Source organism: Pan troglodytes, chromosome 3, assembly GCF_028858775.2.
Source record: "Pan troglodytes isolate AG18354 chromosome 3, NHGRI_mPanTro3-v2.0_pri, whole genome shotgun sequence".
NCBI classification, from domain to species: Eukaryota; Metazoa; Chordata; class Mammalia; order Primates; family Hominidae; genus Pan; species Pan troglodytes.
Window position 1 is genome coordinate 152,660,933 of NC_072401.2, and position 1,138,292 is coordinate 153,799,224.

At 41.0% G+C, this 1,138,292-nt stretch overlaps 6 protein-coding genes, 3 long non-coding RNA genes, 2 other non-coding genes and 2 pseudogenes across 59 annotated transcripts in view; 9 read left to right on the forward strand and 4 right to left on the reverse strand.

Annotated features, from left to right (window-relative positions):
• The window catches only part of LRBA (LPS responsive beige-like anchor protein), a 761,353-nt gene extending 621,242 nt beyond the window's left edge, over positions 1–140,111 (reverse strand). For 4 of the 11 annotated variants that reach the window (XM_063809071.1, XM_054683898.2, XM_526701.8 and 1 more), the window contains exons 1-17: positions 139,701–140,111; positions 138,655–139,089; positions 49,903–50,134; positions 49,585–49,685; positions 42,274–42,369; positions 37,695–37,816; positions 37,479–37,605; positions 36,686–36,805; positions 35,262–35,408; positions 29,718–29,915; positions 29,392–29,525; positions 27,336–27,444; positions 26,877–27,029; positions 21,099–21,267; positions 18,783–18,862; positions 17,438–17,500; positions 14,098–14,195 (exon numbers count right to left, since the gene is read on the reverse strand). In XM_063809071.1, the coding sequence (XP_063665141.1) occupies positions 14,098–14,195; positions 17,438–17,500; positions 18,783–18,862; positions 21,099–21,267; positions 26,877–27,029; positions 27,336–27,444; positions 29,392–29,525; positions 29,718–29,915; positions 35,262–35,408; positions 36,686–36,805; positions 37,479–37,605; positions 37,695–37,816; positions 42,274–42,369; positions 49,585–49,685; positions 49,903–50,134; positions 138,655–138,870 (2,165 nt within the window). In that variant the 5' untranslated portion in view covers positions 138,871–139,089; positions 139,701–140,111. Of the gene's footprint in view, positions 1–14,097; positions 14,196–17,437; positions 17,524–18,782; positions 18,863–21,098; positions 21,268–26,876; positions 27,030–27,335; positions 27,445–29,391; positions 29,526–29,717; positions 29,916–35,261; positions 35,409–36,685; positions 36,806–37,478; positions 37,606–37,694; positions 37,817–42,273; positions 42,370–49,584; positions 49,686–49,902; positions 50,135–138,654; positions 139,090–139,429 lie in introns of those variants that run through there. The other 7 variants (XM_016952356.4, XM_063809070.1, XM_063809069.1 and 4 more) reach the window with 4 other exon arrangements.
• An 11,182-nt stretch (positions 140,112–151,293) lies between these two features.
• On the forward strand, positions 151,294–151,907 carry LOC461535 (adenylate kinase 4, mitochondrial-like; annotated as a pseudogene).
• A 72,422-nt stretch (positions 151,908–224,329) lies between these two features.
• On the forward strand, positions 224,330–229,621 carry RPS3A (ribosomal protein S3A). The gene is made up of 6 exons (XM_001153182.7): positions 224,330–224,696; positions 225,468–225,571; positions 225,956–226,143; positions 227,858–228,066; positions 229,169–229,278; positions 229,451–229,621. The coding sequence occupies exons 1-6, from the start codon at positions 224,635–224,637 to the stop codon at positions 229,570–229,572; spliced, it is 795 nt and encodes a 264-aa protein (XP_001153182.1). The 5' UTR covers positions 224,330–224,634; the 3' UTR covers positions 229,573–229,621.
• LOC112209095 (small nucleolar RNA SNORD73) lies at positions 227,038–227,118 on the forward strand. The gene has a single exon (XR_002943764.1). It is a non-coding gene; the product is annotated as a small nucleolar RNA SNORD73 (small nucleolar RNA).
• LOC112209096 (small nucleolar RNA SNORD73) lies at positions 228,819–228,883 on the forward strand. The gene has a single exon (XR_002943765.1). It is a non-coding gene; the product is annotated as a small nucleolar RNA SNORD73 (small nucleolar RNA).
• A 17,341-nt stretch (positions 229,622–246,962) lies between the features above and the next one.
• SH3D19 (SH3 domain containing 19) lies at positions 246,963–524,119 on the reverse strand. 35 transcript variants are annotated; one of them, XM_063809079.1, is made up of 25 exons: positions 523,719–524,119; positions 522,623–522,841; positions 520,656–520,741; positions 469,790–470,281; positions 345,660–345,699; positions 313,586–313,626; positions 307,818–307,858; positions 305,488–305,530; positions 302,960–303,098; positions 302,677–302,830; positions 300,812–301,816; positions 291,873–291,980; positions 285,462–285,574; positions 275,954–276,015; positions 274,366–274,630; positions 270,667–270,735; positions 270,356–270,496; positions 266,223–266,295; positions 264,205–264,335; positions 261,574–261,632; positions 259,531–259,733; positions 258,834–258,886; positions 254,856–255,042; positions 254,305–254,402; positions 246,963–248,888 (listed from the first exon to the last, which is right to left on the reverse strand). In XM_063809079.1, exons 7-25 carry the CDS (start codon positions 307,831–307,833, stop codon positions 248,772–248,774), a joined length of 3,036 nt encoding a protein of 1,011 aa, XP_063665149.1. In that variant the 5' UTR covers positions 307,834–307,858; positions 313,586–313,626; positions 345,660–345,699; positions 469,790–470,281; positions 520,656–520,741; positions 522,623–522,841; positions 523,719–524,119; the 3' UTR covers positions 246,963–248,771. The 35 variants fall into 35 exon arrangements, with proteins under 35 accessions (XP_063665149.1, XP_063665153.1, XP_063665154.1 ...); XM_063809083.1 differs by lacking the exon at positions 307,818–307,858 and adding an exon at positions 443,887–443,978; XM_063809084.1 differs by lacking the exon at positions 307,818–307,858.
• On the forward strand, positions 394,911–408,684 carry PRSS48 (serine protease 48). Its single transcript, XM_009448406.5, has 3 exons — positions 394,911–395,058; positions 400,225–400,394; positions 408,219–408,684. The coding sequence occupies exons 1-3, from the start codon at positions 395,007–395,009 to the stop codon at positions 408,603–408,605; spliced, it is 609 nt and encodes a 202-aa protein (XP_009446681.2). The 5' UTR covers positions 394,911–395,006; the 3' UTR covers positions 408,606–408,684.
• LOC112209076 (U6 spliceosomal RNA) lies at positions 417,643–417,738 on the forward strand (annotated as a pseudogene).
• Positions 524,120–524,252: 133 nt separating the features above from the next.
• On the forward strand, positions 524,253–782,934 carry FHIP1A (FHF complex subunit HOOK interacting protein 1A). 2 transcript variants are annotated; one of them, XM_016952373.4, is made up of 15 exons: positions 524,253–524,594; positions 530,846–530,923; positions 569,070–569,177; positions 596,902–597,026; positions 678,476–678,702; positions 689,783–690,409; positions 699,024–699,182; positions 701,231–701,317; positions 742,147–742,314; positions 751,125–751,204; positions 759,010–759,200; positions 761,913–763,046; positions 768,694–768,872; positions 769,222–769,360; positions 774,951–776,070. In XM_016952373.4, exons 5-15 carry the CDS (start codon positions 678,598–678,600, stop codon positions 775,202–775,204), a joined length of 3,123 nt encoding a protein of 1,040 aa, XP_016807862.3. In that variant the 5' UTR covers positions 524,253–524,594; positions 530,846–530,923; positions 569,070–569,177; positions 596,902–597,026; positions 678,476–678,597; the 3' UTR covers positions 775,205–776,070. The 2 variants fall into 2 exon arrangements, with proteins under 2 accessions (XP_016807862.3, XP_016807861.3); XM_016952372.4 differs by lacking the exon at positions 530,846–530,923 and having other exon boundaries at positions 524,266–524,594; positions 774,951–782,934.
• Positions 782,935–783,275: 341 nt separating this feature from the next.
• GATB (glutamyl-tRNA amidotransferase subunit B) lies at positions 783,276–873,637 on the reverse strand. 3 transcript variants are annotated; one of them, XM_024356328.3, is made up of 13 exons: positions 873,356–873,637; positions 871,323–871,473; positions 831,824–831,937; positions 829,296–829,494; positions 828,422–828,544; positions 820,406–820,519; positions 817,602–817,686; positions 816,261–816,305; positions 813,739–813,928; positions 801,046–801,179; positions 792,222–792,300; positions 785,190–785,324; positions 783,276–783,722 (listed from the first exon to the last, which is right to left on the reverse strand). In XM_024356328.3, the coding sequence occupies exons 1-13, from the start codon at positions 873,622–873,624 to the stop codon at positions 783,594–783,596; spliced, it is 1,767 nt and encodes a 588-aa protein (XP_024212096.3). In that variant the 5' UTR covers positions 873,625–873,637; the 3' UTR covers positions 783,276–783,593. The 3 variants fall into 3 exon arrangements, with proteins under 3 accessions (XP_024212096.3, XP_063665170.1, XP_024212098.2); XM_063809100.1 differs by having other exon boundaries at positions 785,037–785,324; positions 873,356–873,567; XM_024356330.3 differs by lacking the exon at positions 785,190–785,324 and having other exon boundaries at positions 873,356–873,582.
• Positions 873,638–911,934: 38,297 nt separating this feature from the next.
• On the forward strand, positions 911,935–1,055,035 carry LOC104006242 (uncharacterized). 2 transcript variants are annotated; one of them, XR_010156356.1, is made up of 5 exons: positions 911,935–912,193; positions 912,481–912,603; positions 1,036,743–1,036,853; positions 1,053,887–1,053,974; positions 1,054,763–1,055,035. It is a non-coding gene; the product is annotated as an uncharacterized LOC104006242 (long non-coding RNA). The 2 variants fall into 2 exon arrangements; XR_679862.4 differs by lacking the exons at positions 911,935–912,193; positions 912,481–912,603 and adding an exon at positions 1,034,409–1,034,498.
• On the reverse strand, positions 1,019,865–1,025,167 carry LOC107974441 (uncharacterized). The gene is made up of 3 exons (XR_001717230.3): positions 1,024,963–1,025,167; positions 1,020,961–1,021,050; positions 1,019,865–1,020,244 (listed from the first exon to the last, which is right to left on the reverse strand). It is a non-coding gene; the product is annotated as an uncharacterized LOC107974441 (long non-coding RNA).
• A 15,902-nt stretch (positions 1,055,036–1,070,937) lies between the features above and the next one.
• LOC100611239 (uncharacterized) lies at positions 1,070,938–1,082,543 on the forward strand. The gene is made up of 2 exons (XR_001717231.3): positions 1,070,938–1,071,224; positions 1,081,951–1,082,543. It is a non-coding gene; the product is annotated as an uncharacterized LOC100611239 (long non-coding RNA).
• The last annotated feature ends 55,749 nt before the right edge of the window (positions 1,082,544–1,138,292 follow it).

Sequence of the window (1,138,292 nt, forward strand, 5' to 3'; positions counted from 1 at the left end):
GTAGCAATCCTACTAAAAATATTCAAAAAACTTGAGTACAAGGAACTCCACCCTAACTTATTTTACAAAGCCGGCATCACCCTGATACCAAAACCCAGCAGAGACACAACGAAAAAGAAAACTACAGGCCAATATCCCTGATGAACACAGCTGCAAAAGTCCCCAACAAAATACTAGCAAACCAAATCCAGCAACACATCAAAAAGTTAATTCACGATGATCAAGTAGACTTCATTTCTGGAATGCGAGGTTGGTTCAACATACACAAATCAATAAATACGATTCAATACAAACAGAATTAAAAACAAAACCATACGTTTATCCCAATAGATGTGGAAAAAACTTTCAATAAAATCCAGCATCTCTTCATCATAAAAATCCTCAAGAAACCAGGCATAGAAGGAACATACATCAAAATAATGAGAGCCATCTAGGGTAAACCCACAGCTAACATCATATTAAACAGACAAAAACAGGAAGCATTCCTTTGAGAACTGGAGCAAGAAAAGGGTGCCTACTCTTACCACTCTTATTCAACATAGCACTGGAAGTCCTTGCCAGAGCAATCAGGCAAGAAAAGGGAACAAAAGGCATCCAAATAAGACAAAAAAAATTCAAACTCTCTCTCTTCATGACAATATAATTCTACAACCAGAAAACCCTAAAGACTCCTCCAAAAGGCTCCTGTGACTGATTAAATGACTTCAGTACAGTTTCGGGATATAAAATTGATGTATAAAAATCAGTAGCATTTCCAAACAACAACAACCTTCAAGTTCATATCCAAATCAAGAAAGCAATTCCTTTTACAATATCCATGCTCAAGGATTGGAAGAATCAGTATTATTTTAATGGCCATACTGCCCAAAGCAAGCCACAGATTCCATACAATTCCTACAAAACTACGAATGTGATTTTTCACAGAACTAGAAAAAACTATACTAAAATACATACGGAACCAAAACAAGAGCCCAAATAGGCAAAGCAATCCTAAACAAAAAGAACAAAGCTGGAGTCATCACAATACCCAACTTCAAACTATACTATAAGGCTACAGTGACCAAAACAGCATGGTACTGGTATAAAAACAGACACATGTGTCAATGGAACAAAATAGAGAACCCAGAAACAAAGCCACCTACCTACAGCCATCTGATCTTTGACAAAGTAGAGAAAAATAAGCAATGGGGAAAGGACTCCCTATTCAATAAATGGTATTGGAATAGCTGGTTAGCCATATGCAGAAGAATGAAACTGGACCCTTACCTTTCACCATACAAAACTTGGCCAAGTGTGGTGGTTGACACCTGTATCCCAACACTTTGGGAGTCCAAGGTGGGTGGATCACGTGAGCCCAGGAATTTGAGACCAGCCTAGGCAACGTGGTGAAACTCTGTCTCTACAAAAAACGCAAAAATCATCTGGGCATGGTGGCACATGCCTGTAATCCCAGCTACCTGGGAGGCCAAGGTGGGAAGATCGCTTCAGATGCAGAGGCAGAGGCTGTAGTGAGCTGTGATCGTGCCACTGCACTCCAACCTGGGCAACAGAGCAATACCCTGTCTCCAAAAAAAAAAACAAAAATCTTTTAGCTCAAGATGGATTAAAGGTTTAAATGTAAGCCATCGAATTAGAAGAATCCTAGAAGAAAACCGAGAAAACACCATTCTGGACATCAGCCTTGGGAAAGAATTTATCACTAAGTCCTCAAAAGCAATTGCAATGCAAACAAAAATTGACGAGTGGGACCCAATTAAACTAAGCGCTTAGGTACAAAGAAACTGTCAAGAAGAGTAAACAGACAATCTACAGAATGGGAAAATACTGACAAACTGTGCATTTGACAAAGGTCTAATATCCAGAATCTATAAGGAACTTAAACAATTATACAAGCTAAAAACAATCCCATTAAAAAATGGGAAACGCCACAAACAGACACTTCTTAAAAGAAGACATACAAGCAGGCAACAAACATATGAAAAAATGCTTAATTAACATCGCTAATCATCAGCAAAATGCAAATCAAAATAATGAGATACCATCTCAGACCAGTCAGAATAGCTATTACTAAAAAGTCAAAAAACAACTGATTCTGGCAAAGCTGCAGAGAAAAGGTTGGTGGGAATGTTAAGTTAGTTCAGCCTCTGTGGAAAGCAGCTTGGAGATTTCTCAAAAAACTTTGAACTACCATTCAACTCAGCAATTTTATTACCGGGTACATATCCAAAATAAAATAAATCATTCTACCAACAACACATGCACTCGTATGTGTATTACAGCACTAATCACAACAGCAAAGACATGAAATCAACCTAGGTTTCTATCAATGGTAGATTGGATAGAGAAAATGTAATACATATACACCAAAGAATACTACACAGCCATAAAAATAAACCAAAATCATGTCCTTTGCAGAAACATGGATGCAGCTGGAGGTCATTATCCTAAGTGAACTAATGCAGGAACAAAAAGCCAAATATCACATCTTCTCAGTTATAACTAGGAGCTAAATAATGGGCACTCATAGACATAAAAATGGCAATAATAGACAATGAGGACTACAAGAAGGAGAGAAGGAAGGGGGAAAAGGTTGAAAAACTTAACTATTGGGTGCTATACTCAGTACTTGGGTGACAGGATCAATCATACCTCAAACCTCAGCATCACACAATATACCCATGTAACAAACCTGCACATGTACCCCCTGAATCTAAGATAAAGGTGGGAATTATTAACATAAATACATAATAAATAAAAATAAAAACTGTAACACACTAAGATATTTTAACATATCAAAAAACTATCCTTGCTATAGCTTAACTCACAAATATCTACGGTTAAAAATCACAATAGGGCTGGGCGCGGTGGCTCACACCTGTAATCCCAGCACTTTGGGAGGCCGAGGTGGGTGGATCACCTGAGGTCAGGAGCTCGAGACCAGCCAGACCAACATGGCAAAACCCTGTCTCTATTAAAAATACAAAATTAGTTGGGCGTGGTGGCACATGCCTGTAATCCCAGCTACTCTGGAGGCTGAGGCAGGAGAATCGCTTCAACCCGAGAGGCAGAAGTTGCAGTGAGCTGAGATCGAGCCATTGCACTCCAGCCTGGGCAACAAGAGCAAAACTCTGTCTCAAAAAAAAAAAATCACAATAATTTTTTCAAAAGATAAACTCTAGACATTTTCTATGTACTTTCAAATAATGTTTTATTAGGATTAATAACACAAGAAGATCAAAAGAACCTGAAATTATTCTATGAACCTAATAGTTATCCTACAAAAAATTTTTAAATTTTGAACACTTCTAACCAAAGCAGAATCAAACTAGTTTATCTGCTAAACATCAGCAATAAATTTTGTAAAAGTTAAATGGGCCTATTTTGCTTTTTGACCATAGTTTTGTTCTTATTTAATGCACAAAAAAATACTTTACACATTAAAGGGAGGAAAAATCCTGTAGTGCTTCAATGAAATTTATATATTTATCTAATCATAAAACAATAAATAAATGTTTATTCTCTATTTGGAAATAAAGAAAAGTATAAGGGAGATAACAAAAATAACCCATGAAGAACAATATTCAAATCTGGAAAGATTTTCATGCAATCTATTTGACTATGCTTACATGTTTAAAGAAATAGATATGGATATTTTTGAATTGAAATATACTATGGTATGTACAGTATATTTTCAATGCAGAAAATATAATTCAGGCAAGAGAAACACTCAAAAAGATAATCTGAATAGTAACATGATTTCAATCTGCTCACAGATATTAAAAATATGATAACAGATCATTAACTAGACTCAAATATTAAAAATGTATAACTATTTAAGCAGGGCATATGATGAGACTGACACTGAGTCAGAAAACACAGTCACTTCTAAGGAAGAATAAGTCTTCCAAGCTGTTGACCTAAGTTCAATATCAGAGCTAATGTTTAAATGATTTCATGGTAGAGAAAAATTTATATTAAATAACTGAATGTGAAAATTTCTGTCATTTGATGAAAATTAAATTGTCATTCAAACTTGGAAATGTTACTGATGACTATGACACAGTTTGGCATGCCTATATTATCTGTCACCAATAAAGACCATCCCCCCTCCAATTTTCTCCACTTGAGACTGTGCTTATACCCCCATTTAACTTTCAGTTAATATGAAACCTTTTCTTAATTCACCTCTGTTTTTTTCATGGTGGCCTTCAAAAATTATGGTTCTAGGCCGGGAGTGGTGGCTCACGCATGTAATCCCAGCACTTTGGGAGGCCAAGATGGGCAGATCACTTGAGGTCAGGAGATCAAGACCAGCCTGGGCAACATGGTGAAACGTGTCTCTACTAAAAATACAAAAATTAGCCAGGCATGGGGGTGGGCGCCTGTAATACCAGCTACTCAGGAGGCTGAGGCAGGACAATCACTTGAACCTGGGAGGTGGAGGTTGAAGTGAGCCGAGATTGCACCACTGCACTCCAGCCTGGGTGACAGAGTGAGACACTGTCTCAAAAAACAAAAAAATTATGTTACTGTATACTAAGTACAAAGGTAATCATAAACAGGTACTGAAATTATGTATCAATGTCTAGTTTGAATTTTCTGTCTCTCCCCGACCTTCCACCATCTCTCTTTTTAAATCATCGAAAACAAAAATCCATAATTTAAAAAATGTAAATACTGAATTTTTGGACCCAAAGAATACTTTCAAAGAACTCCAATTAGATTGAAGGGAACTATCCATCATTCAAAAATTATTTTAAACTACATAACTAATATAAACATTTAATAAATATTTCTACCCAGTTTAAGTAACTGAATTGAATTTAAATGGGACTAAATCTTCACATTTCTATATACTAGTCCAAATTAGAAATTTTTTATTTCTTCACAGTAATAAATAAAAGACTGAGAAAGTAGCAAAAATTAAAACATACTATAAAAGCAAAATAGGGGGAATAATGATGCTAACATGGAAGTCAGCATTTTCCCTCCATAAAAAAAGACAGGAATAAAACCGAAAAAAATTTTCACTGAAAAATATTTATTGTTGAGAAATTGCTAGAAATTCAGGTAAGAATATCAGGAGTCAGTGGCCTTATTAATGAGACTACTCCTGTCATTACCACCCCAGTTTAGTTGGTAAGAACTGTAATTTTACCATTTGGGGGCTGGCAGTAAAAAGTAGCACTGTTGCTTTCAAACAGGGCAAACCTATTCAGGGTAAGAAATCAAAACTGCAGTTCTCCAGCTAAAAGTGGCAGACTTGGTTACGAATCAATGGGAGAAACCAGCAGCTTTGCTAGATCAGAGATACAGGCACAATTCAGGGGGAACAGCAGACCAGTTAGATATTTACTAGGGAGATATTAAAAAAGAGAGAACCATAGAAAGATTGAGATAAGTACTCCACACAGACATAGCTGATTGAGAAAGTACCTATATCCAGGAGACACCTGGGTCACTAACTGAAAAAGGGAAGGCAAGAGAGACTAGATAAGTAGCCACAACTTTGAATGCAATCCCTAAAAATATACAGATCAACACAGTGGGCCTAAGGGCTGAAGGAATTTTATCAGAACCTGTAGCTAAATCATTGACTGAACTCTAAGATATATAGAAACATGGAAAACCCTAAGAGTGCTATGGAAAGAAAAAGGGAAAAAGTAAAAATACTGGGCAGAGAAAAGTCAGAGCTGTAGACCGTGGAGAAAACACAATCTGCAAACTAAATGAGGCAAATTATTTAAAACCAAACAAAAACCAACAACCATAGAAAAACAAAAAAAGTCTAGAGTTGCCCAGTTTTCAACAAAAATTACTATATATGCAAAAAAACAAAAAAGAGTATAACCCATAATCAGTAAAAGAGCAATAATCAAAAATAACTTGTAAGGTCCAACTGTTAGATTCAGCAAATATTTTTAAGGACTTGTAATAAATTATATTCAATAAATGAAAAAATAGTATGTTCAAATAATTGAATGAAACAGATTAACAATGAGTTCTCAAAAAAGTATAAAAAGACCAAATGGAAATTCTAGAGATAAAAAAGTACCATTTAAAAATCAAGGAATTCACTATAGGCATTCAACAGGAGACTAAGATGGCAAATAAAGAATCTGTGAATTCAAAGATAAATCAATATAAATTATATAGTCTAAAAAACAGAGAAAAAAATGGGAACACAAATTATTCAACCTTTAGACACTGTAGGACAATACAGTGTTCCAACATAGATGTAACAAGAGTTCCAAAAAAAAAAAGGCACAGAAAAGAAACATCTGAAGAAATAGGAATAAAATCTTCCAAAATTTAATGACGAAACATTTACTTACAGATTCAAACTCAATAAACCACCGAAGTGAAAGTAACAAAGTGAGTCACGACTAGGCCGGGCACAGTGGCTCATGCCTGTAATCCCAGCACTTAGGCCGAGATGGGCGGGTAATTTGAGGCCAGGCATTCGAGAACAGCCTGACCCACACAGTGAAACCCCATCTCTACTAAAAATACAAAAATTAGCTGAGCACAGTGGTACATGCCTGTAGTCCCAGCTACTTGGGAGGCTGAGGCACGAGAATCGCCTGAACCCAGGAGACGGAGGCTGTAGTGAGCCAAGACCATGCCACTGTACTCCATCCTGGGTGACAGAGTGAGACTCTGTCTAAAAAAAAAAAGTGAATCATAACTAAACAAACCACAGTCAAATTGCTGAAATCCAAAGACAATGAAAAAAACCTTAAAAGCATCAAGAGAAAAATGACTGATGACATACAGAGCAACAACAATGCAATTCATTGCTGTCATCTCATCAGAAACAATGGAGTCCACAGGTCAGGGAGATGACAGTCAAGTTCTAACAGAAAGAAAACTGTAATTTAAGTTTTTATATCCAGGATAAGTATCCTCTAAAAATGGAAGCAAATAAAAGTATTCTGAGATGAACAAAGACTGAGAAAATTCATTGCTAGCAAATATGCCTTGTAAGAAATAATAAAGCCCACCAAGATGAAAGAATATACTGTAAAACCACTAATAAAAGATAACCTTTAAGAAAAAAACTAAAATCAACAGGGGAATTTTGATCCAACCAAATGGAGTCAGCCCAATAAAGCCTCTCTGTCCCAAATATTAATAAAATTATAGGGGAAAAAAACACAAAAATCAACTTCCCAAGTACTCTGAAGACTAAACAAAAGCAGGTGCATTGTGTAGGGGAGTTAAAACTTGGAGAATTACTCATATGGATAGAAGAATCATTTTTTTCCTTTCTCTCTTCTGAATCTGCCCGTTTCAGGGCTGGATGTCAGAAGCTTGGGTGGCAAAATTCTAAGAAAAACTATGCTTCCAGTTAGAGAAATCTAGAAATTAGGTCCTAGATAGGAGAAGTGTGGGGAAGAATCCTAAATAGCAGAGAGTAAGAGAAAAGGGTTCTCTAAATCTGTGTAAAAACCTGTGATAACCCCAAACTCACCCAAGAGACGCATGGGTGTGGGACAAACCCAAATCAGAATAGACACCTTTCTAAATTTAATTACCATCCAATTCTCAGCCTAATTCCTGAATGAAGCATATGTATGTGAGGAAAATACAAGGCAAACTAGTCTGTCTCCCTGGATTGAAGGGGAAAAAAGAAAGAATGAAAGAAAACCCAAAGTAGGGTAAGAGAGGTTTGAAAAATGAAGGGACACTGGAAACATCATGCACAGAGAAGAGGTGGAACTTGCAGCCCCACCCTTACCAAGTTGTCTATTTGCTAAACAACAACAACAAAACATGTGTTAGAGGATTATAACAGGGCCCAGAGTTATGCTCTAATGCATCCAGGACCCACAATATTCAGGACACATTAGAAGATTACGCAACATACAAAGAGCCAAGAAAATGTGACTGTTTCTCATAGGAAAACACAAACAACAGATGTCAATGAGATGAACAAAATGTTGGACTTATCACACAAAGACTTTAAAGGAGATACTATAATTATGCTTTAGAAAATAAAGGCTAACAAAGTCTAAATGAATTGAAAAAGTTCTCCAAAGAGAAATAATAAATGTTTGAGGTGATGGAGATGCTAACTACCCTGATTTGAATACTATATGTTATATGCATGTATTAATATATCACAATATTGCATATAATATGTACAATTATTGTCAATTTAAAATATTAAATAGAGTTCTCATCCAAAAATGAAAGCATAAAAATGAACCATATTGAAATTTTAGACTTGAAATGCATACTATCTGAAACAAAATATGCAAGAGATGGGTTCAATATCAAAATTTAAAACACAAAGAAAAAGTCCATAAATTTGAAGATCAGGTTTATTATACATATCAAGTTTCTATGTACAAACTACAATCTGAAAAAAAACAAGACTGAAACAAACTAAACAAATGCTTAAGGAGTTGCCTGACTCTATCAGAAGATCTAATACTTATTTCTTTGGAGACCCAAAGTGAAAGGAGAAAGATATAAGTGAAGCATAAATTGAAAAAATAAGAACCGGCCGGGAGCAGTGGCTCACGGGCCGGGTGTGGTGGCTCACGTCTGTAATCCCAGCACTTTGGGAGGCCGAGGCAGGCGGATAGTCAGGAGATCGAGACCATCCTGGCTAATACGGTGAAACCCTGTCTCTACTAAAAATACAAAAAAATTAGTCAGGCATGGTGGCGGGCGCCTGTAGTCTCAGCTACTCAGGAGGCTGAGGCAGGAGAATGGCATGAACCCAGGAGGCAGAGCTTGCAGTGAGCCAAGATCGGGCCACTGCACTCCAGTCTGGGCAACAGAGCACGACTCCGTCTCAAAAAAAAAAAAAGAAAGAAAGAAAGAAAAAAAAAGAACCTACAACTTCTCAAATTTGGTAGCAATCACAAAGAAAACCATAATGAACCTATGAAAGGAGGAAGAGGGAGATGGATGCAGTCAAGTGTGCCTGTAGTCTCAGCTACTGAGGAGACTGAGGCAAGAGAACTGCTTAAGCCCAGGAGTTCCTGGGCAACATAGTAAGACCCCAATTCTAAAAAACAAAAACCTAAAGAAAATGTCTTGAAAGCAAGTGCAGAAATCTAGAACATTATATTTAACAAAGAAAGATTTCAATAACCACAGATTTCTCATTGGAAACCATGGACACCAGCCAACAGAAGAAAAACACAGGAAAGAAAGGAAAGGAAAAAGGTAAGGAAAAAGGAAAGGAAAAAAATGATTACAAACACAGAATTCTACATACAACAAAAATATCCTTGGAGAGCGAAGGTCAAATAAATATATTTTCAGAAGAAATAATTAAAAATTGTTTCTGTCAAAACTGCTCAACAAGTTCTTTTTCAGCAGAAGTTCTTCTTCTAAAGGAATTTCTTCAAGAATAAAGAGCAAAAGAAACTGTAAATACCTGGATAAAAGTAGAAACTTTTTTCTCTCTTCAATTCTTTAAGCTATATATAACTAGTGAAAGTAAAACTTTAAGCTATATATAACTAGTAAAAGTAAAACTTATTAACTGTCTGGAGGCGCTTATGTATATACAGACATAATAAGGACAATTGAGGCAGTTAAAGGGATCTGAGCAGTTCCAAGGGTTCTATACTTTATTTGAAGAGGTAAAATATTAACACTAGGTAGACTGTGAAATTACATACACTGGCATCTCTAGAGCAACCACCAAAAAAGTTACACAAAGAGATAAACTCCAAACTCAAAATATAAATTTTGGGAATATTTTTAAAATTCAAATAAAAACAACATAGAAAAAGAGAAACAAGGAATATATTACACTGGGATAAACAGAAAACAAATAAAATGGTAGATGAAAATAATTACAATATCAATAACTACATTAAACATAAATGGTCTAAACATACTGGAAAAAACCTGACTTTGTCAGACTGGATTAAAATAAATAAAACCTACAACTATTCTGTGTGTATTAGCTAGGTTTTTCCAGAGAAACAGAACCAAGAGGATGTGCAGACAGAGAGAGAGACAGAGATTGATTTCAAGAAGTTTATTCATGCAGTTATGGAGGCTTGGTACGTCTCAACTCAGAAGAGTAGACCAGCAAGCTGAAGATGTAGGAAAGAACTGTATTCTCAGTACAAAGGCAGTCAGCCAGCCTAATTTCCTTCATCCCTGGGGCAGATCAGACTTTGTTTTATTAAGGCCTTCAACTGATTAGATGAGGTCCAGACATATTACAGTGGATAATCTGTTTTACTCAAAGTCCACCAATTTAACCTATTTATGTCTAGTGTTCCATTATTGGAACACTAAGCTTGTGGGAGTTATTTATATCCTACTGCTCAAGGTCATTGCCAAGGTCTGATTTTCCACAAAAAAAAAATTGCAACCTCTGGCATAAATGGCTTAAATGTTAATCTCATCAAAAAAACACTTTCAGGCCAGGTGCAGTGGCTCCTGCCTATAATCCCCTCACTTTGGGAGGCCAAGGCGGGCAGATCATGAGGTCAGGTGATCGAGACCATCCTGGCCAACAAAAATTAGTTGGGAACCAGGCCACACAGCAGGCGGTGAGCACCAGGCCAGCAAGCATTACTGCCTGAGCTCTGCCTCCTGTCATATCAGCTGTGGCATTAGATTCTCATAGGAGTAGAACCCTATTGTAAACTGTGCATACGAGGTATCTAGGTTACATGTTCCCTATGAGAATCAAATGATAAATATAATGCACTTGAATCATCCTGAAACCACCCCCAACCCCAGTTTGTGGAAAAACTGTCTTCCACAAAACCAGTCCCTGGTGCCAAAAAGGCTGGGGACCTCTGTTTTAGAATTTATGGGCCATATCATCTCTGTTACAACTCTTTGACTCTGTTGTTATAGTAGGAAAGTAACCATAGGCAATATTTAAAAGAATGAGAATGGCTGTGGTTATAGCAGGAAAGTAACCACAGACAATATTTAAAATAATGAGAGTGACAGTGCCACAACAAAATTTTATTTATAAAGACAAATCATTATAGAAGAGTCAGCCAAAGAAAGCAATAAAAATAAAATAGAAAAAATAAAAATGAATATGATCGAGAGCAATAATGGAAGGGCAGCCATAAACGGGAAGAAGATCTTATCTACTGCTACTGTACTAGAAGTAAATAAACAAGAACGTGCTCTAAAATACACCTTTGGGGAAAAAAGATGGAAGTTGAAATAATTCCCTCCTAATAGCTCTAATGAAGTAGATGAGGCTGTCACTGCTGACAGGAAGAGTTGTAAAAATTTAGAATTGTATCTGAAGGAACAAAGAAATGTTTAACAATGATAGAAGTGTAGATCATGAATTTATAATAATTTCAACATACAACACTGCATGACATTTCCCCACCAGCCAAGGTTTAGCTTAGAGTGTGCCTACCTAGACTAATCTAGGATCAGAATTCTCAAAAGCAAATCTAACAGGACAAGGGCAGACGGAAGTTTTTGTTAGAAACCACTTCCAGCAAATAGCCAGGCTAAGAAGGAAGTAAACAATGGCAGATACAGTATGACACACTAGGATTAAAAAAAAGCAAGATCACAGGACAGAAGGTAACTATGAGGCTGAAGAGCATTGGAAAGGGCGATATTAGAAAAAGAGGAAATAGATGGTTTTGATTAAAGAGTAAGATTATAATTTAAAATTTATGATGTGAAAACATGCCAGTGATAAAAAGGTCTAGGTTTTTAAAATAGGAATGGATAAATTACAAAGAATGGCAGTAAGGGTAGCAAAGTTAAGGAATTAAAAAATTACAAAATGTGAATGTTAAGATGAGTTAGTCACAAGGACAATGAAGTTATTCACATGTAGTGAAACTGAGATAAGACTGTGAACCAAAAATTCACACACTAAAAGTATAAAGTATAGACTTTCCTTGCCCAGACTTTCAATAGAATAATTCTTCTTACTAGTTTTTAAATGTCTATGATACTATCTTGCAATTATTTTTTTTAAAAAGTGGTAAAATCCTATACAGTAAATCACAAAATACACTAAAGCACATCCACACAAATACAGGTTATATCCACAGAAAATAAGGTTATAAAATTAGATACTCTGGCACCAAAAAGAAAAAAATCTGCCAAGCCTTTACATAAACCCTTAAATCTTTTTCTGAAATTCAGTTATTAGATAGGAAATGTGTACAAAGAAACAAACAAGTATTTATAAGCCTCATTTGTTTTGTGTTAATATGGCTATCATACGACCTATCCATTACATTCCTAAGTATGGTATATACTCAAGATAAATGAAAACATATGTCCATACAAATACTTGTACATGAATGTTCATAGCAAGCTTGTTCAAAGTAATAATTATTAGACAGTGGTGAGGGAAAATAAAGAGTACTTTGTTTGACAGCAAAACTATAAATAAATAACAAACTGTAAATTTACCTCTTACAATGCTTAACTTTATGTGTCAACTGGGCTAGGCCATGGTATCAAGATATTTGGTCAAATATTTTTCTAGATGTTTCTTTGAAGGTATTTTTTGGATGAGATTAACATTTAAATAAGCAGATTTTTTGTATGTGGACCTTATCCAGCTGAAAGCCTAACAGAAAAAAGCCTAACTGCCTTGGAGAAAGAGAAAATTCACTCAGCAGACTGCCTTTGGACTTGAACTGCAATATCAACCCTTCCCTGGGTCTCCAGTCAGCCTGCCTATCCTATGGATTTTGGATTTGCCAGCTTCCACAATTGTGTAAAACAATTGTTTAAAATAAATCTCTCTCATGCGTGTGTGCATGCACACCCACGCACACACTATTGGTTCTGTTTCCCTGGAGAACTCTGAAAATAAACCCCTTAAGTATAATGAATAAAGACACTTTTTATCTTATAGAGAATGAACATTAAAAAATACCAAATAAAGAATCTGTAATAGAAGATCAATGTGCGTTTGAGCCTAGGAGTTCAAGACCAGCCTAGGCAACATGGTGAGACTTTGTCTCTACAAAAAACTTTTAAAATAAGCTGGGCATGGTGGCACACGCCTGTAGTCCCAGCTACTCAGGAGACTGAGGAAGGAGGATCCCTTGAGCCCAGGAGGTCAAGGCTGCAGTGACCCGTGATCATACCACTGCACTCCAGTCTGGGTGACAGAGTGAGACCTGTCTCAAAAACAAACAAAAATCCCTGTGTGAATTTATTATAACTAGATAATTAAATTAGTTTCTGTAGCTGATGATTAAGCAAAACTAGTTGCTAAACTTTTGTTGCCCACTTTCTCATTAAACAAAAGATTTTAAACTTCCTTATATGTAAAATAGAGGTATTCTGTTTTTGTTGTTGATGACTGTAATGGACCAAATGTTTGCATACACCCAAAATTCTTATGTTGAAGCCCTATCATTAGTATTTGGAGAGGGAGCCTCTAAGGAAGTAATTAAGGTTAAATGCGGTCCTAAGAGTGGGTCCCTAATCCAATAGGAGTAACGTCATTGTAAGAAGAGACACGAGAGAGCTCACTCATGCTCTCTTTCTCTCTCTGCTACATGAGAACACAGCAAGGAAGAGGATGTAGGCAACCCAAGAGGAGAGTCTTCACCAAACACCAACCCGACTGGCATCTTGATCTTAGACTTCCCACCTCCAGAACTGTGAGAAACAAATTTTTGTTGTGTAAGCCATCCAATCTATGGTATTTGATTATGGCAGCCTAAGCACACAAATACAATGTTGAGTCAGAAGTGGGAGGTGGAGGAAGTGACATTTTAAAGGAAGGATAGAGAGCTTGTCTTGGATTTCAATTGAACACTATTTAATACTATCTAGGACCTAAAGATAATTCTGCTAAAGAAGTCAACAATACAGTAGCTCTATAATAGCACTCACCATACAAAACATTGGAATCATTTATCTGTCTTCACAAATTAAATAGTAACAAATAGTAACACAGCCTCTATAATTAAAGATTCATTGAAAAAAATGCATGATTATAAATGGGTCTTAAATCTTAACTCATTTCATGCTATAAACTCATTTCATATGTAAGTTTAAATAATCCTTTTCATATTTAAGAAGCTTTCAAATATTTCCAAACTAATCCCTTATATGAAATAGATTAAAAACTCTTGATATATTAACTCTTACCGTAACCCATTCCTTTGGTCAAAAGCAGGAATCATAGAGTTAGGGTGTTCTGACATTAATGCAACAAGCAGCTGTAGGACATCCATTAGATTGTCATCCTATAATCATTTTAGAAATTTTTTTTAAAAAATGAGGAAAAGACAACTTAGTTGAATAATGAATACTTCTGAAATAGAAATTTCAACATTAGAAATATAAGTAGACATATGTGTGATATATACTTATTTTTAACAAATTATGTTCTTTAAATGTAAACATTCACCTCTGTAACTCCAAATATACATAAAATAGCAAACCAATTTCTTTTTTTGTGCGGGGGGGCAGAGTCTCGCTCTCTCACTCAGGCTGGAGCACAGTGGTGTGATCTCAGCTCACTGCAACCTCTGCCTCCCAGGTTGAAGCAATTCTTGTGCATAGCCTCCCTAGTAGCTGGGACTACAGGAGTGCACCACCACATCTGGCTAATTTTTGTATTTTTGGTAGAGACAAGGTTTCACCATGTTGGCCAGGCTGGTCTCGAACTCTTGCCCTTAAGTGATCTGCCTACCTCAGCCTCCCAAAGTGCTGGGATTACAAGTTGAGCCACCGCACCTGACCTCAAAACAATTTCTTTGTTTTTTTGTTTTTTTGTTTTTTTTTTTTTGAGACAGACTCTTGCTGTGTCGCCCAGGCTGGAGTTCAGTGGCACAATCTCGGCTCACTGCAAGCTCCGCATCCCGGGTTCATGCCATTCTCCTGCCTCAGCCTCCCGAGTAGCTGGGACTACAGGTGCCCGCCACCACGCCCGGCTAATTTTTTGTATTTTTATTAGACACGGGGTTTCACCATATTAGCCAGGATGGTCTCGATCTCCTGACCTCGTGATCCACCCGCCTTGGCCTTCCAAAGTGCTGGGATTACAGGCGTGAGTGAGCCACCGCGCCCGGCCTCGAAACAATTTCTTCATCAAAGAAATAAAATACCTTTTATGTTATATTGAATCAAGATTTTGTAAAACATAACCTTTAGAAACAGTATATCCAACATGACTTTTTTTTAAGGAAGGCTTATATATCAAGAAATTGTGGGGAAGGGTTATTCTTTATTACAGAAAAATATATTAGAGCTTCTAAAATGCTACTAAATGTTGCAAATCTGGTGGTAGTGGTAGGGCTAAGATATTATGTATCATTTCTTAAACTTATCTGATCTGGAATGTTTTATTCACTGTGCCTCTCCAGAAACCAGTTCTAAAAGAACACTTTGTGGGAAATGATAACCGGATCATTTTCATATACGGTATTATCTACTGTCCCTATAAAGATAAAGATAACCAATAAATGTTTACTTGGTCAACATACCACTAATATGTGGTAGTATTTGATAACATTTACAGAATACCAGCACAAGAAACGAGTTCTAGACCCCCGAAAAAACTTCATGAAAATCCTTCACTACCTTTGTTGCATATACCAATATGTATGCATATCATTAGAGCCAACTTGGACAATACTGACCCAAAAAGGAAAAGGCAAACAGCTAACAGAGTTTAGTTAACTTGGTTGCCCTGACTCTAGTTTTCCTTCACTGCTTTGGAATTTTTGCTGTGGAAGCTACTTGTATACCGAATTTTCATTAAGTTAAACAGATGATCTGGAGCTAGGACACTGAATCATTGAAAGTGTTATTTAGAGGACCTGAAACTTTCCTAACAATAAGGAATCACTGGGACTTCCAGTTTATCTCATATAAAGTACTTTATTCAGTCCCTTAGGGTTAATAAAAACAACATCACATATATAGATCACTATGAAATTCACCTGAAAACTTCAAATATTATATTTGGTCAGAAAAATCTAAAAATTAATAGAATTGCCTATTCAAGAGGAAAAAATATCATAATCATTAATGATTTTAAGTCAAATATTACTCAATCACAAAATTTAAGCCATTCTTTTATACCTGAATTAACAAAGAGATCCAATCATTATCCCTCATTTAAAAATTAAAGAGGGCACTACTCCATTCTAAAATATATTTATTAATTCACAAGGTATTAATTATAATATAGGAGTATAAATTATCATTTAAAATGCTGTGATATATTATATTCCATCAATTCCTAAGTTTTACTAATTATAGGTAAAAATCTAACTAAAAATAGATGATTTAGTTAGATTGCAACTGACATATATTGCATTTTCCTGGTGCTAAAAAATAAAAACAGATATTTCAACCTATTTAATTTTCTTTTTATTTTTTTTTAATTACACTTCAAGTTTTAGGGTACATGTGCACAATGTGCAGGTTTGTTACATATGTATACATGTGCCATGTTGGTGTGCTGCACCCATTAACTCATCATTTAACATTAGGTATATCTCCAAATGCTATCCCTCCCTGCTACCCCCACCCCACAACAGGCCCCGGTGTGTGATGTTCCCCTTCCTGTGTCCATGTGTTTTCATTGTTCAATTCCCACCTATGAGTGAGAACATGTGGTGTTTGGTTTTTTGTCCTTGCAATAGTTTGCTGAGAATGATGGTTTCCAGCTTCATCCATGTCCCTACAAAGGACATGAACTCATCCTTTTTTATGGCTGCATAGTATTCCATGGTGTATATGTGCCACATTTTCTTAATCCAGTCTATCACTGTTGGACATTTGGGTTGGTTCCAAGTGTTTGCTATTGTGAATAGTGCCGCAATAAACAAACGTGTGCCTGTGTCTTTATGGTAGCATGATTTATAATCCTTTGGGTATATACCCAGTAATGGGATGGCTGGGTCAAATGGTATTTCTAGTTCTAGATCCCTGAGGAATCGCCACACCGACCTCCACAATGGTTGAACTAGTTTACAGTCCCACCAACAGTGTAAAAGTGTTCCTATTTCTCCACATCCTCTCCAGCACCTATTTAATTTTCAACCTCCTTTTCAAACACATAATTTTAAATACCATTAAATGAGCTGTTTAATATCTGAATATGTAAAGTCAGTAGGAAGATTGTGTTATGAATTTTTAAAACCTAATCATTTTTAGTCATTTTCGTAATCTATTTTTTCATTTGTTACACTGGTTTCTGGAAATACACTGAAAGTATGCTTTGGTATACTTTATTATTAATTCAATGAAATCTAATGTTAGTACTTTTTAAAGCCTTTCATGATGATTCTCAAGATTCATCTTGTGGTAATAAAGGATATTTAAATAAAAATTGCTAGGGCTTAGTTCCTAAGTAGACACATTTACTCCCCATTACAGTTACATAATTACTGAAGATTTCTTTAAATTTTTACTTTTAAAAAGTCTAATGTAGCTTCAAAAATTAAAATTTCAAAATATAAAATTCATATATTACCTCATGCATAGTCAGTAGGTAATTAAGAATGGCCTGTAATTCATCTTCCTTTACTCCAGAATCCTTCAAAAACATAATACAGGTATCTTACGTTTACATGTAAAAAAATGTTTAAAGAGAAATTATACACATAGATTTGTCAAGTTGGTCAGCTACTATAAATATAAAAATATAATGTAATAGACAATCTAAATTTAAAACAAAAATTTGGGGAAGCACTAAAGACATCAGTACTCCAGAACATGTAGAGGTCAATTAACATCAGCTTCCTGTTTTCAACACCTTATATAATATGACAGCCTACTTACTAAAGCTACAGGATCCTGAAGTCAGCAAAAATAATAAGTAATGATAACTTAAAAAGTAATATCCACACCTACTACTCCTCTAAATACAGAAGACATCTTTTCGACTGAAATTAAATGTGGAGAATACAATGAACAGTTTCTGAAATTATCAAGTTAAAATGTCAAGTACCTAAAAATTAAATAGTAATCTCACTCGGGAAAAGAAAAACACACTGCACTTTTAAATATGAGCTCGTTATGAAAATTTTCAACCTACTCTATCAGTATATTAATCACTAAAAAAGCTGCAATCTAAAAAAAAAAAAACACCACAAGAAGAAAAGAAATTGGAAAACAAAAAACAGTATGCATCAGGAACGAGCAACAAAACAAAGACAATTCAAAGGATACTTTTTTTAATACATGGAAATAAGGTATCTGAATCTGAAAGGTATACTAAAAGTTAGGTTCACTTGCCATAATCTTATGTGACAACTAATAAAGCATTATAAAATCATATAGGAAAATACTAAAAAAATATTGGTAACAATTACATTTATATATTGCTATCTTATAAAACCAAAATGCCTTTTTTAGAATATTAAATTTTACTTTACCTGTAATAGAATGAAAAGGGACAAAATGTGACCACTTCTAAAGGCTCATACACCTACCTGGTACATTTATACAGAAATACTATTTCTCAAAATCTGAATGTCAGTTACAAGGAGCCTGCTAAAAATGAAATCTCCTTCAGGAGTTTAGTGCCAAATACTAACAGAAACATAGTAAATATTTGCTGAATGAGTGAACACACTTGAGCTACTACACAAATTTATATAACATAAAATACAACTACCAATCCCTAATTCTGCAACAGTTTACATCCATATAGGCTCCAAAAAAGAACCAAAACAAACATGGAAATATCTTTCAAAGTATTTTCCAATGTGTAACCACAGTAACCAAGCAAAGAATAAAAAAACCAAGATTCTATTTCATGTGAAATTATAACCTTCAATACACAGTATGCTATGGAATAAGCAATGTGAACTCACCTTCATCACTAATTGCTTAATGAACATCAACAAGAATGCTCGTAGAGAAAGCATTTCTTTTTGATTAGGTCGCGGTCCATCTTTTAAAAAAATATACACATACACATTTAGTATTTAAAGGACCTCAAAGCTGTCAAAGTATAAAATTCTCATTCCCAACAGCTTTTCCATTTGTTTGTAAGAAATATAAAGGTAGGTCTCCTACAGAATGACCTTTTATGCCTCTAGAAAGACAAGTGTTTAATCTTACATGCACTGTATACACAATATTTCAAACATACAAACAGGTTATGTTGAAACTACTATGAAGACGTTTGTACTTTGAATAGGTCAAAGAATGTCCAAAACATAAAAATGAGGTAACAAATAAAATTTGTATTCAATAATAATATACGTATTTTAAGACTCTGAGAGTATTAGTAAGGTAATAGAAGTTTACAAAGAAAAAAACAAAGGAAAATCTAAACTTCCAACATTATTATTATATGTGAATTCAGTATGACAAAATTTTTCTACTGTTATCATTATATAAGCTAACACAAAAATCTCAAAAAGAATGCCTCACTACACGATATCATTCAAGAAGAAGGGAAATATTATGTTAACTGCCTCTGACATCTCCTTCTCTGCTTAGAAAAGTCCTTGGTCACACATGGCTCACATTAAATCAATTTTCATGTCTCAAACATATAATTTCCAAGTAGAAAGCTTTTGAAACCAAACACTCATTGTTCTAAGATCCTAAGTTAGGGACCTGTTTTTCTCATATATTTTATTATTTTTCCACCACTAATCACTATTTATAGATAGTTCTTAGACCACCAAAGCATAGGACCACCATGACTTTGAACAGATCAATGAAAATAGGAAGAAAATTGTTTAAAATTTGTTCCATGTGATTCCTAGACAAAAAATAATAATAATAAGACTAGAGTTAGAATAGGATCACAAAATTTGTCCAGCTCTCTCATTTGAAGAATGAGACTTTCCCAAGGTCACTAATCAGTTATAAAAGGCAGGCGAGAATACAAAACTAGCACCTAGGACAGTACATGATACACCTACAGCACCATGAAATAGTCATGAGAAAATTCTGACCCGGTTCTGGATCTGCCACAACCTTGCCAGCTTAAAAAGTTCATAGCTTGCTAAATTATAGGTACCAGATTCTCTGAGGCTAAACCAAGCTTATTTTGAAAGTGATATAAAAAGTAGTATGCAAATGTGAAAATCTTTGTAAATCACTAAACAACGAAAGCCTCTTACTGCAATCAGAATGTATGTTATTGACTCCCCAGCATCTATTTCTTAATTTCAAGCAACAGCTCTTAATTTTTACCAAGTGACTGAAGTCATCTTCACTTTCAGACAATGTCTTTCAACGTAGGGGATGCCTCCATTTCTAAGCAATCAGAGCAACTACAACCACAAAAATGGGCACATGATACAATCAAAGCCAATGAGCAACAGAGAGACTAAAAGAGACTTTCACTGGAAATACATTATATAGGCAGATGCTCTTACACTGAATTTAAGTTGTTACGGATGTGAAAGGGGACCGGCTGCTTGCTACTACAAAGAAAGCGAATATGTGAAAACAGCCAACACAGAAGAATTGGCAAGTGCAGTGAGACAAATTCAGTCCTATGGTCATACTCGGAATACCTTTATCAAGTTGTATCTGGAACTGCCAGTTTATATGAGCTGATTACCTCCCTTTTTGATGTAAGCCAGTTCCAAGGAGACTGTTATAGTTACAACCAAAAGAGCCACTATATGTCAAAAGTTTTATTTTGACCCCTTATATGAACTGCTAGACATGATGAATGAATAATTACCCTTTCAGCAAGTTAGTCCTCATTATGTAAGAAAATAATTGCTAACATTTTGTAATTTCATTATATCTTTAAGAGAAGCAGATAACTCCTACTTCTGCAAGAAACCACCATATTCCCAAAACACCATTTTCAAGGAATCTCATTGTGACAATCCATCTCAGCATCAATTACTAAAAACTAATTAAGAATTTCTTGGCATTTTCAGTGTCTTACAACAACCATCCTAGTCATATTAGCTCCCCAAACAACTCACACCAGCACAAGTAGTATTCTTCCACACAAGTAGCAAGTTATTAAACTCTAGAAACCACAATTTAGGACAAACTATTAACATTATCAATGAGATTAAAATAAAATTTTGCCATAATGGAATATAGAAAAATTGCCCAAATATATGATAGTACTGGTTAAAACAAAAAGAAAAATTAAATCCTGATTTGCATTTGTGTAAAGTAATATACAGACAGAAATTATATACCTAATCCTTTTGGGGTGATACCACTTCGATCCTGAGGATTCACTGCCCAGTAGTAGTACTTCAGCGTGTGCATGATGAGAAGCACTGTTCCAACTCTCCGAATGGTGTTATATATGTTGACTGTACCAATGAATTCCGTGGACAGATAAGTATAGAGCATCAGTTGAACCTACAGAATAAAAATGAAGAACTTAGAGAACCCCACCAGCATTTTATCTGTTTCCAGTAACACTTCCAGGCTGTTTTATTTTCACCACGCTTCTTCCAAAAAGTAAGATGCTGAGCCTGATAATAATATCCATATTAGATAACACATACTCATTGACACACAAGCACATGCACACACACTCCTTATAAAACCAAACCAGGTAATTTCTTCTTTTATAGCAGCATTATCAAATATGGAAACTTTTTGCTGCATTATTCCATGAAAATAACTTTGTGATTCCTATTTAGCAATCAGCAATTATTCCTAAGCATGTGTAACTTCTTTATAATAGACTTAATACTTATGCTATCTATGCATAGTTGTTTGAAAAAGCTAGAATTTCTTTCAAATACAACATTTGCAGAAAATCAGGAGCTAAAATGACTCAAAAGAAAAAGTACTGGTAACTCAAAAGGAAAAAATAAATAGAACAAAACCAAAAGAAAGAAAACCACAGAAAAAGATATAAAGTTTACCTTGAAGAATATTAGAAAAACAGAATTCTATTACAGTAGTTCATTACAAGAAACATTCCAATCTAGCATTTTAATCATAACATTATAATCTCTCAACATGTATATCATGTCCCCCAATTAGGAAAGGATTCTACTAATCTCATTGAAAGTAAATAGTCTAAAAAAATACATAAGAAGTTATATATGTTTATATTAACTTCGAAATATCTCCTCTTCATATGTAAGAGAAAGAAATAATACAAGTGCTACCCCACCACTGCACATTTCATCTTAACAAAAAATTGGCCCACCCCAGTGATTCACGCCTGTAATTTCAGCATGTTAGGAGGCTGAGGCGGGCAGATCACTTGAGGTCAGGAGTTTAAAACCAGCCTGGCCAACATCGTGAAACTTCGTCTCTACCAAAAAATACAAAAATTAGCCGGGCGTGATGGTGCACACCTGTAGTCCCAGGTACTCAGGAGACTGAGGCAAGAGAATTGCTTGAACCCAGGAGGTAGAGAGTGCAGTAAGCCGAGATAGCACCACTGCACTCCAGCCTGGGCAACAGAGACCCTGCCTCAAAAAAAAAAATTTTTTTTTCAGTGAAATTATGGGTCTGAAACTCATCAACTATAATCCATTACTTAAAGCAGCAAAAATAACGACTGCTTTTGCTCTACTCTCATGTTGAAATCAATTCATTTTATTGCTAGAGGGTATATTTTATAAGCTGAACAACTGTAAGTATAGGATATATATTCTTCCCTTGACCATAGACCAAACTACTGATCATTTATAACTGAACCTTTATGTTACCTTCCTGGACAATGAGGGCATTTTCCTTTTCAAACCTGCAAGGTACCTCAGTGTCACCTAGGGATTTCTTTAGAGAGCAAAAAGTAGGTACCTATCTTCCAGGTGCCCTGCAAATAAACAATCAAGGCTAAATGAATTAGAGTGTCAGTGAATAAATCTAACATGCTAAAAAGTGGCAGGTTCTGAACCACTTAAAAGCAGGGCTTGGAAGATCATTATAATTCACAAAACCATATATGTATCTATACACATACACATACATTGTGATCTACTGACCTGCCGCAAAATGTTATTTTGATGTAGCTACTGCTGTTCAAATTGATAGGCCCAATCCACTTGTCATTGAGACAATACGACATGCCTCAAATTCTTAACCATGTTATTTCAGTCCCTTAGCAAATATTTACATCTAACTATATGCATAACACTGTATCATGGAAATACAGTGGCACATATGCTGTCCCTAAGTAGCTGAAATACAGTTGAAAAGATTTAAAAAACACTTATATTTAAGCAAAACAAATCAAAGACAATAAATATGCCTACCAAAACATGAAAAAAGTCATGAAGCAATATGTAATTGAGTGACATAGAGCTATGAAATATTATTAATTCAGAGGACAGATAAATTATTATAGGATAAACTGAAATAGTAAAGAAAAGCTTCACTAATAAAGTAGGCATTAAGATAGGCTTTGAAGATGAGTAGTAGAATAGACAGAATACAAGAGGAAATTTCAAGCAAGAAAAATGATGGTTGAAATAAAGGTTTCTCTAGAGTTAGAACAACAGTTCTCAATCTTGACTGCACATTAAAATAACTGAAAAACTTTTCTTTTTTTTTAATACTGATGCCTGAGTCCCATCCCAGTGAGGCAGGAGAATAGGGTCTGGAGGCAGCGAACCTAAGGACTTCCTAGAACTAAATCAAATGGAAATGCTACAGCTATGACAGGAAATATCCTCTCCATTTACATAGGGCATACACCGAGTAAATGACTTTGTAACTTTACTGTATCCTCTTCATTTACATAGGGCATACACCAAGCAACCAATGGAAACCTCTAAAGGTTATTTAAACCCCAGAAAATTCTGTAACAGGGCTCTTGAGCCCCTACGCTCAGGCCTGCTCCCACAGTGTGGAGTGTACTTTCATTTTCAATAAATTTCTGCTTTTGTTCCTCCATTCTTCCCTTGCTTTGTGCATTTTGTCCAATCCTTTGTTCAAGACACCAAGAACCTGGACACTCTCCACGGATAACACCAGATTGATGAAATCAGAATCTGCAGTGGAAGTGGTGGGATTCTATTTTTGCTTGTTTTTAAAAACCTACCCCAACTGATTCTATCAGCAGTCAAGACTGAGAACCACCACTGTAGGGAAACCTTTTGGTACCTCCCTATCCACTGAGGATATTTCCATTTTTAAGCTAGAAAATCTAGAAATAAGAATTGACATGAAATCCTTAGATAAAGGACTACTTCGTTCTGAGAACAATGGGAAACCATTAAAACTGCTGGGGCTAAGAAATTATAAGAGTCATATGTTAGGAAAATATTGGCGTTGGGCATGGTAGCTCAAGACTGTAATCCCAACACTTTCTGGGGCTGAGAGAGGAGGATTGCTTGAGGCCAGAAGTTCGAGACCAGCCTAAACAACAAAGCAAGACCCTAGTCTCTACAAAAAAATTTAAAGAGTTAGCTGTGAATGGTGGCGCACACCTGCAGTATCAGCTACTCAGGAGGCTGAGGCAGGAGGACTGATTGAGCCCAGGAGTTCAAGGTTGCACTGAGCCATGGCCGTGAAAAGAACATGTTGGAATTCTGGCAGAATAGTTATAAGTTAGACAAAGAAATGGAAAACTGGAGAAAGTCAGTCTATTGAGAATGATACTGTGGTAAAAGAAAAATGAACAGAGGCTGGGCCTGATGGCTCACACCTGTGATCCCAGCACTCTGGGGGGCTGAGGCAGGTAGATCACTTGAGCCCAGGAGTTCGAGACCAGCCTGGGCAACATGGCAAAACATCATCTCTACAAAAAAATACAAAAATTAGCTGTGTGTGGTGGTACACAGCTACAGTCCCAACTACTCAGGAGGCTGAGATGGGAGGATCACCTGAGCTGGGGAGGCAGAAGTTACAGTGAGCTGAGATCCCACCTTAGTGACACAGTGAGACCCTGTGTCAAAAAAATAAGTAAACAGAATTTAGTAGCAACGTATAGAGATGAATGAAAGACCTCAAGATTACTCATATGCTAATTATGAATAAACCTTCCCTCATTCACTCATTATGTACTCCAATAGCCACACAAATTGTGTGTTAACATCTGTCTTTCCCACTAAATCTAAATTCTATGAGGGCAAGTATCAAGTCTATCTTGTTCATCACCATATCCACAGTGCCCACCATAAAGTAGTCACTCAACAAATATTTGTTGAGTAAATGAAGGACCATGGTAGACAAGAAAATTCATCTCTCCTGCTAGGTCATTAAAAAGATGTTCTCTGAGCAGATCTAAGATAAATGGAAATTATAAATCACTGGTAGCTCCCTTTTCCAAAAGCAAAGCTTTTCACATCCACACATCCAGACCTTCAACTTTTAACCAGAGGTGGATTGACCACGAAGCTGATAAAGCTTAAACTTTATGACCACTGATCTATAAATGTTTCTTCCAAGACCCTAAACCTAATTTTGTATGCATTATATTGTATTCTTCTTCTTAAAAAATTTCCCACATGATAAACATTTGACCTTCAAGTCAAACAAAATTTGGATCTGCCCTTTTTTATGACTGTCTTTACAATAAAATAAAAGCAGATAAAAACCCTTGTGGATACATAAAGCAGATGGCTAAAACAGGAGAAAATGCTAATATTATCAACTCAACTGCAAATTCTAAAAAGGAAATTGAGGAAAGTTATTAAAAAGTAGAAGATAAGAAATAGAGTATAATAATACTAGGAAACTAAGAAAATCATAAGATGAATTTTTTTTAATTCCCCTCCAACTAAGTATCTAATAAGAGGCTTTCTGACCACATCAAAAGAGACACAAAGCCTTACAAATATGCTGATTAGTAAGACAAAAAAGTATCTAGTAAAAGATTTAAAAAGTAACTTGAAACAATCCTCAAAAAGAAGTAAGACTGAGGGTCATGGAAGAAAATGAGGTCAAATTTGACCTGGAGATAAAAAGCTACAACCTCCAACTGCCTGTTTCGATTATTTCCAAATGGCAATCAGAGTCAGCAGCTGTTTTTCTCTTTAACATTTGAAAAGACCAGCTGAAAATAAAATACGAAGACTCTAGAAAAGCAAAAAAGTCTGCAGACTTTTTTCTGACAACTAGAATAAGTAGGTGCTATTCCAACTTAAACAATGATACACACTGCAAGTGGGCCAAAAGGCAGAAGGGGAGAGAGGAAAACTGGGCTTGAAATAACATGACTTCTAACAAAAATTGTAGATAAGACGGATACAATTATGCAATTTAATAAAATGATCTGTTTCAAGTTATGCTTAATACTGCCACTACTGAATTTTTAGGACAATGTATTACAACACTAGGATTTATTAAAGATTTTGTTCATATACCTTACCACAAATTCATTTACATTCACATAGAACTAATTGGTTTGTTGTTACAAAACTGAAAAAGAAATTTGTACAAATGTTTTCATAATTTGAATTAATGTGAAATGAAAATGATTACATGAGACTAGTATATCATGCCTTCAAAGAAAAAGTGACATTTCAGTGGTACCTATAAGAATGAAACTCAGTAGTTCATCATGTTGGAAGGCAAAAGTGTGAAGTAAAAAAGAGAGAGAGCAGGAGCAGGGTGAGTTCTTAAGAAATAGAAAAAAAGAAAAAATATATATGGATATTTACAATGGAACAAAGCTACAGTTACTAGGAAACATTAATAATTACATTAAAACTGTCTAACTTTGATTTACATTTAGTAAATGAAGTCTCTCCCAAATAAAACTTTATTTCATTTAATTTCAGAAAATAAAAACTATACCTGTATCTTTTAAAATGATATTGTTTACAAAGAATATATTCTTTGTATGTATGTATATATTCTTTGTATATATTCATACACACACACACACAATTTGCAATTTTTCCTGAAGAGTAAAAAAGGATGCTTAGTCAAAAAAAGCAATCCACTGAAGTCTTGCATAATAGTACATAAAAAAAAGAAAATCCTCTTAATTATCACTCTCCTAACGCACAAAAACAGCAAAGATAGTAAAACAATATCAATATATAGATATATATTACCTTGGCTGGGGTATGAATCCATATGGCAGGATTAAGAAGAACGTGATCACACAATTGCTTGAGCAGGGGCATCCCATTCTGCAGATTACTCAGATATTTTGAAAATGCAAGGCAAAGTTCAAGTACTGCTCTGCTAACATGAGATTTGGAAGACTGCAAAAAAAGTAGTTCAAATGTTACCACAAATTCAAGTAAAAGTAAGTGAATTACAGGCTGTCCCTACCAGGAAAAAAATTGGCCCACAAATTATGCTCAAAGTTAAAGATGCCATGAAGCTCACTATCACATTTGTTTGATAGAGGAATGGAGGCAAGGTAAAACAACAAAATGTTATTTTAGTTTGGGTAATTTTCTGTAACCAAGGAGACATTCTTGCAGACAGAATTCCTTAGCCACTTAGAGAACAAATGTATGGCCTGTAAATTAAGAATCAAAAACATAAAATATTTCATACTTTACCTTTTCAAGGCTATATCCTATTACCAAGAAGCCCTTACAGGCAAGCATCTGTTCCTGCATAGCAATTGAGTTCTTCAACAATTCCATGACAAAGGCCAGCAAGGTTGAACTAGAATTTTTTAAAAAGGCGATGATTAAAAAAACATATTCTATTTTTTTTAAATTAGGTTAGATAGATGTAACCCTTCCATTCACCTTAATAAAAAGTTCTCCATTTCAAAGAAATTGAAGCTCCACTAAAACTGCTTCCAACATTACATCAGAACAAGATTTTTAATGTAGGATTAGGAGTTACTCAAATATTTATTTCATATACTTTATCTCAAACACATTGATAGGTGAATTACTTAGAAACAATGACAAATGTTCATGATATAGAGAAAAATGAGCAACTTCCAAAAACAACCAATAACAAATACTTATTAAAAATACACTAAGGCCTTAAAGAACAGATATAACTTAGATAAGCAAGTATATTCAACTTTGAAGCGTTAGGGGCCAAAAGGTGAGAAAAGACAGTGGAGCAAACAGAGTAAGGTGTAAATCCTCAAAATGTGTTAGGGCTCCAGACTTGCATAGTCTGAATGGAGCAGAGGGCACATGAAGAGAAAGATGAGAAAGTTAACTTGGAGGCAAACTTGAGCTCCTTGAACACTAATTTAAGAAGTTTGTTCATTATCCCAACAACAAAATTGTAATTCTCCAGTCAGTCTCGAACACTTTTAAAACTGAATAGGGGCTACAGCCATGCTCTACTACCTACAATTTTTAAAGATCCCCGGAAAGGAAAGGAAAAAGATCAGTTGTTACTGCCTTCTCAGAGAGAAGTCCCACAAAAAAAAAAAAAAAAAAGAGAGAGAGAGAAAGCATGACCAGCAGCCAATCTCCTCCTCCACATCAGTGCTTTCACTGCCAGCAATTTCAATACAGGGGGGAGGGGGAGGGAGAGGGAGAGGGGAGGGAGGGAAGAGAGAAGGCGGGGAGGGGGAGGGAGGGAGGAGAGAAGTGGGGGAGAGGGGGAAGGGAGGGAGGGGGCAGAGAGGGGAGGAAGGGGAAGGGGGAGGGAAGGAAGGGAGGGCGGGAGGGAGGGAGGGAGGAAAACTGTAAGTAAACCCTGTTAGAACACAGCACAAAACAATTCCATAAAGTATTAATATGTCAGGGTAATTTAATTTTATATATTTTAAAATATAAGTTGACAAATACTAGATTTGATAACTTTTTATTTTAAAAAAAATTGTTGCCTGAAAATAATCAGGACAATTACCATTATTATACACACTGGTGGCAGACATCAAGTTATGTATAAAAGCAAAAATCAAAGGGAGAATTTCAAAATGAGAGAATGTAAAAGTATTTAAATTTCTCAAGTAACAAATGAAACAATAATTTCAATACAAATGAAACAATAATTTCACTATACATTGTTTCACTAGAATATATAGCCATGAGAAATTTAGACTCCTTTCCTATATTTTATGACTTACCCTAGAACTTATATCCCTTTGTCTTTTTTAGACTCAGGACTACAACACAAGAGACAAAAATGTGCTAAATGTATAATCTAATTTTTTTCAAAAAGACTAATTCACTTCAATAACACTATTAAAATTTTGGCTTCCAATTACATAAATGCAATCAGTAATAAATAATTAAAATATGAAAAGTTAAGTTCCATAATAAATCATTACCAAATAATTTTAAATACTTCAGAAATTAAAAATTTCTTATTGCATTCTGAGTAATGGGTAGTAAAAAAAAATTTTAATTTAGACAAAAAAATGTATTTATTTTTGAGTAACCCATTATTGCCATTTCTAATGTTATTCTAAAACCAATTTACTGTGTTTCTTACAGCTTCCATATTTCCTACTGATAAACAAGAACTTAAGTTAATACTGACATAATTAATACGGACTTGTAATACAGTTTATAGTTCACAAGTTTCTTTAAATTATTTTGACACAACAAAACCTGAAAGGCAAAATATTGTATAGCTCAACAGTGATGAAATTAACCCTCACAGCCAATTGAAGAAACAAATAAAGGCACTCACCATATAGTCAAATCAATCTCATCAGACAAATATTGCCTGTAATCCAACTGTGCAAAAAGTGGAAATAGTACTTGTACTCCTCCAATTGAATGCATTGCACTTTGGATGGAATGTGTTAAAACTGCCTTTACATCCTTGTAAGATCAAAAACACAGTAAAGAGTTCAATGATTTCTTTTCCAAAACAATTAAAAATAAGGCACAACAATAAATACAGAAACACTATAAACGTGACATTCCATGTGTTTAACAGAAGCTACCAAATACATCTCAATAACACATCAAAAATTACCATTATAAATGTTCTTAAAAGATCACAGTTAGTACCTGGAGCATGAGTGCATGTGGTGAATGAACAAAAATTGAAGGGTTGTCCTTAGGAGATGATTCAAGACAAAGCTGGGCATCTGTAGCCCGTGGATTGTACGTGAATGCAATGGCACTAGAGAGTTTCCCATCGTACAATAAAAGTTTGTGATGCTCAGCAAGGAAAAGGTCGCTTTCTGCTTTGAATTTAAATGTACCCTAAGAATTAATTAAAAACAGTTAAATAGTATGCCACAAAAAGAGAATCTAAGTACAAATCAACACAGGTGTAAAACTTTAAGGAGACAGACCATTGATAATCTTTTAACAGTATTATATAAGAGGACCCCTCGTTTACTTCTAAAATTGGCTGAATTTAAAGATATAATGGAAATCAAGTCAACTTGATATTAAAACCTTACCTTAAAAATGTAGAAGTGACCAATAGATCATATTTTATCTTTTTTCTTATATTCTTTTTTTAAAATTGTGATCAAAAGCATATAATATACAACTTACCATCTTAAGTATTTTTAAGTGTATAATTGAGAAACATTAACTGTATTCATATTGTTCAACAGCAAATCTCTAGAACTTTTATATCTTGCAAAACTGAAACTCTGTAGCCATTTAACAACTCCCCATTTCCTGCTCCCCACCAGCCCCTGACTATCACAATTCTACTTTCTGTTTCTATGAGTTGGACTCTTAGATACCTCATATAAGTGGAATCATACAGTATTTGTCTTTTTGTGACCCAAGCATTTCATTTAGCACAATGTCTTCACAGTTCCTCCATGTTTTAGCTGATGACAGGATTTCCTTGTTTTTTAAGGTTGAATATGGTCCCGTGTGTTCATGTGTGTTGTCTGTCACATTTTCTTTATCCATTCATCTGCTACTGGACATGTGGGTTACTTCTATCTCTGGGTTATCGAGAATATTACTATGAACATGGATGGGCAAATATCTCCTTGTGACCCTATTTTTTGTGTGCAAATACGTCTCTGTGATCCTCTTTTCAATTATTTTGTATATATCCCATAAGTGAAATTACTGGATCACATGGAAGTTCTATTTTTAATTTTTTGAGAAACCTCATAGTGTTGTCCATAGAAGCTGCACCATTTTTCATTCCCCTCAACAGTGCACAAAGGTACCAATTTCTCCACATTCTCACCAACACTTGTTATTTTGTTTTCTTTTTTAAGTAGTCATCCTAAATGATGAGGCAATAGCTCGCTGTAGTTTAAATTAGCATTTTTCTAATGTCTAGTGATATTGAGCATCTTTTCATATGTTCATTGGCTATTTTTATATCTTCTTTAAAGAAATGTCTACTCAACTCTTTTATGCATTTTTAATTGTTTTGTTGTTGTTGTTGTTGTTGAGTTACAGGATTCATATATTCTGGATATTAACTCCTTATCAGATATATGATTGCTAAATATTTTCTCTCACTCTGTAGGTTACCTTTCCACTCTGCTGGATATTTCCTCTGATGCGCAGAACTTTATAACTCTGACAACATCTTATTTGTCTGTTTTGGCTTTGGTTGCCTGTACTTTCGGTATCACAGTCAAGAAATCACTGCCAAATTCAATGTCGTAAAGCTTTTCCCTTGTGTATTCTTTTAGGAGTTTTATAGCTTTACATCTTACTTTTAGGTCTTTAATCCATTTTCAGCTCATTTTTATATACAATATACAATATGAATTAAGTATAAAACTTTTCTTTCTTATTTTTCGCATCTGGATATCCAGTTTTCCCAACATCATGTGTTGAACACATTGTCCTTTCCCCAGTATGTGGCCTTGCCTCACTTGTCAAAGATCATTTGACCGTATATGCAAAAGTTTATTTCCGGACACTCTATTGTGTTCCCTTGGCCTATGTGTCTAAGCAAGTCTAACATTGTTTTCATTATGTATCATAGCCTTGTAATAAATTTTGAAACCCAGAAGTGTAAAGCCTGCAACTTTGTTCCCCTTTTTAAATACTGTTTTGGCTTCTGAGAATCCCTTGAGATTCCACATTAATTTTAGAATTGTGCTTCTATTTATGCAAAAAATGCCATTGGGATTTTGATAAGAACTGTACTGAATCTGTAGATTGCTTTAGGTAGTATGGATTTTTAGCATATTAAATCTTCCAAGGGATGTCTACATTTGTTTCGGTCTCCTAAATTTTGTAAGCAACATTTTGTACTTTTCAATGTACAACTCTTTTGCCTCCTTGGTGGAGTCAGGGTACAGCTCTTTTGCCACCATGGTTGAGTTTATTTCTAAGTATTTTATCCTTTTTGATGCTATTGTAAAAGAAATTGTTTGTGTAATTTTCAAACTGTTCATTACTACTTCATTATTACAATAGAAACACAATTGATTTGTGTGTATTGATTTTGTGCCTTGGAACTCTGCAGAATTCATTTACTAGTCCTAACAGTTTTCAGTGAAATCTTTAAGGATTTTTAGATATAAGGTCATGCCATACGCCAACAGATCATTTTACCTCTTCCCTTCCAATTTAGATGCCTTTTCTTTTTCTTGCCAAATTGCTCTAACTGGATTTCCAAATACTATGTTGAATAGAAATGGAAAGAATAAGCATCCTTGCTTTGTTCCTGATTTTAGAGGAAAAACTGTCAGTTTTTCACTGTTCAGTATTGTGTCAGTCATGGGCTTTTCATATACAATATTTTATTATGTTGAGGTAGTTTCCTTCTATTCATAGATTGTTGAGTGTTTTAGGTTTTTTTTAAATCAAGAAAGAGTGTTGAATTTTGTCAAATCCTTTTCTGTATCAGTTGATATATGATCATATGGATTTTGTAATTCACTGTTAGTGTGGTACATTGCATTGACTGATTTCCATGTTGAACCATCTTTGCATTCCAGAAATAAATCTTAATTTGACATTGTGTATAATTCTTTTAATGTGCTGTTAAATTCAATTTCTTAGTATTTTATTGAAGATTTTTCCATCAATATTCATCAGGGATATTAGTCTATAGTTTTCTTTCTTGTACTATCTTGATCTGGCTTTGGTATCAGGGTAGCACTGGCCTCATAAAATCAGTTTGAAAATGTTCCCTACTCTTAAAATTTTTGTAAATTTGAGAATTGGCGTTAATTCTTCTTTAGATGACTGAGAGCATTCTCCAGTGAAGCCATCTAGTCCCTGGCTTTCTTTGTTGAAAAGTTTTTTATTATTGATTCAATCTCCTTACTAGCTATAGGTCTTTTCGGATTTTTTAAATTTATTCTTGATTCAGTCTCAGTAGGATGTATATTTCTAGAAAATTGTCCATTTCTTCTAAATTATCCAATTTGTTGGCATATACTTTTCATAGCATTCTCTTATAATTCTTTCTATTTCTGTGGCATGTTATAATGCCTCCTCTTTAATTTCTGATTTTACTTATTTATGTGCTCTTCTTTTTTCCTTAGCCTATGTAAGAATTTGTCAATTTTGTTGATGTTTAATTTAAAAAAAAAAAAACTGTTAGTTTCACTGATTTTTTTCTCACTGCTTTTCTATTTTCTATTCCAGGGGTCCCTAACCAGGTATATGACCTGTTAGGAACAACAGCAAGAAGTGAGCGGTGGGCAAGCAAGCAAAGCTTCATCTGTATTTACAGCCACTCCCTACCACTCACATTACTGCCTGAGCTCCACCTCCTGTCAGATCAGATTTTTATAGAACGGTGAACCCTATTGTGAACTGCACATGCAAGGGATCTAGATTGCGTGCTCCTTATGAGAATATAATACCTGATACTCTGTCACTGTCTCCCATCACCCCCGGATGGAACCGTCTAGTTGCAGAAAACAAGCTCTGCTTTGTTTCCCACTGATTCTACATTATGGTGAGTCATATAATTATTTCATTATATATTACAATGTAATAATAACAGAAATAAAGTGCACAATAAATGTAATGCACTTGAATCATCCCGAAACCATCCCTGCTGCGCCCCCACCACCCGTGGTCCATGGAAAAACTGTCTTCCATGAAACTGGTCCCTGGGACCAAAAAGGTTGGGGACTGCTGCTCTATTTCATTTATTTCTGCTCGGATTTTTATCATTTCCTTCTATCTGCTAACGTTAACTTTATTTGTTGTTCTTTTTCCAGTTCCATGTTGTATAAATTAGGTTGCTGATCTGAGATCTTTCTTTTGGTGATAATGATCAGTCATTATCACCATAATCTTCTCTCTTAGACTGAGGTCACTAAATCCCGTAAGTTTTGGTAGGTTGTGCTTACATTTTGATTTCTCTCAAGATATTTCTAATTTTCCTTGTGATTTATCTTTGACCCAAAGGCTGTTTTAAGTGTGTTGTTTAATTTCTACATTAAACATTTTCTACATTAAAAAATTGGTGGACTTTCCAGTTTTTCTTTGGCAACTGGTTTCTAGTTTCATTTTATTGTGGTCAAAAAAGATACTTGGTATAATTTCAATCTTAACTTTGCTGACACTTGTTTTGTGGCATAACACATGTCTATCCTGGAGAATGTTCTGTGTGTGCTTAAGAAAAATGCAGGCCAGGTGCAGTGGCTCACGCCTGTAATCCCAGCACTTTGGGAAGCCGAGGCGGGCGGATCACCTGAGGTCAGGAGTTTGAGACCAGCCTGACCAAAATGGCAAAACCCCATCTCTATTAAAATTACAAAATTAGCTGGGTGCGGTGCCACATGCCTGTAATCCCAGGTACTTGGGAGGCTGAGGCAGGAGAATTGCTTGAACCCAGGAGGTGGAGGTTGCAATGAGCCAAGATCATGCCATTGCACTCCAGCCTGGGCAACAAGAGCAAAACTCCATCTCAAAAAAAGAAGAAGAAGAAGAACAATGCACAGTCTACTGTTGTTTCATCGAGTGTTATGTATACTACTGCTAAATACATTGGGCTGCATTGCTGTTCAAGTCTTCTGTTTACTTATTGATCTTCTGTCTGGTTGTTCTATTCATTACTGAAAGCTGACTACTGAAGTGTCCTACTATAATGGTGTTGCTATCTACTTCTTTTAATTCTATCAAAGTTTGCTTCATATATTTGAGAGCTCTGATGTTAAGTACATATATTTATATTTGTTCTATCTTTCTGGTGAACTGACCCTATCATCATAAAATGTCCTTCTTTGTCTCTTTTGACAGTTTTTGACTTAAAGTCTATTTTGTCTAATTTAAGTAAGCTACTCCTACTCTTCTCTGGTTACCATTTGCACACATCTCTTTATTTGTGGGTACATTTTAGGTGTATACATTTATGGGGCCCATAAAATGTTTTAATACAGTCATGCAACGTGAAATAAGCACATCATGGAGAACAGATATCCATCCCTTCAAGCATTTACCAATTTAGTTGAAAACCATCCAATTATACTATTTCAAAATGTACAGTTATTATTGACTATAGTCACCCTGCTGTGGTATCAAATAGTAGGTCTCATTTTTCTTTTTTTTTTTTTTTGTATCCATTAACCAAACTCTCCATGTATAACCCACCTTCAAATCAAGCTGAACTAACATTGGTTAAGCACAAAACAGTAAGCAAACTACCTTGTATCCCAGGCCCAACTGATAAATAGCAAATATCTGAGCTGCATTTAGAGCTTCACTGAAAAGGTAAACTGCAGTCATCTGACCACAGAATACTCTATTAGCATCTGCTGTTTCTGATGAGCCCAAGAAACATTTGTCAAAGGTCTGTAAAAGAAAAAAAAAAGGAATTAGGAAAAAACAAAAAAAAAACTCCAGAAATAATAAAAACCTATATTATCATAAATGTTTTGTCCATTCTAAACTGTATCTAAATAGACTAACATAATTTATACCATAAAACCATTAGAAAGAATGTTGAAAAATGTGTATGTAATGACATTAGGGGATATAGAAAAGTTTGAAACACATGTGTTCTCAAGCCAAACAACCTAGATCAAATCCCTGCATCCTATGCCACTGAGTATGGCAAGTTACTTAACCTCTTTGTACTTCACCTATCTGTAAAATGAAGATTATAATAATGCTTATCTTGCAAGGTTGCTGGAGCTTTTTGAAAATAAAGCTATTTATTACAATGCCTGGAATACAAAAAGCACTCAGTAAAAGTTAATGTAAGAAAAAACAGGTTACAAAACAATACTTACATATGAGCCCTTTTTTGTACTAAAAAAGAGCTAACATTCAGCACTCATTCTGTATAAGGCACGCTGCTAATAGATTTATGGATATTATCTCATTTAATCAGATGACAACTTTCTGAGGTATGAATATTTTATGTCCATTTTCAGGAGGAAAAATGCTAAGGCCTAATAGATTAGGTAAGGTCATGCAGTCAATAAATGACAGAGCTGAGATTCAAACCTAAGTCTGTCTGATTCAAGACCCTGATCTCTTAAGGTTAGCATTACAAAATATGTATATATGTGTAGCAAAGGATATGAAAAGAGGAGTTAATGGTGTATGGGTAGTGTACTTTATGTTCATTTTCCTGGTCTGCATTTTTCAAGTTTTTATAAAAAGAACATAATTACAGGAAAAACATTTTAAATTTTTAAATTTCACTCTAACCTATAGATTTATTTTTGAAACCTGTAAATGTTACAACATACTAGTTAACTATAGCAGTTAGAATTATATGCAAGATTTATAAGCATGCATCATTTAACTCATTCAGAAAAATGATCAGAACCCTATAGTGGAGCTCTCGTTCATTTTGATAAATGAACCAATGACCCACTCCCCAGATATAGCCACTGTTAGCTATAAATCCTTATTTCTACCTATATGGAATGATTTTATAACAAGGACTAATATTTCAGTGACATATTAAGTTCTATTAACATGCTAGCCAAATTATGTTTATAAAAATCTACCATTGTAATACTTTGAATTTTATATTCAAGTTGTAAAACTTTTTCTTGTTTAAAAAGCTCATGCTTTTAAAATCACTTTTTTCATTGCAACATTTTGAAACTACTTACATCGCTAGTGTTGACAAACCATGTTATCTCTCCATAGGAAGCCAGCTCACCATTCACATAACATCGAAGTTCACTATTCTTCCATCGGTTATAGATGTGTACTATGGTAACCATATACCACTGCAGAAGCAAAAAACAGTTAAAAATACAAAGATAACAATTATCCCAATAACGCAACCATACTGATGAGTAAAAGTTAAATGATAAGTTGTAATTCAACCTAAAAATAAAACAAGACTACCTTTGTTAAATTCAATATTTACTTTCTGGAACAATATCTATTCATGGGCCTTTCAACTGATAAGAACTTAATCACTAGATCATTTTTCCAGCTTTTTATTATGGAATTTTTCAAACATACCCCAAAAATCTGAAAATCAAGTACAAACACCCCCTTTTTCCACCAACTAGATTCCATAATTGTCAATTTTTTGCCATATTTGCTTAATCTATCTGACTACCTATCTACTTATACATTTTGTTGATGAACCCTTTATTAACCTCTAAATTTTAAGGTACAAAAGCAAACACATATTAAATTTGCAATACTAAAATAAATGCCGTAGATATTTCCTACTTGTATCTCCCTTAATCTCCATAAATAACTAAATTTGCAATCTTTTTCATATCCAAATCAGAGAGGTCAATTATCCAGTGATTTACGCTTCATCTTTTTAAACAGTAAAAACGAAGTTGTGCTTTAGCATGTTATTATATGAATAACATTAAAACAAAGCATTTTGATGACTAGCATAGCTTGTTAACATAACTATGACTCAAGAAGATCATGTACCTTTTGTGGCTTGAAATCAAATTTCACACAGTGTTGAAAGCCTTTTCCTTTTGACTTTATTGATGTTATAATCAAACAGCCTCCAACAAAATGAGCAGAATAGCCAAGACCTTTGCTGGTTCTGAAACTATAAAGAATAGTTTTCATTTTACCTCTAAATATTCTTCTCAGTTTCAAAGTAAGGTTTTAACACTAATCAGTTACAGAAATACATACCAATACAAATATGGTTTATCCTTATCTACATTGATGTTATTTACAGGATCCATTCTAAGCCATGTATGAAATGTAAAACCATTCTGGTATGGCCATTTGGCTATAGGAGGTAATGCAATAGCCTAAAGGAAAGAAACTTTGAGTTATTAACTCACGTGAAAACCTGTCTTATTAAAATCATGAAAATAAGACTTTGCAATGCTACATATATTTGTACTACATCACATTACTTTATGTCACAATTAAAATATCTGAGGCCGGGCGCGGTGGCTCACGCCTGTAATCCCAGCACTTTGGGAGGCCGAGGCAGGTGGATCACAAGGTCAGGAGATTGAGACCATCCTGGCTAACACGGTGAAACCCCGTCTCTACTAAAAATACAAAAAATTAGCCGGGTACGGTGGTGGGTGCCTGTAGTCCCAGCTACTCGGGAGGCTGAGACAGGAGAACGGCGTGAACCCAGGAGGCAGAGCTTGCAGTGAGCCGAGACCACACCACTGCACTCCAGCCTGGGCGAAAGAGCAAGACTCCATCTCAAAAAAATATATATATATATATATCTGAAAGAAGACTCTTTATCTGGAAGAAGACTCTTTGTCAGGAAGAAGACTTTTAGTAACTTTTTAATTTTCCCTAATACATAGTAATGTTAATTAAATGAAAAAAAAATTCAGTGTAACCTGGACACATGAATCTTGTATTCTTCATTTCTTAAAATGAACGTATCCACAGAGATTCTAATTAAAAGAGATAGGAAGTGATAACAAATTGGAAATTTGATGAAATTTTAAGGTATTAGAATAGAGAAAGATGGACAGGAATGGAAAGAGAAAAGAGAAAAACTGGGTATATGCTGCTTTTATAAAACTACAAATATAAAACTGAAGAGGATTAGTTCATAATATTTTTAAATTATATTCAGAAGTCAATATACAGATGGCTTTACCGCTTGGTTTAGATTTTTATTTAAAAGATCATACTACATAATAAAAGGATCTTGTATAGCCAAAACAATCTTTTAAAAAGAACAGGCCAGATACGGTGGTTCACACCTGTAATCCCAGCACTTTGGGAGGCCAAGGCAGGCAGATCATCTGCGGTCAGGAGTTCGAGACCAGCCTGGCCAACATGGTGAAACCCTGCCTCTACTAAAAAAATACAAAAATTAGCCATGCGTGGTGGTGGGTGCCTGTAATCCCAGCTACTCAGGAGGCTGAGGCAGGAGAATTGCTTGAACCCAGGAGGCAGAGGTTGCAGTGAGCCGAGATCGTGCCATTGCACTCCAGCCAGGGTGACAAGAACAAAAATCTGTCTCAAAAAAAAATGAAGAAGAACAAAGTTAGAGGACTCATACTACCATTTCAAAACCTACCATTAATATAAAGCAACAGTGATGAAGACTGTGGTATTAGCATAAGGCCCTGGTGTCCTTTGGTTAGGCAAATCCTTCTTATTATGTCACCAAAAGGACAAGTGACAAAAGAAAAAAATATATACATTGGACTTTATTAAAATTAAAACCTGTGCTTTAAGGAACACCATCAAAAAAGTGAAAAGACAAGCCACAAGAATGGAAGTAAACATCTGCAATCTGAATACCTGATAAAGCACTTGTAACCAAAATATATAAAGTACTCTTATAACTCAATAATAAAAGGACAAGTAAAATTTTAAAATGGGCAAAAGATCTAAATATACATATCTCCAAAGAAGATATACAAATAGCCAATAAAAATATAAAAAGATGCTCAATATCATTAGTCATAAAGGAAATGCAAATCAAAACTACAATGAGATATCACTTCATACCAACTAGGATAGCTACTAATACAATCACAAAGACAGATACTGGCCGGGCACAGTGGCTCACGCCTATAATCTCAGCACTTTGGGAGGCTGAGGCAGGTGGATCACTTCAGGTCAGGAGTTCAAGACCAGCCTGGCCAACATGGTGAAACCCTGTCTCTACTAAAAAATACAAAAGTTAGCTGGGCATGGTGGTACGCATCTGTAATCCCAGCTACTCAGGAAGCTGTGACACAAGAATCGCTTGAACCGGGAGGCAGAGGTTGCAGGGAGCCAAGATCACACCACTGCATTCCAGCCTGGGTGACAGAGCAAGACTTCATCTCAAAAACAAACAAACAAAAATAGACATTAACCATCTTAGCAAGGATGTAGAGAAATTTGACCCTTATACATTGCTGTGGGATCGTAAAATGTTACAGCTACTTTGGAAAATAGTCTGGAAGTTCATCAAAATGTTAAACAAAGACCATATGACCTAATCTAGAGATTGGGACAAATTAAAACATATGTCCACACATAAAATTGTACACTAATGTCCATAACAGCATTATTCATACTAGCCCAAGAAGTGAAAATCCCAAATATTCACTAGTTGACAAATGATTAAATAAAGTATGGTATATCCATACAATATAATACCAGCCATAAAAAGGAATGAAGTACTGATACATGCTGTACCATGGATGGACCTTGAAAACATTATGATAAGTGAAAAAAGCCAGTCACAAAAGACCACATGTTGTATGATTCCACTAATATGAATGGTCCAGAATAGGGCTGAGGAATATGGGGAGTGGCTGCTAATCAGTATGGGGTTTCTTTTGGGTGTGATAAGAATGTCCCAAAATTGACTGTGGTGATGGTTGACAACTCTGTGAACACATTTACCTACTATACTATATACTTTAAATGAGTTAATTGTGTGGTATGTGGATTGTATCTCAATAAAGCTGTTTTGTAAAAAATTCAAACTGCACAAGCGTCTGTTTTATTGTAACTTACATATGCATTTATGTATACATATTATACATATATTCTTTTATATGTATTAGATATGACATAAAACATGAAAGACATCATAGAGCCAAACTTCAGTAATAACACTATTGAGACTTCAAGAGTGAACATTGCATTAAACGTTGCATTAATGCAAAAATGAACGTTGCATTAAGAAAAAAGGAAAAGAATAATTACAACTCACAAACTGACAAAAAAAAATTTTAGGAGAAAAACGTATATTCAGTGCGTACACATGTTCTCTCTCACCAAAAATGATAGCAAAGATGTAAAAGCTTTGCAAAAATACTTTATTCATGACTACTTTAAATTCCCAGTAAAAGCTATGTTTAAGGAAAGGAAGTCACTGAACATATTTAAAACATTGATTCTCTTCAAGTTTCAAAAGCTGTTCAGCTCACCTGCCCTACTTTCAAGATAAATGCATGCACTGCAATCTCAGAACTGTAAATAATAAAATTATAACATGAGGCATGAAAAAAGTTAATCTCATAAGAACACTTTTTTTAATGTTAGAGGCAATGATAGGCTATGATAAGAAAGTAAAATTATTCTGAAAAGCTATAAATCTAAAATGGCCTGTAGGGAAAAACTGTAAAGGAAAAAATTGGGCAATAAAACTTTTCAAAGAAAGTTGTATATTGTGTATATAACATTTAAATATCACAAATGTCATATTAAAACATATTCTTATCTTTCTGCAGATACTGCCAGGCTACACAGGGCCTAATATAAGATTTTATGAGAACTAACATAAAAAAATGAATGAAAGATAAGCTCAGGAAAAGAATAGACTGAAATATCTTTTTTAAAAGTTTGTCTTGGGCCGGGCGTGGTGACTCATGCCTGTAATCCCAGCACTTCGGGAGGCTGAGGTGGGTGGATCACCTGAGGTCAGGAATTCGAGACAAGCCTGGCCAACATGGCAAAACCCCGTCTCTACTAAAAATACAAAAATTAGTCAGGCGTGGTCGTGGGCACTTGTAATCCCAGCTACTCAGGAGGCTGAGGCAGAAGAATCGCTTGAAACCAGGAGGCAGAGTTTGCAGTGAGCCGAGATCGCACCACTGCACTCCAGCCTGGGCAACAAGAGCAAAACTCCGTCTCAAAATAAAAAAAAGTTTGTTTTGCTTGTAACAGACTGACCAATGTAATAATGAGGAGATTTTAGAAACTTCCATAAATAACATATATACATTATAGAATGTGCTTCTATAACATTATGAAACATTACAGATATCACTATTATACATAATTGTCTTATGTATAAACTGATTAACGGCTTACAGGAACACTGAGACCAACATAATTTGGAAACTCACAAGTCAAGGAAAACTTGCGCAGTAAGTTTCAGAGCCTCTATTTCTTCACTATCATTCTATACACAAGGTACAAAAAAAAGACAGGTAGAGTAATGAAAGGCAAGAGAAAGATGTTCACAAAGATAGACATGAAGGTGTTACACACAAATAGCTACTTAAGACAACATGGCTATGTTTAAAAGAATGAGGTTCTTATTCCATTGCTGACCCAAGCTGTGACTGGGCATTTTCTCAACTAATTTAAGCCTCTATTTCTTCACCTCTAAAGCAATTACAAAAAAGTAACATGCACGACTGTCATAAGGATTAAAGTATGTTGAGCAGAAGTTTCTACCTAGCACAGAACCTGTCAGGGGTGTTCACAGGGCTGTACTTTCAGGGAGCAAAGGAAAGAAGAACTGGGAGTGATTTCCTCATTAATATTTACTTACTGCAGCACTCTTTCCTGGAAAGTTAAAAAAGGCATCAGGACCATACTTCTGAGGCATATGCTTTAACACAGACAGCAACTTCCCAGCATGTGGAGGCTATGAAGATAATTAACAATTCATTAACCACATTATTTACCATAAGATAAAAAAAACACATCTTTAATATAGTCTTGCTTTAATATATACAGGAATAATGCTATAAGCTTAAAAGCATAGAAAATAATTTCTAAGTTATTTTCAAATATCTTAAAGAAATAATGTACTCTACACCAGTTTTTGTAATGCTGTAGGGCCTATTAGGTATTCAATAAATAAGAGCCAGTATCATTAGACACCTGAAACTCTTCTCCAAGCTGCAGCAAAAATGATCTTTTTTTTTCTTTTTTGAGATGGAGTCTCACTCTGTCACCCAGGCTGGAGTCCATGTGCAGTGGCGCCATCTCGGCTCACCATAAACTCTGCCTCCCAGATTCAAGTGATTCACCAGCCGAGTAGCTGGGATTACAGGTGTGTGCCACCACACCCAGCTAATTTTTTTTTCTTTCGAGATGGAGTCTCGCTCTGTCACTCAGGCTAGAGTGCAATGGCAGGATCTCGGCTCACCACAACCTCCGCCTCCCAGGTTCAAGCGATTCTCCTGCCTCACCCTCCCAAGTAGCTGGGATTACAGGTGCACGCCACCACACCCGGCTAACTTTTGTACTTTTAGTAGAGACGGGGTTTCTCCATGTTGGTCAGGCTGGTCTCGAACCAACCTCAGGTGATCCACCTGCCTGGGCCTCCCAAAGTGGTGGGATTACAGGCGTGAGCCACTGTGCCCGGCCTACATTTTTTGTATTTTTAGTAGAGACAGGGTTTCACCACGTTGGCCAGACTGGTCTCAAACTCCTGACTTCAAGTGATCCGCCTGCCTCAGCCTCACAAAGTGCTGGGATTACAGGCATGAGCCACCACACCTGGCCAAAAACGATCTTTTTAAAATATAAACTACATCAATCCCCCACCCACCCTTCTTTAAAATTAAAAATACTTAATAATTTAACAAATACTTAAATAATGCTTACTATATTCCACTGTTAAAGGTACTTCAAAAAGATACTTGCACATGCATGTTTATAGCAGCACAATTCACAATTGCAAAATCATGGAACCTACCCAAATGCCCATCAATCAACGAGTGGATAAAGAAACTGTGGTATATATATATATATGATGGAATACTACTCAGCCATTAAAAGAAATAAATTATCAGCATTTGCAGTGACCTGGATAAGACTGGAAACTATTATTCTAAGTGAAGTAACTCAGGAATGGAAAACCAAACAGTGTATGTTCTCACTGATACGTGGGAGCTAAGCTATGAGGACGCAAAGGAAAAAGAAAGATACAATGGACTTTGGGGACTTGGGGTAAGAGTGGGAGGCGGGTGAGAGATAAAAGTCTACAAATATGGTGTGGTGTATACTGCTTAGGTGACGGGTGCACCAAAATCTCACAAATCACCACTAAAGAACTTACTCATGTAACCAAATACTACCTGTACCCCAATAACTTATGGAAAAATAAAATTAAAAAATAAAAATAAACATTTCAAAAAAATGGTACTTCAAAAACACTAAAATATTTTAACCTCATAACCACCCTATGGGATGGTATTATTATGATTATGCACAGTTTACAGAAGAAGAATCTGAGGCAGGGGAACATTTCCAAAGTCACATGGGTAATAACTGTCAAGGTCAGGATCAGAACTCAATCTTGACTCTAGAGTCCATGCTTTTAAACAACTATACAGATGCTCCTCAACTTACGATAGGGGTACATCCTGATAAACCCACAGTAAGTTGAAAAGAATGTAAATCGAAAGTATGTTTTCGATCCAAAATATTGTCAACTTAAGATGGGTTTAGCCGGAGGTAGCCCCATCCTAAGTGAAGGAGTATACTGAATGCATATCACTTTCACACCATCGTAAAGTCAAAAAAAAAACAAAAAACAACTATACTTTCACCATTAAAATAGGGACCAAAACCTTTAACATGGACTATAAGATACTTTACCTACTTCTTTAGCCTCATTTTGCTTCTTACTCTCCCCTTCTCCCTGCACTCCATCCTTTTCTCAGTCTTCTTCCCACAACAGGGCCTCAGCAAAAGCTATTCCTTATGCTTAAAATGTTCTCAAAAGGACCCCTGTACTCCCCTCTTATCCAAGTCAATCTTACCCAGCCTTTAGAGCTCATCTTAACAGTCACTTCCTCAGGGTAGCCTTCCTTGAAACTGAGAGTGGATTAAACTTCCCTATCATATTTCATTCTACAATATACCTTTACCGCATAGCATATAAATATATGTATACGCATAGCATATACATATAAAAGCTGCAACGCTGAGTTTATTTGATTAATGTTTCCTTGGTCCACAAGTCTCTAATACATGAAACAACCAACAATAAAAATGAAAAATCTCATTTGCAGTTACAAGGAAAAACAAAAGATAATCAGACATACCATCTCATTTTAATCAGTTTATAAGCAAATAAGAAAAGTGTGGGGCGTTCCTCCTTGTTAAAAATTTAAAAGTTCAAAACAGGGTCAAACTACAAATGAAATCATTGGTTTGCCTTCATCTTATTTTTATAGATGATATAAATTATAATTACTACCTGTGTAAAAGAGTTTGGCAACCTTTCACCTACATATTAAGTGGAAGCTTCATTCTTAAGTGAACAAGAAATTTTCAATTAACCATACTGCTCAATTGTAAAAGCATAATAACAAGTAACTACAATCACAGTGATTTTTTAAAATAAATTCCAAAGTAAAATAAAGTAACCAAAAATAACTTTGCAGTTAAAAATAAAAATACAGTATTATAGCATGTCCATCTAGAAACATCATTCCTCCAAATTTCCTTTCCTATAAATCAGTCAACAAAAGAATACATTAAGATAAGCACTTTACTTGACAGACATTGCTGGGGGAGTGTATACTGTACTGGTAAAGCCTTTCAGAAAAAAATTTAGTAGACCAGGCACAGTGGTTCACATCTGTAATCTCAACACTTTAGGAGGCCAAGGTGGAGGGATCGCTTGAGCCTAGGGGTTTGAGACCAACCTGGGCAACATGGAGAAACTCCATCTCTAGAAAACAATACAAAAATTAGCCAAGAATGGTGGCAAGTGCCTGTGGTCCCAGCTGCTTGGAAAGCTGAGGTGGGAGGATTGCTTGACCCAGGAGGCAGAGGTTGCAGGCAGCCGAGATAGCACCACTGTACTCCAACCTGGGTAACAGAGCAAGACTCTGTCTGAAAAAGAAAAAGAAAGAGGAAAAGAAAAAGATGTAGTAGTCATATTTCAAGAGTCTGTAAAGACGTTCATGTCCACCAATGCAATATTTCCACATGTAAAAATCTATGCTAAAGTAATCACCACAAGGGCAGACAGAGATTTAGATATAGGGATTTTTTCACTGCACTGCTATAACAGCAAACGATAGAAATAATATGCCTAATATTAAATAACTAAATAAATGTAATGAATATCTGAGCAAGGCCTTGCTCTCATTTTATAAATAGTTCATTATTTTTTCCCTTTATCATCTAAAACTATTCTCATTCTCCTCCCCTTCCCCATAGGCAACTATATTAACATGTTTAATCTTTTTTATGTAGATTATTCCTTCAAAAATGATGTTTGGGGCTGAGAGTGGTGGCTCATGCCTATAATCCTAGCACTCTGGGAGGACTGCTTGAGCTCAGGAGTTTGACACCAGCTTGGACAACATGGCAAAACCCAGTCTCTAAAAGAAATGCAAAAATTAGCCTGGCATGGTGGCACATGTCCGTGGTCCCAGCTACTTGGGAGGCTGAGGTGGATCTCTTGATACCAGGAAGCTGAGAATGCAGTGAGCCATGATCACACCATTGCACTCCAGCCTGGATGAGAGTGAGACCCTGTCTTTAAAAAAAAAAAAAAGAAAAGAAAAAAAGGTTTTTATGTGCTTACACTTATCATTGCTTTCTTTCCTATGTATTTTACATCTATTCCTATTACTCCATGCACTGATTCTGTTATAGAACAATCTACCTTCTATACATTTTACCAATCCACTCTCTTAATGATGAATATCCATGTTAACATTCACTGCCATCAAAAATAATGCTTCAGTGAACATCCTCATGTATTTTATGGATCTATGTGAGAATTTCTTGGAATACTCAGAAGTGAATTATTAAATCACTGGATACAGGTAAAATTAACATGACTAAGTAGCACTAGACTCCTCTTGAGGTTGGCTCCACTGGTGTTCATTGTAATGAAAAGCGCACCAAGTATAAAATAACCCTATATCCCAAACTATACTTGCCATTTTCCAACTTTAAAATTCTTGAGAAACTACAGATGGAAGGTGACATATCAATACTGTTTTAATGTGAATGTCTCTAATTATTAATGATTTTGTGTTCATTTGGTTGTGGGGTTTCTACCTCTGTAAATAAATATTAGTTCATATTATTTGCTATTTTCTTACCTATAATTTTCTATGCTTATGAATATAATAAAAATACATTACATATTCAGAATAAATAATGTGAATATAAATAAAAACCAAAATCAAATATATACTTTCTCTTCTGGACACGACATATTAATAGGACCTGGACTTACCAACCTACCATAAACAACTAGAAAAGTGGGCAAAATGTATCAAACAAAAACAGTTTTCAGTATGCAGGAAGAGGTAGCTCAAGACTGTGATCCCTGAGAAAACAAAATGACTTAAACCTGGAGTCAATTTCCATATCATTGCACAGGGAAACCAAACAGAACCCGAAAGTCTCAGTGAGGTGGAAAGAAAGTGGAGTCCACAGAAGATAGAAGTTTCAGAGCAGAATACTAGGGAGGAAAGAACTGAACAGACAAGAAGCTCCAGAAATCTGCATTGACTCTTTGACTTAATACCAGACTGATCATGCTTATGATAAAACTCAACATGGTGGGGCTAAGATAGTAAGAGCTTTAAGTTAAAGAATTCCCAAAACTAATACAGAGCTAGGAATTGTTGAGACCCTACTAGACACTTCGGAGAGACCACAGTCTTGCTACCTCCTGTCCTATGTCTGAGACTTGAGAGTTATTCAATAGAGACCCTCTAAGAGACACGCCTGAATAGTAAAACTAAACTAGCCGTAGCGTAACAGCCACTCTAAACCTTACTGGAAAAAAAACTTTTAAACTAGTTTTAAAGGATAAAGTTGATCCACAAATAACTTATCTGCCTGCAAAACCAGTCTAACAATCTTAAAAGGAATATGACAAAATCCAACAGTCAGCAACATAAAATTTGCTATGTCTGATATATTGTCTAAATTCAGTAGCCATAAGCAGCAGAAAAATGTGACCTACATAAAGGAGCAAAATCAATGAGTAAAAAACTGACCTAGAAAATGACATTCTAGAATGAAAAAACAAGAGCATTAAAGCAACTATTCATATGCTAAATATTGTCAAGGATTTAAAGGAATTAAATGAGGGAAAAAATGGAAAATATTTAAAAGAACCAAATAGAATTTACAGAAAGAGACCGGGCATGGTGGCTCATGCCTGTAATCCCAGCACTTTGGGAGGCCAAGACGGGTGGATCACAAGGTCAGGAGTTCGAGACCATCCTGACCAACACTGCGAAACCCTGTCTCTACTAAAAATAGAAAAGTTAGCCAGGCGTGGTGGTGTGCGCCTGTAATCCCAGCAACTCAGGAGGCTGAGGTAGGAGAATTGCTTGAACCCAGGAGGTGGAGGTTGCAGTGAGCAGAGATCGCGCCACTGGACTCTAGCCTGGCGACAGAGCAAGACTCCGTCTCAAAAAAAAAGAAAAAAAAAAAAAAAGGCCGGGCGCGGTGGCTCACACCTGTAATCTCAGCACTTTGGGAGGCCAAGGCGGGCAGATCACAAGGTTAGGAGATCGAGACCATCCTGGCTAACATGGTAAAACCCCGTCTCTACTAAAAATACAAAAATTAGCCGCACTTGGTGGCATACGCCTGTAGTCCCAGCTACTTGGGAGGCTGAGGCAGGAGGATGGCATGAACCCGGGAGGCAGAGCTTGCAGTGAGCCGAGATCATGGCACTGCACTCCAGGCTGGGCAACAGAACGAGACTCTGCCTTAAAAAAAAAAAAAAAAAAAAAATTTACAGAAGAAAAATATACTATCTGAAATTTCAGTGGATGGAATTAACACACTGCTGAAGAAAAGATCAGTTAACTTGAGACTACAGCAATAAAAACAATCTAAAATAAAGCACAAAAAGATTAAAAAAAGAGTTAACAGATCCCAGTAACCTGTGAGAAAATATCAAGAGGTCTAATATATCTGTAATTGGAGGCCCAGAAAAGACAGGAAGCGGGGACAAGAAGACAGTATTTGAAGAAACAATGACTAAAATGTTTCCAAATTTTGTGACAATTATCTTATACCCCCACAGAAGCAAAAACTCTAAGAAGATAAACACAAGGTAAGCTAGAACCAGAAATATAATCAAATTCAATGAAAATTAGTAAAAAAAACTAAAATTAGACAGTAAACTGGAGTTTGAGAGAAATATGCTAAAGAATCTAAATTTTAACATAATGAAAAAGAGTAATTGTAGGGCACAGTTTTAGATACATTTAATGAAAGCTAGATTAAGGATCAGCTGGCTGAGCTGTTGCTGTGGGCAATGATCTCTAAAGGGCACTAAAATAAGATTGGAAATGCAACAAAAATGGAGAAAATATTTACTACTCCTCTTCAATGGGACAGATAACTATATGGTGGAAGAAACAGTTTGATAAGGCACCTGGGGTTCAAAATAAGTTCACCCCCATCACTACCCATTGCAAATGACTCCTAAGTTGCATCTCAAGAGGGTAGATCCAATTAACTGCAGAGGTTTTGTTCACGGAGTGAGTTACTCAAGTTTAAGCCACTCAGATAAAACTAGATCAAAAAGAAGAAAAGGTAGGTACTACTACCTAATACTTTTCTTTCTCTACATTTATCTTTTTTTCTAATAAATATTGAATGTACATTTAAAGAACAACATTTTGAAGAAGAATTAAATTACCAGTTTGTCTGAAACACCATTATCTTAGTGCATACTCTTAGTGTCCAAGTATGGCACGAGTAGCCACAGGGATCTCAATGCTATTTTAATTAATCTATTCAATTTGACAATTATCCCATGTATAATAATATCAGTTACTTTACAAGCTACTAATGTGTTTGGGAGGAGGATACTTTAAAATACCAAAGAGTACTTAAGTTTTTTTACCCATCGTCCTTTATCTCCTTGAAGTTTACTGAAGAAAAGCTTTAGCTCGCGAACTGTCAAATTATAGCTAGCCAGCACTCCCAACATGTCAACCAAAAGATCTGGAAACAAAAGAAAACGATAAAATAACTCAGCTAGTTATATTTCTCGAATATTTAAAATAAACTGTGCTTATTTAAGGGCTTGGACACTAAAGTTCTAGGTGCATGCTACATGCTCAAATATTTCTTAAATATTGCTAAATGGAATAAGAAAAATATGTATTTAAAAATCAAACTTTATTTCTTTGCATATATTGTACTATAGAAAAAATCATACCTGCTATCATATTGTCAACTTTTTCAATTTTCCCAAGCACTTTTTCAACAAGGCCTACTTCAGTGCAGACTTGAAGATTCCGTATGCTTTTCTTCAGAATGGCTGTAAACATGCTCCAGACTTCTGCTTGGCACGTAATGTCACATTTTTCCAGTAGGTCCACCATGCAGTTAATACTCTCACCTTCTTGGATAATGAAATTCATTTCCAGATCAAACTGTCCTCCTACCAACTTACAAGGAAAAAAAAAAAAAAAAAAAACACATTAAAAGCATTAGTATCCTCAATATCACTATAGCATGTTCCTAAACATTAGATTAACAATAACTATTCACATTCTTCCTCCACATCAAAAGGTTCATTAAAAAACATGCAGCTCAAAAAACTGAAGTTTCTGAAGTAATCTCCAAATTTAGACAGCAAAGTCAAGTAAGAGAATATAAAAATTAAAATATTTTTCAACAAAAACAAATATAGGATGTCTTAGGTAAATTGCTATCTACTAACCTGTTACCAATAAAGATCTAAATCAACTCTACAATTGCTTCTCATCCAGTATTTCATTTATGAAGTATCAAATCTGTGAACTACACTGAATAATCTAAAGGTCCTTTGTTACCCAAACAACTTATGAGCTCATGGTAAAACTGAAAAGCTGAAAAAGGCTCAGAGTGGTCACACATTGGAGTTTATATTAGTCAAATTTTTGGTTTATTAAGCCTATTCATTTTACCTCTCCTCTGTAGATAATCAGTATAACTTACATATAATTAGTCACACATCCAAAGTCAGTAATCAAGAAAATGTATTTCACTGATATTACTATCAGAACGCTATAGCTATACGGGCCTTGTCATCTCACCCAGAGCCTCCCCATACAGAGGGAAGGTTCGTAAATTTTAAATAAATTGTAATTGTATAAAGGAATTAAAATACTTATAGAATTACCTTTGTAGAGCTATCTCATTTAACTAGATTTTTTAAATAAATTTTTTTAAATTTAAATTTTTTTAATTTAAAATACATATATTTAAGGTATACAATAATGCTATCAACTAGATTTTTTAAAGATCTCTGTCAGAAATAGTTACACACATGATTCACCTACGCTTCTTTCTGAATACTTCTTGATTTTTCATTACGCATTTCCAAACTGCATACCCAAAAGGTATGCAATAAGTAGAAGAAAGTGAACTTTAAAAAACAAATCCGGCAGGGCGTGGTGGCTCATGCCTGTAATCCTAGCACTTTGGGAGACCGAGGCAGGCGGACCACCTGAGGTCAGGAGTTCAAGACCAGCCTGGTCAACATGGTGAAACCCCGTCTCTACTAAAAATACAAAAATTAGCTGGGCGTGGTGGCATGCGCCTGTAATCCCAGCTACTCAGGAGGCTGAGGTAGGAGAATCACTTGAACCTGAGTGGCAGAGATTGCAGTGAGCTGAGATTGTGCCACTGCACTGTAGCCTGGGCAACTGAGCGAGACTCCGTCTCAAAAAAAAAAAAACAAAAAAATACAAAAACTTAGCCAGGCATGGTGGCATGTGCCTGTAGTCCCAGTTACTTGGGAGGCTGAGGCAGGAGAATCACTTAAACCTGGGAGGCAGAGGTTGCAATGAGTCGAGATCATGCCATTGAGCTCCAGCCTAGGCAACAGACCAAGACTCCATCTCAAAAAAAAAACAAAAATAAAAATAAATCCAATGGCTCTTATAAAGAATAACAGACATGACCAAGTGGAGTTTAGTCCAGGAAAGCAAGGAAGGTTCAAAACTAGGAAATAAATTAAAATTCCATTCAGCAGGATCAACAACATGTATCCCAGGTTCTGACAAAAATATACACAGGCATGAGACTGAAAAAAATGGAAATGAACAATGTGAGGATCACTACCTGCATGCAGAGAGACAAGAACTCCTGGCAAGCACAGTGATAAAGACATTTCATCTTTCTCAGAAAGCTCTGGCAGAGATCTCAGCATACAATGCTTTGTATCATCACTACCAAGCAGTGTTAGGAGATGACAGCTGGGATTTTGCTAAAACAGTCTCTCCTTGTGATGGAGTCAATTCTCCTAGTTACATGGCCGTAGCTAAAAAGTATACGTGCTTGGTTCCCTAGTCCTCCTGGATAAACGCTATAAGCTATCTATTATACTATGAAATATTCCATTCTACTTAAACTGGTTGAATTAGATTATATTGTCTGTAAATATGTTGTTTGTAAATTTTAAAAATACATAATTCAAATAAGAACTTTAATATAGCTGTTTTGGTTTTGTTTGTATTATTTCCTAATATTGTCTGTAACTTTTTATTTTGAAATAATTTCGAACATTCAAAGAAAGTACAGAATTCCTTTATACTCTTCATTCAGCTTCCCCAATGTATATATATTACATAATCATAGTACAGTTATTTAAACCAGGAAATTAACATTTACAATACCATTAACCAATCTACAGATATCACTCATAAAAAGGTTTAAAAAAAAGGCATGTATATGAATAAGGTGCTTATTATTAATAATGCTTGGCTGACGGTGGTGATTATTGTTATTATAAATTTTATAATTTTATAATTACATATCTATATTTATATATTATTATATGATAAAAGTGACATGTAAATAGAACAAAGATCATTTCATCAAAAGGTTAGTGGCTGGGCATGGTGGTTCACACCTATAATCCCAAAACTTTGGGAGGCTAAGACAGGAGGATCACTTGAGGCCTGGAGTTTGAGACCAGTCTGGCAACACAGCCAGACCCTGTCTCCATATTCAAACAAACAAACAAAAAATTACCCAGGTATGGTGGTGGGTACATGCAGCCCTAGTACTCAGGAGGCTGAGGTGGGAAGATTGCTTGAGCCCAGGAGTTCAAGACTAAAGTGAGCTATGATCACACCACTGCACTCCAGCCTGGGTGACAGTGCAAGATCCTGTCTCAAAAAAAAATAAGTTTAGGGATAGCTATATTCAAATATCTGGGGGAAAAAAAATCATCAATCAATCCCTCATACCATAAAAAAATTTCCAAATGAGTCTAAGATTTAAATGTAAAACTGAAGTCATAAAATGAGTCTAAAATAAAACTTATAAAAGCACTAAATGGGTTAGGCGTGGTGGCTCATGCCTGTAATCCCAGCACTTCTGGGAGACCAAGGCGGGAGAGTCATGTGAGTGCAGGACTTCAAGGCTACAGTGAGCTATGATCATACCACTGAGCCCTAGCCTGGGTGACAGAGCAGGACATGTCTCTAAAAATAAAAATTAATTAAATAAAAGCACTGAATGAAATGATACAAAAAACATTTTATCACTTCAAGTGGTAAAAGCTTTTCTAACTAAGAGTTTTTAAGATTTCTGGACTTCATATTGACATATTTAACTATATAATAATCAGAAACTCTATATGCAAAAAAAAATCGAAAAGTAAATTAAACACTTAGAAAAATCATTTGCAACCCATATCATTACATAAGCACAAATAGCTTCCTGAAAAAAATTTTTTAAAAGAAAATATATCTGCTTGTGGGAACTAGGGTGTTAAAAAAAAAAAAAAAAGAAAATTTAGGCAAAGGCAATGAACAAAAAGGTAAATAAAAGTGGCACTAAAACATGAAACCCAACTTTGCTTACAAAATGAATATTAAAAATACACTAATATACCATTTTTACATATTTGATTGACAAATTCCAAATCTCTAACAACATATAAAAATAATACATAGTATGTGCAAGAACATGAGGAAACAGGTACTGTCATACATTACTGTTGTTGAGGAAACAGGTACAATATGACTTATTAAGAGCAATTTGGGGCTGGGTACGATGGCGCACACCTGTAATCCCGGGACTTTGGGAGGCCGAGGCAGGTGGATCCCTTGAGCGCAGGAGTTTAAGATGAGCCAAGGCAACATAGCAAAATCCCATCTCTACTAAAAATACAAAAATTAGCCAGGCGTGGTGGCAGACACCTTTAGCCCCATCTACTTGGGAGGCTGAGACACAAGAATCACTTGAACCCAGGAGGCAGAGGTTGCAGTTAGCCAAGATCGCATCACTGCACTCTAGACTGGGTGACAGAGTGAGACTTTGTCTCAAAACAAAAAAAAGAAAAACAAAAAAATAGCAATTTGGTAATATCTATCAAAATTTTTTATTTTTGAAACAGCAATCAAACTACTAGAAATGTATATTATAGACACATTTATGTATCTAACATAATGATGTTAGATACAAGAACTTCATTGTATTGACTCTTTTTAAATTACAAGATAAAGGTTAATGACAGCCTGGCATGATGGATCACGCCTGTAATCCCAGCACTCTGGGAGGCCAAGGTGGGTGGATCACTTGAGGTCAGGAGTTCAAGACCAGCCTGGTGAACATGGTGAAACCCCATCTCTACTAAAAATACAAAAATTAGCCAGGCATGGTGGCACGTGCCTGTAATCCCAACTACTTGGGAGGCTGAGGCACAAGAATTGCTTGATCCCAGGAAGCGGAGGTTACAGTGAGTCACCTGGGCAACAGAGCAAGACTCTGTCTCAAAAAAAAAAAAAAAAAGTTAATGAAGTTGTATACAACTATACAATGAAATATGATGTACATATAGAAAAGAATGAGGCCACTCCACATGATATGAAAAGATCTCTAAGATACTTTGAGAAAATCAAGGTGGAGAAAAGTGTGAACAGTAGGCTACAATTTGAGTGTAAATCATTTACACATAGACCTATGCATGTGCTAAATATGTCTAAGAACGAACTAAATATCGATTGTCTCTGGAAAAGATCTAGTGCATAGAAGGCAAAAAAAAAGATTTTAGTACATACACTTTTGAACAATTTGAATTTTGTGCCATGAACACATATTACTTATTTCAAAAAAAAAACAATTTAAAAAGAAGCAAATGCAGCCAGGCAGGGTGGCTTATGCCTGTAATCCCAGCACTTTGGGAAACCGAGAGAGCAGATCAGTTGCACTCAGAGAGTTCAAGACCAGCCTGGGGTCTTGAACCAACATGGCGAGACCCCATCTCTACCAAAAATAAAACAAAAAATTAGCTGGGTGTGGTGGCATGTGGCTGTAGTCCCAGCTGCTTGGAGGCTGAGGTGGGAGAATGGCTTGAGTCCGAAAGGCAGAGGTTGCAGCAGCCCAAGATTGTGCCACTGCACTCCAGCCTGGGCGACAGGGCAAGACCCTGTCTCAAAAAAAAAAAGCAAATGCACAAAACACCACTGATGTGAACTCTAGAGCTTATGAAATCATCATAAATACAAATGGTATTAATACAAACGTTTGGGATTTCTCAAGTAACCTATTTCTAACAAATTACTCACTGAGTCAAAAATAATTCAGCACAATATAACAATGACATTGCAGAGGCATTATTCAAATATTTAACAACTGGCACAGTGCAGGCACCATACAATCAGAACACATACGAAACCTATCAAGATGGGCTCAAGCTGTAAAAATCTCATACTTACATATTGAGGCACATTGGCTAGCTATTGGCCTTCATAGAACATACTTAAGTAAAAAATAACAGATACAACACATCTGCAGAAAACAATCACAAAATACAAACCTCTACTATGTAATAAATTTATAAACTCATTCAACACACTTTTACTGAATGCCTACAGTATGCCAGGCCCTGAGGAAATAGTGGAACAGTGATCAATAAGACAGAAATAGCCTACCCGTATTTGCAGGAACACTGTGTCTTATATCCTACAGAAATCTTTTTTAATTGCTTATTTAGAAAATGGCTGGGTGTGGTGGCTCACGTCTGTAATCCCAGCACTTTGGGAGGCAAAGGTGGGTGGATCACCTGAGGTCAGTAGTTCGAGACCAGTGTGGCCAACATGGTGAAACCCCAGCTCCATTAAAAATACAAAAATTAGGCCAGGCACAGTGGCTCACGCCTGTAATCCCAGCACTTTGGGAGGCCGAGGCGGGCAGATTACCTGAGGTCAGGAGTTCGAGATCAGCCTGGGCAACACGGCGAAACCCCGTCTCTGCTAAAAATACAAAATTAGCCGGGCATGGTGACACATGCCTGTAATCCCAGCTACTCGGGAAGCTGAGGCAGGAGAATCGCTTGAACCTGGGAGGCGGAGGATGCAGTAAGCCGAGATCGCGCCATTGCACTCTAGCCTGGGCAACAAGAGTAAATCTCCATCTCACACACAAAAAAAAAAATTAGCCAGGTGTGGTGGTGCATGTCTGTGGTTCCAGCTACTCAGGAGGTTGAGGCAGGAGAATCGCTTGAACCCAGGAGGTGGAAGCTGCAGTGAGCCGAGATTGCCCCATTGCACTCCAGCCTGGTCAACAAAGCAAAACTCCGTCTCACGGAAAAAAAAAAAAAAGAAGAAAAGAAAATAGTAGACTTCTGGTTTCCAAACTGGAAATCTCTTTCTCCATGAAAATATATAATATAGGAATGACACCAAGTAGTAACTTCAGCTCAAAATGTCATTTTGTATGAATAAAAAATATATAACATTCATAAGTTTTCCTAAATACCTATAATATCTAACAGAAAATACAAGAGTTTTAAAACAACATTTCTGATACCAACTATAAGTATAAAGTATCTAGGAGTGTATTAAAACATACACAAGACTTGAAAGTAAAGAAATTTTTTTCCACTTTTGATAAATGAACAGACCTGTTTCTGGATGGGAATATTAAATCAGTTCAAGTTGTTAACTTTTCACAAATTAATCTATAAATTCAGCACATTACCATTAAAATTCCAATATGATTTTTTTCCTGAAACTTATAGTGATTCTAATTTCTATCTGGGAATTAAATATATGAAAAAAGTGAAGGGAAATTCTATACAAAAAGAATACTAGAATCATTAAACAAATGGTATAACATAATTATTAAAACTGTATGGTACTAGACAGAAAATAATCTAATTAAAATAAAAGGTTGGTACAAATAAATTCAATATAGGATTAGAGTGTCATCACAAGCATTAAATGGAGCTATGAAATTTTCATTTTAAAAAATTAAGACTGAATCCTTATCTTACAAAATATGCCAAAATAAATTCTAGATAACTTAAAATATCAAAAGTTAAATTAGAAGCCACAAATATAAGAAATTCTCAAAGAGTACAAAAATCATTAAGCTGTAGAAATAAAAAGTGGTACAGAAATAAAGTATTTTCAATTTGGTGGAAAAAATGTTTAGGAAGACATGAACAGTCAATTCACAAAAAAAAAAATCCAAATGACACATGCAAAAAAAAATACTAAATGAATTTAACTTTGTTTGAAATTATTAATGCTCAAAGTAGGTGAGAACAAGATTAAACAGATACTTTCATACACTCCTGTTGAAATATTTCCAGAAAGCAATATGGTAATACTAACTAAACATATAATTGTGTTAAGTCAAGACAATCTTTTATTAAATGTGGGGAATAACAATCAGCAGCAGATGCCAATGATTAAGAAAAATTAAGAGGAAAAATTCAAAACTGAGAAAATTAATTCCATGAACTTCAACCTGTAAATTTGGTAAAGATAATTTTTAATCAATTTTAGCAGTAGAAAGGTCTGGTCCAGGTCCAAGAACACCAGTATTCTCAGGAAGATAATTTAAAAGAATCCACACAGAAGAATGTAAAATTAAGGAGTGACAGAATCTTCAGACACAAGAAAACCTTCTTGTGGAAAAGAATTGCAGTGATTCAGAAAGGTAGCAGAAAAAAACAAAAATCTCTAAGGCCATACAAAACTAGTAATTCCATAATTATATAATGATTATAATTTCAAAATAACTTTTTAGTGAAAGGAAAGCTCAAAGAGAAAATATTTTATGAAAATCATCTAGATACAACAATAAAAAAGACAAACTCTTCAACAGTATTTTCTAGAAGACAGAAACTAAACCTTGTCCACTGAATACAATAAGGTACTTCTTACAACACCCACATACAATTGTATATCATTTCATATAAGGGAAACCAACCAATAAATCTGAAACAATTTACTGCCAAGAAGATAATGTCTGGAGAGAGTTTTAACAGTGTGAAATTTTCTTCTAACAATTACATATCCACCATGTGATCTAAATTGGTCAAAAACCTCGTTACAACTAACATAAGAGACCTTACCTTCACCTTAATATTACTTACATCAATCATTCCTATAAGTAACCACCCTTTCAAGAAGCTATAGATTTTTGAAAGTAATTTCCAAAAAAAGCCCCAAATATTTCACCAGCTTTTAAACTGAGATTATACGGTGAGAGCAATATCCAAACAGGTGTTTTAAATATTCCTCCATTGCTTTAAATACTATAAAATATGCCTTTCAAGGAGAAATTGATGGCAGAAATTTGTACACACAAATGTGTGGCATATTTGATATACTATATGTATGCATATCTATTATACCTAAAAAACATGCACAGGGTCTACAGTATGTCATGTTAACCCTTTCTAATAGTTATTTGAAGCTGATCAACCTTCAAAACACAAATTTGTTTCCAATGACAGGGATCATAATCCAGGTACAGGCATTGGCTAGTTATTATCTGAGCTGTAGTAATGGCTCTGCACTACAAAATGTAATCTTCCCAAATGTCACAGTAAGTTATGAATATCTGAGCAGCCTAATGCACTTTACTAGCCATGAAATGTGAAAATGTAATCTTATTACCTTTTTTATGGTTGTATTTTTTTGAATAATGTAGCATGGAAACTGATGTATAGTCTTTTTCTACATTTTAGCATGATTTGGTCTCCTTTGCTATATAGAACATTTTTCAAAACTCTCCATTTCAACATATTTTAGTCTTGGCCTGAACTTCATAAACAATTTTTATAGCAGCCTTCAGGGTGGCATAACATGCTTTCTATAGGTTATACTTTAATGCATAAGGTTATAGAAATTTTAAAGCAACTTATTCGAAGAATTCAAATAAACCTTTATAAGTTTTGTATGAGGACTTTAATTGAGCATGATTATTTTTCTTCTCAATAGTTATACTAATAAAATACTTTAAGCTGACATTAGTCACTAATGTAAATTACCTGTATATTCGGAAAATCTAAAGACCAAACATGGAGATCAAAAATAATTATCTTCTCTTCAAAAGATTAATACAACTGGAATACTGTGCGACTCACAGAAAATTCAAATACTTCAAAGTAAAGCTCTGTTCTCCCTGGACAACTCACTGGAAACTTGCTAAATTTTTCCTCAAAGGTGGGGCAGGAGTATGGTATAGTTTAAAAAAAAAAAAAAAAAAGGACAGGGTGTAATCACAGCTTCTGACCCTAACTAGATACTTTCTTGTGACCTATCTATTATGACAGGTGTAGTTAACACCTGTCTAAAAATGTCAAAATTGCTTTTTTCTCTGAACCTATTTATTTATAAAATTAACTACGAGTAAGCTTCTTTTATTTATCTGCATCCTTCAGAAACATATTCAGGTTTTAAAAGTGTCAACCTCAAGATACCCAATTTTTCTCCAGGAATCCTTTCCTAAGTGAATGTTACCTTGTATATGTTTACAGCCACTGGAAACTTACTAATAAGGAGAAGTTGAGGGAAAATTACAAAGCTGTGACACAGACTGCACTGACTCCCAGGTTATATTTCCTTCTTCCATAATAATAAAGAGTTTCTAGTTTGGCACACAGAGCCCAGGAAAAAGATCTCACTCTCCAGCTTTTCTTGAATGAAAAGCATTCCTGATCAGCCATGTGACCAAGTTCTGACCAACAGGCAGTAAATACGTGCAACCTCTAGGTATTATTCTTTAAAGAAAGAAACCTGACCCCTTTTTCCAGCTACGCTCCTTCCTACTGCTTAAGATGCAGAATAGTGGCAAGAGCTACAGTAGCCATCCTGGAATTGAAGGTGTCTTATGTTGAAGATAAAAGAGCAAATCGATCTATGGATCCTGACAATCATAGAACTGCCACACTAGCCCGCTACCCAGACTTTCACCTGAAGGACAAATACATTTCTGTTTTGCAGAAACCACTGTTAATTTGGGCCTCTCTGTTCTATCAGTTAAAAGCCTATATTCTGACTAATATAGATGCTATTCACTGCATTTTCTCAGAAATTAAAAAATATATATTATCTATAACTATCTCAAATGATGTATCCTTATTCCCCATTCTTATACCATAGCAGGTGTTAGTTCACCAAAAGTGTCTTTCTTGACCTACTTTTGATAGTTGGTTATGTGCCCTGGTAAGTTGAGAAACCACAGAACAGCCTATTCCCTGACTATATTCTTACTGGATAGCTTCATATATGCTCTACACTACTGTGCCACTATGACACTTTGCCAGATGCCCCATTACAGGTTGAATTGTGTTCCCCAAGAGGACATATGTTCAATTCTTAACCTCCAGTGCTTCAAAATGTGATCTTATTTGGAAATAGGATTGCTACAGATGTAATTAGTTAAGATGAGGTCATTAGGGTGGGTCTTAATCCAATGACTGTTACCCTTATAAAGAGGGAAAATTTGTGCTCGACACATGTACACAGAGAAAATATCATGTGAAAATGAAGATAGAGATTACAGTGATACTTCTATATGCCAAAGAATGTCAAAGATTGCCAGCAAATCACCAGAAGTCAGGAAAGAAACATGAAACAGATTGTCACAATTCTCAGAACCAACCATGCCAACACACTTATCTTAGACTTCTAGCCCACAGAACTGAGGGAATAAATTTCCATTGTTTCAGCAACCTAATTTCTAGTACTTTATTACACAGCCCTAACAAACTAATACATCCCAGCATCTCCCAGGGTTTATTTTTGATGTTACCCACTAAATTCCCCAGTAAGCATTGTCAAGAACTCTTAGAAAAGCCAAACCACGACCCAGAGACTCTGTTCAGCTTATCTTCACCCAGACCCTCCTACAACACTGTACTCTCCTTAGAGAAATAGGTTTGCGGAATGGATACACGCAGACATACAGAGTGAAATAATAGACACTGGAGACTCCAAATAATGGAAAGGAGGTGAGGGTGAAATATCACCTATTGGGTACAATGTGCACTATTCAGGTGATGGGTACACTAACAGGCCAGACTTCACCATAACTCAATATATCAAGGTAACACACTGAACTTATACCCCTAAGTCCATAAAAATAAAAACTTCAATGTCAAAAAATAGGTTTGTGATTGGTACTCAGTTTTTCCAAAAAGAACAATATATTGCTGAGGAATATATACGTAGATAATAAACTTAAAAAAACAAACAAACAAAGGAATGACTCACATCAAAGTTAGCAAAAGAGCTGGGCATAGTGGCTTATGCCTGTAATCTCAGTACTTTGGGAGGCTGAGGCAGGAGGACTGCTTGAGCCCAGGAGTTCAAGACCAGGCTGGGAAACATAGCAAGACCTGGTCTCTTAAAAAAAAAAAAAAAATAGCCTGGCAGGTGGCACATGCCAATAGTCCAAGCTACTCAGGAAGCTGAGGCAAGAGGACTGCCTGAGCCCAGGAGTTCAAAGCTGCAGTGAGCTATGATCATGCCACAGCACCCCAGTCTGGGTGACAGGGCAAGATGCTTTCTCAAAAAAACAAAACAAAACAAAGTTAGAATAAAGATAATTGTTTTAGCAAAGAAAAAGAGATTCCAAGTAAAAATATTGTTCTATTGTTAACCTGGTATTGGATATATGCAGATACATTTTAATGGTTAAGTACTTTTATATACTTTACACATATCTTTTTAAGTACTTTTTAATACTTTTAAGTACTTTTATATATTTTACACATACATTTTTAAAATACAACTTATTTTGTATTTGCTATCTCCTTGCCTCTCTCTGCTATCTTTTGGAAATTTCCCCAGCGTTTCAGTTACCACATTCTTTATTCAATTCTTTCTAATCTACTTTTCAATCTGTCTGTTGAGTTAATTTCTATGTCTTTTTATTTAAAAGTTCTATTTGTTGTTATTTTTCAAATCTGCTTAGTAATCTTCTCTCTTTCCTACATAATCTTTTAAGTGTCTTTTTTGTTTTCCTTCTTTTTGTTTTCTTTCTTTCATGACTTTTTGACATGAAAGGGCCTCTATTTCATAATTTATTATAATTTTCTAAATTTTATAGTTTGAAAGTCTTGAAGATCTAATCTTGCTTTCAGTGTATCTACTGACTCCTCATGCTGTGCTGCTTTTTTAATGGGTTTTTAAATTTTAGATTGTAAATTTATTTTCAATGGGGCTTTACCTGAGAGACTCTCATGCAGCCTGTGCCTCTCTAGGTTGAATTAGGTATTCTGCTACCTGCCCTAGGGATGTCTTCAGCATGGAATGACTTAAAAATACATATATATTTTTTGAGATGGAGTCTCACTCTGCTGCCCAGGCTGGAGTTCAGCAGCATCGGCTTACTGCAACCTCCACCTCCTGGGTTCAAGCGATTCTCCTGCCTCAGCCTCCCGAGTAGCTGGGATTACAGGTGCCCGCCAACACGCCCAGCTAATTTTTGTATTTTTAGTAGAGACAGGGTTTCACCATTTTGGCCAGGCTGGTCTCAAACTCCTGACCTTGTGATCCACCCACCTTGGTCTCCCAAAATGCTGGGATTACAGGCGTGAGCCACCGCACCTGGCCTTAAAAAATATTTTTTATTGTGAAATGTTTCACTGCACCCAGCTGCCAAGCTATTCTTAGACAAAATTTAACATTACAGATATCGTGGTAATACAATCCAGACTTTATTTGGAAATATCATATTTTCTTTCAGAACAAACATTTCTTATATAGTGTCTGGCTACAATGGCTCATGTCTGTAATCCCAGCACTTTGGGAGGCAGAGGCAGGTGGATCACCTGAGGTCAGAAGTTCAAGACCAGCCTGGCCAACATGGGGGAACCCCGTCTCTAATAAAAATACAAAAATTAGCGAGGTGTGGTGGCAGGCACCTGTAATCCCAGCTACTTCGGAAACTGAGGCAGGAGAATCACTTGAGCCTGGGAGGCGGAGGTTGCAGTGAGCAGAAATCAAGCCATTGCACTCCAGCCTGGGCAAGACTCTGTCTCAAAAAAAAAAAAAAAAAAAAAAATTCTTAGCAATATTTGTCTCTACTGGGATTCTAAATCTCTGTAGGTAAAGACAGTAAAGTGTTTTTCTTGCAGGTAAAGAAAATTATGAGTTCGATACTATATAAAAGAAAAAGAGTAAGTTTAATATGATTTACAGTTAAGTGTAAATGTAGAATGTCACTAGAAACAAATATAAATTTTCAACATATCCCACCCAAAGAACTTCACACAAATATGAGTCCAAAATATTTCCTAATTATTAGGTACTAGAAATCAAATCTGCTGTTTTAGGACCCAATTTGAATTCTAAAATGTTTTCACCGAATGCAACAATATGGGTTGGGTAGACAAAATTTCAGCTCACTCTGGTTTTCCCTTGCCCCTTCTCTAAGATCATAATTGTAAAAAACTATGTCCATGTCCCAGGAATCACAGAACATTTAGTCTCGTATAAGAAATTTCTCATTTCAGAAAATTAGGTTAAATTTGGTATTCTCTACAATTGCCTTTCCTCTTTCTTGCTTCTTTTAAAGAACTATACCTTAACATTTTCTTAAGGCCCAGCTCAAGAAATATCTCTCTGAGAACCATTTTGACCTCTCCAGCCGACAGTAAACTAGAATGATACACATCATATTACCAATACAATATAGTCATTTAATATGCTGAACTGAAAATATTCCCTTTGAAGTTTTTGTTCTCCTTCTACTTACTATATTCTGGGTCTTTCACTATTTCTTAGAATGCACAGAAGCCCTAGCAGTTTCAGCAATATTATCAACAAACTCACAATCATATAAGATTTCCATTTCTACTATCATAACTAATCCTTACAAGAACCCTGTAAGTCATACAGATTAGTCAATTATCACATCTAGCTGATAAAGGAACAAAAAAAAAATGTGTCCATTCATAAGCCAAGACTACAAATCAGACTATCTGACTCATAGTCTCATGTTTCCTTACACCTTCACTAATAATCTATTATTTAAGTTAGATTTTTTTTTCTTTAAATAGTAAGCTAAGTATTTGAAAAATTTGTGAACTTTACTATCTATACAAAAATTAGTCAAAGTATATGTTACTGAAAATAAATTAGAAGTATCATCTTTATATTTATTTAAATCCCCAAACATACTACAAAATAGTCGAAATCTCCTCTCATTGTTTATTGTACCCTTCATAAGAGTTAGAAATTTTCACAGAATAATGGTATGTCTACAAAAGTGTTAAGAAAAAAGGTTCCATGATCAAATAAGTCTAAGAAATAATGAATTAAACAATGGTAAAGATATGTTTATATGATAGAATTACCAGAGCTTTAATATGCAACTGTGCAGTAGACATCTTGAAAGGAAGATATACAACCAATGCATGGACTTCCCAAAAGTTATTTCACAATGGAATCTCTTTTCCTTTTTATTTGATTTAGAGATAGGGTCTCACTATGTTGGCCAGGCTGGACTTGAACTTCTGTGCTCAAGCAATCCTCCTGCCTCAGCCTCCCAGGTTTCTGTTTGAACAAGAGATTTTTTCATAAATAGCATTCTTCAACAGCTTTTTCAAAAAACATTTGATGATGTAACATATTTATGTTCTTGAAGCTTATTATTGTAAGCTTCACCCAGACCCCTAAATCCATACAAATAAAAGTGCTTCAAGTCTTAGATAGGCAGCTGGATGAATAAATATCACAGAATTAACTATGTTTTAAGCAAACATTTAGTAGGCACTTCAGAAGTTTTTCAGGTAAGTAGTTTAACTCAACCTGTTTGTTTTTTCACAGATTTCCTTTTATGACTTATTGAAGTTAGTAAGTAAACAAAAAAGACATCTTCAATTAAGATTACTTTAGGAAAAAACAAAATATGAGCAAATAAAATCACACTAACCCCTCATCCCTTTCTGAACCAGTCAGTCCAAAAGTCAAGCAACATAGATATCCTCCCACATTTGGCTGGTCTGTGTGCCCACAGAAGTAATGTGTGACTTACGAAGTTAGGTCATTAGAGCTTCATGGCTCCCTTTACATCATTCATTCTAAGGAAAATCAGTCACCACAAATGAGGATATTCAAGCAGCTCAGTGAGAGGCTCACTTAGAGAGGAACAGTCCTCCAGCCAGCAGCCAGCACCAACTTGCCAGTCATGTAAGTAACCCTGGAAGCAAGTCCTCTAGCCCCAGTTAAGTCTTTAGATGACTACAGCTCCAGCCAACATTTTGAATGCAACCTCGTGACAGACCCTGACTCAAAACTATCTAGCCAACCTACTCCCAAATTCCTGACCCAGAAAAACTGAGCTGATAAATGTTTATCATTGTTTTACACTGTAAGGTTTGGGGGTAATTTGTAACACAGCAATACATAACTAGTACAGTTACAAATCAGTAATTGGGGAAAACTTTATTATGCTATTTATTCCTGTATCATAAATTTTTTAATTCAAATATTCTAATAATAAAAATGCACAGAATAAGTGATTGCTGTCAGCTACATAGGCACTTTACATAAGCACTTTACATGGATTATCATATTTAATTACCTCTTGTAAACATGAAACATAAGTAACTTCTGAACATGGGTTTCAACACTACATAATACTTGTATTTAATTATTTGTGACAGTTACTGCAGACTGGCTTACCCAACACCAATTCCTCAAAGTCTATCAGACAAAACTGAAAGTATAAATGAGAAAAAAAAAATAGTTCGTATGGCAAGAAGACAGTTTTGGCAATGAGAAAAATGAAACAAAAAGATATAGCCAGGCTTTAAAATCATACTCTATACCTATGTATTAAGAAGAGAAAAAGCAGTGAAAAAAATTCCATGTAAGAGTGGCTAACAGTTTGTACTCTGGCATGACTCTATACATCCGAATACTGGTGATACGGTTTGTCTGTGTCTCCACCCAAATCTCATCTTGAATTGCAGCTCCCATAATCCCCACGTGTCGTGGGAAGGACCCAGTGGTGGGTAACTGAATCATAGGGGTGGGGGGTTCTCATGATAGTGAATAAGTCTCACAAGATCTGATGGTTTTATAAAGGGCAGTTACCCTGCACATGCTCTCTTGCCTGCCCCATATAAGACGTGCCTTTGTTCCTCCTTCGCCTTCCACTACGACTGTGGGTCCTCCCCAGCAATGTGGAACTGTGAGTCCATTAAAACTCGTTCTCTTTATAAATTGCCCAGTCTCAGTTATTTCTTCACAGCAGTATGAAAATGGACTAATACAACTGGAAAGTTCTTTTTTTCCATCTCAAATATCCAAGTCAGTCTGAAATGTGGAAGGTATTTAGAGTTCAAGGAAAAAAAGGCAGAATCAAATAATTCGAGTACCTATATAAATATCTTCTATAAAATTACATATAGAAAATAAGATATAAAGATATCTATTGCAGCACTATTTGTGAAACTGAAACATTAGATATAGCCTAAATATCCAGCAATAGAGAGATACTTATAACCAGCTGATGGCCATGTAATGGAATATTGTACAGCCTTTAAAAAGAATATAAATCAATATGTGCTGGCATACCACGATGTTCAAGACACAATACTAAATTTTTTTAAAGGTGCAGGACAGTATTTACAGTATGACCACATTTCCTTAAAAGATACAATTATATTTAAATCAGAGATAAGTGAAACTGCAGTTTCAGCCTAGGTAGTTGCCAAAACATATTGCTTGGTTTCAGCTAAGTGCCCATTTATGCACTGCTTCTGACATTCCTAAAGTGTAGGTGATAAATAATTGTATTATCAAGTATATTAACATCATATATAATCAGTATGACAATGTCAGTAATATAGATAAGGCAAGTCATTTGGATATAGTATCTGAATATTCACTTTCAAATGCAGACAAATTTTTGAGGAAAAATCTCCTTATGTACTTTATATGGTAAAAGTGAGGAATTAAGGCATATTTCTTTTTTTTTTTTTTTTAGATGGAGTCTCGCTTTGTTGCCCAGGCTGGAGTACAGTGGCACAATCTCAGCTCACTGCAACCTCCGCCTCCCAGGTTCAAGCGATTCTCCTGCCTCGGCCTCCCAAGTAGCTGGGACTACAGGTGTACGCCACCAAGCGTGGCTAATTTTTGTATTTTTAGTAGAGACGGGGTTTCACCGTGTTAGCCAGGATGGTCTCAAACTCCTGACCTTGTGATCCACCCGCCTCAGCCTCCCTACGTGCTGGGATTATAGGCGTGAGCCACCATGCCCAGCAGGCATATTTCTTATTATAAGAATAAAATGCTACAATATTTATTTATTATGAAATAAACAGTATTATGAAAGCTACTAATTTTATCTTACAAAAGTAACTGTGCCTTCCTCAATAATTGGTAGAAATAAACAGAAAATCAGAAAGGATTAAAAGAACTCAATAACACTATCAACAAAGAAGAACTAATTGACATTTATATAAGACTCCACCCAATTAGAGAACAATAAATATTGTTTACAAGGGCCTATGGACTAGAGATTATATTCTGGGACATAATACAAACTCAACAAATTTAAAGATATTGAAAGTATATGGAGTGGGTTCTCTGACCACAATGAAATCAAACTAGGAATCAATAACAGAAAGCTAAAGATCACAGAAAAATGTGCAAACACTTGGAAACTATTACACTCCTAAATAGTTTATGGGTCAAAAGAGGAAGTCTCAAATAAATTTTTTAAATACCATGAACTGAATCAAAATAAAAATATAATATATCAAAATTTGTGGGCCATACCTGAGAGGGAAATTTGTAGCACTAAAACCAGAAGTCTCAAATCAATAATCTAAGTTTCCATTTTAAAGAACCTAGTAGAAAAGCAAAATAAGCCCAAAACAAGCAGAAAGAAGGAAATAAGAAAGACAAAAGCAGAAGTCAGTGAAGTAGAAAGTAGGAAAACAATAATCAATGAAGAGCTAGTTCTTTGAAAAGATCAATAAAATTGACAAACCTTGGCAGGACTTAAAAAGCAGCAAGAAATAAGACACAAATTACTAGTATCAGGGAGAAAACACTATCACTACAGGCCTTAGAGGCAGCAAAAAAAAAAAAAAAAAGGGGAATACTGCAAACAACTCTAAACATATAATGTGACCACTTAGAGGAAATGGACCAATTCCTCAAAACTGGAAGCTACCACTACTTGCCCAATATGAAATAATTTGAATAATCCTATAATTATTAAGGAAATTAAGTTCATAATTTTAAAATTCAAAAAAGAAATCTCAAAGTTCACATGGTTTCTCTGGAGAATTCTTCTAAATATTTAAAAAAAAATTAATGCCAATTTTAAATTTCTCAATCCATTTTACGAAGCTACTATTTTACTAAAACCAAAGACAGTACCAAAAAAAAAAAAGCCTATACACCAATATCCCTCATGAATATAAACACCAAAATTCTTAACAAAAAATTAGCAAGTAGAATTCAGCAATAAATAAAAATTTTACACCATGGCCAAGTAGATTTTATTCCAGGAATGCAACACTGTTTTAATATTTAAAAATCAATTAATGTAATCCACCATATTAATAGGATAAGGTAGGACAATCACACAATCATATCAACTGATGCAGAAAAAGTATTTGACAAAAATTCAATAACACTATTGAGGATAAAAACTCAGAAAAATGGAAACAAAAAAAAACTTCAACTTGATAAGCAGCATTTACATAAAACCTACGACTAACATTATACTCAATGATAAAAGACCGAGTATTTTCTCTCCTAAAGATCAGGAACATGGCTAAGACATGCACTCTCACTACTTTTATTCAAATTAGTGCTGAAAGTTCCAGCCATGGCAATTCAGCAAGAAGAAATAAAAGGTATGCAGGTGAGAAAGGAAGAAATTAAGCTGTCCCTATTTGCACCAAAGACATTTCCAAAAACAGAAACCTCCTAGAAATAATGAGTTCAGCAAGGTAACGGGTTACCAGATAAACATTAAAAAATCAATTATACTTCCATATACTACCAAGGAACATGTGGGCAATGACATTTAAAATATAATACCATCTATAATTGCTCAAAAATATGAAGTTCTTAGATGTAAATCTAACAAAATATATACAGGACTTGAATGCTGAAAACAATAATATGATGATGAAAGAAATCAAAGAAGATCTAAATAAATGGAGAGGCACACTGCATTCATAGTACAGCTGTCAATTCCTCCAAAATTGATATATAGATCTAACATAGTTCCCATCAAAATCCCAGCAAGATTTTTGCAGATATAGAAAAGATTATTGTATGATTTATATGGAAAAGCAAAGGAACTAGAATACCAAAAACAATCTTGAAAGAGAAAGATGAAGTAGAAAGAATCCATCTACCCAATTTCAAAACTTATTATGTAGCTACAGCAATCAACACTGTGAGGAACTGGTGGAGGGGGCAGACACATAAATCAATGAGACAGAATAAAGAACCCAGAACTAGACCCACACAAATATGCTGAACAGTTTTAACAAAAGTACAAAAAGCAATTCAAGGGAGGAAGAAGAGTCTTTAAAACAAATGGTACTGGAACAATTACAAATGAACTTTTCTTTACCTAAGTATTACACCTTACACAAAAACTAACTCAATATTGATCACGGATTTAAACGTAAAATATAAAACTTTTTTAAAAACATAGGAGAAAATCTTCAGAATTTAGGGTTAAGCAAGAAGTTTTTAGACTTGACACAAAAGCAAGATCCATACAGGGAAAACTGATAAATTAGGCTTTATTAAAATTAAAAATTCTGCTCACCAAAAAACCTTTTCAGGAGGATGAAATGGCAAGCTACAAACTAGGAGAAAATATCTGCAAACCAAATATCTGACAAAAGAATAATATCTAAAAAATATAGTCTCTCAAAAGTCAAGAGTAAAAAAATATCCAATTAGAAAATGTGCAGAAGAACGTTTCACCAAAGAAGACATAAAGAAGACACATAAACACACACACACAAAAAGTCTAACATCATTAGGCATTAAAGAAATGCAAATTAAGACCACAGTGGATATCACTATACATCAATCAGAACAACTAAAAAAATAATGACAACACCAAATGCTGGTGAGGATGTGGAGAAACTGGATAATTCGTATGCTGTTGGTGGGAATGTAAAATGACACAGCCACTGTGAAAAAGTTTGGTAATTTCTATTTAAAAAAAAAAAAACTAAATATGCACCTACTATTCAATCTAGCAAGTGCACTCCTGCCATTTTTCCCAAATAAATAAAAACTTATGTTCACACAAAAACCTATATATAAATATTTACAGTAGTTTTGTTGGTAATAGCCAAAAAGTGGAAATCACTCGGATGTCCTTCAACAGCTAAATGGTTAAACAAACTGTAGTACATCCATACCATAAAATACTATTCAACAATAAAAAGGAACAAACTATTGACACACACAGCAATCTAGAAGAATCTCCAGAGAACCAATTGGTTTTTTTCTCAAGTTCGTACAGTCTTCTGGAGATTCTTCAACTGACAAAAATATAGAAATTGAAAACAGATTGGTGGTTGCCAGGGGTTAAGATGGGGTAGAGGAAAGTGGGTATAGCTGTAAGAGGGTAACAGGAGGAAACTTTCTGTACCTCGATTATACCAATATCAATATTGTTCTAGTTTTGCAAGATTTTCCCATTGGGGGAAACCGGATAAAGAGTACAAAGGATTTCTCTGCATTATGTCTTCAACTGCATGTGAATCAGCAATTATCTCAAAATAGAAGACCTAGTTTTAAAAAATAAGTAATTCTATGTGAGGTATAAATTGTCATAGGATTAATTTTCCACCAATTATTTCCCATTGAAAAGAAAACTATATTAACCTAAATGAATCTTCAATTGGTAGAAAAATGAGAGCCAAATTAAGCGGCAAGGAAACTCTCGTAAGTTCCAATTCTGAAGCCACCTTCAGACATATATAATCCCAGCTTCTTTACTTATCCCTCCCTCCCTACTCCAGCCAAAAAAAAATCAGTATATTTAATTACTTGCCCTACACCTGAAAAAATGTTTGCCATATACTATACAAAAAAGATGAAGCATATATTGATATCACACAGAGTTTAACTATATATCCTACTGACTCACATCTAATACTTGCATTATAGAATAAATATGCAAATTTGAACCTTCAAACAGGAAATGAAATTTTCTAAATCCATTACATAACTTCAGATTCATGTGTGCACTGAAGGCTAATACATCATCTAAACCTTCATACAGAGAACCTTTTTAAATTTGCATTTATCTACAGTAAATTCTGTCATGTTCTTTAATAGCTTGCTGGTTCAATCTAGCAAACTAGTGATTTATGGAAGTGACATATTTCAAAAATCAGAAATCTCTCACTATGTGACAACCAGTCAAAGTCCACTGAACTTACATTACTTGAACTCAAACATCATAGGATATGAAAGAGATAGCAAAATGTCATGCATTTCATATTCAAATCAATTTGAGTTTATAAGTGTTTAAAACTATAGCATCACATACATTACTTAATACTTTAGTACCCCAAATATTTTATGTCATGATTCCCTCAATGTGTCCAAACTACCTGTATTTTAAAATACATTGTTAAATTTGATAGTTCATAATTTGAAGACTCTACAAATCTTACTTTGAAGAACACCAAAATTTAGGGTACATGAAAGAAAGATCTATATATTAGGTTTTCTCCACCAAAAAAAAAAAATGTACTTTTAGATCTTTACAATAATTTCATACCAATATCCTTATGTAGGGAGATTTATCAGATGTGAAAATGGAGATTATATTAACAATAGGGAAATAAACTGGAAATTAGCAAAATGTCCACTATAATAGACAATGTTGTTTTTGTCTGTATTGTATTTACTCTTCCTTCCATCCTCTTCCATTTATGGAATTCTGACAAGAAAGTCTCAGTACCTCACACCCAGGTCACAGAGAGGTCACTTAAGTCAGGCCTGGCTAAATATATACTTCCCCATTCTACTGGCCACAGTGATTAATATAAGACTGAGAATGTGAGCTAAGTCAGGCCAATCAAAATCACTACCAAGATTGTTTTTTAATTTATAAGGTGAAAAAGAAGGGCTCTTGGTCTTTGGGTCAAAAGTAGGAGAAATATGTAAACTGAAGGCTTCCAGCAGATATCTTCCCTGCCATGTGGACAGAGGAGGCCTAGCTGCACCGTAAATGGAAGAAGAATATTCTGGTGACATCAATTCCCTGTTTCCACGGTTTCCCTGGTTCTTGCAGCTTCATTCAATGATGTAGCCTGGTCCTATGAACCAATCATTCCCTTTTATACTTAAGCTACTTTGATGTAAGATTCTATCTCTTACAACGAGAAAATCCCGGATTAATTCCAAAAAAAGAAGGAACTAGCTGAATTATGGCACATACGTATAGTTGTATATAACACAGCAATTTTTAAAATCATTTTCATTCATAGTTCTCCACTGACAGTCTACGTTAGACTCAACATCATCTTTTTACAAAAAAAAAAAAAAATTCTTTGTGACGCCCCTATACTAACCTGAAATAAAAGTGACACATTCCATTTTATCAATTATTTTAAAAAGATCAGAGATCAGAATGTGTCTTATAATCAATGGCATCTAAAATTACAATTGCAGGGTTTTTTCTTAATGCTGCATAAAAATAATGACAAATCTTACAACTTGGCATCTTAGACTTGAGGAAACACAATAGATAATAAGACCTACCTATAAACAACAACAAAAATCTACAAAGTACTCTAACCATAATAAAAGAAAAATAATTAAAATACTTTTCAGTATTTTTTCCATATATAAATCCTTGTAAATAACCAAATAATAAAGTAGTTAGGTCCTGGTAACTATATACAGAATCTACATTAATGTATGTTACAGAAACAAGGCACAGTGATTCAGGTGTGTATTAGATATGCAAATACTATTATATTCCAATTAGATGTGATTTTTAATTCTTCATAAAGTTCCAAATAAAACAAAGTATGATTTTTTTCTTCTTTAAAGCTTACTTATGTTTCTAAAAAAACTCAGCATATGTTAAAAGTATTCAAAAAGTTTATGCTGATATGGAAAATGAAATTACAGTCTAATAAGTTCAGGAGAACAGAGGATATCACACCTTGCTATTTGCAAATGTATCTTCCATTGCAAGGTCCTTAGCAGCCTTAGTCCAGAACACTAAGTGTCCACTACCAACTCCAAATCATTCTAAGAGCCAAAAATACTCACCAAATTTCCTAAACACCTCCAAGGAGCAGTACTGGTCTCACTGAGAACTACTCATGATTGGACAAGGAAAGATGTTTAAGATACATGATTAAAGGAAAAAAAGCAGATACGTACAAAATAACCTGTTGTATATGTGTGCGTGTGTGTGTGTGTGTGTGTGTGTGTGTGTATGTCTATAGAGAGAGAGATAGAGACAAATGAAGACAGATGCTGATACATATAAAAATGTGTAGGATGTATATGGGTGTGTGTGCTGCAAGAAGGGCAGACAATAAACTATTAACAATGGCTACCTCAAAGAAGTGGGTTGAGGAGAGGGAAATTAGACAGTCAGTCTTTCATTTTCACTTCATACTTTTTTAAATGAGCATATACTGCTTTAAACAATAAAAAAAAAGGAGTTTAAAAAATCCAACTAGTAAAGGCCATGTCCAACATCATTCCCAAGAGCCTGTCTCTTTGCCTGTGTCTGTCAATGTCTGCCTGAGCCTCATCCTGACCGTCTATAAGGCCGTCTCTGTTTCTCTCTCTCTTTCTCTCTGTGCGTGGGGTGGGCGGGGTAGAGGGGGTTTCTGTACCTATCTCTCTCTGGTTCTTGGTATCTGCCTATCTCTTCTTTGAGTGTCTCTCTCTTGAAATTATGTGTATCTGTGCTTTACTCTCTGAGTATCTGTCTCTCTGTGTATGCATGAATGTCTTCCTCCTGGAGCACAGACGGAAGCATGGGCCTTGACCTCCTCCCAGTCTTAATGCATTCATCTTTATATCTCTGTGTATGTGTCCATCTTCCACTTACTCACTTACAATTATTTTGCTTCCTTTCCTCTTCTGTTTCCCTGACCCATCTCCCTCCATCAAGCCCTTCGCCCATCTTGTCTTCCTCTACTACCTCCCCAACTGTTTCCATATAAGCAAAGTTCACACTACTAGAGTGTTAATGTGTTCAAAGCCCTGATAAACTCTCTTCAACTGGATCACAAATGATCATTTCTATCTGAAGAGTGTATCTGAAGAGTTCTGTTAGTTACAAAATAACATGCTAACTAAATTAAAATTAGGTTAACTAATCCTTATTTTAATAATAGAACAACTCAGCAGAAGATCAACATGAAAAACAGAAGAGGTGAACAACACTATAAACCAACTAACCTCACGAACATCTATAGGATATTTATTCTCCAGGATAGACCATGTTACTCATCCATAAAACAAATCTCAATAAATTTAAAAGAATAGCTCCCTCTCCCCCTCCCCCTCCCCCCCTCCCTCTTTGCACAGTCTCCCTCTGATGCCAAGCCGAGGCTGGACTATACTGCTGCCATCTCGGCTCACTGCAACCTCCCTGCCTGATTCTCCTGCCTCAGCCTGCGAGTGCCTGGGATTGCAGGTGCGCACCACCACGCCTGACTGGTTTTCGTATTTTTTGGTGGAGACAGGGTTTCACCGTGTTGGCTGGGCTGGTCTCCAGCTCCTGACCGCGAGTGATCTGCCAGCCCCGGCCTCCCGAGGTGCTGGGATTGCAGACAGAGTCTCACTCACTCAGTGCTCAATGTTGCCCAGGCTGGAGTGCAGTGGTGTGATCTCGGCTCACTACAACCTCCACCTCCCAGCCGCCTGCCTTGGCCTCCCAAAGTGCCAAGATTGCAGCCTCTGCCTGGCCGCCACCCCGTCTAGGAAGTGAGAAGCGTCTCTGCCCGGCCACCCATCATCTGGGATGTGAGGAGCCCCTCTGCCTGGCCACCCAGTCTGGGAAGTGAGGAGCGCCTCTTCCCAGCCGTCATCCCGTCTAGGAAGGGAGGAGCATCTCTGCCCGGCCGCCCATCGTCTGGGATGTGGGGGGCGCCTCTGCCCCGCCGCCCCGTCTGGGATGTGAGGAGCACCTCTGCCTGGCCGCGACTCCGTCTGGGAACTGAGGAGTGTCTCTGCCCCGCCGCCACCCCGTCTGGGAGGTGAGGAGTGTCTCTGACCGGCCGCCCCATCTGAGAAGTGAGAAGCCCCTTCGCCCAGCAGCCGCCCCGTCTGGGAAGTGAGGAGCGTCTCTACCCGGCAGCAGCCCCGTCGGGGAGGTGGGGGGCAGCCCCCGCCCGTCCAGCCGCCCCGTCCAGGAGGTGGGGGGCCCCTCTATCCGGCCACCCTGTCTGGGAAGTGAGGAGCCCCTCTGCCCGGCCGCCACCCCATCTGGGAGGTGTACCCAACAGCTCATCGAGAACGGGCCATGATGACGATGGCGGTTTTGTCAAATAGAAAAGGGGGAAATGTAGGGAAAAGAAGGAGAGATCGGATTGTTATTGTGTCTGTGTGGAAAGAAGTAGACATAGGAGACTCCATTTTGTTCTGTACTAGGAAAAATTCTTCTGCCTTGGGATGCTGTTTATCTATAACCTTACCCCCAACCCCGTGCTCTCTGAAACATGTGCTGTGTCCACTAAGGGTTAAATGGATTAAGGGCGGTGCAAGATGTGCTTTGTTAAACAGATGCTTGAAGGCAGCATACTCCTTAAGAGTCATCACCACTCCCTAATCTCAAGTACCCAGGGACACAAACACTGCAGAAGGCGGCAGGGCCCTCTGCCTAGGAAAACCAGAGACCTTTGTTCACATGTTTATCTGCTGACCTTCCCTCCACTATTGTCCTATGACCCTGCCAAATCCCCCTCTCCAAGAAACACCCAAGAATGATCAATAAATACTAAAAAAATTTTTAAAAATTAAAAAAAAAAAGAACCTAGACTCAGAAAAAAAAAAAAAGAATAAAAGGAACACAAAGTATATCATTTGACCATAAGGGAATAAAACTAGAAATCATAACAGAAAGAAATTTTGGAAACTCAACAAATATATGGAAATTAAACAACACACTCCTAAATAGCCTATATAAAAGAATAAGTGAAGAAAAAGAATTAGGCTAGGCACAGTGGCTCACACCTGTAATCCCAGCACTTCAGGAGGCCAAGGCAGGTGCATCACTTGAGCCCAGAGTTCGAGAATGGCCTGAGAAACATGGTGAAACCCTGTCTCTACAAAAAAACAGAAAAATGAGCCAGGTGTGGTGGCACATGCCTGTAGTCCCAGTGTCTCAGGACACCTGTGAGGATCACCTAAGCCTGAGAGGTAGAATCTGCAGTGAGCCATCATCACACCACTGCACTCCAGCCTGACCAAAAGAGTGACACACTATCTCATAAAAGAAAAGGAAAGGAAAAAAAGAAAATAGAAAATACACTGAGATGAATGAAAATGAAGATACAACATGACAAAACGTATGGAATGTATAAAGCAGTGTTCAGAGGGAATTTATAGCTGTAAATGCCTACTTTAAAATAGAAGAAAGATACTAAATCAACAATATAACCTTTGAACATGCATAAAAAGAAGGAGCCAAGCCATGTCTGGTGGCACCCACCTGTGGTCTAGCTACTCAGGAGGCTGACGCAGGAAGATTGCTTGAGCCCAGGAGTTCAAGGTCAGCCTGGGCAATACAAGGCAAACCCCCATCTCAATAATAATAATAATGATGTAGGCCAGGTGCCGTGGCTCACGCCTGTAATCCCAGCACTTTGAAAGGCCAAGGCATGCAGATGTCCTGAGGTCAGGAGTTCAAGACCAGCCTGGCCAACATGGTGAAACCCCATCTCTACTAAAAATACAAAAATTACCCAGGTGGGGTGGTGGGCACCTGTAATCCCAGCTACTTGGGAGGCTGAGACAGGAGAATCACTTGAACCCGGGAGGCAGAGGTTGTGGTGAGCCGAGATTGTGCCACTGCACTCCAGCCTGGGCAACAGAGAGAGACTCCATCTCAAAAATAATAATAATAATGTAGCCTTCCATCTTAAACCCTACAAAAGAAGCGCATAGTAAACCTAAAGCAAGCAAAAGGAATAAAATAATAAAGATTACAGAAGAAATGAATGAAACAAATGAGAATAAAATGAAATTAACAATATAAAATTAGTGGTATTTTTAAAAATAAAATCAGTATAACCTGGCTTCTTTGGTCCTTCAACAACAACAACAAAAAAATGAAATTGACAGATTTTTAGTTAGACTAACCAAGAAAAAAAGAGAAGACTCAAATTACTAAAATCAGAAATGAGAGTGCATTACTACCAACCTTACATAAATGAGATTATAAAGACACACTATGAACAATTGTATGCCAATAATTAGACAACTTAGATAAAAGGAGCAAATTCCTCAGAGGGATACAAACTACAGAAACTGACTCAAAAAGAAATACAAAATACAAACAGACCTACAACAAGAATTAAATTAGTAATAAAAAAATCAGCTCACAAAAAACAAAACAAAAAAAAACTTAGGCCCAGGTGGCTTCACTGGTGAATTCTACCTAACATTTAAAGACAAATTAATACAATTCTTCACAAACTCTTCCAAAAAACTGAGGAGGAGAGAACACATCCCAGCTAAATCTATGAGGCCGGTACTAACCTTATGCCAAGATCAGACAAAACCATCACAAAAAAGAAAACTACAGACCAATATATCTTATGAATATGAACACAAAAATCCTCAACAAAATACTAGCAAACCAAATCCAGGAACATATAAAAACAGTTATACACTATGACTAAATGAGATTTATTCCAGGAATGCAAGCTCAGTTTAACATTCAAAAATTAATAAATGTGATACACCATAAAATGAAAAACCACATGATCATCTCAATAGACAAAAAAAGCATCTGACAAAATCTAATACCTTTCATTATTAAAACACTTAACAGACTAAGAATAGAAAGAAACTTCTTCAACCTGACAAAGGGCATCTATGAAAATCCCACAGCTAACATCATACTTAATGGAAGTATCACTATGAACCAATTAGGTATTTTATCTTAAAATATATATACACACACATATACACATACACACTCATACGTAAATATGTAATGTGTGTGAGTGTGTGCGTGTGTGTGTATGTGTAGTTTTATCAACTGGAAAGGGGTACAAACAATGACCAACACAATAACAATGAACATGCTTACTGCCCAGATTGTGGTCTTGAAATACCATTTCTCACTAAAAATCAGGGCTTCTTGAAGGAGTAGCTTGTATTAGTCTGTTCTCACACTGCTAATAAAGACATACCTGAGACTGGGTAATTTATAAAGGAAAGAGGTTTACCTGACTCACAGTTCCACTCCCCAGTGGAACTGGGGAGGCCTCACAATCATGGCTGAAGGTGAAGGTGGAGCAAAGACATGTCTTTGCAGGCAAGTGAGCATGTGCAGGGGAACTCCCCTTTATAAAACCACCAGATCTCATGAGACTTATTCACTATCAAGAGAACAGCACGGAAAGATCTACCCCCATGATTCAATTACCTCCCACTGGGTCCCTCCCACAACATGTGGGAATTATGGGAGCTAGAATTCAAGATGAGATTTTGGTGGGGACACAGCCAAACCATATCATTCTGCCCATGGCCCCTCCCAAATCTCATATCCTCACATTTCAAAACCAATCATGCCTTCCCAACAGTCCCCCCAGTCTTAACCCATTTTAGCATTAACTCCAAAGTCCACATTCCAAAGTCTCATCCAAGACAAGGCAAGTCCCTTCTGCCTATGAATCTGTAAAATCAAAAGAAGCTAGTTACTGCCTGGATACAATGGAGGTACGGGCATTGGGTAAATACACTCATTCCAAATAGGACAAATTGGCCAAAACAAAGGGGCTACAGGTCCCGTGCAAGTCCAAAGCCAGTGGGACAGTCAAATCTTAAAGCTCCAAAATGATCTCCTTTGACTTCATGTCTCACATCCAGGTCACACTGATGCAAGAGGTGGGTTCCCACGGTCTTGGGCAGCTCCGCCCCTGTGGCTTTGCAGGGTACAGACCCACGGCTGGCGTTGAGCATCTGCAGCTTTTCGAGGTGCACAGTGCAAGCTGTCAGTGGATCTACCATTCTGGGGTCTGGAAGATTGTGGCCCTCTTCTCACAGCTCCACTAGGCAGTGCCCCAGTGGAAACTCTGTGTAGGCGCTTGTACCCCACATTTCCCTTCCACAGTGTCTTAGCAGAGGTTCTCTGTGAGGGCTCCACCCCTGCAGCACACCTCTGCCTGGACATCCAGGTATTTTCATACATCCTCTGCAATCTAGGTGGAGGTTCCCAAACCTCAGTTCTTGACTTCTGTGCACCCAAAGGCCCGACACCACACATAGGCCATCAAGGCTTAGGGCTTTCACCCTCTGAAGCAATGGTGTGAGCTGTACATTGCCCCCTTTTAGCCACAGCTGGGATGCAGGGCACCATGTCCCCAGACTGCACAAAGCTGCAAGTCCCTGAGGCCGGCCCACAAAACCCCTTTTTCCTCCCAGGACTCCAGGCCTGTGATGGGAGGGGCTTCTGTGAAGACCTCTGACATGCCCTGGAGACATTTCCCTATTGTCTTGGCAATTAACATTTGGCTCCTCATTACTTATGCAAATTTCTGCAGCTGGCTTGAATTTCTCCTCAGAAAATGGGTTTTTCTTTTCTATTGCATCATTAGGCTACAAATTTTCCAAACTTTTACACTTTGCTTCCTCTTGAATGCTTTAGCACTTAGAAATTTCTTCCACCAGATACCCTAAATAACCTCTCTCAAGTTCAAAATTCCACAGACCTCTAGGGCAAGGGTAAACTTCCACAAGTCTCTTTGCATGGCAAGAATGATCTTTACTCCAGTTCCCAACAAGTTCCTCATCTCCATCTGAGATCACCTCAGCCTGGACTCTATCGTCCATTTCACCATCAGCATCTTGGTCAAAGCCATTCAACAAGTCTCTAGGAAGTTTCAAACTTTCCCACATTTCCCTATCTTCTTCTGAGCCCTCCAAACTGTTCCAACCTCTTCCTGTTACCCACTTCCAAAGTAACTTCCACATTTTCAGGTATCTTTACAGCAGCACCCCACCCTACCATTACCAATTTACTGTCCGAGTCTGTTCTCACGCTGCTAATAAAGACATACCTGAGACTGGGTAATTTACAAAGGCAAGAGGATTAACGGACTCACAGTTCTACATGCCTGGAGAGGCCTCATAGTCAAGGCTGAAGGCAAAGGAGGAGCAAAGACACATCTTACATGGCAGCAGCCAAGAGTGTGTGCAGGGGAACTCCCCTTTATAAAACCATCAGATCTCGTGAGACTTATCCACTATCAAGAGAAGAGCAGGGGAAAAACCCACCCCCATGATTCAATTACCTCCCACTGGGTCCCTCCCACATGAGAGCTACAATTCAAGAAAGATTTTGGTGGGGACACAGCCAAACCATTATGATAGCTGGTTCAAGGTCTGGAACTAGAAATGAAAATATGAGCCTGAAATATCTTGCCATAAAAATAGCAGAAACATGATCAAAGTCTAGTAGGGTTGTACCAAAAGGACTCAGGAATCAACCTGAAGAAGTGCCTACTGGCCAAAAATAAAAGTTTGAGGTTCAATAAAGTAATAATAATTGCCATCAAATATGTTTAAATCCTTTAATTCATAATATTTCAAAAAGACAATAACAACGAATTGGTCTCCTGTAGAGGATAAGAAGAGAAATGGCTGTTACTTACAAAATTAATGAATAAAAGGAATGAAACTGTTCCAATTACATATTTATATAATATTTATATAATATATAACAGTATAAATCTAATACACTTATTATATTATCTATAATTATATATAAAGAACATATAAAAAGTATATAAATATATAAAAGAATGTAAATACACAAAGAATATATTTATAAATCTATATAAAGTATACATAAATATATAAAGTGTGTGTGTGTATGTACGTATACATATTTTTTTTTTTTTTTTTTTTTTTTTTTTTTTTTTTTTTTTTTAAGAAACAGGGTCTTCCCATGTTGCCCAGGCTGGTCTTGAACTACTGTGTTCAAGGAATCCTCCTGCCCCAGCCTCCCAACTAGCTGGGGCTACCTGTGTGTACCACCATGCCTGGCTTATCTATGTATTAACTGTGCCACTGGATAACTAAATACAACTGGATAATTAAATACATCTTTTCATAGAACTATTCCATTTAATACATGAAAAAATATATATAATATCATCATTATTCAGACTCCAGTGATTTAATGGATCTAGATGTTGAGAATCAACAGCTGATAACATTATAAAAAGAGACAACCTGACGTAAGAGCCTCCGGATGAAAGAACACAGCACCACCTAGAGTCTAGCCAAAGGTATGGAAGCCAAATCTTCTGGAATCAACTTCCAATTTGCAGGAAATACGGAGGACACAAGAACATGTTAAACTACACCATGAATATGCACTTAACAAAATCCAGACCATGGGAAATGCTAAATGTCAAAAGGTCCAGGTTTTTTAAAAGGTCCAGGTTTTTTTAACAGATAGAATGACCTGAGACTTAAAAAACGTGTTTTTTAAAACTAAGAAAAACTAAATTATAGATAAGGGATGTGTTATTAGATTACATAATTACAAAGAAATAAAAGAAAGTGATTACTGTAAAAGTCAAGATAGAGGTTCCATTTGAGGGAGAGAGGCAGTTGTAATTAGAGGGATTCTAAGATGACTGGCAAAATTCTATCTCTTGACCTACATGGTGGTTTAAGGGTAATTATTTGCCCTTTAGTTTTATATTTGTTTTGGTTTGGTTTTTCAATAGTTACAGTTTTACAATAAAAATTTTTATGAGAAAGTTCTGTCAATGGTTAATTTCATATTTTAAAACATCTATATTCAGGCAATGCAATTCCATCATAAAATTAGTAGTTTCAGTTTTTGTAAACTTGTAACTCGCAGCCTGTATTAAATACATATAACACTTATTTCTTTCAGTGACTCCTAAGAAGCTTCTGATGCATAACTAACCTCCATATGTAAGTCACCTCAAAACAGTAACAGTGCTCTCAAGCTGCCTCAGGGAACATGGCGCCACCTCTCTGCTGAGTTATGTATAGCCACTTTGGCCGCCCACTGCATCCTGATGGTGATGGGGGAGACAGGCTTTGATTGCCAGTCACACCCCTCTGTCCTCACCCCATATTGGCTGTGGCTGTAGATGAGATTCAGCTGTGGGTGGCCTCAGCTCACCAACCACTGCCTTGGTTTTGAGGGTCAAACCCAGGCTCAAACAGGTGGGGGAGGAGGATAAACAGCCATATTCACAAATGCATTCTTGAATCACTGAATCTATGTGAAATAATTAAACAAAAGAGAATGTCCTTAAAAAGAACTCATATTTGCAGGCCTAATCTTCACCCAAGAGATCTTAAAATGCTATCACCTTATGCATAAGAGCTAAAGAGAAATACTGCAAGGCATCATGATATCCTGAGAAAACTTAAAACTAAGACAGAAGAAACAGAGATTAGCCAGAAAAATACAAAGTCTAGAAAAATCAACATTGATATATTTCAAAAGATTTGACAGCTGCAGAAAATGAGTTTCAAAAACAAAAAATACTATTTTTTAAAATACCAGTCTTATTATTTTTATTAGAAAAGTTAGGAGGATAGAAGAGAAGCAAGTAGACAAGCTGACTCTAAATTTCTCTAGGAAAAGTAAGCAAACAGGAATAGCCAGGAAGCTGTGAAAAAGAAGTGCAACAATGGGAAGCTAGCTCCATCAGAGATTAAAACATAATATGAAATAAAATAACTTTTTTAAAAAGCGGTAGCAGTAGATGAATGTCTGCTAGATGAAGAAGAGAACAGAAAGTCCACACATAGTGCCAAATACAACAGGAAATTATCATACCATAATAATAGCAATTTTTAGAGCACTTACTTGTGCCAGGCACTAAGAATCTTATGTATATTAAATGTCTGACTACTCCATGAGATAGGTACAATTATTGTATTTTTATTTGAGGAAACTGAGGCATAGACATATGAAGTAACTTGCCCAAGATCTCAGAGGCAAGAAGTGGTGCTGCTAGAATTTCAACCTAGGTAATCTAGCTACAAAGTCCACACTCTTAACCTGTACGCACTATGGTTTTTCTGTTTTTCATTCAGGTGACATCTCAAATCATGGAGGAATAATAAACAATTCAATGAACAGCATTAAATTGGAATTCAATTTTTTTCTACATATGTTCAAATGGACATATGTAGAAAAAATAAATTGGCCCATATTTCAAATCAGGAAAAATTTCAGGCCAGACACAGTGGCTCACACCTGTAATCCCAACACTTTGGGAGGCTGAGATAGGAGGATTGCTTCAGTCCAGGTGTGCAAAACTGGTCTGGGTAACATGGGGAAACCCCATTTCTACAAAAAAAATGCAAAATTAGCTGGGCATGGTGGTGCTCACCTATGATCTCAGCTACTCAGGCAGCTGAGGTGGAAGGATCACTTGAGCACGGGAAGTCCCAGCTACAGTAAGCTGTGATCACACCACTGCAATCCAGCCTGGGTGACAGAGTGAGATGGATAAATACCAGAGTGATAAATACCATCAAAATAATACAGGAAAGCATAGAACTTTAAGGAAGTTCTGAGTAAGAAAAGCCTTTCTATGTATGATTCAAAACCCACTAACTATAAAAGAATAGCACAATAAATTCAAGCTACATAAAAATAAAAAGCTTTTGGCTGGGCACAGTGGCTCGTGCCTGTAATCCCAGCACTTTGGGAGGCTGAGGTGGACAGATCACTTGAGGTCAGGAGTTCGAGACCAGCCTGACCAACATGGTAGAACCCTGTCTCTACTAAAAATATAAAAATTAGCCGGGCATGGTGGCATGTGCCTATAATCCCAGCTACTTGGGAGGCTGAGGCAGGAGAATTGCTTGAACCCAGGAAGCAGAGGTTGCAGTGAGCCGATATCACACCACTGCACTCCAGCCTGGGTGACAGAGCCAGACTCTGTCTGAAAAAAATAATAAATAAAATTTAAAAGAAATAAAAATAAATAAAATAAAATAAAAAGCTTTTTATTAAAAAAAACACCACTAGTCAAGTCAAATCAATCCCTTTAAAATAAGAAGCTTCTAGAAAATAATAAAAACATCAACTCAATATAAAAAGGGGCAAAGTAACATGTTATTTAACAATGAATTTAATCCCTCTCCCTCTCCCTCTCCCTCTCCCCCTCCCCTTTGCACGGTCCTCGTCTCCCCTTTGCACGGTCTCTCTCTGATGATGAGCCGAGGCTGGACTGTACTGCCGCCATCTCGGCTCACTGCAGCCTCCCTGCCTGATTCTCCTGCCTCAGCCTGCCGAGTGCCTGGGATTGCAGGCACGCGCCGCCACACCTGACTGGTTTTCGTATTTTTTGGTGGAGACGGGGTTTCGCCCTGTTGGCCGGGCTGGTCTCCAGCTCCTGACTGCAAGTGGTCTGCCAGCCTCGGCCTCCCGAGGTGCCGGGATTGCAGACGGAGTCTCGCTCACTCAGTGCTCAATGGTGCCCAGGCTGGAGTGCAGTGGCGTGATCTCGGATCGCTACAACCTCCACCTCCCAGCCGCCCGCCTTGGCCTCCCAAAGTGCCGAGATTGCAGCCTCTGCCCGGCCGCCACCCCATATAGGAAGTGAGGAGCGTCTCTGCCTGGCCGCCCATCGTCTGGGATGTGAGGAGCCCCTCTGCCTGGCCGCCCAGTCCGGGAAGTGAGAAGCGCCTCTTCCCGGCCGCCACCCCGTCTAGGAAGTGAGGAGCATCTCTGCCTGGCCGCCCATCGTCTGGGATGTGAGGAGCCCCTCTGCCCGGCCGCCCAGTCTGGGAAGTGAGGAGCGCCTCTTCCCGGCCGTCATCCCGTCTAGGAAGTGAGGAGCGTCTCTGCCTGGCCACCCATCATCTGGGATGTGGGGAGCGCCTCTGCCCCGCCGCCCCGTCTGGGATGTGAAGAGTGCCTCTGCCCTGCCGCGACCCCGTCTGGGAACTGAGGAGTGTCTCTGCCCCGCCGCCACCCCTTCTGGGAGGTGAGAAGCGTCTCTGACCGGCCGCCCCATCTGAGAAGTGATGAGCCCCTCTGCCCGGCAGCCTCCCCGTCCGGGAAGTGAGGAGCGTCTCCGCCCGGCAGCCGCCCCGTCCGGGAGGTGGGGGGCAGCCCCCGCCCGGCCAGCTGCCCCGTCCGGGAGGTGGGGGGGTGCCTCTGCCCGGCCACCACCCCGTCTGGGAAGTGGGGAGCCCTTCTGCCCGGCCGCCACCCCGTCTGGGAGGTGGGGGGCCCCTCTGCCCAGCCACCCCGTCTGGGAAGTGAGAAGCCCCTCTGCCCGGCCGCCACCCCATCTGGGAGGTGGGGGGCCCCTCTGCCCAGCCACCCCGTCTGGGAAGTGAGGAGCCCCTCTGCCCGGCCGCCACCCCGTCTGGGAGGTGTACCCAACAGCTCATCGAGAACGGGCCATGATGACGATGGCGGTTTTGTCAAATAGAAAAGGGGGAAATGTAGGGAAAAGAAGGAGAGATCGGATTGTTATTGTGTCTGTGTGGAAAGAAGTAGACATAGGAGACTCCATTTTGTTCTGTACTAGGAAAAATTCTTCTGCCTTGGGATGCTGTTTATCTATAACCTTACCCCCAACCCCGTGCTCTCTGAAACATGTGCTGTGTCCACTAAGGGTTAAATGGATTAAGGGCGGTGCAAGATGTGCTTTGTTAAACAGATGCTTGAAGGCAGCATACTCCTTAAGAGTCATCACCACTCCCTAATCTCAAGTACCCAGGGACACAAACACTGCAGAAGGCGGCAGGGCCCTCTGCCTAGGAAAACCAGAGACCTTTGTTCACATGTTTATCTGCTGACCTTCCCTCCACTATTGTCCTATGACCCTGCCAAATCCCCCTCTCTGAGAAACACCCAAGAATGATCAATAAATACTAAAATAAAAAAATTTTAAAAAATGAATTTAAAAATGAGCAAAGGATACAAATGGATAATTCAAAGAAAATATGGTCAACCTTAGTCATAAGGGAAATGTAAATTTAAATTCTGATTAATCATCACTTTTTCACCTATTAGACTGGCAAAAACCACAGCTGCTAATACTGTTGGAGATGCTACAGAGGCACTTTCATAGAGTTCTGGAGGGAAAATAAATTAATATAATCCCTGGGAAGGCAGTTTGGCAATATAAACCAAAATTATAAAGGAATAAAACCTTTGACCCAGCAATTATATCTCTAAGAATCTATCCTATAGATACAATTACATTAAGTATGAAATAGTATATGTAAAGATTATTTATTGAAGTATTATTAGTAATAACAAAATACTGGAAACAACCCAGTAAACAGGGGTCAAGACAACCATGGTTCATCAATGCAATAGAATACTTATATAGCTCTTTTAAAAATACAGAAGCTCTATATAAAATGCTTTAGAAAGACAAATAAGAAAAATTATCAGCAAAGAAAAGCAAGATGTAGAACAAGGGGTACAGCATGCCACCTTCTGTACAATGAACAAGTGAAACATACAAGTATTTATATTAGTTTATAAAAGCCTAAGAAAATTTAGAAGGATACATGAGCTGCTAATAATACTTTTCAGGTTTTCTCTCTATCGTCTATATATCAATCATTCATCCATCTACCTATCTATTTATTTGAGACAGGGTCTCACTCTGTTGTCCAGGTGGCAGACTGCAGTGGCGTGAACACAGCTCACTGTAGCCACAACCTCCTGGGCTCAAGGGATCCTCCCGCCTCAGCCTCCTAAGTAGCTGGGACTATAGGCACATACCACCATGCCTGGCTAATTTTTTTTTTTTTTTTTTAATACAGATGGGGTTTCACCAAGTTGTCCAGGTTGGTCTCGAACTCCTGGGCTCAAATAGTCCTTCCACCTCGGCCTTGCAAAGTGTTGATGTTACAGGTGTGAGCCACTGGGCCTGACCTAGGTTTTCTTAAGCAGTGACTAAATTAACTGAAGGAGAGAGATGAGCAAGGGATAATGTATGCTGGAAACAAGGAGAAAAGAGGTCATAGAGAGAGATTTCATTAAATACATTCGTATTTTTGACCTGTGTTAAAATGTTTCAAAGTCATATATTTGACAGACCAGAAACAATACCATCCCACAGGTACTGGATGAGATACCCCAAATAGCATGTTAATATCAATAAAGATAGTGTTTTGTACATGATCCATCTTCATTTTCGTTTTTGACTATGGTATTATGTGAAATTTTGCCCCTGGAGAAAGGGAAGTACATATTGGAGACTGCAGTGGAAGATGGTAGAAAAGAAGTGAATCAGCAACTTATGAGGCAAATGCATTAAAAGCAAAATACCCAAGTGGTATATTTGTAGCTCATTCTCTTAAGTGCTACATCTTACTGCTTGTTTTGTATTGCTAGTTCATTCTTTTTTTTTTTTTTTTTTTTTTTTTGAGACGGAGTCTCGTTCTGTCGCCCAGGCTGGAGTGCAGTGGCACGATCTTGACTTACTGCAAGCTCTGCCTCCCAGGTTCAAAGCCATTCTCCTGCCTCAGCCTCCCAGGTAGCTGGGACTACAGGTGCCCGCCACCACATCCGGCTAATTTTGTTTTTTGGTTTTTTTGGTAATTTTTGGTAGAGACGGGGTTTCACTATGTTAGCCAGGATGGTCTCGATCTCCCAACCTCGTGATCTGCCCGCTTCGGCCTCCCAGAGTGCTGGGATTACAGGCGTGAGCCACCGCGCCCGGCCGCTAGTTCATTCTTAATTATTCAAATTAACTAAAAGGCAAATCAGGATGCTTTCTAGATAATTTTTTGTATTATAAAACCAAGAAGGTAAACAGTGCTAGTTTAAGCATTTGGCTGAGTTAACAGATTTTTCCCAAACAAGAGCACCCTGCAGCCTGTATTTCTCAAAACATCTATTACTATTGCATGTCATCCATCAGCATAAACAAATGGAAGTTCAAAAAATAGGGCTGAAACAAGACAGCTTTGGTAAGAATTAATATTTAAATGTCTTCCTCAGTGTCGTGTCATCAGGAATCCCAGGCTGAGGCCCAGAGACAACCTCATGGCCTTGAAATCTAAACAACATAGAAACATAAGCCTTCACTATCTCTTATTAGTTATTTGAGATCTACTATTCACTCCATAAACTTAAAATATCAAGTAAACACTGGTTTTTAATAAAAGTCTAATTTAATTTGTTTTAAATAGTAGTTAAAAAACCATTAACACATTAAGGACATAAAAAAAATTCCTCCTTGAAAAATAACTCCAATTTAATTCAGAACTCTAATGATAGCACATTATTACCACCACCTCAAGCTTCCCAAGACCATTTTAACTATGTAATAACCCCTGAACAAAAATCATCATGGCTTCTCATCACCTACAGAATAAAATTTTAATCACTTGGGCAACAACGCAAAATGTCAAAAAGTCTCACTTCCCATGTTGTCCCTATACAATCCAGTCCAGACTATTTATTATATCCAGAAGGAGTTTTAATATTCTACTCCCTTGCCTTTGCTCTCCCTCCCTAAAATTCAAAGTTTAGCTCTAGCCCCACTTCTACAAAACGACATTTCCAGATAAAACTTGTCCATTGCAAAATATGCTCAGTTCATAGATACTGCTTTGAATTTTTAGTCTCCCATCCAAGTACAGACATACATCATTTTATCGCACTTCATGTTATTGTTCTTTGCAGATACAGCATTTTTTACAAATTGAAGGTTTGTGGCAGCCCTGCATCCAGCAGGTCCATTGGCACCATTTTTCCAACAGCATGTGCTTGCTTTGTATTTCTGTGTCACATTTTGGTAAATCTCACAATATCTCCAACTTTTTCATTATTATTATATTTGTTATGATGATCTGGGATCAGTGATCTTTGATGTTACTACTGCAACTGTTCTGGGGTATCATAAACCGTGGCCACATAAGATAGTGAACTTAATAAATGTGGTATGTGTTCTATAGCTCTACCAACAGACTAGTCCCCCATCTCTCTTCCTCTCTTTGAGCCACCCTATTATCTGAGACATAACATTGAAATTAGGCCAATTAATAAACCTACAATGGCCTCTAAGTGTTCAAGTGAAAGGAAGATTTGCACATCTTTTTTTTTTTTTTTTTTTTTTGAGACAGAGTCTCACTCTGTCGCCCAGGCTGGAGAGCAGTGGCGCGATTTTGGTTTACTGCAACCTCCACCTCCCAGGTTCAAGCGATTATCCTGCCTCAGCCGCCCGAGTAGCTGGGATTCCAGGCATCTGCCACCATGTCTGGCTAATTTTTGTATTTTAGTAGGGATGGGGTTTCACCATGTTGGCCAGGCTAGTCTCGAACTCCTGACCTCAAGTGATCACCCACCTCGGCCTTCCAAAGTGCTGGGATCACAGGCATGAGCCACTGTGCCCGGCCGCACATCTCTCATTTTAAGTAAAAAACTAGAAATGATTAAGCACAGAAAGGCCTACGTCAAAGGTTGAAATAGGCCAAAAGCTAGGCCTCTTGTGCCAAAATCCAAGTGTGAATGCAAAGGGAAAGTTCTTGAAGGAAATTAAACGTAAGCAAAACAGCTTCATGGCTGATACGGAGAAAGTTTTAGTGGTCTGGATAGATCAAATCAGTCACAACGTTCCCTTAGGCCAAAGCCTAATCCAGTGCAAGGCCCTAACTCTCTTCAATTTTATCAAGTCTGGGAGAGGCGAGTAAGCCGTAGAAGAAAAAGTGGAAGCCAGCAGAGGCTTAAGGAAAGAAACAGTCTCCATAACACAAAATGCAAGATAAAGCTTCAGATTTTGCACCACTGTACTCCAGCCCGGGCAACAGAGTGAGAGTCCATCAAAAAAAAAAAAAAAAGAAGGCTGCCCTCTCCCCTCTCCCCTCTTCCCTCTCCCCTCTTTCCACGGTCTCCCTCTGATGCCGAGCCGAAGCTGGACGGTACTGCTGCCATCTCAGCTCACTGCAACCTCCCTGCCTGATTCTCCTGCCTCAGCCTGCCGAGTGCCTGCGATTGCAGGCGCGCGCCGCCACGCCTGACTGGTTTTCGTATTTTTTTGGTGGAGACGGGGTGTCGATGTGTCGGCCGGGCTGGTCTCCAGCTCCTAACCGCGAGTGATCTGCCAGCCTCGGCCTCCCGAGGTGCCCGGATTGCAGACGGAGTCTCGTTAACTCAGTGCTCAATGGCGCCCAGGCTGGAGTGCAGTGGCGTGATCTCGGCTCGCTACAACCACCTCCCAGCCGCCTGCCTTGGCCTCCCTAAGTGCCGAGATTGCAGCCTCTGCCTGGCAGCCACCCCGTCTGGGAAGTGAGGAGCGTCTCCGCCTGACCGCCCATCGTCTGGGATGTGAGGAGCCCCTCTGCCTGGCTGCCCAGTCTGGAAAGTGAGGAGCGTCTCCGCCCGGCCGCCATCCCATCTAGGAAGTGAGGAGCGCCTCTTCCCGGCCGCCATCACATCTGGGAAGTGAGGAGCGTCTCTGCCCGGCCGCCCATCGTCTGAGATGTGGGGAGCACCTCTGCCCTGCCGCCCCGTCCGGGATGTGAGGAGCGTCTCTGCCTGGCCGCCCCGTCTGAGAAGTGAGGAGACCCTCTGCCTGGCAACCGCCCCGTCTGAGAAGTGAGGAGCCCCTCCGCCCGGCAGCCACCCCGTCTGAGAAGTGAGGAGCGTCCTCCCTCCTCGTCCGGGAGGGAGGTGGGGGGGTCAGCCCCCCGCCCGGCCAGCCGCCCTGTCCGGGAGGTGAGGGGCGCCTCTGCCCGGCCGCCCCTACCGGGAAGTGAGGAGCCCCTCTGCCCGGCCAGCCGCCCCGTCCGGGAGGGAGGTGGGGGGGTCAGCCCCCCACCTGGCCAGCCGCCCTGTCCGGGAGGTGAGGGGTGCCTCTGCCCGGCCGCCCCTACTGGGAAGAGAGGAGCCCCTCTGCCCGGCCAGCCGCCCCGTCCGGGAGGGAGGTGGGGGGGTCAGCCCCCCGCCCGGCCAGCCGCCCCATCCGGGAGGGAGGTGGGGGGGCCAGCCCCCCGCCCGGCCAGCCACCCCGTCCGGGAGGGAGGTGGGGGGGTCAGCCCCCTGCCCGGCCAGCCGCCCCGTCCGGGAGGTGGGGGGATCAGCCCCCCGCCTGGCCAGCCGCCCCGTCCGGGAGGGAGGTGGGGGGATCAGCCCCCCCGCCCGGCCAGCCACCCTGTCCGGGAGGTGGGGGGTGCCTCTGCCCGGCCGCCCCTACTGGGAAGTGAGGAGCCCCTCTGCCCGGCCAGCTGCTCTGTCTGGGAGGGAGGTGGGGGGGTCAGCCCCCCGCCCGGCCAGCCGCCCCGTCCAGGAGGGAGGTGGGGGGGTTAGCCCCCCGCCTGGCCAGCCGCCCCGTCTGGGAGGTGAGGGGCGCCTCTGCCCGGCCGCCCCTACTGGGAAGTGAGGAGCCCCTCTGCCCGGCCAGCCGCTCTGTCTGGGAGGGAGGTGGGGGGGTTAGCCCCCCGCCGGGCCAGCCGCCCCGTCGGGGAAGTGAGGGGCCCCTCTGCCCAGCCGCCCCTACTGGGAAGTGAGGAGCCCCTCTGCCCGGCCAGCCGCCCTGTCCGGGAGGGAGGTGGGGGGTCGGCCCCCCGCCCGGCCAGCCGCCCCGTCCGGGAGGTGAGGGGCGCTTCTGCCCGGCCGCCCCTACTGGGAAGTGAGGAGCTCCTCTGCCCGGCCACCACCCCATCTGGGAGGTGTGCTCAACAGCTCATTGAGAACGGGCCATGAAGACAATGGCGGTTTTGTGGAATAGAAAGGGGGGAAAGGTGGGGAAAGGATTGAGAAATCGGATGGTTGCCGTGTCTGTGTAGAGGGAGGTAGACATGGGAGACTTTTCATTCTGTTCTGTACTAAGAAAAATTCTTCTGCCTTGGGATCCTGTTGATCTGTGACCTTACCCCCAACCCTGTGCTCTCTGAAACATGTGCTGTATCCACTCAGGGTTGAATGGATTAAGGGCGGTGCAAGATGTGCTTTGTTAAACAGATGCTTGAAGGCAGCATGTTCGTTAAGAGTCATCACCACTCCCTAATCTCAAGTACCCAGGGACACAAACACTGTGGAGGGCCGCAGGGTCCTCTGCTTAGGAAAACCAGAGAACTTTGTTCACTTGTTTATCTGCTGACCTTCCCTCCACTATTGTCCTGTGACCCTGCCAAATCCCCCTCTGCGAGAAACACCCAAGAATGATCAATAAAATATAAAAATAAAAAAAATAAAAAATAAAAAGATAAAGCTTCAGGTACTAATGGAGAAGGTACAGCAAACTATCCAGATCTACCTGAGATAACTGATAAAGGTGGCTACACAATAGATTTTTAATGTAGACAAAACAGCCTTCTATTGCAAGAAGATGCCATCTAGGACTTTCCTAGATACAGATAAGAAATCAATGCCTGGTTTCAAAGCTTCATAGAACAGGCAGACTCTACTGTTAGGGGCTAATGCAGCTGGTGACTAAGTTGAAGGCAATGCTCACAAACCATTCTGAAAATCCTAAGATCCTTCAGAATTATGTTAAATGTACTCTGCCTGTGCTCTATAAATGGAACAACAAAGCCTGGATGACTGCATATCTGTTCACAGCACAGTGTACTGAATATTTTAAGCCAACTGTTGAGACTCACTGCTCGGAAAAAAAGATTTCCTTTCAAAATATTATTGACCATTTACAATGCACCTGGTCACCTAAGAGCTCTGATGCAGATATACAAGGAGATTCACGTTGTTTTCGTGCCTGTTGACATAACATCCATTTTGCAGCCCATAGTTCAAAATGTAATTTCAACTTTCAAATCTTATTATCTAAGAAATACATTTTGTAAGGCTATCACTGCCATAGATAGTGATTCCTCTGATAGAGCTGAGCAAAGTAAACAGAAAACCTTCTGAAAATGATTCACCATTGTAGATGCCATGAGGAACATTTGTGATTCATGGGAGGAGGAGTTTGAAAGAAATGGATTCCAGACCCCATGGATGACTTTGAGAGGTTCAAGACTTCCTTGGAGGAAGTCACAGCACATGTGGTGGAAATAGCAAGAGAACTAGATTGAGAAGTGGAGCACCCAGGCTGGAGTGCAGTGGTGCAATCACAACTCACTATAGCCTTGACCTCCCAGACTCAGGTAATCCTCCCACCTCAGCCACCCAGGTAGCTAGGACTACAGATGAACGCCACAACACCCAGCTAATTTCTTTTTATTTTTGGTAGAGACAAGGTCTCACCATGTTGCCCAGGCTAGTCTCAAACTCCTGGGCTCAAGTTATCCACCCACCTCAGCCTCCCAAAGTGCTGAGATTACAGGTGTGAGCCACCACACCTGGCCAAAGCGGTTTCTTGAGATGGAAATCTACAACTGGTGAAGATGCCATGAGTATTGTTGAGATAACAAAGGATTTAGAATCTTACATAAATTTAGTTGATAACGCAGTAGCAGAATTTGAGAGGACTGACTCCAATTCTGAAAGAAGTTCTACTGTTCATAGAACACTACTGAACAGCATTGCATGCTACAGAGAAATTTTTGAAGACAAGAAAACAAAGATCAGTCAATGGGGCAAAACTTCATTGTGGTCTGATTTTAACAACTTTTCACAGCCACTGAGCAACCACCACCCTGATCGAGGCAAAACCCTCCACCACCAAAAAGATTAGGACACTCTGAATGCTCAGATGATCATTAGCATTTTTAAGCAATAAAGCATTTTTTTAATGAAGGTGTGTGCATTTTTTTTTAGACATAATGGTATTACACACTTAACAGACTAAAGTAGGCTGGGTGTGATGGCTCACATCTGTAATCCCAGCACTTAGGGAGGCTGAGGCAGACAGATCACTTGAGCCCAGGAGTTTAAGACCAGCCTGGGCAACTTAGGGAGACCCCATCTCTACAAAAAAGTAAAAACTTAGCTGGGCATGGTGGCCTACACCTGCAGTCCCAGCTACTTGGGAGGTTGAGGTGGGAGGATCGCTTAAGCCCAAGAGGTTGAGGCTGCAGTAAGCCTTGATCACACTACTGCACTTCAGCCTGGGCAGCAAAGCAAGACCCTGTCTCAAAAAAATAATAATAATATATACTTGTGTGTGTGTGTGTGTGTGTGTATGTGTGTGTATATACACACACATACACACACACACACACACACACACACAAAAGTATACTGTAAATGTAACTCATATGCATTGGAAAACCAAAAAATGTGTGACTCATATTCACTACTTTATTGCAGTGCTCTCAAACAAAATCTGCAATATCTCCAAGGTATGCCTGTACTAATCAGGCCTAACTCCGCTTAGCTTCAAAGATCAGACAACACTGGGTGTGCTCAGGGTGGTATAACTGTGTCTAGAGTATTAGTTATCTTTATATGAGTCTTGTTTCCATCAGACTGTAAGCTTCTGAGAAGGAAAACTGCATTTGGTGAGCACCTACTATGTGCTGGGCATTATTTTCAAATATTCCAAGAGCCCTATGAAACTGGTACTGTTATTCTCATTTTAAAGATACAGAAACTAGGTCAGAAAGATTACACAGCTTGACCAAGATCATAAGCCCAAGAACTGACAGACCTGAGTCAAACCAAAAGTCTACCTGATTCCATGCAAGATACTGCCTCTCAAAAAGAAAAGAAAAATTCAAAACAAAACTATTAGAAAGCTATACAGTATATAGAATATGTCGAAGTGTGCTCACTCATTTCATTTTTGTTGCAACCCTTAGAGGCAATGTATTAGTTATGGTTGCTACTACTTTTCTCTGGCAAGCATAATTTCACATTTCCCTTTCTCTGGTTCCTTTGAGGAACTTTTTCCTTACTTCAAAGTAGTCCTGGCAGGGACATGAATCATGGTGCCCAATTTCATACAGAGTGGCACACAACAAAGATAAGGCAATCAGACACACACTGTCACATATAATGATTGTTTTAGCTATAGGGTCATCATGTAAGCCAGCCCAGTCAAAATCCTTCAGGGGTCTAGGCATTTTCATTATGTTATTTTGAATAATTCTGCTTCTAACCTTCATCCCAGCCACCTTCTCTTTCCTCAACTCAACACAACAGAAATTTGATAAAAGTTCAATAATTGCAAAAGGAATATTTGGCATAAGGGTGAAAATACACAGATATACTTGGTTCCTCATGTCTTAATAAAATCTATAGTGAAATAAAGTCAAAGAACAATGCTTTCAGTACAGAGTACTTAGATAACAAAATATCATTCTCTTTCTAATCATAAGATATATTTAATACTAAATTTTATGTAACAAATAGCTATAAACAAATGAAACATTAAGAGCTCTGAATTTTATTTACTATTTCACAAGGGTTACAAGCTTGGCCCAAAGAGGAAGGGAAAAAGAATTTACATGCTATAAAAAACAGGTATGCAATCTGAAGCTTGTGTTAAAGAAAGAAGGTAAAAATTGAGATGCCTTTAATGTATCATCATTTGAAAACTTACAGCAAATTAATGTAGTATATTAGCCAACACACAGATTAGGGAGAAAAAATGCATAAATGTATGCCAGTATAATGTACCTCCATTCCATAACTACTGAGAAAATAATTAGAAATTTACAGCACAATATATTTACAGATTCTCTTATAAGCACCTTACCAAAAAAATCAATGCTACAAAAATGAAACTAATGAGCACCATCTCATGGGCATTTGAAGTAATATATGTAAAACCAGCCTTTGCAAGAGCTTTAAAAAGCCAAGTTACTTAGTAAAGGATTAATCATAAAACTTTCTTTTAAAATTTCAAATTTTGTACATATATCCTAAAAAGTTAACAAGGGTTTTAAACAAACAGATATACTATTTAAGCCAGTATTTAAATAGCTTCAACAAATATAAGGGGAGGAGATGTAAAATGATTCTCACAAAACAAACTCTGTAGAAGAGTTAAATAGAAGCAAAATCCAAAACTGTTAAAAAAATAAAATAAAATAAAATAGAACTTAACAAGAAAAAACAGGATTTTAGATAGATTTGGCAAATCTGAAAGTAACATAAATCAACTCTTTCTCATAGTGACTAACAGATTTTCCATTTTAAAAACCATGACTTGATCATTATACATTCTACGCATGTAACAAAATATCATATGTACCCCATAAATATGTAAAATATTACATATCAATTTTTAAAAGTCAGAAGAAATGCTTAAAAAACGTATATCACATTTCCTCTAATGGTGTACATTTAAAAGGAAATGCATTTCCCATTCAAAGAAAAACATGTACTACTTTAATACTAAAGCAATCTTTGCCAGCTTCCTGGCTCTTCATTTAAAAGTTTATTTTCTAAAGGCAATCAAGTGGAATATATTAACTAGACTATCTGATACTAAACAAAGCAGTTATTTCCTGCCTGAAATTTCATCCAGTAGCAACATACACTCGCTGAAGCACTTCAGTGTCACATTCTCTCTTGGTTCAGATTACATGAACTCACTTTCTGTAAATTAATAGTCAGATCAAGTATCTTCTTACAGTGTTAGAAGAAATGGCAAACTTTGAGAACAAAAATTGTCCTTTAAAAAAAAACTATCAATAATTAGTCTTGGCCGGGCCTGGTGATGGGCACCTATAATCCTAGCACTTTGGGAAGCCAAGGAAGGAGGATCACTTGAGGCCAGGAGTTCAAGACCAGCCTGGGCAACAGAGTGAGACCCTGTCTCTATTTTTTAAATTAAATCTTTTGTCTGTTTGTTTGTTTGTTTGTTTGTTTTTGGAGACAAAGTTTCGCTCTTGTTGCCCAGGCTGGAGTGCAATGGCATGATCTCAGCTCACTGCAACCTCCGCCTCCTGGGTTCAAGCAATTCTCCTGCCTCAGCCTCCCGAGTAGCTGGGATTACAGGCATGCGCCACCACACCCAGCTAATTTTGTATTTTTAGTAGAGACGGGGTTTCTCCATATTGGTCAGGCTGGTCTCAAACTCCCGACCTCAGGTGATCTGCCCGCCTCAGCCTCCCAAAGTGCTGGTATTACAGGCGTGAGCTACCATGCCTGGCCTAAAATTAAAATTTTTTAAATGATATTAATCAGTCTAGTTATCAAGTCCAATCTTGTTCTACATTAATATTTCAAAAGAAGCATAATGTATAGAATCAAATGTGTACAATATAGAGTAAAATCTTCTAATAATTCTGTTCTAATAACTGTGTGATTACATATAAGATAAAAGGATGTCTAAATAAAAACTTGTGTGGATTTCTGCCAGTTAGGCTATTGATTCTGTTTAAAGAAACCAACTCATGACCAGACATGGTGGCTTGTGCCTGTAACCCCAGCACTTCGCGAGGCTGAAGCGAGAAGATCACTTCAGCCCAGGAATTCAAGACCAGCCTGGGCAAAATAGCGAGACCCTGTCTCCACAAAAAGTAAAAAGCAAAAGAAACTTGAGCATCAGCAGTGCAGTAAAGTTTAAAAGAGCACAACACAAGAATGCATCACTGCAAATGAATCTATCAACACACATTAATCAAGCAGCTATTACATAAAAGATCAAATATAAGACGCACTCGCTGATTCACAAAAATATTCATGTTCAGCAGGCAAAATAACAATGAGTACGGTATGCAAAGTACTGCCACTGGCTATAAAAGGGTAATGGACACCAGATTTAATCTCTCACCATAAAGTGGAAAACTAAACAAAATACATAAAACAATTCTTTGGACTGTGATCACTGAAAGCACAAAAACAAACAAGGTCTCAACTCAGTGACACCTTGAGACAATGAAACCATTGAGTTGAGACAACCATCATTCTAATGAGTTGAAGAGACACAGATCAGAGTTCAGAGAGGATGAGATGGCTGGAATTCAAGGAGAAGAGTACCAGAGAAGAAGGTTACCTGAGAAATTGCTCTAGAAATCTTAGTAGTGGTCCCTTTGAGTATTTGGATGAATACTAAAATGCATGGGCATTGGGTGAGAATCAGAACACCATCAAGAGAAGAACAACTACCGAGATTGTTGTAAGCTGAAAAATTCTACAGGTCACACAGGGCTGAGAGAAATCTGAATTCTATTCAAAGTGGAAAGATCTCAAACATCCAAGGCTTTGGACTAAGCTTTAGTTGTACAACTAAACAAGGACTAGAATAAAGGCTACACTATATCTACCATTGCAATATTTAAAAACAAGCTTTGAGTCTGCCTTGAAAGAACTGTACAGCAGATAAATAGAAGCGCTGGCTACAGTGCTGACAGAAACCTTGTCTTTCAAGCCAGACAAACTGGAAAAAGGCAGGAGAGGGTAGGAAAGTCATGGAGAGAAGAAAAGTTCTCTATGAACCAATACAAGACTCATCCCTGTGCAAAGCATATGACAGACCCAAACCAGAAAAGTAAAAGCTTTGAGAATCGAACTCAAATCTCAGACTAGCCCCTGAGTGGCATATGCACAGGACAAACCCAAAAAAAAAGCAAGGCAAAGCTTTTGAAAACTGAACTGATATTGAAACCACTACATATAGAAAGCAGGCCAAAACTTGTGGTCTGACCCTAATCAGGTTGATTGCCTGCTAAACAAACAAAATAAATCAGCCTTCTCCAAGAAATATAACACAACTCAGAGTCTACCAACATAACTTTCACAAAATCAGGAATACAATCCAGAAATTACTTGACATACAAAAAATCAAAAAACTATGAATTTCAAGAGAAACAACAATAAACAGATAAAAACAAATCTCTACTAATCAGATGTTGGAATTACCATGGAAAGAGTTTAAAGCAGCTATTAATATTATAACTATGCTTCAGGAGGTAAAGATAAAGGTAAAGTAGCCGGGCACAGTGGCTCACGCCTGTAATCCCAACACTTTGAGAAGCCAAGGCGGGTGGGATCACTTGAGGCCAAGAGTTAGAGACCAGCCTGGCCAACGTGGTGAAACCCCATCTTAAAAATACAAAATTAATTTTTGTACTGAAAAATACAAAATTAATTTTTGTACTGAAAAATACAAAATTAATTTTTGTACTGAAAAATACAAAATTAATTTTTGTACTGAAAAATACAAAATTAATTTTTGTACTGAAAAATACAAAATTAATTTTTGTACTGAAAAATACAAAATTAATTTTTGTACTGAAAAATACAAAATTAATTTTTGTACTGAAAAATACAAAATTAATTTTTGTACTGAAAAATACAAAATTAATTTTTGTACTGAAAAATACAAAATTAATTTTTGTACTGAAAAATACAAAATTAATTTTTGTACTGAAAAATACAAAATTAATTTTTGTACTGAAAAATACAAAATTAATTTTTGTACTGAAAAATACAAAATTAATTTTTGTACTGAAAAATACAAAATTAATTTTTGTACTGAAAAATACAAAATTAATTTTTGTACTGAAAAATACAAAATTAATTTTTGTACTGAAAAATACAAAATTAATTTTTGTATTGAAAAATACAAAATTAATTTTTGTATTGAAAAATACAAAATTAATTTTTGTATTGAAAAATACAAAATTAATTTTTGTATTGAAAAATACAAAAATTAGCTGGGTGTGGTGGTGCATGCCTGTAATTCCAGCTACTCAGGAGGCTGAGGCAGGAGAATCCCTTGAACCCGGGAGACGGAGGTTGCAGTGAGCCCAGATCGCACCACTGCACTTCAGCCTAAGTGACAGAGTGAGACTGTGAGACTCTATCTCAAAAAAAAAAAAAAAAAAGAAAGAAAACAAAAAAGAAAAGGTAAAGAAAAATGAAATGAATGGAAAGACAGAATAGAAGTATTCAATGGAGAAAACTGAGAAGTAAAAAATCTATTAAGAAATTATTTAAGAAGTAAAAAACCTATTAAGCCTAGATGGGCACATTAGCAGAATGGAGATGACAGAAAAAATAATCAATGAATATAAAAATAAATCAATATAAATTATTTAACCTGAAAAACAAAGAAAGAGGTAAGATTGAAAATAATGAATAATCTAATGGAAATATGGGACAGTATCCAAAAGTCTAACATACATGTCACTGGAGTTCCAAAAAGGAGAGTAGAGGCCGGGCACAGTGGCTCACGCCTGTAATCCCAACACTTTGGGAGGCCAAGGTGGGCAGATCACTTGATGTAAGGAGTTTGAGACCAGCCTGGCCAACATAGTGAAACCCCATCTCTATTAAAAATTAAAAAAATAAAATAAAAACTTAGCTGGGCGTGGCAGCACACACCTGTAATCCCAGCTACTCAGAAGGCTGAGGCAGGAGAATCGTCTGAACCTGGGAGGCAGAGGTTGCAGTGAGCCAAGATTGTGCCACTGCACTCCAGCTTGGGTGACAGAGTGAAACTCCGTCTTGAAAAAAAAAAAAAAAAGAACAAAAAGGAGAGTAGAAAGAGACTGAGGCAGAAAAATATTTGACTGACTAGACAAATTTGTTGAAATATATAAATTACTTCTAATATAGCCTCACCATAAACTCACACATCATACAAGCTAACAGAAGAGCTGTCCCCCAAACAAATACATTTCACTAATGATGCAGAGCTCAAATAGCACAAAAGAAGTAATTCATCCTCTGGATAAATGATTTCCAAACAGTTGATTACATACTCCTACTGGCAAAAAATTAAGTAGTCAGATCACAGATATATTAACGTATAAATTATATATGGGTTACTGAATACTAATCTGTTATTTAATCTAATATGTTATATATGTTACTAATCTTTATTACGTTATTTTTTAAAAGAAATTAGAGGACAGAGAAAGATGGCCAAATACAAGCCTTCACCGATCATCGCCGCGACAGAAACAACAAATTTAACAACCACGTCCACAAAAAAGCACCTTCATAAAAACCAAAAATAAGGTGAGCAATCACAGTGCCTGGTTTTAACTTCGTATCACAGAAAGGGGCACTGAAGAAGGTAAGCAAGACAGTCTTGAATTGCTATTCCCCCCAAAAGCAGCTGTGTGTCATGGAGCACCTACGCGCCTGGGAGTGGGAGAGTGCAGTGACTGTGGGATCCTGCATTGAACAGTGCTGCCCTGTCACAGCGGAAAGCAGAACAAGACTAAAATTAGCCAACGTCCACCTACAGAGAGAGTATTAAGACCAGCCCTAGCCAGAAGAGAACTGCACATCCCAGTGGCTGGAAACAGTATTGACAAGCCTCACCACCGTGGCTTAAAGTGCTTGGAGCCTCTAAATAAACTTGAAGGGCAGTCTAGGCCACAAGGACTGAAATTCCTAGGCAAGTCCTAGCACTGTGCTCTGAGTCCACTGGCTCTGAACATGAGGGGCATGTGACCTGGTAAGACCCCAGCTGGGGCAGCTAAGGAAGTACTTGCGCCACTCCTCTCCAACCCCTGGCAGCGCAGCTTGCAACAACAAAAGTGACTCCTTCCATCAGCTTGAGGAGAGGAGAGTGAAAAGTTAAAAGGACTTTGTCTTGCATCTTGGATACTAGCTCAGCCACAATCGAATAGGAAACCAGGCAGTCATGAGGACCCCATTCCAGGTCCCAGCTCAGTCATGAGGACCCCATTCCAGGTCGTAGCTCGGGCAACATATATACACACACGCTGGGCCAGAAGGGAACCCGCTGCCTTGAAGGGAATGACCCAATCCTGGCAGGATTCATTACTTGCTGACTAAAGAGCCCTTGGGCCCTGCAGAACCAGAAGCAACATCCAAGTAGTAAGCCATGGGCCTTGGGTGAGACTCTGAAACGTGCCGGCTTCAGCAATCACCTCGGACACAGTGGTGTAAAGCACCAAAAGGGCTCCTGAGATCCCCGATTCTAGGCTTTGGCTCTTGGACAGCATTTCTGGACATGCCTTGGGCCAGAAGAGAGCCTGCTGCCCAAAAGGGTGAGTCCCAGGCCTGGCAGCATTCACCACAAGCTAACTGAAGAGTCCTTGGGCCTTAAGCGAACATTGGCAGTAACCTGGCAGTATTCCCCATGGGTCTGTGGTGGTGGTGGCTAGGGGGAGATGCTCCTCTACCTGTGTAAACAGGAGGGAAGAGTGGGAAAGACTTTGAGCAACATCTTAGCCACAGAATAGAGCACCAGTCAGATTTCTAAGAGTTTTTATTCCACTCCTTGGCTCCTGGATGGCCTCTCTAGACCTGCCAAGGGCCTGAGGAAACACGCTACCCTGAAGGGAAGGACATAAGCCTTACTGGCTTCACCAACTGCTGATGGTAGAGCCCTAGGGCCTTGAGTGAATATAGAGAGTAGCCAGGTAGTGGTTATAGCAGGCCTTGGGTGAGACCCAGTGCTGTGCTGGCTTCAGATCTGACCCAGCACAGTCCCAATGGTGGTGGCCACATAGGGGCTTGTGTCTCCCTACACCCAGCTCCAGGTGGTTCAGCACAGAGAGAGAGAGCAACATACCATTTGTTTGGGACAAAGTAATGGAAGAAAACAAGAGTCTCCACCTGGTAACCAACAGAATTCTTCCAGATCTTATCCAAGACCACCAAGGCAGTACTTCTATGAGTCTACAAGAACGAAAGCATTATGGGCTTGGGATGCCCCCTAATCCAGATACAGCTTAGATCACAATAGCCAGTCCCTTCAAATACCTGGAAAGCCTTCCCAAGACAGATGGGCACAAATAAGCCCTGACTGTGAAGACTACAATAACAGTCCAGACACTGACAAACATCCACAAGCATCAACACTTCCTAGGAAAACATGACCTCACCAAAAAACTACATAAAGAACCAGAGACCAATCCTGGAGAAACAGAGATATGTGGCCTTTTAGGCACAGAATTCAAAATAGCTATTTTGAGGAAACTCAAAGAAATTGAAGATAACACAAAGAAGGAATTCAGAATTCTATCGGATAAATTTAACAAAAAAGATGAAATATTAAAAAAGAATCAAGCAGAAATTTGAGAATTGAAAAATGAAACTGATATAATAAAGAATGCATCAGAGTCTCTTAACAGAATTGATCAAACAGAAGAAAGAATTAGTAAGCTTGAAGACAGCCTATTTGAAAATACACACTTAGAGGAGACAAAAACAAAGAAAAGAATACAAAAGAATGAAGCATGCCTACAAGATCTAGAAAACAGCCTCAAAAGGACAAATCTGAGAGTTATTGTCCTTAAAGAGGAAGTGGAGAAAGAGATAGGGGTAGAAAGTCTATTCAAAGGGATAATAACAGAGAACTTTGCAAACCTAGAGAAAGATATCAATACTCAAGTACAAGAAGGATACAGAACACCAAGCAGATTTAACCCAAAGACTACCTCAAGGCATTTAATAATCAAACTCCCAAAGATCAATAATAAGGAAAGGATCCTAAAAGGGGCAGGAGAAAAGAAACAAATAACGTACAATGGAGCTCCAATACATCCGGCAGCTGACTTTTCAGTGGAAACCTTAAAGCCACATGAGAGTGGCATGAATATATTTAAGGTGCAGACGGAAAAAAACTCTTACCCTGGAATATTATATCCAGTGAAAATATCCTTCAAACATGAAGAAGAAATGAAGACTTCCAAGACAAACAAAAGCTGAGGTGTTTCATCACCAGACCTGTCCTACAAGAAATGCTAAAGGAAGTTAGTTCCTCAATCAAAAAGAAACAGATGTTAGTAAGCAACAAGAAAAGAAATCATCTGAAAGTACAAAATTAATTGGCAACAGTAAGTATACCGAAAAACACAATAACACCATAACTTGGGCATATAAATTACTCTTAAGTAGAATGACTAAAAGATGAACACAGACACTACAATAAAATATAAACAGAAACAACAAAAAGTTAAAAAGCAGGGAGATAAAGGTAAAGTGTAGAGCTTTTATTAGTTTTCTTTTTGCTTCTTTGTTTAAGCAATCAGTGTTAAACTGTCACCAGTTTAAAATAATAAGTTATAAGATAGTATTTGCAAGCTTCATGGTAACCTCGAATCAGAAAACATACAACCTACCAATATTGAACCAGGAAGAAATCCAAAGTCTAAACAGACCAATAACAACTAATGAGATTGAAGCCATAATAAAGTGTCTCACAGTAAAGAAAAGTCCAGGACCTGATGGCTTTACTGCTGGATTCTAACAAACATTTGAAGAACTAATACCAATCCTACTCAAATTATTCCGAAAAATAGGGGAGGGAATACTTCCAAACTCATTCAACATGGCCAGTATTACCCTGATACCAAAAGAGACAAAGACATATCAGAAAAAGAAAACTGTACACCACTATCTCTGATGAATATTCACATGAAAATCCTCAACAAAATACTATAATAGCAAGCTGAATTTAACAACACATGAAAAAGATCATTTATCATGACCAAGTGAGATTTACCCCAGGGATGCAAAGATGGTTCAACATATGCAAATCAATCAATATGATACATCATATTAACAGAATGGAGAACAAAAACAACAAGATCATTTCAACTGATGCTGAAAAAGCATTTGACAAAATTCAATGTCTCACCATGACAAAAAAAAACCCTCAAAAAACTAGGGAGAGAAGAGGCATACCTCAACATAATAAAAGCCATATATGACAACCACAGATAGTATCATACTGATGGGGGAAAAACTGAAAGTCTTTCCTCTAGATCTGGAACACAACAAAGATGCCCACTATCACCACTGTTATTAAACATAGTACTGGAAGCCATAGCTAGAGCAATCAGACAAGAGAAAGAAATAAAGAGTGGTGGCACTTGCCTGTGGTCCCAGCTGCCCAGGGGAGAGGGGGCTGAGGCAGGAGAATCGCTTGAACCTGGGAGGCGGAGGTTGCAGTGAGCCAAGATCACGCCACTGCACTTGGGTGACAGAGTGAAATTCGGAGAGAAAAGGAAGGGGAAGGGGAAGGGGAATCCAAATTGGAAAGGAAGAAGTTAAATTGCCCTTGTTTGCATATGATATGATCTTATATTTGGAAAAACCTAAAGAGTCCACCAAAAAACTATTAGAAGTGATTAATTCAGTAAAGTTGTAGAATACAAAATCAACATTTGAATATCAGTAGCATTTCTATATGCCAACAGCAAACAATCTGAACATGAAATGAAAAAAAGTAATCCCATTTAAAATAGCTACAAATAAATACCTAGGAATTAACCAAAGAATTAAAAGATCTCTACAATGAAAACAATAAAATACTGGTGAAAAAAAGTGAAGAGGACACCAAAAAATGGAAAGATATTCCATGTTCACGGATTGCAAGAATCAATACTGTTAAAATGTCCATAGTACCCAAAGCAATCTACAGATTCAATGCAATCCCTATCAAAATACTAATGACATTCTTCAGAGAAATTAAAAAAAAAAAAATTAGCTGGGCGCAGTGGCTCACGCCTGTAATCCCAGCACTTTGGGAGGCCGCGGTGGGCAGATCACAAGGTCCGAAGTTCGAGACCAGCCTGGCCAACATAGTGAAACCTTGTCTCTACTAAAAATACAAAAAATTAGCCAGGTGTGCTGGCATGCACCTGTAGTCCCAGCTACTCTGGAGGCTGAGGTGGGAGAATCGCCTGAACCTGGGAAGTGGAGGTTGTGGTGAGCTGAGATCACACCATTGCACTCCAGCCTTGGCGACGGAGTGAGACTCTGTCTCAAAAAAAAAAAAAAAAAAAAAATTCTAAAATTTATATGGAACCACAAAAGACCCAGAATAGCCAAAGCTATCCTGAGCAAAAGAACAAAACTGGAAGAATCACACTATCTGACTTCAATTTATACCACACAGCTATAGTAACCAAAACAGCATGGTACTAGCACAAAAACAGACACACAGACCAGAAGAACAGAACAGACAACTCAGAAACAAATCCATACAACTACAGTGAACTCAATTCCAACAAAGGTGCCAAGAACACACATTGGGGGCCAGACACAGTGGCTCACACCTGTAATCCCAGCACTTTGGGAGGCCGAGGCAGGTGGATCACGAGGTCAGGAGATCAAGACCATCCTGGCTAACACGGCGAAACCCTGTCTCTACTAAAAATACAAAAAATTAGCCGGGCGTGGTGGTGGTGGGTGCCTGTAGTCCCAGCTACTTGGGAAGCTGAGGCAGGAGAACGGTGTGAACCCGGGAGGCGGAGGTTGCAGGGAGCTGAGGTCACGCCACTGCACTCCAGCCAGGGAGACAGAGCAAGACTCCATCTCAAAAAAAAAAAAAAAGTAACCTGTTTCATAGTTTAATAAATAATGTTTTCTGTTTCTTAGTTGTACAAAAAATGATGCATCTTACAATAGCATCTTATGGACCAGTCAATGAAAAATAATAAATGTACAGGCCAAAACACATCAAGTTTTCTTCATCCAACTAACTAGAAAAATAGAAGACCCACCATACACACTAGATTAAGGCTACTTAGAGATGAGAGACAGTAGTATGATCGATCTGGTCTTCAAGTAATTGGGACTTCAGTTATTAATTGTTCCTTAAGTCTCATTCTATAATAAACGTGCTTAATTATAATTTTAAAAGTACTTACGTACATTGTGAGGAAATCAATATATAGCTATTAAAATATGTAATGTTTTAAATGGGCTTTAAAGCTTCAAAAAATAAAATGCCCCTTGAAAACTAGGTTTAGAGGGAACTAAAAACTACTAAATTATTTAATAGGTGATCATCCAAAATAAAATGTGTAACAAAAGGAAACAATGTAAGGTTACAGTAAATATGGGATTTAAATACAGTAAGAAGACAATTCAACTGTCAGTAAACTCCCTGTAATGCTAGGATAATGAATGCTAGGATTATCAGAGATTTTTAAATTTCGTTTCATTTGTATTGCCAAAAAAAGAAACACCCATAGGATAAAAAATACCAGTTTCTCTTGTCATTTGCATTTTTTACCACCACATTTCCCCTTCTGGAAGGAATTAAAGGAAGATTACTAAGATGGGTCAAGTAACAACAGAGGACAACAAGTAAACAAAGAAGCCACAGAATGTAGGGCAATGCTTATCAGTTTAACCAAGTGAATCAGGAGACTATGAATGTAATGGAACAAATTTAGCCATAAATTCACTGAGCTGGGAAAACCATCTGAAAACCTACACTGTGATCTATGGATTTACACAAAAGGTGCAGAACTGGAAAGTGGGAGAAGAAAACTGTATACCAAATTATTTCCTAGGAATTATCCAGTCTGATGATTTTTCCACTTTAAAACTTTCTGATCACCTGAGCCCAGGAGGTCAAGGTTGCAGTAAGCAGTGACTGCGCCACTGTACTCCAGCCTGGGCAACAGAGCAAGACCCTGTCTCAAAGAAAAAAACAAAAAGAAAAAGAAAAAACAACATTATAAAACTCAAATATTTCTACCACAAAATTAAATAAGAGATTAGAAAAGTGAAGTTTTTAGCCAGGTGCAGTGGCTCATACCTGTAGTCCCAGCATTTGGGAGGCTGAGGCAGGCGGAACACTTGAAGCCAGAAGTTCAAGACTGGCCTGGGCAACATGGCAAAACCCATCTCTACAAAAAATCAAAAATTAGCCAGGTATGATGGAGCATGCCTGTAGTCCCAGTTACTGAGGAAGTTGAGGCAGAAGGAATGCTTGACCCCAGGAGGTTGAGGCTGCAGTGAGCTGTGTTCATGCCACTGCAAGCCAGCCTGGGTGATGAAGCAAGCACTCTTTTTTTTTTTTTTTTTTTTTTTTTTGAGATGGAGTCTCGCTCTGTCACCTAGGCTGTAGTGCAGTGGCACGATCTCAGCTCACTGCAACCTCTGCCTCTGGGTTCAAGTGACTCTCCTGCCTCAGCCTCCCGAGTAGCTGGGATTACAGGTGCCCGCCACCATACCTGGCTAACTTTTTGTATTTTTTAGTAGATAAAGGGTTTCACCATGTTGGCCAGGCTGGTCTCGAACTCCTGTCCTCAGGTGATCCGCCCGCCTCAGCCTCCCAAACTGCTGGGATTACAGGTGTGAGCCACCACGCCAGGCTGGCGAGTACTCCGTCTTAAAAAAAAAAAAAAACTACAATGGCTGATAAGGTAAGAATTAGAGACCAGTTACCATCTGAACTCTCAAGATACTTACATGTAAAAGAAGAGTTGTATGGTCATACTCATCTTTCTACCAGAAATACTTCTGGGATGTTTTTATTCATGTATGCATTCATTTATTCATTTATTTAACAAATATTTATTCAGTTCCTATGATGCCAGGCTGTTTCTAACCTCTGAAGGCGCTTGATTCAAGCCACAAGCCCAATTTCCTCTACTGCCCACCCCCAACTCCAACAGCTCAAGGGCAGTTAGTTCAAATCTTTCTGAATAAGAAGATAAGGGTAGTAAACCACAAAGAACCACACTACGGCCTGCCAATAAAACTAGCTAATTTCATTCAACCTGTTAAAATCCAATCAGAAAGAAAAATAAACCAAACATAAGAAAATTTTTTGCGATCTACAGAACTTTAGGGCCGGGCGCAGTGGCCCACGCCTGTAATCCTAGCACTTTGGGAAGCCGAGGCAGGAGGATCACCTGAGGTCGAGACCAGCCTCAACATGGAGAAACCCCATCTCTACTAAAAATACAAAATTAGCCGGGCGTGGTGGTGCATGCTTGTAATTCCAGCTACTCTGGAGGCTGAGACAGGAGAACTGCTTGAACCCGGAAGGCGGAGGTTGTGGTGAGTGGAGATTGCGCCATTGCACTCCAGCCTGGGCAACAAGAGCGAAACTCCGTCTCAAAAAAAAAAAGAACTTTAGGATTTGATAGCATATCTAATATTCCAAAATAAATACATATAATTTCTTAATTGACATGCCATCTGTCAATAAAAGATTTAAAAGGTAATCTGCTACAAGTCTTCATTCTTATCACTAACCTTTCTTCATGTGCTAACATGTACATTTCCTTCTTTACTGTGCCTTGACTTTCCAAATAAATTTGTGTGTGTGTCTGTAACAGAATGAGAGACAGACAAACAGAGACGCATTTGGGTTTTATTATAATGTATTCACACCTTAAGGAAGGAGAAAGGCTGAGGTAGCAAAGGAAAGGAAAAAAGTAAATGGAATTATAAAAGTGATGGCTTAAAAAAAACATACAAATCACAAAACTGTTCTTCCTAGCAGCAATTCTCTAACACTCAAATTTGTCTATCTAGCTATCTAACTCTTAAGAAAGTAATTAAGCATTTTTAAATAAGTCTTAAAAAGCACGGTGGCTTCATGTCCGTAATCCCAGTACTTTGGGAGGCCAAGGCAGGTGGATCACCTAAGGTAGGGAGTTCAAGACCAGCCTGGCCAACATGGCGAAACCCCGTCTCTACTAAAAATACAAAAAATTAACCAGGCATGGTGGCAGGCGCCTGTAATCCCAGCTACTCGAGAAGCTGAGGCAGGAGAATCACTTGAACCTGGGGGTGGAGGTTGCAGTGAGCCAAGATCGCATTACTGCACTCCAGCCTGGGTGACAGAGCTAGACTCCATCTCAAAAAAAAAAAAAAAAAAAGCTTATATTTTAAATTAAAAAATAAAACAAAAGCTCATGTTCCCTTCTAAAATAAGACCTATGAGAAAAGCTCCACCATGGAACTAGTAAAATCAAAATAACTATTTTATGTTAGTTCAGTCTATGTAAATTGTACGTAAAGTTTTTGTATTTAGCATTTTAGCCAAGATAAAAATTTAATAAATACAGGTTGAAATCTAGAATTGCACTTTTTTTTAATATATAATTTTTTTTTTTTAATTGAGATGGAGTCTCGCTCTGTTGCCCAGGCTGGAGTGCAGTGGCACCATCTCGGCTCACTGCAAGTTCCGCCTCCCGGGTTCACGCCGTTCTCCTGCCTCAGCCTCCCGAGTAGCCAGGACTACGGGCACCCACCACCACACCCAGCTAATTTTTTATATTTTTATTAGAGACGGGATTTCATCGTGTTAGCCAGGATAGTCTTGATCTCCTGACCTCGTGATCCGCCCGCCTCGGCCTCCCAAAGTGCTGGGATTACAGGCGTGAGCCACCGCACCCAGTTGAATTGCACGTTTTTAATGGTCATATTTTTATATCATGTTGTTAGGAGGAAAAAATAAAATACCTAAGAATGATAGTTGAAAATCCAAATGATTCTTTACTATCCTACTACTCTAATTTTAAATCAACATTAAATTTTTCCCAGTATATTTAATACATATTATAACTAAAACATTTTAAATGTATAAAAGTGCTTTTTTTTTGGTAGAGATGGGGGTCTCACTTTGTTGACCAGGCTGGTCTTGAACTCCTTAAAAGTACATTTTTTACAGTCACACAGGCAAATTCACCTAAATTATTTACAATGTAGAATTGAACATAGTCTGTTAAGGGTGCTTTCAGGTCATCAGAATCTGAAAATTATACATTAAAATAGCAGTCCCCAACCTTTATGGCACTAGGGACCAGTTTCACAAAAGACAATTTTTCCACAGAACGGGGGTCAGAGGTGGGTGGATGGTTTCAAGATGAAACTGTTCCACCTCAGCGGGAGATGAACGGCAGGCAAGCGAGCATTACCACCTGAGCTCCACCTCCTGTCAGATCAGTGGTAGCATTAGATTCTCATAGGAGCACAAAGGAGGGATCTGGGTTGCTTGCTCCTTATGAGAATATGTACATAGACCTGAGGTACATAGACCTGAGGTACTACAGACTTGGTCAACTTTTGGCCTCCTTCTTAACCATCAGAGGATGCTAAAACATGGTCTGAAACAGAATGTAGACAAATCTGACAAAATCTGTCAATCTGGTAAGATGGTTAAAATAAAGGGAAGGAAGTAGACTGCTATCCCAACTGTTTCCAAACCAATCACTGAAATCTCCAATACACAAACCAAAGCCATCATGCTAATTTTTGTCATTCCATAAAGGGTAGCAAACGTACCATAAAAACAAAACAGAGATCTACTCATGTTGTGGTGACTGAAAACAAAGATTTTACAGGCCTTTTTACTTGACACAGGATGCCAAGGAAGCTTCTAACTGCAGAAGAACAGAATACAGATCCCAAGGAAAAGCAGCAGCCCAAGGGGCAAGGAAGTGAGGGGGAAGGCAGTAAAGAAAATGATACTTGTGCGATAGGTGAAAGGAGAGAAAGGGAATCTGTGGAAACTTCCACCTTCTGCTAAAGAACAGAAAAAAATCATAGGATATTCCATTCGACCAACAATATACCCTCTGGGGCCAGGGAGTAGAGAAGCTAGCTGAAAACAGCCTCATTAGAGTCAAAATTTGACATGTCTCAGGCAAAATCATTCTTAAAGTTTTGTTCCATATCAAGTTTTCATGTCTTCAGATTTACATAAGAAGGGTTTTCCTCATCTATAACCAATTAATTGGCATTTCCAGCTAGAAATAAGAATTTAAATTACACAGTAGTCCCAATGATTAAAAGCTCCCAAGATTGTAAACAGACTTTGATTTGCAATTAAGAATATTTTACTCCTACTCCAGTAATGACAAGAGCAAAACAAAAATACATCAAGTCTTTCTCAAAGCCAATACAGTAAGTACTGAAGAAATTGTGCTAATGCCTTAAAGGTTACTGAAAATAAGGTACTTACAGAAGTATGCATATAAATCTCTACTAGAAAGGATAAAAGTGCCAGTCAGCAAGTTCATTCAGGCCAGATGTGGTGGCTCACCTGTAATCCCAGCACTTTGGGGGACTGAGGCGGGCAGACCACTTAGTCCAGTCAGGAGCTCGAAAACAGCTGGGCCAACATGGCAAAACCCCATCTCTACTAAAAACACAAAAATTAGCCAGGCATGGTGGCAGGCACCTGTAATCCCAGCTACTCTGCAGGCTGAGACAGGAGAATCGCTTGAACCTGGGAGACAGAGGTGGCAGTGAGCTGAGATCGCACCACTGCACTCCAGCCTGGGCGACAGAGTGAGTCTCTGTATCCAAAAAAAAAACAGGCCAGGCGCGGTGGCTCACACCTGTAAATCCCAGCACTTTGAGAGGCCGAGGCAGGCAGATCACCTGAGGTCAGGAGCTCGAGACCAGCCTGGCCAACATGGGGAAACCCTGTCTCTACTAAAAATACAAAAAATTGCCGGGTGTCCTGGTGAGCGGCTGTAATAACAGCTACCCAGGAGGCTGAGGCAGGAGAATCGCTTGAACCCAGGAGGCAGAGGTTGCAGTTAGCAGAGATCACACAACTTCACTACAGCCTGGGTGACAGAGTGAGACTCTGTCTCAAAAAAAAAAAAAAAGTGCATTTGCCTTATTGAAAACTCTTCTTATAATATCAAACCCAAATCAGCATCCATCATCATAGATTATTAGACTTCTATCTCAAATACACAAGAAAAAAAAATAAAGTCAAACCCTATGTATAAACCCATGGTGACTTCAGGCAATTTTAAATCCAAAATTATTCAAAATTATTTGAAGGGATAAATAATCAAATTGCCAGCACCCTCAAAACAGAACAGTACAGGACACACTGGATCCCATTATTGAGCATGGTACTACTACATTCAACACACCATGGATATTATTTCATCAATTTCATATAAACTTTGGCAGCAGACTTTAAGTTCCTAGAAAATTGTTCCCCAAAGTTTTGTAACCTTAATTAAAGTATAATAATTCCAAGAAACAAATCACAGAGAGGCAAAGAAAACAAACATATAGAGGCCATGATGTCATTAGTTAAAATGACACATGAAAAAATGCAAGAATGTTGATAATGATTAAAGCTGGCTGATGAGTTCATAGGTTTTCTTTTCGCTTTTGTGTATGTCTAAAATTTTCTATGAGAAACAGAATATCAAAATTTTTTTTTTTTTTTGAGACACAGTCTTGCTCTGTCACCAGGCTGGAGTGCAGTGGTGCAATCTCGGCTCACTGCAACCTCTGTCTCCCGGGTTCAAGCTATTCTCTTGCCTCAGTCTCCCGAGTAGCTGGAACTACAGCTGCGTACCACCATGCCCAGCTAATTTTTGTATTTTCAGTAGAGACAGGGTTTTCCCATGTTGGCCAGGATGGTCTCGATCTCTTGACCTTGTGATCCACCCACCTGGGCCTCCCAAAGTGCTGGGATTACAGGTGTGAACCACCGTGCCCAGCCATCAGATTTTATGAACAGTATATCAAACTCACCAAAATGAGTTTTTATTGGCTGTTTATAAATTGGGGGTGGGGGGGACACAGTAATTAGCATTAATTAAGTGCCTATAAAGTGTTTTTTTGCTGTTGTTGTTTTTTTGTTTTGAGACAGAGTCTCACTCTGTCACCCAGGCTGGAGTACAATGGCACAATCTGGGATCACTGGAACCTCTGCCTCTGGGGTTTAAGCAATTCTCCTGCCTCAGCCTCCCAAGTAGCTAGGACTACAGGCATGCACCACCACCCCGCCTCACTAATTTCTGTATTGTTAGTAGAGATGGGGTTTCGCCATGTTGGCCAGGCTGGTCTCAAACTCCCGATCTGAAGTGATCCAACCACCACGGCCTCCCAAAGAGCTGAAATTACAGGTGCGAGCCACAGCCCCCAAGTAGGTGTTTTAATATATAAGAACTCTGTGGCCAGGCATGGTGGCTCACACCTGTAATCCCAGCACTTTGGGAGGCCGAGGCAGGCAGATCACGAGGTCAGGTGTTCGAGACCAGCCTGGCCAATATGGTGAAACCTCGACTCTACTAAAAATACAAAAAGTAGCCAGGCATGGTGACACACACCTGTAGTCCCAGCTACTCAGGCGGCTGAGGTGAGAGAATCGCTTGAACCCGGAAGGCAGAGGCTGCAGTGAGCCGAGATCACGCCACTGCACTCCAGCCCAGGTGACAGAGCGAGACTCCATCTCAAAAAAAAGAACTCTATGAGATAGAATCAGCCCAATTTTACATAAAAGAAAATTAAGAATCAAGAGGGTAAACTTAATCTTCCTCAAGATCATATAGGAGCTGAACTGAGACCCACAGCCAAAGAAAGAAAGAAGGAAATAAAAAAGGAAGACAATGACTGGTAAAGGGGGTAAAAAAAAAAAACCTTTTTGGCACTAATATACAAAAGAAACAATCAGAGAAATAAGCCAGGCATGCATGGTGGCCCATGCCTGTAATCACAGAACTTTGGAAGGCTAAGGTGGGATAATGGCTTAAGGCCAGGAGTTTGAGACCAGCCTGGGCAACATAGCAAGACCCCCATCTCTATGAAAAAAAATTTTTAATTAGAATTTAATTTTTTTTAATTAGAGAAATACAATTTCCAGAAAATATCACTAGGTAAAATATTCTTATAGAAGTATGCAATAACAAATATTCAAGCAAAATGAAAGAAAAAATAGAACTGTATTTAAAAATCTACACTGTAAGGGTGGATATCTTGAGGATTAGAATCCAGAGGAGAAATCCCATTTCAGCCATGATGTTAACCAGTTGTGTGTGTGTATATATTTACATATATATGTAAATTAACATATACATATCCATATCAAAACTTCCCTAAACCTGAATTTAACATACAACTTAGAATAGATTAAGAAAAGGTTCTAAAAAGTGTCATTACATATTTAACGTGGTATTCTATATTTATCATCCAGAAGAATTTAGCATATAATCCTCATATTTGAAGTTCACTGTACAAATACATTACTCCAACACTCCAGTGTTAAGGCAAGCATCTAAAAGTAATATTTTGCTGGGTATCGTGACTCATGCCTGTAATCCCAGCACTTTAGGAGACCAAAGTGGGAGAACTGCTTGAGGCCAGGAGTTTCAGACCAGCCTAGGCAAGACAACAAAACCCCGTCTCTACAAAAAAAAACAAAACAAAAGAATTAGCCAGATGTGGTGGCATGTGCCTATAGTCCCAGCTACTTGGGAGGCTGAGGTTGGAGGATCACTTGAGCCCAGGAGGTTGAGGCTACAGTGAACTGGGATCACACCAGTGTACTTCAGCCTGGGTGACAGAGCAAGACCCTATCACATGGCCAGGCACAGTAGCTCACGCCTATAATATCAGCATTTTAGGTGGCCAAGGTGGGCGGATCACTTGAGGCCAGGAGTTTGAGACCAGCCTGGCCAACACGGCAAAACTCTGTCTCTTACTAAAACACAAAAATTAGCTGGGCATGGTGGTGCACACCTGTAATCCTAGCTACTCAGGAGGCTGAGAGGCACAAGAATCACTTGAACCAGGGAAGTGCTGAACCAGGGAGGCGCTGAACCTCGGACAGGGAGGTTGCACTGAGCTGAGATCGTGCCACAGCATTCCAACCTGAGTGACAAAGTGAGACTCTGTCTCCAAAAAAAAAAAAAAAAAAGAAGACGAAGAAGAAAAAGAGGAGGAAGAGGAGGATGAAGAGGAGGAAGAGGAAGCGTAAGAAGAAGAAACAACAACACAATTAAACACCACTACAAACTTACTAGAATGACTAAAATTTAAAACACTGATAATACCAAGTGCTGACAAGGATGGAGAACAACTACAGCAACTGCATTACTGGTAGGAATGCAGCATGCTACAGCCACTTTGGAAAACAGTTTGACAGTTCTTATGAAGTTAAACATACATTTACCATACCAAGCACACTCTTCAGTATTCACCCAGGAGAAAGGAAAACATGTCCACCAAAGGCCTATAGGCAAAGGTTTGGGGCAACTTACCCAAAGTAACTGGATAAACAAATTGTAATTACATCCATAGAATAGAATACTTCTCAGCAAAAATTAAAAAAGAAACAAGCAACTTAATTATGCAACGACATAGAGGAATCTCAAATGCAATTTGCTGAGTACAAGAAGCTAGTCACGAAAGGCTACTTGCTACATGATTCCATTTTTATTCAACATTCTGGAAAACAAAGTGACAGGGACAGAAATTAGATCAGTGGTTGCCAGGGAATAGGGATGGGGAAGAGAGAAATGACTACAAAGGGGTAAAAGGGAACTTTTTGAGGTGGTGGAAATATCTCATATACCAAATGTGATGGTGGTTATATGACCGTATACATCAATCTACACAACTCAAAAGGGTGAATTTTATTCTATGTAAATCATACCTTAATAAACCTGACTTTTAAGATGACAAAGATGTAATCTCTGCCTTCAAGCTCATGATCTAATGAGAGAAATACATATAAACACATAATTTGAACAAGGTAAATGCTATAGTAAGTTATGAACAAAGTTCTGTGGTAGAATGGAGGAGGAACAAAGTCTGTCTCAGAGTGAGGCAAAGGATTCTCAGAGAAAATAACATAAAAGCTATGTCTTAAAAGTAACAAGGCTGGGCGCAGTGGCTCATGCCTGTAATCACAGCACTTTGGGAGGCCAAGGCAGGTACAATCACTGAGGTCAGGAGTTCAAGACCAGCCTGGCCAACATGGTGAAACCCAGTCTCTACTAAAAATACAAAAATTAGCTGGACACAGTAGCGTGCGCCTGTAGGCCCAGCTACTCGTGAGGCTGAGGCTAGAAAATCGCTTGAACTCGGGAGGCAGGGGTTGCAGTGAGCCGAGACTACACCACTGCACTCCAGACTGGGCAACAGAGCGAGACTCCGTCTCAAAAAAAAAAAAAAAAAGGTAACGAGCATGATGATGACAGACCAAGAAGAAAAGGACCCAAGCAGAGAGAACAGTTGAGAGAAAAAACACAGAGGTATGTAAAGGCAAGATTAGCCATGTGAGAGACAGTAAACGAAGTGTAGGATGAGTTAGAGCATCAGAGGTCATGCCATACATGATAAGATTTGTGTTTTAGAAAGATAAGTATAAATATCATGTGGGAAAATATATGGAGGTATAGAATGACTGGCAGAGAACAAGAACAGTTTTGAAGGGTGTTACAATAATCCTAGAAAGAGATACCTGGGGTCTGAATTAAGGTTCAATTAAAAGGCTATTTAGTGAAAGACTACTTATGGGAATAAGGAAGAAAAGACAAGTTAAGGTTAACTGAAATTTCTGCAAAGAACAAGTGATATCAATAAGATGAGAAACATAAAAGGAAATACAGATTTGTTTGATAATCCAAGTTGGGGGAGAATCATCTGGCTTCCATTTTCCTATCTACTAACTCTCTTCCTTGTAGGCATGCCTTCTCTAACTAAAACGGATATTTATTATGACTTATCTACTTGAACTATTTTATAAAATAACTATAAGAAGTAAAGGCAACACAGCAAAACCTCAGCAAAGTTTTTACAGTATCTTAGATATAGCAGAATAGTTATTTTAAAGGTAAAAATAAGGCCGGGTGCAGTGGCTCACACCTATAATCCACGCACTTTGGGAAGCCAAGGCAGGAGGATTGTTTGAGCCCAGGATATCAAGACCCTAGCCTGGGCAACATAGCAAGACTCCATCTCTACAAAAAAATAAAATTTAAAGAAATTAAAAATAAGTTTTAAAAAAGAAAACATTGGGCAGTTTGGCTAGAGCATAATTATTAGAACAGATAATTAGATTTCCTGGTTTTTCAAAAATTTGAATTGTAATAAAAGGAAATTTCAATGTTCTATTTCAATTTTCAGCAGCAAATAAATGTGTACAAAAAGGAACTTAAAGAATAAAAAATAAATGAAAATAGGAGAGGAAAGAATAAATTTAAATACTGCATAAGCTTTTCCAACTTATGTAATAGGTTCCAAATTTGTCTTTAAAAAGCAATTATGTGATGGCTAGGCATAGTAGGCTCACACCTGTAACCCCAGCACGTTGGGAGGCCAAGGCAGGTGGATCACCTGAGGTCAGGAGTTCAAGACCAGCCTGACCAACATGATAAAACCGCATTGTATTAGTCCATTTTCATGCTATTGATAAAGACATACAAAAGACTGGGAAGAAAAAGAAGTTTAATTGGACTTACAGTTCCACATGGCTGGGGAGGCCTCAGGATCATGGAGGGAAGCAAAAGGCATTTCTTACATGGTGGTGGCAAGAGAAAATGAGGAAGATGCAAAAGCAGAAACCCCTGATAAAACCATCAGATCTCATGAGACTTATTCACTACCACGAGAACAGTATGGGGGAAACTGCCCCCATGACTCAAATTATCTCACACCGGGTCCCTCCCACAACACATGGGAATTATGGGAGTACAATTCAAGATGAGATTTGGGTGGGGACACAGAGCAAAACCATATCACCTATCCCTACTAAAAATACAAAAATTAGCCTGGCGTGGTGGCAGGCACCTGTAATCCCAGAAACTCAGTAGGCTAAGGCAGGAGAATTGCCTGAACCTGGGAGGCAGAGGTTGCAGTGAGCCGAGATCATACCACTGCACTCCAGCCTGGGCGACAGAGCAAGACTCTGTCTCAAAAAAAAAAAAAAAAAAATCAATTATGTGAAATTTAGAATATATTGCCCCAAAGAAACAATGTGACACTAAAGCATAGCTAAACAATACTAGGGTATTACACCAACCTGCTGAATAACCAACCCCACCACCATCACCACCACCACCACCACTACCACTACCACTACCAAAGTACAGTGTTGAGGAGAACAGGGTGCTCTGAGGCTGCCTGAGGTTCAACATCTTTTGTGACCTCGACTGGGGTAATTAATTCTACAAGTCTAATATTCCTCACCTTTAAAATGGAGATGATAAAATCACCTGCTCCACACGAGTTACTGTGAAAATTAAAAGAGGGAATCTAAAGCACTTAGCACAGTCATCCATCCAACATGTATTTATTAAGCACCTACTACATGTTAGGTACAAGGCCCCAAGGCCCTGGCAAAGAAACAGTAAACAAAAAAAGTAAGTCCCTACTTTTATGGAGTGTGTATTCTAATAAAAGAAAACACGCAATAAAAAAAATCTGATGGAGTTAATGCTATGAAAATAAAGCAGGATATAAGAGATAAAGAGTAACAAGGAGAAGGATACTATTTTGGTAGTGGGGAAAGGTTCTCTAATAAGGCCACGAATTTTAACAAAGACCATAAGAGAATGAAGAAGAGGGTCATACAGAGAACTTGGGGAAGAAATCAGATCCATTTCTGGCAATATGGTAGACTAGATGCCCAGAAAAGTACTTGTGATTCAGAATTTCTTAAAATGCTGAATATTAAACAAAACAAAAATAGTATTTTTCATGAGTGGCTGAGCTGAAAGAAAGAAAAAACAACAAAGCATTGGTGAGCACTGAAACCAGCCTCTCCCCTGGGAGCATCCATCAATTCCCCAGTGGCTTAGAAGTCAGTTTAAGGGACTGGTGAGAAGGACATAAAGGTTGGGGCCTAAACAAGGTGGGAAATCTGAAAAGCAACACTCAGTGGATGAACTGCGGAGGAGGGTAAACAACATGCTAAACAGAGATCACAGTTGGCATGTTTGCCTTTCCCAGTGTCGGTGGAAGAGAAAAAACGAAGTCACCCTTCGCTCACTCCAGTTTAAGGACAAAATTCATACTACCTATGTGGTCTACAAAAACTCAGTCTAAAAATTCAGTTTCGAGAGATTCTGGGTTGGAAGAGACTAGAGCATGACAGAAGCAAACACCAATCCAGCCAAGACGAGTACACTAAACCCAAGCCTCCAGTGATATTCACAAATAAAAATCCATGGAAGATTATCTCATAATTAAAAAGAAATTCACAAAATAATGAAAAAAGCCCCCAAGAATCAGCAGAACAAGCCTTTCAGGAACAGAAGAAACAATGAGGAACATGAAAATAATCAGATATATAATATAAAAATGTTAATGTTTAAGGAAATAAAAGAGATATCGAAAGTATGACTGAGGAAAAGAAACTGTAAAAACATGAATATGAAAAAATCAAACAATTGTAATGTTTCTGGATAGAAACATTACAATTGCTTATTGATAGTCATACAATAATTAGATATTTGAGAGGAGATCATTCTAGGCAAAGGAAAAAATAAGTTCAAAGGCCCTAAGGTAAGACTGTGCTTGGCTTGCTTTAGGAAGTACAAAAGGGCCATGGCATCCAGAGTTGAGTAAACAAGGAAGAAAAGTGGGAAGAAATGACGACCAAGAACTGGTACTTAATAGGTCACAAAATACCTCAATAAATATTAGTTATTATCCCATAATTTCTATTGGAAAAATTTGGATATTAGAAATAATAATTTCTTCTTTACCATTTCTGCATTAAATATAGAAGCCAGAGCAGAGCTACAGAGGATCTCAAGTAGGTTCAGAAGGAAATAAGAAAATATTCCTTTTCTATGAAGTGGGGAGAGTCTTCAGTAGAGGTCCCAGTGCCAAGGAAGACATCTGGGTCTTGTGTGAGCAAGGTAGAAATGAAGTGATTCAGAAGATACATTTCTGGAAATAATAATGATCAACAACAACCAAAAAAAAAAAAAAAAAAAGTCAAGATGGAATTACCATTTCAAAGTAGGAGACATTTCAAACTTGGGCATTAATTGGTAATCAGGACATCCTCAGAGTACTCAAAAATTTCACGGTTCAAGTGAACGTTTACATCCTATGACAATGAGAATTTAGCATAAATGAAACTCCCAAAGATATGCCAAACTTTTTAACTATCTGGTTTAATTCTCAACTTTTTCTAAATATTTTCAAAAGACACTAACAAGTAGCAAAATAGTACTAATCTGATTTTTCTTTTCTTCCATATTCCTACCCTCAGACTAAGGTATTGCCTAAAAAAGCCATGAACAAAACACAAGTAATACAGGTTAAGAATAATATTCATAAGCCACAACTAGAGGTATAATCAATCCCTAAATATTAAAGAGTTGGTCATTCCATTTTTTCCTGATTAGCAAAATAACAGAAAATTGACTGGTGGATATCTTAAATACATATAAACTACCATGCACCATTTGACACATGAAGAAATAGATGCAAAGAATCAAAGTATGCATTGTTAAATCAATGATAAAAGTTTTAAAATAATTCATTTTCTCAAAGCTTATCACTCTTAACAATGTTTCTAATTATCATAACCTAACACAATTCCTGACAAATTTAGTCAAATTAGGTTCTAATACAAGAACACAACTTATATTAATAATCACACAGTATAACATGGTACACACAAAATTCAAAATCAAACAACCTGAGTCCAAATGCCATCTTACTAACTATGGCACTTGAGCATCATTGACCACTCCAATCCTGTTTTCATGCTATAAATCAAGTTTAATAAAGTACTGCCCCATGGAGTTGTTACATGGAAAAAATAAAATAATCCCTGTAAAACACTTATGTTTATCAGCAGACTCAGATATACACCCTGACTTACATCTAGGTTCCATTCTATTATAACTGGATCATAAAGCAAAGCATTAATTTATTTTTTTATTTTTATTTTATTTTAATTTAAGTTCAGGATACATGTGGCATTAATTTCAGTCTTTCCTTCTGAAGCACCACTTAAATAACTTGATGTGACTGTTCTCGCACAGTGCATTCAGCACTATAGAATAAAGTCAGTGTCTAACAATAAAAACTAGAAAGATATTTGTGCAATATGTTATGCTAAATGTAGAACTTGGCTAAATTGAAAATTTTCTGAAATACTTTATGTAAATAAAGAAACAGAGCAGTCCCTACAAATAGAAATGACTCCTGAAATTTTTATGTCAAAAGTCATTGTGTCAATTTATGTGTAATATTCAAGTGACTACCAAATGGTCATCATTTGACTCAAACTATTGTGTTTCAAAAGTTCATCCCCATGCAGATAAACATGTTAAAGATAGTATAATTCACTAAAAATAGTCAAGTTCTCTATTGATACAAATGGGATTTCTATGCAGGTTACTTGTATTCAATCTAAATGACTAAGAACTTATAAAGACTTAAGACGATCCTGCAAGAAAGAAGCCTAAGGGGAAAAAAAAAAAGAATTAAGATAAAGTAGTATTTTGCTCTAGGTTGTTTATTTTAAGTGTGTAGTGGTTAGGGGAAAAAAACATGACTCCTTTATATTATCCTAAAACATTCTACAATTCTTTTTTTTTTAATAATCCTTTTTGAGACAGAGTCTCTCTCTGTCGCCCAGGCTGGAGTGCAGTGGCGCAATCTTGGCTTACTGCAACCTCCATCTCCCGGGTTCAAGCGATTCCCATGCCTGAGCCTCCCGAGTAGCTGGGATTACAGGCGCACACCACCACACCCAGTTAATTTTTGTATTTTTAGTAGAGACAGGGTTTCATCATGTTGGCCAGGCTGGTCTCCGACTCCTGACCTCAAGTGATCCGCCCACCTCGGCTTCCCAAAGTGCTAGGATTACAAGCGTGAGCCACTGCACCTGGCCAAACAGTCTATAATTGTAAAAGCTATGAAAACTCTTTTTTTTTTCTTTTTTAAGAGATAGGGTCTCGGCCGGGCACGGTGGCTCATACCTGTAATCCCAGCACTTTGGGAGGCCAAGGCAGGTGGATCACCTGAGGTCGGGAGTTCGGGACTGGCCTGACCAAGATGGAGAAACCCCGTCTCTACTAAAAAAATACAAAATTAGCCAGGCGTGGTGGTGCATGACTGTAATCCCAGCTACTTGGGAGGCTGAGGCAGGAGAATCACTTGAACCCAGGGGGCGGAGGTTGCAGTGAGCCAAGATCACGCCACTGCACTCCAGCCTGGGTAACGAGAGCGAAACTCGGTCTCAAAAAAAAAAAAAGAGAGATAGAGTCTCATTCTGTCGCCCAGGATAGAGTACAGTGGCATAATCATAGTTCGCTACAGTCTCAAACTCCTGGGCTCACGTGATCCTGCCACCTCACCCTCGCCAGTGGGTAGGACTACAGGCACACACTACCACGTAGACCTGATTTTTTTATTTTTTTGTAGATATAGGATCTCACTATGTTGCCCTGGGTGGTCTTGAACTCCTGGCCTCAAGCAGTCCTCCCACCTGAGCCTCCCAAAGTGTCGGGACTATAGGCATGAGCAACCGCACCCGGCAGGAAAATTCACTTAATTACTAAAATTTTAAAACACCACCTCCACACATAAAATCCCCCATGAATAAATCTATATTTTGTTTTGGTAATACAAGGTTGCTTTCTAAGATAACAATTGCTCATCTGCCTGTATGTATAAATACATGTAAGCATTTGGGAAAGAAGAAAAATGACTAATTTTATCTTCCTACAATTTCTTCAGTAATCTACACTAGAACTCCATTATCTGAAATTATCTAAGGTATTCCTAAGCAGAAAAATAAGTTGGTCAATTGTAGCCTAAGTTGGTCCTATATTTATTCAATGGCTATCACACATTCATCACTTCGTTATACCTTAGACTTCCAGCAGATAATGAATATAACCTTTAAATTCATCACTTTACAAATGCCTACAAATATTAGGTAAATATAACAAAATATACTTTTCAATGTAGAACTGAGCTTGAGTTTGCAAAGAAAGAAAGAAAGGAAAATCCCCGAGCCTAAAGTGAAGAAGAAACAGAAAAATAAGTATCTGAACTTCCATTACAACTGCTGAAGAGGCAAGAAAGAGGAAGCTAGTACTAGGGGGCTTGAATTTTATTTCCTTTTTAGAAACAAACAAAAAAAAAGTATTCACTCAAGATGGGGAAGTAGAGATAAAATCTCTATATAAATATGGGATCCTCAAAAGGTTGACCCTCAGTAAAAAAGTAGATTCTTCCTCTCCCCCACAAAAAAACTTCCCTGGCACAGGAAATTACAAATAACTAGTCTTTGGCTGGGCTGCTGATTTCCTTTTTTTTTTTAATTCTATAGAGATAGGGTCTATGTTGCCCAGGCTAGTCTCGAACTCCTGGGCTCAAATGATCTTCCTGCCTCTGTCTCCCAAAGTCCTGGGATTACATGCATGAGCCACCGTGCCTGGTCACTACTGATTATTTTTAAGTTTCCTCTAAGATAGTAAAATTCTGGGATTTCCTCTAAGATAGTAAAATTCTGCTATTCACATAGGTTTGGAAGTCCAAATTTACACTACTGGCATGAACAACAAACCCCAGAATGACAAATTTAAAAAACAAAACAAAACAAAAAAACAATTTCAGGTATAATATACCCCCTGAGGCTCCAGGCAAACTTAATCCATACGTTCTGGTAATAAACATTTCCTAAGCACATACTATGTGTCAAGTACTCTTCTAGGGGCTAGGGATGCAATAAGCAAAACAGACAAAAATCTCTACTCTTATGAAACATAAACAGTAGTCCCTCTTGATCTACAGGGTATACACTGCAAGACCCCTAGTGGATACCTAAAACCACAGATAATACCAAACGCTATATACACTATGTTTTTTTGTATACACACATACCTATGATAAAGTTTAATTTATAAATTAGGCACAGTAAGAGATTAACAACAATAACTAGTAATAAAATAGAACAGTTAGAACAATACACAGTTTCCAATTTTTGACAGTTTGACTTACAATTTTTCAACTTTATGATGGTGTGAAAGCAATAAGCATTCAGCACAAACCTCAATTTAACAATGGAGTTACATCCCAATAAACTCATTGTAAGTTGAAAAGTCAAAACTACCATAAATCAACAAGTATTTTCAACTTACAATATTTTCAGCTTTAGATGTAAGTGCATCAAGTGAAGGAGCATCTGTGTAATTCACAATTACATGGATAGAAGATTCGTACATACTGCAAACCTTAGCAACCTCAGCACATGATTTTTTTTCCTTGTAAGTCAAGAACTTCCACCTATTCACTTAAAAAAAGTGCTTTACAATGTCTCTGGGTCACATCCAAATTGCCAACATCACTACTCTTGTCCCGGACATTATTAAGTAAAATAAGGGTTACTTAAACACTGCAATACCATGACAGTCAATCTGATAGTGGAGAGGGTAGTCACTTAGTAAAGTGACTAAAGGACAGGTAGCATATACGTAGAGCATGGATACGCTGGACAAAGGGATGATTTGCATCCTAGTCAGGATGGAGCAGAATGCTTGAGATTTCATCACACTACTCAAGAGCTGCACACAATTTAAAACTTAGGAACTGTCAAGGGCTTCAAGATGGCTGACTAGAGGCATCTCCTACTTGCCTCCTCCACTAGGAATAACCAAAATAGTGAGTAATCACACCTTGAATAGATAATCCAAGAAAGAACACTGGAATTCAATAGAAAAATGACAAGAAACACCTAAAGAAAGGAAGGAGAGGGAAACAAGACAGCCTGCTCGGCTGGGAGCCGAGAGACAATCCCCACTGCGGGGAAACAGTAAGTGGGACACTCCCTGTGGTCCACATTCCCACTGTGGACTCCTGCAATTCTAGCCATTGAGGAGCCCCTAGAACCTCATGGGCTCTGAAACTAACATAAGGATCTGTCTGGAAATGGTGCAACAGCACCACTCCACTGAGGAAAATTGCACTGGGTCCCATAATCCCCCTAAGTCCTAAGCAGCTACAACAAGGCACCATTTTGACAACCCAGCCCACAACAGACTGAGCACTATCCTGGGGCCCAGCAGCTGGTGCACAGACAGAAGTAAGAAACAGGCTGCCACCACCAGGACTGAGGCACAAGCGGGGCATGTGTCCCCGACTGCCGACCTAGGCTGCCACCATTAAAGGCAGCCTCATGTTCCCCAGTAGCAGCAGCACAGCACAGCCACTGCTGCCCCTCACCCAATCATTCCAGGGCCTGGGAACCACCCTGTCCCTTCTTACCACAGTAGGTGTCTGCACATATTGTTGGGGGGCCTGATGACATGCCAGCCCAGCTTAACCAGGTCCCCATGCCAAAGCGTGCAGACTAGGGGCCTGGGGATTGTCTCCCTCAGCCCACTACCATTGGCACCTGAACACAACACCTATCCTGAGGACAGGGCTACCCCCCACCTGCCGCTACCACCACAGCTGGCATCTACCTGCATGAACAACCTGCAAATCTAGAGACTGGCAGGCCTAGACCATCACACCCACCGCCAATATACACACACACCACTCAGGATCCAGTGGGTCATCTCTGCCTTTACCCATACTATGCTGGCTACCCAGAAGACTGAGAGTGCACCCACCCACACAGCCTATCACTGCCACTACCAGAATCACAGCAATCCATCTGGAAGCCCAGGAATTGGTTCACCTCAACCCACTGATACTGGTGCCAGTGTATGCTGCCCTAGAGCCCAAGGACAGGCATTCTCAGCCCACTGCTGTCACCACTGAGGCCTGAAAATTGCCAAACATGGCACCTCAGTCCCCAGCAAAACTTCACCACAGCCTCCATTAATAGTCCGAACCCTAAGGCCCCCAAAAAATCACAGACACCACTGACACTGTTTACACCTGAAAAAAAATCACAGAGACTATACTACCACACAGACCCAGAATCAAAGCCAATGCACTCTGCCCAACCAACATCATAGATACGTCTTCAAATTAAAAGTCCTCCCCTATGAAAGCAAGTTCAAATAATTTGAAAAAGTCATTACTACACCAGAGGAAAGATATCAATGTAACGACAGAGGAAACATAAAACAGCAAAAAAAAAAAAAAAAAAAAGGACACCTCCAAAGGAACATAATTCTCCAGCAACATATCCCAATCAAAAACAAATTTACAGGCCAGGCACGGTAGCTCATGCCTGTAATCCCAGCACTTTGGAAGGCTGAGGCAGATGGATCACCTGAGGTCAGGAGTTCAAGACCAGACCGGCCAAAATGATGAAACCCCCCCACTAAAAATACAAAAATTAGCTGTGTGTGGTGGTGGGTGCCTGTAATCCCAGCTACTTGGGAGGCTGAGGCAGGAGAATCACTTGAACTCAGGAGGCAGAGGTTGCAGTGAGCTGAGACTGTGCCATCACACTCCAGCCTGGGCAACAAGAGTGAAACTCCGTCTCTCAGAAAAAAAAAAAAAAAAAGAATAAATAAGCTCAGTGAGAGACACAAGAGAATAATGAAAACTACTACAAAGGAATCAGAAAAATAATTCAGAACATGAATAACAAGTTTACCAAAGAGATAGATGATATTAAAAAAAAAATCTGGTACTGAAGAATTAAATGGCCAGATGCAGTGGCTCAAGTCTATAATCCCAGCACTTTGGGAGGCTGAGGTGGGAGGATTACTTGAGTCCAAGAGTTCGAAGCCAGCCTGGGCAACATGGTGGCTGGGCAACATGGCAACTACCCCCAAAAAATTAGCTGGGTGTAGTGGCACCTGCCTGTGGTCCCAGCTACTCAGGAGGCTGAGATGAGAGGATCGTTTGAGCCCAGGAGGTGGAGGTTGCAGTGAACCGAGATCACACTACTGCACTCCAGCCTGGGCAATAGAGCAAGACCTTGTCTCAAAAAAAAATATGTGTGTGTGCATGTGTTTGCATGTATGTGTGTGTGTGTGTGTGTGTGTGTACCAACATCATTTTTCACAGAAATGGAAAAAAACAATCCTGGTCAGGCACAGTGGCTCACACCTGTAATCCCAGCACTTTGGGAGGCCAAGATGGACAGATCACTTTAGTTAAGGAGTTCAGATCAGCCTAGCCAACATGGTGAAACCCCATTTCCACTAAAAACACAAAAAAATTAGTCAGGCATGGTGGCGCACACCTGTAGTACCAGCTACTTGGGAGGCTGAGGCAGGAGGATCGCTTGAACTTGGGAGGCGAAGGTTACAGTGAGCCAAAATCAAGCCACTTCACTCCAGCCTGGGTGAAAGCATGAGATTCGGTTTCAAAAAAAAAAAAAAAAAAAAAATCCTAAAACTCATATGGAACCAAAAAAAAGCCAATAGTCAAAGGAATCCTGAGCCTAAAGAACAAAGCTGGAGGTGTCACACTACTTGACAAGATGTATATCACGTCTATCATAAAAGAAAACAGCATGGTACTGGCCTAAAAACAGAGCGCATAACCAGACTGGGCAACATAGTGAGACAATCCCCCCAGCCCCCGCCCCTTCTCTACAAACAAAATTTTAAAATTAGCCAGCTGTGATGGCATGTACCATAGTCCCAGCTACTCAGGAGGCTGAGGTGGGAGGATTGCTTGAGCCCGGGAGGCTGGGGTTACAGTGAGCTGTAATCATGCCGCTGCACTCTAGCCTGGGCAACAGAGCAAGACCCTGTCTCAAAACAAAAAGAAAAGAAAAAACCAACACATAGACGAATGGAACAGAATAGACAGACAATCCAGAAATGAATATGTGTATCTATAGCCAACTGCTGTGTGTGTGTGTGTGTGTGTGTGTGTGTGTGTGTGTGTGTGTGACAGTCTCATGCTGCCACCCAGACTGGAGTGTGGGGTACAGTGACACAATCTCAGCTCAATGCAACCTCCACCTCCTGGGTTCCACGAATCTCCTGCCTCAGCCTCTCCAGTAGCTGGGATTACAGACATACACCACGATGCCAGGCCAATTTTTGTATGGTTTGTTGATACAGGGTTTCGCCATGCTGCCCAACTGGGTTCAAGCAATTCTCTGCCCGGCCTCCCAAGTAGCTGAGATTACAGGTGCCTGCCACCATGCCCGGCTAATTTTTGTATTTTTAGTAGAGAGGGGGTTTCACCATCTTGGCCACGCTGTTCTTGAACTCCTGAACTCATGATCCACCAGCTTCAGCCTACTATTATACTTTGGGGCCATTATTAAGTACAAATATGGGTCACTTGAATATAATCACTGCAATACTGCCGCAATCAATCTGATAACGGAGACGGCAACTGACTAACAGGCAGGTAGCATATACATACAGCATGATGCTGGACAAAGGGATGATTCACATCCTGGTGGGACAGAGAGTGATTTCATCACACTACTCAGAACAACATGCAAATTAAAACTTACTAATGGTTTATTTCTGAAATTTTACATTTACTATTCTGAGACCATGGTTAACGGAAGGTAATAGAAAGGGGAAAAGCTAATATGTGAATAAGGTAGGGTACTCTTGTAATGGACAGAAACTGACAAAAAGCAAAATATATTAAGTTACATAATATATTAGAAGATAAATCTGTTAAGAAATAAGGTAACGGCTGGGCGCGGTGGCTCACGCCTGTAATCCTGGCACTTTGGGAGGCCGAGGCAGGTGGATTGCCTGAGCTCAGGAGTTCAAGACCAGCCTGGGCAATACAGAGAAACCCCGTCTCTACTCAAGTACAAAAAATTAGCCAGGCATGGCGGCATGAGCCTTGTAATCCCAGCTACTCGGGAGGCTGAAACAGGAGAATCACTTGAACCTGGGAGACAGGGGTTGGTTGCAATGAGCCAAGAGCATACCATTGCACTCCAGCCTAGGCGACAGAGCGAGACTTCCACTCAAAAAAGAAAGAAAGAAGGTAGGGAAAAAAGATAAGAAGTGGAGGAGAGGGAAATAGTCAAGAAATAGTCAAGAAAGATGTTAAACTTACACAAACTAATCTACACAGGATTCCCACAAATAAAATCCCACAAAAATTTAGTTCAGAATCCAAGATTATAAAACACCCTGTAATGGCCGGGCACGGTGGCTCACGCCTGTAATCCAGCACTTTGGGAGGTCAAGGTGGGCGGATCATGAGGTCAAGAGTTCAAGACCAGCCTGGCCAACAGAGTGAAAGCCTGTCTCTACTACAAATACAAAAAATTAGCCAGGGGTGGTGGCAGGCGCCTGTAATCCCAGTGAGGCTGAGACAGGAGAATCCCTTGAACCTGGGAGGCGGAGGATGCAGTGAGCCAAGATCGCACTATTGTACTCCAGCCCAAACAACAGTACAAGACTCCATCTCAAAAAAAAAAAAAAAAAACCCTGTATATACCACATTAGATGAGAGCTAATGAATGAATGCTAGACTAAAAGGAAAAAACTATACAGAGTAGATTATAAGAGACTTTTGAAAATAATGACACTGTTCTTTTTTTTTTTTTTTTTTTTTTGGAGACAGAGTCTTGCTCTGTTACCCAGGCTTTTTTTTTTTTTTTTGGAGACGTAATCTCATTCTGTCACCCAAGCTGGAGCACAGTGGTGCGATCTCGGCTCACACCAACCTCCACCTCCCACGTTCAAGCAATTCTCCTGCCTCAGCCTCCCTAGTAACTGGAACTACAGGTGCCCGCCACCACGCCTGGCTAATTTTGTATTTTTTAGTAGAGACCATGTTGGCCAGGCTGGTCTCCAACTCCCGACCTCAGGTGATCCCACCCACCTCGGCCTCCCAAAGCACTGGGATTACAGATGTGAGCCACCATGCCCGGCAACACTGTTCTCTTAAGGGTAAAACAGACTAAAGTCATTCAAAATTGTACAATGAAAAATACAAACTGCCTAACAAATAACTTCATAGGAAACAAAATAATAAAGGAAATATGCATCAAGGTTTTAACAATATATCTTTTGCAGAAAAGAATAATAGGGCAGGGCATGGTGGCTCACACCTGTAATCTCAGCACTGCAGGAGGCCAAGACAGGCGGATCACCTAAGGTCAGGAGTTCGGGACCAGCCTGGCCAATATGGCGAAACCCCGTCTCTACTAAAAATACAAAAATTAGCAGGGAGTGGTGGTCAGCTACTCGGGAAGCTGAGGCAGGAGAATCACTTGAACCCAGAGGCGGAGGCTGCCGTGAGCTGAGATCACGCCACTACACTGCAGTATGGGTGACAGAGGGAGACTCCGTCTCAAAAAAATAAAATAAAATAAAATAAAAATAAAAGAATAGTAGGAACTAGGCTTCCTAAAGATTGTACTTTTATTTTAAAAATTAAGACATTTCCATTTAACACTTTTGAAGTACCAAAACACTTCAAAAAGTTCTGGAGATACAAAGATAAATAAAATACCTTATTGTACATCTATATAAGTATTATAAAACAAAAATGTATTGTGGACATTTTTGTTTCAACCATATAAAAACTATTTTAAAATATTTTCAAGAATATGTGTGTGAAAAGGGATGCTTTATAAAAAGTGAATATAATAGATTAGTTCAACTAGGTCAGTATGAGAAATAAAAAGCTTAGTTTTTCTATTAATTGACAAACAGGAAAAAAAAATCTGATTTTCCAGTTCCCAAATGATTTCTCAATTTAAAATAAATCAATTCAAAGGTCAACAAAACTGTATGCTTGCAGGAACCTAAATTATCAAGTCTGTCCCTTCCAGGAAACTTTGAAGTTTTAAAATTTCACCAATTCACCCAAATTTCTTGTAATTATCATTAATATTAATATATAACCAATAATATCTACTCATGATAGCTAGTAAAATCCCAGCTTGCTTTTTTACAAAAATTGATACGCTGATCCTAAAATTCACATGGAAATGCAAAGGGCCCAGAATAGCCAAAACTGTCTTGAAAAATAAGAATAAAGAGGTCTTCCCTATTTTAAAACTCGCCACAAATCTTCAGTAAACAAAAGGCAATTTGGTACTGGTTTAAGAATAGACATATAGATAAATGGAAAAGAATTGAGTCCAGATAAATCCTTACCTTTATGCTCAACTGATTTTTGACAAAAGTGCCAAGGTAATTCAATGGGAAAAGAATAGCCTTTCAACAAATGGCACTCTAGCCGGGTGCAGTGGCTCAGGCCTGTAATCCCAGCACCTTGGGAGGCCGAGGCGGACGGACCACGAGGTCAGGAGATGGAGACCATCCTGGCAAACACAGTGAAACCCTGTCTCTACTAAAAAATACAAAATAAAATGAGCCGGGCCTGGTGGCGGGCACCTATAGTCCCAGCTACTTGGGAGGCTGAGGCAGGAGAATAGTGTGAATCCGGGAGGCGGAGCTTTCAGTGAGCGGAGATCGCGCCACTGCACTCCAGCCTGGGCAACAGAGCGAGACTCTGTCTCAAAAAAACAAAACAAAAAAAACAAATGGCACTCTTAACAATTGGATATCCACATACAAAATAATGAATGTAGGCCAGGTGCGGTGTCTCACATCTGTAATCCCTGCACTTTGAGAGGCCGAGATAGGCGGATCACGAGGTCAGGAGATCGAGACCATCCTGGCTAACACGGTGAAACCACGTGTCTACTAAAAATACAAAAAATTAGCCAGGCGTGGTGGCCGGCACCTGTAGTCCCAGCTCCTTGGGAGGCTGAGGCAGGAGAATGGCATGAACCAAAGAGGCGGAGCTTGCAGTGAGCCGAGATCGCACCACTGCACTCCAGCTTGGGCCACAGAGCAAGACTCCATCTCAAAAAAAAAAAAAAAAGAATGTAGACCTTTCCCTTACCCTTATCTCACACCATACAAAAATTGACTTAAAATGAATCATAGGCCTAAATTTAGCAGCTAAAACTATAAAGTAATGAACACAGGATGTAAATGCTTTAAAATTAGATTGTGGTAATAGGTGCAAAACTCTTTAAATTTACTAAAAATCATTGACTTGTATACTTAAAATGAGTAGTTTTCTTTTTTTTTTTTTGCTTTTTGAGACAGAGTTTCATTCTTGTTGCCCAGGCTGGAGTGCAGTGGTGTGATCTCCGCTCACTACAACCTCCGCCTCCCGGGTTCAAGCAATTCTCCTGCCTCAGCCTCCCAAGCAGCTGGGATTACAGACATGCGCCACCACACCTGGCTAATTTTTGTATTTTTAGTAGAGACCAGGTTTATCCATGTTGGTCAGGCTGGTCTCAAACTCCAGACCTCAGGTGATCCACCTGCCTCAGCCTCTCAAAGTGCTGTGATTACAGGCAGGAGCCACCGCACCCAGCCTAAAATGAGTGGTTTTTATGGCATGTAAAATACAGTTGTCCCTTGCTATACTGGGGACATTGGTTCCAGGATTCCTGCATAGACCAAAATCTGAGCATACTCAGATAAGTCCTGCAATGGCCCTGTGGAACCCAGTGATATAAAAAGTAAGCCCTTAGTATGCAACAGTTTCACATCCCAGGAATACTGTATTTTCAATTCGAGTTTGGTTGAAAAAAAAATCACCATATAAATGGACCCGTGCAGTTCAAACTCATGTTATTCAAGAGTCAACTGCATATCTCAATGAAGGTTTAAAAAAGCCACCTCTAGGCCGGGCGCAGTGGCTCACGCCTGTAATCCAAGCACTTTGGGAGGCTGAGGCAGGCGGATCACGAGGTCAGGAGTTCAAGAACAGTCTAGCCAACATGGTGAAACGCCATCTCTACCAAAAATACAAAAATTAGCCGGGCTTGCTGGTGCATCCCTGTAATACCAGTTACTCAGGAGGCTGAGATAGAATTGCTTGAACCCGGGAGGCGAAGGTTGCAGTGAGCCAAGATCGCACCACTGCACTCCAGCCTGGGTGGCAGAGTGAGACTCCATCTCAAAAAAATATATATAGATAGATAGATAGATAGATAGATAATGGTATTTTTTTTTTCTTATACAGACAAGGTCTTACTATGTTGACCTTGTCTGTATAAGAAAGGTTGACCCACCTCAGCCTCCCAAACTGCTGGGATTATAGGCATGAGCCACTGTGCCCAGCCCAAAATTTTCAAATATAGAGTACAACCATTTATATAGAATTTACATTCTATTAGGTATTCTAAGTAATCTAGAGATGATTTAAAGTATATGGAAGAAAGCCGGGCATGGTGGCTCAAACTTGTAATCCCAGCATTTTCAGGAAGCCAAGGCAGGCAGATCACTTGAGGCCAGGAGTTTGAGACCAGCCTGGCCAACACGGTGAAACCCCGTCTCTACTAAAAATACAAAAATTAGCTGGGTGTGGTGGCACACGCCTGTAATCCCAGCTACTCAGGAGGCTGAGGCAGGAGAATTGCTTGAACCCAGGAAGTGGAGGTTACACTGAGCCAAGATCGCGCCACTGCACTCCAGCCTGGTGAGGGAGCAAGACTCCGTCTCAAAAAAAAAAAAAAAAAACTAGCGGGTTTTGGTGGCATACGCCTCTAAGTCCTAGCTACTCAGGAGACTGAGGCAGGAGAAAAGCTTAAGCCCAGGAATTTGAGGCTACAGTGAGCTATGATCAAGCCACTGTACTCAAGCCTGGGCAACAGAGCAAGGCGCGGTGGCTCACACCTGTAATCCCAGCACTTTGAGAGGCCAGGGCGGGTGGATCACGAGGTCAGGAGATCCAGGCCATCCTGGCTAACATGGTTAAACCCTGTCTCTACTAAAAATACAAAAAATTAGCTGGGTGTGGTGGCACGTGCCTGTAGTCCCAGCTACCTGGGAGGCTGAGGCAGGAGAATGGCGTGAACCTGGGAGGCGGACCTTGCAGTGAGCCGAGATCACACCACTGCACTCCAGCATGGGGGACAGAGCGAGGCTCCATCTCAAATAAATAAATAAATAAATAAATAAATAAATAAATAAAAATTTTAAAGAGATGATTTAAAGTATACGGAAGATACATGTAAGTTATATGCAAATACTATACCATTTTATATAAGAGACTGGAGCTTCTGAAAATTGTGGTATCCACTAGGGGTTCTGGAACCAATCCCCCACATATCAAGGGGTGACTGTAATTACTTAACAAAAACTTTTTTAAAAATCATGAAAGTATGTATTTGTCACCAGCTCATGGGAATCACTATTCTTCAATTAAGTAGCACTGAATACCTTTAAATACCTGATGGAAGCCTTAAACTCAGCAGCAAGTTCCTGAAAACATGCCACCATATATTAATTGTTCTGGGTCTAAAAGTTTGACAAATTACTTTAAAATACAGATGAAAACAAAATAAAATGTTTTAAACTGCAACAAGAAAAATGTACAAGTTGACCAGAAGTTTGAAACACTTGACTACATTGGTGCACTGTTAATCAAAATTTATCTGCAAAACAGATTTGCAAAAGAAATTATAAACAGGGTAGTAAATTTCAAAGTAATTTATAACAGACTAAGGTCAAGCTACATTAGCAAAGTTGGAAGGTAGCACTTAAGAAAAAACTCTGGGCCAGGCACGGTGGCTCACACCTGTAATCCCAGCACTTTGGGAAGGCCAAGGCAGGCAGATTACCTGAGGTCGGGAGTTCAAGACCAGCCTGGCCAACATGGTGAAACCTAATTTCTACTAAAAATACAAAAAAATTAGCCGGGCATGGTGGTGCGTGCCTGTAGATCCAGCTACTGGGGAGGCTGAGGCACAAGAATTGCTTGAATCCGAGCAGCAGAGATTGCAGTGAGCTGAGATCGCACCACTGCACTCCAACCTGGGTAACAGAGTCAGACTCCCTCTCAATTAAAAAAAAAAAAAAAAAAGGCCGGGCACAGTGGTTCACGCCTGTAATCCCAGCACTTTGGGAGGCTGAGGCAGGCGGATCACGAGGTCAGGAGATCGAGACCATCCTGGCTGACACGGTGAAACCCCGTCTCTACTAAAAATACAAAAAATTAGCTGGGCGTGGTGGCGGGCACCTGTAGTCTCAGCTACTTGGGAGGCTGACGCCGGAGAATGGCATGAACCCAGGAGGCGGAGCTTGCAGTGAGCCGAGATCGCACCACTGCACTCCAGCCTAGGCAACAGAGCAAGACTCTGTCTCAAAAAAAAAAAGAGAAAGAAAAAACTCTGGAAAGTTATATGGCTCTACCATGTACTATTTGGACACCTCTGGAGGAGAGGAACTTGTTCAATTTTAACAGTATAAACTTTATTGTTTAAGTAGCTAATATTTAGGCCAGGCGTGGTGGCTTAAGCCTGTAATTCCAGCACTTCAGGAGGCTGAACGGGTAGATCACCTGAGGTCAAGATTTTGAGACCAGCCTGGCCAACATGGTGAAACCCCACCTCTACCAAAAATACAAAAATTAGTCGGGCCTCATGGCGCACGCCTGTGGTCCCAGCTACTTGGGAGTCTGAGGCAGGAGAATCACTTGAACTCAGGAGGCAGAGGTTGCAGGGAGGCAAGGCTGCACCACTGCACTCCAGCCTGGGCAACAGACTGAGACTCTATCTCCAAAAAAAAAAAAAAGACTATCAATTAGGAAATATTTAGGTGTAGCAGTACTAACAACATTGAGATGGACTAATTTACAGAATCCCAATACTTTCGTTCTAATTTTTTTTTTTCAGGGTGTTGCTCTGCATGATTGTAGCTCACTGTAGCCTCGAACTCCTGGGCTCAAGGGATCCTCCCACCTCATCCTCCCAAGTAGCTGGGACCACAGGTATATGCCACCATGCCCAGCTAATTTTTTATTTAATTTTTTTTTTTTGTAGAGACAGGGTCTCACTATAGTGCCCAGGCTGGTCTCAAACTCTTGGCCTCAAGTGAACCTCCCAAAGCTCTGAGATTACAAGCATGAGCCACTGTGCGCAGCTGCTTCCAAAGATTTTCTAGAGTGGCCAAAACCCCAGATAATCCATGAAAGAGCATGAAAAGTATTTTAAGGGACAATGGAAGGGGAGAAACTGCTACCTAATATTCTCAGCAACTTTTCCTGCCCTACCTGACAAGCGAATGATATTGAAGAGGAGGGTAACTAACTGAACAGACTCTTCTCTCTCCTTCTATCCAGGCACCTACTATCCTGCAAATACGCAGCTTTGAAGGACTTAACCAATGACCTTAAAATCTATACCAGGTCTACAGTTCTAGGAAGCGTATAAGCAAATGCTGCTATAGAATTTGGATTTTCTTTAATGATAAAAATGCAAATGACTCACGTTTGGTCATCCACTCCAACACAGCACATTCTAAAGAACAGGAGTTCAAATCCTCCTTCTGCCAAAAGATGTTGTGTCTTCACACACAAACAACTAATTATGGATTATATTACTACCACAAATTTCTGTTTCTCACTGAAGGCATATGACGTTTTAAAAAAGAACAAAAAATCAGAAAGGAAATGTTTCAAGTCTATTTTGAGGTAAAGCAATCAATTTACCATTTATCTTCCTCAGACTTACATATGAAAGCCCCACACACATGCGCACACACAAGATCCCCAAAATGTTGACAACTGTTGAAGCTGCACAACGGATACCAGAGTTCATTATACTATTCTATTTTTGCATATATTTGAACATTTCCATAATATGCAGTTTTTTAAAATATGTATGTGTGTGTCTATAGGTGTTTATACATAAACTCCCAATAAACTGACATAGAAATATCCAATTGTTCAAAGTTTTCATTCTTCAAAAGTAAGTGAATTTCTTTTTTTTTTTTTTTTTTTGAAACAGTCTCTCACTCTGCCACCCAGGCTGGAGTGCATTGGCACGATCTCGGCTCACAGCAACCTCCACCTCCTGGGTACAAGCAAGCGCATCCAGCTAATTTTTTTGTATTTTTAGTAGAGATGGGGTTTCACCATGTTGACTAGGCCAGTCTCAAACTCCTAACCTCAAGTGATGTGCCCGCCTCGGCTTCCTGCGGTGCTGGGATTACAGGCGTGAGTCACCACGCCCAGCCAGAATTCCATCTAGCTACTTTCTTATTCTAGAAGTTGTACTGCAGGTGACCAGACCATTAGAGAAGGTCTAGTGAAAGAAATAATTAACTGCCCCAGAATAAAACAAGCCTAACCTTGAAAAGAGGCAAAGGGAAAGGTGCTAAACAGTTATTACAATTAACTGCATGTTTATATTTGGTCCTGTTATCCTCTAACACAGGTGGGTAGGTAGAAAAGGGGGAAGTATTTTAGGGCCAGATTTCCTTTTGATTCTTTAAGTTGATGGGCAAGAGAGGCTGGAATAAAGAAATCTAAAAAGTCTCCATTATAAATGATAACCAAGCCAGGAACAATGGCGCATGCCAGTAGTTCCAGCTACTTAGGAGAGAGAGGGGAGAATCGCCTGAACCCAGGAATTCAAAACTAGCCTAGGCAACAGAGTGAGACCTCATCTCTAAATAAATAAGTTAATGAATTAATTAAAGGTAGAATTGTATAATATATGAATTATACCTCAATTTAAAAACAATTTAAGCCCTATACAGTGATGCATGCCTATAGCCACAACTACTCATAAGACTGAAGCAGGAGGATAGCTTGAACTTAGGAGTTTGAGAACAGCCTGGGCAACATAGAGAGGCCTCATCCCCCTCCCACCCCCACCCAAAAAAAAGCATTCATAGCTCATCTTAGTATAATCAGCAACTTCCAATGACTAACTATGCTTTCCTGCTAGACATGAATTTATAAAACACATAAAAATTATACTGTATCCGCTTCAATTCCTTTTTTCATATTGCCATTCAATTTTCACAAGATTACTTTAAATGCAATCCTAAATTCATCCCCAATTTAACTTTTGTTAGTTATGTCTAAAAATAAAACTAGTCAAAATTAAAAATACTAACTTTGCAGCAAATTAATCTTGCATCAGCACTACAAATTTTTAAACTTATTGTAGCAAAACATAACTTCGACAGAATCAAAGACATTAATTCTCAAGTCCAAAAAAAAGGTCACAAGAAATTATTTAAAGTGGTAAAGGGAAACGCAGACTTAGGCATACAAGCCAAGAAAAAAAAAATTAGAGATAACTCCTCCGCTAGAACCTCCCCCCAATACTTCCATAGCAACAATTATTTCCTTAGCACAAAAGTGATGTGTTCACTTTCACAAAACCTGGATCATCTAAGTTTGCACAATTCCCTTCAATCTAAAAAACAGATGAAATTGTTTCATTTAGGTGAGTAGAATTTTGTGTCCCTATACATGAAAAAAGTCACCATCAGTGTGAGTAAACCACATGGCTCCAGCTTTAAGATCTTGTTCCCCAACCCACTGAAAAGAGTATATGCTTATAAAATATTCATGGACTTACCAGGTTAAAGACAGTTTCTACAATATCCCTATTGGATACTTCTCCAACTTCAACCAAACCGGTCAACACGGCAAATTTCATTCTGATGCCCCTGATGGGGAGCCCTGGTTTCAGAGACAATGCACCCCCTTCAGTAGGGGTTTCTTCTCTCCCTCCACCTCCCCCGTCATCACCTGTTGGTGGCGGGGAAGGGACACGATTGTCTTCGCTAGCCATTGCTAGCTCACGAGAAAGGACAACTCAGAGTCACCCTGGGACAGCAGTCGCTGCACTGGTAATGAGCACAACACACGCAATGCAAAACGAAAGGGTCCCTCTTCCAACTTGTGGAGATACCCCAAAGCAGTTGATGTGGAAAGTCCTTGGCGTCGCCCTCCTCCTCTTGGAGAATATTTGTCCAATCTCTCTCCCCGAGGCTGACAACAACGCCAAACCCTATTGGAAGATTAAATATATGTTAAATAGGCTAGGTTTTGTTTTAGGGTTTTGAGGGGACAAGAGGGAAATAGTTATTGTCGGTCAAGTAAGTTACTAAAGGCACCCCACTACTAGCCACCCGCTTCTCCCGGGCTCAAAGAGCTGGGTTCTGGGTGAAGGCAGGTCCAAGAGGCCCCCGAACAGGCTCACTCCTCCCCCACTCTCGTGCAGGTTCTAGGCGCAGGGTAACCTCTCCTCACAGGTGCACTAGAAAGAGAAACTATCGCGGGGAAAGGAGGGATCGGAGGAAAGAAGGGGGGCCCACAAGCTATCACAGAGGTAGAAAGTTCTTCCTCACCCAGATACTCCGGACTTGTCCTCACCCCCCGCCCAGGAGCAGCGAGACCGAGGTGGCGGCGGAGATCCAGGGCAGGAAAAGGCGGGGGAAGGGGGCGGTGATTATTCTAAATGCTCGGCCCAGTGGGAGGAGTGAAGCACCTCTCTCAGGCACCTGAGATTCGACGGGAAGGGGTGGGGAGGTGTGTGTGGTGGCAGGAAGGGAGGGGAGCGGCCAGAGAAACCCAGCGGCCACCGCAGGGAGAGAAGGGAGGACAGAGAGGTCAGTGCACCTGGTCGCAGCCTCCAAGTTTCCCTAGTCCGCTCCCCGGGAGTCCGCGGCTGCACAGAACTCCATGGCTTCCTGGCCCGCCCCGCCCCTGCGCTCAGCCTTTGCAAAAGCAGCCGCTGCTGGCGCTACGGACGCCGCGGCTGAGGCTGCTGCGAGTGGTGAGGATGCTACTGCCACAGCTCGCCCCGCCACGGGTCGCGCGGCTGTCGTGTGCCCACTGAAGCTGCTCCCGGCCGCCATGACAGCGCCGAGGGCTGCCGGGCGCGGCGTGCGCGTGCGCGAGCGCGAGTGCGCGGGGCGGGAGGGCGCGAAGGCGGAGGCAGCCGCGCGGCGGGGGCGCGGTGATGACGCGCGGACAGCCAAGGGGGCCCCGAGCCAGCCGGAGTGCTGGGCTCGGGCTTCCGGCTGCACTAGGCGTGCTGCTCTGGTAGCACCAGGTGTGTCCCCGGCCCGGCGAGGAGAGACCCTTCCGTCCGAGGGCCTACACTTTCCCCTCTCCCACTCTCGGACCTCGGGAGGTGCTTCTGCCAAGTCCTGAGGCGGGGATTTTGGCGCTCCTGCTGTTGTTAAGTTACCGTAGGGTCTCTTGGCGCGGAGGGAACACGCGCTGCGTTGCCTGGGTGTCTCATTGGACTTGGAGAAGAACACCTGAGGCACCTCTACGAGCCAGAGAGGTGACGGCGCTGGAGCCAGTGAGGCTGCTGTCCCAATGGGAGCGAGGAGTCCCCGCCCCTGGCTGCTTTCAGCTGCTGCCCGCCCGCCGCTCTCGGCGGAGACTTGGAGATTTCCATTGGGATACCTCGGCAGCTGCCGCCATTCGGGAGGGGAGGGGACCGAGTCGACGAGGAATGGGAAAGATTCCTTGCTTTGCAGCTGCCGCGCCACGAAACCTCTCCCACATTCATTCTAGGGAGAGGATTCCTGAGACAGCTGCTATAAACAGCGTGGAGACAGGGTTCCTTGTGCCTGTAGACCTCCGAAGGGTTTTTTCCTCTCGTGATTTTCCAATGTGAAGATTAGGCTCGCGTCATTCTCAGAGTAGATCAAAAGATAAATTATATTAGGTAGTACAGATAGGTCCTCATACTCAGTGTCCCTTCTTTCCACCCGCTATTAACAGTAAAGCATTCTTCCTAGTGAGTGAAAAATAAATTTAGAGGAAGGTGGTTTTTCACCCACGTGTATCCTTTGAGGTCAAAGGGCCTTTTTAAAAATACGCCTAGCTCCTAAAATGAAAGTGAAGCAAAAAGTGGGATTAAACAAAGGAAGAATTCTAGAGAACTTAGGAAAAAATTATAGTGGTTTGAGAAATAGTTTCCTGAAGAAAAAGTTATTTGAGATGGCCTTGAGAAGTGGACAGAAGCCGGGCGCGGTGGCTCACGCCTGTAATCCCAGCACTTTGGGAGGCCCAAACAGGTGGATTGCCTGAGGTCAGGAGTTCAAGACCAGCCTGACCAATATGGTGAAACCCCCGTCTCTACTAAAAATACAAAAATTAGCCAGGCATGGTGGTAGGCGCCTGTAATCCCAGCTACTCGGGAGGCTGAGGCAGGAGAATTGCCACTGCACTCCAGCCTGGGTGACAGAGGAAGAGCGAGATTCTGTCTCAAAAAAAAAAAAAGACAATTTTAACTCTCACATGGAAATTTGGGAAGAAAAAGGTAACAGACGCAAAAAGCAAGGGAGGGCTGGGTGTAGTAGCTCACACCTGTCATCCCAACACTTTAGGAGGCTAGTGCAGGAGGATCACTTGAGACTAGCCTAGGCAACAGCAAGACTCGTGCTCTTTTTTTTTTTTTTTTTTTAAACGGAGTTTCGCTCTTGTTGCCCAGGCTGGAGTGCAATGGCGCAATCTCGGCTCGCCTTAACCTCTGCCTCCCGGGTTCCAGCGATTCTCCTGCCTCAGCCTCCCAAGTAGCTGGGATTACAGGCATGCGCTAATTTTTTTTATTTTTATTACAAGCCCGGCTAATTTTTGTATTTTTGGTAGAGGTGGGGTTTCACCATGTTGGCCAGGCTGGTCTCAAACTCCTGACCTTAGGTGATCTGCCCGTCTCAGCCTCCCGAAGTGCTGAGATTACAGGTGTGAGCCACCGTGCCCGACCAAGGTCTCTATTTTTTTAAAAAAGAAGCAGAAGAACAAGCAAAGGGATATTTTCTTTAGAAAAGTGTTACACGTTTTAAAAATACTAAAATGAATTCAACTGCACCAAATCTCATGTGGTTGCAAATGTTTGTTAAAGATTTGTTTTCTGTAAGTGGACTTAGATATTCCAGAGATGAAGCAGACATCTTTCTGATGATCCGAATTGCCAACACATTTCCAAAGTAAAAGGCAACATCAGTGGCTTCCCATTTCTGAAATCTCTGAAAAACTAAACACCTCAAGTTTGTTTCACATCATTAATGAATAACTCTGGAATAAGGGGGAGTAGGGTGTGCCTGCAGAAGAGACACAACTTTCACTTGACCTTTCACACATCCATATTTCTAAAGTGAGGCATTAATCCTAAAAGGCCTCTCATCGGAGTTTGTCTCCTCAGATGGGGCAAATGATGTGTTAATATATCTGTCATATAAGTGCTAATTAAGTATTTGTTAAATGAATAAATGTCTTCCATTAAGAAGCAGATGATAATAATGAAAATGCCCCCAACACAGAGTGATCACAGTCTAAATGATCTAGGGCTAAGGTTTGTAGCTCATAAATTTGCAAGCTCACTGTTAATGCTGTTCTACTGATGAAACAATGAACACAGACAATTAACCAAATATTTCTAAATGCCGGGTACAGTGGCTCCTGCCTGTAATCACAGCACTTTGGGAGGCTGAGGCAGGCAGATTACCTGAGGTCAGGAGTTTGAGACCAGCCTGGCCAACATGGTGAAACCCCATCTCTACTAAAAATACAAAAAAATAGCCAGGCGTTGTGGTGGGTGCCTGTAATCCCAGCTACTTGGAGGCTGAGGCAGAAGAATCGCTTGAACCCAGGAGGCAGAGGTTGCAATGAGCCACGACCACACCTTTGCCCTCCAGCCCGGGCAGTAAGAGCAGAAACTCCATCTAAAAAAAAATACATATATATATATATATGCACAAATTGTCAACTATTTATAAAAATTTTTCAACCTCTTTGCCCATGGTTAAAACAAAATAGTTGGCAAAAATTGGAGGTTCACTGCAGAAAGAAGCATAAGGAAGGTAGAAGGCGAAACTCTTCACTTCTAGGCAAGCCAGTTAAAATGCAATCACTAGGCCCGGGTGCAGTGGCTCATGCCTGTAATCCCAGCACTTTGGGAAGCAGAGGCGGGTGGATGACCTGAGATTGGGCGTTCAAGACCAGCTTGACCAATCTCTACTAAAAATTACCTGGCGCATGCCTGTAATCCCAGCTACTCAGGAGGCTGAGGCAGGAAAATCGCTTGAACCCGGGAGGCAGAAGTTGCAGTGAGCTGAGATTGGCCACTCCAGCCTGGGCAACAAGAGCACAACTCCATCTCAAAAAATAAATAAAATGCAATCATTGTGGATTATTATTTAGGTGTACGACATAGAATCTTGGAATGATTCCAGATGAACTATCTGCCTCAAATCTTAAGCTCCTTTATAGCACAATACTTTACACATTATAGGTATACATATTATTTGGATTGAGTCGAAACTCTAAAGTTACTTGCTTTAATTTTTCTCACCTGAAAGGCCTTGTCTGCGCCTACACAGCTATTAGCAGTGACAGGGAGGAAAATCCTGGTATGAATGGGTATCTTGGCTGGGCACAGTGGCTCATGCCTGTAATCCAAGCACTTTGGGAGGCCAAGAGGGGAGGATTGCTTGAGACCAGCCTGGCCATCATGGCAAGACCTCCTGTCTACAAAAAGTTTTAAAAATTAGCCAGGCATGGTGGAACACATCTGTAGTCCCAGCTACTGGGGAGGCTGATGTGGGAGGATCACTTGAGCCGAGGAGTTCGAGGCTGCAGTGAGCTGTCATGTTGCCACTGCACTGCAGCGTGGGTGACCAATCAAGACCCCATATCAAAAACAAGTAGGGGGAAGCCAGACGTGGTGGTGGCTCATGCCTGTAATCCCAGCATTCTGGGAGACCAAGGTGGGCAGATTGCTTGAGCTCAGGAGTTTGAGACCAGCTTGGGCAACATGGTGAAAACCCGTCTCTACAAAAAATACAAAAATTAGCCAGGTATGGTGGTGCATGCCTGTGGTCCCAGCTATTTGGAGGTCTGAGGCGGAAGGATTGCTTGAGTCCGGGAGGTGGAGGCTGCAGTGCATCAAGATCACATGACTGCACTCCAGCCTGGCTAACAGAGCAAGACCTTGTCTCAAAGAAAAGGAGTGGGTGGCAAGGTATCTTAATATGGAAAGCAGTTTTACCATATGTTTATATCTTCAGCACTATTAATGGAAGTTTTCTAGTCAAAAGCCTTCATATGAACTATCAGCAGATGAGTTTATAGGACTATCTTACCTGTATCCTGTATCATAACCCCCACCCCTGCAAAAAAAGGAAGGAAGAAAAAAAAATTACCTCCTATAAAGCCAGGCTCAAGTTTCCCATCACCATCTAATTTGTATATCACTCTAACATTAATATCTTGACACAATTAAGGACTAAAAGTTTCCATAATGTTCCTTGTTTTCAACATACACTGAAATCTTCTCAGAAAAAAAGAAATACATAGTGGATTCAGAACAGGGAGCCTTCTGCATAACTCAGAGTAACTCAAGCAAAGAGAAAGTAATTTCATACTGAAATCAAGAAGATTATTGATCTGTAAACCCTTACCTATATGCAAAGAAAAAACGTTTTGAGAACAAAGATGGGATGGAATTTTCTTTCTACTGGAAAATCACCCAATCCACCCAATTGTGACTTTTTGGCATTTTCCTAGGGTATAGATTAAATTATAACTTAGGGGAAAAGCACCACCTACATGATTTGCTGTACACCTGTTTGTGTATCCCTGGACTTGGAATTTCTTCAAATTATTAAGCATAGCTTATGATATCTTAGGCTGGAAATGCATGGCAATGGTTTTTTAGCCCTTCCTATGAGAAAGTCAAACATTGCTTTTACTATTCATTAAATCTTACTGTTAAATAAACCTCAAATGTTAGTAGCCCTTATTAATGACATTTTCATGGGGCATTTGACACTGGGAACAATTATAATTTAAAGGAAAAAGACATTACCTATTTATAGTTAGAAACTCAAAAGTTTAACATCAGAAGTTTATGTGGCTGGGTACGGTGGCTCATTCCTGTAATCCCAGCACTTTGGGAGGCCAAGGCAGGCAGATCACTTGAGGTCAGGAGTTCAAGACCAGCCTGGCCAACATGGTGAAACCCCATCTCTTCTAAAAATACCAAAAAAAAAAAAAAAAAAAAAAAAGCTGGGCATGGTGGTGCACTCCTGTAGTCCCAGCTACTCGGGAGGCTGAGGCAGGAGGATCGTTTGAACCTGGGAGGCAGAGGTTGCACTGAGCCACGATGGTGCCACTGCACTCCATCCTGGGTGACAGAGTGAGATTCTGTCTCAAAAAAAAAAAAAAAAAAAACAGTTTATGTGATTATTTAAGTTCAAAATGATCCACATCAACTTACTATATCTTGGACTTTTTTGTGTGTGACGGAGTCTCACTCTGTTGCCCAGGCTGGAGTGCAGTGGCGGGCCATCTCGGCTCACTGCAACCTCCGCCTCCCAGGTTCAAGCAATTCTCCTGCCTCAGCCTCCTGAGTAGCTGGGATTACAGGCATCTGCCACCATACCCAGCTAAATTTTGTATTTTTAATAGAGACGGGGTTTCACCATGTTGGCCAGGCTGGTCTCGAACTCCTGACCTCAAGTGATCCACCCACCTCGGCCTCCCAAAGTGCTGGGATTACAGGAGTGAGCCACCACGCCCAGCAAGACATTTTAAAAAACATTTTTTCCCTTGTGTATGTCACACAAAGGGTAGAGACTTTGAAAAGGGCAACTTCACTTTCAGCAAATGTGCTAGCCAAAACATACCTTTTAAGACATAAAATATTAATGCAGTACTTAGTGTAGTTGATAAGGTGGTAGACAGTTTGGTTGATTTGTCTTTTCTATTTTTCCCTTCTCTATTTGGTTATTAAGTAATATGTAAATAGGTAGACCATTTGCAGTGTTCTCTTATGATAGTAAGATAGTACCATTAGACTGCAATGAAATGTTGCACCACCACACCACCCTACCTTTGCAATTTATATAAGTGCATGTCACTAGAATGACTGTTGGCATTTATCAGCTAAGTTCTGAATGGCTTGTGCAGTTGAGGTCTCTGAGAGGTCACTCCATCCCTTTAAAGTGGTAGGTTTCCATTTCCATCATCAGGATAGAGGTAGGAGTTCACACAAGAAATGAGACACCAGGATGTTGACTTCAAGCAGACAGGAAAGGAGATTACTTTTCCTAGCCCTCATTCTCTGGGGTTTGAATGCTAAATTGCTTACCAGTACTCTAAGTAAAAAGAGAAAGATAACTTCTGCCATGTGGTAGCATGCTTGGAACATTCCCTCTTGGAATCCAATCTACTTGGAGAAGCCACATGGAGAACAACTGAGACCCATCAGTTAACAGCCCCAGCTGAATTCCCAGCCAACAACCAGCACCAACTACCTGCCATTACATGAGTAAGCCATCTTGAATATTCCAGCCTTCAGATAACAACAGCGCTAGCTGTTGGGGGTGCAGAATTGAACATGGGTCTAGTTAACCTACACAGAGTCTTGGGTTGTTTCTATATAGAAGAGACATAAAGCCAAAACATCAGGTGAAAGAGATTATCTAGTTTTATTCCTGACCATATTACTTTTTGGGGGGGGGGGGGGGGTCAGGGGGGGACCATATTCCTTTTGTTTGTTCAGAGTAAAAACTTTTAAAATGTTCCAGCCTGGTCACAGCTATGCTGAAATCCAGAGTACCCATAATTGGGCCTGCATGTTAAAGAGGGTGAGGTGATACCCCCGTATTTAGCCAGAGATTTTCAAGGGAAAGGGGAATTTTGTGGGATCACATTTGGGGTTATAAGGTCCACAAGGAATTTTCCAAGGAGGTTTTTCCCTTTGTTGCTGAGAAGACCTGGGTTTAATTTTATTAAAGGAAATATCCATTTCCTTACAGAAACTCCATATGATTTTCTTTGCTAAGAAATATATACAAGCTCAACTCCACTAATAAAGGAATGTAAATTAAGATAGTTTGAGATAATATTGTTGCCTTTCTCATTGCAAATATTTATAGTATCCAGTGTTGCCAAAGGGGAAATGTACACTCTTATTTACTGCAAATGTACAACATCACTGAGAGGCATTAATACACTGCACTTCCACTCTTAAGGATATATCCCAGGCGTAACCAGGTAGCTCAAAGGTACAGTTAAAATCATTTTCATTTTAGAATTATTTATAATTTCAAAAACTTAGAAACGATCTAAATGTCTAATACACACAAAGAGAAGTTGTACATTCTGGTTCTTCCATACAGTGGGCATTGGAGGTAGTTAATGGACATGGAAAAGTTTCATGACATATTCAATCAAGGGACTCAGCCCGGCCAACATGGTGAAACTCCATCTCTACTAAAAATACAAAAATTAGCCATGTGTAGTGGCACACGCCTGTAATCCCAGCTACTCGGGAGGCTGAGGCAGGAGAACCACTTGAACCGGGGAGGCGGATGTTGCGGTGAGCCAAGATTGTGCCACTGCACTCCAGTCTGGGCGACACAGCAAGACTGTCTCTAAATAAATAAAGGGACTCTTCTTCAAGTCATGTGCCATTGATAATGTGGTACAAAATAGGACCAAAAAATATTTAAAGCAAAAAGAAATTCACGCATTAACTTAAGTCATTCCAAAAACATTTGTTTAGCATTCTAATGTACCAGGCATTGCATTAGACATTTAGGTTAAGAAGTAAAACATTCAGTCCCTGCCTTAAGGACTCAATTCAGTATGTTAAGCCTATGAAAACCTAAAAGAGAGACTTCCAAGAGAAGGTGATACCAGACTTGAATTTTAAAGAATAACTAGGAATAAGCCAGATGAAAAATTTGGGGAAGGTTATTCCAGGATAGGAAGTCTCCAGAATGGTTGGACATTTTAACCTTAGAAGACAACTGAATTCAGCTATGACTCTTAAATAATTAGGTTGTTCTTCTAGATAGAACTATAGAGCATTAAAAGGGTTGCTTTGTTTATATGTGTTGAAAAATGCATGCTATCACCCCCACTTAGGTTACACTCTTTATTTTTTTATTTTATTTATTTACTTTTGAGACAGTCTCCCTTGGTTGCCCAGGCTGGAGTTCAGTGGCGCAATCTCAGCTCATTGCAACCTCCACCTCCCGGGTTAAAGCAAATCTCATGCCTCAGCCTCCTGAGTAGCTGGGATTACAGGTGGGCGCCACCATGCCCAGCTAATTTTTTTTGTATTTTTAGCAGAGACGGGGTTTCATTACGTTGGCCAGGCTGGTCTCGAACTCCTGACCTCAAGTGATCTGCCTGCCTCTGCCTCCCAAAGTGCTGGAATTACAGGGATGAGCCACTGGGCCCAGCCACACTCTCTTTATAGATACTCTTCCCTCCCCCCGCCCTCCCATTAGAGGCGAGAGTCTTGCTGTGCTGCTCAGGGTGGTCTCAAACTCCTGGTCTCAAGCGATCCTCCCACTGCGGCTTCCCAAAGTGCTTGGAACTGTGTAAGTCGCCACACCAGCCTATAGGCACTTTTTATGTATAAAGAACCTGAGTTTGGGTGACTGTGATCCCATGACATTAAATAGTATCGTGATTACTTAAAAGCTCAGCATAATGTTTTTTACCCTTGTGCAAAGGAGAAATGGAACTGACCCTGTGCTCACACAATAGGCTGCCGAAAACAGATCATCCTGAATACTTGGTTTTTTTAATGAATGAAAATTATGTGGCTGGGCACGCTGGCTCACACCTGTAATCCCAATACTTTGGGATGCTGAGGCCAGCAGATCACGAGGTCAGGTGTTCAAGACCAGCCTGGCCAACATGGCGAAACCCCATTTCTACTAAAAATACAAAAATTAGCAGGGTGTGGTGGCGGGCTACTGTAATCCCAGCTACTCGGGAGGATGAGACAGGAGAATGGCTTGAACCCAGGAGACGGAGGTTGCAGTGAGCCAAGATCGCACCTCTGCACTCCAGCCTGGGCGACAGAGCGAGACTGTCTCAAAAAAAAGAAAAACAAACAACAACAACAAAAATTATGTTAGCATAATTAAGTGCCCATGCCAAAATTATAATTGTTACATGAAAATGGTGAGTGATCACTCCCCAGCTGGGCCTGGGCCGCCACAGCTGAGAAACAGACACTCATGGCAAATGGGACCGCTCTTCTCATTCTGCCTTCCTTCGGGCCCCCTGGTCTCTCCTCCCCGCCCGTGGGAGGTGGTGCGTGGGAGGCAGGGGTACAGAATCTAGCCCAACATCTCTGCCCCCGCCCTCTGCCTCATGGTGTCGGTGGATGTGGGGGGCCCTCTGATCTAGTTTATTTATTTTTTAAAATTTTGGGGGCCAGGCGCGGTGGCTCACACCTGTAATCCCAGCACTTTGGGAGGCTGAGACGGGCGGATCACCTGACGTCAGGAGTTTGAGACCAGCCTGATCAATATGGAGAAGGCCTATCTCTACTAAAAATACAAAACTAGCCAGGTGTGGTGGCGCATGCCTGTAATCCCAGGACGGAGGCTGAGGCAGGAGAATCGCTTGAACGCAGGAGGCAGAGGTTGAGGTGAGCCGAGATTGCGCCATTGCACTCCAGCCTGGGCAACAAGAGCAAAACTCCATCTCAAAAAAAAAAAAAAAAAAAATTGGGCCAGACGCAGTGGCTCACACTTGTAATCCCAGCACTTTGGGAGGACAAGGTGGGTGAGTCACCTGAGGTCAGGAGTTCAAGACCAGCCTGGCCAACGGGGTGAAACCCCAGCTCTACTAAAAATACAAAAATTAGTAGGGCGTGGTGGCAGGTGCCTGTAATCCCAGCTACTAGGGAGTCTGAGGCAGGAGAATTGCTTGAACCTAGTAGGCAGAGGTTGCAGTGAGCGAAGATCTCACCACTGCACTCCAGCCTGGGTGACAGAGTGAGACTCCAGCTAAAAAAAAAAAAAAATTTTGTTTTCAAAAAACAGAAAAGGAAAAAAAAATGGTGAGTCTGGGAACGGCAAGTAGGTTGTTAATGGGACTTGACTAGAGATGAAGCTAGAGGCCAGACGAGGTGGCTCATGCCTGTAATCTAAGCACTTTGAGAGGCTGAGGTGGGCAGATGGCTTGAAGCCAGGACAGCCTGGGCAACATGGCAAAACCCTGTCTTAAAAAAAAAAAAAAAGCCCAGCACGGGGTCACGTGTCTGTAGTCCCAGCTACTGGGTACTGGAGAGGCTGAGGTGGGAGGATGGCTTAAGCCTGGGAAGTCTAGGCTGCAGTGAGCCATGAAGGTGCCACTGCACTCCAGCCTGTGTGACACAATGAGACCCTGTCTAAAAAAAAAAAAAAAAAGAGAGAAGAGACTAGAGAGGTGGGATGGACCACTGTAAACCTGGCTTTGGACTTTCAGACTGGACTCTACCCTGAAGGCAACCTGCTGCCTTTAGAGGATTTCAATCAATAACGTAACAGGATTTCACTAGCCTCTTAAGAAAATCCCAGACAGTCGGGGTGGCTCATGCCTGTAATCCCAGCACTTTGGGGGGTCAAGGCGGGCAGATCATCTGAGGTCGGGAGTTCAAGACCGGCCTGACCAACATGGAGAAACCCTGTCTCTACTAAAAATACAAAAAATCAGCCGGGTGTGGTGGCGCATGCCTTTAATCCCAGCTACTCAGGAGGCTGAGGCAGGAGAATCGCTTGAACCTGGGAGGTGGAGGTTGTGGTGAGCCGAGATCGCGCCATTGCACTCTAGCCTGGGCAACAAGAGCGAAACTCCGTCTCAAAAAAAGAAAATTACTAGCAGCTACCCAACCCCCACTATATATTTGGGTAGAATCATCCATTATATAGAACTGATGGAGTGCAGTGTTTACGTTATTCTATAATTTGGATTTTAAAGATGAAAAATTGTGTGGGATGAGATGATTAACATATTTTCATTCCAGAAAGGGGCTTAGTTTTAGGCCTTTTCCTAAGAATGTTGAGAAACCAAAGATTAAGAAAAATATCTCCCCATAGATATCACACTATCTTTAGTGAGGAGCTGTGTGTAAGTATTATTTAACTGTTAAGCAAATAAACGTATTTGGAAGATTCATGTTGCTGTGTGTGGCACACAGTCCTAGGAAACTGGTGTGACACAGTCCTAGAAAAGCATTTGGTCACCTTTGTCATACATGCAGCCAGGCTCAAATATAGAAAATGACATCTTGAAGCTGTAATTCCCCAATTCAGTGGGTCTTAATCTTCAGTCATTAGATTCACCTGGAACCTTAAGCCTCACTTGATACAGTTTATAAATGCTAATACCTGATAGGTGCAGCACCAACATAATGCACATGGAAGTCTTGGAATCATTTACCAAGAAGATCCTGAGCACAGAAGTTGGTGAGATGGCAAAGCAGTATATAGAGAAAAGTCTTTTCGTTCCAGACCATGTGATTACACACCTAATGATGTCTGAGTTGGAGAATAGGTGTGGCCAGCACTGGCTCCTCGATGGTTTTCCTAGGACATTAGGACAAGCCGAAGCCCTGGACAAAATCTGTGAAGTGGATCTAGTGATCAGTTTGAACATTCCATTTGAAACACTTAAAGATCGTCTCAGCCGCCGTTGGATTCACCCTCCTAGCAGAAGGGTATATAACCTGGACTTCAATCCACCTCATGTTCATGGTATTGATGTACTGGTGAACCATTAGTCCAGCAGGAGGATGATAAACCTGAAGCAGTTGCTGCCAGGCTAAGACAGTACAAAGACATGGCAAAGCCAGTCATTGAATTATACAAAAGCTAAGGAGTGCTCCACCAATTTTCTGGGATGGAGACGAACAAAATCTGACCCTACATTTACACACTTTTCTCGAACAAGATCACACCTATTCAGTCCAAAGAAGCATATCGACCCTGCCCAGTGGGAGAACCAGGAAGAAGTGGTCATTCATTCAATTGTGTGTGTAGTATTGGTGATGTGTCCAAATTAGAAGCTAGCTGAGGTAGCTTGCAGCATCTTTTCTAGCTGAAATGGCGAACTGATAGGAAAACAAATGAGTAGAAAGAGTTCACGAAGAGGCCCTCCTCTGCCTTTCAAAAGGAAGGTCACCTACACATTTAAGGTGTCTCTGCACATGTCTCAAGCCCTTCACAAGAAAGCAAGTACAGCCGGGCATGGTGGCTCACGCCTGTTATCCCAGCACTTTGGGAGGCTGAAGCAGGAGGATCACGACGTCAGAAGACCGAGACTATCCTGGCTAACATGGTGAAACTCCGTCTCTACTAAAAATACAAAAAAATTAGCTGGGCGTGGTGGCAGCTGCCTGTAGTCCCAGCTACTCGGGAGGCTGAGGCAGGAGAATGGCGTGAACCCAGGAGGCGGAGCTTGCAGTGAGCCGAGATTGCACCACTGCACTCCAGCCTGGGCAACAGAGTGAGACTCCGTCTCTCAAAAAAAAAAAAAAAAAAAGAAAGCAAGTACAGTGTGGGAATCCTCAAAAAGCATGGGAAGTATAAGTATTTAGCTACATAAATGTTGTAAGATCATATCTTATGTATAGAAGTAATAAGACCGTTTGGAATTACTGGACAAATTGAATAGTTAAGGTTTCTATTCAGGACAATAAAATGTATTTTGAAAGTGCTGCTAACTATTGATACTGACAGTGTTTCACTACTATGAGTGACCCAAACATAAATAAGTGTTAAAGGGAATGGAGCCTGTGGGGTTGAGCAGAATGTTATACTAGCTGTGCCTGGGCTGAGTATAACAGCTTTATGATTATGGGATAACAAAATCTTTATTTTTTTTTTTTTCTGTTCCAAAGATTCATCCTATGGGGTGGCCATAAAGTATAGAATTAGATACTAATATTTTGTAATTCATTATAACATCAATAAACCATTTGTTAAAAGAAAATAAATAAATAAATAAATAAATGTTAATACCCAAGCCAATCACATCAGAATCTCAAGTGGGACCCAGACAGATATCAGAGATATCAGTGTTTTTTTTTATAGCTTTCTAGGTAATTCTTTTTTTTTTTTTTTTTTTTTTTTTGAGATGGAGTCTTGCTCAGCCGCCCAGGCTGGAGTGCAGTAGTGTGATCTCGGCTCACTGCAACCACCGTCTCCCAGATTCAAGTGATTCTCCTATCTCAGCCTCTGAGTAGCTGGGATTACAGGCACCCACCATCATGCCTGGCTAATTCTTGTATTTTAATAGAGACAGGGTTGACCATCTCAGCCTCTGAGTAGCTGAGATTACAGGCACCCACCATCATGCCCGGCTAATTCTTGTATTTTAATAGAGACAGCGTGACCATGTTGGCCACGCTGGTCTTGAACTCCTGACCTCAGGTGATCCGCCTGCCTCAGCTGCCCAAAGTGCTAAGATTACAGGCGTGAGCCACTGCACCCAGCCATAGTTTATTTCTAAATCAAATGTGGTTAGTAAGCTGGGCACGGAGGCTCACGTTTGTAATCCCAGCATTTTGGGAGGCCAATATAGATGGATCACTTGAGGTCACGAGTTCAAGACCAGCCTGGCCAACATGGTGAAACCCTGTCTCTACTACAAATCCAAAAATTAGCTGGGGCTGGGGGCAGTGGCTCACGCCTGTAATCCCAACACTTTGGCAGGCAGAGGTGGACGGATCTACCTGAGGTCAGGAATTCGAGACCAGCCTGGCCAATGTGGTAAAACCTCATCTCTACTAAAAATACAAAAATTAGCTAGGTGTGGTGGCACACACCTATAATCCTAGCTACTCGGCAGGCTGAGGCAGGAGAATCACTTGAACCCAGGAGGCGGAGGTTGCAGTGAGCCGAGATCGGGTTGCTGCACTTCAGTCTGAGCGACAGAGTGAGATTCCATCTCAAAAAAATAAATAAAATAAAATAAAATAAAATTATCCAGGCATGGTGGCGCACCCCGGTAATCCCAGCTACTCATGAGGCTGAGACACAAGAATCACTAGAAGCCAGGAGGCGGAGGCCGCAGTGAGCTGAGATCTCGCCACTGCACTACAGCCTGGGTGACACAGCAAGACTCTGCCGCAAAAAAAAATGAAGAAAAAAGATGTGGTTAGTAAACAAGAAATTATCATTTAGGAAAATGTACTCTAATTTCCAGAATCTAAATGAGATTAATGGAAGTTCCGTGATCAGCAACTACAGAAAAAACTATATTATGTTGTACAGTAAAATTAGAAGGTCTTTATTCCTCTGCTAAATTAAACCTTTTAAAATAGGTTGTTAGAACATTTTACTTAGTGTTTAAGCTTTAAAAAATATATATTTCGCTTATGTCATTTTAACTAGTTGAGAAAAATCTAATACAGAAAGTAACACATAGCAGTACTAATCTAGTTTTAGTTCCATGAGTCATAATCGTAGAAGCTTGGAAGACAAAAAGAGAGAGAGAAAAAATCTATTGAATTGAGGCCCTGGAAAAATGAGGTAAGACTAACTTAAATGGAAACAAGTTTGGTAAGCCACCTCCAGACTATAGTACACATTTATTACATTCAGCCTTTGTGTTGTGTTCTTTACAGATGGGTGAGAATTAAGAAAAGAATATAGGCTGGGTGCGGTGGCTCACGCCTGTAATCCCAGCACTTTGGGAGGCTGAGGAAGGCAGATCACCTGAGGTCAGGAGTTCGAGACTAGCCTGACCAATATGATGAAATGCCGTCTGCACTAAAATTACAAAAATTAGCCGGGCGTGGTGGCATGTGCCTGCAATCCCAGCTACTCAGGAGGCAGAGACAAGAGAATTGCTTGAATCTGGGAGGCGGAGGTTGCAGTGAGCCGAGATCGCGCCATTGCACTCCAGCCTGGGCAACAAGAGCTAAACTCCATCTCCAAAAAAAAAAAAAAGAATGTAATTTTCCTCTTTTTCTAATTCACCCTCAGCCATTATTAACCAATTAACCAAGGTGGTGGCATACAAGGTGAACAGAACAATTGAGCAAATTAATATTACTGTTCTTTTCCTTTTTGTTTTTTTTTATGTTCCCAAACATTTGACTATTAAATATTTGGAAACCAAAGTGAATTCACTGTTTTTTTGGTACTACTAATTTAATTTGGAATTGTGATAATTCAGCAAGCTAGGTAAATATTAACCTTGCAATAGGAAGAATGAAAGAAGACCACAGCCATATCCCCTAAGGTTTCAATTCCAAATGCAGAGATGAGTGCAACTGGCTGGCTGTGTGTGAAGAACAGATGGTGACCAGGCAAGAATAAAAGCAAAGAGACCATTTAGGACAACACTTAAATAGTCTAAGCAAGGTGGAGGCTGAAAAGAAAAAGAAAAGGATTCAAGATATATTTTGCCGGGCGCTGGGGCTCACACCTGTAATCTCAGCAATTTGGGAGGCAGAGGTGGGCAGATCACTTGAATTCACGAGTTCAAGACCAGCCTGGGCAACATGGAGAAACCCCTGTCTCTACAAAAAAAATACAAAAATTAGCCAGCTGTGATGGCGCCAGCCGGTAGTCCCAGCTACTCAGGAGGCTGAGGTGGGAGAATCACTTGAACCCAGGAGGTCGAGGCTGCAGTCAGCCAAGATGGTGCCACTGCACTCAAGGCTGGGCAACAGAGCGAGACCCTGTCTCAAAAAAAAAAAAAAAAAAAAAAAGGTATATTTTGAAAACCCCATCTCTACCAAAAAAAAAAGAAGAAAGAAAAAAAGAAAGAAAGAAAAGTAAAGAGCACCAACGGGATTTGTTACTGTTTTGGACATGAGGGAGTGAGGAAGAGTGAAAAGGGAGAAACAAAAGATGGCTTCTAGGTTTTTGACTTGAGCAAGTGGGGAGAATACACCCGTGACTGAGGTGTTCCTGACGGGAGTTGAGCTAGAAGAGGACTAGCAGTGAAATCAATGAGTAGCTTCACTTGCTTGCCATTGGCCAGGCTCTGGGAGGCATTTTAATTTTCTTTTTCTCTGTGTTAGATGGTAGAGGAGACTCAAGACCAAGCCTGGGGCTCTTTGAAAGGTAAATAGGGGTGCTTAGAGGAGAAGGAACTAGGAGACTGAGAAAGGAGAGGCCAATGTGGTAAACAGAAAATAGGAATGTGGAGTTAGGGAAGCCAGGGGAGGAAAGTGACTCAAGAAGGAGGAAAATGATCAGGATGTGATTGTGCTTACTCATGCCCCTGGTTAGTATGATAATTGCTAATGGAAAGTTATGAGACATATCTGTACTGGTGACTGCACCTGGGAAAGAGCATGTATTTGTGCTACAGCGACATTCACATGCTGTTTTCCCCTCCACCTTTCCCCACAAAATGTTCGTTATATGTCAGGAAATTGATGACGGTACATTTATTTCCCTTAACTATATTTCTTACCTCTGCTTTAAATAACATTGAGAGATCTTACATAATTGCAAAAGTAATGCGTGTTAATTGAAGGAAGTTTGGGAAATGTAGAAAAGCTCAAAAATGAAAGAAAAAAACACACCCAAGGGGCCGGGCGCGGTGGTTCACGCCTGTAATCCCAGCATGTTGGGAGGCAGAGGTAGGCAGATCACGAGGTCAGGAGTTTGAGACCAGCCTGGCCAACATGGTAAAACCCCATCTCTAAACAAAAGAAAAAAAAAATTAGCTGGGCACAGTGGTGCGCACCCGTAGTCTCAGCTACTCAGGAGGCTGAGGCAGGAGAATCACTTAAACCTGGAAAGTGGAGGTTGCAGTGAGCTGAGATGGCGCCACTGCACTCCAGCCTGGGCGACAGAGTGAGACTCCGTCTCAAAAAAAAAAAAAAAAAAAAAACCACCCATAATTGCAACACTCATTTGCTGTATGTTTGTCTTCCCACTAAATGGATGTGGATTACAGAATTGAGATTATGCCAAACATACTGTGCCCTGCTTTTTTTCACGTAAAAATATATCATTAACATTTTCCATGTCACTTGTGGAATTTTGGGGTTTTTTTGGTTCTTTGTTTTGTTTTGTTTTGTTTTTTGAGATGGAGTCTTGCTCTGTCGCTCAGGCTGGAGTGCAGTGGTGCAATCTTGGCTCACTGCAACCTTTGCCTCCCAGGTTCAAGTGATTCTCCTGCCTCAGCCTCCTGAGTAGCTGGGACTACAAGCACCCATCACCACACCCAGCTAAATTTTTGAATTTTTAGTAGAGACGAGGTTTCGCCATGTTGGCCAGGCTGGTCTCGAACCCTTGACCTCAAGTGACCCACCTGCCTTGGACTCCCAAAGTGCTAAGATTATAGGCGTGAGACACTGCGTGGCCACTTGTGTTTAAATATTAATTGTATATAATATAATAACTGAATATTAATATATGACTAAACCATAATAAATCAATTTAAGCAATCTTCTGTTATTTAAATTCAAGTTTTTTCCTGATGTTTTGCTATTATAAACATCATAAAATTATGTACTAGTTACCAGCATAGCCTTTAGCACCTAACACATCTGGTGCTACTACCATGACCTACTGGCTGTGTATTTATGAGAAATTATTGAACAAATTATTGAAGTTTCAGTTTCCTCACCTATAAAACAACTATACTAAGAGTGCCAGGCATGGTGGCTCACACTTATAATTCCAGCACTTTGAGAGGTTGAGGTGGGCAGATCACTTGAGTTCAAGAGTTCAAGACCAGCTAGGGCAACATAGGGAGACCCCGTCTTTAAAATAAATACAAAAATTAGCCACTCATGGTGATGCACACCTGTAGTCCCAGCTGCTTGGGAGGGTGAGGTGGGAAGATCACTTGAGCCCAGGAGGCTGAGGCTGTAATGAGTTGAGATGGCACCACTGCACTCCAGCCTGGATGACAGAGCAAGACCCTGTCCCCGCACCCCCCAAAAAAGGAAAAAAAGTCTATACTAAGAATACCCATGGTGAGGATTACAGGTAAAGCACTTACCATGATACTCCAAAAGCAATTATTGCTTAATTATTAGAATAATTAAGGCATGACCGTATTTTACTCTTTTTTTTTTTTTTTTGAGACGGAGTTTCACTCTCGTCACCCAGGCTGGAGTGCAATGGCACGATCTCTGCTCACTGCAACCTCCGCCTCTCGGGTTCAAGCGATTCTCCTGCCTCAGCCTCAGCCTCCCAAGTAGCTGTGATTACAGGTGACTGCTACCATGCCCGACTAATTTTTTGTATGTTTAGTGGAGACGGGGTTTTGCCATGTTGGCCAGGCTGGTCTTGAACTCTTGAACTCAAGTAATCTGCCTGCCTAAGCCTCCCAAAGTGCTGGGATTATAGGCATGAGCCACCATGCCCAGCTGTATTTTACATTTTTTGAAAAAAATTATAAAAGTTTTTCTAGACTGGGCGCGGTGGCTTACACCTATAATCCCAGCACTTTGAAAGGCCAAGGCAGGTGGATCACTTGAGGTCAGGAGTTCGAGACCAGCCTGGCCAACATGGTGAAACCCCATCTCTACTAAAAATACAAAAATTAGCCAGCGTCGTGGCGCATGCCTGTAGTCCCAGCTACTCGAGAGCCTGAGGCAGGAGAATCGCTTGAACCCGGGAGGCGGAGTTTGCAGTGAGCTAAAATCGTGCCACTGCACTCCAGCCTGGGCAGCAGAGCGAGACTCTATCTAAAAAAAAAAAAAAATCCAATCAATTTATCTGTTAAGTGTTCTATTTGCCAGCTAATCTGGTTAGCCTTTGGAATGTCCACATAATCTTTGATTCAGTCGCAAATTCCATTAATTTCTTGGATCAAAAGAGGGAACTCTTGACAACGGTTTCTTCTCTGCTCACTCAGACCATTAGTTTCTATGAATCAAAAATATTGGTTTTATTTCAGAATCAGATCTCTGATGCAACTCTTTCAAATCACATAATAAGTACTAATCTTTCAAAATATATCAAAAAAGAATCTAGAACTAAACATTACAAACTGGTACAAACTCCAGCTCTGCCTGCTCAGTTACCACTGTTGCCTACTTCCTCTCTGCCACTTTTTTTGTAGGTAATGAAAAGAGAGAAGGATAAGCAAAGTTCATACCACATCTAGCGAGAAGAAGTTACTGAACTCCATTCTGCAGAATGCACCACCCCAACACCCTAGACCCTCCTCTAGCACTCCCACAACTGCTCATAGACTACAAACTGCACTCCATTTCCAATCTTATAAAATCCTTTTGCTCTAGTATCAACAAATAATTATTCTGACTTCCTTTGTAGAGAACTGAGTTCTTACTTATGTCTTGCTCACTTTTTTTTAATCACTGAAAATTCTTCAGGATTCCTACATGTGAGCTATTGGAATCAGAAGTTTTGGTCAGTAGATTTTTTAGACAAAAACAGAAGCCAGAAATCTTTCCCGCCCCACTCCACCCTATAAAAAGACTGTTTGTGGATTGCAGGCTGTCTACTGTGGTCCCTTTGTGCTTGGTTCAGTGTGCCATGGAAACTAGAGACAGTACAGGTACTTTGTTTACACAGCCTTCATTTCTATTTACAAAATCTCTTTGTGGAGTTTGCAAAGCTTTTTTTTTTTTTTTTCCCACTGCTGCACCTGTCGATCCAGCTCTAACCATCAGCCAATGAACAGTAAGATATCAAGCCAGTTTCTGATGGGGGAAGTGGGAGGCATACCCATCAGACTGGTTCAACTGCCTGAAGATGACAAATTACCCCAGTTTAAATTAAAAAAAGAAAGAAAGAGAGAAAGGAAAAGAAAGAAAAGAGAAAGATGGCCAGGCACAGTGGCTCATGCCTGTAATCCCAGCACTTTGGGAGGCCAAGGCGGGCGGATCACCGGAGGTCGGGAGTTTGAGACCAGCCTGACCGACATGGAGAAACCCCGTCTCTACTAAAAATACAAAATTAGCCAGGCATGGTGGCGCATGCCTGTAATCCCAGCTACTCGGGAGGCTGAGACAGGAGAATTGCTTGAACTTGGGAGGTGGAGGTTGCAGTCAGCCAAGATCACACCACTGCACTCCAGCCTGGCAACAGAGCAAGACTCTGCCTCAAAAAAAAAAAAAAAAAAAAAAAAAATGTACCGCATCCAGGGGCCTGTGAGTCCATTCAGTTTAAGTGCTATAATTTAGGTTCCCTATTTAGTAGAAACCAAAAGGAGTATACTTAAATAAACCTTCACCGCTAGTTTCCGAAAGAATTCATTTCAAATAATAAGAGAAAGGGAAGTTGAATTCTATTTTACAGCCATTTCCTATATTCTTTACTTAATTCCTCTGAATCTCACTTTTTTCACCTATGAAACACAGCTAATAATACCTACCAAAGAGGATTGTTCTGAGGATCAATTAACGATGACCATTAAATTTGGCAATCCTTTTTTTTTGTTTTGTTTTTTGAGACAGTCTCGCTCTGTCACCCAGACTGGAGTGCAGTGGCGCGATCTTGGCTTACTGCAACCTCTGCCTCCCAGGTTCAAGCAATTCTCTGCCTCAGCCTCCTGAGTAGCTGGGATTACAGGCACCAGCCACCATGCCTGGTTAATTTTTGTATTTTTACTAGAGATGAGGTTTCACCATCTTAACCAGGCTGGTCTTGAACTCCTGACCTCGTGATCCACCTGGCTCAGCCTCCCAAAGTGCTGGGATTACAGGCATGAGCCACCGCACCTGGCCTTATTTTTATTTCTTTTAAGACAGAGTTTCCCTCTTGTTTCCCAGGCTGGAGTGCAGTGGCACAATCTCAGCTCAGTGCAACCTCCGCCTCCCGGGTTCAAGTGATTCTCCTGCCTCAGCCTCCCGAGTAGCTGGGATTGCAGGAGGCTGCTACCACACCTGGCTAATTCTTGTATTTTTAATAGAGACGAGGTTTTACCATGTTGGCCAGGCTGGTCTCGAACTCCTGACCTCAGGTGACCCACCCACCTCGACCTCCCAAAGTGCTGGGATTACAGGCGTGAGCCACCACGCCCGGCCCAGATTTAGCAATCCTTTAAAAAGGCACTTTTAATGTTCATAATATAATGAACAAATAATGCAGGAAGACATTTTTTCTTTAAGAATCACACAAACTTTATTACTTAGTTTTTTCTTAACCAATGGGGCATTGGCAATACATCCTTCATACTAAGAAAGACACGAACAATTCGGCTGGACACAGTGGCTCACGCCTGTAATCCCAGCACTTTGGAAGCCAAGGTGGGTGGATCACTTGAGGCCAGGGAGGTGGAGGTTGCAGTGAGCTGAGATTGCGCCATTGCACTCCAGCCTGGGTGACAAGAGTGAAACAACGTCTCAAAAAACAAAAACAAAAAACAGAAAGACATGAACAATTCTAATCTTCAAGTCATTTTAATTGCTCCTTCCTCTTCACAGCCACAGAATGCTACTTATGCTTCTTATCCACCCTCACTTTATTCTTCTTTGAGTTTTAACTGCTTATTTACCAATCTCTTTCCTCCACAAGACTGAACATTCCAGGAGTCTTTTTTCCCCTTACAACATCTGGATGTTGTGTACTTTGCAGAAACATCCAGTGTTTCCATAAAAGTTTGTGTTGAAATGAAAGAAGATAAAGCCAAATATAAGACCTATTTTGGAACCTCACTATTTCCAATTGACAGCCATATCTTGATTGTAACCCCTTTTAATTCTCTGTCAATGAAAAGGGACCAGAGGAGGGAGTATAGGTGCCATCAGAAAGGGTCGTTTTTTGGTTTTGTTTTGTTTTTTTTTTGAAATGGAGTCTAGCTTTGGAGTGCAGTGGCGTGATCTTGGTTCACTGCAACCTCCACCTCCCGGGTTCAAACGATTCTCCTGTCTCAGTCTCCCAAGTAGCTGGGACTACAGGGATGAACCATCACACCTGGTTAATTTTTGTATTTTTAGTAGAGACGGGGTTTCACCACGTTGGCCAGGCTGGCCTTGAACTCCTGACCTTAACTGATCTGCGCGCCTAGGCCTCCCAGAGTGCTGGGATTACAGGTGTGAGCCACCACACCCAGCCGATTTTTTTTTTTTTTTTTTTTTTTTGACAGAGTCTTGCTCTGTCACCCAGGTTGGAGTGCAGTGGCACTATCTTGGCTCATTGAAACCCTGGCCTCCTGCACTCAAGCAATTCTCCCACCTCAGCCTCCCAAGTAGCTGGGATTACAGGTGCATGCACCAAGTCCAGACAATTTTTTCATTTTTTGCAGAAATAGGGTTTTTGCCATGTTGCCCAGGCTGGTCTCGAACTCCTGGGTTCAAGCAATCCACCCACCTTGGCTTCCCAAAGTGTTGAGATTACAGGCAAGCCACCATGCCCAGCCTGGAAAGTGTTTTAAGAAAGAAGGAAAATTAAAGTGTTGAGTGCTGCAGACAGACGAAGGATGAGGTCTAATCAAAGCCCACTGGTTTTTCTGGTGATTACAAGTAACCTTCAAGAGTACTGTCCCAGTGAAATGATAAAGGAAAAGCCAGATTACCGAAGGCTTGAAAGTGAGTAGTGTTACCAAGTTCAAGAGGCCAAAGGAAAAAAAAAAAGAAAGAAAGAAAGTGAGAAGGTGTTTACAAATGCCTGGAACAGAGTGTAGATCTTAATTCTGGGATATGCAGTTCCTTCAGGGTTGAGCATGACACATCAGCGCCCTTCACAGAGTTCTATGCCCTAGCCAAGCCAGGCATATTGTCAGAGGCATTTGAACCAGAGCGACTCCATCTTGAATAGGGGCTGGGTAAATGAGGCTGAAACCTACTGGGCTGCATTTCCAGGAGGTTAAGGCATTCTAAGTCACAGGCGATAGGAGGTTGACACAAGATACATGTCACACAGACCTTGCTGATAAAATAGGAAGCTGGCCAAAACCCACCAAAATCAAGATGGCGACGAAAGTGACCTTTGGTTATCCTCGCTGCTCATTACATGCTAATTATAATGCATTAGCATGCTAAAAGATACTCCCACCAGTACCACAGTTTTAAAATTCCACGGCAATGTCAGAAAGTTACCCTATATGGTCTAAAAAGGGGAAGAACCCTCCGTTCCAGGAATCGCCCATCTCTTTCTGGAAAACTCATGAATAACCCACCCCTTGTGTAGCATATAATCAAGAAATAACCATAAGTATTAACAGCTGAGCAGCACAAACTGCTGCTCTGCCTAGGGAGTAGCCATTCGTTTGTTTCTTCACTTTCTCAAACTTCAAACTTGCTTTCACTTTATAGACTCGCCCTGAATTCTTTCTTGCACGAGATCCAACAGTGCTGTCTTGGGGTCTATATGGGGACCCCTTTCTGGTAACAATATCACAGCTTCCTTCTTTTTTTTTTTTTTTTTTTTGAGACGGAGTCTCACTCTGTCACCCAGGCTGGAGTGCAGTGGCGCGATCTCGGCTCACTGCAAGCTCCGCCTCCCGGGTTCACACCATTCTCCTGCCTCAGCCTCCCAAGTAGCTGGGACTACAGGCGCCCGCCACCACGCCTGGCTAATTTTTTGTATTTTTAGTAGAGACGGGGTTTCACGGTGGTCTCGATCTCCTGACCTCGTGATCCGCCCGCCTCGGCCTCCCAAAGTGCTGGGATTACAGGCGTGAGCCACCACGCCCCGCCCACAGCTTCCTTCTTATGATAGCCCATCTCCAGTTTTGTTCTTGGTTTTCCCACATGATATGATAATCCAATGTCAACTACTCTGAAACTGAAGTCTTTTCCAAATTGCTCCAGTTTAACGAATTCTGTTTCATCCTGAAGCCAGGAACATATAAACTATAACTTTCTTTTTTTTTTTTTTTTTTTTTTTTTTGAGACAGAGTCTCGCTCTGTCCACCAGGCTGGAGTGCAGCGGAGCGATCTCAGCTCACTGCAGGCTGCGCCTCCCGGGTTCACGCCATTCTCCTGCCTCAGCCTCCCGAGTAGCTTGGACTACAGGCGCCTGCCACCACGCCCGGCTAATTTTTTGTATTTTTAGTAGAGACGGGGTTTCACCATGTTAGCCAGGATGGTCTCGATCTCCTGACCTCGTGATCTGCCGGTCTCGGCCTCCCAAAGTGCTGGGATTACAGGCGTGAGCCACCACGCCCGGCCCTATAAACTATAACTTTCTTGTGGCTCTTAACACGTTCAGCCTGGTATAAGAGGTAGGTAAATATATGACTTCCCTTTCTAATCTATAAGGGATAAATAAACTTCGACAAATATTAAAACTACTTTTCAAGGTAAGATACTACCCATTCAAACAGGTAGTAGTTGTGTAGATCCAGGCAAGGAATTCAGATCAGAAAAATTAAATCAGAAGACTTTAGAGTTTCAATTTAATCCAACAAACATGTATTGAATGCTTTTTATGTGCAAAACATTGTGCCATCAAGGGCTTTAAGATCTAATGCAGGAGTCAGCAGACTTTTTTTCTTTTCTTTTCTTTTTTCAAGACAGAGTCTCACTCTGTTGCCCAAGCTGGAATGCAGTGGCGCAATCATAGCTCATTGTAACCTCAAACTCCTGGGCTCAAGTGATCCTCTCACCTCAGCCTTCCAAACTGCTGAGAAACAGGCATGAACCACCACACCCACTGGAGCAAACATTTTTGATAAAAGGTAAGATAGTAAAACTACTAAATTTTAGACTTGGCAGACCATATGATCTCTGTTGCAGCAACTCTACCATTTGTAGTGGGAAGGTATCCATAACATTATCTAAACAAATGTGGGTACCTGTATTCCAATAATACTTAATTTATGAACACTGAAGTTTGATTTCATATAATTTTCACATATCATGATACACTTATACTTTTGAATTTTTGTCTCCAATGATCTAAAACTGTGAAAAAACATTTTTAGCTTGTGGACCATACAAAAAACAGGTGGCGGAGCAGGTTTGTTTCATGGGCCATAGTTTGCTGACCCCAATCCAAAAAATAGTTCACTTAGGTGTATGCCAAAGTTCTATCCTTAACACCAAAATAACCTACTGCATTACTGCCATTTTGACAAAATTTGTGATCAACATATCTGATATAAGGTAGATTTTCATTAATTTATTCAACAAATATTCACTCAGTGTCGACCTTATTGCAAGTACTGTGCCAGGCACTGATGATAGAGCTGTGAAGAAGCCAGAAGTCTGGGCACCATGGCTCACGCCTGTAATCCCAGCACTTTGGAAAGCCAAGGCGGGTGGATGGCTTGACCCCAAGAGTTTGAAACCAGCCTGGGCAACCCTGTGAAACCGCATCTCTACAAAATCAAACAAACAAAAAAATCAAAAACCAAAATAAGCCAAGTGTGGTGGTGTGCTCCTGTAGTCCCAGCTACTGGGAGGCTGAGCCCAGGAAGTTGAGGCTGCAATGAGCCATAATCATGCCACTGCACTCCAGCCTGGGCGACACAGTGACACCCTGTCTCAAAAAAATAAAAAGTAAAAATAAAGCCAGAAAAGAAAAATTATCATTTTGCAACTATCACTGTAAATTGATTCAAGAATCATCAAAAGATGCAAAAACCAAGGGTGAAAAATTGTTGGAAAATAGGAATATTCTTGTGTTTTCTAAATATTAATTTTAACTACAAAGGTATTTTCACAATGGAACAATGTGATAGACTTCATTTTAACCAAGCGATCAAACTCAGCATCACCAGCAATAGGACAAACTGACATTCCATTTCTCCTGATATGGTACAATGAGAAGTACAGTACCACTTATGTTAATTACTCTTGCCAAAAATAAATTGTAAACAATTCTACAAGTGGCCTGGATTCTTAAAAAAGTTAATGTCAGAGAAAAAAAAATTAAGTAGATTAAAGTAAAGGAGACATTAAAAGACTTCATCAAATGCAATGGGTGATCGCTGATTGGATTCTAGATTAGGAAAACACAGCCATAAAAGACAATTGGGGAAAACTGAAAATGGATTATATATTAGATTATAGCACTATAGTAATATTAAATGTCTTACAGTGATAATAGTATTTTGGTTATACAGGAATGATTACTTGTTCTTAGGAGATTCATGCTCAAGTATTTTTTTTCTTTTTTTTTAAATTGAGACAGGGTCTCACTATGTTGCCCAGGCTGGTCTCAAACTCCTGAGCCTAAGCTATCCTCCTGTCTTGGCCTCCCAAAGTGCTGGGATTACAGGCATGAGCCACCCTGCACAGCCCAGTCTTAAGTATTTAAGGGTGAAGTATGATAAATGCAAATTATTCAACTTTTAAACAGATATATAGAGAGAAGTAAAGCAAACATGACAAAATATCAAAAATTGGAGTCTAGGTGAAGGGTATAAGGGTGTTCACTGTATTCTTTTAACTTTTCTGTAGGTTTGAAATTTTTCAAAATAAAAACGTGGAAAATTTTTTTAATTGAGTTAGAAAAATCCATATCCTATGGAATTTATATTCTAGTGGGAAAGCCATAGAACATACCAATAACAAATAGGTAATATAATACCATTTACAGATTGTAAATCTAAATAGGATGATAAGATAGAGGGTAGTTGTGTGGATGAGAAAGTATTTTGGATAATGTGTTTGAAAAATTTTCTCTGTAGAGGTATTCAACTGAAGGCATCAGGATGAGCCAGCCATATGAAATGAAAGTAGAAAAAGTATTCCAGGATTCCAGGTTAAGGAAACAGCAATTACAAAGGCAAACATGTCATGAAATTAAGTTGGAGAGGTAGGCAGGAACCATATTACATGAAAAAATGGGCCATGGTTATGCTTTGAATTTTAAAGTACAATGAGATGGGGCCAGACATGGTGACTCACCTGTAATCCCAGCACTATGGAAGGCTGGGGCAGGAGGATTGCCTGAGGCCAAGAGTTAAAGACCAGTCTGGGCAACATAGGTAGACCACTGTCTCTACAAAAAGTGAAAAAAGTTAGCCTGGCATAGTGGCATATGCCTATAGTCCAGCTACTCGAGAGGCTGAGGTGGGAGGATCACTTGAGTCTAGAAGGTTGAGGCTCCAGTGAGCTGTGATCACACCACTGTACTCCAGCCTGGGCCAAAAAAAAAAAAAAAAAAAAAGCAATGAGATGGTTGCACAACTTTGTAAATTATGTACTTTAAGAAGTGAATTTTGGCTGGGCATGGTGGTTCACGCCTATAATCCCAGCACTTTGGGAGGCTGAGGTGGGTGGAGGTCAGGAGTTTGAGGCCGGCCTGACCAACATAGTCAAACCCCATCTCTACTAAAAATATAAAAATAATCCTGGCGTGGTGGTGCATGCCTGTAATCCTAGCTACTGGGGAGGCTGAGGCAGGAGAATCACTTGAACCCGAGAAGTGGAGGTTGCAGTGAGCTGAGATTGCACCACTGCACTCCAGGCTGGGTGACAGAGCGAGACTGTCTCAAAAAAAAAAGAAAGAAAAGAAAAAAAAGTGAATTTTGGCAGGACATGGTGGCTCACGCCTGTAGTCCCAGCACTTAGGGAGGCCAAGGCGGGCAGCTAACTTGAGGTCAAGAGTTTGAGACCAGCCCTGCCAACACGGTGAAACCTCCTCTCTACTAAAAATACAAATGTTAGCCAGGCGTGGTGGTGCCCACCTGTAGTCCCGGCTACTTGGGAGGCTAAGGTAGGAGAATTGCTTGAACTTAAGAAGGGGAGGTTATAGTGAGCCGAGATTGTGCCACTGCACTGTAGCCTGGGTGACAAAGCAAGACTCTGTCTCAAAAAAAAAAAAATTTTATGGCATGTGAGTTGTATTTCAATAAAAAGTTGTTAATTAAAATAAAAATAAATTCAACAAGAACACATCGAAAGTTTTAAGTAGAGAGGTTGGGCACGGTGGCTCACACCTGTAATCCCAGCACTTTGGGAGGCCGAGTTGGGTGGATCACTTGAGCTCAGGAGTTCAAGATCAGCATAGCCAACAAGGTGAAACCCCGTCTCTATTAAAAATACAAAAATTAGCTGGGTGTGATGGCACACACCTGTCATCCCAGCTATTTGGGATGCTGAGGCAGGAGAATCATTTGAACCCAGGAGGCAGAGGTTGCAGTGAGCCGATATCGCACCACTGTACTCCAGCCTGGGCGACAGAGCAAGACTCCATCTCAAAAAAAAAAAAAGTTCACTCTGGCTGACTGCGGCTTTCTTATATCATATGTCCTTACTGCTTTGTACAATCATGTATCACTTAACAACAGGGATACGTTCTGAGAAATGCATCCTTAGGTGAAGAACTATATGATGTGAACATCATACAGTGTCCTTACACAAACTTAGATGGTACAGCCTATACACACCTAGGCTATATGGTTTGGCGTAGTAATATAATAATGTTCTTCAGCTACAAACCTACACAGTATGTCATTGTACTGAATACTGTAAGCAATTGTAACACCATGGTAAGTATTTCTGTATCTAAACATAGAAAAAGTACAATAAAAATATGGTATGAAAGATTTAAAAATGAGCCAGATGTAGTTGTACATGCTTGTAGTACCAAGTATTCAGGAGGCTGAGTCAAAAGGAGCACTTGAGCCCAGGAATTTCAGTCCAAACTGAGCAACACAGTGAGACCACATCTCTAGGGAAAAAACCATCTCTAAGGAAAAAATAAACTCACCATGAATATAGCTTGCAGGACTGGAAGTTGCTCTAGGTGAGTCAATGAGTAAGTAGTGAATGAATGTGAAGGCCTAGGACATTACTGCATACTACTGTAGACTTTATAAACACTGTACACTTAGGCTACACTATATTTTAAAATTAAGTAATTGCACTATGACATTACAACAGCTACAATATCACTAGGCAATAGGAATTTTTCAGCTCCATTATAATCTGACAGGACCACCATGCAGTCAGTTGTTGACAGAAAGGTTGCTCTGCGGTACATGACTGTATTAAGGTTCCAAATGTGTTTGATCTTTCCAACAGCCTGTAAGTGCCTGGGTAATGGCGATCAATGTCCAATTTATCTTTCCTTTACCCAGAATGTCCATTCCAGTGTCTTACTTGTGTTTTACATTCAGGGAATATTTGCAAAGTTAAAGAATTAACAAAAGAAAAACCACATCTCCATGATAACTATATATTCTGTATGTCTTACACAATTAACATTTTTGGAATAAAAAATCAGTGTGCAGGCCAGGCATGGTGGCTCATGCCTGTAATCCCAGCACTTGCAGAGGCCAAGACGGGAGGATTGTTTGAGGCCAAGAGTTCAAGACCAGCCTGGGCGACATAGTGAGACCCTGTATCTACAAAAAAATACAAAAATTGGCCAGGTGTTGTGGCATGTGCCTGTAGTCCCAGCTACTTGGGAGGCTGTGGCAGGAGAATCACTTGAGCCCAGGAGGTCAAGGCTGCAGTGAGCCGTTTTTACGCCACTGCACTCCAGCCTAGGCAACAGAGCAAGATTCTGTCTCAAAAAAAAAAAATTAAAACACACACAAAAAAACTGTGCAAATATATATTCAATCTGGTTTGTAATTTTAATTAAATGTCATTGGTATAAAATACCCCAAGACAGTTCTGTTCAGTCATAAGATTGTTTTGGGGTGACTTCTGATTTTAGTTTTGTATATTTTACCATATTTTTCAAGTTTCCTACAAATGCACTTGTAATGCTTTTTTTTTTTTTTTTTTTCCCCACACAGAGTCTTACTCTGTCACCCAGGCTGGAGTGTAGTGTCATAATCACAAAATCATGGCTCACTGCAGCCTCAGCCTCCTGGGTGATCCTCCCACCTCAGCCTCCTGAGTAGCTGGGACAAAAGGTATGTACCATGCTGGGTTAATCTTTTATTTTTAGTAGAGATGGGGTCTTGCTATGTTGCCCAGGCTGGTCTTGAACTCCTGGGCTCAAGCAATCTGCCTGTCTCGGCCTCCCAAAGTGCTGGGATTACAGGCATGAGCCACTGTGCCCAGCCCGTAATACTTCTATATTCAGAAAAACAAGTGGCTTTTTTTAAGCCCTTGAAATACTCAACTCTTCTAAATTATAATATGCAGACACACAAAAAAGATTACGATGATTAACTTAAGAAACTGAGTACAGTCATGTGCTGTATAATAACTGTTCAATGATGGACCACATATACCGTGGTGGTCCTATAAGATTATAATACCAGGCCAGGTGAGGTGGCTCAAATCTGTAATCTCAGCATTTAAGGAGGCAGAGGCAGGAGGATCGCCTGAACCAAGAAGTTCTAGACGAGCCTGGGTGGCATAGTGAGACCTCATCTTTATTTATTTAAAAAATTTAAATTAAAAATTGTAAAGATTATATCATATTTGTATGTGGTACAGTTGTCGACAGTATTCAGTACAGTAACATGCTGTATAGGTGTATAGCCTAGGCGCAACAGGCTCTACCATGTAGCCTAGGTGTGCAGTAGGCTGTACCATCTAAGTTCGTTTGAGTGCACTCTGTGATGTTCCCACAACATCAAAATCACCTAATGACGCCTTTCTCAGAACATATCCTGGTCATTAAGAACACAGGACTGTATACATAATCCAAGAATGATTCCTGCCCAAATTTGGTACCTGCAGGGTTTTTCCACACCCAGTTGAGGCCACTTATTCATTTGTTTATTCATCAATAAAATACTGTCAGGCCAGGGCTAATAGTTACAGAACTCTGGGGGAGGGTCGGGGTGTAGGGCCCATTGACATAGAATACAGTGTGAATGCGCCCTCTGGAGTTGTGTAACATTTAAGCACTAAGCAAGTACTGTTCAGGCACGGTGCAAGCTCTGGAAATAAAACAATGGATAAAGCAGTTCTCACATTGTGTTACAAAAGCATGTTAAATTATCTGTCTCTCCCAATGTGAGGCCAGGAACCAGGTAGATGTTAAGTCAGATTTCTTTTCTTTTCTTTTGAGTCTTGCTCTGTCACCCAGGCTGGAGTGCAGTGGCACAATCTTGGCTCACTGCAACCTCCACCTCCCAGGTTCAAGCAATTCTTGTGCCTCAGCCTCCAGAGTAACCCACCACCACACCCGGCTAATTTTTGTATTTTTAGTAGAGATGGGGTTTCACCATATTAGCCAGGCTGGTCTCAAACTCCTGACCTCAAGTGATCCACCCACCTTGGTCTCCCAAAGTGCTGGGATTACAGACGTGAGGCCACATGTAACATGTGTGTACAGGTGTACAGGCCACTGCGCCAGGCCATGAACAGATTTCTGAAGCAGGTGATGACTGAGGCGTTTACCCAGCAGAGAAGGGATAGAGTCAAAGAGGTTTCCAATCAGAAAAAAGCAGCGAGTGGGAAGGCAAAACAGGATTGTGTTTGACAAGTTCTGTTTGTCTGGGAAAAAGAGCAGGAGTAAGGGAGTGGAAAGAGACTTATACTGGAGGGATGTGTAAATCACAACGAAGAATTTAGACTTAATCCTAAAGGCCAGGGGAATCAGTAAAGAGCTTTAAAGAGGAGAATGGCTTGATCAGATTTGTGCATTCCCGAACTAGACAACTGGAATAGAGGTACTTCTGACTGAAGTCAGGAAGCCCTGTTTAGAAACTATAGCCTAAAACCAGGGGGTCATAACCTGGGACCTATGGTAGATTGAACTTGAATGCCAAAAAAAATAAAAAATAAAATAAATCTTCTTTTACCAATCTCTAATAGAAATTTAAGATTTCCTCCTATTATGAATATAGGCAATAAATCCTAGTATTATTAACAACAGCTGTGACTCTACAACCAACAGAAGGAGTCAGACATTTTCACAAGACATCCCAGTTCTTGAAGACTTTTTTTTTTTTTTTTTTGAGATAGAGTTTCACTCTTGTTGCCCAGGCTGGTGTGCAATGGCACGATCTCGGCTCAAAACAACGTCCCCCTCCCAGGTTCAAGCAATTTTCCCACCTCAGCCTCCCGAGTAGCTGGGATTATAGGCACACGCCACCACACCTGGCTAATTTTGTATTTTTAGTAGAGATGGCGTTTCACCGTGTTGGTCAAGCTGGTCTCGAACTCCCAACCTAGGTGATCCACCCGCCTCAGCCTCTCAAAGTGCTGGGATTACAGGCATGAGCCACTGTGCCCGGCCAAAGATATATTTAAAAAAATTTTTTTTAATTTTTAGAGACAGGGTCTCACAAGGTTGCCCAGGCTGGAGTACAGTCTTTTTTTTTTTTTTTTTTGAAATAGAGTTTCGCTCTTGTTGCCCAGGCTGGAGTGCAATGGCGCGATCTAGGCTCACTGCAACCTCTGCCTCCCAGGTTCAAGCAATTCTCCTGCCTCAGCCTCCTGAGCAGCTGGGATTATAGGCATGCGCCACCGTGCCCGGCTGATTTTGTATTTTTAGTAGAGACGAGGTTTCTACATGTTGGTCAGGCTAGTCTCAACTCCCCACCTCAAGTGATTCGCCCGCCTCGGCCTCCCAAAGTGCTGGGATGACAGGCGTGAGCCACCGCACCCGGCCATGCAGTGGCTTTTCACAGGCATAATCATAGCACACTACAGCCACAAGCTCCTGGGTGCAAATGACTCTCCTGCCTCAGCCTGAGTATCTGGGACTACATGTACACTCCATCACACCTGGTTACTGCAAATATCTTAAAACATTATTTATCTTCATTGCTACTGTGAAATTATAGTAGTTATACCCATTGCTAGACCTTGTTATTAATGAGTTGACAAATACATACATATATTGCACCTGTGTTTTAAATATTCTGGTAACTGCACTGCAATATAATAGTTTCCTACTTTATACATTTAAAGCCATTATTCTGGGGCAAGTGCGTAGGCTTTACCAGATGGACAAAGTAGACTGACACCAAAAGGCTCAAAGTCCCTTCTCAGGCTCTAGTTCTACTGAAATACCTGTGGCTCCTCTAAAGAAGCAAGCTTCCCTCTCTAACCTTCCCCTACTTGCCCAATCTCTTCGGCTTTGTTTTTGTTGTTGTTGTTGTTGTTGTTTGTTTGGTTTGTTTGTTTTGAGATGAGCCTCGCTCTGTTGCCCAGGCTGGAGTTCAGTGGTGCGATCTTGGCTCACTGCAACCTCCACCTCCTGGGTTCAAGCGATTCTCCTGCCTCAGCCTCCCTGGTAGCTGGGATTACATGCGCTCACCAGGACGCCCGGCTAATTTTTGTATTTTTAGTAGAGACGGGGATTCGCCATGTTGGCCGGGCTGGTCTCAAACTCCTGACCTCAGGTGATCCACCCGCCTTGGCCTCCCAAATTGCTGGGATTACAGGCCTGAGCCACCGCGCCCATCCTCTTCTGCTTTATTTTGTTTATTATTATTTTTGGTGAGGAGAGGAGGAAGCTCTTCCCGTTCTAAAAGCTTTAAATGCCAGTTATTTTCTTCACCCTCAGACAAACTCCTTCAGACCTCGCTTGGGGAGCCTCTGCACCCAACCCTCCCCCAGGAGGTTGTCCTTCCTATGTGCTCTCATGACAGCCTGTTTTTACCCCAAACATAGTGCTTACCAGAGAGATCCAGCACCCCACAATTTAACATTTGAGCTTTTAAATATCACAAGTCGCCCTGAAACTCCAGGAAATGCAGTAATTTGCCAGTCCACTAAGGCATGATGTCGAATTGCTACCGCCGGGATGGAGTTACAGCTCCTGAGGCCCCAGTGGCGTGAGGCGGCCTGTGCTAGCTCACTTAGACCCCTGCCTTACTGCAAGGACAGAGGGCTTTCTGTGTCCCGGGGTTTCTTGCCATGGTGTAGCGGAAGAATCAGAGGACAGGCTGGATTGGAGAATGAGTGCAAGGTTTTACTGAGTGGAAGTAGCTCTCAGCAGATAGGAGAGCCAGAAGGGAGATGGAGTGGGAAGGCGGTTTTCTCCTGGAGTGGGGCTGCTCAGCGGACTGGGCCCTCCTCCAACCGCCCTGGCCAAACTCACCGTGGTCCTACTGGAGGATGGCCTGCCGGAGGATGGCCTGCCGGAGGATGGCCTGCCGCAGTCCTTAGGTGTGCTCTTCCGCCAGAGCCCAGCCACTATGTGTTCTTACGCCTGTGTGTTCCTCTCCAAGTGGAGCCCCTCCTGCCGGCCTGCTAGGGTCTCGGGTGCTTTTATAGGCACGGGATGGGGGCGTGGCGGACCAGAGTGGTCTTGAGAGATGCAACATTTAGGCAAGAAAACAAAAATGCGTGTCCTCACCTAGGTTCGTGGGCACAGGCCTGGGGGTGGAGCCCTAGCCAGGGACCCCTCCCTTCTCTACCCAGCACTTCCCTGCCCCTCTTCCGTATCAATGCCACCCCCAGGGGCCATATGGGGCCTAACAATAGGTGCTCAATAAATGGTTTCCTGGTTAAGGAAAGGAGGAATCCCAAGAATCTTGCCTTCTCTTAGCCACAGGGAATCTCCTGGAGGTCATGGCCTCCATCTTGATCTTACTGAATTCCTAGCTCCTAGAATAGTGCCTGGCTGATAAAAAGTACTCTCAATTTATTCATTGATTGCTTGTCTAAGTCTAATTTGTGTTTATCTGATACACATTTTCTTTCATTGAGGGTTTTCTATAAATATCTTTGAATATGTTTCTTTTTTTTTTTTTTTTTGAGACAAGAGTTACGCTCTTGTTGCCCAGGCTGGAGTGCAATGGCACAATCTCGGCTCACTGCAACCTCCGCCTCCGGATTCAAGCGACTCTCCTGCCTCAGCCTCCTGAGTAGCTGGGGTTACAGGCGTGCACCACCACGGCCGGCTAATTTTTGTATTTTTAATAGAGAAGGAGTTTCACCATGTTGGCCAGGCTGGTCTCCAAATCCTGACTTCAGGTGATCCTCCCGCCTTGGCGTCCCAGTGTTGGGATTACAGGCATGAGCCACCGTGCCCGGCCTGAATATATTTCTTTCTTTTTTTTTTCTAAATATATTTCTTTAATTTTTTTTTTTTAATAATTGAAATGGGGTCTCACTGTATTGCCCAGGCTGGTCTTGAACTCCTGGCCTCAAGCAATCTGCCCACCTTGGCCTCCCAAAGTGCTAGGATTACAGGCATAAGCCACCACACCTGGCCATATAAATGTCTTTGAATAGCAAAATAATGTACAAAAATATTAAATATGCCTAATTTAACAGATAATCAGCAGTTCTTTTCAGCTTTCAACTTTTATATTCATTGAAATAACTGCAGTGAGCCAAGATCATGCCATTGCACTTCAGCCATGGCGACAGAGCAAGACTCTGTCTCGGGGAAAAAAAAATTTAAAAACTGAGGTTTGGCTGCGGTGGTCCATGCCTGTAATCCCAGCACTTTGGGAGGCCAAGGCAGGTGGATCGCTTGAGCTCAGGAGTTCGAGACCAGCCTGGGCAACATGGCTAAAACCCATCTCTGCAAAAAATACAAAACTTAGCCGGGCATGGTGGCACCAGTCTATTAGTCCCAGCTACTCAGAAGCTGACACAGGTCGAGGCTGTAGTGAGACTGCAGTGAGAGATTGCACCACTGCATTCCAGCATGGGTGACAGAGTGAGACCCTGTCTCAAAAAAGTACTGTGGCAAAAATAAATATAATTAGGGGAAACTCTTAGTGGAGATCTTTATTAAACTGTAGGGGTTTTTTGTTTGTTTGTTTGTTCTTTTTTTTTTTTTTTGAGACAGTCTCACTGTGTTACTCAGGCTGGAGTGCAGTGGCGCGATCTCAGCTCACTGCAACCTCTGCCTCCCGGGTTCAAGCCATTGTCTTGCCTCAGCCTCCCAAGTAGCTAGGGTTACAGGCACGTGCCACCATGCCTGGCTAATTTTTGTATTTTTAGTAGAGACGGGGTTTCACCATGTTGGTCAGGCTTGTCTCAAACTCCTCCCGCCTCTGTCTCCCAAAGTGCTGGGATTACAGGCGTGAGCCACCGCATCTGGCTTTTTTTTTTTTTTGAGACAGAGTCTCACTCTGTCGCCCAGGCTGGAGTGCAGTGGCGTGATCTCGGCTCTGCAACTTCCACTCCCCAGGTTTAAGCAGTTCTCTGCCTCAGCCTCCAGAGTAGCTGGGATTACAGGCGCGTGCCACCATGCCCAGCTAATTTTTTGTATTTTCAGTAGAGATGGGGTTTCACCATCTTGGCCAGGCTTGTCTTGAACTCCTGACCTCGTGATCCTCCCACCTTGGCCTCCCAAAGTGCTGGGATTACAGGTGTGAGCCACCGCGCCTGGCCTTTTTTTTTTTTTTTTTTGAGACAGGTTTTGGCTCTGTCGCCCAGGCTGGAGTGCAGTGGCAGGATCTCGGCTCACTACAACCTCTGCCTTCTGGCTCAAGCGATTCTCCAGCCTCAGCCTCCTGAGTAGCTGGGACTACAGGCGTGCCACACCCGGCTAATGTTCTGTATTTTTAGTAGAGACTGGGTTTCACCATGTTGGCCAGGCTGGTCTTGAACTCCTGACCTGAAGTGATCCGCCTGCCTTGGCCTACCAAAGTGTTAGGATTACAGGCGTGAGCCACCGCAACCAGCCTAAAACTATTTTAAAAATGAAAAAAAATTGTTTCTGAGGGGGATGAAATTTGATGGTACTAAGTCAAAGAAAGTACTAAGTACTAAGTCAAAGAAAGAAGGGTGGGCCGGGCGTGGTGGCTCATGCCTATAATCCCAGCACTTTGGGAGGCAGAGGCGGGCGGATTATCTGAGGTTGGCAGTTTGAGACCAGCCTGACCAACATGAAGAAACCCCGTCTCCACTAAAAACACAAAATTAGCCTGGCGTGGTGGCATATGCCTGTAATCCCAGCTACTCAGGAGGCTGAGGCAGGAGAATCGCTTGAACCTGGGAGGCGGAGGTTGTGGTGAGCCAAGATCGTGCCATTGTACTCCAGCCTGGGCAACAAGAGCGAAATTCTGTCTCAAAAAAAAGAAAAAAAAGAAGGGAGTTATCTTTTTCCATGTCTAGAATGTGTTAAGTATAAACAGCATCCTATCTCAAAATGCTTCTCTTCCTGGTGGATCCAGAAATAGACACATAAAACCCAAAAGTGAAAGGTACAAATTTCCACTTAACAGCTCCTCGCCCTTTTCCCTCATTAGCTTCGGCTGAACTGAGTCAGATAGTCACTAATAACTATGTGTCCCATGTATATTTAGAAGCCACCTTGCAGAGGCATTTGTCTTTGCCTCTGAGTGTAGTTTCAGTAAACCTTTCAGTTACTGTTTCTTACATATCACAAAAGCCCAGCTTTGTGAAATTGACCACTTTCATTTTTTAAAAATAATGAGTGTTCATGTCTTGAGGGATGACAAAAACATTTGGAACTTTTTCTTTATATGTTTTGTGATGAAAAAATACATTTACTAATGATTTTTAGATTATATAGGATAAACTATAATAAAAGAAAAATAGTTTCAGCTTTGTGTGTGTGTGTGTGAAATTTGGGGATACTTTGACACATCTCAACATTTTATTGAATCTTATTCTACTGAACCTACGTATAAGTGGTATGATAAAATGGGACAAAAATCATATCCCCATCAGTGTTCTACCACACCTTAAAAGTCAACAATGGGATTAATCATTAAAGGCTTTCTTAGCATACAAACACTTTAGCTGTGTTAAGTCACTCTTGATAATTTTACCTATGAATTTAAATTGTTACTACTCATGTCACCACGGTCCCAAAGAAATGGCACATATAACAGGTAAGTTTTTATGAAGAAAAAGTTCGCTAGAGACAATGGCCCACTTCTTGATGTACCAGAGGAGGGACCCAGCAGAGCCCTTAGCATAGGAATGAATGCTTCACCATCCTTCTCTACTGCTAGTTCTGATCTCAAGAATAAGTGACTTCAAATTAAGAAACAGGTAAAGAGGAGGGGCGTGGTGGCTTACGCCTGTAATCCCAGCACTTTGGGAGGCCGGGGAGGGCAGATCACCTGAGGCCAGAAGTTCTAGACCAACCTGGTCCAACATGGTAAAACCCTGTGTCTACTGAAAATACAAAAATTACCCAGGCGTGGTGGTGAGCACCTGTAATCCCAGCTACTCGGGAGGCTGAGGCAGGAGAATTGCTTGAACCTGAGAGGCAGAGGATGCAGTGAGCTGAGATCGCACCATTGCATTCCAGCCTGGGAGACCAAGGGAGACTCCGTCTAAAAAAAAAAAGAAACAGGTAGCCGGGCGCAGTGGCTCATGCCTGTAATCCCAGCACTTTGGGAGGACAAAGGAGGTGGATCACGAGATCAGGAGATCGAGACCATCCTGGCTAACATGGTGAAACCCCGTCTCTACTAAAAATACAAAAAATTAGCCAGGCGTGGTGGCTGGAGCCTGTAGCCCCAGCTACTCAGGAGGCTGAGGCAGGAGAATGGCGTGAACCGGGGAGGCGGAGCTTGCAGTGAGCTGAGATCGCACCACTGCACTCCTGCCTGGGCGACAGAGCGAGGCTCCAGCATAAAAATAAAATAAAATAAAATAAACAGGTAAAGAAATATAGCAAGCAATGTCAAACCTTGCAAACATATCTAAGTGATAAGACCAGCCATTTATTCTCTGATGAAAGTAAAACCAAAGGTCTTCAGACTATGAAAGTTTCCTGCACAGTTGAGTTATAGGTCTTATATCCCAAACAGGGGGACTTAGTGCTTATGTATGTTGAATGTTTATTGCACAGACCTCCCCACCCCTCTCCCCTCACTTATCATCCAGAATGCTAGCAACTAGGCATTTGTCCACCTAGCAGGAGATCGGGAAGTTTCTTCCTGGTGAACTTGGCCACTCCAGGCACTCTATAATGAATTGTAAAGTCAACAAGTATTACTAAAAGTCAACACGCCCAGTGGCACACGCCTGTAGTCTCAACTATTCTAGAGGCTGAGGTGGGAGGATTGCTTGAGCCCAAGAATTAGAGGCCTGGAGGCCAGCTTGGGCAACATAGCAACACTCTGTCTCTTTAAAAAAAAAAAAAAAGCCCCATATTTTGCACTTCCATTGAGTTTTTACTCTCTCATGCTTAATCATGGGGATAAGTTGCCATGCTTTAATCATATGATTATGTGATCAAGGATTACCGGCTGGGCATGGTAGCACACGCCTGTAATCCCAGCACTTTGGGAGACTGAGGTGAGCAGATCACCTGAGGTCAGGAGTTCAAGACTAGCCTGGCCAACATGGTGAAACCTTGTCTCTAGTAAAAATACAAAAATTAGCCAGGTGTGATGACCCATGCCTGTAGTCCCAGCTACTCAGGAGGCCGAGGCAGGAGAATTGCTTGAACCTGGGAGGTGGAGGTTGCTGTGAGCTGAGATCGTGCCACTGCACTCCAGCCTGGGCGACAGAGGGAGACTCCATCTAAAAAAAATAATAAAAGGTTTACAAGTCATTGAGAAAGTCTTCTAATATGAAAGATACAGGTAAATACAAACAGAAAGAAGCAATCTAGGCCGGGTGCAGTGGTTCATGTCTGTAATCCCAGCACTTAGGGAGGCCGAAGCAAGAGGATCACTTGAGGCCAGGAGTTCCAGACCAGCCTGGGCAACATAAAAGACTTCATCTCTATTAAAAAAGAAAAGAAAAGAAAAGAAAGAAAGAAAAGAGCAATCAGGAGGAATTAAAGACTATTCAGGGAAAATAAATCTTTAGAAAGAAAAACAAAATGTCATTAATATCCTTAGAGTTATTAAAAATATATATACAGCATCTACAAAACAAGAACAGGATGCTATAGAACAGGAGTTCTCAGAGAACAAAAGAGTCATTGGGAATTAAAGACATGACAGAAACAAAAAGACAACTCTTAATAGAGGAGAAGATGAAGTATTACTAAAAGTGGAACAAAACAAAACAGAGATGGAAATAAGAGAAAAAAGATAACAAAACCAAAGGAACAGAAAAAGTAGAACAAAGCAAATAATCAAAATAATTTAAGAAAAATCACCAGAGTTTAAGAACTTGAGGGTTCAGATTAAAAGGACCCACCAAGTGCTGAGGAAAACAGATGAAGATAGATTCATAACAAGTCACCCATTGTGAAACTTCACAACAACTGGACAAAGAAATTCGAATAACTTCCAGGGGGAAGAAAAAGGAAACAGTTTGGTTATACACAAAGAATGAAGAAACACAACAGCTCTGGACTTCCCAACAGCAGGACTGGAAACAAGAAGACAGGCTTTCAAGAAGCAAGAGAAATGCCTTCAAAATCCTGAAAATGATCTCCAACCTAGAATTTTGTCCTTAGAAATCATCAAGCAAGAATGGAGATTGAGGACTTCCAGTTCCAAAATGGCAGCATAGAGGCAAACTGGCTTCACTCACCCCCTCCTCCCCCCGAACAGAAAACCAAAAACAAATACACAGCACTGAGATTTTCACCAGCAGCAACTCAGAGGTCAAGTATGAGGATGAGATAGTTCCTGGGGCCACAGAGAAATGGAAAAATTCTGAGCAGATGATAGAAAGTCAAATCATCTGTAAGTAATGATGATTTCTTCCTAATATTTATATCTCTTATTTCATTTCCTTGTCTAATAAATTGGCTATTATTTACAAAATGGTGAAAGCTACCCACTTTGTCTTGCTCTTGATATTAATAGTTTTCAGGGATGGCATTTTAAAAATATGTAAAAACTAGAAAAGGGCCCTGACCAGTCAGAATAGAGGCACCAGTCACAACAGATATCAGGGCCAGGAACAGTGGCCCACACCTGTAATCCCAGCACTTTGGGAGGCTGAAGCAGGAGGATCACTTGAGTGCAGGAGTTTAAGACCAGGCTGGGCAATATAGTGAGACATCATCTCTATAAAAAATTTAAAAATTAGCTGAGCATGGTGGCCCGCGCCTGTAGTCCCAGCTACTCAGGAGGCTGACGTGGGAGGATAACTTGATCCCAGGCAGCAAAGGTTGCAGTGAGCTGAGATCAAGCGATTGCACTCCAGCCTGGGCGATAGAGCAAGACTCTGTCTCTAAAAAAAAACCCAGATATCAGCTGTAGACAGTCAGTACGGTTAAATCAATGTGCAATTATGTGCCCATAGTATGCTCTCAGTGTTTTATCATCAGGCATGATGTTGTTTGCTGATTTGTAATAAATTTAATATAATATTTTAAAAAGAGGATGGGCATTGAACAAAGATATTTTCAGACATTCAAGGTCTCAAAAATGTTTTCCTGTGTATCTTTTCTTTCTTTTTTTTAGACGGAGTCTTGCTCTGTCGCCCAGGCTGGAGTGCAGTAGCGTGATTCTGGCTCACTGCAACCTCCATCTCCAAAGATCAAGTTCAAGCGATTCTCCTGCCTCAGCTTCCTGAGTAGTTGGGACAACAGGCGTGGGCCACCAGGCCCAGCTAACTTTTGTATGTTTTAGTAAAGACGGGGTTTCACCACATTGGCCAGGCTGGTCTCGAACTCCTGACCTTGTGATCCTCCTGCCTTGGCTCCCAAAGTGCTGGGATTACAGGCGTGAGCCACTGCGCCCATACTGTTAATGCTACTTCTTCACCCAGGTGATGGTTACATAGATTTATCATGATTATTTAAACTATACGTATACATTTAACACTCTGTTCCATATATATGATGCATTTCAGAATGAAACATCTTGGCCAGGCGCAGTGGCTCACGCCTGTAATCCCAGCACTTTGGGAGGCCAAGGCAGGCAGATCACCTGAGGTCGGGAATTCAAGATCAGCCTGACTAACATGGAGAAACCCCGTCTCTACTAAACATACAAAAATTAGCCAGTCGTGGTGGCGCATGCCTGTATTCCCAGCTACTTGGGAGGCTGAGACAGGAGAATCGCTTGAACCTGGGAGGCGGAGGTTGCAGTGAGCCAAGATGACACCATTGCACTCCAGTTGGGACAACAAGAATGAAACCCCGTCTCAAAAAAAAAAAAAAGAATTTAAATAGGCATTTTATTAAAATTATTTAACTGTGTTTTATTAAAAGATGCTTCTGTTTCATTACCAACTTTGATTTCAGATCTTTTTCTTTCTTTTTTCGAGATGCAGTTTTGCTCATTTCCCAGGCTAGAGTGCAATAGCACGATCTCGGCTCACCGCAATCTCAGCCTCCCGGGTTCAAGCGATTCTTCTGCCTCAGCCTCCCAAGCAGCTGGGATTACAGGCATGCGCCACCACGCCTGGCTAATTTTGCATTTTTAGTAGAGACGGGGTTTCTCCATGTTGGTCAGGCAGGTCTTGAACTCCCGACCTCTAGGTGATCTGCCTGCCTTGGCCTCCCAAAGTGCTGGGGTTACAGGCGTGAGCCACCGCCCCCGGCCTGATTTCAGATCTTAAAGAAATTCAGGGCCAGGGGGTCGGTCGGTGGCTCATGCCTGTAATCCCAGCACTTCGGGAGGCCGAGGCGGGCAGATCACTTGAGCTCAGGAGTTGGAGATCAGCCTGGCCAACATGGTGAAACCCCGTCTCTACTACAAAATTAGCCAGGCATGGTGGCGCATGCCTGTAATCCCAACTGCTCGGGAGACCGAGTCACGAGTATCACTTGAACCCGGGAGGCAGAGGTTGCAGTGAGCTGAGATCACACCACTGTACTCCAGACTGGGCGACAGGGTGAGACTCCATCTCAAAAAAGAAAAAAAAAAAAGAAAGAAAGAAAGAAAAAGAAAAAGAAATTCAGAGGCCGGAAGAGGGGTGGCTCACGCCTGTAATCCCAGCACTTTTAGCTGGGCATGGTGGCAGGCGCCTGTAATCCCAGCTACTTGGGGGACTGAGGCAGGAGAATCTCTTGAATCCAGGAGGCAGAAGTTGCAGTAAGCCAAGAGCGCGCCATTGCACTCCAGCCTGGGGCACAAGAGCGAAATTCTGTCTCAAAAAAAAAAAAAGAAAAAGAAAGAAAGAAAAAAGAAAAGAAAAGAAAAGAAAAAGAAATTCACGGCTGGGATGGTGGCTCACGCCTGTAATCCCAGTACTTTTGGGAGGCTGAGGTGGGCAGATTGCTTTAGTCCTAGAGTTTGAGACCATCAAGCAACTGGTCGGCAATATGATGGAAACCCGTTTCTACAAAAAATACCAAAAATTACTTACGCATCGTGGTGCATGCCTGTAGTCCTAGCTACTCGGGAGGATGAGGTGGGAGGATCACCTGAGTGTGGGAGGTCGAGGCTGCAGTGAGCCGTGATTGCACCACTGCACTCCAGCCTGGGCGACAGAGTGAGTCCCTGTCTCAAAAAAAAAAAAAAAAAAAAAAAAAAGGAAAAGAAAAGAAAAAAAAAAAGAAATTCAGTTTTTATAAAACCCCTATATCTGGACCATTCCATTCAAAAGGGAATTGATATAATATTGCTGCTATATAGAAAACATTAAACTCCAGGTACAGTGCCTCACGCCTGTAATCCCAGCACTTTGGAAGGCTGAGGCAGGTGGGTCACCTGAGGTCAGGATTTAGAGACCAGCATGGCCAACATAATGAAACCCCATCTCTACTAAAAATACAAAAATTATCCGGGCATGGTGGTGCGCACCTGTAGTCCCAGTTACTCAGGAGGCTGAGGATGGAGAATCGCTTGAACCTGGGAAGCGGAGGTGACAGACTCCGTCTCAAAAAATAAATAAAAATAGGCTGGGCACGGTGGCTCACGCCTGTAATCCCAGCACTTTGGGAGGCCAAGGCGGGCAGATCACGAGGTCAGGAGATCGAGACCATCCTGGCTAACACGGTGAAACCCTGTCTCTACTAAAAATACAAAAAAATTAGCCGGGGGTGGTGGCAGGCGCCTGCAGTCCCAGCTACTAGGGAGGCTGAGGCAGGAGAATCGCGTGAACCCGGGAGGCAGAGCTTGCAGTGAGCAGAGATCGTACCCCTGCACTCCACAGCCTGGGCGACAGAGCGAGACTCTGTTTCAAAAAAAAAAAAGAGAGAGAAATGATTATGGCCTTGACCAGGGTTGTAGCAGTGGAAGTGGTGAGTAGCGTTCAGATTCTGAATATATTTTGAAGATGGGTTTTGGGTACGGAAAAGATAAAAGTCGAGAAAAATTCTAAAGTTTTATGCCTGATCAACTGGAAGAATTCAGTTGCCATTACTAAGATGGGGAAGGGCACATCCTGTGATGAATATGAGCCTCCAGGTTTACAAATGTTGTAATTTATTTCTAAATAACGTTTCATTACTGAGCAAAGTACTTTACAGTGAGAGATAATTATTTCTAACTACAATGCAACTTAAATCAGAATGTGACTTTTTTTATTCCTGAGGATCTGATGAGAAAACATTCACAATCATTCTTCTAAAAAAACACTTGTAATATAATTGTTAAGTATAATTTGCAATCTTTGTTCTAGTTGAGCTGCTCAAATCCTTGTTGACTTATTGTATTGTGGGTGATAAAGTAGGGGTGATACATGCTGGTACTGTCAGTATAGCACTTTAATTGCAGTAATTATCTTTTGGCCCATTTTCTGATTTTTAAATTATCTTTTTTTTTTTTTTTTTTTTTTTTGCGACAGAGTTTCGCTCTTGTTACCCAGGCTGGAGGGCAATTGTGCAATCTCCAGTCACTGGCTGGCACCTCCACCTCCTGGGTTCAAGCAATTCTCCAGCCTCGGCCTCCCAAGTGGGAGGCCAAGGTGGGATTATGGATGCCCACCACCACACCAGGCTAATTTTTGTATTTTTAGTAGAGACGCAGTTTCACCATGTTGGCCAGGCTGGTCTCCAACTCCTGACCTCAGGTGATCTGCCCGCCTCGGCCTCCCAAAGTGCTGGGATTACAGGTGTGAGCCGTCGTGCCCAGCCTTTAAATTATCTTTAAAGAGAATTATACATAGAATTTCTACAGTGACTACCCACTGTTCTATACTGGTAATTCTTAAACTTGTTCATTATGATGTAAATAGGACAAGAACATGTTCTCTATTGATAATTTCAGAAGGGCATATTTCACTATAGGATCCCTTTCTATTTCTACAAATAATCTAAATCTAAAAATATATATTATTCTCTTCCCTTTTCATTTCCTTTTTTTTCCTTTTCTTTTAAGGCCACCAATCAGATCTAATCTCTTTTCATTTCTTACTTTTTAATTTTTTTTTTATTTTTTCAGAGACAGAGTCTTGCTCTGTCACCCAGACTGGAGTACAGTGGTGTGATCTCGGCTCACTGCAACCTCCACCTCCTGGGTTCAGGCGATTCTCCTGCCTCAACCTCCTGAGTAGCTGAGACTACAGGCATGCACTACTACACCCGGCTAATAATTGTATTTGGTTTTTTTTTGAGACGGAGTCTCCCTCTGTCTCCCGGGCTGGAGTGCGGTGGCGCAATGTCATCTCACCACAACCTCTGCCTCCTAGGTTCAAGCAATTCTCAGCCTCCAAAGTAGCTGGGATTACACACATTAGCCACCGCGCCTGGCCTAATTTTTTTATTTTTAGTAGAGATTGGGTTTCACCATGTTAGCCAAACTGGTCTCGAACTCCTGACCTCAGGCAATCTGCCCCCTTGGCCTCCCAAAGTGCTAGGATTAAGCCGCAGCCGGGTGCGGTGGCTCACACCTGTAATCCTAGCATTTTCAGAGGCCAAGGTGGGCAGATCACTTGAGGTCAGGAGTTTGAGACCAGCCTGGCCAGCATGGTGAAACCCCGTCTCTACTAAAAATAAAAAAATTAGCTAGGTGTGGTGGTGCACATCTGTAATCCCAGCTACTTGGAAGGCTGAGGCAGAAGAATCTCTTGAACCCAGAAGGCAGAGTTTGCGGTGAGCTGAGATCATGCTACTGCACTCCAGCCTGGGCGACAGAGTGAGACTCCATCTCAAAAAAAAAAAAGAGAAAGAAAGAAAGAGAAAAATAAAACTCTTTGCTTTCAGAGATTTACTTTTTTTTTTTTTTTTTTAATGCAACAGGATCTTGGCCACCCAGGCTGGAGTACAGTGGTGTGATCATGGCTTACTGCAGCCTTGAACTCCTGGGCTCAAGTGATCCTCCTGCCTCAGCCTCCCGAGTAGCTGGGACTATAGGCATGTGTCACCATGCCAAGTTTTTTGTTTGTTTGTTTGGTTTGGTTTTTTTTGAGACGGAGTTTCGCTCCAGTTGCCCCAGCTGGAGAGCAATGGCGTGATCTCGGCTCACTGCAACCTCCGCCTCCCAGGTTCAAGCGATTCTCCTGCCTCAGCCTCCCGAGTAGCTGGGATTACAGGCATGCGCCACCACACCCGGTTAATTTTGTATACTTAGTAGAGAGAGGGTTTCTCTATGTTGTTCAGGCTGGTCTCAAACTCCCGACTTCAAGTCATCCATCCACCTTGGCCTCCCAAAGTGCTGGAATTACAGGCATGAGCCACCGCGCCCGCCTAGAATTTTGTTTTCGATGCCATGAAAAATATTTATCTGTTTTACATTCTTTTCAACCTTAAAATTAATATGGAATCACATGTTAGAATTGATGAGAAGCTTGAAGATAATCTGATTGAATTTAACGTCTAATTACACAGTTTCCCAGCTCATTTTCTTTTCTTTTCTTTTCTTTTTTTTTTTTAGACAGAGTCTCACTCTCTTGCCTAAGCTGGAGTGCAGCTCACTGCAATCTCTGCCTCCCAGGTTCAAGCAATTCTCCTGCCTCAGCCTCACGAGTAGCGGGGATTACAGGTGTGTGCCACCATGCCCAGCTTATTTTTGTATTTTTAGTAAAGATGGGGTTTCGCCATGTTGGCAAGACTAGTCTCAAACTCTTGATCTCAGGTGATACTCATGCCTTGGCCTCCCAAAGTGCTGGGATTACAGATGTGAGCCACTGCGCCCGTCCCCAGCTCATTTTTTAAACCATAGCCAGTATTAGGGAGCCCTCTATACCATATGGCAGTCCATTCTTTTTTTTTTTTTTTTTTTTGAGACGGAGTCTCGCTCTGTTGCCAGGCTGGAGTGCAGTGGTGCGATCTCAGCTCACTGCAACTTCCGCTTCCTGGGTTCAAGTGATTCTCCTGCCTCAGCCTCCCCAGTAGCTGGGACTACAGGAGCGTACCACCACACCCCGCTAATTTTTGTGTTTTTAGTAGAGACAGGTTTTTTGTATTTTTAGTAGAGATGGGGTTTCACCATTTTCACCAGGCTGGTCTTGATCTCTTGACCTCATGATCTGCCCTCCTCGGTCTCCCAAAGTGCTGTGATTACAGGCATGAGCCACAGCGCCCAGCCTCATTCATCTCATTTTTAAAGAGATATAATTGCTAGAAAGTTCCTTCTCCCAACTAAAGTTGGCCTTTCTATTGCTTTTCTATTGCTTCTATCAGACATCCAAAATTTGATTCCCAGGTTAGCCAGTAACTAACTGTGTGACATTAGGTCAGAACTATAATCATGCTGAGTCTCACTTTGCTGGTCTGTAAGATGAAGGGGTTTGGACCATTGGATCCCTCTTCTAGCTCTTAAATTCCATGTATCTAATAGCCCTTCAACAGGATCTTATGATATCAGAAAGTAGTGATTGTGTTCCCCCCAAGTATACTTTTTCCCCACCCTAGTGCCAAAGGTTCCTTTTGTGATGTGATTTCTACCTTCCTCTCAATCCTTACTGCACCCCCCTCAAAAATACTCTCCCAATTGTCAACATGCTTAAAGATAGCACTCAAAACTAAATAAAATAAATACATGTTCTAGATGTGATCTCCCTACTGAGTTCCATGTTACTAGTACAGCTGGTCCACCATATCCACGGGTTCCACATGGCCAGCTGTGGGACTTGAGCATCCCTAGGTTTTGGTATCTGTGGGAGTCCTGGAACCAATCCCTGTCAGATACTGGGCATGACTGTACTTCATTATCCTTGCATTCATTATCTATTCCTGAGTAACAAATTACCTTAAAAATTAACAATTTAAGACAACAACAAAACATTTATTTCTCACAAGTCTGTGGGTCAGGAATTCAGGAGAAGCCTAACAGCTCAAGGTTTCTCATGAGGTTGCACTGAAATCATCAGCCAGGGCTGTAGTCATCTCAAAACCCAACTAGGGGCCAGGCCTCATGCCTGTAATCTCAGCACTTTGGGAGGCTAAGGTGGGCGGATCACTTGAGCCCAGGAGTTCAAGACCAGCCTGGGCAACATGGCGAAACCCTGTCTCTACCAAAAATACAAAAAGTAGCTGGGCATGGTGGCACATACCTGTAACCCCTGCTACTTGGGAGGCTGAGGCAGGAAAATAGCTTGAACCCAGGAGGCAGAGATTGCAGTGAGCTGAGATAGCACCACTGCACTCCAGCTTGGGCAACAGAGTGAGACTCCGTCTCAAAAAAAAAAAAAAAAAAAGAGAAAGAAAAGAAAATGAGCTGGGTAACCGTGTAGGCACGAGAATTGCTTGAACCCGAGAGAGGAAAGTTGCAGTGAGCTGAGATAGCACCACTGCACTCTCAGCCTGGGCAATAGAGTAGGACTCTGTCTCAAGAAAAACAAAAACAAAAACTCAATTGGGGCTGAGGATCCTCTTTTAAGCTCACTCATGGGTTGTTGTCAGATTTAACTTTCTCACAGGCTATTAAATTGAGGGCCTCAGTTACTCACCACACCACATAGGCCTCTCCATCATGCATCATGGCAGCTTGCTAATTCTAGATCAAGGGATCCCAGAGGGAGGGAAGGAGGAAAAATGAGAGAGAGACATCTAAGACAGAAATCACAGTCTTATAATATAATCTTAGAAGCAGTATCCCATCCTTTCACATCTGCCATATTCTATTTGTTAGAATAGCTACTAGGTCCAGTCCAAAGGATTACATATAGGCAATGACCCATCTTAGATGCTGCCTGCTTCGGTCCTGAATACCATCTTCTATGCATGCAGCCTAAGATTGCAGAATGATTTTTGTGCCAATGGTTTATATTGAGCTTCTAGTCAACTAAAAGACAAAAAGTTTCTACTTGTTTTATTCATGTATTTATGTTGAAACAGAATCTTACGCTGTCACCCAGTGCAGTGGTGTGATCACAGCTCACTGTAGCCTCGACCTCCTGGTCTCAAGCGATCCTCTCACCTCAGCCTCTCAAGTAGCTGGGATTACAGACATGCACCACCATGCCCAGACAATTTTTATATTTTTTTGTACAAATAGGGTTTCCTCTTATTGCCCAGGCTGGTCTCGAACTCCTGGGCTCAAGCAATCTGCCCACCTTGCCTCCCAAAGTGCTGAGATTACAGACATGTACCATCCAGTCTGGCCTTCTAACTTGTTTTTTAAAGAGCCATTGATTTGGCAATTAATCCTTTTAAGCTTAATGCAGGATATTATCTCTAATACATTTTACTTAATTTGTCTCTAAATTTTTTTTTTTTTTTGAGACAAAGTCTTTCTCTATTGCCCAGGCTGGAATGAAGTGGCGTGATCTTGGCTCACTGTAATCTCTGCCTCCCAGGTTCAAGCGATTCGCCTGCCTTGACCTCTGAGTAGCTGGGATTACAGACGCGCACCACCAGACCCAGCTAATTTTTGTATTTTTAGTAGAGACGAGGTTTCACCATGTTGGCCAGGCTGGTCTCAGACTCCTGGCCCACCCAAGTGATCTGCCCACCTCAGCCTCCCAAAGTGCTGGGATTACAGGTGTGAGCCACCACGCCTGGCTGCTTTCAGTAACTTCTGTAATACTTCCTGAGAGTTGGGGGTTTAAAGTAGTATCATGAATAAATGCAATTCTTATTAAGCCTTCAAAGTCTCTTATAAAACTAGATAAACAGGCCGGGTGCAGTGGCTCACACCTGTAATCCCAGCACTTTGGGAGGCCGAGGTGGATGGATCACAAAGTCAGGAGATCGAGACCATCCTGGCTAACACAGTGAAACCCCATCTCTACTAAAAATACAAAAAATTAGCCAGGCATGGTGGCAGGCACCTGTAGTCCCAGCTACTCAGGAGGCTGAGGCAGGAGAATGGCGTGAACCTGGGAGGCGGAGCTTGCAGTGAGCCAAGACTGCGCCACTGCACTCCAGCCTGGGCAATAGAACGAAACTCCGTCTCAAAAAAAAAAAAAAAAAAAAAAAACCTAAATAAACATTCTTTATTAAATTAATAGAAGATGACTGTACACTATTATATCTCTGTTGGTCTCTAAGGGCCCTTTCAATTTCTGAGTACCCAAGCTTTGTAGGAACTGAATAGTAGTTAATTAAATTTCTTTGGATTACTTAAAATCACTGTTTATTTGTGACACAAAATAACCTTACTTTCCTAAAACAGTTTAAATAAAATTAATGTTAGGCTCACGCCTGTAATCCCAGCACTTTGGGAGGTCGAGATGGGTGGATCACGAGGTCAGGAGATCAAGACCATCCTGGCTAACATGGTGAAACCCCGTCTCCACTAAAAATACAAAAAAAATTAGCCAGGCATCGTGGTGGGCGCCTGTAGTCCCAGCTACTCAGGAGGCTGAGGCAGGAGAATGCCGTAAACTCGGGAGGCGGAGTTTGCGGTGAGCGGAGATCATGCCACTGCACTCCAGCCTGGGTGACAGAGTGAAACTTGGTCTCGATAAATAAATAAATAAATAAATAAATAAATAAATAAAATTCACAACCTGGGCAACATGATGAAACCCTGTGTCTATAAAAAATACAAAAATTAGCCTGGCATAGTGGTGCACATCTGTAGTCCCAGCTACTTGGGAGGCTGAGGTGGGACAATTGCTTGAGTCTGGAAGGCCGAGGTTGCAGTGAGCTGAGATCATGCTGCTGCACTCCAGCCTGGGTGTCAGAGCAAGACCCTGTCAAAATCTATATATGTTTTTCTAAAACACATTTTTTGAAATGGAAACGCTGAGTCAAAGAGTGTACATATTTAAAATTATAACATTGCAAATTACCACCCAAAATGATGGTATATTTTTATTCTCCCATCACCAGTAAAGTGAGAGTGCTTATTCCAAACACTCTCTTCCACACTGAATATTAGCAATCTTTTAAATCTTTGCTAATCTGAGAGGGGTAAAATAATTTATAGTTATTATATTAATGTGCACAGCTGGACATGGTGACTCGTGCCTATAGTCCTAGCTACTCAGCAGGCTGTGGTAGAAGGATCACTTGAGCCTAGGAGTTCATGGTTTCAGTGAGCTATGATTGCACTGTTGCACTCCAACCTTGATGAGAGAGCAAGACCCTGTCTCTGAAAGAAAAAAGAAAAGAAAAAAAAGAAATATAAGAAAAAAAAGAAAAAAGGCATATTAAGATGCACTTCCTTAATTTTCAGTGAAGTTTAGCATCTTTTCAGAGATTCACTTATACTCCTATGAGTATTCATCATCTATGGGATTCTCATTATATTTATTAAGGAATGGTGGCAAATGTAATAAATGGCAAATTTAATTTGACTCTAAAGTTCCTAAAATGTTTCTTTTTAAAAGCTGTACTTCTTAAAAGAGAAAAATATTGCATTCTGTAGATAACCTAGAGACACCTTTTAAAAATCTCTAAAGGTTTGGAAACAAATTGGATGGAGCAGATAAAGATGAGTGTTAATTTTGACTTCACTCTTAGTCAGTGGCAATAAATGGTCTATTACTCTAATTGTACTCTTTATCTCCTCTAGAACATTTAGAGAGATCTCCAGGGATAGTTACCTTGTTATTTCAATGCAGAGAACAGTAAGTACTTCAGGGAAAACACATGTGAGTATCAATCATGGGGAAAATACTTGAGAGAGTAAAATGTGAATTTGTACATGATTCATTGTTGTTGACTTTTTTTTCCATATACTTCTTATCTCAATTCTGAATATATTTCTAGAATTAAAGTTTTGTTACTGTAACAGAACCCAAATAGACATAAAACAGAAGCTGAATAGATATAAATTTAATTTAAGCTTTTTTTTTTTTTTTAAAGAGATGGGATCTCATTATGTTGCCCAGGCTGGAGTGCTGTGGCTATTCACAGGAACAATCATTGCACACTGCAGCCTTGAATTGCTGGGCTCAAGCGACCCTCCGTCCCTAGCCTCCCAAGTAGCTGGGACTATAGGCATGTGCCACCATCCCTGGTTAATTCATAATTTTAAGGTATACAGTTCACTGGTTTTTAACATATTCAGAGTTAACCATTTAGTTATTCAGATAACCATCACTGTTATCTAGTTTTAGAACATTTTCATCACCCTAAAAATAATCCTATACCCATTACGTCACTCATCATGCCTCCTTCTCCCCCTAAACTCCTGGCAATACTAATCTATTTTCAAACTATAGATTTGCCAATTCTGGACATTTCATATAAATGGAATCATACAATATCCGTTTGTGTCTGCCTTTTTTCACTTAGCATGCTTTCAAGTTTCATCCACGTGTAGCATATATCAGCACTTCATTCCTTTATATGACAGAAAAGTATTCCACTGTTTGTGTAATATATACCACTTGTATTTATCCATTCATCAGTTGATGGACATTTGGTTGTTTCTACTTTTTGGCTTTTGTGAATAATGCTGCTATGAACATCTGTGTACAAGTTTTTACATGGACATATGTTTTCAATTCTCTTGGATGTATATCCAGGAGTAGAACTGCTAAGTTATATAATAAGTCTTTACTTAATCACTTGAGGAACTGCCAGTCTGATTTTCCCAGTGGCTGCATAACTTCACAATCTCACCAGCAATGTATGAGGGTTCCAATTTCTCCAAATTCTCGATAATTGTTATTGCCTGTCTTTTTTAATTATCACCATCCATTCTAGTGAGTGTGAAGCGGTATCTCACTGTGGTTTTGATTTTCATTTCCCAGTTACTAATAATATTGAGCATCTTTTCATGTCCTTATTGGACATTTGTATATCTTCTTTGGAGAAATGTCTATTCAGTTCCTTGGCTCAATTTTAAATTGGGTTGTTTTGGAGTTTTTTTTTTTTAATTGATACCTAATAGATGTACATTGGTTTTCTGGTGTTTTGTTTTTTGTTTTTTGGGGTTTTTTTGAGACAGTCTCACTCTGTTGCCCAGGCTGGAGTGCAGTTGTGCGATCTCTGCTCACTGCAACCTCTGCCTTCTGAGTTCAAGCAATTCTCATGCCTCAGCCTCCTGAGTAGCTGGGATTACAGGCGTGCGCCACCAGGCCTGGCTAATTTTTATATTTTTCAATGGAGATGGGCTTTCACCATGTTGGCCAGGCTGGTCTCAAACTCCTGACCTCAAGTGATTTACCTGCCTTGACCTCCCAAAGTTCAGGGATTATAGGCATGAGCCACCATGCCCAGCCTTTCATTTTCTTGACAGTATGATTGGAAGCATAAAAGTTTTTTGATTGTTTGTTTTTTGAGACTGAGTCTCGCTCTGTTGCCCAGGCTGGAGTGCAGTGGCGCGATCTCTGCTCACTGAAAGCTCCGCCTACTGGGTTCACGCCATTCTCCCGCCTCAGCCTCCTGAGTAGCTGGGACCACAGGTGCCCGCCACCACACCTGGCTAATGTTTTTGTATTTTTAGTAGAGACGGGGTTTCACCGTGTTAGCCAGGATGGTCTCGATCTGGTGGCCTCTTGATCTGCCCGCCTTGGCCTCCCAAAGTGCTGCGATTACAGGCTTGAGCCACTGTGAGGGCCAGGCATGGTGGCTCAAGCCTGTAATCCCAGCACTTTGGGAGGCCAAGGTGGGCAGATCACCTGAGGTCAGGAGTTCAAGACCAGCCTGGCCAATATGGTGAAACCCCATCTCTACTAAAAATACAAAAAAAAATTAGCCAGGTGTGGTGGCGCACACCCGTAGTTCTAGCTACTAAAGAGGCTGAGGCAGGAGAATCACTGGAACCCGGGAGGCGGAGGTTGCAGTGAGCTGAGATCACACCATAGCACTCCAGCCTGGGCATTGTGGCGAGACTCTGTCTCAAAAAAAAAAAAAAAAGTTTTTAAAATTTTGATGATAAATTGCTTTTTAAAAATACCTTTGGAAATCTAGATAGAGGATAGGGTGTCGCTAACACATATTGAATAGTTTCATAGAATTTTATAGCAAGTAGGAAAGTAATTCAGGAGTGTATTACAAGAAGAACAAGAGGAACTAATTGATAATTAATTGAAAGGAAAAATATTTTAATGGGTAGGAAATTAAATTTCACATAGTTAATATATACGAATAAAGGCTTGGTAATATATTTGGACTTTTTTCATGTGTGTAAATGCACATAAAGCAGATTGCAAGAGGTTATTACACAAAACAAAAGCCAGAGAAAAATCCATACTTACCCCTAAACCTGACTAAATGGGACTGAAAGGAAACCAGAGTTGATTACTCAAGTTAAGGGGTTGACGTCTATAAATGACAAATGGCTATATTAAAGAAGTTATTAACTTTATATAATGAACTCTGCTAGTTATATTTTAATTAATAAAAATTGCTCTTGAGATAAAACTTTTTTATTAATTTATCCTCTCTCTTTGGAATCTTTAGTAGTTAAAAAAACTACATTCAATTGCATCTGAAACTTTCACAACAGTTCATGCAGAGCATACAAAGTTAACAGCTTATAAATTCTCCTTACCTTAAGAAAGAAAACAGACATAAAAAAACATGAACCACTATTGTGGTCACTCCTGCTAAAATATTTCTCCAGTGTACTTTGGGCTATTTATTTCCTTCCTGTAAATACGTTCTACTGTGCTTTAAATAAACATGAAGATACTGAAAGTTGGAGAAGGAATGGATCAGGAATTCTGGTAGGCAGGTGAGGTTGAAACAGGGGAGCTCTTGAAGGTAAGTTTGGAAGCAGTCTCATCAGCTTGGGTCAGCAGCACAGGCAAGAAGGGCAATATGTGGGTGAGGAACCTATTTAAGAAGTCTAGCCAAAAGAATTTGGAATTCAAGCAGAGTTAAGTAAAAGATATAAGGCACCAGCAGTAAGCAGGATCTTCACACCTGGGAATTTTTACATGCTTAAGGAAAGAACTGAATTCTCCAACCTGGCCTGAGTTTACCATGGAGGTCAGTGGAGTATCTGGCTGAAAGGAAGAGAGTCGCAGCTTCTGATGTAAACTAATCCTGACAAGATGTTGAGGACTGGGTACCTGGTAGAGTTTCTAAAATTTTGGAGCCATGTGTATTCTTCAGAGGGTTCTCTAACTATACTGGAAAATATAGGATGAGTTGAAGAAAGCATTTTATCGGAATCTAGGGAAGATCAGTGTTACCAACTGGTACTAACGTTCAGCAGATCAGTTAGAATGGTTTGGTTGTAAATAATTAATAAAACCCACTCACACTATGAATAATAATCAAACGAGGAAATTTACTATGTCATACAACAAGGAAGCTCAGAGATAGGACAGGGTTGATTGATGCAGTTGTATTACAATGTCATGAAGGATCCAGGGTTCATCCATCCCTTTACCCTATCTCATTCTTGGTAACAGCTTTATCCTCAGGCAGTAGCAAGATAACTGCAGAAATTCTTTTAACTCAGCCATGCCAATATGCAGAGGAAGAAGAGCACTCTTAGGAGTAAGAAAGTATTTCTTCTTTTTTCTTTTTTTTTGAGACAGAGTTTTCTTGTTGCCCAGGCTGGAGTGCAATGGCACAATCTTGGCTCACCGTAACCTCCATCTCCTGGGTTCAAGCAATTCTCCTGCCTCAGCCTCCCAAGTAGCTGGAATTACAGGCATGTGCCACCATGCCCGGCTAATTTTGTATTTTTAGTAGAGACGGGGTTTCTCCATGTTGGTCAGGCTGGTCTCAAACTCCTGACCTCAAGTGATCCACCCGCCTCGGCCTCCTAAAGTGCTGGGATTACAGGTGTGAGCCACCGCACCCGACCACAAGAAAGTATTTCTAAGAATCCTGCACAGTTGGCCACACTCCTACTCTAAAACCAATTACTGCCAAGAAGATGATAGAATAACCAGAATTGGATTAGACTAGTTATCTGAGGTGGAATAAATGACAGGGAATCAACTACTTATACTCAACAAAATCAGCTGGGTGTGATGGCTCATGCCTGTAATCCCAGCACTTTGGGAGGCTGAGGTGGGTGCATCACTTGAAGTCAGGAGTTCAAGACCATACTGACCATTATGGTGAAACCCTGTCTCTACTAAAAATACAAAAATTAGCCAGGCATGGTGGCACATGCCTGTAATCCCAGCTACTTGGGAGGCTGAGGCAGGAGAACTGCATGAACCCAGGAGATGGAGGTTGCAGTGAGCCAAGATCACGCCACTGCACTCCAACCTGGGTGACAAAGCAAGACTCCATCTCAAAAAAAAAAAAAAAATTGAATTTTACTTCTGTTGGGGTTTCCTTAAATTTCCCTTAAATTGTCTGTAACATTAATTATTGACTGATATTACTAGAGATGTCAGTCAATATTCTTTGCTCATCTGTCTTGGTAAAGAACTCTACTCTTGGCCAGGCATGGTGGCTCACGCCTACAATCTCGCACTTTGGGAGGCCAAAGCGGAAGGATCAAGTGAGCCCAGGAGTTTGAGACCAGCCTAGGCAACATGATGAGACTCCTCCTCTACCAAAAAAAGAAAAATAAAATTAGCTGAGCATGGTGGCGTGTGCTTGTAGTCCAAGCTGCTCAGGAGGCTAAGGTAGGAGGAATCACTTGAGCCCAGGAAGTCAAGGTTGCAGTGAGATGTGTTCCCTCCACTGCACTCCAGTCTGGGCAACAGAGTGAGACCTGTCTCTAAAAAAAACTCTATTTTTTTCCTCTCCAAGCTCTGAAGTCCTAAGATGCTACTGTCTATAACCTAGAAGGAAATGGATTTCTGAGTCCTTGGCTTGTAAACCAAATTTATAAAGTGATAAAAACTATCGGGGAGATAAATGAATGAACATGAACTATGGCATACACAGATGAAAGTCACATGTAATTTGGTATGATTAAGATTCAGAATTAATTAATTATTTAATTATTTAAATACTTGTACTCAAGGGGCAGAGGGTGTCAGAGGGGGCATTGTGACAAAGTTAAATTTGTAAAAAAAATTTACACTGTTAAATTTTCAAAGTTAATCTTTTGAAGTTATAGTTAAATTATGACATTTGAATTTATAATAAAGACTACAAACAGGACCAGCCCAGCATGGTGGCTCACACCTATAGTCCCAGCACTTTGGGAGGCTGAGGAGGGTAGATCACCTGAGGTCAGGAGTTCGAGACCAGCCTACCAACAGGGTGAAACCCTGTCTCTACTAAAAATACAAAAGTTAGCCGGGCGTGGTGGCAAGTGCCTGTAATCCCAGCTACTCAGGAGGCTGAGGCAGGAGAATCTATTGAACCTGGGAGGCGAATGTTGCAGTGAGCCAAGATCGCACCATTGCACTCCAGCCTGGGCGATAGAGTGAGACTCCATCTCAAAATATATATATATATATAATAATAAAAAGACTACAGAACCAAGAAATTAAGGGGTGATGAGTAGTTGTTCATTGAGAGATTACAAATGGTATCTTTCGCATGAAGTCACAGTGTCCATCCATTGGCATGCCTACCTATCACTCTGGAAGGAAGTCAAGAGGTTAAAGATGTTTGAGTCCCACAAGAGATCACTATTTCCAGGCACCTAAACTCACTAGTGGATTTGTGTCTTCACTTGGGCAGGCCAAGCCAAAGGCCACGCTAAAGTGTTGACAGAGCTATGAACTATTAAACGGTGCAAAATTCCTGAATGAAAGCACCAAAAATAATTGTGTAAGGGAGTTTATTTTTTCACAAACTCTGAGTACAAATTCTAAAGTGAAAGAAACAATAAAATATAAGGACCCACCGGGCACGGTGACTTGCGCCTGTAATCCCAGCCCTTTAGGAGGCCAAGGCAGGCTGATTGTCTGAGGTCAGGAATTCAAGATCAGCCTGGCTAACATGGTGAAACCCCGTCTCTACTAAAAATACAAAAATTAGCCAGCTGTGGTGGCGCACGCCTATAGTCCCAGCTACTCGGGAGACTGAGGCAGGAGAATTGCTTGAACCTGGGAGGTGGAGGTTGCAGTGAGCCAAGGTCACGCCACTGCACTCTAGTCTGGGTGACAGAGCAAGACTGTGTCTCTGAAAAAATAAAATAAAATGAAATATAAAGACCTGGCCAGGCGTGGTGGCTCATGCCTGTAATCTCAACACTTTGGGAGGCCGAGGCGGGCAGATCACCTGAGGTCAGAAGCTTGAGACCAGCCTGACCAACATGGAGAAATCCCGTCTCTACTAAAAATACAAAATTAGCTGGGTGTGGTGGCACGCACCTGTAGTCCCAGCTACTTGGGAAGCTGAGGCAGGAGAATCGCTTGAACCCAGGAGGCAGACGTTGCAGTGAGCCAAGATAGCACCATTGCACTCCAGCCTGGGCAAGAAGAGCAAAACTCTATCTCAATAAATAAATAAATAAATAAATAAATAAAATATGAGGACCCAATTTTTTTCCCTTGATAAGTGTGACTTTAGCTAATTGATTTCATTCGATATATACCTGTAGCAATGGTTTCCAAACCTCTCTGATCATAAACCACAATAAGAAATACATTTTACATGGTGACCTAACACACACACACACACGCGCACACAGGCACACACACACAGAGTTATGTTTTTAAAAACTGAAACAGAAGCTCACAAAACGACAATTGCACTTTCCAATGATGCAATAGTTTTCAATTTTATTTGATTTAAAAACAAGTGCTAGCTGAGTGATGCGTGCTTGTAGTACCAGCTACTTGGGAGGCTAAGATGGGAGGATCACTTGAGGCCAGAAGCTCGAGGCCACAGTGTACGATAAGCTATAATGGTGCTTGTGAATAGCTACTACAATTCAGCCTGGCAAGAATCTGTCTCAAAAACAAACAAACAAAAAATAAGTACTGATTCACATCCACTAACTTGATTTCATAACCCACTAATAGGTCTGACTTGCAATTTGAAAAACATTATTCTAGGTTAAATAGAGCCTGCCAAATGCCTGGCTCCATTAATACAAATCCTGCTCTTCTATAGCAGGAAGAGGAGGGAAGGAGATTGTCTATATGGGCAATCGTGAGAAGTGACTGAGCTGCTTAACCCCTATCTTTGGTGTCCTGTGTTTTACTTTTAAACTTTAAGGTAGGTTCAGATTATCACAAAGAAGACCATGATAAGTTCAGATGGCTTAGAGGTATGATTAGAGCAGCATAAACACCATACTTCTCAATTCCAACTTTCTTTTCTATTTTCTTCTTAAGAGCACACAAGCTTTGGAGTCAGGTACAAAGTTCAACTCCCCTTAAGCTTAAGAGCAAGTTTCTTAATTGTTCTGAACCTCAGCTTACTCATCTGTAAGATGGACAGAAGCAATACTTTACAGGGTTGTAAAAATGATTGTGAGCTATATACACATAGTATATATAATTCACTTAGCAAATGATCAGTAAATGACAGCTGCTGTTTATCTTAGGTCAGATGAATACATGCTAAGAAAGCAAACATTGTAAATGCCTTCCTTAACAAAAAAATGTTTTAAGGCTGGCCATGGTGGCTCACACCTGTAATACTAGCACTTTGGGAGGCTGAGGCAGGTGGATCACTTGAGCCCAGGAGTTCAAGGCAAGCCTGGGCACCATAATGAGACTCCTGTCTCTACAAGAAATACAAAAATTATCTGGGTGTGGTGGTGCACACCTGTAGTCCCAGCTGCTTGGAAGGCTGAGATGGGAGGATCACTTGAGCCCAGGGAGGTTAAGGCTGCAGTGGGCCCTGATTGTGCCACTGCACTCCAGCCTGTCTCAAATCAAAAAAAAAAAAACAAAACAGTTTTAGACTACCCAATATTTCCTGGTCTGATATCTTTTTTTTTTGGAAACAGGGTCTGGTTCTTTTTCCCAGGCTGGAGTGCAGTGGCGTGATCATAGCTCATTGCAGCCTCTTAGACTGAAGTGATCTTCCTGCCTCAGCCTCCTGAGTAGCTGGGACTATAGGCATGGGCCACCACATCCAGCTAATTCAAAAAAAATTTTTTGGCCAGGCGCAGTGGCTCACGCCTGTAATCCCAGCACTTTGGGAGGCTGAGACGGGTGGAACAAGAGGTCAGGAGATCGAAACCATCCTGGCTAACACGGTGAAACCCCGTCTCTACTAAAAATACAAAAAATTAGCCGGGCCTGTTGGTGGGCGCCTGTAGTCCCAGCTACTCGGGAGGCTGAGGCAGGAGAATGGCGTGAACCCGGGAGGCGGAGCTTGCAGTGAGCCGAGATCGTGCCACTGCACTCCAGCCTGGGCGACAGAGCAAGACTCTGTCTCAAAAAAAAAAAAATTTTTTTTAATAGAGACTTGGTGTCCCTATGCTGCCCTGCCTGGTCTCGAATTCATGGGCTCAAGCAATCCTCCTACCTCAGGCTGCCAAATGCCAAAGTGTTGAGATTTGAAGTGTAAGCCACTGCACTCAGTCTGGTCTGGTATCTCCCTTTGGGGAAGCTCTAGATATACCTATATCCGGAAGGACAGTGCTACAGATTTTTTTTTAAAATAGAGATGGGATCTCACTATGTTGCCCAGGCTGGTTTCAAACTCCCGAGGTCAAGTGATCCTCCCTTCTCAGCCATCCAAAATTCTGGGATTACAGTCATGAGCCACTATGCCCAGCACTGCTACAGATCTTGTGGTCGGCTAACTCCAGTTACAATGAAAACCTGATTATAGGAGAAATGGGCATCAATGAAGACAAAAGGGCAAACTCCAGTCCATCTCCCACCAATCAAGCCTGTGATGCCAGTTGGTTTTCCTAAAGCACAGTTTGGAATCTGTCACTTCACTTCTCAATAAACTAGGAAGACTCCTCACAGCCTACAAAGGAAATCTGAACTGTATATTTTGGCATTTGATGTACCATATGCAGTAAAAGGCTCCCACGTGCTTCTTTATTTTAGTTTTATTATTTTTATCTTTTTTCTAGATGGAGTCTTGCTCTGTCACCCAGGCTGGAGTGCAGTGGCGCAATCTCGGCTCACTGCAACCTCTGCCTCCAGGGTTCAAGCGATTTTCCTGCCCCAGCCTCCGGAGTAGCTAGGTTTAGAGGCACCCATCACCATGCCTGGCTAATTTTTGTATTTTTAGTAGAGACAAGGTTTCCCCACGTTGGCCAGGCTGGTCTCAAACTCCGGATCTCAGGAGATCCGCCTGCCTCAACCTCCCAAAGTGCTGGGATTACAGGTGTGAGCCACCGTACCCAGCCCATTTTTATTGCTGAAGAGAGTTTACCTTTATTCTGTATTTGAAAAGTGTTATTTCTTTTTATCTTTTTTTTTTTTTTTTGAGACGGAGTCTCGCTGTGTCGCCAAGGTTGGAGTGCAGTGGCACGATCTTGGCTCACTGCAAGCTCCGCCTCCTGGGTTCACACCATTATCCTGCCTCAGCCTCCTGAGTAGCTGGGACTACAGGTGCCCGCCACCACACCTGGCTAATTTTTTTTTGTATTGTTAGTAGAGATGGGGTTTCACCATGTTAGCCAGGATGGTCTTAATCTCCTGACCTCGTGATTCGCCCATCTCGGCCTCCCAAAGTGCTGGGATTACAGGCGTGAGCCACCGTGCCCGGCCCTTTTTATCTTTTTTTTTTTTAAATGTATTTTACTTTAAGTTCTGGGATACATATGCTGAACGTGCACGTTTGTTACATAGGTATACATGTGCCATAGCGGTTTGCTGCACCTATCAAGCTGTCATCTAGGTTTTAAGCCTCGCATGCATTAGGTATTTGTCCTAATGCTCTCCCTCCCCTTTCCTCCCACCCACTGACAGGCCCCGGTGTGTGATGTTCCCCTCCCTGTGTCCATGTGTTCTCATTGTTCAGCTCCCACTTATGACTGAGAATATGCGATGTTTGGTTTTCTGTTCCTGTGTTAGTTTGCTGAGGAGGATGGTTTCAAACCAGCTTCATCCATGTCCCTGCAAAGGACATGAACTCATTCTTTTTATGGCTGCAGAAAGTGTTTTTTCTTAAACTGAATGGTAGGTACATGGTTTGTTTGTATTTTACATTGTGGTAAGACACATAACATAAAATTCACCATTACTGACATTTAGTGTATTTACAATATTGCACAAACATCACTATCTACTTCTTGAATATTTTCATCACCCCAAAAGGACCCTGTACCCATTAAACTGTCACTCCCCATTTCTCCTTCATCTCTAGCCTCAGGGAACTAATCTGCTTTCTGTATTTAAGGATTTGCCAACTCTGGATATTTCAATAAGCAGAATCATATAATATGTGGCCTTTTGTGTGGATTCTTTCTTGATTTTATTTTTTTGAGACAGAGTCTCGATGTGTCGCCCAGGCTGGAGTGCAGTGGCACCATCTCGGCTCACTGCAACCTCTGCCTCCCGGGTTCAAGCGAATCTCATGCCTCAGCCTCCTGAGTAGTTGGGATTATAGGTGTGCACCTCCACACTGGAGTAATTTTTGTATTTCTAGTAGAGATGGGGTTTTCCGTGATGACCAAGCTGGTCTTGAACTCCTGACCTCAAGTGATCTGCCCCCCTCAGCCTCCCAAAGTGCTGGGATTACAGGCGTGAGCCACCATGCCCAGCCTGTCTGAATTCTTTCACTTAGCAAAATGTTCACAAGTTTCATCTATGTTGTAGCATATATCAGCATTGCATTCTTTATATACCTGAATAATATTCATACCAAGATGGACATTTTAGTTATTTTCATCTTTTGCCTATTTCACATAGTGCTGCTATGAATATTTGTGAACAAGTTTTTGTATGAATGCTTATTTTCTTTTTTTCATTTTTCTTTCTTTTTTTTCTTTGAGACAGGCTCTTACTCATTGTGTTGCCCAGGCTGGAGTGCGGTGGTGAGATCATAGCTCACTGTAGCCTTGACTTCCCCTGACTCAGGTGATCCTCCCACCTCAACCTCCCAAGTAGCTGGGACTACAGGCATGTGCCACCATGCCCAGCTAATTTTTGTACTTTTTGTAGAGACACGATTTCACCATGCTGCCCAGGCTGGTCTTGAACTCCTGGGCTCAAGTGATCCCTCTGCCTTGGCCTCCCAATGTGCTGAGATTACAGGCATAAGCCACTGCACCTGGCCTTTTTTTCAGTTCTTTACGGTACATATATCCAGGAGTGGAATTGCTAGGTCATATGGAAATTTTATGTTTAACATTTTGGGAAACCATCAGTCTGTTTTGCAAAGTGGCTACACCATGGGCTGAGGCAGGTGGATCACTTGAGGTCAGGAGTTTGAGACCAGCCTTGCCAACATGGTGAAACCCTGCCTCTATAATAAAAATAAATTAATTAAAATAAACAAAGTGGCTGCACCATTTTACATTCCCAACAGCAGTGTATAAGTGTTCTGATTTCTCCATATTCTTACCAGCATTTATTATCTGACTTTTTTGTTACAGCCATTCTAGTGGATAAAACATAACATGGGTGAAATGTGATTTGCATTTCCCTGATGACTATCAGGGCTTAGTTTTACCTCTGCATATTCATCATTTATATACCTTTTTTTATTTTTATTTTTTTGAGACATGGTCTGGCTCTGTCACCCAGGCTGCAGTGCAGTGGTGTGATCATGGCTTACTCAGCCTCAACCTCCCAGGCTCAAGCAATCCTCCCACCTCAGCCTCCCCCAAGTAGCTGGGACTACAGGCACGAGCCATCATACCTGGCTAATTTTTGTATTTTTCATAGAGACAGGGTCTCCCTATGTTGCCTTGCTGGTACCTAACTCCTGGGATTTAGTGATACTCCTACCTTCGCCTCCCAAATTGCTGGGATTACAGGCATGAGCTACCGTGCCCAGTCCCATTTGCATATCTTGTTTGGAGAAATGTCTACTCAGAGCCTTTGCCCATTTTAAAATTGGATTTTCTCTCTTTTATTATTGAGTTGATAGAGTTTTTTAATGTATTCTAGATATAAGTCCCTTATCAGATATATTATGCAAATATTTTCTCCCATCCTGTGGGTTGTCTTTTCCCTTGGTTCATAGTATAATTTGAAGCAGAAAAACTTTTAATTATGAAGAAGTCTAATTTACCTAGTTTTCTCTTTTGTTGTTTGTGCATTTGACATCACATCTAAGAATGAATCTATTGTCATTTTTTTTTCTTTTTCTTTTTTTTTTTGAAACGGAGTCTCTCTCTGTCACCGAGGCTGGAGTGCAGCGGTGCAATCTTGGCTCACTGCAATCTCCACCTCCCTGGTTCAAGCGATTCTCCTGCCTCAGGTAGCTGGTACTACAGGTGCCTGCCACCACACCCAGCTAATTTTTGTATTTTTTGGTAGAGACAAGGTTTTGCCCTGTTGGCCAGGCTGGTGTCGAACTCCTGGCTTCAAGTGATCCACCAGCCTCAGCTTCCCAAAGTGCTGGGATTACAGGTGTAAGGCACTGCACCCGGCCCTATTACCACATTTTGAGAACAAGAATATTTTCTTCCCTCCTTCCTTCCTTCCGTCCTTCCTTCCTTCCTTTCTTCTTTCTCTCTCTCTCTCTTTTTTTTTTTTTTTTGATGGAGTTTTGCACTTGTTGCCCAGGCTGGAGTGCCATGGTACAATTTCAGCTCACTGCAACCTCCGCCTCCCAGGTTAAAGTGATTCTCCTGCCTCAGCCTCCCTAGTACTTGGGATTACAGGCATCCACCACCACGCCCGGCTAATTTTTGTATTTTTAGTAGAGACGGGGTTTCACCATATTGGCCAGGCTGATCTCAAACTCCTGACCTCAGGTGATCTACCCACCTCAGCCTCCCAAAGTGCTGGGATTACAAGCATGAGCCACTGTGCCCGGCTACCTTTTTTTTTCTAAAGTGTTTTATAATTTTAGCTCTTACACTTAAGTCTTTGATCCGGCCGGGTGCGCTGCCTCATGCCTGTAATCCCAGCACTTTAGGGGGCCAAGGGGGGTGGATCACCTGAGGTCAGGAGTTTGAGACAAGCCTGGCCAACGTGGTGAAACCCCATCTCTATTAAAAATACAAAAATTGGGCCAGGGGCGGTGGCTCACGCCTATAATCCTAGCACTTTGGGAGGCCAAGGTGGGTGGATCACCTGAGGTTAGGAGTTCAAGACCAGCCTGGCCGACATGGTGAAACCCCGTCTCTACTGAAAAAACAAAAATTAGCCGGGTGTGGTGGCATGCGCCTGTAATCCCAGATACTTGGGAGGCTGAGACAGGAGAATTGCTTAAACCCAGGAGGTGGAGGTTGCGGTGAGCCGAGATCTCGCCATTGCACTCCAGCCTGGGCAATAAGAGCAAAACTCCGTCTCAAAAAAAAAAAAAAACAAAAATACAAAAATACAAAAATACGCCGGGTGTGATGGTGGTCACCTGTAATCCCAGCTACTTGGGAGACTGAAGCAGGAGAATCACTTGAACCTGGGAGGCGGAGGTTGCAGTGAGCTGAGATCCGCCATTCACTGCACTCCAGCCTAGACAACAAGAGCAAAACTCCACCTGAAAAAAAAAAGTCTTTGATCTATTTTGAGTTAATTTTGTATGTGGTGTGAAGTAAGGGTCCAAATTCATTCTTCTGCAGGTGGCTATCAATTTGTCCCAGCACCATTTGCTAAAAAGGCTATTCTTTCCCCATTAGATTGTCGTGGCACCTTTGTCAAAAATCAGTGGGCCAGGCGCAGTGGCTCACGCCTGTAATCCCTACACTTTGGGAGGTCGAGGAGGGCAGATCATGAGGTCAGGAGTTCGAGACCAGCCTGACCAACTTGGTGAAAACCCATCTCTACTAAAAACACAAAAAATTAGCCGGGCATGGTGGCACGCACCTGTAATCCCAGCTACTCAGGAGGCTGAGGCAGGAGAATCGCTTGAACCTGGGAGGTAGAGGTTGCAGTGAGCCGAGATTGCACCACTGCACTCCAGCCTGGGCGACACAGGGAGACTCCAACTCAAAAAAAAAAAAAAATCAGTTGATCACATAACACATGGGTTTATTTCTGTTTATCTACATATTTTGCACTTCATTTATTAAACTTATTCCTAAGTATCTTATTCTTTTTTATGCTATTGAAAACAGAATTATTTCTTTCTTTCTTTCTTTTTTTTTTTTTTTTGAGACGGAGTCTCACTCTGTCGCCTAGGCTGGAGTGCAGTGGTGTGATCTCGGCTCACTGCAAGCTTCGCCTCCCGGGTTTACGCCGTTCTCCTGCCTCAGCCTCCCGAGTAGCTGGGACTACAGGTGCCCGTCACCATGCCCGGCTAATTTTTTGTATTTTTAGTAGAGATGGGGTTTCACTGTGTTAGCCAGGATGGTCTCGATCTCCTGTCCTCGTGATCCACCCATCTCGGCCTCCTAAAGTGCTGGGATTACAAGCGTGAGCCACCGCGCCCAGCCATTATTTCTTAATTTTATTTTCTGATTGTTCATTGCTAGTATATAGAAATAGTTGATTTTTGTATATGCATTTTGTGTCCTGCAAGCTTGCTGTGGTGGTTTATGAACTCTAATAGTTTTTATTGTGTATTTTTGATTTTCTTTCCTTTTTTTTTTTTTGGAGACAGGATCATTCAGCCTCTGTCACCCAGGCTGGAGTGCAGTGGTGTGATCTCGGCTCACTGCAACCTCCGCTTCCCCAGGTTCAAGCAATTCTCATGCCTCGGCCTCCTGAGTAGCTGGGATTACAGGTGCACACCACCACACCCAGCTAATTTTTGTATTTTTAGTAGCGTTGTGGTTTCACCATGTTGGCCAGACTGGTCTCCAACTCCTGACCTTAAATGATCCTCCCACCTTAACCTCCCAAAGTGCTGGTATTACAGGCATGAGCCACTGAGCTCGATCTGACTTTCTGTATATAAAATCATGTCAACTGTGAATAAAGGTAGTTGTACTTCTTCATTTCCAATCTGGATCCTTTTTTTTTTTGCCTTATTTCCCTGGCTAGAGCCTCCTATATAATGTTGAGGAAGTAGTGAGAGTAGACATCATCGTCTTGTTGGAAGTAAAATTGACAAATAAAAATTATATATATTGTCAAGGTGTACAACATGATCATTTAAGTATACATATATGTGAAACAATTGCCACAATCAAGTTAATAAACACATCCATCCATCACCTTACATAGCTCTATGTGTTGGGGGGTTGGGGGGCGGTGAGGACACTTAAGATTTACTCTCTTGGCCGGGCACGGTGGCTCACGCCTGTAATCCCAGCACTTTGGGAGACTGAGGCAGGTGGATCACGAGGTCACGAGATTGAGACCAGCCTGACCAACATGGTGAAACCCCGTCTCTACTAAAAAAAACAGAAAAATTAGCTGGGCGTGGTGGCATGCGCCTGTAATCCCAGCTACTCAGGAGGCTGAGGCAGGAGAATTGCTTGAACCTGGGAAGCGGAGGTTGCAGTGAGCTGAGATCACGCCACTGCACTCCAGCCTGGTGACGGAGCGAGACTCTGTCTCAAAAAAAAAAAAAAAAAATTTACTCTCTTGTCCTTGTCCTTGCCATGATCAGGACTAAAAAATAGAAAATAAAAAAAGATATACGGCCGGGCATGGTGGCTCATGGTGGCTCATGCCTGTAATCCCAGCACTTTAGGAGGCCAAGGGGGGTGGGTCACAAGGTCAGGAATTTGAGACCAGCCTGGCCAACATAGTGAAACCCCGTCTCTATTAAAAATACAAAAAATTATCTGGGCATGGTGGCGGGCACCTGTAATCCCAGCTACTTGGGAGGCTGAGGCAGGAGAATCGCTTGAACCTGGGAAGCAGAGGTTGCAGTGAGCCAAGATTGTGCCACTGCACTCCAGCCTGGGTGACAGTGTGACACTCAGTCTAAAAAAAAAAAAAATTTCCTCTGGTAGCAAATTTCAAGTATACAATACAGTATTAACTATAGTTACCATGCTGTATATTAGCTCCCCGGAATTTATTTGTTTTTCTAATTGAAAGTTTGTACTCGGCTGGGCATGGTGGCTCACACCTGTAATCCCAGCACTTTGGGAGGCTGTGGGGCAGGGCGGGTGGATCACCTAGGTCAGGAGTTCAAGACCAGCCTTGCCAACCTGGTGAAACTCCATCTCTACTAAAAATACAAAAATGTAGCTGGGCATGGTGGTGGGTGCCTATAATCTAGCTACTCAGGAGACTGAGGCAGGAGAATTGCTTGAACCTGGGAGGTGGTGGTTGCAGTGAGCTGAGATTGTACCATTGTACTCCAGCATAGGCAACAAGAGTGAAACTCTGTATCAAAAAAAGAAAGAAAGAAAGAAAGTTTGTACTCTTTGACTAACTTCTCCCCATTTCCCTTTTTCTGATCTTAGGGAAAAGTCATCCCATTTTTTACCATGAAGTATACTGTTAGGTGTGGGTTTTTCATAGATGCTTTTTATTAGATTAGGGAAGTTCTCTTCTATTCCCAGTTTAGGGGTTTTTATATGAAAGAATGTTGAGTTTTTTCAATGCATTTGATATGATGTATTACACTTACTGATTTTCAGATATTAAACCAACTTCATATTCTTAGGATAGATCCAACTTAGTCATAGTTGCAATTTTTTTTGTTGTTGTTTGTTTGTTTCTTTGTTTTTTGAGATGGGGTCTCACTCTGTTACCCAGGATGGAGTGCTTTGGCACAATTTTGGCTCACTGCAACCTCCATCTCCTGGGCTCAAGCAATCCTCCCACCTCAGCCTCCTGAGTAGCTGGGACCACAGGCATGTGTCACTACATCCACCTAATTTTTTTTTTATTTTTGGTAGAGGCAGTGTTTTGCCATGTTGCCCAGGCTGGTCTTGAACTCCTGGGATCGATCGATCCGCCCACCTCGGCCTCCCACAGTGCTGGGATTATAGTTGTGAACCACCATGCCTGGCCAATCTCTGCCTTTTAATTGGATTGGTTAATTTATTCACACTCAGTGTTATTGGATTAGATTTACATCTGCCATTTTACAGTTTTGTTTTCTATTATGTCTCATGTGTTTTCTGTTTCTCTTATTTATTTTATTTAATTAATTAATTTATATTTATTTATTTGAGATGGAGTATTGCCCTGTCGCCCAGACTACAGTGCAAGCGGTGAAATCTTGGCTCACCTGTCTCAGCCTCCCGAGAAGCTGGGATTACAGGCCCGCACCACCACGCCTGGCTAATTTTTGTATTTTTAGTAGAGACTGGGTTTTGCCACATTGGCCAGGCTGGCTGGTCTCGAACTCCTGACCTCAGGCGACGCTCACCTCGGCCTTCCAAAGTGCTGGGATTACAGGCATAAGCCACCACGACTGGCCTATATATTTATTTTAAAGAGAAGGGGTATTGCTATGTTGCCCACGCTAGCCTTGAACTGGGTTCAAATAATCTTCCTACCTCAGCCTCCCTAGTAGCTGGGACTATAGTCATGCACCACTAGGCCTGGCAAAAAAAATTTTTCTTTTTTTGGTATTGTCAGGGTCTTGGTCTGTAACTCTTACTTTTCAGTGCTCTTACTTTTTTTTTTTTTTTTTTTTTGAGACAGAGTCTAGCTCTGTTGCCCAGGCTGGAGTGCAGTGGCACAATCTCAGCTCACTGCAACCTCCGCCTCCCGGGTTCAAGCGATTCACCTGCCTCAGCCTCCCAAGTAGCTGGTATTACAGGTGCCCACCACCACGCCCAGCTAATTTCTGTATTTTTAGTAGAGACGGGGTTTCACTGTGTTGGCCAAGCTGGTCTCGAACTCCTGACCTCAGGTGATCTGCCCACCTTGGCCTCCCAAAGTGCTGAGATTACAGGTGTGAGCCACCACCTCCGGCCCACTATTATAGACAATATAGTATATATTTTTTATTTTTATTTTTTATTTTTACTTTTTTTTTCAAGACAGAGTCTTGCTCTGTTGCCCAGGCTGGAGTGCAATGGCGCATCTCAGCTCACTGCAACCTCCACCTCCTGGGTTCAAGCGATTCTCTGGCCTCAGCCTCCTGAGTAGCTGGGATTACAGGCACGCACCATCTTGCCCAGCTAATTTTTGTATTTTTGTAGAAACAGGGTTTCACCAGTTGGCCAGGCTGGTCTTGAACTCCTGACCTCAGGTGATCTGCCCGTCTTGGCCTCGCAAAGTGCTAGGATTACAGGTGTGCGGCCCCACGCCTGGCCATTTTTTATTTTCTGTATATAATGATGTTTTGAAATCTGAAAAAACTTTTCTGTCTAGGGTGATTGCCCATGCCAGGGCTAGCCAATTCTTTTTTTTTTTTTGAGACAGCATTTCACTCTTGTTGCCCAGGCTAGAGTACAATGGCGCAATCTAGGCTCACTGCAACCTCCACCTCCCGAGTTTTTAAAGGGGTTTTCCTGCCTCAGCCTCCTGAGTAGCTGGGATTACAGGCGCCCACGACCACGCCCGGCTAATTTTTTGTATTTTTAGTAGAGATGGGGTTTCACCATCTTGGCCAGGCTGGCCTTGAACTCCTGATGTCAGGTGATCCACCTGCCTTAGCCTCCCAAAGTGCTGGGATTACAGGTATGAGCCACAACTGTGCCCGGCTTTTTTTTTTTTTTTTAAAGACAAAGTCTCACTGTGGCCCAGGCTGGAGTGCAATGGTGCCATCTTGGCTCCCACCTGTAACCACCACCTCCCAGATTCAACTGATTCTCGTGCTTCAGCCTCCCGAGTAGCTGGGATTACAGGTGCATGGGACCAGGACTGGCTAATTTTTGTATTTTCAGTAGAGTCAGGGTCTCACCATGTTGGCTAGGCTGGTCTGAAACTCCTGACTTCAAGTGATCTGCCTACCTCAGCCTCCCAAAGTGCTGGGATTATAGGCATGCGCTACTGTGTTCAATCCCAATTATTTATTTTATTTTACTTTTTTGAGACAAGCTCACCAAGTCACCCAGGCTGGAGTGCAGTTGTGTGATCACGGCTCACTGCAGCCTCAAACTCCCAGGCTCAAGCTATCCTCCCACCTCAGCCTCCCAAGTAGCAAGAACTACAGGTGCACATCACCAAGGCTAATTTTTTTTTTTTTTAATCTTTGAGACGGAGTTTCACTCTGTCGCCCATGCTAGAGTGCAGTGGTGCTATCTCAGCTCACTGCGACCTCTGCCCCCAGGGGTTCAGGAGATTCTCCTGCCTCAGACTCCTGAGTAGCTGGAATTACAGGTATGCACCACCACACCTGGCTAATTTTTGCATTTTTAGTAGAGAGGGGGTTTTGCCATATTGGCCAAGTTGGTCTCGAACTCCTGACCTTAGGTGATTCGCTTGCCTCAGCCTCCCAAAGTGCTAGGATTACAGGCATGAGACACCAAGCTCAGGCAATTTTTATGGTTTTATAGAGACGGTGTTTTGCCATGTTGCCCAAGCTGGTGCCAGTTAAAGATAGCAAAGAACTCAGCTGAGAGCATGCTTTCTATATGCAAACTAACCAATCCAGAGCCCCATGGCCTCTATCTATACCCATGCACCAGGCCTTAACCATTTACCCTGCCCTGTCGTTCTACAAAATCCCAATAAAGGCTCTAGCCTTGGTTTCCCAAGCTAGAATTCAAACCCAATTCTAGCTTCTGCCACCTGACCCAAACCTGGTGCTTCCCCTGTGACCCTGCATGGTATGCAGTGACCCCCTCTTCAGGACCTGTAAGTATAATTATCTATTTTCCTGTGCATCTCCTTTATCTCCTCTTGTGGCCACACCTGACTCATAATCACATAAAATAACATGGAACACAGGTACTGGAGGATAAATACTGCAGAGTTTTTGCCCAGTGGTTCACATAATGGGGACCCCAGACTAGCAGCATAGGTACCACCTGAGAATTTGTTAGATGAAAAGGTTAATCTTTGGTCGGGCACGGTGGCTGACTCCTGTAATCCCAGCACTTTGGGAGGCCCAGGCGGGCAGATCACATGAGGTCGGGAGTTCAAGACCATCCTGGCCAACATGGCGAAACCCTGGTCTCTACTAAAAATACAAAAATTAGCTGAGCATGGTGGTGGGTGCCTATAATCCCAGCTACTCAGGAGGCTGAGGCAGGAGAATCACTTGAAACCAGGAGGAGGCTGCAGTGAGCCAAGATCGCACCATTGCACTCCAGCCTGGGCAACAAAGTGAGACTCCATCTCAAAAAAAAAAAAAAAAAAAAGTTAATCTTTGAGGTCAAATTTGGGTTTGAATTCTAGCTCCACACTAATCCTACCCTGCAGCAATGTCGTGAGGACTAAAAGAGATTCAATTAGATCATGTAAATAATTCTACTACTGAAACCACCTTTGCAAAATTATGACTGAGACAGTGAAAGAGACCTAACTTAACTGACTCCATCTTGCTTCTAACCTCCAAGTTATCTTTGTTCATTCCTGGGCGTAGGCTGGACTAACTTTGGGAGAAACTTAGTTTACAGTTTAAAACAAAGACAGAGGCTGGGCATGGCGGCTCACCCCTGTAATCCCAGCACTTTTGGAGGCTGAGGTGGGCGGATTACGAGGTCAGTAGATCCAGACCATCCTGGCCAACACGGTGAAGCCCGGTCTCTACTAAAAATAAAAAATTAGCTGGGCATGGTGACGGGTGCCTGTAATCCCAGCTACTCAGTAGGCTGGGGCAGGAGAATTGCTTGAACCAGGAAGTCAGAAGTTGCGGTAAACTGAGATAGCGCCACTGCACTCCAACCAGCCTGGGCGACAGAGCGAGACAAAACAAAACAAAACAAACAAATACAGTAATGGCCCTTTCCCAAAGCACTTCTCCTTCTTGCCTGGATTGCCTTTGTAGGACTAACATTAGCCACAAGATTAGAAATTACAGTTTAGGATTCATGCAGCCGGAGACTACAAGATTCTGACCCTCCCTAAACTGCTCCTAAAATCAGTGCTTGAGATATTTTGAAGACCCTGCTCTTGATGGATCAGCTGACACTACCCAGATGGATAAACTGGCTCATCTGATCTTGTGGCCTCCACCCAGGAACAGAAGACAGCTTCGACTCCCTATGATTTCACCTCTGACCAATCAGAACTCCCGACTCACTGGATTCCCCCTACCCACCAAGTTGTCCTTAAAGACTCTGCTTCCTGAATGCTTGAATGCTCGGATGCTCAGGGACACTGATTTGAGTAATAATAAAACCCCAGTCTCCCGCAAAGCCGGCTCTGCGTGAATTACTTTTTCTCTATTGCAATTCTCCTGTCTTGATGAATCCAGATCTCGACAGTGGTCAAGGTGAAAGCCATCGGGCAGTTACACTACTAGGTCAGGATTTCCACGATGTTTTCTTTCCCATTGCCATTGTGAACCCCAAATATCTGAGGCAAGTCTCAGTCAATTTAGGAAGTTTATTTTGTCCAAGTTAAGGACGCGCGTCCTTGACACAGCCTCAGAAAGTCCTGACGACATGTGCCCAAGGTGGTTGGGGCACAGCTTGGTTTTATACATTTTAGGGAGACATGAGACATCAATCAATATTGATGTAAGATAGACATTGTGTAAGATAGACAATGTGTAAGATAGACATTGATTCTGTCCGGAAAAGTGGGACAACTCGAAGTGGGCAGGACGCTTCCAGGTCATAGATGTTAAGAGACAAATGGTTGCATTCTTTTGAGTCTCTGATTAGCCTTTCCAAAGGAGGCAATCAGATGTGCATTTATCTCAGTGAGCAAGGGGATGACTTTGAGTTCTGTCTGTCCTTTGTCCACAAGGAAATTCCCTGTGAGGGTGGTATGTAGCTTTTTAATCTTAGTAGCTTTTTTTTTTTTTTAAGGAATAGAATGAAAGGCAGGGGCTGGGTGGGGTGGCTCATGCCTGTAATTCTAACACTTTGGGAGGCTGAGGCCGGTGGATCACCTGAGGTCAGGAGTTCAAGACCAGCCTGGCCAACACGGAGAAACCTCGTCCTACTAAAGATACAAAAATTAACTAGGCATGGCGGCATGTGCCTGTAGTCCCAGCTACTTGGGAGGTTGAGGCAGGAGGATCCCTTGAACCCAGGAGGCGGAGGTTGCAATGAGCAGAGATTGCACCACTGTACTCCAGCCTGGGCGACAGAGCAAGACTGTCAAAAATTTTAAAAAATGAAAATAAAAAGAAAGAAAATCAGGTTTTCGAGTAGTTCCCAGCTTGACTTTTCCCTTTGACTTAGTGATTTTGGGGTCCCAAGATTTATTTTATTTTCCTATGACACCATAATATAACGAAAGCTTCTACCTGTTTTCTCATTATTTTATTGTAACTACCAGAGGCTTAAGTTACTTAAACTACTCATTTTAGCAATTATTGGGAAGGAAAAATGCACAAACAGGAATAGGAATAGAAAAATGAGGTTGCATGGTATTTCCAAGAAAAAGAGAAATTCAGTATGAGATCATTTTTCAAGGTACTCAGAAAAATTATTTGACATACCGCCCTGAATGCTGGTGTATGCTCAAAGCCTGCAATGATAGCAGTTTTTTAAAAAAAATCACTGAAAAGGCTGGGTGTGGTGGCTCACGCCTGTAATACCAGCCCTTTGAGGGGCCGAGGCAGGCAGATCACCTGAGGTCAGGAGTTCGAGACCAGCCTGGCCATCATGGTGAAACCCTGTCTCTAATAAAAATACAAAAAGGCCGGGTGCAGTAGCTCATGCCTGTAATCCCAGCACTTTGGGAGGTCGAGGCGGGCAGATCACGAGGTTAGGAGATCAAGACCATCCTGGCCAACATGGTGAAACCCTGTCTCTACTAAAAATATAAAAAATTAGCTGGGTGTGGTGGCACGTGCCTGTAATCCCAGCTACTCGGGAGGCTGAGGCAGAAGAACCCTTGAACCAGGGAGTCGGAGGTTGCAGTGAGCTGAGATCATGCCACTGCACTCCAGCCTGGAAACAGAGTGAGACTCCATCTTAAAAAAAAAAAAAATTGGCTGGGCGTGGTGACGTGCACCTGTAGTCCCAGCTACTGGGGAAGCTGAGGCAGGAGAATCACTTGAGCCTGGGAGGTGGAGTCTGCAGTGAGCTGAGACTGCACCACTGCACTCCAGCCTAAGCAACAGAGCGAGACTCTATCTCAAAAATAATAATAATATAAATAAAAATAACTGAAAAAAAATCACCATTCTATGTATTTTTTATTTTACTGAGAGAATGCCAATAATCCTTTGAGGTGGGTAGGACAGGCATTACTACCTCCATTTTACAGGGACCTAAAACACAGAGGGATTAAGTGACTTGCCTGTGATTACAAAACCATTTGATGAGGAAGCTGGAATTGAAGTCATGTCAATTAATTACAAATTACATAGTCTAAGAGCTTTTGAGAATATCTCAAAACAAAGGTAATACTGAGAGGATAAGGGTCACTATGCACTTATAAATCCGATATTTATTTATTCAATAGTTAATGGTTAATAATACTATTGAATAAATAAATATCGATTTATAAATAAAAATTTTTTATTGTTGAGATGGAGTCTTTATCTATTGCCCAGGCTGGTGTGCAGTGATGTGATCTCCGCTCACTGCAACCTCTACCTCCCAGGTTCAAGGAATTCTCGTGCCTTAGCCTCCTGAGTAGCTGGGACTATATATAGGCACTCGCCACCACAACTGGCTAATTTTTGTATTTTTTGTATTTTTTTTTTTTTTTAGTAGACTCGGGTTTTCACTATGTTGGTGAGGCTGGTCTCAAACTCCCGACCTCAAGTCATCCACCTACCTTGGCCTCCCAAACTGCTGGGATTACAGGTGTGAGTCCCACTTTCAGCCAGTAAAAATCTTGTTACAGTGAATACCATTGCATATACGCAATGAATGCTATTTCCATAGGAAAGGAAGCAAAGAGGATCTCCATGCTATTTAAAAGGAGCTCCCTATTTCCAATACAGATTTTGGGAACAGAGGGTAGGAAGCATATGTATGGATATTTATTCTGACCAAAATTTAGCAGCCTAGGCAACATGGTGAAAGCTGGTCTCTCCAAAAAAATACAAAAAATTAGCCAGGCATATGGTGGTGCATGCCTGTAGTCCCAGCTACCCAGGATGCTGAGGAAGGAGGATCGCTTGAACCCGGGAGGCAGAGGTTACTGTGATGATCACCTGTGAGCCCAGGAGGTCGAGACTACAGTGAGCCGTGATGGCACCACTGCACTCCAGCCTGGGCGACAGACCAAGACCCTGTCTAAAAAAAAATGAAACAAAATAAAAAGTTTAAACAAAATGAGTGAATCTTTTGAAAGCTCTGTAATTTGCCAGGTGCGGTGGCTCATGCCTGTTATCCCAGCACTTTGGGAGGCCAAGGCGGGTGGATCACCTGAGGTCAGGAGTTCGAGACCCGCCTGACTAACACGCAGAAACCGCCTTCTCTATTAAAAATACAAAATTAGCCGGGCATGGTGGCACATGCCTGTAATCCCAGCTACTCGGGAGGCTGAGGTAGGAGAATCGCTTGACCTGGGAGGCAGAGGTTACTGTGAGCCGAGATCATGCCATTGCACTCCAGCCTGGGCAACAAGAGCGAAACTCCATCTCAAAAAGAAAAAAAAAAAAAGAAAGCTTTGTAATTTGACTTGACATGGACTTCATGGTAGTATGTACAGGACATTGCTGTTTTAGTATACCATGTGAAGGTATCGCTGAGTACAATCCATATATGGATATGGGAGTGTGTAAGTAAACAGAGACCCACATTACTCAATATCCTTAGATTCCAGACCACAAGATCCCTGAGGATAGAGGCTGTTCCCTCTCACACCCCACATCACAGTACCCAGCACTAATGAATGAATACATAAATGAGTGAGTGAATGAATTCATTTTCTTTAAAATTATCCTTCTCCGACTCATCTTGTCAAAAGCACCTTTCTCTACTTCTGACCCTTGGGGTCACTGTTCTGTCCTCAGTCAAAAATATTTCCACTCCAGGACCAGACTGAATTCCCTCCAGAAACAAGATCCTTTCTTCCCTTTAATCTAGGGGAAGATAAATGACAGATCAAGGTGACTCTCACAGTCATTTGGCCCCTGACTATGTTAGGGTCTTCTGGACTGCTCACATATATTTGCTTATTACCATTTCCATTATCTTACTCAGATTTTTGTGTGGTTTTTTTTTTTTTTTTTGAGACAGAGTCTTGCTCTGTCGCCAGGCTGGAGTGCAGTGGCACGATCTGGGATCACTGCAACCTCTGCCACCTCATTTCAAGAGATTCTCGTGCCTCAGCCTCTGGAGTAGCTGGGACTACAGGCGTGCGCCACCACACCCAGCTAATTTTTGTATTTTTAGTAGAGATGGGGTTTCACCATGTTGGCCAGGCTGGTCTCGGTCTCCTGACCTCGTGATCTGCCCACCTCGGCCTCCCAAAGTGCTGGAATTTATCTTACTTAGTTTTTATAACCCAAGCTTCTGATCGAAATCAGCACATTCAAGGTTCTTACTGCTTATTCTATTTTCCAAGCCTTTAATTTCTGCATGTCAATGAAAAGAGTCAAACTCTGCAAGATATTTAAAGAGATTTACTCTGAGCCAAATATGAGTGGCCATGGGCCATGACACAGCCCTGGAGATCCTGAGAACCTGTGCCCAATGTGGTCAGGCTACAGCTTGGTTTTATACGTTTTAGTGGGACACAGGACATCAATCAATACATGTAAGATGTACAGCCCAGGCGCGGTGGCTCACGCCTGTAATCCCAGCACTTTGGGAGGCCAAGGCAGGTGGATCACCTGAGGTCAGGAGTTGTAGACCAGCCTGGCCAATATGGTGAAACCCCGTCTCTATTAAAAATGCAAAAATTAGCCAGGTGGTGGTGGTGGGTGCCTGTAATTCCAGTAACTCGGGAGTCCGAGGCAGGAAAATTGCTTGAACCCAGGAGGCGGAGGTTGCGGTGAGCTGAGATCGCGCCATTGCACTCCAGCCTGGGGTACAAGAGCGAAACTCCATCTCAAAAAAAAACACAAAAAACAAAAAGCAAAAATATACAAAGATGTACATTGGTTAGGAAAGACAGGACAATTTGAAGTCAGGTCTGGTGGAGGGGCTTCCAGGTCATAGATGGATTTAGAGATTTTCAGATTGGCAGTAGGTTGAAAGAGTTTATCTAAAGACCTAGAATCAATAGAAGGGAGTGTCTGTGTTAAGATAAGGAGTTGTGGAGACCAAAGTTCTTACTATGCAGATGAAGCCTCCAGGTAGCAGGCTTAGAGAGAATAGATTGTAAATGTTTCTTATGAGACATGAAAAGGTGCCAGACTTAATTCGCTCCTGGATGAGGAAAAAGACCTGGAAAGGGAAGGGGATTCTCTACAGAATGTAGATTTTTCTCCACAAGAGACAGTTTTGCAAGGTCATTTAAAAATGTCAAAGAAATATATTTTGGGGTCAGGCGCAGTGGCTCATGTCAGTAATCCCAAGAACTTTGGGAGGCTGAGGCTGACAAATTGCTTGAGCCCAGGAATTCAAGACCAGCCTGGGCAACATGGCGAAACCCTGTCTCTAGAAAAAATACGAAAAAATTAGCCAGGCATGATGGCACATGCCTGTAGTCCCAGCTACTTGAGAAGCTGAGGTAGGAAGATTGCTTCAGCCAGGACGATTGAGGCTGCAGTGAGCCGAGATCACGTCACTGCACCCCAGCCTGGGCAATAGAGTGGGACCCTGTCTCCCCTCCCAATCCCCAGCATATCCCCCAAAATACATATTTTGGGATAGAATATTTTATTTCTTTCAGGGCCCACTATCTGTCACGTTGGTATCTTCTTGCCACAAGAGTTTGCTTTGTCAGTCTTAAGGTCTCTGTCAATGTTAATGCTGGTCAGTTGCACCTGAATTCCAAGGGGAGGAGGGTATAATGAGGCATGTCTGACCCATCATGGCCTGAACTAGTGTTTTAGGTTTACTTTGGAATGCTCTTAGCCGACAGGAGGAGTCCATTCAGTTGGTTGGGGGCTTAGAATTTTATTTTTGGTTTATATTCAGAATCTTTCATGCATTGTATTCCACAGTTTTACAGATGTATGAACTTTGCGATTAGCCAGTTAAGAAAAAAAAATTGGTCGGGCATGGTGGCTCACACCTGTAATCCCAGCACTTTGGGAGGCTGGGATGGGTGGATCACCTGAGGTCAGGAGTTCAAGACCAGACTGGCCAACATGGTGAAACTCTGTCTCTACTAAAAATACAAAAAACTTATCTGGGCACAGTGGCGCACGCCTGTAGTCCCAGATACTTGGGAGCCTGAGGAATGAGAATCACTTAAACCCAGGTGGGAGGCTGCAGTAGGCAGAGGTTGCAGTAAGCACTGCACTCCACCCTGGGCAACAGAGCGAGACACTGTCTCAATAAAATAAAATAAAAAAGAAAAAGAAAAAAAATTCACTCTATACAATTGTTATTGATCTGTTGTAAATGGATTGTTAATCAACAAATGTTGGAAATAAGTTGTCTTTTTTGGTAAAAGGGTAAGGGTAAGAAGAATGGGGAAAAAATGAAGGGAAGCAACTTTTTTTGAGCATCTACTTTAGGCCAGATATTTTGCTATGCATTTAATTTTCACAAAAACCTTATAAGTAAGGGAGACAGATAATAATTGTTCCTAAATATCTGTTCTTCCCTTCTTGGAAAGTAACAGAATATTTGGTGGGCACATGGCTTTTCTGCTAAGTTCTATTATTACATTTCTCAGCCAGTCTCGTAGCTAGGGACACAGGAAAGTGACATGAGCAGAATGGATGTGTGTAACTTGTGGATGGTATTGTGTAAGGAAAGGAATGTGCCCTCCTCTTTGCTTCTCCCTCTCTCTGCTGGACTAAATGTTGACTTTTCTTTCTATTTTTTAGAGACAAGTCAACAAGGCTGGAGTGCAGTGGTACAATCACAGCTCCCTCCAGTCTTGAACTCTGGGGCTCAAGCAATCCTCCTGCCTTGGCCTCCCAAAGTGCTAGAATTACAGATATGAGCCACTGCACGCCCAGCGTAAATGTTGACTTTTCATTCCAGACCACATGGATGACAGCACAGTATGGATAGCAGAGTAATAAGACTGATGAAATCACTGACACCTAGGTAACCAACACTATGGGGCATACACATCATCAGCCCTGGACTGCATCCACTTGGACTGTCACATAAGTGAGAAATAACTTCTACCTTGTTTTTTTTTTTTTCTGAGACAGAGTCTCGCCCTGTCGTCCAGGCTGGAGTGCAACAGCACGATCTCGGTTCACTGCAACCTCCGCCTCCTGGGTTCAAGCGATTCTCTTGCCTCAGCCTCCCGAGTAGCTGGGACTACAGGTGCCTGCCACCACGCCCAGGCAATTTTTGTATTTTTAGTAGAGATGGGGTTTCACCATGTTGGCCAGGCTGGTCTCAAATTCCTGACCTCATGATCCGCCCTCCTCGGCCTCCCAAAGTGCTGGGATTACAGGCGTGAGCCACTGCACCTGGCCAACTTCTACTTTGTTTATGCCACTGTTATTTAAGTCTCTGTTACAGCTTCTGAACCAAGTTGTTGTGTAACTCCCTGTGCAATCTATGTGAGTGGCTCTCCTGGAATTGTCCAACATGGCAGCCTTGAACTGAACTAATATGGTAATGAGAAAACAAGTTCAGAAACATTAAAAATTTTTCTGAAGTCAAACTGCTACGTGATAATAGCAAAGACATGGAATCAACCTAAATGCCCATCAATGGCAGACTGGATAAGGAAAATGTAGTATATGCACACCATGGACTACTATGCAGCCATAAAAAAAGAACAAGATCATGTCTTTTGCGGAACAAGAATGGAGCTTGAGGCCATTATCCATAGCAAACTAACACAGGAACAGAAAACCAAATACTACGTTCTCGCTTATAAGTGTATAAGTGGGAGCTAAATAATGAGAACACATGGGCACAAAGAGGAGAACACAGACACTGGGGACTGCTTGAGAATGGAGGGTGGAGGGTGGAAGGAAGGAGAGGATCAGAAAAAATAACTAGTGGGTACTAGGCTTCGTACCTTAGATAAAACAATCTATACAACAAACCCCCATGACATGAGTTTACCAATATAACAAACCTGCCCATGTACCCCTGAACCTAAAGTAAATGTTTAAAACCAAAAATGACAACAAAAAAAAACTATGTGATAAGGTGGGATTGAACCTAGACCCACATGATACCAAATAGTGATTGTACTAGATTCTAGCCCTAGATTTTCACTTTGTGAAATGTTGCTGACTAGAAGGAAAGTTCCAGCACTTGTGCTTTTAGAGTACGAGCAGTGTTTTTTTTGTTTTTTTTTTTTTGTTTTTTTTCTGAGAAGGAGTCTCTCTGTCACCCACACTGGAGTGCAGTGGTTTCAATTCCCATGTTAAAACAGCAACAACGATGGCAGTGTGGATAGTGAAGCAAAGGGAGTGCCCCTGCCCTGGACGTGTGCTGCGCTTAGGAACAGCAATGGTATGAAGGAATCCAGTTTGGTTGTACCTCTGTACTTTTAGAATGACACTAATATCACCATGTACAGATTTAATCTCAGCTTTTGTTCTCAATCCTATTGCTTTATATCCTGGAACAAGTTCTTTCTTCCTATGTGGCAATCACGACAAACTCTGCAGGGGAGGCAGGGATGGGAAATGACTCCAACAAGAGCAACACTCGACATAAAGTTATCACAAGGTTGAGGACAGGGAGATGTTGATATAAATGTCAGTGGGCAGTGGAGAGAAAGCTAGATAATAAATCTTATATTTATTTTGGGGAACAGAGAAAAGAAAAGTTAAAGTTACTGAATGTCTACTACAATTATGTGCCACATAATGACTTCCAGTCAATACCAGTATCCCACAAGATTATAATACTGTCCTTTTTTTTTTTTTTTTTTAGATGGAATCTCGCTCTGTCACCCAGGCTGGAGTGCAGTGGCGCAATCTCGGCTCACTGCCACCTCCGCCTCCCAGGTTCCAGTGATTCTCCTGCCTCAGCCTCCCAAATAGTTGGGATTACAGGTGCCCATCGCCATGCCTGGATAATTTTTGTACTGTTAGTAGAGACGGGGTTTCACCATGTTGGCCAGGCTGGTCTCCAACTCCTGACCTCAGCTGACCTGCCCATCTCGGCCTCCCAAAGTGTTGGGATTACAGGCGTGAGCCACCACGCCCAGCCAATGAAACAATATTGACACCTTACTAGGTTTGATGTATCCTGACATTTTTCTGTTCCATTTTATTATTATTTTTTTAGAGACAGGGTCTCACTTAGTGGTACCATCATGGCTCACTGCTGCCTCAACCTCCCGGGCTCAGGCGATCCTCCCACATAGCCTCCTAAGTAGCTGGGACCACAAGTCACCACCACACCTGACTCATTTTTGTATTTTTTGTAGAGACAGCGTTTTTTGCCATGTTGTCCAGGCTGGTCTCCAACTCTTGAGCTCAAAAGATTCACTCGTCTCAGCCTCCCAAAATGCTGAGGCGTGAACCACCGTGCCTGGCCTGTTCCATTTTATTCTATCTGAAAATATTAAATGATGGTTGAGACCCAATAAACTAATTTCACACCCCCTAACTTTTATTCAACACAATTACATTAAAACTGCTGATTGCACCATTTAATGTAAAGGGTCAGAAAAATATTAATAGAAAATTTCTAAAGCTTTTACTACAAAACAAAGTTGAGGATTGAAATACAGACCTCTGACAAATCCCTTAGGTGCTGGTGCTGCTAAAATAAATTAGATGCAGCTGACTTCATTAAGGTCTCTCCCTGTGGCTTTCACTCTTGGGCAGAAAGAGGAATCAGACCAGGAAGAAGGTAAGTTTGGTGTTTATGCTGGAGTAGGCAGACTGGGGGCCCATAATATATACACATACATACATACATACATACATATATATATATATATACACATACACATATATATATACATATATATATACACATATATATATATACACATATATATATATATATATATATTTTTTTTTTAGATGGAGTTTCACTCTGTCCAGCCCAGGCTGGAGTGCAGTGGTGTGATTTCGGCTCACTGCAGCCTCCACTTCCCAGGTTCAAGTGATTCTCGTGCCTCAGCCTCCCGAGTAGCTGAGACTACAGGTGTGCACCACCACGCCCAGCTAATTTTTGTATTTTTAGTAGAGACAGGGTTTCACCATGTTGTCCAGGCTGGTCTCGAACTCCTGGCCTCAGGTGATCCATCTGCCTCGGCCTCCCAAAGTGCTGGGGATCCTCCTACCTCAGCCTTCCGAGTAGTTGGGACTACAGGCATGAGCTATCATGCCGGGCTAATTTTTTTTTATTTTTAGTTGAGATGAGGTCTTGTAATGTTGCCCAGGCTGGTATCAAACTCCTGAGCTCAAGCAAACCTCCTGCCTTGGCCTCTTAAAGTGCTGAGATTACAGGCACGAGCCACCACACCTGGCCAAATTAACCATCTTAACCATCTTTTAAAAAAGAGATGGGGTCTCACTATGTTGCCCAGGCTGGAGTCCTACTCCTAGCCTCAAGTGATCCTCCTGCCTCTGCCTTCTGAATACCTGGAACTACAGGCCTGAGACACCTGGCAGGGCTACCTTAACCTTTTTTAAGTGTAGAGTTCAGTAGTGTTAAGTACATTCATACTATTAGAAACTAAGACTTTGAATTTATCCTCCAGGCAACTGAGATTTATGGAATTACTGAAAGATTTCAGGACCCTACTAGAGGTTTAGGAAGGTTGTCTTGGGGGGTGGGTGTAGTGGGAGGTAGGGGATGGAGGCTAGCAGGACTGGAAGGGATTGTAAGTTTAAAAGCTTGCAGGGGGCCTTGTAAGTAAGGGTTGGTTTTTGGCTTGGTCACAGGGTTTTCTGCCAGAGGGGAAGTTAGAGAAGGGAACTCAACACACCACTGGCTGAGTACCAAGCCTGGATGGGCCAGATGCTTTCCGAGGGCTGCACACTTGAGCTAGCCAGCCACACCTTGCCAGGATGTGCTCTGTTAACCCCTACAGTTAAAAAAAATGGGGGAGGGGGGTTGGATTAGTTGCAAAAATGGAAACATTTGGAGATCTCACTTTTTTTTTTTTGACGCAGTTTCACTCTTGTTGGCCAGGCAATGGCGTGATCTCGGCTCACTGCAACTTCCGCCTCCTGAGCTCAGATTCTCGTGCCTCAGCCTCCCGAGTAGCTGGGATTACAGGCACCCACCCGGCTAATTTTTTGTATGTTTAGTAGAGACGGGGTTTCACTATGTTGGCCAGGCTGGTCTCGAAATCCTGAGCTCAGGCGATCCGCCCGCCTCAGCCTCCCAAAGTGCTGGGATTACAGGCGTGAGCCACCGCGCCCGGCCAACGCCCTGCTAATTTTATCATTTTCTTGTACAGACGGGGTCTGGCTGTGTGGCCCAGGCTAGTCTCCAATTCCTGGCTTCAATTGATTCCCCTGCCTCAGCCTCTTAAAGTGCTGGGATTACAGGTGTGAGCCAACGAGTTCAGTCTCACTCTATTTTAAAAAAACCTTTTAATCAATATATAACAGACATATAGAAAAGGACACAAATAAGCGTAGAGCTTAGTGAATGTTCGCAAAGCAACAACACCTGAGATGAACCAGCACCCACATCAACAAGCAGAACGTTGCTAGCATCTCTGGAGTGATGCTCATTTAGCCCTATGAAACCTCATGAAGCCGACCGTTTTATCACCCCCATATTACGCATGAGGAAACAAGCGTGGAGAGGTCGGTCTCAAGCAAAGCCCTGTTGAAACCGGCATTTGAATCAGATCCGCTGACTGACTCCAAAGCCAATGCTCTCAAAAAGCAGGTTTGGGGGTTAGACGGTGAGTTCAGCTTTGAACGATGTTGAGTGGGCGTCTCGTTTTACAGAAACTTACTTCCCGACGTCACAGCCACAGAAACCACAGGTAACCAGACGCCTGCACGTCAGGCCACCGACGCCTTGGTCTACACAGCGCAGCCTCCAGTGAGCCCGCGGCATGCCGCGCGGCCTCCCCACACACGATGGCGATGTCGCAACCACAGTAGAAAGAGTGGAGCTCTCTACTGTCCCGGAATTCTTGAGGCCGGAAGAATGACAGGGCAAAGGTCACGTAGACGGCGCGCCCCGCCCCCGTACGCCTAAGTTCTCGCGCGACTCCCACTTCTGCCCTTTTGGCTCTCTGACCAGCACCATGGCGGTTGGCAAGAACAAGCGCCTTACGAAAGGCGGCAAAAAGGGAGCCAAGAAGAAAGTGTAAGTCGCGACTGTCGTGGCGTCTTGCTTTTTGGGGGTCTGCTGGAATCGGCGGGCTGGTCCTAGATCGCGGCGTAGGCCGGATGGCGAGGATTCCAGTCGGATTGTGCGGGCCGTGGCGGGTTGGTGCACCCAGGAACGCGGCCTGGAGGGTCGGTGTTGAGTAGCGGCAGGTCGGCTGCCTTTCCCAGGCCTTCTGGTCCTTGGCGCGCGTCGCGTTTGAGCCGGCTTGCCGGCGCGACTCGGCTGGAATGTTAGTTTTGTGGGCTCACGAGCTGCCTCAATTCTGCGAGTGTTTGATGGCACTGCGACAGCAGGAGTTGAGGAAAGCACCCTTCTATCCATTCAGGACCCGTCAGTCTCGCCCTTGCTTGGTCCCGCTGGAATCTGCGAGCTCCTGCTAAGCTTTGGGGCCATGCAGGCTCTTAGTTACCAGTACATGCCATTACGTGCCAGCAAAGTTAATGAGATTGCATGTTACTCGTGCCTGTGTAGTGGAAGGACCGATGCATGTTATTCTAAGTGCCTGTGTAGTGGACGGACCGATGAGGGTGGGAAGTGGACATAACCTTTCAAAGTCTGATGCATGCAGTGAAACGTACAGTGGGAAGAGCTAGATTTATGTTTGTTCCCCTCACCTCACTGTGAGATATACTTTGGTATCAAATTGTCGGTTAGCTTTTTAAAATATTAATGGGAAATAACATTAACAGTGAAAAATACAGTAAGAATTGATCTGCAATGGAACTTAAGCATCTTCTTAAAATCCAGGGTTGATCCATTTTCTAAGAAAGATTGGTATGATGTGAAAGCACCTGCTATGTTCAATATAAGAAATATTGGAAAGACGCTCGTCACCAGGACCCAAGGAACCAGTAAGTAGTTTATTCTTGGTTTGTATTTTCCTTAAGTTGGTGCTTGTATATTGTAGCAGGCATCTTGGTCTGTTGTTGGTCCTGTGGTGGGAGACTTTAAGGAAATGTCAGCTCTTGGTTGCAGCCTTGGCACCTGTGGTGATCATTTTTAGTACAGCACTTGGAGAAGCAAGATGGTGTTTTTTGAATTAAGAAAATGTGCCATGGGTAGTTCTGAGCTTCTAATAAGTTCTGTTGATAAGTCACTGGTGTCTGGATAGATTTGATAACAAAGGTTAAGGTCTTTATAATTTACCATTAACTTAATTTCTACCCTCAGTTTACAGGCTTGACTTTGCTTATATGGTTCCTAAATGTTAAGATACTTGTTTTTTTCTCTTGTAGAAATTGCATCTGATGGTCTCAAGGGTCGTGTGTTTGAAGTGAGTCTTGCTGATTTGCAGAATGATGAAGTTGCATTTAGAAAATTCAAGCTGATTACTGAAGATGTTCAGGGTAAAAACTGCCTGACTAACTTCCATGGCATGGATCTTACCCGTGACAAAATGTGTTCCATGGTCAAAAAATGGCAGGTGAGACCCAAAGTTCCTTAGAGTGGTTGTGCTATGGGTGTTTGACCAAGGATAGCATGGTTTGATGACTGGAAGGAGCAAGTTCATTTTATTTATTTATTGAGACCAGTGAAATGTCCACAAAGTTCATTTTAAATTTTTGTTTTCTTGCCGTTGTTGAGTGCTAACTCTGGGGTTGCCACACCATATTTTACTTACTATTTAAATCTAAGATTTAATAGTGGTGTATCATCAAAGTCAGATTTTCTTGCTGCATAGATTAGTGGTTTTTTGAGGAACGTTTAGGTGCAGGTGGGTGGTTTTGCCTGTCTTAAGGATGTTTTTTGACCTCAGAATTGAGTGAATGTTGATTAACTGTGGCAATAGAGCATAATTGTGGCAGAGCCTCTGGAGTGAGGTTAAAATCTGGGCTCCATTTCCCTATTGTGTTCTCGTTGGAAAGTAACTTGTTTTCTAAGCCTCGGTTTCTTTATTTGTAAAGTGCAGATAAGAGTGTCATTTTATTGAATTGTGAGGATGAAATGAAAATATTTCAGATGTGTCTGGCTAACTATCCAGTTGGAATATTTTGTGGGAGTTTTTTGTTTTGGGGAGATTGAGTCTCTTATCGTCCGGGCTGGAGTGCAGTGGCGCCATCTCTGCTCACTGCAACCTCCTCCTCCTGGGTTCAAGCGATTCTCATGCCTCAGCCTCCCAAGTAGCTGGGATTACAGGCACCCGCCACCACGCCCAGCTAATTTTTGTATTTTTAGTAGAGACAGGGTTTCACCATATTGGCCAGGCTGGTCTCAAACTCCTGACTTCAAGTGATCTGCCCGCCTCAGCCTCTGAAAGTGCTGGGATTACAGGCGTGAGCCACTGCACCTGGCACAGTTCGAATATTTTGTATGTGGGAATGAATGATGACAAAATGTTTCAGTCCCAAATGATACATACTGATTATACCGTTAATACCGTTATATTTATCCTGACATTCCTCTAAGGCTTTATGGTTTACATTTCTAGAAATATTTTAAGGTCCCTTAGCTGTAAATTGTATTTGATTAGTTTTTTTTTATACTAAGGTATAAAATTTACAAAATGCAAACAAGGTAAATCAGTTTTCATCACTACCCAAGATGGTTTTTGTTTTTTCAATTTAGGCAATAATATGACCACTAACTAGGGGTTTTTAATTATATTTTAGCTCTGAAATTGGGTATTTAATCATCAGCATGGCTTTAGTTTGGAACATAAAAGACGTCTTTCAAAGTGTGCATTTAGAGTTATAGCAGTCACCTATTTACAACACAGTTTTTTGAAAAATGGCATAATCACTGTAGATGTTCATACCATAGAACACCATGGATCCTCTCAGACCTGTTTTCCTCTGGTGTAGTTTTACACTTGAGGGGGTATGAGCTGTTTAAAGGGGTATATGTATATGCAATGGATGTGGGTTTGGATGCCGTCAAGATAGTGGTAGTGTTAATGGAGGGTAGAAAGGAGGAGGGAGGGCAGTTGAGAGGACCTGGTTATTTAATTGGGTAAGAATTTGGGGGTAACTTGGTAAGTTCAAGGAAGTTAATTCTGTAAACTTAAGAGATGTTACTTATATTAGGATACTTTATATTTAATAATGAGTGTTTGACAATCCACCTTTTTAAAATTAGAACTTGAGGGATAAATGGATAACGTAAAACCTGTTAAATCTGACGGTATCTTTTTTCTCCAGACAATGATTGAAGCTCACGTTGATGTCAAGACTACCGATGGTTACTTGCTTCGTCTGTTCTGTGTTGGTTTTACTAAAAAACGCAACAATCAGATACGGAAGACCTCTTATGCTCAGCACCAACAGGTCCGCCAAATCCGGAAGAAGATGATGGAAATCATGACCCGAGAGGTGCAGACAAATGACTTGAAAGAAGTGGTCAATAAATTGTAAGTGTTTCTTTGCTTCCTCACACAACACAACCTTGAGTATTGGATTATTCCTGAGATGAGAGAAGGCATATGAGACAAGGTAAAGGTCTGTTGAAATCCTGTCTGTGAATCCTTCTAGCTATATCTCTTTAAGTGAAAGAGTGTTAAGTACTCAGTAAATATGATTATTATTACTATTATTATTTGAGTCAGAGTCTTGCTCTGTTGCCCAGGCTCGAGTGCAGTGTTGTGATCCTCCTTGGCTCACTGTAACCACTGCTTCCAGGGTTCAAGCAGTTCTTGAGCCTCAGCCTCCTGAGTATCTGGGAATACAGGGGACTGCCACCATGCCCAGCTAATTTTTTTAAATTTTTAGTAGAGACGGGGTTTCATCATGTTGGCCAGGCTGGTCTTGAACTCCTGACTTCAGGTGATCTGCCAGTACTCTGTAAATGATAAGTTTTTTCGTGTTTATTTATTTTGAACGAAGCTGTCTCACAGTAGATGGAGTTGAAGGACAGGAAATGTTTTTCCCCTACTTGGAAAATACACTGAATAAGTTGAGTGGAGTGGGATATGCCTGGAGTCCTAGCTACTCAGGAGGCTGAGGTGGTAGAATTGTTTGAGCCCAGGAGTTTGAGGCCAGCCTGGGCAATATAGGGAGACCCTGTCCCAAAAAATAAAAAATATACGTATATATATATATATACACACACAAAGAAAAAAATACACTGAATAGACAAAACCTTTCATGATTAATGATGCACGGGAATAAGTGATGAAAAAAGTTTCGGTCCCAGATGATGGCCAGTGATAACAACATTTTTCTGATGTTCCCATGCAATATACAGTTAGCTAAGAGGGTGTAATGGAAAAAGCATAAGGCTTGGACTCAGAAGACTCTACTAACTTTGCCACTAGCTAGCTATGTAATTCAGATCATCTATCCTTTACATGTGAAAGGTAAATAATGGCTTAACAGGAGGATTTATGCAGGTTAAATGAGGTAGGTGTTATGTGTAGGTTTATTCCAAGGCTTCTCTACTTTTAAAGGAAATGGCTTATCTTATATCTGAGAACTAGGACTTTTAGAAAAAAATTTACTGTTACTGGTTTGCAGGATTCCAGACAGCATTGGAAAAGACATAGAAAAGGCTTGCCAATCTATTTATCCTCTCCATGATGTCTTCGTTAGAAAAGTAAAAATGCTGAAGAAGCCCAAGTTTGAATGTAAGTGAGAAATCACATGATTCCTGTAGGGCCAAATACATTGTTTTTGGGTGGAGGAGGAGTGTGGGGCCATATCATGGCCTTCTTTTTCTTCCTGTCATGCTTGCATAGTAGTGATGACCATTATTTCAAGATATACTAACAGTTTTGTTTTTTTTTTTTTGCCTTTTAGTGGGAAAGCTCATGGAGCTTCATGGTGAAGGCAGTAGTTCTGGAAAAGCCACTGGGGACGAGACAGGTGCTAAAGTTGAACGAGCTGATGGATATGAACCACCAGTCCAAGAATCTGTTTAAAGTTCAGACTTCAAATAGTGGCAAATAAAAAGTGCTATTTGTGATGGTTTGCTTCTGAACATTCTTTTTTTAAAAATAATCTGACAGCTTGGTGGATTAGACAGTAAATTTGACAGCTGGTAAACTTTTCTGACCCAGACAAATTGGATATAAACATACTACTATGCACCTTTACTGTGAAACTGAAATGGGGCGGAGAAGCTGTTACCAAGTGGGCATTTAGTGCTATCCACCTATAGTCACTCATTCATTCAGTTTCTACCTCTTCTCAAGCCTTCAGTTTTCTCATTTCTTGCTTAGCTGATAACCTTGCTTCCTTTAATCACTAAAAAAGTTTAAAGCAGAGAAAAGAACCCCACAAATTTCTGTTACCTATACTCTGCCACCTATGCATGTGTTAATCATGCTACCTTCTGTCATACCACTGGATGGATTGTGCTAAGACATAAGACAGCCTTTTTGTTTTTGCCTAATCAGCCTCATGGCTTCAGCAATTCACACCTTTATCAATTCCTCGCTATCCCTTCCATCACCATACAAATACTAGTATACCCTCCCAGAGCACCTTACTAAGTCCCTTTATAGCAAAGCTCAAAGGAATTTTTTATATATTGGTATCATTTAATTTTTTTTAATTTTTAAAACTTTTTTACATATAAAATATATTTTAATGGTCAAGTGCGTAGCTCATGCCAGTAATCCCAGCACTTCGGGAGGCTGAGGTGGGTGGATTTCTTGAGGTCAGAAGTTCAAGACCAGCCTGGCCAACATGGTGAGACACTGTCTCACCTAAAAAAAATAAAATTAGCCAGGTGTGGTGGCGGGGCGCCTGTAATCCCAGCTTCTTGGAGGCTACTGGGGAGGCTGAGGCATGAAAATCACTTGAACCTGGGAGGTGGAGGTTGCAGTGAGCTGCACTCCAGTCTGGGCTACAAAATGAGACTGTTGAAAAAAAAATTACATTTGAGAGACATGATCTTACTCTGTCACCCAGGATGGAGTAGAATGGTGTGATCATAGCTCGCTGTAACCCTAAAGTCCTGGGCTCAAGCAGCCCTCCCTCTCAGGCCTCCTGAGTAGTTGGGACACAGGCCTGTGCCACCACACCCAGCTTTTTTTATTTTAAAGACAGTCTCACTGTCATCCAGGCTGGAGTGTGGTGGTGCGACCTTGGGTCACTGCAACCTCCATCTCCCAGGTTCAAGCGATGCTTGTGTCTCAGCCTCCCCAGTAGCTAGGATTATAGGCACCCACCACCATGCTGGGCTAATTTTTGCATTTTTTAATGGAGATGGGGGTTTCGCCATGTTGGCAAGGCTTGTCTTGAATTCCTGGCCTCAAGTGATCCTCCCGCCTTGGCCTCCCAAATTGCTGAGATTACAGGTGTGAGCCACTGCACCAGGCCTAATCTGCTAGTTTTTAAGTTCTTTGTAGGGTCTTGGCTGTTATGTCCAGACTGGTCTCAAATTCCTGGCCTCAAGGGATCTTCCTGCCTCAGCCTCCAAAGTGCTGGGAGTATAGGTGTGAGCCATGGTGCCCAGCCACATTTTTTAGTTTTTATTTTATTTTTCTTCAATTTGCTGCAGTTAGGCTTTCCTCCCAACACCACTCCAAGACATTTCATTGTCAAGATTAGCAGTGATTTTGTTGCTAAATTCAGTGGTCCATTCTTTTACTAGAGGTCTTTTACTTGACCTCTGTTAGTGACTCTTGACAGTTGATTTCTTCCTGATTTTAACTGTCTTCCAGATCCTCGACTCAAGCTTTTCCTCCTACATCATTGGCTACTCCTTTACTAGTTCATTTTTTAGACTTTTAATCAGTTTTAGAAGGCCCTAGGGCTGGTCGGGTGCAGTGGCTCATGCCTGTAATCCCAGCACTTTGGGAGGCTGAGGCAGGTGGATCACGAGGTCAGGAGTTACAGACCAGGCTGGCCAACACAGTGAAACCCTGTCTCTACTAAAAAATACAAAAAGTTAGCCGGGTGTGGTGGTGTGCAACTGTAATCCCAGCTACTTGGGAGACTGAGGCAGGAGAATTGCGTGAACCTGGGAGGCAGAGGTTGTAGTGAGCTGAGATTGGGCCATTGCGCTCCAGCTGAGGAGACAGTGTGAGACTCCGTCTCCAAAAAAAAAAAAAAAAAAAAAAAAAGAAGGCCCTAGGGCTTGGTCGTTAGACATTTCTATACTCTCCCTAGGTTCTTGGTTTTAAATTAATGGAGATTTTTATATTTCTAGCCTATACCTTTCTTTGGGACATCCAGGTTTGTCTAAGTGCCTACTTGATATCCCCACTTGGATGTCAGACAGGCATTTAACATACAGTGTTCTAAAATGGTATTATCTCAATTGTACCCACCCTTTTGGTTGCTTAGGCCAAAATCCTCTGTGGTCATCCTTGACCATTCACAGTTGATTCAAACTATATATATCTGGAGTCTAATCAGTTATTACCATCTTCTGCTATTTGAAACAAGCCACCATTACTACTTGGATTGTTCCTGCCTACCTTGTCTATGTCCTATCTTGTGGAAGTCTTTTATTTTTTATAGGCAGGATCTCACTCTGTTGCCCAGAATGGAATGCAGTGAGACAATCAGCTCACTGCAGCTTTGCATTCCTGGGCTCAAGTGATCCTCCTGCCTTAGCCTCCTGAGTAGCTGGGGCTACAGGTGTGTGCCACCATGGCTGGCTAATTTTAAAATATTTCATGTGGAAATGGGGTCTTGCTATATTCCCAAGGCTCCAAGGCTGGTCTGGAACTCCTGGCCTCAAGTGATCCTCCCGATTACGGGTATGAGCCACTATACCAGGCCCTGAAAATCTGTTTTAGACGATTCATTCAAAGATCCCATGTGATCTTGCATCTGACTTGTCTCTTACTCCTATTCCCCTTGCTCTTCGTCTCTTACTCCTATTCCCCTTGCTCTTCCCTGTGCTTGAAATATTCTCCTTTACATGGCCACAGTGTTTATTTCACCTCCTTGAAGTCTCTGCTGTTTGTTGTTTATTTTTAAGCAACCTGAATGAGGAATTGAAGTCTGTTCTAATAATGTCTCCTCCATAGAATCTGGTGGTGCCCTCTGACACTTGTGATTTTTTTCCACAGTTTTGTTTACTCGTGTCTATGAGAAAAATTCCATGAGGACAGTGTTTTTGGTGGTGGTAGGGCACTGATTAATTGTCAGATCATCATTGCCTAGTTCAATATTTGTTGAATAAAGGAATGAGTGATATTCCCTATTAATGTCCCTTAGCCAAGAAACAAATGCCTTATTTTCTACTAAAGGCTGGTTTAGACATAGATATGGGTCCCAAATGGCAGGGGCTCCCACCCCAGGGTAGAAAAAGAGGTCATGGGATGAGGACTGATTATTACATAAATGGTGGTTTTCCTCTTGATGCACTGAGGCTGGATATCATTTAGTAAGGTAATAGTATAATCCATAATCAAGCTCTAATCTGCTACACCTTGGAATAGGGGTTGGCATAGTATTCTATTTTTAGAAGGGCTCATTTGAAAGAGGTTCCAAAATAATGCTTTTTTTTTTTTTTTTTTTTTTTTTTTTTTTTGAGACAGAGTCTTGCTCTGTCGCCCGGACTGGAGTGCAGTGGCACAATCTCAGCTCACTGCAACCTCTGCCTCCCGGGTTCAAGTCATTCTCCTGCCTCAGCCTCCCGAGTAGCTGGGACTACAGGCACCCGCCACCACGCCTGGCTAATTTTTTGCATTTTTAGTAGAGATAGGGTTTCACCGTGTTAGCCAGGATGGTCTCGATCTCCTGACCTCATGATCCACCTGCCTCGTCCTCTGAAAGTGCTGGGATTACAGGCGTGAGCCGCCACACCTGGCCATATTTTATTTTTAAAAAATGGTTTGGCTTATTTGATGGATTTAATTCAGTTTCCTTCCCAGAGACCAACTCGAAGGTGGTTAACATACCCATCTACTGAAAAACACTGTAAGGGGTGTTGCAAATTTCTCACTTTAAGTATCTGGATGGCTTTTCCTTTTTTTTTTTTTGAGACGGAATTTCACTCTTGTTGCCCAGGCTGGAGTGCAATGGCATGATCTCGGCTGGATGGCTTTTCTTTATTGATTTTACTTGAACTATTTTACCTTAGTTTCTCATAGGAAAAGTTTTGTGATCAGGGATACACAACCCTTCAAAAACAGATGACTAAAAGACCTTTGTATTAAGGCATGGCTGTTGTTAGTAGCAAAATGAATATTCAATTTGAAATGGGCTTTTGCTTATTTAATTTGAACAGCTGAGCAATATCACTAATGAAAGTGCATACTAATGTGAAAAGGGGGAAAAACTGCTAGGGAGAATATCCTGAATTACCTGGGTGGGGCTAATGTAATGACACTAGTTCTTAAATGTGGAAGAGTGTGGAAGGGGAGATCAAAGTAATTACTGAAAACAGTTACAATTTTTGTGGGCATGTGCTTGTCCCAGTTTCCCCCAGGAAGTTTTCATAGTTGCACTGTGTCAGAACTGCTTGAGTATACAGCCATCACTTGGCTACTCTCCCTCTTAGCCTTCATTTAGTCTCAGTGCTACAAGTAACTATATTTTGTTGTTGTTGTTGTTGTTTTTTGAGACGACCTCTCGCTTTCGTCCCTCAGGCTGGAGTGCAGTGGCGTGATCGTGGCTCACTGCAACCTCCACCTCCCGGGTTCGAGAGATTCCCCTGCCTTAGCCTCCCAAGTAGCTGGGATTACAGGCGCCGGCCTCCACACCCGGCTAATTTTTTGTATTTTTAGAGAGACGGGGTTTCACCATGTTGGCCAGGGTGGTCTCGAACCCCTGACCTTAGGTGATCCACCCGCCTTGGCCTCCCAAAGTGCTGAGATCACAGGCATGAGCCACCGCGCCTGGCCACAAGTAACTATGTTTAATGCCCACCACCAGTCTTTAGATTGATGGCTCTCTAGTTAATTTTGGTTGTCTGAAGCATGTTCTTTGGTAGGTTCCTTAGGAAGTTCTTATTCTTCCATGGTGAGTATAATTTGTCAGAGTACTTTATATCTCAAAGTCACTTTTGCTGCATCCTTAGCTCCTTGGCTCACTCTTTAAGCATCTTAAATATGCTACTCCCATTTAAAAAAAAAAATAACTTAAAGCATTGCTAGTGAAAAGTATGATAATTAAATTTCTTTTAAAAGTCTTCGATTTTGGGTAGAGGCCCCCCAGTTTTTTCTCTTTTTTTTTTTTTTGAGATGGAGTCTCACTCTGTCGCCCAGGCTGGAGTGCAGTGGCACGATCTCAGCTCACTGCAATCTCCGCCTCCCAGGTTCATGCCATTCTCCTGCCTCAGCCTCCTGAGTAGCTGGGACTACAGGCACCCACCACCATGCCTGGCTAATTTTTTTGTATTTTTAGTAGAAGCGGAGTTTCACCGTGTTAGCCAGGATGGTCTCGATCTCCTGACCTTGTGATCCGCCTGCTTCGGCCTCCCAAAGGGCTGGGATTACAGGCGTGAGCCACCGTGCCCAGCCTTTCTGTTTTTTTTTTTTTGTTTGTTTGTTTGTTTTTAAGAGACGGAGTCTTGCTCTGTCGCCCAGGCTGGAGTGCAGTGGCATGATCTCGGCTCACTGAAAGCTCTGCCTCCTGGGTTCACGCCATTCTCCTGCCTCAGCCTCCCAAGTAGCTGGGACTACAGGTGCCCACCACCACGCCCGGCTAATTTTTTGTATTTTTAGTAGAGGCGGGGTTTCACCGTGTTAGCCAGGATGGTCTCGATCTCCTGACCTCATGATCCGCCCACCTTGGCCTCCCAAAGTGCTGGGATTACAAGCGTGAGCCACCACGCCCAGCCTTCTGTTTCTTTAAAATCCAGTAATTTTGCTTGAATATGTCTTACTAGGGTTTTTTTCTGATTAAGTAGTGTTACGTAGGCAGTATATTCTTTTTTTAATTTTTGATATGGAGTTTCGCTCTTGTCGCCTAGACGGGAGCGCAAAGGCGCGATCTCAGCCCACTGCAACCTCTGCCTCCCAGGTTCAAGCGATTCTCCTGCCCCAGCCTCCTGAGAGGCTGGGATTACAGGCGTGTGCCGCGATGCCCAACTAATTTTGTTATTTTTATTAGAGATGGGGTTTCACCATGTTGGCCAGGCTGGTAATCCCAGCACTTTGGGAGGCCAAGCTGGGCAGGTCACTTGAGGTCAGGAGTTCCAGACCAGCCTGGTCAACGTGGCAAAACCCTGTCTCTACTAAAAATACAAAAATTAGCCGGGCTTGGTGGCGTGGGCCTGTAATCCCAGCTACTTGGGAGGCTGAGGCAGGAGAATCACTTGAACCCTGGAGGAGGAGTTTGCAGTGAGCCGAGATTGCGCCACTGCACTCCAGCCTGGGAGACAGAGCCAGAATCTGTCTCAAAAAAAAAAAAAATCTTTTGCAGGTAAAGTTTTCCTAAATTTCAGTTTTTAGCATTCTGTGTCCTTGCTCTGATTTTCTGTATCAGGGACTTCTTCACCTATGATCTTAAAAGCAGCTGCAGTTATAATTGCTAACCATCTATGTGATATAATCCTTAGTCCAGGCTGAGTTGGCAAATTGCTGCCTATGGTAAATCTGGCCAGTTTCCATTTTTGTATAGTCTGCAAGCTGAGAATGTTTTTTCTATTTTTATAGATTTGAAAAAATATTTTACTACGTGTGAAAATTATATGAAATTCAAAATAAACATAAATATCCACAAATCAAGTCGTATTGGAACATGATCATACTCATTTATCTTTAAATATTGTGTTTCTGCTTTAAAAAATTTTTAATCTGTTTTTAAATAGAGATGGGGTCTCACTATGTTGCCCAGGCTGGCCTTAAACTCCTGGACTCAAAAGGATCCTATTGCCCCAGCCTCCCAAAGTGCTGAATTACAGGCATGAGCCACAGCCCCTGGCCCACTTGCTGCTTTTTACACTACAACTGCAGTGGTGCAGGTGCAGTTCACACTGAGGTGGTGCACTCATCACTTCACACTGCGGTGCACACTGCAAACTGCAGCGATACCACGCTCAAATATTTTGAGCACCACACATTTTACCTTTGAAAAGACATCTTCAAAAATGAAATACAGGCCAGGCACTGTGGCTCATGCCTGTAATCCTACCACTTTGGGAGGCCAAGGCAGGTGGATCACTTGAGGTCAGAAGTTCAAGACCAGCCTGGCCAACATGGTGAAATGCTGTCTCTACTAAAAATGCAAAAATTAGTCAGGCGTGATGGCATGCTCCTGTAATCCCAGCTACTTGGGAGGCTGAGGCAGGAGAATCGCTTGAACCTGGGAGGCAGAGGTTGCAGTGGGTGGAGGTTACAGTGAGCCAAGACTGCGCCACTGCACTCCAGCCTGGGCAACACAGTGAGACTCCGTCTCAAAAAAAAAAAAAAAAGAAATACATAAAATCTCATTACAAGTCACTGTTCACAGATGAAAATTTGCAACTCATTTTTATAATGGGAATCACTAAGCTCTAATTTAATGAAATGTTATTCCCCATCCCAAAAGAAAAAAATTCCATTTTTTTCCTCATTTAGTAGATCTGTATTACAAAAAAGTACTCAATTATTATCATGATAGTTTGAGCTTCATTAATAATTTTGTGGAGATTTGTTTCCTCTTGTTATGTGCCTACATCCCACTTTTGCTTCTTGGCCCACAAGGCCAAAACTATTTATCTGGCTTTTCACAGAGAAAAGTTTGCCAGTGCCTACTGTAAATAAGGAAATAAAGCATCCAAATCCAACTGACAGGGTTTGGGCAAAACTTGCAGTGGAGAAAAAGGTTTTTTAAATTTATAAATATATATATATATATATATATTTGAGACGGGAGTTTCATTCTTGTTGCCTAGGCTGGAGTGCAATGGCACAATCTCGGCTCACCGCAACTTCTGCCTCCCAGGTTCAAGTGATTCTCCTTTCTCAGCCTCCCCAGTAGCTGGGATTATAGGCATGTGCCACCACGCCTGGCTAATTTTGTATTTTTAGTAGAGACAGGGTTTCTCCATTGTTGGTCAGGCTGGTCTTGAACTCCTGACCTCAGATGACCCACCCACCTCGGCCTCCCAAAGTGCTGGGATTACAGGCTTGAGCCACCGCGCCCAGGCAAAAATATTTTTATATTTAAGTGTGTGAGTCCCTCTGGGCCAATTCAGCGTTCTATTTTCCACTGCTAAATGTGAGACTGATGTGTACATGCTTGTGCACTTCATGTATTCAGAGGAGGTTCTCCCATTCAGGGCACTGCTGTATTTAGAAAAGTGTTAATGGAACAAACTCCTCTGCCATTTGCCGTGTGTGTGTGTGTGTGTGTCAGTATTCTACAAGAGTAGAAACACTTGTGTTTCTACTCTGATGGCCACAGTTTTCACATGAGAGCGAGGATGCTGTCCAGTTGTTTGACAACTCAGAATTCTCAATCTCATACTTTGACTGTGGTTTCATCACACCTCCACCAACAGGAGTGTTTGATAAAACTCCAAAACAATTCAGGAGCCTGTTCACCAAGTAGTTTCTTGGGACTGTGTGGATGGATTCACAGTGCTTAATCCCTCTGGCAGTCAAGGACAAACTGCTATCTCTTTAACCTTTCGGTGCTTCTAGGCTTATTGGAGGGCTTTGGGTATTGGAGACCGCATGCCTCACTAAACAAGCCTTGCTGATAAAAAACAGTGTGTTCTGGGATGTAGCAGCCTTAGGATCATCTTGGTTTTTCATGAAGTGGTAGTAGAAACTCCTGGAAAACTTTATCTAGCACTCCATTGCGTGAAGTGTACTTGCACCTGTTGGGTCAATGGGGTCCTTACTTCACCTAAGTCTCCTAAATGATTGGGCCTGATTCACTGATGGCTCTGCAGAATGGAAAGCTGATAGTATCCATTGTGTTGCTGTTGCAATCCAACCTCAGTGCTAGCCATGCAACTAAAGTGAATGAAGTCCCTGCTCAGTGGGCGGAACTCAGTTCTCATAGCCAATACTGCTTTTGATTAACCTTGCCCTATTTTAAAAATTATTATTTTTAGAGTTAGGGTCTCGTGCTGTTGCCCAGGTTGGAGTGCAGTGGTGTGATCACAGCTCACTGCAGTCTCAACCTCCTGGACTCAGGGATCCTCCTACCTCAATCTCCTGAGTAGCTGGGGCTACAGGTGTGTGTCCCCATGACCTGCTTTTTAAAATTTTTGTAGAGATGGGCGTCTCGCTATGTTGCCCAGGCTGGTCTTGAACTCTTGTACTCAAGTGATTCTCCTGCGTCAGCCTCCCAAAGTTGAGATTACAGGTGTGAGCCACCACACTAGTTTTTGCTGACTTGGGCTGTTACTAATGGCCTAGACATCTGGTCTGCCACTTGAAAGGCAGACTAAAGACATCTCTTTTAAGGCTATAAACTATGAAAATAAATTGTGGCTGCCAACCAGAACATCTGGGTCATTCATGTAGATGACTACAGTTAAGGGCTGATAACACCTGTGACTGATAACACCTAGTGGAATCAAGCTGCTGATGAAGCCAGCATCACCTGGATTGTCCTCACAATGGCAACACATCCACCATGGCGGACTAGGCACCCAGTAAAGAACTCTTTCTCATGCATGCCAGTCTTGGTGACCCCTGCTAAAGTTATCCCATTTGTCTGGAGGTAAATAAGGCCATATTATACAGGACATGGGCCCGCTTGCTCCTAACTGACTGACTACACTGGCCATTTGGCCTCCTGTTAGGGCAACTCATGGCGGAGGGGCTGACTGCTGTTAAGACCTTCTTAGGCTACGACGTTGCTGTTTCGGTCTGACCAACTGACTTTGACCATACAATTATAGCTCTTGAAACTAATGTGTCATATTCTTAGTCTTCCAAACTATTTGCAGTCTGACAGTGGGGAGCCCTTTCTCACAAAGGCCACTCAGCAGTGAGCCAAAAGTGAGATTATTTGATGAATATTTCACACTCCCTACCATCTGCAGATAACTGGCATTGTTGAGCATTAAAGAGGTTACTGAGTATATCACCCTCACCTCCTCCTGTTCCACATACCTGACTATCCAGTATTTGGGTCACACAATATGACAGTCCTAGAATCCCAGAAAGGGATTATCTCCATTTCACTGTCTCCTGGGTAGTAATCAGGACAAAAGGTCTGGGTGAAAGAAGAAGGTGAAAGAAAAGATCTGGATGAAAGAAGGGATGATTGAAGAAAAATGTGTTATAGGTATTAATTTTGTCAGTGGAGGGAAGGCAACAACCCGGCATCTGCGGAGAAAACAGCTTAGACCACACTAAGGAGTAAAGACAGGGTCTCATTCTGTCGCCCAGGCTGGAGTGCCATGCTGCTATCACAGCTCACTGCAGCCTTGACCTCCCGGGCTCAATTGACCCTCCCACCTCAGCCTCCTAAGTAGCTGGGACTACTGGCATGTGCCACTATGCCTGGCTAATTTTTTATTTGTTGTAGAGATAGGGTGTCACTATATTTCCCAGGCTGGTCTTAAAACTCCTGGCTCAAGCGATCCTTCTGCCTCAGCCTCCCAGAGTGCTGGGATTACAGGTGTGAACCACCATGCCTAGCTGGAAGGGGAATAATTAATGCACAATTTGTTCCCTAGGTCAGTTTCTCAACCTTGGCACTATTAATATTTTAGGCCGGATAATTCGTTGTTTAGCAGTTACACTGGCCTCTACCCACTAGATGCCAGTAGCACCTTCCCTCTAGTTGTGACAAATAAAAATGGCTCAGACATTGCCAAATGTCCCCTGGAGGGCAAAACTGCCCCCAGCTGGAACCACTGCCCTTGATTCAAAACCACTACCTGAATCAAGTGGCAGCTGCAGCTAACAGTCTGACCTGCTGCTGGGCTTGTCCAGACCACCATGAAATGTGCTATGAAAACGAAAATCTCTCATAAACATGGTCAGTCCTGCACTGTTCTGCTGTGCCTGATACCATCAACAACAGCACCCAAATTCGAATGTATACAGACATCAGGACCAACACAACCTTGATTCAATCTGACTGATCATATGCTTTTGATGCCTGAGTGGTCTTGGGTAATACCGTATATGGCAACCGAAGCTGCAGCTATTTGGTGACACTGCCCCTGTGACTTAACCAATGTGATGATACAAATCAGGTTTAGCAACGAGTCCTGAATCAAAGTGACTTGTGTCCTTTGGGGTTATATTTTGGTATATAGGGGAAAAATGGGTAGGAGAAAAATGGGTCATGAGATGTCTCCCCATTAAGGACAGAGGTCGCTTTCTGGCCCATCAATTGTCTAATTATTGCAATGACACCAGAGATTAACAGATCAGTTTAAACTCTGTACAGGTCTTAATGAATAAAATACCCTGGCCCTAGAATACCTCATGGCTGCCTAAAATCAGACCTACTGGTACTCCCTGAAATTATTCACAGTAAGCTGTCTGGGACCCTGGAGAGTAAGACTGAGATCAATACTGCAGGTTGGCTTCATCTGCTGCTTTGAGTCTTGATAATAGACTTAATTAAACGTCATGTGAGACAAACTGAGTGGATTTGGTTCTGGCTTCTGTTGGTTAGCTTAATTGAAGTGGTTGTCAGAGTAGCACACTTGTGTAAAAATTTAAGTTTGGCCAAGAATGTGTCAGGCTGAGGAGTGAATAGTGACAGAGGCAATGTGCTGTATACCCTAAGTGTCTCTGCACATTCTTGCTGAGTATGCCAAGAATACAATCCCTTGACTGTTCTTTACCCTGGCCACTTCTCAGGGCTGTGTTTGCACCCTTGTGAGCAACCTTGAAGGATGAGGTAACGTCTCCCCCAGGAAAAAAAGCAAGCTTGCTTCCATTTGCTATAAAAGTGGTAGATCTCAGTGTTCCTCTCCTGTCACACAACTCACTGTATAATGGGCCCTTTGCATCACCTCCTCGGGATTTGGTGGGGTATGGGAAACTGACACATAAGAACATGAAACTCTGGTTCTCACTTTTGCTATAATGAAGTGTTTTGCTCCTGTCCCAGAAGTCTCATGTCTTCTGCTAACATCCATGAAACCATGCCAGGCTAAATTTTTAGCTTACAAGTTGGGTAAAATGTCAAACACTGCACAGTTCCTGACAATTTCTCCTCCCCAATTATTTGAAGCAAATTTAACTTATCAAATGTAAATATTTCATCATGTATCTCTGAAATGATTTCTTAAAAAGAAATGTAACCAAAATCCTATTAACACAGCTCCAAATTTCAGTAATAATCTTTAGTATCTTTAAATATCCAGTCATACCAATTTAATGAGTCATTAATTCTCTGACGTAACGCTGTGATAGGCAATGCAAGTGTGACAGCTATGAAGGGTAATGAGTTTCCATTTGCTAAGATCATTTAAGAAGTCAAAGTAGGGCTGGCTGCGGTGGCTCACACCTGTAATCCCAGTACTTTGGGAGGGTGAGGCGGGTGGATCACCTGAGGACAGGAGTTCAAGACCAGCCTGGCCAAAGTGGCGAAACTCCATCTCTAATAAAAATACAAAAAATTGGCTGGGCACGGTGGCTCATGCCTATAATCCCAGCACTTTGGGAGGCCAAGGCGGGTGGATCACCTGAGGTCATGAGTTTGAGACCAGCCTGACCAACATGGTGAAATCCTGTCTTTACTAAAAATATAAAAATTAGCTGGGCATGGTGTTGGGCACCTGTAATCCCAGCTACTTGGGAGGCTGAGGCAGGAGAATTGCTTGAACCCAGGAGGCAGAGGTTGCGGTGAGCCAAAATCACACCATTGCACTCCAGCCTGGGTTGACGAGCGAAACTCCATCTCAAAAATAAAAATACAGATACAAAAAACTAGCCAAGCGTGGTGGCGGGCACCTCTAATCCTAGCTACTTCGGAGGCTGAGGCACGAGAATTGCTGGAACCTGGGGGCAGAGGTTGCAGTGAGCCAAGATCGCACCATTGGACTCCAGCCTGGGCAGCAAGGGCGAAACTACGTCTCAGGAAAAAAAAAAAAAAAGAAGTCAAGGCAGAAAAATTATTGCAGGTGTCAGCTCCTAGAAGTGTATAACATCCATCCCGGCCCTATTATTATTTTTTTGATACATATATGTATATATACGTATATATGTGTATGTATATATATGTGTATATGTGCATGTATAAGTATATATGTGTATATATACACATATACATTTGTGTATACGTATATGTATATATGTATGTGTATATGTATATACATACCTGCATACATACATATGTGTATATGTATATATTTAAAGTGTATGTGTATATGCATATATATGCGCATACATATGTATAAATGCATGCATGTATACATGTATACGTATACATATACACATACGTATGTATACACATGTATGTATACACTATGCATATACATACATATGTATATACACACATGTATGTATATACTATGCATACACACATGTATATATACACATGTATGTATATACTACGCATATACACACATATGTATATATACACACGTGTACACACATACATATGCATATACATTCATACACACATACATGTATACACACATACATATACACATACACATATATACATATATGTATATATATACACACACACACATACACACACATTTTTTTTTTTTTGAGACGGTGTCACTCTCTGTTGCCCAGACTGCAGTGCAGTGGCATAATCTCAGCTCACTGCAACCTCCATTTCCCAGGTTTGCGCAATTCTCCTGCCTCACCCAGTAGCTGGGATTACAGGCCCATGCCACCATAGCCTGGCTAATTTTTGTATTTTTAGTAGAGACAGGGTTTCACCATGTTGGCCAGGCTGGTTTTGAACTTCTGACCTCAGGTTATTCACCCGCCTTGGCCTCACAAAGTGCTGGGATTACAGGCGTGAGTCATAGTGCTCAGCCAGAGGCCAATATTTTGGTATTGTTAGTTAATTTTTGTGAAACACAGACAACCAAATATTTCATTTAATTATTGCCTAATTTACAGTACTTGAAGATAAATAATCCATGGTATACATATAATTAGAATTCCTTTAAAAAAATCAGAATATGTCTCAGACTCTGAAATATAAATCTATTAGCTCAACAGTGCTTTGGTTAATCTATTATACTCCAAAATACTATTAACAGTGTTTTGTGTTATATTTTAATGAAAATCTAGATTTATGATTGCTCTACTGTTGCCTACTGTACAAGATCTGATGTTCTAAATTTTTGAATATTTTCTATTAAAGAGAAAAAGGAATCCACATTAGTGGATCCATTCATGTTTCAGTTTCTAGGTAACATCAATATAAATTGTCCACATAAAACCAAGAAGCTGACAGGACTTTTCTTCCTGAAGGATAAAACTTCAAGGCTTTAATACATACTGTGTAATTCTTTCTAATCATTAAGTATTAGAGGCTACAACCATTACAGGCCAATGAAACGGATCAATTCTTCTTGTTTAACTGCTAAAAAAAATGTTATCACTTTGCCATAATAAACGGAAAAAGAACTGGATTGGAAATCCGCAGAGATAGGTTTTACTTTAGGCTCTGCAAGTAACTGTGACCTTAGGCAAATCATTTAACCTCTGCAAGTTGAACTCTGGTCTCCAAGGGCTCTCTTCTGTGGTATAACAGGATGAGCTCGCAATTAAGAGAGTGGCCCCTAGATGGTAGTGTTGTTCTGAGTCAGGCTTTCTATTTTTTTTTTCCTTCTTTAATTACAGTGAAGTAAAAAGGCACAAGTTAGAAAATGACTTCACGTTAGTTCTGAAAAAAATTCAGTTGGCTGGACACGGTGGCTCACGCCTGCAAACCCAGCACTTTGAGAGGCCGAGGCGAGAAGACTGCTTGAGCTCAGGAGTTCAACACCAGCCTGGGTAACATGGTGAAACCCCGTCTTTACAAAAAATAAAAAATTAGGCTGGATGCAGGGGCTCACGCCTGTAATCCCAGCACTTTCAGAGGCCGAGGCGGATAGATCACTTGAGGTCAGGAGTTCAAGACCAGTCTGGCCAACATGATGAAACCTGGTCCCTACTAAAAATACAAAAAAATTAGCGGGGCACAGTGGTGTGTGCCCGTAATCCCAGCTACTCAGGAGGCTGAGGCAGGGGAATCACTTGAACCTGAGAGGCAGAGGCTGCAGTGAGCCCAGATTGTGCCACTGCACTCCAGCCTGGGCAACAGAGCAAGACTCCATCTCAAAAAATAAAATGAAAAAAATAAAAAATTAGCCAGATATGGTGGCACATGCCTGTAGTCCCAGTTACTCGGGAGGCTGAGGTGGGAGGAACACTTGAGGCCAGGAGTCTAAGGCTGCAGTGAGCCAAGATCATGCCATTGCACTCCAACCTGGGCAACAAAGTGAGACCCTGTCTCTAAAATACAATACAATAAAATAGAATAATAAATTCACTGTGAAGAATTCATTCAATGGCATTCAAAATGACATTGAATCATGAATCATATGGTTCATGTGCATTTGACATTAATTAAAAGAAATAAACCATTAATGATTATACCAAAGTGAACATATCGCCTTATAATTAGTCCATACAGTCATCATTATTTTCTCTAGGTATATTTAGGTAAGCTTAAGAAACTGAGTAAAAACTAAGACATGAATGTTAGGAGTATTGGTCTACAATCTTATAGAAAAATGATTTTTTTTTTCAAATGCAAGTTCTACTAATAAATTCTGATAAACGCACTTTCTTTCATTTTGAATATTACAGACTGAATTCAAGACCTGTGATTTCTATGAGCACAATGACAGATATATTCCATTACCCTTCCAGCCATGTAAACAAGGGCATCTTTTAAAGAAAAACGCTTTTAGTGTTCAAAGGATAAGAATAATATATTAAATGGCTTCTCTAGGTTTTTTTTCAACTGAGTCGCCTTGCTTGGAAAGCCTTCTCTAGGTTTTTTTTTTGTTTTTGAGACGGAGTCTCACTCTGTCGCTTAGGCTGGAGTGCAGTGGCGCGATCTTGGTTCACTGCAAGCTCCGCCTCCTGGTTTCACGCCATTCTCTTGCCTCAGCCTCCCGAGTAGCTGGGACTACAGGTGCCCGCCACCATGCCCGGCTAATTTTTTGTATTTTTAGTAGAGACGGGGTTTCATGGTGTTAGCCAGGATGGTCTCGATCTCCTGACCTCGTGATCCGCCCGCCTCAGCCTGCCAAAGTGCTGGGATTACAGTCGTGAGCCACCGCGCCCAGCCCTCTAGGTTTAATTTATCAAAGAAAAAGGATTAAGAGATTCTAGTTTGAGGAGGTTTAGATGAACAAGATCAGATTTTAACCTAAAATTCCTGAAAGGAAACAGAATGTGTTCCTATTTCTCTCCCATAAAATTCACTGAGTATAAAAATTATGTTTCTCCTTAAACATGGTCAGTCTTGCCTTGAATTCAATCAATATACAGAATAAGAAAGTACCTATGAGGCCGGGCTCGGTGGCTCACGCCTGTAATCCCAGCACTTTGGGAGGCCGAGGTGGGTGGATCACGAGGTCAGCAAATCGAGACCATCCTGGCTAACACGATGAAGCCCCGTCTCTACTAAAAATACAAAAAATTAGCCGGGCGTGGTGGTGGGCGCCTGTAGTCCCAGCTACTCGGGAGGCTGCGGCAGGAGAATGGCGTGAACCCAGGAGGTGGAGCTTGCAGTGAGCCGAGATCGTGCCTCCGCACTCCAGCCTAGGCGATAGAGGGAGACTCCATCTCAAAAAAAAAAAAAAAAAAAAAAAGAAAGTGTCTATGAGAGCCCATATGTTACCTTTTTGCTTCCTGTCAGTTGAGTAGGTAATAAGTGGCAAGCACAACATAGAACATGAGAGTGAAATGACATAAAACTGTGAATTTTTAGTATAGATTTATGTCAAAAATTAAAGAGGAAAGATATTGAGTGAATCCAAGATGGTATTGCTGTATGTGAAAGTCATTCATCCATCCATCCATCCATTCCAACCAACCAACTCACCCAACCCACCAACCAACCTTTATTGAGCCTGAATGGTGCAAAGGACTAGAGATACAAAGATAAATAAGGTACCACAGGCCAGGTGCAGTAATACCAGCACTTTGGGAGGCTGAGGCAGGCAGACTGCTTGAGCCCAGGTGTTTGAAACCAGCCTGGGAAACATGGCGAAACCCTGTCTCTACAAAAAGAAAAAAAAAATACCAGAAATTAGCTGGGCATGGTGGTGTGCGCCTGTAGTCCCAGCTACTCAGGAGGCTGTGGCAGGAGAATCACTTGAGCCCAGGAGGCAGAGGCTGCAGTGAGCCAACATTGCATTGCACTCCAGCCTGGTCAAAGGGAATTAAATCCTGTCTCAAAACAAAACAAAACAAAACAAAAAGATACCACCTCCATTCTCAAAAAACTCAGTCTAGTATGAGAAAGGGACTTTGAAAGTTCAGTTCAGTTTATTACAGTGTCAAGTAGATTTACAACTATTGCACTTATCATTCTGCTGACAGAAGGCCAAAACTGAAGATTGAGATTTTCCTCTAATAAAGATAGGTTTTCAGAATCTTCAATATAAGATGTTAAAATTATAAAGGCAAAGATATATAACTCATGTTCCATTCCATATCCTTCCTGCTGTTGTACAGTTTGCTGCAAATGATAATTTAATTTGGATAATGCTTTAAATCATTGATTTCTCATGAAATTACTTTTGAGTGAAATTTGACAAGAATTTTCTTTATACTCTCTTCTTTACCAAAACATATTAGAAGTCCCCATAGTCCAAAATAAAATGTAACCATAGAATGGGGAGATAACTTTAGTCAAAGACCAAGTAAATATTACCTTCTTTGCAGAACTCCAGGTTGTAGTCACGTAAAAGTGTGGCCACTTGTTGCCTAACTTTTTGGACAATGGGAAAAAAAAAAACAATAAAAGCTAAAATGTGGTCCAGCATATGAAACTCTTCTCAAAAACAGAAGAAAGTCATGACCATTGTTGGGAAAGTGTTTTACATTTCCAATGAAATTCTATTCCATTGATCTGTTTGGACGATTGTCTTCAACCTATTTGGCTCTAGCCCATAAATTGTAATTGATTCAGTCATGTAAAGAACCACTTTTATCTTAAGCTTAGAATTTATAACAATGGAAAGCAGGAAAGTGGTTTTTCATTCACTCTAATAATTGTGCAGGGATAAGCTAGAGAAAAAATAAAACAAAAAAGTACCAGTCTTCTCTCCTCTTAAATTATTTTTCATTCTGATTATATTACAAAGAAATGAGCTGTGGAGGTTTGGCACTGTTTTCCATCTTAACAGTTGTTCTGTATTGTAAGATTTTATATGTGATTCATAATGTACTACTATAACAAGACACAGTTTTTATATATTACTGGAATAATGCAAAGAAAATGAATTTTCCTTTGGGTCCAGTAATTGTCAAAGGAATGATTGCAGATTCAGAAAATGTGCTTTGTAATAACCCTGTTAACATAAAGTATACACTGAGGAAAAAAGTAAGTATGGCACATATATGGAAGGATTAGTTGTATTAGCAAGGCATTTCAGGGATGCTTTTGGTTCTTTAGACTAAGTAAGATACATCCAATTTAGACCCCCTTCAAATCCTTAGACAAATGGGAATCACTTGGTAACATAAAGATTATTTTAGTGGGCAGGGGCTGATTTCACCATGTGCTTACAAATGTTCCAACTAGTCGGTAAACTATCCCATCTGAAGGAAGGATTTGCTCTGGTAATAAGGCTGATACGCTCAAGCTGTAAGAATTAATTTGAATATCAAAAATGAAATTGAGATTGCTAACCATGTCCTGATAGTTACAGGATGTAGAATATTAAATGTCCTCTTTTTTAACTAAAGTAAAAAAATGAAGAAGCATGGTTAATTCACTTGTGCTGATTAAAACGGATGTCCACGTGCAACTTCTGCGTGTGAGCCTCCCCATGCTGCCATGCCACCAGATGCTTTCCCTTCACCTTGCTAATCCCACTAGATGTTTTCCTCGGTAGAATCCTAGCTCATGGGTTTCCATGTGCATGTTTCTATTGTAATGAAAATTAACTACAAAATCTGAACGTTTTCTGCTTTCAGAAAATTCTAGTGTACCATGTACAGCTTAGATATTTCTTTTTCAGTTAAAAAAAAATAGTGCAAAAACATATCTGATAGTCAAGGTGATAGTTCAAGTGAGTTCTTGTGCCAAGGAACACAGTCAAGCTTCTCCTCTAGCTGATGTGTAGAAACTGTATGTAGTTTTTGGGAAATATTCCAGATTTTCCCATAAGTTCTCCACTCATCCAGTCATCATCTACAGATTCCAGCTCTGTTATTATATCTCCAGCCTGTAAGACAAAAGGAGTTAGAATTACTGGTTTCTGTTGAGAATAAGCATGGTAAATAGTGGCCTGCCTAGGGCAGCATGAATAATCTTCTCTGTATAACTCATTTATCTTGATTGCTGAGAATTAAATGACAACAATGATCTATACCTAATGATGCCATTTGCTTGTAAGCCTCTATCCCTTAAATCTCATTCCTTTGCCACTGCCACCCTTGCTGCACTTTGATTTTCCTTCTTATACTTTGTGCCTCTCAAATTCACCACTCCTAATCTAAAATCCCTCTTGAACAAATAATACCAGTTATCACACACACACACACACACACACGATTATTTATTGAATACCCACTATGTGTCAGACACTGTTCTGAGCACAATTAATATTCCCTCATTCTACAACGGGAAGGCAAATAAACTGGCAGAAGAGGACAGAAAGCATGGGATTGCCAACTCATTAGGGCCATCAAGGGAGGGCCTCACTGAAGGTGTCATATAGGCAAAGATTTGGAGATGAGAAAGTGAGTCATGTGCTTCCTGTATGCCTTGTCTTATTCTGTGTACTTCACAGGAACTAACTCTTATGTAAACACCACCACAGTCCTAGAGATGAGTACTATGTTATCCTCATTTTAGAGATTTTTTTTTTTTTTTTTTTTTTTTTGAGACAGAGTCTCGCTCTGTCACCCAGGCTGGAGTGCAATGGCGCGATCTCGGCTCACTGCAACCTCTGCCTCCCAGGTTCAAACAATTCTCCTGCCTTAGCCTCCCGAGCAGCTGGGGTTACAGGTGCCCGCCACCACGTCCAGCTATTTTTTGTATTTTTAGTAGAGACAGGGTTTCACCATGTTGGCCAGGCTGGTCTCAAACTCCTGACCTTGTGATCCACCCACCTTGGCCTCACAAAGTGTTGGGGTTACAGGCGTGAGCCACTGCCCCTGGCTGAGATGTATTTTTAGAGATTTCCTTATTTTAGTGAAAAAGAAACCAAAACTCAGATAGACTACGTAACTTGCCAGTGTCGCATGTCTAGTTAGTGGTAGAACCAGGATTCAAATCTAGTGCAATTCCTGGGCTTATATTCCTAACCACTAGGCTATGTGGCCACCACATTTTACAATGGACCTTTTTACTTAGAAAGGCTTTTACTGTAATTGCCTTTTATCAACACCCAGAGCATTTTGCACTCTACATTTATTCTTGCACATAATGGCATTTCTCCTCTACCATTTGGTTTATCACATTCCTCCTATGGCCCCAGTATCTTTTTTTTGAGACAAAGTCTCGCTCTGTGGCCCAGGCTGGAGTGCAGTGGCACGATCTCGGCTCACTGCAACCTCTGCCTCCCAGGTTCAAGTGATTCTCCTGCCATGGCCTCAATATCAAATTTGCATTTTTTCCCATCTTAAAGAGCTTCACCTTGACTCAGGACACTGTTTTATCTTCATCAGGTTAGTCAAAGGGGCTGTGTGTCTTATTCATGTGCAAATTAGAATTCCTTCAGCAGATGAAGACATAACTATTTTGTTCTTTATAGTTTCTAAACATTTCTTAGAATCTGTGTTTAAGATGCTACAATGGTCCCAGATGACTCTGGCTACTGTTAAGACTACCTTTATTGGGCTAAATGAATTTATTTGTAGCCCTAGTACATTACCCTCTGGAAAAAAAATGGCTTGATTTAAGGCTTTTCTTTATGGAAAATGAAAAGGAAACATGCAATCAGATGTTATTAATTTACTCTGCTCTGCTAAAATGTGTAAAAATTCTGGCAATTCAAAGTTTTTGTTATAAATAAGTTCCTTCTGGTTCCTAAATTATAATTTAATAGTTAACTGAAGCTATTTTATTTAGATCTGGTCCAAACCTACATACCATGTCAGTTTCCTGAGGGCTAGGACTATTTTCTTTTTTAGATGGAGTTTTGCTCTTGTTGCCCAGGCTGGAGTGCAATGGCATGATCTCGGCTCACTGCAACCTCCGCCTCCCAGGTTCAAGAGATTCTCCTGCCTCAGCCTCCTGAGTAGCTGGGACTAAAGGTATGCACCACCACACCTGGCTAGTTTTGTATTTTTTTAGCAGAGACGGGGTTTCTCCATGTTGGTCAGGCTGGTCTTGAACTCCCGACCTCAGGTGATCCACTCACCTTGGCCTCCCAAAGTGCTGGGATTACAGCCGTGAGCCACTGCACCCAGCCAGGCTAGGACTATTTTCAAAAATTAGTTTTGGCCGGGTGCAGTGGCTCACACCTGTAATCCTAACACTTTGGGAGGCCAAGGCAGGTGGATTGTCTGAGCTCAGGAGTTCAAGACCAGCCCGGCAACACAGTGAAACTCTGTCTCTACTAAAATACAAAAAATTAGCTGGGCACGGTGGCATGCACCTGTAGTCCCAGCTACTCAGGAGGCCGAGGCAGGAGAATTGCTAGAATCCAGGAGGCGGAGGTTGCAGTGAGCCGAGATCGCGCCGCTGACTGCACTCCAGCCTGGGCAGCAGAACAAGACTCCTTCTCTAAAAAAAAAAAAAAAAAAAAAAAAATTAGTTTAATCTATTAACATTCTGTGGATATTTAATAAAACTGAAAGCAGTGCAGAATCCCTTAACAACAACAATAACAACAACAATTCTAACAATTCTAGAACTATCTTATGGACAACCATTTGTAAAATGAAATGAAGATAACCTGTTTTCTGGAGGATACTGTGCATTCTGTTATTTATACTGACATAGTTTAAATGAAGACCAAAATAACATCCAAGAAGTTTGAATTCAGATTCTTCACTTGCAGTAAGTTTATGTAAAGATAAAAGGGATACATTTTGAGCCACTGACTCTCAAGGACTAAGGCAACAGCTTTCTTTCTTTCTTTCTTTTTAAAATTTTGTTTTAAAGACCAAGATGTTAAAGGAAAAAAAGGGAACTGATAGAAGGTTACGAATTTTTAATTTTGCATAGCTTACAGCATAAGAAATACCTATCATTTATGGCTGGGTGTGGTGACTTATGCCTGTAACCCAGCTCTTTGGGAGGTTGAGGCCGATGGATCGCCTTGAGCTCATGAGTTTGAGACCAGCCTGGGCGAGACCCAGTCTCTACAAAGAATACCAAAAATTAGCCAGGCATTGGTGGCTCACACCTGTAGTCCCAGCTACTCAGGAAGCTGAGGGCTGGAGAATCGCTTGAGCCCAGGAAGCCGAGGCTGCACAGTGAGCTGAGATTGTGTCACTGCACTTCAGCCTGAGCAACAGAGTGAGACCCTGTCTCAGAAACAAAACAAAATAAAACAAAACCAAAAAAAAAAAAAAAAAAGAAAGAAAGGAAGGAAGGAAAGGAAAGAAGGGAAAGAACGGAAAGAAAGGAAAGAAAGAAAGAGAGAGAGGCCGGGCATGGTGGCTCACACCTGTAACCCCAGCACTTTTGGAGGCTGAGGCAGGCAGATCACGAGGTCAGGAGTTTGAGACCAGCCTGGCCAATATGGTGAAACCCCGTCTCTGCTAAAAATACAAAAATTAGTCAGGTGTGGTGGCGTGTGCCTGTAGTCCCAGCTACTTGGGAGGCTGAGGCAGAAGAATTGCTTGAACCCAGGAGGCAGACCGAGATCATGCCACTGCAATCCAGCCTGGGCGACAGAGCGAGACTCCATCTCAAAAAAAAAAAAAAAAAAAAAAAAAGAAAGGAAGGAAGAATAAGAAATATCTATTATTTGCTAACAATATATTATAACAGAAATGACATTTAATACAAAAAGATGAAATAACATTTTATTATTCAGAATAAAGTAAAACCCCATCACAAAATAGGAAGTTAGCAACTTTACGGTGACATATTTCAGTCAAGGCATCCCCCCTTACCCCGACAAAGGCTGCACATACCTGATTTAGGTATTGCCTTGTTTTCCTCTTTTTCTTTGTTGAGATGGGGTCTTGCTATGTTGACCAGGCTGGTCTTAAACTCCTGGCCTCAAGCGATCCTCCTGCCTTGACTTCCCAAAAGTGTTGGGATTAGAGGTGTGAGCCACTGTTGCTCAGCCTTTTTCTCATCTTGTTGCAGACAAGTGAAAACCCTGTTTGGTTGTCCACTGTTTTAAACCACACCTTGTCCAATCATTCCTTGATATGTTAATTCTTTCTATGGCATCCTTTCCTCTGACTGAATATCTTCAATGATAGAGAATTTACCACTGCCTGACACAGGCTATTTTGACAGCAGTGACTACTAAAACCACCCTCCTTCTTCTAGCACTGTTCCCAAAGTGCTTTCCTCTGACTATGGTCCAGTTGTGGATTAGGGAAATAGAATCATGAAAATATCTACTTTTGGCCGGGCGCGGTGGCTCACGCCTGTAATCCCAGCACTTTTGGAGGCTGAGGTGGGTGGATCAACAGGTCAGGAGATCAAGACCATCCTCACTAACATGGTGAAACCTCGTCTCTACTAAAAAAAATACAAAAAAATTAGCTGGGCATGGTGGCGGGCACCTGTAGTCCCAGCTATTCGGGAGGCTGAGGCAGGAGAATGGCGTGAACCCGGGAGGTGGAGCTTGCAGTGAGCCGAGATCGCCCCACTGCACTCCAGCCTGGGCGACAGAGCGAGACTCTGTCTCAAAAAAGAAAAGAAAAGAAAAGAAAAGAAAATATCTACTTTTACTTTAAGAAGAAATTAGGCATTTCTTCGGTGAAAAAAAAAAAAAAACCTTTGCAAACTAGCTCAACCTTTTGGGACTATTTCCCCAAACCTCTGGTCATTGCCTTTGTGGACAAGAGTGCAGTGGCACAATCTTGGCTCACTGCAAGCTCCGCCTCCCGGGTTCATGCCATTCTCCTGCCTCAGCCTCCTCAGTAGCTGGGATTACAGGCGCCTGCCACCACACCTGGCTAATTTTTTTGTATTTTTTAGTAGAGACGGGGTTTCACCGTGTTAGCCAGGATGGTCTCGATCTCCTGACCTCGTGATCCCCCCACCTCAGCCTCCCAAAGGAATTTAGTGTCTTATGAGGCTACTATGCTACTAGTGCAAATTGTAGCAGGTGCTATCTGATTCTCCATCAATTTCAAAGACATATCAATGGCAGGCTTGCAGGGCCATGTAGACAGTCATCTGTTACCAGGGCTACTAATAAAAACCCTAATATTACTGAGATCTGATGACCTAAGACCAAGGAACAAGGGATTACTTTGGGGATGTATGGGGGTGTAAAGCCAAGGTTTTCTCTAACTACATTAATGCCTGGTTGATACTGTAAATTAACAGGCCTATTTGCACTGTTCACTTTCTCTAATGTCTTCCCCTACAATTAGGGCCTGAGATCTCTTCATTCTTGAGTAATGATTAATATTCCACCCAAATGTTCCATCCTTCAATGGAAAACATTTAAAAAATTATAGTGCTTAATGCAGTTATGAAGAGATACACATTCTGACCTTGAAGGAAAGTTCATCTTCATTCTCCCCTCGGAAATCATATAAGGCTTTGGCCTTCCTCCCCTTCGGTACTATGGCCAACATACTTTTTGCCTCAGCTGTGAAGACATAAAAAATTTAAATATATAGAAACACAGTGGACTAAAACACAAATCTAACATTTTTTTAAGAAAACGCTTATCGCTCTAAAAACACAGTATCTTCTCTTCAGAGGTAGTGATATTAGGCAAAGAAAAACATTTTTAAAAACATGTTCAATTAATTTTGAACTTATTTAACTTTCAAAAAGATGAATAATGTTCTCTTAGCAGGGAAAAATTATGTAAACTATATTTATTAGATGGAATTAGCCATTATTTAGTGAAGACATTATCTTTTTTTTCTATAACTCTAACAAAGCATATGAATGAAGTTTGCATAACTTCATGTATCAGCTCTTTCAAATATAGACAGACAAACTGAGCATGGCCAGAGGGGAAAGGAATGTACATAGTTTTGAAGGTTTCAGGCTCCCCGTAAGGAGTCGCATTCATGTCTTGCGGTTGTCATACCTGGGCAGGGCCTCACAAACACTGCTGGGAAGATCCCCTCCCTGTCCTGCAGTCTGCCCCTGCACCAGTCAGAATCCAGACGTTCCAGAATCTGGATCCGGTCTCCCCTCTTGAATGATAAGTCATCACTGGTCTCTGCTGTAAAACTGTGAAGAGCTTCACACCATTCTGCCGAAAGACTGTTAACCTGTTATCAAATTAGAAGTGTGGTCAGAAGTGTAAGATTTTATTTGAAATTGAGTTCTACAAAGCTTAAAAAGTAGTGGAGAAAAAAAAACTAAGGGGTCTTAAGATTTCAAAGCCTGAAGACTTCTTTAAATTATCTAATACTTTATGTTGCTATCAAGTTTCAGAAATAAAAGTTTCCAATAATTTTTTCTTAAATTATAACTCTAAATGACAAGTGTGATAGAATTTGTGGCTTTTCTGCTTTTAAGGGATATACAAAGCTTAAGCAAACACTTTTTTACTTTCTTTCTTTTCTTTTCTGAGCCAAGTTCTTACTAAGTAACCCAGGATGGAGTACAGTGGCAGAATCATAGCTCACTGCAGCCTTGACTTCCTGGGCTCAGGCAATCCTCCCTCCTCAGCCTCCCGAGTAGCTGGGACTACAGGTGCAGCCACCACACTCGGCTATTTAATTTAATTTTATTTTTGCAGAAATGAGGTCTCACTATGTTGCCCAGGCTGGTCTTGAACTCTTGGCTCAAGTGATCCTCCCACCCTCCCAAAGTTCTGGGATTACAGGCATGATCCATGAATTCCCAGGTCTTTACTTGATTCAGAGACAATTAGAGTCCATAGCACAGAACTTCATCAATTCACACTTTTAATTTTATGAGCTGTAGTTAACTCTAAGATTGGCAGGATAACACCCAGATGTGGTGGGCTAGTGTAAGAACACTTTTATCCCAGGCACATTAGAGAAAGGTTTTGCTCTGTGAAGAGGCAACTCTGCCAATTTGGGATGGGAACCCTATGTTCAAGAGGCTCAAGAAGGCAGTAGAGGATAATGAAAAGGCTTTTTTCTTTCGAGATGGAGTCTCGCTCTGTTGCCCAGGCTGAAGGGCAATGACGCAATCTTGGCTCAATGCAACCTCTGTCTCCCGGGTTCAAGCAATTCTCCTGCCTCAGCCTCCCAATTAGCTAGGACTACAGGTGCGCACCACCACACCCAGCTAATTTTTGTATTTTTAGTAGAGACGGGGTTTCACCATGTTGGCCAGGCTGGTCTCGAACTCCTGGCCTGAAGCGATCCACCTGCCTTGGCCTCCCAAGGTGCTGGGATTACAGGAGTGAGCCTCAGCGCCTGGCCGGGACAAAGGCTTTGGAGCTACACAGGCAAGGTTTCCAGACCCAGTTCTGCCACTTCTTAACTTCGTGACACTGGGCAAGACGCTTCTTTTCTCTGAGGCTCAGCTTCATCTTGGGGTTAATAAGAGGATTAAATGAGACAATGCATGTCTAACATTTAGCCCAGTGCCTGGCACATCTTAAGTGCTCAATAACTGATGGCTTATAAAACAAAAACAAAAACAAAAAGCAAGCAAACAACACTAACCCCCTCTTGCTCCTGCACGTGAGTAACCAACCCTAAAGGATGGAACTTATCATTCTCCAAAAATGCAGGCAACAACCATGTGAACATTTCCTTTTGGAGAACTATAGTCAGTTTCCTTCTTGTTTCACTTTATCAGTGGATAGGGATAAAGAATTAAGGGACACACAGGCCAATTACAAGTGACATTTTCACAAACACAATGATCCCATCAGGCTTAACTCTTCTAAATTTGTCACAAAAAACAATGGAAGGCCGGATGTGGTGGATCACCCCTGTAATCCTAGCACCTTGGGAGGCTGAGGCAGGTGGAGTGCTTGAGCCCAGGATTTTGAGACCAGCCTGGGCAACAAAATGAGACCCTGTCTACAAAAAATACAAAAATTAGCTGGGAGTGGTGGTGTGTGCCTGTCATCCCAGCTACTTAGGAGGCTGAGGTGGATTGCTTGAGCCTGGGAAGCAGAGGTTGCAGTGAGCTGAGACCTCGACACTGCACTTAGCCTGGGCATCAGAGTGAGATCCTGTCTCAAAAAAAAACAAAAAACAAAAAAACAAAAATAAAACCAAAAATAACAAAAAACTGAAAACAACAGAAGGCACCACATTCCTAGTACCTTTAAGCATTTCTGGGGTCATGCTGAACAGTGTAAAAATTTTAACCCACTATTTTTCTCTTTCTCATTATACAAATGAAACAAATGTTCCTAAATATTTGGAAAGTTGAGAAACGTATAAAGAAATGGAGAAGGCCAGGCGCAGTGGCTCATGCCAGTAATCCCAGCACTTAGGGAGGCCGAGGTGGGTGGATCACGAGGTCAGGAGTTCAAGACCAGCCTGGCCAAGACGGTAAAATCCCGTTTCTGCTAAAACTACAAAAATTAGCGAAGCACAGTGGCAGGCACCTGTAAACCCAGCTACTCGGGAGGTTGAGTCAGGAGAATCACTTGAACCCGGCAGCAGAGGTTGCAGTGAGCCAAGACTGCGCCACTGCACTCCAGCCTGGGCGACAGAGTAAGACTCCGTCTCAAAAAAAAGAAAAAAAAAAAAGAAGTGGGGGAAAAAAACCTACCCGTATATATAATCTTACTACCTAGATGCAAGTTAATACTAGTAACTTGAATGATTTCCTTCCAGTCTTTTTATGCTATATATTCAATTTTATATCCCCTTTCCCTATGTTTCCTCTCATGACATTTAAAATCATTATTTTATTTGATAAATCTAGTTTTTCATAGCTTTAGAATATTCTCCCAATAATGGTCATATTTAGGTTGTTTCCAATTTTTTCTTATTATATTAGCACTATGCTCATCTTTGTGACTAAAACCCTATCTCACTTTTTATCCTTTTCTTAGGGTGATAAATAAGAATGTGTACTTTCTCTCTTTTTTTTTTTTTAACACTCACATGCTTATAATTGCTTGTTTAGTGCTGAGCTGCACTGAATCTTTGTTAACTGAATAGGTTAAATGGTATTTTATTGCTGCTTTATTATATATTTTCTTGATTATTAGAAAGGTTAAATATTTTTTCAATATTAGACACTTACTGTATCTCTTTTATGAATTCTTTTTTTTTTTTTTTCTTTTTTTTTGAGGCAGAGTCTTGCTCTGTCTCCCAGGCTGGAGTGCAGTGGCGCAATCTTGGCTCACTGCAAGCTCTGCCCCCCGGGTTCATGTAATTCCCCTGCCTCAGCCTCCCGAGTAGCTGGGAATACGCACGCTGGTCACCACACCCGGCTGATTTTTTTTGTATTTTTAGCAGAGATGGGGTTTCACCGTGTTAGCCAGGGTGGTCTCGATCCCCTGACCTCGTGATCCGCCCACCTCGGCTTCCCAAAGTGCTGGGATTACAGGCATGAGCCACCGCGCACAGCCTCTTTTATGAATTCTCTAATCATGTCTCTTTTATCATTTTCCTTCTTTCTTTTTTGAGATAGAGTCTCGCACTGCCACCCAGGCTGGAATGCAGTGGTGCTATCTTGGCTCACTGCAACCTCCACCGCCAGGTTCAAGCTATTTTCCTGCTTCAGCCTTCCAAGTAGCTGGGACTATAGGTGCACGCCACCAGGCCTGGTTAATTTTTGTATTTTTAGTAGAGACAGGGTTTCACCATGTTGGCCAGGCTGGTCTTGAACTCCTAACCTCAGGTAATCCACCTGCCTTGGCTTCCCAAAGTGCTGGGATTACAGGCATGAGCCACTGTGCCCAGCCTCTGTTTTCATTTTCTATCAGGGTTTGCATGTTTTTGTATGAGCTCTCTATATAAAATATATTAATCATCTAAGAATTTATTACAAACATTTGTTGTATGAATTGAAAAATTAATTCATACTATATTCTCTTAAAAATTATGATTTTAATATTCCTCCCAGAGTCTGAACCTGGCTGTCACTATAGTCATCTGTTCAAGCAGCCTACCTGAGAGTTTGAGCCAGAATCTTCTTTTTTGGTTTTCAGTGGTACCTTTGTGCCTACATTAAAAAAACAAACAAACACAAGAAGTCAGAACATTAGATGTGAAGGCCACATAGTATTAAAAACAAATGGTTGAGGTGGGAGGTGGGAGTGAAGAGTCTGGGATTCCACTCCGGTCTCTTCATGTATTGCCTATGTTGCGTTAACCTGTACTAACTTCACTGAGCTCGTTTAGTTAATTGTAAACACAACTATTTATAGTCTATATACATTAGTAACAGTCTATAGTTCATTTCTGTTTAAAAGTCTTTGCTATTTATTTATTAGATACAGAGTCTGGCTCTGTTGCCCAGGCTGGAGTGCAGTGGTACAATCATAGCTCACTGTAGCCTTGAACTCCTGGTCTCAGGCAATCCGCCCACCGTGGCCTCTCAAAGTGTTGGAATTACAGGTCTGAGCCATCATACCCAGCCTCTTTGCCATTTCTTATATGAAGCTATTGCTAATTACCTAAAATACCAAAACCAGCTCTTTGAGAGATGCCCACAAATAATGTCTATCCCACACAAATTCCCATTTTAAAATCAGTTTTCCTTCTACCGTAAAAATATGGCAATATGGATACAGCTTAAGTATAATGATATTATTTGGTTTATTTGAATTAGGACATAACATAATAAAAAAAATTCTCTATACTCACTTAAAACATTTGCACCAGAGGTGGGATAATCCTCAACAGGCTCCACAAAGTTCAGGGGGAAAATCCCAGTTCTGCCTCGAACTTCTCCTCTGGCCCATTCCTCATTCACATACTCTTTAAGAATAATAATTTCTCCCTCTGAGAAACTCAACTCATCCTTCTGCTCTCCAATATATTCAAACCGAGCAACACATCTTGAGCCTCTGAATGAAGAACACATTTTGTGGATTAGACTAGAGAGTGCTTTTAAAATGCTTAAAAACCTTCATTCAGTCTTTCAATAAATATTTATTCTGGGTTTACCATGGAATAAGGTATACTAGGCTAATTTGAAATTATTCCACGAAAAAGAGTAAGTTACACTTTTAAGTAACAGATATGAACCTATTCACTCAGAAAGGCTGAAGCTCAAGGTCTCGGAGTGCATGCAGCTGGGTGGTTAGTTTACCCTGCTGTGTCTTTTGATCATCTTACTCCCCAGTCTCCGTATGTTTGTATCCTTGGGCCACAGCAATCCATGGTCCAGTCTGAACCCTTTCAATCATAAATGCACTGAGTTGAGGAGTGCTAACCCTGAGAATCTCAGGGCAATTCATCAAATTTTCTGACTACTAATCAGGGCAGAATGCAATGGGCATCAGCTGGGCAAAGTTGATGTTCAATAGATGCTCAATTAATCAGTGAGCTGGCCTTAAAAACTAGGAGAAGGTTTAAAGAAAACAGAAACTTGGCATATCATAACACACAGTCTTGGAACTAACTCTGTTGCCTTTAAAAATGATTTTTTTAATCTCCTTTAAAAGGGCTTCATTTCTGACATTTGGAACAATCCTTACATGATCTGCAATTTTGACTGAAAGTAAGATAAAAGCAGAGATAAAATTGTGTCTCTAGAAGGTGTGCTTTAATACTAATCCCTAGATTTGAGGGTTTAGAAAGGAAGTTTCAATAGCAACAGGCTAAGGAGAAGCAATTGCCTAAAAAGAAAAGGTTGATTCTAGCTTTAATAGAATTCTGATTTAAGTCAGATCAATGGGTCAATGACTGTAAAAGCCCACTTCAAATCCAACCTGCTGAGACACAGTATATGCTGCTTAAAAATAGAGAAAAACTGAATCTGAAATAGAATTCAACTATTGTGGATCAGAAGTTTTCTTATTTGTGATAACCTTTGCATTTGTTTTCTAAAGTCCTCTGGGAGCATCTGCTTATGTCTGACCTATTCATAGACAGGTTTACAGTCTTCAGCAGGTAATGAATTCTATTAATTTGCTCATTTAACTAGAATATAAAGTTGCATTGTGGCAGTGCTTTAAATCACAAAGGAGTTACAATGACACATAAAAGGGTATATAAATTCAGGGAAACGTCCTCAGAGATAAAGGAAAACCCCTTCAACTTAACTCTTCCTTCACTTTCTTCTAGTTCCTCTTAAAAACAAAAACATACAAAATGTCTAGCAGTTATTGTAGGATTCATATTTCTATAGGATTTAATTATTTCTCATGACAAAAATGCTTGAACCTTCTAAAAACTGGGTGAACACTAGATGGCCAAAATAAAATGCAGTAAATGATGAAACTATCTCTGCTCATGCTGAGACCAGGCTGCAGGAAGCATTGGCATAGACTGTCTTTGCTGCTTTCTTTATGTCCTGCACTGATGTTGGAGAGTTGCTTAGGTAAGCTTCTATCAGCAGGTTCATGATGTATTTTCATCAGAATTTTAATCCATTGTCACCTTTTAAACAAGTTTTCTTTGTAATTAAAAAGACACAATGAGAATGTGAATTATCACCACGTGAAGTGTTTTCTTTTAAAATAAAGAATAAATAAATAATAGAGATGGGTTCTTGCTATGTGGCCCAGGTTAGTCTTGAACTCCTGGCATCAAGCAATCCTCCCACCTCAGCCTCCCAAAGTACTGGGATATGGGTCTGAGCCACCATGCCTGGCCTTGGAGTGTTTTAAGCTTGATAATTCTTCATGATATAGATGGTTATCTCCTTTGTATTTTGTGTAAAAGAACACAAATAGAACTTACTTAACACAATGAGATGAAACGCATTCTCTTTTCCCATCTCCTCCTTCTGGGATATCAATCTAGCAAAGATAAAATCAAGGCAACAATTATATTTTTTTGAGATTTTCATAAGATAAATTTAAGGTTAAGTAATTAGAAAGTACACGACTGAAATCGATCGGTTTAGCTAGGTGTTAATCTGATTAAGAGGAACTACAGGTGCTAAATGTAAAACAAATCCTGAATTTGGATTAAAAAAAAAGTGTAACTTGTGAAGTAGCCTTCCTTGAGTAGCCAATCAATTCTCTTATTTACTCGAATAACCACATTAATATCACTCTAATTCTGACTGAATTTTCTCTATCCCATTTTTTTTTTTTTTTTTTTTTGAGACAGGGTCTTACTCTGTCACCCAGGCTGGAGTGCAGCGGCACAATCAGAACTCACTGCAGCCTCGACCTCCCAGCCTCAAGTGATCCTCTTGCTTTAGCCCCCACAAGTAGCTGGGACTACCGGTGTGCACCACCACACCCGGCAAATTTTTGTATTTTTAGTAGAGACAGGGTTTCACCATTGTTGCCTGGGCTGGTCTTGAACTCTTGGACTCAAGCAATCTGCCTGCCTTAGCCTCCCAAAGTGCTGGTATTATAGGTGTGAGCTGCCGCACCCTGCCAGCTCTATCCCATATTTTCCAGGTTGAAAACTGCAGCTGAGAAGGACTTAACATAGAAATCAGGCATTAGCCCTGCCACACCTACTCCAAGTGTTGGTAGAATCCTGCAATACTTCTCTGACCCCAAGATAAAACATTTCAATAAAACTTTGGATTCTCGGGCTGGGCACAGTGGCTCACGCCTGTAATCCCAGCACTCTGGGAGGATCAGGATTTCGAGACTAGTCCGGCCCGGGTGACAACAGTGAGACTGTCTCAAAAACAAAACAAAACAAAAACAACTTGTGGATTCTCTTCACATTTATAACTGAAATATTTTCCCCCTTCAACATGAATAGGGAAGAAAGGAATCTGTATTTAGCAAACTAAGTGGCAACACTTTGTTTTATTTTATTTATTTATTTTTTGAGACAGGGTCTCACTCTGTTGCCCAGGCTGGAGTGCAATGGCGTGATCATGGCTCACTGCAGCCTTGCCCTCCCATGCTCACACCATCCTCCCACTTCAGCCTCCCAAGTAGCTGGGACTACACACGTGTGACACCATGCCAAGTTAATTTTTCAATTTTTTGTGGGTACAGGGTCTCACTATGTTGCCCAGGCTGGTCTTGAACTCCTGAGCTCAAGTGATCCTACCTACCGCCTCAGCCTCCCAAAGTGTTGGGATTACAGGCATGAGCCACTGTGCCCAGCCAAGCACTTAATATAATATCTCATTTACAAGGCTCAGAAGAGGAGGGCTGGGTTGCAATAAAATATTTGGCTATAATGCATGCAATTTAAAACTACTTAAAGCTTGAGGTTTATATTAAATCAGTGCCTTCTTGATGAATTTTAAAGGTTTGAAGTTTTAAAACAATTTTTTAAACTTGTGGGCTTAGAAATAACACTTATACCAATAATGTGGCAGATTCTGTGTGATTGATTTCAGTGTGGTAATTGTGCTTTTTAAAGTACTGCTACATTGGGCAGAAGAAAAATGAGGAAGAGTGCTAAAACAAACATTATTCTTAATATTAATTTACAGAATGTGGTTGAATTTCTCCAAAGAATCAAGGCATAGATACACTGGACAATGTTTAATGCCTACCCTTCATAATCCAAGAGACTCAAATTCATTTCTATTTGAAGAATTCAGATTTTCTGTTAGTCTTGTTTTCTAATATTCTGATGTAATGGAATTTATTTACTTTTTCCTTCCAAATAAGCTGTTAATGCTGTTAAGCTAGATTTATTGATATTTCACAGTATCAGTAAGTTATATCAGGGACCGAGTCATCCTATTCCAATTGGTACAAATGTGTGAGGGCAGTCTGATTTTATCCCCATGTTTCACACAGCCATCTGGGCTTACACACAGCTCTCACACACAGGAATGCTTTCACAAGTTAGGCCGTGAGGGTATAAAAATTCTGGTGCTTTAATATAATTTTCCTAATCAGATTAGAAATTATTTTGTGGGTACAACCATTAATGAACCACTATCTCCAATAAAAATACTTCTGTATTCCCAAATAAGTTTTTTTTAAAGATGGAGATAAATAAGAATGGAAAAGATGAAAGAAACTCAAACCAAAATGTACTCCAAAGAAAAGAAGTGGTACCATAACCTCAGAGAACATCTCTACAGGATAAGCTAGTAGCACTGAATTCATGTTCACTAAATGTCTCAAAGAATTACCATATATCCTTAAGTGCTTAACCACTCTCCAAGAACAGCTGATTCACCAGTTGACCTGTGGTGGTCTTTCACTTTAGGATTTCAGACAGCATTTAGGCATTAAGTTCTAACACTCCATAATATAATAATTAACCATCACCTAGTTGACCAAATCCTTATTTTTGAATTTTCCAAATGCCAAATGAATCAATGAAAAAGAGAGAACTAGAATCTGGGTTTATAGTTATTTTTTCCAACCTACAAGTCACATAGAACCCACTGAGTATATGACTAAATTAAAACAAACACAACCCACTTACAATCACTTTGACATAGTTGGCAGGAAATATGCCAATCTGGTTTCTACAGTTCCCTCTGTACCAATCTGTATCTATCTTCTCCAGAAGATAAACAATTTCTCCAGAAGTGAGGTTCAAATCATCAACTTGCTCTGTAATATAAAATTATAGTTATGTATGATGAATTATCCTGGTTGCAGATTTGATAAAAGCACAAAGTAGCATTTAGCTGTGTCCACTGAGGCAGTTATGTTCCACTGATTCTGAGAACAGATTATACTAATCAAATTGACTTAAAAAATGCTATTCTTTTTTTGGACATTGTTATGAGCTCCCTTTTTAAGGACCAAATTAGACATATTTACCATGCTTTGATTGATGGAAAATGGTTGAAAAAAACACTATTGTGTTAGCAAATGTTTCCTACTGTGCCAATATAAAGCCATGCTGAATACACACTGAACAATGAAAAAAGTTTATAGACATGGTATAATATTATTCTTCTCAATTATGCTTAAAAATCATTTTAATTTCAAATATTAACTAAGGGAGTACTACAACTCTTTAGTAAATAAGTTTACCCATACCAAAACAAAAATCAGCCTATCAAGTGGATAAAAAGAGATTGTAAGTAAATCAGGAGTTTATTTGTAGCCTTGGATATGAAGGGTATTTTAAAAATTATTACAAAAGTACTTATATTGTGGGTGGGCATGGGTGGCTCATGCCTGTTATCTCAGCACTTTAAGAAGCTAAGGTGGGAGGATCACTTGAGGCCAGGAGTTCAAGACCAGCCTGGGCAACATAGCGAGACCATGTCCCTAGGAAAAAAAAAAAATTAGCCAGGTGTAGTGGCACCCCTGTAGTCCTAGCTACTGGGGAAGCTGAGGGAGGAGGATCACTTGAGTCCAGGAGTTCAAGGTTATAGTGATTGCACCACTGCACTCAAGCCTAGGCGACAGAGCAAGATCTTGTCTCACACACACACACACACAAATTACTTTGATCTCATAGGTAAGTAAGCAGCTGAGACAACTTTGAAGACAAAAGAACTTCAGTTATTAAGTTAGGATTAACTTTATTACAATTTTGTTGTTGTTGTTGTTTTTTGAGACGGGGTTTTGCTCTTGTTGCCCAGGGTGCAACGGCACAATCTTAGCTCACTGCAACCTCTGCCTCCCAGGTTCAAGCGATTCTCCTGACTCAGCCTCCCAAGTAGCTGGGATTACAGGCATGCGTCACCACGCCCGGATACTTTTTTGTATTTATAGAGACGGGGTTTCAACATGTTGGTCAGACTGGTCTGGACTCCTGACCTCAGGTGATCCATCCGCCTCGGCCTCACAAAGTGCTGGGATTACAGGTGTAAGCCACTGTGCCCAGCCATATTACAATTGTTAATTAGTACCCACTATTTTTTTTTTTTTTCTTTTTTGAGACAGAGTCTCGCTCTGTCCCTCGGGCCGGAGTGCAGTGGCGCGATCTCAGCTCACTGCAACCTCAGCCTCCCGGGTTCACGCCATTCTCCTGCCTCAGCTCCCGAATAGCTGGACTACAGGCGCCCGCCACTACGCCCGGCTAATTTTTCGTATTTTTAGTAGAGACGGGGTTTCACCATGTTAGCCAGGATGGTCTCGATCTCCTGACCTCGTGATCCGCCTGCCTCGGCCTCCCAAAGTGCTGGGATTACAGGAGTGAGCCACTGCGCCCGGCCTAGTACCCACTATTTTGAAAGAGTTAAAAAGTTTGTGACTGGTAGGCAATTTGCAATGTTCATTTGTAAGGGAAAGTCTCTCTGTCTCTCTCTTTCTCTTTCTCAGGGAGCTTCAAAGGCAAGGGTATACAACTAAGCTTTCTGGAATGGCTGGTACAATCAACCCTTCTTGAAGTGAAGTCCTGGATAAGATGACCTCTCCAGTCTAGGACTCTATAGGCACAGAAAAATGAAGAAGGATGTCCTTGAGAGGCTAACCCCCGGCAGGGAAAAAGACTTACTCCTGGATCCTGTGTTTCTCCCACTGCATTATTTACATCCTTACCTGCTGGGAAATCATGAAGAACGACAGCATGAGGAGCACCACTGTCAACAGGCTTCTGAGCGTGGCTTGGATCCTTAGGGGGAGAAAAGGGCTGTGAATGAAGTGTGCAGGATAGATGGTGGATTTATTATTCACTCTGAGACCAATTTTTTTTTCTCATTAGAGTCCTCTTGACACAATTACATTATGAGTACATGATGCAAACCACACAGTTGAGCCAAACAAGGGAATTATTATCAAGTTGAAGAAGAATGTGTCCCTGCCAAGGGAGGATGAAAATCTCAATTAAAATATCCCCCAGTATGTTTTCTTTTTGCTTTTTTAAGCTGAGAGAGTAAAACAAAAGGGAACTGTTTATTTATTTTGAAACAGTATCTATTCTACCCCAAAGTAGTGGTTTTTGACCTCTTTCCCTTTCAAGGATAGCTTTTTCCTTAAAACTGTGATCAAGACAGAGTCTTAAAAGTCGTGTCTTTATTAGGATGGGAAAAGAAGAAAGTTCTATGATTTATGCTCTTGCCTTTTGTAATGAAAGGAGCTAATGACTTTCAACAGAAGTATAATTCACAAAAAGTAAAATCCATTTCATTTATTACCACTTAACTAAGTGCTTTTTCTAATTTGAAAGCAATGCTACCTCCCATGCCTGGTCTGCATTTTGTATTTAATCTGAATGGTTTATTCAACAGTAGTTCTAATTAGCAAAAAGAATCTAACATTCTCTATCCATCTAGCCAAATGCCGAGATTGGCCAGAGGATAAGGCAAAGCTGAAGAGTGACCTCTTCTTATTGACTAGCAATTGTTATTCTTAGTTTCTTTATATCAAGAGACAGGCTTATCCTCATCATCATCAAATCCCACTGAAGGATATTATTTGGAGTTATAACTTAACACTCTTCAACACTGGCAAGCCTGTGAAATAAATAAAGGCAGATTTTTGTGCCCTTTCTTGTCTCTTCACCTCCTCTAATAACTCTTGTCCCCTTAGAGATGTCCTGACACATCTATACCTCTGCCCTTCCCCTGGCCATGATGCACCAGGCTGATTGCAGTGCACTGTGAATGATGGTCCACTTTCTCCATTTCAACCCTGCAGCACCTTTGCTGAGATCTTTTCTAAATCTCAGCTGCTCTTTCAACCAACATGCACCTGCAGAAACAAAATTTTCATTCTCTCAAGTTAGGTAAACTGAAATATAACTTAAGACTCTAATGGCTAATGTAGCTTACTATATTAGCTTACTAAGAAGACCCTAACATTTTTTCATGGACTGCTTAATGCTTTTCTCTAAATAAATGAACAATATGGAAATTTCATGAATTCTGAGATATTTTAGGTCTGACATGGCTTTTTTTTCTTTGACACAGGGTCTTGCTCTGTCACCTAGGCTGTGGTGTAGTGGCACAATCACAGCTCACTGCAGCCTTGACCTCCAGGGGTTAAGTTATCCTCCCACTTCAGTCCCCAAAGTAGCTGGGACTACAGACAAGCACTACCATGCCTGGCTAATTTTTGCATTTTTTGTAGAGATGGGGTCTCGCCACGTCGCCCAGGCTGGTCTCAAACTCCTGGGCTCAGGTGATCTACCCATCTTGGCCTCCCAAAGTGCTGGGATTACAGGCGTGAGCCACCGTGCCCAGCCTGGAGTGGCTTTTCATAATTATTCAGCACGGACAACATAAGAAATGCCATATCTACAAAAAAATAAAAAATTAGCCTGGCATGGTGATACACCCCTGCGGTCCCAGCTATTAGGGATGCAGAGGTGTGAGGATCTCTTGAGCCCAGGAACTCGAGGCTGCAGTGAGCTATGATTGTGCCACTATACTCTGACTTGGATGACTGAGTGACTCTCTCCAAAAAAAGTTAAACAAATTAATTATTATTTATATAATGTGTTATATATGTGCATGTGTGATTTTCATTTTTTTCTGATTTACATCTGTGGAGAAAAAGGAATTACTATTCAATAAGTGTTATTAGGCTAGATGCCTATCCTTTTGGAAAAAATGATGTCAGAGACCTACCACACACCAAACACAAACATGAAATCTCCAAATGGACCAGAGGCCTAAACATAAACCAATCCTTGGAGGGAGGGGATAATTTGTGCCTCCCAGTCACACATTTTCCCTTCTCTGCCTTCAGTGTATGGATATCACTGGCAATGCTGCTCATCAACCCAGCCTAGCAGGTGAAGGGCAAGAGGAACAGGCTAGACAGGGTTGCCAACAAGTGGTCCATACAATTCAGACCATACCACTGGGGTAGGTATCTGGCAGGTAAATATAACATAATGCAAAGGTCTTTCTAATATGACTATAACTGCTAATGCAAATGGTTTTGTAATATTAAGAATAGCTAATATTTACTGCTCATTCACTATGTGCTACTCACTGTGTTAAATACCTTATATGCATTAGCTCAATGAATTTGTTAAACATCTTTGAGATATAACCCACATACAATAAAATTTACCTACTGAAAGTGAACATGGCTGTAGTATATTCATAGAATTATCCAACCATCACCATAACCCAAGTGCAGAACACTTTTATCACTCCCCAAAGAAACCTCCTACTAATTAGGTGTCACTCCCCAGTTACCCTCCCCTCAGCCCCAGGCAACCAGTAGTCTACTTTCTGTCTCTATGGATTTATCTATTCTGGACTTTTACACAAATAAAATCATATAATCTGTCAACTCTGAAGACAACTCTGTGGGCAGTTGTCTCACACATTAAAAAAATAAAGTTTAGAGAAGTTAAATAACCACCGAAGAAGGTGGAAGGGGAACCAAATTCCACTTCCCTGAAACCCAGGTCTGGGGTCTCAACCATGTACCAGGCAACAACCTTCCACTTTTCCCATGATCTGTCTGATTCAACCACAACTGGTCATGTTCATTCAATATTTTCTGTTTGCCAAGTTAGGGCAAAGTACAACACATTCGTAGAGATATTTACCTTAAAACTAGGCTTTCAAATAGGTAAGTTTTATTAAAAAAAAAAATGTAACAATAGCCATGAACCCAGAAGCATAAAGGAGGATTCATTTCATTATCACCAACAGCTGCCCATCAGAGGCCAACTCTCTGCAAGTCTATAGTAAAAGATGAGAAGGTGGTATTTAAGGTGGAAAGAACTTTGCACTGTTATAAAAGACTAACTTTTGGCTGGGCATGGTGACCCATACCTGTAATCTGAACACTTTGGGAGGCCCATGCAGGCAGATGGCTTAGCCCAGGAGTTTCAGACCAGCCCTGGCAACATAGTGAGACCCTGTCTCTACAAAAAATTTTAAAAATTGCCAGGCGTGGTGGTGCACGCCTGTAGTCCTAGCTACTCAGGAGGCTGAGGTGGGAGGATTGCTTGAGCCGGGAAGGTCAAGGCTGTAGTGATCACAGCACTGCACTTCAGCCTGGGCAACAGAGTGAGACCTTATCTCAAAAAAAAAAAAAAAAAAACATTCTAATTTTTTTTAGCTTCTATTTTTCACAAAGGAAAGCTTTTTGGCAGTATAACTTCCACTGTTGCCATAAGTGTGTTCTGAAAGAGGAAGGACAGCTATGACAGATGGATAATGCCGTACCAAAACAGAGAAAATGAGTCAGTGGAGAACTTGCCCCATGGGAGCTAAAGTAAGGATTTTCATATGCCAGCAGAAGCTACCTTAACACATATCTCCTCTGCTCTCCAAATACAATTTTTTAGTTTCTTAGCAAACTTCAAAATATAAACTGCCTTCTAAGAAGAAAAAATGGGAAAAGATTATGAAAACTAGGATAAACGGCAAACCAAGTATTTTACTTGATCACTATTATTTTTCATATTTACTTTATTTTTTTATTTGTTTTTTTTTTCCAAGACAGAGTCTCGCTCTATGGCCCAGGCTGGAGTGCAGTGAAGAAAACAAAACACAGGGTAGTCACTCTGTATCGAAGTGATTAGTATGGCAGTGGCAAGTCTCTTAGTAGTAATTTATTCTAAAAGTAGAATAAATGCTACTGTAATTTTTACTCTGGTTAAAATAAATGTGCTAACAAAAACCTGAAGATGAGATATAATTAATAGTTCCATGAAATGTGCTGCTATGTGTGATATGAGGGCTGTAACAATATTAATTCCTTACGTTTGGTCTGCTTCTAAGATGTTCATCAAGTGGAGTGATAATCTTCATTTGAGACAGGTGAACTCTGCCAGTGTCTTCTCCCTTTTGGCACTCCAGGTAATTATTTTCCGTCTGCTTCAGCATCACAAGTACATCCCCACGCTGCAAGGTACAATACCACTCTCTGAAGCAATTATTATTTAATAAAACATTATTACTTTTTCACATTTTAATCTTTGGAGCCTAAAGCATTTAATAATGTGTAATGGTAGTAACAGAGGCCAGTAATTTTTTTTTTTACATTAACCAGTAAGGAAAGAGCTCTACTTTACCTTACAAGAGAGTTCTCCGGGGTTTTGCGAGACAATATCTTCATTGGCAATTCCATGAGGCACAGACAGCTTAAACGTAAACCAATAAAAGGCTTATTCACAATCAAATAACCTCCTCTTAAGTTGCTGATCATTTAGGAATTTGGCATGTGTGTGCCTAAAGTGCACCTTCTCCAGCAGCTAAACTCACCTGGCTTCATCGCGCTCTAGATCAATGGAGCCTGCCATTTCTCATGGATGTTAAGAGGCTCTTGGGAGTTGGAGTTAGGCCCATAGAACCACAAGAGCTAAACATGGCCTAACATTCCCTTAATGACCATAACCAGGAAGTTCCGTTCTACAGGACAAGATCCGCCAAGTCCCCTGGGGGTTTGAAGGAGAAACACCCAGCACTTGACCTCACAGCCAGTTCTTTAATTCAGGGTTCTTAAAATGGTGGCCTCTGAAGGCTGATCAGTGATTGCAGCCCTCCGTGTACTGCCTGCCTGTTTCCATAGACCTTGAAGCTCTTCTCCTAGAGTCTCTCTGATACCAAGTGTCTACTTAAATCCATTTCATGGCCTGATCCCAGCCACTTCCTGGTCCACTCAGCTCTGTCTGATCTTAGAATGGTTTTTACATCTGTACTGGACCTTGTCCAGGGGGCTCTGTTCCCTGCTTTGGAAAATTTTAGCTGATGAGTGCACATCAGAGGGTCTGTACTATATAAAAGGCATACCCAGGAAATGCAATCACACAAGCTCACATCCAACATGGGAAGAAGGCTGCCTGGGCCTTGGGTCACCCAGGAGCAAAGATCCACAGTGCAAGGATGTGGCCCTGTACAGCTGGCTTGGTGGTGCCATTTCCCAACATCTTTGTCAGATTCCTAGGGCTTCCAATGTACCCAGATTCCTGGCTAGCAATTTAATGGTACTATAGGCATGCAATAAATGAAAGATTTGAAGAATTATTTTGTAGTGAGACATACAGCTCTATATATACCATCATTTTGAATGTATTGAGTTTTAAAAAATGCTTTATTGACATTATACGACTATGCTAAGAACTGTCAGGCCTCTGAGCCCAAGCTAAGCCATTGTGACCTGCACATATACATCTGGATGGCCTGAAGCAGCTGAAGAACCACAAAAGATGACATTCCACCATTGTGATTTGTTCTTGCCCCACCCCAACTAATCAATCGACCTTGTTATGTTCCTCCCCGGGACAATGAGTCTCCTGATCTCCCTACTCTGCACCTTGTGACCCCCGCCCCTGCCCGCAAGAGAACAACCCCCTTTAACTGCAATTTTCCACTAACTACCCAAATCCTTTAAAACTGCCCCACTCCTGTCTCCCTTTGCTGACTCCTTTTTTGGACTGAGCCCGCCTGCACCCAGGTGAAATAAACAGCCTTGTTGCTCTCACAAAGCCTGTTTGGTGGTCTCTTCACACAGACGTGTGTGACAAGAACCAAATGTGAAATCTGGTTCCCCTTGAGAAAGGGCTCTTAACAGAATGGCCAAATCAAGTAGAGGCTACGATTGGCATAATGGTTAGGAGCAGGTGTCAGAGCCAGCTGACCTGTTCTCAAATCTTGCTCCACCATTAACTGGATTTGCAACCCTGGGCATGTTACTTTATGTCTCTGTTTCTTATTTTCCTCACTTGTTAAAGGAGGATAATAATATCTACCTCACAAGGTTGGTGTGAGGAATAAATGAGTTATTTAATACATACATAAAGTGCTTCAAACAGCGCCTGGCTCATAATTAGTACTCAACATACATCAACTACTGTTATTTATTAATTAAGTAATCTATCCCAAAGAACACCCCTGGGTTTTAGAAATTAAAGTTTTATCAGTTTAAGTGAATATTAATATATATGAATATACTGCCTCCTTCTTATTTGTCTTTACCCTTCTCTAAAGAGGATTTTTGAAAAACCCTGAACAGCTTAAAGAAAAAATAATTCCTGGCTCAATGATGAAAATGTAACACAACATAGAATTATTAATTGCTGTTCTTGTTACAAGCTACTCTGTCGTTCAATTGTTAAAAAGAGTAAGCAGTCCTGCTCTCCTGATCATTTTTATTTTTAATTTTTTTTAATAAAGAGTCTCATTCTGTCACCCAGGCTGGAGTGCAGTGGCATGCTCTTGGCTCACTGAAACCTCCATCTCCTGGGTTCAAGCAGTTGGCTTCCCAAAGTGCTGGGATTACAGGTGTGAGCCACTGCACCTGGCCTCCTTATCATTTTTATTTGTTTTACATTTTTCAGGTTAACCTGATCAAAGTAGAGAACACATCAACTGTTTTTGTTGTTGTTGTTGTTTTGTTTTTTTGAGATGGAGTCTCATTGTTGCCCAGGCTGGAGTGCAGTGGCACAATCTCGGCTCACTGCAACCTCTGCCTCCCGGGTTCAAGCAATTCTCCTGCCTCAGCCTCTGGAGTAGCTGGGATTACAGGCATGTGCCAACACGCCCAGCTAATTTTTGTATTTTTAGTAGAGACAGAGGTTTCACCACGTTGGCCAGGCTGGTCTCAAACTCCCAATCTCAAGTGATCCACCCGCCTCAGCCTCCCAAAGTGCTGGGATTACAGGCATGAGCCACCACCCAGCAACTCTGTTTTTTAACTGTGGGAAATGCAGGCAAAGGTTTAGGTCATTTGATGAGAAAAACATTAAAAGAGAACAAAATCAATATCTCAACTATTGATGAAAACTTCTAACTGGTAACTATTAAATGGACCACAATAATTATTGGGCTTACAAAAGGGGAAAATGAGGGAAAAACCATCCATCTTAGTAAGAACTTTCTACTTCATTTTAAAATTTACTCAAGGGGAAAAGGAGTTATTAGATATAAACTATATCAAGATATAAACTATAAGCCAGGAGTGGAGGCATGTTCCCATAGCCCCAGCTACTCAGAAGTGTGAAGCAGGAGGATCCCTGAGCTCAGGAGGTCGAGACTGCAGTACACTATGATTGCAGCAGTGCACTATGATTGCATCACTGCACTCGAGTCTGGGTGATAGAGTGACACTCCATCTTTTAAATGAAAGGAAAAACAAAAGATATAAACTATAGTATCTGTCAGAGTTACTCCCATTAGTATAACCCACTGGGTCAGGTTTTTCAGAATTTCTGTTTGGTCCAGCCAGGCAGCAAGTTACAAGCCTGGCCTGCCCTGCTTTCTCTCCTCTTTCCCTACATTTCTCCTAATAATGAAACCCTGCTTTAAAGACCTAGGTGTTTTGTTTGTTTGCTTTGAGACAGTCTTGCTCTGTTGCCCAGGCTGGAGTGCAGTGGTGCAATCTTGGCTCCTGCAACCTCTGCCTCCCAGGCTCAAGCAATTCTCACGCCTCAGCCTCCTGAGTAGCCAGGATTACAGGATTGTGCCATCACGCCTGGGTAATTTTTTGTAATTTTAGTAGAGACAGAGTTTCACCACATTGGCCAGCTGGTCTCAAACTTTTGGCCTCAAGCTGATCCACCAGCCTCAGCTTCCCGAAGTGCTGGGATTATAGGTGTGAGCCACTGTGCCCAACCAAGACCTAGAATTTATTATGGCCTACTCATCTAAAGCACTCTTGGCGTCAAGGGACAATTCCACATTTGTTCCATCATCTTTTTCTAAGGAATGATGAATCGTATATATACTTTAGGGCACACCTCTTGACCACAAACATTTTTAAAAGCTAAATTTACCATGTATTTACTGTAGAGGGGGTGTCCTGGTTTGGGACGAGGGGGTAGCACCGGATCTCGATTTTTAAAAACTTGACTCTTGGCTTTTGAGAGTCCAGTTGCCAAGTTACTTTGTTTTTTCTGAAGATCCATGTCAGAAGAGGATCGATTAAAAGGCAGTTTCTTATTAGATCTTCTGGTTGCAGAAAGCTTTGGGGGAGGTGGTCTCTCAGGGGGCACCTTGGTTGGAAGCTGTTGAGTTGGAATGGTTTTTCCATTCACAGGTCTGAAAGTCAATGTAGTAGCCATGAGTCAGTGTTTTGATCAGTATTAAATTCTGTCCTGTCCTGTCTCTCTCACACACACACACACACACACACACACACACACACACACACAGAGACACAGCTTTCTGCTAGTGGAACACAGTTTACTGAAACATGCAGGGTATGCTATTTTTGAGCAAACGACTGCTGCATTAAACATTACATTATTAGAGGAAATGCCATGATGTTCCAGTTTCCTCTTATCTTGCGCTAGAGATTCATTAGTTCAAGACAAACAAGCATTTACTATCATGGGCTCTCTAAGGTCCCATTTGCTCTTAAACACATCATGACTATTTCTGGAAACTAAGTACTTTCTACCAAAGTCTGAGATGAAAAGCTTATAATAAGATAACGATGTATGTGTGCTGGGGTCTTGTACATGATTAGAAAAGGAACATCAAAATCCCCTAACATTCATGTTATAGGTGTTACTATTAAAAGTCTAATTTAGATTAATACAAAGAAAGCTAGTTCTGAAAGGATAGGACAACTATTACTTTGAAAGCCTTTCCTTAATCCCTACGATAGAAATAATTTTCGGCCGGGAGTGGTGGCTCACGCCTGTAATCCCAGCACTTTGGGAGGCCCAGGTGGACGGATCATGAGGTCATGAGATCGAGAACATCCTGGCCAACATGGTGAACCCCCATCTCTACTAAAAATACAAAAATTAGCTGGGCATGGTGGCTCATGCCTGTAGTCCCAACTACTTGGGAGGCTGAGGCAGGAGAATCGCTTTAACCCGGGAGGCGGAGGTTGCAGTGAGCTGAGATCGCGCCACTGTACTCCAGCCTGGTGACAGAGCGAGACTCCGTCTCAAAAAATAAATAAATAAATAAATTTCAACATAGTAATAATGTCTTCTGATAGCATTACAGCCCTTTATTTGAATAGCTCTGGAACCCAGAAGGCAGTCACCTCTGAGCTCACAAAGCCAGTCTCCTTCGGAAATGCCAAAAACCAGTCTCTTAACCAGGAGGGTGTTTGTGTGCATGTATATGTATATTCTAGAAGTGGAGCTGTTTTAAGTTCAGAAATGAGTCTTGTTCATTTATTTGAGGAAATAAATGCTCTATGAGTTGAACTGTGTTAAAAAGGGAGCAGAGATTCCCATAACCTACCGTTAGAAGCAGACAGTGGATTAGGGGCCTGCGTGAATTGGTGAGATTATTTTATCTCGAAAAAAAGATTCAAGGCCAACACCACTCAATCTTGGTGGTAAACAAGAGTTGGGTCTCTGAGTCATTAATTTTTCTCTAACTTTTCCCACATTTACTTACCTCGGTGGCAACCTTGGGGGTCCTCGCACAAAACCTCCTGTTTGACCTGGGTGGTTGGATTCCTGCAAGTAGCAGAGAATGCTTTTTAGTTAAGGTTAATCTGAAACAAGAGCTTGTCAAGAGAAATACTAGGCAACCTTTTGGCTGTATCTACAAGTAGAAATGCAGTTGAATTATAGAAAGTAGCTTAAAAGAGTTTTCAGCCTTAAACAATATTAACCTATTTCTGCCTAAATTATTCATGTCCTAATAACAAGTGAAAACACTGACAGGAAGAAACCAGTCTCCTGTTGTGGACCACAGCCTGAGCAACTGCACTGCATGGTCATGCACTCGGTGGATTCATGAGATATTGAGGGAAAATTTAAGCAGGCCCTGAAGAGAATTTAAAAATGTGTGTTCTTGGCCGGGTGCGGTGACTCACGCCTGTAATCCCAGCACTTTGGGAAGCTGAGGCGGGAGGATCACGAGGTCAGGAGATCGAGACCATCCTGGCTAACACAGTGAAACCCCATCTCTACTAAAAATACAAAAAATTAGCCGGGCATGGTGGCGGGTACCTGTAGTTCCAGCTACTTGGGAGGCTGAGGCAGGAGAATGGCGTGAACCCAGGAGGCAGAGGTTGCAGTGAGCCGAGATCGTGCCACTGCACTCTAGCCTGGGCAACAGAGCGAGACTCCGTCTCAAAAAAAAAAAAAAAAAAAAAAAAAAATATATATATATATATATATATATATGCTCTTTATTCATTCCGTGATCACACATAAGAAACATACTACTCCTAAGTTTAAACACATAGTAAGAGGGATGGTTATTAGTTGGTTTTGCTTTGAATAGGCAGATCTTATCTCATCACTGTTTGGTTTAAACAATTTGCAGTGGGTTTTGAACTAGAAGGAGGTGGGAATGTAAAAGAAACTTGCAGGATGGTCTGAGAGGAAGGCATGTAAGGAGAAATAGTTAAGGTCCAAGAAAGCAGTGTGCTTGTACCACTCTAGCAAAGGGGCTGGATGGGCTAAAAAAGAGTTTTGTAGAAAAGAGGAAAAGAGTAAAGGAGAATAATGTGAACAATAAAAGACAGGCACAGTTGGAATGTTTTATCCTAATGGTAGATGAGAGAAACTGGAAGTGTGGAGATTAATAGGAAGATTTCTGTAGGGGAAGGGTCAAACTGTTCCATTTAAACAGGTTTTCTGAACATGTTATAGCCCAAGGATTGGGAAATGAAGGTAATAAGTGGAGAATATTTTCAGATCTTCTGTTGAGATCTTCTGTTGAGCTGGAGTGCAATGATGCAATCTCAGCTCAATGCAACCTCTGCCTCCCAGGTTCAAGTGATTCTCCTGCCTCAGCTTCCCGAGTGGCTAAGACTACAGGCGTGTGCCACCCCACCTGGCTAATTGTCGTATTTTTAGTAGAGATGAGGTTTCACCATGTTGGCCAGGATGGTCTCAAACTCCTGACCTCAAGTGATCCACCCGCGTTGGCCCCCCAAAGTGCTGGGATTACACGCGTGAGCCACCACACCCAGTCCCTCACTAAATTCTTCTAATTCTGTGTTTTTTTGTTTTCCACTTTTCCTACTTTCTAAGTCCCCAACACACTCAGGAAATAATATTTCCCCAAAACTTCATAAGAAAAAAAATGCTGACCCTTTAAATTACATTGCTTTTTTTTTTTGTAAAAGATGTTTAATTAAACTTGGGAATCTTTGGGCTACTTCAGACTGTTTTTCTCCTCCTTATAAATGAGCCAAAACTCACTTTTATGATTTTTAAGTTATACTGAATATTTATAACCTTTTCCTTAAATACCAAATGATTAATTGCCAATAACTGTGATCATTTAAACATGTTTCAATATTATAAAATCCCATTTTAAAAAACAAATTAAGCTTGCCCTTAAAACTTGGTTTCACTAATGAGTTCAGTTAATGTAGTGAAGCAAGTAACCAGCTCATAAACCCTGCAATATTCCAGAATATAATCCATGCCTTATAATTACACTGCTGCCTATATTTTTCCTGACAAATATTGCCATGATGCTTGAAAAATGCATTTATTTCTTTGGCTACCTTTAAAATTAAAACAAACTCTAGCAGATAGGAAGAAATTTTAATTGCTTTTCTCAAAACTGTAATTGTTAGATACCTTGATAAAGAAAATTTAAAAAATAGATATATAAATTTGACATGGAAAGATACAGATGATGTACTGTAATAAATGCACAGCATATGACCCTAATTTTGTACCAAATATTAGCTATAGTTTTTCCCGGGGGGTGGTATTTTTATGGGAAATCTTAAACATCTTTTTAATTTCTTAATTTGCAACAGTAAGAAAATTTTAAATCAGAAAAAAAGAGTGGCACATTCAAATTCTTTAGGGATGTTAGGCACATTCTGAAAGGCACTGCTGTATCTGACATACTCCAAATATTGAGAGGAGACAGTTCTTGCAGGAGCCATTGTCTTAGTGTTTGCTCAAGTCTGGGTTTATGCCCAGGTTCTGCTGAGTCTTTGCAAGATAACCAATTAGGGACTTCCTCCTCGTGGGTATTCCACACATAACCTCAAGGCTCTCTGCATTTGCTTTTTGACAGTTTTTCTCTAGCTCTGATATCCCTGAACTCTGGCTTTTAATGTGTTTGGACAAGCATTTTAGTTTCTGGTGAAGTTGGTTTTCCTGCTTGTATTGTCTCTGCAGATTCCATCTTTTTGTTCATCTGCACTGGAATAATACTCCAATTTAAAAATAATTCCCCAGTTTTTTGCTATTCTCTCTCTCTTTTTTTTTTTCTGAGATGGAGTCTCACTCTGTTGCCCAGGCTGGAGTGCAGTGGCATGCTCTCAGCTCACCAAACCTCCGCCTCCCGGGTCAAAGCAATTCTCCCACCTCAGCCTGCCGAGTAGCTGGGATTACAGGCAGGCGCCACCATGCCTGGCTAATTTTTGTATTTTTAGTAGAGACGGGGTTTCACCATGTTGGCCATGCTGTTCTGGAACTCCTGACCTCAACTGATCCACCTGCCTCGGACTCCCAAAGTGCTGGGATTACAGAGGTGAGCCACTGTGCCTAGCCTTTTGCTACATATATATGTACATATATATATATTTGAGACGTAGTCTTGTTCTGTCACCCAAGCTAGAGTGTAGTGGCACGATCTTGGCTCACTGCAACCTCCACCTCCTCGGTTCAAGCAATTCTCTTGCCTCAGCCTCTTGAGTAGCTGGGATTACAGGCATGTGCCACCACACCCGGCTAATTTTTGTATTTTTAGTAGAGATGGGGTTTCACCATTTTGGTCAGGCTGGTCTCAAACTCCTGACCTCATGATCCATCCACCTCGGCCTCCCAAAGTACTGGGATTACAGGCATGAACCACCACGCCCAGCCGCTATATATTTTTTTAAAAACAGGTATTTCTCCCAAGACCACACTCTTGTCTGCTGGAATTACTGAGTGGCCTCCATATGTTTCTTATCTTTTTTCTCCAAGAATTAGCACTACTTCTTTTTTTATTTTTTAGAGACAGGGTCTCGCTTTGTTGTCCAGGCTGGAGTACAGTGGCGTGATCTCGGCTCACTGCAACCTCCACCTCTGGGTTCAAGCGATTCTCCTGCGTCAGCCTCCCAAGTAGCTAGGATTACAGGTGTGCTCCACCACACCTGGCTAATTTTGTATTTTTAGTAGAGATGGGGGTTTCACCATGTTGGTCAGGCTGGTCTCGAACTCCTGACCTCAGGTGATCCACCTGCCTCAGCCTCCCAAAGTGCTGTGAATACAGGCATGAGCCACCGTGCCTGGCCCACACCTTTAAGTCTTTATGGCCTCTGTTTCAAAATTCATTCAGTAACTGTAATTTTTTTTTAAAAAAAAGGGATTTCTTAGGCACAGATTGACTTTCAGGTCCCAGAAATCTATATGCGTGACTTCAGGCAAATCATTTAACTTGTAGTCTGATTCTTCATCTCTTCTTCCTTCAGATTCAGCGTGTTTATTATGGTATGCATTTATTATAGTACAGTACTGAATGTTCTGATTCCCTTTATAAACAGTGCAGGACAGGATTTTCCTCATGTTGTCATGTGAGGAACAAACACAATTATGAATATGGTATCTCTCCAGATGGTTTAATTTATTATAACTTCCTTTTTTTTTGTTTTTCTAAAATGTGGAAGTTGCTTCTGGACTGCTTAGCACTAAACATAATAATACTAACTATTTCTTTTCTTTTCTTTTTTTCTGAGATGGAGTCTCACTCTGTCGCACAGGCTGGAGTGCAGTGGCGCGATCTCGGCTCACTGCAACCTCTTCCTCCTGGGTTTATGCAATTCTCCTGCCTCAGCCTCCCAAGTAGCTGGGATTATAGGCGCATGACACCACACCCGGCTGATTTTTTTTTTTTTTTTTTTTTGTGAGATGGAGTTTCATTCTTGTTGCCCAGGCTGGAGTGCAATGGCGTGATCTTGGCTCACCACAACCTCCGCTTCCCAGGTTCAAGCGATTCTCCTGCCTCAGCCTCCCGAGTAGCTGGGATTACAGGCATGCACCACCACACCCAGCTAATTTTTTGGATTTTTAGTAGAGATGGGGTTTCTCCATGTTGGTCAGGCTGGTCTTGAACTCCCGACCTCAGGCGATCCGCCCACCTCGGCCTCCCAAAGTGCTGGGATTACAGGCTTGAGCCATTGCGCCCGGCCCACACCTGGCTAATTTTTGTATTTTTAGTAGAGATGGGGTTTCACCATGTTGGCCAGGCTGGTCTTGAACTCCTCACCTCAAGTGATCCACCCGCCTTGGCCTCCCAAAGTGCTGGATTACAGGTGTGAGCCACCACACCCGGCCTCTTTTCTTTTTTTTTGAGACAGAGGCTTGCTCTGTTGCCCAAGCTGGAGTGCAGTGGTGTGATCTCAGCTAACTGCAACCTCTGCCTCCCGGGTTCAAGCAATTCTCGTGCCTCAGCCTCCTGAGCAGCTGGGACTACAGGTGTGTGCCACCACACCTGGCTCATTTTTGTATAATACTAACTATTTCTTTTTTTCTTCTGGAGACGAGTCTTGCTCTGTTGCCCAGGCTAGAGTGCAGTGGTACAATCTTGGCTCACTGCAACCTCCACTTCCTGAGTTCAAGCGATTCTCCTGCCTCAGCCTCCCAAGTAGATGGGATTACAGGCGCGCATCACCATGCCTGGCTAATTTTTGTATTTTTAGCACAGATGAGGTTTCACCACGTTGGCCAGACTGATCTCAAACTCCTGATCTCAAGTGATTTGCCCGCCTTGGCCTCCCAAAGTGCTGGGATTACAGGTGTGAGCCACAGTGCACCCCAATACTATTTCAATAAAGCTTTATAGTTTACAAAGTCCATTACATATGATGGACATTACATATAATGGACATTAACAAATGATGTTTTACTTACTCATCACCCTCTCACTCCTTTTTATAACCATTTCAGAGTAGAAGCCAACCTTCTCAAGCAACTTTTCCTCCAAGGGAATTTGGGATTTTCCAGTTTAATGTTAGTATGGTAGGAACCCTACTATCCTCTTTTGGGCTTTCTTAGCCCAGATTTAATAAAAGTTTATTACCAGCTACTTTGAAAATCACAAGTGATCACTAAATTTTAATTCATTCTTCAGGAAAATCTCATTAACTTGATATTGGCTAATTTAATTTAATGTCTCCTTCAAAGAAATTTTTCTTCTCCAGATGATTAGGTGGGCTTGCCTGTATAATAAGCATAGTTAATGCACAATGTAAAATCATGATGAAATTTGAACTGAAAATTTGGTTCAAAGACTTAAAAGTTAATTTCTCTTAAAACAAGCCTTAAAGATCATATGCCATATGGACATTTAAAAAAAAGATTGGGGTCTGGCGTGGTTGCTCATGCCTGTAATCCTGGCACTCTGAGAGGCCGAGGCGGATGGACCATTTGAGGTCAGGAGTTCAAGACCAGCCTGGCCAACATGATAAAACCCTGTCTCTACTAAAAATACAAAAAAAATTAGCTGGGCATGGTGGTGCGCACCTGTAGTCCCAGCTACTTGGGAGGCTGAGGCAGGAGAACTGCTTGAACCCAGGAGGTAGAGGTTGCAGTGAGCCGAAATCGCGCCACTGCACTCCAACCTGGGTGACAGAGCGAGACTCCGTCTCAAAAAAAGAGTGTGATCTCATATCTAGAAAAACCTAAAGACTCTACCAAAAAAACCCTCTTAGAATTGATAAATGAATTCAGTAAAGTTGCAGGATACAAAATTAATATACAAATATCAGTAACATTTCTATACATGACAAAGAACTAGCTAAAAAAAGAAATTGAGAAGGCAATCCCATTTACGATAGCTACAAAAAGAAATACCTTGTAATAAATTTAACTGAGGAAGTGAAAGACCTCTACAAGGAAAACTACAAAATACCGATGGAAAAATGGAAGAAGATACAAAGGATACAAACAGACATTCTATATTCATGGCTTAGAAGAATTAATATTGTTAAAATGAGAATATTACCCAAAGAAATCTACAGATTCAATGCAATCCCTATCAAAATACAAATGACATTCTTTACAAACAAAGAAAAAAAAATCCTAAAACTTGTACGGAACCGCAAAAGGCCCTGAATAGTCAAAACAATCCTGAGCCAAAAGAACAAAGGTGGAGGTATCACCTACCAACTTTAAAATACACTACACAAAGATGTAGTAGCAAAAACAGCATGGACCTAGCATAATAACAGACACACAGGCCAGTGGAACAGAATAGAGAATCCAAAAATTAATCCACATATCTACAGCCAACTGATTTTTGACAAAAGTGCCAAGAACAGTCATTGGGGAAAGCACAGTCTCTTCAATAAATGGCGCTGGGGAAAACTAGATATCCACATGCAGACAAATGAAACTAAACCCTCCCACTCACTCTTTATAAGACTCAACTCGAAGACCTAAATCTAAGATCTGAAACAATAAAACTACTAGAAGAAAGCAGGGAAAACACCTCAGGACATTGGTCTTAAAAAAGATTTTATGAATAAGACCTCAAAAGCACAGGCAACAAAAGTAAAAATAAACAAATGGGCTTATATCAACCAAAAATCTTTTGCACAGTAAAGGAAACAATCAACAGAGTGAAAAGACAACCTACAGAATGGCAGGAAATATTTGCAAACTACTCATCTGATAGGGGATTAGTATCCAGAATACAAAAGAAACTCAAACATCGTTAACAGCAAAAAATCCAAACAATCTGATTTTAAAATGGGCAAATAAACTTTGGGAGGCGGAGGCCAGACAACTGCTTGAATCCAGGAGTTCAAGAACAGCCTGGGCAATGTGGCAAAACCTGTCTCTACAAAAAATACAAAAAATTAGCTGAGTGTGGTGGCATGCGCCTATAGTTCCAGCTACTCAGGAGGCTGAGGTGGGAGGATCACCTGAGCCCAGGAGGTCAAGGCTGCAGTGAGCTGTGATCACACAACTGCACTCCAGCCCAGGAGACAGAGTAAGACCCTATCTCAAAAAAAGAAAAAAAAAAAAAAACAGCAAATGATCTGGGTATTTCTCAAAAGAAGACACACAAATGGCCAACAAATACATTAAAAAATGCTCAACCTCACTAATCATCAGGGAAATTCACATCAAAACGGCAATGAGGTATCATCTCACCCCAGTTGGGATGGCTATTACCTAAAAGATAAAAAAAAAAAAAAAAAATGCTGGCAAGAATGCAGAGAAGGGTGAACTCTTATACACTGTTAGTGGGGATGTAACCTAGTACAATCACTGTAGAGAACAGGATGGAAGCTCCTCAAAAAACTACAAATAGAACTACCATATGATCCAGCAAGCCCACTACTGGGAATTTATTCAAAGGAAAGGAAATTACATTGAAGAGACATCTGCACATCCATGTTTACTGCAGCACTACTCACAGTAGCCGAGATACGGAATCAACCTAGGTGTCCAACAACAGATAAATGGATACAGAAAATGTGGCATGTATACACCATGGAATACTATACAGCCATAAAAAAGAATGGAATCCTGTCATTTGTGACAACATAAATGGAACTGGAGGATATTATGTTAAGTGAAATAAGCCAGGAACAGAAAGTTAAACACTGCATCTTCTCATTCATACATGGAAGCTAAAAATAAGTTGATCTCATAGAAATAAAAAGTAGAACGGAGGATACTAGAGGCTGGGAAGGGTAGAAAGAAGGGAGAGATAGGGAGCTTTGTTAAATAATACAAAATTAGAGCTAGACAGGAGGAATAAATTCTAGTGTTCTATACCACTGCAGGATGACTGTAGTTAACAATAATATATAGCTTCAAATAGCTGGAAGGAAGATATTGAACATTCCAAACAGAAGTGGTGAAAAATGTTTCAGATGACAGATGTGCTTACTACCCTGATCTGATCCCTATATAGTATATGTACTGAAACATCACTATGTACCCCAAGAATATGTACAATTATTATTTAAATTTAAAACAGAGGAAATAATCAGGAGCTTTGTCATGGATTTCCCATAAAGTCCTCTGAAAGTCTTTATTATTTATTTATTTATTTTTTGAGACGGAGTCTCACTCTGTCGCCAGGCTGGAGTGCAGTGGCGTGATCTTGGCTCACTGCAACCTCTGCCTCCCGGGTTCAAGCGATTCTCCTGCTTCAGCCTCCGGAGTAGCTGGGATTACAGGCACACGACACCACGTCCGGCTAATTTTTGTATTTTTAGTAGAAACGAGGTTTCACCATGTTAACCTGGCTGGTCTCGAACTCCTGACCTCAGGTAATCCACCCGCCTTGGCCTCCCAAAGTGCTGGGATTACAGGTGTGAGCCATCGTGTCCAGCCACCTTTATTCTTTTTCTTAAACCACTTCTCTAATTACTTGTTGTATGTCTGTTTCCCCAAGAAACCACAAAAGTTGGAAGACCAAAAAAAAAAAAAAAAAAAAAAAAAGTATTGAGGATATTGAAGTTGAAATGAAAAATATATATATGTACTTTAAAAAATCTCTTTGACCTCCATCTTAACAAATGCACAGTAAAACACTATTTTTTAAATTAAAAAAATACATTTTTCTTAAATTTCAGATTTAAAAATTCTTATGTTAATTATCTTAAATTTTGGTCACTAATTGGGTATTTTAAATAAAAACCAACAACTTGAATAAAGTTATTTCCCTGAATATTAAAGGTTTTTAGACATTTTAATAACCTTCTCATTATTAGTTTCATTTAAAAGACAATGCCATTAAGTTGGTATACAAATTATTTTATAGTGAAGTACAATGAATTGGCCTAATCTCTCTATAGGGACTTTTAACATATTGAACACTATATTATATAAGTACATGGGGCTTAGAAACTGGTCTCTAATAGAGGGTTCTTGTTTTTAATCTGACCAGTAATAAAATAATTTAGATATCAGCTGACTATTCAAAATTAATGCATAGCTACGTCTTCAATCTAGTACAATCTATAATGACCACTTACCAAGTTTCTAGTTCTCTCAACATTACTGAGCTTTCCAGATACTGTACTGAAAGTGTTTCCAATAGGTTTTTCAGCAGGGAGAGGAGGTGGACTTTGTGGATCCTCATGTAAACCTGGAAAAAGTAGCAGTAATTCATCAATAATTTCTAGTTTTTGGGATTCCAAAGAATGAAATGATTGCTGCTTAGTTTATTAGAAAAATGGCTATCATAAAAGATACACACAAATAGTTAAGGAAATGAGAAAGAGCTCCCAGCAAACTTCAGAAAATTGATGTGTTAGTCAACATCAGTTAATTTTACTATATGTTTTTATAGAGAGTGAAAATAATACTAAACAATTACAACAGCAGCCAGCATTGTTGAGAACCTTTTATGTGCCAGGAATTAAGTTAGGCTCTATATTTACCTACATTTCTCCAACCAAGATCTATGTGCTAGATTTGTCCAGTCCACTAGCTAGTAGCTACATCTGATGATTTAGTCTTAAATCTTAATTAATTAAAATTAAATTAAATTAAAATTTCAGTTCCTCAGTTGCACTAGCCACATTTCAAATACTAGCCACTGTGACTAGTGGCTACCAGCACAGTTAAAGAACATTTCTATCTTTGTAGAAAGTTCTATCGCACAGTGCTACACTAGATAATACCCTACCTGTTTTACAGATGAAGAAACTGAAGCTAAGAAGAAAATAAATGCACTACCCAAGGTCTTATTGCTAGTAATTGTCAGATCCATTGTTTTGAACCTAAAAGTCCATGTTCATTTTGATAAGTCATGCTGCTTCTTAATAGGTGGTGTATCCAACACTCCCTCATCCAAAAATAATTCAATGTGTTTTCTTTCTTTCTTTTTTTTTTTTTTTTTTTGAGATGGAGTCTTGCTCTGTCACCCAGGCTGCAGTGCAGTGGTGCAATCTTGGCTCACTGTAAGCTCCGCCTCCTGAGTTCACGCCATTCTCCTGCCTCAGCTTCCCGAGTAGCTGGGACTACAGGCGCCCGCCACCACGCCTGGCTAATTTTTTTGTATTTTTAGTAGAGACGGGGTTTCACCGTGTTAGCCAGGATGGTCTCGATCTCCTGACCTCGTGATCCGCCCGCCTCAGACTCCCAAAGTGCTGGGATTACAGGCGTAAGCCACTGCACCTGCCCAATGTGTTTTCTAATTCAGTAGCTTCTGATTAATGAACATAATTGCCCTCAATTAAACAAACAATACCTTTACATCCAAACCACACCCATATCAGTGATAATGTAGCCCCAACTTATTTTAAAAAGAAGAAAACCAAGATGACCAAATTAGTGACAGCTAATTAAAATGAGTGTGCAAAAACAATTGGGAGAGTGGATGACTGTAACATACTGAAGGATGCTAAAGCCACCTTTTACACTGTTTGGTTTAGACATTAAAAGGAGATGAGCAGATGAGCACTCTGTCTCTTTCTCTCTTTTTTTTTCAAATGTACACTCTCTTCTTCCATTTCAAGTGAAAAACCTATAACAAGAAGATGATTTGTCAGGTTCCTGTTTTATCCGCAGACAGGACAACATTCTCAAAGGGAGGAAAATACCCAGGCCAGCAACTAGGAAAACAATGATTTAGAGCGAGGCAAACATTCTTAGTGAGAGGCGTGCAGTGGCTCTGGGAATTAAGACATACATAATAAAAACATCCAACTCAGTCACCATCTTGAAGATATTTTCTGTGCTGTGGTTTCCTTATTCTTACAAGGAAATAGTTAATCATATAGAGTATAATACTGTCGTGACAAATATTTAAGAGTATAAGCCAGTAATATGAAAGTAGAAAGGAGATAGCTTACTGGAAGGAGAAACACAGGGAGTATCTGGTGTGAGTATGTCTGGGATGTGGAGGTAGGAGATTTCCAATTTTAAATAATGTAGTCAGGGAAGGTCTCTGAGAAAAAGTGGCAATGAGCAAAGACCTGAAGGATTGGTGAGGGAGGGAGCCTTGCAGACATCTGGGAAAAGGACAACCTGGTCAGAAGAAACAGGCCCCGGGGAAAGGAGCTGACAGGTTCAAATAAGATCAAGGACATTTGCACCACGAAGCTATCCCCTTTTTCCCTTGACCATTCCAAATTCTTCAGACACCAAAGTTTCATTCTTTTTCCTCCACAGAATATATGCATTATTATATTAATAAAAATCTGAGGAATTGATTTTTGATATAAATAGAAATAACTCTCTAGAAATCATTCTGTCATTTCAGTTCTCCTACATTTAGCAGTATAGAATTCAACTTACTTTTTTTCTTTGAAGAGGAGCTTAATGATGAATTAAAATACCCTCTTTGGGTACAAATTACCTGCCATTTAAAGCAGAAAGTCCTCCTCACTTTGTTTTTGTCTTTTATATATATATATATATTATTATTATTTTTTTTTAATTATACTTTAAGTTCTAGGGTACATGTGCACAACGTGCAGGTTTGTTACATATGTATATATGTGCCATGTTGGTGTGCTCCTGTGGCCAAGTGTTCTCACTGTTCAATTCATACCTCTTTTTTTTTTTTTTTTTTAGATGAGGTCTCGCTTTGTCACCCAGGCTGGAATGTGGTGGCATGATCTCGGCTCACTGCAATGTCTGCCTCCTGGGTTCAAGTGATTTTCCTGCCTCAGCCTCCCAAGTAGCTGGGATTACAGGTGTGTGCCACCATGCCTGGCTAAATTCTTTTTTTTTTAATTGAGCCTTTATTTTTATTTATTCATTTTTTAAAATAATATTTTTAAAATTTTACTTTAAGTTCTGGGATACATGTGCTGAACACCCAAGTTTGTTATATAGGTATACATGTGCCATGATGGTTTGCTTCACCTATCAACCCGTCATCCAGGTTTTAAGCCCCGCATGCATTAGGTATTTGTCCTAATGCTCTCCCTCCCCTTGCCCCCAACTCCCCAACAGGCCCCGGTGTGTGATGTTCTCCTCCCTGTGTCCACGTGTTCTCACTGTTCAACTCCCACTTATGAGTGAGAACATGCAGTGTTTAGTTCTGTTCCTGTGTTAGCGTGCTGAGATTGATGGCTTCCAGCTTCATCCACGTCCCTGCAAAGGACATGAACTCATTCTTTTTTATGGCTGCAGCCCGGCTAATTTTTATATTTTTAGAAGAGACGGGGTTTCACCATGTTGGCCAGGCTGGTCTCGAACTCCTAGAATTCAATTTTCTACTAGTTCTTGGAGCTTTGTCAGGATAATAATTAAAGCTGCTTCCTCAGCATATCCTTTTCAGGATTTCAAAGCTTATTAATGCAGTTTACAAGTGTGCAGAAAAAGTAAACATAGCAGGCCTGAAACTTTATCCCTAGAAAGTCCTACTTACAAGATTGGTCCCTTTTTTTTTTTTTTTTTTTTGAGTTTCGCTCTTGTTGCCCAAGCTGGAGGGCAATGGCGTGATCTCAGCTCAACACAACCTCCACCTCCTGGGTTTAGGCGATTCTCCTGCATCAGCCAAGCGCATGCCACCATGCCCGGCTTATTTTTGTATTTTTAGTAGAGATGGGGTTTCACTATGTTGGCCAGGCTGATCTTGAACTCCTGACCTCACGTGATCCACTTGCCTCTGCCTCCCAAAGTGCTGGAATTATAGGCATGAGCCACCACACCCAGCCACAGGATTGGTCTTTGACTGGCATATAGGAACTTGGACTTTGGGACAGTTCTCGCCATCCTCAAAACTGATAAAACAGAATATATGGTTTATGCTGAACATCTGCTTTCCTTCTGGGAATCTGGAATTTTGGTATATGCCAAAATTTCTAGGAGTGCCTACCTGACTAGCCCCCAATAAAAACCCTGGGCACTGAATCAGTGGTGAGCTTCTCTGGTTGACATTTCACACTTGTCATCACAACTCATTGCTGGAGGAGTTACGTATGTCCTCTGACTCCACCAGTAGAAGACTCTTGGAAGCTTGCATCTGGTTTCCTCCAGACTTCACCACATTTGCCTTTTCTCTTTGCTGATTGTGCCTCATATACTTTTGCTATAATAAATAATAGCCATACATACAACTATCTGTTGAGTCCTGTGAGTCCTCCTAGTGAATCATCAAACCTGGGGGTGGTCTTGGGGACAATGACACAACAGATGAATAAATTTAAAAATTTGTATTTATTACTAATTTCTGTAAAAGTTGTATTACTTAAAACCCAGGCAAAATTTCTTATTATTATATGTTACTATACTTGTTAAAATCCAGAATACATTTAACAAAGTAATAGCAAACAGGCAAACAACCCAATGAGCTATCGTTTTACTGATTTGTGGGCTATATAATATTGTCAAAAGAAATATACTGCCAGTTTTTTCTTTCTTTCTTTCTTTTTTTTTTTGAGATGGAGTCTCATTCTATTGCCCAGGTTGGAGTGCAGCGGCATGATCTTCGCTCACTGCAACCTCCACCTCCTGGGTTCAAGCAATTCTTGTGCCTCAGCCTCCCAAGTAGCTGGGATTACAGGTGTGTGCCACCATGCTTGGCTAACTTTTTTGTATTTTTGATAGAGACGGGGTTTCACCATGTTGGCCAGGCTGGTCTCGAACTCCTGACCTCAAGTGATCTGCCCACCTCAGCTTCCCAAAGTGCAGGGATTACAGGTGTGAGCCACCATGCCTGGCCTACCACTGGTTTTTAAATCTAACATTAAAATATTACCTCTAAAAAAATAAAATATAACTTCCTAAGAAACTAGAACCAGAATTTGATACCTTAGATTTTTTTCTCCTCCACATTCTTCATAGCAACTCAATTCAATTTTCTTGCTACTTGGCTGAGAGCCATCAGTTAGTAACAGAATCATCAAAAAACTGAAACCAAGATGATCCTTCTGGGTAGTGCTTTATAGAAAAACCAAACTCCTAAAATAAAGGGAATATGCCTGCATACAATCCTGGGTGCTACAGGTGAAAGAGTGGAATGCTTGTTCTGCTTTAGGAGGAATGAAGTGGGCAGAATCTCTTGTTAGACAAAGGAAAGAATGCATGCGGGCTATGATATAAAGGCATTGCAGGCATAAATGAAATCAGACGCCCACAGAGAAAGCTGTGTGATCACTCCAAGCAGTGCCATGAACTGCTCTGGAACCCACTGTGTGTGTGTGTACACATACACAAACACCCTTTTAATCACACTTTTTAATAATCTGGTGCCTAAAATAAATAATTCTGGCCCTTGTGGCTTTCCCATTATAATAAATATCAGATTTCTTTTTGAAGTACTTATTAAAGCTCCTATAGAATTTCATTTGTTATACTATTAAAAAATCAAGTAAGGAAAAAATCAAGTAAGGAAGTAAACCAAAATGTAACGTTACACTAATTTTTTTTTTTTTTTTTTTTTTTTGAGATGGAGTCTCGCTCTGTCACCCAGGCTGTAATGCAGTGGCACGATCTCGGCTCACTGCAAGCTCCACCTCCCAGGTTCAAGTGATTCTCCTGCCTCAGCCTCCCAAGTAGTTGGGACTACAGGCGCGCAGCACCACACCCAGCTAATTTTTGTATTTTTAGTAGAGACAGGGTTTCACCATGTTGGCCAGGATAGTCCTGATCTCTTGACCTCGTGATCCACCTGCCTTGGCCTCCCAAAGTGCTGGGATTACCGGCATCAACCACTGCACCTGGCCAATTTAAGAAGTATTTTTATAAACTATTATTTAAAGCTTTGGTTACTGCTCTTCACCGAATTCACACATAGCCATATTTGAGATTATGCTGATTGCAATAATATACTCCTGACTGATAGACATATACACCTTTATTTGCTATTAGTTTAGATTACTTTCCCACCAAATCTGTACCAGAGGTGTTAACATGGGATATAACAATTGTTCTAAATTTCAGTTTCCCTCTATTCTCTGTCTAAAGACAACATTAAAGAAAAATGAAATCCCCAGCCTGACCAATGTGGTGAAACCCCATCTGTACTAAAAATACAAAAATTAGCCAGGTGTGGTGGCGTGTGCCTGTAGTCCCAGCTACTCAGGAGGCTAAGACAGGAGAATTGCTTGAATCCGGGAGGCAGAGGGTGCAGTGAGCTGAGATTGTGCCACTGCACTCCAGCCTGGGTGAGAGAGCGTGACTCCCAAAAAAAAGAGGAAAAGGAAGGGAAGGGAAGGGAAAGGGAAGCGAAGGGGAAAGGGAAAGGGAAGCGAAGGGGAAAGGGAAAGGGAAGTGAAGGGGAAAGGGAAAGGGAAGCGAAGGGGAAAGGGAAATCCAAATTTACTGAACTAATTCTTCAAAGAATTGTGAAAAAACAATTTGCTTTTAAATAGCTTTGACTATGAATGGCAGATTATGCATAATTTCAAAAGCAGACATTGATAAATTAGCATATATTTCTCCCAGCCTCTTGAAGAAGCTAATAAAGAAAGCAGAGAAGTGCTTACATTTTCCTGGTTTGGCTGGAATTCGAATTACAGTGGGCTTCCTGGTGGGTGCTGGTTGAACTGCTCGTTCTTTTATTGGTTCTGTTTTTGCAGGGAGCTGAAAGGGATCTAATGAAAAACATAGTTTATTTTGCATGTTTTAGTTAACATGGACTGAAACAAAAAACCTCATTCATAATTTAAGAGTCATATTTTTCATGCCCCTGGGGAAACTATTCATGGATAAACAAAATCTCAGTTTGCAGAGACAAAAACAAAGTTGGAGCTCATAAAAGGAAATAACTTAGTGTTCTGTAAATAATTCATGCAGCTTTTCTTCCTCTCTGATGAGAGAGATTGAGGATGATCTTGAATTATGTAGAAGCTGATCTTTCAGGGGACTGTAATCATTTCATACGTGTCTGCCTGAAAATGAGGGGCAACTGAGATGAGGAGACCATCTTTCCCACATCCTAAAGCCTCCCAGATGCCACAGAGAGGAAAGACTCTTTCCCTGTACACCCCCTGTGCCTGTCCCAGAATATTTACTCCCAGGGCCCTCACCCTACCCAGTGCTGTGCCTGGCACAGGGAAGGTGCTTAGCAGTCTCCGATTTAGTAGTTTAGTAAAACTATACTTTAGTAACATGAAAATGAAAAACATTCTATCCCAGAAATAAAATAAGACATATCCCTTCAAATATTTAATTTTGGGGCAAGGGTATATGACTCGGCATTCCTCCATCTTAACCGATTTATTAAGTAATTGCAGTTGTTGTCATTGAAAGTAATGCGCCAACCCAATATTTTAAATGGACAGTATATACTTAGGAGAAATACTTTAAACAAAAGCATGGCTGTAAACCTTTTTAGTGAAACAGTTTTTAATATAAGTGTCCTTTTTAGTGGTTTGGAAAAATGACTATACTTTTTTTTTTAATGGGAAATCTACAAGTAAAAAGATTAACAAAAATAAAAGAAAATGCTCTATAATGGATATTCTACTCAGCACACAGGATCGCATGAGACTGTCTTTGCTTTTATTTAATGAGAGGCGAAATGAGTATATGCTGTAATTCTGCACCTGTTCTATGTATCTTGCCTGCGGGGAGATACTCTCTATAAAACTATGCACTCCATAGCTCCTGTGATGAACAGCATTCAAATTCTGTCTGTTATAAGGTGTAATTCAATAAGCACCTTTTGCTGAGCAGCTCTTTGCAGGATACGTGAAGGGCTGAGCTAAGAATAAAAGCCCTTTTGGCAATCTGATACTTCGCCTTCTCTTCCACTCAGTTCTCAGTCGATCTCACCATCAGATACCCTGCCAAAGGCATCACTCTCTCACCAGTCACTTGCTCACATATTTATGCCAGTAACAGTGCTGGGTGGGGAAATATGATGGTAAAGTACAATCCTATTTTAAGTTTCTTATCTACCACTTAGGAAGGGTCCCCAGATGGCAAGCTAGCTAAAATTATTATTATGCTACTGAGGAAAAAAAAAATAGATGACTCCTCTGTGGAATCTTACCAGCTCACAGTGAGTGAGGCTAGTCTTACATTAAAAAAACCAACTCAAGATTATCAAAAGAATGTCATCAAACTTAAAAAAAAACTACTATATTAATAATATAACTTTTTTCCACTGTGACCTATGTCACCCATAAAACAAAGCTCCTGTTTTTAGATTTAACCAAATTCCTTAATTCTTTAATTTATTATAACAAATATATAACAAGTATAATAGTACTTTTTTTACTTCACAGAAATATTTGTTGTAAAAGTGAGAAACATTAAGAATTATATAAAATAGAAAAAGAAAACCTCTTGTAATCTCATCTCTCTAAAATTAATTATTGTCTAAAATTTGGTATATCTGTCCATGTATTTTCTATAAATATTACATGTATTATTATTATATAAATATTTTGAAAAACAAACCCAGGATCATTTTATATCAATTTCTTTGTAGTTTTATATCAATTTCTTAGCACTTTTATATCAATTTCTTTGTAGCACTTTTGTTCATTCAATATTGACTGGGTGCCTGCTATGCATTAAACACTATTTTACGGCTTCCGCCCTGTCTGGGACGTGAGGAGTGCCTCTGCCCGACCACCGCCCCATCTGGGAAGTGAGGAGCGCCTCTGCCCGGCCGCCCCACCGTCTGGGAAGTGAGGAGCGCCTCTTACCGGCCACCCCGTCTGGGAAGTGAGGCGCGCCTCTGCCCGGCCGCTGTGCAACCTTCCAAGTGTGAAGTGACAGCCTTGTGTGTGATCTTTTCTGTCTTCCCCAAGTTTGCATTTTCAACATTAAACTTTACTTTTTAGTTAAAAAAACAAAACAAAACAAAACACTATTTTAGGTGCTGGGAATATAGCAGTGAACAAAGCACAGAACTCTGCCTTCATGGAGCTTGCATTCCAGCAGGAAGATCGAGACAAGAAACAATACATGTAACAGATACGCAATTCACGAGGTTTATTAGAAGGTGAGAAGTATATTGAAAAATGAAAAAGCAGAACAAGGTGAGGAACTTCAGGTGTGGGCAGAAGGGAAGCAGGTTGCAGAAGGAAACAGGAGTGCAGCAGGTGAGGCAGGTGACATTGTCTTTCCAAAAACTGGATTTTACATATTTGAATAGTTCTTCCAATAATCATTCATGGTGTCCTATCTTTCGAGTAGCATTTCTTTCTTTTTTTTTTTTTTTTGAGACACGGTCTCACTCTCACCCACTCACTCTGTCTCACGGTGTCACTCTGTCACTCCACCCAGGCTGGAGTGCAGTGGTGCAATCACGACTCATTGCAGCCTCAACCTCCTGGGCTCAAGCAATCCTCCCACCTCAGCCTCCTGAGTATCTGGTACTACAGGAATGTGCCACCATGCCTGGCTAATTTTTATTTTTTGTAGAGATGAGGTTTCACTGTGTTGTCCAGGCTGGTCTTGACTTCTTGGGCTCAAGTGATCCTCCCACCTTGGCCTCTCAAAGTGCTGGGATTATAGGTGTGAGCCACTGTGCCTGGCCTGAAGTGCTATTTCTTTAACAGCTGCTTTTGGTATCAATACCCTGTTGGTTATTAGTTTAAAATTTTAGTTAATGATGCTTTTTGGGTGGGTGTGAAGGGGGAAGAAAATCTTGAGCATGTAATGACTTAAATTGTTTCCCAAATCAAATTAAATTCTGGGCCAGTATAAGACCTACACACTCACACTTCACAAGTGAGGGCATGGATGGGGGTAGGGGCGGGCAGGGAAAGGAGAAAAGAGGACAATCAGCACCCCTGAGGGGTTGAACATAGGGGGCATCCAAAACGTGCTTGCTGTGGGAAGAATGGCCTCAGGAAATCCTGACCCAAATCCTGCACACAGTGTGGGCAGATCTCACCTATTGTGTTAAAGGGTCCAATCATTTTTTGTTTTAACCTGAAGGATTTAAATTGAAGTAGCATAGGTATAACTTATGAAGTATTCAAAGTGTCCTAGCTTACTCTCTCATTTTTTTAATTTTTAATACCGTTAGCTGTTTTTTAATAACTGGCACTCAGATAGTGTATAATTATTCTACTATACATATCTCCGGGAAAAAAAATTCTTTCTCCATGTGGCGAGGCAAGGAAGTCTTCGTGTTCCACCACCGCAGGCTGTTTGGCAGGAGTGGTCTGTTTAATGATCTCCCCCAGCTGTGCTCACTGAGTCAGTGAGCTCTGCATCTGCCTCTCTGTCTGCATGTTGTCTGGGCTGTGATCCATGTGAGGAGTGCAGATTAGTGGGGAGGATAAACAGCATCACTTCAATGAGACGGTGGAGCCAGAGGCCTGTTTTTTATCTTATGATGGTGTGCAAGTTTCTCTCTAGCAACGTAAGTTCACTTTTTATGTCTTTTCCTAAGAGGGCTATTTTTTCCAACAGAAGTTGTAAGTGGGCAACATATAAAGCAAGGCTGGCACCTCATATTGGGGTACTCCAGACACCACCAGGTAAGAAACTGGATCATTAGTACTAGTTAAAATGTTTAAAGATCATAACCTTTGACTAGTAGTCCCACGTTCAGAAATTTATTCTTCAGAAATAAAAGCATCAGCAGAAGTGAACATGCTTATGAGGGTATTTACTGCAGCATTTTTTGTAGTGGCAAAAACCAACAAGGAACAAAACAAAACAACATCCCCCTGCCCCACTAAATAAAACAAACAAAACAACCTGGATGTCCATCAACAGGGGAAATACTGAACCAGCTATGATATACTATGAGCTATCAGGCAGGATACCTCATAGTAGGAGAAAATGAATTAGAATTAGACTTATTATCCTGAAGAGAAGTGATAAATGTCATTGTTTTTTAAAGCACTCTGCTGAGTAACAGGTATCGTATGGTAAAAATTTCTGGAAAAAGTCCATTATGTGTATATGTGTAAGCTTTGGTTTGGCATGCCCAAAGGCACAGAAGGCTGCATACTTTGTTCACACTGGTTACCGTGGGGAGTTTACATTTTTTTTTTAATCCAAAATCTCTGAATTGTTTGACTTGTTACAACGAATATATTTTACTTTTCTAACAGAAACAAATCCAATAAAATAAATTCAATCATAAGGAAAAAGTTACAAGATTAAGCTGAGTTAACACCTCTGCCAAACAAACCAGAACGAAACCACTTAAAAATAAGAGAACAAAAGAAACTTCTGGTTTCTTTTGTTGCTTTTTCAAGGCAATAATGGCCATAAAATTTTCCATAAAGTAACTAGAAAAATAAAAACTCTTTTTTTGGGGTTCAATTTAAAAGGAAATAATGCAGATATAAAATTTTGAATTTATCTAATTTAGACATATTTAGTTCATAACAAGTAGCTTCTATTTGTAACCCTGAATAATATAACCATTTAGATAAATCACTATTTTATTATTTTAAAAATTTTTACTTATCAGAATCTGAGGGTCAGTGGGGGAAGCAGTTCTTCAGAAGTGGCAAAGACGACAAGAGATAATTCGCCCAGTTTCTTTCAGCCTAATTATGCTTATGTTCAGCTCTTTTAAAAAGATTATTGATTAACTATCTTGTTAAAGGTAATGCCTCCACATGGTCTGAAATTCAAAAGGGAGCAAAATGCATACAGTGAAAACCAGGTTCCCTGTTCTCTCCTATCCAGTTCCTTCATAAAAGACACACTTTGTACCACCTTTTCATACATTACTGTACATTGCATTTGACATTTAACACAAACAATAGCTAAAATAACATAAAAAGTATCCTGTATCTTGCATTTTTCACCTAATAATATCTTGGAGGTTGGTCCAAAGTAGGGGATAATAGGTCTCCCTCCCTTTTAATTATCACACAATACTCCATTGTTATGGATGTACTATAATTTATTTAAGCAGTCCATTGACATTTATTTCCAATATTCTGTAGTAGAAGTCCTTAATCTAGAGCCCAAAATGGGCCCTCTAAGCTCTGGATATTGTACCTTGAATTGTGTACACATGAGCTAATGGCTATTTTCTTTTTTTTTTTTCCTCACAGCTCTAAACAGTCACTGAATTAATGGCTATTTTCAAGGGAGAGAAAAGACTTTCAGGCTACGTCAGATTCTCAGAGTTTGGTAATCTGGAAAGGGTTAAGAACTTGCTGCCATAATTCTATCACAGACTGCTCTTGCTTCTACAGAAAAACAAAAAACAAAAAACACGGAGCATCTTAAGAAGAATCTCCTATCTGAATCTAAGACAAGAAAATGGCATTTTTGTCTACTTTTATTTGCAGTGATGGCATTTTTGTCTACTTGTATTTGCAATGTTTATTCTGTCTTCCCTCTACCCCCTCACACCAGCACCAATTATTCCACACCTGCTGGTGAACAAGCAGAGGCCTCTTTACACCTATATCCGCATGGTCTTCATTACTGGATTGAGAAAAACACTGATGATGAAGTAGTTTTCCGCCCATTACCTGTCTCTAATAATATGCTTGTCATCACAATTAGTTTCACCATCCCTGGCTTGCTTTTCTGTCATTTCTTTCCCTTGAGTTCTGTTAATAGCAGAAATTGGCTGCTAAACTATTATTCTGGTCTGTGTAATGGGGCTGATGGCAGAAACATTCTGCTTCTTTTGACAACTGGGTATGATTTGTAAAGGTGTGAAGAAGAATTGCTAATACTTCTGGGCTCCATTACATTAACCTGGAAGGCATTCTACCCAAGAAATGAATCCAATATTAAATTGCCTGTTTTATGAGTTTTCCTTTAATAATTTTTCTAATCTTTACAATGTTTTCATAGCTTCAGTATTTTCAGATCTCTATTTCCTGAGATTAATATGGCAACTTCATTTTATGAATGCTATTTTATTAGATTTTCTTTATTTTTGAGGTAAGAGAAACCGAAGGGAAGACTTATTTGTAAGTTTCTCGTCTTTCTCCTGTGTTCCTCTCCCAGTTTCTGCCTGGTGTCTGGATGATTAGGCAAGGTTTCCCAGGACCATAAACCTTTATTTACAATGACAATGCTACCAAAATACCACCAAAAAGTCACAAAGCCCCAAATCAAAAAGCAAACAAAAATCCCTCCACAGGTCAAGGCATTCAGAGGTGATCCTGAAGGCCTTTGGAGGGCATAAGTAGGGAGGCAAAAAGCACCAGTGTGCATTCTAGAAACTCCCCCTGGGTAGCCACAGTATGGATTGTGATAGGATTGTCTGAGTGGGCTCAATTTGGGAGGCCACTGCAGTCATCAGAGTGTAAAGGCCTAAAGTGGGGCAGAACAGGGAAGGATGAAAAGGAGAGGCAGAGTCAAGAACTATTTGGAAGGTAAAACCAGCAGGAGTTGGTAACTAATTAGATGTGAAGGCAGAGAAGTAACAATAATAACTACTAATTAATGATCATAGGGCTTTCCTGCATAATCACATTTAACCCTTGCAATACCCTAGGTGAGGAGTAGTATTACGTCTAAACAAATGAGGAAACAGAGGCACTGTGAGGTTAAGAAAATTGCCCAAGGTCATGTAACAAATATGGTAGACCCTGGCAGACTCCAAATCTGAACAGCTAGCCACTGTGTGACACGGTGAGAAGACTCAAGGATGATCTCTGGGTTTCTCCAGGGAAGGCTGGTGTGTGTGTGATGGTGTCACTAGTGAGTTGCAAAATATAGGAAGAAAGAAGATTTAGAAAGAAGATAGTATTCAGCTCAGTATAACTCCATAGTCAAGAGCAATGGTTAAAGTCAGATAGCACAAGCAAATTACACACTTTGCTAAAAGACGCCCCAATAATTAAATGTTGTTCAATGAAGTGGTAGAAATCAAGAAATGGAAAAGGCTGAGTATGAAGCATGAGACTGTATTCATGCTTAAAGTATATTGTTGACCTTCCTTTTTGAAGATGACTATAATTATCTGCTAGATGATACAAAGTAAATTCTCAGCAATTATTAGTTGAGTTGCCATCCCCATAGAAACTAGCAAGTTCTACAAAAGGTAATATTTCTTTAGCTTGCTGCTGTTGGGTTTATCTATCCCTGTCCTTCTCTGAATCTTGTTAATACCAAAAAGGTTTATATAAGAAAATGGTATTATCAAAGACTTGAAAAGTTTTTAAAGTGTTGCCTGGTTAAGGATTCATGAAAATATTGGGTAGCAACATTATACAGTGAAAAATAAACTAGGCTTAGAATAAAAACACTAAGTTTGAATCCTGACTTGAACAATTGTTTTATGACACTGGGCAAGTGATCCATAGATCTCTCTCAGTCTCACTGTCTTCATTTGCAAACTCAGGCCAATGATATCTCACAGACGGTTGTTGCAATTATTAAATAAAATAATGTATGTCTCAGTATTTAGCAGAGCATTACGTACACTGCAGAAGCTTAATATATTCAAATGTTTTTCCTTCCACCCTTTATGGACAAAAGCCATGTATGTCTTTTAGTTTATACGCTAAAATGTTGTGTGTCAGTTACAATGTTCTGTGCATGATGAATATTTAATAATGTGTATGTTTGTTTTCATTTTAAACACACCTGTGCTATGCAGAATGTGGCTGTGAAATCACAGAGCCTGTACTATTTTGATGCATGTTAAACATTTATACAGTGACAGTTAAGCTTTTGAAAATTCTATTAAGTTTATATGTTCACAAATTCCACCCAAATAAGTCAACAGCAGTAAAAGAAATCTTATCAATGACAAGTAGAGCAGCTTAGTTTGACAAATCAAAAATAAGCTTTACCATCACACTCTCCAACGGAACAGTTAGAGGAAAGAAAACATACTCTCTGCCTTCTGGGATATTTAATTGTACTGATCTTGGCAGCTAACTTATATCTGTTTATTTTATTTACAAAACTTTTCACTCTCAAGGGAAGATGTTCTGTGAAGATTAAAGGAACAATTTTGCAACATGTGGCTGGGTCCTCATTCCGTACATTTTCGAGTCCTCCCCTGGAGCTGGCCCCTCTCCCAGCACTCCCAGCTGAGGCCCATTTCATCTGAGGAGCCCCTCTGGGGCCACTGCATGACTTCCCATCTAAGAGAAGCTTCCTCTGCATCCTTCTACATGTTCCATAACCTCCCTGGATCCTTTCAATGTGAAGTCTGAACTTCTATCTGCCAAGAGTAAGGGGAGCCAGCCCCACAACCTATTATAGTTCAGCTCCTAGCCCCAGTCTGCTTACTTCTGGCTCATATAATAGTAATCGATGCATGTGTCTCCCCATTTCTGACTCCATCACCCCCATCCCATATTTTCCCTTCCCTCCCTGTCTCCATTCCCCACATAGCTCCCATGTTTCTTGATCTCTCTGTTCATTCCTCTGTTTCTATACACACACATGCATGTGCACATACTTGTATACACACACCTCAATAACTTATGTACCAGAAACTAAAACAGCAAGTGCCATTTAAAATACCCTATCATGAGTTTAGATTCCCCTCCACTGCTGATTTTTCACTCACCTAGAACCATCTCTGAACCAACAGATTCTTCAGCCAGGTTCCCCGATGGGGTGGGCAAAACATCATCATCAAAGCTGATGAGATCGATGTCCACCAAGGGCTTGCTCTGCAGAACTGGAACTGGGGGGTTGGCTGGGGGCCCTTCTCCCAGTGACTTGTATGCTTTGGCTTGTGATGCCCCTGCGAGTCGGGGAGGAACAGTGACAGGTTTCAGTGGAGCTGAAGGGTTGCTGGGGTTTTCTGAGGAAACAGATTTCTTCAGCAGCAAAGGCCGCGGGGCAGGAGTTGGCACTTTCTTCCCACTATCAGAGCTCTCAGACAGGGGCCCTCTTCCCGGAATCTCAGGATTAACACTTCGTATAAGGCCAGGGTTTGGTTTCTTTGGCAATTCAGGTTTGGTTACTGGGATGCTTCCCGCTTCTTGCAGGGGAGGGTATGGGGTGAGTCCTTCCTTGGAGGTCACCTTGAGTCTGTTCTCAGTCCCAGAGTCCCACTCTCCAGAAGCTCTGTTAGCAGCTGGTTTGGGAGCTACAGAAGGTTTCCCTGAGGAAACAGTAGGCTTTGGAGGAAGTGAACGTGGAGTAATTTCTGGTTTCTTGGGCAGTCCTGAGGTTTCTATGTTTGTCTGACCCTCAAACACTTTAATTCTGGAAACAATACTATTTTGGCTTTGTTCCGTGTTCATAATGTTCATCACTGCCTGACTGTCTGAGGTGCTAGCGTTGTCCAGCAGAGACTGGGGCCGGCCTGGGGATGACTCCTCTCCTATGGCTGCTGGGCTGATTTTCTGTTGACTTTGCTCTTTAATGTGAGAATCTCTGGGTATTGGTCTGAGGTTGCTTTTTGATCTTGGTTTTGGCACTGGACATCTTGTAGCACTGGGGTTTTCTGGACAATTCGGTTCTTCAGAAATATCAAAGACGATTAAAGGTGCCACATTTGTTGGAAGATTGCCAGACGAGACTGCTGAGAAAGGCTGAAGAGGCTTGAGAGGTGCCTGTAGTGCTGACAAGACCAAAACAAAACCAAAACAAATAAAAACAAGCCATAACGTTAACAATTTATAAGGAAAAAAATAGAAGATACACAGATTTAAAACTACATACATGGAATATCAAGAGATTTTGGTTTCTTTTAATTAGTAAAAAGTGATTCAAAAATGGAAATGTTTATTCTGTTTCCTGTAGGAGTGCTCTTCATATAACAATTTTTTTTTTTTGAGACAGGGTCTTGCTCTGTTGCCCTGGCTGGTGTACAGTGGCTCTAACACGGCTCACTGCAGCCTCACCCTCCAGTGCTCAAGCGATCCTCTCACTTCAGCTTCCTGAGTAGCTGGGACTACAGACACATACCACCACACTCAGCGAATGTTTGCATTTTTTTTGCAGAGATGGGATTTCACCATGTTGCCCAGGCTGGTCTCAAACTCCTGTGCTCAAGCAATCCACCCGCCTTAGTCTCCCAAAGCGCTGGGATTAAAGGCATAAGCCACAGTGCAACACTTTAAAAAAGCCTAACAGGACAATCACCCTTAGCATCCCATCAAGTATAAGTTGCTAAATATAAGATCCTTCTCAGAGGGAATAAAGGGAATCAGTGGTAATACCCACCATGAATTATACGGATAATGTTTTTGTGATATAAACTAGGGTAAGCTCAAGAGATTGGGGCTGCAGTTTGTAAGAATGATCTATTATAATCATCACCGGACACCCAAATAAAGCAAGCACACAGTGATCACACTGACTGGGCAGCAGAGCTCAATGAATTATGCACAAATTGCAAATTATTTTAAAGGCTGGAAGCCTATGGATTACTTCCCTAGAACTAGGTCAGAATTAGGGAAGACAAATTACTTGCATTACTTTGAGGCAGATCGTTGTCTATTTCTTCTGAAAAGTCAGTCTGAGTTGCAGAAGTAATAGTGTGCCTTGGAGTAGCAGCAGCATTATTATTATTTGTAGTATTAACTTGAACTTGGTTGATTTCTTTTATAACTTGTTCATAGGATGGTGGGAGCTGAAAAGTAAAGAATGAAGATTTTAGACATCTAAGGGCAATAGCTAAGGTGTTGACAGTCTCACTGTTCTTATCTTCCAATTTCATTTAAAAAATAAAATGCAAAGAGATAATGTAATGTTTATTCACCTCAGCAGGAACCAGCTCATTAGGCCTCCAAGAGCCTGCTGCAGATGATGTAGGAAATCCCAGTCCTGGGGGTGGGGTTCCTGGAAACCACGAGGCTGGCCTCAGTGGCTCAGCTGCCACAATGGTGATCTCTGGGCGCCTAGTGGACAGAAGCCTCAGTGAAGTTTTGCAGAATGGTAACAAGCTATTGTCTATCTATAAATGTTCAAAGATTCATGAAAACCACCATCAACCAAAAAAGTTGTAAGAACTAACACAGTCACATAAATGACCTGTCAGGCCTGGGCTGTCTCTGAGAGTACACCCAGACAGGCTTCAAGAGAGCAAATGACAATCATCCTCTATGACTTTGGCCTCAAAAAGTTAGAGTTGGACCCTGGGCACACTTGGCTCTGCCTTGGTTGATAAGGATAAGAACTAAGTAAGGCCTATACAATCTCTTCATTCCAGGGCTATCTAGCCTTAGGGCAAACATACAGTGTAAGGTATAAAAGCCCATTAGTCAAATGGAATTGTTTTTCTGTTATTATTATTATTATCTGAGACAGAGTCTCACTCTGTTGCCCAGGCTGGAGTGCAGTGGTGACGCGATCTCGATCTTGGCTCCCTGCAACCTCCGCCTCTCAGGTTCAAGCAATTCTCACACCTCAGCCTCCCGAGCAGCTGGGATTACAGGCATGTGCCACCATACCCGGCTAATTTTTGTATTTTTAGTAGAGATGGGGTTTCACCATATTGGTCAGGCTGATCTCGAACTCCTGACCACAAGCAATCTGCCCACCTCAGCCTCCCAAAGTGCTGGGATTAGAGGTGTGAGCCACTGCACCCAGCTTGGTTTTCTGTTATTATAAAGTGCATACTCTGAAATGCAAAATTACCATTTAAAAAGAATATCCTCTTCTGCCTTACTTCATCTCTGTTTCAATTCACAGTTATGTTTAAGTGTTTTGGGTTTATATGTTCACTTCTAGACTTTGATATGTGTCTCTGGGTTCGTGATCAGGTTTGTATATGATTTGATGATTAATTTTTAATACTGGAGAGCTATAGTGATTTAGGCATGACTCCTTTTATCTTTTTCTTAATCTGATTCTACATTCTCATGTTTAAAGTAATTAATTAATTTTGTAGAGACAGGGCCTCACTCTGTTGCCCAGGCTGGAGTGCAGTGGCACAATCATAGCTCACTGCAGCCTCGAGCTCCCCGCCCCTCAGCTTCCTGAGTAGCTAGGACTACAGGCACATGCCACCATGCCTGGCTGATTTTTAAGATTTTTTGTAGAGACGAGGGCTCACTATCTTGCTCAGGCAGGTTTCGAACTCCTGGCCTCAAGCAATCCTTCCAAAGTGTTGGGATTAAAGGTGTAAGGCACTGTGCCTGGAGCATGTTTAAATTTTCTCTTAAACCTGATTTCCTAACAAACACCAACTGTGTGACCCTGAACAAATCAATCAAGTTTTGATTGGAAAACTCAGTTTTCTCATGGAACATACATGGATGATAATACCTGCTCTGCCTTTCTCTAGCACTCTATGGAAAATAAAAACAAAAAAGCACTGTCATTCTCAAAATTATGCATTACACATACTCATGCTACATTGTGAAACAGTAGAACTTGATCATTGATAAAATTTGAACTGCACTTCCTAAGAACCTTTGCTTATAGCTTTTGTCTAAATAGTAAGAGTTATTAGTTAATAAACATTAAGCATCATATGTATATTAATTCTTATGACAACCTTGTGATGTAGGTATGATTAGCACCATTTTAAAGCTGGGATAAAGAAGCTAGAGAGATTAAGCAGCTTGTCATCCAAGGTCACATGGTAGGAAAGTGGCGGTCAGGATTTGAATTTGGTTCTGACTCTAAAGTCCTTCATTATTCTATACTATACTGTAAGCAATTTGACAGCAGGGACCATGACTTATGAAAACCTCTCTATCTGATTGAATGTCATGATGTAATGTAAAAAAAAAATCTATCCATCCATTTAGCCATTTGTCCATCCATCCTTCTGTCCATTCTATTGTCCATCTGTCCACTGGTCCTTCTATCTACCCAAATATTATCTTTCCTCCCTTCTCTTTTCCCTTCCTTTTTCCAAAAAGCCATCCAGCCTTTATTCATTGTGCCTACCTCCTCTTTTCCTTTCTTTATCCTTCCATTCAATTTTCTATCCTGTCATCCATCCATTTGGTTAGGCAACATGTAGTAAGTAGCATGAGGTACAAAGCATTTCTCTGAAGCAGTTACAATGCTTTACATGTAACAGTTGTTTAATAAACATTTAAAAAATCAACTTCAATAAATAACTATACTCAAAAGAACATTTTCAAGCCTGTATCACTCCTTCTCTCAAGCAAAATCATCTTTCAAACTTATAAGTTAATTCAGGAGATATATTGATGAAGCAGAATACAAGAATACATTGCTTATGAAAGTGAAACATTTAATTTGCTACCTGATAACACACTTTTACTCAATTATTAGTCTAATATATGTCCTCCATTATAAATATAACCATACCTTCTATCTCGATGAAGTTCACTCTGAATAGAAGTCCGAGAAGCTGTTGAAGAAGGAATAAACTGGTATAGTACAAAATTAGTATGTTTGGTAAGGGTTTGAATTTTTACAAAGTACACAATTGGAAAAAGCTTATACTTGACATCATATAGAATGTATGAATTTTAATATCCTTAAAAAAAAGTAAATCAAAACAATCATTTTATTAGCATAAAGTTAATTATGGTTATATATTAGAGATTGCATAATACATAGATTTCAAAAACTCCCCAAAGAACATTCTGTAGTTGTGAAAATAGTTTGAAGAATGAACAGAGAAAAGAAGACAGCTATTAAATATAAATTGCATGGTTGGAGCATTAAGATGATGACATGAAGTAACAATGGGCAGAAAAAATTTTAAATATCAATTCCAATCTATATGACTATGCTTTTGTGATGTTTGTTTATAAATCTATTGTAGAATGAAACTGGTCAAATTTTCAACTTTTGTCTAACTTATGTGACATTTTATAACCTTTAAGTTGTTTTATTAATTTTGAGACAGGGTCTCACTCTGTTGCTCAGGTTGGAGAGCAGTGACATGATGTTCAGGGCTCAATGCAGCCTCAAGTTCCCAGGCTCAAGTGATCCTCCTTCCTCAGCCTCCCAAGTAGCTGGGACTACAGGCACATGACACCATGCCCTGGTAATTTTTTGTATGTTTTGTAGAGATGAGGTTTCGCCATGTTGCTGGTCTCAAGCTCCTGGGTTCAAGCGATCCTCCTGCCTGGGCTTCCCAAAGTGCTGGGATTACAGGCATGAGCCACTATGCCCAGCCTTTTATTACTTAAACTAAGATATAATAATTAATGTAAAAGGTGTTCAAATCACTTTTATAAACTTGTTTATAGCACATATTATTGTATATGCAGCACTGACTTTTTCCTTAAGTCTCAAACTCAAGTCCTTAAGCTTGATAGTTTAAATTTTTTCCAAAATTTTACTTTATAAAGTAAACTAAGTTTTAATCAGATAATCTGGAACATATCACATATGGGGTCATTTTATTTTCTTTTTTTTTTTTTTTGAGACAGAGTCTCACTCTGTCGCCCAGGCTGGAGTGCAGTGGCGCGATTTTGGCTCACTGCAAGCTCTGCCTCCTGGGTTTACACCATTCTCTTGCCTCATCTTCCAGAGTAGCTGGGACTACAGGCGCCCGCGACCATGCCTGGCTGATTTTTTATATTTTTAGTAGATGCGGGGTTTCACTGTGTTAGCCAGGATGGTCTCGATCTCCTGACCTTGTGATCCACTCGCCTTGGCCTCCCAAAGTGCTGGCTTTACAGGTGTGAGCCACTGCACCCGACCCACATGGGGTCAATTTTACAATTTTTATGTAATAGAGACTATTACCTCTATTTTTCTTTATTTCTTTTTCTTTTTTTTTTTTTTTTTCCTGAGATGGGGTCTCGCTCTGTCGCCCAGGCTGGAGTGCAGTGGCGCCATCTCGGCTCACTGCAAGCTCCGCCTCCCGGGTTCATGCCATTCTCCTGCCTCAGCCTCCTGAGTAGCTGGGAGTACAGGTGCCTGCCACCATGCCCGGCTATTTTTTTTTTTTTTTTTTTGTATTTTTAGTAGAGATGGGGTTTCACTGTGTTAGCCAGGATGGTCTTGATCTCCTGACCTTGTGATCCTCCCACCTCAGCCTCCCAAAGTGCTGGGATTACAGGCATGAGCCACCACGCCCAGCCTACCTCTATTTTTCAAGGAACATATTCTAAAGATCTCTTTGGGGAAAAAAATCTTCTAATACTATAGTGTAAAGATCTGTGCACAAAGGAAATTTGTTTCAGATATAAACTATTTTAACCAGTTGCTCTCATATCTCTGTAATACTCAACTTGTTCAATTCTTCCTATTTGAAAAGATTGGAAGCGTAGATCTTTCCCCTCTGAACAAGGAGGCTGTCAAAACTGGGGGAGGCAGGGGTGGAAGTGGAAGGTGGGAATGAAGTTTAGGCTGGATTGGAGCCGTAACAGGTGAACCTCTGCTGGGTTGGCAAAGCAAACCTCTAACATCTGAAACCAAAACCCCTGGGTTTCTACTTGGAGGATGTCCTCATATTCATATCATCAACTGGTTTGACTGACTATTAACATTTTTATCAAGAGCTAAACCAAGCTGACAGGGAGGCTAGAGCTCTGCATGGTGTGTCTGATTTGTAAGGATGGTTTCATTAAGTCAGAGGCCCATTCAAGTTTGCTACAATCACATCACCACCATCACTAATGCTGAAATCAGCAGGGATAACACTTTTAAAAGACTTCATGTTATCGTCACAAACATACCTCTTCCACGGGGCATTTTTGCTGTGTACTATTCATGAGTGCTAAGGGAAAAAAAGAAGGGGTTATAGAAGAGGAAAGGAAGAGAAAAGAGTGAACCTAGTTGCCTAAGCTTTAAAAGGAATTCAGGAGCATGACTGTCTTGCCATACCACTGTTTTTCCCTGCTATGCACACTTAAATGGAAAAGGAAAGTTGATGATCCACAGATTCAGAGAGTAAAGAAATACTGCCGCAAAGATTTGTCTGTGCAGACCAGGATATCCACACACATAACCAGTTGAAAAACCCGCTTGTAGGGCTTTTTTTTTTAATTTTTTTGAGACAAGGTCTTGCTCTGTCACCCAGGCTGGAGTGCGGTGGCACAATATTGGCTCACTGCAGCCTCGACTTCCCTGGCTCAAGCGATCTTCCTGCCTCAGCCCCCTGAGTAGCTGGGACTACAGGCATGCACGACCACACCTGGCTCCTTTTCGTATCTTTTGTAGAAACGGGGTTTTGCTATGCTGCCCAGACTGGTCTCGACTTCCTGACCTCAAGTGATCCGCCCACCTTGGCCTCCTAAAGTGCTAGGATTACAGGCATGAGCCTAGGATTACATGCCTGGCCTGTCTGCAGTTTTTAACAACGGTTTTAAAAAATCTAAAAACTATTTTGCAAAATCAATTTGCTACTTCAATAAGTATTGATTTTAAAGTATGAATAGTACTTAAAAGGTAATTCAGTAGTCGATCTACATTGTTTAAAATCAGCAATTTTAACTTGATTCTGCCCGTTCACACCAGAGGTCATTCACAGCAGGCCCCCTGGCAGCAGAGTGGCACTGCCGCTGAAGAACATGGAGGGGTCTTGCAGTCGTACGTACAGATGTCCTTCTGCACATCCTTCAAGAATCACTGCTTTCCCCTCTCCTTGTCTGGTTTTTTTCACATTCACTTATCTATGAAATCTTTCTTTTCTCTCTTGATCCTTCTGGAAAAACTGACACCTTCTGTCAGTGCTGAACAAGATTAATAGCTACAAACACTTTTGGTTTTCACTGCAGATTTTCATGTGTTGTCTCATGCTCTTTGTGCTAATTTCTCAACTATCTGCTTATACATTTCATTCTCACTTTCCCAGATTAAACAAATTTGCTGTAGTTGCCAGGAAAATCGAATTTGCCAGATTGCCCATATAGATAAGCATGTCCCATTTTACCTCTCTGCCACAAGCTGCTAGTCTGGTACGTTTTGGGTTAATGCCACAGAATAAAGGCAGTATTTTCAGTTAGAGTTATCCTATCATTTTACAGAATTATTTTCAAACTTTTTCTTTCTTTCTTTTTTTTTTTGAGCTGGGGTCTCTCTCTGTCGCCCAGGCTGGAGTGCAGTGGCACGACCTTGGCTCACTGGAACCTCTGCCTTCCAGGTTCAAGCGATTCTCCTGCCTCATCCTTCCTAGTAGCTGGGATTACAGGTGCCCACCACTGCGCCGGGTTAATTTTTGTATTTTTAGTAGAGATGGGGTTTCACCATGTTGGCCAGGCTGGTCTCGAATTCCTGACCTCAGGTGATCCGCCCGCCTCAGCCTCCCAAAGTGCTGGGATTATAGGTGTGAGCCACAGTGCCTGGCCTATTTTCAAACTTTTCGAGTTCAAGTGGTTAAATTCTAAATACAAAACATATTCATGTTAAAGTTGAGATGTAGATGTGCAGTATTACCACCAATAAAGAATCTTCTCGAATTCCAGCAGGATCACAAGCCTGGAAAGGCCCTCAGCGATCGTCCTACTCAAACTTCACAGAGGAGGAGACTGAGATACAGAGGGGTTAAATGAATTACCCCAGGTCCAACAGCCCTTTAGGAGCAAGGCTAGGAGCAGTTTGTTTCTTGAAGCAGTTTAACGCTGTGTGGAGCCAGGAAAGTGGGATGCTAGCTAGTCTTGATCTAAATAATTCAAAATTATCAATAAAATGATGTCAGAAGAAATAAACACATAGAAGGATTATTAATTATAAATACCCTTGCTATAGAACTATGAATGAATGATCAATGAACTAAGAATGAAAGATCAATGAAAATCACAATAATATAAGAAACTTACTGACTACATTTGTTTGGGACAGGGTATAAGAGTTAGATGCATTTGACATGATAACAAGAATGTCTCTGGAGTGGAAAGCTCAATGGCCTTGAAGTCAGGAAACAAGGTTCGTATCTTGGCTCTACCTTGTGAAGCCACTTAACCTTTCTGGGACTCAGTTTCACTACCACATGTAAAATGGGTCAACACCTACCATGCACAGTGTTATTTTATAATGTATGGAAACAGTTCCTGACTTATGGTAGGTAAACAATATTAACTAAGTCTGAATTTCAGAAAATAATTTTCTCTTAAAAAGTTAATGAAAGGAAGAACATAAAATTCTAGATGTATCCAATTAGGATACATCAAAACACTTTACCAAAAATACTCAGGATTCACAAGAATACATGCAAAGAAAAGGACCCCAAGGCTTGACTGGAACCAGAATCATTATGAAATAAGTTGAACTACAACCAGTTAAAGAATATCACTTTAACAATGGGATAAAGTCTTTCCGCTTGCCAGGGTTAGATGACTGAGTATGGGATAGTAACACACACATTTTAATGGGCTGGCTAAGATAAAAATTATTTACAGCTTTTTCTTATAGAATAGGCAAAAAGAAGAAAACAAAAGGGAATGGCACAATTGTTACTGATTCTGTATTTATATGTTATCATGAAAGGATCTGTTTGGCCTTCTTGCCTAAACATCAGGAATACAAGTATTTCTTTAGTGTTTACAAAGCGACTGACAGAAGAATTAAAAGACAACTGAGTTAAAAACCAAAAAACACCAGCTACCTCAAAGCAAGGTTTTTCCCTTTGTTTCATATCCTCCTTCCTCTCTCTGCTAGGGCCCTGTTTCACCGTTTTCTCTTCTTTCATGGCTCCAGTCTGATCCCTCCACTGACTGCTTCCCTGCTGCCTACAAATGTCTTCATGCTTCCTCATCCTAAGCATAGTCAGATCTCCTCTTTCCTTAACTCTGCCTCCTTCTCAAATTACAGTCCATATCTCTCCTGTTCACCACCAAATTTCATAGAAGAGTAGGCTACCCTAGCCGCCCCAACTTCCACATATTCTATTCATTGTTGAAATTGAAGTGTGGCTTCCAACTTCAGTATTTACTGAAACTGCTCTCTCGTGGGTCTCAATTGACCTCCTAAGTGCCAGACACAATAACCTGTTCTCAGCACCTTTTGCTTGGCCTGGCTTTAGTATTAAGAGCTATTGGTGATTCACCTGTTCCTTTTAAAATCTTCTCCTTTGACCTCTAAAACACAGCTGTGTCCTGTGTTTTTTTTTTTTTTTTTTTACTCTGACCATCCCTTTTTAGCTTTTATTGCCCATGTCTTCGCTGTGCCTTGCACAGCATAGGGGCCTCTAGGTGAGCAAGATCCATCTTGGGGGATCCATGGGAAGTCAGGCACAGATTGTGATTCCCTAACAAAAAAGTCCTGAAATCCAAGGGAATTAAGGCAAGAAGCCAGGGAACAAAGTGCAGGAGCCCACAGATATGACTCAGTGAAAGGAGGCCTTTCACAGCAGGGCTGGGTTCATTGGGTCATGCATTTTTGCCTTATGCCTCTTGAAGGCATAGCTTGTCCTCAGACGTCAGCGTCTCCAAGATTCTATCCCTTCTCATCTTTCCTATCCTGTGTACTTTCTCCCTACATGTTTGGCTACTTCCAGGATTTTGCTTATAACAGTGATTACTCTAAGTTATATCTCCAGCCAATAAATTCTTGCCTAAGTTCTAGATCCTAATTTTGTATTTAAATTATCTCTCTGCCCGTCATCGCCTGCCACCCACAACCCAAGGGTTATAAGGCATGAAAGGCTATCAAGAATTTTTCATTTTTATATCTGAATTCTCTTCATCTTATACCATAGCATTCCCACATATTTATAGTTCACCAATAAAGAAAAAAAATGGAGTGGGGAAACATGGCATATTTTTCTGTATTGTCAGCTTGTAAAATTTTCACTGGAATTGTTCAAATGCATATTCTTCATGACCTGTGAATATCCTAAATTCATAATGGGCATGGTGGCTCACACCTGTAATCCTAGCACTTTGGGAGACCAAGGCGGGCAAATCACTTGAGGTCAGGAGACCAGCCTGACCAATGTGGTGAAATCCCATCTCTACTAAAAATACAAAAATTAGCCGGGCATGGTGGTGGGTGCCTGTAATCCCAGCTACTCAAGAGGCTGAGGCAGGAGAATTGCTTGAGCCTAGGAGGTGGAGGTAGCAACGAGACAAGATCGCGCCACTGCAGTCCAGCCTGGGCGACAGTGAGAGACTATGTATCAGAGGGGGAAAAACAACCAAGTTATGTTTCTAAAAATAGGGCACATTCTCCTCGGGGTGGTAACCTCAGCTCAAATAATGCAAAGAACATCTAAAATCCTATCTTTATCCTTTTCTAACACAGGTAATCCATGTTCTATTTTTAAAGAGATCTTTCCAGAGCCTTTTATTTAAAAAAGTGTTAAAATACCACACTAATAGCAAGTTTTGAAGTTTTAACCAAGAGATAAGGACAGAAAATAGAAATGTTCCTTTCTGATGGGAATTCTACTCTTAGCACTTCTATCTTGATATGGTAGTATAAGCCCATCTTTATAGGCACTTATACAGTTAAAAAATATATTGTGAAAAGTACCTGTAGAAACAAATGAACCAAAAGGAACAGGATTTAATACTTCTTTTTTCTTTTCTTTGAGACAGAGTTTTGCTCTTGTTGCCCAGGCTGGAGTGCAGTGGCACAATCTTGGCTCACTGCAACCTCCACCTCCTGGGTTCAAGCCATTCTCCTGCCTCAGCCTCCCGAGTAGCTGGGATTACAGGTGCCTGCCACCACGCCCAGCTAATTTTTGTATTTTTAGTAGAGACGAGGTTTCACCATGTTGGTTGGGCTGGTCTTGGAACTCCTGACCTCAGGTGATCCACCTGCCTCAGCCCCCAAAAAAGTGCTGGGATTACAGGCATGAGCCACCGTGCCTGCCAGGATTTAATATTTCTTAAACCTGTTAGATATCTCTAACTCTAGAAAATGGTTACATAATTTTTTTTTTTTTTTTTTTTTTTTTTGAGACGGAGTCTCGCTCTGTCGCCCAGGCTGGAGTGCAGTGGCGCGATCTCGGCTCACTGCAACCTCTGCCTCCCGGGTTCACGCCATTCTCCTGCCTCAGCCTCCCAAGTAGCTGGGACTACAGGTGCCTGCCACTACGCCCGGCTAATTTTTGGTATTTTTAGTAGAGTCAGGGTTTCACCGTGTTAGCCAGGATGGTCTTGATCTCCTGACCTCGTGATCCGCCTGCCTTGGCCTCCCAAAGTGCTGGGATTACAGGCATGAGCCACCGCACCCGGCCGCTACATAAAATTTATATTAGATCACAGAAACTAACTAGAGAGGCAAATTAAAAAAAAAAACAGCTTTATAGTATCACATTTGGGATTAAGGAAAAAAAACCCCAGCTTTGTTCTGCAAGAGAAAAACACAGTTCTGAGAAACCGGCTTATCAATAAATATAGGCTGAAAAGTAGCTGTTTGTCTGAAATGCTTTAATACCTCTTAGGAGAAGCTACTCTTGGGTTCTTTGTAGATTCGTCAAATACAATCACCTGCTGGAAATCTAAATCATCACTTAAAATTATTACAGAGGAAAATATAGAGAAAGAAAAAACAAACTTACATCTCTTGATTACCGCTCTAATGGATGACAAGGGTCCTTGGCTAGAAAAAGAAAGAAAACTTATTATACATTCATTAATCCTTTTGAAAAGAGCCATTCATAAGGCCAAGTCATTTCTGGGATTCAATATGGTGCTAAGCCACAAGTTTGATACATTATTTACTGGCCTATCCTCTTTAAAAATCAAAAATTAAAGAAATTTTTAAAACTTGCCTTTAATTTGTTTTATGGGAAATATATTTGCAGTGTAAGTAAAATTTTGCCTTAAAATTGCTTTCATAGCTACTTACATACTGTATCTTCCAGTGAAAATCTGGATACCACTCGTAATTAGACAGCATTACATGGCACTCAAAAGAACTTTATTCCTTATGGCTCTTTTGTGTTTGACACTGAAATTCCTATCTTCATATATCACATCAAAGTACATAATCTATATAGTCAATTTGACCTAAGGAACAACAGCATTTCTTCTTAAGATTAGAATTTAAAACATCACCACCTAAAAATAAAATAATCTTGTGAGACTTTCCCCTCTCCCTTCCCAGACTCCCTGTCTCTCTCTCCCCCTTCTTTCTCTCCCTTTCTCCCCTCCTACCCAACACCCTGCTTCCTCTCTTGCTCTTCTGCCTTTCACCATGGGATGACACGGCAACAAGAAGACCCTCTCCAGATACCAGCCTCTCAATCTTGGACTTCCCAGCCTCCATACCCATGAGCCAATAAATTTCTGTTCATTATAAATTACCCATTTTGTGGTATTATAGGAGCACAAAATTGACTAAGACAATACTATTGTGTTATACAGAGGGAAAGATTAAGCTCTAGGAGGTCTCTGATACCTTAAAGCGAGGACTGTAATATAAAGATACAACTGTTTACAGTAATACTGATTTTTTAAAGAGTGCTTAAAGGCTTTCTGTAAAACAGCTACATGAAAAAAGAATTAGTATAAGGTAGAGGCGGAATGTCCCTCATCCAAAATGCTTGGGACCAGAATTATTTAGGATTTCTTTTTATTTTGGAATATTTGCATTGTATACTTACCAGTTAAGTATCCCTAATCCAAAAATCTGAAATCTGAAATGACATAATGAGCATTTCCTTTGAACATTATGTTACTACTGCTCAAAAAATTTCAAATTTTGAAGCATTCTGGATTTCGGATTAGGGATACTCAATCTTAATATGGAAGGGGTAACAGCCCTCTTAGTGAATACATCACAATCTCCTTGCTCACTACCACTGATTTGGCAGGGATGATATTATGAATTTAAAACATCCTTTGTTTCTTTTTTTGAGAAGGAAGATGTATTGATTGGGGTGGAACACGGAAGGTGTTACAGGTTGAAGCATATCCTCCCTCAAAAAGAAATGTTGATGTCCTTACCAGTAGGACTTCAGAATGTGATCTTACTTGAAAATAGAGTCAATACAGATGTAATTAGTTAAGATAAGGTCATACTGGAGTTGGATGGGCCCCAATCCAACATAACTGGTTTCTTAGAAGATGGCCATCTGAAGAGCCAAACCAAGGTACACCAAAGACTGCTGGTCAACCTCCATAAGCTAATAGGCAAGGAAGAAATCACCTGTGAGTTTCAGAGGGGGCATAGCCCTGCTGACACCTTGATTTCAGACTTCCAGCTTCCAAGACTGTGAGACAGTAAGTTTCTGTTTTTGTTTTTGTTTTTTGTTTTTTTAATTTTTAGACAGAGTCTCGCTCTGTCGCCCAGGGTGGAGTGCAGTGGTGTGATCTCGGCTCACTGCCAGCTCTGCCTCCCGGGTTCACACCATTCTCCTGCCTCAGCCTCCCAAGCAGCTGGGACTACAGGCACCCACCATCATGCCCAGCTGATTTTTTGTATTTTTAGTAGAGACAGGGTTTCACTGTGCTAGCCAGGATGGTCTCGATCTCCTGACCTCGTGATCTGCCCGCCTTGGCCTCCCAAAGTGCTGGGATTACAGGTGTGAGCCACCACGCCCGGCCAAGTTTCTGTTGTTTTAAGTCACTCAGTGATATGGTTTGGCTGTGTCCCCACCCAAATCTCATCATGAATTGTAACTCCCACAATTCCGTGTCGTGGGATGAACCTGGTTGGAGGTGACTGAATTATGGGGGCAGGTTTTTCCTGTGTAGTTCTCACGATAGTGAATAAGTCTCATGAGATCTGATGGTTTTAAAAAGAGGCGTTCCCTTGCACAAACAATATTCTCTTGTCTGTCGCCTTGTGAGATGTGCTTTTCACCTTCTGCTGTGATTGTGAGGCCTCTCCAGCCATGTGGAACTGTGAGTCCAAAAAGAAAGTTTACAAAACTTTCTTTTGTAAACTGCCCAGTCTCGGGTATGTCTTTATCAGCAGTGTGAAAACAGGCTAATACAGTAAATTGGTACTAGTAGAGTGGGTGCTGCTGTAGATACCCCAAAATGTGGAAGCGACTTTGGAACTGGGTAACAGGCAGGGGTTGGAATAGTTTGGAGGGTTCAGAAGAAGACAGGAAAATGTGGGACAGTTTGGAACTTCCTAGAGACTTGCTGAATGGCTTTGCCCAAAATGCTGATAATGATATGGATAATGAAAACCAGGCTGAGGTGTTCTCAGATGGAGATGAGGAACTTGTTGGGAACTTGAGCAAAGGTGACTCTTGTTATGTTTTAGCAAAGAGACTGGTGGCATTTTGCATCTGCCCTAGAGATTTGTGGAACTCTGAACTTGAGAGAGATGATTTAGGGCCTTTGGCAGAAGAAATTTCTAAGCAGCAAAGCATTCAAAAAGTCACTTGGGTTCTTTTAAAGGCATTCAATTTTATAAGGGAAGCAGAGCATAAAAGTTGGGGAAATTTGCAGCCTGACAATGTGATAAAAGAGAAAATCCCATTTTCTGAGGAGAAATTCAAAATGGCTGCAGAAACTTGCATAAGTAACAAGGGGCCAAATGTTAATCCCCAAGACACTATGGGGAGAATGTCTCCAGGGCATGTCACAGGTCTTCATGGCAGCTCCTCCCATCACAGGCCCTGAGACCTAGGAGAAAAAAATGGTTTCATGGGTTAGGCCCAGGGTTCCTCTGCTGTGTGCACTCTAGGGACTTGGTGCCCTGCCTCCCAGCCACTCCAGCTGTGGCTGAAAGGGGCCAACGTAGAGCTTGGTCCGTGGCTTCAGAGGGTGCAAGCCCCAAGACTTGGCAGCTTCCACGTGGTGTTGAGCGTGCAAGTGCACAGAAGTCAAGAATTGAGGTTTGGGAACCTCCATCTAGATTTCAGGGGATTTATGGAAACACCTGGATGTCCAGGCAGAAGTTTGCTGCAGGGGTGGGGCTCTCAAGGAGAACCTCTGATAGGGCAGTGCAGAAGGGAAATGTGGGGTCGGAGCCCCAACACAGAGTCCCTACTGGGGCATCGCCTAGTGGAGCTGGGAGAATAGGGCCACTGTCCTCCAGACCCCAGAACAGTAGATCCACTGACAGCTTGCACTGTGCTCCTGGAAAAGCCGCAGACACTCAACGCCAGCTGTTAAAGCAGCTGGGAGGGAGGCTATACCCTGCAAAGCCACAGGGGTGGAGCTGCCCAAGACCATGGGAACCCACCTCTTGCATCAGCATGACCTGGATCATTTTGGACCTGGCGTCAAAGGAGATCGTTTTGGAGCTTTAAGATTTGACCTGCCCCGCTGGATTTCAGACTTGCATGGGGACTGTAGCCCCTTTGTTTTGGCCAATTTCTCCCATTTGGAATGGCTGTATTTACCCAATGCCTGTACGCCCATTGTATCTAGGAAGTAACTAACTTGCTTTTGATTTTACAGGTTCATAGGCGGAAGGGACATGCCTTGTCTCAGATGAGACATTGGACTGTGAACTTTTGAGTTAATACTGAAATGAATTAAGACTTTGGGGGACTCTTACGAAGGCATGATTGGTTTTAAAATGTGAGGACATGACACTTGGGAGGGGCCAGGGGTGAAATGATATGGTTTGGCTGTGTCCCCACCCAAATCTCATCTTGAATTTTAACTTCCACAATTCTCATGTGTCATGGGAGGAACCTGGTGGGAGGTGATTGAATTATGGGGGTGGGTCTTTCCTGTGCTGTTCTCATGATAGTGAATAAGTCTGGAAGATCTGATGGTTTTAAAAAGAGGTGTTCCCCTGTACAAGGCATGTAAGTAGAAAGCATGATATACCCACTGGGGCAGCATGACTGTCAGAAGAGTACAGAATCTGTTCTTTTTTTTTTCTTTTGAGATGGAGTCTTGCTCTGTCACCTAGGCTGGAGTGCAGTGGCGCAATCTCGGCTCACTGCAAGCTTCGCCTCCCAGGTTCATGCCATTCTCCTGCCTCAGCCTCCCGAGTAGCTGGGACTACAGGCGATCGCCATCATGCCCAGCTAATTTTTTGTATTTTTAGTAGAGATGGGGTTTCATCATGTTAGCCAGGATGGTCTTGATCTCCTGACCTCGTGATCTGCCCACCTCGGCCTCCCAAAGTGCTGGGATTACAGGCGTGAGCCACTGCACCCGGCCCTTTTTTTTTTTTTTTTTTTGGTACAGAGTCTTGCTCTGTCACCAGGCTGGAGTGCAGTGGCATGATCTTGGCTCACTGCAAGCTCCGCCTCCTGGGTTCACGCCATTCTCCTGCTTCAGCCTCCCCACAGCTGGGACTACAGGTGCCACGACCAGCTAATTTTTTTGTATTTTTAGTAGAGATGGGGTTTCACCATGTTAGCCAGGATGGTCTCGATCTCCTGACCTCGTGATCCGCCCGCCTCGGCCTCCCAAAGTGTTGGGATTACAGGCGTGAGCCACCGCGCCCGGCAAGAGTACAGAATCTGTAGTCAGCTAGAGGTGTTTTCTTATTTGTGTGAGCTGGCCAATTTACTTACTTGCTGGAATTGTTTCCTTATCTGTAATATGAGGATACTAGTGCCTATCTTTTGGCTTGTTGCTAAGACTGAATAAGAAAACTCTGTGAAATATATATCATAGTACTGGGCACGTATCAGAGTCTCAAGATATGTTAAATTTCCTACCCATTTTCCAATATAAACATTTCTGTTGTTCACAATATATATGGCTGAAATTTTTGGGACTATCCTGCCATCACCAGTGGGTTAACCTATAGTTATTATAACCCTACCTTATAAATTTAAATGATTTGCATTTCTGCTGAAATTATTATTTACCATTTACAATCATTCTGAGTTTCACAACACATACTTCTCATATACCCAATCTCCTATGAAGCCAAAGCAATAACAAAACCAAGAGAACAAAACAAACCTACAAGCCTTTGTGAACGCTATATTTCCCCCATTGAAAACACAGACCTCTGTTCCTTTAGGTCATCCTTCTCAGGATGTTTCCCAGGAAATGGGCATGCTGATCAAGTAGCTATGTATATTTAGTTTCATATTTAACTCTATTAAAAAACAAATCCCACAAAAAAGTTCAAAGATCTTGGAAAAGACTTTTAATTATGTTCTTTATAACTACAGCCAGTTTAAAAATCAGAATATGTTGCCTTGTCCTTCCCAATTCTTCTTTTTTTTTTTTTTTAAATCACACATTCCTGTCTTGACTCTCTAACTAGACTGCAAGCTTCTCAAGGAGAAAGAATGTATCATGTAACATGTGCCCACTACTGGACTAATGTGAACTCAATTCTACTCATAGAGAGAAAGAAATATTGTAATTTAAATAGTACTAGTTATTCCACCTATAATCCACTTAATAAGCAAATCCCCAGGGATAATTTTGCTGCTGGTTTTGTTTAGTTGGACTCAGTTGCCAGTTACATCTCACTGTATGCACATCTTATCAAAAGTGTCTGGTCTAATGTTTAAAATAGGTTTTTTTTTTTTTAATATAAAAAGTCATCTTGATGAGCATTTGGTGTTCACTAAAGAACAGCACTCACTTCTAATGGAAAACTAGCCAGGTTGACCTTATTTAGAGATGGTACTTCAACATGGCACTTGAAATTGGCAATAAATACTGTACTTTTAGTATCAATTAACAGAATTTTGGAAGTAATTCTGCATATTTGGTTTTCTCATTATACACTTTCTTTAGAACCTGTCTCTTCGTAAGTTAAGACTCTGGTAGTTCCTAAGCAACAAGCAGCACAAAGTCTTCACTGGTATGCTGCTAAATTTGAAACCATGTGTAATATACAATAACATACAGTAACATACAGTGATTTTACTAAGATGGAACTTGTCTGAGTGGGTTATGTTACATGACATGGAACAGATACAACTTGGTTTGGGAAGAGGTATGGTGCATGTCAACCCAGCACCTAAGAAATGTAGCATTTACTGCAACATATGAGCTCAGAATCTAACCCCTTCAAATGTGAACACAGAAAGATTAAGAACTGTGGGTCTGATGTATAATTGTGTTCAATGGACACCTATTGAATGAACTAAGGAATTAATAACCAGAATAAAACTTTTCTGGGGTTATATCTTTCCTTCACAGTCAATCTAAGTGATCTATAGAAAGAGTTTATATAGAAAACCTAAAAAGACAAAAAGGGCTAAAATCTAATCCTCTCTTTTCTAGATGTGTAGCAGTATAGTAGGATTAATTTTTTTTTTTTTTTTTTTTTGATCACTCAGCTCTGTCACCCATGCTGGAGTGCAGTGGCATGATCTCGGCTTACTGCAACCTCTGCCTCCTGGGTTTTAGCGATTCTCCTGCCTCAGCCTCCCAAGTAGCTTGGATTACAGGTGCCCGCCACCACGCCCAGCTAGTTTTTTTGTATTTTTAGTAGAGATGGGGTTTCACCAGTTGGCCAGGCTGGTCTTACACTCCTGACCTCAAGTGATCCACCCACCACGGCCTCCCAAAGTGCTGGGATTACAGGCATGAGCCACCGCCCCCAGCCAGTAGGAATAATTTTTATGATTAGGAGTTATTTGTTGGTAAAAGGCATAAAAAGGATAGCATAGGTCTAAAGAGGTGTCTATTAAATGCCAGGAAAAAAATAAGCGATAAAATATAGACAAATATATGGTAGTTTCAGTTTCAAGCATCCACAACAACTACAGACTGATTTTTCAAACTTTTGTCTTTTTCAATTCTCCTGCCTCAGCCTCCCGAGTAGCTGGGATTACAGGTGCCCGCCACAACGCCCAGCTAATTTTTTGTAAATTTAGTAGAGATGGGGTTTCACCATGTTGGTCAGGCTGGTCTCGAACTCCTGACCTCAGGTGATCTGCCTACCTCAGCCTCCTAAAGTGCTGGGATCACAGGCATGAGCCACCGTGCCTGGCTAAACTTTTGTCTTATTAGCTGATGATTTCTTCATTTTTCGTCAAACGATTAATGTGCATCTAACTGTTAAGAGTTAACCTTAATTTTCAGCTGGGCATGGAGGCTCACACCTTTAATCCCAGCACTTTGGGAGGCTGAGGCAGGTGGATTGCCACAGGTCAGGAGTTCAAGACCAGCCTAGCCAATGTGGTGAAACAAAAAATACAAAAATTAGCCAGGTGTGGTGGCACCTGCCTGTAATCCCAGCTACCCGGTAGGCTGAGGCATGAGAATCACTTGAACCTGAGAGGCAGAGGTTGCAGTGAGCCAAGATCGTGCACTGCACTCCAGCCTAGGCGACAAAGGAAGACCATCTTAAAAAAAAAAAAAAAAGGTTGGGCGCGGTGGCTCACGCCTATATTCCCAGTGCTTTGGGAGGCTGAGGTGGGTGGATCACGAGGTCAGGAGATCGAGACCATCCTGGCTAACATGGTGAAACCTCGTCTCTATTAAAAATACGAAAAAAATTAGCCGGGCATGATGGCGGGTGCCTGTAGTCCCAGCTACTCGGGAGGCTGAGGCAGGAGAATGGTGTGAATCCAGCAGGCGGAGCGTGCAGTGAGCCCAGATCGCCCCACTGCACTCCAGCCTGGTGGACAGAGAGAGACTCTGTCTCAAAAAAAAAAAAAAAGAAAAAAAGAAAAAGAAAAAAAGAGTTAACCTTAATTTTCAAGCAAGAAACCTAATGCCTATGTTATTCCAGGCATTGTGCTGGGCACCAAGGAAAGAAGATTAACTAGGACATGGCCCCTGCCCATAGGTGCTCATAGGTGCTCATGGTCTAGTGAGAAGCCTGTGGATAAGAAAAGAGCTTATGATTTGAATTTCTGCTTTTCTTAAAATTAGAACATTTATATATTTTTTTAATCTTTTATCAGAGAGGTGTTTTTACATATTAGTTCCTCTATTAGAATATAATCTCCTTCTCAGGCCATATACATGTTGGACATGTTGGAATGATGTTGCACACAAATCCTAAATTAAAAAAATAATTACAGCAAATTTTAAAAAATTAAGGCAATTTAAGAAGTCCTCTTGACATGCTCAGATTCCATGCCATAAAATACTTTAGATCATATGTAAAGAAAAAGTTTCTGAAAAACAACTGACTCATCCAGTTACACCCTACTTAACAATGACTTTAAAAGATGTAAGAGAAGTTCTTAAAAAAAAAAAAAAAAGAATTTTCTCAAACCGGTCATCCTGGTTTCAAAAACTATATATATGCAAAGGGGTGACACATCCCTTCGGACACTTCCTTATGAACGTTTGGGGAAAACCTGGTATAAGCTGCTGCCACAGACATGAGACTGGCAGGGGACACTGCCTGGCAAGAGAAAGTAGGACACAGGAAGCTGGGTGGAAATTCAAACAGGAATCATTTGGTCATATCAAAAAAGGAACATCAAAGGCAGGTCCATCAAGGTCCATATTTAGAGTCTATACATATAATAAGAAACAAATCTGGGCAACATAGTGAGACCCTTATCTCTACAAAAAATAAAAAAAATTAACTGGATGTGGTGGTGCGTGCCTGCCTGTAGTTCCAGTTACTTGGGATGCTGAGGCAGGGGGATGGCTTGAGCCTGGGAATTCGAGGCTGCAGTGGGCCAGGATGGCACCACCACAGCCCAGCCTGGGCAACAGAGAAAGACCCTGTCTCAAAAACAAACAAACAAAACATAAAACACCAAGAAAAAGCCCTCTGTCCAGAGATGAAAAAATTCTCAGGGAGAAAAGGGAAGGGGAAAAGATACTAGCTTATCACTACCTAGAAAAATCTGCTATTTATAGTATTAGTTTTTTTTTTTAACTAAACATATACTGAATACTCCAGTATGCTGGTTCTCATCAGAACATATAATCTAATTTTCTTGATGGGACTTAATTAAACTAAAAAGCTTCTGCACAGCAAAACAAATAATCAGCAGAGTAAACAACCCACAAGTGGGAGAAAATCTTCACAATCTATACATCCAACAAAGGACTAATATCCAGAATTTACAAGGAACTCAAACAAGTCAGCAAGTAAAAAACAAACAATCCCATCAAAAATTAGGCTAAGGGCATGAATAGACAATTCTCAAAGGAAGATATATAAATGGCTAACAAACATATGAAAAATGCCCGACATCATTAATTATCAGAGAAATGCAAATCAAAACCACAATGTGATACCCCTCTACTTCTGCAAGAATGGCCATAATAAAAAAATCAAAAAATATTAATAGATGTTGGTATGGATGCAGTGAAAAGGGAACACTTTGACACTGCTAGTGGGAATGTAAACTAGTACAGCCACTATGGAAAACAGTGTGGAGATTCCTTAAAGAACTAAAAGTAGAACCACCATTTGATCCAGCAATCCCACTCCTGGGTATCTACCTAGGTATCACACACTACACTCCAGCCTGGGTGACAGAGCAAGACGATCTCAAAAAAAAAAAAGAGTTAATCTTAATTTTCAACCAAGACATCTAATGCCTATGCTATTCCGGGCATTGTGCTGGGCACCTTAGGGTAAAATAAGTCATTATACCGAAAAGATACTTGCACATGCATAGTTATAGCAGCACAATTCACCACACCCAGCCTTCTAATTTACTTTGAATTCGTCAGAAGGGATAGTTGCACGGCATGGGTGTCTAATATCTACTGATGATGTGGCAATCAAAATCAGCACAAAAATTCAAATGTTCCAGAAGCAGCTAATATTTGGAACTGGGTTAGCAACAAATGTTACAAACAAGGGGGTGTGTGCATGCATGTGACTATTTGGGAAGAGCCTTAACCTCAACATGTGATATTTTCAAACGAGAGCATATTCATCTCAATTAACCACTGCAATATTCTCCTGTGAAAAATAAAACCCAACTATTAATTCCAAAACATACGAAAAATCAGTGTGTTTAGAAGGCAGAAGGGAAAGAAAAAAGGTGAGAAACACGATTTTGTCTCTCTCCATTCTTTATGCGATTAAAATAAAACTACTATAAGGGATAATAGTGGTCATTTTAAAAGTAAAAACAAATACATATTTTAAGCATCTGAAAATGATCAAAATATTAATTAAATGACATTTCTAAAAACCTAGAAATTAGGTCAGTTTGAAGCCAAGGCTTTATGTGAAATAGTGAGGCAGATACTTTTTTTAAAAAGCAAAATTTGAATGTTATTAATAAAAATACATAAATTATTTAAATTGTTGTGACACTGTAAGATTTTTTCCACATCAGATAACTTTAAAAAATGTATCTTTCAGGCCAGGTGCGGTGGCTCACGCCTGTAATCCCAGCACTTTGGGAGGCCGAGGCAGGCGAATCACGAGGTTAGCAGATCGAGACAATCCTGGCTAACATGGTGAAACCCCATCTCTACAAAAAATACAAAAAATAAGCCAGGCGTGGTGGCACATGCCTGTAGTCCCAGCTACTCAGGAGGCTGAGGCAGAAGAATCACTTGAACCCGAGAGGTGGAGGTTGCAGGGAGCCGAGATCACACCACTGCACTCCAGCCTGGGTGACACAGCGAGACTCTGTCTCAAAAATATATATATACATAAAATATAAAAATATATATTATATAAAATATAAAATTATATTATATAAAAATTATATAATATATAAAATATATTATATAATATATTTTATATAAAATATATATCATATATTATATATTATATAATATATTATATAAAATATATATTATATAAAATATATATAAAATATATATATTTATCTTTATATATAAAAATATATACATATCTTTCAAATGTGAATGCCCTAGCCACCCATTTCTTAGCTTTGTATCACTTGATCAAAGGTTTTAGGTTAGCTAAGCCTTCCTTTGACCCTTTAGAGGCTCCTACATCATTACATTTCTAGCTTTTCACCAAATATCTAGTGATGTCTAAGCCAAAATAAAATACACTCAATCAATGGTTGAGAAAATAATAATGAAGCAACAAATATATACATAACGGCAAAACAATGTAAATTCATAAAAATGCATAAATTATTTAATTACCAATTAAAAAAACATTTTAAACACTCATTTAACTGAGTCTTTCAAAAATAGGCAGCTCTTAAGGAGTTACTGTTATAAAGCTGAAGGCTTTAACCAAGAATATAAACACAACGTGGAAACAGCTGAATTCATTCTTAACAATCAAAGATTTGTTCTTCTCTGGAAATTGCAACAGAAACTTCAGCAGTGGGTAGGCACAAAACCTTTACTCTAAATATTCAACAATTTCTCCATGACACAAGCAGGGCTAGCAGCCTTCCCACCAGCTAACATCTTTTTTTTTTTTTTCTGCAAAGCCACTGGAGAACTTTCCCATTAGATATCAAGAACATATTTGGTAGCCGAAGGACATTAAAGTGATTTAAAATTATAAATACCAATAGTTACATGAAATTACCCAAAAGATACAGTAAACTTCTAGATTTGGGAGCCCACAAAGAAGTATGTTTTAGGATATTATTAATATATTATGTATCTGAGGATACCATCATTTAAGGGGAATGACTGACTGTTCATTAGGACTATAGACTCTGAGTCTGAGTACAACTGTCCCCAAACAAACAGTTCTGTTTTCAGGATATTTAAAAAGATTCACAGAGAGGAAATGTGCCTTTTATCAGCCTCAGTTTAAAGAAGCAGACAGGAGAGATCCAAGAAGGTACAGCAGAGAATGTAGTAGAAAATGGCAGGTATGGAGTTCAGCAGAACAAAGGATGGGGCATAATATTGTGGGTGGACAGAGCAAGGTTCCAAATAGTCTCAAAGTAAGGACTCTGCCTGGGAAATGATAAAGCTCATTTGGCAGCATACTTTGAAATAACTCGCCTGCTGCACAGGGGGCATAGGCTGCCCCATCCCCATTCATTCCCTCTTCTTTCCTGCCACACTGGAAGCATTTTATTCAGCTATTCTCATCTAGCCTCCCCTTGTGACCAGCTACACGCACTGTGAAAGGGCCCGAAGTGCAGACCGTGCCAAAGCAAAAGAGCATGCATGACCAAATGACACCGGAAATGCATGACCAAATGACACCATGTCTACAAGGAAAACAAGTCCCCAAACTACGAAATAGTATAATCCCAATGTTATTTGTAAAATCTTACTTTAAAAAATATATATTTATTTTGCTATGGTCTGAATGTTTGTATCCCCATCAAATTCATATATTGAAATCCTAACCCCCAAGGTTTTGGTACCAGGAGATGTGACCTTTGGGAAGTGATTAGGTCATAAGGGTAGAGCCCTTATGAATGGGATTAATGTTCTCATAAAAGAGGCCCCAGAGAGATCCCTTGCCTTTCTGCCATAAGAGGAAACAGCAAGAAGATACTGTCTATGAACCAGACTGCAAGCCCTTATTAGACAGGGAGTCTGCTGGTGTCTTATCTTGAACTTCCCAGCCTCGAGAAGTGTGGATTTTTTTGTTTGTTTGTCATTTATAAGCCACCTGGTCTATAGTATTTTGTTATAGCAGCCTGAATGGACTAACACATACATACACACATACACACATACATACATACACATACACACACACCCCACACACATATTTGTATAATTACATTTATACAAAAAAAGTGAGAACGCATCTACCCAGTGATGTGCTGGAGCCAGCTCATGTGAGCTGACAATTGAATTTTCAGAAATTTTGCAAGCCAGTTGTTAAATATAACCATTATTAAAAATTAAGTTATACAAACTTACAATTAAAGTAAAGCTAATATTAAAGGTTCATCATTTCCTAATTATTTTCTTAAATTTTACTACTGCTAATGACGTGCTACTGTGCATCTCTTCCCAATCTATCACCAGTGGTATCATATTGGTAGCTTTAAATTGGCCATGGTGGAATATTTATCCCACAAAACTGGCAAATTAGGGTTTAATTTATCATTTTATTGACTGTCTAAACTTAAGAAAGTGACAAAGAAAATGTTAGTAATAATGCACGTTCAACCTAAAAGCATGTTATATATGGAGCTGTTACATTACGACAAGAACAAAAAAACTGAGGAAACATTCTTCCAGTTTGAAAACTATCATCTGAATCAGCAAAGAGGTTGCTCATGCAACTGACAAATGAATAGAAACTCTGACATATATATTGGTTTTGGTTTTTGACACATATTTTGTTTCACGTTTATCTTACTCATTAATATAAACAAACATATCAACCAACATTCATACTGGAATTACGCTCAGAGAGCGAGTTGCTCACATTTATCAGCATACCACTGCACAGGCCCCAGATGTTAACAATAGTTGATTCTAAGAGGTAAAGAATTATGAATGATTTGTCATCTACCTGTGTCTCTGAATTTTTCAAGCTTTATAATTACTTTAATAATTTGTGTGCTATTTTTAAAAATTGCTATAGCAAACAAACAAAACAAAATAAATTCACTGGTTCATTCATGACCTCTAAATAATGAAGATTACAGCCAAACCACCAGCCAATCAATCACTTTCTGGAAACAGCAGGCTGAGTTCAAAGTCACATGTAGATGCCATTACAGGGCTGAAAATCCCCCAGAATCCTGATGTGAATAACAAAAATGAATTACAGCATGCATACAACTTCAAATCTCTGTATTTCCCATACCCCTATTGCTCCAGCACAAAATAAAAATACAGGGTGTTAATCAAATTAAATCCATATAACATTTAGAATTTTAAAAGCATTAATTTAGCTATTATTTCCCGAGTGTTTTCTACGTTCCAGCAATTTTCCTAGGTGCTGAGGACAAAAGTAAAACAAGATGAGTCCCTCTATTCAAAGAGATTACAGTTAAGTACAGAAGACAGAGAAGTAAACAATTTTTTAAACAGGCAATTTTAATACAGATTAGAAAATGAGGAACCACCTAGGAACATCTGGAGTCTTTAAAAAATAGTATCACAAATATAGAACTAATCATGAATGCCAATTTCAATGAAATACAACTAAAGGAGAGGGTAAAGTATAATCAAACTTTAAAAAATAATAAAATAGGCCGGGCACAGTGGCTCATGCCTATAATCTCAACACTTTGGGAGGCCGAGGCGGGTGGATCACCTGAGGTCAGGAGTTCGAGACCAGCCTGGGCCAACATGGCGAAACTCTGTCTCTACTAAAAATACAAAAATTAGCCAGGCATGGTGGCGGCCACCTGTAATCTCAGATAATGGAGAGGTTGAGACAGGAGATTTGCTTGAACTTGGGAGGCAGAGGTTACAGTGAGCCGAGATTGCCCCACTGGACTCTAGCCTGGGCGGTAAGAGCAAAACTCCATCTCAAAAAAAAAAGAAAAAGAAAAGAATGATAATAACAATAAGGCCGAGTGTGGTAGCTCACGCCTGTAATCCCAGCACTTTAGGAGGCCGAGGCAGGTGGATCACGAGGTCAGGAGATCGAGACCATCCTGGTTAACACGGTGAAACCCTGTCTCTACTAAAAATACAAAAAATTAGCCGGGCGTGATGGCACACACCTGTAGTCCTAGCTACTAGGGAAGCTGAGGCAGGAGAATCGCTTGAACTCAGGAGGCGGAGGTTGCTGTGAGCCGAGATCGCGCCACTGAATGCCAGCCTAGGCGACAGAGCAAGACTCCGTCTCAAAATAATAATAAAATAGATTCTTAGTGGCAAGACTATGCATACATGAATAGTAACATCTGCTTTTCTGTAGCAGCCAAAGCCAGAGTCACTCCTCAAGCTCCTAGCTAGTCCAGTGCTGGCATTTTTAGAACTGGTGTGGCACTACAGTCCAGTACTAATTCCAACTTTTAGTTGCACTAAAGATGATCCTCCTCATACCTCTAACCAATATCTATGTCACCATAAGAATGTCTGTAAGATATGCCAACTGTTTCTTGCGTCATGGCCCTTCTTGTTGGAAAAATTCCTTATGATAGGAATCAACCGAAATGAAGGTGTGAATGGATAGATGGAGGGACAGGTAGGTAGGCAGACAGACAGACAGACTTCTTTTTAACAACCTTACTTTCAAAACACAAGATACAGTCTTTAGTAATCCCACTACCTTTAGGTTCCATCTATTTAGGTAGCAAGTATTTATATTTTATTAATGGAATAACAGAGCATGAGGGCCCTTCTAAACACCCAAAACTAGTGTGATAAAGTTGGACATTTTGCTTCCAGACAAATATTCTGACCATTAACACTGGGGCTTCAATTTTCCCAGGAGAGATTATACAACTGTTTCGGTCTAAGTTGAACTATGTCAGAGGCTATTTGGAATGCTGCCTAAAATTTCAAGAATGCTGGGGGATTGAAGGGGGAGAGGAGATGGAGACAAACGAGGAAAGAGAAATGTGACTGTTGGTGGTGGGGTTAGGATCTAAGACTCACTTCCAAGCTTGACTCCTAATCCCACCTCATTCCCACAGGCCACAGTCCTAACACCAAAGGTCTGAAAAAGACAGGTGGAATTCCCATGACAGGACCCCCAGCAATCGCAGCATCGGTGCCACTGACCCCATCATCGCCACCAGCCTTTTCCCAGGAAGAGTCAGCTGACACGGAACAATCCTTGGCAGTGGGGATTGGGGCTACTGGATGACTTTCAGCAGCCTGAGAAGTCAACAGTGTGAAGATCACCAATGCACAGAACCTAACCAGAAAGGTTTTCTTTAGCTTATTTATTTTTGCAAGTAGCTTCAAAAAGGAATAAACTTCTAGAGGTCCTCAGATTCTCTGTTATTTTTATTTCAAGTGAAAATGTTTCCTTGCCACTAAATTCAGGAAACACTCACTGATCACTGATAACCTCATGATTACGGACCATGGCTGGAGATACAAAAATGAACCACTGCCCTCAGGTGGGGATGCCAGCCCCACCAACTTATAAAGGTCATTTGTGCTCTAGATAAAAGTATGCCAAGGAACTGTCTTTGGTTTGTTTTTGTCCCTGAGAAATCAAAATGTTTCAAATAATAACTTTAATCCTAGTTTTAAAATTTTAACACCAAGACTTTGTACTTGTATTCCCTTCTAATTCTAACCTGCTGTTAGAAATGTTTGTTTTCAAACCAGGACTTTCTATAAGAATAATGACGTTTCTCTTACTGAAATAATTCAGCCTTGATCATTTTATTTTATATTATTTAGGGGAACAGAATAAAAGCTGGTCACCATGCTAATATTAAATTGCTGCAATTTATTTCATCATAATAATTTTGTGTGTATGTTTTTGGGGGAGGATTTTTTTTAAATAAACTTTTAATTGTAAATTAGTTTTAGATTTCCAGAATAGTTGTGAAGAAAGTTGTCACATACCCCACACTGTTTTCCCTACTATTCTCATCTTACATTAATATGTTATATTTGTCACAATGTGTTTTTAAACTAGTCTGGTATAAATTCTACTTCTCCATGTTTTATTTGTAAGAGGTTTATAGAAAGTAATAGAAAAAAAACCCTACATGAATTAGCATAACACTGAACTGTAAACACTGAGTGACAGTATTGTTAGCAAAAATGATGTCAAAACCTAAATATTTTCTTAAGGTAAAGTCATGTCCAAATCGAGGAGTGAGGTCAAGTAGGCCCATTCACAGGACTCACCACTTTGACTAGCTCCATACAAAGACAGAATATTTGGGTTGGTATTTTACAAAGAAGTACTAGTAAAAGGAAGAAAAATTCAGAAGGCAGGAAGACTGCTAACTCTTAATAGGGTTTACATAGTAAATCAGGGTGAAGAAAGATTTCTGTAGATTTATTTTTTAGGGTTCCAAGTCTTTACATTTAGTATAAACTACCTCAGTGTCTAGCAAAATGCTTTTCACACACAATAAATATCTTTTGAATGTAAGTGAATCTCACTTTCAAAACATAACATAGTGCAGAAACTCCAGCACATCTGCCATTTGATGTCAAATATGGATTCATCAATGTTTCATGGAGGTGTTATTTTTAAAATCATGATCTTTCCAACATCAGGCCTACATAAACTAAAGTTGTTGTTTTGCCTCAGGCTTAAGCAGAACAAATCTATGGGAAACTCAAAGGTGATATTTTTAACAATCATTATTTAAAGAAATATAGCAGTACCTTATTTAAATACTGAGATCAAGTCTGTTCTTTTTTTCTTTTTTTGAGACAGAGTCTCACTTTGTCACCCAAGCTGGAGTGCAGTGGTGTGATCTCGGCTCACTGCAACCTCTGCCTCCTGGGTTCAAGTGATTCTCCTGCCTCAGTCTCTCGAGTAGCCGGGATTACAGGTGCGCACCACCACACCTGGCTAATTTTTACATTTTTAATAGAGACAGGGTTTCACCATGTTGGCCGGGCTGGTCTCGAACTCCTGACTTCAGGTGATCCACCCACCTCAGCCTCCCAAAGTACTGGGATTACAGGCATGAGCCAAGGGTGCCCGGCCAAGTCTGTTCTTTACGCAAATAGAAGGCCAAAGAGAAGAGGGAAGAGGTGAGCATACAAAGGTATCCTGGGAATTTGTACAAACAGGAAGTACAGCTGAACTTTGTGCAGTGCTGGGAAACACGGCGGCTTTTTGTGCAAGCTCTCATTCTTCCTTTCTCTCTGAAACCACATCATCTCTGCTTCAATCTTCACATCTTCTGCTACACTTGAAGATTGTTTGCTGGCATTCCTGTCTTTGTACATAAAGCATCTGTTTGTTTTAGGCTATCAGTGAATTCTTGGAGACACAGAGAATGTAGGACCATCCCCCTGATGGTTGTCAGACAGAGCGTGAACTGTGTGAGGAGTCTGGGGGTCTGACAAGCCCAGTTTCAGCTCTGCCTTTACTCACTCCATGAGTATAATCACATGTCAGTTTCCTTATCTGTAACATGACATTATTGGATTGGATGATCTCTATTCTACCCACTAGGTCTAAAATTTTTAAAATATGAAACTTAAAACACTCCAAGATTCCAATTTAAATTCATTTAATAAGAATCAATTACTTAATCCAACTGCAGTAAGGGAGCTGGACTTGATATTTAATCCATTCCAATAATAATAAAGAAATAGCTAATCTAATTGACCTACACTAATGGTTTTACATCTTTTAACTCACTTAATCCACACATCCACCCGTACAAGAAGGTACTGTTATCATCCCAGTTTTAGAGATGAAAAAAAGTTTACATAATTTAAATGTCAAAGGACTCATAGCTGGTAAATGGTGAAGTCAGGACTGGAACTTGGACAGTCTGACTCTAGGCAGGGCCAGAGTTCTTTGCTACTGTGCTTCACTATCTCACAAAAAGTTCACATACAGTTGACTGTTGAGAGGAAAACACACACACACACACAAAACACATTAGGTGAGAATTGTGATTTAATTACCAAAGAACCTTAAGAACTGTCTTCTTTCACTGAACATCCCATGGCTGGAAGAGTTAAATCAGAAGCAACGGTGGAGGAAAGGGGGCAGAATCTTAAATAGTATCAGAAAATGATTTAAGACTTTTATCACTCCTGGGATTTATTCACAAAATATAACATGTCAGGGAGTATATACAAATAAATGATAGGATATTTATAGGTCTGGCTGTATTTTGTGTTGTTTCAGAAAATCCTACATTAAAGAAGGTTTTTTTTGTGTGTGTGTGTCTGTGTGTGTTTTGCCTTTTGTTGATGAAAGAAGACAAAACAATAAAGTCTTCTATTACTCACTGGCATAGATCTGATGTCAGTGTTCATAAGACAAGCAATACACTTCCCTCTTCATACAACATATTATATGGCATGGCTTTTGTTTCTCCATAAATACTGTAAAGTACTACCTTACTCTATTTTCTCAATATATTCATGGCACCCTAATCTATATGGAAATAAATTCTAGAATCAAGGCTATAGTTTTGGTAGTCCTAAAACCAACATGAGTATGTTAGGTATGTGACTTTCATTTCTAAATTACAGTATTGTTATCATTATTTCTTCTAATGGTATTGCATTGACTTGTGAGGTTAAAACAACTGAAACCCCTTTAAACTTGAATTAAATTAAAGGGGTTTTTATTATGAGCATACAAAGGTATCCTGGGAATGGGTATGAACAGGAAGTGCAGCTAAACTTTGGGCAGTGCTGGGAAACAAGGCAGCTTCTCGTGCATGCTCTCATTCTTCCTCACTTTCTCTTTGGGACCACATCACCTCTGCTTCAGTTTTTGCAGTCTTCTTCTCTTGAACTCCCTGCTCATTCACTGGCATACCTGGCCAGTGTTCATCAGCATGCATATCCTACCAAGCCCAAATCTAAATAATTTTAAACCTCCAGAAACCATGGCTGTCAGCTCTGTCTTTTAGTTTAAACTTTCATGAGAAAAAACTTGATTAGCACACCTTATAGGATAGAGTTCTATCAGCTATGGCCAAATGGGGTAGGACCATGTGGAAACCTGGCCATAGGTGCCTTTCCTTCAGCTGAGATTGGAGGCTTGGGAGGCAGTTCTCAGGGATGCATGAGATAAGATTTAGTAGCAGTGCATCACCACCTCATCGTTCAAAGCTATGGAAAAAAACTAAACACTGAAATGCAGGCCTAGAGAATCTACAAGAGGAACAATTACAGGAGTTGTTTCCAGAGTGATGGGTAAAAGCTTTGAAACCCAAGGCCACCAGGAAGTATCCTAACAGTTTATCATGCTTTTACCATTAGCTATTTTACTTCTGAGTGGCCTATCTTTTCCTACTTTGAGTTAGAGGGCAAAGAAGACATCCTGCATTCAGAATGAGAGGAGATTAGGTTATGCTCAAAGAAATGCAATGAGCTTCCCTAAAGGAAGTTGATCACTGTGTGGAAAAATTAGCACTAGTGAAAAGAGAGGACCAAATCTGTATCTTTTCTTCAGGTAGCCAAAGGTAATATTTTGCCACTATGACAGAGGCCTGTGGGACTACTCAACAGTTCCTATCAACTCCAGACTTTACCAGTTCATACAAAGCAGGCATATGTAACAATAGTGTGCTTCTCCAAGCACGAAGGGATAGCACAAATGTATAAGAGCAAATACCGCCTGGATCAAGGTGTTTATGCAGATGCTGGCTTATGTTCCTTCACAGAATCCCACCATGACCACACACCCTGGCTTGAGTTGAGAGAATCCTTTAGGACAATAATAATGCAATTGTAGTTTCTTATGACAAAACTAACAAACATCAAACTGATATGTCAGAAAGAACTTCTGGGTTACAGAGACTTGAAGAGCCCTGACCTTGAAAAGCAGAGATAACACTGAAAATCATTTCCAAGTGGGTTTAGCCTGCTTAACTGAGGTCCAAAGCAACCGTGATAATCAATTTGATGTGTCAACTTGGCTAAGCTACAGTCTCCAGTTATTTAATCAAACATTAATTTACACGTCACTATAAAGGCATTATGTCAGTGTGATTAAAGTCCACCAGTTGATGGGACTTTATCAGGGTATAGTATGGGAGATTATTCTATGAAATCTGTGTGGGCCTGATTTAATCAGTTAAAAAGCCTTAAGAGCAGAGCTGAGGCTTCCATAATGAAAAGAAATTCCACTTGTGGATGGCAGCTTCACTCCATGGGTGAGAGTTCCAGCCTGCCCTTCCTGATGGCCTGCCTTACGAAATTCTGACTTGCCTAAATCAGCTCCAACAATCACATAAATATTTCCCTGCAATAAATCTTTATCTCTCTTTTTTTTAAAGACGGAGTTTCACTCTTGTTGCCCAGGTTGGAGTGCAAAGGTGCAATCTTGGCTCACTGCAACCTCTGTCTCCTGAGTTCAAGAGATTCTCCTGCCTCAGCCTCCTAGGTAGCTGGGATTACAGGCATGTGGCATGAAACCTGGCTAGTTTTTTGTATTTAGTAGAAATGGGGTTTCACCATGTTTGTCAGGCTGGTCTCCAACTCCTGGCCTCAGGTGATCCACCTGCCTTGGCCTCCCAAAGTGTTGGGAATACAGGCATGAGCCACCACAGCCGGCCTCATGAAAATATTCTGAAGACCGTACTTCAGTTTATAAGGCCTCTTCTACCTAGAGTTTCTCTTCAGAATCCATGACCAAGAGAAACTACTGGGCAATAGATAGTGATGCACTTTAAGTCCGCCTGTCATTCCTTGATAGCATCCCTGAACTGCCTGCACAGGGCAGTGTGCCAAGGGAAAACATTATCTTGAGGAAGCAGGTTTATAGTTGAGGGAATGTTTGTATTGTAGACACAATGTTACTCTGAAGCCTCCAAACAATCCATACTTTCCTTCCATTCTTTCATTTTTTTAATTAACAAAGGATACTGATTCTCAATCCTCCTGTCCAAAAGGAAGCAAGGTCACAAACAAGTCCTTCAGGATTCCTGCCTTAAATGTTGCTGCATTTAGAAGTGTTGCAAAAGAGCTGGCTTGCTCACTCTGCATTTCTGGAAAGATGGCCTACAACTAAAATGAGATTAGAAGTGGCAAAAACTTATCACGAGGGCAGAAATGAATGCTCTGATTTATTATGCAGAGGAGCTGCTAATCAACAAAGATACTTCAAACCTTGAAATTGAATTCTTGGGACCAGGCCTGATTTCTGGTTTCAGGAAAGGGTTTTACCTTTTTTTTTTTTTTGACAGAGCCTTGCTCTGTTGCCCAGGCTGGAGTGCAGTGGTGTACTCTCGGCTCACTGCAACTTCTGCCTCCCGGGTTCAAGTGATTTTCCTGCCTCAAGCCTCCTGAGTAGCTAGCTGGGATTACAGGCGCATGCCACCATGCCCGGCTAATTTTTGTATTTTTAGTAGAGACAGGGTTTCACCATGCTGGTCAGGCTGGTCTCGAACTCCTGACCTCGTGATCTGCCCATCTCGGCCTCCCAAAGTGCTGGGATTACAGGCATGAGCCACCGCGCCCAGCCAGGGTGTTACCTTTAAGGACAAGACTGAATTCCGATCAACAGCAGTTTACTTTTAATGAGACAGGAGGTGATTGAGCTAATGAATGACTGTTCAGTAATTCTGTCCTAAGATTTTTCCAGGAATTAGCTAGTACGCTTCTGTGGCATACAGTCCTAATCAATACATTTGAAGAATGTGATGTATGCTGTGTTCAATAAGGGAAAATATTTGAATAAAAATTTAAAGTCCACTTTCCCAAGGATATTTATTAGTTGGAGTAAAACCATAACCTAAGGACAGATTGAGGGCCACAAAGATGTATACAAACTTCACTTGACTACAGGCTGTTTAACCAACATTTTGTAGAACTGTATAAACAACTACTTCTAAATTATACTGCAGAAAGGTAAATAACTAATATAAAATATAACCCAAGGGAAAGAGAGGAAAGAATTAGGATGAAAAAAATTTAAGGGCCAGGAGTTCCATGCGCCCTGGACTGCTGAGAAATGGGTGGCCAACAAGCCCATCTTGAGAAAAAGTAATAAACACAAGACCAGCTGCTGTTCGAAAGTTAACTGCCTGCTGATAGTTTAATTTGAAACAACTTCAGAAAAGCCCCACACTAAGTACTATGGCAGTGGTAGACCAGCCAATAAAACTTTTCAATTACCCAACTGCTACACCATATACATGCTTCATTTTCATTCCCATCACACTAGGGGGAAATGCTAAAGTTACATTTCTGAAAACCACAACAAAACAACACTGTGTGTGTGTGTGTGTGTGTGTGTGTATTCTCTGTAGGATGACAAAAAAATGTTAATAGTCCTTTCACATCTTCCTTTGCAAAAGAATTTCCCGCCCACAAAACCTGTATACATTTAAATGTTTCACCTTGTTTATGGCATTACAGATGCTGCAGCAAAAGTAATGTTTCTCTTATAGCTTAGAAAACATAATGCCAGAAAGTAATTACACAGAGCTATAGTTTATAGAGGTACAGGTATCAAAACATATGGTCAGGGAAATGCTACAGAATTTCAGTATTAAACTAACCCCAGCAGAGCATGGTATTTTGATAGACATACTTAGAAAAGAGAACAGCTAAAACAAGTTAAATCTTTCGCTTTTAGCTAATCTATTTAAACCACAATGTGATGATGGTAAAGTGTCAAAATAAAATCTTCAACATCTTCATAAGATCAACAACAGGATACCAATGCAGAGAACCAAGACCCTTTTAAATTCGTAATGATATAGTGATTGCTATGAGTTTTAACATCACCAACTATTAACTCTGAGAGTACTAAACTATGTGCTACAAATATTCTGCATGTTGAGTTTCAGTCTCTCCCTGTGCTGGGTGACATTTCAGGCCACATTATGGGGAGGGAAGTTGTAATGGGCTCTAGAGAACTTGGAACAGTACCAAACACCAGGAAGCTATCTGAGATTTGGGAAGCAAACAGACATGTACGGCATATAAAATTTAAAAACTTAAAAGTAATTGTGAATGAAAACAAAAAAAAAATCTATCTTGGAAGAACAATAAAGGTTTTCCTACACATCTATACACAAAGATATGAACATAAAGATGCTTATTGCAACATCATTTCTAACTGCAATGAATTGGAAACAACCTAAAGGACTGGTTAAATAAATTATAATAAGGTTACACTGGAAAATTTTATGCAGTAGTTAAAAAAATAATGAAGTGGAAACTGACATGGTAATACTTTCTAAATAAGTTAAAAAAGTCAAATTGACAGAAACACATACATATGTATACAGATATACAAACATACATATAAGCACACATACTACACATACACACACATATATATATCCCCATTTGTTCTAAATATTATTTAAATATATGCTATATATATGCATAGAAAGCAGACTAGGATAGACACTGAACCACCACTCTTAAGTCACCTATGGGATAAAGGCAGATACCACATGTTTCTGTACTATTAAAACATGTTTTCACGTGTTAGTTGTAGAACTCTAAAGTGCCAAAAAAGAGAAAAATTTGCAGAGAAATACAAGATGCTTCTAGTAAAAGGAGACATGGGAGCAGGACTACAAGTAGAGGTAAAATCTGAAGTGTTTAATCAATTTTTTCTGAACATTCTTGACTATTTCCTCAATTTTTCTCTTTAAAAAGAATTCACTCAATTTTATACTCATGTCCTATAAAAACATCTTTATCATTGCCATAGGATTCAAAAAGATCTCCTGATGCCATTTAAAAAATAATTATGAAACTATGCAGAGTTTTTTTTTCTTTCTTTCTTTTTTAAGAGACAGGGTCTCACTCTGTCATGCAGGCTGGGATACAGTGGTGTGATCATAGTTCACCAAACTCCTGGGATCAAGCAATCCTCCCACCGTAGCCTCCCAAGCAGCTAGGACTACAGGCATGAGCCATCATGCCCAGCTAATTCCCAGGAGTTTAAAAAAGTATAGATAATATTGCAAATCCTATCTCTTAGCTTAAGAAATAAAACAGTCAAGATACACTTGAAGCTCCCTGTGGATCCTTTCCTGGCCCATTCATTTGATAATCAATACCCTAATTTCACTATTTATGACTTCCACACATCTTTTTATACTTTTAGTACCTATACATAGTCATAAAAATATACAACAAACAATGTATTATTTGTGTTTTGCCACGTGGTCCCTGTTGGTACAACTCTCCTGTTGTAATGTGAAAGCAGCCCGAGATGATATGCAAATGGGCATGGCTGAGTTCCTGTAATATTTTAATTGCAAAATGGTGGCAGGCCAGATTTGACCCATTTGCTGACTTCTGCTTTATATAAATGGCATTATACTGTAACTATCCTTCTACAGCTTGCTTTTGTCAACCAAAATTATGTTTCTGAGATGTATCCATGTTCTCACATACTACATATCCTTAATTCAAACAGGGCTACTCTGAACTGACAAAGATTCTGAAACTTTTCCTAGTCCCATCTGTGTACTTCCTTGTAAAATCCAGTTTTGGCAGTAAGTCAGTTTAGCAAGAATCCTCATCTTCAATATCAGATTACTCTTAACATCTGATCAGGTTCAATCCCCTGCCATCCTCTTGGTGATGTCTGATCACCCTGGTCTGACTTCAGCAAGAATCCTATTAGGTCAACTTAGCCATAATCCCCTTTATCCCCGATGTTTCCTCTCAGTAATTTTCTATCCACTGACCCCCACGCCCTGCTCTTTTATTATAAATTCCCACTTGCCCATGAGTTGAGCCTGACCTAACTCCCCGACTGCAAAATCCCATTGCAGTTGTCCCTATACCTATCTTGATAGTCCTGAATAAAGTCTTCCTTACAGTTGTACCAAATTACATACTCTCATATGTACTTGGTATTTTCAGTCTTTGAGAGTTCTGTGCCAATTCCATGGAAGTGAAATGGTATCTCATTACCATGTTAGTGCACATCTTAATCCTAGCAAGGTGAAGAATCTTTTCATATATTAACTGGTTACTTAGGTTTCATCTTTTATGTGTTCCCTACCTGTATTTACTTGTCTTTTTCTTCCGTATGCGTAGTTTTTCTTTATCCTGGATACTAACCTTTGTTGCCTACGTGCACTGCACAGTCATGACTTCCCTTTTCACATGCTTCCGATGTATTCATGTACATAAATCTTAAATTTTCACATAGTCAGATTTATCAATCTTTTTCTTCATGGTTTGTACTTGTTGACCCTTAAGAACTCACTACCTCATAAAGATATTCTTATACATTTCTTTGAAATGTTTCCATTTTACTTCTTTCATTTCTTTAGATTTTTATCTCATGTCATAAGATAAATCAAATTCCGTGTAGATTAAAAATATGGATAATCAGTTATTCAAGCACCATCTGTTGACATACCAACTTTCCCTCATTGATCCGTAATGCTGCCTCTATCATATCACATGACAGAGAACTCTATGCATTCATCTATGTCTGTGGGCTCTTTAGTCTGCTTCAACAACCTATTTCTAGGTTTGCTGACAAAAGACTGTCTTAATTACTTAAAAGAGTTCACCTCTCCTCTTTGATCTTCAAAGTTGCCTTGGTTAGTCTTGCTCTTCCTTATACATCTAAGAATCACTTTGCTGAATTTCCATTTTCTTACTTCTATGATTTTTAATGAAATTTCATTTAATTTTATGAATGGATATCAAAGGGGATTATGACAGGTCACTATAAGAAGACTTTAGGGAGGCCAAGATTCAAATGACAATTTTTGAGAAATAGATTTAAGGTTCTTTGTTTTGCTGCCTTCTTTTTTTGCTGCTGTAAAATATTTCCTTGTAGTAGATAAAACATTTGAGATGAATTAGCTGGTAGTTCAGACCCCTAAGTCATCAAGATCTATTATTTAGAGCTGGTGGGGTGGTAAAAAGAGCTCTTAATTTTCTATTCGTGGCACTGACTGCCATAGGGCTTAACATTCTTTATTATCTTTAGCTCCTACTTCCCTCTAATTCGTTTCCCAAACTGCCACTCCATGGTACTTTTTCCTAGATGTTATTAATAGCTATGTCTGGGAAAAGAAGTTATAAATTCAAATAAATTTTTAAACGGGTGTGTAGTATAGCTCTCACTTGGAGTTTTATAATGTACTTGAGTGTATCAAAGACTCTGAGGAGCATCACAGTAAAGAAATATGGCTAATTTTGTTTAACTCACCATTTCATAAACTTTTCTGCATATTAACACTTATTTCTTGACATACTGATTAATAATCTACAGAAGAGAGTTCTGTGGGACATCAATTTGGGAAATGGTGTGTTTAAACTAATAAGGTTGAGACAAGAACAACGCAGATATTTCTCACATGTGTATCAATCAATCGGCAGCAAGCAAATCAACATCAAAACAAAGTAATCAAAAACCACCCAGGATGCCTTTTGCTTGGGGTCTTAGTGTTGGCCTACATATGATAAAACTTTTCCTTTAACTTGACAAGAATTATGTTTTCCTTCTTAGTTTAGCACTGAGGTGAAAGAACAGGCAGACATCCCAGATTTATTCACCTCTTACTATGAAAGCTATAGGAGTGCTTGGCCTCTAAAAACACAAACAAGAGAAATGCATTTCTGTTATCCCTGTTGGGCTTGGAGCCCATCATTCTTGTTGCCAAGTGGCCTGAGGAGAACCGAAAAACATACCAAAATTAAATGACTTTTTGTTTATATTTTCTTCTTTCTGCTCTGTTGATGCAGCAGGTATTAATCTGCTTGATGCACTGCTGGCTTGGTGGGGTAGCCCTGCTCAGCTGAGGATGGCAGGAGAACAGGTCACCGCCAATGTCAGCAGATACCCTGGACAGAAAACGATGTCCTTTCCTGAAAAAACATTTCTCCTTTCTTATAGGGCATCACTCCTTGCTGTTGTAACACACAGATCGAATAATAGTCGTGGGCGAGCTTTTGAGAGTCAGGTTCTTCCCGATTTGTAAGGTAAAAATACTGATATTTCCCTTTCTCTCCTCAAAATACCTTTGGCATTTATTTATTCAACAGTTATTTATTGTTTATTGTGGGCCAGGCAATCTACTAAGTGTCAGGGTTACCAAGACCAATAGCACAGTCCTAAAGAACTTGACAGTATAAATAAGAGATTAAAAATACAGAGAATACTTTCCGAATACCCTCAAAAGTACCACAGCATTGCCTAAAATATAACTGTAAAGACTGGGAACTTCACTTTAGGGTCAATAGATTCTCAGAGATTGGGAGTGTAAGTCCACAACAATGGACCTCCTTCAACCTGGAGACTTTTTCTTATTTTCTATTGTATTCTGAGCCAGAACAGAGACTCACAAGAGATATTTATTGGCTATTAGTGAGCAAGGAGCTGGAGCCATCTAGAATAATGACTTAGCCATGCATGAATCTTCTCTATTGTTATTTCCAGCGCTAGCTTATTTAGCTTTTCTTTGACAGCATTACTTCACAGAGTAGCCCATTCCATTTTTGACCAGCTCTGTCAGGAAATTCTTCCTCATTTTGTGCAGAAATATATCCCCCTCCAAGTTCCACCCACAGAGGTGCATTCTGTCCTCCCTCTGGGACTCCCAGGAACACACACAACAGTTCTCTCCACTGCGTCTTTCTATTTTGAAATTTTCATGTCTACAAAAAAGCTGAAGAAACAGTATAAGTAACACCTATATGCCTTTCATCTATTCACCAATTATTAACAGTTTCCAATATCTGCTTCTTTATTGCTCATCCTGGGTTTTTTCCCCCTGAATTGAGATTTATTTGCAAACATAATACTATATCACCCTTACATTAATACTTTGGCATATATCTCCTAAGAATCACATTCTCCTGCATAATAACATTTCTATTCTACACCTTAAAAAGTAATGTTTAATACAATATTATTTAAAATAACATCCATGTTTAAATTATCCCCTCCCCAACCTTTTTTAAAGTTGGGATTTTTTAGTCCTAGATTTTTTTTTTTTAATTCACATATTAGATTTGGTTGTTAATATCTCTTTGGTCTCTCTCTCTCTCTCTCTTTTTTTTTTTTTTTGAGACGGAGTCTCACTCTGTTGCCCAGACTGGAGCGCAGTGGAGTGATCTTGGCTCACTGCAACCTCTGCCTCCTGGGTTCGAGTAATTCTCCTGCCTTGGCCTCACAAGTAGCTGGGATTACAGGCATGCACCACCATGCCCAGCTAATTGTTAGTAGAGATGGAGTTGGCCATCATTTTGGCCAGTCTGGCCTCGAACTCCTGACCTCAAATGATTCACCTGCCTTGGCCTCCCAAAATGCTGGGATTACAGGTGTGAGCCAACGTGCCCGGCCTCTTTGGTCTCTTGTTACCTGCAATATTCTCCCAGCCTTTTTTTTTTTCTTTTTTCCTTAGGACTACTACATAAGTGTACTGCTTATCTCACTAGTGATAATATACATGTTGACTACTTGATTTAGATGGTGACCACTAGGTCTCTCCATTGAAATGGTAAATTTTCCCCCTTTGCAATTAAAAACTGATCTGTGGGGTGATATTTTAACAACTTTTCCCAACAACTTTTTTTTTTTTTCAACAGCAGCTGGTATCTTTTGATGTTTCCCAACAACTTTTTACAGAAGTTTTAGCTGCCACTGATGATCTTTGCCTGCATCAACTATTACTTTGAGAATTACAAAATGATGATTTTCTAAGTTCTGTCATTTCTCCTACATGGGATCCATTATCATCGTTTTTTTTGGATACTCAAATTACCCCAAAATTTGTCCAGTGAAAATCCCTTGATGCTACCATCTGTCTTTTCAACATGACCCCATTAGTTGAGCACTTCCTAGCTTTCTATCACAACTAGATGTCCAGGATCATCTTGCATTTTCCCTTAGCCCAGACCCAGAATCCGCCATTCCTCCAGTGGCCAGCATTCCTCTTAGTAGGGAACAGCATTTATTAGGAAGAATTCTGCTAGTTTCCTCCACATATCAGCCTCTGAGTGTTTGAAGCCAGTTATCGTTTCCATCCCATGCACTTCCCCAAACTTTCACATCTGGGCTAAGTTCTCCCAGTTCCTCACACCAGTCTTCCTATGGTTTAGCTTTGACTTTTATCTTACTCTTCTTTTTCATCTTCCCTGTCCCAACTCAGCTGCTATATTCTAGACCAGTGGTCCCTAACCTGACTACACATCAGAATCACTGGGGGACTTGTTTAATATACAGATTTTGAGGATTCATTTGAGACTTATTAAATAGAATCTCTGGGGTTGGGCATGGGATTCTGTTTTGTTTTGTTTTTTAAGGTCTCCATGTGGTATCTATACAGTCACTCCACAGCATACTTCAATTTTTCAAGGTCTTGTGGACCCCAAATTGAACAGAATATCAAAAGTATGATCTAGGCTGGGCACGGTGGCTCACGCCTGTAATCCCAGCACCTTGGGAGGCCGACGCAGGTGGATCACGAGGTCAGGAGATCGAGACCACCCTGGCTAACATGGTGAAACCCCATCTCTACTAAAAACACAAAAAATTAGCCAGGCGTGGTGGCGGGCACCTGTAGTCCCAGCTACTCGGGAGGCTGAGGCAGGAGAATGGCGTCAATCCGGGAGGCAGAGCTTGCAGTGAGCCAAGATTGTGCCACTGCACTCCAGCCTGGGAAACAGAGCGAGACTCCATCTCAAAGAAAAAAAAAAAGTATGATCTAGAGCTACCACTTTTAGCCTGAACATTAAACTTCTTTCAGTGTAATCAAATCGGTGCAGACTTTTTTGGGGGAAGGTAGATGTAATGACATAAGATTTTTGATTCATGGTAAATTTATGAAGAACTAAATCCTTCAGACTTTTTCAAAAATATTGCTAAGTCACATCTCCCTTATCTTTTTATGTTCCACTGGTGTTTCATTCTAAGGGTTTGCATTTGTGCCTATTAAAATTCATATTGCTCAGTTCAGTCCAATCTTCAGAATGTTAAAGGTCTTGGGGATCCTCGTTTTACCATCCTAAGTATTTTTTACTCTTCCAACTTTATGTCACTCACAGTTAAGCATGCTGTCAAAGTCCTTTCTCTTACATTGCCTTATTTTTATTTTTAACAGAGATGAGACAGTGTTTTGCTATGTTGCCTAGGCTAGTCTTGAACTCCTGGGCTCAAGCGATCCTCCTGCCTCAGCCTCCCAAGTAGCTGTGATTACAGGTGTGAACCACCATGCCTGGTTGCTATTTTTCTTTAATTATCTAATATAAAAGAATCTTACGAACTGTTTAATGATTATGGTGGTAGATACATAATTGTACATGCCTATCAAAACTAGTAAGATTATACACAAAAAAGAATGAATTTTAACATATGTAAATTGTACCTGGAAAAAAAATCAGTCAATATTCTAAATACCCAGCTATATTCTTCTCTCAGATTAGGTCTCACTAACTTATTTTGATTGACAATTTCTGCAAAACGCATTGCTATTCTAAGCAATGAAATTTTTATAGATTTTATATTTTTATTGATTGAGGTCAATGCACTCTAGGGTTTGATCTCTTGAAAAAGCACCAGGATTTGGCTTACCAGAGCAGTCAATCCAATGAGTACATTACTTTAACAATTCCCACAAAATAAAACATCAAAAAAGGTGGTAGAATGTGGAATAAAAAGAAATTAATATTAGAAAAATTATAATCTTTCATAGTACTGGGTTAAAAATATTAAATATAGCCTGTCAGTCCTGCCTATGAGAAGTCAGACAATTTTTCACCTATAAGTTTGACAAGGATTTTTTAATGTACTCTTCAGTGTTGGAGAATTCTTGTGAAATACACTCAGTGTGGTTGAGAGCTTAAGTGATACAACCTTCCCGGCCACTTGAAATACCTAACAAAAACATAAAATAATCCATTTGAATATATACATACATATATACTAAAAGTCTAGAAAGAAATGTACCAAAATTTTAGCAATAGCCAGCCATCTCTGGCTGATGGAACGCAGTCTGGGTTTTGTTTTGTTCTGCTTTTTTCATGCTTTGTATTTTTAAAATATCTTTTACATTTCTACAGTGAGCCTATATTAGTTTTATGATTAGGAAAACAGCAGTACACACTTACAAAAATACTGGTTAAAGGGAGGGGAGGAAAATAAGTCACAAAAACAAATAAATGAGAGTAAAATAATTTTTATGAAAATGTATCTGTCACTGATGGGAATTCCTAAAATAAAACATGTTTTCCAGGTAGTCAATAGTTTTATGTGAAATTTTAATTCAGAGAATGAATAAGATTTCCCTTATGAAGCTTCTCTGAATGCCACAGAAGATTCCAATAGACAGTAACTCTAAAGAGGACACTTACATTGCTTCCAAACAATACTTTTCAAATAAGAAGCTTTATACAGAATTATTAGATACTGTAAATTCATACCTTGAAGAACGATGTTCTGGTTTATTTCGTTCGTTGCGATCTGTAGAGAAAGAAGATGGTTACGTGTCAAAATGTTCTTTAAAAGCTCTGGAAAGAAGTTTTTAAATACCAGCTGCCATACCATTAGATTTCACAAAGGACTGTTCAAAGGTAGTTGTGTCTTCCTAAGTATAAGGCTCTTCATCACAGTTCGCCTGACAGAGGCAGAAAAGACACAATGAAGGACAGGCATAAAAGCTTACAGTTTGTTAAAATCATCTACTTGGAAAATGTATCATTACATGTATTATTTCATTTTATAAGATATTTCCTGTGCTAAATACTTTGCTAACACTAGAAGAGATTTAGCTAAGGAAAGAAAGCAAGGAAACTGCAAAGCCACAGATTACTCAGCTCAAAAAAATCATTCCATGAATCATGGTTGGCAGAAGCTTCTAACGAATGGGGAGGGGGAAAATTGAGCAGTCAGCTACAACATCTGCAAATACTAAGACCAATACAGCTTCACCCTTAACTATCTACCACCCAGAACATTTCAGAAGTTGGATTTCAATGTTTCTCCAGTAATTAGATATAATGTGCTCTCTATATAAAATTTCTGATCGTCACAACTGGGAAGAAGGGAACTCTCATGGGTAGAAAGCAGGAATGTTGCTAAAGATCCTACAATGCATAGAGCGATCCCTTTCACCAAAAGAATTATCTCATCCAAAATGTCAGCAGTGCAGAGGTCGAGAAACCCTGCTATAGGGTAAGAAATAAGAGCACAGATGCTTGAACTTTTCAAAAGTGACTCTCTAGACTGCTGTAACATGCTATTAATCAACCTTGAGACTATTATATACAAGAGAACCATAAAACCCACAGGTTGTCTTTTTTGAACCTGAGTAACAATTTTTCCTCCACTATATGCTTAAGAATTAAAAATAAGTGAAGTAAAAGGCCGCAGTGTTATGCAAAAATAAACAATATGAAGCAATATACAAACCACAATATATCCTAAGCAATGACGTTAAGAAAAAATCCTATGGAATATTAGCAAAATACAGTTTTCTATAGTATCTTCTGAATTAATGCTAACAAGATAGAATTTAATGGCAACGTAAAGATTAAGACAGGAATGCTTTTAGTTTTTCCTTAATTTTATTGCTGGTGGAACAGAATAAGAGGATTATGAAACATACTCTAAAACTTCTAGAAAGAAATATGGAAGAAAAGGAATAGGATTTACACAGTTAAACGTATGTAACAATTCTTTCTGAATGAGTTCATAATAAAAAAGAAATGTTTTTCAAAGCCAAAGAGTTAGTACTCATGAAAACACTGTTCTCTGAAAGACTAATACGTAAAAAGATTCACAATAAAGCATGCCTGCTTAGATATAATGATTTCCAAACACATAGTGTTAGCACATTTCTGGTTCCAATTTTTCTACACTGTGACTTAGTATTACTGCAGCTTTTAAAACTTTTCTGTTTTAATTTAACTTGGTTTCACCCCTCCCTTAAATGAAAATATCATGTTTTTCATTTGATGAGTATTAAGATTTTAAAGTCATAGTAACGCAGGGCACATTTAAATCATTTCTCTCATTCTTCTCCAGTTTTTAGCCTGCTAGCTTCGCTACAAAAATGAAGTATAATGTCTCAAAGTAAAGCCAGAAACTGAATACAGATTAGCTATCCTCATATAACAAAGCAACAACTCTTACCTGTGTCTAAAGCCGAGCTAAAACTCTGTCCAGAACATCATTTCCTGTGGCTGTAATCCTAGTTGCATAGTTTACTTAGGCATGTAATAGCAAATTTCCCCACTAATCTTCCTAGTGGTACAACACACAAGAGGAAGGGAGAAACAGAGTCACGATGCATGTAAACAAGACTCAGTATCCAAGGGCTTCCCTCCAGGGCCTGTTCTGATTGGCAGATGTGCTATGACCAGTCTGCACAGCTGGAATGTGGCCACTCAGGAAGCAAATGGCTCACAGCTCTCCTTCATTCTTGGTTAAAACAGGAAATTCTACAGTCATTTTTATACTTTCTGCTCTAAGAAAATACGAATGTCTTCTCATAGCACTTTTCTATTGAACCAGTAATTAAAATTCAACAAAAGACTTGATTATCTGCTGGGGGAAATTTTAAAATTTCCCCCCCAAATTCACTATTAGTGTTATCTGTGTTACATTCCTGTGTAAATATAGATACGCAGTACTTATAAAATGTTACTCCTAAGAACGCACATAGTTGATAATTTGAGGGTAAGGGTAAATTATCTATTACTCACAATATTTCCCAACCCTCACCTCTTGACCATGAAAAACAAATTGAAACACATGTTCTTGGCTTGATCTCTTCCCTCAAAGTATACAAATATTTGGATTTCACATTTTGCCATAGAGCCATCTTTTAGCTTAAATACATATAAATAATGGGGTGTGTGTTGCGTATCTGTGTGTCTTATATACTTATACTTTTTCATATACTTACATTTTAAACAAAGTAATTTTCATGATAGTCAAGATTATTGTGCAATTGTCAAGAAATATATTAGTAGAAATAAATTTTTTGGCAAAATAATAAGTGGTTATTATTTTGTTCCAAAAGCCAAGACTGAACAAAACAAATCACTGAGGGTGGATTCAGAATCTGCTTTCTTGCCAACAATAACAAAACATTTGGATGAAATCCCCTTAAGAATGAGAACAGATCTATAGCAAACATGGAAATTTAATCTTGGCTATATATAGTGCTTTAAGTGTATGGATTTTATTTTAAATCAAATACTCTTCAGCACATTCTCTGAATTTTTTCTTTTCTTTTTTTTTTTTTTTTGAAACAAGGTTTTGCTCTGTACTCCAGGCTGGAGTGCAGTGGTGCAATCACAGCTCACTGCAGCCTTGAGCTCCTGAGCTCAAGTGATCCTCCCATCTCAGCCTCCCAAGTAGTTGAAGTAGTTAGGATTACAGGCACATGCCACCACGCCTAGCTAATTAAAAATTTTTTTTTTTTTTTTTTTGTAGAGACAGGGTCTCCCTATTTTGTCCAGGCTGGTCTCAAACTTCGGGACTCAAGCGATCCTCCTGCCTTGGCCTCCCAAAGTGTTGGGATTGCAGGTATGAGCCACTGTGCTCAGCCTTCCAATTTTTTAGTTTCTAATTTTCAAATTAATTGGGGGAGAATATTTCTAAAGGTTTTCTGAACTTCTTTATATTTAGAAATCATATGAATAACTTTCTAGCCCAAAGTCTCACCATTTCTATGAAAAAAAGAGTTATTAAAAATAAAACGCCTTAACTCTAAAATTTGCCAAATGCTACACATTTGCTGTGGATGATATACTTATTCCAGGGCCTGCCCAGCAGAGCATGATGGTTTAGGTCACTCAAAGACCAGCAGTATATACTCAGTGTGAGGGTAACCATGGCTGGGTAACCATGTAATGGTTTTGTAGATATGTATCTCACACACACACAAACACAAACACACACACACACACACACACACACACACACACACACATACACCGCTCTTGCATTCCTTGTCCCTCTCATCCATGCCTCATGGTTAATAAGGCTAACTGAGGAATAGAAAAGTACTCTGTAAGTAGAACAAAGACAGAAAACAAGGCAGAGGCTGGGTGCAGTGGTTCACACCTGTAATCCCAGCACTTTGGGAGGCCGAGGTGGGTGGATCACCTGAGGTCAGGAGTTTGGGACCAGCCTGGACAACATGGCAAAACCGCATCTCTACCAAAAGTACAAAAAAATTAGCTGGGCGTGGTGGTGCACGTCTGTAATCCCAGCTACTCAGCAGGCTGAGGTGGGAGGATCGCTTGAGCCCGGGAGATGAAGGTTGCAGTGAGCCAAAATCACGCCACTGCATTCCGGCCTGGGTGACGGAGTGAAACTCTGTCTCAAAAACAAAAACAAAAACAAAAAACAAGGCAGAGCTGGCACAAAGACTATTGGTTGTGTGTGTATAAATGCTGTGGGAGAGATGTGAGGGATGCAATGGGGGAACCCATGGTATGTCAAGGGGACTGAAGAACAGTTAGGGGAGTGGTAGGATGCTATCATGGGTCAAGGATTCTGTGTAAGAACTCCAGATTATCCACATTTTCCTTTCATGTCAACTTGGTTCTATGTAATCTAGACATATGATTCCAATGTTTATGTATTTAGGTGTTATGCCACTTATGTAGAAATGGGCCCCTGTTCTGGCACAGACAGTTTTTGGGTACGGCTACGCAGATCCTACTGATGTGGAACCATTCAGGGTGATTCTGACTCTAATAATACTTTGAAATGGAGATGACAAAAATGCAAATGCCATCTTTGCTTTGATTAAAACTAAGAAGAATAGCCAACTCGGAACTTATTAGAATCTGTTGTAAGACATTCAGGCTTTGATGATTTAGCTTTGATCACTTAATAGGAGAGAAAAATCAAACCCCATTGGGTAGGGACTTACTTTACTAACTCAAGTTGGAAATGAAAGACCTGAAATCATTCTTTGAAATTAAGGGCAAGGCTCAGTCTACATGAATGAATATACACAGATATACTCACAATGGAGTAAGAAGTGGTTTAAAGTGAGTCTATCTTTTTTTTTTTTTTTTTTAATTGAGACAGAGTCTCACTCTGTCACCCAGGCTGGAGTGCAATCTTGGCTCACTGCAACCTCTGCCTCCCGGGTTCAAGTGATTCTTCTGCCTCAGCTGGGACTACAGGTGCATGCCAACATGCCTGGCTAATTTTTGTATTTTTAGTAGAGATGGGGTTTCACTATATTGGCCAGGCTGGTCTCGAACTCCTGACCTCATGATCCAGCCACCTCAGCCTCCCAAAGTGCTGGGATTATAGGTGTGAGCCACCATCCCCGGCCAAAGTGTCCATCTTATATCTCATCCTGGCATACCAAAATCTCTTTAGCAGAAGCATTACCAATGAAGCGATTCTGTAGCATACTCCCAAGCATTACTGTTAAGTTCCAGCTTGGGAGTATATACAGTATATATCATTTTTAAAATATGGATGAACCCTATATAAACCCTTTGTGCCATTCAGAATTACCTAAAGGTTCCTTGGGGCTGAAAACAAATTATTTGCAGCAGCAATGTCATTACATCTTTACTTATGACAAGCAGAATAAATAAAACAATGAACTCATCCATTATAAGACATAAGATACCCAGTGTTCATACATCTTACTTTGGTGATTCTTTAAAAGATTGCATAATTGATTCCAAACAAATAGGATGGGATTTTACTTATCAGATATCAGAATTTCAAATAACTTTTCTAAAAACCTTAAATGGTTCTTATATTTAGAGAGAGAAAACTGCAAATATATATATATATTTCAAGTATATACTTCAAGCATATATATACATACACTTGAAAAGAAGGCAGTGCTCATTCTACAAAGTTACTGACACCAACTAATATGAATCCACCTCTGCTTTCTATTTGACAGCCTTGTTTAGGTGTGTCTCCAAACTGATTTTTATTTGCATTTGAGATTCCCACAGTGATGGTCTATTGTTCTTTTAAATGATATCTTTTCAATAAATATATATTTGTTGTTGCTGAAATAACACATCAAGTCAGAAAATTCCTACTCTCTTGGTTAAAAAAGCCAAGAAATTAAAGAGGGTCTCTGTCAGTTACCACTGCAGGGGAGAAATAAGACATACTACAGAGAAGTTTACATGGCTGCTGCTGCCCATGCTTCCATGGGTAAGTGGGAAAGTCTGGTCTACAGCACTATCAATAGTGACATCGTTCATTAATTAAAGTGCCTAAATTCATTAAAATTCATTAAAATGCAGTACTCTAATTACCCAGGAAGGGAAGAATTGGAGATGGAAAGGAAGTTTCTTCAAACAAGAATTTATGTCTTGGCTGGCTGGGGTGGCTCATGCCTGTAATCCCAGCACTTTGGGAGGCTGAGGTGGGCGGATCACTTGAGGTCAGGGGTTCAAGACCAGACTGGCCAACATGGTGAAACCCTGTCTCTAGTAAAACTACAAAAATTAGCTGGACATGGTGGCACACACCTGTAATCCCAGCTGCTCAGGAGGCTGAGGCAGGAGAATCGCTTGAACCCGGGAGGCGGAGGTTGCAGTCAGCTGAGGTCACGCCACTGCACTCCAGCCTGGGGGATGGAGCAAGACTCTGTCTCAAAAAAGAATTTATGTTTCAACAAAGAAGCCGACTATCTCTGGAATGTTTTCTCCTTCCCATCCCCACTGTTTTTACCCTCATTTTAGGTTCTTATCAGCAATTGTCTGGACTCTTATGTCCTGACTGGATTTTCTGGCCCCAGTTTCTTCCCCTCTAACCCAATCATATTGCTGGCCAAATAAATCTAGGCCTCAGAAAAATTATAAATCACTTAGATCTTCAGAGGATTATATGAGATAATGCCAGGGACATTCTTAGCACCCTGTCTGTACACTTAAGCACACCACAAATGTCAGCTGCCGTCATGTTGTTAAAAGGCCAGCTATTAACTAGTTGTAGCAAATGATACTGCATCATAGTGACTGTACAAGTCACTTAACCTCCCTAAGCCTCAGTTTTCTCATCTACAAAACAGGGGAAAATACTATCCTTATGGAGCTTTTATGAGGATAAATGAATTAAAGGGTATGAAAGGTTTAGTTCAATATCTAGACCATCAATTCTATGACTCTAATTCTGTGACTACCACTCTTAATATCTTTAATGCATGGCTCAAGAACCACCTTCTCCATGAAGCTGTCCCTGATTCCTCTCTCTCTTCAGCATCCTTGTATTCATTTCTTACTGCTGCTGTACCAAATTACCACAAACTTAGCAGCTTAAGACAACAAAAATGTATTATCTTAAAGTTCTAGAGGCCAGAAGTCAAAATGAGTATCCCCAGACCCATTAATGTGGGGGTCCCCAACCCCTCTGCCATGGACCAGTACCAGTCTATGGCCTGTTAGGAACTGGGCCGCAGGGCAGGAAGCAAGCAAGAATTTCTGTCTGAGCTCTGCCTACTGTCAGATAAGCATCCACATTAGATCCTCATAGGAGTTTGAACCCTATTGTGAACTGCACATGGGAGGGATCTAGGCTTTGTGTTCCTTATGAGAATCTAATGTCTGATGATCTGTCACTGTCTCCCGTCACCCCCAGATGGGACCATCTAGTTGCAGGAAAACCAGCTCAGGGCTCCCACTGATTCTACATTATGGTGAGTTGTATAATTATTATATATTATAATGTAATAATAATATAAATAAAGTACACAATAAATGTAATATGTTTGAATGATCCTGAAACCAGCCCTCTGCACCTGGTCCATGGAAAAATTGTCTTCCATGAGACCAGCCCCTGGTGCCAAAAAGGTTGGGGACCGCTGCATTAAGGTGTTTGCCAGGCTACATTCCCTTTGGATGCTCTAGGAGAGAATCCCTTTCCTTACCTTTCGCAGCTTCCTGAGGTCACTTGCATTCCTTGGCTTGTCGTCCTTTCCTCCAATAGTGTAGCATTTAAAAATCTCTTTCTGACTGGTTTCCTCATCTACCTCCCTCTTCTACTTTAAAGGACTTTTATGATGACACTGGGTACACCAGGATAATCCAGAATAATCTCCCTATGTCAAGTTGACTCACAACCTTAATACTCCTTTGCCATGGAAATGTGACATATTTGCAGGTTCCAGGGATTACGATGTGGACATCTTTGTGCGGAGGGGGATAGCATCATTCTGCCTAACGCACCCTATCTGAACTCTCAGACTATCCGTCTATAGCACTCACTTCACACTAAGCATGACAGGGTGCACTGCTGTTTAAGGTTTTGAGCATGTGTCTGTCCCCTTTATCTAAGCAGCGTCTGATGCAGGCAGGGTCTCTGTGTTAGACTCTGCTTCACAGTCAGTACTCTGTAAATGTTTGTTCATAATGGTACTATCCAATGCCCTCGCATTTTCTTTTCTGCCCTGCATCTTTTATGCTGTAGTTGGTTCATGGATATATCTAATATTGCTGCAAAATGATGTGTCTTAAGAATTCCCATCCTTTTTTTTGACTTTTTATAAATACAATAGTGATTTTGGTGTCAACTTTCTCCTAAAACAATTCACATTTGGTCTATTCTTCTGCTCAACATAGTCCTCTCCAAAACAAAAAACGCACAGGAAAAAACTACAGCACATTTGAACTGGAAGAGAAACCAGCTATTTAGTGACAGGCTGCTAATTCTTTTTAATAGTTCTTCTTCGAAATGGTTCAAATGAATCATTCTGATTGTTGAATTCAACTGACTATTGAATCAGGCTTTTAATGATTTGGGGTTCTTATGTTAGTTGTTTCAGAGATGAAATCAAAGCCACCATCTGTATTGCCCCTTTTCACTGCAGGGTGAATTTGGTAGAGACTTTAGGAAAATGAACATTTAATCAGTGTCACTTGGGTCCTGGGAAGTAAGGCAGGGAGGGGAGCGGCAAGGGAAGCTGGCTTAGAGAAAGGGGGTCATCAACCCTTCCTGCTGCTCCCTCCTTAAGCTCCCTAATGATTCTCTTGCCTTAATAGTTACTTTCACACCTCTTTTTGTTATAAAATATTTTTCAGCAAGCAAAATTTGTGATTTAAGGAGGTATAAAAAGACCTTTTAGTTCCCTGACTATCAAATGCAAAATATTGGGCCATTCCTAAGGGTTTTTCTTTCCTTTTTTGGTTTTTGCTTTCTTTCCAAGTTTGTGGGGTTTTTTTGTTTTTTTTTTTTTGTTTGTTTGTTTTTTTTTGAGACAGGGGCTCACTCCGTCACTCAGGCTGGAGTGCAGTGGTGCAATCTTGGCTCACTGCAGCCTCGACCTCCTGGGCTCAGGAGATCCCACCTCGCCTCCCCAGTAGCTGGGACTACAGGTGTGTGCCATCACACCCGGGTAATTTAAAAAACTTTTTTTCTTGTAGACATGGAATCTCACTTTGTTGCCCAGGCTGGTCTCGAACTCCTGGGCTCAAGTGATCCTCCTACCTCAGCCTCCCAAACTGCTGGGATTACAGGCATGAGCCATCACACCCAGCTTCCAACTTTTATTTTAGGTTCAGGGGTACATGCGCAGGTTTGTTACATGTTTCAAACGGGTTTGGTGTACAGATTACTTTGTCACCCAGGTAATGAGCACAGCACCCAACAGGTCATTTTTCAATCCTCCCCCTCCTCCCGCCCTCCACCCTCCAGTAGGACCTAGTGTCCATTGTTCCTTCTCTGTGTCCATGCGTACTCAATGTTTAACTCTCACCTTTAAGTGAGAACATGTGGTATTTGGTTTTCTGTGGGTTTTTAATAAGGGTCATAAATTTAACCTGGAATGAGATATGCTATAAGCAAGGCAATCTGAGAAAGTGACCTAATAACAGATTACTTTCAGTGTTTCCCAAATTACAATAACCTCTCAAAATCCTGCAATTAAAAAAATTTATTTAACTTTGTTTAACACATTCTCCTAACTAATCTGAGGATAAAACATTTCTTACAGGCCAGGTGCAGTGGCTCACACCTGTAATCCCAGCACTTTGGGAGGCCAAGGGAGGTGAATCACATGAGGCCAGGAATTCAAGACCCAGCCTGGCCAACATGGTAAAAACCTGTCTGTACTAAAAATACAAAAATTAGCTGGGTGTGGTGGTGCACATCTGTAATCTCAGCTACCTGGGAGGCTGAGGCATGAGAATTGCTTGAACCTGGGAGGTGGAGGTTGCAGTGAGCTGAGATTGCGCCACTGCACTCCAGCCTGGGTGAAAGAGCAAGACTCTGTCTCAAAAAAAAAAAAAAATTTTTTTTTCTTACAAAATCAATTTGGATCAGACTTGGTATCTGGTACCTAAGCAAAGACAATGTTATCTCATTATCACCATCCACTCTCCCAGGAAACCAAAGTCCCTTATACAGAGCTTAGTCTTAGTCATCTCTGTGTCCAGCACCAGGCCTGACCCATAGCTACCACTTCTCAAATGAGCTGAACTCCAACTGCTATAGGGCCAGGCACAGGCTCCAAGTGCCAAAGCAAGTGGGAAGCAATGATAAATCAGTCTCCCCTCCAATCCAATCAGGTTGAGAGATGACAACGTGCTAGCAGCCCTCGTTCACTCTTGGTGCCTCCTCGGCCTCAGCGTCCGCTCTGGCCGCGCTGGAGGAGCCCTTCAGCCTGCTGCTGCGCTGTGGGGGCCCCTCTCTGGGGCTGGCCGAGGCCAGAGCCGGCTCCCTCTGCTCATGGAGAGGTGCAAGCGGGAGCCGGGGCTGCGCCCGGGGCTTGCGGGCTGGCGGGGGTTCCAGGTGGGTGTGGGTTCCGCAGGCCCTGCACTTGGCACAGCTGGCTGGCACCTGCTGGGCTTGATTGGGGGACAAGCTCCCTCTGGGCTGCCGGAGTGCCCGGGCTAGGTGCTGCAAAGTCCCACCGCGAGGGCCATTGAGAGGTGAAGCCAGCTGGGCTTCTGGGTCGGGTGGGGACTTGGAGAACTTTTCTGTCTAGCTAAAGGATTGTAAATGCACCAATCAGCACTCTGTGTCTAGCTAAAGGATTGTAAATGCACCAATCAGCACTCTGTGTCTAGCTAAAGGGTTGTAAATGCACCAATCAGCGCTCTGTGTCTAGCTAATCTGGTGGGGACTTGGAGAACTTTTGTGTCTAGCTAAAGGATTGTAAATGCACCAATCAGCACTCTGTGTCTAGCTAAAGGTTTTGTAAATGCACCAATCAGCTCTCTGTGTCTAGCTAATCAGGTGGGGACTTGGAGAACTTTTGTGTCTAGCTAAAGGATTGTAAATGCGCCAATCGGCACTCTGTGTCTAGCTAAAGGTTTGTAAATGCACCAATCAACAATCTGTCAAAATGGACCAATCAGCTGTCTGTAAAATGGACTAATCCGCTCTCTGTAAAATGGACCAATCAGCTCTCTGTAAAATGGACCAATCAGCAGCATGTGGGTGGGGCCAGATAAGGGAATAAAAGCAGGCCACCCAAGCCAGCAGCAGCAACACGCTGGAGTCCCCTTCCATACTGTGGAAGCTTTGTTCTTTCACTCTTCACAATAAACCTTGCTGCTGCTCACCCTTTGGGTCTGTGTTGCCTTTATGAGCTGTAACATGCACCGCGAAAGTCTGCAGCTTCACTCCTGAAGCCAGCGAGACCACAAACCCAGCGGAAGGAATGAACAACTCTGGACACACCGCCTTTAAGAGCTGTAACACTCACCGCGAGGGTCTGTGGCTTCATTCTTGAAGTCAGCAAGACCAAGAACCCGCCAATTTCGGACATAAGGTCACAAACCTTTTAAGATCTTTTAAGATTATATTTTTTCTTTAATTCTATCACTTATATATCTTTGATTTTGCATTGCTTAGATTAATTTGTACATCTCAGAATAACAGATTACACAAAGAAGGTCAGCACCAATTGCTTACCATCTCCAGGTGTCTACTACTGGGGTGTGCCTGCAGTGGAAAATCAATAAATATTTCAGTATGACAATCTAGGGAGATGTTAAAAACAGGAACTCTAGGTCAGACAGGCCTTGTTTTGAGTTCTTGCTTCACTACTTATTACCTGAAGGACCACAACAAACTGACGTCTCTAAGCTTCAGTGTCCACCTCTGTAAAATGGGGAATAATAGCAATACTCATCTCATCAAACAGAATGAGGATTAAATGAATAAAGGTACATAAAGGGTAGTATATTTGCTATGAGTAAGTGCTCAATAAACATCTACTATTATGATAATAGTATCAGGAATACAGAATATTTAGCAAGTTCATAATATTGTGGGCAGAATTACCTAAAGGGTAATTATCCTTTGTCGAATAGGGATTTCTTAATCTGTAGGATTTTTCTTTTTTATTACTGGTCAAGAGGACAGCAATGTACTAATAAATAATTTCTAAACCTTCCCTTATTCAACGGTTCAGCCTATTTTTCCTTTTCTTTCTCTTCCCAGCCCTTCTGAACCAGGGGCTATAATGAAAATTAATAAATCTGATTTTCATTTTCCCACTGTAGCCTCTGGCAGAAGTAATAAATAAGCCCTAAAAGTAAGCAGAAGAGGGAGAAAGAGAGCTAGAAGGCAGACAGATAAACTGTGCCAACCAGGGATCACCATCCCTTCCATTCTCCCTAATGTCTTCCCTCATTCCTAGTTCATCATGTGGGTTTTAGTCCTCACTGTCATTTTCTAAGACTTAAGAGAAGAGTCCCCAAATGAATTTTCTGAGTAGGATGAAAGAGTGGCATAAAGAAAGGAACTAGATAGATTAAATGTAAATTTTTTATCTATTTATGAAATTACTGGAATCTCCCATATTTCAGGATAGTATGGAATTCTTAGACAAGAATACAGAAAACAAAAATTAAAATTATTATTTCAGGTGCCAAAGGACGGATAACATCTCTACACATTGGTTTTCAGCTGTTAAGGGTAAAAATAAAGATTTTATTTTCTTTAAAGGGCAAAAGGCCCACTTTTTACTGTCTTCTCTTCCATTAGTTTTGTTTGTGCCACAGAACTCATAAAGTTATACCTTTGTGTAGCTGACCCTGCAAAATGAACAAATATCAGAAACTGCTGTAACCAAAAGACTCCTTCACGGGCTCCAAAGACCAGGCACCTCCCTCTGGTATAAGAACACTCAGCTCTGGCAACATTTTCTGCTTGGATGAGGATTCTTCCGATCTGTGTCTTCAAACTGAGATTTTTATCCACAGTGGGGCAGTCTTGGTCTCTAATGTAGAGTGATAAAAAAAAATCTTTTTCTTCCAATCAAGAAGAGGTAAAGCCACAGCCAGGCCTTGACAAACTACCTGAGGATAGGGAATGTATTCTCTGTACAACACAACATCTGTTGCAAATTCAAGCCCACCCCTGTCCTTCCTCTCCACTTCATTAACTTCCATCCAGACAACACTTTCAAAATGATACAGAAATACAAACAAAGAGAATGTTCAATTGTTTCATTCTATTACTCACTGTGTAGAATGCTTCTAAAGTAAGTGCCCAATTCTGATTTTTCACAGTTCTAAAGATTCACAGAATTCTTGAGTGAGAAGAGACACCTGGAGACATCTGTCACCTTTACTTTGAAGCCTTATTTGATCTTCCACAGGCAGAAATAATGCCCTCCACCTCGACATCTATATATTCAGTGCTTAGCACCTATGGGCACTTACCACATTTTGACTCACATTATAATCCTCTTTATGTCTTATTGCTTCCACTATGATAAGGTTCTTTAAGACAGAGCCTTTATATCCCTTGAAATGCCTGGCAGAGCACCTTACACAAAATAGGTACAACATAAGTGTCTGTTGTCGAATATACTGGTATGAGTCCTCTCCACACCTCTGCAAGCTGGAGATCAGCTGAGCTAAAAAGCCTCTGTGTTGTTTTTGGTTTTTTTTAGGGGTGGATGCTATTAATTCATAGAGAAGAAGTATTGTGCTTACCACAAGGCTTCAAAAATTTTTTATTTGGAAAGAATGCATTTTGAAGTGCTACTTCAGAATTGCAGAATTACTAAAAACATAATATTCATGTAATGAAAAATGTACTGTTTTGGGAGGGGTGGGAAGCAATGCAATTACAACAACGAAGCATAGGAAGCTACACAAAGGATTCCCTTCTGTGGAACAGACATAGATAAATGTAATCTAAAAAATATGTTGACAGAATTTTAAAGAACACAAGTCAAAAACACAGAGATAGAAGACATAAAAATTAAGAGCCAAGAAAAACAGATTCAAGCGGTCCATATCATTCATTCTTTTATACTTCTCCTGAAATGCTAATTCAGCATAAAATTAGATAATAGAGCTAATAGAGGGGGTAACATGTTCAAAGGTATGGCAGCTGAAAAGTTATAAATATGAAATAAGCTACCCTGAGACTTTAGTGGATAAATGACCAGGAGGAGATTTATCTGTAGAACACGCTCTAAAATTCTGCTATGGAAAAAACTCTTGGGTCAGGTGCCATGGTTCACACTGTAATCCCAGTGCTTTGGGAAGCTGAGGCAGGAGGATTGCTTGAGGCTAGGAGTTTGCAACTAGCTTGGGCAACATAGGGAGATCCTATCGCTACCAAAAAAATTTTTTTTTAATTAGCTGGGCACAATGTTATGGGCCTGTAGTCCCAGCTACTTGGGAGGCTGAGGTGGAAGGATCATTTGAATCCAGGAGTTTGAGACCAGCTTGGGTAAGACGGCGAGATCTGGTCTTTACAAAAAATAAAAATTAAAATATTAGCCAGGAACAGTGGCACGAGCCTGTAGTCCCAGCTACTTGGGAGGCTGAGGCAGGAGGATCCCTTAAACCCAGGAATTCAAGGCTGCAGTGAGCTATGATTGCACTACTGCACTCCAGCCTGAGCGACAAAGCAAGAACATGTCTCTTAAAAAAAAAAAAAAAAAAGTCAAGGGAAGTTCTCTTCACTACGTGTTTCATAAGCAGAAGGTACTGCACATGAGGCTTAATTTCTCAGTCTCACCATTGACCTGATGTCACCAAAGCATGAGCAATATAATTTGTATATATTTAATTTTAAGAAGTTACTAAGAATACACAATAAGATACCACTTCACACCCACTAGGATGGGTATAATGAAAAAGACATTAATATTAATAACAAATGTTGGCAAAGATGTTGAGAAATCAGAACCCTCATACGCTGCTGGTAGGAATGTAAAATGGTACAGTTGCTTTGGAAAACAGTCCAGCAATTGTCAAAAGGTTAAACATGGAATTATTATATGACTCAGAAATTCTACTCAGGTTTATATCAAAGAGAAATACAAACATGTCTACACAAAATCCTGTACACAAATATTCATAGTAGCATTATTTGTAATAGCCAAAAAGTGAAACAACTCCAAAATCCATCAACCGGTGATGGATAAAATGTGGTATAGCCATACAATGGAATGTCATTTAGCAAGAAAAAGGAACGAAGTACTGGTCCATGCCACACATGATAACTCTTGAAAACATGAAGTAAAAGAAGCCAGCCAGGTGTAATCCGAACACTTTGGGAGGCTGAAGTGGGAGGATTGCCTTAGCCCAGGAGTTTGAGACCAGCCTGGGTAAGGTGGTGAAACGTGATCTCTACAAAAAAGAAAAATTAAAAAACCAGCCAGCCGTGGTAGCACATGCCTGTAGTCCCAGCTACTTGGGAGGCTGAGGCAGGAGGATTCCTTGAGCCCAGGAATTCAAGGCAGCAGTGAGCTATGATTGTGCCACTGCACTCCAGCCTGGGTTACAAAGCGAGGCCCTATCTTTATAAATAAATAAGTAAATAAATAAGTAAGTAAGCAAGCTAGTCACAAGAGACCACATGTCACATAATTTCATTTATATGAAATGTCTAGAATAAATAGGTCTATTTATAAAGACAGAAAGTGTTATAAATTAGTGGTTGTCTAGAGTTGAAGGAGTGAAGGCTAAAACGTTCGGGTTTCTTTATGGATTATGAAAATGTTCTAAAATTGATTATGGTGATGACTGCACAACTCTGTGAATACACTAAAAACCACTTCATTTATTTATTTAATTTATTTATCTAATTTATTTATTTAAGAAAGGGACTATGTTGCCCAGGCTAGTCTTGAACTCCTGGGCTCAAGTGATCCGCCCAACTTGGCCTCCCAAAGTGTTAGGATTACAGGTGCAAGCCACTGTGCCCAGCTAAATTGTACACTTTAAATGGGTGAATTCTATGGTATATGAATTATATCTAATAAAGCTGTTACCAAAAAAAGAATAACCCTGATTAAATGAGTGAATGGTTGAGCTGTTCATTTTAATACTTATAGAAGTATAAGACTATATGAATTAGAACTCTTAAATATGTTTTCAATGGATACAATTTGGTATGATATTAAAAATTTTAAAGTTCATATTTTGGCCAGTGTCCGTGGCTCATGCCTGTAATCCTAGCATTTTGGGAGGCTGCGGTGTGAGGATTGCTTGAACCCAGGAGTTTGAGACCAGCCTGGGCAACAAGTGAGACCCTGTCTCTATAAAAAATAAAAAATTTGGCAGGCATGGTGGTCCAAGCCTGCAGTCTCAGCAACTCAAGAGGCTGAGGCAGGAGAATTGCTTGAGCTTGGGAGGTCAAGGCTCCAGTGGAGCATACCACTGCACTCCAGCCTGGGCAACAGAGTGAGACCCTGTCTCGAAACAAAAAAAAAAAGGTTTGTATTTTCAGTTAACAACAATCTAGAAGTGGATTTCTGGTTCTTTATGAAAATGACTTACAAATTTCATATACTGGCTTGGCCAACAAGATCTATGCCAAACTGAAAAGTAATGGTAATAATTAGACCTGTGTTTATTGACTTCCATTCTGTGGGCCATATGCATCAACTCTAATCCTCACTGTCCTACAATGAGTCCTATTTTAGAATGTGGAAACTGAAGTTCTTAGGGGATAAATAACATGCCCAGAGTCACAAAACCAGCAAAGGGCAGAGCTGAGACTGGAACCCGGCTCAGCCTGACTGCAATCCCGTGATCCAGGTGGCTTTTCAGGCAACACATTCCTGACATATCTTTAAAAAACAGGTAGCAAAACAAAGTAAAAGCATCACATTTTTATTAATAAGTAGGAGTTTTGCTTGTAAAAAGGAAAAACTGAAATGGAATGAAAAGGAGAAAGTATATTTAGAAGCACAGCTTTTATATGACTTTATATAATTCTTTATACCCTTGGGTGACAGTTGATTAGGAAATTAGTGATAATATTCTAAGACATAAAGCGTCTGGTTATGAGAGCTTCACTAATAAAGGGGTTATATTTAACAAGGGATATAAGATTCTAAACCTCTAAATATGATACATGGGAAATAAAAAAGATAAATGATCTTTCAATAAAAACCTGTAAGAAAATCTCCCAGATATACATAGGAAGCTGAACATAGATTTGGCATTGATAGTACAACCAAGCTGTATGAATCAAGAGGGAAAAGAGAATATGCAGAAGAAATTTCCCAATAACAACTCCAGGTGACAGGTGCACTGATAATTCTATGAGGTAATTAATTCTATTAGAAAAATTGCAAAAAGATTTACAGGGAAGAGAACATTCCCAAACTTTTCTTCCATTTCCCTAGAAACAAAGAGCACAATAAAAAAGAAAGACCTATCCCTGGTTATCTGTCCTCAGTCTTTATGATGCTAATCAGCTTGGAGCAAATAGAGCTGCAATAAAGAATCTGTATACTTCCTAAGTAATCTGTGTCCAACTATTTGTAAGAAAAATCATTTAATATCTAAATTGAGAGTACTCTGTTATGAGCAATAAAAAGTATAATAAACAACAAATGAAAATTTAAGCCTTTATACTATAAAATGAAAAAGAAATGTCACTTGCTTTCTATTTCCCTCTGTAAATACCGTTAAGATGTGGTAGTGAAATTGTGTAAGTTGTTGGCATGGGCCCTCAAAACAAAATGAGAGTGAATGTAAGTGATCCCTGTCTCTTACATGTCAGGATGTCACTGACAATATGGAAGTTCTTAACTGTTTTAAGTGTTTATATTATGTTGCCTAGTGGCAGAAATTAAGTCCTATATGGACAAGAGATTAAGCAAGATAATGGGTATGAGGGTCCTTCATAACACAAATGACTAATTATTAGTGTTATTATTTTGAAAACTGAAACAGACCATGAGACACTAGATCTGTATCATATGTCTCCAGGGCTATCCTAAGTCAAAGCATTACAACTGTTGGGAGAAAAGCTGGACATTCCAAAAAAACTACTTATTTTTGAGTATTGAGGAAAACTGCTATTCTTGGATATAAGCTCAGAGAAGACTGAGTACTGCAGTTTGAGAATTGCTGCTAAAAAGGAGACAAACCATCAACAGAGATTTCAAACTCTTGCTAGACCAAGAACTGAACAAGGAGTACATCTCCAAATATCATACCTTCTTCAAAGAGTAAAAAATTCCGTGGACCTTGAAGACTCACTGTGGAATTTCCAAAGCCTTATGTACATTTGTTCAAAACATTATCAGGTGTTGATTGGAAGGGAGGCTGAGTTATTTCTGTGACTTGATCAAACAGTTGGCTATTAGCCCCTGAATTTAATATTAATAACTAGGGAATAAAAGTTTATTTGACCCTTAAGAGTCTATAGTAAACAAGACACAGACATCTTACTGTAATACCACAGAATCTTCCCACATCTCAAACAACAACAATAACAACAACAACAAAAATACACAAAAAAACCCAAACCTGCTTAAGGGTTTTTGGTTTTGTTTTGTTTGGTTTGGTTCAAAGATATCTTAGTACATGAATTTGGAGAACAAGCCTTTAGATTTTAGAGAAATTGTTCAAACGTTGATAGGGCATAGAAGGAAAGCTTAACATTCAATTTAACCCAAGGAAAAGAGAATCTGCAACGAAGTCGGGAAAGGAAGATTCTAATACTTGCTTCTAAGTTGTTTCTTTTTACACCCGAGGATCACAAAAGAATGACTTTTTCTCAGAATTATCTTGTAAATAAAAACAAACAATAAAGATTATTCAAACTGAGATTTAAATGTAAATCCAGGTCTATTTTTAAAGGGCCTGACCAAATCTTGTTATAGTCAGAGACCACAGTGTGTACAGTCAAGTGAAATGTACATTCTGAGAGAGCCTAAGGTGCCAGTGTACCTCAGAAGTGTGGTGTCTTTTAATTGTGTCAACAATTTAAAACAGTTAATCTGTACATAAAACATGTTTCCAATATTGAATTGAAATGTTAACCAAGTGTCACTGGGTGTAGCTATCTCTAAAACATAGCCATAGCAAAAATGACAGGTAAACAGATTTCTCTGTTGTAGAGAATTCAAATATACATAAAAATAATTGGGTGCAGTGGCTCACGCCTGTAATCCCAGCACTTTGGGAGGCCGAGGCGGGCAGATCACGAGGTCAGGAGATAAGAGACCATCCTGGCTAACACGGTGAAATCTCGTCTCTACTAAAAATACAAAAAATTAGCCGGGTGTGGTGGCACACACCTGTAGTCCCAGCTATTCGGGAGGCTGAAGCAGGAAAATCATTTGAACCCAGGAAGCGAAGGTTGCAGTGAGCCGAGATCACGCCACTACACTCCAGCCTGGGCAACAGAGCAAAACTCCGTCTCAAAAAAATAAAATAAAATAAAATAATAATAATAATAATAATAAAGTTGCTTAGGAGCTTTATCACTACTGACCTTTCTGAGTTAAAGTCTTTAAAAATCACTAATATATTAATTTGTTCAAGTCTTAATTAAGTAGTGTAACTAACTACTCAGTTCCCTGATTCAGTTCCTTGTTAATTTGTTTTTTTTAGGGGAAAAAGTGAGGAGACACTGTCTGGCAAGATTTACACATCAATGCTTGATTAAGGAAAAGGGACTCCTCCCTTAGCAGCGTGAAGCCTGGATAGAGATGGGTTCTTTCTACTTTCCAGACTTTAATGGCAACTGTGCCCAGAGTTTCTAGATATTCCTCATACCTGTTCCCTGTAAAAGACCATAAACATTCCTGGTTTACTGTAGCTGAAAAGTCATCTAAATTCAAATTTATTGCATGGCTTTGCGTTGGTCCAGCGTGGTCTTCTGAGTTTTTTGTTTGTTTGTTTGAGACGGAGTCTCACTCTGTCACTAGGCGGGTGTGCAGTGGCGCGATCCTGGCTCACTGCAACCCCCGCCTCCCAGGTTCAAGTGATTCTCCTGCCCCAGCCTCCTGAGTAGCTGGGATTACAGGCACGCGCCACCATGCACAGCTAATTTTTATATTTTTAGTAGAGGTTTCACCATGTTGGCCAGGCTGTCTCGAACTCCTTGACCTCAAGTGACTGCCTGCCTTGGCCTCCCAAAGTGCTGGGATTTACAGGCATAAGCCACCGCGCCCAGCCTGGTTTTATGAGTCTTTTACTGGGACTTGACCCATTCTCATTTCCCAAAGAGTTTAAAGATTGGGATGAAGTTAACTGGAGCAGGAAAAATAAGTAAGATTGGAAAGATATATGACTTTATAACCCCATTGAAGACATACAAAAAAAAAAAAAGTAAGGCTGAAATATAAAGTATTTCCCTGGTGGCATTTGTTCTGGTATGTTATTTTTTAATTTATGTTTTTAGGAAAAATTCTCCATCAGATTAAATAGCTAAAGTTACAAAAGGCAAATACTCTAATACCACATAAAATTTGAATCTGAAAAGGAAAACCTAATTCCTGGTATATATCTAGATGGGTACTGACAACATTTCTATTTCTCTGAGTTTCAGGGATTTCAGGATAACATCTGAATTAAGGTTGTGTATCTATCCTTTCAACATCTGAATCATCTAACATAGAATGATCAAATTCTGTTTCTGGCTTATCAAATTACCTAGCATTTTCCTTGCAATGATGATGTTCAAAGCTGGTGCAAATAGTGCAGGATAGAGCCATTCTTAGCTACCATTGGTAGGAGTGGGTATGATCTTTCTGGAGAGTAATTCGGGCCTTTAAAAAATTTATGACCTTTTCTCCAACATTCAGCTTCTAAAAAGCTATCTTCAGGAAATAGAAAGGTGAGATAAATTTCCAGATAAAGATATTTATTGCACTGTTCTTTACAATAGCAAATCTAAATTTTGTTATTAATAATTTTTAAAATATACTATACAGTTATGATCATATTCGACATTAAGTGTCAGGCACTTACCTAACTGCTTAACTCACTTGACCTTCTCAAGAGCCCTATGAAGTATGTTCTCTTACCCAGAATTCCCATTTATTGATGAGAAAAGAAAGAAGTGAAAATGAACACTGAATATCTCATGCCTTATAATGGATGGGTTCATTGTTTTATTTATTCTGCTTATCATAAGTAAAGAAGTAATGACATTGCTGCTACAAATAATTCCTTTTCGGCCCCATAGAACCTGCAGTTAATACTGAATGGCACAAGATTTACGTAGGATTGATCCATGTTTAAACTTGCCCAAGGTCATGGAGCTAGGAAGTGACAGTGCTGGGGTTCCAAACCAGCAGTCCAGCTCCAGAGCTGAAACTCTTTAGCATTACACCATATTGCTGTTTTGTGTATTACTTTTCTTATTTTTCTTTTGTGCATTATTTTTCAAATGTGATCCTGAATTCTATAAAATAAAATTTTTATAATTTTTCTCTCAGATTTTTGTTTCAATATTCACATGCAAAATTGGTCCCTGGTCTTCTTTTAGGAGAAATATATTTTCTGTGTTTCAATATCAATGTTATTTCACCTTCATAAAAAGGAACGAACTGGAAGCCTTCCTTCATTTTCTATGTTCTAGAACAGTTAAAATAGCATTAGAATAATCTGTTTCTTAAAAGTTTGGTAGAATTTCTTTGCAAACTCTGAAGGAGAGGGAAAGGAGGGTAGCTCTATGACAACTTGTTTCATCAATAATAACTGTTCTTTCAGATTTTCTAAGAGTTCTGGAGTCAGATACAGTCATATATTTTCTATTTCTTTTAAAAAATTAAACAGATTGTTACATATAATTTATATTCCATAAAATTTACCTGCTTGAAATGTACAATTGGATAATTTTTAGTAAATTTACAGAGTTGTGCAATCATCACAATGAGATAATTTTAGAACATTCCCATCACTCTAGAAAGATCGCTTGTGCCCAGTTGCAGTCAATCCCTGCTGCCATCACCAGCTCCTCCATTTTAATAGTTCAGCTCTATAACTTTAATGTATATAAACAGACATGTTTATTTTATGTGGATTAAATAAGATAGCAGAGACAAATCTTGGATGCATTGTATATAATGTGACTATACTATATAAAAAATATTTAACTTTAAGAATTGAATGTGGTACTCTGCACAAATAGTATAATTTTCTTATAGCTCATTACAGCTACCTGGTACTTATGGAAAAAACAAACAGTATGACTGTTTTCATTTTCCTATGATCAGCGCTGAGACTTCCATAAACACATATTCCTTACAGCCCCATTGGCAGCAAGCAATAGGAAGCTAATACCAAAATATGACCACAATAACCACCCTGCCTACAGATGAAATTGCTGTTATTCTTTACTTCATGTTGACCAGATTTTCAAACTGTAAGGTATTTTTTAATGTTTTACTTTTTTGTTTGTTTGTTTTTGTTTTTGTTTTTAGAGATGGGATCTTGCTATATTGCCCAGACTAGTCTTGAATTCCTGGCCTCAAGCAACCCTCCTGCCTCAACCTCCTGAGAAGCTGGGATTACAGGTGTAAGCCACCATGCCCAGCTTTATTTTCTTAATTTCTTCTATTTTTCCTAATGAGAGTTTAGGAAAAGTCTAGCTATTTCTGAAATGAACAAAGTGTTTTACCCACAGTGTTCAGAATTTAGTGCTTAGAATTAAGCACAGCTGATTAGAACACCAGCCAATATATTTTTAGTTTGCATTGAACAGAGATTTCTCTAATTAGGAAGCATTAGTGTTATTTGATTTCTGATTCTTGCTTCAAAGTTCTCTCCATAACACAGCGAACTTTAAGTATAAGATTAAACTTAATTTAACAAGAAAATATTTTTACATGTTCAAACATGAATAATCCAGTCAGTAGCATTTTTAGATCTTAGAGTATTGGAAAAATTGCTCTCAGCATTGAGAAATTCTTCCACTGATAAAGGTCAACAGAAAGCAAACTCTTGGAGAAGTGGAAGGAGCATGGACTTTGAAGCCATAGACATGGGTTCAGATTTCAGGTCCAACAACCACTAGATAGGTGTCCAATATATTCTTCCTCTTGCCTCTTTCTTTCCCTCCTCCCTGCCTGGCACCCCCTTGTAAAACAAAACAAAACAAAACAAAACAAAACAAAACGCAAACAAACAACGCACTTCAATGGAAACATACTCCCAAGATTTCCTTAGAGTGAATTTACATTGATTAATTTTTTTTTAATTCAGGAACTAAAGTAACTAAGTTAAGTTTTTCTCTTGTCAACTCAATATCCTTGTTGGCCATCTGTTACTTTTCTATCATCTTCTACTCAAAGACATAAAGTGAGCCTCAAAAACATTTAAGTGCATATTGCAAGATTGTTTTGAGATTTAAACAGATGTGTACTTACATGAATGCCCCACTATAAAACACTCAAGGGTATGTAATTATTGTGCTGACAAGTATAAATTCACAATAAAGGTATTCAAAACACACATATACTCATACACATATTCAGAGTCTGTCCATACACTTCATGTTAGGTATATATTGATTATATCTGTAAAAGTCACAATATTTAAAAATATTTTCTTAGTTAAATAAAAGAATTATAATTGGCTCTTCTAGTTTCATACTTAAGACTTGTTTTCAAATGTTTCTGTGAAAGAAGTATTAGAAAGTTATCAAGTGATCAATAAGAAATGTGACTTTTAATTGGATGGAGATCGTAAATAAAATATTCTGTATAGAATTAGCACGAGCAAATGAAAAATGCTATTAACTCTAAATCTGTACTATTATATATTAAACATATACTATTACAGGCCCCTCTTTCCAAAATAGGTCAAAGATCCCAAAAACCTGAATATTGACATAAAACTTCTTTCCAACTTAATCACCACAAACTCAGAATTAAACTCATATGAAATCTGAAATCAATACCTCATAAGAGTTTAGCACAAAATTTGCAATTTTTGTAAACTTCGTGTAAAAAAAAAAAAGATTTAGAAACAACATTTTCAGGAACAAAGGAACAGAAATCAGATCTGACCTTTTTAATGCTTTGATGACTTTCATTACTCTCTATTTCTTCCCCTGATCACTTTCCTCTTTCAGGAATTAGTTAAGGCCAGATCTATTCAAGTAAAGTCTTAAATTAAATTTTGGAGAAATATTAATATTCAATCCTCTACATAAAAAAGAATAAAATATATTCCTATTTTCTAATTCCTGAATTTCAGTTATTCTTCCCAAATTAGTGCTGTACGCTTGAGTTAAAATATTTTCTCCTGATGGTCCCATCAAACTGGCCAAAATGTAGGGACTGGGGGAAGAGATAATCAGTGTGAATGAGCACATGGGAAAAGGGATGTTCTCCATCACTGTGAATTGGTGCCATCTGTTTGCAGGATAAGGTGGCAATAGAGGTCAGATTTTTAAATGCAGATTGTCTTTTCTTTAATACTTCCACGTCAAAGCAATTGCACAAGTACTCAAAAAGAGGAGTAAAGAATATGTATACTGAAGCATAATTTATAACAGCAAAAAATAAAGAAAATCTAAGTGTCCATCAACACAGGCATCATTTTAATGTTAGGTTACTTCTATATGTGGAATGTTATGCAGCTATTTTAAAGAACAGTAATCAGGTCAGTACATAGTGGCATGGAAGGACTTTGAAAAAAGTTAAGTTGCATGTAGAATGATACATAGAATATTCTCATGTTTTCCTGTGATGAAAATATATACATATTTATATATATATGTCTGTATATATATTATATACAGACATGTATATATGGACCCCACACAAATATATATGGATATGCAGCAAGAGAAGAAAGAGAGAGAGAGAGATCAATCTAGAATGATGCTCACAAACAACCCATCAGGTGCTAGAAGTGGAGACAATAAGGAAGGAAACTTTCTATTTTACCTTATACATTTCTCTGGTGTTGAAAGTTTTTTAGTAATTGTAAAGAAAAAACCCAACCATATATTATGCCCAGCAGGCACCAGAAGAAGAGGAGTCAAACCTATTAATATTTTAATAACAGCTATTAATTCTGAGATTTCTTTCCATCAGTCTGCTGGAGATAAAGAGCATTCTGCTTTGGTTGTCAGTACACAATTCCTAACACAAAGTCTCCCAGCATGCTTTTGTGAACCAAATGGAAACCTGTGGCCCAAAAAGGAGCACAGTTTGGCTGGATACGTCGTTAGCTGAGGATCAGTCAACAAAGACTGTTGGCCGATGGATCCATTCCAGTCTCAAGTTTCATGGGCTCTGGCAGGGAGGGAGGGCACAGACCCCAGAATACTCCTGAGGCGCCCTCACCTATCCCTCCTCCATTCACTGCCTTTGCATCGTAATCTGCCTTTAGGATTAAATGATTTTTCACCGGACCTTAGGCACTACTTCCATGGTCTTCCTGACCTTGTTATCACCAATATCTGCACCCTTTCCAGAATCTCAATTTTAAGCATCCCACCTTACCAACCCGTTTGTTCTTTCTTTTTTTTTTTTCTTTTTTTTTTTTCCTGAGACGGAGTCTTGCTCTGTCGCCCAGGCTGGAGTACAATGCTGTGATCTTGGCTCACTGCAAGCTCTGCCTCCAGGGTTCAAGCGATTCTCCTGCCTCAGCCTCCCCAATAGCTGGGATTACAGGCGCAGACCACCATGCCCAGCTAATTTTTGTATTTTTAGTAGAGGCAGGGGTTTCACCATGTTGGTCAGGCTGGTCTCGAACTCCTGATCACAAGCAATCCACCAGCCTTGGACTCCCAAAGTGCTGGGATTACAGGTGTGAGCCACTGCACGTGGCCCATTTGTTCTTTCTTGAACTCCTTACAGCAAGAAGGCCAATTCCAATAATTTTCTACTCCATCAGGATTTATAATCTACTGACTTTATCTCGCTTTACTCTCTACACCCCCTTCATTGCTTACTTTCCTCCTTTCCAGCTTAAGTTAGTGATTTCTCATTGTAATCACTCCCCTGTCCACCCTTCTTCATACCTTCCTCTGAAAACCTCACCCTGCTTGCAGCCAACTCTCTGCTCTCTCCATGCCTCTACCCATGTTGCTGAGCAGCACTGGTGAACACACAACTATGCCAAATTCACTTAATTCAAGTGGATCCTTTCAGCTGCCCAGCAGTCACACCATTATTTTCTTAGTTCATTCATCTCCCTCACTGCTACATGACTAGCACACTTCTCAATAAGTCCTCAATACCTCCATTCCCATCCTCTTTCTCAATGGATAATTTCTATGCTTCACTGAGGAAACAGAAACAATAAGCAGAGGAATTCCACCACCACACCTGCTGCCAAGTGGCATCTGTGCCCATTGCCTTTGCTCCTGTGTAGGAAAATCCGTCTGTGTTCCAATCTAAGCATTCTCACCTTCCAATTGGTGAGCTGGGATCTGTCCCCTGCTCAAGGACACCATTGCAGCACTATTTGCTTTCTCTTCTGTGTCATCAATTTCCTCCTCGTTGCTGGATAATTCCATTAGCACACAAACAGGATGTAATTTCTCTCATCTTAAAACAACAAGAACAAAAGACTGTGCCACCCAGCCTCTTCTGCCAGCTGTTTCTCTGTTCCCCTGTTCCCTTTACAGCAAAACTACTTTTTCTATCTCAAAGTACTCCCCTTTTATTCTCTCTTGAGCCTGTTCCATGATGCTAAATCTGATGGTCAGTTCTCAGCCATTTGGCAGCCTATCACTTTCCTCCTTGATACACTTTCTCTTCTCAGCTTCCAGGATACTACTCTCAGTTCTCAGCCTACCTCACCACTATCCTCTCAGTCTCTTATTGGTTCTTATTCATCTCATGAAACTTAGGTGGGCTCAATCCTTAGCATTCACAGTGGGCTTTATTTATACTCACTCCCTAGGGGACCTAATCTCATCTCATGGCTTTAAATACTATGACATGCTGATGACACCCTAATCTAGCCCTAGTTTGGGCCAAGTCTCCAAATTCCAGATTTATATATTCAACTGCCTACTGGACATCTCCAGCTAGATATCGATCAAGCATCTTAAACTTACGCCTACAAATGAACTCTTCATCTACCCTCCAGAAACCTTCGCCTCCTACAGTGTGCCCATTTCAGTAAACAGTACTTCCACTCTTCCAATGGCTCAGGCCAAATGGAGTTATCCTTGGCTCCTGTCTTCTTCTCACAACCACATCCAATCTACCAGCAAGTCCTGTGTGTTCTACCTTCACAATGGAACTGGAATCTGCCACTTCTTACCACTTCTCTATATCCCTGGTCCAAATCCACCATCACCTCCTGCCCAGATCACTGCAATAGTTTTCTGCCTGGTTTCCCTGCTTTTATCCCTGACCATTATCAATCTACTTGCCAGTTTGACTCATTTAAAATTTAAGTCAGATCAACTATCTTCCCATACTACTAAGAATAAAAACCAAAGTCCTCACAATAGCCTGCAAGAGCCTACATCATTTGGCCTCCAATCCCTGTGTGACCTTATTTCTCACCGCTGGAGCCCCTCACTCTGCTCTGGCCATAGTGTTTCCTAAACGTTCCAAGCACACCCCTGCCTCAGGGACTTTGTACTGCTGTTCTCCATGCTTCAACCCCTCTTCCCTCAGTTATCCACCTGGCTCATTTCCTCTCTTACCTCGCAGGTCTCTGCTCAGAAATCACCTCAGTGATGCCTTGTCTGACCACCCTATTTAAAAGTTATGCCCCGCTCCAGCATCCCTAAGTATCTAAGCCTGTTATTAAACAAAGCACTTGTTGGCCGGGCACAGTGGCTCACGCCTGTAATCTCAGCACTTTGGGAGGCCTAGGCGGGCGGATCACGAGGTCAGGAGATTGAGACCACCCTGGCTAACACAGTGAAACCCTGTCTCTAACTAAAAATACAAAAAAATAGCTGGGTGTGGTGGCGGGTGCCTGTAGTCTCAGCTACTCAGGAGGCTGACGCAGGAGAATGGTGTGAACCAGGGAAGCGGAGCTTGCAGTAAGCCGAGATCCCACCACTGCACTCCAGCCTGGGCGACAGAGCGAGACTCCGTCTCAAAAAAAAAACAAGAAAACAACAACAACAACAACAAAAAAGCACTTGTCATGTTCTGACTTAAACTACAATACAACCTCTACGAGGACAGAGGCTTTTTCTATGTTTTCATACCTCTATTCTAGAAAACAGTCCCTGGTGTGGGTATTGAATAAATGATTGCTGGACAAACAAATGAGGTTTCCTGGACTTGGGAGGCTGCTGTAGCAAGATAACTAGATGATGACTTAGAAGATCTGGGTTTGAGTATGATTACAGACAAGAAAATAGAAGTGACGCCCAGCTTTGTTATTGCACAGTATAATTAGTTAAGCCATTTAACCTCCAAGGGCCTCAGTTTCCTCATCTATAAAGGGAATGAAAACATGCATTACCCTCTGTGTGAATGAAAATGTCAGGCAAATGTAAAACACTATTAGGCTTCTGTAACTGATCACATATGTTAAACTATTTAGAATTACTTTAAAATTTTTAGACAATAGTTTATGCTTAGAAGATTTAGTCACTTTGTAAACCAAAACAATACCTTGAATTATAATAAAGATTTTAAACTGTCTTTCTCTCTCTAGAGTTTGTAATTGTCTATATATAAATTGTATACTTTAATATCATATAAACTTCTGGGCATTATGGCCAATATTATTTTTGTTTTCTGTCCTGAGGCCTTATCCATTCTCTTCTAAATAGGGGGATATGAGACTTGTCATCTTGAGATCTTTGATACTTTTGGCTCTGGAACCATCCTTCCCACAGGTGCAGAAATACAAGTCAGATTCCTGTTTATGTAAAATGTCGACAAAGTCCAAAGGCCATTGAGAGAACATGGGCCTTGCCAAAGCACAGCTGGAAGCAGAAGTATTTGAAAGAGGAAAGAGACATCTTCTATTAGGTTCCACTTTTGTTTCAAGTTACATAACAATAAATATAAATACTTCAATTAAATTAGTTTCACTCTTCACAGAAATGCCTTAATCAGGATTCAAAATGATGGTGTTCGCATTCATTGAGAGACAATATGAAAAATGAGGAATGTTTCTCAGTCCCCTATAGAACTGCATATTATGTTAACCAATGTGCTTTTTACAATGGGGAAAAATTTTCTCCTGACTAAAGAGTATTGTTCTTATTATCTGATGATATAAGGTGTATGGTACACTTTTGTTTTGTTGTTGTTGTTTTTTTTTTTTTTTGGCTTGGCCTCTAGAAAGCTTCAAGTTAATTATTATTATTACTATTTTGATAGAGAGTCTTGCTCTATTGCCCAGGCTGGAGTGTAGTGGCGCTGATCTCAGCTCACTGCAACCTCTACCTCCTGGGTTCAAGCGATTCTCCTGCCTCAGCCTCCCAAGTAGCTGGGATTACAGGCATGTGCCACCATCCCTGGCTAATTTTTGTTTTCTTAGTAGAGACAGGGTTTTTGCCATTTTGGCTAGGTTAGTCTCGAATTCGTGGCTTCAAGTGATCTGCCTGCCTCAGCCTCCCAAAGTGTTGAGATTACAGGCATGAGTCACAGAGCCTGGCTGGCCTAATCTAGTTAATTTCTTTTCTTCTTATTTATTTATTTGTTTGTTTGTTTATTTTTTGAGATGAAGTCTTGCTCTGTTGTCCAGGCTGGAGTACAATGGCATGATCTTGGCTCACTGCAACCTCCACCTCCTGGGTTCAAGCAGTTCTCCTGCCTCAGCCTCCCAAGTAGCTGGGACTACAGGCGCGTGTCACCATGCCCGGCTAATTTTTGTATTTTTAGTAGAGACAGGGTTTCACTATGTTGGCCAGGCTGGTCTCGAACTCCTGACCTCAGGTGATCCACCCGCCTTAGCCTCCCAAAGTTCTGGGATTACAGGAATGAGTCACCATGCCCAGGAGTTAACTCAATTGTAATAATTATAATAATCCCAGCCTTGATTTTTGGAAGTATAATCTTCCCCAGTTTTTTCTATGGCCCTTCTAACTCTGTTCATTTTTACTGTACACATGATGCCCTCCTGTGCCAGGCACTGGGCCTGGAATATTAAAGGGTCTCAACAACTATTTCTTCTTCTTCTTCATCATTATTATTAATCATTATCATCATCATGCTATTAAAAATAGTAACCGTGGCTGGGTGCGGTGGCTCAAGGCTGTAATCCTAATGCTTTGGGAGCCTGCGGAGGGAGGATTGCTTGAGTCCTGGAGTTTGAGAACAGCCTGGGCAACATATCACGACCCTATCTCTACAAAAAATTAGCCAGGTGTGGTGGCGCATGCCTGTAGTCCCAGCTACTCCAGAGACTGAGGAGGGAGGATCGCTTGAGCCTGGGAGGTCTAGGCTGCAGTATGCTACGATCATGCCACTGTACTTCTAGCCTAGGTAACAGAGTGAGATTCTGTCTAAAAATAAAAAAAGCAACCAACAAAGCCAGTCCTTGGGAGAGCCAGGAATGAGGCTGAATAGTCTGTGCCACACATACAAATGCTCTGTCAATAGTCCCATGTCACAGTCCCTTGTTTAGTTTCCATAGTCCCTTGTCCCCCTTTTCAAATGAACAGGATATAAATTATAAGTAAAAACCTCCTGAGTTACTTCCTTATTCCACCTCTCTCCCACTAGATGTAAACTCCTTGAAGGCAGGCAGTTCCCTATAGATCCCGTTCCACATTTAACACAATATCCTTAACACAACGCAGACCTAATACATATTTGCTACCTAAGGAAGGCTAAGAGCAGGTAATGATTGAGGCACAAAGGGAAAGAGAGAAAACAGAAAACACTGGTCAGAGAACTGACTGGTTTATTTCCCCTTTATTTTCTCCTGTCAGTCCTGTCAGAACCATTCTAGAGGCCAAGGACCTGGGGTGGCCAGTCTGCACAGCCATTTGAGATCCCAAATCAGGGATCTGCTCTCCATTGGTTCACCTTTGGTCAGGGGAGAATTAAATGGGCACACCTGGGCAGGTCCCTGAGATGTGGCAGGTTAGGCAGAGGGAAGTGTGTGAACTTAGACTTGTTCAACACCAGGGTCACTAAGCACTGAGCGAGCCCTGCTCCTTCCAATGCCCACCTCCAACCTTCCCTTCTTCTTACCTCCCAACACCCACCCTCAGGCTGAATCCCAGACACCCTGCTCTCCCAGGACAGCAGGGGATGCCGCAGACCCCCCAATTCCTCCCTTGGGTCCTGGAGCTGCACTTCTGAAGTCTGGTCCCTTCAGGATCTGGCAGGGGGTGAAGACCAAAGGAGAGGAGGGGGTGAAGCAGAGGAGTCCATCTAGGAGGAGATGGTTCTGCTCCCCCTTCTCTGGGTGCTCCCCACTGGCCTCTCCCTGGGATCCTGAGTCCGGGGGCAGGGAGTGCTGGCCCTCAGGACAGAGACACGGGCACTGCTGGCTGTGCATTCACGCTGCTCCTTCTGCTGGGGATTTCGGGTGAGCCCCCAGGGTGGGGTAAGCCCTAGGTAGGGACAGGGGCTTCAGACTAGGAAAGGCTGCACAGGGCATGGGTGAGGACCCTCTGTAGCAGCAAGAATCCATCAAGAGTGCCTCCCATATTCCCCATTCTCCCACTAGGAGGTCTAGGCTGCAGTATGCTATAATCATCCCACTGTACTTCTAGCCCAGGTAACAGAGTGAGACCTTGTCTCACTCTGTCTTCCCCATTTCATTCAACAAAATAACCAGTTACTCAAGACAAATATTGTATCTCACTTCCCCTCACCTTCCACATCCAATGCACATACCATTCTTGTCAGTTTTACTTCCAAAACTGACAAATGAGGATGAACCAGAGAATCTCTTGAAGTCAAGTAAGACACTTCAGGCAGAGGCAGCATGCCTGGATGGACTGAGGGAAGGGAATCTGTGTAAGGAGGAAAGAGGACCTGAGTTTGGGAAATGACCATGGAGGGGTGAGGGCGGAGGGGCAGGATTCCAGGCTGCATCCCTCCAAGTCTTCTTGCCCTTTGTTGGCAGTCTGTGGGCGGCCCAGAGTCTCATCTGGCATTGCCTCAGGCTGGGAGGCTAGTGTGGGGCAGTGGCCCTGGCAGGTCAGCATCCACCAGGGCTTGATTCACATCTGCTCAGATACCCTCATCTCAGAGGAGTGGGTGCTGACAGTGGCGATCTGCTTCCCGTGAGTGCTGGCCCTGCTGTGCGGAGACCCATCAGGGCACCTGGGTGACTGCACCGCCTGAGAGGCTGGGGTGGGGCTTATCGTGCACTGCCCAATACACTATGTTGTGCGTTATTAATGGGTTCAAATACTTCCTACTCTAGCTCTCAGTTCAGTGCAACTACTCTCAGACTTCAGGCTTCTTCAAATTTAACATTATCTTGATTGAAATGACTACCTAAAAATAGTTACATTCTCTCACCCCATTCCTCAATTCGAAGCCTCTACCCAGGAGACATCCCCCAGGAAGGGTTCCTTCCCTTACAGCAGCATGCCTACACCTCATACCACTCTTCAGAGGCACAATCCTGAGCCCTCTTCACTACCCCTAAGTTAACTCATCCATCTTTGTTTTTTTCCTTTTTGAAAGAAAGTGTGCTTACACTTGCCTCTTATTTTAAAATATTTTTATTTTATTTGTATGCATTTATGGAGTACAAGTATAATTTCTGTTATATGCCTAGACTGCATAGCAGTGACGTCAGAGCACTCGTACTTGCATCTCTAGCCCCAAACACTAGTCCTGATGCACTTCTATTTGGCATCTCAAGGGTAACATGGTCAGAAAAGGTAATTTTACCACCATCACTGTCCCCCAATCTTTTTCTCTCTCTGTCTTCCCCATTTCATTCACCAATGTAACCAGTTACTCAAGACAAATATTGTATCTCACTTTCCCTCACCTTCCACATGCAATGCACATACCATTCTTGTCAGTTTTACTTCAAAATATACTTTGACTCTAACATAGCTGCCCCTGGACCTTTGCAATAGTATAATAGGTTTTACTACCTTCAATACACACCAAAAGAGGACTTTTTAAAGTTAGAGGTGAGATAACATCACTCCCTGCTTTGAATCCTCCAGCGGTTGCCCAGGCACCTATAATAAAACCCAAATGACACATTGTGGCCTACAAGCCATGAATCACCAGGTGTCTGCCCACTTTTCCAACCTCATCCTATTCTCCAGCTTTTCTTTCAGTTCCTGGAGACTGCCAAGCTCTTTCTCACCCTCAAGGCCTTGCATACTCCATTCCCTGTCTGGAATGCTTTTATCGATCTTAAGGCTGACTTCTTCCTTTTGGGACTCAGTTGAAAAGTTACCTCTTCAACAAGACCTTTCCTGACCATCCAATCCAAAGACTCTCCCCGCTTCCTTTACTCTCTACTTTAAAATTGTTTGTTTTCTTCATAACATTTATCACAATTTTAAATTTTGTACTTGTTTGTTGCTTGTCTCTCTCTCCCCGCCCCAACACACACACACACCCCCACACACCCCTTAAAATTATAGCCCTGTGACAGCCAGATTGTATCTATTTTAATTTCATTTATATTACCAGGAGATGCTCAATACTTTTTGAAGGAATGAAAGCCTCAGAAGAACTAGAGGAAAAATGCCATATCCAGAACAATGGGCTCTGCTATGATGACCCAGGGCAGAGTCACAAGAAACCCACGGTATCTCTTCTGCTTCTCTTCTCAGGTCTAAGGATGCCAGGAAATACAGTGTATTGGTGGGCTCAGATCTTTGGTTGTGCAGACTCCAAAATGACGATAATACCTGTGTCCCAGATTATCCCCCCACCCTGATTTCCAAGCAAACACATCTAGTGCCATCGCTGTGGTAGAACTGCCCTCCCCAGTTTCTGTTAGCCCTGTTGTCCTGCTCATCTGCCTTCCCTCATCTGAAGTCTACCTGAAGAAGAATACAACCTCCTGCTGGGTGACTGGTTGGGGCTATACTGGAATATTCCAATGTGAGGATACATTGATTTTCTGTGTTCTAACTTCTTCGACTGACATTCTCTCTGCCTGCTCTCTATCCTAGCCCTAGAGCACCAGATATACTACAGTAATCTGAGGTGCTTCAGACTTCAAATTCTCTGTGACCCTTTGCCTCTTTCATATTTCTTCTGCTATAATCTCTTTGCTTATTGATACCTGCTTTTGTTCTTGTTTAGCAATAGTGCTGAGACCTTAAAAGTAAAAAGGACAGAGCAATGAATTTAGAGATAGGATAGTTCTGTTCAGTCTGAGAAGTAATATAGTTTTCCCTCCATACCTGGGTGGAGTGTGTGTGGGTAGGTGGATAGGGGAAGGAGACATGAAGATGTGTTCAGGAAAGTAAGGCCACTCAGCAAAAGTTCCTGACTCAAACTAGCTAGGAGAGTACAGCTTCATTTCTGGGTAATTCTTCTTACTAGATCTACCCCTTATTTCTATAGAAAAATAAATACATATTCTGAAGACAACTTAAATCCACATTCTGTTTTGGGTTTTCCTAAATTACAAGATTTTTCTGTTACTAATTTGTGCTATGTGAACAGGAGCCAACTGCCCACGGTCTTGTTCAGGGCCAGAGAGCTCAGCCTTTAGGTTGTTTCCCAAACCAGAAATCAGGATGCTATCTAACATGGGGCAGAATATTTGAAATTAGAGCTTTCTCTGAAAATCAAAGGCACAAAATCTGTATCCATGGCCAGAAGTCACTTTTTAATTAAGACAGCTTTGACTCTTTTTGGCCCTACAGATATCAAGCCTTCTTATACACTGAAGGAGCTGAAAGTGCCCCTCATTGATCTCCAGACATGCGGTGACCACTATCAAAATGAAAGCTTGCTGCACGGAGTTGAGCTCATCATTAGTGAAGCTATGATATGCTCCAAGCTCCCAGTGGGGCAGATGGATCAGTGTACTGTAAGAATCCACCCCTCAGGCACTTTTCACAGGCCTTGCCTTCCCCAGTGTGCTTCCTCCACTTCTCATATCTTCAGAGACCCTGGGTGAACCCAGGAGTGTCTGGACAGGCCTAACTGCACAGTTCTTGGCTAAACTGTTGAAGAGTTTCACCTCCTTCCCTTTGCCCTATGTACTGTCTAGCCAACATTCCTCTCTCTCTCTCTCTCTCTCTCTCTGGGCAGTAGATGAGACCCCGTGATGTGTCAAGTTGAAGATTTCTAGGTCCTGGCAGGAGTGGTAAGCCAGGGATCAAACTGCATCCAAACCAATGGGCCTGGAATATACACAAACATCCATTTCTACAAGTCTTGGATTGAGAAGTCTCCCATCTCACTTGCTGAGTTTTCTGCTACCCTCAGTCTGGGCCTCTCTGGGCTCCTGCCTATTATGCTTCTGCCTCTGATTTTTCTGAGGCCACCTTAACTGGCTGAGGTCAGTATGCCCTGGGTAAAGTGACAATTGAGAATGAGAGAAAAAGGAAATTCCAGGGTTGAGGATTCTGAAGACAGATTTTGAAGAGTCAGCAAGACAGACGCAGTTCTGCTGTCCCATAAGCCTAATTTGCTTGTTGCCTTTCCCCCGCACAAGTCAGCCTAGTAAACAAGATCCCCAGAGTGAATAAAATTTGGTTGATTCTAACAATTAGTTCTTATATTCATTCTTTTGATGAAATTGAAGACAGAGCCTAGAGAAGTGCAGAAGCAGAGAACTTGAGGGTTAAAGGAATCTGGACATCACTTAGCCCAACACATTCTATAGGTGAAGATGCTGGGGTCCAGAGGTTAGTTTGCCACTGACTTAATCCAAGATGAAAACCATCCAACCCTGGGATTAGACTGGATTCTGGGGAAAAAGTAGGGACTTGGAAGATTAGAAGATTTCAGATAAAACGGGCCAGGCCGGAGGAGGAGCCCCGGCAGTGTATTAGTTATCTATTGCAGTACAACAAATAACCCCAACACTCAGTAGCTAAAACAATGAACATTTATTATCTCATAGTTTCTGCAGGACAGTTATCTGGAAGACTTAGCTGGTTAGTTATGGTTTAGGATCTTTCAAAAAGCTACTGCTGTGTCAGCCACAGCTGCAGTCATCAAGGCTCAACTAGGAAAGGATCAGCTTCCAAGCTCACTCATGTGCCTGTTACCATTCATGTGGGCCTCGCTGAAGGAATGCCTTTGGCAGCTGGCTTCTCCCAGAGTGAATGATCCAAGACAGAGCAATAGAGAACACCCAAAATGGAAGCTACAGTTTTTGTTGTTGTTGTTGTTGTTTTGGACAAAGTCTCACTCTGCGGCCCAGGCTGGAGTGTGGTGGTATAAACACAGCTCACTGCAGCCTCAACCACCTGGGCTCAAGTGATCCTCCCCACTTCAGCCTCCTGAGTAGCTGAGACCACAGGTACACACCACCCCTCCCAGCTATTTTAAAATTTTTGTGGAGACAAAGTCTTGTCATGTTGCCCAGGGTGGTCTTGAACTCCTGAGCTCAAGCGATCCTCCTGCCTTCGTCTCCCAAAGTACTGAGATTACAGGCATGGGCAACCATGCCTGGCCAGCCACAGTCTTTTTATAACCTAATCTCAAAACTGACAACTCAGCTGGGTGTAGTGGCTCACTCATGTCTGTAATCCCAGCTTTGGGAGGCTGAGGTGGGCAGATCACCTGAGGTCAGGAGTTCAAGACCAGCCTGGCCAACATGGTGAAACGTTGTCTCTATTAAAAATACAAAAATTAGCCGGGCATGGTGGTGGGCGCCTGTAATCCCAGCCACCCGGGAGGCTGAGGTAGGGGGAGAATCGCTTGAACCTGGGAGCTGGGGGTGAGCCAACATCCCATCGCTGCTCTCCAGCCTGGGCAACAGAGTGAGACTCTGTCTCAAAAAAAAAAAAAAAAAAAAAAAAACCAAACAAAAAAAAACCCCTAACATTTCATTACTTCTTACAGTATTCTATTCTTTAGTAGTAAGTCAACAAGGTGTGAATATCAGGAGCTGAAGATCATTGGAGGCCATCTTGAAGGCTGTCTTCACAAACAGAGAGTACAGGAAGAGTCTGGAATGAGAGCCTGAGAAGCTAAGGCTGACTATGTTTAGTAGTCATGGATTAAATTTTATAGTTGTGTTCTCAGGTGTGTTGGTGTTAATGAAGGTGTTTACTAGAGATATTTCCAAAATGTAACATCCTGTAGACAATCAGAGTAGTCTAAGAACATGTTTCATATGAAAAATATGCTGCCTTATTTTCTTTTTTTCCTTTTTTTCTCATATACAAAGAATGGTTAAAAACATGGGATCTGATGCTGACCAGAGCTGAGTTGGATTTCATAGGATGCGGATTAGAATACAATAATAGACACAATGCTCTACATTACTTGATGAATAAAGAGTAAAAAATAAGGAAGGAGTTTTGGCAAGACAGTGGAATGAACAACTGCAAAGTGAATATTCCTCATTCTAATTGAATGCTAATAAAATCATTGTTTGAAAATGATAATTTTCATAAATAATCACAAAAGGTAATTACATAATAATAAATTAAATGTGGGCCATTAAAAAGCTTTCCATACATATAAAAAAAGAATTCAGAAAAAAACAAATTCCCAAATGCAAAAATTATCAAATTATAAGCAGGATAAAGAATGATTACAATTTATTCTCAAAGGGATACTGTTTATGTCAGTAACATCTTGTTAGAATTTTTGTAGATGACAACACCACAGAATTTCAAACAAGGCATACTTGACACTGTGGAAAATGCTTCAGCAAAAGAAAAGGTAAACTCACTACACACGTGGGATGCTAAATCAGTTGAAAAAAAAAAAAAGAGGATAGAATATGAGAGAAGATGATGGATCTAGATAGTGGAGCCAAAAAATAGAAGGAGATAAAAGGAGGTTATAAAATCACAAAATATAACAGTTGGAAGGCACTTTACAAATTATCCGATACTACTCCAAGCTCAAGGCATAAGTTTGCTTTTTAATAGAATGATCAGTTAATCCTTACATTTATTTTATTTCTTTTATTTTCCTTCTTTTTTTTTTTTTTTTTTTAAAGACAGAGTCTTGCTCTGTCACCCAGGCTGGAGTACAGTGGCACGATCTCAGCTCACTGCAACCTCCACCTCCTAGGTTCAAGCAATTCTCATGCCTCAGCCTCCAGAGTAGCTAGGATTACAAGTGTGCACCACCACACCCAGCTAATTTTTATATTTTTTGTAGAGACATGGGGTTTCTCCATGTTGCCCTTGCCCAGGTTGGTAATGAACTTCTGACCTCAAGCAATCCACCCGCCTCAGCCTCCCAAAGTACTGGGATTACAGGCGTGAGCCACAGCGCCTGGCCCCCTTATACTTATTACAGCAGCTTTGGAAAATTATTCATTGTTGGGAATGAGAGAATGGGAACTATTTTCACTACACAGTGTTGCCCACCCCTTGCCCACAAGAATCATCTAAAACTGAAACTTAACAAGTAAAATAACACACATAATGGATGAGATAGTTACATGTAGGACAAACCTAAAAGATTTTAGTAAATACACACCTCATGTTTTAGGAAGAAGGTAATCTTGGAGACTTGGGTATAATCTTAAAGCAAAGTACTAGGAATGAGATCGTACCGATGAAAGTTTAAATCTAATCAACAGTATTATGCACTGGTTGAAGAAAACCAGGATTAAGACGGAGGATAGTCAGTATGGAATCTAAGAAGGGAAAAGTCCGTTAACTATATGTGTTCATCAGATTCTAAGCTGTTAAGGGAGAAAGACCCTGAGTCTAATGAATATAAACTTTAAATTTAAAGAAAAACATGTTCTGTTATAGAAAAGTGGTCTTTCAGTTTTTGTAAAGATGAGATATTTCATCTTTGTAAGTGAAATGCTCATGGAGATTAGCTACCTCCATTTGTTCTCATTGTAAACCTCTTTAAACCACAACACATTTAGTTGCTCGACTCATATGAAGAAGAGGTGCCCTGGTTGGGAAAAGTGAAAATTCCAAATAATGGAAATGAATAGCCCTTAATGAGAATAAATATTCTGGTTCATACATAAGCCTCAGAGTTTAGTGAGTCAGTCCCTTGAATTTGATCTCTTCTAGGTGCTCTGACAAGGCCTGAAGTCCAGAAGTTAAAAAGCTAAGAACGTTAAAAAGCTAAGAACCCAGAAACTAGATTGAGATTACTTGAGTCAAGTCATGTTGCTTATGGAAGACCTGCCTAAGTGAATTCTCTGGATAACATGACATATCTATCTCATTTCCTAACAATGGCAGGAACTCATATTTACTTTATGACTCCTCTGTGTTAAGTACTATGCTGGTCACTTTAAATATTATCTTATTTTGTCTTAACAACTCAAGAAGGTACTATTTAGCCCCGTTTACAAATGAAATAAAAACACACAAAACTGAGGTTCAAAGAGGCTAAGTAATCTGCCTAAGACTAAACAGCTAATATTTAATTTAACAGATCTATCCAGGGCTGTCAGACTTCAAAAATATGGCTTTTTCAGCTGGGTGTGGTGGCTCACGCCTGTAATCCCAGCACTTCTGGAGGCTGAGGTGGAAGGATGGTTTGAGGCCAGGAGTTTGCAACAATCCTGGGCAACATGGTGAGACTCAGTCTTTCTCTAAAAAAAAAAAAAAAAAAAAAAAAAAATTAGTCTAGCATAGTGGCATGTGCCTGTAGTCCCAGCTATTCATGAGGCTGAGGTGGGAGGACTGATTAAGCCTGGGAGGTCAAGGCTGCAGTGAGCTGTGATTGCGCCACTACACTCTAGCCTGGGCGACACACTACACTCTAGCCTGGGTGACAGAGCAAGACCCTATTGTCAAAGAAAAAAAAAAAAAGGCTCTTTCCACTATACCAAATTACCTCCGTTCATTGTTGGAAAGCTATAAGGTTTTTCCTTACATTACACCAAAATAACACTTGCCCTTTGGCCCTAGTTATTTGTACCTCTTGTACTTCTTATCTCTATTTGTAGTTCCTTGAGTGAACATAGCTTTTACTTTTCCTTTTGAATAGATAAAAACAGACTTGAGAAAATTAACTAATGTCCTATTCATCTTTTTGACCTTCTAACAACATGTAGTATCCTGCAAACAAAGTATCAAATCTTGTTTTTTTCAATTAACAAAATGAGAACTATAGACTATAGAAAGCCAGCTGTCAAAACCATAGGGAAGAATTCCTTTAGTATGAGAAGTGAATAAACATAAAAAGGGAAATGTATTTTGTTAGTGACCAAAAGAACAGGTGCATTAGTTGGTGATCAAAATAACCAGTCCCCCCTGTAAAGGGGGACTGGTTTTAAAGGGCATTAGTGTTTCAAGCAAGTAGGATGGTGCTCAGAGCAAGATTAGTCCCTGTGGAGGAGATGAGTGCAATCCAGGGAAACCTGTAGACTGGTCAATAAGGCAAACAGCCAGGAAGAGAAAGAAGATTGTCTGTGAAAGGTTGTCCAAGGCTTGGCCCTGACATAACAGATGCTAAGTACATGACATGTTGCTTAATGATGGAGATCCGTCCTGAGAAATGTGTCATTAGGTGATTTTGTCATTGTGTGAACATCGTAGAGTGAAATGACACAAAACTCAGTGATACAGCCAACTACACACCTAGGTTACATGCTATAGTCTATTGCTCATAGGCTACAAACCTGTGCAGCAAGTTACTGTACTGAACACTGTAGGCAACTATAACACAATGGGAAGTATTTATGTATCTAAACATAGAAAAGGTACAGTAAAAATATATTATAAAAGATAAAAACTGGTACACCTATATAGGGCACTTACTGTGAATGGAGCTTGCGGGAATAGAAGTTGCTCTGGGTAAGTCAGTGAGTGAGCAGTGAGTGAATGTGAACGCCTAGGACATGACAGTACACTACTGTAGACTTTATAAACACTGTACACTTAGGCTACACTAAGTGTATTTTATTATTATTATTATTATACTTTAAGTTTTAGGGTACATGTGCACAATGTGCAGGTTAGTTACATATGTATACATGTGCCATGCTGGTGTGCTGCACCCATTAACTCGTCATTTAGCATTAGGTATATCTCCTAATGCTATCCCTCCCCCCATCCCCCCACCCCACAACAGTCCCCAGAGTGTGATGTTCCCCTTCCTGTGTCCATGTGTTCTCATTGTTCAATTCCCACCTGTGAGTGAGAATATGCGGTGTTTGGTTTTTTGTTCTTGCGATAGTTTACTGAGAATGATGATTTCCAATTTCATCCATGTCCCTACAAAGGACATGAACTCATCATTTTTTATGGCTGCATAGTATTCCATGGTGTATATGTGCCACATTTTCTTAATCCAGTCTATCATTGTTGGACATTTGGGTTGGTTCCAAGTCTTTGCTATTGTGAATAGTGCCACAATAAACATACGTGTGCATGTGTCCTTATAGCAGCATGGTTTATAGTCCTTTGGGTATATACCCAGTAATGGGATGGCTGGGTCAAATGGTATTTCTAGTTCTAGATCCCTAAGGAATTGCCATACTGACTTCCACAATGGTTGAACTAGTTTACAGTCCCACCAACAGTGTAAAAGTGTTCCTATTTCTCCATATCCTCTCCAGCACCTGTTGTTTCCTGACTTTTTAATGATTGCCATTCTAACTGGTGTGAGATGGTATCTCATTGTGGTTTTGATTTGCATTTCTCTGATGGCCAGTGATGGTGAGCATTTTTTCATGTGTTTTTTGGCTGCATAAATGTCTTCTTTTGAAAAGTGTCTGTTCATGTCCTTTGCCCACTTTTTGATGGGGTTGTTTTTTTTTTTTTCTTGTAAATTTGTTTGAGTTCATTGTAGATTCTGGATATTAGCCCTTTGTCAGATGAGTAGGTTGTGAAAATTTTCTCCCATTTTGTAGGTTGCCTGTTCACTCTGATGGTAGTTTCTTTTGCTGTGCAGAAGCTCTTGAGTTTAGTTAGATCCCATTTGTCAATTCTGGCTTTTGTTGCCATTGCTTTTGATATTTTAGACATGAAGTCCTTGTCCATGCCTATGTCCTGAATTGTAATGCCTAGGTTTTCTTCTAGGGTTTTTATGGTTTTGGGTCTAACATTTAAGTCTTTAATCCATCTAAGTGTATTTTTAAAATTTTTCTTTAATAATAAATTAATCTCTGCTTACTATAACTTTTTTACTTTATAAACATATTGATTTTTAAGAACTTTTGACTCTCCTAATAACACTTAGCTTAAAACACAAACACATTGTATAGTTGTACAAAAATATTTTCTTTCCTTGTATCTTTATTCTATATGCTTTTTTCTCTTTTTAAAAATTTTTTATTTTTACCTTTTAAGCTTTTCTTTAAAAAAAAAAAAAAAAAACTAAGACGCAAGCACACACATTAGCCTAGGCCTACACAGGGTCAGGATCATCAGTATCACTGTCTTCCACCTCCACATCTTGTCCCACTGGAAGGTGTTCAGGGGCAATAACATGTATGGAGCTGTCATCTACTATGATAACAATGCCTTTTCCAGAATACTTTCTGACAGACCTGCCTAAAGCTGTTTTGCAGTTAACTTTTTTTTTTTTAAAGTAGACAGAGTACACTGGATAATGATTAAAAGTATAGCAATAATAAATACATAAACCAGTAACATACTCATTTATTATCATTATCAGGTATTATGTTGATATAGTTTGGATGCTGACCCCACCCAAATCTCATGTTGAATTGTAATCCCCAATGTTGGAGGTGGGGCCTGGTGGGAGGTGATTGGATCACAGGGGTGAGTTTCTCCTGAATGGTTTATTACCATCCTCTTGGTACTATCCTCAAAATAGTGTGTGACTTCTGGTCATTAAGTGTATGGCACCTCCCCACTCTCTCTCTTGCTTTCACCATGTGATGTGCCTGCTCCCCCTTTGCCTTCTTCCATGATTGGAAGCTTCTTGAGGCCTTCTCAGAAGCAGATGCCGCTATGCCTCCTGTGCAGCCTGCAGAACCATGAGCCAATTAAAGCTCTTTCTTTATAAATTACGCAGTCTCAGGTATTTCTTTACAGCAATAGAAGAATGGCCTGCCACATATGTACTGTATGTAATTGTATATGTTATGCTTTTATACAACTGGCAGTCAGTAGGTTTGTTTATAACAGCACCACCATGAACACTTGAGTAATGCATTGCCCTACAACTCTAATGTCACTAGGCAATAGGAATTTGTCAGCTCCATTATAATCTTATGGAACCAACCTAGTATAAGTGGTCTGAAATGTCATTATGAGGCACATGACTGTATATGGACTAATTCTAGCACTTACTGATTTGTGAAACAAAAGCTTCACAAAAAATTTCTTGTCCAAGTTCAAAAACTAAAACTAGACTGGACCTTTTAGTACACAAAGGCAAAAGCCAAGGCCTGATATACACGTACTAGAGAAGTCAATTATTCTTTTTTTTGAGACAGGGTCTCACTCTGTCACCCAGGCTGGAGTGTAGTGTCCCAATCATAGCCCACTGCAGTCTCAACCTCTCAAGTTCAAGCAATCCTCCCACCTCAGCCTCCTAACTGGGACTACAAACATGCAACACCCCGCCTGGCTAATTTTTTAATTTTTCTGTAGAGATGGGGGTCTCATTATGTTGTCCAGGCTGGTCTTGAATTCCTAAGCTCAAGCAATCCTTTCACTTTGACCCCCCAAAGGCCTAGGATTATAGGCATGAGCCACTATGCGTGGCCTCAGATATTCTTTAGGAGCCTGTTTTATAAGGAGAGCTATTCATTTTCCAATATAGTAGACTGATTGATGGGTTGAATTAGAAAACAGACAATGGTGTCCATTTGCCCTTTCTGTTAATACAGATAAAAAGCTACAAAACTTGCAAATCTATTGTTTTCCCTGTTTTATCCTCAGGGTGCTCAAAAGAAGACTGAATTCTTGAAGTGGCATCTTTGCTTTACAGCAGTGGTTCTCCCAGGGGACATTTGGCAATGTCTGGGGATATTTTTGGTTGTCACAACTAGGTGTAGTAGGTATTACTGGCATTTAATAGGTAGAGATTAGGGATGCTGCTTAATATCGTGCAATGAACAGGCTAGCTACCCCACAACAAAGAATCATCTGGCCCAAAATGTCAATAGTGCCAAGGTTGAGAAGCCCTGGTCAATAGGTACCATCAACATCAATCCAAGCCATCACCAAGATAAACTGTTTGGGTAGAATTAAATACTTAAAGCTGAGAAATGAGTTCAACAACAACAATAATAAAAGTAACAGCTGCCATTAATTATCACATGCTAAATAGGCCAAACCCAAGCTAAGTATTAACTCTATAATATCTCATTTAATTCTTATGAAAATCTTGTGGGATATTATTATTCCTATTTTGCAGCAATTATTATTATACTTATTGTGTATGGCAGAGGTATTTAAAGATAACGTTAATGATGGCATAGGGTAATAATCTGGGGACAGATAATCTAAGACCTGAAGACACGGCACGATGAGAGAGGCAGAAACTGTAAGAGCTGTGTTCAGGAAAGTCCTTGGGGTGAGCATTAAGAACCCACTCTCTTGCTTCCAACTCTTTGGCACTTCCTTATAAGAGCCAGTGAAGCAGTAAAATGGCAGATCCAACATGTTTCTTGATTACTGAATAAAAAGGAAGAAACTATTTATAGACAGATAATGTAGGCAAAAGGCAAAGATAAATAGATAAAATACGGTGATAAACAAGCAATGCATAATTTAATCTTTGAGATCATCAACTGATTCCAGCACCTTCATGGTACAATGGGAAAATACAAGCCTTAGGGAAAAGATGACTTGCTTAAGGTAATAAGGTAATACAGCCATACCCATGAAAACGAAAGAATAGCACTGTGGGCTGAAAACCAGAGGAACTTTCTCCAAAATGATACATCATTTTAGCTTAGATTTAGAAAGGGTTAAGAGGGTCCCACCTTTGTCTTTAGGAATAGATATTTTCTTACAAAGCTAAATGCCATTATCACACCTGTCAAGATTAACAATAAGCTGGTTTGTTAAATCAGGATCCAAACACACTTATGTCTCTTAAGTGTCATAATCTAGAGCAGTCTCTCTCCCTTTTTTACCTTCACAACATGGACTTACAACAGTAACTGGGTCAGCTGCTTTGTAAAATGTCCTACATTCTGGATTTGTCTATTTACTTCCTTAAGTTGTAATCTGACTTACTCCTTTATCCCTTATATTTGCTGCAAGTGAAAGTAGCTTTAGAGATTCAGGTTTCACTTTTCTTTTTTTTGTTCTTTTTTTTTTTTAACAAGGATACTTCATAGGGGGTAACATCAGGAGGCACATGTCTGCCTTGTCCCACTTTTAGTGATGCTAAGAGTGATCAGAGGGTTCAAATGGTAACAGCCTCAGCTCTCTTATCAACTTTTTATCTAAAGACTTGATAGTTATTCCTTGAATCAATTATTTCACGAGGGGCTGTAAGTGGTGATTTTCTAATGCTACTGGTCCAACTACATTTATTAGTTGGAATTCTTCTCTCACCAACTAAACCTATTTTGATACTCTGAATTACACTTTATACAGGAAAACTAGGATAACTAATTCTTTCCTTTTACCTTCCAATTTTCAAAATAAAGTACTGGTGCCTTAGTTACATCAGTAACTGATGTAGAGTTTATTTCCAACTAAATTTAACAGATACCAAAACTGAAATATATATTTACAAAACATTTAAACAAAGGAGAGGAGAGATTCTGTGAGCAATCCAACTAACTAACATATAAAGGGTATAAGCCAGTACTTCCGATTTGTCCAGTGATGTATTAATAAAAGTCCAGCCAGGCACGGTAGCTCACACCTGTAATCCCAGCACTTTGGGAGGCCGAGGCGGGTGGATCACGAGGTCAGGAGTTTGAGACCATCCTGGCTAACATGGTGAAAACCCGTCTCTACTAAAAATACAAAAAATTAGCTGGGCGTGGTGGTGGGCACCTGTAGTCCCAGCTACTTGGGAGGCTGAGGCAGGTGAATCGCTTGAACCTGGGAGGCGGAGGTTGCAGTGAGCCGAGATTACGCCACTGCACTCCAGCCTGGGCGACAGAGCGAGACTCCATCTCAAAAAAAAAAAAAAAAGAAGTCCAAAGACCTGGGACAACCACAAAATCCTCAGAGGGAAAGGACTCTCTGGTCAAGTTTTTTGCTCCTGTGGTAAGTCAACAGAAAGATCTGTCCAAAGTTTTCAGGTCTCTGCAAAATGAATAATAAGCTACCTTTACTCTAAACATGATCAGAAGGCAAATCTCAAACTGAGGTCTGACCTTTTAAAAAAACGATATTAAGTGAGTTAACTCAATAGCTAAAATTGTCTGTGAATATCATAAATTAATTGGAATATTCACAAAGATGGTTGTGCTATGAATAAGAAATCTTTTTCTTCAATGAAACGAGCTGGAGAAAACTGCCGGTTGTAATGTTAATTTCAGAAAAAATTAAGATGAAAAATACTAAGAGTCATTGTATAATGATAAAATCACAGTGAGTAGCAAAAAACCAGAGTGAATGCATAAACCACAAAAACAAAATTGGATACACAAAACAAGAACCATTAAAAATGTATTCAGAAACTATCACAAATGTAATAGTAGTAGGAGATTTTCATCCCCATCAAGCAGACACAAATGAAAACAAATGAATTTTAAAAACATAAATTTGGTAAAAATTCATGGTGTTGCAGTGTTTGCTTAAAAAAGCAAATGGAGAGATTTTTTTCACGTGTTCACTTCTAAAATCTTTTAAAATGTATTTAAAGAGGTAAACATCTTTATGCTACTTTACTGAGATATAGCAAACCTGGCATCTGCCCTGCCACAATAGCCCCTGCAACTGAGCTGGCCATATTTCTGCATCCCCATCTTCTCACCTTCCCATATAAGGGTACTTACCCCAAGGACAGTTAATCCATGGCCATGAACCTATATCCTGGTTAGAAAAGATAATCTGTGCCAAATAAGACGTCTTGGGAGTCTGAACTGAAAATAGGGAACAACTTGAGCAGTTTATAGTAGGACAGAAAGAAATGACATGGAATTCGGTTGAGCCATATTAATAGCAGAGAACCAGAGAGAAGATCCTGCTATGAGCTCTTAAGCTGTCATGAATCCAGAGCTCCTTTCCAGCTCTGGTCTGCAGGGTTGTCCTATGGCAGCTCCAGGTGTCCCTGTTATCCTGTTCTTATTATTCCATAGATATCTACATAAGTTTGCTAGGGCTGCTGTAACAAAGTACCACAGACTAGACGAACTTAACCAACAGAAATTTATTTCCTCACAGTTCTGGAGGCTGGAAGTCCAAGATCAAGGTATCAGCATGGCTGGTTCTTTCTGAGGGCCATGAGGGAAGGATTTGTTTCAGGCACCCTAGGCTTGTAAATAGCTGTCTTCTCCCTCTATACATGTCACGTACATGACATTTCCTCTTCTAAGGACATCACTCATATGAGATTAGAACCCAACCTAATGACCTCTTTTTAATATAATTACCTCTTTAAAGACCTTATCTCCACATATTGTCATACTCTGAGGTATGGGAATGCGGTTAGGACTTCAAGATACTTTTTTTTTTTTTTTTTTTAAAGACGGAGTCTCGCTCTGTCGCCCAGGCTGGAGTGCAGTGGCGTGATCTCGGCTCACTGCAAGCTCTGCCTCCAGGGTTCACGCCATTCTCCTGCCTCAGCCTCCCAAGTGGCTGGGACTACAGGCGCCCACCACTACACCCGGCTAATTTTTTGTATTTTTCAGTAGAGACGGGTTTTCACTGTGTTAGCCAGGATGGTCTCGATCTCCTGACCTCGTGACCCACCCGCCTTGGCCTCCCAGAGTGCTGGGATTACAGGCATGAGCCACCATGCCCAGCCTCAAGATACATTTTTGAGGAGACATAATTCAGCTCAAAACAATAGCTTTAAAATAATCTCCTCTTGATTTAAGCTAGCTTAAGTGAGCCTCAGTTGCCTGTAACTGAATAGTTCTTACCAAAATATCTACATTTTCTGGTCTTCCATTATTATTTGAGACAGGTTCTTTCTGTCGCCCAAGCTGGAGTACAGTGGTACAGTCATAGCTCATGTAGCCTTGAACTACTGACTTCAAGTGATCCTCCTGCCTCAGCCTCCCGAGTAGCTGGGGACTTCAGGTGCACATCACTACACCAGGCTAATTTTTAAATTTTTGTAGATACAGGGTCTCACTGTATTGCCCAGGCTGATCTCAAACTCCTGGTCTCAAGGGATCCTCCCCGTTCAGCCTTTCAAAGTGCTGGGATAATAGGCGTAAGCTACCACGCCCAACCACTTCTATTATTATTATTTTATTATTATTATTTTTGAGATGGAGTCTCGCTGTCGCCCAGGCTGGAGTGCAGTGGCGCCATCTTGGCTCACTGCAACCTTCGCCTCCCGGGTTCAAGCGATTCTCCTGCCTCAGCCTCCCGAGTAGCTGTGACTACAGGTGCACGCCACTACACCCAGCTAATTTTTGTATTTTTAGTAGAGACAGGATTTCACCATGTTGGCCAGGATGGTCTCAAACTCCTGACCTCAGGTGATCCACCCGCCTCGGCCTCCCAAAGTGCTGGGATTACAGGCATGAGCCACCGCGCCTGGCCTATTACTTTTAAACTGTTTATATGTTTCTTTCAAGCATCCCAATATTTTAAGTTGCAAGAGAGCAGTAACATTTTAATAGTTCATTGAATTCTGCCTCCACAGACCTAGCACCCTACAAACAATTGGCACAGAAAACAAAAGGCACAGTGAAGATTTCTGAGGTAGATGTTGTGGTGTACCATCCAGACCCCCCTTTAGAACTGAAGCATTCATTCCCTTAGCAGCTAGGAGTGTTGGCTGCTGAGAGTTCACAGCTAAGTCTTATCCCAAGAACTGCCAACACAGCCACCTCACCCAAGGTAATGCCCCCTCCTAGGAGGTGGCCTGCATCCAATGATGCAGACCTCTAAGAACGCATCCTTCTTAGCTCAGTACAGAAAGTCTCTGAGGGTCACCTCAGCTCCAGAGAAACTTGTGAGATAGGCTGTGGCCTCTGTTGCAAACGCATCACAGTTCAACTCTCCCTCTAACCAATCCTACTACCCACCCAAGAGCTGCTGATCCTGAGACCACTCTAAAATAAATTTCCTGCACAAAAATCTCTGTCTTAGAGTCTGTTTCCCAGGAAACTTGACTTGCAGTGCAGCTAACACTGTAACAGAAATGAAAACAAACAAACAAACAAAAAAACTCAGAAAAATTAACCAGATACTGGGTTCATTTCCTCTTTTCCATTTCTTGCTTTTGGAGAATCCTGTCCACCTTCTATCTCCTTGCTAGAGACAGGGTCCTGTTTCTTCCAGTGCCCTCAACCAGCCACTCCTCAACACCACAGGCAGAAACCCCAGAAACCCTGCTCTCCCAGGACAGCAGGGGGCGCCGCAGACCCCAGTTCCTCCCCTGGGTCCTGCAGCTGCACTTCTGAAGTCTGGTCCCTTCAGGATCTGGCAGGGGGTGAAGACCAAAGGAGAGGAGGGGGTGAAGCAGAGGAATCTACCTAGGAGGAGAAGCTAGTTCTGGCGGCTCCCCATTGGCCTCTTCCTGGGAGCCTGAGTCCAGGAAGCAGGAAGCGCTCGCTGGCTCTGAGGACAGAGACATGGGCCCTGCTGGCTGTGCCTTCACGCTGCTCCTTCTGCTGGGGATCTCAGGTGAGCGCCAGGGTGGGGTTGAGAAGGCAGAGGCAGAGGATTTTTACTAAAGAGGGCATCATACAGAACAATGTGACACTTCACCCATGGGATGTTAGTTATGAGTAGCACAGCCTGAGAAGGTCCTGAGAGGCTACTATATACCCAGCACCATTCCAATTTTCCCGATTGGAAATAGCAGTACACACACACACCCACAAGATTCCTATCTTCGTGGGACTTATAATCAATGCACATATTAAATGTGTAAATTATAAGGCTTGTTAGAAGGTAATAAGTACTATGAAAGGAAAGGGGCATCTGAAGTACAGGGGCAGGAGTGTTGCAATCTTTAGAAGGGTAGTTAAAGAAGGCCTCACCAAGAAGGAGTCATTTGAGCAGAACTGAAGGGGATAAGTAAATTAGCTAAGAGGATCCAGGAAAAGAGCATCTCAAGCAGAGGGAACTGGAAGAGCAAACACTATTCTATGGTTTCAGGTATATGCTTGTTCATTTATTTTTCTGGTCCACAGGGATTTAAAGGAAGGGTATACTGGCCAGGCACAGCGGCTCATGCCTGTAATCCCAGCACTTTGGGATGCCAAGGCGGGCAGATCACCTGAGATCAGGAGTTCAAGACCAGCCTGGGCAACATGGTGAAACCCCATCTCTACAAAAAATACAAAAATTAGCCGGGCGTGGTGGCTGGCCGAGGCAGGAGAAGTGCTTGAGCCTGGAAAGTGGAGGTTGCAGTAAGCCAAGATAGCGCCACCGCACTCCAGCCTGGGCGACAGAGTAAGACCCCGTCCCCCCAAAAAACAGAAAGGGTATGCTGAGAGAGCAAAAAACTCAACAGGTAGCAAAGAAGAAAGATACACAAATACTACAAAATGCCAATTCAGTTAAACCAAATAGCACAAAAGTAAACAGCTTGCAACCTCAACCACATCTGAGGGCATCACTGTATTTATAAACTAACATACTTCATATTCCTGATGGTGACCTTGAATCAAGTAAAAGCTAAATTTGAATCTTCATAGAGCATTTTTTTTTTTTAAGAGACAGAGTCTCACTGTGTCACCCAGGTTAGAGTGCAGTAGTGCAATCATAGCCCACTGCAACCTCAGACTCCTGGGTTCAAGCAATCCTCCCACCTCAGCCTCCCTAGTAGCTGGGACTACAGGTGTGCAACCACACCTGTTGTGTTTGTGGCCCAAAAGAAGAAAAAAAAACCCTGACTAGTATTTAGGAAGTGATTTGTGAAAAGTAAGAAAAGTCTCTAATATAGCACCTGTCTCCAACATTCCTTTTTCTACTTCTGTGCCTTGTCTCTGGTCATCCCTAGTTTGAGAGTCCCATGTGACCTAGGGTTTCCTTCTGCCCTGCCTATCTCACCACATTTTTTTCCTTTTCTTTTCAGACGGGGTCTCACTCTCTCACCCAGGCTGGAGTACAGTGGCATGATCTAAACTCACTGCATCCTCCACCTCCCGGGCTCAAGCAATCCTCCTGCCTCAGCCTCCCAAGTAGCTGGGACTACAGGCATGCACCATCATGTCAGGCTAATTTCTTTATATTTTTTGTAGAGATGGTGTTTGGCCATGTTGCCCAGGCTGGTTTTGAACTCCTGGACTTGAGCAATCCACCCACCTCAGCCTCCCAAAGTGCTGGGGTTATAGGCGTGAGTCACCGTGCCCAGTCAATCTTACCACTTTCATTTGTCTATTGGTTCATTTATGTAGTCATGCAAATATTCACTGAGAACCTGTCTGTGTGCTAGCTACCAGCTAGAGCTCACACTTGTATGTAGTGTGCTGTTGTCAGTATCCACCTCTCACTGACCAGGGAACATCCACAGATAAAGCTGTGGCCCAAGTATAGGCTGACCTGCCAAAGCCAGCACCCTGCAGCAGCATCCTGGCCATCTACAACACGTCTTGAGTATACAGGTCACCAGCACACTAGAGAAAGAAGAGAAACCTCGTCAGTGAGAGGTTGATACTGACAGCAGCACACTGCATACAACCGTGAGTTCTAGCTGGCAGCTAACACACAGACAGGTTCTCAGTGAATATTTGCATCACTTCATGAATGAACCAAAAGACAAATGAAAGTGGTAAGATAGGCAGGGCGGAAGGAAACCCAGGTCATGTCAGACTATCAAACCCGAAACAACTAGAGACAGGGCATAGAAGTAGAAAAAGGAAAGTTGGAGACAGGCACTATATTAAAGACTTTTCTTATTTTTTGCCAAATCACCTTCTAAATACCAGTCAGGAGATTTTTGTCATAAGTGTTTTTGGGTCATAAACACAATCTGAGCTCTAAGAGCCACTGCCGTGAGAGAAGCAACTTGTCATGTGGTGAGTGTCCCTATGGAGAGGCCCATGTGGAACCCGCATCTCTAGTCAACAGCGAAAAGACCCAAAGCCTACCAACGTGAGTTTGGACACAGATCCTCCCCAATAAGATGACTGCAGCTCACCGTGATTGCAGCTGCAGCTCACCTTGATTGCAGCCACATGAGAAACCTTGAGTCAATGGTACTCAACTAAGTCACACCTGATTCCTGACCCATAAAAACTATGAGATAAATATTTGTTGTTTTAAGCCACTAAGCTTTATGATAACTTATTATGCAACAATTGATAACTAATACACACAGAAATTAAAATTCCAGGACTCTTCAATAACAACACTGAAATTTCAATGAAAATAAGCCAGATGTGGCGGCTTGCACCTGTAATCCCAGCTACTCATGAGGCTGAGGTAGAAGGATCACTTGAGCCTAGGAGTTCAAGGCTGCAGTGACCTATGATTGTACCACGCATTCCAGCCTGGGCGACAGAGTGAGACCCTGTCTCTAAAAAAAAAAAATTAAGTTTAAAAAAAAACTCAAAGAAAATAGAGTAATAACTTCAAAATGCTAAAAAAAATTTATTTCCAACTTAGAATTCTACCCATATGCAAACTATCAATCAAATGTGGGATAGAAGTAAAACATTTTCAAATACACAAAGCAGCAAAAATGTTACCTCTCATGCACATTTTCTCAAGAAGCCATAGGAGAATCTGCTCCACCAAAATAAAGGGGGAAAAACAGGAAAACACAGGATCCAGACAAAAGGGGAATAAAACACAGAAGAGAATCCCTAAGAAAGTCATAAAGGATAAAGCAAGTGCCAAGATGATGGCTGTGCAGCAGCCCAGATTAGAACAAGAGAGCAGAGGGCTCCAAAAAAAAGATAGTATTGATAGAATGCCTGACAAGTTTGAACAAAATGAGAGGAGATTTACACTTCTGGTGGAGAGCCTGGGGAATGAGACTGGTGATGGGTATAAAGATAAAAACAAAAAACCAAAGTGAGCCCACTTATCAACTCCAGGAGAAGCAAAACGTTTTATAAGAAATGTAATCACCCAATAGGACCCAGTAGTGAATAACGTTTACATAGTCACAAGAACAAACGCATTAAATACTGATCTAACAAAAAGTTACGATAACACTGGCTAGGAGGATGGGTGGAATGGAAGTGGGAGGTGGGGGGTAGACAGCGATGTGTAAGAAAGCTCAATCCTCACCTTCCACACTAGGAACTCAGGATTCTAAAACTGAAAAAGAAAAATCAAGAAACAGCTATATATAGGATTTCTTGAAAACACTTGAAAATTACTAAGAGCTAAAAGAGTTGAAAGTCATTGCCTCTAAATAGTTTGAACTGAGGGTGGTGGGGCAGAGAACTTGTTATTTATTTATTTATTTATTTTGTACATCTTATCAAATTACCTGGCATTTTAACTGTGTATATGTGTAACTGTGGTTATATTTTGCTTTAAAATTTTATTCAGAAATGAAGTTCTAGTGCTCAGAACAGAAATTAGTATGGACAATAAACAGCAATGTCTATTAAGCATACAGGTGATGGCTGAAACCATGGAGAATGGGAGAGGTAAATGAGAGAACCGGAGAGAAAATACAGGACAAAACTCCAGCCACAAGCCTCTAGGAAGAGACCGCAGAAAGAGTGGTCAGGGAAGGACGGGGAGGGAGAAAGAGAGGAAAGGAGACAAATCAACCCTAGTTGAAGTTGGAAGCATCATGGTTAATTCCCAGTTGGCTACCCTCCTTTCTTGACTAGAGACTTAGTGCTACATATAGGCAGCCTGTTCTGACCCAGCTGCAGGCCATAAGCAGGCCTCCTTTCTTTTCCCCATAGGACCTGGACTACTTTTTCATATACTGTGTGGCTGGGATCGATTAAAGTAGGTGACTCAAGGAAACGTGTGAAGTACTACGTGTCCAAAATCGTCATCCATCCCAAGTACCAAGATACAACGGCAGACGTCGCCTTGTTGAAACTGTCCTCTCAAGTCACCTTCACTTCTGCCATCCTGCCTATTTGCTTGCCCAGTGTCACAAAGCAGTTGGCAATTCCACCCTTTTGTTGGGTGACCAGATGGGGAAAAGTTAAGGAAAGTTCAGGTGAGAATGGGCAGAGAGAAGGGTTGTCTTATATGTCATCCTCTTGTACTCCAGAACATTCATATTCTAGGCACATCCTTACCATGGAAAATATTTTTCAACAAAACCAGATCAATCTAATGATATTATCTATAAGTTTTTAAATAAAATATCTTTTTTGACATTTATATTTTTATGTTATTTACTCTTGCATCTTGCAGAGTCTAGCTATAGCTGGAAGAGCAGATACTAACAATTTAAACACATAACTACCTCTCTCAAACAGAGGTTAATAAGACTAATTTAAAGTTTGGAGAGCGTCTAGTGTTTTTTAACTGTTTTTCAAGTTTTATGTCAACTCTTTCCCAGGTTGGAGTAGAGACAAGACAAGAACTGATCTAGAAGCAAAAAAAATGGGAAAGGAAGAAGTTTTAGAATCCTTTAGAATACTCATACCTTTACTCAATCAGAATTTATCAGAAGTACTCATTATTTAGAACAACGGCTCAATTAAAAAAAAAACCTCAAAGAAGCAGAAATAGTTTAGAATTACTGAGTTTTAGATTTAAGTGTACCAAAAGATCCACCCATAAGCAAATATGATTGGAAAGGCATTGTAAGCTGCTTTTGGATTCCCATTCAGAGACTTCTGCACATCATGACTGAATGCTGCCCCTGCACTTTTCCAGGTTGCTTTAATCTTTTGTTCCTGTCTTCCTCCACAGATAGAGATTACCATTCTACCCTTCAGGAAGCAGAAGTACCCATTATTGACCGCCAGGCTTGTGAACAGCTCTACAATCCCATCGGTATCTTCTTGCCAGCACTGGAGCCAGTCATCAAGGAAGACAAGATTTGTGCTGGTGATACTCAAAACATGAAGGATAGTTGCAAGGTCAGGGTTTGCTCTAGAGAATTTTTTTTTAAACATGAGATCTTAATTTGGATCCAGGTTTTCCTATCTGTAAATAACAGTGGATTGGGAGTCAGGAGATGAGAATAACTCTTATGTTACCCTGGACAAATCACTTAACTTCTATCTGTGAAATCAATTTCTTCAACTATAAGACTATTGATCTAGACCAATACTAACGACTGGTCATTGGATTTTTTTTTTTTTTTTTAAATTAGAGATAGAGCCTTGCTCTGTCACCCAGGCTGGAGTACAGTGGCATGATCATAGCTTACTACAGCCTCCAGCTCCTGGGTTCAATCAGTCATCCTCCCATCTCAGCCTCCTGAGTAGCTGGGACTACAAGCTCACACCTCACCAGGCCCACATACTTTTTTCATTTTTTTGTAGAGATGAGGTCTCACTATGTTGCCCAGGCTGATCCCAAATTCCTGGCCTCAAGCAATCCTTCCTCCTTGGGTTGCTAGACTTTTATAGACCTGTATATTTTCATAAGTATATTATGAGGTTGAAGCAGAATTGCCAACTTTTAAATTTTTTCAAGTAAGAACATTTCACTCTATACCTAAAAGATGTCGTTCTATTGTCTCCTGGTGATAACTGATGAAAAATCAGCCATTATTTGCATCGTCATTCCATTGAGTGTAATGTGTTGTTTTGCTCTGGCTGCTTTCAGTATTTTTTCTTTACCTTTGATTGTCAGCAGTTTGAATATGATGTACTAGGTGTGGTTTTCTTTGCATTTATCCTATTTGGGGTTCACTGAGTTTTTGGTTTTTTAAATCTATTCTTTAACATATTTCACCAACACTTGGAAATTTTTCAGTAATGATTTCTTCAAAAACTATTCTGCCTCATTTCTCTCTCCTCCCCTTCTAGATGAAACCATAAACTTGTTAAGTTATACCTTTTGGTATTTTCACACAAGTCCATTTTATTTTTATGTTTTTCTCTCTGTTCTTCAAATTGGATACTTTTAAATTGATCTGTATTGAAGATCACTGCCTCTTTCTGCTGTCATTTACATTTTAAGTCCATCTAGTGAAGTTTTTATTTCAGACATTTTATTTTTTAGTTATAGAATGACCATTTGGTTTTATTCTCTCCTGTCATCCACATATACTTTCTAGATCTCTGCCAAGATTTTCTAACTGTATATTATAAATATTTTCCTTTACATGTGTTGATCACAGTTATAATAGTTGCTTTAAATCCTTATCTGCTAATTCCAAAATCAATCTGAGTTATCTCAGGGATATTCTCCAACAATTGCTTTTTCTCATGAGTGGCATTTTCCAGTTTATCTTGGAAAACATTTTCCTGTTGTTTTGTTTACTTTAATATCTAATCATTTTGGAATATATCCTGGACAATGTCAATAGCATGGTGTAGGGAGTACAGATTGTTATGCTTCTCTAAAGAATGTTGATTTCCTGTTTCAACGGGAAGTCAACTTGGCTGACCTCAAAATCCAAACTGGATCTCTCCTGTGATAGGCATCAGCAGTTATTTTAGCCTTAGCTGAGCTGCTTGGAGTCTAACCTGCACACATATGTAATTCAGGGTGTATTCAGAAATTTGAGCAGAGTTTATGTGCAGAACTTGGGACTCTCGCTCTGTGGCTGTCTCCTTTCTGGTATATTTCCTTTCACTTTCCAACTGCTAAGGCAGCTCTGAACTCTATCCTCTAATTCCTCAAGTCAGTAAGACTGTGGGTTTCTTTTTAAGTTCCAGACACTATGCATGATAATGACTGGGGCCTGCTTTAAGGGAAAAGCCATTTTTTAAAAAAAGAGTGTCATTCTTTTCTTCCAAGGATTCACTCTAGTTTCTGCCTGCTATTGGCCACTCTCCACTGCCTTCAGAGAGTAGCCTTTTATATGCTGTCCACAATTTATAACTGTTACCCGAAGCAGAGTTTGTCAGAGACAAGTCACTCCCATAAGAAATTTTAAAAACAGAAAGAGTCCTAAGAAGAGCGGAATATACTTTCCTCTTAAGTGCCCATGGAACATTCTCCAGAATAAACCATATGCTAAGCTGTAAAACAAGCCTCAATAAAGTTGGAAGGATTAAAATTATACAAAGTATATTTTCTAATCACAATGGAATGAAATTAGAAGTAAATAAGAGAGAAATATGGAAATTCACAAATATGTGGAAAGTAACACACTGCTAAATTAGGAAATATTTTGAGATGAATAAAAATGAAGAAACAACATATCAAATCTTATGGAAGCAGCTAAAGCAGTGCTTAGAGAGAAATTTATATCTATAAATGCCTACGTTAAACAATATATCTCAAATCAGTAACCTAATCTTCCATACAAGACACTGGAAAAAGAAGTTCAAGACCAGCCTGGGCAACATAGTGAGACCTTGTCTCTACTAAAAATTTAAAAAGTTAGCTGGGTATGGTGCACAAGCCTGTAGTCCCAGCTACTTAGGAGGCTGGGGCAGGAGGATCCCTTGAGCCCAGAAGTTCACATATGTAGTGAGCTATGATCACACCACTGCACTCCAGCCTGGACAACAGAGCAAGACTCTGTGGCTCTGTCTCTTAAAAAAATATATATACATAAATAAAACTAAAAAAAAGGCTGGGTGTGATGGCTCATACCTGTAATCGCAGCACTTTGGGAGGATAAGGTAGGAGATTTTTTTTCAGCCCAGGAGTTCGAGACCAGCCTGGGCAATACAGTGAGACCCTATCTCTAAAAAAAAAAAAAAAAAATCAGCCAGGCATGGCGGTACACTTGTGGTCCCAGCTACTTGGGAGGATTGCTAGAGCCCAGGAGTTCAAGGCTGCAGTGAGCTATATTTGCACCACTGTGCTCCAGGCTGGGTGACACAGCGAGACCCTGTCTTAAAGAAAAAAAAAAAACAAAACAAAAAAACAACTAAACCTAAAGAAAAATACAAAGAAGGAAATAAGGGATATAGTGGAAATTACTGAAATAGAGAACAGAAAGACAATAGAGAAAATAAACAAAAGCAAAAGTTGGTTTTTAAAAAGATCAATAAAATTGAAAAAAAACTTTAGCTAAACTGAGCAAGAAAAAAAAAAGACTGAAATTACTAAAGTTAAAAATAAAACTGGGACATTACTACCAACCTTACAGAAATAAAAAGAATTTGTAAGACACTACTATGAATAACAGTATGCCAAAAAATTAGATAACTAAGATGATATGGACAAATTCCTAGAAACACACAAACTACCATAACTTACCTAAGAAGAAATAGATGGTCTGAATAAACCTAATAAAAAGTAAAGAGATTGCATTTGTGATTAAAAAAAAAAAAATACCAACAAATAAAAGACCAGGTCCAGATAGAATTCATTGATGAATTCTACCAAACATTTAAATAATTAATCCCAATTCTGGCCACAGGCAGTGGCTCATACCTGTAACCTCAGCACTTTAGGAGGCCAAGGCGGGCAGGTCACTTGAGGCCAGGAGTTCGAGACGAGCCTAGCAAATGTGGCAAAACCCCGTCTCTACAAAAAATACAAAAATTAGCCAGGCATGGTGGCACGTGCCTGTATTCCCAGCTACTCGGGAGGCTGAGGCATAAGAATCACTTGAATCTGGGAGGCAGAGGTTGCAGTGAGCCGAGATCGCGCCACTGCACTCCAGCCTGGGTGACAGAGTGAGATTCTGTCTCAAAAATAATAATAATAATAATAATAGTAATTAATACCAATTCTACACAAGTTCTTTTGAAAAATAAAAGAGGGGATTGGGCACAGTGGCTCACACCTGTAATCCCAGCACTTTGGGAGGCCGAGGCAGGCAGATCACCTGAGGTCAGGAGTTTGGGACCAGCCTGGCCTACATGGTAAATCCTTGTCTCTATTAAAAATACAAAAATTAGCTGAGTGTGGTGGCTCATGCCTGTAATCCCAGCTACTGAGGAGGCTGAGGGAGGAGAATCACTTGAACCCGGGAGGCAGAGGTTTCAGTAAGTCAAGATCATGCCACTGTACTCCAGCCTGGGTGACAGAGCAAGACTCTGTCTCCAAAAAAAAAAAAAAAAAAAAAAAAAAAAAGAGGGAACACTTCCCAACTCATTCGAGATCAGTATTACTGAGACCAAAACCTGACAAAGGCATCACAAGGAAGCTATAGACCAGTATCTTTTATGAATAGAGGTGCAAAAATCCTCAATGAACCAAATCCAACAACATACAAAAAGGACTATATATACCTGAATGCCGATTTCATGTTTCAGCAGGAAGCCAAGTTGGCTGACCTCAAAATCCAAACTGGGGGTAATTACAAATGGGTATGTGGGTTCTTTTTAGGATGTGGTGACTCAAGCCTTGTAATCCCAGCACTTTGAGAGGCCAAGACGGGAGGATCACTTGAGGTCAGGAGTTCAAGACTAGACTGAGCAACATAGTGAGACTTCGTTTCTACAAAATATTTTAAATATTAGCCACCTGTAGTCTCAGCTACTTGGTAGGCTGAGGTGGGATGATCACTTGAGACCGGGAGGTCGAGGCCACAGTGAGCAGTGTTTGTGCCACCACATTCCAGCCTGGGAGACAAAGTGAGACCCTCTCTCTTTTTTTATTTTTCAAAAAATAAAAAATAAAAAGGATATACCATAAACAACTGGGATTTATCCCAGGAAACTTAGGTTGGTTTAAAATCCAGAAATTAATCAATGTTAATATACCATGTTCTTAGAATAAAGAGCAAAAACCATATGATCATGTCAATAAATATGGAAAAAACATTTGACAAAAATCCAACAACGCTTCACATTAAAAAAAAAAAAAAACATTCAACAATGAGATGAGTGGAGTTTTTCAACTTGATCAAGTGCAACTACAAAAAAAACCCACAGCTAAAATACTTCGTGGTAAAATACTGTATGCTTTTACCATAAGGTCAGGAAAGAGACAAGGATGTCTATTCTTGTCATTTCTATGCAACACTGTACTGGAGGTTCTAGCCAGAATTAATAAGCAAGAGACAAATAAAAAGACATCCAGATTGCAAAGAAACAGTAAAACTATCTCTATTCACAGATGACATGATTTTATAAATAGAAAATCTAAAGGAATGCCACCCCCAAAAAATTAGAACTAATAAACACATTCAGCAAAACTGAAGGATATAGGGACAATATACTAAAAGCAACTGTAGGCTGGGTGCAGTGGCTCAGGCCTGTAATCTCAGCACTTTGGGAGGCCAAGGCAGGTGGATTGCTTGAGTTCAGGAGTTCGAAACCAGCCTGACCAACATGGTGAAACCTCGTCTCTACTAAAAATACAAAAACTTGCTGGGCGTAGTGAGCTGAGATCTCGCCACTGCACTCCAGCCTGGGCGGGGCAACGAAGCGAGACTCTGTCTTAAAAAAAAAAAGAAAAAAAGAAAAAAGCAACTGTATTTCTATGTAGTTGCAATGAATAGTCTAAGGAAACATTTAAGAAAACAATATTCCATTTATAATAGTTTTAAAAAGAATAAAATAGGAATAAAGTTAATATTGTTTAAATTGCAGTATTCTCCAAATGGATCTACAGATTCAATGTAATCCCTATGAAAACCCAGCTGGTTTCTTTGCAGAAATTGGCAAGCTGATCCTAAAATGCATATGGAAATTCAAGGGGCCCAAAACAATCTTGAAAAACAAGAAACAAGTTGAAGGACTCACATTTTTCATATTTCAAAACTAACAGTAATCAAGCCAGTGTGGTACTAGCATAAGGAGAGACATCTATAGATCAATGAAATAGGATTGAGTGAACAGAAATAAACCCTTTTATGGTCAATTAATTTTAAACATTGGTATTGAATCAATTCAATGAACAAATAATAGTCATTTCAACAAATGATGCTGGGACAAGTAGACAACCACATGCAAAAGAATAAACTTGGACCCTGACCTCACCATATACCAAATTAACTCAAAATGGATCTAAGACCTAAATATAAGAACTAAACTATAGCACCTTTAGGAAAAAACATATAGGTAGGTCTTTGTGACCTTGATTAGGCAACATTTTCTTAGATATGTTATCAAAAGCATAAGCAACAACAAAAAAAGTAGATTAGAGTTCTTCAAAATTCAGAACTTTTATGCTTCAATGGACACCATTAACAAAGTAAAAAGGTAGCCTATGAAACGGAAGAAAATATTTGCAAATCATATATGTAAGGGATCTGTATCTAGAAAAAAGAACACTTGTAACTCGATCATAAAAAGAGCACAATTTTTAAAAGAGCAAAGAATCTGAATAGATATTTTTCTAAAGATATACAAATGTCCAACTGGTATAAAGATATGCAAATGTAGAGAAATTGGAGCCTTCTAACACTGTTGGTGGTAATATAAAATGGTGCAGCCTCTTTGAAAAACTGTTTGGCAGTTCCTCACAGGTTAAACATAGAATTACCATATGACCCAGAAATTCCACTCCTAGGTATATGACCAAGAAAGATAAAAATATGTCCATACAAAAACTTGCACATGAGCTGGGCACAGTGGCTTCCACCTGTAATCTCAACTACTCAGAAGGCTGTGGCAGAAGGATCGCTTCAGCCCAGGAGTTCAAGACCAGCCTGGGCAAAACAGGGAGACCCCATCTGTAAATAAACAAAGAAAAAACCGGTACACAAGTGTTCACAGCAGCATGATTATTATTTTAGAAACAGGGTCTTGCTCTGTCACCCAGGTTGGAGTGCAGTGGTAGGATCATAGTTCATTGTAAACTTGCCTCAAGCAATACTTCTGCCTCAGCTTCCCGAGTGGTTGGGATGACAGGCATATGCCACCATAGCAGCTATTTATTTATTTATTTGTTTTGAAGAGACAGGGTTCCACTAGGTTGCCCAGGTTGGTCTCAAATGCCTGGCCTGATTCTCCTGCCTTGGCCTCTCAAGGCACTAGGATTACAGACATGAACCATCATGCTGGGCCATAGAAGCATTATTTATAATATAATAGCCCAAATAATGGAAGCAATCACAATGTCCATTAGGTAATGAATGCAGAAACACCAAGTGGTACATCCATACAATGGAATATTATTCAGCCCTAAAAGGAGTGGAGTACTGATACAACATGAAGGAACCTTGAAAAGAATGTGCTAACTGAAACATGCCAGACACAAAAGGCCAGATATTACATGATTCCATTTATATGAAATGTCTAAAATAGGCAAATCCATAGAGGCAGAGAGTGGACTACTGGTTGGCCTAGCTGGGAGGGTTGGGAAGAAATGGGGATAATTACAAATGGGTATGAGGTTTCTTTTTAGGGTGATAAAAATGTTCTAAAATGGGTTGTGGTGATGGTTGTACAACACTGTAAATATGCTAAAAACCACTGAATTGTGTAGTATGTGAATTATATGACAGTAAAGCTTTTACAATAAAGAAAGAGAACTAGACTAGAAGACTACTACCAACAACTATCACTATCATTTTAGGTAATGGATTACTTAATACTAAAAAAGAGCAGTTAGAACAGGAAATTAAGGCAGTTCATTCATTTGAATAAATTTATCTTTAGTGAAAAAATCATCCCATTAGTTTTATTTCTCTTTTTATCACAGACAAATATTTTGAAATTACTAATATATTTCACTAAGGTCTCTGACAATTTCAATTCTATGATTCTAAAATTCCTGTGATATCTCCCTAAAGCAGTGATTAGTCCAGCCCCCTGCAGGGTTCCACAGCTCCATGGGTCTCATGGCCCAGTTTTAAAGAATTCTCCACCCCTTATTACTACTCTCTTCTTTATGCCTCTTTTCACTATGCTCATTACCTTTTATTTCTTCCTTAGGGTGATTCTGGAGGGCCTCTGTCGTGTCACATTGATGGTGTATGGATCCAGACAGTAGTAAGCTGGGGATTAGAATGTGGTAAATCTCTTCCTGGAGTCTACACCAATGTAATCTACTACCAAAAATGGATTAATGCCACTATTTCAAGAGCCAACAATCTAGACTTCTCTGACTTCTTGTTCCCTATTGTCCTACTCTCTCTGGCTCTCCTGCGTCCCTCCTGTGCCTTTGGACCTAACATTATACACAGAGTAGGCACTGTAGCTGAAGCTGTTGCTTGCATACAGGGCTGGGAAGAGAATGCATGGAGATTTAGTCCCAGGTGCAGAGAACTCACAGGAGAGCCACTGCTAACCCTGGGTGACTTTATTTACAATTTGAAATGATTTTGTTTTTAAGGTTTTTGATTTTGGAAGTTTTGGGGTTGGAATGTGAAGAGTTAAGAAATAAAACTGCCACTTCTGTACATTCTTTGTCCCTGACTAATGCATCTTCCAAGACAGGAAGGATGTCCTCTATGAATAAGCATTTGTAGACACAAATTAAATAGCTATAAGACTAATGTGTCTTCCAAGGCAGGAAGATGTCCTCTATGAATAAGTATTTGTAGACACAAATTAAATAGCTACTACAGAGGCAGGCAAGTATCTGTGATGACACAGGAAAATATAATAAGGGTCTACCTCGTGCCCATGGGTTGCATCATGGGATTTTAGTCTATTATTTCTCACCTTCTCTATTATCTTTAACTTCCCTTCGAACCCTCCCTTTACTCCTCAACTGTAACAAGAGGGCTAATAAAAAATTCATATAAAGCCAATTCCAAGCACACTGCCTACGGATTAGCTAGCCCTGTTCCATAAGGAGCAGTAAAAAAAAGAAGAAAAAAAAAGAGATGCAAACATGGGTCAGGCATGTTGGCTCACACCTGTAATCCCAACACTTTGGGAGGCCAAAGATCACTTGTGGCCAGGGGATGAAGACCAGCCTGGGCAACACAGCCCCTGTCTCTACAAAAGAAATAAGAAATTAGCCAAGAATGGTGGCATGTGCCTGTGGTCTCAGCTACTTGGGAAGCTGCGGTGGAAAGATAGCTTGAGACCAGGAGTTCGAGGCTGCAGTGAGCTATCATCACATCACTGCACTCCAGACTGGGCAACAGAGCAAGACCCTGTCTTTAAAAAAAAAAGGAAAAGAAAAGAAGGAAGGAAATGCATATATGTAGTTCAGCCCTATATTTTTCTTAAGTTTTTACTTTTTAAAATACCAGTGTGACCTACTACGAACAATGGATTAATGCTATGATCTCAAGAGCTGAGGTCTTGGGTTTCAACAATCTGGACCTATCTAAGTGGTTTAACTTCACATCTATAAAAAAACACTTTAAATATTTGGAACAAAGGACATTATAGAAAAGAGCATTATATCCCATGCTTCCTTTGTTAAACAATCACACAACCTATCCTATTCCCTTCTATACCTAGGCTGCCAGAAACTCAGAGCTAACTTTTGAACTCAATTACAATCATTATCTTCACCACAGATTTTCTGGTATAATTCCATTCATACTTCTTTAAGTCATCCTTTATTTCTCATTTAAATGAACTTAAGTTTTATTGCATCTGTGTCTTTTACAAGATATGGATCCTTTTATAAAAAAAAAATTTGTTTCTGAAAGTTGACTTAAAGTAAGTACATTTTGGCTTACTTTAAGCTTTAAGCTACAGGTGGCTCACACCTGTAATCCCAGCACTTTGGGAGGCCAAGGAGGGTGGATCACTTAAGGTCAGGAGTTCAAGACCAGCCTGACCAACATGGTGAAACCCTGTCTCTACTAAAAATACAAAAATTAGCCAGGCATGGTGGCGGGTGCCTGTAATCCCAGCTACTCAGGAGGCTGAGGCAGGAGAATCACTTGAACTCAGGAGTTGGAGGTTGCAGTGAGCCACGATCCCATCACTGCACTCCAGCCTGGGCGAGAGAGCCAGACTCTGTCTCAAAATAAAATAAAATAAAATAAAATATAAAGTACATTTAATGGAAATACATTTAATAGAAAATAAGGGTAGACTGGCTGGGTGCGGTGGCTCACGCCTGTAATCCCAGCACTTTGGGAGGCCGAGGTGGGCAGATCACGAGGTCAGGAGATCAAGACCATCCTAGCTAACACGGTGAAACCCCATCTCTACTAAAAATACAAAAAAAAAATTAGCCGGGCATGGTGGTGGGCACCTGTAGTCCCAGCTACTCGGGAGGCTGAGGCAGGAGAATGGCGTGAACCTGGGAGACGGAGCTTGCTGTGAGCCGAGATTGCGCCACTGCACTCCAGCCTGGGCGACAGAGCAAGACTCTGTCTCCAAAAAAAAAAAAAAGTAAGGGTAGATTTGGAAACTTAAAATTCTTGCTAACCCTTATTAACCCCACCTGGGTTAGTAGCATCTGGATTGCCATTACAGCCTCCTAACTAGCATTTCCACATCCTTTCTTATGCCTTCCATTTACACCCAACTCCATTTATTCTCCTCCACAGCATTCAGATTAGTGTTTTAAAAATAAAAGTATTGTTTATAGTCCTCCTCTTTTCCCCCTGCTTATAGCACTTCAAAGGCATCCTCCTGCTGCTCACAGAGTAAGGACCAAATCCCTTATTGTGGCCTACAAAGTCCGGCCAATCTGACCCCAGCCTCTCTCTTCAGCCTCATTTGGCTCACTTTCCAGCCTATTCTCTATGCTTAAACTTCTTCAAACGTTCTAAGCACCCTTTCAGCACCAGACTTTTCCATCTACTATTCCCTCTCCCCTGCTGCCCTTGTCTAGTTAATTCTTACCGTGCCTTCAGATCTCAATTTACCCTTCACTTCCTCAAGGAAGCTATCCCCATCTCTCCTAACCAGGACAGGTCCTCCTAATTCTCATAGCACTATGGAACCCTCCTTTATAGAACTCAACATAGCTATAATTGAACATTCATTTATGTAGTTGTCTAATTAACGTATGTCTATCTTATCAAACTGTAAGTCCACGTAAGAATTTTTGTTTTTATCCACCAATGTATCCTAGTCTCAATAATTTGTTGAAAAAAATGAATGAGTAATAATTATCCATTCAGCTTGTCTCCCTAACTGTACTGTGAGAACCTGGATATTGTTTATGGAGGTAGCCCAGAACCTGACGCAATGTTTCGCACAAAGTAGGTTTTCAAATATCAGTTAAATACAAGTTAGTTTGAAATTGGAAGTAACTGTTCCACAGCATAGGATCTGGCAACATTTTTCTCATTAACAAAGAGTTGAAACTTAAAGGAAGGACCAGGCCATGCAACTGCAAAAAAAGGAATATCAAGAGAATAAGACATACGATCTCACTATCTTCATCACTACTGGGTGGATGCACCAAGGGTAGGCACCTAACGTAACAGTTGCCCAGGGGGTGGTGGGGCAGTTAGCCCAGCATGTTACCCAACAGATGCACTCAGTGTTGGACAACACAACAGACCCTCCTCTGGAGAAATCCAAATGTCAGTCATATAGTATGTCTACGTGCATTCAACAGTATTAAGTGCCCACCATGTACCAGGTACCATTCTAGGCATGGAGGACACTACAGTAAATATAACAAATCAAGCTGGGCTTCAAGTAGTTTACATTGCAGTGGAAGACAGACAATAACCAAATGCAAAATAAATTCATATTATAATAATGTCATGTACAAGAAAGCCTGATAATAAAATAGGAGAAGCAGATAAGAGTATCAGGATGGGAAATCCCACCTTAGACAGGGTGGTCAGGGAAGGTTCTCTGAGGAGGTGACATTTGATAGAGGCCTAAACAGAGGAGGGAAGCAAGGACTAAAAAAGTAGAGAAGGTGCGGTCGAGTAAACAGCGAGTACAAAGGTTCTGAGGTTAGGTGGGTGTGAGGAAGAACAGGCCGGTCAATGTGGCTGGGACACTGTGAGCAAAGGTGGAAAGGTGTATGAACTGAGACCAGAAAGAAAGGGAGCTGGGGCCAGGTCCTGCAGAAGCTACTAGGCCTCAGTAAGGACTCCGAACTTCATTCTCAGTGACATGAGAAGCCACTGGTGAAGTGAGAGCAAGGGAATGATGAAAGAACAGAAGAGTAGAGAATCCCACACCACTGCTCATGGGAATATGCAGAGGCCAGGAGGGGGCCAGGATGGCAAAGAGGGCAGTCAGATGGTAGCAGAGTCAGAACAAAAAGCAGAGAGAAAGAATCAGACACCAAGGCACTGAAGTAGAGCTGAGTGAAACAAGGACTGCTGTATCCTGAATATCATCAGTGAGTTTCCACATGAGGCTATGTGCTGTCTTACCGTCCCCTATTCTTTATCTGCACTGTCCTTAGAGTAAGGCCCCATTTACCAAGTGACTTGAGAAAGGTACAGCCCAAGTTTCTTACCTTTGACTTCGGAATTCATCACCAAAACAGCTAACTCACTTCCTGTTTGTTTTCTTCTTATTCAGACAAGTGTTCTCATTTTTTCATTCCATTTCCACCTCAAGGCTTTATTTCCTCTGTCCTCTACACCTGGAATACCTTTCTTTTGATAGCTCAACCCACTTATTTCTGCCCACTGATTAGAAAAGGAGGCAGTGAATATCTAAAAAACACATTAAAAGAACCCTAGAAAATGGTTTTTAGGCCGGGTGCAGTGGCTTACGCCTATAATCCCAGCACTTTGGGAGGCTGAGGCGGGCGGATCACGAGGTCAGGAGATCAAGACCATCCTGGCCAACATGGTGAAACCCTGTCTCTACTAAAACACAAAAATTTAGCCAGGCATGATGGCATGCGCCTGTAGTCCCAGCTACTCAGGAGGCTGAGGCAGGGGAATCACTTGAACCCAGGAGGCGGAGGTTGCAGTGAGCTGAGATCGTACCACTGCACTCCAGCCTGGCGACAGAGCAAGGCTCCGTCTCAAAAAAAAAAAAAAAAAAAAGAAAGAAAGAAAGAAAGAAAATGGTTTTTAAGAGTAATAGGGAAAAAAAGAGAATTTTAAAAAAATTAACAGGGAATAGGTAAACTGGATGGTATGCGATTTATAACTCATTGAAGCTATTTTTAAAACATGAACAGGGAGTTTCTCTCCTGCTTAAAGTATACAAATAATTCCTCATTTGTAATATATTTAGGGCTCTTCACAGATCTAAACGATTTCTGTGATTCTATTTCAAAGAAAAGCTCAACCTACCTATATACATTTTGTTTCAATTGCTAAGACATAAAATGAAAAGTTCAACCCCAAACATGAGATACAGCACCTGGTAACACATTACTGGAGGGAAAAAGATCAATAAACATTTGTGTGGGGGAGGGAGCCACTCAGAGTTGGCAGGCGGCCACCCAGTGTACACTTAGAGCCTGTCCCCTGCAGAAAATAAATAAATAAATAAATACACAATAAACATATGCATTCACAAAACAAACTTATTATTTACTGGTAACTAATCAGTAACACCACAAATGAGGAGGAAATAATAGGGACACCTTTACTTTTATGGGGCTCAATACAGCATTTCTGCCTTAAAAATGAATATAAATTTGCAGAATATTTTATTCTGTGGAATATCTGATTTTAATATGCTTCAATTTTCATTTCACACATCTTGAGAAATTTTAATTAAGGTGAGATTTTAACAAATAAAGGTTGCTAAAAATCCTATGAGCAATTTTTTTCCTAAATGTGGGGAAGATTTGTAAATTTAGTTATTTCCAGATCTTTTTCAATAGACTAGTTCAAATAATGACCCATTTTTTCCCTATATTCCACTAAACTGTAATGTTACCCCAAAAATGTGAGGACATTACAGAAAAAGGATTCAGAATAATAAAATGTCAAAGCTATATTTTGATATTATTTCGACAGTGAATGTTTTCTTTTCAGATGTTTCACTTCATTCTTCTGCCCAACTGTGTATAGTCTATCCACACACTAGAAATCAGCTCCCTGAGAACTTTTTAAAATATATTGCTTCAGGAAAAGGAGGAAGGGGAGGAGTCATTCAAAATAATCAGAAATCAGATTAATGTATTCTCGGCTATTAATAATTGAGAAGAAACATTCACTGTCTGAAGAATAAAAAAGATAGAAATCTTTAATGGAAATTCTATTTGCCTTCCAGGATAATTATCCTCAACCAACCTAAATTCTCTCCACTGTCTACTACTATGTAAGCCTTCATTTTCCATCTCCATGTAGTTGGATAAAGTAATTGGAATCTAGTCCTGTGGCACTTTGTGTGCCATTCTTATGACACTTAGCCCACATAGCCTTGTACTATAATTATCTCTGAACACCAAGGAGTGAAAAGAATAGGATAGGATGAGGGCCTATGGCTCCAGAAGGCTAATGCTACTCTGCTTTTAGTGAAAATTAGTGAGAAGAAGACAAATCTAGAGACAGTTGGGTAGTAGAAGCAAGATAACATATTGTTTGGATTTGGATGTAATTTAATGAATTGGATGTAGATGGTAGAAGGAAAAAATAAAGACAAAGAGAAATCAAGAATGACCATAGGTTACTGGCCTGAGAATGTTGTACCATTAAATAAAATGAGGAAGGCTAGAGGAGGAATAGATTTGCCAAGCAGAGAAATCAAATGGTAGGCTAAACAATAGCCCCTCTAAGGACGTCCATGTTCTAATCCCCAGAATCTGTGAATATGTTACTACACGTAGTAAAGGGGATTTTGCACATATGATTAAGTATCCTGAGATGGGGACATCATCTGTATTATCTGGTGGGACCAATGTAATCAATCGCATGGCTTCTTATAAGAGTAAGATAGGAGGATCAGGGTCAGGTATACTAATGAGAGTATGCAGAAGACAGAAGGATGGAAGCAGAAAGAAGAGAGGAATGAAGATGCTACACTGTTGGCTTTGAAGATAGAGCAAGGGGCCATGAGCCAGGCAATACAGGTGGCCTCTAGGAGCTAGAAAACGCAAAAACAGGATTCTCCCCTAGAGTCTACAGACGGAATGCAGTCCTGCCAGTACCTTGATTTTAGCTCAGTGAAATTGATTTCAGACTTTAGACCTCCAGAATTACAGAATAACAAATTTTTTTTTTTTTTTTTTGAGACGGAGTCTCGCTCTGTCGCCAGGCTGGAGTGTAGCTCGGCACACTGCAACCTCCGCCTCCCAGGTTCAAGAGATTCTCCTGTCTCAGCCTCCTGAGTAGCTGGGACTACAGGCACCCGCCGCCATGCCCAGCTAATTTTTGTATTTTTAGTAAAGAGGAAGTTTCACCATGTTGGCTAGGATGGTCTCAATCTCCTGATCTCGTGATCCTCCCGCCTCGGCCTCCCAAAGTGCTGGAATTACAGGCGTGAGCCACCGCGCCCAGCCAAATTCACGTTGTTTTAAGCCACTAAATTTGTAGCTAATTTGTTATAACAGCAATAGGAAACTAAATGCAGACATTTTAGATTTGAGAGGCCCATTAGATATCGAAGTAAAGATGCTGAATAGGCAGTCTAGAGTTCAGAAGAGAGGGCAGGACTAGAGAAATAAAAGCATAACAATCTGTTTGAATCATGGACCCTCTTCTCCACATCACCTTTAACACTGCATCCAAGAAAGCACTCATGCACATTTACAATATTTTTTATATAATTTCAAGATGTTCAAGAATTCCCTATATTCATAGAACTCCCAGAACATTATATATAATCACAAAGCAGCCTATTCTAACCCCAGTAAGATTGCTGCCTCCCTACGGAGGAAGAAACTGAATATCATTTCACTTCAAAAAACTTAAAAACCCCTTTTCCACTTCTACTTATTAAAACAAAAAACAAAATGTCACAGAAATACCTTACATAAAAAGTTCAAATCCCCCACATAATCGTAGTGTTCCTCACCATCACCCTCTAACCTTTCTTCTCATACTTAAGGATTTGGTCATGGTCAATATGCCACTGATTCCTTTTTAAATGTTTAAAATCTTGCTTGTTAAAATTAAGCTTGCTTTTTAAAATTAGTTTATGATAACAGAAAGCTATGGCTGCAACTACTGCAAAGCTTCAGAGTTCACAGGTTTGATTAATTTTATTAAAAATTCCATATTACTAGGTTAGATAAAAACAAAAAATAGCAATTGGTTGATCAAAGAAATCTGCATCAACACATTTTAAATAATGAAAACATTGTAGCCTTAAAAAATTAAAATCATGGCTGGGCGCAGTGGCTCACGCCTGTAATCCCAGCACTTTGGGAGGCCGAGGCGGGCGGATCACCTGAGGTCGGGAGTTTGAGACCAGCCTGACCAACATGGAGAAACCCCGTCTCCACTAAAAATACAAAATTAGCCTGGCGTGGTGGTGCATGACTGTAATCCCAGCTACTGGGAAGGCTGAGACAGGAGAATCGCTTGAACCTGTGAGGCGGAGGTTGCGGTGAGCCGAGATTGCGCCACTGCACTCCAGCCTGGGCAACAAGAGCGAAACTCTGTCTCAAAAAAAAAAAAAAAAAAAAAAAAATTAAAATCACTGTAGCATCTTCAAAGCCAAGTATTTGGATTTTAGGACAAATCTCCTATTCCCTTATGAGTTCAATGAAGTTATTTTAATTTCTGGAACAGAGGGCTAATATGAAAGACCTCAAGGAGACAGTACCGTAAACAAGAAAAAAAATGCACGTGTCTCACATTCTTTTTATCCAGAGGCTGCTGAGTTAAGTGTCATACAAGGAAAAATATGTTAACCCATTTAAAGAGGTCCAATAAACAACTAGTTCCAAAATAGGCCTATTTTAAACTTCTAAAAACAGGTTGCAGCGAAAGAAATAAAACCAATGTCGGCCGGGTGTGGTGGCTCACGCCTGTAATCCTAGCACTTTGGGAGGCCAAGGCGGGCAGATCACCTGAGGTCGGGAGTTCGAGACCAGCCTGACCAACACGGAGAAACCCCATGTCTACTAAAAATACAAAATTAGCCAGGCATGGTGGTGCATGCCTGTAATCCCAGCTACTCAGGAGGCTGAGGCAGGAGAATTGCTTGAACCCAGGAGGTGGAGGTTGCAGTGAGCCGACATCATGCTATTGCACTCCAGCCTGGGCAACAAGAGTGAAACTCTATCTCAAAAAAAAAAAAAAAAATGTCAACCTAGCTTTCTTTACAGCCCTTCTGAGAAGGAACAACCTATTGAGCAGCAGGATGGGAGCATTGTGCATTGGACTATGCATGATACTATACACATCAGCTTTGCACAATTTTTTTTTAAATCAAGTGTTTGAGTCTCTACAAATGAAAAAAACATTTAGCAAATACTGAGTTCATAAAATATGCTCTAGGGAAAAAATTTCTAGAAGATTATATTTTTAAAGCCATGTAAGCTGAGTGTAAATGGACAGAACTAGGAATACTAAAAAAAAATAAAGGGAATAAAAGGTAGTATGGCCATGTGCTCACGTCAGCAACACGTATACTAAAATTGGAAAGATACCGAGATTAGCATGGCAAGGGTGACATGCAAATTCATCAAGCATTCCATTTTTTTTTTTTTAAGGTGTATGGCCATGTTAAGAAATTTGAGCTTTTAGGCGGAAGTATAATGTACAAACCACTGAAATGTTTTAATTCAGGGAAATAACATGATCAGTCTGTGTTTTATAAAAATTGCTTTGGTGGTTGTATAGAGAATGGATTAGAGAAACAAGTCAGGACACAGAATGGCCAGTTTCAAGTCTGTTGCAAACAGCCAGAGGTACCTGGAACAGGACAGTGGCAATGAAGATGGAGACAAGTAGACAGAATCAGGACCTACATCAGAGATAGATTTAATAGAATCTGGTAATTGACTGACTATATGTAGGCAATTGTGGTGAGGGAAGAAGTTAAGTACTTCACCCAGCTTTCTGACTTGGGCAACTTGTGGTGTCTGTCATTCAATGAGATATAGAACCTTGGCACAGAAATAGTTTAGAGGTAAGAAATGTAAGTGATACGGTTTGGATCTGTGTCCCCACCCAAATCTCATGTCAAATTGTAATCCTCAAGTTGGAAATGGGGCCTGATGGGGGGTGATTGGATCATGGGAGTAGCTTCTCCATGGTTTAACACCATCCCCCATTGGGGCTGTTCTCACAACAGAGTTCTCGTGAGATCTGCTTGTTTTTATTTATTTATTTGAGACACAGTTTTGCTCTTGTTGCCCAGGCTGGAGCGCAATGGCGCAATCTCGGCTCACCACAACCTCCACCTCCCAGGTTCAAGCAATTCTCCTGCCTCAGCCTCCCGAGTAGCTGGGATTACAGACATGTGCCACCACACCCAGCTAATTTTGTATTTTTAGTAGAGACAGGATTTCTCCATGTTGGTCAGGCTCATCACCAACTCCCAACCTCAGGTGATCCGCCCGCCTCAGCCTCCCAAAGTGCTGGGATTACAAGCGTGAGCCACCGCGGCTGGCCAGAGATCTGCTTGTTTTAAAGGTGTGTGGCACTCCCCGCTCTCTCTCTTCCTCTTGCTCTGGCCATGTGAAGATGTGCCTGCTTCCCAACTTCGCCCTCTGCCATGATTGAAACCTCCCTGAGGCCTCCCCAGCCATGCTTCCTGTACAGCCTGCAGAATCATGAACCAATTAAACCTCTTTTTAAAAGAAATTACCCAGTTTCAGTTATTTCTGTATAACAGGGTGAGAATGGACCAATACAATAAGTTAAAGATATCAAGACTCTACAAAAAGGAAACCCAAAGGCACATTACATTCTTACATTGAGCATTAAATAAGCAAACTGAGAGAACTACAATATATTCCAAAAGCTCCCTGGGCTAATTTCTAGTGACTATTATTTGCAAGGAATTTATGAAGAATAACACACAAAGAGGTCCAAAACCAAGTTTTTTGCCATGAGTTTTGGTCTGCTCAAACTAGCAAGCCCTTAAGAAGGCTGTGGTAAATGACTTTGTTGTTCCCAATGATTCACTGCCCTCTGTGTAAAAAGATTATCCAGCCACTCAAGGTACCATGTAACTTGCAGGACCCCCACACCATTAATGTCAGGTTAACCAAAGAAGTGAGTAGAAGTGATACATGTCACTTCTGAGCATCGTTATAAACACTGGTACATGCTTTGCTATCTTTTTCCCAGATAGGGATTGCTCCTTCGGCCAGGATCCCAGAATGAGCACCACAGGTGAGGCTGAGCTACATCTCACCAGTTGAATATAACTTACACAATACTGAGCTCTAGAGGTTGTTTGTAATCACAGCATTAACAACAAAATATGACAGGTACTGGTGTCTAACAAATAAGAATGTATGACTTATTGGTGTTTCCCCTCTTCAAGTCAAATTTTTCTGGTGATTTGCTAAGAAGAAACCTGATGAAAAAAATAGTTGGCCCAAGTATTCCAAAACTAGAACAAAGAATTTTGAACCTGAAAAGAAACTTGGTAGGAGTCAGCAAACTTTTTCTGTAAAGAGTGAGATAGTAAATATTTTAGGCTTGCAGACCACGTGGACTTTGTTGCAATGACTCAACTCTGCAGATGTAGGAAAAAACGACTATAGACAATGAAACTTTATTCACAAAAACAGTCAGTGAGCCTGGGCTCTGGGTCTAAATCTTTCATACTGTCAATGAAGAATCTGAGAGATTAAATCAAGGTCATATAGCGGGCTAGTGGGAGGTTGAGCATTAGAATGCATGTCTTCTGAAAACCAAATACCGCATGTTCATAGGTGGGAACTGAACAATGAGAACACTTGGACACAGAGTGGGGAACACCACACACCGGGGCCTGTCGTGGGGTGGGGGAAGGGGGGAGGGATAGCATTAGGAGATATACCTAATGTAAATGACGAGTTAATGGGTGCAGCCACCAACATGGCACATGTATACATATATAACAAACCTGCATGTTGTGCACATGTACCCCAGAACTTAAAGTACAAAAAGAAAAAAGAAAAAAAGAATGCATGTCTTCTGAATCTAGTCCTCTAGAACAGGTTCTGTTGGGTCACAAGATGGAGATGAAATACACACAATAAATAAAGCAGGGAATGCTAAAGATAGGTTTTGATTATGTTAAACAGCTTTCAACAGTTTGGTTATAAATGAGGATTTGCTTTTCGAGTGATTATAGCTTTCACGAAAAGAAGTAAATGTCATGAGACCAAACAGGTAAACAAATGATAAATTAGCCAGTGTTTTGAAAAATGATCTTCAGAGGAAACACAATTATACACTCCTTCCAACCACCATTTTCTTGAATAGATTATCAATCATTTCTTAACAGGATGGCATTTGCTATGATTATTACAGTAATTCATTTTAGGGAAAAATAGGTTTTTAAAAATACCATAATATGAGCAAGAAATATACTGGACCAGCAGCCAATTATTTCTCACAGTATTTTAAATTTATTTTTCTTTAATTTTGAAAGTAATAAACATTCATTGTAAGTAACTGAAACAATACAGAAGTATAAAGTGACACACTCCAGGCCCTCCTCGATTCCACTCCCCAGAGTATTAGCCATACATTATGTTTTAACATGACTGATTTGTTCAGAACGGTGCAGTAAAGCTACTTCCTCTGAGCCACTTTAACAACAAAGAGGAATATAGAGTTCCCCTGGCCAGATATCCCTTGGATATCATGTTTTGAAAAGTAACAAAGGGGTTTGGGGTGGTATATGGCCTAGAAATGAGAAAAGTAAGCTGCCCATTCAAGGTCTGAATGAGGGGTTTGAGCCCAGCACTGTAACCAGCTGAGTGAGGCTCCTCTTTATAAAAACACCTTGATAATGCTACTGTAGAATGTAGAAAAACTTAAAAATGGGTTAAGAGTATCCCTACCTTCTCTCGCTCTCTCATTTTTTTTTTTAAACTTGGGCTGGTTTACTCATAAAAGCAGATTTTTTTTTTTTAAGAGATAGGGTCTCACTCTGTTGCCCAGGCTGGATTCAAACTCGTAGGCTCAAGCAATCTTCCCACTTAAGTATCCTGAGTAGCTGGGACTAGAAGCACATACTACCCAACCCAGCTCTGATTATCTTAATCAGTTTTTTTCTTTAAGCCATATTTGACATATCTGAGTGACATCAGAAAAAATGGCAGAGTTAAGACCTCCAAAAGTCTATCCCTCCATAAAAGCAATAAAAACCTGATAGAAACTGGCAGAATCAACTTTTCAGAACTCTAGAAACCAACCAAAAGCTTGTAGCAACTAATGAAACACTGAATCCAGAAAAACTAGCTGGATTGTGGTTAGAATATTGAGCTTTGTGGCATTTTTAACTTACCCTGGTCCCTTCCCTCTTCCCAGCTCAGTGGGAACCTTAAAAATGTTAGCCTGCATTCCTGGTACCAATATCAGGACTAGAGAGAACAAAACCAACCTTATTCACAAAGAACTGTAATAATTTGTCTTGACCTGTCTGGTTTCTCCCTGGAGAAGACTTTCTTTTACCTTACCTAATTTGGAATTATCAGTGCAAAAGTGGCTAGCTAGAGGGCACTTGCTGAAAACACTGTCAAGCAAATATATTAGTTGCTGCTGCACAAGGATAACAGTTGGGGCAAACAATAAGCTAACCAAAAAGGTTGGGAAGATAGGCTAGAGAATGAGATGGTTTGAGGAATACAGGCTTTGAATAGCTCCCACATATTCCTGGGAATCTAGAAGGCCAACTGTATTACCAGGATGGGCATATGCTCAGAAAAGACCTGAGAAGGCCCTAAGCTGCCACCTCTGGCTGACTGTCAGAATATGCACAAAGAAGTAAAGGCAAAGCAGACTTGTAAACTGCCTGTCTGAGTACTGAAGGTGTGTCAAAACACAACAGAGCCCATCTGCATAAGCTGGGAGGTTCTTTTTGGTTCTAGGCATAAAACAAAACAAAACAAAAGAAAACAAAAACCTCTGTCCAATCACTAGCTGACCACTAAGCTAATGAAACTGAAAATTCAGTGTCATGCATGACAAAGAATATAGGATTTACAAAATTAGTTCAGAGAAGTCACTAAACAAACAACAACAACCATAACAAGCAGCAATAACAAACCCTGGGAAGGGAGAAGAATCTGATTTCCAGAGCTGTTACATTATAATATTCAAAATGTTCAGTTTTCAACTTGTAAATACAAGGTATGCAAAGAAATAAGAAATATGGCCCATACACAGAAAAAAAAGTAATCAATACAAACTGTTCTTTCTGAGGAAGCCCAGATGCTGGATTTACTAGACAAAGACTTTATACTTCTGTATTATTGTTTGGGGAGCTCTTTATGTATTCTACATTCAAATCTTTTGTTGGATATATGATTTGAAAATATTTTCTCCTAGTCTGTAGCTTATCTTTTTATTCTATTTAACAGTGTCTTTAGCTCTTTGAACATATTTAAACAACCCAATTTTTAAATGTGCAAAGATTTGAACATTCTTCCCCAAAGATGACATATGGATAGCAATTAACCATATGAATAGATGGTCAATATCATTAGCCAAAAGGAAAATGTAAATTAAAATTACAATGAAATATCACTATACTTCTATTAAAATGGCTAAAAACAAACAAATAAAAACTAGAAAAAATCTAGCAGCATCAAGTGCTGGTGAGAATGCAGAACAATGAGAACTCTCATACATTGCTGGTGATAACACATAACAGGATAGCCACTCTGGAAAACAGTTTGGAAACTTATTATAAAGTTAAATTTATATTTACCATATGATCCAGCAAACCTGTACACAAATGTTTACAGCAGCTTATTCATAATCATCAAATACTGAAAACAATCTAAATATCCTTCATCAGGATATTGTGTACCAGCATAAACAAACTGGTACACTCACACAATAGACTACTACTCGGCAGTAAAACGGATCAAACTATTGATATAGTAACAAAATGAATGAATGTCCAAGGCATTCTCCTGAGTAAAAGAAGCCCGTCTCAGAGGTTATATATTAATACTTTATGAATTCATTTATTTAATATTCTAGGAAAGGCAAAATTATACAGACAGGAAGCAGATCATTGGTTGCCAGTGGAAAGGCATGCAGAGAAGGTCTGACTACAAAGGCAGCCCAGGGAATTTCCAGGTGATGGAACTGTTCTGTATGGTGACTATGGTAGTTGCCACAAGAAACTACATGTGTAATAAAATTCATAGAACTGTTCACCAAAAAGAAGCCAATTTTACTGTATGTACATTTAAAAATTAAAGAAGAAAAGACTACAGGGATTCAAATCTCAGCTGCACTTAACTTCTGTTTACGTCATTTTTCTTATTTTAATAACAGGATGACAAAAGAACCTGCCTTCCAGGATTGTTAGGAGAATTACAGGAGTTCCTGACATATATTTAGTATAAATAAATGATTGATGAATATTTTATTCAGATATGCTAAAAAGTTGGTACTTTTTTAAAAAGTCTACTACAGGAATAAGTAAGAAAGCTGGAGACTCAACTAAAACAGAGGAAAAAAGAATATTGGAATTAAAACCCCAATTCTTCATTAACTTCATTAAACATTCATTGGAAACCTATGAGGTGAGCAATACCAAATTACTTTCTACAAGGTTTGCAAAACCCATGTGCTCAAGGAGCTATTGAAAGGTTTGTTCTAAATGCTACGTAAGTACTCATCATTAAATTTAACACTAATAGCAAACGCGCTGTAATTAAGGTTTAATACTAAATGTTCAGTGTCACTGTCCCTTTCCCGAAGAGGCTGTCAAATGGTAACCACCTTTTTCCAACTCATGAAACGTCAGCAACACTGGACTTGTCCCTCATGTTCAGGCTCTGCATCCCATGTCACTAACTCAGTAGATTCCTTCTCAAATATCTTTATCATCCACTCTCCCGCATCATTCCTTACAATTTTCAGGGTTTGGGGTTTTAAAAAGCAGCAGCTGCTGCAATCACTCCTAATGATGACTTCTATCTTTTTAGTGTCTCCCTTCTTACCTGAACAACATGAGCCTTCTTTGGCCAAATATCCAAATCTACATTTAAGCTTCAAAAGCCAAATTAATCAGGACCCAAGGTGGCGCAGCCCTTGTGAGCCCAATAAGCCACTCGCGTCTGGGCGCCAACCCTTAGGCTCTGCCTTCCCAGAGTTCCTGGTGCTAGACCCGTCAGGCACGTGTGTGCCCGCAGGGCCTGACGAAGGGCATCGCGCTCAGGAGTTTGAGGCCTTGCGAGGCCCCTTTGCTGTCTCTGAGGATAGTTGGGAAGGCCTTTGGGCCTGGATTTGACATCCATGAACTGTGCAGCAGCCCAAAACCTGGGTCAGTTGTATTGACACCAAACGGCAAACATCTAAAGCGCTCAGGACTAACAAAGAAACAGGAAAACGTGAAGTTTTGCATATTAGCATGCGTGGTTTCCCCTCCACAGGGTGAGCCATGAGCAGAAGAGGGATTTGCCTTCCAACCTTGTGTACATAAGAGTTCCAGTTAGAATGAAATGTAATCGAACTAAAAATAAAGACTACGTTAAACCATCTTTATTTATTTTATTATTATTTTTTTAGACAGTGTTTTGCTGTTACTGCCCAGGCTGGAGTGCAATGGTGCGATCTCACTGCAACCTCCACCTCCTGGGTTCACGTGATTTTCCTGCCTCAGCCTCCCGAATAGCTGGGATTACAGGCACGGGCCACCACACCCAGCTAATTTTTATATTTTTAGTAGAGATGGGGTTTCACCATGTTGGCCAGGCTGGTCTTGAACTCCTGACCTCAAGTGATCCACCCACCTCGGCCTCCCAAAGTGCTGGGATTACAAGCATGAGCCACCATGCCCAGCCTAAAACATCTTTTAAAAAACTCAAGACTGTCCTATTTGACAGCTATGTACTGAGCACATGTGTCAAGCACTGTTCTGAGTTATGAGAGATATGAACAAAGTAAGCCTCTTCCCTCAGGAATCTCACATTGCTGAAAGTCAGAGTGGTCAGTTTATTCCTAGAGCCTACCAACTTTACCCTCTTTCCATTCTGAGAAACCTTAAGGTACCCCCCACAGGCCCTAGGTCCCATCAGACAAAAGCAATTGCAGGCATTTCTAGGTGAGCCATGTGGGTACCACAAGACTCTGCCATCTTGCCCCAAAGGGACCTGGGATGGGTCTGAAAAGGCAGCTCTCTATGGGTTTGCCATACACCTCCAAGGTAAATGGGCATAAGAACCCTGCTGCAAAAGGCCATCCTGTGCAGAACTGTGGCTGACCAACCTACTTAGAGCCTCTTTCTTGGGGAGGCTGACTGTGAGAAAAACAAAAGACAGCCAATTATTTAGTACCTTAGAAGCCATGGAAGCAGACATCAGTAAACTGTAGTGTCACTAACCATAAGGAGCAACAAAGTCATTCCAACTTATTAAAAAATGTTCTCCAGAGTAGCTATTTGCTGTCAGTTTTTTAGAGTTACTCTCATTTTCAAATACCTTCTGAAACTGCTTCCTGCATCTTTCTTTTTTCTTTTATTTTTTTAGACGTCTTGCTCTGTCACCCACCGGGACTAGAGTGCGGTGGCGCAATCTTGGCTTACTGTAGCCCCCACCTCCTGGGTTCAACAATTCTCATGCTCCACCCTCCCGAGTAGCTGGGATTACAGGTGCACACCACCATGCTCAACTAATTTTTGTATTTTTAGTAGAGATGGGGTTTCGCCATGTTGGCCAGGCTGGTCTTGAACTCCTGACCTCAAGTGATTCACCCGCCTTGGTGTCCCAAAGTACTGGGATAACAGGCGTGAGCCACCGGGCCCAGAGATATTTTCCATGTCTTTCAACTTACATGTATATCCTTCCAATAAGCCTCCATCAGCTAAGGTGAGCATGCCCATTTCTTGCAAGTTGAAAGAACATAATGAACACATACAGTGCTTTCCAGTTACTTCAATGATAACTCACTACACTGTTCTTTATGTGGAGCCTACTTAGACTATAAAACAATACAGGAGTTGACTAAAATCCATGTATAAAATTCATGGTGGGACTAAAAAGTTTCTGCAAAGCAAAGGAAAAAATAAAAGGAAACCCATGGAACAGGAAAAAATATTTGCAAACCATATATCTGATAAGGGGTTAATATCCAAAATATATTAGGAACTCGTATTAATAGCAAAAGAAACCCCAGATTTTAAAATGGGCAAAAGATGAATAGATGTTTTTTCAAAGAAGGTATACAAACACCCAATGGGTACATGAAAAGGTACTCATTACTAACCATCAGGGAAATGTAAATCAAAACCACAATTAGATACCATCTCACATCTGCTAGGATGGGTATTATCAAAAAGTCAGCCAGAGGCTGGGCATGACAGCTCACTCCTGTAATCCCAGCACTTTGGGAGGCCAAGGCAGGAGGATCACTTGAGTCCAGAAGTTCTAGGCCAGCCTGGGCAACACATTGAGACCCAGTCTCTACAAAAAATTTAAAAATTGGCTGGGTATGGTGGCACATACTTGTAGTCCCAGCTACCTGGAAGGCTGAGGTGGGAGGATTTCTTGAGCCCAGGAGGTCAAGGCTATAGTGAGCAGAGATGACACCGCTGCACTCCAGCCTGGGTGACATAGCAAGACCCTGTCTCAAAAAGAAAGTCAGCTGAGCATGGTGGCTCATGCCTGTAATCCCAGCACTTTGGGAGGCTGAGGCAGGAGGATAACTAAGACCCTGTCTCAAAAAGAAAGTCAGTTGAGCATGGTGGCTCACGCCTGTAATCCCAGCACTTTGGGAGCCTGAGGCAGGAGGATAACTTGAGGCCAGGAGTTTGAGACCAGCCTGGTTAACACAGCGAAACTCTGTCTTTACAAAAAAAAAAAAAAAATTACTGGTGGTGCACACCTGTAGTCCCAGCTACTCGGGAGGCTGATGCAAGAGGATTGCTTGAGCCTAGTGGTTTAAGGCTGCAGTGAGCTATGATCACACCACCACACTCCAGCCTGGACAACACAGCAAGACCCTGTTGCACCAAACAAAGAAAAAAAAATCAAAAGATATGTGTTGGCAAGGATGTGAAGAAAAGGAAACTCTTGTATGTTGTTGATTGGTGCACTGGTATAGCCATTATGGAAAACAGTACAGAGATTCCTCAAAAAAATTAAAAATAGAACTACCATTCAGCAATGCCACTTCTGGGTATATATCCAAAGGAAATAAATCACTCTCTCTCTCTCTCTTTTTTTTTTTTAGACTCTTGCTCTGCTGCCCAGGCTGGAGTGCAGTGGTAGGATCTCGGCTCACTGCAACCTCCACCTCCCGGGTTCAAGTGATTCTCATGCCTTGGCCTGCTGAGTAGCTGGGACTACAGGTGCACACCGCAACACCTGGCTAATTTTTGTATTTTTAGTAGAGACGGGGTTTCACCATGTTGACCAGGCTGGTCTCGAACTCCTGACCTTAAGCGATCCACCCACCTCGGCCTCCCAAAAGTGCTGGGATTACAGGTATGATTCACCATGCCTGGCCAATAAATCCCTATCTCAAAGAGATATCTGCACTCCCATGTTCACTGCAGCATTATTCACAATAGCCAAGATACACAAACAACCTAAGTCTGATGACGAATGAACGGATAAACAAAATGTGGTGTGTGTGTATACATATTATATATGTATACACTTAGGTTGCTTATGTATCTTGGCTATTGTGAATAATGCTGCAGTGAACATGGGAGTGCAGATATCTCTTTGAGATAGGGAGATATATATGTATGTATACATTACATGTATATATGTATACACACACAGTGGAATTTTATTCAGCCTTTAAAAAGAAGGAAATCCAGCCTGGGCAACACAGTGAGACTGCATCTCTACAAAAAATTATTATAATAATAATTAGCTTGGCATGGTGGTGAGCACCTGTAGTCCCAGCTTCTTGAGATGCGGAGAAAGTAGGATCACTTGAGCCCAGGAGGTCAAGGATGCAGTGAGCCATGATCATGCCACTGCACTCCAGCCTGGGTGACACAGCAAGACCCTGTTTAGAGAAAAAAAAGAAGGAGGAAATCCTGCCACTTGCGACCACATGGATGAACCTGGAGGACATTATGCTAAGTGAAATAAGCCAGACACAGAAAGACTAATACTGTGTGATCTCACTTGTATGTGGAATCTAAAAAAGTCAAACTCATGGAAGCAGAGAATAGGCTGGGCATAGTGGCTCACGCCTGTAATCTCAGCACTTTGGGAGGCCAAAGTGGGAGGATCACTTGGGACCAGGAATTTGAGGCCAGCCTGGGCAAAAGAGCAAGACCCTATCTCTACAAAAAATTTTTTAAAATAAAAAATTAGCAGGGCATGTCCCTGCAGTCCCAGCTACTCAGGAGGCTGAGGTGGGAAGACCATTTGAGCCCGGGAAGTCAAGGCTTCAGTGAGCCGTGATTGCACCACTGCATTATGGCCTGGGTAACAGAGTGAGACCCTGTCTCAAAAATAAAAGAACCAGAGAGCAGAAGGGTGGTTACCAGGAGTTGTGAGGGTAGGGGAAATGGGGAGGTATTATTCAAAGGTCTAAACTTTTAGTCATAAGATGAATAAGTTCTGGAGACCAAGTATATCACATGGTGACTATAATTAATAATAATGTATTATATTTGAAATTTGCTGAGAGAACTTAAGTATTCTCACTATAAGAAACAAAAAAAAAGGTAGCTATGTGAGGTGATGGATCCTTTAATTAGCTTGATTGTGGTAATTATTTCACAATGTATACATATATAAAAACATCATGTTGTACATCTTGAATATATTCAATTTTCATTAGTGAATTATACCTCCACAAAGCTGAAAAAGGGGGAAAAAAGAAAAATGCATGATGGATTCTGTTTATTCTGTTTGAATAAAAGTTATCACAACATGAATTACTTAAGATGGAAAAACATAACAGTTCAAATTATAAGAAATCACACTGAAACCAATCAACATCATATTTTTAAATAGGATACTAAGGCAGTGATTCTCACCTTACATACAACTTTAAAAATCCAGTTCCTCAGCAACTATTCCGGAAGTAATGAATCTGGAAATCTGAGGGTGGGGTCATGAGCACATGTTTTCTTTAAAGTTTCAAAGTTGATTCTGATGTCCTGCCAAGAGTTGAGAAGCCTGGCCCTACAGTAGAGATAACTGAGGGCCTTGTTGCTCAAAATGTGGCCCAGGGACCACCAGCAGTGGCATCACCAGGACCTTGTTAGAAATGCAGAGTCGGCCAGGCGTGGTGGCTCACACCTGTAATCACGGCACTTTGGGAGGCCCAGGTAGGCAGATCACATCAGGTCAGGAGTTTGAGATCAGCCTGGCCAACATGGAAGAACCCCGTCTCTACTAAAAATACAAAAATATTAGCTGGGCCTGGTGGTGGGCACCTGTAGTCCCAGCTACTGGGGAGGCTGAGGCAGGAGAATGGTGTGAACCCGGGAGGCGAAGGTTGCAGTGAGCCAAGATTGCACCACTGCACTCCAGCCTGGGTGACAGAGCAAGACTCCATCTCAAAAAAAATAAATAAATAAAATAAATAAATAAATAAATTAGCCGGGTGTGGTGGTGAGCGCCTGTAATCCCAGCTACTTGGGAGGCTGAGGTATGGGAATCACTTGACCCTGGGAGGGGGAGGTTGCACTGAGCTGGGATCATGTCACTGTACTCCAGCCTGGGCGATGAGCGAGACTCTGTCTCAAAAAAAAAAAAAAAAAAAAAATGCAGAGTTGCAGCTCTACCCAAAACCTACTACATCATATCTGCATTTGAACAAGATCTCCGGGTGATCTGTAGGCAGAACAAAGTCTGAGAAGCACTCTTTAGAGTTCCCATTGCTACAGAGGTGTAAGAAATACCAAACCACGTTATAAAGTTGAATACCTCATGAAACTTTCCATGAAGGAGAAATACGAAAGGAACAAGGTGAGAGATAAAAAGTTACTTGTGATATAAAGGAATGTCACATTATTAAGCATCTAATTAAGAGTAATATTCAAATAGAAGTCTGCATATTTTATTTATTTATTTATTTATTTTAGAGATAAGGTCTCACTCTGTCACCCAGGCTGGAGTGCAGTGGTGCAATCATGACTCACTGCAGCCTCAAACACCTGGGCTCAAGTGATCCTCCTCCCTCAGTCTCCTGAGTAGCTGGGACTACAGGCACACACCACTGCGCCCACCTAACGTATTTTATTTTTTATAAAGTCGGGGTCTTGCTTTGTTGCCCAGGCTGTGCACATTTTAAAACCTGCAATAACATTCCTTATTCCAAATGAATCCCACTTCCAGACGCACTCTCCACTGGCAATAGTTACACTTTCACTGAGAGTAATGAATCTACCTTGTAATCTCCAGGTAGCTCCAGTAGTCTCCACTGAGCTAGCCTGTATGTTGAGGGGAATCTTTGTGAAGGAATGAAGAAACAAAGGGTGTGGTGGCAAGATAAGACAGGATCATTTACATGGGTGATATGCTGGGGGCCTTCGAGTGTTATGTGAACACCTCTACACTAGTTTCAAAGGACTATTTGGAAATAGTGACATTTATTGCCAGAAAAACTAATTCTCCACATCTTGTACAAACATTTTCTTCTGAGCCCTTTGTTCTTGGCCAGCTCTCAGAGAAAAAGCGGTTAACTATCATCCAGTATAATGATTCCTTGATTAATGTATCTTCTGGAAACAAAGCTCCAGTATAATGAAGGCAGCCATATTGAAAACAAATGAACTCTCAGTCCCATGCAGCAGCCCTGGCATGCATTCTAGGGCTCATCAGCAATGCAATTGTTAATCTACTCAAATGCATCAGAGCAGGGACAACATCACCTCCCTTCACAGCTTCTATTTATTTATTCTGAATGAAGTTGGCACTAGGCAAAATAACAAAACCAGAAAACTATATTCAGATTCTAAAGGCTTCCATTTTGGTACCCTTCCACTTGCCCAAGGATGGCCACAACCACTTCAAAAACTACACATCACACATGAACACTTGAAGTTTACAAGCATGTTCCCCATAATGAGCCTGCAGAGTAGTTAGGGCATGAATAATTCCTATTCCAAAGATGTAAAAAAACGGTGGAGCGGGGGCCTCATAAAACCTAACTAACATGTCCAAGGTCACACTACAGTAAAGTACAAAATAGCAACAAGAATCTAGGTATCTTAGGGTAACTTCATTATAACAAAATGTATTACAGCTTGGTGGTAAGAGGAAGGAAACAATAAGATCAAGTTAGAATCTATCAGTTAGGAACTGCCTTCAGCTGCCAGTTGAGGCCTATGATAACAGTGGCTTAAACAAGGTAGAGTTTCTTATTCCTTCCTTCTAAGTAAAGGAGGAGGCAGGCAATCAAAACCCATGTGGTGACTCTATCTAATCAGCAGGGACTGCAGGGCCATCTATTTTTCTGCTCCACTATTCTCAGTGCTTCGGTTCCAACCTCAAAGTAACCTCATGGCCCAGGGTGGCTACTGTGAGCTACACAGCCTTGTTCCTGGTAGGAGGTGGGAGGAAGATGGTAAGGGGAAAAGGGTATTCTGTGCAGTTGAGTGAACCCCCTTTAAAGAACTTTCCTGGCAACCCCATTCAACAACTTTTACTTGTATCTCATTAACAGGCTGGAAGAAGTAGCTTCATAGGTGGGTACACTGCCACATCCAGAAATACAGGGATTCCATTGACCAAAAAAGGAGGAAATGAGGAAAAAAGGAGGCAACCAGGAGTCCATGCTACAGAATCCTATTCTGTCACTCCCTTGCTGTGTGACCTTGAGGAGATTATTCACCCTTTCTAGGCCTCAGGTTCCTCATCTGTTAAATGAAGGAAACAATCACACCTACTGCATAGGATTGGTACCAGGACTAAATGAGAAAAACACACTGAAAACAACTGAAATTGTCTCGGCACCCAGTGCACAATAAATATTAACTTGTTATTTGATTATCTTAGCCCAGTGCTTTCCAAATTCCTTTCCTACTCTAACTTCCCCTCCATTTCCAAAATTGGAAAGGAATTTATATTAGTCATTTGTACCTGCTGACAGAGGACTCTAGTGTAAATGAGTCTTAGTCATAGGTCACCTCAATCAGACAAATGTATTTCATGCCTTTCCTTTCTAATTATACAATGAAATTATCTCCCAGACATCCACACAGATCAGATATTTTGGACAGAATTAGGATGGAGAAATTGAGCTTACATTCTCCAACAGGTGGGGCCTAGAGACAATCCTAATCAGATCTTTGGAGAGACCAAACAAACTAAGGGAGTATTAAAGAATTTAGGCTGGTGCAGTGGTGTGTGGCTGCAATCCCATCTACTTGGGAGGCAGAGGCAAGAAGATCCCTCGAGCCCAGGAGTCTGAGTACAGCCTGAACAACACAGCAAGACCCCATTTCTACAAAAAAAAGGTCTCTCTCATGCAAAATAATTTCTAAAAAAGTATGTAGATACTCTACCCTTAAAGAGGTATAGCATAATTCTTTACTCCTTAAGTGTAGCATAACTCTTACTCCATAGTGACTTCCTTCACTTTCTACAGTATGGAAAGAGAGGAAAAAGGCTTAACTTTTTAAAAAAATTTCTTTTGAAGGACTACTGCAATGGGGTCTTGCAGTTGGGGAGGGAGAGTGGACGCCAATGCCAAAAAGAGTAACTTTCAAGCAGAGAAACTTCACAAGTACTACCTCTGCCAGGTAATCAAGGTCAGTAGAAAAGTCATGATAATAATATATACCCTTGAATTGTGATAAAAATGGCACTTTACCTCTGTGATCTTCCTCTCAAACACCCGTAAGCCAGTTTGATCATGAGAAAAACATCAGACAAATCTCAACAGGGGAACAACATACAAAAATGTGACCAGTACTCTTCAAAACTGTCAGGGTCATCAAAAACAAGGAAAATCTAAGAAACTGTCATAGCCAAGGGGAGCCTCAGGAGATATGACAACTAAATGTAATACAGTCTCCTATACGGGATACTGCAACACAAAAAAGGACATTAAGCAAAAACTAAGGAAATCTGAGTCAAGCATGGAGTTTAATCATACATCAATATTAGTTCATTAATTGTGATGAATCTACCATACTAAGATGCTAATAATCAGGGTGTGGGGTATATGGGAGCTCTTTGTACTATCTTCACAATTTTTCTGTTACTCAAAAAATATTCTAAAAAACATTTAATTTTTTAATTTTTTTCTTAATTCATTTTTTTTCCCTTGGTATAACTTGGAACAAATTTTTTTTCCCTTGGTATAACTTGGAACAAATTTTATTTTTAAAAAGAAAAAAGAAAGAAAATAATGGTCCACAGCTCCTACCCTCACCCCCATGAGCCCATCCCCACCACAAGGACAAGCTTACAGTTCCTGAAGGTGAGGCCAACAGCTGCTGAGGAGCAAGGACTCGTTCCAGCTGCTTCTAAACAAGGGGGCCAGGCCTCTGCCAGAGCCTTCTCCTTCCTGCCCTGTGTCAAGCTATCCAAGCTTCCTCCTCAACCTTTACCCTGCCCTATGCCCTGAAACTACCTGACACGTATTTTCCTCTTGTACTTAATTGATAGTAGAATTTCCCTCATACACGTCAAGTACTATAAATTCCCCTAGAACACATCCCATGTCTTCCACTGATGAAGGGGAACACTGCCACATTATCAGTGAATGAAACTGCTATCTTGAAAAGGGGTCGGCATGACAAGTTATGCTAGACAACTTATGCCAATGTAACTGCCCTCACCAGGGAGACACCGTCTTGAGCTTTGCCCCTTTGGCTTCTCCCACACCAGTGGAGCAGTTCACAAGGAGCCCGGAAGAAACTCTCCAAGATCTAACTTAGTACATGGGCAAACTTCTGTAAACTATGTCGGAAGTTATTTTTCTGCTCATCTCCTAATATCATAAAATGTAAAGTTGGAAGCCTCATCCTTTCAATTAATACACCAAAAGCTAAGGCCCAGAAAGATGCTATAAATTGCTGGATGCTACAAAGCTAATTGACAGATGGGATTAGAACCAAGTGTTCAAAGGATTAGTCTCTAAGCACCACTGGATGAAAAGCTGAAATGACCTAAGGGAAAACAGTGAATATGTTGTCCTCAGAATATAATATGCCAGTGAAGTTATAGAACTGCTGGATGACTAGTGTGAGAGAGGGAAAGAAAACAGAACGAAGGGATGCACTCTGGTTAAAAATAGGTCATAGGCTGATCAACTCACCTCTGATTTGCTGAGATCACTTTGAACATAATTGCTTATGTCACAATAATGAGCTTTCAGTGGACAATAAAGAAAAGCTGAACGTTGGCTGGGCACAGTGGCTCACACCTATAATCCCAGCACTATGGGAAGCTGAGGCAGGCACATCACCTGAGGTCAGGAGTTCGAGACCAGCCAGGCCAACTCTGCAAAACCCTGTGTCTACTAACAATACAAAAATCAGCCAACGTGGTCGCAGGCACCTGTAATCCCAGCTACTTGGGAGGATGAGACTACTTGGGAGGCTGAGGCAGGAGAATCGCTTGAACCTGGGAGGTGGAGGTTGTAGTGAGCTGAGATTGTGCCACTGCACTCCAGCCTGGGCAACAGAGCGAGGCTCTTTCTTAAAAAAAAAAAGAAAATAAAAGATGGGCCGGGTGCAGTGGCTCATGCCTGTAATCCCAGCACTTTGGGAGGCTGAGGTGGGCAGATCACGAGGTCAGGAGTTCAAGACCAACCTGGCCAATATGGTGAAACCCTGTCTCTAATAAAAATACAAAAAAAAAATTAGCCGGGCATGGTGGCACGTGCCTGTAGTCCTAGCTCCTTGGGAGGCTGAGGCAGGAGAATTGCTTGAACCTGGGAGGCAGAGGTTGCAGTGAGCCAAGATCGCGCCACTGCACTCCAGCCTAGGCGACAGAGTGAGACTCTGACTCAAAAAAAAAAAAAAAAAAAAAAAAAGAAAGAAAGAAAAAGAAAAGAAAAGCTGAGCATTATTACCAGGCCATGTTAAAGTAATTCATATGGCTTAAGAAATACCAAAGGAAGAACTAGCCTCAGTCTTTGGGAGTCCTCTAGAATTAAGATATTTCCAAGAGATACATGAACGCCAAAGAAAAGCAACTACATTTGATTATTAAATGATGACACTGCAGATTTACCTTCTTTTTCCTCTGACAACATGAAATTCATAACTATTTCCACCAAGTGAAGAAAATGCAGACTCAACTGTGAAATATTTTATCAATAATAAGAAAAAGGAGACATAAAATAAGTGCTAATAATTTTATAGGTATTTACTATGGGCTTGGCCATGTTCTAAGGACATTATATACATTAACTCATTTAGTCTTCAAACCCAATGCAATAGGATTTACTATTATTCAAATTTAGAAATATAAATAAAGAACAGAAGCAGAGAGGTTACCTAACTTGTCCAAGGTCACACAGCCAGTGGTCAGCCAAAAAATGAACCAAGACAGTCTGATTCTCTCATGTCAAACTGATACCCACCATGGACTACTTTATATTCTTTATATTCTTAATTATCTTCTTTAAAGTGTAATAGTCTTACCTTCCCTAATTCTATGGCATAGTCTTTAAAAGCAGGGAGCCTATTTTATATATCTCTTTGTATTGCCAGTATTTTAGGCACCATTTTGCATACATTATATTGATGGGGATAACTAGACAGGTCTTTTTTTTCTTTTTGAGACAGAGTTTCACTCTTGTTGTCCAGGCTGGAGTGCAGTGGTGCGATCTCAGTTCACTGCAACCTCCACCTCCCTAGCAAGCGATTCTCCTGCCTCAGCCTCCCGAGTAGCTGGTATTACAGGTGCCCGCCACCACGTCTGGCTAATTTTTTGTATTTTTGGTAGATACGGGGTATCATCATGTTGGCCAGGCTGGTCTCGAACTCCTGACCTCAGGGAGTCCACCCGCATTGGCCTCCCAAAGTGCTGGGATTACAGGCGTGAGCCACTGTACCTGGCCCAGGTCTTCTTAAAGAATGTGATGAGTACGGGATTTTTAAACAACATGTAAATCTACTCATAGTTTCCATGGAACTTAAAATAACTTTCTCAAAATAAATTAGACAACTTTGGAATTCTAATAACAAAAAGCAGTAAGCTGGTGGTCCAGAGAACTAATGCAGTTTTCAAAACTATCTAACTTAGTAGACAAAGCCACAGACTCTGAGAGGATATGACCTGACATCTTATATGAATCAACTAAAAAAAACTCTACAACTTGCAACACACAATAGAGGTGACTGAGGTTCAGCTATACCTAGTTGTGTAATTTTAGATAAAACCTTCTAACATTTCTGAGTCTCAGTTTACTCATCTTTAAAATGGGAACAATAAAACTTACCCTCTTCCCTCTCAGTTTGTTGTAAGAATCCAAATGAATGCAGTTGTGAAAGCCCTTCATAAATAGAAAAGCACCACATAAATGTAAAGTACTTCTAGAATACAGCAAGCAGCATACAGGTATAAATGCGTGGAGCATCAATAGTAACTGACTTATATGAGCAGTCAGTGTGATCACCTGGAAAAACATGGACTTCCACTTCAAAAAAAACCTGCATTCAAATCATCAATCCAGTATTTACTAGCTGAGGGACTGTGGATAAGTTGCTTAAATGTTTGTGAGCCTCAGTCTTTTCAATGATAAAATGAAGAAAATAATACCTACCTCACAGGTGATAACATAAAGAAGCACCTGGTACACAGTGAACACAGTGAATGTTCTTCTGTGCCCTCATACTGATGATATTATTTTACTCAAAGCACAACAGACAACAGTTATATCAGTCCTTCCAGGGTTTACCATAAACACATCAAAATATAGAAAGAGTAAATTTATTTAGCATTTAGTAAGCCCTATGATGTGCCTACTACTCTTCCAGATGTTGGGAGGAGGATCCAGAATCTTGTATATCCTCCCTTTGGAGAAATAATATTAAAATGTTGTATGTCAGGCAGAGATTCTCAAATCTGTTTGAGAATCTGACGAAAGCTATGGCATTTCTCCCCAAGGAAAGCTACAAAGCTTTTAGGGGACAATAAAGGAGATACAGGAGAATATTTTCATGACCTTGGATAGAAATCATGTTCTTAAAGGGGGGGAGTGGGGAAGAGACACAAATTATAAAGGAAAAGATTCATAAATTCATCTATACTGAAATGAAGAATTTCCACATCGAAAGAAACCATAGAGAAAATGAAAAAGTAAGCCAGAGTGGAGGTGGAAGAAGATATTTGTAACACACATAACCAACAAAAGTTGAGATTCCTGGGTAAACAAAGAACTCCAATAAATCAATAAAAAATAATAGGCAAAATGCTGTGGTATATATTTATACAATGAAAACAAACAAACAAAAAAACAGAACCGGGCACAGTGGCTCACGCCTGTAATTCCAGCACTTTGGGAGGCCAAGGCAGGCGGGTCACCTGAGGTCAGGAGTTCAAGACCAGCCTGGGCAACATGGCAAAACCCCGCCTCTACTAAAAATACAAAAATTAGCTGGGCATGGTGGCATGCACCTGTAGTCCCATCTACTTGGGAGGCTGAGGCAGGAGAAATCACTTGAATCTGGGAGGCAGAGGTTGCAGTGTGCCGAGATTACACCACAGCACTCCAGCCTGGGCAACAGAGCAAGACTCTGTCTCAAAACAAACAAAAACCCACAGCTACATATAACAATACAAATAAATCGTACAAACTTAATGTTGAGTGAAAAAAGCACCTGGACTAAAGCAGGGATGTTAGTATAAATAACATTATCAGTAGCCTTTATCCTCCCTTCTTCCCCCACCCAAGCTATCCTTCCTCTAGGGTGACTATCCTTGATTTGCCTGGGACTGAGGAGTTTCCATGAATGGGGGACTTTCAGTTTTAAAAGCTGGAAAAGTCCTGGGAAACTGGGAAGAGTTGGTCACCCAATCTCGTCCGCCTATTCCCCCCACCCTCCACTTCTTGCCCTTGGCTAGCACTAACTAACACTAACACAGTGGCACTAACACACCAATCTCAGTTGTGCAGATAGAGATGAAGAATATGCAATCAATAACAGAAAGAAAAAAACCAAGAAACAAAAATGAAGTTGATCATAAATGCCAGGCTGTATAAATCAACCATGAAATCCTTTAAGCTACCGAGAAAACCCACAATGGAAACTAAGTCCTATAAGTTAGCCTGTGGAAATCTCCATGTTTATCTCATGGGTTTTCATCTGATCTACTAAAAAGGACAAATTAGCCAAAGGAACTATTTCTTAGAATTTAACAATCTGTGTTGGGGTGTGATTTCTCTCTTAATTACATGGAGTTTGCAAAGTGCATCATCCTTTTAAACCAGCAACATAAATGTTATCTGGGAATGTGTCAAAAATGAAAATTATCAGGCCCTATCCCAGACCAAGTGATCAGATACTGAGCGTGTACAAGGCCTTCAGGCAATTCAGATACATGTGGCAAAAGTTTGAGAACCACTGGATTAGTGTACCCACATCCTCTCTTCCTTGTTTGTAATGGGCATTTGGTGGATTAGTGAGACACCCCCAAGAATTCAGGTGTTGTGTCTAGCTTTCATATTACCACTCTCTGTCAGGTCAGGCAATTAAGGATCTTGGATACCACCATCAACAGTAAATATTTCACATAGTGCCAGATTTACGACACCTTAGCCTCAGCACATGAAACCCAAACAATGGAATACTCTCTGCTCCCCATTTACTTTCCTATATCTGCTTATTAACCTCATGCATCATGAGCTACTACAGAATTAACCCTCACTGGCCAGGTGCAGTGGCTCACACCTGTAATTCCAGCACTTTGGGAGGCTGAGGTGGGAGGAGTTCGAGACCACCCTGGCCAACATGGTGAAACCTCGTCTCCACTAAAAATACAAAAATTAGCCAGGCATGGTGGTGCACACTTGTAATCCCAGCCACTCTGTAGGCTGAGGCATGAGAATCACTTGAACCTGGGAGGTGAAGGTTGCAGTGAGCCATGACCACGCCACTAGACTCCAGCCTGGGAGACAGAGCAAGACTCTGCCTAAAAAAAAAAAAAAAAAAAAAAAAAAAAAATTAACCTTTCCTGAATTGACCTCAGTACTTGATTGCCTATAATTCTGCAAAAAAAAAAAAAAAAAAAAAAAAAAAAATTCAACTGAGCTTTTTATTTATTTTAGAATCATGCTGAAGATATTTTATTACTTTAAAAGCTGGGAAACATAAATACATTTTATAAAGAAGGTGGGCACCAGATCAACTATCATCCTTTGTTGTAAAATAAAATTGTGATTAATCAAACCCAATTTTCTTAACATCATTTTAAAAACACACACACATTTATTTCCTAAGGATGCCCTACAAGGACTGTCCTGTGCTCAGAACCTGCCTGGGGCTCTTGGCCTTTGAATGAAAAGAACTCATTCCAGACATTTCATAATCTCAAGTCATTACTTGCTTTCTGCTGGGTTGATAAAATACAGGACGATTCCACTTAAATGATCTTAAAAAGGTAAAACTAAACAATATTTTATAGAGATGCATATGTGTATGGTAAAACTGTACAGAATAAAAAGGAAATAATAATCACAAAGGTTAAAAAAATGGTTACATCTAGGGGAGAGAGGCGGCTAAGTCTAGGAGGGATGGGAATCCATTTCTAAGGAACTGACTATATCCTATTTCTTGACTTGAGCATGAGTTACAAGAGTTTTTACTTTATAATTTACAAATTTCCTATGTTCTTCTGTATGTAAGTTACAAAAATAAATAAATGCACTTACACAACCACTCCAAAATTTAGCAGGGAGAGAAGGAAGAGTTCACAGACTACCTTAAGTCCATAAACCCCAGGTTTATGGTTATCAAGCTAGGTGAAATCAGAGAAAAGGAAACTCTTTAGATTGTAAAATGATAAGGGAAGGAGGGAGCACTGAGAACAGGAAAAGTGAAAAACTGAAAAGGTGATGCAGAAAAAACATGAAGCTTCTGCGTCAGTTCATACCCTCTCACTTGGAGGAGAGCAACATCTAGCACAGACATAACTAACAAATGCCCAAGCTTGGTAAGGAATGTGTTAGTGTCTGAAAAACATGTTAACTAATAAGGGGAAAGTGGAGCTCAGCTTGTAAAGAAATGTAAACTATTAAATAATTTCTTCTAAAAGAAATAAATCCAAAAATCACAAGTTTAGCCCTCTTACTCATTCCATAACATCGTCCTCACACCCTTTAATGGAAAAAGGGCATATAAATGGTTAGAAAACTACAAACACCAATTACTGAATGCAAAAAGTACACAATGTCATGTCTCAGCAAAATATTATCAAAGAACCTAGAAAAGCCTTCGTCAACCTTGAGAAATTAGGGAACTGGTGAAAACTAATTACAAAATGTCATTTCCACCAGCTTTGGAATAAATACACATATTGCAACTAAATGATAAACACACATCTGGATCACATCTAGTCTGAACTCCAAAACAGGTCTTCACTGTACAGTCTCTTGTGAGAATGAAGCTTTCTGCTGAAGGTAACAGGAATCTAAGGTGGCCTACCCTGTTTAAATCCATAGGTCAGACATGGCGGTATATCTTTGTAAAGTTTTTTCATTGTACTCTTGCAAGAAATATTCACTTATATCCAGCAACTATTCATTATTTCACAAGGTTTGGGTTTACACTGAACAAAATTACCAATTATGTTCAAAACTGGTGTTCATATAGACAGCCAAATGCCTTATTTTGATGAAAAGTTGTAGTAATGAGCATGGAGAATTATTTTTATGTTCCAAGATTCTACCAAAGGCATTAAATTGACTATTTCTTCAAGATGTTCTTCTCAAGTTTTCCTTTCATCCTACTTTCTACCCTCCATTTGTTCCGCACAGATACAATATCTTCTCTATTTTTCCAACTTTCTCTTAGTGGTTAAGGGAGTCACACAGAAAAGCTTCTCCACTTCATGGAATATTCGCTATATTCCACTTTATAATGAGGCTCTCAGTGAATCGTTCTCCTCCGACTCTCTCACTTCCCTATCTCCCTTTTGTTGCCAGTCCCCCTAGGTTTGTTCTTCCCTCTTGTTTTCAGATAACTCGGATTACCCAGTTGGAACCAAAGGCCAAAGAATGTCCTCTCTATTATGTTTGATTGAAAAGCCGCCCGGAAGAGGGAAGGGGTGTGGATCTACACTTATTCACTCTTTCACTAATGTGCCAAACTATTTGATCCGTGCCGCTTTCGTGTACCCAAAACACAGTATCATAAAAGTAATTACAGGCCCGAAAATGATTCTCAGCCCAAATGAATGGCCTTTTGGAATGCTATATTCTGGACTTCTCTTTGCGTGGGGGAGGGTCTCACAACTAACGAAAACAAGTCCTACAGAAAACTGGTGAGCTCGGCGGCTGGGGGAGGGAGGGAGGGAGGGGGGTCACAGGTCCGAAGTGCAAGGGACGCCGAAACAGGACTTGCCTCAGTTACGAGCACGTGCTCTGACCTGGCTGCGGCGGCGCAGGCAAACCCCTCGGAAGGTGTCGTTGTCCACCGAGACGGCCACTGACCTCTGACTCATCCAGAGATAAGTCATCAACCAGGCCACAAGTCCCAAGCCAGCAGCTCCTGGATTTAGTGTGCACGGAAAATTTGGAGTTTCAGCTGTACGACCACTAGCAGTTAAACACGGGTCTGAATTTCCTCGGGCTCGGCCGGAAAGTGAGGATGGCGATGGAAAGGCCACCCTCCCCGAGTCTGGCCTCTGAGAGTTAAAGAAGCCGGTCCCATCCCGGCGCGTGAAGGAGCTGCCGCTGTGTGGGGCAGGACCCGAGCGGCCCCAGAGCGCGCAGCTCTGGGTCCCCGCCGCCCCGTCCCCCGCGCCTCTCACCTGCGGCCGAGTGGCCCGAGAGCGCACGGCCCCGGGCGCGGCGCTGGCCACCAAGTTCGCGGCGCTCGCGTAGCTCTTCCTCCTCGTCCTCCCGCCGCCGGCCCTCAGCCATGGGCGAGGCGCGGGGCGCAGCCGCGGGATGGCCGGCGAGCTGCGGCCCCGGCGCCCCAGAACGCCGGCACCCGGCGCCCCACGCCACCGCCCTCGGGCCGGGGGGAAGGCGGCTCCCGGAGAGGAGGCGGCGGCGGCGGCTGTGGAAATGGCCACCTCCGCGAACTCCACCTGCAGCCGGCCGGGCAGCGGCAGGGCGCGGGCCGAGCCGATTCCCCGCCTCCTTGCGGCGTCCCGGCGGCCTCTTAATCCCTGGCCTTTCCCACTCCCACTCCCGCTCTCTTCCCCCTTCCTCTTTGCCTTCCCCGCCCCGTAGAGCTCCACCGCGGATCGGGCGGGTTCGGGCCTGGCCTCGCCTCCTCAGGGAGGGGTTATCGGCCCCTAAGGCCGCCCTACAGCCACACACGCTGGAAACACCAGCTCGACCCAAACAAACGTGTGCAAAATAAATAAACGGGATAGGAAGAGGGGAAAGAGGAGGTGGCCTGGCCTCTTCCTGCCTTTTCACGATATTCCAGTGTCAACAGGAAACCCATTTGTTTGACACTTAAACAAAAAGAGGAGGAACCCGACCGGGGCCGAACTGGGAGAGATGGGACAGCTGGGAGCTGCTGAACTTTGGAACAAACTTGGCTTGGAGTTGGGTCGAGCCTCTGCGATGCACACTTTTTTCTTTCCCTCTCTTTTCGCCCTTAAAAACCTACACTTGCGGGAGCACAGAGGATTTTTAGGGCAGTGAAACTACTATGCGTATGATTCTGTAATAGCGGATGCCTTTGTCCAAGCCCATAGAATGTACAAAACCAAGAGTGAACCGCAATGTAAACTATAGACTTTGGGTGATTATGAGGTGTCAATGTGGGTTCATCAATTGTAGCAACTGTGGCACTCTGGTGGGGGATGTTGATAATGGGGGAGGCTATGCATGTGTGGGAGCAGGGGGTACATGGGAAATCTCTGTACCTTTAGCTCAATTTTGCTGTGAACCTAAAACTGTTCTTAAAAATAGTCTAGTAAGACTGGAAGCGGTGGCTCACGCCTGTAATCCCAGCCCTTTGGGAGGTCGAGGCGGGCAGATCACGAGGTCAGGATATCGAGACCATCCTGGCTAACACGGTGAAACCCCGTCTTTACTAAAAATACAAAAAAAAAAAAAAAAAATTAGCCAGGCGTGGTGGCGGGCGCCTGTAGTCCCAGCTACTCGGGAGGCTGAGGCAAGAGACTGGCCTGAACCCAGGAGGCAGAGCTTGCAGTGAACAGAGATCGCACCACTGCACTCCAGCCTGGGCGACAGAGCGAGAGTCCTTCTCGAAAAAAAAAAAAAAAAAGTCTAATAAAAATGTTTTATAATAAATCAAGCCTCACTGTATTCCAGTTCCTTTAGGGCTAGGATATGGCTACAATTCCTAGAAGAACAGGAAGAAATGTGTTAAAGAGACCCATACGTGATTATTTGTAGAGAGGCAACTAGGGGAAGTGGAGAGACCACTGGCTCTGGAGTCAGAAACTGTAATTTGAAGCACTTAGCTGTGTGAGCTACCCCTAAGAAAGTTTTTCAAAGCTGGAAAGAACCGTGTAACCAAAGTTGTGTGTACCTGCACAATACACATCTTAGGTTCAGTAGGTGCACGTACCTACTTTCACACAGAGAGGAAAAGATTCTGGAATTTCACCAAAAGATACCCAAGTAGCAGGCAGAAATATTACCTGGACATGAAACCTTAGGAAATTCCTGAGTGCGATGAACAGGCCTTTATCTTTGGCGTCTTGCTCTATTTCTGAGAGATTACCGAGAGCTCCTAATGTTCAGCAAGTAGGAGAGAAAAAGAAAGGGAGAAAAGGGTCACTGAAAATAGAATTGCCTGCCACACCTGAGTGCTGTTTCTTTGCCTTTTCAATAGTGGCTGTTGCTGCCTGAGAAAATCTTTCCGCTTTTAAGCAGATAAGAACCACAATCGATTTTGTGGAATTGAGGTCAAATCCACAAGTTAAAACTTTATTACTGCATAAGCGATTAAATAAGTAGACAGAGAACTGGAAATTAAGCCAACAACAACAAAACAAAGGTTCTGGACCTTTAGGGTTGTTTTAAATGTTTGGTAAGTGAAACCTTCTTTGTCACTTCCCTTCAAGGATGAATAATTTAAAAATCCCTACCTTGACTAACAGTACCATTTCATTAAGCCATTGGAGTCAGTTTCTACTGTCATTGAGTCTTAATTTTTTTTTTTTTTTTTTTGAGACTAGAGTCTCACTCTATTGCCGAGGCTGGAGTGCAGTGGCACGATCTCGGCTCACTGCAACCTACGCCTGCCGGGTTCAAGGGATTCTCCTACCTCAGCCTCCCGAGTAGCTGGGATTACAGGCATGCACCACCACGCCCGGCTAATTTTTGTATTTTTAGTAGAGACGGGGTTTTACCATGTTGGCCAAGCTGGTCTCAAACTCCTGACCTCGTGATCCACCCGCCTCAGCCTCCCAAAGTGCTGGATTACAGGCGTGAGCCACTGAGCCCAGCCATTGAATCTTAATTTGGAAAGGCGTGAAAGTTGTTCTGGGTTTCCCAGCCAATTAGAGCTTCGGGAATCCACATTTTTGTGGTGGGTGGGTGGTGCATGCCCAAGCCCACTCTACAATTAGCAAACATTTATGGTAACTGTTGTGTGCCAAGTACCACGCTAGGTGCTGTGGGGAGACTCAAAAGAAGGAAAGAAATATCCATGATCACATCCTATGGTAGGTGCTTTGCACATATGTCTTCTCATTGCAAAAGAACAAAACGTGTTCCCTGTCCTCCAATGAGAGAGGAAGGTCTATACAGTTTACACAAAACGAGACAAAACTTGGTAAGTTCTTCAATAAAGATATAACTTTGGACAGGGTGCCAACATAATTCAACAGGGAAGGAATTGTCTTTACAACTGGATATCCACATGCATATGAATGAATTTGAGCCCCTATTTCATTCCATATGCAAAAATTAACTCAAAATGGATCATAGACCTAAATGTAAGAACTAGAACTATAAAACTCTTCGAAGAAAACATAGGATTAGATCTCTGCGACCATGGTTTAAAAAACAATTTTTTGGATATGATACCAAAATACATAAATATCAGAAGAAAAAATAAATTGGACTTAGCAAAATTTAAAACTTTCATGTTTCAAAGGACATGATTATTAAAGTGAAAAGACAGAAGGGGAGAACATACTTTCAAATCATAAATCTAATAAGGACCTTATATTCAGAACATATAAAAAACAACAATAGTTGTTTAAAAACCCAATTAGGCCGGGTACAGTGGCTCACGTCTGTAATCCTAGCACTTTGGGAGGCTGTGGCGGGTGGATCAGGAGTTCCAGACCTGCCTGGCCAGGAGTTCAGGAGGTCAGGAGTTCCAGACCTGCCTGGCTAACCATGGCCAACATGGTGAAACCCCATCTCTACTAAAAATACAGAAAATTAGAGAGGCACGGTGACGCATGCCTGTAATCCCAGCTACTCGGGAGGCTGAGGTAGGAGAATCACTTGAACCCGGGAGGCGGAGGTTGCAGTGAGCTGAGATCCCGCCACTGCACTCCAGCCTGGGCAACAAGAGTGAAACTCTGTCTCAAAAAAAAAAAAAAAAAAAAAAAAAAGATGAACTTTGAAAACATTATGTCAAGTTAAAGAAGCCAGAGACAAAAGATTCCTATGATCTTGTTTATATGAAATATCTAGAACGGGCTAATCCATGGAAACAAAATGTAGGTTAGTGGTTGCCAGGGGAGGGGAGAATGGGGAGTGATGGCCAATGGGTATAAGGTTTCTTTTTGAGGTGATCAGAATATCCTAAAATCAGAAGTGGTGGTGGTTGCACAATTTTGTAAATATAAGGGATACATTTTTGGTACATGAATTATATCTCAATAAAGCTGTTTTTTAAAAAGATATAACTAGCTCACTACAAAAGCACAGAAAACAAACCAGGGAGAGGACTGCACTCTGAAGTCATCATATTGAGGAAGAGAAACCAGATAGAAGTTACAAGCCAGAACAATGTAATTATATGAAAGCAAACCAAAGGTGCGGCCAACTAGTAACTAAATAAACGTGCTCAAACATCCTACCCACCCAAGTGACACAACAAGAGCCAAACCCATAGAAGGAAAGTGATAAGAAACTTGGAATGAAAATGTACATCCTAAGAGTAAAACAAGATTCACCCTCAAAGCTTGAAGGTATAAAAATTTTTTGTAAGAGATAATGAAAAAGGGCCCCCATTTTAAAGGACAATGTTCTTGGTTTCTCACTTTAGATATATAATCTTACATGAAGCAAAATGGTCTGCAAATAGAACACTACAAAAAATAAGAATATACTATATAAATATATATGTGGTGCAGTGTTTAGCAAATAGAAGCACAATAAATATTTGTTTAATGACTGAATGAATATAATTCCAATTTTCTCTTGCTGAATCACCAGAAGGCATGAGTCTCAAGGCTTTTAACTTAAAAAGTAACTATCTGGAGTTAAAAGTTTTCAGTTGAAGACTTCAATGGAGAAATAAGAAGGAAGAACAGGGATATACAATGGATTTTAAAACTACAGCATCTCCAAAGTTTTAGCTCTTCACGTAACAGAATTTTAAGATATATTAAAGTAGAAGAGTGAGTCCATGAGTGGTTATTATGTTATTCTCCATATTTTCTATTTGCTTTTAATTTTTCATTTCAAAAAAAATAAAAGCAGGCTGGGTTCCATGGCTCATGCTTAAGGGCAGGAGTTCAAGGCCAGACTGGGCAACATAGTGAGATCCCATCTCTATTTAAAAAAGAAAAAATTAGTTGGGCCTGATGACATGTGCTTGTAGTCCCAGCTACTCAGGAGGCTGAGTTGGGAGACTGACTGCTTGAGCCCAGGAGTTGGAGGCTGCAATGAGCTATAATTATGCCACTGCACTCCAGCCTGGGTGACAGACTGAGAACCTATATTAAAAATAAAGGAAAAGCTAAAAGTACAGTATAATAGATTGAGATAGCTATAGTTTCTGTTTGTCCAGTGCTGTTTGTCCATAGTTTCTGTTTGTCCACTATAGTTCTGTCTGTCCACTTTAGGAAATTCTCCCTGTGGCAGATTATTGCAAAACTGTTCCAAAATCTTTATGCCTCCCTCTATTTATATATTTCTAATGTACATTTGCATCTTCTTCATCAAGAAGTGGTTCCAAATTCCAGCTACTCAGGAGGCTGAGGCAGGAGGATCACTTGAGCCCAGGAGTTTGAGGCTGCAGTGAGCTATGATTTTACCACTGCACTCTAGCCTAGGTAGCTGAGTGAGACCCTGACTCTAAAAAGTAAACACAAAAAAAACAGGGTTCCCTGTATCCATGAAGCCAAGCTAGCCCTGGCATTTGCTTTGGCTGACTAGAATATGGCAGAAAAGACAGTGTGTGAATTCCAAGTCTAGACCTCAAGAGGCCTTGTTTGCTTCAGTTTGTTCTCTTGGATGATGTATTAGTCTGTTCTCTTACATTGCTATAAGGAACTACTGAGACTGGATAATTTATAAGAAAAGAGGTTTAATTGACTCACAGTTCTGCAGGCTGTACAGGAAGCATGGCTGGGAAGACCCCAGGAAACTTAAAATCATGGCAGAAGGTGAAGGGGAAGCAAGTATATCTTCACATGGCCAGCAGGAGAGGGAGATAGAGAGAGAGAAAGAGAGAGAGACAGAGAGAGAGAGAGATGGATGAAGAGGGAAGTGCTACACACTTTCAAACAACCAAATCTCATGAGAACTCACTATCATGAGAACAGCAAGGGGGAAATCTGCCCCCATGATCCAATCACCTCCCACCAGGTCCTTCCCCCAACATTGGGGATTACAATTTAACACGAGATTTGGGTGGGACACAGAGCCAAACCATATCAGATACCTTCTACCACCATGTGATCAAGCCAACATGAGCCAACTAAAGAATGCAACACTACATGAAGGAAAGGCCAGTTGTCCCAGTTGAGGCCATTTAGACCAGCATGCAGCCAACCAACCCCCAAACATGTGAAAGAACCCAGTTAAGATCAACAGAAATGCTTATCTAACCAACAAATGACCACAGACACATGAGTGACCCAACTAAGACTAAAACCACTGCCACCTGGCCTGTAAACTTGTATGTGGTAAGAAGTGCTTACTGTTTTATATCAGTGAGGTTATGTGATTGTTTGCTATGCAGCATGTGCTGATTTGGGATTCTCCAGGAATCAGTGGGCTGAAAGAGAGTTCTAGTACAAAAGTTTAGAGGGTTAACACCTGTGAAAGGAGCAAGGGAGACAGAAAGATTGGTCAAGGGGAACTGTCATACCACTATGCAGACCTGACAAAGCCTCTGCTAGTCCAACGGGAAGCTCTAGAATAAAGATCAGAATTCCACTTTTAATGTAAATGGGTGGGCCCTTGAATCACCACCTTGCTGAGTCATTGACTTAGACTGCATGAAAGCTGAGGCAGACACTGTGGGAGACACAAAGAGATGTGCCTCCCACATTGACTTAGACTGCATGAAAGCTGAGGCAGACACTGTGGGAGACACAAAGAGATGTGCCACTCAAATCTCCCTCCAACAAAGCCTTGCTGCCCAGGTATGCTGGATATGGTATGCTATATCAGTATGCTGACAGTCCCTAGCTTCAGTGTCTGCCTCAGCTGTCGTGCAGATCTGTTCCTTGTATCCTGAAAATCTACTTTTCCATACATGTTCAGGAAATAGCTCAGGTTACCCTCCATCACCACAGTTGGTCTCAGGGCCTCCAGTATAGTCTCCCTTCTCCACACTCCATCTAAATTCCTCTTGCCCCCCAGCCACCACCTCTGCTGGTCTTGGTGGCTTATCTAGTGGTATGACTCAAACATTCATTATTGAGTTTTCTTAGCCCCTAGTGATCATATCCTTCTCAGGTGGGAGTTGCTTCACTTGTCTGTTCACAGTTATGATCTATCAAGGGAGAACCAACAACCAAGAAGCACCCAAATGGGTCATCTTGAGTTCCACACACATGTCTCCTGTTCCCGTTGTGTAAGATCAGTCTTACCTTCCACTGTTGATCAGAGTTATTATTTCTGCCAAGATGGTCAGTCTTCTTACCTGCTGGCCCCTAGCCACAAGAAACTCAGTGCCCAGAGGGCATCCATAATTTGTAATCAGTTGGACCTTAGCTGCATCCTCTGGTGAGCATGTGCCCCTGCTGGCAACAGGACCTCTAACCTTATGGAGCCCCGGAAGCAAGACGTCCCCAGTAGGCCATTGGGAGTGATTGTAACTGCAGCCAATCCTGGGTCCACCCCTCTGATTCCAAATTTACAGATTCTGATTGGAGATACAGCACCATGTAAAGGTCTCTGATACAATGTGTATACTGCATTCTGGAAGATTAAGCTCCATATTCTCAGGGTATTGCCTCTGACTTTGCATTTCATTTATGCCTTCAGCAGGAATACACATATATAAACTACAGGTAAGAAGTACAACATATAAAACATTTTTTTTTTTGAGATGGAATCTCACTCTGTTGCCCAGGCTGGAGTGCAGTGGCACGGTCTTGGCTCACTGCAACCTCCACTTCCCAGGTTCAAGCAATTCTCTTGCCTCAACCTCCTGAGCAGCTGGGACTACAGGCGCACGCCACCACGCCCTGCTGATTTTTGTATTTTTAGTAGAGACAGAGTTTCACCATGTTGGCCAGGCTGGTCTCAAACTCCTTGACCTCATGATCTGCCTGCCTCGGCTTCCCAAAGTGCTGGGATTACAGGCATGAGCCACCACACCCAGCCAAAACTTTTTAAAGTAAGTGTTATTTCACCCATCAAAAACAAATCTATAAAGCATGTGAACATAAATTCTAAACTTCTTAAAGTTATATTCATAAAACAAGTTATTATTAGTCCTTCCCCTCAAATAAAAATGAACCGTATATTGCAAAATCAAGACGAGGACTCTTAAGAGCTGTAGCTTCAGGTTCTAAATATAATAAAACACCTGCAAGTGTCAAAAATGAGGGAGCATTTCCTTATTCCTTCATTTTGAAGAGTTATTCAGACTCATCTAAAAAAGAAAATGTTAATGACACATCTGAAAAAAAAATGTTAATGGTTTATATAGTGACCTAGAGCTTCTAATGTTCTTAGAAAGTCACGTCAGGTCAAGTTTTAATCCTTTTCTTTCACCATTTTTCTTTCTTTCTCTTTATTCCTGTCCATCTTTCAACTTCAAGATTTTCCCCTTTCTTCTTCCCTTCCTTTCAGTTTGCCTTTACCACTTTCTCTTTATGCCTCCTTGGCACTCTTTGGTTTTCTTAACTGCTGTGTGCCTCAATTTCTTCATCTGTAAAATGAGGATAATAATAATAATAGCTATCTCACAAGAACATTGTAAAGATTAAAATGAGTTAATATACTGTATTGGTTTGCTGAGGCTGCCATAAAAAAAGTACCACTAACTGAGTGGCTTAAACAACTGATATTTATTGTCTCATAGTTCTGGAGACTACACGTCCAAGATCAATGTGCTGGGAGGGTCCTGTTCCCTCTGAAGTCTCTGGGGAAGGATCTGTTCCAGGCTTCTCTTCCAGCTTCTGGTAGGTCCTTGTCTTTTGGCAGCATAACTCAAATCTTCACATGACGTTCTCCCTGCATGCTTGTCTCTGCATCCAAATTTCACCTGTTTATATAGACACCAGTCATATGGGACTAGGGCCCCACCCTATTTCAGTATGACTTTATCCTAAATAATCACATTGGCAGCAACCCTATACCAAATAGGGTCACCTTCTGAAGTACTGGGACATTAACATAGGAATATTGGGGGAACAAAATTCAACTCATGATATATACATAAATCCCTTAGAACAGCTCCTGGCATATAAAAGCACCACGTAAGTATTTGCTATTTATTGAATACATCCTGTACGTGCAGCCCTGTGTGAGATACTGAAGATATAACAGTGAATAGACACAGATCTGTCCTTAAGATCTACCATGGATAAGATCCATGGTAGATGCAGGGTGACCAACCATCCCAGTTTGTCCAAGACTGATGTGTGTTTGGGAGGTTTTGAGACACAAGACTTTCAGTGCTAACTCCATAAAAGCCCCAGGTAAACCAGGCCAAGTCATTCACCCCAGAGGTGAACAAGATAGGGAGGATATACTCTTAGAGGGAACACAGAAGAGGCATAGTGGCAAAAACTGCTAGTTTCCCCCAATATCTGTTATCTCCTTGGCATTTGGCGGTCAAGAATAGAGACGACATTCTCCAGTGTCCCATGGCATTATGCACAGCCATGTGATTATGTTCTGGCCAGTAGGAGATGGTACATATGACTTTACAAGAATGTATTGAAGGGAAGAGGCATTCCTTCTTTAGCCCTTTCCTCTGTTGACTAGAATTTGGATGTAATGGCTGGAACCAGAGCAGTCATCTTGGATCACAAGAAGAAGGCCAAATGTTGAGAAACTGAAAAAAGACTGGACTCTTGATGATTATGGAGAAGGCATATCTGCTATGAACCTCATACTTCTAGACTTCATTTATGGGGGAAAAAAAGAAACTTCTACTTTTTAAAGATATGGTTATTTTGTGTTTTCTGTTACATACTTAATATAATTCAAAGTAATACAGACATTAAATTCTGTTTTAAACAGTCATGAAGGTTGCTAAGAGGGAAAGAAAGTGTACCAAACAATAGAAACCGTGTATGTCACGCTTGCAACAAAAAGAGAATCTGGGCCGGGCACAGTGGCTCACGCCTGTAATCCCAGCACTTTGGGAGGCCAATGCGGGCAGATCACAAGGTCAGGAGATCAAGACCATCCTGGCCAACCTAGCAGATGGGGTGAAACCCCATCTCTACTAAAATACAAAAAATTAGCCGGGAGTGGTGGCGCACGTCTGTAGTCCCAGCTACGCGGGAGACTGAGGCAGGGGAATCGCCTGAACCTGGGAGGCGGAGGTTGCAGGGAGCTGAGATCACGCCACTGCACTTCAGCCTGGAGACAGAGCAAGACTCTGTCTTTAAAAAAAAAAAAAAAAGAGTCTAGAATAAATTTCGGTCTTATAGAGTGGACTAAATTATTACAAAATATCTCTAATGAATTGACGGAAATCTCCAAGGGCCAAAAATAAATAAGGAGCTAAACCAGAGTGTCAATAATAGCTGGCACACATATGATGCTATTCTAAGTGTTTTACATAGCTCAACTCACTTAATCCTAACAAAAACTCCATGAGGTAGATACTGTTTGTATCATCATCTTACAGAAAAGAAAACTGACATAAGAGTTATAGAGATATAATGATAAGGTACAATGAATGTCCAACCAGAATTCTAGAATGGAAAAGAGAAAAGAACTGAGGAAAGGCAACATTTGAAAACATAATGACTGAAAATGGTCTAGAATTAATAAATGTCATGAATCTTCAGATAAATGAAGTGCGATGAATCTCAATTTGGTCTCTAAAATAATGCTAATACAAAACACAATAGCTAAATTTATTCAATACTTAAGAGTTAGGTACTATTTTAAGTACATTACATAAATTATATCATTTAATCTTCACAGCAACTTTAAGGGATAGTTCCTGTGATTATTCCCACTTTGCAGAAAAGGAAACTGAGGCTCAGAGAAGTCAAGTAACCCTCCTAAGGACACAGAGCCTGCAAACAATAGAGCTGGATTCAAACTCAGACAATTTGATCCCAAAGAAGGCACTTTTCACATCACTTCTTTGCAAAATCTCCTCTGGGGGACAGCAAAGAGTTTGGGATATTTAAGTGGAGCAGACCAAATGGCAATTAAAGGTATAGGTCTTTTCATTGTCCAATAGAACTTCCTGTGATGATGGCAATGCTCTATATCTGTGTTGTCTAATGTGGTAGCAAGGAGCACATTTACTATTGGACACTTGAAATGTGGCTAGTGCAGCTGAAGTGCTAAATTTTAAATTTCATTTATTTTTAATTAATTAAAATTTAAATTTAAATCCCTACATGTGACTGATGGCTACCATATTGGACAGCACAGGTTCAGAGCTAGTGCAGAAATCCAATTTGAAGGCAAGGTTAATTCACTACTCCTCTTGACCTCATACTGAAATAGCTGGGTGCCTCCCAATTTTAGATGAGAAAAACTAATAAACTAAAGTTTCTTCTTAAGCAAGGAATAGTCAAAAATTACCTTTGAATAGCTTTTTATTTATTTTTTTTTTGAGATGGAGTCTTGCTCTGTTGCCCAGGCTGGAGTGCACTGGCGCTATCTTGGCTCACTGCAACCTCTACCTCCTGGGTTCAAGGGATTCTCCTGCCTCAGCCTCCTGAGTAGCTGGGATTACAGGTGTGTGCAACCATGCCTGCTAATTTTTGTATTTTTAGTAGAGACGGGGTTTCATCATGTTGGCCAGTCTGTGGTCTCAAATTCTTGACCTCAAGTGGTCTGCCCGCCTCAGCCTCCCAAGATGCTGAGATTTACAGGCATGAGCCACTGCACCTGGCCCTTTGAATAGCTTTTAATTGCCTGTAAAGAACTGTATATATATTTTGTTTATGCCACCATGTCAGGTAATGTGTATGTGTAGTGTATGTAGGAATGTTTAGAATTAGGAAACATAAAGAGAAATCTGCAAAGGCGCGAAAAGAAGTGTCCAGTGAGGTGGGAGAACCAAAAAAGGAGGCTTTTCATTAGGCAACGTGAAGAATGTGTTACAAGAAGAGAGTGCATTCTGTCAGATATTGCTGATAGCTTATTGAATGGGATAATCAAGGTAAGGTTATTGTTCATGCTATTTAAATTATTGTTCTATCCTTTCTTTTCCTCTAGTACATATAGTAGAATACAGACAAGTTAAATGCACATATCATGTGAACACATGATAAATACATATGTATACATGTGTACATACACACTGTAAACTTCCTTGAGGTATAAAACATTATATTAGTTTTCTATTGCCTCATATGAAATTACTACAAATTTAGCAGCTTAATAACAGCATCCAGTTATTAGCTGACAGTTCTGCCTAGGCTGGGTCAAATAGGTTTCTGGTTAGGGTCTCACAAAGTCAAAATCAAGGTGTGGCCTAAGGCAGGCTCTTATCTGGACGTTCTGGAGAATAATCTATTCCCACGCTCATTCAAGTTGCTGGCAGAATTCACTTCCTTGTGGTTGTGGGACTGAAGTTACCATTTTCTTGCTGGCTCTCAGTTCCCAGAAGCCACTCTTGGGTTCTTTCCACATGGCCCCTCCATCTTCAAGTCAGTAACGGTACACTGAATCCCTCTTGTGCTTTGAATCCCAGCTTTGTCGTCTGCAACCATCTAGAGAAAATTCTCTGCTTTTAAAGGTTTCATATGTGTATGTTAGGCCCATCCAAAATAATCTTCACACAACATAGCATAATGGTAGTGGTGATATCTCATTATATTCTCAGGTTCCACCCACAGTCAGAAGGATGAGGATTGTTGGGGGTCATTTTAGAAGTCCATCTACCACAAACATTATCTCACCTACCTTCAAAATTTGTCAGTTGAGAAAGTTCTTCAACCTAAGAAATTTCCTAAACAGAGTGCTTTTCTGAATTAATAATGTCTTAAAAATCAGTGAAATACAATTATACAAAGTCTGTATTTAAAAGCCAGCTGAGATTTGTTGAACTCCTGTTATGGATTAGGTACTGTCTGAGGCACAGGGGATACAGAAGTGAATAAAGCAGACATAGCTCCTAATGGCTCCTCCTTACTACTCTATCTTTGACTCCTTGTTTGCTTTGTCCCCCATTTCAATCAGACTGCAACCTCAAATGCCTTCAAGGACCAAGATAATATAACTGAGCAAGACAATGAGGAAATGGGAAGATCAGGTGAATGGGAGAGCTGACGCCCATTTGAGAAGGGCAGCAGCAAGTCAGTTGCTACAGGAATGTGGAACCAGTTTTTTCTTTTCAATTTTCTTTCTTTCTTCTTCTTTTTTTTTTTTTTAGAGACAGGGTCTTGCTTTGTTGCTCAGGTTGGAGGGCAGTGGCATGATCATAGCTCACTGCAGCCTTGAGCTCCTGGGCTTAAGTGATCCTCCCACCTCTGCCTCCCAAGGTATTGGGATTACAGGTGTGAACCACCACACCTGGCCTGGGACCAGTCTTGACAAGAATTCTGGTGATGACAGCAGAACTCAACAGAGTACCCAAAGCAACAGGTCACAAAAGGGTTCTTGGGGCCAATGCAAATAAGTCTATTAGCAGATATCCTGTCCCAAAAATGCCATGATAGAAAAAAGGAGAAAAGCGCTGTACTGGGAAATAATAGGGGTACGCAGGTATCAGACAGTAGCCAGAGGAGCTGAAACACAGAGATGCCTGAACTGGACACCACACAGAGCACTGAGCAATAAAGCAAGGTATTGCCCGTTATGTATTCAGAGAAAATGACAGGTTTTGGGTTCATGCTTAGGAATGCTGAGGTTGGCCTTGCTGGGGGTTCTCTACTTTATGGCCTTATCTTTCCTGCTTCTCTGAATGGAAGAGCTGCCAAACAGGACCACTAGCCATTCTCTGTGCTGACCTACAAAAACTCCAACACCAGCCAGGACCAGTGACTCACGCCTGTAATCCTAGCACTTTGGGAGGCCAAGGCAGGCAGATCACAAGGTCAGGAGATCGAGACCATCCTGGCCAACATAGTGAAACCCCATCTCTATTAAAAATACAAAAATTAACTGGGCGTGGTGGCGCACGCCTGTATTCCCAGCTACTCAGAAGGCTGAGGCAGAAGAATCGCTTGAACTCGGGAGGCAGAGGTTGCAGTGAGCCGAGATCTTGCCACTGCACTCCAGCCTGGCGACAGAGCGAGACTCCATCTCAAAAAAAAAAAAAAACCCAAAACAAAAACAAAAAACACCAACACCAGTGCTCAGCCCTCAGCCTGGAGCACCATCCGGCTCTGCTCCACTAGTGAACATCCTCCACATCTTCCTGGCTCAATTAGAGACTCTGCCTTCCTTAGGAAGCATCTCCTGAACCCCCTCTTCTCCCCAACCTAAATCCTGTTTCTCCTCTCTTTAGCCCCTATGCCACTTTCTACCTCCCCTTGTGAACATTTCACACTTGTCTGGTACAATTGTCCGTAGATGCATGTCATTCACCGAAATATTGCCAAGTGCTCCATACCTCCAGAAAAGAAAAATTACTAATCTTACTCTATGCCTTACATCTTAGTATTACATCTTACCATCTTTCATATTAATATTGCATGCCCTTGCTACAAAGTGTGATCCATGGACCAGCAGCGTCAGCATTACCTGACAGCTTAAATACAGAATATCAGCTCCACCCCAGACCCATTGCGTCAGACTCTACATTTTAATAAGATCCCCAGGTGATTCACATGCACAGTAAACTTTGAGAAGCACTGCTCTATGCACTCACCAGTGCAAACCTATTGCAATGTAATGATTAAAATGTCTAACTTGAACACTTTGGTATAATTTTCTAGTATTATCAGACTGTAAACTCCACCAGTGCAGGGACTGTGTTTGCCTTTATCATGACTGCATTCTTAGAGCCTGACACCAAGCTAGGTACAGAGTAAATCCTCAGTAAAAACTGATTAAATAAGTAAATAATATTGGCAGAAAACGTGTACGTTTTTATTATGAGAACAAGAAGATATGCTATTAAAATGACCTCTTTTGGTTGGGCATGGTGGCTCATGCCTGTAATCCCAGCACTTTGAGAGGCCGAGGCAGGTGGATCACTTGAGGTCAGGAGTTCAAGACGAGCCTTGCCAACATGGTGAAACTCTGTCTCTACTAAAAATGCAAAAATTAGCCGGGTGTGGTGGTGCACGCCTATAATCCCAGCTACTCGGGAGCCTTTGGCAGGAGAATGGCTTGAACCCAGGAGTCAGAGGGTGCAGTGAGCTGAGATCCTGTCACTGCAATCCAGCCTGGGTGACAGAGCAAGACTCTGCATGAAAAAAACAAAACAAAAAAAAACACCTCTTTTGGTTTGCTTTCATCTAAGTTATACTTTAAAATATATCAGATTAAATAGGTATTGATAATGTTCTTGAATTGTTCTTAATTGAAACTCAATGCTAATGCATTTTCTGTTATATTAAAATCAATACCAAATGTATTATTTAAAAAGCTAGGTGGAAATAATATTCTTCTTCCCCCAGTAGAGTACAAATAGCACCCTGCTCCTTCACTTTAAATCATATGATGTTTTCAACGGTGTAATAGAGATCAAAGGTAAATTTTCTATTTATTTATATTTCTCAAAATAAAGAGGCCATAGGATGATGAAAGTAAATGTCCTCATTTGCAAGCAATCCAACAATCTGGGGAAAAGAGTGAGTGAGTCTTCTTTAAGGACTTGTTCAATTTCAACATAATTTTCTGAACCTTCTGTTTGAATTGGTGTTTATTCACAAAACTTGTTATGTATGGAATCTTGATTACTGTGCTTCCCTCTAATTTTGCTTCTGAAAGACAAACATTTTTGCTTACCTTTGCTTATGTAGTGTCTCCATAGTAATTGTCAGAACTCTTCCTCAGCAACAAACCCACCACATTGACCTTAGCAAGACCAAAAATGTCTTACACAGAGCTTGTCTTATTCTGTGCATTCCAAAGGGAATGTTCAGCTTCAGCAATTCTTAGAGCTAAATATCATGAGCAAAGTAGTGGGACTGACATATTTTACGAGCGTTAGTACTTGGAGGCCCTTTCATAGCCTGGCCATGACCAGCATCCACTGCCCACTGTTCCCCTCCCCACCCTCTGCTGGTCACTGTCCTCAACACAGCCTTCTCTTTAATGTCTCCACCTGGGCTAAGATAGCAGGAATGAAGAGAAAAGATGGACTTTGGACAAACTCAGGTTCACTTCCTCATCCTGTGATTTTAACTGCTCTGAACTGTTTATTGATCAGTAAAGTAAGAGATAGCAATAACTAGGCCAGGTGCGGTGGCTCACACCTGTAATCCCAGCACTTTAGGAGGCCGAGGTGGGCAGATCACCTGACGTCAGGAATTCGAGACTAACCTGGCTAACATGGTGAAACCCTGTTTCTACTAAAAATACAAAAAATTAGCCTGGCATGGTGGCATGTGCCTGTAATCCCAGCTACTTGGGAGGCTGAGGCAGGAGAATTGCTTGAACCCGGGAGGTGGAGGTTGCAGTGTGCCAAGATTGCGCCATTGCACTACAGCCTGGGCAAAAAGAGAGAAACTCAGTCTCAAAAAAAAAAAAAAAAAGAAAAGAAAGAAAAAAGAAAGAAATCGCAACATCTAGCATTCAGAGCTGTTGTAAGGACTAAGTGAAGTAATAATGGTTAGCATTTAATGGGCACTTATGTTCGATGATTGTGCCAAATGCCCAATATTGAGAATTCTTTTTTTTTTTTTTTGAAACAGAGTCTCGCTCTGTTGCCCAGGCTGGAGTGCAATGGTGAGATCTTGGCTCACTGCAACCTCCACTTCCCGGGTTCAAGCCATTCTCCTGCCTTAGCCCCACAAGCAGCTGGGACTATAGGCATGCACCACCATGCCCAACTAATTTTTGTACTTTTAGTAGAGACGGGGTTTCACCATGTTGGCCAGGCTGGTCTCGAATTCCTGACTTAAAGTGGTGGCTTACTCCTATAATCCCAGCACTTTGGGAGGCCAAGGCAGGATGATCGCTTGAGTCCAGGAGTTTGAGACCAGCCTGGGCAACATGGCGAGACCCTGTCTCTATATAATAAAAGAAAATTTTTTTTTTGAGACAGAGTTTCGCTCTTTTGCCCAGGCTGGAGTGCAATGGTGTGATCTCAGCTCACTGCAACTTCCGCCTCCTGGGTTCAAACGATTCTCCTGCCTCAGCCTCCTGAGTAGCTGGGATTACAGGCGCCCACCACAATGACCAGCTATTTTTTGTATTTTTAGTAGAGACACGGTTTCACCATGTTGGCCAGGCTGGTCTCAAACTCCTGACCTTGTGATCCGCCTGCCTCGGCCTCCCAAAGTGCTGGGATTACAGGTGTGAGCCACTGCGCCCAGCTCAAAATAAAAAAAATTTAAAAATTAGCTGGGCACAGCATTGCATGCCTGTGATCCCAGCTACTTGGGAGGCTGAGTCAGGAGGATCACTTGAGCCCAGGAGGTCAAAGCTGCAGTGAGCCATGTTGGTGCCACTGCACTTCAGCTTGAGCAACAGAGCAAGACCCTGTCTCAAAAATAGACATAAATAAATAAATAATAAAGCCTATAAATTATTTTTAAATAAAAAATTAGAATAATATGAACATAATAGCTTTAAAGTAGAAGACAGGCTCTATAATAATTACATCCAGCAAATATTTATTTACTGTCTATTCTGTGCTAGGCTTGGTGCTAGGTAGTGGAGTCATGTAAATGGAAGACCTTGTCTCTTCAGGGGATTTCAGTCCCATGCGAAACAGAGAGATAAAGAGATAATTTCCAATACACTGTGACAGGCTCAGGTATGCACAGAGGAAGCACATCTAATCCAGGCTGAGAAGGAGCTGTGGCTAGGGCAGGGAATTCTTGCTGGAGGAGGTTCTGCCTGAACTGAGTCTTAAAAACAAGCGGGCATTAACCAGGCAAAAAAGAGAGGAGGGTCTAAGAAGAGATTTCCAGGCATGATCAAAATAGAGAGTTATGAACACAGTATTCAGTGACTTACAAATAGTGAAATATTGCTGTGGCCAAGAGAAAAGGATTATACGGGCAACAGGTGAAGCTGGTGAGATAAGCAGAGGTAAAATTATAAATAGTCTGTGTGTGTACCACGCCAAGAGACCCATTGATGGGGCATAAAGATCCATGGAAAGGTTTTTTTTTTTTTTTTTTTTTGAGATGGAGTCTCGCTCTGTTGCCTAGGCTGGAATGCAGTGGTGCAATCTTGGCTCGCTGCAACCTCCGCCTCCTGGGTTCAAGTTATTCTACTGCCTCAGCCTCCTGAGTAGCTGAGATTATAAGCATGTGCCACCATGCCTGGCTAATTTTTGTATTTTTAGTAGAGACGGGTTTCACCATGTTGGTCAGGCTGGTCTCAAACTTGTGACCTTGTGATCCGCCCGCCTCAGCCTCCCAAAGTGCTGGGACTACAGGTGTAAGCCACCATGCCCGGCCTCCCACAGAAGGGTTTTAAGCAGCAGAGTGAACGGGTGGCCAGGAAGAGCAATGAGAAGGGCTAGTATTTTTTGTTTGTTTGTTTTGTTTTGTTTTTTTCTTGAGAGAGAGTCTCACACTGTCACCCATGCTGGAGTGCAGTGGTGCAATCTCAGCTCACTGCAACCTCCACCTCCCAGGTTCAAGCAATTCTCGTGCCTCAGCCTCCGGAGTAGCTGGGACTACAGGCACACGCCATCACACCCAGCTAATTTTTGTATTTTTTAGTAGAGATGGGGTTTCACCGTGGTTGGCCAGGCTGTGGTTTTGAACTCCTGGCCTCAAGTGACCCGCCCACCTCGGCCTCCCAAAGTGCTGGGATTACAGGCGTGAGCCACTGCGCCTGGCCAGGGCCAGTATTTTGAATTCATCTTTCTGTTTTTATCAAACCCTCCATTTCTGGGCAGCATTGCTGCTATCACTTAGGTCATTTGTTTCCTTGGAAAAGGTCTGGGAGCTGGCAGTCAAGGAAAATTTGGATTGGAGATTTTAGCGGCCAAATGGAGATGGAGTTGGGCATGAAATAGAGGCAGAGAACACGGATGCTTTATCTGGCTGCTCATGGCCCATCGAGGCTGCTTTTCTACAACACAGACTCTTTCCATTTCAATCCACTACTCATCAGCTCAACCCTGAGGATGCCATCTCCATAGTTCCAGAAGAGGACATAATTGAAATATGTAAGGAATATCGCCATAAATTGTTCTTTTCTTCTCAAATCTTTTATTGATCACTGTATGTGGTTAATATAGAAACTGAAGAGCAAGCACAAAGCCAGATGCATATGAAAAAAACATGAAGGTACTATTAAACAAGATCTTGTAGAAGATAAGCTGAGTAGAATTTCTGGGCCATAAACTGGCTTCAGCTTCCATGAAAGTGTATAGGAGCCACTTCTGGGGAAATCAGTGGGCAAGGTCATGGGTGAGATCTGGGAAACAGAACTTAACTAAGGTTGGAGCAACTGGAAGGTGGCCTGGGTGCAGGACATCTGGCAAGACTATGGTCAGGGAGAGGGTTGCTCCGTATTTTCTGCTTCTAAGTTCACCAAAGCCCATCTCCAGTTCTGGAGTAGATCAAAGAAGAAAACTTCTATGGGATTTAATGAGTGTCCTCAGCTTATCCAGGCAGTAGGTCATAGTGGGCAACAGATGGGTAGGAGAAGAGAAACGCCATCAAAACATGAATAAGGCAAATCAAATACAAACAGCAACCTGGAATAGGCTCATACAGGCATTTGATCTGCAGGTTTTAAAAAGTACTAAAATGGTAGTTGACATCTTAGTGATAGCCTCTGCTGATGCATCTTCTTTCTGGCATTGCATTGTTCTAATTTGGAGTTGTTGCCCTCTACATCTGATATACAGCTAGTAGACCATCATCCTCAGGACTCCCTTCTATTTCCTTAGCGGGATCTTCTGTTTTCCTATAATCCATACCTTCTTCCTTCTTGATTTTCTCCATCTTTTTAATTTAGCACATCTTAGCTTAGCTTCTTAAGAAAGGAAAAGATTCTTGAGAATTTATGTATATTTCACCTTTATTCCTTTTTAAAAAACTTTTTTTAGAGACAGACTCTTGCTCTATTGCCCAGGCTGGAGCACAGTTGTGCAATCATAGCTCACTGCAGCCTTGAATTCCTGGACTCAAGTGACCCTCCCACCTCAGCCTCCCAAGTGGCTAGGACAGCTGGTGCATGCCACCATGCCTGGATTCTACCTTTATTCTTGATGAACCATTTGGCTGGGTATAGAATTCTACCCAGAAAATAATTTTCCTTTAGAAATTTGGAGGCATTGCCCCACCGTCTCTAGCTTCAGGGTTGTTGTTAAGAAGTCTGATGCCATCTGGATTTCTACTTCTTTGGATGTGCTTTTTCTCTTTGGAAGTTTTGGGTATTTTGTCTTTGTGCCTGGCATTCTAAAGCTTCATGATAATATGCTTTGTATGGGTCTGCTTCCCTTCACTGAGCTGAGTACTTAGTGGGCCCTTTCAATCTGGCAATTTAGGTCTTTCTGTTACCTTTCATGTTACAGGATTTCTTAAGATGTTTGGTAATCCTGGTTGTCTGCTCGTATTCAAGGGTGAGAAAGCAAAAAGCTGCATAGTAGAAGCCCTGTGCTTTGGGGAAGACCTGTTGCCCAGGAACTTTACTGTAAGATGAAATGGGTAGGCTCTTTGTTGGGGAATTCTAACCACACCCTATCCTCCTCCATATTACCTCTTATCACTATCTTTGGGGATTTTTTTTTTCCTTTTGGACTGGTCATATTCCTTTAAGAAGGCTTTTCCAATCTTCCGCTTGGAAGGTGAGAGGATCTGAGCATTTAGCATGACTGCATTAATTAATTAATCCCAGTTTTCTCTCTAGAGTCCCTATCCCCTTCAGCTATGGCTAAGAAGTGGACAAACCTCTGCATCTGTTAGGACGGAGGAGGGGCAGTTACCCAGTAGAAAGGAGTAGAGAGCATGCATATAAGAAGTACTACTACTTTTTAAGTAGTTCCCAGCCTCCAACCAGTTCCCTTATTTTATTCCTTCTTCATCTTCACTCTATATCCTGAGGATTTTGCAATGCCAGTAACTTAGCATTTGGTTTTCTCAGGTCTGCTAAGTCCTTTATCACTATTCTCTGGCCTCCAAAATTCTGTTGCTATTGCTTCATCTCATTCTCTCCTTGTTCTTGAGGGTTTTAGTGGGGTTCTGGAGGGAATCAAATTACATGCATTTGTTTAATCCATCATCTCTACCTGGAATCAACTGTCAAACATTCCAAAAAAACTGAGATTTATTTATCTACTAAATACTGAGTGTCTGTGATGTTTCTGGCACTTTGATAAATGCAGGAGATGAACTATGATTTATCTTCATAGTGATAACTGATGCTCTAACATAGTGTTTTGAAAAGAAAAATGTGCCTTTCCTCGCTACCATCCTGAAATTCTATTTTGTGAAGATTGGTAAATGCTGGGGTTATTTTGGGCTAGGGCAGCTTCATAACTGATACTGATTTTAAACAACATCTAGAAGATTTGGATCATTTCTGATATCACCCACCCACCCGTCCACCCCGGATGTATTTCTGAGTGTCAGTGAGTGAACTGGCCTAATACCTAATTCTAAGAGTGTATGCCGACTTATCTTAAAGGCCATTCATTCTGAACACTGCATAAAGCAAGATCAAACACCTCAAGCTCTGACTGAAGGGTGAGTATGCAGCTGTCTTAACAAAATTTTTATATACCCTTGATTGTGTCTCTGGTCCTGGTGGCAATTTATTCTAGATCTTGTCTTCAAAGTTTGGCAATCACAATGATATGATAACAGGAGGGAGGTTTAACATTTATTGAGTGCCTACTATGTATCAAGCAGTGGCCTTGATACTTCACAATTAGTAACTCATTTAACGTTATTCCTTAATAAATTCATAAGCACAGCAAAATTCTCCTGGAGCAAAGCAAATAGTTCAAGCATATGTCACTTTCTTTTCATTGTTCTCTTCACTCAGAATTCAAACTCCAGTTCTACATTTTTGTATTCTATTGTATAAATCTCTTGATGCCAAACAGACATATTTGTACAAATCACATGCATATGAGGGTATGCTCTCAGAAATGTTGATAACCCTACTCTACCCTGTTTTTATATTCCAACAGATAAACCGTATACACCTAGCAGCATGGCCCAGTTGCTCTGGTGGTAGGTTTGGTGCACCCATGGAACAGAAAGAGGCCAGGCAGGCTCCCATCAGGACCAAATCCCATGAGCTACAGTGGCTGCCATCTTTTGCCTGAAACACCAGTGTCCACTGGTGATAAGGTTTTACTTTGAGAAAACTTTCTTTTGGCCTCCAAACTTTGTCCTGACATTGAGAGGATGCACAGTTTTGTTTTGTTTTTTAATGGATTGTGTCATCTTAAATTTCTGGCCCTGACTATTGATCAGAGTCTATGATGAACTGGCAAAGAGAAAATTATCTCTGCTTGTTACTGGTATCTTACACTGGCAAAGAACTGAACGATTTCTGGAGTTCTTCATCTTTTACATGAGTCAGGAAAATCACACATTTGGAGCAACTATCAGTAATAATGACATTAATAATTACATTTTATTTTTGTGAAGGTTACAAAGCAATATTATGCAAACTAGTTCCCATCAATATCCTTGAACTTGGTATTCTTTGATTTATAACTGTGTGAGTCAAAGATTATACTGTAAAATCATTAAAGACTAACACAATAAACATCAGCTAATGATTTTCCAATCTCAGTTTAAAGGTATGGTTTATGTTGAAAATTCCCCACCCCTGTAATAGAACCCCCTCAAAAATCATGAGAACAAGGAATTATAGCAAATAAGCTGTTTGAGCCTTAGAAGCAGTACCTTAAGACAGAAACATAAAATCTCGGTGAGGGAAGAAACGCTGAAGGTCAAACATCTACCTAAATCCTGCTCTACATTCAAATATTCTTCCTCAGGGGAAGGCTCTAAACGCTCCTAAAAGCATTTTGCATTTCCTAGATAGTGGATTCTCTGTCTAAGCCAGTGGGTTCACAGGAGTAGGAGGGAGAATTGGGGGCAGTGGATAATAAGGAATTAGAAAAGGAGAAGAGGAAGGGAGAGAAATGGGAACTGCCTTAGGGAGAGAAGAGTGGAAAGTTTACAGGCACACTCGTTTTATTGAGCTTCACTTTATTGCACTTCGCAGATACTATATTTTTTACAAATGGAAGGTTGGAGCAAGTCTATCCATGCCATTTTCCCAACAGCACATACTCACTTTGTGTCTCTGTGTCACGTTTTGGTATTCTTGCAATATTTCAAACTCGTTCCCAGTTTGTATATCTGTTAGGATGATTTGTGGTCAGCAATCTTTGGTGCTACTATTGTAACTCTTTGGAGGGCTCCACAAACCATGCCCACATAAGACGGCAAACTTAATTGATAAATATTGTGTGTGTTCTGACTGCTCCACCGACCAACCATTCCCACTTCTCTTTCTGTCTTCTCAGTCCTCCCTGTTCCCCAAGACACAACAATATTGAAATTAGACCAGTGAATAACCCTACAATAATCTTGGGCGACATAGTGAGACCCTGTCTCTAGAAAACATTTAAAATTATTAACTGGGCTAGGCCGGGTGCAGTGGCTCACACCTGTAATCCCAGCACTTTGGGAGGCCGAGGCGAGCAGATCACCTGAGGTCAGGAGTTTGAGATAAGACTGGCCAACATAGTGAAACCCTGTTTCTACTAAAAATACAAAAATCAGCTGGGCGTGGTGGTGGGCACCTGTAATTCCAGCTACTCAGGAGGCTGAGGCAAGAGAATCGCTTAAATCCAGAAGGTGGAGGTTGCAGTAAGCTGAGATTGCACCATTGCACTCCAGTGTGGGCAAGAAGAGTGAAACACTATCTGAAAAAAAAAAAAAAATTAGCTGGGCTTTGTGGTGAGCACCTGTAGACCCAGCTACTTGGGAAGCTGAGGTGGAAGGATCACTTGAACTCAGGAGGTCAAGGCCGCAGTGAGCCGTGTTCACACCACTGCACTCCAGCCTGGCTGATAAAGTGAGACCCTGTCCCCCAAACAAACAAACAACAACAACAACAACAAACCCCTACAATGGTCTCTAAGTGCCAAGTGAAAGGAAAAGTTGCATGTCTCTCACTTTATTTATTTATTCGTTTATTTTTGTAGGGATTATGTCTCTCACCTTAAATAAAAAGCTACAAATGATTACGCTTATTAAGGAAAGCATGTCAAAAGATAGGCTGGGTGTGGTGGCTCATGCCTATAATCCCAGCACTTTGGGAGGCCAAGGCGGGAGGATCACTTGAAGACAGGAGTTTAAGACAAGACTGGGCAATACAGTGAGGCCCTGTCTCTAAAAAAAAAATTTGTTTTTTAATTAGCCAGGCATGGTGGCATGTGCCTGCTGCCTGTGGTACCAGCTACGTGGGAGACTGAGGTGGGGGGGTTACTTGGGCCCAGGAGGTTGGGGTTGCAGTGTGCTGTGACTGCACTACTGCACTCCAGCCAGGGTGACAGAGTGAGACTCTGTCTCAAAAAAAAAAAGCTAAGATAGGCCAAAAGCTAGGCTTCTTGCACCAGTCAAGTTGTGAATTTAAAGGAAAAGTTCTTGAAGGAAATTAAATGTGCTACTTCAGTGAACACACAAAGGACAAAAAAAAGTGAAACAGCCTTATTACTGACATGGAGAGAGTCTGATAGAAGATCAAACCAGCCACAACATTCCTTTAAGCCAAAGCCTAATCCAGAGCAAGGTCCTAACTGTCTTTAATTCTATGAAGGCTGAGAGAGGTAAGGAAGCTGCAGGAAAAAAGTAGGAAGCTACTTTTTCCTGAGATTTAAGGAAAGACGCCATCTCTGTAATATAAAAGTGCAAAGCGAACCAAGTGCTAATGGAGAAGCTGCAGCAAGTGATCCAGAAGATCCAGCTAAGATAATTGATGAAGGTGGCTACACTAAACAACAGATTTTCTTTTTTTTTTTTTTTTTTTTTTGAGACGGAGTCTCATCCTGTCGCCAGGTTGGAGTGCAGTGGCGCGATTTCGGCTCCCTGCAACCTCCACCTCTCGGGTTCAAGTGATTCTCCTGCCTCAGCCTCCTGATTAACTGGTCTTAGAGGCACCCGCCACCACGCCTGGCTAATTTTTGTATTTTTAGTAGAGACGGGGTTTCACCAAGTTTGCCAGGATGGTCTCGATCTCTTGACCTTGTTATCTGCCCGCCTTGACCTCCCAAAGTGCTGGGATTACAGGCCTGAGCCACTGCGCCCAGCCAACAGATTTTCAATGTAGGTAAGACAGCCTTATATTGGAAGAAGATGGCATTTAGGACTTTACTAGTTAGAAAGAAGTCAATGCCTGGCTCCAAAGGACAGGCTGACTGCCTTGTAAGGGGCTAAAACAGCTGGTGACTTTAAGTTGAAACGAATAATCATTTACCATTTCTAGAATTCTAGGCCCCTTAAGAATTATGCAGCTGAGCACAGTGGCTCACATCTGTAATCCCAGCACTTTGGGAGGCTGAGGCAAGTGGATTGGGCAACATTGCAAAACCCTGTCTTCACAAAAATAAAAATAAATTAGCTGGGCATGGTGGCATGCACCTGCAGTCCAAGCTACTTGGGAGGCTGAGGTGGGAGAACTGATTGAGGCAGGGGCTGTGATGATTGCACCACTGCGCTGCAGCATGGGCAACAGAGTAGACTCAAAAAAAAAAAAAAAAAAAAAGAAAAAGAAAAAGAATTATGCTAAATCTGCTTGGTCTGTGCTCTGTCAATGGAACAATAAAGCCTGGATGACAGCACATCTGTTTACTGTATGGTTTACTGAATATTTTAACTCTACTATTAAAATGTACTGCTCAGAAAAAAAAGATTCCTTTCAAAATATTACTGCTCATTTACAATGCACCTAGTCACCCGAGAGCTCTGATGGAGACGTACAAGGAGATTCATGCTGTTTTCATGCCTGCTAACACAACATCCATTCTGTAGCCCATGGATCAAAGGGTCATTTTGACTTTCAAGTCTTATTACCTGAGAAATACATTTTGTAAGGCTATTACTGCCATAGATAGTGATTCTTCTGATAGATCTGGGCAAAGTAAATGGCCAGATGATTCAAAGGATGAGGTCACCATATCAACACTGAGTTTGGAAGAATTTGATTCCAACCCTCATGGATGACTTTGAGGGGTTCAAGACTTCAGTGGAGAAAGTCATTACAAATATGGTGGAAATAGTAAAAGGATTAGAATAAGTGGCGTCCAAAGATGTGACTGAATTGCTGGAATCTCAGGATAAAACTTGAATGGATGAGGAATTGTTTCTTCTGCATAAGCAAAGGAAGTGGTTTTTTGAGATAAAACTTACTCCTGGTGAAAATAACGTGAATATTGTTGAAATGATAACAAAGTATTGAGAATATTACATAAACTCAGTTGATAAAGCAGTGGCAGAGTTTGATAGGATTGACTCCAATTTTGAAAGAAGTTCTACTGTGGGGAAGATGCTACCAAACAGCATTGCATACTACAGAAAATTCTTTTGTGAAAGAAAGAGACAATCGATGTGGCAAACTTTGTGGTTATCTTAAGAAATTGCCACAGCCACCCAAACCTTCTGCAACCATCATCCTGATCTGTCAACAGCCATCAATCTAAAGGCAAGTCCCTACACCAGTGAAAAGAGTATGTCTCACTGAAGTATCAGGTGATCATTAGCATATTTTAGCAATAAAGTATTTTAAAATTAACGTATGTAGATTTTTTCAGACATAATGTTATTGCACAGTTAGTAGACTACAATGTACTATAAACATGACTTTTATATGTGCTGAGAAGCCCAAAAAATTGTGACACGCTTTATTATGGTGATCTGGAAAAGAACCCACAATCTCCAAGGTATGCCTGTATGTTTTTCAGGGGACACTGACCCCCCTCACCATGGACCAAGCAGAGCTGGTGATGTGGAGATACACAGAGAGAGAAAATAGACTCAGCATTCAGGGAGTTTACAGCTTAGTGCAGAGGGAAGAACCTCTTGCATGAAGCAGTTAAATTTAGAATCTGCCACTGAGTCACTGGTAAACTCTGAGAACTGGACTAGTAAAATAAAGGCAAATCAGATTATACTGGATACAGATACTCTCAGATACAGGTACTTGAAAGGGACCAAACAACTCTCAGGCCAAGCACATGATTTGTTCAGAGCAGAATTGGGAGATGTTAACTTATCTACATAAAGAGTTTGGGCCGGGTGTGTGGCTCACGCTTGTAATACCAGCATTTTGGGAGGCCAAGGCAGACAGATCCCTTGAGGCCAGGAGTTCGAGACCAGCCTGGCCAACATGGCAAAACCTCGTCTCTATTAAAAATAGAAAAATTAGCCACCTGTGGTGGTGCGCACCTGTAGTCCCAGCTACTCGGTAGGCCGAGGCAGGAGAATTGCTTGAACCCAGGAGGCAGAGGTTACAGTGAGCCAAGATCTCACCACTACTCCAGCGTGGTGACAGAGCAACAGTCCGTCTCACACACAAAAAAAAGTTTGGTCACCAGTTGGAGGGGACCAACTGGTTGCAAGTTAGGACCAAAAAAGCAAGTCTGAGGGTCTCTTGGATGCCTAATCCCATTCTGAGGAGAGACCCAAACACTGGCTTCAGAGAAGTTCCCAGTTGTGGAGACGGCCTCACAGGGGCCTGCAGGTGCCACAACCAGGACTGCCTGCCATCCTTTGCTGTAAGCCCACTCTTAGCAACACCTTCTGCATGATCTGGTGTTGCAGGTACATCTCCGTGAAGTTTTCCTGGGTAGTATTTCCACCTCCTGGTTAGCATTAACCACTCCCTTCTCTGTCTCCACATTTATTGTGTACATACCTCTCTTGTGGACCAACCATACTGTGTCCAGAATTGGTTCCTTCCGGTGGGTTCTTGGTCTGGCTGACTTCAAGAATGAAGCCGCGGACCCTCGCGGTAAGTGTTACAGTTCTTACAGATGGTACGTCTGGAGTTTGTTCCTTCAGATGTTCAGATGTGTCTGGAGTTTTTTCCTTCCGGTGGGTTTGTGGTCTTGCTTGACTTCAGGAGTGAAGCCGCAGACCTTCGCAGTGAGTGTTACAGCTCTTAAAGGTGGTGCGTCCAGAGTTGTTTGTTCCTCCCGGTGGGTTCGTGGTCTCTCTGACTTCAGGAGCGAAGCTGCAGACCTTTGCAGTGAGTGTTAGGGCTCTTAAAGGTGGCGCGTCAGGAGTTGTTTGTTCCTCCCGGTGGGTTCATGGTCTCGCTGGCTTCAGGAGTGAAGCTGCAGACCTTCACAGTGTTACAGCTCATAAAAGTAGTGCAGACCCAGAGAGTGAGCAGCAGCAAGATTTACTGTGAAGAGAGAAAGAACAAAGCTACCACAGCATGAAAGGGGACCGTAAGTTGCTACTGCTGGCGCTGGTAGCCAGCTTTTATTCCCTTTTTTGGCCCCGCCCACATCCTGCTGATCGGTCCATTTTACAGAGCACTGATTGGTCCATTTTACAGAGTGCTGATTAGTCCGTTTTTACAGAGTGCTGATTGGTGCAATTACAAACCTTTAGCTAGACACAGAGCACTGATTGGTGCGTTTTTACAGAGTGCTGATTGGTGCGCTTACAAACCTTTAGCTAGACACAGAGCACTGATTGGTGTGTTTACAATCCTTTAGCTAGACAGAAAAGTTCTCCAAGTCCCCACCCGACCCAGAAGCCCAGCTGGCTTCACCTCTCAATACCACACAGTATTTGTAATGCTTGGTTTACACATCTGTCTCGCCTACCATATTGGAAGACAAGGAGCAAATCCTAGACATTTTTGTGTTCTTGGTGCCCCTGCCCAGTGCTTGGCACTCAGCAGATGCTCAGTCAATATTTGAATGACTGGATGAGTGAGTGAGTGAATGAGTGAATAAATGAATGAATGATAAATGATCAAATAAATAAAAGGGTACGTGGAAAATTAATGTGAGCAAAGAGTTCAAGTCCACACTGTACCCAGGGAACAATGCTAAGAATGACCTGCACGAAGCCTGTGTGAAAAGAATCAAAAGAAAGTAGATTAATAGAGTTAGGCCAGGTAATTAAAGGCCTTGAGTGCCAATAAACGTTCCTTTGTTTATTCATTCATTCCCCTAAAACATGCTGTTAACTTTTTTAGGTTTTGTCTCTATCCTTAGAGAGTACGGAACTGAGGGGAGAGGATGCCCTCACTACAGCTACATTCAAAGGCAGATGGTGGCAAGGGGCAGAGAGGCACAACTAAGGGGCCGTGGAGGTTCAAGGATCAATAAGTCACTTTTGGTTGTGCTGACAGAGAAGCATTTGAGTTGGACTTCAAGGGTAAGAGGACCAGCAAAAGGCACGGCATCAGCAGGGTAGCAGAGGTGGGATTGTGCAAGCAATATAGGGAGGCTGAGAATGGCGCCCCATGGCTAAAGCAAATCAGGAATCAGAGGGGCAAGATAGAAGATAAAGAAGATAAAAATGTAAGAGAGGTGGTTCATGCCTGTAATCCCAATACTTTTTTTTTTACTTTAAGTTCTGGGATACATGTGCTGAATGTGCAGGTTTGTTACATAGGTATACATGTGCCATGGTGCTTTGCTGCACCTATCAACCTGTCATCTAGGTTTTAAGCCCCACTTGCATTAAGTATTTGTCCTAATGCTCTCCCTGCCCTTGCCCCCATCCCCTGACAGGCCCTGGTGTGTGACGTTCCCCTCCCTGTGTCCATGTGTTCTTACTGTTCAGCTCCCACTTCTGAGTGAGAACATGGTGTTTGGTTTTCTGTGCCAGTGTTAGTTTGCTGAGGATGATGGTTTTCAGCTTCATCCACGTCCCTGCGAAGGATATAAACTAATGTTTTTTCATGGCGGCATAGTATTCCATGGCGTGTATGTGCCACATTTTCTTTATCCAGTCTATCCAATCCCAATACTTTTGAGGCCAAGGCAAGAGGATTGCTTGAGCCCAGAAGTAGGAGACCAGCCTGGGCAACACAGTGAGATTCTGTCTCTACAAAAATTTTTCAAAAATTAGCCGGTTATGGTGGTGCATGCCTGTAGTCCCAGCTACTGGTAAGGCTGAGGTGGGAGGATCACTTGAACCCAGGAGTTGGAGGCTGCAGTAAGCCGTGATCATGCCACTGCTTTCCAGCAGTGACAGAGCTGAGGCAGAGCAAGACCCTGTCTCAAAACAAACAAACAAACAAAAAAGATGTAACAGGAGGTTAGGTGAGCCTTGCAGGGTGTTTGTCAGGCTAGGCTGAGTGCACTTATTTCAGGAGGAGCTGGGGAGCGTGTGGTGACTTGCTGTAGGTTTGGGTAGGGCTAATTACTATAGGCACTGAGAGCTGTCAGCCCAGCCCTGGATACAAAGGCGAGGTAAATCTTTTTGACAGGCTTACCTAAGGTTTTGAATTTTTTTTACTGTATAATTAAGTGTCAAATGCTGAGGTAGTTTCTGAGGTTTTTGTATAAAAACTCGTTCTTCTCAGGTTGCCCTTTCATGGCACCAGATACTGTCATTATCATTGTGTAGTGTTTGAAGACAGACCTCGGCTGAGACAGATAACCATAGACCTAGAACATGGTAGGTTCTCCCCTGCCTAGTTAGGACACCCTTGATCATGGGGTCAGTGAAGCCTCTAGAAAATGTACTATGAAAACTTTCAGTTTATCAGTACTTGGCACATATTAAACCTCAGTTACTGTTAGCCCAGGTATGGCTGTACTTACATTTGGGAAAAACATTTCATGTTCTGTAGTCTTAGAACAGAATACAAGTGTATTTTTCAGGATTCCATTGGTTCTAAGTGACAGCCAAAACCACTTATGCCTTGCATTAGATTTATTGGAGAGATACTGAAGTAGCTCACAGAACTGAAAGAAAAGCCAGAAGTAGGCAGCTCTGGGTGCTTGGAGATGATAGCTGGGCCAAGGCTGCCCAGATTGTCTATTTACCATTCCCTCTGCCAGTGGGGAGCAGGACTTCTGGCAGCCCCAGATTCACGTCCTTCCTGCATCGTGACCTAAGAGGCAAGAATGAGCCTCCTCTCTATAGCTCCAGTAGACAATTCTGGATAAAGGCTTGGAACTCCTTGGTTTGATCTGTGTGCCTCCTGCCCTCACACTGAAGTGTGGTGGGTGGGGTGATGGGGACAGAGCACCATGATCAACTCAGCATGGGTTATATGCCCTCCCCTGTGGTCAGGGAGTCTGGGACTCTGCCAGAGGAGTGGGGAAGATAGCAGGTACACAAAGACAACAACTACTATGCAAAGGCAAAAAGTCCCGTGTAGGTGCTCATTTGACTTTGGCTGGAACTCTGAGGGTTTCCTGATTCAAATTCCAAAGACTTAAATTTTTGACTGGGTTCCACTCAACAAAGTATGAATCAATGATGTTCCCATACTTCAGTGTACCTTAATTATGTCTTAATTACTTCAGAGTCACTGACACTGGCTTAAGTCCTTCAAATTGTTTAATTTAAAAGGTATTTCTTTTTACCTTCAATCTCTGTTTATCTTGAAAGACATCTTTTAATTTTCTCACTTAGACATGGAATTTTCTATGTCTAAAAGCCAAATGTATGCATTAAAAGACACTCATAGTAGCTTTTGTGAGTTGTGTCCCCTAAGGACCAGGCAGTGACTTGGTCATGACTCACCAGCTGCTGATCTCTAATAACCCTTCCAGTGTCTGAACCTGCAGTGGGAGCACTGGTGCTGGCCCTGCTGGGTCAGAGCTGAAGAGGGAAGGGAAGAGAGGGTCTCCAGCAAAACAGCCAAAGGAAAAGCTTATTCTTTTTTATTTTATGTTTCATAGAGACAGGATCTCGCTAGGTTGCCCAGGCTGGTCTCAAACTTCTGGCCTCAAGCAATCCTCCCATCTCAACTTCCCAAAGTGCTGAGATTACAGGAGTCAGCTATGGTACCCAGTCCTTAAAATGCTGGGTTTTTTTAGATGGAGTCTCACTCTGTCACCCAGGTTCGAGTGCAGTGGTGCAATCTCAGCTCACTGCAGCCTCTGCCTTCCAGGTACAAGCAATTCTCCTGTCTCAGCCTCCCAAGTAGCTGGGACTACAGGTGCACACCACCATGCCCAACTAATTTTTGTATTTTTAGCAGAGACGGGGTTTCACCATATTGGTCAGGCTGGTCTTGAAGTCCTGACCTCAGGTGTTAAATACTCAGAGTATTAAAAATTGTCTTGGCATCCCGAAGTGCTGGGATTACAGGCATGAACCACTGTGCCCAGCCCTTAAAATGTTTTTAAGCATTTAGGACAGGATCTGGGAATATAATAAACACTTGTAGTAGGGCAGAATAGGAGAGGTGGCAATCCACAGAAACAATTTTCTTCCTTATTCAGATGTCTTGAATAAAAGCCTAGTATATTAAATATCCTGATTCAGAAGGACAAGTTAGCCAGGCACCATGGCTCACGCCTATCATCCCAGCATTTTTGGAGGCTGAGGCTGGAGAATCACTTGAGACCAGGAGTTCAAGACAAGCCAAGGCAACATGGCAAAACCCCATCTCTACAAAAAATACAAAAATTAGCATGGTGGTGTGTGCCTGTAGTCTCACCTACTCAGGGGGCTGAGGTGGGAGAATCACCTGAGTCCAGGAGGTAGAGGCTACAGTGAGCCATGATTGCACCACCACACTTCAGCCTGGGCAGGGCAAGACTCTGTCTCAGAAAACAAAAAGACAGGTTGCATCAAATCTAAGGGTCCATTCAATTTTTAATACTCTAATTACATTATACTTGATATTTCTTGAAATAAAATGACTTTCAGTTGGAAATGCTTTTGTTCTAGTGAATTTTTATACAGTTGTACTTTATAGTGGATTATGCCTATGTGTATATAGTCAGCCAAGACCTGAATTCAAATAATTTACCCCAAATGACTCTATACCACTTGTTCTCTACCAGGAATGATTTCTCCCCCACTGAATACATTTATCAATGTCTGGACACATTTTTGCTTGTCATGACAGGACAGCCCTTTACACTCTTACAACAAAGCCCCAAATGTTAAGAATGCTGAGGTTGAGAAGGACTGTGAAGGACTATTCTCTCTCTCTCTCTATATATATATGCAAAAGTACAGTCATGAAAGAAACAGACTAAAAGTGATCTACAGTAAAAACAGGACTTTTCCAAGGAAAATGTGAATGAGTGGTAAGGGAGGTACTGAGGTGAATGGCATGTCAGAAGAGTCTGTCTGTGGAGACTAGAGATGATCAAGATGTCAGGTTTCTAAACAAGTCAGCCAACTTTCCAATCCATCTGCCAAGAGCTCAGCCCAATTCTGCCTCAGCCGAGTGACCCATCTGTAAGCCTTGGCTACTGGAGACAAAAGTGCTGCTATCTCTTCATAGAACTGGGCACAACTGCAGAGTAATGCACACTAGCATTCTTGTTAGCAGTTGGCAAGTTCACAATCAGCGCAATTGTTTCTGAAAGTGTGCGAGTGCACTATTGCTTCATGTTATTAATGTCTACAGTGTGCTAGGAATAAAAGGATGGCTGGGGGGAGGGGATACATACATTTTAATTATTCAAATACATGCAGAATTTAACAGCCTTAAAGACTATTTCTGAGGCTCCTTCCTGCATCGACACAACGTGTTAGATTCTACCAAGAACTCAAAATAATTCCCTTGCTTTGAGTTGGGATTTAAAAGACACCCATTAATTCTTTTGGGGTACCAGGTGAACATTTGGTCATTCCTGTTGTGGGGGGGGAAAAATCAGAAATAACACAGCATGGACTGGTAAATGTCCCTCGGTCCACCTCACCATCTCCTTATTTATGTGGCAGCAGCTCAGAGGCAGCCTTTCAACATAAGTCCCATATTTTATTCAGTTCTGTTCATCAACTGCTGTTCTTATTGCTTTTCCATCTAATTGTGTTTTTAGCTAAAAAAAAATTTGGGGTTCTATGATGTCAGTATCAAAAGACACTTGCTCTTTGACAAGTTAAGTTATTTTATCTCCAAAGAAAGATATGGAACAATGTCAGACCACTAAGATGCTATTTTATGTTGGGCTTAGAGGTCATGGAGTGATTCAAAGTAAAATGTTACTCAGTCTTATATTATATATTATATAATATATGTTATATATATTATATATTAATCAACAAATATTTAATGAGTGATCACTGCTACTTAGGACCACCAGTGTTAGGTGCAATGAGACATGTAAATATATGTTATTGATCTATAAATATAAAAGCAAATATAAACATAGAAAGAAAACATATCAAATGTTTTTACTGAGTCAGAGACAGTATTTGTGGTGAAGGAGTGTTTTGGTAGGGGGTAAATCAAAAGACTATTCTATGGCAGCTGGTTAATAGAGTTTCAGGCTTCAAGGATATCATAATCTAGTTAGGAAGACAAATTACATTGATAGTAGAGAATTAATGAGTGTTAAATAGTTTGGTCGTCATTATCAGTGTAATGTTAGTTTATAAAAGGAAAAACCAGATTGGCTTGAATAAATGGTTTAATCGGTAAAGTAGTCAGAAATAAGATGGGATGAATAATTCATATCATGGAGCTAGTCAAGCTAGAAAGTCTGAAATTGATCACACACAGACACACACACACGCGCACACACACACACACAGAAGCAACTCTCTCGAATAAGGGAATGACAGTCACTCAAGGGCTATAATATGTGCTAGGCACTGTGCCAGTTGCTAAGGGCACCAAGATGACCAGTGTACAGTTCTTGCTCTTATGGAGCTCACAAAGAGGCATTTTAGGAAATTGATTTGGCTGAAGTCCACAGGACAGACAGGAATGGGGTGAATTGAGAGCTAAAGAGAACAGCTATGAGGATGGCCAGTGAGAAAATGAGGGCCTGGGCTAATGTAGAGGTCTTGGGAGAGCAGAGAAGAGTGAACCTGCAGGTACGGAAGTGCTTGCCGCCTGCAAAAGGAGGGTTGGAAAAGAGGGAAGCAATAAGGAGGGCAGGAAGGAACAGTAGGGTTGCCACCAACTGAAACAGGGCACTTGTAAAGGCAGCCAAACTACAGTAGCAGAAATTATGAATTTTTAAAAGATACTGAAAGTGAGCTCATGGCAGGACATACACACTGAAATAAATACTAAGAAGATGGAACAATGGACTGATGCAGGATAGATGAGGCTGGATGAATTCTCCAGGAGCTGAATAGCGAGAGAAATCAGAGCCTTAGCAGGGGCACCCAGAGAGTTAGGAGCTGGGAGGGGAAGGGAGTCAAAAGTAGTTGAAAGGTCAAGAAGAAGGAGAATGTAGTGTCACTGAATCTAAGGGAGGAAAGAATTTCAAGGAGTGGGTTGTCAGAGAGGCTGAAGAGAATGAAAACCAAGAGAAAGCCATTCATTGTATAAAACTGCACTCTATAAGGCAGTCTGTGGGTTTTTTGTTTTAAAAATAAATAAAAAGTATATGATATTAATAGGCTCTGAAATAAAACATATATGCAAATGAACATCAAAGATTCAGTGACCTGCAGGACTGAGATAAGAGTGCCTTATAGTCATATAGCCCTTTGGTTTTTAAAGTACCTTAGAATACATTATTTGAACTGATCTTTTATTACATTCCTGGGATGATTATAACCTAAAAGGAATCACATTTCCTGTTTTGATCATTTAGTTTTGATAGTTGCATTTGTACAACTATCAATACTAACAATAAATAACTATCCGGGAACTTTGTGACAGAAAATGAAAGATGATGACAATTATGATGATACCCATAGTAATAATACCCAACATTTATATAGCATGAAATGATTTCACATATGTTATTTCATTTTACCTTCAACAGCTCAGTGAAATAAATCTCATTATCTCCATTTTATATGTGTGGGCAGCTTTTAAAAATCCATGCTCCAAACAGATACATTAAACAGGGCTAAACTAGACCAAAGAAATGGGCTTTTTATGTTTAATAAACTTAAAGCCCTGCTAAGAACAATGAAGGAAATTTTTATTATAGAACAAGAAACAAAATACTAGGACACATCAATTAATCTATCCCCTTTCTCTAAGAAGACAGAATATGGAGTTGCTTATCCCATTTGAAAGTCTTATAAATTTCTGCTAGTTAGAAATGTTTTGGTTGCAAATGACAAGACCCACCTCAAACTCATTTAGGAAAAATAGTAGCAGGGGGATTGATTGCTCAATAATTGAACAGACTAAGAGTTGAAGTTCAGTCTAAAGGTTCAGATGTGAATGAATTCAAGCACAATTCTAGCTGGAAAAGAGCAAATGCAGAGTTCAGATGGGCTGAGTGTGTGTGTATGTGTGTGTGCGTGTATGTGTGTGTGTGTGTGTGTTGGGGGTGGGGGGAGCGGGGGAGATGAGACAAAGCCCTACCTCAATTTCAAGGACTTAAAGTGGGGAAGGAATGGTCTTCAGAAAGAAAATTAAGGTGCTTCCAGTAGAAGAAAGAAGAATGGATGCTGGGCAGGCAAAACCGTAGATCTCCAAAATTACTATCCTCAAACGGTGTTCACCAACTTACCTGAAATTCTCACTGTCAGAACTATTTCTTTAAGACTTTGGGTCTCAAGAGTTTCCTACAGTTAATTGGCTACTCTGGGGCAAATGTTCTCAATGTTGGCTGTATATCAGAGTCATGTGGGTAGCCAGAAAAGGTTTCAAAAATATATGGATGACTGAGCCTAACCTCTCAAGTGAGGTCCAGTGGACACCCCAAACTTTGTCCATGCAGTACATTTTGAAAGGAACAACAAATTGTGCAAAATGAGTAGCAGAGTTATCAGTTTCTCATTCCATATCTTCTCTCCTCTCTCTTTTCACCTCCAATGCTATCAGTGAGGACTGTCACGGAGTAGGTATCCCATAAATATTGGCAGAACTGAATATAATGGAACTGAAATGAGAGAATATACTATACTATCCGTGTTCCTGTGTTTTCCTCCTTTGAACATACTAGATTCCTACTTCCGGTTTGGGACTTACTGTCGACAAGATAAGAAAAGTGATGGACAAAGTGAGGAGGAGTCATGTGCTCAAGGACCCTCCAATCCAGCGGGGGAAAGAGGTGAGTTTCCCGGAATGACTGGAATTTGGTGAGCACATGGAAGGCACAGCTAACCCCATCTTAAAGAATCCAAATAAGTCTAAGTCTTAAGTGAGATTTAGAAGTCAGGGCCGGACGCGGTGGCTCACGCCTGTAATCACGGCACTTTGGGAGGCCAAGGCGGGCGGATCACGAGGTCAGGAGATGGAGACCATCCTGGCTAACACGGTGAAAACCCATCTCTATTAAAAATACAAAAAAATTGGTCAGGCGTGGTGGCGGGCGCCTGTAGTCCCAGCTACTCGGGAGGCTGAGGCAGGAGAATGGTGTGAACCCTGGAGGCGGAGCTGGCAGTGAGCCGAGATGGCGTCACTACACTCCAGCCTGGGCGACAGAGCGAGACTCCGTCTCAAAATAAAATAAAATAAGTCAGGCAGAGAGAGGGGGTATTGGGTGTGCTGAGCATGGTTAAAGTCCAGTAAGCAAGAAAGCCGGCCTATTTGAAGACTTGCTTCAGTTATGGCTAGAGGATAGTGCCTAAGGGCAAGGTGAGCAGGGCTGAAGCTGGGGAAAGAGCCCGGGACTTGAGTGGTATGTTTATCTTTATTTAAATACTCAGGGCTCTAAAGGAGCGTTAATTCCAGACAGAATTCTCACACATTCTGTCATTTTTGCGCATGTACATTTCTATTTGTGGATTGAAGAAAAATATTACAGTTTTAAGTTGGGTTTAAAAAAATCAGTCAAGAAATGAACCCAAATGGCTTCCATAAGGCCACTATGATTTGGCGTTCTTGGGCTGCAGTGCCACCACTCGGCCACAGGGTAGCAGTGCAGCTCAGCAGACAGTGGGAAGCGGAAAGCAGAATAGTTGAGGGGCGGGGTTACAGGGAATCCCTCCCCAAAGCAGCAAATAATAGGGCTCTCCTTGAACTAGGTGGAACACATTAGCCCCATTTCTACACCTCCACACTTCCTTCCTCTATCATCTATCCCCACATCTATCAAGTCTAGCATAAATTCATGCGGAGTACAAACATGTTTGTAAAACAATGATCCCTACAGGACTTGCTACATGCCCCCCATCTCAGTAAACAGTGGGCTTTCCTTGTAAAAAAAAAAAAAAAAAAAAAAAAAGGGAAATAATGAAAAGGTCCAATGATGAGAGGCTGACTAAATGACTTGTGGTATGTTTATCAAAGAAATACAATGCCTCCATTAAAAAAAAAAAAATCTGTTTTGCAGATTATTTAAAGATAGAGAAAATGATAAAGAGAAAAAAGTGGAAAAAAAAAAAAAAAAGCAAAATCCGAACAATATGCAGTGAGATCCCAGACTGCTTGCTTGCTTGCTTGCTTGCTTGAGACAGGTTCTCTCTATGTTGCCCAAGCTGGTCTCGAACTCCTGGGCTCAAATGATCCTCCTGTCTCAGTCTCCCAAGTATCTAGGACTAGGGGCGCCTGCCACCACAACTTGCTAATTATTTTTATTTTTACTTTTATAGAGATGAGAGTCTTGCTTTGCTCCCCGGCTGGTCTCTAATTCCTGGCCTCAAGTGGTCCTCTTGTTTCCGCAGAACAGATATTTGTAACAAAATAGAAACCTATTGTTTTGTGACTTGCTAAATTCACATAACTATATATCCTGAACTTTTCCCATGTCATTAAGTATATGATTTTTTATGACTGGGCTGAATACTTATTTTAATATAAGTGTGAACTATAACTTATTCAGCCAATCACCTATTGTTAAATATCTCTTTTATTTCCTAGTTTTTAGCTGGTAAGAATGAGACTAACATCCATTTGCTTTTGCGTCTCTTTGATTATTTTCTTAGTATTAATTGTTAGAACTGAATTGTTGGATCAAAGACATTTCATCCATTTGTCAAGTGAAAGCGTGCTGCAATTTACCCTCTCCTCAGTAGTATCTTTTGGAATATCATAGCATTATGATAAGTCTTGAAACATGGTAGGGTTAGTCATTCAACTTTGTTCTTATTTTCCAAAGTTGTTTTGGCTATTCTAGTTCTTTTACATTTCCATATGAGTTTTAGAATCACCTTATCAGTTTCTACACAAAAAATCTGTGAAATTTTAGCCGGGTGCCATTGTGTGCACCTGTAGTCCTAGCTACTTGGGAGGTTGAGGCAGGAGGATCTCTTGGCTCAGGAGTTTGAGCCTGTTTCTAAGAAAATACAAAAACAAAACCAAATTTGGACTGGGATGTCACTGAAACTAGAAATCAATTTGGGGATAATTGACTTATTCTTAAAAATTGGCCAGGCGCAATGGCTCATGCCTGTAATCCCAGCACTTTGGGAAGCTGAGGCTGGTGGATCACTTGAGGTCAGGAGTTCGAGACCAGTCTGGCCAACATGGTGAAACTCTGTCTCTACTAAAAATATAAAACTTAGCCAGGCATGGTGGTAACCCATTAAATCCTTCACAATTAAGTATTAGGCGTAGGTTTTTATGGATGCCCTTTATCAGGTTGATGAATTCCTTAGCTTGTTGGGAAAATGGATGTTGGATTTTTGTCAAATGCCTTTTCTGCATCTATTGAGATGATCTTGTGGTTTTCTTTTTCAGTTTGTTAAGATGATGAATTATAGGCCAGGCGTGGTGGCTCACGCCTGTAATCCCAGCACTTTGGGAGGTCGAGGTGGGCAGATCACGAGTTCAGGAGATCGAGACCATCCTGGCTAACACAGTGAAACCCCGTCTCTACTAAAAAATACAAAAAATTAGCCGGGCGCGGTGGCGGGCGCCTGTAGTCCCAGCTACTCAGGAGGCTGAGGCAGGAGAATGGCGTGAACCCAGGAGGCGGAGCTTGCAGTGAGCCGAGATCGCACCACTGCACTCCAGCCTGGGCGACAAAGTGAGACTCCGTCTCAAAAAAAAAAAAAAAAAAAAAAAAAAAAAGATGATGAATTATATTGATTTACTATATATATATATATACACACACACACATACACACACACACACACACACGCACACACAAAATACATATGTATCTTAATTCCAATAGCTTTTGGAGTGCAAGAGGCTTCTGGTTACATAGATGAAGTGTATAGTGGTGAAGTTTGAGATTTCAGCATACCAGTCCCAAGTAGTGTACATCCTTGACTTGCTCCTGATTTTAGGAGTAACCCATTAAATCTTTCACAATTAAGTATTAGGTGTAGGTTTTTATGGATGCTCTTTATCAGGTTGATGAATTCCTTAGCTTGTTGAGAAAATGGATGTATATGTAGCTTTTCATCACCTATCCCTTCCCACTCTCCCCCATTCTGAGTCTCCATTATACCACTCTGCGTGACTTTGCACATCCATAGCTTAGTTCCCACTTAGAAGTGAAAATATACAGTATTTGGTTTTCCATTCCTGATTTACTTCACTTAGAATAATGGCTTCCAGGCCGGGCGCGGTGGCTCATGCCTGTAATCCCAGCACTTTTGGGGGCCGAGGCGGGTGGATCACTTGAGGTCCAGAGTTTGAGACCAGCCTGGCTGACATGGTGAAACCCCATCTCTACTAAAAATACAAAAATTAGCTGGGCGTGGTGGTGCACACCTGTAATCCCAGCTACTCAGGAGGCTGAGGTGAGAGAATCACTTGAACCTAGGAGGTGGAGGTTGCAGTGAGCTGAGATTGCACCATTGCGCACTGAGATCACACCATTGCACTCCAGCCTGGGCGACAGAGCGATACTCCATCTCAAAAATAATAATAATAATTATTATTATAATGGCTTCCAGCTCCATATTGATTCATTTTCTAATTTTAAGCCAACTTTTCATTTCTGGGATAAATTCCATTTGGTCATGACATATTATTCTTTCTCTATATTGGGAGATTTTGTTTAGAATTTTAGATCTCGTTAATGGATGATAATTAGTCTATAGTTTTCTTGTAACACCTTTGGTTTTGGTATCAGGGAAATGCTGGCCTTGAGTGAACTGAAAAGTATTGCTCCCTTTACATTTTTAGGAAAATTTGTTGATAATTGGTAGAATTTTTTTCTCAAATGTTTGCTAGAATTCACCAGTAAAGCCATCTGGCCCTGGAGTTTTCTTTGTGGGAAGGTTTTTAACTACACATTTAATTTTCTTAATAGTAATAAGGCTCCCCTCGCTTGTGTCCTATCTTTCAGACCTCATTCTTCTACATTGCCTGATGTCTGTTGCCTTGAAAACTATGCTTTCTTATGTTTGGTCTTTTTCCTTTTTTGGCTGCTTCAGGAAGGACAATAAATCTGGTTTTTGTTATTCCATGTTGTGTGGAAACAGAAGTGCTTTATATGTTTCTATATTTTCATAGCAAAATTTTTTTATCGCTCAAAAATTATAAATATACATTTGGAAAATGCTACATAGCTTTGAACAGCAAAGAATTTAGTAATTACTTTGAGAATTTCTGACAGGTCCTCATTATTTACTCTGAAAACACTAAACTGTAAAGCTCTATGCAATTATTAAATATTATTTTTGTTGTGTTTTCCATGTTGTACAAAAGCTTTATATATACTTTAGGCTTACAATGTGTTCCTACTTTCACATAATATTTAGAAGAGGCTGACTAATGAAAGCTGGAGAAACAGTATACGAAATGCTTAATTTTGGTTTATCAATTATATTCAATAAGTTAAAATGTCTAGTTTAATGAGTCATTAAATACAAATAACCTGGATAGGGCTATTTTAAAAGTTTATATTAGAGAAGGCTTTCTCTCAACATCTTGACTTTATCTAGAACTTTAGGAAATGTTTAGGTGAAAGGAAAGGTAGCAAAAATTGTAGTAATTAATGAACATTAAGGACAAAAGTTAAAATACCCACTCAAAGCTACAAATGTTAAACTGTATCTCTTATCATGGTTTGACTTGAATATGCCCTACTGCACACTGAAATATATCAAATTCCAAGATTTTATAAATGATAAAACAATTGTAAGTTTTCAAAAAAAGATGGCAGGAATTGCAGTAAGTGCTTTTAGAGCACTGAATTCTGTTCAGATGATTTTAAAAAATAATTGGTAATAACTTAGTAAATAGTTTAGTAAACTGTTTCTTAAAACTTTTTTCATCCATGATAGATATAATAATGTAGCATATAAATAGGAAGAAGAGTAAACATAAGACAGCCTGAAGGTAAAAATTAAGCCAATGGGAACAATTTCTTTTTCCAGAGATACAGATTTCCTTATTCTGCCACTGTATGGCAGAGTAACAACCAACCAACCAATCAGACAAACAAAACAAAACATCCAACCAATTTTTTTTTTTTTTTTGAGATGGAGTCTTGCTCTGTCACCCAGGCTGGATTGCAGTGGTGCGATCTCGGCTCACAGCAACCTCCAGTCCCCAGGTTCAAATGATTCTCCTGCCTCAGCCTCCTGAGTAACTGGGATTACAGGCATGTGCCACCATGCCTGACTATTTTTTTTTTATACTTTTAGTAGAGATGAGGTTTCACCATGTTGGCCAGGCTGGTCTTGAACTCCTGACCTCAAGCGATCCATCCACCTCAGCCACCCAAAGTGCTAGGATTACAGGCGTGAGCCACTTCACCCAGCCGCAACCAATTCTTCAAGACCACCTCATTAGTATTCACAGTGCTGTGTCTCCAAGGCTCTAGAGATAAATGAAATAACTGAATCCTTGAGAAAATTCTATTTTCTTAATGATGAAAGGGGAAATAAAACTGGCTTTCCGATGAGTGCAAATTTAATACATATTTTAAAAGGGTAAGGTTGTCAATTGTCATAAACAAAAACAATCAAATAGAATAAGGGAGCTCAGATTCTGAATGAAACCCTATTCTGTATTTTGAGTCATTCCGTTTTGAATCATACAGTTACCATGTCCTATCAAATACAGAAAGCAGTGAGCAGGATAAATTGGACACCCAACAGCTTTCTAGTTAAGCAGTTTTTACAGCTACCTTCACTGAAGCTATTAGGAAATTTCTACTTGACCTGAACAGAACTACCAGACTGAGTTTCTTGTAAGAAAAACTGATTACTTACTATTGTAGCAATTTGGAGACCCTTGGTTTCAATGAAAACAAGCAAGGTATATTCCCCTATGGGAAATGCGTTACCTGAGATGTAGAATTCCTCTGCTTCTTTCAAACAAATACATCCTACTGTAAATATGAGGCTGCAGGCCACTGTGAATTTTTTTTTTAGGAGGGAAAATTCAATCCTTTCCTTATTAAAAAACAATCATAATAGCTCTGCCACATGCTACAGCATAGTATCTTCATAGGTGAACCTTGAAGGCACTACGCTAAAGGAAGTAAACGAGCCACAAAAGGACAAAAATTGTATATTCCACTTATACGAGTTTCCTAGAATAGTCACATTCATAGAGACAGAAAATAGCATGGTGTTTGCCAGGGCCTGAGGGAAAAGAGGAAAAGGGAGTTGGGGCTTCATTGGTATAAAATTTCCACTGGGGAAGTTGACGAAGTTCTAGAGATGGAAGTGGTGATAGTTGTACAACAATGTGAATGTACTTAATGCCACAGAACTGTAAAATAAGAAATGGTTAAAATTGTAAATTTTATCTTCTATATACTTTGCCACCTTAAAAAACAAAAAACAAAAACTTAGCTCTTATTATTCCTTTTATTATAAAATTATAAAATTTCTTATTATAAAATTATAAAATACATGTCTATTATAGAAAATACAGTACAGATAATAAAAAAGAAATAAAAATTCTATAGTTAGCCATTGCTAGTTTTACTTCATAATTTTCTAAGTTATTTTGTTGTATACAAATGTATGTTTGTGTGTGTGAGAGATAATTTATTTTATAACATGGCTTCTTTTTTGGGACTGTGAAGCTGGAGAGAGAATGTTGGTGATTAGTTTGACATTTCTTTTGCTTTTTTTTGAGACAGAGTCTCACTGTGTCACCCAGGTTAGAGTGCAGTGATGCAATCTCAGCTCTCTGTAGCCTCTGCCTCCTGGGTACAAGTGATTTTTGTGCCTCAGCCTCCCAAGTAGCTGGGATTACAGGTGTGTGCCACCACACCTGGCTAGCTTTTGTATTTTTAGTTGAAATGGGGTTTTGCTATGTTGGCTAGGCTGGTCTTGAACTCCTGGCCTCAAGTGATCCATCTGCCTTGGCCTCCCAAGGTGCTGGGATTACAGGCATGAGCCACTGTATATGGCCTAGTTTGACATTTCTTATGCTACTTTATTTAAGAGGAGAAGGTAGCTGCCCTTAGAAAGAAACTGCAGGCTGTATTAGAAAAGATTATCAGAATGTAGTAAGAAAGCTATATTTTTCACTTGAGCCAAGAGGGCAATGGTGACCAAATTATCTGGTCAGAGTAGTTAGTGACCAGTGGCTTGACCTAGAAATTTCAGAATGTTGGCTGTGGGAATTGGACAATAAGGTTTAGGCAGAAGCATATATACAAAACCAAACTTAAGACAATATTCAAGACAAAGTTCTAAAGAAAACACTTTCAACAGAAACATGAATAACACAAATGGTAATGTGGGTAGTTCCTTTACTCATTAAATATTTGTGTGTGTGTGTGTGTTTTTTACTTTGGAAAAAATATTCTGAATATGGAAAAATACAGAGGATAGTATAATAAACATCCACATACCCATCACTCAGAATTAACAAAGATTATCATGTAGTCGAATGAGCCCAAATATTTAAGTAATAAAACCCTACACTGAAACATGACAGATAAGAGTGCCCTGCCCCAGGCCCATTGCCTTTCTTCTTTTCCAACCTCTTTCAGTTTCATGGTTTTGCTGTGTGTCCTTCCAGTCCACATTTTTGATAATTTTAATACATATATATTATTCATAAAAAGTACATTGCTTTTTGTGTTTCTAAAATTTACATTAATGGATATATGCTGTCTGTATCTCTTTTTTTGTAGCTTGCTTTTTAAACTAAAAGCTATATTGTGTGTGTGTGTGTGTGTGTGTGTGTGTGTGTGTGTATAAGACAGGGTCTTGCTCTATCACCCAGGCTGGAGTGCAGTGGCACGATCACGGCCCTCTGCAGCCTTGATCTCTTCTTGATTTCCCGGGCTCAAGCAATCCTCCCACCTCAGCCTTCCTAGTAGCTGGGAGTACAGGCACGCGCTACCATGCCCAACTGATTTTTAAAATGTTTAGTAGAGATGTCGTCTCGCTATGTTGCCCAGACTAGTTTAGAACTCCTGAGCTCAAGCAATCCTCCTGCCTCAGCCTCCCAAAGTGTTGGGATTACATGCGTGAGCCACTGCACCTGGCCTAAAACTATACTTTTAAAGATTGATTCATGTTACTAGTTCATTCCTGTAAGCCAGTGGCTCTTGACAGTTTTTTTTTTTTTTTTTTGAAATGGAGTCTTGCTCTGTCACCCAGGCTGGAGTGCAATGGCACTATCTTGGCTCACTGCAACCTCCACCTCCTAGGTTCAATTGATTCTCCTGCCTCAGCCTCCTGAGTAGCTGGGATTATAGCACCCGCCACCATGCCCGGCTAATTTTGTATTTTTAGTAGAGAGAAACAGGTTTCACCATGTTAGCCAAGCTGGTCTCGAACTCCTGACCTCAGGTGATCCACCTGCCTCAACCTCCCAAAGTGCTGGATTACAGGCATGAGCCACAGCACCTGGCCAACAGTTTTGCCTCCCCAGTGAACCTTTGGCAATATCTGGAGATATTTTTGATTGTCACGGTGGGTGGTGGGCAGGGAGGTGCTATTGGCATCTAGTGGGTAGAGAGGCCAGTGATACTGCTTAACATCCTACAATGCAGAGGATAGCTCCCTGCAACAAAGAACGATGTGGTCCAAAATGTCAGTAACACCGAAGTTGAGAAACCCTGATCTAAACAAGTGATTCTCAAAATGTGGTCCTGACTGGCAGCATCAGCATCCCCTTAGAACTTGTTAGAATACAAATTCTTTGGCTCTGTCCCTGACCCAGTGAATCAGAATTTATGGGGGAGAACACAGAAATCTAAGGTTCTACAAACCCTCCAGGTGATTCTGGTGCACACTAAAGTGAGAACCACTGAGCTAAAACTATTGAATTGTTTTCAATTGTATGGAAACACCCCACTGCATTTATCTTATTGACCATTTCACATTTATCATGTAAGATGATGTTCTCTATACTAAGAGGCTCCTTTGTCCTCCTACACTACACCATACAACATACCCCTTAAAACATTAAAATGGACATTTTAGTAATAAAAAACATCTGTTGGAATGCTTACTATTTCCTTGGCATTATTCTAGGCTTTTTATCTATTAATTACCCGTAACAACCCAAGGAAGTAGATGCCAGTACCATCCAATTTCACAGATGAGAAACTAAGTAGTAAAGTAATTTGTTCAAGGTTACACAACTAATAAGTGTCTGACCGAGCCAAGATTTGAACCCAGACTGTTTGGGACTAGAGCCTGTTTCTTTAACATTGCACACATTCCCAGAAACACAGATTGTACCATTTTGGCTTAATGTTCAGAGCCTAGTGTAATAGATTATGTATCCAAATGTCTAACAAAAAATGACGTGGAGCCTGGGCTCAGTGGCTCATGCCTGTAATCCCAGCACTTTGGGAGGCCGAGACAGGCAGATCACTTGAGGTCAGGAGTTCGAGATCAGCCTTGCCAACATGGTGAAACCCTGCCTCTACTAAAAATACAAAAATTAGCCAGGCGTGATAGTGTGTGCCTGTAATCCCAGCTACTCAGGAGGCTGAGGCAGGAGAATCACTTGAACCCAGGTGGCAGAGGTTGCAGTGAGCCGAGATTCTGCCACTGCACTCCAGCCTAGGCGACAGAGCAAGACTCCTTCTCAAAAAAAAAAAAAAAAAAAAAAAAAAAAGTGGAAATGAGAGAAAGGGTGCAGACAGTGGAGTCTAATCTAAATTTGGCATGCTTCTACCAAGCACAGAATTCACATTTTCTCTAAAACGCCTCAAAGCTCCTGCTCCAGCCATATACACAGGCACTTATATTTATATCACTAAGACATGAACCTTTACATGAAATTTGGAGAAATAATCTTGCTACTCGACACTATACATATTTTTAAAAAGATTAAATACAGGATTTAGAATCAGGTTTTCATTTAAGCACATCAAAAATAGATGCTAAAACTTTAATGGTATTAAAAAAACAAAAAATAAAAAAATGGTGGCCTTTAAACATTTACTGTGGTTTTAATTTTTCTTGAGTGTCACTTTATATTTTCATGTGGTATGAAAGGTTTAGTGACTTCCAACCAGAGATATTTTCTGATCACTTTCTAGAAATCTACAATGTTGTTAGGAAGATAAAGCATACACATGCAAAGCAGTTAAACAGTAATACAAGTCCAGGTAACCTTAAGAGGTCAAGGTTATAATATAGCAGATACAAAGCTTAACTTTAAGAGGTTAAGCTTAAAATCTAGCAGATACAAAGAGAGCAAAGGTTATAGAAACTCAGAGAAGAGTGAAAATATCTGAATTGGCTGGAAATTTTTTATGAAGGAGGTCAATTTGCATTAAGTGAGAAGAATGCATATTATTATGAAAGAAGGAAGGTACTTTATGTAAGTTTGATTTTTTTTTTTTTTTTTGAGATGGAGTCTCACTCTGTCGCCCAGGCTGGAGTGCAGTGATGCGATTTCAGCTCACTGCCAACCTCTGCCACTTGGGTTCAAGTGATTCTCATGCCTCAGCCTCCAGAGCAAGCTGGGAATACAGGCGCGTACCACCATGCCTGGCTAATATTTTTGTATTTTTAGTAAAGATGGGGTTTTGCCATGTTGGCCAGGCTGTTCTCAAACTCCTGACCTCAGGTGATCCACCCATCTCAGCCTCCCAAAATGCTGGGATTACAGGCATGAGCCACCACTCCTGGCCAAGTAAGTTTGACATTTTAAAAACTAACAATACTCTCGGTGATGGGCAAAACAACTTCTGGCAGCTTCAGATTTACATTCTTCCAACCTAGTAGTCCCAGGAGAAAGATTCATATCTGCTTCCAGCATCCTTATGGCAATCCAGGGACGTATTCTGATTTTTCCTGTTCAGGACATGTGACCATCCCTGGCCTAATCACTTTTCCCAAAAAGATAAGCTGCTATGATAGGCCAGGTATAGATCTTGTACTTAATCCAGTGACCACATGGAATAGAGAACATGCAGTTCCTCAAGGAAAATAGGGGTCATGGACACTCAAAAATGACAGCAATCTACTTTACCTTAATATCAATGTTATTTCTGTGTTACTCCATTTTGCACTACTATAAAGGAATACCTGAGACTCAGTAATTTATAAAGAAAAGAGGTTTATTTGGCTTATGGTTTTGTGGGCTGTACAAGTATGGCACAGCATCTGTTTGGCTTCTGGTGAGGTCTCAGGAAGCTTTTACTCATGAGGGAACGTGAAGGGAGAGCAGGTATGTTACATGGTGAGAGAGGAAGCAAGAAAGAAGGGAACAGGTGCCAGGTTCCTTTTAACAACCAGCTCTTGTGTGAACTAATAGAACGATAACTCACTCATTACCACCAAGACAGCACTAAGCCATTCACGAAGGATCTGCCCATCCACCAAGACCCAAACACTTCCCACTAGGCCTAGCTCCAAACATTGGGGGTCACATTTCAACATGAGATTTGGAGGGTCAAATTTCCAAACCCTATCAGTCTCCGACTCCTCCCTAATATGAAGCCCTCCATGATTATCTTGCCCAAGTCAGTCTCTTTATTGTCTCCTGATCATCCCATGTTTGTCCCGGACTTTAAGACTAAGCCTTTGCTCATGTTGTTTGTCTCTACTAGAATATTATTACTCTTCCTTTCCTTTTTTCTAAATATCCATTACTCAAGCTTAAGTCAACCTCCTTCTTGAGGAATTTCCATCCAGTCCTGATACTTCCTTCTCCTGCTTCTCTACATTCCTACAGCCCCATATTAAAAGAACCTCCATATTATCTTCACCCAGATACTCTCCTTGCTCTATCACCCATTTTCTCCATTATATATGTATGTGTGTGTGTGTGTGTGTGTGTGTGTATACATATCCATTATCATTAGTTTATATTTTTCTGAACCATTTCAGAGCAAAGCATGGACATAAAACCCCATCATTGCTAAACTGTCCAGTATATGTTTCTTTAAAATATAGCCATTCTCTAACTCTGCAGGTCAGGACATCAACATTGATTTTACACTACCATCCATTCTACAAACCCCATTAAAATTTCACCAACTATCCATAAAATGTCTCATTTTACTTTCTGGTCCAGAATCTCACCCAAAAATATGCATTGCATTTAGTCATGTTTTTTTTGTCTCCTATAATCTGCAACAGTTCTTCGGTTTTTCCCTCCCTTTCATGTCCTCAACAGTTTTAAAAAGTACAGACCTCACATTCCATAGATGATCCTCAACCTGTGTCCAATGTTTCCTCATGCATGATGAGAATCAGGTCATGTTTTCTTGGCAGAAACACCATAAAACTGATGCTGTTCTCTTTACAGTGTATCATCTCAGGAGGCACATAATGTCAACCCATTGTGTTAACCTTGATGACCTACTCATGTTGGTGTCTGCTAGGTTTCTCACTTGTAACATCATCATTTTCTCCTTTCTAATTGATTAGTATTTTATGGGTAGATATTCTGAGATTATGTCAATACCTTGTTCTTTATCAAACCTCTACTCACCAGCATTAGCATCTTTTAACAACTCCTACCTGAATCAACCACCATTGTGATGGTTGCCAAATGGTGATTTTATATCTCTACCATTCCTTGTATATTTATCATTTAGCATTCTATTGTAAGGAAGAGCTTTCCACTTATTTATTATATGTATGGACTCACTTGTTTCTATTTTTAAAAATGTATTTGTTCCTTATCTTGTTTTTTTCTTTGATGTTCAAATTGTACCAAATTTACTGAGTGGGAACACCTTCAGGGTGGTTCCTGTGTCTTCTTGACATATTCTAATTATTTTTTGAGCACAAGATATTCTAGGCTCATCTTCCTAACTTTTTGACACAAGATATTCTAGGCTTATCCTGTGCCTTTCCTGCCCCAGACTAGAATCATCCATTTCTCCGAGAAGTCTTAAGTTTCTTTCAGTGAAGGATGGTATTTAGAAACCAAGAACTGGGTCTTGGTGTGCTCATTGCCACTGGGAGATGGAGAGGGGCATTGCTTTTAGGCCTTCTTAGTGGACAAAGCTAGTAAATATATGTGTGTGTACACACACACATACACACACACACACCTAAAACTATTTCTAAATCTTTCTATATACATGTAAAAACATGAGTTTATATGATCCCTGCAGTTTTAATCCAATAGGCTTCTTTCTAGGGTTCCTTCTTTCCATGTTTTTAAGTACTTTCTCCAACTTTTTCAATGTATATACTTATTCACTTAATTGATTTACTTATTTGCTCAATATAATCAATCGTCAACACACTGGCTGTCCTCTCTGCCCACCAACTCCACTCTCTGCCTCTCTAGTCTCTTGTGTTCATGCTGATGTGCCTCTGAATAGCTACTTCCTTGCTTTTTTACTTCTCAGTGCCCTCACATTCTTGAATGTCACTAGGAATAAGGGCACTATTTCTTAAGAAAGACGCTATTGGTATTTTTGGGTGGTACAATTCTTCATTATGTAGAACTTTCCAGCACATTGCGGGAAGTTTAACATCCAGGCTCTTCACCACTAGTTGCCAGGAGTGTTCCCTGTCATTTTAACAGTGAAAAATCCTCCCACAAATTTTAACGTGCCCTAATGTCTTTTTTTTTTTTTTTTAAGATGATCTCGCTCTGTCACCCAGGCTGGAGTGCAGTGGCATGCTCTTGGCTCACTGCAACCTCTGCCTCCCAGGTTCAAGTGATTCTCATGCTTCAGCCGCTAGAGTAGAAGAGATTACAGGTGCACGCCACCACACCCAGCTAATTTTGTTATTTTTAGTAGAGACGAGGTTTCACCATGTTGGCCAACCATGTTGGCCAGTCCCAAACTTCTGGCCTCAAGTTACCCACCCCCTTTGGCCTCTCAAAGTGCTGGGATGACAGGCATGAGCCACCGCCCCCAGTCATATGGTGCCCTAATGTCTTGATATTCAAAATGTGGTCCTTGGACCAGCAGCATCAGTGTCACCTGGGAGCTTGTTAGAAATGTAAAAGGTAGGCTAAGTGCGGTGGCTCACACCTGGAATCCCAGCACTTAGGGAGGCTCAGGCGTGTGGATCACTTGGGCCCAGGAGTTGGAGAGCAGCCTGGGAAACATGGTAAAACTCTGTCTCTACAAAAAGCGAGGAAAAAAAAAAAATTAGCCAGTCGTGGTGGCGACCTATAGGCCCAGCTACTAGGGGAACTGAGGTGGGAGGATCACTTGAGCCTGGAAGGATGAGGCTGCAGTGAGTCGTGACTGCTCCACTGCACAGCAGGATGAGACCCTGTCTCAAAGGAAAAAAAAAAAAAAAGGAAATATAAAAGGTAGGTCTCCATTCCAAACCTAGAGAATCAGAAACTGCATTTTAACAAAATCTCAGGTGATTTGTAAACATATTAAAATTTGAGAAGCAGGGTGGGGCCACTTGGTTGAAAACTATTTCCCTAGGGAAATTCTTGCATACATACATCAGAAGGCATGCACAATAATGATCAGACTAGAGATGCTAAACATTTTGTAATGCAGTTCCAATTGTGATTAAAATCACATTTGATTCTCCCATTTGATTCTTCATCTCATTGAATATCAGCTTCATTTTGCAGAAATGTGCTCCATTTAAAAGACACAGACTGGTAGAATAGCATAGAAAACACGATTGAACTATATGCTGCTTACAAAACCCTCACCTTCCCTGTAAAGACACATTTAGAATGAAAGTAAAAGAGTGGAAAAAGATATCCCATGCAATGGAAGCCAAAAGCAAACAGGAGTAGCTATACTTATACCAGATATAACAGACTTTAAATCAAAAACAGTTAAAAAAAAAAAAGGTCATTATACAAAGATAAAGGGATCGATTCAACAAGAGGATATAACAATCTTAAATATATATGCATGCAAAACCAGAGTACCCATATTCATAAAACAAAGATTACTACATCTAAAAAAGAGACAGGCAGCAATACAATAAAACTTGGAGACATCAACACCCCACTCACAGCAACAGACAGATCATGAGACAGGAAATCAACAAAGAAACATTGAACTTAAATTGTACTTTAGACCAAATGGACCTAAGAGACATTTACAGAACATTTTACCCAACAACTACAGAATATACATTCTTGTCATCAGCCCATGGGATAGTCTCCAAGATAAACCATATATTAGTCCACAATACAAGTCTCAACAAATTTTTAAAAGTTGAAATAATATCAGTGGCTCACGCCTGTAATCCCAGCACTTTGAGAGGCCGAGGCAGGAGGATCACGAGGTCAGGAGATTGAGACCAACCTGGCTAACATGGTGAAACCCCGTCTCTATTAAAAATACAAAAAATTGGCTGGGCGTGGTGGCGGGCACCTGTAGTCCCAGCTACTCGGGAGGCTGAGGCAGGAGAATGGCGTGAACCCGGGAGGCGGAGTTTGCAGTGAGCTGAGATCGCACCACCACACTCCAGCCTGGGCGACAGAGCGAGACTCCGTCTCAAAAAAAAAAAAAATTTTTTTTTTAAAAATATCATGTATCTTTTCAGATCACGGCTGAATAAAACTAGAAATCCATACCAAGAAGAACTTCAGCAACTATAAAAATATGTGGAAATTAAACAACATGCTTCTGAACAATCATTGAGTCAATGAAGAAATTCAGATGGAAAAAAATAAATTAATTAAGATGGAAATCCTTTTTTTTGAAATGAATGAAAATGGAAACAACATACCAAAATCTTTGAGATAGAGCAAAAGCAGTGCTAAGAGGGTAGTTTGTAGAATTAAATACCTATATCAAAACAATCGACAGAACACAAATTAACAATCTAACATTGCACCTCAAGGAACTAGAAAAAAAAGAACAAATCAAACCTAAAGTTAGTGGAAGAAAAGAAATAACAAAGATCAGAGTAGAATTAAGTAAAATAGAGACCCCAAAACAACACTAAGTATCAACAAAACAAAAAGTTGGCTTTTCGAAAAGATAAGCAAAATTGATAAACCACTAGCTAGACTAACCAGAAAAAGGAGAGAAGATTCAAATAAACAAAATCAGAAATGAAAAAGGAGATATTACAACTGACACCACAGAAATACAAAAGATCATCAGAGACTATTAAGAACCATACACTCATGCCCTAGAAAACCTAGAGGAAATTGATAAATTCCTGGAAACACACAACCTACGAAGATTGAACTAGGAAGAAACAGAAACCCTAACAGACTAATCATGAGTAGAAAAATTGAATCAGTAATAAAAAATCTCCCAACAAAAAAAATCCAGGACCAAATGAATTCATAGCCAAATTCTACCAAATGTACAAAGAAGAATGGGTACCAATCTTCCTGAAACTATTCCAAAATCTGAGGAGGAGTGAATTATCCCTAATTCATTCTACAAAGCCAGTATCACCCTGATACCAAAACCAGACAAGGACACAACACAAAATACAACAGCCCAATTACCCTGATGTATATAGATGCAAACATCCTCAACAAAATACTAGAAAACCAAATCCAATAGCACAACAAAAGGTAATACACCATGATCAAGTGGGTTTTATACCTAGGATGCAAGGATGGGTCAACATACACAAATAAACAATTGTGATTTATCATATAAATGGAACGAATGGCTAAAACCATATGATCACCTCAGTATATGCAGAAAAAGGATTTTATAAAAGCCAACATACCTTCATGATAAAAACAGTCAACCAACTAGGCATAGAAGAAACATACCTTGAAATAGAAAAGGCTGTGTACAACAAACCCACAGCCAACAACAGGCTCAACAAAGAAAAGTTGAAAGCATTCTCTCTAAGAGTGGAACAAGACAAGGATGCCTGCTTTTACCACTCCTACTCAACATACTACTGCAAGTCCCAGCCAGAGCAATCTGTCAAAAGAAAGAAATAAGAAGTATCAAGATTGGAAAAGAGAAAGTCGAATTATCTCTGTTCACTGATGATATGATCTAGAAAACCCTAAAGACATCACCAAAAAACTGGTAGATTTGATAAATGGATTCAATAAACTTTCAGGATACAAAATCAGTGCACCAAAATCAATAGCATTTCTATACACCAATAATGTTCAAGCTGAGAGCCAAATCCAAAAGGCAATCGCATTTACAATAACTACAAAAACTACCTAGAAATATATTTAAGGAGGTGAAATATCTCCACAAAGAAAACTATAAAACACTGGTGAAATTGTAGGTGACACAAACAAATGAAAAAATATCCCATGGTCATGGATCAGAAGAATTTAATATCATTAAAATGACCTACTGCCCAGAGCAATCTACAGATTCTATGAAGTCTCCATAAAAAACCAATGTCATTTTTTTCCACAGAATTAGAAATAAACAATCCTAAAATTCATATGGCACCAAAAAAGACCCCAAATAACTGAAGCAATCCTAAGTAAAAAGAGGAAAGCTGGAGGTAGGCTGGGCATGGTGGCTCATGCCTGTAATCCCAGCACTTTGGGAGGCCGAGGTGGGTGGATCACCTGAGGTCAGGAGTTCGATACCAGCCTGGCCAATATGGTGAAACCTCATCTGTACTAAATGCGCAAAAAAATTAGCCTGGTGTGGTCGCCGGCACCTGTAATCCCAGCTACTTGGGAGGCTGAGGCAGGAGAATCGCTTGTACCCAGGAGGCAGAGGTTTCAGTGAGCAGAGATCACACCATTGCACTCCAGCCTGGGCAAGAAGAACAAAACTCCGAAGAGAGAGAGAAAAAAAAAAAAAAGCTGGAGGTATCACATTACCTGACTTCAAATTATACTACAAGGGTATAGTAACTCAAACAGCAAGGCATTGGTATAAAAATAGATCAATGGAACAGAATAGAGAACCCAGAAATCAAGCTACATATCTGCAACTGATCTTTGACAAAGTTGACAAGAAGATACACTGGCAAATGACAACTTTTTCAATATATGATGCTGGGAAAATTGGATTGCCATATGCAGAAGAATGAAACTGGATCCCTATCTTTCACCATATACAAAAATCAACTCAAGGTAGATTAAAAACTTAAATGTAAGACCCGAAACGATAAAAATACTAAAGAAAATTCTGTATATTGGCCTAGGCAAAAAGTTGATGACTAAGACCTAAAAAGCACAAGCAACATAACCAAAAATAGACAAATGGGACTTAATTAAACTAAAAAGCTTCTGCATGGCAAAAGAAATAATCAACAGAATGAACAAAGAGCCTGTGGAATGGGAGAAAATATTTACAAACTATCCATTTGACAGGGGACTAATATCCAGAATTTATAAGGAACTCAAACAACTCAACGAAAATCTCAACTCCAAAAAATGCTTAACATTACTAATCAGCAGAAAAGTGCAAATTAAAATCACAATGAGATATCATCTTACACCAGTCAGACTGGCTATTATTAAAAAGACAAAAAATAATAGATGTTGGCAAGGATGCAGAGAAAAGGGAGCACTTATACACTATTGGTGGGAATGTAAGTTAGTACAGCCTCTATGGAAAACAGTATGGAGGTTTCTCAAAGAACTACAAATAGAACTACCATTTAACCCAGATATCACACTACTGGGTATCTACCCCAAGGAAAAGAAATCATTATACAAAAAAGAAACTTGCACTTATAATTATTGCAGCACTATTCACAATAGCAAAGATATGGAATCAACCTAAGTGTCCATCAACAAATGACTGGATAAAGAAAATGTGGTATGTATACACAATGGAATACTATTCAGCCATACAAAGGAAGGAGGCTGGATGCAGTGGCTCACGCCTATAATCCCAGTACTTTGGGAAGCTGACGCAGGAAGATTGCTTGAGTCCAGGAGTTACAGACGAGCCTGGGCAACAAACCCCATCTCTACAAAAAATACAAAAAAGCTGGGTGTGATGGCACCCACCTATAGTTCCAGCTTCTTGGGAGGCTGAGGTGGGTGGATTGCTTGAGCCCAGGAGGTCAAGACTGCAGTGAGCTGTGATTGTGCCACTGCACTCCAGCCTGGGGGACAGAGCAAGACCTTGCCTAAAAAAAAAAAAAAAAAAAAAGAAAAGAAAGAAAAGGAATGAAATCATGTCTTTTGCAGCAATATGGGTAGAACTGGAGGCCATTATCTTAGGTGAAACAACTCAAACAAAAAGAACTAGACATTGGAGACTCAGAAGGGTATAGGGGTTGGAAGGGTGTGGATAATGAAAAATAACTTAAATGGGTACAATGTATATTATTCACCTGATGGATACACTAAAAGCCCAGATTTTAACACTATGCAATATATCCATGTAACAAAAACTGCACTTAAATTTATATAAGTAATAATAATTAAAAAACAACTCTTCATTCCTTCTCTCCAGCACTTGCCAACCACTATTCTACTTTCTGTCTCTATGAATTTGACCTCATATACATGGAATCATATAGCATTTGTCTATTTGTGACCAGTTTATTTCACTTAGAATAATGTTTTGAAAGTTCATCCATATCATAACATGTGTCAGAGTTTTCTTCCTTTTTAAGGCTGAATAATGTTCCATTGTATGTCTGTACACATTTTGTTCATCCATTCACCTGTTGATGGACACTTGGATTCCTTTCACCTTTTGGCTATTGTGAATAATGTTGCTGTAAACATCAGTGTGTAAATATCTCTTCAAGATACTGCTATTAATTTTGGGGGGTATATACCCAGAGTTAGAATTTCTGGATCACATGCTAATTCTATTTTTAATTTTTTGAGAAACCACCATATTGTTTTCCATAGTATCTACACCATTTTATATATGCCCAAACAGTGCATAAGGGTACCAATTTCTTTATATCCTTGCCAATATTTGTTATTTTCTGTTTTTTTGATAGTAGCCATCCTAATGGGTGTGAAGTGCTATCTCATTGTAGTTCTGACTTGCATTTCCCTGATGATTACTGGAGTTGAGCATTTTTCATTTTATTGACCGTTTATATATATATTCTTTGGAGAATGCCTAATCAAGTCTTTTGCCCATTTTGTAATCAGTTTGTTGTTGTTGTTGTTGAGTTGTAAGAATCCTTTTTATATTTTGGGTATTAATCTCTTATCAGATATATAGTTTATACTATTTTCATCAATAGGTTGTTTTTTCACTCTTGATTATATCCTTTGATGTGCAGAAGTTTTTAATTTTTATAGAGTCCAATTTATCTATTTTTACTTTTGTTGCGTATGCTTTCAGTGTCATAGCCAACAAATCATTACCAAATGCAATGTCATGAAGCTTTTGTCCTATGTTTTTTTTCTAAGAGTTTTATTGTTTTAGCTTTTGTGGTTAAATCTTTGATCCATTTTGAGTTATTTTCTATAACCACTTAAGTTTTTGAGTAAATGAAGTGACATAAAATGATTGTGAGTTAAGGATGTAGTTGCCAATAATAATCAACAGACGCTTCATTCACATCCTCAGATTCTATATGTTAACTGCATTAAATATAATTCTTTCTGTGAAAGAGCTGTGATCAACTTGAGCACTGATTCTCAACTTTGGCTGCCCTAGCATTCCTGGGGAAGCTTTAAAAGATACTGATATCTAGGTTTTGCCCCCAGAGATTTTCATTTAATTGTTTTGGGGTACTGCCTGAGCATTGGTGCTTTTACAGGCTCTGTGGGTGATTCTGATATGCAACCAAAGATGAGATTCATTGTACTAGAGAGACTCCCACCATTACAAAATTAAGCAAGAGTTTACTGTGTAATGATCACAGATGTTGCTTTTTATTTGCTTTACTTATTGTTGTAAAGGCAGCTTGTAGATTTAAGAGCAGAAAAAGCATGCATTCCAATATGTTTCTAATTCAATGTATTGCCTTCTCCAATATTTCAAAATATTAGAGGGAATCTGACTTCAAGGATTTATATGTTTTTGAAGAACTCTTAAATTATAAACTGCCTATGGTATTATTTTTATAACTATATCACATTCCCCTTTGATACATAATGGCAAGTGTGTGTTTGTTTGTTTTTTAATTAAAACACTTTTATTTTCGGCTGGGCACAGTGGCTCACGCCTGTAATCCCAGCACTTTGGGAGGCTGAGGCGGGTGGATCACTTGAGGTCGGGAGTTCGGGACCAGCCTGGCCAATGTGGTGAAACTCTGTCTTTACTAAAAATACAAAAATTAGCTGGGTGTGCTGGCGCACGCCTGTAATCCCAGCTACTCAGGAGGCTGAGGCAGGAGAATTGCTTGAACCCAGGAGGTGGGGGTTGCAGTGAACCGAGATTGCACCACTGCACTCCAGCCTGGGTGACAGAGCAAGACTCTCTCTCAAAAAACAAAACAAAAACCAACAAACAAAAAAAACCCTTTTATTTTAGATCCAGGGGGGGCACATGTACAGGTTTGTTACATGGGAATAGTGTGTGATGCTGAGGTTTGGGGTATGATTGATCCCATCACCCACATACTGAGCATACTATCCAATAATTAGTTTTTCAACCCTATGGCAAGTGTTTTATCTTAATGGTATCCTCTTCTGACTCCATGAAACATTCAAAAGTAAAATGTATTGGCAAAAGAAATATGTTAAAGAACTGTAAAAACGTTTAGAACTTTAAAATATAACTTTATGTTTCAGAACTGATATCCATGCCATACATAAGGCTCCCTATTTCTTTCTTAAACTACTTAGACTTGGAAATATCACTGTTCAACAATTACAACTTCATGAATTCTGGCCAGTAAAACAATTAGAGACTGAAATTCACTGTCAAAGACTGTAGACACAGAGAAACCTGTCGAGGGGGTAAGAGGATTAAGAGAGGAATAAGAAGAGCTGCTTGTTTATGTTATGGAATTAAGCCCTGATGACTGAGATATAGAGCAGCAAACCTGATATGTTTAGTTCAGGAATTATTTTGATAACAGGACATCATGCTTGCTTTTTTTGTGGCAGATCTTATAGTTTTCACTTTACAAGGTCATAGATAAGCTATGGGTAGCCAAATCCCATGGCTATTTAGATTTAGAGGAATATAGATTGGATATGATAAAGAGGTGCCCTTTAAATATTTTTCCCCTGGATTTTACACCAGCGGTTCCCAAACTTTACTGTGAATCAGAGTCACCTGACTTGTTAAAACATTAATTGCTGGGCCCTACCCTCGAAGTTTCTAATTGGTAGGTCTAGGTCTAGGACAGGGCCCAAGAACTTCCATTTCTAGCAAGTTCACAGATGATAGTATGCTGTTATGGGTAGAGAGGACAATGCACACTTTGTGAACCACTCTTTTATAGTATCTTTTAAACACTGACCCCCGCAGATCACAGGTGTTTCCTATTATTCCTTATTCTTGAATTGTCAGCACACTTTCAAACTGATTTTTGATTTGATAGGACTTTTTTTTAATGTTTTCCTTTTAACATGGTTTTAGTCTGGTATCTGTTTTTATTTTTTAATTGAATAAAATCTCCTACTGAATGATTCCCAGCATGCATGTATTTGGATATGTGGATGTGTTTTTATATGAGTTCCCATAATCCTTCATATGGATACATTTGATTTATAAACTATATTTCCTTTTCTATCTACAACAGTGAATTTTATAATTCTGCCACATTTTTAAATTTTGGATGATCAGAGTTGTGAATTATGGTGATGGGAATGGTTGGTAGGAAATACGGGCTAGTGGCATAGAGGGAAACAGATTTTATTAGGATAAACTGTAGATTTTAATTATTCATACAGTTTTATCCTGTGAGTAATCAATAGTTCACTGGGGCTATAATTTTCTGTTGAAAATCTCCTTTTTAAAAGCACATAGCAGCTTAATTATAATCTCTCACTGCCTACTCAGAGAAACCTCTTGAAACTGGCTGTCGGTTTCTTACGTATCTGAGTTTAATGTGTCATTTTGTAGCTGAGGACTGAAAATAAAGCATCCAGTATGAAATGTATGTAGTAAGGCACAAAGAGGATGCAATACATGAGAAACCTAAAAGATAACTGACAAGCATTCTTTAGATCAGTGGTCCCCAACCTTTTTGGCACCAGGGACTGGTTTTGTGGAAGACAATTTTTCCACGGACTGGGGTGGAGGTGGGGGGATGGTTTCGGGATGATTCAAGTGCATTACATTTATTGTGCACTTTATTTCTATTATTAATACATTGTAATATATAATGAAATAATTATACAACTCACCATAATGTAGAATCAGTGGAAGCCCTGAGCTTGTTTTCCTGCAACTATACGGTCCCATCCACGGGTGATGGGAGACCGTGATACCCGAAGTGTGTTGCTTATGTCCAGTCTGCAATCTCGTTTTGGTTGCTGTCACAGCAGAAAACCCTGCTTCACAAAGATAGGATGTTGGGAATAGAAGCAGGCTTTTTAGTGCTTTTGTGACAATCTCAGTATATTCTGCTTTCACTTTAATCCAGAACGTATGGAGATTTGAAGTAATCTCAAACATACTTTTGAGGCCACCGACATTTGCAATCTCAAGGAGTTGATCCTCTTCCAGGATGGACAAAGTTGATTTATCTGACTTATTCACAAATGGGGCATAGATCTATTCTTTCCCGGTTAGGGGGTCGTTTGTGGTTGGAAAGTAATGCTCAAACTCTTTTAAAAGTTGAGATAGGTTATCATGCACCAGCTGGGAAAAAGAAGGCCCTGGCTCAGTCTCCCTCAAAAATCTCTGCTAATGTTAAAAACATGTTAGAAAGCCCAATGTTCACTCATCGCCCTTATAATTCCAGTTTGGCGTTGAATGCAGCCACTTTATCTGTCGACTTTAACAAAGTTTGCATTCTCCACTGAAGTGACAGATTGAGTTTGTTGAGCAGGTTAAATATGTCACACAAATAAGCAAGTTTTGTGACCCACTCAGTGTCGCTGGAATGTTCTGCCAGTGGTGACTGTTTTTCTAAAAGAAATCTCTGGAGTGGCTCTCGAAACTCAAAAACTCTGGCCAGTGATCTACCATTAGAAAGCCATCTCACTTCTGTTACAAGAGAAGTTGTGTGTGCTCTGTGTCCATCTCCTCACAGAGCTGTGTAAATGGACATGAACTAAGGTCATATACTTTAATGTGGTTGATAATTTTAATCACATCCTGCAAAATGTTGTTAAGTTCAGGTGACCCTTTTCACCTAGCCAGCATTTTTCTATGGATGACGTGGTGTATAGACTCACATTCAGAGGCGGCCTGTTTGACCTGAATAGTGAAACCAGAAAGCCGTCCAGCCATGACAGTTGCTCCATCCATGCGTATATGGACATAAAATGACCAATTCAGTTTTCCTGATATGTTATCAAAGATTTGAATAGTTCTGCAGTTGTGCTGTTTGTTGGCAACAAAAGTGCACATAATATATCCTCATGCACATCCTCCTGAAAAATATATGGCACAAAAACAAGCATTGCTGCCTTGTCAACATTGGTAGACTGGTCAACCTGGATTGTGTGCCATGGTGACTCATTAATACTCTCTAACAATTGTGCCTCAATATCCTCTGCTATTTAATCGATTCATCCAGTTATGGTGCTAGCCAAAAGAGGAACACATTTGAACTGAAGCCTCTCCTACAAGTTCATGACAAATATTCTTAGCAGCAGACAGGATCAACTCTTCACCAATAGTAAAGGGGTTCTTAGCTTTAGCAATGTAGTTAGCCACAAAGAATGATGCTTTCAGTGCAGACACATTTGATGAAGGGGTGGCCTTCAATAATTGCTCCAGTTCTTCGTGTTCACATTTTTTTCTTTTGAAAAACTCCAAAGGCTTGTCTTTTAATGCAGAGTGCATGGTCTCCATGTGGCAAAGCAGTTTTGAAGGTTTAATGGCTTTGGTCACATATTATACAAAGTGGGCTTGGAGAATGTGAATCACCTGTTGCAATGAACCTGTAATTTAAGTAGCATTCTTGATACTTTCTTTTAAATGCGGCTTTCTTTTTGTTGGTAGTCTTAGAGTCTTCTGTCTCATGATTGGGTCTTTGCCCCTTTTCAAGGAAGTTCTCCAGTGATGTTTGTTTTTACTCATTTCTGGCTAGGGTTAGCTTGTGGGCTTACTAAAACTGCGACTGAGACAAGCGCACAGTGTGGAAGTGGTAAATAAAATCATAACATAAATAAATAAAATAATAGATGGAAGTGGTAAATAAAATGGGCGGGCCACACACAGACTAAAATAAGTGTTGGATTCTGACTTAAAACTTGCCACCAGATGCAGCTGTACAATTGAAGCACATCAACTCACTTGCCTCTATAAAGCTTGCCATCAGATGCAGCTTAATTGTCACTTGCCACTTACTGATAAGGTTTTGATATGAGTCTGCAAGCAATTGATTTATTGTGATCTTTGTGCAGTCAAACCTTTCTGCCAATGTTAATCTGTATTTGCAGCCACTTGCCAGTGCTAGCATCACTGCCTCAGCTCCACCTCAGATCATCAGGCATTAGATTCTCATAAGGAGTGTGCAGCCTAGATCCTTTGCATGTGCACTTCACAACAGGGTTTGCACTCCTAAGAGAATCTAATGCCACCACTACCAGTCCATGGTCCATGGGTTGGGGACCATTGCTTTAGACTACAACAAAAGACAAAATAAAGAACAAAAGGAAGGGTAGATGATTTGAAAAATGCTAGAGTTTTTCACAATTATTTTTAAGAAAAAGTTTATCACCGATTGGTTAGAGTAGGTGCCTTCCATGAAAAGAAAAAAAATACCCTCAGATATCATGAAAGCTCGAATAACATGTTAAAGTAAAAACTGGACCATATCAGGAAAGGCTAAGAGCAGGGAAACTTAAAAAAATGGGACTGCATGACAGCAGATCCACCAATAGCACCAATAACAATAGGATAAAAGCATTCCTAGGGAAGAGCAAATATAACATTCATCTTTTTTAAAGGAGGGGAAAAGAATTTGCCTTGTGACTTTAGGGTAATATATTAAAAGCTTAGAAAGATAATTTAATTAGCCTCAATAATTGCTCAATCACCAAGAAATGTGCAAGGCACTGGGAAACAGTGTACTTATCTGCTTAGCTTTCTAAAGAGAAAATTGGGTAGGACTAACTTTTTCTATAATAATAATGGGATGATTAGAGAAAGGGAACATCTAAATATCCATTTTAGGGTATTTGAATTTTTCCATTTTCAACAGATATCATACCCTGCTAGCCAGCTGGATAAAGGGTCTTAAAGATATCATCTGGGATAATGAAGCAAATATTCACGGATGTTTCAATAAGAAAGAGGTCATAGGGCTTTGTGGCTATCATGTAAGAACTGTGACCATAAAACAATGAGGTACTCTATGAATTAAACATAAAAACCAATCTTATCAATTTAGAGCTTTACATATATCCAGCCAAGGACATGGAGTCAATACCATATATGTATCCGGGTACTCCTAATTTATACTAACTCTTGCAAATCTATTTGTTTACTCCTTTTTTGTCCAATTGGATTCTATTTCCCATTCCCTGAATATGCCTTTTAGCTTCATGTCACTGTTGATATTTCTTTTAAACAGGAAATACCTTCTTTTCCAATCTTGACCTGTTGAAAATCTATAAAGTCCATCAGATTTTGGTCAAATACTATTCTATTAGGTCTTCCCAGTCTTAGCCCCAGATAAATTTCTCCCCTTTTAAAAATTCCTTATAACTCTAATTCATATTATTCCTTGTTTATAGTGACTAGACAGTTTATTTTCCTTAATGGATTATGATGGTAAAGATAATATTGTGTTCATTTTTATGGCTCTCTTAAGGCCTAATGCAATGTTTGGAAAAAAAAAAGGGAGGAAAAAAGAAAGGAAGGAAGAAAATAAAAGTAAATAAATAAATAAATAAATGGTTGGGCACAATGGCTCACGCCTGTAATCCCAGCACTTTGGGAGCTAAGGCAGGCAAATTGCTTGAGCACAGGAGCTCGAGGCCAGCCTGGGCAACATGGTGAAATCCCATCTCTACCAAAAATACAAAAAGTAGCTGGGTGTGGTGGCATGCACCTGGGGTCCCAGCTATTAGGGAGGCCGAGGTGGGAGGATTGCTTGAGCCTGGGAGGTGGAGGTGAGCCAAGATTGTGCCACTGTACTCCAGCCTGGGTGACAGAGTGAGACCCCATGTCAAAAAAAAAAAAGAAAAGAAAAAAGAAAGAAGAATAAAATCAAGGTATATATACACATACACATACATATATCACACATGCACACACAAATATATGGCGTACCACTTATTCTTAAGGCATGTGTTCATAATTATGTAAATGTCTTTGCATGAATGTTTCATGCATTACACCAGAGACTTCTGGTTCCAAGTAAGATGGTGAAATAACCATGGCTCTGGCTCCTGCTGATGCACAAAAAATTTTGGAGATGCCAGAAAGGACTGGCAAAACAACCTGGAATTAACTGATAAATGAATTCAGTAAAGATGCGAATCAACAAAGATAAATCAACAAAAATCAGTAGCATTTATCTACATCAACAGTCAACAATCTAAAAAAGAAATCAAGAAAGCAATCCTATTTACAATAGCTACAAAAAAAAAAAAAATACCTAGGAATAAATTTAACCAAAGAAGTAAAAGACCTCTACAAGGCAAACTGTAAAACACTGATGAAAAACATTAAATAGGACACACATACAAAAAGGACAGATATCTAATGCTCATGGATTGGAAGTACTAATATTGTTAAAATGTCCATACTACCCAAAGCAACCTACAGATTCAATGAAATCCCTATCAAAACACCAATGACATTTTTCACAGAAATAGAAAAGGCAATTCTAAAATTTGTATGAAACCACAAAAGACCCCGAGCAAAAAGAAACAAAGTTGTTCCTGAGCAAAAAAGGAACAAAGTTGGAGGTATCACACTATGAAACTTCAAAATACACTAAAAAGCTATAGAAACAAAAACAGCATGGTACTGGCATAAAAACAGACACATAGACCAATGGAACAGAATAGAGAACTCAGAAATAAATCCATGCATTTATAGCCAACTCGTTTTTGAGAAAGATGCCAAAAATACACATTGAGGAAAGGATACTCTCTTCAGTAATGGTGCTTGGAAAACTGAACATCTCTATGCACAAGAATGAACTAGACCCCTATCTTTTACCATATACAAAAATCAAATAAAGATGGATTAAAGACTTAAATGTAAGGTCTGAAACTATGAAACCACTAGAAGAAAACATTGGAGAAATCCTTCAGGATATTGGTCTGCACAAAGATTGCTTGGGTAAGACATCAAAACTATAGGCAACAAAAGCAAAAATAGACAAATAAGTTTATATCAAGTTAAAATGCTTCTGCACAACAAAGGAAATAATCAACAGAGTGAAGAGACAATCTGCAGAATAAGAGAAAATATTTATAAACTATTCATCTGACAGGGGATTAATAACCAGAATATATAAGGAGCTCAAACAACTCAATAACAAATAGTAATAATAATCTCATTTAAAAATAAGCAAATTATCTGAATAGATATTTTTACAAAAGAGGACATAAAATGGCCAACAGTTATATTAAAAAATGCTCAACATCACTAATGATCAGGGAAATGCAAATCAAAACCACAGTGAGATATTATCTCACCACAATTAAAATATTATCAAAAAGACACAATGAAAAAAGAAAACTACATGCCAATATCCCTAATGAACACAGACACTAAATTGTTCAACAAAATCCAATAAACCAAATCCAGCAGCATATGAAAAAGTTAATTTACTATGATCAAGTAGGCTTCATTGCTGGGATGCAAGGTGGGTTCAACATATGCAAATCAATAAGTGTGATTCACCACATGAAACAGAATTAAAAAGAAAATCCATGTGATCATCTCAATAGGTGTGGGAAAAAGCCTATGATAAAATCCAACATCCCTTCATGAAAAAAACCCCCAACAAACTAGGAATCAAAGAAACATACCTCAAAATAATATGACAAACCCACAGCCAACATCATACTGAATGGGCAAAAGCTGGAAGCATTCCCCTTAAGACCTGGAACAAGACAAGGATGCCCATTTTCACCACTCCTATTGAACATAGTACTGGAAGTCCTAGCCAGAGCAACCAGGTTAAAGAAAAAAAGAAAAAACATTCAAATACAACAAGAAGAAATCAAACTATTTGTCTTCAGTGATGATATGATTCTGTACCTAGAAAACCCTAAAGACTCCACCAAAAGGCTCCTGGAACTGATAAAAAAAAAAGGATGACTTCAGCAAAGTTTTGGTACACAAAATCAATCTACAAAACCAGTAGCATTTCCATACACCAATAATGTTCAAGCTGAGAGCCAAATCAAGAATAGAATCCCATTTACATTAGCCACACAAAAAATAAAATATCTAGGAATACAACGAACCAAGGAGATAAAAGATCTCTATAAGGAGAACTACAAAACACTGTCAAAAGAAGTAATAGATGACACAAGCAAATGGAAAAAACATGTCATGCTCATGGATTGGAAGAATCAATATCATTAAAATGGCCATGCTGCCCAAAGCAGTCTACAGATTCAACATGATTCCTACCAAATTACGAATGTCCTTTTTCACAGAACTAGGAAAAACTATTCTACAATTCATATGGAACCAAAAAAGAGCCTGAATAGCAAATCAATCCTAAGCAAAAAGAACCAAGCTTGAGGCATCACATTACCTGACTTCAAACTATACTATAAGGCTATAGTAACCTAAACAGCATGGTACTACTGGTAGTAAAACAGACACATAGGCCAATAGAATGGAACAGAGAACCCAGAAATCAAGCTGCACACCTACAGCCTTCTGGTCTTCGACAATGTTGACAAAAGTAAGCAATAGGGGCCAGGTGTGGTTGCTCTCACCTGTAATCTCAGTACTTTGGGAGACTGAGGCAGAAGGATGGCTTGACATCAGGAATTCAAGACCAGCCTGGGCAATGGCAATGTAGCGAGTGAGACCTTTCCTCTAAAAAAAAAAAAACCCAGGTGTAGTGTCACTTGCCTAGGGTCCCAGCTACTTGAGAGGTTGAGGTTGATAGATTGCTTGAGCCCAGGAGGCTGAGGTTGCAGTGTGCTGTGATCATGCCACTGCACTCTGGCCTGGGTGACAGAGTGAGATCCTGTCTCAAAAGAAAAAAAAAAATGGAGAAAAGGTTCTCTATTCAATAAATGGTGCTGGGTTAGGTGGTAGCCATGTGCAGAAGAATGAAACTGGACCCCTAACTTTCACAATATACAAAAATTAACTCAAATTGGATTACAGATTTAAATGTAAGAATGTCAAGCTATAAGAATTCTAGAAGAAAACCAAGGAAACTCCATTCTGGATAGCAACCTTGGGAAAGAATTTATGACTAAGTCCCCAAAAGCAATTGCAACAAAAGCAAAAATTGACAAGTGAGAACTAGTTAAGCTAAAAAGCTTCTGTTCAGCAAAATAAATTGTCAATACACTAAACAACCTCCAGAATGAGAGAAAATATTCACAAACGTACATCTGACAAAGATCTAATATCTAGAATCTATAAGGAACTTAAATAATTCAACAAGCAAGAAACAACCCCATTAAAAAGTGGGCAAAAGACATGAACAGACACTTCTCAAAAGAAGACATAAAAGTGGCCAATAAACATGAAAAAATGCTCAAAGCAACTAATCATAAGATAAATGCAAATCAAACCCACAATGAGATACCATCTCACACCAGTCATAATGGCAATTATTAAAAAGTCAAAAAACGACAGATGTTGGCAAGGCTGCAGAGAAAAGGGAATGCTTATACACTGTTGGTGGGAATGTAAATTAGTTCAGCTACTGTGGAAAGCAGTTTGGAGAGTCATCAAAGAACTTAAAACAGAACTACCATTTGATCCAGCAATCCCATTACTGGGTACATATCCAAAAGAAAATAAACCATTTTCCCAAAAAGACACATGCACTCATATGTTCACTGCAGCACTATTCACAATACCAAGACATGGAATCAACCATGGTGCCTATCAGTGGTGGACTGGATAAAGGAAATGTGGCACATATACACCATGGAATACTATGCAGCCATAAAAAAATAAAATTATGTCCTTTGTGGCAACATGGATGGAGCTGGAGGCCACATCCTAAGCAAATTAATGCAGGAACAGAAAACCAAACACAGCATGTTCTCACTTGTAAGTCAGAGCAAAACACTGGGTACTCATGGACATAAAGATGGCAACAATAGACACTGGGGACTTCTAGAGGAAGGAGGCAGAAGGGTTCAAACACTAACTATTGGTTACCATGCTCACTACCTGAGTGATGGGATCATTCAGATCCCAAATCTCAACATCACACAATATACCCAAGTAACAAACCTGCACATGTGCTCCCTGAATCTAAATCTAATCTAATCCTGAATAAAAATGGAAATTATATTTATTGAAAAACCAAATCCTTCTGGGCGTGGTGGCTCATGCCTGTAATCCCAGGACTTTAGGAGGCCGAGGCAGGCGGATCCCTTGAGGTCAGAGTTCAAGAACAGCCTGGCCAATAAGGTGAAACCCCGTTTCTAGTAAAATTACAAAAATAAGCTGGGTGTGGTGGCACATGCCTGTAATTCCAGCTACTCAGGAGGCTGAGGCACAAGAATGGCTTGAGCCCAGGAGGCAGAGGTTGCAGTGGGCCGAGATTGTGCCACTGTACTCCAGCCTGGGTGACAGAGTGAGACTGTCTCAAAAAAAAAAAAAAAAAAAATGCTCATGAGGTTACAGAGAAAGGGGAACACTAGTACATTGTTGGTGGGAATGTAAGCTAGTATGGCCACTATGAAAAACAGTATGGAGGTGCCTCAAAAAACTAAAAATAGGCCTACCATATGACCCAGCAATCCTACTGTTGCATATATATTCCAAAGAAAGAAAATCAATATATCAAAGAGATATCTGCACTACATGGTTATTGCAGCACTATTCACAATAGCCAAGATATAGAAGCAACCTAAGCATCCATCAATAGTTGAATGAATAAGGAAAATGTGGTTTATATACACAATAGAATATGACTCAGCAATAAAAAAGAATAAATTATGTGATTTGCTTCAAGAAGGATAGAACTAGAGGACATACATTAAGTGAAATAAGCCAGGCACAGAAAGAAATTCTGCATGTTCTCACTTATATGTGGGAGCTAACAATGTTGATCCCATGAAGATAGAGAGTAGAATGACCATTACCAGAGGCTATGAGGGAAATGGGGTATGGGGGATGAAGAGAGATTAGTTAATGGGTACAAAAATATAGTTAGATATAAGGAATAAGTTCTAGTGTTCAATATCATAGTAGGGTGACTATAGCTAACAGTAACTTATTATATATTTCAAAATAGCTAGAAGATTTGAAATGTTCTCAACACAAAGAAATGATAAATATTTGAGGTGATGGATATCCTAATTACTCTGATTTGATCATTACGCATTGTATACATGTATCAAAACATCACATGTATCCCACAAATATGTACAATTATTATGTAACACTAAAAAATAAAATTGAAAAAAACCCACTGATGGTGGAAGTGAGGTATGAATAGAGAATCTAGAGAGTGGTAAGAGTTGCTAAACTTTAGACATTGACAAGGAAAAATAAGTGTAAATATGGTCCTTGGTAAGTTAGGGCCAGATGTGGTGGCTCACACCTGTAATCCCGGCACTGCACTTCGGGAGGCTGAGTTGAGAGGTTCACTTGAGCCCAGGAGTTTGGGACCAGCCTGGGCTGCTGCTCCATCTCTACAAAAAACTTCAAAAAATTTAGCTGGCTGTGGTGGCACATGTCTGTAGTCCCAGCTACTCAGGAGGCTGAGGTGGGAGGATTGCTTGAGCCTGGGAGTTTGAGGCTGCAGTGAGCCATGATTGTGCCACTGCACTCCAGCCTGGGTGACAGAGTGACCTTGTCTAAAAAAAAAAAAAAAAACAAAAAAACTTAGGGATTACTACCTGAAGAATAAAAACAAAATACATAAATTTTAAACAAGCAGAAGAAAATGTGATCTATCAAAATGCAGGCAAAAAAGAAAGTATGGCAAAAATAAAACTTGAAAAAGATGGCAAATAGAGTGCCAATATACCAGAAATTAGAATATATATGAGTAGATTAAACTTCTAAATCATAACCTGAGAATCTCAGAATGTATTTTTAAAAATTAAATGTAGCAATATGTCATTTACAGAGGATAGACATAAAATAAACAGTTCAAGAGAGGTAAAAAATAAGCATAGAAAATGCAAACCAGCAAAATATGAACTGGAAGAGAACTGGGGTAATAATTTTAATATACAGTTTGAATTTAAGGCAAAAAAAAGTTACAAGGGATGTGATAGTTAATTTTATGTTTCAACTTGGAGGGTGTTTTGGATGAGATGAACATTTAAATCAGTAAACTTTGGGTGGGGCAGATTGCCCTCCATAATGTGGGTGAACCTCATCTAATCAGTTGCAGGCCTGGATAGAACAAAAAGACCAGTCTTTCCAAGCGAGAGGTAATTCTCTGCCTGCTGGACTTTATCTGATCCCCTAGCTATAGACTTCTGGCCTATACAGTAGATTTGGACTTGACGGTCTCCATAATTGCATGAGCCAATTCCTTATAATACATCTCTTTCTATGTATATGCACATCCAATTGGTTCTGTTTTCATGGAGAGCAGTAATACAAGGAATAAAGTGGGTTTCTGCATATTGGTAAAAAAAAATAGGTCAAGAAAATATATCATAAACATATGTGCCACTAATGATGGAAGAAATATGCACTAAACAACAATGTATTAGTCCAGTTGTGTTGCTATAAAGAAATACCTGAGGCTGGGTAATTTATAAAGAGAAGAGGTTTAATTAGCTTGTGGTTCTTTAGGTTGTACATAAAGCGTAGTGCTAGCATTTGCTTTTGGTGAGGGCCTCAGGAAGCTTACAATCATGGCAGAAGGTGAAGGGGAACCAGTGTGTTGCACGGTGAGAGAAGGAGCAAGTAAGAGAGGGAGGAAGTGCCAGGCTCTTTTAAACAATCAGATCTCATGTGAACTTACAGAGTGAGAACTCATTCATTACTGCGAGGACAGCACCAAACCATTAATGAGGGATTCACCCCCATAACCCAAACAACTCCCACCAGGTTCCACCTCCAACATCGGGGATTACATTTCAACATGAGATGTGGAAGGGACAAACATCCAAATTATATCAAATATACATTCAAAGTACAGGGAGCAGGACCAGTAGACTACTGGAGAAAATTTTTTTAAATCAACAATAATACATGGTAATATCTAACAAGACACCTTTAAAATTTTTTGATAAGGCAGATACAAAATAAGACACAAAATGTACAAGATTAATACATTTCATCTTCTATTGTTCTATATGTTGAACTTTGCATGCCTGAAAAGCTATTTTTTTTTTTTTTTAAAGAGACAGTATCTTGCTCTGTGACCCAGGCTGGAGTGCAGTGGCACAGTCACAGTGTGCGGCCTCAATTTCCTAGGCTCAAGCAATCCTCCCACCTCAGCCTCCTAAGTAGCTAGGACTACAGGTTACGCCACCATGCCCAGAAAATTTTTGTATTTTTTTTTTGGTAGAAATGGGGTTTGCCATGTTGTCTAGGCTGGTCTTAAACTCCTGGGCTCAAGTGATTCAACCACCTTGGCCTCCCAAAGTGCCAAGATTACAGGTGTAATCTCACTGTGCTCACACCTGTAATCAATAATTATAAATGCATAATCAATTAATATAAATGCATAATATAAATCCATAATATAAACTCATAATCAATTAATATAAATGTTCCATGGGTGCTTTAAAAATAGATATTTTTAAAAAATATCTATTTTTAAAGCACCCATGGAACATTTATATTAATTGATTATGGACTAGGTTACAAAAGAGCCTCTATAAACTCCAAATAATTAGCATCACAACAGAGTATGTTGTCTGACAACAAAACACTAGAATAGTTGGCCGGGCGTGGTGGCTCACGCCTGTAATCCCAGCACTTTGGGAGGCCGAGGCGGGCGGATCACGAGGTCAGGAGATCGAGACCATCCTGGCTAACACGGTGAAACCCCGTCTCTACTAAAAATACAAAAAAATTAGCTGGGCAAGGTGGCGGGCGCCTGTAGTCCCAGCTACTCGGGAGGCTGAGGCAGGAGAATGGCGTGAACCCTGGGGGGCGGAGCCTGCAGTGAGCCGAGATAGCGCCACTGCACTCCAGCCTGGGCGACAGAGCAAGACTCCATCTCAAAAAAAACCAAAACCAAAACCAAAAACAAAAACACTAGAATAGTTAATAATAAAAAGGTAGATTTAAACAGCTCTGTCAATAAAAAATTCCTAAAACACCCAGGATTAAACTGAAATCCAAAGGGAAATTATAATATTCAATTTCTTTGCATATTTATCTGTGGCAATGCTTTGAAGCCTGGATTTAAAATGCATTCCTCAACAGGATTTGTGTTTGTTGTGCCGGCTGGGCACCTAGAGGTACAACCAATCCAGGACCCATCTGATCTAAACTTTTGGAGTATTTTTGGACCACATAGATAATATTAATTTTGGCTCCAAATTAGGTGTGGAGTTAGTGATTTTCAGGGGAAACTTTTTTTTTAAATCATTCCACCCAGGGCCAAGGCTCAAAAAGGCACATATCTTCACTGTCTTCCTCTGTGGATTCCATTGCCACCCCCCTTCTCCTAGTGTCTTCCTCTAAAGGTTTGTCTCCTGTCCCTTCATTTATAACCCATTGTAACCCAGGCTGTAGGCCACCAGGGATCAGTGGATAATTTCCAGACAAGTGCCGGCTCTGGCACTCTTTTATTCTACTTTCCTTTAAAAAAAATGGACAGATATTTCATATGCTGTAAAAGTCATCTTTTTAAAAGTATGCATTGAGTGGTTTTAGTATATTTACATGTAGAACCATCATTACTATCTAATTCCAGAGCATTTTCATGACACCAGAAAGAAACCCTGTATCCATTAGCAGTCATGCCCCATTCCCCTCTTTAACTCTAACTGCCCAAGTCTCTTTCTGCCTGTATGAATTTGTCTATTTTGATTCTGGACATTTCATATAAATGGAACCATACAATAATATCTTTCATACCTGGCTTCTTTTATGTAACATAATATTTTCAAGCTTCATCCATATTGCAGTGTATATCCTATTGATATTTCATTCCTTTTTTTTGAGATGGAGTCTCGCTCTGTCACCCAGGATGGAGTACAGTGGCACAATCTTGGCTCACTGCAACCTTTGCTTCCCAGGTTCAAGCAATTCACCTGCCTCAGCCTCCCAAGTAGCTGGGATTACAGGGACCTGCCACCATACCTGGCTAATTTTTTTTGTATTTTTAGTAGAGACGGCATTTTACCATGTTGGCCAGGCTAGTTTTGAACTCCTGACCTCAAGTGATCCACCTGCTTCAGCCTCCCAAAGTGCTAGATTATAGGTGTGAGCCATGGCGCCTGGCCACTTCATTACTTTTTATGGCCAAATAATATTCCATTATATGGATATACCACATTTTGTTTAACCATTCATCAGTTGTTGGACATCTGGATTATTTTCACCCTTTAGATATTGTGGCTAATGATGCTATGAATATTTATGTACAAGTTTTTGTGTGGACATATGTTTTGTCTTGCATATATGCCTATGAGTGCAATTGCTGCGTCATATAGTAACCCTATGTTTAATTATTTCAGGAACTATCAGACTGTTTTCCAAAGTAGCTACACCATTTTAATTTCCCCCTTCTTATTGTTTTTTTAATACTTAAGTAATTCTACTTTCCTGTCATGCATTTTAAAAGATTTTTAAAAAAACCCTTCTCTCTGTCACCAAACAACCATCAATTACATGGGTCTATTTGGCTTGTGGAAATAAGCTGAGCTGTACACTTATAAGTAGTAATGGATAACTAATTCATGGAGTATTTACCCAATGAAATATTATATACAGCAAATAATAAACTACCCATAAGCACATCAACATCAACAATATGGATGAATCTTACAAATAAGAACCAGAGAGACAGATACAAAAGAGTATCTATTCTATTATTCTAGTTATATAAAGTACAAAAATAGACAAGACAAATCTATGCAGTTAGAAGTCAGGATTAACTTTGAGGGGAAATAGTGATTGGAAGGGGACACAAGGAAGCTTCCAGATTCTGTTTCCTGATCTGGGTGCTGATTACATGGGTTTATTCAGGTTGTCGAAATAAACTGAACTATATACTTATAATACGTGCACTTGTCTTTATGTGTATTAAAAGTTTCAAAAAGAAGAAAAATATATTCAACTTTGGGTATGCAGTATCCAGAGTTTTCCCTGCATCTTATTGCCTGATGATTCCTACGATACAAGTTGCTCTGGAAAAACAGAAAAAATAGGCAAAGTGTTCAACATAATTTATAAGGCCAATATAATATTGATACCTAGTCACATAAAGAAAAAAAGTCCTATTTTACTTATGAACATAGATGCAAAATAATGCTAAGTAAAATGTTAGGTAACAGAGTCTAATACCCTACTAAAAATATATTACAATCAAATAGGGTTAATATAAATAACGTAAATTTGGTTCAATAAAGGAAGATCTACAATAAAAATCATCACATCAAGGGACATAAACAGGAAAAATAATCACATGATCATCTCAGACACAGAAAAATCATTTTATAAAGTTGAATACCAGTTAATGATTTAAAAATCTCTTAGAAATTTCACAAGAAAATAAAGGAAGGTTTTCAACCTAACAGAGGACATCAACTAAAAATCTACAGCAAACATTCTATTTAACAGAAACTTCAGTGTGGTGCTCTCCTGTAATCCCAGCTACCCTGGAAGCTGAGGTGGGAGGATTGCTTGAGGCCAGTTAGAGGCTGTAGTGAGCTATGACCACACCTAAGAATAGCCACTACACTCTAGCCACTACGCAGCCAGAACCCATCCCTAAAAAAAAAATTTAAAAACAAAACCAAAAACTTCAGATGCATATTATTTGGAATGTGTTTGCTATACTTAAAAGAAACTGAAATAAAAGTAGTATAAACACATAAGGATTGTTTTTTATCTCAGCAGGAAGTTCAGAGGTCAGCAATACAGCTATGGTACACGACTCCACAAAGCTCAGTGTTCTGGAAGCCCCCTTCTGGCTTTCTGCACCATCATCTCATACATTTAACTTTTGCTTTCATCATCTCAAAATGGCTTCTGCTTCTCCAGGTAACCAATGTCCAAGCAGGAAGAAGTGGATGGAAAGAAGGGCAAAGATTCATGGAACCAAGCCAGCTGGGCTTTCTGAAAGTACATGCAAGGACATCCTCTTACATTCCATTGGCTTGGACTGTGTCATATAACTACCTGTAGTTGCAAAGGTGGTTGCATTTTGCTGCTATAAAAAAGGGGGGAGGGCGTTCTGGTAGAAAGATAAAAATAGAGACTTGAAATTGAATAGGCAACTAGTAGTGTCTACCTTGTATTCCCTTTAGGTTTGATAACAACACAATGATCCCCACTGATATGGTTTGGCTCTGTGTCCCCATCCAAATCTCATCTCAAATTGTAATCCCCATGTATCAAGGGAGGGACCTGGTGGGAGGTGACTGGATCACGGGGGCGGTTTCACCCATGCTGTTTTCCTGGTAGTGAGTGAGTTCTCACATTATCTGATGCTCACACTCTCATTCTCCTGCTGCCTCGTGAAGAAGGTGCTTGCTTCCCCTTCGCCTTCTACCATGATTATAAGTTTTCTGAGGCTTCCTCAGCCATGTGGAACTGTAAGTCAATTAAACTCCTTTCCTTTATACATCACTCAGTCTCAGGTAGTATCTTTATAGCAGTGTGAGAACGGACTAATACACCCACTATGACCACTACCTTGCAAAATAGTACTTGATGTCTTGGCCATTGAAAACAGACAAAAATAAATGTAACATACAGCTCTGTCAAGAGTTCTGCTACAAACTGCAGAAAACATATGCAGCTGATTTAAAAGAAAATAACTTATTATAATATTAAGTAGCTTATTGAATCTATAAAGTTGTCCACAGAGGTTATGTAAACTTGACAGCTATATAACTAGGAACAACACCCAAATCATATTATAGATCTATTCCAATGGACATGCCATTATTACCACTATTTGGCAAAAATGCTGCAGCATGTACTGCCAACTCCACCAGACTGAGCACTGGGTACTATTGTGGGAATCTCTGCCACTACCCTCTCTGCTAACATATTTTTATTAATTGTACTTGTTAGAAAAAAGAATTTCTTGGCCAGGCACGGTGGCTCATGCCTGTAATCCCAGTACTTTGGGAGGCCGAGGTGGGCGGATCACAAGGTCAGGAGATCGAGACCATCCTGGCTAACACGGTGAAACCCCATCTCTACTAAAAATACACAAAATTAGCTGGGTGTGGTGGCGGGAGCCTGTAGTCCCAGCTACTCGGGAGGCTGAGGCAGGAGAATGGCGTGAACCCAGGAGGTAGAGCTTGCAGTGAGCCGAGATCGTGCCACTGCACTCCAGCCTGGGTGACAGAGCGAGATTCCATCTCAAAAAAAAAAAAGAAAAAAGAATTTCTTGACAGCATGATTACTATTATAACAGAATACACATTGTTCATTTTTGAGCTCTTTTTTTAAGAGAAGCAACTACAGAAGATGATTTAAATTTAGATTTAATCTGACTACAGATGATAATGTCTTCATGTACTTTTTACTTTCAATTCCAAGGTATCTGGGACAACTTCCCTATGTTGCATTTTAGCTTCTGCTTTTCTTAAACACAGATGATGCACTTTGTCCACTTCCTCATAGGAGTGTTAAGATCTATAGTCCTATGAGCTCTGTGAAAGAAGAATTTGTGTATGTATGTGTGTGTGTGTGAATGATGAAATACTTCTCTCCTTTGTTCATGTAATCTTGAATATCTAGTATTTAACACGTTTAATAATTTGAGAAATATGTAATTTCAAATATAATTACATTTTAAAATGGAAATAAAGGTGGTAAGAAAAAGAGGGAGAAGTCTTGACTGGCTTCTACAATAAAGAAATATAATTTCAGTTCTTTAAAGTACTATAATAACAGAGCTGAAGAGTATAAACAATGAATAAAGAGGGGCCAGGCATGGTGGCTCATGCCTCTAATCCCAGCGCTTTGGGAGGCCGAGGCAGGCGGATCACAAGGTCAGGAGTTTAAGACCAGCCTGGTCAACATGGTGAAACCCCATCTCTACTAAAAATACAACAATTAGCTGGGCATGATGGTGGGCGCCTGCAATCCCAGCTACTCGGGAGGCTGAGGCAGGAGAATCACTTGAAACTAGAAGGCGGAGGTTGCAGTGAGCCGAGATTGCACCACTGCACTCTAGCCTGGACCAAAGAGTGAAACTCCGTCTCAAACAAAACAAAACAAAACAAAAAGAATAAAATGAAATACATTAATAAAAAACATGATTTAGAAAAGGCTACTGTTACTAATATATGCATTTACAGCCAATATACTTATTTTTAACTTTTGCTTAATTAACTTCTAAAGCAGTAGGTTCAAATTAATTGCTGTTTAACTGGATGATGCTGTTAAAAAACGCACTGCTCCATATTGGAATTCTTATATGTTGTCAGTGGGAACATAAATTGGTATAATCACTTTGGAAAACTGTTTGGCAGTATCAACTAAATCTTACTGTATATACAGCCTATCATCCAGCAATTCCACTCCTGAAAGAAAGTGATACCTTCCTATGGCAGAAAACTTGGAAGTAGAGAAAAGCACAGAGAATAAAAATAAACTGTCATCCTAGTATTGAGATAATCATTATTATTATTATGATTTTTTTGAGATGGAGTTTCACTCTTGTTGCCTAGGCTGAAGTGCAATGGTGCAATCTTGGCTCACTGCAACCTCCACCTCCCAGGTTCAAGTGATTCTCTTGCTTCAGACTCCCGAGTGGCTGGGATTACAGGCGCCTGCCAACACGCCCAGCTAATTGTTGTATTTTTAGTAGAGACGGGGTTTCACCATGTTGGTCAGGCTGGTCTCAAACTCCTGACCTCAGGTGATCCACCTGTCTCGGCCTCCCAAAGTTCTGGGATTACAGGCATGAGCTACCATGCCTGGCTGAGATAATCATTATTAACATTTGTAAAGAGAATCTTACTTTACACACTTACTTTTATAGTAGGCTTACTTTATACAATATTATAAATATATTTCCATGTAATAGATATTTTTCAACTTTTTTTTTTTTTTTTTTTTTTTTAAGAAGAGACAGGGTCTCACTCTGTTGCCCAGGTGGGCGTGCAGTGGCACTCAAATCTCACTGCAACCTCGACCTCCTGGGCTCAATTGATCCTTCTGCCTCGGCCTCCTAAGCAGTTGGGACTATAGGCCCGTACCACCACATCTGCTTATCCTTTATTTTTATTTATCTATTTTAATTTATAAAGAAAAGAGTTTTAATTGGCTTACAGTTCTGCAAGCTGTACAAGCATGGCTCCAGCATCTGCTTCTGGGTGAGGGCCTCGGGAAGCTTCCACATGAGCTACCATGCCTGTCTTCATGGTGGAAGACAAAGAGAGAGCAGACAGTGTCATATGGCAAGAATGGGAGAAGGAGACAGCCCCTTTACCTTTAGCAAGACTTATTTCCTCAAAAGAATGAGTCTGTTTCACTCCCAGAGGGCATAATGGATATAAATGAAATTCATATTTGTAGAGAGGGAACTAACATTCTTAAGTGTCTATCATGTATTAGGCATTGTGTTATACACTTCACTATGCTAATTTGTCATCCTAAAACAACCTTAACAAAGCAGGTATTACTTTCATTTTATAAGTTGAAGAAACTGAAGACCATTCAAATTATGCGCCTCTCCTTTCCTGCCTTGATTTTACCCTAACCTCCTTTTGAAGTCTTCTCCAACTTTGTTATAGCAGTTCCATCCTTACGCTGCCCACATTCAAATTATGCGCCTCTCCTTTCCTGCCTTGATTTTACCCTAACCTCCTTTTGAAGTCTTCTCCAACTTTGTTATAGCAGTTCCATCCTTATGCTGCCCAGGCCAAAAGCCTCAGAGTCCTTCTCATCTCCTTCCTTTATACCCCACATTCAATGTGAGGAAACCATCAGCTTTTCATCTCTACCACTATTTCTCTGGTCCACATCTCTATCTTCTTGCCCCTCAATTATTATTATTATCTTTTTGTGAGATGGAGTCTCGCTCTGTCGCCCAGGCTGGAGTGCAGTGGTGCGATCTCGGCTCACTGCAACCTCTACTCACTGCAACATCCGCCTCCCGAGTTCAAGTGATTCTCCTGCCTTAGCCTCCTGAGTAGCTGGGACTACAGGCGCGTGCCACCACACCTGGCTAATTTTTTGTATTTTTAGTAGAGGCGGGGTTTCACCATGTTGGCCAGGATGGTCTTGATCTCCTGACCTTGTGACCCACCCACCTTGGCCTCCCAAAGTGCTGGAATTACAGGCGTGAGCCACGACACCCGGCTGACCCTAGATTATTTTAGTAGCCTCTTAACCAGTCTCTGTGCTTCTACCCTTACACCCTACTGTTTATTCTTAACCCAGCAGTCAAAGTGATCCAATTACAATGTCAGAAAGTGTCACTTTTCTACACAAAATCCTCCAATGGCTCCAACCAACTCACTCAGAGTAAAAGCCTTACCTGATCTGCATCACCCCCACCTTTCACTTCTTTGACTTCATCTTCTCCATTCTTTCATGGCGCCTTCTGGATTGCTCCTAGTACACTTAGGCATACTCCTGCCTCAGGGCCTTTACATTTGCTATGCTTTCTGCCTGGGAAGTTGTCTGCTCAGATATCCCTAACCTCCCTCAAGTCGTTCCTCAAATGTTACCTCCTCCAGCAGCTTTCCTTGATCATCACCCCTCTCCGAACATAGCACCCCTCATACTTTCTATGTACCCTCTCTGCTTAATTTTTATCCACAGCATTTCTTTCTTTCTTTCAAAACAGGGTCTCACTCTGTCACCCAGGCTGGAATGCAGCGGGCTCAAGTGATCCTCCCACCTCAGCCTCCTGGATAGCTAGGACTACAGGTGCACGCCACCATGCCTGGCTAATTTTTAAACTTTTTGTAGATAGGGGGTCTTACTATGTTGCCCAGGTTGGGTCTCCAACTTCTGGCCTCAAGTGATCCTCCTCCTTTGGCCTCCCAAACTGTGGGATTACAGGCATGAGACAGCACTCCTAGCCTCTCCATAGCATTTCTAATCATACAGCAGTCCATATATTGTCCTTATACATTTACCATCTGTCTTTCCCACGTGGAAGAGGTAAGCTCCACGAGGGCTGGAATTGTTGTTTGTGCTCTCTGCTGTGTCCTCAACCCCTAGAAGCGTGCCTAGCATGCAAAAGGCACTCAGTATATATTTGTTGAGTAAATGAATGCTTCCCCCACCTTCCAACTGTTAGAGCAGGCCAAGGGGACCTGTTGTGCAGAACTTCACAGCTTTCTACTCTGAGCTCTATCTTCCTTGTTCTTCCCCAGCTTTTACTTAGGAGCCACTTCTTGACTGAGCTTGTCACAGGTGAAAGGCTGATGAATCTGGAGAGATACTTGTGGCAAGTACCCGGTGTTCCTGCAGTCATCCACAAGCGCAGCAGTGGTGGTAGACAGCTAGAGAAGAAAGTGTAAAGTTTGCATCCTCCAATTATCACGGTTGCAAGACAGAACTTGAAACTAGATACACCTGATTTTGGTTATCTCTGGATGCCATTCACCGAGAATGAAGGGAAGAAGATACTTCCTCCAAAGGAGAATCTGATGAGGCGCCAGCAGGCTGCTGCTGCGGTGGAAAACTGCCACATCCGCCTTTGCAAACTGGTGTGGCCCCAGCTGCTTGGACTGAGGCTCAACGCAGGTTTCAGCCACTTCAACCACAGGGCTACGAACATGCCAAGAGAGCCACTAACCAAGTTTCTCATTCCTCCTCTGAGATTTAAAGTCCATCACTTCGCGACTCAAACACGCAAGAGGCGTGGGAGACGGAGGAATAGGGAAGCGAGGCGGCGCTGCCCACCTTGGCAATGGCACAGCCGCGGTCTCTGATGCAAAGGCAGGCGGCCGCGCAGGGCCAGGCCTGGGTGGGAAGGCTGGGCTCTGGGAAGGATGTCGGGGCACCCGGCAGTGCCCAAAGCCACCATCTCAAGCGTGATAGTGGGGAAATGGATGCTGCACCTGCTCTCTCATCTTGCGGGGAATCGTGATTTGGGGAAGTTTCACCTTTGTTGCAGAACTGCCCACATTAGAGCCTTCATTTCTTGGGAAGGGGTTGGCGGGAGTTGCCAGTGAAATGTGTGACACACACACGCGCCACATACTCCCCAAACCCACAGACGACTCCAGTAACGCTCTAGTTACCCTTAAAAAGTAAAACAGAACAAATCAGCAGGTCCCCTCCCTCCATCCTGGCACTTCATTAATGTCGGCCAAGGCCACATTTCCCCTGCCCACTGCAGGGAGTCTGTCAGGAGAACAACAGGCGAACGTTTACCTCACTTGACTCAGCTCTCTTGGGGCGGTATCAGCATTTTAAAATTCACACCTCAAGGAAGGAGTCAGCAAAGGAAAGCAGAGCTGGGCCGGGGCGCCGGTGGCCGCCGTCAAACCTTTGGGAAGCAAGAAATCCGAAACGCCCGTGACGTGCGGCGTTGTCCGACTCCTTCCACTAGGCAGAACCCGAGAGACGAGCCTTTGGCGGGACGGTGAACGATTGTGCTGTGTACGGCGGTGTGCGTGCGTGAGTAAAGAGTGTGTAGCTCCGGCCAAACGTTAGCCCCCAAGGGCGCGAGTGCTTCTCTGCGCCCAGCTCAAGTTTCTGTGGAAACTTTTCCTCAGAGGCTCCTCCTCCTTCACCTTGGAAACCGGCGCGGGCCATTCGGCGCGGCACTGCCTAAGTCCCCGGCGCACCTGGCGGCGGCGTGTCCCAGCGGCAGAGGCGGGGCCGGCGGCGGCGGGGGCGGGGCCGGGGCGCGCTCCCCGAGGCCTCCAGGCAGGTTGGGCCCCACCCCCGCCCCTGCCCCGCCCCGGCCCCCGCCCCCGCCCCTCCTGCGCTCACTAGGGAGAGGCTGGGGGGAGGCAGGGACCCACGCGGCTCAGCCGGCGGCTGACGCACCTTCGAAAAGTTGCGCTCCGACCTTCTCACGACCTACATTCTTCCCGGGCACTCCTGAGTTTGAGCTGGGCCTGGAGGACCTGGGCCAAGACTTTCGAGCGGCGGCCGCCCGAGGTGCGAGGAGCCGGCCCCGCTTTCCTCACTGGGTCCCGCGCAGGCGTCCCCGGGACCGCAGAGCAAACTTTCTGGACTGTCTGAGGACACTTGTCCAGCAAGCCCCACTGCTCGGGGAGGAGGAGCCACGGCCGGGGACAGGTAGGTGCTGTGCTGGCCGGAGATTTGCGCTTGAGGGATTCTTTTATTTTAGAGGGTTGAAGGAGGAGGGAGAGTCGAAATGTCCCTTCTCTGCATCCGCCAGCTGGGCAGGGGGTGCGGGCATTGGGCTGAGGGAGCAGGCATTGGGCTGGGGGCCGGCTGGGGATGTTCCAAATGAGGTCGCTGCGTCGGGCGGGGGCGCAGGGGGGAGGAGGTGACTTCTAGGGTTTCGGGCTCCGGGACGGGGCGTAACGCGGTGACTGACCCTGGGATAGAGAGAGCCAGCTTGTTTTGACGAAGGAATATGTCATTAGGGCCCTCCATCCCATTCCTTGGTCCCTGGGTCCTCTGGGAGGCACAGGAAAAGGCAAAGAGATGTGGAGTTCAGGTTTCCCCTGTAAATCAACTTGCTTACACAGGAGACAGAGGCGGTGCCCCTCTGAGGTTTGCAGCCCTTTCCTGGTGTAAGGACTTACTTGTTAGGTAGCTGTTGCTCAATTTCGTAAATTCTGTGATGAAACTGCGTTCAAGTCGTGGTTATTGATAGTGTGTGTGTGTTTGTGTTTCCTCTGGCTCAACAAAGGTCCCTTGTTAACTCCGCTTCTGCTAGGGAGTGGGAGGAACTACCTTGCTGTCTTATTTCAGGCCTGGTCAGAGCGAGGTGTTGGTGCAGGCGGCGGTAGCCTTGTTGGCTTGGGACTTTGGGAATCACATGAGCAGGTCTAGTGAATTAGTGTCCCAGCCTCCTGGACCCACCCATTCACAGCAGATCTAGCTTCCACTGTTCAGCAGATGCTGCAGCCCCAGCTATCCAGGGACAGGGAAACCCCCCTGAAGGGAAAGAGCCAAATATTGAGAAGGAGAGACAGCTCTCAGGAGGAGGAGTAAACAATGCCTAACAATTGTTGCTTCCCTGTAGATTGGGCTTGCTCCCTTGGCTTCTCTGGAAGGGCTGTGCTATCAAATTCATCTCATTAGGAAGTCAGCTGCTCCCTGCTAATAGTCATAGCAGCCCTGATGAAATTATATAGGTCATTGAAAAATAATTCCTGCTTAATTACCTTTATCCTGTTGATTAATGAGAGGGAAGATTTCCTCTCCTTAATGTATTATGCCTGCTTGTCAGGGTCACCTGCCTGACCTCAAGTTCACTTGTACACCTGGCACTAGGCAGGATGCTGTCCCCGAATCTGTCCACATGTAGTGAACCACAGCTGAAGTCCACGTTTGGAGAACTTCAAAGGTCTTCTTCGGACGGAAATTGAGCAGGATATTTAGTCCATAAATTTACTCTTTAATACAGTATACTTGTTGGCTTTAGGTAACTTTTCGCATAATTAAAGGTTGATATCTTTTTAGTTCCAGTTAATCCCTTTCCGCAGAGCTCATAAGAATTATGTCCATGCCTGTCTTGAAATAAATTAAGTTTGGGGTCCTATTTATCATTAGTACTGTAGGACAAGGAACAGGATTAAACTGTGTGGGGTGGCTGGAAAGGGTCAGAGAAACTGGACATCACTGAAGTGGATTCAGAGAGTGATTGAGAGTGGTGTAAAAATTTAGGTCCAACTGCCCAGCTACCTTTTTTCTTGGCTCTCATATAAAGACATTGTGTAGGACTTTTAATGGAGGACTTGAAGACTAGAAATAAAAGGAGTGTTTTATTTTTACATAGTCAGAGTAATACATTGCTGGACAGTTCTGTACTCTGCCTCCCAAGATTGGTTCAAAATACTTTCTCTGCTAAGTTCTTTCTTTAATAGGAACTTGATAGATAATGACTGCAAACAAGAAGCAGATGTACAAATATATTATGTAGAGATATGGAGGTAAAATGAGAAAAAACAAGAATTGCCTCTGAGGAGTGAAATTATATATATATATATATATATTTTTTAAAGTTAGGGTCTCTCTCTCTCTCTGGCCCAGGCTAGAGTTCAGTGGCATGATCTCGGCTCACTGCAGCCTTGATCTCCTGGGCTCAGGCAATCCTCCCACCTAAGCCTCCTGAGTAGCTGGGACCACAGGTTCATGCCATCACACTCTGTTAATTTTTTGTATTTTCATACAGACAGGGTTTTGCCACGTTGCCCAGGCTGCCCTTGAGCTCCTGGACTCAAGCAATCCGCCTGCCTTGGTCTCCCAAAATTCTGGGATTACAGGTGTGAGCCACCATGCCTGGCCTCTTGTATTACTTTCATAAAGAAAATTTAATAAGGAACCTCCTTTCTCCCTGCAAATATAAAGCAAAATTGCTTTATTTAATCTGTTTAGACACTTGATCTTTATTCTGTGTACATTTGTCTTCTAGGGTGATACGTAGGCCCAGTGAAGATCTGGATCAGATTCTGCCATTGAAACACAATTTAGATCTACTTCATCCTTATTTTTAGCAACTTCCAACCCTTGGTTCTTAGCCCAGGTAGGGGAACAGTGCTCAGGAGTGACAGGAAACTCCAGGAACTTCATTTATAGGGATCTCTTAATGAAAACAATAACAGAAGTGAACAGTTCTGTAGTGCTGTATGTTTCACAGAGTGCTTTCATGTACCATGTTTGTGCCTTGTGATTTAACCATTTTGTAGTAGATGCCATTGTGTTTAGATTACACAGGAGGAAAGCAGATGAGGTTCAGAGATAATAAGGGACTTTTTTGAGACGGAGTTTCACTCTTGTTGCCCAGGCTGGAGTGCAATGGTGTGATCTCGGCTCACTGCAACCTCCGCCTCCCAGTTCCAGCGATTCTCCTACCTCAGCCTCCTGAGTAGCTGGGATTACAGGTGCCTACCACCATGCTTAGCTAAATTTTTCTGTATTTTTAGTAGAGATGGGGTTTTGCCATGTTGGCCAGGGTGGTCTCAAACTCCTGACCTCAGGTGACCCACCCACCTCGGCCTCCCAAAGTGCTGGGATTACAGGCGTGAGCCACTGTGTTCGGCCAATAATAAGGGACTTTTATGGGCATACTCTTTGCTCCTGTATATTGTGGACTGAGACCTGAATTCAGGATTTCTGATTTACAGCCCATGCTTTCACTTTTTTCCTTGTTACATTTTGTGAAGTGGTTGGATGTGAAATGGGCTTTTCTTTTTCTTTCTTTCTTTCTTTCTTTCTTTCTTTCTTTCTTTCTTTCCTTTCTTTCCTTCCTTCCTTCCTCCCTCCCTCCCTCCCTCCCTCCTTTCTTTCTCTCTCTCTCTCTCTTTCTTTCTTTTTTTTTTTTGATGGAGTTTTGCTCTTGTTGCCTAGGCTGGAGTACAATGGCGTGATCTCAGCTCACCGCAACCTCTGCCTCCCGGGTTCAAGGGATTCTCCTGCCTCAGCCTCCCGAGTAGCTAGGATTACAGGCATGCACCACCACGCCTGGCTAGTTTTGTATTTTAAGTAGAGATGGGGTTCCTCCATGTTGGTCAGGCTGGTCTCGAACTCCTGACCTCAGGTGATCCACTTGCCTTGGCCTCCCAAAGTGCTGGGATTATAGACGTGAGCCACCGCGCCTGGCCTTCTTATTTCTTATTAACCAAAATATGAGCTCATGTGGAGACAGGATGACAGGACTGTATATGAATATGTACATATATGTGTATGTGTAAGTGTGTGTACACATGTAACATATAGTCTGTATGGCCTTGGCATCTCAACAGTATAGCTGTGCAATAAAATTGAAGTAACCTCCATTAAATTTGGGAGGGAGATCTTGGGAAGTGGCGTAGGTGAATAAATACCTTGATAGATTGAATAAGGAATTTTGGTAATGTCTAAAATTGAAAAACTCTGTAAATAGCAGTATAAGTGCATGATTTACAAATATAGAAGTAATTACCAGAAGAAATAGCTAAAAGAGTTGAAGGACCTTCTTTCGGAGAATGAAACTCAGGGGTGAGGAGGAGCCAGACAGGAATCTGCTGTTTTTGGCTATGTACCTTATAATATTAGATAATATTTTATACTGTGTACATATGTATTACTTTATTTTACTTTATTTATTTTTCGAGGCAGAGTCTCGCTCTGTTGCCCAGGCTGGAGTGCAGTGGCACAATCTTAGCTCACTGCAACCTTCGCCTCTTGGGTTCAAGCCATTCTCCTGCCTCAACCTCCCGAGTAGCTGGGACTATAGGCATGCACCAACATGCTTGGCTAATTTTTGTATTTTTAGTGGAGATAGGGTTTCACCATGTTGGCCAGGCTGGTCTCGAATTCCTGGCCTCAAGTGATCCGCCTTCCTCAGTCTCCCAAAGTGCTAGGATTACAGACATGAGCCACCGCGCCTGGCCTCATATGTATTACTTAAAAAAAAAAAAGCCCTTTGGCAAGGATGGAGCGAAGGTCTTTTGTCAGAATTTTAGAGCCAAAATTATGTATTCCCAGTTCTTCCATTTTACAGGTGAGGAAATTGAGGTGTAGGAGTTTAAATGTTATGCTCTTGGTCACATAACTGTAGAGACAAACCTCTCCCAGACAAGGTCAACTGTAGAGACAAACCTTTCCCAGGCAGGTAGAAAGTTTTACCTTGCTAGTGATTCTTCAGTTTCCTTTCTAGGCAATTCTTTTGCCTTCTATCTAGTTAGTTTTTGTTTGTTTGTTTGTTTGTTTTTTTTTGAGACGGAGTCTCACTCTGTCGCCCAGGCTGGAGTGCAGTGGTGCAATCTCGGCTCACTGCAACCTCCGCCTTCCAGGTCCAAGTGATTCTCTTGCCTTAGCCTCCCGAGTAGCTGGGACTACAGGCATGCGCCACCATGCCCGGCTAAGTTTTGTATTTTTTTAGTAGAGATGGGGTTTCACCATGTTGGCCAGGCTGGTCTCAAACTCCTGACCTTGGGTGATCCGCCCGCCTCGGCCTCCCAAAGGGCTGGGATTACAGGCGTGAGCCACCGCGTCTGGCCTCTATCTAGTTTTTACAATTTTTGAACAGGTTACTGGACTATAGATTCAAAAGTATTTTTATCTAATTCCTTAAATTTCCATTTTGAAAATGCTTCAAATGGTTTTAAGAGTCTGCAGAATCTGTACCTTTTTGTTGTTAATTCTGTAATTACTTTTACTTAGAAGTAGAGATGTGCGGTTTGTCTGCAATGTTTAGAAGCTGGCATTCTTGCCCAGTTGAATTTGATAAATACTGGAATTTGGGCTAAACTTTTATTCTCAGAAGGCATTACTAAGGGGAGATGCTAAGGGGACTTTTCCAGTATCTATGTGTTTTGCTTAATTTTGAAGTTCTGAGAGTGAGGATACTACTGCCTTCTAAAAGACAGGTAGAGACAAATGATATTTTAGAGCTATTATAAAAAGTTAACACCCTTAAGTTTATCCTTTTCTTTATAAATATGATTTTCTCCTACTTCCTTTCCAATTATATCACTAACTTAAATGAGAGTTAATTTTCTTATTGCATACATGATACATATTATTCAAATTCTAAACAATATAGAAATATATAATGTTAAAAGTTAAAGTACACTGCAATGTTATATTCTGGATAAACTGCTATAAATAGATATATTTCCCTTCATTTTTCCCTCTATTTAGAAATGTTTATTATTAACGTGGTTGTTAATAACTACTGGGGTAATCCTATGCAACTTTCAACTTGGTTTTTATTTTTAACTCAATAATATACCTTGAAAATGTTTTTATGACCATACATGCACATCATTCTCATTTTGTTTTTTTTACTGGCTGTATAGTAATGCATTGAATAGATATAGTTTTTTTGGTTTGTTTTTTTGTTTTTTTTTGAGATGGAGTCTTGCTCTGTCACCCAGGCTGGAGTGCAGTGGTGCAATGTCAGCTCACTGCAACCTCTCCGTCCCAGGTTCGAGCAATTCTCCTGCCTCAGCCTCCTGAGTAGCTAGGACTACAGGTGTGCATCACCATGTCTGGCTAATTCTTGTATTTTTAGGAGAGCCAGGGTTTGGCCAGGTTGGTCTCAAACTCCTGACCTCAGGTGATCCACCTGCCTTGACCTCCCAAAGTGCTGGGATTATAGGCGTGAGCCACCATGCCTGCCCCTATAACATGGTTTATTTAAACAGCCTTTTGTTGGGAATTTGGATTGTTTTCCATTTTTCTGTATTAAGAACAGTGCTTCAGAGAACATCCTTGAAAGTGTTATCATTGTACACTTGTGTTTTCTGTAGGAAAGGTTTGTGAGTCACTGTTATGAAAATGTTAAATTTCTTTTATTTACATTTCCTCTAGTAGTGTCCCTTCATTTTTAGTTATATTAACATATTCTTTCTTTCTGAATGCACAAGACTGAAGACAGAAATTATTAATAGATGACCAGCCACTGAAATAAGAGGTCATAACAGCAAAAGGTGCTGAGCTTTTAGGTAAGGTTCACCTCATTTCCTCACATTTCAGGTTCTTTTTGGTTTTAATGTTTTCCCCAAGAGAAGATAGTAATTGGTAACAGCTATAAAAATACTCTGCAGCTGTTGGTTGAGCTGCTAATTAGCTTTTATGGAGCATAGTGTTTTTTTTTTTTTTTTTTAACATTTTCCTAAGAACATTATTTTAGGACATGCCATTAAGGAGTTCAGAAAATCCACTAGGTTTTGCAGAATGCAGAGTGTATTTTAGCTCTTCTCCTTAAATTGTTAAAGTTTACCTCTGTTGAAATATTAGTCATGGGTCCATTTTAGGATCTTTTGGCTTGTAGAAAGTCCTAGGAACTGATTTCCCTCTGTGTGTGGAAAATGTGAAATAAGATACTTTGGCTAAATTTCATGACTCAGGCTCATTGAGGTGGGAACATTTCAGGAATTCCTGTGGCAAAGTTTTTACTGAATGTCTAAAAGAGTTGATTAATATTTTTATTTAGTCCAAGCTTTTTTTCATAACCATTTCATTAGAGGAGTGTGTCTTATTCCTCAAAATGAATATCTTCTATTTTGTTTGTGTTCATGGAACTTTTATTTGGATTCCATTCATTTTAGGTTGATTTTCTTTATAATATACTAGAATGAGTATAGAAAAATATGTTTACAAATGTAATTTCTATACACACATACATACCCCCTATATTTATATATGCACATATGTATTGTACACATTTGTATATTTATGCCTAAGTATATAGTGATATAAGGAATGTTTTAAAAGTATGATCTTCTTCAGGTCATTTAATAGAAAACTTTGTACATCCTCAAAATAAGGATGATGTCTCCATATTTATTTATTAGAAAAAATGTTTCTTGATTTTCTTGGTATAAAAATTTTTCTTAATAAAATAAGAATTTCTTAGGACACGGGAAACTTATAGTTTGTATATATTCATATTTTGATCTTTTCTGTGGGAAAATACAACATGTCTAATGTATTATCCTTTTTTTTTTGAGGCAGGGTCTCACTCTGTCATCCAGGCTGGAGTGCACTAGTGCAGTTTGGGCTCATTGCAGCCTCAACTTCCTAGGCTCAAGCGAATCTCCCACCTCAGTCTCCTGAGTATCTGGGACTACATGTGCATGCCACCATGCCTGGCTAATTTTTGTATTTTTTTGTAGAGACAAGGTTTTGGCATGTTGCTCAGGCTGGTCTTAAACTCCCTGGCCCAAGAGATTCCCCTGTCTTGGCCTCCCAAAGTGCTAGTGTTACCAGTGGAGGGTGTCCAGGTTCTTGGTGCTTTGAACAAAGAATTGGACTAAATGCACAAACAAAGCAAGGAAAGAATGAAGCAACAAAGGCAGAGATTTATTGAAAGCGAAAGCACACTTCACAGGGTGGGAGCAGGCCCGAGCAAGCAGCTCATGGGCCTGGTTTCAGAATTTTCTGAGTTTCAATGCCCTCTAGAGGCTTCCCATTGGTTACTTGATATACACCCTATGTAAATGAAGTAGTGGCCCAAGATCTGTCTGATTGGTTGCAGAAAGCGACCAAGCACCAAGCAGAGGCTAAAGTGAAGTTACAGAGTTACACCCTATGCAAACATCTGATTGGTTGTGGAAAGTGACCAATCAGAGGCTGAAGTGAAGTTACAAAGTTATATTTCTATGCAAAGGAAGACTTGGCTTGTGACCAGCCTGATTGGTTTTGGGAGGGGACCAATCCGAGGTACTTTCAGATTTTTATCTGTCATGCGGAACAAGGAGATGGGGGTTGCAAAGGGAATAGCCTCTGGTCCTTTTGTTACTTGGGTGTGGAAAGTTGGGGTTTTCCTTTTGATTTAGTTCTAGGAAGTCAGCATGAATCAGCCTTAGGTTCCCTGCCTCCAGACCCTGTTCTTCTGCCTCAGTAGGATTACAGGTGTGAACCACCACACCTGACCATGTATTAGTCTTGATTATTGCTTATTCTCTAACACTAAGTCACTATTTGATAAGTTGAATTTTTAAATCTCTCTAATTTGTGTATACTACAAAACATTTGTACTTTTGGCTTATTTTAAGCAAGATGTTGTAGTTTAACTGCTTGTAAAAAATCTGCCAGGCCCAATGGCTCATGCCTGTAATCCTGGGCATTTTGGCAGGCAGAGGTAGGAAGATTGCTTGAGGCCAGAAGTTTGACACCAGCCTGGGTGACATAGTGAGACCCGTCTTAACAGCAATAACAACAAAAAATTAGGCGGTGTGGTGTCTCACCCCAGGAGTCCCAGCTACTTGGGAGGCTGAGGCGGGAGGATCACTTCAGCTCAGGAGTTTGAGGCTGCAGTGACATAGGATGATGTCACTGCATTCCAGCCTTGGTGACAGAGTAGGAACCTATCTCTAAAAAAAAAAAAAAAAAAACAAGAGAAACTCTGACAACAGGAATTCATTGACTTTGATCTGTTTCAGGAAACACCAACTGACTTGATATTTACCTACTGATTAAACTTAATGGTTAATGTTAATTTCTTATCAGCTTGATTAAGTTTGACCTCTGAATTTTCTCCTTATACTTCTTCACAGTGTTTAGGACCTTGCATGTCCTATTTGAAAAGTACACCCTGGAGTTGCTATAGATAGTAAGAACCAGCTTGCAACAATTGGAGAGTGTTTTTTTTGTCCTTAAAGTAATTCTGCCTCTTGATTATGTCTTAGGATTGGTTTTACAGAGAAGTGGTCATTCCTTCACAGTGAATCACAAAATGAGTAGTTTTGACAGGATTTCCTGACTCAGTCTGGCTAACTCAACCTGCTGTTCTGAGTTTCTGTCAATATTGGCATGCCAGGAGCAAACTCTTGACTTGGTTGTCTTGGGTATACAGATAATTCCTAAATCCGTACCCTCATTGCTGACCTTTGGACCCTAGGCTTGTTTCTAACCAGTTCCTGCTGGATAGGTCTATGTTTAGATCCTGACATCAAAGTAAACTATAAGGAGTTGAGAGTAACTCTGCATCTTAATTGCCTACCAGAGCACCTTATATTGAATAGAATCCTATAAATGTTTGTTGTTAACGATCTGCCTCTTATTATTATATGGCCAATTATAATATTTTTCATTTTGTTTCTCTTTCCAGTTTTTCTTGCTCTAATCTATTTTCATTCCATAGTCAATTGATTTTCCAAACTATAGCTGTGCTCATGTCACCTATCATGGTCTCTGTTGCCTACTGGGTAATGACTCAACTCAAGGCGTGATGGTTAATTAATTTTATGTATCAACTTGCCTGGGCCACAGGGTGTCCAGGTATTTAGTTAAACATTCTGGGTATGTCTGTGAGAGGATTTCTGGATGAGATTAACATTAGAATTGGTAAACTCAGTAAAGCAGACTGCCCTCCCCAGTGTGGATGGGTCTTATTCAGTCTATTGAAGGCTTCAGTAGTACAAAAAGACTGAGTAAGGGAGAATTCACTCTCCTCTCTCTCTCTCTGTTTGACTGTTTTCAACCTGGGACATCGGTCTCCTCCTGCCTTCAGATTCAGACTCAAACTATAACTTACGTTATCGTCTCTCTTGGGTCTCCAGCTTGCTGACTGCAGATCTTGAGACTTCTTGGCCTCTATAATTGCATAAGCCACTTCCTTATAATAAGTCTCTTTATAAACACACACATACATCTCCTACTGGTTCTGTTTCTCTGGAGAACCCTTGGCTGATTCTCAGGGCATTTATGATCTGGTGCTCTGTGCAAATCCTTTGCTTTGACTGCCATGCTGGTATGTTCCTCACTCTTGAACACACCCTACCTCTTCCTTTTTCCCCATCTTTGTTGAGACCAGTCCTTCCTCTTTCCAGTTATTTTAGTGATGTGCATTCTTCCAAGCCTAGTTCAGAGCTGTGTCCTCCATAAAATCTTTCTTGGCTGTCTTTTCCTGTAGTAATTTCCTGGCACCTGAATCTCCATACTGAAATTTTGGGAATTTAGTCATTTGCTGCCATCCAGTGTTATCTTTTATACATTTGTCCTTCTTCCCAATTAGATTATAAACTCCTTTAGGACTGGAGCCTAACTCTGTATTTCCACATCCCTCCACTGTTCCTGGTGTTGCTTTTCTTTTGCTTAGTAGGTTGCCAGTGAGTGATTACTGATATTTTTAAAGCACTAAGATCAACCTAGGGAAGGAAAGGCAAATGAGGGGCTTGCATGCCTGCAGTGCCCCATCTTGAGCCCATGGCAGAAATGTCTAATTAATTCCCCACAGGACCCAGAGCTCTCTCAATGCAGTGCTCCGGAGAGGCCTTGCCAGTTGTTTGAGGTTGTTACTAGAAATGAAACTTTTATATCATCCTTGACCTAGAGCCAACTTTTCTAAGAAAAAAAATTGAGTCGCATTTAAAGTCCTCTTGAATTTGTCCTTTCCTAAGGGACTGATTTGCAACGATTTTTGCTGTCATCTGTTTTGCTTTGTCCCTTGTAGTTCCCTTTGTTCTGCCTCTGGCTAAGTCATTTTATATCTTTTTATATATTCTGTATAGCACATTTGGGTCAATAATTTTGAACAATGGTGAAGGAGATCAATATGGAAAATGAGCTGTGTGTTCCTAGGAAATTTGGATTTGTCAAATTTTACACAAATTTCATGTAAGCACAGTGTGACTCTTCTTATTTTTCCTGCAATTGAATGTAATTTTTGAGGGACACCATTTGAAATCTGACCTCATTCTCCTCTTTGGCTAGTCTTCTAAGCTCAAAGTATTGCAAATCCTCTGTAGTTTTCATCCCCCTTACTCTGCTCTCCTGCACTTGTCTTTTAACATATTTTAGTTTACTTATGTCTTTTTAAAATTTAAAAAATTTTTTTTAATGGTTCCCTGGTTGGTTAGTGTCTTTTGTTTATTAACTCTTTCCCCACATAAGAATGTAAAGCTTTGTGATATTTGGTAGTCTTGGCTATATATCCCAATACATAGACCAGTGCATGACATTCAATAAATATTTGTTGAATTGAGTTGGGGTTTGCTAACCTGGAACCCTTCCCTCCCCCGAATCTCTTTGTTAATTGAGGCTTCCTGTTGCATCCTCTGGGACCTCTCTTACTTTTTTTCTTTTTGTTGCTGAAGACCCCTGTTTCTAGACCTAGCTAGTTCCTTCAAGCCATACAACTATCGCCTTCCTAGGTCTGTGCCTTTGTAATAGCCACACCAATAGCAGAAGTGGCAGTTTCCTTGGCAGTTCATGGTTTGCAAAGCACTTTCACATATATGATCTAATTTGAGGTATTCTTGAGTCTTGACAGTGATGGTACTCTTTAGGGCTTGCCTTTTACCAAAGTATGCAAGTTAGCAAAATCTTGTTCTACTAGGGGATGCAACCATTTTTAATGATGTTCCAGGCCTATTTTTTCCTTGGCTGCACTGTTGTTAAATTATATATGAGGGGTATGCTGCTTTGACAAAGTCTTCTGGCCCACTAGGAACATTCATTAGATTCCTCGAAGAGTACCTGTATGGTAATAAGATCCTCAAGTAAAGTGACGAAAATGGGAAAGAAAAAAAAAAGAAGCAGTTGACCATTAACAAATATTTATGAGACATTAAAAAAAATATATATATATATATAAACTCTTTCCCCACATAAGAATGTAAAGCTTTGTGATATTTGATAATCTTGGCTATATATTCCAATACATAGACCAGTGCATGACATTCAATAAATATTTGTTGAATTGAGTTTGGGTTTGCCTCCTTTGAAAAAAAAAAAATATATATATATATGTATTTTTTTAACGAGAGAGAGAGTCTTGCTCCATTGTCCAGGCTGGAGTGCAGTGGTGCAGTCTCAGCCCACTGCAACCTCCGTCTCCTGGGTTCACAGGATTCTTGTGCCTCAGCCTCCTTAGTGGCTGGGACTACAGGCACAAGCCACCACGTCCAGCTAATTTTAATATTTCTTTTTAGTAGAGATGGGGTTTTGCCATGTTGGCCAGGCTGGTCTCAAACTCCTGGCCTCAAGTGATTCGCCTGCCTCGGCCTCCCAAAGTGTTGGGATTACAGGTGTGAGCCACCGCGCCTGGCCAGAGACACTTTTCAGTGGAGGTACTTCACTAGATCCTGAAAAACTGGTTGCCCCAAAGTTAATTTGATAGCAGGAGCTCCATGTAGACCTGCCCAGCTGGAATTGGAGATACAAGCGTGGAATTGAGAAGGTTGGAATTGAGAAGGCTGATCTGAATGATGCTGATTGTGTAGAGATCAGAGCTGGTGACTTTTAGGTTCTCTGCCAGTGAATCGCCATCACTGTCTTTCTAGCCCCTCTCTTTCTAAGCTATTAATATGAAGAGGGAATCATTTTCTTCTTAAAGGCCTTCTGTTCTTGCTTTCTAGCCATGAGAGTGATCAATAACTATTAGTGTCTAATGATGACACAGGAATATTCCTCTGAGCAATTGGAGAGCTGTAGGCTTGTCACCCATTGACAGGTGTTCACAAATCTCTTTTTGCTGTTTTGAAATATCACTGCCAGGGGAGTTGTATACAACTTGTTCTGACAGAGTAGTCTTAAATATTCATTCCTTTTACCCGTTGCTTTAAGAGAAATGCCAGCATTTAGTCTTCAGGCTGCCAGTAGTAATTTTGGAGAAATTGTATTATAACTTTGTCAAGATGCTGATTTTCATATAGCTAATTTATTTATATATTAATATATTAATTTTACTATTTTTAATTATGGAAGAACACACACTTTGAGGTTAGTGGAAATTTAGGGGTTACATGGAGGTCTTTGATCAATTATGCTCTCAAATTAAATTAGCAAGTGTTTAACATTGTGTGAGGCTGTATGTGCCTAGTGGAAAGAGAATGCAATTTGGGTGCAAATATGTTTCAAATCTCTGATCTACCAATTGGTAAATATGTGACCTTGCACAAGTTACTTTTCTTTGATTAACCTTAGCTTCCTTATCTATAAATAGAGATAATAATGCCCATACAGGGAGTTTCTATGAGGGTTAAATAAGATAACACATGCAAGGTACTTAACATGGAATTAATAATCAATACATGGTAATTGCTGTATTAGCTTTATTAGCACTCTTCTAGGGACAATGGGGGAGGTTCAAAAGGTGTGCAACATGTATGTCTGCAAAGCCACAAAAGGTAGTGACAAATGAGTACCTGACACACAGAAAATCAGGACAGTATATAATAAAGTGTTAATTGTACAGAAAGGAAGTTTGAGAAACTGGAAAGGTAGAAGTCACTGTGGTCAAACTCTTCAAGAACCATTATGGGGGTTGTATTACAATTCCTTTGGTCACAAATTATATAAATCTAAACCGTATAGAAGGGGGATTTATTGGCTTACATGGCTAAAGTGTGGGAGAAGTGAGGTAGTTCTCAGGGAAGCCAGAACGGGGAACTCCACACCACCTACACTTTCTGTCTTATATCTCTGTGCCTCTTTTTTTGTGTCAGTTTTCTCCACATCTTGGGGTGTGGCTGCAGCAAGCCAGAGATCACCCAGAAAGAATGTCTGACCTTCTTCCCTTCATTTAAATTTTCAAAATCCCCGGAATGGTTCTGGTTGGCCTAACTTGTGAGATGTCCCCATCCTTTTGGCCAGGGACACAGATTACCAGGTAACTGGCAGCCCCATCTAGAATTACATCGTTGGTCTGGGAAAGATGAACGTTTTCTTTTAAAAAGGATTCTACCATTCTTAGAAAAAAGGAGGGGTGCTGGATGGCAAGAGCAGGAGGTGTTGTTTACTCCCGAGGGGAGAAGAGGAGGGCTTGAGCTGGCTGTAGGGAGAAAGGCAGGACCTTAGAGCAGTGAACCAAAGGCATGGAATCTAGAATGAGAATATGGTTTGTGTTAGTGAAGTAGGATAAGGTAGACTCAGAGTGGATGGTTTGAAGTAGTTGGTTTAGGAGTTTGGACCCATCTGATAGGGCATAAACCCTAAGGACTACATCAGATCGACATAGTCATATTGGATCTTTTAAAAATAGGTTTCATGTTATATGCCAAGTATTTAAATCAGTAACTTGAGAACCAACTTGAGTACAGTTGAGAAGTTATAATCATTGATTGTAGACAAGGTGATCTTTGTAGTCAAGAGGCAGATACCCATCCTGGTACTATCTTAAAAACTAGATGCTATCAAGCATTTGTCTTATCTTTCCTGTAAAAAAAAAAAAAAAGTTGTATTTCAGAATAACCAAATAGATGATTCAGATAAAATCTTGCTTTTAGAAAAATTCCAGTTAATAAACGCAAAATGAGTGATACAAATAAAATACTACCATTTTGTTACCTCCAATGAAATAATAGATTTAGAGAATGGACATCAGTAGCTGCTAAAATTATTAAGTTAAAGGTTGATGGGGAACTTTATAGCTGATGGATTGGACCAATAACCCCTGAACCTACTGGTCAATCTTACCATTACAAAAGAGAAAGAGATAGATGTTACATGCCTCTTAATTGGATACAATAGGTTCTGTATAGGAAATACACAGAACCATCTGTGAAGTTTCTTGCCAGAAAGCTGAACATGATTCTGATCAATCCTTCAGATCTCACTACTCATTTATAAGAAGCACAGGAAAAGGAGGACTATGTCAAACCATACCATAAAGATGTAGCCAAATTCAGAGTGTAGAAATTTCTACAGGACAGATTACTCAGTTTTTTCAATAAATAAATGACAAGAAAAACAAAGAGGGAAGAGGAACTATTATTAACAGACTTAAGAGACATATTAACCATGTTTGGATCTTGATTTAGATAAATCATCAACCCTAAAGTTATATATTATAAATATAAAATCATGAATAATATGAGAAATTTAAACTCTGGATGGTAGATAAATTAAGGGACTATTTTTTGTTAAGGAAATAATAATGGTATTATTTTAAAAAGAGTTCTTATTTCTTAAAGATTCACATAGACTTTTTTTAGATTATATGATACTGTACTAGTTTCTTACAGCTGCTATCACACAAATTATGTGGATTAGAAAAACAGTAATTTATTCTGTCATAGTTTTGGAGGCCGGAAGTCTAAAATCAAGGTATAGGCAGACCCCATTTTCTCCAAAGACTCTAGGGGAGAATCCTTGCCTTTTCCAACTTCTGGTGGTTGTCCTTGGCTTGTGGCTGCATCTCTCTGCTCTGTCTTTGCATCATTCTCCTCTACATGTGTCCCTGTCTAATTTCTTTCTGCCTTGCTCTTATAAGGATACATGTGTGCTCGCTTCAGCAACACATATACTAAAATTGGAGGGACATGTTATTGCATTTAGGGCCTGCCTGGATAATCCAAGATAAACTCTTCCCTGGAATCCTTAATTTAGTCACATCTTTTGCCATTCAAGGTAATAGTCCAGGTTCTGGGGATTAGGAAGTGAATATCTCTTTGGGAGGTAATTTTTCTGCCTATCTTTAATATGATACATGAGATTTGCTTTTAACAAAACAAGCGGGGCGAAGAGAGGAAATGGAAGATTATAGTTGGCTGAATCAAAATTGGCAATCCATTCATTGTTAACTCTGAGCTGGGTGATGATAGTTCATTGTATGAGTCTCTCTACTTTGTATATGTTTGAAAATTTCCATAATAAAAAACAACAAAAAAGGTTAGCTCTCACACCAAGATTCTTTAGTAATCATTTCCTCTCAGAACCTAGAAAATACCATATTAACATTGATAAATGCAACGCTTAATTTTTTTTTCTGTTCATAAAAATTAGGTATGAGACTGCAGATATCCTGGCTAATCCTTTCATTTCTTACCACCATTTCAGACATATTTCTTTGTGCTTCTCAAGAAAAGTGAAGGGTGAATGAAAATCTCTTTGCTTGAAGTTCAGAAATTATAAAATGACCTGAGGTTTAAATAGGATAATCAATTTTTCTTCTTACTGAACTATTGGTGAATGAATGAAGTGGTGTGGTTGTATTTGAAGACTCATTGGCAAAGTAACTTATCATAATATCTTGCCAGGCAGATGAAATCAAGAAAGGGCCAACAGTTTTATTATAGGGAGGGCCCCATCTTTCAGCTGTTGTAATGTAATCATAAAATGTCCTAGTGAGCTGCAACTTGACATACAGAGAGCACTTCCTGGCATAGGCTGGTGGTAATATTTTCCTGTGAATTTGTTTAGGTAGCCTTACGGTGTTATAAGGCTTAAGATTTTAATTCCTAAACCTAAATTATTGTATTTTTCTTTAAAAACCAAAAATAATGAGAGTTTTTGTGATTTCCCCTCCTCACTCCTGTGCTGGAAAGGTTTCAAGGTACATTTAAAATATAATCACAGAAAGCAGAGCACAGCATTTTTTAAAAAGAGCTATTGTGTTATATCAGAAGTGTAATATTTCCTAAAACACACATGCCCAATTCATGCTTCAGCATATGTGTTATAAATGATGGTGACTATCCAGATCCTGTTATAGGCTATTCAAGTTACTTCACCTAAACTTTAGTACCTTAATGATTTTTTTTTAAGGAAAGAAAACAATTCATATGCAGGATCTCTGTTTAAATAATGCTTAGGTTGTGACTTAGATCACCAAAAGCAACATGTTTAAAAGTGCACTTACTTAGCCTTTAGAAGTCAGTTTATTGACTTATTATGGTTTTATATTTTTTCATCAGTGATTTTTATATTGAGTTTGTTTCTTTCCAAATCAAAAGCTTCATTTTGTAGGAGTGATATAAACTGTAGTTGCAAAAGCTTAAAATTAGACTGTCTTTTTTTAGCTCATGGAATTAGAATTTAGATGGGACATTTGTTGTTGATATATGAGACTAGTAAAACCCAGCTCCTTCTTTATGTTTGCGCTGAGCTGTGGTACAAATTGTTCTCTATAAGTCAGACACAAAAACATGTGGGCAAGTCAGTATAAAATTAGACTTTTTGTGGTATATGTGTTCATACAATCTGTAAGGCTGACTACATTTTGTACTTTAAAATTTTAATTTTAATTTGAATTTTTTTTGCCCTCTCAACCCCATTTTCCTAATTCTGAGAAGGACCAGGAAGAGAACATTTTGAACTTCTTATTACATTGTCATGACATTGTAACCCAGACTTATGGGTAAGCTATATTTTCTGGAGGATGTCAACTACAGATAGCATATCATGGTAATACAGATATAAAATGACTTTTCCATGTGAGTAAAATCATTGGCGAAGGATTTTCCATGTGAGTAAAATCATTGGCGAAGGAATAGATCTAAATCATTGCAAGCCTCTTGGGCATTCCAGTTGCTTACTAAATGGTTTATTATGAAACTCGATGGTGATTATTAAATTTCTGAGCCATGCCATCCTTTTAGAGTTATAAAATCACCCAATTTATGTACCCTATAATAAAGGAGAAATGATGTATGGAAATAATCAAGATAGTGGTTTGTATTTCACTTGATATAGTATCATGGTAATCTGTTTTGCATTTTATAGTATATGCTTTTGTGCAAAGAAGTAATGTTTATTCAGGAATATTTCTGAAGGTATATGTTGTTTTATTGCCCAGGTATAACACAATTTTTCAGGAACACACATTTTTACATAAAATGAGATACATCTTGAGTTTCATTTTTCTCTTTGCTGCTTTTTCATTTTTGTCAAAAATATGCTTTAGAAATACCATAAATATGATGCGGAAGGCTGATTGAAAAAGAACCCTAACATTTGTATGATGGTTTTCAGTTTGCAAATAATTAAGGAACTCTTTGGCAAAACCAAAGCATTATCTCTAAGTAAATAATGAAACTGATTTTATATCCTTAATATTGCTCAAATTCATTCATTTCTCTCCATCTTTACTAATACTACCTTCTCTTCTGTGTTACTACATTCGTCTCTTAACTGGTCTTCCTGCTTCTCCCCAGGCCACTCTCTTCTACCTCACCCTTAGTAATATTTAAACAATGTAGATTTCATCATGTCATTCTCCCTCCAGCACCCTCCTTCCCATTTTAAAATCCTTTTGGGGCTTTTTTGTTTAATCACTGTAAGGGTAAATAAAGATCCTTAATACGTGCAAGGCTCCCCAACTATCTTTCCAGCCTCATCTCATGATACTCTCTCACTAACTCTCAATACTTGAGGACCACTGTCATTCTTTCATTTCTTTTAATGTGTTTTTCTCTTTTAAAAAGTTGCAGAGCCTTTGCACACACTGTTTACCATACTTGGAACACCATTCCTCCCCCTCCCACATCATCTTTATACATCTCCACCTCAGCCACCTTGGCTTAGTTAACTCCTATTTATCTTTAGCTCAGGCTCCATTTCCTTAGGGAAGTCTTTACCCTAGTTGGGTCTCACTATTATAGGCATTTACATCACTATGTATCTTTTTTTTCCCATTGGACTTACTGGTTATAATTTATATGCTTACATAAATTGTTTTCCCACCTGGCTGTACACTTCATGAAGGCAGGCAGTTCGCCTGTTTTGTTTTGTTCATAGTGTTTGGGTCTCACTATTATAGGCATTTACATCACTATGTATCTTTTTTTCCCATTGGACTTACTGGTTATAATTTATATGCTTACATAAATTGTTTTCCCACCTGGCTGTACACTTCAAGAAGGCAGGCAGTTCGCCTGTTTTGTTTTGTTCATAGTGTTTGGGTCTCACTATTATAGGCATTTACATCACTATGTATCTTTTTTTCCCATTGGACTTACTGGTTATAATTTATATGCTTACATAAATTGTTTTCCCACCTGGCTGTACACTTCATGAAGGCAGGCAGTTCGCCTGTTTTTGTTCACCATTGTTTCCCCAACACTTAGCTCAGTACCTAGTACAGATTAGGTACACCATAAATATTTGTTGAATGAATGAATAACATGAAAGAATGGAATTAGATATGGCCATCATCTAGTTAATTAAGTGCACACACAATACCAATACCAAAGACATTGTAAAAAGTGAAACGTGCCCTTCAAAGAAATCATCTAGGGAGGTTACCTCTTTATTTCATAGCTGCTGTTGTTAGAAAGGAATTTTGGAGCAACTCTAAAGAATTGTCTTTAGAAGTAGTTTACAAGCCACATAAAGGATGAAAGCACTTATCCTTTTGATTAAAAATAATATCCACGGTGGCTTATGCCTGTATTCCTGACACTTTGGGAGGCCAAGGTGGGTGGATCACTTGGGGCCAGGAGTTGGAGACCAGCCTGGCCAATATGGCGAAACTGTGTCTCTACTAAAAATACAAAAATTAGCCAGGTGTAGTGGCATGTGCCTGTGGTCCCAGCAGTTCAGGAGTCTGAGGCATGAGAATTGCTTGAACACGGGAGGCGGAGGTTGCAATGAGCCGAGATCGCACCACTGCACTCCAGCCTGGGCGACAGAGTGAGACTCTATCTCAAAAAAAAAAAAAAAAAAAAATCAGTTTGATGATTCTCTTCATTTTCTAAATGTACTTTCCAGCTTACAGATACCAAATTCCACTTTCAAATAACCAAATTTGCCACAGTTGAAAATTTCAAAGGAATGTTATATGCATGAAGGCAGTCCTAAAAGAGTTGTTCCTAAAATGTTTAGAGCATTGGTGGGCATTTTTGTAATAAGAAGTGTGTTGTCTTTGAAGAGGCTAATGCTCCTCTGGATGTGTGGGTTTTGCTGTTTCTGTTAAAATCTTTCACAAAGCCTCTCTTCATGAAGTAAGGATGTTTCAGTTTTGCTTCTGGTTATGAGGTGGAGGGATGTGTTTTACCTTCTTAAGTCATTCACTTCATCTTTGTGCTTTTCGTCCTCCATGGTCGAAATAAATCTTGCAGAATTTGTTTTTTACTAGAAAGGAATGTAACAGGGAGTTGAGTTAACACTTATAAAGTGCCTTACATTCCCAGGTGTTGAGTTCTATGCTTAAGAACAGTCCCTGTTAGTGTGAAAGATCACAGAACTGGGACCACATTATTTCATTGAAAAGCATCAGGGATTCTTGCCAAGTTCTACTATTCAAGATTATTTATTCAATATTTTCATTGACTTAGCTGCCAGCACTTATCCTTTTTTGTACTAAGTACTGCCCTTTTACTTTCTGATTTTGGAAGAAATTTACTGTGTGTTATACCTTTCTCCAATAGCTTAAATTGGCATTGATTTTAAGCAGGAGTAATTGAGTCTAAAATAACACATATATGTCTTTGCCTTTTAATCTGTGGGAACACTTTTGGATATACTGAACTGATAACAGCAGCTATTGAAGATTACCTTCCAGCAGGATATTTGTCACAGCTCCATTCAGCTGACCCTCAGGACTATACTTTTCACTTGCTTACCTTTGAGAAAATGCACTCAAATCAACATGATACGATGCTTTCAGAATAGTAGACGGCTCTGTAAGCCTAACATTTTGGTAGGAAGCCTTAGTTACACGGGCAGTAACAAAAGTTCTATTGACCTTTTATTCTAGTATTCTTGTTTGCACCTGAGCAACAGAGGTTTAGCTTTCATTTGCTTTTTGTTTTGTTGACTACTTGCCAGTAAAAGCTTACATTTTCATACTGCTTCAGTGCTGACTGTATTTACTTATGCAAATACATTTTTTTGTGCCTAGATTTGTGAGAGAACGATCTTTTGAATTTGATCTTTTAAAGACTGCTTCTAGGATAAATATCTTCTTTAGCAGGCCACTGCTTTTTTGGTAAATAAGCCTGGTGGAAAAGGCCTTTCAGTGTTTGTGCAGGAGACTCACTATGTTTTCTGCCCATCTGTGTGAATCTCAGTCAATCCTGACTGTGGTTGAGTCACAAGCTCTAACCTGAATCAGTGAGTTAATCCTTGTGAGCCCTGGCCCGCCACTCCTTACCTCCAAATGCAATTGTCCCCCAGAGGAATTTGAATAATGTCAAATGCATTTTGACTGAGATGATGCGCTTACATTTGCATTAAGCCCTTTATTATTATTGTTTTTAAAAAAATCATTCTTAAGCTGGGGTCATGTTATTTTGTAATGTATTTAATAGGTACAGTTCATGTTCTTATCACTTACCTGACTGTCGTGCCATTTCCTGTATCAAGTGTTAAGGGAAAGAGAATTACTTTTCTGTGTGAGATAGTGCCACTTTGGGACATTATTTTGCTGTGGCTTCAGGAAGTCTTAGGTATGAGGGCAGTAATGTTCTAAAGTCACTTGTGTTCACTGGATGAGCACTGCAATGCTGTAAGGTCATGAAAAGTTAATGAGAATTAATACTTTCTAAACATAATCCCCTACTATTTTAAATAATGACCCATTCAAGTTCAAGCAAAATGTATTGAAATATTCTGACATGAGTTGAACAATTTAAAACTGGTTAAAGAAAGGATAATAAAGGATTTAGGATGGATCATTTAGCTGTGAAGGAAATTGGCTGCTTTGTATGGCAGGTTTACTAATCTTTTAAGGAGGAAGCCGAAGTGAAGAGAGATTAAATAGTTGCCCAAAGTCATATGGGTAACCAGTGACAGAGCTGGGTTCTGAATCCAGATCTCTAAAGCAAAGCTGGTGACCTTAACTACTCTGTAGTACAGCCTTTCCTCTGGAAGAGAGGCATTATGTGCCATAAGAAATAATGCAACTCCTCTTTATTGAAAATATGAGACAGATTCAGATTTGGAAGATAAGTTAGTAAATTACTTGAGCCTTTATTGAACTAGCAATCCAATTTAATAGAAATTTGTCAAGGGCCTAGTATGTGTAAAGCATTATGTTAGGTGCCAGACAGGTTATCAAGATCACCAACTCACAGAGCTTTTAAAATATGTGTGAAAATAACTTTCATATAAGACAAGATTCATTCATTGAGCAAATATTTACTTGGCACCTATGTTGTGCTCGGACTGAGGTAGACACTAGGAATCATTCATCTAGTCATGAATTCATAAATTCATCCTGAACTTTTGATGATCTGCTGTGTGCCAGGCACTGTTCTAGGTGCTGAGAATATAGTTGTGAACAAAGCAAGCAAGGTTCCTATTCTCATTGGGTGAGTGAGGAAGAGACAGACAATAAATATGTAAGCAGGAAAAGACCTGCTCTTCAGAGAATTAAAGTCAGATGGTCTGCAGAGAGTGACTGGGTGGCTGTATTAGATTGCAAAAATTAGTTAAGACTTGGTCTTTGCTCTGGAGGAGATGGACTTGTAACTCCAATGTGATTCCATTTGTGCAGTGATCAATGTATGAACAAAGTGTGCTGGGTAAATCCAACTGTGGAGAGCCTTGCATATCCTCATGAGGAAACTGAGGGATGACTAGGCACTGTGCTGACAGGATCAGAAGTGTGTTTAGGATGGTAAGGTTGAAGCAGTCAGAAGTCTAGGCTAGACAGGAGAGAGATTGATAAGATGTGATGATTACTCTCTGGAATTACAGCCCTAGTCAAGTGCAGGGGGAGGGAGAGAGGAGGAAGTGCTTACTTTTTGCTGAGAGGACTAGAAAGTGCTTCCTGGGTGAGGTACCATTTAAACCTGGTCTTTTAACATGCAGAGATGAAGGGAAGGGTATTGTATGGTTGTATTACTAATGAGCAAAAGTGGAAAGATACAGCTTATTTTGGGAGTAGTTAGACTTTTGGCAAGTTCAAGTGTGTGTGTGAGGGAGAAAGCCTTTCGGGTTAGGCCTGAAATACCAGCTTGCTTCAGGTGAGCAGAGGAAATGCGATGAAGGTTTTTGACTAAACTGACACAGTCACAGCCTTAGGAATATTATTCTTACAGCAGTATATAAGATAAGTTGGAATGGGGAGAGAGGTGGCTGAGAGAGTATTGAGGAGGCTACTGTGAAGGCCCGTAGGTAATGGCGTTCTGATCTAGGATGGTGACCCTGGGGCTAGAGAAAATGTGATGGGTCCCTGTGGAGGTAGGAATAGTAAGGCAGTCTACTGATGAGATGTGGAAAGTTAGGGAGAAGAAGGGGAAGAGTGTGACTCCAAGAATGTAAGCCCAGATGACTGGGAAGATGGGATTTCTGTGACAAACTTGGGATGGCAGGAAAAAAATAGATTTAGGAGGACAGACTACTTAGATTAGTTTGAAACTTGCGGAGTTAATGGCGCTGGTGAGACATTGAAGTATGAGTATCAGATAAATAAATGAAAATGGGATTTTAGCTCTGAGTTAGAAGAGGTGTTAACTAAGAGCATGGGAGTGGAGGCTGTGAGATAGATGACGGTGGCCAGGAACTTGCTCAAAGAGAGAAGGGAGGTGAGGTGGAAACTTAGAAACATCACAGTTTTGGCTATTTTTATTTTTGTTTTTGTACTTCACTGCTCATAATCTCTGAATCAAACTACACTATTAGACTCGTAGCCCTTTAGAATCTCTTGCTCAATCTACTATGTCTCTTGAAAAATTGCATGCGTGGGCCATATTATCTTGATTCTATTGCAAAGTTCAGATTTAATTAGGGACAGCATATAAAACAGCTCTATGCCCTTTTTGGCTATAGGGATGCTATTGGGAAATTTTTCCGTCATATCTTTCAGTGTTTCGAAGAGCAACTTTTTCATAGTAAGTGATAGGAAAGAACTTTGCTTCCCTGAAGAAGTGCAAATGTTTGTTCCCGATGGAAAATTATATAACTAATCATGTTTACATTTTCACCTTTGCTGCTATAAAGCACAAAATCAAATTCTCTGTTGAACTGTAGTTACTGTGTAAGACTTCATGGTTTCCATTTTGAATTCTATTCCATTTTCTTTTATCCTGGCCACATTCTTCATTTACTACCCTAATTTATACTCCTTGGCCATAAGCTCTAATTTTCTTTTTTAACATATGCATTTCTCATAAGCTATCTCAAATTCTTTGTAGGATTAGATGGGAATTAATAAATAATGTCACTATGTTACTTACTATATGAATGAGATATTCTTAGACTGTTATAGATCAGTATATAAATATAAGGACTCAACATATTCTAAATTTACATATTTTTTCTTTTCTATGAAACTTTTCTTTAATAGCTTTAGGCAAGTGGTACTATAATCACAGAGTGTAAAACTATGTGAAAAATGATATAACAGGGAGAGCCAAATTCAGGAGTAAATATTTACACATTGACTCCAGTTTACTCTGCCTCTTGGTCAATTATTCATTCCCAGGTGTATGAATCATTGCAGTAAGAATTGGATTTTTTTTCCCCAGTCATTCATAAATGTTACCAGTTGGCTCATTTGGAAACTTGGAGTTTATATTATTAGTGAGATGGGACTAATCATTGGAATTTGAGCTGATCTAATCTGGTAATGATTTTAGTTCCAATCAGGGTATGCAGATCTTGCCTCAGAACACTGTGTAGTGTTAGTTGGTTGTTTACTATTGAGTAATGAGTAGGTCACTGGTTAGATAAAAAGAATTGACCTCCTACTGCCAATCATTCCTTGATTCTGTTGTCTAAGAAAATATCTTTTCTTTTTCACACTATGCAAGGAAACCCTTGCTCTTGGTGGCCAGATGAGGAATTGGACTCCTTTATGACACACATCTTTTAAAAAAATTGATACGTAATAGTTTTAGGTATTTTGGGGGTAATGTGATATTTTGATACATGCATACAATATATAATGATTAAATTGGAGTAATTGGGATATTTATAACCTCAAACATTTATCTTTTCTTTATGTTGGGAACATTCCAATTCTTCTAGTCTTGCTATTTTGAACTATACAATACATTGTTGCTAACTATAGTCACCTTACTGTGCTGTGGAACACTGGAACTTACTCCTTTTAGCTAACTATTTTCCTACTCATTAACCAACTTCTCTTCATTCTCTCCTCCCTCCACCCTCTCTCAGCCTCTGGTAACTACGAATCAACTCTCTACCTCATGAGATTCACTTTTTAAGCTCCCACCTGAGTGAGAACATGTGGTATATAAATCTTATAAATAAAAATCTTTTAAATTAAAATTGTCAAATAATTAAAGGGGTATCTGTGATGACTGGATTTGCCCTATTTAACCTCCAGTAAAAAATTTTCCTAAACCTGCATTGGTATAAATCTAAATGGGTTTGGGTGTGGTGGTTCACACCTGTAATCCCAGCACTTTGGGAGGCTGAGGCGGCTGGATCACCTGAGGTCAGGAGTTCAGGACCAGCCTGGCCAACATGGGGAAACCCCATCTCTACTAAAAATACAAAAATTAGCCAGGTGTGGTGGCACATGCCTATAATCCCAGCTACTCGGGAGGCTGAAGCAGGAGAATCGCTTGAACCCAGGAGGCTGAGGTTACAGTGAGCCGAGATTGTGCCATTGCACTCCAGCCTGGGTGACAGAGTGAAACTCTGTGTCAAAAAAAAAAAAAAAAAAAAATTCTAAATGGTATAAAAAATCTTTGTAGAATCATACGAATGTCAAGTAAGATTTTTTGGAATTTTGTTTTAAAAATAGTAATTCCTAGCTGTAAATCACTTTTGTTTGTTTCAGACTGATGACCTATTTTCCATTTTTATGGAATATCAAAATGATGACATCGCAATGCTTTTGTGATTTAATTTGTATAAGAAAAAAGTTAGTTCAGTTAAATGACACATTGATGTTTACTTATTTAGATCCTATCTGTATTTTATTCCCCAAAAAGAAATGCAGCTATCTTAAATATGGCAGCGACGCTTCAGTATCTTCTCTGGAAGCTGCAGGTATGGACCTGACTAACATGGCTGAGCCAATCCCTGCTCTTCTGCCTGGTGTTCATGTTACATTTCTTGGTTTTCATTAGAGTTTCTCAGCCCCACTCAACCTTAGCACTGTTCATTGTAAAGCAAACAAAAACGTAGGGGTTTTTATTACATTAAACAGAATCTTTTATCAGGAACCACAGGATAAATTTCATTCTGACTCAGTACCAAAATAGTTCTTTCATTGAGCAACTGGTTTATTTTTACCCTGTGGACACTGAATCTTAAAACAGATCGTGTTTCTGTCTGCATGTTGGCTGCAGCAAAGCTTAGAGTCCCTCTAAGCGGAACATCTACAACACTTCTCTTCTGGCTCTCATTCTACCTTGTGGCTACAGTTACTGGTACGCATATCTTATCCTACTCGTTTAAAAGTTGCTTGAAGACCAGGATTCTACTGCGGTCATCCCTCGGTATCTGTGAGGAACTGGTTCCAGGACTTTTCCAGTTTTAAACTTGACAAAGTGTCATCTTTGTCTCAAATCACCCTCTCAGTTCTTAGGAAGTGGAAGAATATAAACCTGTGCTAGTCTAAATCTAAATGGTGTAAGAAATCTTTGTAGAATCATATGAATATCAAATAAGATTTTTTTTGGAATTTTGTTTTAAAAATAGTAATTCTAACATCCAGTAGAAATACCAGCATCCAGTAGTAATACCAACATCCATGGGATGTTCAAGCCCCTGATATAAAATGACATAGTATTTGCATATAACCTACACATGTCTTACCATGTATTTTGAATAATCTCCAGATTACTTATAATACCTAATACAATCTAAATACTATGCAAATAGTTGTTATACTGTCTTGTTTAGGGAATAATGGCAAGTAAAAAAGTCTGCATATGTTCAGTACAGACATGAATATTTTGAATATTTTTTATCCTTGATTAGTTGAATCCGTGGATGTCGAACTCATGGATATGGATATGGAGGGTTGAGTGTAGTACTCTTTATATTCTTTACAGTGCTATAATATTGGCCTGCATATGTTTTGCATGCAAAATAATGGCTGAATTGAGTATTAGTAAGCCATTCAAAACCATGGTGATCATGTTAAGGAGAAAGATATATGTATATAGTATGCCAGTGAAGCTTTTGAAATCCGCTGGGGGTTCTAGGGATTGTGTGTTTGAAAATATAGCATAATGAAATGAGATCCTCCCAAGGATGACCAAAAATGTTGAATATAAGAGCCAACATAGGCTATTTTCCTCTGTATCATATCTAAATATATTGCTTTGTTGAAATAGGGAACCTGGGATCTCCCACCATTGCTCCAGGAAGAAAAATCACCTCTCTTCTTTCATAGAAAAAAGATAAAGGGCTTGTTTGGAGCTGAACAAGTTAATCCATGAGGGTTTCGAAGTTGCTTTGAGGTCTGCACATATAAATAGTATAGACCATTCCTACTGTGTAAAGCAGGTTACATTACCTCTAACATGGTAATAAAATGTCATAGCTGATGATCCATGTATTCAACTATTATTCCATGTGATTAAATTCCAGTACAACTGGACAGACCCATGGGTGGACACACCCATAGAGTGAATCTTAATGGCATGTGACACATAGTCAAACCTTCTAATAATACTGAGAAAGCCTATTGAAATGAAGATGAACCTCATTAACTAAAGGCACATCAACTTTAGACATATAGTTGGTAACTTTTTATAATGCATTCCACAAAATCTATGTTCAGTTGTGTAGAAAAGGAAACTTCTTTTTTTAGTTTAAAAATATGTTGTTATATTTTATCAGTATGTGTTGTATGTTATTCAAGTCATGATTCTAATAGTAAAATCTTAAATATCACATGCTTAGAAAAATATTAACTGTAAAGAGAAAACCCTGGGACTGTATTGTCCCCACCCCTCAACCCCCCAAACTGGGAAAGTGCTGAGAGACCAAAGAATGATGCAGACAAGTCCAGCTTGGCTAGTAGATGTGTTTATTAAGATTTACATATGGGACACTCCTGGGTGGCAGCAGAACAGCCCTGGAGATCCGTGTTGCCTCCCATCTCTAAGGTGCTTTTAAGCTAATTTTCTGGCTTTTTGCCTACTACGTGTGTGTAATGGGACTATTTTCCTTGGTAGGTTCTTAGATACTCTCCGATATGTTTGGGTTCTCAGGAATACCTGTTTCTGGTTCGGGCACCATGGCCTTGGCTCACTGCCTGGCCTGCAGGATTCAGGCAGTGGACATACTAGTAACCTAGCGGGGCACCTGTCACACTACACTAACCAGAAAAAGGATTTAATTCTTTTCATTGTATTTCTCTCTCCCTTTCCCTCTGAAAACCAAAAGTATGGGATTTGTTTAACTAAAAAACAAAAAAACAAAACAAAACAAAAAAATCTACCTCACCAGAATTATTTATTTATTTATATTAGATTGGTGCAAAAGTAATTGCGGTTTTTGCCTTTTTTTTTTTTTTTTTAAAAGGCAAAAATTGTGATCACTTTTCACCAACCTAATAGACAAGAATCTGGCCCTGTTACCCAGGCTGGAGTGCGGTGGCATGATCATAGCTCATTGCAGCCTCCAATTTCTGGGCTCAAGTGATCCTCCCACCTCAGCCTCCCTAGTAGCTGTGATTACAAGTACACACCACCACACCTGGCTAATTTTTAAAATTCTTTGTAGAGAATGGGGTCTTGCTGTGTTGCTCAGACTGGGCGTGAGCTTCTGTCCTCAAGTGATACTCCCACCTCAGCCTCCGGAATTTTGTTTAAAAAAGAAAGGTTACGTTAGGGTCTTGAAAGTGTCTTTTGAAGTAGTATGTAGTTGAAAACATATCTTTAAGGACCCTTTATTGAATTAATGAAACACCCGTGTACTCAGCATAATACTGATTATATTATGTAGTTTCAAGTTTTCTTTTATTTTAAAGCATGTTTTCTTCAAATGAAGCTTAAACGGTTGCATTTTCCACATATAAATATGTTTCAATTCTGGTAGACTCAGATGAAAAATCTAGAACCTAGTTTCCTAATTAACAATAAAGATTGTGCTATATGAAGTTATGCATAAATAATTAAAAGAGGATGGCTTGGCATTAAAAGGACTGACTCCAGAGTCTTCCTTGGGGAAGGGTTGTTGTGGGGACTAAAGGAGTTTATTATTTATGACAAGTATTTAGAATAGTGTCTGACACAAAGTAAGTGCTATATAAGTGTTTGCTGTTTTTATTATTGCTATTATGTGGCTTAAGCCATTTATTTGTATAATTTTAAAAAGTTTTTTTTTTCATTGCCTTACCCCTAGAAGGATTTGAGCCTCTTCCAAAGCAACTGAAAGGGCTTCTGCTTTCAGTAGAAGTTAATGAAAAGCTAGAGTTTTGGAACTCCCCCTTCTGCCCCAGCTGTCTTTTGTTCTAAGATGAAGTTTCTTAAATTTGGTGGTTCTACATTTTCTCCTCTGTAACATGATGGTCTAAGTTGACATCTGTAAGATGACAGTTCCAAGTTCTGATATCTTTTCAAGCCACAACAATTCTGTGACTCTTTGATCTTACCTTCTGCTTAAGCAAGAATGTTAGGGTTATTCCTTTAGAATTTTAGAACTGGAAAAGGCATTAACCAAACACTCCACTCTCTGGGGAACTCATCACTTCTCCTAGCTTCATTTAGTTTTTGTTGTTGTTTTCTTATAAATTACTAGCAATCTTTGTTCTTCCTTTTATGTATTTTTCTAAAGCACTTTTTACATACTGTATAATGTATTTAGTTATTATGTTTATTGTCTCTATCTCCATGTTGAATGTAAGTGTATTAGTCCGTTCTCACATTGCTATGAAGAAATACCCAAGACTGGGTCATTTATAAAGAAAAGAGGTTTAATTGACTCACAGTTCTGCATGGCTGGGGAGGCTTCAGGAAATTTACAGTCATGGCAGAAGACACCTATTCACAGGGCAGCAGGAGAGAGAATGAGTGCCAGCAGGGGAAGTGTCAGACACTTATAAAACCATGATCTTGTGAGAACTCACTATCATGAGAACAGAATGGGGGGGAACTGCCCCCCATGATTCTATTACCTCCCACTGGGTCCCTCTCATGACATGTGGGGATTACGAGTGTTACAATTCAAGATGAGATTTGGGTGAGGACACAGCCAAACCATGTCAGTAAGCTTCATGAAAGCAGGGGTCTTTGTCTTTTTTGTTCAGGTGCCTGACACATAGTAGGTGCCAAGTAGGGGCTCAAAAATATTGTTGGATGAACAAATAAATAGATTTTCAATTGTCTACTGGACAATTTCTAGTAGCTAGTCATCTCCAGTTCTTTTCTGAAGCAACTATCTTTCATGATTTTTCTTATCTCCACCAATGACACTACCTCCATGTTGTCAAGAGCAAACTCCTAGAGAAGTTGGCAGCCATACCTAGAACAGAAAAATTCAGTGATTTTCAAGGGGATTTAGGATAGTCACCACCATCATGGCCCTGGGTACACAAACAGTAGCAGTACAGTGTCACACAAGGTAGATGGGGCTGAATCTTCTCAGAGAACTGGGGGTAACTGGCCAACTGCCCAGGAAATTGCTTCAAGTTACCAAAATTTATTACAAAATCATAGCTTCTGTTGGGTATGCCTGATATGCTTCCTCTGTCATGTTAGTTCCATTGGAGATTCCTTATTGCTTCCAAGCAAATTCCCAGTTTTTGCAGCTTGGCATCCAGTTCCATCTCACACTAGTGCCCCTTGTCAGTTATCTGCTCAGCTGAGGCCTCCTCCTTAGTGTCGCCGAATGCAGTCCTGCTTCTGCTTTAAATCCCCTCTGTTCACTAGGCTGTTTTTCTTCACCCATTCAAATCCAACTTTTCTAATTGAGTACGCCAGCTTCTCAGCCCTCACTTGCATGAAGCCCCCCTATCATGTTTCTGGGCTCCCAAACACTATTATTCTTAAATATTTCATTTGCTTATCTCCTGCTTTCCTCACTTATGATAACCTTTTGAGGAAAGAGGCTAGTGGAATAATAGAGGTAGGGATTCGTGAATGAATCACAAATCCTAGCTAAAGCAAAACCCACAAAACCATGTTACAAAATTGACTTAAAGTAAGTGCATTTACTGGCCTGTCATGAAGTTTTCAAGGGGTTTAGAAAATTCTGAGATCAAGTCCTTTCTACTTTTTTTTTTTTTGTATTAAGATGACCTTTAAAAAAAAACTGGATGATAGTGTTAATACCTAGTAATAGTAATGGCTTCAAATGAATTATCTTTACTTGCAAAAATAGAACATTGGCAATTGAATTGATTGTGTGTGTGTATACATATGTACATACATATTATATATTTTTAAAAGTAATTTTATGGATCTCTGAGATCAGAGTCTGGGAAAGATGGTTGCTAATCACAGAAGTGTACATACACACTCTATCTCTTTATGTTGGCTGTTCTTTCCTCTGCTCAAGCTCAAAATATTCATTCTTCAGGGTCTCAGACATTGGCTTAAGATTCTCATGTTGTGGTTTGATTCTGGTTATCCAGCCAGGAGATGTGTGAAAGTTACTTCCATGTATGTAAAAACACCCTCCTTCCATTTCTTGAACTTCAAAGAATATTTTTTCTTGTTCTGTGCAGATTAATCTAGACAATGGCCTTCCATTCCCTTTTTAAGTAAATCAGCTTTGTTAAGCTCATCAAAAGAGAAATTTTATGTGGCTTTCTAATTTTTCAGGCTGATGAAAGAACTGAGGACACAAAAGACATTAATTTGTTCATTTTCTTTCCAAATCTTGAACGATTTGTTCTCTTGTTCCATATTGTAAGGCAAGTTAACATTTGCCTCCTATTTGTAATTGTTCCATAATCTCAAGTTTTCATTGAATGTTTCATTGAATTCACTATATGTTTACTCTTGGATTTTGACATTTTAATTATTAGGAACATTTGATCACATATAATCTTAGTAATGTTCAACAATACCACACTGCTCACATTTATGCAGAATGCTGACAGAATGACAGGCAGTGGGAGCCAAGATTATGTGCCGCGTGGCTGATTGGTGCAGGGGAAGGCAGGGTGTTCCCATGTTATAATGCAGTGTCTCTTGGTTACTGTGCAGTTCCAGACAATAGATACCTGCTGTTTTAGTCAGAGTTTGTTGGTTGCAAAGAACAGAAGCCCACTCAAATTAATTAAAAAAAAATCAACAAAACAACCCCCCAAACCTTAAAAATGTAGAATCTCTCAGCTAATCTATATGGCACTGGTAGACCCATGAGGGACTGTGGCATGGGCTGGAAATAGAAAGTCAAGAATCATGGTCATTGCCTCCTCTCTTGTTCTTCCTTTCTCTGCTCTCTATTTTCTTTTCTCTCACATGGGTCAGCATATTTATACATGCCAGCATTGACATGACCTTTTGGTTTTAGGCCCGTATTAGACCCTGCATTTTTCATAAGTCATATTCCCAAAAGATGCCATTTGATTGGCTTCATTTAGCCTGTGGAGTCATTCCTGCTGGATGAGGTTGCTACCCTGGGTTCAGTGTTCTTCAGGGTTTGGAGTAGGGGAGGATTTACATGGTACAAATTGGGAAGCTATTAGTTGGATATTGCATCTCCTGCATTGGTCCTTTGTTTCTAATCTGTTCTTCCATATGTTCTATCCTTGTGTCTTTTTGTTATATACTTTGAGAGATTTCCTTACTGTTATGGTAATTTTATTAAATTTCTATTTTGCCGATCACATTTTCAGAAATATTTAAAAGTTTTTTATTGTTCTCTATAATCACTTTATTTTCATTGTGTCTTATTCTTTAATGATTGTAGTTGACTGGGTGTGGGGTGCAGTGCATGGCTATAGCGCTGGCACTTTGGGAGGACAAGGTGGGAGTTCAAGTTCAGCTCCTGCTTGAGGCCAGGAGTTTAAGACCAGCCTAGATAACATAGCGAGACCCTGTTTCTACAAAAAATTGGTATAAAAATTAGTCAGGTATAGTGGAGCAAATCAGTTGGGCGTGGTGGTGTGCTTCTGTAGTCCCAGCTATGCAGGAGGCTGAGATAGGAGGATCACTTGAGCCCAGGAGTTCGAGGTTGCTGTGAGCTATGATCACACCACTACACTCCAGCCTGGGTGACAGAGCGAGACTGTCTTAAAGAAAAAAAAGATTCAAGAAGATACTACAACCATTTTTTGAGGATTGATCTTGCTCTGTCACCCAGGCTGGATCGCAATGGTGTGATCATAGAACTCCTGGATTTAAGGGATCCTCCCGCCTCAGCCTCAGTTACCACGCATGCCTGGCCACTCTTTGAAGTACAGTACTCTTTTGTTTCCCAAATTAACACTTCGCTTTCAGGGTCAGTTTTCCCCTCATGTTACTGGTTTTCCTTGTAGACTTGGTTCCCTATTCATAATAAGGAAAGAAAGATGGGAAAGTTTCCTCTGCTCTTTTAAAAAGATGTGTATGTAGAGCTTTTTTTTTTTTTTCCTTCTTTTTCCTCAGCTATCCCTCTTCCCTGAGTGAGAATTCTAAATGAAGCACTCTGTGTGTGTGTGTGTGTGTGTGTGTGTGTTTAGTACTGGGTTGTCTGCTGGCCAGCTTTTCTTCACCCCCAAAATGCCGTGAGGAAGTATTTACTCTGAGGTATCAGAATTCGCATCAGAAGCCTTCACAAGCCATCTCTTACTCCCTGCTGCCACAGTTGGTTCAGTTTCTTTAGAAATGAACCCTGAGATGTGTTGTCTGTCAATACACTTGGCCAGGCTGCGTGAAGGCTGTGCTAGAGGCAGAGGGAGAGATGGGAGTGCTAACTGTCATCACTTCACCCCCTATTTCCTGCTGCAGATCCTCTCCCCACTCTGTGATACCTGTTGACTCTGAGCCCAGAGCCTCCCCAGGCTCTATTGAGCAGATTGCCTCCTTGGTGGCCTTGGAGAGCAGCTTTCCCCCGTTTCGTCTGTGAGCGCATACTCCTTACCCTGTGTTCCAGGAATTTGTTGAAATCTCTTACCCATTTAAAGTTTCCTTCCAATGAGCTCTTTTCAATAGTATGGAATTCTCCCATTTTGTTCTTTGATGTTTCTCCCTGCATTAGGGACTCAGGAGGGACATGCAGGCGGTCAGGCATCTTGAAATGGAAGCCACATCAGGTTGTTCTTTTAAAAAATAACATTTGAGTCTTGGCTTTTATTTTGCTTTTTAAAATGAGACATATACATATAAAAGAATATACGTAAGTACATGTATAATTTAAAGAAAATTAATAAAATGAACATTGATACCTACTATATAGCTTAAGAAATTGAATGTCATATGAACAGTACCTTAGAAACCCGTTTGTCCTCCCTTCATTGTATCCCTTTTGTCCCCCACCCACTCCCCACGTTTCTCCTATGGTGACCGTTATCCTTCATTTCTTAGTCACTCATTTGCTTTTTAAAAAAATTCATTTGTCTTTTATATATTTATCTCTAGACAATATATTATTTAATTTTAGCTGCTTTTGTTCTTTCTACAAATGGAATTCCATAACATGTACACTTCTGTACCTTGCTCTTTTACGCAAGCTTATGTTTTTGAGATTTATCCATGTTTATTCATGAAGCCATATTTTAGTTATTTTTACTACAGTGTAGCACTGCATTGTAAGATATACTACAATTTAATTATCTTTTTAAAAGAGGATTACAATTTTTTACTGTATACTCATAGAACACTTCTGATACAAAATGTGTGTGGGTATTTCTCACACCAACCAATTCTTTAATTCTTGGCAGACATTGACTACTTATCCTCCAATTTAATTCTGACACTAACTGCCTGGAGTTAGAGAGCCCACACATTAAGGGCTCAGTCCAAGATTGCCCCCTACCTCAGATGCCACAAAAAGTAGGGGGTCCCCAGGTTTCCTACAACTTCTATCTGACTTGGCTACAAATTGGAGGTTTTCATGACCCCCTTCCTCAGGTTTGATAATTTGCTACAAAGGCTTGTAGAACCCAAGGAAAGTTTACTTACTGTTACTAATTTACTACAAAGTATATATTAAAGGATACAAATGAACAACCAAGTGAAGAGATAAATAGGGTGAGGTCTAGAAGGGTCCCAGCATAGGAACCTCAGTCTTGGTGGAGTTTGGGATATGCCACTCTCTCAGCATATCAACATGTTCTTGTACATCAACCAGGAAGCTCTCTGAACCCCGCAGTTTAGGGATTTTATGAAGGTTCCGTTTATGTAGTAGGCATGATTGATTAAATCATTGGCCATTGGTGATTGAACTCTATTTGTAGCCCCAGCAAGGTGGAGTGGGGGGTGGAGGAGTGGGGATGAAAATTCCAACCCTTTAATTAAATGATTGATTCTGATGACAACCAGCCCCTATCCTCCAGGAGTCACCTCATTAACATAAATTCAGGTGTGTTTGAAAAGGGCTTATTATGAATAATAAAAGACATCCCTCTTATCCCATCACCCAGGAAATTTTAAGGGCTTTAGGAACCCTGTGCCAGGAATTAGGGGACAAAGGCTAAATATATATATAGGTCTTCTACATTATGAAATACATGAGCACCTTTAGTTCCAGCTATTCAGGAGGATAAGGCAGGAGGATTTCTTGAATCTAGGAGTTTGAGGCTGCAGTGACCTATGATCACACCTCTGCACGCCAGCCTGAGAGACCTCATCTCTTAAAAAAAAATATATATATATATATATTTCATACGATATGTTATTATATTGCAGTATCACACTTTCTACTGCTGGTGAACATTTGTGTTTGTGTAATCATATAATCATGAGAAAGATTGCTATGAAGGTAGCGCTGTTGCACATGTGCAAGAGTTTCTCTAGGATATAAACCTAGGAGTGGAATTGCTGCTTCCTAGAGTATATGTGTGTTTAGTTTTACTAGGTGATGACAACTGCTTGCCTGAGTGGTTGTACTAGGATACAGTATATCAGTGTATGAAATTGTCTGTGGCTCCCCATCTTGGACAACACATGGTATGATCAGACTTCTTAAATCTTTTGCCTGTGGATGTGGAATCATTTCTTACTGCGTGTTTTTAAAATCGAGATGTGATATATGTGTACTAAAATTTACCTTATTGTGGCCTTAACTTTCATTTTTAAGGATTTATTTTCATATGGCTACTAACCTTTCATGCTTTCTCTTCTATAAATTTTTGCCATATCTTTCCAATTAGCTCCTCTTTTAGATTGGTGGATGTGCCTTATATATTCTGGATATACTGTACATATACACACATAATGTCATGGGATTTCTTTCTTCCTTTCCTTTCCTTTCCTTTTCCCTTTCCTTTTCCTTTTTTTTTTTTTTTGCAGGATTCATTTTACCAGGAGAAAAAGGCAGTGCTTATATCCAGTAGTCAGTTTTCTGTAAATATGAATGTGTTGTTCTTTTTCTTTTTTTTTTGGTTGTGGTTTAATCTTTGACAAAATTGGGAAGTTTCGGTGCTTTAAAAAGTTTAGAGTCTTTTTTTCCTTCACCTTCCTAATCTCTTACCTCTGTTGTGAAACATTGTGATTGAGAATGTATCCTTGTATTCAATAACTCAGAATGTTTTCCTTAGAGTGCACACTATTAAAGTTGGTGTATGAAGCTTAAGATACTTGTGGTGCTTGGCGCTTGTGAGGCTGGCTCTGCTGATAGATAGCTGTTTTGGAGGTATCAGTCCACAGGCTGGCCAGCACTTGAGGAGATGAGTTGTGAATGCTGATCCAGACTTATAATATGAGAGCTGTAGTGTTTTTCTTGATTCTGTAGTTAACACATTTATGAAATTTAATGGAAAAGTAAGTTGGCTTTAATAAAATTATAACATTAATTAGTAACCATTCTTTTTTCCATTTAATGATTTACCCTGAAGTTAACTTAAGGGATATTTTCTGTTAAGTGGTGATATTTCTATGGGTAAAAACTTAATAAAATGACTAAAATGGCAAATCTTTGCATATTTCACCACATTAGTAATTTATTTTAAAAGATACTCTTTGGAAGACTTCTTAGGACTGTAACAAAAGTGTGAAAATGAACTCTGAAATAGTTTGTCTGTTTTTGAATGCAGAGAGGTCTTCCAAATGTTAATTCAAGGTATTGATGTATGGTAACTAGCAATATGTCTTTTACATAGCTGCTTGGTCCTTCTCATGACTGTTCTTTTTGGAAGGCTTACGTGTTCTTAGAGTTTTTGTAAACATTTGGAATGTTTTTCAAGGAATGCATTTTCATTTCACTTCTGCTCGAAGTATTAGCTATCACTTCCCCTGTGCTGCAGCCACACAGGTCTTCTTTCATTTCCTCGAATCACCATACTTTTCCTGACTTAGAACCTTCCCATATGTTGATCTTCACCCTCTGCCCACTATCATTTATATTGTTTATTTTTTAAAAATTGTAGTGAAATATACATTTTATGGGCTGAATTGTGCCCACTCAAAATTCATATGTTGAAGGCCTAACCCCCAAAACCTCAGAATGTGATTGTATTTGAAAATGGGGGTTATTTAAAGAGGTAATTAAGTTAAAAGGAGGTCATGAGGGTGGCCCTTCATTTGATACAACTGGTATCCTTATAAGAAGAGGAAATACAGACACAGACAGGTACAAAGGAAGACCATGTGAAGTTATAATGAGAAGACAGCCATCTGCAAGCCAAGGAGAGAAACCTCAGGAGAAACCAACCTTGCCTGCACCTCGATCTTGGACTTCTAGCTTCCAGAATTTTGTTTGTTTGTTTTTGAGACAGAGTCTTGCTCTGTAGCCCAGGCTGGAGTGCAATGGCACAATCTCAGCTCACTGCAACCTCCACCTCCCAGGTTCAAGCAATTCTTATGCCTCAGCCTCTGGAGTAGCTGGGACTACAGGTGTACACCAACACACCTGGCTAATTTTTTTGTTTTTTTTTTTTTTTTGGTAGAGATGGCATTTCACCATGTTGGCCAGGCTGCTCTTGAGCTCCTGGCCTCAAGTGACCCTCCCGTCGTAGCCTCCGAAAGTGCTGGGATTACAGGTGTGAACCTCTGCACCTGACCTAGCCTCCAGAATTTTGAGAAAATAAATTTATGTTATTTAAGCCACCCAGTCTATGTTTTTCTGTTATGGCAGCCTGAGAAACTAATATAATACATAACACAAATGAGCATTTTAACAGTTTTTAAGCATACAGTTCAGTCGCATAAAGTAGGTTCACATTGTTGTACAACCATTACCACCATCCATCTCCAGAACTGTTTTCATCTTGCTAATCTGAAACTCTACCCATTAAACAGTAATTCCCCATTATCCCCCTTGGCCTCCAGCTCCTGGCAACCACAATTCTACTTCTCCATGAATTAGACTACTCTAGGTACCTCTAGACTAGAATCATACAGTATTTGTCCTTTTGTGACTGGCTTATTTCACTTAGCATAACATCCTCAAAGGTCATCCATGGTTTAACATGTGTCAGAATTTTCTTCCTTCTTGATGCTGAATACTCCAGTGTATGTGTATATTCCATATTTTGTTTATCATCTATCGATGGGCACTTGGGTTTCTTCTAGTTTTTGGGTGTTGTGAATGCTATGAACATGGGTGCACAAATATCTTTATGAGTCCCCACTTTCACTTCTTTTGGGTATCTATTTAATACCCAGGAGTTTAGAATTGCTGGATCATATGGAAGTTCTATCTTTAATTTTTTTGAGGAACTGCCGTACTGTTTTCCTTACCGGCTGTACTATTTTACATTCCTTTCAACAGTGCACAGGAGTTCCAGTTTCTTGGTTTTTTAGTTAGGTCTTTCTGGTTAGTCTGTCTCATGGTGCCCAATTATATTCTTTCATAACATTTACCACAGTTTCTAATGATACATTTTGTATGTTTTTAGTGTCTACCTTTTCAACTAGACTGTAAACTTGAGCAGGGATGATGATGTTTTTTTTAGTATCTCCATAGCATTCTAGTATGATGCCTGATACATAGTAAGCTCAAAAATAATGATTGCATAACTAACTGAATGAATGAATACATGATATGCTTATTTTGTGCCTGGTATAGTATTGAGCATATTTTATATGTTATTTTATTTTCACTACAATCCTTTGAGGCAGGCATTATTTGTAACCTCAGTTACACATGAGGAAACTGAGGTATGGAGAAGTGAAGTAGCTTGCTCAGAATTAAGCAAGTTAGTGAGTGTTGGAGGTGGCATCTTAAAATTAAAATTTTTTTAAATTGACACATTATAATTATACATATATATGGGGTACAACTTGATATTTCAATACATGTATACATTGTATAATGTTCAAATTAGGGTAGTTAGCATATTCATCACCTCATGCATTTATCATTTCTTTGTGGTGAGAACATTCAAAAACCTCTCTCCTAACTATTTTGTAATATGAAATACCTTACTGTTAACCATAGTCACCCCACTGTGCAATAGAACACAGAACTTATTCCTCCTGTCTAACTGTAACCTTTTTCCCCTCTACCAACTTTTCCCCATCCTCCCCTCTCCCATCCTTTCCCCAAGGAGGTGGCATCTTAATACTTGTCTGTCTATACAAAGTTTCTGCTTCTAATCATTCTTACCTCTAGAGGCAGCATGTGTCCTGGGGTGTGTTGGGATGGTGTTAAATAATGCCACAAACTCGTATTTTGCTTTTGATGAAATGACAGTCTGTGAAGGTTTACAATGTATTTTTTTTAACTTGAGTTTTTCTGTGATGATTTTTTAAATAATAGATTTGCATGTTCCTTTTTTTCTCTGAGTTTAGAAATCTTAAGTTTTATCAGCCTTAAATATTGAGTACCTTGACATCTTTACTCAAAAATTCCCTCAAAATTAAAATTTTACAAATAAGATGTACTTTGATGGTGTTGACAGGGATTGTCATGAGCACACATTTCATAAAAGTTTAAAATGTTTAAGTTTGTTGACTGGTGATATGGAATCCAAGAAGTATTATTTGAAAAAACTTATTTTAATAAAAGCAATGCTTATACATTGCAAAAAGGTCAAACGTAAAGAAATGTATAAAATAAAAAGTAAAACTGAAATGTCTAGCCTCAGCCTAATAGATTTTTTATACATTCTTATTTATACTGTTTCATTTCACTCAAATAAGATCATACTGTAAAGCTGTTTCCATTTAATAATATCTTTTGGATATTTTTTCTTTGCACATATACACTATAGGCTAAGAAGTATAGACCATATACTTTTTAAGGGGTGAATTGTGTTCTAGTTTATGGATATACCGTTATTTATTTAATCTATCCTCTTCTAATATAAATTTGGATTGTGTATTTGTTTATTTGACTTCTGTAAACCATGCTGCAGTGAACATTCTTGTCTGTATATCTTGGTATGCTTACACGACTGTATATATAGGGTAAATTACTATCAGTGATATTGCTGAGTAATACCACTGTTAGGCCAATACTCTGATAGGCCAATTTGCCCTCCAAAATTGTTGCAACAAATGTCTTTAAGATTTTTCTGTTTACGCACACCTTCAACAACTTTTAATATTTGTACATATGAATGACAAATGTTTCAGTGGTGTTTTGATCTTTGTTAATATTCTTTCTTTATCTCGTCTTTTTTTTTTTGAGACAGAGTTTCGCTCTGTCCCCCAGGCTGGAGTGCAGTGGTGCAATCTCAGCTCACTGCAACTTCTGACTCCCGGGTTCAAGTGATCCTCCCACCTCAGCCTCCCAAGTAGTTGGGATTACAAGTGTGTGCCACCATGCTTGGCTAATTTTTGTATTTTTAATAGAGATCGTGTTTCATCATGTTGGCTAGGCTGGTCTCTAACTCCTGGCCTCAAGTGATCCACCCTGCTAGGCCTCCCAGAGTGTTGGGATTACAGATGTGAGCCACTGCGCCTGGCCAATCTTCATTACTTTAAATTGAGAATGAGACTCAGTGTCTTTTTATATAACTATTGGCTGTTTGTCTTTCTTTTTCTGTATTTGTACCCTTTGCCTATAGTTTTTGGGGGTTTTCATCTTTTTCTTATTGATTTTTAAATGCTCTTTTTAGGTTAATAAAACTTTAATTATGTACTATAGATATTTTTCCCAGGTTACCTTTCAACTTTATTTATTTTTGCTTTACATTTTTACTTAGTCAAATGCATTAGCCTTTTATGGTTCCTGGTGATTGGGTCATCTATGTTTTCTAATGTTTTTATAATTCCTTTTATTTTAACACTCAAATCTTGAGCAAGCAGGAGTTCATTTTGGTATAAGGAATGCTGAGACATTTTAAATACAGTTCTACATGAAAGATAGAATCTAATGAATTATCTGTGCTTCCTGGCCTTTAGGTCTTTGCTGTGCTATTCCTTCTTTCTAAAATGTTCTAGTTCCCCCATATCTTTGTGTATTGAACTATGAAAGCACACCAAGAACTACGGAAGTAGATGATAAGAGGTCAATTTCTTCCTACTGATCCTTTGACCAACCCACGGTTGAATGATTATTTTCTGAAATTAGCAGGGGACACATGAATTTAAAGCTCTATTTCCAGTAAATTCTTTTCAAATAGTATTTGATGACATTTTTATAATAAAGTGCTTTTTTTCAGTTGCATGTGTTTTTCTTTTTTCTTTTTCTTTCTTTTTTTTTTTTGAAACAGGGTTTTGCTCTATCTGTTGCCCAGGCTGAAGTGCCATGGCACTCTCACGGCTCATTACAGCCTTGACCTCCTGGGCCCAAGAGATCTTCCCATCTCAGCCTTCCAAGTAGCTGGGACCACACACACACCACCATGCTCAGCTAATTTTTAAAATTTTTTTGTAGAGATATGGTCTCCTTACGCTGCCTAGGTTGGTCTTAAACTCTGGAGCTCAAGCGATCCTCTTGCCTTGGCCTCCCAAAGTGTTAGAATTACAGGCGTGAGCCACCACGCCTGGCTACAATTAGATGTATTTTTCAAGTTAAACCTCAACAAGGATTCTGTTATTAGTAAGCTTTGTGAAAATCAGTAGATTAGACTCATTAACATGGTTCTCAAAGGAGATTTTATCGAATGTAAAACTTGAAGATGTTACCTTCTGTCAATGCTCATTTGAAAAATGCTCTGGTTTTTAGCGCTCTGTATTCTGGCAGATAAAAATGTCCGTGCTTGGAAAATATGGACACCTTAGTGAAAGGAGATATGAACACTTTACCTCCAGAGTTTAAGCATTTAGTTTTTTAAATGTAAATTTTTCTGGTTATAAAAGTGATACATCAGGCTGGCGTGGTGGTTCACACCTGTAATTCCAGCACTTTGGGAGGCTGAGGTGGGCGGATCAGTTGAGGCCAAAAGTATGAGAGCAGCCTGGCCAAGATGGTGAAACCCTGTCTCTACTAAAATAAATAAATAAATATCCATATCTGTATCTGTCTATATATGTATATAGATGTATATATAAACTAGCTGGGTGTGGTGATTCATGCCTGTAGTCCCAGCTACTTGGGAAAATGAGGCATGAGAATTGCTTGAACCCAGTAGGCAGAGGTTGCAGTGAGCAGAGATTGGCGCCACTGTACTCCAGCCTGGGTGACGGAATGAGACTCTGTCTCAAAAAAAAAAAAGATACATTTATATTCTAGGACATCTTGGATATAGAGAAAGTATATATTAAACACTGTAATGCCATCATCTAGAGATAGCCACCATTAAATTTTGGCATATTTATTTCTAGTATTTACCTTTTCCTATGTCTGCAGACATTGAAACATATATATACACACACACACACACACACACACACACAAACACACACAAACATACATTGATATTTTATAAAATTAGGCCTATACTGGACATAGTTTTTTTTTTTTTTTTTGAGATGGAGTCTTGCTCTGTTGCCCAGGCTGGAGTACAGTGGCGTGATCTCGGCTCACTGCAACTCCACCTCCTGGGTTCAAGCGATTCTCTTGTCTCAGCCTCCCGAGTAGCTGGATTACAGGCGCCTTCCACCATGCCTGGCTAATTTTTGTATTTTTAGTAGAGATAGTGTTTCACCATGTTGGCCAGGCTGATCTCAATCTCCTGACCTCAAGTGATCCGCCCGCCTTGGCCTCCCAAAATGCTGGGATTACAGGCATGAGCCACTGCACCTGGCCCATAGTTTTAATTTTTCATTTGCTATTATGATATAAGCATTTTTCCATACCATTAAATATTCTACAAGGTTTGCCACTTAGCTATGCAATCTTGGACAAGTCATTTAACCTCTCAGTGCCTTATTTTGTCATCTACAATAGGGATAATAATGGAGATAATGATAATATACTCACCGGTCAAGTTTATTGTATGCATTAAATTCATGTAACACATACAACAAACTTATTAATGTGTGTAAAGTATTCAGAACAGGCATGAGATATTATAAATGCTGAGTTGATATTATTCTTATTCTAAAAACCTGATTTCGGATCACCTGAGGTTGGGAGTTCGAGACCAGCTCGACCAACATGGAGAAACCCCGTCTGTATTAAAAATACAAATGCGTGGTGGCGCATACCTGTAATCCCAGCTACTGGGGAGGCTGAGGCAGGAGAATCGCTTGAACTGGGAGGCGGAGGTTGCGGTTTTTGAACTGGGAGGCGGAGGTTGCGGTGAGCCGAGATAGCACCATTGCACTCTAGCCAGGGCAACAAGAGCGAAACTCCATCTCAAAAACAAAAACAAAAACAAAACAAAACAAAAACACCAAAAACCATGATTTATAATTTTTCATAGTATTTCATCCTATGAATATATAATAATATATTTAGCCACTTCCTTATGGGACACTTTTTAAAAACCAAATATTCGTTATTACAGGTAATGCTGTGATGAATAAACATTTTTTACATAATTTTTTCCCATAGGAATGTACATAATATACATTTCCTAGAAGTGATATTACTGGGCATCACAGCTTTCAGGTATAATACAATGTCCTTTTGATTTTATTATGGAAAAGTGGTGTTAAAATATGGGTTTTTAATTATCACTGGATTAAGACAGAGTTGATTCTTAAAGGGTTGTGATATGGCATTCATATACCTATTGATTTAGGCATATCACATTGGAGGCACATCAAGAGCCATTGGAGTTATTGGTGTGAAAGACAGGCAGCCATTTCTTTTCCTCCCTGTTTGGGCCAAAGACTGTTCCTATAGGTAACTTTGGGTCTGCTTGTATGACACAGAACAAGCTATGCCAAAATGCAGGCATTTTCCACTACAGAGCCTCTGAAATAGCTCTTTTGCAGAACTAAAGAGGCTAGTAAGTTTGTTACCTTTTGCCCTCAATGTAAAATTTTTATATTCCTAAGTGTTTATAGCTGTGTTTGTTTAAAACACGCATGTCCCTAAAACTTCCAGTCCAAAGAAGAAAACAGAGCAAGGTTGAGGCAAATTAGGCCTTAGAAATCTGAAGCAGAGATTATAGTAAAACACAAAAGGTCTGGGAGATGCACAGGTGTTTTTCTGAAGGACTTTTTTTTTTTTTTCCAGGTGATACACTTGGGTGTTGAAGGACATTTTTGAAATCGTGAGAACTCAATGTTTGACTATGAATGTTTCGTTATAACTGCCTGGAAGGTTAGCGTCAAAGAAGTTGAGGTAGGAATATTTATAAATATGTTCCTTAACTTTTAGCTTGTGTGTGAAAATGGAAAAGATTATGTGGCTTAATGTTAATTTTCCTTGGCCCCTTATGTGGATTTCCCCATAACCCAGTTGCAATTCTTGGTGGCTTACGCTGGCAAAACAAAAATCATTCTTCACTGTGGTTTGGAACAGAGATACCAGATCTTATTGGGAGGGCAAATCCAGGAACCCTTCCCCACATTTTGCCATTCTGAACTCTGATTTGTATAGATGATGATTTGACTCTGAAGCTGCTTAGTTTAACAATTACAAGTTCACAATGTTAAGGACCAACAGTAGCATCATGAGGCTTAGTAAAATTAATTTTACACACACAAGTTATATTTTTCTTCATGCAGTTTGTACACTTACTGGTTTGAGAATTCACAGAAAATATAATTAAAGCTATCAAAGCCAAAGAATATAAAGATGTTTCCTCTATCGTTAGCCAGTCTTCAGTGTCACTGTAATAATAGCACCTTGTGTAAGAACTCTAAAAACCTTGCCAATGCTTTATAGGCTTTGTAAACTGAGATAACCACTGCTGTCATTAAAGGAGGGCAGGTCATCCCTCAGCAGGGATCAGCTACTCCTGCCTCCTACTGTTTGCTGGTTTAATTCTCTTTGTAATAGTGAGGCTGGATTAGGAGTCTAGAGCTAGCACTGCATGCCTTTCCAAAGGAACCATGGAAGGACTAGGAGTCAATTTCATTACTTTCTTGAGGTGTGCCCCCCCCACCCCCCCAGGTCTTTTCCTCATATTTTGGAAGTTCAGAGCCGGTTCAGGGAGATGCCACTTCTTCCTTCAGTGCTGTGGGTATTTTCTGAAAGCCTTCCATCAGTGGTCCTGATCTTGGTCAGTGGGACCACATTTCAGTCTTTGTTATTACACAGAATACAGCACTGCTTCTAAAGGCAAAGAGGCAGAGAGCTGGGTTTACTTTACTGTTAATTAATTGATTGATTAGTTGTTTCATTTATGTTTAACAAATAGATACCAGGAGTCTGCTGTTTGTTGAGAGCTACATTAAACTCTGTGGAAGTATATAAAACATATAAAACACAGTTCCTGTTGAAAGCAGTCTGGAATATTAGATGGAAGCACTGAGCCCTAGAGAACAGAATAGAAAAATTTAATATTTTCCTGTTCTAACTTTGCCCACACAGGTTTTCCATTAGTGATAAAAGGACGTAACTGATAATTCAGAAACACATACCTTCTTAACATACATCATCTATGGAAAAAAAAGCCGTTAAGGCACCAAAAAAAACCCACTGTAGGACTGTAAAGATATTTACCTATTACAGAGATTTATTGACATGATAAAATTAAACAACCATAACTCTCTAATTTATTAGAAAATCTCCATCACCTTCTGTCATTCCCAAAAGTCTATCCATTGAAAAGGTTCTTTTTAAAATAACATCAGCTTTCAGTACTCTAAAATGAAAACAAATGGGCTTTTTTCAAGGTTTACAAAATTTTTTCAAAATAAATGCAAAGTAAAAGACAGGGCCAGCTGGTGGTGGAAAGGACTAAGGATTTCATTGTGTGGTACAGAGCTGGAGTGCTGTGGAACTCAAGTGAGGAGAGTTGGGCATTAAACCTCTCGGAAGATGAAATGAAGGGAAAGCAAATGAGGAAAATCAGGTAGAGAGCTACTTTCTGCACATTTACTTCTGACTCCTTATGGGACTTCTTAAGGGCACTTTGGAAATGTACCCTGATCCACCAATCATGGTTACATACAGTATTGTTAAAATATATAAACATTTAAAATCTCATAATGAAAGTATAACTTTTATAGAGCAGAAGACTTAGAAAACATACACATAACACACAAAAGAAAAATAAATCATCTATAATCTGGCCACTTAGAAATAACTATTGTTATGCCCTTACTTTTTTTCCAATGTAAATGATTTTGATTGCATTTACATTGGATTCCCAGAGCAGAGGGTAAACAGATTCCATAAAAATAATGAGTTGGATTCATATGAGATTGTTGTATTGGTTATTGTGACAATAATTTTGGCCCTGTCTACCTTTTACTTTGCAGTTATTTCAAAAAATTTTTGTATAGCTTGAAAAAAACCTATTTGTTTTTATTTTACAGTATTATTGTGATTATTTTAGAGTATTTGAAAGCTAATGACATTATTTTAAAGAGGATCTTTTCAATGGATAGACTTCTGGGAATGACAGAAGGAGATTTTCTAATAAATTAGAGAGTTATAGTTGTTTAGTTTTCTCATATCAATAAATCTCTGTAATAGGTAAATATCTTTATGGTCTTATAGTGGGGCTTTTTTGGTAATTTTAACAGTTTTTCCCCCATAAATGATGTATGTTAAGAAGGTATGTGTTTCTGAATTATTAGTTATGTCCTTTTATCATTAATGGAAAACCTGTGTGGGCTAAGTAAGAATAGAAAAATATGAAATGTCAGACAACTTAAAGTTTCTGATATGTGTGAAGCTATTAGGTGAATTTAAGCCCTTGACCACTGACAGGTGCATTTGGAACAGGAAATTGCCTGAGCAGTGGCCTTCTGCATGTAGGGAAGAGCCCTGGCCCTGGAAGTGTGCTTTCTGAATCTGAAATTATTCTATTTGGTCTATCCGTTTTGTGCCCTACCAGGAAAGGGAGAGAGGGGTTTTGTGTTTTAGAAGAACCTCACAAATTCTCCATGTTCCAGAACTTATTACTGACTGTAAAACTGCAAAGTAGAGTTTATTCCTTTTCCCTCCACCTGTCACATATATGTCTTTTGACTGATTGAGAAATCTTAACCTTTTTGGAAATTAGTGGCTCCTTTCTGTGTTTTTTAAAAAGGTGTTTTTTAGTATACTGTCTGGCTGCCCTAGTTCTATAATGTCTTTGATTTAACTCCCCTTCCGCCCCTTTTTTAGGTATCTCTGAGACCTTTTTTGGAGGGGTGGGGATCACAAACTCAGAGGCCAGGCAGGTAGTATAATATGAATGTAAGTTTCTAGGGAGGAATGGTAAGAACTATGACAGACTGGAAAATACTTCTGTCTCCAAAGGTAATTAAAATAAAACAAAAACAGAAATATATTTTGATGGCCAAACAGGAAATCCAGATTTGGCTTGAAGCCTACCAGTTTATGGTCCCTGTAGTAATAATGGTAGTAGAGTAGTCATGTAATGATAATGATTGTAAAAATAGCTAACATTTATTGAGCACTTACTATGTGCCAGGCACATGTGCTATCTTATTCTGTCTTCACAGTAAAGGTAAATGTTATTATTATCCCCACCTTAGAGATGAAACTGAGGCTTAGAGAGGTTCTTTGCCCATGTCGCAGAGATCATAAGTAGCAGAGTGAAAGCCAGGTTTGTCTAACTCAGAATCATGAGCTCTGTGATGTGTTTTGCTTTTAGGCCACAGAACTTTGAATTGCACTTGGAAGAAAATAGTCAGTGGTTAAGCTACTCAGAGTGTTGGCACCAACCAGTTTTGTGGCCTTGGGGGAAGAAGCCAGGCCTGGAAAAAGGGGCAGTGTTCTTGGTCCTATAAGGAGGAGGAAACAGCCTAGCCAGGTCTGCTGTGGTGTGAACAGGCTCTAGGAAAGTCTTCACCAGGTACTTTGGGAAGTGATTTCTTTGGTAGAGGGTAAAGAAAGTAATAGTTCCTGTGAGGTGCAGAAGATGTGTGTGGGTTTGGGGGTGGGGGTGTCTGTGCAGCATATAGGAGGGGAAAATCAGACTAAATGGAAGTTTAGTAGGAGCTTTTAATGTAGGTTTTGGCAGATTTGAGTAAGGTCTACCGGAATATTTTGTACCCTGGCTGTCCTTAACTGTGTATTTGGGAATATCTAGAACTGTAGAATAAATAACTAAAATGTATGGGGTTGACATTTAATCCAGGGCTTCTTGTTGCAGTACACTTTAAAACTGAATGAGGTTTTAGTCTGGGCGCAAGGGACTGTCTTTTGTTTGGCTTATCTTAGTCAGCTCCTACTCACACACCACAGAGTCGCTTTTCTTGGGCATAGTGGATCTCTATCAGGATCACTGGCATTTCCTGTAATATTTAGCAGAAAAAGGGTCATAGAGAAAGTATCCTCACAAACTTTTGGTTATTGAACCAACCAGCACCACCAAAATATTTGCTGTTAACATAGCACCTTTAAACGAACAAGTGACTTGTTATACCTTGTAGTTCTCAAACCTTCTCTAAGTGACTTTAACACAAGGAAATGAAAAGTAAAGCCAATCTGTTCGTATAACCAGCTGCATGTGAACATAAACCCTGGGAAACACAGCGGCCTCTGTGAGAGGGCTGCTTGCGTAAACCTCACAGAGCCCTAAAGAGAATTTTTTTTAAAAGTATATATATACACACACGTGCACAAAAAGTATTACAGGAGTATATCTTTTGTTCCTGAAAAAAAGTGAATATACTACAAAAATATATAAGAAGGTAAGATTGATTGATGGAGTTTACTTTCTGCTGCCTAAAGACTTTTTAAATAGATACTGAAGGAGAAGGAAGCAAATTTAGTTTCAAGAAACCTAATACGTCTCAAAGTGAGTACGGGTGGGACCAAAAGTCCAGCAAGAGTGGGTCTAGGGAATCCCTTCTGTTAACTGTTTCGTTGGTTTAAAATGATCACTTTCCTAAAAGGAACAAGAAAAACGGGTCTAGTTTGTTTTCCAGCTTGGAAGTAAATACTTATGTAAGCAGCACCTAACTTTGCAGTGTTTCCATCTGTAATATCATTTAAGAATTTGGCCAGATCTCAAGTGATTTATGTTTAGCAAACGAGATTATCTTCAGCTTCCTATTGTGGAAGAGCAAATGGTTTGGGGTTTGGTTGCTGCTTTTCAGCCTCTTTTTAATTGCTTCTTCAAGGTAGTACTGCATTAATCTTTGTTATTTATCTTCAGTGTTGGTTTGCGACAGAAACAAGAAACCAGAACAGTGGCTGAAGCTAGAATGGCTTTAAGTGTTAATACCCTTGTTGTAGAGCTACCAAAAACAACAACTATTTATTAAGGTTGATGGAGAGAGAGCAAGAATGAGAAAGACCTTTTGCATACACTTGGAATTCAGCTTTTTGTATATATATATTTTTATCATATGACAGATGCTCTTAATTTTATGGACAAATGAAATAAAGGGAATCTTTAGATTGCTATTTTGAATGCTTATGATTGTTTATGTTTTTAAGAGTTTAATTTTCTCCCAATATAGGAAAACATTTATTTTTGAATTTGTGGCTACCTATTGAAAAATGACACTTCTTTTTGATATTTGAGGATACATTATTATGATAATGTGAATACCAACCTACTGTTTATTTAAAATGTGGGTAAATTTTTAATATGTTCTACATTTAAATCAGCTTTTAGAGGCCCTGAGTTAAAGGTCTTCCTGTTATTAGGTTTAAATTTGTGTGAGAGAGGTAAACATTTTAGCAAATAAGTGATCATTTTATTTCCCATGGCTGGACAAAAAAATGAATGAAGTGTTTCAGAGCACAACATTTGGGAAAACTATGTATTACATATTTCATATACCCTGCAGATAAAAATAGCTACTCACATCTAGTTAGTGGGTTTCTGCTGTTGTACCTACCACCACCACCACCTTTTCCTGAGTCTTAATTTGATGGTCTCCTCCTTAACTGCTGTCTTAATATTTTAAGTTTCATATCTTGCACACAGTGCAAACCAAGCAAAGATTAAGTGTATAGAGAGGGTCACTCTGTCTTTCAGATTGTATCAGCTATTTTGAGTCTAATTCTTAAACTGCTCCTGATACCTTGGCAGCAGGCCATGTAGTTGTCATTTTGTCTCATTAGAGTTAAGTCTAGTCCTGTCAAGAACAGATTTACTAGTCTTTTTTAATTGCCTGCTTAAAATTTTTCATTTCCAAAATCAGCTGAAGAATTTAAGATCATGATAAGTATGGACCGAGGTCAGGTAAAAGTTCTGAGCAGATTAGGAATTCACTGAAGGAAGGAAATGAAGAGATGAAGGATTTTAAGGCTGTTGTGGAAGAGTGGAGGATTTCTGAAGCATTTGTGTTTAGGAAAATGGAATAGGGCTTAAATTGTGTGGTTGTATGGCAATGGATATGAAGTTTATTTGACTGGTATAAATTATTTTCTTTTGTGCCTTTTTGCATTTAAGTATGCCATCTATTCTTCTAGGGAACTAGAGGCTAAGCATGAGATAATTAGAAGGTTGAAGAAAACCAGATGAAGATAAGGTGGAATCTGGAGAGGACAAATAGGAAAGTGTGCCCAGCTAGCTGAAAATAATGATAGCATGTTGGAGAACAAACAAGGGTTAAGTGTGCAGCCTCCTCATGGGCAAAGCCAGCAGAACCTATGTTCTGCCATATAAAGGAAAGAGGACTGAAAAAAAGGGAGGCGAAGAGATGTTTAGGAAGAAGCAGGATGTTTTTTGAGAAAACTTGTTGGATGAAATAATACATACATGCATCTCTGGGAATAGGAGAGGGCCAGGTTTCCCAGCAAATGGTCAGGCTTATTTTGTTGATGCTGCCTCTAAGTGTGAGGTGAGGTATGGTGGGCATGGCACTCATTCTCGTGACAATACCATGGTAGGATGATTATAGTTAATAATAAAATATAGTTTCAAATAGCTAGAAGGTAGATATTGAATGTTCCCAACACAAAGAAATGATAAATGTTTGAGACGATGAATATGCTAATTACACCGATCTGATCACTATACATTATATGTATCAAAACATTGCTAGGTACCCCATGGATATGTATAATTATCATATGCCAATTAAAAATAAAATTTTAAAATTTTAAAAATGGAAAAGAATGTAGGGGCTATATTAGCCTCCAGGGAAATGTGGAGCCACGGCAGTTATGTGTGACATTGAAGGAAGTGGAAGACTGTAGCAGTTGGGACTGTGTAAGTGATTGGATAACCTAATCGAGTCAGATCAGGGTAACCTAACAGGCTCATTTCTTTTTCTTGAATTATCCCTGACCTGAAGGACTTTGGGATGGGATCGACTCTGTAATATATTGAGGGTAGGTCAGGCACAGTGGCTTACGCCTGTTATCCCACACTTTTGGAGGCTGAGGCGGGAGGATTGTTTGAGGCCAGAAGTTCGAGACCAGTCTGGGCAACAAGGGAGACTCTGTCCCTACAGAATATTAAAAAATTAGCCAGGCATGGTGGTGCATGCCTATAGTCCCAGCTACTTGGGAGGCTGAGTTGGTAGGACCCCTTGAGCTGAGAAGTTGAGGTTGCCGTGAGCTGTGATCATACCACTGTACTCCAGCCTGGGCAACAGAGTGAGACCCTGTCTCTAAAAAATAAAGTAGAATAAATGTATTTTGAGGGTAAGACTGACCATATTCTAATATGTATCATTAAGGTCCTTATTTTGCTCCCTCTAAGCCTCTTCCTGAGATGCACCATGGGTTCACATTGTTCCCTGACAGGACCCAGTGTGCTGGGGGTGTACTTCATGTTCCGTATCTTTCTTGGTTTTCTTTCTACATGCCAATACTTACCTGTTCACTGTCTGAACAGTTTCTTCAGATAGTTTCACTAGATTCTTCAGATAACTGGAGCTAATTGGTAAAATCATTCATTCTCTTGTGTAGGGTTAATTTATAACCCTTTCTGTGTTATATATTTACATTCAAAAGAAGAATTCATAGTATGTTACATAACTCAAAGAAATGGTGGAATTTTTGGCATGCCTTTGAGTAAATATTAAGATGATGATATTACAGAGGAGTCATATATGCATATTTCACTCATGGGAATTCAACTAATGCACCTGGCCAAAAGAAGAAAGAAGGGTAGGAAATAGCAATTGAAATTTGATGAGCATAGTCCTGGAGTGAGCATAAGATGGGAGTTGTGAGCCTGCTGTTTATAGGGGAGATTTAATTTCCTCTCAGAGTGAGAGCATTTTGGTCTGAACAGCATGTCCCATAAAATGCAAGCCGGTTACTTTCTCTGATGTTTACCTGAACAGACAATAGTCTTTTCTGGATGGCTTATTGTGGACTTACTGAGAGATGGCTTAGTATTGTATTTTATGCGGAATTACATGGAGTTTTCAAGGGTAGTTTTACTATTTGTAATTGCTGCCTTGGTTTGACTTTAGATTCTAATCCAGTTCCCTGCATTATTAGGTATGACTTCACAGTGTTGGCCGGTTGAGGGTAGGTCTTTTAGAGCTCCTGTGAGCTCCTTGAGATTTGGGGCTGTGTGTTATTCATCATTGCCAAAGCAACTCAGAAAATATTTTTGTTGAATGAAATAATGAATACTTAACACCCTGCCATGGTACCTAGAGCATGGGCACATTCTGGCTGTTTTGGTTTAGAAGAGATGGGTTTTGCTGAGTGATTTAGGCCATCTGTTGGAACTGGATTGCAAGTCATAGACTTGTTGAGACCATCTTTTCTTCCTACCTCTGGTGATGCCCTAGCCAAAGAAGGTGGCATTGGGGAGGGATGGTTGAAAGTAGAATGATGGTATGTCAGAGATGCCAGTAGCTTTGAAGAGGTTCTTATTATCCTTTCTGTTTTATACTGAATCCATATCTTCTGTGTCATGACAGGGCACCTTGATCGTCACAGACAGTTTTGGCATTCCAGGAATGGATGACCTTCCAATTAGAAGATTACACTTCCTCCTTTGCCCCTTGCAGATGGTTTTGAACTCTAGAATTATGGGTGACATAAATTAAAGCTACTCGTAAAATATATGCCCCCAGCCTTCTGTTCTTTCCTTTTAAATGTGGTCCAGTTGTGCTCTACAGTAATGATCCTAGTATTTTATGCACAACTTGCCCAGTAGCTTCCAATTTTGTGTCACAAAGAAAAGTTTTAACTGTTTGGTAGGTGGCCTTGTCTGATGACAATACCGAGCATGTGGCATTTTGTTCTGTGTCTCACAGTATCACCATGACACTGACTGAAAAATACCCTGGTTTCTGCAAGGTGTCTGATAGACCAGGCAAGATTAAATAAAGATAATTACCCCTGAGTTTTTCTATTTTTTACATTCCATTTAGAGAGGTTTGGTTACTGCCCTTGGTGAATTTGGAAGCTCCTATATATGATATCCAGATCTTCCTACCAGACATGAATATGATCTGACTCCTAACCTCTCGTTCTGATATAGCCTTCTATCAGCCTCCTTAGCCAGTTTGATATTTTTATTGTTTATTTACTTATTTTTTACCCTTTTTTCAAGAAATGGGGTCTCACAGTGTTGCCCAGGCTGGACTTGAACTCCCACTCCTGGGCTCAAGCAGTCCTCCTGCCTCACCTTTCCAAGTAGCTGGGGCTATAAGTACACACCACCATGCCCAGCAATATTTTTATTTCTGTAATGTGTCATTTAGCCAGTGATTGTTGTATTATAATAGAATCACAGAAATGGAGGGACTCCTAGAGGTAATCAAATCTGGTGGTTTTTAAGCCTTTTATTCCCTCTAAAGGGATAGTAAAACCATTAAAAATATAATTTATCCCAATATGTAAGTCAGAGAAAGCTGAACTTCTGGTTTAGAGAGGAACACAGATGAAAGGCCAAACGCCTCCGTCATTTCTCCACTCTCCACCCAACCCAACCTTCAAGGTATCTGGGGGCTCTGTGGACCTCACTATGAAGACCATAGTTCTGGAGTAATGGAAGGACTACTATATTAAGTAAATCCTTCTAGCACCGTTTAGCACCAGTTTGCTTGTATATTGCTTCCTGAGGGTAAAATTTTAAAACAAAACTGCTCCAAGTTCTTCCTCTGCATTTGTCTGTAGTGTGTATTACCTACAGACACTCACCAGTCATCAGGAAGCTTATTGTATATCTTGAATGTTCAGCCCAACCAGCATACACTGTAGGTACCACAGGTGAGAGGCTGACCTGAGTGACAGAGTGGTACTCACTTTTTTATTTGATGATGAGTATGGCATCTGGATAGCACTTAAGAGATTGGAATGTACTAGATGAGATAGGCTCTAATTGTATAGATCAGTGATTGTCAAAGTGTGGTCCCCTGACTAGCAGCATAGGCATCTTCCAAAACTTGTTAGAATACAAATTCTTGGGGGTTGGGTGCCATGGCTCATGGCTGTAATCCCAGCACTTCGGGAGGCTGAGGTGAGGATCATTTGAGGCCAGGAATTTGAGACCACTCTGGGCAACATAGTGAGACTCTGCCTCTACAAAATGTTTTAAAAATTAGCCAGGCATGGTGGTGCACACCTGTAGTCTCAGCTACTAGAGAGGATCCCTTGAGCCCAGAAGTCCGTGGCTGCAATGAGCTGTGATCGCACCATTGCACTGCAACCTGGGTGACAGAGTGAGGCCCTGTCTCTTTAAAAGAAAAAGAAAAACAAAAACTACCATCAGAGAATACTATAAACACCTCTACGCAAATAAACTAGAAAATCTAGAAGAAATGGATAAATTCCTGAACACATACACCCTCCCAAGACTAAACCATCGAGATCGAATCCCTGAAGAGACCAGTAACAAATTCTGAAATTGAGGCAGTAATTAATAGCCTACCAACCAAAAAAAGCCCAGGATCAGACAGATTCGTAGCTGAATTCTATCAGAGGTACAAAGAGGAGCTGATACCAATCCTTCTGAAACTATTCCAAACAATTGAAAAAGGAGGGACTCTTCCCTAACTCATTTTATGAGGCCAGCGTCATCCTGATACCAAAACCTGGCAGAGACACAACAGCAACAAAAAACTTCAGACTAATATCACTGATCAATATCCATGCGAAAATCCTCAATAAAATACTGGCAAACCAAATCCAGCAGCACATCAAAAAGCTTGTCCACCACGATCAAGTAGGCTTCATCCTTGGGATGCAAAGCTGGTTCAACAAACACAAATCAATAAAAGTAACCCATCACATAAACAGAACCAACAATGAAAACCACGTGATTATCACAGTAGATGCAGAAAAGGCCTTTGATAAAATTCAATATCCCTTCATGTTACAAACTCTCAATAAACTAGGTATTGATGGAACATATCTCAAAATAATAAGAGCTATCTATGACAAACCCATCCAATATTATACTGAATGGGCAAAAGCTGGAAGCATTCCCTTTGAAAACTGGCACAAGACAAGGATGGCCTCTCTCACCACTCCTATTCAACATAGAAATAAAGGGTATTCATATAGAAAGAGAGGAAGTCAAATTGTCTGTAGATGACATGATTCTATATTTAGAAGACCCCATCGTCTCAGCCCAAAAACTCCTTAAGCTGGTAAGCAACTTCAGCAGAGTTTCAGGATACAAAATCATTATGCAAAAATCACAAGCATTTGTAGACACCAACAATAGACAAGCAGAGAGCCAAATCATGAGTGAACTCCCATTCACAATTGCTACAAAGAGAATAAAATAGCTAGGAATACAACTTACAAGGGACGTGAAGGAACTCTTCAAGGAGAACTACAAACCACTGCTCAAGGAAATAAGAGAGGACACAAACAAATGGAAAAACGTTCCATGCTCATGGATAGGAAGAATCAATATCATGAAAATGACCATACTGCCCAAAGTAATTTATAGATTCAGTGCTATTCCCATCAAACTACCCTTGACTTTCTTCACAGAATTAGAAAAACTACTTTAAATTTCATATGGAACCAAAAATGAGCTCATATAGCCAAGACAATCCTAAGCAAAAAGAACGAAACTGGAGGCATCACACTACCTGACCTCAAAGTATACTACAAGGCTACAGTAACCAAAACAGCACAGTACTGGTACCAAAACAGACATATAGACCAATGGAACAGAACAGAGACCTCAGAAATAATGCCACACATCTACAACAATCCGATCTTTGACAAACCTGACTAAAACAAGCAATGGGGAAAAGATCCCCTACTTAATAAATGGTGCTGGGAAAACTGGCTAGCCACATGCAGAAAACTGAAACTGGGCCCTTTCCTTACACCTTATAAAAAAATTAACTCAAGATGGATTAAAGACTTAAATGTAAAACCCAAAACCATAAAAACCCTAGAAGAAAACCTAGGCAATACCATTCAGGACATAGGCCTGGGCAGACTTCATGATGAAAACACCAAAAGCAATTGCAACAAAAGCCAAAATTGAGAAATGGAATGTAATTAAACTAAAGAGCTTCTGCGAAGCAAAAGAAACTAGCATCAGAGTGAGCAGGCAACCTACAGAATGGGAGAAAATTTTTGCAGTCTGCTTATCTGACAAAGGTCTAATATTCAGAATCTAAAAGGAACTTAAATAAATTTACAAGACAAAACAGCCCTATCAAAAAGTGGGCAAAGGATATGAACAGACACTTCTCAAAAGAAGACATTTATGTGGCCGAGAAGCATATGAAAAAAGCTCAACATCACTGATCGTTAGAGAAATGCAAATTAAAACCACAATGAGATACCATCTCATGCCAGTCAGAATGGTGATTATTAAAAAGTCAAGAAACAACAGTTGCTGGTGAGGCTGTGGAGAAATAGGAACACTTTTACACTGTCGATGGGAATGTAAATTAGTTCAACCATTGTGGAAGACAGTGTGGTGATTCCTCAAGGATCTAGAACCAGAAATACCATTTGACCCAGCAATCCCATTACTGGGTATATACTCAAAGGATTATAAATCACTCTACTGTAAAGATACATGCACACATATGTTTACTCCAGCACTGTTTACAATAGCAAAGACATGGAACTAACCCAAACACCCATCAGTGATGGACTGGATAAAGAAAAGAAAATGTAGTACATATACACCATGGAATACTATGCAACCATAAAAAAGAATGAGATCATGTCCTTTGCAGGGACATGGATGAAGCTGGAAGCCATCATCCTCAGCAAACTAACACAGGAACAGAAAATCAAACACCACGTGTTCTCAATTATAAGTGGGTGTTGAACAATGAGAACACATGGACACAGGGAGGGGAACGACACACACCAGGACCTGTCAGGGGGTGGAGGGCAAGGGGAGGGAGAGCATTAGGACAAATACCTAATGCATGCAGGGCTTAAAACCAGGATGATGGGTTGATAGGTGCAGCAAACCACCATGGCACATGTATACCTATGTAACAAACCCTCACGTTCTGCACATGTATCTCGGAACTTTAAAAAAAAAAAAAAAAAGCCGGGCACGTTGGCTCATGCCTGTAATCCCAGCACTTGGGGAGGCCGAGGCGGGCGGATCACGAGGTCAGGAGATTGAGACCATCCTGGCTAACGCAGTGAAACCCCGTCTCTACTAAAAATACAAAAAAATTAGCTGGGTGTGGTGGCAGGCACCTGTAGTCCCAGCTACTCCGGCGGCTGAGGCAGGAGAATGGCGTGAACCCAGGAGGCAGAGCTTTCAGTGAGCCGAGATTGCGCCACTGCACTCCAGCCTAGGTGACAGAGCGAGACTCCATCTCAAAAAAAAAAAAAAAAAAAAAAAAGAATACAAATTTGTGACTAGATCTCCTGAATCAGAAACTTTGAGGCTGCAGCCCAAGCAATTTGTATTTAATAAACTTTTTGGGTGATTCTATTGCATGTTACAGTTTGAGAACCACTGGTGTCGGTGAATCCAGTGGCAATGCCAAAGGCTGGCCTGGGGTGCCTTGACCCTGCATCCCCTTTCTATTAGCATTCTTCTTGCTTTGCTATGGAAACTCAGTATTTTTTTCACTCTTACGTGAAGTCTCAGGCAACTTTAGCTTCAAAACTAATACCCTAGGTTGGACTTCCAATTAGATTGCCACCCCACGCCCCATTTCTGTAGACATTCTAAAGTAGCCACTGGATGTGTATGTACACTAAGTTTTAGATGTTACCTTAGTTGGAAGCCTGGTCATTTATCAAAGGAAGTGATTTTCTGCTTAACTTACCAGGGCCTCATTTGTCTGAATACTGCTAAGGTAACTTGGGAATTATAGACCTTTCAGCCGCCTGTCTACTGTGAAGGTCTGATGGAGGGTTTCCTAAGGGCAGCACCTATGTAATCATGATCATCTTATCTGGGGTACTTCGTTATCATTATAAACCTGTGCCTGTTCTCTGTGACTTTATGATTCACTAGGCAGTTATTCAGTATCCTGCAGTGAGGGATTCCTAGCCTGGGATCCCAAGAACCACCCCTGATAGCAGAAAAATAAGCTTTGCTTGAATATGTGGTTATACTTTTTGTGAGTGGAAGGTCAGTAGTCTTCATGAGATTCTGAAAAGGCTCTATTGCCTTTCACCCTCTTCCCTCAGAAAAGCTGATTTACCATTGCTTTAGTTGCTTTTGGATAATAGTTTTAAGAAGTGTTCACAAGATTTGCAGCCATTTGAACTGGAAGACCTTTTGGTTTAAATTTCACAATCCTATTTTAGCTTGTCTTGTCTACTCAGGTGTTACTGTATACATTAAGTCAAGTAAGACTGGTTCTATACTTGTGCAATCTTGCTTTTCTGTTTTTGGTGTTTGAGAACAGTGCATACTTGTTACCATCAACAATAGTAATGCCTTTGGATAGTGCTTTCCAGCTTATCCAGTAATTTCAGGTATAGCTTCTTTTTAAAATTTGATACTGTGAGACATATAGAGCAGGAGGATATTAGCCCTATTTTTACAGGTGATGACACTAAGGCTTACAGGTGATGACATCACTAAAAACTAGGTTTACCCATCACATAAAAGCTTTGGACACTCCCACTACACTCACGTTCTGGTTGCTTCCAAATATGCTTGAATGATGCCTAGAAAATTCTCAAAAGTTCATTATGTCTAAAAGACTGTTTACTGGCACATTAAATCATTATTGTCTCTAAAGGAAATGGATAATTTTAAAATTGTGGATTTCTTTTTTGCTTTTCCTTATTTTTCTTTAAAACAAAACTTAGATATAGATATAATTTCCCCATTTCACAGTCAAATAAAACCCCTCTTCTTTTGCCTTCCACAGATACCTTTCAAAATCCTGTTCAATCATATATTTTAGGATGTCGGGTCAGGAGACGGCAAATCATTGCCAGCTGGTGGCATCACCTCATTTTCATTAGATTGTTCTTTGAGTTTCAAAGACTAGTGCCCTTGTAACTTACATTACACAGCCTTAAAATTGCACATACAAGTTTGCTGTGGAAGAGTAGCAAATGTAAGATAAATTGAGAAGGTTAAGGGGAAAACTGTGCTAAGAGCTTCTCATAAATGAATTCTCATCATAAAAGCACAGTGATTTTTCCAAGTGACAAATTAACTCAAGAATTGTGCTCTGCATTTTTAAACAATGTGTGGTAGAGTAGTATGGTAATTCCATTTGTCTTTAAGCCAGAGGTTAGTGCCTCAGCATATTACACTTGTGCTTTTTGACTAACAGTGTAGAAAAGAAAGCTGTGTGTATAGATATTTAATTTATTTTTACTTTGCAAATGTGTTATGTCTATGATTTAGTCAATAAACAGATGCTGTGTGTTAAGGCAGGCTGTCATAGAAAAGGAGTTTGTGTTGAGGCTTGGGGCCAGAGCATTTTCCAAAAGGAATATTTGTGCTTAGAAAACTTCTTATAAATATTCTTGTTCAGACATGAATTCCTCTTTTACTTCAGTGGGGTCACTGAATACATGTCGGTCATTTATTTCAGTTCCCTGCTATCGGGTCAGTAAAAAAGGTATTAGTGGAGTGTGGGTGGTTTTTCTTTCTGCTGCCAAGTTAGAGGTTTGATTGTGACAGTGAACTCTGAACAAATGACTTCATCTTTTTATGAGGAATATACATATTAATGTCATTCAGACAGTTTCTTGGGGACATACAAAATATCGGTATTAATTTTAGGGTTTGTATAATACAATGAGAATAAAGAGAAGAGGGTTCCTGCCCTGCCATCTTGCAGTCTAGCTAGTGAAACCTGACAGATCATGTGAAAGCTCTGTATTCTTCTAGTCATTGATGTCAGTATTATGGGTTTAGACTGGGTAATCAATAATAATATCTTTGCCCTTTGCATCCTTCTACTGAAGTTTTCATTTTCCTTTCTTTGGACTGTGGCCTTATTGTATTTTTGCTCCAAGATTTTAATTTGTGGGGCAGAGATGGTAGGTGTGATGTTAGCTAATTGCCTACAATGCTGGCTGGTGTGGACTTGACCTTTCCAAATTGGAGCACAATACCAAAGATCACATTTTTAGTTGAATGAGATTCTTTGTTGTTTCAATCTGAGGGGAATCTTAGTATCTGGAGATCAATGAATGCATATAGATGAGGGACAAGTGCTTGGTTCAGGAACTCCAGGGCCATTTACCAATCAGTCCTCCAACCTGTGTGGTGGTCTTTACATTTCTTGGAAACATAATAGATTCAAGATATGAGGATAGGAGGGAGCCTGAAGCAAATCAGTTCCCTAGATTTCCTCAAAGTTCCTTTTAACTCTGGATCTCTCTTGGAATTGTTCCTTTTTTTTTTTTTTTTTTTTTAAACTTAGCGTATTTTTTCCAACAAGGAAAAAAAAAAAAAAAGAAAAAACCACCAAAACAGCACTCTGAATCTCTTCTTCCTATGGTGGAACCTAGTATTATGGAATATGTTTACATCTAAATAAGGAAGGTAAATTATAATTTCAACAGCATGCCAATCAGCAGACCTAGAAGCCATAACTTCTAAAAGAAAATTTATATTCTAATTTTTATTTGTTGCCTATGTTTCATAATTTTTAATCTAAGATTTTTTTAGAAATGTTTGTTAGTCCAAATGAGTGCTCACAATATGGTAAACACATGGGAGATTTCTTTTTTTTTTTTTTATTTCCATACGTTATTGGGGATCAGGTGGTGGTTGGTTACATGAGTAAGTTCTTTAGTGGTGATTTGTGAGATTTTGGTGCACCCATCACCTGAACAGTATATACTGCACCCAATTTGTAGTCTTTTATCCCTTACCCTCTTCCCACCCATTCCCCCTGAGTCCCCAAAGTCCGTTGTGTCATTCTTATGCCTTTGCATTATCATAGCTTAGCTCCTACTTATGATTGAGAACATACAATGTTTGTTTTTCCATTCCTGGGTTACTTAACTTGGAATAATATTCTCCAGTCTCATCCAGATTGCTGCGAATGCCATTCATTCATTCCTTTTTATGGCTGTGTAGTATTCCATGGCATATATACCACAGTTTCTTTATCTTCTCATTGATCGATGGGCATTTGGGTTGGTTCCACATTTTTGCAACTGCGAATTGTGAGAAGCCATAACTTGATGGGTGTTTTGCAGTTGTATACTCCTTTGTCTGGACGGACACTGGACATATGTAGGGTTAAGAAATACATATGTGATTACAGGGCTTATTGTTTATTGAAAAACATATTACCATTAAATTAGAGTCTGGTGACTTATGATCTGATTTCAAAATAGCTTTGCCCTAATAACTTAAAACAGCTCTTTTCCTGTCAGCTGGCTTTTAAGGTGTATTCAGACCATGATTTTTTTTTTTGTACTTTAAAAAATGTGAGAGAAAATTCGCATAATACAAACACTATGAGTATTTCTGGTCAAGAGAATTTAAGAAAAGTTAATTGACTCAACACTTGGTCCATTTTTTTGACTGATGGCTGATAGGCTGGGTGCTATAAAGCCAAGTCCTTGCCTTCCAGGAGATCACAGCCACCTGTGGGGATAAAAACACGTAAACAAATATTAATAGAAACATGTTACAAGGTGCCCTGTGATTGCCAAGGATGTTTACTACACTTTCCTCTTTGAGCCTGCCTCTGAAAATAGTGGAATCTTTTCCTCTTGCCTTGCTGTTTTTTTGTTTGTTTTTTTTTTGCAGCAACTGCTTCATTGTCTTAATGTTTACTCTGTCAGGGATTTCATATGAAAGTTAGAATTTTGTCAGCCACTCTGTTCTTCTGAACATCTCTTCCTTCCAACATTCAGAAGGCAGAAATGTAAGTGGTGACACCTGAAGTTAGTGTATTTGTTGGGATTATGAAACATGCAGCACATTTAGGACTTGGTATAAAAAAGCTATTTTTGAATGCTGAAATGTAGACTGGGTTTATACCAAGCTTATTTTTCCTGCAAGTCTGTGGCAAGACCATTGCACAATAAACTCCAAATCTGCTTGCTTACTTAAGCCAGTCTTAATATTCACATATTTGTTTTTATTGTACATTTCACCTTTCTCCCTTCCAAAAAACCCAAGCCAGGAAAGGGTCTCCTTACTGTCTTCTTTGCTTTGAAGTTTCCTGAAATTTTATGTCTCTGTTTTTTGTCGTTGTTGTTGCTGTTATCTCTTGCATGTTTGTAAATGTAATAGCAGTCAGTGCCTTTTCCTTTTATACTGGTAAATGAAGGCTTAGCTGGATAATGTTCATAAAGAGCTGTAGAATCCTTAGAGAAAGGACTAAATAAAATGAAATAGTATTATGCAAGATGAATAAACTACTTTCCTGTATTAAGCCGAGTTTTATTAAGGTGAATTTTTTCTCAATGCTAATCTGTTTTTTAAAATTTATTTTAAGACTCTAGCTTTATTAATAGTTAATGCTCCTTCATTTCCCTACTCTAAGGCATTTCTGAACTGGTGCAATTGTCATTTTTCTTCTTAACTTTATAAAGTATAGTATCTTTAAAATGTTACTTAAACATTCTTTGATGTCTCTCCTTGGCCCATGAAATGTAAAAATTGATTTTAATAATCTTATTTTATTAAAATCTTGCAACATTTTTGTCTAGTGCTAGAATATAATTTTCATAGCTCAATTTTAAACCTTAGACTTGAGTTTTATTTTACCTGTCTCTGTGTGAAAAGCTTAAAGGGCAAACTTATCAGGTTATACATTACAGTTTTACAGTTTTCCTCCTTTCAGCATCCTGACAGCTGAGAAAGTCAAGGAAACAATCAACAGACTGGTTTAAGAGAGCAGAAATGTTTCCAGTGTACTGGAATTTGCTTCCTCCCTGGTATGAAAGCTTATATTTGTAGCATACAAAGTGATGTTGTGTAAAAATGTGAAGGACAGGTGTTTACTCTGGCCTTGACCAAGGTGAGAATTTGAGATGGAAGAGTCAGGCTCTATATAGGGGATGTTTTGGAACTTGACCAGTCTGTCAGTTTTGTTACCTACCAGTGAAACTGAAAGGTAAGTGAAGGCAATGCAATTTCACAACTCATAATACAGCTCTTAAATCTTTTTTTTGGTTGATGTATTTTAAGCAGTTGAATATATTTTCCATAAATTTTACTGCTTTCCATTTACCTTTGAATAGAAGCCAATGAGGAGAAGTATTTAGAAGGTTATGAGCAATAACAGAATGAACTGTTGGAAAAGTCTTTTTGTGGCTTTCCTCAAGTGTGTACTGGTGGAAAAATTACTGTAATTTGATAGTGAAATGTTGGAAAATGATTTTATTTACTATTTAGAAAATAACACAAATGGGCCTTGCTTTTGAAATTCACAGGTTCAAAACATTTAGTTATGCCTCACTACCTCAATCTTTGCTCATTATGCTTTACATTGATGGAATTAAATGTGACACATTGCAATGTTGGATCAGCCCCACAGTTCTAAAATACAGGGTTTGATTAAATTATAAAAAAAATAAAGATACTGTGCTGTTTAGTGTCAGAAATGGAGATTTGTGAAATTTTGTTTTTAGCTTGACGTTGTCTGAAGGAAAGAAAGTATCCCAGTGATAGAGGAGGAAAAGAACATTAAGAATACCTGACTGTAACTTGCCTGTTGAAATCACAGAAGATTCTTCGGCTTTGGAAGAGCAAATAGTTTTTTCAAAGCTAAATCTTTAGTGTCTGTACTGATCATAATATGGCTAGTCCCCTGGGAAATGGTGCTTTCAGTATGTGTGTCTGCCCATGCCAGTAATAAACACGTGTTTATTGGCCATTCGGCCCTGAAGCATCCAGTTTTATCTTTTGGGTATACAAGGGCATGTGCAGATGAAGGTCATAGCTTCATGATGCTTGCTGTGAGGCTTATGGGTATCAGTAGGAAAGCTAACAATGTAATTCCCATAATGTCCAAGGAATTCTTTGGAGGCCATCCTCTGATTCTTTTGCTTACCTTGTACAGGGGCTGTCTATACAGTATTCCTCAGACTTTCAATCAATGGTGTGATTAACTTGTGCTTTAGAATTCATAAGATTATATGAGCATTTTCAGTGGCCTAAAGTCACCTGTCATTTGTTTTAATGGTTAAGGGTCAGGAATTGAAAGTTAGACATAGGTTTTAGTCTCAGCTGTGCTTCTGTGTGATTTTAGTTACTTAATTTCTATAAGCTTCAGTTTTCTTATGTGTAAAATAAGTATCCATTCATTCATTTGTTCATTCATCCATTCAATAAATAGTAAGTACTTCCCATGTGCCAGGCCTGCTCTTGGTGCTGGGAAGTGAGCAACGGGGAAAGCAGAGAAAAATCTCCGCTGTCATGGAGCTTCAATTCATGGGGAAATGGAATGTAAATTAAAAGAAGTTAAACATTTTGTGTATTTTCCACATGTGAATATATATGAGATGATGACAATTGCTACAGACAAAATGAAACAGCATTGGGGTAGAGACAAGATTGGAATGCGATTTCTATTTCATGGGGGGTAGACAGGAAAGGCTTCTGTAAATAGGTCATATGTAAGCAGAGACACAAATGAAGAGGAGGATGATATATGAGGATATCTGGGGATTGAGGCTCCAGGGAACAGCAAGTCTGGCAGGTGTTGCACATTCCTGAGGTGAGAACAAGCTTGGTGCATCAGAGGGGCAGTGAGGAGAGGCCATTGTGGCTGAAGTGGCTGAAGTAGAGTGAGGGAGGGGCAGAGCAGGATGGTAGTAGTGCCCAGTTTGTGGGGCTGCTTAGGAAATAACTTGCTTAACATGTACTTCGTACATATTAAAAGAATAAAACACTGTAACAGTTGAGGTTTATTTCGGGAATGCAAGAAGGGTTCATCATCTTATTAAATATAAATAGAAAAAAGTCATCTGGTTTTTTTTTTTATAGAAAAGGCATTTGATAAAATTCAATCTCTTATCGATTTTTTTTTTTTTTTGAGACAGAGTCTCCCTTTATTGCCAGGCTGGAGTGCAATGGCATAGTCTTGGCTCACTGCAGCCTCCGCCTCCCGTGTTCAAGCAATTCTCCTGCCTTAGCCTCCTGAGTAGCCAGGACTACAGGTGCCCACCATCGCACCTGGCTAATTTTTGTATTTTTAGTGGAGACGGGGTTTCACCATATTGGCCAGGATGGTCTCGATCTTTTGACCTTGTGATTCGCCTGCCTTGGCCTCCCAAAGTGCTGGGATTACAGGCGTGAGACACTGTGCTCGGCCGATTTTTTTTTTTTTTTTTTTTTGCCCAGGCTGGAGCGCAGTGGCAAGATCATGGCTCACTGCGGCCTCAAACTCCTGGGCTCAAGCAATGCTCCCACCTCAGCCTCCTGAGTAGCTGGGATTACAGGTGTGCACCACCATGCCTGGCTAATTTTTTTATTTCATTTTTTTTGTCGAGACGAAGTCTTGCTATGTTGCCCAGGCTGCTCTTGAACTCCTGGCCTTAAGAAATCCTCTCACCTCAGCCTCCAGAAGTGCTGGGATTACAGTTGTGAGCCATTGTACCTGGACCTATTATTGATTTTATAAAAACCCTTTAAAATATAATAGGAAAATACCCTTAGCAAAGTAAAGTATGTTCATCTCAACCTAAAACCATCTGAGCCTAAATAGGAAATTTGAGAGCATTTCCATTAACATCGGAACCCAAAATAAGAATGTTTACTATTTTCACTAATTGTTAATGGTATTTGGAATCATAAACCAGTGCTGCTGGATGAGAGAAAAAAATGAAGTTATCAAGAAAATCAGAAAGGAGGTAAATGAATGTTGTTTGCAAATAATGGGAATATGTGTCTCAAATATCCAAGATAATAAAATAAAAAGCTAATTACGAAGAATATGATAATCTATAAATGTGCCTGGATACCCAAGTAATGTGTCAGCATTCATAACTTCCATATATGCTAACAATAACCAGTTAGAAGATATATTGGGGAAAAAGGCCATTAGCATAAAAAGGATGAAATACCTAAGAATAAACTTAGGAAAATAATATGGATGCTGTATGTGAAGGCGTTTAAAAATGCTCCTGAAGTGTAAAAAAAAAGATACGAAAAAATGGAAAGGTCCCATCATATTCTTGGATGTGAAGGTGCCAATTCTCTGTGAATTAATCTGTATTTTTATGTAATTCCAGTAAAAATAACAACAGGATTTTTGGGGGCTCTAAACAAGCTGGTTCTATGGTCATTTGGAAAAGTAAACAACCACAAATAGGACAATTCTGAAAAAGAGAATAAAATCTAGCTTAGTAAGTCTACAATAATTGAAACATTGGTATTGCCAGATACCATATTTAGCATACAATAAAGGTGGTATTTCAAATTAGTCGGGTAAAGTTGCTCAGTTCCATAACTGAGGGATAACCAGGTAGCTGTCTGGCGGAAAAGGTACTATTTGCAGCAGTATCTCAAATGTTAAGCCAAAAATCAATCTATGATAAACAAATTTAAAATGTAAACTAGATTGTAGAATAACATGGGAAAGTTATTTTATAATCTTGGAGTATGTACATACGGCCCTTCTAAGTAAGATAGAAAACTGAGAAGCCATAAAAGAAGAGATTGATATATTTGATTACATTTTTTAAAAAACCTGAGTAGCTTCTGCATACTTCAAGGAACAAGAAAATTGGGGAAAATATTTGCTTCTCAAATCATGAAGGGACTAATTTTCTTAATAAAAAGCTCCTAAAATCCATAAGAAAAAGTCCAAAAACCAGAAGAAAAATGGACTAAGGCTACAAATAGTCTAAAGGAAGGGAAATAACAGTGGCTTTTAAACATATGGAAAGATGCTTAACTTCACCCATTATCACAGATAGGCACATTACAACTACACCGAGGTACCATTTATCTCTGTTAGATGGGCAAAGATTACAAAGTCTTATAACCTATTCTGTAGAGAGTATAGGTGCAAAACATTAGTCTATTTAGTGGGCAATTGGCAAAATCTATAATATGAAAATTTCATATTGCTTTATCTAGGAATTTCAGTTTTAGAAATTTATCCTAGATACAAAAACACAGTCCTAGACATACAAACATTCATACGCACTATGAATGTATTCTGCATATACTGTACATACTTATTACATGCATGAGAAAATTATGTACAAGGTATTCATTGTAGTAGTGTTTATAATGGCTAAAGGTTGGAAACAACCTAATGTTCATAATGGGATACTGAATCAATACATTATGTTACAGCTGTACACTCGAAAATGTCTGATCATAAAAATCCACACCAGTGAATTCTCTTTAGGTACCAATTTGGAAACATTGCCAATGTATGAAATAGTATAATATGTTTATTTGTGTAAAAAACGTTTATACAAGATGTTTTGTTTATATGTGAAAAAATACAATTTCTGGGAAAGCTAACTTGGTGGCTGAAGACATGCCTAGCCTCATTTCAAAAAAAATCTACACGTAGCACATGCCTTGCTGTTAGCACTTATTACATGCTAGTGGTGGTGGTGATTTTCGTTGTAAAAACAAGATTCCTTTGCCTCACAGGTTGATTTTTAACAGCTGAGTCTGGAAGAGGGTGGTCATCTCATTATAAATACTGCTTATTGAGTGTCAGACTTGGGTTTTTCACCAAGAATGCTGTATATACTTCCTGAAGTATGTTTCTTGGAGGTTATCAATACTAGCTGTGCAAACCAAAGATGTCAAATAATATTGGGCTAAACAAAACTAAGCAGACTTCTTTTCTACAAGGCCTTCTTAGAGCCTTAATATACATACTGTGTTTTGTGAATATTCAAGAAGAACATTTAGAATGAAATTTATTTAACTACAGAACCTTGGACAATAACTACTTAAAAAAAACACCTTATGAGTAGCTGTCACATTGGGAAACATCACTTTAATACTAGAATTTGGTTTCATTCACCTTCATTATTCATTTTAGTAAGTCAGTATTCTTGGTGTATTTCTAAGATACTTGTGGTCTCTGCCTGCTTTCTTTTCCTTCCCTTGTGGTATGCTCCAATTCACGAATTTGTTTTGTAGTTGAGACCCTCCCAAAGTCATCCAAATTACACTCAGTTTCTTGGGTAAAAAAGAATTGTATGAAATTAATGTGAAATCTCAGGGATTGATTGAATAGAAATTGAAGATTGAAGCTTCATTTGGTTCAACTTTTCCTAAAGCTTTAGAAGGTTTGCTGTTGAGAGGAGGAATAAAATCAACTTAATGGATACACTGTTGAGGAATTGTGAGCTTAATGTGGAGAAGACAGTATTACTGTGGGGCTTAGAAGACATGGCTTCTACCTCTGTCTTCATCTTTTAGCACAACTTAATTTTGAACAGGTCACTCATCCTCTCTGTGCCTCAGTTTTATCCTCTGTAAAACTCAGGGATTGCATTGAAGTGATAAGTATGGGTCCATCCATTTTAAGACTTTAAGTTATTATTAACGTGCTTAATGGAATCAGTGAAGTTTGTGGACCTGTGTAGAATATTTTGTTCTACTATGGGAGTTTCCACATGTGAATATAATGTATTACCTGTCCCAGTTCAATCCTTTTTGAGAATGAAATTATTCAGTAATTAGCTCATAGTCAGCTTCATGTGTTTGAAAACTTATTGAATTGTTTGAAACTTCTCTCTTCGTTGGTTGGTTGGTTAATTATCCTCCAGGAAAGCGTTTGATTATATTACAGATCAATTAATACAATGCTATGGATAATCCACACCTCTTGTATAAATGTGCACCCCACCCACATTTGTTTCTCTGGTGTATGGAGAAATCCATGATGTGGATATTAATTCTCTCTCCCCACCCCAACAAAGTGTTCATTTGGTGGTTTTGCTGTGCTTTTGTGTACTCCCTGCCTATTAGCATATTTCTGAACTTGACATAGTAGAGGTCTAAATTCACTGAATTTATGCCATCTGGAAATGAGCTTTAAATTTTGTTCCTTTGTTGAAATTAGGGATGTGATATAGCTATTACACAGAAGGACTGTGAGCCTGAATTTGATTTTATTATGTGGAGGTAGAATGTTTTGTTGGAAGGAAAGCATTTGCCTGGGGAGAGATTTGAGTGTGACTGAATTGTTAACTGCCAGCTTCCCCCCTTTTTGGCAGGAGACATATTTTGTTTTTAAATGAGATGACAACCAAGAGAATTATCAAGAACCAGTGAATTTTAAGAGAGTTCTTTCAATTTACTTGAATTCCATTTAACCTTGCTTTCGATGTCATTCTGTGCATTACTGTCAAAGGACTCGGCTTCCTTTGAAGTCATGAAGCGTTGCTGCTGGCGGGATCATGATAGTAAAATATAAGAGTGGTTCTTAGTAAAGCCCTTAACTGATACCCAGCAATGCCTTATTACCTAAGTAAAAGCATATGTGTGCGAGTGCCTAAAATTGTAGAGTGTAAGGGGAGGATATATGATAATGGACATTGAGATGGGAGAAGTATTTCTCATGAATTAGGGATGCCCTTTCATAATTCACAAATTGCAAGATGAGAAAAGGCTTGAAATCACCTGAAAAGCATCTAGCAGCAATCTGTAATTCTTAAGAGGAGGGAAAAGAGCCTGTATCTCTCCAGCACATGATGATAAAACTGTTCCTGTGGGATATGGAAGAAGGAGAATTCTGTTACTTGTAAAACCCCTTGCGATTAAATGGCCAGAGATTTGGTTATGAGGTGATACTGGTAGTTCCCAGGTGGTTAATAAATGATTAATTGATTAGACTGAAAAAGGCTGATTTGAGGGTATTGAGGAAATCTGAATATGAAGAATTTGTTTTTTGCATGCAAAACGTTATCCTTTACTTTTCATACTCCACTCTTCTCATGCCTTGCCACTGCTACTCCTGTGCCTAGTTTTGAAGATTTAGGTCACACTGTGTCCCCCCACCCCCATTTTTTTCTTTTCATGAAATATTTGTTATAAGAGAAGGTACATTCTAAGCCTTTGACACACATACACACATAGGTTAAACACACATACACAACACCTTTTGTAGAGACTTCTAGGGCCATCTTTTATTATATTGGACTATTGCAGAAAAATTATTATGTGAAAGTGGCTTACCCTTTGAGGCTTGAGAAATCATGGCTATATAGAGATTTCAAAAAGACATATTTGTTTTACCGGACTCTGACTCGAATTGCTCCCCTCAACCCATCTAAAGATAGGAACTATTTTACCTATTATTTGTAACTGTATCAGAAGAAATTGCATCTTGTTTTTTTCTTTTGCATAAGTAGTTGTGATCATATGTAATTACAACATTGTACCCTGCTTTTTCTTTCCACTTTGTATTATAAACTACATATTCCCATTTTATTGTAACTCATAACATTTCTTTTTTATTTAAAAATTACTTTAAAAATTTGACATAAAATTGTATATATTATGTACAGCTTGATGTTTTGAAGTATATTTATATATACATATTATGGAATGAAAAGTTTTTAATGGCCAACAAAATTGTGATTAAGTAAATTATGTGGTTGTGGCAAATTTACAGTTTGTGACAAACTGACTTCCTCAGTTATTGGCATTTAAATCGTTTCCATGTTTATTTTTTATTTTTTTAGAACCCTAAGAGAGGCTTCTTGCACCTACGCAAGAAAAAATTGAGGGCAAATCCATAGAGTAAAGTGAAGGCAAGTTTATTAAGAAAGTAAAGGAATAAAAGAATGGCTACTCCATAGGCAGAGCAGCCTGTTTCCATGTTTTAAATTTAAGTATAGTATTTATTATTTCCTTAAAAAATGTACTCTCTTGGACATTTTCTCTGGCTTCCACTTATTGTGATATCAAATAGTGGCTTCTTGTGGTTTTGTTTAGTATCTATGTTAGCTTCTGGCTAACTGCTAAGGGTTAGTCTCTCTAGATGTTCTTACCGCTGTCTTGGACACCTCTACGTTTTGTTCTCTGTGTTTCTCCCAGGTAGGATAATTTCCTTGCCAGCTTCTCTTCAAGCTCATGTTTTTCTGGTTGTAAGGTAGGCATTAAGCCACACATTTGTGTTACGAAAATTATCTTGCCAGTTAGGCCTGATGATAGGAGATGTGTGTCTAAGACCAAAGTAGACTTTGCCCGTTGGATGGCGAAAACCTGAACTTTGAATTGTCAGTATCTAGAGAGGTCAAAGTTACTCAGAAATATTTGGGAATGTGTACATTTTTTGAAATTGTTTATAAAAAGTTTTTTGTGCTCCTTTCTTTGCTATTTTATATTATGCTATCATTATTATCTTAATATGATACTGTTGACCCATGGATATGGATTTACTTTCACACTTTTTTTCACTCCTAAAAGAAGCATATAATTGTTTGACATCTCTTATAAGATGGAAGAATCCTTTTCTATTTTCTGTTACCCAGCAGGAGTTTCTCATTTTTGGCTAGCATTCAGATTTCTAAATAAAGATTTGCTTTTTGCTTATTTATTTTTTTTTTATGGTGAAGACAAATGCACACTGGGAGAACCCACTCAGTGTACAACATGTAGTGGTAAATGGGAGCGGAGAAAAAATAGAGATACTCAGATTGGATTTTGCAGTTTATTAATTATTATTTTTATTCCTCTTCATAGATTTTTAAAGTCTTCTTCTAGGGGTTTCCAGCAGAGCCAAATGTTAGAGAAATCTTTCCGCTCCTCTGAAGAGTGAAATGAGCAAATATAACCCAGCAGTAGGTTATTGAAGACAGCAGCCCCAGGTAATGTCTTCTTTTCTCATTATTATTGACATGTGTTCAGTAATGCTCAATAATATGTTATACTTTTTTTTTTTTTTAAAGCAAGTCTACTTGAACTTACACATCCATGTGAACATTATCTTGTTTAAAATGTCTTAGGGAGAGGCTGTACTCTATCCTCTATGTGAAGCATTTAAAAAATCTTTTCTTAAGAACTGCATCTTGACCCTCTGGTAGCATTCTTCTAAGCATCCTGTTTTCTCTAGTGGCAAATATCAACCTTGTAAGGATATACTTGGGAAATAGTCTAAACTCATTTAGAACTTGGGTGATGATCATACCTGGGGTTCTCTAATTTTGATCAAAACCAAGAAGGAGCAATAACATAAGGAAACCAATTTTTCTTTTTGTAATTTGAAGACTCATACACTGTATTGAAAATAAATTCTACGAAGTGACTGAGTTTCAAGCAATGGTAGTATTGTTAAAATAATTGTTCAGGCTTCATAATTTACAGAGGCATGTACTATTTATTTGACTATAAATGTTGATATTCTTTCTTATTAAAATCAATAAGTCAATCTGTTAGTATTGTAGAAGAGTTCCTATGTTAATCAGAAACTTCCTTATTAGATATACCTCTAATGCTTTATAATTTGCCTCTATAAATGATCTTCTTGTGGGGGTGGGGGGGTGTTTTGCAATATTTCCCAAAGTGTTACTAGAGTGCTTGCTAAAAAAACACATTAAAAATTTCATATTAGTAGGCCTGAAACTAGTGTATCAAAATCAGAATCAGAATGGTAGGGGCAGGACTTGGGAATCTGCATATTGCAAGTGAATGTCAACAGAGATTGACACCCTGGTCCAGTAAAATCAGACCTCTACCTAGAATGTTTGTGGATTAAAAAATTTAGTGCAACTTATTGTGTAGACACAAAACAGCTATTTATGATTGTGTGCTTTTCTGGGAAGAGTAGGGGGAAGGGAGGCTTAGGGAAAGATTTGTTAAAGGATCCAAAATTACAGCTAGATAGGAGAAATAAGTTCTTCTGTTCTATACCATGGTAGGATGACTATAGTTAACTATCTAGCTGTAATTTTGTATCCTTTAAGAAATCTCTCCCTAACCTTCCCTTCCCCCTAGTCTTCCAAGTCTATCATTTTAGAGACAGTTTAAGATAAGGAACAGAAAAGCTGATAATCATAAGTAGCAGTTTTATGTCCACGTAGGACTTCTTATGAAGTTCTGTTTCTAATTAAGGTATTTCAGGAACAACATGGTATTGCATAAATTTGGAGCTCATTTTAGACTAAGATTTAATAATTGTTAATAGGCATTGAGCCTGTGTTTAAGTTTTATGTTAGCATTTGTTGGGTAATGACTTCTTAAGTTCGGGATTTGACTCTGATGAACTCTGAGTTTTGGTCTTAAGTTTGGAATGTGTGTGTGTATCCTCTGTTACAGGGCTTTTCCCAGTTAACTCCAACCAATGAGAGCTCCTCTGATGTTTTAGGGAGCTTTAATTTAAAGGTCCTTAGCAGAATGAACATTCTTATGATAAAGAATTAGCCACTCATGAATCCTGGGGATAATCTATAGTCGTTTACAACCATTCACCTGTCTGTAGAGCAGAAGTTGTTTGGAACATGTTCTTGCCTCTTAGCTCTAGAAAGCAGCATGAGTGATAGAATGATATTTATACTGGTTTGGAAAAGGTCAGAAACCAAATATTGTTGCCTTAGACGTGAGGTTATTTTGAGTTGTGCAGGAGACTTTGGGAGTGGGGTGTGAAGAGTACAAAAACAAATATATGTAAAAGGGAAGGCCTGGCAAGGATACTAAGAAGGTAGAGGGAGTAGCTTAGGTGGTTGTAGGACTGACCTGGATAATGAAAGGATGTAACACTTGGGTGTATTGGTTTCTTCCGAGGAAATGATGGTGGATACTAAAGGTAGCATAACAAGGACCACCCAAGTGGAAAATGGGTTTGAAGATGGACTCTGAAAGCTTGAAGACAGTATGATGCAAAATGTGTATGATAGTCCTCAGGAGAGGCTGTCAGTAGAATTCATCTGTTATGAAATTTGGTTGTGTTCTCAGAACAGTGAGACAAATAGCAGGTGGATAGAGGCAATTACAGATATTCTGAGCTGTTGAGATAATTGTATATTTGAATATGCTATTTCAGGGTTAAAAGTCGTCTACATGAGAAAAGAAGAGCAGTTATGGCAGCATTAGAAGGCTCTCCTTTCTAATGTAATGCCAGGAATGTCTGAGTCATGCAGAATTGGGATGGTGAGTGAGGAATGTTTCTCTGTGGCTTCCCTGGCTTTGTGTGGGGAGCCAGTGGGAAGCCATTTTCAAAAGTGGTTTTGAATAAAAATCTAGCCCCAAAACTGTTTTAGTAAATAACACAAAAATATACCTAAAAAGTGACTTGTTAGGGTCAAATAATCAAACCACCTACATAATGCTGTAAATCTGAAATTTGTTCATTTTGCACATATCTTTTCATAATTTTATCAATTTTTAAACTATAATCTATCTATGCCTTCTTTTGTAAATTTAGTCTTTTTAATTAATTCATCCATTTTGGTCTCTTCACATATTCTATGACCCTTATAATTTCTTTCTAGCATAGTTTGGATCTTTTCCAGTTTTTTTTTTTTTTTTTTTTTGGTCTGTTCTAATTGACCAGAATGGCTTAAAATAAATATGTATAATTTATGTTTGGTCATGTTTTCCATTTCATTTTTAACATCATTTCTGAAATACCCTTGTCTTGGTCTTTAAGTGTATAGTGCCACACTGAACTGATGTACTCAGAGAAAAGTCTCTAACAACTCTAGTCTAGACTAGAGGTTCTCAAAGTGCGGTCCCCAGATGAACAGTGCAAACTTCACCTGGGAACTTGTTGGAAATGTAAATTCTTGGACTGAATCAGAAGCCCAGAGGGTGGAGCTGAGTTTTTTTTTTTTTTTTTTTTTTTTGAGACAAATCCTCACTCTGGTTGCCCAGACTAGAGTGCAGTGGCACATTCTTGGCTCACTGAAGCTTTGACCTCCCGGGCTCAAACGATCCTCCCACCTCAGCTTCCTGAGTAGCTGGGATGACAGGCACCTGCCACCATGCCTGGCTAATTTTTTTATTTTTTGTAGAGACGGGTTTCACCATGTTGCCCCACCTTCTTGAACTCCTGAGTTCAAGCAATCTGCCCGCCTTAGCCTCCCAAAGTGTTGGGATTACAGGCGTGGGCCACTGTGCCTGGCTGAGGTTTATATTTAACAAGCCCTCTAGGTCAGCAGTCTCCAACCTTTTGGCACCAGGGACTGGTTTTGTGGAAGACAATTTTTCCATGGATGACGGGGATGGCGTGGCTTCAGAATGAAACTGTTCCATCTGAGATCATCAGGCGTTAGTTAGATTCTCATAAGGAGTGTGCAACCTAGATCCCTCACATGTGCACTTCACTTTAAGGTTTGCGCTTCTATGAGAATCTAATGCCACTGCTGATCTAACAGGAGGTGGAGCTCAGGAAGTAAAGCTCACCCACTGCTTACCTCCTGCTTGGTGGCTTGGTTCCTAACAGGCCAGAGACTGGTACCAGTCTGGGTCTCGGAGGTTGGGGACCCCCTGCTCTAGGTGATTCTGATATGTGCTATTGTGCAAGCCATTTATTTTTTCTTGTCCTTGGTCTCCTGAGCAGATACATTACAGGTTCTCAAACTGTGTGCACATGAATCATCTGCTAAGCTTATTTTAGACATTTCAAGAAGCAGAGAATTTTTCCTGACCACATACCAAGAGATTTTGATTCAATACGTCTTGGATAACTCAGTTTATGTGCATTTTAACGAGCTCTCCGAAGTAGTTCCCATATCTATGATCTGGTTTAAATGGATGTCTCTCACTTTCTTGAAGCCCAAAATTGATGTGATTTTAAATGGCTCTTTGGGTTTAGTAACTGAAAACTTGGGGCCAGAAATTTATTTGTAAAATGCAGTTTGGATTATTTTTTGCTGAAGTCAGATTATGTTCTGATTTCTTTCCTTGAAAAATATTTTCTTGCCGGGCGTGGTGGCTCATGTCTGTAATCCCAGCACTTTGGGAGGTCCAGGCGGGTGGATCACCTGAGGTCAGGAGTTCGAGACCAGCCTGACCAACATGATGAAACCCCATCTTTACTAAAAATACAAAAATTAGCCGGGTGTGGTGTCAGGTACCTGTAATCCCAAGCTACTCGGGAGGCTGAGGCAGGAGAATCACTTGCACCTGGGAGGTAGAGGTTGCAGTGAGCCAAGACTGCGCCACTGCACTCCAGCCTAGGCAACAAGAGCAAAACTCCATTTAAAAATATATATATATTTTCTTGCTTACTATATAATATTTTTCTGAGGCTTCTCCTTCTTGGTAAGGAAAAGAGCCTTTGGCCCTTAACTTGGAGATTTCATTATGCAGTTCTTCTAGGTAATTCTTTCAAATAGTAAACCTTAAAACACTATTCTAGGGAATGTCACTTTTTATTGAGATGTATCTTTTTGTCCCTGCCCTGTATTTCTTATCTTTAAGCCTGTTCCCTATGGATGATGGTATATTTTCCTCATCTCAATGTCATTCATATTTTTGTTTTTTTCTTTAGTTTTATGGTACTTCTTTATTAGAAGAATCGTTTGTGAGTCTTCCTCTTCTTTTCAGTCCTTTTTTTCTCTGTTCATCCCTTGGATTTAGGAAATTTCCAAGCTTTTTCTTCTTTCCACATCTCACCCACATGTTCTTCCCTCAGGGCCTGCTTTTTCATGTTGGCTAGGAACTTGCTCAGACATCACCTTAGCATCCACCTTATAAAGTAGCATCCAACTCCCACAACTCTCTCCTAAGCTTTAGACCTGGATGTCCCACAGTCAGGTCAGGTTATCATGTCTGGCATTGAACTCATTGTTCTTCACACCTGAAATCTGTGCCTTCTTTCATATTCCCTGTATTGGTGAATGGCATCACCATCAACCATCAACCAAATGTAGCTAACATTTATCAGGTGTTTCCTGTGTGCCAGGCACTATTCTAAGATCTTCCATGTAATTCCTTACAAAATCCTTTGAGATACATTCTATTATTTTTCTCATCGTACAAATAAGGAAACCGAACCACATAGAGTTTAAGAAATTATCTCAAGGTCACAAAAGTATTAATTAATGGAGATGGAATTCAAGCCAGGCTGTCTGGTTCTAGAGCATGTAGTCCTAATTACTGTGCTTTGCTGCCTTTCTTTTTCAGTGGCTCAAGCCAGAAATCTAGGATTATCCTTTACTTCATTTTCTTCCCTCTGCATATCTGCTTGGGACTCTTGAGTTCACCTACTAAATCTCTCTTAAAACTACACTTCTGCTTCTCTACATTCCATTGTAAGGGTTCTGGTCCAGACCTTCATCATCTGTCTTCTCAACTACTATAATTGGTGTTTTCTTTCCATTCATTTATATTATGGCTGGTGTATTCTGATCATGACACTCCTCTGCATTCACCAGTGTAGCTCCTCCACAATCAGTCATCCATTGTGGGCAATGCTTTTCTTTTATCCATATGTGCAGGTTTGTTATATGGGTATATTGTGTGATGCTGAGGTTTGGGCTATAAATGGTCCTGTCACCTAGGTAGTGAGCATAGTACCCAATAGGTAATTTTTCAGCTCTTTCCCCCCTCCCTCTCTCTCCGCTCTAATAGTCTCCAGTGTCTATTGTTCCCACTTATAAGTGAGAACATGTGGCATTTGGTTTTCTGTTCCTGCATTAATTCTCTTAGGATAATGACCTCCAGCTGCATCCATGTTGTTGCAAAGGATGTGATTTCATTCTTTTCTAATGGCTGCATAATATTCCATCATGTACATATACCACATTTTCTGTATCCAGTCCACTGTTGATGAGCACCTAGGGTGACTCTATGTCTTTACTATTGTGAATAGTGCTGTGATTAGCATGTGAGTGCATGTGTCTTTTTGGCAGAACAACTTATTTTCCTTTGGGTATATACCCAGTAATGGGATTGCAAATGCTGCCATAGTATTCCATTCTTTTCCTTTCATCTGACTCATCAAACTGTTTTAGTTGTTTGTTCAGTTACCTCTTTTAGACCGTGAGCTGCATCTTATTTATTTCTGTGCGTCTATCACCCAACGTAAGTATTCAATATTGATTATATGAAAGGACAAATGAATATTTAAATGAGCCAACTGATTTCTACCAATTCTACATGCTTCCTACTTTTGTAAAATAACTCGAGCTGGTGGAGAGAGAGTGGGAAAATGGCAGATAGGAGACAGGATTAACAGGCAGCTCCCACTTAGGCAGACAGAACAGCATATGGAGACTCACATTGTGAACTTTTGCTCCAAGAACCACCACAGGAACATACCAGGAAAACTGAAAGAATTCACAGACCCTTTGAAAGAAGCAGCTTACCGCTGCAAACTCTACGTGAGTTCCCAAGGTGTGAGAGGAGGAGAAGTCTGCCTCTGCACCCACATCCCACTGGGAACCTGAAAATCCTGAAAATCCAGGTCACAGGAGAAGGATTTAACCTCACCTAGAGCTGAAACGGATTTAGGGAGCTGAGTGAAATATAAAAGTCGAAGAAGTAGTGGGAAGAGCACTGTAGGCACTCCAGGTCCCCAGCTAGAGTCCAGGGAAGCCATTCCTGGCCTTATATCACAGGGGTCTTTGGGGAAGGGAAGGCAGCCAGCAGAATTGGGGAGGGGCCACAGAGTGAAGGAAACTCCTAGCTGAACTTTGTAATAATTTTGACTGAGCACGAATTTTCCTGAGTAGAATGTAGGGTTGGGGAGTGAACAGGAAGCACGGATAGGAGTGCAGAAGCTACAGCCAAAGGTGCAGGCAGGTGGGGAGGGGCAAGGCCTGAGAGCCCTGCTTGCTTTCTCAGCAGGGAGGCTTGTAGCCTGGGGCAAGATCTCAGCCCTGCTTGCCAGCTGCTGGATATAAACTCAGTGCTGTTATCGAGGCATGGTGGGAGTGAGACTGGCCTTGCTGGGAGCTGGGTGAGACCTGTCATTGCTGACTTTCCCCGCTTCCCTGATGACCTGTAGGGTGCAGCAGAGGCAGGCATAATCCACCTGGGAACATAGCTCTATTGGCCTGAGAACTACCCTCCATCCTCCTCAGTGGCCGCAGCAAATCCTACCCAAGGAGAGTCTGAGTTCAGACCCGCCTAACCCTGTCCCCACCTGATGTTTTTCCTCTACCCGCCCTAGTAGCCAAAAACACATAAACTCTTGGTTGGAAGTTCTATGGCCCCACCCATCACCTGAGAAACCAGAGCACTTATCCTTGCCTATGTAGGGCAAGGTTATATCCCCCTTCTACTACTGCAGCAAGTGCTCTCTTGAAAGCACCACCTCCTGGCTGGAAACCAACCACTTGAAGTTATTATAGCAACTCATAACAGAACCCTGCTCCAAAGAAGGAGAAAACAACAGCTAATTCCACTACCTGCAACACCCTGGCTAACCAGAGGTCGTGAGTCTATGTGACAGCTTCACAGCTAGCATAACCAGCATTTGAGAAAACCAGTGCACTAAACAAAACTAAAACCAAGGAGTCCCGCAGAGTCCACTTTACTCCCCTCCCACTTCCACCAGAGCAGGTGCTGGTATCCATGGCTAGGATACTTGAAGATGGATCACATCACGGGACTCTTTGCAGACATTCCCCAGCACCAGCCCAGAGCCTGGTAGGCCTACTGGGTGGCTAGACCCAGAAAGGCAATAACAATCACTGCAGTCTGTTTCTCAGGAAGCCGCATGTCTAGGGGAAGGGGGAGAGCACCACATCAAGGGATCACCCTGTGGGACAAAAAAATCTGAACAGCAGCTCTTGAGTTCCAGATCTTTCCACTGAAACAGTCTCCCCAAATAAGAGGGAACCAGAAAAGGAATTCTGGTAATATGACAGAATGTGATCCCCAAAAGATCACAAGCTACCCAGCAATGAATCCAAACCAAGAAGAAATCTCTGAATTGCTAGATGAAGAATTCAGAAGGTTGATTATTAATCTACTCAAGGAGGCACCAGAGAAAGGTGAAAACTGACTTAAAGAAATTAAAAAAAAACAGGATATGGATGAAAAAGTCTCCAGAGAAATAGGTATCATAAAGAAAAGATAATCACAACTTCTGGAAATGAAAGACCCACTTTGAGAAATGCAAAATACACTGGAAAGTTTCAGCAGTAGAATCGAACAAGTAGAAAGAACTTCAGACCTTGAAGACAAGGCTTTTGAATTAACCATCTGACAAAGACTAAGAAAAAAAGAATTAAAAAAATGAACAAAGCCTCCAAGAAATTTGAGATTATGTTAAATGACCAAACATAATAATTGGTATTCCTAAGGAAGAAGAAAAATCTAAAAGTTTGGAAAACTTATTTGAGGGAAGAATCAAGGAAAACTTCCCTGGTCTTGCTAGAGATCTAGACATCCAAATATAAAAAGCTCAAAGAACATCTGGGAAATTCATTGCAAAAAGATCATGATCTAGGCACATAGTCATCAGGTTATCTAAAGTCAAGACAAAGAAAAGAATCTTAAGAGCTGTGAGGCAAAAACATCTGGTGACCTATAAAGGAAAACCTATCAGATTAACAGCAGATTTCTCAGCAGAAACCCTACAAGCCAGAAGGGATTGGGGTCCTATCTGTAGCTTCCTTAAACAGAATAATCATCATCCAAGAATTTTGTATCCAGTGAAACTAAGCTTCAAAAATGAAGGAGAGATAAACTCTTTTTCAGACAAATGCTGAGAGAACTTGCCACTACCAAGCAAGCACTATAAGAAATGCTAAGAGGAGTTCTAAATCTTGACGTAAAACCTCAACATACACCAAAATAGAACCTCCTTAAAGCATAAATCTCACAGGGCCTATAAAACAATAACACAATGAAAAAAACACAAGGTATTCAGGCAACAACTAGCATGATGAATAGAGCAGTACCTCATATCTCAATACTAACGTTGAGCGTAAATGACCTAAATGCTCCATTTAAAAAATACAGAATGGCAGAATGGATAAAAATCCACCAACCAAGTATCTGCTGTCTTCAAGAGACTCACCTAACACATAGAACTCACATAAACTTAAGGTAAAGGGATAGAAAAAGATATTCCATGCAAATGGAAACATAGAAACCAAAAGCAAGCAGGAGTAGCTATTCTTATATCAGACAAAACAGACTTTAAAGCAACAACAGTTAAAAAGGACAAAGGGGAACATTATATAATGATGAAAGAATTAGTCCAGCAGGAAAATAACACAATTCTAAATATATATGCACCTAACCCTGGAGCTCCCAAATGTATAAAAAAATTACTACTACACCTAAGAAATCAGATAGATGGCAACACAATAATAGTGAGGGACTTCAGTACTCCACTGACAGCACTAGACAGGTCGTCAAGACAGAAAGTCAACAGAAAAACAGTGGTCTTAAACTATACTGTAGAACAAATGGACTTAACAGATATTTACAGAACATTCCACCCAACAACTGCAGAATATACATTCTTTTCATCAGCCCATGGAACATTCTCCAAGATAGACTATAAGATAGGCCACAAAACAAGTCTCGATAAATTTAAGAAAACTGAGCTGGGGGCGGTTGTGTAATCCCAGCCACTTTGGGATTACATTCCTGTAATCCCAGCACTTTGGGAGGCTGAGGTGGGTGGATCACCTGAGGTCAGGAGTTCGATAACAGCCTGATCAATATGGTGAAACCCCGTCTCTACTAAAAATACAAAAATTAGCTGGGTGTTGTGGTGTGCACCTGTAGTCCCAGCTACTTGGGATGTTGAGACAGGAGAATTGCTTGAATCTGGGCGGCATAGGTTGCAATGAGCTGAGATCGTGCCATTGCACTCCAGCCTGGGTGACGGAGCGAGGCTGTGTCTCAAAAAAAAAAAAAAAAGAAAATTGCAATTATATCAAGTACTCCTCTCTCAGACCACAGTGGAATAAAATTGGAAATTAATTCCAACAGGAACCCTTAACTATACAAATACATGGAAATGAAATAATCTGCTGCTGAATGATCTTTGGGTCAACAATGAAATCAACATGGACATTAACAAATTCTTTGAACTGAATGATAATAGTGAAAACTGATCAAAACCTTTGGGATACAGCAAAAGCGATGCTAAGAGGACAGTTCATAGCAAATAAATGTCTACATCAAAAAGTCTGAAAGAGCACAAATAGATAATCTAAGGTCACTTCAAGGAACTGGAGAAACAAGAACAAACCAAACCAAAACCCAGCAGAAGAAAAGAAATAACAAAGATTGGAGCAGAACTAAATAAAACTGAAACAAACACAAAGGCAAAAGATAAATGAAACAAAACTTGATTATTTAAAAAGATAAACAAAATTGATAGATCATTAGATTAACCAAGAAAAGAAGAGAGAAGATGCAAATAAGCTTAATCTGAAATGAAATGGGAGATATTAAAACCAATACCACAGAAATACAAGAGATTATTCAAGGCTACTATGAACACCTTTATGGCTACAGACTAGAAAACCTGGAGGAAATGGATAAATTCCTGGACATATGCAACCCTCCTATATTAAACCAGGAAGAAATAGAAACTCTGAACAGACCAATAACAAGTAGTGAGATTGAAACAGTAATAAAAAAATTGCCAACAAATAAAGTCCAGGAACAGATGGATTTACAGCCGAATTCTATTAGACATTCAAAGAAGAATTGCTACCAATCCTACTGAAATGATTCCAACAGAAAAAGAGGGAATCCTCCCTAAATCATTCTGTGAAGCCAGTATTCCCTAATACCAAAACCAGGAAAGGACATACCAAAAAAAAAAAAAAGAAAATTACAGACCAATATCCCTGATTAACATAGAAGCAAAAATCCTTAACAAAATACTAGCTAACTGAATCCAACAGCATATCAAAAAGATAACGTACCATGATCAAGTGGATTTCATACCAGGGATGCAGGATTGGTTTAACATACACAAGTCAATAAATGTGATATACCACATAAACAGAATTAAAAACAAAAATTATATAATCATCTCAATAGATTTAGAAAATGCATTTGACAAAATCCAGCATTGCTTTATGATTAAAATCCTTAGCAAAATCAACATTGAAGGGACATACCTTAAGGTAATAAAAGCCGTCTATAACAAACCCACAGCCAACATTATACTGAATGGGGAAAAGTTGAAAGCATTCCCCCTGAGGACCGGAACAAGACAAGGAAGCCCACTTCCACCACTTCTATTCAACATAGTACTGAAAGTCTTAACCAGAGCAATCAGACAAGACAGAGAAATAAAGGGCATCCAAATTGGTAAAGAGGAAGTCAAATTGTCCCTGTTTACTGATGACAGAATTGAATACTTAGAAAACCCTAAAAACTCATCCAAAAAGCTCCTTATAGATTCTGGATATTTGATCTTTGTTGGATGCATAGTTTGCAAATATTTTCTTCCATTCTGTAGTTTGTCTGTTTACTCTGTTGATAGTTTTTTTGCTGTGCAGTTGCAATTGCTGTTGGTGCCTTTGTCATGAAATCTTTGCCAGGGCCTATATCCAGGATGATATTTCCTGGGTTATCTTCCAGGGTTTTTATAGTTTTAGGTTTTACATTTAAGTCTTTAATTCACCTTGAGTTGATTTTTGTATATGGTATAAGGAGGAAGTCCAGCTTCAATCTTCTGTATATGGCTAGCTAGTTATGCCAGTACCATTTATTGAATAGGGAGTCCTTTCCCCATTGCTTGTTTTTGTCAACTTTGTTGAAGATCAGATGGTTGTAGATGTATAGCTTTATTTCTAGGCTCTCTATTCTGTTCCATTGCTCTATGGTCTGTTTTTGTACTAGTACCTTGCTGTTTTGGTTATTGTAGCCTTGTAGTATGGTTTAAAGTCTGGTAACATGATGCTCCAACTTTATTCTTTTTGCTTAGAATTTCCTTGGCCATTTGGGCTTTTTTGAGGTTTCATATGAATTTTGAAATACTTTTTTTCTAATTTTATGAAGAATGTCATTGGTAGTTTGACAGGAATAGCATTGAATCTGTAAATTGCTTTGGACAGTATGGCCATTTTAACAATATTTATTCTTCCTCTCTGTGAGCATGGAATGTTTTTCCATTTGTTTGTGTCATCTCTGATTTCTCTGAGAAATTTACAATGACGATTTTGGACTTCTCATTGTAGAGATGTTTCACCTTCCTGGTTAGCTGTATTCCTAGGTATTTTTCTTTTTGTGGCTATTGTGAATGGCATTGTATTCTTGCTTTGGCTTTCAACTTGGATGTTATTGGTGTGTGGAAATGCTACAGTTTTTTGTACATTAATTTTGTATCCTAAAACTTTGCTGAAGTTGTTTATCAGATTTAGGGGCTTTTGGGCAGAGACTGTGGGATTCTTTGGGTATAGAATCGTATTGTGCGCATACAGAGATAGTTTGACTTCCTCTCTCCTTGGATTATGCTCCTGATTTTATAAAATTGATCAAATTATTAGAAAGTATAGAAAAAAGAATGGAAAGGGGCCGAGTGCGGTGGCTCACCCCTGTAATCCCAGAACTTTGGGAGGCCAAGGCGGGCAGATCATCTGAGGTCAGGAGTTTGAGACCAGCCTGGCCAACATGGCGAAACTCCATCTGTACTAAAAATAAAAAATTAGCTGGATGTGGTAGCACGCGCCTGTAGTCCCAGCTACTCGGGAGGCTGAGGCACAAGAATCGCTTGAACCTGGGAGGCAGAGGTTGCAGTGAGCCGAGATTGTGCCACTGCACTCCAGCCTGGGCAACAGAGTGAGACTGTTTCAAAAAAAAAAGAAAGTAAAGAAAAGAAAAAAGACTGGAAAGAAAGATATTGAAGTTTTAAAAGTGGTTTGTCTCTCATGTTGGTGCTATGAGTGATTTTTATTATCTTTTTGTTTGCTATATATTCTTTTTTTTTTTTTTTTGAGATGGAGTTTCTTTCTTGTTACCCAGGCTGGAGTGCAGTGGTGTGATCTTGGCTCACTGCAACCTCCACCTCCCAGTTTCCAGTGATTATCCTGCTTCAGCTTCCCAAGTACCAGGGATTACAGGCATGTGCCACCATGCCTGACTAATTTTTCTATTTTTAGTAGAGACAGGGTTTTGCCATTTGGCCAGGGTGGTGTTGAACTCTTGACCTCAGATGATCCTCCCGCATTGGCCACCCAAAGTGCTGAGATTACAGGCATGAGCCACTGTGCCTGGCCTATATATTCTTTTCTTACAATGATTATATATTGTTTTATGATTTAAAAATACTGTTAAAAATAAAGAATATGTCTACCGTTTTGATGATCAGCTGCTGCTTTGCTATTTAGGGTCTCAGCCTGAAAGCTGAAATTTTAATATTGATGTTTTAATCAAGGAAGAATAAGCCCATGGCATATATATCCTATAGGATTTGGGATTTACATATTGGACATGTTTTCCTGCATTTTTTTAGAGATATTTCCTCCTTTTTATTCTAGTAATTTAGATCTCACCTAATGGAATCTAGTACATTAAATAAACAAAAGATTATATATATATATATATTTATATATATATATTTTTTTCTTTCTTTCTGTGGCATTTGTTGTAGCTGTTGAAAACAAAAGCACCACAAAGCTTAAAAGCTTAAATACTCATATTCGGTAGCTTTGTAGTCCTGTGGCTGCTTTTAGCATCACCATTTCCAGGGCAATCCTGATATGAATATATATTTGTTTTTGGAGGGAAAGCTGAGAAGATTGTGGCACATTTGTGCTCTCATGTAGTTGACCCTTAAGAAAGATAATGTGTCCCACTGCCCTATTTCATATTCACAGACCCTATAGTCAGGAATAGATTACATTTATTTATTTATTAATTATTTGAGATAGAGTCTCACTCTATCACTCAGGCTAGGGTGCAGTGGCACAATCTCAGCTCACTGCATTCTCCATTCCCCCGGCTCAAGTGATTGATTTTCCCATCTCAGTCACTCTAGTAGCTGGGACCACAGGAGCATACCACCACATCCGGCTTTTTTTTTTATTTTATTTTTGATGGAGATGAAGTCTCACCATGTTGCCCAGGCTGGTTTTGAACTCCTGAGCTCAAGCTGTCTGCCCACTTTGTCCTCCCAAAGTGCTGGGATTACAGGTGTGAGCCACTGCCCTTGGCCAGGAATAGATTAATTATAGAGCTGTATTCCAGAATGCTAGATAAAGAGAGCAAGTATGAAAAACATGTTAAATATAAACCAAAAGAAACATATAAATATAATATAAATATAAACCAAAAGAAACAATAAAAACAAATCCTGAAAGCAACAATATATAGCTGGGAATTTTGGGACCTGGGGATGGGAATGCAAGGTTTAGATTATGTTTAGTGGGAAAAAGGCAGATTCATGTAAACATTTTAGAGTGGTTTTCCTTAGGCTGTTTGAGAATGAGCAAATCTTTCTAATGTAAAAACATACTTCAGAATGCTACAAGATTCTGCCTCTAATTCTGTTATCTCTTAACTGAGAAAATAATATTGATAGAAAGTTACTTAAACTCTAATTATGCTTTTAAATAAATCCATATTTTGCTAAATATGACATTATCTATATGCCATCTATATTTATTCGAAGAGTGGGAATTAGTCTAATGTAGATTTCCCCAAACTATCTATGGCCCATGAACCAAATTTGGCCAGTCACCTGTTTTTTTATGGCCCACTAGCTAAGAATAGTTTTTAGATTTTTAAATAGTTGGGAAAAAAAGACAAGGAATAGGCATATTGAATGTATGTATCTTGCAAAACTTAAAATATTTACTCTCTGGCCTCTTATAGGAAAAGTTTATCAGCTTGTAGTCTAAAGCAGTTGTCACAACCAGGGGTGATTTTTGCCTCCAGAGGATATTTAGCAATGTGTTATTTTTGATTGTCACAACTTGTGTGTGTGTGTGTGCACATGCACACACATGCTAGTGGCAATCAGTAGGTAGAAGCCAGAGATGCTGCTGACCATGCACAGAAAGGCCCCCAGCAACAAAGAATTATCTGAGCCAAAATGTTGACAAGCATTGTCCTTGACCATGCTTTATTTAGGCTCCTCTGAGCCCTCTTCTCGACTCAGCCATGACTTGTGGCCCCATCCTGTCTTTAGTCTGTCTAGCTAAGTTTTAGCGAGAATTCTGCTAAATCGGTTTGGTGAGAATCCTCCAACTGTTGATACCTGATCAGATTTGATATCAGATCAAATTCTTCATCCCCCAAAGTTGATATCTGATCACTCTGGCCTGCTTTCAGCAAGAATCCTGTTTGTCAGATTATCAAGAATCCCCCTACCCTCAATGTCTCCTCTTAGTAATATTCCATCCACTGACCCCCTCTCTCTGCTCATTGGCTGTAATTCCCATCTGTGTTTTTTGTATTCAGAGTTGAGTCCCTGATCTCTCTGATCTATTGTGGTAATCTTGATACCTGTTGCAGTAGTCCTAAATAAAATCTTTCTTACTGTTTTAACAATTGTCAGACTAATTGTTTCTTTAAGAATGTCATTAGTGCAGAGATTGAGGAACCCTGGGCTAAAGTAATGTTTGGTACCCGTATGAATTCAGGGACTACCTCTGCAAATGACTGCAATAACTTTCTTCCCTTCTGGGGTTCCAGTGTTAGGGAAGGGGAACTGACCAACACAAACATGTAATAGGGAACAGTTGTCTTAAGGCCTTGGAAGAGGCGAGTTGTAAAGATATTTTACCCCAACATCTCCAGGGTAGGGGAGGGCGGTTTGGATAGGGGTAGCTGTGCTGTGTTTGGCCCTCACTCTACTCCCTGGGTATCCTTAAAAATGAAATTTGGGCCAGGCATAGTGTCTCACGCCTGTAATCCTAGCACTTTGGGAGGCCGAGGTGGGCGGATCACGAGGTCAGGAGATCGAGACCATCCTGGCTAACACGGTGAAACCCCATCTCTACTAAAAACACAAAAAATTAGCCGGGCATGGTGGTGGGTGCCTGTAGTCCCAGCTACTCGGGAGGCTGAGGCAGGAGAATGGCATGAACCCAGGAGGCAGAGCTTGGCAGTGAGCCGAGATCGCGCCACTGCCCTCCAGCCTGGGCGACAGAGCGAGACTCCGTCTCAAAAAAGAAAAAAAATATATGAAATACAGTTGATTCTCTGTCTAGGGGGATTTCATCATCAACCTCCCTTCCTCCTTATTGTTTTTCTGCCTGTTGGTATCTTCATTAAAAGATGAAGGCTTGCAGTCTTCAATTTAAGGTAAAACACAGAAAGGCAAATGTATGAGCTTGTTAAGACAGATTTAAACAGTTATTAAGCAATGAATAGAAGTGATTATATCTGCCCTGGTTCTCATTTAGAGGTGTGGTTGAAGAGAACAAGAGAGCACATGGAGTCTGAAAATGTGTATCTATATTTTGGGCTAGAAATTAGGGAGGTTAGAGATCTTCATTAGTGGGTGAGAGTCAAGAGAAAGCTAGAGACAATGGAAGAATTTCAAAGCTGTGACTTGACTCACCCTTCTTATATACTGAGTCCCAGAACCTCTTTTTTTTGCCTACTTGTTTCCTAAAAATTGGAGCTCTGAAGTCTATTCTGTCTATGTGACTTTGAAATTAACTAAAGCTTTCTTCTCTGGGCTAAAAACTAGATCCTGTGGCCTACCTATTGGTCTTAATTTCTCTTGTTTTTATGTGAAGCCAGATCTGCCCAGTACAAGTTCAGCCTGGTGATCTGAACTACTCTATCTGATGATTCCAGTTGTTGTACATCTTGAACTTTCCTTGACCATGTTATTCCTGACCAGATTCTGAAATATGATTTCGTGAAATAAGCATAGTTACACACTGGCTACAAAGTCCTTGTGCATGCCAGTTGAACTTATGTCTGCATCCTTGTATTAGTCCATTCTCATGCTGCTAATAAAGACATACCTGAGACTGGGTAATTTTTAAAGGAAGAGGTTTAATTAACTTAGAGTTCAGTGTGGCTGGGGAGGCCTCAGGAAACTTACAATCGTCGTGGAAGGGGAAGCAAACACATCCTTCTTCACATGATGGCAGGAAGGAGAAGTGCAAAAGGGGCAAAAGCCTTTTATAAAACCATCAGATATCATGAGAACTCACTCACTATCATGAGAACAGCATGAGAGTAACCGCCTCCCGTGATGAAATTACCTTTCACCAGGTCCCTCCCATGACATGTGGAGATTATGGGAACTACAATTCAAGATAAGATTTGGGTGGTGACACAGCCAAACCATATGAGTCCCCCTCCATTCTCCACATAGATTCTACTTTTTTCTCATTTTCTTTTGGAAGTCTTTCATTTTAATAATTGGAAGTCATTAGAGCAGACCCTGCTACTGTTTATAGGTCTTTGACTATTGTCAGGTAGAATATTTGCATATGGATATTATGGCCACTATCAGGCCTGTATTAGAGACTGTTTTGATGACATGTAATTGACAATATAGAAAATGTTCAGAGGACATGGGGAAATTTTAAAATTTGGGCGGTAAAGGAAGGAGGTTTGTACTTAGCAGAATAGGGGACTTTATGGCCACTCTTTAATTTTCTAGGCCTCAAAAAGACCATTTAGTTGTCCTGGCAACTCAATAAAAGAAGGCAACTATCTGTTAAGTAACTAGGTAGAAGCTACTAATTTACTATTTGTTATTAATTTCATAGATAAAGGGAATTCTCTTTTTTATTCTTCGATTGTATGGAGGTCAGCCATTCTCAAAAAAAAAAAAAAAAAAAAAGACTTTGGACAGCCTGCCTGGGTTTGAATCCTGACCCCTGCCCCATGTCACTTGGGGCAAGTTACTTATCTTCTCCCTGCCTCAGTTTCTTCAGTGATAAAGTTGGGAAAATAATAGTCTACATACCTCATAGGGTTGTTGTGAGGACTATATTTATTTATATGTCAAGTAATTTAAGCAGTGCAGGCCACATTGTAACTGCTATTGAAGCCTAAGGTACTACTAATGGTATTCATTGTGATCTTAGAGTTAAGGCCCTAATCTAGCCAAAGATATTTTTAGATCATTCCAGGAAACATGTTCAGACATTTCCAGGAAAAAAGCCTAATCCTAATTCTTTGAAATACCTTAAATCAGAAAGATACATGAAATTGTTGGAGGTGTTAAATTATATATTTTTCAGATAGGTTACTCACCACGGACACACCAGCATATACTTTTATGTTTAAAGTATTTTTAGCTGACAAAAATTGCCGATGCACTGAAAAGTACTGCTGTGTTGGTTAAAATGGCACTCGTTTAAATTCAGGTTTCACTGTACGAATATTGATTTTCTGAAAAGCACTGGAGTGAAGCTCCCTGTGGGATTTAGATTGGGCATAGATAACAAAATACTCTGTTTGAATTTTGGTGATATCAGCAGTAATAAAGGCAATATAAACACCCACATTTAGGTTATTTTATAAAATAAACTTGCCATATATGGAGGGGGCAATTTGGGACATTTGGATCAACAACTTTTTGGTTGTGAATCATGCTGCTATGAACATTCACAAACAGGTATTTGCTTGAGTACCTGTCTTCAGTTCTTTCAGATATTTAGCTAGTCCTGAAATTGCTGGGTTATGTGGTAATTCTGTATTTAGCTTTTTGAGGAACCACCAGACTTTTTCACAATGCCTACACTATTTTAATATGTAATAAATTATTTAATAGAAACACCGATGTACAAGTGTTTCTATTTCTCCACATCCTCACTAACACTTGTTATTTTCTGTTTTCTTTAATTTAAAATTTTAATTTTTAAATTATGGCCATTGTAGTGGATATAAAGTGTTATCTCATGGTTTTCATTTGTATTTCTTTGATAATCAAAGATTTTGAACATTTTTTCATGTTTTTTATGTTGGTCATTTGTATATCTACTGTGGGGAAATGTCTATTCAAGGTCCTTTGCTTATTTTTTAATTGAATTGTTGGTCATTTTGTTGTTGAGTTGTAAGAGTTTTTTTTTTTTTTTTTAATATATTCTGGATACTAAACCTTTATTAGAAAACCTGGTTCTCAACAAAAACTACAAATCCTACAAAGAAACACAAAAGTATGGCCATTCATAGGAAAAACAGAAATGGACAGAAACTATCTATGAGAAAGTCCAAATATTAGACTTACTAGACAAAGACTTTAAATTATGTATGCTGAGAGAGCTGAAAGAAACCATGGATAAAGAACTAAAGGGGCCAGGCACAATGGCTCATGCCTGTAATCCCAGCACTTTGGTAGGTCAATGTGGGAGAATCACTTGAGCCCAGGAATTTGAGACCAGTCTGGGCAACATAGGGAGAATCTGTCTCTACAAAAGAAAAAAGAAAAGAAAAGAAAAGAAAAAATTAGCCAGGTAGTCTCAACTGCTAGTGAGGCTGAGGTGGGAGGATTGCTTGAACCTAGAAGATCAAGGCTGCAGTGAGCTGTGATCGTGCCACTGTGCTCTAGCCTGAGTGATAGAACAAGACCCCATCTCAAAAAACAAACAAACAAACAAACAAACAAAAAAACTAAAGGAAATCAGGAGAACAATTCATGACCAAATAGGTAATATCAGTAAAAAAAAAATAGAAATTATAAAGTGAAACCATGTAGAAATTCAGGAGCTGAAAGATACAAGAACTGAAGTGAAAAATTCAGTAGAGGGGTTCAAAAGAAGATTTGAGCAGGTGGAAGAAAGAATTAGGAAACTTTTAGATAGGGCAACAGGAATCACCCAATCTGAGGAGTAGAAAGCAAAAAGAAGGAAGAAAAATGAGCAGAGCCTAAGGGACCTATGGGATACCATCAAACCTAAAACATGCATTATGGGAATCCTAAAAGGAGAAGAGAAAGGGGCAATGTGCTAGACATTGAGTACAGAAGGAGAGTTTCATTTGAGGCCATTCAGTTTATTATTAATATTCTTGAACAATATACAATTTTGTGTTCAATTCATAGCAGGCAAGGACAACTAAAAACACTCTACTGGCTGCAGACCAGAGAATGCTAGAGAGGTGTCATTTCTCTGTCTTCACGCAGTCCTTACATTGTTGGTGTTGGCCCATATTTTCAATACAGGTAAAGAAATTTAATGACCGTTATACTGAAACATCTGGTTTACTACATTAACTTCATATTCTTCTTCTGAAATTGGAATGGGCCCATTATGTTTCTCCACATTTGCGCCTTATTTGTCTTTGAGGAAACAAATAAAAGTTTCACCAAAATTCTGTAACCAAATTACAGGTTCAGTTGCTCACCACTTGCGGAGTCTAATTAACAAGAGAGAGGCCTAGTATAAAGAAAGTGACTTTTTATTCCAAAGGTAGGTTAGGGGAAGAAGTACTCCTACCTTATGGATACTGCTTTGCTTTGGGAGCACAAAGCAGGGGCTTTTAAAGGGAGAACTTGGCATGAATGGCATACAGGGGAGGGAGTGAACAGGTGAGGGTCCATGTGACTCACTTTGGTACCTTATCTACCAGATGGTTGAGCTGGCGCCATCATGGGCAGAACTAGTTTTTAAAGTGGTCTTTGTCTCAGGATATTCTCCATGTAGGAAAGAGTTTTGTAGTGGGCATACTTTAGGTTGTAAATTGACTGTCATCTCTTGAGGCAGTCTCCTGGTGGGAGAGGTTTTTGGCTCTGGAGCTTCCAAGCACACAGTTAGATAAGCTTGATCTGTAGAAAGTGTCTGGTGAAGGGAAGATAGAGGTTCTAATTGCATTTCTAAAGAGCCAAGTAGAAAGTAGGGAACAGGGGGAAAGGAGGAAAGAGAAAAGAAGAGAAAAAAATTAAAAAAAACCCAACTCATTCTCTTTCTCTTAGAAAAATGGGAATACTTGGTTACAATCCCACAAATGAAAAAAATGCTGAATTCTTCTGGCATGCTTATTCCTTTCAGGTTCCATTTAGTTCATTGCTTCTCCCCAAGTATATTAGGACATACTAGGTTCCAAAGGCCTACTTTATTGTAACAACACCAGACTTTCTCTATAGCATAGACTCCCTGTGGGCAGATCTTAACCTCAAATCCTTTGTTCTTAGATCCTCTTTCAATTCTGTTCCCATCCTTAGGAATCAGAATTCCACTCAGATTTACTTTGAATGCAGAACAATAGGAATGTCCCCTGGGTGCATGAATCCTAACTGCACAAAACCTAAAGGTAAATGTTCTCCAACTTGTTATATGGTCATATTTGTACAAACAATAGCCTTACCAACAGTAACTTGAGATCAACTATTCTAAACCTATTCCCTTTAGTCTGGTGATTCTCCTCAATTACCTTTTAAAGTATATATCTCCCTACATTTAACTGGAATAGCATCTCTCAGGGAAAATGTTTGCAACTCACTTATCCTCAAACATTTATCAGGAACAAGCTACAATGCCTGTACAGTTGGCTACTGATCATTTCCACACTGAGATTTTTTTTCCTCTGGCTGTGATTTAGTAATACCAGCTTTGGAAAAATTCTAAGTTAGACTTAACATGAGTATCTCCTTCAGCATGGAACACTGGGCCCTCAGTGGTTTATTAAGCCAGTTATTTAACTGAATAGAAAAGAAAATCAGGACTGTATCCCCAGATACTTCCTCAGACAGTATATTAATCAGGATGTTTGAAGTTATACATGATAGAAACCCAACTCAAACCTGTTTAAGCAGAACAAGAAATTTATTAGCTCATCTAGCTGGGAAAAAATTTTATGTTATGTTATGTTATGTCATGTCATGTTACGTTATTTTGAGACGGAGTCTTGTTCTGTCGCCCAGGCAGAAGTGCAGTGGTGCGATCTCGACTCACTGCAACCTCTGCCTCCTGGGTTCCAGCGATTCACTTGCTTCAGCCTCCCAGATAGCTGGGATTACAGGCATGTGTCACCATGCCTAATTTTTGTATTTTTAGGAGAGACGGGGTTTCACCACGTTGGCCAGGCTGGTCTCAAACTGCTGCCTGCAGGTGATCCACGCACCTCGGCCTCCCAACGTGCTAGGATTATAGGAGGGAGCCGCCGCGCCCAGCCTGGGAAGAAATTTTAACTCATAAAATAGAAGAAAACTGTCAGGACTCTACTATCAGAGAAATTCATTTGCTCTTGCGCATTACCCCCCAACCCAGTCTCTGTTTGTCTCTGTGTCTCCTTGCTTCCCTTTCTTCTACTGTATGTATGTCCTCCATGTGACACAGGAAGTAAGCTCCAGGCTATCAATTGTCCTGTACTTCTATCCTAAAAACGTAAATGTCTTACCCACTAGATTGTATCACAAAAGTTCTAGGGAGGGTTCTCACTTGTCTAATGAGATCATTTGCTTCTCCCTGAACACATCACTGTAGCCTGGAAAATGGGGGTCTCTGATTAGCTAGGCCTGGGTCACATTGCCTACTTTCGTGATGATGAATAGAAGATAGGAATTGGGGAGGCTATAGACAAACATGATTATTATCCTTACAAAACTACATGAAATAAGAAAGGAGTCCCCAAATGGAAGGGGCTGCTATTACCAAATGGCAATGAGGGAAAAACATTCAGGACACCCATAATCATTACCTATTACAGTCTACCATCGACCCCTTCCATGCAAAGGTGAAGTGGCCATTTATTCCAGTGTCATTGCTAGACTTCTTAACGTTTTTCAGAAGGGGACAGCAATCTGCCACTCAGATGACCACTGTGAAGCATATGAATATATTCTTGATCGGTAATTTTGAATAATTGAACCCTGAATGTTCACAAAAAGAGAAAAATCTTTAATTCTCTGCTGTTGAGTCTTTATCAAAAGCTTAGTTTTAATAAATAACATTCAAGTGGGCATGGTGTGAGCCTGTAGTCCCACCTACTCAGGAGGCTGAGAAGAAAGGATCACTTGATACCAGGAGTTCAAGACCAGCCTTGGCAACATAGTGAAAATTTTTTAAAAATTGAAGGAAGATTACACAAAAGATTTGCTGTCCATCTATAACTACTGGTTACTTTCCAACAGCCAGTTTACCCTTCTTTTTTTGTTGAATGATGTTGTGGGAAATTGGATAAAGGAATTTTTTTCTTGAGATAGGGTCTTGCTCTGTCACCCAAGCTGGAGTACAGTGACATGATCAGGGCTCACTGGAACTTCGAACTCCTGAGCTCAAGTGATCCTCCCACCTCAGCCTCCTGAGTAGCTGAGTCTACAGCACATGCCACCATGCATGGCTAATTTTTTCATTTTTGTAGAGGTGGGTGTCTCACTGCGTTGCCCAGGCTGGCCTCTAACATTCCCCCTGTCTTGGCCTCTCAAAGTGCTAGTATTACAGGTGTGAGCCACTGTGCCTGGCCTAAATGGGGGAATGAAATTGACCTCGGTGGTGAGTAGGTAGAGAAGGGCCATTTTTGGAACAGGATAGTTAATAAAATATTTACAATGACTGCAAGGCTACACTGAGTTTTCTATGAACTTTGTTAAGGAAGTATTTTCACTAAATAAAAAGAAGTATATTGCAGTATATTGTCTTAGTCTATTTATGTTGCTATAAAGAAATACCTGAGGCCGGGTTATTTATAAAGAAATGAGGTTGGTTTGGCTCATGATTCTGTAGGCTGTAAAATAAGCATGGCATCAGCATCTGCTTCTGGTGAGGGCCTTGGGAAACCTCTACTCATTGCGGAAGGTGAAGGGAAGCTGCTGTATGTGGAGGTCACATGGTAAGAGAGCAGAAGCAAGAGAGAGAGGGGAGGGAGTACCGGGCTTTTTTTAACAGTCAGTTCTTGTGGGAACTAAGAGTGAGAAGTTATTCACTCCTAAGAAAATGGCACCAAGCCCTTCATCAAGGATCCACCCTCATGATCCAAGCATCCCCCACCAGGCCCCATCTCCAATATTGGGAATCAAATTTCAACATGAGACTTGGAGGGGACACATATCTAAACTATATCACATGCCTTCAAAGAGTGCTGAATTAACATAAAAATATGAAACCAGTTATGTAATATGGGAAGAGATTTAGAATTGTGGTAATTATTTTTTAAATTTATTTACAAACAACTTTGCTTCCTGGGACAGAGGACAGGTCTTCCCATTTCAACAAAAAATAAATCAAATATGACATGCCATTAGCACATAAGGCAAAAATGAGACTTCCATAATCTTGAACACAAGGTACTTGTTTCTAGTTGAGATTTCCTACCCAGAATGGCACTGCTTCATTAAGTGATTCATTCCACTACCTCTATTTATGCTGTGAAAGCCTCTCCCCTGCCCCCCCACTTTTTTTTTGAGATATGGTCTCACTCTGTCACCCAGGACGTAGTGCAGCGGCATGACCACAGCTCACTGCAGCCTTGATCTCCCAGGCTCAAGTGATCCTCCCAGCTCAGCCTCCCAAGTATCAGGGACCACAGGCTTGCACCACCACACCTGGCTAATTTTTAAATTTTTTGTAGTGATGGGGTCTTGCTATATTGCCCAGGCTAGTCTCCAACCCCTGGGCTCAAACAGTCCTCCTGCCTTGGCCTCCCAAAGTGCTAGGATTACAATAAGGAATGAGTGAGGAAAAAATGAGAAAATAAGAAAAAATGTGAAAAGTTAGAACATGTTATCTATTATTTTTAACCTAGATTATTTATTTTTTCCCTCTTTCCATTTAATATGTGTACTTATTAGTATTTGATAGTTAAGGATTATCTAGTGGATTTTAATTTTCATATCATTATACATTGCCAAGTGCTGTGGCAGATGATCTTAGATGCATATTGTATGTTATAGGATATGCTTTCTTGGCTATTAAGTGAACAAGGGCATCTATAATGTTTTCGATATTCATTTTCAAAATTGTAATGACCCATAGAAAAATCCCTACTGCTCTCCTCATCCCCCACCTCCTTATGGTTTAAACATGTTGAGAACCACAGTTCTGTCCTCTGAGAGAGAGATGGAGATATTTACAGGGATAGAAGGGATCAGGAGCTGAAAAGAATGGTAAAGGCTATTGCTTACCAGTGAGATTGTGTTATATATTATTTAAACAGGGGAGGTAAATGTTTCTGATCCTGGAAGCTTGAGTAGTACTGAACTTAGAGTCTCTTTCTTGAGGCATTTTGAATCTGAAGGATTCTGAAGAAGATAGAATATAGAATGAAAACTGAAGAGGCTATTTTGAGGTAAAGACTGGAGGAAGTGGTACAGGAAGACCAAGAAATCAGGCAGGCCTTACCCAGCAGGTTTATAAAAGGTTTGGAAGAGGCACAGAGATGGAACTAGGTAGATAAAGCAGGACTTACATAACAGGATTGCAGAATTTTACGTGGCTCTGTGCTTTTGAGTAACTCAATTTTTATTTAATCTTAGAATATCTCAGAGAGATGCAATATTTACAAATGGAAAACAACCCCTTTTGGAACTTAAGATCTGGGAAAGAACAAAGCAGGCACAATAATTTGGGGAGAAAGATTCATGGGTCCTGCCTTCATGTGCAGCCTAGTAATGTTAGGTGTACTGAGGTCTGTCCACTAGCCAGGGTTGTCTCCTTTGGTTGCTGGTTCTGGAATTGTTAGTCTCTTGCCTTGAGCTGGGATCCGGCCCATCTAGAAATTTCCCATCAGGAATACGTGGCTGTAGGTGGTCCAGGGCTGAAGCTATAGGTAAATGATGAGTGGTGAGAAAGAACAGGCTGCCTTCTTCTCGCCCTGTAGGTGAACAGTAGCACACCCTCTATCCCTAACCATTGTTTAAATCAAAAAATTCAGCAGTATACTTGCATAGAAAGGCTCTCAGAATCAAGGTTTGACGCTTTTACTCTTGGAAGGCTTAGAATCATGGGCTTACCAAAAATAGGTGACTTGGACTTGGAACCCCCTGAGTCCTGGAACCAGGTAATGCTGGTTTCTTGGGATTGACTTGACCCTGTCAGAGACAGAGCGGAGCAAACAGCCTGCTCAAAGATTGGAAAAGTCCATTTCCCTGCCAGTCAGCATTTACATACTCTCTTTCTCCCCAGCCAGCCCTCCCTAAAAACTACCCACAATATTGAAAGAGCACTCCTCTTAAAACTTCTGTCCCCTCCCAAAAAATCTAGGAAACCCTTAAAACAACAGTTTTTCCTCCTTTTGGGTTTGGATGAAATTCCTCTCTTTGAGCAGGTGTCAGACATTCTTAAGCAGCGCTACAGCGCTAGGATGGGGCTTCCCATGTACAAATGAATACTAAATAAATATTACTCAAGGAGAGTAAAGGAGCTGGGAAGCAAACTGACTTTTTCAGTCACTGGCATGACTGGAAGCATTTATTAAGTATTTTTGTTTGTTTGTTTGTTTGTTTTTTGAGACAGTCTCACTCTGTCGCCCAGGCTGGAGTGCAGTGGCGTGATCTCGGCTCATCACAACCTCCGCCTCCTGGGTTCATGCCATTCTCCTGCCTCAGCCTCCCAAGTAGCTGGGACTACAGGCACCCGCCACCACACCTGGTTAATTTTTTTGTGTATTTTTAGTAGAGACGGAGTTTCATCACATTAGCCAGGATGGTCTCGATCTCCTGACCTCGTGATCCGCCCGCCTCAGCCTCCCAAAGTGCTGGGATTACAGGCGTGAGCCACCTTGCCTGGCCAAGTTCTTTACCTTCCTGGGGTAGTGAGCCAGGGATGGTACAGACTACATTAGCAGATATGACTTCTGCCCTTAGAGACCGAGGGCACCATTTGTGAGCTCATTTTTGTGTGAAATGTACCTCGGTTGTCATTCTCAGCTGACACACAAGTAAATAGTGGTCGGGGCAGGGAATAATGGTGACCAATAGAAGGCTAGCTTTCAGGTAGACTGCACCTCAGACGCCTCCTTTGTTCATTCCACATTCCTTTCCCGTTGAGCTGCTCAAAGTACATTAAAAATACTGTCTCTATGTTTGTGTGTGTGTGTGTGTGTGTGTGTGTAGGTATATATACATTTAAAGAAATTAATTTCCCCCCACGATATATCTCTCTGGAATATTATGATCTGGATTGGAAACATCAGCTTGGTCAAGGAATGATTTATCTTTCTTTGTTGGGCAGGAACCTTTTGGGAGGCCCAATAATTTTCCTGCAATCTAAAGTATCTTTAAAACATGGCAGGTCCTGGACAGGGTTGGAAACTGGAAGGAGAGATTGCTGTTCCTACTCTGGCCCTTTCCTTTTCCATGTGCCTGCAAACTTCCTGCTGCTTTTAGCTCCCTCACTTTACACATGGCCTGGGACCCTCCCTGCCAGCATTTTTTTTTTTCTTTTTTTTGAGTCATGGTCTCACTGTCATCCAGGCTGGAGTGCAGTGGTGCAGTCATGGCTCACTACAGCCTCAAGCTCCTGGGTTCAGGTGATCCTTCCGCCTCAGCTTCCTGAGTAGCTGGTACCACAGATGCATGCCACTGTGCCCACTAATATTTTTTTCAATTTTTTGTAGAGATGGGGGTCTTACTGTGTTGCCCAGGCTGGTCTCAAACTCCTGGCCTCAAGCTTTCCTCCCACCTTGGCCTCTCAAAGTGCTGGGATTTATAAGCATGAGCTACCGTGCCTGGCCCTATCAGCATTTTAAAAGAGATTTTTTTATTTTGAAATAATTTTAGATTTACAGAAAAGTTGCAAAAATAGTATGGAGAGTTCTTGTAGACCCTTCACCCAGCTTCCCTTAATGTTAACCTCTTACTTAACCTGTTTGCAGTTTGATGTGTGATTTCTACTGAGTGCATTTTTTGAACCTCATCTGTCCTAGGGATCTTACTATAGTCAGGATTCAGCGTTGACATGGTTCCTTTCTCTTGCCTTCAAGGAGCTAGCAATCTAGCAGTGGGTTTTAGTGACTTAATGTTTTATCTTCTCACTTTTACATTTTAAAATGTTTTTCTGGTAACAGCAGTAAGGAATCTAAAGGTAACAGTTTCTAGTGATCAAATTTCAGCTACAGTAGAATCTGGATGAAGGAGACATTTTTGAATTGAGAGTCTTTGCTGGCACTCTTGAAATGGCTGTTTATTTATTGATTTTTCTATTCATTTAGCATTTATTGACTGTCCCATATGTGACAGATACCATACTAATCTCTAGAGATAACTAAGTTGAATTTCAAGATGTAGCTCTTGCCTTTAAAGACTTTATGATCTTTTGGGGGAAGTATACAATTGCAAAACAATATGGAAATGCTGTGGTAGAGTTACTTACAGGCTGCTCTGGAAAACATGGAAGGAGACCCTGAATTCCAGCCTGATAGGACAAATCCCCATTAGGCTGCTCCAACTAGACAGAGAGCTCTTTGGAAACTGTGAAATAATATGTATTATTCAATCTAAAATTATAATTAAGATGGCCTAGGTAAATTCACGGGACTATCAGTCCTTTGGTATTTTACAAATGGATAATATATTATTCGTCCATGGGGTAGAGTTAAAATATTCATTAAATGCAATCCCGAGGTGGAGCCAAGATGGCCGAATAGGAACAGCTCCGGTCTACAGCTCCCAGCGTGAGCGACGCAGAAGACGGGCGATTTCTGCATTTCCATCTGAGGTACCGGGTTCATCTCACTAGGGAGTGACAGACAGTGGGCGCAGGACAGTGGGTGCGGCGCACTGTGCGCGAGCCGAAGCAGGGCAAGGCATTGCCTCACTCAGGAAGCGCAAGGGGTCAGGGAGTTCCCTTTCCTAGTCAAAGAAAGGGGTGACAGACGGCACCTGGAAAATCGGGTCACTCCCACCCTATTACTGCGCTTTTCCGATGGGCTTAAAAAACGGCGCACCAGGAGATTATATCCCGCACCTGGCTCGGACGGTCCTACACCCACAGAGTCTCGCTGATTGCTAGCACAGCAGTCTGAGATCAAACTGCAAGGTGTCAGTGAGGCTGGGGGAAGGGCGCCTGCCATTGCCCAGGCTCGCTTAGGTAAATAAAGCAGGCAGGAAGCTTGAACTGAGTGGAGCCCACCACAGCTCAAGGAGGCCTGCCTGCCTCTGTAGGCTCCACCTCTGGGGGCAGGACACAGACAAACAAAAAGACAGCAGTAACCTCTGCAGGCTTAAATGTCCTTGTCTGACAGCTTTGAAGAGAGCAGTGGTTCTCCCAGCAAGCAGCTGGAGATCTGAGAACGGGCAGACTGCCTCCTCAAGTGGGTCCCTGACCCCTGACCCCCGAGCAGCCTAACTGGGAGGCACCCCCCAGTAGGGGCAGACTGACACCTCACACGGCCGGGTACTCCTCTGAGACAAAACTTTCAGAGGAACGATCAGACAGCAGCATTCGTGGATCACGAAAATCCGCTCTTCTGCAGCCACCACTGCTGGTACCCAGGCAAACAGGGTCTGGAGTGGACCTCTAGCAAACTCCAACAGACCTGCAGCTGAGGGTCCTGTCTGTTAGAAGGAAAACTAACAAACAGAAAGGACATCCACACCAAAAACCCATCTGTACATCACCATCATCAAAGACCAAAAGTAGATAAAACCACAAAGATGGGGAAAAAACAGAGCAGAAAAACTGGAAACTCTAAAAAGCAGAGCACCGCTCCTCCTCCAAAGGAACACAGCTCCTCACCAGCAATGGAACAAAGCTGGACGGAGAATGACTTTGACGAGTTGAGAGAAGAAGGCTTCAGATGATCAAACTACTCCGAGCTACAGGAGGAAATTCAAACCAAAGGCAAAGAAGTTGAAAACTTTGAAAAAAATTTAGACGACTGTATAACTGGAATAACAAATACAGAGAAGTGCTTAAAGGAGCTGATGGAGCTGAAAGCCAAGGCTCGAGAACTATGTGAAGAATGCAGAAGCCTCAGGAGCCGATGCGATCAACTGGAAGAAAGGGTATCAGTGATGGAAGATGAAATGAATGAAATTGAAGTGAGAAGGGAAGTTTAGAGAAAAAAGAATAAAAAGAAATGAGCAAAGCCTCCAAGAAATATGGGACTATGTGAAAAGACCAAGTCTACCTCTGATTGGTGTACCTGAAAGTGACGGGGAGAATGGAACCAAGTTGGAAAACACTTTGCAGGATATTATCCAGGAGAGCTTTCCCAATCGAGCAAGGCAGGCCAACATTCAAATTCAGGAAATACAGAGAACGCCACAAAGATACTCCTCGAGAAAAGCAACTCCAAGACACATAATTGTCAGATTCACCAAAGTTGAAATGAAGGAAAAAATGTTAAGGGCAGCCAGAGAGAAAGGTCAGGTTACCCTCAAAGGGAAGCCCATCAGACTAACAGCGGATCTCTCGGCAGAAACTCTACAAGCCAGAAGAGAGTGGGGGCCAATATTCAACATTCTTAAAGAAAAGAATTTTCAACCCAGAATTTCATATCCAGCCAAACTAAGCTTCATAAGTGAAGGAGAAATAAAGTCCTTTACAGACAAGCAAATGCTGAGAGATTTTTTCACCACCAGGCCTGCCCTAAAAGAGCTCCTGAAGGAAGCACTAAACATGGAAAGGAACAACCAGTACCAGCCACTGCAAAATCATGCCAAATTGTAAAGACCATCGAGGCTAGGAAGAAACTGCATCAACTAATGAGCAAAATAACCAGCTAACATCATAATGACAGGATCAAATTCACATATAACTATATTAACTTTAAATGTAAATGGACTAAATGCTCCAATTAGAAGACACAGACTGGCAAATTGGATAAAGAGTCAAGACCCATCAGTGTACTGTATTCAGGAAACCCATCTCATGTGCAGAGACACACATAGGCTCAAAATAAAAGGATGGAGGAAGATCTACCAAGCAAATGGAAAACAAAAAAAGGCAGGGGTTGCAATCCTAGTCTCTGATAAAACAGACTTTAAACCAACAAAGGGCAAAAGAGAGAAAGAAGGCCATGACATAATGGTAAACGGATCAATTCAACAAGAAGAGCTAACTATCCTAAATATATACGCACCCAATACAGGAGCACCCAGATTCATAAAGCAAGTCCTGAGTGACCTACAAAGAGACTTAGACTCCCACACAGTAATAATGGGAGACTTTAACACCCCACTGTCAACATTAGGCAGATCAACAAGACAGAAAGTTAACAAGGATACCCAGGAATTGAACTCAGCTCTGCACCAAGCGGACCTAATAGATATCTACAGAACTCTCCACCCCAAATCAACAGAATATACATTTTTTTCAGCACCACACCACACCTATTCCAAAATTGACCACATAGTTGGAAGTAAAGCTCTCCTCAGCAAATGTAAAAGATCAGACATTGTAACAAACTGTCTCTCAGATCACAGTGCAATCAAACTAGAACTCAGGATTAAGAAACTCACTCAAAACCAATCAACTACATGGAAACTGAACAACTTGCTCCTGAATGACTACTGGGTACATAACGAAATGAAGGCAGAAATAAAGATGTTCTTTGAAACCAATGAGAACAAAGACACAGCATACCAGAATCTCTGGGACACATTCAAAGCAGTGTGTAGAGGGAAATTTATAGCACTAAATGCCCACAAGAGAAAGCATGAAAGATCCAAAATTGACACCCTAACATCACAATTAAAAGAACTAGAGAAGCAAGAGCAAACACATTCAAAAGCTAGCAGAAGGCAAGAAATAACTAAAATCAGAGCAGAACTGAAGGAAATAGAGACACAAAAAACCCTTCAAAAAATTAATGAATCCAGGAGCTGGTTTTTTGAAAGGATCAACAAAATTGATAGACCGCTAGCAAGACTAATAAAGAAGAAAAGAGAGAAGAATCAAATAGACACAATAAAAAATGGTAAAGGGCATATCACCACCGATCCCACAGAAATACAAACTACCATCAGAGAATACTACTAACACCTCTATGCAAATAAACTAGAAAATCTAGAAGAAATGGATAAATTCCTCGACACATACATCCTCCGAAGACTAAACCAGGAAGAAGTTGAATCTCTGAATAGACCAATAACAGGCTCTGAAATTGTGGCAATAATCAATAGCTTACCAACCAAAAAGAGTCCAGGACCAGATGGATTCACAGCCGAATTCTACCAGAGGTACAAGGAGGAACTGGTATCATTCCTTCTGAAAATATTCCAATCAATAGAAAAAGAGGGAATCCTCCCTAACTCATTTTATGAGGCCAGCATCAACCTGATACCAAAGCCAGGCAGAGACACAACCAAAAAAGAGAATTATAGACCAATATCCTTGATGAACATTGATGCAAAAATCCTCAATGAAATACTGGCAAACTGAATCCAGCAGCACATCAAAAAGCTTATCCACCATGATCAAGTGGGCTTCATCCCTGGGATGCAAGACTGGTTCAATATATGCAAATCAATAAATGTAATCCAACATATAAACAGAACCAAAGACAAAAACCACATGATTATCTCAATAGATGCAGAAAAGTCCTTTGACAAAATTCAACAACCCTTCATGCTAAAAACTCTCAATAAATTAGGTATTGATGGGACATATCTCAAAATAATAAGAGCTATCTATGACAAACCCACAGCCAATATCATACTGAATGGGCAAAAACTGGAAGCATTCCCTTTGAAAAGTGGCACAAGACAGGGATGCCCTCTCTCACCACTCCTATTCAAAATAGTGTTGGAAGTTCTGGCCAGGGCAATTAGGCAGGAGAAGGAAATAAAGGGTATTCAATTAGGAAAAGAGGAAGTCAAATTATCCCTGTTTGCAGATGACATGATTGTATATCTAGAAAACCCCATTGTCTCAGCCCCAAATCTCCTTAAGCTGATAGCAACTTCAGCAAAGTCTCAGGATACAAAATCAGTGTACAAAAATCACAAGCATTCTTATACACCAATAACAGACAAACAGAGAGCCAAATCATGAGTGAACTCCCATTCACAATTGCTTCAAAGAGAATAAAATACCTAGGAATCCAACTTACAAGGGATGTGAAGGACCTCTTCAAGGAGAACTACAAACCACTGCTCAAGGAAATAAAAGAGGATACAAACAAATGGAAGAACATTCCATGCTCATGGGTAGGAAGAATCAATATTGTGAAAATGGCCATACTGCCCAAGGTAATTTATAGATTCAGTGCCATCCCCATCAAGCTACCAATGACTTTCTTCACAGAATTGGAAAAAACTACTTTAAAGTTCATATGGCACCAAAAAAAGAGCCCACATTGCCAAGTCAATCCTAGGCCAAAAGAACAAAGCTGGAGGCATCATGCTACCTGACTTCAAACTATACTACAAGGCTACAGTAACCAAAACAGCATGGTACTGGTACCAAAACAGAGATGTAGATCAATGGAAGAGAACAGAGCCCTCAGAAATAACGCCGCATGTCTACAACTGTTTGATCTTTGACAAACCTGACAAAAACAAGCAATGGGGGAAGGATTCCCTATTTAATAAATGGTGCTGGGAAAACTGGCTAGCCATATGTAGAAAGCTGAAACTGGATCCCTTCCTTACACCTTATACAAAAATTAATTCAAGATGGATTAAAGACTTAAACGTTAGACCTAAAACCATAAAAACCCTAGAAGAAAACCTAGGCATTACCATTCAGGACATAGGCATGGGCAAGGACTTCATGTCTAAAACACCAAAAGCAATGGCAGCAAAAGCCAAAATTGACAAATGGGATCTAATTAAACTCAAGAGCTTCTGCACAGCAAAAGAAACTACCATCAGAGTGAACAGGCAACCTACAAAATGGGAGAAAATTTTTGCAACCTACTCATCTGACAAAGGGCTAATATCCAGAATCTACAATGAACTCAAACAAATTTCCAAGAAAAAAACAAACAACCCCATCAAAAAGTGGGCAAAGGACAGGAACAGACACTTATCAAAAGAAGACATTTATGCAGCCAAAAGACACATGAAAAAATGCTCACCATTACTGGCTATCAGAGAAATGCAAATCAAAACCACAATGAGATACCATCTCACACCAGTTAGAATGGCAATCATTAAAAAGTCAGGAAACAACAGGTGCTGGAGAGGATATGGAGAAATAGGAACACTTTTTCACTGTTGGTGGGACTGTAAACTAGTTCAACCATTGTGGAAGTCAGTGTGGTGATTCCTCAGGGATCTAGAACTAGAAATACCATTTGACCCAGCCATCCCATTACTGGGTATATACCCAAAGGACTATAAATCATGCTGCCATAAAGACACATGCACACGTATGTTTATTGCAGCACTATTCACAATAGCAAAGACTTGGAACCAACCCAAATGTCCAACAATGATAGACTGGATTAAGAAAATGTGGCACATATGCACCATGGAATACTATGCAGCCATAAAAAATGATGAGTTCGTGTCCTTTGTAGGGACATGGATGAAATTGGAAATCATCATTCTCAGTAAACTATCGCAAGAACAAAAAACCAAACACTGCATATTCTCACTCATAGGCGGGAATTGAACAATGAGAACACATGGACACAGGAAGGGGAACATCACATCTGGGGACTGTTGTGGGGTTGGGGGAGGGGGGAGGCATAGCTTTAGGAGATATATCTAATGCTAAATGACGAGTTAATGGGTGCAGCACACCAGCATGGCACATGTATACATATGTAACTAACCTGCACATTGTGCACATGTACCCTAAAACTTAAAGTATAATAATAATAATGATAAATTTAAAAAAATATATATTCATTAAATGCACCAATATGGCGACTTTGATTGTCTTCCCAGCCCTTTTTCTGTGCATATTTTTACCTTTATAAAACTTAAATGTGGTTATTTTGTAGATGCTGTTTTATATCCTGCCATATATATATTCATGCACTGCATAAAGATGCCTTGGTCAATGATAGACGGAATGTAGAACTGTGGTCCCCTAAGATTATAATGGACCTGAAAAATTCCTACCTTCTAGTGATGTTCTGATGATTCTGACCATGTGCAAGCCTAGGCTAACATGTGTGTTTGTGTCTTAGCTTTTAACAAAAAAGTTTTAAAATTAAAATAAAAAAAAAACATTAAAAATCCAAAAAAGCTTATAGAATAAGGATATAAATAAAGAAAATATTTTTGTACAGCTGTACAATCTGTGTTTTAGGGAAAGTGTTAATACAGAGAGTCAAAAAGTTAAAAAAATTAAAAAGTTTATACAGTAAAAAAGTTATAGTAAGCTAAGGTTAATTTATTATTGAAGAAAGAAAATATTTTAAGAAATAATTTAGTGTAGCCTAGATGTACAGTATTTATAAAGTCTATAGCAGTGTACAGTCATGTCCTAGGCCTTCACATTCACTCACCACTCACTGACAAACCCAGAGCAACTTTCAGTCCTGCAAGCTCTATTCATGGTAAGTGCCCTAAGCAGGTGTACGATTTTTTTATTTTTCATACTGTGTTTGTACCTTTTCTATGTTTAGATAGCTTTAGATACACAAATATTTACCATCATGTTACAGTTGCCTGCAATATTCATTACTACCATGCTGTACAGGTTTGTAGCCTAGGAGCAATAGGCTATACCAAATAGTCTAGGTGTGTAGTATACTGTACTATCTAGGTTTATGAAAGTATACTCTATGATATTTTCACAATGACAAAATCATGTAAGGATGCGTTTCTCAGAATGTAGCCCATTGTTAAACAACATATGACTATATGTTTTCATATACTCTACATTTCAGCAGATATTCTTCTCATACTATGGTTTTCAATATTTTATCATGAAAAATTTCAAACATAGAGCAAAGTTGAAGGAATTTTATAGTAAAGAAAGACCTAACCCATCATCCAAATTCTACCATTAACATTGTTCTATACTTGCTTTGTCACATAACTATCCATTTCCCTCCCTCCCTCCCTCCCTCCCTCCCTCCCTCCCTTCCTTCCTTCTTTCCCTCTCCTCCCCTCCCCTCCCCTTTCTTTCGTTTGAATGTGGTGGTGCAATCATGGCTCACTGCCACCTTGAACTCCTGAGCTCAAGTGATCCTCATACCTTAGCCTCCCGAATACCTGGGACTGCAGGCATGCGCCACCATGCCCAGCTAATTTTTTAAAACTGTATTTATTGTGACAAAAAATTGTCAATCTGCAAAACATCGATATGTTGTCCAGGCTGGTCTCGAGGTCTCATACTCCTGGCCTCCAGTTCTCCCACTTTATCCTCCCAAAGGCTTGAGCCACCGCACCTAGCTGCATCTTAATTTTTTGATACCTTTCAAAGTAAATTGCAAATATCCTCTAAGTTCTTCAGCATATCTATCATTAACATGAACTCAATATTTATTTAGTTTTTCTTTTGATACAAAATTTGTACTCAAATGAAATGCGGACATCTTAATTATATATTTGCTGAATTTTAATAAACACATATACCTGCATAATCCAAAGTCTGTCATAATATAGATTATATAACATCATCATCACCCTGGAAGGTTCCCTTCTGACCCTTTCCAGTCAATCCCTACCTCCCACCCTTCCAAAGACAACCGCTATTACAATTTTTTCCACCATAGGTTAGTTTTGCTTGTTCTATGATTTTATGTAATTGAAATCATACAATATGTACTTCTTTATGTGGTGGTTCTTTCACTCATCATAATGTTTTTGAGATTCATTCAGGTTGTTGTGTTTTAGTAGCTTGTTTTTTATTGCTGAGTACTATTTCATTGTATGAATCACAGTTTCCTTATTTTACTGATAGACATCTGGGGGTATTTTCATCTTTTAGCTATTAAGAAAAAAGCTGCTATGGAACATTCTTCTACAAGTCTTTTTGTGGATATGTGTGTGTGTGTGTGTATAGTAAGTGTATATGTGAATATGTATATATACACATCCACATTTATATATGTGTGTTTATATTTCTATATGTGTTTCTTTTGGGTAAATACCCAGGAATGGAATGGCTTGATCATAGAGGAGGTTTATGTTTACCTTTTGTAAGAAACTGACAGGCCTGTTTTCAAAGTGGTTTTTTTATTTTACATTCCCACTCATAATGTATAAGAATTCTGTTGCTCCATATCCTGGGGTTGTCAGTTTTTAAACTTTGGTCATTCTGGTTGGTGGGTAGTGGCATAATGATATTGAGCCTATTTCAAGCACTTAGTGGCCATTCATATATCTTCTTTTTTGAAGTGTCTAGTTACATCTTTTTTCTATTTATAAACTGGGTTGAGCTGTTAAGAGTTCTAAATTCAGATACCAGTTCTTTGTCAGATGTATGTTTCGCGGATCTTTATTCCCATTTTGTGACTTGCCTATTCTCTTTACTAACCATGTCTTTAATGAGAAGTTTTTAATTTTGATAAAGTAATCTTTACTATTTTTCTTATATTATTGCTTTCTGTGGCCTGTTGCCACATGTCAAGATGATAGTCTCCTGTGTTTTCCTCTGAAAGCATTATGGTTTTAGCTTTTATGTTATCTATATTATATCTCAAGTCAGTTTTTTTGAGTGATGTTAGCCAGAAGTCAAGGTTAATATCACTCCATATGGATATCTAGTTATTCCAGCTCCATTTGTTGAGAAGATTTTTCTTCCCTTGTTGTATTGTGTTGGTGCCTTTATTGAAAATCCTGACTGTGTGTGTGGGAGTCTGTTTCTGTGACTCTTTCTGCTCTATTGATCTACTTTGATTATTTTGGTCTTGTGCCATTTTTAGTAGTGGTATATTCTATGAATGTTCCATAAATCATATGGAATCACTTTGCCATTGTTGGACATTTTTAAGTTTATAATTTTTTATTATTAAAAACTGTACTGTGATGTATATTACTTCTGTTGTTTAATCTTTACTTGAGTGCAAGTGGTAGAAATAATTTATAAACAAAATTCAAGACAAATATGTATAACATTACTTTTAGCTTTACATAATATATTCTAATTTTTAGTTCAGTGACAAATGACAGTACCTACTATTAACAAGAAGGTAGAGTGAGTACTGTGACCAGCAGCCATGAAGTCCTCGTCAGCTGGCAGAAGAAAATTCACTTTGCTTCTAAATGTCATTCATGGATTGTTACTATTATACTAGTAACTAAAATTATTAGAGTAGAGAAGTATAAAGAACAAAAACTTCAAAAAGGCTTTCTTAGAACTTAGTGTTCTCCATGGGTTCTGTAATATATTGTAAACATGTATTTGCATGCATGTTGCAAGATTGAAAATGGGAGTCAGATATTTGACCGATTGTTTAAAGGTATTCACTCAATTATGGAAACAGAACAGTGGTTATAACTCATGTCCTATGTATTGTCAGATGTGAGAGGTTATCTGTCTTGAGCTTTTGTATATGGTAATCAGAAAGACATTTAGTTGTGTAAATGATCCCTGAGGTGCATGTTTTTATTTTATGTGTGTATAAATAAAATTATACCACCGCATGAAGTGTTTGTAAATGCTTAGCTTCTTTATGTAACAATTTATCCACTTAGAGAAGCAATTTGTGGTATGTAGGCTACCCTAGATTTTATTTTAAGTGTTTGTGATTCTTTTCTTGGGGAAGGTGGATTTTAAGGGAGGAACAGTCATTTTGGATGAATATTTAATAATTTTTTTCATATTCTTGTCCATATGAACAGTGAAATAAATGTATATCATAACCTTTTAAGAGGTTTTCTTGCATTTACCATAACAACAATTAATATCTGTGATGGAAGGACTACTGTACTGGAAAACTACACTTTTCATAAATTATTTAGTCATCTCTGCAGTCTAATCAGGGTCTGATAGCTGTAGCTTGTAGGAAGCTAGATCTTGGTAAAGCACAAAGACCAAGGACTATACCTAGAACAGTATCATAGGAACCTTGTATAAGAATGGGTTATTCGGACTGTTATATCTGCCTTCTAATTTGTCAGTAAATTGGAGGCTTCCTTTCCAGGTATGTCAGTTTGTATGTATGTATGTATGTATGTATTTATTCAAGACAGGGTCTTGCTCTGTCACACAGACTGGAGTGCAGTGGCATGATCACAGCTCACTGCAGCCTTGGCCTCCCAGGTTCAAGTGATCCTCCCACCTCATCCTCCCAAGTAGCTGGGACCACACACATGTGCCACCATGCCTGGCTAATTTTTAAAATTTTTTGTGGAGATGGGGTCTCCCCATGTTGCCCAGTCTGGTCTCAAACTCCTAGGCTCAAGTGACCCTCCCACTTCGACCTCCCAAAGTGCTGGGATTACAGGTGTGAGCTACCATGCCTGGCTGATGTTGGTTATTTTTAGCAAAATAAAAACTCTTAGATGTCTGAAACTTTCACTATCACACTATGATCTATTATAAATCAATAAGAATCTTTAGGCAGGCTGTCCCCTTTTTCTCTCTTTCCTCCATGAAAGAACACAATGAAGTGAGTAAAAAAGCCATTTATTTTCCCTTCCTTCTAGCCCCAGTGCTGATTCCAGCCTTCAGTGCTGATCCAGTTTCTGGATCACTGTGGATACAGGGTATGGGGGCCACTCTAACCGACTTTAATCCCTTCCTGGATTCAGCTCGTGAAATAGAATTGTTTGTTTTAGTTGTATTGGCTTTGAAGTTTTGTGTAGTGAATTGTCAGAGTCCTGGACTGAACTCAATCTCTGGTTAATTCTTGATGAAATGATTTCTCCTTTCTCACAGAACCAAATGGACATCCTCAGTTGTTCTCTGTTCAGGAATCTCCCTGTGGAAAGTCAGTGGAGGTTTAACCAGGTTGGGAGAGAGGACAGTCACTGCTGGCTGCTGCCTACTGTGAATTCCCTTCAGTATCCAATTTTTCACTTCCCTGCCTATTCTTCTAATGAGAAATAACCCAGAAGTGGAACAGAAGAAAAACAAAACCCAAAACCATCAAACAAGCTTAAGACAAATTTTGTCCTTTGGCTTTCCAGTATTCTCATCTAATCATATTATTTTCATCAACTTTTGATAACATGTGTTGCTTGTATAAAATCAATTTGTGTGTCTTTTTTCTTTCATTCTTTCTTCCTTTTTTCACAATAAGATCTTGGGAGAGTGAATGCTAATGCAGTTCTAAAGTGGAAGCTTAAAACTAAGAACAGTTTGTTCTCCTTCCATCCCTTTACGCTGTGATCTTTAACATCACCGTCAAGGAGAGTGTGTTTGGTTTTGTGATCAATTTAGCTGTCAGGGGTTTGTGATTTTCTGAGAGCTGACTCTTGCTGCTAATGAACATGATCATTTATACACTGTCACTGTAGTATAGGCATGTTAAATAATTGATCAGGCCCTGGCAGGTAGAGAATGGCAAATGCAGTCCCTTTGTTGCTATGGTAATACATTTGGTTAGGGGGGCTGTTTGTCATTTGGACCACATGGATCTGGCACATGTGACATAATTGCCTGTGGTTGAGGCGGTTGCAGGAGAAAATCAACTTAAGAAGAGGTGGCATTTTGAAGTAAATTAATGTATATTTCAGGGTTTTTTTTGGGCTTAACATTGTGGAGTGACTTATTCTTTTCTATTAAAAGGCTCATTCTCAGCTAATGGTAAGCATAGAGAATGAGTCAAGTGACAGATTTGTTTACTTGCTGACACAGTGGGATTTGTTCATTTATTGTATAAAATGGTTATTGTGTGAAGTTTACATTCCTCCCTCTATTATCCCCTGGAGGGCTCCCCATAAGTGAAATTGATGCCGGGTTTATTAGGGATCCCGAAGGGAAAGGACAACATACTCTCTTTTGTTCTCTGTTTTTTTTTTTTTTTAAACAATCATAAGTTTTTAAAGGTAGGGGCTATGTTTTTGTATTCTTTCAACAAATATTTATTTGTTGCAAGGTGCTCTTAGGGGTTGGGAGCACAGTGTGAGCAAAGCAGATATGGTCCTTGCCCTCAGAGGTTAGACTGTGGTGGATTATGTCCATTTGTTTTTGAGTTTCTCCTTTAGCCCTATCCTTAGCCTTATCAAGAACCTTCTCAATGTGTTTGGTAAGTGTTTAGAACAGTTTCTTCCTTCCCAGTCCAGTCTCTTAATATATGTTTCTTCCAATGATCTATTAATACTATTTGCGAACAACCAACACAAAAGTAAATGAAAGCTTAATTGACATAAGTGCAGCCCTTCCATTGATCCATGTCCTTCTTTTCCTTCATAGTTTAGCCAAGTTCTACCTCTGCTGTGATGCCATCCAAGCCAACAGCAATGTCTTTCTGGCTATTTTTTTACTCAGTTGATGTGACATATTTTGTTCTGTTTTTTAAAAATGTTATTACTGGCCAGGCATGGTGGCTCACACCTGTAATCCCAGCACTTTGGGAGGCCGAGGCGGGCAGATCATGAGGTCGGGAGATCGAGACCGTCCTGGCTAACACAGTGAAAACCTGTCTCTACAAAAAATTAGCTGGGCGTGGTGGCACGCGCCTGTAATCCCAGCTACTTGGGAGGCTGAGGCAGGAGAATCACTTGAACCCGGGAGGCGGAGGTTGCAGTGAGCCAAGATCGTGCCACTGCTCTCCAGCCTGGGTGACAGAGTGAGACTCTGTCTCAAAAAAAAAAAAAAAAGTTGTTACTTAATCTTTCATGTGTCCTTGCCATCCCTCTTAGATGATTTGGGGCAGGAAAAAAGCTGAAATCCAGTGGTCAAACCTCAGCATCTTCATTTTATAGAGAAGTCAGGCCTGTAGAAATTAAATGATGACAGGTTAATAAAAGAATCAGGACTGGTATCGAAATGTCTAGACTCCAAGATTCCTCTTCTTTACTCTTCATGTGCCATTTCTGAGAGGAGGCACCAGCAGCTGCTGTGCTGTCAGCTTAAAGTGGGAGTCTTGTAGCCATGGATGGTGAACAGAGGGCTGATGCTAGGACTGAACTAGGCATAATGGGTAACAACAGTGGTTAGATAATGCAGAACTAAAGGATGCAACACTTTATCAGTTTTAATTTGACATATGAAGCAGTTGGAAACCATTGTAGGCTTCTGAGGAGAAGCTAAACATGAGCAAATTAACACTTGAGGGAAGATGCAAGAGACACCTGCTGAGTATCAGTATGGTTGGGGGCAGGGAGGACAGCAGGAAATGCCTTTGGAAAGGAAGTGTTGCCTGTTTGACATGTAGAAACTTGAGGCTCTTTGGTTTTGAACTAAGATACTATAATAAATACATGACAGAAATAGGAATCAAATTCTCAAATGGTGCGTCAGCTCCATCTCTTTTGATCAAAGGGCTTTCTGGCTCTGAATTTTGATGATTATCTTATTTTATTTTCACTTGCAGAAAGATCATTCTAGCATTGCTTACCTCTCATCCCATACTTACGTGACTCCAGCCCTGATTAAAATAGATTGAAATTAAGAGAAATCTTCTAAATTAAACAAAAAGGAAAATTTACTGAAAGAATTCTGATAGGTTATGGAACTCAGGCTCAGCTGGGCCTAAGGAAGATCTTAAATCAGGAATTAGAATGCCAGCTCAGCACCCTATTCTGTTTTCTTTCTTTCTCTCACTAAACTGGCTTTCACTCCACATGGCTAAACCAGGCTGCACTATAGCTTCTGAGTTTATGTCTCAGTTATTGAAGCAACTTGAGAAACACATTGAGCATTTTCCAATTGTATTTTCAATTCCTGAGAGGAAAAATCGGATTGACTCAGCCCATTTTTTGCCCAGCAAAGGTGGGAGGTAGAGCAGCCAGGCTCATCTGATGCTAAAATGGCAGTGCCAGATCTCATCCTTGAATTGGAAGTACTGGGGGACAGAGAAGGGGGTCTTGGCAGATGCCCCCAACAAATTGAAAATCCCCACTTCAAGTTACCCAGATTTCTAAAGAGGTGTTTGCCATTTGTTGAATAACTGTTTTGAAATTTCATTGTGGCATAATGAGGAATTACATTTATTCTTTCCATTTAATCAATTTAATCATATTAAAAACAATTTAGACCTGTAGTGTTCTCCTGAAGCTAATGTTTTGCTGCTCACCTCTGTACTTCTTAACTGCTGGAAAATTGACTTTATTGTTGTTATTATTTTTATTGGTAACACAGGGGCTGAGAAGTTAAAGGTCTGCAATGCTTCAGTATAATGCTCTGATAATTAAAAGGTGAATTTCTGTGCATGAAGAAATTCTGTGAATCATAAACCATAGTTCTTTTGATTGTGTTTATACTCTTTCCAGAGAGGTTCAGAAATGAATAACCTTGAGATACTCAGACCTCACAAGGTTTACTAGCTTCAAAGATTCTGATTTTATTTATAGGCTGCAAAAAACCACAATGAAGTTGGTTGTGATTCACTGCTTATCACCTTGGGCTATTGCCACTCAATGCCAGGAAGGTATTGAATTTTGTACAGTGAGAGAGTAGAATAAAAACCGTGTAGCTCCAAACAGAAGCCCGAGCGTTATCTCAGGTATTTCTCACAGCTTATTGAATGGACCCAGGCCAGTGGCTTCAGATCTGATTTTTTCTGCTTCTCCCCACCTCTGTGAGAAGTGAGTACTTTGTCAATACAGCAGCTGCTTGGTTCTTTTGGTGACTGAAGGAAGAGCTAATAGGAACAGTAATTTTCATGGCCAGTTGAGTAGTGGTCTGACGAAAAATAAATCTGGATAAATTATGCCTTGGCCTGTTAGAGTACCCCTGTTTCACTCCCAGCTTTGATTTATGCAGTAGTGCTCCTCTACTGCCTCTTTAAAATCTATGGTAAACAAATTTTCTGTTGTATGCAAATTTGAGAAAGGCGCTGAAGTAGATAGCTATGAAATGTACATCATGGGTATCTGCTGAAACCCATTGTCCGTTCTGTCGAAATATAGAACTCATATATTTAAACCAGAAAACACGAAGTGGAACAAATTTTGGTTGGAAGCTAGGTAATAAAATAAATGATACATGGAAAGGGACCCCAAAGGTGCTCCAGAAAAGCTGGCATAGGATTGGAGGCCAGGCTAGGAGGAGGTGAGCATTGGGTAAGGCTTCATGTAATGGCTCCTGCAGGATTGATACTGCTTGTTATTTTGACTGTCATTTTTTAAATTATGTATTTGGATGGGGGAGCAGAGGGAAACTTTGCTTTTAGGTTTTTTCACTGCTGTCGTTTGGTTTTTGTTTGGAGGGTGTTGAATAGTCTTTCTTTTTTCATTCCTTAATGGAACCTTATCTCAAGGAGAAAACCAGCAACATTTGGCTTTGTTTCAGTCTTAAGAAGTGTTAGAGTAATATTTTCCCCCCCTTCAGCTGAGGCTACAAATTGTGGCAAAAGTATGAGAGCTTCTGGACTTTATTTGGTGTTTCACTTCATGGAACTTCTTAAAGTTATCCTATACTTATTGTAACTGGGGTGTTCTACCCTCCACCTGCCCTCTGGTTGCTTCCTCTGGTAGCCTGTCTCTGTGAGAGGCATCTTGAGCCCTTCTCAGTTAGATGGGTCATGTCATTTCTCCCTCCCAGTCTTTTCAGTGAAGTCCAACAAAGCAGCTTGGTAAATGGCTTTCTGCCTCCTCATGGCCTCTTTCACAGGTGGGTGTAGGCTCCCCACCTGCTTTATCTCTGGTTGCAAAGAATAGAGATACCCTCCTGTGACCTCAGGTAGTGGGAAGCTTACTGTTAGATCCTAGGAAAAAGGAATAGCCAGGCTTCAGGAAGGGCAAGGGCTGAGGAGAGCTAGTCACCTAAGAGGCTGGAATCAAAAGGCTGAGGGATTGTGGACTGTCATTCTGGGAGTCCGCCGTTATTGTAGCCTGCTACTCTCTGAGTTGCCCTTGTGTCTCAGATTTACCTGCTTTGCTGCCTGCTGCCATCTAGCTTTACCTCCTAGTTCAAATCCCCAGGATAATTTGAAAGGCTGAGCTAATTCATGATTATTTCTGACATTAGAGCACATCATAGGTTAAAGGCCAGCCTAGGGATTGGTTGCTTCTAAATCAGGTTCCCATCACTCATTCTGTCAGGTTCCATTCCCTGTGACTAGCAGGTTGATGGTGTGTGTATGTTTTGGTACAGGAAATCTTGTCTAAGGCTGCCCCCGAGCAGTGGTTGGCAACATAACCTGTGCCCTTTGTGGGGGCTGTGGGCAGGGAATGCATCACAGCTGGGGTGAAGAGTACACTCGTGTCCATAAGATTCTAGAAGGATGGAGGTTATCCCCATTTTGAAACTGAGGAAATTGGAGCCAAAAGAGGTTAAGTACTTTGCTTAAAGTTACAGACTTAGTAAGTAGCAAAACTGTGATTTGAAGCCAGATTTATGTGACTCCAGTAGGCCATGGCATGTTTTTCAATTTTGAGTTTTTCAAAGATGAGGTGGGGCCATATTGAAACTTCACGAACAGTACTGGCCCTTTCTTATTCTTGGAGAGACTGTAAGATTTCAGAACTGTTTTCCCTAGTGTCACACAACCAGAGTAGCTTCCTATGTTCTCATCTTTAGGAAAATGCCTTCTAAGAAAGATTCTGAGTTTGCATTTATTGAAAATAAGTCATTAGAACTCAATGCTCTGGAGTCAATACTGTCCTCACTATAGTACAACTAAATTCAGGATTGGAGTGGGGGTGGTTCTTCAATTGAGAAGTCTCCTCCTGAGTTGGAGAACACTAGAACTGAGCATTCCTGAAGTAGATCCTGTCAGTCCTGCTCATTTCCCCTTCACAGGTTCTGTACACAGGTTGTTTTCCTCCTTTAGGGTTTTATGGTTACCCTCAAGCACATGGAGGCCCGAGACCAGGGCAGTAGGTAGGCACCTGGCACATGGTAGGCATACGATTCATATTGGTTGGGTAACTAGATGAAAGTGGGTACCCATGTGGCTCCACTGCCTCTCCTCAGTTAGGTACCTTCCTGATGAATCACTCTTTCCTCATGCTACAGATTTGCCATTTCTTTTTGTTCAAATTTTACCAGTCTTGGAAGAGAAGGCAAGTTTTCTGTAACCTGTTTAGGGAATCTTTGGAATTCTGTTTGGGCTTCTCTAGTGGTTCAACATTCAACTTCTGTGGTTTTGACCATTTTTAATCTTGTAAATGAACTCTGGGAAAACGTTTGCAATTGTCAACTCCTTCTCCTTCCTGCCTCCTCCCCTCTTTTGACATGGCCTCTTTGGTGGCGTTGTAGTGACTAACAAACAGTATAGATTTTGGAGCAGCCAGACAGACCTGAATTTAATTCTCTGCTCTGAAACATTCTGGCTGGGTGACCTTTGGCAAGTTACTCAGTCTCTCTGAGCTTGGGGCAGGTACAAAAACACTTAGCATAGTGCATGGCATATGGTAATGTCTCAAGAAAAGTTACGTGGTGCTAATATTATTATAATAATAATCAGGATAATTGCCACATTTCTTTCTCAGGGCTGTCAACGCTTCTTATTCCCAAAGGGGGGAGCTGTTAACTTTGTCTGCAGCAACACAGTAATGGACAGGAGCCTTAATGCATGATCTTTTTGTTTATATTCTGTTGTCACCCTAGAGTTTGAAGCATTTCAAGTGTTTTAAAGCACATTTTATATGAAGATAATTATCATGCTTCTAATGTATTTGGGAGCTGTGGTATTTTAATTAATGATGTGCCAGCAACCCTTTCAAATAGGGTGAAGTGTGATTTTTAAGGCCTTCATCTGCTTGGTCATAATTAGGGACATTTGGAACGTTCAGGCATAATATCTGCTGATTTGCACACTTTCATTAAGCAATCAGGACTGAATGACCCAGTGACCACACTTTCATTGGATCAGGTTCCAATTGTTGAGGCGGAGGGGCCTTCTGTGCTTTCTCCTCCTCTCCCCTGCCCAGTTTTTCCTATAACATTTACACACATTCTGTGTTCATCTAAAACAACACTACTGTGCGTATTTTTTCAAGGCCTTGATTTTTGTAGAATCCCTGTACCGCATTTTCTTTTTTCTTCTTTTTTTTTTTGCCTTATGAACCAGTCTGGCCGAATCTCTGTTAGAAAGTAAAATTTTCATATGAGACAGACTGTTATGGGAGTGTTAAAGGTGATTAATAATGGAAATGAAAAAGATGAAGTTCATTCCATGAGGGAGGGAGACGAAGAGTTCTCTGAGAACTGAAAGAGACTGTTGATTTCATATCTAAGCTCCATAAAGAGAGGAACCATGTTTGACTTGTTCACTGTTGTCTTCCTTGTACCTAGCACTGGTCCTGGTACAGAGTAGAATTTACTGAATAAATTTATGTGCAATGCATGCCACTTACGTAAATTACATTGGTATCTACAAGGACAGAGCCTAGGTCAGAATCTGGATCTCCAGGGCCCAAAAAGAAGTATATGAAGAAGAGAATGAGGTAAAGAAGGCAAGAATTTAAAAAATCAACACAGAAATATATAAGGAATGTAAAAGAAAGTTACAAAATAAAAAAGGTAAGTTTTGCTCAGTAGCATTTTATATGGAAGAAATGTAGAGTATGTGGATACGTGGCATCGCATATTTCAATGCTGCTATTTGATTTTTTTTTAAAAGCAGAAGTTGAGTAGCTACATGACAACTCTGCTGTTGTTTGGTCTATATCGTTTTTTTGGTTTTGTCCTTGCGAAACTGGGATGATTTTCAAGCTCAGAGTCTTCATTATTTTTTCCCCTTTCCACCTTAGGTTTATAGTTGCTGTGTTGAATTTCATAAATCTTTTTCTTGCTATTTACACAGATTGTGTAATTTCTAATCTACTTTCATTTGCCAGATCCTTTGTACATTAAGTGGGTCAAAAGCTAGTACCTCAAGTATCTTCATTCAACAGGATTTTGAGTTTTAAGCCAGTCCTCCAAACACACACTCTGTTGTGCAGTTTTCATGGACAAGGTACTCTTTCTTTTTCTACCCTCATGGCCACTCTCATTACAGACATCCAGAGGTGCCACAGGAGCCTCCTGGAGGAAGGTTAGTATATGCTCCTTTAGTACTGGGGCACTTTCAGGCAACACAGTGAGTGCCATCCTTATGTCCTAAAGCTAGGTAAGGATTCTAACTCCTGAATCAGATCAAAGAGGAACTTGGTGGGGGGTGCTTTCTGGGATGGCGGTGGAGTCAGGGAGAGGACAGACATTTCCTGAGGAATAGGAGAAACAGATAATAGGAGAACAGATAGTAGGAGAAGACATACTGAGACTGGGAAGAAAAATAGGTTTAATTGGACTTAGAGTTCCACATGGCTGGGGAGGCCTTAGAATCATGGCGGGAGGTGAAAGGGACTTCTTACATGGCAGCAGCAAGAGAAAATGAAGAAGCAAAAGCGGAAACCCCTGATAAACCCACCAGATCTTGTGAGACTTATTCACTGTCATGAGAATAGCATGGGAAAGCCTTGCCCCCATGATTCAATTACCTCTCCCTGGGTCCCTCCCACAACACGTGGGAATTCTGGGAGATTCAATTCAAGTTGAAGTTTGGGGGCACAGCCAAACCATATCAACCTTATTGATGTTTTTGCAGGTGAGTGCAACACTCGACTGTCAGATAATAATTGTAGCCCTTTAGCTGTGGAGAGAGATCTGTACTAGCTACCCACTCTAGGGCTGGAGCATGTATATAAGGGAGTCAGTTTAAGGAGTGTTTTTGGTGGTATATAGGATTTATTTCCCCAGCCTGGTTGACGTGGCAAGACCCTGTCTTTTCAAAAATTTTAAAAAATTAGCTGAGCATGGTGGTGCATGCCTGTGGTCCCAGCTACTGGGCTGGTGGTCGGGGTTGGGGGGCACCTAGGCGGGAGGATTGCTTGAGTCCAGGAGGTTGAGGCTGCAGTGAGTTGTGATTGTGCCACTACACTCCAGCCTAGGAAACAGATCGAGGCCCTGTGTCAAAACAAACGAACAAACAAACAAACAAACAAAAAAAGGATATATTTCCTTTGGCTCATTGTAACACATAATTGTGACTTCCAATTTTGTAGGCATCTAGAAAAATTAGTTTTGAAAATTTGTAGAGTATGCCTATAGATCTGTTTACCAATCCATCTGTAATTATTTATTGATCACATAACATGTGACCAGGCCTAGCCAGCCCCTGTTCAGATAGAATAGTAAAATTTGGTGTAGGGTTTTTTAACTGTCATTCTGTTTGTGATTTAGGTTATTAGGGAAAGCCCATTTACCCTGAATTCAAGACAGGTAGCCTCCGGGAGTTCTGAGTGGAAATTCATCTGTTTCCTCTGTCATTTTAGAGAAGGTGCTGCACTTGTACTTTCAGCAGTGGATTATGCACAATCAACCGTGATGAATATATGAGCATTTTTAATTAGTCTTCATGCCTGTGTCTAATGCAATCAGAAACCCTGTATCAGAGTAGAGATTTGTAATCAATCATTCATCATCTTCTGAGGCAGATATAAACCCATTTGCTTTTAGCCTGCAACTTAAAATATCTGCTTTAGAGAATTATTATTAACCAGGCAGATATCTGTAAATGAAGTATATTTTGAGCATGTAGACTTAAATCTCAAATTGTAGATTGCTCTGATTAAGTGTAATTGTGAGAATTAAGGTGTCTCTAGCTTTCAGTCTGTCCATAGAAAACCTCCCAAAAGACAAAATAGTATTAGATAAAGAGTATCAGACTGGCGTTAAGGAAACCTGAATTCGAGGCCCACCTTTGCAAACTCCAGTTTTCTCATCTGTAAAATGAAAAGAGGATTGAAATAGCAGCTATTTAAGTTCTCACTATGTTATGTTAAAGGTATGTTACTTATAATAGAAACACTAATAGTAAACAACATCTGGGAACCATTTAATATGTCCGTGGAGGCACATGGAGCTTCTATTGTGTCACCTTTCCCCATATTGCTCCTATGAGGTAGTTACTATAAAAAGGCCACCTCTGTCCTTAGCTTGGGAGTTCTTGTTGGGGAGGCTGATCTCTGTAAGCTGAAGATTTAGAGATGTCAGATATGAATCCACAATGATTATCTAAATAAAGATCATTGAATTAAATATAGAGTTCTACAGAGATGATTTTTTGTTTATCTTAGCGGGTCTGTCAAAATTCTGCAATTAAAGTAAAATTGACAAATTATATTTTCAAATTTAACTGACAACCAAGTAATTATAGTGTATTTATCTGCTGTTAAAATAATTTTTTCCCCCAAAAGTGAAATTCTAGAGAATCCAAGAACAAGTTAATCCTCAGTGTTGATTAGCAGCATTAGTGAGCATGGAGAAAATGGATCACTAGTTATTGGAGTATAAAGCAGTACAACTTTTGAGGAGTCCGTTTACATCAAAACCCTTCAGATATTCATACTCTTTGAGCTGATGTTTCCACTTCTGGGATTCTAATTGAAGGACACAATCATGGGTATGTTCAAATGCTTAGTTAAAAGAATGTTCCTTGGCTGGGCATCATGGCTCACACCTGTAATTCCAGCACTTGGGAAGCTGAGGCAGGAGGATCTCTTGAGCCTAGGAGTTCAAGACCAGCCTGGGCAGCGTAAGGAGACTGTCTCTACAAAAAGTAAAAAAATCAGCCGGGTGTGGTGGTGCATACCTGTAGTCCCAGCTATATGGAAGGCTGAGGTGGAGAGGATTGCTTGAGCCCCGGAAATCAAAGCTGCAGTGAGCTGTGATTGTGCCACTGCACTCCAGCCTGGGCAACAGAGCAAGACCCTGTCTCAAAGGGAAAAATAAAAGAAGTTCCTTGCACAGTGTTTATGACACTGAAAACCTAAAAGCAAACTAAATACCCAGCCATGAGCAGATTGGTTAAATAAACCCATTTAATGCCAAATATGTCATAAAATGGCACTCTCTGGGGACCAGCCTTTTTTCCTCCAATAATTAAAAAATCAAGCTAGTTATACTTAGTAATTATAGGAATTTAGAATATACAGATAAACAAAACTAAACATACACAATCCCACTTTCCAGAAGGAACCATTATTGACATTTCCAGTTATGTCCTTCTGGAATTTACACTATGTATACATATCTATGTGTATATCTATGTGCATATGTGTATGTATGTCCATATTTATATGTGTATTTGTAACTACACACACAGAAATATGTGTTTAGTTCTTTCTCATCTATTTACTTACTAACAATCATTAGTTAGTACAGTTTAATGAAACTGTACAGTTTAATGAAACATTGGGATCATACCTTATTTGGCATTTGTTAAAATTCCCAGTGCAAGAATAGTGCCTGGCCTGTAGAAGGAATTGAATAAATATTTGTGGAACAACTGAATGTATCTTGACCATCATTCCAGGTTCACTGTTTAATTCCAAAAGATTATTTTGATGACTAGGTAGAACTTCATAGTGTGTATGTACCACATTTAGTTGTTTCTAGTCTTTAAGTATAAAAGCCATTGCTGAAATAAATGCTTTTGTCCCTTAATTTTCAACACATTACAATTTGTTCGTTACAGTTAATACTCTAAAAATGGAATTGTTGGATAAAAGGTTATGTGAGTTTCTCACTTTTGGTAGCATTGCCAAATGCCTTCTGGAAAGAGTGGGCCATTTTATATTCCCGGTGAAAGAATGCACTGTCTGAGTTCACACTTGAGAACATGAACTTTTTTTTCCCCCCAATAAAAATGTTTATTGGGATAATTGTAGATTCACATGCTGTTGTAATAATTATACAGAGAGATCCTTCCTACACTTTGCCCAGTTTCCCCCAATGGTAACATTTTACAAAACTATGGCATAATACCATAACCAGGCTATTGACATTGATACAGTTCACACATCTTCCTTAGTTTTACTTGTGCTCTTTGTGTGTGTCCGCATTACATTCTATAAAGTTTGCCATCTGTGTAAGTTTGTATATCTACCACCAAAGTCAACATATTGAATAGTTCCAACACTATGTGGTTCCCTTCTATTGCCCTCTTATAATCACACCACTTCCCTCCTGCCTTCCCTGCCCCCATTTTCCCATACATCATCCCTAGCAACCACAAATCTATCCTCCATTTCTAAAATTTTATCGTTAAAAAATGTTATATAGGTGGAATCATACAGGATGAAACTATTTGAGATTGGCTTTTTTCGCTCAGCATAATTCCCTGGAGAGTCATTCAAGCTGTTGTTGGTATCAATAGTTCATTACTTTTTATTGCTGAGTGGTATTTCATGGTATGGATGTACCACAGTTTGTTTAATCATTTACCTATTGAAGGATATCTGAGCTGATTCTGGTTTTTGGCTCTTAGGAATAAAACTACTATGAACATTTGTATACGGGTTTTTGTGTTAACGTAAGTTTTCCTTTCTCTGGGATTAATGCCCAGCAGGTCAGTTGCTGGATTGAACAGCAGTTACATGTTTGCTTTTTTATTCTTTTTTTTTTGTTTTTTTGACAGTGTCTTACTCTGTTGCCCAGGCTGGAGTACAGTGGCATGAACACGACTCACTGCAGCTTTGACTTCCCAGTCTCAAGCGATCCTCCCACTTCAGCTTCCTCAATAGCTGGGACTACAGATGGTCACCACTAACCCAGCTAATTATTTTTATTTTTTCTGGTAGAGACAGAGTTTCACCATTTTGCCCAGGCTGGCCTTGAACTCCTGGGCTTATGTGATCCTCCCTCCTCAGCCTCCCAAAGTGCTGGGATCACAGGTGTGAGCCATTGTCCCAGCCCATGTTTAGTTAAGAAACTGCCAAATGTTTTCCAGAGTGACTATACCATTTTATACTCTTACCAGCAAGTGATCTAGTATCTCTGCATCTTTTCTGACATTTACTATTTTCACTGTTTTTAATTTAAGCCATTCTGATAGATATGCAGTAATATATCTTTGTGGTTTTAATTTGCATTTCCCTAATAGCTAGTAATGTTGAACATTTTTCATGTGCTTGTTTGCCTTCTGTATTTCCTCAGAATTATCTCTGTTCATGTCTTTTGCCCCTTTTCTAATTTTTTACTGTTGAGTTTTGAGAGTTTAATATTTTAGACACTAGTCGTTTTTCAAGTATGTGGTTTGCAGATATTTTCTGCCAGTCTGTAGTTTACCTTTTCATCTTCTTCACATGGGCTTTCGTAGAGCAAAAGTTTTAAATTTTGATGATGTTCAATTCATCACTTTTTTCTTTTACCGATTGTGCTTGTGGTGTCAAGTCTAAGAACTCTTTTCCTAGCTGGTATGGACTTTTGACTCGTCCCTTAGAGACCCTCTAACATTGGTCATAATTTTGCAGCTTGAGGTAACTGTGTTAGAAATTGGGTTGGAATATCCTTTGCTTTGTTAACAACTAGACTAATGTTTTTTCCTTTCTCATATCTTTAGCTGGAGAATGGTACAGCTCTCTTTTATTTCAGGCTGTCAGAGCTTTTCTGAAATGTTGCAATCCTGCTTCAGAATGGGGGCATCTGAGTCTTGGCATTCATCCCAGTCATAGCCTCTTTTGCCAATTCTTCCACAATTTCTGTAATTGTAACATGTAAAAGAACTCTTCATCCTGACCAGGAAGGATGGTGGTGAATGTGACAGTGGGGATTCATGGGTAAAGGATAAATGACTTTAACTGAGTCAGAAGCAGCAAACTTTGAGGGGTTTGTATTTCATGTTGAGAACGTTCCCTTAGACCATAGTAGTAGTGGAGTATAAGGAGATGGTTGAGGGTGAACTCTTTAACCTGATGGCCTGGTTTTTCATCCTGGCTCTTCCCCTTACTAGTTGTATAAGCACAGGCATGTTTCTTAATCTCTCCTTTCATCAATTTCTTCAGTTGTAAAATGAGGATAATAATAATAGTACCCATTTTATAGCGTTGTTCCAGGATTAAGTTGTTACATGTAAAGTGCTTGGTATAGGGCCTGGTAACTGCTCATAGTTGTTAACATTTTTATTATTTCACCTCTTGCATCTGTCCTGTCGCCTGAAGTGCTTTTTAAAATGCAGATTCCTGGATTTCCATTCCCACACCTTCCGAATCAGAATCTGAAGGGATAGGGCCCTAGGAATTGCATTTCAGAAAGATTCCCACATGGTTCTTAGGAATGCTAAAGTTTTTGAATAGTTACCTTGAGCCATTACTATTTCTCCATGGTAAGAGAGCTCTCTAGTCTTTCTTTAGAGATGTGGTTGGGTACTTCTGCAAAAGCGCATACCTCCTCTCTAAGAACACTTCTGGTGTTGCCAGAAACTAACCAAACTTTCTACACAGAGTCAAGTTATGGCGGAACTGTGTATCTAGCTGGCTCAGTGGCATGCACACTGGGGTCAGGCGGATGTGAGACCATAGAATGTGATGGGTTCTATGACAAACTAGAGCATGAATGTTATATTCAAAGGTCTCCAGATGAAAATAAAACATAAATCTGTGGGCTGGATTCAGTATTCTGGCTGCCAATTTGTCATAGTTTTACATAGGTATGGAGCAATGTCTTTAGGTGAGGTTGGGAGGGAGAATATAAATTTGCAAATCTCTTTGTCAATTTTCTTGTAAGTGTGCTGCTCAAGGCCAGTATTTTTTCTACCAGCAGTTCTATTAGGGATTATTGTCCAGTGTAAATATTGCAAATTAAACTCTGGGGATAACCTTAGGCTATATAGATAGCAGTATATGCTTCCTTTTTCAAAAACAATGACTCTGTAGCACTTCTCCCACAAAGGATGTGGCAGGAAGCCACAGATACTCCCTCTCTGAGAGACTTAACTGATACTTTTTTTAAGCAAGAATAACCATGATTAAAGTTACTGTTTTAAGTTAGAGACTAGCTTTTGAGAATACAACTGACTTCTTTTTATAGTACAGTAGACGTGGCCAGGCACAGTGGCTCACACCTGTAATCCCAGCGCTTTGGGAGGCTGAGGCAGGCAGATCATCTGAGGTCAGGAGTTCAAGACTAGCCTGACCAACGTGGTGAAAATAAAAAATTAGCTGGGCATGATGGTGGGTGCCTCTAATCCCAGCTATTAGGAAGGCTGGGGCAGGAGAATAGCTTGAAACTGGGAGGTGGAGGTTGCAGTGAGCTGAGATCTCACCATTGCACTCCAGCCTGGGTGGCAGAGGGAGACTGTCTAAAAAAAAAAAAAAATACAGTGGACGTTCTCTTAACCAATCTATGTGGTTCCCTGGTTTACCAGTGCTTTCCATTCTCTCTGGAAAGTACATTGACTCTCATGCCCACTCCCTGCTGAGTGCCCTGTCTGGTAGGCTATTTCCCATATGTGCTCAAGGTTCCAAACATTTCCTCCCACTGCTGAGTTGTGTGCATTGTTACAGTAATTACATAGTTTCATTAAATAACAAGTATACTGATGAAATATGTGTGTGAAAAGGAAATTGTTTATTTTGATGAAGTTGAATTAATTGGAAAGACTAAAGGCAACTTGCCATAAGATATTGGTGTCAAATTGGATGTGGAAGAGAGAACTCTAACTGATTGGGAAAGATGTTTAAAATATGGAAAGATTCTGCACTGAATTGATTCATACTGAGGTTCTTCTCAACTTCAAGTAACCTAAATGGGAAGTTAGGTTTAGGCAAGAAAGACAACTTTGACATTGAATCAGCAGACCTGTGCTTAAAGAAATAGCCTTGGCCTATGTGAAAATGTTGGCAAATAAATTTGCTTTTTTAAGTTTCATGATTAAATATTTAAGATAGGAACATATGTGTCATTTTTAAAAATGATTATGTACCTTAAATGGTATTTTCTCTTAATCTACAAACCATCATCCCAGTTGCAATAGGGTTTCTGTAGTTCCATCCCACAGAGCTATATTGCTAATAAAATAGAGTAGTTGACCAATACTAGCCTGCAGCCAACTTGGGAAGAGGATCTCTTTTTACAGAAAACAGTGCTTTCAAAAGCGGACTATCCAGAAATACCTTATATATTTTTTTAAGTTTGATCCTTTCACTTTATACCTTAGTTCTACCTAGTTTTAGCTTTTCAAATACTTAAATATAAGTAAGTATACATTTCATAAAATGGTAAAATCAACATTTTATCTTCCTGTGAAAAATTTCTCATTAAGTGGTGCTTATTCAATATAAAGTGATTCATTTTTAAGCTCAAAGGTGTTCAGAATACTCTACAGCAGTAAAATTGGGTATAATAAACTATCCTTACTTCAGACATGAACTGATAAAGAGTTTCTTATATAAAATCCTAGTGGTAAAAATAAGTTTAGAAAATAAAAAATATTAACAGTCAGCTTATATGGCCAAATCTTTGTTCTGCTCCCATTGTATTTTCTGGGTGTGTTTTGCTCTCCTGAGTCAGGCAGCTGCTTTGCTGCTTAGGTTATTCCCAGACTTCTCAGGGCTCCAGGAGCATGAGCTTCTATGGCTTCCTGGTCCAATGTTCCCCCGAAGCAGTGATGTTGAAGGTGGAACAGACAAGACAATTTGGATAAACAACTACATAAAAATTTTCCTTATCTTGACTTTGGCTCCAGTCCATGAGTGAGACACAGTAGAATAATATCCTCGTGCTTTTTGAGTATGTACGTACCCCCTAAAGCTAACCAGTGAGTCATCAGCAGACTACTTGATGAAGCTAGTGTTGTTACTTTTCTCTAGGGTGTTCATCTCTTCCCATTAAGGATTTTTTTTTAAGATATGCTACGCTAGTTTTTAGACCCTCTCTTGCATTAGTAACAAAAAGACTAGAGATCATTGTTTATTACCTGTGATGGTAAGTACCCAGGAATATTTGTCGAATGAATGAATTGGTTTGCCAATCTCAACAGACTTGTATTTGCTAATAACCCTGAGTGAAGAGGGACATTATCAGTTAGGTTAATAAAGCATTAAGTTGAGAGTGGGAATGTTAATGCAGGCATAATGGAGTAAAATTGCCTGGCCTGAGCTGGTAATTGGAGTTTAGCCACTGCATATACATTTTTACAGTCCTTTATGTTTCTTTCTCTTTTCCATCACGAGAGCTCATTCTTTTGAGACTCATGTCTGTGTCATCACCATCCAATAATATTCATTAAGCTCCTGCATGCCGAGTACTGCTGGGTTTCGTCCCTTTTAATGAGTGTGACGTTTAAGTTGAAGGATAGGCTTTTATGCAACACTGCTTTGTCCTGGAAGGAGTAATCTGTGAGTACACATGATTTTGGCACACTGTTTTCCTCAGTTCAGTGAGCTAATTAGATCAATCACATATTTTTATTGGCAAGCTCTGGCTGCCTCTTTAAAACAAGGGGTAAATCAGTGTGCCTTTATTCTGGGAGATGTTATCAGACCTGGGCTCCATCGGTAGTAGCCATTAGTGGGTTCTTTTATCTTGATTTTGTAAATAGTTGCTCCTTTACACAATAGATGTTCATGCTCCATGATTCCTTGCTAATTACACTTTTGTCACTTACTACAGTATGCCTTTTTGGTCATCAAGCATTGCTTATGCAGAGTACAATTGAGACAGCCAAGTAAAAAGGGGTCCCTGGAGAATCTCTGACTGGCCTGTGCACTGGGAGGATGGGGTGGAGCCTCGGGAAGTTCACACCATTTGCAGTGGGGAGGAGCCTGGCCTCTCCTTTCCTGTTAAGAGGAACCTCTCTCACTTTGTTGAGAGGTTTTCTTTTTTTCCTTTTTTGCCCAGTAAATTCTGTTCCCCTTCACCCTTCAAAGTGTGTGTGTGGCTAACTTTTCCTGGTTGTGTGACAAGAACCCAGTTTTTTCTACAACACAGTGTTGTGTGTGTGGTGCTCTGTTTTGTGCTGCTCTTGGTTAGGTTTTTAAACAATGCTTTAAAAATAAGTAATTGCACAAAACAACATTTAAGGAAATCAAAATACATGGAAACATTTTTTTGTCCAGCCCTTGGTGGAATGTGACTTGTCCCCTCCACATCCCCTGCTTTTTTTTATTCCCAGTATTAAGTATTTATAAGCTCTCTTAATTTTCCCTTCAAAGTTGTTTTGATTTGTCCCACTCTATATTCTCTTTGCTATCACCTGACTTAGTCCCTCATCACTGTACTACCTGCTTTACCTGCAGTATTCTCTCTCTCTCTCAACAGCCTCATTTGCCTCATGCCAACTTATCCCATGTTTATCTGCCAGACTCATTTCCTTACATCCCTCTTTTGTCCTACAATAACTATGCTCAGAATTCTTTATGAGCTCCCAGTTGCCTCATGAACTGGCCCCTGACTCCCTTGCCTGGCTGTCATTACTCGGTTCCATGCACTCTGTCAGTGGCAGTTCCTGCTCCTCAAAAGTCAGTTGTCTTCCCCGGGGGCAATAAGCTTGTTTTCCGCTCCCTACAGCATGGCACCATGGTTAAGAGCATGGGGGAGCAGATTTGCTTGAGATCAAATGCTGGTTCAGCCACTTACCTCAGGAAGGCAACCTCTCTGTGCCTTAGATTTCTCATCTATAAATTGGGCATAATGCTAGTCCATCCTTCATATACTTCTGAGGTGTGAGTTGTGTTATGTATCTGACACAGTAAGAATTTAGCAAAAGGGTGAACTACTATTGTTATTATGTTGCCTAAAATGCCCTTCTAATAATTATGTTAGCACTTATGTATTGCTACTATGTGTCAGATAGACACTGTTCTGAAACTCTTCCCTATGTGAATTTGTTTAGCTCTTACAATAACTCCATGAAGAAAGAACTGGTACCCCATTTTATAGATGAGAAAACTGAGGCACAGAGGTGGAGTCACTTGCTTAACCTCATCCAGCAGATGTGGCAGGGCTAAGATTTGAACCTAGGAAATCCAGCTCTAGAGTCTGTGCTCTTAAGCACTGTACTATAAACCTAAATTCTCCTTGTATGATAAACATGCTGTAAAGTGAACCCCCTCCAAAACTGTATGCTTAGCCCCTCACCGCCAGCCCATAGGGATGGCTTTCTGAACTCCTAATGCATTTAATAGGCATAGAAAAGCTAAAGCCTTCATTGTTTTGTATCCTGCAGTCCTGTATATATATGAAAAAATTCTTTGATTATAATTATTGAATGCTATAATAGAGAATTTGGAATATGGAGACACCAAAGAATAGCATACAATACACCTGGAGATAACTACTATTCACAGGTTATCTGTGTTCCTAAACTTATTTGTAAATATTATACATATATCTTTCACAATATAGGGCATTGTACGTACACACATTATACATAATTATTATCATACGATGTATATAATTTTGCATCTTGCTTTTTTTGCTTAATATTATAGTGTGAGCATTTGCCTGTCATTAAATATTCTAAGTCACCATTATAATGAATGCAAACAATTTAATTTGTTATTTAGACTGTCTGTAGTGGACATTTGTTTCCTTCTAATTTTTTATAACTAGAAACATTTCTACAATTAAATGGATCAAAGATTGTGGCTTAAAAAAGACTTCTGGTATGTTTGCAAAATTGCCTTTCAGTAGGTTGTATCTATTTATTACTTCTGTAGTGGAAAACTCTAGGGTGTTTCAAGGCACTGATTGATTGTGAAAATTTTGATGCATCTTTGCTAATGTGATAGATGATCTAGGGCAAGTGTCATGGCTCAAATTGCGTTGAACCAAAGTGCTTAGGGTAATAAGCACATGGTACTCCATGAGTACTTATTTGGTTAATTTTCAATAGTGATGTGGTGGGATTTGTAGAATTCTAAGATTCAGAAACTGGAGGACATGGGACAAAATCATTTACTAAAGCTCCATATTTTGAAGATAAAGTGAGACACAGAGTAGTGAAGTAAGTGTCCAAGTTTGTATAGCTGGTTGGGAGCAGAATAAGTATTATGTTTCTTGTTTTCAAGCTCTGATTGTTTTCACTATGTCACATTGTTTTTCACTTACCTTAACCCATTGACCCCGATCTGGCTTCACTTACAGTGAGACATAGCTGCCCAAACTTGGAGGTGCAGCTTATGACCATATACCAAAATAATCAATGTTTTCAAGACTTTGGGTCTAAGATACAGGAATACTGATTAACCTCACCAAACAGTCCAACTTTGTCATTATTTAATTTCTCCTTTTCCTGCTTAGAGCTTCCCAGGTGCCACTGTTTAAGATCAACTGGAGGGAGTGTGAAGATGGGGACCTGAAATATGGCCTGTCCCTCACAGACTGAGACCTCAGACTCTGTGATGCTGTTTAGTGCTTTGTGCTTGGAAATAGGATTCTTAGGGGTTATGGGTTTAGGTGGTAGTTGCAATGTCTGGCTGTGTGGCCTTTCCCCTCTTCTGCCATGGTATTGAGAAAAGGAAATCCATGGAAGCTGGCTCAGCTTGACTTAATCTTGCCTCTGGAACCAGTTCTCTGAGCTGTCATCTTAATACAGCCTTGCTCTGCAGGTTCAGAGGTGTGGAAGTTGGGAGGCTGAGGCAAGAGTTTGTCTTGAGCCCAGGTGTTTGAGACCAGCCTGGGTAACATAGGGAGACCCCCTATCTACAAAAAAATACAAAAATTAGCCAGGTGTGGTAGTGTGCACCTGCAAAGCTACTTGGAGAGGCTGAGGTGGGAGGACCAATTGAGCCCTGGAGGGCAAAGCTTTAGTGAGCTGTGATCATGCCACTGCACTCCAGCCTGGGCAACACAGTGGGACTCTGTCTAAAAACAAAAAGTGTGGAAGTCCTCACTGCCCTCACTATTTTTGCATTTTCCCAAAGAGCAGTTAGTTTCCCAGAAAGGTATGGGTAGCATGGATTAATATTTCTACGTATTGATAATGTGGAATGAAAAGTAAATGCAATGACTTTTTGCAGTTTAATCTTTCTTTGATATTGTGTTAATTAAGCCATAAAAAAGCTAGTAGTTTCAAGGCAGAACATACATGTTAAATTCATATCCACCCATATTGCTAATAAGATTGACTAAAATTTCTAAGGCAAAATATTTCCTTATCCTTCTTCTTTTTTTTTTTTGAGACAGGGTCTCGCTCTATCTCCCAGGCTGGAATGCAATGGCATGATCTTGGCTCACTGCAACCTCTGCCTCCCGGGTTCAAGCAATTCTCCTGCCTCAGCCTCCTGAGTAGCTGGGACTACAGGTGCCCACGGCCACGCCTGGCTAATTTTTTGTATTTTTAGTAGAGATGGGGTTTCACCATGTTAGCCAGGATGGTCTCGATCTCCTGACCTCGTGATCCATCGGCCTCGGCCTCCCAAAGTGCTGGGATTACAGGTGTGAGCCACCGCCCCCGGCCTCCTTATCCTTCTTAGTTTTCAGAATAACCTATCTCCCTCCCTCCTCCTGTCCTTAACAAAGAACAAAGGATGTAACTAGTTGATTATAAGAATTATTTTGAATTAAAATTTCCCTATTAAAAAAATTGAAAAAGAAACCTGCTTTGAAAAATGTCTCACCTTCAGGGAAAGGTGAATGCCTGAATGCTGTTATGCTGTTTATTATGCTTTTGGATGAGAAACTTTATTCATTCAAATATTTCTTAAGGGCCCATGTGATGGTTAATTGTAAGTGTCAACTTGACTGGATTAAGAGATACCTAGATAGTAAAGTGTCACTTCTGGGTGTGTCTGTGCGGTGTTCCCAGAGGAGATCAGTATGTGGGTGGGTGGACAGACCAGTGGGGTACATCTGCCCTGAGTGTGGGCATGGAACATCCAATCTGCTGGCGGCCCAGGTAGACAGAAAAGGCAGAGAAAAGGTGATTTCCTCTCTCTGTCTCTCTCTCTCTCCTGAAGCTGAGACACTCTTCTTTTCCTGCCCTTTTGACATCAGACTCCAGGCTCTTCAGCCTTTGGACTCCCGGATTTATAGCAGCAGCCCCCACTACCTCACTCTCAGGTTCTCAGGCCTTTGGCCTTAGACTAAGAATTATAACATTGGCTTTCCTGGTTCTGAGGCTTTCGGACTTGGACTGAGCCACACTACCGGCATCCAAAGTCTCCAGCTTGCAGATGGACTCCTGTGGGACTTCTTGGCCTCCATAATTGCGTGAGCTAATTCCCCTGGTAAATACTCTCTCATCTATCTATCTGTCTGTCTGGAGAACTCTCACTGATACAGACTGCTATGTGATATTCATTGTGTAAGGTATTGGGGATATAGCAGTGAACAAAATGTAGACCTTGCTTTCACAGAGTTTATAGTCTTGAGGAGCAAAAAGACAAGTTCTTCTGGGAATTCTTCCTAGTAGTGGAGACACCTAGGCTGAGACCTGAGGAGTGAGAAATCTCAGTTACCCAGGACTGAAGAATATGCCTACTGTGATTGGATCTGGAAATGGGAAAGTGGGGATTCAATATTTGGCTTAACTGTTAATGTGGACATACACACGCAACATGTTAAAGAAGGAGAACCATGAGAATATTTAGGTTTAATAACAGAGTCTTTATCTCAAAAAATGTTTTCTGCTACTTTAGAGCCTAAATCTTGTTTCTTCAGGTGGGCTGGCCTCAAGAGGTAGGGGGAGATTGAAGGTCTCAGGTTCCAATCACAAAGACATTCTCCTTGGTCCCCACTTCATCAGTTCCAGCAGCACCCGCCACCCCCTGCCTTGCTACTTGTTCCTTAGTTTGAAAACTGCATGGCAGTTTTTTCTCTAGGTTGGCAATTCTGATTAGAGTGGATTACTGCTACTCGGAAACCAGGAGAGAATAGTGTGACATGCTTTTGTGCAGTGGTACCCTTGATTGGCTGTATCTTGTCCCCTGAAGAGTTGTCATAAAGGACTGTAGGCCATCAATTGCATCCTGTATGTGTGAGCAGTGGCAGAAGTACCTGCAGATACAGTGCTGGTGGTATGTTAGAAAGAAGGTATGTCTGAAACAGTCAAGACACACTTCTCTATTTTAGTGTGTAAATGGTAGCTCCAAGAGAAGAGCCACCCCGCAGAGAGGCCATAGGCTCACAGAAAGGTAAGGCTTAAGCTATAAGATCATCTAGTCTAATGTTCTTAGAACTTTCTTAAACACTCTTTTTTTCCCCCAAAAAAACCTTCTGTGGAAATCCAGAATATAAATTTGATAAAAAGCAGTGAATTGACACCTTAGAGAGTTTTAATATTCACCATTTTTTAAAATATGTGAAGCACCACTCCTCCCCAAAGCTCTTGGATTCTGGTAGGCACAGATGGAAAGATAGCTCATAGTAATGGCTCACTTTTGTTAGTATTTGCAGTGAGAAGGACTCTGTGCTGGGCCGGGCACAGTGGCTCATGCCTGTAATCCCAGCACTTTTGGAGGCCAAGGCGGGCGGATCACCTGAGTTCAGGAGTTTGAGACCAGCCTGGCCAACATGGCGAAACCTTGTCTCTACCAAAAACATAAAAATTAGCTGGGCATGGTGGCGGGTGCTTGTAATCCCAGCTACTCGGGAAGCTGAGGCAGGAGAATCATTTGAACCTGGGAGGTAGAGGTTACAGTGAGCAGAAATTGCACCACTGCACTCCAGCCTGGGCCACAGAGTGAGACTCCCTCTCAAAAGAAAAAGAAAAAAAAAAAGATTGTGGTGAGCACTTATCTGCAGTGTCACTTTGAATCTCCCCTGTAGTCCCATGAGGTAGGCACCATCATGATCACCTCTATTTTACAGATGAGGCTTTAAGCTTAGAGTGGTTTAATGTCCTGCTGAAGGTTACATGGCTACTAAGTGATATAACTTGTGCTTGAATCTGGGTCTCCATGACTAACCACTCAATGCCTTTAATTAATAATCTAGTGGACTCTTATCACTAGATGCCACAGGTTCATGCCAGCACCAGCACTGGGACCCAGGAATTCAAACCCCTGGTCTAGTGTTGTTGGTGCTACACCAAAATAGGTAACTGCTTTGGAAATATCAGAGTAATATTTAATAAGTGGGCTAATTCCATGGAAACAGTTTTATCAGAGGCCTTTGAACCAGAGTGACTCCATTTTGAATAGGGGCTGGGTAAAATAAGGCTGAGACCTGCTGGGCTGCATTTCTAGTAAGTTAGGCATTCTAAGTCACAGGATAAGATAGGAGGTCAGCACAAGTTATAGGTCATAAAGACCTTGCTGATAAAACAGGTTGCAGTGAAAAAGCCAGCTAAAACCCACCAAAACCAAGACCAAAACCAAGATGGCAATGAAAGTGACCTCTGGTGGTCCTCACTGCTACACTCCCATCAGCACCATGACAGTTTGCAAATGAAATGGCAATGTCAGAAACTTACCCTATATGGCCAGGCACAGTGGCTTATGTCTGTAATCCTAGCACTTTGGGAGGCTGAGGTGGATAGATCACCTGAGGTCAGGAGTTTGAGACCAGCCTGGCCAACATGGCACCATCCCATCTCTACTAAAAATGCAAAAATTAGCCAGGCGTGGTGGCACACGCCTGTAATCCCAGCTACTTGGTGTTAGAAATGCAAAATACTTGTTCCCCGGTGCTGTAAAGAAATAGCACTTGAACATAAATTTAATTTTCTCAGCAAGGCAACATTTACTTTCTGCAGAAAGGGTGCCCCTCGCAGATGGAACAATGGTGAGAGCACACCTGGACAGGGGAGGGGCAGGAGTTCTTATTCCTGATGCAGGTACCCTCTACTGTTGTGTCGTTCCCCTATTGGCTAGGGTTGGACTGCACAGTCTAAACTAATTACGATTGGCTATTTTAAAGAGGGCAGGGGTATGAGCCAGAGTGGCGGGGTGAGTAGTTTGGCAGGAAGGACAGTTAGGAACAGGTAACTAAAGGTGACTTAGGTCACAGTAGGTGACTGGGATGAGTCAGGACAGAGCAGGTAATCAGGGGAACAGATGTGAACTACTGATTCGGACTGGTGGGAAAGTTGTTTAGTGAAACTAGAATCAAGTGGGCAAAGAGAACCAGAAAGTTTAAAATGGAGAATCAAAGAATAAGAGAGCTGAACATACTGACATACTGATTCTTTGAAGAGAAACTTGGGGTTCACTATATTTAACATTGGGAGGCTGAGGCTGGAGAATTGCTTGAACCTGGGAGGTGGAGGTTGCAGTGAGCCAAGATCACACCACTGCGCTCCAGCCTGGGCGACAGAGTGAGACTGTCTAAAAAAAAAAAAAAAAAAAAAAAAAAAGTTACCCTATATGGTGAGAAAAGGGGAGGAACCCTCAGCTCTGGGAATTACCCATGCCTTTCCCAGGAAACTCATGAATAATCCACCTTTTGTTTAGTATGTAATCAAAAAATAAGCATAAAAATGGTCAATCGGCCACCCTCAGGGCTGCTCTGCCTATGGAGTAGCCATTCTTTATTCCTTTACTTTCTTAATAAACTTGCTTACACTTTACTCTATGGACTCACCTTGAATTCTTGCATGAGATCCAAGAGCCCTCTCTTGGGATCTGGATCGGGACCCCTTTCTGGTAAGTTTCCTTAAAAATACATGTAGTATGGGACACATGTTCTTTTTAAATGTAGCTTAAAAAAGACTAGCCTGTAGTCTTTGAAAGAGAGATGAGTATGTGTTAAAGTAAAGGGGAAAATTTCTCCTTCCTTCTCTTTTCTCCCTTACTTTCTACCTTTTGTAATCAGAAGACTTGAAAAATCTTTAAAAAGGGTTTATTTTTGAAAGAACAAGTGAGTGACAGGATGATTTTTCTTGTTCTCCAGGTTGTTGGTATTTATTTGTTTGCCTGTTTATATTTTTAAGTTTTTTATTTTTAATTTTTGTGGGTACATAGTAGGTGTATGTATTTATGGGGTACATGAGCTGTTTTGTTACAGGCATGCAATGTAAAATAATCACATAATAGATAATGGGGTATCCATCCCTCAAACATTCATCCTTCATGTTACAAACTATCCAATTGTACTCTGATTTTAAAATGCACAATTAAGTTATTATTGACTGTAATCACCCCTACTACGCTATCAAAGAGTAGGTCTTATTCATTCTTTCTATTTTTTATACCCATTAGCCATCCGCACCTCCCCCCGAACCCCTATGTGTGTATTTTTAAATTAGCCAAATTACCTAGTAGCCTCGCATGAAGGATAAATAGTTTTAAAATGGTAATTCAGTACGTAGAGTAAAAGCCAGTTTTTGTGTTAATTCTTAAGATTGGTTTGGGGTCATTTAGAACTATTAAAGATGGAATATTAGAAAATATTGATTGAACTTACTGAAACAGCTTTGGTGTGTTTTTGTTAGTTTGCCTAGCAAAGGTAATATTCTTTCTTGGTTTGAAGGCTTGTACCATTTAAAAGATTTCTGAATTTAAAAAACTAATATTTTCCCTCTCTCTAAGTGTCTTTAATAACCTTAGATATGTAGTTTCTTAGTTGATGGATACTGGTGGTTCTAGTTGCTTGACATCCTGGGATGCAGACTCTGAGGTGGAGATTTGCATGCAGGAGTTTGTTAGGGTATGTTCTCTGAATCAGCACCTGTCAGGGAGAGAAGCAGGACTGTGCAGAGGATGATGTTGGACAACCATCAAGTCCTTTCTAAGGCCTAGGCTGACCCTACAGGAAGCTCTGAAACTGGGTTGACTCCCTCAGAGTTGTCCTGAATTGGGGATGGGGGCAACATCCTCCTTTAGTCATGGATATGAACTGCCCTTAAGGGGGAGGGCTTAATCATGGGCAAAGCAGCTGTCTTTGGCAGAGGGAAAATTCTGGAGAGGGCTGACAGCCAACAGCACTCCTGGCAGCTGGAAGAATAAACTTTTTGGTCCTGGAGGGATTTAGGGGAACCTGAGAGCATCCATTACAGTGCTATTAAAGCTTGAAATTTAGTAAAAGGGTAGGGGAAGTGGACAAAAGGTCATCAGATAATCTCTGTGTGATGAACATAGTGTTAAGGTAGATAGGTAATTGTACAAGTATAACTAAGATTCACTGCCATCCCTATCAAGATACCAATGACTTTCTTCACAGAATAGGAAAAAACTACTTTAAAGTTCATGTGGAACCAAAAAAGAGCCTGCATTGCCAAGACAATCCTAAGCCAAAAGAACAAAGCTGGAGGCATCACACTACCTGACTTCAAACTATACTATAAGGCTACAGTAACCAAAACAGCATGGTACTGGTACCAAAACAGAGATATAGACCAATGGAATAGAACAGAACCCTCAGAAATAACACCACACATCTACAACCATCTGATCTTTGACAAACCTGACAAAAGCAAGAAATGGGGAAAGGATTCCCTATTTAATAAATGGTGCTGGGAAAACTGGCTAGCCATATGTAGAAAGCTGAAACTGGATCCCTTCCTTACACCTTATACAAAAATTAATTCAAGATGGATTAAAGACTTAAATATTAGATCTAAAACCATAAAAGCCCTAGAAGAAAACCTAGGCAATACCATTCAGGACATAGGCATGGGCAAGGACTTCATGTCTAAAACACCAAAAGCAATGGCAACAAAAGACAAAATTGACAAATGGGATCTAATTAAACTCAAGAGCTTCTGCACAGCAAAAGAAACTACCATCAGAGTGAACAGGCAACCTACAGAATGGGAGAAAATTTTTGCAATCTACCCATCTAAGAAAGGGCTAATATCCAGAATCTACAAAGAACTCAAACAAATTTACAAGAAAAAAACAACCCCATCAAAAGGTGGGAGAAGGATATGAACAGACACTTTTCAAAAGAAGACATTTATGCAGCCAAAAAACAAATGAAAAAGTGCTCATCATCACTGGTCATCTGAGAAATGCAAATCAAAACCACGTAAGATACCATCTCACACCAGTTAGAATGGCGATCATTAAAAAGTCAGGAAATAACAGGTGCTGGAGAGGATGTGGAAAAATAGGAATGCTTTTACACTGTTGGTGGGACTGTAAACTAGTTCGACCATTGTGGAAGACAGTGTGGCGATTCCTCAGGGATCTAGAAGTAGAAATACCATTTGACCCAGCAATCCCTTTACTGGGTATATACCCAAAGTATTATAAATCATGCTACTATAAAGTCACATGCACATATATGTTTATTGTGGCACTATTCACAATAGCAAAGACTTGGAACCAACCCAAATATCCATCAATGCTAGACTGGATTAAGAAAATGTGGCACATATACACCATGGAATACTATGCAGCCATAAAAAAGGATGAATTCTTGTTCTTTGCAGGGACATGGATGAAGCTGGAAACCATCATTCTGAGCAAACTATCACAAGGATAGAAAACCAAATACCGCATTTCTCACTCATAGGTGGGAATTGAACAATGAGAACACTTGGACACAGGGTGGGGAACATCACACCCCGGGGCCTGTCGTGGGGTGGGAGGATGGGGGAGGGATAGCATTAGGAGAAATACCTAATGTAAATGACGAATTAATGGGTGCAGCAAACCAACACGGCACATGTATACATATGTAACAAACCTGCACATTGTGCACATGTACCCTAGAATTTAAAGTATAATTAAAAAAAAAAAAGAAAATACAAAAGCAAAAACAAAAAGATGTAATCTGTTAACAGATCCATTTCTCCCGGGTGTGTGTATGTGTGTGTTTATGTTAAGGAGGTTTGGTACATAACCCTGTAAAAATAGAACCACCTTTCTTACACAATTTATTTGATTCATGATGTGATTTGTTCTAGTGTTTAATTCCAAACCTGGCTAAGCCACAGATCTTTAAATTGCACATACAGGAATGTGCTTTGTATTATAATTATTTGAGGAAAAATCTGGGAGTATGCTGCATGGAGAAGATGAACATGATCTACAGAAATTTTCTAAAGCCAGGAGTCAAATTGCAGAATCTGATCCACAGTGGGAGATTTAATATGAAGATCAATGATTAATGACCTGCATTTTTATTTATAATATCACATGGTTTTATATTTCATAAACAATTACAAGAAAAGTACATATAATTAAATCTTAATTTGCTAATTTAAATTGTATAAAAACAGGGAATATATACAACTGAATTTGTGGGTATTCCTTGTATTATTGATCAGTATCTGCCATATGAAAGGGAAGAAACAAAAATGTTTTGAGTCTGCATTTTGGGTGATTTATCTCTCAATACAGTTAATGTATCCTTTCCTTTAGAATGAAGTAATTAATTGAGATACTTTAAGTGATTAAATATTTAGTGTTTTTTTCTTTTAACTGGTAGGATAATCAGTTTTGTTTATATTTCTATCATGTATTAGAATTACTAACCAGTTGGAATTGATTTGTATAGCTAGACTTGACTTAACCAGGGAAATGGAATATCTGTAGTGGCTGAAATGCCAAGTTTCTAGACTGTTTGAGTGATACATTGTGGTGGTAGCAATGACTAGTAAACCAGTTGTTACAGCTTCTTCAAGTCATTGTTTTGCCTATTTCCAATCTTTTAATCTCTCTGAAAGTTGGATATGTGATAGGTGAAAATTCCAAGACACTGTTCTGTTGACCTTATGTCTAAGCAAACAAACAAACAAACAAAAAACAAATGTAGAGGTTTCATTAGAGACTGAACTGCAGGAAATCACATCATGTTTTTATCAGCACTCTTTTTATTTGCTTAGGTGAATTGCTTCTTTGTATCACCCTCGGATCTATTCCTATGCAAGCAAGGTATTTATGCAGGAGCTCCTTCCTGGTAAAGCCATTCCTAACCCCCTCTTATGATCACAGCTGCCCATTGACTCTTGGCTCCCATCCAGTCCTCCCAGTCCTCTGACTTTTCTTCTTACTACCCATGTGACCAGTCACTTTTCTCTAGGCTTCAGTTTCTTCATCTGTAAATGGGGATGACGCCCTACCTCAGTGGGTGGTTGTAAGAATTGAATAGACAGTTTAGTGTGGTGCCTGGCACAGAGTAAGTGCCCAATAAGCAGTGGCTTTTCTCACTGGTGGCTGTTACTGTTATCTGCTGATGCAAACACCTCTCCATAGTAAGCTGCTTATTCCCTGATGCCTGGGACTAGATTTTATTCACATTCCCACACTGCACATCTTGGGCTCTTGGATTAAATGCTTACTAAATCAATACATGAATAACATAAAAATGTGATCCCTACCTTCAAGGAGACCAGACTCTGGTTCTGAAATAATCACAGCAGAAAGCAGAAACTACATCACCATAGGGAGATGTAGTTAAACTAAAAGGTTTAGAGGAGAAAGATATTAATAGGCAGGTTTAAGGCAGGTACTTAGTAGGCACTTTGTTCAGCGTAGTGTTTTTGATGTTGGTAGCCAAAGGTTTTGGGATGCTGAAAATTTTTGGACATGTTCTATTTCTACTGTGAATTTTACACCCTTCAATTTTAATGACAACTTGTTCTTTTAACTGCACATGTGACAGGGATGGACAGAGTGCTCCCTTCTAGCCCACGCAGGTGGAATTAAATCTGAGGGCTTCTGTTAAAAGCATCCAGTTTCTTTTTATACTTTTGCAACCATTTACTAAATATGTTTTCATTTCTTCTGGTTTGCTATTAGACTGAATATATATGGTAATTTCATATGCCTTGTAGTTAGTGTGCGTAGATAATTCAAACATTTTTGCTTTTTTAAGACTTCCATTATATAGTTATTCTACTTAATGACTTTGAAAAGATTCTTTCTCCAGAGAGAGAGAGCCAAACTGGAATTAATTATTTTTTAATCACTTTTTTGGGATAGCATGTTCTGCTTTGTGGTTCTCCCCCCAATCACAGAAGCTAGATTTATGAGAGAAATCACAGGGGGCTCTGTTCAGGCAGTTACTTGTTTGATTCCCCCAGAGGCATTGGCTCTTTGATCTTCTACTAGTGTAGCTCCTCTGATCTTTTATTCTGTAAGGTGTTTGTGTCTCTGTATGATGGATGTTACACTGACCCAAGTAAATGGAAGAAAATTTTCTCTAGCCTTTAAATGTATTGCTTTCCTTGTTCTTTCAAAAAACATACTTTTCTTGGGTAAGAACATTTTAGAGGCATCTGGCATCAAATCAACAGAATTGTGGCCTTTAATGGAATTTGAGGCACTGTGAAGTGGTTTGATTGGTAAGAATCCATTTTTGTTTCTTTCTCCTTGACTATGCCCCCACTTACACATAACAAAAACAACTCTCCTCCTCCTCTTATTTTTTGAAACAAGAGTATCTGATTTCATTGAATTCTGTACTTTTTTATTTTACTTTTTTGAAATAAGAAAGTTCTTAAAAGGTTTTTATTGTCACTTTTATTTTCTTCCTTGAAGGGGAGGAAAAACTCTCAACTGTGTACAGAGCAAATTAAATTATGAGAAAAATAACCTATGGAGTTAAACAAGATGAACTGAGGTTTTGGAACAAATCTAAGAATTGCCTTGATGTTGTAGGTAGTTTAACCCATGATTCAGAGATATATTAGTCACTTTGATAGACTGTTGATTTGACTAATTACCCTGAAGGCTGGCTGGCTGACTGAATTGCTCAAGTCAGCTAGTAATTTTGATCAAATCAACGAGTAATTATGGTTTTGTGCAAGTAACAAATATAGAATACTGATTATGTTAGACTAAAGAAGATGTCATTGTGATATAATCACATAAAATATTTAATTCAAGCACCATAGCGTCCCTTTTATTTTTTTCTTACTCTAAGGTTTACATTCTCAGAACAAATAATAGAAAAGGTTGTGGCAGCTTTTTGGAGAGAATAATTTTATTCTCTCAGTAAACAATGTATAAATGTGAACGATTCTCTAGTGCTAAGGTAAATACTCTCATATTTTAAGTGTACTTTAATTATAATATGCATATTTTTGGGAGCCTTCAGAACTAAATATGGTCAGATTTTTAAAGCTGAAAGTTCTCTAGAAAGGAGCAAGTTATATGGGAGAGCTGGAAGTTACTGCTGCTAATTTCCTTACCAGTTCATTATATAGTTATTAATATTAGTATGATCAGGTCTACCTAAAATCCAAATGCTTGTATTTGTTTGGTTTCTATTCTATCATCATCCTTTCCCTCACTTTTGAAAATTCTTTCTGCAGAGGATGATGTTTATTACTGAATTCTAATTAGCAGTGTTTGTGTGCTATATTTGTGGTTTTCAAAACATTTTAGAAACACAGACATGTTTACTTAATGGAAAAGTCTGTCTTTAATTTTACTTGAGTTGTCTCTTGGATGGCTTACCTGTATTACATTCCTTTTCTATGAAAGCAGGAAATATAATTTACTTGGAACTCCGTGCAGATTTCAGTGTATAATTAGTAACGTTTGTGAAGCCCCTCCAGGGTAGTTATTCTGAAGAGAGCTCCAGTTTTGTATAGTCATTTCATTCATTGTATATGTTCTTGGCATTATCTGCCCCCTTAAAACCAGAGATTGAAAGGGAGAGATGGAGAGAGGGAAGACAATCATTTGCAAGGTTAGGATAATTTTGAGTTTATTCTTCAGGAATTATAGATGTATACCTACTGTTTCCACCAGCCTCTCATAGTGTGGGTATCTCACTGTGCTGAAAGTAGTTCTTGCATTTGAAGACATATATTATTTTTTGTACATCCTGACCCCAAGTGCCTGCTGCTTTGTTGGATATTCAGCTGTTTTGTCCAACTTAATGAGAAAAAAAAAATGTGTTGGTTTCCAACAAATGCCTCGCTAAGGGATGTTAGCTGGTAATTTTTGGTATTTTCATGTTTTGCCTTATTCAGTAACATCAGAATCTAGTCCCCATATATTGCAATTTCACTCTAATAGTATTGGGTCAGATAATCAATTTTTGGTAATTCCCTAATGCATAGAATGGAAGTGAATTATTGTGAATGTATGTGTTAATAACATATAAAATAATTTTTACATGAAAGGAACTATCTAGGTTCCTGTTTTGCTTCCATACTCTCTTCACAACTCCTTTGATTTTAGAAGTCAATTAACTCCAAAGTGCAGGATGCTTTCAAGGGGGAAGTAGGAACCTTGTCTATTCTTGCTCATTGTTTTCTACCTGAAGCACCAACTCTAGGGAGAAATAGCGCCAAATGCAAAATCTATCTGAAGCAAAACTTAATTTAGAATAGTCTTTGATTTTTCTTTTCTTGCTTTTGCTTTCTCTTTTTTCCCCCAGTGCAAAAGACATTGATACACACATGCTAATTTAGTGGAGAAGACTTTTAATTAAAGAAGCATAGATAGCCTGAAACCATTCAAGTCTATGCCAGTCACTCTAGAGGAAAATGTAGATGAATTGAAGCAGAATATGGGAGAGTTGTGATCTACCCACTTGCTTCTGGAGGCTTATGGATAAATTAATGCATTCCTCCCCATAGAGACAGCTTCTCTGCTTGGAGGGGTGGCGGCCATCCAGTCAATAAGCTATCTTTGCTGTGGCAGAGAAGTTGCTCAGTATAAGTTGTTTCAGCTTTTACTTTTATTTCTTGGAAGTACAGCATGATAAGCCTAAATTCTGGACCTCCAAGCAGAAATTACAGCCTCCTTTACCCTTTGCTAATTGAAGGTGACACGAGGCTTTTTCTATTGTAGGGTCTCTGAAAAGGCAACAACTATTGATTATTATTTACATCTATATGCTGGGCTAGACTTACACGTGTATGTGCGTGTGCTACAGTGTATGTTCTATGTATAAGGGAGAGACATTGAGAATGTATTCTTTGTTGAGTGAGATACAGTACTGCTTTATTCAGGGGTAAACAATCTTGTCAGAATTTCACAAAATGATGCTTGGGACAAAACGAAAGCTTCAAAGCAGTTAGATCTGCTGTTAATGAGTGCAATGTTTTAAAGAGGAAGTTTAAGAAACTTATTTACAGGTGCATAATGATATTTAGTTTTCAGAATAAATCTTAGTTGGAGAGAATAGGTTTTGTACGAGTAGAAAAACAATCTCATAAGAAAAGCCAATTTAAGAGTTGTGGTGTAGCCAGGCGCAGTGGCACATACCTGTAATCCAAGCACCTTGGGAGGCTGAGGCGGGCAGATCACTAGAGCTTAGGAGTTCGAGACCAGCTTGGCCAACATAGTGAAACCGTGTCTCTACTAAAAATACAAAAATTAGCCAGGTGTGGTGGTGCACGCCTGTATTCCCAGCTACTCGGAGGCTGAGGCATGAGAATCGCTTGAACCCAGGAGGCGGGGGTTGCAGTGAACCGAGATGTGTCACTGTACTCCAGCCTGATAACAGAGCAACATCCTGTCTCAAAACAAAAAAACAAAAAAACAAAAAAACAAACAAACAGAAAAAATGTTGCAGTGAATAGTGGTCAAACTGCTTAAGTGAAGTTACAGTAAGCTGAGTGCAGGAAGCTTTTCTGGATATGAGAAATCTTCGTAGTGAGCTACATTTACTTTGACCGATTTCGTTGTTCCTTAAAAAGAGGTCCTAGAAAAAATTGTTGAGAACCATTGAGGGTCCCTGAAAGGGTTTTGGGGAACCCTAGGGTCCCTCAGACCACATTTGGGGAACCACTGATCTAGACTGACAAAAACTTTGGCAGAAGATTAATTTTACAAATTCCTAGAGCTAATCACTTAGACTGAAGGTAAATTGCATAAATTTAATTCACTGAGTATTGTGCAACAATAATATTAAGACAACCACTTAAAAAGTGCTTCTAAAAATAAGACTACCACTCTTCTGTGAATTATTTACATTTTCCTGATATGTTATTTTTGTATATATTTATTCCATTGGAAGTTAACAACTCTTCTAGGTACAGATGTAGTTGGTTTTCCTTTGTATGTTTTCTGTTAAATATCTTTCAGACATTTGGTAGTCATTATGATGGAGTCAAATAGCATATTGTATTAAGCTACTATTTTATCCCTACTCATACCCATCAGGCTATACTCATCGTGCAGGTACTTTCCTTTCATATTGAGACTCAGAAGAGACTTCAAATATGTTGTCATTGCTATACTTATGGTAGACATAGCAAGTCCTTTTCCTTTTATTTAAGTTGTTCTTTTGCTTTTATTTTGTTAAATAAAAAATGTTTTTGCTAAGTAGTACATAAATATGGTACAAAGTTCAAAAAGTCAAAGACGGTACAGTTTGAAAAGTGAGTCTTCCTTCTTCAGCTGTCCCCCAGCCCCCACTGCCCTGTGCTGACTCAGCCACCTTAAGAGTTCTTGTGTATCTTCTTAGAAATCTTCTATGCATCTACAATCATATGGGCTAATACATTGCTTTTCTTCTTACACAAATGGTGGCATACTATACTTGCTGTTCTGTATATATTTTGGCAGCCTTATCCTATCAGTACATTAAGAGCTGTATCTTTTTTATAATTGTAACATAGTATTCCATTACATGGAAGTACCGTCGTTTATATAACCAAACCAGTATTGATGGATATGTAGGGTCTTTTCAATCATTTACCATTTAAACAATGCTGCAAGGTACTAGTGTAATTAGTAGCTATAGATAGAGAGTTATTGGTGGCTAAGAGAATGTGTCTGACTCTGACTTGATAGTCTGAGTCAGACTCCATGATATCTGTGTGACTTTCATGAGATGAGTTCTTTTTACTTCTGCTGTGTTCATAGCAGAACTTTTTGTTATCACAGAAGTCACAAAATTCCACAACTACATCTTCAGTAATACCATTAGAATGTGAACTGGCTATTAGCCTGTTTTGGGACTCGATTCTCAATGGTTTTACCATGAATGCATCTTTAAAGTGGGTTTTAAACTTTATTGAAGCGGGGCACCTCATGGACCCTTTATAGAATTGGCTGAAAACTACAGCCACCTCTCTTCAGAAAAATATGACCACAGTTTATGAGATTCATGGATGTATATGGAATTTTATTGTTATTTCACTAATTACACTTAGTACTTTTATATCATGTGGATAAAGAACGTTTTTGAAAGATTGGTTTTCACGTTTCAAAAGGTAAGCATCACATCATCTGGATAACACTACAGGTTGCAAAGCTGCACATGTTCACATGAAGGGATTTAAAGCACTGGGTGGGGAACTAATTCTGATTGAAAAAACTGTAGATACAGGTATTAGACTAAACAGCATCACTTGCCAAAGGCACCTACTCTTCCGAAGAACATGACCAAGACAAAAACTTACATTTCCGTTTTTTTCCAGGAACATTTTTTGAATATAACTTTATGAAGTGAGTGGGTTCTTCTTAGAAAGATTCAGAGCATCTACTTCAAGTCTCGCCTTTCAAGTTCTACCCTATAGAACTTGTCAGATCATTTTTTTCTGCGTTTACCTTAGTCAACTTTTAGGGTTTTGTGGCAAGAATCTTAAACAAGTTGTTTCTTAATAGCTTTCAACAAAATAGTGATGTGAAAGGATGGTGTATACTATCAAGAGTACAGTGATCAGTTGGGTTGGTGGGGAGACTTTCCCCAAGAATGGTCCAATTTTTAGGTTTCAACAAATCACCCTATGTGTATAAGAAACTTTTCTGTTCAATCGCCAATGAGCTGATGTCTCAATACTTGCTATAAATTTCAAAATACATGATTTTTACATTCTAAATCCTTGCCTATAGGGATTTAGTTTCTTCTTTAAATTTTTTTTTTAATTTTAAGCTTTATCGAGGTATAATTGATCTACTTAGTTTCTTAAATAGCTTTAAAATTAAGTCCAAAAACAAATTTCAGATAGGAATTTGAATATTTTAATTTTTCTTTTCACATTTATTCTGCTCATCAGTCAGTTGCATGGCACTTGGGTATGACATAGTTGGTAGCCTGTTCTTGTGAAATTAAGGTGTAAAACGAGGTAGGATTGTTTCGTGGGATTATTAAGTTTTAGGTATCTTGTTACTGTTTTGAAGCATGTATTTTCCAAAGCTGGAAACCATTTGGAATGTGTGTATTGACCGAATTTTCTTTGTGCACGTTTTGTGTGTTAACTGGTGACCTAGAAGTTGGTGGAATGAAATAAGATTCTGATTTACTGAAATGATGGACGTTTTACAGTGAATGAGCTGGAGTTAAACTATGGCAAGTTGAGGGAGGCTTAAGCACAAGGTCCAGAAGAATAGGGGGCTATTAGATGCTTGCTTTATTTTTCGCAGTCCAGCATTGCCCTGTGATATTGTGGTGAGAGAGAAAAGAGAACTGGGCCAGAAGATTAGAGCACAGGGAGGATTTAGGTTTAATAGGATTTTATGAGGCTCTAAGAAGAGGTTGTCTGAGGTAATTTGACCCAAAATGAAACACCCTCCTCAATACTGCTATTAGTTATAATTGAGGGCACAAGGTTCACCTCTCTTAAGGTGTTCCCAATATTTGATGAGTCTTCATCCTTAGATGGAATTTTACATGATAAGCACATTTACAGTAATAGACTTTTTATGTATTTTTTATGTATTTAGTAGCAGCCAATTCAGGGCATTCCAAAGTACATTTTCAAACAAGGAATTTTTCTATTGGCAGTTGCTCAGGAAATAAACAAACAAAACCTCAACCATGGAATTATATTTACTGTGGCTGATTCCTGTGCTGTACGTTCCTTAAGTCAAATATGCCTTAGTAGTAAAAAGAATCCCATCTGCAACTAGATTTCTTATAAAGATTTTTGTACAAAGGCCATCATCCTTCTTTAATGATTATCTGATTACCCCTCTCCAATTGGTATAACAGTTGTGATAAAGTACATAAAATAATGACTCAAGCTGTAAGAGACCTAAGAAATCCTGCTTTAGTTGTAACTGCTTACTTAAGTGACATTCCAAAAGAAGAGTCCCATTTTTCACTCAAGGTTTCACAGCTGGTTAGAGCTAGAACTAGAGTTTTGGGTCCCTGCCTCCTAGCTCAAAGCTCAGGTTCCCAGGTTGGGACTTTAAATTTTTAGACTTTCAGGCTTGGACTGAGCCAACAACTCTTAGCCATTACCCTTTGTTCCCTACTTTAAATCTACCTATATTCTCTAGCCATTTCCACAAACCAACCAGAGTAATATCAGGAGGGACGAAGAAGGAGGGGTAGGAAGGGAGCCAGCTGTGCTTCCCATCAAGTATAAGGTAGTGGTTTTGGTTTGGAAACTCACTGTGAAAGACTTGGCTTTGCCTCCCTTTTATCTCTAGCACTCTCCTGCCTGTGTTCTTGATCTCACCTTTCTTCTGCTCCTTTTGCTCCATCAAAAATCTTTTTCTTGTATCTTCAAATTATCCATGTTCATTGGTTCATTCCCATTAGGCCTGCCAATATAATCACTTTTCCTTCAATAAAAATGTTCCTCTGGCTCCGTCTCCCCTTAAGGTGGCCATTCCATTTCTTTCCCTTAAGAATTTTTAAAAATAGTTCATCATTAGAGGGTATTTATTTAAATAGATAAAAGAATTGAAGGATTGTATGAGATAATATTTAAATGCCAAGATGTTTATAATTTAAGTTTAGTCTGATAGTGAGAAAGGGATATATCAAAATATAGTTATTGAAAGTTCAGGAGAAAATGCGATTTTGACATATTTTTAGCTTTTCTAATTATTGTAGCTGTCCAAATAGTCTGAAGTTGGGTAAGATGTCTATCTGGGAATGAAGTTTTTACACTGGAAAAAGTGAAGAAATTTTTACATTGGAAAAGAGGTGTGATTTAGATGGCTAGAATCTGAGCTTTTATGATTATATGATATATTTTATAATTCTGTAAGGTGGAAGCATATGTTTTGCTTTTTGCATCGTCAAATAAATATATTTTTGAAAAACAGCAAATAAAAATAGATATAATTCTTTGGCCAGTTATCCCTGTCTCTAACAATATTTAATATAATTTTTCTTTCCTTATTGATGGAAAGTATTTTTATATATAATATTAATGAGATATAAATATGGCCACTCAATAATGTCTATAGTCAGTTCTGTCTTTGCAGTGTAGAATTTATGCTGAAATATCAAGCTATTGTATATATATTTTGACAGCTCATCTCTTTCTTGCCCATTACCACAACCAAAAAACTCAACCACACCACACACCTACATGTACCCACTGTTGCAGAGTTCTTTGAGTATTTTTTTTGTGTTGGTGGTTTTTTTGAAGAAAGAGAAAAAAAAAAATCACTCCTTGGCATCTAAATGGTTTGTAGAGCTCTCTCTCAGGCATGAAATTTGAGTCAATGTGCGTGTGTGTCTTTACGGGAAGAACAGACTGGATGTGTGCCAAGAGTGGCAAGGTTTACTTGAAACATTTTTGACATCACGTACCTTAGACTGAAGAGTGCAGAGGGAAAGAAAGGAGAAACGTCTGATGATGCCATATTCATGACAGACTCACATTTTAGTGACTGCAGCTGCTTTACCTACTTACAGCTTTTGCCTCCATTCTGTCCTCTGTTCTTCTCTTGGGAGTTTTAACATTGGACTGGGAATATAGAGATTTATATTCTATTTCTATCAAAACTAACTTGTGCTGGGCATGGTGGCTCATGCCTGTAATCGTAGCCCTTTGGGAAGCCAAAACGGGAGGATTGCTTGAGCTCAGGAGTTCGAGACCAGCCTGGGCAACATAGGGAGACCCTGTCTTTACAAAAAATAAAAAAAAATTGGACAGGTGTGGTGGCACATGCCTGTAGTCCCAGCTAGTTGGGAGGCTGAGGCGGGAGGATTGCTTGTGCCCAGGAGTTCAAGGCTGCAGTGAGCTATGATGGCTTCTGCACTCCAGCCTGGGTGACGGATTGAGACCCTGTCTCTAATAAAACAACAACAACAACCAACAAACAACAACAACAGCAAACTAGTAAGCTCATGACATTGGCTATTTATCCTGTGTATACTGCATTCTCACCGTTTCTGAGAAGATTGCATGTAAATTCCTTCTGAAAACTAACTTGAAGGATCTTAGCATATCTTTCTGTTTTTGATTTAGAAGCAATTGGCATGATGTATGTTCCTTTCATACCTTTGAAGAAGAATCTTTGAATTCTGGAGCTGGAAAGACCTGAGTCTTGTAGCTTTTCGATCTCTGGGATAACCCAAAACTTTGATTTTCTTCGTTATGATCATTATGTAACCTAAATGAAAGGCCTTGACATTTTCACAGAAATGTAGTGTGTAGAATAACAAGGAAGTTGATTCAGAATCTTGTTTTATCTCTTATCATTTAAAACAAGGCTGTAAACGTAAATGTTTATAAGGGCTAGTGAGGTAACCTGAATGAGGTGAAGGTTCTGGCAGTAAGATCACAGGGAGTGGCAGGGACTGTGGGGACGGGAGAATGCGTACCCTGCAAATGTGGGATAGCCACTCTTGATGTTTGAAACACCAGATGGACCCAATAGTAGCAAAGGGCTATGGTTGCCACTGGACAGTGTCCACTGAAAACAAGTTTGTAGTATTTGGAATTTTAGTTTAGGGAATTCAATTTTCATAATAAAATACAGCTATAGAAGAAACACACAGGCAGTTTTCCTGGAGTATGTGATTTGTGTACGTCTTCTAACAGGTCGTCCTTTCTATATACCTTAACCCTCCTCCATTCTTTTTCAAAAATGTTTCTTTCCTCAGTACTATGCTTACAAGTGTTCTGTTCTTATGTCCCAAAAATTCTTTCTAAGACCTTTTCATGTTGAATGGTTGCCCTCCTACTAACAGAAGTGCTTGTTTTAAATACTCCTAAACTATTTTCCAGTGTCTAATTCTACTCCCCACAAGGAGCTTAACCCCTGAGTCTCCTCTGAAGCCCACTTTCTCCCATCTTACTGTTAGTAGGGAGGAATAGCTGATCGGTGTTCTCCTTGTAATACCCTTCCTATTACTGTGTTGATAATGGCTACCCCCTGTTTTCTTTTGACATTACAAGTCTACAAACTTTTATTATGGCTTTTGTTTTCCAGGGTTCTGGTAATTGTAATTACTTTTTTCTGAACTCTTCCCAATCTGTACACGAAAAAAAATAATATTTTGAATTATACCCAGTCCTTTTATGGGCTGATCAAACTAGTGAGACAATACCACTGCCTTACTGCTTTTGTCAGTGCCACACAAATGGATCATATTCACCGTACACTCTATGACCTCAATTTCTTTTTTCCCCTATTTGCTGTCTGGTAGTCAGGATTTCTTTGTATTTTTTCCATGTTTCATTTTTCATTTGTAAGTGTGCTACCTTGCACTCACACCTAATAAACACTATCTTGTTTTTGATGGATCATTTCTATCTCTGATTTGTCAAGGTTACTTGGAATTCCATTATTTTTCAGAAAAGCTAGAAACTTTAACCTAGTTTATAGCCACAAAATGATTGAGAATCCTTTCAATTCTGACAGCCATTGATTTAAAAAAATATTCAATCAAATTAGACCCAGGAATCTGCGTGCTGTTTTATAACACCTCCCCCAAGTTGCATCAAGCCGTTTATTTCTCTTGCTGTTAACTCATGGTTTTCCTGTTACTGGGTGTTTTTAAACTCTGCAAACACTGGTATCATAATAGTTTGGTGCAAAAATAATTGCGGTTTTTGCCCTTGAAAGTAATGGCAAAAACCGCAATTACTTTTGCACCAACCTAATAGTTTCTTACTTGATTCTAGGAACTAGACTTGAGCTTGAGTGCTTTAGAATAGTAATTTTTGGGGGTTGTGGCTGGTTGTAGTGGAGAGAAGAAACCCAATAAATAATTGTTTCATTTACTCATGTATCTTAGCTAGCATTATTATTTTGTATTTTTAGTAGCAAAGTAGGAGAAAACAGGAGAGCCTTTAGATTGAGTATAATACCTGTTTTGTAGATTTTTTTCTGTGTTGGACTTTGAGAATGTCTAAGCTTTGATTTAAATTTAATAGTCAGTTTCCTATTTAATTTAAGAACATAATAAAATTCATTTTTTTGTTATTGCCATTACAGGTTTTGGAAGGTGACAATGAAATGTGAAGAAGTTACATTTCTCAAACTTGAAAGTTAGTGACTGCTTACCAAATTTTAATGAAAATTAAATATGACTTAGAAGCATTGATTTATGAAGGCTTATGATGTCATCGGTTTCGACAGAAAGCAAACTCCAGCAGGCTGTGAGCCTACAGGGAGTTGACCCAGAAACATGCATGATTGTATTTAAAAACCACTGGGCACAGGTAATGTATGAATTCCACTTTTTTTGCTGGTCTCAGTAACCCCAGGGGCCTCCATCACACTGAATCAGGGTTTTCTACCTCTGTGATAGGTAACTAGATTGCTAGAAACACAGGGAGGGAAACTCTTTCAGATAGGAAGAAAAGTAACTTTTTCTTCTTGCTTTCCTAGAATAGGTATCTGGTCGAAAACCATGGTTTTCACAAAAGCAATTAGGGTACATGCATGTTACTTGGATATTTTTAGAAGAACAGCAGTTGTTCTTTAAAGTGACTTTTATATCGCTTTGCAATATACTTGACCGTAATTACATCCTCTCTCTCTCTCTTCCCTGCTGATTTCCGTCCAGTTCTTAAGCTCTAATAATACTAAAATACACATTTATTAAACATTTACCAAGTACTCTGTTGAGTACTTCAAATGCCTTATGTCATTTAATCTTCTCCACAAACCTGTAAGGTAGCTAATGTTAGTTTCCTCATTTTACAGAAGAGGGAATAGAAAATTACCGAGGTTAAATAACTTGCTTAAGGTTATACAACTAGTAAGTTACTAAGCCCGTTACTTAGGCTTTGGTGCCTTGACTCCAAAGCTCATGTGTTTGATCTCTGTGCTCTACCATTTTGGGGCTGGTGGTCCCTGTGTAATTTAATGAAAAACGCCTGAGTATACCTGAATATATGTCTTCATTACAAAGTTTTTATAAAATTTTTTTTGATTATTTACTTTGACTCCTCTGATCTGCTGTGTGGATAATTAAGGGTTGAATGTTCAGAAAATTTACTATCCCGCCCCTTTCCTTAGGGAGTTTACACATAGTAAAATAAATAAAATTGTCATTCTTTACTACTTGCCCAACATTGCACTCCCCAGGTGAGCTGGTAAGTGGCTATTTATGTGACAGTTTTTTAATGACTACCCAGTTCCTTCTTGTGGCCGGAAACAGCACACTGGTTAAAGCACTGAGCCTGTAAATCACAGCAATCATAGGGGACACAGTTTAGATCAAAACCAAGCAAAATCAATTCTGCTTCTGAGCCGTTTATACTTTGTAGCTTCTTGTTACTATCTAGTATAAACCTTCTCCGATTTTTTGTGCATTCTCTGACTTTTTACCATTAGAATTTTAATGGATTTGCTATGGACATTAGGGCACATATGCTTTAGTTAAGGGAAGAAAGTAATTTAGGAGTTTTCCAGATAATTAGAGTAATAACCTTTGGCTTTGCACTTTTATAAATATTTTAAAGCAGTATCTCCAAGGCGAGGTGGTGAATCCTAAGGAATAAGCCCAGTAGTTCATTGGATGTAGGAAGAATATTTTAGAAGGTCTGTTTCTCTCTTTACCTTTTACAAATTTCTGTTTTGTGTTTAAAACGTACATTATACATTTGTATATTAGTGTCTGTATGATTACTAATTTATTTATTTGTGCTTATTTAAAAAATCTATTAGTGCATAATCATATGTTTTTAACTGAGAACATTTTCAGCTCCAGTCATTTCATTAGGCTTAGGAAGTCTATCTTACTACGTAATCTTCGCTCCCAGCCCATTTTGTTTATTCGTTTGCACATAATACCTTTGATTATAATCATTTCTGCTGGGGTAACTGTGATATGATCCATTTAGTATTCTGTGCCACTTTCCAAAGACATGATATATCATCAACTTCTTGATTATATATAGGTGGGTCATCTGCCCTGTCAGATTCTGTCCCAGGCAGGCTTTCTCCAAATATGAGGAATGTGTCAGTACATTGTGTCACATTGTTGAAAGACGATTGGTCCCAGAATCATATTATTCATTTCCATAACAATACAAATGACTTCAGTATTATTGCACATTTTGGGTTCTCTGAAGCACAGTACAGATACATAGTACTCTCAGTGCAGACAAGTCTTGAGTTGAAGGTAAGGATAACTTTGTCATAGGGGATACTGTTTAGTTGTTAAATATTTTCTTTTATAAAGTTGAGACACTCATGGTCTTACTGTTGGCTCAGCCATTTCTTTACCTTTAGGCAGGTGTTTTTAACCTTTTTTTAGGCTTAATGTTTCCTTTTAAATAAATCCGGAAAATGCTCTCAGTCTCTGCCTACAGAGGCTCTTGAGGGCCTTTCTGTTATCTTTATGAATGAAAATGCTGGTTGAAGAAATCTATATGAGTGTAAAAGTGTTATTGTTCAGTGGAGATTTACTGAGCACACACTCCAGGCATGTCGCTGTAGGCATCACAGGTGGGACTTGAGAATGTATAAGCCTTGGTCTGGGCTTTAAAAAATGTATAAGCTAATTCAGATGATAATGCAAGATACATTATTACAAAATGAATAACCATGATTACAGGAATTAAGTCAAGAGAAGGGGCTATTATGGCTGGAAATGGCCTGGGAATGGAGAAAGTGAGATTTTGCTGCGTTGGCTATGGAAAAGGAAGATTTTGATGACAGACAGGAAAATAATATTTCAGAGAATGGATACTAGAAACAAATGCTCAATTTCAGCTTTTTTGGATGGTACATATAAAAGAGGGGAAGGCAAAAAAATCAGAGCCAGGCAGAGATGTGGGACCAAGAGTAAGATAAGGAATGAGATCTTCAGTTGGGGGGAATGAATGCTACTTATTTGTTGTTTTGGAGTTTCATACGTTAGCTCTTGGCTGTGAGTTGTTGGGCTGGGGTGGGTGAAGAGCAGTTGCAGAGGATTGGGAAAAGAGCTCAAGTTTGACATAAGCTCCTAGGCCTACTGTGACTGCAGCCCCTGGGTTCACCTGAGGCAACCCAAGAAAAACCTGTAAGGCTGGTAGGGAATGAGGCATAGACAAAGCTGGGAAGCATTTTATTTGCCCAGGTGTCTGTTACCTGCCCAGTGTAATGCTTTTTTAAAAGTTAAATTAGCAAAAAGTGTTGGCCGGGTGCTGTGGCTCACGCCTATAATCCCAGCACTTTGGAAGGATGAGGCGGGCACATGATGAGGTCAGGAGTTTGAGACCAACCTGCAACATAGAGAAACCCCATCTCTACTAAAAATACAAAAATTAGCTGGGCATGGTGGCGGGTGCCTGTAATCCCAGCTACTCAGGAGGCTGAGGCAGGAGAATCACTTGAACCCAGGAGGTGGAGGTTGCAGTGAGCCGAAATTGCGCCACTGCACTCCAGCCTGGGTGACAGAGCAAGACAATGTCTTTAAAAAAAAAAAAAGGAAAAAAATGAAGGCAACAAAAGCCTGTGGTATCCCAAGTTCTGTATGTTAGGAGACTTAAGTATAAATTCAACATAATTAACTTGTATTTGACAGGTTCTGTTCTGCTATTTGTTAATAGCTTCTTTTCCAGAGCTTGAGTTAAAAAGCAAACATTGATGGAGGAGATCTGCTTGCCCACTTACACCTTAGAGCCTGTCAGAGGCAGCTAGTTATACAACCAGCCATCATCCAAGCAGTCTGTGATTCTGGGGAGTTGCCAGGGGAGAGACCTTAAATGGCCCAGTGGTGCACTTGAGGTTCCCAACTGTTTCTGGGTCCAGTGATCTCATGGCATCCCCAGAATCATTCTAGAGTAGACTTTCAGGAATGGTTGCATTCCAAATAGTGACACTGAAGAGTCTGGGCTGTAGAAAGTAGCCCCTGACTTCCTGTCACCTTCTGAAATGCCATTTTATGCTATAAGTTGCCAGAGCAATGAATCTCAAACCCAGATCTGTCTGATTCATTCCTCTGGTTGAACCTTTCAGTGGCATCTGGCCACCTACAGCCCAGGATGACATACAGAATTTGTTATGTCCTGGCTTCTGTTACTCTCTGCCTCTCATTTAATCTCCAAAAATGCAAAGTTGCTTGGGGTTCCTAGCCACCCCCTCTCCTGGCAGCGTCCATCATGCTGTTTCATCCCTCTGTGCCTTAGGCACTCCTTCTTCTTTCTGCCTGAAATATTCCTCCCACTGGTTAAATGCCTGTCCTTCTACAGGCCTCATTTGAGGGATCATTTGCTCTAAGAAACCTTCCCTGCCCTCTTTCATGCTCCCACCCCATGTTCAAGCATTAACCTGAGTATTCTATCACTCTTACACCAACCACCTTTTAATTTAATTACTTATATTTTAGAGAGAGAGTCTCTCTATGTTGCACTGGAGTGCAGTGGCTATTCACAGGTGTGATCATGGCACACTACAGCCTTGAACTCCTGGCTCAAGAGATCCTGCTCCCTCAGTCTCCCAAATAGCTGGGACTGCAGAGATGTGCCACTGCGTGTAGCCCAACCACTTTTTATTAAAATTACATATACAGTATCTTCTTCACACTCATTACGGGCTCCTCAAGATCAGAGGCCATTTGTAACTTACATCCCCATTGCCCGGAACAGAGTGTGACATATAGTAGATGTTCAATAAATGATTGAACTGAAAGGCAGTCAGTATGAAATACAAGTTTAAAAGAGCTAGGCAACTTAGGAAACAGCTTTCAACATACACTAATTTTAAAACATTGTATAATTTGTCACCGGCAAGATCTTTGGACTTGCATTAAATGATCTGGAAGAGTGTGTGTATATACTTAATTTTTATAGTAGTCTATTAGAACAGTTTATTCTCTAGTAGACTGTTGTTTTTATCTCTTGCCTTTGTTTCTTTGTTTTTATCTGAATGGAAAAGAGGACAGAAATAGTAAGAAGCATTAGCCCACCAGGCAATAAACTATTCAACTAGACTGCCATGTGAATTAAATTCCCTACACTAGTTATTTTTGATGGCACAGTTGTACTTTCTGAAGCTTCATGGACCTTGCTCTATTCATTTTCTATCTGCTCCTTTCAAGCATTGAATTCCAAAAGGTCTCTGCTCTTAGAGCCAGGAGAACAGAGGAGGTGGGTTAAAACAAATCAATTGGAAATGCACATTTCTGTCTTTGCTTCTAGTTAGTTAATAGCCCAGAATGACTTCTTTCTACCTTCAGCCTTTAAAAATAAGCTGTTTAAAAATTTTTTAGGCTAAGAAAATATCAGAGCTCAAATAAAGTAATAGTGATGGATGAGGAAAAGTCAGGGGGTTTAGTAACCTTTTTCATCTTGGAGGGGGTAGGGATGGGAAAAAACAGAACCATCTAGATTGGTTAATTAAGTCAAATGTCTTCCCACAAAAATGAAAAACAGATAATATACTTGAGTTATGGTATTTTGTGTAGAGCTCCAAGTAGCCCGAATCTAAAGTCCAGAGCATCCATGCATGGATTTGACATGTATACTGTATTTGAGTCTCATTCCCTTGCTCTGCTCATCTCCACTCTTTTGCTCTGTGTCTTGTAGTAGACTAAATGACAGAGAAAAATTAAGTAAAGCCTTTGAGAGATGAACAGTTGGGACGTATTAGAGAACTCTGATTAATTTTCTAAATATCATAGTAAATTGATGTTTGTTAACATTTCAAAAAGTTCTCTCTCTCTTCCAAGCCTTACAGGTAGCTCTAGCCTTGACAGTAGAAGGTAAAGTGAACCAAAGTTATACTTCTTAAGTTAGATGGCCGAGGCATTAACTTGCACTTCTATCAGACTCTAAAGTGGTTGAGCATGGCCGGGTGCAGTGGCTCTTGCCTGTAATCCCAGCACTTTGGGAAGCCGAGATGGGCGGATCACCAAAGGTGAGGAGTTTGAGACCAGCCTGGCCAACATGGTGAAACACCATCTCTACTAAAATACAAAAGTTAGCCAGGTGTGGTGGCACATGCCTGTAATCCCAGCTACTTGGGAGGCTGAGGCAGGAGACTTGCTTGAACCCAGGAGGCAGAAGTTGCAGTGAGCTGAGATTGCACCATTGCACTCCAGCCTGAGTGATAGAGCGAGACTCCATCTCAAAAAATAAAAATTAAAATAGAAATACAATGCTTGAGCATGTTGAAATGTCAGCAGCTCTCTTACTGTGTGCTTGGTGGTAAGTTTGATTTTTGCTGTGGTTGAAATTAGTGTTCTTTGAAATATTATTATTTGGATCATTACTCATAAGGCCTTTCCATAACTGTTTTATCCAAGATTTAGGCAAGCCTCTGGAGCTCAGGGCTGGAGCTGACATTAAAAAACTGGTGTTAAGTGAATACGTATTATAAAGCTGTTATCTTAATATAAAAAGAAGTGACTTGGTAGAGGTCTCCCTGTGGAAATAGATGCACAAGGAACACTTCATACTGAAAGACACAGCTGTTAAGTAATGAACAAGGACTGTATGGAAACTTTTGTGTAGTTATTTGGTACATTAAGTGGAATTTGGCTTTAGATGGCTAAATCTTGCCCTTCAGTGTGTTGGAAAATATTGCATAGTAACTTGTTTTTTTCCACAATGCCACCTTATTTTAGCATTCCAAAGGATTTGGAAGTATGGGTTTTACACATATGACTTTCTTAAAATAACTAGGCTCTAACTTTGGTAGCATAAATAATTACCTACTTATACATGCATGTATGTAAGACATAGAATAATATTAAGTGGAATCAAAGCTAGTCTCCTGAGAGAGAAACACTTGTGTTTATCCTGAAGGGTAATCATTTGTAGCTGACGTACAATTAAGTGATTTATGTAGAGCCTTCATTTTGAAAGCATTTGCACTTCCTGTTTAGAATTTGTGCCCATTTGAAATTCAGGCCAATTATCATTGGGTCACAGGGGCCATCATAAGGGATAAGGATAGGAGTATCTGATACTACTTAGTCAAAGAAATATGCTATTTATTAATCTTATTTAGCCCCAGTAATTCTCACATTTTTAAGTCAAACGGCTTTGAAATTAGGTTAAGTTTAGCTCTATAAATTCGATATTTTTAAGAGCATTGTTCACACTGTTGATTTTTATGTGTTTCTTTCTTTTTGGAATTATGATACTTTACATTTAGGATCAATATGTGATCAAGGCTAATGATGCACCCAAACACACACACACACATACACACACACACACACACACACACACACACACACACGTCTGCGTTTCTTAAAGTTTGTAGATCAACAAATGTCTAGCTATGATCCACAAAACGTTTAAGTTGCTATTTCTGATTCCAGCTGGTTTACTTAATTAATGAGCGTGGGCTTTATAAGGTGTTGATTAGTTTTTTAAATGGTATTTTCAGCCTAACAAAGTAAATTTGTTTTATAATTTGGAAATATTTGCAAAGTATATTTTGGTTGCTTTCATTCTTTTACCTACTGAGATCCCTCCGGCCCCATTAATTTTGTTTTTTTCCCCTGAGCTGAATCCCTGAGACTGTCTAGATAGCTGAGAAGAAGCCAGGTATGGGAAATGAGTCAAGGTTGAGAGTATAAGACAGCTGGTAATCAGGAGTAGACCAGGCCGGAGGAGCCACTGTGAGCAGCATGAAATCATGGCATCCATAGCACTGGAAGGTAAAAGTTGGTATGTGGGTGGAACTCTCAGCAAGCAGAAATCAGGGACACAGAAATATTGGAGTTTGATGGGAGTGATATGAAAAGAGGGCACAAAAGGAAAAAATAGGGAAAAGTCCAGGTCACATCAGAGATCAGTTTATAGAAACTGAAAGAACTGTGACACCATTGGAGTCACAAACTTGGGACATTGGGACAGAAGTTCTTTGGCATTTCAGTGCAAATTGTGCTCTAGTCAAGAAGCTTCTTAGGCATTCCCTGCCAACATAGGAACCAGTCCCAAGGTTGGGCCACCAGAGCCCGCTTGTAAAAGCAGGTCATGGGTGTGTCTGCCTGGAAAGGAAAAAGAGGTAGCCTGGGAAGGTCCTAAGGAGAGAGGTTAAGGACATGTGGCAACACAAGCATAATCAGCACTTTGCTGAGCATTGTGTGTTCCATGACTCACATACGTTGGTTATAACACACCCATCTTCCAGGCAGTAAAACCAGTGGGTTAGGGCTGGGTCTTCAATGTGTCTGCTCCATCTGAAGGCAGTATAAGGGAACTACTATAAAGAGGGTAAAGATGCTCCAGTTTAAAAGCTGCTAAACAGTTTGCATTCTGTATAAAAATCTTAGTTCTCTTTTTAAAGTTTTTCATAGCAAAAAGAGGTCTGTTTGTAAAGGAATGAATTGGAATAAATAATATAAATGAAAGTTAATGAGAAAAATACAATTTATGGTTATGTAAATAAAGACTTTTGCTGTATCTTTCATATTTGCATGCACATATATTGTATATATAAAATATAAATACATATGCATATTTATAAATTTATATTGCTTAGAAATTGCTGAGTCTTAAGAGATCTCTAATTGTTAATTGTTTTAAACTCAATGGTTTGGTCTTTTTTGGGCATTAGTACATGATTACTTTGTCTACCTTTGTTTTTATTTAAATTATGAAATTCGGTAAACTTACAGGAAGGAATAACTAATTAACCTTAAAATCTCATTTATATCTCTTTAGACTCAATCATATATCTACTTGGCAATGTATTTGCTTTTTAACTTACATTTTAATGATATAAAACGAATTTACTTAGTGTTTATTTTTGATGGGTCTATTGTATGGTGATATAACATATTTTGATTCTAATTCTCTTATTCTTGATCATTTGAGTCAATAGTATTTTTTTCATTATTGGAAAATTGAACATTTTTTAGCAAATTATTTTTGGGTTGTTTCCTTGGGGCATTTTCCCCAAAGTCAGATTAACAAGTCAAAGGGCAGGAACAATTTTATAGCTCCTATTACATATTGCCATATTGTTTTCCAGAAAGATTGAGCTAATTTGCCACTCCACCATCAATGTATAAAGCACAGCCCCAGTTTTAGATAGTTTAGACAGTCTGGGCACACATGAAAAGTATAATTACATTTTTACCCTGAGGCCTAGCTGTAAAGATAGCTCTCCTAAGTAAACTCAATATATGGACTTTGAAATTATAGAACTGATAAGGCATGAATTTTGTTCTTCAGAATGTGGAGGCTTGAAGTTAGGGACTTTTGGGGCTGGACCATGTGTGGTGTGGAGGTGGAGGGTCCCTTTGGACCAGTTGTGGTACTGTGATTGCATTCTTTTGAGATGTTGGTAAGGCCCAGAACAAAGGGATGGGAGAGAACCAGGTCCCAGTGTTGCTGCTGCTAGGAAGGTCACCAGGTGCAAGGAATCCTAGAGGGCTTGGTGGAGGTTGTAGGATAGTGGGTGCACTTTGGAGTCAGGCGTGCAGCAAAGAAGAGGATGTCTAGTGGCTGTCTTGTGGCCACTAGTCAGTGGGCCAGGTACTCCCTGGGTAGGGGCTAGCCAAAGGCCTTCCTTATTAAAAATGTCAACTCAAGGGTGTTAGGGTGATTTTTTGCCTTTGTGACACAGCATTATCAACTTTATAATGGAAGTCAATAGAGATTATACTTTCTGTGGAAATTCTTTTATTCTGTAAGGATGGACTTGCCTGGTCTATAACGATTTTTTTCCCTGTTTCTGACAAGGGAGAGACTTAGACATTTCCCTGAGAAACAAATTTCCCTCATTGCTCATGCATGCATTATCCCTTTGCCAGCTTCCCCAGTGACTTGCAAAAATTCCATAACCTAAGTACTTGCACAGAACATGTAACAGCACATCATAGGACTGGACCTGGAGGGTACTGCAAAAGACACATAGATTCCATGCAATTCAGAAAGGCAAAAACGGACAAAGATAAAGTCATTGATAAATGTTTGGTTGTTTAAAAATTATTGTATGTGTATATTTTCAAGGGAGTAAATGGAATGAATATTATACCAGAAATTCTAAGTCATGAAGTTAAATGGAAGTTGAGATAACAGATTGTTTTAGTTTCCAGGTCGCAAAGTGCAGGTAAGTATCTGTTGGCAGAGAAAGGTGAGAAACCTTCAGATGCTAGCAGTGGGAAAGGAGAGAAGCTGACCAAGGCTGTGAGGTGACCTATTTAGGGATTTTTATTTAAATTGTTAATTGAGTTTTTTGTGGTAAAGTATATATAACAAAATAGGCCACCTTAACCAATTTTGTTTTTTGTTTTGTTTGAGACAGGGTCTTTCTCTGTTGCCCAGGCTGGAGTGCAATGGCACCATCAAGGCTCACTGCAGCCTCAACCTCCTGGGGCTCAAATGATCCTAATACCTCAGAGTCTCAAGGCATGCACCACCACACCCAGCTAATTTTTAAAGTTATTTTGTAGAGACAAGGTCTCACTATTTTGCTCAGGCTGGTCTTGAAGTCCTAGGCTCAAGTGATCCTCCCACCTTGGCCTCCCAAAGTGCTTGTCAGCTCTATTTCCAAAACTTTTTAATCACTCCAGACTTTAGGAATTTGTTTCATAATTGGTTGTCTCAGAATTTTTAAGCTTAAAGAAACACAGCATTCAAACCCTTCATTTTTTAGTTTCAGTACATGCCATATGTTAGGGTTGATTCTACTAGTTGTATGTCTCTTGTTTATCAATTTCCTTTAATCTTTTCTGTTGCTGCATGTTTGGTTGAAGAGGGCATCCATCCAAGTAGGGAAGGGAGGATATTGTTCTGTCAAGGGCATATGAGTAGCTGTGTTCCTCTGCTGAGATCTCCAAAGCAATTCTATTTGTAGGAGAACATGGGTAGTATGGTTTCCTTTTGCTTATTTAATGTATTTTAAAATTAAAAAGCAATATTATACATCAACAATCTAGAAAAAAATTTAAGAATTTGTCATGACTTTGAACATCAAAATGATTCTTTTTGCATATTTTTTTACATACGTCTTTGACATAATTATTATGCATCTAACATCTACGAATAGCTTGCTTTTTTCATCTAACATATCACTTACAGTTTCTCATTTTCCTCAATTATGTTCATAATAAATAATCCAAAGAATGCATGTAGCTTAATTTATATAACCATACTATTTTCTTCAATATTTAGATTGTTGAAATTTATAACTGTGTAAGTAAACATCTTCAGACATCTTCTTTCTATAGTTTAACTCCTTCATTTTAGTGTTTGAGAGGGAGACACACACACACACAATGCCCACACATATCTTGTGGGCAGTGGCTCCTGCATTTTTGGTGACAATTTGGTAAAATCAGTGGTGATGTGTTTTTGTAATTATGATAAACATCAGATGGATGACAAATGCTTGACTTGGTTACAGGTTGTGAAAATCTTGGAGAAGCATGACCCCTTGAAGAACACCCAGGCAAAATATGGGTCTATCCCTCCAGATGAGGCCAGTGCCGTGCAGAATTACGTAGAACACATGCTCTTCTTGTTGATTGAAGAGCAAGCCAAGGATGCTGCAATGGGGCCGATTCTGGAATTTGTGGTCTCTGAGAACATCATGGAGAAACTTTTCCTTTGGAGCTTGAGAAGGGAGTTTACTGATGAGACTAAAATTGAGCAGCTAAAGATGTATGAGATGTTGGTCACCCAGTCGCACCAGCCTCTGCTGCACCACAAACCCATTCTGAAGCCTCTGATGATGTTGCTGAGCTCTTGTTCAGGAACAACCACCCCCACTGTGGAGGAGAAGCTGGTTGTCCTACTCAATCAGCTCTGTTCCATTCTTGCCAAAGATCCATCCATTTTAGAACTCTTCTTCCACACTAGTGAAGACCAAGGCGCTGCCAACTTCCTCATCTTCTCCCTTCTGATTCCCTTCATTCACCGAGAGGGGTCAGTAGGCCAGCAAGCTCGGGATGCATTGCTCTTCATCATGTCTCTTTCTGCTGAGAACACCATGGTGGCCCATCACATCGTGGAGAACACCTACTTTTGTCCAGTAAGTCTCTCTCCTTGGCATGTTTTCCACTCACTCCCTCTTTTCTCTTCTGTTGCTAGTGATGAATACTTTCTTACTCCCTTTTTTTCTCCCAGTAAGTTGTACTTGGCACTTCCTATGGAAGGATGTTTAGAGGAAATCTTTGGAGGGAGCAGACGAATCTAAGTTGAGATGCTATTTGGCTGAGCAGCATCAGCTCATCATAAGCCAACAAAGGAGGCTAGATGTGTTACCATTTTTGGTTAATTTTTACTGCATTAAGAATGATTTTAGTTGTTCCAGGAGCATATCCTGAGAGATTGGTAAAACCTGTGCTTTCTGATTCTTAGCTTTTCAGGTTGATTTTGCTCCAAGGAATCATGGCATGTGATAAGACCTCCACTGCTAGTTTCACAAAGTAATTTGTTTCTCAGCAAGAAAATGACCACTAGTTTTAGTGTATTTTGTTGTCATAGGAACATGGTGGGGTGGAGTGGGAGTTCAACAGTCAGTTAATGTGCAGGGGCCACGCTGACAACACCAAATGCTGGCAAGATGTGGAGGAGTAGAAACTCTCATTCGTTGCTGATGGGAATGCAAATTGGTACACTTACTTTGGGAGACAGTTTGGCAGTTTCTTACAAAACTAAACATACTCTTGCCATGTGGTCCAGCAATTGCACTCCTTGATATTTACCTAAAGGAGTTGAAAACTTATGTCCACCCCAAAACCTGCACATGGATGTTTATAGAAGCTTTATTTATAATTGCCAAAAACTTGGAAGCAACCAAGATGTCCTTTAGCAGGTGAATAGACAAATAAAGTGGGGATATATGCAGATAATGGAATATTTTTCAGCTAAAAAGAAATGAGCTGGTAAGCCATGAATAGATATGGTGGAACCTAAATGCTTATTACTAAGTGAAAGAAGCCAATCTGAAAAGGCTACCTACTGTATGATTCCAACTATATGACATTCTGGAAAAGGTAAAGCTATGGAGACAGTAAAAAGATCATTTTTTTCCCCTGAGCATTGGGGCAGGGTGAGGGATGAATAAGCAAAGCACAGAGGAATTTTGTGGCAGTCAAATTACTTTGTATGATACTAGAATGGTGGGTACATGTCAATATACATTTGTCCAAACCCATAGAATGTAAAACACTGAGTGAGCGCTCATGTAAACTATGGTTTCTGGGGTGACTATAATGTGTCACTGTGAGTTCATCAGTTGTAACAAATGTAGCACTCTGGTAGGGGATGTTGTTAATCCGGGAGGCTGTGCCTGTTGGGGCAGCGGCTATGTGGGATATCTCTGTACCTTCCTCTCAGTTTTGTCATGAACCTTAAACTGCTCTAAAGAAAACCTCTTAAAAACGGCAGTTTTGAGAGGGAGCTATACGAGGTTTGGGTTTTAGCTTATTTGAATTGTTTAATTCAATTGTGTAATTCTGCTGTTAAAGGAGAGCAGGTATTGTAACAAATCAAAATATTCAGGTGGTTCACTTAATCAGTATGCAAAAGGCAATTTAGAAAATACCATTTACAAAAGCAACATAATCATAAGATATCTTGAAATAAATCCAACAAATACGTGAAAGGCCTTTATGGAGAAAATTATAAAGGGCATAAAAGATCTAAATAAATGGAAAGCTCTGCAGCTTGTAGATAGTGTATAGATGAGACATTCCTGCAAATTATAAAGTTGATGCAATTTATGTTTTAAAAAGTTTTTATTATGAGAAAAAGTAAAATACAGAAAATTTAAAACACTAAGATGAACATTGCACACCACCTAGATTCAAAGTTGTTAATATTTTGCCATCCTTTGGTATTTTATGCTTTTATTTGTTTTTGTTGTACCATTTGAAATTAAGTTACAGACATTAGATACTTTAGTCTGTGTTTCCTATGAATGGGGATATTCTCCCACATAACCACAATACTGTTATTGTACCTAAGAACATTATACAATAATTCCTTAATACGATCTAGTATCCAGTTCTCCTACTGTGCCCCAAATTACTTTCCTAGTTTTTTTCTCCCCCTTTGTAGAGTCCAATAAAAGATATCCATCTAGCTATCAGGTCTCTTTAGTCTCCGTTAATATAGTAACAACCTGCCACTTTTCTTCCCCATGACATTGACTTTTTAAGAGACCAAGCCATTGTCTTATAAAACACCCCACATTCTGGGTTTGATTGTTTCTTTTGTAGTTTGACTTGTCCCTAACCCTGCATTTCCTGCAAATTGGACTTAGATCTACATGCCCAGTTAAATTTAGGTTAAATATTTTTGGCAAGGTTACTTTACAAGCGATGCTATGTACTTATTGCATTACAGCAAGGGACCTGTGTTAAGTTGTCCCACTATTGGTGATGCATTGAGATACCAGTTAATACTTATCAGAGTAGTAAGTATTAAGTGGTAACTGTGTTGTCAAGAGTGAAAAAAACAAGAACTTTTGAGAATATAAATTGGTATAGTAACTCAGGAAAGCAGTATGTCAATGTTTGGTAAAACTGAATATTTGCCTACTGTGTGATCCTGCAACTTCCCTTCTAGATATCTGGCTTGGAGAAATCTGGCACTTATTTACAAGGATACATATACAACGATGTTCAATAAAACAGTGATTTGAAAAACAGAAAGATATAAGTACGTGAAGTGAAAGATAAACTGGTTTATTCATACATCAGTGGAATACTTTTCAGCATTCAAAGTGTATGAATCATGTGTATTATCATGTAACTATATGTATGAACAGCAGTAAATCAAAAAACATGTTGAATTATTTATTTATTTATTTATTGAGACAGAGTCTCACTCTGTTACCCAGGCTGGAGTGCAGTGGCGCGATCTCGGCTCACTGCAACCTCCGCCTCCCGGGTTCAAGTGATTCTCATGCCTCAGCCTCCCGAATAGCTGGGACTACAGGCGTGTGCCACCACGCCCAGGTAATTTTTTGTATTTTTAGTAGAGACAGAGTTTTACCATGTTGACCAGGCTGGTCTCGAACTCCTAACCTCAAGTGATCTGCCCGCCCAGGCTCCCAAAATGCTGGGATTACAGGCATGAGCCACTGTGCCCGTCCAGAGTTTACATAAAATTTTAAAACACAGAATCTTAGTGTATGCTGTTTTTTGGATACATATGTATACAGTAGAAGTACAAAATAACCACAAGGATAATAATATATGCTAAGTTCAAGACTGTGGCTTTTTGGGGGTGAAGGAAGGAGAAGGGATGGTAATGAGATTGGAGTAGGGTGCAGTTCTATTTGTAATTTTTATTGTTTGAAAAAATCAGAGTGTTCTGAAGAAATTTTGGCAGAATGTTAAAATCTGTTAAGTCTCGGTGATGGGTTTCTATTATGTTTTATATATTTTTCATATTTCATAATTTAAAAATTTAAATATGACAAGAATGGACCATTTTTAATGTTTAGATTTCCATTTAACTGCGTCATAAGCAGGTTTTAGTTGAGTGTTGCTTTTATAAAAACATATTTTAAAACACTGTACAGATCATTAAAGTTGGAGGGAAAACAACATCTCCAGCTGACCTTGTTTGCTAGAATGGAACACGAGCTTCATTGTGTTAAGTTGCCCCTCAGGATAGATCCCATAATCTCATTTGCACCCAGTTTTCTATAATTACATCTGACAACATAATTAAAAAAAAAAGGCCTCTTTATGTTGAAGATAAAAGCATACTCTATTAACCATCCAGCTAAGGACCACAATTGAGAAAAAGCTTTCTCTAATTAGTATGATTGTCAAAGTATGTTAGCATCAGGCTGTTGGAACAGTAATGACTCTTTCAGGAAATCGGACCACTTTTGGAAATCTTTACTGTTACAGTTGATAGGAAGAGCTTGCTGGTTCTGCTGCCTCATAGCTCAAGATGTGCTTTCCCGGGAAAAGAAGGAGAATGAAGATACTCTAGGGAACAATTTGGTGCCAACAAAAGGATGGGGACTAAATGACCCTGTCACTTTTTTTTTTAAACCAAATATTGATGGTTAAGCCCATGCCACTGTTATATATTGGCAAATGTAGAAAACAGTGTATACATAAATCAAGTAATGCAAATTAAAGCAAGCGACCTTTAGGTACACAGCCGCAGGTAGAATGTTATTTATCCCATATCCAAAATTTATGAGGCTTTTTGTTTTAGCAAGTTGTATCAAATAGTCCCTACCAGGTGTTATGCTGCGAGCTTCAGACTAAAGCCATCTGCCAAAAATCTTTGTGTTTGCTAAAATTAACCAGATATCATTAGATGTTTAAAGTTAAACATTACTTGTTCACTGCTCTGTGCATGTCATCTTTCTTTTTTTTTTTAATATGTCATCTTTCCTTCATTGGAAACATTTCTGTGTGTAAAACATTATGCTAATCTTGGTAGATGCATTATTTTCTTTAATCCTGGCAACAACTTAGTGAAGAAATGGAAATTTAGAGAACTTTAATAACTGCCTGTCAGTGGCAGATTCTGGTTCAAAACTGCATTTGTCTGATACTAAAGTCCTTGGTCTCAGCAACTGCCACACTATACTGCTGCCAGGGAAGTTGTTTGCTTTTTTGTCTGTTGTTATCCTTATGGTTTTACATGGTGATTAGTTTCTTTTAAAGAGATTCTTGAGGGAAAATAAGTGAAAAATAAGTGCAAATAAGTGAAAAATAAGTGAAAAATGGGTTAATGCTTAATGTGTTGGGAATAAATAGAATGTTTTGCAATTTTTTTGTGTGTGTGGATGGGAATCCAAGAATCAATGAAAGGCTAAAATAGTGGATGGGAATTTTATTTTAAATGAGCTGTTGAATATATCTATATTTAAACTTTTTATAATTTAATTCTAAGTTAAAAAATGAAATTTAAAAGTAAATAGAATGTGCCATTCATCTCTTAACCTAGAAAAGTTAGCTACAGACCTGTTGGAATCTTTCTTTTTCCTTATCCTGTTCCCACAGCACTCCGTATCCCCTTGGGTAGTAATTATCTTTCTTGCATGTATTAGTTTATCAGCCGTCTTCTCCATCTTTCCTGACCCAACTTGTTCACTACTGTTTCCCCAGGACCAATCTTGCATATGTCTGACCCAAAGTCTGTGTTCTAGAAATATGTGCAGTCTGGGTGAATGAATCTGAACTCTGAGCACAGTCTAGGAAGGGAGGATATAAATACCATAAAGATTTAGAATCTTGTTTCTAAGACTATATAATCCTCTTTATTCTGCAGAATATTTTCTCCCCTGTTTCTTTGCCATTCTGAAGGAGATAGCAGAGGCACTTTTTGTAGTGGCAGGAACATGGCAGGACTTCTTATTCAGCTGTCACTTCTGTACAGACAATGTCCTTCTGTTCCGGGAGTATCCTTATGCATAGAGAGTATCCTTCTGTACAGGGACTACCTTCTGGATGGGCAGGCTTCTGTTCACATCTCAGCCATGCCCTTTCACAATATTCATTTTAAAAAGTGAATATTACATATGTGTGATTTTTAATTACTGTCACTGATGTATGTAATTTGAAAATTAATGTTGCTATAATTATATTGATATACTGAATAGTTATTCCCAGCTTTTTAGTCAGACAAATTAAGCCTGTCTTTATGAATTCATCTTCAAAGCCTCAAAGTGGTTAAGAAATCAGGAGTATGAGGAATTAAAGCCTTTGTTCTGTGGTTAATTTAGCATGAGTTAGCAAATGTAATTGATTTAAAAAAAATGTGGCATCAAGATTAGATTTCTCTTCGAGGAAAACTTTTGGTCTCTGTTCTCTTTTGCCAGAGGTTTCTAATTTATAAGAAGCAACTCGTTTGGGTCACATTCAAAACTGGAATTAAAGTGATTTGTATGGGTATGTTCACTTTAAATAGGGGACATTCTCCTTTGGGACCAAAGATGCCCTGATTTTTTAAAAAGAGATAAATGTACTGTCTTGTTTACGGTTGTATTTTCCGTACTTAACATAGTACCTGGCCTGAAATAAGTGTTTGGTATTTTTTTTAATGAATAAGTAAATGAATGAATGATTAAAGGTTGCCAGGAAATAGAACAGAGAAATGTATATAATTTTTTGATTTCTCTAGTACTGAAATGGTTCATCTGTTTGTCTTCTTGTCCTTTATACTCCACTGGGGGCTCCTATACCATCTCCCCCACCCCTCCTAGGCCCTCCCATGACTTCATATGGTCTCTCCATGTTAACATCTGAAACTCAACATACCTGACTGGACAAATCATCCATATCTCCAGTGTGGACTGGAATGAACAAGTCAGACCAGGAGAGATGGAGAAGATAGGCAATACACTAATATATGCAAGAAAGATGATTGCTACACAAAGGGATACAGAGAGTGCTGTGGGAACAGGACAAGGGGAAAAGGAAGGCAACAATAGGTCTACAGATAATTTTTTTCCAAGTTTAACACACCTAGGCCCACACCTCCTTCTGACTTTCTGTTTGTGATGCCAGGCACTGTGGATTATTTTGTCATATCTCATCTGTCTAAATCTCCCTTTCCTTTTCTGTCTGGTTCGTATGGCTTGAGGTCCCATCTACATGTTGATGGCTCCGTCTCTAGCCCAGAGCTCTCTTTTAAGCATCAGCCCCACGTATCTGAATACTGGGCTCTCCATTTGGATGCCCCACACGCTCCTCATGTTCTCCTATAAAACCCTGCAGGATCTGATTCCCGTTTACCTTGCCAGCCTCTTTCTACCTGTAATTCTGCACTCTAACAATACTGCGCTTCTCTTAGTTCCTGGAGAATACCATCTTTTCTTTCTCCTTTGAGGTTTTGTATATGCTGTTTTCTCTGCTTGGAATATTCTTCCCCCTACTCTTTTTCTGGCTAACTCCTACGTACTCTTCACCAGCTTAGATATCACTTCTTCTGAGAATATTTCCTGCTGCCAACCCTCGAAATCTGAGTTAAGAGTCTTTTGTACATCCACAACACCATATATTTTCTATTATGTATTCTGAGCATTTCTAACACTGTTTTAATTGCCCATTAATCTCTCATTAGACAGTGAGATTAATGAGTATGTCACTATTTCTTTTCTGGGCCTGCCTCATTATATTTTCTTGAATGTTTCCATCTCATTCGAGGCCATTGTCACCTCAGGGTTTGTGCTAGAGCAAAGCCTTTTGTAGCTGGCCTTTTTTTTTTTCTTTTGAGGCACTCCAGCTCTGTTGGCCAGGCTGGAGTGTAGTAGGTCCAATCTTGGCTCACTGCAACCTCCGCCTCCCAGGCTCAAGGGATTCTCTCTTGCCTCAGCTTCCTGAGTAGCTGGGATTACAGCCTCGTGCCACCACACCCAGCTAATTTTTGTATTTTTAGTAAAAACTGGGTTTCGCCATGTTGGCCGGACTGGTCTCAAACTCCTGGTTCAAGTGACCCACTCACCTCAGCCCCCCAAAATGCTGGGATTACAGGCATGAGCCACCACCCCTGGCCCCATAGCTGGCTCCTTTGCATTCAATCTGTGCCATCCCTGGCCATCTTATACATATCTAGCAAGTCAGGATCTCCAAGTTGCTGCTTAGTCAGTATCACTTCCCAGCTGGGAGGCCTCCAGTACTATGAAATTCTTGCATCCCTGGTTTGATATTCCACAAGTTAAAATCAACAAGCACTCAGCATTAAGTATGTAATCTTCCTACATTTCTGTCTCTATTAAAGGCATCACCATTTTCTTGGTGACCAAGTTGGGTAAGTTGACAGTTTTGAGTTCTTACCCCACTTACCAAGCCCAAAGGCTGTCAATTTAAATTAAGGACCAGAACACTAAGGGAGGAAGCAAGCCCTAAGAGTTTTGGATTAATGCCAGACCGATAGATGTCATGGTTAGATCACCCTCATATTCACCTTCCATGTGATGCTCAAATTTTATTTCCTCCTCTCTTTTCCTAGTGCTGATGCCTCCATGTAGACTCACTTTATCTCTGCTTGAATCTTGTCATCACATCTAACTAACTGATTGCTGACCCCCAATTCTTTCTCCTTGCTATTGCTTGTGAAGATCAAATGAGAAAATATACGTGGAAGTGCTTTGTAAACTGCAAAGATACAGCTGTCAGTTATGACCTCAAGCATGCAAGGAATTGCATGGAATCTTTCTCATAAAGCTCATGGTTCCAATGTATGTGACTTTCTGTCCTGGACCACCTCAAAACAGGAGTTTCTCCTCTAGACTGGGGTATGTGCCTTCTCTGTATTTGCACTTGATGTATTGTACTATAGGATACTGTTTATGAATTTGTTCCTCTCCTGAACTTCTTGAGGCCAGAATACTATTTTATTCATCTTTGCGTGTACTCCTCCTACACCTAGCCCAGCATAGTGCGTGGCACGTGAGAGATGAGCAACCCATACCAACCATGTGTATATTATATTAGCCAGATAGTTCTGATATTGCCATTCCTTCTACCACAGTTGTCCTTCCCTACTGTCTTCACCTGTTTGCATCGTTTTTAGCTGGGTGATGGGCTCTTATACCTTTAATACCTTGCTACTTAAAGATATAGTTTTGGGACCAGCAGCATTGGCATCACCTGTGAGCTGTTAATTGCAGGTTGAGAACTTTGGAAAAGCATTTATTTTGTTTTTATTTCTGAATACAGGTACTTGCAACTGGGCTCAGTGGTCTCTACTCTTCCCTGCCTACAAAGCTAGAAGAGAAAGGCGAGGAATGGCACTGCCTTCTGAAAGATGACTGGCTTCTACTTCCTTCTCTTGTCCAGTTCATGAACTCCCTGGAGTTTTGCAATGCAGTCATACAGGTACCAGAGCACAACAAAGGATCCCTTTGCTATGGCTTCATTCAGAGCACAAGCATTGCAAAGGATTAATTTTAAAACGTTCATTTTTTAAAATGTTAATAAATGTTTATGGAATATTGGTGCTTTAAGCCAATTGAATGTCCTTGAATGAGTGAAAATGTTAGTTTGTAGGTTTCTGGAAGTTTTAACTGAGAAAAAAATGAGTAGATTTTCTTTATCTTCTTTATAAATTAATTCTGTTTTGATTATCTACTTAACCATCAAAAATAAGTTCAATGCCTGACTCATTAAATAGATATTTTTAGGTTTCTAAGTACTCCAGATTATACCGCTTTTACTTCAAGGTCTTCTTGGGAATTTACAAAGGAGAACACTTTGTTTTGCTTAATGGCGCATACTACATAAAGAATATTGTTATCCCGATTGAATTTAGAAGAAGTTAAGCATTTTCATTGCAACACAAATTAAATTCTCTTTGAAATTGTCCTGTTTGGGAGAGGAAAAAAGCAACCACTGAATTCTTGTGTATTTGGCTTCTTGATTAGATTTTTACTTTTAGATTTCTTGTTACTGTTTTCAATAAAAATCAGATTTTAAATATATTTAAGGATGTGGTAAGTTTTCATAAAAAATATTTTAGTTCCATATAGCATAAATATTACCTTAATATTAGATTTATTAAGAAATCAAGTTTTCTTTCTTTTTTTTTTCTTGGCCTTTTTTTTTTTTATTATTATACTTTAAGTTTTAGGATACATGTGCACACCGTGGTGGTTTGTTACATATGTATACATGTGCCATGTTGGTGTGCTGCACCCATTAACTTATCATTTAGCATTAGGTATATCTCCTAAGAAATCAAGTTTTCTTTATAGTGATTGTAGGATGAAAGATGTTAGTTATAATCTGTTTATCTACCAAATAAAGAAATACCTTCTGGAAGAAAATACAAGTAAATTATTTTAGTTCCATCTCATTTTTATTGCTAAGTCAAAGAAAGTTTTATTTATATATAAGAAAAATGGATTACATCTTATTTTTTCCTTTAATATTGCAGTCTATCAACCTATCAACATTTTCTTGCAGAAGTTTGTGGAAATAAAAAAAGAGGGAACTACTATTAGTTCTTCCCCAAAAATATACACACACAGAGAGGTTATCAGTAATTTAAAGATCTAGCTTCACTTTCCTAGAAATTGCTTTTTACTTTATTGTTTGACTTTCTTTCTCTTTTTCATTTTCTTCTTTTTTTAAAGAAAGAGAAATAAAGCTAATGGGCATGGTAAGAACAGGGAAATTATATTATTTCATACTGTATTTTGACATTGAAACCATATACTTTTAAGATTTTTTGTTTGGGGAAGACTACTGAAAAGGTTATTTATGAAAGATATTAGTAGAGGGTTATGCACACTAAATATATTTTGGAAATCAAATATGAGAAGTATTGTACCTCTGATAATGTTTTCCGCTTTTGAATATTATCTATTTTTCTGAAAATATTTTTAAATGCCTTTTCTTTAATATAAATGACTATCAGGAAATACATATTTAAAATGAGAAAATGTTTTCTGCTAGCAAAATAAATGTATTTAATTGTTTGTTTTGACAGTTATACTCAGTTTTTAAAATTAGTTACAGGTTGAGATGTGATTTAGAAGAAAGTAAGGGGCAAAAATTATACTTTCCAGTTTGTTAACTTTAACAAACTGGATATATTTAACACACTGGATATGGTATGTATAAGTATGAATCCTTATACATACTCAGTCTATTTATTGTCTTTTTTCCAAACACACAGTTTAAAATTACCAATATTGTGTTTGAAAGTTCAACTTCTGCGGATTTTAACCAAGCTGTTTATACTGGAATAAGCTATTTGAAAGGCTTATATGACAGTATGAGGTCTGATTTGTTCTTTAATCACAGAATAAATGGCCAAAATGTGGATTTCCTTTTTGAATTCAGGATGTACACAGAATTGTTTTATTTTAAGAACTGAAGATTGAACTCTTTGCCTTTTTCATGCCTATATGCCTCTCTCTCAGGTGGCTCACCCCTTGATTCGAAATCAGCTTGTCAATTACATTTACAATGGATTTTTGGTACCAGTCTTGGCTCCTGCTCTCCATAAGGTCAGTGATTGGCTCATGTAATCTTCTGTCTCTATAATACAAGTGATGGACACTGAGGAGGGTAAACACAGTGTAATTGATTTGATGGTGATTTTAGCCTGATTTTTCTTCTCATTCCGTCTATATTTCTTAGCAATATCAAACACAGGTATTAAAATGGCCACAGCTTAAACTGATGGTTCTATCTGGTGTCATAGAATACAGTATTGTGAGTGTCAAGTAGGATAGTCAGCCTAAAGGAACATTGGCAGATAGACTCTGACTCTGTGCCTGTTTCACTTCGTGGGCAGTGGCAACTTGGAACTGTCAAGATGTTCTCCAAGGCTGAGTCTGTCATAGAGAATGCAAGGTCTGCCGTGGGCATGGAGAGGAGCAGTGGTAGCACAAGTGCCATAGATTTGCCATCTACTTAATAAAACATAATTTTTTATTGTGACAATTTTGTGACAGCAAAAATTAAAGTGAAGCCAAGTTAAGGTCCCATCAAAGGTTGGCTGTCTCATTAGCACAACTCTGAATTTCTTATGACTCTCTCATTTTGTATAATAAATCAACTGATATCTTTTCCATTGTGAGCTGTCAGGAGACACTCCTAGGCCTAGAATTCTGATTTTCTGTTTTTCCTTCACTAAGTAAAGAGACTTGTGCAGTATTTAGTTCAGGGGATCTTTGTCAAGATTTTGGAATCACACCTCTAGCAGAGACAGAAGCAAAGAGCAACTTGATCATATGTTGTTTTGATGGAATGCCCAGCATTCTGCATCCTGAAGTTCAATTTCTATGGACTTTTATTTTACAGAATCCAAAAATACTTGATTATGGCAACTTTGAAACCTTGCCATCCAAGCTGATGAGGTTTCTGGTTTAGAGCAGATCTTGACAGAAGATGTTCATCCTTTACTATTTAGTGCCTCTCCAGCATAGTGGCCATGTTTTCCAAGCCAAACAGGGTACTTGGTTTGAATTGGATTTTTATGTTATTTCTAGGTTCAAAAGGTCATCTTTGATGTGGTTTAAACATAAAAATACTGAGGTTTCCATGTTATTTTAGTAGTTTATGGGCACAAAGGAACCAAGTCTGTGAAATTAGATCTCTGTTGGAAAATAAGGGATTAACTTTGGAAAATACAGAACTTGTATTTGTTTCTAGGTTAACTTTATGTTTGTCAGTATTTTGTTGTTCCAGGGATGGAATGGGTATCTTGCATTGAAGACCTCTAAGCCTCTGCATGGAAGAATTTTCCTCTTCGGAGGAACACAAGAGTGCTATAGAAATTCTTTGGCAGTAATTATCCATATATGCTCTCACACATTTAGACTTTCTTCTTCATTTATTTCCATCCTTTTCCTCAATGACCTATTGACATAAACATTTCCTGTCATTATTATAATAGTGATAATTATTATAATTACTATTTGTTCAGGAAATTTTATGTTATTATGATTAGCACACTTTAGTGTTACAGACATTAGTGATAGCTCTTTATTCATAATTGAGGATGAAAGCCACCTCAGAGAGCTGTTATGAGGATCTTACTGGTCACCACACACTACTTCTTCATATCACTTAGTACAGGTAAAGTTAAATCATTACATGTGCTATTGCTTGCTTAATGTCTTCTCCACAGTGGTATGCGTGCTTTCAGGTATGGCATGTTATCACATGTGTTTTATTCACTGGGATATCTCCAATGCTTAACACAGTACCTAAGACTTAGGAGGCTGAAGAAACAACACACAAATGGAATGCTTGTTAAAGTGCCAACAGAGTGCTGGCACTTAGTACCTTCCCAGACAGTGGTTTGTAAGAGAATAATTGCTAACATTTGATCTAGCTCTTTACATATATTATGTAATATCCTCAGTTGTGCCCATAATTAAAATATGAGAGTTTTGAAACCATAAAGTTAATACATTTAAAGTTTAAAGCCATAAAGTTAATACATGCTTATTGTAAAAATAAAAAAGAGTCAATGCTGAATATGTAAAATGAGAAGCAAATGTTACTGTATTAGGTTTGAATTTCCAACCCCTAATTAAGATTCCTTAACTTGTATCCATTGCAGACAATTTGTCTCAGGGCTATATAGCAACTAGGGAGAACAAAGATGGATTTTTTTCCTTCTTAATTAATTTTCTCCCTGTTCTCCGTCTGTTTTTTGTTTGTTTGCTTTTTTTTATCATTTAGAATGAATAGGGTTAGGGACGGAGCAGGCCAGGGAAGGTGAACAGCCTCTCCTCTGGCTCTTGGCTCCTTATGTGGTTGATGAAGAAAGGTGCCATTTCATGAGTGGCAGGACAGGAAATCAGAAGCACATGAACAAAGAAGTCTAGAACTGGATGTTTCTTGAGGGGTTCCCGGTGAGAGCAGTCATATCCTATTTCCTATATTTCCCCCTTTGGTATAGGGAGTGATACCGAGAAGTCTGGGCTCAGGTCCACTGGAGGGACCCCTGTCTGTGTTTCCTATACTCCATGTCCACTGCCTTGACATGAGCATTATTTTTTTAAATTCTTTATTTATTTTTATTGTATTTTTATTATACTTTAAGTTCTGGGATTCACATGCAGAATGTGCAGGTTTGTTACATATGTATACACGTGCCATGGTGGTTTGCTGCACCCATCAACTCGTCATCTACATTAGGTATTTCTCCTAATGCTATCCCTCCCCTAGCCCCCGACCCCCTGACAGGCCCCAGTGTGTGATGTTCCCCTTTCTGTGTCCATGTGTTCTCGTTGTTCAACTCCCACTTATGAGTGAGAACATGCGGTGTTTGGTTTTCTGTTCCTGTGTTAGTTTGCTGAGAATGATGGTTTCCAGCTTCATCCATGTCCCTGCAAAGGAATGAACTCATCCTTTTTTATGGCTGCATATTCCATGGTGTATTCCATGGTGTATTCCATGGTGTATATGTGCCACATTTTCTTTAGTCTATAATTGGGGGGCATTTGGGTTGGTTCCAAGTCTTTGCTATTGTTAATAGTGCTGTAATATATATACGTATGCATGTGTCTTTATAGTAGAATGATTTATAATCCTTTGGGTATATACCCAGTAATGGGATTGCTGGGTCAAATGGTATTTCTGGTTCTAGATCCTTGAGGAATTGCCACACTGTCTTCTATAATGGTTGAAGTAATTTACACTCCCGCCAACAGTATAAAAGTGCTCCTATTTCTCCACATCCTCTCCAGCATCTGTTGTTTCCAGACTTTTTTTTTTTTTTTTTGAGACGGAGTCTCGCTCTGTCGCCCAGGCTGGAATGCAGTGGTGCGATCTCGGCTCACTGCAAACTCCGCCTCCCAGGTTCATGCGATTCTCCTGCCTCAGCCTCCCGAGTAGCTGGGACCACAGGCGCCCGCCACCATGCCTGGCTAATTTTTTGTATTTTTAGTAGAGATGGGGTTTCACTGTGTTAGCCAGGATGGTCTCAATCTCCTGACCTCGTGATCCACCCGCCTCAGCCTCCCAAAGTGCTGAGATTACAGGCGTGAGCCACCGCGCCCGGCTGTTCCCTGACTTTTTAATGATTGCCATTCTAACTGGCGTGACATGGTATCTCATTGTGGTTTTGATTTGCATTTCTCTAATGACCAATGATGGTGAGCTTTTTTTCATATGTTTGTTGGCTGCATAAATGTCTTCTTTTGAGAAATGTCTGTTCATAATCTTTGCCCACTTTTTGGTGGGCTTTTTTCTTGTAAATTTGTTTAAGTTCCTTATAGATTCTGGATGTTAGCCCTTTGTCAGATGGATAGATTGCAAAATTTTTCTCCCATTCTGTAGGTTGCGTGTTCACTCTGATGCTAGTTTCTTTTGCTGTGCAGAAGTTCTTTGGTTTAATTAGATCCCATTTATCAATTTTGGCTTTTGTTGCCATTGCTTTCGATGTTTTAGTCCTGGAGTCTTTGCCCATGTCTGTGTCCTGAATGGTATTGCCTAGGTTTTCTTCTAGGGTTTTTATGGTTTTAGGTCTTACATTTAACTCTTTAATCCATCGTGAGTTAATTTTTGTATAAGGTGTAAGGGAGGGGTCCAGTTTCAGTTTTCTGCATATGGCTAGCCAGTTTTCCCAGCACCATTTATTAAATAGGGAATCCTTTCCCCATTGCTTGTTTTAGTTAGGTTTGTCGAAGATTAGGTGGTTGTAGATGTGTAGCATTATTTCTGAGGTCTCTGTTATGTTCCACTGGTCTATATATCTGTTTTGGTACCAGTACCCTGCTGTTTTTGTTACTGTGGCCTTGTAGTATAGTTTGAAGTCAGGTAGTGTGATGCCTCCAGCTTTGTTCTTTTTGCTTAGGATTGTCTTGGCTAAACAAGCTCTTTTTTGGTTCCATATGAAATTTAAAGTAGTTTTTTCTAATTCTGTGAAGAAAGTCAATAGTAGCTTGATGGGGATAGCATTGAATCTATAAATTACTTTGGGCAGTATGGCCATTTTCACGATATTGATGCTTCCTATCCATGAGCATAGAATGTTTTTCCATTTGTTTGTGTCCTCTCTTATTTCCTTGAGCAGTGGTTTGTAGTTCTCCTTGAAGAGGTCCTTCACATCCCTTGTAACTTGTATTCCTAGATATTTTATTTTTTTTGTAGCAATTGTGAGTGGGAGTTCACTCATAATTTGGTTCTCTGTTTTTCTATTATTTATGTATAGGAATGCTCGTGATTTTGCACATTAATTTTGTATTCTGAGACTGCTGAAGTTGCTTATCAGTTTAAGGAGATTTTTGGCTGAGATGATGGGGTTTTCTAAATATACAATCAGGTCATCTGCAAACAGAGACCATTTGACTTCCTCTCTTCCTGTTTGAATACCCTTTATTTCTTTCTCTTGCCTGATTGCCCTGGCCAGAACTTCCACTATGATGTTGAATAGGAGTGGTGAGAGAGGGCATCCTTGTCTTGTGCCAGTTTTCAAAGAGAATGCTTCCAGCTTTTTCCCATTCAGTATGATGTTGGCTGTGGGTTTGTCATAAATAGCTCTTATTATTTTGAGATACATTCCATCAGTACTTAGTTTATTGAGAGTTTTTAGTGTGAAGGGGTGTTGAATTTTATCGAAGGCCTTTTCTGCATCTATTGAGATAATCATGTGGTTTTTGTAATTGGTTCTGTTTATGCGATGGATTAGGTTTATTGATTTGCATATGTTGAACCAGCCTTGCATCCCAGGGATGAAGCTGACTTGATCGTGGTGGATAAGCTTTTTGATGTGCTGCTGGATTTGGCATTGCCAGGTTGATGTTCATCAGGGACATTGGTCTGAAATTTTCTTTTTTTGTTGTGTCTCTGCCAGGTTTTGGTATCAGGATGATGCTGGCTTCACAAAATGAGTTAGGGAGGAGTCCCTCTTTTTCTGTTGTTTGGAATAGTTTCAGAAGGAATGGTACCAGCTCATCTTTTTACCTCTGGTAGAATTTGGCTGTGAATTTGTCTGGTCCTGGGCTTTTTTTTGGTTGGTAGGCATTAGTTAACTTGTTATTGGTCTATTCAGGGATTTGACTACTTCCTGGTTTAGTCTTGGGAGGGTGTATGTGTCCAGGAATTTATCCATTTCTTCTAGATTTTCTTGTTTATTTGTGTAGAGATGTTTATAGTATTCTCTTATTGTAGTTTGTATTTCTGTGGGATGAGTGGTGATATCCCCTTTGTCTTTTTTTTTTTTTTTGAGATGGAATCTCGCTCTGTCGCACAGGCTGGAGTGCAGTGGTGCGATCTCGGCTCACTGCAAGCTCCGACTCCTGGGTTCACGTCATTCTGCCTCAGCCTCCCGAGTAGCTGGGACTACAGGCGCCCACCACCACGCCTGGCTAATTTTTTGTATTTTTAGTAGAGACAGGGTTTCACCGTGTTAGCCAGGATGGTCTCGATCTCCTGACCTCGTGATCCGCCCGCCTTGGCCTCCCAAAGTGCTGGGATTACAGGCGTGAGCCACCGTGCCCAGCCACCTTTGTCATTTTTTATTGTGTCTATTTGATTCTTCTCTCTTTTCTTTTTTATTAGCCTGGCTAGCAGTCTATCTATTTTGTTAATCTTTTCAAAAAACCAGCTTCTGGATTCATTGATTTTTTGAAGAGTTTTTCATGTCTCTATGTCCTTCAGTTCTGCTCTGATCTTAGGTGTTTCTTGTCTTCTGCTAGCTTTTGAATTTGTTTGCTCTTGCTTCTCTAGTTCTTTTCATTGTGATGTTAGGGTGTCAGTTTTAGATCTTTCCCACCTTTTCCTGTGGGCATTTAGTATTATAAATTTCCCTCTGAACACTGCTTTAGCTGTGTCCCAGAGATTTTGGTATGTTGTGTCTTTATTCCCATTGGTTTCAAAGAACTTATTTAATTCTGCCTTAATTTCATTATTTACCCAGTAGTTTATTCAGGAGCAGGTTGTTCAGTTTCCATGTAGTTGTGTGGTTTTGAGTAAGTTTCTTAATCCTGAGTTCTAATTTGATTGCACTGTGGTTGGTCTGAGAGACTGTTTGTTATGATTTCCGTTCTTTTGCATTTGCTGAGGAGTGTTTTACTTCCAATTGTGTGGTCAGTTTTAGAATATGTGTGGTGCTGAGAAGAATGTATATTCTGTTGATTTGGGGTGGAGAATCCTGTAGATGTCTATTAGGTCTGCTTGGTCCAGAGCTGAGTTGAAGTCCGTCCTGAATATCTTTGTTAATTTTCTGTCTCATTGATCTGTCTAATATTGACAGTGGGGTGTTAAAGTCCCCCGCTATTATTGTGTGGGAGTCTAAGTCTGTTTGTAGGTGTCTAAGAACTTGTTTTGTGAATCTGGGTACTACTTTATTGGGTGCATATATATTTAGGATAGTTAGCTCTTCTTGTTGCATTGATCCCTTTACCATTATGTAATGCCCTTCTTTGTCTCTTTTCATCTTTGTTGGTTTAAAGTATGTTTTATCAGAGACTAGGATTGCAACACTGCTTTTTTTTTGCTTTCCATTTGCTTGGTAAATATTCCTCCATCCCTTTATTTTGAGCCTATGTATGTCTTTGCACATGAGATGGGTCTCCTGAATACAGCACACTGATGGGTCTTAACCCTTTATCCAATTTGCAAGTCTGTGTCTTTTAATTGGGGGCATTTAGCCCATTTACATTTAAGGTTAATATTTGTTATGTGTGAATTTGATCCTGTCATTATGATGCTAGCTGGTTATTTTGCCCATTAGTTGATGCAGTTTCTTCATAGTGTCAATGGTCTTTATAATTTGGTATGTTTCTGCAGTGGCTGGTTTTGGTTTTTCTTTCTTATGTTTAGTGCTTCCTTCAGGAGCTCTTGTAAGGCAGGCCTGGTGGTGACAAAATCTCTCCGCATTTGCTTGTCTGTAAAGGATTTTATTTCTCCTTCACTTAGGAAGCTTAGTTTGGCTGGATATGAAATTCTGGCTTGAAAATTCTCTTCTTTAAGAATGTTGAATGTTGGCCCCCAGTCTCCTCTGGCTTGTGGGTTTCTGCAGAGAGATCCCCTGTTAGTCTGATGGGCTTCCCTTTGTGGGTAGCTTGACCTTTCTCTCTGGCTGCCCTTAACATTTTTTTCCTTCATTTCAACCTTGGTGAATCTGACAATTATGTGTCTTGGGGTTGCTCTTCTCGAGATGTATCTTTGTAGTGTTCTCTGTATTTTCTGAATTTGAATGTTGGCCTGTCTTGCTAGGCTGGGGATGTTCACCTGGATAATATCCTGAAGAGTGTTTTCCAAGTTGGCTTCGTTATCCCCGTCACTTTCAGGTACACCAATTAAACATAGGTTTGGTCTTTTCACATAGTCTCATATTTCTTGGAGGCTTTATTCATTCCTTTTCATTCTTTTTTTCTCTAATCTTGTATTCATGCTTTATTTCATTAAGTTGATCTTCAGTCTCTGATATCCTTTCTTCCACTTGATTGATGCGGCTATTGATGCTTGTGTATGCTTCATGAAGTGCTCGTGTTGTGTTTTTCAGCTCCATCAGGTCATTTACATTCTTTTCTAAACTGGTTATTCTAGGTAGCAATTCCTCTACCCTTTTTTCAAGGTTCTTAGCTTTCTTGCATTGGGTTAAAACATGCTTCTTTAGCTCGCAGGAGTTTGTTATTACCCACCTTCTGAAGCCTACTTCTGTCAATTTGTCAAACTCATTCTCCGTCCAGTTTTGTTCCCTTGCTGGCGAGGTGTTGTGATCCTTTGGAGGAGAAGAGGCATTCTGGTTTTTGGATTTTCAGCCTTTTTTGTGCCGATTTTTCTTCATCTTTGTGGATTTATCTACCTTTGGTCTTTGATGTTGGTGACCTTCGGATGGGGTTTTTGAGTGGACGTCCTTTTTGTTGATGTTGATGCCATTCCTTTCTGTTTGTTAGTTTTCCTTCTAACAGTCAGGCCCCTCTGCTGCAGGTCTGCTGGAGTTTGCTGGAGGTCCTCTCCAGACCCTGTTTGCCTAGGTATCACTAGTGGAGGCTGCAGAACAGCAAAGATTGCTGCCTGTTCCTTCCTCTGGAAGCTTCGTCCCAGAGGGTCACCCGCCAGATGCCAGCTGGAGCTCTCCTGTATGAGGTGTCTGTCGACCCCTGCTGGGAGGTGTCTCCCTGTCAGGAGGCACAGGGGTCAGGGACCCACTTGAGGAGGCAGTCTGTCCCTTGGCAGAGCTCGAGTGCTGTGCTGGGAGATCCGCTGCTCTCTTGAGAGCTGGCAGGCAGGAATGTTTAAGTCTGCTGAGGCTGTGCCCATAGCTGCCCCTTTCCCCAGGTGCTCTTTCCCAGGGAGATGGGAGTTTTATCTCTAAGCCCCTGACTGGGGCTGCTGCCTTTCTTTCAGAGATGCCCAGCCCAGAGAGGAGTAATCTAGAGAGACAGTCTGGCTACAGCAGATTTGCTGAGCTGCGGAGGGCTCTGTCCAGTTCGAACTTCCAGGTGACTTTGTTTATACTGTGAGGGGAAAACTGCCTACTCAAGCCTCAGTAATGGTGGATGCCCCTCCCTGCACCAAGCTCGAGTGTCCCAGGTCGACTTCAGACTGTTGTGCGGGCTGCGAGAATTTCAAGCCAGTGGATCTTAGCTTGCTGGCCTTCATGGGGGTGGGATCTGCTGAGCTAGATCACTTGGTTCCCTGGCTTCAGCCCTGCTTTTAGGGGAGTGAATGGTTCTGTCTCACTGGCCTTCCAGGCACCACTGGGGTATTAAAAAAAAAAAAAAAAAAAACTCTTGCAGCTAGCTCAGTGTCTGCCCAAATGGCCGGCCAGTTTTGTGCTGGAAACCCAGGGCCTTGGTGGTGTAGGCACCTGATGGAATCTCCTGGTCTGCGGGTTGTGGACTGTGGGAAATGTGTAGTATCTGGGCTGGAATGCACTGTTCCTCACGGCACAGTCCCTCACGGTTTCCCTTGGCTAGGGGAGCGAGTTCCCCAACTCCTCGAGCTTCCCGGTGAGGCAATGCCCCACCCTGCTTTGGCTTGCCGTCGGTAGGCTGCACCCACTGTCTAACCAGTCCCAATGAGATGAACCAGGTGCCTCAATGGGAAATGCAGAAATCACCCACCTTCTGCATTGATCTTGCTGGGTGCTGCAGACTGGAGTAGTTCCTATTTTGCTATCTTGCCAGCCACCTCTAGTTATTCTATGAGGCTTATTTAGTATCCTAAATAAATTTTCTTTGTGCATTCTCTCAGCCACCAACTTATGCATAACATTTTAGTTACCTGCCATCAGCATAGGCAGTTTACAGAGGTGAACCTATTCTCTCTGTCTCATAAATAATATAAATAATTTCATGCTTAAACAATATTTCTGCAGCATTTCTGAACCAGAGATTTCTGATTTTTTAAGGGGCTGCATAGTTTTCTATAGTGTGAATAGGTTCACACTTCCTTATTCACAAAGTAAACTTTAAAAGCTCTGGAAACTGAATGTTTTCTTACAATTCACTTGGTTCACAACCTAACTTTTGATGAACTCATTTGGTATTGAAACCTACTTGAACCACCTCGAGGCTATTTACTTTTAACTCACTTGTGTTAATATTTGTATGTTTCGTAGAAAAAACAGTAATGTATTTGATTATAAGGTGCTGCCCCCAGCCCCACTGGGGGAGGTTCTGTCAAATACGGCATATGTACATTACTTTTCTTAAAGTTTTGCATTCCAAAATACACATGGTCTCCAGGGTTTGGGATAAGGGATTGGAAGCCTATTTTGGACATATGGGAAAGGATAAATTTTTAATTTAAGGTCAAAATCATACTTTGTAAAAAAATCATATTAAATAAAATGATACTATGTTAACATAGGTAATATAGGAATTAGATCCAGCTGTAGATACGGATATGATTTTGTGCAAAACTGGTTATTTATGACTTCAGATAAATGGGACAGCCCTTATTCAACAAGAGCTAGTTTTGTTGTCTCTGTATGTTTAATTTGTCAAAGCTAAATTTTCAAGGCTGAATATTCATTGGTATAGTTCTATTAGTCTGGGTTCTCAGAGAAGCAGATGCCAAGATAGGATTAAATGTGCAAGGATTTATTTGGGGAAATGCCTGTGTGAGAGAAAATAGGAGCAAGATGGGGGAAGGCTGGGAGAGCTTTCAGACTGCAACACCAATCTGACCCCAAGTGATGAGAGAGGCAGAGAAGGCTGGCTGGAAGTGTCCTAGACTGTTGAAAAGTCTGAGAAAGGCTATTAGAGGCCTGCATCTCTCAGGAACAGGCCTGCCTTAGTATGCTTACTATACTCAGTGCTTCCAGTCACTGGCTGGGAACAACCTGTAGGAAGTGTAGCCTCAGAGCAAATGTGGAGAAGATTCCAGAGTTTAGCAGCAGGGGCCCCAGCTCAGTAATGCTCCCTGTAGTTGGAAGTCTGCAAGGTGCATTTCCAAGGCCACTAGCATGGTAGATGGATTTCCATGGTTTTTCTGATTATAGATGTGTACAAGATGGTTATATATATTTGCTTATGATAGAGACCTCTTTCCTGGTGTACAGAATATTCAGGAGTTCAAATGGACCCCTAATGCATGGGGGCATTTCGGTCAGGATTAGCTTGACAGAGGAGCTTATAGTAGCAGTCATGATGATTATGCTGTAGTCACAAACAGCACTGAAATCTCAGGGGCTGAAATAACAGATGTTTGTCTCTTGTTCACACTGCATCGTTGCAGTGCATCATCACTGCATCTTTGCATTGCATCATCACTGCATCTTGATTGTGGGTTGAGCAATTTGTAGCTAGCTTTTCTCCATGTTATCCTCACTCAGGGATCCAAGTTGATAGAGCCTCCACTATTCGGAACTGATATCACTGGTCTCAAGGTGATGTCAGGGAGAAGAGAACCTTGTGAATGGCCCACTGGCTCTTGAAGCTTTTATCTGGAAGTAACACATATCATTTCTATTGACATTTCATTGTCTAAAGCAAAGCAAGTCACTAGGCCACATCTGACCTCAGGGGGAAGTGCAGTTCTGCCATTTTTTCAGAAGCAGAGAAGTCTAGAATATGATTATCAGCCCTAATGTTTGTCATATGTTATGTATTTAGTCAGGGCCCCAGAAGGAATAGATGGCATTCAGACTGGGTAGTGAGGGGAGCTTAGTAAGTGGACTAGTTACAACAGTGTGTTGTTTCAGTGATCTAGCACTGTATAATAAACTATTCTCAAACTTAGTGACTTAAAACAGCCATTGGTTATTAGTATAAATCATGATTCTCTGGTTCAGGAATGCAGTCAGAACATGGTGGGGACAGCTTATCACTGCACTGTGATGTCAGGGGCCTCAGCAGGCTGGGGCCTGAACAGGTTGGGGCTGATTAGATCTCTCTCTCTCTCCTTCTTTCCCTCCTTCCACACAGCCTCTCCACAGGGCTGCTTGGGCATCTTCACAGCATGGCAGTCTCCGGTAATTGGATTCCTGTACTGATTGAACTCCAAGGACTCCGAGAGTGAGTGTGCCAAAGAGGCAAAAGATAGAAGCTGCTAGTCTCCTAAGGCTGGGGAACCTGGAAGAGTATCCCTTATGCCATATTTCATTGTTCATAGTCACACAGAGACCACTCACTTTCAAGGGGAGAGGACAAAGACCCCACCTCTTTATAGTAGCAGTATTAAAGAATTTGTGGCCATATTCTGGGCAGGTTTACCACAGTTGCCACCCCTAAGTCTGAATGTGCTGTAAAGGGTCAAAGAGACATATGTGGAGAGGCCCACCTGATAAGAGCCATGAACTTCAGTCATGGGTTACAACCTGCCTGAGGCAACCCTTCAGAGGGGAGTCAGGGGAATAAATAGCTAAGTTTCCTTCTTCTTCCTTCCAGTCTCCTGCTGGAACCCCATTGGGTGAACCCAAGTGGAAAGCATATGGAAGGGAACCATGGGAAAAAGGTCCACACAGGTCTACTGGGGCATAGGGCAAGATGGAAAAGATGGAGAGTAGATTTAGAGGGGCCGTTGGAAGCCATCAGCATGCTCATTTACCAGTATCAGCATCTTAGAGCAATAATTGGAAGGTAGATATGGTTCCTGTAGAGTGTGTTTGGGTTTAATGCATAAGTAAATTGCAGCTTAAAATTTTCTAGAAACACATTAGTGAATCTACTTTTTATAGCTTATAGTTACTGCCTCATTCTGTTTATTGATCCTTGTCCTCTGGAACCTAAAATCAGAGTTGGACTCCAGTGTGACGGGTAGAAATGCTAACAACATACTAGATATGAATAAATGAAGGAATATCTGAAGCATAGGTAGCCATCACCAAATCAGGCTTATTATTACATGAATTTATACAGAGTCAGGGTGTGCAGTGGAAAAGCATTAGACTGTGAGTCAGAGATCTGGGTTCTAGTCCTGGCTCTTTTGTTTACTACTGCTGTGTGAACTTGTGCAAAGCTTCCAACCTCCTTGAGTCACATTTTATATTAGTCCATTTTCACGCTGCTGATAAAGACATACCTGAGACTGGGAAGAAAAAGAAGTTTAATGGACTCACAGTTTTACATGGGTGGGGAGGCCTCACAATCATGGTGGAAGGCAAGCAGGAGCAAGTTACATCTTACATGGATGGCGGCAGGCATAGAGAGAGAGCTTGTGCAGGGAAACTCCTATTTATAAAACCATCAGATCTCATGAGACTTATTCAATGTCACCAGAACAGCATGGGAAAGACCCGCCCCCATGATTCATTTACCTCCCACTGTGTCCTTCCCATGACATGTGGGAATTGTGGGAGCTACAATTCAAGATGAGATTTGGGCAAATCATATCACATTTCCATAGCTGTACAATGAGGATAGTAGACCTCCTCTTTCCTCCTTACAGGGTATGAAAATCAAATATAAGTGTGTTCTGAAAAATCATATACGGTTATATGCAAAGGTATTATCATAACTATTGCAGGACAGATTCTGCCATCTCATATGCAGTAAAAGGATAATATTGTTTGTTCAAAGACCATTTAGTCAGTGTGCACCAGGTACAAAGTACTGCCAGACTCCATGGGGAAATGAAGGTGGCTGAAAAACTCTGTCATCTCCATGGAGTTTATAATCTGGGACCCAGGAGACTGACATGTTAATTTAAGCAAGAAAAACTAAGTGCTGTGACAGAGAAAGTAGCCAGGGTGGGTGGGGAGGGAGAGAGTGACATTGTGCCGAACCTTGAAGGTGAGCAGGTAGGGAGGGTGTGGAGGAGTGTGTTTGGATGAAAGTACGCCAGGAGAGCTGTGATGTCCAAAAGAGGTGAGGGACCACGAGGACTGAGAAAAGACCCTAATGTGATTTGTAAGGCAGGTGAACATTGATATCCATAGTAAGCAGTGCAGAGGGAGTCAGATAAGGGGCTCAGGAACCATCTGGTGGTGACAAAATAACGCCGCTTAGTGTGGACTGGCATTCTGGGTAGTGTGGTGATGAACAGAAGAAAACAGGCAGGGGATTCAAGAGAAGGGAAAGGTGTGGAGAAAAAGACAGACACAAGTGATTCAAGATTTAAGAGATAAGGGATTGTCCTGCTCTCTAGCTATAAAACCTTTCTACACTACCTAAAAGAGATGACTGCTTCTCCCTTAAGGACTACACCCAGCTTTTTCCTCACCAGGCTAATAAATGCACTTAGCATTTGCTTAAAAATATTGGGATTGTGGCCGGTCGCGGTGGCTCACACCTGTAATCCCAGCACTTTGGGAGGCCAAGGTGGGCGGATCACGAGGTCGGGAGTTAGAGACCAGCCTGGCCAATATGGTGAAACCTTGTTTCTACTAAAAAATACAAAAAATTAGCCAGGTGTGGTGGCATGTGCCTGTAGTCCCAGCTACTCAGGAGGCTGAGGCAGGAGAATTGTTTGAACCTGGGAGGTGGAGGTTGCGGTGAGCCGAAATCGCACCACTGCACTCCAGCCTGGGCGACAGAGCGAGACTCCGTCTGAAAAAAAAAAAAAAGAGATTGTAAAGAATCACTTTATTGACAACCCCTGGGGCTTCTGACTTCCTGGACCCGGGTTTCCTCTTTTCCCCCTTTGATGCCACACTCTGAACTCTCTTAGTTCTCCTTAGGGTCTGTCTGCTCTGCTGACTGGATGTTGTCTTTCCCTAAATGTGGGCATGCCTCAGGGACTATTCCTGCACTGCTTGACCCTCATGATCGCTATCCTCGCTCTGCACAGATGGCCTAAAAAGCGCTGGGGCTGAGTATTTTACCACTGGCTAGATCTCTTCATCTCAGTGACCTGTTGCTTCCTCAAACTTAAAATGTCAGGAGGCAAACTCATAATGTCTTTCTCCCGAGGCTAGCTTAATTCATCCTCTGCATACCTTCTTTTTGTGAATAATATCACTTTTCCCACTTACCTGGCATAGAACTCTTAATCATCCTTGAATTTTTTCTCTTAATCTTCCCAAATATAGTGCCAACCTTTTCCTGCAAGGTTCTTGAGTCTGTTTTTTTGTTTCTTCTCCCAATAGTGTCACTCTGGGTCTTCATCTCCACATATCTTGACCAGGGTTAGTTTTCACTTCTGGTCTCATTACTGCAACTTCTTTCTTCAGATTATCTCACACATAACTGCTGGATTAAATTTTCTAAACATATCATCCTTCCTCTGAAACCTTAAGTGGCTCCACTTCCTACAATGTTCTTGGTCTACATGTTGTGTCACAGCCCTGACTCTGTACCATCCTCATTCTTGGTACAAGGCCTATCTCCTATACTCAGTCCGTTTTCTCTGCTTGGAACATTCTCTTCCTTCCTCCTCTGTGGTCAAGACTTACTCTTTCTTCAAGGACCAGCCTAAATCCCACAGCCTCCTGCAGCTGTCCCTTACGTTGGAGGTTCTAGTCTTCTCTGTTCCCTAGAGTTGGCGGCTCTCGGTGCCCATGTTATTCCGAGCACGTGCTCCTTTATATTGTTAGGTGATTTTGCATTTGACCTTGCTTCCCTGCTCTTTCCTGAAACCCCTGGAAGGGCCTGCATCTGTGGTTCCCAAACAGTGCACCAAGGAGCCCTGGGGCTTTTCAAATAATTCACAGGGGTACTAGGAGATATTTTCAGTTTGTGAGGGAAACACAGTGACATCTGTTGGACACCACATGAACTAACAGCTCAAAATAATTTGCAGTTTTGGCATGAAATCATATTCATTACTTTCAATTTGGTCTTACCAATTTAAAAATGAGTTTTTGGGCCGGGCATGGTGGCTCACGCCTGTAATCCCAGCACTTCGGGAGACCGAGGAGGGCACATCACCTGAGGTCAGAAGTTTGAGACCAGCTTGGCCAACACAGTGAAACCCTGTCTCTACTAAAGATGCAAAAATTAGCTGGGCATGGTGGTGGGCGCCTGTAGACCCAGCTACTCAGGAGGCTGCGGCAGGAGAATTGCTTGAACCCAGGAGGCGGAGGTTACAGTGAGCTGAGATCGCGCCACTGTACTCCAGCCTGGGCGACAGAGTGAGACTCCATCTCACAAAATAATAATAATAATAATAATAATAAATAAATAAATAAAAATGAGTTTTTGGTGGGTTCTGTGTTTAAGAACAAGTATCATATAAAAATTGATGTGGAACAGGAAATGAGGTTTGTAGCAGACAAAAACAAGTGAAGCAGTCTAATTGGTTTTGTCATTAGCTTGGGAAAATCTCCATCCAGATATGTTGTTTCAGGGTCCTGGGCTGGTGGGAGACCCGTAGAGAGTTGGCAGTTGCAGCCAAAGATGGCTTCAGTGCTTGTCCTGGATCTGGCAGGATTAGAAAGAGGGGACTGTTAGGTTGTTTGGATGGGAAAAGGTTGTATAAGTAGCACCTCAGGCTCAGTCATATTATTTCTGTCAAATGTCTTGTGAACTAGGGTAGGGTAGTCTTTTGTTTAGTGGGTTGTTTTGCTCCTTTTTAAAAATAGATTGTTACCAAATTATGGCAAAAGTTTGGGACTATCTCTGGTGGATAGAGGTAGAGACATCGAGGTGAATGTGCTGAAGTAAGAGGTAGATGGAAGGGAAGATAATTACATACCATCCCTTCTGCAGGCAGCTCACAGGCATTCGCAATGATAACTGTGACCTCAAAGAAAGCCTGCACCTTTGGTTTTTGCAAAGAGCAGCCAGCTGTGTTTCATTCAACAAATTATTCCATTCAAGAGCACTTGGAAAGACAGAAGCAAAAAGTCTACCAGAAAAACTGATTTTTCCACCATCTCTTGTGTGCTGAAACCATGCTTGAACAACATACATGGGTAGAATAATTTCAGCCATTTCCTTAAAGGCATGTGTGCTGGGTTCATATAAGCCGCCGTGGAGCCCATTTGTTTTACAAGCTTGTCTTCCAAACACGCACATACGTATTCATGATCTGCATCCTGCAAGCTCAATAATTCATGGCTTATTGACTTAGGTTGATGGATGGAAGTTTTTTGGGGACTAGAGAAGTAAAGATGGAAATTTTGAGAGGCTGAGAGCAGCCACACTTGTGAGTTGCCTACTTGCTGTAAGTGTGTGTGTGGGCAGGCAGGCTGGAACTCCGATAGAGCCCAGTTTGGCTCTTACTGGCTAGGCGTATTTTGGACTTTTATGCCCAGTGAAAATAGTGACTGAAGATTTTAAGAGCAATTAAGTACCATCTTCAAATTATTATCACCATTATAAAATATTAATGGGCTATAATTGGGTGCCGAGTTTGCAGGAGGATACACTGATCGCTTATGTCATAGTGAGGAGTGGGCAGGACAGCATGCTCTTCAACCATTATTTAATTTCATTTCTCCTGTCCGTTCTTCCTCGTGCCTCTCTAGTCTGGGAGATAGTAGCGGGGGTTCTGGAGTAGGAGAAGGGTAGACACAAGTCCTCTTACTTGTTCTCTGGCAGACTTCCCGTTGGATTTTTGGATGCTTCAGCAGGTCTCTGCTCTTTGTCATTTGTCATCTGTGCCACTTCCTGAGGAAAAACGTCTTGAAGTTTTATGCCTGGTTTCCTATAATGCTGTGGAATTTCACTGATCATGTCATTCCTTTCAGTGGAAAATGGGAAGAAGGAATCAAAAGCACGGAATGTAAGGTGCCACCTTGGCTTTGGAATTTTTAGATTTTGTTTTTTAAATTTGGTGGTTCTTTGCTAAGTCTTTTGTAGCTTCCCTTGACTTAGTTGAGCCCCAAACGAGGCACCATCTCTGGGGTGAACCAAACTAAAAGATACAGAGGAATACTTTTTTTGATCTCTGCATTTCATATTTCTACTTATGTATTTCAATAATTTGCAGAAAACCCCACAAAACATTGTCAACCTTGTTGACCCATGGTTTTTAATCACTGAAGGCTCCTGAACATTGTCTTGTTCTATTTTTGCTAGCTGCTTATTCCTCTTCTTGTAATAATCTTGAGCTGTATTTGTTCATGTGGAACTTTGCCTGTTTCTTACCATGCTTAGAGTAAACCAGTGACTTAGATTCTGTTCTCCACTGCGCTGAAAGCATACCTATGTGCCCACCTCAGCCCACAGACTGCTGGTCTGGTAAGAAGTTAGGGGGATTCCAACAATGTCCTGCAGAAATGAGGTGGTTCTTCTTAGAAGGTGCTGCTATTGTCTCCACAGCTTTACAGGCAGGCGCTGGTTCCGGGACAGACAGGTATTCCATTTAGAGCCACCCAACAGTTGGGGAAGTTGGGGATTCTTAAACTTGGCAGGGAAGCTCAATGCCCCTGGTGCCATCTCACACTTACACCCTTATCAGATGCTGTCCGAGATCCAGTTGTAACCAAGGGAGCCATAATTAAGGAGCCTGGCTCAGCTGGGATAGGAGTGGTGGAGCCCAAGCAATCATTCTGTCTACTCAGTTCCCCTGGACTTAAACAGAAGAGTACCGTGGAAGCAGAGGGCCAGATGTAACCATCACTATAATCAGTCAGTAAACGCAATTGAACGAGGTAATTAAAAGGCCCAGTCCTGTTGTGGGCCTGCAACTAGGTAACATGGAGTGACGGTAGCACTATTAAATCTGGATTGAAAAAATCATATTAAGCAGGCCAGTTTTAGACAGACTAAATTAATAATTTCTCTATCCAGTGAGAGCCAGCTATTAAGTAGATCTAGAAAATTTTAGTGACAAGTGTAAGAGGCTTTGACTTGGAAATTCTTGATTCATTGAAAACTAAAAGTGTGTACCATCTAATATATTCAATTAATGCATTATATTCAACTGATACAATTTTGGGAAGCTGCCTAGCTTGACAGTTCAAGAAATGGGTTTTGAGTTAGCAAGACCTTGGTTTGAGTCTAGTTTTTTGCTACTTTATGTGCCTGTGGCAGGTATTCTCATTGGTGTATATGTATAATCTAGGGATAATAATACCTACCTTATCGGGCTTTTGTAAAGACTAAGTAAGATTATGCATTTAAAGTGCTTATCATTGTCTCTGGCTAAATACATACTACCTATTATTACTTATTTATGTAACCAGCTGAATCTCTAAAGTGAGACATCCTTCACATGACACTGTGTTATGGTAGCCAGTAAATTTTATACCATTTTTGGTCACTATAGTGTTTTGATTTTAGATAATATGCTTGTTGCTCCTTAACATACTTCTACATTATTTCACAGCCAGCATCACTTTTGATTTTCTTTTTCTTTTTTCATTTCTTTTTCTTTCTTTCTTTCTTTTTTTTTTTTTTGAGATGGCGTCTCGCTCTGTTGCCCAGGCTGAAGTGCAGGGGCATGATCTCGGTTCACTGCAACCTCTGCCTCCCAGATTCAAGCAATTCTCCTGCCTCAGCCTCCCAAGTAGCTGGGATTACAAGCGCATGCCACAATGCCCAGTAAATTTTTGTATTTTTAGTGAAGACAGAGTTTCACCATGTTGGCCAGGCTGGTCTCAAACTCCTGACCTCAAGTGATCCACCCACCTCGGCCTCCCAAAGTGCTGGGATTGCAGGCATGAGGCACCACGCCCGACCCCTAACTTTTGATTTTCTCTTATTTCTCTCAGAATGTGGTATCAACTCAGTTGCTTATATAATTGTTTTCCTATTTATTCTAATTCTCAGTGTCACATGTTCTCAAACTTGAATGTGCAGCTAGTTACTGGGGAACGTCTTCATTGCAAACTCCTGGGTTCCGGAGATTCTGCTTTAATAGGTAGGAGGGTTGAGGCCCAGGAATTTGCACATGAGCCGGCACCCAGGTGCTCCAGTGACCACACTTGGAGGAGCACTGATCTATGCCCTTGTGCCGGCACTTCTGCTATTAATGCTCCTTCGCTGAACTAGGATTCAGAAGACAGGGGTTCTAGTTATGTGTGCTGTCAAGGGTCTTAACCCAGTTAAGGATTCAATTTTGTCTTCTATGGTAATCCCCACCTTGTCAGCCTCCCAAGACTGTGGTGGACATCAGATGAGAAGGTAGATAAAAGCACTTTGGTGAAGCCTTTTCCAAATGAGCAAGGTATTAAAGTGGAGATAAGGAATCTCAAAATATTTCATATAACTTAAGACTTAGTAGTAGTATCTAAAGGCGAGTAGTGAAAGGAGATTGTTGGGTTCTTAAATATTAGGGGTTCCAAGAATGTGTTTCGGCCTCTAATGTGTGAGTAGTGTTTGATTGAGCGAGGTACCTCCCATTGTTCAGGATGCTGGCCAAGTGGCATTATTTATTACTATGAAATCAACCCTGCTCTCCTGTGTGGTGCTATTAAGATATGTGGACAGTGATTTCGATACCATAAAACTTCTTTCGAATGGAAATGTTATCAGCTTGGGATGGCAATACTGGCCACTCAGTGATGTCATGTATATCACAGAATACTATAAGATACCACTGTTCTACCTCTGACCCAGTCCTGCCAAATGCCTTGGTGCTATGGGCAGGAGGGAAAAGAGTGCTCCTTATAATTTGAAGTTACGTAATAAAGATGTGATGGGAAGATTTTCTTCAGCTGAGTATAACCATTATTACTTTTTTTCACTTCCCATTTTCTAGGTTATTAAGTGGAAAGATGACATACCCAGACATTTAGATCTATATACAAATATGCTTTCTCTTCATCCACATGTAGAAAAACCTACAAGAATCCATTATTTATCCCAGAGCTATACTGTGGACCAACTGTGGAACATAAAGAAATGACAGATGTTTATGGTGGAAAGCCTCTGAGAATGTGGAAATATAATAGAAGCAATTGGAACATTTGCTTCTTTTTTTTTAAAGAATATCTGTAATTACTATCTGAAGTCTTGTGCTGAGTTTCCAGTGTAGTTAAGCACTGTGTCTTTGAATGTTTTGTAGACAAGGAGGCTCCCTGTAAGGCACGTGGCATGTGTTCAGCTGATACCTGGGCATATTGTTATGTGACTGGAAGACCAGATCTTTCCTCTCATTTTGCATGATCACACAACAAGTAGTGAACTAATTGGCCATAGGATCTATATCACCTTGGCCTACAGCCAACTTCATAGTATCTTGAGGCACCCCATCACTTTAATGCTGTATCTAATGCTGTGCCAAAGAAAACACAAAAAACCCCAAAAAACTAAAATAAATAAAAATGCTGTCTTAAGTAAGTAAACTTAAAATAGAGAGCAAAGAGGAAGGCACATTTATTCATTGACATGAACCTAGATGTAGTGGTATCTAGTGAGTAAGTTCTTTGTGAAGGATTTAATATGATGTGGATTTTAGAGTCAGACTACCAGGATTGGTTTCCCAGCTCTGCCACTTGCTAGCTCTGTGCCTTTGGTAGAGTACTTAATCTTTCTGAGCCATGTTCTTCATTTGTAAAATAGGGGCAATAATAATAATGCTTGACCTTATAGGACTGGTGAAGAGTAAATGAGTTGATACTTTAAAATGGTGCCTGGAACAATATGTATGAGTTAACTCTTATTACTGTTTTTGTTTTTATTGTTATATACTTGTTGGGAAAATAATAGATTTAGATGACTAAACAGCTCTTTTGTTCCCACTCCATGCCACCCCACAATGCCACCATCTAGTGGATCTAAGAAGAGGCTCTGTGTATATCATCTTTCCACTGTAATTTATCAAATTTGGCATATTGCCGGGAGGAAACAGGTAGAGAATAGTAGAAATCAGGTTTATTAGGAGAAATAACTCAGAGATGTAGACTTGGTAGAACCCAACCATTTGAATCTTTTCCTAGGCTAATCCCAAAGCTCCTTCTACCTCCTTCTCTGTAGACTCACTTCTCCAGCTATTCTGGGCCATTTGCTATACCCTGAGTGTGATTCCAGACTTCTAGTTAAATGCCCATGCTTATGCCTTTCCTCCACTTGGGATGCCAACTATATTTAGCATCTATTCCAACTACATTTATCCAAATCTTCTCATCCTCCAATGTCCAGACTGCATGCCACCTCCCAGATTCTTCCTGATCAGTGCAGGCATAGGCAATAACTCTTCACTTCTCTAGAGTTTGCTGGCATCACCCAAGTGGGACTTGAAGATTACCTGGTATGATCATTATGGATTTGTTATGTTGTACCTCTCATACCAGGTGGTAAACACCATGAGAGTAGGGAACCATACACATTTGTTTATTCATTTATTCATTGAACAAATGTTATAATATATAGCAGCATTTATAGTACATTGCCAAGTATGTAATAGGTATTATGACATCTCTTGAATAAATGAACATGTGACTGTAGATATGGTAACTAGGTAGGAGCCTGTGTGTGTGTATGTATGTGTGTGTGTGTATGTAGCTATGAGAGAGAAAGCTAATGAGAACTGTAGTGGTCAGGTTAGGTTGATGAACTGATGTTTAGCTAGCATTGTGAGGTGGCATGGAGTGGGAGAAAAATGAGGCACTTGCACAGGGGTGGGTTGTGGTGTTTAGGATTGGCTAGAGATGGCTGTTGCTTGGTACCCTGTAGGTGCTCTATGTAAGCAACTCTTAAATGTCGTGGAAGTCCAAAAGAGAACCAGAGTTGAGACAGATACTGCTGGAGAAATTTAAAGGAAGATATAGATATTTTATGAAAAATGAACCAAAAAATATTTCTGAAGAATGAGTGATGGCTCCAAGAATGATGTTTGAAATGTGCTATCTATATGTAGAAATGAAATTGTATAAGGGCGTCAAACTTTTCTGTACTGTTTTTCATTTGAGTTGCTTATGAGATATCGAGGTAAAATAATTGGCAATATATCATTGCTGTGGTTATTTATCAAGACATCAAACTTTCTGACTAAGCATGTGTAATATTTATATTTATGTTAAATGCTTTAATACAACTAGTAGATTTTAACCATCCAGTTTTTTTCTTTGAAGATAGCATTCTGTTTGTCTGAAATTAGAATCCATTTCAGTTTCATGGAGGAGCAAAGGTGAGGCACTCATCTGTCTCTTATGTCCTTTTTGCCTGACACAGTGTTAGCCCAATGCTTGGCACCAGTAGGTGCTCTATGTATAAGGGTTTTTCAGTAAATGAATTAATAATATATCAGTTTTTCTCTAAATGAATTAATAACATCTCAGTTTTAAAAACTTCACAGATTGGATGGATTTATTTCATGAAACATGTCCTTTGTGTTTAAGATTCTTGCCAAATCTAAGTGGAGAGATTAAATTGGAGATAGAAAAATGATTGTTATGTACATTTGTAGAACTTTAGTACTAGACATAATTCCAGAGATTATCTAGTTCCAGTTCCTCATTTTTCAGACAAAGGCATTGAGGACCAGAGAGGTTAAGTGACTTGCTTATGCTCACATCATGTCAAGCTTGGACCTAACCCAGATCTCCAGATCTCCAGGCTTCAGTATCATCTCTTTCCATTAGGCACCTTGGAAGTAAATCTTAGTTTCATTATTCCTTTCATGGCCTAGGTTTAACTCCTGAGCTCCCAAAGAAGAATTTAGGAAAAATTTTATTATGTTTTTGTTAATTGCAAAATAGAAAGATTTCTGAGACAGCAACTCCCCTTCCTCTCAAGGATCCTGTGCAATGCATGGGCTGCTTGGGGGTACCCATATGTTTATGTTTTTGTTTTTATTTTTGTTTTGAGATGGAGTCTCGCTCCGTTGCTCAGGCTGGATTGCAGTGGCACAATCTCGGCTCACTGCAACCTCCGCCTTCCGGGTTCATGCAATTCTTCTGCCTCAGCCTCCCAAGTAGCTGAGATTACAAGTGTGCACCACTACGCCTGGCTAACTTTTTGTGTTTTTAGTAGAAATGAGGTTTCACCTTGTTGACCAGGCTGGTCTCAAACTCCTCACCTCAAATGATATGCCCATCTCGGCCTCCCAAAGTGTTGGGATTACAGGCGTGAGCCACCGCACTCAGTCTCCCATATTAATTTTTAAATGTCCTTTCCTCCTGTTAAGTCTGCTGGAAAAAGAGAGCTTGCACCATCTAGTGGATCTAAGAAGAGGCTCTCAGGCTTAAATTTTGGGTGGCCTTACTTTAAAAAGAAGAAAGGAACAATATTTTTATTTAATGAATCTGCACATTCTCACATGGAATCCTTTTTATCATGAGAGTGGCAGTAGCAGCACAGAATGAAGTTAGGGTCACTTTGTATTTCATATGGCTAGAGACGCGACACCTTACTGACCGTGCTTCTTTTTAGTGGTGGAAGGCAGGTCACAAAGTGGGTAACTGGATTTAACTGATTTAACTGGATCAGGAAAGGCATGAGCATGGGTATTTTTAGGTAACTCTCCAGGTGATTCTAACAGAGAACCAGGGCTGAGAACCACTGCTGTATTACAATCTTGGTTTTTCAACCAGTGCTTGGATTCTTGTACTCATTAATTTAAAACACTGGCTCTTCTGTAATGGATCTTTCCATCCTAGTTGGGAATTAGTCAAATCCTATTATTCCTGGGAAACCCGCTAGTGCTTATTTGGACAATTAACTTATTCAAGAATGTACAGCATTCTACTATCCAATGGATAATGAAGTTTTAGAAGCTTTCAAATTACTCCTTTGTTTTCCTTCAATGGAGATTTTAAATCTTTTTACATGCTCTGGAAAATATTTATCTCCTGTGGCAGGTGGTAGAAGACAATATCTGTCAAGCGGGATAACTTGATGACTGAATGGGCAGTGCAGGCCGAGGGCTCTCATCACTGACATTGCCCTGTGATCTGAAATGCCCGTTAACCTCCTGGGCTTGAATTTTCTTTGAAGAGTGTGCTTGGTCATCTTTATATTTACAGAGTACTGCTCAGCAAAAAACTAGGTTACAAAAAAAAGCTTTTGTTACTCCATCAGTGAAATATCTTAAGTGGCACCTTAGCACCTGTGTAGTGTAGTTGTACTTGATGGTCATAATGACCAGGAGGCTTTGTGATAGTGGTCCACAGCCTGGTGCACATCAGAAGCAACAAGGGATGCCTGGCACTAGACCTGGAGATAATTATTTAACTGGATCAGGATAGGGCGTGAGCATGGGTATTTTTAACTAACTCCCCAGGTGATTCTAACATGGAACCTGGGTTGAGAACCACTGCCACAAGATATTCTTAAAAATGTTTTTGCAGGCTGGATGCGGTGGCTCATGCTTGTAATCCCAGCACTTTGGGAGGCCGAGGTGGGTGGATCACCTGAGGTCGGGAGTTTGAGACCAGCCTGGTTAATATGGTGAAACCCTGTCCCTACTAAAAATACAAAACTTAGCCGGGTGTGGTGGCCCACGCCTGTAGTCTGAGCTACTCGGGAGGATGAGGCACGAGAATCACTTGAACATAGAAGGCGGAGGTTGCCGTGAGCTGAGATTGCGCCATTGCACTCTAGCCTGGGTGGCAGAGCAAGATTCCATCTCAAAAAAAAAAAAAAAAAAAAGTTTTATAAGGCCAGGCACGCTGGCTCATGCCTCTAAACCCAGCACTTTGGGAGGCCGAGGCAGGAGGATTGCTTGAGCCGAGGAGTTTAAGACCATCCTGGGCAACATGATGAAACCCTGTCTCTACAAAAGATACAAAAATCACCCAGGTGTGGTGGCATGCACCTGTAGTCCCAGCTACTCGGGAGGCTGACGTGAGAGATTTGCTTGACCCTGGGACGTCGAGGCTACAGTAAGTGGTGATCACGCCACTGTACTCTAGTCTGAGCCATGGTGTGAGACTCTGTCTCAAAAAAAAAAAAAAGTTTTGTGAACCTTGAATTTCAAATCAAGTTTGGCAGTCTGGTGTATATTTTCTGGCTTTTAAATTATTTGAATCTTGGAGATCCATATTTGATAACCAGTATTCTCCTGGGGCCCAGGGAGCAGGAATTGCACTGTTTTGTGATTAGAGTAATGAAGTTATTATTGTGTCTAAATGACTCCATTTTTACACCTCTCAGAGGTGCTGGTGGAGTCAGTCCCTGTGCATAACCCAGGTTTGAGGAATGTGAGTACTTTCAGGGATTGCCAGGAGCGGTGAGGGCCAGAAGTTAATGCTTCTCTGAGTGGCAGCTTAATGTATTGTCATAATTGTACGCATCTGAGAGCATTGATTCTATATTGTTGGCCCTTGTCCCAGTGACAGTAGGAAAGTGGGAGTCTTTCACATAAAGCTTTTTTCCCCCTCTTATCATTTTAATAATGAATTTCACCTCTTTCTGTGGTTTCCAGGAGTAGGGTGCTCTGTGAGTTCTCTGCAGAAGCTGTTTTCTGCAGTAAAGTCCTGATCTGTCACTGGGAACAGCTTTCTTCTGACAAATGTAGCTGAATTGGTTGGCAGAAGGATGGCAGGGAGGTAAAAGGGCAGGGAGTGGTTATAAATCCTCTAAAATGCCATCAATTGAACTCTTACAATGGGAGACAGTGTCTTTGACGACGTGTTCCAAATGGTTGATACAGATATTCAATTTCAAAGGATTTCTGCTGTGTTTTCAGAGGGCAGGGGACAAAAATGCCAGGAAATTGTTAGAATTCTTGCCTTGATGTCTTCTTCTCAAAATAGTGTAAAAAACATGAAATTTATTATCAGGTAGACTTAGGTTTGAGTCTGGCTTCTGCCACTTACTGTGTGCTTCTAGGGCAAAATTTTGAGCCTCACTTTTCTTAGCTGTAAGATGAGAATCCTAAAACCTACCTACCATTTTACTCTATTAAGGTGAATTAATTTGTATAATACATGTAAAACATCTAATACAATATTTGGCACAGAGCTGGTACTTCATAAATGGTAGCTATTTCTGGAACTACTATTAATAGTGGTAGTAATTGATGATAATGGCCTGTATGTCCACTTAGCCTTTGGTGGGGATGGCAAGGGGTTGTTGACAGAGGCTCATCTGGGAAGGGTATACTCAGAATTTTCATCCTCACGTAGTCAACCTGTTATAATTTAGAGTCTTATCACATATTAATCCTTTAAAATGCAGTCACTCTCTGGAATAGTTCGTTTCACTGATTACTCATTTTGTGTACATCCTGCTGTTTAACTCAGAGGGCTTAGAATACAGATTTTTTATGTAAACAGTGTGGACGGGGGGTTAGTAGAGGAGAGGGGAAAATATAATTTGGGGATTACTTTGGCCATAAGTCACACCTGGTGTCATGGTTTGGTGTGGAGTTTGGACACCCAGAAAAGGAAAGGTCAGATTATTGGGAAGTTGGGAAGAGGAGATGCCAGAATGGGTGACAGGAGGGTGGTAGGGACCCAACTACAATTTAGAATTTCCTGTGCAGGGTTCTCTGTTAGGATTGCCCGTGTGTTGCCATGAGTTTGTCTTGGTGTCCCTTCTGTCATTTGCCATCAGTTGGCAGTGTCTAGAATACAGTTCCATTTCATTGAAGCACTCAGTCTAGAGTATAAAGCATTTATGTGAATCAGTGGAAACTGAATTTGTACGGCTGAGGATCTGTACTGCAGTTTCAGAAAAGTCAGTATAGTTTAATTGAGGTATAAAGGGCTCTCCTCCCCATCTGAGTTGTGACAAGTTGAGAAATACAAAAAATGAGGCAGATGGAAGATCAAAACACCATCTTTATTACCAGTAAAACTGTTGCCAGAGAATAGGGTTTACCCCTGTGGGCAAACATTCCCAATATTTAACCCTAGAATTAGACAGACACTCACCCAGACACATTATAGAACCTGTGGTGGGGAAGAGCAGAGACAAATATGTCTTTCTTTCTTTCTTTCTTTTCTTTTCTTTTTTTTTTTTTTTGAGACGGAGTCTCGCTCTGTCACCCAGGCTGGAGTGCAGTGGTGCGATCTCAGCTCACTGCAAGCTCCGCCTCCCGGGTTCACGCCATTCCCCTGCCTCAACCTTCCGAGTAGCTGGAACTACAGGTGCCCGCCACCACGCCTGGCTAATTTTTTTTGTATTTTTAGTGGAGGCGGGGTTTCACCGTGTTAGCCAGGATGGTCTCAATCTCCTGACCTCATGATCCACCCACCTCAGCCTCCCAAAGTGCTGGGATTACAGGCATGAGCCACCACGCCCGGCCAGTACTTTCTTTTTTTGAGACAGAGTCTCACTCTGTTACCCAGGCTGGAGTGCAGTGGCACAATCTTGGCTCACTGCAACCTCCATCTCCTGGGTTCCAGTGATCATTCTGCTTCAGCCTCCCTAGTAGCTGGAACTATAGACATGGGCCACCACACCCAGCTAATTTTTGTATTTTTAGTAGGGACGGAGTTTCACCATGTAGGCCAGGCTAGCCTTGAACTCCTGACCTCAAGTACTCTGCCCGCCTCAGCCTCCCAAAGTGCTGTGATTACAGGTGTAAGCCTCTGTGCCCTCCCCTGAATATGTACTTTCTGCTAGAAGCCTGGCTCCCAGGAGAAGAGAGGAAGGGACAGGCTCAATCCCAAGCTCAACAAAATGACAAGTTACTCCTCCTTTCCTGGAGAAGAATTATATGGGGAGTCAGAGAGAGGCCAGAAGTACGCTGCTAGGAGATTCTGCATGTGGGAGGACACATGAGGATTGGAGACTTCATTTTACTGTATCATGTCTGCATAAATTCAAACTAAGTTCTAGCAAATTTGGAAGTAGTAATTCATACTTAAAAAAAAACAAATTGGAGTGGTTTAAATGTCACTCCGATCACTAAGAACCTCTCATGGTCCCCGTGACCTGCAGAAGATAATCCAGAGTCCTTAACCTGGTTTTGAAAACCTCTCCTGATGTGGCCCCATCCTGCCTATGAGCCTTCCTTCCCTTCATGATGTTCAAATGCAGATGTAAAGTCTGATCAGTGCCCTCATCATCCTCTGAACAGTTCATTCTTGCTCCCATGTTCCTGCTGGATTATCCTTTCCACTCCTTGCCTGTTCATCCAAAGTGTACTCATCTGGGCCAGGCGTGGTGGCTCATGCCTGTAATCCCAGCACTTTGGGAGGCTGAGGTGGGGGGATCACTTGAGGTCAGGAGTTCAAGACCAGCCTGGCTGACATGGTGAAACCCCATCTCTACTAAAAATACAAAAATTAGCCAGGCATGGTGGCGTGTGCCTGTAATCCCAGCTACTCAGGAGGCTGAGGCACAAGAATCACTTGAAACCGGGAGGCGGAGGTTGCAGTGAGCTGAGATTGCGCCACTGCACTCCAGCCTGGGTGACAGAGAGAGACTCTGTCTTAAAAAAAAAAAAAAAAAAGTGTATTCATCTGTTAGGTCTCAATACAAGCACTGCTGTGGGCAGAAGCCTTGCACTGAAGCATATGTTGACTTCTCTCATCTCCAAACTGCCAATGAACTTTCACATAGGACTGCACTGCTTAGTACTTGTTCATCAAATGAGCTTTATCTGCCAATTGTTGGAAGTTTTTTGAGGGATAAATGCTTCTTATACTTCTTTTGTGTATCCTCAGCTGCTAGTATATTGTACACCTGGAAAACACTCAATATATATGCAGTTGGTTAAATAGATGTGTCAAAAGAAAGTGGCTAGCACTCATCACTATATTAGAATACAGTGATGTGTTGGTTATGCTGGAAAATAAAATACCAGGGCAAAGAATTGAGATTAGCACTTAGTTTTATGTCACTGACATGGAATCAAAGAATGCTTTGGAACAGACTTTTGTAACAGAGAGGGTAGATCATCTAGTTCATCATCATTTTACAGCAGAGAAAACAAAGGCTCATGATTTGGAAAGAAATGTTCAGTCTGTGAGCTTAATATTTGTGAGAGGAATAGAGGATATGAAGTAGATGATCTTTCAGTTCTTTAATATTTGATTATGTTTACAAGGTTTGTGTGGTAGCTTTATGTTTGCATTAGAGGGTCCTCTAAGTGTTCCAAAGTGCTTTTCTATTATCCTGTAGATCCTCACTTCTTTATGTGCTCGCCAAAATCTGTGGAGGAAGGCACTTTTCACAGAAGCCTTCACATCTCATCGTTAACCTTCTTCATTGACACATGTCAGCTCACTGCGGTAGATTACATAGTATGCAGGCCTGAGACATCAGGCTTGTTTTCCGTTTGTAGCATTTGGGACACCAGAATGTTACATCACTTGCCCATGGTCACCAGATGCTAAGAATTAAAATGCAAGTGTCTTATATTCATTCCCATTGCAGACCATTTTCTACTACTCCATGATGTTTTTCTCTTCTTTAAATTATCATCTGGAGACCCTGAGAGAATCCTGGCTGAGAAAGGGAGCACATTTGTGATTCCCTGATCAGCAAAGAGATCGGTTAATGCAAGTACCTTAAGCACCCAGGGTAGAAGGTTATGAACCCCAGATTGGAGAAAGGATGGCCTGGCTTTGATGAGTGCTGAGAGAGGATGCTGCCCTGTGCCAGAGTGGAACAGGAAGCAGGAGCTGATACCTGAGAAGGACAGGTCAGCTAGCCACCTCTCAGGGAGGGATTTCCAGGACAGCCTCATTACTTGCTTTATGTTGTAGACTTCTCAAGACATCCATGATCATATTTAACTATTGTACAAAAATAGCAAACAAAATATAAGTAGTGTTTTGGTCATTTGTGCCACTGTTTTTTTTTCCAGTAAATTAAAACAATTTTTGGTTTTTAACTTAAAAAATTAAATGTTAGTGTTGTCTCTTATTGGTTAGTTAACAGAAAAGCTAATAGAGAAGTTAGTCTGTCTAGTGTATATTTTTAAACAGATTTCAAACACTGAGTTGTTGCATGAGTAAGTCATGAAGTCAATTTGGTAGGTCACAATTAGCTCTTAAAGTTGAATAAAATAGAAAATATCAGAGTGCATTGCACTTAGTAATGGTGAGTACTAGATATTATTGTAAAATATTTTTATTTTGATGAGTCTTGGTGTTAAAAAGTTTGAAAACACTGAATGGGAGAATGTTACTAGATTACTTGTTACTTGATGTTACATTTCTGCTTTATCATGGGCTGCAAATAAATGTTAGTTGGTATTCTTTAGTTCTAAAACATTCATTTGTTAATTATTTCATTCAACATATATATTTTAAGCACCCAATATATGCCAGGCACTGTTCTAAGTGTTTGCTGGGGTTGAGATATCTATAGCAATTTACTTACAAAGCATATTTTATTTCTCTTACTCAGAGAAAACATTGAATCGGTGTGCCTAAGGTTTAACTGTGGATAACAGAAAACTCCCTTTACATTACAGAAAACTCCCTTTAATGATCCTTTCATATTCTGCACACCACTTCTATTTACAACTCACTAGCCAAAACATACATAGTAACATCTAGATGCACAGGAAGCAGGGAAATGTGGTTTTTTATTATAAAGTCAGGGTTTATTCCCAAGGAAGAGAGGGAGAATAAATATTGGGGAGACATTTAGTAGTGCCTGCCATAAACCTCAAAGCTTCTTACATGTAAACAAAATTTCATTTCCATTAATGGGAAACTGGAAATTTCTATTATTATAATTATTGGAAAGGCACAGGCTTTGCAGGGCCACTGCATAGAGTTGGGCAGGTTGTCTACTGCACAAGGGCAGCCTGCTGAGGGTGCAGATAGGAGAGATGGTGTTCATGTTCCATTTGCCAGACTTTGTGTCCTGGCATGGGGCTGTGTCCACCCACAGGAAGAGGCACCCTTCTCTAATTGGCAGAAGACACCTTCTTCTCTGGCCAAGCCATCTGCTTACCAAACTGTGGGCTTGGGGGGCTACTTTGCCCAAAGAGATCTATTTCTAATTTGCAGAAATGCCCTATATGGGCTGGCTGTGGCTCAGAGGCCAGTCTCAACTAGCCTAGAGGTCGTCTTAAGCATTTGACCCTGACATACCTGATTCTGCCCCTTCTTCTAGTGTAGCTCTTCTTGCCTGGTTTTATATTTTTAAAATAATAGAAGTTAGCTGACAAAACTGTATGCATTGTCTTATCACAAATAGGCACAGAGTAAATTTTCAGAGGCTGAGTAGATCTACAGGTCCTACAGAGTCTCCTCATCCCTGACCTCTCCATTACTTCTCTTCCATTGTAGGAAAGGAAATTAGCGTTATAAATTAAGCTTACATTGATCTCTGATTTGAAATGGAAAATTAGATATCTTTTTTTTTTTTAACTTCAACAAGTGCATGAGGGAGATAATGGTACCAAACGATTGGGTTCTTAAGCATCAGAATTATGAAAAGATAGAAAGGGTCCCACCCTCCCTACACACCGAGAATAAAAAAAAAAAACCCACACAAAACCCCACCTTATCTAAGGCAGCCAGGTGGTATTCATCTTGGAAACACATGCAGAGAGTGGAGGGAAGATGTGGTCTGAAAGTTGGTGTGAATCTTTTATTCTTTCCCTGCACTATCCTAAGAGAACATTAAAAATTTATCAGCAACAAAGGCCCTGCAAGATTTTCTTCAAGTAAGAAAACCAAAAAGCAAGGAAAACAGAGAAGGAGTTTAGTCTGTTTATCTTCTTGCTAAAATTTTCTCTCACCCCACACTAAGTTTTTTTTGAGGGCTTGCTGTCCCCTCATTTTTGTGTCTGACTTGCGTTTCAGGTGAGGTAAAGCAGGAATCATTCTGATGGGATACTCCTCTGTGATTATCCAGTGCCAGATGATGTGCAGCTCTGGGACAACAGAGAGAAATGACCAGAATAACTGCAATTATTGAATTTGTTTGGGCAGATATGTGTGTGTTTTCTGCCTTCCCATTGTATTGAGGTCTTTCCAGTGCTCATGGAAAATAAGCTAGGAGTGAAATCTGTCTTTTATCATCAGAGCTTGCTTTGTTACAGTTTTAGTGTCTAGGAAAATTGGTCTAAACTTAAATTCCACTCCCGAATGATACATTTAACCCATCAGGGAGATTGTGTGTGTGTGGCAGGGGGTGGGGGGGGGTGTGTGGGGGAAGAGTTGGGTGGGTTGCGTGGAATGGAATGGCAGGCATTAGATGCTGCGTTTTTGCAGTGGTTCTCAGATACTTCATTCTAGAGAAGCTGCTGGTTGGGGTTCTGGCCCATGGACCATTTCCCCTCTACTGTGGGTTTTAAAGTCAGTCTCATCAGCATTCAGTAGTATTGTCTTATTAATCAGGAAGATAAATAGGGAGAAGCCTGAGGAAGCATTTCTTTTTTTTTTTTTTTTTCCAGTGGATCACTTTTTGAGGTTGCCGTAATTGAAGAGCATGAAATGAGTTACGCTCTGCATTTTCAATGAAATGTTATTCACTATAAATGGAAAATTTCCCCTGCTGTTCAGGCATTGTAAAATTAATATAACTATCCTGCTAAGGAAGGCATCCCCAACATGGGCTGTTGGAAATCCAGTGTTTTTATTAGTAACAGGGCTGCTGATTTCCATCTTGACACATTTATTGATTACTCTGAGTACCTGGTGGTGCATCAGGTCCTTTGAGAATTCATGTTGCAGGTCAGTTGTAGTCATTTCTGCAGTAAGTTTGCAATCTTAAAGGATGAATATGTGTATTATGAAAACCGAGAAGGGGAACTGACAGCCTAGAAAAGGGGAGTCTGAGAGGTTTAATAAGAATTCTGGAATAGGAAAGTTGAGTTTTGGGGGGACAGGATTTCTCCATCACCACTTATTAAGATGAGGGCAGGGTAAGGTACAATTTAAATTACAGCAGGTGGAATCTCCCTTTATAATGAGGAGTACTTTCTTCTGATGCAAAAGATTATGAGCCTCGACTAAGCTGTGTTGCTGAAAGAAGCCATGTAATCTCTGTTTGAGTTTGAAAGAAGGGTGTCGTGGGTGTTTGTGTTTTGGCAGCCCAGCACCAGACCTGTTTTTCTTTCTAAGTCTGTCTCTCCAGCCTTCTGGTGATTCTGTGAGACACCCCTTCAGTAAGTATCTTTTCTGCTTGGACCATCTGGAGTTAGTTCTCATAAGATTGTTGGGACTCAAATAACTGAAACAATATGCTTAGAATAGTCCTTAGTTACATACTAGGTGCTCAGTAACTGGTCAGTGATGTTGTTTTTATTGTTTCTTAAATTGTAACCAAGAAGTTTGAATCAAAAAGGGACTCTGTGGAACAATTAGTAAACAAGAAAGAGAAGAACCAAGTGATCTTTGGAATACCCCTCAGATCTTCGTTTCTGAGCCAAAATGCCCCCATATTTCCTTGTTAATTATTACCTCAGGACCATGCTATGAATTACCTTTCTTATGGGTTATTTGGGTATTCAATAGTTAAACTTTATTAGATGAGGTTCAAGTATAATGGATCATATACTGCATTATACTCTAATAAATTATATCATAATGAAGCTGTAGGGTACAAATTATGCACACATAGTATAGGAAAGGAGGCTATAGACATAGCCATTTGCTGAATCCTCCAAGGAGAGAGGTTTATGATAAGCAAGCAAAAATAACTTTGGATGTGATGAAAGCAGTAACCCTTCAACTTGGCCAACCCTAGTTGCAGCATCGGCCCATTGGACATAGGACCATTTTTATTGGCAATGACAGCTTTATTCTTGTTCTGTCAGTATTGGTCAGCTTGTCCTGTGGGATTAGAATCAGGTTTAGATTGGCTAACATTGGCAAATACAGATGAAAATATGTTTTAGGGAGTTTCTGTGTCCCCTCTTAACCACAGCCTGTTCTAGGACACACTGAATCTTTGGGGCTGAGGTAGCCTATCCCTTGTGACCACCTCAAAATCTTCTGATTCTATAAAATGCCTGGGAGGGAATGGGGAGGGAGTGGAAATGGATGAGGTGTTCATTTTCTATAAGGGGGGGGGGTTGTACTTTTCCCCCTCCACCCCCGAAAATATGTACAGACAGGCAAATTTTGTTCTTTTGCCACCAACACTCCCGCCGACTTCCTGGTCCTTTTTTTTTTTTTTGCCTCAATTTGGCTTATTTTAAACTGATGACCCAAGTCAGGAAATAATAGCCATCCTTTACTGAGTCCTTTCTATGTGTTGAGATTTATGCACATTCTCTTTAATCCTCTTAATACTTTCAAAGATATTGATTATCCCCATTTTGCAGAGGAGGAAACAGGCTTAGATTAAATAACACAATAAAGGTTATAAAGGTAATAAATGTTAGGATTTGAACTCTAGTTTGTGTAGCTCCAAAGCCTCTCCTTTTTCTGAAAACCACTCTCTATTATCTTCCTCTCGCTGTTTTCCTCAAAACCTCATTTTCTGCTCAGAGCTGGCAACCGTATTCTCTGCAAGGCTAACATAACTTCTGGTATAGACCTCACATAAGTTCAGGTCTTAAGTAGAATTTCCTAATGCATTTGCCTTCTGCTTACAACAGCAAAACACTCAGAACTGTGTTTTGTTCATCTTTCTGTCCCCAGCACCCAGTACAGAGCTTTCACACCTGCATAAATGTTTGTTGAATAGGGCCATTCCTGATATGTTCCCATTGCGAGGAGGTATAGGAAAAGTTAGGAACCCCAAAGGGGCAGCATCCATAGCAGTTGACAATATTCATAACAAGGTAATCTGAACACTGAGAACAAAATGGGAAAAGCAGAAAAACAATCAACCAAATCCCAGATACTGAAGTTTGTACTTCGGGGACGGGTAGTCAGTGTTTATTCAGGTACCTCAAATTTGGGCCAGTTAAATGCATTGAGAGCAGCTCCAGGGAAGCAGCGCTCAGTGAGGAAGCCACATGGCCTTGGGAGCACCACCACTGCCTGTGGTGTGAGTGGCACTGCCTCCCACGTGTGCCTCTTGTACCAGGTTTTTCCCCAGGCAGACAGACCCCAGCTCCAAATTCCATTGGGGAGATGAGCGGTGTTTCACTATTCAGGGCCTGGAAGGACCCTGAAAAGCCGTTTGTTCACTGCTTCCCTTTTCTCCCAGAAGGTATAAATTTATTATACTAATATATTTAATGTATTACAGATCCATTGAAGAAATGCTGGGAGAAAAAGGGCAGAGATTGGCTTTTATTTTAATACACTTTCCTCAAAATATGTTACTGAAATCCTCATTGTAGCCAGTCTGTTTCCTCCTTCCTCAAATATTTTAGGAATAAATCAGCAAACTTGCTGACTTTGGCTGTCACCTCCATTCACCTCCCCAGCTGGCCTCTGGCGGTGCTAGCAGTGTAGCGTGTGGCCTAGAGGTCGGGGAGCAGAAGGGAGGCATAGGGGAGCTGACGGGAGGGAGCCGGAATCATCAACTGCAGACTATTTTCAGATCTGGAGTCATTGAACATTTTCTGTCCTGAATTTTTGGCTGAAACAGTAGAGCTGCTTGCTGAGAACCAGGGCGTCTGTCTTCCCTTTTGTACTTAAATGTTCTTCTTGGCGCTTCGTGTCCTTGGAGGGGAGAAGATGGCTGCAAGGAGCCTTTCCAGCTGCTGCCCTTGGCTGCAGGTGGGTGGATGTGCCTCCCACCTGTCCGTTGGCTTGGCTCTCTCTGGCAGCAGCGGGTAGGCTTGTAGCCTGTGTTCCCTGTTAAGACCCTTTCACTCCTGTTTCATGTGATCCAGTCTTGTCATTCTTTTCCCCTCTGCTGATTTCAGTGGGAGCTTCACTCTGGTTGGACCCATTGGGGCTGATGACTCACTGATAACCCAGGTGAACCAGCAGTTAGCTAGTTTTTTCCTCTGTTATCAAAGGAAAAGCCAAGGAAGGGTGGCTTCTAACTTGGAGAGGGTGCCACAGTCACCTGACCCCACTGCCTGCCACCTGCCTGAGTGACAGAAGGTAGGATCCATCTGTTTGTTCCAATGTGACTAGATCACAAAAAAACAATTAGCAGCTTGGAAATGTATTTTTCAGGACACACATAAACCTGCCATTACAGGGAGGATTCTGGTACTAATTTAGATGCAAATGGGATCGCCCAACTAGAGCTGATTACAGAAAGGTCAGAATGTCTATATGCTCAATTTCACTCATACGCTGTGCAATAAGTTAATGTGCTTCTGCAGTTGTGGGCATGATGGCTGGGTTTGGTTCTGGCTTTAATTTTTTTTAGAGAGCTTTGGTTTTATAGAAGTAGAATGTGATGCATGGTGTCACCTCCTCCCTTCCCACCCACCTCCTTTTTAAAAGAAAACACACCGTCCATTTTGCCTATTTCTGGGAAGCTTGAAATTCTAATAAAAAATAAAAACACACTTTTGGCGCTCTTAGCCTAAGACAAAAAAGAGTAGATTGACTGTAAATTCAGTTGCCATCCTGTTCAGAAAACGGATCTCACCTATGTGTGCACTTCTTCCAGGCCAGACCTTGATGGGTTATAGCCTGGAGCATAGGGAACTGGCGATGAGAACTGGTGGGTGAAAGCATGGCGTAGATGATTGTGAACTGTGCTCCTGTGGTGTTTTTCAGATGTTTTTGGCTACTGCTCACAGTCAGAAATAATATTTTGTATGTTTGCATATATATGTATATTTACTGAATTTGCAAGCAAAGCACATATATTTAATGTATCACATTATGTATATTTTCAACAAAATATGTATACACAAGTTTGACAAAACAGGACTTGCCCTTACTACATGCAGGGCACTCGAATATTTTCTGTTGGAATCTGGTCTAAACCATTAATGAAATAATAAACTGAATTCACTACCCACTTTTGGATTTCAAACTATAGTTTCAAAAACACCAGCTTAAGGGATTGGCGAAGATTCTCGGCATGAAGAAGGACCCGGACAAGGGCTATAGGAGTGTGGAGAAGATGGGCAGAGAAAGATTTATTTCCAAGGATGGACTAAACGGGACTCAATAGCAGTAAAGTCAAGTACCTGAGTCAGGCCTCTATTCTGGAACTTGGGTTGAAAAGTAATCACATAATAGTGCTTAAGCAGAGACATTCTTTAGAGTAACAACTGTTCTTATCTTAGGGATAATTACTCATTTGTGGACACTGAGTTTTCTTTAGGTTATTTCAGTCATTGTGGCCCACCTTTAGTATGAAATAACATTCTTAAGCTTTAGTATCCCTAAACTTTATTATTGCGTATGATATGGCAGTAAGGTAGAATGTCATTTACTGTTTCTATTAGTATTTCTATGTAAATTCGTAGCTACCTGCAATTCTTTATAGAACAAATTAAATAAATATTGATAGTCATCTCTAAGACAGAGGTCTTACTTATATTAGCAGCTGATTGTCCTCCATAATGGGTGCATGAAGAAGATGCTACTTTCCAGTCTTGCTAACACTTCTTTGGGGCATTAGCAGAAGATTTCGTTTTACATTCTGCACAGCAGAGCATCTTTTCCCTGGTGGTTTATTGTTAGCTTTCCAGTGATCACACTTAGGCTCTGGTCTCATCCTCGTTGAGGAGGTTGCCTATTTGGGGGGATTAGAGGAAGTTTCTGAAAGTAAGATAATGGGACAGGAAAAGATTTTCTGGTATAAAAAGCTCCTGAAGGCTCTGAGGATATGGTAGAAGGAAAAGATGGAAGAAGGGAGCCAGATTTTCCTGGTTTGGGTATTAGTTTAAGGTGAGTATGATCTGTTTATAAAAATATGCAACTTAATGCTTAATGGACTTGGGTTTTTAATATTTATAGCATGTTATATAAATGCTGTCCCTCCAAGTGCTTTCTTAAATCCTCTTAGCTTATAAATGACAGCTTTGATTTCTAAAAAGAAATGAAATATTTTCATTTATCCAGCCTAACAGTAGTAAACAATAGATACTTAATGCCCTCCTTTCATGTTAGCCCTCAAAGACTGAGACTTGTAGTCTAAGGAGTTGATTGCTGTGCTTTCAAGCTTACTAAGGTCATGTGTAACTTAAGGGGGGAAAAGCTGATGCTACATTATTGGTGCAAAGGCTGGAATTCTGTATAACATGTCAGTTCAGCAGTGTTCCATAGATAAGCTGAAAATATTGTGTTACAGAAACTACATACATGGCCTGTTTGGAATGATTATGCAACTTTTTTCTAGTGATCAAGGTTGTTGGGGAATTAGATTTTTGCCTAAATCATTTAGGATTAAGTTTCTGCTAAAGGATCCCAAGTTTGCAGTAGTGAAGTGGATGTGAGCTAATGTAGGGTTGTTGTGAGTCATTTCCCCCTTAGCTATGATTGGTGACATCAGTTATTACAGAGATCTTTATAAAAAACGTCTCTACTCTCTGGGGCCTTCAGGACACATGTAGAGGATAAAGGATAATTAAAAGTTAAACTAAACTCTGGCAAATATAAATCACTAGATCTTTGGGGCTATCATTCACTCAGGAAGAAGTACGTTCTATGTGCCAGGCTTTGTGCATTGCATTGAGGTAATAAAGAAAAGACACAGTGTGCATCCCAGGGCAGCATTAGGAGTGCTTCATATATGGGACTAGAAAACATCAGGAAACACAAAGACGGAAGTAGTTTGTTTCAGAAGCAGGGGCAGACCATGAAAAGCACTCTTCCCGGTGCAATTTATTTGTTAAATGTTTGATGGTTGCCTATTTCTGTTGCTATATATGGGCCACAGAGAGCTCTTTACAGTTGGTCAGATGACATAGTGGTGTATTGAATGTCTGAGAGCTTGCATTGTTGGCACCGAGCTAGGGGAAGGGGATTTGCGCTATGATATGTACTCAGACCACTGTGGAATGACTTCTCGTTAGATACTAATGCACTGGATAAGCATGCCTTGCTTAGATAAAGAAAACAGACACACTGACTTGGTAATATCTTATCCACCTGGGCTCATCTATCCAGAAGAAAGCTGAGCACCAATAACTTTTTAAAAGTAATTTAAACTGCCAAAATAGATAGCTCCAAGCCTTTATGCACAGATGCATCCACTCAGGGCTCATCTACACTTATGTAGCAGATCTGGACATCTGGTTTCTAAACTAATCTGTGGATTTTAAAAGCCAAAAATTAAAAGGGGAAGAGGAATGGAATATAAAAGGAATGGCCCAGTAACCATAAGATAATGTGACAACTGACACTTTTAAAGGAAGAGAATGAAAGAAGATTTTAAAAAATGGAAAAGGGAAAATAATCACTCAAAAAGTATTGCCATCTGTTTTGTTTAAAATCGAGTGCATTTGACTCATGGTGGAGGGATTGCTAAGATTTCTAGGGTGTGTGGTATTAGAATCTGAAAGTTTGAACTATTTCTCTGGTGGTTTTCACGCATTCAGGTGTGGCTGTTTCTTTATGCTTCTGCGGGGCAATTGATGACCCTGGGAATGACCTCTATTCATCAAGAGATGGTGTATTCTCATCTTAGGAGGACAAAGATGTATATGCTAGCTCTTAAAATACTCCCAATAAAAATGGTTAAGGTTAGAATTTTGATACTTGAAGCATCAAATCCTCGGCTTCTTGAAAAACTTGGCTCTTCAGAGTCTTATTCACTGAAAAATTGACATTTTACTGCATGAGAAAATTACACCAGGTAGCATATATTAATTTGTTATAAAAAAGTCACAGTTACTTTATAAGCAGTAAGTTCTTATAGTGCTTTATAAATAACATTTTATGTGTATTATTCAGTTATAAAACATTTGACATGCAGCTCTCCAGAAACACATCTGAACATCTGTAGCACTTTGTGTCTGTACTGCTCCTTTGCAACTTATATTATCGTTTTGCTTGTTATAGCTCATCTTTCTGGACATAAGGAATGTTATGTTTTCAGCTCCTCGTACATAACAGGTCCCAATAAATGTTTATTGAATGACTAACAAATAAACAAGTTATTCCGGGCTTTCTAATTAATCCTTTACTAACCATGTAAATACTTTCCATTATCTTTTTTCTTCATTTTTGATTACACTCTAAAATCTTTATGGTATTTGAACTGCATTTGATGATTAGAGTTACCAGAACACTTGAATTGATTCTTTATGCCTTTCTTTTTCCTTATTGAATTAAAGGGCGGAAACAGCATGAGGTATTGTGGAATGTGAATAGGTTATGGGCTTCAATAAAGCTCTGAAGTGTGTTTTCGTGGGCAGGCGTGTTCTTGCCTTGATGATGTCACTGTGGTGAGGCTGGGGACCACGGGAGAGGCGTGTATCACAGCATCAAAAGGATGCTCACCTGTGCTCACTCCGTTGTTGGTCCTAGGTGACTGTGGAAGAGGTCATGACCACAACTGCATATCTGGACCTTTTCCTGCGCAGCATCTCCGAGCCAGCACTACTTGAGATCTTCCTCCGTTTTATCCTATTGCACCAGCATGAGAATGTCCACATCCTAGACACTCTCACGAGTCGAATCAACACCCCGTTTCGGGTAAGGAGAGCGCCAGAGGAAGGGAACTTACAACTCAGAACAGATTTCAGGAGAGTTTTTTTTGGGAATGAAATTATGAATATTCTCTTTTGCTCTCTCTTTTTTTTTCTTTTTTTTCTTTTGGTTGTTGTTGTTTTGTGGCCATTACCTTCTTTGTATTTGGGTAGAGATGAATGGAATAATGCATTTTGCTCTCAGGGATCCTTCTGTCAAGAGGTGACACTTACTGCCTTTCCTAGGACATCTTTCGCTATTTCTCTGTTTTAGCACTTTCTTCTGTGGAACTAGCAGAGTGCACTTCTGCGGGGGCAAGATGCAGGGGAACATGTGGGCTTAAGCATAGATAAAGCCAAGGAACCAGAGTGCATCAAGTCTGGGTGTTAGAGATCATATTCCTGTCCATGAGTTTTCTTGAAATGGAAGTTTGGAAAGTTGTGAATTTGGGTGGTCATTCTTCATTTTGAAGCTCTGATTAACTTGAAAAATACTCTTCCCCAAAGGCTGTCTCTATTTAATTGCAATTCTTGTTTTAAAAGCAAAAGAATGAGAATGTATATATCATTCGGTTTGCAACATATATAGAGATGATATATAACAATAATTGCACAAAGGGGGGAAGAGGGAATAGACTTATATAGGAGTAATATTTCTATATTTCACTAGAGCTAATTTAATATAAACTTGAAGTAAATTCTGATAAGTTAAAATATATACTAGAAGCCCTAGAGCAACCACTAAGAAAATAACTAAAAAAAAGTGGAAAAAATCTTTTAAAGGAATTAAAATGTTATACTAGAGAAAATATTCAATTAGCACTACACTTATCAGCAACATAATACACATTCTCCTCAAATGTACATGGAATATTCTCCAAGACAGACCATGTGCTAGGCCATATAACAAGCCTCAGTGAATTTAAGAGGATTGAAATCATGCAAAGCATGTTCTCTGATCATGATGGATGGAAATTAAAAAATTATTGACAGAAATTTGGGAAATTCACAAGTATATGGAAATTGACACACTTCTAATCAGTGGGTCAAAGAAGAAATCACAAGGGAAATGAGAATTTACTTTGAGATAAATGAGAATGAAGACAAAATATACCCAGACTTATGAGACACAGTGAAAGCACTGTTTAAAGGGAAATATATAGTTGTGAACACATATGTTAAAAAAAAGAAGAAAGAGCTCAAAGCAGTAACCTAAGCTTCTACTTTAACACACTGGAAAAAGAAGAGCAAACAAAGCAGGCAGAAAGAAAACAATAAAGATTAGAGCAGAAATTAATGAAATAGAAAATTTTAAAAATAGAGAAAATAGGTGAAATAAAAAGTTGGTTCTTTGACAAGATTCACAAACCTTTAGCTAGGCTGAGAAAAAAAGAGGGAAGTCTCAAATTACTAAAATGAGAAATGAAAGAGGTGGATATTACTATCAACCTTACAGAAATAAAAACGATTAGGACCATGAGCAACTATATGCCAAAGGATGACTTAGATGAAATAGACAAATTCTAGAAAGACACAAACTTATGAAATGGAAGATCTAAATAAATTTATATCAAAATAAGATTAAAATAGAAATTAAAAGAACTACTCACAAAGAAAAGCCCAGACCCAGATGGCCTCACTGGTGAATTCTATCAAACATTTAGGCACTAGTTAAAAAGTGATGTCAGCAAAATGGTGGAATAGGAAGACCCAGGCCCTTATTCCCTCACAGAGAAACCCACTTAACAAAAATTTATGACCAAACTGCCTTTGTAAGAACTTCAGAAACTTTGTAAGAACACCAGTTAAGAGGTTGTAGCACAAAGCCAAGAAGAGACATATTGAAGTGTGCAGGAAAATTGGTGGCATTATTCCCTGCTCTAGCCATGTCCCCTCCCCAACACAGTGTGGCAAGATCCAGAGAAAACTCCAACTACTGACTTTTACTTTGTGAGGGAAAGAAAAGTGTGAATTGCTTGCTTCACATTACTTCTTATGTTCTGTCTGCTTATTGGGAAAAGAGGAATAAAGTAGCTGTAAGACACACAGAAAACAACAAAATGGAAATAGTAAGTCCTTCCACCTCAGTAATTATTTTAAATGTGGATGGATTAAACACTCCAGTCAAAAGATATAAACTGGCTAAGTAGATTAAAAACAAGATCCAAGCATATACTGTCTAAAAGACACTCACTTTCGATCTAAGAACATGCATAAGCTGAAAGTCAAAAGATGGAAAAATATATCCTATGCAAATGGTAACTAAAAGAAAGCAGAGGTGGTTGTACTTATATTTAAAAATTAGACTTAAAGAGACAAAAAAGGACACGAGATAAGGAATGACATTATGTAATGATAAAAGGGTCAATTCACTAGTAAGATATAAATATTATATATAATACATGCATGTAAAAATTATATATATGTGTATATATATATGCATGTAACATCAGAGTTCCCAAATATATGAAGCAAACATTGACAGAATTACAGAGAGAAATAGACAGCTGCACAATAATAGTAGGAGACTTCAATGCCCTACTTAAATAGTGGATAAAAATATCAGACAGAAGATAAAGAAGGAAACAGGATTTGAACAACACTGTAAGCCAGTTGGACCTGACAGACATATACCAAATACTCCACCCAGCAATGGCAGGATATACATTCTCCTCAAGGGCACATGGAACATTCTCCAGGATAGACCACTTGTTAGGTCACAAAACAAAGTTTAACACATTTACAAAAATTGAAAGCACACAAATAATTTTTTTCTAACTGCAATGGAATGAAACTAGAAATAAATAGCAGAAGGAAAAGTAGAAAAAATTATGAATACATACAAATTAAACAACACATTCTTGGGCCAAAGAAGAAATCACAAGGGAATTTAGAAAATATCTGGAGACAAGTGAAAATGAAAGCACAATATACCCAAACTTATGAGGTGCAGTGAAAGCAGTACTAAGAGGGAATTTTATAGCTGTAAACACTTAGGTTAAAAAAGAAAATCTTGAAGCAACAACCTAACTATACATCTTCAGGAACTAGACAAAGAAGAATGAACTAAACTCAAAGTTAGCAGAAGGAAGGAAATGATAAAGATCAGAGCAAAAATCAATGAAATAAAGAATAGAAAAACCAATGAAACCAAGACTTGGTTTTTTAAAACAACAGCAATAATATTGATTGACCATTAGCTGGATTAACTAAGAAAAAAGAGAGATGACTCAAATAACTAAAATCAGAAATGAGAGAGGTGACATTACACCTTATGCCACAGAAATAAAAAAGAGCATACCACAAACAATTGTACACCAACAAACTGGATGACCTAGAAGACCTAGATACATTCTTAGAAACATATAGCCTATCAAGGCTGAATCATGAAGAAATAAAAAAAAATCTGAACAGACTTGCCTCAAGTAAGGAGATCAAAGCTGTAATGATAATTGAAAAATCTTAAAGAAAAACCCAGGACCAGATGGCTTCACTCTAGTGGTCTACCAAACATGTAAAGAAGAATTAACATCAGTCCTCCTTGAACTCCTAAAAACCTGAAGATCCAGGAACATTTTCAAACTAATTTTATGAGGCCAGTGTTGCCCTAATACCAAAACTAGACAAAGATACTTCAAGAAAACTAGAGGCCAGTATCCCTGATGACTGTTGATGCAAAAATCTTTAACAAAATACTAGCAAAAAGCATTAAACAGCACATGGTAAGGATTGTATAACATGACCAAGTGTGACTTATTCCTAGAATGCAATGATGCTTCACCATATGAAAGTCAGTCAGTGTAATATACCACATTAACAGAATGAAGGACAAAACCCACAGCATCATCTCAATTGATACAGAAAAAGCGCTTGACAGATTCCACACCCTTTCATGATAAAAGCACTCAACAAACTAGAAATATAAAGAAACAACTACAACATATTAAAGGCCTTATATGAAAAGCCCACAGCTAACATCTTACTCAATGGTGAAAGACTAAAAGCTTTTTCTCTGAAATCAGGAACAAGGCAAGGATGCCCACTTAGAGGTCCTAGCCAGAGCAATTAGGCAAGAGAAAGAAATAGAAGGCATTTAAATTGGATAGAAAGAAGTTAAATTGTGTCTGTTTGTAGACAACATAATCATATATATAGAAAACCCTAAAGATGTCACCAAAAAACTGTTAGAACTAACAAGCGAGTTCAGTAAAGTTACAGGATACAAAGTCAACACACATAAGTAATTTCTATATATTAACTATGAACAATTCGAAAAGGAAATTTTAAAAAGTTCTTTATAATAGCATCAAAAAGAATAAAATACTTAGGAATAAACTTAACTGAGGAGGTGAAAGACTTGTGCACTGAAAACTACAAAACATTGAAAGAAATGAAAGAAGAACAAATAGAAAGACATTCCGTGTTCATGGATTGAAAAACTTATTTTCATTAAAATGGCCATATTACTCAAAAGCAATCTACAGATTCCATGCAATTTGTAACAAAATCCCAATGGCATTTTTTGGGCAGAAATAGAAAAAAAATCCCAAAATTTATATGAAATCTCAAGGGACCCTGAATAGCTGAAATAATATTGAAAAAGAAGGAAAAATTTGGAGAGCTCACATTTCCTTAAAACGTACTACAAAGCTATAGTAATAAAAAACAGTGTGGGACTAGCATAAAGACCAATGAAACAGAATAGGAAACAGAATGAAACAGAAATGAACCGTTGTATTATGGTCAAATGATCTTTGACAAGGGTGCCAAGACTACACAATAGGAAAGGACGGTTTCATCAACAAATGGTAATGGTAAAACTGGATATCCACATGCAAAAGAATGAAGTTGAACCCTTACTTTACACCATATAAAAAAATTAACTCAAAATGTATCAAAGACCTAAACATGAGATCTGAAACTACAAAACTCCTAGAAGAAAACATGGAGGAAAACTTCATAGCAATGGATTTTGTAATAATTTCTTGGATATGACACCAGAAGCGTAGGGAAAAATAAGACAGATGGGAGTACATCAAACTTAACAACTTAGGCATATCAAATGAAATAATCAACAAGATGAAAGGGCAACCTACAGAATGGGAGAAAATATTTATGAGTCATATATCTGATAGGGGGTAGTATCCAGAATATATAAAAAGTTCTGTAACTCACCACCAACCAAAAACCCAAATAATCCAACTTAAAAATAAACAAAGTACTTGAATATTTCTATGAAGAAGACTTACAAAGGACCAAAAAACATATGAAAAGATTAGAGAAGTACAAATCAAAACCACAATGAGATATTATCTCATATTCATTAGGGTGGCCACTATCCAAAAAACAGAAAAAATTAGTGTTGGTGAGAATGTGGAAATACTGGAACCTTTGTGTCTTGTTTATGGGAATGTAAAGTGGTGCAGCTATTATGGAAAACAGCATGGAGGTTTCTCAAGAAATTAAACATAGGATTAGTACATTATCCAGCAATCCCACTTCTGGGTATATATCTAAAAGAATTTAAAGCACGATCTTGAACAGATATTTGTACACCCATGTTCATTGCAGCATCATTCACAATAGCCAAGAGGTTGAAGCAACCTAGATTGTCCATTGATGGATGAATGGATAAGAGAGTATGTTATATATATACAATGGAATGGAATGTTATTCAACCTTAAAAAAAAGAAGGAAATCTTGTCATATGCTACAACACGGATGATCTTTGAGGGTATCATGCGAAGTGAAGTAAGCCAGTCACAAAAAGACAAACTGTAGGATTCCACTCATGTAAGGGATCTAAAATAGTCAAACTTAAAGAAACAGAGGGTAAAATGCGGTTTCCAGGAGCTAGGTGGTAGGGAAAATGGGGAGTTGTTCGGTGGTTACTGAGTTTCAGTTTTGCAAAATGTAAATGTTTTAGAGATCTGTTGCACAACAATGTGAATATAGTTACCACTAGTGATTTGTATGCTTAAAAATCATTAAGACGTTAAATTTTATGTTATGTGTTCTTTATCAATTTAAAAAATGAATAATTAATACAAATTCTTCACAGACTCTTTCAAAAATTAGAAGAGGAGGAAATACATCTCAACTCATTCTATGAAGCCAGTGTTATTCTGATTCCAAAACTAAACAAAGACACCACAGGAAAACTCTACACTAACATCTACTATGAATATGGGCTCCCCAATTCTCAATAAAACACTAGCAAATGAAATCTAGAATAAATAGAAAGGATTATACACTATGATCGAGTGGGATATATCAAACTAGGATTGTAAAGCTGGTTTAAAGTCTGAAAATCAATTAATGTAATACATCGTATCAAGATAAAGGAAAACATCATGATTATCAACAGCATACTCAACAAACTAGAAATAGAGGGGAACTTCCTAGCAATCTGATAAAGGGCATCTATGAAAAAGTCAGAGCTAACATTATACTTAATAGTGAAGAATGTTTTTCACTAAGATAAGGAAGAAGATAAGATATCTTCTCTCCTCAATTCTATTCAAGATGGTACTTAGTTCTAGCCAGGGCAATTAAATAAGAAAATGAAATAAATGCATTTATATTAAAAGTAAAATAATCAGTATTTGTAGATGACATGCTCTTGTATGTAAAAAACTAAGGAATGCACTAAAATTGTTAGAATGAATGAGTCTAGTAAGGTTGCAGATACAAGATTAATGTACAAAAATCAATTTACAATAACATCAAAAGAATAAAATATGAATAAATTTTTACAAAAGAAGTGCAAAACTTGTGCTGCAAAAACTATAAAACATTGTTTAAATTAAAGAAGACCTAAATAAAAGGGAAAATACCCAATGTTCATAGACCAGAAGACTTAATATTGTTAATATAGGAATACTCCACAAATCGATCTACAGTTTCAGTGCTTTTCTAAAAAACTCCTATCTGGCCTATTTGTTGAAATAGATAAGCTGACTCTAAAATTCATAGGGAAATGCAGTGGACCCAGGATAGTCAAAACAAACTTGAAGAAACAAGTTGGAGGACTCACCGTACCTGGTTTCAAAACTTTCTACAAAGCTACAGTAATCAAAGCAGTGTGGTGCAGGATAGACATACAGACCAGTGGAACAGAATTGAAAATCCAGAAATAAACTCATATATCCATGGTCAATTAGTTTTCAACAAGATTTCAAGACCACTCAGTGGGAGAAAGAATAGTCTTTTTAACAAATGGTGCTGAGACAATTGGATATCCATGTGCAAAATAATAAGGCTGAATCCACACCTCATGCCATATACAAAAATTAACTCAAAATGGACCAAAGACCTAAATGTAAGAGCTAAAACTATAAAACTCTTAGAAGAAATCATAGGAGTAAATCCTTGTAGCCTTGACCGTGTTTTCTTAGTTATGACACCAAAAGCATGAACAACAACAAATGAAAAAATTGATAAATTGGAAATTATCAAAATTAAAAACTTTTGCCTTTAAGGGACAACAGCAGGAACTTGAAAAGACAATTCACAGAATGGTAGGAAAGTTTTGCAAATCATATATCTGATAAGATACTTGTACACAGAATAAACAACTCCTGTAACTCAATAATAAAAAGACAAATACACCCTGCTGCTCACCCTTAACAGTGAGCGGTAGGGGTTACTATGCAATCTGATAAATTAACAGTGATTTGCAGGGGTTACCGTGGCAATGGATAAGAAGGAAACCTAACTGAGCTGGGGAAAGGAGGTGTTGGATGGTAATATTGTGAGACAGAACAGAAAGATTTCTTAAGGGAGGTGATGCCTAAGCTAAGACTTTGAGAATAGATAGGAGTTAGCCCGTGGGGGAGTCAGGAAAAGGCATTGCGTTTAATGGAACCACGTGTGCAAAGACTTGGAATGGGAACAGAGTATGTTGCTTCTAGCTCACGACAAGTATATGACCTGCCCTGAGGATAAGAGATGTTTTGGGTTAGGCTAAGTACAGCTCTTTCTTTACAGCATTGTTGTGGATTTCATTGGCCAGATTTTAAGCCCAACCTGCCTAGAAGACAGACTAGCATTTATTCTCCTGTACAAAGAATGAGAGCTTAAAATTACTTAAATGGGCCAGTATGATTGTTAAAAGCTTACTCTCAAAAGGGTACAAAGATTTTACAATACACCTTTGGGTATCTCCCCTATTTGGCAGTTTACCTTCTCTTTTTGGAAACCAGTGATTGATAGAATTCTTGTGTTTTAAAGAACTTTTTAGAAAAGAACATTATCTCACCCTCAGCACAATGGGAAATGGAACCAAGGAAAATGCCCCAAAGCCAAGAGAGGAGCTGAGCTTGAGGCTAAGAACTCTGAAGGGAGACTTGGCTAGGTTATATGCAATTTTCTGCGAGCCCTGTCTTGTAAATAACTAATGGCATATTTGAAAATAACTCAGGAAAACAAATTACCTAAATAGGAGATTGTGTGTGTGTGTGTGTGTGTGTGTGTGTGTGTGTGTGTGTATGTGAGAGAGAGAGAGAGAATTGGAGAATTGTAGGTAGAATGTTTATCTGTCTGGATCTTTAAAAGTTGGAAATATGAGCCCAGACATTTTTGTAGGAAGATAATTCTGCACAGTGGCATAATTCCAGACACTGGCTTTCTAATCAAATCCTATAGGAGAATTGATATCCTGAATACACATTCTCCCTGGCAGCAGCATGCTTTTTATCAAAACTGCTAAAAAAAAAAAGGCCATTTTTTTTTGTAATTCTGATTTATTTACTATCTGTGGGGAGTAGAGTTATCATTCCAACATCTGAACTAGAATGTGTGTCTCTTGCTTCCCAGCTTTGTGTGGTGTCTCTGGCATTATTCAGAACTCTCATTGGTTTACATTGTGAAGATGTGATGTTACAGCTAGTTCTAAGGTGAGTTGCCTTTTTTGTTTCCTTTAAAGAAAAATTCACTTTATACTTTATATTACTTTATATTCATATACTTTATGTTATTTATATACTTTATATTACTTTGGTCGTATAAGCTAAAAAGGGGCCAAGCGTCTAAGGAAGAAAATTATCACGAACATTAATTTATTTTTTGCATTGTTTCCCAAGGTTAATTTTATTTGTACTATTAAAAGTTTTTAGAGGGCCATATGCATTATATTGTAAATATGCTCCTGGAAATTATAGATAGAATGCTTGAAAATGTTCAGAAGTATTATAAAAGCTATTCTGGTCTGTGGCTGAATGTCTTTCTCCTGAAGTGCATTTATAGGGGACTTTTGCTATTAAAAGCAAGTGTTCCAAATATAAAGTGCTTTTGATATATAATTTCTTTGATTTTTGCTTTGATAATGGTACACACAATGTATACTCTCTGATCTGTGAGTATATTTCAGTTAAATTCAGTAAAAATTTGATGAGTATTTGCTGTGAACTGAAAGGTAGCAAAGGTTTGTCCTTTGGACAGAAGTACAAGTGGGAAAGGTTTTATGAAGTGGCTGGGATTTGAGGACGAGTATTAGGAGTCAAAGTGCACAGCTATTAAGAAGACATTCATTTGGCAGTTTAATAGGGGACTCAGGAACACCAAATCTTGCCTTGGCCCAGCAATCCCTCTTCTTCTCTGGAACGCTGTGAGAAGCATCTGTTTTTGTGAAGGAAAGCAATGATGCTTCCTTATTAGCTCATGATTTAGCCCCGAATCTATGCACAGAACTCTAGAAACTCCTGGTTAGACCATGGTGTACGTCTTTCCTTCTTTTTGGTAAACCCGGATCCTGAATCTTGGAGTTGACTACTCTGGTGAAACCCTACCCCAGCACTGCAAGAAGCGGACCCAGAGAGAATGTGGCCCCAAAGCTGAGAGAAGAGCGAAGGGCTAGGGCTGAGAGGAGCTCCGAGTTGCGAGGGTTTGTGCTCTTACGTGCTCTTCTGGTGGTGTGGAAGCAAAAACGAAAAAGTGGGACTACCAGGGTCCTTCAGCATGCGCTCCCTGCTCCTCCTTCCTTAGTGGACTTCCTGACCCTTCATTTGACCAGTCCTGGGGAATAAGGGTGGGTGGAGCTGAGAGTGGGGGAAGAGGGAGGAGACCTGGTTTTCCCCTAGTCCACATTGGGGTTTTGACATGATTTGAGTAGAGATTACTGAGAAGAAGACATTCCAGGTGGATGCACTAGCATTTCCAAATAGGTAGCTCTGGAAAAGCCAGGGGTGTCAAAGTGTGATGCTGGAAACTAGTTAGAAATGCAAATTCTTGGTCTCCTCTCGGACCTACTGAATCAGAAACTCTGGGGTTAGGGCCCAGCAAGCCATGTTTTAACAAATTCCGGGGGATTCTGATGCACTACTAAGTTTGAGAACCACTTTGAGGAGTGATGCCGTGCAGGCATAACATCTTGCAAAAGAGAGTGATTACAAAATGAGTCTGAAAAAGCTGGTAGTGGCCTATTGTGGAGGGCCTTACAGAATTGTCAGGAGAGTATCACCTATTGGTTTTTCAAGTTTAAAAGAGCTTTTGAACTTTTTACAGTTTTGGATTAGGTCATCAGTAGCTAATCTTAAGGATTAGCAGAAAACAAATCCAATCTTAAAGAAACACCCTGGGTAGTCTGGGTAGAACGTTAGTTATCTTTCCTAAAAGGATTATGTTAGCTCCTCATCAAGCCTCTACTGATATATGACAGAATGCATTAGCAAGGCCTGAATGAAATCCAGAACAACTTGGCAAAGCCGTTTTTAGTGCCAAAAAAACCAGGCTTTTACTCCAAAGTGGGTAAAGCCTGATGGTATTTAAATGTTAAATTCTTAAATACTGCTTCTTTGATGGTAGGAAAACCAGCTGTCTTTTTCAGTGTACTTGGAAGCCTGGCCTTGATCTGGAGGTGCAGAGCCTCCCAGCTCTGGGTCACCAAGTCAGATTTAGTCTAGGTGATGGACGCTCTTGCTTGCTGGCTGTTCAGTGGCCTTTAGAAGGTGAGTGCTGATCACCCTTTTACTGCTCATATAGTGGTGTTTGTTGTGTTACAAAAGTGTCCTCAGAGATGGCATCGGTAATGGCTTCTCTGGAGACCCAGACTTGCCCCTTATAAAGATGAAGAGATCAGCTCATGGTTGAAATACATAAATGTTCAAGTCAGGGATAGTCATTTCTAGGGTGGGTGAGGACAAATATACCAGGAAAGTGCCTGAATGTTATGTTATCACAAGTTCTGAATGGAATAATGAAAAAAAAAAAAATGCCAGACCTGACCTTAGGAGATGGGCTTGACTGCCTGGTCCTAGACTCTCTGGGCCCATGTTTCTTTAATGAGGATGATAGTGATAATAATAATAATATAGTTGCTCTTAATTGAATACTTCCTTTGTTTCTAATTCTGCTGTGCTGCTTGAGGGATTCCACCAGGAGAGAAACTGAGAGGACATACACAGAAGTCAGTTGGGCACATAATAGGCATGCAAGAAACCACTGGCTCCTGGTATCCTTCTTCTGCACTGCTGTTGTGACTCAGCATGTTTTGGTTTTGGAGTATGCCACCTCATAAGATTATTGGGAGGATCAACTGTGGTGATGTTTGTGAAAATGTTTTGAAATGTTGTAAAGCAAGGTTGTGTAACCTGTGGCCTGCGGGCCGCATGTGGCCCAGGACAGCTTTGAATGGGGCCCAACGCAAATTTGTAAACATTCTTAAAACATTATGAGATTTTTTTGCAATTTTTTTTTCTTTTAGCTATCATTAGTGCTAGCGTATTTTAGGTGTGGCCCAAGACAATTCTTCTTCCAGTGTGGCCCAGGGAAGCCAAAAAATTAGACACCCCTGCTATAAAGTATAACACACATTTTAAGGGAGGGAATTTTCTAGAAAGGACATTTTAAACTAATGAAAATAATTCTTTTCAGATTTAGAATCTGTGCAAAAAGCAAAGCCAATAAAAAAATCTTTATTCTTCAAGTCATTTAAACATTATTTTAAGGGACATAAAAAATATATTTATAATCTGTCCTTTTTGTTTGTTGCTGCCACTGCAGTCATTTGAATATATATGATAAACTTGCAGATCTGAGAGGCAGTAGAGCTGTGAAGATTATGTGACTGCGTTTAATGAAGGTATTTGTTATGTGATAAATAAATAATGACTGTATGTCAATTTTTATTACAACCCAAATACTCATAAATACCAACATTTCAAAATGATGATCCATTTGTAACGGATATTAGTTTCTTTCGTTTGGTGAAATATCAGAAAAGTAAGTTGAAATAAGGTACCCCCAAAGACAGGATATTTTAGTGAGCAGAAAACCAAGGAGAAATTGTCCACCTCCACGGATATGACATATGATAGGCCAAAGGCAGGCAGGAAATGCTGACAAGCAGTGAGGTAACAAATCTCTGCCATGTGCCTGGAACCTCCCAGTTGAGACAAAATTTAATTGCTTAATACATTGAATACTATTTCTGAATATTCTTTTTAGAGAGTTTTTTTCAGAAGTACTGGTCCATTGTCAGGTTTATGAACTGCCTTGCCTGTTGTGTTCAGATAGAGGTTGTTTTGCCTGAAGAGAAGCTGTGTGTATACTTCAGGAACATTTTCATCTTGCATAGGAGCTAGGGGTTTGGAGGAAAGGAAAACAACAACAACAACAACAACAAAACCCCTGTAACGCCTGCCAGCCTAGGGGAAAATGAATAGGAGAAATATGGCCAGAACTTCTTTGAATCACAGATGATCCTTTTGAATTCACTAACATTGCTTTGTAGATTTTTGTCTATTGGTGCATTGTTGGGGTTATCATCCCAGAAGAAGCACTTCACTTAGCTCGTCGTACTTCACTGCCTTGTTTTGCTTGTGTTTATGGTCAGTGTAGCATACGGCAATATGTATGCTTTGTTATCAATTGATTGTCACAGAATTATTTTAGAAGTGATGATGGTTTAATTTAATGACCGATATCCAAGAAAATAAGAAACAGGCCCAGGGTTATAAAGGGTTGGGGAAATAGTGAAAATCAGGGAGGACAATATGTATGATACATATATATCATATATCATATTTTGGACAATATGTATGATATATATGATACATATTTTATTTATATATTATGTATATTTTTTTCTTTTTTTCCTTCTGTGTTGGGGGATGGCTTTGCAAAATCTGGACCTCTGAAGTCAGATATTTATTAGTCTCTGATTATTTTTATAGTTTCATGAATTTAAATTCTCAAACAAAATACATATAGTATAAATGAAAAGATAGTTTGATGATAAACACCTATACTAAATTCATAAGTGATTTTTCTGCTATTGACAGCCAATTCATTTTAATATTTGAAATGTGGGGATATTCTGGCATTCATTCTATTTCTAATCTTTTCCTGTGAGTGATGAAAAGACAGAGACAGAGGAGCACAGTCTGTTTTTCTATTCTTTCTTCTGGGATGATCCTTCATTTTAAAGATACAGCAGAACCACTGCTTTTTTCTTTTTTTCTTTTCTTTTGAAAATTGATGTATAATAGTTGCACATATTTTTGGGGTACACATGATATTTTGATGCATGCGTGCACTGTGTAATAATCAAATCGGGATCATTAGGATATCTATCATGTCAAGCATTTATCATTTCTTTGTGTTGGGAACATTACAATTATTTTCTTCTAGCTATTTTGAAATATACAATAAATTATTGTCAACTGTAATTTCTCTACTGTACTATGAAATACTAGCACTCTATCTAGCTGTATTTTTGTACCCCTTAACTAACTTCTTCCCCCTTCCCTTCCCAGCCTCTGTAACCACCATTCTACTCTTTACTTCCATGAGATTCACTTTTGTAGCTCCCGCGTATGAGTGAGAACATGTGATATTTGTCTTTTTGTGCCTGGCTTATTTCACTTAACATAATAACCTCTGAGAACCACCATTCAGAATACTGGCGGGCTATTCATTTGAATAGACTCCCCATTTCCAGTTTCATAGACTCTCTTTCAACCAATAGGGGATCTCCCTTGATTTGATTTATTCAGAAGAAAATTTTTAGTTTCTACTGAAAGCATGTGTTTGTAAAGTTGCAAATTCCCAATAAGTCTTTATTCTAATATAGTTTCAAGCTACCCACTGGTGATATTTGATAAATAGCTTTATTAGCTTTGATCCAGTGTTCCATTTTTAATACTTCAAACAAAGAATAAAAATCTATGAATATCAACTTAAATCATGAAATATGCTTAGTTTGAGCTGTAAGCAGTCATTGCTGTTCCAGCAGTATATAAAAGCATTGAAGCAGTTTATTTCTTAAATAATTAATGACCAAAATAAGGATACCATAAATCCTGTGTAATCCGAATTTCTCTAGGCCTCACCAGCCTATAGGAAGAGTTCACATCAATGGCTACAGGACAGATTTTCCCAGCTCTCACCCCAGCCACCTCATAGAAAACCTTGGGCCCACCCCCAAACCCCCCACCCAACACAAAAAGTATCACTTATCACTTCTAGGGATCACCAAGTGAGAAATCTTTTTTGTTTATCTGTTTTTGTTTTTTAGAGACAGGCTCTCACTCTGTCCCCCAGGCTGGAGTGCAGTGGTGTAGTCATAGCACACTGCAGCCTCTATGTCCTGGGCTCAAGTGATCCTCCCACCTTAGCCTCCCGACTAGCTGGGACTACAAGTACACACCACTACACCCGGCTAACTCTTCTATGTTTTATAGAAACAGGATCTTGCTGTGTTGCTCAGGCTCGTTTTGAACTCTCGGCCTCAAGCAGTCCTCCCACCTTAGCTTCCCAAAATGCTGTGATTGCAGGCATGAGGCACTGTACCCCACCCCCAAATAAGGAGTCTTACATATATGCATGAACAAATCTCCCACCACGGTTGCCACAGCAGCATCAGCCATGGTCCTCTCTCCTGCTCTGATCCCTTTTGTTGCTGCTGCCTTCCCTTCCCGCCCCTCAACCTGCTGCCCCTGTTCCTGCTGTGCACCCTGGCGCCCTCCTGTGGTGCTAGAGCAGCATTGCCTTCTCTGGGTGCCCACTGGGGTCCAGCTATGCTTTGTTCACAGCTGGTGGGTTCACACAGAGGTGCGAGAATGCTTCTCTCTCCTGTGTTATTTCTGGTTACCAGAGCATCTCTACTCACAGATATCCTTGTGGAAAAGAGCTCCTTTATTTTCTGCCTGCAGCATTCATTTTTCCTCATTGCTAAAGTCCCCAAAACTAAGCCAAGAATCAGAACAGTCTTGCCCCCTGTTCCATACTTCCCTTTTTGTCCTTGTAACCTTCTACTTTCATGAAACTGCGCTTATGAAAACAGCTGCCACCACATCAGACCTGCAGGGTGTGTCTGGTTCTTACTGACAGCAGGTTCAAAATATATATCTGCCCATGGAGACAGTAGGGGGAGGGGATGAGGACCGCCTTACCTAGATGGTTTGCTTTTTCTGAAAACCGAAGGTTAAGTGGCAAGTTTGCTATATCATACCTGGAAAGTATTATTAAAACCTTCAGTATCAAGTACCACACAGAGAATGGAATCTTTCTTCCCTCTCTGACTCTGGCTCTTGCAGTGGATCAGTTGTGAATATCAACTTAGGTTTTCCTCATTTGGATCAGCAGGAGGTATGGGAGATGGTTGAATGTTTACAGGCCTGAAGGCATGTCCTGAAAGTCGTACTTTTTATCTTTTTTTTACAAAAACCTTAATCTTAGCTTGTCTTTCTCTGCACGGCTTCTTTCTCAAATGCCAAATACAGAAGCAAAAACACTCTGGCTGATTGAAAGGTTGTGATCGTTCACATAAGGGTTTAGGCTCATCTGCAATTGGCTCCTGCACACATATGTGATGCTTGGCTCTGGCTATAAGTTCTTTATCCCATTTGCTCCATTTTTGTTTAAATAAGTAGTATGTTTTTTTTCCCTGTTAAGAAAGTAAGTCATTTAAACACACTTTATTCTAGCCATGAAGCCCACTGATGTGCTCCAGGTGTGTCAGAAATGGTTGCTCAGGTTTTCTTGTCCCCAGGTTCAAAATGATACTAAGATGCTTTTGATCACCAACCAAAAGTGTTTTGTGTGAAATGGGGCCCAGTGATCCTCAGTGAGTCATTTACCATTATATTTTCTCCTGGCCACACGTAAGAACATAAGAAAAGGTTTACACTATGGAGTGGTTGTTTGCTGCTGCCATTCAGTGCCTGCAATGAGCCAGAGTTTCTGGGATTATAAGAGAAATGACTGAAGCAGCTCCTTGCTGTGGTAGCACATTATATTCAGGAGGTAGACTGAAGTAATTGTGATACAAGATAATAGTGCTTAATAGAGGCCCATGAGCATAGTGGAGGGAGGGATTAGCTCCCTCTCAGAGAAGGTGACACTGAAGCTGGACTTTGTAGAATGAAAGGCATTGGTCAGGCAGAGAAAAGGGGAAAGCACAGGCCAGGTAAAGGTGACAGTGGGCACAAAGGCATGGAGTTTGAAGAGGGATCGTTTAAGAGATGAAGAAGTTCCTGGAGATTGAATTATAAAGACCATTAAGTGCTTTGCAAAGAGGTTGTTCTTTCAGAAGAAATTAAGCTAGGGAGCGAACCCTGGTGGCTGGTGAGATGATCAATTGAGAGCTGAGAGAGGATGAGTCTGCCCCTGGCCACAAGGAGTCCCTGTTATGGTTTAGTTAGTCCCAGTAATGGTTCAAGACATTGCAGAGACCAAACGCTTGTTCTTTTTGTCATTCTAGGTATCTGATCCCCTGCAATCACATGATGCTGAGTCAGAGGTGGGCTGTGAAGGAGAGAGACTGTTACTCTGTTTCTGCGGCCAAGCTTCTCGCCTTGACTCCTGTCTGCTGCTCCAGCGGGATCACTCTGACGCTGGGGAACCAAGAGAGGGATTATATTCTCTGGTCAAAGTGTATGCATGACACTTCAGGTAGGAACTCGCTAGTGATGATCTTTAAACAAAAGGATGCCAGTTCCATCTCGCCTTGGGATATGTGTCCCTTTGGGTAGACAGGGAATTATGTGGTGGGTCCCATTTCTCTTATGAATGACTAGTTAGGATCCTTTTCTGCTTTGTAACGAGTTATGGACACGTTGTAATCAGTGTTCATTGACGTGCCCAGACGTTACGTTCTGTTGCCAGATCTTTATTTTACGTAGACTTTCTAGTGGGATCCTCAGAGTCAAAATGTGAAAACGTGTGCTAGCATGTCTTTGGAAACAAGACGGGGGTGAGAGGTGTGGAGATGGCTATTGCTGAGACAGAATCAGCCCTTATTTTAATTTCTAAAATGAGCCACTTATAGAAATCTGTCATAAGGATTTACATATTATTATGTATCACTATAAAACTTGAAATTTGTGATATGACAGCAAAATTGCATGCATTTGATTGACCTAATGAGGAAGGCTGCCATAAATACTTTACAGGGGTTATGATACTCGGTGCTATTTGCCAGCTACAGTTCACCTCATACAAGCAAAACTGAAATGGCCATCTCTGTCAACCTTGGCCCTCTGGCAGGCAGCTAGAGCAAGGGAGCATTTGTATATCTTTGATGGTCATATGGCTGTTTCAATTCAGGAACATTCTGCTTGTCCTGTGACCACTAGGAAATGCCCAGTCCTGGTGTTGAGTCAAGTGTTTCCAGTTTATATTCTGATATCCACCCCAACAATGTCATTCTGTCCACCCAGCTATAATTTTCTTAGGTAAAGTGTATTTAAAAGCTGGGTTACTTGACTAAGAAAATGTCAGTATGTTTGATATTAACGTAATTTGTAGAAATTAAGGTTGTCTTACGGATTCTTGGTCTTTATATAAAGATGCATGGAAATCCAGCAATTTATGTAATTTAATTATATTTTCCTATTAGGCAAATTAGTATGGATATCTTATATTTTCATACCTAAAAGTTATTTTTTAAAACATATTTAAAAATTGGTGTCTTTCTAAATTTACTATGAAAGTTTTTTCAAGAATGATTCTGTGGCTAACCTTGCCTCAGAATTCAAAATTCAAGTTAAACCTATGATTCTCCATAACTTGCCAACTTCTCTCCCGGTGTGATCACTTTTAATGCTTTGAAGAAGGTAGTATTCCCATTTTACAGATGAATAAACAAACTCAGAGAGAGGAATTGTCTTGTTCATGGTTATACAGCTAAGTAGGTTCTCTGGTTTCAGATGCCATGTTCTTTCCACTCTTACTGCCTCTGAGGTTGCCTTATAGCAGATAAATGCCCTAATGGATGGGTGGTGACATAGCTAGCTAGGTAGCCAGAGTAATTACTGTCCGGGGTAAATAATTTGCCTAAGAAAGTAGCAGAGCCAAGACTTAGGTTTTGCATCTTGGTTCTATGTCTTGGTTCTACTACTTTCTTGGGCAAATTACTTAAGTTTTCTAAACTTTTTTTCTTATCTGTAAAATAGTACCTACTTCAAAGGGCTATTCTCAGGAAAGCAAGTGAAGACATGTAAAGCTCTTAGAAGACTGCCTCGCATGTAGTAAGTGCGCAATAAATACTGCCAGTAGTAGTATTTGAAGTCTTTTTACATAACATAGATAAGAGATAAACACTAACGTTTTAGCTTAGCAGTAGAGCTATAAAATATGAATTATGTCTACCCTAATGCCCTGGAAATGGGTATCCTTAAAAGCTCAATTCTGACCCAGTCTGGTAGAGATTTAGAGCATGAAGAGACGTGAGGCTTGCAAAGATGTGGCACTGACGTAAGAATGGAGGTTGGTGTGAAATTGCCTGTGCTTGAACTGTGGCTCTTCCACAATTTGGGTTGGGTGTTCTTTCATCTCTGAGCCTCAATTTCTTTATCTGAAAATGGAGAAAATAATATCTACCATATAGGATCATTGGGAGAATTAACTCAGATAGCATTGATAAAGCACCTGCAGCCTACTAGATGTTTAAGAAATGATAGACTATATATTTTTCCCTCAGTCTTTTTCTCTTGAGGGAAAATGTAAACTCATAGGAAGATATTTTTGCAGCTATTTCAGTAGTGAAGTTGGAACTTTTAACATCAAAGGCAGTCATGGTAACATAAGCAGCATTCTTAGGTTAAAATGACTTTTGTAGTGAATATGATTTTACTCTAAGAGACCATTTGATAATATCAACATCCCTGATAGTCCCCAGGAAGACAGAATGAGTTAATAGGCTTTTCTAAAAACCCAGGATTTTTCTACAAAAAGTCTGGTTCTCAGATTCATGGATTACCAGCCTTCCGCTTTAGATTCAAAGTAAAAAACTTTAAGGTTATTACTCTGTGGCAGGTACTATATCAGGTGTATTACCTAATTTAATTCTCTCAACAACCTGAGAGATTGCGATTATCAGCTCTTCTTTCTCTAATGACTCGTACCAGATAATAGATTTCCATCGGCTATAGCCACTATCTGACTGGCTATATTGGTTTTCTATCTTCTGTGAGGGTAGAGTTTCTATTATTAATCTTTCCTTCTTACAATCTAACCATATTATTCAGAGGTCATTTTAATCAGATATAATTAGACCCAAAGTAGCTGGCAAGACACAGTCTTAGCCCGAATGGGTCACAACCCCATCCACTACCTTTGTCCCCACACCTCCCTTGTTCTAACCAGCCTCTGCCTCCTGTGCAGGGCCTGTGGAGCGGCCATTCCCCGAAGCGTTCTCCCAGTCAGCCTGCATTGTGGAGTATGGGAAAGCCCTGGACATCAGCTACCTGCAGTACCTGTGGGAGGCCCACACCAACATCCTCCGCTGCATGAGGGACTGCCGTGTCTGGTCCGCCCTGTATGATGGCGACTCCCCCGACCCTGAGATGTTTCTCCAGAGTCTGACGGAGGAGGGCAGTGTGAGCTCGGCCTGCCCTGTGTTCGGGCTCCCGCAACAACTCCCCAGGAAGACGGGACCTCAGCTGGCTCCCAGAAAGGACAAGAGCCAGACAGAGCTGGAATGGGATGACAGCTATGACACTGGAATCTCCTCAGGGGCTGACGTGGGCTCCCCAGGGCCTTATGATGATCTGGAGGTTTCAGGCCCCCCAGCACCCATTGATCCCCCCAAACACATCCAGGAGATGAAGAAGAATGCCCTCCTGCTCTTCAAAGGGTCCTACATAGAAGAGTCGGACTTTCAGGATGATGTGATGGTGTACAGGCTGTGTGCTGAGAAGGACTCCGAGGACGTGAAGGATTCTCAGGAGGAAGCTGCTAGGCCACCAGCTGAAGCTCAGGCTGAAGTTCAGAATGTCCCCATCAACAACGGCCCACTCCTCAGCACCCAGCCAGAGACAGATTCAGAGGAGGAGTGCAATAGGGACAATTCAGACCCGTTTCACAGTGAGCCCAAGGAGCCAAAGCAAGAGAGGGAACCTGAAGCAGCCCCAGAATCCAACTCAGAGTTAGCATCCCCTGCCCCTGAGGCAGAGCACAGCTCTAACCTGACAGCCGCCCACCCGGAGAGCGAGGATCTCATTGCCCAGTATGACCAAATCATTAAAGAGCTGGATTCCGGCGCCGAGGGCTTGATGGAACAGAATTACCCCACACCTGATCCCTTGCTTCTCACTAAGGAGGAAGAAGGGAAGGAAGAGAGTAAAGGAGAAAAGGAGAAGGAGGGGAAGAAGGAGCTAGAAGATGAGGAGGATGACTTTGACTCTTTTATAGCGGAGATGCCTGCTGTAGAGACTGTGCCTTCCCCATTTGTGGGGAGAGATGAGGCTGCCTTTGCCAGTCGTCATCCCGTGAGGACTCAAAGCACCCCATTCACAGGTGACCATCTTAAATTGCTTTGTGGTTTCTGCTTTCGAAAGTACTTGTATATATTGGAACAGGAAAGGAAGGTAGGAAAAGGTAAGGGATATTATCGGTTTGTCTAACAGAGGGCTGCAAATATTTTTGTAAAGACCAAAGAGGGGTGGCTTTATTTTTATTTTGCCATTCTTGTAATGATTATCTTATTTATTTCTCAAGCTAGAGGTTAGATTTTATTACTTAGTAACTTCTTTTGATATGTCAGTGTTAAAACAGTAGGGCTGATTAAACCACACAAGAATCCAGACGTCTTACTTAATGACTTCATTTATTCTAGCGTAACTAACTTATTTTTCTCCTTAGCACTTATTTACATTTATTTTTAACAAATGACTGTCTCCCCCAGTAGAATGTATGCTCTGTGAGGGTGGAGCTCTTTCCCTAGCACTGGAAGAGTGAACAGAGCACAGAATAGGTGCTCAGAGTCCGTGTTGGGTGACAGCAGCTGTGCACACATCAGAGGCATTGGGGTTAGCTGTGCCTTTGCCTGGGAGCTCATTTCAGAGAATCACAAAATCTTTATCCAAAAATAAGTGGAGTGGACCCACGTCAACTAATAGCTCTTTGAAAGAGTGGGTATGTTCAATGATACACCACCAGCCACAGGTAGAAATCTTGCAAGAGGTAAAGGGATAGGATAGGACTTAAAGATAGGCAGATTAGGGTGAGGAATTATGATAGAAAACATCATTAAATATTAGCCAACAAAATCTGCATTTACAAATCATGGTGCAGAGGGAATCGCCATAGATGAGAGGGCTCACTAAGCTCAGGGAAGGCCAGGGTGGGACCACTGGATGGTGTTCAGGTAGCAAGGAGAGGGGCTGGAAGATAGTAGCAATGGAGGGTGACAGTGGCCTTGGACCAGGCCAGGGATTGAGTCCTGGTTCTAGCATTTAGCAGCATGTGGCGTTAGCATCCCAGGCCCTCCATTTGCTCCTGTGAGGACTGAATGAGATACTGGGAGGTCATTATTCATTTTGTGACACGTAGCACCCAGGAGAAGCCTGGTGAGGAGGGACTGTGCTCCTACCTCTTGGAGTAACCCAAAATAGATGAAAACAGATTGCCTTCTGGTCCAGCCAGCCAAGTAGGTTTATGTGATTTCAAGGAGCTCTTCCAGCCTCCTCCTCCAGTATTTATTCATCTATTTACTGATGCCTGAAGATTTGTATATACAGGAAGAAAGCTTTTAATTCCACAATTAAAGGCTTGCGGTTCTAGTTGAGATAACATTTCAGTCTGAATGAGTTTTAATTAAAATTCAATCAGTCAGTCAATCATAAGTAAAATGGATTAGATAATCCCACTTTTCCCAGTTGATAAGGGGGACAGGGAAGGGGGAGTTGGAAGAGTTCACTTGAAGGGAAAAGGGCAGCAGTAACTTAGCATGTCACAGCTTGCCTTCTCATAGGACATCTGGGCTACCCATGGCCGTGAAGATTATTCTTTAGAATGGCAGCTTTCTTACGGAGGAGCTTCATTCCTGGGAAATGTGTAAATAGAGGAAAGAAAGTATAGCTCAGGGCAAGGAAAAAAAAAAAGCTAATCCAACACCTTATTAAATAACATCAATATTTTACATATAATACACCTGAGAACTGACAAAACATACTGCAAGCTCTTTGATACATACAGGTAATTGTCACTAAAACCTTCCTTTTTCCTCTTTTGAACCTTATACACAGCTTTAGCAAACATCTCTCTTTCCATGTATGTGTGCTTTATAGTTTCCAAACTTCTGAGTGTGTTCTGTAGCATTAGGCTTAACTTCTTCTCTCCAGGGCATCTGATTTCTACTGAAATGAGTTCACTTCCCAGCAAAATCAAAGCATTCCATTTGTCTAATTTTATTTATTCATGTGTTCAGCAATCTTTTATTGATCCCCTGATGTTTGGCAGGTTCTATGCTAGGAAATAAGGACACAACATTAAAGGAATTCACAGACTTTTAGGGGAGACCCCAACAAAGAAGTGTACTCTTAGTGGGAAATGCATGATTAGTTGTCATATGCCAAGACCAGTGGGAACCCAGTGAGGGAGTGGGAATGGCCTCACAGAGGAGGGGCATGGACAGTGCAGGGGAGTCCCCAGGTGAAAACAGGTGAGAATGATAGTCCAGGCAGAGGAGACACCAGGAGGAGACTGAAGAGCCTGCCAGCCTGTGGGGTATGACCGCATTGGGTGGGGAGGTGGGAGAGAAGGGCAGAAAGCTTGGTTGGTGCCAGCTTATGGAGAGCCTTTGGGCCAAGCTGAGGAATGGAAACCTTGTGCCCTGGCACTGAAGAAGGCCCTGGAGTTTAAAGTTGAGGAATGATGTGACTGGATCTGAAAAGGCCAGCTTTGGTAGGAGTGTGGGGAGAGCACTGGAGTGGGGAGAGGGTGGTGCCAGGAAAAACAAGTGAGACACCCTTATTGCCGTGTCAGAATTCAGAATGCGCCAGTGCTTTTATCTAGTAACTCTGTTTCTAGGAATGTCCTCAGAGCTGTATTCACACTGTGTGCTAAGGTGTACATACAGGGATGTTCATTGCAGCATTGTTTAGAATAGGAAAAGACTGGAAACAACCTAAATGCCCACCAGTAGGAGACTGACTTGCTTGTGCAACACCCTAGCAATCTAATATTTTGTGGTCCTGAGATGAGACAGCTCTGTATGTGTTGACACGAGGTGTGGTCTCTAGGGTGTATTGTTAAAAATACTAGGTCTCTCTGTGTCTCTCTCTCTCTCTCTCTCTCTCTCTCCCCCCCTCCCTCTCCCTCTCTCTCCTTGGCAGGCAAGATAATGCATTGGGTAAGAGCACTGGAACAGGTGGTATGAATTAAAATTCTATTATTCACAAGCTGGGTTCACTTAGCATTCTGCCACCTCTTTAAATGGGGATAAATAATAAATATACTTCCTAGGGTTGTTCTGAATCTTGAGTGAGTTGATACATGAAAAGTGCTTAGCACATTGCCTGGCAGGTAGGATGTTATTAATAAATGTTTTCAGTAATAATTAAATTAAATCTCTATTAACATAGAAATGCTGTTGCTGGAGTCCAGACCGGAAATGAGACTGACCTTAGGCAGTGGAGCAGGGGAGGTGGAGCTTCAGGTCCACATCAGAGATATGTCCAGGGTAGAATTTGCCGAGGGAGGCACGGAATCAATGGCCGCTCCATTCTTGGACAGGGGAAGTGCAGGAAGAGGGTGCAGGCTCGATGGAGGCAGGGGAACGGGAGAGCGGTGAGTGGATGACAGGAGGGGCAGTGGAGAGAGTCTCAGTGATTTTGAAGAATGTAATACTTTGTGAGGCGGGGAGTCTATCTGTCCTCTTAGGAGATGTGGGAAGAAAATAAAACTGCTGTCCTCCAGAAACACCTGCGGCTTCCTGAATTGTGCTGAGCCTTTTGATTTTCAGCTGCTTACCAGATCCCCCTCACATTTTTTGTTAAGCAGGGTTTTTTTTTTTTTTAGTGCTAGAAACTAAGAATAAAGTAGGAATTTGAAAGTTTTAATACATTTTTAATTGCGCATGCCCAAGGAGTGATGAGTCATTTCATTAGCAGATGCTAATTATAATGTCAAAGTGGACTCCATTTGTATCATTACAGTCTACTGGCCTTGACCTAATGATATTCCGTCATTCACCTAGGTCAGTGATGACATGATCTTCCTCTCCACAGGGCATGGGATTCAAGCTCATGTGCCCCCCCACCTCACCCCTTATAGTAGTGATGTCCTGTGGATGGTCCCCCCTGGTCACTGCATGGTCAGCAGTTTAGAGTTTGTAGGCCAAGCACAGTCTGGGACTGGGGAAGGCACAGTCTGGGACTGGGGAAGAGAAGTTGAAGGATCATTTTATGGTCATATGTTTTACAGAAGACTCTGCCCACCTAAGTATGTCTTAATTCACCTGCTTTTGCTCCATCTGGAAGGAAATAGATGCTAAGCCAGGGACTGCTGGGGAGCAGGTGAGAGGAAGCTGAGGACAGCAGCCTTCCCCCTCTAGATCTACCTTGAAGGCCGAATTGTGTTGCGATGCCTTAAGAGTTGCCATTGACATTTCTGGGGTTCTTTATGGGAAAACCATTAGTTGCTTTCAAACTGGGGTCCCTATCCAGAGTTTCCAAATGTGTTTGGCAAGTCTCCCAGTTGTTTGTTAAGCATCTTCAAAGAGTCTCTATCTGAAGAGTTCATTGACCTCTTATGTCATGGAAAGTGACTAAAGACCTCTGCCTCCCATCCCAAGGATGGGGAAGTTGAGGCTAAATGCCACACATGAGGAGATGGTGCCTCGTGTTGAGATCCCTTAGAGACATCCTTAGTGTTCCTGGAGACAGGGATATTGCAGTTACCCTGTTCCTCCCCTGTGTGGTAAAGGTTTCGGTTTGGTGTTCCCATTCCACACACAGAGCTTCTGTTCCTTGCAAAGGGTTTTACTCTCTTATGCTACCAGGGCTTCTGAATGAAGGAAGCATCTTGTGATGAAGTATGTTTTTGTTAAACTCGTATTAATGTTGGTGACATCTTCATAAGGCATGGCTTATATATCAAGGGATGTGTGCTTTCGTTGTAAACATGCCATGGTTTAGTAGCATCATCAATAGCTCCACCAAGGGAAATGCAAAATTCTCATTGATTGTGTTTAACAGAACACTTTTATGGTAAAAATTTAAAGTATCTTCAAGTAAGTTTATTAATGCCAGATTTATTTTTGGTTTTCCCCTGCCCTCAATGAACTCAAAGCATATTAATTTTCTAGTGACCCAAAGTAGCAGAAACTTCTTTTTGCCTATTTTTTCTTAATGGACCGCTTTTGTATGACTAATTTTTTAACTGCTTTTTTAAAATGACTGCTTTTGTAGTCATACGGATTTTATTTTTTAAGAAATCTGTGACATGCCAAACTGTATCTCCCAAAACTGACACCCTTTTCTCTCTCCTCTGAAAATTCAGGTGTGGTTACCGAGTTGCTAAGGCTACTAAGATTATAAGCAGGGGCTCCTCCACCTCTCACCTATTTTTTTTTATTGTTCCACATTACGACACTTGACAAAACCAAATTTTTCTCAGTGTGCTTGTTCAGGATAGGCAACCCCTGTTCACAGTGTTGCTATTTGATAAACATAGTTTGTGCGTTTTTGGTGTTCTTTACAGAGAATTTTTCATTACTAAGACTTTTAATGGCCTCTGGTGCTTACATGAAACCCTACCGTCCATATAGTCCGTGCATCATGAGATGATGGCTGTCATGTTTTAAGCATTGGCAGCCCCAAGAAATACAGGAATGATGTAGAAAAGCATATTTTAATTTTAAAAAGTTAAATTATTTGTTTTTTTTTTCCGAGATCTGTGATAATTTTAATAAGTATCAAAACTGCTCATGGAGTGAAAATGTCAGTAGCCATGCCTATTTTTCTGTTCTCTTTTTGCCACGGTGGTTTGTTTTCCATTTTGGTTTTGAGGCAGGAGAAAACGTGGCCATATTTGCTGTGTCTGGCTTGCACCTGTGGGCCCATGGTGGTTTGGGAGATGTGGCACCGATGGTTCTGCAATTGTCAGGGAAAGGCATCCCTGTGAGCCCAGCCAGCCCTGAAGCCTTGTGTTCTTCCTGCAGGCCCATTCATCAGCGTAGTCCTGTCAAAGCTGGAGAACATGCTGGAGAACTCTTTACATGTTAATTTGCTGCTTATCGGGATCATTACTCAGCTAGCCAGCTACCCCCAGCCACTCCTACGCTCCTTTCTGCTCAACACCAACATGGTCTTCCAGCCAAGCGTCCGCTCTCTCTATCAGGTATGTTAGCTGAACCCACATCCACACCTGTTGATTTTGTGGGTGCTAATTTGCAGGGCATCTCTTTCTCTTTATTTTGTTTTTCAAAAATTCCTTTGCTCTAATTCATTTGCTTTCCTTCCCTGTCCTATTAAGCTCACTGTGTAGTTTATTCTAGACAAACTGTAGAGCTTCATTTAGTTTGATGTTTTGACGGTGCCCTACGCAGAACACCCAGGCAGTTAAAAATGAACAAATGTCTAACATCATAATAGTTCCCATAATGAGGGTGCTACCTGCAAGATATATTGATAACTGGGAGTGGAATTTAATGGTGAGGCATTAACATCAGTAATGCTGTTTTTGACAGGTCCTTGCATCTGTGAAAAACAAGATTGAACAGTTTGCTTCTGTGGAGAGAGACTTCCCAGGGCTCCTCATTCAAGCTCAGCAATACCTGCTCTTCCGTGTGGACATGTCTGATATGACCCCTGCAGCACTAACCAAAGGTAAGCCAGGTTTCTCCACAGCGCCCCTCCTTAAATTCCTCCTCCACGTCCCTGGCCTACTGGCCTCAGTTCACAGATGCTGCACTGGCTTCTGGATCCTAGAAGCATTCAGAGATATTTTCATTTTTATGCAACAGAGAGGAACCACCTCTTAGCATTCTTAAACCTAAAGAAAGGTCTGCCTTGCTCACACCTGGCCTGTTTCCTCTGTGGAGGGTCTAGAGGGGATTTTGTTTTTTTAACTGAGAGTGGTGCCTGCAAGGAGCTGATGTGTAGGGTATTGTCAGGCTAGAATAAATCACACGGCACACATGGGCCAGAAAGAGGCATTATATGCACTCTCCGAGCCATTTTTTTGGGCAGCCTGTTCTGAGGAGGGCATGTGTTCTCTTTATTATGTTTTCAGAGGCTCTTGGGCCAAAAATAAGTGTGCTTTAGGGCCCTAGGAGGTAAAACAAAACACAAAACAAAAAAACGGTTTGGACTGGGAGAAGTAAAGTTTATGCTCAGCCTAAAATCTCTGAGAGTGCCTTTTTATGGGCTCTAGAGGAGATGTTAGGCCAGGGCCCTGGCAGAGTGAGGAGTGGGGGTGGGAGCATGGGTCAGTGCTAGTAGGAGCGCTGAGGATGGCTGGCCAGGCCTGGGAGCACCACTGCTGCTTTACCTTATTTAAGCTCTGGTTGGACCGATTTGCTGACCATTGTCCCCTGAGCTGTGACTTAGGCCTTGGTAGGAGCAAAGTAGGAATGCCCCATATTGCACTGGCTTTTACTTTTCCACACACAGACCAGTCAGGCTTCTTTGTGGCAGATGAACAGTGGAGAGAGTAAGGCTCTCAGTCCTGGGCCAAAGGCAAGTGATCAGAAACAAGATTGGCAGTGAGCGGCAGAAATGAAACTCAGGGCAATTGTTCCACCTTTCAAAGAAGCTGAAAAGAACCCAGAACTCTGAAGGCCTGATGCTGCCCCTGTGCAGCTATTTGATCTTGGTTGCTTTACCTCACAGGCCCAATGTCCCTTGATTTTTAAATGAAGGATTTGTTCTCCATCTCTTAGGTGCTTTCTGCCTGAAGCCAGAACTTGGGTTGTGATGAGCTCTTAGGGTACTGCAAGGTAGGATTTGAAAGAAAGGTAGGCCATGTGCCACTGGTAAAGTGAGGAGTCGGGCTTTGAGAAGAGCAGGCAAAGGCATTCATGGTGGGAAAGAAGCCTGGCATCTCTGTGAGAAGGTAGACTTTGGGTGCCATGTGGCCTCCTTAGACACATGGGTGGTAAGTGTGTGACCTGTGTTCCTCCTGAACAGGGCGCATGCTGCTGCCACCCACCCTGCAAGAGAAGGTACACCAATTACCAGTATAATAAACCACTGCAAAAACTCATTGGCTTAACACAAGGCCATTTATGATTGCTTATGAATCTGTGTGGTCATCTGGGTGTTTTGCTGATCTGGGCCAGGCTGATTTTACCTGGACTCGCTTGTGTGTCTGCCATCAGTGGGTGGCTGGATGTCTAGGATGGCCTCACTCACATCTGTGGCTGTTGGCTGGAGTGATGGAGGTGATGGGGGTGTTTCTCACCATCCAGCAGATTAGCCCAGGCTGGTCCATGTCACAGTTAATAGGGTTCCAAGAGTGAGAGCAGAAGCATAGAAAATCTTTTGAAGCTCAGACTCGGAGCTCACGTAAGGTCCATTCTGCAGCATTCTGTTGGCCAAAGCAAGACAGAGGGCCAGCGCAGATTGAAGAATGGAGCAAAAACCCCACCTCTTGATGGGAAGAGCTGCAACAAGTTGTGGGCATTCTGCAGTCTCCTAGACAAGGCCTGGTCTTCATTGTATTTTACAGTTTATAAGGGGCTTTCTCAAGCGGTCAATTTTCATTATCAAACAGTGCTCTGAAAAGGGCAAAAAAGGCGCCGTTAGCTTAATTTTCATTAAGGAAGCCAAAATTAGAGGTCCAGGCTATTCAGCCAGGATCATGAAACTCAAGTGCCTGAGCCCGTCTTAGCTAATTCAAGGAGATGAGTGTACACACTGACCAACCTAGATATACTGAGGTACACTAGATACTCAGGGTACACTGAGCCTTAACCCCTACATTCAGGGAAGGGGTGGGAGTCACTCACACCTTGGGCTTGTCCTGGTTTCAGAATGTCTGGAGGCCATGATTGCAAAATATGTGCCCAGGGAACTTGTTCTCACTGCCTAAGGTTGTCAAATTAGTTAGCTGGGTTCCATGCTCCTTAAGTAAGGTCTGTGACACTCCAGGGCTCTGACCTGTAAGAATCTTCTCTCTGGATATAACATTTTTCTTTTACTTGAGTTTTTTTAGATTAACTTTCTAACTTTTCCAGGTTAGCCAAGTCATACTCTTCCCCCACTTAAAGCATCTTTAACTGACAGAATGAGAGTTTCCTGTCCCCTTGTACAAAGCTGACTTCTGAAGCATTTACTGTGACGTGATTTCCTGTAAATGAGTCAAATCTGGGAGGCCTGTTCTCACTGGGATACAGAGCAATTTACAATGAAGAATTATGGTAATGGGCCAAATATTTGGGTTTCCAAGTGTCTGTGTGCTCTGCCCTTTGCCTAATGCTGCTGCCAGGGAGATGAACACATAACGTATCTCTCTCCTCACTTCTGAAATCTTCCCAGTATTAGTCTTGAAAACCTTGTGTTGCAGCTTTTCAGACCCAGGGCAACATTTCAGAAGCCATTCCTAATTCTGACATTTATTTATACTTCCCTCCGTCCTGCCTTTTTCTTCAGGTGCTCGTGCATGCTTGTTGGACCCTTTTATGAGGGGCGTAACTCAGGCGTCTGTAGCCAGAGCTGCTCCATCATGCAGGCCCTGCATTCCCTTCACCTCCTGGCAGCCCCAGTGAAAAACGAGCCTCCTCACTAATGCTTCCAACAGCAGTAAAAGTCTGTGTGGCCGCTGCTCCAAAGAGAGCGGACGTCCTGTTCCCAGTTCCACATTATTATTCTTGAGGCTGTTGGTCTCTGAGATTCAGCCACTTGCCATGCCTTTCTCTTTCTACTCAAATACTTTCCAAACCACAGAGTAACAGTTCACTGTATTTACTTATATTCAGAGCCCTTTTACTGGGCACTGATTCTAGAAGGGAGATCAGGTAGGTAATGGCCCCAGTTTACAGAGATGGAAACAGACATTTTATGATGAGCTGGTGGCCAGGTAGGGACCATAACTCGGGTCTGCTTGCTTTTGAATGGAGAATTTGATGGTGCTTGGTGACACACTGAAAGGCCAAGACCCCGGAGGGGAGCCCGGGTCAATGTGCTGCCACCACTGATGGAATCATGCTATGGATCTCCCAGCCAGCCCCTGGTCTCCCTCACTGGGTGTTCTGCCTTCATTAGTGAAGACAGTTCTGATTCTTGGATTCATACTGGGTAAATGAGCCTTAGCAATGACACTTTTTATTCACAGATCAAGCTAGACAAATGAGTCACAAAACCCCTTTTTAGGGGAGAAGAGAATGAATGAATTTGGAAGAGAATGAATGAATTTGAAGGAGAATGGGGAGAGGAATACGAGCAGCTGCAGGGAGAATCAGGAGTAGGGAAGACTGATGAGATCAGTTCCTTCACTCATTTATTCAGCAAATGTTTATTAGCTTCTATGAATACAGAAGTGTGTTAGGGGTTGCTAAAGACATGTTATCAGATAGGGCTCAGCCCTGAGAAAGGTTGGAGTCTAGTAGAGGTGATAAAACATAAACAATGTGAGGCTGAAGGGCAATGCAGGCCTTAGTTGGTCAATAACATGGAGAGGAGGCTAGAATGAGACTGTTTGGGTAGAGGGCAGAGGAAGGCATAAAGACTATAGGAATGACTTCTGGGGGCAGGAAACTGGAAATTCATTGTGAAGTTGGTGGCAACTGTACTGATGAGGAGGATGTGGTAGCTGACACCCATTCAGAGGTCCCTGTGTACTTTATACCTATTGACTCATTTAATCCTTATAACAACTCTATGAATAGCTTTTGGCAGGTGAGGAAATAGAAGTACAGAGAGGTAAAGCAATTTGCCTGAGGTCAGCCAGCAAGTGGCAGACTCTGTGGTCTTAACCACTGTACTAATAATGCCTCTAAGGCTAGTAAGATTTAGGTGAGCAGAGAATGGGGCAGGGAATTCCAGGTGGAGGAACAAGCATGAACAGTGCAGGTCTCGGTCTGGGAGTAGGTCCATGGTGTCCCAGTCCCCATTGGAACGCAGGCCAGCTTCCTTTGTGAGCTTTGCTGGGCACTTTGGAGAGTGACAGGGCCTGAGCTAGGGTTGGGGATGAGAAGGGGTGCTCTCCAAGGTTGACATGTACCTCAGTGACATCAACACTTTTGTGCTCACTCTGTTGCTGGGGCATGAATTTCTGCTGAAAGGTAGCAGAAGACAGATTCTCAGCAACTTTTCCAGTTCTTTATGGCATTAAAGCTGTGATAAGCCTTAATCTAAAAGGATATTTAAAGCAGTCAAGTGGAAGTTGTTTTTTTTTTTTTTTAACACTAAAGACTATAGTAGTGAGATGTGGAAAGTACTATAAATGTCAAGAATTTTTAGTACTGTAGTTAAGCAACACTCTGAGAAGAGTGTTGAAAAATGGTACTGAATTCTAAGAAGCAGCCAAAATAACGAAGAACTTGAATATAATGATTTATAAGGAGTAATGAGATTGTTTGGGTAGGGGGCAGAGGAAGACATAAATAATTCCTACAAATATATGAGGGCTGATGATGTTCAGGAATCAAATAGGGATGTTGAACCATTTTAATTAGTAAAAACTGATTTGATAGGAAAATGCAAATCACTTGGATATGTTAAAATTTGAACTCATCTTAAGCCTATGTTATTGAAATTGAGATGGGAACCCTCCTTCAATATAGGCTTCTAAGCCATTTGCTGCTATTAATTCCCCATGGTTGCAGGAAGTTCTTAATCTGGTCTTTCCAGCACCCAACTTCCTTCCCTTCCATTATTTCTGCTGATCTCAAGGAATCTTCCGCTCTCCTTTTATGTAAAACATTGGAGGTCCTGGCCAGAAGACTGGAGGTCACCAGGGAGCCCGAGAGGCTGGAGCACCCGCTGCAGAGAGCTTGGAGTGACCCATTTCACCCAGCCTCCCTGCTGGAGCTATGCTGTGCTGTCAGGGCTTAACTGGCAAAGGGAGAACAGTCATCCCAGCATGAGAGGCTGGCAGAGCAGGCGGGACTACTCATCGCCCCTTAATAAGCCAATGACAGGAGATGCCTTTGTCAGTTTCCCCCATTTCCACATTCTGGCATGGAGGATTCTTGACAAACCTATATTCTTGCCATGATTTCTGCATGAAGTTCCTTAGAAGGAATTTTGGGTGAAAGTCTCATATCAGATGCTATATGGTGGAGGATATCTGTTGGGCAAATATGTGTGTCATGGAGTGCACAAGGGCTGCATCTTCAGGATTTAGTCCGTTATAGGAACTGCACTCATAACTAGATACTCTCCAGCAACTCTGCCCCCAAACACATGCTTCACTGAAGAGGGTGGATGAGAAGGCTATGGAGGGACACCATGATGGTTTTCTTTCTGCTTTCAGATCCCATTCAGGAGGCTTCCAGGACAGGAAGTGGCAAGAACCTTTTGGATGGACCTCCAAGAGTGCTTCAGCCCTTCCTGACCCACAGAACCAAGGTGGCTGAGGCACCCCCCAACCTGCCCCTGCCGGTGAGGAACCCCATGCTGGCTGCTGCCCTCTTCCCAGAGTTCCTGAAGGAGCTGGCGGCCTTGGCCCAGGAACACTCCATTCTGTGCTACAAGATCTTGGGTGACTTTGAGGACTCCTGCTGTTAGCTTTTTTTTTTTTTTTTTTTAATAGAGGTTCTTGTTTTGTAAGGTTTTAGTGTCTTGACTGAATGTTAAATGCAAAGCTGCTTACAAAGATTTCTACTTTAATGTTTCCTGACAATACTTGATTTGTGGGGAGGGGAATTTTCTGTATCTTTCCTCTCTCTCTCTAGCCGGGCCTTTCCACCTTATGTTATATATAGAATGTAAGTCTCATAAGCTGGTTGCTCCCTTGGCAGTTTTCTTTGCTCTGTTTTTCCTCCTTATATTTTTTTGGTTGTCATTCTCCTATCCCTTTGAGTTACTCTTCTTGCAGCTCAGATCACGTCAAGCAGATATTGGGGTTCAGTGATGTCTGGAAGTGCCCCATGTCAGAATTCCAGCTGTTCAGCAGCACAGGAAGATTGTACACCTGCAACTGTGCGAATGGTCCTGTTGCCTCCTGCATTTTGGCCTCTGTTCTATAAAGGAAGAGTAAAGATGGAGCTCCTCCTGCCTCCATCACGAAAGCACATATCATCTGTCCCTTTGGATTTTACTTCCAGGACGTGTGTCGTCCCCAGCGTGTGTTGCCTTATGGTGCCGGCAGAGCCTCAGCTATCTGCCTGGGAAGTCGGATGTCCTTGGAGAGAATTTGGAATGCAGATAATTTTTCTTATTTCTTGAGAGCTTAATCAGCATGACACTACCTAAACAATGAAGATGGCCTTATATTAGTAAGATTTGCACAAAATTAAGTATACCTATGCCAACTGTTACTTTGGTTTTTAGGAGTTTGATCAGATGAAGAAGTAATGGTATCACATATATATGTAAGAAGACAACCATCATTATTTTTGTAAGTGTTTTATAAAAACAAACTGATTAACTTGTGAAGCCATTTCATAGTGGGTTTTTTCAGGGAGGGTATGCTGGGTGGGATGGGGAGATAAACTAAATGCAGCCTGTAAAAACACTGATCATTATTTAAAATTCTATTCCCTTTTGCTAGTAAGCTGCACTTTGTAGAGAAACAGGAACTGTACAGCCCACTTTGGGACCTTGGATGTAAATGCAAACAGGTCACCTGGAGCCCTGCAAAGCCAAGTGCCTGCTGGCGACTCACTCTGCATGGAAATGCTGCCTTCCGAGTAATGGGGTTCATTAGAAGGCCCCAACGTGCTGTATGAGCGTCCCTCTGCTGCTTTGCAGCCTGCTCCAAGAGGCAGGATTATACTTAGAGCCACAGCCATGTTAAACCACCACCAAGAGGGGAAAACAGAATAATTGTGAGCTGAAAATGAGACCATAAACAACTGATTTTTATGGATATTAAATTCCACTCCCCTCTATTTTGGGCCCAGTTCTGCAGGTGCGAAGCAAGTAACGAGCTTGAGCCTGCCTGTTTGGAAGGAAGTTGGAAGGCTTGTCTCTCTCTGTTCTTTGTGGGCATCTCTGTGGAGCCCTGAGGGCAGCCACAGGTCTGGTGGTTGTGCCTCAGGAGCACTGGTTTGGTCTTAATCAGGCCTTTCATGCACAGGCAGGACAGTGGCGGAAGAACCACACCTGCAATGCTGTGGAGCAGTGGAGGCCCTTTTGTGCTTCAGGAATCTTGAAGCAGCTTTGTATTGAGTGAATGAGAAATTGAGAGCTGGCCTGTGAAATGACAACAGGAGACCTGGCCTGGGCAGGGTGAGCTGTTAGGAGCCAGCCTTGCTTTCGCGTTTCATAGTCCAAGCAAGACACCAAAGATTCCTACTCACTGTACATTTCTGTTTGTCTTGACAAATGGTTTGCTCAGCTGTGGTGCAGCAGCCAGAAGGGATGAAGCACAGCAGACTGGTCTGCTCCTGGCTTCCTGATGTCTGGTTGTATTTGCACAGCCCACAAGTCTCCATTAGAAAAGAAGGTAGCTTAAGATAGAGAAAGAGGAACAGTTGAAGATGGAAGTTCGGCTGTAATTTATTATACTCTGTTTTTGCACAAGTATTTATCTTCTTGTTTGGACTTACAAAGTCATAAAATGCTAACGCTACATCTGTAAATGGAATTCTTTAGCTTTGTAGTTTGATTTACACCTTTCTCCATTATCTGGTGGTGGTGTTGATTCTTCTTGAATCCATATTTCTGCATTGTAGAATACCATGGTCCCCTTTGTGGAAAGTTTCCTTTGGGAAAAGATTGATTTTGTGCCTCTTACTGTTTTTTTCAATAGGTACTGAAATAAACTTACTTTATTATTTTATTTTTTTGAGACAGGGTCTTGCGCTGCCTGGGCTAGAGTGGAGTGGTGTGATCACAGCTCATTGTAGCCTCAACCTCCTGGGCTCAAGTGATCCTCCCACCTCAGCCTTCCGAGTAGCTGGGAATATAGGAACGTGCCACCACACCCAGCTAACTTTTTGGTATAGTTTGTAGAGATGGGGTTTCACCATGTTGCCCAGGCTGGTCTTAAAGTCCTGGGCTCAAGTGATCGTCCCGCCTTGGCCTCCCGAAGTGCTGGGATTACAGGTGTGAGCCACTGGGCCCAGCCTGAAGTAGACTTACTTTAAATGAGGACAGAGATGACTGGTGTGTGCAGTGACAGGCAGGAGAATGTAACTTCTCATGCTGGGGTGCTGGCAGCAAACTCACACGATAACACTAACTTCCTATTTGGATTTGGAAACTGGTTCCTGTTTCTGAATCCATTACAGTCCTCACAAGTTTTTGTCCATGGTTTTGCAAAATGAAGTCAGAAAATGGAGCTGGATGTAGACAGAACAGGAAAACCCATGTGGCTGGGTGAAATAACTGAGAGTGGGTTACTTAGGGAGTGACGTGGACATGCCAAAGAAAATCAGCAGAGAACTGAGTCTATCCACAGGAGAAGAGCAAATCCTGCACGATTCGGGGGAGTGAACATTGATCTAGGCGGATATGAAGAAACCAGGGAGTGGGTGGGTGAGAATGGGAACTCCTTGTCAGGAAAAAAATCATTGGCAATGAAGTAGAATATTCTGGTCCTAAAGTAAATCGGCAAGCCCTTAGAAATATCTTTTTTTATAATGAGTTGGGGGAAAATCTTAAATATGTTTGGCATGCTTAAAGATACGGTCCAAGAGTGTGGACACTTCTCTATGTGACAGGCTCCTATACCAGTCGCTGTGCTCCTTGCTGGAAGAATGTAGGGGAAGAGAAACCGTGGGTACCGCCCCCTGGCGCAGCCCCTGAGCTGGCGTCACTGCGTCTGGCCTGGGCAGGAAAGGTGAGGGAGCCAAGGGTTCCTGGAGTATCACAACATTAACCTCAATTCATAATTCAGGGCCTGACTTAAAGTTCCAGACTGAGTGACTTCTGTGGTTCAAAATATATGAGAGCACTGGGATATTTAAAATTGATTTTTTGGAAATGGCCAAGTAAATGTTTTTTAAAATTTTACACAAAGAAATTCCAACTTAGGTTCAGCCTAAAACATAATTTCATGGCTGGTAAAATACAATTTCCCAACCATGAAATGGGAGTGCTGGAATAGCCAGTTAGAGATGTGATTTTTCTTTACCATTAGATACCTCCTTTCCCTGGTATTTAGAGGAATTGTGAAGTGGTCCCCATTTGGTGGAGTATCATTTTGGAAAATACTTTGATGTGCTCGGGTTGGAGTGGATGTCTGTCAGGTGTTAGGTAGGACGCATTCAGTATTTTTATAGGTCATCAGGAGTACCCTTTCCTTAGCAGGTGGCTTTTATTTACGTCAGATATAGTTAGTTTCTGTCCAGGATAAGACATCATGGAGCCAGGGTCTTGTCAGGAAAGCATCCTCTTATGAACAGAATCTAGAAACAGGCTACATGAATATTGGGGTTGCCTGTTTAATTTGGGCAGCCAGTGGATACTCAGGGTCGAAAGTTGTTTCCAGTGTCTCCGAATCAGCTTGGCTGTGGCCGTCATGTGGACTGATTCCCAGGTCTGTTTGAGGTTTAGGGTTGTGGATGGGCTGCTCTTCTGAATCTGGATCAGCGTGTCTAGGTTGTGTTCAGGAGGGAAGCACAGCCGCAGCAGTCTGGACAAATCAAGTGCTTTAACGATGGCATCGTCCTCTGGGAATAATCAGTCCTTAATACAGTTTCACTTGACATAATAGTTTTGGTAAACTGTCTTTATCTGGCTGCACCCCCTTTTAAGTAAGCCCTTAATTTTAAATGGTCCCGGCGTGGTGTTCAGTATCTGCATATGCCCCAGTTCTCATTTAAGGGCAGTTCAATGTAATTGCTAATTACCAGCCCTGTATTTACTGAAATGGCTGTCTGTCATGCTTGCCATTTTTATGAAACACTTTATTGCAGGTCAGCTATTATTGCACATGCGACTTCAAGTGACTGGCTCAGGCTGGTGTCATGTGTGGTTTGCTGCAAACGGCAGCCTGCTTTGCAGTGTGAGCTCTTCCTGGAAACAGCAGTCTCTTGTAGCTGATGCCACATCAGCTTTAAGTCATTAGGAAGATATTCTAGGCCCCTTGTTGCTTCAGTCATCAGTCTGTAAATCACACAACACTAATTTTCCATCAAGTAACAGCTTAAAACAGAACACTGTCAAACCACTTTATGTTCCACCCTTAAATCACATCACTGAGGAAACATTGTAAGAGAATGCAGTTGACTCTTTCCCCCTCTTCTTTTTGAATGAACATCGTAAACCTAATGCTTTAGAAAGAGCTCTCAGAAGACTGAGAATGGTTTTTAGGATAATTTTGCCTCAGTAAATCCTCTCTACATTCAGGCATTTATTAGGCCATTACTTGTTTTGGGACTACAGATTATCCTGGCAGCTCAATAACTGGATAAACAGGACTTTAGTGAAAGATTTTCAGAGGTTCTTTAGGGAAAAGAATGACCAGGAGAAGGTGGGTGGAAGCCTTCAGTTCTTTGACCTCTTGCACGTAGAATCCTAAAACTGATCATGATTTTAGCTAGGACTGACCTTTCCTAGCTTGTAGGGTCACTGTGAATTTTGTTCATGTCTTAAAAGCTTTAAGTTAACCTAGTTCACTGTTACCCACACAAGTAACAAGACGGCCAATAGGACCTGTCAGCATGACTTCGACATGCATTCCAGGCATCTTTCGGGGAGTTTAGATTTACTGTGTCATTTCAGAACCCAACAAAGGTGATGGAAGCTCTTAGGCCAGATTAAATTTCATGGAACGGAGGCTGCAGAAGTCTGTGCTGCTTAGTGTGTCAGCTGACTTTTTATTGGGACAAGTCTATGAAAGGCCCACCTGTAACAAGGCCCCTTTTTGCCCTGTGGATATTTTAAAAGAGGGAATTTGGTGTTGACAATCTTACTTACACGACTCTTGCTAAGCTATTTGACTAAGGGTTTCAGTCAGATGCTTCCCACCTCACAAGCAAGGGTCAGCTCTATTTGCAAATAATCCATGAATATGTTTGTCTAAAACCTGCTGAAGAGGCATGGCAGCCACTTCCATGCTGCTTTTGGTAATGGGTAAAGAATATGGCCTTTCAGATAGATCTGGTGGCTTTTCCCCAATAGTCACTATGTAGAAACTATGCAACTAAATTCAATGGAAATGAAAGATACAATATAAAATAGCGGGTCATGGCCATAAGCTGTGTCCTGAACTAACCAACTCCAAGCTGAAGGAGGGTGTGTACTTTCCAAAACTTCGAGGCCATCTTAGTAATTATTTTAGCAATAATTACTAAAATGTACATGGGGTGGGGGAGCTCAGCTAAAATATCCTTACTTTGGTGCAATAATGATCTAGGTTCTTTTTCCTAGGCCTAGGCCTACACCTTGAAAGACAGGAACAGAAGTTCACTTTGATGTGTAACCCTGGACAGAGATTAAACAGCTCTTTTCTAGACCCAGATGACCCAGAATGTAGAAGCCTAGTAGTTAGTATCACCAGTGTCTCTTCAAAAGGGCCCCACAAAAGGTTGTCCATTAATTTGTTTCATACAGTAAGCGAGCTTTTACTGAATACTCCCTCTGTTAGGTAGCATGCAGAGTGCTAGGGCTGGCACATTCCTGCCTTCCCACCAGAACCCTCCAACCTCCTCCCCAGACAACAGAACACAGGGTTTAGGCCTGACCAGGCAGAGCTGGTTCAAGCCAGCCTGGGGCAGAGCCAGTTTTCCAGCACACTCCTAACTTCTAGTCAGAGCCTCAGCATTATACACCCAGCCTACAGGTGTGTGGATTACTGAGACAGATGGCAATGGCATCACCTGTGGTGCCAACTCATACATTTTAATGAGATTTCTCCCTGAAGAGTGAACCAGTAGACCAGACTAAACGCACACTCATGCAAGAATGTAAAATTGTATTTCACTGAGGCCCCTTTATAAGCAGAGCCATCTTTGCGAATTTCTTGGGGTGTTAATGTAAACATATCTTTAGAATATCTCATCGGGTTTCAGTCAGAGCCATGCTTTGGTTTTTTCCTAGCAGCAGTGATGATATCAACTTACAAGGTTTGGCTCTGAGGATTTCAGAAGCTGGCATTCAAGACAACAGGCAGTTGTCAGAGCTGAATGAGAATCAGCCTGGACAAATCAAGTGCTTTAACAATGGCATCTTCCTCTGGGAATAATCAGTCCTTAATACAGTTTGCACTTGACATAATAGTTTTGGTAAATGTCTTTTCTGGCTGCACCCCCTTTTAAGTAAGCCTTTAATTTTAAATGGTCTGGAAAGATCTTCGATGCTTTCTGTAAGGTTTAGTCACCAAGAAGCCAGAACTTTTGGTGAAAACAGAATTTATAAAATGAAACTGAACCTTCTCCTTTCTTACAAAATAAAGATCCTGTCAGACTCCACTCTCAGACCACCTTTGCCCATTTGTAATTCAGACTTGCAGAGTGAGGAGAGAACTGCTTCAGCCTTACTGTCTTGTAGAGAGGTTTGGTGAAAATCATGTTACTTTAGACCCAGTAGTTTTCAGGACCGCAACAGGATGCGGGGCACCTGGCTTCCCGGGTAAGGTCACATAGTCTCTTAAAATTCTGTCACTAAGTTTTTTAAAAGACTTTTTTTAAAAAGCCACCTCCTCATGCCTGTCCAAAATGAACCACACAACTGGTTACCTTTCTCTGCCTACCTTTTGGGCTGGGGAAGAGGGGCACCTTTCTCATCACTCTCAGGGAAGTCCTGAGCAACTGTGCAAGCCAGGAAGCATGAGTCGCTGAATTGGTGATGGAGGGGTGTCCACTTTTTTCTAGTTCCTCAGCTGCTTCTGGAGCAGTGTTCACAACGGGAATGTTTTTACTGTCCTTGGTAGGCTACAGGTTCACAGCTTCAAATCAAGGCCTCCAAGGATTTTATTCTCTTACATCACAGTTTTGACAAGTATGCTTTTAAAAAACATTTGCAAAACTGGTCTTTAAGCGACGTGAGTCAGAGGTAACAAAGGCATATATATACCGAACAAAGGTGCTCCGGTGCAGTGGAGAGAACAGTATTAGTGTTGCAAGCACAGGAGTGCAGACAGCCCCGCCTTCATCGTGATGCCTGCAGCACACCACGATTATCATGAGAGGTCAAGATTTTGATTTACTAATTTATAATCTTATTTCCAAGCAAAACAAGTCAATTTCATGTTACAACTTTTTTCTTGTTTCTTTTTATCTTGTTTGGCCTGAGGGTTGGGGGATTTGGGGGAGTTGTCAGCTGCACAATCTTTGAAGTGTAAGTTAATTAATTTTTATGTGATATTTCAGTATATATTTTATTGATTAAATTTATTGGAAAACTTTTTTTAATTCATTTATTCTCAGACTGTGCCTTCTGGGATGGGGAGGGAGTTTAACAGGCAATATCACTTCTACTCAGTCGATAGGTTGATTAATTCTAATAATATCCTCCTTCCCCACCCTCTTGAGACCTCCTTAAACAAAGCAAGTGTTTATACTGTGCCAGTTTATTTGGTTGTATTTTCATCTTTGTTAACCTGTGTTTAGGTCTGAAAACAATACATCCAAATTACAGTCTCTCTTGACCATTGCTAATGCCCATCACCTACAATGGCTGGCCCTTAGGAGTTGCTCAAAAATATTTGTTGAAGGAACTGCAGAATGAAAAGTTTTCTTAGAATGGGTAACAGTATCTCCAACATACATTTTATTTAGTTTAAAATTCCTTAATACAAGAAGGTGTTACTCCTTAACCACTGCTGCAGCCTCACCGGACCCTCCTGATGTGCATGAAGCAGGCGGGGTGGCTGCTGGTCGGCTGTGGAGGCACCTCCAGGCACAGGGCCTAGAGGGTGAGAACACTGGTGACATTAACGCCATAGCTGTGGCTCGGGACAGGGATTGAGAGGCAGCTCTCAGGGCACATGGGCATCAGCTTTCACGGGATCCTGTTCCCAGTCAGGCTGCACTGTTGTCCCTTGGGCAAGGGGATCCCAAACATCTCACAATGACAGCTTCTTCTCCAGGATCTCCTTTATCATGACTGGATCTGCTCGGCTTTGAGTCGCTTTCCGGACCAACCCAATCAGTTTATTTATAGCTCTGGGGTTTCTGTTCTTCACATCCATTACCTAGAAGGACAGAAATTACTTACTTACTTACTTAAGAGGAGAAAATGAAGAGATTCATGCCCCCAAATCCCAAACTAAGGCTTAAGTTTACTGAAAATTAAATTCCGCTTATTTCCACTAGTATTAGACATAAAATGTAGAACAGAAAAAGGGGAGGGGCCTCACTTCTGAGTAGGTTTCTAGGCTCCTGTCAAAGGAGATTTTTGCTACTCTGCTTTCTGATTAAAATGAGCAAGAAGTGATTGCCGAAAGCCAGAGAAGCTGGCACGTGGGAGCCAGGGCCCTCTCCTCTGCGACGCCACAATGACCAAGGACACTGAGTCTGGGGAGGGATAATCTCTCTGAGATGATGAATCACTGCGTCTAATCAGTGAGGACACCTCTCTGATTCTCAGTGATGTTCAGCTGAAATGTGTGGCTTTCCTTCTCCCCCTGCTCCCCACCAAGAAGATTCCTTTATCGGAAAGCAGATCTACACACTGGCCGAGTCTTCCAGAGCGCTGGGTGGGGGGGAGTGTGCTGTGTGGGCAGGGGGAGTGAGGAAGCCAGGAGGTGCTGAATTCCTATCAGATAGCCACTGACTCTTAGGGCCACCACGTGACCTCCTGCTCTGCAGCGTCTCCAAGGGCAATGACATGAGGATCTGCACTCAAGTGCCACAGAACAAGCCTGAAACTACTGGCACGTCTTTATCAGTCACCACAGATGAGGCAGGAAGACGAGGCTGTGGAGGCCCGGTGCAGGCTCATTTTCCTTATCGAGAGCTCTTTACAGAGCTGTGAGTGTCCCCGGCAAGCTGATGGGTGGGTGGGTATTATTCTGAAAAAGATGCTGACAATTTTTTTCCCCACTGAAAAAATATCTCTAGACAATATGATTAGACTTGGGGAGGGAGGGATGCCACTCGTTTTAGCTTTTATGTCTTGTGCTGTGCTAAGAACACAAAATGACCTGGTTTTCAGCCATGCTCCTGTCAGGGATTTTCTCCACAATTTATGAATACTTTTCCCTTCTGCCTTTCTTCCCACCTCTTAGAAGCATGAAGCTGAAGTTCCTGTACTCTCCCTGCTCTGCAGGCACACCTGCTGGTTCTTTACTGGGAGGTCCTTAGGAAGTAGCGCTAACCACAACAGATTCGAAATGCCAACCCTGGGAGAGGGCGACACACCTGGGAGGTCACAGCTTGGATTTCGTGAGCTTGCTGACACCCTTTTAAACTACACCCCCATGGAGAGTAAACTCCAGGGGTGGCATCCTCCTTATAGGAAAAGAAGTTGTGTTTTTCCAATAGCCACCTATTTCATCTCTTCTGACCTTAACTAAAAAGATGACAGTGAGGGAATTATTGATGAAACTGGGTCAGCCATTCTTAGGAAGAGCCTCTGGGCTGCCACAGGGAGCGATGGCGAGGCTCTTGGGCATGTCCTGGGGCTGGCTCTGGCCCTCTCCCCTGCCCGAGATAGTCACCACTTGAGGATGGGCCTCCATCACAGAGTGGCAGAGCTGCTCCAGTGCCCCCTGGTCCTGCATCAGTTCAAGCTGCTTTTCTGAAACAATCTGCCCTGGAGTCTTGCCTTCCCTCTTCCACAGTTCCTCAAACACCTATGGGCCAGAGAAGGGAGAGGAAAGAGAAATGAGAAGTCAGCTCTTCTGCCAGCTCCATTTGCACTGCTGTGCTGTGTGGAGCTGGGGTGGGAATGAGCAGATTCAACTAAGTCCCCACTGCCTGGGCCTGGCCCAAAGGAAAAGGGCACCTGGCTGCCCTGCCAGAGCATTGGCTCTCCTGAGGCATCCCTGAGTGCAGGGCTGGGGAACAAGGCCAGCTAGGTGGAATGAATGCGCCCGGGGTCTCCTCCTGAGGCTGAAGTCTCCCTCAGCATAGGGCGTGAGAGGACTCGGGGCAGCCAGGTGCCCTCGTGCCCAGAGGGATGGTGAGTCCTGCCCGGCTGACTCCATATGGTGGGGGGTGCCGTGGGAGGCGTGGAGATGCCCATCACTCATGGGCGCCTGCTGACGGGAGTTGGCGGGCCAGTGATGGATCTGTCTCATGGCCGCCGAATTAATTGAGGTGACATTTTGGTGAAGGATGGGGCCACACAGCCTGCAGGAGGTAACCACGGTACTAAATAAAGTCCAGAAACAGCATGCTGGGAAAGATGACTTTAGGGAGGCAGGAAAGTAGCCCCGTAATGAAGATACAAAATGGCAAACAACTGAAAACATAAATTAGAATCCACAGGGGCCCCCTGGCCTACCACATTCATCTCCTACAGGTAGAGCCGGACCCAAATCAGACTAGGATAATGAACACTAATGTTTGGGGCATTTTTTTTTACTTAAAAAATGACAACAACAAATCCCCAAACTCATCAAACCTGAGAAAAAGGAAACCATTTTCAAGGAAGGCATTTCCTAGGGTAGCTGTTTTCCTCATTTCTCTTGTCTTCTAGCGAAAGCCAGAACTGGGAGCCGGGAGGAGAGCTTCCTCTGTTGGTCTCCCACCGGCGCCACCTCCGTCCAGTCCACAGTCATGACTGAACACCAAACTTTCCCTGTTACCTTGGTGGCCGAGAACGGGCCAACCAGGAGCCATTCCTCCTGGAAAAACAGAGCTCTTCCATAATTAGCACGAACAGCAAAGCAAATAAAAGGGAGATGCTCTGAGTCTCAGCAGGGCTCAAAGTCTTCCCCAATCTGAATCAAAAACAAACCACAAATACTTATCACTGCTGGGACAGGCGCTGCGCCTTCAGCCTGGTGCCTCAGAACGTGCGCTGTGACTGTGGCCAAGGAGGTGTGCTTGGCAGGTCCTGGGTAAGCTCCCTACAGGGCACCCCTCTGCCGCTGCCCGACTGCTCAGGAAAAGCCTGGCCCTACTCTTAGAAAAATACAGAATGCACGTGCCTCCAACTCAATTCAGCAGATATGTACGTGGCCTGACAATGAGGAAACCATTGGGAGAAAGGGGGCACAGAAGCAGGAAGAAACTTCCTCACTCTCAACATGCTTATCAGTGGAGTGCTGGCAGCAGAAGCACTGGGGACCTGGATGGCGTTCCATGGAGCTGCCCTGTAAGTCGGAGGAGTCCATCTGCCCCCTTTCTCTGACACGTTTATTTTTTGAACTAGGACTTAAATTTTAAAAATCATTTTCTAATAATAAAAGTTAATACACATTCAGTGCAGAAAATATAAGGAAATACAGGAGAGATCAAAAGAGATCACCGGAATTCCCATTTTCTCAAGAAAACCAATGTTAATATTTTGGTGTTTTTTCTTCCCATCTTTTTCTTTCTGTTTTGTAACATACTTGGGATCATAACGTATATTCAGTTTGTGTCCTGCTTTTTTTCATTTAGCACAGAAGTACTTTCTTAATAAAAAGATCTAGTATCCATCAGATGTATTTATCATAATTTATCCCCTCCTCGTAGATATCTAGACTTTGACCAGTGTTGATTTTGTTCATCTGCACAGACTCCCAAAAAAGCTCCTAGCTGAAAACCTGGCTCAAAACAGAAACCACCTGTAAGGACTTGCTCGTGAAAAATCTACGCAGCAGTTCCCTCCAGGAAAACCAGGCGGACGAGCAGCCTGTGCCTGGAAGTAGGCGGGGCCACTCCTGGGCCTGCCTCTGCAGACACAGACCAGGGAGCGATTTCTCGGCGCCTGTGGTAGCTGCTGCAGTGGGAAGCACACGGCAGACCCTGAGCAGGCTGGCCAGTGAGCCAGCCTCTTTCTGACGGCACCCACAGCTCGAATGCTGGCTGGATTTGCCTGGGCCAAAATAAGCGGAAGAGTGGCAGAGTGCTTGGGGATCACTTCCAATCACACCATTCAGAAGGAGAAGCAGTGCACCTCTAGGACAGATGCCTTCAAACGAAGAGGCTGGCTGCTCCCCGAGAAGGAGGGCCAGGCGGGGTAGTACCAAGCAGTGATGCTAGAGAAACATCATTCAGCAGCCTCCTGGAACACATGGGAGCCCGGTGGCTGAAATGTCCTTTCCTCCCAGAGTTAGAATACATAATGTTAGTTAACTCCACAAATTAGTGCAGTGGCCATGACAGTCGAGGGCCCCAGTCCCCAGCCCCCTAGGCTTATACAACAGACGCCGGTTGTCCCATCCTTTGCTCAATCCTATTTAAGACAAGGATTGTGCACTCCTGGCTGGAGTCCAGGAGGGTGGGAGCCACTGGGTGGTAGTGGCGCGTCCCTGTCTCCAGGCCAGACTCTCCTGCTCCTGGCCCTCTTGACACTCACAGAGTGGCCTCTGTGGCTGCCGAGCCCTGTGCTGCAGCATAAATCCTCAGCTTTTGTCTGTATTTAATCACACCCTGAGAAGTGATATCCAAGTGCAACTGTTTCCAGCCAGGAGCGCAGCTCCCAGGCCCTGCTGCTGCCTACCCAAGACAAACAGATGTAACAAGGAATTTCTAGCACAGTGCTGGTCCTCTGTGTTAATAAATGGCCAACCAGGAGTACTGGGTAATGCAAGCTGGGAACTCCCCATCACACACAGACACTGGAGCCCGCTCTGACACATGGGGCAGAGACTCGGCCTTTGGTTCCCTGAGGACTGAATTTACACACCCTCTTAGCTGCCACCCAACCGTTTCTAGCTAAAGCTATTTTTGAAGTATCCTGAAGGAAAGCACACAAGCCTCTAGCCTCTCCCTGCCTGTCCTGGGTTTCCAAGGTCAGGATATGGAGGAAAGACCTGTTCAAGGGACATGGCATGGAGGGAGCTGTGACAGTTACAGAGAAGGGAACCCCCTTTTTGGTCAAAGGCAAGTATTGTGAAAGGTTACTTTTCTAGAAAGGCACAAACATCAATCCAAGCCCCTAATAAAGCGGGGCCCAGTAAACTGTGCAGATAACTGAAGCACTAAAGAGAGAAAAAGACATCTAGTCATTTGTAATACAGCTTTGGTGCATGATATATAACATTTTGTACATTAAAAGGTTTTTGGCGATTTCTCTTTAAAGCAGACCACAAAGTAGACAAGAGATTGGTTATTATGGAACACTTGTGTGTTAAACGCGATTTCCATCTCTGCGGCACCCAATTCCAGAAACGTTAACTGGACGATCCTCAGGGGATGGTGGATCATCTGCATCTGTTTCCAGACATGCACGAAGGATCTCCTTCGTACACCTACACACCCCATGCGATTTCCCTTGAACCATGACTGACCAGCTGTCTGGACGACATCCAGGGCGAGTCACAAGAGGCTTGGGAATCCTGGGAGGCTGTTTTCAGGTTAGCTGTAACTCTGACAGTTTGGGAGTCTGATGTGTCCAAGCTGACCCTGTCTTTAGTGAGGGGAGGAGACGGGGTGCCACCTGCCACTTCAATACACAGCCTGGGTCTTGTGAGGGGCACACGGGATGCTTTTGTCTACAGTTCCCAGGAGATAACTGCTCATGATGATATATAATTTCCCAGCTTCTATTTCTGATTCTGAAGAACAAGGCTGCTTTGTGGCAGCAACCTCTTAACTCCCCTGGCTCTGGGGTGCTGAAGGGATGAGGTTTGTAAATGTCGGGAGCACTGGCAGGACACCTGGGAGGAGGGTGCAGTGAAAGGCAGAAGGAATGAAGATAATGCACAAGGAAGTGGGTGAGAGACAGGCAGAGAAAGGCAGATTCATAACCAATTAGAGCACAAAGTGGGAGGTTCTTTGGAATTCGGAATTCTGCTCTCAGGACATGATTCTTCTTTCTGTGTGTCTGTCATCCCTAGGAGTCAGTCACTCAGTCACCTTTCTTCCTTATCCCCTGGTCATCTATCTAATCACTTATTGGAGCCTCTTCCAGTTCTGCCAGAGGCAACACCAATAACCAGTAGGATCAGAGAGTCTCTGTTCTGGCTCACAGCTTTCTAAAACCCAAGCCATGCTTGGACTCTTCTACTAAATTTGGAAAAAAATATCTGTAACACATTTTTTCTTTTTTAAAAAAGTACACTATAAAAATAAGATACAAAAATATTCTCAACAGATTATGGAAATGCAAATCAAATCCTCCCTGATACGACTTCACACCCACTAGGATGGCTATAGAATCAAAAAGATGGACAATAACAAGTGCTGGTGAGGACATGGAGCAACTGGAACCCTCGCACACTACAGGTGAGACTGTAAGATGGTGCGGCCATTTTAGAATACAGTCTGGCACTTCCTCATTATATGAATGAAACACAGCATTAACGTATGACCCAGAAATTCCATTCCTATAGGTATACACCCAGCCTGTGTGCAAAAACTTGTACATGAATGTTTAAGGCTGCATTATTCCTAATAGCCAAAATGTGGAAACAACTCAAATGTCCATCAACTGATGAATGGACAGACAAAATGGAGTGTGTCCATACAATGGTGGAGGGGCTTGGCAGACGAGCAGCCCCATTTAGCCCTAAAAAGGGGTGAAGGACTGATGCGTGCCACAACACAGATGTACTTTTCATAAAATGTCCAGATAAAATAAAAATAAATAAATAATACAAAGTCAATAAATACATGAAATATCCAGATAAAATGTTTGACACTATATAATAATAAGAAATAAACTAAAGAAAAGTACACCATGACTTCAGTCTTTGAAAGTCTTTATTGCTATCCTTCCTTCCTCCCTCCTCCCCCTTCTTCCTTCATGATGTTCATCTGATATTAAAGGTAGTTATTTCAAGGTGGTAGAACCTGAGAATCTTTGCTTTTCTATATTACTTATATTTTTTATGATCAACATATATTACTTTCCCCCAGAAAATCAGTAATTTCCTAAAAACAGAAAAAAAAGACAGAAAAACAAAAAAAACCCCAAGGCAATGATACATCACGGGGACCCCCTTAAGCAACACACACTAGACCCCCTTCTAGCCAGGCTTGTATTTTCGCTTGACTGCCTCACAGAAGTCACCTCCTTTAAACATGCTGGAAGCTGATAAAATCTGAAAGCGTCCCTACATCTGAACCCAGCTGTCAGCGTCTTCCAACATTTTCCATTTCTTCTTACTGGAACTATCTTATTCACCGCACTAGGTGTTTTGTTCTGTTGTGTTGTGGGGCAGGATGAGTAGGAAAAGGGGAAGGTTTTTCCCTTCTTTCATTTCACGTGCAATAATTCAATGTGTTCTTCTCTCTCTCTCTTTATATATATAGTGCTTTTTCTGCCCTCAGGCCATCTAATCTTCCTGCAACTGCTCAGCATTGTCATAAACATTTGTATTCCCCTGACATCCAGACAAGCAAGAGCCTTTCCTAAATGCGGTGAGGTCCCTGTAGTTGACAGCCTCACTTGAGGTGGGTAAACAGAGCTTTTATTAGTCCCGTCTCCAGTTCCACAGCACCCAGCCCGGTGCGTGCACTATGGTGCCTCATAATTATCCCAAAGCAGCCACTTTCCCCAAGCCTCCCTTTGTAACCTGCCACTACTGTCGGTGCAGATAAACGTTACATGCAAAAGGCACCATTAAAATAACATTAAACTTCTGGCTGAAGCATTGACAGCTGCGATCACTGAAGCTGAGATGAGGCAGCCGCCTTGGTGTTCTTGATCTTTCTGGTTATGTGTTTTTTTTGTTTTTGTTTTTGTTTTTTGAGACGGAGTCTCGCTCTGTCACTCAGGCTGGAGTGCAGTGGCGCAATGATCTCAGCTCACTGCAACCTCCACCTCCCTAATTGAAGTGATTCTCCTGTATCAGCCTCCCAAGTAGCTGGGATTACAGGTGCCCGCCACCACACTCAGCTAATTTTTGTATTTTTAGTAGAGACGGGGTTTTGCCATGTTGACCAGGCTGGTCTCAAACTCCTGACCTCGTGATCCACCCGCCTCAGCCTACCAAAGTGCTGGGATTATAGGCGTGAGCCACTGTGCCCAGCCCTCTGGGTATGTATTTGTAAGAATTTTCTGAATTCCACGAGTCTTTCAACTGCCCAGCACTTAGGCAGAGGTATAGACAGACAAAAGGCTGCTTAGGATGATGCTATTTTTCTGAGTTTTCACACACTGGGCATGTCTGTAACATTTTATCTACAAAGTGCAGAGTCTGACTTCACCCTCCTTGTTGAGGACAGACTCTCTGAGGGCAACCATGCAGCAGGGACAAGGGAGCCCTGGGACTGGCTGGGAGGCGGTGTGGGGGTGGGACAAGAGCCCCAGCAGGCTGAGAGCTGAGCTGAGGCTGCCTTGGGCACGAGGGAAAGTTCTCAGGTGTAAAAGGGCTACAGGAGACATGTCAGGCGGAGATGTTCAGGGCAAGACCAGACAATAACTATTTCCCCAGGTTAGCGATGATGACGAGAAGCAAACTGCCTGCATTGCACATATTGGCTTCATACCCTTGCTAAATAAAATGTTTCTACCTTTCAGCATTAAAAACACCACTACTAGCATTTAATCCTTCCATGATGAAAGTCACTCAGTGATGGCATTTGGGTGTCACAGAAAACATTTCTTGGGACAGTAGCACAGTCAGAAGCTGTCGGGAGTGTGGACATACCTGTTTAGCTGCTGATGAAGAAATTGTTCTGCTGTCCAGCAGGTCAAGAAGCTCAGCGAGTGCAGAGGGTGTGACAGGACTGGTGGCCCCCAAAAGAGAAAACACATTTACATTGCACACTGTCAGGGCATCCATGAATGGCTGTTCAGAATCAGAACTCTTGCTCTAGTGGGGGTAAATATCAGACCCACGCCTAGGGATGAAAACAGCAGGCCAACTGGGCTCTCTTTTATTTTACTTATTTATTTTATATCTTAGGATATAACAAATTTTTGTGACTAGTGTTCTTTCTTTCACCACCCAACAATAACAGCTGTTTGGCAGAAGTTGTAGCAACAGACAACTGCTCAGTGTAATTAGTCAAGAAAAGGAGGTGGCTGCAAAATTCATGAACCACAACAGGAAAGGGAAAACAAACTCCAGTAATTAAATATTTTCAATGGAAAGATCAGCCTAAAAATTACTTAAAAAAAAAAAAAAAACCAGCTAACAAAGTCACATTTCTGAGTGTTTCTGTGCAAATATAAATTCCTTTAAATTGCAAGAGATTTTCTGCAAGGGAACACAATGACTACCCGCCACATTTTCATCCATCCTCAGGAACCTGATACATAACTCTCTTCTCCAGGCTCACACAGCTTTCTGGACACAGAAGGGCCTAGAATCCACTATACCTATATTTCTAGGATGTGACTTATTTGCCAATATCCCATGAAATAAAAGGTCAGGGGCATCCAAGCATAGTGAAACAGCAAAGTGTCATTAATTCACTTGAAGGTGAATTAATGGTAGGGGTGAGTGCCTAAATTATGGAAAAGACAACAGTGAATTACAAACTATTTCTTTTAAAATGCACGGTTTTCTGACTTCTAAATACAGGTTGAGTTACCTCATTTGAAATGCTTGGGACCAGAAGTGTTTCCAATTTTGGATATTTTTGGATTTTGGAATATTTGCATTATACTTACCAGTTTAGCATCCCTAATCCGAAAGTCTGAAATCTGAAATGCTCCAGTGAGCATTTCCTTTGCACAGCATCGTCAATGCTCAAAAAGTTTTAGATTTTGAAGCATTTTGGATTTCCAGGTTAGGGATACTCAACCTGTATTTACAGCAACTAGGCTCATGAGATGCTGTCTATCTGAGATCATTTGGGGACTGGTTTTAAAAAGGTAGGAATGACATCAATAGCACATTAGTGTTACACTGTGTAAATGAGGGCTTCTGAAATGCTTCATGCCACTTGAAAACATCTTCTATTTAAGTCTTGGTTCCCATCATGCACAATTAATTTCTTTGGATGTGCTTAGAAAATACAAAGGAAACTACAGCTTAGTCCCTATGCCGATTTCCCGGGCTCTAAACCAATGGAGTGTGTGTTAACCAACTGACTTAATGTACTCTAATTCAAGTGCAGTGAAACCCTACTGGGGCTGTCCACTTAAAACAGCTGATGTACTGAGGCAGCCCATCATCCTTTAAGTGTCTGTTTATCCCAAAGTATGACTAAAAGGCAATTCCAAGTGAAACTTAGGTTTGGAGACTATCTGGTGTTACTGAATTGGTATTCAGAACATCTGTGAACCACCCTGATTAAACCTCAAAAGGAAGAGGGGCAGTGGGCTGCTAAACAAACTAAAAAACCTACCTTTACTAACAAGTAAAAGGCAGGCCGGATTTTTCTAAAAGCGTGGGTTGCCTGGATGTTCTGCAATCCTAGAAAATACCATGGCCCATTATCTTAGAATGCAGACTGTGTGCAGAACCCATAATAAGCACTGAGGTGGAACTGGATTTCTTGAGCGTGCAAAAGATAAGGTCCCTAGGCCCATACGAGTCGATGATTGCCTTGGTCTGTTTGGGCTGCTCTAACAGGTTAGTACCAAAGACGACGTGGCTTATAAACCATGGAAACTTTATTTCTGCTCTGGAGGCTGGGAAGTCCAAGATAAAGGCACTGGCAGATTCCATGTCTACTGAGGGTCCACTTTCTCACTGGTGGCACCTTCTTGTGTGTCTGCACGTGGTGGAAGGAGCGAGGGAGCTCTCAGAAGTTTCTCTGATGAGGGTGCTAATCCCATTCATAAAGGCCCCTCCCTCATGACCTAATCGCCCACCAAAGGTCCCATTTCCTCACACCATCACCTTAGGGGTCAGTATTTCAACACAGGAATTTTGGGGAGGATCCCAACATTCAGACCGCCGCAATGACATAAAAGATGTAGGGGTGGAGAGGGACAGAAAAGGAACACAAAATAACTAAAAATAACGTCGCCTTTGAGAAGTTCATCTAAGGACCTTAATTCATCAGTTGGGTCATAAATTTAGACTACAAAATCTTTCCACTGACGTAACCACACTTGGGATTTCTCCATCACTTTTCTGTCCCTACAATGCCTGTCACACAATAGGTCATCATATTTGTGTCACAGGCTTCCTCACACCCATAGGGATGTCTGGCAGACTGCACATGTTAATTCCACATATGCCAGGGCTAAACTTGAGTCAGACTATGACAAAGATCAGTACCTGTCACACAGACCCTGAAAGACCCCACTCATCGGCTAAATAAATAAACCCTCAGACTCGACACGCAATGGCAGCAGCAGCACAGGCTACTAATTTGCTGTTGTCAGGTAATACTGGTTTCCGGATAGTGAATGCGTCTCCGCTGAAGAAGAAACTGACACCGCGGCCTTCAGCTCTGTGTGCTGCTCTCTTCCCTCCCATTCTCTGAGGCCGCGGTTCGACAGAGGAGGGGAAAGGGGCTCTTTCAAAGCTCCAAAATTTGTCCAGTCCCTCAGAGCTCATTCAGGATCACAGCTCCATCTCCTGCTTGGATGAGAGCAGACAACGCTGATGCTTCTACAACCACCCCCGACCCTCTGTGAACCATGCTGCCTGTCCCAATCCCCAAGCTTATCTCAGGCCCAAAGTCCACCTTCTCTGCTTCTGTTAAAACAGGATGCAAGAAGAAGGAAGACATTGGGACTTGGGCCTCCAGGTGGTACCTGCTGCGCACAGGATTCTGTGTTCATCTCACGGATTTCGCAGTGCCCCTAGCTGGCGTCCCACCAAGCGCCTGTTCCAGGCAGCCCCCTTCTGCTCCCCTCCTCTGCACATGCCCTCACCTCCCATTTCACAAGGACATCAGCTGAGCCACGGTTGAGAACTTTCTAGGGCATTCTCCTCCTCCTCTTCCATCAAACAACCCCTCCACCCCTGCTCAGAACCCCACTCTTTCCACTCCTCCGAACCAAAGATGCTGGTTTCCCGTGTCCTGTGGCTTGAATCTCACAGCTTCACAAATGCTCCGATCTTCCCTGTCTTGACAATGCCTTCGGCTGACCTTGCAGTCACTTGCGTCTGCCCAGTTTCTTGCTTTATTTTAACAATAACGATCTAGCACCAGTGGCTACTACCTACCCTGTGTAAGCACATGCCATCTGGATTCTGTGCCTACCCCTCTATAGAAGCTCTTCTCTTAAAAATCAACCCCCTTGCTTGTGGCCAAACATTCAGCTTCTCCCCATCCCACTGCGCCCTGACTCCTGGGGCTGCACCGTAAGCGCCTTGTGAAACCCCCTTCTTGGGCCTCTGGAATGTCCTCCTCTTCCTTGCCTGTCCCTCTGCTGCTCCTTGCCAGTTCATGCCAGGTGGCTCCGGTGTCCTCTTGCTGGGTCCTCTGACTTGACCCCTAGCCGTGAGGAGGATGCCCAGGGCTGCCGCTGCTGCCTCAGGTCCTGTTTCTCTCCCTGGCTGACGTCAACCACCTCCTGAGAGGCCCCGTTCACACCCAGACAATGTGCTCTAAACCAGGATGGCAAACTTCTGGAAAGAGCTAGGGTGCGCATATTTGAGGCTTGGTGAGTGCCCTCTGTCACATATGCTTCTTTGTTTTAACAAAGGTAAAAGCAATTCTTAGTCACAGGCTCTACAGAAACAGGCCAGAGGCTGACATGCTATAGTTTCCCAATCCTTATCCTAAGCCAAACTTGTCTTCCTCACAGACCAGCTCCTCTGCATTTCCCACCACCCATCTTCTGTCTCAAATGATGACAACACCATGCTTCTAGGTATCAGAGTGCAAATTATCATGTTGTCTTTGCTTTATTCATCACCTACTCCCTGAAAAATCTAGTACCTTATTACCAGATCCTAGTGATCCTTCCAAACATGAAATACGGCCATCCTGCCTTTTGCATTCCCAACACCACCACTTCTGACTTGCTGTGGGTCTGGCCACAGTGAGCTCAACAGGTTTCCAATGCCTGCAGCCTATCCTTGGATGCTATCCTATATTTCATGCTTTGGGACACATCTTCCTCTCACCTCCAGTCCCTTCTTGGTTTAAAATCCTTCCCTGCTCCAGTGCTCAGAAATTGTTGCCCACAGCTCACCTGAAACACTGGGGCACTCAACTGGCTTGGACAGCTGGATAGCTGTACCTGCCTAATTTTACCACAAAATGCTTGCTCAGGAAATCTACAATGTCTACTTTCTTAACTAAACCAAATCTGTTACTCATAATTCAGAAGCTGTCAACCAAATAAACCAAACTTTCAAGCAATATACTCAATTAAAAAGCCAAGTTCAACAAGAGGTTGGACCCTTCAAACATCAGTCTTCTGAGAGGTCTTTAAAGATGAATGCTAATTCACATAATAATTCTCTACCAATTTGATCTCCAGAGTGTTCCTTGCCTGGGTATCACTGTGAGACTATAGCTAGTTTTGCAGCTACTGCCCTTCTAAGCTCTGGAAACATTAGCACTCATAGCTGAGGCTGTTCATTAATTAATGTTTGCTCTATGGGTAGCCTAGTATATCAGTCCAGCTAAACGTTCTTTGAACTGTGTAGGAAAAGAGCTGCTATGGTTTGGTTTTGGCTTCTCAGTCCTTGTTCCATTTAAACTGTAAAACACAACTGTTGCCTGCTTCCTCTTTACTTGATTTTGGAACAACCAAGCCTACTTTTATTTAGAATTGGGTACCCTTCAGGTTCTTAAAACTTTACTGCTTATAAACTGCTTGGGTAAATACCAGGGGCTCCAGGTCCACTCAACAGGCTAATTTATCTCTCAGCTCCTTTAGAGGCCACCAAAATGACTGTTAAACCCCTAACTTCACAGACCAACATATAAAGAAGCCGATCACAAGCCAGGCGACTTGGCTTCCAGTCGTTGTGGCTGTGCCATCTGAGGCAAGTCACCTTATCTCCTAGGGCCTCTGTTACCTCGTCTGCTAAATGAAAGAGCTGAAGATCCCTAAGTTCTCTTCCAGGACTAAAGTTCAGCAATTCCGTACATTTTAACCAACAACATAGAAAAACTAAGTTTAAAGCTAAGAAATTTCTATTTCCTCCAGAAGCACAAACACCTCATCTTCTTGGAGCTTTCCTGGATTCTTCTGGCTGGTGTGAATCTCCCTCCTCTCTGTTCCCACTGCACTGTGTCTAGTTCTAACACTGGAAGCATCCCATTCTGCCTTGAATTAAAATTCTGATGCACAAGTTCTAGTCCTCCCCAGGAGGCTGACAGCACCTGTGGGGTAGAACCGGGTCCTGGTCATCCCCCACACACTGCAGAGTGGGGCTCTGCACCTGATGGGTTCACGGCTGAATCCCCCTGACGTTCCAGAGGCTCCCTATTCCGGCTCAGCTCTGGCTCTGCACACAGCCACACCTCTTGGCCTCTTTCCACCCTCTGCTCCTGCCCGCTACGCTCCTCTCCTTCCCAATCATGCCAGTTCTTTGCTGTTCCTGCACCTGGGCTCCAGGTAGGCACTGCCCTCTCCCTCACCAAATCCTGTTGAGCCTTGAAGACTCTGGTAGAGCTGTATCCCATCCATAAACTCTTCGGCACAGCTCCTGCCTCCACAGAACAGCCACACATTTTCAGCACCAACACCAGAATTTCTGAATGGAGAGGCCAAACCCGGGAGGACAGGGATGAAAGACCAAGAGGCGCGGTGGCTCACGCCTGTAATCCCAGCACTTTGGGAGGCCAAGGCGGGCAGATCGCTTGAGATCAGGAGTTCGAGACCAGCCTGCCCAACATGGTGAAAGCCTGTCTCTACTAAAAAAAAAATACAAAAATTAGCTGGGTGTGGTGGCGGGTGCTTGTAATCTCAGCTACTCAGGAGGCTGAGACTTGAGAATCACTTGAAACTGGGAGGCGGAGGTTGCAGTGAGCAGAGATTGTGCCACTGCACTCTAGCCTGGGTGACAGGGTGAGACTCTGTCTAAAAAACAAAACAAAACAAAAAAAAGACAAAGAGGCAGCAGATGCCACAAGAGTTCAGGAGGGTGGCAGGTGCTTTGGTATTTAGCACACCACCCTGGCAAAGAGAAGGTGGCTAACACCGAGGCCCACAATGTGCCGGGCACTGTGAATTTTTCCCTCAAAAGCTCTCTGAGGCACGTCCTGCCATTTTCATTTTACAGTGAGGAAACTGAGGGTCAGAGGGAGAACTCATTCAAGCCGAGCAGCCGAGTCGGGAAGGGAACTAACACCCGGGCCACACTAACACATGGATGTGTGCATCCATATCCAGCGGCTGAACATGGAGTTGACACCATCTAGAGTTAACTTATTTGAGCAAACAACTGTTGGGAGTTATTTGTCAATATCTGTCTGTCCTCACTCCCCGGGATGCTGCTGAGACAATGACACACCCACCCAGCCTGGGCTCCCCCTGCCCCGGGACCTTGCAAGGGCCCTGCCACCTGCCTATGTGCCCCCAGAGAACCCTCTTTCTGATGCCCCAAAGTGACACCTACTGCCCATTCTTTCCTTCTTGAAACTTGCCTTTCCCTTGGCTTCTGTGTCACCAGTCCCTGCCTTGCCCCCCCCCCCCCGCCCCCCGTTTCCTGGTTTTCCTTCTACTTCTGTGCCATCGCGCCTGCATTTCCTTCTCTGTGCACGCTTCCCAGTTAAAGGCTAAAGAGCTTCAGGTTTGTTCCCCAGCCACCCTGGCACGCTGCACCCTCCCTGAAAGTTCTCATCTGTCCAACAGCTTCAAGTACAGATGCTGCTGAGTCCATGTTCCACTTACGCTGTGCTGTGTCCCTGGATTCCCCAAACTCTCATGCCCAGACTCACCTCAGATTTCTCTATGTGCTTTTCCCCATGCCTGGAACACTTTTCCCTGTCAGCCTTGGCCTGTCCCTGCTCATCCTCTCCTCAGGTCTTAGCTTAGCTGCTACCTTCTTCCCCTCTCAGAGCACCCCTGTCACTGACTGTAGCCACCAGCTTCAAGGCTGCCTGTGCTTTGATTCAGGGCTGGTGTCTGTCCCAGGAACTGTGCTTCTCATGCTGGGCACAGACCTTAGCACACAGCAGAGGCTAAGTGAACATGAGCTGAATAATGAACCAACGAGAGTACTCTCAACTGCAAACCTCCCCAAGATCTTATTAGCTGCAGACTCATAGATCTTGCCTACTGGTTAGCCCCGTGGGGGTGATGTCTGTCCTGCAGGCAGCTCGAAGTCAGCACGTCTGAAATGGAATACTGCATCTTCCCTCACCCCCGGCCTATAAAGTTTATTCCTTTTCCTTTAGCTCCTCCTACATTGAAAAAGTCTGCCCTCTGTTTCACCTCTGCCCAAGCAAGAAATCTGGAAGTTCTGCCAATTGAGATAATTGCTCTCAACTTGGCCTAGCTCACTTCAACCCAGCCACTGCCACCTTGGCTCAGGCCTGGGGCATTTCTTATCCGCATTCCTGAAAGAGGTTCCCAAATGGAATTCCTGCTTCTAGTCTGCTCTCAGACGCTGAATATTTGTGTCCCACCCCAAATTCCTACATTGAAGCGCGATGGTTTTAGGGGATGGGGCCCTGGAGGAGTAATGAGGTCTAGAAGAGGTCGCGAGGGTGTGGTCCCCATAGTGGGAATGGGGATCCTATAAGAAGAGATTGGAGGGCCTTCTCTCCCTCCCCCCTTCCTGTTTCACCCCTCAACTCCTGCCTGTCATGTGAGGACATCTGCGAGCCAGGCAGAGGGCTTCACCCAGGAATGCATCAGCTGGCACCCGGATCCTGGACCTTCCCCACCTCCAAAATCATGGGAAAGACATGTTGCTGAAGCCACCCAGTCTATGGAATATAGTGGCCTGAGTTGAGTGAGACACACTGCATTTCCGCAGTATGAAACCGGCATGAGCTTGTAGTCTATGGCTGTCAAGAGCTGGTGATAAAGGCAGACACAGTTCTCCAGGTGGCCCTTGGTCATCTCCGCAGCTCTGTCCCCACCATTCCCACCTGCCTGCCTCTGGCCCCTGCAGCTTCTGGCATTCCTGAGCCTGCTGTGCTGCTGCTCTCTGAGCTTCGCACTCTGCTTTGTCTGCATGATCTGTCCCTCCCACTGCAGAGCGACTCTCCCCTAATGCTTCAGGGCATGGCTCAAACGTCCCCTCCCGAGGGGAGCCCTGGTTGGTTCCCCAGCCTCTGTTCAACTCACCTTTTTGTGCATTCCCAGCACCCCGTGCATGCTTCTGGCACGACAGGATCACCCTGGGGTGGCTGTTTCCTTACAGATCTGTATCCTCCACAAGTTTGTAAATGTCTGTCTCATTCATCTTTGTGCCCCCAGCCTCTGACACAGTGCAGAGGACACAGTGCACAGTCACAGATTTGAAGGAATAAATACATTTTTACACGGGCTAGAGAACATATTTAGAATGTGGAGTCCACAGGGGATGTTTGTGTCATGTCAGGATATCCTGAGGGAGAACAGCGGGAGCCAAAAAATGGACCTGCCCTATTTCCAGCACTTCTGGACAGAGCTCATCACAAAGGAAGAAAGAAATCCCAGACCTCACTCACCTCTCACTGACAGCGAGGTTCTGTTGCTTTAAATAGCCCAGAAAAGTGTTGAGGACCCAACTAGTCACCTTTTTTGGCTCTGCCCTAGTTTCTTTTATCACATTTTGGAAGAACTCCAGTAGGCCGACTTCGTTCTGTTAAAAAAAAAAAAGAAAATTACATAAAGCCTCCCCAAAAATGAAAGATCAGCATTCTGAAGGCAAATCTGAAACTGTCACCCTCTGCCTCCTCTGAGACAGCCACCTTTTCTTTGCTAAACCCTGAGATGTCACCAGAACATTCTGATCACTTTCAGCTAATGACAACTATTCTACTACTGTCACTGTGCATTTACACAGCATTTTCTCAAAAGGATAAACACACTTTAGAGAGCCCTGACTTTGCAGACCAGAGGGATGGTGAAATTCCACATCCCCCAAACCCACTTGCTTTTTCCGTGTCTGCTGTGTGTAACCTGCACTCTCCATCCCTGAGCTGTGAACTGGGCCTAAAATGTTTGGCCTGACTTTAATGTCCCTGTTCTTTCCAGGCCTGTCCTCTGCTGAAGTCCCAGTAATTGCTAGAAAAGAGGGTAAAAAACAAAGCAAAATCAAGAAAGAACAAACAGAATATTCTACCTCTGAAAAATCAAAAGTGGATCATACCTGTACTGATTCTCACATCATGACAAGAAATAGACAGGAATGGTTCTGAAATGTTTTCAAAGTGAGGGAGAACATGGGCACATGTGACCCACTTAGGCCACTTAATAACAGGTGGAGGGGGCAGCAGTGTCCCAGCCTTCTGAGCTGGGCCAGGTACAAGAGGCCCTGCCTCTCATCATTTTCTGGGGAAATGATCAGCTGGAGACTTGTTTCATCAAGACTGTACCACTTCTCCCCCTCTGAACTGTCAGCCCCACGAGTCAGGGCTGTGCCCTCCCTGTTCACGATATAGCTACAGCTAAGTCCATGCTGGGCCATGGCAGCTGCTCAGTATTAGGTTGGTGCAAAAGTAACTGCAGTTTTGCCATCTTTCAATGGCAAGAACCGCAATTACTTTTGCACCAACCTAATATCAGCAGACGGAATTGGTGTCTCCCGTCAGCATGTATGTGTGTTGGAAATCACACACGAGCGCGCATTCTTATCATACCATGTTCACCTTTAAATACTGCAACTGCCACAACTATGCATACGACCAGCCCTGAGGCACTTACCAGGTTCTATACTACAGCTTGCTGCCAGCTCAGATAGTTTTGACACAATCAAGAAATTTAGGTAAGTCCACCCCTACTGTTTCAATAAGAAAAATAAAAACTGTGCTGCTCAGAAAGGGAAGGCTGAAATTTCCAAATTCAGAGGATATACGTTTTAAGTAGCAGATTTCCTTTACCCATGGAAATTCAAATCAAACAAACTTTTCTTGAAATATTCCTTTTAAGTTCACACTGCACCTAAGGCTTCTACCCCTGCTCCTTTCAGAGACCCTTCATTAACCAAAAGAATTTTCTGGAAAAAATGAGATACTGGAAAGAAGCAAGATATACTAACAAAAGTGCTCTCCAAGTGTAGCTATTGCAGCTGCTGGAATACACACACAGGCATAGCAGAAATTCCATAATAATAAAAAACCCTACATGTTCTTTGTAACAGATAAATTCTCTGGTGACAAGCCTGCTGAATAATCCTGCAATCATCTCTTGAATCTCTTTTCAAGCCAGTGCTATTATTCTGCTCATGCTAAACCAGGGCAGAGGCCACCTCGGCAGCCCAAGCTTGACTACAGATAAAGGCAGAGCCAGGCAACTTGAAGAGGAAGTTCTGCTTAACTTATGGAAAAGTATTCAAACTTCCACAATAGTACACAAATCACTGGGGAAGCAGAAAACTGCTATCTGGCCCAAATCAGACGGGCAGAATTCCCTTTGTTCTAACCCAGACAGGCTGGCCCACTGGTAAAATGAGCTGTCAGGAGAACTCTTTGCTTTGCCAGGGAAAGGGTTTTCTAAATCCACCTAGAAATATTGCACTTAAACTCACAGGCTTGGCTGAGTTGCTGGGACGTGATGCATATCTATTCCTCTACCCTTGGGTGGTTTTTTTATTGGATGGATAACACGGCAAGTCAGATTTCTGTTTGTCTTTTCATGTCAGTGCTGTGATGAAGCCTCTCTGAGCTGGAACTGTACTTCACTAGGGGATACATAGTTTCAGTCCACAATTTAAAGCAGACAGGAAAATCTGTGGTGGTGATGGGGTGAGCTATAGCGAGTGAGGCTGAAGGAGGCTGAGCTGCAGCCACCCAGGGAATGATGGATCAATAAAAGCTGCACATGGGCTGCCCGCTCTGCTCTTCATAGCAGAAGCTGCTTCTCAGGGAAGAAACACACACATTCTAGTTTCCTCGTCTTCTTAGTTTTTCCATGAGATTGGCAAATGCTAATAAGCTTGGCATGAATCTCAGAGTCTCTGGTGAACATGTCAGTGCAGCCATCTGGTTTTCTCAGAAAAACAGTGAGCTGGTAATTCCCTTACATAAAAATCATATGAAGAGCAATGCAGAAAGGCTACAGCATTAGGAAACCTTTAATGTCCTCCTCAAAAGCAACAAGCAAGCATTCGACTCAGGATGAATCTACCCTACATGCAATAGAACTGCAACTTCAGCGACACAGAGAGTCAAGTCCCCTGGCTGACTGCGACTCTAATTGTTCCTTCAGAGATGGCTAAAGCAGCAGGCATGAGCGGTCCTGTCTTTTGTATAATACCTGACAGTCTCTACAGCTCTATGACTGGGAAGCATCTTTTTCACATTTTAATCAGATTTCCCAAAGCACTGAATTACACCCAGAACCAGTGCTGGCTCCGCCTCTCAGACATTAACAGGAACCCTTGATTAGTAATGATTTGTCAGGTGATCAATGCTGGTGTGAGGCAAAGCAGAGGGACCTGCTCACCACCACTGCCTGCTCAGGGAAGGAACCTGTCTACCCTGCACTAGGCCCTGGGAGCAACCTGCCTCGAAGCGGTCTTCTGCATCCCACCTTCAGAGATGATCAAATGCAAATGCTGGAAGACTCTCCAGTTGGAATAGGATGAAGGCTGATTTCTCAACTGCATTTCTTGTTCTAAGTCACACACCCTGTGAAGCTGACGATAGGCCAGAAACGAGGTGGACTATATTTATTTACGAGAAGGAAACCTGATAGAGCCAGCTGCCCAGTGACAGACTCAGAGAAGGAAAAGCAGCCCAGAAGAATGCAAGTTGAGGAACAGCTGGTTATGTGACAGGGAGCGTTCCGACAGCTACAAGGGACCCCCAGATGAGCCATTCTGGGCTAGTCAAAGGTGCTCAAGATTATCTGCTAAATATCTGCTAGACACAGAGCTCAGAACCAGGCCCTGTGGGTGGCTGCGTGAGGCTACTGCTGCTGCTGAGGACAGCGATAACCAGAGTCACAGCAGCAGCGGTGATGGGCGCCAGGCACTGTCTACGCACTCTCTCCACATTACCTCAATTCATCCCAACAACAACTCTCTGAGCTCAGCGCTCTCAGGACTTTTACAGATGAGGACACGAGGCACTAGCTTGCTTGAGGTCCCACAGCAAGAGAGCACTAGAACTAGGACCAAACCTCTGTGGTTTGTGCTTTTAACCTCTGCGTGGCACTGCCTTTGAGGAAGAAAAGGTCATGGTCTTTGCCTGCCTGGGACCGAAACTGAGCACCTAGGAGTGCCAGGCGCAATGGGAGGCAGCCAGCTCATCTGAAGAAAGCGCTTTCCCACACTTCCATTATTTTATTTGAGAGCTGCCAGCTGTTCAAAGGTTCTTAACATATTAAAAATGTTGCAAGGAAATTAACTTTGAATCAGAAGGAGAAAATGGCAGGTTTACTTTCTGCCTTTGCCAGTGTACACCTAGGCCACGTGGCACTCAGCTGTGGCATGACACACACCTGTTCCCAGACCAGGAAGGAAGACAGCTGCACGCCCACTGCACAGGCCATACTGGGCTCCGGGGATGGAGGGCGGCCAGAGCTCCTCTGCCCCTCTCCTGCCCCCTGCCTTGCCTCTGCATCCCCTCCCCACACTACTGCTGCCCCAGAAAAGGTCCTGCGAGCATACCCAGACCTGGACACTGCGCAGTCCTGAACAAGACAAATCTTGTTATTTCTCATATTGTTTTATGAGAAATATGAGAAATATCTCATATTTCTCATACCAATTAAGCATATTGTATTTTATTTATTATTGCATTCTAATTCCTCTAATAGGGTAAGTCCTACCTAACTGAGCAGGTCATGCCTGTGATGGGAGCTGCTGACTATACAAAGGCTCTACATCTGCAGACGGAACCACAGGGGTTTCCACTGGACAAGGCTCTCCCACGTCACAGTGTGTCATTTTGCAAAGGCACACACTGGAATTGCATCCGTCCCCTTTGCGGCGGGGGTGCTGGGGTGAGCAGCTGCTGAGCATTTGTGCAGACGCTGGAGGAGGCTCATCACCTGCGTATCAACGCAGGCACTGCTGCTTTATTATTCCTGTGGATTTGGTCATTCTTATAAAGTGAGAAAAACAAAACTCAAATACAACAGCTATGTAAAAAAAAATGGCCCTGAAAATAACACCAAATGCTAGTGCTGGGGATGGCAATGAAGCAAAGAGGCCCAGGACAGTGATGGCTCTCAGCCAGAAAGCAGGCGTCAGGGCAAGGCTAAGGACTGGAACGTTCAGTGGGGCGGTGGCTTGGGTGGGTTCAGGGGAATCGGTGCCCCTTCTGCTTTTCACAGAAACAAGAAGCCGCTGCAAAAATCTTTCAGCGAGTGCTCCTGTGAACAGAAAAATTACTCATTGAGAGAGGCCTCGTCAGTGGAGAAAACAAACAGAAGTTAACTGGTGGTGTTAGGCTGGCACAGGAAACACGACCCCCCCTCAAGAGTGTCAGGAGAAAGCTAGAACAATGCAGAACCTCCACTGCTGCTGGCACGAATACAGGCATCTGCAGAGGCTCTGAAATGGACCCACAAACATCACGGGTGTGTTCTCCCAAGGAACACAGAACTAGGGGTCCAGGGCCCTGTTTTGGTGCCCACAATTTTTATTCCTGGGTCATTTCCCCAGCAAGGCTTGGGAGCCCCTAAAATCTGAGCAAAACTTTGGCCCCAACCATTTCACTTGTGCTATGTTCCCAGGAAAGCTGGAAAGTAGACAGATCTTGAGTTCAACTTAGGCACCAGTTCCATTTAGGGGATATTCAAACTAATGTGAAAATGACTTTACATCCTCTGAGATGCAGTAACTCCAGGGGAGATGCTGAAGGAAACCAGTTTGGGAATAACAACTTCCCCCGAATAATCAAAATCCAAATAATTCAGGTACTACAAGCTGACAGCAGACCGGCACTGCTAAAAGACTATCTGCACGAATGGGACACAGGCAGTGTATTGTCAAGAAATCAATTCCAATTGTAGTCACGTTCCAATGCACCTAACACCACCACTGTCCAATCGTCCCCACATGGAAGGAACCTGAGTTGCTCAATAGGAGCTTTCTGGCTGCAGCTTAAAAACAGCAACAGAGGCAGTGAGGATTTGCTCCTTTCCTCCAAGATCTGCCTGAAACCTGAAATAATATATATTTATCCTGAAAAGGAAATTATTCCACAGGAAATTGGGCTTTGGGATGGGTTGGGGACAGAATCCCTGTGGGTCCCCAAGGCTGGCACTCAGGACTTTACTCCTCCCTGCACTGTCTCCCTACTGGGCAGGATCCTGAGGTGTCACACGGCTCTGAGCCCAGAGCATCTTCCCCTCTGAAAGCTCCTCATCCCTTGCATCCAAAAGAAATGAACTGCTGGTTTTACAGAAGTAGAGTTAGAAGATACATCTTTTTATTCAACTTTACCAGAACAAAACATTGGTTATTTTTCTAGTGTATAGAGTCACTGTAAAAGCACCCTTAGGCTAGCAAGCACTGGATGCAATTTTTATAAAATGAAGAATAAAATCAATTTTGAAAATTGCACGGAGCTGAAATATGGTGCCTGACGATGTTGACCAAATAGATTTTCCTTCAACAGTAGTTAGAAGGTGAGTACTTTGCACCTCAGTAAGTCTGGCCAGTCTAAAACCAGTCAATATGTTTGTAGATACTATTAGCTTTAAAGTAGTATTACATATGGGATATACAGATATTTATCATGGGAAATTATTTTATAGGCAATTCATCCAGAAAGCAAATCTGGTCATTTCTGGCTTAGTAGCCACTTAAAGGAAAATTCTTGAAAAACAATCCACTTAACAACCAGCTGTAGTCATGATATCTTTTCTGTTTCTTTGTCCCTTGGAGACACCTTAACCTTTTCCATGATGTCAGAAACAAAGGATTATGATTTTAAAAGTGGAAGAACCAGCTGGAGAGAATGAAGTTGTGTAAGTAAGACGACAGATCCTGAGGCTGACTATAAAGACAAAGACAAGCATACGGCAGCCCAGGGTGCTGATTCGAGGGCTCGCAAGTACATCTTCCTACAGTCTCACTGGGGCCATGTGGGATGTTTCTACAGCCCTGCCTTTCGTGGCTCTCAATGAACTGTTTTAGCGCGTTGCTTGGTGTCAACACTCTTCTCCCTGGCGACATATTCTTGGGAGTCTGCTTGGCTATATTTAGGCTTTAGATTCAATGAAGATTTGGCTGTGTCTGTCATCTTTGGGGTAAGTGAGTCATCGCCCCCTCTTTCAGCTGGGGAGGGAAACAGTTCTGGTTACCCTGCAGAGCCCTCCCAGCTCCAAAGTGTCAGAGGTCAGATGTGGAATCAAGGGTGTCTGTCCCCGAGTCAGTGTTTTAACTCAATTCCCTGTAGGGCTGCTCTGGAGAGACATAGAAAAGCTGAAGCACTGACATTTGGAACTAGCATCCGGCACTGCAGTCAGGGTGGCAGGCCCTCAAGAAACACTCAACTCGGGATGCTCTGGCTTCCTCCGCTGAACTCTCCCACCGACGAGCTTCAGATCTTCCCGTCTACTGACTTCATGCACAGCCAGGGCCCTGCAAGCTCATCTCTGCTTCCTACCAAGTTCCTATTAAAGGCCAGTCTTGAAGGACAGGAGGCACCAGGCAAAATCAAGCCACAAATGCCACAAACTCTGCCCTACGTGGAGACACTCCTCAGATTCTTTTTTCTTTTTTTAAAGTTTAGAGACAGGGTCTCTCTCTGTTGCCCAGGCTGGACCGCAGTGGCACGACCACAGCTCGCTACAGCCTTGAATTTCTGGGCTCGAGCAATCCTCCCACCTCAGCCTCCCGAGTAGCTGGGACTACAGGTGTGTGCCACCATGCCCGGCTAATTTAATTTTTTTTTTTTTTTTTGTAGAGACAGGGGTCTCACTACACTATGTTTTTGCCCAAACTGGTCTCGAAATCCTGGCCAAAAGTGATCCTCTCACCTTGGCCTCCCAGAGTGCTGGGATAACAGGTGTGAGTCACTGTGCCTGGAACTTCCCAATGATTCAGACAGGACTCAAGTGCTTCCAGCAGAAGGTTTAAGAAACAAAATAAATAAAGCTGCAGAGGACAGCTTATATTACTTTTCTTCTAACTTTATTTTTTCACTTGGAAAATAGACATGATTTCTGCTTTTCATTGGCGTTGACTGATTTTCACTAAATTTAGTGGACGGCACTTTATGTTTATTTATAGGGCAGTCTGGCATCTTAAAAACCAATAGGAGTGGTAAAAACTTTTAAATGAATCTATGTTCTGTGATTGTGCTGCACAAAACGCTAGTGGCATGAATGTTAACAAAAGTACAAACTCTGTTTTCTCCACTAATGAAACAAAAGTGACCCCAAACAGCAATTAACTAAAAACACTATTTCTGTTTGACATTATAGCACATTATATATGCAAGCGGGCAGCAGAGCTTAGGAATGAAGAGCGTAGGCCTTGAAGTCAGCATGATCTGAATGTGGCTCCAATATGGGCTTGGGGAAGTTATTGAACCAAAGAGGTTACATTTCCCTACCTGTAAATGGGGAGAGCAGCAGTCCCTGCCTCAGAGGGTTGCTGTAAGGATAGATTAAAAAGTCGTACAATGTGAATTGCAGAGCATGCTAGAAGCAGGCAGCCTTTTCTAGGCTGCTTAGGCAAATGGCTACAATGCTTTTGTGTTCTTTGAGTGAAGTAAAGCACAGAGTTTAGGAAGAGATGCCCCACAGAAATCAGCCAGGGAGGATTTTGCTAAGAAAAATGCACATGCATATAATTCTGATCATTCTATTATAATAACTACTACTGATATACTGACCCAGAGAAAAACTTGTTATGCTATTAGAATCTCTCGTTTTTTCAGAATCCTAATGCCTGGATTTCAGCTTCAACATTTCTATTCTTTAATCTTTACAAATGAGGTCATGTAGAGAAAAGGAAATGCTTATATACTGTTGCTGGAAATGTAAATTAGTACAGCCTCTATGGAAAACAGTATGGAGGTTCCCTAAAGAACTACAAATAGAGCTACCATTCAATCCAGCAATCCCACTACTGGGCAACTAGCCAAAGGAAAATAAATCATCATTTAAAAAAGATACCTGCAAGCGAATGTTTATCACAGCACTATTCACAATAGTAAAGATATGGAATCAGCGTAAGCGTCCATCCATGGATGACTGGATAAAGAAGTTTGGTATATCTACACAATGAAATATTATTCAGCTATAAAAAAGAATGGAATCATGTCTTTTGCAACAACATGGATGAACTGGAGGCCACTATTGTAAGTGAAACGACACTGAAACAGAAAATCAAATACCACATGTTCTCACTTATAAGTGGGTACACTCTGTGTACCCAGGGACACAGAGTGTGGAATAACAGACACTGAAGACTTGGAAGGGTGGGAGGGGAATAAGGGATGACAAATACTTACTGGGTACGATGTATATGATTTGGGTGACGGTTACACTGTAAGTCCAGACTTACACTATGCAATATATCTATGTATCAAAATTGCACTTGTAGCCCCTACATTTATATTATAATAAATTTTATAATCATAAATATTTCTGTATATATGTTTTATAATATATATAAATTTATATATAGAGAAAAGCTAACATTGCTTCTCTAGCTTATGTCAAGTTGCCTTGATATATATATTTATATACATACACATGCACAAAATCAAGTTGCCTTGATTTCTGTCCCAGCTACTCGGGAGGCTGAGGCAGGAGAATGGCATGAACCTGGGAGGCGGAGCTTGCAGTGAGCCAAGATGGCGCCACTGCACTCCAGCCTAGGCCACAAAGTGAGACTCCGTCTCAAAAACAAACAAACAAAAAAAATCGATTTCATATATATATATACATATATATATGAAATGAAGGCAACCTGACATAAGCTAGAGAAGCAAGGTTAGCTAAATAGGTTGAAGTTTTAGGTGGGGCAAGATACCCCATGATTCTCTGGGTCGTCAAAGCATGGTTTATGTATCTGACCTTTGGAAACAGGGATGCTTTTATCAGGAACACTGCTTCTCCCAGGATCTTCCTGTGTGCTGTGATAACATCCCATTCACTCACCCGTCTGTCCACCCAGTCATGGAGTACCTACCGTGTCAGGTATTGTGTGTGGTAGACGCTAAAGCATAACATTAGAGTTCTGTAAATATTAAGAATAATTTGGTGCTCACTGCACAATAAAATGACAAGATAAATTAAAGACTAGAGTTAAATTCTGAAGTTTTTCGTCATTTGTGGGTGAGGTGTGCTTGGGGGTGGGCATGTGCATAATGCTTAATTTAATAAGCAATCCAAAGACAGAGAGCACAGAGTTGCAGCTCTGCAAAGCACACCTCCACCACTGCTATTTATTTAATGAATACTCCTGGGCGCTCTTTAAATTGAAAGATGGTTCATTAGATTTGTGCATCTGCCCTTCTCAGCAATCTGTTGTGTTTCTGATGAAGGCAGGAAAAAACACGAACATATCATTTTCGGGTATGTTATGAGTAACGCCGCTTCCAATGATTACAAAGTCATAAAGGGCTCAGGCTGCCTAATTTCAGGAAAACAATTTGTCTGAATCATTCTCTTTCCATTCCTATCTCATTCTAATCTCACTCATCTTGGAAATTTCAAGTACTAGCCCTTTAAAGGAAAAGTACTAATCACCCAATACATTATCTGCAAGCCATAAAAATAAGGACGTTTTTAAGGTATCAAAAAAAGTCCTTTCAAAAATGGCCAAAAAATTCACCCTTTTTTTTTTTTTTCCAATCAAGTTAACCACTACCTCTTGTGGGCCCTGATCCTACATTATCCATCTATCTAGTGTAATCTGTCCTGTGGGCTGGTTATTGTAGTGGGGTGTGTGTGTGTGTGCATGTGTATGTATAAATTCTTGGAAGGCAAAAAAAATCTTAAAAAAAATCTTTTGTTTCTGTCTCAGTACGTGCTATACAGAAGATGCTAATAAAAGTGCTGAACCAGGCCGGGCGTGGTGGCTCACACCTGTAATCCCAGCACTTTGGGAGGCAGAGGCAGGCGGATCACTTGAGGCCAGGAGTTCAACCAGCCTGGCCAACATGGCAAAACCCTGTCTCTACTAAAAATACAAAAAATTGGCCAGGAGTGGTGGCGCATGCCTGGAATCCCAGCTACTCGGGAGGCTGAGGTGGGAGGATGTCTTGAATCTGGGAGGCAGAGGTTGCAGTGAGCTGAGATCGTGCCACTGCACTCCAGCCTGGGCGAGAGTTGAGACCCTGTCTCAAAAAAAAAAAAAAAAAAAGTGCTGAATTAAATAACTGAAGGTAGGTTTCCCTATACAGGCCTTTAAACTATTAAAATATAGACTCACTCATCTGCCAGCCCCTAGCAAACACCTATTTAAGGCCTACTAGGTTTGGGCACCATGCAGGACCCATGAATAAAGACAAGGACACAAACACAAATACAAAAATGTCCCTGCCCTCATGGAGCTTATGCTCAGTGAGGTGAGGCAGGCAGTGTCCCCATCACCCCTCATGAACGGCCGAGAGTGACAATCCTACGGAAATGCCCTCTGAAGGGGGCACAGATTCTCATACAGTGCCTTGAACAGAAACAGCTGTATTCTTGAGAGGAGATTCTGAAAGTTTCTTTCACTCTCTTATGGAGACAGCTAATACACACACACACACAAATTAATGTTATATATAGTCAATTTCTCTATGAAATCACATTTTGAGCAAGGAAACCTTGGCCATTTCTTGGTTCATCATACACTGCCTCAAAGGGTTGGCTTGGGCTCCTGCTGAGTGGAGGGAGGTAACTTAAATCTTCGAGGCTGAGTAGCCTTGGTCCCTTCCTCCCATCTCCTATGTAATTTCACAAAGAGTAATAAAAGGTAGGGCTAGAATTCAGTGTTTATTTCAAGTAGGTTGGAAACTCAAGTGGTCAAGATGGTGGGGAAGATGTATAAGACTAAAACGTAGTTTTGTTACGTCAACCTAGGAAAAATACATGAATTGTAAGAGGCTTTGGGTTAAGAGGTGCTCTGTACGGAATGCTGACTGACTCAGTCATAGTCAAAGTGTGGCATTAAGCACTGCTGATGTTGTGCTTATCTGTGCTGAGTAGCACAGAGGATGAAGCAGTCCTTGCCTTCAAGATGCTGAACAACATACACTAATAAGTACTTAAAAGACAGTGATATAATTGCCAGAGAGGTAAGAAGAAGATCAAACAGCAGCCCACAGGAGGCAGTGACCAACTTTGCTTCTCCAAGTAGCTGATTTATGGATGATGAAGAGAGAATCACTCATTCAACATGCATCTGACTGCCTACGTTGTACTGTAAATGCTAGGATGTTGTTATTGGAAGTGTATAAATAGACATATAAATATATATACTCCAGCATCCCAATGTAGTTATGACTGGTCATCCAAAAAGCAAAAATCCAGTTTCCGCAGATCCTGCTGCCCCAAAAGATAGGTGTGGCATATACTGATTCCCTGGAAGATGCAGCAACAAAACTTCCCACTTCCTTCCTAACAGACGACGACAACGGTGACAAAATACTACCCTCACTGATGCTGCATCACTTTAATGCTGCCATGACAAAGAAAACCACAAAGCCCCAGGCAGCTTTGAAAAGGATGGAAAATCCCTAAGCAGATCTTGACAGTGTCAGGTTCTCTACCGGCCCCGTCAGACACAGCCTCAAGCCTCAAAGGACTGATACTTTTAGTCAGAGTTTTTAGTGTTTCATGTGGAATAAATGTTTTCTTCTGAAATTGGCAAAATAACTGGCTGGCTTTTGAGAACGCAACATCCTGCCAGCCCTGTCATGGCTCGATACCGCTAGACATCCAGAAACCCTATACATTGATTTTCTTTTGTCCTTCAGACACATGGGAAAAACTCATCCATAACATTTGGACAGTCTTCAAGAAGTCTCCACAGCTGCTGTGGTCAGGCGTTCATTTCTACACAGAAGAAATGACTAACACAAGATTGCGTTTCATCTTCTGGTTGTATGAGGAGCATTTACCATAAAGGGTAGTGAGCAAAGGTTACTACATCTTATTCTTCTCAGTAGCATCTATAGTACAACCCAAGAAACACGCCCACCCCACTCAGAGCCCATGGCAGCCTGTGTGTGGCGGGGCCTCTGAAGGGCACTGCCCCATCTGCTGAGCCGGGATCCTCTTGGCATCCGATCGATACCTACCAGCAAAGTGAAGCTGTGTTCCAGCAGCATCCCATACTGTTGGACAAGCTTCTCTCGGGTCACACTGGGGAGCTCCGGGAGTGTCTCCCGAATCTGGTCAATATTGATCACTTGCTGTGGGTCTGCACCTGCGGGCAGAGATGTGGCGTCGTAGAGCACCAGGGGAGGCAGGTTGGGTTCTGGCATGAACCTGGGCAGACAGAGGAGACGGGACCTGAATCTGAAGTACTTGGATTAATGAGAAAACAAAACCTCCCCCAGTAATATGAATGTTTCTGTGTTTAGATGCCATGTTACTTGCAAATATTTTCAAATGTCCTATTATGTCAATTCTGTTTCCCAGGAAAGCCATTGCATAAGTGTCAAAACCTCCAAACCCACCCCTCTCCATGCTTATAAATAAGATGAGTGAAAGAAGCACAACACAGGCTTGAAGTCACACTGGGATTTGTAACTGTGGATCATTCATTCCACTGTTCATCAGGAATTGTGTCCACAGTTGTGTGTTGCTTCATGACGGTGATATGTTCGTAGAGATGTGTCGTTAGGTGATTTCGTCATGGGACCATCACAGAGTGCACTCACATGAACCTGGATGGTACAGCCTACTACACATAGGCCATGTGGAGTAGCCTGCTGCTCCAAGGCTACTGAGTGTCCCAAATCCTGCAGACAACTGTAACACAATGGCATTGGTGTATCTAAGCATGTCTGAACAAGAAAGGGACGGTAAAAATGCCATATGACAATCTTATGGGACTCCTGTAGCATACGTAATCCACTGTTGACAGAAACATCCATATGCATGCAGGACTATGTCTTCATAAAGACACAGGCTGGAAAAAACAGGACCAAATGAGAACAATTTGCTTATTAGAAGGAAAGATGACTTTCCCCCCCATTTCAACATTTCTACTATTTTTAGCAGCATTTACATAAATAAAAAATGAAAGGAAAAAAATTTACCCTTGAGAAATAGAAGAAATGAATAGATTTTGCCTAAATAAAATGTGACAGCTGGAGAAGAGGGAGGGAGGGATGAAGAGGTGGAGCACAGGGCATGCAGTGGAACTTCTCAGTGTGACACGATGGTGGATGCATGTCATTGTGCGTATGTCAAAACCCACGCAATGTACCACACAAACAAGGAACCCTAGTGTAAACCATGGACTCTAGCCAATAAGGAAGTGTGATTGGTTTCATCATTGTAACAAATGAGCATCTTGCATTACTGTGGCACATTAACAGGAGACTCTGGGGGGAGAGTGGGGAGGGGAGTACGTGAGAACTCTGGACGTTCCATTCAATTTTATTGTAAAGCTAAAACTGCTCTAAAAAATGAAGGGAATTAATTTTTTTAAGTGTCAAAGCTGCACCATTGCATGTAATCTTATGAAACAAGATGTCCCTCCCTCTGTTCTCGTCCAGCACTAATGGTTACTCTCTGCCCATTTTTGTCAAAGGGCTTATGTAGAAAAAGCAGGGTATTCAGAAGAAGTGGTGGTTCGGAGGGAATGGATTCGAAGCACACGCTACCCATCGGCTCACTGCCAGATCTCTTCTGTGAGTTAGTCTGGCTTCTGAGGGCAAGAGGAAACCCAGGGGAAGCTTCCTGCAGCTCACTATCATTTGAGGCATCACGCTGAAGCCACGGGCGGATGGAAAGCTGGACTCCACACTCAGGGGAAGGCGCACCAACAGGGGAGGGAGCAACACTCAGGAATAAAGTGGGCCCCTGGGAGAACAGACTCACCCGGGAAGTTCACGGTTAATTAAAATAATTTTGACTCTAGCAGACACACAATGGGAGTTCTTGGGGTGAGGTTCATGCTAAGCGTTTATGAGTTTCTTCTTTCCCACATAAACATGCAAATTTTGATCCTCATTGATAATAGCTACACTTGCATCTTTCTGCCCTTCACAAAGGAAAGGTGGCTGATCTCACAACTTTGTTGCTTAAAACTTCAACCTGCTAAACTCAATGAGAAAAAAATAAAAGTTTCAATTATCTTATGCCTGTTCTTAGCATTTGCTTTATTTGTGGGTCTCATATTAAGTAGTTCAACTTAATTTATCATGAAATAGCATCATGTGAGGTTCAAGGGAACTACCATCAACATACGCTATCAACATCTCTTTTCTCATTTCTTCTCAAGGAGCTTCATTCAGCATATTACTGAATCAGTTACTGAACATTAGAATAAGAACAGCCTAGGCCCCAACCTCTACAGCCATCCTCCTAGCTCAACTATGACAACTTTGACACAGCAGTGGATGAACAAGTTCTTCCAAAAGCTGAATCAGTCAAACAAGGCACCAGATCTGAGGCTACCAAATCAAGAAACTAGTACTTCTCTCGGTATGCATATCAAAGAGGAAGTCTAGATGTCCCATCATGTTACAACAATGACAAAAAGTGGTTTCTAAAAATTGTTCAGGATCATTATGTTGAACTTTAAATGAACTTGAAATACGCCCCAGCCCCCGATATATAGCGGTATTTTGCCATAAGGAGTAACCACCTGTAGTCCTGTTTTCCTTCTTTGTCTCTCATTGACATGGTGCACCTGCAATAGTTAAATAAGAAAACATTAAACATTGAAAGCAGCACTGGCCAACCTATATGTGGGGAAGGGCTCCCCTACCAATAAGGGACACAGGCAAAATCAAACTCTGTGGACTTCCATGGGGAAACCTTAAATGAATACATTCAAAAAACAATCATAAAGAAAGCGAAATGTACAGAATGATCTTTTTTTTTTTTTTTTTTAAAGGAAATGACTTCAATGTAGCCATCTTTCAGCCAGCTCAAACTCGGCTTTTGAGCTTTTTTTCAGTATTCTGCTTTAAGTATACAATGCTCAAAATTCTGAGTGAGAAAATTAAGGCCCAAGTTATCTAAACAAAAATAAGGCATCTCTACAACCAGGTCTTCACTCTGTTCCGCCTCTAGCTTCAGCTGGGAAAGGTCTGATAGATTATTAAGGAAGTAAAAATTCTTGCCACAAGGCAGGTAAGCTGGAAGCAGAGAAGGAAAGGGCCTAAAACGAAGCCCTCGGGCACAGTCTGGGTCACTTCAAGTCTCCTAGCAGCCCTAGGGTGTATTATATCCCTATAGGGTACAGTACTTTTCTTTTTTTTTTTTTTTTTGAGACGGAGTCTTGCTCTTTCGCCCAGGCTGGAGTGCAGTGGCGCTATCTCGGCTCACTGCAAGCTCCGCCTCCTGGGTTCACGCCATTCTCCTGCCTCAGCCTCCTGAGTAGCTGGCACTACAGGTGCCCACCACCACACCTGGCTAATTTTTTGTATTTTTAGTAGAGACGGGGTTTCACCATGTTAGCCAGGATGGTCTCGATCTCCTGACCTCGTGATCCGCCCGCCTCGGCCTCCCAAAGTGCTGGGATTACAGGCGTGAGCCACCGCGCCTGGCCTTTTTTTTTGTTTTTGAGAGGAGTCTCGCTCTGTCGCCCAGCCTGGAGTGCGGTGGCGACATCTCAGCTCACTGCAAGCGCCGCCTCCCGGGTTCATGCCATTCTCCTGCCTCAGCCTCCCAAATAGCTGGGACTACAGGCACCCATCACCATGCCCGGCTAATTTTTTGTATTTTTTTAGTAGAGACGGGATTTCACCATGTTAGCCAGGATGGTCTCGATCTCCCGACCTCGTGATCTGCCCATTGCCTCCCAAAGTGCTGGGATTACAGGCATGAAGGGTACAGTACTTTTCTAATTGTACTAATGAGGAAACCTAAAAGTGGAGACGCTACGTGCCTCCTTCAAGGTCACATGGCTGGTCAGTGGCTGAGCCCAGCCCTCTCGCACCACCCCCGGCTGTGGTCAGGACGCTCAGCAATGCGAACTCACCCCAGCTTGTGATGAAATGAGCGTGTTTCGTTCAGAATTTCACCTCCATTCTCAAGTTCATTGATTTGCCTCTGAATTTCATAGTCTAGGAAAAACACACTAATTTAGCATCATATTTTGATTATACCTTTCATCCAGTCAAGCAATAATTAGAAACAACCTTTCTCAATCTCTAAGTTAAAAAAAAAAAAATCAAGAAGATTGTTTATAATAATCCTTCCCTTACACACTATATTTCCTTCTCACTGCCATCGTAGAATATTGGTGTTGGAAAGGGCCTTAGGAAGGCAGGCTCACTCCGTGTTGAGACAATTCAGGTTCAGAGAGATTAAGCAACCCCATGCAGATGACATGACTTGGCAGAAGTGGGGCTGGGCCCAATATCTCGGTCTGAGATTGCTGCCTACCCAGGGCCCTTACCCTGGGAGTCTGGGATGGGCTTCAAAGGCTCTGGTATCCCCAAAATTATACACAAAGTGTGGGTTGTGTGCATATGTGCAGGTTTTGGAGAGGGGGTCCAGCATTTACATTATCTTTTCAGAGGGACCCACGGCCCCAAATGATTAAGATCCAAGGATCCATGCCTCAGCATCAAATGAGGGAGGCTATGGGAATCAAAACACAACCACAATTGCTAAGCTGTTGCTGCTTTTTTTTTCTTTTTTTGAGAGATGGGGGTCTCACTATGTTTTCCAGCCTAGTCTCAATCTCTTGGTCTCAAACAATCCTCCTGCCTTGGCCTCCCAAAGTGCTGGGATTACAGGCATGAGCCATTAAGCCCAGCCTGCTAAACTTCTTTATGAAAATATCTTGAGCCTCCACCTTAACTCTCCCCACCATGTACTACCTTTCCTTGCCCAAACCTAAACCCTTTTATCTGAGTTGCTAAGAGGCAGCAACAGCAAAACGTGTCAGTTTTTGCTCCCCATCTCTCCCCAACTCCAGTGATCTCTTTGGTTGACACGAGATGATGGCTAAATGGCCTGACATAGGGAGAAAAAGGTGGTGAAAAATAACAGGCTTGGAGAATTGAACCCATAGTAAAGCTTTGGCTCTTCCACTCTGAGTCAGACCACAGGGAGATTTCTCCCTCAGACTGGTCCTCCAAAGAGTTCTTCATAGGACAGGAGAAGGTTAGGGGTCTCCTTCAGAATTCATGGATGACTCTACCTAAAATTGGGCTGCTTTTTTAAGGTTACCATCACCACCTCTTAAAATAACGGGTCCCAGCCCACTACTACCTACAGGGGGAGGTGGAACTTCCTCCATTTGTTCCAGGCTTCCTCCTCACCAACTTGGCTTATAAGGGTTTTCCCTGACTCAAATCTTTCATGGCTTTGGGAACATGGGCTATGTCCCTTTCCGGATGCAGAACAGTTCACCATCTTTAGTCTGCCTTCATATGGGAGCCTATCCCTTCCCTCTCTGCTCCCATAAGCTATCCGTTTGACCACTTTAATGCCTTTTTCCTGAAGACTGTCTTCATTGAGGCTGGTTGATTCACTTCAGGTTCAGGACAATAAGGTCTAATACAAGACTAGAATCGTCTTTTCTGTACTGTTTCTAATACTTTTCTTGACAAGACCAGGGCTATATTAAACATTTTGGCCACAGCAAAACTTTGGCAACAGATTCAGTTGTCTTGGTCTCTGTGCACTCTTGAAGGGGTGCACTTCAAACTCCATCCCTCCCTCTTCCTCTCTAGATAGCTTCGGTTTTAAAAAATCTTTTTAGTCCTCTGAGGTCCTCCCCTTGAATTCACAGTTACCTATATCTACGGGACTGCTCAGATATTTATCTTGCTAAACTATTTTAGTTATTATACATTTATCATCAAAGAAATACCCACAGTGTGTGCTCCAGAAAGACTACTACTTCACTGCATGGGCACATAATCTAGCAGTTAAAAAGAATATAAAAAGCAGGAAAACATAATGACCATTTAGGTCAAGCCATGGTCAATCTAAAATGAACAACCATGACCTAGTAAATCTCAAGCTGGTCAGAAAGAAGGTGGTAAATGGTAAAACACAGCCACTATCTTTTGTGGATCCTCTGATAAAGAGGTGGAGTCTAATTTCCCCTCAAGTCTGCTTTGAATTCAATGTAATTTTCTTTTTTTTTCTTAGAGACAGAGTCTTTCTCTGTCGCCCAGGCTAGAGTGCAGTGGCGTGATCACAGCTCACTACAACCTCAAACTCCTGGACTCAAGTGATCCTCCCACCTCAGCCTCTTGAGTAGCTGGGACTACAGGTGCTCACCACCATGACTGGCTAAATTTTTAATTTTTTATAGAGATGGGGTCTTGCTATGTTGCCCAGGTGGTCTTGAACTCGTGGCCTCAAGCAATCCACCCACCTTGGCTTCCCAAAGTGCTGGGATTATAGGCATGAGGCACTGTGCCTGGCCTCAATCTACTTTGAATAGAACACATTGGAAGTGACACTGTGTGAGGTCTACAGCTTAGGACTCACTTCTGCCTTCATCCTCCCGAAATGCTCCCACTGCCTCATAAGAAAGCCAAGGCTAGGCAAGTGCATGAAGAAAGATCACATGGATGGAGAAGCCCAGCAGACATCAGCATCAAGGCCCCAAGGTATGAGAGTGACTACCATGGACCCTCTGCTTCAGCTGGCCTGCCGGTTTCCCACAGCCACATGAGTGAGCCGACACAGGACCAACAGAACGGACCAGTGAAAACGAAAGTAGTTCTTGTGTAAGCCACTAAGTTTCTGGGTTGTTTGTTACCCAGCAAGAGAGAAACAATAGGAAGAAGGACACTAGGAGCGGCAGCTGGCATTCACCTATGGCTTTGGCCAGGAACCTGATGCTGTTGAGATTCTTCACTTCCGTTCGAACGCCCAAAGGCTCCCCAGGGTGATGCACGGATATATTGGCATCCACTCTCAACTGGCCCTCTGGAAGGAGAGAAGAAAACAACTCCTTAGAAATTCTTTGAGGTGACATAGTCTTTTAAAGGCAGGGAGTGTCAAAGGAAGCAGCATCTAACTCTACCTGCTGTTTAGTTATAGCAGCCTAACTTCAGAGAAGGCACGGTTGGTTCTGAAGTAGGTCGTGGCTGGTACTTCTGGCCACTCGAGAGGGGTTACAGTCCTGAGGCATCTACAGTGTGTGCCTGTACATGTGAACATATACAGATGTGTGTGCTTATGCACATATGGAGGAGAAGTTTTAGATTTGCCAGCTGGAGAGATCTAATTTTTTTGTGCTAAACAAGAAAAACAAAACTATTAAAATGGAGATTGACTCTGCAGTTTTATACTGAAGTTTTTTTTCAAAGTGTCAGAGCTGAGTTGGAGGAAAGGCCTCATATATCTGATAACCCTACACTGCTCTCCATTGGAATGTGGATTTCTAACAGTGATTCCAGGAGATTTAGAGGAGAGTCCTTGAGAATTTGCAGCTCAAGGGCAAGAACTGAAATCTGGGCTTTCCCCCCTCCTCCTTCCTCCAGGTACTGTAATAATCTCTTCCTTCCACAAACATGACTCCGAATCCTTCCTGACTGCTGTAACGATTTGCTACAGCAGACAGACAGCACTGTTACGAAGTCAGGAGTCTGTGGTGGGACTCAGAGAGGTGCTGACCCCATGCTGGGAGGACCTTCTTTGACCCTGGAGGCCCCTCATATTAGGAGCAACAAGCCCTAAAGAAGCAGGCAATGTGTGGGGAGGACTAAAAGGCTCTTGAGGAAGAGAGAGAGAGAAATCCCAAGACAAATAGATGTACGTAAGAAAGAATCACATTTGGCACCCTACAAAGTAAAGCTCTCAGATTCTCTGTTCCTCGTTTCATTTACAACATTTAAAAGAGAACAGAGTGAGAAGACAAAATGCTGGATTTTATTTTCCTAGTTACGTTTTTAAATTAAAAGTAATCTGCCAAACCTGAGTGTCTTGATGGGCTGAATAAATTCATTTCCCAAGATTCCAAAGCAAAAGCATATTAAAATAATAAAGTAGTCAAAATGAATTCCATGTCAAGAAAAGGAGACCCTTGGAACTGGTTCTCTGTCATTCTCCCAGTGCTGGGCTGTGGGGCCTATACCAAGCTGGAGGTCGCCGGCGGCCCATGGCTGACACCTCACCACTCACCCTCAGAGAAAGGGAAGGGCTCGCCCAATTGCCACCCGTGCTGACAGGGAAAAGATGTCTCTTAGCTCAGACATTACTCTCTCCAGCACTGACTTCTCAACACTTTTACAAGAATTCTGTAACCCCTGATTTTTAATCCCTTTTTTGACAAGTTGTGTGTATCTGCATCTCAGGAAGTCCCAACTATTCCTGACATCGTGAGACTCTCGGTCTAGGAACCCTGAGGTCATCTTCTACTTCTCTGTTTTCTTTGCCCCTTATATCCAAACTGGCAACTAGCCCCTACCAGTTTGGAAGCTGTCAAATATCACTAATGTCTGTCACGGCCTTTCCATTTCCATGGCTACCACCCTTGCCCAAGGTGCCTCGCCCGAGGTCTCCGAACTTTAGGCTTAGGTGATAAGAGCACATCCTGACTCAACACAGTTCCCTCCTTGTCCAGGGACTGGCAATGTGGCTGTAACTTTCATCCTGCTATAGTCTGGGTTCATCATTCCTGCTGTTTACTCAACAGCACAGACAGCTCCTACCGGATTATCTGGGCTCCTCTGCTTGGTGTTCCACAGCTCTCATCTGGATTCAGTCGACACAACCTGTATGTTCCCACTGCTCATTCCGGGAGAAAGCTCCCCTCCAATCAGGGCAGCCTTCTGTATACACAACCCTGTCTGCTCCACCAGCACGCTCTCTTTATCAGAGCTACTGTCCCTCTCCTCATCCCTCAAGGCCTCACTTGAGTGTTACCGCCTCCTCCTAGAAGCCCTCCTCAGCAAGCTGGCCTGCACTGGTGGGTCCCCTAAACTATCAGAATACTTATAATCTATACTACAGAATTCAGTACATGACCATAGTCTACTGTGCACTGGCCTCCATCTTTAAGACCAGAATGAAAGGCCCCTGAGGACTGAGCCAGATTTTAACTCCCACTTGCCTTCTCAAGGGCATCACTCTCAGTTATCCCTTCTCTCCCATACCAGTCATTACTCTTTCTCAGCATTCCATCTGACGTATACATATGCAATAGTATTTCTTATTAAATGAACAAACAAGAACCCCAAAACCTATTCCCTTGAACCCAGTTCTCACTCTATCAGTCACTCATCTATTGTTTCTCTGGTTTCCTTTTCAGCAAAGCCTCTTAAACAAGTTTTGTTTGTTTGTTGCATACACTGTCTCCGCTATTTCACTTCCCATTTATTCCTTAACCCACGTCAGCCTGGCTTCTCTCCCCATCTCTCTAAAAATGCCCTTGTCAGAGTCACCAACAGTCTCCTGGCTGCCATATCCAGTGGACACAGGACATGCTTGTCTTCACCTACTGGACACCTCAGCAACATTTGACAAGCCAACCAATCCTTCCTTCGTGAATTATCTTCCTAGCTCAGCTTCTGCTGCCTTTTGCTCCCAGTTTTCGTCCTCTGGATGCTTTGTTTCCATTTCATTTGCTGATGGCTTCCTTCCCATCCAAACCCAGGACCCCCTTCCTTATCTAGACTCTCTGGGTGGACGGATACAGTTTTAAATACCACCTCATGCTGAGGATGCCTACATTTCTCTCTCCAGCCCAGACCTCTCTGAGCTCCACACTTACAGCTCTGGTATCTATTTGACACCTCCACTTGGAGGTTTCACAGGCATCTCAATTTCCAAAAGGAAATCCTGATTTGCCCCTGCACAAAGACATTCTCGATCTCATCTTCCAATTTCGGTAAACAGCACCACCATCTAGCTCCTCCAGCTTCCCTAAAGGCATTTGTGCTTCCTCCCTGTCTCTTACCTTCCACACCAGCCTATTTCTAAAAACCATCTTGTATGTCTCTCTTGTCTCTCCATCTTCATCTTCACTGCCACCAGTGCTGTCCAAAACAGCATCATCTTCCATCTGAACTATTGCAAAAGCTTCTTAACTGGTCTCCTGGCTTCTACTCTTACCCATCGGAAATCCACTTCCCACAGAGCAGCCAGAGCGGTTTTCTAAAACATTCATCAGACTATGTCTTTCCCTTGCTTAAAAGCCTTTCAGTGATTACCACTGCACCTGGGTTGAGAGCTAAACTTCTTGCCATTCTCTCTGATCTACCCCTTGCCTGCCTTTACAGTGTCACCTGATGCCACTGCTCCTTCTGCTTCTGGCACAGTGGCCTTGTGCTACCTCGCTTACCTCATGGCCCATTCCTAGCTCTTTCTCACCTCAGGGCCTTGGCCTTAGCTGTTTTCTGGAATGCTCGTCTCCTGGCTTTATGCTGCCTGGGCCTTGAATCATTCTTCAGGTTTTAAATACATGTCACCTCCTCTGAGGGCCTTTAAAAAACAACATTGTCACTTTCCAATGTTACTCTGTAGCATGGCACCCCATTTATTTCCTTGAGGCATTTGTTGCTGTAATTGTTTTATTTGTTAATGTCTTTGTCACCCTCCTGAACATAAGATCCATGTGGCAGGAACAACGCCTTTTGTGGGACCTAGAGTTGGGTCTGGCACTTGGTGACTGTTCAATAAATGAAATCTTATTGAGCGACGAATGCCAGAACGCTGGCATTTTCCTGAGCAATGAGTAAGCAGACTGGTTTCTGTCTCACACTAGGTTCCCGGTAAGTTCTACAGTTCCGTCTGAATAGGACTAATCTGCAGTTGGAATCCTCTGAAAGGCCCATTAAGCTCAAAGGAAAACTTCCAAAGTGTGCTGAGCTCCATCGAACCAAATTGCAATAGTTGGGAGACAACTTTTTTTGAACTCAGGGAACCATGAATTGGACCTCGCCTGCTTTTAAAAATGAAAGCATCTTTCACAATTTAGAATTCTAATTTGGAAGAGGAATAAAAGCACGAGTTTCGGTCTCTCCCAGAGAAGACTACACTCCATAAATACCTGAGAGGAATCATTTAGTATCCTGCAGTGTTGAAAGAGAGTTCGCCAGCCTGGATTCAAATGCAGTATCAAACATTAACAAAAGACATGCTATCTAGTGAAGACAAAATACCTTTTAAACAAATTAAGTTAAATTGCCTCAAGTGCACAAAAGCTTTACTAGTTAGGTTTACTTCAATGCATTCTGCACCACTGAGGGACAGCCTTCATTCACACATCATGAGAATGGCATCAGGCTCAATTTCTATCTTCTAGAAGTAGAGATTTATAACAGCAAAACTAAAAAAAACTATACCACTGAGCACAGTGATAAAGTGCAGTTTCATATTTTTCTCTAAAACACATTCACACAACAGAAATATAACATCAAGATAGAAAACTGTTTCTGCCAACAGCAGGGGCCCAAAGATGCAGTGGGTAAGGTTTGTTAAGCTATCTCGTTCTGATCACTGAAAATAACAAGGTTTGACCAAAAAAAAAGTGACCAAATTTTACTGAACGTATTTTACAAAGCTCACTCATCTAGATGAGTGGTAATTCCATAAAAGTATTACTACTTATTACTGTTAATAAGAGCACCGAACATGTATCCAGCACAGGCTGTTTTCGAGGCCCTGTCCTAAGTTTTCTAGACATTAGTACATTCATTAGTACATTTCTTGACATTAGTACATTCATTGTAATATAGCTTTAGTCAGAAGTCCCCAACCCGGGGGCCATGGACAGGTACTGGTCTGTGGCCTGTTAGGAACCAGGTGGCACAGCAGGAGGTGAGTGGTGGGCAAGAGGGACAAGCTTCATCTGTATTTACAGCTGCTCCTTATCCCTCGCATTACCATCTGAGCTCCGCCTCCTGTCAGATCAGCCATGGCATTAGATTCTCATAGGAGCACGAACCCTATTGTGAACTGTGCATGAGAGGAATCTAGGCTTTGTGCTCCTTATAAGAATCTACCATCTAATAATCTGTCACTGTCTCCCATCACCCCCAGATGGGACCATCTAGTTGCAGGAAAACCAGCTGAGGGCTCCCAGTGATTCTACATTACAGTGAGTTGTATAATTATTTCATTATATATTACAATGTAATAATAGAAATAAAGCAGACGATCAATGTAATGCACTTGAATCATCCTGAAACCACCCCGCCTTCGGTCCCCCAAGTCCACAGAAAAATTGTCTTCCACGAAACCGGTCCCCGGAGCTAAAATGGTTGGGGACTCTTGGTTTTGGTGACAAAGCCACTGAGCTATTCCTAAGGCCTTTCAAACTTAACCTGCCCAAACTGGAATTCTATGTTTTCTCCCACAAAGTCATTCCTCTCAGCCAGCTGCTGCAACTCCATCAGCTCTATCAGATGGCCTTGATGATTTCCTTTCCTCTTTGGTTTCTTCTTTTCCCCTTCTATACAAAATTATTTGGGAACATGTTTTTTAAGTGTGGAAAGTGAGGCTCAGATAAATCAAAGCCTGGGAACCTACAGCTAGAAGTTGCAGGACAGGATTCCAAGCCAGATCCAGGACCTGGCAGCCCTTGGCACCCCACCTTGCTATACTGCCTCTCTTAAGTCAGCATCTGTGATGGTCATGACACTGCCATGGCTGCCACTAGGGAAGTGGTACGAAGCTGTGCTTACAGAAAGGGCTCTTGGACCCAGACACACCTGGGCTCAAGTCCCAGCTCTGTCACTTCTTGTGAGCCTTAGGCAAATAACTCCCACCTCTCTAAGCCTCAGTTTCCTCACCTGCAACAGGCAAACACTACCACCTACTTCTCAGCAATGTCATAAAATGTAAATGAGATGTCAAATTAATTTTAAAATGCCTAGTGAACTGAGGAGCATATATTAAATGTTCCAACTGATAGATATTATTATCGTTGAAATACTTAGCATGTCTACTTCTGTACACATTCAACTTACCAAACTATTAATACTTTGGGCATCTCCACAACAGGGGCAAAAGGCTGTCCACTGAGAATGAAATGACTTGGAACCTGGGCTGAGCTGGTCTATGCTCATCAGCAAAACTATCAGGAACTCACAGAACCACAGCCCAGAAGCAATTAGGCTTCATTCCACAGCACCCTGGGTGTCCACTAGTCTTCAGTGTCACCTCTTCAGGGTGGCCCTCAGCTCCTAAGCTGCAGGCTCCAGGGCCAACACAGTGGTCCTAAAGGGGTGGGAGGAGGGACAGAAGGATGAGCAAAGGAGAGGGGGCTGATAAAATGCTCACAGCACCAAAGGAGCTGGCTCCCTGCAGACTCCAGGCAGACCTCAGCTCCCACGGAACTTTAGAACAACCAAAGCTACTCGGCTGCTGTGTTAAAAGCTGTTGGATTTGTATTTAAAAGAAACAAAAAGTGTCACAACAAGTGAGATTTAATGAACACTCTCAGCTGTCACTGACTGATGAGTTCTTGCCACTATCGTTTATCTCTTGGCAAGGACCCAGATGGGACTATTTCTGAGTTAACAGGTGGCCTATTTATGATCCCATAGGGTTGGTAGGAATCACAGTTATTTTGAAGAAGAATGGGATAATAAAAACTTTCTTAAAGCAATCAACACTTGGAGCATAAATGGATAACCATCCAACTTGCCCACATTTCATTTATGTTCTGTGGATTAAAAAAAAACTGGCATGAGTGATAAATCTAAAATTGAGAATTCTCTTACTCTAAAAGAGAGTGTTGTCTCTGTAAAGAAACTTGTAGGCAGCTAACCTTTATGCCACTCAAACTCATGTGGCTGTGTTTTTCCAGTCTTTAAATAAAATAGCAAATAAGCAAGTTCTGTCCTCAGATTCAACATGTACCAGGGCTCTGATGTTATAATTTGTTGCTTATTACACATCCTATGTGACAAATGTGGCATTACAAATCCAGAAGTCCCCCTGTAACATGCAAATACATTATGTGACATGCTAAGCTTGGTAAACAGTATTATCAACCAGCATGGAGATGAACATCATCATCAACGGGATTTCCTGGGCACCTGCTGTGACCATTGTACAGTGCTATGGAAAAGTACAATTGTAGATTCAGAACCTATATTTTGTCTCCTCTCCATCAGGGTGTGCTCTGAGGGTGGAAGAAGTTTTCAAAAAGTCCCTAGGAACAGAGAACAGGAGAAAATGATAGCAGAGGCTACCCTTTACGGACTTATGGGAGAGCAAAGCAGTACCAGACCAGGGCAAAGGACACCTAGAGCCATGAGGAAATTGAGTGTGACCAAAACCTATGATCTTTATATGTAATTTACAAATGCTTATAATGTGTGGTCTGGTCCCAAGGGTGCAGGTGTTTCTTTTATTTGTTTTAGTTTCCCACTGTATTTCCACTGAACTTAATTAAGATTTTATCTCAGGGTAAAGTTTTCATAACCTTGGCTTATAGTCAATATAATTTGGCTTCCGCTGTATATGGATGAAAAATCTACAAAAGGAAAGAAACAGACCCAAAGGAAAAGAGGCAACTAATTATGAAGTGCTATCTATACGGTACTCACTAACTAAGAACTGTTCTTGATAAACAGTGTCTTCTTCCTGAGAAAGACTGAACTGTTCAAAGCCATCATTTCATTAAGGGTTTGGTGTCTCTGCAATGTTGTTGGTCGTATATTTATATTTGGTTGGGGGCTCATCAAAGAATCCAAGGAAAATTCTAAAAAAACAAACAAACAAACAAACAAACAAAAAACAGGGTTGCAAAAGGCTGGGGAAAAAATGGCTGCAAACAACCTCAATATAATAGACAGAAAATAAAACTAAAGTCAGAGAGGTTCTAGAAGGCAGGAAGGGAGAGGGAAAGAAGAATACTGCTTCTGTGGCTTCTACCTGCCATGTTCGCCTGGCTGGTCCCCAGGGCTTGAAGGATCAGCTGCAGCTCCCTGACAGCTGTTGCCGCCTCTTCTCCACAGGACATGTCGGGCTCCAGGACCACCTCCAGAAGGCCCACTCCTACCAAAGAGGGGCAGAGTCAGCCTCACCGCAGCTCTCCAGTTTCACCAACAGAAAAATTAGGCCTAAGTTTCAGGAAAACCCTGCCTTACTGAAGGACTCTCAGAGTGGTTCTAGCCTCTCAATCATTTCTCTTCCCTCCCACCTTTTTTTTTTTTTTTTTTTTTTTTTTTAAAGAGGCGTCATCTTGCTCTGCTGCCCAGGCTGGAATGCAGTGGCATGATCATAGCTCACTGCAGCCCTGAACTTTTGGGCTCAAGTGATCCTCCCACCTCAGCCTCCTGAATAGCTGGGGATACAGGTGTATGGCACCACACCTAGCTGTTAATCTTTTGGCGAGTAGGTCTCGCTATGTTGCCCAGCCTGATCTCAAACTCTGCGTACAGTGATCCTCCCACAGCCTCCTGAGTCACTAGCATTACACGTGTAGGCACCTAGGCTCCACGTTTTGATTTTTAAATGTTTCATTTCTTTTAATGACTGCTTAAAATATCCAGCTGCTGGATCTGTGACTAGGTGGATAGGTTTGTCTAACTTCAGGGTGAGTTATTAGCAAGCCTAATAATTACAGTTCAAGCCATGTTCGCTAGTCAGCTATGCCAATCCCAATGCTGATATTTTAGTCTCCATCTGTCAGGCTCCTGTGACTGCTTTCTCAATTTGTTTAAGAAAACTCTAGCGGTGAAAAGAGGGCCCTGCAATCCAAGAACTGAAGTAGGAAGGAGAAATAATGAAAACACTCCAAGCCTACCTGCCCTGTTCAAATCAATGAGCGTCTGAGACCTCAGGTTGTCGTGGAGGCTTTTGCCACTGTCTTGCTCCAACTGGATCTGCTTGATCCTCACCGTCTTGGGGATCACCTGACTCTGCTTCTTCCCTGCACAGACGCCATATATCAAGCTCCCATTCACAGCAATTGGGAGCCTCTGCTGGGTAATTTGGTAGCCTGCCTGCACACAAACATAGGGTAAACATAGTCACTGGTCCACACATAAAAGCTGGGATCCAGTTTACTATCCCTTTTACAATGTCACACAACGACAGGCCTACTTAAAGCAAAAACAACAAGAAAAAAAGGAAAAGGAGAAAAAAATTAGTTGCTGCATTGCAGCCATCATTGAGCCTGGTCTCTTCTGCCCCTGCCATCACCCCTTCACCCTCCCCAAATCCTCCACCCCTGATAACGATGCAATAAACAACACGAATTCATCCCATTGCCCTCACTAAAGTGCTGTATTGGGGAATAACAATAATGTCATTGTCAGGGACCCCTAAGAAAAGAATTTATTGTTTCCATCCAGCTCATTAGCCTAAACTCTGCATCTCATTACCAGGCTCCTGGCAGACCCTCCTTATTCGGAATGCTGGCTAAGCATTTTGCCATCTACTCTCCACACGGCCAACAGCAGTTGCTAGTGTGTGTTTAAGCTTGTTTTGTTTCTGCTTTTTAAAGGAATCAATCATGGCAGCTGCCCTCCCTGACCCAACTTCCCTAGCTCCTCCAGTCAGAAAATGCTGTGACACTCCCCCTCCATTAATGGAAGGCACATGGTACTAAAGCACTGATGGATCCTGCAAGGATCCCTCACCTGCTTCTAAGTGGAAAGGAAGAATTACTTCCAAATGCACAGAGGCACCAATACGCACTAAAGAGATAGCAGGTCAATGAGGAGAATTGGAGAAGAACAGAGAATAAAAGCAAAGGCATCTGTGGCACTTCCTAGGTCCCAGGCGCTGCTCTCACTGTGTTCCCTCAGTTAATTCCACAACAACCCTAGGAAGGAGGAACAAGGCGTGGAGGGATTAAGACCTTGCCCACAGCCACATACAGAGCTAGTGAGCATCAATGTCAATGTCTGAATTCAGATGGTCAGGCTCCAAAATCCGTGTCTTTCACCACTTGGCAGGCCAGCAGTTTAAGAACTTTAACTGCATCAGAAATACTACTGTGCTTGTCAAAAGACAGACAGCTTGGCCCGACCTCAAAGGTTTCCGATTCAGTAGGTCGAGGGTGGGGCCTGAAGATTTATATTTCTTACCAGTTCCCAGGAGATGATGATGTCAGTGCCCTGGGGACCACACTGAGAATCCTGCAAAAGGCTAACCCGTTTTCTATGCTGAGACGGGAAGTCTCAATTTGTAAAACTAAGCTCTGGGTAGGGTTGTTGGATAAAATATAGGACACCCAGTTAAATCTGAATTTCAGAAAAAACAACAAATGCTTTATTATATGAGTATGTCCCATGAAACTCTGGATTATTTGAACTATCTGGGCCAGAAAGACCAGAAAGCCACAGATGACCAAAACATCTCATTTTAGTCATATTATTACTAAATCTCCCACCTCAACCAAACTGTCTGTCATTCTTAAAAGATAAAGAAAGGCGGTTTAATTCTTTCCGCCCTACCAAACAGTAGACTTGCTGAGAGGCTGGAGGCCAGAGGGGAAAAGCAGCAGCCACTGGAGAACGCAGGTCTTACTTGTATTTTTTATTTAATTCTACTCGTGCCCTCACCCACTAAAAAACAGCTCGCCCCAATCTTCAGTTCAAGGAGAAAGAGGTGAAGCAACATCACCACTGTTGTTTTTCTGAATCAGACCAAACGAAACATTATTTTGGGAAACCCATTCAACATTTCAGTTTTGTTCCCGTTCAATAGTATGAAAAATTGGCTCTCACTCACATGGTGTGGCTTAAAGAAAAAAACTTTTTAATTTTCAGAAAAAAGCGGGTCAATATGGAGTTTACTGCTCAGCCAATTACTGTTCTTGGTTCAGATTTCTGGTTCATGTTTCCGCTTACTATTGTCCACTTACTTGCTCCTTGTGAGATGACAGAAATGTCTCCAAAGGAGACAGCCCTATTATTGGGAACTTCAACTTAAAAGCGAGACGCTCTCGCTCTGCTGACAGAACTACAGTATGCATTTACTGTTGCATCAGCCAGAGCCTTAGCTTTTGTACTAACAGGCAATTAGCACCAAATACCACGGCCAGGCTGAGCCTGCGAACAGTGGCTTCTACTCCCTGTGCAATTGAGCGAGCCACCAGAAGCATGAGGTAAGCAAGAAGTCAGCAATCAGGGCAATTGCATCCAATCTAGTAACCATCAGGGGCACCTGCCTGCATCAGGGCTGGGCCGAACTTCCTGCTGGGATGGACACAGTGCTGGCTGAAAACATGAGAGGCACAGCCCCTTTCCCTCGCTCCGACCCCCCACAGCAGGGCTGGCCCAGCTCTGAGAACTTGCAGTGGGGTGGATCACAAAGTGTACTTACAGGGAGGTCTGCATAGAAGTAGTGCTTCCTGTCAAACAAGGACTTCTTGTTTATGTGGCAGTTCAGAGCCAGGCCTGTCATCACCGCCGCTTCTACACACCTCCTGTTGAGAACCTATGGGAACACAACACACAGTTCCTCTCAGAACCGCAGGCTGAACAAATGCTTCTCCCACACACTGACATCCTCGCTGAATATGCAACTTGGCCCTTCAACAGGCATTATCTCTGGTTCTCTGGGTGGGCAGCTCCAGTTCACAAGCCGACTCTGTTTGCCTGGGAATCAGGGAAGGATATAAAGAAGAAAATGTATGCAGCAGTGGGTCCCACTGGGCACTTAAGGAACTGCCACATTGGGAACCCTTTCCCCCAATGCCCGGCATCAAAGCTAACAGGAAGAGTCGCAGAAAAGCTTAGTGGAGTGGTTACTACATAGAATAAATCTAATCTCACTCCCTCTACAAACAGAATAAGGGGCCGGTCAGAATACACAAGAGGCACTGATTGCTGAGAGGAGTCCTGAGGAAGGGTGGCTTCACTTTGACAGAAAAAGAATGAACTTCTGAAAACGACAGGGCCGTAGCCATTTTCTCAAGGGCTAGGAAATGTGGCACAGCTGTTGCCTGGCTTTCTGTCCATGCCAGGCCAACTCCCTAAAAGTGGAACGCCAACGGAGGGCCTGTCCCACACACTGGACGACTCCGTGCTGCTGGTCTCTCTGGGGGCACCTGGTGCTCCAGTTCCCTCTGGGTGCCACCCTGCCCCACTTACAGGAGTGAATGACCAAGAAATGGCTGGCACACTTCCCAGCACCAAAGAATGTCAAAGCTTTTAAGAACACTGGGGGTCTGGAACTAGACAACGAGATAATGTAGCCAAGGAGAAGGAGCATTAAGTTCTCGAGTCAGGTTCAAATCCCACTTCTGCTGTGACTAGGAGTCTCAGTTTCCTTGTGTCTAAAAGTGGGATTTAAGATCTACTTTGCAGAACAGATAAAGTGATAGCTGGAACACCTCCCCTAAGGTAGAGATTCAATAAATAGTTCATTTCCCTACTCTACTTTGGGACAATTTTGGAGGATGTCATGTTTGCAGATGAAATATATTTCTATTTTTGTTAGGATATTTATGATGTTCTTTAGTATATTTAATATACTATTATTGATATAGATAGGGCCTTCTAGTTGAGCATTTCCACATCCACCATTTTATTTCAGCCTCACAGCAACGCTGTAAAATAAGGAATCTGCATTATTCCAATATTTCAGATTAAAAAAACAAAACTAAGACCCAAAGAGTCTAAAACATTTGCCCAAATTCACAGAACTGGCAAGTGGTAAAGCTGCCTGTAAAGCCCACACATGCCCTGGCTGAGAGGCGGCAAACAGAACTTCTGTGGTTCAGGGACTGGCTCTTTAGGCTGGGATGACGAGTGTAGACCAAACACAGATTTTAAAAACAAATTTCTACAACAAAATGGAAGGGGTATTTCTATTTACTGCAATATACGGTCCCCAAAGAAAACCTAAACAAGGGCCAGGCGTGGTGGCTCATGCCTGTAATCCCAGCACTTTGGGAAGCCAAGGCGGGTATATCACGAGGTCAGGAGATCGAGACCATCCTGGCTAACACAGTGAAACCCCGTCTCTACTAAAAATACAAAAAATTAGCTAGGTGTGGTGGCGGGCACCTGTAGTCCCAGTTACTTGGGAGGCTGAGGCAGGAGAATCACTTGAACCCGGGAGGTGGAGGTTGCAGTGAGCCGAGATCTCGCCACTGCACTCCAGCCTGGGCGACAGAGCGAGACTCCATCTCAAAAAAAAAGAAAAAGAAAAGAAAAAAAGAAAACCTAAACAAATCTCCCGCCTAGTGACAACATCACACCCTTATTTTTCAGGACTCAGGTTATAAGATGGAGCCATTTCACAGTTTCTATTTGGAGTTCTTCATTCTGTGCCTAATAATGTCAGCTCTGCAGCAATAAAGGTTTTCAAGAAAAGATGTGTGGGGAACAGGAGGCTCTAATTATTGATGTTTTCACTTGCCTAATGTCTGGCATTTTACTGAGCGGTTGTTACCGAGATACAAATATAGCTGGTGGAGAATCCCGCCAAATCCAAGCCTGATGATTCGGGTCCAGGCACACAGAACATGAAGCTGCAGTCCCGACCCTGGGCTTTGCTCTTCCTGGGGTCAGAATGCAGCCAGCCAGGGCTGGCTCGTAAACTGCCTGACTCCTGGTCTGCACCAGGTCTGCCTCATCATTCCCTCTGCTTTCCTAACCACTGCTTTCGCTCTCATTTCAAGCTTCTTTGCCCCTGAGACCAAGCTGCTTCCTCCTGCTAGGCATGAAGAGAACCCAGGTTATTTTGTTTGTTTATTTTCAAGCATGCACCATAGCCTCCCTGTGGGAGAAGAGTTGAGGACCATCACAGACTCTCACTGTGTCCGTGTGCACACAAGCGCACGGGCACTTCATAAACCACCACTTTCCAGAGAAGAAGGCAGTAAAACACACAAACATTACAGTGATACTGAGAATATGCTTTAATCTTTTTTTGATGATTTAGAAGCCATGAAGTACTTCAAGGTCAGAATTATAAGCATCAATCATCACACGTTACAGCTGCACAGAGGGCCCAGTAAACAGAGAGTGTCAGTTAGAAGAATGCCAAGAAAAAAAGGAATTTCCTAGGATCTTAGTCAAGCTGCTTGTGACAGATGGAAGTCCAGGTCAGCATGTTCTGAGGATAGGATACAGAATGGGAAAATTCAACTTGGGCTGTCTTCACTCTGAAAAAAAAAATTCTTAAATGTCTATAAAGCACTAAACTTTAGGGGTACAGAGATAAATAGGACTCTGTCTCTGCCCTCAATGAATCCGCAGTGGTGACATGAACCTGCCAGCATCTGCAAACCCTTTTCAAGTTTGTCTTTCATACTAGGGTGATCCTGCTAAAATTGTGGATCTGTGGCATTCTGTTACCTGAAGTCCCTCAATGGCCCCTGATGTTCCCACGACAAAGGCCAAGCTCTTACATGATCAAACTCCTGCCTACATCTTCAATTTCATCTACCACCATGTCCCCCGAAAACACCTCTGCTGTAGTTCCTCTGTGCAAACCGTGCTGATCTTCTGATTCTCCCCATTCTTATTCCCTTCAAAATCCTAGTGAGATGTCACCACCTCTGTGAAGCCTTCCTTGTTGTCCTTTCTGTGTACCTCTTCTGACCTTCTACACACTCCCATTGGGGCTTCCATCACAGTGGATTGAATTTGTTCACATGTATTTCCACACAATTGCACATTTCATGAGGATGGGAATTGTCTGTTCACCCTTGTATCCCTGGAGCCTAATACAGAACCTGAAAAATTGTGGTATTTGATTAATGTGTGTTGAGCTCAAAGGAGGAGGGAGGGGATGATATCAATGGACGATTTCAGAGAGGCAGTGATGCCCCAGTCTCCTCTAAGGTGTTACCTGCCACATGCTGGCCTGCAAACTTGTTTCTGGAAGTGCCCTGAAGTGACAACTGATTGTGTGTGATACGATCAAGATGTAATTTAAAAACTAAAAAGACTAACTTGGCTTGAAGAAAGTATGTTCCAGAATTTCTCTGTAATTAAATGACTACAAAGGATCTCAGGGTTAGCCATAGCAGCTCTCGTTTGGAAAGAAGGCAGCAATCTTTGGTACTCATGCAGCACACCTTTCTCAGCTGAGCCTTCAGAGGCTTCTTTTTGGCTTCAGGAAGGGTCAGCAGCGAGTATTTATTGTGCACTGACACTGTGTCAGGAGGTGTGCTGCACATCACACACACATGCCATTGAATCCTCTCATTCCTAGGGTAAATACTATTATGATCCTCATCTCACAATGAAGGGAAGCATAGAGATGACACAGTTTGGTCAGGGTGACACATGGAAGTGGCAGAGCCAGGAAGTCAGACTCCAGAATCCAGGCTCTCAACCACTATATTCAATCTGAAATCTTACAAGAAAAAAGCATGTTAGTTTTAGCTATCAAGACTACTAACAGCAGGCCATAACTCCAGAGCAGCACCTCAACCCAAATCCTACTGTACATCATTTAAGGCAGATGCTATTTCTAATGTGTTTCTTCTTGCCAGTTTCTCCCTCTTTAGATTTGTTTCCAGATGTTGAACTCTCAGAGGGCAAGCATTGTGTTCTTTTAACTACATGAAAGAATTGAGTGTTCTTTCAGTGCAGTCTCTGGCATGTGGAGTGCTTGGTGATGGGTGACCCTACATGTTTTCTCAACGAGCAGAGGATGTTCTATTGCTAGACTTCAGAAACCCTTAGACACAGGCACCCATACAATGATTTATCAAATAAGAGGCTAATTCTTCTATTTAATCAGAAGATGAGAAAGCTGTGATGGGTAGAGGTAGGAGATGAGATAAATACACAGTGGGTGGCCAACAAATTTTATGACTAGTAGAGAGAGATAAGGCACATAATGGCCAGGAAAAAGATCTTGGGGTGGTGGGTGGCGGGAGTAGCAAATGATTTTTAATAAAGAATTGCTTGTCTGGCTTATTGTAAGACCTGAGTAGTGCTGCAATCATAACTTGTTTGAAACCTAAGATACATCCAGCTCATAAGGCAGCATAAACAACTCAGAGTTTGCATGAGACCTCTAAGGGGACACAGCGACCCCAATTTGAGAAACAGGCTTCTAGTTTTAACATTTATTTAGCTAAACCAGACAAATATTCCATGATCTCTGAGACCATCATTTAACAACAACTCCCAACACTTTCAAACAAATCACCAAGTTCTACACATTCTACTTTCTTAACATTTCTTGATTTTTCCCCTCCTCCTCTTGCCTTCAGTTTTAATTCAGGTCTTTGTTTAAACACCACCCACTCCCACCAGGACTTCTGCCACTCACCACCTGGCCAGGAGGTTTCTCTGCCTCCATTTTCAGCCCTCTAGTCTCTCTTCCACACCTCTCCTAAGGTGACCTTTTTGAAGGATAAATCCGTTCATGTAATTCCTCTGCTTAAAATCCTTTTCACTGCTTCCCAGTCCTAACAGGATAAAGTCCAATTGCCTGGCAGAGGCTTCAATGCTCTTTGTGGTCTACCCCGACCACCTCTCTAGCTTCCTCTTTCTCCAGTCCCCCTGACCACCATGCTCCTGCAGCCAAACGTGACACATGCTTTCATACAAACTGCTGCTTCTGCTGGGAATGCCCTTCTTCCTCATCTGCTTGAGCACGATCTTAGTATCTGGCAAGACTTTCGGATGTCACCTGTTTTGTGACATCTTTCCCACCACTACTACAGTCTAGGTCTTTCTTCCATTTAGCTCCCCTGCACTTGGGGAACACACTGTCTCCCCAAACAGACTGAGTTCCCTGAGGGCAATCAGGTCATTTTGTCTTATTCTTCTTTGCCCCATCACCTAAATATAATACCAAGCTGATTAAATGAGATAATGAATAATTTAACATTTCCTTTATCAACATTCAAAAGACTATAAGCTGTGACATAAAAGCAAATTGTTCTACAAAATGTATGAATCAGGAAAAGGAAACCACTCTTTTAACACAGAGGCTTTATTACACATGAGAGAAGAGCTGAAACGTCAAAGAGGGCACATTTGGGCAAGTTAAGAGATTCTCAACAGCAGGAAGCCACTCCTATCACAGGGTATTGGGGCCATCAGAGGATGCTGGAAACACACTAGAAGCTGGAGCCATGGGTAAGACCCATCCTCTATCAGAGATGTTGCTGGAGGCAGAGCAAAGGCGAAATACCCTCTTGCTCCTTTCCTCCTACCTCTAGTCTTCTATCAGAGCCTCCTGCTGGCCTAACCCAGCCAGAAGCCAGCCGAGCTGGGGCTCTAGGATCTGTAGCCTGCAGGAGCAGCCTCCCTGCCATTCAGAGTGGAGCAGCAAAGTGGTGTAGCACAGAGCTGAGAACACACAGGCCATGACTACCACAGCAAATACATACAGTTCTATGTTCATTTCTGTCCTTTTTTCTTTTGATAAATAAACAGCTATTCAAAAAAACAATGCCACTCTCTAGTCTGTCCAATCAACTTAAAACTGAACATTTTGTGGACACCCTTTTCACATGCGTGGAGCCAAGAATTATGAAATCCAACTAATTTATAAGGAACATTTGTGATAACTCATCTGGATTGAACTCAACTGTAAATCTACATTAAATACCAGGAAAGGGTTTGCTAAGCAAATTAACAGAATAAAGAAGATTATATAACTTACTTAAGTCCATAATATATTCTCTAGGATTTTAGTACTTTTATGTGAAATTCCACTAATTACAAATAAATCTATTCACAAAAGCCAGTCTCTAGGATCTATACTGAGAAATATCTTGTTATGTACTTCAAAGGAATAACATTGAATGTCTTTCTAAATAGTCCTCAATTCACACCATTTCTCTCCCCTTCCTACTTTGCCCTCAATTGGTGAGCCCACGATGCTGTAACACCCAAAGTTAGTCCAATAAGTATCAGCACATCCTTAAAAAATTGAGGCGACATGGCAAGACTAGAGTCCTTACTGAAAATCCAGCTGGCAATTCCTCTCAGGCATCAAAACAAAGAGTAGAAGGTGATGTTTTCCAAAAAGCCCACATGGCAATTACTCTGTGAAACTGATGCTATACATGACAAATCTGATAATTAGGATATAGCATGGTAAATGCTTTAATTTATGGAGAGAAAGCAATTAAGATTTATTAAGTAAAAAGAAGCCAGTAAAACAGGCTTTATCTTACTGCTAACCATAAATTTGTCTCAAAGCATGAACTCCCTCTGATTCATATTCAAAGCAAAAGTTACCACACGGATAAATTTTCATTACAGTTGAGAATATTGCTCCCCTGTTTCCGCACCCCTACACCACTTCTCACCACTGAGCCCTTTTATCATCACCCAAAACAAATACAAAACCTCTTGTGCTATAATAATTAAGCTTGCTGAAACTGGTCAGTTAATTTTTTAAAGTGGAATTTTACCATCCAAAGGTACTCCTTTTATGCAGGTATTAAGTATTTATATTAACAGAACCACATAAATATATATGTTCTTTATCCTTAAGCACAGGCATTGCCTAGGGACAAGGAGAATGTGAAGGCTACATTTCCTCTTTTGTTTAAATCCCTCTTTCCCGAAGGGGAAAGAAAATCAAATAGCCATCGCACAGGAAGCAACTCTGATTCCAAAGAAGAGAAGTGTAGTCTGGCAGGTTCAACTATCCTCAGCTCCCAGTTTTCTCCTATTCTGAGCTCTCTTATACTAATTCCATTCCCCAGGGGTGGTCAGGAGCAAGGGGAGGAAATTTTCCTTGGTCCAGAGTGTCAAAAGTTCCATTTTTCTCATCTGGGATTCCATCCTCTTCCTGCCTTTGCCTACCTAGCAAGCTCAGGAGGCCACGGTCACCATGAGGCACTTGATGTCAGCATGGCTTTTGGCACTGGGGCTATCTCTCTTTTCTTTTCTTCTTTTTGAGACAAAGTCTTACTCTGTCGTCCAGGTTGGAGTGCAGTGGCCCGATCACAGCTCAAGGCAGCCTACATCTTCCAGGCTCAGGGGATACTCCCACTTTCGCCTCCTGAATAGCTGGGACCACAGGTGTGAGCCACCATGCCTGGTTAATTTTTTAATTTATATTTTGAAGAGACGAGGTCTTGCTATGTTGCCCAGGCTGCTCTTGAACTCCTGGGCTCAAGCGGTGTGCCCGCCTCAGCCTCCCAAAGTGCTGAGATTTCAGGCTTGAGTCACCATGCCCGGCCCTTTATTGCTTTTCCATGTACCACTGGAATACTAAGATCTGAGATTTACCTCAGGGATTTTAGAAAAAGGACAGAAAAGTCTTTGGCCTACATCAGTCCTAGGTCCACCCCTAATATGGATGAAAAGAGCTCTCCCATGATACAGTTTGGTTTGCTTGGATTTCACTTTGGGATTGGAGGCCAATGGCCCAACTGCTACGGCATACATTTGTGAGATCTCATACTTGGCCAGTTAGCCATGTTAGATAGGGAGGTTACAGTGGTTGGCGGCCAGTAAAAGACAAGACTGGGTGTGTAGATTAACTGGTCTCTATTCCTTGTTCCCACAACATTCTCAACAGTTACTAATCTGGCATTACTCACTGGTGATTAACCTGATCTCTGAGAAGACATATACTAATTGATGAACTAGGGCAAAATTTAGTCAGAAAGAACAGAATCTGAATCTTACTCCTCACACTAGCCATGTTATCTTGCACAAATTACCTTACCTCTCTAGGCCTCACTTTCCTTATCTGTTTAGGGAAGAATAGTTATTTGGCAGGATTGTTCTATGAATTAAATAAAATAACTTCACACATAGCAGACACTTAGTAATATTAGTTTCAGAATGAAAGTGTTATTAAATGCAAAGTGCCTATCTCAATCGAATCTTTCATATGTAAACTCTTCCAGGAGGCATGGGAATTTGATGTGAAAAGGGCTAAACAGCTCCACAGATCTATTAGTCTGGATTTATAATCCAAAATAAGGCACAACAGATGCTGAAATTATGTATTATGTCAACATAATATTTCCCCCTTAAATGATAACCAACACCTTTTGTGATAATTACTTGTGTTATCTCCAGTGGACTAGAGACCATATTTCTTAATGTCTCAGGGAGCTTACATGACTTCATTTTCTTTGTTTCATAATGAAGCAAAAATTTCCTGGATAACCTTGTATGCTTTCCCATGGCCAAAAAAAGCTCCCATGTGCACTAAAAGAAATGAGCTTCTAACAGGCTGAAGTTACAAACCAGTTAACTGAGCCAATTTTTACTCCCATCTCATTCTTGCCTGCCACACATCTGTAACTTCCTGTCTTCTAAGCTAGTAGCTACTTTTGAAATTCAATGAGAATTGATGAAGAAGAGATGTATAAAGGATATGGGAATCATGTAAAAACACAAAACCAAACAAACAATCAAAAATATTGTTCTTTTTGAATACAACTTTAGGATATGGCCAAGATCTTTAGTGAAGAAAGATTTCTCCTACTTCAACTCTGAATATTTGTCTTTCTCTTGTTTATAACTTTTTTTAAAAAAGTATATTAATATTTAAAAAGCTAAAACACAAACTCATTCATTCTAGATTTGCCCCATACTGAAACTGTCAAGTCTTTTCTGATGTGTCCTAAAATTTACTCAAGAGACTCTACACCTGGAGAGATCTGATGCAATGACAAACTATTTCACATCACTGAAACCTCAAGAGGAATCAGTGATAGTAACAAGAAACATTAATTTCATGACTGAAAAGCTCTAATAATCAGAATGAGATTTACTTTCTTCTTTATATATAAGATTAGTATTAAGTTGAAAGATTTGACTATTGCTAAGAAACAAAACAACTGTCTTGAGCCAACCAAACTCTAAGTAAGAAATGCAGCTAAGTATTCACTATTGATATGAATACAGGATCAGGTATGAATGAGGCCTATGAATATCAGAAACAAATTCCTAGAGATACGTGCCATTTTGTCAAAAGTGCACCTGCTATATATTCACCAGCCTCACAAATGTCCTGAGAAGTGAGTCTCTGGAAGAGTCTATCAGGACAGAGACTTTTAGGAAGAAAAAGCTACCTTTAATTTCACACATCCAATAGGAATGCATATAGCATCATCTTAGAGGCTTCTTAGTAAGTCATAAAATCATGGAGGTTCGTAAGAGAAAGAAAGAAAAAACTGCAAACTTTCATAGGGCAAACTCCCTATTTCCTTAATTATGTTTGCTTTAGGAGTAGATAGTAAGATAAAATAGCTGGCCTGGACATTTCAAAACTGTCAATGTCATGAAGAAAGGAAAGAAGGAAGAGAGAGAAAGAGAGGAAAGGAAAGGAAAAGAAACAAAAAGAAAAAGGACTAAAGAGACATGACAACTAAATGCAATGGGTGCTCTTTGACTGGATCTTTTATTGGGGGAAAAATAAAGGACAATACTGAGACAACTGTGCAAACCTGAATATGAACTATGTTTTAAATAACAGTATTCCATCAACATTAGCTTTCCTGAGTGTGATAATCATACTGTGATCATAGAAGTGAACATTTTTATTCTTAGGAGATAGCTGCTAAGATATTTAGAGAGGAAGTGCCATGATGTCTGCAACTTACTCTCAAATGGCTCGTCCAAAGGAGGAAAAAAAAAATCTAGGTGCAGGATGGATTTCATTGTGCTATTCTTTCAACTTTTCTGTAAGTTTTAATTTTTTCAAAACAAAAAATGTTGAAGAGAGTGGAAGGGTTGGGTAATTCTTCTATCTAGGTGAGATGGTACAAGCCTCCCACACAAAACTCAAGGAATCTATTAACTATGAAGAGAAGAAGGAGAGTCCCTAAAGGAGGCAGGAGCTATTGAAACTGATGCTGGTCGGATCATGGCAGACGGGAGGCAGGACTAGATTGCAGCTCCAGACAGAGCAGCATGCGGAGGCTTGCATTGTGAATTTTACCTCCAGATCAGCTGCAAGAGCAGGCCAGCAATCCTGAGAAAATTGCTCCTACAGGACCCGGGAGACACCCCAAATACTCTGGGAAGTGGAAAGCCTCAGGCAAGTTTTCAAGCCCCACCTGCCCTCTGCCTGGAAACAGACTCGGGGTGTGGTGGGAGTGAGACTGGCCCTTTGGTTTGTGTGGGAGCTGGGTGAGGCCTGTGACTGCCAGCTTTCCCCTACTTCCCTGACAACCCGCATGACTCAGCAGAGGCAGCCATAAATCCTCCTAGGCACACAACTCCAGTGACCTGGGAATCTCATCCCCATCATCCACAGCAGCCACAGCAAGACCCGCCCAAGGAGAGTCTGAGCTCAGACATGCCTAGCCCTGCTGCCACCTGATGGTCCTTCCCTACTCAACCTGGTAACGGAAGACGAAGGACATACAATCTTGGGAGTTCTAGGGCCCCGCCCACCACTGGTCCCTCTCCATACTGCAGCTGATGCTCTCTGGAAAGCACCACCTCCTGGCAGAAGGCCAACCAGCACAAAAATAAAGCATTAAACCACCAAAGCTAAGGACTCCCACGGAGTCCACTGCACCCTCTGCCACCTTCACCAGAACAGGCGCTGGTATTCACGGCTGAGAGACCAATGGATTGTTCATATCACAGGACTCTGTGCAGACAGCCCCCAGTGCCAGCCTGGAGCCACGAAGACTCACTGGGTGGCTAGACCCAGAAGACAGACAACAGTCACTACAGTTCAGCTGAAAGGAAGCCACATCCACAGGAAAAGGGAGAGAGTATTATTACATCAAGGGAACACCCCATGGGACAAAAAGACCTGAATAGCAGCTTTCAGCCCTGGACCTTCCCTCTGACAGAGCCTACCCAAATGAGAAGGAACCAGAAAACCAACGCTGGTAATATGACAAAACAAGGCTTTTCAACACTCCCCCAAAATCACACTAGTTTACCAGCAATGAATCCAAATCAAGAAGAAATCCCTGATTTACCTGAAAAAGAATTCAGGAGGTCAGCTATTAAGCTAATCAGGGAGGGACCAGAGAAAGGCGAAGCCCAATGCAAGGAAATCCAAAATATGATACAAGAAGTGAAGGGAGAAATATTCAAGGAAATAGATAGCTTAAAGAAAAAACCCTCTCCCTCCCCCTCCCCCTCTCCCCACTGTGTCCCTCTCTCTTTCCACGGTCTCCCTCTGATGCCAAGCCGAAGCTGGACTGTACTGCTGCCATCTCCGCTCACTGCAACCTCCCTGCCTGATTCTCCTGCCTCAGCCTGCCGAGTGCCTGCCATTGCGGGCGCGCGCCACCACGCCTGACTGGTTTTCGTATTTTTTTGGTGGAGATGGGGTTTCGCCATGTTGGCCGGGCTGGTCTCCAGCTCCTAACCGCGAGTGATCTGCCAGCCTCGGCCTCCCGAGGTGCCGGGATTACAGACGGAGTCTCGCTCACTCAGTGCTCAATGTTGCCCAGGCTGGAGTGCAGTGGCGTGATCTCGGCTAGCTACAACCTCCACCTCCCAGACGCCTGCCTTGGCCTCCCAAAGTGCCGAGATTGCAGCCTCTGCCTGGCCGCCACCCCGTCTGGGAAGTGAGGAGCATCTCTGCCTGGCCACCCATCGTCTGGGATGTGAGGAACCCCTCTGCCCGGCTGCCCAGTCTGGGAAGTGAGGAGCACCTCTTCCCGGCCGCCATCCCGTCTAGGAAGTGAGGAGCGTCTCTGCCCGGCCGCCCATCGTCTGCGATGTGGGGAGCGCCTCTGCCCCGCCGCCCCATCTGGGATGTGAGGAGCGTCTCTGCCCGGCCGTGACCCCGTCTGGGAGGTGAGGAGCGTCTCTGCCCGGCCGCCCCGTCTGAGAAGTGAGGAGCCCCTCTGCCCGGCAGCCGCCCCGTCTGAGAAGTGAGGAGCCCCTCCGCCCGGCAGCTGCCCCGTCTGAGAAGTGAGGAGCCCCTCCGCCCGGCAGCTGCCCCGTCTGAGAAGTGAGGAGCCCCTCCGCCCGGCAGCTGCCCCGTCTGAGAAGTGAGGAGCCCCTCCGCCCAGCAGCCACCCAGCAGCCGCCCCGTCCGGGAGGGAGGTGGGGGTCAGCCCCGCCGGGCCAGCTGCCCCGTCTGGGAGGGAGGTGGGGGTGTCAGCCCACGCCCAGCCAGCTGCCCCGTCCGTGAGGGAGGTGGGGGGTCAGCCCCAACCCGGCCAGCCGCCCCGTCCGGGAGGGAGGTGGGGGGTCAGCCCCCGCCCGGCCAGCTGCCCCATCCGGGAGGGAGGTGGGGGGCGCCTCCGCCCGGCCGCCGCCCCGTCCAGGAGGTGGGGGGCGCCTCTGCCTGGCCGCCCCTTCTGGGAAGTGAGGAGCCCCTCTGCCCGGCCACCACCCCATCAGGGAGGTGTACCCAACAGCTCATTGAGAATGGGCCATGATGACGATGGCGGTTTTGTGGAATAGAAAAGGGGGAAAGGTGGGGAAAAGATAGAGAAATCAGATTGTTGCTGTGTCTGTGTAGAAAGAAGTAGACATAGGAGACTCCATTTTGTTCTATACTGGGAGAGGTTCTTCTGCCTTGGGATGCTGTTGATCTGTGACCCTGCCCCCAACCCTGTGCTCTCTGGGGCATGTGCTGTGTCCACTCAGGGTTGAATGGATTAAGGGCGGTGCAAGATGTGCTTTGTTAAACAGATGCTTGAAGGGAGCATGCTCATTAAGAGTCATCACCACTCCCTAATCTCAAGTACCCAGGGACACAAACACTGCGGAAGGCCGCAGGGTCCTCTGCCTAGGAAAACCAGAGACCTTTGTTCACTTGTTTATCTGCTGACCTTCCCTCCACTATTGTCCTATGACCCTGCCAAATCCCCCTCTGCGAGAAACACCCAAGAATGATCAATTAAAAAAAAAAAAAAAAGAATTTTTATAATTTTAATGAGAAAAATTAAGAAACAAAGATCTGTGAATACTATCATTATAATTTTGTTCAAAAACATGGAAAAATGAATAAAAAGATGCTAAAATTATATTAAAAACTATGTAGAAATAAAAAGATAAATATTAAAAAATCTAAAAAATTCAGGAAACTTTGGACACACTTTTATAACTGAATGACAATAATGACACAACCTATCAAAACCTCTGGGATACAGCTAAGAAGGTGCTAGGAGGAAAGTTCACAGCCCTAAACACCTACATCAAAAAGTCTGAAAGAGTACCAACAGACAATCTAAGGTCACACCTCAAGGAACTAGAGAAATAAGAACAAACCAAACCCAAACCTAGCAGAAGAAAAATAACCAAGATCAGAGCAGAACTAAATGAAATTGAAACAAACAAAAAAAAATACAAAAGATAAATGAAACCAAAAACTGGTTCTTTGAAAAGATAAATAAAATTGATAGACCATTAACAAGATTAACCAAGAAAAGAAGAGAGAAAATCCAAATAAACTCACTGAGAAACGAAACAGGAGATATTACAACTGACACCACTGAAATACAAAAGATCATTCAAGGCTACTATGAACACCTTTAGGCACATAAACTAGAAAACCTAGAAGAGATGAATAGATTCCTGGAAAAATACAACTCTCCTAACTTAAATCAGGAAGAATTAGATACCCTGAAGAGACCAATAACAAGCAGCGAGATTAAAACAGTAATTTAACAATTGCCAACCAAAAAAAGTCCAGGACCAGACAATTCACTGAAGAATTCTACCAGACATTCAAAGAATTGGTATCAATCCTTTTGACACTATTCCACAAGATAAAGAAGGAATCTTCCCTAATTCATTCTATGAAGCCAGCATCACCCTAATACCAAAATCAGGAAAGGACACAAACAGAAAAGAATATATCCTCGATGAATGATAGATGCTAAAATCCTTACAAAATACTAGCTATCCGAATCTAACAAATATAAAAAAGATAATCTACCATGATCAAGTGGGTTTCATACCAGGGATGCAGAATTGGTTTAACATATGCAATTTAATAAATGGGATACACCACATAAACAGAATTAAAAACAAAAATCAAATGATCATCTCAATAGATGCAGAAAGGGCATTCGACAAAATCCAGCATCCCTTTATAATTAAACCCTCAGCAAAACTGGCACACAAGGGACATAACTTAACGTAATAAAAGCCATCTATGACAAACCCACAGCCAACATAATAATGAATGGGGAAAAGTTGAAAGCATTCCCTCTGAGAACTGGAACAAGACAAGGATGCCACTCTCACCACTCCTCTTCAATATAGTACTGGACGCCCTAGCCAGAGCAATCAGACAAGAGAAATAGAAGGCATCCAAATTGGTGAAGAGGAAGTCAAACTGTCCCTGTCTGCTGACGATATGATCTTTTACCTTAAAAACCCTAAAGACTTCTCTAGAAAGCTCCTAGAACTGATAAAAGAAGTCAGCAAAGTTTCCAGATACAATTAACATACACAAATCAGTAGCTCTTCTATATAGCAACAGTGACCAAATGGAGAACCAAATCAAGAACTCAACCCCTTTTAAAATAGCTGCCAAAAAAAAAAAAAAAATACTTAGGAATACACCTAACAAAAGAGTTGAAGGACCTCTACAAGGAAAACTACAAAACACTGCTGAAAGAAATCACAAATGACACAGACAAATAGAAACACATCCCATGTTCATGGATGGGTAGAATCAATATTGTGAAAATGACCATAGTGCCAAAAGCAATCTAAAAAGTCAACACAATCCCCATCAAAATACCACCATCATTCATCACAGAGTTAGAAAAATTCATATGGAACCAAAAAAGAGCCCGCATAACCAAAGCAAGACTAAGCAAAAGGAACAAATCTGGAGGCATCACACTACCTGATTTTAAACTATACTATAAGGCCACAGTCACCAACACAGCCTGGTACTGGCATAAAAATAGGCATAGACCAATGGAACAGAATAGAGAACCCAGAAATAAACCCACATCCTTATAGTCAACTGATCTTCAACAAAGCAAACAAAAACATAAAGCGGGGAAAGGACACCCTTTTCAACAAATGGTGCTGTGATAATTGGTTAGCCACATGTAGCAGAATCATACTGCATTCTCATCTCTCACCTTATACAAAAATCAACTCAAGATGGATTAAGGACTTAAACCTAAGACCTGAAACTATAAAAATTCTAGAAGATAACATTTGAAAAACCCTTCTAGACATTAGCTTAGGCAAGGATTTCATGACCAAAAACCCAAAAGCAAAAGCAGTAAAAGCAAAGATAAATAGCTGGGACCTAATTAAACTAAAGAGCTTTTGCACGGCAAAAGAACAGTCAGCAGAATAAACAGAAAACCCACAAAGTGGGAGAAAATCTTCACAATCTATACATCTGACAAAGGACTAATAACCAGAGTCTACAACAAACTCAAACAAATCAGTAAGAAAAAAAAACAAACAAAAAATCCCATCAGAAAGTGGGCTAAGGACATGAATAGACAATTCTCAAAAGAAGATATACAAATGGCCAACAAACATTATGAAAAAATGCTCAACATCACTAATGATCAGGGAAATGCAAGTCAAAACCACAGTGCGATACCACCTTACTCCTGCAAGAAGGGCCATAATCAAAAAATCAAAAAACAGTAGATGTTGGCCTGGATGCAGCAATCAGGGAACACTTCTACACCGCTGGTGGGAATGTAAACCAGTACAGCTGCTATGGAAAACAGTATGGAGATTCCTTAAAGAACTAAAAGTAGAACTACCATTTGATCCAGCAATCCTACTACTGGGTATCTACCCAGAGGTAAAGAAGTCATTATTTGAAAAAAAAAGATACTTGCACACGCATGTTTATAGCAGCACAATTCACAACTGCAAAATCGTGGAACCAACCCAAATGCCCATCAATCAACAAGTGGATAAATAAACTGTGGTATATATATATATATATATATATATATATATATATATATATATATATATATATGATGGAATACTACTCAGCCATAAAAAGAAATAAATTAACAGCATTTGCAATGACCTGGATGGGACTGGAGACTAAGGCGTAAGAATGATACAATGGACTTTGGGGACTCAGAGGAAGAGTGGGAAGGGGGCAAGGGATAAAAGACAACATACATGGTGCAGTCTATACTGCTCGGGTGATGGGTGCACCAGGATCTCACAAACCACCACCGAAGAACTTATTCATGTAACCAAATACCACTTGTACCCCAATAACTAATGGGAAAAAAAAGAAGAAACTAATGCTGACTTGTAAACCCCACATCCTGCCACTTCCATTCACTGCTGCTGAAAATCAGCTCTAGAAAGAAAACATTACATATTAAAGCTATCTACCTAAACTTTCCTATGCCATAGATTCAATTAAGCTATGGGATATTATTAAGGCCCTTGTGTATGTAATCAAGTATGGTGCAACCAAAATCTGTTAAGAGAATTCCACAGTATCTATAGAAAAGTATATAAACCCTGCAAATAGACACCATATACATGCATAATCAAGAGTATGAAAGGAAGATTTGTTCTTTTAACTGGTAGGAAAATAATTTTCCCCAATTATATATTTTCTAGCTGAAAATACTTTTAGCTTCCCCCAAAGCTGTATGTGTGTCTTATTTTCTATCAGTGCTTCCATTCTGTTGCCTCACTATGTAAATGTATATGTATATTTATCAATTTGTGCTTCTCTGAAAGACATCTGTGACTGAAAACTTCTCATTAATTGTTACTCATACTGTTGTGAATACATGCCATCCTAAGTTATGTCAGGATAGTATGATGTAAGTGTTTACCACTGCCACTCCCAGCCCAACTCTATTGGCCACTATGAAGTGGAAGTATCTGTGCTCACATTTTAATGATGCAAAGTTAAAAACATGAGTACTGATATGGTTTGGCTGTTCCCCACCCAAATCTCATCTTGAATTCCCACATGTTGTGGGAGGGACCCGGTGGGAGGTAATTGAATCATGGGGGCAGGTCTTTCCTGTGCTGTTCTCGTGATAGAGAATAAGTCTCACGAGATCTGATGGTTTTAAAACTGGGAATTTCCTTGTGCAAGCTCTCCTCTCTTGTCTGCTGCCATGTGAGGCATGCCTTTCACCTTCTGCCATGATTGTGAGGCCTCCCCAGCCAGGTGGAACTGTAAGTCCAATAAACCTCTTCCTTTTGTAAATTGCCCAGTCTCAGGTATGTCTTTATCAGCAGTGTAAAAATGGACTAATAAAGTAAACTGGTACCAGGAGTGGAGTGTTACTGAAAAGATACCTGAAAATGTGGAAGTGACTTTCGATCTGGGTACCAGGCAGAGGCTGGAACAGTTTGGAGGGCTCAGAAGAAGACAGGAAAATGTGAGAAAGTTTGGAACTTCTTAGAGACTTGTTGAATGACTCTGACCAAAAGCCTGATAGCGATATGGAAAATAAGGTCCAGGCTGAGGTGGTCTCAAAAGGAGATGAGGAACTTGTTGCGAACCGAAGCAAAGATGACTCGTGTTATGTTTTAGCAAAGAGACTGGTGGCACTTTGCCCCTGCCCTGGAGATGTGTGGAACTTTGAACTTGAGAGAGATGATTTAGGGTATCTGACAGAAGAAATTTCTAAGCAGCAAAGCATTCAAGAGGTGACTTGGGTGCTGTTAAAGGCACTCCGTTTTATAAAAGAAGCAGAGCATAAAGTTTGGAAAATTTGCAGCCTGACAATGTGGTAGAAAAGAAAAACCCATTTTCTGAGGAGAAATTGAAGCCAGCTGCATAAATCTGCGTAAGTAATGAGAAGCAGAATGTTAATCCCCAAGACAGGGGGAAAATGTCTCCAGGGCACATCAGAGGTCTTCACAGTAGCCCCTCTCATCACAGGCCTGGAGGCCTAGGAGAAAATGGTTTTGTGGATCAGGCCCAGGGTGCCCCTGCTGTGTGCAGTCTAGGGACTTGGTGCCCTGCATCCCAGCCACTCCAGCGTGACTAAAATGGGCAAAGGTACAGCTTGGACTGTTGCTTCAGAAGGTGGAAGCTGCCAAGCCTTGGAAGCTTCCACGTGGTGTTGAGCCTGTGGGTGCACAGAAGTCAAGAACCAAGGTTTGGGAACCTCCACCTAGATTTCAGACAATGTATAGAAATGCCTGGATGTCCAGGCAAAAGTTTGCTGCAGGGGCGGGGTCACAATGGAGAACCTCTGCTGCTGGGCAGTGCAGAAGGGAAATGTGGAGTCAGAGCCCCCAGAGCCCCAAGACAGAGTCCCTACTGGGGTACCACGCTGTGAGAGGAGGGCCACCTTCCTCCAGACCCCAGAAAGGTAGATCCACTGACAGTTTGCACTGTGTGCCTGGAAAAGCCACAGACACTCAATGCCAGCCCGTGAAAGCAATCATGAAGGAGACTGTACCCTGCAAAGCAACAGGGTGGAGCTGCCCAAGACCATGGGAACCCATCTTTTGCATCAGCCAGCATGACCTGGATGTGAGACGTGGAGTCAAAGGAGATCATTTTGGAGATTTAAGATTTGACCTGGTTGGAGGTAACTGAATCATGGGGGCAGGTCTTTCCTGTGCCATTCTCGCAATAGTGAGTAAGTCTCACGAGATCTGATGGTTTTAAAGATGGGAATTTCCTTGCACAAGCTGTCTTCTCTTGTCTGCTGCCATATGAGACATGCCTTTCACCTTCCACCATGATTGTGAGGCCTCCCCAGCCAGGTGGAATGGTAAGTCCAATAAACTTCTTTCTTTTGTAAATTGCCCAGTCTCAGGTATGTTTTTATCAGCAGTGTAAAAATGACTAATACAAGTATTATAATAACACCAAATAAAATTTATGTGCTACTTGAGAGTCTATGAAGTGCTTTCACATATATTAACTTCTCTGCACAGATGTAAAAATGAAAAAGAATCAGAGATAAGGTAAATAAGATAGCTAGCTGGCTGTGATAAGTAAACAGAGGTTATGAGTGACTACAGGCATCTTAAATGTTTACGACCAGCTATAAAGGAAAAATTCCCTGCTATGTTTTGTCGGAAATGAACAATTAGCAAGTATTGCAGCAGCGAGTGTAATCTGGTGCTTATACTAAGAATAGGGACCAGGCAATTCTCACTTCTATTTTTAGCTGGGTTCATGACCTCTTTGTGTCCTTGGATAAGTCAGTAAGACCATCAGTTTCCTCTCCTATCAACTGGGGTTGGAGCCCCTGACCTTGCTCATTGGGATGGCCTATGAGTTGGCAAATATCACTGAAAATTCAAAATGCTATTGACAATCACATATTATTGCCTGTCTGCATTTCCTAAGAAAGCTGCAAAGCATGACAAAGACCCTTGATTGATTACGCTTCTTGCTTCTATAATTGTAAAAGGAGATACGTGCATAAAAATTTAGAATAGAATATTTTAAGGCTCCCGGGAGCACTAATGCCTTTTGATTCCCAGTTATTCTCCCTGCCTCAGCTCCAGTCCTTATTATAATGATGTACCCAGTGGTGAAAGGCTGGGGAACACAAAGGCTCACTAGCAAGAATCCTCTGCCATGAGGAACAGAATGCTCTTCAGAGGAGTCCAGCCTGACTACCTACCCATGCCAGAATCACCAAGCCTACGTTTGTCATCTCTGGTATGCCAATGGCAAAATGACCTCCTAACTTTGCCAAGATTTTTAAAAGAGCTGAGGAAAAAAACTCCCCAAGATGCCGCAGCGTAGAAAATAGCCAACTCTCCCCACAATGTTACATGTGAAGCCGCAAACACACATAAAAATGGCCAAGAAAGGCCAAGCCAATGGCCTCAGATGACAAGTGCATCTACTTGCAGTATAAACAAAGAATTCCGCAAGACTCACCCAAAAACAGCTTCTCACATCTACGCCCAGACATGATGTGACACTGGCTTCATGCTTTTGAGGGCACAATTTGGGCAACGGTCATTCCCCTGCCCCTAGGTTTCCATGTGACAGGACTTTGCTTTCTACTCTGTATTCTCTTGTCCCCAAAAGAGTGACTTTTGTGACAAGTGACTTTGGGAAATGGAACCACATGAGTGGGTTGGCCCCATGGCTGAGCATTCCTATAGAAGCTTATAGTATAAATTATCAGGACAAAGCCTGCATGAGTTCTTCCTAATCAACATGCCCACAATGATGGGACAGTCAGCTCTACTCTGGCGACATGATAAGCTTTCTGCAGAAGCAAGTTCGTCCTCTACAAGTGAAAAGCCTGCAGTTTTGGAAAGCTGAGTTCAACAGAGGCAGCAAGTACTAAAAAGCATATGGCTAAACATCACGTTGCATTTTTCAATCAAGCTATTATCTGTAATAAAGCTGGTATGTTCATTTCCATCTGTCTGACTTCTGTGCTGATTTCTCAGTTGGTTCTGACTCAAGACAGGAAGCGAGTATTATTTTTATTGACCCACTAAAACTACACAATATCTTCCTAGAAACTCTTTCCTAGTACAGTCGTGCATCACTTACCAATGGAGATATGTTCTGAGAAATGCCTTGTTAGGAGACTTTGCTGTTGCATGAACAACGTAAGAGTGTACTCATACAAACCTGGATGGGACAGCCCTCTACACACCTAGGCTACAGGATATAGCCTATGGCTCCTACGCTACAAACCTGTACAGCATCTTATGTACTGAATACTGTAGGCAACTGTAACACAACAGTAAGTATTTGTGTATCTAAACATATCGTCATGTATTATGCCATGATGACAAGATGGCTATGACATCACCAGGCCATAGGAATTTTTCAGCTCCACTGTAATTTTATGGGACCACCATCATATATGTAGTCTGCTGTTACCAAAATGTCATTATGCAGTACATGATGTACTCATAAAAACCATCTAGCAATCCCCGCAGCATCACCAATGATGCCACAAAGCAGAAGAAACCCAAGAGGGCAGCTGCCATGGCCAGGCATGTATTGCCTTTGCAGGAAGAGCTTTGCCAGGCCTGCTGTAATTTGTTAAGTTCGGGAACTGTCCATGGAAGAAAAATGAATGGTACCCAGCTGCATGATTTCAGGCTGCGTTTTTATTATAGGCTTCTAGTATAAATCACCAGAACAAAGCCTGTATGAGCTACTCGAATGGCAGAGACAAAAATAGTGTCACAGAACACTGTTAGGTTTTGTTTTTGGACTACTACATATTTATATCACCAAAAGACTCCTAAGCTTTTGTACTCCCAGGCATCTTTGGTAATGTGTTCATACTTTATTTTCTGCACACTCCTACCTCTCTTTCCAGTACAGGAGTGCCCCCTTATCCATGAGGGATAGGTTCCAAGACCCCTGGGGGATGCCTGAGACCTCGGATGGTACCAAGTCCGACATAGACTATTTTTTTTCCTATCCATAGGTATGTATGATGAAGTTTAATTTATAAATTATGCACAGCAAGAGATTAACAACAATAATAAAAAAGAACAATATACTGTAATCAAAGTTATATGAATGTGGTCTCTCTCAAAATATCTTATTCTCCTGTACTGAGGGTAACTGAAACTACAGAAAGGGAAACTACAGATAAGGGAGTACTATTGTATTACAGATTTTTGGTTGCAGTAGTGTACAAAATTCATTTTGAACAGTTAATAATTCTAAGTATAACACTGCCTTCTCTAATAAGGGCTTATCATTTTGCTCCATATCTCATCCATGTGCATATTTTTGAGGGAAAACAAACCAATAAAAGGATGTGGAAATGGGAGAAAAGGCGTTCCCAAACAATACTGGCAGTTTCTTGCTCAGGAATGAATCTGTGGGGAGATGAGCAAGCTGCCTGGAGACTTCCATTACTAGGAAAGGAACACCAAGCTCCTAAGAAACACTGCTGAGTCAGGGAGATGCTCTGCAGACCCAGAAGATTCACCCAGGGGGAGGCCAGACGAGGTCCCTCAGGTTCGCCAAGGCTCAGGTGGAGAGGAAAGCGAACTCTCAATTTCCTCATTGATTTCTCCCACTAGAGCCAGCTGCTCCTATCAACACCATCATATTGCTTTTTGTTGTTCTTTAGGAGGAGTGAGATGGCATCATCATTTCTACACAAAGGTTAAGGGAATCATTTTATTAAGGATGAAGCTTTTTTTGGGAAAATGATCAACTTTAAAGGCAATAGGTGAGAGAGTGCATCCTTGCACATCTAGCGGGAATTTGGAAAGAGCTCAGTCACCTGATCTGTGTCTGTGATGAGAGGACAGATGAGAGGTACTGGGATGTGCACCAACCTTGGCCCTAACTAGTGTGAACTGCAATACATACACAACAACACAGAAGAATTACAATGGGAAGGGAGGGATATGGTTTTTTTTTTTTTTTTTGAGACAGAGTCTCGCTCTTTCGCCCAGGCCGGAGTGCAGTGGCGCTATCTCGGCTCACTGCAAGCTCCGCATCCCCGGTCCATGCCATTCTTCTGCCTCAGCCTCCTGAGTAGCTGGGACTACAGGCGCCCGCCACCGCACCCGGCTAATTTCTTGTATTTTTAGTAGAGACGGGGTTTCACCGTGTTAACCAGGATGGTCTCGATCTCCTGACCTCGTGATCCGCCCGCCTTGGCCTCCCAAAGTGCTGGGATTACAGGCGTGAGCCACCGCACCTGGCTGGGAGGGATATCTTAATGGGACAGGGCAAGGGGGCCAGAGAGAGGTTAAAGGTGCCTTCCCTGCTCCATTCTGAGTTACCCATATTCACAGCCTTTGTTTCATCCCCTCCCTTCTATAAGGTTTCAACCTTAATAAAGTTTCAGCCAGATTATAGATTTTGGTGGGTGGCAATGGGACAGGGGGTATGGGAGTCTGCCCTAAGAATTGATAGTCTGCTCTCAGACAGGCTTGGGGTCAGATGTACTAACTCTGTGGTCCAGAAGCCCCCAAGCTAAGAGGTAAATATGGAAAATGGCCCTGGCTTAGACCTGGAGCATCAGGCAAAAGCCAATGCAAAAGCGCTTTAAAGAGATGCACTCTCAACAAGATCCCACAAATAAAGCCCTGTCAGATATGGCTTCATAATAAAAAAATTACAAAATACACCAGAAAATCATCTACTGCCAGCCAGAATCAGCAGTCAAGCAAAAAGCATAATAAGATCACCCAAGAACTTCAGGTAATGGAATTACTGAATACAGACTATAAAATAAGTAGCTGTAAAATTATGAAAGAAATAAAGAACTGAATACATGAAAAACGAACAAGTTATTTTCAAAAGGCTAGAGAAATTTAAAAGAGAAAAACAGAATTTCTGTAATTGAAAGATCTAGTGAACTAAAAACCTCAATGGATATGTAAAAGAGTGAATATTATAAAGAAAATTAGTGAACTAGAAGTCAGTGTAGAGAAAACTGGCCAGAATGAAGCCTAGAGAAAAGATCCTAAAAGAATTTTCCCATGACCGCTACTTGCATCGTGATACATACAGCTAAGAGCTGCCCATAGACAGGCCTGCTTTCTTCATGGTGAGTCTGGGGAAATCCGATGCAAAGGGCCCTGAATTGGAGGCTAATTAGGTGAGATTTCCTTTATCCATTTCTTCTTCTGACTCAACATTCTTGTCTTTGCTCTCTCCCTAGGTTTAGATCTCACACCTAGAGGGCATCATAACACATGGTGCATACAACCAGCATCAGTGCTGTGTAGTCAGTGCCTCTGTATGTGTATAAGCATGTGGACATACATCTATAAACATATTACACACACATCTGTTAATGAGATTAATGTTTTTGGATGTATACTCATATATACATATCTGTAAAATAATAGCCACCTACATAAATCTGACTTCCAGCAACTCCAACTATAGTGGAACAGGTTGGGAGCTAATCACTGAACTGGAAGTGAGAAACTTTGGTTCTAATCTGAATGGAATGTTAAGAAATTGTGTGACCATGGGCAAGTCCCAACAGCAGTTCTCTCATCTGTAAATTAAAAGGACTGAACTGAATGATTTTCAGGACCTCTTCCTATTCTATTGTCACATGGTGATGCTAAATAGCTTTCATAGCATCCATGTACTTTCTTTTGTAGGACAGGTTTCTACTCAGAGCTTTGTTCTTATTTATATTTACAAAAGTGATAATCTGACTTTGTGAACTAATCAGAAATAATCATTGAGAAGTGAAAATGAGCAAGAAGGGATTCCTAGAGCCAAATATACTGACAGCAGCTTTAAAAACCCAGTGCGGAACACATAACCATAAAAGCAGGGAAAAACACTGTAATATGAAACCTAAAAACAATGGCTATCTTTAGCCATTTACTGTAGGATCAAAAAGCTTTACACACCTCAATAGACCTTGAAGCCACCATTATAACACTGAGCAATAACTGATGTTGCTGATAAGCTTGGGTAATCAAGAAAAGGTTGTCTTATGTTCAGCCAGGACAAGAGACCCATAAAGAAGTTTAAAAAATAGCTAAAGGGTTTTAGACAGGAAAATCCTTTTATATGGATGCCTCATGTGTGTGTACGCACGTGTATGTACGTGTATGCAAGTATATAGGGAAATATTTACAAGGGGTGCTATACACATGTTCTATGCAAGGTACTGTCAAGTAGCCCAAGAAAGATCCATGAATTGCTCTTTAGAAACGTATAATCAAACACAGAAATCCTTATAAACAACATACATAAAACATAAAGAGATGTTCAGTCAACTGTATGAAACAAATACATATTGATAGAAAGTAGAGGCCAGGCATGGTGGCTCATGCCTATAATCCCAGCACTTTGCGAGGTGGAGGCAGGAGGACTCCTTGAACCCAGGAGTTAGAAACTAGCCTGAGCAACATGGTGGGGCCCTGTCTCTAAAAAAAATAAAAATAAAAATAGTAGAAGCATTATTATTAATATGGTTAGGTTTCAGGTGGGGAATATTGCATGCAAAACTGATAGAGAGGCAGGGAAGTGAAAATGGCTGTGAAGAGAGAGGCTTTCAAGAACCCACTGAAAGTTAGAAAAAGATCTATGGCAGGGAAGGAGTCAAACGCTTCCCATAGGGAGGGAGGTGAGATCATGCTGCCTCCTGAACATGAAAGTCATCATTGTCATGAGTCACTGAGTTCATGGGAGACATCTGGTTAACTAAGTTATAAGGCAGGTTTAGACCATCAGCAGAGTAAAAGCTGAAAAGGAACATTCCACATTTGTGGGTATGAGCTCACAGACACATACCTCCTTTAGGGTGACAAGGGTCACTATACAAAACACTTAATCCCTGCAACACCTCACTCTCAAAAGCATGGAGGATAACTATAGAAGTGATTTGCAGAGTGACTGGCAAGAAGCAAGTCTGAGTATACAACATAATTATAAATCTTTCAGATTACATTAAAGCAAATCATTGAAATGGAAAGAAATTTCATAGAAAATGGTCACATTTTGTCTTCTTAGTTAAATAGCTAAACATCATCTAAGTGTGAATGGACAGAGAGATAAATGTAGATCTGATTATAAATGTACGTATTTAAAGACTTTTCCCTAATGATGCTATCTTCAATTTCTGTTTCACTTCTACATTTTGAGTTAAAAACAACTTTTATAATTATGTTTAGAATTAAGAGTTTGAAAAGCATTTCAGAAAGCCTGATGCTCCCTAGACTAGTCAAGGGTTTCTAAATCTAGTAGGTTCTTCAAAACAAAAGTTATCACCAATATCTTCTATGTTCAGAGTCAGAATGCTGCAGATTTACCTAGCTTGAACGAAATCTGTCATAAGGAATCTAAAAAATAAATTAATTCCAAAGTACTTTAGAAAAGCGTTCACATCACCATTTCTTCAGGGAGGCAAGACCCCTTCTGCTGCAATGTGCATACATATGTTCCAGAAGGAATCTCTAGCAGAAAGCACAGCATTTGCATTGTTTGTTAGTTCCCAGAGGGCAGGCATCACATCATACTTATTCACATCATATTTCTTCCCCTCTTCATTCCCCTTATTCTGGCTAATAATAGTATGCACTCTTGTGAATAAAAGAAAGTTTTGTAAAATGTAGTAAACAACATTCCTGTTTTCATTCCATAGCTTCCAGGGCCAATTCTAAATACCTTTGATATGGAAAGCCCTGAATGCTTTTTTAGACAGGCTGATCCTGAGAAAAGAGGAGAATATTCTTGCATGCATGTGTGAAAAACAGCTTTTATGGTCTTTTCCCCAGTTCTGGAGACAAGAGGCATTCACAGTTGCTAGGGAGTTCTATGTTACATACAGATAAGAGCTTTCAGACAAGCAAAACAAGAGCAGAGCTCCTCATTTCTTATTAAACGAATTGTAGTGCAGCCTGACTATCAGGAGTTATCTACCGTGCCACACTGAGCATTCCTACCAGCCAGCTACGGCAGAGGCGACGGTGTCCTCTCCCCTTTCCCCTGCGTGGGAACTGACACCAGGAGAGGGCAAGCATTTCCGATGACAAAAAGTGAGTGTGTGTGTGTATGTGTAAACATGGGTTTGCACATGCATAAATTTCAAACAAACTTGATTCTTTGCTGAAATCTCACCATTACTGGAAATATTACTTGGCCAATTATGAAATAGACTTGTAAAGCCCATGACATTTTACCAAACAAATATATTTTCTTTCTTATTTTTCTTCCCATTTCACAACCATATACAAAGTATTACAAGTAGAAAAATTGGAATGGTGTTGTTAAATAGGAAATAACTAACTTTAAGCAAACAACCTAAGATCGTGTCTATAGATCTATAGGTGAATAATTACTTAATAAATTAAGGAAGACTCTGCACCACAGTAAAGAGATTTTACTAGGTCAAAATAATGAGTGAAGCTGAATCCCTACTAATAAAAACAAAGAATGCTGTCCTTAGCGTAGCTGTAATCCTGCCTATAAGCAGTGAAATGGGCTGGCTGACCTTTTCATCCTCAAGATTTATGATGGGCTTCCATAAAATCCTAAAACTGAGGGAAAATAAGAAAATAAAAAGATCCTAAAAAACATTCAGAATAAGGGTTACTAATCAGAACGGGGAGGGGGTTGGTCAAGACAGCAGGTGTGCTCCAGACATGCTGGGGAACAGGGAGATAGACGCAGGAGGCAGAAATGAAGTATTCTATTTATACACACATACATTTATATATACATATAAATTTACAAATACACAGATGTGTACATGCCCAGAGCCAAGCTCAAAGCAAGCAAGAAAATCCCCTGGGGCCGCAGAAGTAACGGTAGTTTAAAGCCATGTGACACCAGGGGTAACCACAAGAGACAGGACAACACATTTTCTACTCACTTTCTAACTGTGATAAGGACAGCAACTGCCTGGTAGGGTTGTTATGAGGTTAGAATAAGTGAATACATATAAAGCACCTAGAACAGTGCCTGCCACATGGTAAGCACTTGGTACATGGTAGTTGATTTTACTACCATTATTATTGTTAACTGGGCTGATGAGACATCAGATGTCAATGCTTTAAAGCACCTTGGGGGCAGAAGTCAAGGCCATGAGCCCATGTGATAGGGAGCTGGGATGGCTTCCTGCATAAAGCGTTGAGCCAAAAAATTCTAGTCCAGTTAGAAAATCTTTTGCCACCAACTGGAGGGGTTGCTGTGGAGGAGGCCAGCTACTTCAGGCCATAGGTGAAAAAGAGTCTTGAGAAATCTGAGCCTTTGACCCTGTGCCTGGCTTGGATGTGTGCAGCTTGACGCTGGCACTATCTAAGCTGTGTGGCAGTTAGGGGGCCAAGAAATTAACATACAAACCAGTTCATTCAATAAAACCCAATGGGCCCTGGCAGAGGCCACCAGGAATTCATTCCATAGGATACCTCCATAGTCCAGGGTACAGTACTTAAGTTAAAAATCACACTGAGCAGAATAAATAAAAACAAATTCACATCTGGACACATCCTGGCTAAAGCTATCAGAGTGACACAACAGATTACTGACAAGGGATGCAGACTTCTCATCAGCAATTACAGATGCCTAAGGACAATGGAAAAATGTCTTCAAGTGCCAACGGGAAATAAATGTCAAGTTGGAATTCTATACTACTATTCCAGAGTGAGGGGGAAACAGAAACAGCTGGAGGCACATACAGACTAAGAGAGTTCATCACCCACAGACCTGGAAAGCAAGAGCCACCAACACAGGAAGAAAACGGTGCCCAAAAGCAGAGTGAGATGTAAGAAGCAATATCTGCTACAAAATGAAAAAAATCAAGGGATGTGAAGGACCTCTTCAAGGAGAACTACAAATCACTGCTCAATGAAATAAAAGAGGACATAAACAAATGGAAGAACATTCCATGCTCATGGATAGGAAGAATCAGTATCGTGAAAATGGCCATACTGCCCAAGGTAATTTATAGATTCAATGCCATCCCCATCAAGCTACTAATGACTTTCTTCAAAGAATTGGAAAAAACTACTTTAAAGTTCATATGGAACCAAAAAAGAGCCCGCATTGCCAAGTCAATCCTAAGCCAAAAGAACAAAGCTAGAGACATCACACTACCTGACTTCAAACTACACTACAAGGCTACAGTAACCAGAACAGCATGGTACTGGTACCAAAACAGAGATATAGACCAATGGAACAGAACAGAGCCCTCAGAAATAATACCACATCTACAACTATCTGATCTTTGACAAAACTGACAAAAACAAGAAATTGGGAAAGGATTCCCTATTTAACAAATGGTGCTGGGAAAACTGGCTAGCCATATGTAGAAAGCTGAAACTGGATCCCTTCTTTACACCTTATACAAAAATTAATTAAAGATGGATTAAAGACTTAAATGTTAGACCTAAAACCATAAAAACCCTAGAAGAAAACCTAGGCAATACCATTCAGGACATAGGCATGGGCAAGGACTTCATGTCTAAAACACCAAAAGCAATGGCAACAAAAGCCAAAATTGACAAATGGGATCTAATTAAACTCAAGAGCTTCTGTACAGCAAAAGAAACTACCATCGGAGTGAACAGGCAACCTACAGAATGGGAGAAAATTTTTGCAATCTACCCATCTGACAAAGGGCTAATATCCAGAATCTACAAAGAACTCAAACAAATTTACAAGAAAAAAACAACCCCATCAAAAGGTGGGCGAAGGATATGAATAGACACTTCTCAAAAGAAGACATTTATGCAGCCAAAAGACACATGAAAAAATGCTCATCATCACTGGCCATCAGAGAAATGCAAATCAAAACCACAATGAGATACCATCTCACACCAGTTAGAATGGCGATCATTAAAAAGTCAGGAAACAACAGGTGCTGGAGAGGATGTGGAGAAATAGGAACACTTTTACACTGTTGGTGGGACTGTAAACTAGTTCAACCATTGTGGAAGACAAGTGTGGCGATTCCTCAGGGATCTAGAACTAGAAATACCATTTGACCCAGCAATCCCATTACTGGGTATATACCCAAAGGATTATAAATCATGCTGCTATAAAGACACATGCACACGTATGTTTATTGCGGCACTATTCACAATAGTAAAGACTTGGAACCAACCCAAATGCCCAACAATGATAGACTGGATTAAGAAAACGTGGCACATATACACCATGGAATACTATGCAGCCATAAAAAATGATAAGTTCATGTCCTTTGTAGGGACATGGATGAAGCTGGAAACCATCATTCTCAGCAAACTATTGCAAGGACAGAAAACCACACACCACATGTTCTCACTCATAGGTGAGAACTGAACAATGAGAACACTTGGACACAGGAAGGGGAACATCACACACCAGGGCCTGTTGTGGGGTGGGGGTTGGGGAAGGATAGCATTAGGAGATGTACCTAATGTAAATACACCAACATGGCACATGTATACATATGTAACAAACCTGCACGTTGTGCACACGTACCCTAGAACTTAAAGTATAATAATTATATATATATAATAAAACAAAAAGAAAAAAGAAAAAAATCAGAGAGGTGTTTCCTCAACCTTTGACAACCAAACCTCAAAACTTCCTCACACCTGGGGGCAGAGGAACACATCTTCCCCTCGGGTTACAGTAGGAGAGGGCTCTTTCTCCACAGCTCTGGAAACATTGTCTGCTTTCTTAGGAACCTTATTCTATCAACAATTCCCTCCCCCTTATATCTTTATTCCTTTAAACCTCAGTTTTTTGTGTTTTGTTTTTTTTTGAGACAGAGTCTGGCTCTCACGCCAGGCTGGAGTGCAGTGGTGCTATCTCGGCTCACTGCAAGCTCTGCCTCCCGGGTTCACGCCATTCTCCTGCCTCAGCCTCCCGAGTAGCTGGGACTACAGGCGCCCGCCACCACACCCAGCTAATTTTTTGTACTTTTAGTAGAGACGGGGTTTCACCGTGTTAGCCAGGATGGTCTCAATCTCCTGACCTCGTGATCCGCCCACCTCGGTCTCCCAAAGTGCTGGGATTACAGGCGTGAGACACCACGCCCAGCCCCTAACTTAAGTTTTTTAAACAAAATATCACAGACATGTATTTTTAAATAACTGATCATGAAAAGCATCAGTCCCCGCCCCACCCCTTCCTAGGTCCCGTCCTGTTCCTGGCAGCAACCACCTTCAGATCTTTGAGCTGTCTCGTCTGGTATTTATCTTCCTATTTTTAAATAATATGCTGTGCCAGGGAACCTTTGGAAAATCCATCACCTGTTGGCCAAGGCTCCTGGCCATTTGCTATGTGACAATCCTTCCTTAATCTGGAAAAAAGACAGATTTGATAAACTGTCACAATGATACAGTGTACTTGTTTTAAGAACGTGGACTCCTAAGACTTGGCCCATTCCATTTCTGAGAGATAACTGAGATAAGTTACAAGATAAGAGAATAACAATATGAGACATTTTGCAATATTTTTATATCTTACTTTATCAAAGAATTACCCAAGCTTGCTGCTACATTATATTTTTTTCTTTTCTTTTCTTTTCTTTTTTAAAACAGGGTCTCACTCTGTCACTCAGACTGGAGTGCCGTGGTACACCTCCCAAGCTCAAGTGATCCTCCCACCTCAACCCCACAAGTAGCGGACTACAGGCATACACCACCATGCCCGACTTATTTTTGTATTTTTTTTTTTTTGTAGAGACAGGGTTTCACCATGTTGCCCAGGCTGGTCTCCAACTCCTGGGCTCAAGCCATCCAACCACCTCAGCCTTCCAAAGTGCTGGGATTACAGGCACGAGCCACTGTGCCTAGCTGCTAAATTATATTTCTATCCAAAAATAAAATATACCCACTCCCTAAAAGCCCTGCCATGAGAAGTTGGGTAACATAACAGTCCATAAAGTCAGTTAGAAAAAAGGATGGTAGGTCATGTCTCCCCCAGGGAAGCAGACAGAGCCATTACATGCATGAGCTTGAGTATGGATGGATCTAGAATGTGGATGAGTCTATTTCTCCTAAAATCAGGGTAAGGGTAAGAGTTGTGAGAACAGGGGTGTGGTAGGGGACTCATTATTGGGACTTTGAGAACAAAAAAACAAAACAAAATGAAAAGCACTTCACCAGCAGAAGGCTGAGAAACCAGTACAGGTAATATTTGATTATTACCTAACGTTATCTTGTATATAAAATAAAAATAAATCTTGTTTTTAAAAATGCTTTTGACTACTAGTCTGTTTCTTGGGAGCTCCAAATCATTTACCCATCACCTAATTAAAAAACAAAACAAAACACAAATACAATCCCACATCCCACCTTACCGCCAAAGAAAAACACAACAAAATAAAACCCATCTACTAGCTTAAGGCCTGAAAAGGAGAAAGAGGCCTCCAATCAGTGGCCAAAAATGTTCCTACAGCCTAGACTTAGGTTACTTTTTTCTTGCTTTACCAATTTAGAACATAACTTCCAATTATGGTAGGTAAGAATTTAGTTCTTTTCCCAATATCCAAGTTATATCACAGTTTTTATTAAATCAGTAGCTGGTACTTCTATTATTATTTACATGTTTCTCTCCTAAGCTAATAAAACACTATGATTACATTTCCTTTCTTGAACATTTTGTTTTTCCTAGACTTGCTAAGCCCTTCATTGTTTTCACGTGCTTCATTTTTTATGTACCTATTGCTCATTCCTCTAAAGGCTAGATTATATGGAAATCTTTTTTCCACACAAATCAGATACCTGCTAATTCCCTACTCTCATTTTTTCCTAGAATTCTTTATTCTGGAGCCACCTTCCTCCTCTTCCAACGGTCTCATGGTAGAGCTGGCAACCTGAAACTTCTCTATTATTCCAGCAGGTTCCTGGGGTAATGAAAGGCAAACTTTTTGAGAGTCTGTCTGAAAATACCATTCTTCTACTGTCACATCTGATTGACACTGTTGGGTACCGAATTCTAGGTTAGAATTATAATTTTTTTTCCCCTAAGAATGTTTAAGGCATGGTTCCATTCTCTTACAGGTATAAATGCTGCTGTTGAAAAGTCTGATGTCTGACTCCCAATCCTTTGTATGTGGACCTGATTATTTTTTTCTTCTCTGTAAGCTTTAGGACCTTAACTTTATTCCCAGTGTTATTAAGTTTCTTGACATGCCTTCATGTTAGACTATTTTTATTCCTCAGGCTGGGTAGTTGGCAGGCCCTTTCCATTTAGAGATATATGTCCTTCAATTCTGGGAAATTAATCCACGTGTTTTGTTTGAGAGTTTCCTTGAGTCTGTTTTCTATTTTTTCACGAGTCTCTTATTAATCAGATGCTGAACTTCCTGGACTGATTCTCTAATTTGCTTATTTTTTTCTTCTATTGTCCAATGCACTGCACATTGGTTTTGATCTCTGGAAGATTTTCTTGACATTATTTTCTAACTTTCCCAGGGGAAGGAGAGGCACCATAATTTTAATTTCTAAGAGCTCGTTTTTATCCTGTTTGTTCATTTTTTAAAAGCAGTATTGTGTTCTTGTTTCAAAGAGGCAGCTACCTTCCCTTATCTCTCTGAGGACATTTATAAAAGCTATTAATTTTTTAAGTATTCTTTTACCCTGTGCATTATCTATAGCCTCCTATTTCCTTTAGTTTTCTTTTTTATTTTGAGCTTTGTCTATCATGTTGGAGAATCTCCTCAAGTGCCTGGTGATTTTTGGCTCTCAATCTATATTTTAAAGTAAGATACTAAAATGCCAATTAAAAGTCCTATGTAAATGCCCAGGGCTTATTCATCAGTGGCCTTCACTGTAAAGCAATCAGGTGGCCAGACAGATTTTTTTAAATTGAGAGACCTCCCACCATGTCAATATCTCATGTTCTTCCCACTAGGGTCACACAATCTTCAAAGAAGCTCCTGCAGATTCTTGCTTGGGGGAGGAGGGGAAGAGAAAAGATGGACATACCAGGCCACCTAAGTTCCCGCACTGGGGCAGGGAAAAGAACTGGGTAGGTCCTGGAGTTCACTACAGATGCTGTCTGATACCGCCTTTCGCTCTGACTGGTGGCCTCAGGGGAAGTGTGTCATGAGCTGAATTTCTCCAAAGACTATACATTCCTATGCGGGTAGGGCAGCTGCCCAGGGTCAAGTAGAGAAGCTCAGATCTCACTGCACTGTACTCAGACTCTGACTCAACCCCTTTGTTTTCACCTCAGCCAGCCTTCCACAATACTTGACGCCCCCACATCCTGAGCGTTTTTAAGGTTGTGTAGGACACATCATCTCAGTTCTCGCTAGTGTCCCTTCCTGCAGGCACTTAGGTCACAGTGCATCCTCTGCAAAGTGAGGCCCTCCTCCACCTACCATCTCTCTCTCACACACTCTTGTCTCCTCTCCCATTCTTTTGTAGGCTTATCACATTTGCATTCTTTCACTATGATTTCAGTGGGGTTTCTCTGGGTTACAGAGAGGATGGATTAAAATGCATGTGTTCAGTTGGTCATATTAATCAAAAGCCTCTCCTGTCTTTACCCCTTCTTCATTGGCTCCTTCTCATCAGCATTTATAAAAAATTTTGTTTTATTGCAGTAAGAACACTTAACATGAGATCTATCCTCTTAAACACATTTTAAGTGTACATTATCATAGACTACATAACTCATCAGCATTTAAACATTCCCAAGTCTCTCCAATATTAAGAAAGACATGACCAATAAATGTTTTCTCTTGATTCTATGTCTCCTTTCACTTGCTGCATTCTGTTGTCCTTATAGTAAAACTTTTTGAAACAGTTGCCCACACTCACTTCTTCCTCCATGCCATGACATTTCTCAATCCACTGCCACCTACCTTCTGTTTCCATCACCCCACTCAAACTGTTCTTGCAAAGGATACCCTTCTTAATAAATCCAATGGGCACTTCCTAGTCCTCACTTTACTTGACCTCTCAGTAGCATCCAATGTTCTTGTACTCCCTCCTTCTCAAAACACTCACTTCCTTGGAGTTTCTGGCCCTGCACTCTCCTTACGTCTTCTTACCTCTTTGCAAATGGGATCCACACCCTTTATCAGGGCTTATATGGTACAGGCTATGCTTTCTGCTCTGGCCTCACCTCTTGCAATGCCCATATTCAAGTTCTATGCTACAACACATGGAAAACGTTTCAGTTTCTAGAGCAAGCCACATTGTTTTTCTTCTGGTCTTTGTACATCCTATTCACTTTCTACTTGGCCAATTTCATCAATTCCTTATATCTGTGTTGAATACTCTTCCTATGTGTTCCTCAAGCACCTTGTATTTCCACGACTAACATGTTTATTAAAAGGTAGTGCAACTGCCTGCTTGCTTGTTCATGCTCCATGTGGGCAACACCCATATCTATCGTCTACCAAGTTCAAAACTGCGTCACTAGAGCTACACAAGGGCTAGCATAACGTGGGCATCCAATATATGCCAGCTGAGTGAATGAAGACAGAACCGACAGAGAAGAAGAATGAAATGTCTACAGAAAGACTATACATTATAACAATTGTTTTAAGTGACAATCCTAATTTTTTACTAAATCAAGAGCCAATACCATGTTGAACCAAAGAAACACTCCAAATAACTACAGATGGAAAAAAAAAAAGCTCATAAGCCTTCTTTTTCACAATAAAAGTAATGATTTCTAATTCAGAAATAATTTTATCCATATACTAGTTTTTACTGGTTTTCATTATTTACTTAATTCTCTATACATCTCTGAGGTGATGAGATACCCAGGTTAGTTTTTGTTGGCAGATCACTTAACTGGTGAAATCAAGGTTAAGTGACCAATTGTTATGTGTAGCATTTACTTTTGCTCTCACTGGCAACGTAACTGTGCACAATAACTCAGGAGAGCCTTTGTAAAGATAAAAGCCACCAATCATTATGGGTATGCTAGCAGGTAAGATTTACCTTACCTATTATTAACAGCTTTTTAATTAATTACCTGTTATTACTTGTTAATTATCTGTTAATTAATAAGAGCACTTACTACATGTAATTACTGTTTTAAGTGTTTTAAAGGTACTGATTCATTTAATTCTCACACAAATCCAATGAGTCAATTATCCCCATTTTATAAGAAACTGATGCAAAGAAGATTAAGTAATCTACATGAAAATTCTATTCATCTCACTAGAATTTTTATCTTTAGCATTTTCTTATGTCACTAAAAGTCTATTATAAACATTATCAGTGGCTTCATAATGTTGTACTGTACTGATGTATTATAATTTACTCAATGATTCCTCCATCACTGAGAAACTGTGGTTACTTCCAATTTTCTACCTTTAAAAATAGATCTGCTATAGACATCTCTGCATATAAGTCTTTGCCCACATGTTTATTTTCCAAGGACAGATTCCTAAAAGAATTACTAGGTCAATAAATATGTTGGGCGAATAAAGTAGTCAAATTGCCATTTTGCCTAATTAGCTGTTTTTTCTTGCTTTTATGCCTACAGAGTTTCTCCCCAACCCAAGGACAAACAAATATTCTCCTAGATATTTCTGGATTTAATTTGACATTTAACTTATATTATATATATATGAACTTTGTTTTGATGTGTGAAATGAGCAATACTTTTTCTCCAAATAGCTAACCAATTCCAAAACCATCAGTTAAATAACTTATCCTTTTCCCACTGATTTTTGCTTCTTCTTACATATATTTTCCCTTGTTGGTTTATTCTTTCGTCAGGAGGCAGCGAAACTTTGGGGAGAAAAGATAACAGGCTTAACACTGTAACTGCTGAATTTAAGATGTTTATGAATCATTCAGATGGAAATGTATAGTAGGACACAATAGATATAGGTTTCTTGCCTAAAAGAGAGAGGGGAGCTTTATTTGAGGGTAAAAAGATTACTCAGGGGAACACAGGTAACAGAAGAATTGAGAGCCAAAGAATAGGGCATGGGAAACCAACATTTCAGGGCTGAGTGGCAGAACACAGCCATGTGAGAAGGCACAATCAGCCAGGTAGAGGGCGGGGAAGAAGCAGGAGAGAAGGGAGCAATATAAGCCCTGCGCAGAAAGAGTTTCAAGTATCATCATGAATCACACTTACACTTTGGTTTACTTGACCAAAACAATAACATAATGTTCTACTAAAATCCTCGGAAGCACAAACATATTCTCAAATTATTGGTTTCTTATGAATGGAGTTATAAGCAGAGTCTGGCTATCAGAGCATGTTTATACATCTCCATAGGGCTTAGGGGAAGGACAACTGTCTAAAGGTTTTAGTGTATTTTAAATCTATTTAGAGGTAAATCAAAAGATTTTGAAATGTTTTGAATGGCAATGCTTAATTCTGGGAGTTTGGGTATAATGTTGCTCACGTACAAAATGAGGTCCCTTAAAGGCAGAAACATTTCTGAAGAAGAGGTAGATCTCCTCTGTCTACAGAATAACCCATTTAGGCTACTTAAACCATAAGCGTTGTAGGCTCTGAAGAGGAAAACAAATCCTAGCTCATACAAAACTGTATTTCCAGACTTTGTCTGCCATTTAATTAATGTAAGCCAAGCTCTCAACACTCAAATGTCCCAAACACCTTCACTGTGTTATTGATATGCTTATCAGTGAACAAGCACCTTCTTTTTTGGTGCATGACAAGTTTTACAAAGCAATTAAAATGTTGGCATTTTAATTATTTTGAATTTTTCTAATTTGGTCTAATTTTTGACCAAATTTAGGTACAGCTGGAGAGTCTATATACAGAAAATATGCTTATCTGCAAATGGACCTGTTTCTAAAGTGAACTGTAATAAGTATGGCCTGATAGCCATCACATTCACAGCTGGAAAAACCTAGGATGAACTCAGAGCTTATGCCTAATCTCTTGATAATTAACTACAACATGGGAAAAAAATGTTTTGAATCTGGAAGGGAAAATGTAGAGGTGTTATGACAACTTGCCTTCCATTTTACAATAAATATTATTGTATCTCTACTATATCTGAATCTCTGCCCAAAAAAGATGTCATATATTTATAACCAAAATATTCACTCTTCTCAAATAAACAAAAAATCTTTCCATAGATAGATCTCTAAGTCAGAGAGAGAGAAAGAGGGCACACCTCCACATCTATCTTCTCCCAGAGGGACCCAGCAGCAAATCAAAGGTGATCCTTGATATGGTCTGCAGGGAAAGGAGTCCTCCATGACAGAAAATGCGAGTAAGAGAAAAGTTCCAAGACAAAGATGCTGCCCCAATACAACCAAAGCTGAGTGAGGCAGGCATACTGGAGGCACTGCCCAGAATCTTCCACTTTGGTCAGTGACTGAGAAAAGTATACCTCTGCAAGCCTGCCAGTGCTCAGTTCAACCAGCTTCCAGATTTTTTTTTTTTTTTTTGAGATGGAGTCTCGCTCTGTCGCCCAGGCTGGAGTGCAGTGGCACGATCTCAGCTCACTGCAAGCTCTGCCTCCCAGGTTCACGCCATTCTCCTGCCTCAGCCTCCCCAGTAACTGGGACTACAGGAGCCCACCACCATGCCCGGCTAATTTTTTGCAGTTTACTATTAGTAGAGATGGGGTTTCACCGTGTTAGCCAGGATGGTCTCGATCTCCTGACCTTGTGATTCGCCCACCTTGGCCTCCCAAAGTGCTGGGATTACAGGCGTGAGCCACTGCGCCCGGCCTCAACCAGCTTCCACTCTTATTTAAATGTTTGAGAGCATGGAATTCACCCATGACAATGTCTGCCTCTCCCCACCTTTGTCACCACCATGGATACACATTTCCTCCAAAGATGGCAGGAAACCCCAAACACAGTTGATATTATAGGTCCTGGACAGACCATATGCTATTTATTAGCTAAAACATTTACTTGTTCCCTTCATACTTTTCTTAAAAATTCAACCAATTATATAAAAATATATGCCAAAAGTCTTGCTGATGAGTATACTGGGCCCAGTCATTCCATAGGATCAAGTAAAAATGAGTGGTTAAGTGAGTACAATAGTTAACTCACTGCATATTATGGCTGTTTTCTACATTATTGAGTGTTTCTTAATTTGCAATAACCACAATCATTACTGGCCTTACACCGTAAAATCATGTGATATACACTGCTTGCTTTGAGTTGACTCCTCCTCCTCCTTCATTTATCTGCCTAAATTTTATTGGGCTTCTCAAATAGCTCAGGCCACCACCTCTTCAGTAACCCTTCCTTAACCTAAATACCCCTATTTCAATTTCTCACAACAGTCCTTTCTTTTACTGAATTAGCTGTCCCTCCTCTGGGTTTCGAAACCATCCTCTGCATATTACCTTCAAAGAAGGAATCACACTGTTCTCTGTTTGTTTATAAGACACATCTCCCCTACTAGTTTTTGAACTCCTTAAAGGCAAGGATCATCTTTATGACCCAGCTCAAAACCCAATGTCTGGTATTAGTAGACATGCTAAAATGTTTGTGAAGTGATGAATACATGTATGAATATATTCAGACTTAGAAACAGCATCACAGAGATGGGTCTTCAGAAAACATTTAATATATCCCGCTTCACCCAAAACTCCCTAAATAAGTATTTCCAAAGAGTTGTGTTATTATTAAAACAAGAAAATAATTTTCCATGTTCAATATAAAATAAACATTTTTCTAATGAAAATAGGATTAAATAAGAATCTTACCGGCAAAGTTCCAGGTAGAGATGCATCAAAAAAAGAAACCAAAGAATTTGGAGGTGCTGAAAAGCGAACTTGAGATCCAGAGAAGAGTTTAGAGTTGGAGGAAATCTGGGCATGAATTTCCAAACCTACCACAGCAGCCCATTTGTGTTCACTAAGAAGAAAGAGATAATGGTTAAGATGTATATTTGTCACCATGAATGAATTTCTATAAGTCTAAACCACAAATGTTAATTTCCTATATGTGTTTTAAACTTACTACAATGTTATATCCTCACATTAAAAATGTGTCATATTTTATCAGTGACTAAATAAAAAACAATTCAGAATAAGCGCCTACACTGAGATTGGCAAACTAAAATTCATTTACAACATGGCATCAGGAGGCTGATGATATAAACATGAAGGCAATAGAGAAAGGAACAATTTGGCGTCTTAAAACAATTTAGAAATGGGTATCAGGTGACAACTGCTTGGCTGACTTCAGTGAAAAGCGGCATTTAACAAATTAACTGTAACTTATCAAGTAATCACTCAGTAAATGATGAAAGCTGATCTTTCCCACATTATCTAGAATTAACATAAATGGCAACATTCTACTACTAGAGAAATAATGATAAATAGTTCCACGTCTCTTATTTAAAAAGGAAATTCTCAACCATGTTTTGGTTTGCATGTATAATAACCAGAGAGACACAGATATAATAAATCACCACTAAATGATACTCTTGAAAAAATTTTGCAAAACTCCACCACACTAAACCATCTGATGCGGCATATTTTTGGTCCCCCAAATCACTTTCAATTCCTGAGACCTAATTTCAGGTTACTTTTTTAATGCTTATTTGCTATCATATCTAAGAAGCTGTTAAATGCTATAATAATCTCTCCTATCTGGTCAGTCCTACTCTGTTGGGTCTGTACATAGGCCTCTCCAGGTCCTTATAAATGCGCTTATTCCCTATGAAATCCATGTATGTTCCTATCCTGCTCTTCTCCCAAATAATTTTGTGTATATACATATATATATATATATACATATTTTACATCGTTTTGTTTTGTTTCAATCATTTCAACATATACAGTTCTATATCTGAAGTACTGCAAGAATAAGTCCTTCTTTTTAAAGTTTGGAAACACAGCCCATAAGGGAGGGGAATTAAAGTAAGAACTCATTAGAAATTCTGCATGCAGTAAAGCACCATTCAAAGTATTTTTGCATTTCCATTACATGAGAGAAAAAATGTACTTTCCATTCACAAGGAAGCAATCTAATTCACGAAAAGAATACAAAACTGAATACTTCTTTCTGGACAATTTCCCTCTGTTCCTCCAACTGAAAGTAAAAATAATGCCAACTAGTCTCAAAGAATAAACAAAATATTAGAAACTTGCCATATGTTTCTGTATTTAAAGAGAAACTATTTAATTCTTACATAATGAAGCATAAACAGCTGTTCAGGGGATATCTGGCCAAATAAGCAAAACTCTCCATATAACCAGGGGGAGTATCTCTTCTTTTGGCTGCGTCCTCCTAGGTCTAGTCACACATATTCAACATAAAACGCCTGCACAGATAGCTAGTGTTTTCTGACTAATGACAATAACCCACCACTACCAAGAGCTTGTAGGTAAAGGCTCCCTTTCTACCTTTAGAACGCTGCCAGCCCATACTAGCGCTAAATAAAATCAGCTAAATATGATCCCGCTTCTCGTGTCACCGTCCCCACTGCTAGTGCTATTAGTAAGATGACCGAATCCACTCTTCTGTCTGTGCACCCTTCAAGAAAATATTTGCTATTTTATACTCGCGAATTCCCCAACTACATCTATTTGAAAACAGTGGTTTATATATGGGGGCGGAGCTGATAGAAAGTCTGTTTGTGCTTTTATTTAGGTTTCGGGGCTCCAGGTTATAACTCAACGCCCTCCCGTCAGCCAAAACGTCTAGAAGCTGGGCCGTAATTGCTATTATTTCCCCAGTCCTGCAGTTCCACCTCACAGTTAGGTGGGCAGAAATGTATGAAACAGAATACCCTTTCCTCGTCTTCTGGGCCGTGTGGAGGGGCTGCTGAGCCACTGAGCTCTCTCCTCTAATCCGGTTGGATGTGGACCCAGTCGGAGCCCCTCTTCGGTGGCAAGAACCACCGTCAACCCGGGCGAAAGCCCAACGTCTTCCACGGCAGCCCCAGCGCAGCATGGGCGCCGCCATTGTAACTCCAGGGTCTTGGTCAGGTGACTCAGCCTCACTATGCCGCGAGGCTCCCTGGGAAGCGTAGTTCTGGAAATGCATTAAAAACGCCATAGGCTCGGACCGGAAGACTACTATTCCCGGCGAGCATTGTGATTCGAAGCCTGCCGGAACCCGGCGGAGAGGGGAGGGAAGGAAAAATAGAGGAGAGGGTGGGAGGGTTTCTGGGTGGGGAGGTGTGACTCCTCCTAGCGGGGAGTTGGAGAGGTTTGTGGCTGTGAGCGTGTGTATAAGTTAGAGTGTGAGCGCTTGGTGCTTGGTGCTAAGAAGCGTGGCCGGGATTTTATAACCCAGTTAACCTTGCAAGGGGAAGTAAATGACCTTGACAGCTCAGCAGAGACTTCCTCAGCCCCCAAACCCAATCCGTTATATTCTCTGTCTACTCTCCTGCTTCACTCAGCAATTTGTGCGTTAATGCAACAAATACTTATTTGCATGCCTACCGTAATGCCAGGCTCAGTTCTTAGGCACTGTAGTTACTGCAGAGATCAAGACAGTTATGGCCCGCATGTTCATGGAGCTTACATTCTAAAGAAGGGAGACATACAGAAGTTAACAAAAATAAGATACTTCCATATAGGTAGTAAGTGCTATGTTTAAGCAGAGGTAATTGGAGACAAACAGCCCTAGATTGAATGTTCATGTACATTTTAACCTCCTTTTTATTATTGGCCAGTATCAGAAACACACTCCTTATATGCTAGGAGCAGATACCATCGTCGCAGCGGACTTCCTTCATTTTCCTGTGTCAAAACTAATACCCCTTGTTAAAACTGCCACCGATTTCTTGTGTTTGAACAGTCTAGAGTAGTCAGTTAGCCACTCTCTATTTCATCACCCGACTTTGATTGTCCTCGTAGTGCTTTTGACTACCTGATGTTTATCTTCTATTTCCACAAATTCCTTTTCTGTCTTATTCACTACAGTACAAAGTAGGTTCCTTAAAAATATTTGTTGAATAAAGTAGTGCAGTGTGGAGAATGCATTAGACAAAGGATGGAGTGGATGCCCTTTGGAGCAGTAATTGTTTAGGGGAGAGATGATGAGTTAGGGTGGTGGCAGAGCCAAAGAGAAATGGATCTGTTTGAGATAGATATAGGAAGTAAAATTGAAGGACTCTGATGGATTGGATATGATGGTGGAAGGCTAGGAGAAACAAATAACTCCTGGATTTCTGGTTTGCACAACTGGCTGATGAAGTTATCCACCGAGATAAGGAAACCAGAAAAGGAACAGGTTTGCAAAGAAAACATATGAGTTTGGTTGCCTTGGAGACATTCAAGAGGAGAAATCAAGTAGACATCAGTGATGCCTAATTCTGAGTATAGAGCAGGGCAAGGGGAAAAGCTGCATATTTTGTATACTTCACATTGATAGGTTTTCAGTTATTGATCAATAATCCATTGATTAGTTGGCTGTAACCTTTGATCTTTTCCTTTAATACACTTAAATTGCATATCCATATGGAAGAAAGAAACTTTAGTTACTGTCCTTAAAATTGTCATCATTTATTTTTTCCATCTTTTCTACTTTTTCATCCACTATCACTGTTCTAAATTGCCACACCAGAAGTATCAGTCATTTGACCAAGGATGAAAATGACAAAAATGACAGGGACTGGAAGGGAGTGGTGGAGACTTGTTCCAAAATTTCTCTCTAATTATTGCCCTTTATTTAAGGTTCAGATGATTCTCTAGATCCTTTACTAGAGTCTTCCCTCTGAGTTTCCATGTTTTCCACCTTTACTCTAGGTAAGCTAGCTTTCTTTTACTTATTTAGCTCCTCAGGTTTTTCTGGCCCAGACTAGGGGTCAGAAGAGTTGCCTCTGAGCACAAAATGGCTTCACTTTTGTTAGGACAACAGAGGAGAATGGAATCTTGTATCTCTAGCTAAAAAGAGAGGGAGACACTTGTTACCTCATCGCTGGTAATCAGCATCCTTAAAAGGCGATTCACTCCATCAAATGGAAGATTGGGAATGTTTTGAAAACCACTGTAAGGGAGAGCAACACATTTAATGAAAATCCTAATCTTACGGGTAAAACGCGCTATAAGGGAAGCTCATCTTTGTTTCTGAAGCGGTATTATTCAGTAATAGGCTATCGCCTCAAAGGCCCCACCCCACCACTAGAGGGAGATAAAAATCCTACGCATGTAAGTGTATTTGCTTCCTTTCACGAACGGAAACCGGCCAGTTTCCTGCATCTTGTCTCTATCTAATCATTGCCCTTTCAAAAATCCTATAGAACTAATCTTGGAAATAGAGACTTGTCAATAACCATCTCTTTGGCTGTCCTCTCCCTCAAGACTATTTGTCATTTCCCGAAATGCCTATAGTTTTCCTTGTGAAAACAGGAGCACTGTTTTCTGAGTGCTCCCCCTGCCTTGCTCCTTAGCTGGTCATACTCCCACCAAACCGCCTTCTGTGGGACCATTTCTAGCCTTCCTGCTGCATCTGCATGCCAAATCTGATATCTGTCAGAACTATTGCTGATAGACAGCTCTCCAGCTGCGAGAGCTATTTTGGTTGCACCGACAAGGTGGCTGTCATCTGGGAGACACAGAGATTTTCATTTTCAAGGAACTCAGAAGGTAGCTGGGCAGAGTTTCTAGCAAAAACAACATTTTTCTTAGGGAGAGCCTCTCTGCTCTTATTTTATCCATATAATTGATACACAGTACAAATAGATTTAGAACAGGTTTTTAAAAAGCTATGTAAAGCAGAGCAGAATTTCGAGTCGTTACTTATAAATGGCAGTAGTTAGATGTGTCAAAATAACATGCTTGGTTTTGTTTAGTGCTCTTCAGTGGGTCAGAGTTGGAATGAACTGGCTCACCTCTGCATTTGACTCAAAACTATGAATAAAACCACATTGATTTCTGAACACAGATTACTTTTTCTCTCAAATCTAAGTTGTGCTTAATTGTAATCATTCCCTTTCACTAGTTCACGATGGGGGAAATAACATGAATACCCAATGTCCTAGGATAGATAGCTTCTTCAGCAATGTGGGTGCAATGTGAGGGGGTAATACAGGTGGTTCTAAGTTTCCACTTTTTAAATGAAATAAATAATTTCAATAGAAACATTAAAATTGCAAGTAAAGTGAAAAAGAGACAGTTTCCACTATCCTGGCAATGTATGTCGAAATCTATTTGTATACATCTTTCCAGTTAAAATTGCATTAACTAATGTAGTCTTTGATTAACTACTTTTGTCCTGTGGAAACAAAGTCAATGTTTTAAAAGCATTTAGCAGGCTAATAAACAAAATGTCCCTTGTAGTCTAACAGAGCTGGAAGCAGATGGTTATCTTAGTATTTCTTAGCACAGTTGTGAGCTTGATCCCTGTCTTTCTTGGCTGTGAGTTTCTATGTGTTCTATGGCTATGGAACTCAGCCTGCTGTCTTGAAACTTTATGCCACATGGTAGAGACGGAAGATGGCTAGGTCAGTAGATATTCTCTTAAAAAAAGAGAAAGAAACCACAGCAGTAACAACAAAACCCACATAAGATAATGTACATATAACAGAAATTAATAGCATCATTTATGTTGTAACTAGAAGAGCTCCTGTTTTTGAGAAAGCATTCTGAAAACATGAAGTTCCTTCTTAGAAAAACTACATTTTAAAATCCAGTTAGGTGTCATTAGGGGAAAAAAGAAAGACTGGGAATACATGCATGCTGAGCAATTGGGAAAACAGGATTCATTTCCTTTTATTTTACCATTAAAGTCTTGATTCTGATAAAATACTGATGCAGAGGGAATAATTGCTTTCTCTAGAAGATTGCTTTGCAGCAAAGAAATCTATGACTCCTTTTTCCTTTCCAGTGCAAGGAAATAGAACACCCTGTTCAATGTCCTTGAGAGATGAAGGGCCATATGGGGAAGATGAGGCCAGCACATTGTTGCTATTATGCCTGGACCATAAACTGGAAGCTCTCTATGGTCTCCCTTCTTCTATCTAATCTCAGGGGATGGTTTGGATGGTTTGCTCTTTCCCCGGGCTTTTTCTAGAAATTTCTAGAAATCTGGCTACTCCCTCAGAGCCAACAAGAATGATGTATAAGAAAGAAGCTCCACTTCCATACATCCTTTGCTTCATGACGTACTTGAAAGAAGATACTCCTGATTCGTAAGTAATGGGTGGTAGAACACGTTAAACTCCATGTTTCTGTAAACTATGTTTTTGCATGTGGTCATATCCCTCTATGCACCAAGAAATTCTCTCTTTTGTGTTTTGGAATTCGATATTTGGCCTTCAAAGTTAGAGAGCTTGTACACACACACACACATCACCAAACACACACTTCTAAGCAGTAGCTTAATTCAGGAGCTCCAATAATAGAAATGTTTAGGTTTCAAAACAGATGATGTTTTTGTATGTCAGATGGTTCTCCTGATTTTAAGCCTAAAGATGTTGAAAAGTATGGCATTAAAGAACTCCACCACCAAGACACATGGACTTTGATGAGACCTTTCAGCGAATGAACTCCTACTTGATAATTGAAGGGAAGATGTATCAGAGTCCATCAGCATGGTACAGAAGAGAATGGAAGAGCTTATCTTACACATCCTGCCCTGTAATTGGTGTCATTACCTGTGCGTATCTGAACTGGTATCTCTGTATCTAGGCCACCCTTGAACCAAGAATGGATGGACTGCACAAAGCAATAAAGGCTGAACTCATGTTGGTGGTAGAGCCTTCAGGGCTCACCACAGTTTAATGTATAGCCGTTGAGAAGAAATTTAGTGCTCCATGAAGAAGTGCCAGATTGAATTAAAATCAAGCAACAATCAGATGAAACAACCACTGAGATAAATGCAGAGAGAGAGAGAGAGAGAATTCCCAGGGATTCATGAATACTAATTAGGGAAAGACCAGCACACACATTATTCATGTCTCCTTGGAGTCTGAGTCTAGATTCTAATTCAACAATAAGATTTTGATGACTTGGCCTAGCAGTGATTTCAGTTGATGTGAATTCCACACTTACATCAGCTTGGCTACTAAAAGGCATTTTCATCCCCTCACGTATAGTAAGAATGAAGATAAATGGTGTTAAGAATGGGACTGGATACTGTGTTTTTCAAAAGGCAAAAGAAAGTAAGAATACATAAAATGCCTCTCTAGCAAACAGGAGCCTGTCTAGCCCAATATTCTATTTGTGTTTATTCCCTATAGCTGTTATCTTTCTTTTGGCTGCCGTAGCATACTGGTATGATATCTTTGGGAAACGTTTTGTAGTACTTCAGAGAACGATGAATTTTAACATTTTACATGGGTTTATTAAATAAATGCATTATCTTCTACTTATTGCATTGAAATACACAATCTCATGAAATGTTCTCATCATTTATGAAGGCAGTTTGACATTTCACAATCTCTTAGAATTTAGTGTCTTTAGCAAATGTCAAAATGAAAAATCTTGAGTTTAGGAAAGAAAACATTTGCCTTGCTTAGTTCTCTAGTGGTCCCCAACCTTTTTGGCACAAGGGACCAGTTTCGTGGAAGACAATTTTTCCAAGGACTTGGGGGTGGGGTTGTGGGGGAGTGGTTTTGGGATGATTCAAGTGCATTACATTTATTGTCTACTGTATTTCTATTATTATTATTATTACATTGTAATATGTAAAGAAATAATTATACAACTCACCATAAGGTAGAATCAGTGGAAGCCCTGAGCTTGTTTTTCTATAGCTAGACAATCCCATCTGGGGGTGATGGGAGATGGTGACAGATCATTAGGCATTAGATTCTCATAAGGGGCATGCAACCTAGATCCCTTGTGCGTGCAGTTCACAGTAGGGTTTGTGCTCCTATGAGAATGTAATGCCGCTGCTGGTCTGACAGGAGGCACAGCTCAGGTGGTATTGTGAGTGATGGGGAGTGGCTGTAAATACAGATGAAGCTTCTCTTGCTCACCTGCCGCTCACCTCCTGCTGTGTGGCCCAGTTCCTAACACACTACAGACAAGTGTTGTTCGATGGTCCAGGGGTTGGGGAGCCCTACCCTAGGCCAGCCATCATCTTAGGTACCTGAGGCCTTTTTCTTGGGATCTATGACTAGAGGATATTAGCTGCTCTGTAACCATCCCTCTTATAGCAATTCTGATTACTTCTCCAAGGAAGATCAAGAATATTTTGCAACTGGCCTACATTGTTTATTAACTCTTTCTAGAAACTTCTACTAGGCTTATCCTGAAGCCCTTGTGTTCTCTTTAGCCCACAGAGATATAAGGTATCACTTATTTCAAAGTGATAATATCCTTTTGCATTGGTTTTATTGTACAGTGGATCAGATGAACTGTGGTTCTCACTGTGTAAGTTAACAGAAGTTGTCCATGAACTTGAAAAATAAAATTGAGTATGTGTTTTGGGTTGGAATTCTATGCCACCATTTAATCAAATCTTGTGTTTACTCTTTTTTCTTTTAAAAAATGCTGTTACTCATTTTCAATTGTCAAGAAACAGTGAGCACAGAAATGGTAATTTTCACTCTGTCTGAAATACAATGTGGCCAGACAGGCCCAATTACAGAAAATCAATTAGTTTCTGTTACAAGAGTCATGTATCTGAGGTCTTGTTCTGTCTCCGGTTACTGTAGCTAATGTCCACTTCTCTCCAAAGGAATTCTTAGGAGAAAATCAACCAAAGACTTTTTTACTAGAGCAAAAACCTATAGGACCTAGACATTGAATCTTTGTCAATTAAGATAGAGACAGAAATAAATTTCTTCCTTGAATCACTTCCTCTCTTCCTGTACTTTTAAACAACATACTCTTGAAAGAGAAGTTATCGTTTAGTTTCTGAGGCCTAAAATTTCCAAGTGTTACTTCTATATTATACTATCTATGCCTTTTTGTATAAGGTAAAGACCATAATGCTTCTCAAGCACGTGGTTTCACATAAATCTGATCTATGTCATGAACTCTTCTCTTGATCTAAATCAACTAACAAATTCAGTTGAACAAATATATCTAGGTCCAAAGTTTTTATTATTCATAATGTTCCTGTTTCATAGATTTACAGTTGCACATGGCTTCTAGGAAGAAAACACTGCCCCCACATTTCCTCGCTTTTCTCTTTTATATGCTTTTAAAGGGAGGGCTTTTGTTTCAAAGATTCATTTTGGTGTCATATAACTTCTTGAGTTACACCTAGGGAAACCCAAGACATCTAAAAATAGCAGCAACATGTTTTTTTTTGTAAAGATAAACAACACTAATTGCTGATTTCAGGATATTACTGATTTCACAATATTACTGGTTCCATTTTCCTCATTATAGAACAGGGCAGCCATGATCAAGAAAAACTTCAATTAACATTAAAGATTGCACTTGTACCAAACTCGCACTTAAAGCACAGATGTAGAAGGATTGTTTCAAAGTGTTGTTAAGAAACATTAAACTTGTGGTAAGCCAAGTTATAACTTGTGTTATCTAGGGCCTATAATTAATTTTTTAAAAATCAAAACACTTTTAAAAATAGTCTTGTGCATTGGATTCCAGCATGCTGCTGCTTTTTTTTTTTTTAAGAGGGATTTCTGTAAAATGCAAGTTTATTTATAGATTGCAAGTGACTCAAAGATGTTACAATATAAAAGAAAATGATACTCTTGAGTCTTTGTTTGGGGATGTTAGGGGCTGTCTTGGAATACTCAATTCACTCAGAAAATTGCTTTTAATCTGAAGCAAAAGAAATTTCATAAACTGAAATTGTTGGCCAGATGGAATTTCCTGATTAATTTTTTAGTGTTTGGTATTAAACATAATAATGAAAAGGGGAGTTCTGAGAGTAAACCCAATTAACATTTCATAAAATTTATTGCTCTAAATATGGCTTACCCTTTGTTTTATATCTTCCCAGATAACCTGCTGGTACCTTGAAAAACTTAACTGGTCAACTTCCCTCCCTCCTTCCCTTGTATTCCTTCCATTTCTTTGTCATTTAACTTTCTTTTCTTTTTTGTACTCTATTCATTGAGTCCTTGCAAGGCTACAGGCACCCTTCCAGGGCTTACGTTGTCCTATTCTTTATGGACCTTGGTAGAAAGAATATTTGTAGCAGTTTGTAATATTAAGTCCTGGCGCTAGAGTGGGGTCCCTCTTGTTGTACAAGAGACTCTTAATACTATCTGTAATCATAGACTGGCTTGCACTTGATAAAGCTAGTCTTTGTGATGTTGAGAGCAAAGGTGGATGTTCTCCCTATATTTTCTTTTCCTATTTATCACTTTTCTATGGTAGTTGGATATTCCCATTCACTCTCTCTCTCTCTCTCTCTCTATATATATATATATAATATATATACAGACATTTAATCTTTGTCAATTAAGATAGAGACAGAAATAAATTTCTTCCTTGAATCACTTCCTTGGTAGAAAGAATATATATATATATATATATATATAGGTGTGTGTATATATATATGTGTATATATATATGTGTGTGTATATATGTGTGTATATATATATATACACATATAATATAGTCATTTGGATATGTGGGGATTGGAGAAACAACTTTTTGAAAATAAAATTTATCCTACCAGACTGAGATTTTTGGAGGGCAAGAACCATATCGTCCATGATTCAGTGTCCTTCCAGTTCTCAGGGCTATACCAGCTGTGCTGGCCACCATCTACCCACCACTCCTGGCAACTATTTTCCCGTCCCCACCGAAACCCATCCACATGGCTATGTTAAGAACTGCCAAGCTGAGCTAGTACTCCGTGCCAGGGCTGGCTACATTATTTGTGAAATTCAGTGCAAAATTAAAATGCAAGATCATGTGTTCAAAAATTATTAAGAATTTCTAGATGGCAGAAGCATTATGCCAAACATAAGACCCTTCTAAGCACAGGTCCCTGTGCAACCACACAGGTTTCATGCCCAGCTGTGCTGACTTTCCCACCTCCCACACCAGCCATGGTTTATCGAGTCCTAGGAGAAGAGAATATCTAACGCAGGTAAAACCAGAGACCTTTCTGGTTGATTTGTTTGTACCAGAACTAAGAAAAAAAATGTCCCAGTTGGATAAAACTGGGGACCTATCAGCTGGCTTGCTTTCAGTCATGTGATGAATGCCATTGACGGGCTGAACACACATCATTTCATTGTATCTCATGTGCTGGCAATGGCCCAAATATCACCTAAGGTACCAATAGTTTGCTAGTCTTTCTGTTGACCTGCAACTTATTGTCCACCAGCTTCGAGGCTCTGGAAGCTAGAACAGATAACCTCTTGAGCATTTTCCATTTCTGTGGTTCTCTGAACCTATGACCAGATTCTACAAAACGAACCTAATCTATAGCCATATATGTGTAAAAATGCAAAAGAGTTCTTGATTACTCATTTATCTTGGTTAAGGTTCATGGAACAGTCATTTGCTTAGATCTTGATAGTGTGGTGACCGCTGAGATAAAAACAAAATGAAACAACAAAACAAAAATAACCTATCCTTTTAAAGCTAACCATCAGTCAAGGCAGTTTGTTAGCATTCCAACTGCAAGATGATTCTGAGTGCTTCCTTAGGGGAAAACCGCTTAAGGTCTAAGTAAAGAGGACCTCATACCCCAGGGAACCTCCATCTTCACAGTTTCAGTCTCTTTCTCCTTTTCCCAATAGTATGACTCCCAGTAATTTTCTCAAAGAGGATTTACAAAACACTGGTAAATGAGTAAAGATCGGCTCCTGGCAGACCTCTTGGCTGGCATTCTTCAGGGAGCTAGCTTTAAAGGGAAACTTTAGGGGCAGGACACTGTCAGTGTTCATAGACCAGCACCTGGGCTTTGGTATTTTCTGAGTTTTTTTCTATTACCCTATTAGACTCTTCAAGGAAAAAAAGAAGGATCAAGGTAAATCGAAGGGCTTAGATGAAATTCAGATTTAACAAGTGATTACTTCCCAAGTTATACATAGAAACTTGGGAGGAAATTAGCTGGATATTGTGTTATGTCAAGTGTTTTATAATAAAGATGTGTACAGATGGAAATCTATTCTAGCCAGGTGTGGTGGCTCACACCTGTAATCCCAACACTTTGGGAGCCTGAGGCTGGTGGATCACTTGAGCTCAGGAGTTTGAGACCAGCCTGGGCAACATTAGCAAAACCCATCTCTACAAAAAATTGAAAAATTAGCTGGGTGTGGTGGCCTGTGGTCTCCGCTACTCTGGAGGCTGAGGTGGGAGAATCACTTAAGCCCAGGAGGCAGAGGTTACGGTGAGCTGAGAATGCGCCACTGCACTCCAGCATAAATGATAGAGCAAGACCTTGTCTCAAAAAGCAAAACAAAACAAAAAGAAATCTATTCCAATGAGAAATGAATAATTTCTCAAAATATACCTAAAATTCAGGGTCATAGATGCAGAGCACTTGTTGCAGAATAATATTTAGGCAAATCATTGTTCCTGGAAGATTTTGTTTTTAAAAATGTCACCTCTCTGTCAATTTATAGATGAAGATGCTGGATCCCAGCATGGAGAAAATTCATATTTTCCCAGTGTGTATCTAGAGCTATCCAGACCTTTTTGTCTCTAATCCTGGCTGGGTTAATATCCAGAGCCCTGCTTTTGTACACTGCCTGAGGTAAGAAATTGATATGTGTCACAATGATGACTTACTCTTACATTAATGTATTTTTTGTCCTTTCAGTTGAATACACTTTAGCCTTTTATCTCTTAAGTGAAAACAGGATAAAGCCAAGGTAAGAGCCGTAAGACTGGAAGTGAGAGCAAGCCTGCAGTCCCCAAGGGAAGGCTCTTCTACAAATGTCCAGAAGATTATGTCCATATGTCTTTCTGGAACTTTTGCCAAGATATTCACAGGATCAAAATTACTTCTTCGTGGCCATTATGCAGTGTCACATCTTACAGAGCCAAAGGAATAAATTCCAGACATACAGAACACACGTCCCTTCAGCCTCTCTCAGGCAGGCTGTCGACTCTGCAGCATTAATGCACAAATCAAAAAAGGCAGCCAGAGCCTGAAGACTTTTTCTGCTAGCCTATTCCTTACTGTCCGCCTTCCTAATGCACTGGAGTGAAAAACCTACAGCCAGGCCCTTGTCCTTCACACTGTGTACCCCCATGCTGGCACTCCCAGGCTAGAAAAAAGAAAAAAAAAGGAGCAAGGGAGGGAAGAAAAAGCAGAGGGAAGAGATTTTATCAAGCAACAAAGGAGAAAAAGCCATGTTTTCAGGAACCCTTTAGTAGAGGACCTACCACAAAAAATTTGACTTGTGCTCCTGTCCCTTAACTGGCCAAGAAAGCATACTCTAAATGCCACTCCTCCTTCTTCTCAATGTCCCTCTCTTTATCTTCCTCCCTGATGGTCTGTCCTCTACAGCCGAATGCTTCTGAATGTTTTTACTCTTAGAAACAGTATGATTCCTGTCAAACCACAGCTTAAACTTTACAGAAAAGCTCTTGAGCTTTCATTCCTGTAACCAAGATCAGCGATCTGTCATGTACAGCGGCATTTCCAACTGACTGCTAGAAATCTCTGCCTTGATGCCCTGCCAGCACCTTGAAATTGACAGTTCCACAATCTTAGCATCTTCCCTCCTGAAAGAAATGTTCCTTCCCTGGACTTTTTTTTTCTGTGAATGACAAACCACTCTCTCAGTCATTCCAGCCTCAAACTTTGAAATTATATCTGATTACTCAGTGGTATTGTCACATGTTTTTGGTGATCACCAGGTTTCTAGAATGGGTGGCTAAGTGGAGGTGATGCCACTATGGAAAAATAAGCAGGTGTGTGGAAGAGGATATTAATTGCAATTTTGGACATTGCTTTGAGATGTCAGTGAGACATCTAAGTAGATGTATGCAGGGCTAGTGGAAAATACCAGTCTGAAAGCCAAGAAGTCTGGACTGAAAAGATAAGTTTCAGAGTCATCAGATCAGTGGTAGTGAAGATGTGAGAGTGATGGAGTGATGGGGTTACCCATAACAAGGGTGGAAGGCGTAATAAGTTTTAAAAGTTTTTAGTAGATATATTTTATTTCTTGGGAGCAAACATGAGGTTTCTGGATCAGAGGCAGAGTTATTATAACCACGTGGGTTCCTCACATCCCATTCTCCCATTTTAGGGTAATGGGATGACCAGATGTCACTCTACATATGTAAAGAAATTTTTTTTCATTATAGAAGAGGAATTCTAAAATTATGGATCTGGCAATCAGTCACAAAGTTTTCTTGTATGTTTTCCCCTAGACATCTTATAGTTTTAGGTTTTATATTTTGGTCTATAATATACAGGAGTTAATTTTTATATATGGTGTGAGGTATGGATCAGTGTTCTTTTAAAAAATAGATATTCAATTGTTCACCATCATTTGAAGAAAAGACTATCACGTCTCCACTGAATTGCCTTTGCACCATTGTAAAAAAAAGTCAGTTGTTTGTGTATACATAGATCTATTTCTGGACTCTCCACTTTGTTCCATTGATTTATATGTCTATCTTTCCACCAATACAATACTGTGTTAACTATTATAACTTTATTATAAACCTTGGTATTGGTTAGTGTTCATTCTTTAACTGCGTTGTTCATTTTCAAATTCATTTTGGGTATCCCTTGCTTTTCCATGTACATTTAAGTATCAACTTGCTAATTTCTACCAAAAAAACTTGCTGGGATTTTGATTGAGATTACATTGAATCTATAGATTAATTTGGGGAGAACTGATATTTTAACAATTTGAGTCGTGTTTAATTTATTGAGTTCTTTTCATTTAGTTCTCTAATTTCTCTCAGCAATATTTTGTAGTTTTGAGTGTATTTGTCTTACACAATTTTGTCATATTTGTCTCTAATTATATGATTTTTGTGCCATTATAAATGGCATTGCTTTAAATTTTCAATTTCTAATTGTTTGTTATGAGTTCATAGAAATATGGTTGATTTTTTATGTTGAAATGCATTATGCAACCTTGCTGAAAACACTTACTCATTCTTTGAGTTTTTTGGTAGATTCCATCAGATTTTTTTCATGGAAAATCATGTTGGCTTCAAGTAAAATGAGTTTTACTTATTCTTTTAAGGTCTAGATGCATTTTTTTTCTTGGTTTATTGCACTGACTAGAGTCTTCAGGACAAGGTTAAATAGAAATGGTGAGAATGCACATTCTTACTTTGTTCTTAATCTTAAGGGAAAAATTTGCTTTTGTATACTTACCTCTATAGTTGCCAGTTCTGGCACTCCTTGTTCCCTTGTGTAGATATATATATTTCCATTTGTTATCAGTTGCTTTTTGCCTCAAGAACTTCCTTTAACATTTCTTATATGCAAGTCTGCTGCTGATGAATTATTGTAGCATTTGTATGTGTACAGAAGTCTTCATTTTGCCTTCATTATTAAAAACTTTTTTGTTGTGGCTATATGTAGAATTCTAGATTGACAGCTAGTTTATTTTTATTTCTTTAAAAGACATTGCTCCAATGTCTTCTTACTTCCATTGTTTCAGACAAGAAATCAGTTGTAGTCCTTATCATTGTTCTTCTGTATATAATTTCTTTTCTCTCTGGCTGCTTGTAGGATCTTCTATTTATCACTGGCTTTAAGCAATTTTGTTTGTTGTGCCTTGTGCTTGAGATTTGTTTAGCTCTTATATCAATGGATTTATGGGTTTCTCCAAATATGGAAAATTTTCAGTGATTATTTTATCAAATATTTTTTCTGGCCTCCTCCTCCCTCATGCCCTTCAGGGACTCCAATTTCTTATGTATTAGGCTTCTTAAAGTTATCTCACAGCTTAATGAGGCTTTTTAAATTTTGAAAATTTCTGTGCATTTTTATTTGAATAGTTTCTATTGCCATATCTTCAAGTTCACTAATCTTTTTTTTTCTGCAATGTTTCATCTGCCATGAGTACCATACAGTGTATTTTTCATCTCAGATATGCCTTTTACAGTGAGGTGTGTGAAGGAAGAAGCACATTCACCAGGTGGGCATTCGGGGTCCTAAATAAGTTTTCCAAAGTGGGTGTCTGGGATTTATTCTCTTTGTGCATTTGCTGACCCTCCCTTTTTTTCAATATTAATTTTTATCCATGTTATGCATAGATAGTTTAATAAGTCAGATAGTTTCTTAAGGTATATATGTTAGTTAGAATTAGTTTCATCTGTATTTAACAGAAACTCCAAATAACAGGGTCTTAAATATATAAAGCTCACTCATTCATAGTAAAAGCTGTTTTGTGCTAGTCAGTCCATAGCTTATTTGGCAGTTCCTGAAGTTATTGGAACCATAGGCTCCTTCTACCTTTCTGTTTCTCCATCCTTTGTCAGATAAGCTCCAGTCACTCATGTCTGCATTCTAGGCAGCAGAAAGATGAAAAGGGGGAAAAACAAAGGGGCATGTCTGTCTGATAACTCCCGCTTACATCTCACTGGCCAGAATAAAGTCCCATTGCCACATCCAGCTGCAAGAGCACCTAAGAAGCATGGATTTTTATCTGAGCCTACTGCTGTTATGAGTAAAATTGGGGTTTTATTACCAAGAACAAAGGGAAGAATGGTGGGTATCATTTCTAAGAAGGACTCCTGAGCCATCTTCCTTCTTACCCTAATTGTACTCCCTAGAGGCAACTACTTTTAGCTCTTTTGACTGTTTTTTCTAGGATTTATTTCATATTCAGACAACAACAACATTGTCCTGCTAATTCATTATTTCCTTATTTTATATAGGATGAAATGAGGATTTTGCCTCTCTTGTACCCTTATTCTCATACCACTTCCACTTCCCTTCACCCATTTTTCCAAAATAATTGTCATAATTTTATTCACTCAAAGTTTATATTGTTATGATCATGTTAATATTATTCAAAGCTGAGTCATGTAGTATACTGTAATTACATATTCCTAAATTTAAAAAAAGTTCACTAAATTATTTTTTATTTGCTTAGTTTTATATGTCTCTAGTTTATTCCTGAGCTTTTAATTTAAGTATACATTTCTTCCTCAGTACAGTCAAATTTGTCTATCAATTTCATTTTTGTTTGAGGGATATGCTTCTGGATACCTTTGTTTCTTTTATTTCTGACCTGGAATATCTGCTGTCTGGTCTTGATACATAACTGTCTTCCTGAGCAATCCCATCATCCTCAACCTGGGAATTCCCTTTACTCCTTGCATGTTTTGGGTCTCCTATTTCCTTGTTCCCATCTTATGACTGCATTCTTTGTTTGTTCTCTTGTTTTGGTAAGGCACATTCTCTAGTATCTTCCAGAGAATGGACACACTGAACATAACTATTTTTGAAATATATATCTGAAAACCTCTTAATTCTAGCCTCATACTTGATTGATAGTTTGGATGGTTTTAGAATTCTAGATTGGAAATAATTTTCTCCAGACTTAAAAACAGATTTTTTTTTTCTCCTAGATGTTTTAAGCCATTTGAGTTTTTCTCAATAGTGTTCCATTTGAAAAGTGCTATGTCACTCTGCTTCCAAGTCCTTTTATGTCACCTGGTTTTTTTCTTCTTGGGATGTTTTTATAATCTTTTTATTCCTAGTGTTCTCAAATTTCATAACAGTGTCAATTTATGTGGGTCTTGTTTTCATGTACTGAGCTGGACATTTCATTGATCAGCTCAACCTGAAAATTTATAACTTTTGGTTCTGGAAAAAAATTTTGAATTATTTCCCTGGTAATTTCTTCCTGTCTGTTCTCTTTCCAGAGCTCCTACTATTTGGATGTTGAGCCTCCTAGACTGATCTTTTCTCTCAATATCTTTGATACTGTGGCTTTATGCTTTGTTTTATGCATTTCGGTCATTTTTACATAATTTCAAGCAGTAATGGTAAATGCATATGTCCAGTCCTCTGCATTTAACTGGAATCCTCTGATCTCTTTTCAGATACTTTACTGCAGGTAAGGAAACTATTGTAGAAATCCATATGGCATGTCTGAGATGAGCACCAGGCTTTTTTTTTTTTCTGGTCTGATTCTCCCACTTATCAAACTCTTCTTTAGGATATTTACACGAAGTAGAAACAAAGGCAAGTAAATGAAAGTAGAGCAGGACCAGGTGCAAGCCCCTTGGGCACATTATCCACCTTCGCTGTTGCTAGGTTTACTCATTTCAGAGATGAAGGCCAATAATACCCACTTTTTATAGCTCAGGCTTGTCTTGATGAACAAATGAGGGCATGTAAATGAAGATTTTTGGAAAGATATGTAGTGGCATATAAATGTGAAAGATTGTAATTCTCCAAAAGGAACATAGAACCTCCTGATGAATGCTCAATTAGAACATGCTGTTGCTCTTTTTGGCCAAGGGAAAATATAAGGCAAGAATCCAGTAAGATAGTAGCAAGATCAGTGGAAAGGAAGGTCACAGAGGAAGCTCTGGGCAGTGGATGGAGTGGAGGCCTTTCAGATAGACAAGATTCACACCCTGATTTTAGGACTCTCTGGATCATCCATAAAGTATCCTTTTCTGCAAAATGAGGAAAATAATACCTACCTTGTAGTGTTGCTTTAAGGAACAGACTTACAGAGACAAAAATAAATATAAAGCCTTGGTACATAGATGGCATCCAATAAATAATAGCAACTATCAGTGGTTAGGCTCACTGGCTCTGGAGTCGAGCTGTCTGGGTTCTGTCCCATTCTGTCATTTATGAGTCAAGTGATATAGGGACAAATGACTCAACCTCCCTGTATCTCTTTCTTCATCTGTAAGATGGGACAGTAACATTAGCCACCTCATCTAGTGGTTGTGAATATTAAATATGTTAGTTAGTGGAAAGTATCTATAATAGAGCCCTGGTACATAAAAATCAGTGCTTAATAAACATTAGCTATTATGATTGTTGTTAGCTTATAAGCAAGGCAATTATTTCAACCATGTATTGAGTCATCATTCAGAGTCCAAATAAAGTTGCAATTTAATTTGTGTGCTGCCTTAGTCTGTTTGGGCTGCTACAACAAAATACCTTAGACTGGATAATTTATAAACAAAGATTTATTGCTTACAGTTCTGGAGGCTGGGAAGTCTAAGATCAAGGCACCAGCAGATTTAGTGTCTGGTGAGGACCCATTCCTCATGGATGATGCCTTCTATGTGTCCTCACATGGTAGAGGGGATGAACAAGCTCCTTTGGGCCCCTTTTATAAGGGCACTAATCCCATTCATGAGGGTGGAACTCTCATGACCTAATCGCCTCCCAAAGGCCTAACCTGTTAATACCATCACCTTGGGGGTTAGGTTTCAACATGTGGATTTGGGGGGGATGCAATTAATCAGACCAGCATGTGCTACAGTAAATTTGCACATAATAAATAAATAGAAGTTACTTGTCCTAATGTCAGGTGGCTCATTATCTAAAGGGCCTCCACTTCTGTGTTCCTGGTCCCATAGGTCCTTAAACTAGGGCTGGGGTGAGAACATTTGAAGATGTTCTGGTGTCAGGGCTCTGAGCCAAGTCCTGATTCTCATTCTGAAAAGAAAAAGCCCTAAATTGAAAAACAACAAAGGGAAGAAAGATCAACTATCTCCAAATCAGCCTTCCAGATTTCATGGGCATAACCAAATAGCTTCAGACACCACGGCCTTTCCATTCGATGCAAAAACTGAGATCTTATAGAACTTATTGAATCTTGCCTTCCTGACTTCAGATATCCAAATACCAGCTGGCTACTCCACCCAGTGACTGGATGGACTATGGAGATCTCCTAAGCCAGGGGTCCCCAACCCCCAGGCCGCAGACTGGTACCAGTCTATGGCCCATTAGGAATCAGGCCTCACAGCAGGAGGCTAGTGACCATTACTGTCTGAGCTCCGCCTCCTGTCAGATCAGCTGTGGCATTAAGTTCTCGTAGGAACATGAACCCTATTGTGAACTGCACATGCAAGGGATCTAGGTTGCATGCTCCTTATGAGACTCTAATGGCTGATGATCTGAGGTAGAAAAGTTTCCTCCTGAAACCATCCCCCTGACACACCTCCAGCCCAGTCTGTGGAAAATTTGTCTCCCACTAAATGGGTCCCTGGTGCCAAAAAGGTTGGGGACTGCTGCCCTAAGCTTCATCAGGCTGCAGAGCTACTCAGTGCCCCGCACCGGGCTGCCAGCTTTACACTGTGGCTTGGTTCCGACTTATAAGGATGGCAGCATTGCCCAAGCACCCAATGACTATTTTGTTGAATGAATAACCAGTGGGGGAGGAGGTAATACACTGAGTATGTATGTGTTCCTAGCATATCATATATCTGCTATATCAAGGCAATATCTAGCTTATGGTTTTAAAGGTAATATGTAGTGTTTGCTCCCCTACCCTAAGCTCATGGCACTTGCACTATAGTGGGTGTTGTGTTTGTGCCTCCTTTAAAAAACTGTGAACCCCTCAAAGGCAGGGGACTTATTTGTTATCTGGGTAATTTGAGGAATGGATGAATGAATGAATTTATCATTAGGCACATATTTGTTGAGCTCCTAGCAATGATCTGGAGATATAACAGTGCTCAAGACAAATGAGGTCTGTGAGCTCATGGAGCTTACATTGTAGAGAGGGAAACAAGCCATAAATGAATAAATGAACAAGGAAATTTCAATAGTGAGTGCAAAAAAAAAAAAAAAAACCCCTCATAAATTCTATCAGTGCAAAGTTTTTGGCATTTTCTTATAAGGAAAACGTAGTATGTAATTTGGCCCTGAGTGCCTTCTCTGTGCAACAGATCTCTACAGAGGAAAGAAGGATAGACTGCAAGAATTTATCTAAATTACTAAACTGTAATGATCTAGTTCTCCAAAATGAGACAAGCAGCAGCATTGCTTAAGTGTTTTAACTTGGCCTGCAATTTGCTAATCAGAGGCTGGAGGTGACATGCCATAAAACTGCACAGGCTTTTAACTGATAGGTTTACAGAAGGTTCACAGCAAATCTGTGCCCTGTAATTGAAAGTTTAAAGGCACAAATCTCAGGTCATTCGAATAAAAAAGCTCAATACTCCTATCTTTTCTATCTTCTAAAAATGGAAGGAAAACATATGTCAGAAATAATCTGATATAGGTCCATAACTGCCAGTGAAGAAAAAATTGAGAGCTAGTGACAACCAAGTCCTTACTTTAGGTAGCCACAGCACTTTTAACATGTAGGTGTGGATAGGAAAAATTCTTTCTTAAACACATAATAAACATATTTTGGAGATACTGTTCTACATTGTCTACATGATACAAAGGGAAACAAACTTAATTAGCCTAGACCAAATTTCACCCTGATGCACATAGATAACTCCCACTGTGATCATTATGCAAAAGCCAAGGTGGTATTTGGATCTTGGAATAATGTGTGTTTTTCCAAGGGCAGAAGTTGATCTTTAACACATATGCAAGTAATAATCTCCACCTGTGGCTTTCACAAAAACTTATGTTTTAGGGGTTCCTGTGATGGTGGTGGTAGTGGTGGGAACTTCTGGTCCTCTGTGATTAGTTAGTAGTCTGTTGGTGGCCAGGAAATGGGACAAACAGCAACTGCGGCCATGAAACAGACACACCGTCAATGAGGGTCTACCTCACCAGTGCTTCCCTCCACTAGCATTGCTTGGTTTTCTTTCTGATCCATGTTCTGTAGATGCCTGAGCCAAGGAGTGGGGCAGAAGAAAAATAAGGTCTTCTACTTTTCCTCCATAGCCATATTCCTTATGCTTCAAAATCCCGGAATGAAAATCATTGACATTTGGGTTAAGGGGTGTACCTTTAAGTGTGTATTAAGTCAAATTCCATAAAATGATAAAAATAAATTACATATTTATTCTAGGCATCCATGAAAATAGTGTGAGAATAAATTATTCCGAAGTGATTTCTCCTCAGAAAAGAGCTATTATACAATTTCTACACTTGCCCCTAATGTTTCACTTAGATTTATATTCATAATGTTATCAGAACACATTAATCCAAGCAAGACGCTGCCCAAGAACTTCAGTTATTATTTCCTTATGTATGTACACATGCATTTATGAAGCTGAAGGAAGCGCACGCATGCAAATAGATAGACAAACAGACACACAAACACATGATGCTCCATCTCATACAGTACAATCATTTGTGACATGCTAATTTCTAGTAGGTGCCCCGTCAATTGGTTTCACAGCTTAGCTATTCATCGTCAGACAGAGTGTCTGTGTTTCCTCCATGCACTTCCAGTTCACGGAATAGTGCCAGACTGGCATCTTGTCTTGTGACTTGATAACAGATTCCATTAATAGTGTATCCACTGGGACTAACATCCAGTCCCTCTCAGCTGGGAGAAATCTGGCAATTAGTGCCAGCCCGAAGGACTGCAAGGGCTGGGGGCCTCGCATGCCAGGTCATGCATAAGAGGCTGACTGTGAATTCACACCCTATATATGCACAAGGAATTACAAAATGGGAGCTTTGAAAAACAAAAAACAAAAAACAAAAAAAAAAAAAAATGAGGGAGTATACTGGGTAAGAACTTTCCTGATATCTGCCATCCCCACTTTGTGAAATTGGGGATGAGACAAAATCGTCATTGTTTCATTAGATTTGGACCATGCCTAGCTCTGAGCTCCATTTATTTCTCAGCACATTGCTAGTTCTCAATGATTATCATTATCATTATTAATGATGGTAATAATTGACAACATGATAAACAACTTGAAAAGAGCTAGTTTCCTGAAGAAAAAAAAATAAGTCACTGTAATAATGGCTCTTTTACACAGGAACAAATAGAACATTTGTGTCTTGGTATTTTAAATTATGTCTTTGTTTGCTGAGGCTGGAGGGCACAGGGTGCAATTTTAAACTCCAATAAATGAACAAATGAATTAGCATTAGGAAAAAGGGTACATGTTAATCAAAACCAGCCATTTGGACTTGGAGTCCTTAATGATATGTAGATTTTCTGTCTTGCTTCTTTCATTCTAATATCACTTATTCCTGGATTTGCAGAACTGGCCTTACCCATAACAGGAGGAAAATGTTGCTTACTGGGTGCTGAGGTTTTAGGCCATGGCACATAAAATAGTTCTTCCGAAGGAAATCCCTTTAACAGAGGTAAAGTATAAAATGCCAATATGCTAAAAGCAAGGACCAAGAAGGACCTGGAGCTCCTGAGCCAGCCAGCTTCTCTTTCTGACTTTATTCAGTCACTAGAAGGAAGGAAGACAGATGTGGATCATCAGTTTCTGAAAATTTGAGAGTTAATTAATTTTTTTCCCAGAAGACTTAACAAAGACACTACTCAATAGTCTTACTGAGAAAAATGTGTGTGTTTCCTCCTACCTCTATCTTAAAACATTTTCCTGCACTTACCTGCAAGGAGAACATATTTAACTTGGTCAATCATTTCAATTAAACTGGAACTAGAAAAAATTAACATTTCCTGCAATGTGAAATAATTGCTCCAGCTTTTCTACCCCTACTCTTTCTGTAATTTACAATGACATCTAATATTGGAATAAAAACTCAGATATGATCTATGGAGCTTGAGTGTATTTCTTTTTGAAGTGGTTTGGCATGAATGTATTTGTGCAACTGAACTCATTTGTTTTAAAAGATGGCAGAGTAGATTTTACCCAGGAAATCCCTTAGAATTCTAAATATACATTCTCTGGGGTATGCATTTATTTTCCGAATCTGGTAAAAAAAAAAAAAAAACATAGGAATCCATTTGACTAATAAAGCCTTTCTTGAAATATCAGCTTGGTGGATAAAGTGTCAACTTGGTGGAAGTAATAATAATAAAGATGATAATATCTCCTTGGAAAACAGATTGAGCAACATTTCATCCCCTTTTTTCCACAGAGCACCACGGGCCAGCTGTACTGAATCTTCAGATCATGAATTTACATTGCTCCCCGATGCCTCATTTCCTTGGGCATCTTTACTTAAGGCCCTAAAAGCAACTCACACATGCTTGGAGAACCATTGTCCCAGCCCCTGTTTCCAGCTTTATCATTGATTCCTCATCACCTTTAACTATACAGTTGGAAAACTTCTTGCCCTGTGCTTAAGGTTGAGTTCCATCTTGGTGCACCTATATTTGTTTCCTCTTGGAGCCACTAAGCCCAGTTTCTGAGTATGGAGGAGTCTTTTCTAGATATCCCACATGTTCTGGCTGAGCTAACAACCCACCTGCAGCTACACCCTCCAACCACTTCTGCACCTGTGAAGAGACAGAGAACATCCCACTTTCTGTGCAAGGGGCTTTGTTTCCTCTGTGTTCTTCCCTGTCCTGGGTGAATACCCTATTGAAGTGTTTCCTTGCAGAGTATTGCTGTTTGTTTCTTCAGGCTACCATCAAAAACGGCCACAAATTGGGTTACCTGAAACAAGAGAAACTTATACTTGTACAGTTCTGGAGGCCAGAAGTCCAACATCAAGGCATTGGCAGGGTTGGTTCCTGCTGGAGTTTCCCAGGGAGAATCTATTTCTTGTTTCTCCTGGCTTCTACTGTTTGCAAGGAAGCCTTGGCATTCCTTGGCCTGTGGCTGCTTAACTCCCACCTCTGCCTACTTCTTCATGTTGCATCCTCCCCTGTTTGTGTCTGTGTCTCTTATCCTCTTCTTATAAGGACAACAGTCATGTTGGATTAGGGCCCCGCCCTAATCTGGTATGACTTCATCTTAACTTTATTACGTCTGCAAGGACCCTATTTACTGTTGTCCAAAAGACCACCAAGATGGCTAAACAGTAGAAAGGAGAGGTTTATTGGTGATATCAGTTTGCAAGCCAGGCAGAGAAAGTCTCCAGTGTAGACCGAAGGTGCTCTCTTTTTGAAGAGGGGAAGGGGGGCAGGTTGGGTTTCATGCCCCACAGGGTCTGTATTAGACAATAGAGTCATACATATTCAGCAGGTTCAGGAGAGAAGCTGTATATATTTATGAAGGGAACTGAGCACATTTGTAATGAGTAAATGCATATGTGACATACATTCCATGTTCACTTTGGGGAGGGGTTTTAGATTAAAATGAGGTAGAATTTGGCTCTTTATGTCAAAAGGTGAACTATGGGATATAATGACAGTTTGTGCAGTGTCTATAAGCTGGCTGAAACTGATGTGAGGTTTGCAATTGCTTATCAGAAAAGAATGTTTTTAAAGCTGGTCCTGCTGTGCAATCAGAGTTGTAGTGGTCTGGGTTATAAATCAGAGCCCATAGCTCCTGTTGTTAGGGAGTTTAGCCATAGGAATTTAGAAATTAGTCATGCAAGCCTGGACCTGAACCCTTGACTATAGCTAACTTTGTTTCCTTAATCTCTGGGTCCATCTTGATAAATGGGCACCTATTTTGGTCTCTCAGATCACATTCCATGTAAGTCACATTTACAGGTATTGAGGGTTAGAACTTAAACATATCATTTTGGGGGACACAATTTAATCCATAACAGTATTATAATCTTTCTTTACATTGTTACCTTTTTTACTTTATTTTGTAATAGCCTGATGGGTTCATCTTGCCCACTGCCCAGAAAAGCAAAAGCACCGAGAACAGTAAGTATTACAGGAAAGAAAGAGTTTAATTATCGTAGGGCCAGCCAAGTGGAAGAAGAGAAGACATTCCTCAAATCTGCCTCACTGAGAGCTTGGAGGCTGGGATTTTTAAGGTTAATTTGGCAAACAGGGGGCTTTGGAATGGGTGCTGTTAATTGGTTGGGGATGAAATCATCACAGTGTCCAAACTGTCTATGCCTACTGAGTTAGTGGCTGTGTGATGGTCACCAGTTAAATCAATTCCTTGATATGTGTTACGGGTCTGGTGGAGTCAGTCAGGATGCAAAAGTCTGAGAATTATGTCAGAGACTTATCTTGGGTTTTGACAATAGTGATGTTATCTATAGGAGCCAGTTGGGGAAGTCACAAATCTTGTGACCTCAGCTCCATGACTCGTGAGCACTAAGGGATTTTAGAAAGGCAAGATAGGGAACAATGGCTGGTTATTGTTTAACTATGCTTATGCCTTCCAGAATGTAGTCCCCGTCCATAAACATAACCTTGCGGCCTTTCATTAGTCTTACAAAGGTGATTTTGGTCCCTAAGCAAAAAGGGAGTTCGTTTCTAAAAAGGACTGTAATCATCTTTGTTTTAAAGTTAACAAAGGCAGTTAGCTTGTAAGATTAGAAGCAAGGTGGCATCAACTATGTCAGATTTCTTTCACCGTCATAATTTTTGCAAAGGCAGTTTCAATTCCGAGCACTTTGGGGCAGTTCTCTATCGTCTATATATATCTCAGCATCTGGTACATCATAGTGCTCAGTAAATAATGACTGATTAATGAATAAGCAAACTATGCCCATTCATAATCACTGTGTTGGGGTTTGGGGAAATGTTGACATTTGATAGAAAGAAGGACCCCAGGATCTTGCTTGGGTGTCTATAATCCATTATCCTTTGGAATGTTAACTGCAGTGGGTACAAACAAACACTACAATGTCACTTCATAAAACTAGTTCCAATATTTCAATAAACCTGATAGAAATGGCATGTGTATACAGAGAAAGGCTGCACAGGCTAACCAAAATGTCAAGTTTCCTTGCACTTAACTCAGAATTTATATTAATCGGAATTGAGAGTGGCTCAGAAAAGCAAAAGCTCAGAGTCTTCTCTGCTTGATGGCATTGCAAGGTCAGTTTGAAGGAGCCAAGCCCTACACTGGGTGGTCTCTTATGCAGTACTAAGTAGAGGGTGGACAGAGCAGAAGGCAAGTGCTCACATTTGCCCTTGGTGTTGCTGTCACTATCCTCACTTATTTATAGCAAATACCCTTCTCTGGTCCAAAGCTGGCCCACTGACTCTTTCCTTTTCTCTTCTTCCTCCTCACTCCCTGACTCTTACCCAGGCTTTTGTTTTTTTATCATCCCCTGCCTTATATCCTCTTCTTATGGGGCAACAAGACTTACTGGCTTACCTGTATTCGGGGAAAGGGATAGCTTCTTACCACAGAAGAGCTCCATATAGGCCCTTAATAAAATGGATATTAGAGGAATTTGGAAAATCCTCTCAATACAAATGCCTGGCTTGTAAAGCTGTTGTTTTGCTGCATAATCCTATTTTGCATGTCAGAAGTGAATACCATCTTCCCCCTTTTTCTTTGTTACTTCTACAATACATTCTAATCTCCCCCAGGCAGATGGATACCTTGGGCCTACTAGCACAAAAACTAACAAAAAGGCTGATTAAGTAATTTTCAAAATATCTCTTCTAATAAACTAAGTAATTTCAAGTTACACAGTGACAAGTGCCAAAGAATAAATCAACTGGGTGATGAGACAGCATGAGTAACTTGGTGGGGAGTTTACAGAGGGCTTTCCAGCCCACTGAACAGTCTTGGAGGGGGAAAAACTTAGCAGGAGGGCCCCAAAGAGACAATATTATTCTCTTCATTAAGGCATGGACCACATTTTACCACTACCTTGACTAGCCAACCATTTAATTTTACTCTGCAGTTTTCCCCATTTACTTCAGACTGACAAGCATCTTCTAAGTGATTTAGTCTTCGGTAAAGCTTGTGACATTCTCAGAGACCCTTATCTAGTGATTTTAAAAATGTTCTAAAAACCTATCATTTTCATGTTGGAGCCTGGAGGAGGGAAGAGGAAGAACTAGAATCTTATTTTGATGCCATTGTCAGGACTCAGAACACAATATTCCCAAGTATGGCACCTTGGCATGTTGAGTATTTTTGAGCTGAAGAAGACAGGAGTGCCTCAGAAACAAGAAGGTCCCTCTGATCTTCTGCCCTCCTATCTCCCACCCTGCTTTCTTCCCCTAAGCAGGTCATATAAACTAGAATTCTTCTCCCCAAATCAAGCTATAAGACCTAGGACATTCTCCTCCCACCTCTCTCCTGTGTCCTGCCCCACACCAGGGGTTGGGAGAAAGGCATGTCTTACAGACACACAGCAAACAATCTGAACAAACAGGACTTTCTGTATTCCCCTAAGTTTATTACCATTAGGTCATACTTCCTTTTTTTTTTTTTTTTTTTTTTGAGATGGAGTCTCGCTCTGTCGCCCAGGCTGGAGTGCAATGGCGCGATCTCGGCTCACTGCAAGCTCCGCCTCCCGGGTTCACGCCGTTCTCCTGCCTCAGCCTCCCGAGTAGCTGGGACTACAGGCGCCCACTACCACGCCTGACTAATTTTTTTGTATTTTTTAGTAGAGACGGGGTTTCACCGTGTTAGCCAGGATGGTCTCCATCTCCTGACCTCGTGATCTGCCCGCCTAGGCCTCCCACAGCGCTGGGATTACAGGCGTGAGCCACTGCGCCTGGCCCATACTTCCTTTTTTTCCACTCATGTGTCTCCATAACTAGTCACTTTTTTCAACAGATGTAGCATAAAAATACACAGTTTTCCTTAGGTCTTTGCGTCTTTATTTCTGAAGGCTCCTGTGTCACATAAAACTTTGGTTAAATAAATTTGTTATGCTTTTCTCTTGTCAACTTGTCTTTCGTTATAGGGTTGTCAGCCATGACCCTTGTGATGGGTGAGGAAAAGGTAATACTTTTCTCTCCCATACCATGGCAGTGGTTCTCAACCTTTGCTGTACATTAGAATCACTTGGGGGCATTTTAAAGGCATATATACATGTCAGTATGTAAGAGTTTATTATTACTTAAGCCCTACTTTCTGGGACAGCACTGATCAGGTGCTGAATTCTGGAAGGATTCCTTTTGGATTTCTGTCATCAAATTGAGTCCATGCTAATTCTGTTCCTGGTGTTGGCACTGGCCTGCATTTGAGAGATATTCTTCAGCCTGTGGTCCTCCCCATCCTCTCGTCTCAGTCCTTGGCATCACAGATTTGACTTTAGCCTGAGGATGTGCTACACCATCAGACAGCTTGGGATAACTGAGTTACCATAAAACCTGCAATGTTGTCTCACCCACTGTCATGATGTCTGAGCGAGCACTAATGCATTGCCCAAGATCATATCATGGATAATGCCTTCTTATTACAGCAGAAAGGTGGGGTACTGAGGATGAGGGCTCAAGGGAGGGCACATCTCTTTACAAGAGATTAGCACTATCTAACAAAGATGTCTGCTGTCTCTGTGGTATTTGGTAACCTAATGCTTATATTTTCATTTTGCCCATGACTGATAGAATTAAGCATAAAATCATTAATCTTATTTCTTGAAATTCTGCAGCCCCCCTTTATTCAGATTCCTCAAAATGAATAGACCAGATTCACTTGGGTTCACTTGGTTGGCATGGCCCATGAGAGTTTTAAATCATGACAACTGGGATTTCAGATTCCTTATTAATGAGTAGGTAAGAAAGAGTCCAACAGGAGCCAAGGAAAGGCACCTAGCAGAAGGCTCCAGGTGAAAAAGAATGTGTGGACTTTCTGAAATATTGGCTTATTCATTCATTATTTTATTGGCTTATTCATTCATTATTTTCTTCTTTTATTTCTTGGTTCAAAAAAAAAACACATTTATTGTACACCATTGAGTTGGAAAGGGTCTGTGGGTGCCTGTCTCACAGTAGGTGCACCTCCAATATTTGTGGAATGAGTAAATAAGAAAATGATTTCTAGAAGGAACTCATTATTAATTGCCATGATTTACTTCTTGTTTCCTAGACATTCTTGTCCAGTCACTTCTGTAATAAATATAGACCAAGTTCTCCTGCTTACTGGTCTCTGCAGCTGCCTTTCTTCCTATTTGCTGGAATGGACATTATTTCTGTCTCATTTCTACATTATCTCCACATTATCCTCTGGCTTGTCAATCACAACATTCACATGTATAAATCCATTTTTATCGTTTTTTTATCTACTAGGAAAAATTGGGGTCAACTTTAATGTTGTTCATAAATTATACTCTACTTTTCTATTTTTTTTGTCTTATTTTCTATACATTTTTCTTTTGCTTTTTGCTTAGTTTCTGTCCTTTCTCCATTTTTCCCTAGTTGCCATTTTCTTCTTCATATATAGATCAGGATTAAGAATGAGGGAGCTGAAGTTAAAAAAAAAAAAAGAGCTAGTGAAAAACTTTATTTTACAGAAGAATTGAGATAAAGATATCCTTATTTAGTAAGGCCATTTTTCCTTTTCATTAATTCTAATTTATGCCCTGCATTTTGCTGAGATGATAAAAAGAAACAATTGAAGCCAACTCGGTTATTGTTAGGGTCCTAGTCAACTTCTTGGCCAGGTTACTTTCTCCTGGATGCCTTGTCGAGCGGCTGGCACACAGTAGGCCCTTGATACATGTTTATTTAATTACTCAAATGGAAACAGAGAGGCTTTTAAATCTCAAATTAGTTCAATAAAAAGATTGAAATGGAAATGGGGGCAAAGACTGAAATGGAAATGAGGCTTCAGGCTTCTCTGTGGATCTTGTTTCTGATTCCTGCCTGTTCTCCATTAGCATTGATAATTGAAAATTGACTACATGTAATCTCAAATCTATTAATTGATAAACCATTTACTTTTCCTGAAAACAAAATCAGTGGTGTTTTTTGACTGTTTGACTACTTATCAAATTGATTTATTCAATTAATTTTCAAACTTTTGACTCATTTTTATCTTGCAAGATTGTCCTTGACTTCTGAATGGTTCAAATAAATTACCCCTCTAAAATTACAGAAAAGTTGGTGGTAAAGCTTAATGTAACCAAAAGAATCTCAATTTGAGCAACCCAGTTTTCCAGTGATACAGGCTTTATGAAATGAAAACAACTGTTCCAAGCTGTAGCTTAAAATCTGCCTTCTTCCCAAGGCAATGGCAGAGGCACCTATGTTATTGACTCAGGCAATTCCCCTCAATGAATTGTCCTTTAAACAACTTTGATTACATACATTAGTTGGGAGTTCTGTTTCATCAGTTTGTCCATTTCTTACAGCTCTCCTGTTCTCATACCACCAAATGGGCATGATTAATCTGAGATTTCCTTCTCTTCTAAAGTTTTCCAACCATCTCCCCCTTTCTTGGTTTCTAAGAACTGCTCAGGTTTTTCTCTGAAGATGAGTCTTTCTCTTCTAAATTTCCCTTTTTTTCTTTTCTAGGTTAGGCACTTATTGATGTATTTCCTTGGTGGTCAGAATTTGTTACCCAGTGAAAATGTCAACACCTGCAAGTTTCTTCCTAGCTCTGGCAACATTTCCTGAGAACAACTGGCTGATTTCCTTGCTTATATATTATTTTTAATGGAAGTGCCCTTGACCCTGACCTGTTCTGTAAAAATAAAATTTTGTTTTATTTTCTCTAGTTTTTGTGCTGGGTCTTCAGCTGAATTTTATTTATTTTGAAAGCTATGTTTTCTAGTTTTTTTCCCCTAACTCATTTCGACAGTTTTTTTACTTTGATTGTCCATTATCTTTAGCATGAAAACTTGCATAACAAAGTATAATCAATTGGCTAAGAGATTGCTGTTAGGGATTGTGGATTTTTAACCATACAATCAATGAGTTTAGTTCAGGTCGCATGTCCCAGTGTAATATATTAACTCTGTTGTTTAGAAGCCTGGGATTTGCCCATCGGAGTAGCTGGAAGTGATGAAAGGAATGAAGCAAACAATCAGAGATAGAGACGGAAGAGCCATAGCCGGTTGCCGATTGCCTAAAATAAGAAATCTATTATAGATCTGACACATGCGCAACTTTTTCTATTAGCAATCACTGAGCTGCATCTTAGACCAGATTTTTTGTCAACGTCCCAGTGAAGGTTGAGAACCCCTCTTTTCCCTCCCTTTCCACAACCCAGGAAAGGTGAAGAAAACAACTTAATACAATAGGTTTTCTTCATCTCCTCCTGATGCGGATGCCTTCATTTCTCTGCCTCCACCTGTCAAAATGGTAAAAAATTTGTATGTGATTGAAAATGAATGTCTATGTTGACTATGAACAAAAGAAAATAAGCAGGCACCTTTCTGCCTAAAATTTCAATGAGAACATTGGTCTCAGACACCTACATCTACCCTGGCAGCCCCTGGCTGGTCCTAACCACTTCACCTCCCAGATGGAAATCTCAGCCAAGTGCTCCAGTTGGCCTGAATTTAATGCAAGGCAGCTCAGAGGACAGAAAACAAGTGAGTGCACTGCAAACTATTTTTTTGTTTATTTGTTTCAAAAGTGAAATTTCTTTCAAGGAGGCCAAATTGCTCTTCCTCAAACCACTGCAATCCACTACAGTTTTCCCTGAGAGTTTCTTACTGGGAATATGCCATAGTTAAAAGACAATGTCACAAGCCAGTGACTATCAAACATTGGGGATGACTGAATAGCTATGAGCCAAATCTAGATCCCAATGAGTGACTTTAGAGTGCTCCTTTTCTCACATTTAATCTGCTCCTCTTTCCCCACCCTCTTAGTGCCACAGGTCTTTAATGGGTTCTCAATACATTTCAATACCAATTCAACAACCTAGTGTCTCCAAGAGAAAAGTACAGATTTATTTATCTGAAAGTGGCCTTTGTATAGGGAAATAGTCTTTTTGAATTTAGTTGTAAGGATGACTCACTTTGCAGAAAGCCAGAGGCACCCTTAGGTAAGAAGGGGTAATAAGTAGGGCATCTTGAGGGACCCTTTGCAGGCCAGGATGGCCCCACTACCAGGCAGACTCGAGGTTCTGAGGGGACTTGAGGTTGGGCAAACAAGAATACAGTGCTTGCTGCAGTTAGTCAGAAGGGCCAGTGGATTTGAGTATTTCAGATCAGATTCTGCCTTTGTGACACTGCATCTTTGTAGGGAGAGACATTTCACAGTGTTTCTTTTAATGAAGATTCTAAAGTGATTTATGATAATTCAGAGATACTCATCTGGAATGGTGTTCTCTGCAAATTAATGATGATGGGAAAAAGTAGTGTGCCCACATCTGTTGAGAATTAAATGCTGTTGGAAAATGTTTGTCATAAATTGTTAATGAGGAATTCACAAAATTGCTCATTCAAAGACCCCCACCCCTTTTATGAACAGAAACAAACCAACAAAACACACACATATTGAATCAAGAAAAGATCAGAAGGAAATACGTTAAAATATTCACAGTGCTAATCTAAAATGATGGGATCCTATTTTCTTTTTTGTACCAATATGTATTCTAAATTTTCTACAAGGCATGTGCAATAAAATTATTAAAAATTAAACACCATCATTTGCCTTTTAACACTGCACCTGGTTTTGAGGTCATCCAACAAAACAAAACAAAACAAAAATTGCCCAGAACTCCGGAAAGTTAAATGGAGCTCAGAAGCATGGAGTCAGGTGGGATGTGATGGCAGGCCAGGCACACGCCTCACCCCTTCCCAGGTGCCCCACTGTGTAGATGGCCATGACAGCTAGCTGCGGCTCAGATAACAAACCAGAGAGAGAGAGAGAGAGGCTTTTATTTGAATTGTCAGCCTTAGCCTTGAGATACAGTGCAAGTGGCTTTAACAGCCAAATCACATCTTTGCGAACAATGTCACAAAGATAGAAAAGGAGCATTATATTTTTTATCTCAAAGATGTCCTGAATAAAGTACACTTGGTTCCAATTTCATCTTGATAGTGCCTCACAGATCACAGTGTCAGCCTTTCTGGAAGAATCGCTGATACTGGGTTTACCTTGGTTTTTTTCCACTCAGGGTGAAGAAACTCTGCATTTTTATTAGCACACACCCAGCACAGATCCATTATTATTATTTACCATTTTAAACGTCTTGGTTCTGATGGATTTCTTAGTTCAGGTAACAGAATATCCTGGCCTTTAGAGAATGCAGATGGGACAGGTGAGCTTTAGCAAGGATCCCATCTAACTAAACACACCACAATATCACCTACCATCTGCCGCAGCATATGCTTAAAAGGCACGGTTTACAAACTAAATAGTAAAATTCAGGTTTCCATGGCCCACACGATCTGCAGTATAAAATCTTAGCTGTATTTTTAAAGCCATCAGGAGCCAAAGTAATGACGACTTTTTGCAGGTCTCTGGCACCAGGAGGGTTTGTTCGCTAAAAGGTCCAAGCAACCTGGAAGATGGAACCCGGCTGCTGGAAAGGCGCATGACTGACTTCTCCCTCCTCCCCGGTAGGAGCAGGCCCATGGCATGCTGAGCACCTAAGTTAAAGGCCCCATGGAAGGCCACACTGTCAATAGTCTTGAGTTGATCCTGGAGTTCTTAAGGCCAGGTCCTGTTTGGTTTGGGGCTTTACCTTAACCAGGGGCCAAGAGAAGAAATACAGGAAAGTGCAAGGCAGGGCCATGCCCCTCCTGAGAGGGATACTACTGAAACTGATGTCAGACTGCAGACAAGAGCACAGGAAAAACCCCAAGCACAGTCTCCGTGGAGGTCAGTCTCGCCAAGAGCCTGAGACAGCATCTTGGTGCCTTCAGCTTCCCAGGGAAATCTGACACAGGCAGAGGAGGAAAAGAAAAACAGAGGAAGTGGATCGAAGAAGGAAGGAGGAGGGAGTTTCACAGGCCTTTCCAAATAAACTGGGAATTGTTGAGCACAGTGATAGTGCTCTATGGTTCTACTGCTCACAGCTCCCAGAATGATGGTGGGTCAGCGAGAGGAAGGGTGATAAGAGGAGAGACAGGGTGACACACTTCCCCCTAACAATGTCTACACATTGAGCAGCAGACACATTACACCTTCTGTTGACTCAGGAACCCTTTCATTCTAACATGGGTTCTTAATCTTCTCAAAGTACCCATATTTCTGAGCTATCTTTTAAGATTTTCACTGATAGACCAGGCATGGTGGCTCATGCCTATAATCCCAGCCCTTTGGGAGGCTGAGGTGGGAGCATCACTTGAGGCTAGGAGTTCAAGACCAGCCTGGGCAACAAAGCAAGGCCCCTGTATCTACAAAAACAAAACAAAACAAACAAACAAAAATAGCTGGGTGTGGTGGCAGGTGCCTATTGTCCCAGCCATTTAGAAGGCTGAGGTGAAAGGATTGCTTGAGCCCAATGAGCTAGCATCATGCCACTGCATTCCAGCCTGGGCAACAGAGCTAGACTCTGTCTCTTAAAAAAAAGATTTTCATTGACGTCCGTTAAGTTTTGGTGTGTAAGTGATGTTGTAAATAACACTGCTCTGGCCCTAGTGGGGAGAGGATCATAGCTACCTAAACTGGCCATATGAATCTTTGGAAGTGTCCTAATCCTGTGGTCCCTGTCCTATTTTGTATACTTGCAGAAGATATCCAGAATCTGACTATATCATATCAACCACTCACTGGCTACCACCTTGATCCATGGGTAGCAGCCAAACTTTCCCACCTGCATTCACTCTAAAGCCTTCTAACTGGTCTCCCTACTTTTACTTTTGCCGCCTAGCCCACTCCAACTATTCCAGACAAAGCAGCCAGTAATGGTTTGAAAACATTGGTCATGTCAAGTCACCTGTGCCCTGCATCATTGTAGGATATGGCCCCCCAACCTCTCTGACCTCATCCACTGCTCTCCACTCAGTCACATCCAGGCTCATTTCCACCTCAGGATCTTTGCTTTTGCAGTTTCTCATCTAGATATTGGCACCCATCAAGTCTTTGCTTAAATGTCTCATTTCTAGCAAGGTCTCCCCTAATTCTCTTTAGAATTGCACCCCTGCTTCACCTTCCCCGGCTCTTCTCCACTTGATTTTTCTCTAGAGCACCTAGCAGTTCTCACTTGAAAAATACATCATTTACTTATTTTGCTTCCTCTCCATGTCCCCCAATACACTAGAATAGAAGCTTCTTGAAGAGTTTTAAGTCTATGTTGTTCACAATTGTATCCTCAGTACCTAGAAAGCTGCTTCACATTTAGTAGGTGCTCAAAAATATTTGTGAATTAAATTTGCTCATTTCTTCCAGAAGTCTTGTGGGCACCTTTCTTATGTACAGTTTTATATATTTAAAGGTCATGCCTGATTGAAACAAGAAAAACATTTGTAAAATCTTGCACACACTGTCTGGAAGCTGTTCAGCAGTCTATATATGAAATAGGCTATAAGTGGCAGCCAAGTGTCCTGTAAACAGAAATCCACACAAGGTGACCCACGGTGGCTCATGCCTATAATCTCAGTGATTTGGGAGGCTGAGGGGAAGATTGCTTGAGGCCAGGAGTTTGAGACCAGCCTGGGCAATATAGCAAGACTGTCTCTACAAAAATTAAAAAAAAAAAAATTAGCCAGGCATGGTGGCATGCACCTGTAAACCTAACTACTTAGGAGGCTGAGGTAGGAGGATCACTTGAGCCCAGGAGTTTAAACCTGTAGTAGTGAGCTATGATCGCACCAATACATTCCAATCTGGGTGACAGGAGAGACCCTGTCTCAAGAAGAAAGAGATCTACACAAGAGAACCTTCTAAGTCCTTGAGGTTCCTTCTTAAAGAGAGTTTTAGCTCATTGGGTGAGGAAAGTGTATACGTCTTATCATTATCTAGTTTGTGTCTGGTGCTAGAAAAATGTTATTGTCCCTCCAATAATTCTTTCTAACAGACCACTTTTGAATATCCTAAATTATTTTAAAATGAAATAAAATAAAGAAACATAAAATGTAGATTTGATGCCAGATCTATCCAAGCCCATCTGTATACTTGTTTATTTTTCAAGAGGCTTCTTTCATTAGAAATTTGGACATAAATGATGAAACCTTATTGGATTGTTTTTGGTCATGTAGTTGAAAATGGCTGTGGTGGGACAGTAGCTTTAGAGGCTTTTCAAGGGTATTATCCAGTACTTTTTCTGATCTTGTTTACATGTACCAGCCCTATTGGCTAAACATCCATAATTATTCTCTTGACTTTTCTTTGTGAATCGATATTGCTATTGAAAATAACATCCCTGAAGACAGAGCAAGGTAATATTCATTTTTTTAAAAAGCTATCTTATTATGTTTACCTTGCTGTTAAGTGTATTTCTTATTTAGCCTAGAAGTGCTGTAGTGTGGCAAAATATTGTAACTTACATAATGATTGTAATTTAAAAATGAAAACCACTAGGTATCTTTTCTTCTTTGCTTTGGTTTTGCTGGCTGTATGATTGTTTTGGCTCTATCTTAAACACACATAAAATGAATAACAGTAAATGAATTACAGAGGTATAATTCCATTGAGGGTTCTGTAAACAGCTTTTAGCCTCAAGAGCCAAGCTCTTACAGTCTATATCGAATCAGAATTGCAAGACAGAATTACAGCTTTGTTACTCAAGGTTTGCTTGTTGTTAATTTTATTGAGGACATAAAAGCTAATATGAAGCATCTGTTGCATCCTTGGCCCCTTTAAGAAACCTGTATCCATGGCAGCTGATATCAGGTAGGAGGAATCCTCATAGGGTATTATAAAAGAGAGAGAGAGATGTCTTGTTCCTTGAATATCTCTTTGACACTAGATCCCTGTAGTGGGAGGGTTGGGATGAATTTCAATCTGTTCAATCAACTTGTAGTGATTGAGCTCACACTGTTGGCAGGTCCTGTTCTAGGTGCTGGGGTTACAGCAGTGAACAAATGAAGCAAAATCCTTCCTGCCCTTTTGGAGTACTTATAACTACAACTAAATCAGTACATGTGACAACCCATTTCACACAAAACCAGCTAAGGAAAGATAGTTTAGGAGGGCCTTCAGGGCGGGGGTGGGAGTGTGTTCTTTTAAATAGAATGGTTAAGAAAGATTTCACTGATCAAACGGTATTTGGGCAGAGACCCCAAGGAAGCATGGGAACAGTCTTGATGCAGGTCTCCGGGGGAAGAGCCCCCAGGCACAGAGGGCAGCCTATGCAAAAACCCTGAGACAGAAGGCTTGGCGGAGGGGGCAGCAAGGCTAATGTGGCCAAAGTCAAGTGGGCGGAAAGGGAGTGATGGGGCATGAGGTCCCAGAATATTTGGGGGACTGGATCTTAGATTGGCTTTCTAGGTCAAGGGAAGGCTTTGGGATCCTCTGACAAGAATGGGAAGCCATCAGAGAGTTTCAAGCAGAGAAATTACATTTCGAGAGGATCATTCAGCTGCTTCATAGAAAACGCACAATGGGGAGGCAAGGGTTTAAATAGGAGAGTAGTTATGCTACTGTACAAATCAAGGCAATAGATTAGAGTGGCTTGGAAGAAGGTGGCAGGTGGAGGTGTTAAGGTGGATTCTACTTTTGGTTATATGCTGAAGGTAAAGCCAACAGAATTTGCTGACATATTGGATGTGGGATCACTTCACAGTCTCATTTCCCTGGAATTGCTACAAGGTACACAAAGATCTTTGAGATTTCTCCTCCCACCTGCTTTGGCCTTGATGATAGGTGCTCAAATATTGGTCATATTTGGGGTTTGCGTCTTCCTTTGCTTGTTTTTGCCCTGGGCACATATATAGTATTTGCTAGGGCACAAGAACATGATTCTGCTGCCAATTCTGTTTTCTGAAACTGAACTTTGTGCTGCCACTGCAGGGCGTTCCCACTAAAGCTCAGCAGTTCTCCTGGATACAAGAACAACAAACATCTCCATTCTTCCATACACCATCACCTCTTTGCATTCATTATTCCTCCACCATCATCTCAGATGTCTCTTTCCTTCAAACTCTGTCCAAGCCTGAACTGCTTTGTGTTTAGACTGATGCAATCTTCATCCTGGCTTTTTTTTTTTTTTATGCTTCCAGAAAGCTAGCAGCTAGTAGCAAAAATTATCCTTATCCATCTTTGTTTTTATCATCTCAGATAAGTACAAAATCCCTTTCAGTTTTCTGTCTAGGCTTCCAATTCACTCTCCTTCCACTGTATCTCCCTCCTCCCCACCAAATTTAAGTTGATTAGCACATATTCTCATCCTTATTATTTTCATCTTCAGCACATATTTATAGAATTTTGGATTCACTCTGGCAAACCACTTTGAGAACTGTGAGCAAATAAAGCAAGCATAGGGTCTGAACTGGGGAGAGGTTTTTCTTTTTTTCCATTGTCTGGTCAATCCTGCCTAGTGCAAGAGAACTGAACACAGTAAGCTTTACTGTAATAGCAAACAGCACTAGGAGGGGTAACTCTTTACCCTGCAAATCTTCATTTTTTCCTTAGTGCAAAATAATTGTCATGTTCATCATTTATGCAACCTATCAAATATTTCTGGCTGTGTGCCTTCTGATGCACAAAAGAGGATTGTACTTCTTGGCCCCTTTTTTGTTGGATGAAGTCATGTGATGAATTCTGGCCAATGACTTGTAAGTGGAAGTAATACAATTTCTCAGCCAGTGCATTTAATTGCCAGAACGAGAATCTAATTCCTTTCCTCTCTTGGGGATGTTGGTGGTGACTTCTAAGATGGTGATCTGGATCACTGATGGTGGCCTGGGTTACTGAGTTACTCTGGGGAGCAGAGTCTTTTGACAACCTGTGGTGGATATGCAATATGAATGAGAAACCCTCATTTTTGCCACTGATATTTTAGGGTTGTTTATTACTGCAGCATAACCTAGCCTATCCTGGCTGATATATTCAGGTCATCTCATTCTGTGATAATTACTTGAGTTTTCAATCCTGTTAAATTGAGAACAGGACCTCAGGCAAATAAGGATTTGGATGGATGTAAAGGACTAACTTAAGTTAGATGCCAGAATGGTCTATTCTGGTCGTGGGAGGCCTAAGGATGATGGTATTAGAAAGGGGGAAAGGGTTGCAAATGGAAGAAGTAGAAGGACCCTGAAGGCAAAATGAAAAAATAGCTGGGGTTTATCTAAGATTGGTACTGTGGTCTCATACAACTTCTCCATAGTGACAGAAAAGAGATTTAGTAACCTCTAACACTTGGCCTAATCCTAGATGCCTACCAGCTGGGGGTCGCATTTGGTCAGGAAGGAACTTCCATGGTGACAAGAAGACAAGGCCAGAGGTGTCACTTCGGAGGTTTCATAACCTCCAAAGGGGATAGTTAACATGACTCATTTTCCCAGCTCTATTGTGGTTATTCAAATAAGTGACCATAGTCAATGTCTGTGAGCAGCTGCTGCAAGGTCAGGAGAACTCACTAAGGCCTGATGCTGTTTCAGTATCACAGCATGTCAAAGGAATGATTTCTAGCTTCTTGTAGACACCATTAGCTAAATTGCAGTATCTGCTTCTCTTATCGTCTTTGCCAGGGTCATTGTTTCTTGCACTGAACCTCGGAGGAAGGATGAGGAGAGAGGTAGGTGCCTTCTGCCTCCCTCTCCTTTAGTGTGAAGCCTGCTGGAAAAGAAGCCTTCTGTTTAGAAAGTTGCTTTGTTTCTAATTGGCATGAGGAGGCTTGAGAGAACCTCTACTTTTTGCTTGTGTTATGATTTTGTGACAGTGGGAAGTCAATCTTAGAGCATTTACAGCTCTCCCGAGCTGTCAGTAACTCAGAGACTTCAACTCCAATTAAAACCTATGACTAAAAAAAATTACCATAATCCAGTGACAGGCATGAAGAGAAAGCCATAATAATACTGATAACAATGTGCCAGTTAAAAGGCTATTATATTTAGTGCCTTACTTCAGCACAGAGAAATCGTCTCAGAGTTGCCATTGATATAACCAGTGCCTTGTTAACAGATGTGACCTGATCTTTGCAGGGCCTGTCTCAGATACTTACCTGTATATACCTGTGGGAGGAAGAAGAAAATGGTGTGTCCACCTAGAATAATTTGTTTGCTGGAAGTTCTGTTGTTGGCAGAAAATGGAAGCTACAAACTAGTGTGGTTATCAGCAGGGAATGGGATCAAAGTTTCAGTCCAACAAGTCCAGGTAATTGCCCGAACCACACTGAAAACTCTCTTCAGGGTCCTCTAAAACACTCTATGTTGTATCTTTTGCACCAGAGCTGTCCTTCTCTCCACGGTCATCCAGGAAACTTCTTTGCCCCTCTACCTTGACTTTGGACACTGAGTAGTAATACCACATACTCTGATCTCATTTTCTTGGGGCCTCTGTAGGGGACTCCAGCTGTTTGATAAGCCCATTTGAGTTAAGTTGTTAATGCAGCTAATGGTGTAAGGTGTGCCCTTCTGACTCATCTATTTGCATCTTAACAGGCAACTTTCAGCTTGAAGGCCAAGGTGTTACTACTTAGAATTTAGGGCACAGAAGGCTGGTGTGTGTCGGCAGTGATATTTGGGAGAACGAGTCTGTTTGGGAGACACTTTAGGTCATACCAGGTAAGTAGCATATTCCTTTGCCTATAGATGTAGGGGGAGTGATACAGCTTTCTATTTGCATTCTGGGACTCTGTGAATCTCTTCAGTTCTTTAGAATCAGTTAAAATGCCATCTCTTCCAGACACCCTTCCTTTGTGGAAATGGGATGCATTGCTTACTGGCCTTCCCTCTGAACTTACTGTACACAGCTGCAGTACACATAATCTGAATATACTTGGAGGAGTGCACATACAACTGTTATTTAAGCAATATAGGCAGTCATGTGTCATAATTCTGTATGACTGAATAACAATAGTTACTCCACTACCAGGCTAGTGAGCCCTTTTGAGAAACCGAGTTCTCTTTTGGAATAGAGATTTCAAGTCTAAGGGGCCTCTCTATTTACCAACTATAGATATTAATCAAAGACTACACTCTGCTTGAACTGAGTATGGAAAGGACCCTGTGTGTGTTTCAGTCATATACACATGCAAAACTATACACAGAGCAGTCCCTAGAAGGAAGTCATATTATGTTAAAAACAAGAACTCTGGGATAAGTGGAAACAGGTACCACATATTTGGAGGGAAATTTGACAAACAAGTATCAAAAGTCTTAAAAACATGTATATCCAGGGCCGGTGTGGTGGCTCACACCTGTAATCCCAGCACTTTGGGAGGCTGAGGCGGGTGGATCACTTGAGGTCAGGAGTTCACTATCAGCCTGTCCAACATGGTGAAACCCTGCCTCTACCAAAAATACAAAATTAGCTGGGTGTGGTGGTGAGCACCTGTAATCCCAGCTACTCGGGAGGCTGAGGCATGAATCACTTGAACCTGGGAGGCAGAGGCTGCAGTGAGCCAAGATTGCACCACTGCACTCCAGCCTGGGCAATAGAGTGAAACGCTGTCTCAATTAAAACAAACAAACAAACAAAAATGCATATCCTTTGACTCAGCAATTCTATATTGAGGAATTTATCCTAAAGTTTTAATCAGAGATGCTCACAAAATATTATGTATCAGGACAGATGATAATGCTCATCAAAGCACTTTCAGTAGCAAAATATTATAAATAATTCACATGATAACAAATGGAGGATTAATAAATGGCTCTTGTATTTATAAGCTGGGAAACTAAAATTTAGCCATTAAAGTTCCTATCGTAGGAGAACATTTAATGGCATGGGAAAATGCTCACAATCTATTGATAGATTTACAAGTAGGTGATAAGAGATAGTGAGTTTAATCTGAGTTTTGTAAAATCTATACAATACGCATGGAAGAAAGACTGGAAAGACACACACCAAAATGTTGATAGTGGTTATCTCTGAGTACTTAAATGAGTGATTTTACATTTCTTCTTTATATTTCAAATTGTCAATGAGAATTATTACTTTTATAATCAGAAAAAGGTGATTAAAAATAGAAAACTCATTCCTTGGGACAGCTTAGGAAAAGAGTTCTGGTTTTAGATCAGAGGAAAACTGAGTTGGAATCCTAGTTCTGCCAGTTGCTAGTGGCATATTATTTAATCTAAGCCTTAATTTTCCCTTCTGGATGATTGGGGACAATACAATCCACCTCCTGGAGTTATCTAGAGGATCAATGGGGAATGTTAAAAAATAATAGTTGTTATTTTTAGTGGCACAATGCTCTGGTTCTTCCCAGTCACCTCTGCCTAGACCATCTTAGTTACCTGTGAGAGTCACACTGGCTATGGATTTGCCCACTTAATTATACTCAAAGGTTACTGTTTTAAAATGTAGATTCTATTATAATTCAGGAATGACAAGGGTAACAGGTGAGGGAACAACTGGCCATTGAAAAGATAGTTTGTTACACTTACAGATCCCAAGGGGAGGGGCACACCACACCATGGAGGGCCACCTGGAGAAGCACGGGGATCAGTCAGGAGGCAGAGGAAGAGGGGAAGATGTGGGCGAGAGTATTTGTTGTAGTTTCTGTGAAGGAACAGGCACGCAGGGTAAGCAGGCTTAGGACTAGCTGGTTTGAACCATTTTAGTGGCTCCGGGGCACAGGAGCTGTCTCTAGTTGCTTGGCTCCTGGCCCTGGGGTGATTAGGGCAGGTGGACAGTGACCCAGAGTGTGAGAGCCTAATAAAGGGGGTGGTTGGGGGTATAGGCTCCGATTGGTTGATCTGCATTTGAAAAGGAAGTTCCCATGTTTACTATCTCTAGGCATGGCTGTCCCTGGGAGGAGCAGTCCCTCCAGGGTCAGCAAGGCCCCGAGATATCAAAACATCAAAAATACAGAATAAAAAGATGATTAATACAGTTATAGGTTGGGAGTAAATTAGCTATACCACCTTTTATCATCCCCACAAGGAAAAGGGTCAGACTTTTGACATATAATACAATCCTTGCAACCTCTGTTTTATAGAATCATACTTGTATTTCTTTTTTGGCTATCTATTTTCTGTGTGACAAACCATCCCAAAACTTAGTGACCTAAAACAATAACCAGTTTATTTGCTCATGATTCTGCAATTAGAGCTGAGCTCAACTTGGTGGTTCTTTTGCTGGCCTTGCCAATGTTCACTCATATGACTGCATTTAGCTAGCTGGACAGCTGTGGCCTAGGCTCAGCGGGAATGCTGGCATGGCTGGACCTCACTCTCTCTCTCTCTTTCTCTCTCTCTCTTGTCTTGAGAACTCAGGGGCCTGGACTTCTCCAAATGATCTCTCCAGCAGAGAGGCTGGACATCTTTTATAGCACCTCAGGGCTCCTAAGAATGCAGAAGTAGGAGTTGCCAGGTCTTATTAAGACTGAGTCCTGAAACAGGTGCAGCATCACTTCCACTGCACTCTCTTGGTTAAAGCAAGTCACATCCCCAACCCAGAGTGGAGTACATGAGGTCCTGACTTCCAGGAGGTGTGTACACCAGGAGGGGTGTTTCACTGGGGGCCACCAATGTAATGAACTGTCATAGCAAGTGAGGCAGAGCACTGATTCTAGCAATTCTTTTAGAGACTCTGAGACCCTTGGAGACAGAACTGTAGAGATCATCTAGCCCAACTCATTGAGGAAACGGAGGTCCTGATGACTACTGTCCACAGGGGCCGTGTGGATGCTCTGGGTTTTCTCTTAAAGAAGTGACAAGTTAAGGAACCATATATATTTTGTAGAGAAAAAGGTCTTGAAATGGTAGTGGCCAATTTTCAAAAATTTCAAAAATATAGCATATCCCAGAGAATGAGGATATGCTATATTTTTAGACAAAGTATGCTAAGTCACTACTGATCAATCACTGGAATGACTTGACAAGAGGAACAGAGTGCCACTTATCTGAATTCTCAGCCAAATGGGAGGATGTTTCTTTTCCTTTATAGGCTTATTGTTAAAAGGTGTTTTGTACCACCGAATAATTTCCCTCTAAAGAAATCCTGGGAACCAGTAAGATTCATGACTCCTGCAAAATCCTAAATTTCCTTCAATAATTTCCCTTTTCTAAAAAGAAAAAAAAGTCGCTGGATGAACAAGATTGTTCTAAATTCCTGGGTTGGTATTTAGGCTCACGGAGTAGTTTCTTCAGCTGAGTTTCTGAGCATCTTCTCAGGAAGATGGCGCTGCCTCAGACTTTCCCAGCACAGTGCCCCTAGTGGCAGAAGAGAAGGATGCGTGCTGCTGGGCTCTAGTTCTAAATGCACCTGAAAATACTTTTTCTTGAATTCTCCTCTTAAACTTTAAAATTTATGTTAACCTTTCCTTCTGCTCTACGATATATTCATAATTTTTAAAAATAAAATATAATGTTTTAGATTATTCATCACTTACGGGGATAGTCAAGGATATCCCCGTTTCCCCCTCCCCTCCCCTCCCCTCCCCTCCCCTCCTCTCAGTCTAATTACTGGACATCTTTGAAACACTTGACAAAATCAATTATTTTTTAAATTTTAGATTAAATTATTTTCGGCAAATGTTTTAAGTACCTCCCCTTTGACCTCCGTGGGACGAATATACAGTCGTATACTACATAACAACCTTTCTGTCAACAACAGACCACATATAGAATGGTGGTCCCATAAGATTATAATGAAGCTAAAACGTTCCCATCACCTACAGACGTTGTAGCCGTGGGAAAGTCGTAGCACAACGCATTACTCACGTGTTTGTGGTGATGCTAGTGTAAACAAACCTGCTGTGCTGCCAGCCACATGAAAGTCTAGCATATGCAATTATGTACAGTATGTAATACTTGATCATAATAATAAACTATGTTACTGGTTTATATATTTACTACACTATACTTTTAATCGTTGTTTTAGGGTGTACTCCTTCTACTTAGAAAAAAGTTAGCTGCAAAATAGCCTCAGGCAGTTACTTCAGGAGCTATTCTAGAAGAAGGCATTGTTAGCATGGGTGATGACAGCTCCATGCTGCCCCTGAAGACCTTCCAGTGGGACACGATGTGGAGGTGGAAGACAGTGAGATTCATTGTCCTTACTCTGTGTAGGCCTAAGCTAGTCTGTGTTTGTATCTTAGTTTTTAACAAAAAAGTTTAAAATGTAAAGAAAATACATAATTTTAAAAATAGGAAAATGCTTTTAAAATAGGATATAAAGAAAAAATATTTCTCAGACATTGGTACAATGTGTTTGTGTTTTAAGTGTTATTACAAAAGAGACAAAAAGCTTTTAACAATTTTAAAATTTATAAAGTAAAATAGTTACAGTAAGCTGAGTTTAATTTATTATTGAAGGCTGTAAGTGAATTTATTATTTTCTAGATAAATGTAATGTAGCTTACGTCTACAGAGTTTATAAAGATTACAGTAGTGTGCAGTAATGTCCCAGGCCTTCACATTCACTCACCACTCACTCACTGACTCACAGAGCAACTTCCAGTCCTGCAAGCTCCATTCATGGTATAAATGCCCTATACAGGTGCACCATTTTAAATTTTTTATAGTGTACCCTTACTGTAGCTTTTCCATGTTTAGGTATATGTAGACACCCAATACTTATCATGGTGTTGCCACTGCATACAGTATTCAGTACAGTATCATGCTGTATAGGTTTGAAGCCTAGGAGCAATGGGCTATTTCATATAGCCCAGTGTAGTGGGCTATACCATCTAGCTTTGTGTAAGTACACTTGTGCTAGGCCATACTTGTGTTGCTATAAAGAAATACCTGAGACTGGGTAATTTAATAAGAAAAGAGGTTTAATTGCTCATAGTTTTGCAGGCTGTACAGGAAGAATGTGCCAGCATCTGCTCAGCTTCTCGGGAGGCCTTGGGGAGCTTTTACTCATCTATTTTTATCAGCTGACTGAACACGTCTAAGCAAATACTTGGCGGCACCTCAAAGTTAAGTGTCCAAAACTGAACTCATTATGTTCTCCACAAAATCTGCTTCTCCTCCTGTATTCCCAATCTTAACACAACCATCTTCCCAGCCACCCATGTTAACAACTTTGAAGATATATTTGACCTCTCCTCCTCATTTCCCAAGCCTAGTCACCAAAATCCTGCTGAATCTAGTTCTGAAACATACAGAAAAACCTTTTAGCTAGTCCAGGACCACACCATCTCTTGCTTGGGCTTTGCTTAGCTCAGGTAACTATAACAAAATACCATAGATTGGGAGGTTTAAATAATAGACATTTATTTCTACAGTTCTGGAGACTGGGAGGTCCAAGATAAAGATGCAGAAAGACTTGGTTCTTGGTGAGGGCCTTCTTCCTGGCTTGCAGACAGTTGCTTTCTTGCTGTGTCCTCACATGGAGGAGACAGGATGTTCTGGTACCTCTTCCTCTTCTTATAGGGGCATTAATCCCATCATGAGGGCCCCATTTACCCTCTTGACCCCTGCTAAACCTAGTTATCTTCCAAAGTCCTGCCTCCTAGTCCCATCACATTGGGGGTTGGAGCTTCAACATATGAGTTTGGGGAAGATACAAACATTCATTCCATAACAGACTTTTACACTGATGTCCTAAATTTCCCTCTCACTTTCAATCTTTTCTCCCCTCATCTACACAGCTTTCAGATTTTTTTTTCTAAAGTACAGTAATGGCACATTGCTCCCTTGGGTAACTTTTCAGTAGCTCCCTGTATTATTTAACCACGACATTTGCAGCGAGGCAGAATCAGGCCCAACCCATCCATTTCATCTCCAATTATTCCTTCCTCTGGCCCAACCCTCTCTTCTTTGTTTCTCTTTGCTAATACTCTTTCCTCTGCCTCTTTCTGTGCGGCAAGGCAGATGATACTCATTTGTTTTTCTGGCCCACCTCAAATGTGATGGCTTTCATGAAGTCACCTCTGCAGACAGAATTAATCATTCTCTTATCTGTGATTTATGGGTCAGTGGTTCTTAACATTGGTTGCATATTAGAACCACCTGGTGTATTAGTTAGAGTTCTCCAGAGAAACAGAATCAACAGAATGTATGTATGAAAGAATACACAGGATAGATATTTATATAAGGAATTGACTCATGCAATTATGGAGGCTGAAAAGTCCCAAAATTTGCGGTAGGCAAGCTGGAGACACAAGAGAGCTGATGGTGTAGTTCCATTCCAAAGGCCAGAAGGATCAAGACCTAAACAGAGCCAATGTTTCAGTTCAAGTCCAAAGGCAGGAAAAGAAAACAACAACAACAACAAAACCCAGCGTCTCAGCTTGACGACAGTCAGCCAGGAGGAATTCCCTTTATTCAGGGGAGGATCAGGCTTTTTGTTCTATTCAGGCTTTTCACTAACTGGAAGAAATCCACTCACATTGGAGAGAGCAATCTGCTTCACTCAGTGTATCGATTTGAGTGTTAATCTCACCCCAAAACACTCACACAGACACACTCATAATAATGTGTGACCAAGTATCTGAGTACCCTGTGGCCCAGTCAAGTTGATATACAATTAATCATTACACCAGGGAAACTTAAAATATACACTGATTCTGCTGGGATCCAGCCCAGGGCTTTTGTGGTTTCATTGGTCTGGGGATTTTTCCTGAAGCCAGGGGAAAATTGCCAACTAAATTTTCATATATATGATTACATTACATATGTAATTACATTACATATATTACATTATGTGTAATATAATTATATGTATATATGTATGTGTGTATATATATGTTACTATATATATATTATATGTGTGTGTGTATATATATATATATATATCTTTCAATAGAGTGTGGAATCCTTAAAGGCAGGGTCTGGACTTAGCCATGGTTATCTCAACACCGGCCTGGAAATTGAACCACACTGTGGCATAACGGTTATGATTATGGTTATGGTTATGGTTATGTTATGGGTTGAATTATGTCCCCCCAAAAAATTGAAGTCCTAACCCCCTATGCCTCAGAATGTGACCTTGTTTGGAAATAAGGTTGTTGCAGATGTAATTAGTTAAGATAAGGATAATGGATGTAGATAAAAGATGAAATACTGGAGTAGGATAGACTTCTAGTGTCCTTATAAGAGGAGAAGAGACACTGAGATGCACAGGGAGAATGCCATGTGACAATGAAGGCAGAGATTGCAGTTGGTAGCTATAAGCCAAGGAAAGCCAAAGGTTGACAGCAAGCCAGTAGAAGCTAGGAAGAGGCAAGGGTGAAACCCTATGGGTTTCAGAGGGAGCACAGCCCTGCTGGCACCTTGACCTAGGACTTCTGGCTTCCAGACTGTGAGAAAAGAATACACTTCTGGTGGTTTTTTTTTTTTTTTTTTTTTTTTTTTTTTCTGAGATGGAGTCTCGCTCTGTCGCCCAGGCTGGAGTGCAGTGGCGCGATTTCGGCTCACTGCAACCTCCGCCTCCCGGGTTCACGCCATTCTCCTGCCTCAGCCTCCCGAGTAGCTGGGACTACAGGCGCCTGCCACCACGCCCGGCTAATTTTTTGTATTTTTGGTAGAGATGGGGTTTCGCCGTGTTAGCCAGGATGGTCTCCATCTCCTGACCTCGTGATCCGCCCGCCTCGGCCTCCCAAAGTGCTGGGCTTACAGGCGTGAGCCACCGCGCCTGGCCCTGCACTTCTGGTTTTAAGCCGCTGAATCCTAGTACCTCGTTAAGGCAGCCCTAGGAAACCAATCAAATAACCAGTAAGAGTGAAGCTGTGCTTGCAGGAGAAGGGGGTGCACTAAATTTATGGGAAGGTAGAGTGGGATAAACAAGAATTGGTCATTCTTTCACTATGGTGCGAGGAAGGAGTGTTTTGAGAATTACTTGCTTATTTTTCTGTTTGAGCTTTAAGGTTTGGGATTTTCCACATGCTGGTGATCTTGAGATATATAATTGAGTCCCTTGAGTTGAACACCTTTCCAGAAATGATCACCCGAACTGATAACTGTTCTCATTTCTCAAGCTACCCATAGATCTACTAGAAATTAATACGCAGGCCCCTGGCTTATCCATTTCTCATTTTTTTCACTAAAGCTTGATCAACTCAGGGCTCATTCGTCAGAGCACATTTCTGGATCTGTAAGATCTGGGATGAGTCAGGGGCTCACCAAGGTCATTGGGAAGCACTGCCTGCCCAGCCATCTGCCCCTCACTCTTTGACGTCTCTTTAAATTAAACACCACATCCCGTGGTAAAATTGTTCTTGCTCTATTAATAGCCAGCTTGGCTCGTGTTGCACTGAAAATCCACGGAGGAAGGGTGTCAGAGAGAAGAAAAAGGCTACAGACCCAAGGGCACATTTCTGGGTCAGATGACTCCAGTCTCTGAGGAATCCCAAGAATTCTCTGTGTAAAATCCCTGGGCCTTCTCCTCCGCTTCTCCTGTGACTTCTTTTTCTAAGATCTCATCAACCAAAGTGAACTTTCCCCTTTTCCTTCCCCAATATTTTCATGCTTGAATTTATTTTTGATCAGGAAATGCTACAAGGTTACTTTAAGAGAAGTATCCAAACCCCTTTCTGTGGACTCATGAGACATTTCTAACTTCATCCATGTCATTACTGAATTAAAATGGAAACCTTCCACTCCCAGTTGTTACTGATGCTTTCTGCAGCCGCATCTTTATAAAATTGTGATATAATTTTACAAGTGATTGGCCTACAATTTTATAGGGCTGCCACAAACTCACATCTGCTCCCCGAGATGGGCCCTGGTAGCTTCCTAACTTCTCTCTGTACTATTTTCTCTAAATTTCCCATCCCGGCCCTGACCGAGTGCTCTTTCCTTCTGCTGGCTGCCACACTTGGGTCACCTCCTCACGGCTGTCACCACTCCATAGTCAGGAAGTCCCTGCCAAAGCTTCTCGGGCTATTTTTCAAATGTTTGACCTTTGCCCATTCCTGACGCACCCACTACTCACATTCTTCCTGCCTCCTCTCTCTACACACGGATTTCTTGGCCTTTATAGTCCCCAGCTCCCTACCCTGGCCCTCATTACTGGCCGTGTGCCAGCCTTTAAATCCAGTTTCATCATCGTGCCCTGCGGTGTAAAGACAGAGAAGTGTCTCTCTGCCTAGGGACAGGGGTTCTTGGCGCCACTAAAGAAGTTGTCTTCTGGTCCCCACCCTTCCATCTTGGAAAAAGCTCCAACTCCAAGTCCTTCATAATGGTGGGGTGTGGCTTTCTTTAGAAAATCCCAGGTGATTTCTCTAAAAGACAGGTGCAAAATGCAGAGGGGATGAGGGTGGAGCTATTCCTGGACTCCTTTTTTTTTTTTCTCAGAAGCTGCTTTTGATCAGCTTTGATGTTAACCCTAGCATCTGCACAATGTCCTGCTTGCTTAGTTCTCTTCACTGGTGGTTCCCAGGGGATAAGAAAAGCAGACTGGAAAGGCCAGCACATTAGCAATGCACTGGATGTTTAGAGTTGCTCTCCTGTACCCAACCCAGGCCACCCCCTCCCCCCACTCCCCGGGTCTGTGTCCGGGGCTTTGTACAGTGTTGTTTCTCAAAGTGTGGTCTGGGGATGAGCAGCGTCAACATCATCAAGGAGCTTGTTAGAAATGCAGAATCCCAGGTGCCATCTGTGACCTCCTGAATCAGAATCTCATTTTAGCATGATCTCCAGGTAGTTCTTATGCACACATCGCAGCAGGAACAGTGGTGTTCCACGTGTGTGTGCAGCCGCCCAGGGCAGCAGGAGCCTGCCCAGTGCCCCCGGAGCAGCTGAAGGAACACCTTCAAGAATGTAGCAGGCTAAATGCATTTAGAGGTTATCAATGTGTCAGCGAGGCAACCTCTTTATGGGGATCATTTAATTAATGTTAATTGCTCTTGGCCTGTTGTGTGACTCTGGCAGGATTTACGGAAAATCACCGTAATCTAAAACCCTATAAAAGAGTCATTGCTTTTAGAGGCCTTGTGACTCATGTCCGGAGACACCTTCTGATACTTGATACATCACACAGATGTATAAATAATGCCCACATCTGCATAATCCTCAGAGGCATCAAGGCACTTCATTTTTGGTGGGGGCAGGTGCACCCAGGTGAAGAGCAGTGCTCCTCATATGTTATGATCTGGGTGGCAGTTGGTGAGAATTTGCTTTACAAAGAGAAATGATTTATCCAGTTTTATTACCCAATTCTGTGCTTTCATGGATTACATAAATTTTGTTATTGCCATCAGCCCAGTGGATGTTTAAAGTGGTTTCCATATTGCATGACACCCTATCCCTCCTCCTCTTAGCATCTCACAGGTCAGGGAGAGGAAGAAGTAGGCTTGAAATACACATAGTGACAGGTGATAGCTCATGAGGCACAATCCCAGGAAAGCTCACAGAGCACTTCCCAATGGCAGGCGCCTGCGCAAACACAGCTAGTAGGTTAGAAAGGGAATTATGGGGCTGGGACACGCCTGTCTGTGCTAACCCCATGTCTGAGGTCACACTCATTTAAAGAAAAGAGCATGTTTGCCTTTTCAACATGATCTTTACCTCCTTGCCCCTCCCCTCTTAAGTTCCCTGTTCCCTTCAATTTGAAAGGGATGTAGGTGCATTTTGGACTCATTCACCCTCTGTTTCAATTAATTACCCTCAAGAGTAACTTATTTTCCGTACTTATCCTCCTGAGAGGAGTTGGGCCTCTGAAACTTTCACTCTTCAAGCTTCAAACAACAATTTCTTACAGTTATTTTTTTCCTAATATGAAGGATGTCTTACTTCTAACTTTGAAAACAGTCTCTTTCATGATCCTGAAGATTTCTTTATCCTCACACATTCCATCCCTTCCCCAAACCCAGAGCATCATTGTCTTGCTTGAGATGAGACCAAATCCTACTCATCTTCCCTGAGTAATCCTTATTTTGGTTGAAGGCTGACAGTTTCTGGTTCGTTTTTGCACTTGCTGGTTCTCTCAATCCTCACTAAAATCCTGTAACCTAAACAGAGCAAGTATCTCAGTACCTATTTCACAGATAGAGAAACTAAGGTCAGGAAGCCTTTTTCAGGGAGCAGAGCGGGGGCCAGAATGAAGATGTCCAGCTTCCTGTACAGAGCAATTGTGGCCACCCCAGGGCCACCTCAGCACACTGGGTTTTCCACAGACTCTAGCTTTCCGGCACCATGATGGCAGCAGCACTGTGCTCACGGGCCAGCCTTGACAAATGTTCTCTGCTGTGCTGTGGGGCTGCCCTCATTTTATCCAGGGAAGGCCATGGCCACAGACCTCATTGGGTATGGCACTCTCTCTTGAGCTTGGTTTATCATCCTGTGTGGGCATGAGCCACGTGGGTGCTGTCGTAACAGCATTGGAGTCCCTACAAATCTCCCCTAATTCTTCCCTGATCAGCCTGCAGCACAAATGCTCTGCTCTTCTCACAGGTCTTTTAGGCTATGGTAATTGCTCTGGGAGCAATGACCCATTTTTCCACACCGAACAGCATGCGCCATCTGCGGGCTCTCTCACCCAAATGATTCAAATTCTCTTAAATCCAGTTTCACTGTCACTTGTCATTTGCTCTGCGTCCCAGCCTTGCATTGTCTGCTAATCTGGAGATCTGAATTTCTGTTGTTTTCCTCCTTTCCACCAGTAGATGAGTTGACAGGGATTCAGTGATTCCTAAGAAAGAGAGATTTAAAAAAATGCTTCATTCACTCACTCATTCATTTATTATTGAGCACTTACCTTGCCCAAAGCCCAGTGCTGAATACTGGGGGACAGAAAGCTGGTCAAGGCCAGATGATTCCTGCTGGCCAGCAACAGATATGCCAACAACGAACCCCCCAGTGAACCAGAGCCAAATGAACAAGAAGGGGTAGCATGGAATATTAAATCCCCTCCACATCCCATTAGAATTAAGCTCCTAAGGTAAGGACGATAAACAGTCTTGCTTGCTGAAAAATCCCCAGGACCTAGAAGAATGCTTGGCCTGTGTGGTGCTCAGTAAGTATTGAATTGAGTTTAAATTTACATTATTGACCCAGGTTCTCCACCCTCCCTTATTGACATCTTTGCCATACGACCAGGCAGCTCCTCTACTGGAGGAGAATACTTCCCCACTGCTCCACTTTGGGCTCCCATATGTGGCTTGCTTTGACCAATGGCATCCAGGGGAAGTACGTGACAATCTGTTAGTTCCAAGTCTAGGTCCCTAACAGCTGTCACGTATTTCCACTCTTTTTTGGCCTCTGTCACTGCCACAAGAAGAGCATGTCTTGGCTAGCCCACTGGTCCAAAGAGGATGAGACAGTAAAGAGGATCCAGACCCACAAACTTGCAGTGTAGAGCCAAATTCCCCAGCCTAGTACAGCCTATGTTAACTCCCTCTTCCAACCCACAGATGCAGGAGCAAGTCAGCCAAGATCAGCAGAGCCACTTCAGCTGAGCCCAGCTGACCCACAGATGTATGAACATTGTTATTTTAAGATGTGGAGAATTGGGATGGTTTATTATGCAGCACTGCTGTGAAAATAGCTCATTGATACTGTCTCAGTTTGCTACCTGATTTCTTTCTGGGACTGGATCTCTAAGGCATTATTTGCCCTCATGGTTGCTCCAAAACCAAGGGTTGGCAAACTTTGTAAAGGCTCAGACAGCAAATATTCTAGGTTTTGTGGGCCACATACAGTTTCTGTTGCATTCTCCCTCACTTGCTCTCTCTCTTTTTACTCCCCAGGCTTTGGTTTGGATTTGGCCCATGAATTATAATTTATCCAATCCCATTCTAAACCACCAGAAACATACTCATTGGTAAAGGTTTTTATCTAGACTTCAGATTCAAATCAGAATTCCATCTATTTATTGAGGGCCTACTATAAGCCAGGACTCTTCCAGGCACTTTAAAATTCATTGTCTTATTTTATTGTGTGAAGATTACCTTCCCATCAAGGAGATAAGCACAAGGGGCTTCAATAAAATTATGGCAGACACAAGCTAATTTTTTTCTCCCATCAAAGAACCTATAGCATGTGCTTCATTATTACCTGTGTCTCACTTTTATAGGTGAGACTGACCCTGGAAATCAGAGGCAGATTTGAGGTTCTCTTGACTTTCACTTTGGACTATAAAGCTGGTCACATTGTGATTTGTAAGCTGGGCTACTCAGTAGGGTGCTGGCAGCACTTGAAAAGAAAGGGTAAACAGGATGTGACTTCCTGGGTCACCACTTTTAATGAAAGGTTTGTGGCAAAAAGTTTAATTAACATAAGTGTTAATTTCAAATGTTTTAAAATATGAAAGGACATTATTAAAAGAATGGGGGAAAATCACATGAAGTTTCAAGATAATATAAGACTTAAAGACATTTTGAATTTTTAGCTTTGGACTCATGCCCAAGCCTCTATTACTATCTTTTCAACCCTTTTTTGTTATTAAGGGACTTTGTTAGGAAATTGTTAGGAAAGTTAGAGAAACATCTCCCTCCCTCCCTTCCTCCCTCCCTCTCTTCCTTCCTTCCTTTTTTCTTTCTTTTTTTTTTTTTTTTTGCAAAAGCACAGGTCTTAGAGGTTGTTGTTTTTTTAAGAGCTCAATACATTTTTTATTTGATTACATGTTGAATGAATATTTTAGATATACTGGGTGAAATAAAATGTATTATTAAAGTTAATTTTACTTATTTTTCTTTACTTCTTTTTCATGTGGCCACTAGCAAATTTAAAGTTATATGCATGGCTTGCATTTGTGGTGCATATTATATTTTTGTTGTCCAGTGCTGATCTATAATATGGCATCCAAGTTGATTGTCTACAGAGTTCTTTTTTCATGGAGCCTCTTGAATAAACCTAGCTCTCTTCTCATTCTTCTTCTTCCTTTTTTTTTTAGACGGAGTCTTATGCTGTCACGTAGGCTGGAGTGCAGTGGCGCGATCTTGGCTCACTGCAACCTCTTCCTCTCAGGTTCAAGTGATTCTCCTGCCTCAGTCTCCCGAGTAGCTGGGATTACAGGCACCATGCCAGGCTAATTTTTGTATTTTTAGTAGAGATGGGGTTTTGCCATGTTGGCTCCACCTTTAGACTGTCCCTTTAGACTACTGCAACACTTAAATGTTGCACTCGACCTCCCAAAGTGCTGGGATTATAGGCATGAGCCACTGCACAGGTGCTAGAGTTTTATGTAGTCTTTTTGGCCTCCTGTCTTGCTTGCAGCAGTTTTGTTATAAGAAGCAGTACAATCCATAGGGTCCTCTTATTTAGAGAAAACTGTCCCACCAAAGATAATCGCCCAGCTGGAGTCCAGTTTCTCTCCTTATAGACCAAGCTCCAGATTCTTGGGCTTTGAGCATCCAGAATTTGTTGTCCTGAACTTCACCTAGTGTGCATATCCCAGCCTTATGAGGTGGCCTGGGGCAGCTCTTTGTACAGGATGGTAATAGGGTGGAGAGAGTTTGAACACTGTCTTCTTATATTAATAAGAAAAATAAAACGAAATAGTGGTAAAGTGTTGGGATGGCGAAAATTTTGGGGGATGGTATGGAGAGATAATGGGCGATGTTTCTCAGGGCTGCTTTGAGCGGGATTAGGGGTGGTGTGGGAACCTAGAGTGGGAGAGATTAAGCTGAAGGAAGATTCTGTGGTAAGGGGTGATATTGTGGGGTTGTTAGAAGAAACATTTGTCATTTAGAATTATTGGTGACGGCCTGGATACAGTTTTGTATGAATTGAAAAACTAAACGGAATAAGAGAAGGAGAAAAACAGGTATTAAAGGACTAAGAATTGGAAGGACCTAGGACATCTAATTAGAGAGTGCCTAATTAGCATAGCCTTGCCAGTAAAGATTATTTATTTACTTTAAGAGTTAAGAGTGGTGGTTTGGGGATAGCACCAGGAGATATCAGCTGTGATGGCTTGGAGAAACAGTGTAAACTGGCAGTGTAAACAAGAGCAGGGCATGTGTGAGTAGTTGAGAACGGTGAATAGGAGTATGACTAGACAGAAGACAGTAGGGATGACAAGTTTTTTTGGGCACAATCCAAGTTGGTCTGGTGTCTGGAATGAGACTGGGGCCTAATAAAAAGGGAGCTTAAATGGGATGTACTTTGTAGCATTTTGAGGACAGGCCTGAATTCTGAGAAGGGGAAGTGGTAAAAGTATTGTCCAGTCCTTTTTAAGTTGGTGGCTGAGCTTGGTGAGGTGTGTTTTTAAAAGACCTTTAGTCCGTTCTACTTTTCTTGAAGACAGAGGACCATAAGGGATATAAAGGTTTCACTGAATACTAAGAGCCTGAAAAACTGCTTGGCTGATTTGACTAATAAAGGTTGGTCTGTTATCAGACTGTATAGATGTGGGAAGGCCAAACTGAGGAATTATTTCCGACAGAAGGGAAGAAATGCCTACAGTGGCTATCTCAGACCCTGTAGGAAAGCCTCTACCTATCCAGTGAAAGTGTCTACCTAGACTAAGAGGTATTTTAGTTTCCTGATTCAGGATATGTTGAGGAGTAAAGCTAATTTGCCAGTCCTGGGCGGGGGCAAATCCCTGAGCTTGATGTGTAGGGAAGGGAGGGGGCCTGAATAATCCCTAAGGTGTAGTAGAATAGCAGATGGAACACTGAGAAGTTATTTCCTTGAGGATAGATTTCTACGATGGAAAGGAAATGAGAGGTTCTAAGAGGCGGGCTAGTGGCTTGCACTATAGCATAGCCTGCCTTTGCTGGTCTGTGGCGATTAGGCCTGGTGGAACCGCCATCAATAAATCAAGCATGATCAGGGTGAAGAACAGGAAAGAAGGAAATATGGGGAAATGGGGTGAATGTCAGGTGGATCAGAGAGATACAGTCATGGGGGTCAGGTGTGGTATCAGGAATAATGTGGGAGGCCGGATTGAAGTCCGGGCCAGGAACAACGGTAATTGTGGGAGCAGAAAGTATATGTGTCAGGTATGAGGAAGAAAATTGATTTTGGAAGTTATGAGAAATGTAGAGAGTGAGTTGAGCATAGTTTGTGATTTTTAGGGCCTCTAAAAGTATTAGGGCAGCAGCAGCCACTGCACACAGACATGAGGGCTAGACTAAAACAGTAAGGTTAAGTTATTTGGACAGAAAGGCTACAGGTGCGGTCCCGGCTCTTGTATAAGAATTCTGACCACACTAACTATGCCTAGGAAGGAAAGGAGTTGTTGTTTTGTAAGGGATTGAGGTTTAGGAGATTAATTGGACATGATCAGCAGGGAGAGCACGTGTGTTTTTATGAGAATTATGCCGAGGTAGGTAATGGATGGAGAAGAAATTTGAGCTTTGGAGGGGGATACCCAATATCCTTTGGAGAATAAATGCAGAAGGAGCAGAAGTGTGTCTTGTTGAGAAGATTCAAAGGAGGGGCTACAAAGAAGAAGGTCATCAATATATTGAATAAGGTGAGAAGCAGAGGGGTGGAAAGAAAGTAAATCATGAAAAGAGCTTGGCTGAAGTAATGAGGACTGTCCCTGAAACCTTGCGGCAGCACAGCCCAGGTAAGCTGCTGGGACTGATGGGTGTCAGGGTCAGTCAGGTGAAAGCAAAGAGAGGCTGGGACGAGGGGTGCAGGGGAATAGTGAAAAAAGCATCTTTAAGATCAAGAACGGAATAGTGAGTTGTGGAGGAAGGTATTGAGGACAAAAGAGTGTACGAGTTGGGCACCACAGGGTGGATAGGCAAAACAATTTGGTTGATAAGGCACAGATCCTGAACTAATCTGTGAGACTTGTCCGGTTTTTGGACAGGTAAAATGGGGGAATTGTAAGGAGAGTTTATAGGTTTTAGAAGCCCATGCTGTAGCAGGCGAGTGATAACAGGCTTTAATCCTTTTAAAGCGTGCTGTGGGATGGGATATTGGCGTTGAGCAGGGTAAGGGTGATTAGGTTTTAATGAGATGGTAAGGGGTGCATGATCGGTCACCAAGGAGGGAGTAGAGGTATCTTATACTTGTGGGTTAAAGTGGGGGAATACAAGAGGAGGACGCAAAGGAGGCTTTGGATTGGGAAGAAGGGCAGCAATGAAATGTAGCTGTAATCCAGGAATAGTCAGTGAAGCAGATAATTTAGTTGAAGTGTCTCGGCCTAACAAGGGAACTGAGCAGGTGGGGATAACTAAAAGGAGTGCTTAAAAGAGTATTGTCTAAGTCGGCACCAGAGTTGGGGAGTTTTAAGAGGTTTAGAAGCCTGGCCATGAATACCCACAACAGTTATGGAGGCAAGGGAAACAGGCCCTTGAAAAGAAGGTAATATGGAGTGGGTAGCCTCCATATTGATTTAGAAGGGGACGGACTTACCTTCCACTGTGAGAGTTATGTGAAGCTTGGTGTCCGTGATGGTCTAGGGGGCTTCCGAGGCGATCGGGCAGCGTCAGTCTTCACCCACTAAGCTGAGAAGGAGTCAGTCAGAAAGCCTTGGGCCAGAGTTCCAGGGGCTCTGGGAGTGGCTGCCAGGTGAGTTGAACAGTCTGATTTCCAGTGGGGTCCCGCACAGTTGGGACACGGCTTAGGAGGAATCCTGGGCTGCGGGCATTCCTTGGCCTGGTGGTCAGATTTCTGGCACTTGTAGCAAGCTCCTGGGGGAGGAGGTTCTGGAGGAACGCCTGGCCACTGCGGTTCAGCGTTTGGAAGTTCTTGTGTGCTGGAGATGTGGCTGGGGTTTGTCTCACTGTGGAGGCAAGGAATTGCAACTTTTTTCTATCATTGTACACCTTGAAGGCGAGGTTAATTAAATCCTGTTGTGGGGTTTGAGGGCCGGAATTTAATTTTTGGAGTTTTATTTAATGTCGGGAGCAGATTGGGAAATAAAATGTATTTTGAGAATAAGACGGCCTTTTGACCTTTTAGGGTCTAGGGCTGTAAAGTGTCTCAGGGTTGCTGCCAAATGAGTCATGAACTGGGCTGGATTTTTATATTTGATGAAAAAGATCCTAAATGCTATCTGATTTGGGATAAAGAAAAAGGAGCATTAACCTTGACTATGTCTTTAGCTCCAGCCACCTTTTTAAGAGTAAATTGCTTGGCAGGTGGGGGAGGGCTAGTCATGGAACGAAGCTGTAAGCCAGACCAGGTGTGAGGAGGGGAGGTGATAAAATGATTATAGGGTGTGGGAGCAGAGGCTGAGGAAGAATTAGGAGCTAGCTCGGCCTGGTGAGGAGGGGAGAGGTCAGATAGGTCTGTAGAAAAGGAAGATTAGAAAGACTCAGCGACGCGTGGGGTTGGGACTGAGGGGACAGGTGGGAGGGAAAGAAGGAAGATTTGGGATGAGTTGCATTGGGAACAGAGACTAGAGAGGGACCGATGTATAAAAGAATGCCTGGACATCAGGCACCTCAGACCACTTGCCCAGTTTACGACAAGAATTATTTAGATCTTGCAGGATGGAAAAACTGAAAGTGCCATTTTCTGGCTATTTGGAACTACTGTCGAGTTTGTATTGGGGTCAAGTGGCATTGCAGAAGAAAATAAGACACTTAGATTTTAGGTCAGGTGAGAGTTGAAGAGGTTTTAAGTTCTTAAGAATACAGGCTAAGGGAGAAGAAGGAGGAATGGAAGGTGGAATCTTGCCCATAGTGAAGGAGGCAAGCCCAGAGAAAAGAGTAGAGACATGGAGAAGGGGTGGGGGGTTCTTGCCCTCCAGAAAAGCAGAGAAGGGGTCGAGGCACAGAGATACGAGGTTGGGGCATGGAAATAAGGGATCAGGGTGCAGAGATACGAGGTTGGGGTATTTGCCCCTCCCCTAGAAAAGCGGGACTTGCCGCTAAGGGTGAAGGAGAAGGGGTTGGGGGTTTCTTGCCCCCCAGAAAGGCAAAGAAGGGGTAGAGACACGGAGAGAAGGGGTTGGGGTCCTTGCCCCTCCCCCAGAAAAGCGGGACTTGCCGCTAAGGGTGAAGGACCAAGGCAGGCATCCCTGTGTGGTCTCACACCTCTGAAACGTGGGTGAATAATCAGAGACGTGTCCCTGCAATGATTAAACACCAAGGGAAGGCTGCCTTCCCAGTCTGTGACCGGCACTGGAGTTTTGGGTCCACGGATAAAGTGTGTCTCCTTTGTCTCTACCAGAAAATGAAAGGAATTGAAATTAAAAGAAGGGAGAGATTGAAGTGTGGCACCAAGATTGAAAGGAGAAAGGGGTTGAGGGATAGTGAGGGAGGTTGGAGAAGAGAGTAAAAAGAGGCCACTTACTGGATTTGAAATTGATGAGATGTTTATTGGGCTAGTCGGTCTGAGGACCTGAGGTCGTAGGTGGATCTTTCTCATGGAGCAAAGAACAGGAGGACAGGGGATTGATCTCCCAAGGGAGGTCCCGCGATCCGAGTCACGGCACCCAATTTCACTCGTGTCTGTGTGAAGAGACCACCAAACAGGCTTTGTGTGATCAATAAAGCTGTTTATTTCAGCTGGGTGCAGGTGGGCTGAGTTCGAAAAGAGAGTCAGCGAAGGGAGATAAGGTTGGGGCCGTTTTATAGGATTTGGGTAGGTAAAGGAAAAAGGGGGGTTGTTCTCTGGCGGGCAGGAGTGGGGGGTCACAAGGTACTCAATGGGGGAGCTTTTGAGCCAGGATGAGCCAGGAGAAGGAATTTCACAAGACAATGTCATCAGTTAAGGCAGGAACAGGCCATTTTCACTTCTTCTGTGGTGGAATGTCATCATGTAAGGCAGGAACCGGCCATCTGGATGTGTACGTGCAGGTCACAGGGGATATGATGGCTTAGCTTGGGCTCAGAGGCCTGACAAACACTCAGGCTGCGATGTCCACATACAGGCATGCCAGCTCTCCTGGTGCTGCAGGGAGTGGGGGTAGGAAGAGAAGTGTGTGAGCCATAGGCTGAGGCCTCTGTTTGCACCCTTGCTGGGGCCCACAGATGTTTAGGATGACCCCAATTCTAAGTGCATGCAGGTAATGCTATGCTCTGCTGATGTGGTGGTTCTCGTGTATAGAAACACTAATTAATGACAAAATTTAGGAAGTGTCGCTGGCTCTGCTCTCGTGTGTTCACCTGTTTATTTTCCCTTTTGAAAAATCTTTAGGTTGTGAGGCGATTTTAAAAATTTAAGGTAAAAGTTGTAAAAAGGTCAAAATTTCCTCTGCATTTAAAGTGGTTTCTTGTCCATATACCCCTGTACTTATGAAGATGCTTACCTTTTTAGTCCAGGCTGTTATTCTGCTGTTGGTTCAAGCTCCTTTCATCAGCTAGAGGTCATCTGATAAAATATGCTTAGAATTGGCAATTCTTTTAATTTGGAGAATATTAAGCACTGATTTCAGGACCTCTCTAGTCATTTCTTTCAGCATTTAAACATTAAAAAATGAATATGTTATATAAAAAATAGCTTCATTTAAGTGTTGCAGTAGTCTAAAGGTACAAAATAGTGTATGGTGAAAAGTAAGTCACCTGCCCACTCTTGTCCTCTAATTGACCCTTTGGATGCAACTACTGTTATACATTTCTGATATAGAGGCATATATGTATATAAAGTTTTCCTTTATAAACACAAACAAAGGTCTACTGCACACATGTAACTTGGGGACATTCAATGTCAGTACATACCCAGCCACATCTTTCTTTTTAATGAGTACACAGCATAAATGGAAGAAATTTGGGCTTTAATTATGGAAGATATGGTAAAGTTTGGAATTCAATATTGTGGTGTTATTACATGTGTTATATATTACATATATATCTTCTATCTATCTATCTATCTGTCTATCTATCTATCTATCTATCTGTTTTTGTCCATGGTTTCCGGCTTATAACTCCCATAAACCTTGTTACAGGCTTTTGTTATAATGATGGGTGTGTTAAGCCTCAGAAGACAGAATCTATCTGAACTTCTCCTGCTCTCCTTTCACTTTCCCCAAGGCAGGACTCTAATCTTCCCTGCCTTTATGATTGCCAGTTATAAGCCCCTCATTCTAGAGAGGGTCCAGCCCCATACCCTGGGGAAGGAATGCTGACGTCATGAAGCTTCCATAAAAATCCACGAGGACTGGGTTTGGAGAGCTTCTGGATAGCCAAACACATTGAGGTTCCTGGAGGGTGGTGCTCACAGGGAGGGCATGGAAGCTCCGCCCACTTCCCTCATGCCTGTCCTGTGCACCTCTTCATCTGTATCCTTTGTAATATCCTTTATAGTATATTGGTAAACGTGTTTCCCTGAGTTCTGTGAGCCCCTCCAACAAATTCATCTAAGAAGGGGTCATGGGAGCCCCAAGCTGAAGCCAGTGGGTCAGAAGTTCGACTGGTGTCTGAAAGGTGGGGGCCAGTTTTAGTGACTGAGCCTTCAATTTGTGGAATCTGAAGCTATTTCCAGGTAGTGTCAGAGTTGACTTGGAGGACACCCAGCTGGTGGCCACTGCTTGGTGGTGGGGAAAAAAACCCACACATTTGGTCACAGAAGTCTTCTGTGTTGATTGGTTTTTGTGGTGTGAGAGCAGAGAAAAAGCACAAATAAGTTTTTCTGAAATAAATGTTATATGCTATTTAGTGAAAACTTTTCAAGAAGCCCATCCCCAGTTCACCTAGAGCAGGGGTCAGCAAACTGTCACCCCAGCTAAATCTGGCCCACTGCCTATTTTTATATGACCCACGAACTATGGCATTTATACCTTAAAAGGCAAAAGAAGAATAGTATACCATGTCATGTAAAAATTATATGAAATTCAAATTTCAGTGTTTATAAATAAAGTTTTATTGGAACACAGCCACACTCGATCACTTATGTATTATCAATGGCTGCTTTTGCATGATTATGGCAGAGTTGAGGTGTTGGGACAGAGACCAAATGGCTGCAAAGCTGGAAATATTTACCCTCTGCCTTATTAGAGGAAAAGTTTGCTGACCGCTGACCTAATCACAGATATAGTTCAACACTTTGATCACTTAAAGTTTGGTAATGGGAGTATATGGACAGCACGCATGTGGGGAATTAAAAAATTCTCCAAAGTGTTTGTCTTGCTGGGAGAAATTCTGGAATCTTTTGACTGGGCTAAATCTGGCATAATTTTAAATAAAAAAGAAAACTGATTATTTTATCTTATTTGAAATCCAAAAGACAAGATGTACTAATTATCAAAAGTTATTTAAAAGTTCAATCAAAAACAGACTTACTAATGGATTGAAGTGAATAACTTCCTAACCTTTCTTGTAAGCATGGTCTTAATTTAGAAATTAGCTGTGCATTAGAAAATAAAATATGAAAGAGAGTTTGTACCAAAGGGAACAGACTTTTGGTCCTTTTCATTCTCAGGGATGAATCAGAGAGGCCAGACAAATGGTCTTTTCTCAAATCTGGAGCTGAGTAGAATTTTTCAGACACGGTGAACCCTTACTCATGTGTTATTTAGGGATATATCATGGCTAATGGTTTTTTTTTTTCTCTCTAAACATTTAAAAATAAAAATACTGTATCTATAAGAAATGAAGTTTTTCCTTTTGGGCAATAGAGACAATAATAATATACACACTCAGTTATTTGCATCCAAGAGACACAAAGTGCTCTCTCAACTTTAAATAAATAATATTAAGATCTTTTAGACGGTAAAAAAGAAAGCAAGATGCACCTAAGTCAGGAGGAAATTGATGTTTCAGATCACATATCTATTCTAACAATAGTGAAAAGCAATAAATCAAGAGGAAAAATGTAACCGCCAAGAAACATAGCTAGAAAAGGAAAATTTTTGGCCAGCGCCACTCATCCTTGACTAGCTTTTCAGAACTGGACATAAGAGTGGCAGATGGAAACTGAGAACAGTAAAGATTATAGATAAGAGAAGAGAAAGAGTAGTATACCTTCTGGAAAGCTGTCCATCTATGATCTTAAGAGCTGTCACCTATGAATTGTTTCATCAAGCCCAAAATGATCAATATTTGTTATGTGAAGTTTTGGGGGAGTAAGGGTAATGTAAGTGTTCTTGTTCTAAAGAAAAGGAAATTGAGGATCAGAGATGTTAGTGCTTTATCTGAGTTAGTGCTCAAAGCTGAAACCATTACCAGACATTTTGAAACAGCTAACCAGCAATTCCGTTTTCTTCCTTAATCATGGATTGAGCACCTCCTATATTGAAAGCATTGTACCAGGCATAATAGAAAAAAAAAGATACGTAAAACAAGCCCCTTGCCTTTGAAACCTATAGTTTAGTGGAGACATAGAATCCAAGCCACCAAGCACTCCTGGTAACATTATCCACAACGCTGGTTGAATGACCCAAAGAAAGACTTGTAGAAATTAAGCATGTGAGAAACTGTTTTAACATTTTATTTTCAGTAAATAAAAGAGAAGTGTTTCAACTGGAGGTCAGATGCAAAATTAAGAGTGGGGCATGTGAATCTGTTCTAAGTGATGGGCTGTAGGACTCTCCTGTCTTGCCAGAACTGGAAGAGGCACCATTAGAAAACCCACTGAGCTTAAATTAACATCCTTTCCAGGTGGATCTGGAGGCTGAATTGATGGGCACAGTGGGTCAAATTATTTTTTACAGATTTAAATCTTTGATTAAAAAATCTCTTTTTAATCTTTGATCCAATTGGAGTTTATTTTGGTGAATTTTAGATTTTTTTTTGTTCCAAATAACAAATGGTCCCAGCACCATTTGTTGAATAATGAATTGTTCCTTTCCCCCACTGATTTGTGAAAATATCAATTGTCACCATTTCCTGAATATCTGTTATGTATCAGGTGCTTTGATATGTTTTGTAATGGATTTGTGCCTTTTCTAGGTGACGCAGAATCTGAAATTCCTTCCTGCATTTGATAAATTGTCTACCTTATGAATCTTGCTAGGGAAGGAGAGCTTGCCTTCACTATAAAACTTGAAAATGCCAAGAACTTATTTTCCTAGACTCCTCTGCACTTAGGTTAGGAGCAACCAATCAACAGACCCTCTCTGGAATTTACAACTGGATCTATTGATTCAAAGAGGGTGGACCAAGCCAATGCCATTCTGATGAGTGATCCAGCAACAACTGCTGTCTTGGAGCATATGTGGCCATGCCAGCAGTGACACCCAGGATTCAGTGGTAGGGCTAGCAGTCCTCACATGCTCTTTGGGGGCATGAATTCCTGTGGTCCTGGTTGCTGTCTAGCCTTCCTTGTTCTTCCCTTTTCCCAAGACTGTTTCTCTGCCCTTCTCAGAAATTTTGTAAGCAACACAAGAGCCTTGAATAAATTCCTCATCTGCCCAGATTAGCCAGAGTATGTCTCTGCCACTTGTAACTAAAAACCTTGACTAATACATGTAGGATATCATTTGATTCTCAAATCCTCACATCTTAAAGATACATATCACCATCCCCATTCCATTTTAGGTAATTAATATTCAGTAAGAGTATTAACTTGCTCAAGAGTGCATGGACTGGAATTCAAATCCAGGTTTGAATTTATCTGATTCTGAAGTTCATACTCTTTCTACTCTATCACACAATTTCAACATTATCATAAACTATGACACACACACACACACACACACACACATACATACATATGAGTGCTCTCTCTCAAGGCAGAAACTATATGTAATTTTTTGGTGTATGCTTTCATTATGCTCCATTGGTATAGCCTAGTGCTGCCATCACACTGTTTGATTTATTGCACCTTTATAATAAGTTTTAAAGTTGAGTAGAGTAAGTTCTCCTTCATTCTTTTAAATCCTTTTCTTGCCTCTTTTTGAATGTTTCTTTTTCCAGATGAGCAATTGGATAATTTTGCAAAGTTTTCCCCAAATGATGGAGGAACAAATTAGCAGCTTGAATTTGAGGTGCTTAATGTTGTTTTCACTTAACAGGGTTACATGAGGTAACCTTCATTGCTCCCACGTGTGTATGTGTGCACACATTCACGCACACGCTCACAAATATGTACCTATATAAAGACTTTTGGTACTTATATAAAGACTCCTTGTTTGTTAGCTTCAGCATATTTTCAAATTCTGTAGAGGTAGAAAGCGTGGCAGTATTGGTCCAAGAAGCCGTTGGACATTGAGGCTGGTCAACAAATGGAAAGAAGATGCCTTGATAAGAGAGTAGCAGTGGGGAGGAAAATAGTTCTTCGCAGGCTTTATTTTTTATATTGCTTTGTTCCTGCAAAAAGCAGCATGGTTCACTTTGATTCTTCCATTCTTTTCTCCAAGCATAATTTTTATGCTGTGGGAATTCTTTCCAAGCAACACTCGACAAATAAATCCCAGGAAAATGTCTGATTTGCGTTTGCACATAATTTTCCTGGTGTGGATTCTAGGTAACAGAAAGCCTAAATAATGTCCATGGTCCTGGAAGAATTTCTGTAATTATGGCTTTGTTGAGGCTCTGTTAAGAACCAATGAGACCCACAGTCCTTGTCTGGTCCAATAAACCAAGAGAGTAATTTCCACCTCTTTAAGTGGATATAGATTTGATACATAGCTGTTCATCACGAATTAATGAAAAGCCCCTACTTTTGATCCAGGAGGACACCAGGCTCTTTCTTCTCTCTTGCAGAAAAACATTCAAGTACAAACATCCTTGTGAGAATCCCCCATAGGAAATTCTATGCATCTGCTCAGATTAAAAAGGCATCAACTTATTTATTTCCTCTAATAGAGAGGGACTTCTCTGAATACAGAGTTTTCTCCTGAAAGGCCAGTGGCTTGGTTCTGGGAATTGCGAGATGTTAGCAATTGGCGTGATGCTCTTCATAGGAGATTCTGAGGATGTACAAATGCTGATACCCACATGTAAACTGTCCTGTGGAATCCAGCTGCCTTTGTTGCAGCACAGACTCAACAATGCCAGGAATTTTTTTTTTTTTTTTTTTTTTCTGAGACGGAGTCTTGCTCTGTTGCCCAGGCTGGAGTGCAGTGGCGCGATCTCGGCTCACTGCAAGCTCCGCCTCCTGGGTTCACGCCATTCTCCTGCCTCAGCTTCCCAAGTAGCTGGGACTACAGGCGCCCGCCGCTATGCCTGGCTAATTTTTTGTATTTTTTAGTAGAGACGGGGTTTCACTGTGTTAGCCAGGATGGTCTCGATTTCCTGACCTTGTGATCCAATGCCAGGAAATTTCTGAGGCTACACTTTTATTCCAGATCCAGGGTTATCCTTTTCTACCACAATCCACACAGGTATTTCTAGTCGGTCTCAGAATTGTGGATAACATCAGAAATGGAATGCAGCTTGTAGCAAGCCAGAGAGCTAACTTCTAAAATTAAATTAAGATTAGACATGGAACCTCATATCTTTGAAGCCGTGCTGCATAATAAGGTGGAACTGAATGCTGTGCCCAGGAAATTTATGCCATATTTGCAGCAACACTTCCGAAAAAAATTGAATTGATGAGCAGAGAGTTAATCATGTTGTAACAGCATATACAGTAATCTCATGAACCACTCTCCACTGGAGTTAATAATTAACTGCTACTGAGCTACCTAATAATGTGGCCTGGCTTGACTTTCCATCAGCAAAGACGCGGCAACCAGGAGCAATGGCTTCTGAGGACAGCCAGTCAAAAATTGCATTTGCCTATAGAAAACCTATGCTTTTACTTCGTCCTGATTTGGAACAGAGCTGGTTTCCTAGCTAAAGCTGTGGTGATAATGACTAGAAATGAATTTCTCATCTAGGCACATTCTGAAAGGCCCGTTCTGGGCATCCATAAAGAAGAAAACTCGTAAGGTAACCTAAAAGGGACAAAATGATAGCTGCTGTAATTCATCTGTCTTTGAACAGCAGTCTGCCAGCCTGCCCAATTAGGTATTATTGGTCCTTTCGCGCATATTGTAGTGAAAAAAGAACTTGCTTTATCTTTAGAGAAACTTAGTTTTACTACTGATTCAAACAAATTAAAAATACAGATTTGGTCTCCTTTCAGTTTTTTGAAATGTCCAATACTGAGTATTTGGTAACCAGTATGCACGTGATTCCTGTAGTGATCATGAGCTCTGATATTACTATGTATACAAAATGCTTTAGAAATCAGCTCACAATGCAGTTTCCTACTGTGGTTTGAGTGAATGATTCATGACTACAAGTTTAAATGGTAGGTAGATATGGAGAAAAGTCATCTGAGTTTTTAAATGATGACCCCTTTCCAGGTAAAGTGTCAAAAATAATTATTCCTCTTAATTTTTTCTAGACTCCAGTGAAAATGTACCATGCCATTTTTCTCCCACCTTAAGGGAACAATTATCCATTGCTCAAAGACTAATGCAAGAGTCTGTAATCTTAATTGAACAAAACATATTTATCTCCCCCAAATTTAAATGTAAATCCAAAATTTAAAAAGGTTGACCAAAATTGCTTAAAATATTGTTCACCAAAACTAGGAAAAAGTCCAAGCAACTATGAGTTACTTATGTCATAAGTAAAAAAGCATTTGCTGGCTTCACAATTTTTAATGTAGCCAAGTGGTGTTGAAAATTATGGTTCTTCTGACAAGGTGAAGGTTCTCCAGGGGTCTGTCTCTCGTGGGCGAAAAGGCAAAGTCATTTCATATCAGATGTGTGCTATTTAGATAACTGTTCCGGGTTCTAAAGAAGTTAACAATCATCCAAATGGTGATAACTTACTAAAATAATGCACGCTGGTCAGCCCCAGAATACATGATTCACAAAAGGAACTGAAATATACTCATTAATCCTAGAGGCTGAAGATCCCAGAACAGTTACTGAAAGTTCTATATAACTTGCCATTTCTGTAATTTCCAAACAAGGGGCTTCTAAAACCTATGGAGTCCCTTAGACCTCTGCTGAGCTCTTGGTTGATCAGTAACATTGTCAATGATCAGTAATATTTTGAAAGATATATTTTTTTCTGAGCAGTAATATTTTTCTGAGCAGTAATATTTTGAAAGATATATTTTTTCCTGATCAGAGCTCTTGGTTGATCAGTAACATTGTCAATGAGCAGTAGTATTTTGAAAGATATATATTTTTTCTGAGCAGTAGGTCTCAACAGTGGGTTTAAAATATTCAATAAATCTTGGTGTAAACAGATGTGCTCTTGTGTTGTTCTTTTGAGAGAACACAGACAGAGTAGATTTAGCATAATTCTTAAGGGCCCTAGGACTTTCAGAATAGTAAATGAGCACTGTTCTACTTTAAATCTCCAGCTGCATTAGCCCTTAACAAGAGAGTCAGCCTGTCCTTTGAAGCTTTGAAACCAGGCATTGATTTCTCCTTTCTAGCTAGGAAAGTCCTAGATGACATCTTCTTGCAATAAAAGGCTACTTCCTCTACATTGAAGATCTATTATTTAGTGTAGCCACCTTCATCAATTATCTTACCTAGATCTTCTGGATAACTTGCTGCAGCTTGTATATCAGCACTTGCTGTTTCACCTTGCACTTTTATGTTATAGAGATGGTTTCTTTTCTTAAACCTCATGAACCAACCTCTGCTAGCTTCCCACTTTTCTTCTGCAGCTTCCTAACCTCTCTCAGCCTTCATAGAGTTAAAGAGAGTTAGGGCCTTGATCTGGATTAGGCTCTGGCTCAAAAGAATGTTGTAAGATTTGATCTTCTATCCAGACCACTGAAACTTTCTCCATATTGGCAATGAGGCTGTTTCACCTTCTTATCATTCATGTATACACTGGAGTAGCACTTTTAATTTCCTTTGCATTCACAACTTGGCTAACTGTTTGGCACAAAAGGCCTAGCTTTTGGCCTGTCTCAGCTTTCAATATGTCTTCCTTCCTAAGCTTAATCATTTCTAGATTTTGATTTCAGGTGAGAGACATGCAACTGTTCTTTTCACTTGAGCACTTAGAGGCTGTTGTAGAGTTATTAATTGACCTAATTTCAACATTGTTGTGTCTCAGGGAATGGAGAGGCCTGAGGCAAGGGAATGAGATGGGAAATAGTTGGAGCAGTCAGAGCACACACATTTATGAATTTTTGCCATCTTACATGAGCATGTTTCATGGTACCCCAATATAATTATATATATAATTATATAATGATCACAGATCATTATAACCAATTTAATAATAATGAAAAAGTTTGAAATATTATGAGAATTACTAAAATGTGACACAGAGACACAAGGAGAGTACTCGTTGCTGGAAAAATGCTTGAAAGATGCTTGATGCAGCGTTGCCATAAACATACAATTTGTTAAAAAAAAAAAGCAATATCTGCAATATGCAATAAAGGGAAGTGCAATACAATGAAATATTCCTGTATTGGATAGTGCTGCCTTAATTAAAGAAGAAAATCAATATTTATTGAGAAGTTACAATGTGATAGACATCGTATTCTCTTTTAACTATTTCACTGTGAAGAAAAGAGCTTAAGTCACTTGTTCAAGTCATATAACTGATACGGGGCAGAGCTACGACTCAATCCAGTTTCTTTTGATCCAAGCCCAGTGTCATTTCCAAGCATGGCCAAGTGTTGGCTCATCCATTCATCCATCTAACACATACTTACTGAGAGAGTGACTGTATATTTTAATGTCAGGACAACATATGATATTTTAATGTGACCATATATTTTAATGTCAGGACAACATGTGTTATAATATTTTATGTCAGGACAACATGTGAAAACTGTTATTGAACAAACTGGACTCTCTGCTTACTGAGCACCTGGCTAGCAACTGGAGCTGTATGGTGAGAAAGGCCAAATGTAGTTCTACCTTCATAGAACCTATAGGCTCATGGGGGAGTCACACATTAAATATATAATCCCCAAATTATATCAGCCACAATTGTGAAAGTATCAAATGTGAAAGCCCATCCGTTTTGGGAGAGGCTTCCGAATCCCATTAAATAACAACAACAATCATAATTAACAATCAGGATTTAGCTTCCAATGCCTGGGAAGTTCAAATGAGTAAGGTAAATCTATGACACTGGTGGCCTCCTGATTGATGAGTCCACTGTAATCTCTATGCCTGGTAAACAGAGAGATCTATTTCATTCAAGGTCATCCTGGGTTGGCATGACCAACTTCAATTTCATCTGATTCTCCTTGGGTAGAAGTATTTTTGAGACGAAGAGCTGAGATCGGCTAATTTGTCAACATTACAAAGCAGGAGACTTATCTTCGTAACTCTTCTCCCTCACTGAACCTTCCCAGCAGCAGCTGCTGACATATGAACCTCGCAGATGAAGATGCCATAGCATGGCTATTTCTCGACTGCACTGCTGAGGGTAAGATAGTGAGAAAATGCTTTTTCGTAGCAATTTCTTTGTCATTTTTAACAGGGTCAAACTCAAATACTCATAAAAGGAGATTGAGAGCCAATATGCTATACCATCAAATTTAAAAAGCAAAAAAAATCAAAGCCATAAACTGTTATCATTTCCAGTATGTTATTTCTTCTAATGCTAGCCCATTAGTTTCAATAAAAGAACAACAGAATGTCCATTTCACTGTAACTTGACATGCTTATTATGCCAATATGATTAGTTTTTGCAAAACACTCATGTACTGGTTATAGTTTATAGAAAAATTGATTTCACAGAACCAGAGAAATTAGAATTGGAAACATTCTATTAGGTCATGAGGTGCATCCCCCGGGGCTAGTATAGAATGAATCCCCAGTTCCCAGTGTATTATCTGATGGAGTTTTCTATCAGGTTTTGATGGGCTTACATATTTATTATAGGCTGGCAATACATACCACTAAAAATTATACCAATCCATCTGAGAAATAAAATTCTAGAAAAATAAGCGTCTGCTGAGCACTAATTTTACTTTGGTGGATACATTTTTAATATACTGGTGTTTATAGCCTCTCATCTTATAAAAGGCAGGGTAGTAGCACTGGATCATGAGTTGGCATTACAATCAAATAGCGAATTTGCATATCTTAAGTTGCAAGAATTTCCCCAGACAAAATTTCCCATCAGATTTACACAAAATGTGGTATGAATTTTTTATTCCCAAGAATGGATTATTTTGCATAAAGGAAATTGAATCCTGTACCTCAAGCAAGTGGCTGCGATCAAACACTTGACTAGCCTAACATTTTCATCTTCTTAGGCACTGTGTACTGAGCTATGACTCCGGGACAGATATTTGCGAGAGGGTGGTGCATGCAACTCTGAACTGGAGGGCTGGGAGTGGGGTGTGGTGAGGGAGTCGGCTGGTGTTGCCTGAACTCCACATGTCATGCTTTCTTCCTCAGCAAGGCTGCTTTTGGGCAGTGACTCGGAGAGGGAGAAAAGCAGAGAAGGAGGAGATAGCTTCTCCAAGTAAAATTTATATATACTCTTCTACATACAGTCAGCCCATAAACTCCTGAGATCTCCCAGGTCAGGGTAGGATTGCCTCTCTGCTTCCACATGTACCATTCAAGAATTCTCCTCCCCCATTGAGACCATCCTTGAAGTTCATTGTCACTCACCTATTAAAGATGTTGGAGAAAAGCACGTGACGTGATTTTCCTTAATCCTGCTAGGTTGTTTCTTCACCCCTTGCTCCTTCACAGAGATAACAAGCAGAAAGTTTGATGTGGGCTCAGTTGTGGGGAGGTGGTAGGGGAGGAAGTCAGGTTATGCCTGCAAAAAAGCAGCGAGGAAGGCACAGAAGTGTAATGTTCAGCCAAATAATGCTTTGTTCCACTTGTTCACATTCTCATGTCCCTGTGTGAAAGCCTAGATGAAATTCTTGTTGTTCGGGATGCGGCTGATGGGTATTATGTCTGGAGAGCATCCCAGCGAAGGTCTTATACATCTTTTTTTTTATACGCCTGCATGCTAAATGAGCAAGAACACCCAGATGCTGAGTAAGACTTATGAATTTGGTGCAAATTGTGCAAAAAGTAATTTTGTATGTCCAGAAAGTAGTGCTGTCAGTAGTACAGTTTTTCTAAACTCTCCATAATTTAGGAGAATGCAAACTGAAAGGCAGTCAAACAGCCACAAGGCCTAATTGCACAGCACAGTGTATCAGTTTTGACATGTGCCGGTCACAGAGAAGGCTCTTGCCCACTAGGGATTCTTTTATACCCAAAGCAGAAGCCAGTAAAACTGCTCGAGGAGGTTAAAAAAGGCAGGGACCTTAGCCACGTTAACCCTCAGATGGTGGCAGTAAAGACAGCTTTATCCATGGGCTCTGGCAAAGTGAAGATGGTGAAACAATTCTGAAGAAAAGAAGCCAGGGAGCTGCACTCTTGGGGTCGGACAGAATTTCAGTAGTGATCAAGGTCCACCTTTGCCACTCTAAGTGTAGCCCACGCACAAGAAGAATCAGCATGACCTGGAAACTTGTGTCACCTACAGAATCTTGAGCCCTACCTCAAACTTACTGAATCAGAAATATGCATTTTTCAAAACTCCAGGTGATTTGTTTGCACATGAAGATTTGAGAAGCACTGGTATACACCACCATTTCCCTAGTGGTTTTCCCATGGTAGAAGCCTGAACTTGCTAAGAAGGGACACAGATTTTTTAGCCCAGTGAAAAGTTGATCTCATTCTCATTTCAGTAATAGCTAATGAATGACTATACTTTCCTTCATTACTTTTTTTTTCCTTTAATTTTTTGACCACTCCCATTGTTTCCTTTTGGGAACAATTCCTCACTGCATGTGATTCTGGCAAGACTGTCAGCCATATAGGCTGGGCATTTGATTGAGGTTGGCTAGAAACATTTTTTTTTTCTCCTGGGGATTGATCTAGAGAAGAGGGTCTTTATTCTTCTGAAATCCTAAGGTGCAGGAAAAATATAGGCTTGGGACTGGGACTGGCAGGAATATCTTAGCTACCATATGTAGAGAAAATCTGCTTGAGAATGAAGCCAGAGGAGCCAGGCAGAGCAGAAAGGTAGAGAGAGAGAAATCATTTGAGCACCTGAGACCAGTTGTGCCCAAAGGCAGACAACCCTGGGACTTCCGAGTTGAGTGAGCCAGTAAATTCAGTTTAGCTTAAAGCAGTTTTAGGTTAGTTTTTTGTCATTTGTAGCTTAAAAAAAAAAGTGGTTCTGACTAATATATTCCTGAAATTGGATCATCAGATCTTCCAAACCAGAAACTTCGACATCTGGAAACCTGGAAATAAGTGAAGAGAATAAATTCATTATAAAGTTCACAACCTGTAATTTGACCACTGTGTGAGTGAGTTTGTGTGAGTATCTATAAGAATAATCTGAGTATAAATGTAGAAGGTTTAAAACTTTTAGGCACTCATGAGCCCTAAATACCAGTTATCTGTATAATTGCAGCAGGCTGTGTTTATTTTCTGGATTTAGAGACAATGCCTATTGAAATTAATATTCAAATTTATGCCAACTAATATGCAAATCAGGTTGGCTTTAGTGCTTATAAACAAGAGAATAGGATTGCAGCACTGGCATTTCAACAGTGCTGATGCTTTGATGAACGAAGACAAAGAGGGCTAGAATGCAGATGAAACATGTTTCCTTGGACTACGCAATGCAAATGGGAAATTTATAGCTCTGTAAACTGTTTTAAAACATAAAACAATACCTCAATTTAATATAGCAGCTTAACCATTCATTAATTTACTCAGTGCAAACACTGCAACTTTCAGAAATGATGCTACCCATAAATACAATCTACAACCACAAAAAATTGAAAAAAACACAAAAGAAAATTGTGCTTTTACTCCTGCCAAATTTCAAAATCTAAATCTACAATTGTTTGTTCCACTTGAAACACTGAAGCCTGCTTCTCTTCTATAATCAGTTGATATCCACTCTTGGACATCTATTTCACTCTTATGTGTCTAGTTCAATATTATGTATGGTATGTATATGTATTTTTAAGTTATCCATTAGAATTAGGTTAAGTTATAACAGAAACTTGAAAAGTAGTAGCTTAAATAAGGTAGAAATGTTTTTATTTCTTAATAAAAAATAATGTATGGAGTTGGACAGCCCTGGGCCAGTAGAGTGCCTCCATGGTTATTGAGAACTAAAGATTCTTCCAGATTTTCAAACACAGAGTATACAATGTGGTGCTCATCCTCTACGTTCAAGACAACTGCTGGGTCTCTCTAGCCATAAAATCCAGTTTCCCAGCAGCAGGATGGAAAAAAAGAAGAGTTTGCCACTTTTCTTTTTTAGAAAAAACTTGCCAGAGGAAATTCCAAAAGGTTGTACTTTTACAAAGTATATCTGCTTACATCTCATTAATCAGAATTTATTTATATGCCATGCGTAGCTACGGGAGAGGCTGGAAGATGTGGTCTTTTAGCTGGGAGGCCATGTGCCCTGATAAAAATCATTATTCTGTTAATTTGGGAGAGAAACAGAGAACAGGAATGTCATTAGATAACTCTGCTCCAGGTATTAAATATGAATGTGTTTATCAATTTATTTTGTGTTTCCCCCACTGGAAACTAGCTCCACATGGGCAAAGACTTTGTTTTCTTCATGGTTGTACCCTTAATATTATTTTATAGTTCCCTTCTCTGACTCTTTTTCCAGTAGTTTAAGAACATCAACCAGACTGCTGTGTTGAGAAGAATACAGACACTGCATTCAGATTCAGTGAGAAAGAGTGCTTTGATCAACTAATATTTTCTGCAGTGGTCCATCCATGTGTGTTGGGTTTTACTGTTCCTGGCTTAAGCATTCTCTACAACCATGAGCTTGCAACTAAAATGCTGAGAAATGTATGGCTACCATAAAGCCAGTTTAAGTCTATATGCCAAAAGGCCTTATTTAAATTTGTTGTGTCCAGTGTTTTATTCTAACTAAAGATAGTATTCTCTGCAAGTTTTTTTTTCTTATGTGGAACTCTCTTGCGCCGTTGTAAATTTTGCAGGGTTCCAGAGTGTTGCTAAAGGAATTATGTGCAAATTCCAAGTTGGCAAATTCTTACTAGAAAGTTGCTGGGAAAAGAGAATTTTGCTTTTCTTTAAAAGACAAAATGGAAAAACAGGTTATGAGTCTTATGCTGTCAGAGCAGAGATGCAATTCTATGACATGTGTATTTTCTGATTCATTTAGAAAGCAAGAGGGGGCCTAGAGGAGTGATAAGGGCTTTTCAAGTTCAACACAAATGCTAGAAAGAAAAGCTTAGGCTTTCTCTTTATTTAGCTCCAACAAGCCAAGCATGGGGACAAAAAGGCCAGAGTTAAATTAAACTACAATTAAAAATAGCTAAGACTATTGAGTAAAGCACCAAATTGCATCTAAAAAATGATGTCTTTAAAAAGCTGTCATTGCAGCAACCTTCTTTTTGTGCCCCACACAACACATTTCATCAGTCTTGGTGACAAGACAGTGACTTGAAGAGGCTGTGATTCTTTCAGAGAGAGGGAATTCTGCAACTCTCCACAAAGATAAACTGGAATTTTCAGAGTATGGTTTGAAAAGCCCCCTTAAAGACTCATACACATCCCTTGGGGCACGTGTCCCTCTCTCTCACGACTTACCCACTTGTGAGTCAGGAATTACTGCCTTATTGGAATGATCTGCGTTGCTGTTTAATTTTTGTCTTGTTTAGCTGCATCCATGGAGAATGGCCCATTTGTAAATAATATCTGGTAATTCTGGGTCTTAGTTTGGATTCTTTCAAAAACAAAGTTTAAGGGTCTTGGAAGCAGATTATTTATCTGGGAGGTGGTCTCAGAAGGAGGAGTGAGAAAACAGATTAAGACGGAAGGAGGAAAATCCAATATATGAGTGTGTTATTGAGGTCACACTATGGGCAACAGGGTCTTGATTATACCAGGACCCATAAAAGTGTACAAATATGTCCCAGAATTGTCACTTTGAAGTATGGGAATTTGGCGCATTTCTGCACTGGTACCCTTCCTATTGGTTGTGCATTGCCCCAGGGGCATTAGCATACAGCAGCCCCTGACTTTGGGGCTATGTACTTGTGTGGACAGAGTACTCCCTGGCATCAGAGAACCCTGCTCATTACTGGCTTGCAGAAAGGCTCATGAGACCTTGATTGAGATGGACAATGACAGAACAAGGTGAGTCTGGCATTTACTCGGGGCTGTCTGCTGCAGCTACAGCTAAAGTCAGAGGTGGATTGAGGTAGAATGATGGGGAGGGAGAAGGTGGGTACTAGAGGTGTCTGCTGCAGTCTCTGACTGTGAACTGGGACTCGGTTAATGCTCAGCAGTTTGATTTAGGCCTCATGGCTATCATCAATGCATTTTTTTTTTGAGCTGGAGTCTCGCTCTGTTGCCAGGCTGGAGTACAGTGGTGCGATCTCAGCCCACTGCAACCTCCACCTCCTGGGTTCAAGTGATTCTCCTGCCTCAGCCTCCTGAGTAGCTGGGACCATAGTCACGCACCACCATACCCAGCTAAGTTTTGCATTTTTATTAGAGATAGGGTTTCACCATGTTGGCCAGGATGGTCTCAATCTCTTGACCTCGTGATCCGCCCGCCTAGGCCTCCCAAAGTGCTGGGATTACAGGCGTGAGCCACTACGCCTGGCCCATCAATGCATTTGATTGTATATTTTTAACTAAGGAGACAATTTAAAATTGGTATTAACCTAAAGTTAACAAAGTGAGGACTAACATCACAATAGCCATCTTACATCTTATACAGATGTAATTTAAATCCTTGGATTCTCCTCTCTCTTTCTTCTTGTTGTTTTAACTTTCAAATATCCCTTCTGCATGCTACTATCTCTACCCAAGGGTAGGGATGGAAAAGCAAGGTGGTGAAAATAGAATCTGTCAAATACTGTCACTTGTTAGAAACTCTTTTAAAAGTCCTTATGGAATAGGAAGCTGAGATTGTTGGCCAAAATGAGATTTGGGGATTACAGGCGATTTGAATTTCTCCATGGTATTCAATTTCTATAGTTAATTGGGACATGACTCATAAGTCTAAATAATTGGCATAGAATGCCAAAAAGAAAGACGCATGAACTGCTTATTATTGATGCAGCTGCATTTCCTGTGTGTGGTGGCCATGGTGGGCAAAGGATGCAGGGGCAGCAGAGCCTGGTGGAGACTGCAAGGATCCGTGGCTCTGAGTCTGCTCTTGGCTAGCCATGAGACACAGGGCAAGATAACCATCCTCACGGAGCCTCCGTTTCCTCAGCTATAAGATAGAAGTAATAATAGCTTCCTTGCGGGGTCACTGAGAGGATTAAGTATAATTATGCAAAATGTTTGGCATCTTGAAACTGTACTATTAACAAGCCAATGGATAATAAATGCAAAATCTCATTTCTATTTTGTATCCTACTTTGACTTAGTTTCTGGGTAAAGTTTTCATTTACTGAAACCAACTGCTTTGACTCATTTAGACTTAGTCATTGAATGTAAAATTAGCAAGTCCCTTGGGTTGATATTGAGCTGAAAATACAGATGCCAGGAGGTCAGCACATTCCCCATTTTACCCATTCCAAGAAGATGGAGCATCTCAGTGAACAGAACGGCTGCTCCTAAACCCAAAGCATCCAGCAGTAATTGGTCCCACAGCAGTCCCCCTCCTGTGGCCACCGCTCATATTCTGGACATGGTGAGAAGAAAGGCAGGTCCAGAGCAGGATGGATGGGGGCAACCTTTGGTGGTTCCTCATCATCCGAGGCTGTCTGGATCTATTGTAGGGGAGGATTTTGGCTCAGTCTGCAGCCCAAGGTAGACCACTCCAGGAAGCAACAGGGCCCTGGTCTTCAAATCTAGAGGTCCATGAAGACTATCCAAGAGATACACAGGCATGTTTAGATTTAAGGGACTCTATTTCCAGTTCCTCAACTTTCATATGTACTTCTTCTAAACTAAGTAGAGGTGACCTGAAAACAAGACTGTTTCTCTCTTCCATATTCCCTTTAATAGTCTCCCTTCTACTTCACTAGAGAAAAGCAAGTGTCTCTCACCTATTTCAAAACATACCACAGTGCATTGCCCAGGATGTCAAAAACTCTGTGACTCCAAACAGAGGGACAAGTAGAAATACACTACTTTTTTTGTACTACCTTTTGTTTGTTTGTTTGTTTTTTGTTTGTTTGGTTTTTTTTTTTTTTTGACAGGGTCTTACTCTGTTGCCCAGGCTGGAGTGCAGTGGTGCAATCTCAGCTCACTGCAGCCTCAATCTCCCAGGCTTAAGTAATTCTCTCACCTCAGCCTCCTGAGTAGCTGTGATTACAGGTATGCACCACCATGCCCGGCTAATTTTTGTATTTTTTGTAGAGTTGGGGTTTCTCCATGTTACCCAGACTGGTCTCTAACTCCAGGGCTCAAGTGATCTGCCCACCTCAGCCGGGCCTCTACTTTTTTTTTTTTTTTTTAACTTTTATCTTAAGTTCAGGGATACATGTGCAGGTTTGTATAGGTTAACTCATGTCATAGGGTTTTGTCGTACAGATTGTTTCATCACCCAGGTACTAAGCCTAATACCCATTAGTTATTTTTGTCTGATCCTCTCCCTCCTCCCACCCTCCACCCTGTGAAAAGCCCCAGTGTCTGTTGCTCCCCTCTTTGTGTCCATGTATTCTCATCATTTAGCTCCCACTTATAAGTGAGAACATGCGGTATTTGGTTTTCTGTTCCTGCGTTAGTTTGCTAAGGATAATGGCCTCCAGTTCCATCCATGTTCCTGTAAAGCACATAATCTCATTCCTTTTTTTATGGCTGCATAGAGTACACTATTTTTTTTAAAGGACCTTGAATTTTCCATAATCCACATATTTCTGAAGAAACATTTCCTGCTGAAGGAGATCCCTGTGACTCTGTAAAGGAATAACAGGGGCACGATGTTTTTCAGTGGTAAGGCTGGGAGGGTTACCTGTCTATCTGTAGAGGTGGCTGTTACAGAGGTATGTCTCAACACATTTATTTGGATTAATAAATGAAGCCAGATATGTGTGACAAAAAGTAAGCCTGGTTTGGCCAACTGCTTTGACAATGAGGACCTTTTATATGGCAGACATTTTCCATTAATCAATGAGGTAAACGTGTATCTCTTAAGTTGAATTAAAAATATTTAAAACGTGATAATACTAAGACATTTAATAAGAAATATAAATATTAGAAAAGGCCTAGTGAAATAAGCAATAATTTGGTTTTCCCAATCGTTATGTATGTATCAGGTTAAAGAGTACCTTGTGAATGAGCAGGTACTCTTTAGTGAATGAGCAGACTGTACAAATGACAGTCATTTCATACATGCAGCCAAAGATCATATAAAAAAATTCAATGTCACTGATCATTAGAGAAATGGAAGTCAAAACCACAATGAGATACCATCTCACACCAGTGAGAAGGACTGTTATGAAAAAGTCAAAAAATAGCAGGTGCTGGCAAGGTTGTGGAGAAAAAGGAATGCTTATACACTGTTGGTGGGAGTGTAAATTAGTTCAACCATTGAGGAAGACAGTGTGGAGATTCCTGAAAGACCTAAAGACAGAAATAGCATTTGACCCAGCAATCCCATTACTGGGTATATACCCAAAGGAATATAAATCTTTCTATTATAAAGACTCATGCACACATGTGTTCATTGCAGCACTGTTCACAATAGCAAAAACATGGAATCAACCTAATGATAGATTCCATCAATGACAGACTGGATAAAGAAACTGCGGTACATATACACCACAGAATACTATGCAGCCATAAAAAAGAACGAGATCATGTCCTTTGCAGGGACATGAACGAGCTGGAGGCCATTGTCCTTAGCAAACTAATGCAGGAACAGAAAACCAAATACTGCATGTTCTCACTTATAAGTGAGAGCTAAATGATGGGAACACATGGACACAAAGAGGGGAACAAAACACACTGGGGCTTATCAGAGAGTAGAGGGTGGGAGGAGGGAGAGGATCAGAAAAAATAACTAATGGGTACTGGGTTTGATACCTGGGTGACAAAATAATCTGTGCAACAAACTCCCAAGACACATATTTACCTATGTAACAAACCTGCACATGTACTTCTGAACTTGAAATAAAAGCTTAAAAAAGCACACAGATTGCAAGCATACAGCACAATGAATTCCCACAACCTGAACACACCTGTGTAACAACACCCAGGTCAGGAAACAGAACAAGGTCAGCAGTTCAGAAGCCTTCCTTGTGATCCTTTCCAATCACTACCCACTGTCCAAGGTGAACCACCATCCTCATCAGTACCAGTACAGATTAGTTCTCCCTTCTTTTTTGTTATTTATGTAAATGGAATTATACAGTTTAAAAAAAGATAGTAATTTGATAAGTTTTGATAGAAACTTTTTAGTATACGTGTCAGCATTTAAGAAAGCAGATGATTCTAGTAAGTGGGTACCAAATTCTTTGGTTAGTTGGGTGGGTTTCAACTCTTCGCTTTCAATAACATTAAAGGAGGACTTAATGGAGTTGTCAGCTCTCAGACATTAAAATAATTTATGATGAAAGAATAACTTTGTTATTCATGGAATGAATATCAGAAAGGGTTTAAAGAAGTGACTAGTATCTATAAAACATACATATTTGCCTTCCATACATACCTTCCATAAATGCATAAATATCTATATTTATATGAGGAAAGTATCTCAACAATTATATTTTAAAACAAAGTAAGTAGAAGTAAAATCGTTTCTGAAACTGTCTTATTCTAGCAAAAAGTAATGTGAATCCATAGATTCATCAATTATTGAAAAACAAAGCCTCATTTATCTCATTGCAAGCTGCATTTTGGATAAAATTTGCCTCTTAACAATTACTTACCAAGATTTATAATATATTGATATTTTATTGCCAAGAAGTTTATACTCATATAAAATTCTGTGGGCAAAATAGAATAAAAATATGAGTTCAAAGAGAAATAAGAATGATGTAAAACTTGGAACTGTAAGGGAAGATCACATCTACATACTTTAAAAAATGATGGGCACCAAAATAGTATTTTAGTTCAATTAGGTAAATGTAAGAGTGATATGATTTTTTAAGCCTGCATTTAAAATAATAATGCAAAAAAGTACATCCTTTGCAAATATTTAAACTTACAAGTGAAGAATTTAAATACTAAATGTGTTGAAGGGTGTAATGGTCTGAATGTGCCCCCACAATTCATGTGTTGGAAGCTTACTCCTCAGTGCAGCAGTGATGGGAGGTGTTGCCTTTTGGGAGATGTTTAGGTCCTGAGGGCTCTGACTTCATAGATAGATTATGGCTGCTATAAAAAGAGCTTTTGGGAGGGGGTTGCTCTCTTTCACTCTTCTGCCATGTGAGGACACAACATTCATCCTTCTATTCATCAGATGGTAGTGCCTTGATCTTGGGCTTCCCAGCCTCAGAGCTGTGAGAGAATACATTTCTGTTCTTTATAAATTACCCAGTCCAGGGTATTCTGTTACAGCAGCACAAAGTGAACTAAGATAAGGGATATATTAGTTTTTAAAAATTCTATTAGAGGATATTTGAGAAAGAGAGAAGAAAAAAACCACTGCAGTAGGGTAGGGGAACCCAACCCCATGGACTAGTACTGGTACACGGCCTGTTAGGAACCAGGCTGCACAGCAGTAGGTGAGCAGCAGGCAAACGAGTGAAGCTTTGTCTGTATTTATAGCCACTCCCCATTGCTCGCATTACTGCCTGAGCTCTGCCTCCTGTCAGATCAGTGGCCGCATTAGATTTTCATAGGAGCATGAATCCTATTGTGAACTGCGCATGCGAGGGATCTAGGCTGCACACTCCTTATGAGAATCTAATGCCTGATGATCTGTCACTGTCTCCCATCACCCCCAGATGGGACCATCTAGTTGCAGGAAAACAAGCTCAGGGTTCCCATTGATTCTACATTATGGCGAATTGTACAATTATTTCTATTACAATGTAATATTATATCTATTACCATGTAATAATAATAGAAATAAGGTGCACAATAAATGTAATGTGCTTGAATCATCCCTAAACCATCCTCCCCACCCCCAGTCTGTGGAAAAATTGTCTTTCAGGAAACTGGAACACAACTAGTGACATGAGAGGAGGATAGGAAAAAAACAAGGGCCCAAACAGGAGTCATGTCAGGGAGCTCAGATTTCATTTTAGATGCCACGGAAATCCTTGGAAAGATTTCTGTGTACTAACTAATGTACAACAGGAGGCCATATTGTAACTCAAATAAGAGATAATGGCGGCTTTGACGGAGATGATATCAGTAAAGATGGAGAGAAATGGACAGATTTGAAGGTTTTTTTTTTTCTTTTGCTACTTTTGGGATGTTCACAATTCGATGGGGTGACTGAACAAACATCCCTCATATCCAATCCAATCCATCAACACGTCATATCTCCAGGGCCAAACATAAAAGTGTTTACTGCATAAATGAGTGGGATCCCACAAATCTAGACTTTGCCTCTTGGATATACACATGGCTGGGATTTCCCACAAATGGGCGGAATCTGTTACATTAAGGAAATGGAGAAGATTTAAAAAAAAAAACTTTTTTAACCCATAAGAGAGCCTCGCTCATCAGGTTTTCTGCAGGATTGTGAGGGGAATGGATTTGAGAAATCCTTCTTTCTGCCAAGGAGCCGCACCAGTAGTGGGAATAATCTGACTCAGGGAGAACCTGGCTGTCCTGCATCATTCTGCTTAATTTTCTCTTAGGTTTTACATTTCTTCCAGTTCCTTGTCTGTTTCAGATCTCTTTATACCACAGGATAGAATGTAAGAGTGGGAATCTGCCACAACACCTTCGGAGAAAATAGATTCTAGATATAGCCAATAAATCCAGCCCAGAAAGTAACTCCCTTTAACAAATAGAATGGCTGATAGAGGGAGAGGAATCATGTAGAAAACAAACCATCAAAAGCACCCCGAGGAAGTCTGCCCTCTGCTCCTGACAGCCCGTGGAAGGGCACTGCCTGCCCCTTCCCCTGAGCTCCTTCTTCAGCTCCAGCCTGGTGAGGAAAATGACCTGCCGTTTCTGTAACAAGCTGGGTACAGACACAGCAAGTGGCCTTCTGGAGGATAAGGCAGATGGCCTCAGGTCCTCCTCCTTGCTCTGCATGTGGCGATGTTAAGACAGTTCCACGTGGCCGCACTGCCTCCCCGGATTGCCCCGGCTCCCTCTCCAGTCAAAGCAGATCACCCAGAGGGGTCTATGTTACATGGGAGGAAGGGGACGGGGCAGATTCAGCTTTAAAAGTAGCTCAGGAGACCCCCTCCCCCTTTTGGGTTTATCTTTGATTATCCACTTAGTTCAACATCTGGGCCAGTGGGCAAGGGTAGGGGATGAATGGAGTTTATTGATCACTGTTTCCATCGCCTTTCTTTCTCCTGCCACAGCCTCCTGTGCAGCATCCCCACAGCAGCCTGTGTCACTCCCTCTCCCCACTGCAGCCCAGCATGAGCAAGGAGCCAGGTTTGCAGTGGCCATGGCAGAAGGCAAACGTACTCCTACACTCCTCTTAGAGGGAACCAGTGGAGGAGAATGTCTGGGAAAAAAGAGGGGGCAAAGGTCCACAAGGACACCTGCCCTCCAAGCCTTCCACCAGCCACTGCAATCCAGCTTCAGCCTCAGAGCATAAAGAGCCTGGGCTTCATTCCCAGTTTTTCAAGTCCACTTTGCAGATGAACCAGTACAGGCTTATGTGTAGAGAAGGAGGATCTGTCTCTGTGGTTTGATTTAAGATATGGCAGCTCCAATCTGAAAGTAATTTCTCTTTGGCCCATCTCTGGAGGCTGAAATGTCACTGGTTTTGGTTTATTCCTCAGAGGTAAGTGGTGCCCTTCTTCCTGGGTCTCTTCAAATGTACATCTTCCTCAGAGGAAGAACATCTCAAATCACCCAAACCTCCCAGGAAATGACTGAGTCCTCCAGCAAATGCCTCACTCGTGGGGCAGAAAAAGAAGAGAACGGAAAGAGAATCTTGGGTATCTGAGGGAGGAGGGAGCCTGAAACAAGGAAAAAAAAAAAAGAAGAGCGAGGGAAGTTAACAGTCTTGGGTGATAGTAACAGGTAGAGGATTAACCAGGCCTACAGTGGAGCTTTACAGTGTAGACCAGAGAGCTGCCTCTGCCTGGTCCCCAAGGAGCAGAAAGGAATCAGGCCCTAGGAGTGAGGACTGAAAGTGTTTCTCAACAAACATACCAGGAAGCTTCGGATGCACCCTGTGCCAGTTTCTCAAATCCACTCAATCCCTGACCTTCATGGGTAATTCTAGCACAGATCCCAGGAATGGATTTTTAGCAAGAAAAGGCTGGTACCAGGAGCCAGCAGTGCTGTCCATCTACCTGGGAAATCAGAACGTGGGAAAGATGAGAGTAGGTGAGGCAGCAGCCAGGGCTCCCAGCGAGGGCTGTGGCAGGCAGCTCTTCTGCTCAGTAGGTTCTCACTCCCCAAAGCACGCCCAGGTCCCCATTTGCCAGCCATCATAAGGTTCAGAGAGCCAAGAGAGCCATGTGCCTCAAAAACTCAACCTGTCTCACCTGCCATCTGCTTCTCTGAGTGGGCAAATCTCATAGGGAGGTCTGTTGGCCAGATGTGGCTGAAACTAGTGCCCAATTGTCCCTCTGCAGCTGTGGAGCGGGTGCAGAGGGTGCTGGAGTTGGCCATGAATCATGTTCTGGGGGAGCTGATGTCCTCTGCTTATTCTAGGCAGGGCACAGACAGTGCCAAGGAGGCCACAGCCTAGCCACCCCCAGCTTGCTGAGAGGCCCTGAGCTTGCTGCCAGATGCATGACCAATTGGGTCTGATGGTTAGTGCTGCCACCCCTGAGTGAAGCCCACTGCTTTAGGTAGAGGCAATTATAATGAGATACTTTTCTACATTCAGATGGTCAGTTTAAAATCAGTATTCTGATTTAAAAACAAACAAACAAAACCTGACTCCAGAATAATCCCCTTACCATCAATATTATACCTTAATTATTTGTGATACATCAAAAAGGGGTGGGAATCAACTGACATGCCAATCAACAACTCCTTCCATCATTATCAGACCTAGGGGGACAGCAGCTACTATTATTCTATAATATCTACATAGCTACTCAGTACTCCAAGCCAATAAATGCAAAACCTCCGTTCCTTCTCCTCTCCCAAGCACAGTGTTCAATGCACGCAAGTACTGAGTTAATGAGCTCATCACTGGGGGGCAACTCTGAGCTGGGATGACTTCTCAGAAACAGTCCCAGAAAAAGTAAGAAAGAGTTGTCCACTAACTGACCTCAGATAAACATTTGATAAACTGTTGATTCCTTTGGTTATTTATGAGTTATAACCTGCATATAAATGAACATGTTGTATTAGTTGGTAAAAATTTTAAACTTTATCTATGTAAAACATACATTTCATTCTACAGGCAGCTGACTGGGGTTAAAAATGAGGGTCTGGAATGCTATTAGAATTTGTGATCCTGAAGGCATATATGCCCTCCAAAGGGTGCTCCTTAGAATCACAGGATCTAGCATTGCAGCGTTAATCAAACCCATTTCCTTTCCTTTCATAAGGAAATAGAGGGCCAGAATGGAAAAGCAACCCTTGAACCAATTACTCAGCATGAGATGACAGAGGCAGAATTAGAATCAGGATCCATGTACCTCAAGCCAGTGCTCCTTCTCTCTGCCGTGCTCCATAGGATCAGAGGATCAGAGCCTTCCACGCCAGGGAGTTTGACTCTTTGTCGCTGTGTAAGTCATGCTATAATAAATAATCTGCAGTGACCTACTCTTCTCTATAATTCCACATGGTGATTATAAGCCATTCTATGTTATACTGTAGTTGCAGCATGGTAGCTTCTTATTACATTGAAATGTTTCCTTTAAATGCATTGGAGTCATATAGTATTTATTTTAAATGGAAGGGTACTAGCCTTTAGGAGATGAGGTAGTTCCTGGATTAGGTAGTCAGGCATTTTAAATTAGGACAAAAGACCCTAGGTAAAACTGCAAAGTAGGCCAGGAAGCTTGTTGTGCCCATGAGGGAACTTATTGCAAGGTGTCAATGGATTTGTGTGTACACTAAGCACTGATTATAGACTAAACAAATAACACATCTTACACATATACCTCCTACAGGTCCACAAGTATTTATTTCAAACCTTGGGGACCAAATGTGTTTTGGAAGTCAGTTCAAGTTGTAGAAAGGTAATAGGATATATAAATATATATACACCATATATTAATAATATTCCCAGTAGAGTCTGAGCAGTACCCTATAATCCAACACATGAATAGTTCTGCAGTTAAAGATGGGAATGTTCACTACTAATGGGATAAAGAAAGACTATAAATAGCTTCATGTTAGTTCAGGTCAGGTTTTGTCCCAAAAAATTAGTCTGTGACAAAGTAACCAAAAGAAAATCCTGTTTTCAGTGCTTTGTGAAGTTCGAGATTGTGGGTAAGAGATTGTAGACCTATCTTGTCTTATTTTAAAAGTATGAATATACTGATCAATAAGAGATACTTTAATAAATGAGTGTCAATATTTAATGGGTCTTTTTGCCATTATATATTTCTCAATCAGTGGCTAGACATAAAGACAACAAATATGTCAGAATTCACAAAATTTTAAGGGCTCCTGGCTATCCTTGCTGGGAGCCCCAAGCCTAGCTTGGCTCTGGAGCCTGGCTCATGGGACCACCTCCCTGACTAGTGCACAGCCACACCTGAGGGAGTGGGAGGGCCAGCCAGGACCTAAGGCGGGAGCCTGATTAGGAAAGACTCCACGCTGTAGGACAAGGGTTCCCAATGTTCTTAGGTAGAGGACCTCTTTTCAGTTGCACAGGCTCTGGAGCTAGATTGCTGGGTTAAAATTCTTGCTCTGCTATTGACCAGTTGTGGGGCCTCAGACAAGTCATTTTACCTCTTTGTACTTCAGCGTCCTCCTCAGTTATGAATCCAAGTAGTAATAATTTCTATTTCATAGAAATATTGTAGGGACTAAATGAGTTAATCCAGGTAAAATCCCTAGAGGGGTATCAGGCATACAGTAATCTCTTAATAAATGTCAGCTGTTTTTATTGTCATTATTTGTTTACATGTCTATGGTAGGCAGAATAATGCCCCACAAAGATGTACACACCCTAGTCCATAATCGCTGGAACCTGTAATAGAATATTCTGAAACAAACCCCAGAATATGTTAGCATACATGGCAAAAGGGACTTTTTTTTGAAAAAATTATACTTTAAGATCTGGGATACATGTGCAGAGCATGCAGGCTTGTTACATGAGTATACACGTGTCATGGTGGTTTGCTGCACCTATCAACCCATCATCTGCATTAGATATTTCTCCTAATGCTATCCCTCCCCTATCTTCGCACCCCATAACAGGCACTGGTGTGTGATGTTCCCTTCCCTGTGTCCATGTGTTCTCATTGTTCAACTCCCACTTATGAGTTAAGAACATGCGATGTTTGGTTTTCTGTTTCTGTGTTAGTTTGCTGAGAATGGGGGTTTCCAGCTTCATCCATAACCCTGCAAAGGACATGAACTCAACCTTTTTTATGGCTGCATAGTATTCCATGGTGTATATGTGCCACATTCTCTTTACCCAGTCTATCATTGATGGGCATTTGGGTTGGTTCCAAGTTTTTGCTATTGTGAACAGAGTGCAATAAACATACTTGTGCATGTTTCTTTATCATAGAATGATTTATAATCCTTTGGGTATATACCCAGTAATGGGATTGCTGGGTCAAATGGTATTTCTGGTTCTAGATCCTTAAGGAATCACCACACTGTCTTCCACAATGGTTGAGCTAATTTACACTCCCACCTTTTTTTTTCATATGTTTGTTGGCTGCATAAATGTCTTCTTTTGAGAAGTGTCTGTTCATATCCTTTGCCCACTTTTTGGTGGGGTTGTTTTTTGCTTGTAAATTTGTTTAAGTACTTTGTAGATTCTGGATATTAGTCCTTTGTCAGATGGATAGATTGGAAAAATTTTCTCCCATTCTGTAGGTTGCCTGTTCACTCCGATGATAGTTTCTTTTATTGTGCAGAAGCTTGTTAGTTTAATTAGATCCCAATTGTCAATTTTGGCTTTTGTTGCCATTGCTTTTGGTGTTTTAATCATGAAGTCTTTGCCCATGCCTATGTCCTGAATGGTATTGCCTACGTTTTCTTCTAGGGTTTTAATGGTTTTAGGTCTTATGTTTAAGTCTTTAATCCATTTTGAGTTAATTTTTGTATAAGGTGTAAGGAAGGAGTCCAGTTTCAGTTTTCTGCATATGGCTAGCCAGTTTTCCCAACACTATTTATTAAATAGGGAATCCGGCAAAAGGGATTTTTAAAGGCCTTTAGAAGGGGAGATTATCCCAGATTTTCCAAATAGTCTTAACCTAATCACATGAATCCTTGAAAGGGGAGAACTTTCCTTAGCTGTGGTAAGGGAAAGAGACGTGACAATCGAAAGGAGCTTCAATGCTGACTTTGCAGGTGAAGAAATGACCCATGAGTTGAGGGAAGTAGGCAACCTCTGGAAGCCGGAAAAGCCAAGGAAAGAAATTCTTTCCCAAGGTGTCTGGAAAGGAAAACAGCCCTGCTAACATGCTGATTTTTAGCCCCTTGAGACCTATGTTGGACTTCTAATCTAGAGGACTTCAAGATAATACATTTGGGTTGTTTTAAGTCACTAGGTTTGTGGTAATTTGTTATGGCAGTGACAGGAAACTAATAAATGTCTGTCTCTTCTGTTCTCTAATGAGCAACTTGAAGGTGACCCTGTGTCCCTCACTCCTTTATCCCCACTGTCTAGTCAGAATCTGGCATGCAGTAGGTACTCAATAAATATTTAGTGATTTAGTCAACAAATGTCTGTGCAAGGCATGACAAATGGCTTTGCTCAGGCTAACGGAGGGACCAATATGGGAAATACTGAGGTAAATAGGGGACCAAGGTTTGATAAATCCTTACCAGGATGTTAGTCTAATAATATTAAAAAGTGAACTGGATAACGTAATAATAATAAAGGAAAATAACAAATGCTGACAAAGGTGTAGAGAAATTGGAGCCCTTGCACATTACTGGTAGAAATGTAAAATGGTGCCAATGCCATGGAAAAATACTTGATAGTTTCTCAAAAAGTTAAACAGAGAATTACCACATGCAATTTTGTATACCCCGTAATTCCACTCCTGGGTATATATCCAAAACAACTGAAAACAAGTATTCAAACAAAAAGTTATACACACATGTTTATAGCAGCACTGTTCAAAATAACCAAAAGATGAAAACAATACAAATGTCCATCAATGGATGTCTAAATAAACAAAATGTGTTATATTCATATAATTAGTTTTTATTATTGGGCCACAGAAGGAATGAAGTTTTGAGACATGCTACAATATTGATGACCTTGAAAACATTATGCTAAACAGAAGAAGTCAGACCAAAAAAAAAAAAAAAAAATCACATGCTGCATGGTTCCATTTCTTTGAAATAGCCAGAAGAGTCCAATAAATAGAAATGGGAAGCAGATTGGTGGGGAGGCGGGGAATGGGGAGTGACTGCTCAGTGGGGTACAGGGCTTTCTCTCAGTTGATGGAAACGCTTTGGAACTAGATAGAGGTGATGGTCACACAACAATGTGAATGTACTAAATGTTGCCAGATGGACGCTTGAAAATGGTTAAAATGATGACTACCAAGTGAATTTTACCTTACTTTTAAGAAATACAGTAAGCTGGGCAGAAAATTTCTCTGTTTCAAAAATCCAAACAAGGATGAAAAAATGTAGTAGTAATCATAGAATCTCTTTTCCCTACCATCTAATAAAATGCTCAGAAAGTAGCATGAGTGAGTGAGAGATTAATTGATTGATTTCCCAGCACCAAATAAACAAGGAAGGAGGAACAACTTTATGCCATAAGTGTCAAGAAGTAGCAGCTACAAAAAGAAACAGAAGATGCTGTCGGAGCTGAACAGGGCTCCTGACCTCACAGCCCCTTTCCCTCCCTCTCCCCAAAGCCAAGCCCTTTACAGGAAGGATGGCCAATTAATGGAAACCGGATGACTCTCACCAATGCTCTCCAGCTTCAAGAGAAACAGATTGAAGGAGTGAGTAAACAATTCTGGGAAAATTCCAGGAAAAGTCCTTGAGAAAAGAACTCTCCGTGATTGACCCTGGGGGCTTTGTTAGAGGCAGAAAGGGCTATCAGGTCAATATGTTGAGCTGCAGGAACAAGCTGAGATCTAGAGGAGTGGACTGTACTCTCCGCTAGATCAATTGGGCACCAGTAAAAAGTTAGCTTCATCTCAAAAAGGAGTGGAACTGGGCTCTAAGCGAGGACTGTGCTCAGGCCCGGCTGAACTATTCTTGCTTATCCCCACCTTTTCAGGCTACAGAGAAGGGGATTGGAAATAAGACCCAATAGAAATGGAAAGCAGATTGGTGGGGAGGCAGGGAATGGGGAGTGACTACTCAGTGGGTACAGGGCTTTCTCTCGGTTGATGAAAACACTTTGGAACTAAATAGAGGTGATGGTCACACAGTAATGTGAATGTACTAAATACCGCCAGATGGACACTTGAAAATGGGGTCAGGGTGGGGAAGATAAAGAGTCTATATAAGGCAGGGGGATGACAAGGGAAATTCACCCACACTGTATTCCACTGAAGTGATACACAATCACTCAGAATTGTCCATATTAGGCATAAGTAAGATGAAAATAAATCACACAATCTCAATAAAATATTCTAAGAAAATAATGTATGTTAAAAACATATGAAAAGTCCTGTCTGGGAGGAACCCAAAACCAAAACAGCAATAAGATTCCTTGTAAGTGCATTGGGCTATATAAGAACTTAATAAGAACACAAGTTAAATAAAACAAAATATCAAAATAAAGATGATAAAACAACAAAATAAGATGGAACAGGATACCAAAGAACTAAAGGAACAAAATAAAATTCTGAGTAACTTAGAAATAGAAAGAGATAGTAGATATAACTAAAAATCATATTAATTATAGCACTTGAGATCACAGCAAATACAGAGGAAAAAGAATTAGCTACTAATTAAGAAGCTCAAAGATAATTCAATATAAGGATATTTGATATTCATGATAAGAACCCAACAAATAAAACAGGAAAAATATTGAAAAACATAATACAGGAAACTTTTCCTGAAGGGATGGCAGGACTGAATCAGCACTTTGATATGGTTTGAAGCTGTGTCCCTGCCCAAATCTCATGTTGAAATGTAATCTCTGCTACAAGGAGGTGGGGCCTGGTGGGAGGTGATTGGATTACAGAGGAGGTTTCTAATGGTTTAGCACCATCCCCCTAGTGCTGTTTTCATGAGAAGTGATAGAGTTCTCATGAGACTTGGTTGTTTAAAAGTGTGTAGCACGTTCCCTCTCTCTTTCTCCTGCTCTGGCCTTGAAAGATGAGCCTGCTTTCCCTTTGCGTTCTGCCACGATTGTAAGTTTCCTGAGGCTGCCCCAGTCATGCTTCCTGTATAGCTGCAGAACTGTGAGCCAATTAAACCTCTTTTCTTTACGAATTATAAATTACCTAGTCTCAGATATTTCTTTATAGCAGTGCAAGAACAGACTAATACACACTTGAAAGATGAAACTGTATCCTAGGCACAATTGATGCAGAATGAACAACATTGAGTCATACAGTGATTAAGATAATCAGCCTCTAAGATAAAGAATTCTTTGGCCATCCAACAGAAAAAGTAAAAGGGGAAAAATATTAAGGGGCTGCAGATTCCTCCCTATCACCTCCCAGCACCAGAGAACACTAGGAAAATAGCTAACACAGGAAAAGGACCATGACCTGGAATATTTTTATTTGGTCAAATTTTTATCCATGTGTGAAGGCAACAAGGAGAGCATTTGCAAATGTAATAGTGCTCAGGGAATATAGCACCCAGAACCTTCTTGAAGAAAGCTTTCAAGGCCACAGACTCTAAAGTCAGACTGCCTGAATTTGAATCCTGGCTTTCCCACTTACTAGCTCTGTAATTTAGGCAAGTTACTTAAGTAACATTTTTTTGTGCCTCAGTCTCCTCATCTGTAAAATGGGGATAATAATAGTCAATATTTCATTGGGTTTTTTTTTGTGTGTGTGGATTCAATGAATTAATATGAATTAATTCTATGAATTTTAGCATTTCCTTTATTTTCATTTTAGTTTGTTTTGTCTCCTAATAAGTTCATGCAAAACTAAATTCAGTATTTTTATTTTGAAGAGAAACATAGCATGATGACATTCTTATAAAATTATTTTTGTCCATTATCCATTCCTTCACCCAATTATAGATAGAATTATGTTTGAATTGGTGCTCATCATATATTAACACTAGAATTGTTGATAGTGGGATTTGAGTAATGCTTTGATTTTTTGTATATATCTTGAGTTTTTATAATATGTATGCAAAAAACCAATAAAGTTGTTATTTTAAAACCAACCAATTAAATAACTATCTAAATATATATAAATCACTTCACAGCCCTGTAAGGAATGATTCATGCTTGCTCAAGTACATTTTGTTCTTAAAAGAAGAGATTGTATGTATAATCAAAATCAACATTTTCATATTTTGTCAACTATTTTCCACTCTATTACTTAAGCATTAGGGAACAGTTTTGTCTTGTCAACACCCAGCTGGAAATAATAGCTCATATGTGATGAAAAATAGTGGCTGTGGGGTGTGGAGTGATTCACAGGAACATGATTTCCCATATCAGGGAGAAATGATCTCCACCAAGTAGGCTGTAATTTTCCATAATGTTGAGCAAAGAGTCAGGGCTTACAGGAGCAACAGGCAACTCTTTCTTTCCTGCCACTCAAATGAGTATGCTAAGGATGCCCTTCTTTGACTACGAAGTAAACTTACTGACCTGCCATGGATCTGAATCTGGAGCTCTGTGTTCAGTAGTTGGCTGATCCTCTGAGCTGCCTCAGGCAGGGCTGGGTGTTCCCTTCCTTCACTCCTATCGCATCTTGATCACTCTGTACTCATACTTCACTGTGATAGTTGGCCCATCTCCCCCCTTAGCCTGTGAGCTTCTTGAGGGCAGAAATATACCTTGTCCATCACTCTAACCCCTGTGCCTTGTGCAGAGCCTGTCTTAGAATAGAGTGAATATTTGTTGAATGAGTTATTGAATATTGAATAAGTTATCCATCCTTCTCTCCTGGTCCCTTTTGTCATCAGATAAATACACGTGGTGAGAACAAATCCCTGAGATAAATGGATCTGCCTCCTTCTCACAAGCTCTTGTGAGATGGAAAACTTTGGCATAATCAGCTGTGTTACAAAGCTCATCACTAGATGTAGGCATGGCTCCCCTATGATGTAACCACATTCAGTTTTTCCTTTTTAGAGGCAATAAAGGAGGGCTGATTAAGAAGCAATTGTTCTGGAGTCACCCAAAAAGAAGACTTTATGAACCAGTAGAGTAATATTGCTCAAGGACCAACTTGGGGTACTCTTCATGCTGTTCTGCATTCTAGAAGCCCCAAGATAATCCTCATCTTCCCTCACAGTGTTATTCCTAGACAGTCATTAGGAAATAACATAAAGGTTAATTATTTACAAAGCTACTTTGGCAAATAGCAACAGGACTATCAGTAAAAAAAGTATTTTTATTTTTATTTATGTTAATTGTAGATTTGATCCTTTCAAAAAAAATAGGGTCCTTAATTCCTGGTGGCTCTGATCACAAAGACCCTCTTGCATTGAGTGTGATCCAATCTGTTTGACAAGGACAGTTCAACAGAGATCTGGAAGAGAAAACTGCTTGTTCCTCATTAGTTAGAAGCAAGAGATCAGCAAACAGGTATCAAGGCTGAGGAGATGCACAGAACCTGGGGGTGCACGGGCGTGCTAGTTTGAAATGGCCTCAGACAGCATTTGCTTCCTAATATTTAGACCACGGTGCACAGCATTTTTTGATGAATGGAAATAAAGAAAAAAATAAGGAAGGAAAGAAGGAAAAGGAACTCCACAAAATACCAAAACTATTGTGCTTCCTCACTGGTACCCAAATGTAAGTCAGGAGGTCTCCTGACACTTTGCCTTTTGATAAGGAACAGTCAGGGGTACTTTTTAATCTAATATGCACCTAAAAGTTTTAGACTGATCATTTGGAGTGGGACTCACTTTTACTGAGTCCTCAGCCTTGTTTCTCTTATTGATAAGAATTTGCTGATGTAGTATAAACCTTGAAATTTGCTAAGGAGAAAGTAGTTTTGAATTCAAAAAAATTCCAAAATATTATGAAATTTTGACAGTACAGTCCGATCTGGGGTGGGCTCCTGGCTGTTTGGACACATTTTCTAGGGAGGAGAGCATCTTTTCTTGGGAATGTGAGGATGGTTAGCACTCCAACCAGCAGCCAGGGACTAGGGCCTGGGGGACCTCCTCCAGCCATCATAAGATAATCCTCACCAGCTAAAAGAACCATGTCCCTGCCCGCCACTTCTTTGATTCTGCCTTCAGAAAAAAATCACTAATTAAAAAACCCATTGCATATAGCGCAGAAGTCCTCAAGCTTTCATATGTTATACTAACCTACAGTGTTTGTTAAATTGCAGAGTCTTGGATCCCACATTCTTGGGACCTGGGGTGGGACCTCAGATTCTGCAGTCTTACAAGCCTAACAGGTGTCAGAGCTATGAGCACCATGATCAAACTCAGCTGTAGATGTGAATGCAACGTCCCTCTGAGACAAGGACTCATGGGCATTATTAATATGCAAGAGAAAATTTTAAGGAACACAGAGATGCAGAAGATCTTTAAGATCTTCTGAAAGTCTGATGTATTTTTGCTATTTCAACTATATTCTCAACTATAGATGTGATTTATTTGATATGCTACTTTGTGCTGGGCCCAGTATCAAGTCTTCACGTGATATCTCATTTAATCCTCACACTAATCCTATTTCACAGAAGAGGAAGCAGAAACCCAGAGAAATTATGAAATTTTCCCCAGGACTTGCAAGTGCTATGAGTTAGAGCCAGAGTGCAAGTCCCGGTGCCTGCAACCTCAAAACCAAGCATATTCATGAGCTGCAAGAGAATCAATAGATGTTTCAACAAAAGCAAGGCCAGACAAGACTTCCTCTTCCTTTTACCTGCATTTCAGGCCTCCAACATCTCTCAGAGTCAATGGCATTAACTTCAAAAGTGTTTCCTATTCTACTCCCTCGGAAGCTGATGTCACACGGAGACTTACTCCTGATTTTAACTAGGCTATTTAGATCTTATAAGCTTCTATCAATGTTAAAATAAAAAGTCCTGGAGGGGTCTATCTAGAAAGAGATTAAGCCACCTTTACAGAATGTCTTTTCTGGAACAGCTATTTCCATGTGGCCCAGAGAACTCATGGGTGATGATGCTCTTGGCCACTGAAAAACCTCCAGACCCTGGTACAAGCATCAGAGCACTGTTGCCCAGGAACCTTCCTTGAGAGGCAGAATTGTGATGCAAGCCATGTATCACTGATGGACACATAAAGTAAACCATCAGTGAAATGGAAAGCAAGAAAGCCATTTGTCCATTGATAGCCTAGGAACAATATACACATCATCTTTTTCGTTCTCAAAGGAAGAGACTTACGGAGGTGTGGGCAGAGTTAGAGGAACCAGCAAAAAACACTGAGGACTCAGAGACTAGTGACAGGTGTGCTCTTACTAATCCTGGACCTGATGGGGCCAGGGGGAGGGGCCGGGGTTCTGGAGCTCGGTGGGGAAGGACACCTGCCCAGTGGGAGCTGCGTTAGAGGAGGGGCACAGAGACTGCCTGCACATCGTCTTCAAAGCAGCCCTTGCAGAAGGGGATGAGCAATCTATAAATAGTCTTTTTATTTCCAAAGATAAGATAGGCTAAAAGTGGCTGATCTGAAACATCCTTTTTTTCTTATGTTCAGTCCATTACAGGCCTTTGGTGTTTGAGGGAAACTATGGTTGAATATTTATCAAACCAAACATTTGAGCACTGCAAGCCCTCTATTCACCAATCACCTCTCCTTCAATTGTCTTTGCAGTATCCAGGATGCCTTAATTCAGGTCAATTTCTCAATTACCCCCAGTTATGAGCCCCTAGTTTGATGGAACCAGTTGAGGTGGGCCAGCATTTTGAAGAGTTGGCATCTCCCTATCCTTACTTCTTCACTGATTCTGGCTCAGGTTCTCTGCTTACCCAAACTAAACTTGACTTCACTTCTCATAATGAACTTCCTGTATTTCTCTCACGTTCACCCTCCAGCTCACGGCCTTGCTCCTGTCTCCATCTATGTTGTTATTAGGACCAGCCACTTCCCTCAGTGCATCCTGCACCCATACAATAGGATATGAGGCATGGTGGTGGGGAGGTCATGTCACTGAGCTGAGCCAAGCAGGGTCTCTTCCCTGGAAACCTGAAATGCAGATGACTGAGTCTCCTCGTGGATGGTGTGAATTTGGGAGTTCTCCATAGCTATATTTTTATATGAACCAGAAAAGCAGAGGATGAAAGGTTACAGAGAGGAAGAGAAGAGTGAAGCAGAAACAAAGAGAGGACCAATGGATATGAAACAGAGATGGAGAGAGGCTGAGGATGTTCAATCCCTAGTTCATTTGCTTCTAAGGCTCAGCAAAATTTCCCAACTTAACTTAGCTAGTCCCAATGGGTCTCTGTAGCTTGCATGTAAAACAGTTCTGTATATATGACTCACCTTCTTTTCCTTCAAGCATTAGAGCAGGGGAATTGTCATGATAGATTAGATTCCCCATGTGGTTTTCCCAGCATTGTTTCAAAGACAGCCATCTGGGGAAAGCCATGGCATTTTCTTATAACATCCTCATTTGCCTTAGAGCTCGTATAACAACAACAATAAATATTTGTGAAGCATCTACTTACAACATTGACCTGATTTACTGACGGTAAGACAGGTTTAGTGAGAGGCGATGGCCTCAGGTCACACAGCTAGCAGGTAAGTGACTGCACCAGGATCCCAGAACTCTTTCTGATTCTCCTCTGTGTAGATCTAGCCTAATGGAAGGGTCATCCAGCTAGTGGTCTGCAAACTAATTTGGTAACCACAGTCACCCAGTTCCCACTTCCAGAACTGCTTAATCAGAGATCTGGAGTGGGGAATGTAGCAATGTATATTTTTTAAAAAGTTTTTAAGAGTTTAAAAGAAAAAACACTGCCGGGTGCTGTGGCTCATGCCTGTAATCCCAGCACTTTGGGAGGCTGAGGCAGGTGGATCACCTGAGGTCAGGAGTTTGAGACCAGACTGGCCAACATGGTGAAACCCTGTCTCTACAAGAAATACAAAAAATTACCTGGGCATGGTGGCAGGCACCTGTAATCCCAGCTACTCCAGAGGCTGAGGCAGGAGAATTGCTTGAACCCGGGAGGTGGAGGTTGCAGTAGGCTGAGATTGTGCCACTGCATTCCAGCCTGAGAGACAAGAACAAAACTCCATCAAAAAAAAAAAAAAAAAAAAAAAGAAAAGAAAAAAACACATTCATTTATCCTACAAATATTTACTAAGCATTCTTACATCAGAATTAGGTTTGGCTACATATAACAATTAACACTAATCATGTGATTTAAACAGGTAGAGGTTTATTTTACCATGGGAAAGAAGTCAAGAAGTATGCCCCCTAGGCCTGGTATGATCATCGAAGACTCGTACCCCTCTTAGAATGGTTCCTGTTAAGTTAGCTTACCTCGTGGTTACAACTGTGGCTGCTGCAGCTCCAACCATTACATTCATGTTTTAGGCAGTAGGAAGGAGAAAGGAGCAAGGGGAAAAGGGTGTACTTTCTTTAAAGAGTAAGCCTCCTTCAATGTGTTTTCCAAGAAGCTCTACTCCATGTCTTCTGTTTGACCATTTCTATTGACAAGAGAGGCTGTAGATGTAATTGTATAGCTGGGCACAACTGCTGAACGTGACAATATAGGGACTCCATTACTAAGGAAGAAAGGGAGCATGGACGTTAGGTGGGAAACTGGCAGCCTTTGCCACAGCCTGCTAGGTGCCAGTCACTGCCCTGGGGATACAGTGATGAAAAGGCGAGGCTGCTGCCCTCCTGGCACTTATGTTCCAGCAAGAAGACAGACAATAAATAAGCACAAAATAAATAATAGAATTTCAGGTGGTGATGGGTAATGGTAGCAATTGTAAATAGGTTGAAAAAGGGAAGGGTCCCTCTGAGCAGGGGACATTTGAGCAGAAACATGATTGATGCACGAGGTTGGGAACAAGCATTCTAGGAAAAGAGGATGTACCCACTAGGACCTTGGGGCAGATTGATGCAATGTGCACTCTAGTGGAGAACCACTGATCCAAACCTTTAAAACTCTTCTGTAGCCTGTTCAGATGGCTACAGAAATATAATCTGCGTCACATCAATGAAAAAAACAATGTTCGTGACATTCCATTGGTGGTTTTATGTATTCATGAAATAAATGTTCTTATCAATATGGTAGTTATTGATACTTCAGGTTTTTATTATGAGCCTTGTTGGTGTGGTTATAACTCATAGATATCTCTTGTTCCATAAAAGAGTTGCACAGGATTTTTTTTAAAATTAATGCTTATTATTAAAGTACATTAAATATCAGTATAGTATGGATACTTCTAGTTGCATTTCAGTACTTTTCATCTTGTTTATATAATTTTGGATTCTTCCTTCTCTCTAAAAGTACTGTAAATGTATTTATTTTTCAAGTTCAATTGAATTTAAATTTAAAGGTATCCATTTGTGTGTTTAACCTATATCATTTCTTGAGAAGCGATGTTTTCCCTAAGAATATTTGTCCTTGCTGGGTCTTTCTCTTACCTTGAGTGATGCCCTTCTGTTACTGTATTCTGGGGTCTGGCAAAGATTTTTATTGACATTATTCATATCATTTATGATTGTATTGATTTCAATAAACTTTCCATTTCAACCTTTGCCTTTATGTTGAAGTCATCATCTTTTTAAATCTCTTCATGTATGCCCTCCTCCCTCCCCTCATGCTATGGGTTTTCTCATTGCCCCCTCCAGTTCTGTGACATCTTTCTTGATGAAATAGGAATGCACACAGTCCTCGGTACGCACTCTATGCAACAATCACATTGAATAGGCAAGACTATGGCATATAACCATGAACTAATGTTTTGCCTCCCACTGTCCCTTTAAATCTGCTATGTGGGTCTAGTTCTTCTCTTGTGTCTGGATAAAAACTCAGGCAGGTTTTTTCTAGTCACAGCATTCTCCAATCAATAATTTAAAAATCCAGTCTCATGTAACAGATAATACTTTGGACTTGGTTCAATGTTGTTTTCCCTTCCTTTCCTGATCGTGACCTGTTGCGAGTGGAGTCTGGCAGCTGGGAGCAGGAATACACACTCACTTTCACTTTTCTTCACCTTGTGCTTCCCATCTCCCTCCTCCATCTCATTAACTGTGATTTCTGGCCCCTATTCAGCGGATCATAGGAAGGGAGAAAAGATAACATTGGCCAGAAAAGTTTTATCTTGCCTGGTACTATTGTGAGCTTGGTGTTGCCCTCTCTGGGCTTGGGAAGTGTTTAAAGCTGACTTGTTCTCATCTGTATCCTGTGGGGTTTTAGGACATTCCCATCACCAGAGACCTTTCTCTTACCTGCAGTCCATTGACATGGGCAAGACACTCTTCTCCAGCTCATTGCACACTCTATCCCTGCTTCCTGGCATTTGGCATTATCTCTGTCTTATCTCTGCTGCTCTCTCTTCATCTCTCAGGCAGCCCTTTTGGATAAGACTATGGTCCACATCTGGCTCACGGAAAGCAACAGTGTATTTTTTTACACTGTGAGAGCAGGCCCCCAACACAGCCCCTTCTCCTTGGATTGTATGTCAGCAGATGGCCAGACCAACTCTTGCTCTTGAAATTTCTCAGCTAGGGGTTAGGCACAGTTTAATGTGTCCCTCAACTGCAGGGGACACAGACCATGCTTTCAGAGTGTTCCTATTGAAGGCTCTTCACTAATTTTAACACGAGGGACCAGCACTCTAGTCCTTACTCCAAGGACAGGATCAGAATCATAATATACATAGAGCATTCTCTAAAAATGTTCTCTCAACCTCCGCTTTCTCCTTTCTTGACTTCTGTAATCTCTTCTATGGGCTAGAGGTGGGTGGTCAGCTCAGGGTTGAAACTGGTTTTTCATCCCCCACCTCTTTTTAAAAAATGTTGTATTTTAACATAATTATGGGCTTATAGGAAGCTGCATTGCGAAGAAACATCCAGGGACATCCCATGCAATTTTCACCTCCAAGTTAACATCTTGCATAACTGTAGAGCAGTATCAGAACCAGGAAACTGACATTGTTACAATCCACAGAGCTTATTCAGATTCCACAAGTTATGCATGCAGTCAATTGTGTGTGGTTTGCAAATCTGTGCAATTATTTCACACGTGTAGTTTCATGTAAACACCTCCACATTCAAGATACATAACTGTACCATCACCACAAGGACCTCACGCTACCGCTTTATAGCATACTCCCTTCTCCTCTCATCCCTAACTTGGCAATCACTGCTCTGTTCTCCATCTCTATAATTGTTATTTTATGGAATCATTCAGTATGTATCTTTTTGAGATTGTCAGCCATCTCCTTTTTCCAAGTCCCATAAAAAATAATGGTCTCATTTTGGAAGGTAACATCTATTGTTTTCGTGCATCAGCCAAAGGGGAGGCAAGAAGAGTTCCATTTTAACATCCTGTTACAAATAGTTTTGTTCAAGTTTGGGACGTATTTTCTATAATGTATCATTCTGATGGCTCAGCATTTCATTCATTTAACAAATATTTATGGAGTGCCTGGCATTTTATTGTTTTGGATGCTACTGTCCTGTGTTAGGCTTAATGTTCTCAGGAGAGCAAATAATTCCCAGGGTCTTCTCCTGGCATTATAGGTCATTTCTAGGCTATTGTTCTACAACTGCTTATTCTTAAAGTGTTTTTTAACTTGAACTTGCCCTGAAGTTGAAATTTCTGTACCACTTTCTGTTGAGCCTTGAAAAGGCTCTCTCCTATTGACTTACCATTTCACTTAGAATATCTCGGGGTCATCTACCACTCTGAGAGTTTCACTGCACACCTAGTTCTTCAAATCTCTTAATAAAATTATTCACCAAAGATTGGCACCTCTTGACCTCTGAGAGATCTTACCTTTTACAAAGAAATGAGTCTTTTTTATTACCCAGTTTTCCTTGCTGAAATTTAATTATTTGTCCACTTTGAATAGTCTGTGATGCCTATGGTGATCCATTCATTCTTTACTCACCCATAATCAGGTTTTAGTGTAGACACTTGTCAAAGACATTTTCAAAGCCTGCAAAATGACTCACTCCTCTTACCCTGTGTACCCCCAAGGAACTTTGAAAATCAGACCTGATTCCTCCATGTAGAACCCATCCTGCGTTTGCCTCCATGGGTGTGTTGATTCAAACTTTCTGCAATTTTGTACTTTATTTAAAGATAAATTTGTACTTTATTCCAGCAGCCTGGCTGGTATGGAAGGGAGAAACTAACAGTTGGTTTCCCAGGGTCCCCTCTGGAAAAGCAGGCTGAGGCTTAACATTGGCAACCCGACTGTCCTGCAGCACTGCAGCTGTTGAAACAACTGGTCTCACATCATAGTCGACAGTTCCACAGTTCTGCCCATGAATTCATTTGAAATTCCTAGGTGTATCACATCCTATCTGGGTGATTTATTGATATCTGCTTTGTCAGAGAAGACTAGAACATTCTGTGCATCTACTACGATTTTATTGAATGCTCCAACCTGTCCATTTCAAGGGCATGCATCTTCCTTGGTAAAGGGCAAGGCAAAGCATTAATGCATTGTCACTTCTATCTTTTCTTTCATTCCTTTGTGCATTCCATGAATGCCCTCAGTTTTTTGTTTTTGTTTTTGACATTCTTTGGAGTTTCTTACAAGGGGCCCTTTAATAGATCATAGAATTTCAGAAGTAAAAGAAATGTTAAAACGTAGTTTGGTCTAAAGATGAAAAAAGCTGAAGTTGAAAGAAGTTCTGTGACTTGATCTGACACATTGAATGGCTTCTGTTTCCATTTTGGTTGTGTGTGCTTATTTTTTTGATATTTCTGTAAATTTGAAATTTTGAATAACATGGCTTTCCTTTTGGACCTTAAAATGTTGTCCTTTTGTAAGTCTCTGTGGTGCTACAAAGAGGCTAGCTCATCAACGCTGTTGCCTGTCCACCTGGCTGCTGATCAGCTTGATTCTGCTATCCGGGATCCAGAGGAGCCTAAGGTAGCAAGCCTCTCTGCTCAACCCTGCCCAGTTCAGGAATCTCTCTGCCTTGACATTTGCTACAGCTTCTGCTTGTCGCCACCCTCTCACAGAGAACTTGTTTATTTCTCCACAGTTAAAAATTCCTGGTTACAATGTGTTCCTTTTATAAAAACGGTCTGCTTTCCAAAAGGCTGCTTTCTCAGAGCATTTCACTTTGCCATCTCTGTCGGGAGATCTGAGCCGTGACATACGCAGGGTTGAAGTGGGATGGGATGAGATGGGAAGCCCTTGCATATCTTTCTGGAGGGTGTGAAGCCAGCCAGCTTCTTTTGACTCACCATCCTGCTGTCTTATTTTTACAGCGAAAAGGAGGCAAACGCCATCCTCCTTGCTTTCAGCCTTCGTTTTGAGCACTGCACACCCATGAGTACTGCCAGGGGTCTTTCTGTTCCCATCCAGAATGCGTGGCTATTTCCACTCCCATGATGTCCACAGCGGCCTTTATCAGCCACCTGGGCACTGGAGCAGGGGCCTCCTGCTTTCTTATTCGGTCTCCCATCTAGTTGGTCTGTGCTAGGGCTGGGAGTACCATGGGAATAAAAACCGAACATGTCATCCCTTTCCTCAAGGCTGTGGTTCCTGGTGCCCCCCTAGTTTCATGTAGGGTGTCTAAGGCAAGGTCAACATCCTCTTGGCACACAGCAAGACCTCAGTGAGCCTATGTTCGGTGCTCATCATTGGATATATTTCAGCAGGGTCTCTCTGCCTCCACTGTGGCCCCCTGGAATGGGTTTATTGTTCATGCAACAGCCAGAGAGGATGCCAAAAAATGCACATCCAGTCATGCCACTGCTCTGCCCAATGCCTTCCTCCCACACACAATGTCTCCCCTGTCACGTTACCCTGCGATAGAATGAATTCCTGTCCCCATTTTCATGATACTCGATAACTCGTACTCTGCCGCAGCCTCACCGTGGCCCTGGTGTATTTCTGGTCCCTTGATTTGACTTAGTCACATCATGTGCTGTGTCCTTGGGACGGCAGTGGCCCTGACGCCAGCAGATGCTTGTCATGAGCCTGTGCGGCTGGATTTATGCTCCTCATGTCTGCCACTGCCAGGACAAGAACAAGAGCAGTTGCCCCTGCCTTTTGCAGCTTGGGTCCCAGAACGAAACACGTGGAGGAGGCCTGTCCGGGCTGAGCCGATGATGTGCAGTGAGAAGCTTGCTGCTGTGTGCCACTGAACATCTGTCGTTGCCATGCAGCAAGAGCTGATTGACGCAGAATCCAAAGCCTTACCTCGTGGTCCTGAGTGTCCTCTTTGACAGCATTTTTGTACACTCTCGCCCTCATGGATTGTGCTCCAGCAGTGTGTTCCTGCCTCAGGGTTTTGCCTTTGCTGTGTCCTCCACTTATAATTTTATTTTCTTCAACTACCTGTTTGGAGCTCTGGTAGTGATAATTGTGGTGAAGCAGGATAAGGGGCTAGTGAGTCCTGGAGGGGGCAGGAGGAGGCTGTTTTAGATGGGGTGATCCGAGGAGGGGACATCTGAGCAGAGAACTCAAAGGGTGAGGGAGTGAGGGAGCAAGCCACACATATCAGTGGGGGCAGGGGGCCCGGGCGTGTTCCATGCAAACAGTGTCTTCTAAGCACTCTATGGTTTTCTTCCTGCATTAGTGGCTTATATAAAGGACCTGGAAAGTCCTTTCTTCCCTCCTCATCCTACCCACATCCTTCTCATTGTGAATTGAGGCCAATCCCTTCCAGGTCCCTCGGCTTCCTAGGCGACTGATGTCTGCCCCTGGCCTATGTTCCCAGGGTGCCCTGGAAGCTCTCCAGTTATTTGTTGGGGAGGACCATCTTGGGTTCATAGCCAGCTAAGAATAAAGACGTTAGACTTGGAAAAATGATATTTAGGAAGAGTTTTAAAACTTATTCACTCTACCATTCTTCTAAGTATTCTGAACCTTCTTCTGGGTGCAACCAGGTTGGTAGGGAGCTGATTACCTGGGTGTCATAGTAGCCTCCAATCCATTGCTGGAGTTGAGTGCTAATGCCCCGTATTATTATTATTCAGAGACAGAGTCTTGCTCTGTCACCCAGGCTGGAGTGCAGTGGCTTGATCATAGGTCACTGCAGCCTTGAACTCCTGGGCTCAATTGATCCTCTCATCTCAGCCTCCCAAGTATCTAGGACTACAGGTAGGCACCACCACGCCCAGCTAATTTTTATTTTTATTTTTATTTTGTGGAGATGGAGTCTCAATATGTTGTCCAGGCTGGTCTCGAACTTCTGGCCTCAAGCAATCCTCCTGACTCAGCCTCTGAAAGTGCTGGCATTATAGGTGTGAGCGACCTTGGCCAGCCTGCCCAGTATAATTACACCACTGACCAGTACTAAGAATTTGTATAAGACAGCCTAGCGAAATATCACGTGGTCTAGAGCCTTGCTACTCAAGTGTGTCTCACAACCAGTAGCATCGCAGCATCACCAACACCAAGGAGCTTGTGAAACATGCAAAATCGCTGGGCACAGTGGCTCATCCCGGTAATCCCAGCACTTTGGGAGGCCAAGGCAATGAATCACCTGAGGTCAGGAGTTTGAGATTAGCCTGGCCAACATGATGAAACCTCGTCTCTAATAAAAATACAAAAAAATTAGCTGGGCATGGTGGCGGGCGCCTGTAGTTCCAGCTATGTTGGAAGCTGAGGCAGGAGAATCACCTGAACCCGGGAGGTGGAGGTTGCGGTGAGCCGAGACTGTACCACTGCACTCCAGTCTCAGCAACAAAAGCGAAACTCAGTCTCAAAAAAAAAAAAAAAAAAGAAACATGCAAAATCTCAAGCCCTATTTCAGAACTTTAGAACCAGATTCCCAGTGATCACAGCAAAATCTGAGAACTGATCAATTCCTCATTTATGACATTGCTTGGTGTCCTCTTTATTAGAACTTCACAGGTAAATTTTTGTTTTGTTAGTCCCAAGACAAATTGCTCTTCAGAGCATTTTATTTGCTTTGTTGCTCTTACGGACATTGCAAATTGTGTACAGTTTCTCTTTTCCAGTTGGCTGCTAAATCTATACTGTCTTCTACGCTTCTTAGTGTAGTGTTTTGTATGGAGCAGAAGAAAAATATTTGATGCATTAACAAAATGAATCCATTCCCTATATTATTAAAAATAAAAGACTCCTAAAGTCCTCAAATGGGGTGGTATGCTTGTTTCAGTGGCATCATGGTACCAGAGAAATTGAGGAGGCTTTTGCTTACCAGCAGGCCTGAGGATATAGCCCCCAGGAAGCACTGGTGCTGACTGAGGAAGAGGAGCAATGGCTTCAGTTCTTGGGGACCGAGGAAGAAGCCCAAAGCTCTCATTGACTGGCTCTCACACACCTGGAAGCTCTGCACATTATACATTGACCCTGTGAACTGCTCCCATGTGCCAAGTGGGACTTTTGTATGATCAGCTGGATAATGATGACACAGAGCCATGTGCAATGGGTGGGCCAAATGGACCTGCCCAGTTCCTGGTGCTGGGGCTGTGGCCATGTCTCCCTTTCTCCTCTATGCCACGAGGGGCCTTTGGACTGCCAGGCACTGGAACGCCTTTGCTACTTTCTAGAAGGGAGAATATTCCAGACCCCACCTCTCCTCCCAATCCACAGCCTCCCTCAGTGCTATCGCACCTTTTCTGTGCATGGTTACTGTGGGAGAAGGGTGGTAAGCCAAGCTGACTTGAGACTATTCAGCTCCTGGTGCTGCAGCAAGAGGGAAGTGATAGGCCATTGCTCCCCCTCCTGTTTGCAGGTATCAGCACCTTTCTGAGGAGGCTGAAGATATGGGGCTGGTGGTCATCTGCCCCTATCTCTCAGAGGTTTGGAGGAGAGAGGTTTGGCTGAACAAGGCATGATTGGCAGGCCTGTGCCGACCTCCTCCTGCCCTGCAAACAGCAGTACTTCTAAAGTGCCGGTAAAGTCACTTACCTGTCTACTGGGTTTCTTGGACCACGCAGAGTCATACCCATAGAAATCACAATTAGCAGATGTATGTGTGTGTTTGTGTGCAGGCACACATATATGTATATATTTATTACGTGTGTTTATATGTATGTGTGTATATATTCCCCCAGTTCAAGAACTAAACTCCCTTTATGGCACACCAAAACACGGCTTTTCAGTAATTTTTATGTAGCAAATTAGAGAGTTGTCTGAAGTCAGGGGGTACTGTAATTTGGAAGCTGGTCCTTCATCTAAACACGGCCCTGGGGGTTAATCAGCAGGTGCAGATAACTCGGCACCTTCCAGGATTTGGCGATCAATGGTAAAAATGGACAAACACAGACATGTACTTCAACTTACCCCATCAGGAACACCGCATAGCCTCCTGGCCTCAGAGGCTAGCACCTGGAAACCACTTCTTGTTGTCTTCCCACAACTGAAAGCTAAGGGTGACACTATGGAATCTGTAGCAGAACCAAGCCACACAGTCCAGTTTGGACCACTGATGGGGTCTGTACAAAATGAGATCCGATTTTCCTTGTCAAGGAGTAGTTACTCTGGGACAGCCTTGGCTGTTCTGCCCACTTCATCCATTGTGAGCTATTCCCAGATTTCCTTCCTCAGAGGCAGCTGCAAATTTGGAGTGCACAGATATACACTCACATCTTAGATTACTTTTGCCAATGCACATTACCTTATGTTTATTTGAGTTAAGTTTCATCTGCCTTCAGGCTGCTCAATCCCCCCAAGTGTTTGAATGCATCTGGAGTTTCCTGCAAATCTCCTTAGTTTTTATTAGCCAAAACAATTTGGAACTAGTTGAAATCTCTGGGAAGACATTACAGGACGATTATGTGACAATTGCTCGTGTAATCTGTGACCAGGTAGCCCAGGGAGGGACTGTGGGTTGTAAGCAGGATAGCACTTCTTTCAGCGTGTGCCTGATCTCACAGCCCTGGAGAGGTGCCAGGGAGCCCCACATGGTGTTTGTTTCTGCAAGTGGAAATGCAGATGTCTCTGCCTCAACCAGGGCTTGGAAGCCACCTTTTGGGGGAGTGACAGGGAGGCGTGTTACATAAGATCCATTCTGTCTGAATGAATTGGTTATGGGAGAGAGAAGAGGAAGCAGAACAAGAGCTGGTGGGAAGCAAGTGAGTGAGAAGGAAGCTTGTGCAGCAGCCTGTTCAGATGTGTGGAAATACAAGTTTAATCAAGGGGAGGAGAGAGAATAGGAGTGTGGCACTATGGACTAGCCTAGGGAGGTAGAGTGGTCAATTTTGGCATATCCTGGAAGCTGGAAGTGAGGGGCTTGGACAGGGATGGAAAGAGCTGCCCTCAAGACCCAGAAAAAGACGGCAAGGAGCAGCCCAATCTGACAGAAGGAGAGAAAGCAAAAGGAGCTGTTTGCAAGAACCAGATCTCTTGGAGCCTGGCTAGTGCCAAGCTCTTGTGTGTGGGCAGTGTCTGAGCGGATCCGAGTGTTTCAATGAGCTAAACTAGTCAGCTTCAAGCTGTTCCATAGACAGTGGGTGTGAATCCAAAATCATTTCAGACGTTCAGCTTTATAATGTTTCTTTTAAGAAAAAAAGAAAAAAAAAAAATGGAAGAAGTACCAGACCCAAATGATCCCTTTTTCTCTTGGCCAGTTACCTGTACAAGTATCAGGCCAGTTGTAAAACACAAGTCTGGGTAGGTTAGAAAGGCAAGTTGCAGATGCCTCTTCCCTTACAGCAGCATTCATGGGAGAGCTTCTTTCTTTCTCTCTGCCTCAAGGATACTCACCATTCTTCTATTCCATTTTTAGAAACAGGCTGGCAGCACACATTCTCCAATCTCCACACAACTCTCCTCTCCTCGCTGGTCCGTTTGTCTCTAAGCCTGGTTGGTTGTTTGCATCTGCCTGAGTAGTTCGTTCATGGGAGTCAGACTCGGATGAAGGTTTAACAGTCATTGAAGGGAGAGATCGTGACCACTTCCACTGCCTTGCTAACAAACCACGACCCCACCCTCCAATCTGCTGCACTTCGGTCTTGCTTCAAATTCCTGTGGCTGCAAGGAAGACCTATTGTTAAAAATGAGGAGCTAAGACTATGAGTGTTTGGGGGAATCAAATGCAGAGCTGCAGCCTGGGATAACCTTGGTGAGCACTGTGGCCACCCAGATGGGGAAGCAGTGGACCAGAAGAGGGCCTCAGGCCCCAAGCTTGCCTGATTCATGGAGTTCTTCTTTCTCCCCCACTAAGTGGTTGCGTTAGTTTGAGAAGGCTGTTGTAACAAAATACCACAGATTGGGTGGTTTAAATAACAGGAATTTCTTTTCTCACAGTTCTGAAGACTAGAGCCTGAGATCAAAGCGTTGGCAGGGTTGGTTTCTTCTGGGGGCTGTGAGGGAAGCATCTGTTCCAGGGCTCTCTCCTTGGCTTCTGGGTGACCGTCTTCTCTCTGCCTCTTCTCATGGTCACTCCTCTGTACCTGTCTATGTCCAAACTCCCTCTTCTTAAAGGAACACCAGATGTATTGGATGACGGCCCAGCCCAATGACCTCATTTAATATTAATTACCTCTTTAAAGACCCTATCTCCAAATACGGTCACTTTCAGGCGTACGGAGGGTTGAGACTTCACGTATGAATTTTGGGAGTGGACACAATTCAGCCTCTAACAGTGGTCAAAGAAGGTTTTCTTTCTTAAGTCTAGCTATAAAGAATACCCATTTGGAGAAACAAAACAGCCTAAGATAGTTCAAAAGGACACGATCTGACTCCTCATCCTCTCATAGTTCATTGTTGGCTGAGCCAGAGTCCAATTTCCTTTGCTTCAGTGAGAGGCTGCACAGTGTGAGAAGTAGGGGCCTGCTAATGCCCTAAGGCTTTGCCAGATTCCTGATCAAGCCACCAGGGATGTCCCAGGAGTGTTGGCAATGGAACTGCCCAGGGGCTTGGCATTGTGGGCATCAACCTGATTAAACCTGGCCTAAGTGCTGCACCCAAATCGTGTCAGAGGTGGATCAGGTTTTTATTCATTCAGGTAAAATAACAGGCAGTGTGCAATAGGGGATTATTTCAGGGAATGCGGTCACTTTCAAATGTTGCACAGATGGAGCTGGGTAGTGCACTCCACATAAGGGAGGGGATGTGGATGAATAACCTGGACTCAGCCACTTGGCCTAGATTGGGGAAGGAAACGATGCTTGAACCCCTCTGGCTCAGTCACCTGGCACCATGAGGTAGCCTCGGGGAATGATAGTGAATGTCACTTAGAAGAGGGAATGCTCAGAACTGTGCCCCTGGAGCCCAGGCCATTTTGCTGGCTCTTGCTTATGCAGGTTGCTCATGCTCATGCAGGTTGAAGGAAGCAGCATCTGTGTGGATCACCTGTGCTCCAACAAGGCCCTCAGCAGCACTTCACTTGGCCACAGGGCCCGGGGGCTGACCATAACCTATGGTGGCAGAGTCTAGCCTGGAGGGTGTCTGAGCTCCTGGAGGGTGACAGTAGGTAAGTGGCAAGGGGAATTGATTTATGAGTTAGTGAAGGTGATCCTTTGGGATCCCTGGGAGGGAAAATCCAGGTAAAGACAGATCTTATACGCTACCTGGTGATGTAGGGGCTTTGGCCAACTCAATTTTGGTTTAAAAAGGAAGTGTGGCCTCATTTTGAAATGGCAGGCTGGGGACATCTGGACAATACAGATTATACAGATAAAGAGGATGAGAGCTTAAGAGTTAGAGGGTACAACATGTGTAAAAGCACAGAAGAGCGAAAATGTTGGCCATATTAAGTTCAAACCTAATTTTAACTACAAATTATATAACATTTTATATCACTTAACAGTTTACCAAAGTTTTTTACGTAGTTTCTCTTATTATGTCTTCACAATGACCCTGTGAGATATTTTATTAACATTTGATGGTAGAAGACGCTGAGGCTCAGAGATGTTAAGTAACTTGCCAAACTCAAAGAGATAATAAGTGATGGGCTTAGGATTCTAACCAGGGTGTCTAACTTCAGACCTCACATTCTTTTTGTTTGTTTGTTTGAGATGGAGTCTTGCTCTGCCACCCAGGTTGGAGTGCAGTGGCATGATCTCGGCTCACTGTAACCTCGACCTCTCAGGTTCAAGCGATTCTCCTGCCTCAGCCTCCCAAATAGCTGGTACTACAGGTGTGTTCTACCATGCCCAGCTACTTTTTGTATGTTTAATAGAGATGGGGTTTCACCATGTTGGCCAGGCTGGGCTCAAACTCCTGACCTCAAGTGATCCACCCCTCTCCCTGACCTCAAGTGATCCACCCCTCTCGGCCTGCCAAGGTGCTGGGATTACAGGCATGAGCCACTGCATCCATCCCAGACCGCACATTCCTTTTTTTTTTTTTAATTATTATACTTTAAGTTCTAGGGTACATGTGCACAATGTGCAGGTTTGTTACAGATGTATACATGTGCCATGTTGGTGTGCTGCACCCCTTAACTCGTCATTTACATTAGGTTCTTGACCTGGCTATGCTACGAGGCTCCTGGGCATTGCTGAACAGGGAAGGGGTGGGACTTGACAGTGGCCTACCTAAACAGGGATGAGTATTTTTTTCTTTGAAGTTGCTTGGAATTGCCAGTTGCATAATGATAATACAAAGCAGACCAATTTTTAGTTGGTTCTATCATTGTTTGTCAAATCTCCATAAATAATTCATCCCTAATTCAGGCTGTGATTGCCTACAGCCAGGGCAAACCTTTCCCTCTACCTTTTTTGGATATCTCATTGCAATGATTCTTACTGTTGGGTTCCTAACTGCCCTGGGCAAGGTTCTACCAATAGACACTCATGTTTCCAGGCAGTGGCTACCCAGAGCCCCAAGGAGAAACAATAGGTAGCTTCTATAGGGTTGTCAGGAAGGAAACATAGATGTTTTTAGAAATTATGTCACATTGGGGTTGAGCAGCCTGATCCTATTGTAGCCTGGAGAGCCATGTGTTCTCTCCTCTTAGAAGGAAAGCTGGAAGCAGAGAGATCATGGGACCTGATTAAGCCTGGCAGGAGACAGGAAACAGGAGATTCTGGCCCTGCCATAGCTTAGGCCAAATATCCATCCTAGAAAAGCAGATGCCTGGAGACTCAGCCTGGAGAAGCCATCACAGGGAGAGCTAGAGATGGAGGTCCACTCCATCTGTAGTGGTGTAGGCAGCAGGATGGATGGGCACACACCTGAGGGCCATCAATCAGAATTTTCACTTGCATTCAATGTAAGGAAGAAATAGATACACACACCCCACAGTTGGCATTTTCTGCACATATTTGATTAAAATCTGACAGCATTTTCCTAGTGAAGGTACAATTTCTGTGATTACCCTCCTCCCAGCTCCTTGAAAAAACAATCTTAAAGCAAGATCATTAGTCAGGTAACTGTGTATGTGTATGTGTTTAGCCAGGTGCCACAGAAAGATGTGCAAAATATTTTCCTTGATTCTCAACATGAATTCTATTAGGAAGAACGGTTAGGGCCTGGTATTCCAGTTAGATATAGTACAAGCAAGTTCTTGGTGTTATCTGGAATTTTCTATCCAGACTCCAAATCTGCAGGTCTTCTTCTGGGCACAATGAAGGTGTACAGGTTCCAAGTAAGTGCTCAGCTCACTGGAGCCATGAGACCAGCTTTGGGGCCATTCACATGGTTGTCATAAATGCCTGACATTGCGGGACTGGTTTTTAAATTTCCTTTGGTGTGGAAATATCTTGTTGTTTTTGTAAAAAAATTTCAAAATCAATGCATGTTCCTTATAAGCCGAAATTCAAACAATACAGCAGTATATAGAATAAACAATAAAAATTCCCTTTAATCCTTAGTCCTATAATTTCATTCCCCTCCCCATCCATGACCACTGCTGATAGTTTGGGGTGAATCCATCCTGACCTATTTTATGTATTATCACATATGTAACATATAGACATGGCTTATATGTGTGTGTGTGTGTGTGAATGAGATCCTACTGTACTAGATACATTATTCAGTTACTTGCTTTTTTGGGGGGGAATTTTCCATGTCAGTACATGTAGATCCACCTTATTCATTTAGTGGATGCATACTATTTAATCATTCTCTTAACATTGAAGTTTAGATTATGGAAATTTCATACCAAAGTAGGTCATGCTCCTTTCCCCCTTTTATTGATCCCAATCATTAAAATATTCAAAGAAAAGCCAAAAGACAGATAGGGAGGTACTGTCTTCTGGCAACTTGGGGAGTGCAGAAAGCTACCTGACCCTTCTCTAGGCTGTACCCAAAATCACTGCTCTCCTGAAGCTATGAGATTTTAACCTTCATTTCTTTATGTCTTTGTTTCTTCATTCTTTACCGCAAGGATCCTCTTCTAAAATGCAGAGGAACTGGGGGTATAAAGGAGTGTGGATAAAACATTAATAATAGTTCCTACACCACCATGACAAGAAGGCTTTGCAAAGTGTAGAGACAACTCACAGAGAAGACATTATTATTATTCCTGTCTAGCACTTTACAAGTCATTTTTTACCTGGGTTATGCTCCTTAGCTACCTCACCTTCATGTGGAAACTGTACAGGCCCCTTTCTCCAAGACACGGGAAAGACCTGGAAGGATAATAGGGTGGAGAGCTTGGGCTGAAGAGGCATTGAAAGGGAAGGTGAGGAAAAAGAGGAAAGACAAGAGACCTGGGATGTTGACAGCTCACATTACCCTGCTCATGATGCTGCCTAGGGCTGACCCTGCCATACGCCGGCATGTTTGCCTGCTGACTGGGCTCGAAAGTTAAAATTGAGTTCCGTGGATGCTGGCCAATGACTTCCTTGTCATGGGAGTGATTGCTTTTTGCTGTGTTTGCAAGATGTGAATTCATTCTTTTTTAATATCGGTAATACACAGTAAAGAGCTTAATTCAATTTACAAAGAAATAAGATCAGGCAAGCCTTGAAAATACAGTGTGCCTTTATGGCTCTAAGATGTTAGTGTTGGAGTGGAGTGAGTGTCTCAGCAGCACGGAAACTCTCTCCATCACCATCATCCTTCATCATCAGGACCCTGGCACAGAAGCGATAGGAGCCTGAGGGGGTTGGAGCTTTAGGGGTGCCTTGGAGCTCTCGTTCCCGTGATGTAAGAAAACCGGGCCATACTGACCCAGCAGTTACCATATTGATGTGCTGTTACTCATGTAGAAAATGGAAGCTCCTGGCCTCCACTCAGGAGGTAATCCATTTTAAAGTTACTCATGTAGAAAGTGTGCTGAGCCACCAGTCCTTCCTTCCTTGTCTTTTGCTAAAAGTGATGTTTGTTTGCTAGATGTGTGACCTGGGTTAGAGGTGGCCTCTGCCCTGGTCTGTGTGAAGGATGGAGTTCATGGTTATGCTGGGCTTGGTTTGAGGGCAGGAATTAACATGGAGGAAAGTCTGGGAGTGGACAGGACCCTCTGCCTACAAAGCCGCCACACAGCAAAAGCCTAAGGTCTGTGTCTCCGTGTGCAAAAAGTTGCACTAGCTCCAGATTCTCTTTGACACCATGAGGTACTGATCTAGTGGGCAGGTGGTCAGAAGTCTCCAGAAAGCTAGAATGGTGTTCAGGCATGTAGGAGGGAGGGCTGAGCTCTCTGGTGGCGGTGGGGTTTCCACTAGACTTCAGTGTAATTAGATTTGCACACATTTTTGGATATCAGTTATGTGCCAGGCACCATGTTAGGTTTAGCAATGAATTAAACTTGATCCTTCCCTTGAGAAACTTACAAGATGACTTTAACATAACCTGCTAAGGTTGCTATGAGTGCATGGAAGAGAGATAGCCAAGCCTGGGTGGGAATGGAGGAAAGGCTTTCTGGAGATGACACTTGAGCTGAAGTTTAGAAGACGAGTCAAACAGAGTTATAATTGTACAACAGTAGGGAAGACATCCTAGGCAGAGGAAAGAGCAAGGACATCAAAGATATGTGGAAACACCATGGCTTGCAAGAAATGAAGCCAGAGAAGCAGGAGCCAGATCATGGAAGGATGGATGTGCCCCGCTAAGGAGCTGGGACAATACTCTGTAAGTGAAGAGAGCCCTTCAAAGATCTTAAACAAGGCAGTGCCAAGGCTTAAAGTGTACTTTAATAAATCAGACTGGGAGAGTCTGGAGGGTGGAACAATTCTCGAAGCCAGGAGACCAATAAGGAGTCTGGGACAATGTGCCAAAGGAAGCCCAAGGAGGTCTTGAACATGAGTAGAATCTGACCAGGAGAAGTTGGGGAGAGAGGTGCAGGGCTGGAGAGCCCGGGAAGGGAATTAATGAGGGCCAGACAGATTGTCAAGGTGCCCACCTAGAGACGAGAATTCCAAGAAAGGACCCAGGAGAAGTTGTATTTTACAGACAGGTCCCTCTTGGCAGCAAGTGGAAGAAAGCAGACAAGATGGGGATTGCCCAGCTCTGTGAACATGTTGGATGGGTGGGGCTATCCTGAGTACAACAGAATCTGAACTCAGGGCAGTGTGATGTACTCCAGAATCTACCTTCTGATGGTCATGGGCTCAGGATGGGCCTTGGAGGAGGTGAGTGGACTGAACCTGCAGGGTGGAGGTCTTCAGCTACAGCAGCAGGTGGGCCTGGGAGAGGCAATAACTGGGACAGTTTGAACCCACTGCAACGTGCCCACCTGGCCACCCCGGAGTATGCAATAGGCAACAGCTTTGAAGCTAAACAAACCCAAGTTCCAATCTTTTCTCAGTCACTTCCTGGGTAATCGAGCAACTGACTTAGCTTGTTGGAATATTAACATGTGCACCTGTCAGATAGGGTCTACCTTACCTGATTTTGTAAGGTGTAAGTTAAATGATTACTGTATATAAAGTGATTGACATAGAGTAAGTTCATTTATCTAACTGATTTTTTTTTTTTTTGAGTTGAAATCTCGTTCTGTTGCCCAGGCTGGAGTGCAGTGGTGCTATCTTGGCTCATTGCAACCTCCACCTCCTGGGTTCAAGCGATTTTCCTGCCTCAGCCTCCTAAGTAGCTGGGATTACAGGCATGCACCACCACACTCGGCTAATTTCTGTATTTTTAGTAGAGACGGGGCTTCGCCATGTTGGCCAGGCTGGTCTTGAACTCCTGATCTCAGGTGATCCGCCCACCTTGGCCTCCCAAAGTGCTAGGATTACAGGTGTAAGTCACCTTGCCCCACCTATCCAACTGATTTTTATTACACCTACTGTGTTCTCAGTACTATGCAAAGTACTGGAGATAAAATTATGAATAGGACTAGCAAAATTCTTGCTCTCCTGGAGTACCAGCACTCTATGCTCAGCTTTTTGGATGTGAATCCACTGAGTCAGTGCACACCTTAATAAACATCCTCCTTTATTCACCAATATTGGTCTCTCTGGTCCTCTGATTCCTGTAACACTGCAGCTTCCATGTTGAATACTCCATAACTCTCAGTAACGCTCGCTTCTTTCTACCTGAGTCAGTGCATGTTTTGGAGTGAATACTGTCATGTGCAAAGTGCCTTGCTCAGTCTCTTCTGGAGTAAGTCACTAATGGACAAGTTCCCACATTGGATTTCCACCAGCGACACCCAGGAAGCTTTCCAGGGAGCAGATTCCAGGGCCCCATCACTTGCATATTGGATCAGAGCCTCCGGAGACTCTTTATTCATGGGAAACTCCCAAGGTTTTGATGATGACCTTGGCAATCACTGCCCTAGCATACTAGAGTGAAAAAGACAACGTTGAACTTCACATAAATATGTTACAGTAGGATACTGACCAGACTAGGCCAATGTCAAGAATTGAGAGGAACAACAAGAAATTATGTTAACCGCGCTTTTGGGTGTAATTGTTTCCTTGAGGGGAATTTTATGATTATTTAATTAAAGCATTCCACTTTGATCAAAGGTGTTGCTTTGACTTCTCGAGTATGAAATACAAGACTTGTGAGAATCAAACAACTTGTTAAATGCAAACAGTTTACCAAGGGCCAGCCCTAAACAAGACAAAATATAATAAATAATAAGCTTTAGAAATTAAGTGTAAATGTCTGTGGAGAACCTAATTATTCCTCTTGTTATGAACATTAACCCACATTCAGTTTTTAAGCCTGGTTATTCTAATGATGTTCACCATTAGCTATTTCTGACTACAATAAAAAGAATCGCAGGGGGGATTTTGTTCAATAATGAACACTGGGATTTGCATTGTTTTGTCTTCACTTGATTGGAGTTTCAGATGCCTCAAGTCTTCATTCAATGTGAATGGAGAGAACTAAGAGCTGCCCCTGTGTGAGAGCAAAATGCTTTGTGTTTCTAACAGAACTGGAGGGCTGAGATAGCTCACTGAGACACATACATAGAAGGAAGTTTCCTCCCAGAGAGAAGAAGTTAAGCAGAGAAGCAGAGGAGTCGACGATGTGCCAGCATCTTGCCCTAGAAGTGAACATTAGGGATAATGGATTTGCAGCTGTGCCCAGTCAGACCCAGGGAGAGGTGAACGTAAAGACTTTGGGATCCTGTCAGCTTTGTTTCCGCTTTATCCCTTCAACCAATGGTTAGTGAACACCTACCAAGTGTCAGGCTCTGTTCAGGGCACTTGGGATTTATCAGTGACCAAAACAGACAAAGATTTTTGTTCTTTATGGAGCATTCATTCTAGTGGAGGGAGGCAGATGTACATCACAAACACAGTAAATAAGTAAGATGCAAGATTATAAGTGAGAAAGAAGAACTGGAGCAGGGTAAGTGGAAATGGAAATGTATTAAGAAAGGTAGGCAGGGGAGGCCTCAGGGAAAGGGTGACGTGTGAGCAAAGACTGGAGGAGATGAAGGAATTGGCCAACTGGATATGCAGGGGGAGGGGCACTCAGGGCAAAGGCTCGAAGATGGGAAAGTGCTGAGAAGCACCAAGGAGGCCCATGTGGCTGGAGTAGAGAGAGCAAGGGAGAAAGAGACAACAGAGAAAAACAGAGCCGGAACACCTAAGGCCTTGTAGACCAGATCAGAGACTTTGCTTGACTCTGCATGAACAGGGGAGGCATGGCAGTGTTGGGAGTGCAGTGTGGCATGTCTGACTTAGGTTTCAAATCCATCTGTAGCTGCACTGGGGCCAGGGGTCCTATGGCAGGAATTCAGAAGAGTGAGGCTGGTTGCTTGGACCAAGGTGGTAGCAGTAGAGAGTGACTTTCTAGATAAATCATTGAGACTGGCCCCAGCAGGGTTTCCTGCTGGATTGTATGTGGGGCATGACAGAAAGAAAAAACAGAGTGGAATAATTGGAAGGATGGAAAAAGAAAATCTGAAATAAACCAGATACACTCACAATCTAATATTAAGCCGCATATGTGAATGCCAATGTAGTTCGGGGACACCTACAGGTTATAAACTTGGGTAGCTCTGGGTAATTTTGTAGGGCATTGGGGTGCTGTGGGAAGAGCCTAGGATTTGGCGTCAGATGATCTTGGGTTTTAAAGGCATTTACTTGCTCTGTGATTTTGAGGAAGCTGCTTGATCTCCCAGCACCTCAGTTTCCTTGTCTGTCATATGGGGTGATAATGTAATAATGCTTCTCTTACAGGGTCTGTGAAAATTAAATGAGGTAATGCATATAAAATACCAGTCACCCAGCCCTAGAACTGTTGATTTTCTTCTCCCCTTCCTGTAAGGGGTTGTATAAATCATCCAGACCTGCGTTGGTGATGGAAAATGAAGAGAAGGCCGGGAAACTGTTCCTGGCACAGGCTTAGTTTCAGAGACTGTCATCTCCAGGACATTCCGCCCCCCTCACTCCGCTCCCCCACCCCCCACTGAGATGATGGGACAGGGTGCAAGAGACAGAGGACCCGGATGGAGACCAAGTTACTTTCTGGCAGCTGTGACCTGTTGGAGGGCCATGACCACCAGATAGGCCTGATGACCTATAAAAACAGTGTGACATGGAGGTAACCATGGCAGAGTAGGAACTTGTTTATGTGGGATTAGGAAGACATTACGGGCTACAGGGCTAATGCGGTCCTGTAGCTGGCCATATGCTTTAAAGGCAAGGAGCCTGTGCAATGAGCTCCTCGACCCAGTGAGACCACTGAACCCCGAGGAACCAGAGTTCAGCCCCATCACATGTATTTATGACTGGGGTAGCCTTTGCACTCATTGCTTGCTGGTTCTGAACTAAAGAAGCAAAAGCAACTTTAAAACCTAGTCTAAATTTTTACCCCCACTGAGCTTCCGAGATCTGGCTTAGCTTATCCTTCTTTCATTCATCCCTCGTTCCCCTTCTAGCTCTTTTTTTTTTTTTTTTTTCTTTTTTCTGGCATGTCCTGTCCTGGGCTCTAGACCTCTTGAATGTTGTCTGTTTCTGTCTCCTTCATCCACTTCCTTGCTTCTGTTTCAGTCCTGCTCTAGAGAAAATAGATCATCAGAGGAGCCAATAGGGACTAAAGACGCATCTTGCCTGGAGACCTGGAACCTGGCTCCTCAGCCCTTCCCAATGCCCTGTCCTGTGGTTGATAGCGTCCTGGAGGCTGTGCCCACACTCAGAGGCCTGAGGCACCTGGGCCAGGTGCTCCCCGGGGACCATTCTACCATCTTTCCTCCAGAAACTCTGACTCAGATTTCTCCTGTCATATGCCAATCATCAGTTTCAATATCCAAATTAAAGTTTCACATTTACTGGATTCCTAACTAGCTTCCAGACATTGTACTAGCTGCTCCCACAAATATTAACCCGAGTAACCTATTCAATTGTGATTTAATTCAGGAAGGCTGGCAGGACCTGTACCTGCACATTTTAAAAGTATAAACCCTGATATGATTCTTAAACATCTTCCATGGTTCTAATAAAATGTATATCAGCAAATGGGCTGGGCGTGGTGGCTCACAACTGTAATCCCAGCACTTTGTGAGGCTGAGGTGGGCAGATCACCTGAGGTCAGGAGTTCGAGACCAGCCTGGCCAACATGGTGAAACCCCATCTCTACTAAAAATACAAAAATTAGCTGGGCGTGGTGGCAAGCGCCTGTAATCCCAGCTACTCAGGAGGCTGAGGCAGGAGAATCACTTGAACCCGGGGAGGTGGAGGTTGCAGTGGGCCAAGATCACGCCACTGCACGCCAGCCTGGGCAACGAGAGTAAAACTCCATCTCAAAAAAAAAAAAAAACAAGTATATCAGCAAATGAAATGCAGACATTACAAATTGTTTCCATGATTGCCAATATTTGCTGGGTTCTTTCAGGTGACAGTGGTTGTTTTATCTTAATAATGAGGGCTGATGGTAAGGATTCATGAAAAAATAAGGAATTCTGAAACTTCCAAGGGCCTCAAGGAAGCACCGATAACTTAACTGTAGGCACATTCAGGAAGTTCATCCCATGGCTGCCAGGTGTATCAGGGGATGCAGTAGCAGCAGGCCGGGTTGCTGCAGTGGCTCTCTGCTTTATGAAGTCTTAGTGCTTAGTTCCTCTGTCCCTGCTTCCACAGTCTCTGCAGCTCCTGAAGAAAACTGATCCTACCTTTGTGTGTGTGTGTGTGTGTGTGTATATATATATATATATTTTTTTTTTAGACAGAGTTTCACTCTGTCACCAGGCTGGAGTGCAGTGGTGCGATCTCAGCTTACTGCAACCTCCACCTCCTGGGTTCAAGTGATTCTCCTGCCTTAGTTTCCTGAGTAGCTGGGACTATAGGCATGCACCACCATGTCCAGCTAATTTTTGTATTTTTAGTAGAGACGGGGTTTCACCATGTTGGCCAGGATGGTCTGTATATTCTTTACTCTCTGTCTCTCTTTTTAAGAGACAGAGTCTCACTCTGTCACCCAGGCTGGAGCGGAGTGGCTTGATCATAGCTCACTGCAGCCTCAAACTCCTGGGCTCAAGTGATCCTCCTGCCTCAGCCTCTCAAAGCACTGGGGTTACAGGTATGAGCTACTGCACCTGGCCCCTTTGTATATTCTGAGTTCAAACTCCTTGTCCTTACTTGGCAAAATTTTCACTCCAGGCCACTGCATTGGTTACTGGCCAGCTTTGAGGGCAGGGAACAAGTCCCCCTGGCTGCATGATGGTGAGGTCATACAATGCTCTGAGGGGTCTCTGCAAGGGGCAGGGAAATTGGCTTGTTTACTGTAATTGACTAAAGTAGGCTGATGGCAGAGGACTGTGGGTAAAGTGCTCTGGTGCACCTTGGAATGTCATTGACTCAATTCTGCCATGGGCTTTTTACGTGAAATGCCTTGGTTTCTTTATTCCAAACAAAGGAGTGGGTGGAAATGTCCTACCTTGCCTTAAGAAGCTATGTTATGATTAGGTAAGAAGACAGAAAAAGCAGCGGGTATTCTATAATTGCAGATCGGCCAGGGTATCAGAAACCCAGCCAACAGACCTAATCAATTCAACAGAAGACACCATTAGCACTTAGTTACAAGGCGACTGGTGAGAAAACAAGCTGGTGGTTTTTATTGTATTGTGTCTGAACTGCTGATGTTCTTCCTGCTGATGGGAGCTGTTCAGAATTACTTTGTCAAGCCTGGCTCTTTGGGGGATAGGACAGAAAACAGAGCTGGGAGCAGTCTCTGCTGTGAACAACCATAAAATCCACCTTGAAAAGCAGTGCAGAGTTGCAACAGAGATATGGTGGTTGGGAATTGGCTCTGGCTTGCTCAGAAAAAAAAATTACGAAAGACAAGAATTCTGTCCTGGGAGGCTAAGTAGCAGAAACATCTCTTCAGGAAGAGCTGTTCCCAGCAGGTGCCAACCCAGGAGACCCAGTGGCCAGGCAGGTCCAAGAAGACAATGGGTGCCAGGCTGCACAGCTCAGTGTTTCTTTCTGCCATGGCCAGGGGGAAGGGGACTGGATGCAGAAGCACAGTTGGGGAACGTACCCCAAGCGTGGCTGCTGCAGATTGACCAAAGGCTGAGGACTGTGACGAGGCCAGTTGCTTCAGGGAGGCCAGAATCACAGTATTTTGTGGTTAAGGACAGAATCTGGTTCTCGGGTAAGGAAATTGACCAGCACCTGGAAGGTATCAAGGCCTTAGATATGCAGTTCTAGAAGAATAGGGACAGAGAAGAAATCAAGAAATCAAGAGTCCATCCTGGGATTGGGGCTCAGAGGGACTCAGGCCTACACTAGGGGAATTTGGCTCTGGCTGCAGTGAAGCCACCAAGGAGGGGCAGGAGCAGCCGGCCTAGCTGGTCCCCAGGACCTGGGTTGAACATGGACTGATGTCCAGGCCCTGTTACATTTTGGTGACTTAAGAAAAGCAATGACCGGTGGAGACTATGTCTTGTTCCTCAGAAAACAATACAGAGCTCCTTAGGAGAGGAGCTGGGCAGGGTAGGGAGAGAAAGAGCATTATGAGAATGACCTGGCATTTGTGAGCAGCTTGGAGATCCTTGGGCAGAAGCTGCTCTGGATGAGCTCATTGGAGCAGGGCATCGGGAAGCAGTAGAATAAATTTGATTAAAGCAGTTTGTTCTTCTGATCGGCCCCAAATTAGGAAGCAGATCCAAGCTGGGCAGCACAAAGTGGTATGAAAGAAGCCAAGCCCTGGGTAGTGTTTTCCCTTCTGTCCTTTGTCACTCACTTTCCAAACATCTGTACCTTTATCAATACAGAAGTCTCTGGGGCCCTGTGGCATCTGTAAGAACAGGCTCCCCGGCTGAGGCAGCCAAGTGCAAATCCAGCACAGCACGGGGGTGCTATCTATCACTCAGGGCTTTCCAGGGAGATCCTATTCAGAAGCCCAGGTGCTTAACAGGCAAGGAACAGTGTTAATAAAAGTTCTTTTGACTTGAAAGGGCACAGAAAAAACCAATAAAGCTGAGCCCAGCTCTTAAAAAAAAAAGGTTGATAAAACCGACAAAAAATAAAGAAGTAGTTTATCGTGGTTCTAAAAGAAAGGCGAGGGTTTTTCTTTCTCTTGTTTAAAGGCAGAATTAATTAATCTACTGCTGGCTTGAGCTCTGAATGGAATGTTAGCTGTGACTCTGGGGGGCTGGTTTAAGTCCTCTGGACCCTGGATAAGCTTTCATTAAAGCAACGGTATTTAAAATAGTGAATTCAAATTCATCCATTGAACAGAATAGAGCACCAGGAATGGAGAAGAAAAGCTAAATGACGAGAGTGCTGTTAGGAAGCAACTCTTGAGAACAGAAGTGCAATTCCTTAAGCCCCCCTTAGGGACAAGATGATAATAATATTAGAACAACCATAGTGGTATCAGCAGCCCCGGTTCCTTTCCTTTCCTCTGCCTTTCCCAGCTTCTCACAGCCAAATCCATGGGCTGTCTGCACCCCCAGGCTCAGATCTATTTTACTTCCTGAGCAAGCAAGACCAAGGGAAGTGGCCACTTCTCATTCTCAGACCAATGGGCCAGAGGGCCAGCTAAGGGGCTTCTCCTGTCCTTACCCCATCCCTAGGTGCCCTCCCCACAGGTGACATGCTCCATCCTAGGTCCTGGGGTGAACTACTTTGGAGTCTCTTAATTTCTTCACTGTCTATACTCTTCTAGGACTGTCTGTCTAAGGCTTTGATACCATCCATCCTTCTGGCCAATTTCCTCCCCTAAGGGCTGAATTCTGCCCTTGAGCCCCAGGCTAGAGTCCTGTCCAACATGGACAGATTTTCTGGAAGTAAGCCCACAGCTTGCCTGAGTATTTGATTGACATCTGAATTCCTTGCTGCTGTGCAAGGAATCCTATTGGGATGCACAGGATAACCGGGAGTACGATGCCATCTGAGATGCCTGCTGTCCTCTCTGGAGGTGATCTCTGTGGCCCCATTCATTTCCCCACACTCTTTCTCGCCCAGGCCTGGCTTCCTCTTGTGCCCACTTGCCCTGTTGTTGAGAGTCTAGCCTGCCTCTCACCTGGCCCATTCAACCAGCAACTTGGGACAGCCTGTGGAACCCTGTGCAAGATCTCAGTGGAAGAGAACAATTATTTTGCAGGCACAATGGAGACTACTCAAAGTGTACAGATAAATCTAGACCTTAGATTTAGGTATGTTTAGAATTGATTGATTCATTCATTCAATAAAAAAGATTATTGAGGGTTTATGTACCAGGCACTGTTCTAAGTGCTAGGGTTATAGCAGTAAACACAAAAATACTTGTTCTTATGAATATTATGATCTGGTAGGGAGAAGATAGACAATAAAAACGATGAAGTAAGAAAAAGATGTAAATGCTATGGAAAGAAAGAAAGCAGAGGAGAGGGCAGGCAATGTGAGGTAACTGCTGTGATTTTAAATAAAGCGAGGGAAGCTTTTACAGAGAAGGTGACATTGAGGAAAGACCAGGGAGATGTTAGGGAGTGAGCTGGGCCTTATGAGTACCTGGAAGAGAGCATTCTAGGTGAAGGGGCAGTCAGTGCAAAGGCCCTGAGGTAGGTGTATGCCTGGTCAGTTGGCTAGAACAGAGAAAATGAGGGGGAGGTGAAGTGGGGAGAGGATTCAGCACCTGTAGGTGGATTTAGGCCTCTGGAATGGGGGAATGAAATAGGGACTGTTTTAGTCAGCTCGAGGAGCCATAACAAAATGCCATAGTCTGTGTGGCTTAAACAACAACCATTTATTTTTTATAGTTCTGGAGGCCAGGAAGTCTGAGATCAGGGTGACAGCATGGTCAGGTTCTGGTGAGGAGCCTCTTCCTGGCTTTGTAGTCAGCTGCCCTCTCGCTGTGTCCTCACATGGCAAAGAGAAGCAGCTCTGGTGTCTCCTCTTCTTCTTACAAGGATGCTAACTCCCTCACAAGGGCCTCATCCTCCTGACCTCATCTAAGTCTAATCACCTTCCAAAGTCCCCGGCTCCTAATACCATCACCTTGGGGGTTAGATTTTCAACATACGAAACCTGGGGACACAGACATTCCATTTATAACGGGGAGCTAGTGCAGGGTTTTAAGCACTGAGAAAATCAATTCCAAAGTCTTTTACCCTCCATTAAATCAACAATTATCTGCCTCAGTTTTCCCAAATCCCATCCTGGACTCTAACTCTAGAAGCTTCTTAGGGACTCAGAATGAGTCGTGCTTAGGAAAACTAGGGGTTTCTCTGCGTGCTGCTTTGGTAGTTCATGCAAATCTTCGTTTTCTCCATTCAGCAGAGACAGGTGATTTTCAGCTTATAAAGTTCAATGACATCAGCTTTAAAGTTTTCCTTTGGTCCTACTTGTGCGATTTTTAAAAACTAAGCAGTGATCCACATGAAAGATGTTTGGTTACCCCTATGACTATAGATTAGACCAAGATGCTGTGGCTTCAGACAATGTTAATCTTAACCTAGGCCTGGATTTATTAGGCTGCCCGGCATCCGAGATCTCAGATAAGTACATTTTCTACTCTAGCCTTTGCTGTATTAAGCCTCACATGGAAAATTTTCTAAGGGTTCAGAAAAGAAATACTTCAAACTGTAAACCACATAAGCCTTTCTTTTCAGTCTTGTCTTTTTTCCCCCACCTTCTCTTTCTTTCTGTATAATAGTGAAACTATCTTCAGTGCCCAACTGACTCATCTGGAAGCCTGATTAGTGAGTTGAACTATCCTCACTTTTTAAAAAGGAGATGAATTATTTGTCTAGAACAAGAAACTGTGCACTGAGGTGACTTGGTATAATGCCCTGAGAGGCAATGACAACACAGTGACCCAGCCATGCCGAGGAGGTGAATGTCATGGGATTGAGGGGAATGGCCTTCACCCTTCATTCAGTGTCTCTGCTCCATCCCAGGCCACTGGCTGCAGAGATGAAAAGTAATAAGGGTATTACCCAGCTCCACAATTTCTGTAGGATTCTGGACATGCCTCTGGTGCATACACCCAAATGGGACCCATCAGATCTGAACTTGTTCCAGTTGATCTGCTTGTGACCAGGATCCAGGCCTAAGCCCTAAGTCAGCTGCAGAACTTCATGTTCCCACACTCTTTTTTGCCCAGGCCTGGCTTCCTCTTGTGCCCTCTTACCCTATTGTTGACAGTCTAGCCTGCCTCTTACTTGGCCCATTCAACCAGCAATTTGGGACAGCCTGTGGAACCCTGTGCAAGATCTCAATGGAAGAGAACAATTATTTTGCAGGCACAATGGAGACTACCCAAAGTGTACAGATAAATCTAGACCTTAGATTTGTCATTCATCTGACAACTATTTATTGTGCTTTTGTGTGACAGCATTGTTCTAGGCACTGGGGCTACAGTAGAGGATTAAACAAACAAAATTCCTTGCATGCATGGAGCTTACATTCTAGGAGGGGTAACAGACAAGACGTAAGTTTTGATCCCGGAGTCTCCAGGGCTGAGGTGGATCAGGGAAGAGAGCAGGACATTTCTCCGGACCTGTCTCCTCAGGGCTGAGCTGGCCTGGGCCAGGATCCAGGGCCCAGGAACAGGGGTGGGTCAGCCAGGCCTGGCCTCTGCTGGAACTCCTTATGTGGTCTCCAAAGGGACTTTGCCTCCGTGAAGGCCTCTGGCCAAGCATGCTTTGTAGAATCAGTCCCTCCTGGTACTACCTAGGTCTCCTAGGCAAGGCTGCAAATGTTGCTTACTTGTGGAACTCACGATAAAAACAACCCAAATTGCTATGGTAGTTGAAGAATGAAAGTCTGAGCTTAAGGGAATGATCTGTCCCTGGAGGAAGTTGGGGGAAGGTAACAGCCAATAGGATGAAAGAGGGAGCCTGCAGAGGCAGGAGTTTTGATGATGAAAAGACTACTTGAGATTCTTCTTTCTTTTCTCTTAGCTTCACCCAGCACTTACACATACACCCTGGTTCCCTCTCGAAGCTCCCAAAGCCCCTATGCATTAAATAAAGTTCAGAACATAAGAAAAAATAAACTAGGCATTTTATCTGTGACATGGATTACAGCATCTCCTCTGGTATGACTTACTACCCTAAAGCTTTTTAAAAGGATAGAAGCAATGAGGCTCGAAGCCCAACAACTGTTTCAAACCCATTAACTGGACTTGAGCTTTGCCACGCAGCTTCCCTCTGATCTGAGGTGGTTGGGATGTACGTTTATGGCGGATGCATCTGTAGTTATAAATACTTGTGAAAAAAATAATGGGGCTTGAAGGTCGGAATAGTCCATTAACCCTAGAACTGCACCATCAGGGAGGTGAGGGAGCATCTTTTGTGGGGAGCAGATGGGTGTGAAAAAGTCCACACAAAGTATAATAGGGCATATTTGGGAGACAAGGGGAATTTTCTGGTCACTCCAGAGTTTCATCTAAAGCCTAAGACTCGGAATAAAAGGCTCTAAATTGATGACAAACTAAGTTCAGGAAACCACCCTCGACTGTGACTGGTTATAGTCACAGTACTACTATCCAGCCCTCTGGTAATCTATGAGAACTTGGGTTGAAGGCAGGTGTCTTGATGGGGAAGTGCAGTGCTGCTGAGAGGAGAGTGATTCCTGAATGGGCCCCTCATAAAGATTGGGCTGCCCCAATTATCCGTCTTCATTAAGTTGTTTGCAAACTGCCGACCTCCAGAAGTGTAGGGTGCCTGGCACTGTAGGGGGCACTTGGAGGAAGAGGCAGGTGAGAGAGGGCTGGAATAGCAGGATGGCCAGGCAGACAAGGGACAAGGGCATGCTCTGCGGTTTCTGGTGTCCGAGGAGGACTGAAGGTAGATCCTGCACACACCACACACACCAGTAGATTCTGGAGGTGGGGGTGGTAGAGGGTGGATGAACTTGATGGTTACAATTTTGCAAGAGGCACGGCCAGCAGTGTACTGTGAGGTCACGTGCTGGTGGTTCACTGGAAAATGTGGCTGAATCTTGCAAGGAACCATATGGCAAAGATGGTGTGTTAGGTACTGAACAGCCACTCTCACCTTCTACTTTATGAAGAGAAGTCCAATTCTATTGGAGAAAACGTTGCTGGCTAAAATGCCTGGCTAAAAATCGCATTGCCTAGTTGCAGCTCAGGTTGTTCAAGTAAAATAGGTCAATGAGGGGAGGCCTGCTGGGGATATCTCAGAAGGTTTGTTTTCCTGTGATGGACAATATTCTTTCCTCCTTTAGCTCTTTTCGCTCTTCCTTATTTCCTTATTTCTTGTAACTTGGATGGGATAGCTGGAGCTCTGGCAGCTATTTTGTGAGAATGAGGATGAGAGCGCTACCCTAGGATGACAGAGCAACAAGCCAGAATGAGCTTAAGTCAATGACAACATTGTGAAGCCACCGTAATAGCCCCAGACTTCTCATTACCTCTTTCTTACTTAAGCCATGATTGTTTGGATTTTCTGCTACTTATAACATCATTTTATCCTTAATCATACATACCACCACTGCCTATAAGAGATAGAGCCACCACCACCTGTCTCTGTGAAGCCCACAGGCAGTGAGCCAGATGAGCAGCTAGTGACTGGCCCCAAAGGAGGGCCTCAGCTTCTCCATAGCAACAACAGAAGGAGAAAGTCCTCCCTCCCTGTCCCGTTCTTACCCCAACACTGAAGGGAAAGGGGGAGAGTGTGAGTACAGACTCACCCCTGCCACCCAATAACTGCTCCATGCCAAGCCTCAAGAGACTTAAATCCGGCCCGTGGGACAGTGTGTGGAATAAGTGTTTAAACCACTCTTAAAAACTGAAAATGACTGCTTTAATAAACAGAAGTAATTGTCAAGTTTTGGAGTCAGGTTGAAATGTTGAGGGAGCCACTACCCAGTGCAAAAAAGGGATTGGATTCAGCAGAATTAGAGACAGTTTAGAAAACAACGTTATTTCAATTCTGTACCCCTATAGAGTTAAAGTATCTCAATAAACTGCTTATAACATAGATCTGCTTAATTTCAATTCTTTTAGATCCATCCCCACATCTCTATGTACTGATATGGAAAGATTTCCAGGACAGATCCTAAGTTAAACGAAAAAAGAGGGAAGTACAACACAGCATGCACAATAGGCTACCTTTGGAAAATAAAAGGGGGCAAACAGGAACTGCCCTGGAAACACATACCGGATTATCTACAGGGTGGATGGCAATGGAGGAAGAGCAGGATTTCTTAGAAGATATTTCTTTATATGGATTTGATTCTTGAATCATGTGAATGTATTCCCAAGTAAAAATTTTAAATTCGAAATGTTAGTGTCACAGAGTATTCAACTTTCTTACAGAAAAGACATTTAGATCAACAGATGACAAAAATAGGAGACTGCAAAATTCTTCCTTCCATCCACCTCCAATAATGAAATCAGTGTTTGTTTGCTGCTTTTTTTAGACAAATCTCCCCGTTTTGTAAAACAAGGGAGTATTTTTTGTTTTACAAAACTGAGAGATTTAGGTAAGCCATGAGTTAGTGGAAACATCCGGAACCATATAAGGGAGCTTTAGCTTTTGTGTGAAGGAAAGAAAACAGTTTGTGACTTTAGCTGAAACAAATAATAATTAATATATTACTGTATATAATTGATTACTATAGTATATTTTATATTGATATAAAATATATTAGCATATTTATATATTAATATATTAGTATATCCATATATTAATTTAATACAAGTAATATATTAATATATCATGTTATATATAATATAAAATTGTATATTATAATAACATATACTAATATAATACGTTACATGTCTTAGTAATATGTGACTGTATATAATTTTATGTTAATTTATTTTTCAAACTTCTTGTGACCAGATTTTCTGTACCTAAGAGAAATTTTCTGTAACTAAGAGAACTTTAGCTGCAGAAATATAACACTAGTGAGAAATCTAACAAGTTTGTTTATTTAAGGCAAGGGTTGGCAAACTATAGCCCGTGGGCCCAATCCAGCCAGCTGCCTACTTTTTACAGCCAGTAAGCTAAGAATGGTTTTGACATTTTTGAGTGGTTATGTTTTAAATGGTTGTATAAATATCTACATAATGTCCTTGCTATGGCCTCTTGGCCTCCAAGTCTGAAGATGGGAAAACATTGCTCTGGGTTGGGTGTTTCTATTGTGCTAATGCCTCATTTGGTACCCAAAGCCCTGAAGCAACAAGACTTAGTTGGGTCTCATTCCAGCTGCCAGATGCAGAGAAGGACTAGCATGCATAGCTTAGTATGTCACTGGCCCATGAATGTGTCTCTTAAATACAGAAAAGACGACACGTCAGCCTGTTGCAATGGGGTTCTGTGGCTTGAAAAAGACCTCTGTATTGTATATGAATCTTAGTAATTGGAACTTGGACTCATCACGTCTTTTTTAGCAATGACATTGTAACAGCATGCACCCATCCATCATCGTGTCATCCTTATGAAAATGGTCTCCACTGGTCAGCTTGTCATAGTTAATTAGTCTTCCAATGTATGAATAGTCAGAAGCAAAGCGACTTTGAGGTTTTTTTTGACAATTTTAAAAGTGAACTCCAGAGATACCTGATCTTTCCTGCCTTTTAATTAGAGCCTTTTCATTTGAGGAGGAGAGTGTCCTTGTGGTTAGGAGTACAACCAGCCTAGTTCTGCTTCCCATTTTCAGTTCTGTAGGCGACTCATAGCAACCACAGGCAAGTCGGTGACTGACTCCTCAAATATGTGCAGTACAGGAAGTTCTAGAATAAAATGCGGTTAGCTGATTGCTACTCAAATGTAGATATTGTTGATATCTTAGTGAGAAAAGGGTAGTGTATTAGATACCGCTATGAAATCTCTAAACTTAGTAGTTTAAAAAAGATGAACAACCATTTGTTTAGCTCAAGATTCTGTAAGTCATCAATTTAGTCTGGGCACAGCTTGCTCCGTCAGGCACCCACAGTCAGTGGTGTTGGTGTGTTGGGTGGATGGGTGGTTGTGTTCATCTTGGCTGGGCTCTCTCATGTCTCAGGCTTTGGCTGGGACAATGAGCTATGCCTCTCTGCTCCGAATAGCTTCTTTTCCCACAGCAGGCTAGCCCAGGCAGACATAGGGGTCTCAAAAGAGAGTGAATGTGTGTAAGAAATCTTAAAGCCTAGGCTTGGAATGGGCAAAATATGACTCCATCATATTTTAATGGTCAAAGCAGGTCACAAGGCGAGCCTGGACCCAAAGTGAAGGGAAACAGACTCTACCTCTTGATGAAAGGGGCTTCAGGGTCATGTTTCAAGGGCATGGTTGCAGGAAGAAGAAGGGTTCTGGTTATTTTGCCATCTACCTCTGGGAGCTAAAACATGAAGGAACACATGCAAGGTGTGAACCGGCCCTGCTGCCAGACAAGGTGAGGGGAAGAGGCCATGACCGTGAAGTCTAGATGCTAAGCTGTGAGAGAGGGACTGATCAGGGGAATTCAGTGACCTCACGTACAGCAGGGATATAGATGATACCGCTGTTTGTCCCCGGGTCTCATTTCTGGCAGAAGAGAGTGAGGGAGCCTCCAGGAGAGAAGTCAGACCTGCAAAGGATGAGTAGGTGTGTGAGTAGCACCATGGGGGGTTTTGGTTAATTTAGTGAAGAAAGAGGGTATTTTTCCATATGCATTGGGAAACCAAGAGTGAACACAGGCTCTGAGTTCAACAGGCTAGTGGAGAGGAAAGAAAACTGCACGCAGGAAGGAAATCCCCTGAACCAAGAGGCTGAGGTTTGATGTTGTGAGCTCAGCCTTCCAAGGCAGACACACATGACTTCTAGTTGTGGTGTGACACCTTATTAACTGTGTGACTTTGGGCAAATCACTTTACCTCTCTAAGGCTCAATCTCCATATCTGTAAGATAAGGATAATAATATATGCCTCAGAGTACTGTAGGGGTGACTAAAGGAGATAATCCATTGTAATATGTCTAAATCGATACCTGGCAGGATAACGGCTGTCCATGAGTGTCCATTGTTACTAACCTTCTTACTTTTGTTGCTATTGATTTTTCATGCATGGCCCACAATTCTAGTTTGCAGTACTGGCCACACTGATGAGCTCTCCTAGTATTTTAGATGAACAGTTTCATGTGGGTGTACCACTATCAATTCTAAAGTAACATACATTGAGATAAATGAATTGTCCCTTCATACAATGTTCCTTTCCCACATGTTTGTATCTGTTCATTCAGCACCACCATTTAGCCACCCAAAGAATCTTTGTTTCCTTCCTTCCTTCAGACCTCATATCCGGTCATCAAACTATGACATATCTCTCACCCTGTACTTCCCATTCCATTCCCCGACTACCTGCAGAATCTGAGTTCTCACTTGATGCTTTGAGTACCACTTCAGAGTTCTTACAAGTTTCCCTGCCTCCAAGCTCTCTATGCTTTCATCCATTCTGCATCTTGTTGCAAAATTGATCTTCCAAAAAACAGTCCTTTGCTGAAAGCCGTCAATGGTGCCTCACTGCTTACCAGCTGACATCCAGACACTGAGTTTGACGTACAAAGCTCTCCACAACCTGACCCAGGCCTTGTTACTAGACTAATCTTCCAAGACTCCGGGCAAGATCATTTGGCTTTATACATTTTTTGTATCTCTATTTTGTGTTCCCAATAAGAGTGTGAGCCTGTAGAGCAGAGGTTGGCAAACCATAGCCTGTGGACTAATTCTGTATGATCCATAAAGCTAAAATGTTTACTATCTGACACGTTATGGAAAAGTTTATTGACTCTTGCTCTTGGGGGTAGAAGCATGTCATAGATGACTTTGTTTTTCCTACAGAACCATGTACTCTTCAATGAACATTTATTGACCTCTAAGCATCCCATTTCTCATTCCTGTAAATTTGTTTCCTTCATAGAGGGCCTTCTACTCTTCTGCCTACCTGGGTGAACCTTTTCAATCTTCTTGGACCCACATCAAATCCTCTGGAAATTCTGACTCTTGCTCAATTCTGAATCCCAACAGCACTAAACCACACATCCTGTGTTCATCTTCTGCTTCCAGTTAGTTCTTTGCACCAGAGTAGGTCGTGAACCTAATTGATACCTGGTGCTTAGCTACCAACTGGTTATCGTCTGCCCTTCAGTACTCAGTAGATATTGTCTGGCCTGGGAAGTATTCTCTGACTCTGTCATTCTTCTCCCCCACAACTGAGTTAGGAACCCTTCTTCATACTCCTCCAGCTGCCTGGACTTTCCATCTTGGCCCTTGTCTTTGTGTACTGTGATTGTTGATTTACTTCTAAGATTCTCCAATTGGACTGTGACCTCCTTGAGGACAGGCTAGTGTCTAATTCACTGATGTATTCCCAGCACCTGGCATGGTGCTGAAGACACTCAATTCACATTTTTGAAAAAATAATGGATTGATGCAATCAATAGTTGCTGATTAATTACATGCTTGATTAAAATATTGGTACTATTCCTCATGGCACCCTATTTACATGCTTCAGTTCTCTAACTAGTCTATTATGTATAGTCTAGTTATACATAGTAACTGGACTTAGTTATAATAACAACCTTTCCTTAGTTATACTCTATAGCTACTTTGTATCTCTTGGTATTAGTCAATGCCTATCAACTTTTATATGACTGAAGTTATCAGGCCAAAACTGGGGGCAACCTGGGAGAAACCAAGCTAGGCGATCCAGGTCTTTGGCAAGAAAGACATGTGCCTTTTTTCAATCCCACTTTCTTTCCTCGACTGTGGGCTACTAAAACAAATAGCAGCTCTCCCTCTTTATGCATTAAGCATTTCAAGGACAGCCTGGCTGTGAAATAAAACAATCCAGACAAATTATTGCACACTCATAGCCAGATTTCTGAATCAAGCCTGAGCCTGCCTAGAGTGCCACGTTCACCTAGCATAAAATAATACCAAATGTTTGGACTTGGAAACCATTTGCCAAATGTTGGGCTAATATAACAAAACACACACACATTATCAGAGACAGAAAATGGCATCCTGGAAACAGCTTAACCCACTGCAAATGAGATGTAAGAGCCTCGTTCAGCAGAAAAGTTCTTTCCCACTCTCGGGCTTCCCCTGAAGCTGTTTGCTGCTTGAACCTCTCTCATCTACTCTCGGTTTTTCCTGGGAGCATATCATATATTGCAATCGCATTTCACTTAGCTGTCCATGATCAGTTTCTCAAATGGGAATACATTAGAGACAGGTTGTGAATTGGCCAGCCACGTCAGCCCCGATCTCCTTGCAGTAAAATGGATGCAGAATAACCACATTTTCCCTTCTCTCAATGTGCTGGTGGCTTCCACAGGAACCCTCTGGAAATGAAGCATAGAAAGAAGCTCACCTGACCAGCCAGAGAACAGACATTTGGCATTTTTAAATGCCTTTTAAATGTCTAGATAGATGGTATACTACCCTGTAGCCTTTTCAAAATCTGTAAGACATGCTGTGAATGCTGTTGTCTAAAAACACCAGCCCTGGAAAACCCTCCAGGTGTCCGGGTGAGGAAGGCAGCAACCTCACCACTTCTGGAAATAAAAGGTTCTGACTTGCTTCAGGAAAAATCTCTTTCTACCAGATGACAGGACAAGGAAAAGCTAGCAGAATGTTTTGCTCATAATTTTTATCTGATCAATCATGTGTGATAAGCAATGCAGTTTTTGGCCACAAAAACAATACACAGGATGGGAGATTGACTGCTTCAAGGGCTGGCAGGAAAGGGCACATTTCTTCAGGATGACATCAAAAGTCACTTGTTGCCTGGAGTGAGTGGTCAGAATTGCAAGTTCAGTGGCAATGGATGCTTTCATGTAAAGCCCCATGGCTGGAAGACAGCCCTCAAGTTGATGCTCAGTTGCCACGTGCACCTGAGACATCCCAAGGGGCCCAGCAAAGCAGGAGAGCAGTCCAGTATTCTCTGGGGCTGTGGCCCCTAAATCCAGAGGAGAAGGGTCATGAGGAATGTGGTGGTCAGACCCATAGAGGTCTGAAAAGTTTGCTTTTGCTTTTCCTTCCCAAAGTTTATACCCAAGTTGCACTTGTTACCACTCTCTTTTGAGGAAAGGCAATCCAGAGCCCATAAGCCATGGACAAGAGTCAGAGAAAAAAAAGAATGTGCCCACCCAAGCTGGCAGGCACCTGGGCCTCTTCAGCAGTGTGAGGTCTGACCTCCCTGCTCAGCTGGGGAAAGCAGGTGAGATAAGACAGGGCTTATCCTAAGGTCTCATCAGCATCCTTGACCTTGGCAGAGGGCAGACATGCAGACGTGGTCCTTGTTTGCATGGGGGTGAGGGGTGGAAGGAGCAGGGGGAGTGGAGGAGAACGACCTTACTTTGCTGCTGGAGACCAGCAAGGGCCATTCAGTAAACAAAGCAAAGTAAAGCAAATGACAACAGCAAAGCAAGGTGTGAAAGGGAGAAGGGTAGATTTCTGGGGAGTCTCTGGCAGGTTGAGGTGCTGCCTTGCCCAGAGAAAGGCTGTAAGGTGCTGGTGTTTCCATGATGCCAAACGGGTGGGGACTGCCACAGGAGAGGCTGCAGACTGCCCTGAGCCCTGGGCGATTGGCCCTGCTCATCACAGTCCTCTTCAGTCATTACCATTGCCTCGTTAGCTTCAGCAGACCTCTGGCTTCAAAAGTGGGAGTTAGCCTGAATCACCGATGCTGGAGAGAGCAGAAGGTGGGCAGCATGGAGAAACACCTAGGGGAATGCACCTGAGAATCCCACTGCCATCCTCCCCAAGCCTGAATCTGTCTCCTTGCTCAATCATGTAAGGGAATGTTCCACCTGCTCCATTGTTTGGCTTTGAGAACTTCCTGTCCTGCTTTCTTTGAGAACACTCCAGGCTTCCTCTTGTTCTTTTGTTCTTCATATCTCACCTAATTTCCCAGGCATTCCCATACCTCGATGCTTCTCAGAACGTGGTTCCCCAGCCCTAAGCTGCCCTGAGAATCCTGACCGGAAGCTTCCTGCTCATCCGTTTGAGGACCCATTACTTCAATGGGCTGCTCTGAAGAAAAAAGAGAAAGCAACAGGGTTTACTGCCCATCAGTGTAGAGTTACAGAGCAATTCCAATCAGCCTGTGGTGTGGCACAGCTCTTCCTATGGGTGGCTGTGCAGCAAAGCAAGACTCTCCACGGAGACAACTGCAAGGGATGAGGAGGAGGCCAAGGGAATCCAAGACCTTCCTGCCTTCCTTTGCCTTTTTCAGCTTCTCAGAGGCTTTTAGGAAGAAGTCCTGTCCCTGCTTTTCAGATAATTCAGTAGCTGTTCTTAGATGGCCACCTTAAAGTAAAAAAGAAAGATGATGCTTCTCTACATTTATGTAGTGTTTTATAGTTGTAAGAGCGTTTTTTATCTCCCTACCTAAACTGTATCGCTTTAGGCCTAGGATGGAAATTAACAGGAGGAATCACAAAACTTCGTTACTCCAATCACAAATTTCAGGCGAGAATGTTTGTCTTGACCTGGTCCAAGCTAATGTTGACCTCTCTGTTAACATATTTTGGATCAGATTCCAGTGCACCTTTTTGCCTGTAGAACTGAATGAATTCTGTGGTGCTGTTAGCCTGATGCAACCACTGGCTTGTTCCCCACACCAACCCTAAACCCTGTCAGTTCCCATTGAAACTGGTGATTTCACGGAATTCTGCACCCATATGTGATATGCACTTCTTTCCTCTCTCTCTCTCCTGTTCCCCCCTTAGCTCTCTTCTCTTTCTTTCCCTTCTTTTTCTTCTCTTTCCTTTCCTTTCCATTTTCTTCCCTTTCTCTCTCTGTTTCTGTCTTCCTCTCTGCTAGATATTGTTTCTTGTCAATTAGCATTCATTTGCAATTGCACATATACCCTTCTTCATATCTCAGGGGCTGGAAACCTGGAGTTCATATTTCTCAGGCTTCCTTGATTCCAGGAAGGCAGAGAATAGGGTCTTCTTCCTCTGGCAGAAAGAGGTATGGCAGAAATATCAGCTGTGCTGGATATGAGTTTTTGTAGCAGACTTTGTATTCTACTGTCAGTCACAACTTCAGGGCCAAGAGGCAGCTACAAAGCCAGCAGAAGTTTCCTGCAGTTTTCTGACCCTGGGATATTAGTATGTCCCAACTTTATAATCTCTGGATCATGAGGTTACAGGTTACAAGTTTCAGGTACAGTGGTGTAATCTGAAAACTAGTGGCACCTCCTCTAAATTACCTTCCTGTAGCACAGCCAATAATTTTGCTCACATTTTATCTTCTTCCTGCATTGCTTAAAAGTCAACCTTTTTGCATAAAATACTTAGAGTAGTGGTTCTCAAAGACTGGCCTTGGACCAGCATTATCATCATCATCATCATCAATCATCCGAGAACCTGTTAGAAATGCACATTCTTGGGCCCCATACCAGACCTACTGAATCAAAAGCCCTAGGGACAGTGCCAAGCAATCCAGGTTAACAAGCCCTCCGGGCAATTCCGATGTAAACTAGAGTCTGAGAACCACTGACCTATTGAGATGTTTATTTTCTTATCACAAACTGTGACTGATATACACACAACTTCTCAATGTGTGCTGCTTTTTGTATAATTATAAAATACTATGTTTCATGTAGAAAATTTGGAAAACTACAAAAAGCGTGAACAAGAAACCAACCCCCACAAAATCTGACTACTGAAAGTTAACTGGGCCAGGCGCAATGGCTCACGCCTGTAATCCCAGCGCTTTGGGAGGCTGAGGCGGGTGGATCACGAGGTCAGGAGTGCAAGACCAGCCTGGCCAAGATGGTGAAACCCCGTCTCTACTAAAACTACAAAAATGAGCCTGGTGCAGTGGCAGGCGCCTGTAATCCCAGCTACTTGGGAGGCTGAGGCAGGAGAATCGCTTGAACTTCGGCGGCAGAGGTTGCCGTGAGCCAAGATCGTGCCACTGCACTCCAGCCTGGGCGACAGAGTGAGACTCCGTCTCAAAAAAAAACAAAGAAAAGAAAGTTAACTATTATTACCCTTATTTTTTTCTAGTCGTTTCTCCATGTATACACATTTATACATATAGTTACATAACTGGTTCATCAGTTTGTATCTGATTATTTTCCCCACATAACATTAGATTAGGAACATTTCTCTGTGCCATTATATACGTTTATTTAAAATTTACTTAATGTTTCATGTTATTGAAGTACTATAATTAATTACCTACGCTTCCAATGATAAATGTTTATGTTATTTCTGGGTTTTGCTGGTATAAGTGAATGCTACACTAGATACCCTTATATAAAATATTTCTCCAATCCTGATTGCTCCATTAGCATCAAAGGATAAATGAGGATATGGAAGAGAAGAGAGACTTAGGCAGAACAGTGCTGGGCCCTTTCAGAGCAGTGGCTCCTTGTGTGTAGGGGTAAGCAGAGACCTCATGAAACTTACCAGTTAGGAATCGAGGTGGGAAAGAAGAGAGGAACTTAAGAAAGATTCTTTCTATTTCTGAGCTTAAATAACAGTTGTGAGAGTAGAGGCATCTCAGAAGGAAAGACAAACAAAACGAAGCAAAGCAAGTGATTCTTCTTTTGACACTCTAGATATTCACCCAAAAGGTAGTATGATTTGAGGCCAGTCCACACTTGTTGTTTATGAGACACGAAGACTTCAGCTTTTTCCCCTGATTCAAGACATCAGCCTGGGGAGGCTGAGTCCATTCTCATGTTATGGTGGCATTTGCATCTATGCTAGATGGGCTGAGGTCACCCTGAAAAGTCCAGGCCTTGTTGTGCTAAATCCGTATATACCTCAGTGGGGATGGCACCAGGTTTAAGAAGCCAAAGAAGGGACCCAGAGCCAGCAAACGAGACGTGTGGTTTTACTGGGGGCTTACATACAGGGGAGAGTGCAGCGGTGGAGATCTGTGCAGAAGAACCACATCCACTTGCAAAAAGCATGCAGTTTATACAGTATTTCCACTTTGTACCCTCCCCCTAAAAACCTCCACCTGGCAATTTTCATTTAACCCCAAACTCAGGGCCTGAATGCCCTGTAAGGCCAGTGTTTCACAGGCTGGGCTGGGGGCTCAGATGTTTTTCATAGATAAGGAATTATTCTCTGAACACACATTCAGGTGCGTCTGCCATACAGGGTCACTCTCAGGGTATGCTCGAGTCACTGCTGCCAGGTGAATTTATTGTACGCTCCACCCCAAAATGCCCTTGAGTGGCCCTCATGTTCTTATCATCTATTTTTCTGCAATTTCCCTGGGACCAGGCATGCAGACGAACATTGCAGCCAGATGCCATGCTGCAATACAAACTACAGAAACAAAAAGTCCTTCCGTGTGCTGGGAGTTGATCCTGGATGCCCATAGCAGTCCCACTGTGGAGGAGAGGGGTCAGCTCTCCACAGACCCAACAGTCTGTTTTGTTCTGGAGAGAGGCCACCATCTGTGTCCAGTTGGTGAAGAGGTTTGCTGCACATCATCTATAGGCAGAAGATGAGATGTTTAGTGGGTACAAAAAAGGGCAAGTCATGACCATTTAACAAGACACAGGAAGTCGTGGCATTGAGAGAGCACTGCCCTTGGCAATGGCCTGGTGCCTGGTTTACATCAGTGGATTGGCTCCCATCTGTGACATGTGGTGGAAGGCCGGAGCAAGGGCACCCAATGTTTCACAGTAAGAGGGTAATCATCCCCTTGCCCAAGGAAGGACCAGGACTCACCATTCCAGAAGTACAAGAGGGAATAGGGTGCAAAATAGGTGTGACTTGTGTATCCTGTTCCAGGCCCTTCCCCCAAGGAGTGGGAAAAGTGAACCATCGTGGGCTAATTTGTCATTTCCAGAGCCACATAATGATATGCTCCCTAGACGATAGGTCCTGAGGCAAGGGCAATTGTAAGTTGTCTCCAATACCAGGCCAGTGCAAAGCCATGTTAGGAATGGGGCCCTGTCCCTCCTGTATGAAGGAGGGAATCCATGGAGGTCCAGCAGACTCTGTCAAAGACTGCTTCAGTTCAGGTGACAGGTGACAGGGCCAAGCATTGAATGGAGCTCAGTGCTCAAGGGGCTACCCGTCAATGTGCTCCTCTGTTGGAGGCATGCATGCCATGTGGCCACAGTCTGCATCCGGGCATTCCCAGACCTCAGTCTCTGGAAGGTATCCTGTAGCCAACTTGCCACAGGATACTGGGCATGCACCAGCACTGGGACCCCCTCTGCAATGTCCTCCATCTGTTGCAAGGCACAATATGCAGTGCAGAGCCACTGCTCCATGACACTATCATCCACCTTCAGCCCCCTGCCATAATTGGGACCAGAATCCTAAAGGCACATATTCATTTCCTTGCCCTTGCCACAGGCCCCACATAAAACCCTCAGGGTAACCAGCTATGTCCATTTCACAAGGCTGTACCTGCACAAGAGTCCCCGCATCCTGTGTTTCACTGCAACTTTAGCTTATTCCAAGGCCTCATCCTTCCTTGTGGACCCATCACAGTAGGCCCCCTTTTTGACTAAGTGGTATGGGGGCCTAAGACGTTGGGCCAAATGGGGAATAAAAGAACACCCATACCATAGAAGGCCTAGGAAGGTTTGCAGCTGCTTTGGTGTGCTACAACATGGGTAGACCTGCACCCTATCCATAATGGCAGATGGAATGACTTTAGTCTTACCTAACAAGATGACATCCAAGTATTTGACTGCCAAGCCTAGACCCTGGACTTTGTCTGTACCAACCCAATTGAGACAGCAGAGTGTGGGCTGTAGTTTGTAAACTGGAAAAAGACTCAGAAGTTAAATATCCCTGGGGCCGATGGTAAAGGTCCATTATTCTCTTTCCCAGGTGAATGCAAATTGGCTTTGACTCTGGGGCAATGGGAATGCTTAAGAAGGCACTGGCTAAATCAATAACAAAATGGTACATGCCAAGTTCCTCTCCTACCCTCATATGTAGGGAGATGATACTCAGAGGAGGAACAGCTGCATACACTCTGGGGGACCACCTTATTTAGTTTCCAGTAATCCACTGCCATTCTCCGTGTCCATCAGGCTTCCATACAAGCCATACAGGGCTACTGTATGGGGCTGGCAACTGTGCTGTTGTCTATTTCATGTTCCCCTGATCACATGCTTCACCACCCCAACTCTCAGTCGGAGTTCCCTGGCAGTTGTTTGGGGGCTCACAAGATATCCATTCCGAAGATGTATTCTGGAATGGGAGCTATGTATACTAAATAGGATTTTGGTGGCAGTCTCTCAACTGGTAATACTAGTTCAACTTGTCTGACTTTCATGTCCCTCCAGCCCCATAACCATCTATTATTATCACAGGCCCTTGGAACACATGAATGTTACCATATGTATTAGTCCATTCTCACATTGCTATAAAGGAATACCTGAGACTGGGTAATTTATAAGGAAAAGAGGTTTAACTGGCTCATGGTTTTGCAAGCAGTATAGGAAGCATAGAGGCTTCTGCTTCTGGGGAGGCCTCAGGAAACTTCCAATCATGGTGGAAGGCAAACAGGGAGTGAGATGTCTCACATGGCAAGAGCAGGAGCAAGAGGAGAGGGGCAGGTGCCACACACTTTTAAACAACGAGATCCCATGAGAACTCAATGATCACAAGGACAGTACCAAGAGGATGGTGCTAAACCATTCATGAGAAATCCACTCCCATGATCCAATAACCTCCCCCAAGGCCCCACCTACAACATTGGGGATTACATTTCAACATGAGATTTGGTGGGGACACAGATCCAAACTATATCACCATATATGAGAGTGCATTTGGCTCACTGTATCCATGAGGCATGCACAGTCTGTTATTTTTAGGTGACCAAAATATAGCTCTACATGTGGCCTCTGGTCCCTGGACAGCCTGGTCATCGTTGCTCTTATTGGGATCCTGGGGCTTTGGCCTGCATCCTAGTTAAAGAGGTTGGTGCCTGCCATCTCTCTGTGGGAGGGGCAGTTTTTGAGACGGAGTCTCGCTCTGTCGCCCAGGCTGGAGTGCAGTGGCGCGATCTCGGCTCACTGCAAGCTCCGCCTCCCGGGTTCACGCCATTCTCCTGCCTCAGCCTCCCGAGTAGCTGGGACTACAGGCGCCCGCTACCACGCCCGGCTAATTTTTTGTATTTTTAGTAGAGACGGGGTTTCACGGTGTTAGCCAGGATGGTCTCGATCTCCTGACCTCGTGATCCGCCCGCCTCGGCCTCCCAAAGTGCTGGGATTACAGGCGTGAGCCACCGCGCCCGGCCCTGGGGCTCCTTAGTGGAGCTCTTCCAACTTGAGCTTCTGCCCCAGTCTGATCAGAACAGCATTCGGCTGTTTATCTGTTTTCACAGCAGGTGTCCCTGCCACTAAGAGGTTGTGCCACATTTGTTATTGGCTCACCCTGATGGGCCCCATGGCTGTCTCCTTTCTTTATATTCCAGCAGTGTGTACCCTTCACCCATGTAGTACCCCCCCACCATTTCCTCCAAGTCAGTGTCTGCTTGAGCCACAAGAGACACTGGCTGTCCTACCAAGGGGCTCAGGATAGACACTAGTGTGCCATACCATTGGCTGGTGCCAACTATAAGATGGTGTCTTTCATACCAGCACTGAAAAGCTCATCGTTGGGACCTTGGTAATGCCCAGCATAGACAGCATGCTTCATCCCTAACTCCTAGAGGATGTCCTGCAATTCTTCCACAGTCTGTCATTGTAAAGGAGATGTGGTGCATCTCCCTTACTTGGCAAGGCTGCCTTGCAGCCTACAATCACCCAACCAAGGGCACAACCTGATCCCCATTACCAGCACCACAGAGGGGCTGCCTCGAGACCCAGTGGTCTATAATGGATGCCATTTCACTTACGGAGAGTACAACACCCTCTGCCTCCATGTCCCAGAGACAGAGAAGCCACTCCACAGTCAACTCTCTCCCCTTCTGCCTGAACCTATTTTCCAGCTCCACCAATTCCACAGCTGTGTGGTCCCACATGGTGGTGCACTGCGGTCTTCCAGGCAGAGGCAAATCTTGCAGGGCTACCAGCTATGGGCACACTGGGTCGGCTTTTATCTTGGTGGTGACCATCAGATGCACAGAGGGGATGGGAACCTCTAAAAGCTCATCCCAGTCTTCACTCTCCTCCCCACTAGAGCTCTCCATAGGGTCTCAGGACTTAGGGTCTCAGGAGGATTTAGTCCTGATAACTCAGACCCATTGATATGGCGGCTGGTGACCGTTCAAATGGGCTACCCGACAATCCAGGGTCTCCATCTTGTCATCCTGTGCCTGCAGGCAGGACAGTAAGCTCTCCAGTGTTTCAGCCTGAGCTAAACTGGCATCTCTTTCTAATTGCAGTTCATCCTGTAACTGACAAACACTTGCCTACAATGTGAACTCAGCTTCAGTGGCTACTCTGTAGAGCAGCCAGCCAATTGCAGCTGCCACCACTTGGGCATCTGACCCTTGCTCAGTCAGATCCATCTCCTTCAACAACTCTTCCAGATCCTTTAGCATTTTGGGGGCATCCCTGTGCTCACATGTTGGACCCCATCCATCAAGGATAGTGGCTTTCAGGTCCCACATAGATATGGACGGTCAGCTCAGAATTTCCCCTGTGGATTCCCCTTCCCTGATCCCACCATCTTGGTGCTCACAGGATTTTCTCCAGCCTTCTGGATAGCTCACCAATTGTGCTAAATCCCTATCAACTCCAATGAGGATGGCACCAGGTTCAAGACGCCAAAGAGACCCAGAGACAGCAACTGAGACATGGGGTTATTGGGGGTTTACATACAGGGGAGAGAATCCAATGGTGGCAGGCTGGCAGGAGAACTGCTGGTCCAGTGGTGGTGGGCTGGACAGAAAAACTACACAGCCCAGTGGCAGCAGGTTGGGCAGGAGAACTGCATGGCCCGGTGGCAGTAGGCTGGGCAGAAGAACCACAACCACTTGCAAAAAACATGCAGTTTATATAGCATTTTCACTTAGCACCCTTCCCCTAACAGCCTCCACCTGGCAATCTTCATCCAACCCACAACTCAGAGTCTTGATCCCCTGTACAGCCCTTGTTCCACAGGATGGGCTGGGGGCTCAGATGTTCCTCATAGATAAAGAATGAATCCCCTCCAAACACACATTCAGGTGTGTCAGCCATACGGGGTCATTCTCAGGGTATGCGCAAATCATTGCTGTCAGAGGTGTTTACCATATATGTCTGGGCACATTATAAGTGTTTCAACAATATTTGCTGACTGAATAAAAAAAATTAAAAAAAAATAGAAGGGTAGAATATTTCTGAAAGCCCAGGCATATATACTATTATCTCAAATGCCCCAGATTTAGTGATTCCCTATAAAATCCCATGCCTAGAAATGAATCCACTTCCCAGCATGCGTGGCACAAATAGGCATTCTTCCCTCTTCTCCTCTTGTCAATTAATCAACAAATATTTATCAAGGATCTACCACATGTCTAGCACTATTCTTGTGCAGGAAATAACAAAGTTCTCCCTGCCTTCAAGGAGCTTATAGTTTATTTTTTACTTTTTATTTTTAATTGACAAAAAATAATTGTTCATATTTAAGGGATAAAATGTGATGATGCGATGTTTTGATCGATATATACACTGTATTAGAAAGATTCAATCAAGCCAATTAATATATCCATTTTCTCACCAACTTATTTTTTGTGGTGAGAATGTTAAAAATCTATTCTTTTAGCAATTTTGAAATATGTAATACATTATTATTAACTGTGCTCAACATGCAGTGCAATAGATCACTAAAGCTTGTTACTCCAGCCTAAGACTTTATACCCTTTGATTACATCTTTCTCCATCTCTACCCCTCTCCCCCAGCCTCTGGTAACCACCTTTCTACTCTCTGTTTCTTCATGGAATATCTTTTTCTATCCCTTCACTTTCAGTCTATTTGTATCCCTAGAGGTGAGATGAGTTTTTCTGGGCAGCATAGAGTTGGGCCTTATATTTTTATCCATTCAGCCACTCAATATCTTTTGATTGGATAATATAATCCACTTACATTCAAAGTAGTTATTGACATGTAAGAGCTTATGTTTGCCATTTTGTTAATTTTTTTCCAGTTAATTTGTAGATCTTTTGTTTTTCTCTTCCTTTGTGGTTTGATGATTTTCTGCAGTGGTATGCCTTAAATTCTTTTTAACTTTTGTGTATCTACTGAAGGTTTTTGCTTTGTGGTTACCATGAGACTAACATAAAACATCTTATACTAATAGCAGGTTATTTTAAGCTGATAATAACTTTGATCACTTGCATAAATTTTACGCTTCTACTTCCTCCTAATTTGTTTGGTCACACATTTTGTATGTTTTATAATTTGTGTCCCTTAACAAATTATTGTAGCAATTTTCATTTTTAATAGTTGTCTTTTAACCTTCATCCTAGAGATATAATTGATTTTCAGATGACCATTATAGTATGAGGTTCTGAGTTTGACCATATATTTACTTTTACCAATGAGTTTTATATTTTTATATATTTTTATGTTGCTACTTAGCAACTCCCCTCCTTTTTAAGTCTGAGAAAGTGATTATCTCCTTTTCATTTTTGAAGAGTAGGATTTCCAAGTATAGTATTCTTGGTTGGCAGGTTTATTTATTTATTTTTTATCTTTCAGCTTTTTGAATATATCATCCCATTCCCTTCTAGCCCACAGGATTTCTGCTGAAAACTCTCAGAGAATCTTATTAGAGTCCCCTTAAATGTAACCATCACACATGTCCGTGTGAAGAGACCACCAAACAGCCTTTGTGTGAGCAACAAGGCTGTTTATTTCACTTGGGTGCAGGTAGGCTGAGTCCAAAAAAGGAGTCAGCAAAGGGAGATAGGGGTGGGGTCATTTTATAGGATTTGGGTAGGTAGTGGAAAATTATAGTCAAAGGGGGTTGTTCTCTGGCAGGCAGGGGCGGGGGTCACAAGGTGCTCAGTGGGGGAGCTTCTGAGCTAAGAGAAGGAATTTCACAAGGTAATGTCATCAGTTAAGGCAGAAACCAGACATTTTCTCTTCTTGTGTGATTCTTCAGTTACTTCAGATGTATCTAGATGTATATCTGCTGGCTTGGGCTCAGAGGCCTGACAGTAACTGTCACTTTTCTCTTGCAGCTTTCAATATTCTCTCTTTGTCTTTAATGTTTGACAATTTTATTGTTATGTGTCTTGGTGTGAGTCTCTTTGGACTCATTCTATTAGGTGTATGTTGAGTTTACTGGACTTAGGTTTTTATTTCCTTCCTCAGAAGTAGGAAGTTTTTGCCATTATTTTTTTGAATATGTCCTCTGTCCCTTTCTCTTTCTCCTCATCTTTTGATACTCTGATAATGCACATATCATTCCACCTGATGATGTCCCATAGTCCCTTAAGTTGTCTTCACTTGTTTTCTTTCTTTTTTCTCCTCATATTGTATGATTTTCTATGAGCCATCTTTATGTTCACTATTTCTTTATTCTGCTTGATCTAGTCATTGTTAAAGCCTTCTATTGAATTTTTGAATTCAGTTATTCTTCAGCTTGATGATTTCGGTTTGTTTGCTGCTTCTTCTTCCTTTTTTTTTTTTTTTTTTAACCTTTATTCTATCTCTCTGTTGAAGTTGACAGTTTTTTCATGCATTGTTCTTACCTTGGTGAACATCTTTACAACTGTCCTTTTGAATTCCCTGTCAGGTAAATCACCTGTCTCCATTCCATTGAGTCAGTTTCTGGAGATTTATCTTGTTCTTTTATTCAGAAGATGTTTTCTTCATTTTCCTGTTTTTTCATTTTCCTTCACTCTCTGTGTTGGTCTCTGCACATTAGATTTAAAAAACTACCTTCCCTAATCTTGTTATACTGCTCCCTTTTGGGAGCTGCTCCTGCCCAATTTGCCTGACCAGACATACCAGGTGCCTCTAAACTGTTTGTGCATGTCCCCAACCTGCTATTTTTGTTCTTAGTGGTCCAAGAAATTCAAGTGTCATGTGGGCGTGGTGGCACACACCTGTAGTCCTAGCTATTTGCGGGGCTGAGGCGGGAGGATCACCTGAGCCCGGGAGGTTGAGGTTGCAGTGGGCCATGATCATGATCATGCCACAGCATTCCAGCTTGGGTGACAGCATGAGACCCTGTCTCAAAAAAAAAAAAAAAAAAAAAAAAGAAGAAGAAAGAAAAAGGAATTAAAGTGTCAAGTTGTGCTATTGTCTTAAGAGAGGTGGGACAGAAGCCAGAACTTTGGGATGCAGATGGTGTTAGATATATGTTCTAGTTCCTTCTTCATTTGCAGGGAAACTGAGAGCTAGAGTTTATCTCCACTCATTCTGCTCTACGTCAAGGAAAGAATCTGGAGCAGATGCTTGTACTCTTGATCAGACTACTCACTTTGAGATGACTGCTGAAAATTTACAAGTTACCTTTTTGTTCTCAGTGGTCTAGGAGACTCAGGAGTGCAGAGTGTGTCAACTCCCATAGTGAGGTGATTTAGGAGCTAGTCCTTCAGGTGAAAGCTGTAAAAGTTGGAGCATGCAGAAACTACTTCCAGGGAGTCTGCAGATTTGAATTTATTTCTGGAGCAAGCCAGGGAAGAAGGTGTGGAGAGTTCCCACTCCCCTGTTTGAGCAAGCAGAAATTTCACACCTTCCTAGCAAGGGGAGATTTCTGGTCTGGAGTTATCACTGAAGCAAGCCAGAGAGAAAGGTGCAGCGAGTGCTCACTTTCTCTTTCAGGAATGGAGAGATCCCCCAGCATCCTCCCAATGACAGATTCCAAGACTTTATCTTTAGAGTAAGCCAGGGAAGATGGCACAGGAAATGCTGTCATTCTTGCCAGCATAGTTTTCCAACCTCTTTCTACAGAGAGATAGCAGGGCTGGGATTTTCACTGGAGCAAGCTGGGGAAGGAAGTGCAGAAAGTGCTCACTCCCCTGTTCAAGAAAGAAGTCTCAGACTCTCCTTACAGAGGGAGCATTCTGGTCTGGAGTTATTGATGAAGCAAGCCAGGGAAGAAGCCACCGGGAATGCTCACTTTCCCTTTTGGGCATGGAGAGGTCCACCAACCTCCCTTTAATAGAGATTGTAGAGATTTATAGCTTATTTTTTTGAAGACAGACAATAGATATTCAAACAAATCCATAGTTCTATGAGAGAAATTGAAGAGTTTAGCTTGACACACAATGACCAGGTTTAACCAAACTGAGGTCTGGCTGCTTGCCACTCGGAAGCCAAAACAAGAGAAGCAAGATGGAATGGAGGAAAGCAGTTTTATTCAAAGGCTAGCCATTGAGAAGAACGGCTGGACTTAGGTCTCAAAGAACCATCTCAAATTTTCAGGTTAAGTGAAGGGGGTTGGGAAGGGAAACTTGCTATGGGAAGCATGGGGGAGTGGTGCAGGATGGAGGTCGGCATATCTTGCTCCAATGGCTATCTTGAGTTGTTGTCCACCTGGAGTATGAACTGGGATCATTTTGACAATGGTTGGGTTGTAGATTAACCATCTTGAGGCAATTTCTAGGTGGGGGAGACTTCCACAACTGGATCTCTATGCCTGGTTTATTTCAAGATTAGCCCCTGGAACTTCTAAGCAAGTACATCATTAGACAAGCAAATATGGTGCAAGGGAGTGTCTGGAATAGAAAGAGGAAGAAGGGTTTTCTTAAGATTAAGAAGAGAGAAAATGAAACTTCAAAATACATTTCGAGGTTAAGATACTGGGTTACATAGAGTGTGAAGAGTGTATGCTACTTTCATCATTTTATGGTTCCAGCTATAGCAGTGGAGGCTTACTGGGGGATGACCTGTCTTAGATTCATTTGCAAACCAATGATCCAGGCTCAGCATAGGTTTCAAATCACACCCAGCAGAGGGTGTGGCAGGTCTGGATAGGGTTTATTTTTTAATTAAAAAAAATTTTTTTTTGAGAGAGGGCTTTGTTCTGGAGTACAGTGGTGCAGTCATGGTTCACTGCAGCCTTGACCTCTTGGGCTCAAGTGATCGTCCTATCTTAGCCTCCCAAGTAGCTAGGACTACACCCATGCACCACCACACCAGGTTAATTTTTTATTTTTATTTTTGTAGAGATGAGATCTTGCTGTGTTGCTAAGGCTGGTCTCAAACTCCTGGCCTCAAGCAATCTTCCTACCTTGGCCTCCCAAAGTGCTGGGATAACAGGTATGAACCACTGAGCTTGGCCAGTTTTATGCCCTAAGGGCTTCATGTGTTAGTGTCCTGGTTCTAGTGATGAGGGATAATGGTTAGCACTTGTCATGACTTGATTAGGAATGAAATAACATAGTGAATATATAGTAACCAATGTAATCAAAAACAGTTTCCTCAAAAATACCTGGCTGGGGTGGCAACTAGGTTCTTCTCTCACGCTGATTCTGGTGTAGGAAAGTTTAAATTTTTCCCCTGAAGTTTCGATAATTTGAGTCTATAAAACAAATTGATAATAGTTGAAAGAAAAAAGGCATACACATTTATTGACGTGCATATGGGCATGAGAATCATACAAAAATATGAGGCTTAAAAATGGGGGGTTGATGATTGAAGTTTTATACCATCCTGAGATTACGGAAGAAATAGGGGCTTGGAGCATGGCAAGACAGGTTACAAGAGGGAGAGAAGAGAAAAAGGCTGGCATAAGACCACTAGCCTGGCTAGTGAGGATGGTCTTGTTATGCTGATGAACCTCATAGGTAGCAACCCTTAAAGAATAGATAGATAGTAGCCTGTAATAACAGTTTCTCTGTCAGACCTTCAAAGGTGTCAGACTCTGAGTCTGTCTCTCTCTCTTTCTCTGTCTCTCTCTTTCTCTCCCCATAATTTAATCTTTCCTAGCTTTGGACAAGGGGTTGCCTCAGAAAAGGTCTGTTTGCATGTCCTAGTTACTTCATTTTATTTCCTCCACAGATGCAAATCTCCTTTTCCCCGAAAAGGGAGGAAATTGCAAGGCTATTCTTGTGCTTGCAGCCTCTCTGAATAGCCATATCAAATTATGCCAAAGAAGTATATTTGGCTGGGCTCAGTGGCTCATGCCCATAATTCCAGAACTTTGGGAGGCCGAGATGGGTGGATCACTTGAGGTCAGGAGTTCCAGACCAGACTGACCAACAGGATGAAACTCCGTATCTAATAAAAATACAAAAATTAGGAGGGCGTGGTGGCAGGCGCCTGTAATCCCAGCTACTTGGGAGGCTGAGGCAGAAGAATCGCTTGAACCCAGGAGGCGGAGGTTGCAGTGAGTCAAGATCATGCCATTGCTCTCCAGCCTGGGAGATAGAGCAAGAGTAAGACTCTGCTTAAAAAAAAAAAAAAGAAAAAAAGTATATTTTAGGGTAAAATTTTTTTTGTTTCATTCACTGGTCAATTAGTAGAGGCTGTTTAGAACACTGTCTTGAGAATTCCTCAATGAGAATTCCAATTTCATAAGGAGTTAGAAGCAAGCTAAAGCAAAGCGAGTGATTATTCTTTTGGCACCCTAGGAATCAAAGAACAGTATGTTCTGAAGCAAATCATGCTTGTGTTTTCTGAGGACACAAGGACTTCATCTGACTTCTTTTTTGATCTGATCCGAGCCATTAGCCAATGAGAAAGGTGATTGAATGGTGATGTCTTCCATGAGTCCAGTAATAAGTATGCTTGTGTCCATCTGTGATGGTGCTTAGTCCTATCCAGGCCCAAATCCACAATGAGGTATAACTTTTCAGTAACTGCCCAAGGCTTAGGAATTTAAGTATTATACCAAAATGTCCAAAACACATGAGCATGAACCTGTAGTGGATGGTAAGCCTTAGTGGCTCACAGATGCAGTGTAGATTAGAAAGACTGCTGGACTACTGGATAGCATAATCCCCAGAGTCTAGTTTTTTTTTTTTTTTTTTTTTTTTGGAACACTCACAAACTGCATGAACTTGAGAAGGTCAGTTTCTTTCCTAAGAATCAGTTTCTCCATTTATTAAAAAAAAAAAAAAATCAGCCCAATAATTCCTGTTCTTCCTACTTCGCAGGGATTTTATGACAATCAAATGAGCTCATACTTGGGAGAGCACTTCACTCGGTGCTAGACAAGAACAAGCTATCATCATTAGTTTGCTGGTGACAGAGAAAGCTGCTACTTCCTTTCCCTACCTTCTTTTTTCTTTTCTTTTCTTTTCTTTTTTTTTTTTAAACAGAGGTAGTTATTTATGCACCAGAAAGAACAGTTAAATTCCTAGGCTGTGTGCTTCTCTTAGTGAAATGATTTTAGAGCCATGTGTAAATAGCACATAAATTTATTATGACTCGGGTCCAAACTGGGGAATGTGTCTGTATATACACACACATGCAATCACCTCTCAACATCTAACAGTGAAAAATATTGCAGCCTTGTAAAAAACAAAGCCACCTTCTTCCTAACTCCTGACAGCTAAAATGTCCTTAAAATACATGGGAAAGAAAGTTCACTCTACATACCTGTGCAATGGAGTTTTTATGAATCAGACAAATTTTGAGTCTCGCAGGTAACGTCAGACCTGAGAGTGATGTTTACACTCCTGGTATTTCAAGCTTAACTACTTGCTGCTGATTCGCCCAGATGGCTCTCTAGGCACAAGGATGCAGAATCTCTATTTATTTACTCCAAAGAAACAAACAAACAAAAAGCTGACCATTGGACCAAGTTAATCAAAAAGTTTTTAATCGAGTCATTGGAGGACCAAGGCAAATGCTTGGAGACATAAACAGGTGGCACAAATCATTTTTAGTCTTGTTAGAGAATGAGGAGCAGGCTGCTGCAGGGAGATGATTTCCTGCCTAATTAATCTGCATGTTGCCACCCTGGAATTTATTCATTTTGGGGCATGAATCCCATCTGTAAGGCCAGTTGTTAGAATTGGTGAGAAAATACTTTCTTTTTTCCTTATTTATTAGAGGAAAGAGGAAGAGAGAGAGAGCAGAGAGCTCATGTAGTTATATTTCAGCTTGAAGCAAATCAAATACTCCTCTGAGTCTTCAGTACTTGAAAGCAGCCAAATGGCTGTTGCAGGGTGGCCTGTTACTTTCGTATTTATGAAGGAATTTATATGTATGTGTGTGTATATATATCACATTTCCTTCATAAATGTATATATTACAAAACCACATATATATTACATTATATATGTGTGTGTGTACATATATATAACTTTTTTGTTTTTAGTGGCAACACTTAATCGGACAGAGCTGCCAGTCACTAAGGGTGAAGTGAGATGTTTTGATTAGCCAATCAGTCAATGCTGCACTAGTCTAAATAGTGTCTTTGTGAAAGTTAGAAAAGGCACCCCTTGCTCAAGACATTTTACTTCTATTTGCTGGGAAATTGTCATACTACATTGAATATGTTAGAGTAAGACACTTTACTTCCACCTGCCAGAAAGCTGTCATTACACAAACTGAAACCTACAGTGTCTTCAATGAGAAGACTACCTCTTTAGCTACATTGCTCTTGTGTACCACATGGCCTAAACAATTGCACACTGGCACCACCATCGATGCAGCATTTAGCAAGCTGCTGGGGATGGCTGGCTGGCTCATATGGTCCCTGCCCTCAGGCAGCTCAGTCTAGCTGGGAAGACAGACATTAGTCAAAATAAGCATCCAAATACATGTACTATGACAAAATGGGGAAGTGCTTTGAAGCAAAATTTCAGGGTGCTAGGGGTCTTCTTAAATGTGAAGATAAATATGTATCTAGTGTTTAAAATAGTTCTTGGCAACACTCAACTGACGTTTACAGGATGAAAATTCCACAAATTACAACCATCCACAAAACGGAGGTGTGTGGAAATAGAGCTTTCTTTGTACAACTGATTTTAATATTTGATTCCAAGACCCACCAAGTGGATAGTATCAAACAGTGATGTTTGCGTAAATCAGTTCAATATACTGACTTACAGTTAAATTCAATCCCCAAGCCCTTCCAAGCTCTGTCTTTGGCTAGTTTAAGCCTTCAGAGAGAGACAGATGATTCCCTGACTCTTTGTGGTTGGGTCACAGGCCGCTGGTGGATGCTCCTTCCCTCACCCCTCCAGGCAGCCTATACAAACTGGGATGTCAATGTCCCTGCTTATGTGTGGGCCTCTTTCTGAATGCTGAAAGCCCTGTTGGTCCCCTCCAAGCCACTTTTAAGGTAGGGCCCATCACAACCAAGGGCAGCCAGCTGCTGTTCCTCTGGCTTGTGCTGTGCCCATGTGTAGGATGGGTCTTTGGTGCTTCCCCTCCTAAGCTGCAGCCAGGGGACAGATTGACTTAATGCTCTACTGTCACCATCTTGAAATTCATAATCATTTTATCTTTAAACTTGTCTTTTGTGAAGTAGTGCACCCACCTGAGCAGAGGAGAGGTGTGCATAATGCATGCTGCCATTTCTTCCTATCCCATTTGCACATAGCATTAGTGGTAATTCCTTGTATTGACCAACCACTTAAGTGAAAATGGTGACATAGAAAGAAAGGGAAAGAGAGAGCAGCCCATAGTTTCTTTTGTCTTCAGTCCTTCCTTAACTCATCAGTAAGTCAAAGGTAGAGAATGTCAGTAGAATGTGTGTATGTCACAAAGGGAAATAAAGACAGCATCTCCCCTTTTCTGGAAAGGACAAAATATGCATGCACATACAAGCTATGAAATACAAATTGTGCAATGTCAGGGCTTCTGCATAGGAGTTAAATGCTCTTAAATTTGCATTTAAAGCTGGCATTGCACAATATAAAGTAGAATGGTAAAATTCGGGCTAATAATTTTAAATTCTAATTTTTCTTTACTTAGAACAACATTAAATAGCAAATAAAAAGCTCCATGACAAATTGAGAGAGAAAGACTGCAGAAGAAAGTGAAAAGCTTTTAATTTTAGCGCTTTGTCCTGCTTTTTGAACAAGGAGTCTTACATTTTCATTGCACTATGTCCTGCAAATGATGTAGCTGGGCTTGCTCAAGCTAAACACATTGGGTAGAGCTCCTTCCCTGTTTTCCCACCCCCAGCAAAATGCGAGGAGTGGGGAGGGAGGGCAAAAGTTACACGGCTTTGTGCACTTCATTTTCTTTTTCCTTAAAACTCCAACCCTTTGTGTCTTCCCAGCACGTGTCTCTAGCTCCTCCAAGGGCAAATCATTGACAGCCAGGTTTAGTAGTCACTTTACACTTCTGGGAAAACGGCTATGGCCTCTAGCTGGGAGCTGTGTCTTCTGAACGTAGTAAGAGTCTGGTCTTAGCTTTCAGGCTGGCCTGTCTCCACAGCTATTTATTATAGTTCACACTTAGTTGGGGCTTTTGGGAGAGAGGGAGAAGCCAGAGCCAACAAGAATGCAGAAGGGAGAATGCAGGAAGACAGGGCACAGTGCTTCCCATCTCTCCTGATGTGGACAGTAGAAACTTCCTGAGTACCTGCTGCATAGGGCATGGCTCTGTAGGGGCTCAGAAAACAGTACCCCAAAAGGAAGGTCTCAGCAGCAGCCTCAGAAGCGAACGTTTCTCTCTGACCTTCTCCTGCCCTCCTCTCAGTCCCATTTTCTCCCAAGGCCAGCCACTGAAACTAGAATCCCTCTTTCTCAAGGCAGGTTATAGAAACCAGAACCCCTTTTCCCCAAAGCTAGCCATAAAATCTAAAAATATTATCTGTGAAAACTGACCATAAAGAACATATCTGACCTACCTGGTTTGACTGTAGGTCACAAGACCCCCATTCCAGAGAGGCCCTGCCCCACACCCAGAAGGAAGGAATGCTTTAGAGAGGCCAAGAAGAATCTAGACAGGTCTTGCTGGGTTTTCTGACTCAGTCTATTAACATCAGATCATCCTCCCTTTTGTCAAATCAGACTTCTACCTGGCTGTCCATACTTTGTTAAGCCTAAACATAAAAACAGACAATTTCCCCCGTGTCTTGGGGTCTTCATTCTGAAGCCTCCGTGGATACACATTGAATGAATTAGTATGCTTTCTCTCCTATTACTCGGTTGGCCTCATGTCAGTGATTTTTCAGTGAACCACAGTTCCCTCGTCGGTGGGCTGCCATGTCAGGCAGGCAGGGAAGCGCAGTGGACTCTAGGAAGGAAGAAGCAAGGACCTTTGGAGAAGGAGCATCACTCAGCGGCAGAGACAGGAAGCCCCAGAGCCGGGTTTTTTGGTCCTCTGCTCCACAGTGCACAGGTTTCAGAATCCTTCCTGAGAATTCTCCATTACCACCACACTTTTTAATTTTAGGAAATCAGCATGTTTTATTCATTAAAAAGATAAAATATCTTTGTGCAAGAGAGGCCCCAGAGGAGAGCAGTGCTCAGAGAGGCTAATGGATTTCTTTGTAATGCGGTTTAATGCAACAAGGCAACTCATGTCTTTATGGTTGGGAGAGTTTTCTCCTTGGATGGGGAGTGAGGGGCTGAGAGCCTGAGACTGGGCATACTCCAGAATCCGCACCCAGCCCCTGGCTGGAGGCAGCCAGCCTTTGCCTGAGCTACAGCCCTGAGGCTGAGCCATTACCCTGAGTGACCCATCCCTGAGAGACCAAGAGGCAGTGGGGCTGAGCCACGCTCTAGACGTCACCTCTCAGTCCCAGAAAGGACACCCTGCAGGTCACCAAACAAGGGTTGAATTGTCCTCTGTGAAAAAGTCAACCTCCTGAGCATGAAAAAGCCCTAGCACTGGTGGTTAGAAACCAACTGAAGCAGGGGTGGCTAAGCCTTCTGTGAGGAGGAAATTCTTTTTATTTTCTAGAATCTGAGATTCCTGAGGAGACCGTGGAGGGAAGGCCTCCTCTTCTGAGAGTGGGGTGGTGAAATAAGGAGCCTGTGAAGATGAGGCCCTTCTCACTGGGAGCCCTGACTAATCAAGAACAGCCAGGGCAACAGCTCCGTCTGTGGCCAGCAGAAATCTTTCTGATGCCCCCTGGCTTAGAGGAAAGAGAAACGGTGGGATTACAGCTATCCCATGAAAAAAGCAAAATTCATCTTTTTCACTTTCATCTGTGGGTCAGAAAATAGACACTGAGGGCTGAACGTCCTTCCACAATGGGTCGGCCAGGATGGCATCTGGTGTCTCAGGGCCAGAGGCAGGTGAGGGGAGTGGAGGCTGAGAGCGGCTCTGAGGGAGGAGGGCCCCACTGTTGGCAGCTGCTTCCCCTCCTCGTATTTTCCCCCTCTTCTCTCTGTTTTGATCTACGAATACTTCTGTGTTTCTGTTTCTCTTCCTAGCCTGGCTTTTCTACCCTTGGAGAGGCACTCAAAGAAGGCTCACAGCAGGTAAGCAGAAGGCAGGAGATACGAAAGGAAGCCAGGCGGTGGGGTAATCAGGAGGTCATGTTGTGGAGCCAGAGGTCAGAGCACTTTGAGGTCAGTGTTTCTTGTATGGGGGATCCTATCTCTGCTAGAGCATAAAGACATAGAATACGTTTTCTGAAATCGTTCTTTGCTCCAAAGCTTTCTAGCTTGGTTGAAAACAAACCAATGAACAAGCTCCTAGGGGAGAAAATAATTTCACCTTCCATAGTTTTTCATTTTTACTTACCCTTTAAAAAATAATTTTGACTTTTATTTTAGATTCAGGGGGTACATGTGCACATTTGCTACATGGGTATATTGCGTGATGCTGAGGTTTGTGATATGATTGAGCCCATCACGCAGGTAGTGAATATAGTACCCAATAGTTTGTTTTCCAACCCTTTCTCCCCTCCCTCCCTCCCACCTCTATTAGTTCCCAGTATCTATTATTGCCATCTTTATGTCCATAAGTACCCAATGTTTAGCTCCTACTTATAAGTGAGAACATGCGGTATTTGGTTTTCTGTTCCCGAGTTAATTCGCTTGGGTTGATGGCCTTCCGTTGCATCCATTGGGTTTCCTAGGTTTTCTGCTAGGATTCATGTAGGACATGATTTTGTTCTTTTTATGGTTGCATAGTTTCCATGGTGTATATGTAACAGTTCTTTATCCAATTCACCATTAATGGACACCTAGGTTAATTCCATGCGTTTGCTATTGTGAATAGTGCTGCAATGATCACACAAGTGCATGTGTCTTTTCAGAAGAACGATTTATTTTCTTTTGGATATATACCTAGAAATGGGATTTCTGGGTCAAATGTTAAGTTCTGTTTTAAGTTTTTTGAGAAATCTTCAAACTTCTTTCCACAGTGGCTGAACTAATTTACCTTCCCACCAGCAGTGTATGTGGTTCCTTTTCTCTGCAGCCTCACCAGCATCTGTTGTTTTTTTGACTTTTTAATAACAGCCATTCTGACTGATGTGAAATGATATGTCATTGTGGCTTTGAATCACACTTCTCTGATTGTTAGTGATAATGTTTCTTTCATATATTTGTTGGCTGCTTGTATGTCTTCTTTTGAGAAGTGTCTGCTCATGTCTTTTGCCCATTTTTTAATGGGGTTGTTTGGTTTTTGTTTGTTCAATTGTTTAAGTTTCTTATAGATTCTGAATATTAGATCTTTGTTGGATGCATAGTTTGCAAATATTTTCTCCCATTCTGTGGGTTGTCTGTTTACTCTGTTGATAGTTTTTTTTGTTCGTTTGTTTTGCTGTGCAGAAGCTCTTTAGTTTAATTAGGTCCCATTTGTTAATTTTGTCTTTGTCACAATGGCTTTTGAGGACTTAGTCATAATTTTTTTCCCAAGGCCAATGTCCAAAATGGTGTTTCCCAGGTTTTCTTCTAGGATTCTTATAGTTTGAGGTCTTACATTTAAATCTTTGGTCCATCTTGAGTTAATTTTTGTATATAGCGAAATGTAGAGGTCCAGTTTCATTCTTTTGCATATGGCTAGCCAGCTATCCCAGCACCATTTTATTGAAAATGGAGTCCTTTCCACATTGCTTATTTCTGTCAACTTTGTCAAAGATCAGATGGCTATAGGTGTGCAGCTTTATTTTTGGGTTCTGTATTCTGTTTCACTGGTTTTTGTAGCAGTGTGATGCTGTTTTGGTTACCGTAACCTTATAATATAGTTGGAAGTTGGGTAATGTGAAGCCTCCATCTTTTTTCTTTTTGCTTAGACTTGCTTTGGCTATTGAGGCTCTTTTTTGCTCCATATGAAGGGATAGTTTTTTCTAGTTCTGTGAAAAATGATGTTGGTAGTTTGATAGGAATAACACTGAATCTGTAGGTTGCTTTGGGCATTATGGCCATTTTAGCAATATGAATTCTTCCAACCCATGAGCATGGAACATATTTCCATTTGTTTGTGTCATCTCTGATTTCTTTCAGCAGTGTTTTGTAATTCTTCTCATAGAGATCTTTAATCTCCTTGGTTAAATGTATTCCTGGGCATTTTTTATTATGTGTATGGCTATGGAAATTGGATTGCATTCTTGATTTGGCTCTCAGCTTGAACATTATTGGTGTATAGAAATACTACTGATTTTTTTTACATTGGTTTTGTATCCTGAAACTTTACTGAATTTGTTCCTCAGTTCCAGGAGGCTTTTGGCAGGGTCTTTAGAATTTTCTAGGTACAGACTCATATCATCAAACTTATTTCATTCTCTTGAGTGATTGCTCTAGCTAGGACTTCCTGTCTTTGGTTTACCCTTTGCACAGTTTTCTGCTTCCTATTCTCTACCTTGTCTTCTTTGTTAAGTGTAGATAGTTGTTGGGGCTGGAAAACTAGACTTGGGAGCCAAGGCAGTGTCTAAGTTGCATAAAGAAAAGACACAGACATCCTGGCTAGCACGGTGAAACCCCGTCTCTACTAAAAATACAAAAAAAATTAGCTGGGCATAGTGGTGGGCGCCTGTAGTCCCAGATACTCGGGAGGCTTAGGCAGGAGAATGGCGTGAACCTGGGAGGCAGAGCTTGCCGTGAGCCGAGATCACGCCACTGCACTCCAGCCTGGGCAACTAAGCGAGACTCCATCTCAAAAAAAAAAAAAAAAAAAAAGAAAAAGAAAACACACAGATATCTAATGAAATAAATCTATAAAGACAATAGGAAAAAGCTGAGGATGATAATAATGGTTGCTATTGATTCAGGATCCAATATATTCAAAGAGCTTTCTATATATCACCTCATTTAATCCTCTCAATAATTTTTGACCCCATTAGGGGGTCAAATTCTTGACCGCATTAGAGGCCGAGAAGAAATCAAGTGCCCAAATAGAGAAAGAATAAAAGGAGAAACCAAAGAGAAATAAGAGAAATGTGTGGTATAAGAAGGTGAATGCCTAGAACATGTGCCACTTCTCTCTTTTTCAGGCCTGTGACAAGCATGTTAATCAATCACAGCATCCTAGATGTAACTTGAATTTTCTTCTCCACACAACACTCCAAGCAACCATTACTAACTGGTAGAAGCAAGCATTCAATTTTAAATGTATTTGCTATGCTTAGTGTTGTAAGAAAATCGACAAAGTTCTAAAAGGGGAAGAGTTGGAAGATGCCAGCTGCTTCAGGGGGGCCATGCTGAATAGCACTGATTGTCCGGGAGCACCCTGGTTGTACCTGCAATGAGGGTGTTTTCTGTCGAGGGGTGGTGGTGGGATCCATGCTGTGAGAGGTTAAGAAGGTAATGGAAAGAGAAGTAGAGGCTGCGGGTGCCAGTCACCTGTTCCTTGAATTTGCAAGCAAAGTAGGTTCAAAAGTTGCTCTGATAGGTAGTAGGGTCCAGCAACAGAGAGGAACTGGGTATTCATAACAGAGGCCATAAGGAGAGAGAAGCTGAGAAGCCTAGAGACCACAAATGTGAAAATGCTTCAAAGACTATGAAGTGCTTTACAAACATGCAGAGAAGAACATAGAATAGTAAAATATTTGACTCTCACCTTTTCCTAATTAAAAATAATAGGTGGATAAACAATTTTCTCCAAATGTCGTACACATCAGGTACTTAGTCTCCAATGAACTGATAGGATCAATGGCATTAAGCAGCCAGGATGTGGGACGCATGTTCCAAAGGCCTGTTTCTTATTGTCTCAGTTGTCATTTTTATATTTTAAGAACAGATCTTGCTGTGAGTAATTGGAAAGTGTGGGCTCTCTTGTAACCACAGTTCCATCACTGCCTCTCAACTTCACCATGAAGTCCATACAGACCCCACTCCACCTTGGCTCCTACAGAGCTCAGCTTCGATGTACTCCTCAAATTGCTGCAACCACCTCCTCCCTGTCCTGCTGGTAAATAACACCCACCCACCCACCCACCCACCCGAGGCATTTTTTCACAAACACTATCACTACAAAATATTTCTACTAAATGTTCACAAAACAAACAAAATCCATCCGCTATTACTTTCAGAAAATCGTGCCACAAAACAGGCCTCCCACATCACACTCTATGGTTGTGCTACAAATTGTAGTTAAGGTGAGTCTCGGCATGATTCAGCCTGATTCAGCCACGGACAGGAGGGGAGAAATTGTTTTAAGTTACAACCAACGTGGATGACGTTTTCCTTGAGACATAGCCTCCAGGGGTTACCACGACATTTTTCCTATCCATGCTCTGTGTTGAATAACAAAAGTTACAATTTATTGTGCAGCTAATTTGTGCCAAGTACTTACAAAAGTTATTTCGAATCCTTCTAAGTTCAGCAGGGAAGAATCCTGTGGTGGACATAGAGAGATGTCACTCAGGATTTGTTCACCAGCAGGGGGGTGTGGCCAGCAAATGACCTCAAGCTGTCAGCTCCTTTTGGGTCTTCCTCAGCTGCAGAGGACTGCCTGTCTTTCTCAGGGCAGCCTGCATCCTTGTAAATGCCCAGCCATTTTAGCCCAAAGTGGAACATTCCATCAGACAATTCTCACGCTCCAAAGCTCTGGGGTCAAGGCTTTGTTTGGTCTTCATCAAAGTTTAGCTGCTTCCTCTGCCCAATCTGTGTCTTCCTCCTTTTTTTCAAAAGTGCTGATCCCTAGTAAACATCTTGGACTGCAAACTCAGTGTTTGCTTTGAATTCTGTTTCCCAGTCTATAAAAAGGAGATAGCACCTCCTATAGTTATTATAAAGACAAAACAAGATCATGCATAGTAGAGTGCTTTTCACCATGTCTGGCATATAGAACATGCTCAGTAAATGCTTGGCCATGTCCAAAGTCACACAGCTAGAAATTGTTGGATCCAGGACTCCAACCGCTCTGCCTAACCCCTTGGCCCCAAAGTTGGTTTGGAACTCTCTCATGATACTTCTCTGATGCTGCTTTGTTTCATGGTTATTTGCCTGTTATTATATCCCTGCCATCTAGCTGCTAAGTTCTTGGAACAGAGATTACGCTGTATCCACCTGCAACCCCAAGGCCTAGCAGGAGCCTTACACATGGGGTGATGCTCCATTGTTGTTTAATGACTGAATGGCTGTATGCCTGACTAAGTTGCCAACTCTTTTAAACTTCCTGTGGGGCCTGGAAAAAAAAATTGGGTCATTTAAGATGCCCAGGTTTTACTTGGTGTTTCTGGGTTTCCCAGTCTTCTCTATACCTATTTTATGGGAATCTCTGAGCTAATAAACCTAAACACCAACCTGAACAGGGCAAGGAAGTGACTGTGTTGGACCAGGTTGCAGGGTTTTGAGTGAGAGGCTAGTGCTGGAATCGCATTAGGGAGCTGCCCTGTGCACAGCCCAGACCCCTCTAGGGCTGTTGGCCGGGCAGGGGACACTGAGATGGCCCTGCCGCTGCTCTCAGCATGGGCCCCTGCTGTGGGGTGAGGGGTAGGCAGAGAACCTCCCTACCCTAGCAACTTCTGTCTATCAAAAGAGGCTTCCTGATGGGTTTTCTCACTCACTTTCATGAGCCAAGTACTTGGATGTAAGACTAAAATGATTTGTCCAAATTCTGAAAACTTGGATTGTAATAGTTTCTACAGAACACTTTGGCAGAATAATCTGAAAAAGTCTTTCTTAGTAGAAAGTCACACCAGCATATCATGAAACAAGTCCGCTTGGGTGAGCCAATCTCCTTTCTGATCTTCCCAGGATTCTTCCTTGCCACAAGAAGAGCTGGGAATTCACTGTAAGGCGGGCCTAGTCCAATGTTGGACTATATAAAATTGTTTTTCTTTTGTCTACCTCCTTCACTCCTTTTCACTATGAGGGAGATTTTAAACAGAATTCTTTGATGTTTAAATACCTTCCAGCAGAATTAAATCTTTAAAGAGGAACCCAGAGAGGGCAATGCTTAACCTAAAGGTTTTAATGGTGGAATTTGAGGCCATATGACACTGTCCCATCCCAGCAACTGCCTCCACTGTGTGTTAAAGGCAGGTCTTGCTCACAATGTCTCTGCCATGCTATCTGCCAAGGGCTGTGGCAGTGTGGGATACCATATGTTTAGTAAAGGTATTATTATAATCTAGGTTGTATTGGGCCAAAACATCACATGATTGGATGATATAGTTAGAGGAAACAGAGCAGGAGAAATTAAGGCATACACTATGAAGAAACGGAGAAAAAATATTTTTTTCAGATGAGAATTGAAGTAAGATGGAACTAATGAGGCAGAAAGCAGTTTGGATTGGCTAGTTAGAATGCCTCCTCAGGGAGGTGGGAGGTAAGATAGAGATGCTGGATGGATCTGGCCCCAGTGTTTCTTTTTATTTTTTTAAAAACATTTCTCCCACCCCCCCAATTATAAGTAGTACATGCCTATTGTAGAAATTTTGTAGAATAGATAATTATGGAGATGAAAGTTAAAAGCCATATATGAAGATTCTACTGCCTAGAGTCAGCCATTCTTGACATTTTGGAATGTTCCCGAGTGGCCTTTAGAAATTATACACACATGTATTAATTTTTTCCCAGAAATGTTTTGGTTTAATAGACTGTCCTTGTTAGTATGTCAATAATAGTAAATTTCATATCTACTGTCTTTTGATTTCCAGGCCTGCTCTAACAATGTGACGTGATGTGTCCTTCTAGACAAGGCCAATATTAATGATGACATGTGAGTTTGCATTTGTATGGTGGCTGTATTTAGCATAGTTGCTGAAATCTTTCGTAATTCTAATAGTCCATATGGAAATTTTCAAGGATTTTCCACATCAAGAAATCATAATACCTGTGAATAATGACAATGCTGTCTCTTCCTTTTTAGTCCATTTACCTCTGAATTTTTTTTCTTGATTTACTCTGTTGGGTAAGATCTCCTGTAGAACAATGTTGACTAGAACTTGGGACAAAGGACAGAGTATCCTGTAGAGCTTCTAATGTTTTAAAAGTGTAAAATTAAAGACTTGCTCATAATAAAAACTGTTCACCAACTATAAAAGAAAAATATTTTTCAAAACTTGATGACAAGCATCTACCAAAAATCTAACAAGAATATTCTACTTTTAACACATATTGCCCATGTCTAGGAGGATAAATGCATATTAATAATTGAATATGCATGTGAATGCATATTAGTTAGGAAGCCTAGAACTCGAAAGGTAATGAATATGATATCAATATTATGCACATATTAAAATGGACATCTTTCTAAATCAAAGCCTTTCTGGAAAAAATATAACATGTTTGTGTAATTTCTTTAAGGCCAGTAGGGAACAATTCTAACATGTTAAAAATGGTTGACTCAAGATACTGGAATTTATATTTATAAAAGACAAACAAGTTTTAAGACAAAAATAATTTATAGGGAAAAAGATAAAGCATGAAATAATGATAAAAGGAAAAATTCACTAGGAAGATAAGGCATATTTTTAAAAAACAATTTTATAATCTCTGTCTTTTAGTGGGTAAATTTAATGTAATTATATTTATTTTGAATATTTATATTTTTAGAAGTACATATTCAATTTTTATTCTTTTAGCGGTTACCTTTGAATTTTTAGCCTACATACTTAATTTAAGAAATCTAACATTAAATCAACACATCTACCCTCCGTGGAACAATACCAGAGCCTTAGAATGTTTTAATTCTGGTGACTCTCACTTATGATCCACGTCATTATCTAAAATTTTGGTTCTGTTTTGTTTTTAAATGCCCTAAAATTAGTCACTATATTATGTATAGAGTTTTTGTTTTGTTTTTCTTTCATTTCTACAGTTGATACTTATTTGGACTTCCCTTTGCATTTACCAATTTATTTGCTCCACAACGTTTTATGTGTTCCTCTTCTATTTTCTAGATTCAATTTATTTCTAAATAAATAACTCTCTTCAGTAGTTCTTTCGGCGATGGCCTATGAGTGATAAACTCTCTTTGCTTTGTTTTGCCCTCACTCTTGAGTGATGGTTTCTCTAGGTATACAATTCCTTGTTGACAATTATATTCCTGAATACCTTGAGGATAACATTCCACTGTATCTGGGCTCTATTTTTTCTGATGAAACATCAGTCCATTTATTGTTTTTTTTTTGTTTGTTTGTTTGTTTGTTTTTAGATATCTGTCTTCCTTATCCTCTAAATTCTTAAAATTTCTGTATCATTTTTCATCTCTTTATTTTTCAATGCTGTAATTAATGGCAATGTCTTTAATTTTATAAACATGCATAATTTACTCAATTGTCTTCTTAACTGAACATTTATATTTGCTTGCTTTTTAAAATTAACTATTCATGCTGGGATTGGCATTGAGTATACATATACTTTTCCATACATTGCATATTAAGTTACATGCAATACAAAGTAATGAATTGAGTTAGGAGGAAGGGAAATTATTAATAGGAAAACAATAAAACAAAGTACAGGGTAAGCACAGAAAAATTAATTCTACTTTTTCCTTGAGGTAAGCTATGAACCTAAGGTGCCTCAGGGGAGATGGAAACATGGTTTAAATATGTTTTACATTGTCCATAAAATAAAATTGAATGAATTACTCAGGAGAAGTGAACTTTTTTCCTAACACTATTATAGATGAAGAAGACACCCATGGCATGATACTGACATGCAATTCAGTCATGGTGATTCTAAGAGGAGTTGAAACAATGTGTTTCATATATACAACTTTCTGAGAGTCTGACTTCCTCTATGAGTAATGTTCTAAATATTTCCTACAGGGTCTTAATCTGCAGACTGTGAAACTTCTGGAATTGTCTGCCAAGTTTGTATGTTGCATTTTGGGGTACAGAGATTTGAGGCTGTTGCTGTTAGTCCTGTCTGATTTTGTATAGGGATCCACTCCAGCCTGAGACCTGAGTTGGCTCAACTATCATATGGTGAAGCTTGTTTATGCTCTGTCTCTTTCTAGATCTGCACAGGAAGCACAAAGCTCTGGTTACCACTGGAAGCCGTCTTGCCCCCATAAACCAGCCTTAGGATGCCACTGATGCTGTATGGCAGAATGGAGTAACAGAGAGAAGTAAGTTGTTGATGAAGCCATTCACTGCTGATTGTACCATGTCTGGAATCTGCTCTACATCTAGATTTCAGTTATTTCCAGATATTTTAATCGAATGTAAGCCAATGTGAATCATGTTTTTATGACTTGCATCAGTAAGCATTGTAACTGATACAGAGATGCATAACTTGCCATTGAAGAATCTATGACTAAACGGATGTAGGAATCAGCTATAAAAATGGATGACAGACTGGGTGTGGTGGGTCATGCCTGTAATCTTAATGCTTTTGGAGGCTGAGGTGGGAGGATCACTTGAGCCCCAGAGTTCCAGATTATAGTGAATTACGATTGTGCCACTGTACTCCAGCCTGGACCACAGAGCAAGACTCTGTCTCAAAAAACAAAAAGAAAAGAAAGAAAGAAAAAGGAAAAAAGAAAGAAATGGATGACAGGTCATAAGAGTTGTCACATACATAATGTTTTCTAAGCACTAGGCAGTGGTCTTCATACTCTATGTACATCAATTTATCATCACAAGAACTCAGTAAGATTAGTATTATCATCCCCGTCATTATCTCAGTATCATTTCCATTTACAGAAGTAGAAAGTGAGTCATGAAGGTTAAGTAACTTGGCTAAGTTCACTCAGCTACTGAGCTCAAGCAGCCTGGCCCCAGAGCCTGGGTGCTTAACCACTATACTATACTGCCTCTTGGTGAAGTGCACGTACCTCCTACAGAGGTCACATGTCTTCCAACCTGGGGTTTTGTGTAAACATTGGACAACATAGAGGTCACGATTTTAATCCTTGGTAAGAACCTGGAGGACAGCTATTCTGAGTTGCCAAGGAGTTGGCAGATATACAACTTCAATAGTCAGTGGGGAAGGGAGGACAGCATATGGGTTAAGAGCAGGAATTGGTACTCATCCTGAGTTGAATCTAGCTTTGCTGCTTACCAGCATTGTGATCTAATCTGTGGGAGTTTTATTTTCTGCAGCTATAAGGTGGGGGATAGTAATCTCCAGCTTGCAAGGTTTTATAAGGTTTAAATAAAATGATGTCTACAGAGGATGGACTTCCTGCTGAGAGACCACAACTTAGAATGGATTGTCTCTAGCCTCTGCATGAGTGTGGGGAGGCCTGGTGGTGAGTCTCTGTATAGCTGGGTATCAAGGCACAGTGCCTGATTTGGAAAGTAGAATTAAAAGCAGATGCTGCTGGGTGTGGTGACTCATGCCTGTCATCCCTGCACTTTGGGAGGCCGAAGTGGGCAGATCATGAGGTCAGGAGGGGATCAAGACCATCCTGGCCAACAAGGTGAAACCCCGTCTCTACTAAAAACACAAAAAATTAGCTGGGCGTGGTGATGTGCACCTGTAGTCCCAGCTACCTGGGAGGCTGAGGTGGAAGAATTGCTTGAACCTGGGAGGCGGAGGTTGCAGTGAGCTGAGATTGCACCACTGCACTCCAGCCTGGCGACAGAATGAGACTCTGTCTAAAAGAAAAAAAAAAAGTAGATGCTTTATTGGTATGAGATACCTGGAATAGGCAAATTCATACAGACACAAAGTAGAATAGGGGTTACCAGGGACTGGGGTAAGAGGGGAAAGGGAGTTTGTGTTTAATGGGTACAGAGTTTCTGTTTGGAGGGATGGATAGGGGTGATGGTTGCACAACAATGTGAATGTATTTAATGTCACTGAAGTATACACTTAAAAAATAAACTGACAAATTTTATGCTATGTATATTTTACCACAATAAAATAATGAGAAAAAAAAAAGCAAGAGCTCATGATAGTTATTGGTTAAGTGACAGTTGGGATGATGATCACTGGTTATGAACACCATGAACAGAAACTCTGGTATGAAATGTAAAACCCATAAAAATAATGAGATTATATTTTAGAGCACTTTTTATACATGATATCTATTTGATCATAATCATTAGTGTCCATAATTTAAAAAAGTCAAAAAATCATGAGGTAGAGAGGATAGCAAAAGGTCATTTTCCATTGCCTTGCTGTTTGGAAACAGTATATTTCAACCCCCGCCAAGGGCTTGCTCTGTGGTGAAAGGGCTATGACCCACACGTATTACCAGGAGGCACGAAGCTCATAACGTATGTCCCTCCAGCCCTGCAGATGGAGGTGAGGCTTTCCTCGGAGGCCCCATTCAGTTCCCATAGTCCTTACTGAGCATGCTGTTAAGCCTCAGCCTTAAAAATAAGAAGTGTCTAATAAAAAAAAGTGCATGACCTCCTGTGACTAAAAGAAGGAAAAAAAATCTAACTCTAAACTTTTAAAAGAAAGTACATTTTTATAATAACAATAAAATCCTCCCAATCAAGCCTTTAAGAGGCAGACTGCATCCCCATCTTTGCCTGGGGCCCATAACTATCCTTAGCTAATCTTTCTCTGACAGATAAAGAGCTGCTATATCCGTTCTTATAGCTCCATTTTAAACTTTATTCAGAGAAGTGGGGAGAAGAAGCCCTGAATGAGAATAAAGAATGAGTGTTTGAGAGTGGGCAAGGGGAAGAGAAAGATGGGATTACTTATTTGCAGAATAGATGCTTGTAGAAAAAGCAAATCTAAGATCCAAAGCCCTGTGGTTTGTTCAGCGACACTTTAGACAAATCTTTGAGACTGCAGGATCACATCTAGGTCAGTTGTCTCCAGAATTCCCTATTCACTCCAGTCCAGCCTTGCTGGAGGTGTACCATCAGGGAGGGTTATTCCGACAGATAGAATGGGTGCCCAGATAGCCGCCTTCTGAATGAGGAGAGAACAAGAGGAGCTTTTCACAGGCTGTGGCAAGTGCAAAGGTGAGAAACAAGCAGAAAGCATTTGTGAGAATTCTAAGTCCCTACCAGTGGTCCCCAAGAAAAGCTATGAAATCTGTGCCAGATATCTCTAAAAATAAAAAAGATATTTATCAGCTCAAGATGGCTTCCATTTAACTCTGCACTAGAAGTAGATCATTCTAAAGGACCATTGGAGTTCTACGGTGCTGTATCTTCATGAAATTGATATTCTTAGTCAATATGGACTTTGTTAGAAGGCTCCGGGAGGGTGTACCCCCAGCTCACATAGACACCTTTCTCTGTGACCTGCCCTTTTCTCATGGATGGGCAGAGGCAGCCATGTTTGTACTATTTGGTTTCATCCTCCTGGCTATAGCTGATTGGACCCTGACCCAGGAAAAGCTGGTTAAATTCTTACTCCCAGGGGGTTAAGCGTATCTAGATTGGTATAGTTTGCTAGAAGTAAAATAAACCCAGAATCCTTGAAGATACCATCATTCATCATATCTATGGAAAAGTAAAAAAAAAAAAAGGTCTGTTCAGAGATAAAGAGCTAAGAGTATTTGTGGTTCCTGTAATCTTTCTACTCCTCAGTTCTAGTCCTTTTTAAAGATCTGGCTATACTTGGGTTCTAGGAGCTGTGTCAATCCTTCCAGTAAATTATTATATCTTAAACTAGCCAGAGTTGGTTTCTGTTACATGCAACTAAAAGAATCTTAAGTATTTTCAACTCAAATGTGGGGCATGAAGTCTGTGTCTATACAAAAGACTATTAGACTGACAATTGGGGTATGCATCATCTCTGAGTTTGCTATCTCGTGGGTAGTTTCTTATGTCAGAGATGTCCCAACCTCCTTCCATGGGGTCCACCTCCTGTTATCTTCAGATCCCATCTAGATATCTAGGGAAATCACCAGAGGATCCCAAACTAGGAGTTACCTTAATTATTCTTTTCTCAACCTCTCTCCCAATCATCCAATCCCTCCTCAAATCTTTTTGGTTCTACTTCCAAAATAGATCCCAAATCGATTCACTTCTCTTTATTTGCAGAGTGGCTACCCTAAGCCATCAGTGCCTTTAGTCTGGATTACTGCAATGGCTTCTGAGCTGGCCTCTGGCCTCCCTGTATCCAGTTTGTTCTCTCTCCTCTCCCAATACATTATCTACATGGCAGCTAGACTGATCTATTTGAAATGTAAATTAGATCATGTCACCTTCCTACCTAAAACATCCTGTATTAGTTAGAATGCAGGCTGAGTTGATATAACAAAGAAACCTAAAATGCAACTGCTCAAGCAAAGGAAGGCAGATGGTTCAGGGCAGGCAGGTGGCCAAGTTATGTACAGCCATGAAGGGACCCAGAGTCCTTCTATCTTGGTGCTCACCATATCATAAAAGGTGCTACCCTACACTCTCCAAAGTCAAAGCTGGCTCTCTAGCCAGATGCACGCACCAACCGCTGAGATGAGGAAAAGAGAAAGTGGAGGGAGGGCACATGCTCAAACATTTTAAGAACTAGGTCCAGAAGCGGCATACATCACTTCTGCACATGTCTTGTTGACAGGAGCTTAATCCTATGGCCACACATTTATGCAAAAAAGACTGGAAAATGGACCTTCTAATCGTGTGGGCATTTGCTGGCTAAAACTCAAACATTCTAGAACTGAAAAAAAGGAGAGACTGGATGGGTGGGGGCAGGGGGAGACAACTAGTAGTCTTTTCCACACTCCCTAATGGCTGCCCATGCTTGCACAATGAAGTCTAAACGTTTCATGATGGCCGCCAAGGGCATCTGGCCTCTCCCTATGTCCTCTTGCCGCTCTTTCCTTTGCTCATGGGGTGGCACAAGGACCTCTCTTCTTTCTGCTCCTGGAACATGCCAAGCCTGCTCTTGCCCTGGGGTATTTGCACTTGCTGTTCCTTCTGCCTAGAAAGCTCTGAAGTCATGTCACCACACGCCTAGCTCCTTCTCATCCTTTGGATCTCAGCTCAAATGCACCTTCCTTCGAGAAGCCTTTTCTGCTCTTTCTGTCTGCATTGCCCAGGCTCCCGTGGCTTACCCTTCCCCATCACTTTCCATCATTGCTCTTTGTTTTGTTGACTTTGTATCATTTTTAAATTCATCTGAATTTATCTTGATAAATTCATCTTTGTTCGTATGGTTGCTTATTTGCTTATTTATCTGTTTCCCCCACCCCTGACCTTAGAATTTGAGCTTCCAGAGAGCAAGGACTTTGTCTGTCCTCTTTACCACCCTAGACCAGTACAGGGGACAGTACCTGGCTCGTGGTACAGACTCACGTATTGGCTAAGCGAATCAGTGGTCAGCTTGGATCTGGTACCAGCATTCCCAAATAGAAGCTTTTCTGTTAAATTTTGGGAATAGTCTCCCATCCCTATCTTCTGTCTCCCAAAAGTGTCTTATCTTGCTGGAGACATGGCCCTGCTTTGATGGGTCCTGGTTCCTTGCTCTGGGGCCAAATCAGTGTCATTTTTTCTATAACCTCATCACCCACTGGGCCAATTCAATCTGCTTTCCATTCCTGAGATGGGTATGAAACCTGCCTGCTACTTACATCCCTGGAAATGTGGGGGAATGAATCAGTTACCTGAAATAAGGGAATAATTTTTTATAACTGATTTAATCATGTGCAGGATGACTTTCAAGCTGACTTTGATTAATGGATCTTGCAAACAACACCATCTCCTAACCCCCACACAGCCCTCCACCACCTCGTCTCCTGTGCACTTGGAGGAAGTTGAAGGGTGTAGTATTTATAACAAGCAAGTCTGAGTGCTAGAATTCCTGGAGAGTTACACAGGATGAGAACCTAGCCCAATAATAATAATCCTAAATGTTATTATATGTCATTTCTCTGCGAAAGTCATCTAGGTAGCTCCCAAAAGGACCATGCAGGAAAAATTCCACTGTCAGCGTGTGCCAAAAGTCTTAATGAGGAAGGTTCAGGGGTTTTAATTAAAAAGGGCTCATTCAGTGGCCTTTCCCAATCAGAATAAAGTCTGTTCCTAACATGTGTGCTGTGGCAGTCAATGCTGGGAAGATGATCTTGCCATCTTTAGGCCCATTTATCTAAGGAAGGCAGACTCCCAAGCCTATCCTGAGACATTGCTCTGCCCAAAATGAAATTCCATCCTCAACAGCCAACTTTGCTGAAGTATCATCAGCCCCTGTGGAGGGAGGATAGCGAAGGTCCTGAACACCTGGAGAAAGCCATCCGAGGGATGTTCCTTCTCAATAGTGCTTAATACAGTATTAAGCAAAGATTTCTCTGGATCATGAATAAGTGTGGCTGTCAGTATATCTGCCACTGTTGAGTTAAATAAAAATGGAAACATCAGAAAGAGCATTTAAAAAACCCCAGTAATCATTTTACCCATTACTTTACAAATAGGTTTCACTTACTGATTCCTATGAGAATAAAAATGCCGTAAGGGGAGAAAAAAGCTCTTCTTTTTAAGTCAAGCTGGAGAATGAGTGTGTCAGAACACCCAGGAGAGATATTCAAGCTTCTAGCTCCATCTTAGATTTGCGATCTGATGTCTGATGGGACCTGGGTCTCACTAGCAAGATATGGCAGGTACTTTTCAGCTGTTTTCTGATGGGAAGCCAAGCTGCGGAGTCGGGCGAGGAAGCTATGTGTACCTGCAAGTTCTGGTGGATGAGACCACAGGCGTTTGCACATCCTGCATGTTAAGCTGTTGACCTAGAGACCTGCAAAGTTCCAAGGAGCTCGTTTCTGCTCAGAGAAAACAGCTCTGATTGGCAATAGCAGCTAATGAATTCTTACTTGGAGGCAAACATTGACTTCACCTTTGAACCCCAAAGAATCTTTGGGAAGCTCAGAGCTTTTTAAGGAATTTTACCTTCAAGCTGAGGATTTTAGGCCACATAACGTCAGTGGAATGATGAAAGGTCAGCATCCTAGTATCCTGCAGACAGAGGACTTGAGGAGTGTGGGGTCAGCAACCAGCCCCTCAAATGGGTCAGTGCTCAAGCCAGCTGCTAATCCCATTTAAAGACATTGCTAGCACTGAAGGTTCATGTGACCTCATAGATGCCATTGATGTTAGAATCAGAGGGGCTTGTGACCATTTCCTCTTGTTTTACTGAGGAAGAGGATGAGGATCAGGGAGGTGCCCATGGTCATTGTCTTGTTTACAACACAGCTCAAATATTTCCTGGTCAGAAATATCCAGGACTAGCTTTGGTGATGTGACAGATAAATAGAGCCTAAAATTTTGTAGTGAAAATGACCAGAAGCTCTGAAAACCAGAAGCAGATGCAAATCCACAGGAAGCATGATTAGAATGCCCCTGGCACACCTGCTGTGGAACGCAAGGTGGGAGAGACTCAGGTGGGAGCATTCCTCACCTCCCACTAGGAGCATCTGCCCAAGGACTGATGCACGCCTGGCCAAAATGTCTTGACGTGAACTTCCAAGCATTGAAGGGAAGGCTGATGGCCCTGCAAGAAATGGAATGGAATGCCAGTTGTAGACTGCAGGCTCATCAGTGAGCGCAGAACTGTTGCCACTCAAGCACCACCACCACCATGGCCAGACGTTGAGAAGCAAGAAGACAGAAATAAAGAGGCAGAAAGAAGGACATGAAAACCTACCTGATGGAACAATAGTGAAAAGTCCAGAGAGGCTTGCTCAGAACTCTAGCCTTTGTCACTTTGTAGGTTTATAGTTATTCCTTTTAGAGGGTTTTTATTGTGCATGTGTGTATTACCAATGAATATTGAGCAAGCATTTACTGGGTATCAATTTTGTCTAAGGCACTATGCTGGAGCAGTGAATATGACACAATCCCAGACTGGAGAATCTCTAGACAATGCCATGTGAAAAGTGCCGTAGAAGGAGTCTGAGGTGCCATAGAATGACAGTGGGAAGGGAGTACCAATGTCTAACTGCAAGAATCAAGCACTGGTTTAAAGAGAGTGACATATGTACTCAGTCTTCTACTTCACAGGGTGAAAGAATGGGGCTTTGTGTTCTAAGCCAGGAGTCAATATGCAAACTTTTTCTCTAAAGAGCCAGATAGTAAATATTTCAGGCTTTGCAGGTCATAAAATCTCGTTTCAACTACTAGAGTAGTTGCAAAAGCCACTGTAGACAATACATTAATGAACGGATGTGTCTGGGTTCCAATAAAACTTTATTTACAAAAACAGGCATCAGGTCAGAATAACCTGAAAGTCACAGTTCATCAACTGGTATTCTAACCCCTTGATGAGCCAAATCCCATTGAATGCTCACAACAACCCACTTGGGTAGGTACAGATGAAAGAGAACTTAGGCAACTTGTCCAGAGCAATACAGCAAGTAAAGGGCTGAGGCAGGATTTGAACTCAGGCCATCTGCTTTCAGAGTCAAATCCCCAACCCCTCATGCTTCCCTTATTTTTAAGATAAGCTTATAAATAATCATCACAGTGTCCCCCAACCCCATTTCTTCCTCCCCTCTCTGTCCCTTCTGTCATTTCCTTGCTTCTGTGGTTTTTTTTTTTTTTGCCCTTTATTTTTCGAGAACAAACAAACATATTTTTTGAACTTCTATAATTTGCCCAGCACAGTGCCAGGCACTTTGGAGAAAACATCAACAGAAGATAATACAGAATCCCTGCATTCTGTTGGTTTATCATCCCATCAAAGACCCAAGGCACATAGAAAAGAATAAGAAAGTGTTGGGGGAGGCAGGAAGCCTCCTTCCTGCTCTGGGTAGCTTGTCCTAGGTAGAGGGGGTTCACCTGTGTGACTCAGCTGGCCATTCTCCATCCAGTCGTCCCCAGAAAGGAGGAGTGTGATGTTTTAACTGGAGAGCCATGAAGAGGAACAGGGCACACAGAACCACGCTCCCTTCCTTCCCCTTCCTGTTAGGAGCCAGGCTGCCCACAAGAAGTGCTTGCTTTGCTCTCTCCTCTGTGATCATTGGCAAGGGCGGGGATCTGTGCCCCAGGGAAGAGCTGTCCCCAGTGCTGCCTGTGACAGGGTGACTAGGCTGTGAATTCTGCTAGTCTAATAGCACATTTATCAACAATGAAGATGTTGTTTTGGTCTCCACATGCCCTATTCTTTTGTCTTATTTCTCAATTAGTTTGTGACTTGCTGGCAATGCCTGGCATTATTAACCAGGCCTATTGAATCCCCCAACAGCTGATGCCAGAGAGCATGTGAGAAGTGCCCTCTGCTTCCCCCTTCCTCTGAAAAAAGGACACAGATTGCTGGTCAGAGTTTGGAGGAGGGAGAAGAGGTCTCTGTGGCCTTGGAGGGAGGTTAGGAAGCTTGGATAGCTTCACTGAGGAAACAGACAAGTCTTCAGGGAGAAATATGGTTCAGAAAGGCTAATCTTAGAGCACATGTTTGTTGCTGTTTGGAATCAGGACCTCGAGGTCCCCATACTTCGAAGAATTTTCTCAGGACCTCTTCTCTGGGAAGAAGAAATTCTGGCTCAGAAACTTTGTATGGACACAAAGGATGATTTTAAACGTCCAGAGTGTGCATTGAATGATAGAAACTTAGAATTAGAAGGAACTGTAGAGATAATTGTATCTAATTCTACAGCAGTGAATCCCAAACATGGGCTGCCTCAGAATTACCTGGGGAGTTGAAAAAATATGGATGTTTAATTGCCACCCCTGGAGATTCTGATTCAGTAGTTCTGGGGCAGCCATGGTGATGGTGGTGGTGGTAGTGGTGGTGGAGTGGTATTTTAACAAGCTTCCCAGGTGATTAGGCAGTGAGGTTTGGTACACCTGGCAGGTGATCACCCAACATTCATTTCAACACTCCCAATGATTGGACTCACTGAAGCGGCGTTGTTGTCTGGGATAAATACCTGAGGTTCGTTGTCTCACACCAAGGAAATCAAGTACACGACACACAAGAAGTGGGTTTAGGAGTAGAAGTTTAATAGGCAAAAGAAAGAGAAAGGAGAATAGCTCTCTCTCCTGCGAGAGAGGGATGCCTGAGTGGGACTTCTGGCCCACTGCCAAGTGCACAAGATTTTATAGACTGGCTTGAGGAGGTGGTGTCTGATTTACATAGGGCCCAAAGATTGGTTGGACCAGGTGTTTACATAGCACGCAAGGAAGCTGGCTGCCCCACCCTAATCTTCTGTTATGCAAATGAAGTCCTTGCCTGGCAGGTGCCATGTTGCCTGCTCCTTACTGTACACATGGTTGACAAAGAAAATGGAAGATGTAGCTGCCATTTTTAACATACCTAGTCCCCAGGTAGCCCCTTATTATTGGCACAGCTGCTGGTATTCACCTGTGCAAGCTTCTAGCTTGCCTTTCTATGTCTGCAGCTTGATTTTACAGGCTGTTCTTTGTCACAAAAGAAAATGATTTGGGGGCCGCTTAGCATTAAAAGGAAAACCTTACCTTACCTTTGTTTTGTTTTGTTTTTGGTTTTTTTGTGACAGTCTCACTCTGTTGCCTAGGCTGGAGTGCAATGGCGCCATCTCAGCTCACTGCAATCTCCGCGTTCTGGGTTCAAGAGATTCTCCTGCCTCAGCCTCCCAAGTAGTTGGGATTACAGACGTGCACCACCAAGCCCAGCTAATTTTTGTATTTTTAGTAGAGATGGGGTTTTGCCATGTTGGCCAGGCTGGCCTCGAACTCCTGACCTCAAGTGATCCACCTGCCTCAACCTCCCAAAGTGCTGGGATTACAGGTGTGAGCCACCCACCGCACCTGGCCAATAATACCTTTTTAAAAAGGCTGTTATTAGGAGATTCCACAAAGAGCCTCATAAACTGTTATATATGATACACAAAGAGGCTTCGTGTCATGTTAGTTACACCTGTGATGCCAATGCCCAGTCTGCGTGAGCACATGGTCTCTCTCTCTCCTTAGAATCTTTCTTTTTTCATTCTTTTTTCATTCTCTTTCTCTCTGTCCTTCTTCCTCTCTCCTTCCCTCCTTTCCTTTATTGTATCTCCTCTCTCTGTTGTCTCCGTTTTTTCATTTCCTTTTTCTCTTTCCTTCTTTCTTCCTCACTCTCTTTCTTTCTTCTTTATTCTCTCTCTCCTTCCCTCCCTGCTGTTTCTTGTGTGTGTGCGTGTGTGTGTGTGTGTGTGTGTGTGTGCGTGTGTAGAAAGAAGAACCTGGGAGACAGAGTTTTGTTTTAAAGAGTATTACTCCTAACATGTATATGTACTATGTTTTGGAGAGTCTTGCCTCTACCATGTATAACAGGATGTCAAATGTAGCTTTTATTTTGTTCTTTTTAAGTTTTGAGTTTTGGCCAAGGACTCAAAGTCTGAGAACAGGAGATGTCCAATCACCCATAGAAGAAATGTCAAGGGATTGTGAAGCCGATTTTGCAACCCTGAGCTTATGGCCCACCTTGGGGTATATAAGAAATCCTTAAAGATACAAAAATCAGAAGGAGAGGATTTCTTTTGAACGAGTTGTTAGGGTGCTGGGAGCTTCCTTCACCTAAAGCCGAGTGAAGATGGCTTCAGGTACCTCTCAGGGGGCTGACATGAGTCCCTGAACATTTGGAGTCTCCAGGCAGGTTCTGGCTCCTCATGCATGTCTGAAAATCAAAAGCTAGAGACTGGCTGGGCAGTTGGCCAGTGGCAGAGTGGAAAGAAGGCTGCTTGGCGAAGAGCTCACCACTCAGAGTCGTGCTTCCTGAGCACCAGTGTTGACCACACCGAAGATATCTGACTGCCAGTCATCTTGAGGGACTCTGGCCAAGGTGACCCCTGGATGGCAGTGTGCCGCAGCAGAAGTGTGGGGGACGGAGTCGGGGACTGCCTGGTGCTGAGGATGTCATAAGAGGCAACATTGCTCAAATTAAGGGGAATAGAATCTCCTTGCTGTTGGCTCCAGAATCCATGCTCTGCCACTTTCTTTTATTGCTTTTTTGTTTTGTTTTGTTTGAGATAGGGTCTCACTCTGCCGCCCAGTCTGGAGTGCAATGGCGCCATCTAGGCTCCCTGCAACCTCTGCCTCCCAGGTTCAAATGATTCTCATGCCTCAGCCTCCAGAGTAGTGGATTTGCTGCCAGTGCTGGGATTACAGGCATAAGCCATTGCGCCCGGCCATGCTCTGCCACTTTCTAACTGGGGAAGTTACATACTACCCTGTGCTTTAAAACCCCCACCTGTACTATACAAGTCTGTCCAGGGAGCATCAGCACTAGATTACACCCATACAGGTCTTTCCAATTTTCCCCTCTAATCCTTTCTGCCCTGGGCTTACGCCTGAGGGCCTTGAACTAGACCCTGTGAGTTGGAGGGGAAGTTAGGGAGAAAGGGGGTTTCCTCCTCACTGCGATGTTCCAGGCTCCTCCTTCTTCCCCCAGCCCTGCTCCAACAAGTTTCCCAAACTACAGCAGGCCCAAGCTGGGGGGAAGGAGGGAACATTAAATAAATACAATAGAAATCAAAAGTTGAAATACAGGCAAGAGATCGCATTGGTCTGGCCTAGAGTTGGTATCTGGGTGTGACTGGAGGAGTTGTAAGATCTGCCTGGATGTTTTCAGAGTGGAGAGGACCAGGGCCACAGGGAGCTCAGGTCAGCAGGTTGCTTCCTGCTTGCAACCAATATATCCAATAAGCTCATTCAATAAATGCAAGTGTAGAGACTGTTTTGAAACTGGCTTTTCCGGCAATTACTTTTAATTCTGCCCATAGGCCTTTGGAACAGAGAAATGTCTTTCAAATCTTTCACTTCATGGATTGGGTAAGCAGTTGTATTATTTCTGGGGGTAGTCACTTCCCCTCCATGACATGCAAATATTGCTAGAAATATTAGAGTTCCCGATTTCTCTAGGAAAAACCTGGGCATTTTCTGGAATGGGGAAAGATGAGACATGCTGGCCTCAATGCAAATTGTCTATGAGGTGGACTTTCAGAACCGTTTTGGTAGCTCTGATTTTTGACAAAATCCATTGCTAGGTTATTCTGCAAGTTATGGGAATGTTTCTGGGTTTTTCTAAGTGTTTGGGCAACTCCTTATTCTTGGGCAATTTTCTAATTTTATTTATCATTATTTTGTTGTTGTCATTCCTATTTTTCTAGGAGATCTTCCTGTGGCTTGAAACTTCTAGCTAATATTTAAAGTTGCCCCTGAATCACATGCCTTCCTTTCCTAACTGTTCAGGTATCTTTCATTTTGGCAAATGATGGTTACCAGCTGTGATTAAAATATGGAGCCAATGCTTTAGGATTGACACAGAGGATAGTCTTCCTGCAGGACAGATGGCACCTCCGGCATTACTCAGACCGGCCATCTAAGCCCATGTTGCTTTGGATGTGTGCCTGAGGTCAAGGGTCCAACCAACTCATGAGTAGGCCCCAGGCCAGTTTACCAGATGGATGAGGATGAAAACAGCCGACAGACCATGCAGGGCCTGGAGAGAGTCTATGCACAGGGAGGGGTTGCAGCATTTTACTGTCTCCCTAAAGAGGTCTTCATACTTAATGCAAAAATTATGGTTTACCGCGAGAGTCAGGCATTTAAAGAGAAATTTCTGCCCATTCTGTCAAATGCCCTCAGACATGGAATCAAGTGAGAGAACTCTGAATCTTAGCCTTTATCTGAATTGACCAAAAACGGCTCTCTAGGGACAGAAAACTGGAAGTTTGAATAGTCTGCTAACTACCTCTGTCATGGCAAATCCTGAGGGTAGAATGAGCACACAGACTGCATGGACCTGGGCCATTGGGACACTGGAGTGATGGCCCCAGATGGCTCTGTGGACAGATTGGGGACTATGGGGACGGCATCCCAGGGCAGAAGAAATGGGTCTTCAAGACTATGTTTCTTCCTGTTTTAGTGCATTTTTCACCTCTCTCTTCTGCAAAGAGTTTGTGCCATAAATACCCTGTCTTTTGTACAACTGACATTGGAGTTGTCTCTCTGTGTGGCAATTGGCTGGCCCTGGGTCCTGCCAATAAAGTAATCATGGGGGCCCTTGCAGGGAGGCAGGGCTGGGATAATAAGAACATCATGTGCTGATCTGTGGATCTAAATTTATTTTTGTTGAACAGGCAACATGCTTACCTGGCCAGGAAAGTTGGAAATGCAAGTCTAACGATATCTGCATTCCAAACACCTAAATGAATTTCTGGGAAAAATTGCAGGCAGCCTTCAGGGTTTTGTAGATGGAGAAGGGAAAGGGACCCTGTGCAGACAAGAGAGCTAGGGCAGGACCCTACTGATGGCAAAGGAAATGTACCGTGAAAGGCACTTATTCTTCCCTATTCCAGGTGACAGGAAAAGAAGACAAGAAGGAGAGCTGAGGAAACTGATATCTATGCTTTTCAGACCTAGTTCTGCCTTGGGCTGTATATCTGAGTTTGAAAGACACGATTTCCTCCACCCAGAGAAGGTGTCTTACAACAATGTGAACCATGCAATAGGATAATCAAAGAACCATTTGATAGAAAAGTCGGGAAGCTGGTGAGCCCCAGCGTCACAAGTGTTCCCTAGCTGGGCGTCACCTTTATAAAAGTATGGATGTGTGGAAAGGTACTTATGCCACATTCAATGCTGCACTCATAGCCCTGATTATTTAGATCCTATGCAGAACTTATCGAACAAACCTCATATTTGCTAGAGATTATCCTCAGCACTTTACCATTGTCAACTCATTTAGTTCTCATAGCAACCCTATGACATGGGTACTATGATCATTCGTGTTTTAAAAATGAGAGATGAAGTAACTTCCACAAGGTCCTGTTATCCCAGAGTACATAGCTAGTGTGATGCAGACTGGGATTTTAACCTGGCTCCATACTCCAAACTCTCAATAATGAGGTTTTGTTTTATACCCCATGACTATAGCTAATTAGCAATGCACATGTCTTTAGGCCTTTCTCTTCTATTAGATGAAGAGCTGCTATGGACAAGAATCATGTCTGGTTTAACCATTGTTCCTCCCAGCAAGTAATGCCTGGTACCCAGTTGGCAGTCAATGAATGCGTTTGCAAACCACAACCCTAGGCACCACTGGCCATGCCATTATCTCCTTCAGGGCACGGGCTGTAGAATGAACAGCTTCCGTTCTTATTTTGCATCCCGGCTACTACGCAGATGGTTTGCCGCAGTGCTCGGGCTATATACCCTTGACTTCTCCTGACTGTTTATTATTGTAGGAATCAGCTCTGGGCAAACAGCCGGCTTCCAACTAGGTGACCCACCTCTCGGGTCTGTCTGTTCTCACCACAGATAGCCACCCATGGCAAGCCCCAGCGATTCCAAAAGCACCTCCTCCCTCAGGATTTCTCTCCCCTGCCCCTGGGAAGTTGCCTAGCAACCTCCTTTTTCCCCCCTCCCCATGCGCAGCTCCACTCTCATTTTCCTCACCCCGTCACCACTCCTCAAGCTCTCTTCAGTGTCATTAACCCCTGCATCTCTCTGCTTCATCATCCCGTTATCAAACTTTGCAGGGACTCCATTTTCACAACAAGCTCAGCCTGACCCAGAACGCATCCCGTCATTTTCTTGTCTTTTACAGTTTTGTACGATTCTTCATAGCATACTTTTAATATTAACCTCAATATCAGACTGCCAAAGAAAGAGGCAAAGGCAACATGTAAACAAAAACATAGAGAAAATAACCCAAACACAAAAAAAATCATGATTGGAATTTCCTAAGGGGTTTATTCAAGCTTCAGATAACTTTTTCCCCTTTAAAAGAGTATTATGTCATCCTGTCACATGTACCATATGATATGACATAAAGGTGAGATGGCATATGATATGATTAATTAACATAATATAATACAGTATGATATAATATAGAATAGTATAGTATAAAAAAGTACATGGAACATTTTTACTTATGCTGGCACCATAATATATGTTTTCCCTGTTGCCCTGCTTCAGAGCCTGGAAGAAAGGAAAGCTCCTAATTTTCTTTCTGTCTTGAAGGCCATCCACCCACAGGTAGCATGGTGTTGCTGGCACATTTGCCACGGTTTTGCCTGCTGTTGGCCAAGGGCATAGTCATTCCAGGCAGTCAACAGGTGATGCATTGCCAACTCCACCTCCTCTACAGAGAAACACAGGTTATCTGAAAAATAGAGAGAGTCACCCCTTTTCTATACTGGGCCAGGACATCTACTTGACATCAGCCCTGAGCTTTCACTAGCAAGTGTGCATCTCTCATTTCTGGCTTTAGGCTATATTTCATCTACTAAACAGAGAAAAATGCAGGGTACCACCATGACCATGCTGTCAGGAGGAGTGAGCATGCAGGGCCCAGGGCTTTGTTTCACCAAGAACACAACTCTCTGCCTTCTATGGCTCTTAACTGGCAGCCTCCAGAGTGCCAAGTTGTGTAGACTAGGACTCAAAGGAACAACAATACTATAAGGGTCCCCAGTGCTGCCTGCTATCTAGAATGATCCTCAAACTTAGGAGTCCCTCTGAGTTTTCCAACCCCATTGGGCCTTAGGCTGGACCTTGTAATCTGAGCAGAGCAGACTGGGAGGGAGGCATGGATACCTTTGAGATAGTACAACTAGGTGTGCCTTTGACATTTGTGGACGTAAGCATACGAACGGGATTTCAGACCCATTCAAGATCATAATGTACAGTTGTTTAGGTTGCACACTGCACAGCCTCTACAATCAAATTGGGGTAGCTCTGGACCTTTAAAAGCTCACTGCTGTTCCATCATAGGGAGTGTCTTTTACTCCTCCATTTCATACTATCATTTTTTCTTTCAGATCTGCTCTACCTGAACAATTAGCCATTTTTATAACTACATGTGCATCATATTTGAATGTAAAATCAACTCAGAAACTTTCCAATCTGTATCTCTTATTTTTACTGAGGACTAGTAGAGAAGAGGTAATGCAGAATGCACTCAGACCTGAGCCCAGCCTCACCTTTCCCTGGCTAAATCTAGACTTCCCAGTTCTCTTTCTCTCTGAGTGCACAGTCCCATGTCTAAATCCAGATCAGACAGCAGAAATATAGGAGCGGGCAGCTGGGAGAACCTGAATCCCAGGTCCAAAGAGACCGCCACAATTTACTAGTAAGAGTCTTTATCCAAATTCCCCCTCCTCATGGTAGTTCGTTTCAATGGACTTGTTATTCTTTATCTCTCAGGTTCAGAAGACTGTATTCTGTTAAAATTGCTGCCATAATCCATGCCAGGAGAGTTGGAGGGCATGGATGTGGCAAGTAGTGATTTTTGCATACAAATTTTATATCACATGTTATAGAATTAATTATTCACTACAGTTGTTCATTCCTTCAGGATTTCTTTCCAGGTGTAATTGTCGAGTTTTGGGAGAAACTTTGCTAAATGCCATAAGAGAAGAAATGCCTTGTCACCCTTGGGGAAGGTGGGTTTAATATTAGTTTTATATTATTTTATTATTATGTTAATAGTAATAACTACTACTTACTGGTGCCTGCCAAATGAAAGAGGCTTAGATAAATGGTTTATACTAATTTTCTTACTTAATTTTCACCACAACCCTATGAAGTAGGTACTACCTTTCCCATTACGCAGATGAGAAAACCAAGGTTCACGGAGGCTAAGTAACCTCTGGTGGCTGGTACTCATCCAGATGTCAGAACCTAAATGCCTCTTTCCAGATGACTTAAAGTTAACTTTAATAATTCATTCTGCTCTGAAGCAATTATGTTCCTAAAGCAGAAAAATCCACATCCAATTTTATTTTCTAGATTATGAACCTAGAAACACTGCTAATTATGAATATGGGCAGCAGCAGCTGGGAATTATACCTCCCTAAACATTTCAAGTTCTCTGGTTAATATATTGGATTTTTTTCCCTATAATATTATTCTTATTTTACTTTTTAAGTTGACAAATAATAATTGTACATATTCATGGGGTACATAGTGATATTTTAATACATGTAATATATTGATCGAGGTAATTGTTATATCTATCATCTCAAACATTTATCATTTCTTTGTGTTGGGAACATTCAACATCCATCTTGCCATTTGAAACAAGATATTATTGTTAACTAATAGTTTTTAACACTATCTCATCTCCTTTCTTCTCAGGCTCCACTTAATAAACTGCCTTGGTGAACAAACACATGTTTGGTTCATTTAAAGATACACCAATGAACCCATTTTCCCTCATTTCTCTTTGCAGTTTGCAGAATAAAGAAGGGACAATGCAGTCACCAGGTCAGCATTAAGGGAAGGCTTGGCTGCATCATCTGCCACTCTGCTGCTGCTGACTCTGCCAGTGGGGACAGCACATGCTTCCTTCTACGCTTGCCTGAGGTTCGTAACTTCAGAGCCCCACAGCATTTCTGGAAGGAGTAAAATGAACTACATGGTCCGGGAAGCTACTCCTAAGTAGAGTTCACAATCAAAGGAATAGAAGCTGGGGAAAACAATAAAGCAGTCTTCTTCTTCTCGAGTCATCTGTGACAGGTTTTTTTATTTTTAATTTTTATTAGAATAGGGAGACATAGAACCACCAAACTCCTATAGAAAATGAGTCTTCTGAGCACCAGTAGCCTCATTATAGACCAACTGTATTAAAACCTGCATCAGAACCTAGATGACCATTTGCTGTTCTCCCCCCCAGGACAAATCCACACAGTTGTATGGGTTGAACACTGAACAACTTAAGAAGCACTACCATGTACATTATAGATATAGATATAGATAAAGATACAGATATAGATTATGGATATAGAAAACTCGTGTATTTGTTCCAACAAATTCCTGGCAGATATCATCAAAGTGTCTTGATGTAGGGGTGCCTTGTTCTAATTCATACGAAGGTGCCATATGGGCTTGCAGTGACTGTGTTACTCCTTCTGGTGAAGAAGGCAGATGGCTCAGTGGCAGAGAAACCTTGAAGTGGGGGACAGCAGTAGACAGGAAGTCTGTATAGGCAGATGAAAGAGCACCTGGGTCTGAGGCCTGCTTCACCACCTCCTGATACTGCATAAATTCCTCAACTTCTGAGCCTTGGTTCTTATGTACATCATGGTAGTAATACCAATATCACAGGGTTTTTGCTGTTTGGATGAAAAATGTGTGTGTGTGTGTGTTTGAGTATGTGTGTGTGTGTGTGTGTGTGTGTGTGTGTATGTAGCCTGGCTATTTTATGCATTTGATAAATGATAGTTATTATTATTATAAACCAGAAGAGTCCAAGTTGAAACCAGGGTGCTTGGTAACCTGCCACAGCAGTTCTTAGCCCCCAGATAGGAAAATGACTTACAGGTGATGAAATTGGTCAAGAAATCTAATGTAACATCAAGGTGATCTATGATCAATACCCAGAACATTCAATGCTGACATTAAAGGTTTTAATGGAGCATTTATTGTTTGCTATAATGAAATTATATTGAGTTGCTAGAAGAAAGTGAATAGAATACAGCAGGATGCTCAGACAAATATCTACTGATTCATTCTTTGACTAGTTGCTTACTTTGTGATGAGCACTGGGTTAGGAGGTAGAGAAGTACAATTGAACATGTTAGTGCAGGTTAGGCTGAGGCCACAAATAGACCATACAGGCAATGCCTCAATACCATAGAAGACTGTATTTCTCATGTAGCTATTCTGAGAGGGGGCTCAGGTTGGACGATCAACTTTTCTCCCAGGTTCCTTCTGTCTGTGGCTTCTTCATCCCCAAAGACCTCACCAATATCTGCAGCTAGCCAAAGCAAGTGGAAAGAACATGAAAGAGCAAGTGGGGAGTATTTTTATGAGCCAGAACAGGAAGCGGCCCACATGACCTCATCTCCATTGCAGAGAACCTAGCCATGTGGCCAAACCTCACTGCAAGAAAGGCTGCAAAATATACTTTAGCTTTGTGCCCAAGGAAGGAGAGAACAAACATTGTTGGGTGGCTAGTGATGACCTCAATGGAAGGACAATTCCGGGTGATGGGACCACATCATAAGATGACTGAGAATTGCTGGACATGGAAAAAGATCCTCTGAACACACTATGATTGGAAATTGGGAAAGAGGGGAAGCTGGTGCTATATTCTGAATAAAGTCACTGGGAAGACTATTGATATGGTGTGGCTGTGTCCCCACCCAAATCTCATCTTGAATTTTAGCTTCCATAATTCCCATGTGTCATGGGAGGGACCTGGTGGGAGGTAATTGAATCATGGGGGTGGGTCTTTCCCATACTGTTCTCATGATAGTGAGTAAGTCTCACAAGATCTGATGGTTTTACAAAGGGGAGTTCCCCTACACACGCTGTCTTGCCTGCCACCATGTAAGATGTGACTTTGCTCCTCATTCACCTTCTGTCATGAATTTGAGGCCTCCCCAGCCACGTAGAACTGTGAGTCAATTAAACTTCTTTTCTTTATAAATTATCCGGTCTCAGGTATGTCTTCATTAGCAGCATGAGAACAGACTAGTACAACTATGAAATGAAGAAGCAAAGGATGGTGGCTCCTCAAAGGGAATTGGCAGCCACAAGCCGACTGCCCTGTCTGTGTACTGGGTGAAAAAATGCTGTTGGCCACCCAGGGAGAGTGCCACCATCAGCGGTGCTGTTTTCTGGCACTCAGGATACCTTCCTGAGCCACCTCAGACTGGTCCAAACTAAAGTCAAGTCACCTGACCCAGGTCCTGCTGAATATGCTTCAACTGTGTTCTCTACTGGGGGTACTGGGGACTCACTGATGTTGACAAGGAGCTCTACAGGGGAAATGGATGTGATAAAGGATAGGTATATAGGTGCTGAAGGCCTCTTGATGACACATCTCTTAAACACCCATGGAAAACTGCTGGATCATCTAGACCTGCATTCTGATCCTTACAATTTATTATCTGCAGATCTGTGAAGGACAGGATTCTAAGATGGATCCCAAGATTTCTGCTCCCTGGTGTATACACCCTATATAGTCTCCTCCCCTTGAGAGTGTGTGGGGCCCATTAATATGATAGGATAGTGGCTCCCTTGATTAGTTTTTGTTAAATGGCAAAGGTGCTGGGATAGTCACTCCCACTACCTTACATTAAGTAAGACTCCATCATAGCTGACTGGAGAGTCTCCTGCCAGGTTTGAAGAAATAATCTACTGTGTTGTGAGAAGGTCGTGTGACTAGGACTCAAGGACAGTCTCTGGGAGCTGAGATGATCCTAGTGGATAGCCAGCAAGAAAACTTGCAACTCAAGCTCTAAGACAAAACAGCAACTGCAAGGAACTGAATTCCTCCAGCAAGCAACTGAGCTTAGAAGAGAAATCAAAGCCTTACATGAAGTTGCAGCCCCTGCCTTGATTTTAGAGAAGAGAATCCAGTTAATTCATGCCTGAATTCCTGACTGATGGACACTTTGATATAATAAATTAGTGTTCTTTTAAGTTGCTAAGTGTCTTAGTCTGTTTCCTGTTGCTGTAACTAAATACCCAAGACTAGATAATTTATTTTTGAAAAGAGGTTTATTTAGCAGTTTTGGAGGCAAGGAAGTTCAAGATCAGGCAGCTGAATCTGGCAAGGGCAACATGCTGTGTCATAACATGGTAAATGGCATCACATGAGGTGGGAGCGGCACACTGAGAGCCAACCTGGCTTTTATAACAGAACCATTCTCATGGTAACCCATTAATCCATTAACTCATTAATCCACCCATGAAGGCAAAGCGGCATAACCCAAACACCTCTTAAAGGCCCTACCTTTTACATTAGGGATTATATTTCAATGGAGGTTTTAGTGGGAACAAACATTCAAACCGTAGGGCTAACTTTGAGGTAATTTTTTACACAGCCATAGCAAACGAATAGGGGCTGCTTGGGTAAGCTACTTAACTTTTCTAGACTCCCATCTTTTATTTTTTATTAATCTTTAAAAATGGGCATTCCTTCTACATTTTTTGTTAATTTCTAAAAATGGGCATTCCTTATAGAGGTATTGAGATAATGCACCTAAAAGTATTTTATAAATTATCAAGTTGTTAACACTGATAAAAAGGGTTTATTAATAATAGGCAGTAACATGATAAATTAACATTGACAGGAAAACAAGGAAGTAAGCATTGTTTTTAAAAAGTGTATCTAATTAGTGTTTATTTTTAGAAATTGTTCTGATCTTCCCTGCTATTTAATGTTCTATTTTTTTTCCTCCTTAGCAGAGTTAGCCAGGCCCTCTGTCTTGCATGAGATTGAGTGTGATTCTGGGGATGCAAATCAGGATGTCTCTGGGAAGAATTGCATTGTGTAGGTTATTTCTATTTAAGAAGTAGCTGCAAGAAGATTCCAAACACATTTTGCCTCAAGTCACCTCAAGTTTCTAATCTTCCTGCTGGAGCTGCATTTGCAGTGAAAATAAGAACTGGCCTAATGATGTGAAGACAAAACCAACAGAAATACTGATGTCATTGGGACATATTAGCAGAATGGCCTTTTAATTTGTAAAATTCTCCAAAGCTATGTCTATTTGACTGGATGTAAATATAGACATGAAGTAGTTTGGAGAATTTGTTGAGGGAAGGATATGAAGAAAATATTCTCATTGGGCAGTCAATGGTGTTTTTAAAAAATATCAAAAAAATTAAAATCCCCATCATTGCTGTTGAAGAATTTGCCATCTTTATTAAGAATTAAAAATGCTCAAAAACTTTGGAAAATATTTACAAAAATACTGACCAAGGATTGGGAAGTGTATGCAAGCTAAATCCACATGCCCTGAGATTTTTTTGGCATTCAAATCACTTTTTTTTTTTTTGAGACAGAGTTTTGCTCTTTTTGCCCAGGCTGGAGAGCAGTTGCACTATCTTGGCTCACTGCAACCTCTGCCTCCCGGGTTCAAGCAATTCTCCTGCCTCAGCCTCCTGAGTAGCTGGGATGACAGGCGCACGTCACTACACCCAGCTAATTTTGTATTTTTAGTAGAAAAGAGGTTTCACCATGTTGGCCAGGCTGGTGAACATGCCTGGTGAACATGTTGGTCAGGTCTCAAACTCCTGACCTCAGGTGATCCACCCACCTCGGCCTCCCGAAGTGCTGGGAGCCACTGTGCCTGGCCTCAAATCACTTTGGCACATACTACACACCTAATAGAATGACTGAACTTTAAAAGACTGACCATACCAAGTCTTGGGGAGGATGTGCAGGAACTGCAACACTCACACACTGCCAGTAGGAATGTAAAATAAGACAACCATTTTGGAAAAACAGTTTAGCGGTTTCTTAAAAAACTAAACACATGCCTATTATATGATCTAGCCGTTCTACTCCTAAGTATTTACCCAAGGGAAATGAATAGATATGTTCACACAAAAATTTGTACACCAATGTTCAAAGCAGCTTTATTTGTAATAGCCAAAAGCTAAAAGCAACCCAAATGTCCCTCAACAGGTGAATAGATAAACAAACTATAGTATACCCATACACTGGAATACTATTCAGGGATAAAATGGAATGAACAATTGCTACACATGACAACGTGCATGAATCTCAAAATAATTATGTTGAGTGGAAAAAGCCAGTCAAAAAAAAAGAGTATCTACAATGTAATTTTATTTCTATAAAATTCTAGAAAATGCAAAGTAATCTATGGTAACAGAAAGTAGCTTGATCGTTGCCTAGGGATCAGGGAGTGAACATAGGGGTAGGAGGAACAGGTTACAAAGGGACAAAAGGAAATGTCTGGCATGATGGATGTGTTCATTGTATTGACTGTGGTGATGATTACACAGGAGTATCTACATGTCAAAACATCAAGGCATACTTTAAATATGTGCCGTTTATTTAATGTCAATTATACCCAATAAATATGTTAAGAAAAAATTATTTTCACACACATAATTGAAGTTTTATTCTCATAATAAAATTCTGAAGTGGTTAGGAAAGATATGATTTTCATCTTTCAGATAGGAGAACTATGGTTGCAATGGAAAAAATAACATAATTGCACAGGATTTAAGTTAGGACTAGAACCTTGTCTATTCCAGGAATATGTTTGCTATCTGGAGCTGCCTCTGTGGTCTCTAACAGTTAAAAAGGATCTGGATCACCTCTACTTGAGTCCATGTCTCTTGGGGTATTGGTTTATCCATGGCAGCAGTTCTCAAAGTGTGATCTGTAAACCTCCTGGGGATTCCCAAGACCTTTCAGAGAGTCTGTTGAGGTCAAAACTATTTTCATAATAATACTAAGACGATATTTGCCTTATTCATGTGTTGACACTTGCCCCAGTGGTGCAAATGCAATAGTAGGTAAGCCTACTGGCTCCTTAGCACCAATCAGGGTAGTGGCACCAAACCATATGAAATGGTATGGCTGTATTCCCACCCAAATCTCTTTTTGAGTTGTAGTTCCCATAATCCCTATGTGTTGTGGGAGGGACCCAGTGGGAGGTAATTGAATCACAGGGGCAGTTACCCCCATTGCTGTTCTTGTGATAGTGAGTGAGTTCTCATGAGATCTGATGGTTTTATGTGGGGCTTTTCCCCCTTTGCGCAGCACATCTCTCTCCTGCCACCATATGAATAAGGACATGTTTGCTTCCCCTTCCACCATGATTGTAAATTTCCTGAGGCCTCCCCGGCCATGCAGAGCTGTGTGTCAATTAGACTTCTTTCCTCTATAAATTACCCAGTCTCGGGTATTTCTTCACAGCAGCATGAACATGAACTAATACAATAAATTTATATGTTGGAGAGTGGGGTGCTGCTGTAAAGATACCTAAAAACGTGGAAGCAACTTGGGAAGTGGGTAACATGCAGAAGCTGGAACAGTTTGGAGGGCTCATAAGAACACAGGAAGATGTGGGAAAGTTTGGAACTTCCTAGAGACTTGTTGAATGGCTTTGACCAAAATGCTGATAGTGATATGGACAATGAAGTTCAGGCTGAGGTGGTCTCAGATGGAGATATCGAAGTTTTTGGGAACTAAAAGAGAGTAAAGGTCTCTCTTGCTATGCAAAGCGACTGGCAGCATTTTGCCCCTGCCCTAGAGATTTGTGGAATTTTGAACTTGAGAGAGATGAATTAGGTTATCTGGAGAAAGAAATTTCTAAGTGGCAAAGCATTCAAGAGGAAGCAGAGCATAAAAGTTTAAAACTTTGCAGCCTGATGATGTGATAGAAAAGAAAACCCCATTTTCTGGGGAGAAATTCAAGCCAGCTGCAGAAATTTGCATGAGTAATGAACTGAATATTAATCACCAAGACAGTGTGAAAATGTCTCCAGGACATGTCAGAGATCTTCATGGCAGCCTCTCCTATCACAGGCCTGGAGGCCTAGGAGGAAAAAATGGTTTTGTGGGTCAGGCCCAGGGCCCCCCTGCTGTGTACAGCCTAGGGACTTGGTGCCCTGCATCCCAGGCACTCCAGCCATGGCTAAAAGGGGCTAAGATACAGTGTGGGCCGTGGCTTCAGAGGGTGCAAGACTCAAGCCTTGGCAGCTTCCACATGGTGTTGAGCATGTGGGTGCACAGAAGTCAAGAAATGAGGCTTCAGAACCTCCACCTAGATTTCAGAGGATATATGGAAATGCCTGGATGTCCAGGCAGAAGTTTGCTGCAGGGGTGGGGCCCTCATGGAGACTCTCTGGTAGGGCAGTGCAGAAGGGAAATGTGGAGTTGGAACTCCCACACAGAGTCACCACTGGGGCATTGTCTAGTGGAGCTGTGAGAAGAGGGCCTCCATCCTCCAGACTCCAGAATAGTAGATCCACTGACAGCTTGCATAGTGCACCTGGAAAAACCACAGACACTCAACACCAGCTTATGAAAGCAGCCGGGGCGGGGGGGCAAGGGAGTGGCTGTACCCTGCAAAACCACCGGGGCAGAGCTACCCAAGGCTGTGGGTGCCTACCTCTCGCATCAGTGTGACCTGGATATGAGACATGGAATCAAAGGAAATTATTTCAGAGTTTTAAGGTTTAATTACTGCCTCGTTGGATTTTGGAATTGCATGGGGCCTGTAGCCCCTTTGTTTTTGCCAATTTCTTCCATTTGGAATGGGTGTATTTACCCAATGCCTGTACCCCCATTGTATCTAGGAAGTAACTAACTTGCTTTTGATTTTATAGGCTCATAGGTGGAAGGGACTTGCCTTGTCTCAGAGGAGACTTTGAACTTGAACTTTTGGGTTAATGCTGGAATGAGTTAAGACTTTGGGGAACTGTTGGGAAGGCATGATTGGTTTTGAAATGTGCAGACATGAGATTTGGGATGGACCAGGGATGGAATGACATGGTTTGGCTGTGTCCCCACCCAAATCTCATCTTGAATTGTAGTTCCCATAAGTCCCACTTTTTGCAGGAGGGACCTGGTGGGAGGTAATTGAATCATGGGAACAGTTACCCCCATGCTGTTCTGGTGATAGTGAGTGTGTTCTCATGAGATCTGATAGATTTATATAGGGGTTTTCCCCCTTTGCTTGGAACTTCTCTCTCTAGCCACCATGTGAAGAAGTACATGTTTGCTTTCCCTTCCACCATGATTATAAGTTTCCTGAGGCCTCCTCAGCCATGCAGAACTGTGAGTCAGTTAAACCTCTTTCCTTTGTAAATTGCCCAGTTTCAGGTGTTTCTTCATATCAGTGGGAAAACAAACTAATACATCATACTAGTCGCCATTATATTCCTCACTGCCAGGAACTCATAGCAAAACAAATGATTATAAAAAACAGTATAATACCAAAGATATTTCCATTTAAGAACACTCTTGAATAAGCAATAAGAATTATGGATTTTATTAATTCTCAACTCTTGAGAATCTCTGTTTTATATTCTGGGTGACAAAATGAAAAATGTTTTATGTTGCATACCAAATTATGATGATTGTCTCAAGGAAAATCACTTGTGTGATTGTTTGAGCTATAAGCTGAACTAGCCACTTTTTCCCCGTGAATCACTACTTTTATTTGAAAGAATTGCTGACTAATTATGACTATTTAGATTTCGGATTTGGCAGACATCTTCTCAAAAATGAACTAGGTGAGCCTGTTACTTCAAGGGGAACAACTAACAGTGTTGCCAATGATAACACACAAGTTTTCAAGCAAAAGTTAGAATTTTGGGAAATATGTTGACAGTTTCCCAATACTTAAAGACTTTTCTAATAAACTTATGGTGATATTAGTGAGTATAATTTTAAAATTTTATATAATTAAATGTGTCAATACATGGAAGACTTGCATAACCTAGTGAGTCAATATTTTCCAAATGACCAGTATTGTAACATGATATTATAAACTCATGCACAAATTAAAGAGCCTTTCAAAGTAGACCAATGGATTTTACTATGACAGAATATGAGAAGCTGATGAATATGCTTTTAGATTCCACACTGCAACTAATCTTTAAGATACTGTCACTTATTGAGTTTTGGTGTAGTATCAAAGAAGAATATACACAACTGTACTGAAAAGGTTATTAAAATATGATCTTCCTTTTCCAATTATGTGTCTGTGTGTGAGGCTGAGTTTTCTTTATGCATTTCAACCAAAAAATATATATACACCCACAATATATATGAGAATCCAGATGTCTTCTGTTAACCTGGACATTAAAGAGATTTGCAAAAATGTGATGTAATGCCACTCTTACTACTTTCTGTTGTTGTTTTGGAAAATATAATGATTTTTCATTAAAATATTTTATTTATTTAACCTATAATAAATTTATTCTTGCTATTTTAAAGTGAATTAATAAATACATAATGATTAAATCTCTCAGCTTTAATTTTGAACATGGTAGACATTGACAAATATAAGCCACATAAACAAAACCTCTTTGGAGTCTGTGATAGGCTGAGTAATGGTCTCCTAAAATTGTCTATATCTTAATCTCCAGGACCTGCAAATGTGACTTGATATGGCAAAGGGACTTTACAGATGTGATTAAGTTAAGGATCTCAGGATGGGGAGAGTATCTTGGATGATCTGGATGGGGTTGATGTAATCACAGGGGCTCTTGTGCCTCTAAGAGGGTCCAGGAGATGAGAGTAAGTAGTAGAAGTGATGCCAGAAGCAGAGGTTGTGGTGACGTGAGGAAGGGATTGTGAGCCAAGGACTGCAGGTGGCCTCCAGGAGCTGAAAAAGATAAGGGACAGATGTCCTTCAGAGCTTCCAGAAGGAACCAGGCCTGTTGACACATTTGCTTCAGCCCAGTGAGACTGGTTTTGGATGTCCTACCTCAAGAATTGTAAGGCACTAAATTTGCATTGCTTCATACCACTGAGTTTTTGGTAATTTGTTACAGCAGTAGCAAGAAAACTAATACAGGGTCCTTGATCATTTTTAAGTGTAAAGGAGTTCTGAGACAAAAAAATCTGCAAGCCATTCCTCCATGGTAACCAGAGTTGACAGTGGAAGCAGACTCTGGACAGAGTGGACTGGCCCCGGTATGTGGCCATGTTCCAGAGGGATACAGTCTTCTCCAGGGTCCCATGGTGATCCTAGAGAACCTCAGAGCTCCTTCAGGACCTGGTATGTAGGAAGTGCTCTATAAATATGTATTAAATAAAGGATTAATAAATACATGGCCCTCCTACATTTCGTTACTTAAACAGGCCACTTAAGACAATAATATAATTTATGGAGCTCCTACACAGTGCTACAACTGTTAGGTGAGGCCTTTATTCCATACAACACTCTATGTTAAGTCCAGAGTGGCCCAGGGGTTGCCTGAGTTACGGAATTGGCAGGTGGCAGCCCTGGTGTCAAATCTAAGTCTGGTTCTCAAGCCTTTGTTCTCAATCCCATATTCTTGCCACCATGACCTCTATGGATTTGCATGAACTTGTCCAGTGTCAAATAGACACTAAGCTACAGTTGGTGCATATGTACTAAATCAGATTCATTTTAAGTATCCAGAAAATAAGGCTGAACTTAATCCTAATGACAGGCTGGGTGGGCCAGGGTAGATAGGAAGGGTGAGTGGGTAATCACTATTTCCTCAGTGTCTGCTATAATGACCATCTGCTTTTATTTCACCAGGCATCACATCTTCTGCATTGGCAAAACTCTCAGGTAGTTTATCCAAAAAGTGATTTGTTTTCATGTGGATAAGTTTCTTCCTCTAAGATTTTAAGTGAAAGAAATAGATAAGTTATAGCATGGAAACAATGGTTCCCCTGCTTGTACCTCTGTGACAAGCATTATATCTAACACAATTTACCAGAAATTGTCATCATTATCATTTGTCTGCTGGATGCTGTTTGGCACTCAGAATGGAGGGTCACCATGGTGCCTCTGATCTTTAGCAATTTTTCTTTTTGTTCTGTTTCACTTGGTAAATGTTTTCCTGCTTCATCCTTCACCTAAAATGAAACAGCAAAGGACTGCCCAGTCCTTAAGTGACCTTTAGCAGTTTCTCCACCGTTGGATGGCTAATAAGTTAATTAAGCTTCCTGTTAATTAACTTTAATAATTAGCTTTGATATGGTCCTACCAAATGGTTATTGCCTTGGCTACGGACTGTTAACTCAGCCTGTCAATCAGAATATGGGCCCACGTTGCCAAGGGGCAACCTGACCCCGTTGGGCAAGAAATAATAAGACTTTGCCAGATTCTTTTGTCTTTGGGAGAGCAGAGTTCCAGAAATGGAAGAACACTTTGTATCCAACCTCAATGTCCAAACTTCTGGCCTCCTTAAGGTATCTCTATTTTAATGAGGCATTGGCAGAGTGAGTCATCTTGTCTTAATTTAAATCCAATTCCAAAAGACAGATCTGGTTTTTTTTTAAATGTCGACAGATTTCGGAGGTTTTTTTTTTTCTTTTAAAGAAGACTTTCCTCTTTTAGAAAGACTGACTCACACAGAAGCCATCAATGGTAAATCATTGTCTATGCTAGGATTGCCTTTCAAGTAGAATATTTTCCAACCCCATGTTCACTTGCCTTGTCCATGTCTAGAGAATATAACTGCCCTGCAAGAGCACAGGCAGAACAAGCCAATGAATAATGAACGTGGGCTTGAAAGCAGCACGGAGCTCTCTTTGGCCACAACGCCCTGCTAATAACTTTTAGCACTGCTTGATGTCAGGCGGCACGTGGAGTGGAGATGATACTTGTCAGCTAATTTGGCTTTAATACTCAGAACATTCTGACTGCTCTGAGGTTTTTCTGTAGCCAAATTGTCTTGCCTGTTAAATTTGTAATGTGTTTAGGGAACTTCATTTTACATGTTTAGAAAAATGGCCCTGGAGACACGTGGTGCTTTGTCAAGAGGCCTGTGGGCCTCTGAGAACCGGCAGATGACACTGACACAGGGTGTCAGCGTTGGTGTAGGAGCCAGACGCCACTCCCTGGCTCCCTCGGAGAACTTGGGGAGGTTCTGTTCAGGGCTTCAGAAGAAAAAAAATAAAAATGCTGGTATTTTTAGTTCCCACTCACTCTTTGACTATGAATAGGAATATGATTGAAATTTCCACCAGAATCTTCAAAGCTGACTTACCTTTAAAGCAAATGCCAAAGGTTTGAAAACTCATTCTAGATGGAATAACGTTGGCATGGACACAGAAGGCCTTAAAAAAAGAACCAAAGAAAACAAAACCCCAGGGCTTTCAGCAGAGATGGGTTAAGGTCTTGCTCCCCCACCCCCACCCCCTCTCCCATCCCCACAACTGCAGGGCAAAGGACAGTAGTGCCTTCCAACCTTAAGGGTCTGTACTGTGTGATCGTGGGGAGAACCAGCCTAAGTGTGGCTGGCACAAATGCCCTGGGGGCATGTCCAGCTCTAGGGTAATTAGAGCACTTACTCAAAGAATGACCTACAGGACATGCTGGGTTGGATTCAAGTATTTTCTTGTCACCTTACAGCACCAGGGACTAGCGGAAGCAGGGATAGAGGAAAGAGAAGGAGGAGAGGGGAAAAGGGAGGGGAGAAACTCAGAAAATCCAAAATGAAACGGGACCCAGAGCAACATATGCTAATGGAGATCTGACTAGGGAAAGAGGCTGCTTAAAGCCCTTTGGCTTTTAGATATCCATTGTCATTTCTAGGACAGCTGAGTCCCAACTGCGAGAAGCCTTGTAAACTTTCATGACCTCAGCCCCTTCCAAGGAAGGCACCCAGGAGCTCATTTCAGTTGCCTGTGAAGCCTGCTAGAAACCTCTGGCCACTGTCATTTTCAAAAAATATATATATTTTCTGGCAATAAATAATAGCACCTACACTGGACACATTAATTTTCTTTTTCAGGTCACAGACAGGAGACATCACCATATTGCACATATTAATTTAAGAATCTGGAACATATGAAAAGGTTCCAAAAATCGTCTACAGCCCATTATATAATTTGCCATATGGTCTAGGGTTTTACATGCTGTTAGTATCCTCAATTCCCTTGCTCTCTTGTCCTTCCAGACCTATCCAACAAAATCCCAAACTTAGATCAGATCCGCTGTCAACATGACTTGTTCCTATATCCAGTCTGCAGAAAACGTCACCATCACGTGGCTGGGGGCCACTGGAAATCACAGCCTCTTCCTTCAGCTGAGCCCTTATTGGTGCTTTTCATCCTCTTTCCTAAGCCTTGGTCCTCAGCTGCTCTCAGTCTCCTCCATGACTCCTGCAACCCCCACCAGGCTTCTCAGGTCCCGCACTCCTCCTCAGTTCCCAGTTTCACCCTCTGCAAGTCAGAGCAGAAGCCAGGGAGACATCTGTAGTCAGCGCCCTTCTCTCCCTCAAGCTGGAGTCTGCATGATCCACCAATGCTGTCTCCTAAACAGCCCTCTCACCGGCTCCCTTTACACCATCTGTGTAACCTTTGTCTGAATTCAGGTCCTTACCACCTTTTGCTAGGTGACTGCCATGGCCTCCAAATTGTTATCCCTTCTCCCTGACTCATCACTGCACTGGTCACCTCTTGAACCTTGCCTCACATCCTTTGGTCCTCCTTTTACATGAGCCATTGCTGTAAAATGCAGCATCCAACAGCACCTCCCCTCAGCTGCCCTAAGGCTTCTCTCACCCAGGGTGTTTGGTGTCTGCTGGGAAGCCCTTCACTCAGGCACATCCACTGGACTGGGAAAAGTCAGGGATTTATTGCACCCTGACCAGTGAGGAGTGGAAACCATGAATGCATGCTCCCCTTACACACTGGTGACCACCTCAAGCACACACCCCTCCTTTACTGGTCTCCCTTCCTTTCCTGTGTCTCCTTCCCCACACCCCTTCTCTATCCCTGCGATTCCTCCCCAAAGTAAAGTATCCACACCAGCCACCAGCACTTGTCTCAGCCTTAGCATCTCGTACAAATGCAATATGCATGCCTAAGTTCTTTCCCTCTGTGGCTCATGTTCTGTAAGTAGAAACAGACTCATTGTCAGATAAATGTAAAACACCGTGGTCCGGGAAGGCATTTAATATGCACAGGGCTCCTATGGAAGGCCAGGGGAGGGCACTGAACTCAGCCTCAGTGAGTCTGGAAGTGTCCTCTTCTGAGTCAGAAGCTGGACGTGGTGGTGGTGGAAGTGTGACCCAAGGGGTGGGGAGAATGTGCAGTTATTCATGTTATTGAATGAATAAATTTAATGTCCCTAGGCATCTGAATTTCTGAATAAAGAAAAAAAGCTCCAAGCTGCATGCTTTATTCCATAATATGCTCTCTGGCTTGCCCATATTTTAGGCTAGTTAATTCCCACATGACAAGAATGTAACACACCTCACAGAGCTGGTTACTTAGTTCGTGTGTATTGGAGTATTTTATGGCAATTTTGCAAGAGTGAAGATGACTTTAAGGAGAATGAAAACCTGGCTATCTTGTGAATCACCTTAGCATCAGGGTGTTCACTATCAAATGAAAGCAGAGTGGTGGCCTATTAAGATGAATAAGAAAGCTTTCCCATTTTCTTGAGGCCTCCCTCACTATGAGGGGTCAGTTTCTAGATGAATGAGATGCTAAGTATCACTGCCACATGGGTTCAGAATAGCAGCAGGGAGATATCAGGCACTCAGCATCTGGCCAACTGGAGTTACAGGATTTCCCCTGGCAACATGGCTCTACAACAATCTGAGCTGGGACTAAGGCCTCCACTCCCCTTCGCCAGCATCTGTAATTCCCACCAGAGATGAACTCAGTTCTTACTGGTAACCTTGTTCTGGTTACCTTCTAGTTTCTCTCTCGAGGTCTAACTAGAAGGTTTGACAAAAGATGAGAGTAATTTATGGATACGTTAGACCTTGCCACCTTAGTTTTAGTCTTCTATTCTGTCTCAAGTGGGGCTGACCTTTAAGATTGGCTGAGAACATAGTTTCCTTTCTTTCCTTTCAAAATCTTTGTCTTGTCTCTTATTCTCACTCCATTTGGAGTCATGTTCTCTCTCACACACACATATGCCTGTGTGCTATGGTTTAAATGTTTATGTCCCCCCAAAATTTGTATGTTAAAACCTAACCCCCAAAGTTATGATATGAAAAGATGGGGCCTTTGGGAGGTGATTAGGTCATGAAGGCTTTGCCCTCATGAATGGGATTAGTGCCCTTATAAAAGAGGCCTGAGAGAGCTTGTTCATCCCTTCTGCCATGTGACGGCTCAGCCAGAAGGCACCATCTATGAGGAATGGGTCCTCACCAGACAGTGAATCTGCTGGTGCCTTGATCTTGGACTTCCCAGACTCCAGAACTCTGAGCAATAATTCTCTATTGTTTATAAATTTCTTAGTTTTAAGTATTTTGTTATAGCACCCTGAACAGACTAAGACACTATATTTAGAATGTCATAGATCCATGCAGTTTCAGCATGATGGCTGGCAGAATATCATTTGGGGAAAAAAACATTTTCTTTTTCATGCTTTTATTTTTTTTTTAGATGGAGTGTCACTCTATCACCCAGGCTGAGTGCATGTGGTGGTGCTATCTCGGCTTATCGCAACCTCCACCTCCTGGGTTCAAGTGATCCTCCTGCCTCAGCCTGTCATGTAGTTGGGATTACAGGTGCCCACCATCACACCCAGCTAGTTTTTTTTTGCATTTTTAGTAGAGATGGGGTTTCACCATGTTGGCCAGGCTGGTCTCAAATTCCTGATCTCGGGTGACCCACCCACCTCAGTCACCCAAAGTGCTGGGATTACAGGTGTGAGCCACCGTGCCCAACCTTCATGTTTTTTTCTACCCCAGTTTGCAGCTAGGTAAAGGCAATGTCAAATACCAAGTTGTGCCTTGGTTATACCTACTTAAAAAAAAAGAAAATAGTTTTATAATCTGAGTGGTGGTTTTAAAATAGGTCCATAAATTCTTTGATACTCCTTCCTTCAAAAGGTGGAGGCTAATTACCCTCCCTTTGAGTGTGGTCTCTGCTTAGTGACTCACTTCTTATGGATAGAATGTGGTGGAAATGATGATGTGTTACCCCCTACGCTAGGTCATAAAAGGAACTGCAGCTTTGTTCTTGCTGTCTCCCTTGGATCACTTGTTTGGGGGAAACCAGCTGCCATGTTGTGAGATGCTCAAGCAGCTGTATGGAGGAGCCCATGTGGAAAAAAACTGAGCACCCCTCACAACCGATATTCCCTTACCAGGAGTGTGGCAAGCCTCCCTGGAAGCAGACTCTTCAGCACCAGTCAAGCTTTCAGATGCTGCAGCCATGGGCAATGACTTTGCTGCAATCTTACGAGAGACTAAGCCAGAACCACCCAGCTAAGTGGCTCCCACATTCATGACTCACGAAAACTGTGTGAGATAATCAATGTTTATTGTTTTAAGCTGCTAAGCTTTGGGGTAATTTGTTATATAGCAATAGATAATATACTCTGCACTCAAATTATTTCCTGTGAGAACTAGAGGTGAAAGGTAAGGTATCTCGGTCATGTCAGAGTGGCTAAGGCTTTTAAAGCAATGACCAAGGACAGGAATTCTTAGTTTGAGAAGCTTGGCCCAGGGGCAGATAATAGAACTTGTTTGATTTCTGTTTACACTCCCTTCTCAAAGAAGGTGCAACAACCTACAACAAAAATATGTTCATGGAAGCCATGGTAAATAGGAAAGAGGAATATGGTAAATAGGAAAGAGAAATAGGAAAGAGAAAACCACAACCAGATAAAAGAAATGGTAATTGTTAAGCATAACGGTCAACATAATTGCAACAGTTGAACTTTAATCATGACTCCGAGCCATGGTAAAAGGGAAAACTTAGCAAGTTCTATAGCTCTTATTACTGGAAAGGAAGCAAAGCTTTTCCCAGCTTTAGATGTTTAAAAAAATTATCTTGTGGACTTTAATATAGATGCTGATCTAGGTAAAAGACAAGGCTCTCAATCATACTTTTGGAGATATTGGGTTAACAAAATTCATTTAGCTGTTACTTGTGTTCTTTAGTAAAGGAGGTGGGAGAATGACAGTGCTAAGCACTGTGATAGATTATAGAAAATAGAAGGAATTCCTCTGACCTAAGTGCTACCAGGCCTTTTGAAAGTGGCAAGTAAATGTATGTTAAAACATTTTTGATCTGAGCTTTTCTCTCTCTTTTTCTGTTGGTATATATATAGCACAAAAGCACTTCTTGGGCAGCAATTTAAAATAGCCCAGTTTATCTCTCTGCTTGTATTCCAGGTCTTGGTTTTGAGCTATAAATTCTTGCTGCTATCTTGGACTTTTCCTGAGAATCTGAATCCTTCAGCACATCCTATCACATTCCACCAATTCTTGACCTTCTGTTATCCTCACCAGCCCCCCTGGGCTTTGTTCGAAGTCCTGCAGGGAGGCTGCAGAGGCAATGGAATGCACAGGCTGTGGTAGCTCAGCTGCGGGGACTGTCCAGGCGCCTAACTGGTTGTGTGAGGCTTTCAGAGAACGCTGCTCCTGTGCTGGGCTTCAGAGAGAGGGCTTGCTGCAGCACAGTGGGGTGGCCTCCTGCTGGTGGCCCAGGCCACAGGGATATGGAAACATGTGTCTAGTCTAGAGCTGCGGGCTTGGGTGACCTTGAGGCAAGGGAGGCACCTGGGGGCTAAAATATAAGGAGGCACTCATTCTCCTCTCGGTCCTATTGAGCTGTTTCTTATTATGGCTGAAAATATGAACTGAACCATGTGAAGATGCCTAGCACATGGCCGGGAATGTAGTACGTTTCAATTAATGTTAGTTTCCTCCTTCCCTTTGACTTTCCTTCTTCTACTCTATCTTTTCTTCTTCTCCTCATCTTGCTTCCTTCCTCCTTTCCTTCCCTTTTCCCTCCATTCTGCAAGCATCTGAGAGGCAGGGCTGGTGTGTGTTGGGTTGTTTCCTTTGGGTCTCGGCCCTGCTGTCTCCCCTGCTGGATACTCCCTGTGTCTTCTCTGTGTAATTAACTACAGCCCATCTTCCCCATCTCCAGAGGCTCACGCCTTTGCTGACCCCCACTTACTTGGCCAACTTCCCCTACTTTCTGCTTCCATCACATGGTGTCTCTCTTTTTAAATTCTTACCACATTGATTATTTTATATTACTTGATTGATTACTTGATTGAAATACATTTTACATTTATTTGTACGATTACTTCCCTGAGACTGTAACATGTTTCTGGTCACCTTTACAGTCCCAGTACTCAGGAAAGTGCCTGAGACATTGCAGGCATGGAATAATTATTGGTTCCATGAATTAATGAACGGATGAATGAAAAAGCCAAGTTCCATGATTTGTATCAGGCGTAAGCCAGTGAATAACAGTTTCTGTGTGATGAGGATGAATGTTTCTACCTAGTAGGGCACATGTAGCACTGAGGAAACCATGGGCATCTCAGGCTGCTGGATGCCAGATGCCTCGGACCCAGAGACGTCACCTCCACACAGTAACACAGGAGAGACGGCAGGGCCAGATTGAGTGACCTCATAAATAAAGCAATGCCTTCCAGGTCTTTCTAAAATACTAGGTACCTGCATTAATTTTCTAGGGCTGCCATAACGGAATACCACAGATTGGGTGAAGCCACCATGTTGGCTTAAGCAGCAACAGAACTTTATTTTCTCCAGTCCTGGAGGCAGAAAGTCCAAGATCAAAGTGTCAGCAGGGTGGTTTCTCCTGAGGCCTCTCCTTGGCTTGCAGATGGCATCTTCTCCCTGTGCCTTCACGGGGTCTCCCTCTGTATCTGTCTGTGTCCAAATTCCCTCTTCTTGTAAGGACACCACATAACCTATATTGGTTTAGGGTCCACAGGAGCAACCTCATTTTAACTTATACCTCTTCAAAGACCCTGTCTCTCAATACAGCCGAGGTAACAGGGCTCAGGACTTCAAACAGATTTGTGGGGCGGCAGGGGTGAGACTCAGCCCGTAGCATTACTGCTACAGCCAAACTGCCACTTCCTGGCTGAGTGGCTTCAGACAAGGTATTCACCTCTCTGTGCCTCCATCTCCTCACCTGGAGATAATAAAGCTACCACCTCACTGAGAGGTGTGAGAGTTAAAAGCCCTAATCCCCATGAAGCACTTGGGACAGTGGCATGTGGCAATGCTCAAGAAGTGTCAGCTATTATGATGATTACTTAGCCCTATGGGAGTTATTTTGGGCATTGGAGTGTAAGAATTGGTCTCTGCCCTCAAGATGCTTAAAGTCGTCTTACATAGAATATAAATCTAATAAATAAAAACAACAAGAGACATTTTCCGTGACGGATGCTTTTTGGGCCACCACTTTGGAAGGGAAAGCCAAGAGGTGGAAGGAATGATGATGGCAACCAAACTTAAGTCTCAGCTGTGCATCTCCACCTCCCAGCACAACCGGGTGCTAGCAGCATCAGGCTCTGTGGTCTCCAGCGGGGCGCTGCCTGCAAGAGGGCTCAGTCCGCAGTATTCTCAGTCCTTGTAGTCACCACCCTCCACTTTCTTGAGCCATAGCTGCCAAGGGATGTTTACCTGTCTCCCCAAAAAGTGGTCAGAACCACTTTGCAGGGCTATCCTCCCCACCCTAGAACTCCTTTGGAGATGCCTACATGGAACTCTTTGATCACCACCTGCTGTTGCTGCTGCTGCTGCTGCTGCCTGGAGCCCCTCAGTGACCCTCCTTGTCCCTGCCATATCAGCAGGACATGTCTCTCTCTATCAGGACTAATGGGACCATTTCTCTCTACACTGGGGCTGGCCAGGAGCTGGATCATCTCTCCCCCTCCTGATCATGTGTTGTGCCTGCAGAAGTAGCTCATGGCCCCTGTGCTTGCTAAGTTCTATAGATATAGAAAGAGAAGAACTCTTGAGGAGAAGGGATGTGGGAGGAAGTGGGATGGTGTCATAGCCTTATTCAAACATCACCTTCTCACTAAGGTCATCCTGCCACCCTATCTCAAATAGGTGATACCATCCTTGCACTGCCTATGCCTTTGGGATGCCATAGATTTTACTTTTATGCCTATTTTCTCAATTAGAGTGTAAGGTCCACGAGGGCAGGGATTTTTATCAGCTTTGTTCATTGCTCTATATCCAGCTCTTAGATAAGTGCCCAGCACATAATAGCACAAACATTGAGGGAATGAATGAATGAACTCTGGCCCTGTGAGCTCTTGACATCCAGGAAGAGACTGAGGGTCAGGGACCCTCCTGCCCATGTGCAGGCTCTTGTTGATTACATCAGCCAGTCAGACATGAGTGGACCACCCAGAGCTTTTTCAATCTAGTTCCATCAGTCATGAAGTTAGTGGGGCTCCCCTGAGGGATCGGCAATAGGTGGTCCATCCCAGCCGTGAAAGCAGTAGTTGCAATAGCGAATCTTTATGCTACTTATATTAGACTGTTTAGAATTACTATCAACTGATCTCAAAAAATAGTAGGTACTATTATTATTCCAAAACTGAAGCATGAAATGGTTATGTAAACACCCCCAAAACTGCATAACTAGTAAGTAGCAGGTCTAGAAATTGAACTCAAACTTGTCTGACTCCCAAGTTCTTGCTTTTACTGTGAGTTCTCATCTCTTTTTGGTTTTGTGGGTATTTTAAGCTGTGTCAGGGCCTGCTCACCAGATGGCTTTTTAATCTCTCTCTTGTTGCTACATTATTAATCTCTAAATTGTTTAGTGGAGAGGACTGGTACAGAAAGGAGGCGTCTACACGGGAGAGGCTTCCTGGAATTGCTGCTGACATTTCACGTGGGCCTCGGTGGGTGGCTTAGGTTTGGGTAGAGGGAGAAGAGGCAGGCACGCTGGAGCCGGGGAACAACACTGGAACCCGTCTATATGGCAGCTGCCCTTCTGGGGATGGAGCAGACATACCCGTGTTACCAGCAACACAAAACTGTGAACTGGATTTAGTCAAATATTTAGCTGGTGGTTGCTTCCTGCTTCTGTCTGCTCAGAAAGGGATTAAAAACTCCTTGTAATCTTCCATTTTCTAAGAATCCATAATGCACTGAATTTTGGATACTCTTTTTGGAAAAAGGTTGATGCTTCAGGCAGAATTCTGCAAGCAGCAATGTCCCACAGCCTGGAAGCTTTCCCTGGGCATGTTCACTCCTTAGAATGTGTCACGCTAAGCCCGGGGACAGACAGCTGCCACATGTCCTTTGAATAGGTTGTGTGTAGGAGGCCGTAGAGGTTGATGTGGCTCCTCTGGAAGCTGAGAGCCAGGAACCTCTCTGGTCCTTGCATCCTTGCAGGGTGGAGCAGACAGTGCTGTCAGATGAATAAAGTAGAGGGAGGCTGGAAATCTGAAAAGTTCATCTATTCTGCCAACCATAAAGCATTTTGAACTTGCTCCACCCTTCCTATTTTCCATCTGCCTCATTATTCAGCACAGTAATATTTGGGCACTTTGAAAAGAGTGATATTTTCACATAAAGCTATTCCAAGGAGAAGGAAAAATATCCTCATTTGGCATAAACCACTCATGCAAATTAGCCTAAATAAAAATAAGACTAAAGACAACTTAGAATATTATTGTACTTTTCCAGGCTCCTGCCAGTCACTGCTGTCAGCTGTAGCATCTCTCCACCCTGGATGACAGTGTTGAGAAGTAGGGCTTACCATTTTGGAGAATTTGTTGCTAAAGAACCCACTCAAAAAGAATGGGTATCAAACATCCTGCACTCAGGTTGTGTTGGAACCACGCCCTTGAAGGCAACACAATGTACCAATGATTGGACTTCCTAGAAGTACATTCCCTCTGCGTTTCCATGTTTGGCTTATCACAGACCAGTTCATCAAGGACTTGACATTCACTCTGTTTGTTTCTGGGAGACCATTTAAGTACTCTGTGTGTGTGTGTGTGTGTGTGTGTGTGTGTGTGTGTGTGTGTGTATTAAGGGCCAGTGCTATGCAAACTGCAAACTGTATGAAAATGTTTTTTTTCTTATGGAGGAGAAGAGACTATAATATCTCAAGGCCTCTGGCACAGGAAATCTTTAGAGCAGGATAAACAAATCATTATTCTCATGCCACTGATGGCAGTGAAGCAGTTTCTCTACTTTCTCTCCATTTGCACTTCTTTCTTTTCTCTCCTTCTCTTTTCTTTACTTTTCTCCTATTCTTAGTCTCCTTCTGCCTTCTCTTCCTTCTTTTGTGGGTGTGCCTTATGTTTGCTCTGGGTTCCAGGGTCATTCAGACTTGAAGCGATATGTGGGTCCAGAATTGAGGACATGTTCTATGGCCACCTAAGACAAAGGATGTTAGTTTTTATTATTAATTTCCTCAACCCGTGGTTGAAATGGCATCATTGGATACAATCTCAAAGTCCCTCCCTCAGCCCAGTTGTATTTGTGAACTGTTCTGAAAGGAGAATCTCAGTCTGCTATATTTATTCCAAGATTCTATTTCAATCAGATGTTAAGACAACTGGGACAACACCCTTACTGGACTAGTCACAAAGGAGACAAACATGCCAGAACAGCCATCCCACATCTCTAATTTCAAAGGTCATGAGAATGGTGGTTGTATACACCCTACTGCAGCTTTGATTTGTTGGGGTGGAATTTGCAATGCTATATGAAATCAACAATGCTGACTTTTGAATTTCCTTTTTTTAAAATCCTCTCTCTTTTTAAAATCTCTCGCTCTCTCTCTCTGTGTTTTCTATTGAGACCATGATGTTGCAATCTGTTTTTCATCTGAGAAATGTTTCACTGAGGAAACATGCCAAGAGATAAATGGGGAAGTGCTGAGGTGTCGTCCATCTATAAAGGCGGTTTTTCAGTTGAGTCAGGGAGGAGACTAAGATTTCTGAAGGGTTCTATGAACGCCATTCCTCCGGATGTTTGGTTTATAAGTGAAGCTTCCAAATCTCTGATTTCTTTACCTGAATGCCTTCAGGCCTCCTTCATTAATCATGTTCTTCCCATTCTTCCAGAACAGCCTCCTTTTCTTATCTTTCCCCTTACCTCAAACTCTCAATATTTCCAGGAGATCAGATTCCAAATCTCAGCCACGTGGTTGATTTGTATAGAAGTCCCCACTATTTTGCATGCTCTTTGATACAGTAATTCCACCTAGAGCTATTTGTTTATGTTGGCAAGTGCAAATATTAGGCATAGAGGTGACCATTAGAGCATCTGTAATGAGATGAAAATCAGAACAATGAGATCGTTGTTGAATAAACTATGAACATTGACAAAATGGAATCGGATGCAGTCACTTCAAATGATGTAAAAGATTGACATGGAAAATATCTTCAATGTATTATTTAGAAGAGATAAAAAAGACAGTTATAAATAGTATTGTCCTATTTTATTAAAAACACATACATATGGTTGTTTGAGAAAAGACTATTTGTATATATCAAAATGGAAACAACGGTTGTCTCTGAATAATAGGATTAGATGAAATTTTATCTTATTAATTTTTTGCTGATCTATTTTTTGATTTTTAACTTTTTTGTTTATGCATATCTTCATATATATAGTATAATTTAAATTTTATTTTCTCCTCTTATTAAAGTATAGTTTGTCACTTTTTCAAGAAGTCAGAACTAAACTAGGGAGGGAATTAAAGAACTTGTAGAGAGTTCAAAATGAAGCCACAAATGGTGGTTTGTAGAGGGTTCAAAGGTTAGCCACAAAAATGGCTTGGGTATGATGGGAAGTAGAAATGGGATTGGGAAGAAGGGAAGAGAAGGATAAAAGACACAGACTAAAAAGGCCACATCATTAGTTCTACCAGAGGTTTTAGGGGAGATTTGATGAATCTGTGTGTCTACAAAGGCTCTTTCCCGCAGCAGGGGGATCAGTCTTTCTACAGCAACCAAAAAATAGAAGTGACTTCAAAGTCTGGTATAGGGAATAGGAGGAGAAATTTTCTTTTAGAAACAGTGGAAGGGGAGACTTAAAGAGTTGTGAAAGCTGGGAGATTTCCATGTGCCTGCAATGATTTGTTACTTTGGAAACAGAATAGAATCAGTGTTAAAAGCCAGATTTCTGAAAGGACGAGAGGTGTAGACCACAGAAAATTACCAGAGGCCACTGCCAGAAAATTACCCTAGCATTAAACAAAGTTAACCAGGGAAACCCACATAAGCTGAGTTATAAGCTTCTTTTTAGGTGTGAAAGTCAATGTTCTCTGATCAATCTACACCTGTGACAGAACCCTGGCCCAGACTGTCCTCAGAACACCAGAGGTGGCCAGGTCAATGGCCCTCATTTTTTTTCAAGATTATGAGAGGTTTGGAGGAGTTTGTCAAAGAGCCATCAAACTGGCGACATTACTAGGGAACTTGGATCATAGAGACAGAAAGTTTAAAAGAGAATTGCAATTATTTCATCTACTATTGGGAAGAAGGGATAAGATAACATGACCTAATTGTTTGACTCTCTTTCAAATAGGAAAAATATTAATTAAAAAATACAGTCCAGAGACAATTTAAGTTAAATTGTTTAGTGACATTGGAAAAACACCAGAAGAGAACTCAAATATGATAGCGTCAGAAAAAAAAATTTTTTTGGTGGATAAATAAAATCTCTACCCATTGGAATCTAACTAATTCCAATTCTAAATTAATCAGAGTTTACACTTAAGGAAAAGTGTGGAACATGTGCCCCTAGCAGAGAATTCTTAACAGAATAAACCATCAGTCTGATCTGGTATGGCAATTCCCACATGTTTATTTATTTGTGTTTAAAAGCCACGAGTATCTTGAAAATCAGCCCTGTTGCCCACATCTACAATTTAGAATGACAGCCCCAAGTATTGCTGGATTCTAAGTCAACCAAAAAATACTCCTTCATGCTTAGTGTAATCCTCTTAGAATGGCAGGAACAACCAATGTTATAGTTTAGGAAGAATTTTCAAACATGGGGGTAGATGATCAATGAGGTTTTCTGTGATTGTTTTTCTTTTTGGATAAAGCTTCCTTTGACAAGAAAAATAAACCAGAATATACTTCATTCATTAATTTATTCATGTATGTAATCACTCCACAAGTGGTTACCAAACAAATGATATGTGCCAGGCACAGTATTGTTTGTGAAGGATGAGGAATAAAGTGCAGGTCCTGCCCTCAGGAAGTTTGCAGTCTAACCAAAGACACCTACCTATTGGGTGCTTTTATGAAATGTACTACCAATATTAAATGTGCTGAAAAGTCAAATAGAGCTGATTTCATCTATTTCTCCAAATTAATATTTTTATCCATTCTGCAATGTCTTTGCAGTATATATATTTTCTTTTTTTAAAGTTTTCTTCCTGGTATCTGGTATGCAGCTAAACAGTATCAGTTTCTTAATGTGGATTAATTTCCCAGAGAGTTGTGTTGGCTTCCCTTTGCCCCTCCAGGTCCGCTCTCTGCCCTTCTCCATCCAGCTCTGCCTGGGAGGCTGGTCTGTGTGCCCTCTGGCTTTGGGTTGGGTTCAGCCAGTGAGAGGGGTGGCGGGAGATGAATGGGTAAGGCGATACTATGATTAGGGTGTTTATTTCCCCACTGCCTCCCATCCTTTATCTCTTGACAAAGACTTAAGCAGGAAACCGTCTCCAAACACCACCCTTCATGTCTGAAGCTGGAACGGCTGCCTGCTATTGCGAGTAAGGGGAACTGCACTATACATTTTGGTTTCCTAAATCCAATTTACATTTTTGTAAATAGTCCCTCTATTAAACCCTCCTCAAATTACCTAGCTTAAGGATACCGTCTATTTCATGCCTTCCTGATAGAGAGTAGGGAAAGCCTTCTTCATTAAAGGAAAAAACAAAATATCTATTCTAGATTATTTCTGGGACCAGCATTAATGGAATGCTTAGAGAAAGCCTTAATTTAAATAATCCTTGTTCATAATTATTCTGTTTTGATATGTAAATTAGTAGCACTCAGTGAGACATAATCAGATCGTAGATTTTAAAAACTTTTTTATTTCTTTCACCACCTAGGAAACCATAGACATGCTAACTCCATGTCATTGCTAAATTCCCAACCTTAACGTAGTCCCTTGCCCCAGAGCTGGGAACAGTGGTCTTCCATATTCGAGTTCAACCTGATGTGAGTTCCCAGGACAGGTCCTGACCTCAGGTATCAGGGACTCCGCATCAAGACTCACTGGTTTCTAGCCTGGCTGCAACCAGGTTTCCTCTCCTTACTCCCGTGTCTCTCTGTCCATTCTCTCTGGGACTCAAAAATCCTGCTTTCATCAATACCCTGCCCAGGAATTCTGCTGCCCATGGGTGGCTGCCCCTAGCTGGGGTGCAGTGATGGGTCCTGGGTCTCTGCTAACCAACCACTTGTGCCAGCTGCTAGTGTGACTGGGATAGGGCCTGGTCTGCACTTCCCATCCTGCCTTTGTATGGCACCATACCCACACTGAGCATGTGGAGATACAGCACTTCCAAAAATGCCAACTCACTCGTTTATTGAGTGGCTATTCTGTTTCAGGAACTGTTCTGGGTTCTGAGGAGGTTGGTTTCATATTACATTTAAAAAGTAGGAATAAATGAATACATTCCACTCTTAGAAGCAAAAGGAAGGGAGATAGCTTATCTACTTAAGCCTTAGCTTTAATTCATCATGTGGGTTTCTTCCTTTTCCTTTGAATACACATCTATCACATCCCTTTTGTTTTCTTTTAAAGATAGTTTGCTTTCCCTTCATAGATAAGTAAAGCAATTATATATTTAAATGATTATATCAAAAAATCTGATTCTACTGCAATTCTAGAACTAGTGTTTACTTTCAAAGACCATAGGTCTGAAATCATCAAAACTCTACTTTCAAACGCTCATAATTTAGATTGTGAGATATAGTCAGTATTTTGCCCACTTCTATATAATGAGGATATTTCTGTCTTTTCGCTAGCTACACAAACTGGCCCTGACTTGCTGATATATGTTTAACAAATTCTTCTGAATAAAATAGCCTGTACAACAGCTTTAGTGACAGGTTGCTGTCCACTTAACAGATTTTAAAGTTTTATTTACTAAAGCTGTTTGGGAAAGTTTTTATGTACAGTTTGGGTGACAGTTCTTTTTGTTTCTTAATTCCACTACTCATGATTTGATGTGTATAACCATTTCTTTTCTTTTTAAAGGTGAGGACACATGGTGAATAGAGGGCTTGCTGGCAATTGGTTCACAAGCTGAGGAGGGCACAAAGGCCAGATATTTCATCTGAAGAGTTCACAGCCTATTAAAAACATTAACAAGGTTTTACTGCCTCACCTAGGATGGAAATAATTGCTTTAAAGTGAACTGGCATTAAAGTGAACACATCAAGACTACCTACTTGGAAGCTACAGGAGACAGAAACAGAAAACACGACTCCTGAATCATGTTCCATTACTTTAATCGCTAAACACTGCTCCGTTTAAGCTAAAGAGATATAATGGTACATTTGACAGATGCCTTCACATCAAGATGAGATAGGGCCCTGAAAGTCGCATGTTGAACCTTTCTTACCTTCTACGAGGATGTCACTCAAAATTTTCTCAATTCCTCTTCATTGGCTGATTACACAATACAGAGTCATTCCTAGTGCAGCCCAATCCTCTCCCCAGGTGAACCTTGCTTTACACAAAACACCTGTGTATAAATAACCTGGTAATCATTCAAGTTGTATTCTAAATGCACCACAGAGATCTCACTTTTTAAGGAACACTGAAATAAATGCTTTAGTGAAGCAGAATAGCCCTTTTGTAATGTAAACAATATAAGCCTAGATAAAGCTTCCAATTTACCTAAGTTTAGATTTTTGCATATTGGGTTTCATTAAAGCAGCACATATCTGTAAACGAAAATATTTTAAGCCTCAGCCCTTTGCCAATCATAATGGTTTTAAAAAATCCCATTAGTTTGAATAATTAAATACCAAAAAATACTTTCCGCCTGTATTGAAATTTCTGATTTTAATAGAAAAAACCAACAGAATGACTGTTTTTAAGCTTCTAGTTCAATCTTATTTTAAAATGACAAACAGTATAATGACTAACATCATGCAGAAAGTACACTGCAGAGTGGGGTAGTAACTAACAAAATATGGCCATGATCTACCTTTAGGACTATAGAGGACAAATAAAACGGAATAGAACCAGCTGGGCCCAGTGGCTCACGCCTGTAATCCCAGCACTTTGGGAGGCTGAGGCGGATGGATCACCTGAGGTCAGGAGTTCAAGACCAGCCTGACCAACATGGTGAAACCCCGTCTCTACTAAAAATACAAAAATTAGCCAGGTATGGTGGCGTGTGCCTGTAATCCCAGCTACCTGGGAGGCTGAGGCAGGAGAATTGCTGGAACCTGGGAGGTGGAGGCTGCAGTGAACCGAGAAAGCGCCATTGCACTCCAGTCTGGGTGACAGAGCAAGACTCAGTCAAAAAAAAAAAAAAAAAAAAAAAAAAAAAAACAAGAAAAGAAAAAAGAAAAAAAAGGAATAGAACCAGGTCTGAGTGCTAAAACCTTGGAGAAGGTATAGTAGCAGCTAAACAGGCAATGTGTTATTGTTACAACTTGACAACTACGCAGGTCCACAAAGGAATGGAAGCTGAGAAATGTGGAGTAACATGTTCAATGTCACATGGGTTCTAAGCAGAGAGGTCAGAATTCAAACTCAGATTTCTGCATCTGAAATAAGTGTTCTTAACCCCTCTGCCTACCATTTGATTGAAACTTAAATTCTAGATGTTTGAACATTTTGATTGACAAGGATGGATTTTCAAATGGTTTGACTGAAAACCTCTCTCTACCACACAGAAATCAAAGTGGGAAAAGGTAGCCATGACCCACGGTGACCTGAATCTATTTTATAGGACCAGAAAGAGCCCCAGGCTGTTTTTTCTCTTCTGCCCCACACGTTTCCATGCTACACCCACCCACTTTTGGATGTACTCTGCACAGTTGCCTTTTTATTCAGGAATCTTTAGAGGGCACCATCTGTTCACCAGGCCCTGTGTGACACGCTGGAGTTACCAACCTGAGTACAACTTAGTCCCTGACCTTGAGAAGTCCGCATTATTACCCTTCAGGGAACAAAGCAAGAGTATAGAAATTGCATGAGCGGAAAATCATTTCAGGGTTGGATCCAGCTGCTTTTGCACACGTGAGAATGGCCATGCCAACTTAGCGTACCCCCTCAAAGAGGGGGTGAAGGAAGGGCACCTGAGCCCCACTGCCTGTCCCTCCCCATCCTGTGTCCTCTCCAGGACATGCTGATTGACACTGTCTCTTCACCCCAGCAGCTAAAGAAAGTTGCATGGGACGTGGCGGGGAAGGAAATCAAAGGTCTAGAACACACACGGAATGCTGGTCATTCTTCATCTCTCACTTGTCGCTCTAACAACCTGTCATTTCACGGCTCAAGTGAAGCCACGCTTCACTGTAGTTTATTCTCTCAGAAGCTGAAGCCCCACGCTCTGGTTTCTATCCCACGTACTTTATTTAATTTTAGCAAAATCCCAGTAAATAAAATAATCTGGAAAAATATGGAAGTTAATGAGATTTAGCTTACACACCCATGTACTCATGCATTTATTATGGAAAGTTTATTAAAGTGAGTTGATATTTCATATAGCTTTAAAACAAACACACCAACCCAGTTATTTCTTCCAGAATATTGCCCACAGAACCATGGGCGGCATACTCCTGCCCAGTATACATGATTTCACACACTTCTCATAGCCTTGAATGTTTGCTTTCAGAAGAGGATCTTTTCAAATGTTTTAGGCTGGACATTAAATTCAGTCGGTTATTGTGTTTAGTTCAGAGCAGAAAACAAACACACTTTGAACATTGCAGTGGATTTTTGCTTAATAGAGACACATCTTTCACTTATGGCCAGCCCTTGGAACTAAGAAAACAAACCTCATTTATTCTGCACATGAGGTGAGATGTCATTAAGTTGGAAATTATTAATGACAACTAATGGTTGGTAGTTATTAATGACATTTGTGAGAGCAGGATAAAAACAATAATTACCATAATTTGAGGTGTCATGAATAAGCAGTAATTGTAATAGTGATTACTATTATAATAATGAGTGAGAAAATGATTTTAGGTTATTAAATCAGCAAGAATAAAGGAAGCCTGCACATGTATATATGTATATTTGATTGTGGAAGGTTGCCAGATAAAAACGATAGTCACTCTCTCTTTTTTACCCACTTTGGTGTTTTTATTTTATTTTTTTAAAAATTTGTGTGGGTCCTTAGTAGGTGTATATATGTATGTGGTACATGGTACATGGTATGTTTTGATACAGGCATGCAATGTGAAATAAGCACATCATGGGAAAAGGGATATCCATCCCTCCAAGCACTTATCCTTTGAGTTACCAACAATCTAATTACTCTCTTAGTTATTTTTAAATGTACAATTAAATTATTATTGACTATAGCCACCCTGTTTTGCTATCAAATAGTAGGTCTTATTCTTTCTATTTTTTGTACCCATTAAGCACCCCCTTCTCCCCTCCAATCCCCTACTACCCTTCCCAGCATCTAATAATCATCTTTCTACTCTCTATGTCCATGAGTTCAATTGTTTTGATTTTCAGATCCCTCAAATAAGTGAGAACACATGATGTTTTTCTTTCTGTGCCTGGCTTATTTTACTGAATATAATGATCTCCAGTTCCATCCATGTTGTTGCAAATGACTGGATCTCATTTTTTTTTAAGGCTGAATAGTTCTCCATTGTGGTATACGTGGTACACCACCTCCATTGTGGTATATGTACCACATTTTCTTTATCCATTCATCTGTTGATGGACACTCAGGTTCCTTCCAAATCTTAGTTATTGTAAATAGTGCTGCAACATACATGGGAGTGCAGATATCTCTTCAGTATACTGATTTCCTTTCTTTTGGGTATATACCCAACAGTGGGATTGCTGGATCATATGGTAGCTCAATTTTTAGTTTTTCGAGGAACTTCCAAACTGTTCTCCATGGTGGTTGCACTAATTTACATACCCACCAACAGCGTACAAGGGTTCCCTTTTCCTGCCACATCCTCACCAGCATTTGTTATTCCTTGTTTTTTTTATAGAAGCCATTTTAATTGGGGTGAGATGATATCTCATTGTCAAAAGTCACTCTTGATTGAGGGCTTACCGTGAGCCAGGCACTGTGCCAAAGATGTGGCACACATTATCTCATTTAATCCACAGCAACTCTGCAAGCAGATATTATTGGTAGCATTATTATCTTTGATATACAAATGAGAAAATGGAGGCTTGGAGCAGTTACGCAATTTGACAATGGTAAATAAATAGCTGGTAACTGGCAAAAAAGGGGTTTAAAGCTGGTCTAGCTAACACCAAAGTCCGTGCAATTAGCCAGTATTCTTTGTTAACTGAAAACCAATGAATATATCCTGTTGCACAGGACAATGCTGGCACTTGCTCCACTGCCAATTGCCCCAAGGGGATAGGTCTGACTGATAAGTCATCTTAGACCCAAGGGTCCCAGCTGGCATGAAGACCTTTCCACAGACCAGTATGGTGACAACCCCACAAAGATAGGCCACAGACTCCTCAATGGAGAAGCACTGACTATTTCTGTAAGGAGGAAGATGTGGTTACTCTCCTGGGTTGGGCATAAAGCCTTCTAAAACCGGGCCTCCTGGGGTTTTGTCGAATCCAAGTACTAATAAGGCCTGACTCTGCTTAGCTTCCAAGATCAGACTAGATGGAGTGTGATCAGGGTGGTGATGTAGTTTGGATATTTGTCCCCTCCAAATCTCATGTTGAAATTTGATCCCCAGTGTTAGAGATAGGACCTAAAGAAATGTGTCTGAATCATGGGAGCGGATCCTTCATGAATGGCTTCGTGACATCCTCATGGTAATAAGTGAGTTCTCACTCTGTTAGTTTCCTCAAGAACTGATAGTAAAAAAGAGATTGGCAGCTCCCTCCTGTCTCTCTTCCTTCTTCTTTCACCATGTGATCTGCACATTCCTGCTCCCCTTTGTCTTCCACCATGAATGGAAGCTTCCTAAGACCCTCATCAGAGGCAGATGCCAGCACCAAGCTTCTTGTACGTCCTGCAGAACTGTGAGCCAAATAAACCTTTTTTCTTTATAAATTACCCAGCCTCAGGTATTCCTTTATAGCAACAAAATACAAACTAAGACTGGTGGTATGGCTGTAGACCTCCTTGGGGTTTTCTGATCAGAGCTATGATCTAAGCCACATCTTGACTCTCCCTACAGGCAGGCAGCAAATTCACTGCCCTCCATCCACAATTATGTGTGTGTTCAGAAAAGGCCATGCATTTGTACATGTCTGTGTTGCGTTAAGGATGTACATAGGGGCCGGGTGCAGTGGCTCATGCCTATAATCCCAGCACTTTGGGTGGCCAAGGTGGGTGGATCACCTGAGGTCAGGAGTTTGAGACCAGCCTGGCCAACATGGTGAAACCCTGTCTCTACTAAAAATACAAAAATTAACTGGGCATGGTGGTGGGAGCCTGTAATCCCAGCTACTTGGGAGGTCAAGGCAGGAGAATCACTTGAACCCAGGGAGGTGGAGGTTGCATTCCAGCCTGCGCAGCAAGAGCAAGACTACATTAAAAAAAAAAAAAGAATGTACGTAGGGCTGCAAAGTCATCATGAACATATCTATTAAAAATCAAAGTTCTGAGTTCTCTGGAGATTTGTTTTAAAAGTCACTCTCCTAGCTTCTATTTTTGAAAGATATTAGTTGGGTGTTTTTTCTTATTTGACACTGGGATAATAGGATTGTTGGCTAATGTTTTACCTAACACAGACTTACCTATATATCAACAAGAGTTATCAGTTTTGCAATGAATTATAAGAAAATCACATACACTTAATCCTAAGCTTGCAGTGAGTGTTATTTTATCCCTGATGATTCTACAGACATTTCAGGATCTCGTGGTACCTTGGAGTCATCATTAAGAGCATCACTTGTCACTGTGCAGGAAATATACAGCCATTTGAGCATCACACATGGGCTTTTGAATAAATGGGCACTCACGGCTGACTTTGAAAAATGATTCATAAGAACTAATGAGAGCTCAAAATGGTGGAAAGTTCACTTTAATGCAGAGGAAATATGAAACTTTTGACTAAGAGCACAATAGTGTGCCTGTTCCCCTCATGAAAATATGATTATATTCTACAGCAAATGGGCAGAAATAGGAGTGGCATGTACTTCTGGGCTTCAGAGTCCATCCCACAATTAGTTGTGTAGCATTTTCTGATCTGGTGGAGTCACATGGTTTCAGGATGTATATTGGAGTTCTTTTCCTTAGAATTTATTTCCAAACTAAAGCAAGGAGGCTAATCAAAATAACTTTTGGCTGGAAGCCATGGTAACCCATTGGAAAAAGGGGATCTGCAGGATAAGGACACATTTTTTTGTTTAATGAATTAACTCAGAGAGCTAAATGGAAGAACACACGTACCTCCCATGAGCAAAGAGGCCCGGCTTCCCTGGAGCCATGTGATGCTAAAGTTAACATTCTGAATTGTAGGCCAACAAACTCTGGTTGCAAATAGGTGGCTTACATAAAAAATTAAACAGTAGTGAAAGACACTGAATGATCAGCATGATGAAATTTGCAATTTTCCCACATCATGCATTTTGGGTTAGATTTCTTAAGTTAATATCATGAGCATTATTTCGGTCAGGTTCGTGTACATGTTTAAATAAAACAGTGCTCATGTAGAACCGTGTTAAAATGCTACTACTCAGGAATGTGAAACAACCATACTGTGGACTTTCTGTTTTGTGATGAGCTACACGTGACAAGAAGACTTCTCTGCAGAAATGTAGTGATTTTGCACATTTTCTCATTTGTTCTTCACTGAAGTCCTCAGAGGTAGGCAGGGCAGGGATTATGTTTATGGAAAGAGTGATGTGATAAAAATAATGAGAAAAAAGAGTTTCATAAAACCAGTAAAGTTCAATTTATAACCAGAGTGTCCCAGTACACCTGGCAGAAACACATTGCAGTGCTCAATAGATAAAATGATGTGCCACATTTGGATGAAGTTCTCATTAGCAATTCTCCCTCTTATAACAACTTCATAGATTTTACTGCTCCTTCCCTTATTTATCTCCACTAGGAACATTTTCATCAAAACTGGGTATTTGGTGCTTAAGAGTTCTCCTGACACTGCTTCTTACTCACCAAATAGAGACATAATCCTTAGTATGTAACTTCAAAATCCTTTACACAATAACCAATTGCTTCCCCAAAGAGGATTGTGACTTTAGATGGAGAATAAGCTGCTGAAGCAAATTAACTCTCAAGAAATGAAAGTCCTGTTTCTGTGCACTTGGAGGCAGGGAAAGAAAAATCCAGAGGCTATCACACAAATGCCAACGCATTCTTTTTTCTGCCTATAGAATTTCAGGACCAGATAGGTTACGTACAAAGTCACTCTGCCCTCTTATTCAAAGCTCACAGGCGGGAGAGAATGAGTGGGACTCCTTCCCTGGAATCATTCGGCATCTTTCAGCAAATTTGCCTGAGAGGTTGGGGCTCTTCAAGACCTCCTTAATTCTCTAACGGAAACAGTACCCAAACCATTTCATTTACTTTCCCCTTTAGATTGTTATGCACTAGTTGAATCTCAGAGGTAAAGGAAGCCAGCATATGTCATTTAGTTTGGAAAAAAGAAAACACAGATACACATTTTGAAAGTGTTATATGTATTCACATAATTAACATGTTTTCCCTCAAGGTCGAATTAGCAAAGATGAAAGCAAATTCACGAGAGCATGAAAATGCCACATCAAGTCAGGCAAGTCCTCAATCTCCATCTGTGCTCAATCCGTACAGGGGCACCAATCAACAGGATGGGCGGGGTGTGTGGAGGTAAAAGAGCTTGGTGACCAAGGTCACAGCTCTGAGTCCCAGCAACACAGATGGGTAAGTTCCAGCAAGTCACTCATCTCTCTGACCGTAGCTTTCCTCATCTGGACCATGAGGCCTGCGATGATACTTGCTGCCTCCTGCTCCAAGGGATTGTTTTGAAAGACAAATTAGATGATGGATATGAATGTATTTTGTTAACAGTACAGTAAACTTCCTTGCACGAAGCAAAGTATCCAGATATCTGGAAGGAAGTATCAAGAGATGCTCCCAGGGCTCATTCTGCCAGTGCCATGGACTCTCAGTCCAGTGCTCTTCCACTGCATGACCATCAGTATGTGTCTCAGGCCCCCCTTGTTTGTTTGTTTGTAGACAGGGTCTTTCTCTGGTGCCGAGGCTGTAGTGGAGGGGGCATGATTTGAGCTCACTACTGCCTCGATTGCCCAGGTTCAAGTGATCCTCACACCTCAGCCTCCCGAGTAGCTAGGACTATAGGCACATGCCACCACGCCCAGCTAATTTTCATATTTTTTGTAGAGACAGGGTTTCACCATGTTGTCCGGGCTTGTCTTGAACTCCTGAGCTCAAGCGGTCTGCCTGACTCAGCCTCCCAAAGCACTGGGATTACAGGCGTGAGCCACCGTGCCTGGCCCTCTCAGGTCCTTTAAATCCATGATTTCATTTAAGGTGACCATCCTGGGTGGCATTCCCAGAAGCAAAGCCTGAGATGGAGACTCTTGTGTAAGTGCACATGGAGACAGCACTCTCAGGAGAGGTCTCCAGAGACGACAGGAGAGGAAATCAAGCAAAGGTGTCATGTCCACTGAAGTCCAGGCTTAGGCTGATCCCATATATGTCTGGAGCATGAGTGACACCACAGCATGAGGGAAGGGCTGGCCTTTTGTTCCCCTGTACCAGTCAATCCTTGGGTTGGGCTGCAGCTACCCCTTTCCACCTGCCCACAGTGAAGATGGAATGGGGGTACCATCACTTCCCAGGCATTTCAGGTGATGCAGTTCTCCAGGCAGAGGACGAATTCTCCAAAGGGGCAGCTGTGGGCTGTTGGTAGCCAACCCTCCAAGCAGCTGTGGGATGTGTCTTGTGGCTTGTGTGGGCCACCAGCAACATTTACTACAGATGGGGAAACTGAGGCTCAGAGAGGGTAAGAAGTTTGTCAGCCTTAGGCCTTCACTCTTGCCTTTTCTTCTGCCCAGAACTCTCTTCACCTTCCTGGAAGCTTGCCAATTCTTTTTGTTTGTTTGTTTTTTGTTTTTTTGTTTTGAGACACAGTCTTGCTCTGTCACCCAGGCTGGAGTGCAGTGGCACAATCTCCACTCACTGCAACCTCTGCCTCCTGGGTTCAAGCGATTCTCCCTGCCTCAGCCTCTTGAGTAGCTGGGATTACAGGTACCTGCCACCATGCCCAGCTAATTTTTATGTTTTTAGTAGAGATGGGGTTTCACCATGTTGACCAGGCTGGTCTCAAACTCCTGACCTAAGGTGATCTTCCCCCCTCAGCTTCCCAAAGTGCTGGGATTACAGGCATGAACCGGCACACCTGGTGCTTGCCAATTCTTATTGGTTTTGTAATAAATTTCAGCTTAAATATCACTCCCTTCAAAAAATCTTCCTTCATGCACCCAGATTAGTTTAGTCCCTCTGGATGCTCTCACAGCACCCTGTGCTTGCCCCTGGAGGCACTTATCAAAATTTTAATTTAAATAATTATTTCTGCAATCATTTATTTATATCTACCTTCTCCACTAAATTGTAAACCCTATGAAGACAGGAACCACGCATGTCTTGACACGCCCTCTTCCATCTTGACGCTACGCTATCTGGAATATGTGGCCTCCAGGAGCACCAAATCAAGAAACACTACCAGAACCCTGCTGTGTCGCTCAGTGCAAATGCATAGCAGGTGTTCAACAGCACTATGTATTTGTTGGACGAATGATGGAACACACTGGTAAGGGGAGCTCAAAACCAGGTCTCTCTATCTCAAAACCATATTCTTTTTCCACTCTGCTTTCAACCATGCACAAGTCTTGCTTATTTCTATGTAATGTTTGTATACATTTTTGAAAATCCAGTCTCAGAATTCAATTTCCTGCTGTATTTATCTTACACCATACCTTATGCCAATAACTAAAGTGCTATAGAAAGTAGTGTTTTGGTTCTTTATCTTAAAACGACTTCTTTCAGGTTTCAGGGTGTGTTCCTTTGCAGAATTTTGCAAGTTTCAGTGAGCCAGACTGTGTCTTCCTCTCCTTCTGTCCCTTTCATAATATAAACCCTTTGATCACATCTTGCTCAGCCTTTGTGCTTTCAGGCTGAAGAGTTCCAATCATTTCAGCTTCTCTTCGTACAAAAATCACATTTACTTGATCATTTTCATTTTCCTCTGGATGTTTTCCAGCTCTTTATATCTTTCTTGAGGAGAAATACAACTTCAGCTGGGCTTTGATAATCCCTTATTGATTCTTTAGTTAGCACAGGCCTGACAGCAGTTGCTTCAGATCATGGATTCTCTTCTCCAGCCCCAGCTCCTATGACCACTCCCCAGCTAGTGAGCTCAGTGATCATCCCCTCACCTTCCACCAGTGAGAAGATCAGCTCATCCTACAGGAGCCCTCAACCTCGACTTTCGTCCTCTCAGCCTTTCAAACTCTGCTTTCAGGTCAAGAATTGTTCTCCCTTCTAAATCCCACTCTTTCCTGGATCCTGACAGACTTCTCCCTCCCTCTCTATCATCTCATTATTTCCTTATGTTGCCAAAACATCAGGGGATTGGTCTAGGTCCTGCTGCTCACACCACAGAAAGCCAATCACTGAGACAATGAATATTGCCAAGGAAGAAGGCTTTAGTCGGGTGCTGCAGCCAAGGAGATGGGAGATAAGTCTCAAGTCGATCTTCCTGACCAACTAAAATTAGAGGTTTATATAGCAGGGAACAAATGTAACTACATGAGAGGAAACAGGAATTAGGGAGGGGTGAGGAAGAAGAGTAGGTCAATAGGATGCAGGTGATGGGTTAGGCAATCACGACAGGTGAGGGGTCTGATCATTGTCCAGGCGCCATGATCTGGGAAGTTTTAGTTCCTTGATACTATCAGGGAGGACTGATGATTGGTTTCCTAAGAAAGGAACTCAGATAAGACAAATGTAACTTTCTCAAATTTCAAGACAAGGAGGGTCAATCTCTATGTTTATTCAAAAGAAACCATAAACATCAGTTCTATAGGACAACTGGGTTGGTTTCACTTAGTCAGAATAATGGAAATTAGCTATTTTATCAGACAACACTCTACAATTTCAGTGGCTTAACACAACAAAGACCAATGTCTCACTTTCACAGTCTGAAAAAGGCTAGATGGCCCTCCTTTGCTTTGGAGCTATGTATCTGGAACATGTGGTCTCTAGAGGCACCAAGTCAAGGAAAGAAGGTGACAGAGAAGGCACATCAGCTTTTCCTAGCTCCACCAAAAGCTCTGCACGTCACTCCTGCTCGCAATCCTCTGGCCAGAAATAACTACATGGCCCTCATCTGTTTGCAAAGAAGACTGGTAAATGGGAGTGAGTATGTAGAAGCGAATGCCAACTGTCTCTGCTATCTCCTTCACAAATGCACACATTTCCTGTGACTTGAGAAAGCTTTGCCTGACCCTCTTGGACCTGAACTGCCTTTCAGTGAGAAGCTTCCCAAAGAAGTGTGTGCTTCTCCTCTGTGTGTTTCCTCATCAGCTTGTCTTTCTCTTACCCTGCACTGCGGCCTTTCCCTGCCTTGTTTGATTACAAGCCACTCTGAGGGTTGCCAGTCACTCTCTTTCATGGCCCCCATTTCTTCAGTTCATTGCAGGCCTTGAACATGTCAGCCTTCCTTTCCTGGTGCAATTCCCTCCTCCATAAGCAGATGTCCTCATCCAACTCTTCCTTGTTTCCCTCACCCCTCTGTATTTACTCCTCTTCCTGGTCCTTCCTGGTCCCTGTAGGCCAGCAGTCCCCAAGCTTTTTGGCACCAGGGACTGGTTTCATGGATGACAATTTTTCCACAGACGGTTTGGGGGATGGTTTCAGGATGATTCAAGTGCATTACATTTATTGTGCATTTTATTTCTATTATTATTACATCGTAATGTATAATGAAATAATTATACCATTCACCATAATGTAGAATCCATGGGGGCCCTGAGCTTGTTTTCCTGCAACTAGATGGTCCCATCTGAGAGTGATGGGAGTCAGTGACAGAGCATCAGACATTAGATTCTCATAAGGAGCACACAACCTAGCTCCCTCACATGCACAGTTAACAATAGGGCTCTCGTTCCTTTGAGAAGCTAATGCCACCATTGTTCTGATAGGAGGCGGAGGTCTGGTTGTAATGCTTACTTACCCACCACTCACCACGTGCTGTGCGGCCCAGATCTTAACAGGCCACAGACTAGTACCAGTCCGTGGCCCGGGAGTTGGGAACCCCTTCTGTAGGCATTTCCCCAAACCCAACCATTAGCCCTCTTCTTTGACAGTACGTTCTTTGCACTGAAGAACTCACTGATTTTCATGCCTTCAAACATGACCTCTGCGCAGCCAAGCCCGAGAAAGAATATGGGTTTGAAGTCACACAGACCAGGCCTCGTCACTTACTTTGGATAAGTTATGTAACTCTCCTGAATTTCAATCTCATTTGTAAAAATGGAACTAAAAAAAGCATACCTAATGGGATTATAGGAAGGAGTAAATGAAAGCATTAGTAAAAGAATTGGGTTCAAGAAAAGTACTATAGACGTTAGTTTCTCTTCTTCATCACTTCCACTTTTGCATTTCACCTGAATTTCATTCATTTGCATACATCATTCACTTATTCAATATTCCTTGGACACACTCAACACCTCCTATTTGCCCAATGCAGTGCCAAGCCTTGGGGATAGAGACGGGAGTAGGGAGACCCTTGAAGAACTCAATGTGAGGTGAATAGTCCCAGCAGGTGCAAAAGGCAGCTCATCGAAGGGAATGTTCTCATGCATATTTAATTCTTTTTCAGGCAAAAACTGAGATAGAAGTGAGGGTTTATTAATAGTCCCTATTTGTGTGGACAGTGATTCTTCATTCAGTCTAAAAGTCAGACAGTTGTGGGTTATGTGTGGTGCATGGTGGCCCATTGGGCTGAACGGATGTTGGTTCATGGTGGCCCTTAGGGCTGAAAGGATGTCCACGCAACGTAGGGTTGACCTTAAGCCCCACAGCCATGGAGGCTGTTGCAGCTCACTGCAGCCCACTGTGTTTATAAGTGCTTCTTAGGCAGATTTGTGGATTGCATCATCCTTTTTAAACCAAACCAACCCACAAAAATGGACAAGCGGCTTAAAAAATTTCCTGAAATGAAACTATAAATTGGAGATAATACTAATAATTAGGGCGATCTAATTTATCATCCAAACAGGGACACTTCTGAGGTTAAAGGGGGAACTATTAATCATTATGCCAGGAAACAGGTGTGAACTGAGAATGTCCTAAGCAAACTGGGACACATGTTCACTCCACTAATAACGCAGCACAAGCAAACAGTAAGAGAAAGCATTGCGGACACCCTTTCTCCAGACACAAGCTCTTCCTCAGCCACATTCAAGGCAAAGAACATGCAGATTACAATAAGGTCTGTCAAGAAGCTAATCAAGATATTTTGATGTTATTAAAAAGATATTTTAAATATGAATTTATATCACTACCATTCACAATCCATTTCATCCTTAGAGTTTCTCACTCTGGAATATTAGCATTTGCTACTCAAATGAAGCATCACATTAGCAAAATATTTTAAAATATTGTCTTTGTCAACTTAATCTTCCCTTCCTTTTTAATTTAAATTTTATGTATAGTTTTTAATGTATCTAATATATTAGAGTGTACATATACATAACAATAATAAGTAACAATAAACCATAGGTTGTATGCTCAAAACTTTTTCCTGATGGGTGTTTGATGAAAATGTATGAATACCACTGGGCTAGAAAGTACCACTAGAGCCAATCTAGTTGCAGTCTGGTAGCCCAGTGTTTTGGTCTCAATGTGCCAGTGTCACTCTGAACCCAGTAAGTTTAAAATGGCATCCAGCCCTTCTCCTCCAAGAGAATCCACATTTTGACTACCCAGTTTCCCTCACTGGTATCTCCAGATTTCCAAGTTCAAGACTTGTAGAGTTTTTGACTCTGCCTTCATCAAGACCATCTCTGCCCAATAACAAATTATTCTTCAGATCTCTGCCTCCCTCACTATCTCCAGTTCTTCCTATTTTCCCTGCCTCTACTTTCCTCCAGCTTCTCATCACATTCTCTCTTTATTTATTTATTATTTTTTGAGACACAGTCTCGCTCTATCACCTAGGCTGGAGTGCAGTGGTGTGATTTTGGCTCACTACAACCTCCACCTCCTAGGTTCAAGTGATTCCCATGCAACAGCCTCCCGAGTAGCTGGGATTACAGGCGCCCACCACCATGCCCAGCTAATTTTTGTATTCTTTTAGTAGAGACAGGGTTTCACCATGTTGGCCAGGCTGTTCTCAAATTCTTGACCTCAAGCAATCCGCCCGCCTCCACCTTCCAAAGTGTAGGAATTACAGACATGAGCCACCACGCCCGGCCTCTTTTAATTATTATAATAATGTCCTAACTGCTCTTCCTCCCTTCAAACCTTCCCTGTCCAATCCTTTCTGCACTCTGCTACCACATTCACTTTTCTAGACTGCTAGTCTCAATTTGTTCCCCACCCCCAACCCTAACTCAAAAAGTGCAATTGTAAGTCTCTCATTATCTTCGAATTTGAAGACTCTTGAAAATGACTTGCAAGACCTTCTATAATCTGAGCATATCCTTTCCTTGATTTATTTAGTGAAAAATTATTGATTGAACGTCTCCTTTTTCCCAGACACTATGTGCGTCACTAGACATATATCCATGAATAATAGAACAACAATTTATTAAGTGCCTACTATGTGACAGATGCTGTGCTGGGGAAAAAGATAACATAGTTCCATCTCACAAGGACTTTTCAGGCTATGTTGCCAGGGCTGATACTTTCTACCATATGATATATGACTTCCCCCATTTAAATCCATCAGCCACAATTCTTTATTCCTTACAAATATGCTGGATTCATTCCCTAGTTCTGCCCTGGTCCATGACTCCAGCAGCCTCTCCCCTGACCACATCTGTCCACTCTTTAAGGTGCTACTCATTTCCTGTGACCTTGTGGATCTCTGCTTGTATACTAGGCCTTATTCATAAGCCCCTACAGTCCTAAACCAGTCATACCATCATGCATGACCCCATTCTGTTATTAGGTTGGTGCAAAAGTAATTGCGATTTTTGCCATTACTATCAATGGCACTTAATAAATTGTTGTTCTATTATTCATGGATATATGTGTAGTGACCCACATAGTGTCTGGGAAAAAGCAGACGTTCAATCAATAATTTTTGACTAAATAAATCAAGGAAAGGGTTTGCTCAGATTATAGAAGGTCTTGCAAGTCATTTTCAAGAGTCTTCAAATATGAAGATAATGAGAGACTTAACAATTGCACTTTACTATTACTTTACTATTACTATCAATGGCAAAAATCACAATTACTTTTGCACCAACCTAATGTTTGAGTGACATGCACATGTAGGACCTCCCCAGCCAGCCTGCAAACCTCTTACTTTATGCTTTTGTTGCTGTGGTTGTTTGTTCCACCACACTACATCTACCACTGTGGATGCTCCTTAAATACTATTCGATTACACCAAGATTAATACAGCAATCTCATTAGGGCAGGGGATTATGGCAGTCTTTTTTTCCAATATATTTTTCATATTCTCTATAATGGGGCTATATTACTTTTATAATGAAAAAATTTCAAATAAAAATGAGTAAAATCCTTCTTCAATTTAATTGAATTGAAATCCAGAAATAATTGTTCTCATTAGGTAGCTAGACCTTGGAAGTACTAGGGCTAATTTAGACCAGATTGGAAAAATTCAAAAGTAGTTATTAGCTTCCACCAGTTCCTCCCAATATAAATTGCTCTTTCTCGATGACAGATCAAATTTTCTGGGGCACATCTAATGTTGTCCTAGTTCTGGATTTCCTAGAACATCCTCCAGGGTCAAGCCAGGAGCAGCCATCAGAAATGCCTAATATCAGGACTTGTGTATTGCATGTTAAGCCGATAAAAACATGTATTCATATAAATTTCTAGCAGTTGCCAAATGGACCCTAAAGGACTTTTGCTTTCAGTGTCGCCTATAATGGTATCTTGGGAAAATGAACGAAACTCAAATCATCGGCAACAGTTGGAGTAGGAGCAAGGCTGTTTGCTCTTACAGCCATCACAACAGAGAGGCATAATTTGCATAAGATGATGAATATTCTTTGGTTAACCAGCTAATGTTTTAAAGTAATAGGAAAGAGGGGTGGGCGGGTAGGTGGACTTCCTATAAAATTAACAACCAGCCTGAATTCTGCGGCATGCTCAAGAAGGTTAGGGTGACACTGTGAAATGAATAGGATCCCTGCAGAGCAAATATACACTTTTCCTCAACCACCAATTCCCTCTATCTTCTGCCTCTCCGACTGACTAATTGAGCAGTGAGTTTTATTGCTTTGATCATTTATGTCATATCTTTTTATCTCTCTCTCACTTAACTCTCCCTCGTCCATGAAGGGCAGCTTTGATATCTAGCCCTGTTGAAATTTGCTGAACTGGTACAATAGACCAGGTATCTGGAGTATTAAACTGCCAGTGCCATTCCCCACCTTGGTTCTGCTGCAAAGAAAAAAACATTTTCACCCTACTTTTCTGATAAAGAAAGCCCAGAGCATTCAGCAGACTTTGGGTGCAGATAATAAACAGGCAAGGCCGAGAAGCTTCGAGGACTGGAGTACAGGCTGTGTTTCTGCTCAGATGTCCTCTGCTTTAAGATTATATCATAGAAGTGTGAGGGGTTAGGAATTTAAATTTCCTAGGAAATAGGTGCCAGAAGTGTTTTATTTCTCTGAAAAGGTAAGAAGATCACATTTGGGAGGGAAATTGTCCCATATGATAAATGTTCTTTCTCTTCCAGCTCCCACCTCCTCACTCCTACAGAAGAGAAAATGTTAGCAACGCTACAATGTGCAACACTGTAAACACCTCTCCTCAGTCAGTTCCAATTGCAGAATGAACTATGGCTAGAACAAGATAATATGGGGAAATTGGATGTCCAAGGATTGCAGATTTCAGCATTTTCCCCAGTGCCATCTGAGCAAAGGGGTTTCCAGGAAGCAGAGAGGCCTCCAAGCGTGAATCCAATTCAGGATAAACAAGGCAAGCTGCCAATGGCCTTCTCTTTCCCCAGCAGGGTTACATAAGCACCTTCCTAGTTTTTGAAAAATTAGAAGCGCTATTGATTTAGCGCTCACCATGCTTCTGATCATGATTTATGACCCAGAAGATGTTTGACAGCATTTAGGCTGCTTTGTGAGGTTCCAGGCCAAAAATGCAATGAAGAAATGTAGAAGGAACTTTTCTCACTTGCAGATAAACCCCTGGAAATCTCATCTCCATCATTAAATCCACCTCTGCTTTGCTTAAGGCCTTCTTTAGGTAGGGAAAAATTAAATTTCAAATTTGACCACTTTCTCCGCAAATGCCTATCTTTTTGGAACAAAAATACCATGAGAACTGCCTTGTTCTGTTTTCTGATGGTCACCACAACTTTTTTCATTCTCCTGGTTTCAGATATTTGTTTTAGATGTACTACTGCTTAATTAAAGAAAGTTATTAAACATCTGTTTTATGCCAGCACCATGATATATTTATGAAGCTAAAAAAAATGAATGTTTTAAAACTTTCATTTTTCCTTCAAAGAGCTGGTAGTATAGCAGGTCTGTGGGAGAAATGGGTTGCTGTCCAACAGACTTCATGCAGCCCCTCTGTAATGTAGAATGTCATTGGGAGCTACTTCCCAATGATAGGGATCGCATTTCCTAACCTCGTTGCATCTAGATGAAGCCATGTGACTATTTCTAGCTCTAAAAGTGAGCAGAATTGTTGTATGTCTTCCAGAACGCCCCCTCCCCACCGCCTACATGCACGAGCATATGAAATTCTCTTCCTTTTCTGTCTGGGCAGAATGAAGATGAGTCCCAGGAAACCACATATTGAAAATGGCTGGCCGAGCATCGTGGCTCATGCCTGTAATCCCAGCACTTTGGGAGGCTGAGGAGAGTGGATTACCTGAGGTCAGGAGTTCAAGACCAGCCTGGCCAACGTGGTGAAACCTTATCTCTACTAAAAATACAAAAATTAGCTGGGCATGGTGGCAGGCATCTGTAGTCCCAGCTACTCAGGAGGCTGAAGCAGAGAATTGCTTGAACCGTGGACGCAGAGGTTGCAGTGAGCCAAGATTGCGCCACTGTACTCCAGCCCGGGCGACAGAATAAAAAAAAAAGAAAGGAAGAAGAGAAAGAAAAGAAAAAAGAAAATGGCAAATCTTCCATCGCCCTGGGTCCCTAAATAACTATGTGGAGAAGGATACCTACTGACTTATTCACCTGCCTTATATCATTATTATATCAAGAAGAAATAAATTTCTCACACTTGCACAATTTATACATGTACTGAGACATGAGGTTGTCCCCAAAAATAATGTGCAATGATTATGTATCAGTCATACACAATGGCAGTTTACATTTTTAAGGTCTACTAATTATAGCATTTAACCTACCCTAACTAACATAAAAGAAAAAATAAATGCATTCAATAACACAGCATTGTGAACAAAGAAGAGGAATGGAAGTGGTCAAGGTTAAAAACTGGAACAATTTTTCAGTGAAAGCCCTGTGCCAGGAGCAGTATCTTAATGTTAAAGAAGCATAATGGGCAAGGACATCAAAATGGGCAAGAAAAAAAAATCCTTCTCCAAAATTCAAAATTGTGTTTGCCAGTGTGCTAATATGTATTAGACATCAAATAAGTTGGCATAGAATTGGGTTCAACAAAGCTTTACAGATTTCTTCCTCTCAGAAGTTCCTAAAGATTTTAATATTTCACTACACACTGGGTAAACCCAGCTTAAAGTGCTCCAGTGACTGCCTGTCCTAATCAGGAAGAAATCTAAGTCCTTATCATGGTCTACAAGAACTTACATGTTCCATTCTCTGTCTTTTCTCTGACCTTACTTCATGCAATGACCCAGAGAGTTTGGGTGTTGAATGACTTGTTGATCACTTATACCCAGAACAAAGTAACATATTTTCTTGAAAGCATTTTTCAAACTTACTTGATCAAGGAATCCTAATTTGAAGAACACCTAGGGGAAACTAGCATTGGGTGGAACAGATTTTGGAAAACGCTGGTATAGAGAAAGCCCTGAATCTTTCCCAGTAACCTCATGTGGATTCAGAGATACATACAAATACAGAGGGGGATTGCAGTTCAACTTATCAGGCACTGGGAATAAAGAAGTATCCTTTGCTGCTATGTGGAAGATTTTAGAAGCAACCTGGCAAACAGATTCATAAAGGGAGTGGAAAATGGAGGGCCAAACTCTTCATGACTTCATTGCTTCTCTCCTCAACTACAGAGATATTGATGATGGTTGTGCCAGGTGAAATAATCCCCACTGAGTTTGGTAGCCAAGTGTCAACAGCACTTAGTTCGTTTAATCGTTAAGAATTCACCAAAGATCGGACCTGCCATTTGGTTTCGAACCCACATACTCATTATTAGTGGCTTTGCTAGACAAAATGGTAGAGTTATGTTCAGCTTTGGTGAATCCCCACTTTCCTTGTCCACTTTACATAGCTTCCTCCAGTCCTTCAAAGTAGACAGGGCTTGTCTTGCACAGGTGTTATCCTGTGGGAAGTCTGGCATTTGTTGAGAAGTCGAGTGAGCTTCATCATTATCATTATTATCTCGAGCATTTGCTGATCACCTTCTCTGAGGCTCTGCATGCTACATATCTCTGCATAGCCACCCCTTGGTGAGGCAGGCATCTTAAGGTCAAAGACATGAGGGAACAGAGCAGTTAATCATGTGCAACTCCCATCTGTTAATAAACAGTGTAAATGGGACAGAATTCATCATTTGCTTTTGGAGACACGAAGGTTAAGTGCTTTGTCCCACCCTACAAATCAAGACACTGTCAGAGCCCAGAATGGAATAGAGAGAATTGACAGGACCTTTCCAATCTACCAACATCTTTCTCCACAGAAGTATTAGTTGGCTGAAATACCTCCATGGAAGTCAGAAAATGGCAGTTAAAGAAAAACGTAAAGCACCCAGAGCAATTAATTGATGCTTGAAGTAAAACTACAAGAGAAAGTCCAAGTAGAAATATTCAGTTAACAGACTCCAATCTTCTCCACATTGAAAGGCAAGTTTAATTTGCTGAATTTCATCCCATCGATGCTATAAAACAAATGAGTGCCATTTAAAGAAAGGATTTCAAAATTCTCCAATGATATCGATGCATTTACTCCTCATTTCCAGGCTTGTTAGATAAGGCAGATTGCCACCTCATCATATCTGAAAGTAGTTTGGGCAAGATCTAAAGAAAAATATTTCCTGGACGTTATTCTTTATATGACTTTTTCTTAAAGTACCAAGAGGCAGAGATAAATATATCTTAAAAATAAACCAGAATGTATTAGTTGAATGCCTCTCCCATCCCAAGCTTTTGTCCTGCAAATTTTATAGTGTTTGGTTTAGTGACTTTCCTAAGAGACATAGTCTGAATCAATGGACCTGATTCAGGAATCTCAGATCTCTGAGGTCAGAAAGTCCTGACTGACCTAGCCTTCCCAGACCTTGGATTTCAAGCTTCTAACTCAGGACCATATCTCATTTGACTCTTTTACCTATAAGGCCCCTTCTTTCCTAGATCACTGCATTATTTTTCCAAGTTAAAGAAGCTGCTAAAGGCATGGGTTCATGAAGCTGAGGTCAAGACTTGATCCTCAAATGGATACATTAGCTTCCCTCTGTGCCATGGGCACAAAAGCGCACCATCTTGGAACACCATTGTTTCAAAGAGGATGGAGTCAACAAGCACGGATGAGTCAGCAGAAAGTTGCTTTCCTTCAAAGACTGCTTGTTATCTTTAGGATCATGTCCAAATCTCCTAGCATAGTAGAAAATACACGCCATAATCTGCCTTTGTCAATATTTTCATCCTCATCTTTCATCACTCTTTCATATGAACCCTGGGCTCCAGCCTTCCTCATATGCCTTCAGTTGCCAGAATGTTCCAGGTTCTTTCTTTTCCTTCTGACTTTTACACACGCTGTTTGCGGTTGCTGGGAATTTCTCGAAGTAAAATGGCCTGTCCTCTGGGAAGCAAGTGCCAGGCAAAGTTAAGGATTTCCATTTTTGTACATCCATAGTACCTTGAAGTGTACTTCTTTAGAGTATAAGATATTTCATGAAATTTCTGTGCTTACGTGTTTCTCCCTCACTAAATTTGGGGCTTCTAGCGGTGAACTGGGCTTGTCACAATATAGGTGCTTAACAAGTGTTTACTGAGGGGAGGATTTGATTATTAGAAATACAACCATAAGTGCATTTTCTAATGACAGTGGACTAGTAAGCCTAATCTTTCTTACATAATTTTCCCCGTGGGCTTTAGATGTTCATCCTGTAGGTCCTTCAATTGTGGGTCTGGGCATCTGCTAATGACCCTTTAGAATCACATAGAAATAGTCTTATAAATTTAATAGTGAAAAAATATTTAAAATTCTTAATATTTTTATTATTTTATATTTGCATATAGTGTATCATATTAGTAACTCTGTACATTATAAAGTGAGGTTCCATTTTGTTCCTGACCATCCATGAGAGGTCATGGGAGAGAAATTCATCAAGAACAGAATGCTCAGGTAGGTTGATGCTACTGCATTTGATTTTTTTAAGCTGCAAATATGGAGGAAAGAATATTCCTGAATGTGTTATTGCATGATTTATGATCCTCTCAATCCTAAGAAGCAAATTAAAGTCTAGCAGATGGTTCTCCAAAGCCCTGTAACTATAGTTACATGTTTTAAAAGTCAGAAACATCTTAGTGAATTGTTATTGAATTGTAGAGCTTCTCCATGCCACAGAAAGGCTCTCCAACCCCCTGGCTCAGTTCCTGGCAGGAGCTTTCCCAGATGCCTGCAGCTGCCCTTCCCAGGCTGCTCTGGTGTCAAGGAACAAACCATGTAAGTAGCCTTGGTCCCATCAGATGGATGAGACTTGCTTGATATGGAGTAACTGACCCCCCTGGAATGTAAATTCATGCAGAGATGGATTTTAGTTGGTTTTGTTCATGGAAGTACCCCAGGCCTTTGATTCGTGCTGGTACACAGTAGGGATACAATAACTGTTAATGAATGAATGAATGAATGAATGAATGAATAGTCCTGGCAGTCTGACCTCTCAGGGGTGCCTCTGTGTGACTATCATGCCCCTGTGTGTTCCCCAAGCACTGAGAAGTGCTTGATGGGAGGAATGGGATCATCGAACTCCTGGGCCTGAGCTCTGAAGAGTACAGGTCGGCTCCTCTCTCAACCCAGGACTCAGCCCAGTCTTGCCCAGATTCCCATTTGAGCTTCATTCACATGATGGAAATCCATTCTTCTTAGTTTTCTGAGAACACCATTTACTTCCCTAAGGCTAGAGATGGCTGCTGTTTGCTTTGCCAACCCATTGAACTTCCATATTCCACAAATGATGCTCAGTAGAACCTGCCTCCTCTCTGGGGTATAATAGCATGTCCTGGCCCTTTCTCAAACCCTGCTTCCCTGTAGTTACACAGCCATGCCTGTCCAGCAAGCCCTGAGATAGGATCAGCTTTGAGAGAAATCATGAGCCCACTGACGCCCTGGCATTGAAGCAAATGTCATCTGAGAGTTACTGACACATCCATATAATTGGACACTTGAGCTATTTCTTTACATTGGTTGATCCATTTTTCTGAGTCAGTTCTCCTGGCTTGAGACATAAAATCCCAAGCCCTGGAAGACTCAGCTTCTCCCTTTCAATGGAGTTTTTTCAGTCAAGACACTTTAGAGATTACCAAGGGTCATTTTAATCAAAATGAAAGACATCTCTTATTAAGATGGCTTTGCTGACAAATAATTAAGATGTATTACTAGCATATACTTATCCCAGATGGCTCATTGGTGTCCATTTGAAGTAAGCATATGAAGCCCATAGTCTACGTCTCAGCTCTTTAAAAGCAATTTATAACCTAACTCACCATCTTAAGTACCTGAGAAGATTTTAATCCTAAACCTGTCACCACCCATTATTTTCACAGGGTCCTGACAGTTCTACATTAAAACAGTTTATAAGTAAAAGTTAACAAGGCCTAAAGAGAGTGATTTATGTTTTACTGAGTGAAACAGTCAACTTTCTTTCCCTGGCCAAAGATAGCCCAGAGCTCTCTGTGGGCTGAAGGGAGAAAATTATCTCGGAAAGATGAATGGCTTGTGCCTTTGGGCAGGTGGCTGATGTGTGGTCCTGGGCCCAAGTCCCAGGCATCAAGTAAAGCTTATTGATGTGAGGACCAAGTGCAGCACCTCCTCCCTCCCCATTGCTTTTTGGCATCACCACCCTCCTGGGTCTATGTCATCTCTCAGGTATTTGGTGGTATGAAGGAAATGTTAACTTTCCTCTTTATAAAATGTTGATGACTCAGAAATTATCCATGATTCATCAAAACCAACAGTGAGGAGTTGTAAATTGGTCCCATTTGCCACTGACAATTATGGATGGGTGAGTCAGAGGAGGCAGGAGAGGTGTTTACGAAATAGACCCATATCCCAAAAAACCATACCTTAGGGAAGACAGAGCAGCCGAATGCTTTCTCTCTTTAAACTTGAGCTCCCTTCCCTGGTGTCCTGACCAACCCACCTTCTGAAAAGCTGTCTTTTCTGTAAAGGGACATCCCGCTCCCACCCCAGTTGTATTAGTTTGCCCAGGTTGCCGTAACAAAATTCTACAGACCGGGTGGCTTACACAACAGGAATTTATCTTCTCACAGTTCTGGAGACTGGAAGTCCAAGATCAAGGTGTTGGCAGATGGGATTTCTTCTGAGGCCTCATTCACTGGCTTGCAGACGGCCGCCTTCTCACTGCGTCCTCACATGGTCTTTCCTCTGTGCACACACACATCCCTGCTGTCTCTGTGCATTCAAATTTTCTCTTCTTATGACTCCAGTCAGATTGGATTAGGGCCCACCCTAATGGCCTCATTTTAACATATTCACTCCCTTAAATGTCCTGTCTCCAAATACAGTCACATTGAAGCAGTGGGAGTTAGGGCTCTGGGGGGGAATTTGGGGAGGATGTAGTTCAGCCCATTATACCAATTGACTGCAGAAGCACTCCAGCTGAAAAATATCTACAGAGGAAGTACATTGAGGAGTTTCTCTAACACTTGATGTGGCCAAAATAATCTCATTTTGAGGAATAAATATAACACTCTTTGCAAAAGGAAACAGAAATGCCACCTTAGAAAGGAAGCTATCAAAGAACTGAAAAACAGCTCAGCAAAACAAACTCCTTTCGAGGATATTAATTTCATTTCCTTCCTTTGATGCAGCATAGATCAAGTCTCTCTCTTTCTTTTTCTTTTTAAAAGAAAAAGGGGGCTTCTCCCTTCTCATTTTATTCAAAGACACCATTAAAGCAACAACCTCTCTTTGCCACAACTGCATTCCATTTTTGGCACCCAACTTTCTAAATGTGAACAGAAACTAATTTAGGGTGCTCAGTCTGAAGCTGGTATGGAAGGTATTTCTCCATCCATTATTTCAAGTTATAATAAGCCAGTGTGATTGGAGTTGCTCCCAAGAGAAGCAGGCCATAATATTTTCACTGTCACCATGATCACAGACTAAGATAAGAGGCCAACATGCTATTTTTACTCCCTATTTTTTACTCCTGGTGTTAAATACAAGGAGAACAAGTGAAAAACAAACTACCTTGGCCCCTGCCGCAGAGTACAAAACATCCAACCTTTTCTTTTTCCAAGCCGGCCACGATGTACGTCAAGGATGACACAGATACTATTGAGGTGATCTGGTGCTGAAGAGATGCCTCTTAATTGTGTTTGCAGCGCAGAGCAGAAAGCATGCCCATTCGAGGTACTTGTTGTATCATTTTTAAATCAAGGCCATCTTTTTCTCAGTGGTAAACGTGAAATGTTTTTAAAGGCCAGACTTAGCATAAAATCTATTGGTTGCCATGGATACCACTTACCACACAGGACTGCACTCTTGTGTTCAACTGTGTGATTTTCTCTATTCAAAGGTTCAGCATTGTCAAAAAACAAATTACTTTTTCTGTTGTTTATCTCAAAGTTCATTATGGGAAAGGCAATAAATAAGAAGATATTCATGTATGGAGGGGAGCGACGTGGGGAGTCACTTGGGCGCCATGCCTTAAAATTCGGTATTTTACTATAATTATAGCCAAATTGGCTATTGTTAGGAAATAAAATGCATTTTGATCTTTTTTGTGTATGTGAATATAAAGTAAAGCAGGTACTTGGAAATCTGTTCCCAACAAAATTACATGGTAATAAGGCTTTTCACACCTACACAGCACTTAGTTACAAAGCTCTGAAAGAAGGAGATTAAGCCCTGATAGGTTTGAAACTTGGTACCTGAGGCTTGTGGCTTTCCACTTTATCAGAGAAAATGTGGGTTCGGGACCTCATGCTTGCTGAATTATTCATGCCATCTTTCCATCATACATCTTTTAGGGGTGGAACCCATTAGGCTGCTATTATTAAGCATGCGGGTCCACCCTGTCCTGACACAGCCCAGAAGCCTGCACCACTGCCCTTGGCTAATTAGCTTGAATATTTGCAGCTGGCCACGCCTTCCCCTCCCCACTTCTTCCCTTCCACCTCTGCTCCTGAAGGAAAAGTGGGGGGAAAAAACCCACAGGGAATTTACATAAGTAGCAAAAGGGAGTTTCTCACATTACTGGAGGGTATTCAAAGGTAATTTGTTATCAGCAAGTTCCCATTGGCTAAAGCCTGGTGTATTTTGCTATAACTCCCAATTAATCAAGGAATGCCTGGAACATTGACTTGTTACTTACTTAAGATGCTCTTCCATTACCTCTCCAGCACTTTTTAGACTCCTTCATTTGGGTGATTTGCATAACAATGAGGTAAAGGGGAGACCTTAATGAAGGCATCTGTTTTTGAATGTGCTTGTGGTATTGGGTGCCTGTAATAACAGCCTGGAGGGGGCTGGAATTCTCATTTGGGTTCACGGTAAAGCAGTACACTGATGGCTGCTAATATGCAAATTCCAACTTGTCACCACAGTTATGCCTATAGCTGGTGGAATTGTCAAGGCTGCAGAGTAACAGTTGAATTGTGGCTGGGCATAACCCACTTGCAAGATGCACTGGTAATTAATTTACATATTGCAAACATTAAAACAAGACAAAATAAAAGTGAGAATGCCCAAGGAAAGCTCAAGCGGTATTGGTAGTCTCCTCACTGTGCACTTGCCCTTGTGGGAAACGGACTGGGCCTGTCTTGGAGCTTTAGGTCTGTACCAAGGAAACAGAGGCGAGAGCCCTACAGTAGGAGTTTCACTGGCTGGAAATCGGAAGAGGTGGCTGTGAAACAGACACAAGGAAGGCAGGGTGGTAATCTGTTTTATTCATAGATGTATCTCAGTCCCTACACATTGTCTGGCACACAGTAAATACACAAGATATATTTGTTATTGAGTTAAACAATAGGCAGTACTGAGTGATAGTTGTATTGTTACTGGTGGCGAATCCACGTGGCAACCTCAGTTCTGGCCTCCTCAGAAGAAAGCATTTGACTGAGGGGCATAAGGCAGAAGGAGAGACCAAGGCAAGTTTTAGAGCAGGAGTGAAAGTTTATTAAAAAGTTTAGAACAGCAACGAAAGGAAGTAAAGTACACTTGGAAGAGGGCCAAGTGGGTGAACTGAGAAATCAAGTACGTGGTTTGACCTTTGACTTCGGGTGTTATATGTTAGCATGCTTCTGGGGGATTGCGTCCCTTCTCCTCTAGTTCTTCTCTTGGGGTGGGCTGTCCGCATGTGCAGTGGCCTGCCAGTACTTGGGAGGGGAGCATGCACAGTATATTTACTGGAGTTGTATGCATGCTCATTTGAGGCGTTCTCCCCTTACCAGTTCCTCCCTTACCAGTTAGAATGTTCCTAGAAGGTCATATGCCAGTTAAACTCCACCATTTTTCCTCTTAGTGCACATGCTTGAGAGCCCACTCACCCAATTCCTGAGAGCTTATTGGGAAGCTGATGACCACTTTCAGGTTTTTCTATCTATTGGGAGACTGCCTTTCCCTGGTGCTGACTGTGACCAATTATTATTTTAGAGAAGCAGTTTAACAACCACTTGACCATCACCTGATGGTTGCCTGACATTCCTGGTTGGGGGCCTCTCCTGCCCTGCTCATGTCTGACTAGCTACCTACTGTAGCTATGTACCATAACAGTATCAGTTAAACATATCTTTGTGGCAAGCAACAAACACCAACTTTGGTTAGCTTATGCAGAGATGGTACTTATAGCCTTGCCATGGAGAAAAGTGAAAAACGAGACAACAGGAATCAGGGCAGTTTCAGGAGTCTAGAAGGAAGAAATCAATGGAGGATAGCTTCAAGATGCTGCCACTGGGATGGGGTAGCTCCAACTTTGTTCAGCCTTTTTGCCATTCTGCCCAAGATTCAAATTTTGAGGAAGAGTATCTTTTACCTTAGTTTGGGTTATATGTCCACCTCTTAACTAGAATTTACCTGGAGCACTTGGGGCATGAGCTTGGCTAGAAACTACAAGTCCCAGCCTCCCTTGCAGCCAAGTGTAGTCACGAGATGAAGTTCTCGCCAATGGAATTTGAGTTAAAGTAATATACAGCTGTTTACAGGCCTGGACCTAAAGACACAGAGTGGGCACTCTTCCATGCTCTATTTCCTTTCTGCTGGACAGAAATGGCAAAGCCTGGGACAACCATGGAACCATGTGTTCAGGATGGCAGAGCTTCCCCCATAGCCTAGGTCCCTGCATGACTATATGGAGCAGAACCTATCTACCGGCTCTGGGTTGTTAAGACAACTAACCTTTTATCTTGTTTGAGGTGTTACATTTTGGGGTCTCTGTGTTATGGCTACTAAGCCTTCATTTTTTCTAATATTAGAGGTGGGAAGAGAAGCATCATTCCCCATCCCAGCCAAGCAATCTCTGAGGTTCCTTTCATCAGAAGAAGGAGAAATAAATATTTGGAAGCAAACATAATAAATGCCCACTGCAATAGTTGTTGTTATTGGCAACATGATCATTGTGCACAGGCTACATTCAGTATGAGTATTCCCAGCTCCTGCTCACAGACTATCTGGTTTGAAATTTCTAACCAGGAAGTGCCTCTTTCTTTGCCACTCACACGCATGACTTGCCCCAAGCTACCAAGTGTGGTGCAGCTCTCCTCCACTTACCGAAATGCCAATCGCAGAATCCCTCATTTAAGGGACTGGTGGTGAATTAAGTCACAATTTACTATAAAATGAAAGGAATTTAAATTTTGTGCCTGCCCTCTTGTCTCTGTAGCTACCACCACTTGTGATACAGACTAATCTTTAACACTGATGAGCACATGCCCAGCCTCAACAAGCACCATTTTGTCCTAACAACTCTTAAGGAGAAGTCATTGCCCATGAAATAAACAACTCATTAGTTTGGGGACAGCACGATCAGCAGAAGCATGGACTCCTAATTTGTATTTTTATTTTGTGATTTATTTCCAATCAATCAGCAAGTACTTATCGATTGCTTACTATGTGCCTATCCATGCTTTCATTTTGAGTAGAATAATGTATTGTTTTCAAACCGAGTATTGTTCTTAGTGTTTAATGAAACATATTGGATTTTTTTCCTGGTTGAAATACAGACACACACTCATATACTTTAACTCTTGCTGCAGTGTTAGTGGTAACTTTTCTACTTCATGCTGGAAATCAAAAGGAAAATGACATTTTATTTCAAATAATTTCATTCTTGAGTAAACTTTTTCTGGAATGTGCTTATTTCACTGATAATGGCTTTTTTTTTTCCTCTTTCTTCAATTTACTTGTATTCCATTCCTGTACCAATCTGTGTACCCACATTTTGGCATGACACAAATTTGAGACCTTTCATTATTAACTGTGCAGGTTGTTTAACCAGTTCAGGGTTCTTTTCAAATGAGAGTTAGACTTACTCATCTCTCTGTTCACTTCCCACTCTCAGCCTACAAATCTTTTAGATACGGTCTTTCCTGCTTTGCCCAAGTACCTGGTTCTGATCAGGCCAGATTTGATCATCAGTGTCTACACACAAAACCTTCTAGACTGCTCAGCCATCCCCAATCTTTAGATTTTCCTTGGCCATTGGCCTGCTGACCCACCTGGGGAATGGCTTGCTCCCCACCCCAAAAAGAAAAAGAGAAATCACTCCAATGCTTCAACATTCTAGCAGAAAGGTGCAATTCTGACCAGAAGGAGAGAGTCGGTCCTTTAGTGTAAGAAAAACCATCTTATGAGCTTTCCTTATGCAGAGATGGGTAGAATCTCATCTAGGGAACAGACTTAGACAAAAAGAAATTATGGGTTGTTGGGGGTAGTATTTCTTGGTTTATTGAAAAGGAATGGGTACTTGTGTTGAGGGAAGTCTGGAGCCAGAAGAAAAGTTAAGATAGAGAGTCTAAAGGAGAACATTCCATGATGACAGAACTGTTTCATATCTTTGCATCCAATATGGTGACTATTAGCCACAAGTGGCTATTGAGCACTTTTACTTTTATTTAATTGTAATTCATTTCAATTTAAATAGTCATACATAGCCAGGCACAGTGGCTCACACCTGTAATCCCAGCACTTTGGGAGGCCGAGGCAGGCAGATCATCTGAGGTCAGGAGTTCGAGACCAACCTAGCCAACATGGTGAAACCCCGTCTCTACTAAAAACACACAAAAAATTAGCTGGGCATGGTGGTACATGCCTGTAATCCCAGCCACTTGGGAGTCTGAGGCAGGAGAATTGCTTGAACCTGGGGGATGGAGGTTGCAGTGAAGTCGAGATCATGCCACTGCACACCAGCCTGGGGGACAGAGACTCTGTCTCAAAAAAATAAAAAAATAAAAATTCACACATGTGGCTAGTGACTACTGTTTTGGACCATGCAGATCTAGGTAAAGAGCCTCAGCAAATCCAAGATGAAGCCTTAGAAACAGCCAGTGAGAGACTGCCTGAAGTAAGGATGGTAAAAAGACTGGCTTTCTGCCCTGTATCGTGACAGTCTGCTCTATAGCATTGGGAATGGAAGGAGGAAGGAACACGAATGGAATACTGGGAGGGGAGGAATCAGAGGCCTTGACAGGTCCTTTTAACCTTAGTATCCAAAAAGGTTATGACTTAGATTAAGCCAATGAAAACAGAGGCTCGGTAGAGTTAGAAGTGGGCCCAGGAAGGACAATGAAGGTCTGATCTACAGGTAAATAGGGGCAAACTAGGTGAAGAATGAGGCTGGGCTTGTATTGCACACTGTTAATATCTCTGTAGGACAAACGCCCACCTGCTGCAGTTCCACAGCAGAGCTTTGGAAGATGTGGTGGGGAGGGCAGGTCTGCTGGAGACCCACAGGGCAGAGGCCAGCTTCCCTGAGCCCACTTTTGGGACAGAAACATTAATCCCCTGAGTGGTGGAAGTAGGAGGTTACTCAACAGAGGTGACCCCTCCCTTCGGAAGCTGACAAATGTTGCCTTTGTCCCAGGAAGCCCTCCCCTGGAGTGCTCGTCTGTTCATTACCCCCACCCTCATCATCATCATCTTCCTCCTAGTATGGCCTGCATACTTACAGAAAGGATATGAGCAAACTCACTTAACACCCACAGGATGAACTTGCAGCTACTGTGGTTGCCTGATAAATTAGGAGGCAAATCAGTCTGAGCACCCACTCATAGGTACCTGAGGCTTCAAAGTAGCACAGTGCAATGCAGGCCTTTCGGGTGTCCTCCAAGTGTCTAGACCAGGGGTACCCAACCCCTGGGCCACAGACTGGGTCAGTGGCTGTTTAGGAACCAGGTCACACAGCAGGAGGTGAGTGGTGGGCAAGCAAGCATTACCACCTGAGCTCCACCTCCCGTCAGATCAGCAGGGCATTCAATTCTCTTAGGAACGTGAACCCTATTGTGAACTGCATATGGGAGGGATCTAGGTTGCATTCTCCTTACGAGAATCTAATGCCTGAGAATCTATCACTGTCTCCTATCACGCCCAGATGGGACCATCTAGTTGCAGGAAAACAAGCTCAGGGCTCCCACTGATTCTACAGTATGGTGAGTTGTATAATTATTTCATTATATATTACAATGTAATAATAATAGCAATAAAGTGCCCAATAAATGTAATGCACTTGAGTTATCCCGAAACCATCCCCATCCCCCACCCTGGTCCAGGAAAAAATTCTTTTCCATGTAACCAGTCCCCGGTGCCAAAAGGGTTAGAGAATCAAAACACCCTCTCTTAGCAGAAAGGCCCAGGGCTATCTCCAACACAAAGGCCTTTGCTCCTCTTCCCACCTGTGAAATATCTTCTCTGGCTCTCTGCTTACAAGAGGCTAGTCCCAATGTGGGTACACAGCTCCAGTTCTTCCTGAACCCCGGTGCTGAAAAACAGAGGGCTTGGCTCCCCAGGCTGCCAAATCTAGTACTCTCATGAACACTACTTTGGCTTAATTATTTTAATTGAAAAAAATAGGCGACCAATGATTACAGCTCTCTCAGCCAATACATAATGGAGCCGTGAAGCTAAAAGAACTGAGGTCCACTGTGAGTTTTTAAAGCCTTGTTATTTCAGAATGGCTTTCATGTTTGGGTTGGACCAGGGAGCTGCCACCCTTCGGGGAGGGGTAGTTAACATAGTTGATGTCAATTCATTCCTTTTGCTTTTCATGGAAAACCCACCCCACGGGTCTGCCTGAGTCAAAAGTGTTCTGGAGTGCTTATGATTTCTTGCTCAAGAAAAAGAATAGCCTTTTGCATAATTCTCAGAGTAAGCAAAATGACTCTCCAGCACATCTTGGAAAATTCTGAGATACACAATGCATAAGACGAATAGAGATCCCAGCAAGCAAGCCGTGATAAGGAGGTGTGTGGCATTCCACGCCAGTCTCCTGCCTGTGAAGTGACATAAAAGCCCAGTTAGTGCTGCGTAACGGCTGTATTTTTCTTGTCTACAAATTCCAGTTGTATGAAAGCGGAACGCAACAAGGAAACCCCATGTCTGCCAATAATGGAAATTGTTTGAGATTTCTGAAGAATTGGTGAACAAGAGGGGGTTGCACTGAGGTAGCTTTGGGAGTTCATGTCTTGCCTGAAGATTTGGACACAGATGTGTTGTTCTTAACTTAGCAGCCTCAAACAGGGATGAGAGGAAATTCTGTACTTAGATGGGACAGGGGAAGTGGGGGGCACATAGAATTTGAGGCTCTGGCCGGGCGTGGTTGCTCATGCCTGTAATCCCAGCACTTTGGGAGGCTGAGGCAGGTCGATTATCTGAGGTCAGGAGTTCAAGACCAGCCTGGTCAACATGGTGAAACCCCATCCCTACTGAAAATACAAAAATTAGCCAGGCAAGGTGGCGGGCACCTGTAATCCCAGCTCCTCGGGAGGCTGAGGCAGGAGAATCGCTTGAACCTGGGAGGCAGAGGTTGCAGTGAGCTGAGATTGTGCCATTGCACTCCAGCCTTGGTGACAGAACAAGACTTCATCTACAAAAAAAAAAAAAAAAAAAAGAGAATTTGAGGGTCTGTGGAGACTAGAATTGCAACATGAGGGCAGATAAAAGGTACAGAATTTGGCCAACCCAGTATAAGAATCTCCTGCTAGGTTCTTTCCATCTCTGGTCAATTACTACCACATCCTGAGTTATGCCTAAAAGACTTTAGAAGGCCAGAGCAGAGACACATTAGTAAGAAGCTTCCACCTCTGAATCAAGGCATCTTCCACAAGGAGACTCTCAATTGTCCTTCCACTTGCTGCCCTCTCACCTTCTAGATCTCAGATTGTTGGGGGAGTGTTGGGGACATGGGGCTTAGTATATAGCATTATGTCTAGTTTTGCAGATGAGGACATTGGGGCTTAAAAAATGCAAATGCCTGAGGCTGTGATCTACCAAACAGCAGAGGCAGAATGCAGACCCAGCCTCTTGAAGTCATGTTCAGTGTCCCTCTTTACCTGTCACCTCCTTTGCAGATGCGCTCAGCTCTGACCTTCAACTTGCCCTTTTGGCCCCTACCTTGATCTGCCCTTCAATGTATCGATCTGGCTCCCAATAGCCTGCTTGTCTCAGCCTCCAGTGTCCACCCACACCCCTGCCTCTGCTTACAGTACTGCTTGGGAAAGGCGGTTGCTGGTTTTCCCTGTTTCTAAACTCCTGACAATCTGCCTGGTTTCAGACCTCAACTTCAGTCCAGGTCTGACCATGTTGGGTTTTGGCTGTTTCTGTGCTTACGGTCATGTTTGCTAGAGGACTGCCTATGAAGCTGGGCCCTGTTTGGTGGGAGCTGTGCCAGACAGCAGGCAATCAGGCAATGACCACTCCAAGATGCTGGACCAGATGGGAGAAGAAAAGTCAGAAGCCAAGGAATAGAGCCAAAGGTGCATCAGGGGTAGGAACCCATGCATAGGTCAGCAGGGTGTGAGCCAAGGAAACATGCTAGGCAAAGGCAGATGAAATGGGGTGGTTCTGGAGGTCATTCCATGAGCTCTGGCCATCTACCGTGGAGTATTCTGTGAAAACATGGCTGAGCTTGTTTTACTAGTATTTCAACCATGTTACCCTGGGTGAGGAATTGGGAGGCCAGATGCAGATCAAGAGAGAGAAGCAAGACAGAGTGGTACAAAAGGTTCTATTCACAGTTCCCTGGGAAGAACAGAGCACAGTATGTGGGATTGTCCATGGTTGACTGCTCCTTGGCCTTGGGGCAATTAGGACTGGTATTTATTGGCCCAGGAGTGTGAGAGCCCAATAAGCGTGGCCATGTAGGGGTGTGGATTTAACTGGCTACTCAAAAAGGGGAACTAATCAGCCTCTGGCCAGGGTGCCTCAAAACTGGGTCAAGGTAGCATTAATAAAAGCTATATTACAAATGGGTTGTGATGGACTCCTAAAGAGAGTGTTTTAGTTATATATATATATATATATAATATATGTTTTTATATTTTTAAATTATATATATATATATATATATATTTTTTGAGACGGAGTCTCGCTCTGTTGCTCAGATTGGAGTGCAGTGGCACAATCTCAGCTCACTGCAACTTCTGCCTCCTGGGTATAAGTGATTCTCCTGCCTCAGCCTCCCGAGTAGCTTGGATTACAGGTGCCTGCCACCACGCCCAGCTAATTTTTGTATTTTTACTAGAGACGGGGTTTCACCATGTTGACCAGGCTGGTCTCAAACACCTAACCTCAGGTGATCTGCCCGCCTCGGCCTCCCAAAGTGCTGGGATTATAGGCATGAGCCACCGTGCCCAACCTAGTTATATTTCTAATTACAAAAAGTAGTATACAGAAGTTGAAAATTCAATAACACCGTGAAAACTGATTTTACAAATGATTCCCCAACATCACAGGGGAAACTACTATTCATTGATAAATATGCATTTTTTCAGAACATTTTCTATGCTGATAGGAAATGTGTATTCATGAACATTCATGCATATACACATTGTTTTGTAGTTTATAATAAAGATAAAAAGTCATGTCATATATGGCATAATTCCTTTTCTTTACTCAGTAATATATTATGGGCCTTCTGCCACACCGATACCTACAGATTGACATCATTCTTTCTTAAGGGCTGCATAATATTCCATAGTTTGTCTCATTCTACTATTAGTTAATATTTATGTTGCCTTCAGGTTTTTACTATTACATTAACTAAGTAAATACTGTACACACTTGCATGACTTTTCTGGGGAATAAGTTCCTCTAAGTGAAATTTCTGGATTAAAATTTGTATGCATTTGAAATTGTATTAGTAACATTCAATTTCTCTCTAAAAAGATTATACCAGTTTACATTCCCACAGCAGTTTATGACTAGATGTTAGACATTATTGATCTTCATTTTTCCAATCTAATTGCTGGGAAATGTGACTCTGTTTTAATTTGTATGTATCTGATCACTAGGGAGGTATGTAGGTCTTCTTAAATGTTATCTGTTTGAATAGCCTTGCCTATAAATTAACTCTTCTGGTCTTTTTCCATTTTAAAACTTTATTCTTTGTATATTAAGAATATTAACTTTTGTCCATGTCAATTATAAATATTTTTATTAGCCTATCATTTGCTTTTTTTTTTCTTTTTTGAGACGGAGTTTCGCTCTTGTTGCCCAGGCTGGAGTGCAATGGTGCGATCTTGGCTCACTGCAACCTCCGCTTCTCGGGTTCAAGCGATTCTTCTGCCTCAGCCTCCTGAGTAGCTGGGATTACAGGTGTGCACCACCACACCCGGCTAATTTTTTGTATTTTTAGTAGAGACAGGGTTTCACCATGGCCAGGCTGGTCTTGAACTTCTGACCTCAGGTGATCCGCCCACCTCGGCCTTCCAGAGTGCTGGGATTACAGGCGTGAGCCACCACGCCTGCTTTTTGTTTTGTTTATAGTGTTTTGTTCTGTATAAAAAATTTTCTGTTTTATGTAATAAAATCTGTCAGCACTTTCTTTCATGGTCTCTAGGTTTCCTAGAGAAGGTCTTCCTGATAGGGTAAATTTAGGAAGGTCTTCCCAATAGGGTAAATTTTTCAGGAGAGTGTGCTGGAAGAGACAATATTCCCAGCAATGATGTGATACTGATGAGGCTGAGGCTGCTGGGGGGGCTGGGTGGAGGTGTTGCCACTGCAAGTCACTGTTAAGTGACTCTTAGCTTTTTGTGTGCCATATATTTCTCTGAGATTCTGATAAAAGGTATGGACCCCAGACACAATTTTGACTATGATTTCAGAGGTTTTACAGACCACTTGAAGTTTATCACAGACCCCTGCTTATCTTCATCTGGTTAAGGACCCTCCCTATTGCATTGGAAAATATCCAATCTAGGAAAACGTTTCAAATGATTTCTGCTGTCAAATATAGACCCTCAACTGACTCCTCCAGTAAAATTTCACCTGGGAAGCTGGGTATTCTAAGGCAGCCTCTTTCTGTAACCCACTTGCCTACCCTGGAAATTCATGACTCTTCCTGTCCCTGAATGTAAGGACGAGCGTCACCCTAGCTTAGGACTAGCATTCTCAGCCCTTCCCAGTAGAGCAACCTTTTTCACTGCACCCATGCATTCCCTACAGTCACTCTGACTTCACTGGATTTCAGACCCAGGGAGATGACAGCTGAGGCTCAGAGCTGGAGGGTGGGTGTGGGATTGTGGGGAGGGATGCTAAGGGCGGCAAGACACCGTCAAGAAGATTAGAATCTACCTGCCTTTGAAGAGCCCATGATGAAGGACATTAAATTTAGCAGCAGGGTCTTACAAAGGCTCTGTTCTTGAGTCTGTTGAGTCCTGTCTGTTGAGATTTTGCCGTTTGCATATGTCCTATGATGCTATTATCTCTTGGAGATCTAAGTTGGAGTATCTTTTTCTTGTTTCATTTGCAGGAAATCTTTTTGGCTTACATTCTCTATCAACTAATTTCTTCAAAGTTTAGTCTTTCTAAAACCACAAAATGCTGGTTGCCTACAACCCAGTTGCTCCTCCTTCGTCCGTTGGTCCATGTCTATATTCTCTCTTCATTGTCTGCCACAATCAGCATTCTCCACGCTGTGAAGATGGAAGGGGAATTTTAAATTTCTTTTGGTGGAAAAGTTACTTTCAACTTCAAGGATAAATAAGAGTTAATTTATTCACCATATATAAGTGCCTGGTGGTTCCTGTGTAACACAATGAAACATTCTCCCCTGTACCTCCTCAAAACATACACACACATTTTACATAAGACTACAGTAACCTAAGAAGAGAGCCTCCTTAACATTTTATAACATATTGTATAAGCCAAGGGGCAAACCTGGCTAAAGTAGGCAGTATTTTTAGTGGTACAGATTCCTGAGCCCAGCCTGGACTTTGGATTAGATGCTTTGAGGGTAAGCCCTGAGAGTCCTCATGCCCAGCCTAGCTAACTTCGTCGGTGGTTTGCTGTATGTAGCCAGACCGGCACAGGTATGAAAACTGGGATAGTTTACAGTGACAAAGAGTAAAAGTATATTATATAATCATGCAAAGTAAAAGAAGCAGATAAATCCTCTTTTCCTGGAAATTGGGGAACAATTTATGGAAGAATGAGTATTTCAGACCAACCTGAATGAAGAGAGCTCAGGAAGGAGCAGGCGTTGTAGGCAGCAATGGAGCCAGGGTGAGATTCAGAAGCACGCATGGAAAAAAGGGGAATTATATGGATATCCTGGGAGAAATGAAGAGGCCAGGCTGGCTTGCTTCAGATTTTGTGATCCTTCACTCTTCTGGGATTCCCCACCTTCGATGAGAAAGTGCTTTCATCCTCAGAACCATGCAACTGGACAGAGGGAAGATGTGCATTGATAGCAGTAAGGTTCCCAAGCTGATCAGACGGTGTCTCCCCGGCCGGAAATCCCTGCATGGAGCTATACCTCTTGCCTGAGCAACCCACCACCAGGGTCTCCAAGGCCACCCAACCCTTGCTGCACATTAGAATCACCTGGACCCTTTTTAAAAATACCAATGCCCAGGCCCCTTCCCCAATATTCTGATTTACAAGGTCTGGGGTGGGGCTCCAGCATAGGTATTTTTTAAAGTCCCCAGATGATTCTAATGTGCAGCCACAGTTGAGAACTACTGACCTGGCCAGTTGGAACCAACTAGCTGGGAAATTGTTGTTGACTTTGACCCTCAGTTTTCTCATCTGTTCTGGGGGATGTTGCCGAGGTGATGTCGTGGGTCTCCAGGACCTCCCTTCTGTCCTCTTCTCTTTGAAGGCATCTGGTTCTCTCTCCGAGCCTCTCTACTGCTCCTCGTGGTGTTTTGCTCCCATCTTTTCCCCTTCATATCTTATCTGCTATGCTTTCGTTCCTGTGGGCCCAGATCTCTGCTAAGTGACAAAGACTGCTAATTGCTTAATCAGATAAACTAATTGCTGTTAACACTACCTGGCGGAAGCATTCCGTTGCAAGTAAAACGCTACCTTGAGCCACTAAGGTTGTGCTCCCCAAGGAGCGAAGAGCAGTCTCTACAATGTGATTTTCAGGCAGGGCTGATAGTGAATACCAGGGCCTGGCAGTTCCTCCAGGCCTACCACAGAGGGGCCGTATCTTTGAACAGAGAAAGTGTAGATAGAGAAAACAGCAGAGCCCCGACCTTACTGGCTATTTGAAACTGGGCCATTACTTGGTTTCTCTGTTGTTTAGGGTGTAGCAACACTTACCTTCCAGAATTGTCATTAAGGGCCCATAAAAAGATGTGGCATGCTGTAGGTGTTCTATAAATATTAGCCTCCATTTTTCTTCCAAAATCCAGATTCAAATACACTTTTCAATAGCTACATCTCACTTTTAATACCAGGGTTTAAATCTGTAGCTAAGCCATGTCTCTCTCATCCCGCACTTGGGCAATTTTTTTTTCAATTTTTTTTCTTTTCTTTTTGCCTTTTTTTTTTTTTTTTTTTTTTTTGAGACAGAGTTTCGCTCTTTGTTGCCCAGACTGGAGTGCAATGGTGCAATCTCAGCTCACTGCAACCTCCGCCTCCCGGGTTCAAGCAATTCTCCTGCCTCAGCCTCCCAAGTAGTTGGGATTACAAGTGCCCACCACCATGCCTGGCTAATTTTTGTATTTTTAGTAGAGACAAGGTTTCACCATGTTGGCCAGGCTAGTCTCGAATTCCTGACCTCAGGTGATCTGTCCACCTCAGCCTCCCAAAATGCTGGGATTACAGGCGTGAGCCACCATGCCCTGCTTCAATTATTTTTTCTTGTGGTGAAATAACACATGACATGAACTTCACCAGTTTAACGATTTTTAAGTGTATGGTTCGTAATATTAAGCACATTCACATCATTGTACAACCATCACTTCCACATTGTATTACACATCCAATTCCAGAACTCTTAATTCTGCAAAACTGAAACTCAATTAAATAATATCTCTGCATTCCCTCCTCCCCTCAGCCCTTGGCAACCAATAATCCACTTTCTGTTCCTATGATTTTGACTACTCTAGGTACCTCATATAAGTGAAATCATGGTGCAGTCCATTTTTTAGATGTAAAGATTGAATTTTATATTTTTTCCTGTTAAATTCTCTCTTGCTATTTTTTTTCCCCAGCCTTACACCATTTCCTGAGCTTCTGGATCCGGATTTTATTGTCCAACATGGTAGCTAAACTTCTCAGGTCTGTGCCATCAGCAGAGATAGACAAAGGGCTCTTGATGTCTTCACTTAAATCATAAGTAACATTTTCGACAGAACAGGGCAAGAGAAAAACCCTTCTGCACCCTGAGCTTCCAGTATGATGCTAACAAATTAAGCAGACCTCTTTAGTTTTAATATTAGTTTCAAACTAACCAAGCTATATTCTCATTCGGTTCACAATCCTTAATTCTCCACTGCCACTTTCTGCGGCAGAAACTAGTTTCCTATCTCAACATCCATTCTTTTCTTCCTCCTTAGTAACAGAACTCTAATTTTTAGCTGCTCTGATCCCAGCTTCTCTTGAAACTAGAGATGGTCATGTGCCTTGTTCTGGTCAATGAATTGTAAATAGAATTCTTTTGTGGAACTTCAGGCAAGTCTCCCTAAAAGTAACTGACTCAGCTGGGGTAGATAGCCGTGCCTCCTTCCTGATGCTTGAATGTGGATGTAATGAGCCTCTAGCAGCCATCTTGAATCATGAGGTGACCTTGAGGATGAAGGATAAAGGAACCTGGTCTTTACTGACCATGGGACCATATCATAGCAGCCTGGGATTGCCTATTGCCAGATTTTCTTACAGGAGACAGAAATAAGCTTTCAAATTGTTTAAGCTTTTGAATCTAATTTTAATGAAAGATGAAAATAATGAACACTTTGTTTAAAATCTAAACACTCTGTCTTTCTCAGAAAGAAGACAGGGAGAAAGAGAAAAGAAAGAGAGACAGAAAAAAAAGAAAGAAAAAAAGATGAAGAGGAAGGAAGGAAAGAAGGAGGGAAGGAAGGAAAAGGAGGGAACGAAGGAAGGCAGGGGAACGAGACTCTGAGTTTTCTGATGCAAATCTGGAATTCCTCCCATATCTGGAAGAGTTCTGTGCATCTACAGCCTCTCCAACCTTTGAAAAAGAGTTTGGGAGGTCATTAGGAAAGGGAGAAAAACAAAAAGGGAAATTTGTCAGCATGAGTTTGAGTAGACCTCCTGATGTGAAGAGCTAGAAAAGCCTCTCTTTGGAGACCTAGGCCATTTCTAACAGTTTCCTTTGAAATCACTAATTATGTTCTAAAAAAGAAGGCGTCATTGGAGCCAGAACCAGCAGCCAATTACCCACGAGAAATCACTCACTGTGTGGGCTGCCTTTTCTCTCTGTTCGCATAATTTTAAAATGCAATTTCTAGAATCATGCTAAATACTTGTAAACAGAGATTGGTTTAATTGCAAGAAGAAACAATTTCAGGGGATAAAAAGGAGTTGTTTCTCCTTGTTTTATTGATAATAGAGCAGTCCACTTTGGGTCAGACTTATAGACTTACTTAGTCCATCTATCTTCTCACTCAAAGTCAGGTCCCTCTGCAACTCTGGTGAGAGGTACAGACTTCAGGAGAAGGTAGAGGCTGAGGCTGCTATGGGGTAGTGGAAAGAGCATAGCATTTGGACTTAGAAGACCTGGGTTCATAGTCCCAGCTCTGGTACTTTCTAGATTGCTTCTATTATAACATTATAATAGGAAGCCACTTAGACTTCCTGAGCCTCAGTTTTCTCATCTTAAAAGTGGGACTGCCATACAGGGTGGGAAGAGCAAGGGGTAATATATAGGTGTGAAAACTAGAAAGTACACTAATGGAATGTGAGCTCCGTGAGAGTAGTGGCTCAGCTGCCTGCCGCCTTTCCTGTGTTCTGGATGGTGCCTGTAAGATTGTATCGGTTATTTCGTATCAATCAAAACTGCCACATAATGAAAACTATAGAGTGGCAGGGGCCTACCACCACCCACATTTGTTTCTCACAGGTCTGTGGGGTCTGGCTGATCTAGGCTGGGCCTGGCTCATCACCACTGGGCTGGTTCAGCTGGAGCAACTTAGCCAGGAAAGCCATGCTTTTCTCAAGACTAAGGGCTAGCTGGGGCTCATCCTTGTCATGGTGATGGCAGAAAGGCAAGAAGAAGCAAGGCCAGCATGTCTGTGCTATGTTTACTAATATCCCATCAGTCAAGGATGGAAGACATGTGGCTGGGGCTAGGGATGGGAATTTCATTCTGCCCACACAGCGGCATGACACTGCAAAGTTACATGGCAAAGGGTGTGAAGAATTGGGCCATAAATGCTGTCTACCACAAGGTGCAAGTAGAATACACATGTTTTTTGAATGAATGAATGTTTTCTGAATGAATGAAGACAAATTCAAGACAGGTGAGGCTCTTAAAGCAAGTTCTCACCTTGGGCATCAAGGCTGTCTGTCTTCCAATGCCTGCAATCCTTTAACCAACGGAAGAGGGGGTAGGGAAAAAGTTACTACAATCGGACAGAGCCATGTAGTAAAAATAAATGAGTCTCCAGACTTCCCCTGTGAGCCCTGCCCAGCACCTAGAACCTTCAGCTCACTTTTAACTAACTGTTGCTAAAATTACAGTTAATCTCTAAGGCGTTACCTAAAGATGTTGGGTCCATTTAAGAACTGGAGGGACAACCAAGGTAGGAAAACATGTTTCTGTCTTCTTTAACCACAGGGAATCATTTGATTGCTTCTTGAAATGAAATTAAGAAAATAAGTCACTTAAAATTATAACAACAACCCAAAGAACCAAACACTGAAATTATTAATGGTGGCTTCATTTGAGGAATTAGATTAGGGATAAGGTAGATGAAGAAGATATTTTCTTTATAATTGAAAACTTCCTGGGCTGTTGGGAAATAACTGTTTAACCATATGCATGTTATTTTTATAATACATTTTTGAAAAGGTTTAAAGATGCAGGCTGTGAAACTCCCTTCTTGTATGTGCTTTCAAACCCTAGAGGGATGAAGCTTTGAAGGTGGGATGACAGGCATTGGCTGTAGGAGGGAGGCCAGGGGCCTTGCCCAGAACCATCTCAAATCCTACCCTGTGGACAGCAGCTTGCCTGCCCTACTCACAAGGCCCCCATCTAAAAAAAGAAAAGGAAAGCAATCCCCCCTTCCTCATAATAACACACAGAAGAGAGCATGAATGAAATTAACATTCTTGTCTGCTCACCCAGAATAAAATGTCACTGGGTGAGTAAGAAAGCGATTACTTCCAAGGCTGAATGAGCAAACTCTTTAGGCAGATGGGGAAGTCTTGTTGTACTCCTGATTTTGGGGTTATTTCCCTTGTCTTTCCATTTCTTCCTGCCTCCTCCAGGCTTCCTGTGGGCCTGGGTTTGCATAAAGAGTGTTTTTGGGGGCGCATATCCTGGGAAGGCACTGGCCTCTTTTTAGCATTTGCAATTTGGTTTTTAAATGTTGCTGTATAGCAGGAAGGCATGTTAAGAAAAAGCGTGTGAGTTAAGATGGATTTTTTTTTGGAAAATGCTGTTTGCAGCTCTCATCTGAGTAAGGCTTGGATAGCTCTGTTCTCAGAGTTTATTTCTGCTGCAGTATGATAAAGGTGGAGAACGACCTGCCCGCAGTTTTACATTGCATAATGGCTGGATGGGGTCCTTTAGCTGCTGAATTGCTCTCTTATATCACAGCTGATCAGAAATCTGGTGGTTTTCTCTGGGGAAGAGTCTCAGCCCAGCCGCCTCTGAAATGATGAGAGGGGAACAGATTCTGGAATTCCCGAGTTCCTTATTTATTGCTGAGACCAAAAGGTCTGTGTGTGGATGCAACTCTGTGTGTTTGTGCTTACTTACGAGTGTGTGCTGAGGTGGGGGCACTTGGGAGAAGAAAATCTCGGAGCAAAAGGACTTTTCCAAAGAAGAACATCATCTACCTTGTGCTCCTGTCATTTTAGCCACAGAGAGCAGAACAAACCATAAAAATCAAAGCTCCGGTCCCCCATAAGCTAAGACAAATGACTACATGCCTCAAAGTCACTCCAACCTTGAAACTCACAGCTTGGAAAAGTCTCCTGTAGCATGGTAACAAGTCATCCAGACTCAAGTTGGTTATAACCCAGCGAGAACCTGCCCTCACAGATACAGGAACTGGGAATGAGAAAAGGGTTTTGCTTCAGCCTGGATCACGAGCTCCCTGGTTCTTTCCTCTCCCTGTCTTCCTCTTGGCTCACTTTGCAGAGATTTTCAGTCTATTTCAGCATCTCCCCATTAAAGTAAATAGTGCTTTCCCGAGAGCATATCTTTGATATTTCTGCAATTGTGCCATAGCCAGCTAATGTGTAATGCTGTAGTTTAATAGTCTATTAAAACACAGCACTGCACATTAAAATCTCTACTGTATCACTGCAGATCTACTTAACAAAGGCGAGGTCCCCAGAAAGCACTATTCACTTGCTGAGAGTTGCTGCAACAGAACAGGAGAAGTCTCTTATGGCGGAAGAATTTAAAGGGGAAACGGGATAGTGGAGAGGACCTCCCTGTACCTCCTCATCGCCAACTAGAGCAGCCCCTTTGCCCGTCTGAAAGGAGCAAAATCTGCTGGTGCTATGGATTGCATCTGGAAATTCTTGGAGTTTAATAACAAATCCCTGTAGATCAAATCTCATTACTCAGATCTTTATTTGGAAGCACTTCAGTTTCCTCTCTCTCCCTCTCAGAGAGAGACAGAGTTCAGGAAAGCAGCCCCTAGCCTGGAAAATGCACCACTGGCTCCTCCCTCTAGAACAATTGCCAGGGCGGAGGAGGATTCTTCAAACAGCTGTAAATCCTCCCACCAACATCTTCCTCCTTTAGAAACTACAACACATCCCCACATCAAAGCCTCCCCTCAGCTGCCAAGAGAAAGAATCAATAGTGTAACAGAAAGGAAGCAACGTGAATGCAGGGTGTGTGGTGTAAACACCTCTACTGCAAATAACCCAAATATCACCTTAGAAACAGGAGAATAAAACTCCTGGTGCTGAGACTTCTGATGGGCCCCGCAAGTGAGCAGTCAAAATACCAGTAGCAGCTTTGCCACAGAGTCAGGTCCGGGGAGAGAAGAATAGGGAAGACAGCAAGACAAGGATGGGACTTTGCAGGTGGGATGGTCAGAATCAAAGGCAAAGAAAAAGTAGGTGAGTCGAGAAATAAGGTACAAAAAAGTAGAAGAGACACACTCATTGGAATGAGCATCAGAAGCTCTGGCAATGGTCATGCTGCCGTTCAGTCACTTTGGGATGGGTCTGGTCAGTAACCTGCACATCCTCATCCACTAGCAAATGCAGGCCCTCTCAGTTTCCCTCCAGTTCTAGTGATTCCATGAACTCCGAGTAAACCTACCTAGTGGTTGTGCGTGTGTGTAGGGGTACACATCTTTAGTCATCTTAGTTTTTAAACTCTTAATGTCACTTGATAATTGTTTAATTTGTTGAGTCACTACGATGCCTGCAGTGTTTCCGTGTCATAAAGTCAAAGCTTGCTGGAATTCATTGTGGACTTGTATTTTCCAAGCAAAGCCCTGAGTTATCTCAATTTAGTCATTTAAACTAGGAATTTAAATGACCAGTTTTAGGAGTATCTGCTCCTGGCTTCCTGGATGATGAACACGTGGCCACCTTCTTCCGGAGACTATGAAGAAAGCAGCCGTGGCCTGGCCCCTCCTGACTCTCACACTGAGAATGCAGCAGCCCCAGTGCTTTTCTGCCCGTGGAAGAGACAGAGGGTGTGGCCATGGTTGTTATTTTTAGTGGTTTTCTCTTCTAACCCTTCCCCAAAAATGCCAGTTGGGGCAGGGAGTAAGTACGTGGTTCTTTATCAATGTCCAACTCTTCTTGGATCTGTTCACATAACTGACATGCATTTTGTGAGCTAACTTCCCACCTGGCTCCCTCTTATCCTTCCAGTAGCTCACGTTCCCGATGTCACCATGTCCTCACCTACCGAACTTGAATTTAATCTAAATTGAAATTTTACTGTCATGACACATTTGGAGTTGCCTGGGATCCTATTTGGGGCAAAGTGGACACAAAACATGAATAAATGAACTGATAATTCCCTGGCCTTTCTCCCCTAGTTGTAGGTACAGGTGTGTCTAGGGGTGGGGAGGTAATGGAAGATGGGGAAAACAGAACTGCCTTGGTGACTTGGGGTAGAAATGGGGGTGAAGCTTTTACTTGACATTTAAGTGAAATGGGGTAACAGTGAAAAGAAGAAGTGTGAGGGCTTCAGCGTGTCTGAAAGCAGACTTGTATGAGGAGAAGCAAAGAACCACAGGGACAATGTGATTTCTGAAGTGACGGGTGATGTTTTTCTTTAGTTTTCAATTCAATATTGAGGCACCGAGTATCTAGTCAGGAAGACCCTGTCAGGGAAGGGCCAAATCTTTATTGAGTCCTCCATTGGGCCAGTGGCTGGCTTTCATATGCATTATCTCATTGAGTCCTTGCAATGACTCTTCCACAGGGATTGTTCAGATTTTATAGGTGGAGAAACTGAGGCAGAAATGGGGTTAAGTCAGGGGTCCCCAACCCCAGGGCCAGAGACTGGTAGCAGTCTGTGCCCTGTTAGGAACCACACCACACAGAAGCAGGTGAGCAGTGGCAAGCCAGCATTACCACCTGAACCCCACCTTCTGTCAGATCAGGGCTGGCATTAGATTCTCATAAGAGCACAAGCCCTGTTGTGAACTGTGCATGGGGGGGATCTAGGTTGCACATTCCTTATGAGAATCTAATGCCTGATGATCTGAAGTGGAACAGTTTCGTCCCCAAACTATCTCCCAATTCCTGCCTACTATCTATGGAAAAATTGTCTTCCATGAAACTGGTCCCTGGTGGCAAAAAGGTTTGGAACTTCTGGGTTAAGTAATGGGCCCAAGGACACACACCAGCAAAGTGCAAAAATTAGTATTTCAATACAGTTTTTCCTATCACCTTCTTATATGACATCTTGGGACCACTTAGCCCATTAAAAACTTTGGGCCATAAAATTATGAATAATCCAATGTCTTTGAAATTGCCTTAGCAAAGATTATGACAGAGAGAGAAGTCTAGCATGACTGACTCCATCTTGCTTCTAGCCTCACAGGCTGGCTGTCTTTGCTCATTCCTAGGCATAGACCAAGCTAACCATAGGGGGAATTTAGTTTACTGTTTAACTTTGAAGCAAGGATGATAATAGTCCCACGTAAAACTGACTTCTTCCTGTTCAGAGGCTGGAAACACCTTTGTAAGACTAATGAAAGGCCAAAAGATTAGGATTATGGGAGGAGCTCAAATTCTGCTAAAAGGTAGGTATATTTCTATAACCTCTTACTGCTCAGGAGTCACGCAGCTAGGGGACACAAGATTTGTGACTTCTCCAATTGCTCCTACAGATGACATCACTATTGTAGAACTTAAGATTGGTCTTTTGAGATGTTTTCCTGGCTGACCCACCCGGACTCATATCTTATCATGATTCAACCCATCCTGTTGCCCCCAACCCAAGGGTGGATTCAGCTCATGGGGACCACGTTCCATATTCCTATGATTGCATCCCCAACCAATCCACAGCATCCACTCCCTAGTCCCCTGCACACCACACTGTCTTTGAAAAACCCTAATCTCCAAGCCTCTGGGGAACCTGATTTCAGCAAAAACCCCATCTCCTGTGTGGCTGGCCTCCTGTCAATAAAACTCTTTCTGTACTGTGATACCACGGTCTCAGTGACCTGCTTTTTTCTGTGCAGAGGGAAAGAAGAACCCATCAGCAATTACATCGTCTCCCTCAAGGCAAGTAAAATCTGAGAGATGGAGATAGAAAATCCAGGAATGGCTACTGAATTAAAAAGGAGCAAGAAAGGACAAAACAAGTGTTTTTAGGAAGGTGGCAACACCTCTGGTTGGTCTAAAGGATCTATGGGGAAGCAGCTGCAGACCCAGTTCACTGCTCCAGGGTCCTGCCACAGCCATAAGTCTAGAAATGACCCAGATCCTCAAACAGAGTTTTCCTGTGTCCCAGGAAGAGTTGCCCACTGGCCAGTTTCCTCACCTTCAGCTCATCAGGCAAAGCGGGGAAGAAGGCAGGCTGGAGTGCCTGGAAAGGACAGAGAGGAGGCATCCAGGTGGTGGGAGAAGAGATCCTTACAGGTAAAAGAGAGGCATGGTTGGGCTGGGTGCCAGAGTTGATTTCCCCTCCTCTCTCCACACTAGGAACTGGTAATTGTGCACACATGTCTTTGTGTGAAGGGCTCCCAAATTGAAGTGATAGTGACACCCTCAAACCCTGAAGAAGAGCATAGGGGAGTAACTACGCACCCTTATCTCTGCCCCCAGCTGGGAGGCTGATGGATACTGTTAAAGTGAGCCTCTGTAAGTGGCATTTGTGGTGGCAGGGGCGGGGCTGGGGGTTGGAGAGAGAAAGAAAGAGAAAGAGAAACAGAGAGAAGCAGACTGGGAAGTGCTTGCTGCTTTCCTTCTCAAAATAGTCCAGGTGGGAGGGATGATAACTGAGAAATGCAAATGCATGATTTGGAGGATTTCATGGCTGTTGCCCAAGATAGTGCAGGGTGGGTGCCACCTGAAGACCAGGGCCTAAAACGTTCTTGGTTGCTACCTTAGATGCAAGAATTCAGAACTATGTCTCTAAATTAGAATAATTGCATTAATGCAGTCTCCTCCCTCAGGCTCCTCTTTAGGTTTCTAACACAGCACTGGAAGAGAATTCAGGAATAAAAGATGTGAGCTCAAGTCTTTATCAGCTATATGACCTTAGGAACTCCTCTTAACAACCTCTTTAGTCTAGATTGCTCATCAGCAACTTCACAGGGCCGTTACTAAAAAACAAGCACCAGTGAAGCTGAAAGCATTTTGCACACTGTGGAATGTCACACGAATAGTGTTTATTTGTTACAACCAAGCTCTAGCCTTGGGAGGTCTAAAACACCACAGCCCAGTTTAACTGGATAGCAAGATCTTGCCCAAGCCCTCTGGCTTCCTTGTAACTAACTCTTGGGGTCCAGTGCAAAGTCCAGGAGGCCTTGGATGTCCTCTGTAGCTTTCACAGGGCTCTGCTAGGGAAAAGCCAATGAACTTACTCCCAAGAGGCCAACAGGTGGCTAACAGGGGGACCTTGAAAGTGCTGCCCCGTATGCGGGTGCTCTGCTAACAAGGCCCTCTCAGGCATGAGGCCTGGGAGGGAAGTGGTGGTGTTCCTGCAGCCAGGCAAGGCAGAGTGGAACATGCAACATCATTCAAGGAGGCCCTGAGTTCTTCTCTGCCAAGGAGAGGGCCTGGCCCTGCACTTGTTTTAGGAAATGGGGCTGTTCAGTTTTATACCTACCACTTTCCTCACTCGAGGATGCACACACAGTCAAACCTTAGGACCAACTAGAGAGACAGGACATCATCAGGCACCATCTTGACATCTCTGCTGGCCTCGGCAGGTAGGTTAGGGCACAGACCAGCATTCCTCATCACCAGTCGTGGCAACTGGCTTCACATGCACTCTCCTCTGTGTGAAAGTGCCTGTGTGCTTCTCTGAGAGCTTAACTCCCAGCAGTGGGGATCCTGACGCCCTGTGCTCCCGCCCTCAGCCTTCTTCAGTGGCCCTGGGTTCCTGAGATGCAAAATGCCCATGCACAGCCAACCCTGTGCCCTTGGTCCTTTCCTTCTGGGCACACTCACTGTGCTCCCTACACCTCCTTGTTGGCCATACCCCACCCAGGTGCTCCTTTGTGTTTTTCCTTCCTCTCCTACTAAAACCTAGTATATGGAAAGAAGATGATGTCATTGATTATACTGAGACATAGATCTTATGTTCCTTTTCAGATTTCCTTGGCTGCAGCCTCCTACTCCTCTTCCTCCTCCGTCTCTTTCTCTTTTTGTTAGTGTCCCCACCTGTTCTGCTTTCCCTCTCCACTTTTTTTTTTTTTCAGAAAAAGATAGTGCTATGGTTTGCATGTCCCCTCTAAAAATCATGTTGAAATTTAATTGCCATTATAACAGAATTAAGAGATAGGACTTTCAAGAGGTGATTAGGTCATGAGGGCTCTGCCCTCCTGAATGGCTTAGAGGGATGCCTTTATCATGGGGGTGGATAAGTCATTGCGGGCGTGGGCTCCTGGTTACATGGTAACTTCAGCCCCTATTTTCTCTCTGTCTCGCGCACTTGCTCACCATGTGATGCCTTCCACCCTCATCAGATGCCGACGCTGTGCTCTTGGTCTCCTCAGCCTCCAGAGCCGTGAGCCAAATAAACTTCTATTCTTTATAAGTTACCCCATCTGTGGTATTCTGTTATAGCAGCAGAAAATGGACTCAGACAGATGGTAAGGCAGACTTTATTCAGGATGATCATGGTAGGTACAAGGACTACTTCGATGAGGTTTTGCAGTCGGGGAGAGAGATTGGGCTTCCTGCCCCGCCGCTTTCGGAGCTGAATAAAACACCACCATGTAAGGTGTGGGATCTGGCTGCCTGAGACGAGGGACTGAATTACATAATCTGGAAGTATGGGGGAGTAGCTCCCTTTGGGAGGAAACTTGAAAAATGAGAGAGGAGAGACAGGAGGGAGCCTGACAGATTCCTCTCCTTTCTCCCTCCTGTGCACTATTCTGGGAGATGAGGTGTGCTTCTCCTTGCAGTCATTCTGAAGAAGTCCCTTGTACCAAGTAAACATATCTGCTAAGCCCCTAGCTGTCCTCCTGGCTAGTACTGCCCAGAGTGAAAGCGCCTCCTGTGGAATCACTTCTCACCTTGACCTTCCTCACCTTCCTTTGACCTTTACCACCTGTCTCCTTGCCCAGTCCCTGCTTTTCTAGAGGACAATGGCCAAGACACCTGTTTAATTTTATTGAGAGATCAAGCCCCACCCACTCTCTTACTTCTCCTCCAAGGTATTTAACACATCTCTAATTGTGGCCTTTATATTTGTTAATCATTAAAGGAAGCGAAGGAGGAAGAGGAGGCATGGGTTAGGGGAGGAGGAGAGACAAGAGTTTTCTCTCTTGCTCCTAAAAGCTCACTCCATTGGCCTTCATTTACCCTGAAGGGAAAATCTGCCATGCTTCTATCTACAAAGTTCCAAGCATTTTAGAAGCAGACAGGTTAGAATGCAGAAAAATGTCAGTGAGGTGGGATTTCCGGAGAATAGTTTGGCAAGCCTTTTCCAGGCTGAGCGTAGCTTGAAAAAGGCCCTTTTCTGTCTATCGACTAAAAACTTGCCCAGAAAGGAAAAATCATAGCAGGCATAGCTCAGGTACTTCGAAGGACTTCTGTTCTCTCTCTCTTTTAAGACAACATAATCAATGAAAGGATTTGGAAAAAATGAACTATAGAGAGCATAAGGAGTCTTGAAGTGGGTTTTCATCTGCATCGCTTCTCTTGCAGAGGTTTACTTTTATTTGCCTTTCGAAAGCTGGGGCTGTTTCAATAGCAGCGTTCATCCCATCAGCCAGGCTGATGAGCACGGAGGTGGGCTGTCCTTTCGCCTCTCCTACTGAAGGAGCTGGAGTTCCACATGTGATATATGCGTTTGCAACAGGCTGCTGGGAATCAGTGATCAGCTTTCTGGTGGTATCTGGTAAATAAGAATGTCTCCAATGTGCAAATTGCAGAAATTGGCTTCTCCCACTCCTCTTTTGCCAGGAAATGAGGAACGCACAGAGGAGGAACACTGAAGGCCTGGGGAACATTCATTTTCATGTTACTGTATTTCGGTGTTGTGTTTGGTGGGTTCAGGGGAGACAGCAGAGGGGGCCGGACTAGAAGGAATGGGCTGGAGGTTGACTTGGCCGAGTCCCATGGGTCAGAGAAGGCAATTTCAGCCACTAAAGAGCAAAAATGTCACAGGATCTCTATCCACTTCCACATTTATGCAGACTGAAACCCCACATGCCCCAAACTGAATTCATCTTCTTCCCTCCAAAGCCTGTTCTTTTCTGCTGGCCCTTCTGTCTCCCAATTGCTCCAATGAGTGTAAGGAACTAAAGTCATCTTGACTCTCCCTCTTCCTTATCTCATTAATACATCTTACGAGTTTTATAAGATTATAGTATCTCTGGAATCATCTATCCTCCCACCTCCACTTCTCCATCTTAGTCCAAGCACCTGTCCCTTCTGGCCTGGATGACTGCAATGGCCACATTCTTGTTGTCTCCCAATCCATTCCTCAGCCTGCAGGAAAGTTCACATTTTTTTAAGGCTAAAGATCATATTGTTATCCCTCTTGCTCTAAAGCTCTTGCATGTTTTCCACTGCCCTTTAAGTTTGGGCTCAAGTCTCAAAGTCCTTAACCATGATTTCCTAGGACTTCCTCAGTGCAGGCCTGCCCTTACCCACCCATCCCTGCTCTCCTCCACTGCCTCCCTGCTCCTGGGTGCCTTCAGGCCTTTCACGTGCTCACACTCATCTCAGAGCCTCTGACTATGTGGTTCCCTCTGCCTGATATCAGGGTTCAGAACATGATACCCCAGAGTATGGCTCCTTGGTATGCTGGGTACTTTGAACTGACAGAGATTACAAGGGCCTCAGAAACAAGGTCACTCTGACCTTCTCCTATCCTGCTTTCTCCCTCAAACGAGGCACAGAAACTAGAATTCTTCATCTCAAAGCAAGTCATAAACCTACGAAGGTCTCTGACCTTCTCCCTTCCCTGCTGAAAGCCCTCCTGTGACAGGTGTCCTGCCCCATACCTTGCGGGGAGGCATGTCTTACAGAGACACAGAAAAGACTCTGGACAAACAGGCCCTGCAGACCTCCACCGCCCCTCAGTTCATTCCCATTAGATCAGACCTTTTTTGTCCAATCGTATTTCTTCATAACCATGCACTTTTTTCTTCAGAACTTGCATAAAAATGTAACTTTCTTTCGGTTTTTGGGTCTTCATTTCTGAAGACTTCATGTCACATAAAACTTTGTTAAGTAAGTTTGTTGTGCTTTCCTTGTGATACACTCTGTCTTTCATTATCAGAATTGTCAGTCATGATTGTATGACTGATGGATGAAGAAAAGGTATGACCTTTTCCCCCCTACCCTGGAACAGCCCTTCTTTGCTCTGTTCTCTTCCATAGCACCAAGCCTGGTGTCATTTATTTACCTATGTTTTTGTGTTTCTCACTTGACTCAGCTCCATGGGGGAAGGCACTATGTCTGTTTTGGTTCCCACTCCATCCCTAGCAGGCAACACAATGCCTAGCACCTATTAGATGCTGTCTCTATAGATATAAATATAGATTATATGTAGATTATACATAGAATATTTATAGAATTAATGAGATTATGGTAAAACTGCTTTGGAATTATAAAGGCTATACAATACCGGTAATTTCTATTTCTGCCTTCCACCTCAGAAAAGGCAGGATAGATATTCTATTATCATTTAAACTTGAGTGGAACTTATTTATATCTGTGTGTTGAGGCTTCCAGGTATTTGCATCTTAAACTTTTTATTTATACCTGCAGAATGAAGGGATTTGTGCCTCTTTAAAGGAATTTCAGGCAATAGCCAGCAGGTGGGTTCATTAAGGATGGAACAGAACACTTTCATAACTATTTTTATTTCTTTTTTTATAGTTTGGAAACTGAAAAACAAAGAGACAAGCAGCTGTGGGCAAAGGAAATAGGTGGGGTGGTAGGCATGGGCTTTGGATAAGTTGCCTAGCCCCCTTAGGAGTGCTCTCCTCACCTCCACTCCCACCTGCAGGGGAGGAGGAGCTGCCAGCCTGCTGGGAAGGCTGCTTGGTGGAGTAGGAGGGGCCAGGGCTACTGGCAGACATCCTGAGTTCAAACCCGCTATTGACCCTGGGATTTTGAGTAGTCACTAATTTCTGCCTCAGTTTCCTTATTCGTAAAACAAAGCTGTAATCCCTGATCTCACAGGATTAGTGTGAAGATTAAAGAGATAATGTATCAGAAAACTCTTGGCCAGACGCAGTGACTCATCCCCATAGTCCCAGCACTTTGAGAGACTGAGGTAGGCAGATAGCTTGATCCCAGGAGTTCCTGACCAGCCTGGGCAACATGGTGAAACCCTGTCTCTACAAAAAATACAAAAATTAGCCAGTCACGGTGGCACGCATCTGTAGTCCCAGCTACTCAGGAGGCTGAGGTGGGAGTACCGCCTGAGCCTGGGAGGTCGAGGCTGCAATAAGATTGTGGCACTGCATTCCAGCCTGGGTGACAGAGTAGGATTCTGTCTAAAAAAAAGAGAGACAGAGAGAGAGAGGGAAGAAAGGAAAGGAAAAAGGAAAGGAAAGGAAAGCCTTCATAAACTGCAAATATAAATTAAAGGTGGTATGATTACGCCACTAAACCAATCTTCCCAAATACAAAAATTAAGTCTGACTTTCCTTCACCATGCCCTGCCCCCACCACTGTAACTCCATGGACATGATCGCGTGTCAAGACCAACGCTGAGTATCTGCATTTCTCCCAGTTCCAGTGGTCTGTAAACTCACAGGACGGGTCTTAGCCATTTGATGTCCCTAGTAACCTGTAGTGTCAGATGCTCAATATGCCTTGAATAAACATTGAGTGAATAAATGTAAGGTAGGAAGCATGGAGGAGGTCAGTCTGAAGGAAAAGGTGAAAAGGTAAGAGTGGGCTAGATCTCTAGAAAATTTTACATGTTCTTGGAAATCAGGAGGAACAATTAGAGGCACTGGATTAACTGGAGTGCACCTCCTTAAGTCTTTTGGCTCAAATGTCAACAACCAGAATTCACTTGGAGTAGAGTGAGCTTCAGGGATGCTTAATTCAGCAAGGCTGAATTCAGCTTTGGTGGTCTTTCCTTAGTGGCAGGGAAGGGGTGCCCTGCTGAGCTGCAGGGAGCAGTGATATATTAGGAATATCTAGATTTGGGAGCCTTTCAAAAGATGCATGTCCTTGTCTTACACCCAAACAAAGCTGATAGAGCCAAAATTCAAAGAAACAGTTCTTCCTAGTCCCTGGAAAAAAGTGAAACATCTATCCATCTATTAAAAATTTGCTAGGTCCCTGCTGTGTGCTGTACTAGGTGCTGGAGTGCCATAAAAGGAATCACACTCGAGGCTGATCACAAGACTTCTTTTCCACTTGGAGGAAACTCATGGGAGCCAGCACTGATGCAGGTCCAGGCCTGGGGAAAGCATATGCCCCCAAGACCCATCAAGCTTGTCCCTGCCATCTCTCTCCATCATTCTAGCTTCGCCCTAGCTTGTGGGTACCACGGGTACCTATTTCCAGGAACCCAGGGAATTCCTTTTGACCTTGCTGGGAAACTGCAAATCACCCAACAGGAGCTTAGCTGTGCAGCCAACATTTGGAACTACCCAATAGCTTTCTGGAGTCAACAAATAAGGAAATAATTTCTTTAGGATAAAAAAAAGTTTTGTTTTAGTAAAGGGTAATGGCACTCCATTGCGAATGGAAACTGTTCTCCCCTTGGTTTAAGTGGAGCCCATTTGTCAGCACTGCTTGAGGCCTGCGAAGTGACCATCTAGGTATTTTTCTCAAGTGAAGAATGATCTGAGGACATCTTCGCCACTGGGTCCCTCTTACTCATGTGACTTCCAGGTTTTCAGGTGGTAAAGTTGGAGGCAGAGAGAGCATGCCCCTGAATTGGACAGTAGAGTGTCCTTCAGCTGATAGAATATCACTTCAGGGCAGGTGGAGCAGCCACAGAAGAAAATGGTAATTACTCAACTGCTCGTGCACCTCATTTTGAATCTATCCTGCTCTTCAGCTCTTTCTGCACATAAAGGAAGAGGCTCCTTGTCATTTGAAAAGATTGCACCAAAGTGGCAGTGTTGACAGAGCCTTCCCTGTCAAAGCCACTTTCTCAATACATTTAATTAGCAAGGGCTGCCAAGGGCCCCCTGCCAGCCCAACACAGGCCTGGATGACACCTGAGTGAGGTTGCCACAGTCCCAGCCAAACCCCTTCAAGCTCCATTTTTAGATGTACTACAACCAGCTAGCTTTCAGCAAGTTCCCCTCCCGCCCCTTTGCCCAATGCTGGTCAGCTGGGCAGCTTGAATGTGAAGCCTTTCTTTCCAGGCCATGGGGAAAGAACCAAAGGAAGCTGCTTTCTCTCATGCATACAGTATTTTTGAACAAAGAGGCCTGTATGCATTGCAACAACAGCGTCTCTAGATCCTGAGCATGGGCCCCGCTTGGCGGAGGGTCAGCAGTGTGGTGGAGGGCATGCATTGGAATACAGATTGCCACCAAGCCTTTGGGGCCATGCCCATCATGTGGCTGGGCCTGGCTCTGGCAGCCCGACATTCAGCTGCCAACAGCTTGCAGGCCTGTTTGCTGCATGGCCAGCATCCTGTTTGGTGATTTGATGAGAGTCCCAGGCTCTCTTTGCATATCAGAACACTGGTCTCCGTGCACCTCGCGTGGGATGACTGTATCTGGACAACTGAGATGTTCCTTGCCATTGATTAAATGCTTAGCAAGCTCAGAAAATACAGCTGGAAACTCCTTGGAGCCCTCCGCCTACTGCTCTTCATCCACAGCCTCTCCCTGCAAAGCGGGGCTTTATTATTCTTGGAGAGAGGCAGCTATCTGTTACAGGGTACTGTCTTGCAATAGGGCTGAAATACTTCAGATTTGGATAAAGATAAGAAATATTGAATGGCCCCTCCCTTTATTTTCTAAACAGTTACCACCCCTACAATCATAACTAGTGATGTCACTGTGGGACCAGTGTAGCTGAAATGCATACTTGCCCTTTTAACTCAGCTTTAATGCTTTTGTACAAGCTATTTGCAAAGTTACATAGACTCTTTAGTGTGAAAATTGGCTGTTTACTTGTATCTCACACACAGCAAAATCGAAAGCAGGACAAGTGTGTTGCTTTTCTATGACATCCATGCATCCTTCATGCTCTCTCGGTGCTCATATTCAGTGACCTCTCCCTCTTCTCCCCATTCATCAGGCTCCGCCTGCCCTGTCTCTCTTCATTCTGGACTCAGTGGCTCATCCAGTCTCACCAGACACTCACAAAGCAAAATTCCAACCTGTCAACCTTTGTCTTGCTCCGTCTCTGAGACTGAGTACTCCCGGGGAAATGGACTCTACTGCATAGGCCAGGCCACTACAAGTTCATGGCCCCTGACCTCTGCTGGGCCTCAGGGCTGCCCATCTCCCCAGCTGTCCTGGAAGAGCTTCCTCTCCTCTGCCCCTAGGTGACCATTCCAAGCATTCTAGCACTCTCCCCAAAGCTCCTACTCAACCTTCTGTCTCATACTTAGCACATAAACCTGTCTCCAACATCAAGGCCATCAGGCCCAATGTCCCTCAACTTTCTACCTCCTTCCTACA

Excerpts from the sequence above, each read along its gene's own strand:
- RPS3A (XM_001153182.7), top strand. The coding sequence starts at position 224,635 with ATGGCGGTTGGCAAGAACAAGCGCCTTACGAAAGGCGGCAAAAAGGGA. Across the intron at positions 226,144-227,857 it reads CCATGGTCAAAAAATGGCAG|ACAATGATTGAAGCTCACGT; the intron begins GTGAGACCCAAA and ends TTTTTTCTCCAG. Across the intron at positions 228,067-229,168 it reads AAAGAAGTGGTCAATAAATT|GATTCCAGACAGCATTGGAA; the intron begins GTAAGTGTTTCT and ends ACTGGTTTGCAG.
- PRSS48 (XM_009448406.5), top strand. The coding sequence starts at position 395,007 with ATGGGCCCTGCTGGCTGTGCCTTCACGCTGCTCCTTCTGCTGGGGATC. Across the intron at positions 395,059-400,224 it reads CCTTCTGCTGGGGATCTCAG|ATAGAGATTACCATTCTACC; the intron begins GTGAGCGCCAGG and ends CTTCCTCCACAG. Across the intron at positions 400,395-408,218 it reads ACATGAAGGATAGTTGCAAG|GGTGATTCTGGAGGGCCTCT; the intron begins GTCAGGGTTTGC and ends TTTCTTCCTTAG.
- SH3D19 (XM_009448407.5), bottom strand. The coding sequence starts at position 442,180 with ATGGCTGAGGGCCGGCGGCGGGAGGACGAGGAGGAAGAGCTACGCGAG. Across the intron at positions 291,981-300,811 it reads TGGTTCAGAGATGGTTCTAG|ATCCCTTTCAGCTCCCTGCA; the intron begins GTGAGTGAAAAA and ends GTTTTTCATTAG. Across the intron at positions 276,016-285,461 it reads TTGAGAGAACTAGAAACTTG|GAATCCAACCACCCAGGTCA; the intron begins GTAAGTGGTCAT and ends TGCTACTTGCAG.
- FHIP1A (XM_016952373.4), top strand. The coding sequence starts at position 678,598 with ATGATGTCATCGGTTTCGACAGAAAGCAAACTCCAGCAGGCTGTGAGC. Across the intron at positions 701,318-742,146 it reads TGGCTCCTGCTCTCCATAAG|GTGACTGTGGAAGAGGTCAT; the intron begins GTCAGTGATTGG and ends TGTTGGTCCTAG. Across the intron at positions 751,205-759,009 it reads ATGTTACAGCTAGTTCTAAG|GTATCTGATCCCCTGCAATC; the intron begins GTGAGTTGCCTT and ends TTGTCATTCTAG.
- GATB (XM_024356328.3), bottom strand. The coding sequence starts at position 873,624 with ATGGCGTTTTTAATGCATTTCCAGAACTACGCTTCCCAGGGAGCCTCG. Across the intron at positions 871,474-873,355 it reads GCCCAGAAGACGAGGAAAGG|TGAACACAAATGGGCTGCTG; the intron begins GTATTCTGTTTC and ends CTTTCTTCTTAG. Across the intron at positions 801,180-813,738 it reads AACACAGCTTCACTTTGCTG|AACGAAGTCGGCCTACTGGA; the intron begins GTAGGTATCGAT and ends TTTTTTTAACAG.